This window comes from Dendrobates tinctorius, unplaced genomic scaffold (genome assembly GCF_039654945.1).
Source record: "Dendrobates tinctorius isolate UK_male_01 unplaced genomic scaffold, ASM3965494v1 ptg000162l, whole genome shotgun sequence".
Classification (NCBI taxonomy): Eukaryota; Metazoa; Chordata; class Amphibia; order Anura; family Dendrobatidae; genus Dendrobates; species Dendrobates tinctorius.
Window position 1 is genome coordinate 64,791,935 of NW_027361829.1, and position 1,114,935 is coordinate 65,906,869.

Consider the following 1,114,935-nt stretch of genomic DNA (forward strand, 5'->3'; position numbering starts at 1 on the left):
GGTGCATCGCTAGGTGGTCGCTAGTGAGCTGCCACACAGGCAGATCTCACCAGCGACATCGCTGGGGACGGGGGTCGTTACTTACCTGTCAGACGCGGCGATCCTGCGTCCTCCCGCCCGTGTCCACGCGTCGCTCGTCGTCACAGCAGGAAGTGCCGCAGGAAGTGACCGACGAGAAATGATCCAGGAGCTTCTAGCGCGATCAGCGATAACCAGCGGGGGAGCCAGTCGGAGGTAAGTATCACATGCAGCGATATCGCTAGCAATATCACTGCAACGTCACAAAATCGGTGACTTTACAGCGATATTGCTAGCGATATCGCAGTGTGTAAAGGGGGCTTAACTCTACCGACCTTATCTCCAGTTTTGTTCTGTCCAGCTGGGCACTTTCTGTGTGTTTGTTTTCCCTGTGTGCGTCCTCCATGTGATGATCCGGCTGCAGCAGCAGACAAGCGTGCAGCCTTCAGGCCACTCACATCAGATCTCTCCTCAGCAGCTGCCATAGCTGCACGTCTGGTCTGTTTTCCCACGCTGCTTGGGGCTGTTAGATACCGAGAAATTCCAGGGACAGCAGGTCTGGAGGAAGGCTCTCGTGGTGCCTGAGAGCGAAGACCGGCTTTATCTCTCATGTAGAGCCCGGGGGACTGCCTGTGCTTGCTAAATCTTTACTGTAAGGGCTCTGGGAAGCAAGAGCTCTCTCTATGTGTGTCTGCCCTGCTCCATGACCAGGCCGCGCCCCCCTTTTATGACTGTTAGTTGAGCTCTTTTAGAATCATAGAATCGTAGAGTTGGAAGGGACCTCCTGGGCCATCTGGTCCAACCCCCTGCTCAAAGCAGGATTCGCTAAATCATCCCAGACAGATGTCTGTCCAGCCTCTGTTTGAAGACTTCCATTGAAGGAGAACTCACCACTTCTCGTGGCAGCCTGTTCCACTCATTGATCACTCTGTCAAAAAGTTTTTTCTAATATCTAATCTGTGTCTCCTCCCATTCAGTTTCATCCCATTGCTTCTAGTCTTTCCTTATGCAAATGAGAATAAAGTTGATCCTTCTACAATGTGACAGCCCTTGAGATATTTGTAGACAGCTATTAAGTCTCCTCTCAGTCTTCTCTTTTGCAAACTAAACATTCCCAAATCCTGAAATCTTTCCTCATAAGACAGGGTTTGCAGACCGGTCACCATTCTGGTCGCTCTTTTCTGAACTTGCTCCAGTTTGTTGATGTCTTTTTTAAAATGTGGTGCCCAAAACTGGACACAATATTCCAGATGAGGTCTGACCAAAGAGGAGTAGAGGGAAATAATGACTTCACGTGATCTAGACTGTATGCTTCTGTTAATACATCCTAGAATTGCATTTGCCTTTTTTGCTGCTGCATCACACTGTAGACTCATATTCAGTCTGTGATCTATTAGTATACCCAAGTCTTTTTCACAAGTGCTGTTGCTTAGCCCTATTCCTCCCATTCTGTATATGCTTTTTCATTTTTATTGCCCAGATGTAGTACTTTGCATTTTTCCCTGTTAAAAAACCATTCTGTTAGTTGCTGCTCACTGCTCCAGTTTAGTTATATCTTTTTGAATCCTCTCTCTCTCTTCTCTAGTATTAGCTATCCCTCCTAGCTTTGTGTCATCAGCAAATGTAATCAGTTTACCCTCAATTCCTTCATCTAAATCGTAGATAAAGATGTTGAATACAGGGCCCAGGACAGAGCCCTGTGGTACCCCACTTGAGACATTCTTCCAACTGGATGTGCAGCCATTTACGACCACTCTTTGGGTCCGATCACTAAGCCAGTTATGAATCCACCTAACAGTTGCCTTGTCCATTCCATACTTAGTCATTTTTTCAATAAGGATTTATAAAGATATACTATATCTACAGCATTTCCTTGATCCACCCAATCAGTGATTCCGTCATAGAAGGAAATTAAGTTAGTCTGACATGACTTATTAGTTTTATGATGACTGTCGGTCGCTCTCTTTTATCACTGTTAGTTGAGCTCTTTTATGACTGTTAGTTGAGCTCTTTTAGGAGAACTGTCGGTCGTGCTCTTTCATGACTGTTAGTTGAGCTCTTTTATGATGACTGTCGGTTGCTCTATTTTATCACTGTGAGTTGAGCTCTTTTATGATGACTGTCGGTTGCTCTCTTTTATCACTGTTAGTTGAGCTCTTTTATGAGGACTGTCGGTTGCTCTCTTTTATCACTGTTAGTTGAGCTCTTTTATGATGACTGTCGGTTGCACTCTTTTACGCCTCTCCCCATGAAGCTCCGCACACTTCACAATGTTGCAGCTGCAGACAGGACTGGTGGCAGATGGGAAAAGTCACACTCTGGTGACACTGAACAATCAGCGCTGAGTGTAATTATTTATATTACAAAAAGTGACAATAAAAATGTAAGATTTATAAATCAGGAAAAAAATGAATTTTGACCAAATACATAAAATATAGAACAGTGTAACGAACCTTCCTGTCTGACCTGTGATGGCTGCGCCATTAAAACCTTGAGAAATTCCATTAAAAAAGCATGAAAAAGCCAGAAGAGTGGACTAGAATGGAGTCTGTATGAGGAGCACAAGAAATCAACTCCGAAACAGACGTTTCAGTGCTGAGCTGACTACATCGGAGGGGATCTTTTGAAGTCCTTGCTCCAACAAGTCCGAGCTAGTGTCCTCAGCACTGAACCGACTAGAGCGCAGTCGTTAAAATGAGGTCCTCAAAAAATCAACTGGCATCTAGTCTCTTCACTAGTGAGCCTTCTAGATCGGAGTGACTAAAATGAGGGTCACAAAAAATCAACTCTGATCTAATCAGCTCAGCACTGAAGCGTCTACATATGGTACGATCCTCAAAATATCAACTACGATGTAGTCACTTCACTTCGGAGTGGCGAAAATCAGGATCACAAAAAACCAACTCCGATCTCGACGCCACCCTCCCTCCATAGGCCCCTTTAATTCTCAGCCCACTAGGCTTCTGTAGTCAGCCATCTTTGCACACCCACGTTCTTACGTCACTTCCGGTACTAGCCATGTGCTGCGGAGATTCCGCCCAGTTCCCCCTTGCCTTGCATACATGCCGGTCACGTGACAGTGACGTCACTGCTCTCGCTCCTCAGTCGTAGCAGCGTCACAGAGGAGACTAGAGCCACCGTGAGGCAGAATGCTGGTAAGGACGGCAGCTGTTTGTAGTGTGCAGACTCCGCGGTCCCGGTGTTATTACCGGTGACATTAGTCACGTGCTGCAGTGATTGTGACGTGTAGACGATGGCACTTGCAGTGTGGCCATAGTAGTGGTGCACAGGAAGCACCTAGTGCTGGGGAGCTGACTGCTGGGACCCCCTGTGTGCGGGCAGTCGTAGCCACTTGTTGTGTGACCTCTTCCTCTAGTGGGTGGGCTATGCCCCCATTATGATTCCCCCATCTGACTCTTCATGGTAAATCTCTAGAAGGCGTCGTGTTTCTGCGGTGTATTAGTCCGCCCGCGTATGCCGTGGTAAGGGGGCATTGCTATCCATGTAGCGCTCTGATCCCTCACCTGCTGCTTATCCAGTTGGCACACTGGGAATTGAAGTTTCTCCATGGCTGGAGACCACAGGCCGAGATTTGCCGCACACTGTCTTAATGGGATGAGGAGACTTAGAGAAGTAGTGCGCTACCTGGACAACTTCTTCTCAAACCCCCATAAAATAATAAAAGCTATACTCCCCTCCGGTGTCGGCACTCGCTCTCCCCGGGGCTCTCGTGCGGTGTTGTGACGTGTGATGCCCGGCACCCAATCAGCGCTGGCGTCACTGTCGCCGTCTTCGGAAAAACTGAACAAGAAGAGGAAGTCAGAGATCGGTTGCAGCCCGGACTGCCTCTTCATGTTCGGTTTGTCTAAATGAGGAGACAATGACGCCAGCGCTGATTGGGTGCCGGGCATTATATGTCACAACACCGAACAAGAGCCCCGGAGAGCGAGTGCTGACACCGTGGGAATGGGAGGTGAGTGTTGGCTTTATATTATGGGGGCCAAACATGTTGATCAAGAAGGGGTTGTCCTCAGAAATGCACCGCTCCCAATCACCCGCTTACTGGGAAGTGATGCACTCCTGATTGACTGCACCAGCGGTATCATTACCCGCTGACCCGGACTGTTCTCTCTCCATGCTGCTACGTGACGCATCATTAGCTTTGGAGCTGGCCGGATCCAGTAATCCGGCATTTAAAGCTTCTACTGGAAAGAGCTTGTTAGTGCTGTTCTCCTTGCCTAGCAAACTGACCACTGCCGATAGACTGCAGCCGTGACTGGTCACCTAGATAGTGAGCAGTGAACATTGAAATGAAAAATCCCTCTGTTCTGGTAACTGAAGACTTTTCTTAACTAACTGCAGAAGTTGCTTGTGTTGCGGCACGATGGCTCAGTGGTTAGCGTTCGAATCCCACCAAGGACAACATCTGCATGGAGTTTGTATGTTCTCCCCGTGTTTGCGTGGGTTTCCTCCGGGTACTCCGATTTCCTCCCACATTCTAAAGACATACTGATAGGGAATTTAGATTGTGAGCCCCATCAGGGACAGTGATGATAATGTGTGCAAACTGTAAAGCGCTGCGGAATATGTTAGCGCTATATAAAAAAAATAAAGATTATTACAAGCACTTTTCAATTTTACATGACGATACAATCACTTTAAAAGGCCGTACACATTGGATTGAGGTTGGCCGAGCTCGTAAATTTCACTGGGACTGGTCAACCATGTATGTGGGAGATATTGATAGGTGTTGTAGGGGGATAGAACAGTATATTAACCCCTTTCTGCCATCCGACGTACTATCCCGTCCATGGGACCTGGGCCCCTATGCCCATGGACGGGATAGTACGTCGGCGCGATCAGCGGCGCCACGTGGTGAGCGCCGCTGATCGCGGCTGGGTGTCAGCTGATTATCACAGCTGACACCCGGCACAATGTGTCAGGGGCGGTCACGGACCGCCCCCGACACGTTAACCCCTTGCACACCGCGATCAAACATGATCGCGTTGTACCAGGGGGTTAAAGGGAAGCATCGGCAGGGAGGGGGCTCCCTCCGTGCTTCCCTGAGCCCCCCATGGCAGCGCAATGTGCAGCGCTGCTGCGGGGGGCTCCTTCCCTCCAGGCCCCCGAATCCAAGATGGCGACGGGGGCCTGAGGAAGCTGGCTTCCTCAGTGCCTGCAAAGCGCAGGCATGAGGAAGCCTTCTGCAGTGCCTGTGTCAGATCGCTGATCTGTCACAGTGATCTGTGATGTGACAGATCAGCGATCTGTCACAGGACAGTGATGTCCCACCTGGGACTATTTAATAAAGTAAAAAAAAAAAAAAAAAAAAAAGTGTTAAAATAATTAAAAAAAAAAATCGCCAAATAAATTAGAAAAAAAAAAAAAAAATATTCCCCCAATAAATCCATTTTTTGGAAATAATAAAAAAACCAATAAAAGTACACATATTAGGTATCGCCGCGTCCGTAATGACCCGCCCTATAAAACTGTCCCATTAGTTAACCCCTTTAGCGAACCTCTTAAAAAATAAAAATAAAAAACGAAGCAAAAAATAATGATTTATTATCATACCGCCAAACAAAAAGTGTAATAACGCGCGATCAAAAAGACGCATATAAATATCCATGGTACCGCTGAAAACGTCATCTTGTCACGCAAAAAACGAGCTGCCAAACAGCATCATCAGCGAAAAAATAAAAAAGTTATAGCTCGCAGAATAAAGCGATGCAAAAATAATTATTTTTTATATAAAATAGTTTTCATTGCATAAAACCGACAAAAACATAAAAAAAGACCTAAATGAGGTATCGCTGTAACCGTACTGACCCGAAGAATAAAACCGCTTTATCAATTTTACCGCACGCGGAACGGTGTAAACGCACCCCCCCAAAAGAAATTCATGAAACGCTAGTTTTTGTTCATTCTGCGTCCCAAAAATAGGAATAAAAAGCGATCAAAAAATGTCACGTGCCCGAAAATGGTACCAATAAAAACGTCAACTCGTCCCGCAAAAAATAAGACCTCACATGACTCGGTGGGTCAAAATACGGAAAAATTATAGCTCTCAATATGTGGTGATGCAAAAACTATTTTTACAATAAAAAGTGTCTTTTAGCGTGCGACAGCTGCCAAATATAAAAACCGCCATAAATAGTAAATCAAACCCCCCGTTATCACCCCCTTAGTTAGGGAAAAATAATAAAATTAAAAAAAAAAGTATTTATCTCCATTTTCCCGTTAGGGCTAGGGTTAGGGCTCAGATTAGGGTTAGGGGTGTGTTGGGGTTAGGGTTGGAGTTATAATTGGGGGGTTTCCACTGTTTGGGCACATCAGGGGCTCTCCAAATGCAACATGGCGTCTGATCTCAATTCCAGCCAATTCTGAGTTGAAAAAGTCAAATGGTGCTCCTTCCCTTCCAAGCTCTGACATGCGCCCAAACAGTGTTTTACCCCCACATGTAGGGTATCAGCCTACTCAGGACAAATTGCAAAACAATTTTTGGGGTCCAATTTCTCCTGTTACCCTTAGGAAAATAAAAAATTGGGGGCAAAAATATCATTTTTGTGGAAAAAAATGATTTTTTTATTTTCACGTCCGAGTGTTATAAACTTCTGTGAAGCACTTGGGGGTTCAAAGTGCTCACCACACATCTAGATAAGTTCCGTGGGGGGTCTAGTGTCAAAAATGGGGTCACTTGTGGGGAGTTTCAATAGTTTAGGTACATCAGGGGCTCTCCAAACGCATATGACACCCGCAGACCATTCCATCAAAGTCTGCATTCCAAAACGTCACTGCTTCCCTTCCGAGCCCCGACGTGTGTCCATACAGTAGTTTTCTCCCACATATGGGGTGTCAGCATACTCAGGCCAAATTGGACAACAACATTTGGGGGTCCAATTTCTCCTGTTACCCTTGGGAAAATGAAAAAATTGGGGACTAATTGATCATGTTTCTGGAAAAAATACGATTTTTTTATTTTCATGCCCTGGCATTATAAACTTCTGTGAAGCACTGGGGGGGTCAAAGTGCTCACCACACATCTAGATAAGTTCCTTAGGGGGTCTAGTTTTCAAAATGGGGTCATTTGTGGGGGGTTTCCACTGTTTAGGTACATTAGGGGCTCTCCAAAGGCAACATGACACCCGCAGACCATTCCATCAAAGTCTGCATTCCAAAACGTCACTACTTCCCTTCCGAGCCCCGACGTGTGCCCATACAGTAGTTTTCTCCCACATATGGGGTATCAGCATACTCAGGACAAATTGGATAACAACTTTTGGCGTCCAATTTCTCCTGGTACCCTTGGGAAAATAAAAAAATGGTGACTAAAAGATCATGTTTGTGGAAAAAATACAAATTTTTTATTTTCACGCCCGGGCATTATAAACTTCTGTGAAGCACTGGGGGGGTCAAAGTGCTCACCACACATCTAGATAAGTTCCTTAGGGGGTCTAGTTTCCAAAATAGTGTCACTTGTGGGGGGTTTCCACTGTTTTGGTACATCAGGAGTTTTCCAAACGCGACATGGTGTCCGATCTCAATTCCAGCCAAAAACGTCAAATGGCGCTGCTTCCCTTCCGAGCTCTGCCATGCGCCCAAATAGTGGTTTACCCCCACATGTGGGGTATCGGCGTACTCAGGACAAATTGCACAATAACTTTTACGGTCCTGTTACCCTTGGAAAAATAAGAATTGAGGGTGAAAAGATCATTTTTGTGGAAAAAATATGATTTTTTAATTGTACCACTGTACGTTATAAACTTCTGTAAAGCCCTTGTGGGTTCAAAGTTCTCACCACATATCTAGATAAGTTCCTTGGGGGTCTAGTTTCCAAAATGGTACATCAGGGACTCTCCAAATGTGACATGGCGTCCAATCTGAATTCCAGCCAATTTTGCATTGAAAAAGTCAAACGGCGCTCCTTCCATTCTGAGCTCTGCCATGCACCGAAACAGTGGTTCCCCCCCACATATCAGGTATCTGCGTACTCAGGACAAATTGCACAATAACTTTTGCAGTCCAATTTCTCCTGTTACCCTTGGTAAAATGAAAAAAATTGAACCTGAAGTATTTTTTTTATGAAAAAAAGTTAGATGTTCATTTTTTTTTTAAATATTCAAAAAAATTCCTGTGACGCACCTAAAGGGTTAATAAACTTCTTGAATGTGGTTTTGAGCACTTTAAGGGGTGCAGTTTTTAGAATGGTGTCACTTTTGGGTATTTTCTATCATATAGACCCCTCAAAGTGGCTTCAAATGTGATGTGGTCCGTAAAAATAAAATGGTGTTGTAAAAATGAGAAATCGCTGGTCAACTTTTAACCCTTATAACTTCCTAACAAAAAAAAATTTTGGTTCCAAAATTGTGCTGATGTAAAGTAAACATGTGGGAAATGTTAGTTATCAAGTTTTTTGTGTGCCGTATCTCTGTGATTTAAGGGCATAAAAATTCAAAGTTGGAAAATTGCGAAATTTTCAAAATTTTCGCCAAATTTCCGTTTTTCTCACAAATAAACGCAAGTTATTTGAATGAAATTTTACCACTAACATGAAGTACAATATGTCACGAGAAAACAATGTCAGAATCACCGGGATCCATGGAAGCGTTCCAGAGTTATGACCTCATAAAGGTACAGTGGTCAGAATTGTAAAAATTGGCCCGTCATGAACGTGCAAACCACCCTTGGGGGTGAAGGGGTTAAATGTCAGCATTGCCGATCTTCTGAAGGGGTACAAGATGCTTATAGAGTGGTCAGGCAAAGGCTTGGTCCCCTTTCTCCATGGAGGACTTGTTCGCTCTTTGTTGGACCGAATGTGCATATACAGGTGCTTCTCACAAAAGTGTCATGCAGAAAGGTGACATTCCTCTTCAGTGTTTTAGCAGAGGCCTGACGGGTTTGTTGCAAAATATATTGATATTTGGAACTGTTCATAATTCCCATAACATGTTTTTGCAAAAATAATGTAGATTTTGGCAAAACTTAACAAGGCTTGGATGTCTTTTTTGTTGGAAAAGGTTCCCGTCTCACCACCCTGCATCACAGGCAAAACATGTGAAGCATACAGGAGATTGTCACATGCAGTACACAACCAGTACTTTCCAGCAATTCCTGCTGCTCCTTTAATGTTGCTGTAGGCCTCTTGGCAGCATTCCAAACCAATTTTTTTTTTTTTTTTTTTTTTTTAGTTTTTGAGGTATGTCTAATTCTTGGTAATGTCACACTTGTGTGAAATTTAAGCCACTTGTTAAAGAAGTTGTTCACTACTTGTACAACTTCTTCTCGTGCCCCTTGCTTGGCCCCGTTTCCGCAGTGTCGGCACTCGCTCTTTGCGGGGCTCTTGTATGATGTTGACAGATGATGCCGGCGCCCAATCAGCATTATCCCAACTGTCCCTGCCTCATGTCGAATTGAGCAGGAAGAGGAAGTCCGAGATCAGCTGCAGCCCGGACCTCCTCTTCATGTTCAATTTGTGCGAAGGCGGGGACAGTGACGCCGGTGCTGATTTGGCATCTGGGTCATGTGTCACATCAACCACATGAGAGCCCCAGGAGAGCGAATGCCGACACCACGGGCACGGCATGGGAGGTGAGTGTATAGGTTTTATTTTAATGGGGCCAAACATTTTTATCAAGGAGGGGTTGTTCTAGTAGTGGACAACCCCTTTAATGATGTATTCACAGTTTTTCATATTAAATCTGATGCCTTGGAAATCTTTTTGTACTCTTCTCTTTACTGGTAACGTTCAACATTGAGATTCCTTTGTGGTGGAGTAAGATTTAGTACCGACCATGGCTTTTACTGTAAAATGCAACTAAGCAAATGTCAAAAAAATCTCACGAGAACAGCTAAACTTTATATGGGGGTTGTGAAAGATGGGAGCTGTGTACTGACTATTTAAAGGGAACCTGTCGTGTCCTTTTTAGCATGTAAACTGTCCCAGGTGCATCATTAACACATTTATTTAATTAAAAATGGTGCTGTAATTGTGGAAAAAGCGCTTTATATAGTTAGGTCATACCTGTTCATTTAGCAAAGGGGTGGTCTTCATTTTATTCAGTCACGGTTGGCACTGTCCAGGCAATTTGAACGATGTTCGTAGAGCCACACTTGCGCAGTATTGATTGGGGAGCTGCGCATGCGCTGTGATGAGCGGCTCCCCGCACGTGCACACTGAAGCTGTGTGTACTACCCAGCTTCACTGACTGTGGAGTCACTCATCATGGTGCATGCGCATCTCGTCCATCGACACTGCGCAAGTTCGGGATTTTTCAAAGCATTTTGATGTCGGAAAGACCCTGGGAGCGTCATTCACATTGTGTGGGCAGTGACAACTCTGACTGAATGAAATGAAGCACACCCCTATGACTAAATGAGCAGGTGCGATCTAACTGGAAAAAGTGCTTTTGCACATGATTACAGCACTATTTTTAATGAAATAAAAAAGGGTTAGTGATGCATATTTATATCACTAGCAATTCACTGGGGACAGTTTACATGCTACAAAGGACATGATGGGTTCCCATTAACATAAGTTCAAAAGCTTGTTCACATGACTGTATTTTTGATCTGAGGCGCTTTTTTGCATTTGAATTATACCAGTGTTTTTTGAGGGGATGGGATTTTCATCCATGGTGCTCTGATGGTTGTCATGGCAAGTGGAGGTCAATAAGGACCAGGGTTGGCCCGGTATGGTGGCCAGTTAGGCGGTGGCCAGTTAGGCGCTGCCCTAAGGTGCATCTAACAGGCCCCCTGTCCTTGTAAGGCTGGGTGGATCTTTCGACTCCCAACTTAGGCTAGTTTCACATTTGCGCTTTTGAGCACAGCGACGGCCTACGCACGGCCGCCGCTAAGCCCCGCCCCCTGCCGCGCCTCCGCCGGTAGCTCCGCGTACCGGCACATGACGCTGCATGCGTCCTGCGTCCCCTATCTTTATCACTGGGGCGCAGGCCGTGCGCAGTATGCGTTTGGCGGCGCATGCGTCCTTTTCACGGTGCGCCGACCAGCGCCAAACGCAACCTGCTGCAGTTTGGTTGCGCTCGGCGCAGGATGAAAAGGACGCATGCGCCGCCAAACACAGCCTGCGCCCCCAGTGATAAAGATAGGGGACGCATGCAGCGTCATGCGCCGGCGGGGCTTAGTGGCGGCCGTGCGCAGGCCGTCGCTGCACTCAAAAGCGCAAATGTGAAACTAGCCTTACTGCTTCATAAACACATATGAGGCTGTAAGTTTGAGTTGGGAGACCTCCGGTTATTCCGGGCAGTGCATCCATATGACCGTGAAATACGCCAATCTGGACCCAGCCTTTATGACAGCTCTAATACCTTGAAATACATAAATATTACAGGGTAGTAGATCAGCAGTAGGCTGTAGGCAGGCATCATGCTGTCTGTGGGAAGGGGGATGGACTGTGGGGGCATCATACTTCAAACTTTTACTATATTGCCCCATGATTAGAAATGGGCGGACCCCTGGAAGTTCGGGTTCAGTCGACCAGTAAAAAAAAAAAAAAATATTCCGGTATCAGATGAGTACCCAAACCTGGACTTCATTACTTGAGTGGGGGCCCCGAACATCCAGTGTTGCATGACAGCTTGGCTGCTTCTGGTCGGCAGTAAAATGTCAAATGACAGCGTGAGTCCGCAGCTGTGATCGGTGGTATAAAGTTTACCTCCAGTCACTGGCGTGGGATGATGGGACTACTACTGCTAATAACCGTGAGAGCAGGAGCGGCTGATGGGAGTATTCATCAGCTGACGCTTGCGTTCTAAATAAATACATTAAAAAAAAAAAATTGACATGTATTTTTGATAACTCGAGGAAAAACTAACAGCTGGGGGCTGCAATCCTCAGCTGTCAGCATTAACAAGGTTGGTTATCAAGAATAGAGGGGTCCCCACGCTGTTTTTATTTAAATAATTAAAAAAGGATTCCCCCTCTTCCCATTTTTGACAACCAGACTTGCTAAAGCACACAGCCAGAATAAAGTCAGTTAATTCAAAGAATGACACACACTCATTTAATAAATCTAATTCAAACCATACTCGCGTCCTCGCTTGTTCCATTGAAGGCCTCATCTCCTTTAATCAAACAAAAATAAAAAACAACCATATCCCTAACCTGTCCGTCTTTCTGTCCCACGCCGTAATCTATGTAGGAATAAACAGTTTTCAACCTGGACTGTGCCAAGATTTGACCGTTTAGGCTGAGAACCACTGGGGAATGAGCTGCTGGGAGCGCAGCATCAGTGACTAGCGGTGACGTCATCAAGCGCAGCATCAGTGACTAGCGGTGACGTCATCAAGCGCAGCATCAGTGACTAGCGGTGACGTCATCAAGCGCAGCATCAGTGACTAGCGGTGACGTCATCGAACGCAGCATTCCTCTTTGCTTAATTCACGCTTGTTTAATTTGTGTTATTTTTTCCTGCTTTGATATTAAAACTTTGGGGCCCATCATTGTAAGAATTCTGTCTTTAAAATTGTTTTAAATAATTCTAAGCTTGCAGTTTTTCAAAAATTGTGAGTTTGGTGTCATGCCAGGTGATTCTTAGCCAGAAGGAAGTGGGGTGTATGGCAGCAAATTGATCATAGTGTGAGAGATGTACTGGAATACATTTGTTGTGACATGTCAGCTGAAAGTATAAAAATCAAAACTCAATACTCAGGGGGGCAGCAATAATAAAATAAGAGCCAAAAACTGTCAACTTCTGACCTTAAGTGCGCATATTTCTAAAAACCTTGGCAGCTCGATCTGTTTTTATATAACAGTGCCGCAGCTTGTAACAACACAAGAGGGAAGGTTTTTGGTGTCCTTGCATTCTGCTGTAACCCCTATATACCAGTTTTCGAGAAGTTGACCCTCAAATGTTTCCGGTAGTGTAAAACCACGAAATCACATGGTTGTCACCCTCCCCATGTCCAGTGTCAGTGTTCTGCAGTCTCACTGACGCAAGCTGCTGAGGCTCAGTGATTGGCTGCAGTGGTCATTGTGACCGGAGCAGTGGTGAAGAATCAGCGCAGCTCCCGGGGATGGGGAGTACGATCTGATTTTGTTATTTTTAGATTCCAGGGAATGTTTGGGTATGCTTTTCTAAAACTGGAAAACTCCTGTAATTCATCGGTACTGCTCCGTCATAGCAGCAGAATAATGGGTCTTATATCAGTGCTGGATCAATCACTTGATGGAAGCCAGAGGCATCTAACTTTTAATGTGGTTTATGTGGACAACTGAATTATGGGACCCTAATTTCATGAAAACTGTGTGAACTTGCTCTAGAGATGAGACTTTTTGGTCATGCTTAGTTCTGTGGTCAGAATCCAGTGTAGTTTATACTGGTTCATAGATATTCTGCAGACAGTGCCAGCTCCTCAGTTCATTCATTCAAGCAATCCCCATTGTGTATACATCCCCTGTGCGCCGGTGACATATTTCATCTAGTTGTGTCTGGCTGTAATATGTTCTTATGGGGAGCTATATTTGGCTCTTATGAGAACACCTTGTTTCACTTACTGATCCAGTTCATTGAATGTTTAAAAAATTGACTACTGTTTGTACAGAGTGTTCTCCCAGCAACAGTAGTTGAATAAACTGAAAAGTGACACAGAGATTTCAGCTGGTTTACTTGACATGCTTTTTGGGGTAATAGATGACGGAACCCCACTTGGGGGTTAGAGATGGGAGCTGACCATAAGGCTGAGTTCATACGTGGCGTTTTTTTCGCGTTTCCGCGGCGGTTTTAACCGCGCGATTTTGCCGCGAAAACGCGAAAAATAAGCATCCCATGCATTCCTATGGGATTCCGCAATGCTGTGCTAATGCTGCGGTTTTTACCGCGGCGGAATCGCTTCTCGGTAAAAACCGCAGCATGCTCATTAATTTGCGGAATCGCGGCGATCCCGCACCCATAGGAATGCATTGTTCCGCTTATTTCCCGCATGTGGCTGTGCACACCATGCGGAAAGTAAGCAGAACAATTGCGGATGGTACCCACGGTCCGGAGGAGAGGAGACTGTCCTCCGGGCTTTGGGTACCATATCCCTGTAAAAAATAGAATTTAAAATAAAAAATATTGTTATTCTCACCCTCCGACGTCCCGCGCAGCCTTCCCGCTTCTCTTCACGCTCTCGTTCCCAGTAGTCCTTTGCGAAAATGCCCGCGATGACGTCCGTTCTCGCGGGATCGCGAAGTCTCGCGGTCATTCGCGCGACGTCATCGCGAATCACCGCGAGACGTCGCGATCCCGCGAGAACTGACGTCATCGCGGGCATTTTCGCAAAGGACTACTGGGAACGGATGCGCGGGACGTCGGAGGGTGAGAATAACACCGTTTTTTTTTTTATTTTACATTCTATCTTTTACTACTGAGGCCGCATAGGCGGCCTCAGTAGTAAAAAGTTGGTCACACTCGTCAAACACTATGTTTGACAAGTGTGACCAACCTGTCAATCAGTTCTCCAAGCGATGCTACAGATCGCTTGGAAAACGCTAGCATTTTGCAAGCTAAATACGCTTGCAAAATGCTAGTTTTTCCGCTGGAAAATCGCGGGAATTTAAAATGTGATTTTCCCGCGGACTGGAATTCCGGAATTCTCGCGGTAATTTCCGCGAGAGTTCCGGTACGTGTGCACTTAGCCTAAATATAACAGGGGAGACAAATGCTTAAATCCCACAATTGGTCCTTTTTGCATAACGTTCACTACCTTTTTATAACTAGTGTAGCTAGACCACCCCAGGTAAAATAAACTGCTCTGCTCTTTCTACAGAGTCACGTGGCATGTCCTGCAGGAGCGTCCGCTTTGCCTTCTGAAGATTCCTGTACATAGAGAAGAAAAGGCAGCAAAAACTTAGAGAAAGATCAGCAGTATTTTTTTTTCTTGAGACGCTCTACTGTATATACATTCTTTCCCTGTCTTCTGCTGTGATCTCGAACTGCCCTACTACGGAAAAGTAATGGAATCCAGCTCAAAATAATTGTGACCAACTTAGTTTTTAATTATTTTTTTATTGGTAGTTCTGGTGTCAATTCCATATTTTTGCACTCTGCTCCATCTGTTGGCTTGACAGTTGGCATCTGTGAATATGAGGCAGTGCGTAGGGAAAGCAGCTTGTAGACTGACTGGTCTCTGGTCCACCAGCCATGTCGATGGCACGTGGTCTCCAGAGCATGGAGAATGCTTCTTCTGATTAGTAGGCTTCTGTGACGTCATTGCGTTGTGGCGTAACACACACATGTCGTGGGGCAGCCTTCTAATCAGAAGGGGCATCGGGATGTTACAGAGCTCTAGTCTTACTGCCATGGACTACCGACAGAAAAAAAAGGAGGAATGCTAATAACTACTGGAGGACATTATTATTATTATTATTATTATTATTATTTGTTATAGCGCCATTTATTCCATGGCGCTTTACATGTGAAGAGGGGTATACATAATAAAAACAAGTACAATAATGTTAAACAATACAAGTCACAACTGGTACAGGAGGAGAGAGGACCCTGCCCGCGAAGGCTCACAATCTACAAGGGATGGGTGAGAATACAGTAGGCGAGGGTAGAGCTGGTCATGCAGCGGTTTGGTCGATCGGTGGTTACTGCAGGTTATAGGCTTGTCGGAAGAGGTGGGTCTTCAGGCTCTTTTTGAAGGTTTCGATGGTAGGTGAGAGTCTGATATGTTGTGGTAGAGAGTTCCAGAGTAGGGGTGATGCGCGAGAGAAATTTTGTATGCGATTGTGGGAAGAGGAGATAAGAGGGGAGTAGAGAAGGAGATCTTGTGAGGATCGGAGGTTGCGTGCAGGAAAGTACCGGGAGACGAGGTCACAGATGTATGGAGGAGCCAGGTTGTGGATTGCTTTGTATGTCATGGTTAGGATTTTGTACTGGAGTCTCTGGGCAATGGGGAGCCAGTGAAGGGATTGACAGAGGGGAGAAGCTGGGGAATAGCGGGCGGACAGGTGGATTAGTCGGGCAGCAGAGTTTAGAATAGATTGGAGAGGTGCGAGAGTGTTCGAGGGGAGGCCACTGAGCAGGAGGTTGCAGTTGTCAACATGACTGGGATCAAGAAGTGTAAGTATTTGGGCACGTAACTGATTTTACACATAATGTACTAATTCATCAGTGTGATTTTGGGAATGCCCCTTGTCTGCTTCAGTGGCTCTAAGTTGATATTTTATTTGCCCAAAAAATCTAGACGTGTGCCCTGCACCATAGACTGTAATGGGTAAGTGTTCTATCCATGAGACTCGCAGAACATGTATGTGAAGCTCAGACTTCTGAATGACGCCAAACTGTTAATCAGCTTGTGCTGTTCCTTATTAGACTGTGCGACCGTTTAGATATTAATGTTTTTAGTCCTTTGTGTGTTTTACGGACAAATGGATAAATACAGTGTAAATATCCTTTCATCTCGCTTTACTGGCCAGTTATATAAATTTGAAAAAGCCTATAGGAACATGGCACAAAATAAAATTCTAATATAAAATGTGACTATCATTTAAGAATTGGTGCTCTCATAAATGAAGCAATTTGATGCTTTTCGGCACTTCCCAGTTTAGTTTATGCTGCGTGTTTTTATAAAAAAAAAAAAAAAAAGCACAGTGGGAACGAGATCTCTAGAAATCCCATCCAATTTGCTTGAAGTACGAGCCCTGGTCAGGGGCTCTGCCAATGTCGCTTGCAAGCCATTCCAGAAATTTCTGCGTGCCCAAATAATGCTTGACCTCATATTAGCAATCTGCATACTAGGGAGAAACTACACAACAAATTGTGGGAATCTTTTATTTCCTGTCATCTTATTTGAAAACTAAAAAATTAGGGCGAAAGTAAGGGATTATGCAGAAGTGATATATTGCTGAAATCGGGGTCTCTGTTCTTAGATGGGTTAGCAAAAAACAATTTTGTCCATGAATTTGGCAGGTAAAATAGTCCTGTGTGTGGCACTGTATGTGATGTTACGGATTCCCCACCCCACTCCTATTCTCGGGCATCCTGGATATGCCATGGTGATGGAGCAGACGTCACTTCTTGCTCTGTCGGAATGGACTTGACTGCTGCAGCCAGTCATGGATCGATCACTGCTGCAGCGAACACAAGTTCATCCAGATAGAATAGGAACCTACCGTAGAGAAACCAGCAGGGGGCGGGAATCGGTAAGGTTATCACCCATCTGTGATCAATAGGGCTCTACCCGACAGGGCACTGTTATCCCTGTTAAAATGTAGTGGCAGCATGCATGCGCTCCCTCTGCGCTGTCCTCTTGCTATGCGACCGCCCATTGCAGCTCTTGGCTTTGTCAGCTGCCCCATAGAGAATGTATGGGGACAGTCGGGCATGTGCACTCCTGCTCCACTCCACCGGGAATACAAGTATCCAGTTCTGGCGGCAATTGGACCCCTACTTATTAGAGATGAGCAAATCAATTGGCAGGCCACCAATGCATGGGCCCTAACAGTGGGAGCTTGGGGTCTCTCCTGATTATTAGGCGCGGCATGACTTCATTGTGTGATGTATGGCACTCGACGGCCCTGCCAATGGAAGTGCTGCCAGGGATGCCAACAGCCATGGGCTACCAATATTACCCATATGGCCACTGGACGGGTCCTCTCTCCGACCAGTCCTGTGCATAGACTATAGTGGACATCCCTTTACACCCTGGAAGGATGTCTGGGAGACTACGGCCCCCCCATCCCCTCTTGCTTGCATCTACCTCTATGGTGACTAGCGGGGCCTGGACCCAAGGTACTCTGTTCAGTTTCCTTGGGTTGTCCCACTAAGACAACGAAGTTCGTATCCGGGCTGGTATTGACACCTTCTTGTCCAGTGATCTGGGGGAACCGTTGCACTCTGCTAGTATATAACTCTGCAGGTCTCTAATGTGCACCTGGGGGCAGCTACTGACTGGACACAAGATGTCATGGAGCAGAGGACTGACATGGCAGATCTCATGGATACCAATCTTCTGCATCGCAGGATGTTTATCTTTGCCCTCAGTTGGATCTGTTTTTCTTTGGGCAAGAAGGATTTTTGTGCCTGAGAATCCAGGATGACTCCTAAGAAGGTCTTCCTTGTGGGAGGGAGTGATATCTGACTTCTGTTGATTTTATTAACCATCCCAGTGACGTCAGAATCTGAGAAGTTGTCTGTATGTGCCCCTTTAACGGCTGTACTGATGGTGCTAGCAGCAGAAAGTCGTCGAGATATGTGACGATACAAATCTGCTGACCTCTGATATGGGCCATGGCTTCTGCCATAATTTGTGAAAATTCAGGGTGCCCACGATAATCCGAATGGGAGTATGTTGAATTGGTAATGAATTATCCGTTCCCCCTGGGCAACTGCGAATCTCAGGAACTTCCGATGGTTGGGATAAATCAGGACATGGTAATATGTGCCCTGCAGATCGATTGTTGCCGTGGAGAAGCTTTTTCCTATCAGGAAAACTGCCAATTTGACGGACTCAATCTTGAACCTCCTGTAACAGAAATATATTATAATCCTGTGAGATCCATTTCTTCTTATTAAGATGAGCCTGGAGTAGTGACCCCCTGTTCTTCTCCATCTCCGGAACTAGTGAAATTGTCTTGAAGCTAATAGGTTTTTGAGGCCTGACTCCAGGGTGGTTTGGAGTGCTTGCGCAGAGAGCTGCATAACTCTTACTCTCTGAGGAGGGTAGGAGGTAAATTCTATCCTCACTCCTTCCTGGATGGATCCTGGGACCCATGGGTTGGTGGATATGCCCCGCCATTTTGGAAGAGAGAATTGCAACCTCCTACTCTTCTCTCAGCGTCATGGTTTACTCTGACTCTGGCCCTGGGAGAGAAAAAGATTCCTGCCCTGTTCTCCTTTGGGGAAGCTCCATCTTCCAGTCTTTCCTTTACCTCTGTGCTGGGAAGACTGCTCTGAAAGGACCTCTTTTTGGCACTCTTTGGCTCCAGCAGCGACTTCTTCTGTCCCAAACTACCTCCAATAAATCATCCGATGCAGGCACGAACATATATTTCCCCTTAAAGGGATTGGAATATAGCTTGAACTTAGATGCTATGTCCCCGCTCCATGATCTCAGCCACAGGGCTTGTCTCATGAAGTTGGATAGGGCCGCTGATCTAGCCGCCACTCTGAGGGATTCCGCCGAGGCGTCTACCAGGAAGGCTGTAGCATTCTGGAGAAAGGCAAATGAGGCAAGGATCTCTTCTCTGGGGGTCCCTGCTGCCAGGTGTTCTTCCAGCTGCCCCAACCAGTGAGACATTGATCTAGCAACTTATGTAGAGACCGCATTTGTGTTTAGCAAGGCCGCTGATGTTTCCCAGGTTTTCCTGAAGAGGCCCTCCTTGCGCTCTAGATGATCTTTTAACTCCGAGGAATCCTCAAACGGCAAGTTGGTTTTCTTGGCTACCCGGGCAACCTCGGACCAGCATTCTGCAGTATCGTCATCCACTATCAATCTAGCCTTTAACTCTGAGGAAGTGCTCTGTCTCTTCTCTAGAGTTTCCCACTCTTCCAGCACCAGCTCAAGGATATTCTTGTGTATCAGGAAAAACAGCTTATTTTTTTCTTTTTTGATCGGAGGCCTCTGAACATTTCCTCTTGTACTGTTTGTGCTGGTTGTTCTTCTTACCGCCGTGAGGAGTTCCTCCATGTACACTGCGAAAAAGCAGTACCTCTTCTCCTGTATATCTGGGTCAGAACTCTGCTTGCTTTCTTCCTGGAATTCCTCAGGCATGGACTCCTGGGAGTCCGAATCCGCTTCCTGTTGAATCTTCCTCCTTCTTTTTTTTTTTTTTTTTTTTGCTGCTGCTGGAGGAGCACTAGGGGCCGGTATTAGCTGGGAGAAGGATGCCAGGGAAGCTTGTATCTCCTGTCGTACAATCCCTTTAGGCTGTGTGCCCATGTAGCGGTTTTTAAGCGTTTCCGCAGCGTTTTTTAACGCGCGATTCTGCCGCGGAGACGCTTAAAATAAGCGTTCCATGCATTTGTAATAGAAAACGCACATGTTGTGCCAATGGTGCATTTTTTACCGCTGCGGAATCGCTTAGTGGTAAAAAACACAGCATGTTCATTAATTTTGCGGAATCGCCCGCGATTCCGCATACCATCAATTATATGAGCAAAAACGCATGTCAAAACGCTTGACAATCGCGTCAAAAACGCTTGTCAAAAAGCGCATGCGATTTCCCTTGCAAGGGCATGCGTTTCTGCTCAGAAAAAAAATCGCTATGAGGGCACATAGCCTTAATGTTTCCTCTTAAGGAGGGCTATTCCTCCTTCAGAACTTTTTCAATACACTCCTGACAAATGTGAGGCGCAGAGTCTTTTGGCACATAACACACATTTGCGGCTAGTGACTTTGGATGTACTCGGTGCAGGATCCTTGTCCCACTGAAATAGAGGAGAAAGTAGCAAGGATTTCATTATCTCTACCTGCACCATGAAGGAGACCCAATGCCTGTATACTTACAGGGATCGGAACAGCGCTGGGCTCAACAAACGCAGAGTGGGAAGGATCAGACTCCATGCTTCCCACAGTTTGTCCTACCTTACTTGGCTTTCTGTCCGTGGCTCCTTAAATAGGTCGACCAGACCAGCGCCTCCCTCCAATCAGAGGGGCTCCTCCCCCACTTTCCCTGGTTGGTGGAATCCTCCAGTGGATTCCATCTGGGTCCTCTGTTTGAATTTCCCACTTTGTTCTACCCTGGAGTGGCATGAGCTCGTCTCACACGCCTTGGAGGTTTTATATCATGCCTGGCAGCCAGCGTTCTCTCAGAATGTGTCTTCAGCACTGCTGGTGGTGTCCTGATGGTTAAGCACATCTGGCTGTCCCCTGAAATTATAGACCGCTTAACTTTCATTAAGATGAACAAGTCATGGATCTCCAAGGACTTTGCACCCCAATCACAGTCTTTACAGACTAGGTGATATTTCAGTTTATTAGTGTTATACATAAGTGGCACGTAAGGCCTGTTTCACATTTCCGTCTTTTCATGTCAGTCAAAATCCGCCGGAGTGTTAAACGGATCCGTTTCCGTCTTGGGCCAAACGGATGCCACTGGATCCGTTTTTTGGACGGATCCGCTGCAGCCGGCATGTGGCTGAAATTTAAAGCAACCGTGGTCTGGAGAGAGAGAAGAGAATTTTTTCCTTTGTTCACGGCGTTAACGCTATTCAGGGTTAAAATGCTTGGCAGAGCAAATCTGCCGGGCATGTGCAATTGAAAATAGCGGTCTGTCGCTCAAAACAAAAAATGTTCAGAGTCCGTCTCCTCCGCACTGGCGTCAAAAAACGGAAAGGTGAAACAGGCCTAATTGCACTCTGTGATAATTTTGGTGTGTCTTCTGTTGATTACACAAATTTGTGGAAATGTGAACAGTCATGGTTGGTCTACATCTGCTGAGTTAGCTGTAGTGGAAGACGTGTCTGTCCCAATTATACTATGTCTACTCTCATGACAGTTATTCCACTTCTGTGGTGTAAGGCCCTCATTTCTTTAAATGTGAACACTCCTTGTTTGGTGTCCATCTGCTGGATTGGGTTTAGTGGAAGACCTGTCGGTCCCTATTATACTATTTCTACTGTGGTGAACTTGATGCCACTTTGGTGTCTGCCAATACTTTTTGGAAATGTGAACACTCCTGGTTGGGTCTCCTTCATGTGTGTTGCCTGTAGCTGTAGGCCTCCAAGACCGTCAGGCCTCCACTGTCTTGGACTTAACTACCTGTTTTGCTGACAATGGTAGTCTACAAAACTGATATATGTGTGCCACCTGAGTGCAAAAGCAGGTAGGTGTTGCATGTTTTATCAGGGCCCCCATAAAGGGGCCCTACACTGATCCCTCTCCCACCCCATCTTACTGTGACGTTCAATTGAAAGCTGTAAAGGCTGTCCCAGACCCCGGTACTTCATACCTGACTGACTGCTGCAGTGCCATGCTTAAATCTATACTGTGGGTGAATTGAGGACACTTTCCTGGTGTCTTCCCCCATTTGATGTGTTTTGGCAGCATTTGTGGCCGTTATAAGGTGTTGTGCATGCGTTTGTTTTTGCCTCCCATTGAGGTGAATGGCATTCCGTTATGTTCAGTGAATATTCGACGAATTACCGTATATACTCGTGTATAAGCCGAGATTTTCAGCCCATTTTTTTGGGCTGAAAGTCCCCCTCGGCTTATACGCGAGTCAGTCATATATGGGGGTCGGAGGGGGAGGTGTCAGAGACCATACTCTCTCCCCCCCCCCCCCCTTTCTGGCACGGTCTCTGCAACTTCCCCCATGATCTCAGTGTTCCAGCTGTTCCTGCATTCAAATCACCAAAATTAGACCAAAAATTTAAAGGACACACCCCAAACTGTCAGACACCAAAAAACGGAAGTGTGAAACCAAAATATAACTAAAACAAATCTTTATTGACTACATGATAAAATTGCTTTTGTGTAAAGGGACTGAAATTGAACAGAATGAACTCCAAGAGGTCTACAAGGAAAGGATCATATCTATGCAAACATATACTTGGGTGAGAAATATACAATAGCCACATCACATTAAAAATAACATGTCATAATAGAAGTGCATAGATGTGAATTTACTCCAAATGAGTATTAGGTGGGTCAATGTGATGTAAAAATATCAACCAAGTGGCTACAAGCCTAACACAAGATCTCCCCAATGATTAATATATAACAAAATATAAAGTGCAATAGTGCACAAGTAAATACAAATGACAACCAGCAAAATATAAAGTTCAATAGTGCAAAAATAAACAAGCAGGCTATGATTATTGTATAGATGCAAGTGCCCAGTATGCTACCGAAGTAGCTATATAACCATAGTGCTGCACATAAATTTAAGCTGACCGTCAAAGAGGCATAATTACTATGTAGACCAACAGGGAGAATGCCCCGACGCACGTTTCGCTAGTAGCTTCTTCCAGGGGACGTGTTTGCATAGATATGATCTTTTCCTTGTAGACCTTTTGGAGTTCATTCTGTTCAATTTCAGTCCCTTTACACAAATGCAATTTTATGTTTTTTATCATGTAGTCAATAAAGATTTGTTTTATTTATATTTTGGTTTCACACTTCAGTTTTTTGGTGTCTGTTCCTGCATTCAGCGGTCCCGTGGTACCGCTCATTAAACTCATGAATATGCGCATATTTAATGAGCAGCTGCGGTACCACATGACCGCTGAATGCAGGAACAGCCTGGGACGCCGACATCATGCTGGAAGCAGATGCTGAAGAGACCGGGCGCCAGGACGGGGGAGCAGAGCAATACTTACCGCTCCCCGTTCCATTGCTGTCTCCGGGTCCTCTGGCTGTGACATTTAGCGGAGGGTACAATGACGTAGTCAGTGCGCGCCCTCTGATAACGTGACTGCACAGGACCCGGGAAACAGTGATGGAACCGGGAACGGTAAATATAGCCACTGCCGGGAGCCTGAGCCAGTGGCTACACCGGCACCTGGCCCCCAATGACGGAGAGGTGAGTATGTTGTGTTTTTGTTTTGTTTTTTTATAGCAGCGGCAGCAGCATATGGGGGGTGTTTTATGTATGGAGCATCTACTTGGGCCACGATCAACCCTTGTGCAGGATATGGGGGGTATTTATGTATGGAGCATCTACTCGGGCCACCATTAACCCTTGTGCAGCATATGGGGGGTATTTATGTATAAGGCCGGGGTCACACTGGCGAGGAATACGGATGAGTGAGAGGCGTTAAAAGCACGCATTACACACGGACAAATTATTCTCTATGGGTTTGCTCCCAACAGCCGTATATTTCTCGGGCGTATTCTACGGTCCGTGCCAATCGCAGCATGCTGCGATTGTCAGCGTACTACGCCCGTAATACGCCAATGCAAGTCTATGGGTGCGCAAAAAATACGGATTACACACGGACCACACATGTGACTTGCGAGAAATACGCACCCGGTATCTTTTAGAAATGCCGGCAATTCAGTGCGCTATACAGTAAAATCACACTGACAGGTTTAACCCCTTAAGCCCCAAGGGTGGTTTGCACATTCATGACCGGGCCAATTTTTACAATTCTGACCACTGTCCCTTTATGAGGTTATAACTCTGAAACGCTCCCATGGATCCCGGTGATTCTGATATTGTTTTCTCGTGACTTATTGTACTTCATGTTAGTGGTAAAATTTCATTCATATAACTTGCGTTTATTTGTGAAAAAAGCGGAAATTTTGCGAAAATTTTGAAAATTTCCCAATTTTCCAAATTTGAATTTTTATGCCCTTAAATCACAGAGATACGGCACACAAAAAACTTAATAAATAACATTTCCCACATGTTTACTTTACATCAGCACAATTTTGGAACCAAAATTTTTTTCGTTAGGAAGTTATAAGGGTTAAAAATTGACCAGCGATTTCTCATTTTTGCAACACCATTTTATTTTTACGGACCACATCACATTTGAAGCCACTTTGAGGGGTCTATTTGATAGAAAATATCCAAAAGTGACACCATTCTAAAAACTGCACCCCTTAAGGTGCTCAAAACCACATTCAAGAAGTTTATTAACCCTTTAGGTGCGTCACAGGAATTTTTTGAATATTTAAAAAAAAAAAAATGAACATTTAACTTTTTTTCACAAAAAAAATATTTCAGGTTCAATTTTTTTTATTTCGCCAAGGGTAACAGGAGAAATTGGACTGCAAAAGTTATTGTGCAATTTGTCCTGAGTACGCTGATACCTGATATGTGGGGGGGAACCACTGTTTCGGCGCATGGCAGACCTCAGAAGGGAAGGAGCGCCGTTTGACTTTTTCAATGCAAAATAGGCTGGAATTCAGATCGGACGCCATGTCGCGTTTGGAGAGCCCCTGATGTACCTAAACAGTGGAAACCCCCCACAGGTGACCCCACTTTGGAAACTAGACCCCCCAAGGAACTTATCTAGATATGTGGTGAGAACTTTGAACCCACAAGGGCTTCACAGAAGTTTATAACGTACAGCGGTACAATTAAAAAATCATATTTTTTTCCACAAAAATGATCTTTTCACCCCAATTCTTATTTTTCCAAGGGTAACAGGACCCTAAAAGATATTGTGCAATTTGTCCTGAGTGCGCTGATACCCCACATGTGGGGGTAAACCACTATTTGGGCACATGGCAGAGCTCGGAAGGGAAGCAGTGCCATTTGACGTTTTTGGCTGGAATTGAGATCGGACACCATGTCGCGATTGGAAAACCCCTGATGTACCAAAACAGTGGAAACCCCCCACAAATGACACCATTTTGGAAACTAGACCCCCCAAGGAACTTATCTAGATGTGTGGTGAGAACTTTGAACCCCCCAGTGCTTCACAGAAGTTTATAACGCCCGGGCGTGAAAATAAAAAAATCGTATTTTTTCCACAAACATGATCTTTTAGTCACCAATTTTTTTATTTTCCCAAGGGTACAAGGTGAAATTGGACCCCAAAAGTTGTTGTCCAATTTGTCCTGAGTACGCTGATACCTCATATGTGGGAGAAAACTACTGTATGGGCACACGTCGGGGCTCGGAAGGGAAGTAGTGTCGTTTTGGAATGCAGACTTTGATGGATTGGTCTACGGGTGTCATGTGCGTTTGGAGAGCCCCTGATGCACCTAAACTATTGAAACTCCCCACAAGTGACCCCATTTTGGAAACTAGACCCCCCCCCACAGAACTTATCTAGACGTGTAGTGAGCACTTTGAACCCCCAAGTGCTTCACAGAAGTTTATAACGCCTGGGCGTGAAAATAAAAAAAAATCATTTTTTTCCACAAAAATGATATTTTTGCCCCCAATTTTTTATTTTCCTAAGGGTAACAGGAGAAATTGGACCCCAAAAATTGTTTTGCAATTTGTCCTGAGTAGGCTGATACCCTACATGTGGGGGTAAAACACTGTTTGGGCGCATGTCAGAGCTTGGAAGGGAAGGAGCACCATTTGACTTTTTCAACGCAGAATTGGCTGGAATTGAGATCAGACGCCATGTTGCATTTGGAGAGCACCTGATGTGCCCAAACAGTGGAAACCCCCAATTATAACTCCAACCCTAACCCTAGTGGGAAAATGGAAATAAATACATTTTTTTTATTTTTCCCTAACTAAGGGGGTGATAACGGGGGGTTTGATTTACTATTTATGGCGGTTTTTATGTTTGGCAGCTGTCGCATGCTAAAAGACGCTTTTTATTGTAAAAATAGTTTTTGCATCACCACATATTGAGAGCTATAATTTTTCCGTATTTTGACCCACCGAGTCATGTGAGGTCTTATTTTTTGCGGGACGAGTTGACGTTTTTATTGGTACCATTTTCGGGCACGTGACATTTTTTGATCGCTTTTTATTCCGATTTTTGGGACGCAGAATGAACTAAAACCAGCGTTTCATGAATTTCTCTTGGGGGGGGTGCGTTTACACCGTTTTGCGTGCGGTAAAATTGATAAAGCGGTTTTATTCTTCGGGTCAGTACGGTTACAGCGATACCTCATTTAGGTCGTTTTTTTATGTTTTGTCAGTTTTATGCAATGAAAACTATTATATAGAAAATAATTATTTTTGCACCGCTTTATTCTGCGAGCTATAACTTTTTTATTTTTTTGCGGATGACGCTATATGGCGGCTCGTTTTTTGCGGGACAAGTTGACATTTTCAGCGGTACCATGGATATTTATATGCGTCTTTTTGATCGCGCGTTATTGCACTTTGTGTTCGGTGGTATGATAATAAATCATTATTTTTTGCTTCGTTTTTTATTTTTATTTTTTAAGGGGTTCGTTAAAGGGGTTAACTAATGGGACAGTTTTATAGGGCGGGTCGTTGCGGACGCGGCGATACCAAATATGTGTACTTTTATTTATTTTTTATTTTTTTTCAAAAAAATAATTTATTGGGGAATATTTTTTTTTTTTTACTAATTTATTTAGCGATTTTTTTTTTTTCTTAAATTATTTTAACACTTTTTTTTTTAACTTTATTACATTGTCCCAGGTGGGACATCACTGTCCTGTGACAGATCGCTGATCTGTCACATCACAGATCACTGTGACAGATCAGCAATCTGTCACAGACACTGCTGCAGACTTCCTCTTGCCTGCGCTTTGCAGGCAGTGAGGAAGTCAGCTCTCCCTACAGGCCCCCGAAGGTCCCCGTCGCCATCTTGGATCCGGGGGCCTGTAGGGAAAGAGCCCCCCGCAGTAGCGCTGCACATTGCGCTGCTGTGGGGGGCTCAGGGAAGCATGGAGGGAGCCCCCTCCCTGCCGATGCTTCCCTTTAACCCCTGGTACACCGCAATCGTGTTTGATCGCGGTGTACAAGGGGTTAACGTGTCGGAGGCGGTCCGTGACCGCCCCTGACACATTGTGCCGGGTGTCAGCTGTGATAATCAGCTGACACCCGGCCGCGATCAGCGGCGCTCACCACGTGGGCGCCGCTGATCGCTATGACGTACTATCCCGTCCCTGGGAATTAAGTCCCAGGGCACATGGACGGGATAGTACGTCTGATGGCAGTAAGGGGTTAATAAAGAATAGAGATATACACATAGAGGATATATATATACACATACATACATGTCATTGTGACAAACATATATATATTTATATTTCACAGAGTTCTTCATAGTAGAATAGCCGCTAATTAAATTGCCGGCTTCTATGAAATCATTCCCCAACCCGACATGAAATGACACATGGTTTACATTCAGTAAAGCATTTCATGTTTTTTTATATGTCCTTGACTAATAATTAGATGAGAGTTTTTGTGCAAAATTTGGGAGTTGTAGTTGTTATTTTAAGGGGTTAATTCATTGTTAAAAAATGCGTGGGCTTCCCATTGCCCTATAGTGGTGGCGAGTGGGTTAATCTAACAAAGGGTTAATGTCACCATCAATTGTAAGGTGACATTAACCCTTTGTTAGAAGAAACAGAAGAATCTTCTTCATGATGATGTCAAGTGTTGTTGGAATAACTCGATGGCAAATTACTGTTGGATGTTATATAGGGATAATCCTGAAAAATCATATGGATGACAGTCTAATGTCTGGCAGTTTTAATTTCTACTCATTTTGGTTTCTATTTTGCATGTGAAATTATTTTGGTTCAATAAAAACTGTTTTGTAAAGTGAAGCATTTTTTTTCTGATATGTAAATTACTATTTTCTTAATGTCAAAAGGAGAGATGAGCAAATATTTCAGTGTTCAGTTCGGATTACATTCGCCGAATTTGCAATATTCACTGATTACCGTATATACTCGTGTATAAGCCGACCCCCTAATTTTGCCACAAAAAAACTGGGAAAACTTACTGACTCATGTACAGTGGGGCAAAAAAGTATTTAGTCAGTCAGCAATAGTGCAAGTTCCACCACTTAAAAAGATGAGAGGCGTCTGTAATTTACATCATAGGTAGACCTCAACTATGGGAGACAAACTGAGAAAAAAAAATCCAGAAAATCACATTGTCTGTTTTTTTTTCATTTTATTTGCATATTATGGTGGAAAATAAGTATTTGGTCAGAAACAAAATTTCATCTCAATACTTTGTGATATATCCTTTGTTGGCAATGACAGAGGTCAAACGTTTTCTGTAAGTCTTCACAAGGTTGCCACACACTGTTGTTGGTATGTTGGCCCATTCCTCCATGCAGATCTCCTCTAGAGCAGTGATGTTTTTGGCTTTTCGCTTGGCAACACGGACTTTCAACTCCCTCCAAAGGTTTTCTATAGGGTTGAGATCTGGAGACTGGCTAGGCCACTCCAGGACCTTGAAATGGTTCTTACGAAGCCACTCCTTCGTTGCCCTGGCGGTGTGCTTTGGATCATTGTCATGTTGAAAGACCCAGCCACGTTTCATCTTCAATGCCCTTGCTGATGGAAGGAGGTTTGCACTCAAAATCTCACGATACATGGCCCCATTCATTCTTTCATGTACCCGGATCAGTCGTCCTGGCCCCTTTGCAGAGAAACAGCCCCAAAGCATGATGTTTCCACCACCATGCTTTACAGTAGGTATGGTGTTTGATGGATGCAACTCAGTATTCTTTTTCCTCCAAACACGACAAGTTGTGTTTCTACCAAACAGTTCCAGTTTGGTTTCATCAGACCATAGGACATTCTCCCAAAACTCCTCTGGATCATCCAAATGCTCTCTAGCAAACTTCAGACGGGCCCGGACATGTACAGGCTTAAGCAGTGGGACACATCTGGCACTGCAGGATCTGAGTCCATGGTGGCGTAGTGTGTTACTTATGGTAGGCCTTGTTACATTGGTCCCAGCTCTCTGCAGTTCATTCACTAGGTCCCCTCGCGTGGTTCTGGGATTTTTGCTCACCGTTCTTGTGATCATTCTGACCCCACGGGGTGGGATTTTGCGTGGAGCACCAGATCGAGGGAGATTATCAGTGGTCTTGTATGTCTTCCATTTTCTAATTATTGCTCCCACAGTTGATTTCTTCACTCCAAGCTGGTTGGCTATTGCAGATTCAGTCTTCCCAGCCTGGTGCAGGGCTACAATTTTGTTTCTGGTGTCCTTTGACAGCTCTTTGGTCTTCAACATAGTGGAGTTTGGAGTCAGACTGTTTGAGGGTGTGCACAGGTGTCTTTTTATACTGATAACAAGTTTAAACAGGTGCCATTACTACAGGTAATGAGTGGAAGAAAGAGGAGACTCTTAAAGAAGAAGTTACAGGTCTGTGAGAGCCAGAAATCTTGATTGCTTGTTTCTGACCAAATACTTATTTTCCACCATAATATACAAATAAAATGAAAAAAAAACAGACAATGTGATTTTCTGGATTTTTTTTTCTCAGTTTGTCTCCCATAGTTGAGGTCTACCTATGATGTAAATTACAGACGCCTCTCATCTTTTTAAGTGGTGGAACTTGCACTATTGCTGACTGACTAAATACTTTTTTGCCCCACTGTATAAGCAGAGGGTGGTGCTGCACAAGGGTTAATGGTGGTCCAAAAAGATGATCCACAGATAAATACCCCCATAAAATGCTGCAAAAGGGTTAATGATGGCCCAACAAGATGCTCCAAGGATAAATACCCCCATATATTTCTGCACAAGGGTTAATGGTGTCCCAAGTAGATGCTTTAGGCCGGTGTCACACTAACCAACGCAAAATACGGTCCGTAATTTACAGGCGTAATATGGATGAATGACCCCAAAATAGTGCTCCGTATGTCATCCGTAAGCAAGGTGTGGTCGCGTATTTTGCGCATGTAAGCATCCGTATGTAATCCGTATGCCATCCGTATGCTGAGATTTTCTCGCAGCCTTGCAAAATGGACATAATGGAGCCCTATGACAGGGTTTATAACACAAAGAAAAGAATAGATATAGACATATATATATATATATATACACACGTACATGCATGTCATTGTGACAAACATATATATGTATTGCATCTAGCTGTTTCAAGCTAGATGCAAGAAGTTCAGCTTTATCTTTTTGTCAATGAAAGGTTTCTGATGAGATCATTTAATTCATGTTGAATAAAGCGTTCTGGCTGCTCAATCAGGTACATGGTCATCTTGACTTGAGGTCTCCATGTCTTCGCCAGTAGCTTCAGCTCCATTGTCTTCTTCATATTCTACTTAATTTTCATCCTATCCAGACAATGGTGGTACAGTAACTGGTACCATCATGTGGAACTGGCCTAATCGCAGATTCACGTTCAGGGTAATCTTATGCTTGTTCTTTGTCGAAAAGACCTTCAGTTTGACAAAACAATTGTAGCCACTATGATCTTGGGGTTCTCTCCAAATCATGGGAACAGCAAATGGCATAGTCACTTTCCTCATAATCAACCAGTCACGAAGACCATTTGAACAACTGGAGCATATCACATGAGGGGCCCAGCTTTTGTCTTGATCACCAAGTGGACACTTATGGTACATCTTTTTAATATCATGAGTGATTGAACATACTTGGCCTTTTGGTGTAAAAGAACCACACATATAGCAGAATCTGTTCGGATGATTGATACACTGTCGGGGCATTTTTCTCCTTTATAGCAGATCAAACAGAGTAAATTCAGTTCAATGTTGGTGACAAACTAAAAAAGAAATGCGATGAGCTGATCGACTCTCTATATAAAAATCAATGTGTGTGTGTGTGTGTGTATCACCAACCAATCACGAAGCATCTTTCATTTCACCAGAGCTGTTCAAAAAGAAGCTAAGCTGTGATTGGTTGCTATGACCAACAGTTTTCCTTGCAACCAATCACTAAACAGCTCTCATTTCACCAGAGCTGGTTAAAAGTAGCTGAGCTGTGACTGGTTGCTATGCGCAAGTTTTCCCACTTGACAACACCTCAGCAGACACTGACATGGTGGGAGAAATCTAGCATCCCCAGGAACATGAGCTCCACCCATCGTCTGTCCCACAGAAAGGAGCAGTGAGTACATGACAGAAATGAATCCCCCCCCCCATGTGGTATCATTAAGTGACCCACATGAATGTAGGAAAGTGCACATATTAAATGTCATTTGGATTTAATATTTTCTCAGACACTTTTATGCATTATTGATGTTACTGTACTCTGCTGTCAGTTTTTTTAAAGTGCTACTTTCCCCATAATTCAGCTGAATATACCCATATAACATGTAATGCTTTTCCCATAACAACCCATTAAATATGATACTATACCGCATACAGATGCTGTACATCCATGAGCAACTCAGCCGGACAAATTACAAGTTGACCTGGGATCTTAGTGAACCATGTTTCTGTGCAATTTCACTATTCTACTTTTACTGGCTTTGACGGGATGATGTGGGATATTAGGGGTAGTAGTCTAGTGGCTCTGGCCAACGGGATGATGTGGGATATTAGGGGTAGTAGTCTGGCGGCTGTGACTGGATGATGTGGGATATTAGGGGTAGTAGTCTGGTGGCTCTGGCTGACGGGATGATGTGGGATATAACAGTGAATGTGGCTATGCGGCGTGGGCGGGGCTATACACTCAGCTTTGTACACTAACCGTAGTTAGTTACTATGCCCGGGCAGCGCCGGGCTCTTCAGCTTGTCTATTATATAGTTACCTAAAATTGTCCGTCATCCACTTCCGTCTGGATGTCCTCGACTCCCACAATCCACCGCGCAGCATCGGAAGTACGCCGACCGCCATATTGGAATACCCAAGTGATGAGTATTCCAATTTGGCACCCGCTAGTGGTACCAGGGCCTTCCACAGTACCACCAGTGGGACACCGCCTGGACCCCCCCCGCCCCCTTGGACCCGCCGCTGCCTGCCCACCCACCTCTGTTCAGTCACAGCCGGCAGTAAAGACCGCGGCCTGTGCTGGAGATGGGGTGCGGGTGCCCTCTGTTGGCGCCGCAAACCATCATCTTTCCTGCCGGCTGTAAGAGGGGTATAACGAGGGGATGTAATGAGGGCTTTTTATTTAATCGTATGAACTTATATTTCATCATCCTCTATTATATACTTACCGAAAATTGTCCGTCATCCACTTCCATCCGGATGTCCTCGAATCCCACAATCCGCCGCACCGGAAGTATGCCGACCTCCATATTGGAATACACAAGTGATGGGTATTCCAATATGGCACCCGCAGGTGGTACCAGGCCCTTGCGCAGTACCAACAGTGGGACACCGCCGTTACACCCCCGCTAGGACCCGCCGCCTGACTACACGCGTCGGATCCCACTGCTGCCTGCCCACCCACCTCCGTGCAGTCACAGCCGGCAGGAAAGACTGCGGGCTTGAGGCCTGTGCTGGAGATGGGGTGCCGGCACCCTCTGGTGGCACCGCACCCCATCTCCAGCACAGGCCGCAAAACAGTCTTTCCTGCAGGCTGTGACTGCACGGAGGTGGGCTGCCACTCCCAGCGCCACAGACCTGCCCCCATCAATGATGGCATCGGGCCCATATCTAGTCTATTTATAAAATTGCCTTGTAATGTTTTTATTTCCTGTTCTGTCCAGATGTCACTGTTCTGTCCTCTTTATGTGTAAGGCGTACATAAATCGACATAAAGCTAACTCCCTTCACGCAACTCATTGATTGGAGAAGTTTCCGTATTCAACTTTTATTGCAATGAAGCAGAGTGAAACTGTGAAACAACAATAGGAGCATTTAGTACATGGTACATACATAGTAAAGTAATACATGAACTGAAATCACAGATATGTACATAAGTAGTTCCTATTTGAACGGAAACGAGATCTAACTAATGCTGACTACAAAGGAGAAACACAAAAGCGCTGACGTATAGATAGTCCTAAGTCAAAACCTGAATCTCCTTACCGACAGTGCTTCTGTAAGCCGGGAGGCAGAGAGATGCTTCAGTACCACATGGAATGAAAAACTAAAATGGCTCCTGGAGAATAAGGTTATATGATGTCTCCCAGGGGTCAAAGGTAGAGACTACGGTGGCCGGATAGATCAAACAAGAGAAGTAGACTAGAATGAACTCCAAAGCTGTTTGTACAGACAGCCAGTAGGTGGTGCTGTTGCATTATAAATGACAAGCATAAGAAATCACACAAGGACAATAAATAAACAATTATGAAGAAAGCTGTTAAAGGCTTCACACTCCCCGTCTGATGTCTTGAAGATATCACTTTAACACACTTTAGGGGAAACTAACAGGATCAATTCAGTAACGGGTCTCAAGAAAAGTTTTGAGTGACCTTGCTTCCAAACTCTCACTTCTACTTTCCTAACTTTTCCATCTTCGCTCGGGAACACTTTGGTGACCAGTCCTAGAGGCCATTGGTTTCTCTTTGATTGAGGGTCTTTGATTAAGACAACACTTTCAACCTGCATGTTAGGTTTGTCAACCTGCCATTTGTCTCGTGTCTGGAGAACAGAAATGTACTGTTTTTTCCATTTCTCCCAGAAGGTATTAAGAGTTTGTACTTTCTTCCACTGGCACCTGTATAGGTCTTTTGAAGGAAACTCATCAGTAGGTGCAGCAACTGTACCAACCTTTTGGGTGAGCAGAGTAGCAGGAGTGAGCAAAAGAGGATCTTCTGGATCATTGGATATCAAGGTCAAGGGTCTGGCGTTCATAATAGCTACCACTTCAGCCATGAATGTTATGAGGGTATCGTGTGTGATAGTCAAAGTCCCTAATTGTAAGAACATTGAGTCTAAGATTCTTCTGGCTATGCCAATCATGTGTTCCCATGAGCCCCCCATATGAGAGGAGTGTGGCGGGTTGAACATCCACCTGCAACCTTGATCTGCGAGATATCTTCCTACACATTCATCGTCAATGTTTGAAGGGATCTTCAGTTCTCTGCAGGCTCCGACAAAATTGGTTCCTCTATCAGAACGGATAAGTTTTACTGGTCCCCGAATGGAAATAAAACGTCTAAGACAGTTTATGAAGCTAGAGGTGTCCAATGATTCAATCACCTCTATGTGCACGGCTCTAATGCTCATACAAGTAAATATAACCGCCCAGCGTTTGTTGGTGGCATGACCTCCTCTGGTGCACCGTGCGATGACAGACCAAGGGCCAAACACATCTAGACCGACGTTTGTGAATGGAGGTTCTGTACTCAGTCGATCCCTTGGAAGATTAGCCATCTTCTGAGACTGGAATGTACCACGAAGCTTCCTGCAAGTGACACATTTGAAGATTACACTACTCACGAGTCTTTTTGCTCCCACTATCCAGAAGTCTGCAGTGCGTAAAGCTCCCTCGGTGAACAGACGACCTTGATGTTTAACTTGCTCGTGGTAGTGTTGCACAAGTAAGGACGCAATATGATTACTCGGGAGTATTAATGGGTAGCTTTGGTTGCTCTCTATCCTTGCATTTGAAATGCGACCTCCCACTCTAAGCGATCCGTTTTTATCCAAGAATGGGTCGAGTCTCCTAAGATGGCTGTCTTTGGAGACATCTTTGGTTCATTAAACATTCAAACTCTTGCGCGTAAGCTTCTCGTTGAACACATTGTATAATAAAGTCCTGAGTTTGTGAGAGTTCATCTGAGGTACAAGGTCTGCGGTAGCAATGCCAACCTTTGCAATGTTCTGACTGTGGTGATTCAGCTTTAAAGGATCTAGCTATGTGACGTAGATGGGTTATAGCTCTACACAATGACCGCCAGGTAGAAAACTTGTTGAAACGTCCAATACCGAGTTGCTTGTCTGAAACAACTGTATTAAGTGTAGAGACTCGAGGACGAATCTCTGTCAGATTCTGGTTCTAGCAACTCAAATGAATTTCTTTCCAGAGTTTTTCAGGTTTTGTCTCGTATACCGATACTGGTCCTGTGAGCCACATAGTGTCTCTGAGGCGAGACGCTGTTACACCTCTCGTGGCGCAGTCTGCTGGGTTTAGGTTAGTTGACACATAGTGCCACTGGGTAGGTTGTGTTGACTTTCTGATCCTCTGGACCCTATTACTTACGTAGACGTAAAACCTCCTGGTCTCATTGTGAATGTAGCCTAACACTACTTTACTGTCTGTATAAAACATTGTATCTTCGAGATCTACGTCTATTTCTGCTGCAATCAGTTCAGATAGTTCTACTGCCAGGACGGCAGCACAAAGCTCTAGTCTCGGTATCGTGAGTTCCAGACGTGGTGCCAACTTCGTCTTGCCCATTACAAAGCCGATATGAGCTCGATTTCCAATGTCTGTAGTTTTGAGGTAACCTACCGCAGCAATTGCTTTTTCGGAAGCATCGCAGAAGATGTGTAGTCTCTTAGACTGGACCTCATCAAGAGGGACAAGTGCATATGGTCTGGGTATGCGTAAGCTTGACAATACCTCTAGAGAATCTCTCCACACTGTCCACAACAGTTCCTTTTCAAGAGGGAGTGGAGTGTCCCAGTCACAAGTATCTGTAGTTAGCTCTCTGAGCAGAGCCTTACCTTGGATCGTCACTGGTGCTGCAAACCCAAGCGGATCGTATAAGCTGTTTATCATGGATAAGACGCCGCGTCTTGTGAATGGTCTTTGATCACGGACAACCTGAAAAATAAAGCTGTCAGTATTGAGGTCCCAATTGAGCCCCAGACTCCGTTGAACAGGGATGGAATCTGTAGGCAAGTCTACATCTTTCAGATCGTTAGTGCGATCTTGCTTGGGGAAAGCTTGCACAACAATTTCGCTATTTGAAGCAATCTTATGTAGTCTGAGATTTGAATGGGCTAACACGTCCTGGGTCCTTTTGAGCAAATTGATAGCGGCTTCTGCTGATGGAAAAGACTTTAGGGCATCGTCCACGTAAAAGTCTTTCTACGAAGCGCCTGACGTCTTCCTCTCCTTTCTGTGCAGACAGTTTGAGTCCATAAATAGCAACTGAAGGGGAAGGGCTGTTGCCGAAAACATGTACTTTCATACGATGCTCTATGACGTCTTTGGTAGGATCGTTCTCTCGGAACCAGAAGAATCTTAGGAAGTTCCGATGCTCTGATTTCACTAAGAAACAATGGAACATCTGCTGTATGTCGGCGACGACGGCAACTGCTTCTTTACGGAATCGGATGAGGACCCCAAGGAGGGTGTTGTTAAGATCTGGCCCCATTAAGAGGACATCATTAAGGCAGACGCCTTCATAACAGGAACTAGAATCAAAGACTACCCGAATCTGTCCTGGTTTCTTAGGGTGGTAGACTCCGAAGATTGGTAGGTACCAGCATTCTTCCTTTTCCTTTAAAGGTGGAGCTACTTCTGCATGCCCTCTCTCAAATATATTTTTCATGAACAGTAAAAAATGTTCTTTCATGTCTGGTCTCCTCTGAAAGTTGTGTCTGAGAGAAGTAAAGCGTTTTAGTGCTTGACTCTTGTTGTCAGGGAGGCGACGCCTCTGTGTCTTGAAAGGGAGTGGTGCGACCCAGCTTCCTGTCACATCCTGGAGAAACTCATGCTCCATTATCTTTAGGAAGGCTTTATCCTCGATTGAAGGGGCTATCTTGTGATCTTCCCTTGTTCTGTGGAAGACTGTACATCCTAGATGGTCGTTGACTGTACCACCAGAGTAGTCTTCTCGCTCGTTAAAGGTAAGATGCACAGGGCCACTAAGATTCTCTTTAAATAGGAACTTGTTAGGGCAGGGTGGCAAAAAGGATGGGCGTCCACTCTCTAGCGAGTTTGTGTACAGAGAGCTCACGGTGGTTGGTTTGTGAAAATCCCTTAGGCAGACGTCGCCTATAATGACCCAGCCTAGGTCGAGCTTCTGCGCATATGGCGAATTATGAGGGCCGTTTACTTGCTGCCTCACCTTGTGTAATCTTATGTCTCTTCCTAGCAGAAGCATAATCTGAGCCTTTGGGTCTAGTGCAGGAATGTGGTCGGCTATGGCTCTCAGGTGTCTGTGATGTAATGCCGCCTCAGGAGTAGGGATCTCTTCTCTGTTGTTTGGGATTTGATTGCACTCAATCAGCGTAGGCAGAGGTAGAGATAGTTCTCCATCTATAGATTCAATTTGATAGCCTGTTGCTCTTCTCCCCGCCGTCTCACTCACACCTGTGCACGTCTTGAGCAGATACGTAAAGGTGTTTCCTTCAACTTTGAACATGTCGAAGAAAGCTGAGCTAGCAAGAGACCTGTTGCTCTGATCATCGAGGATGACGTATATTTTTACCGCTTTTTCTCTCTGTCCAACGGGATAGACTACAGCAAGACAGATCTTGGAGCATGATTTGTTAATGAGGCCTTCTCCACAAACCTGGGTACATTGGGGCGTCACTTCGGGAGATGCTGTGGCGTCTTCCTCCCCGCCGTGGTCCGTAGCCTTGTCTAGAGGAGTAAGGAAATTAGGAGCTGATCCTGGATGTAATACTGTGTTGTGCTCTCTGCTATCACATTCGGCACACTTGACTTCTGTTGTACAGTCCTTTGCCAAATGAGCAGTTGTTATACAGCACCTGAAGCAAATGCGATTTTCTCTAAGAAATATCTTGCGGTCTTTCAGGGGTTTGCTCCTGAATCCTCGGCACTTTAGTAGTGAGTGGGATTTGTTGTGTAGAGAGCACTCTTTGCTTAAGTCTCTTGCATGGGGCTTCTCTGGGTCCTCTAAGGGTAGAGGATTGTGTAAAGAGTCTGATGAGGATACACTAGTTTTATGGACGGCTATTGGCGTGCCTTTCCCGCTGCGAAGTAATGTGGGTTTACCTACTTTAAGACAAGCAGCGTCAAGCGGAGACAGATCAAAGCTAGGATCGTTTCGGGTTTTTGCCTGTTGGTTCACAAACTCTACGAAGAAGGCAAAGGGGGGAAACAAAACACCATGTCGTTGTTTGTACTTTGAGCCTTGGGTGATCCACCTCTCCTGTAAATTATAAGGTAACTTTTGCACTAGGAGGTTGACCCCACGTGAAGTGTCTAACAGCGCGAGACCTGGTAGGTCACCTTCAGATTTGGCGACTTGGAGCTCCATTAACAGGTCCCCTAGTTCTCTCAGCTTCTGGTACCCTTTGTTAGAAATCTTAGGGAAGTCTTCAACCCTTTTGAAGAGAGTGTTCTCTATCACTTCTGGTGATCCAAAACATTCATCGAGTCTTTCCCATATAAGGGCTCGCCCTCTACTAGGGTGGTTGATGCAAATGTCTCTAATTCGCTTTGCGTGCTCTGCGGAGTCTTTACCTAGCCATTTGATTAGGAGATCAACTACTTCACTTGCTGACAGCTCGAGATCTCTGATAGCGTTCTTAAATGAACGCCAAGCTCTATAACCTTCTGGACGGTCGTCAAATTTTTGGAGGCTCTTGGTTATAAGCTCTCGTCGTGCGTAAAACTTAAAGTCAGGCATACCTTGATCTCTACTCATTGAGTTGTCATTTGTCGGGGCTGGTCGACCGTAGTAATCTTTACATTCATCTGCCTAGTAAACATCATCTTTCTCGAAACCTGTGCTCATGTTGTGGAAGTTTGTTGATCTAGGTGACGTCCGCATTGCGGGTTCACGGTATACGGGATGATCATATTGGTCCATATAAGGAGTTTGGGTCATAAGGGTTGCGTTCAGTGCAATAGGTTTCTGTGTGAATTCATCGGCAGGAATTGGTGTAGTTCTTGGGTGCAAGTTGTCGTCTATCTTAACGTGTTGCGTTACATAGTCTAGAACGCGCTGTGAGTGACAGGATATGCTGTCACGTTCTTTCTCTGACGCATCTGCGGCCTCTTGTAAGGCCTCTGCTTCAGCAATGGAGGCTGCAACTTCTTTCTCGGCTGCTAGTTTGTCTAATGCCATTTCTAGATGTGCTTTTTCTAATTTCAATCGTCTTTCCTCTTCTGAAAAGGTCGCTCGTGCCTTTGCGGCTTCGACTCTCACGCGAGCTCTGGCGACTGCGGAGCTGGTCACTGACCTAGTCGAGCTTCCGGAGTTGAGAGAGACGTGTGACCGTGTCTCACATTGGCTTCCCTCTGCTGCTGACATGTTGGTTCTAACGTCACTGATCTATAGTACTGATTGGGTTCGGTGCACTGCGTAGCTTCTAGAAGTGTCGTTTCACTGTTCTGTCCTCTTTATGTGTAAGGCGTACATAAATCGACATAAAGCTAACTCCATTCACGCAACTCATTGATTGGAGAAGTTTCCGTATTCAACTTTTATTGCAATGAAGCAGAGTGAAACTGTGAAACAACAATAGGAGCATTTAGTACATGGTACATACATAGTAAAGTAATACATGAACCGAAATCACAGATATGTACATAAGTAGTTCCTATTTGAACAGAAACGAGATCTAACTAATGCTGACTACAAAGGAGAAACACAAAAGCGCTGACGTATAGATAGTCCTAAGTCAAAACCTGAATCTCCTTACCGACAGTGCTTCTGTAAGCCGGGAGGCAGAGAGATGCTTCAGTACCACATGCAATGAAAAACTAAAATGGCTCCTGGAGAATAAGGTTATATGATGTCTCCCAGGGGTCAAAGGTAGAGACTACGGTGGCCGGATAGATCAAACAAGAGTAGACTAGAATGAACTCCAAAGCTGTTTGTACAGACAGCCAGTAGGTGGTGCTGTTGCACTATAAATGACAAGCATAAGAAATCACAGAAGGACAATAAATAAACAATTATGAAGAAAGCAGTTAAAGGCTTCACAGTCACCGTATTCCAGAATTCCAAGCGGAGGAAGTTCACCGACCGCCACCCAAGTGCTGGCTTTCTCATTATGGAAACTGCTGCTGGTACCAACCTATTGTGCGGTACCACCAGCGGAACACCGTCGCACCACACACAGCCTCTTGCACGGTACCACCAGCGGAACACCGTCGCGAAAAAACGCTGCCGCCGGGATCAGCCGAATGATTTACTGACTGCTGCCATCTTTGTACAGGAGGATCGCATGCGCAGTTTTAATGTGACCGCCGCTGTCTGCACAAATAAAGCAGCGGTCTGATTTACTGCGCAAATTACGTGCAGGTGCAATGAATCATTCGGCTGATCCCGGCTGCAGATGCGAGATGTGTCTACAGAGGAAGCCGGTCACATTAAAGGGGTTTTCCCATGAACAAAAGTTCATTTTAAAAATTGTCTGTGTTTGATCATGTACAGAGCATACCACATCTCCTGGGCAGGGGAGGAAGCACAAGACAATATTGACATTATAGCAGAGGATCACAGAGGATTCATTTTGTGAGGTAAAATATTTCACTGACTGTTTTTAAACAATATTTTACCTCACAAAATGTATCCTCTGTGATCTCCTGCTCTAATGTCAGTATTGGTCTTTTTCTTCCTCCCCTGCCCAGAAGCTGTGGTATGTTCTGTACACGGTCAGACACAGGGGTGAGATAGACAGAGCACAGGGGGGGGGACAGCTCAAACGGGACAGAACATGAGGGGAGAACACAGCACAGGAAGGAGAGAGACAGCAGACAAGGGGGACAGCACATGGGGTAGACAGGTCAAAGAAGAGAGCACTGACAGGAGAAGTCAGCACATGGGGAAAGAGGGAGTGGATAGGTGGGTGAGTACATTGGGGGGGGGGGGGGGGGGAGATTCTCAATGCTGCAAAGCCTGCCCCCATCGTGACATTACCGCCCTCCCAATGCGATAGCATCGGGTCTCCATCTAGTATGTAGATATTTCCCCAGAGATGACAGCTTGTATTTAGTACTGATTTTACTGAAGGTAATCTGGTAATTACTGATATCTTCACTGAAATAAAATTCACCTCTCCGGGTGACCCTGCTGTGTGTGAGGCGCAGGCTGCAGAGCCTCTCCGGGTGACCGTGCTGTGTGTGAGGCGCAGGCTGCAGAGCCTCTCCGGGTGACCCTGCTGTGTGAGGCGCAGGCTGCAGAGCCTCTCCGGGTGACCCTGCTGTGTGAGGCGCAGGCTGCAGAGCCTCTCCGGGTGACCCTGCTGTGTGAGGCGCAGGCTGCAGAGCCTCTCCGGGTGACCCTGCTGTGTGTGAGGCGCAGGCTGCAGAGCCTCTCCGGGTGACCCTGCTGTGTGAGGCGCAGGCTGCAGAGCCTCTCCGGGTGACCCTGCTGTGTGAGGCGCAGGCTGCAGAGCCTCTCCGGGTGACCCTGCTGTGTGAGGCGCAGGCTGCAGAGCCTCTCCGGGTGACCCTGCTGTGTGTGAGGCGCAGGCTGCAGAGCCTCTCCGGGTGACCCTGCTGTGTGAGGCGCAGGCTGCAGAGCCTCTCCGGGTGACCCTGCTGTGTGTGAGGCGCAGGCTGCAGAGCCTCGCCGGGTGACCGTGCTGTGTGTGAGGCGGTTACTGCGTAGTTTTCCAGCCGCACTGTATGTTGGGTATTCCGGAAGTGACTGGCGCTGGGCATTGTCCTGGGCCGCGCAGACTGCACGCAGTGCGTGCTGTTACCATGGTGTCTGCTTGGCTTGGTCTGACTGGCTGTCATGACCGTAGCCACACCCACACCTGTGGCGCCATTCAGTTTCGCACATAACCAAACCACGTGTTTTCCGGGTCGTGTGTGTGACGTCATTCTGTGCTCATTCGTTTGCGGCGGAGGAAAGGCGGGCAGTCAGAGCGGAAGTGCTGGAGTCCGGATTGTGGGCACTGAGTGGCTGGGTGCAGAAGCGGGAGGGACTTCCGGCTGACTGTCCGGGCTCTCCCTGGGGCTTCTCTGCGCCTGCCGCCGAAAGACAGGTGAGGGGTGCGGGGAACGTGGCGACGTCCGGGGCGGGGGTGTGCCGCTGTGGGGGCGAGGTAGTGGGCGCCGTTCAGCAGTGTCTGGTGTGACCGGAGCCGGTCTGTGGCTGAGGTGCGCAGCGTCTGCCGACCATTGTCACTGGCCATCCGCAGCCTCCCCGGGATGTGTTGTGTGTACGGTGCCTGTCAGTGGGCAGCTCCTTCCAGGGGGCTCAGATGGCATATGTGGGTAGTCATGGCTGCCCAGTTTTGAGGCTGTGACCATCGCTGGTGCAGTCACTCTGGATTAATTGTCACAGGTCATATATTATTTCTTCTGATAACCCATTTACACCACACACTGAGACGAGACCCCTGGCTTATAAATGGGGGCTACGTAGAGCAATGTTCCTCCAGTCTCCTGCTCAGTGAGGTCAGTCTCAGGTGCCCATATTACTGGTGTAAGTACCACCCCGAACTGAGTGCTTCATAGGAGTCTCCAACAGTCGGGGCCATTAGATCCTACTGTGATCCCCTCATGTGCTGCTGGTTAGTGACGGCCGGCCTGTCCAGAGCGCTATGGCGGTGCTCAGTCCATTCCTTATAGTCACCATCGGTGTGATGGGAGCTTCTGGTTTCTATTAAAGTGAATTGCATAAGGAGAGGTTTTGTAATCTGGTTTGTGGATCACGTTCTCACTGCAATATTTCTACTTGAAGTGGCTGAATAGAAATAATTTACGTTCCTGCCCATTATATTACAGCACATAACGTAAGTAAAAACCTAATACAAGATCTCCAATGTGAAAGTATTAGACGTGCCTAAAATAAGAGCATTATGGAACGCTAGTGGCTTTGTCACATTAGAGCCCATCTGTCTCCGCTGAGACATCACATCAGTGTGACACTGGGCTGTAAATGATTACCATACTGCACATGTATACAGACCGTGACATCACTGCTGATAGTTGTGATGTCACATTTGTTTTTATAGACTGAGCGGAGATCAAGAGTTGCTTTGTTTCACTGAACACTACAGTTGCCATGGAAGGCGTGAAAATAACAAAATGCTGGCTGTCGCTTCATTGGTCCAGAGCAGTTTGCTGCTCTGTCAGAAGCCATGACGTCATCATTATTCTGTCACTGGACCGCTGAGGCCCATGATTGGCTGCAGTGTTGTCAGCTGGTTCTTGTTTGGCATATAGATACAGGCACACCTGTGTGGTGAGATTGTAAAGCCAGGTGCTGACATGGCAGGTTTCCATGATGGTTTACAGCGAGGTTGGAAAACCTCAGGCCTGTGAGCCATCTGTGGTCCTCGATGACCTGTTATCCAGGCAGATTCCTGGGGAACGCAGTGCTCAGGACTCGCCTGTATTTCTTCTTGCTCTATGAGCACGCGCACATACAGTACTCACTACTGAAATCTGAGGTGCGTGCAATGAAAGATTACTTCCTGACGCCAGTGCCATCATCAGGACTTACTTTGTGGGTGGAGTAATGCTCCATGTGTACGGCCCCCGTAAGATGGTATAAATTTCCAAATGGCCCTTGGCAGAAAGACTCCCCACCCCTGGTTTACAGTGTGCTGGCTGATCTTGCTGAAAGTTCATGTCAAAGTCAGCAATGATTATTATCTGGCACATCCGGACCCAGGCAAAGACTAAAGCAGGTACAGGAACCACAGTTACTGGATCACTAGTTTTAATTGGCTTTGCTGACAAAATGCCATGGCCCAGCCTTAGATTGATTTCTATTACATCCTCATGAATTAGGTTGGACAAGCCTTTTTTTTTTTTTTTTTTTTTTTTTTTCTGGGACTTGGTATTGATGACCTATTCTTAGCATAGGCCTTTAAATGACTTCTCCCAGAATAGAATAAATAAAGGAAATTTCAGTATAAATTTCCAAGTACACTTACCGTAATTAACAGACAGTTTTGTTTCGGGAGGTAAATCATTATAGAATGAAAATGGCCGCCACCTTGTTTCACTGAGAGAAACCTGTCCTAGAATGGTGATGGGATACGTCTCTGAGCATATGCAGTGGGAAGCCTCGTGCCTACTAGTCCAACCACACGCCCAGCACTGATGAGCTCCTTTCTGTCACTATGCAATGTACACAGAAGCTGTCAATCATCAGTGTGGGCGTGGTATACACAGCTCAGCATTCAGAGCTCTGCTGGATATGTAGCAGAGAAAACTGATTATACCACAACTGCTGCACCCTGTAAACTGAATGACACATCACTAGAATCCGTGTCTCTGCCTTCTCAGATTGCATAGAAAATCCTGCTGACAGATATCCTTTGACTAGCTCATTGTTGGAAGCTTCACCAACTGTCTTGCCCGGCCCTCCGACCCATACATTATGGGATACCCTTTGTAAGCAGTTTGCCTTTACATCTGACAGCGGGGAGGATCAAAAACTGCGGTTTGATTTTTCAAATAATGGGAAAATGTTAAAGCCTGCTAGTACTGAAAGGTGAAGCGAAATAAGGTCTTGAAGAAGTCATGATGCAAGAGAAATATCTGTTGCAACATCTATCATCTGACTGATTGCAGGCTGGTAACTGATACTTGTGGGGTACTGTGCCATCTCTACCACAGCCATGTCTACGTTGTATTCATTCTATCACTTCTCATGTAAAGCTTATGCTCCACGTTGTCTGACCCAGTGCTGTGCCCTAGTGCGGCTGAAGTTGCAGGTTAGGCTGGTTTCACATTAGTGTTTTTTAGCGCTGCACTTTGTGCACGTCCATGCTCCTGCGCCCCTATCTGTAACATGTGGGCACATGGTCTAGCGTATGCACGCGTTCATATGCTTTTTTGTGCGCATACTTTTCTTTTTACCTAATAAGTGCAGAAATGCTGCAACATTAAAAATGCTTTATCATGAAAATATATCCCCTAAAATTGGTACTTTATTAATAATAAAAAACCACTAGTGTGGTTATACACCAAAAGAAAAGGTGACAAATACACAACAAAAGAAAAAAGTGTTCAAACAGAAAACCCACATTTGGGACAACTAGGAATCCCTGATAATTCTGAGCTTGTACCTGCCTGGCCGCGGCGGTTGGCACCCTAGGGGGGAACGTTGTGGCGCCCCCGCTCAACGATGGCTATCCCTAGGGGCCCTGGTATACCCTGCAGCCACTAATGACACCCTCTACCCAATAGCTGAGGGGACCCCTAATGCTAGACAAAAATATAACTGCTCTAAAGAGGATCCTGTGTCCCACAGAGATTAAAAACAATGGTAGAACACACTTGGCATCTGGTGGTACATATGGGAATTATCCTGCATAGAACTACTCCACATGAGATTTCAATCAGATGATATAATGCATCAATGGAATGTATATATAATAATGATAACGAGATTAATCACCAAATCCATGAAGTTCATTCAGTGATACCCCAGCCTCACAAAAAGATACTAATATACTGATGCAGACGGAGATACACCTTCAACATCATCAGCGGCTTAGTTCACTGACATCTCATTAATTAGCATATCTTTGATGCCCCGTTACAATCTGGCATAACTAATAGAGCATATACTATTCCCATCCATGAGTAATGTACACAAAATTGCAACAGCGATACTCATCTTGTGTCACCTGCCACCTGCCATCAAATGGTTAACGCCTCAACGCGTTTCGCCTGCTTAGGCTCATCAGGAGGCCAGATAGTGCGATATTATGTGTCCCATACAAGGTGCAATATCAAATGATGCTCAACTCAACTCTTTTTATAACCGCCGCCATAAGGCGTATATGTTACACCCACTCACGTGACATGGCTTCCCCGCGGTCTCAGGATGCCTCTATTAGACATTACCCCTGAACCACCAATCAGATATCTCAAGACAAGCGGTCTCACTGCGCTCTCCAATGGCTGAGGACGACTCCAACTTCCGGGTTTGTCGTGCAGCGCACACACCGCGCATGCTCCCCTCTCCCCCATTGGAATCAGCGCGTCTCATATCAACCTTACGGCATCCCCGCGGTCTCAGGATGCACTACCAATCAGATACCTCCAGACAAACAGTCCCACCGCGCTCTCCAATGGCTGATGCCGACTCTAACTTCCGGGTTTGTCATGCAGTACACACACCACACATGCTCCCTTCTCGCCCATTGGAATCAGCGCGTCTCACATTAACGCCGTCAGATGTATATATTAGATTTGTTACATTATATCCCCACTCTCATTGTGCCACATATAATTCGTGGCCGTCACATTGAAGTCTCTCATTTAGGTGACCAGAGCGTCCACTCCGGTATTGCTCACACTCAGGACCCCCACAGGAGTATCCAATATTGTACCCATAAGCGCATTTCACACCAGATGCGTGATTGAAAATCACAGTATATAATCGCATCAAAAACTGGCAGTGTGAACATGCGGCAAAGGTTGATAAACCCAAAAATAATACTCAATCTAATAGACACTCTCAAGGACTGTAATTAGTGGGGATACCATGGGGTATAATGAAAATTATTAAATACAGGCAAACAGTAAAGAGGAGGATAATACATATAATATTCCATGACAATACATGGGACTCCCAAATTTTTCCGGGAGCCCAATACAAAACTTAGAAGGCCAGTATACTTGAAAAGGGTCACTATAATCAGTTGTGGCTCATAAGAAACAGGCAAATGAAAGTTGTTCATTTAACCCCCTCGGCTCCATAGACTCCATCCTGAATATCCACTCACATTCTCTTCTAAGGATCCATTTGTCCATATTCCCCCCTCTCGTGTTCGTCTTGACAACTTCTATGATATTGAATTTAATATCACCGGGATCACCCTTATGACACAACCAAATGTGTCTTGCAAGTGGGGTATCCCTTTTATTTCTAACATCGCCCAAATGCTCCCCTACTCTCCTCCTAAATTCTCTACTGGTCTTCCCTATGTAGTCCCTGGGGCATGAGCTGGTAGCCACGTAGACAACCCCTGTGGTTTTGCAATTCGAAAAGTCTCGTTGATAGAAAACTTTGCCTGTGTTTGAACTACGAAATGACTTTCCAGGTCTCATAAATTTACAAAAACTGCAATCCCCGCACTTAAAAAAACCACAGGGTTTTCTATCCAGCCATGTACCACTGACGGTCTCCTATACTGGCTGTGGACTAAAATGTCCCTGATGGATTTACCCTTCCTAAACGTGATATTAGGGCGCTCACCAACCACATCCTTGAGATCTGGATCCAGTCTGAGCACATCCCAATGTCTGGCCAGGACTCTTCTAACCTCCTGATGTCCCACATCATATGTCCCGATGATCCTTATCTGTTCCGTAGAGTCCTCAGCCTCACGTTTCTGCAACAGTGACTGTCTGTTTGCTTTACTTGCAAAATCATATGCTGTGTCTAGAATGTGTTTGGGGTACCCCTTATCCTTGAAGCGACAGAACATGTCCCCAGCTTGTTTATGAAATAAATCATTCCTAGAACAGTTCCTCCTAAGACGGAGGAATTGTCCTTTCGGGATTCCTCTCTTAAGGGGAATTGGGTGGTGGCTTTGCCAGTGCAGCAGACTATTTGTACTTGTTGGTTTACGATATATGCTTGTAGATACACCTCCCATTAAGTCTTTTTTAATTCTAATATCCAAAAATGGTATTTCAGTTTCATGAATTTCCGAGGTAAACCTGAGATTGACATCATTCTGGTTCAATTCCCTCACAAATTCCTCGAATTGATCCTTTTCCCCTGTCCATATTACGAAGACATCATCTATGAACCTATACCACATGGATATCAGACTGTGCCACCACTTTTCCTCCCCTCCAAACACAATAGTCTCCTCCCACCAGCCCAGGAACAGATTTGCATACGACGGGGCACAGGGGCTCCCCATCGCGGTGCCCCTGAGCTGGTGGTAGAATTTCCCATCAAAGCTAAATGCATTATGCGTAAGAGTGAACCGCAAGAGGGACATCAAAAAGACATTATGCCCTCTACATGCTATTGATCTCTGACCAAGAAAGTGTCCCACACCCCTGATGCCTGTTTCATGTGGTATATTGCTATAAAGCGCTTCTATATCAATAGAAGCCAACCATGTGCTCTCTCCAAGATGTATACCCTCTAGTTTTAACAATAGATCTGATGTGTCCCTCAGATATGATGGAGTTGAAACCACAAAGGGACGCAGTATCTGGTCAATGTAAATCCCACAATTCTGGGTCAGAGAATCAACACCCGATACAATTGGCCTCCCTTTTAAGGGGGACAACCCCTTATGTATCTTTGGTAATGCATAAAAAGTAGCTACCAATGGAAATTTAGGGAGGATAAAGTCAAATTCTGTTTTTGAAATCAAACCATCAGCCAAAGCTCCATCCAGGAGAAGTCGAAGTTCCTCCCTGTAGGTAGTCATGGGATTACCCATCAGTACCTCATAGGTGGAATTGTCTTTTAATATAGCGTTACACATAGTACGATATTTAATATGATCCATAATAATCAAATTCCCCCCCTTTTTTGCAACATCTATCATCTGACTGATTTCAGGCTGGTAACTGATACTTGTGGGGTACTGTGCCATCTCTACCACAGCCATGTCTACGTTGTATTCATTCTATCACTTCTCATGTAAAGCTTATGCTCCACGTTGTCTGACCCAGTGCTGTGCCCTAGTGCGGCTGAAGTTGCAGGTTAGGCTGGTTTCACATTAGTGTTTTTTAGCGCTGCACTTTGTGCACGTCCATGCTCCTGCGCCCCTATCTGTAACATGTGGGCACATGGTCTAGCGTATGCACGCGTTCATATGCTTTTTTGTGCGCATACTTTTCTTTTTACCTAATAAGTGCAGAAATGCTGCAACATTAAAAATGCACCCAATACCCATAGTGGGAGCTTGGTCTTAAGGGATTTTTCCATAGATGATGATCATCACCAACTGATCACTAGAATGGGAGTCCAGATTCACCATTCCTCCTCTTTGAGGTTGGGTGTGAATGGAGCTGCTGGGTTACACACCATGCTCTGCTGCTTTGATCACTACGTTTGGGAATGACAGTGAAGCATGGTGCTCGGCTATCTTAGTCCCATAGACAATCAGTATGCCGTAGCATTTAAGCCTTGCCACATGACGTAGCAATGGGCATTGAGATCCTCTTTTAGTGTTCGATCGGGGTCCTGTTATTTCAGGCCTGGACCAAAACTACTTATGCCAATTAATACAACCTTACTCGTCCCCTGCTATTGTAACCACTCTAGGGGCATTACTGCACTACGATTGGTGGGTGCAGTATTCACACTGGTAACTTGTCCTAGTACTTGTACCCTGATAAGACAATATTTCTATGCATTATTAGTTGTCATTTATTGTATTTCTAATGTAATATATGGTAACTGTTTGAGTTTTCATGTTGGTTTCTGGTGTATTTGCGTCCTACTCCTCGGTGTGTGCACCCTCTGGAGTAATCAGGGCAGAGGCCAGGTTATTTATTTCAGGGTCAGATGTATTAATGGTTTGGTGCTGGTTCTAATCAGTGTAGCCTAAATGCTTTTTCATATTTCACTAGGGCTGTGTTTTGTTTTTGACTGGTGGATTTGGCCTCTGTGATTTGTAGCACATGGTATTGAATCTCTGTTGCCCACAACCTAAGAATACCCCTATTCAGTTACGACTACCTTATGACTCTGCAGAGATTTCTTGAGATTAATACTAATTAGCCGCATGGATAATGTATGTTCAGCCTTAATTACTGTCTTACTTACAAGTCTAATTAAAAATAAAAGAATCTGTAAATATGTTATTGGCGCTGGCTCTGTCTCCTCTCCCCTCCCCCCCCCCCCCCCCTCCGACGCTGGCTCTTTCTGCTCCCCCCCCCTCCGACGCTGGCTCTTTCTGCTCCCCCCCCTCCGACGCTGGCTCTTTCTGCTCCCCCCCTCCGACGCTGGCTCTTTCTGCTCCCCCCCTCCGACGCTGGCTCTTTCTCCTCCCCCCCCCCCCCTCCGACGCAGTCTCTTTCTCCTCCCCCCCCCCCCTCCGGCGCTTGCTCTTTCTCCCCCCCCCCCCCCTCCTCCGGCGCTTGCTCTTTCTCCCCCCCCCCCCCTCCTCCGGCGCTTGCTCTTTCTTCTCTCCCCCCCCCCCCCTCCTCCGGCGCTTGCTCTTTCTTCTCCCCCCCCCCCTCCTCCGGCGCTTGCTCTTTCTTCTCCCCCCCCCCCCCTCCTCCGGCGCTTGCTCTTTCTTCTCCCCCCCCCCCCCCCTCCTCCGGCGCTTGCTCTTTCTTCTCCCCCCCCCCCCCTCCGACGCTGGCTCTTTCTTCTCCCCCCCCCCCTCCGACGCTGGCTCTTTCTCCTCCCCCCCCCCCCCCTCCGACGCTGGCTCTTTCTCCTCCCCCCCCCCCCTCCGACGCTGGCTCTTTCTCCTCCCCCCCCCCCCCTCCGACGCTGGCTCTTTCTCCTCCCCTCCCCCCCCCCCCCTCCGACGCTGGCTCTTTCTCCTCCCCCCCCCCCCCTCCGACGCTGGCTCTTTCTCCTCCCCCCCCTCCGACGCTGGCTCTTTCTCCTCCCCCCCCCCCTCCGACGCTGGCTCTTTCTCCTCCCCCCCCCCCCCTCCGACGCTGGCTCTTTCTCCTTCTCCCCCCCCCCCCCCCCCCGACGCTGGCTCCTTCTCCTTCCTCTCCCCCCCTCCGGCGCTTGCTCTTTCTCCTTCCTTCCTCTCCTCCCCCCCCCCCCCCCCCCCTCCGGCGCTTGCTCTTTCTCCTTCCCCCCCCCCTCCGGTGCTGGTTCTTTCTCCCCCCGGCGCTGGCTCTTCCAGTCACTGTACACTTACTGAGAACATGCAGATTTCAATTTTGAGAAGTAACAGAACTGTGCATTGTGCAATTTCACTAAGAGAAGCTGCTCCAGAAAAATACTAGCACTTCGTGGAATTGACAGATCAGGGGAGATGGCAACCTTTTCTGCTTCTCAGGTTGTGAGGACATCTAGCGAGTTGTCTCCCAATCTCTTCTTACTTTGGTGGGCTGTGGATGAGCTGCCGCAAGCTGAGAATTGACGAGGTACATGACATTACGTGTTTCTATTTTCGTGAATTGCATTCCTCTTTATAGGTGTGTGGAGTAAACAAGTCTTTCAGGGCAGAGGCTGTGCTTCCTAGCCTTGTGGCCTATTTTATGAGGTGTGACTTAATTTTTGTTCCTCTTTAGCCACTACATCATCCATTTATTATGAAGGCACAGTGACTGTCAATGTAGCTGAGATCTGAGCCGCCTTGGCCTGAATGCTCGTTCTTCAGCCAATGGATTAGTAGCTTCGTATATGAAGGCTTTGTTATTAGGTGATGAGTGTGATCATGAAAGGCCTAGTGCTATTTTTGATGCACGTCTTTGATCATCATGCCGGTGTGCTGCCCATTGCACTTCCATGGCTTTACCCTGCTTTTATTAGCAGGGCAAGAACAGAGCAATATGCTAACTATAGAATAATCTGGAGGGATATTTGCAGGAATTATTGGAACGTTACTCCATTATTAGTAAGGAAAAATTATATTTTAAGCATACACTTTATGAAGAACCTTTCATGTGCCCTACAGAGTCTAGAGCTTTTATTCCTTTGCACTTGTCCAACCCCATAAACTGTTTTAGAAACCAGGTACAATGGTTTAATATTACAGTAGGAGTAGTGCTTGTTCTGCTGGTCTGCGCCACTGATGTTACTGCTGCAGCCAGTGATTGATGGTTGGTGAAGGTAGACATGAAGTCATTGCTGAAGAGCAATAAATGAGCTCAGAAAGGGGACCCAGAGTAATTTTAGTGTCAGCATGAGATTTATAAGGTGATCACTACTGGACAACCCCTTATTATTGGCATCAGTGTACTTTATAAATAAAAACAGATGTAAACTTATCTCCTGAATCGGCATTGCACCTCTGCTGTCCCCCAATCAGTCTCCTGACATAATGTCAAGTGCCGCTGCAACCAGTTGGTAGGTACAGATTGACTGCAGTCTTCACATCTACACCTGTTCTGTTCTTCCACGTAGATAGCACTGTGAGGCTGCCTTCACGTACAGCGGTCATGATGTGGCTTTTAACTGTGCCAACGTATGTGTGTGTATATGTATATATGTGTGTGTGTATATGTGTATATATACAGTTCAGACCAAAAGTTTGGGCACACCTCATTCAAAGAGTTTTCTTTCTTTTCATGACTATAAAAATTGTAGATTCACTCTGAAGGCATCTAAACTATGAATTAACACATGTGGAATTATATAATTAGCAAAAAAGTGTGAAACAACTGAATTACAGCATTACAGAATGCTGTAGATAAGCCCCTGATGGTGGTGGCCGCAGCTTGAGGTAGAAAAAATAGGTGACAGATTCCCCTTTAATCTTGTAGGGAAAGAACGGTTTCACATGCAGAACCGCAAGACCCCATACGATCAGCTGCAAAGTCCTACAGGTGAAACAGCTGTATTCCTGCATGAATGTGCAGGGAAACCATAAAAGGCTACAGTGGCACAGGGCTGCAGTTACACGCCACATTGAAACTGCAGCCTATGTGCTGCAATTGACCCACTCGGATGTATATCTGAAGGCTGAAGCCAGTCGGCTGTCGCTGATTGGCTGCAGTGGTCATGTGACATTGTTTTTGTCAGGTGACCAGCGAGGGACGCAAGACTGAGAGTAGGGGAACAGCACCAATCTAGTAGGTAAGTACAGATTTGTTGTATACAGCACACAATGAGAGTTGATGTGTTGTCTAGTAGTGGATTACCTATTTTAACCCTTTCTCCCCAAAGCCTGTTCTAACTTTCCTGACCAGGCCAAATTTTCCATTTCCGGCCAGTGTCACTTTATCGTAGTAACTTTCAAATGCTTGAACGTATCTTCATGTTTCTGAGACTGTGTTTTGTGACACGTAATTTATGGTAGTGGTTAATTTACATTGATGTTTTTTGTTTTTGTGAAAATATCAAAAATTCCTGCGAAAATTTCACAATTTTCTTTTTTCATTTTTATGCCCTTAAACCAGAGAGTTCTATCACACAAAATAGTTAAGTAGACATGTGGGAAATGTTATTTATTAACATCAGCATCATTTGTGATGCTCTCCCTCCAACCTCCAAGTAACCGTCATATACCGACCTCCAGGCCCCACCACTGCCTTCATTGACCAATTCTCTACCTGGCTTCTTCATTTTCTTTCAACTGACATCCCCACTATCATCATGTGTGACTTCAACACCCCCACTGATACCCTTCAGTCAGCAGCCTCCAAACTCCTGTCCCTTACTTCATCCTTTGGACTTACTCAGTGGTCCTTCTCAGCCACCCACACAGACAGACACACATTAGACCTGGTCTTCGCCCGCCTCTGCTCTCTTTCTAACTTCACCACCTCCCCTCTCCCTCTATCGGACCACCATCTACTCACTTTCTCATCCCTGTCCTCCTCTCCTGGCATCCATGTCCAGCAACATGCGCACCCCCGCAGAAACCTCGCACACCTAGACACCCACACGCTCTCTGACTCTATTCTACCACTGGCATCCATATCCTCTCTCCACGACACAGACAGTGCCACTGCTTTCTACAATGCCACTCTCGCATTAGCTCTTGACACGGTCGCCCCTCTCGTTCATGGCAAAATGCGACGTTTCAACAGGCAACCCTGGCACAATAACACCAAAGCACCGGCTAGTGTCCAGGATTGCAGAGCTGCGGTGGAAGAAAACAAAATCGCAAGATGACTTCACCGCATTCAAACAAGCAACACTCGCTTTCAAATCTGCCCTCACCTCTGCTAAACAGGCCTACTTCACAACCCTCATATCTTCCCTATCTTACAACCCCAAACAGTTATTCAAAACTTTTAACTCCCTTCTCCACCTGCCACTGTCCCCTCCTACCTCCCTCATCTCTGCCGAGGACTTTGGTCAATCTTATTTTTGAAGTGTGTGGCAAACAAGGCAAGTCTTCATCATTCAACCACCACAACCCCTTTGTATACCAGACCAATGCCCAAACCCCATAACCTCCCTCTCCAACATCACTGAAGGGGAGCTTAATTGTCTCTACTCCAAATCGCACCTCACAACCTGTGCACTCGACCCCATCCCACCTCCTCCCCAAGCTCACCACCACACTTATCCCATTCCTAACCCACCTCTTCAACCTATCACTAACGTCCGGTACCTTCCCTTCTGCTTTCAAACTTGCCACAATCACTCCTATCCTTAAAAAGCCAACCCTCGACCCAACTGCTATGTCCAGCTATCGCCCAATATAATTGCTCCCAATCGCTTCCAAACTCCTGGAGCAGCACGTCCACGCCGAACTTTCCTCCCACCTCTCATCTAACTTGCTCTTTGACAATCTACAATCTGGTTTCCGCCCCCATCACTCCACTGAGACAGCCCTGACCAAAATTACGAACGACCTACTTACAGCCAAAGTGAAACGGACAATACTCTATACTCCTGCTTCTAGACCTGTCCTCTGCATTTGACACAGTTGACCACTGCCTCCTACTACAGATCCTCTCCTCCTTTGGCATCAAAGACCTCGCCCTATCCTGGATCTCCTCATACCTTTCCAACCGCACATTCAGCGTCTCCCACTCCCACACTACCTCCTCATCCCACCCTCTTTGTTGGAGTCCCACAAGGCTCTGTTTTAGGACCTATACTCTTCTCAATCTATACACTTGGTCTGAGGCAACTCATAAAGTCCCACGGATTCCAGTACCACCTTTATGCTGATGACACTCAGATCTCCCTCTCTGGCCCAGACGTCACCTCTCTGCTGTCCAGAATGCCAGAATGTCTATCAGCCATATCCTCCTCCTCTCGCTTCCTCAAGCTCAATGTGGACAAATCTGAACTCCTCATCTTTCCTCCATCTCACAGATCTTCCTTACCCGACCTATCTATAACAATTAACCCCTTCCCGACCTTTGACGCCACGTAGGCGTCATGAAAAGTCGTGCCAATACGACCCATGACGCCTATATGGCGTTGTGAATTGATTGCCCCCCTGCGGGTCAGGTGACCGGGGTCACTGAAAGGTCACCTGACCCGCACACAAAGGACCCTTCAAAGTTAACCCCAGGGGGCGTGGCTTAGCCCCCACGTGCCTACGATCGCTCTGATTGGCAGTTTCAATTTTAACAGCCAATCAGAGCGATTGTAATATTTCACCAATGAAATTTGGTGAAATATTACAATCCAGCCATGGCCGATGCTGAAATAGCATCGGACATGGCTGGAGACCGAGACCCGACACCCCCACACACACACACACCGACTGACTGCACCAATCGGCAACCGACGTCATAATCTGCCCCTCTCTCCCACCATGGTGCCTCCGATCTCCCTCTAGCCGTCCCGGTGTCCAGCATCATGGGCTCCGCCATCTTGGAAAATGGCGGGCGCATGCGCAGTGCGCCGAATCGAATCTGCAATGCTGCAGATTCATTCATCTATTTTGATCACTATGATAAACTTTCACAGTGATCAAAATAAAAAAAAAAAAAAGTAAATCACTGCCCCCCTTATCACCCCCATAGGTAGGGACAAATAATAAAATAAAGAAAATATATAATTTTTTTTTTTTTTTTTTTCCGTTAGGCTTAGAAATAGGGTTAGGGTTGGAATTAGGGTTAGGGTTGGAATTAGGATTGGGGTTAGGGGTGGGTTAGGATTATAGTTAGGCTTGTGGTTAGTGTTAGAGTTGGGATTAGGGTTAAGGGTGTGTTGGGGTTAGGGTTGGAGATAGAATTGAGGGGTTTCCACTGTTTAGGCACATCACGGGGTCTCCAAACGCGACATGGCGCCACCATTTATTCCAGCCAATTTTGCGTTCAAAAAGTCACAGTGCTCCCTCCATTTCGAGCCCCGACGTGTGCCCAAACAGTGGTTTACCCCCACATATGGGGTATCGGCGTACTCAGGAAAAATTGCACAACAACTATGGGGGTCTAATTTCTCCTGTTACCCTTGGCAAAATAAAAAATTGGGGGCTAAAATAATTATTTTTGTGGAAAAAAATTATTTTTTATTTTCACGGCTCTGCGTTATAAACTTCTGTGAAGCACTTGGGGGTTCAAAGTGCTCACCACACATCTAAATTAGTTCCTTGGGTGGTCTAGTTTCTAAAATGGGGTCACTTGTGGGGGGGGTTTCCACTGTGTAGGTAAATCAGGGGCTCTGCAAACATAACATAACATGACGCCCGCAGACCATTCAATCAAGTCGGCATTTCAAGTCGTCACTACTTCCCTTCTGAGCCCTGCCGTGCGCCCAAACAGTGGTTCCCCCAACATATGGGGTACCAGCGTATTCAGGACAAACTGGACAACAACATTTGGGGTCCAATTTATCCTGTTACCCTTGGGGGGAAAAAAAATAATAATTTTTGAGGAAAAACATTTTTTTTTTTATTTTCATGGCTCTGCGTTTATTAACTGCTGTGAAGCACTTGGGGGGTTCAGAGTGCTCATTACACATCTAGATAAGCTCCTTGGGGGTTCTAGTATCCAAAAAGGGGTCACTTGTGGGGGTTTCTACTGTTTAGGCACATCAGGGGCTCTGCAAATGCAACATGATGCCCGGAGAACATTCCATCAAAGTCTGCATTCCAAAATGGCTCTCCTTCCCTTCTGAGCTCTCCCATGCTCCCAAACAGTGGTTCTCCCCCACATATGGGGTATCGGTGTACTCAGGACAAATTGCACAACAACTTTTGTGGTTCAATTTCTCCTGTAGCCTTGTGAAAATAAAAAATAGCGGGCTAAAAAATCATTTTTGAGCAAAAAAAAATGATTTTTTATTTTCACTGCTCTGCGTTATAAACTTCTGTGAAGCACTTGGGGGTTCAAAGTGCTCACCAAACATCTAGATAAGTTCCTTGGTGGGTCTAGTTTCCAAAATGGGGTCACTTGTGAGGGAGCTCCAATGTTTAGGCACACAGGGGCTCTGCAAACGCGACATAGTGTCCGCTAACGATTGGAGCTAACTTTCCAATCAAAAAATCAAATGGCGCTCCTTCCCTTCCGGGCGCTGCCGTGCGCCCAAACAGTGGTTTATGACCACATATGAGGTATCGATGTACTCAGGAGAAATTGCCCAACAAATTTTAGGATCCATTTTATCCTGTTGCCCATGTGAAAATGAAAAAACTGATACTAAAAAAAGCTTTTGTTGGAAAAATTAAAATGTCCATTTTTTTCCTTCCACGTTGCTTTAGTTCCTGTGAAGCACCTGAAGAGTTAATAATCTTCTTGAATGTAGTTTTGAGTAGCTTGAGGGGTGCAGTTTTTAGAATGGTGTCACTTTTGGGTATTTTCTGCCATATAGACCCCTAAAAGTGACTTCAAATGTGAGGTGGACCCAAAAACAAAAAATGGTTTTGTGAATTTTGTTGTAAAAATGAGAAATCGCTGGTCAACTTTTAACCCTTATAACTTCCTAACAAAAAAAAATTTGTTTCCAAAATTGTGCTGATGTAAAGTAGACGTGGGAAATGTTATTTATTAACTATTGTGTCACATAACTCTCTGGTTTAACAGAATAATGCGGTAATTCAAAATTTGAAAATTGCTAAATTTTCACCAAATTTCCGTTTTTTTCACAAATGCAAAAATTATCAACCTAAATTTACCACCAACATGAATCCCAATATGTCACGAAAAAACAATCTCTGAATTGCTTGGATGCGTTGAAGCGTTCCTGAGTTATGGAGAAGCATATGGGGACACTGGTCAGAACTGCAAAAAATGGCCAGGTCATTAAGGCCAAAATAGGCTGGGTCATGAAGGGGTTAATGACATCACACCTTCCCCAGTATCGGAAGTCCACTGCCTCGGAGTAACCTTTGACTCTGCCCCGTTCTTCAAACCGCACATTCAAGCTCTCCCACCTCCTGCCACCTCCAGCTCAAAAATATTTCCAGAATCCATCCCTTCCTCAACCGTCAATCTACTAAAATGCTTGTGCATGCCCTCATCATGTCCTGTCTCAACTACTGCAACATCCTTTTCTGCGGTCTCGCTGCTAACACTCTCGCACCTCTCCAGTCCATCCTTAACTCTGCTGCCCGACTAATTCATCTCTCTCCTTGCTACTCCTCCGCTTCTCCCCTCTGCAAATCTCTTCAATGGCTCCCATTCCCTCAGCGTATCCAGTTCAAATTACTAATACTGACCTACAAGGCCATCTATAACCTGTCTCCCCCCATATGTCTCTGAACTAATCTCCCGATAACTTCCCTCTTGTAATCTCCGGTCTTCCCAAGACCACCTCCTTCTCTTCCACACTTATTCGCTCCTCACCCAACTGCCTCCAAGATTTCTCCCGAATAGCCCCTATCCTCTGGAATTCTTTGCCCCAACAGGTCCGACTATCAACCACATTTGGATCCTTCAGATGGAACCTGAAAACCCACCTCTTCAAGAAAGCCTGCAATGACCCAGCTACCTCCTCACCACTACCAGAGATATCACCTCAACCTACACCGGAACTGCTCTAACCCACCAACCTACTGTCTCCTTCCCCACAATCCTGTAGCATGTAAGCCTGAGAGGGCAGGGTCCTCTCCCCTCTGTATCAGTCTGTCATTGTTAGTTTGTTTACCGTAAGTGATATCTGTAATTTGTATGTAACCCCTTCTCATGTACAGCACCATGGAATCAATGGTGCTATATAAATAAATAATAGTAATTTGTGAAAGTTGAGTTTTTTTGTTAGGAAGTTGGAAAGGTTAAAAGTTGACCTCACTTTTTCCAACAAAATTTACAAAACCATTTTTTCAGGCACACATCAAAATTGAAGTGACTGTGGGATGCATATTTGACAGAAAATACCAAAATTGACACCATTTTAAAAACTGCACGTTTCAAAGCACTCCAAACCATATTGAAGTTTATTAACCCTGTAGGTGCCACATAGGAAAGCAGTGTAGAAGGAAAACATGAAAATCACCTTTTCCACAAAATTGTTCCTTATATGCCTAAACAGTGGAAACCCCCCTACAAGTGACCTCATTTTGTAAACTATTCCCCTTACGGAATTTATCTAGCGCTGTGGTGAGCACCTGGAACCCCCAGGTGCTTCACTGAAGTTTGTAGCGTTGAACCATGAAAATAAAAAAAAATCTTTCAAATGTCGCTTTAGCCCAAAACTTTTCATTTTCACAGGAGAAAACAAATGGTACAGTTTGCACAATCTCTGCTGTGTATGCCAAAACCCAAATGGCACCAGAATTTGTTATACAAGTTTTACTGAACTTGGCAATACCCCATATGTGGCTGCAAAGTGCTGCCTAGCCGCACGACGAAACTCGGGACGGAATTTTTGCCTCCTGGAGCGCAGATTTTCCTAGAACAGTTTGCAGACTCCATATACAGAACCCCTAAGTGTCAGAAGAGCAAAATTCCCCCTCAGGTGACCCCATTTTGCAAATTACATCCCAATGGGAAATTTTATCTGCAGGTGTAATGACTATTTTGACTCCATGGGTCTTTTCCAGAAACAAACACCAATAGATGTTGCTGATTTGAAAATTGCAAATCTGCTGTTGGGGTATGTGCACACGATGCGGATTTTACTGCGGATCCGCCTCTGCAGGCATTGTACAGTACAATGACATTCAATGGGTTTTCAAAACCACAGTGCACATGCTGCGGATTTTTCCTTGCGGATTTGCTGTGGTTTTAAATCTGCAGCATGTCAATTCTTTCAGCGGATTCCGCAGCGGTTTGACACCTGTTCCATTGTCCAGGTGTCAAACCGCAGGGGAAAACCGCTGGCCAATCCGCAGGGCACTTTACCTGCAAATCCACATGGAAAAATCCGCAGGTCAATCCGCACTGTGTGCACTCACCCTTATAGTGACCAGTATGTTGTAATGTCCGTACATTGTGCCCAGCTAATGCTTCTGAAGACATGGACCCTGTAAATTAGGCAGGCTCTCACTGCTACAGTACTGACACAAATATTTACACAAACTGCAGTTTAGGCACACTGTGTGAGTCAAAAAGGGAACGAGGCCTTTGGATTTGGGAGCGCAGAATTTGTTTGATTTCTTTTGTGGGACAAGGAGCCATAGTGCTTTTCCAGAGACTTTGTACACCTAGTTTCAGACTAACGTTTTTTAGCGCTGCGCTTCGTGCACAATAGAATCGCATGCCAAAAACGTATCATGCGTTTTGTATGCGTTTGCTTTTTTAGGCGCATGCGTTTTAACCAGTTTCTAGCCATGTTAACTCTTAAAACGCATGCGATTTTCAACGCAGGCGTGCACATGTCCATGTGCACGCCTGCGTTCCCATAGACTGTAATGTGATTTTTTTTTTCGCGCATTCCGTGCGCAAGCGTGCACGAGTTTTGTTTTATTTATATATACATACATACATACATACATACATACCGGACCAAAAATGCAACACAACAGGTTGCGTCTGGCGCGCCTAGGCGCACACTGCAAAAAAATGCATGCGCACAAACGCATACGAACGCGTGCATACGCTAGACCATGCGCCCCCATGTTAAAGATAAGGGCGCAGGACGCATGGACTCGCACGAAGCGCAGCACTAAAAAACGCTAGTGTGAAACCACCCTACTACCAGTAACTTGGAATCCCCCTATATTTCCTTTAACAGATGATGGACTTGCGTGGGGACTTGCTTTTTTTGTGTTTTGAGTTGATTCTGACATTTTACATAACATGTGAGATCACCTTTATTTGGTGCTCTACGCCAAGCACTTTGGGGTTTCCATCTAAATCTCTAAATCATGTGATTCCAATGAAAACTTTGAGGGATCCCCATTCACTCTGAGGCAGCAGTGTTACCCTGGACCCCTTCTGGCCTCTGTTCAGTGTTGTCCTTTTTTTTTTTTTTTTTCAAACTTGCTGTTCTTTTCTGCTCGCTTAAAGCACCACTCCAGCAGGATGTTGGTGTGTTTTTTTTTTTTTTTTTTCCCTTTTCAGCCCCCCTGCCCCAGTTTTTACACTCACCTTCCAGCAGCTTCATCTTTTACGGACGCCTTTCCAGTCCTGCGGTGCCATCTCATGAGCGCAGCTTCTGACTGACCAGAAGTCAGAAGCTACATCGCAAGGGCTCAATGCAAGTCTGTGAGACCCAGAACAAGGCTCTCATAGACTTGTATTTAAAAGTGACCCCTGCACATCTCCATGAAACACTGGAGCAGCTAGCAGGTCACTTTTTCCGAAGACTACTGGGAGCGATGGTGGAAAAGGATGAGGGCAGAAGAATTACCGTATATAATCAAATAGAAGCCGAGATTTTCAACCCATTTTTTTTTTTTTTTTTTTTGGGCTGAAAGTCCCCCTCTCGGCTTGTACTCGAGTCATATACGCCAGGGGGGCGGGGGTGTCAGGTCATACTTACCCCCTCCTGGCGCGTCTCTGCAGCCCCCCCACCCCACTTCTCCACGGTCTCCCTTCCTTCAGCGTTAACATGGTACTGCTCATTAAACTCATGAATATGCACATATTCATGAGTTCAATGAGCGGTACCACGTGACCGCTGAAGGCCGGTAGGGAGACCGTGGCAGAACAGGGCTGCAGAGACCGCGCCAGGACGGGGTAAGTATAGGCTATATTCACCCGTCCCCGGTCCATCGCTGCTTGCTGCTGTATGGGGGGCATGTTAATCTATGGAGCATCTTATGGGGGGCATGTTAATCTATGGAGCATCTTATGGGGGGCATGTTAATCTATGGAGCATCTTATGGGGGGCATGTTAATCTATGGAGCATCTTATGGGGGGCATGTTAATCTATGGAGCATCTTATGGGGGGCATGTTAATCTATGGAGCATCTTATGGGGGGCATGTTAATCTATGGAGCATCTTATGGGGGCTTATTAACCTTTGTGCAGCATCTTATGGGGGCTTATTAACCTTTGTGCAGCATTATATGGGGGCTTATTAACCTTTGTGCAGCATTATATGGGGGCTTATTAACCTTTGTGCAGCATTATATGGGGTGTATTTTGTATGGAGCATCTTATGGGGCCATCATGAACTGTATGGAGCATTATATGGGGCTCCTGATTCAATATGGATATTCAAAAACATTTATCCTACTGATGTCTCAATTAATTTTACTTTTACTGGTACCTATTTTTGTTTTTTTTAAATTTACCAGTAGCTGCTGTATTTTCCACCCAAAATTAGGCGGTCGGCCTATATTTGGATCATCTTATACTTGAGTATATACGGTACATTTAAAGCTCTTCTCCAGCGGTGTAATAAAAAAAAAACACTGGAGTGGTGCTCTAAAAAGACACACCGCTAAATCACAGGCCAGATAGCCTCCGTCTACCTCATTATAGGGAATCTTCCTCCATGTGAATCACGTATTTCAAAGGTTTACACACAAACCATGGTGTAAGCACTCGGCGTAGAACGCAGGATAAATGTGCACTGAGCCTTACTGCAATCTTTGGCAGAATGAACAAATCAACAGGTGAAGAATTGGTTTTATTTTTTTTTTTTTTATACCGTTCACCTTGTGGTATAAGTGATATGGTGACTTTATTCTTTGGGTTGATGAAATTACAGCAATACCCCATTTGTCTAATGTTTTGCCGCTCTTACACAATAAGAAATTTTTTTTTAGAAAATCGTTATTGTATTGGTATATTTAATGAGCTAAAGCTTTTTTTTTTGCTTACCTGATAAAGCTGTATTGTGGCTTTTTTTTTTTATGCAGGACAAGATGATTTCAGTTAAACCATTTTTATTTACGGTACACTCGATTTTTGATCACGGAATTATTCCACTTTTTGTTCAACGGTATGATGAAAAAGCAGTGTTTTTTTGGTTTTTTACACGTGTTATTTTTTTACGGCGTTAACTAGTGTGTCAATTTATATATCTGGACATGGTGACAACCAGATATGTACTCTGTTTATTTTTACATTAGCTATAAAGTGGCAACAAAAGTTTTTTGTTTTTTTTTAAAGTGTGATTATTTCTGTTTGGTTGTTGTGGTGCCATTTTCTGGTAATGAATTGAAAGTGCATGAAGTTGTCATCAGGTAAGACCTATTTTTTTAACTAACATGCTTTAGAATATAGCTATGGTCATTTAATTAAAGAAAACTGACTGCCAAAAGTTTTGCATATTCTATTTATTGATTACAACATGGAGCGTAATTCCTTTATTTAAAGAAAAAAAAAAAAAAGGGGGTTATTCCAGGCACCAAGTTACTTTTTTTTTTTCTGTGAGTTCTTTCAATCCACGTCCTCAACATAGCCTCGTTGGATCTCTTCTGGGTGGTGCATGCATAGAGAAACGTGTTATATCAGAAAAAGTGACAAGAAAAGCCTCACTCGCCCCGTCCTTCTTTCAAGATGTTTTAATCCATAAAATTGGTTACATTGATTTTTGCAGAAGTGCAGGTGTCAGGGGAGTTATTTCATGAAGAGTGAGACCTGCCGGACTATGTCCGTTTCACGTCTTGCTAGCGCTTCTACGGGCCAATATCGTACATTTACGCCGATGTCGGAAAGGAGATAAATGACCCCCCCTACTCAGAATACTTGTGTGTAATTGCAGTGATCTTTGAGTTGTAATACTGATTGGACAACATTTACAGGTGACAATCAAAATGAATACGTAATTGAAGCAGAAGCCCCTGCAACATGCTTTCCATTCTTAGGGAACTTCTACGGATGTGCACTAGTCATTGTAAAGACAGCTGTTGCTATGTTTTGGGGAGCCCAGATCCAGGTTACTGCAGAGTACTGATTGGAAACTTGTCTCAAACCTAGTGAAAGCAAACATCCTGTAAAGGTATCGCAGGTGCCATGGTAGCACAGTGGCTTAGTGGCTAGCACTGCAGCCTTGCAACACTGGGGCCTGGGTTCACATTCCATGAAGGACAGAATCTGCATAGAGTTTGTATGTTCTCCCCTTGTTTGTGTGGGTTTCCTCCGGTTTCCTTCCACAGTCCAAAGACACTGGTAGGGAATTTACATTGAGCCCCAATAGGGACAGTGATATCTGTAAAGTGCTGCTGAATATGATGGTGCTATTTAAGCAAGTAACATAAAAAAAAAACAAAAAACTGAACCTAGTTTAATGTGTGTATTATATAGAATAGAATTTTTTACACACAAGAAAAAAAGTGTGTTAGTGCTTTTACCTTCACTCATTGTGCCTAACCTTTCATTGTCGTTTTCAGGTTTTCTGACACAAATCAATTGTTACCACAAGGTATCACCTGAATAGTTTGGAATGTGCCATCATTTTATGGAGGATTAATTAGTTCACTTTAAGACGTTTTTGCACTAAAAGACTTTAAACTGGGCACGAGAGACACAATAGGAAAAGAGAAAATGTCATCTAACCGAAGCCAAAATCCTCATGGACTTAAACAGATTGGCTTGGACCAGATCTGGGATGACCTGCGGGCCGGGATCCAACAAGTTTACACTCGACAGAGTATGGCAAAATCTAGATACATGGAACTGTACACGTATCCTTAATGGCTAACTTTTTCTTTTTATATGTAAAATTCTTGTTTTGTATGTCACATTTTCCCACTCTATACAGGCTTGTAAATGCTGCTGCTCTACAAGTAATTTTATTAAATAAGAAAATATTCATGCTAAAAAACCCTGTGGGTAAAGGCCTTATTGTATAATTATGTGCAGTGAAGTGTGAGGAGATCTTGTCTCCATATGTGTATCTGAGCTGTTCTTAAGCCCCCGTCACAAGTTTTGTGACGCAACAGCGATCTCGCGGTGTGTGACACGTATTAGCGACCGCCCCCCCCGCCGGGTATCTCTGATCGTACTCTGTCATGGGCCATTTTTTGATCATTGGTCTCCCGCTGGCCAGCACGCATCGCTGGGTGTGGCAGTGGGAGACCATCGATCAGCGAGCTCCAAGCGCTGTAAGCAGACGATGGGAGCTGGTATCCCAGGTAAACAGCGGGTATCTAAGCTTGCGCACCGCTTAGTTACCCACTGTGTACTCTGGATACCAGCATGCTCGCGCTGGGAGCTGGTATCCAGGGTACTAAGCGACACGTGCGCTTGTTACCCGCGTCGTCGCTGGTGAAATCTGCCTGTTTGACAGCTCACCAGCGATCATGTGGCGACACATCAGCGATCCTGACCAGGTCCTATTGTTGTGGGGATCGCTGGTGCGTCGCTTAGTGTGACTGGGGCTTTAGCTTATCATTGAGTCTTTCTTTGTCTGGTGCCTTAGGTTATGTTAACACATTGTGTTTTTTGCCTCAAATTAATATTTTACTGTACCAGCAAAGTGACCTGAGAATTCCGAAATCTCGTGTACGTGTTGGTTATTTTTTCCTTGCAGATTTGAAGCAGTTTTGAATCTACAGTATGTCAATTCTTTTCTGTGTTTTTCACCTATTCAAATGAAGGGGGGGGGGAATGCTGTTAAAACCATCATTTGCAACAGTTGTTTCAGGTACAAATACTGAACGTGTACGCATACCCTCATTGGAAGGTTCTGGTGGATAATTAGTAGACGTGAGACTCAATTTACTTCAAATAGTGTCTGGCAGCTCTCCTGATATAACTGCTTAGTAAATGCCTGTACTTCCCCAGAAAATAACAATTCTGAAGAATATATATTCTCACTTTTCACTTTGTTTCATTGCAGCCATTTGGTAAATTCAAAAAAGTTCATTTTTTTTTTCTCATTAATGTATACTCTGCACGCCATCTTGACTGAGAAAAAAAACAAATGTAGAATTTTCTGCAAATTAATTAAAAAAAGAAAAACTGAAGTCTCACATGGTCATAAGTACTCAGATTCTTTGCTCAGTATTGAGTAGAAGCATCCTTTTGAGCTAGTACAGCCATGAGTTGTCTTGGGAATGATGCAACAAGTTTTTCACACCTGGATTTGGGGATCCTCTACCATTCTTCCTTGCAGATCCTCTCCATTTCCATCAGGATGGATGGTGAACTTTGGTGGACAGCCATTTTCAGGTTTCTCCAGAGATGCACAATTGGGTTTAGGTCAGGCTCTGGCTGGTCCAGTCACTAATGGTCACAGAGTTGTTCTGAAGCCACTCCTTTATTTTAACTCTGTGTTTAGTGTCATTGTCTGTTGGAAGGAGAACCTTTGGCCAAGTCTGAGGTCCAGAGCACTCTGGAAGAGGCTTTCATCTAGGATATCTCTGTAATTGGCTGCATTCATGTTTCCTTCAATTGCAACCAGTTGTCCTGTCCCTGCTTCTGAAAAACACCCCAATAGCATGATGCTGCCACCACCATGTATGAGTAACCAGGTAATGAGCAGTGCCTGGTTTTCTCCACACATGCCGCTTAGAATTATCAACAAAAAGTTCTGTCTTCATCTCATTAGACGAGAGATTCTTATTTCTCATAGTCTGGGAGTCCTTCATGTGTTTTTTAGCAAACTCTATGCGGGCTTTCATATGTCTGGCACTGAGGAGAAGCTTTTGTCGGGCCACTCTGCCATAAAGGCCCGACTGGTGGAGGGCTGCAGTGATAGTTGACTTTGTGGAACTTTCCCCCATCTCCCTACTGCATCTGTGGAGCTCAGCCTCAGTGATCTTGCGGTTCTTCGTTACCTCTCTCACCAAGGCTCTTCTCCCATGATTGCTCAGTTTGGCTGGACGACCAGGTCTAGGAAGCCTTCTGGTGGTCCCAAACTTCTTCACTGTGCTCTTAGAAACCTCATGATTCTCATTTGCTCTGACATACACAGTGAGGTCTTGTATAGACAGGTGTCTACCTTTACAAATCAAGTCCTATGAGTTTAATTAAACACAGCTGGACTCCAATGATGGACTAGAACCATCTCAAGGAGCATCACAAGGAAATGGACAGCATGTGACTTAAATATGAGTCAAAGGGTCTGAATACTTATGACCATGTGATATTTCAGTTTTTCTTTTTTATTAAATTTGCAAAAACTTCTACATTTCTGTTTCTTTCATTCAAGATGGGGTGCAGAGTGTACATTAATGAGAAAAAATGAACTTTTTTTTCAATTTACCAAATGGCTGCAATGAAAGAGTGAAAAAATTAAAGGGGTCTGAATACTTTCCGTACCTACTGAATATCTCAAAAACTAAGACTTCCTTCTCACCCCTCAATGTGGTGGTCTTTGTTGCCCTTTCTCATTCTCGGGTCCTCTACCAGATTGCCTGGGAGTTTGAGAGTTCTGCGCAGGATCTTAGTTGTTCCCAGCATTGCGCTTTTCTGGGCAGAGAGCTCAGATGTTGCTCCTGGGATCTGTTGTAGCCATTCTTCCAACTTAGAGGTCACTGCTCCTATCACCACTGGAATAATGTATATAATTTGTGCTCATCTCTTGTGATTTTTCCTAGATGTTTATGGATAAATTAACAATTAGGTGTTATCTTCCCCTGTGACAGGGCATGGCTTCTGCCATCGGCAGCACTGGCTGGACAGCGGATGTCACTTTGTGCTGACACCCCATAAGCAGCAGCACTCAGCTCTCGTCACCATCACAAATTGCTGTATTTTTCTGGTACAATAATTTACTGATACAGATTTGTCAGGAGACTTGCCTGTTCTAAAAATTAAGAGGGTGGAAATTCTTTTTTGTGTAATAACTTATGGATAACATTGTTCTTTTTGCAAAGTCAGCATTCTCGTTCAGTGCCACTTTTCGAGTTCATTACCTTTTTTCTCTGAGCTATGAAAGCCATAAAAAGCTTTGTAACTTCATCGTTCCACATTCATGTTGAAGATGACCATGCTTAGCTCAGTCATTTCACACTTGACCTCCAGTATAAACTGTTTAACACCATTCTCCGGATGTCATGTAATTAAAGCACCACTCCAGCATTTGTTTTCTGTTGCACCGGAGTGGTGCTTTAAATATAATTCCACTGTCTGTTACTCGCTTGTCTATGCCTTCATGCTTTTCCAGTGTCACTCCTGTCGGTTTCTGGCAAAAAGTGACCTACAGGCTGCTCCATTGATTCATGGAGCGCACTGGAGGTCACCTTTCAAAAAATCTCAAGAGTCTCATGTGTACTTACAATTGCTCATTTTGCTTTTCTACCCAGCTAATTATTTTCTTTGCTCTATGTAGAAACAGGAAGTCTCTTATCCCTGTTTTTCGTTTCCCCCCTTAAACTCCTAACCCAGCTGCTCTATCCTTCCCTGACCGACTTTTTGTAGTGACTCATGCAGGGAAAATTTACCTCCTGTTTCTACATAGAGCTTAGATGGATTCAACTAGTCAGTTATTCCTAATGGAACAAAGAAGAATTAGCTGGGTAGAAAGGCAAAGTGAGCAATTGTAAGTACACAGTGCTGTATAACATGATGACTGCAATATATTAAGAGGATAAACATTTTGATTTCTGTGGTTTTTTTTTGTTGTTTTTTTCATCTGTTCTCCTGAGCATTTATTCTATAAAGCATTAGTCATACATTGTAACAATTGAATACCAGGCTGGCCATGGTTCAGGAGCCTCCTAGACCGTATAAGTAGAAATGTGTCATTGGTGACACAAAATATGCATTGTAAGGGCATAGATTGTGCCATCTTGGAGGGAAACGAGGGCAGTCTGCTGATTCCTTGTCTTCTATTTCAGAAGGGTCGATTTTCATTAAATAACACTTTTTTTGTTTTATTTTAAGTTCTATACGTACTTAATGTTGAGCCACTAACGGTCACTCTTTCTGCGAAAGAGGTAATGGGGTCCAATTAACCAACATATTTTTGGGCTGCCATATCTACTAGTAAAATATGCAATCAAATGCATTTAATGGAATTTCTTGCAGATTTTTGGTGTGGAATTGTTTACACGATTTTTTTTCCCTTTATTTACTTCAAATTGCACAGACTAGTATATTATGACTGGACGGATGTCTTCTCCAACACACACTTTCAAAACTACTCCAAATGCCTAAAAAAGTAGAAATTCTATATACTCTCCTTACCAGTCCCCGCCCTAGGGAGAGCAAGCGCTGTGTCCTGTTCCTGCCGGGTACACGTGACTGCCTTTTCCCTTTGAAACCCATAGTGGTGACAAGTTGGTTGCATTGGTCGCATGTCTGCCCAGCTGGAAAAGGGAACTGCTGCACCTCTTTTACATAATGTAGATGGTCTTCTCTCTTGAGTCTGGTTTTGATTATTTTTCTTTGTTCCTGCTCCTCGCCATTCCTGCTATATGGCCCTCCTCTTACCTGTATGTCAATCTACTCTCTTTTTAGCCAACTGGACGTGGTCCTCAGGGACACTCGGCCAAGTAAACTTATCTCTTCTCTAGATAGCTAGATAAGATTGACAATCAGGGAAGAGGTGGCCAGATCTCCGAAACAGAGGTATCCTGGAAAAAAAAATCGGTAAAACAGCGACTGCCTTTTTTCATGTAATTTCTTTTTTTTTTTTTTGGCATGGAAGACTGACAGTGACCAGAAGAACACAGCATAAATGACGTTTTCTATGTGTTTTCTTATTCATTTTTTTTTTTTTTTTATGCTGCACCATTTTGGTCTCGGTGGGGTGTAGTAAGAATTAAAGGAATTGACAGGGAGGTTTTTTTTTTTTTTTTCTCGACCATAGGTCAAAAAAATAAAGGTGATGAAGCTGCACCGCGTGAAATGAGATTTTGAAATCTGTCATTTTGCTGCTACTGTAAAAGGCTGAATTTTCTGCATAAGAAAATCACACAAAAATAACCAAAAATACTCCTTGTGTACAAACCCTTCAAGTTAGGAAATTATTTGACAAGTGACACATCCTCTTTTTTGGCACCTAATCTGAGAGCAGCATAATGTAGAGAAGGACCCTGATTCCAAGGATGTTACTTTCTGGGCTGATTGCTGTGGTTTTTATTCAATTACTGTTTTATTAGTAGGAGATTATAACTAGACGACTAGTAAACCTGCTGGCATTTAGTCCTCCATATTTGAGCGCTGTGTAATCCCACGCCCATCACTGATTGGCAGCTTTCCGTCTGCACAGTGTACACTTTAGGCTACATGGCAACTTGAACTTCAAAATGCAGCGCAACCAAGGCTTTCTCAGTGCCGCTGTTACTTTGCAGTGCAGTACAAGTGAATGGGGTTGCAACTACAAGGGGACTGCGTTAAGCAAGTTGTAAAAGTGAAAACTAGGTTGGACTTCTTGCAACCTCACTCACTTGTATTGCACTGCGATGTCATTGTCTGACCCGTCTTGCTGCCAGTCATCGTAGTCCATGTCTAAAGGTGCCAATTGGTGACATGGGCAAGGGTGATGTAGTGCTCCGAGATCTGCAGGAGCTAAAACTGGGATGGTATGGAATGTGCAGCAGGCAGCTCATACATAACTGGAATCTGGGTCTCTGCCCCTATATCATGCTGCTCTCAGATGAGGAAGCAAAAATCTGATGACAGATTCCCTTTAAGCATTCTGGGCTGTTTTTGAAATAAAATGAAAGGGGTTTGAGAAAACGTTTTGAACTTTGCAGTAAAATGCAGAATGTTAGTAGATGGACTGTACAGCGCTCTCGTCCTAAACATGGCTGCTGATGGACAGGACTAGTGACATGATCTTCTACAGAGGCCTGACTCCATGCAGCTGGCTGAAGGACAGGTCTGGTAATGCACAGGGACGGGCGCTGACCAAATCTCTATCTGAATGTAGCCTAAATTAAAAATCCCAAGGAGTTGAAAAATGCTTCAATCCTAACTATTTTGAAGGTATTTGGTTGCTGCCAGTCATGCTGTAGTGGCTGGATGTTTTATCAGTGATTGCGGTGCCTATAAATCTGTCATGTCCCCAGTCACACACTGCTTTACATGGACAGGGCACGGATGGGTGCGGTTGGAGGGTTGTACTGTTTGACTTGACGTAGATGTCCACGTCAGGCAGTTGTAATACTTCCACGCTAACTATGCCGCTGCCCCTTCTATTCATGCGGACGGCAGCCATGGAGCGTGAGCACCCCCTGCCTAGTGTATGTCACCACTGTGTAATCATTGTCTGATGTATTGGGAGACTGCTGTTATACACGATGCAGACTGTGAACCTTTGTATGGTAACTGGCAGACGCCTTGTGCCATGGGTACTACTGTAAAGGGAATCTGTCATGTCCTTTATGGCATGTAAACTGTCCCCAGTGCGTGGTTAGTGATGCAATCTGTTTTATTAAAAATGGCGCTGTAATAGTCAGGAAACAGCTCTTTATATTGTACCTGCTCATTTAGTCATGGGGGTGTGATTTATTGGGTTCAGTCACTGCTGGCGATGCCCATGGAATTTAAATGTTCCCAGGGTTGCTCCGATGTCGCTTAAATCTGATTTGAACGTCCCGCACTTGGCCGTTTGTCGTGGAGCCGCGCTCGCACAGTGACGAGCAGCTCACTGCACGTGCGCACTGAAGTGGTGTGTAGTACCCAGCTTTACTGACTCTGTGGCTGGAACGCTCATCATGGCTGATCGTTTTTTACCCTGGCCGACTTATGCATATGCATGGGGTTCTGGAAGCTGGACCTCGGGCAATCGGTGGATCGTCTTGGCGGCTGCCTTTTTTGTGACTGAGACCTTTTTTAAGGGCTCACTCATACTAGCGTATAACTCGAACAAGTGCTAACCTATGTTTTATCGGATAGTACTCGGCCTGATGTTATACTATGGGGCAGTGCAGATCAGCAATATTTCTTCGTATGCCAATTCAGCATGAGGAAAACAATTACAGCTTTCAGCAAGTGGCTCCGCAAATCATACCACGAGCACCCATACAAGTCTGTGTGCTTGTAAAACTTCAGACTGCACTTGGATGCCTTCTGAGTGCAGTGTGATGTACGTGCGTGGAGAAGATGGAGAAATGTAATTGTTTCTTTATCGCTTCCTTTGGGGGACACAGATTACCATGGGTGTATGATGCTTCTGCTAGGAGGCTGACACTATGCAAAAACAAGAAAATTGGCTCCTCCCTGGCAGTATACACCCACCGACAGGCACCAAGAACCTCAGTTTGTGCTTAGTGTCTGTAGGAGGTAGTTATGATTTATTTTTTCATTTTAGGGTTTTAGTCGAACGGTTTTAATCTTTTCTCATTTATTTTTCAGGTTCACCATCGGGAAACGGTGTAAGTACCACCCTGATTTCCCATATCAGGCGGATGAGCGAGCAGTGTGGTGTCACCCACATCGCAACTCTCAGTACCGCAGGCAGGACCTTTTCCCTATCGCCCTCGGGTGCTATGGGCTGATGACAGGTGTCCGGTCCTTGCCAAAACACCTCCTCACCCCTCTCCCGGGACAGGGCTGAGAGGAAGATGGCGGTTGTCTGTGGTCACCTCCTTCTCTGCTAGCAAGAGGTTAACGCCGTCTTCTGCATGATGCGAGTAAGAAGACCTTTCCCAGCGGCCTGCCCTCTACGCAGGGGCCCCTGTGGTCATCCTCTTCAGGGATGTCAGGTAAGACTCTGAACTATCCCTCCAGCCCCGCATGTCTCAGGGAGCACCTTCAGCTCTTTTTTTTGAATCTCCCGCCCCTGCCAGCTGCCCGCCTCATCCTGAGCAGCCGCGCATCTTTCTATGCAGGGGGACACATCAGCCGGCTCAGGGGGGGTTTTCCAGAGCGGTGTAAGCGCTAGATCACCTTTATATATCGGCGCCGCGTGCATCTTATCTTCTCGGTGTAGAAACTCAGGCGAGGAGGAGACGGCGTTACTTTCTCTTTCAAAAGGCTCCTTCCTCCCCGCTCTGAGCGCGCTCATTTCCACTACATGAACATGCTTTTTTCGCGCTCTTTTTAGCCCTGTTGATCAAGAGGTCGTCCCGCCTAGACTGCCTTCAAAGTCTTCAGATAACTCTGGATACCCTTGCCCGGCTCGGATGGCTAGTCAACAAAGAGAAGTCCATCCTGAGCCCTACTCAGCGACTGACCTTTCTGGGCATGGCATTCAACACGAGTCTAGCCCGTGTGTTTCTTCCGAGGGACAAATTTGCGGTCCTTTGCAAGGGAATCTGAACCCTAAAACGGCCAACACCCTTTCCACTCCGAACCTGCATGAAGGTTCTGTGGAAGATGGTAGCTTCCATGGAAGCAGTGCCCTTTGCACAATTTCACCTCCGCCCCCTCCAGCTGTCCTTTCTCTCAGCCTGGGACAAATCTACGTTGTCTCTGGACCGTCCCATTCTCCTCCCTCTGAGTGAGGCAATCCCTGACTTGGTGGGCAATGCCAGTGTCAGTTCTACAAGGGAGGTCCTTTCTTCCGCTTCAGTGGCAAGTCATCACCACCGATTTTCCATCAGAGAATGGCCCAAGGGCGCTGGAATTCCTAGGAAGCTCTCCTCCCCATCAATGTCCTGGAGATCAGAGCAATCTTTCTTGCTCTTCTCCGCTGGCAGTCTCTCATAGGCAAGCCAGTCCGCATTCAATCGGACAACGCCACGGCTGTGGCGTACATAAACCACCAGGGCGGCACGCGCAGCAGGCAAGTAATGTCAGAAGTGGCAAAGATATTGCGTTGGGCAGAACGTTACGTTCCGGCGATCTCCGCCGTTCACATTCCAGGGGTGGAAAACTGGGTAGCCGACTTCCTGAGTCATCAGGGCCTAGCATCAGGCGAATGGGCTCTTCATCCCACAGTCTTCAATCAGATATGCCAGCGCTGTGGCTCACCGGATGTCGATCTCATGGCATCTCGGATGAACCACAAAGTTCTGCGCATTGTAGCCAGGTCCAGGGACCCTCTAGCTGTCGCTTGTGACGCCCTAGTAATTCCGTGGTCCCAGTTCCAACTTCCTTATCTGTTTCTGCATCTTCCCTTGATCCCAAGAGTGGTCAAGAAGATAAAATCGGAAGGCATCCCAGTGATTCTGGTGGCGCCAGACTGGCCAAGACGGCCTTGATACGCGGAACTGGTGAACATGCTCGCAGACGTCCCCTGGAGGCTTCCAGATCGTCGAGATCTTCTCTCGCAAGGCCCCCTTTACCACGAGAATTCTCGGTCTCTTGAGTTTAACGGCATGGCCGTTGAGGCCGCGATCCTGAGAGAACCAGGTTTGTCCAATCAGGTCATGCAGACTATGATCAGAGCCAGAAAACCAGCCTCTTCCCGCATTTACCACAGGTACTGGAAGGCTTTTTTCCGTTGGTGCGATGAAAAGCAGGTTTTTCCAATGTCATTTTCCATTCCATCCATACTTGGTTTTCTCCAGTCCGGCTTAGATGCGGGTCTGTCCCTCAGTACCCTCAAGGGCCAGATCTCGGCTCTGTCTATTCTTTTCCAAAGGGAGCTCACTTCTTTACCGCAAGTTAAGACCTTCCTCCAAGGGGTCGCCCATGTGGCTCCTCCTCATCACTCGCCGATAGACCCGTGGGACCTCAATCTAGTTCTTAGCGTTCTCCAAAAGGCGAACCTATTCAAGACATCCCTCATTCCCTCCTCTCATGGAAGGTAACCTTTTTGATCGCCATTACATCCATCAGAAGAGTTTCTGAGCTGGCGGCTGTTTATCATGTCGTTCCCCTTACCTGATCCTCCATCAAGATAAGGTCGTTCTCAGGCCCGTTCCTTCCTTTCTTCCAAAAGTGGTATCCTCTTTCCACATTAATGAAGATGTTGTTCTTCCCTCTTTTTGTCCTGCTCCTTCTCACCCTCCGGAGAAATCGCTTCACAACCTGGATGTAGTTAGGCTGGTTTCACATTAGCGCATTTTCAGCGCGCGCACGGCCCGGGGGTAGCTCCGCCCCCGATCCGGCTCTCTGCCCGGCGTGCCCGCCCCTTCCTTGTAGCGCCGCCTCCTAGCGGACAGCGGCGCCTGCGATCGGCGCACCCTATCTTTAGCATAGGGTGCGCCGATCGTGCGCAGGCCGTGCGCTAGTTGCGCTTTGACCTGCGCTGCGCACTTTTGACGGTGCGCCGTGCGCGCCAAAATCCGAAAAGTTTGATTTTGGCGCGCACGGCGCACCGTCAAAAGTGCGCAGCGCAGGTCAAAGCGCAACTAGCGCACGGCCTGCGCACGATCGGCGCACCCTATGCTAAAGATAGGGTGCGCCGATCGCAGGCGCCGCTGTCCGCTAGGAGGCGGCGCTACAAGGAAGGGGCGGGCACGCCGGGCAGAGAGCCGGATCGGGGGCGGAGCTACCCCCGGCCGTGCGCGCGCTGAAAATGCGCTAATGTGAAACCAGCCTTAGAGCCTTGCGGGTCTATCTCGCCAGGACCGCTTCGATTCGTCAATCCGATTCCTCGCTCGTCATCTCTGAAGGTCGCCGGAAATGGCTTCCGGCATCCAAGTCCACAATCGCTCGCTGGATTCGTTCTACCATTCTGGAAGCGTACCGACTTCAGGAAAAACGGCCCCCTCCGGAAGTGAGAGCCCTCTCCACCCGGGCTGTAGGAGCTTCGTGGGCCGTTCGACACCAGGATTCGGCTTTACAAATTTGCAGGGCCGTGACCTGGTCGTCTTTGCACACGTTTGCGAGGTTCTACAGGGTTCATACCCAGGCCTCGTCTGATGCAGTTGTGGGTAGGAAGGTTCTGCAGGCGGCGGTGGCGCACCGGACGACCTAAGCCCTTCCTGTTCTTTCGTTCCTTCTTTGCTGTTCCTACCCTTGGGACTGCTTTGGAACGTCCCATGGTAATCTGTGTCCCCCAATGAAGCGATAAAGAAATATGGATTTTTGGTTCTTACCGTAAAATCTTTCTTGGAGCCTTCATTGGGGGACACAGCACCCTCCCTGTTGAAGTTGTACCGTGTTGGGTCTTTGAGTCCCTTGTTGGGTTGGTACATATGTTTAGAGTTTTCGTTGCCTTTCCTACTGCTTTATCACCAACTGAGGTTCTTGGTGCCTGTCGGTGGGTGTATACTGCCGGGGAGGAGCCAATTTTCTTGTTTTTGCATAGTGTCAGCCTCCTAGCAGCAGTAGCAGCATACACCCATAGTAATCTGTGTCCCCAATGAAGGCTCCAAGAAAAAGATTTTATGGTAAGAACCAAAAATCCATCTTTTCTCACCTGTGCTGCGAATCTTTCATGTGAGAGAATCAGATCACAGTTGGATAACATCCTGATTAAATTCTGGCCGAGTGTCATTACAATAATCTGCCCGAACCGCTCGCATTAGAGAATCTACACTAATGTGAACGTAGTCTAAAATTAACTTTAATCCTTTATTCCTGTTTTGAATGAAAATTTGGCCCTCCGCATACAGTAAGTGCCAATTTTTTTTTTTTTTTTACAAAACAGTCGAAATGTCTTCATCCAATCCCGATTATATTGGGTGATATGGTGATAAATGTGCCAGACAAATCTGATAATGATCAGCTACAGTTTCCACACTTGCCTGCTGTATCCTCCAGTGATGCGAACACTACATTTAAAGGGGTTGTCCGGGCTTTTCACATAATCTCAGTACATATCTGGGCTGCAGAATTATGACAATAAGTAATTTACTTTCTGTCACTAGTTTGCACGGTTTTCTAGATATTCTGAACAGAACGTCCAAGGGGGGTGTGTTATGGCATTGAAATGAGAACTAGTCGTAACCTACTCTACTCCAAACATGCCCTCTATAGCAACAACTCCACCCTCCATAACTACAGGCCCTCCCAGTCAACATGAAGAAGCCCTCATCACACAGTAACAAATCCTCCCCCTCTAGTAGCCTCACTGCAGAGAGCAGACCACCCAGCTGACCTTCCCCAGACACACTGAACAGTGATCTATGGAAAGTGAAACTAGTGAGGAGGGAACCCCCCCCCCCTTGGACGTTCTGTTCAGAATATCTAGAAAACTATGCAAACTAGTGACCGAAAGTAAATTACTTATTGTCATAATTCTGCAGCCCAGATATGTACTGAGATTATGTGAAAAACCTGTAAAACCCCTTTAGTTTACTCGTTGATTATTCTTTTGAAAATACAGTATTATCATATGTAATTTTTTTGTCTTGTATTTCTCGTTCGCCTTATTGGGGGACACAGAGACCATGGGTGTATGCTGCTGCCACTAGGAGGCTGACACTATGCACAAAAAAGGTTAGCTCCTCCTCCGCCGTATACACCCCACCGACCGGCAGGAAATTCCTCAGTTTAGCTTAGTGTCAGTAGGAGGTGGACACGGGTCTTTTATTAGACCCATATCTACCTCAGTGTGCGTCGTTTCTTTGCAGGTTCCGGAGGGATACGGAGTGAACAGTCACATCCGTACTCCCACAAAGAGACTGAGTACGGCGTGTACTGCCACTCCGTATCCTCATAGGTCTCCGCAGCAGGACCAGGAGCCTCGCACAAGTAGGTGCCAGCCGCACGGACGGTCATTGCCCCCCGCCTCCCACCCTCTCGCCTACCAGAGCCTGAAGGTTGGATGAGGCGCGGATTTCATAGAGACAGACAGCGTGGGATTTTCAGGTACCTTTATTGTAAGGCCCCCTGCCTGGGTGAGTATGTCAGTCTTCCCCCGGCGTTTTCTCTTGGAGTGGTCGCCAGGGGGACCACGTTAGGGTCCCTGCACGCTCCGCATCCCCCCACGGTCACCGAATCCATGCAGGCCCCGGGTCTTCACGGGCCTCGTTCTGCGCTTCCCCCCCCTTTTTTCCATCTCGGCAGGGGTAGCGCTGGAGTCGGGCAGTTCTGGGCAGGGACGCGGCCCGGTGTTGCGACGCGTCTTCCGCGCCGACCCCCTGCTGACAGGCGGCCGCCGCAACTAATTTAGGCCCCGGCTTGTGTTCGGGCCTACCGCAGCGTCGCGGCCACGCCCCCCGCCCCTTTCTTCTAAGCGGGCTTCTCTCCCGCTCTCCCCAGGCCCTCCCCCCACCTTTCCCTCTCCTGCCCAGCATATTATGGCTAGAGGGCAGCAATTATTAACCCTGCGAGGAGCTCCGCCCTTCCCCTTCCCCGGGACCCGTGCTTTTCTACAGGCAGGCGCCATCTTCACAGCCTGCCAGCCGGACGCAGCTGGAGACGCTCCCCAGCCCCTGAGCAGTTTCTGCAAGCAGCTTTTTGCCTCTTTGGGACGGCCAGCAGGACTTCTCCCTGATCTGCATCCCCGGACAGGTCGAGCAGCATCGCTTTTGGGGACACCGGACCGTGAGTAGCTCTGCACGGCAGACTGACCCTTCTCCGCCCTCGGTCCCCCAACCTTCCGGCACTACCTCAGGGGTCAGTCCTCTCCCCTCTGCCTGGACTGTACCAATCCAATCCAGCCCGACGCCGCTCAGGAGCCATCCATAGCCCCAGGGGTGAGTGAGCCCCCCTTGCCGGGTTGGGCCTCCTCCCTATCACAGTCGGTGGCAGACCTCACCAAGGTGTCTCAGTCCCTAGTAGCCGTTCTGGATAAGTTGCCCTTGGGAGCTTCTGCGGGACCTAGCACGTCCCAGGACGTCCCATCTGGGCCAGCCAGTGTCAGTCGCAAGAGACCCAGGCAGGATCTCCAGGCGGAGTCCTCTCCTCGCCCTACCTCACCCCATACTCCCCAGCAGTCTCCCTCTCGGGCCTCCTCTCCCGAGTCAGGTGAAGCGCTTTCGGAATCTGAAGGGGTCTTAGAGCTGGATTCGGATCAGGATGCGAACATGAAGGTTACGGTGCAGAACCTCATTGCCGCGATTCACCATACCTTCGACATCACTGACGCCCCTGCGAAATCCTCAGATCAGGAGGTTTCGTTCAGACGGGCGGAAACACCTTCCAGGGTGTTTCCCTTTCATTCCGAGTTTGGGAAGATTTTTACCAAGGAAAGGGAAGATCCGACTAGACGCTTTCAAAGAGGAAAGCGTCTCGGCGTGCTGTATCCGTTCGCTAAAGAGCTCACGGACAACTGGGCCGCTTCTCCTTCAGTGGACCCTCCCGTATCCAGACTCTCTAATAATACTGTTCTTCCGCTGTCGGGTGGAGCGTCTCTAAAAGATTCTAATGACAGAATCATAGAATCCCGAGCAAAGTCTGCCTTCGAGGCGGCATCTGCGGCGGTATGTCCACTCTTTGCTTCATCTTGGGCAGCAAAGGCTATATCCGCTTGGGCAGAGGACCTTCGGCAGGGCATTCTGGATAAGGCACAACCGGAGCATTTGGCCGATCTCGCCAAGCAGATTTCCCATGCGGGGGATTATCTGCTTTCTGCTTCCTTGGATGCCGCATCTTGCGCGGTTCAGGCGTAAAGCAACATCGTGGCAATCCGACGTACAATTTGGCTCAAGGCCTGGCAGGCGGACTTGTCCTCTAAAAAGTCTGACTAATCTGCCTTTTCAAGGAGTGCGTCTCTTTGGGTCCCAATTGGGCCAGATTATTAAGGACGCTACCAGAGGTACGAGTTCTCTTCTCCCCCAATCCAAGCCTCGCAGACCTCCTCCAAGGCGTCTGTTCCGTCCCCTTCGGTCTTTCCGCCGCTTCAATGCGGCGGAAAACCCTTCCAGCCAGCAAAGGCCACAAGCACGTCAGGAAAGAAAGAAGGTCTCCTTCAGGCCCACTCCGTCTTGGCGGTCCCACTCTTCCCAGGGAAGACCACCCAGATCTAGATCTGGACGGTCTACGTCCGCATGACTATCATCGGTCTTCCGTGGGTCACTTCCAATTGGGAGGTCGACTTCTTTTCTTCAGCGACGTCTGGTTCGCCTCAGTAGAGGACGCTTGGGTCAGAGAGGTTGTATCGACAGGATACAAAATAGAGTTCGTTTCTCTTCCACGGGATCGCTTCTTCCATCCCGTCCGCCACGGGATCCTGCCTTGATCCCGGGGTTCGGTTCGGCCATCGCCTCTCTCCTCAGCTCCGGGGTGATTGTGCTCGTTCCCGAATCGAAACGATTCACAGGGTTTTATTCAAACCTGTTTGTGGTGCCGAAAAAGGACGGGGCGGTTCGACCCATCTTGGATCTCAAGTTACTCAACAAGAGAGTTCGCCTCCGCCACTTCCGGATGGAGTCGGTTCGCTCGGTGATAGCCTCCATGAAGGAGCAGGAATTCATGTGTTCCATAGACATCCAAGATGCCTATCTACACGTGCCCATATTTCCCGGACATCCGAAGTTCCTGTGGTTTGCGATTCACCACGAACATTATCAGTTCGTCACGCTCCCTTTTGGGCTCGCCACCGCTCCCAGGGTCTTCACGAAGATTATGGCGGCGTTGATGGCCTTGTTGAGGATCAGAGGTCTTGTTCTTTTTCCGTATCTCGACGATATTCTGATCAAGGCTCCCTCCTTTCATCAGGCCCGCCTAAGTGTGGCGATCGTTCTAGACACCTGTCCAGTTTTGGGTGGATCGTCAACCGGAAAAAGTCCTGTCTGATCCCTACTCAATGCCTTGTGTTTCTGGGCCTTCTTTTCGACACTCGTCGGTCAAGGGTATTTCTCCCACAAGGCAAGATTCTTTCCCTGCAGCAGGGCGTCCGATCACTACAGATCGCACGGTTTTCATCTCTCAGGACAGCCATGAGGATTCTGGGGAAGATGGTGGCAGCAATAGAGGCAGTTCCCTTTGCCCAGTTTCACGCCAGGCCCCTCCAGCAGGCCATTTTGTCCAGGTGGAACAGGTCGGCTCTGTCTCTGGATCGTCCGGTTCGTCTTTCATGCCGGATCAAGCGGTCTCTCAACTGGTGGTTGACGTCTCCCCTCATTCTCTCGGGGCGGTCCTTTCTTCCCAGATTGGCACAAAGGACGCCAGCCTCATCGGCTGGGGTGCAGTGTTCCGCAATCACACTGTTCAGGGTCGATGGTCGACTCAGGAATCAGCTCTGCAGATCAATGTCCTAGAGATACGAGCGATCCTTCTGGCTCTCGTCCACTGGGAACGGCGCCTCAAGGGCCTGCCTGTCAGGATTCAAACAGACAATGCCACAGCGGTGGTGTATATCAACCGACAAGGGGGGACACGGAGTGTCTCAGCCCTGGCGGAAGTGTCCAGAATTCTTCAATGGGCAGAGACCTTTGTTCCAACAATTTCCGCGGTTCACATTCCCGGCGTGGACAACTGGGCCGCCGATTTTCTAAGCCGCAAGGGTCTCGCGGCAGGGGAATGGTCCCTATATCCGGAGGTGTTTCATCTGCTCTGCCGTCGGTGGGGAACCCCGGACGTAGACCTCATGGCGTCTCGCCTCAAAAGGAAGGTACCACAATTCGTGTCCAGGTCTCGGGACCCCCTGGCAGTGGGCGCCGACGCTCTGGCCGTTCCTTGGTCACAGTTCGAGCTCCCCTACCTGTTCCCTCCCCTGCCTCTTCTTCCCAAGCTGTTGAAGAAAATCAAGGCAGAAGGGATTCCAGTCGTCCTCATCGCCCCGAATTGGCCCAGAAGGTCTTGGTTCGCGGACATTGTCAACCTTCTCGCGGACGCCCCCTGGAAGCTTCCCAACAGGGCAGATCTGCTGTCGCAAGGCCCGATTTGCCACCCCAATTCTCAGTCGCTCAATTTAACGGCGTGGCTGTTGAGACCGAGGTTTTGAAACGGGCAGGATTCTCTGACCGAGTGATTCATACCATGATCCGCGCCAGAAAGCCTTCCTCTTCCAAGATCTATTACCGTACTTGGAAAGCCTATTTCTCCTGGTGTGAGGCCATTGACATCGCGGCCATGGTTTTTTCGCTTCCTTCTGTTCTGGCGTTTCTTCAGACAGGGCTGGATGCGGTGCTTGCTCTCAGTTCCTTGAAGGGTCAAGTTTCGGCACTGTCCATTTTATTTCAGAAGACGCTGGCCTCCCGGCCCCAGGTCAAAACCTTTCTTCAGGGTGTGGCTCACACGGTTCCTCCGTACCGAGCGCCCGTGGATCCTTGGGATCTTAATTTCGTTCTTGGGGTTCTGCACGGTCCTCCTTTTGAACCTCTCACGGATGTTTCCCTTGCCCTCCTTTCTTGGAAGGTGGCCTTTCTGGTGGCCATTACTTCCATCCGACGTGTGTCCGAATTAGCGGCCCTTTCTTGCCGCTCTCCCTTTTTGGTACTTCATCAGGACAAGGTAGTTCTGCGGCCTCCGCCCTCTTTACTTCCAAAGGTGGTATCTTCGTTTCACCTCAATGAGGACATTGTTCTGCCATCCTTCTGCCCGAGCCCAGCTCATCCTCGGGAGCGATCCTTGAACAAGCTGGACCTGGTCAGGGCATTGAGAGTCTATCTAGCCAGGACATCTTCCTTGCGGAAGTCAGACTCTGTTTATCATTCCAGACGGTGCAAGGAAAGGTCACTCTTGCTCGCTGGATCAGATCGGCAATTTTAGAGGCATACCGGGTCAAGCATCGTGCAGCTCCTTCAGGGATCAGAGCGCACTCTACCCGGGCGGTGGGTGCCTCCTGGGCGGTGCGCCACAGAGCTTCCGCGCTGCAGCTTTGCAAAGCTGCAACGTGTTCTTCGGTTCACACTTTTGTGAAATTCTACAGGGTCCACACCTACGCTTCGGCGGACGCCAGCCTAGGTAGAAGGATTCTGCAGGCCGCGGTGGTGAGTCCACTGGCCTGATGGAAGTTTGTTTCCCACCCCAGGGACTGCTTTGGGACGTCCCATGGTCTCTGTGTCCCCCAATAAGGCGAACGAGAAAACAGGATTTTTTGGGTTGCTTACCGTAAAATCTGTTTCTCGGAGCCTTCATTGGGGGACACAGCACCCTCCCATGTTCTACAACTCCTGTTCTTATGTTTGTCGATTGGTTACAGTTGAGTTGTTCGTTCTGTTTTTCAATCTATTCCGTTACTTCTCCTACTGCTTTCTCACTAACTGAGGAATTTCCTGCCGGTCGGTGGGGTGTATACGGCGGAGGAGGAGCTAACCTTTTTTGTGCATAGTGTCAGCCTCCTAGTGGCAGCAACATACACCCATGGTCTCTGTGTCCCCCAATGAAGGCTCCGAGAAACAGATTTTACGGTAAGCAACCCAAAAAATCCTGTTTTTTTTGCTTTCTCCTTTCCTTAACCTCTGCTTTCAGTCATGTTTATAACTACTGTACCAGTGTACACCAGTCTAACCAGGCACGTGGTGCTGGAGTACCACCATCAAAATCCAAAAAAGGCCAGACCCCAGGAGGAGCCCAGTTTGTGGGACTTGAACTTTACAAAAGGCTAAAAGAGTTCTTGAAAAGTTATTTGACAAACCTCTTAAAGGTAAGTGCGTTCAGGTTACATTAAATATTCTGTCTCCTAAAAACTTGGGTAAAAGTTTTGCGACTTTTCAGAGCTTTTTCGCAGCTTTTATGAATCAACCCCAAAGTCTTAAAAATCTGCTTGGATGTATATTGACCTCTAATTCCTGTCCTGCCTTTGTTTTTCAGGATGGTGAAGATTTAATGGATGAGAGTGTTCTTAAGTTTTACACACAGCAATGGGAAGATTATCGGTTTTCTAGCAAAGTTTTGAATGGGATCTGTGCATATCTCAACCGACATTGGGTTCGACGTGAATGTGATGAAGGACGTAAAGGAATATATGAAATTTACTCGGTAAGATTTGGAATGTGAAAATCTTATTTTACAGAAAGCCCAGTTGCCAGAGTATTATACTGAATGCAGGTACAGCGCTGGAACGTTATTGGTAGTTTTGAAGTAGTTTCTGACTTCATTTTTATTTTTTTCCCCCTCAGCTTGCCTTAGTCACCTGGAGAGATTGCCTCTTCCGGCCCTTGAATAAACAGGTAATTACAGCAGGCTTTTTTGTGGTTGTTGGTTTTTTTTTTTTTTTTTTTTTTTTCTTTACAATGTTTGTGCACCATTGAGCATTAGGATTTTTATGGAAATGTTTTTATTTTAAAATTTAGGCTAGGGTTCACATTTGCGGTTGAGTATGCAGTGTATTGTCCGTAAACACATGCATGCGTTTTGGTTGTGTACGATTGGCAAGTGCTATTTTCCCGGCGAATTTTTGAACGTTAACAATCACACCCAATGGGCGTGTCTTATGTAAATTCTTGCGTATGCAAACGCAAAGCTTATGCAAGTGCTTGCGTACGCATGCGTTCCCATAGACTCTAATGTGGTGTTTAGACGCATTCCTTCCGCAAGCCTCCGCATGCGTTTGGAGTCGTTAGCAGCGCCACGCCGCACAACCCGGAACGGCGCATGCGTAAGCAAACGCAGTCGAACCCATACAAACACATGTACCTGCGTCCACAACATTAAAGATAGGAAAACACGACGCATGCAGATGTATGCGTCAAATGCTGCGGACACAACCGCAAATGTGAAGCCAGCCTTAGAGGAGTTGTCCACTATTCAAACCTCCCTTTCTCAATCGCTGTTACCCCTTTTTATCCTGTCTGTACCTTGAGTGAATTTGACTAAGCTGTAATACCAGGCACAATTACTATAACATTAGTAGTGCTATGTCGTCTTAGAGGGTTCAATTCCTATTCGTTACTAGTATTGAGGTGCAGGAAAACTCCCAGTAAAGAGAACTTGTCAGGTTGTATATCCAGTCTGATCTGTGGACAGCATGGTCTTAAAGAGGGTGTCGTCTTATTTGGAGAACCATTTCTCAATCAGGATGTTTGTCCCTGTAAAATAACATTTATACTCCCCTCTGGTTCCGCTGCCGTTTCAGCAGTGTCGGCACTGGCTTTCCCGGGGCTCATGTTGACATAGGCTGCAGGGCTCACATGACAATCAGCGGCTACTTAATTCTCCCTTTCTTTGGCTGTTACTGACACCTGGAGAAAATCAGAACTATGGCTGTTCTCACTTCTTCCGGATGTCTGATTTTCCCCAAAAGAGGCAAGTGACGTGGCCTCTGGCTGCAGGGCTTGCGTGACATAATGTCACTCAACCCACAGGAGAGCCAGTGTTGACACTGCTGGAACTGTGCCTGCATCAGAGGCAAGTATAGCTGCTTATTCTGTAAGGGGAAGACCTAGTAATTGAGAAGGGTTTATCTACTTTGACATTGACATAGTTTTTTGTCTGTAAAAGTTAAGAAAATTATATAATCTACCCAAAGTGTAAAACAATCAAACACTTTTTAAGGGATGTTCCGAGCTGTTGCAAGCTGTCATCAGAAAATTACCTATTGTTTAAATCTAGTTTCTGTGTTAAATGCATTTTTTATAATATTTTTGGTACTTTTTGTTCCCATACTGCAATCTGTATTAAAAATATAAAATAGAAATCTTGCAATTTTCACACTGACCACTGGGGTTTTTTAGACTCCTGTTGTTTGAGTTCTTGTATCACAGTAACTGATGAGGCTGCCTGTGTACAGGTTATTATGAAACGGACATTATTGTTATTGGAGGATCTTGAGTTGTCAGTAGTGTATAGAGGTAGAGACTTGTCATTGTAATCATGCCTTTTCTGATGAGGAGCCTTGCTGATAACCCTTTCTGAGGAGATGGTATGAGTTTTTTTTTGTTTTGTTTTTTTTTTTGTTTTTTTTTAAATCCAAGAGGCCAGTGTGAATGTAATGCAAAAGTCTTATTTAATCAGGAGGTCATTTTCTGATAATGGCTTCTCTTTAAAGGGGTTGTCTGGTCCAAACCGGTAAGACTTGCAGTCACTCTGTGTGTCCCCCCAGCACTCGCACTGGGCTCTCCAGGGATTCGCTGGTTTCTGACCTGGGACCGGCGGGTATTTGAGTTGTATGTACGATTGGCAAGAGCCTGTTTAGTTGGCGTGGCCTCATTCCATACACTTGTATGAGACTAGGCAGCGCCCGTCTAGTGACGCGACTGTTCAATGGGCGTGTCCATTGCAGCGCAGCCTCACTCCATGCATGCACACTCCTCCGGTCCCGGGTCAGAAGCCGTCGAATCCCCACAGTGCGTGCGCTGGGAAGATTCATAAGTTTTCAGTCACAGAGTGACTGCAGACTTATCGGTTTGGATTGGACAACCCCCTTTAAAGCTGTCCAGACAGCTGATCATATTGTGTACAAAAGGAACAATAAGGCTATGTGCGCACGTTGAGTATTTGATTGCAGAAATTTCTGCATCTCTTGGCAGCAAAAAACGCAGTGGAATATCCGCAGCGGATTTGGTGCATTTTTGCATGCGTGTTTTTCTTGTGCATTTATTGGGTCACAAATGGAGTCCAACGCCCAAAAAATTGACACGTTGCGGACTTAAACGCACAGCAAATCCTAAAAGGAAAAATGCTGATCATGTGCACAACACTTCAGGATTCTCATGGACTTTCCTGGCATAAGGATTCCCTAGCGGTTTTGGGGAAATGCCATGCGGAAAAAAAAACGCACCATGTGCACACAGCCTAAGTTTTATTGCTCAATACAAGTGAAATGTGGGGTAAAATACACACAATAAAGGGAATCTGTTGGATAAAACCATTGTTTTGTCTGCTGCTGAGCTCTGTATTCTCCCGCCCACACCGCTAGTTGTGTTTTCTGTACACATTATGCATAGATGGGAAGCTGCCAATGAGTGCTGAGGCAGCTTATATAGAGCTCAGGAACTTGAAGGGGATTACTAGTCCTCCAGTGATAAAATCACTGTCATCATCAGGAGACTATCAAAACTACAGCAAGCAGACCAGTAAATGATACATCACTGGAATCAGTCTCTACATTATGCTGCTCTCAGATTAGGTGACGCAAACCTGGCAACTGATTCCGTTTAAGCGCGTGACAACATATGACATACATTGACGTCTTGTTGTGTCCCTGACTTTGATGCAGTATTTAATCAGCCGTCATGTACCTCTAACAGCCGCGGGTGAAGTGGCGCTTCATCCTCAGCTGTTAACCTGCTTAATGCTGCTGTCAATCTTTGACAGTGATGTTTAACATGCAAGAGGGGGATGGGGGTTATTCCCTGACGTGATTGCAGGGCACCAATGGGTTGCATGACAGGAGACCATGATTTTCACTTTACATATTGGTGTTGATGCACTGCTATGTTTAGTACAAGCAATCAGAGGATCGCAGCTTCATGTCTCCTAAGGGGACTACTAAATACAGCAGTAAAAATAATGTTCAACTCACCCCCCTTTTGCCCTATTACAAATAATGAAATTATAAAAGCAAACACGTTTTCCTTGTGTTCCTAAAAGTCCGATCTCTCAAAATATAAAGTGAATCCGATTGGCAAACTGCGAAATGAGGAAAAAAAAAATCAAAATGCCCAAATTACATCTTTGGGCCTTTGCAATAAGCAGCGAGCGAAACTTCACATGTGCCCCAAAGTGGTATCTGTAAAAATAGCCTCTTTGGCTGCAAAAAATAAGCCCTCCTACAGCCCCCATCCAAAAACTTTACGGATCTCGTAAAGAAGCGACACAAGCAAAATAATTTGTACAACCTTTCGATTTTTTTTTTTTTTCACCACTTAAGTGTAAAAAAAAAAAAAGTACAGTATATATACATATAGGTATCTGTGTAATGTACTTGGAGAATCAGATTGCCAGGTCAGTTTTACCCTACCACGGTGAACATGGTAAATAAATTGGTGAAATTGCACTTTTTTGCAATTAATTTTATCCCCACTTTCCTGTAAAACACATGATAAAATTAAATGGCCTCATTCAAAAGTACAACTTGTCCTGCAAAAAAAACAAGCCCGCAAACAGGTTTGTGGACAGAAAAATAAATACAAGGGGAAGAAGGGGAGGAAAAAACGAAAACACAGAAAATCTGCCAGTGGTGAACGGGTTAAAAACCAACAAAAGGACATATGGTTTTCCATTTTTGTTCTGCGTGACTGTGCATACTAGATGTGTCACTGATCATTTATAGTGGTCATACACAGTAGTAATGGAGATGGATGATCCTTGACCCTGCAGAAAAGTTGAGCAGCCTATATATATTTTTTTTGTTCTGGCTTAACCTTTTCGTAGCTGGAAAGGAAGCAAATGAATTTTATTACACTTCAGTTCCTATTGGATTGACTGGACTTTGCACTGGAACATTTTAATTCTGTTTTATAGGATACCAAAGCTGATTAAAAAAACAGGTATAACTAGTGAACATATGAAGAGGCTCGGTGTGATTGGCGGTGGCCAGACTTGCTGTATCTGGTGTCTTGGCTGTTGTGTGTTCCTATTGTTAGGAGCGCAGTGCTCTCCCTGCTTGCTGCGGGCAGTGTGCTCCTGAAGACTGACAGATCAGACCAAGCAGCATGACTGACCTGCTTTCTGAGTGTTCTCCCAGGTGTTGCTAGTAGAGGCAGTATTGTCTCCGCAGCATGGGTGGCCAGATTCCGCAATCCTACAAACGTGCTCTCCTTGCCTAGGAGACATGCCACCTCTGGGGTGGCAAATAACCTTGACAAGGAATTATTTTTAATAACGTGCATTGCATCGTTGCTTGGTTTTTACAAACACTTAGCAATTTTACCCTCTGAATAAGAGAAAACAACCCCTTTTAATGAACGGTCAGATGTGTCCTGATAATAAAATTGTTTGACTATTTAGGTGACAAATGCAGTACTGAAACTAATTGAAAAGGAGCGCAATGGAGAAACGATCAACACCAGGCTCATAAGTGGAGTTGTACAGTCTTATGGTAAGCGCGCTTTTCACAGAACAGATTTGTTGCTCCTTTCTAATGACCAGCTTAATTCACACAGCACCAGGGAATTGCACCTGTCTCTTCAAAAACAAGAACTGATGGAAAGCAGGGATAACTGACCTTTGGAGGGAGAGTGGGACACGGATGGAGAGCGGGATGTCTGGTGGGCAGCAGGGCTGTGGAAGGAAGGTAACGTGATGGCGGGTGGAGATAAGGGCTGCTGAGGGACATAGCGGGATGGCCAGTGGAGACAGGGGCTGTGGATGTAGAGATTGGGGCTGCAAAGGGAAAGAGCGGGACTGCCAGTGTAGAGTGAGGCTGTGGAGGGAGGGAGTGGGACGGCCAGTGGAGAGTGAGGCTGCGGGGGGGAGGGAGTGGGACGGCCAGTGGAGAGTGAGGCTGCGGAGGGCGGGAGTGGGACGGCCAGTGGAGAGTGAGGCTGCGGAGGGCGGGAGTGGGACGGCCATTGGAGAGTGAGGCTGCGGAGGGCGGGAGTGGGACGGCTAGTAAAGAGTGAGGCTGCGGAGGGCGGGAGTGGGACGGCTAGTGGAGAGTGAGGCTGCGGAGGGCGGGAGTGGGACGGCTAGTGGAGAGTGAGGCTGCGGAGGGCGGGAGTGGGACGGCTAGTGGAGAGTGAGGCTGCGGAGGGCGGGAGTGGGACGGCTAGTGGAGAGTGAGGCTGCGGAGGGCGGGAGTGGGACGGCTAGTGGAGAGTGAGGCTGCGGAGGGCGAGAGTGGGACGGCTAGTGGAGAGTGAGGCTGCGGAGGGCGGGAGTGGGACGGCTAGTGGAGAGTGAGGCTGCGGAGGGCGGGAGTGGGACGGCTAGTGGAGAGTGAGGCTGCGGAGGGCGGGAGTGGGATGGCCAGTGGAGAGTGAGGCTGCGGAGGGCGGGAGTGGGATGGCCAGTGGAGACGGGCTGCTGAGGGACAGAGCTGGGCTGTGGAGGGAGAATGCGGCACAGCAATTGGAGAGAGGCTGCAGAAGGAGAACGTGACGGTGGATGGAGAGCTGGGCTGCAGAGGGAGACAGCGGAACTGCCCGTGGAGACGGGCTGCGGAGGGAGTGGGTGGTAGATGGTGAGTGGGGCTGCTGAGGGAGAATGCGGGATGGCGGGTGAGAGCTGGGCTTCTGAGGCAGAGATCAGGATGGTGAGTGGAGAGCTGAGTTTCCGAGGTGGAGAGAGCGGGGCTGCAGTTAGTTACCATGCCTGGGCAACGCCGGGCTCTTCAGCTAGTCATATTATAAGAGTCATGTTACAGCTTTTAGAATTTTTATTTGCCTTGTGTCTGAGTTTTAACAAGAAGTCATTAAGTTTTGCAAAAAATTTAAATCCATTTATGGATCAATGTACTGTTTGTTTTTGACTATTATTTGCACTTTTCAGCAAGAATAAAATCTTGCTAAAGAAGTGTGTGCGTCTTATAGTCTTGAGGCAGCTTAGCGTGATCGAGGATAACGCTGACAGTGCAAACTCCGCAATTCCTGAGAAAACCGCTCTGTTGCTGACACTGATCTGTGCAGGGCAGGAGAGGAAACTACAAGGACCTGCCCTTATGCAGCACGTCCTGAATAGCTGGAAGGCCTTTCCAATCATGTGATTAGTCACCTGCCTACAGGAACTTCCACCCATAATAATGTATATAGTGTGTATGATTTGATGTAGCTGAGCAGAATGTGTTCTTGTGGAACTGTTTGTGGTGTTTTGATGATGCAGCTGTGCTGTATGTGTATGTAACAAAGCAGAGTATGCTTGTCTGGTGCCCTACAGTGTATACAGTGTGTGTGCGGTGAAGCTGTATCTGCACAATGCGCATGCTGTGGAGAAACAACAGATCTACTACCTCCGTGATCTACCATAGTGCATTAAATTAGTGACCCCTCCTCATCATTACACCGCCAAGGAAGATTTAATTAGTAGGAACTGTGTTTCTGTTTTCTCCTGGAGTGCGTCTTATAGTTAACACAAATGCTGTAAATGAAGTCATACTGGCTAGTGGCATAGAGCCTTATCTGTAAATAGCTTTTATTCTTAGAGGAAACTTTTCTGCTTTGTTTTGCTGACCTTTCACATACCTAAGGATAGATTGGTGGTACGGGTATTGAGACCACTGCCTATTGCTCAAAAAAACCCAGCAGAGAAGTGTGTTTCTTAGGAGGGCAGGAGCGTGCACAAGATGGGGACGGTTGTGATTTTCTGTTGCATCCATACTCCGCTCTGTGTGCACGCTCAGGCAGGAGCGATGGCCCCTGTCTCCCCCCGTGCTGCATGCTTCTGTGTTTTTGAGAGGTTGTTGGGGGGTTTAAGATCAATCCCCCACATATCTGCAGTCTTGTGACGTGCCTGGAAAGCAAAGTGTGTGTGTAAGCTTGAGGGGCTTTCAGATTGGAGCCTGATCTGGGCATGCAATAGTGCCAATGTTGTCCTTGTAGAAGATGAAAGTCCACGTTGATGCCAGCACAGTAGTTATTGGTGAATGTGAGCATTGTGCCTGGAGGCGGCTTGGTACAGCGCTTACTTGGAGCCATGGCTGACACTGTCCGTTATATATTTGCAGTTGAGCTGGGCTTGAATGAAGATGATGCGTTTGCCAAAGGCCCAACGTTGACCGTGTACAAAGAGTCTTTTGAGTCCCAGTTTTTGGCCGACACCGAGAGGTTCTACACAAGGGAGAGCACAGAGTTTCTACAGCAGAACCCAGTCACAGAATACATGAAGAAGGTGCGTTCAGATGAAAATGTGTGCCAACTGTAAAGCGCTGCGGAATATGTTAGCGCTGTATAAAAATAATTATTATTATTCAGTGTTTGCATGGCTGCTTTTCTCATCTGCCCAAGCAGACAGCTTCCATTAACCCCCTCCTGCCTGCCTGCTGTTTCTTCCCTTAAAGAAAATGTGCTGTTATACACTGTAGTCAGTATTTGCTTCTGAAATGTGGGTCGTTACCTTATTCCTACCAGCCCTGATAGAAGAACAAGCAGCTCTGCAATTTTCCTTCTGTTTAAAATAAATTCTTTAGTTTACATCTCTTTACCAGCCCCTCCAGACATGGTCAGTTTCCCAAGTAAGAGACGTGTGCTTGCGAGGTATCCAGCTTATAAAGCTCCGCTCTGAAGCTGGCAGGATCGCTGTATACGGCCTCAGTGCCCTGTGGACCTCTGAATCTGCAGAGGCAACACTACCTAGTAGCATGACTGAGCACACAGATCCAAGCCAGCGGCTCAGTCATACAGTCACCTGGACTGTCAGGAGTGCATCGCCCCCTAGCAAGCAGGGAGCCGTGAGTTAGGACAGCGATGCGCTCCTGAAAACTGAAAGATCACTCAATGAAATGTCCACACTCCCGAAATCTCTTAACATGAGATTTTTTATATTTGTTGTATAACGGAATGTGATAATTGGCTTTTCCTTTTTTGGTGAGACCGTTTTGACAACTACTCATACATTTCTCTGCACTTCTCAATGTTTTATTTTATGAAATAGAAGACATTTTTGTTGAAATAAAGAACCCCTGAGTATGACTGACAGATGGGGACTTATCTTTTCTTACTGACCCATAGGCGGAGGCCCGGCTTCTGGAGGAGCAGAGGCGGGTACAGGTGTACCTTCACGAGAGCACACAGGATGAGCTAGCACGAAAATGTGAACAAGTTCTGATTGAGAAACATCTGGAGATTTTCCACACGGAGTTCCAGAATTTACTAGATGCAGATAAGAATGAAGGTGATTAAATTCTTATTAGTTATAAGTCATTCTCACCACTTCGGGTCGTCTACGCAGTGTTTCAGACGGTAGCGCAACTCCTGCTACACCCAGTGTGTGCTTATTCATTCAGTGAAAGGATGAAGTTTGGAGCAGTACTGCTCTGCATAGGTGGTGAGCTAGTATTTATTTGCCCACCAAGTATTGGCCTCACGTGCAATGCTGTCTCTACCCCAAATTTCAGAACAAGTGACAATTTGACAGCCCACATTATCAATTACTTGTAGTTGTGCACTTGTTGAGTTGCCAATTATATCACAGCTGACAAAAAATAAGTATTTGGAGCTCCAAGATATTTTCTAGCTTTTATTTATAAGGTCTAAAGAGCAGATAACTGTGTCGGAGTAGGAGATTTGCCATCTGAACCATTAACTGTATAGAAAGCGAAGAACAACTTCTTGGATTCCAGATTAATTCTCACTTCTTTCAGCTGCCTATTTTCTTTTTCCTCCTATGTTGTAGCTTTAACAATGTATAAGTAGTTAATACCTTTTTCTGGGGTAAATTACTGATGATGGATTTGCTTTGCAGATTTGGGGCGAATGTACAATCTTGTATCAAGAATTCAAGATGGCTTGGGAGAGCTGAAAAAGCTTTTAGAAACACATATCCACAATCAGGGACTTGCGGCCATAGAGAAATGTGGGGAAGCAGCACAAAATGCAAGTATTGGACTCTGAGCTGTACTTGTAGCCTACTAAAGGCATACTGTGGTCCACAGACTAAAGGCCCCGTTACACATAACGATGTCCCAGCGATCCTACCAACGATCCGACATGGATGGGATCTCTGGGACATTGTTAGGCTGATCGCTGGTGAGCTGTCACATAGACTCACCAGCGATCAGGACCAGCGAGCAAGCTGGTTTCCAATGTAAACGGGTATTTTTCCTCCCCTTCTACCCACAGCCATAACTTTTATTTTTCTGTCCACATAGACATATGAGGGCTTGTATGTTGCTAGGCGAGTTGTACTTTTGAATGTCACCTCTATTTTATCTCATAGTGTATTCGAAAACCGGGAAAAAAATTAAATGTGGTGAAATATGAAGTTTGTGGAATTTTTTTTTTTTTTTGAGGTTTCTCCATTTTCTGAAACTAGTAACATTTTTTTTATTTTTCTTCCTTTTTTGTGACTGATGTACGTGGTTGAGTTGTGTCTTGGATGTGAACACAGTTCTCTGTATAAGCAATAGCAGATAGTGTTAACTCGCCAACTTGTTCCTCTAATCCTGATGAGCTGCACGTGATGCGTCCGGAAGGATGATGCAGTGATGAATTCAACAGGTTTTATTTACAGTACCTTGATGATATGAGGTGAGATCAGGGAAGATAAATGGATGAAGATGAGGTAGAAGTTAGGACTGATTTTGGAAGCATGAAGTTAGAGGTGAAGCATGTGTTGGCCAAGATGGCACTGACCGAGCAGAAGGAAGTGAGATAAAGATAGGAGTTGGAGAAAGAAAGGTATTATGGGTAAAGCCCAGTAATAATAAACAATGTAATATAACAGCAGCCAGTAGATGGCAGCAAAGTATACAAATACAATAGATAGAATTAAACCCTATACACCAGATAATGTCCTGTAATGGCTGAAAGGCTTGCAAAAGATTAGCTAACAGCACATATCCACTGGAGCTGAGTGAGGAGTGATGGCTTACTTTTTGTTGGGCATGACGACGTTTTTAATAGTACCGTTTTGACACATGTGACTTTGGTTGTTACTGCATTTTTCGTGGAATTGTGGCTACCAAAGAAAACATTTTTCATCAGTAAAATAGAATAAAATCAATGCGTGTTTTGAGATCGCTGTTATTGGACTGACTTGGACATTTCATGTTTCCAGTTGAAACACTGTAAAAACAAGAATTAATGGGGAATTGCATTTTTTATCTGCCCATCCTTATTCCTGTCATTTAGACCATTAGTACCCAAGTTTATCTTGCCGGAGGGCTTTGTTAAATCTGAAAATTTTCCCCCCCTTTATCCAGGATCCGAAAATGTATGTACAGACCGTTTTGGATGTCCATAAGAAATATAATGCACTAGTTATGTCTGCTTTTAACAATGATGCTGGATTTGTGGCAGCACTAGATAAGGTAGGTGTATATATACTAGATGTGGCTGCACGGTTAGGCTCATATACAGCGTTGGATTGTTCCTCACATGAATCTTTTTTTAATCATTTTTAGGCTTGTGGTCGATTTATAAATAACAACGCCGTGACAAAAATGGCCCAGTCTTCCAGCAAATCTCCAGAGCTGCTTGCCCGTTATTGTGATTCACTACTGAAGAAGAGGTGAGCATGAGTATTCATGTAGTAATGCCATGCGCGCTTATGAGAGCGTTCACCACCCAATTGCTTCTTTGTGTGTTCTTCATACAATAATCTGTCTTTTATCACAGCTCTAAGAACCCAGAAGAGGCAGAATTGGAAGACACTCTCAATCAAGTTGTAAGTCTCTTTTCTATGTGCACAGTGCAGCTATATATACACATTACATGTTGTATACTATGAGCACACTTCAGTATTTGGTCGGTATTTTGCCTCTGTTTTTGTAAGCCAAAACCAGGAGTGGAACAATCAACGGAAGAGTATAATAGAAAAACGTCACCACTTCTGTATTTTTCACCCACTCCTGGTTTTGGCTTACAAATACTGAGGTAAAATACTGAACGTGTGCACCGTGGCCTTACGCAGATTTTGGCAAACCGCTAACTATCCTGACTCCACCCAGGCACTCCACCCCCATTCTACCATGTTCATGTACGTTCAACAAGTGGAGAAAGACACTGTTGGATGACTGCTAAAGTAAACTCCCTGAACCCTAGCTATGGATGCCCCTATACACTTTGTGGTCTGAGATCAGTGGGTTCAGCCAACATTTAGTGCATATTGGAGAAAATATTAGAAGAGAAGGGAGAGGAGTCCCATTGGTCCTCTTTAGAAAATACAATGTTTTTTAGGCCAGCAAGCTTCCCTGCTTTTAAATTTTATATTGGCTTTGTTAATAGTTTTTGTGCCTTTTTTATCTTTCTAACATCTGAAGCTGCATGAAGATTTTAAAGCTCTTTCCTTTTTACAGATGGTGGTTTTTAAATATATTGAAGATAAGGACGTGTTTCAGAAATTCTATGCAAAAATGCTTGCAAAGCGACTTGTTCATCAAAACAGTGCAAGCGATGATGCAGAAGCGAGCATGATATCCAAACTTAAGGTAAGCAATGGCGCTCAATATTTGAGTAGTGGCTCCCCGTCACTTCTAAGGCAATAGTGCCAGACATGTACCGTATTTTTCGGACTGTAAGAAGCACCTAGGTTTTCAAAGCGGAAATTAGAAATAAAAATTAAAGCAAAAAATGTGGTCAATTCTGTACTGAATATCCCCTATCCTGATATGTATGGCCCCCTCATCGCCATCCTGGTGTGCATGGAGCCCTGCAGGTGCCGGACTTTCACGTGACCCCCGCTACTAAACGGAATGAATATTCACTGCATTCCACTCCCATGGGCATGGAATGCAGTGAATATTCATTCCCTTTATTAGCGGCACACTTGAAAGCTCGGCAGCTGCAGGAAGCCGGCTACTGAGGCGAACACTATGCTCGCTACTAAAGCGCAATGAATAATCACTGCCCTCCACGCACATGTTTCCGGCGTGGGGAGCAGTGAGTATTCTGGAAGCTGTCCTTTGGCTTGTAAGCAGTGCATAATGTCCCTGCCATGCGCTGCTTGCAGCCATAAAGCAGCTGCAGGTATCAGAACTAGACGCTGTGAGGGAGCACAGGAAGGCAAGTGTAATGTAGTGGGGGTTTTTTTTTTTTTTTTTTTTTTTTAAATGTTTTTCTGAGGGGGCCAATCATACCAGGACAAGGTCAGGTTCACATTGCGTTATGGCAGTCTGTTTAAGGCTGGTTTCACATTAGCGCTTTTTAAGCGCACGCACGGCCGGGGGTAGCTCCGCCCCCGAGCCGGCTCTCTGCCCGGCGTGCCCGCCCCTTGCTTGTAGCGCCGCCTCCTAGCGCACAGCGGCGCCTGCGATCGGCGCACCCTATCTTTAGCATAGGGTGCGCAGACCGTGCGCAGGCCGTGCGCTAGTTGCGCTTTGACCTGCGCTGCGCACTTTTGACGGTGCGCCGAGCACGCCGAAATCCGAAATGTTTGATTTTGGCGCGCACGGCGCACCGTCAAAAGTGCGCAACGCAGGTCAAAGCGCAACTAGCGCACGATCTGCGCACCCTATGCTAAAGATAGGGTGCGCCGATCGCAGGCGCCGCTGTGCGCTAGGAGGCGGCGCTACAAGCAAGGGGCGGGCACGCCGGGCAGAGAGCCGGCTCGGGGGCGGAGCTACCCCCGGCCGTGCGTGCGCTTAAAAAGCGCTAATGTGAAACCAGCCTTACTGATGCTTTAAACTGACTGCGCTAACGCTGGTCTTCTTTTGATCGTGTTTGTGCGATCACGTTAGCGCAGCTGCTCCTTCTGCACTGGCCGTGACGGACCCTCAAACGCGGTAGACCGCGTCCGAGGGTCCGTCACATCATAATGGGACATCGCCAACGTATGCCGATTTTTGACATGCGTTGGGTTATGGCAGTGTATGGGTGCGTTAACAGTTGCGTTACATCGCGTTAATGCCGCTCTGTAATGCATCCGTTAAACGGACTGCCATAACGCAATGTGAACCTGGCCTAAGGATGAGGCCATGCATACCAGGATGCTATTCACTTCCCTCCACGGGCGTGGAATGCAGTGAATATTCATTTCTCTTTAGCAGCGGGCACAGGAGTTAGCTGCAGTAGCCGGCTCCTGCCTCTGTGACCCGCTGCTCGTCCACTTCTGTTCCCCCACCTCCCCACCACAGCCAGAGAAGGTACATCTGGACTAAAAGACACATCCCCCCCCCCCCCCCTTTCATTTTCCTCCACATTTTTGGCTGTGTTGGCCTAATGGTCCTATGGGAATGGGAAGCCTGACAACACAGAGGCTACCAGTATGTTGTTCACAGTGTATGTCTTTGTCAACTACTTGTAAAACTTCATAGTAACACTTTAAAGTGGTTGTCTACTTCTCAGACAACCACCTCTTGAATGCTGTACTCCCCTGTGTAAAATATGAAGGACAGGTGCTCTACTATGCATTTACTCCATTTTTGTGATGTCTGCACCAGGTGACTATCTGGATTGTTCTCCTAATCCCTGGGATATGTTAACACTCCAGACTTATTAGTTATGCCTCATAAAATGTCGCTGGTCAGATTTGAAAAATTTGACTTGGTCACTAAGGGGTTAGGAAATCCTCTTTTGTCTTCCTGGACTGATATTTCATTTTCAGTTCCTCAATTCTCAGGTAAAATCTGTCTTCAATGAACACAGAATTCCCCATTACTGAGACATTGCTGATTTTCATGTGTACTATTAACTTATGACATTAAAGTGTAACCATTGTTAGAATCTGAGATCCAGTCAGGGACAGTAGGAATAGACGTAACTGGTCCGGCCCTTCTCCGGCCGACTTCTGCAGGTGATTGACAGGTCTGTCTGTGAACACACACACACGAGCTAGACATGCCAATCGAGTACAGCGATACAGGGAAAAGCCGGTGAAGGGTGGCGCCGGGCTAGTCACGTCTATTCCTATGGTCTCCAGCCGCACCTTTTAAACTGTTTTCTCTGAAATGTCGGTGCTTAGAGTATGACATGCCTGGCTGTAATTGTGCAAAAGGCTCTAAATCATGCTGCCTATGGTTCGTGCAGCTTGAATAGACTGACATGTTCCTTTAATCTCACTCTTAATATTGCAGGCTTTTATTGACATCCCTTTATATTACTTTTACAGCAAGCGTGTGGTTTTGAATACACCTCAAAATTGCAGCGAATGTTTCAAGACATTGGCGTCAGCAAAGACTTGAATGAGCAGTTTAAGAAGCACCTGACTAATTCCGAACCACTCGACTGTAAGTTCATCCACTTTACTGTTCTGCGGAGATTTTTATTTTTTTCCCCAGTTGGGTGTACAGAGTTTCTATATCTGCTGTATGACCTCCCTGTGAATACCTCTTCCTAAAATCTATAAGGAGTTTTGGGCCAATGTGACCAGAGACATCTGGCTGGGTTTTATCTGTAAGTCTTACAGCTCTTCGCAAGCTGTAAGCTACTGCTCTCCCTGTTGTGTTTTTCCTTGCCACAATGAGGTCACTACCGTTAAAACACATCAAAGGCACCCACATAGTAACGTACGAGTGATCTGAATAGTGAACCTCTTAGTTTGTGTACAGTGAAATTGGAAATTCCCATTTCTTTATCGCCTTATTGGGGGACACAGATTACCATGGGTGTATGCTGCTGCTGCTAGGAGGCTGACACTATGCAAAAAACAAGAGAATTGACTCCTCCCCGGCAGTATACACCCACCGACAGATACCAAGTACCCCAGTTTGTGCTTAGTGTCTGTAGGAGGCGGACCGGGATCTCCCCAGATCCGCATCTAACCATTTTCTTTTAGGTTTTGTGTGTGTGTATTAATCTTTTCCCATTTATTTTCCAGATTCTACACCGGGAAACAGGGGGTCAATGTTCACCCTGCTTTCCCATATCATGCGGCTGAGCGAGCAGTGTGGTGTCGCCCACATCGCAACTCTCAGTACCGCAGGCAGGACTTTTTCCATATCACCATTCGGTGCTATGGGCGGACGACAGGTGGCCGGTCCTTGCCAAAACAACTCCTCATCCCTATCCCAGGACAGGGCTGAGAGGAAGACGGTGGTCGCCATCGCTCCCAACAAAAGGACGCCGTCTTCTACGTGACACGGGTAAGAGGACCTCTCCCAGCGGCCTGTTCCCTACTCATGCCCCTGTGGCCCTCCTCTTCAGGGACGTCAGGTAAGATCCTGAACGATCCCTTAGCCCCGAATGTCTCAGGAAGCAAGAGTGGAGATGAGTCTGCATTTGAATCTCCCGCCCCTACTAGCCGCGCGTCTCTCATATCAGCCGCGCTCCCTGTTAATACAGAGGCACATAACACCGGGGGTCTGCCTGGGCTCAGGGGGCTCTTTATTATTTAGCAGGGTAGCGCAGGCTCACCTTAATTAGCGGCGCCGCGGGTGTCAGTGTAAAAGCTCGGGCGGGGAGAGAGACCGCTCTCACTTTCTCTTTCAGCCGCGCTTTCTCTTTCCCCGCTCTGAGCGCGCTCCCTGTTACACTGGGCGCGCTTTCTTCTCTGAGTGCGCGTTTTTCTCGCGCCCTCTCCACCCTATCACAGCTTGTCTTTCTTTTTAGGTGATGTCACTCTCTCTTTTACCGCGCCCCCCCTCTGCTATTGCCAATCTCCTCCGTGCGCCAAATCCCGCCCTCCGGACTCACAACCAGTTCTCTCCTGCAATTTTCTCTGCTTCCTGCGCTGCTTGGGGGACACGTCAGGGTCCGGCTGCTCGTCAGATTCTCGGTAGGCTCGGCGCTTAATGGCAAATTGGCCCCCCTCTGCAGTTCTTTTCTGTGTAATGCAGCCATAAGGCGTATCTTTTCCTGCAACAGCTCTGTCTTTCAAGCCCACCGTTTCCCATTACGCCTGTGCACGCGGTAACAAGAAGTGGGCTTCAGGTCAGTCATCTGTCCGTCCTGCAGCCCTTCAGTTATGTCGGCCTCTCAGGAGCACATGATTCCCGGGATGAGGGTACTTCCCACCTTCCAGAGTGGGCCGTTGCAATGTCGCAGTCGGTCCCCGATCTGACTAAAGTCTCTGAGTCCCTGGTCCAGGTCTTAGAACGTTTGCCTCAGTTATCTACAGCCACCTGTGCACCGACCACCTCTCGGGGTGGGTCGTCCGCACCTGACCGCGACCTTCAGAGGGACAGGCCGAGTAGGATTTCTAGGAAGCGTGTTCTGTCTGGCTCGTCTTCCAGTTCGCTAGGCCCGTCGGCTTCTCCCAGGTGTCCTTCTCCATCTTCAGAGGACGACCCTAGGTCTGACGACGATCCCCAATCGGGATCTAGTTCAGAGGCAGATAACATATCTAAAACGCGGAATATGGTCGATAGTCCTCTTTCTGCCATCTTCCAAACTTTGGAAATTACGCAGGACAAGCCTTCTCAGGAATGTTCTATTCCATTTAAACGAGCGTAGCCTCCATCCCGAACCTTTCCGAACCGCAAGGAGTTCGATACTACTCTAACCAAACATTGGGAGCACCCTGAACAACGCTTTTCAGGCCGCAGGTACTTAGATGTCCTGTATCCCTTTGATGTGGATCTGCTCACAAAATGGACCAAAGCCCCCGAAGTGGTTCCTTCCGTCTCTCGTATAGCTTCTAAGACGGCTCTATCCCTGAGCTTCTCTCTGTCCTATTTTCACTTCCGCCTGGGTGGCAAAAGTCATTTCAGCTTGGGCAAAAATTCTTCGCAGAGGCATCTTAGCGGCAGCTCCCCAGGACGAGCTGGCAGATCTAGCAGATCAAATTAATCATGCCGGTAAATACCTCTTAACCGCCTCCTTGGATGCGGCTGGGTGCGTAGCAAGGGCTAACAGCAACATAGTAGCCGTACGCCGAGTCCTTTGGCTAAAGTCATGGAATGCAGATACCACCTTTAAAAAGTTGCTTACCAATCTGCCTTTCCATGGTTCTCGGCTCTTTGGAGCCAAGCTAGATCAAATAATTTCGGATGCCACTGGTGGTAAGAGCACTTCTCTCCCTCAGTCTAGGCCAAAAAGGGTTTCCGGCCGTTTAGGCCCTTTTTGTGCCTTCTCGTCCACAGAAAAATCTACACAGCAAGATCGCCCTTCCGGCTCTACGGAGCGAGAGCAGAAGAAGAAAAAGAAAAAAAAAAAAAACACATCTTATAAACCTGCTCCCCGCTGGAGATCTAGAGGACAATACTCCAGGTCTTCAGGTGTCCGTTCCGATAGGTTCTCCTCCAAGTGACGGGTCACCCCACCTGGAAGTTTTTCCAGGGTGGGAGGCAGACTTTCCTTTTTCGCGGACGCTTGGCTGTCTGTTGTCGACGATGCTTGGGTCAGGGAAATCATCGCATCCGGATGCAAGATCGATTTTGCTTCCCAGCCCCATCTCCTCCCTTCTTTCCGCCGGAGTGATTGTTTCCGTTCCCTCAGACGAACGGTTTTCAGGGTTCTACTCAAATCTTTTCGTAGTCCCCAAAAAAGACGGGACCCTTCGACCAATCCTGGACCTCAAGTTGCTCTCTCGCCATGTGAAGATTCTCCACTTCAAAATGGAGTCTCAGGAAAATCTCTATCAATTCACGGCTCTTCCCTTCGGCCTAGCCTCTGCTCCCCGTGTTTTCACGAAGGTGATGGCGACGGTCACGGCCATCCTTCGATCCAGGGGGATTCTTATCATCCCTTATCTGGGCGATCTCTTGATCAAAGGCTTGTCCCTTCAAGACTGTCTCCTGAGTCTTCACATAACCCTGGATACCCTCGGCCATCTCGGATGGTTAGTCAACAAGGAAAAGTCCATTCTCAGACCCACTCAGCGTCTGACCTTCCTAGGCATGGAACTCGACACGAATCTGCCCCGGGTGTTTCTTCCGAGGGAAAAAATTTGCGCCTCTGTCCAAAGAAACTCAAGCCCTCATACGGCTGAAGCCCATTCCCCTTCGGCTCGGCATGAAAGTTCTGGGGAAGATGGTGGCTTCCAGGGAGGCAGTGCCTTTTGCACAGTTTCATCTTCGCCCCCTTCAGCTGTCCCTCCTCTCAGCTTGGGACAAGACGACGTTGTCCTTAGACCGCCCCATTCTCCTCCTTCTCAGAGTGAGGCATTTCCTGACTTGGTGGGCAATGCCTACGTCAGTCCTCCAGGGGAGGTCCTTCCTCCCGCTCCAGTGGCAAGTCATTACCATCGATGCCACCCTTCTAAGTTGGGGAGCGGTTTTCCATCAGAGAACGGCCCAAGGACGCTGGAATCCACAGGAAGCCCTGCTCCCTATTAATCGTCTCGAAATCAGAGCAATCTTCCTGGCCCTTCTTCGCTGGCTACCTCTTCTCGTCGGCAAGCCGGTCCGCATTCAGTCGGACAACGCCACGGCTGTGGCGTACATAAACCATCAGGGCGGCACGCGCAGCAACCAAGGATGTCAGCAGTGGCCAAGATACTGCGCTGGGCAGAACGGTACGTTCCAACAACCTCCGCTGTGCACATTCCAGGGGTGGAAAACTGGGCAGCCGATTTTCTGAGTCGTCAAGGACTAGCGTCAGGCGAATGGTATCTTCAGTCCACTGTCTTCGATCAGATATGCCAGCGCTGGGGTTATCCGGATGTCGACCTCATGGCATCTCGGATGAACCACAAGTTTCCGCGTTTCGTAGCCAGGTCCAGGGACCCTCTAGCCGTCGCTTGCGGTGAATTCCGTGGTCCCAGTTCCAACTTCCTTATCTGTTTCCACCTCTTGCCTTGATCCCAAGAGTGGTCAAGAAGATAAAATCGGAAGGGGTGCCAGTGATTCTTGTGGCTCCAGACTGGCCAAGGAGGCCTTGGTATGCGGAACTGGTGAACATGCTCGCGGACGTCCCCTGGAGGCTTCCAGACCGTCCGGATCTTCTCTCGCAAGGCCCCCCCTTTACCACGAGAATTCTCGTTCTCTGAATTTAACGGCAGGGCCATCGAGGCTGCAATCTTAAGAGATTCAGGTTTTTCAAACCAGGTGATTCAGACGATGATCAAAGCCAGGAAACCAGCCTCTTCCTTTATCTACCTTAGGCATTGGAAGGCTTTTTTTCCGTTGGTGCGACGATAAGTCTTTCCAATGTCCTTTTCCATTCCGTCCATACTGGGTTTTTCTCCAGTCTGGCTTAGATTCGAGTCTATCTCACAGTACTCTCAAGGGCCAGGTTTCTGCTTTGTCTATCCTTTTTCAAAGGGAGCTCGCTTCCTTACCGCAGGTTAAGACATTCCTCCAAGGAGTCGCTCATGTGGCTCCTCCTCATCATTCACGATAGAACCGTGGGATCTCAATCTCGTTCTTAGCGTTCTCCAAAAAGCACTGTTTGAGCCCATCCAGGACATTCCTTTGTCTTTTCTGTCATGTTAGGTAACCTTTCTAATTGCCATAACATCCATCAGAAGAGTTTCTGAATTAGCGGCCCTGTCATGTCGTTCTCTTTATCTGGTCCTCCATCAGGATAAAGTCGTCCTCAGGCCCGTTCCTTCTTTTCTCCCAAAAGTGGTATCCTCCTTCCACATCAACGAGGATATAGTCTTCCATCATTTTGTCCTGCTCCTTATCACCCTTTTGAGAAGTCTCTCCACAAACTGGACGTTGTTAGAGCCTTGCGTGTTTATCTCGCTAGGACTGCTTCTTTTCGTCAATCCGATTCATTGCTGGTCATCTCTGAAGGTCACCGGTAAGGGCTTCCGGCATCCAAATCCACGATCGCTCGCTGGATTCATTCTACTAGGATTCGTTCTACTATTCTGGAAGCATACCGTCTTCAGGAAAAACGGCCGCCTTCGGGAGTGAGGGCTCACTCCACCCGGGCGGTGGCAGCTTCGTGCGCCGTTCGACACCAGGCTTCGGCTCTGCAAATTTGCAGGGCCGCGACCTGGTCGTCTTTGCATACGTTTGCGAGGTCCTACAGGGTTCATGCCCAGGCCTCGTCTGATGCAGTCGTTTGGTAGGAAGGTCCTGCAGGCGGCGGTGGCGCATCGGCCGACCTAAGCCCTTCCTGTTCTTTCGTTCCTTATTGCTGTTCCCGCCCTTGGGACTGCTTTGGAACGTCCCATGGTAATCTGTGTCCCCCAATAAGGCGATAAAGAAAGATGGATTTTTGGTTCTTACCGTAAAATCTCTTTCTTGGAGCCTTCATTGGGGGACACAGCACCCTCCCTGTTTAAATTGTATCGTGTTGGGTCCTTGAGTCCCTTGTTCGGTTGGTACATACCATATGTTTATTGTTCCGTGGCTTCTCCTACTGCTTTCTCACCAACTGAGGTACTTGGTATCTGTCGGTGGGTGTATACTTGCGGGGAGGAGTCAATTCTCTTGTTTTTTGCATAGTGTCAGCCTCCTAGCAGCAGCAGCATACACCCATGGTAATCTGTGTCCCCCAATGAAGGCTCCAAGAAAGAGATTTTACGGTAAGAACCAAAAATCCATCTATTTCTCGCACTGAAGTGTGAACCCTGCCTTTGGCTTCCTACAAACTGGTGGTAATTTGCCATGTGCAGCAGCCCATGTCCCAGTTTGTAGAAGTTTGTCACATCATAGACAGAAATGTTTTTTTAACTTGAGATTTTTCAGGTAGTTTGAAGTTCTGTAAAATAAAGCTCACCGCACGCACACATACACATACAGCTCTGGCATAAATTAAGAGACCACTTTCAAATGTTCAATTTGTCTGATTTTTCTCTTTATAGGTATATTTCTGAGTAAAATGTAATTGCTTTTATTCTATAAACTTCTGATAACATGTCTCCAAATTTCCAAGCAATAAATTTTGTATTTTTTTTTTCTGACAAAGAAAAGTGGTCACAATTTAAAAAAAAAAAAAAAAAAAAACACAAATGCAAAGAAAACTAGTTCATAGTCGTGTAGAAACAACAATACGAACGTTTTAACTCAGGAAGAGTTCAGAAATCAATATTTTGTAGAATAACCATGATTTTTATTCACAGCTTTCATGCTTCTTGGCATGCTCTCTACCAGTCTTTCACACTGCTCCTGGCTCAAAAATTTAAGCAGTTCTTCTTCTTTGTTTGATGGCTTGTGACTATCCATCATCCTCTTGATTACATTTCAGAGGTTTTCTATGGGGTTCAGGTCTGGAGAATGGGCTGCCCATGACAGGGTTTTGGTGAGGTGGTCTCTTAATTTTTGCCAGAGCTGTATATGCACGCATGCACACGCACATATGCATTTGCACACACCCTTTCTCCACTGCATTTCTCTAAATCCTTTTTCCCCTCATAGCAGAACTTTCAAGAACTGGTTTGATGTCTCAGTGTTCTCATTCTTGTACTCGTACACATAATGTTTCATCATCCAGTGCATGACCTTGGTGTTACAGTTGTTTGTTCCCTTTTCTTTCTTCACAGTGGACTTCAGCATACAGGTTCTCAGCTCTGGATCGTGGCCTTTTCAGCAGTTCTGCACGTTTGCTTTACCTTCTGAGGTACGGTACTTCTCTGTACAATCCACTTTGTCATGTGACTGGTAATATGATTGGCAAATTTGTTCATTCTCAAATTTTGATTGTTTTAACATAAAATCTATTATAATCTTTTAACACTGGCATATGAGGACAAAATTGGCACAGAATAATCATATCGCTGCATAATTTACAAGGTGCTTTGTTTCAATGTAAGCTAAAAGCCTTGCTGAATATTTTATGGTTTGTCAGATGGTTTGCCATTACTCTATGTGACGATATTCTGGACATAGCCATTACATTAACCATATGTAGGTCGTAGCTAACCATTTTTCCTTATCCAGAATTAAAGTTAATCACATTATTTGATTTGTTCTCTTAAGTGACATTTACAGTATAAGGTAATCATAAACGAGCATGATTACAAATTCTCATTTCACAATCTATCAATGTAAATAGGCTGCCGTTCATGATCTTTTGTGCAGTACAATGTACATCGTGTAAACAGGACTCGCACTGATGAGAACCATGGCTGACCGTGCACACCGAGCGATCTAGTATAGATAGCCCGGTGCACATCTAAAGGTACTGTCACACTAAGCGATATCGCTAGTAATATCGCTATAACTTGTGCTAGCGATATCACTGTGTGTGATACATACCTACAACCCGCTCACCCACTGGTTATCGCTGATCGCGCGAGAACGTCCTGGACTGTTTCTCGTCGTCAGCTTCCTGCTGGGCTTCCTGTGGAGAGACGAGCGACGCGTGGAGCCAGGCAGGAGGACGCAGGATCGCCTAGTGTGACAGGTAAGTAGCGACCCCCATCCCCTGCCTGCGATGTCGCTGGTGAGATCTGCCTTTGTGGCAGCTCACTAGCGACCACTTAGGGATGCACCAGCGATCCTGACCGCGTCATATCGCTGGTCGGGATCGCTGGTGCATCGCTAAGTGTGACAGTACCTTTATACTTCGGTCTGCCTTTGTAAACAGGCATATCAACAATCGGTAAAAGTTTGTTCGGTGGTTGCACCGTGCCACTGGTTGGTCCATGTAAGCAGCCCTTTAGTCTTATCAGTATGTCTGATCACATTAGTATAGATGATCACATTAAGTAAGATCTCTCTGTAGACAGTGGGGGGTCATGAAGCGCTACTTGGTACTCAGTGTTATTGCCTGTCTGTAATGCAGGAAATCGCCAACTCCTAGGAAGCGAGAGCCGTTATTTATGGTGATTTTCCATAACGACAGAAGTATTCTTGAGCCGTTCTCACTAAAATCTGAAACAAGCCAAGAGATTTATCCTCTTCACAACATAAAACGTATACGTACGTGATATGTCACGTCCCTGCTTTCGATGCTGGCTCGCACGCCAAGCCCATATCTTTCCCCGCACATGATGGCTGATTCAAACAGCCATGGGTGGAGTGGAGCGCTTCCCTTGGCTGTTAATCTGATAAATCCCTCTGTCAGTCTCTAGAAGAATATTCAGAATTGAGTGTCCTCAGTGGTTGATATCTTTTACTGGCTACCTGAAAAGATGGTAACACATTGCAATCTTTCGAGACTACTCAGGTCTCTTCATCAGGCATTGACTAATACAAAATCTGAAAAATCACATATTTATGCTCAACACCGCACAGAAAAAATTCAATAGATAAGACAAGTGACGTGAAGCAGAACTATCATTATGGGAGAGGGATAAACATAAATATTGGACCAGTCCATAGATAAGGAGTGAAAGTTATATTGTCCTCTGATTGCGGTCCCGTTCTGTGTTGTGATGACCCCAGAAGGTCTGAAGAGCAAATTCCTTAATTGATGTAAAAAGACATAAATCCATGTGACACATTCATTCCTGCATTGAGAGTGTCAAGGGTCGTCATGAGCTTGTACGCCCAGACTTTTCTGTCTCTCTGAGACTTGAAGTTACCTTTTAATACAAGTAATTTAATGTCCATCATGCTATGACCGGGGATACAAAAATGTTTTGCCACAGGTAAATCCATTCTTTTTTCTCATTGGGTGGTGATGAGAATTCATCCTTGTTCTCAGTTTTTGCGCTGTCTCCCCCACATGTCAGTCTCTGACATCGGCATGTAACATGCTTCGACAGGGGGTGTCACTCCACGTTCCCATCATTGCTACTGTATCGCCGATGGGCTTTCATGACATCTGGGAGTCTGCTGATGACCCCATTGCCTGTTAATATGATCCTGCTGTGAAAGCCAGCCGTGACCAGTGTTTATAGGAGATTGTGATTTCTTTTTAGAAATGGCACAAACAATCAGACGATCGCAGCTTCAAGTCCCATAAAGGGACTATTCAATACAATAAAAAGTAACAAAAATAAAAAAATAAAAAAAAAGTTTTAAAAAAACATGAAAATTAAAACATGCGTTCAAATAACCCCCTTGTTGACAAATTAAATAAAACAAATGTTATCACTGCATTCGTCAAAATCCAATCTATCAAAATACAAAATAAATTCGATCGGTAAACTGCGTAGTGAGAAAATCTTTGCTATCCGGGTACTCGTACTGACCTGGATAATCCTATTACCAGGTCAGTTTTGCCATATATTGAACATGGTAAATAAATAAACAAAAAGCACGGAACAATTGTGAAATTACACTTCTTTTTGCAATTTAAATGCACTTTGACTTTTTTTTTTTGCCCTTTTCCTGTACATGTTGTGCTACAATAAATGGTTTAATTTAAAAATACATCTCGTCACCCAAAAAAAACAAGCCATCATACGGCCATATTGACCGAAAAATAAGTTATGGCTCTTGGACGAAGGGGAGTTAAAATGGGGGGGGGGGGGGGGGAATTGCCCGGTCATGAAGGGGTTAAATTTGTATACAATATTTGGGGTTGCTGCATTGTTTTGTCTCCCATAGCTATAGTTGGGTGAGATACCTTCAGCTAAAGCTTGCATTGTTACAAGTCTCCCTGATGTTTGCTGGCACAATATTTCTATAGTCCTTGGCGAATAATTTTTCTTTTAATGAAATGTTCATTGTTTTCTTCCAGCTGGAGAGAAGTTATCAGAGGTTTACAGCTTTTTACGCCAGTCGGCACAGTGGGAGAAAACTGACTTGGTTATATCAGTTGTCCAAAGGGGAGTTGGTTACCAACTGTTTTAAAAATCGCTATACATTACAGGTGAGCGCACGCATTGTATCGGGGGATGCAAATATCACACTGCAGATCTACAGCGATTTACAGTGTATGTCAATGGGGTTATTAAAACTCCTCTAAGGCTGTGTTCACATGTTGTTTTTTCAGTGTGTTTTCAATGCAAACTTTCAGCTGCGTTTCACAGCACCAGCATAGTCTAATGAGAATTCACAAATCTCAGGCACGCACCTTGATTTTTTTTTTTTTGTTGTTAGTTTGTGCAGTACCTTCGTTATTGCCAAATGCAGCACGTCATTTTCAGAGGGTTTTTTTTTTCAGCCATTCAAAGCAATGGATACTGCACATACGCTGCAAAAAGCGCAGGTGTCCGGTCTTGTTGCTTTTTTTTTTTCTTCCAAAATTTGATGAAATAAAATCAATTTTTTTGTGCACAAAACTCTTATCTGCATGCGCAAGAGACAAATGTACACTGAGAAAAACGCAGGAAAAAAAGGGTAACAAAAACGAAACAAAACCTGCTTTTCTTTCTCTCTTCATTGGGGGACACAGGTTACCATGGGTGTATGCTGCTGTCGCTAGGAGGCTGACACTATGCAAATAAAGTTAGCTCCTCCCCAGCAGTATACACCTACCGCGACAGGCCCAAATTACCTCAGTTTTTGCTTAGTGTCTGAAGGAGGCGGACCTGGATCTAACACCAGATCCGCAGTATTTTTTCTTTACAGGTTGTGTGTGTTATTAATCTTTTCATCTTTATTTTTCAGATACAGCTCGTTGGGTAACGGTGCAGAATGCTCACCCTGTTTTCCTACATTTAAGCGACAGAGAGAGCAGTGTGGTGTCACCCACATCGCCTACTCTCGGGCCCGCTGGCAGGACTTTGTCCCCTGTCCCCCGTAAGGGTGTTTCAGGGCGACTCTCGGTGGCCAGTCCTTGCCTATTCCCCTCCTCACCCCTCTCCTCGCAGAGGGCTGAGAGGAAGACTGTGGTCACTGGTGGTGGCCTTCCCCCTTATTCTTGTTTGACACCGTCTTCTGCGCCGTCGGGACACGATGCGGGAAGGAGGATTGTTTTCCCAGGACCCTTTTCCCCGAGGGCTCCTGATGTCATCCTCAGCTATGAAGAGGAGCTGGATTCAAGAGACAGGTAGTAGGTCTCCCTCCCCCCCGACACCGCTAAGCCCCTGCAGCACCCACCAGTAAGCCACTGCAGCCCCTGCTTCTCTATTCAGATTCAAATTCCGCGCCTTTTCTTCCCATAGCACGCGCTGTCCGACATTTTTCTTACAGCCCTCTTCCTCCAGGTTGTTCTCCGGTTAGGCCACGCCTCCTCCGGCTCTCCCACTATCAACGGCCTCTTCTCCCCTGCTTGGGCACGCCTCCTGGCCGGCGTCAGCCAATCGGCGCCTTTCCTTTCATTCTCCAGCGCCGGGCACGCCCCCCTGTCTGTTCCTATGTCCCGACTCCCTTTACTTTCATAGCACGCTGGCCGCGCCCCCACAGGAGGGCCAGCCTATCTGGACGCCGCTTTCTCTGGCCGGACACGCTCCCTTCTTTTAGGTGCTTTCGGCCTGTCTGGCCAAATACTAGAAGTGCCTAGGTTGTCAACCCTGCCCTCGGTCCTGCTCTCCTCGTGGCTCAGAGTGCACAGCCTCCATCTTGGGCGCCTGTAGCGTCTTTTCTCTCTGGGACCTCAGATACCAGCCTCCTCATCTGTGTTCCGGCGGGGGACTCGGTTACCTGCGCTACTGCTGCTGCATCACTGGGTGTCTGGTAGGCTCTTCTTTCCTTACTCTGACCGGCTGTTAACTCCCCTCAGCAGTATCACCTCCATAGCGTTCTGCTGCAGTATTCACTTAGACTCTACCTATGCCCAATTCTGCAGGGTCTCTGCCTATATCCCTACGGTAGTTCACTACGCTTGTGCCCGCTGTAAGAGAAAGTGGGCTTCAGGCCAGCCGTCCCCTTTCTGCTCGTCCTGCAGTCCTTCCACCATGTCGGCGCCTCAGGACTCCTCGAACGCCCGGGATGAGAGCACTCCCCCCACCTCCTGAGTGGGCAGTTGCCATGTCCCAGTTGGTTTCAGGGCTGACCGTTGCCAGGTCTCAATCAGTTTCAGACCTCACCAAAATTTTACAGTCCCTGGTACAGGTCCTGGACCGTATGCCGCATCTCTCTGCTGCCACCAGTGCTCCGAACACCTCTCACGGTGATTCGCACGCACCGGTCCATGACCTTCCCAGGGACAGATCAGGAGAAAGGTCTAGGAAGCGAACTCTGTCTAGCTCTTCCTCAGATTAGGCAGCACCGAGGGGGCCTCTCTGCCTGTTCCCACTCCTTGGAGGCGGATGTCGGGTCAGACGTAGCCTCTCTGTCAGAGTCTGACTCTGTCGCAGATCACACCTCTAGAACGCATGACATGGTAGATAGCCTTTTTTCGGCTATTGTGCAAACGCTCAAAATTAAGGAGGCATGCCTTTGAGGCATCAGGCACTTCCTTTTGCCCTAACTTTGCCTCCTCATGGGTGGAGAAAGCAATATCTGCCTGGGCCAAGATACTCCGTCGAGGCAGAGAGGAGCTAGCAGATTTAGCATATCAAATTGCGCATGCTGGTAAATATTTGATGAACGCCTCCCTGGATGCTGCTGCTTGCACAGCAAGAGCTAACAGTAACATTATTGCTATTCGCGGCATCCTTTGGTTGAAGGCGTGGAACGCAGATCGGGCTTCCAAAAAATCTCACTGGCCTACCTTTCCAGGGCACCAGACTCTTTGGGGCCAAACTAGACCAAATCACTTTGGATGCCACCGGAGGCAAAACTACTTCTCTGCCCCAATCCAGGCCACGATGCCCCTTCAACAGAAAGGGCCCTCAGCCTTTTCGGCCTTTCTCTTCCTCAGGCGGATCCTCTCAACAGGACCATTCTTCCGCTCAGGGAGAAAGAAGGAAACCTTCCTTCAAACCTGCCCCTTGCTGAAGGTCTAGGAGCCGCCCCTCTAAGCCCTCCTGTTCTCGCAGCCACAGATTTACCTCTAAATGACGGGTCACCCCCACCTGGGAATCTTTCCAGGGTGGGAGGCAGGCTTCTTTTCAAGGAAACTTGGTTGGCGGCGGTCGATGACGCCTGGGTCAGGGAGGTTGTCACATCAGGCTGCAAAATAGAATTTTCTTTGTCCCCAAAAGGATGTTTCTTCCTTTCTCGTCCACCAAAACAGCCCTCTCATGCCCCAAGGCTTTCCCAGGCTGTCTCTTTTGTCCTAAACTCTGGAGTGATCGTACCCTTTCCTTGGCACGAACGGTTTTCCGGGTTTACTCAAACCTGTTCGTAGTCCCAAAAAAGGATGGCTCCCTTCCACCTATCTTGGACCTCAAGCAGTTGAATCGTCACCTTCGTGTTCGCCGTTTTCGAATGGAGTCCTTGCGCTCGGTGATCGCCCCCATGGAACCGGGGGAATACCTTTGCTCTGTGGACATTCAGGACGCTTACTTGCACGTTCCTATTTGTGTGCAGCATCAGAAGTTCCTCAGTTTTGCCATACAGGAGTGCCATTACCAGTTCACAGCTCTCCCATTCGGTCTGGCAACCGCCCCCAGAGTCTTCACGAAGGTCATGGCCATCCTTCGTTCAAAGGGGATTCTTATAATCCCTTATCTCGACTATCTCCTGATCAATGGTCCATCTCGCCGAGACTGCAATCACAGCCTCCAGATCACACTGGACACGCAGCATTGCCTCGGCTGGATAGTCAACAAAGAGAAGTCGACCCTGATCCCAACTCGGCGTCTCGTATTTCTGGGCATGGAATTCGACACCAGCCAAGCTCGAGTCATCCTTCCAAAGAAGAAAATTTCCCTCCGACAGGAGATCAAAGCCCGAAAGGGCCCGGTCCCTCTTCCTATTCAGCTCTGCATGAGGGTCCTAGGGAAGATGATTGCTTCCTTCGAAGCAGTGCTGTATACCCAATTTCACTCCCGCCCTCTCCAGCTGGCCCTCCTGTCTGCTTGGGACAAGACAACATTCTCCCTGGACTGCCCAGTGCTTCTGCCTCTCAAGGTGAGGCAATCCCTAGCCTGGTGGACGCTTCCCACCTCGGTCCTACGCGGGAGATCCTTCCCATTCAATGGCAGGTCATCACCAACCCAGTCTCCTGGGTTGGGGAGCAATTTTTCTCCACCTCACAGCACAGGGCCGCTGGGATGGTCAGGAAGCTCTTCTACCAATCAATCTCTTGGACATCAGGGCAATCTTTCTTGCCCTCATCCGCTGGCAGCCCATCCTCGTGGGGAAGCCGATCCGCATTCAGTCGAACAACGCCACGGCCGTGGCGTACATAAACCACCAAGGCGGAACTCGCAGCAAGCAGATCATGCTGGAGGTGGCAAAGATTCTGCGTTGGGCTGAAAGCCATGTTCCCACCAAATCCGCCTTACACATTCCAGGAGTGGACAACTGGGAAGCCGATTTCCTGAGCCGTCAAGGGCTCGTGTCAGGCGAGGGGGCTCTCAACACCGACGTCTTTCTCCAAATTTGTCTGAGGTGGGGCGTTCCGGATATCGATCTCATGGCATCTCGAGCAAACCACAAGGTTCCCCAGTGCGTAGCCAGGTCTCGGGATCCGATGGCCATCGGTTGCGACGCTCTGGTATTCCCGTGGTCAGTTTCGCATGCCTTATCTGTTCCCACCTCTTCCCCTGATCCCAAGAATTGTGAAAAAGATAAAGGCAGAAGGGGTTCCCATTCTGTTAGTAGCTCCAGATTGGCCACGAAGGGCCTGGTATGCGGAGCTAGTAAACATGCTCTCGGACATCCCCTGGAGGCTTCCAGACCATCCGTATCTTCTATCGCAGGGGCCCCTCTTCCATCCGAATTCTCAGTCTCTGAATTTAATGGCATGGCCATTGAGGCCGCGGTCCTTAGAGACGCAGGTTTGTCCCACAAGGTCATCCAGACCATGATTAAGGCAAGGAAGCCGGCATCATCTCTCATCTATCACAGATGTTGGAAAGCCTTTTTTCGGTGGTGTGAGGACAGCAGTGTGTTTCCTATGACTTTTTCTCTTCCTTCTGTTCTGGGTTTTCTGCAGACGGGTCTCGTCTCCGGCCTTTCCCTCAGTACCTTAAAGGGTCAGGTGTCCGCTCTAGCTATCCTCTTCCAAAGAGATCTTGCTACTTTTCTTCAGGGCGTTGCTCACATAGCGCCTCCTTGCCAGTCTCCTGTCGATCCATGGGATTTGAATCTTGTTTTAAGCGCTCTTCAGCATGCGCCTTTCGAGCAGATTCAGGACATTTCTCTTTCACTCCTCTCGTGGAAGGTTGCCTTACTAGTCGCTATCACTTCTATTCAGAGGGTCTCGGAGTTGGCAGCATTATCCTGCCGTTCCCCTTTCCTGGTTTTGCACCAGGATAAGGTAGTGCTCAGACCGGTTCCGGCCTTTCTGCCTAAGGTGGTCTCTGCTTTTCACATCAATGAGGACATCGTCCTGCCCTCTCTGTGTCCCTCTCCGACTCATCCCTTGGAGAGATCCCTGTACAAGTTGGACTTGGTCAGGGCAATTTGAATCTACCTTGCTAGGACTGCTCCTTTCCATCAGTCCGACTCCCTGTTTTTCATCTCAGATAGTCATCGGAAAGGGTTCCCAGCCTCCAGATCCACCATTGCTCGTTGGATTCGTTCAGCGGTTCTGGAGGCATACCGCGCCCAGGACAAACAGCCTCCTCCGGGGGTGAGGGCTCACTTTACCAGGGCTGTAGGAGCTTCCTGGGCCGTTCGTCAACAGGCTTCGGCTTTGCAAGGCCCGCTACCTGGTCGTCACTCCATACCTTCGTGAGGTTCTACAAGGTAGATACTCACGCCACTGCTGATGCAGGCTTAGGCAAGAAGATACTGCAGGCGGTTGTCTCACACCGGCCGACCTAAGTTCCCTTCTCTCAGCATTTCTTTCCCACCCTGGGGACTGCTTTTGGACATCCCATGGTAACCTGTGTCCCCCAATGAAGCGAGAAAGAAAGGGGGATTTTTGGTACTTTCTTGGAGCCTTCATTGGGGAGACAGCACCTTCCCTTAATGTTGTACCGTGTTGGCTAATGTGCCTTGTTTGGTTGGTACATAGGTTGAGTTCTTACGGTTGAGTTTCTTATAGTAGCTCCTTATACTGCTTTAGCACCAACTGAGGTAATTTGGGCCTGTCGGTAGGTGTATACTGCTGGGGAGGAGCTAACTCTTATTTGCTTAGTGTCAGCCTCCTAGCGACAGCAGCATACACCCATGATAACCTGTGTCCCCCACTGAAGGCTCCCATAAAGAGATTTTACGGTAAGTACCAAAAATCCCCCTTTTTTTAAGCAAACTTAACGTAGCCCAAGATGTCGTGCAAATTTGAGCTTCATATTTAAAGCATACTCTTAAGTTTGCAGAAACTTTTCAATGTAAAGGTGAAATCTGTGATACACACCCCACAATCCGCTAATAACACATGGTGGTTTTGCTTTCAGCTTTATCTTAGGGTATCTGCAAACATTGAGTATTTGTAGCAGACCTTTCTACTCTAAAAACACATCTCTTGGCAGGAAAAACACAGCGTTCAATGTGGTGCCTTTTTTTTTTTCTATGCATTCATTTGGATGAAAAGCGCTGACATGCTGCAGATCTGAACAATGCAGTGATGGTTAAAATATGCAAGGAAATGAAGCAACACCCGCACATGAGATTGTAGAAAGCTTATTTGTTTATTTTGCTGACACTGTAAAACGCTGCATTGTTAGGGTGTGCGCACACGCTGCGGATTCTACTGCGGATCCGCAGCGGTTTTGGTCCTGCGGATCTGCAGCAGTTCCTGCTGCGGTGTACAGTACCATAATATCCTATGGGAAATGGAAACCGCAATGCAGACGGTGCAGATTTTTCCAAGCGGATTTGCTGCGGTTTCTAATCCGCAGAAAGAATTGACATGTCAATTCTTTCTGCGGATTCTGCTGCGGTTTACCATCTCCTCCATTGTAGAGGTGATAAACCGCAGGGCAAAACCGCAGGCTAATCCGCAGGTCTTTTGACCTGCGGATTTTGCAAAATCTGCGCGGATATATCCGCAGCGTGTGCACGTACCCTTATACACCAAAACAATACTGGAAAAAACGCTGTAAATATTCAATGTGTCCACAAGGCTTTAACGGGAATCAGTCAGCAGGTTTCTACGATTTAATCTCAGAGAAGCTTAATATAGGGCAAGTGAGCCTGATTCCAGCAATGTATACAGGCCTGTGGATTCGGCAAGCCAGACCCTCCACTCCTCAATTTCCCCAACTCCACAGCCCTGGTCACTACTCAACATGTGCATAAAGTGCGGCGCAGGTTTATCTAAACTAAAAGCCGAGATTCTTAGATCAGGAACAGAACAGACATTTATAGGACATTACATAACTTTCCTTAATTATTATGAAAACACTTACAGCACATCCTGTACCCAACTTATATATTTTAGGAATCTGACCATTTTATTCCGACTCCACCAAAATAAACTCTAATGCCACAGCCCTGGATGTATCATTTAGATTACCGAGTACAGAAGTTGTGCCACAGTTCTCAGATGTAGCAGAGCTCAGAAAGCTGCCCCCTCCCACACCACAGCTCTGTGTACATTGTCTTTTGGCAGACCATGCCCCCTCCTTTGACAAGCGGGTCATTGCCAACTGCTCACGCGAGTGCCAGTCCTTCAGATTACATAGTAAAAATCTGCTGACAGATTCCCTTTTCAACTCCACCTTCGTGATTCAGTATCTGTTCTGATATGTGAAGTTTTCCATTTGCTTTTGTTTGGATTTTAGGCCTCAACGTTCCAGATGGCGATCCTCCTCCAGTATAATACAGAAGATGCCTACACAGTACAGCAGCTAACAGACAGCACACAGATCAAAATGGTACAATTTTCATCAATTTTAGGCTTTAGTTCTTTTGGTATAGGAAGTTCACATGTACTCTACTAACCAAGAGGGTACGTTCCCCTGATCAGGCAGTAGCAGCGCTTTGGACGCAGCGTTCTAATCCCACAGATAAATCCACATGAGTTCACTGAACCATGCAGGTTTACCGCATCCAGATACATTCTATTGTTGACATATCTGCGGAGATTAGCTTATCAGCAAGAGAGATTGACGTGCTGCGGCTCGAAAACCTGCGCAGCATGTCAGTTTCCGTGGGTAATTCGCAGGCTCACATACACGCATCGTGGACATGAATTTCTAGAAATCCCATCTACTACGCTGTATCATCTCTGCATAAATACGCAGCATCAAACCCACAGCATTTCCTGACCGTGGGCACGTACCCTTACAGGGAAGACCGTGGGCACGTACCCTTACAGGGAAGACCTTATACAGTCTCTGACTGTACACAGATTCATCGGGAACTCCCACCTGTTGTACTGATATATATATTTTTTTTTCTTTACCTGATTAGGAACCACATTTGTGGTGTTTATCTAGAACATTACAGTGCTCCTTCATTGGAAGTGATAATTTATTTATTCTAACGCTGGCATCCAGCAGATTTCCTTCATAGAGTCCCATGCGGAGGACGGTCTGCTGTACTTGGCATGCTATGTCATTCATATGAGTGACCGGTGATATAGACTAATACTATAAGATGGGTGCATATGGCAGTCTGTATTTGCAGAATTCAGTTCCAGGATTTTTCTGGTCTGAGTGCGGTGACGGTGTATGGGGCTCTTGCTGTCGCATGCTGCGCGCAGTAGGTGGAGTCTAGACACCACATGATACAAACACGGGGAATTGTGACAGTGTGCCTTCTACTCTCACAGTTCAGCAGTCAAATAGTGACTGCAGACTTTTATCATGAGGCTTGATAACCCCTTTATGTTCTTAGCACACAGCCAATAAAAAGGCTCCACCACTGAGGGATCATGACACATTTTGTTGTAATTTATCTGTAGGTCAGAGCGCTATGTTTTTATTGCAGCATTGAAAATCCCATGCATAGAAATGTAATAACATGATTACTACCGGCACAGTACACGGTCATCCTGGAATGGGCACGCTACGGCACTCGGGTGTGGGGAAATGTCCAACATGCCTGGACAGCCACCAGACATCTTGTAGCTGTCAGGGAATGCTGGGAGTTGTAGTGTGACAACCGCCTGTGTGCTTTCATGGGAAAGCTGTGATGCACGTGGAAGTTAATGTCTCTTCATTATTTGTATCTTGTCTCTACAAAGCCTAACACTTAAAGATGTCACTTTTACAGGACATTTTGGTGCAAGTTCTACAAATATTATTGAAGTCAAAGTTACTGGTGAGTCAACAACAAGTTTTTAACATAAAAAATTTGGAAAATATGTAAATGGAGAAAATCCCTGTATTGTTACATGAAGTTGAGTATTAAGTGTATATTGGTGTATAAATCAGTGATGTATTTTATTCTGCTTTTTAAGCACTTTTTTAATCTTGGATTCCATGTAAGATAAGGAGAAATAATTTTTGCACTTGATGTAGTAAGCGGAATAAAATGTAAGGAGCAAGTTCTATACGTTATAGAAACGGCCCCATGTTACACAAAGATGGCGCTTCCTGCCCACAGTGCGGCCAAGCTGCGTTTGGGCCAAATATATCAATCCCATCTTTGAATCTCGATATCGCTTTTAATAGAGTGCTGACGAATTTTGGATATGTTTCAGTGTTCAGTACGTTTTTGTGAATTTTTGCCTTTTTAATACAAAATTTGATCACATGTTCTCAAAACTGTAGGTTTTAGAAGATGAAAACGCAAATGTGGATGAAGTGGAGCTGCGACCGGACATATTAATAAAGCTGTACCTGGGCTATAAAAAGTATGTTCACATAGGGTACCACTGTGATGTGCTGCTCAGCACTCTTTCCATTCCCAAAAACATACCGTTTATACTTGCGTATAAGCCGAGATTTTCAGCCCCTTTTTTTGGTCTGAAAGTCCTCCCTCTCGGCTTATACGTGAGTCATATACTGGGGGTGGGCGGCGGTATAAGAGACCATACTCGCCCCTCCTGGCGCATATTCATGTGTTTTAATGAGCGGTACCATGTGACCGCTGAACGCAGGAAGAAGACGATCGAGGGAGAAACAGGGGCTGCAGAGCAGACCGTGTGCCAGGAGGGGGTGAGTATGACAGGGCAGAGCAATATTCACCTGTCCCATCGCCGTGCACCGTTGTGTTTCCGGGTCCTCCTGCTGTGATGTTCAGCAGAGGACGCGATGACTTAGTCAGTGGGGCAGCATTAACCCTTGTGCAGCAGCATAGGGGGGGTTTATCTTTGGAGCATTTTCTTGGACCACCATTAACCCTCGGCTTATACATGAGTCAATAAGTTTTCCCAGTTTTTTTGTGGCAAAATTAGGGGGGTCTGCTTATACACGAGAATATATGGTACGTTATTTAAAAAAGAATTATTATTTCAGTTCTATGATGGCACACTCTAGCACTTGACTATTGAAGTCTGATGCTTATGACTTATGTCTGCAGACATACAAATATAAACTTGACTAGAAGCGCTAGGTTCTCACTAATATGTACAATGTGCTGAGCACAACATTGGGCAATCCTCATATTTTCACCTGTCTGAAAAGGGAAATATTGCCAGGGCAGAGGCCAGACAGTGCCCACACAAGGAGTCCGTCACGTTTCCTGTTAGAGTCCTGTTTTTTGGTGATTCCAATAGAAACCGTGACAACATGCTCAGCGTGCGTCAGTGTACTAGTGTGAACCTAGTCTGACATGGACGGCCCGGATAATGCGCTATTCTGCACCTCTGTTATACCTCCGTCTTTAGTCTGTCGCCTCCTGTGCATGTCGGACTGTTTGGAAACACAACCCTTTATGGGGGAGGGTAATTACCTTCTGCAGTATTTCTTCTGTTTTTTGTAGATGAGTTTGTAGAATGTTAACTCACTTAAGCTGAAAAGAAGTGAGAAGGAATTATTTTCTTTTTTTCTGCAGTAAAAAGCTTAGAGTGAACATTAATGTCCCCATGAAAACAGAGCAGAAACAGGAGCAAGAGACAACGCACAAAAACATTGAGGAAGATCGCAAGCTGCTTATCCAGGTAATGTCCTGTCCAGGGGCGCACAGACAGAAGGGGGTCCCTGTGCAGTCCAATAATGCACCTCTTTATGTGACCCATTGGCATTAGAGGTGGAGGTGGGGCCCCTCTGTGCGGCTTCACGGCATGCACCAATTTTATGTCCGCCCCTGGTCCTGTACCTTCCAGAGTGTGGGTGACTTTCAACAGGTCTGCGGATAAACCCAAATCATGGCATTTAATATACGAGGCAATCCAAAGATCAGTGGTTGGGTTACTTTCTCATTGCTGTGACTGCTTCTTAACAGCAGACAGTGTGCTGGTATGTATTTGTTACTCACTTATAAGGCGCCATTAATTCCACAGCGCTTTACAGACATTATCATCACTGTCCCCATAGGGAGTCCAGATTGTGAACCCCAATCAGTATGTCTGTGAAGGCATTGTCCTCACCCTCTACAAACAGTTCTGCTTCTTTAGAAGATGGATAAGAGACAGGACCAGGGGTAGTACGGGGAGATGAAGATGTGTATCAAAAAAACGATCTAGACCCCTATCCTTACTGTTCTTATATGCTTCTTCATGTGATTTCACAGCATCTCCTCGTGTCCTCTCGGCACTGACGTTGCTCCTGGCAGCTCCCCCTTCCTTTTGGGCTTCTACATCACAGACCAGGGGGCATGGCTGGCTTCTTGCTCCTAATGCAAGGCATCTCCCTGACCATGGCTTATATGTGGCTGTGTATCTGATGTTCCCTCTGCCTCTCGCGCCCCCTGCTGTTATATACTGATGTGCTTATGTCACATAAGAGCTGTGACAGCGCAGAATGAGTATGTGTACTGTCATGGCTCATTATGTTTATAAAAAAAAAAGCTGTGAAGAAGCACAGAATGAGCCACAACAATACACATATTCATGCGGCAGTCCTTCATGCCTCTTACATGACATAAGCACAATAGAGTGCAGCAGGCAGAGGGGATCATGTAGTCACTTCTCTGACACTTTTCCTACAAAAATGTATAGCAATCTGATCAGCTCCTATTGCTCGACAATTCTGCCTGCTGACCAGATAACGTTCCCCCATGGACATGCCCCTTTGAAGGGAACTTGTCATCTCCAAGATACTATCCCAAAATGTAGTAGGTGTAATATTTGCAATTACCTCCAATTACAACTGTAGTATAGTTCTTCTGATTTGCTGTGTTGCTTACCCAGTGTGCAGTGCATTGCAGTAACTTTTGGTATCCACGGTTACGAACACTAACTACGGTCATTATATGAGTGGTTGTAACCATGGAGATATGGCTAAGCTGCTGCAATGCGTACACATGGAGTAAGTGACATGGCTCATCAGAAGAACTATATTACAGTTCTAATTGGAGGTATTTGCTAATAATACACCTACTACAGGGATATGATCCTAAAGTTAGGAATACCTCTGTAATGAACAGTTGCCTTTTTTTGTTTTGTTTTGTTTTTTCCCCCTTAATTTCTATTCTTAACCCTGGTATGTTAGAATGTTGCTCATTTTTTTTCACTTGCTTTGTTTTTCATGTGTTTTCATGTAGGCTGCCATTGTAAGAATTATGAAGATGAGGAAGGTCCTTAAACACCAGCAGCTCCTTGGAGAAGTTTTGACCCAGTTGTCCTCAAGATTCAAACCACGTGTTCCTGTTATCAAAGTGAGTTGGGTGCAATGATCAGTTTCCCCTAGAAACACTGGGGGGTGTAATCCATGAGTGTGATTATGAGGAAGCTGAAATTATGACTGCTCTTTAGCTTACCTGATCTCTTGGATATCTGTGCCTTCTGCCATCTGGCAAGACCAACCTTTAGAAATCCATAGGGCTATGTTATTACTGCTGTTTGCAAAAATGGTATCTGTTGTGTTGTATGCATTACATACACAGTGAAGAAAAGCATGTCTATTAATCATCGAGCGCAGGTTTTTCATTCACTACCATTGCCTCAGATGTATAAATCCAGGCCCTAGCCGTGCAGTCCGCCTTTATAACCACGTGTGAAAGAACCAGGTTATTCTAGAATGCTCACTCCATTTCTATTCCTGTAATGAGCTGTAAGTGATATTGAAAAGCGGACGTGTTTAGGAAGCACATGTCTGACGTGTGTGCTGAGCGAGCATGCTGTGATAAGGTGTTATCCGAGTGACGGCGTGCTCAGATGACAGAAAAGCGGACGTGTTTAGGAAGCACATGTCTGACGTGTGTGCTGAGCGAGCGTGCTGTGATAAGGTGTTATCCGAGTGACGTCGGCGTGCTCAGATGACAGAAAAGCGGACGTGTTTAGGAAGCACATGTCTGACGTGTGTGCTGAGCGAGCGTGCTGTGATAAGATGTTATCCGAGTGACGTCGGCATGCTCAGATGACAGAAAAGCGGACGTGTTTAGGAAGCACATGTCTGACGTGTGTGCTGAGCGAGCGTGCTGTGATAAGATGTTATCCGAGTGACGTCGGCGTGCTCAGATGACAGAAAAGCGGACGTGTTTAGGAAGCACGTGTCTGACGTGTGTGCTGAGCGAGCGTGCTGTGATAAGGTGTTATCCGAGTGACGTCGGCGTGCTCAGATGATAGAAAAGCGGACGTGTTTAGGAAGCACATGTCTGACGTGTGTGCTGAGCGAGCGTGCTGTGATAAGGTGTTATCCGAGTGACGTCGGCGTGCTCAGATGATAGAAAAGCGGACGTGTTTAGGAAGCACATGTCTGACGTGTGTGCTGAGCGAGCGTGCTGTGATAAGGTGTTATCCGAGTGACGTCGGCGTGCTCAGATGACAGAAAAGCGGACGTGTTTAGGAAGCACGTGTCTGACGTGTGTGCTGAGCGAGCGTGCTGTGATAAGGTGTTATCCGAGTGACGTCGGCGTGCTCAGATGATAGAAAAGCGGACGTGTTTAGGAAGCACATGTCTGACGTGTGTGCTGAGCGAGCGTGCTGTGATAAGGTGTTATCCGAGTGACGTCGGCGTGCTCAGATGATAGAAAAGCGGACGTGTTTAGGAAGCACATGTCTGACGTGTGTGCTGAGCGAGCGTGCTGTTATAAGGTGTTATCCGAGTGACGTCGGCGTGCTCAGATGACAGAAAAGCGGACGTGTTTAGGAAGCACATGTCTGACGTGTGTGCTGAGCGAGCGTGCTGTGATAAGGTGTTATCAGAGTGACGTCGGCGTGCTCAGATGACAGAAAAGCGGACGTGTTTAGGAAGCACATGTCTGACGTGTGTGCTGAGCGAGCGTGCTGTGATAAGATGTTATCCGAGTGACGTCGGCGTGCTCAGATGACAGAAAAGCGGACGTGTTTAGGAAGCACATGTCTGACGTGTGTGCTGAGCGAGCGTGCTGTGATAAGGTGTTATCCGAGTGACGTCGGCGTGCTCAGATGACAGAAAAGCGGACGTGTTTAGGAAGCACATGTCTGACGTGTGTGCTGAGCGAGCGTGCTGTGATAAGGTGTTATCCGAGTGACGTCGGCGTGCTCAGATGACAGAAAAGCGGACGTGTTTAGGAAGCACGTGTCTGACGTGTGTGCTGAGCGAGCGTGCTGTGATAAGGTGTTATCGGAGTGACGTCGGCGTGCTCAGATGACAGAAAAGCGGACGTGTTTAGGAAGCACGTGTCTGACGTGTGTGCTGAGCGAGCGTGCTGTGATAAGGTGTTATCGGAGTGACGTCGGCGTGCTCAGATGACAGAAAAGCGGACGTGTTTAGGAAGCACATGTCTGACGTGTGTGCTGAGCGAGCGTGCTGTGATAAGGTGTTATCGGAGTGACGTCGACGTGCTCAGATGACAGAAAAGCGGACGTGTTTAGGAAGCACATGTCTGACATGTGTGCTGAGCGAGCATGCTGTGATAAGGTGTTATCCGAGTGACGTCGGCGTGCTCAGATGACATGTTTGAGTCCCCGCGGCTGCATGATTCGCGGCTGTTAATCAACCGCAACACTTGGGGATCGCCTGTGTGATCGTATTCGGCCCACATAAAGTTGGATGCATAAAATGTATTCTGACACGTGTGCCTCGAAGTAAACATTGCTCATCGTGCGATAATAGCGTATATATTGAAGATCAGCTCAGCCAACGACCACCTATTAAGAATCCATAGGAAAAAATAAAATTGTGTGATTCGCTATGTCAGACTTTTTGCAGTTGGCACTCCAGCAGTGTTACCCAACGGGGAATTCTCACTCGTTTACTAAAACACAGTTCTGTAGATTGTAGCCTTTAACCCCTTCGCAATCTTTGATGTACGTGTACATCGGTAGTCGTGTCCCTGCCTTTAATGCAGGGTCGCACACCGGGCCCACATTGTTCCCCACACATGACTGATTTAATCAGCTATCATGTGCCGTTAACACATCAACCACAACTGTTAACCCCTACACCCCTATTTGTCATAGGTCGCCTCCCTCTGTTTGATGTGGGGTCTGGCACTGAGCCCGTATGTTTTCAGGCACATGACAGCTGATCATTTGCCCCTAACAGCTGCATGTAGCATCACGATCCACTCGCGGCTGTTATCGGGTTAAATGCCACTGTCAATCTCTGACAGCGAAATATAACATAACATGATCGCGACATGTCAGATGATCACAGAGATGGATTGGCATGACAACCCCGGGGTCTGCAGGAGACCTCCATGGTTGTCATGGCCAATCTGCTATGAGCACTGCCCTGTGGTCGGCATTCATAGCAGATGAGCATTTCTGCTACTTTTCCTTGTAGTTTCTGGCCCATCTGAAGTGATGTCTTTGCGTCACCTGTAGCTCCTGCGTGGTGGCAACCTGTTGCAAGTTGTAGCCCACTGATCTACTACAGTTGTTAACAACAGAAAAAAATACAGGGAAAACGGAATGCCTCACCGTGTCAATGTGCCTGGTAGCCTTGAATTTGCCAGCAGTGATCCAAAAAATTCCGTCTGATCGTCGGATCACAATGAGAGGAAAAAAAAGTTGTGGGATCACACAGCTGAATAATAAAAAAAACAATTCTTCTTTATTTCACACCATCTTAAAAACGTGTAGATATATCCACAATTGGATCAAAACAGTAAGGGCTGATAGCCAGAAACGCGTAAGAATGTGACTCTGTTTTTACCCATTTGTGGATATACCTACACGTTTTTATGATGGTGTGAAATAAAGAATTGTTTTTTATTATTCAGCTGTGTGATACCACAACATTTTTTTCCTCCTACAATTGTTAACAGTATATGTGATCTGAGGACAAGGATGTAGTTAGAGGTATTCCCATCTCCCAAGATCATATCCCAAAATGTAGTAGGTGTAATTCTAATAGTCACAAATGCCTTTAGTTAGAAAAGTAGTATAGTTCTTCTGATTAGCTATGTCACTTACCCCATGTGCAGTAACTTGGTATCCATGGTTACGACCACTCATAGTGACGTCAGGCTTAGTGGTCGCAACCATGGATACCTAAGCTACTGGAATACCCTGCACATGGGGTTAAGCAACTTAGCTTATCAGCAGAACTATACTACATTTGTAATTGGAGGTGTTTTCTAATATTAGTATCTTGGAGATGGGAATACCCCTTTTTAAGTGTTGTGGGCCAATGCAGCACATAGCCAGACTGGCTTATCTGGCATTTGCTAGATGGTCAGCGAGGCCCTCTACCTTCAACTTGGAAATCCAGACTCATGAAACTAGTTGTAAAACCCACTGGCTGATCACTGAAGAGAATGATCCAAAATACAAAGTAGACACCGCGCTGTGATATACTGTCATCTGTACACACTACCATGGCAGTGCCACCTTGTGGAGATAAAGATATGTTGCTGTGCTGCATCTATTTGTGGTTTCAAAGATGCCCAGAAATGTATAGAATGTTGGTAACTTTGTAAATTTTAGCTTCTGACTATTTTTTTTTTTTTTCCCCAGAAATGTATTGACATCCTAATAGAGAAGGAGTATCTAGAGCGTGTGGATGGAGAAAAGGACACCTACAGTTATCTGGCTTGAATGAAAAGAAAATTTTATACATATATTTAGAAATTGCCTGTTTGGTTAAATGTCATTGTGTGACACTCTGCAGATGTGTGATGGAAAGAATGGTGACGCAGGAACTTCATAGGAGCTGATATGCTGCCACCTGGTCCAACACTTTTTAATCACACCGGAATCAAAAAAGGATGCCCAAACGCCAGCCTCGGGACTGACACCGTTTCAAGCATGTAAATATGAATATATGGACACCAGTGCGCTTTAATTTAAGAACTGAGGGTAGCCTGTACCCAAACAGAACGGATGTTTGCATGCTACCACTCCTATCTTTTTAAATCAGTACATCTTGGCTGTACGAGCAACAATGTCAATGGAACTAAGCTCTAGTTATATTGGCAGCACAATGAGTATGAATGGACCTAATGTAATCTGCTATGAAAACCATTTGTATAGTGTGTTTAATTTTTTTTTATGTGTGTATGAATAAAACCGATGAAATACACCCAATCTCTGTCAGTTTTGGTTGGACTGACGAGACTGGGTATCATTTTTTTTTTTTTTTTTTTTTTTTTTTTTTTTTTAAGTTGTCTAATAAGGGCTGAGAATTTTTCCTTCAAGAGAGAGACCACCTTCATCAGCCAAGCCAGCCCCCTTCTCCATCATGGCTGAGTCAGAGGAGACAGGCTTACATAATGAACAGAGCAAAACAGCCGGTGCCCATATACAGGTCACCTACCCAGGGATGGGCAAGAAGTGCAAATGTGGAAATAAAGGTGCTGGGAGCTAAGGACACTAGGGACAGGTGTACAGTTCTGGGACTCCCAACGCTGACGTACATGGACAGCATTTTGTGCTAAGGGGTTAAATTGCAGATGGGGCTTGAGCGGCTTTCATTCCACACATGGTAGATACTGGTGTCATTTGTGAGCTGATCGCCGATCCTTGCTGATAACCGTTTAAATACTGTCACGCGATTGGCCGGACACGCACTGGCTCCCCCGCAGCCCCTCACTATTGCATCAATGGATCCCACCAATGGGTTACCATATTATAAAAGAGAAAATCTAAAACTTTGAATCACATCCTTTCTATATTAAAGATTAATGTAAAAAAAATATACAGGATGATTATAAAAAGATTCATCTGGTTTTGCATTGAAATTACTGCAAAGATATAAATTTCACCCTTTTGTAATAATGTATCAAAAGGTCACATCTCAGAGTTTGTACTGTAATTCGCGCATGCACACTCGCTTGTGACTCAGCAGGTGGCAGGGCGGCATCAGATCCCAAAATGGCGACTATGCAAGAGAAAGCGTTTTGTAGTATGAGAAGTGTAAATCAGATGTCCCGATGGGACAGTGTGATCTTTGGGGTACGTTGGACATTGATTACGTACTGACTTTGCCAGTAACACTGGATGAGCTCCGGGACCGCATTGCTGCCCCTCTAATGACCATCAGGGACATGCTGCAGTGTGCTTGGGTCAAACTGGATTACCACATGGATGTGTCGTGTGACAAGGAGGACAAAGAACATTTGTAAACATGATGTGTTAAACTTGGAGCGTGTGTTCCATATCACGGATATCACTTACAGTGAACTAACAATGATGGACTGGTACAGAGGGAAGAGGATCCTGCCCTTGGGGTCTTATCTTACAAAACCCATACGGTAAAAATGATGAAGAGAAAAAAACATCAAATGCCAGAATTGTGGCTTTTCGGTCACCCCCTCTAGAATGCAGTAAAAAAAAAACCCTCAAAATGTCAGTGGGTACAGAAAGTATTCAGACCCCTTCAAATTTTTCACTCTTTGTTTAACGGAACTGGAGAGGATCTGCAAGAAACAATAGCAGAGGATCCCCAAATCCAGGAGTGAAAAACTTCTTGCATGATTCCCAAGAAGCCTCATGGCTGTACTAGCTCAAAAGGGTGCTTCTACTCAATACTGAGCAAAGGGTCTGAATACTTATGACCATGTGATATTCCAGTTTTTCCTTTTTAATGAATTTGTAAAAATTTCTACTTTATTTTCAGTCAAGAATGGGTGCAGAGTGTACATTAATGAGAAAAAATGAACTTTTTTGAATTTACCAAATGGCTGCAATGAAAAAGTTAAAAATTGAAAGGGTCTGAATACTTTTCGTACCCACTGTATGTACTCAGAATTAGCATCACTAAAATAATCAGCTTCAGATTAGAGAAGACACACTTTTTTTTTTCCCAAAAAATTGGGAGGATAATGGGTGCAACTTGTGTGGTTAGTCTTATTACCTGAATCTAGCTTACTGGAGGAAGGGGGGCAGCTGTGGTGGAGCATGGGCACAGGAGGCAGGGTCGCTGCTGCGAGGCCGACAGCAGTGGCAGGAGAGGGGGCAATGCTGCGGGCCCCGTGCTGGGAGAATAAGGTGTCCCGGCGCTGAGAGGCTGCTGGCCCTGGTCTTTCATAAAATGTTGGCGGTGAGTGGAGTCCCCATCTCATTGATTTCCCTGCGGTGGGCTTTGGAAAGATTGGCAGCAGGCAGAGGCGATGCATGCGCAGCTTGATTGAGATCTTGGGAGTTGCACCACCATTTTATTTAAAACCATTTTTTTTTCCTATTTTCCTCCCCAAAATTTGGCTGCGTCTTTTGGTCCGGTGCATCTTGTAGTCCACAAAATACTGTATTCAACAACAAAAAAAATTTGACTTTTTTTTTTTTTCTCACCACTTCCTCCAATACCAAACCAGATCTTCACGTAGTTGTGCACCTAGAGAATCATGTTTCCAGGTCCTTTTGATCACAAAATGAATGCCATAAAAACAAAATGCAAAAACCATGGTGAAATTCCATTTTTTTTTTTTTTTTTTCTACCATTTTATCCAACTTGCAAATTTTTTCCTTTTTCTCAGTATTTTGTAAAGTAAAATGAATGGTGTCATTCAAAAAAACTATAGCTGAGGAGATATGCAGGTGGAATAATTGAAACTCAGACTTGGGAAGCAGTGTATGGAATTACAAACCCCAGCAAAAATGGCGAAATCTTAACACTAGGAGGGCATTCATCGAGCAGATACAGAAATCCCAGTTATTACGTTGTTTTTGCTTCCTTTCAAGACTGTTCTGAATTCTTTGAGCTATTGACTTCACCAGTAATAAACCATATTCTGTGTCAGTAGTTAACAGATGAGCAAATCAGGATGGAACGTTTATTTTTTTTCAATTTTTCTTCCAATTTTTTTAATGATGAGATCTGACCTGTCCGCAGACTTGACTTCCTTGCCTTTCCTGAAGAAAAGCTTTGTATGGAGTTTACCAGGACAAAATAAGTATTCAAATCAAATGCAGGTACTCGGTGATGGAAAATGGGTAGGTGCCCTGTACTGTCTGGCAATGCCGCAGGGGCAATGAGTGCCTGTTTTTGGTTTGAACAGTCATTTTGTGCTGTCAAACTCCCACCGGATGCATTAGTAATCAAGAGTTAGTGAGCAGCCATCCGCAGTTCTGACTTCCTCTTGATTACGTATACATCTGAAGGAGGTCACTGTGATGCCACCACTGATTGGGTGCAGGGTTCATGGGTCATAACCGCACGTGAGCGCCAACACCACCGGAACGGTGCCGTATGAGTGTTTTAATTTTCACAAGGGCCAACCTTCAGACTGAGAAGTTGACAACCCCTTTAAGGCAGATTCCACCTGAAAAAGCATTAAAAAAAAAAAAGAAAAAAGGTTGACTACATAGACAACAGATGCTTCAAGAAAAACTTTTCCCTTTTCATAAACTGTGTACACGCCAGAGTCTGTCATGTGCACATGCCGTTATCTCCTTTAGGTGTTTAGTGACGGGCTTTTGTTTACCTTTTCTACTTGTAAAAGTCCCATTTAATTCTGCTGATTTATTAATACTGTCTGACCCAGAGACCCAATATAACTAGATGGGGCATTCTGCAGGTTTGCCCAATGTAATACAATGACACGTGCAGTGGTTTTGCCATATTCTAGATGGCTTACGTTACACAACTTAAATTATAGTCACGTCTTCTGTGATGTATGTGCACCCAACTCCTACGAGGCAGGCAAACTGGCTGCGTTTTTCAGGAGGAAAATGCTTCAGGAAACTGCAGCGTTTTTTTCATTTTTGGGGTTGTTTCCATAGGACTAATTCAATATTTTAGGAGTTTTTTTTCCCCCCTTAAGTGCTTCTGCATCATTTTGGGGCTTTTTTTTTTTTTTTTTTTTAAATCCATTCTACAATGCTGTAACTGATATCTTTCATGCAATTCCCCCCCCCAAAAAAAGTTCTACTTACCGTATATGATTGCCTTGTAATGTTTTTATTTCCTGTTCTGTCCAGATGTCACTGTATCCCAGAATTCCAAGTGGAGGAAGTTCACCAACCACAATATTGGGACACCCAAGTGATGGGTGTCTCAATATGGAAACTGCTGCTGGTACCAACCTATTGTGCGGTACCACCAGCAGAACACTCTCACACCACACACACAGCCTCTTGCGTGGTACCACCAGCGGCGCACTGCACCTGCGCGAATTCCACGCAGTGAATCATTCGGCTGATTCCGCCGGCAGATGCACGACATGTCTACAGGCAGAGGATGCCAGTTACAGGGGTTTTCCTACAAACAAAAGTTCATTTTAAAAATTGTCTGTGTCTGACCGTGTATAGAGCATACCACATCTCCTGGACAGGGGAGAAAGCGAAAGACAATACTGACATTACAGCAGGGGATCACAGAGGATTCATTTTGTGAGGTAAAACATTTCACTGACTGTTTTTAAACAATATTTTACCTCACAAAATGTATCCTCTGCGATCTCCTGCTGTAATGTCAGTATTGGTCTTTTGCTTCCTCCCCTGCCCAGGAGCTGTTGTATGTTCTCTGTACATGGTCAGACACAGGGGTGAGAGACAGCTCAAATTTCAATTTACACTGACTATTTTTATGTTTCATTGTTCTCAACGCATTCCACTATGTAATGAATAAAGATTTGTAACTGGAATATTTCCTTCAAACTCTGCATTCAAGCTACAGTACACTCTGAAGACAGTGACGCAAGCATCATATGGGCATGTTTCTCTTACTATGGTGCTAGACCTATTTACTGCATACCAGAGATCATGGACCAGTTTGTATATATTAAAATACTTGAAGAGGATATGCTCTTGATATGGATGTTTCAACAAGACAACGACCCTAAACACACCAGTATACTAGTAAAAGATTGGTTCCAGTCCAACAAAATTGAAGTTATGGAGTTTCCAGCCCAATCCCTGGACCTTAATCCAATAGAACACTTGTGGGGTGACATTAAAAATGCTGTTTCTGAGGCATATCCAACAAATGCCAAATTGTGGAATGTAGTCCAAGCATTCTGGGCTAGAATATCAGGTGACAGGTTCCAGAAGGTGGTTGACTATGCAACATAGATGTGAAGTAGTTCTAAAAAAAAAAAAAAAAGACTGGGTATACAACTAAATATTAGGTTAGTGATTCACAGGTATGCTAAATCATCATAAAAAAGTACATATTGTGAGTTTGTAAAGACAAATGCAGACACTTTTTTTTTTTTATAACAGTCCTATGGTCATTTTTTTTGTTATTTTCTTTAAAGTAGTTAAAACATACATTTCTCCATGTTTTGAATTAGAAAACAGTGTGCAATTGTTCCCAATGCTGGAAATAAAAAAAACAGTATAAAGATTGATTAATTCATGTTTTTGAACACACTGCTTTTATTTTGAACACTACTGTACCATAAACGTCTTGTATGACTAATCCTTTAATTTTTATTGTGGCACTTGAGTGGTCCAATAGGACAATGCGGCCCTGTGACCAAAAAAGGTTGCGTACCTGATATCCAGGCTAAATGGAAACCATGGACACTTAAGAAATATAATGAGGCTTTCCAAGCAGATAAGCTAAATGTAAAGTAAATTTTGCCTACTTTTTAATAAATTACAAGTTGTACTATCTAAACTAATGGAATTGTAACTTGTCAAACTGGTTATGTGGTAATCGCACATTTCACAATAAGCAAGTAGACTTAGGCTACCGTTACACCTAGCGACTCACCAGCGATCCCGACCAGCGATATGACGCGGTCAGGATCGCTGGTGAATCGCTAGGTGGTCGCTAGTGAGCTGCCACTCAGGCAGATCTCACCAGCGACATCGCTGGGGACGGGGATCGCTACTTACCTGTCAGACGCGGCGATCCTGCGTCCTCCCGCCCGGCTCCGTGGACGACGAGGAATGGTCCAGGAGCTTCTCGCGCGATCAGCGATAACCAGCGGGGGAGCCGGTCGGAGGTAAGTATCACATGCAGCGATATCGCTAGTAATATCGCTGTAACGTCACAAAATCGGTGACTTTACAGCGATATTGCTAGCAATATCGCAGTGTGTAACGGGGGCTTTACCATATGCAGTGACTGATTACTAATGATTAGTGATGAGCGAATGTGCTGGGATAAGGTGTTATCCGAGCATGTTCGGGTGCTAACCGAGTGTCTTCAGCGTGCTCGTATATTATGTTCGAGTCTCCACGGCTGCATGTGTCACGACTGTTCGACAGCCGCAACACATGCAGGGATTACCTAACAAACAGGCATGTGTTGCGGCCGTGTAACAAACGAGGGGACTCCCAACATATTTTTCAAGCATACTGAAGACACTCGGTTAGCACACAAGCATGGTCTGATAACGCCTTATCCCAGCACGTTCGCTCATCACTACTTATGGTCTAAAACATTTTCAATATAGTTTCTTATGAATCTTTCTAGTAACCTAAAGTTGAAAGCAAATTCTCATATTTGTCAGGGTTTCTTTAAACATTTTTGGAGCATTAGGATGACAATAGACTTTCATGAGTCTATGGGTACCTTAGGTTTAGGAAGCACTTATGGGTACGGCACAGACAGTTTTTGGAACAGAGCTGCTGGTCAACAAAAGAGAAAAAAAAAAAAAAACAACTGCCTATTCTCTATGCTATTCATAACAGTTTGTTGAGAATATGTTTTTACCCCTGTAGGTTTTGAAAAAAAAAAAATGCCTGCAGGAAAAGAATAGCTTAGTTACTCACCGATAACGGTGCTTCTCGGAACCCATGACAGCACCATGGAGAGAGGGGATCCGCCCATCTGGGACAGCAACCTACAGATAAAAAGGGTGGTAAATCCCCTCCGCCTTCAGTTGGTTACAGAGCATCAGAGGGTCTCCAGGTTAGTTAACAACAAAAGTATATACATAACATAATATTGCTTATTATCAAGAAGCACCGTGCCTAAATGGAAACACTCTACGGACAGTAAAGCGTGCTCACCACACTCGTGAAGGGGGGAATAAGCGGGTGCTGTCATGGGTTCCGAGAAACACCGTTATCGGTGAGTAACTAAGCTATTCTCTCTCATCCATGACAGCACCACGGAGAGAATTATAGAGATTGGTAGATTAGGGAGGGACCACCGCCTGAAGGACCCTTCTCCCGAAGGTCAGGTCAGACATTGAAGCTAGCTCTAAATGATAGTGTCTGAAAAAAGGGAGACGGTGTTGGCCAGGTGGCCGCCTTACAGATCTGTTCTATCGATACCTTGGATCTTTCAGTCCCTGAGGTCGCTATTGCTCCTGTGGGATGAGCTCTCGACCCCTCCGGGATGGTATTCCCACTGGATGAATATGCCAGTCGCATCCATCTTGCCAGGGTACTCTTAGATGCTTTGAGTCCCCTCCGAGGTCCCTGGAAACACAGAGAGAGCCTTCCTTCCTACATCCTTTGGTGGCATCTAAATACTGAACTAGGCACCTCTTCACATCTAGGGTGTGAAATCTTCCTTCTCCCCTATTCCTGGGATTTGGGTAGAAGGAAGGAAGGACTACCTCTTGGGACCTATGAAAAATGTGATGCCACTATAGGTAGGTATGCCGGGTCAGGCTTCAAGATGACTATTGTCTAGAATTTTGGTCAACGGTGGTGCTGTTGATAGAGCATGAATATCGCTCACCCTGTGAGTCGATGCTAAACGCACAGTTTTTAATGATAAGATTTTTAGGGGAGCTGACTGGATAGGTTCGAATGGGGGACCTGTTATTGAAGATAGTAAGAGATTCGGGCCCCACGATGGTAATTTCAGGCTAACTATTGGCCTAGACCTGGTTGCGGCCCTGATAAACCGTGCTACCCAGGGAATTGCCTGCCACATCCTGGTTATAAAGGGCACCTAAGGCCGCTATCTGTACTTTCAGTGTGTTAACCACCAGTCCCTGCTCTAAGCCTCTCTGCAGAAATTCAAGAATTTTGTCAATCTGGACCCCATCCTGGACCCTTGTCCCGGAGGTGGACAGAAATTTCCTCCAAGTTCTCACATAGGCTCTTGTCGTGACCGGTTTCCTACTCTTTTGTAGTGTAGAAACTAGGCTTTCGGAGAAACCCCTTTCCCTCAGCATCGCCCTTTCAAATTCCATGGGGTTAAATGGAGGTTCACTGCCCGAGGGTGTAAACTGGTCTCTGAGACAGTAGGTCTGGGAGATCTGGTAGGACCCAAGGGTGAGTTATCGCGAGCATTCTGGGCCAGGAGAACGAAGTTCTTTTTGGCCAGAAGGGAGCTATTAGTATCATTCTCGCTCCGTCCTCTCTGACTTTCCTTATGACCGCTGGAATGAGAATGATCGGGGGAAAGGCATACATTAGGCTCTGAGTCCACGGGAGCATAAGAGCGTGCAGGGCCCGAAGATTCCCTCTGGGGTCTAGGAAACGAAAAAAGGTTTCCCTTTCTTGTTTTTGTAGTTGTAGTCCAGTCAAAATACTATTTATGTGGGGAACAACATATTAAAAGTTTTCCAAAAATTGATCACCACAAAGGTCCTAACTATGACGTCATAAGACGATGACAGCCATCGCACTAAAAATAACGAATATTTCCCTATTTCAAAGCTGTAGCTTTAGGTTTCAGAAGAGTTTGCATTTTGTATACTATATATTTTTATATAACAATTTTTATACAAAGTTTTATACTAACTACATGGACAGGCGAGGTCATGACGTCATCAATGACGTCATGACATATATATACATTTCTAGAAATTATAGAATTAACACACAGTGCATTTTAAGACCTACTTCATCACTGAATAAGCGTGTCAGGTCAATAGTCACTATTTTCATCAGACACTGCTTCCTCACTCATATTGTCACAATGCCCTTCTTGACATGGTCCACATACCCTTGAACAGGTAAGTCCGTGTCTTTTGCAAGTGCACCGAAGTGTACTACAACCACGAGAACAATTGCAGTGAATTATTTTTGGAAGTGTTTCTGGCGCGAGCGAAGTATCCATCATCACTGGAACTAGACTGTTGTTCTGCAATTCCCATCCCCATTCAGTAGTGTCCATGGCCTCACCTTTGTCCATCCAAAGCATCACTTGGAGGTAACTCCGAAGGGCATGATACTTCGTTGCAGAGGAGGTCGGTGGCAGTCGTTCAGGTGTAACAAAGATTTTGGCTGAACCAACTTTTTTTTTGCAGAGAGTAGAATACCTCATTGCAGACAGATTGTCTCCAGATTTGCCCCCGAACAATGCCACCATCGCTTTACACCCAGCGTCTTCAATCTCAGCTCTGTTTTTGTTAGGTGTGGAAAAGATTTTAGCACAGCTATTTAAGACCGAGTCTCCCTTCAAAACCTTGTGTAGACCGAGTTTTTTTCCGATTCCAAAAACCACGGAAGTGGTATCGCAACCTGTGAATGCATGAAGGAACAGAGGACTGCTACAGACATGGTTTCCCAGGAACTTCTTCATAACCTTAATGTCGCATACTGTTGCAGGACTCCCTTTATCCGACTAGAAATAAAGCTTGTTGCCATCGCTGGTTGACGCGTGATGAAGTAACAGCACCAAAAGATCTGTATCTTCGCCAATGAGACTAGTACTTTCGTTGGATGACATTGACACTGCTGCCTTAACAATCTCCACATCTGCATCCCCCTCTGATTGTATTACGTGGCAACCTCTGTCATTCATGCGCTGTGAAACGAGATTGATAAGAGACTGTTTGTTCTCCACATTCGAAAGGAAGTCCTCCTTTTTCCCGACAAATTTTGTTCCTTCAGCAATGTTCACTTTGTTACTTGTTCGTTTTTTTGCGCCGTCGCTGATGGGTAATGTCCTTAGTGTTTGGTCCTCCAATGTAACCATCAAATACTATCGTAGCCTTACCATAGTGCTTTAGTGTGAAAGATGCATAGTCTTCAGCGATTGAACAATATGTCTTTCCTTCTGACCACTTCAGTCGATGGAGAAGAGAACCTCTGTCAAGAACATAATGTTCCACTTCTGGTACATCCTTGAGTACTGTGTCATCTGAACTCTGTTCTTTTATAGCAGCCATCAGTTGTGCTTTGTTTGGTTTTCGTAAGAGATCTTTTGCCTCAAAGAGGGATGGTGGGTATGGTAAAAGTTCATAGGCCATCACCTCATCAAGGGAAAGATCAGCAGTTTGAGACACCACAAGAAACCTTTGGAACAAAAGAGCGGGGTCTATTGTTTTGTCCTTAGCAATGTCAATAGCCTCACTGGATGCCAGGATCTTGGCTTTCATTGACCGCTTGTACTTAACTGAAAACAGTGATTGACCCTCCATTGTTGCTACTATTTCTCTGCCAATGGTGAACAGGTTATGGACATTCACATCCTTATTTTCATTGACACCGGTGATAATGTTGCGAAGAAACACTTCATCAGAGAAAGGTGAAAAGGTATCAAGTTTATCTGCAATTTTCTCCAGGTCTTCACGATCTCTTCTCGTCCTTGATGTTCTTGCCTCCTTGTGTTGTTCACTGGTGACAAAGCTCTGGCGAGTGAAACCCTGCATTGCATCACTGTAGGAAGAGGACTCTTGATTAGTTTGGCCGCAGTCTCTATGATGGCTCTCTTCTGGGCTTCTTCATCTGTTTCCTGACTACAGAAATAGTCCCTCAGGATTATTCTGGTCTTTTCACGGAACGTTACAATGTTAGGCAACCCTTCACACTCTGCTATGAATAGCGAATCGCCATACCTCTCCTCCAGCCTATACCTCAGCCATTTATTACTATAGGCAGCACTGTCTCCTTGTAAAAGATACTCCGTCATTTTCTTTGCAAGATCTGTGACAGTCAGTTGCTCTTCATCATTGTCCTCGAGAAATACACACATTCTCAAGAACTCTTGCTCTTGGTCCATGTTCATCGGCCTCCCTACCTTCCGCGGTTTCTTTGTAGTAGATCCACCACCATGACACATAGGAATTCCGTAATTTGTCCGAAAGTTAATGTCACATGAACGATGATACAGACAGTCTGCAGCATGTAAGTCCTTCCCAAAGTACGCGATTCTCCCTTGAATAGTGATTGCCCAGTCATCATTACACTGTTTGCAATGTGACACGATGGACCTTACAAATCCATCCGTTTTAACAAAGCTATAGTCATCGAAATCACTACTAGATCTTGTCTTCACCACTTCATGTCCACAGAACAAACACTGCGTCGTGCTATCATAGGATCCAGTAGACACCCGTGTACCTCTCTTGGCAGGTGAACGATGAACGGAAGTAGCTTTCTTATGCAAGTCTATTTGCTTCTTGTTTATGTAGTTCATACGACATCTCTTGTGCACCACTGCTCCAGCAGCTACCACAGTGCTAACGCCCCTCTCAATACTGGCTTTATTGATCCCTTCAGCTCCTTTCGCACCAATCACCACTCTTTCTCCGTCATCTTCTACATCATGGCTGCATAAGGGGCAAGTTTCTTGACTTTCCATCATTCTTTGCTCTGTAAAAGAAGATAAATAAATCGTTAAATAATAAATATAATAATAGTAGTAATTGTAAAAGAAATATGATAGACACTGAAAGGCGAGTCGCATTTAACATTTTACAGCTTTGGCGGCCATATTCTTTGACATCACATTTGGACCCTTTGTGGTAACCCTATCTTGGTAAACTTTTAGTATGTTTTTCCCTACATGTAATACTACCAAAAAAAAACAATAAAACGCTTTCTTGGAATTTGTTCAGGATAAAGGATTTTTTTTTCGTATTTTGACTGGACTATTGGTAAACAGATCTATGTCTGGGGCTCCCCACATTTCTACAATCTGCCGAAAAAAGGACTGTTTTAGGAACCATTCTCCCTGGCGTAATATGGTGCGACTCAAAGTCTGCTCTCCGGTTCTCTGTACCCCGTATGTGCAGTGCCCGAGAGAGAGAGTCTGTATGTCTCGGATAGGGTGAGGATTTTGGAAGACGTGTTCATTAGGGCTTGGGACCTGGTTCCCCCCTGATGATTTATATAGGCCACCGTCACCTGATTGTCCGAAAATATGCAAACATGATGACCTCGCAGCACGGGAAGGAAGTGTGTTAAGGCGTAGCCTACTGCCAAGAGTTCCTTTTGGTTCGAGGAGGCTTCTAATTCCTGGCCTCCCCATTCCCTCTGGGCCACCCTGCTGTTCATGTATGCTCCCCATCCCGTGGGACTGGCATCCAGTGTAATTTATACGTGTGATTTTTATTACCCAAGGAATCCCTTTGGATAGGTTGTCTGTTTCCACACCAGGCTAGGAAATGAATAGTTTTAGAATCTAGGGAAATGCGGCCCCCTAAGTGACCTTGTAATGCTAACTGGTTGGTTAATACATCCCATTGGAGATGTCTCGTATGTAGCTGTGCCCATTGGACTGCCGGTAGGCAGGCAGAGAGAGACCCTAGTAATGACATTGCTTTTCTTAGTGTCATGGAAGGGTTCTGAATCGCTCTTGCTACCATTTGAGCGATGCTCTTTTTTTTGCGGTCCGGGAGGTAACACTCTTGTGTTAGTCCTAGGAACTCCCGAACTTGCTGGCTCCAACCTCAATTTTCTCAGGTTTAGAAGCTAGCTGAGGTTCTGTAGAGTGTTCATGACTCTGTCCCCCTGTTCCTTGCATTTTTGGGGCGAGTCGCTATTAAAAGTCATCCAATATGGGATTATTAATATGTCCTGCTCCCTTAGATGGGCCATCATTTCTGCTACTAGTTTTTGTGAATATTCGTGGAGCTATAGATATTCCGAACGGCAAGGTCCTGTATTGGACCCCTTTTACTCTGTAGCCTCATTGGGGGACACAGAACCATGGGTGTTATGCTGCTGTCCACTAGGAGGCGACACTATGCATAATCTGAAAAAGATTTAACTATGGCTCCTCCTCTGCAGTATACACCCCTGGACGGCGTCAGCCTTCTCCAGTTTTTGCTTAGTGTCGCAAGGAGGCACACCTAAAGAATTTTTCTTTTTTCCGTTTTTTTCTTCCGGAAGACAGATGAAGAAAAGTGGGTCTCCTAAGTGATACTCCCGGCATGGCTCCTTCCTCGGCCCCCTATTATGGGGTGCCCAGTTGAAGTTGAGATGGCGGTTCCCCATGTCGCTCCTTCCCCAGTCCTGCGGGTGCTGGTTCAAAGTTGAGACCCCCCCTTCCCCAATTTCTTTTGGTCTTGGGTTGTGGTCGAGGCGAGGAAGAAACCCCCTGACGGTGACAGCAGCACCCTCCCTAATCCCCCTCTGGGGGTATTAGTTGAGACGCCTCAGGTAGGGTCTGTTCCATGGCAACCTGCACAGTATCCAGGGACCCCAGCCAGCTGCGGGCTCCTGTCGGGGCCGGGGGGAGTGCGGGCAGGCATAGCACATGCAGACACAGGGCTCCCTGCGCCCCTGTCTGTGGCAGCATCAGTATATAGTGCCTCAGGGGGACCCATCACAGGGCCCCGCTTCAGATTGTGGCCCCACCGCTAGCCTGCCTCTCAATACGGGGGGGTCCTGTTAAAATCCAACCCCCTCCCGGACTACCGCGCCGGCCTGGAGCCCTTTCTGGGCATAGATATCTAATTTAGGCCGTGGCTTCAGCCTAGCTGAGGTCACCGCCTCCTCTCCGCCCCCCGGCCCGCCCCCCGGATGACAAATATGACACTCCACAGTGTCATAGAAGGGGCGGATCGAGGCAGAAAGGGCGCGCTTTTACATAGCCCTGCGCGCTCTTTTCAGCTCTCCGCCCCCCTTCTTCCTCCTCGTCTTCTCGGCGGCCATCTTTGCTGCAGCAGATGCCGTCTGGGACATCATCAGCAACGCCAGCAGTCTCCAGGGGGCACAGGACTGTGAATTGTCGGCGCTGGACCTAGGGGGACACAGGTGGGGTAAGATCACAGCCGGGTTCTCTTTACTCGGCTGTGAATCCATATAACCTAGAAGGCTTTCCTATAGTTTTCCTCTGCGTAGCCACCCCTGTACGGTCCTCTGCTAGCCAGCCTCTGTGCACTATGCCGGGCTCAAGGAAGAGAACCAGGCAGGACTGCTTTTATGCTTTCTGCACAGCCTGCAAAACCACTCTCCCCAGCGGCAGCACGTACCCGCACTGCAGGGATTGTATCCAAAATACTGGGTCAGAGCCCCAGGAAGCCCCTACCATTGCTTCAGCGGCCGCTACCACGCCGGAATGGGCTACCCAGATGTCGCAGTCTATGACACAGTCCATAGATAACCTAACCTCCACATTACTCCAGGCTCTGCAGGATCATGTCTCGGCTATGAGCATTACCCAACAAAGGGACAAAACTCAAGATAAAAAGCGGACGGCACCGCTGTTACCGTGTAACTTCAAATGATGTGCGGCATAAAGAAGTCCAGCAGCTGGGAATCTCGGGTGCCAGACCTGGAAACAGTCAATCCTGGGAATCCATGCAAAGAGAAGAGGTCGCACTCATTGAGATGAAAGTTTCACTGATTTATTGACATATCATGAACATGTCAAGTCGGGGGAGTGACATGAGGAGTGCAAGAAAGGCTGACAACGGACGTTTCGCACTACTCGAGCCGTTGTCAGCCTTTCTTGCACTCCTCATGTCACTCCCCCGACTTGACATGTTCATGATATGTCAATAAATCAGTGAAACTTTCATCTCGATGAGTGCGACCTCTTCTCTTTGCATGGATTCCCAACAAAGGGACAGCTCCACTCAGGGACAGGCCGTTTCTGGCTCTCCCAGACGTAAGCGGACCCACACGTCGCGTTCCTCTGCGTCATCCCATAGCACACGGTCATCCCCCTCCAGGGAGAGACACCATAGTTCCAGGTCGCCTAGACCGCCCCTACCAGAGACAGACAACGCAGATCTCCGCAAGAAGACCTCTGCCCCAGATCACCCACCAGGGAACGCCTGAGCGATACGCAGGATTCGGAAGGCATCTGTGACTCCAACTCAGACAATGAGACGGAGAGGTCTCTGGTCCCTTGTCCCCCTAGCAATACAGCGCTAGTTGAGGACATAATCTCTTCCATCCATCGGGTGCTGGACATTTCCGATCCAACCCCGGATGTCCCAGAACACAAGATTTGCTTTTAAGGTGTTCTGAAACCACCTAAGGTTTTCACTAACCACCCGGAATTTCAGACGATCCTTACTAAGCTGTTTTCGCAGCCTGAGAAGAAATTCACCTATCGCAAATATTTGGAGGCTAGGTACCCCTTCCCACAAAAGGACACCAAGCAGTGGACAGATCCACCCGAAGTGGACCCCCCAGTCTCTAGACTAGCAGCACAGACCCTCCTCTCACTGCCAGATAGCTCAACCCTCAGGGACGCAGCAGACCGGCAGGTAGAACGCAAGGCTCGTTCAGTTTTCGAAGCGGCAGGGGCCTCCCTGGCCCCCGCGTTCGCTTCAGTTTGGGCGGCCAAGGCCATTTTGGCTTGGGCCAAAACATTGCAAGATGGCCTCCACACTTCAAATCCTGAGCTGTCGGACCAAGTGGTTCAAATAGCAGTAGTAGCAGATTACATGATTCATGCAGCCCTTGACTCTGCAAGAGGTGTAGCGGGGATAGCAGCAAACGCCATCATAATTCGGCGTATCGTCTGGCTGCGGGAATGGAAAGCGGATGCGGCCTCAAAGAAGTCCCTCACGCATCTCCCGTACCTCAGTGGATGGCTTTTCGTGGAAAAGTTGGACACAGTGATATCCAACGCCACTGGGGGTAAGAGTACCTCTCCCTCAACTAAAACCTAAACGCATGTTTAAACGGCGTAACCAAACTCGATTCTGATCCTTTCGGAATTCTTCGGGCTGGTCCGTCTCGCGTCCAGCACAAAATCGTAACCGCTCTCCACGCAGTGACAACCCACGGGCGGTGCAGAGGCCGGACAGGACCTGGCAGTCGAAAGCAGGCCAGGCGAAGCCCAAAGGAGGAAAACCTCAGAATTTCACCTCATCATGACTCACGAACTCCGGAAGACACCCCACCAGTAGGCGGACGACTTCTACTCTTTCAGCAAGTCTGGCTGCCTATTTACAGAAGACAGGTGGGTCAGGGAAATAGTGTCTTCCGGATACAAGATAGAGTTCATTTCCAGTCCACCGAACCAGTTCTTCCTCACTGTTCCACCGAAACCGCCAGACGCGGCCGAACGCTTCCAAGGGTTCTACTCCAATCTATTCGTAGTCCCCAAGAAAGGAGGCAGCGTCCGGCCCATACTAGATCTAAAACAACTCAACAAATATGTACGGGTTCGTCATTTTCACATGGAGTCCCTTCGGTCCATCATTGCGTCCTTGGAGCAGGGAGAATATCTCGCCTTCATAGACATACAAGACGCATACCTGCATATACCAATTGCTCCCACCCATCAAAGATTTCTCAGGTTCGCGATCAACCAGGACCACTACCAGTTCGTGGCTCTCCCATTCAGACTCGCCACGGATCCCAGAGCGTTTACCAAGATCATGGCAGCCACCATGGACGTTCTACACTCCAGAGGCATTGTAGTCGTTCCATACCTGGATAACCTTCTCATCAATGCTTCCACCTTCAAGGACTGCGAGGTCAGCGTCTCAACCACAATCGACACTCTGAGTCGCTTGGGCTGGTTAGTCAACTTGCAAAAGTCATAGACTACCCCGAGTTAGTCCCTGACCTTCCTGGGGATGCTATTTGACACCTCCAGGGGTCTGGTGCTCCTTCCCAGGGACAAGGCACTGGCTCTCTGTCTGGGAGTTCGCATACTCCTCCACAATCCTCCCCGATCTCTCCGGTTTGCCATGAGAGTACTCGGCAGTATGGCAGCAGCAATGGAGGTGGTACCATTTGCCCAGTTTCACCTCAGGCCTCTTCAACTAGCCATCCTCAAGTCATGGGACAGAAATCCTTTCTCCCTCAACAGGGAGTTCCGGCTCACATTGGGAACCAGGAGGTCCCTACTCTGGTGGCTCAAGCCAACCTCTCTTGCAGCGGGAAAATCCTTTCTCCCAGGTCAATGGAAGGTCCTGACCACCGACACGAGCCTGACAGGTTGGGGTGCGGTGCACCTACATCACAAAGCACAGGGCAAGTGGTCACCAGTGGAAGCGAACATGCCCATCAACATCCTGGAAATTTGGGCCATCTTCCTGGCATTGAGAGCTTTTCGTCAATTACTGGCAGCCTCTTAGAGTACAGTCAAACAATGCCACGGTGGTGGCATATGTGAATCACCAAGGCGGGACCCGCAGTACCCAGGTGATGAGAGAAGTGGCACATATCCTCCAATGGGTGGAAGACATGAGGTCGGTACTCTCTGCGGTCCACATCCCGGGTGTGGACATCTGGGAAGCCGACTTCCTCAGCAGGCAAGGAATGGACTCGGGGGAGTGGTCTCTCCACCCCGAAATTTTTCGCCACATCTGCCATCGCTGGAGGACCCCGGACGTGGACCTAATGGCATCCCATCTCAATGCAAAGGTCCCCAATTTCATGGTCAGGACATGCGATCCGCGGTCGCTCGGAGCAGATGCCCTAGTTCAGGACTGAACTCAGTTCCAGCTCCTGTACATTTTTCCACCTCTTCCCCTGATATCCAGAGTCGTGAGGAAGATCAAACAAGTGTTCCAACTATCCTGATCGCGCCAGACTGGCCCAGACGTCACGACCTTCTGTCACAAGGTCCATTCTACCATCAGAACTCAGGGGCTCTCAATTTGACGGTGTGGCCCTTGAAACCTGGATTCTAACCCAGGCAGGGCTCTCACCGGATGTCATTACGACCATGATCAGGGCAAGGAAGCCAGCCTCCGCCAAGATTTATTACTGTACCTGGAGAGCTTTCTTTACCTGGTGGAAATCTTGCAGACAGGTCCCACTTCCATATTCCCTCCCGAAGGTACTCGGTTTTCTTCAATCGGGCCTGGATGCCAGGCTATCCCTAGGCTCGCTTAAAAGCCTGGTGTCAGCGCTTTCAGTGCTTTTCCAAAGGCGTATTGCTAACAAGCCGCAAGTAAGGACTTTTTTCCATGGAGTTTCCCGATTAGTTCCCCCCTACAGATGTCCAATGGAAATGTGGGACCTCAACTTGGTCCTGACAGCATTGCAGGGACCACCTTTCGAACCCTTTAAGGAAGTCCCACTCCGCATTCTGTCGCAGAAGGTGGTTTTTCTGGTGGCAATCACCTCGCTGTGCAGGGTGTCTGAATTGTCAGCACTCTCCTGCAGACGGCATTTCCTAGCCTTCCACCAGGACAAGGTGGTTCTCTGTACAGTACCATCTTTCCTTCCGAAGGTTGTGTCCAACTTCCACCTCAATGAGGAAATTTCTCTGCCATCCCTTTGCCCGGTTCCGGTTCATAGAGTGGAGAAGGCTCTGCATACGCTTGACCTCGTCAGGGCATTGCGTATATACGTGTCTAGGACTGCAACTTCCGGAAGTCTGATTCCCTTTTCCTTCTTCTGGAGGGCGTTCGCAAAGGTCTGCCGGCTTCCAAAGCTACCCTTGCCAGGTGGATCAAGTCCACCATACAAGAGGCTTACCGACTTAACAATTCTCCCCTTCTGGCTGGTATCATGGCACACTCTACGCAGGCAGTAGGGGCCTCCTGGGCCATTCGGCACCAGGCTTCGGCACAACAAGTGTGTAAGGCGGCCACTTGGACTAGCCTACACACGTTTACGAAACACTACAGTGTTCATACCCAGTCCTCAGCGGATGCGAGCCTGGGTAGACGGGTTCTGCAGGCGGCAGTGCCCCAAGTTTAGGGACCTGCTAGCACAATATTCATCCATTGCTTCCCACCCATGGACTGCTTTGGGACGTCCCATGGTTCTGTGTCCCCCAATGAGGTGACAGAGTAAAGGAGATTTTTGTGTACTCACCGTAAAATCTCTTTCTCTTAGCCTCTAATTGGGGGACACAGCTCCCACCCTGTTGCCCTTACGGGCCATTGTTACGGTTGAGTTCTCATATTGTTCTTTGAGCTCGTACATAGTAGCCTTCTTACAGGCATGGTTATGTTGTTTCTGTTACGTTCCTCCTAATGCTTTTGCACAAAACTGGAGAAGGCTGATGCCGTCCAGGGGTGTATACTGCAGAGGAGGAGCCAGTGTTAATCTTTTTCAGATTATGCAGTGTCGCCTCCTAGTGGACAGCAACATAACACCCATGGTTCTGTGTCCCCCAATTAGAGGCTAAGAGAAAGAGATTTTACGGTGAGTACACAAAAATCTCCTTTATCTCGCCATCTATAGTCTGAGGTATTTTCTGGAGTCTTCGTGGATGGAGACGTGATAGTACGCGTCGCTGAGATCTAATACTTTGAAAATGAGGATGAATGCACTCATGGAGATCAACATCCAACACTGTGGAGACACCATCACGTTTCTCAACGCAGTGATTCTAGGGCAATGCCCCCACCCTTATGGGAAATATGTAAATATATGCAAAACACAAGCCGCAGAGACACAATCACATGTTTCTCAACGCAAGCAATGACTGGCCAGGTCTTTCCCCGGGAGGGAACAACCACGGGAAGGGCAGTCTCCAATGAAGGAAACCACCTATGCCAAAACATGTGATGGTGTCTCCGCAGTGTTGGATGTTGATCTCCATGAGTTCATTCATCCTCATTTTCACAGTCTTCTACTAGACATTGCTCCTACTGGCAAGATTCCTACTCCACACTGATGAGGTGCGGAGTTTCCTGAATACCTTGAGTGCTGTCTCTTGACCTGCCGGCATCGCCACTTCGGTGGCTTAAGCCGATCGCTGCTTTTGGGAGATAGCCAGGAGGTTTCGGGGTGGAAATCCTTGGAGTTGTGGATGATGGGAGTCCGACTGGGACCGGTGATAGCCGGGTCAAAAATGGATTCAGGATTGACATCACTGAAGATAAGAAGTTGCATTTTTCCCTGGGATATTTGGTCAACATGGTGTTTTATGACATCCTGAAGATTCGGAAGTCCGATATAATATGCCTGCAGGAGTTTAGGAGAGAAGGCAGGTATGTACTGGTGCTATCTTCTATGGCGGCTTGCCAGAATTTGTTTACTGCCCTGAAAAATGGAGTGGCAAATCCTTTGATGGAAGGTCTTACCTTTACTGTCCTGTACTCTAAGGGAGATAACCCACTTGTAATTTTCATGCACAACCCTTTTGTTTCCCTGGAGGACATTGCTTTATTTTTGAAAAGACATTGCATTTATGTTCAGTACTCCCACAGGGTCCTGAATGGAGAAGGGCTCTGGACCGGGAAGTACAAATTTTTTGTGAAATTTGGGATGGATCCCCAAGGCCTGGGAGGCATCCATTACCCCTCTCTTAATTTTTCAATTGAGAAAAATACTGTTTTTTTGTTCTTTCCAGATGCCCCGATGTATTGCAGGAGGTGTAAAAATTTCGGGCATACCCAGGATAGTTGCAAGGAATGCCAACTTGCAGGAATTGCAATGCTTCTCGCCATATGGCAAAAGACTGCACAAATCCTGTTATGTTTAATGCTTGTGGTGAGGAGGGCCATAAGTATCGGAGCTGTAAGGCCAGGATCAGTCCTAGGTCTTACGCTGAGGTCTCAGATGGGGCAGCTGCACCCCCTGCTGCTGTTGTTGACATTCCACAGGTTTCAGACCCAGAACTTATTGAGGAACCTGAAATCATGGATGCACATGAGGAGGCCCTGCCCCAAACGGAGTCTCGCAGCCCAGAGGTGGCAGTTTTGGAAGCTACTGATGTTGAATGTGAGCTCCCTCATCAGTCTGATGTCTGTGGGGAGGGGGAGTTGGAAGGTACTCTTGGCAATACCCCCAGTGTATCTTGGTTTGCTACTGAGGAGGAGTTGGCCAGTTGTGGAGATCAAGGTGACTTCACTCTTGCGAGGTCCTCTGAGGACGAGGAGTCGAACTTCCTGTAAGAAGCCCAGAACGGATTGGGCAGACCCCGGTGAAGTTGGTTTAAGTCCAGTAAGTGAATGTAGTTACCCTCAGAATGTCTTCTCTCCTGACACCAATGCTTTTTTAGGCATTCCCGCAGACGTAAACAGATTCAAGGAGTTGCAGTTCCAAATGGAAGACGAAAATGGCTGAAGAGGAAGTGGCGTGTTTGTCATCATGTAAATAACACAGTCATGTTATGGCTCACCAAGCTGGTTGGGGCATTGCGTCCCTGAATGTCCAAATTCAGGAGGGCAATCGTTCTAGATTATATTAAACAGATGAATGCTCACATCTTTTGTCTTCAGGAATGTGGGATTGTGGACGCACCAAGCGATAAGGACTGGCCTTTCGGACAGCATGTATGGTCTGGCTCATGTGTTAAAAGGAATGATGGTGTAGGGATATTAATGGGTAACAGGGAGATTAGTTTAGATAGCTACATGGTGGTAGAGGTGGGTAGATGTATAACTGCACGTTAGTTATAGGGGGTGGCGAGCTAGAATTATTAATGTGTACTGTCCATCAGGACATGACAGGAAAAAGGAGCGTCTGGCTCTTTTGGAAAAATTAAGTTTGTTTCTTCCGGGCAAAATGCCTACAGTTTTAGTTGGAGACTTTAATTGCACCACAGAAGGGAATTGTGACATAGCTGGTAAAAAGTTATCCAATCTTATTTCTGATTTTTCCCTTCTAGATGCTGCTGCTCTGAAATTTGGCATCCCACCACCGCCAACATACCATGCTGATAGGGGTGGTATTGCATCCAGGATAGATGAATTGTTTTCCAAAAATATGTTGTGTATAAATTTTGAACAAAATGCTGTACCTTTTTCTGATCATGAGTGTTTGAGAGGTGTGTTTAGTGCGATTGATGACCGTGTGTATGGGGGTGGGGTTTGGAAGCTGAATGTAAGATTGCTAGAAGATGAGGATGTGATGAATGAATTAAAAATAAAGTATAAAGAGTGGGGAGTATGTAAGAGGGATTTTGCATGTGTACTGGAGTGGTGGGATTGGGTTAAGGTGTGTTGCAAAAAATTCTTCAAAAAGTAGGGCTATAAAAAAGCTGCTATTTATCGGAGTAGATTTAATGATTTAAACAGGCGCTTAGACTGGTTAAGGAAGTGTGGAGAAAGTGGCATGGATGTGTCTGATCTGCTGGCTGAGACAAAGAGTGAATTAAAGCGTGTTATGGATGAAAAAGGGAAAGAAATCATCTATCACACCAAAATAGAACATCTTGAGAAAGATGAAAAGTGTACGCAGTTCTTTTTTAAGAAAATGAATGGGAGAAAGGTTGATATGGATAAAATCCTGGATAGGAATGGTTTGTGTGTGTCAGGTGAGAATGCGATAAAGGAGGTGAATAGGTTCTATAGCAAGTTATATGATAAAAAATGGATTGATTCTGGTCTTGTTTCAGAAGTGCTGAATGGGTTAGAGAACAAGTTGGATAGTGGAGAATGTGATATTTTGAATGAGGACGTAATTATGGAAGAAGTAGAAAATGTGATGAAGAGCGCTAAAAAGAATAAGACTCCAGGTAAAGACGGATTGCCGGTAGAATTCTATGTGAAGACGTGGGATTTTCTGGGTGCTGATTTGACTGAGATATGTAAGTATATGTGGGAGAGTGGTAAGTTGTGTGAATCAATGAAAGAGGGGGTGGTTGTGCTTGTGCATAAGAAAGGTGAGAGAAAGTTTTTAGAGAATTGGAGACCTATAACATTGCTGAACGCAGATTACAAAATCTATAGCAAATTGTTGGCGAATCGTATGCGTGAGGTGATTGGTAGTGTTGTGGATGAGGATCAAGTGTGTGCTGTGCCTGGAAGAAGTATGAGTGATAACTTATTGTTATTAAGGGATTTGATGGGAGACTGCATGGGAAGGAAACGGAAGTGTATGGTTCTGTCAATTGATTTTGAGAAAGCATTTGATAGGGTCTCGCATGTTTTTTTGTTTAAAGTTCTGGAGAGAATGGGTTTTCCTCAAAAATTTGTGAATGGGATAATGTCTTTGTATGATTGTGTGTCAAGTGAGTTTCTTGTTAACGGGTGGTTGAGTGAGAAAGTGAATATTAAGTCTGGTGTAAGGCAGGGGTGTCCCATGTCCCCTGTCTTGTTTGTATGTGTGATTGAACCTTTGTTGTGCTTGGTGAGACGTGATAAAATGATGCAAGGTTTGTTGGTACCTGGGAGTGGTGGGAAGCATGTGAAAGTTCTTGGATATATGGATGATGTTGTGGCTGTGAGTGAAAGTGTTGCGTCTATGAGTAGGGTTAAGTTGCTTCTGGAGTTTTTCTGTGGTGCATCTGGCTTTAGAGTGAATTGGAATAAATGCAGTTTTAAATGTTTTGGGGATGACAGGGTTAAAATGGAGGGGGTAAAGTGTGAGGAGGGTGCTATCAAAGTGCTGGGAGTATTATTTAATAAGGACTTGGAAGGTAAGGAGAGCTGGGAGGAGTGTGGATTGCGCATAGAGCGTAAGTTAAATTTTTGGCGACTGAGAGACTTGACCTTGAGTGGTAAGATTTTGGTCATAAAAGCGGTGATTCTTCCGATTTTGCTTTTTATTGCAACAGTGTTTCCACCATCATTTCTGGAGCAGTAAAATAGAGAAACTTAAGAGAGAGAGTATTTTCAAGGCGTGTCACCATGGTGGCATGGCCTTTCCAAACATTGAGATTTTTCTGGGGCTTAAGTATATAAAAACTGTTATTTTGCTGAATAAAGGAAATAAGGGAGCGTATATGGCAAGTTATTCTGCTGGTTGGATGTTATATGGCTTGTGTTGGAGAAAGAGGGATGCTAGAGTGCCTGTTACTTTCCAGTGTCCGGTCTGGTATGAGGTGATTGAGAAGTTTGTGAAGAAGCATGATTTACTGAGTGTGCTGATGAATGATTTTAGAATGGCTAAGAATGTGATGAAAATAATACGTAAGAATGATGTGGAATGCAATATTGTGGGGTTGAGAGGGAATGAAGTTTCGGTTGCATGGAAGAGTTTGGGAATGCACGGGATGTCTAATAGACAAAAGGATATTGTATGGATGTCCTTGCACAATATTTTGCCTGTGCGACAGGTTCAGAAGAGACAAGGTCTGACCAGAACGGATGTGTGCCCGAGGGAAGGATGTGGTGGATGTGAGACTGTGTGGCATACTATGTGGGACTGTGATTACACGTGCAGTGTGTGGAAGTGTGTAGGTGGGTTGTGTAAGTAGTTAGCGGGTGTGAGTTTTATTGACTGGCGTGTTGCAATGTTTGGAATTGGTGCATGTGGTCGTGTGAAAAATAGAATCCTATGGTTAATTATGACTTGTGTGATGCAGAGTTTGTGGGATGTGAGGAATTTAGGAATTTTCAAAGAGAAGCATGTATCTGTGAATAAGTGTGTCGGGCTGATCCTTTCTAGATTATACTTGATTTATAAATTAGACAGCGAAGGCGGTGGTGGTTCAGATGCAGAGGGTGTCTGGAAATTTAAAAAATGGCAGTACCTGATCAAATATCAGTGAATTTTAGTGATGTTTATGATGTCTTTGTGTGAACCCTTGGTTTGTTATACTAAAATAAATATGAACCATGATGATGAGAGTTGAAACAACGACGTTTAAGTTGATGAGCTTATATTGAGTTGTTTATAACTAACCTGAATGGTTTAAAAAAAAAAAAAGAAACAGCTGTCTGTGGATGGATACCATGTTTTGGCATAGGTGGTTTCCTTCATTGGAGACTGCCCTTCCCGTGGTTGTTCCCTCCCGGGGAAAGACCTGGCTAGTCATTGCTTGCGTTGAGAAATATGTGATGGTGTCTCTGCAGCTTGTGTTTTGCATGAGATCTAATACTGTCCTGAAGCAGTGTGGGAACAGGATTTTGGTGGTTAATTTGATTGACTCCATTTTGAATTTTTGTTTTTTGACACAAACGTTTAGACTTTTTAAATTTATAATTGTCCGGAAGGTGCCGTCCTGTTTGGTCACCAGAAAAAGAGGGGAATAGAAGCCTCTGCCCCTCTCCTGCAGGGAAACCTCATGAGGACTCCTTTCTTTACTAAGCTTAGGACCTCGTTTTCGAGAGCTTTTGTTCTCGTATAGAGGATCTTAGTGGAGTCACTACGTATTTTTGAGGTGGGAGAGAGAGAGAAAGTCTATCCTTAGGTCCGAGCCAATCAGACTTAATAACCAAGGACTGTCCGAGATTTTCCTCCACAAACTGTCAGAGGGTTTCTTGTCTCGGGACGAGTTACCGAAGAGGACCCCTCTCTCTCCTTCTCTCATCCCATTCCAGTTTCCTCGGTGACCTCCTCTGAAAGAGCTTCTTGTTATGAAAGGACCTTTTAAAAGCTATAGGCCCCAAGTTTGGGCATCCCCTCATTTTATCCCCTGCCTTTGGAGGATATGATCCAGGGTCTCCCTGCATAGGAACTTCCCTTTGCAGGGGATCGAGCATAGCTTCATTTAAGTTTGTAAGTCCCCTGGCCCACATCTGAGCCACAACTTTGTTCGGGCTGCATTTGACAGGCCTGCCGCTTAGGATGATAATCTCACCGAGTCGGCTGATAAGTCCGCCAAGAAGGCCGCCCGCTCACCTTACTACTGGAATAGATTCTCGAATCTTTTCCCCTGGGTGTACCTTCCCTCAGCTATTTCTCTAGTTGAAAAAATGAAAAATAGAGTATACACTAGGGTGACCGCAAAAAATCGATGTCGGAATTTTGTCCGTCTGGACCCCACAAAATGATTCCCCTTTCCAGATATTGAGATAGCCAAAATTTGAGCTTGATCAAACGACGTTAACCCGTGCCGCTCGTCGCTCAAAGTTTGAAAAAATCCAAATTGAGGTATTTTAAGATTTAGGTATTTTGCATAGTCTGTTAGACTATAAAGAATGTGACAACAACATTGCAGAAATAGCCCTGACCAAATTTTCTAACCATTTGTGGTATTTGAATGCAGAGTTGGTGGGATTATCGTTTTTTGATCCCACCATTACAGACAATGAAAAGTTGTTAATGGCTAATAAATTGCTCAGTAGCACAGATGAACCATCAGAGCACGCTAGGGTTTGTAAATCCAAAAGTTAGGAAAGAAAAATTAAAAGAGGTAGGAAGTAACCGACTTTATCGACCTTCTGACAAAAGATGAAGAACAAAAGCAATATGTCCTGCAAGTTGTAAGCAAATGCCGAGCATTATATTCTGACGTTTCAAAAACTACTTTAACAAAAGCTCTAGAATAGATTAGATAACTATGTAAAATTATCAACTCATGTAGGTTAGCGTGCTCTGATGGTTCATCTGTGCTACTGAGCAATTTATTAGCCATTAACAACTTTTCATTGTCTGTAATGGTGGGATCAAAAAACGATAATCCCACCAACTCTGCATTCAAATACCACAAATGGTTAGAAAATTTGGTCAGGGCTATTTCTGCAATGTTGTTGTCACATTCTTTATAGTCTAACAGACTATGCAAAATACCTAAATCTTAAAATACCTCAATTTGGATTTTTTCAAACTTTGAGCGACGAGCAGCACGGGTTAACGTCGTTTGATCGAGCTCAAATTTTGGCTCTCTCAATATCTGGAAAGGGGAATCGTTTTGTGGGGTCCAGACGAACAAGATTCTGACATTTTATCCCCCCCATATGAGATCCGGTCACCCTAGTATACACGGGCGCTACCTATCTGAACAAAACCTCAGATGCAGCTGATGAAAAAGACAGGACTGTGTCAGCTCCTGTTATAAAACCTAAGTAGACTGTATATTTATGTAATTCACCGCGCTATATTGAGTAGGTTTATAAATACAAAAAAAAAGGGGGGAGGATACTAAATCTTTAACCAGATTGTTAGTTGTTTAGTACTTACTTATAGTGAGGTTGATGTAGAGTGTTCAATGTAGATTGGAATATCTGTGTTGTGAATAGCTCGCAGTTTCTCTCGTTTGATGATCGGAGATGCTAGTAAGGTAATAATTGAATTAAAATATCCATATATGACTGATAAAAAGGGGTTAACGCTATTCTTTACAAATCCACTATACTCACTGGTTATAGCTAAAATTTCTATTCCATTGGAGGTGATGGAGTGGTCCCTTTCTGGTTGACCAATAACAGAGTGCTGTATAAAAAGAAAGGGATTAGGTTTGGTCACTAATAGTAGCCACAAATTTGATATTCAGTCCCAGTTTCAGTGGTACGTGCGCACTTACTTGTGCTGGTTTTTACCCAGGAGGTGAGCAAGAACAATGTCCGCTGATATAAACACTGTGGTTAAACTCCGATTGTAACAATAAAGAGGTCCACTATGTGGGTAATGCAGGCTGCTGAACGGGCAATGGATCCCGATGTAATTCTTTATGCTGATCTCTGCTGGCTTTATTATAGCCGCTGCAGGGGTGATGTCCACTGTTAGAATAAATATGGCAACCACTAAATGAAAGTAAATACACTGATTCACTAAGTGTACTGGTATTGCAGCAACCAGTTAGTCCAGTTAGGACTCGTATACACTTACTTGTGGTGATTGCTGAGTGTCGCAGTCTGGCTGAGGCAGCAGCTACTAGTAGGATGATAGGAGAAGTAGCGTTGACGGGGAGTGGGTGAAACGCCTGCACCTCGTGTACTCCGGCCGGAAGTATCGTCCAGGACGCGGCGAGATCAGGGGGTGGGGCTACTGTGACGTCACAGGCAGTGTAAAGGACGGGTGCACGAGGCACAAAACAACCAATGTGTTTCGAGGGGGCTTTCCTCTTCGTCAGGGCTATGCTATGTGCTTGTTAGCCTCACCTCCTGGGTAAAAACCAGCACAAGTAAGTGCGCACGTACCACTGAAACTGGGACTGAATATCAAATTTGTGGCTACTATTAGTGACCAAACCTAATCCCTTTCTTTTTATACAGCACTGTTATTGATCAACCAGAAAAGGACCACTCCATCACCTCCAATGGAATAGAAATTTTAGCTATAACCAGTGAGTATAGTGGATTTGTAAAGACAGGCGTTAACCCCTTTTTTTCAGTCATATATGGATATTTTAATTCTATTATTATTACCTTACTAGCATCTCCGATCATCAAACGAGAGAAACTGCGAGCTATTCACAACATAGATATTGCAATCTACATTGAACACTCTACATCAACCTCACTATAAGTACTAAACAACTAACAATCTGGTTAAAGATTTAGTATCCTCCCCCCATTTCTCTAGTTGAGCCACCCATACCATAAGGCTCTGGAGGTACATGTTGCCGCTACAGCTGGCCTAAGATTTCCCCCAGTTGCTTCCCAAGCGCCCTTGAGGAAGGTATCGGCCTTTCTATCTAAGGGTTCATTCAGAGTACCCCTGTCCTCAAAGGGGAATGCAACTTTTTTTTTTTTTTTTTTGGAGGCTTTGGTGACAGCTACTTTGGATTTCGGAGCCTTGTCCCAAGATGTGGATGCCCCTTCGTCAAAGGGATATTTCCTCTTAAGGGAAGGGACCGCCTATCCGGCTTTTCCCTTTTTTTCCTCCGTCCCTGTACATTCTCGTTTAGCAGGAACACCCTGCGTTTCTTTTGGCCCACTCCCCCAAACATTATGTCCTGGACTGCCTATCAGGGTGAGGGTCTGCTACCCCCATGGTAGATCTCACTGCCTTTACCAGCATGTCTTCCTCCTCTAGGGGAAAACAATGACGCCCCCCGTTTCCTCGTCTGAGGATGATGAGCCGGTGTCCGAGGTATGTGAGGTAATCTCCTCTGACTGGGAACCCGCTATGGCGTACCTCCCTTTAACTTTTTCCCCCTATGTCAGGGATGAAAGGGGGTACTCAATCTCTGAACTGATTACAGTTCTTATGTCTGAGGCGAAATCCGGGGTTTCCTCACAAGGAACTTCCTGTATGTGGGATTCACAGAGCCTCTTATCCCATGAGACTGGTAGGGCTCTGCTACCAGTGGGGCATACCCTGTTCTTTGTTTTCCCCCTTATTTCCCTGATAAGGGAAAAGAAGTCTGTTACAATGGTGAACATTCTCGAAGGTCACTCACCAGGTATGCGAGTAAATCAACAGCCGCGGAGACACCATCACATGTTTCTCAACGCAAGCAATGACTAGCCAGGTCTTTCACCGGGAAGGAACAACCACGAGAAGGGCAGTCTCCAATGAAGGAAACCACCATGATTTACATGTTTTTGCATATTTCCCATAAGGGATGGGGGCATTGCTCTAGAATCACTGCGTTGAGAAACATGTGATGGTGTCTCCGCAGTGTCGGATGTTGATCTCCATGAGGTCACTCATCCTCATTTTCGCAGTCTTTTACTAGGCATTGGTCCTACTAGCCAGTTTCCTACTCCACACTGATGAGGGGCAATACCCCGAAACAGCTGTCTGTGGATGGATACCATGTTTTGGCATAGGTGGTTTCCTTCATTGGAGACTGCCCTTCCCATGGTTGTTCCTTCCCGGTGAAAGACCTGGCTAGTCATTGCTTGCGTTGAGAAACATGTGATGGTGTCTCCGCGGCTGTTGATTTACATGTTTTTGCATATTTCCCATAAGGGATGGGGGCATTGCTCTAGAATCACTGCGCTGAGAAACATGTGATGGTGTCTCCGCAGTGTCGGATGTTGATCTCCATGAGGTGACTCATCCTCATTTTACCAGGTATGCGTGGTTGCAGGTACCAGTTCGGGTGGTGGACTCAGGTCCCATACGGGCTGATTCAAGGATGGTGACTGCTCCTTGCAGCCGATCTGCTGCGCTGCGTGGAGTGGCTACTAGACCGGCCATCACGCCCGTTCTGCTCTTTTTCGCCGGTGATGGTGGTGTCGCTGCTGCCTAGGCTACTGCTTGGGCTTCTGCTCCTACTGTTCCTCTTGCTGGTTGCTGTCCTCCACTTACAGGACGCTTCCAGCCAGGAGCGCTTCATTTTCGAATCTCCCGGTGTGTGACGTCACCTCCTCTCCAAGGCTGCACCGCTCTCTGTCCAGGGAGTGCAGTGCGCATGCGCCAACTGCGATAACCCGGAAGTCGTTTGTTCATTTCCGGGGCAGCGCCATATTGGTACACCTCTGTACCATAGCGCGGCCCCGGGTCCCCACCCTCCTTTCCAGAGTGGCGGCTCGGTCTTCTCCCCCCCCCCCCCGACCACCCTGTTGAGCCCGTCGGCTGCAGCGGTGGCGGTTTCAGGAACCGACCCCGCCGTGACAGGGGCCTCCTCGCTGTCAACCCTCGGACGGGATGGCCTTGGATCTCCTTCTTTGGTAAGCTGCTGCTGGTTCTGTAGGTCACCCGTCAGGGACAGGAACCCAAGTGAAGGCGGAGGGGAGGTACCGCCCTTTTTATCTGTAGGTTCCTGTCCCAGATGGGCGGATCCCCTCTCTCCGTGGTACTGTCATGGGTGAGAGATAAAGTACAAGACCGTTCTTTGTAGCGGACCCTGAAGCAATTTTCTCCAAAGTAGACACTATCAAAATAGACCGCAAAAAAAAAAAAAAAAAAAAGTTCAGGAAGAAAACCTCTTCCAAAACAATTCAAAAACTCTTCAAATCTGACACAGGAAAAGCAAACAAGAAAAATAGCATCCACTGTAACAAATGCCACTTAAAAAAAAAATAAAAAAACAACTTGTTTTTGAACACATAAAAAAAAAACAAAAAACCTCCATCTGCACATAACCTTAAAAAGGTAATTTGAACATAAAGTGACAGTATCAGTTATAGACTGACTAATTTGCACTTGCAATATGTTTTCTCATTGTGGTTTATCTCCAGGTCGTAGAATAGGAAGGAGAAGCCTAAAACTATGCCCCCAAATCAGGGATACACTTTTCTTTTGGTCCAAGGACCACATTGTTAGGCTATAGCTGTTCCAAGAGCTGCACCTAAAACAAAAGTATATTCTCATCTGAGATATAGATGTGTCAGAAACAACTAATCAGCAGGGTTTTCATTGACATTAAGTCCTCCGCTCAACTATTTGGTACTCCAGAGAAAAAAGGTAAAATGAGTTGTCCTGTTTTATGATGTCAGATCGGTGGAGTCCAACACGTGGCACCCCCACCAATCAGCAGTTCTCAGCATCAGCTCTGGCTGGATGTACAGTGTGTCTTTACTCATTACAGATGTGGGCAAAATTGTTGGTACCCTTCTTTTAAAGAAAAACCCACAAAAGGTCACTGAAATAACTTGGAACTGAAAAGTAATTTTCTATTTAAATTTACTGAATAAAAATCAGGCGGTGAGATGGAATGGTGACTGAACAGAAAAAAAAAAAAAAAAACACTTATGATAATCGCCTGGACTCTTAACTAGTGATGAGCGAGTACACTCTTTGCTTGGGTTTTTCCGAGCATGCTCGGGTGTCCTCCGAGTATTTTGGCGTGCTCGGAGATTTAGTTTTCGTCATCTCATCTGCATGACTTGCGACTGCTAGACAGCTTGAATACATGTGTGGAATTCCTGTTTGTTAGGGAATTTCCACATGTATTCAGCCATCTAAAAGTTGCAAATCATGCAGATGAGACGACGAAAACTAAATCTCCGAGCACGCCAAAATACTCGGAGGACACCCGAGCAACGAGTATACTCGCTCATCACTACTCAACGAAATATTTAGTCGCACAACCTTTTGAGGCAATCAGTAAAGGCAAACAATTCCTGTAACTCTCAACAGGACTTTTACAACCGTCCACAGGCATTTTGGCACATTCCTAGTATCCTAGTAAGCAAACTGCTCCAGCTGTCTCAGGTGGGAAAGTGCCTACTCCAGACTGCAGGTTTCAGCTCCTTCCACAGATTTTCAATAGGATTTCGATCAGGGCTCATAGAAGGCCACTTTGGAAAAGTACAGTTCTTTGCTCTCAGCCATTTTTGGATGCTTTTATCTGTGTTTTGGGTCATGTTTTTGTGTTTTGAAGAACCTATAACCAGTGACTCAGACCAAGCTTTCTGACACTGGACAGCACACCTTGATAGTCTTCAGATTTCATTGTACCCTGCAAAGATTCAAGACACCATGTGCCAGATGCAGCCCCAAACCATAACCGGGCCTTCTCCATGTTTCATAGTAGGTACAATGTTTCTTGATATGCTACCCTTTTGCATCTGTGAACACAGAGCTGATGTAACTTGCCAATATGCATTTTGGCAAATTCCAGTATGACTTTTTATATGATTTGCTTTAAACAGTGGTTTCCTCATGGGTCGTGTTCCATGAAGTCAACTTTGGCCAAGACAGCAAAGAATGGTGTGATTTGACACCGACGTACATTGACCTTTGTAGTTCACCTCTAACTTCTTTGGAAGTTGCTTGGGGCTTTTTGGTTACTATTCATATTATCCGTCTCTTCAATTTGTCATCAATTTTCCTCCTGCAGCCACGTCCAGGTACATTGGCTTCATGTTCAGTGTGGAACACACCATGATACTAAACAGCACAGAGACTACTCTTCACACTAAGGATACCGTCACATTTAGCGATGCACCAGCGATACCGACCACGATACGACCCGGTCAGGATCGCTGGTGCATCGCTAAATGGTCGCTAGTGAGCTGCCAAACAGGCAGATCTCACCAGCCATGCAGCAGCGGTCGGCGGTCGTTACTTGCCTGTCAGACGCGGCGATGAAGACGTCCTCCCGCCCGCATCCACGTGTCGCTCGTCGGCGCCAGCAGAAAGCGGCCGACAAGAAACGGCCCAGGACGTTCTCGCGTGATCAGCAATAGACAGCGGGGAAGCCGGTCGGAGGTAAGTATCACACATAGCGATATCACTAGCAATATCGCTGCTGCGTCACAAAATCGGTGACGCTTAAGCGATATCGCTAGCGATCTCGCTTAGTGTGATGGGGCTTTAAGGCTAGCATAACACATCTGATGCGATATGCTAATGACACTCAACTCCACATGAGATGCTGCCGGCATCTGCGGAAATCGCACTGCATTCGGGTGATATCTGAGTGCAGTGCGATATTTCACACGCACCCATAGACATACAATTGCAGCAAGCTGTGATTTTTTTCTTTTCCTGTCCGATCACAATCCGTTCAGGGAAAAAAAATGCCACTGGGAACAGAAGCATAGGATTAAATTGGTACGAATGCAATCGGATTGCTTTTGTCTGATTTAATCTCAAGTGGGAACGAGCCGTTACACTAGAACAGCGAAAGTGGTCACAATGACCCCTTGCCTTTATTTTTCTTCAATAATGTATTCAGTTTTTTTTACTATTTTCTTACAAATGTTGTGACTTATTTTTTGTTCTCTTTACAATATCTATTGCAATTTATAAAAAATATGTATTTTTTCAGTTTAATGAAAAATAATTCCATTGGTTCTAAAAGATTATATTCGCTGTTCTAGTTGAAATAGGCAGACTGACTGATCTCAAATTTGTAAACGCCTGTTGTGCACACCTTTGTTTTTCATGACCCTATTGTCAATCTTATCTAGGGGTGCCATTATTTTTGTCCAGACCATTTTCAGAATCTTTTCTTTATGTTGAACCACAATGTCAGATGTTCATTAGTTGATATCCAGCACATTTAAATAAAAATTACTTTTGTCAGCTACAAGATATTTCAGTGACCACTGTGGGTTTTTCTTGCTTTAAACAGAGGGATATAAACAATTTTGCTCATGTGTGTATATAATAGCTGCTCAAGGGAACGGATAATTAAAGGGACCCTGTCAGCATAGAATAACTGTTCCAACTACGTACAGGTGCTCGGTGCGGCCAATCATTTATATACACCTTCCCACTTGCTTCATTTCCCCTCTATCTCCATCCCCTCTTCTTTGATTGACAGCTCTGGCTTCATAGAGCCAAAGAAGGGAGGACATAGAGGGAAAACAAGTAGGCAGAAAGGTGAATTTCAAGGATCGGCCCTACCATGGAACACCGAGCACCTGTCCTTGGGTTTAGCAGTCATCCTGTGCTGACTGAGTCCCTTTAGTGAACTGATCCCTTGAGCGCCTACCCAACACTTAAAAGATGCAACTAATTTTGTTCATGAGTTACAGAAACAGCCATGGTTTCACATTCCTCGTTAATTACAATGGAGAGAGCCACATCCGGCACAATTTACTTTCTCTCTAGATGACTGACCAGAGCGGGGGAGCGCGAGATCATGAGGCTGCACAGAATAACATTGCAGGGGGCAGCTTGTGCTTCTGTCCCAAATAATCCAGTAAAAGGTTTTGTTCCTTTCTCAGTTTCGGTACTCCGTATACAACTAGCAGGAAGCTCTCCCCACAATATTCAGTGAGCCACCACCTTGGGCGAATGCCCAGGATCCATTGACAACCATACGGGAAATAGAGAAGTTCAAGTATATTTTATTTGAGGCGGGAGATGTACCACAATACATTATTGCCAAAAATTCACTGGTACAAAAAAATGAATAAATTGTTTTTTTTGACATCGCTATAAATTAGTTTTACAGTACTCAGTAAATTCAGAACTTCAGCTCGCATTTTTTCATTTCATTCTTTGTAGGTAAAAATTGCGCCAGTATTAGAAATTCCTGAAGAAGGTAAGGCATGGGCTGCAACAAGAGGTAGCTGGGCCATCACGGGATTTCCATTTCTCTCTCAATCCCCACATATTTCAGAGCGTCAGCTTGGCTATATCTACAATGAAAAGAAGAAATCTTGTAATATCCAGAGTTTCTATCAAATTAGCTTGGGTCTAAATAAAAGCGGTCTCAATAAGACTCAAGAAAAGGAACAACACTTTCTAATTCCAAAACGAATCAACCTAAATTCTCATTAGGACGAACGATTTCCCGTTTGTAGAATTGCAGCATAATGGAGGCTTAGGGCTTATGTACATGGGCACCAAGCCTGTATGGCAGCTTATGGAGGACTGGAAAGCTCCTTAACAGAACATACTACAGGCTCTGGCATATTGTGGATAGATGGAGGTATTCTCTCATCGCAGCAATGCTTCTGAAAAGAGTACCCTCTGCATATATGAAGCCAGATGGAGTATGCCATTTCTTCTGCTTAATTTGTATGAAATTTAACAGAAAAAACCTCTGAAAGCTGTAATCTTAAAGAAAAAAAGAAGGAAAAAAAAAAAAAAAAAACCACCCCTGCAAACTGTATGCCACTAGGAGAGCAGGTGCCTAGGGCGGCAGGTTTTTTTTTGGGGGGGGGCGTGCCAACATGAAGGAGTAAATAAAAATGAATAAATTTGCCTCCTCTTCTCTGAAGTGTCAATGCTGCTGTTTTAATTTGTGGGAATGGGAGGGGGAAGGTGGGGAGGTCCAAGAGGTGTGCTGCATGGGCAAAGAAGCAATAATCAATTTCCTGCCCGGACGGAAGACTATGAAACCTAACGGTGAAGGATTTGTGATGATGTCATGCCATGTGACTTGTATGGGAGGAGCCATCATCAAGACTGCAGGAAGTTAAGTATTTTCCCATGCAGGAACCAGCTGGAGAAGAAAGGGCACTGCTGATGGGTGCAGGAGTACATGTGGTGTCCAGCCCTGCCGTCATTTCATACCAAAGCCGGCGAGAGAGCGCACTGTCACTGTGCATGCTGCAAAGAGAGGAATTTACTGAGCATCCGTCGGAGTCCACAAGTTTAGTATTTGGTCAGCATTTTGCTTCAGTATTTGTAATCCAAAAATAGGAGTGGAGTAATCAGACAAAACTATATAATATTATAATGTATAATAGAAACATGTCACCACTTCTGTATTTATCACCCACTCCTGATTTTCATTTACAAATACTGATGTAAAATACTGGCGACAACCCTGGGAGAACTAGTGCTGACATCGAAGGAATGGCACTGGCAGGGAGAGTATAAGCTTTTCTATTTTATCAGGACCAAGCGTGGGGAATAAGAATGGTTGTCCAAGTAATAAACAACCACTTTAACCCCTTCACGCAACATTTTTTTCTTTTTATCTCCCCTTCTTCCAAGAGCCATAATTGTTTTTTTTTTACTTTTGTACTTCTGAATGGCACACTATTGATTTTATCATATAGTGTAATGGAAAACGGCAAAAAAAAAATTCAAGTTCGGTGAAATAGCAAAAAAGTGCAATTCCATAATTGTTTTTTTTTGTTTTTTTTTTATTTACCATTTTCACTAAATGGTAAAATTGACTTGGTAAGGCTGGTTTCACATTAGCGCTTTTGTGCGCAGCGCATCGTGCGCACCCGTGCGCATGCGCACTGCGTACCTATACTTAACATGACGTGCGCATGGTCTTGCGCATACTTGCGTTTTCGTGCGCATGCGTTTTTTTGTCTTTTGCGCCAGGCGCGCCAGACGCAACATGTTGCATTTTTGGTTCTGCCCTGTCTCGTCAAAAAAACGCATGCGCACGCTTGCGCATGGAATGCGCAAAAAGACCACATTGGAGCCTATGGGAACGCATGCGTGCGCATGGTCTTGCGCACGCTTGCGTTTTTTTGTGCATGCGTTTTTGAGTTAAACAAGTCTAGAATGTTCTCTAGACAATGGAAAAAACGTCACACTTAAAAACGCATGCGCATAAAAAACGCCAACGCATGCAAAAAACGCATGTAAAACGCAAACAACGCTGCGTTTTTTTTTACACATCAGCGTGCGCATGACGTTAAAAAAACGCGCGTTTGTTTTGCGTTTTTCTTTGCGTTTTTTATGCGCCCGATGCGCTGCGCAAAAAAACGCTAATGTGAAACTAGCCTAATATGGTTCCCCAGGTCAGTATGAGTACACAGATACTAAACATGTACAGTTTAAGTTTTACTTAAGTGGTGAAAAAAAATTCCAAAATGGTTTCCAATTTCTTTCTTGTTACACCGTCTATCAATCTGATTAATTTACTTCATATTTTTATAGATCAGAGATTTCTGAAAGCAGCAATATTAAATGCGCATTTTCAATGGGGAAAGAGTTCAGTGATTTGAATTGTTTTTCCATTTTTTTTTTAAAAAAAAAACCTTTTTTTTCCCCACTTTATTTAACAGTTCCTCTAGGAGATTTGAAGCAGTGATTGTCCAGTTGCCTGTGCTATACATAGCAGAATGCCGGTCACGAGCCGGCACTCACAGGAGTATCACTGACAGGCACAGGGGTCTTTTGCAGACCCCAAGCTGTCATGACAGCCCGAAACCCAATGGGCAGCCAGAATAACGCTCTTCTGGCCAATGCGTGTTAAATCCCTCTGTCAGAAATTGATAGCGGTATCTAACTTTAACAGCTGTGGGTGGAGCTCTGATCCACCAGCGGCTGTTAAAGGCCCATGGGACAGTTGATTAAATCAATCATCATGTGAACAACAGATGTCTTCTAAGTGCTGAAGCCCGCATCAAAGTTAGAAATAGGACATATGACATATATACGATATATGATGTGAAGAGGTTAAAGGGAATGAGTCACTATTTTTACCTTTGCATTAATAATTATATAATTATTTTTAATATTGGCATGTACTGTTTTAACATGTATTTATTTTTTTCTGCAGCCTCTGGGGATTACAATCTTTATTTGTTGATGTGTAAGTTTATGAGTAGATATGGGCGAACCCGAACAGTAAAGTTCGGCGTCCGTGTCAAACACCTACCGTTCAGGCATGAACACCGAAAGTGGACTTCACCAACCTCTCCAAAACTGAACTTCTTCTGCTCCCGCCGTCTACTAACCTCCCTAAATCTGACATTTCCCTCTCTGTGGGTGGCACCACAATAACACCCCGACAGCAGGCGCGCGCTGTCTGGGTGTTATGTTTGACACCAATCTCTCCTTCACATCCCATATACAATCTCTTGCCTGCTCTTGCCGCTTACACCTAAAGAACATCTCTAGAATCCGCCCTTTTTTCACCATGGAAACAACAAAAACCCTCACTGTAGCACTGATCCACTCCCGCCTGGATTACTGCAAAGCTATATTAATTGGCCTCCCCGTTAGTCGACTATCCCCTCTACAGTCCATATTTAATGCAGCGGCCAGGATCGTCCCTCTGGCTAATCGGTACTCGGACACGTCCGCTCTTTGCCAGACCTTACATTGGCTGCCCATTCATTATAGGATCCAATTCAAAGTACATGTTCTCACCCACAAAGCTCTCCACAGTGCAGCACCCCCCTACATCTCCTCCCTCATTTCTGTCTATCGGCCTAACCAATCGCTGCGCTCTGCAAAGGACTTTCGACTAACCTCTGCACTAATCCGTACCTCCCACTCCAGAATCCAAGACTTCTCCCGCGCTGCGCCAATCCTCTGGAATGCTCTACCCCAAGAAATTAGGACTATCCACAATTTGCATAGTTTCAGGCGCTCCCTCAAAACACATTTGTTCAGAGCGGCCTATCACGTTCACTAATCACAGTCATTCTATGCGTAAGTGTGCATGAGTAGCTCATTCACTATCTCCATCCATCCCTCACTCCTTCAAGATGGCTGGACCATAATTGTAAATACATCATTGTAAATACACACCTGTACTTTGTATCTCCCCCACCTCATTGTAGATTATAAGCTCTCACGAGCAGGGTCGTCTTATTTTGCTTTAATTATTGAATTGTTAACGTTGTTACTTATGACTTATGTTTGGAACTGTTAAACTGTAAAGCGCTGCAGAATATGTTGGCGCTATATAAAGATTATTATTATTATTCACCATGAAGTCCGTGTTATTGTTCGGGTTCAGGAGTTTGTCGCGCTGTCATGTGCATAACAGTGTGGCAAATACAGCTTCTGATCGGCGGTGAAATCATCCCCGCCGGTCAGACAGCCGAGGTTCCCACACTGTGAAAAGACATCGTGAGTGCTCAGCTGTGATCGGAAGAATAAAGTTTACCTCACGGTGCTAGTGGGGATCTCACTGAGGTCACCACAGTTCAGCCCGGATTGGAACGCAGCCTGGCTGACCGGCAGTAACCTCAATGACTTCACCGACGGTCACGGCATGAGAATACCAGCCCTCAGCTGTCTGCTTTATTAAGGCTGGTTGTTAAAAAGAGGGGGGACCCCACACCATTTTCTTTTAATTATTTAAATAATTTAAAAATACTGCGTGTGTACCCCTCTATTCTCCATAACCAGCCTCGCTGAAGCTGACAGCTGAGGATTGCAGCCCCCAGCTGTGAGTTTTGCCAGGCTGGCTATCAAAAACACAGGGGAACCCACACCGTTTTGCTGGTCGCATCTTTGGCATTTGCAGAAATGATAATGTGCCTTTAATTTTGCTTATATGTAAGGAGGGATCTGATTTCACTACAAGCAACAGGAAATCTATTGTTAAACCTTCTAATACCATTGGGTTTGCAAACGGATGAAAAATAGGTCAAACACCAGCAGAATGTGAAGAGTGAGCGGCTGCCATCCTGAAACATCAGCCACGTTTGACCCATTAATTACACAATAAATTATAATTATTAGATCATCAAACCAACCTGTAATCAAAGAAGAGTTCTTCACCCGTCTGGATGGCTCTCTTAGCAAATATGCCTATTCTATGGTCTCCATTCACCATCATTACTGCAACACAGAAGGTTCCTAGGTCAGGAGCTATCCCAAAACACAACTACATCAATCCCCATTTTAGATTTTGCGGTGCTTGTAAAATTACCAAATTGAATACATTACCTTTTGCATAGCAGTTTGGATTCACAGAGTGGTTTGCAAAACGAATTTTGTTGCCTTTGCGAGTAGCATCGACGACAAAATCTAAAAAGACAAACAACAGTTATTGAAGGCAAACGTATGGAAATTGGGAGAAAGGGACATTTGGGCTACATTTTAGCTTTTTGGCCGTTTTAGTTACATTTATGGCATTTGCATGTTCAACTCTTGCTCTAATCAAACTTCCAACCAACACAGTATCTGTGCAGTATATCAGCCCTTGGACGCACAGTAAACAGGCAGCTGTTAAGCCTTAATATGCCCTACTAGCAAGCGTACCAGCCTTTCAAGGGAATCCATGAGCAGGTTTTTGTTACCTCATCCAAGAGCAGTCATATAGGAAAAGAGACCCTGAATCCAACGATGTATCACTTAAGATTACTGGGTGCAGCCGTTCTCACGCCAGCAGAGCTTTCAGATTTAGCATTGCAGCAGAGCCGAGGAAGTTAAGGTACTGTCACACTTAGCGATGCACCAGCAATCCCGACCAGCGATATGATGCGGTCAGGATCGCTGGTGCATCACTAGTAAGCTGCCACACAGGCAGATCTCACCAGCGACATAGCAGGGGTCGGGGGTCGCTACTTACCTGTCAGACGAGGCGATCCTTACGTCCTCCCGCCAGCGTCCACGCGTCGCTCGTCGGCGCCACAGGAAGCCCAGCAGGAAGCTGACGACGAGAAACGGTCCAGGACGTTCTCGCGCGATCAGCAATAATCAGCGGGGGCGGTCGGCGGTAAATATCAGACATAGCGATATCGCTGCTGCGTCACAAAAAACAGTGACGTTACAGCAATATTGCTAGCGATATCGCTTAAGGTACTGTCACACTTAGCGAGGCACCAGCGATCCCGACCAGCGATATGACGCGGTCAGGATCGCTGGTGCATCACTAGTAAGCTGCCACACAGGCAGATCTCACCAGCGACATAGCAGGGGTCGGGGGTGGCTACTTACCTGTCAGACGAGGCGATCCTGACGTCCTCCCGCCCGCGTCCACGCATCACTCGTCGGCGCCACAGGAAGCTGACGAGGAGAAACAGTCCAGGACGTTCTTGCGCGATCAGCGATGAGCAGCCGGTCGCAGGCAAGTATCAGACATAGTGATATCACTAGCAATATCGCTATAACGTCACAAAAACCAGTGACATTATAGCGATATTGCTAGCGATATCGCTTCGTGTGACAGGCCCTTTACCCTGCCCCACACCAGGCTCTGTATGTACAATGGCTCTAGACCCTATACAAACATTACAGCAGGTGATCACAGCTGATTATCTCTATGAGATAAAGCATTTCCCTGTCTGTTTTTAAGCAATGTTTCACCTCAAAGAAAAAAAATCATCTGTGCGCCCATGCTGTCCAGTCTGTATAGTTTTATTTAACAAGTTAACAGCTGTGGACGAAGGCACACGAGTATTTCCTTTTCCTCGAAGATGCAACATTTTTAACAGCTGTCTTTCATTTATGACTGTAAAAGCATCAGGGACTTCAAATAAAAGTGCATTATTTCTATTGTACTCAAAGGGGAGGTCTACATTAAGGATAGCGGGCCTCCAGCTCTGTAAAATACCTAAAATAAGAACCTCAGCAAGTACTCCCCCCACCCTCACCCTGAGGCCAGCGCCAGCTCCCTGCAGCGGTGAGCTCGGGGAGCGCAGTCACTGAGCTCAATGCCCCAAGCTCAAACACAGATATGGCGCTCAGCGACTGGCTAGATCAGTGACGTGTGCACTTCGTGTGACATCACCGATGCTGCCGAAACATTGAGAACTGGAGAAGTGACAGGGAGCCGGTGCTGGACCAAGGGAGGTTGCGTGCCTGCTGAGGTAATTCTACAAATGTTTATTAATCTGTACATTTCTTTTCATATGGTGTATGACGTGATATAGTAATTTTACAAATGGTCCTTTACATGCATATAGTAGCTATCAGACTTACCATTGTTCAAGTTAAAGAGGAAGCTGCACATGTATTTATCATACACTTTCCCTCTTCTATCTGCTTCATCCTGAGATATGATCTGAAAACACATTAAACCACTTATTGACCAGCCGACGCACCATCCAAGGTGCCTCCATAAAGGTTTATTCTCCCCTTTAATATCTAAGGCTAGGCATGATATTCTACAATGGCTTCAGACTTAAAGGCCCAGCTATGTCACTGGAAAATGTGTCTAACCAAACTAACTAAATAAAATACGTATCCAGCTCAGAAAAAAAAAAAAACATTAAAAGATTTATGTAAGAATGTCGGGCACGATCCCATAATGCAGCCATAAGTCCATCTGTAGAGTGGAATAAGTAGACAAGTTCAGCCCACCGTACATTCATTAGTAAGTAGAGATGAGCGAATTTTTTCAGGTCCCTGCTTATTCGGCAAGCTATAGCGCTTACCGAATAAGCTACAGCGGGAATCTGGATGCATGGAGTGCGCCTGTGTCAGTGTCACAGCACATGCATGGAGAGCCTGTGTGTTGGGCGATTCATACATGTGCTGTGACTGTGACACAGGCGCGCTCCATGCATCCAGGTTCCCGCTGTAGCTTATTCGGTAAGCGCTATAGCTTGCCGAATAAGCAGGGACCCGAACAAATTTGCACAACTCTATTAGTAAGATGTGACATGTTAATAACTCTGGCGCACACTGCATGGGATAGAAATGATATGCTGACAAAAGTAGACCACCCTTAGTGGGCAACCCCCATCTATCTGCTCTAATAATAGCACTAGAAGGCCAAGAAGAGGGGAGTCCCAGTTTGGGACACCCACTATGTAAGAGGGCCGAGAGCTGCTAGAAAATGCACTTGGCACCATCACAATCAGCCTTACAATGTAGACAAGGAGTACAGGCGGCCATACATAGAATGAGGGCCAATCCCACCATCTAGAATGCAAGGATGCCCCAACACGTTCCTGATGTAAGCTGTATGGCAAGAGAAGGACATGTTGGATTTCCACGTCCAGTCGTATGTGCTATTGAGGACACATGCACGCTCAGCCTGGTTGAATGTATAGATGGAGTCAGGAGAAATCACTGTAGGGCGTAGGATCACCTTGAGATGAATTTGGGAGCAATCCTTAACATACCTCCCCACAGTACTCCGAGATGAACTCATTCTTCTGTACAGGATCTTTGATGAAGATTCCCCATCCAGCCACATCAGAAGGCGCCAAAAGCAAATGCTAAGAAAACAAAATATCTTAAGTTGCTAGAGAGAAAACTGTTCAGCTAGCAATGCTGGGAAATGAAATGCATTGCGAGGAAGGAAAACAAAATCTTACTAAAATTCACAGTTGCTAATGCAACAGATGACAGTGCAATTCACATTAATAACCTCACTGCGGCAAAGCAGTTCACAGTCGCAAGACAGACATTCAGGTGTGTGACCATAGCAAGCATAAGCCGCAAATTACAAAGAAAAGGAAAAAAACAAAATTTCACAAAACTGCACCTACGGCCAGGCACTCATTCAATGGCAATTTCCTTTCTTTCTAAGCCACAAAGAAATGGAAAACATGAAGAGTAGAGGGTTAATGAGACCCGCTGTCACATGGCTGCGTCCCATGATCGTTGTGGGAGGAATGCGGTTTGAGATGGCCAGCTCACTCTCTGCACCATTCCTAATGTCCAGGCAGCCATACCGCCCATTCACGTGCATCTAGGTCAAAAACTCAAGAGGCCTTACCTAGCAATTCTGCCTCTTTGCCATAATTGGACCATATCAGTCTGCAGAATCAAGTGTTATTGAAAGAGGATGGGGGGGCAAACAAAGACAGGGTATTTGTTACATTCCTCTAACCCAAGAGAAAGGCAACGTTACTTAGATGTGACAAATGTCTGGCTACGTGAAAATAAACCAATGTACGTGATCAGAGCGGTTATAAAACGGGTATCGCACAGAGGCGCCCTTAAGACAAACCACACACAGGTGCAGCAGTTCATTAAATATTGGGGGGGGGGGGGGAAAGAATCCCCTTAAGTGGTTGTCACAAACAAAAAGTGCTGTTAAATCAGTAGATAATGACAAATTAAGCCATTTCACAATGCGGCCCCTGCTGCATCCTGTGATAAAACACGCAGGTGCTTTAGCTGCTGGTTGTGCATGCAGTTTGTATTGATCCCAGAGAAAATAGTATGGGGAAGAGAAGGAATACTCTCTGGTGATGCCACTGGCAGTGACCCTTCGAGTAGCTGATTTGTATAACCTTACTGTCTTCTCTTTTCATGTACTTACCGATGGTAAGCGCTATAAAAGATGGGCCTTCAAGCTCACCTCAATAAATCACACCAGCGCAGTACAACAAACTCCATGGTGGACACACCATACACTGAAAGTACAGAGTATATGTCTTGTACTGCCGTGATTTATTGAGGTGAGCTCAAAAGGCCTCTGCTATAGCACATAACATCCCTACTTAGATGAAAGGAACAGGCAGGAGTAACGTCAGACTAATCAGCAGCTAGACTGCTCCCTGCCAGTGACATTATTCTCCTTCTTTGTGACACCTTCTGTGGATCACTAGAAACAGCACACACCATCAGCAGCTAACGCACCTCTACATGGTCGGGGCATGAACGTACACAGGATACAAAAGGGGACTCATAAAAGTTTATCTATGTAACACATCCAACTGTTAAACTGCTTAATATTCCATTAACTATTCAATAAGTAGAAAAATTCTTCATGGGACAACGTCTTTAATAAAATATTAAACTTCCTTAATGAAATATGACAAAATATTACCTTACTTACCGAACCATGTCATGGGCTGATCTGAATATCATGGTGATGGACTACAAGTACCAAGCACTTATCGCCCTGACATATCTTCAAGTTTTGGTCACTATGATTTTGTTTAAAGCCATTAACATAGAAAACACAGGACTGCTTGACCAAGCCGAGTGCATGTGGAAGTCACGAGACCGAGCTGACAGCCGAACAACCGTTCTGCCATCTAATGGTTATGAACTTTTGGTTGAGGACAACTGAATGACAAAAGCCATATAGCAGTGCCCATCCATCAGGTCTCTAAGTTAAAGGGGTTGTCCGGTATTTGTATATCGCTGGCCTACCCTAAGGCCAGGGTCACGTGACGTAGAATCTCTCAATCGAGCCTATCGGGTCGATTGTGCTAATTGGACTCTGATCAAACTCTGATCCAAGTTTGATCAGAGTGCCAGCTTAGTGTGATCAGATTCTCTCAGATGAGAGAACTGGCGCACACTGTGAGAAGATGGACAACAATATTTCTCCGTCTTCTCCATTGTGTTAGTCTACGGAAATTGGACTGCACTCCACACACACACACTCATAGACCTAAATGGGTATCAACCGATCTCAGAGTGAAATTGCGGCAATTTTTTTTTTTTTAAGCCAGATTCCGCCAGTAAAAAAAAAAAAAAAAATATTGCCAGCACTGCCCCATTGAATAACTGGTTCGAGTGCTATCCGATTAAAAAAAAAAAGCAGATAGCAATAGTCCTATTTATATGCTGGTGTGACCATGGCCTAAGCACAGCTCATCAATACCAGATTAATGGAAGTGCGACACCGGACATCACCAATCAGCTGGAGCCGGAGCCGCCAGATGTGATCAATTGCGGATCAGACCGCACAGCTCAGTCAACTGCAGTGGGATACTGTGCTGTAGCAGACTGCAGCGGTAATGCCATCAATATTACAGTACTGGACAACCACTTTAAATGCGGCGTCACTAACCAGTATCACATTATGGAGGGACTTTTTCCTTACAGAATTCTGTGCACCAGTGTAAATACTTGGATGGTGGACTTGACAGCTTACCGTGCCCTGATCTTGCTAATAACATGCGAGGGTACCAGCCCGTCAGCTTTCTGAGAGCTGCATCTCACTGCTTTCCAATACCTACACGAATAAAGGTGACTAGGCAGGCGACTGACCTTTTTGGATCCTCGCTGAATGCTGCAGTTCTTGCAGGAGACATTTTTGCTGTCCCAGTGATCGGCAGCACCACAGGTGAGACACAGGTCTGGGTCACACTCCCGCACAGCGAGGTAACATGGGCATTGCTTGGTGTTACACTGCGCTTTACAACGACATCCTGGAAACCGGTTTTGGCCTTTGTATAAAGACAGTTCGTGTTACATAAAGGAGGCAAAACACATTCAAAACGTTTAAATTGTATAACAAATATCTTGAAAATGTGCTTTTACCCTTTAACTTACACTCGGAGCTGCACTGACAGAACTTCTCACAGAAATTCTGTGCAATTACACAGGGGCAGGAGCCATCGCAGGGCTGGCGAGGATGGTCGCAAGGCTGATAATTGTAAACGTGATTAGAGGAGCCATCTGCAAAAACAATTTGGAAAGATACAATGTAAAGCGAGGGATCATTTGCCAACTTAAAAATGTTCATCCTTGAATAAAATGAATAAGGAATAATAAGGCTATGTGCACACGTGTGGAATTGCCACGGAAATTTCCGCAGCAACTCCGCAACTCCTTGCCGCGGGAAATCCGCATGCGGAATTCCCGCGAAAAACTAGCATTTTGCAAGCGTAATTAGCTTGCAGAATGCTAGCATTTTCCAAGCGATCTGTAGCATCGCTTGGAAAACTGATTGACAGGTTGGTCATACACATACGCATAGTGCTTGACAAGTGTGACCAACTTTTTACTATTGATGCTGCCTATACAGCATCAATAGTAAAGAGATAGGATGTAAAAAATAATTAAAAAAAAATAAAATAATATATTGTTATTCTCACCTTCTGACGGCCCCCGATCTGCTCTGCGACGCTCCCGGCTTCTTACGGTCCCAGTAATCCTTTGCGCGAAGGACCTGCAATGACGTCACGCTCGCAAGAGTGCGACGTCATCGCGGTCATTCGCGCAAAGTATTACTGAGACCGGAAGAAGCCGGGAGCGTGGTGAGAGGTGGGAATGACATCGGGGGCCGTCGGAAGGTGAGAATAACAATATATATTTTTTTTATTCTATTTTTTTTACAGGATTATGGTACCCAGGGCCTGGAGGACAGTCTCTTCTCCTCCAGACCCTGGGTACCATCCGCACATGAAGCGCTCACTTCGCGAATGGTGGGCATAGCCACATGCGTAAAATGAGCGTCGCAATGCAATCCTATGGGTGAGGAATTCCCGCAATTCCACAAAAAGAATGAGCATGCTGCAGATTTTTCCACTATGCGATTCCGCAGCGGAAAAATCCGCAGCATTAGCACAGCATTGCGGAATCCCATAGGATTGCATGGGATGCATTTTTTTGCGTTTTTGTACGTAAAAAACGCTACATGTGCACACAGCCTAAAGGTGCCGCACAAGTAAATACAGAACATGTATCGCATTGCTGGGCAAGGTCGGTAGAACATCCGGCAGGATTTATTACAGGATTTTCAGCTATGGACGGCACTGGGAGTATGACTGCTAGTATGCAATTTGCACACCTGTGGTCACTTTTCGACTAGACGTGCATGGCTTCGGACATCTAGTCGGACTGTGGTCGGAAGTATGCTAATTGCATACTTGTGGTCACATGACCACTCTCTCCCAGCGGCGGATGTGAGGATTGACAAGTCTGCAGTCAAAGAGTGACTGCAGACTTGAGTTCCAAGGCCGGACAACGCTCAAGGCCTATAGAAGTAGCTCTAGTTCTGGGGAATTCAAAACCACCAAGCAGTCTCACCTCCCCATGACAATCATCATTCTAAATTTTAAAGGTCAGTTTTGCACATTTAAGCAATTGGAAGATTCCATTTTAACAGCTAAAAACATCAAATTCAGAATATACGCTACCAATCTAAAGGCTCCATGAACACTGGACATACCCTTTTTCAACTGGATTTTCCTGCAATGTGCGGCCCACAACCTAGAAGAGTGAACATTTCTGTATTAGAAATAAGAAGTCGCCACCATGAGAAAGATCCTCCATTGAGGGAGGTAAATCTTACACTATCCTCAGTGGCCTCTTCCTCATCAAAATTAAACCCAGTCATTGAATTTACCTTTGACAAGAAATCTAATACATTTACTTCTGGACAAATGGCTATAAATATACAAATGTAACTATCTCAACTATAAAACTCTTGTACATGCCCTCATCATCTCCCGCCTTGACTACTGCAACACTCTCCTCTGTGGCCTTCCTGCTAACTCTCTAGCACCACTCCAGTCTGTCCTCAATTCTGCTGCCCGACTAACACACCTCTCTCCTCGCTACTCCCCTTTCTCCCCCCTCTGCAAATCCCTCCATTGGCTCCCAATTCCCCAACGAATCCAGTTCAAACTACTAACACTGACCTACAAAGCCATCCACAACCTTTCCCCTCCCTATATCTCTGAACTAACCTCCCAATATCTTCCCTCACATACTCTTCGATCCTCTCAAGACCTCCTACTCTCCTCCACACTTATTCGTTCCTCACACAACCGCCTCCAAGATTACTCCCGAATATCCCCTATCCTCTGGAATGCCATGGCCTCAACACGGCCGATTATCCACCACCCTCGGATCCTTCAAACGGAACCTAAAAACCCATCTTTTCAGCAAAACTTACAGCCTGCAATAACCATTCTGCCACCTCACCACCACCCGAGCTGCTGCACCCCGACCTTCTGTCTCTTCCCCACTATCCTGTAGACTGTAAGTCCGCAAGGACAGGGTCCCCTCCCCTCTGTATCAGGCTGTCATTGTAAATTTGTTTACTGTTAACGATATCTATAACTTTGTATGTACCCCCCCCCCCCCCATCTCATGTACAGCACCATGGAAATAATGGCGCTATATATATATAAATAAATAATCTCACCTACCCAAATCACCTATCCCTGTATACGGATCGCGCTGCTACTAAGTCTGACATCTTTCATTCAGCACTGAGGGTTACATGCCTTACTAACAAGGGGAATTATGTTGATTTGCTCACACATTCACATGAAAATTATCAGAGCCCTGCAACAATGTAGAGATGCTCCAGCATTTCAGATCATGGGTATTTACTGACAGATGTTCAGGAGGCTCGGGAGGTCCTCTTAAAAATGTTGACAAAGTAAAATTACATCCTTTACATCTAGTAGACGCCCAATATTTCACCAAGCCACAGCTAAGAATAACTGTACATCTTCAGGGCATCTGAAAGAAAATAATACCTGTGTTTCCGTTTCTTCTTTCTTGGTGGCGTATCTACATCTTCAGCAAGAACTGGAGCAATGATATTAGATTCCTTTACCCTAAACTCATACACCTGCAACAGAGTCAGCAAACTCACACAGTAAGCGTAAATTACGGTACCGAGTACACGGTATGACTTTTGTAGCCACACAAAGGGGTGATCTCGTAATGTTACCCACTGAAGACAAAGTACTTGTACAAACAAGCAACTTTGTAATATACTTCTTATTGAAAATCCTCTCCATTCTCAAGAACAGAGGGATTTTTAATGTTTTTGTTTACGGCTTGTTGTCTAAATTACTGGCCACCGCTGCGGTCTTAACAGGGGTAGCCATTCTCTTAGTTAAGGGGAGCAGCGATTACAAACTGAAGGTGGTCAGATCCAGTTCCACAGCTCTCCTCCAATGCTGCAGAGGAGCAGGCCCATCAGAATGTTCAGTTTTAGCCAGCAGTGCAACCACGAGCGACTGGCCTGGACGGTGAATCATCAGGAATCGCACGACCTCAAGGCAAGCAGGAAGGTGGGAAACGGTGCGCAACGCCTCAAGGCAAGCAGGAAGATGGGAAACGGTGAGCACCGCCTCAAGGCAAGCAGAAAGGTGGGAAACGGTGATCACAGCCTCAAGGCGAGCAGGAAGGTGGGAAACTGTGCGCACGGCCTCAAGGCAAGCAGTAAGGTGGGAAGTGATGTGCTCCTGTTAACCAACTTGAGACAACTCCATGAATAGTGCTGCATAATACGACCATGGATAAGCCGAAGCATCGCCAGCTTTCTGCAAGACATCTGTCACACTACTGCTGTCCTAAGGAAGATTTAAGTACTTATGTAGAATTACCTGACGACAAGTCTTTGTACCAATCAACCTTGCAATTGCACAGAAGTTGTCATAATAGGTGCCAATGAGAACTCTAAACAAAGAAGCTTCAGCTCCACTCCAATCCACATTCTCAGGGTCTTCAATATTTGGCTTCAGTTTGACTGGTGTTTGGCAACGAGAGTTCGCTTCTTTAAATTAAAAGAAACATACTGTTCAATACCTGATGACACGTAGCAGCTCATAATCAGAACCAAAAGCTTCACATACCAGAAGAGCTGGAGGTCTCATCTTTCTTTTCTTCTTCTTCTTTATCATTGCTCTCCCCACTGGTTTCAGTGCCGCCTTCCCTGTCACTATCTGTGTCCTTTGATTCTGAAATATTAACAGTTGGTGTGCTTGGTCTGCTGGTGCTGTTGGGAAGTCTACCTCTTCGCCGACCACCAGGACGCTTCGGTGGGGTTTTTATCCTCTCTGCTGTCAATGCGGCAGCAAATTCTCTTGCTCCTTCCTATAAAAGAAAAACTTAATTTTAAATGCTGCGTTAATTGTAATGCTCAGTATATCACAATCTAACCTTGTGTAGACGTTTAGCAGTTTACTGAATCTCCAAAAAAACAAACAAACATACAAATAGGCTTACCAAGAGTTGGTAACAGTTGGGTCCGCAAGGTTTTCCGTCATTTGCACCCTCATTATTTTTTCTTTTGTATGTATTTGGAGTGGCATGAAAAGCTGTGCATAAAACACAAAAACATCACATCTGTACAGAGTTCATCGATTGGATAAACTGCATCATTTTCACCTGGAGCGCTGGATTCCTTGTTCGTGGCCGAAAACGTAAGATGGCCCTCCATCCTCATCCTGGTATACATGGCGCTCATCACGCTACACACATAAAAACAAAAACATTCTACTTACCTTCCTTGCTCTCCCTTGAAGTGTCTTGTTCTGATGCCAGCAGCTGATTTCAGCTAGTAAGCAGCGCATGGCAGTGACGTCATGTGCTACTTATCGGCCGCGATCAGCTGCTGAAATACTTACTGCTCCCCACGCCCAGGACGATGGGAGTGGAGAGCAGTCAATATTCATCTTCTTAATAGCAGGCACACTTATCTGCAGCCTCTTGCAGAGGCTGGGCGATCAAGTGTGCCTGCCATTAAAAAGAATAAATATTCATTGCTCTCTACTCCCATGGGTGTGGGGAGCAGTGAATATTCATTCTCTTTAATAGCGGGCATACGTGATGGCCCAGCCAATGCAGGAAGCAGGCAGCTGGAGCCAACAGTGCTGGCTATTAAAAAAAAAAAAATAATAATATTCACTGCTCTCCATTCCCATAGTCCCTTCCCACCTCTCAGAGACGTCTTTAGTACATAGAGGTGAGAGGGACTATGGCGTGGGGAGCAGTGAATTTTCATTTTCTTTAACAGCGGGCACAGGTGTTAGTTGCAGCAGCCGACTCCTGCTTCCTGTGACCGACATCTCCGTTCGCTGCTCCCCCACCGTCATCCACAGCAGGTATATCCAAACTATAACATGAACCCCCCATTTTGCTCCAAAATTTGAGGGGAAAAAAAAATGTATCTTCTAGTCTGAAAAATATGGTTACAAATTTTGCTAATAAACTAATATACAACGGGGAGGGGAGAGGGGTGGTTGAATAATTTTGTTTGGAACTATATGTTTGTAGACGGATTGGTTAGGGGCAGAACTGCAGTTCCTGAGAAGACTACGCCACACGGTATATGGAGGAGCCATGCTGTTTTGATTCTGTACACTAAGGCTGCAAACAGCTGATTTGATGGGATATCAGGTTTAGGACCCCCACCAACTTAACATTGATGAATATTGATGACAAGTCCTTAGGATACGTAAAGTCCTAGACAACACCTTTAAAATCACACTCCGATGCATCCACACATGCTGACAACTATGAAGTCATCTTTAGCTCACAGTACCATATAAGAAAACTGCTCACTACATGTACTGGTTAAACAATTCTTACGTATGCACTTACGATGTAAAAAACAGTCGTACTTGAAACAGCGCCTACAAAACAAAGTGTGGAATGAATGTAGGCTCTGCTCCCTTTGTACAGATTTTGCATTCGGTCCGTCGATATTCGGCGTGCATTCTGGAGGTAGAGCTCCTGGCAACTGTTGTTCTGTTAATTCCTTGTATCTGATAGGGAGGACAATGGCACATTCAGCATCAGAACTAAATATACACACATCATCCTAATATTTCAGTAACTAACACATTACAATATTTCCATAGAAAACAATAAAGCCTTTCTAATGCATGGATATTGTAGAACTGGCACGACGGAGGTGGTGAGCACGAGACGCTCCATGCAGACTCTCCTGTACCTACATTATTTGTAAGCCATGTCTTGGCACTCAAGGTTGATTTCATGCAAATACAAGTGTCATCTGGTGTATGAGGAATGAGAGCCATCCTTACTTCTCTTTTAACTCTTCAGTAGTTCCCTTATCAGGAAACATGGAGGATATTGCTTCAAAGATTTTATCCGATGGAAATTTCCGTGGTAAACGAGCCGCCTTGTCTGTAAGGAAATAAAGGGGATATTCTAGTCCAAACATTCAAAGAGATTAACTCCTTAGCAACATACATTTATGTCATAGGCCTCTAAGGAATATATAAACGTGGCCGAGACACTGCTTCATACTAAGCAGATAGTAACTGTTACAAAGTCGGCATATACGTGCAGCAGCAATATCCGGAGTTAGCGCCAATCATGGCAGTTTACCCTTTACATGACAGTGTCAATGTATGAGAGAAGATTATAAAGTATGCCATTGTGCACCCCAGCTACCATCTGCCCCACACAACGCAATTGGGTAGATCCAATCGATTACAGTGGCAGCTGTCATCTGTTGAAGGTCTACGAAACGACCACCTCCATCGTCCTGTGAAGCTCAGCAACAGGCCGAGCTTCATAGGAGAACCACAATGTCATTATAAGCTGCAGTACTGGGGTATTGAAGCATATACGATAAGTGATCAAATGATCCCAGATTCAAGTTCCCTAAGGGGGAAAAAAAAAAAATAAAGTAAAAGGAGAGCTGTGGAGGGAGGGTGTGGTAGGGTAAGGCGAAGAAGTTGCAAGTTTTAAAGAAATATTGTATAAAGATTAAGCCACCCCCTTCCAAAATTATTAAAATCATATGTTAAATGCCAAAGAGAAAAATAAAGTATGCAACACTAGAAATTCCCAAAAAAAGCTTTCATTTTGCTCTTCATCATTTCACAGTGCTTGGATTTTTTTTTTCCATTTTCTAGTACGCTTAGTGGTAATATGAATTTTGTCATTCAAAACTTCAACTCACCCTGCAAAAAAATCAAGACCTCATAAGGCTACGTTCACAGAAAAAAAAAAAAAAGTTATGGTTCTTGGAGCAAGGGGAGGTAAAACCAGAAGTGCAAAAAGGAACAATTCTTGGGTCCTTAAAAGGTTAAAGGGAATTTGTCAGCAGGTTTTTACTATTTAATCAGAGAGCAGATAATGTAGAAGTAGAAAACTCGACTGCAGGGATGCGTCGCTGTAGTTTCAATATAATCAGTGAAGCTGTCCGCCCCTAGATCGTGCTGCTCCGAGATTACACAGCAAAAAACTATTCTCTCTGTATGTATAATATATATACAGTTGTGGCCATAATTATTGACACCCCTGCAATTCTGTCAGATAATACTCAGTTTCTTCCTGAAAATGATTGCAAACACAAATTCTTTGGTATTATCTTCATTTAATTTGTCTTAAATGAAAAAAAACACAAAAAGATGGATTTTTGGTTCTTACCGTAAAATCTCTTTCTTGGAGCCTTCATTGGGGGACACAGATTACCATGGGGTGTATGCTGCTGCTGCTAGGAGGCTGACACTATGCAAAAAACAAGAGAATTGACTCCTCCCCGGCAGTATACACCCACCGACAGATACCAAGTACCTCAGTTGGTGAGAAAGCAGTAGGAGAAGCCACGGAACAATAAACATATGTACCAACCCAACAAGGGACTCAAGGACCCAACACGGTACAACTTAAACAGGGAGGGTGCTGTGTCCCCCAATGAAGGCTCCAAGAAAGATTTTACAGTAAGAACCAAAAATCCATCTTTCTTTATCGCCTTATTGGGGGACACAGATTACCATGGGATGTTCCAAAGCAGTCCCAAGGGCGGGAACAGCAATAAGGAACGAAAGAACAGGAAGGGCTTAGGTCGGCCGATGCACCACCGCCGTCTGTAGGACCTTCCTACCAACGACTGCATCAGACGAGGCCTGGGTATGAACCCTGTAGAACCTCGCAAACGTATGCAAAGACGACCAGGTCGCGGCCCTGCAAATTTGCAGAGCCGAAGCCTGGTGTCGAACGGCCCACGAAGCTGCCACTGCCCGGGTGGAGTGAGCCCTCACTCCCGGAGGCGGACGTTTTTCCTGAAGACGGTATGCTTCCAGAATAGTAGAACGAATCCAGCGAGCGATCGTGGATTTGGATGCCGGAAGCCCTTTCCGGTGACCTTCAGAGATAACCAGCAATGAATCGGATTGACGAAAAGAAGCAGTCCTAGCGAGATAAACACGCAAGGCTCTAACAACGTCCAGTTTGTGGAGTGACTTCTCAAGGGCTGAGAAGGAGCAGGACAAAATGATGGAAGAACTATATCCTCGTTGATGTGGAAGGAGGATACCACCTTTGGGAGAAGAGAAGGAACGGGCCTGAGGACGACTATATCCTGATGGAGGACCAGATAAGGAGAACGACATGACAGGGCCGCTAATTCAGAGACTCTTCTGATGGATGTTATGGCCATCAGAAAGGTTACCTTCCATGACAGAAAAGACAAAAGGAATGTCCTGGATGGGCTCAAACAGTGCTTTTTGGAGAGCGCTAAGAACGAGATTGAGATCCCACGGTTCTATCTGTGCATGATGAGGAGGAGCCACATGAGCGACTCCTTGGAGGAATGTCTTCACCTGCGGTAAGGAGGCGAGCTCCCTTTGAAAAAGGATAGACAAAGCGGAAACCTGGCCCTTGAGGGTACTGAGAGACAGACTCGAATCTAAGCCAGACTGGAGAAAACCCAGTATGGACGGAATGGAAAAGGACATTGGAAAGACTCTTATCGTCGCACCAATGGAAAAAGGCCTTCCAATGCCTATGGTAGATACGGGAAGAGGCTGGTTTCCTGGCTTTGATCATCGTCTGAATCACCTGGTTTGAAAAACCTGAATCTCTTAAGATTGCGGTCTCAACAGTCATGCCGTTAAATTCAGAGACCGAGAATTCTCGTGGTAAAGGGGGGCCTTGCGAGAGAAGATCCGGACGGTCTGGAAGCCTCCAGGGGACGTCCCGCGAGCATGTTCACCAGTTCCGCATACCAAGGCCTCCTTGGCCAGTCTGGAGCCACAAGAATCACTGGCACGCCTTCCGATTTTATCTTCTTGACCACTCTTGGGATCAAGGCAAGAGGTGGAAACAGATTAGGGAGTTGGAACTGGGACCACAGAATTACTAGGGCGTCGCAAGCGACGGCTAGAGGGTCCCTGGACCTGGCTACGAAACACGGAAACATGTGGTTCATCCGAGATGCCATGAGGTCGACATCCGGATAACCCCAGCGCTGGCATATCTGATCGAAGACCGTGGACTGGAGAGACCATTCGCCTGACGCTAGGCCTTGACGACTCAGAAAGTCGGCTGCCCAGTTTTCCACCCCTGGAATGTGCACAGCGGAGATTGCTGGAACGTACCGTTCTGCCCAGCGCAGTATCTTGGCCACTTCTGACATCACTTGGTTGCTGCGCGTGCCGCCCTGATGGTTTATGTACGCCACAGCCGTGGCGTTGTCCGACTGAAAGCGGATCGGCTTGCCGACGAGAAGAGGTTGCCAGCGAAGAAGGGCCAGGAAGATTGCTCTGATTTCGAGACGATTGATAGGGAGCAGGGCTTCCTGTGGATTCCAGCGTCCTTGTGCCGTTCTCTGATGGAAAAACCGCTCCCCAACTTAGAAAGGCTGGCATCGGTGGTAATGACTTGCCACTGGAGCGGGAGGAAGGACCTCCCCTGAAGGACTGACGTAGGCATTGCCCACCAAGTCAGGGAATGCCTCACTCAGAGGGAGGAGAATGGGGCGGTCTAAGGACAACGTCGTCTTGTCCCAAGCTGAGAGGAGGGACAGCTGAAGGGGGCGAAGATGAAACTGTGCAAAAGGCACTGCCTCCATGGAAGCCACCATCTTCCCCAGAACTTTCATGCCGAGCCGAAGGGGAATGGGCTTCGACCGTTTGAGGGCTTGAATTTCTTTGGACAGAGACGCAAATTTTTCCCTTGGAAGAAACACCCGGGCCAGATTCGTGTCGAGTTCCATGCCTAGGAAGGTCAGACGCCGAGTGGGTCTGAGAATGGACTTTTCCTTGTTGACTAACCATCCGAGGCGGCCGAGGGTATCCAGGGTTATGTGAAGACTCAGGAGACAGTCTTGACGGGATGAGCCTTTGATCAAGAGATCTTCCAGATAAGGGATGATGAGAATCCCCCTGGATCGAAGGATGGCCATGACCATCGCCATCACCTTCGTGAAAACACGGGGAGCAGAGGCTAGCCCGAAGGGAAGAGCCGTGAATTGATAGTGATTTTCCTGAATCGCAAAACCAAGATATTTCTGATGTTGCAAACAAACCGGGATGTGAAGATAAGCATGCCGTATGTCCACAGAGCAGAGGAATTCTCCGGGTTCCATTGAGGCTATCACTGATCGAAGAGACTCCATTTTGAAGTGGAGAATATTCACATGGCGAGTGAGCAACTTGAGGTCCAGGATTGGTCGAAGGGTCCCGTCTTTTTTCGGGACCACGAAAAGATTTGAGTAGAACTCTGAAAAACCGTTCGTCTGAGGGAACGGGAACAATCACTCCGGCGGAAAGAAGGGAGGAGATGGCTTGAAAGAATCCTGGAATTTGGGACCGTTGTCTTGGAGGTCGAGACAGGAAAAAACATCTGTTTGGCTGGGAAGCAAATTCGATCTTGTATCCGGATGCGATGATTTCCCTGACCCAAGCATCGTCGACAACAGCCAAGCGTCCGCGAAAAAGGAAAGTCTGCCTCCCACCCTGGAAAAACTTCCAGGTGGGGGTGACCCGTCACTTGGAGGAGAACCTACCGGAACGGGCACCTGAAGACCTGGAGTATTGTCCTCTAGATCTCCAGTGGTGAGCAGGTTTGTAAGATGGTTTTTTTTTTCTTTCTTCTTCTTCTGCTCTCGCTCCGTAGAGCCGGAAGGCCGATCTTGCTGGGTAGATTTTTCTGTGGACGAGAAGGCACGAAAGGGCCTAAATGGCCGGAAACCCTTTTTGACCGAGACCGAGGGAGAGAAGTGCTCTTACCACCAGTGGCATCCGAAATTATTTGATCTCCAAAGAGCCGAGAACCATGGAAAGGCAGATTGGTAAGCGACTTTTTAGAGGTGGTATCTGCATTCCATGACTTTAGCCAAAGGACTCGGCGTACAGCTACTATGTTGCTGTTAGCCCTTGCTACGCACCCAGCCGCATCCAAGGAGGCGGCTAAGAGGTATTTACCGGCATGAATAATTTGATCTGCTAGATCTGCCAGCTCGTCCTGGGGAGCTGCCGCTAAGATGCCTCTGCGAAGAAATTTTTGCCCAAGCTGAAATGACTTTTGCTACCCAGGCGGAAGTGAAAATAGGATCCACTTCGGGGGCTTTAGTCCATTTTGTGAGCAGATCCACATCAAAGGGATACAGGACATCTAAGTACCTGCGGCCTGAAAAGCGTTGTTCAGGGTGCTCCCAATGTTTGGTTAGAGTAGTATCGAACTCCTTATGGCTTGGAAAGGTTCGGAACAGAACATTCCTGAGAAGGAGGCTTGTCCTGCGTAATTTCCAAAGTTTGGAAGATGGCAGAAAGAGGACTATCGACCATATTCCGCGTTTTAGATCTGTTATCTGCTTCTGAACTAGATCCCAATTGGGGATCGTCGTCAGACCTAGGGTCGTCCTCTGAAGACGGAGAAGGACACCTGGGAGAAGCCGACGGGCCTAGCGAATTGGAAGACGAGCCCGACAAAACACGCTTCCTAGAAATCCTACTCGGCCTGTCCTTCTGAAGGTCGCGGTCAGGTGCGGACGACCCACCCTGAGAGATGGTCGGTGCACAGGTGGCTGTAGATAACTGAGGCAAACGTTCTAAGACCTGGACCAGGGACTTAGAGACTTTAGTCAGATCGGAGACCGACTGCGACATTGCAACGGCCCACTCTGGGAGGTGGGAAGTACCCTCATCCCGGGAATCGGTGTGCTCCTGAGAGGCCGACATAACTGAAGGACTGCAGGACGGCCTGAAGCCCACTTCTTGTTACAGCGTGCACAGGCGTAATGGGTAACGGTGGGCTTGAAAGACAGAGCCGTTGCAGGGTTGAACATAGGAAAGATACGCCTTATGGCTGCACTACACAGAAAACTACTGCAGAGGGGAGCCAATTTGCCATTAAGCTCCGAGCCTACCGAGAATCTGACGAGCAGCCGGACCCTGACGTGTCCCCCAAGCAGCGCAGGAAGCAGAGAAAATTGCAGGAGGGAACTGGCTGTGAGTCCGGAGGGCGGGATTTGGCGCCCGGAGGAGATTGGCAATAGCAGAGGGGGGGGCGCGGTAAAAGGGAGAGTGACATCCCCTAAAAAGAAAGGCAAGCTGTGATAGGGTGGAAAGGGCGCGAGAAAAACGCGCGCTCAGAGAAGAAAGCGCGCCCAGTGTAACAGGGAGCGCGTTCAGAGCGGGGAAAGAGAAAGCGCGGCTGAAAGAGAAAGTGAAAGCGGTCTCTCTCCCCACCTGAGCTTTTACACTGACACCCGCGGCGCCGCTAATTAAGGTGAGCCTGCGCTACCCTGCTATATAAGAAAGAGCCCCCTGAGCCCAGGAAGACCCCCGCGTTATGTGCCTCTGTATTAACCGGGAGCGCGGCTGATATGAGAGACGCGCGGCTAGTAGGGGCGGGAGATTCAAATGCAGACTGATCTCCACTCTTGCTTCCTGAGACATGCGGGGCTAAGGGATCGTTCAGGATCTTACCTAACGTCCCTGAAGAGGAGGGCCACAGGGGCATGAGTAGGGAACAGGCCGCTGGGAGAGGTCCTCTTACCCGTGTCACGTAGAAGACGGCTTCCTTTTGTTGCGAGCGATGGCGACCACCGTCTTCCTCTCAGCCCTGTCCTGGGATAGGGATGAGGAGTTGTTTTGGCAAGGACCGGCCACCTGTCGTCCGCCCATAGCAAAGAAAGGTGATATGGAAAAAGTCCTGCCTGCGGTACTGAGAGTTGCGATGTGGTCAACACCACACTGCTCGCTCAGCCGCATGATATGGGAAAGCAGGGTGAACATTGACCCCCTGTTTCCCGGTGTAGAATCTGGAAAATAAATGGGAAAAGATTAATACACACACACAAAACCTAAAAGAAAATGGTTACATGCGGATCTGGGGAGATCCCGGTCCGCCTCCTACAGACACTAAGCACAAACTGAGGTACTTGGTATCTGTCGGTGGGTGTATACTGCCGGGGAAGAGTCAATTCTCTTGTTTTTTGCATAGTGTCAGCCTCCTAGCAGCATACACCCCATGGTAATCTGTGTCCCCCAATAAGGCGATAAAGAAAGAATTGTCCTAAAGCCAAATTGGATATAATTCCACACCAAACATAAAAAAGAGGGTGGACAAAAGTATTGGTACTGTTCGAAAAATCATGAGATGCTTCTCTAATTTGTGTAATTAACAGCACCTCTAACTTACCTTTGGCAGCTAACAGGTGTTGGCAATAACTAAATCACACTTGCAGCCAGTTGACATGGATTAAAGTTGACTCAACCTCTGTCCTGTGTCCTTGTGTGTACCACATTGAGCATGGAGAAAAGAAAGAAGATCAAAGAATTGTCTGAGGACTTGAGAAACCAAATTGTGAGGAAGCATGAGCAATCTCAAGGCTACAAGTCCATCTCCAAAGACCGGAATGTTCCTGTGTCTACCGTGCGCAGTGTCATCAAGAAGTTTAAAGCCCATGGCACTGTGGCTAACCTCCCTAGATGTGGACGGAAAAGAAAAATTGACAAGAGATTTCAACGCAAGATTGTGCGGATGTTGGATAAAGAACCTCGACTAACATACTAACAAGTTCAAGCTGCCCTGCAGTCCGAGGGTACAACAGTGTCAACCCGTACTATCCGTCGGCGTCTGAATGAAAAGGGACTGTATGGTAGGAGACCCAGGAAGACCCCACTTCTTACCCCGAGACATAAAAAGCCAGGCTGGAGTTTGCCAAAACTTACCTGAAAAAGCCTAAAACGTTTTGGAAGAATGTTCTCTGGTCAGATGAGACAAAAGTAGAGCTTTTTGGGCAAAGGCATCAACATAGAGTTTACAGGATAAAAAAAGAGGCATTCAAAGAAAAGAACACGGTCCCTACAGTCAAACATGGCGGAGGTTCCCTGATGTTTTGGGGTTGCTTTGCTGCCTCTGGCACTGGACTGCTTGACCGTGTGCATGGCATTATGAAGTCTGAAGACTACCAACAAATTTTGCAGCATAATGTAGGGCCCAGTGTGAGAAAGTTGGGTCTCCCTCAGAGGTCATGGGTCTTCCAGCAGGACAATGACCCAAAACACACTTCAAAAAGCACTAGAAAATGGTTTGAGAGAAAGCACTGGAGACTTCTAAGGTGGCCAGCAATGAGTCCAGACCTGAATCCCATAGAACACCTGTAGAGAGATCTAAAAATGGCAGTTTGGAGAAGGCACCCTTCTAATATCAGGGACCTGGAGCAGTTTGCCAAAGAAGAATGGTCTAAAATTCCAGCAGAGCATTGTAAAACTCATTGATAGTTACCGGAAGCGGTTGGTCGCAGTTATTTTGGCTAAAGGTTGTGCAACCAAGTATTAGGCTGAGGGTGCCAATACTTTTGTCTGGCCCATTTTTGGAGTTTTGTGTGAAATGATCAATGTTTTGCTTTTTGCTTCATTCTCTTTTGTGTTTTTTCATTTAAAACAAATTAAATGAAGATAATAATACCAAAGAATGTGTGTTTGCAATCATTTTCAGGAAGAAACTGAGTATTATCTGACAGAATTGCAGGGGTGTCAATACTTTTGGCCACAACTGTATATAGCCACAGAAATGTTATTTTTTTTACCATCTATACTGTGTTGATGATCTTTTTCTTCGCCATCGTGTTCGTCATCCTGATTGTCCTCTCCATCATCATCATCTTCATAATCACTATACTGACTGAGTGCATTGACCAGCTCCACAAATATTTCATCATTGATAAAGCCGCATTCTGTAAAGTAAGGACACATTGCAAGGATGAGGATTTGGATTTCATTGTCCCCACATGACATCAGACACTTTATTGGCCACTTTTTTATTCTTGGTATTATACCCGTGGGGTTTCCTGACAGCCCATGATTTACATTCGCACCCATATAGGTCTCCTGCTATTACACAAACCCTACAATAATATGTGTAAGCCACAAGCATTACTTAAAAATCCTACTATGGTCAGAAGAACTTTCGAAGACATAACACATACAGATAAGACCTATTTTTACAGGGAATAAAAACATACACCCATTTATTACACAAGGCTATAAAAAGACCCCGTGCTTTACTCCATATTGCCGTTTTCCCACCAGCACTGCCAGCCCCACGGTCATTACAGAATCCAAGGTCTTGTGTGACTGCCAAGGAAACATGTCCACTAACAGCTGTAACGAGTAATTACCAGCCAGGCGGACAAAAGATTTCAATCAAGGACGTGAATATTGCAGATGTCCAAAAATGTCCCCTCCCGTAGTAGGGGAGATATCGCAATGAGCCTTGTGTCGAAAATCTAGCGGGCAAGAATTGGAGCTTGTTGCCCATAAGAACTAATTAGATTCTGCTGTTATTTTTATTTTATAGATTACAGACTTAATCCTTCACGGCCAGAGCAAGTCTTTGCAGTTATTCTTTGTGTTATTGCGTTCCCACAACTTTTTCGGTGGTTGTGAAGTATAAATAACGTGCCAACTGGTTTCCTTTGGTCAACGTGATTACTTCAGTACCAGATTCTGAGGCACGGCATATTTTATTTTTCTATTCCGTTTTTTGGCGCTGCTTCAATTCCACACTGTGTCAGCTAAATGTAGAGTGAAATTAATACTTTATTAAATAGCTCCGATGACACCGGTACTTACTTTGAAAATCCATGTTGGAATTGCAGTATTATTCTTCTAGTAAGATGGGAATTTTAGGTGCCCCGCTATAGAGGGAAAAAGCTTAGTCCAGGTGCATTCAATCTCCAACCACCCCCAGCCTTATTGACTACTGCAGCTTATACAGAGCAGTGTGACCGCTCAGCAGCAGGAGGGAGGCTGAGAAGCTGGCAACCAGGCAGAGATGGAGTTCAACTTTTATAACAGATTAAAGATCAAATATGACATGGATTTGAAAATTAAATACACCAGCCTCATCAGCTTGAGCAAATAAAAATCTATTTAGTAACATGTTGTTTATACTATGAAATTTGCTAAGAAATCCAACGTAATAACTTTCTTTATTCATTTTTTTCAATTTATTTAGTCCCAATAAGGCATTTTAACGCTCCTTCAGAGACAAGTAGGGTTACAAAGACTGTAGACCAGAAGGACACTATTAGGCCTAGGCAGCCATAACAAACAACATAAGTCTAGGGAAACAGAAGGATTCGCTAAGAATTATTATTATAAGAAGTATGACATACCGCTCCATCTACAGAGAACACAGACTCTGCTCCTGAGACCACCACGTCCCAGCAACATACATTTATGGCAGATTGTATGTACGGTAAATGGTAAAGGGCATCTGTCACCCTTTTTTTCGACTATTTGCTGCCGGCACCGACATCAGGGGCTTATCTACAGCATTCTGTAATGCTGTAGATAAGCCCCCGATGTAACCTGAAAGATGATAAAAACAAGTTAGATTATACTCACCCGGGGGGCGGTCCGGTCCGGCGCCTCCCATCTTCATACCATGCCGTCCTCTACTTTTCTTCCTGTCGTGGCTCCTGCGCAGGCGCACTGCTCTGCCCTGTTGAGGGCAAAGCAGAGTACTGCAGTGCGCAGGGAGGGGTCAGAGAGGTCCGGCGCCTGCACACTGCAGTATTCTGCTCTGCCCTCAACAGGGCAGAGCAGGGCGCCTGCGCTGGAGCCACGACAGGAAGAAGAGGACGGCATCGTATGAAGATGGGAGGCGCTGGACCGGACCGCGACACCCATCGGATCGGATCGGACCGAAACCCCCCCCCCCCCCCCCCCGGCTGAGTATAATCTAACTTGTTTTTCTTCTCTTTCAGGTTACATCGGGGGCTTATCTACATTATTACTGAATGCTGTAGATAAGCCCCTGATGTCGGTGCCAGCAGCTAATAGTCGAAAAAAAGGGTGACAGATTCCCTTTAAGAAGAGGGATAAAGAATTAAATTGCTCAATGAAAGGGCTCAGTTTCTTGTCTCCACTAAGGTCTACATGAATCTCCTGAATTCATAAGCCTATTCAGTTTAGTTCAGAAAACAGAGCTCATGATATTCAGAAATGTACATATGTTTTAGAGAGGTGTGAAAAACTGCAAAGTAAGAAGGATTTAAAAGAGAAGTGTTAATAGTTTATTTTTATCAATATACAAAATGCAAATGGAATGAACAAAAGAGAAATCTACAGGAAATCAATTTTTTCTGTGACCGTCCTCTCTCATAAAAAGAACATCACAGCATCAAGTCTTCTAGGTACACCTGCAAAAAGTCAGGGACGTTGTAGGATTAAAGTCAGGTGTGGAGTAACCAATTATACCAAACAGGTGACAATTATTTTCATATAAAACCTAAGACAAACAAAATGAGCACAAACCCAGCTGTAAGTAATTAAGAAAGAGCAATGGTGCATATAAATAACACCGGGTACTTAGTAGTGATGAGTGAACATGTTATCCGAGCATGCTCGGGTGCTAACCGAGTGTCTTCAGCGTGCTCGAATAATATGTTTGAGTCTCCGCTACTGCATGTCTCTTGGGTGATAGACAGTCGCAAAATATGCAGGAATTGCCTAACAAACAGGTAATCTCTGCATGTGTTGTGGATGTCCAACAGCTATGAAACATGCAGTCATGGGGCCTAGAACATATTTTCGAGCACGCCAAAAAAACACTCGGCTAGCACCCGAGCATGTTAGGATAAATTTTATCCAACCACGTTCACTCATCACTAGTACTTAGTAAACACGCTTTTTGATTTATTAAAAAAAAAATAAAATAAAAAAATACCTTAAAAACCATACCACCAGCGTCAAGACATACCCATATCGGAATGGTCCTAACCTTGAGTATTAAAATCATACCATGTGACAAAGTGACAAATGTGAATAAGGGACTGCAAGCAGAACAGGGTCCCAAATGTGGATACCCAGCAAATGGGAGGCTATATAAACAATGTTCAGCTCAAAGAAAGGGAGGCCACACCATTAGTTGCACTAAGGGCAGATACCTGAAACTTAACTGAAAAAAATATTTTCATATGTCGGTTAAAAGACAATCATAAACTGAAACTGATGTGTAGGAAGCTTAAAACTGGGTGAGGGACATCCAAATTTTGCTACAAAGGGGTGGTTGTCTAAGACCGTTTCATTTCACCGGTCATACACCATGTCAAGACTGAGCAAAGCAACAAGACGCAAGGTAGTTACACTGCATCAGTAAGGTAGCTCCCAGGAAAAGATTTCAAATGAGACTGGGGTCTCAAGATGATTTGAGGAAGTTTCAAGAAATGGGTTATTTTGAGAACTGTACATGCAGTGCTCGCGCAAGGAAACTTAGTGTAGTAGGTGAAAGACACATAGGCTCACGATTCAAAGTTGTTCAGGCTGGTCTTGATGAAGAGGTTTGCTGGAGTCATATACTCCTGATTCATAAAGAACCAAGCATCTTTTTAATGAACAGGAGCATTAGTTAATTGGCGTGCACCTCGCTGCAAATCCTACTCAAGTATACTCGTTGCTCGGGTTTTCCCGAGCATGCTCGGGTGTCCTCCGAGTATTTTGGCGTGCTCGGAGATTTAGTTTTCTTTGTCTCATCTGCATGATTTGCGGCTCCTAGACAGGCTGAATAAATGTGGGAATTCCCTAACAAACAGGCATTCCACACATGTATTCAAGCTGTCTAGCAGTCGCAAATCATGCAGATGAGATGAAGAAAATCGTAGTTACTTACCGATAACGGTATTTCTCTGATCCCATGATGGCACCACGGAGAGAGAGGGATCTGCCCTCAGGGACAGGAAACCTACAGATGAAAAAGGCGGTACCTCTTTCCCACATCGGTTGGTTTACAGAGCATTACACATAACTTTCAGCTGCAACTCAAATGGTTATAAAAAATACAAAATTAATCAAATTAAACTTAGTAGAGGCACCGTGTGGCTAAGTACTAAAGCTAACTAACTCACTCTAATGTGCACACCTGTGTGTGAAAGGGAGGGGATGTACAGGTGCCGTCATGGGATCAGAGAAATACCGTTATCGGTAAGTAACTACGATTTTCTCTTTCCCCCATGACGGCACCACGGAGAGAATTACAACGATTGTACATCTAGGGAGGGCCCACCGCTTCCAGAACCCTTTTCCCAAAGGTGAGATCTGAAGAGGAGGTCAAGTCTAGACGGTAATGTTTGAAAAATGTAGAGGGGGAAGAACAAGTGGCAGCTCTACATATCTGGTCTACTGAAGCGCCGACTTTTTCCACCCAGGATGATGCCACTGCCCTGGTTGAATGGGCCCTTATGTCCTCTGGGATGGCCGCCCCGCAAGAGGAGTAGGATAGGGTGATGGCCTCTCTTATCCATCTTGCCAGCGTGGCCTTCGATGCTTTTTAACCCTTCCGTGGACCCTGAAAGCAGACAAACAGAGCCCTATCCTTCCTAAACCCACTCGTGGTTGTCAAGGTTGACCAGGCACCTTTTTACATCTAAAGTGTGTAATACCTCTTCTGTTTTGTTTTTATGATTGGGACAGAAGGAGGGTAAGGAGATCTCCTGGGTCCTATGAAACTGTGACGCTACCTTGGGGAGATATGCTGCGTCGGTTCTAAGAATTACCCTATCATCCAGTACTTGCGTGAAGGGTGAGTGGGCAGACAAAGCTTGCATATCACTAATGTGGCGGGCAGACGTTAAGGCTACAATGAGGGAAGTCTTAAGGGATAATATTTTTAAGGGAGCCTCCGCTAGGGGTTCGAAGGGAGATTTGGTTAGTGCGTTTAGCACTAGGTTTAGATCCCATGGGGGGGTGCGTAGAGGGATCGGCCTGGATCTACTTGAGGCTCTAATAAATCTCATAACCCACCTATTTTTGGCTAGGCCATGGTTATACAAAGCTCCCAAGGCCGCCATCTGTACTTTTATGCTGTGTGCACACAGCGTTTTTTTAGTGGGTTTTTTTTAGCGGATTTGCAAAAAAATCCGCTCAAAAAACGCTAAAAATAAGCTTCCCATTCATTTCTATGCATTTTGCACTTTTTGATGCGTTTTTTTTTTACAGCGAAAAAACGCTTCGCGGTAAAAAACGCAGCATGCTCATTAATTTCGCAGATTTTTCCGCATTTCTGGCTATTTGTGTGTCAGGAACCGCGTGGAAAAAGCGCAGAAAAAAACGTGCGGTTTCTGGGAAGGGAATCCGTTTTTTAAGCAGAAATTTTCTGCTACGTGTGCACATAGTTTTAAAGGTGCTGGTAGCTAACCCCTTTTCCAACCCCTTCTGTAGGAATTCCATAATTTTGTCTAATGGGATTTCCCCCGTCGGGTCAGAGCCTGATACTGACATGAATTTTTTCCATACTTTCCCATACGCTTTAGTGGTTACTGGCTTTCTGCTTTGTAGTAACGTGGATACAAAGTTTGACGAGAAGCCACTATTGCTTAGGAGTTCCCTCTCAAAAGCCAAGCTATCATGTGTAAGTTTTTTTTATATGGGGGTGATACACTGGTCCCTGGGATAGGAGGTCTGGAGTTTCTGGTAGAACCCAGGGATCGGTTACGGACATTCTTCTCAGCCAGGGGAACCATATTCTCCGTGGCCAGAAGGGCGCTATCACCACTACCGTCGCCTTGTCCCCCGTATTTTCCTCAGAACTAAGGGGATGAGAGATATTGGAGGGAAGGCATTAGCCAGATAATTCCAGGGGATCGTGAAGGTATCCAGAGCTACTGGGCCCCCCCTGGGGATCGATCGAGCAGAAGGCTTCCAACTTCCGGTTCTGACTGTTTGCAAATAAGTCTATTTCTGGCTGGCCCCAGAGTTTCACAATTTGGCTGAGACTGACTGGCTTAGTTCCCACTCCCCCTATTTTAGGCGTGTTCTGCTTAAGAAGTCTGCTGTTCGGTTTTCCGAACCTTTTATGTGAAGGGCTGTCAGGGATTCTAGATTGTGTTCTGCTAGGTGAAAGATGGATTTTGCTACCTCCATCAGCGCTCGAGATCTGGTGCCCCCCTGGTGGTTTAGACCCTTTTGAATTTGGCGCCGCCCTCTACCCAGCAGTCCCTGCGCCCCCGCCGGAAGTGGCCGCCCGCACATGCGCACTGCGGATTTCCCAGCAGTGCACTGCGGCCCCATCTTTAACGGCACTGTGTTTGTGCGCGCCCCGCCGGCGTCCTGTGCGCGCCCGGTGCCAGCGTTCTGCACCCGCCTGCAGAGGCCCCGTCTCCCGCGGCTCCCAGTGGCCGCCGCCACCCTCCACCGCTCCGAGACCCTGTACCTTGCGGCTCCCGGTGGCCGCCGCCACCCCCCTCCGGGTCGCTCCGCAGTGCAGCCGAGGCCCTGTATCTTGCGGCTCCTGGTGGCCGCCGCCACCCTCCACAGGCTGTGCCGTGCAGGGAAACATCTGCGTCTAATATTTCTCACTGTAAGTCTTGCATATGGCTTTGTGTCCAGGCCCGGCGAGGGGCTCTCCTGCAGTGACCGCCGCCACTACTCGTAGGAGGCAGCATCCCCCTTTTTTTTTTTTTTTTTCTTCTTTTCCTGGGATTGGCAGACTTGCTCCATCTTCACTGCCTCTCCCCATTCACCCTCAAGGCCCGACGACCCCGGTGGTGGTGCTTCGGGGGAAGCCCGCACAAGGCCTCGATCCAGCCGAGGCAGGGAGCCCCGCTGCTTATTACTGGACTGGCTCGGTCCCCAGAATCCCGCGTCGACTGCAGGTACGTGCTGTAGGTTCCCCGCCAGGGACAGGAAACCAACTGATGTGGGAGAGAGGTACCGCCTTTTTCATCTTTAGGTTTCCTGTCCCTGAGGGCGGATCCCTCTCTCTCCGTGGTGCCGTCATGGGGGAAAGAGAAAACTAAATCTCCGAGCATGCCAAAAAACTCGGAGGACACCTGAGCATGCTCGAGAAAACCGAGCAACGAGTATAGTCGCTCATCACTAGTGATAACACCTTCAATGACTAAATTTTAGCATAGCCTCGAGCACACTGGTGCAACTTTTCAAAAGCTTTTTACATCAGAATACTGGCATAAAAGCCTTGATAAATTGGGCCCATCAGGTTTACTCTTCTTCAAAATTTGAAATTTGAAGCTGTCCAGCAGCACCATCAGCTCTGAATTGATAGTAAACAGTGGGACAGAGCTCCAACCATCTATTGTTTGGAGAAATCTGACAAATGGTTTGCATGGAAGAATTGCGGCCAAACATTTTCAACATGGAAACAAGGCCAAGTGACTCATCTATGCACGAAAACATAGAAGCTGAGGTGAAGGAAAATGTCAGCAGGTGGTCTGGGCTGATGAGTCAAAATGTGCAATATTTGGCTGTAACAAAAAGCAGTTTGCTCACCTAAGTTGGAGAGTGGCGCAATAATGAGGGTGTGCGGACAATAGAGAAGCATAGTGAAGGTTCCTTGCAAATTTGGGGCTACGTTTCAGCAAATGGAGTTGGAGATTTGGTTAGGATTGATTATTTCTAATCATTGACAAATCAAAGGCAGATGCTTATCCATCATGTAATATCATAAGGGAGACATCTGATGCACAACGACCCAAACATCCGACTAATGTTATTAACAACTATCTTCAATGTAAAGAAAAAAAGAAGTCCTGGGTGTGATGATATGGCCCCCACAAAGACCTGATCAACATAGTTGTGTCTGTCTGAGATTATTATGAAGAGAGAAGGATTTGCACACGCCTACATCCACAGAAGATCTGGAATTAGTTCTCCAAGATGTTTGGAGCAACCACCCTGCAGAGTTCCATCACAAACTGTGTGCAGCTGTACCTACAAGAATCAATATTGCTTTGAAAGTAAAGGGTAGTCACACCAAATATTGATTTAATTTAGATTTCACTTTTGCGCATTTACTTTGCATTATGTTAATTGATAAAAATAAACTATTAAAACCTCTATTTTTGAAGGCATTCTTACTTTGCAGCATTTTTTCCACCGTACTGTAGCTCATCAATATCCAATTGAGAGCTAATCCTCTTAAGTGAGGTTACCAGTCAGATCAGCAGTCTAATTTGCTAAATATCTTACCCCTGTCTCCATGAACCTTTCCATCATAATTCTTAATTAATTCTTCAATAAAAGTGCCATCTTGATCCAATACCTCATCTCCCATGTAAGGAATGTTATGTAGCACCGTCTCATCTTCTACCTGGAAAAAAAAATCAACAAACTTATATGCAAGAGGAAAGTTAAGAGGTATTAACGAGAGATCATCGAGTCTGCCAATCTGCTTCAAAGTTCATTAAGGCCGCAAATCGAATGTTCCTTATACAAGCTCTGGTGGTACTCCAGACCCCAAGGCTTAATAATCAAAGGTTACTATAATATATGTATTGTACTCACCTCACCGATCACCTGTCCCACCACCCCTGTAGCCCACCGTCCAGTCCTCTGCGCATCTTCTTTTCGCCTCCCTCCATTGCGCGCATCATCTTCAGCCTTCTTCACTTAGGGCTGGGGCTTCAGACTCAAACGTCTCTGACTTCCCTGCACACTGCTGTTGCGGTGCGCCTTTAGATGTAACAACAGGTGTTCCGAGACCTACTCCGCACCCATGGGGACACACTTTGGTGACAACATGCGCAGTCAGAGTCCTAGTCAAGCCAGAAGTCCTGGCATAGAGTGAAGGTCGAAGATGATGCCTCAGCGGAGAAAGACAAAAATCAGAGGAAAGGACTAGAAGGATGGATCCGAGGATAGTAGAACAGGTGAGTATTATGGGGGTGGGGTTTTTTTTAACCTTTAGCTAGAGCTCTACGGTTTGGAAGCAAAATGGAGGCTGCAGCTAGACACCATATTGTATAAATCAAACTAAAGGACATGCAAAAAAAAAAAAAAAAAAAAATCTGTTTTCTGGACTATGTGAATATTTGGTAAATTTGACGAGATTTTAACTCCACTCAAATAAATTTGCTCATCTCCAGTGCTAACAAAATTTCGAACATTCATGTTTTACTTTGCATCCACGGTTCCAGCTGAAAATAAGACCATCAACCCACTCCGGGAATTCATTAAGCTTCGCAGTTACCCACAATTATTTTTTTATGTGCTGATTTTTGTAGGCATTCTTTTTAGGTGTCACAATGGGCAGCGTAATTTTACACCATCCTCATACTACAGAAGTCTTACTTAGAGGACACCATATTAGCTTGGGGAAATCTAAAACAAGATACTTTTGAGACACATTCTACATGCAACTTACCATAAAATTTTGTTGTAGAGGGGACCAAGAATACATGATAGGCACAGAGGCTACAGCATTGAGGGTTTTAAGAGGGATGACTTGTTTCGGAAAATCAAAATCACAAGTCACAGAGCACTAAAATATCAAAACAGACAATAGAAAAGTAAAAACAACAAAAAGCACAACTTTACATTTAAAACAGATTGCGACCTATGCCACGATTCTTAAAGGATATATGTTACAATATTTTGCTACAGTGATTAAAAAAAGTTTTCAGAAATTATAAAAATGATATGCAGCATAGAAACGGTGAGGCCAGTGATTGGCTGCAGCAGTCACATCTGTGGACAGACATGTTGCTGCAGGCAAAGACGCAAACAATGGGACAAAGCAGAGGAGAATCGGTTGTTTTATTTCATGCCACACATGTTGCTACAGTGTTTGGATGTGGCACCATTACTGTAGGACCAGAGGGGACATGCTTATACATTACCTACATAATTTCAATTATTTACACAAGAAATATTTTTTGCAAATGATTTACTATTTACTTTACAGCCGCCATATAGACCATAGACAACAATGGACTGGTGTTAAACGACTTGTAAAATTTCAAGGCTTCCTCTAACATGGGCAAAAACGTTATTTTTGCAGGAAGGGAGAAGGTTGTGAGCAATGATCTTCACCTAGTATCGATAGCATTAAAGTTGTAAGTTTTCAGCCCAGTGGATGCATACAAGGTTAGGGTCGCATCAAAGGGGGTCGCTGCTGATGGGCTCTCCGGAATTGGCCAATTTGTGCGCTAAATAACTTCATTATTTAACATGTTCTCTGTAGTAGTAATGCAGTTACAATTTCATATATTTAATGTTTGCATAATATAGCAATTAGAATTTAAGTGTGCCGCTGTATTGTCTTGATTTTTAAGAGTGACACGTCAAATGAAAAAAAAAAAAAATTGCATATCTACACGCACACCTAACAGAAAAAAAATTGGGTTATAGGCCAAGTTCTGATAAATTCCCTTTGAGGAATGAAGTTTTCTGGGCTTTTTTAAGATCTGTACTTAACCATAAAGAATAATCAGTGCTCCTGCGGATATCAATTTTCAGCTAATATCACTAATCCTTCCTACACACCCAAATAACTAACCTGCTGCTTTTTGTACGACTTATACTCGAGTATAAGCCAAGGCACCTAATTTTACCTAAAAAAAAAAAAAAGACGGGGAATCCTTATTGACTCAAATATAAGCCTGGTAAGCATTATCCCCTCATCCCCATCCCCATCCTGGTATGCATGGCTCCTCATCCCCATCCTTGTATGTATGGCTGCTCATCCCCATCCTTGTATGCAAGGCTCCTCATCCCTATCCTTGTATGCGTGGCCTCCATCCCGATCCTTGTATGCATGGCTCCTCATCCCTATCCTTGTATGCATGGCTCCTCATCCCTATCCTCGAATGCATGACCCCATCCCTATCCTTGAATGCATGGCTCCACACTATCCTTGTATATGCATGTCCCGATTCTTATCCTGGTATGATTGGCCCCCCAATCAAAAAACATAAAAAAAATAAACCATTACACTTACCTTCCTGTGCTCCCTCGCAGTGTCTTGTTCCGGTTCCAGCAGCTGCTTTATGCTTGTAAGCGGTGAATGGCAGGAACGTCATTCGCTGCCCACAAGCAGAGCACAGCTGCCAGAATACTCACCGCTCCCCACGCTGAAACTATTTGCGTGGAGGGCAGTGAGTATTAAGTAGCGTGCACAGTATCAACCGCCAGGTGGTCATGTGTGCCACTACTTAAGAGTAATTAGTATTCACCTGTCTTAAGTAGCGGCACACGTGAACGCCCGGCAGCTGCAGGAGCCGGCTGCTGCAACTACTGACACTGTGCACGCTATTACAGATAAATGAATATTCATTGCCAGTGCTGCTCTCCCTCCATGTTCTGGACCCTCACTCAAGTATAAGCCGAGAGGGGCGTTTTCAGCACAAAAAAAATATGCTGAAAAACTCTGCTTATACTCGAGTATACAGGGTATCTTGTAACTAATGCACATATATCCTAGTTATACAAAGAATGCAGCTGAGCGAGGGCAAGAAAAACAAAGGCAAAATTGTTCTCAAAACCTCAATAAGAAAACATTGTGCTAACATAAATATGTCCGAGTATAAAGTGAGGTGTACGCTGTATAAAGCTGGAAAAGTAGCTTATATGAGAGGAGGAATTTAGCCAATAGAAGTGGGTCAGGGGCAAGTTTGCTCCAGGATTACATCATTTGCCATTTTATTGGCACAATCCTAGTGATCCAACATAAAAAAAAAAAATACGAGTATGGAGCTATGTTACTTTAAAGGGGTTGTCCATGCTTTTGCCTAAAGTCTGCAAGCACTATGTGACTGCAGGTTTCTGAATCCTCTGGTGTCAGCCGGCTGCCATGTGACCTCAAGTATTCCTATCATTCCGGGAACGTTCTGACTACATGTGCATGATACACTCAATACAATTGAGCTGAGCGAGGCACTGCACGTCTAGTGGGAATGGTCCAGAGTAATGCAAATCGCATACTTGGCTTACGTGACCGCTCACACTGGCAACCATAGGTCCTGACAGTATGAGGTGCACATGCTGTTAGGACTCCCAAGTCTGCAGACTTTCACCACAAGACCGGACAACCCCTTCAAATCGGTTATCCAAACTTCGGATAGCACGAATCAGCACCCGGTTGGACAATTTCAGGCAAGTATATATTATTTCTCAAACGCTCATGTGTTTCAGAGAATATATAGTATGAAGATCCGGTTATGGACTATAGGCAAACATGGGACAAGTCTGGAACCTCCCCCAGCCAACTTCTCCTGGCACCGTGATCTAGTTGACTGACAGATCTCTCCTTTGTGCGTACTTAAAGGGAATCTGTCATCCTTTTTTGAGATATCATATAATGATATCATTCAATTGCGTGTCACAAGGATTCTCTTAGTACTTTTGCTTCCCCCTGACCCCGCACCTTTCATGCATAAATACCTTTTTTATATCGGTTCAGATGTATGTAAACTGCCACGGTCCGGTGGGCGGGGCTTATTCAACTGCTCCCCCCTCCCGGTCTTGCTCTACACAAGAAGAAATGCATAGAGCAAGACAGGGAGGGGGGAGCAGTTGAATAAGCCCCGCCCAGCGGACAGCCGCCGTTTACATACATCTGAACCGATATAAATAAGGTATTTATGCATGAAAGGTGCGGGGTCAGGGGGAAGCAAAAGTACTAAGAGAATCCTTATGTGACACACAATAGAATGATATCATTATATGATATCTCAAAAAAAGAGGTGACAGATCCCCTTTAAAGGGGTTGTCCGGGCTTTTCACATAATCTCAGTACATATCTGGGCTGCAGAATTATGACAATAAGTAATTTACCTTCTGTCACTAGTTTGCACGGTTTTCTAGATATTCTGAACAGAACGTCCAAGGGGGGGGGGTGTTATGGCATTGAAGTGAGAACTAGTCGTAACCTCCTACTCTACTCCAAACATGCCCTCTATAGCAACAACCCCACCCTCCATAGCTACAGGCCCTCCCCGTCCACATGAAGAAGCCCTCATCACACAGTAACAAATCCTCCCCCTCTAGCAGCCTCACTGCAGAGAGCAGCTGCTCCTCCCCCAGACACACGCTGAACGTGTGTGTTCTACGGAAAATGAAACTAGTGAGGAGGGAAAATCGTCCTGTATTCTGGGACAGGCGGCTCCCATCAGTATTTCTGTCATTAGAGACACAGTGCTCACACATACACTGCACCAAATCTGCTGCTGTGTGAAGACATCAGTGACACAGAGCTGTCTCATTCACACAGCAGAGGCTTTGTCACACAACAGATTACATCAGTGACTGCCATCCCCTGTGCAGATTAGAAGCTGCAGACCCCCATCACTGGCCATCACACAGTCTGTTCTCACTGCTGCCAGCAGCCTGGGACAGCGAGTTAAGGAATTACTGATAATGAGTTATGTATTGTAATCATGGCGTGGCCCAGAATACAGGACGATTTTCCCTCCTCACTAGTTTCACTTTCCATAGATCACTGTTCAGCGTGTGTCTGGGGGAGGAGCAGCTGGGTGGTCTGCTCTCTGCACTGAGGCTGGTAGAGGGGGAGAATTTGTTACTGTGTGATGAGGGCTTCTTCATATGGACGGGGAGGGCCTTTAGCTATGGAGGGTGGGGTTGTTGCTATAGAGGGCATGTTTGGAGTAGAGTAGGAGGTTACGACCAGTTCTCGTTTCAATGCCATAACACCCCCCCCCGGACGTTCTGTTCAGAACATCTAGAAAACCGTGCAAACTAGTGACAGAAAGTAAATTACTTATTGTCATAATTCTGCAGCCCAGATATGCACTGAGATTATGTGAAAAGCCCGGACAACCCCTTTAAGGAGTCCTGTCAGTCACATGGAGGGAGCATAGAAAAGCCATCAGGCCGCAGCACCAGGCTAGTTTCGCCTGACTATGCTCTCTATTTCCACGGTCAGCCAGCTCTTCACACTATATTTTCTCTCTGAAACACCAGATCGTTTCAGAGAAAGTTGCACAAGCAAGCAGGCTTAGATTCATGCTGCCTGTGGTTTGGGCAGCCTAAATCAAGTGGCAGGTCCCATTAATTGCAACATTGAGAAGTGAGAACATGGCACCCATCGGCAGCTTTTCAGGCTTTGTGCACCTGTCCTTCTGAGTAAAATAGGATGTATAAGATGGGAGAATAGCTTCTGGGTGACACTTATCGTCAACCTGCAGCGCCTCCCACCTCCGTAAGTGGAAATAAGGATAAGAAATGACAGGATCTACATTATACAGTTCCTACCTCTCGGGTCCCCCGTAGAGAGCTGACTGAGGTCATAATGTGTACAGGCTGGATTCTTCGTTGTTTCCATTCCTGGTTTAAAATCTCAGTTCGTTCTAGAATTTTTTGCCGATTAGAATTAAACATGCCCTGGAAGCACAGGAGAACCAAATCACAGCCAGAAATGAACACACAGAAATGTGTCGTCACGTGGGCTCAACATACGAGGGTGAAGGTATTTCCAATAGTCTCTCTCCACATTGGTTCCACCTCTAGTTTTAGCTAACAAATACTCATGCAAAATACTAACCAAACCCTGCGGTGACAGTGGCCTAATACTAGGTCTAGAGGAGCTTTATGCCTCTGGATGTAAACAAGGTATCATCCATGGCCTGCAAAGATCATGAAAGAAAGGTTTTTTAGTAACAATTGAAGGTCATTACCCCCAGAACGTGATAGACAAGGTTCCGCCATAACCATTCTAGTCTTTGTACTGTAGAGTTAGGCTTTATGCACACCTTCAGGATTTGCCGTAAAAAAAATACTGCAACTACTGATGTACTGGCAGGAAAAACACTGCTTAAAATACGCGTATTTGATGTGTTTCTTTGCCATTCATTAAATTGGGTGAACAACGCCTCAAAAAGGCTGAAAGGGTTGCCATGCTCCAGATTTAAATCTGCAATGGAGAAATGGGCATCGTGTTCATCAGATATCAGAAGCTTCATTCACTTTGCTGGGACAGCAAAAACGCGAGGTGTGACCATGGCCTTAGGGTGAATTCACGTGCTGCAGGTTTTCAGTGTGGATCCTGCACTCAAAAATTGCAGCAATTTACAGTATAATACATGTGGACGGGTTGTTGGAGAACAATGTCACATGTAGCAGACAGACCCACTGACTTCACACTAGTGCTGCATCAGATGGCACTACATATAATAAGAGGTGACACCACAACCTCTAGACTTATGACCAGCAATAAAGGTCAGGTGGGACCAGTCTCTAGGACAAGAATGCAGTTACCCTCCCTAGGGATAATTGGAGTTGAAAACAATCACCTTTACACTATGCTCTCTATATTTAACCCTTTACACCTGAAAGGTGTAACGTGCTGCTTTACTGCACCATTTCCACAGCAGCATTTACTGGCGAGTTTTGCTGTGGTGGGCTCGCAGAGGAAATGCATCCTTTATATGCACTGCTTATTCTAATCACTCCTATGGGATCCTCATGGGTGGAGCCGCATGTATAAATCCAGCTGGATCTACAGATCTCGGAATATGTTCTGGGCCAGAAATACATCGGGTCTAGAAGGAAAATACCAAAGGACCAGATATTTGCTTTCCATGTAATTAAAGGTAGACGTTAATGGCAGTTTCCATTCTGCTGATCTGTAACACCATACAACCAGTATGCTTCTAGCAGGAGGTGAACGAGGCCATATGCCCTCATGAAACCTCATATAAAGCACAATCCAGGGCTTATCTATGTACCTTTACTTCATCCGCTCGTCTGAACCTCTTGAGCTGCCGCAGACGCATGTACTCGGATTTCACCCGCTTCCTCCAGCATATTGGTCCTTTCTCAGATTTTTTGCCCGTCTGGCCCATGATTATCTTGCGGAGATAAGAAAACATCTCGATTCATAATCCAAGTACATTTAAACACTCTACAGTATTAAATTAAAATGTAGTCATAAGGTCAGCCCTTACATCATCACATTATCACCGAGAAGCTGGAACAGGCGCGCCAGCTTCATGTGATAGAAACATTCAAGGCATCGCTTAATAAAAGGGGGAAAAACCCACTAAAGAGCCAATAACAATAGCAAATATTTTTAGAAATTAAGTAGAACTACGACTTGTTAAGAGCAGCTATGGTTATAAGCGACCACACATTACAGCCAGATCTCAAGCCCCAGAACCACAGACGTGATGGTGGACATACATATAGTAATATGATAAGCAATGCCATGGGGAATAAGGCACTAAAGTACTGCCCTCTTCAGGCATGCTGGTCCGGTGGATTATATGTACAATTAGGGCACATGCACACTGCCATTTCATAACGCAGTCTTCTATGGAAACACAAAGTACAGTAATGCTTTCATGGAAGAATGTCGCTGTATAAATGGAGTTAAGCGGAGCCGGTATAGAAGGGTATGGAGGCTATACAGCGCTCTAAAAAAAAAGGAGTCAAAAAGGTTATTCTTTTTGTTAGACTCTCAGGTAGGCATTAGGTAGCGTTCACACAGGCAATGTGGTTTGATCCAAATAAGTGCAGTTTTATTGCTTTCATAAAACTCCAGGGATAAAAAAAAACAAAAAAGCCTCTTCTGGGCACAATGGTATCACAGCAAATGAACAGTTCATTCAGCAGGGACATATGTGTCAGTGTGGGCTCACCCGAACAGACTACAGTCTTTACTCCTGGAGCAAACTTTATACACAGAAGTACAGTCCTACTAGTCTCGATATCACCTTCAGCTTCCAAACAGAAGTGTAAAACTTTACGCACAGTTCACACTGAACAGGCTGCAGTTTGCACACGTTACTCTGCAGCTCCAACACACAGACTGCTCAGCTTTCCAAGCTGACCTGTGCAGTCTCCATTCAGAGAGAGACTCAAGCTAGACTCTCTCCCATATACAACTGACATTTTGGCTGGTCACGCACCAGCTTCAACACACTCCACTCTGCTTAACATCTAGCAGACTGACACAAGGCAAGTCCATTTCCTGGTTCTTAGTTAAACCAAGCCAGGTCTATCTAATTAAAGCACCACCCAAGCGGGGGGTTTTTTCAGTACTGGAGAGGGAATTTAAATCTAAGCCCCTTGCCCCCAGTCATATACTCAATCTCCAGCATCTTCAGTTTTTTTCAGTGCCACTCCAATCCCCCTGTTCTATCTTGTAACAGTAGCTTCTGACTGTCACACACACTCAGTACAAGACTGAGAGCCATATCGAGGCCAGAACAACGCTCTCATAGACTTGTAATGTAAAGTGACCTCAACATCGCTCCATGAAACACTGGAGCTGCAAGAAGGTCACTTTTTGCCGGAGACAGACCGGACCAATGTAGAAAACAGATGAAGATGACAGCAGCAGAGAATCTGAGAGGAAGCAGGAGTCTTACACTTAAAGAACCACTCCAGTGGTCCACTTGAGAAAAAAAAAAAAAAAAAGCTGGAGTGGTGCTTTAAACCCCCCTTTCTGACCTCGGACGGTATAGTAAGTCCGAGGTCAGATCCCCCGCTTTGATGAGGGTTCTGGTGGTGAGCCTGCATCAAAGACGGGACCAGTCACCTGTTTTGAACAGTTGACATGTTCCCGCAATAGGCGCAGGTGAAATCACGATCCACCAGCGCCTATTAACAAGTTAAATGCCGCTGTCAAACGCTGACAGCAGCACAAGCGCTTCTGGCCACTAGGCCGGAAATACGCGCACCGCCGACCCCCATCATGTGATCGGGGGTCAGCGATGCGTTGGCATAACAACCAGAGGTCTCCTAGAGACCTCTATGGTTGTTGATGACGGATTGCTATGAGCGCCACCCGGTGGTTGGCGCTCATAGCAATGCTGTAATTCTGCTACCTATAGGCGATGTGCTCATCGCCTATATGTAGCAGAGCCGGTCAAGTTGTGGCAGCTTCTAAACTCCCATGGAGGCTATTGAGGCATGCCTAAAATTAAAAACAAAAAATGTTTTAAAAAATATGAAAAAATAAAAAAACATTTAAAATGTTTAAATCACCCCCCTTTTGCCCCATTCAAAATAAAATAAAAAAAAATCACGTGTATATTTGGTATCGCCGTGTTCAGAATCACACGATCAATGAAAAAAAAAAAAAAAAAAAAAAATGATTGACCTGATCGCTAAACGGTGTAGCGAGAAAAATAGTCAAAACTCCAGAATCACGTTTTTGGTTTCCTCGACATTCAAATGCAATAATGGGTGATCAAAAGATCGTATCTGCATATAAGTGGTATCCTTAAAAACGTCAGATCAGCATGCAAGAAAATAAGTCCTCAACCAACCCCAGATCATGAAAAATAGAGACACTATGGGTATCGGAAAATGGCACAATTTTTTTTGTTGTTTTTTTTTTAGCAAACTTAGGAATTTTTTTTCACTACTTAGATAAAAAAAAGAACCTAGACATGTTTGGTGTCTATGAACTCGTAATGACCTGGAGAACCATAATGGCAGGTCAGTTTTAGGATTTAGGGAACCTAGCAAAAAAGCCAAACAAAAGCATGTGTGGGATTGCACTTTTTTTGCAATTTCACCGCACTTGGAAATTTTTTCCAGTTTTCAAGTACATGACATGCTAAAACCAATGATGTCTTTCAAAAGTACAACTCGTCCCTCAAAAAATAAGCCCTCACATGGCCATATTGATGGAAAACCGAAAACGCAAAACCGAAAAAAGCTGGGGTCATTAAGACCTGCAGTTCTAGGATCCTACCTGGCTTTGCTACAGGCCAAATACATTCAGTATAACATATAGTGAATACCCTGGACCTGATGTGAACAGAGCCCATCAGTAATATTATTCAACTTCTCTGAAGAAAAAGCAAAAGGGGCACAATCACATTTCTCTCTGGCTATAAACATTTGATAAAAAGACCTCTTGTTGTAAAATTCCCAAATCCATGCAGATAACAGCATGGTTAAACTAAAATGTTTTTCCCCCCACAATTGTCCTTGAAAGCTGAGAATACCATTCCAACAATTTATGTGTTTGTATGGAGGTCTAATAGTTCTATCAAAGAGACACACAGGGCCTGTACTGTACTGTACTGGCAGATGCTTCAACTTCTGTCTAAAACAGTCGTAGAATTCTGTCCATTCAGCGAGACTCCACTACAGAATAACATTTCAGCATTAACTGTAGAAAACTATTCAGAAATGAGAGTCCTCAGTGGTTGATACCTTTTAATGGCTAATTGAAAAGATGGTAACACATTGCAAGCTTTCGAGACTACTCAGGTCTCTTCATCAGGCATTGACTAATACAACATCTGAAGAATCACATATTTATACACAACACAGCACAGAAAAAATGCAATAGATAAGACAAGTGACGTGAAGCAGAACTATCATTGTGGGAGAGGGAGAAACAAATATTGGACCAGTTCACAGATAAGGAGGATGTTTTATTGTCCTCTGATTGGGGTCTCCTAATGTGTTGTGATGCCCCCACAAGGTCTTAGGAGCAAATTCCTTAATTGATGTAAAAAGACAAATATCCATGCGACACATTCATTCCAGCATTGAAAGTGTCAAAGGTCATCATGAGCTTGAACTCCCAGACTCTTCTCTCTCTCTGGGATGTGAAGTTACTTTTCAATACCAGTAACTTCACATCCATGGTGTTATGATCAGGCATACAAAACTGTTTTGCCACAGGTACATCCATTCTTTTTTTCTCTTATTGTGTGGTGATGAGAATTCATCCTTGTTCTCAGTTTTTGCCCGGTCTCCCCCACATACAGACCCCCAGTTGGACATTTAGTACAAATAATTAAGTACACCACATTAGATGTGATGCATCTGAAAGTACCTGGGATCTTGTAGTCCTGATGTGAATTGGGGATCTTTATCTTGTCCGTGGTCATTATAAATGGACAGGTTTTACATTTTTTCTGGTTGCAAGGAAAGGTTCCTGCAGCTGTTGGAGAGGACATGGAGTTTCTGACAATGATGCTTCTAAAGGCCCCGTCACACATCAGCGATCTCGCCAGCGAGATCGCTGTGTGAAGGGGATCAGCAACCGGCCCCCCTGCCGGTTATCGCTGATCATGCGTGTGGCAGCGAGAGACCAGCGACGCTGGTTGCTAATGTAAACGTTGAGTATCCAGAAGCCGCGGCTCCTAGATACCCGCTGTTTACCTTGGAAACCGGCGTACACTCTGGTTTCCAAGGTAAACAGCGGGTATCCAGGAGTCGCGCGGCTCCTGGATACCAGACGTTTACATTAGAAACCAGCGTCGCTGGTCCTGATCGCTGGGGCTGTCTATGTGACAGCTCACCAGCGATCAGCCTAACGATGTCCCAGCGATCCCATCATGTCGGATCATTGGTGGGATCGCTGGGATATCATTTAGTGTGACGGGGCCTTTAGATTTGGGGGCTGCCTAAAGCACAGTAGTGGGGGGTCTGGAAAAATGGATTGTAATCGGGCATCTTTTTGTAGTATAGGTTGTAATTTCCTTGCAGCTCCCCTTAGCTCTTCCAGATTTGGGTTGTAGGTGACTACTAAAGACACCCGGTTATTTTCTTCCTTAGCTTTGTAATGTAGCAAATAATTCCTTGACATTCTGGTAGCCCTTGTAATTTGGTTTTCAATTGTTCTTGGATGGTAGCCCTGATTCAAAAAGGTCTTTTTGAGGCGACCAAGGTGTTCATCTCTATCCATGGGGTTGGACCATATGCGATTGTATCTGATGGCTTGGCTATAGTTAATAGAGTTCTTTATGTGCTTTGGATGAAAACTGTCCCATTTAAGGGATGTTGGACGGTCGATTGGCTTCTGATACAGGGATGTCTCTATTTCATTGTTTTCTAGCTTAATGATGGTGTCCAAAAAGTTAATCTCAGTGCTGGAGTAGTTGAGTGTTAAGATGATGGTGGGATGAAATTGATTAAACTGTTCATGGAACGTCTTTAGCTGTTGCTCAGACTCCATCTAGATGATTAAAAGATCATCAATGAAGCGGATGTAGGCCAGAGGCCTGATGGGACATGAGGACAAAAAGTCGCTTTCAAGCTTGGCCATGAAAAGATTTGCATATTGTGGAGCCATTTTACTTCCCATAGCTGTGCCAGTCAACTGTAGATAGATCTTATTGTCGAATTCAAAGCAATTGTGGGTGAGGATACATTTTATAAGTTTCACCACAGCATCAGTCCCTGTGTTTTCCATGAAGAATTTGCAGGCATTTAATCCATCCTGGTATGGGAGTACAAAGATTCCACATCCATGGTGGCCAGGATGGTTCCTTGTGGTAGAGGACCTATTGCTGCTAGTTTATTCAATAGGTCAGTTGTATCATGAATGTAGCTGGGTGCATCCTTCACCAGTGGTTTAAGAATACCCTCTACCCATGCAGATACCTGCTCAGTAAGGGTGCCCACACATGAAATAATTGGTCTCCCTGGATTTCCAGATTTGTGGATTTTGGGAAGCATGTAGAATGTCCCTATTCTTGGACTCTCTGGTATCAGGTTATCGCCGACTCTTATGGACTGGTCAGGCAGACAAGATACCAACTTGTTTAGTTCCTTGTAATAGTCCTGTGTAGGATCCAACTCCAATTTTTTGTAGTAGCATATATGTGTCCATAAGTTGTCTGTTTGCTTCCTTCATGTAGTCTGACGTATTCATCATGACCATTTCACCTCCCTTGTCAACACGTTTAATGATTTCTTTGTTGGTTTTTAAAGACTGTATGGCCTTTCTCTCCTGGGCACTGATGTTGGATGCTTGTCTCCTGTTAGTGTCTATGATTTTGGATTTTCACAAATGTCTGAAGGAGCCTATGTATTTATCCAAATGAGGGTTGTGTCCAGGTGGAGGTGTCCAGTCTGAACTCTTCTTGGTTGTTAGAATCCCTTTTCCTTAGTTCTGAGTGGGGACATCACAACACATTAGGAGACCCCAATTAGAGGACAATAAAACATCCAGACTCCTTATCTATGAACTGGTCCAATATTTATGTTTCTCCCTCTCCCACAGTGATAGTTCTGCTTCGCGTCACTTGTCTTATCTATTGCATTTTTTCTGTGCCATGTTGTGTAGGAATATGTGATTTTTCAGATTTTGTATTAGTCAATGCCTGATGAAGAGACCTGAGTAGTCTCGAAAGCTTGCAATGTGTTACCTTTTAATGGCTAACTGAAAAGATGGTATCAACCACTGAGGACTCTCAATTCTGAATATTTTTCTATCTACTGGCTAACACGGTACAAAGATATACATCCTTCCAGCATTAACTGTAGTAATAGCATCAGACACAAATGGCAGAGCATAAAATAAAAAATACAAAAAAAATACAAAAAAAAAAAAAAAAAACACTACCAAAACCAGGCTCCCCCCAGACATAAGCACGTCACCAGAACCAGGCTCCTGAAACATAAGCACTTCACCAGAACCAGGCTCCCAGACAAAAGCACGTCACCAGAACCAGGCTCCAGGACATAAGCACGTAACCAGAACCAGGCTTCCTGACATTAGCACGTCATTAGAACCAGGCTTCCGGACGTAAGCACGTCATCAGAACCATTCTTCCGGACGTAAACACGTCACCAGAACCAGGCTCCCGGACGTAAGCACATCATCAGAACCAGGCTTCCGGACATAAGCACGTCATCAGAACCAGGCTCCCGGATATAAGCACGTCATCAGAACCAGGCTCCCGGATATAAGCACGTCATCAGAACCAGGCTCCCGGATATAAGCACATCATCAGAACCAGGCTCCCGGATATAAGCACGTCATCAGAACCAGGCTCCCGGATATAAGCACGTCACCAGAACCAAGCTCCCGGACATAAGCACGTCACCAGAACCAAGCTCCCGGACATAAGCAAGTCACCAGAACCAGGCTCCCGGACATAAGCATGTCACCAGAACCAGGCTCCCGGACATAAGCACGTCACCAGAACTAGGCTCCTGAAACATATATGTTACCATATAGGACAAATTATTACAGCATGCTGCGCAGTAAAAAGGACAGAAACAGTGATAAAATCAGAAAGCCCGCTGTAAAACAGATACAATTTTTGGCACCATTTCTGATGTTCTACGCCCAAGATAAATGCTCTCGCCCCAAAAATATCACATGACATCTTGTATAAGTTTCAGGATAGTAAAACTTCAAACAGGAATGCAAATGTGACAGCAACAATTCTTAGTCTGGGGTTTTCTCCTATTGTCATTGACTCTTCCCCAGGATGTATACGCTTTCCTAAAGAGGTCTCTTCATGACTGTTTTAATAGCCTTTATGTGGGTTTCTGTCTCTTTTGTACAGTGGGTTGTGAAAGTATTCACCCTTCTTGGCTTTTTACCTATTTTGTTACATTACAACCTGAGTACAAATATTTTTGTAATCCGATTTGTGAGTGATGCATCAGTACTAGATAGTCTAAGTTGGTGAAGTGAGAAAAATACAGGCATAAATTAAATTTATGGTATCAAATAAATAAAAATTGGCATGTGCATATGTATTCACCTTTTGCTACGAAGCCCCTAAAATTTCTGGTGCAAGCAATTACCTTCAGGCTGTGTGCACACGCTGCGGATTTTGCTGTGGTTCCGCAGCGGTTTTGGCCGCTGCGGACCCGCAGCAGTTTCTGCTGCGGTGTACAGTACAATGATTCCCTATGGGAATCAAAAACCGCAGTGCAGACGGTGCGGAATTTTCCGCGCGGATTATCTGCGGTTTTCAATCCGCAGAAAGAATTGACATGTCAATTCTTTCTGCGGATTCTCCTGCGGTTTGCCATCTCCTCCATTGAGGAGATGAAAAACCGCAGGGCAAAACCGCAGAACAATCCGCAGGTAAAACCGCAGGTCTTTTGACCTGCGGTTTCACCTGCAGATTGTACAAAATCCGCGCGGATGAATCCGCACCTTTACCGCAGCGTGTGCACACAGCCTCATAAGTCACATGCTTAGTTAAAGGAATTCTACCTGTGTAAGTGTTACATGGTCTGTCAGTATATACACTTTACCTTTTCTGAAAGGCCACAGAGGCTGCAACACCTTTAAGCAAGAGGCACCACTATCCAAACAATACCATGAAGACCAAGGAGATCTCCAAACAAGTCAGGGACAAAGCTGTTGAGACGTACAAATCAAGGTTGGGTTATACAAATATATCCCAAACGCTGATGATCACCCGAAGCACCATCAAATCCATTATCATCAAATGGAGGGCATTAATCAGAGAGGCAGCAGAGACCACTGGTAACCCTGAAGGAGCTGCAATGTTCACAAGCAGAAACTGGAGTATCTGTCCATATGACCACAATAAGGGCTCATACCCCTTTGTGACAAAAAAAAAAAAAAAAAAAAGGTCCAATTTCCGCACCGAAAAACCGGACGAGAGTCATGCAAGTGTAATGCGATTTCCGTGCGATTTTTCCATGGAACATCCGTATGACATGCGTATGCAATGCGATTTTAACAGAACTGCTCTATGTAAAAGATCATGTTAAAAATAGCATTGTAAGAAAATATATATTGTATATTGTTTTTGAGAGAGAAATAGCAGAATAGCCGTTAATTCATTTGTTGGCTTTTGTAAAATTATTGCAAAAGCCAACAGGATATGAGACAAGGTTTACATTTAGTAAACCATTGCATGTCAGTAAGATTTATATACCGTATGTCCCTGACTAATAATGTTAGTAGGTTATGTGTGTAAAATTTTTGAGCTGTAGGTATAAAATTAAAGGATTAATTCATGGAAAAAAAAATTGTGTGGGCTCCTGCGCAATTTTCTCCGCCAGAGAGGAAAAGCCAGTTACTAAGGGCAGCTATTAATAGCCTAGAGAGGGACCATGGTTATTGCCCCCCCAGCTACAAACATCTGCCCCCAGCCACCCCAGAAAAGGCGCATCTATAAGATGCGCCTTTTCTGGCACTTAGCCTCTCTATTCCAATTGCCTTTACTGGTGGCTCATGGGTTAATAACGGGATTATGTCACCCTGCTATTGAAAGGTGACATTAAGCCGGGTTAATAATGGAGTAGTGTCAATTAGACACCTATCCATTATTAATCCTATAGTAGTAAAGGGTTAAAAAAGACATTTAAAAATTATTTTAATGAAATAATGACAGTTTTTGACCAAATTTATTATGCTGCCAATCCAACTGAAGCCATCGTTCTTCTGAAGTCACTGAGGCTGAGCGGAGTCCCCGGCCAACCTGAGGTGAACTCAGGATCATGGTAAAAAGTTCAGAAACTTTCCCACGCTTATGAGTTCATCTCCGGTCAGCTGGGGCGCCTGCGCAGACATGATTTCATTCATTCTGCAGTGGTTTACAGCCGGGCCGGTAGCATTAGCACCGGTCCCGGTTGTAAACTAATTAACCCCTTGTGATGGATTGTTGCAGGGGACCTGACTGAACTGTGGAGAGGTATGGATATTGTTGGTTTTTAATTTTAAATTTTTATTCCAGGAGAATGATGGCTTCAGTTGGATTAGCAGCATAATAAATTTGGTCATATATGTATGTATTCTATATGTATATACCTAGTGTTTTGTGAGCTGTCAGTGTGATTTTACAGTAGCCGGACATGAATTGCCAGCTTTTCAAAGGACACCGGAGCATATAAATCGTGCGAGTGATGTCCGATTTTTTCTCGCACCCATTGACTTGTATTGGCGAGTCTCGTCTCAGTCCGATTTTGTCTGAGAAGAAAAAAAAAAAAAAAAAAAAAATCGCAAATGAGATGTCACCTATTGAATAACATTGGTCTGAGTGCAATCCGTCCGTATTTCTCGACAGCGAGTATGAGCCATATTTGGTACACTCCAGAGAGGTTGCCTTTATGGAAGAGTGAGCAGAAAAAAGACTTACTTACATTCAGAACAAGCCTCACAATTTTTGTATTTGCCAAAAGACAAGTGAGAGACTTCCTAATTGTTTGGCGAAAGGTGCTGTGGTCAGATGAGACCAAAATGGAACTTTTTGGCCACTAAGGAAAACGCTATGTCTGGGGCCAAAACAATACTGATTACCTCCAAGAACACCATCCCCACAGTGAAACATGGTGGTGGCAGCATCATGCTGTGGGGATGTATTTTTGCAGAAGGGACAGGCAAAATTGTCCGAGTTGAACTGAAAGGAAGATGGATGGTACAAAATACAGGGATATTCTTGAGCAAAACCTGTTTCAATCTGTCAGTGATTTCACTATGATGGAGGTTCACCTTCCAACAATACAAGGACCCAAAGCATCCTACTAAAGCAACACTAAGTGGTATAAGGGGAAACATGTAAATGTTGTAGAGTGGCCTAGTAAAAGCCCAAACCTTAATACAATTGAGAATCTGTGGTCAGACATGAAGATTGCTGTTTACCAGAGGAAACCATCTAACCTGAAGTAGATGGAGCAGTTTTGCCTTGAGGAATAAGCAAAAATCTCAGTGGCAAGATGTAGAAAGCTCAGAGACTTATAGAAAGCGACTTGCAGATGTAATTGCCGCAAAAGGAGGCTCTACAAAATACTGACTTTAGGAGGGCGAAGTTATGCACACTGACATTTTTAGTTATTTTTTCCTATTTGTTGTTTGCTTCACAATAAAAAAACCAAATGTTCATAGTTGTAGACATGTTCTTTACATGAACTGATGCAAACCCTCAAAAAAATGTGAAATTCCATTTTGTGAGGTAGCAAAACACAAAAAATGCCAAGAGTGGTAAATATTTTCTCAGTCTGGAACATTATTGCTAAAAAGTGAAAAATACTGGCACCCTGATAAACTGCATGAACTTCAGTAAAGTCAAAGATCAGTCTGGATTTATCTGTAGCCTTCTGAAAAAGCATTGGTTACAAGGGAAAGAATACTCTATGGAATGCAGCATGGGCCATACACGTGTATATGGCTCCAGTCTCCTGCATAATCACCTGGTCTAGGTGCAATTTTAAATCTGGCTTAATTTGAGAAAGTCATTTGTAAGGCGTTAATAAAGTGGTCTTTTTTTATTTAATAATCGCCTTCAATGATAAGTCTATGGTGTGTGTGTTTATGGGACAAAAAAGGCAACCTGCTTCGATTCTGGAGTCAAAGAGCAGAGGATATGTGAACACTGCTCAAGCATTAAGGCTATGTGCACACGTGTGGAATTCCGGAGTTCCATTCCACAGGAAATATGCGCGAAAACCACATTTTAAATTCCCGCGGAAAAACTAGCGATTTGCAAGCTTAATTAGCTTGCAAAATGCTAGCGTTTTCCAAGCGATCTATAGCATCGCTTGAAAAACTGATTGACAGGTTGGTCACACTCGTCAAACGTAGTGTTTGACGAGTGTGGCGTCAATAGCTTGGAGGATTCACATTCAAAATAAAACATATCCTTTAATAATCCATTAAAATCTAAGACAACACATAAACATAATAGTGCTCGTGCGTATCAGTGCTCATTTAAAAAATGGTTCAGTCTCACCATTAATCATGGACATAAGCGCCCCGGCGTATTTTTCAGAGGTCCCCTGCCGGGTATTCGGGTCCATATAGCAGCACAAGACAGTGTATGAAAAAGGAGGTTAATAGGGTTACAGGTATGCAGTTTTCCCTATCCTCCCTACTATTAAGACTGCCTATGCGGCATCAGTAGTAAAAAGATCTAATGTTAAAAATAAAAAATGGTGTTTTTCTCACCTTCCGGTGTCCCACGCAGCGTTCCCGATCATCCCGAGACCGCGACGTCAAAGGTCATTGTCGCAAGGCATTACTGGGAACGGGACTTGCAGGGAGCATCGCTGAGACCTGGTGACGCGGCGAGGGACATCGGAAGGTGAGAATATGACGATTTTTTTATTTTAATTCTATTTTTTACAGGGATATGGTACCCAGAGCCTGGAGGAGAATCTCCTCTCCTTCAGACCGTTGGTATCATCCGCAAATGTTCTTACTTTTCGCATGGTGGGCACAGCCACATGCAAAGTAAGGCTGGGTTCACACGTAGCGGAAATTACCGCGAGAATTCCGGAATTCCATTCCGCGGGGGGAAAAAAAAAAAAAAAAAAAAAAAAAAAAAAAAAAATTATCGCATTTTAAATTCCCGCGATTTTCCCACGGAAAACTAGCATCTTGCAAGCTTAATTAGCTTGCAGAATTGCTAGCGTTTTCCAAACGATCTGGAACATCGCTTGGAGAACTGATTGACAGGTTGGTCACACTCGTCAAACATAGTTTGACGAGTGTGGCCAACTTTTTACTATTGAGGCTGCCTATGCGGCATCAATAGTAAAAGATAGAATGTAAAAAATAATAAAGAAAAAAATATATATTGTTATTCTCACCTTCTGACGTCCCGCACAGCCTTCCCGCCTCTCTCCACGCTCCCGGTCCCAGTAATCCTTTGCGACAATTACCGCAATGATGTCTGTTCTCGCGGGATCGCGACGTCTCACAGTCATTCGCGAAGGCTTACTGGGACCGGGAGCGTGGAGAGAGGCGGGAAGGCTGCGCGGGATGTCAGAAGGTGAGAATAACAATATTTTCTATTTTAAATTCTATTTTTTACAGAGATATGGTACCCAAAGCCCGGAGGACAGTCTCCTCTCCTCCGGACCGTGGGTACCATCCGCAAATGTTCTGCTTACTTTCCGCATGGTGGGCACAGCCACATGCGGAAAGTAAGCAGAACAATGCATTCCTATGGGTGCGGGATCGCCGCGATTCCGCAAAATTAATTAGCATGCTGCGTTTTTTACCACGAAGCAATTCCGCTGAGGTAAAAACCGCAGCATTAGCACAGCATTGCGGAATCCCATAGGAATGCATGGGATGCTTATTTTTTGCATTTTCGCGGTTAAAACCGCCGCAGAAACGCGAAAAAAACGCCACGTGTGAACTCAGCCTAAGCGGAACAATGCAATCCTATGTGTGCGGATTTTCCCGCGATTTCGCACAAAGAATGAACGTGCTGCGTGGAATCCCATAGGATGCTTTTTTTTTGCGTTTTCGCGACAAAATCGTGCGTTTAAAATCGCCACGAATTGCAAAAAAAAAAAAACTACGTTATGAACACAGCCTTAAGGGCAATGAAAAAATAATATATTATGTAATAATAATAATAAACACAGACTTACTAATGTGGTCAAAGCTAGACAGGATACAGAAACATCTAAAAGACCAGCAAAAATGGCACCATATTTATCAGCGCAGCACACAATGGTAAATTTGGCGCTTCTCGCTACTACACTTTTCTCTTAGCTATTCATGAATGCTGCGGTCTAATAACTATGAATTAGCGGTGTTTTTTAGAAAGGGGATATTAGCAAACATCACATTAATTGTATAATGGATCTGATGACAAGTGTGAACAAAGCCTTCAATATTTCTGCAACAAATGTTTTCGACCAAGATGAACAAATAACAGGCTTTTTGAAAAACAAAAGAAAAATTATCACAAAGACTCAAGGTTAACACATAAAATGCCTTTCAATAACGGGCGACGGTAATTGTACTGCCAGGATTAAACCTGTTGCTATACAGCAGGAGAAAGCAGAGTCCCAACTATTAGAGCTCTCAAGATGACAAAAGCATTTCATGATGATTAAGGAGTTTAAGGAGCATCATTTAGTGTAAAGAAGCAGCTGCAATTCCACTGCCTCTATGGGACATGGTAACACTGAAACAAAAACGCTGCAAAAATAAATTTTGTTTGCTGAAGAAAGAAGTTGAAATAGTTAAACCACCACTTGGAGAAAGAAAATTGATAAAAAAGTACCTGGGTTGTTTGGCCAACAAGAGGTTAAAGCGACATTGGCAAAACGTTTATGTTCAAATTCAGGGTATACTTGGCCAGCGTGGCCACCACATTCTGCACCAACAGGACAATGACACAAAGCACAGCTCCTCCGGGCTACTTAAAGGCTATGGGACCACGGAGGAAGATGATGGGGTGCTGCCTCAGATGCCATGGTCTCCAGAGTCATCCAAACTCAACCAAAGTCAGGTAGGTTGGGGTGAGTTGGACCACAGAGAGGACAAAGCAGCCAACAAGTTCTCAGCACCTCTGGGAACTCCTTCAAGACTGTTGGAAAGCCATTTCAGGTGACTACCTGATGAAGCAGCTTTGGAGAATACCAAAGGGGCTGAAGAGCTGTCATCAGAGGATACAGGGGGTGCATTGAGGAATCTAAGGAATAACACATTCTGATTTCTTGCACACTTTTTTCTGAACTCCTTTTTTCCATATGTGCTCCTCCACGGTTTTGCCGCCTTGAGTCTGAATCTACAATGTGCACATTCCAACAAGTACAAGGAAAGCCATTGCATGAAGAGGTGTGCTCAAACTTCTCTGGTATTGTATGTGTTTATTTGGATCTAGAAGTCAATATACTGTTGGGTAAAATTATTCTTTAATCTATATACCCCATATAAGAGGAAGGCATACATTACATATAACTGTACCCTGCATATTCTACCTCCTGGGAATACTCGTCTAACACCTGCATTCAGACACATTCTAAAAACAATAAGAGAAAAAAAACAAAAAACAGAACATAAAAGAAAACTGAAATACAAGGCGTTGTTCACACAGGGGATTGCTCAGTGCCAGGGAAGCAATCCAAGATTGCCTTTTTATGTTTTGCAGTGGATGTGCAGTTTCAGCTGGGTCTTATCTATGGCCACCGGCCATGCTTTACAGGTAGACACCATGCACACACAAATGTAATAAGTTACAATTCACTTATAATCGGCAATGTGCAAATTGGTGGCAGAAAAATCCACATTGGTCTCAAATACAACATGGAGATCTCCCATTCTACACGAGAAGTGTTTTGTGGGTGGTTTTCACACAGATTTCATGATTACAGAGCACTCGCCAAAATCTGCATGAGTCTACAAGAATCATTCACATTTTAGTGCAACGTTAAAATCATAAAAATTTAAAGGGGTTATCAAGAACTTTTATTATTTATGGGGCTAAAAACTTACCAGTAGGTACTTGCTAACCACCTGCCTGTTCTGCACGGGGACCTTCTCTGACAGCGCTCCCCCGGCTTCATTTCACCTCCATCTCTTCTGCTCAGCAGATGGGGCGTCACACAGCTCCTCGCAGTTAGGTAGCAGAAATTAGCCTGTGAATAAATATGGCATCAGTGACGCCCCATCCACAAAGCAGAAGAGAAGACGTTGCTCTGTCAACGAGACATCAGCAGAGGCAGGGCGATGGCCGGTAGTTAACTAATAACCACATGCCTGTAAGTTCTTAGCTCAATATGATAAAGTAATTAAAGTCCAAGATAACAGCTTTACAGGGGGGTGGGATGGGTGACAAGAGGTCACATCACATATAGTAATGGCTGCAGCTTGGAGTAAGCAGGGGTTATCCAGTAGTGGATAACCACTTGAAGACAGCTCTACATCTACATCCCATCTACAGAAAGCCCATATACACACAATGATTGCTTATAGAATTTCACTGGCTACTGCATTTTTTTTATTTTTTTCAATTCTACAGTTACTTATAAATGTTATTTCTGCGTGTCACTAAATAAGCAATGCTTGGGATATTGATATACAGATAAGGACCGCGCTGGAGTCAGCATGTGTGCAGGGGGTTTGGGAGCCCGCTCCAAAAACAGCGGATGCTGACTGTATTACACGGACTAATTCTGCCTGTATGTACAGCGCCTGGAGCTAGCGCCAATCACTGCTGTTAAACCATTTAAATACCACTGATAGCAATACTTTATTGGAGCAATCAACGTTTCATGTGCCCATAGGCTCCCATAAGCCCTATGCAATACGATCGTGGGGAGCTGATGAATTAGTATTGCAGCTCAGCACCTACTTAGTCCACTACTAGGAAAACCCTTTCCTAAACTAAATGTTTGGCCCCAATAAAAAAAATAAAGCCTATACTCACCTCCCATGCCGGCTCTGTGCCCGCGGTGTCGGCACTCGCTCTCCCCGGGGCTCTCATGCGGTGTTGTGACATGTGACGCCCGGTGCCCAATCAGCGCTGTCTCCTCCTTCGGACAAACTGAACCTGAAGAGGCAGTCCGCGCTGCAGATGATCTCTCACTTCCTCTTCTTGTTTAGTTTTTCCCGAAGGTGGAGACAATGATGCCAGCGCTGATTGGGTGCCAGGCGTCACGTGTCACACCGCAGGAACAGCGCCAGCACAGGAGGCGATTCTAAGTTTTATTATTTTTTATTCAGACGCCATGACAGCACCACGAGAGAGGGGATCCGCCCTTCGGGGACAGGAAACCTACAGACATAAAAAAGGGCGCCCCTCTCTCCCGCCTCAGTTAGTTTCCTGCCCCTGACAGTGGATCCCTTCAGACATACCTCTTCGGAGTCCGAAGTTTTTTCAGTGGAATCCTAGGCCCGGCAGGCCGGTTCAGGCAGCACTCCTGCCTCGGTCTGTCCGGAGCACCGGAAGCGCCGCACGGCAGGGGGACTGTTGGTGCAGGCGGCAGCAGGTGGAAGAGGCCTTCAGGGGGAGTGCCTGCTTCTGGAGGCCCGACGCCAGTACCCGGTAAGTATATTCTGGCAGCCCCTCCTGGTCTGGTCCTGCGGAGGCTCTTGCGGTCCCGGGGGCATCCGTGGCGTGGCCCGGGGCGGCTGCTTCCACCGGAGGAGGCGGGCCGCTGACTATCGTGCGCCGGCCGATGTCGCGGCCTGGGCGTGCCATATGACGTGCCGGGCATGCACTGTAGGCCGAGGCGGTGACGTCAGGGGGGGCACCTCTGGGGGAGTATGACGGCCTCGGCGTGTCCGGGGCAGCGCACGCCCTGGTCGGGGGTCCCCGGTTCTCGCAGCGGGCGCGGTCGGGGGGGAGGAGCCGTACATGCCAAGGGGTACTCGGCAGGCCTGGATGAGAGACACCTGCTGGCCCCATCGGGGGCGGTACCTGGGGGGGGGGGGGGTCAGCTGCGGGACGCTTCTGGCCCTGTATAGTGCATAATGGCGTCACTGGAGCATGCAGATTCTCTGGATGAGCAGCCACAGCCACAACCTTCAGAAAAGTCCCAGCAGCGGTCTATCAGCAGCAGCCGCTCTGGGAGGCATAAATCTATCCAGAAGGCGAAACCTGAAAAGTCCACGAGCCGTAAAGGATCGGCGGCTATGATGGACTCCCCACAGAATCCGGTACCACTCTGTTACACGCCAGGGGTGAGCTACGAGAAAGTTCACCTTAGTGATTTTCTGTTTCCCCTTATGTTCCCTCTCTCCAATCTGTCAGGGGAAAAAGTGCTCCGGGAAAAGCAAGCAGAGTGTGCCAAGTGCGGGGCTCCCCTTCCAGACGGTCATGGAAGGAAGCTGTGTAGACCCTGCATACATTGCCTAGTCACAGAAGAGACCTCCGACTTTACCTCCAGTCTGCAGGAGATAGGCCGGAGGTTAGGGGTTCGGTCAGATCCCTATCTCCGGACACGGGGTTTAAAGGGAAGTCTCCTAGATCCCCCGTTTTTGTCTCAGACAGCGACTTACAAGAGTTAAGATCAGACTAATCAATCATCATCATCATAATCATCATCAGCCAGATCGGCCCACTCCTGATTTCCGCTAGAACGAGTCAGTCATCTAGTAAAGGCGGTAAACAGCACAATGGAGATTGAGGAGACCCCGACAGAGAAGTCTGTGCAGGATTCGATGTTCAGGGGGTTGGACCGGAAAAATCAAAGGTCCTTTCCGTAGGTAGACAAAATCAGCGCACTGATCACAAGGGAGTGGAAAAAGCCCGAGAGGAAAAGCTCCCTGCCACCCGCCTTCAAAAGAAGGTATCCATTTGAGGAGGCAGCTTCATCCTCATGGGACAAAGCCCCAAAACTGGACGCAGTAGTCGCCAAAGCGTGCAAAAAAACTTCCCTACCCTTTGAGGACCTTGGTAGTTTAAAGGACCCGCTGGATAGGAAGGCCGACGTCTTCCTTAAGGGAACCTGGGAGACATCAGCAGGAGCCCTCAGACCAGCGATCGCTGCCACGTGCACTGCCAGGTCCTTAATGGTATGGTTGGACCATTTAGAAGAGCAGCTTAGAGATAAAGTCCCAAGACAGGACATCCTTTCCTCCCTTTCTACAATCCAGGGAGCGGCGGCCTTCCTCTCAGATGCGTCAGCGGACTCTGAAGTTAGCATACAGATCCACGGCCCTCTCCAATGCCACCCATAGGGCCTTGTGGCTTAAATGTTGGCCAGGTGACATGCAGGCCAGATCAAAGTTATGCGGCATCCCATGTGAAGGGGTCCATTTATTTGGTAAAGTGCTGGATGAACTGTTAGAGAAAGCTGGCGACAGCAAGATATGATTCCCCTACTTAGAAAGGTCATCTTACAGACGGGACTCTTACAGAAGGTGGTCTGACCATAGGAGAGCAACAAGAGAGAGACCCAGATATGACAGCAGGAGGAAAGGTAGGGGGTATATGTTTAATACCCCACGGGACCATAGTAATCCCAAATGACTGCCGGCCCAGGTCGGGGGGGGGGGGGGGGGGGGGGGGCGGGGGGGACTGTTGGCCTTCTACCCAGCCTGATCAAGTATTTCAAATAGCCCATGGATACGGAGCATTATCAGAACGGGATTGAGGTTTGAGTTCCAGAGAACCCAGCATGAGAAACTTCTTCTAACCCCCATCCGCTCTTCATCTACAGAACAGGAGGTGTTGGAGTCGGAGGTACGGGAACTTCTCCAGAAGGGTGTCTTGGTGAGGGTTCCTGAGCTACAAAGAGGTAAGGGGTTCTACTCCCCCCTCTTTCTAGTCAAGAAGCCAGACGGCTCCTTACACACCATCATTAGTCTCAGAAGCCTCAATAAATTTATTGAAATTCACTCTTTCAAAACGGAGTGTGTGAAATCCGCTATTAACTTGCTATTCAGTGGGTGCTTTATGGTAGTCTTAGACCTTAAAGATGCCTATTATCACGTCCCGATACACGCAGATAATCATCAATTTCTAGGGGTGGCAGTTTCACTTGGCGGAATTATATGCCACTTCCAATACAGGGCACTTCCCTTCGGGGTTGCAGTGGCACCCCGGGTCTTCACAAAGATAATGGCTGAGGTTATGGCTCATTTGCACGAACAAGACATTCTCGTGATCCCCTATCTAAACGATCTACTAATCGTGGGGCACTCGGAATCTCACTGCACCGCCCATTTAGGGAAGGGCGAACACGTCAGGCTATTCTCAGACAACCAGGTAACTGTAGCCTACATTAACCACCAGGGGAAAACCCGGTCCAGGCCCTTAATGGAAGTGGCGAATCATATCTTTGAGATCGCCGAGGTTCACCTTCTATCCCTTACATCCCTCCATATAAAAGGAAAACACAATATAACAGCCGATTTCCTAAGTCGCAACAGGCTCAAGCAAGGAGAGTGGGCACTAAAGATGGCCATCTTCAGACAGATTGTACACAGGTGGGGATTACCGGAAATAGACTTGTTCACCAGCAAAAGGAACAGACAACCCCTCTGTTTTGTTCTTTGGATCCCAGAGAGAACCCATATGCCATTGACGCTCTCCTGATCCCTTGGAACTTTGACCTGGCGTATGCCTTCCCCCCACTGAATTTGATTCCGATAGTGCTGAGGAAGATTCGAGAGGACAGGGCTCGCGTTATCCTAGTAGCCCCATTCTGGCCCAGGAGACCGTGGTTTCCTTGGCTGACGAAGATGTCTGTGTCCCAGCCATGGATTCTCCCAGAGCTCCCGGACCTTCTGTCCCAAGGTCCAGTGTATCACCCACGATTATCCAACTTACACCTAGCGGCGTGGAATTTGAGGGGGTTTTCCCGTGGGCTAGTCAACACCCTATTAAAAAGCAGGAAAGCCTCCACGACAAATATCTACGCCAGAGTCTGGAGAAGATTCTTAGCCTCAGGGTCGGAGGTTGGTCAGAAAATCCGCACTGACCAGATACTGGAATTCCTCCAGAAGGGGTTGGAGATGGGTCTAGCCACAAATACGCTTAGAGTCCAGGTCTCAGCTCTAGGGGCATTATATAACTGCAACCTAGCGAACAATTACTGGGTGGCTAGATTCATTAAAGCAGCAGCGAGATCCAGACACATCATTAAACGTAAGCTGGTTCCATGGGTTCTCAACTTAGTACTATCAGCACTAACAGAACCCCCCTTTGAGCTTATTGATTTTGTCCCTATAAAAATCCTTTCCTTCAAGACTGCCCTGTTGGTTGCCCTAACGTCGGCCAGGAGAGTTAGTGATCTACAAGCACTCTCTTGGCTACCTCGGTACACCCAGTTTAGAGTTGACAGGGTCACTTTAAAGCCAGACCGCTTGTATCTGCCCAAAGTTGCCTCAAAATTTCATAGACTACAAGAGACTGAGCAGAAACTCCATTCCCTAGACGCAAGAAGGTGTCTCTGTAGTTACATTTCGGCCACGAAGCCATGGAAAAGGGACAACGCCCTATTTGTATCTTTTCAGGGGGCTAGGAAAAGACTTAGAGTGTCCAAAAACACCTTAGCCAGGTGGATTAGGGAGGCAATTTCTTTTGCTTCTACAGCAGGTGGTTTAGAAATTCCAGAAGGCATAAGGGCACACTCTACTCGGGCCGTGGCAACATCCTGGGCAGAGTGGTCGGAAGTATCCATTGAGGACATATGTAAGGCAGCTACGTGGTCCTCTCCATCCACGTTCTTTAACCACTATAGATTGGATTTAGGTGGTTCCGCCGACCTCACGTTTGGGAGAAATGTGCTTGAGGCAGCTATCCCTCCCTTAGTTCTCTTCATCTCTGTAAATCTCTCGTGGTGCTGTCATGGCGACTGAATAAATGCTCAACTACTTACCAGTAGCGGTGTTTTTCAGGAGCCCATGACAGCACCTTTACATTCCCTCCCTCTGCTCTCACATATGGGTCAGCACCTTTCTTTCGGTTAGAATTTAGTCACAGGTCTGAAGAATATTTAGTTTGACTGTGTATAAATGAACTGCTACTAACCAGGGAGGTCCTCTCATGCTCTGTAATCCAACTGAGTCGGAAGAAAGGGCCGCCCTTTTTTATGTTTGTAGGTTTCCTGTCCCCGAAGGGCGGATACCCTCTCTCGTGGTGCTGTCATGGGCTCCTGAAAAACACTGCTACCGGTAAGTAGCTGAGCATATGATGGCCATATATGTTTATTTTAAGAAGGGGTTGTCCTAGTAGTGGAAAAACCCCTTTAAGTTCCCCATGGCTGCCAGCATGGTACTCCTGTGAAAAATCAAAAAATATTGCTCTTGCAAAAACGGAAGGAAAAAAACAAAAAAAACAAAACACAGAAGCACCGAAATGAAAACACTGCAACTACAAATGAAGAGGTTAAGCTCCAGATCCTATTGTGTACCCATTCCAGCCTTTTATCCTGTATAACAGATTTTAAGAGCTTAAATGAGAAATGTACTTTTACCACCTTTCATAAATAATTAGTACATCCATACAAGAAACATTGTAAAATATCTGAGAATCAGCTTATTTTCTTCTCTTATGAGCCACTTCTTCCCCTCACGCTGCCTTCTAAACTTATCATTCATGATGGGCAGCACGGTGGCTCAGTGGTTAGCACTGCAGCTTTGCAGCACTGGGGTCCTGGGTTCAAATCCCACCAAGGACAACATCTGCAAGGAGTTTGTATGTTCTCCCCGTGTTCGCATGGGTTTCCTCAGACATACTGATAGGGAATTTAGATTGTGAGCCCCATCGGGGACAGCGCCAATAATATCTGTAAAGCGCTGTGGAATTAATGGTGCTATATAAATAAATAAAAAATAAATGATAAAAAAAGGAAACAAAAGACACTCAACTATGATTTGCTTAAAAAAAACAAAAAAAAACCTGAGGTGTTAAGGTAAGCCTCCTACTATATTACGTGTAGAGGGGAGGGGGAATAGCGCAGTATTAAACAGGCAGAGAAAACAGGAAGATTGTCCTGAAATTTTTTAACAAGTCCAGAGCTGGATTCACATCTGCACTGCTCAGTACTGCTGGATATTGTTCTCCATGCTAAGGAATGAAGAAAAAGAATCCCTGTGTGCTGTAATCCGTATGGGAGGCATTATAGCTGCTAGGTCTCCTGTCACTAGCTCAAGTCTTTTGCAAATTCAAGAAGTATTCTTAAGTTTAGAAGTTATCCAACATCCATAGGATAGTAGATAACTTCAAGATCACTGGGGTTCCAACACTAGGCTTCCCATCAATCCAGGGAAGCAGGGATTGTATGAATGAAGCAGAGGATGATCATGTGCACTTCCACGCCATTCAATCTTCATGCACTGTGCTATCTCCGCTACTCCTATTAAGAATGAATGGAGTGGCAATGCACATGATCAACCTCTGCTTTATTCATAAGGGAGGCCCCCCTGGCGTTTGGCAGTCTCAGCGTTCAGACTGCCAGTGATCGGAAACTTATCCCCTTCTCCTATGAATAGGGGGAAAACCCTGTACTTGAGAATACCTCTTTAAGAGAGAGAATTGCAGAGGTGAAAATGTGGCATACAAGGCACAAAGGCCAAAGAGAGTTAGTCTTCATCTACACAAACACTACAGCTTATTCTGAAATGTTACTTGAAGTGACAATCACATATCATCAGTAATGCGAAGTCTGTGGGTTGGTTACATGCCAATATCATCATATTACAGGTATCACTACAGATTAGTGATCAGTTATGAAAAAAAAAAAATTCTTCCTTTGTGAAATCAATGGTATCCGCCGCTCTAGACACAGAAGACACGGGAAAAACGTGCATCTGTCAGCATTTCTTACTCCCCTAAGTAACATTGCTAATTGAGAAGAGGCATAAGAGTCTCGTGATATATTACTCAACCACTTTCCTGTAGACCAGATTTAATAAAATATGCAACAATATAGAAAGCATTCCCCAGCCACAGGGTACGAAACCTTGTGCTCTCTCCAGAAGGTTGTGTGAGGATGGAAGCTCGGCATACGAGCAGAGAAAGGCCAGCTACAAAGACATCACACACATCTCAATGTTATAGGGACAGTCTCTACACTAGAGCTGCAGGAGCCTGTTATTTCCCTCACATCATCTACGTTTGAAAAAAGTAACATTTCAAGAGAAATATGATAAAGGATGAATGTGAGATCACTATGACTATGTGCAGAGCAGTCATATCACAAGAATCACTCGCTTCCTCCACGTACATCTGTAAGGAGCCTGACTTCTCCCACACACTTCTGCAGACATGAGAAGTAACTGCTTGCCACCATGAACTATATATAAAAGCAACATCTGGTCAGAGATGCAACTGGATTGCCCGGTATAAAAGAATAAAGCCTTCTGCAGACTAATGTATACTGAAGTTTTAAAAGGGTTGTATTGGCTTAGGGTATGGGCCTTTGGAATCCTCCTATCACGCGCACTGCATACTGTCAGGGTTCTTCAGTGCCAGGATCGGCGAGCAATTTGCAAACATGCAGTCACGTGCCGACTAGACGTACAGTTAGGTCCATATATATTTGGACAGAGACAACATTTTTTAATTTTGGTTCTAGACATTACCACAATGAATTTTAAACAAAACAATTCAGATGCAGTTGAAGTTCAGATTTTCAGCTTTCATTTGAGGGTATCCACATTAAAATTGGATGAAGGGTTTAGGAGTTTCAGCTCCTTAACATGTGCCACCATGTTTTTAAAGTGACCAAAAGTAATTGGACAATTGACTCCAAGGTTATTTCATGGACATGTGTGGGCAATCCCTTCGTTATGTCATTCTCAATTAAGCAGATAAAAGGCCTGGAGTTGATTTGAGGTGTGGTGCTTGCATTTGGAAGGTTTTGCTGTGAAGGAAACATGTGGTCAAAGGAGCTCTCCATGCAGGTGAAACAAGCCATCCTTAAGCTGCAAAAACAGAAAAAACCCATCCGAGAAATTGCTACAACATTAGGAGTGGCAAAATCTACAGTTTGGTACATCCTGAGAAAGAAAGCAAGCACTGGTGAACTCATCAATGAAAAAAAGACCTGGGCGCCCACGGAAGACAACAGTGGTGGATGATCGCAGAATAGTCTCCATGGTGAAGAGAAACCCCTTCACAACAGCCAACCAAGTGAACAACAGTCTCCAGGAGGTAGGCGTATCAATATCCAAATCTACCATAAAGAGAAAATAAATACAGAGGGTTCACTGCACGATGCAAGCCACTCATAAGCATCAAGAATAAAAAGGCTAGACTGGACTTTTCTAAAAAACATCTAAAAAAGCCAGCAAGGTTCTGGAAAACATTCTTTGGACAAATGAAACCAAGATCAACCTCTACCAGAATGATGGAAAGAGAAAAGTATGGCGAAGGCGTGGTACAGCTCATGATCCAAAGCATACCACATCATCTGTAAAACACGGCGGAGGCAGTGTGATGGCTTGGGCATGCATGGCTGCCAGTGGCACTGGGTCACTAGTGTTTATTGATGATGTGACACAGGACAGAAGCAGCCAAATGAATTCTGAGGTATTCAGAGCCATACTGTGTGCTCAGATCCAGCCAAATGCAGCCAAACTGATTGGTCGTCGTTTCATACTACAGATGGACAATGACCCAAAACATAAAGCCAAAGCAACCCAGTTGATTATTAAAGCAAATAAGTGGAATATTCTTGAATGGCCAAGTCAGTCACCTGATCTCAACCCAATTGAGCATGCATTTCACTTGTTAAAGACTAAACTTCAGACAGAAAGGCCCACAAACAAATATCAACTGAAAACCACCGCAGTGAAGTCCTGGCAGAGCATCAAAAAGGAGGAAACACAGCATCTGGTGATGTCCATGAGTTCAAGACTTCAGGCAGTCATTGCCAACAAAGGGTTTTCAACCAAGTACTAGAAATGAACATTTTATTTACAATTATTTAATCTGTCCAATTACTTTTGGTCCCTTTAAAAACAGGGTGGCACATGTTAAGGAGCTGAAACTCCTAAACCCTTCATCCAATTTTAATGTGGATACCCTCAAATGAAAGCTGAAAGTCTGAACTTCAACTGCATCTGAATTGTTTAGTTTAAAATTCATTGTGGTAATGTCTAGACCAAAATTAGACAAATGTTGCCACTGTCCAAATATATTTGGACCTAACTGTTTAAGACCTCGCTCAACACAAGAGTGTATTGAGTAAGGCCAGACACGTCTAGTCGGAATGTGTCTAGAAGTACACAAACTACATTTTTGCGGTCATGTCACGTGACCGCCCGCTCCTGGCGCCAGAGAATCCTCAGCACACGTTGTGAGGATTCATGTCTGCAGTCACCAAGACTGCAGTCTTGCACCCTAAGGCCTGACAACCTATTTTTAAGACCTCTGATCCTGTATCAGACCATCTTGATATTATGTCTCATTTTCAAGTTGTACTCAAGTTGTAGATATTTTAACTACGTACACTATATTGACAAACGTATTTAGGCCCCTACGTATTGTGCTTACAGGAGCTTTTATGACCTCCCAGTCATAACCCAGAGGCGTCAATATGGAGAATGTTGGTTGCGAACACACAAAAAAAAAAATCCTATTCTGGGAAGGTTTCCTCAAGATTTGAAGGACTCTGTGCGAATTTTTACCCATTTTTCCAAAAAACATTTGTCAAGTCAGACACTGATGGTCGACAAGAGCACCTGGCTCGCAACCATTGCTTCCTTTGTGCACCAGAGCACAGTCATGCTGGAACAGAAAGATGTCCTTTCCCAAACTAAAACATTCCCAAAGTTTATTCAAAATGCACTGGTATGCTTGAGCATTAAGATTTCCCTTCACTAAAATCAACGGGTCTAGGCCGACCCCCTGTTGGCACAATGCAGTCAGGCAATGTTCTCCCGAGATTCACCAAAGTCAGACGCATCCATCAGACTCCCCAGATAGAGAACAGGATACCACACTCCACAGTACAGGACTGTGGAAATATTAACTATAGTTAATAACTGTCTGTACTGTATAATATATTATTTCAGCTGCACACTCCAGCTGGCAAGGCTTGTGGACTCTGGTCATGTGACCGATTACATCATCACACGTTCTTCTGCACTCCTATGTTGCAGCCGGCTTATGATTGGTCAGTGTCATACATGAGATAGAAGTACACGTCCCCAGTAAAAATGACCCAATTACACCCACTTGAACATGACTAAAGTTAACTCTTTAAGTGACAAGTAGTTGATTGCCACTATCCTTGCAATGGAAAGTCAACATTTAAAAAAAAAAAAAAAAACAAACCTTTTTATTTTACTCTGGAGCCACAATTACATGGCAAGCCAAGTCTTACATGAAAAATTTGGTGAAAGGTCCTCTTTAAGGCAGTGGTCACATGGTTTAATTAACTGGACTGTCTGTTCTGCTATCCAAAGCTAGAAAGTGTTCCTTAGCCAAGGGTGGGCCAATCTGGACAGGGAAATAAATCAGCTAAGTTTGGTAAAAGCATAAATTCAAAATAAATACCTAGGGAAGACAGCTTCAAATATACAAAATCATCAAAAAAAAAGGAAGCTAGGTCTAAAATTGTATACTTTATTAGAATTGAATAAAAGATGCTTTTGTGGGACCATCACACTGCGTGTGGGGACGCCGAGGGACCATCACACTGCGTGTGGGGACGCCGAGGGACCATCACACTGCGTGTGGGGACGCCGTGGGACCATCACACTGCGTGTGGGACCATCACACTGCGTGTGTGGAGACGCCGAGGGACCATCACACTGCGTGTGTGGAGACGCCGAGGGACCATCACACTGCGTGTGTGGAGACGCCGAGGGACCATCACACTGCGTGTGTGGAGACGCCGAGGGACCATCACACTGCGTGTGTGGAGACGCCGAGGGACCATCACACTGCGTGTGTGGAGACGCCGAGGGACCATCACACTGCGTGTGTGGAGACGCCGAGGGACCATCACACTGCGTGTGTGGAGATGCCGAGGGACCATCACACTGCGTGTGTGGAGACGCCGAGGGACCATCACACTGCGTGTGTGGAGACGCCGAGGGACCATCACACTGTGTGTGGGGACGCCGAGGGACCATCACACTGCGTGTGTGGAGACGCCGAGGGACCATCACACTGTGTGTGGGGACGCCGAGGGACCATCACACTGTGTGTGGGGACGCCGAGGGACCATCACACTGCATGTGGGACCATCACACTGCGTGTGGGGCCATCACACTGCGTGTGGGGCCGCCGTGGGACCATCACACTGCGTGTGGGGCCGCCGTGGGACCATCACACTGCGTGTGGGGCCGCCGTGGGACCATCACACTGCGTGTGGGGCCGCCGTGGGACCATCACACTGCGTGTGGGACTATCACACTGCGTGTGGGGATGCTGTGGGACCTGTTAGAGGGCTGTTCATCAAGGAACAAGGGCTGAACAACAGGAGCAGTGCGATTTACTGCATTTAAAAACCTTATAAAAGTAGTTAATTATAGGGATTTGCTTAGCTGCTACTGATTGGAGCATATGTTATAATAAACCCTGTTCTAACATCTATAAGCACCAGCAGCTAGGAAACATGATTAATCTGCTCAATAGTAAATGACAAAAGTTATTAATCTAAAACAAAATTAGTATTGAGCAGAGCTATTTTCAGCCTATTGGCTCGGCCCTCCACAATACTCACCGTCTTCAAATGGCCCCTCGGGAAAATTAATTGTCCACCCCTGGGATAGAGTAATTTTATTAAACCAAAAAGGTAACACCGCTTTCCGCAATCTTGATTTTCAGGTCCTCTGTTATGCAGTTCACAGCCTACTCCAGGTTACATATTTTGCTTTTGCAGCAGTGTCTCCCCGTAATACAGGCTGGATGCGAGGTCTGTGTGTATTCAAGGTGCTGCCGGCTTCATTGCTCGTATATCTGCCCATCTTCTATCCTATTCATGTGCTGCTCTCCTCATCCACAGCCCCTGTTCTCTGACATTCCAAAATAAATCTCTTCTTCCCTTTCTACGCTGCTATCTCTAAGGGTACGTGCACACATTAAGTATTTGGTGGTCCAGACATTTCTGCACCTCCTAGGCAGGAAAAAAACACTGTGGCAAAAATGTATTTTTTACTTGCAGTTTTGGTACAGATTTCTCCCCACTAGAATGGGTGGAATCTGCAGCAAAAACGCTGAAAGAATTGACAAGCCGCAGATTTCGGTCTGCAAGTCACAAATAAGCAACGTGTGCATGAGAATTCAGGAATCACATTTACTTTGCTGCATCGGGAGACCCTTTAGGTTTTGAGACAAATCAGCACTGAAACAAGCGCAGCAAAAACGCAACATGTGCACACGGCCCAACACTATGGAGGGAGGGGGAGAACAGAGCTGTCACCAGAGCCAGAACTGCAGCATTCTTACAGAGCTAGACAGTAGATCAGGACCAATAGTCACTCTGCAGGAAAATGCTAGAAAACATTCAGACTATTTAGAACGTTTCTTGACTTTGAAGGCAAATGAACAATGAGAATAATTCCATGAGAGGTGTGCATAGCCTTAAGCTTGTAGCTATGGAACAGAAGATAGTAATATATGTAGAAAAATTGGGTTTAATTGGCATTTTTTCCCCCCAACTTAAAAGTGAAATCAACTGTTTTGAATAGAACATATAAAATCAAACATAACTGGCAAATCTACATTTTCTATGCAACCATTTTTTGTCTACTATTCAAAAACCACAGACCAAATGCCACTCAGGGGTTTTCACATCTCTGTCATTTATTTATAAATGTCAGAAAGAAAGAACATGTAAAAAACCCATTCCAGTGATTCATCAGTCAGTTCAAAATATGAACACTGACGTACAAGGGGGTGTCTAACCAGTGGTTCCCATACATCTCTGGCCCAATCTCCCGATACGTCTTCACATCCATTGTATTGCTCTCCTGCTCACAATCATTTACAGCATTTCTCCAGTGGATCTCTCATTCTCTGGAACGCACCTTCCCAATCAGACAACGTACCTCACATTTGGGGGTCACACTAGCATATAGTCAATGACAAGAGGCTCAAACTCTGCTGCAAGCGTGAGCCAAGTGTCAGCACTCTGTACTCATATCCTCTCACATGAGAGTATTGGTGCAGAGAAGGTGGAGAAAGTCATTTCTCCATCTCCTCCAATGTCGGCGCTTGCGGTAATGGCATCCCAGTGCAGTCTGATGATTCACTCGCACCCATACACTTGTATGGGCGAGCGCGATCCGATTCTCTGATGCAATTTCAACCTGCTGCAATTGTTTTCTTATGTCGACCTGGCATGAGTGAGCAATCGCAGATCTAAGCCGCCCCCATAGGGTAACATTGAGCCGAGTGCTATCCAATAAAACAGCGCATAGCAGTTGGCAGTGTTACACACTCGTGTGACTCCGGCCTTCAAAGGAGCCTCCAACTTACAATAACCCTACAGCCACTATGCTGCGGTATTAGACACCACCAACTTTACCTACCGGTATTTGAAAAACATTTCCATTTCAGTGCCATCACCCAGGTGCGTAACACCCACCCCTCGCCATGCAGGCCAGGCCGCCTTCACTAACATCTGTGAAATGAATCAGTTGGTGTAAAGAGCTGGCATCGTTCGGAAATAGGAAAATAGGATGTCACCGCTGTAACAGGGCACTTTGTGAAATGTGCACGATCAAATACTGAAAAGTAGAAGCATGTGAGGACCACAGCAACTCAGCCATGAAGTGGAAACCTCTGAAAGTTACAGAGATGGGTGGCGCAGAGTGCACAAAAAAAGTCACATAAACTGACTCAATAATTATCAGAAAATGAGGAACAGGCTAGTAATGACAGCACTACCAGAAAGTAGAAAGAACCAAAATGGAACAGTGAGTGCTGCAGTCATCTGTGGACTGGATTTGGTTCCTGCTTAAAACATTGAGAAAAGCAGGAAGACAAAAGTCATTGTGAAATCGCCAATATGCAAATCATATATCAGCAGTCATGTGATAACTGCTAACCCTGTCACACAGCAGAGTCTTTACAGTATATGTTACATAGTGTCAGCGCTCACCATGATTGGGTCAGATCCAGATCCTTCCGAGATTTATACCTGCCCAGATATCCACTTCAGGGAATCAACTTCAAACTTTGTGCACAGTTTGGGGGGGGGGGGGGGGGACCCTTTTCCGTTCCAGTATGACTATGTCCCAGTGCACAAAGACCCGTACAGGAAGGCATGGTCGAGTGGGTTTGGTACAGGAGAACCTGATTTGCCCACGCCGAGCCATGATCTCAACCTCACTGAACAGTGAACACTTATGAGAAGAACTAGAATGGAAATGGTGTGCCTGGCCCTCTCACCCAACACAAATGCTCTTCTGGATGAATGGGCAAAAATTCCCAGACACTCTCCAAAATCCCATAGACCAACTTTCCAGAAGGGTGGAAGCTGTTTTAGCTGCAAAGTGGGAACCAATGTCAAATTAATATCAATGTATTGAGACTGGGTCATGAAAACTCCACCAGGTGTAATGTGTAGGTTTCCTAATACTTTTGTCCATCTAGTGTTTTGGACTATACACCTATAGTACCATGGAATTAACCTTCCCGATGCAGCCAATTTTCATTTTTGGATTTTGATTTTTTTTCCCCTTCCTTTCTTCCAAGAAACACAAGACCTTACCAGCGTGAGCCTCTGTGCACTTCACCACAAATCACACTCTAAGGCTGGGATCACACATGCGAGAAACTCGGCCAAGTCTCGCATGTTAATACCCAGCACTGCTGCCGGCACTCGGAGCGGAGCGTGCGGCTGCAAAGCAATACTGTACATACAGCCGAACACTCTGATCTGAGTGACGGCGGCAGTGCCGGGTTTTGATGTGCGAGACTCGCCCGAGTTTCTTGCATGTGAATATGAGCCCTAATCAAGAGACTGGAGTAAGATCTCTAGCATAATGTTCGCCACACCTCGCTATGAATTACACGAGTGGGCGTTGCCATGACCCATCTCAGTTTTGCTCATTTTCTGGACAAAACTGGAATGAAACTGCCAAAAGTCACAAAATGCTTGTCAAACCTCCAGTGGAGCAAAAAGTTTGCACTCTTTCAAAGTGTTTAATGCCAGAACACTAATGAATCCAAACAGGGCAAACGAGCTTAATCAAAAGAAAGTATCGCCAACAATTCTGTCATCAAATCCTAGAGCAGGATCTGAGGTCCAAAGCTGTGGCACAGTTTATACTTTTACAAGGTTGTGGATTCAGTGTCCATTTTGGTGGAGTCGGTGTATAAAATGGACCAACTTCTAAAATATATACCGGAAATTGGGTACCGTAGGTCAGGGCAGGAAGTGCAGTAAAAGTTTCCAGAATAATTTGAGAACGTTATGAAATGTCCAATTAATGTCTGTTCCTGATCTAAGTTTTTCGGTGAGATGAATCTGTGCTGCACTTTATGTCCACGCTCCGCAGTTACCAACGCTGTGGAGTCAGAGTCGGTAGTTTGGCTTACCCACTCCTCAGCCCTGCTTTGTTAGGAAGACTCGCAACGTTTTCATGTTTTAGGAAATCGGGATGGGTGATGGCTATTTTTTGCACCCTAATATTACATTTTTTATTGATACCATTTTGGTGTAGATACAATGTTTTGATTGGCTCTAAAAAAAAAAAAAAATTCTGTTTTCTGCTGTTTTAATTTTTTTCGGTGCACAATCACCGATCGGATTAATTTATATTTTGATAGCTCAGACTTTTACTAATGCAGTGATACCAAATGTGTTCTTCTAAACGTCTCTACTTTTAAAGTGACAAAAGCAGGGCCATTTGCACTTTTGTTTTTTTTGTCACTTTTTTACAACTTTTTACTGTATTCATTTGTCCTACAGGGGACGTGAAGCTGCGATAATCTTATTGCTTGTGCTGTACATATTGTACTTATTGTACCTGTGCTGGCCACAGGTTGGCATTCACGGGGGAAGCATAATGAAAGGCACAAGGGTCATCAGCAGAGCCCCAGCTGTCACGACAACCCAATGACGTCCCACAATCACGTCACAGGCACGCCGATGGGCGCGTGGAATGCCACAGCCCCTGCTTGTTAAATGCTGCTGTCAGATTGACAGTGAGATTTAGCAGGTTTACCAGGTGTACTGAGTCCAGTGATGTCATCCGCAGAGGTGGCGCCGATCCCTGCATGCTGGGTATTCTGACAACGTGCTGTTGGATGTTTGTCACTGCGGCTCTGGGCTGGCAACGTAGCACGCATTGCATCATCAGAAAGGAAGTAGAAAAAATACAACTAGAGAAGCTGTTAGTGTAGTTAGGGAACGGTGGGGAACTCCAAGTATATTAGAAGTTAGTTTAGATTTATGGCACTAAATAGATAGGGACTTACAATGACTACGGACCACCCCAAGAAGCCACAAGTCTGTAGTCACTATGTAATATTGCATATTTCCAGACAACATTCCAACTACCAGTAGACTGTATGCGACCTCACGCTATATACTTGCACTGAGCGAGACCGCAACCCGATAGGACACAGTGCCCTATATGAGGAGTCGCAAGTCTGCAGTCACATAATGCAACACACTTGTAGGTTCCGCCTGGAAAACCCTTTTAAACACTGAAGAAACTTTGATGGAACTCTAAAATACAAGGAATATCTTCAGAATATAGATCCCCATAGACTTCCATGGCCGAGTCGGAAAAGAATAGGACAAGCCGTGCGTCTCACGGTCCAGAGACATCGATCCGCTTTCGTTTTTCAAACTGATGAGTGTATGACTTAAACTCTATGGGTCTGTTCTGCCTTCGGCCCCAGTCACGTCAGTCAGGGAGGTTTCTATTCCCTTGCTGAGGCCCCGATCCACACCGTGCTGTTAGAAGTGACAACTGTGACACTGACAGCGCCCCGTACAGTAAGGACCCCAGCTCCAAGTGGCAGTATAGGGGGTGCATGTCAGACTGGGACCACTAACTATATAGAGGATGCATGGGTGTGGGATAGGTGGACCCCACCCAGCTGATCAGTGGGGCTCCCACAGGTGGCCTCTGTGGCAGGTGTGATCGCACAGTGTATAGAGCCAGCATTGGGCCCCTCCTGCACACGGGCCCCGGAGACCTGCCGATTCCCATATGGGCCAGTCTCCTCCAGCAGACAAGCCTCCCCCGCCTGCTGCCCACTCAGCCAGCACTATTGTGATGAGCACTTGTCACTCTACAATATCGCGACATACGGCCCTCCGATCAGTAATACCTGCCGCAGGTACTTGTGGGCACATCAAGACAGTGGGAAAGTTACTGAGTGGCGAGCCCCAGATCACGGATGTCGCGAGTCACACCTATCACAGCTGTCCCCACTCATATCGCGACAGCCGCCTCGCTCCGTGAAGTTCCCGCAGGCAACACCTGTGCAGCGCCGAGCCCGCACCTCCATCCTCAGCCCAGGGCTGCCGGGAGCCCCTCCTCCTCCCAGGCTGGGGGCGGCCCCTTTGTCCTCGCCTGCACTCACACAGGGCCCACAGTGTAGCCCACTGGCACCAGCACACGGGACAGGCGAGCATTACCGTACGGGTGGTTGTCTCCGCCGCCGGTCCTCCTGTTCCTGTGCTTCCCCCCAACGGATAAGTGACCCCCGAGCTCACTCAGCAGCGCCGGTCCCGGGCGCCAAACTAACCTCCCTGATCCTCCTCTCCCCGCCCACCGGCCACGCCCACACCGGCGCCTAACCACACTCCGGCCATTGGTCGCTGAAGCGGCGCTCCAAGCCAGAACAGCCAATGAGCGCGCAGAGAGGGAAAAGAAGCCGGCGCCAGCAGGTCCCCCCGCCAGCCGCGCTCTCTGCAGCCTTTGTTCTGCCTTTCCTGTGGCGGGTGCGCGCTCCGCTACTTCTCCTCCCGGCAGTGTACGTTGCGTGCAGCGCGGACGGGTCAGGGCTGCCGCTGTGAGGAGGCGCCGTTACTTCAGGCTGTCCGGAGCGGACACTTATGCGGCTCCGCCTGTCACGTTCTACAGGCTGCTCTGGAGCCGGTGTCAGTCAGTAAACATTTGGCGCCGTCTCGCTGCTGGCGGGAGGAAGGAAGTGGGCGGGTAAAGTTTGAATTTGTGACCTGTCCGTTGACCGCGTAAACGTTTACTTTTCCGATAGTGACGTAGGCGGGTAGGTGCCGGACACGTGACTCCACACGCAGGATGACGTTGGCCGCCGGCGGCTGCAGCGCTCAGCTGTGGAGCCTGCTGTGTCCTGCCCCGGCTACAGCCACCGTGGAGTGGGAACCCATGGCAACCGGACTGCCGCAGTTACTGGCCGGGACGTGTAGGGCTGTGCACCGCTCTGCTCCGGCATGGTCCCCATCACGTTGTATGAGGATACAAGTGGCTGAATCCAGACAGGTCGGGTGGGGGGCTGCTGACCCCAACTCAAAAGCCTGGTCCTGTCAGGAGACCCCCAGCCGATGCTTGCACAGTGCTTTGCGGTTTCATTATAAAACCCATTCTATGTAAATGAGCTGCGGAGAGCAGAGCTCAAAGTGGGGTTTTCTCAATCCAGCAAAGCGAATTAAAAGCAAAAGTAATGGTTCTAACGTATGTGTGATGCATGTTGTTGTTCCCCACAAACAATGTTTTAATGACTACATCTTGGCATAGTAAGTTCCACAATTGGATGTGTTTAAATAAAATGTTCCTGCGCTGAGATAATGATATAAACGTGCCCCTACTGTGTCTGACCATACAGGATCATGGTCTGATCCTAAGGGCCCGTCACACAGCGAGATCGCTCATTTTGTGACGCATCAGCGATATCGCTGTGTGTGACGGGGATCAGCGACCGGACCCCCTGCCGGGTATCGCTGATCATGCACGATCGTCCTGGGCCATTTTTTGATCGTTGGTCTCTCGCTGGCCAGCGCGCATCGCTGCGTGTGGCAGCGGGAGACCAACGATCAGCAACGCTGGTTTTCAACGTAAACATCGGGTAACTAAGAGCCGCGTGGCTCTTGGATTCCCGATGTTTACCCTAAATACCAGCGCACGCTGGTATCCAAGAGCCATGCGGCTCTTAGTTACCAGCTGTTTACGTTGGATACCAGAGTGCACGCTGTTTTCTAGGGTAAACAGCGGGTATCCAAGATACCCGCTGTTTACCCTAGATACCAGCGTGCTCACTGGTCCTGATCGCTGGTGAGTCTATGTGGCAGGCCACCAGCGATCAGCCTATGTCCCAGCCATCCCATCAATGTCAGATCGCTGGGACATCGTTTTGGGTAATGGGGCCTTAACACAGATCCTGGGTAGGGGAGGAAGCAAAAGAGAGATACAGACAGGACAGAAGGGGATCACAGCTGATTAAATTTTGTTACCAAGGTTTTGTCCCTCGGACAATTTTGAGTGTTCCTGATAGATTTTTTTCATGCTGATTTCAGAAATGACTTCAGATTTTTCCTATCACGTAAGGGTTTTGAGAAATGATACGAAACATAATATTCTGTTATAATTCTAAAAACTCATACATGAACTTTTTCTGAAAGATTATATTCTGAATTTTCCACTGAAATAACATAAATCGCTGATCTACACATATGCAAGCACTTATTGTGCGAATTCCAAGCAGGCGCAGTGAATCATTCGGCTGACCGTGTACGGAGCATACCACATCTCCTGGGCAGGGGAGGAATTAAAAGACAATACTGACATTACAGCAGGAGATCACAGAGGATTCATTTTGTGAGGTAAAATATTTCACTAACTGTTTTTAAACAATATTTTACCTCACAAAATGTATCCTCTGCGATCTCAAGAGAGCACAGACTGGAGAAGTCAGCACATGGGGAAAGAGGGAGTGGATAGGTGGGTGAGCAAACGGGGGGGAGAGATTCTCAACACTACAAAGCTTGCCCCCATCGTGACATTACCACCCTCCCGATGCAATAGCATTGGGCCACCATCTAGTTACTATCATATATGCAATTCGCCTGAATACTTTTCATTGTAAAAACTATATTTTGAAATGTTGGGTCGGTGTCTCAACAGCAGTAATAATTTTTGCTACATATGCGGAGAATATACAATGAAAGCACAAAAGAAGGAAATGACTCCACTTGTTAAGAAAACATATGAACTATACTTTGAATGTTCATTTGGAGATCAAGACAAACTGGGCACCTCATATATGCTGTGCATCTTGTTATAGAAGCGTTAGAGCATGGCTGAATGGATCACAAGCTTCAATGCCATTCGCTGTCCCAAAGATATGGAGAGAGCAGAGAGATCGTATAACAGATGGCCAACTCACTGAATGAATTTAAGAAAGGAATGGATACTTCTCTTGTGCGTAACAGTAAAGAAGGTTACGAATAACAGAATATTACTAGGTAGATGGTTGACCCAGCTTAGGGGAAGGAATTTTTTTCCCTATGGAGAAAATTGGCTTCTACTCTGTGGGTTTTTTGCCTTCCCCAGGATCAACAATGCAGAACAGCTGCACTAAAAATAGGCTGAACTAGATGGATTCAGCCTTCATAACTATGTTACTTCTGCCTTAGAAATGTAACAGGATATTCAGCAAAGAGCAAGAAATCAATAGAATATCCCAATCTTTCTTCAGCCATAAGACCAGTGCCACACGATAAAAGTCTTTGTGTTCCAAAGCCGCCCAAAGTATAGACAATGAAGGACGAATAAGATGAACTAGCAATGTCAGTGGAAAATGAAACTGCTGCAGACCCAGACTTTGAACCTTCTACATCTAATCCACATCTGTTCAGTCAAGCTGATCTGAGTGACTTGGTCAGATATTTGAAATTGTCAGAGGCAGGCAGAATTATTGGAATCAAGGCTACAAGAACGGAATCTCTTATTGTACCAGGAACAAAAGTTTGTTTTTCGCAGTCGTCAAGAAGACCTTAATAATTTTTTCAACCATGTCGACAGTTTAACCTTTTGCAACGACGTCTTGGGGTTGTCTGGTGCTCTTTGATGCGAACATGATCCGAAAGAATGGTGACTGTTCCTTGACTTGTCAGTTTTAAGTCTGAAGGCTGTTTTACTACACAATGGAAATATCTATCCTTCTATACCTATTGGATATGCCGTACACATGAAAGAAACGTATGAGAATATGGAGTTACTGTTGACCCACATTATTGAAATTATAACTGGAGCATATGTGGTGATCTAAAAGTTGTTGCACTTCTTGGACTGCAGCTTGGATATACCAAGTATTGTTTTATCTGTGAGTGGGACAGTCGTGCACGAGAAATGCACTATTTCAGAAAGGACTGTCCACTCCATGAAAACCTGGTTGCTGGACAGAATAATGTTAAACAATCTTCTCGTTGATCCAGCAAAGATATTTCTCCCTCCTTTGCATATTAAACTTGGACTTATGAAGAATTTTGTCAAAGCAATGAACAAAGAATTGGAAGCCTTTTCTTACTTGCAACAGAAATTTCCAAGAATAAGTGATGCAAAGATTAAATAAGGTATTTTTATTGGCCCACAGATCAGAGATATAATGAATGACAGTAGCGTTGATGGTCTTTTGCAAGGTGCTGAACAAGTGGCATGGAGAGCCTTTAAAGATGCGACTTTCAACTTCCTTGGCAACAGCAGGGCACCGAACTTTGAACAACTCGTGGACAACATGCTCACGGCATATCAATTGATGAAATGCAATGTCACTAAAAATGCATTTTCTACATTCTCACTTGGACTTTTTTCCAGCCAATCTTGGTGCCGTTAGCGATGAACACGGTAAAAGATTTCACCAAGACGTTGCGCTGATGGAGAAAAGGTACCAGGGAAAATGGAGTGCATCAATGCTGGCTGGCTATTGCTGGAATCTTATTTGAGAAGCATCTGACACGGATTATAAATGAAAGTCGTCTGCAAAACACTTTTGAACAATTGCTTTTGCTACTGACATCGATGCACATGTATGTAGTGTCTCAGGCTAGTTTCACACTAGCATATCTTCACGCAGCGCACGGCGCTGCAAAGCCCCGCCCCCTGCCGTGCCCCCTCCAGTCATCTCCCTACTATCGCACAGCGCTGCATGCGATCTGCGCACCCTATCTTTAGCATAGGGTGCACTGGCCGTACGCTAGTAGGATTTTTGCGTGCGCTGCGCACTTGAAGGTGCGCCGAACGCACCATGTTGCATTTTGGTGCGCTCGGCGCACCTTTTAACGTGTGCAGCGCACGCAAAAATCCTAGCACACAGTCTGCGCACCCTATGCTAAACATAGGGTGCACAGATCGCAAGCAGCGCTGTGCGACAGGGAGATGACCGGAGGGGGCGGGGCTTAGCGGCGCTGTGCGAAGATACGCTAGTGTGAAACTAGCCTCAGACGTAATAATGTAGACTAAACTTTCTTAAAAACCTTACGTGATACAGGCTTTTGGATCACATATTCGTGTTCAGCATATCAAAATCTATAGGATGCAACAGCATTTTCTCAGGGGACAAGAACTTCCCTGAAATTTGTTGCACAGTGTTATTTATATGAGGTAGAACATTGATTAAAAACAGGTAGGGAAATAGTTTGCTTCAAAAAAAAAAAAAAAATGGCTGCAATCTCATGATGTAGCACAGATCCCATTACAGCTGCACAATAAATCATCAAGATCCAATGGAATATAAAGTCAAGAGAAAAAGGACAATACAAGAGTGATGTGCACCTAATTGTATATATAAGTAAATCTTTATTCAACACCAAAAGGCATGTGCATCATAAAACCATCTACAAGGCATCTTTGGAGGTGGTCTGTGGATTGTCCTTGACTGTTCTCACCATTCTTCTCTGCCTTTCTGATATTTTTATTGGCCTGCCACTTCTGGGCTTAACAAGAACTGTACCTGTGTTCTTCCATTTCCTTACTATGTTCCTCACAGTGGAAACTGACAGGTTAAATCTCTGAGACAACTTTTTGTATCCTTCCCCTGAAAAGCTATCTTGAATAATTTTTGTTTTCAGATCATTTGAGAGTTTTGAGAAGCCCATGATGCCACTCTTCAGAATCAAATAGGAGAACTACTTGCAAGTGGCCACCTTAAATACCTTTTCTCATGATTTGATACACCTGGCTAAGAAGTTCAAAGCTCAATGAGGTTACAAAACCAATTTAGTGCTTCAGGAAGTCAGTAAAAAGTAGTTAGGAGTGTTCAAATCAAGAAAATGATAAGGGTGACCATACTTTTGCACCCGTCAAATTTTGTTTAAATGCAGATTGCACATTTTCTGTTAGTACAATAAACCTCTTTTGAATCCAGAAATACAACGGAGTCCATCAGTTATTAGATATATGAAACTGAAATAGCTGTTGCAAAAACCAAAATTGTTATAAAAAAAAAAGGTTAACATTAATAGGGGTGCCCAAACTTTAACATATGACTGTAGCAAGATAGGGCACTGTGTAAGGGACAGCAATATCTAATATATAAAGCTCAAGTGTGTATGTATGTGTGTATGTCCGGGATTGGCATCCGCACCGTCGCAGCTACAGCCACAAAATTTGGCACAGTCACACGTCTGGACCCCGAGAGTGTCCTAGGCTATGTTGTGAGGTGAAATTTTAACCCCGCGCGTTCCAATTCACCAAACAATTTTTCCCCTATCTACATAATGGGGAAAAAGTGTGTGTGTATCAAGCCCCGCCCCTCATTATGATGTCAGAATGGTTGCCATGGCGACGCTGATATCATCATAGGTTGCAAGCCCCGCCGCTCATTATGATGTCATAATGGTTTACTATGGGATGGAGGATGTGTGATGGGTATATGGGCACTGGACTATGGGATGGAGGATATATGATGGGTATATGGGCACTGGACTATGGGATGGAGGATATGTATGACGGGTATATGGGCACGGGACTATGGGATGGAGGATGTGTGATGGGTATATGGGACTATGGGATGGAGGATGTGTGATGGGTATATGAGCACTCGACTATGGGATGGAGGATATGTATGATGGGTATATGGGCACGGGCCTATGGGATCGTGGATATGTATGATGGGTATATGGGCACGGGACTATGGGATGGAGGATAATTATAATTTGCTATAACTAACCACAGTTAGTTACTATGCCCGGGCAGCGCCGGGCTCTTCAGCTAGTACATAATAAAGGAGACTATGTAATATATATACATGTGTGTGTGTGTGGCTATATAATAATATATATATATATTGTGAGAAGCATGGGGGAATCATGGATGAGGCCAGGTATATCTCGCCCAGATACCTTTCCTATGTGGCCTAGTCTGGTCAGTATCTCACCTGGTGACTAATGAGTAATGGGAGGCGGATATAAAAGGATGCCATGTGGTGTGTTAGTTGCTCAGCTTGGGGAACACAGAGAGCATGTCTGTGTGAGCGACACTTGTGAGTGAAAGCTGTGCTTACGGTAACGCTGGTTTGGCTGGCTGGGAGAAGCCATCCAGTTGGTAGTTAGTACGGACCCTGTTTAGTTAGTGCTGGACAGGCAAGGATTTGTTTTATGTTTTATTTCCTATATGTTTTGCTTTCACCTGAAATAAACCTGACCCACCGTCAGTTATGCCCAAATCCCGGCTGTGCACCTGAGTTTCATGCTAAACCCATGTGACCTTTGACCCCAGCAACGGTGATTCCGGAGTGTTTTATCACAATATATATACCCGCACATGTGGCGCCCCCAGGGGTATGGCCGCCACACTGGCCTTGCCTTCCTCCAGGGGAGGGTAATGCCAGGCTTGGAAGCAGTGATGGGTCTCTCCAGCAGTTATCCTAATGCATGCAACACAGTTCCACTCCAAGCCAGCAGGGGGAATTCTGAACCAGGATGGAGGGGAGGGGGTGCTCCCTGAGGCCGAGGGGAAGGAGTGGTCAGTTAGTTGAAGGAGGTCCACGTGTGCAGACGTGTGGAACGAAGCTGGAGGTTGAGCTAGGAAGGAGAGCTCCCTCAGCTGAGAGCGTAAGAACTGGAGCCTGGTCTCCACGGTGGTACGGATACTAACGGCCCTGCCACAGATACCAGAGGAGTAGGAGGCTGTAAATGCCCTGCTCCCATCAGAGACTTGGGACACAACAGCAACTGAATAGAGAGCCAGGACTCAGGAGAGGAGTCCCCGAGAGAGGCTACAGCTGTCTGTCATACAAGTATAGTTCTAGGAACATCTGAAGAGAGGCATTCCAGAGTAACTAAGTACTGGGGTGCTTCACACCACAAGGCGCTAGGAAGGAGACTGCACAGCCCTTCTACTGAGAGAGAATCCTGATCTGCTTCCAGGCTAACCTGCTCCAACACCATCTGTAATCAGGACCCTGGACTGCATATACTAAGCAAAGGTACAGAAACTGCAACCACTGTGTCTTGTCTGTTCCCTACGCTTCCAGCACTGCTACATCCCCGTGCTGGTTACCTCTACACTATATTTAACCTCTCTCTCTCTTCTGGTATTTTTCCCTTCTCATTTAACTGAGGTTTTTTAACTTGCTTAACCATTAATGTGCTATATTTTATGATAAGACTATTATTACTATAAAACTGACAATCTTAATCTCTATTTCAGAATGCCCGGAATTGAATGTTATGAAATAATATCTGTGAGCACGGACAAACACTGAACACGTCACCCTATGCACTACTTATTGCATATATGTCCGGTATATCTATTGCCACACGCACTGAGCACTTTAGCGCTGTGATCATGACAACAATCCACCATGACTGACAGTGATGTTATACGCCCCCCCTCCTCCCATGCCCTTCCTGGCTGTGGAACACAACATGGCGCCGATGACCCGCACGCTAGGGCACTTCCGCCCCCGAACTTCCGGTCGGCGGGATCAGCCCCCATGTCTGTGGAACGCAGTGTGTCACTGGTGAGCCGCACGCTAAGGGCACTTCCGCCCCTGAACTTCCTGAGGGGATAATAGCCTCTATGTATAAATATGGCACCAGCATTAAACGGGCGCACTCCATGCAGCACAGAAGACAAGCGGTGGAAACTGCGTCCATATGCCCTCACATCGCTTAAACCTACCGGTAAGGCACAGCAGTCCTCAATTAGTAAGGTGCTCACTAAGTCCCTCTTTAGCGTATCGCCACTAATCTTGAGCTTTTCCTTAGTTCACAGAGAACCAGTCCACTATACCTAGTCACAGTTACCTGCGGTATGTAAGATGACTATATCACTATGGGCTCACTGGGATCCTAGGGGACAATTAAACTCAATGGTTAAACAGCTACACCGTTCTTTTATAGGACAGATGGCCCTATTAAACATATACATTCAGTACAGTATATAGGTACGTGCTCTGTTATTTTGGTGTACTTCAGTGCAAATATGATTCCTATTTCTAATTATCCTGCTTGTTTGCTGTAATATTTGTATGGTGTGCGGCGAAAAACGCTATTTAAAACACGATTGTACCCAGCAATATTATGTATTATATATTTCTGTTTATTATTTTTGTAATCTTTTTGTTTCAGTACAATGACGAAGGTCATTATTGACCGAAACGTTTACTGTATGTACTGCACTTATTAAATTTCATTGTCACTTGCATTTCCACGTGTGTGTGCCAAGTTAATTTGCACCTACATACCGGGAGAGACCTGGCTACCCCAGTACTCGGGTGAGTCACATACCCTGAGTGAATTTAAAGAGAGACTGTGCAGCTTGTTTAAAGTTTACCCTCTGTTTGAAGACTAGAAAGTGAATATCCTGATTGGACAGCTAACGGGTGCCACACTGAGGGAGGTGAAAGCCTGGCAGGCCACCAATAAAGAGACTGTTGCAAAGGTCCTGGCCAAGCTGAGGGGCACCTTTGACACTCGTACTGCAGCTGAAATCATTGAAGGACTCCTGTCTAGTACCCACAGGGGGCAGCTATGCATCCTAACCATGCAAATCCCTGACCTGAACTTTGCTGATTTTAAGGATAAAGCTATACGGGTACTGCAGGAGCCCACGGACAGCCGTCCAGCGCCCCAGAGGTGCCTAGCGATCACCTACCATCAGGAAACAACGCCTTTTCCTTCCATCCCTGTGGAGGCTGATGCCCAGACCCTGGATAAAGATTCAACGGAGGAGCTGCGTCTTCAGGTCCAGGAACTGACCAAAGGAATGGCTGCACTTACCAAAACCGTGCAGTCCCTGCAGGAGTCCTCCAAAGAAAAGGTCCAGCTTGCTTCCAGTCCACAGGATGTCCCATGGCTCCGGAGGAGGAGAACCCCGCCACTTCGAGGAAGGAACAACGATCGCTATGACCAGGATGGACGTCCCATCTGTCGTCGCTGCTACAAGGCAGGTCATCTTGCAAGCTACTGTCCTTTAAGCGAGCAACCCCTGGGGCAGAGGGCCAACCCCCAGGAGTAGGTTCAGCAGGCCCAAGGAACTGGAGAGCCAAGTATGTGGGAGGGAGACCAATCCTTCCTGTGGTGATTGACGGCATCCCCATGAACGCTTTGCTGGACACTGGCTCCCAGGTGACCACTATGCCGTACATTCTGTACAAGAGATATTGGGCTGATTCAGAGCTTACCCGTGGCCCAACTGATGAACTGACAGTAGTTGCCAGTAATGGTCAGTCTTTACCGCAGATAGGATGTAAAGAAATTACTGTCAAATTGGGGCGGGTAGAGTTAAAGTCTCAAGGTTTAATAGTTGTTGATATTGACCGACATGAATGCAATCCCATGATGACTCTTGGTACAAATGTAATTGAAAACTGTCTGTCCGAGGTTACTGTCTTGTTGCAACAGGTGGCTGAGACTGCTGGTTCTGGAGAACAACGAGTCCTGCAGAAGGAGATCTGAGCCCTGATGCAAAGACAACAGGCAGAACTCTCTGGCGGAGAGATTGGCAGCGTCAGAGTGAGTGATGCTTTTCCCATTGTAATATCCCCCAGGAGTGAAATGTTGATATGGTGTCGGGCAGCTATAGGCCTTAGAGGGAGGGATTACCAGGCATTGGTGGAACCGGTATACTCCGAAAGCAGGCCCACTGTCCTGACAACCAGAGCGGTGGTTGATGTACAAAAGGGGAGAGTACCTGTACGCCTTTTGAATTGTGGGGAGGAGGAAGCAACAATACCTCGGTACGCCACAGTTGCCAAGCTGCTCACTGTTAATAACAACTCATTGCAGGCAGCAGAGCCCTTGGTCTCATCCGGCCAGGTGGAGGACAACGGCTCTGGAAAGCAGCTAGAAGAGTGGTTCCAGCAACTGCAGGTGGGAACTGACTCTGCACCTTCATACCAGAGAAATGGGGTCTACAGAGTGACACAAGAGTATGAGCGGGTATTCAGCAAACACCCACTAGATTTTGGGCAGGAAAAAGGGGTTCAACATCATATCCCCACTGGAGACCATCCATCCATAAAGGAGAGGTACAGACCTATACCCCCAACACAGTACCAATGTGCTAAGAGTATGCTGAAAGAGATGAAGGAAGCTGGGGTTATCAGGGACAGTTGTAGCCCATGGGCAGCTCCCATAGTTTTTGTAAAGAAAAAGGATGGTACCATGAGAATGTGTGTTGATTACAGGAAAATTAACAGCATTACACATAAAGATGCCTACCCATTACCTAGGATTGAGGATTCCTTAGCTGAACTTAAAACTGCTAACTACTTTTCCACCTTGGATCTCACCAGTGGGTATTGGCAGGTTCCCGTGGCAGAGGCAGATAAGGAGAAAACCGCATTTACTACTCCAATGGGTCTCTGTGAGTTCAATTACATGCCATTCGGGCTCTGCACTGCTCCAGGAACATTTCAACGGCTGATGGAGTGTTGCCTGGGACACATGAACTTTGAGACGGTCCTGTTGTACCTGGATGATGTCATTGTTTTCTCCAAGACCTATGAAGAGCATCTGGAACACCTGACTGAAGTATTTGAAGCTTTGTCCAATTTTGGCCTGAAGGTGAAGCCTTCCAAATGCCACCTCCTGAAGCCTAAGGTACAGTACCTTGGTCACGTGGTCAGTGCAGAAGGTGTGGCACCAGATCCTGACAAGGTCACGGTCATCCGGGACTGGAAGAAGCCCAGCAACCTCCATGAGGTACGCCAATTCCTTGGACTGGTAGGCTACTACCGGAGATTCATCAAAGGCTTTACTGAAATAGCTACCCCGATACAAAACCTTCTGGTGGGGCAGTCCAAGAAAGGCAAGCAGAAAAATTCCACGTTTGAATGGACTGAAGAATTGGAGAAGTCCTTCACCAGATTGAAGATGGCCCTCACCGGTGACGAAGTTCTGGCTTACCCAGATTATGACAAACCCTTTGTGCTGTACACAGATGCCAGCAATGTGGTATTAGGAGCAGTACTGTCGCAGGTACAGAATGGAAAAGAGAGAGTGATCTTCTACGCCAGCCGGAAGCTGCATCCCACTGAGAGGAACCCGGATAATTACAGTTCTTTCAAGCTGGAGTGCCTTGCCATAGTCTGGGCTGTCACCGAAAGGTTCAAGCATTACCTAGCTTCTGCCAAGTTTACAATCTTCACGGACAACAATCCGTTGACCCACTTAGACACTGCAAAACTGGGTGCCCTGGAGCAGCGGTGGATGGCTCGGCTGTCTAACTACGAGTTTACTATCAAGTACCGAGCAGGGCACAATAATGCCAATGCGGATGCGCTATCCAGGATGCCTAATCTACCAGATGCAGGAGAAGACCCAGAGACTCTGGAAGAGATAGAGTTGCCTCCCTTCCACCGGCCACTGGTGGCCCAGCGTGCTCAGGGGGTGAGAGACAGGCGGTCTGGCTTGAAGGAAGTCACCCTGAATCCATTGCCCCATCATGACGGCCAAAGCGCAGGATAATGACCCGGCAGTCCGCCTGGAGAAGGAGCTACTGCTACAAGCTGACTCACGCCCAGGTTCGAGTGCTCCTGAAGAAACCCAGCAGTTGTGGAAGAAGAGAGGTCGGCTGTTCATATTTGAAGGGAAGCTATGTCGGAGGAGTATCAATGCCCGCACTCATGAGCTAGTCTGGCAGGTGGTGGTCCCAAAGAGAGATGCATCAATGGTCCTGGAAGCATACCACAATGGAGCTGGACACTTCGGATGGAAGAAGTTGGAAACGTTGCTCCGAGAGAGGTTCTACTGGACTGGCATGAGGAAAGCCATTGAGAGGTGCTGCTGGAAGTGTGGACAGTGTAACCTGCGCAGAAAGGATAGAGACAGCCAGAGAGCTCCTCTGCAGCCCATCATCACCAAACAGCCACTTGAGTTGGTGGCCCTGGACCATGTGAAGCTGGTTCCTAGTCGGTCAGGTTACCTCTATGCCCTTACCACTGTGGACCACTATTCAAGATTCCTGGTGGTTGTGCCTGTCAAAGATCAAACTGCCAGAACAGCGGCCAGAGCGTTCCAACTGCACTTCTATAGACCACATGGGTACCCTGAGAGAGTGCTTACTGATCAAGGTCCAGCTTTCGAGGCAGAAGTGTTTCATGAATTCTGTAACCTGTATGGTTGTAAGAAGATCCGGACAACACCGTATCACCCACAGACCAATGGCATGTGCGAGAAGATGAACCAGGTAGTGATTGACCTGCTGAAGACATTGCCCTTGGAGGAGAGAAATCTGTGGCCCGAAAAGTTGCCAGATCTGGTAGACCTCTACAACCATATTCCCGTGAACTCTACCAACTGTACTCCAGCATACCTGATGAGAGCCAGACCTGGTAAGCTGCCTATTGACTTGGACATGGGAGTCCTGACACCTGAAGTGGCGTCCCCAGATGCTGATTGGGACGCGGAGAGGCAGCAACAGTACAGAAGAGTTCAAGAATGTGTGGAGAAGAGTTTGACCCTGGCGAGACAAAAGCAGGAGAAGCTTTACAATCAAAATGCACCTGTCGTTCCTTTGTCGCTGGGGGAGCAAGTCTTGAAAAGAAAGAGAAGATTGCACAAATTGGATGATCAATGGGAAGCTGAACCTTATACCATTCTGCCCTCAAATTTCGATAATACTAAGGTGTGCCTTGTGAGTAAAGATGGAGGAGAGACCTCAGCAGCGGTATCAAGAGATCATTTGAAGTTGTGTCCTGACCAGTTGAAAGAAAGAAGAGAAGAACCAGATAACATCCAGCCCATAGTGGAGGAAGAGAAGGTGAGCACAGTGCTTGGGGAGTTCCCTGCGAATTGGACTAAAGTGAATGATGCTATAGTGGTGCCAGTGTTGCTGTTTCCCCAAGTGGTAGCACAGGAAGATGTGACTCAAGAGAATCAGGAGAATCGGGTAGCAGATGCCATACCAGCAGTGGAGCCAGAGAACCCTCGCCCTGCAAGTGGTGAACCTGTTGTACCCATGGTTAGTCTAAGAGTCCATAGGAGAATGCTACCCAGTTTACCCACACTAGAGTTACGCAGGTCTACCCGCACCACACAAGGTATACCACCCCTTAGATATCACATATAGCAAAATAGATGTAAATGTTGAAATTGTTGAAATTTTGTAAATATGTAACTGTTTTTCAAGCTTTTGTGCCTACAGGTAACCTGTAAGAGTTCCCTTTTGAAGTTACCAGTTTTATTTATGGACACTGAACCACAGGACTTGTGTGTGGTCAAAAACTTTCTTTATAAATAGTTTACCACTTGCCAGGAATGGACCATGGACATTGATGCTGGACTTATCATCATAGGACCATTTTTGAGCTCTTGGTTTTTGTACATTTTTACCTTTTTCAAATCTTGTACAATTATTGTTGTTTATACGTTATATACAGTGGGGAAAAAAAGTATTTAGTCAGTCAGCAATAGTGCAAGTTCCACCACTTAAAAAGATGAGAGGCGTCTGTAATTTACATCATAGGTAGACCTCAACTATGGGAGACAAACTGAGAAAAAAAATCCAGAAAATCACATTGTCTGTTTTTTTTTCATTTTATTTGCATATTATGGTGGAAAATAAGTATTTGGTCAGAAACAAAATTTCATCTCAATACTTTGTGATATATCCTTTGTTGGCAATGACAGAGGTCAAACGTTTTCTGTAAGTCTTCACAAGGTTGCCACACACTGTTGTTGGTATGTTGGCCCATTCCTCCATGCAGATCTCCTCTAGAGCAGTGATGTTTTTGGCTTTTCGCTTGGCAACACGGACTTTCAACTCCCTCCAAAGGTTTTCTATAGGGTTGAGATCTGGAGACTGGCTAGGCCACTCCAGGACCTTGAAATGCTTCTTACGAAGCCACTCCTTCGTTGCCCTGGCGGTGTGCTTTGGATCATTGTCATGTTGAAAGACCCAGCCACGTTTCATCTTCAATGCCCTTGCTGATGGAAGGAGGTTTGCACTCAAAATCTCACGATACATGGCCCCATTCATTCTTTCATGTACCCGGATCAGTCGTCCTGGCCCCTTTGCAGAGAAACAGCCCCAAAGCATGATGTTTCCACCACAATGCTTTACAGTAGGTATGGTGTTTGATGGATGCAACTCAGTATTCTTTTTCCTCCAAACACGACAAGTTGTGTTTCTACCAAACAGTTCCAGTTTGGTTTCATCAGACCATAGGACATTCTCCCAAAACTCCTCTGGATCATCCAAATGCTCTCTAGCAAACTTCAGACGGGCCCGGACATGTACAGGCTTAAGCAGTGGGACACGTCTGGCACTGCAGGATCTGAGTCCATGGTGGCGTAGTGTGTTACTTATGGTAGGCCTTGTTACATTGGTCCCAGCTCTCTGCAGTTCATTCACTAGGTCCCCCGCGTGGTTCTGGGGTTTTTGCTCACCGTTCTTGTGATCATTCTGACCCCACGGGGTGGGATTTTGCGTGGAGCACCAGATCGAGGGAGATTATCAGTGGTCTTGTATGTCTTCCATTTTCTAATTATTGCTCCCACAGTTGATTTCTTCACTCCAAGCTGGTTGGCTATTGCAGATTCAGTCTTCCCAGCCTGGTGCAGGGCTACAATTTTGTTTCTGGTGTCCTTTGACAGCTCTTTGGTCTTCACCATAGTGGAGTTTGGAGTCAGACTGTTTGAGGGTGTGCACAGGTGTCTTTTTATACTGATAACAAGTTTAAACAGGTGCCATTACTACAGGTAATGAGTGGAGGAAAGAGGAGACTCTTAAAGAAGAAGTTACAGGTCTGTGAGAGCCAGAAATCTTGATTGCTTGTTTCTGACCAAATACTTATTTTCCACCATAATATGCAAATAAAATGAAAAAAAAACAGACAATGTGATTTTCTGGATTTTTTTTTCTCAGTTTGTCTCCCATAGTTGAGGTCTACCTATGATGTAAATTACAGATGCCTCTCATCTTTTTAAGTGGTGGAACTTGCACTATTGCTGACTGACTAAATACTTTTTTTCCCCACTGTATGTTGTTTTTCATGTTTCTTGTTCAGCCCAGGAGTGCTGACTTGCACTAGGGGGGAATGTGGTGCCCCCAGGGGTATGGTCGCCACACTGGCCTTGCCTTCCTCCAGGGGAGGGTAATGCCAGGCTTGGAAGCAGTGATGGGTCTCTCCAGCAGTTAACCTAATGCATGCAACACAGTTCCACTCCAAGCCAGCAGGGGGAACTCTGAACCAGGATGGAGGGGTGCTCCCTGAGGGCCAAGGGGAATGAGTGGTCAGTTGAAGGAGGTCCACGTGTGCAGACGTGTGGAACGAAGCTGGAGGTTGAGCTAGGAAGGAGACCTCCCTCAGCTGAGAGCGTAAGAACTGGAGCCTGGTCTCCACGGTGGTACGAAATACTAACGGTCCTACCACAGATACCAGAGGAGTAGGAGGCTGTAAATACCCTGCTCCCATCAGAGACTTGGGACACAACAGCAATTAAATAGAGAGCCAAGACTCAGGAGAGGAGTCCCCGAGAGAGGCTACAGCTGTCTGTCATACAAGTATAGTTCTAGGAACATCTGAAGAGAGGCATTCCAGAGTAACTAAGTACTGGGGTGCTTCACACCACATGGCGCTAGGAAGGAGACTGCACAGCCCTTCTGCTGAGAGAGAATCCTGATCTGCTTCCAGGCTAACCTGCTCCAACACCATCTGTAATCAGGACCCTGGACTGCATATACTAAGTAAAGGTACAGAAACTGCAACCGCTGTGTCTTGTCTGTTCCCTACGCTTCCAGCACTGCTACATCCCCGTGCTGGTTACCTCTACACTGCCCTGGGACTACAGCGCCACCTGTGGGGAGCTTATACATCTCCGCTGCACCCTATCATCAGTCCCAGCAGATCTGTATGCAGCATTGGCCTAACACCATACTTCCCAAACACCACGGGTGGCGTCACGAACTATTCTACCATTATCTACATCTCCCATTGCTTGGGCGCCCAGGGCCACGGACCAGGTCACCGCTGCTGTGACACATTCCCCCTGACACCGGCCCGGTACCGAGTACCCCACAGCCCTGGGAGGGCGACACACACATGTAGCTTTGACGCCATAAAAGGAGGGGGGCCCAGACACATTTCTTGCACAGGGGCCCCAAGCTGTCAGTGTCCGCCCCTGCTCCAAGCGATGCTACAGATCGCTTGGAAAATGCTAGCATTCTGTAAGCTAATTACGCTTGCAAAACGCTAGTTTTTCCGCGGGAATTTAAAATGCGATTTTCCCGCGGAATGGAATTCCGGAATTCACGCGGTAACTTCCGCTGGAATTCTGCTACGTGTGAACCCAGCCTTATAAGAAATGTATAATACAAGCCGTACCAATCACCATGCATAAGAATATCCGTAATAAGGCAGGATACCCAGCACTGGCACTACCAAGGTTATAATAATCAGAAACCCAAGTCTATCAGTAACATGAAAAAATCACACACAAAATATTTAACGCAAGTGAAAGTTGAAATGGCAGTCACTTGAAAGAGCATGTGCACTGGTAACCTGTTGGGAAAACAAGATTTTGCAGATAAATGAAAGTGCTGATAGTGCTGCAAGAGACCTCTGAATGAAAGCAGAGAAAAAAAGCAATGCCTGTTTACAGATAGCTAGGATGCCAATGGTGTTAGAACACAAGCATGGTGGCCTGGATCAATGTAAAGTCAACGAGCATGACGGCAGGATGTCCAATGCATGCTGCCAACCAAGTGTGGCTTCTTCAGGGCGTCTGCAAATGTTATTGGCAGGTAATGGGGAGCATGATATGAACCGAAAGGAAAAGACCCACACCCCTGTCTCTATTGGCAACCACCTATTATGGTTTTTCTATGTATTTTCTGAGCATACAGTTGTGGCCAAAAGTATTGACACCCCTGCAATTTTGTCAGATAATACTCAGTTTCTTCCTGAAAATGATTGCAAACACAAATTCTTTGGTATTATTTTCTTCATTTAATTTGTCTTAAATGAAAAAACACAGAAAAAATTGTCCTAAAGCCAAATTGGATATAATTCCACACCAAACGTAAAAAAGAGGGTGGACAAAAGTATTGGCACTGTTCGAAAAATCATGTGATGCTTCTCTAATTTGTGCAATTAACAGCACCTGTAACTTACCTGTGGCACCTAACAGGTGTTGGCAATAACTAAATCACACTTGCAGCCAGTTGACATGGATTAAAGTTGACTCAACCTCTGTCCTGTGCCCTTGTGTGTACCACATTGAGCATGGAGAAAAGAAAGAAGACCAAAGAACTGTCTGAGGACTTGAGAAACCAAATTGTGAGGAAGCATGAGCAATCTCAAGGCTACAAGTCCATCTCCAAAGACCTGAATGTTCCTGTGTCTACCGTGCTTAGTGTCATCAAGAAGTTTAAAGCCCATGGCACTGTGGCTAACCTCCCTACATGTGGACGGAAAAGAAAAATTGACAAGAGATTTCAACGCAAGATTGTGCGGATGTTGGATAAAGAACCTCGACTAACATCCAAACAAGTTCAAGCTGCCCTGCAGTCCGAGGGTGCAACAGTGTCAACCCGTACTATCCGTCGGCATCTGAACGAAAAGGGACTGTATGGTAGGAGACCCAGGAAGACCCCACTTCTTACACCGAGACATAAAAAAGCCAGGCTGGAGTTTGCCAAAACTTACCTGAAAAAGCCTAAAACATTTTGGAAGAATGTACTCTGGTCAGATGAGACAAAAGTAGAGCTTTTTGGGCAAAGGCATCAGCATAGAGTTTACAGCAGAAAAAAAGAGGCATTCAAAGAAAAAAGCACGGTCCCTACAGTCAAACATGGTGGAGGTTCCCTGATGTTTTGGGGTTGCTTTACTGCCTCTGGCACTGGACTGCTTGACCGTGTGCATGGCATTATGAAGTCTGAAGACTACCAACAAATTTTGCAGCATAATGTAGGGCCCAGTGTGAGAAAGCTGGGTCTCCCTCAGAGGTCATGGGTCTTCCAGCAGGACAATGACCCAAAACACACTTCAAAAAGCACTAGAAAATGGTTTGAGAGAAAGCACTGGAGACTTCTAAGGTGGCAAGCAATGAGTCCAGACCTGAATCCCATAGAACACCTGTGGAGAGATCTAAAAATGGCAGTTTGGAGAAGGCACCCTTCAAATATCAGGGACCTGGAGCAGTTTGCCAAAGAAGAATGGTCTAAAATTCCAGCAGAGCATTGTAAGAAACTCATTAATGGTTACCGGAAGCGGTTGGTAGCAGTTATTTTGGCTAAAGGTTGTGCAACCAAGTATTAGGCTGAGGGTGCCAATACTTTTGTCTGGCCCATTTTTGGAGTTTTGTGTGAAATGATCAATGTTTTGCTTTTGCTTCATTCTCTTATGTGTTATTTCATTTAAGACAAATTAAATGAAGATAATAATACCACAGAATTTGTGATTGCAATCATTTTCAAGAAGAAACAGTATTATCTGACAAAATTGCAGGGGTGTCAATACTTTTGGCCACAACTGTACATGAGCTGGTTTTAAGCTCGAGTTCCAGAGGGTTGTCCAGCAATTGGAACACTGTATCTTCATAGCTTTCATCTTTGATCCTTTTATTGCCAACTTTTTCTTTCCTTAGCGCTCATACCACCCACTTACCTGCCTATAAATGTGCTTTCCCATTTAGGTAGCCTGTGTACTATCTACATAGGTGTTTTGTCCGTGGCACTTTGATGAAACCAGTAGCATTGATGTAGGCAGTTTTTACCAGATGCGACATTCTTATCCACGCATTATGGATTGCACTTCAGGAGGATTGATGGTACTGGCAATAGAGATGATGTCTACCCAAACTCAGTACTTGCTATAGCTCATGTACTTCAGTTGCCTCATCTATTATGTATACAGTGATTCTTGATTATTATTGTATGGTTTTTTTGTACATGTTTTCAGATGGTTTTATCATGCACATGTTGTGTGTCTTTTGGTGTTGAATAAAGATTTCCTTATGTAGTTTGTGATGATGTGATATGTTATGTGTCTATTTATATTTTACGGATTTCCATAGTGTTCTCTTGTTGCCCTGTATCTTTCTGTGTATTCCCCATATTGTCTAGAGTCTCAATTACCTTCCAAAAGTCTGATAATTGAATTAGCTCACTTAGGGTCCCGTCACATTTAGCGATGCACCAGCGATCCCGACCATGATACGACCCGGTCAGAATCGCTGGTGCATCGCAAATGGTAGCTAGTGAGCTGCCAAACAGGCAGATCTCACCAGCGACGTACAGTAGCTGCGGTCGGCGGTCGTTACTTACCTGTCAGACGCGGCGATGAAGACGTCCTCCCGCCCGCGTTTACGCGTCGCTCGTCGGCGCCAGCAGGAAACGGACTAGGACGTTCTTGCGCGATCAGCGATTGCCAGCTTGGGAGCCGGTCGGAGGTAAGTATCACACATAGCGATATCGCTAGCAATATTGCTGCTGTGTCACAAAAACGGTGACGCTTTAGCGATATTGCTAGCGATATCGCTATGTGTGAAGCCCCTTTAGTGTCTGCAGCCTGACTGTATCTATGCCACATGATGAACCCCCTGTAGTGCCTTAATCCCCAAGACACCTTTGTCAGGTCTGGGAGGCCTGAAAACTGCCCCAACCTGTCTGACTACCCGTGGACATAAGGAGGGGGCTGGGGAGGACAGAAGCTGTACAAGTCAGACCCTGTGTGGTGATGATCGTGTGAAGACAGCACATCAGAGAGAAGGAGAAACATTTGGACCCATTTTATCCTCTGTCTGCTGGACTATTGGACTCTCACCTCCTTGGACATTCATCCTGTTACTGAACTACATTCGTGTTCTGGACTATTGTATCCTCAGTGCGGTGGATTGTTTATGGACCTTTTAGTTTTGCCTATAATAAAGGTCTTGGGATTGTTCACACTTCCCTTGCTCTGTTGATTGTGTGGTATCGGAGAAGGACCCAGTGACATAGGTGCTTCTCACAAAATTAGGATATCATTAAAAAGTTAATTTGTTTCAGTTCTTCAATACAAAAAGTGAAAATCATATGATATAGAGCCATTACAAGCAGAGTGATCTATTTCAAGTGTTTATTTCTGTTTATGTTGATGACTATGGCTTGCAGCCAATGAAAACCTAAAAGTCATTTTCTCCGTAAATTAGAATAATTAACAAAAAACACCTGCAAAGGCGTCCTAAGCATTTAAAAGGTCCCTTAGTCAGTTTCAGTAGGCTCCACAATCATGGGGAAGACTACTGCTGACTTGACATGTCCAGAAGTCAGTCATTGACACACTCAACAAGAAGGGTAAGCCACAAAAGGTCATTGCTAAAGAAGCTGGTTGTTCACATTGTGCTGGATCCAAGCATATTAATGGAAAGTTGAGTGTAAGGAAAAAGTGTGATAGAAAAAGGTGCACAAGCAACCGGGATAACCACAGTCTTGAAAGGATTGTTAAGAAAAGGCCATTCAAAAATTTGGGGGAGATTCACAAAGAGTGTACTGCTGCTGGAGTCATTGCTTCAAGAGCCACCACACACAGATGTACCCAGGACAAGGGCTACAAGTGTCACATTCCTTGAGTCAAGCCACTCATGACCAATAGACAATGCCAGAAATGTCTTACCTGGGCCAAGGAGAAAAAAGAAATGGACTGTTGCTCAGTGGTCCAAGGTGTTGGTTTCAGATGAAAGTAAATTTTGTATTTCATTTGGAAATCCCAGTGTCTGAAGTGTGGAGAGACACACAATCCAAGCTGCTTGAGGCGCAGTGTGAAGTTTCTACAATCCTTGATGGTTTGGGGAGCAATGTCATCTGCTGGTGTAGGTCCACTGTGTTTTATCAAGACCAAAGTCAGCACAGCCATCTACCAGGAATTTTTAGAGCACTTCATGCTTCCCTCTGCCGACAATCTTTTTGGAGATGGAAATTTCATTCTCCAGCAGGAGTTGGCACCTGTCCACACTGCCAAAAGTACCAATACTTGGTTTAAAAACAACAGTATCACTGAGCTTGACTGGCCAGCAAATTCGCCTAACCTTAACCACATAGAGAATCTATGGGGTATTGTCAAAAGGAAGATGAGACACCAGACCCAACAATGCAGACGAGCTGAAGGCTACTATCAAAGCAACCTGGGCTTCCATAACACCTCAGCAGTGCCACAAGCTGATCGCCTCCATGCCACGCCACATTGATGCAGTAAATGATGCAGAAGGAACCCCGACCAAGTATTGAGTGCATTTACTGAACATACATTTTAGTAGGCCAACATTTCAGATTTTAAAATCATTTTACAAGCTGGTGTTATAAAGTATTCTAATTTACTGAGATAATGACTTTTGGGTTTTCATTGGCTGTAAGGCATAATCATCACCATTAACAGAAAAAAACACATAGATAGGTCACTCTGTTTGTAATGGCTCTATATAATATATGAGTTTCACTTTTTGTATTAAAGAACTGAAATAAATTACCATAACATTTTGATGATATTCTAATTTTGTGAGAAGCACCCGTATATACAATTAGGTGTGCACATCACCCTTGTATTGACCTTTTTATCTAGTCCTTGCATTACTGTTTCCATAAATGATGTAGCACCCTTTTATCCACATTAGCTTATTATTGTCATTGTTTCTATATGTTTTGGTGTACCCTGCCCAATATAAATGCAACTGAATACAAAGTCAAACATATCTGTAAGACTTTTCACTGATCCAGTGCATGCAAATTCAAAAAGATGTACTGTAGATAATAAATTAAAAGTCAAAGAAATTGCATTGCCAGCTGTTAAATCAAAGTGTTTATAAGTTACTTGTGAGACAGTCGTATAATAATAATAATAATAATAATCTTTATTTATATAGCGCCAACATATTCCGCAGCGCTTTCCAGTTTAACAGTTTCAAAACACAAGTCATAAGTAACAACGCTAACAATACAATAATTAAAGCAAAATAAGACGAAATAAGACGGCCCTGCTCGTGAGAGCGTACAATCTACAATGAGGTGAGGGAGATACAGAGTACAGGTGTGTATTTACAATGGTGTATTTACAATGAAGGTCCAGCCATCTTGCAGGAGTGAAGGATGGATGGAGATAGTGAATGGGCTACGCACGCACACTTACACAGAGAATGACTTTGATTAGAGAATGTGATAGGCCGCTCTGAACAGGTGTGTTTTGAGGGAGCGCCTAAAACTATGCAAATTGTGGATAGTCCTGATTTCTTGGGGTAGAGCATTCCAGAGGATAGGAGCAGCACGGGAGAAGTCTTGGAGTCGGGAGTGGGAGGTACGGATTAGTGCAGAGGTTAGTCGAAAGTCGTTTGCAGAGCGCAGCGATCGGCTAGGCCGATAGACAGAAATGAGAGAAGAGATGTAAGGGGGTGCCGCACTGTGGAGAGCTTTGTGGGTGAGAACAAGTACTTTGAATTGGATCCTATAATGAATGGGCAGCCAATGTAAGGACTGGCGAAGAGCGGACGCGTCCGAGTACCGATTACCCAGATGGACGATCCTGGCTGCTGCATTGAGTATGGACTGGAGAGGGGATAGTCGAGTGACGGGGAGGCCAATTAATAGAGCGTTGCAGTAATCCAGGCGAGAGTGGATCAATGCAACAGTGAGGGTTTTTGTTGTTTCCATAGTGAGAAAAGGGTGGATTCTAGAGATGTTCTTTAGGTGTAAGCGGCAAGAGCGGGCAAGGGATTGTATATGGGATGTAAAGGAGAGATTGGTGTCAAACATAACACCCAGACAGCGCACCTGCTGCCGTGGTGTTATTGTGGTACCACCCACGGAGAAGGAAATGTCAGATTTAGGGAGGTTAGTAGACGGCGGGAGCAGAAGAAGTTCAGTTTTGGAGAGGTTGAGTTTCAGATAGAGAGAGGACATGATATTGGAGACTGCGGACAGACAGTCACTGGCGTTCTGTAGTACAGCGGGGGTAAGGTCGGGGGAAGACGTGTATAGTTGTGTGTCATCAGCATAAAGATGGTACTGAAAGCCAAATCTGCTGATGGTCTGTCCAATTGGGGCCGTGTAGAGAGAGAAAAGAAGGGGGCCAAGGACTGAGCCCTGAGGTACCCCGACAGCAAGAAGAAGAGGAGATGACGTGGAGCCAGAGAACAAAACACTGAAGGAGCGGTCAGAGAGATAGGAAGAGAACCAGGAGAGTGCAGTGTCCTTAATGCCTAGTGACTGGAGCCTAGAGAGTAGGAGATGGTGGTCAACAGTATCGAAAGCTGCAGATAGGTCAAGAAGAATGAGCAGAGAGTGGTCACCGTTACGTTTTGCTGTCAGAAGGTCATTGGTCACTTTGATGAGTGCAGTTTCAGTCGAATGTAGGGGGCGGAAGCCGGACTGTGAAGGGTCTAGAAGGGAGTGAATGGAGAGGTAACGGGTAAGGCGGGAGTAAACTAGGCGTTCCAAAAGTTTAGAGATGAAGGGGAGATTGGAGACTGGTCTGTAGTTGTTTGTGCAGGATGGGTCGAGAGCAGGTTTCTTTAGTAATGGAGTAACGATGGCGTGTTTGAAGGAGGATGGGAAAACGCCCGAGGAGAGGGAGAGATTAAAGATTGTAGTTAGGTGGGTTGTGACGACTGGAGAGAGAGACTGGAGGAGATGTGAGGGAATGGGGTCGGTAGTGCATGTAGTCGGACGAGAAGAAGAGAGGAGTCTGGAGACTTCTTCTTCTGTGATGGGATCAAATGTGGAGAGTGAGCCAGGGGAGATGTAGGAAGGGATGGGAGTCACAGCACTTGGTGGTTGGGAGCAGATTTCTTGACGGATATTATCTATTTTTTTCTGTAAAGTGGGAGGCCAGGTCATCAGCACAAATGTCTGTGATAGGGGCTTGTGCTTTTGGCCTGAGGAGGGAGTGAAAAGTGTCAAAAAGTTTCTTGGGGTTGTTGGCTAGTGAGGAGATCAGGGTGGTGAAGTAGGTCTGTTTGGCAAGGTGAAGGGCAGCGTTATAGGTTCTTAACATAAATTTGAAGTGGATGAAGTCTTCTGGTGTGCGGGTTTTTCTCCATAGGCGTTCAGCACTCCTGGAGCATCGCTGGAGAAGTTGAGTTTGCGATGTGAGCCAGGGCTCTTTTACTCTGTGTTTGGAGGTTCTGAGGGTGAGGGGAGCTACTTGGTCAAGGGTGCTTCTAAGAGTGTCATTGTAGTGATGAACAGCCAGATTTGGACAGGAAAGAGAGGAGATTGGGGACAGAGATGAGTGTAGGGAATCTGAAAGTGTCTGAGGGTTAATAGCTTGTAGATTTCTGACTGTGTGGTAGGTAGGAATGAGCTGGGGTGGGCGAGGATTTGTGAGCGTGAAGGAGAGAATGTTGTGGTCAGAGAGTGGAAGCGGTGAGTTGTTTAGGTGGGAGATTGAAAAGAGCCGGCAGAAGACCAGATCAAGGGTGTTACCGTCCTTATGTGTCTCAGAGGTTGAAAGCTGTGAGAGGCCTAGAGAGGTGGTTAGTGATAGAAGCTGGGATGCAGATGTGGAATTAGGGCTGTTAATGGGGATGTTGAAGTCTCCCAGGATGAGGGTTGGTAGTTCTGAGGACATGAAGTGTGGCAGCCAGGCTGAAAAGTGTATAAAAGATCAAGCATATTCATATGCAGTGAACACAGGCAGTTACAATAAGGACAATCAATAAAGAGTAAAGGGCCTCACACTAAGCGATATCGCTAGCAATATCGCTATAACGTCACTGGTTTTTATGACGCAGCAGCGATATTGTTAGTGATATCGCTATGTCTGATATTTACCTCCGACCGCTCCCCCGCTGGTTATTGTTGATCGCGCGAGAACGTCCTGGATTGTTTCTCGTCGTCAGCTTCCTGCTGGGGCTTCCTGCTGTGACGACGAGCAACGCGTGGACGCGGGCGGGAGGACGTCTTCATCGCCTCGTCTAACACGTACTGTAAGTAGCGACCCCCGACCCCTGCGATGTCGCTGGTGATATCTGCCTGTGTGGCAGCTCACTAGCGACCAATTAGCGATGTACCAGCGATCCTGACCGCGTCATATCGCTGGTCGAGATCGCTGGTACATCGCTAAGTGTGACAGTACCTTAAGAATGACAAATATCTGAACAGACGCACCTTAGATCTTCACAAAGCAGATTATGGATTTTATCAGTGATCAGACATATAAAAATGTACAAAAAAAAAGACAGAGCAATGGCTAAAGAATTGTAATTCCAGATGGTCAAAAAATAATTTCAGCTGAGATATTATAAGTGAAATTAAAAATGAATTGTTCATAAGCAATCTGTGCAGATAGGTACAAATAATTACAAAAAGAGGTTAATCATATGAAAATAAAGGCAGTGGCGAAAAAAAAAACAAGAAAAAGAATTTATACATAAAAAAAGATACACAGAAAAGATAAGGATTACACAAAATTGACTAAATAGAGTAAAACCTTACCATTTGTCAAATTGTGTACAGTTGTGCTCAAAAGTTTACATACAGTGGGTATGGAAAATATTCAGACACCTCAAAATTTTTCACTCTTTGTTTCATTGCAGCCATTTCGTAAATTCAAAAAAGTTCATTTTTTTCTCATTAATGTACTTTGCACCCCATCTTGACTGAAAAAAACAGAAATGTAGACATTTTTGCAAATTTATTAAAAAAGAAAAAATGAAATATCACATGGTCATAAGTATTCAGACCCTTTGCTCAGCCACTCATATTTAAGTCACATGCTGTCCATTTCCTTGTGATCCTTGAGATGGTTCTGCTCCTTCTTTGGAGTCCAGCTGTGTTTAATTAAACTGATAGGACTTGATTTGTAAAGGCACACACCTGTCTATATAAGACCCCTCACAGCGCATGTCAGAAAAAATGAGAATCATGAGGTCAAAGGAACTTGCCAAGGAGCTCAGAGACAGAATTGTGGCAAGGCACAGATCTGACCAAGATTACAAAACAATTTCTGCAGTACTCAAGGTTCCTAGGAGCACAGGGGCATCCATAATCGTTAAATGGAAGAAGTTTGGGACCACCAGAAGTCATCCTAGGCCTAGGCGTCCAATCAAACTGAAGAATCGTGGGAGAAGAGCCTTGATGAGAGAGGTAGAGAAGAACCCCAAGATCACTGCAGCTGAACTCCAGAGATGCAGTAGGGAGATGGGAGAAGGCTCCACAAAGTCAACTACTGTATCACTGCAGCCCTCCACCAGTCTGGCCTTTATGGCAGAGTGGCCCGATGAAAGCCTCTCCTCAGTGCCAGACATATGAAAGCCCACATAGAGTTTGCTAAAAAAAAGACATGAAGGACTCCCAGATTATGAAAAATAAGATTCTCTGGTCTGATGAGACAAATATAGAACGTTTTGGTGATAATTCTAAGCGGTATGTATGGAGAAAACCAGGCACTGCTCATCACCTGCCCAACACAATCCCAAAAGTGAAACATGGTGGTGTCAGCATCATGCTATGGTGGTGTTTTTCAGCTGCAGGGACAGGACAATTGGTTGTAATTGAAGGAAACATGAATGCGGCCAAGTACAGAGATATCCTGGATGAAAACCTCTTCCAGACTTGGCCAAAGATTCACCTGAAAATGGCTGTCTACCAATGTTCACCATCCAATCTGATGAAACTGGAGATGATCTGCAAGGAAGAATGGCAGAGGATCCTCAAATCCAGATGTGAAAATTTTGTTGCATCATTCCCAAGAAGACTCATGGCTGTACTAGCTCAAAAGGGTGCTTCTACTCAATTCTGACCAAAGGGTCTGAATACTTATGACCATGTGATATTTCAGTTTTTCTTTTTTAATAAATTTGCCAAAATATCTACATTTCTGTTTTTTTTTCAGTCAAGATGGGGTGCAGAGTGTACATTAATGAGAAAAAAATGAACTTTTTTGAATTTACCAAATGGCTGCAATGAAACAAAGTTTGAAAAATTTAAAGAGGTCTGAATACTTTCCGTACCCACTGTACCCCAGCAGAATCTTTGCTTTCTTTTTCAGAGAATATGAATGATAACACCAAAACTTTTTCTCCACTCATCTTTAGTGGTTGGGTGAAGCCATTTACTGTCAAGCTACTTTTTCTTTTTAAATCATAATTACAACCCAAAACATCCAAATGATCCTGCTCAAAAGTTTACATACCCCATTTCTTAATACCGTGTATTGCTCCCTTTAATATCAATGACAGCTTGAAGTCTTTTGTGGTAGTTGTGGATAAGGTTCTTTATTTTCTCAGATGGTAAAACTGCCCACTCTTCTTGGCAAAAAGCCTCCAGTTCCTGTAAATTCCTAGGCTGTCTAGCATGAACTGCGCGCTTGAGATCTCCCCAGAGTGGCTCAATGATGTTGAGGTCTGGAGACTGAGATAGCCACTCCAGAACCTTCACTTTGTTCTGCTGTATCCAAACAAGGAGAGTTTTTCCAGCGAGCGATGGGGGAACAGTAGTAGACATTTTTGGAAAAACCTTCTTAATATTTAATGAATAAAAACATTACATATAGAGAAAAAAATTTCACCCCTCATCCCCCCTAAAACTACGCGTTTCGGCGGATGCCTTTATCAAGTTGATAAAGTCATCCGCCGAAATGGCTAGTTTTAGCGGGGATAAGAGGTGAAATTTTTGTCTCTATATGTAACGTTTTTATTCACTAAATATTAAGAAGGTTTTTCCAAAAATGACTACTACTGTTCCCCCATCGCTCGCTGGAAAAACTCTCCTTGTTTGGATACAGCTGTGGTTAGTTTTGACTGAACTACATCTGTGCTGGAGCATCTTAAACGGCCGTCACAGTGGCGAGCTGAAATTTAATAATTTTTCTTTGTTCTACTGTAGCCAATGACAGGTCGACTTGGCCTTGTGTTTTGGATCATTTTCATTTTGGAACATCCAAGTACGCCCCATGCGCAGCACTATTTGCTGATAACATGCTGCATTAATCTTTCCTTCAACTTTGACCAAGTTTCCTGTGCCTTTGTAGCTCACACATCCCCAAAACATCAGCGATCCACCTCCGTGCTTACAGTAGGAATGGTGTTCTTTTTATCATAGGCCTTGTTAACCTCTCTGTAAATGTAACGTTTATGATTGTGGCCGAAAAGTTTAAGTTTGGTCTCATCACTTCAAATTACCTTGTTCCAGTAGTTTTGAGGCTTGTATTTATGCTGTTTTGCGTATTGAGGCGATATACTTGACCATGCAGCCCATTTTTACTTCAAGTGCCTCCTTATTGTGCATCTTGAAACAGCCACACCGCTAGTTTTCAGAGAGTCCAGTATTTCAGCTGATGTTATCTGTGGGTTTTTCTTTGCATCCCGAACAATTTTCCTGGCAGTTGTGGACGAACTTTTTGTTGGTTTACCTGACCGTGGTTTTGTTTTTACAGAGCCCCTGATTTTCCATTTGTTAATCACAGTTTGAACGCTGCTGACTGGCATTAGCAATTCCTTGGATATCTTTTTGTATTCTTTTTCTGTTTTATACAGTTCAACTACCTTTTCCCATAGATCTGTTGACAATTCTATTGCTTTCCCCATGACTCACAATCCAAAAATGTCAGTGGCTGGATGAAAGATGCAAGAGTCTGTCTGGATTCCAGAAACTCACTCAGCTTTTATGCACACACACTGATTACAAGCAAACAGGTCACAGGTGAGGATGTTACCTTCAGTAGCCAGTCAAACCCATTTGAGTCAACTTCTGTGCATGTTATCAGGCCAAAATCACCAGGGTATGTGAACTTTTGATCAGGGTCGTTTGGATGTTTGGGTTGTCATTATAATTTAAAAAGAGTAAACACAGTAGTTTGACCCAACCATGGGGAACTACGTGAATTTAATGTCCAGCTCAAAAAAGGGAGGCCACACCTTTTTTGAACAGAGTGCAAAATAAACTGAAACAAAAACCTAAAGAGATAAACTGAAATATAAGTTGCTGTGCATTCTTCGTGTAAGTGCATGTTCACCCTTACCAGTAAACAGACAAAGTTTATGATAAGAACAAAATAAGCAAATACCTTGAAGTATATAAATATCATTAGTGCATAAAATTAATATAGGGTATTTATTTATCATAATTTTGATAAAAAAAATGTTAAAACTATCCCACCACTTCAAGGTGACTGAATAGGGTCACTCTGATGTGGTACAATGGTTTTACTTTTTTTTTTCAACAAACTTATGTTAACTAAGTACCCTATATTTTTTATGCACTATTTCTAGTTATTTACTTCAGGGTATTTGTTTTTGTTGTTTTTTTATAGCAGATTTTGTCTTTTTAATGACAAGTGTGAACATAACAAGGTGTCACATTCACTATGCCCAAAATCTCACTCTAGCACATGCCACTTGCCAGACTCTCCAGGTTGACGAAAAGGCATGCACCCTTCATGAATCAGGAGTGCCTGACTCCAGAAAGCCCCCTCATCAAGTCTGGCATCAACAATGCCAGGCGAGATAAATCGGTCCATATGTGTGACAAAAACGTAAAGTGAAAAAATGTAGAAAGAAAACATGAGTGTGCATATACAGTTATATTAAAAAGTTTTTGCCCTCTTCCTGATTTCCTTTTCTTTTGCATGTTTAGCGCACATACCATGAACCATAAAACAATTGGTTTCGTTTAAAAATAATTTTTTATTAATTAATATTAAAAAATTAATGAACCAATTAGCAACAAAATCATATATAAGGTGCCTCAAAAATAGGGGAATACAGCCACCACATTACCTATATGTACATTTACAAATAAATAGATAGACCATCCGGTATAAGAATATATTAATTAATTGCAAAAATAGGAAAAAATTAGAAAAATTCAAAAAGGTAGTATATCCTTATATTGGATGTCTTCCAAGGACCTATTCACAAGTGATGACATGAATTGTTGTAAGAGATAAATTCAAATTGTCTTTTATAAATAGAATTATCACAATGTGATAGAAAGTGATAATTCTCTTTATAAAAGACAATTTGAATTTATCTCTGTACATGAAAGCATGGCAGCCATTGCTGCTTACCAACTCACAGGCCGAGCACAGTAATGCTTTGTATATTATTGTAATGAATGGAGATTCCTTCGAAGTGATTTGTTTCACTTTGACACTAGATACCTTTATTGGTGTCACAAAGCCTAAATGTAGGCAAACATTTACTGTAAAGGTACTGTCACACTTAGCGATGTACCATTGATCCTGACCAGCGATATGACGCGGTCAGGATCGCTGGTGCATCGCTAAGTGGTCGCTAGTGAGCTGCCACACAGGCAGATCTCACCAGCGACATCGCTGGGTACGGGGGTCGCTACTTACCTGTCAGACGCGGCGATCCTGACGTCCTCCCGCCCGCGTCCACGCGTCGCTCATCGTCACCACAGGAAGCCCAGCAGGAAGCTGACGACGAGAAACGGTCCAGGACGTTCTCCCGCGATCAGCGATAACCAGCGGGGGAGCGGTCGGAGGTAAGTATCAGACATAGCGATATCGCTTAGTGTGACAGGTCCTTTACTCAGACTCTCTTTTACAGTTACTGTATCTGCCTGTGTGGCAGCTCACTAGCGACCACTTAGCGATGCACCAGCGATCCATATCGTTGTCGGGATCGCTGGTGCATCGCTGTAACGGTACCCTTACTGTATATGCCTGTGTGTATAATCATGCTGTAAGTGGTTTTAGCAAAATGAAGGCGCAGCGGGAAATCTGCCTACTGAAATGCCTTTGTAACATTCTCCTTTGATGTTGCATATCATGATCATATTTACTCTTAGAAGCCAAGCACAAAAATGATCATAAACCAAGGAGCAAAAAGTGACAATTAGATAAAAAAGAGCATTTTTAATGTACCTAGAATCTCTTGTGATTAAGGTTAAAGATTACCCACTCTTTCTGTAGCATGTTAGAAAGTCTGCATTAGCGTCATTGCATTCAGTCATAAGATATTGACGGCCTATCCATATGATGGGTCACCATTATCAGATCAGTGGGGGGCTGTTCTAAGCTCCGGCAAAGGCCCGGTGGGAACATTGAATGGAGCTGTGATGTGCAGGCCCATTCAGAGTGCTGAGGTGGCTCTTGGGTATTGCAGAACATCTCCTATTATGCTGAATACAAGCTGCTCTGTGTTGCCTGACACCCTCACTGATCAGCTGATAAAGCCGCAGGCAGTGGACAGCTGTAACACATGGAATATCCAAGAGAATGGGCAGCTGCAGCGCTGCATTGACTGAAGCTGCATGTTGTTGTTCTGTCTGTTTCCATCTGGCTGCCATCAGAGCTTTAAACAGATTTTGGACCTATCTGATATTGATGACCTATTCTTTGGCTAGGCCATCAATATTTCTGTGACTGGACAACCCCTTTAAATGCACCCCCACTGAACTGATAATGACCTATCCAGTGAACAAGCCATCAATATTTAGTGACAGGACAACCCCCTTAAAGGGAGTCTGTCAACAGGTTTTTGCTATGTAATCTGAGAGCAGCATAATGTAGGGGCAGAGACCCTTATTCCAGTGTCACTTACTAGGCTGCGTTTTGTTGTATCAATAAAATCAATGTTTTCTCAGCAGGAGTTTATCACTACAGGACCAGGTGACCCGTGCCTCCTAGTCAACTTGTTCTGTGTAGCCATCATTCACACCACTGATTAGCAGCAGCTTTCTGTCAGTGTACGCACAACTGTAGTGGTGCCGAGATAGGTTCCCAAACCATATATGATAAAATGAAAACCTGGCACTCAACTTAATGCTTACTGAAACAGTTTATTGTAGTACCAATAAATTGTTCCACTAAGCATTAAGTTGAGTGCCAGATTTTTATTACGCAGAAAGCTGTCAATCAGTGGTGTGGGCGGGGTTATACAGAGCTCAGCATTCAGAGAACTGCTAGATCTGCAGCAAACTGTGACTGCTGCACTCAGTGAACCTCAGTGCTATAACTCTGGAATCAGGGTCTCTGCCCCTACATCAGATTACAAAAACCTGCTGGCACATTCCCTAGCTAGAATGCTTATCCCAAAGAAGGTATCTAGTCATATTTTTAAAGAGGATTTCTCGACTCTACAGTCACATCTGCTTCAGTTTGTACTTGTATTTCTCATGAAACAATTAAGAAGCACTCTGCATCTACAATAAATGTATTACTAATTTGACCATTAGGAAGTTCGGGAGCGGTATGTTGTCAGAATGCTATTAACCTGCGGATTAACCCCTTATCTGCAGGCTTCCCTTTAATATAGTTGTTTATGTATTATGTATTGTAGGGCGGCACGGTGGCTCAGTGGTCGAATCCCACCAAGGACAATATCTGCAAGGAGTTTGTATGTTCTCCCCGTGTTTGCGTGGGTTTCCTCTGAGTACACCGGTTTCCTCCCACATTCTAAAGACATACTAATAGGGAATTTAGACTGTGAGCCCCATCGTGATGATAATGTGTGCAAACTGTAAAGTGCTGCGGAATGTGTTAACGCTATATAAAAATAAAGATTATTATTATTCAATCATGTCTATTAGGAATAGGCACAATAGGGAGATCTAAGGAAAGATGCTCCACAATTTTTATTTCATACAAGTATTTACAGAAATGGTTATTTCAGGAGACTGACAGCTCCTCTTTATATTCTCAAGCCACCTCAGAACATTGTGCTGTGCACAAAAAATATCACAACCATCTCAACAGGAAATCCAAGTACGAAGCCGTTTACTCACACCGGCCGGCTACACAAGCTTCATAATCCCTCACGTCTATTGTCGGGGGAAACATCAAGAATAATCACCAGCGCCAAACAATCAAACTGCACCACGCAGGGAACGGAAAGTAAGGAAACAAAGCATGGAATTCCTCTGCTTGTCTCCCTCCCGATATCGTGGTCTCACCAACAGCGGATTCTGTCACAACCAATTTCCCTCCTGCGCCCAGGCACGAAATCATTAGCAATTGCACTGGGCGATAAACCCATTTCCCCCCGTCTTTTATACAGTATCAGCGTGGTCACCATTCACATCAATCTGTACATTTTGTCTTTAAAGTAAAGAAAATGATTTGCTGTCTTGTAAATGATAAAACAAGTGTTCTCTTTGGGATGTTATAAAGCAATGGAGACATGGAGGTTATTTTACTGAATTTCTGGAGGCCATTGCTATGAGGCCATGCTGACGCCTCTGTAAGCCTCCAGTTATAAGCTGAAAAGTATATCTATGTACTATGTTACCCAGTAAATTAGAAACATATTGAACTATAACAGAGGTAAGTGCGACACTCCAAACTCTGGAGGGTGCCCATAATATATACGGAAAAGAGTCCGGCACTCCAAAATCAAAGACAGTCTTGTGTACCATCTTGTACTGTGCATACATACGTGAGGTTTCAGTGAGACTTTTCTCAAACATGCACTATGCAAACACAACAAAAATGATGACAAACTGACAAAATAAACATAAAAAGATACGTATCAAGTGAGTGCGTATCCTCAGGCAGAGTCACCCCAGTGCAATGCAAAAAATAATACTATACCTGTGTGTGTACGTCATATTTTATTGTATATCCTGCTTGTAAGCTTATACCATTTCTACAAGGTTGTACGTCAGAAGGATCTCCCAAAGTGCACCTCCAACAGAAGTCTGAAGGGTGTCCCAATATGGAGGCTCCCACTGTGTCCTTCGTCCCTTCCTCTGCATAGGCAAGCATAGCAGACTTCACTTTCCTATACAGTAAAAAGGTATGGCCAGAAAGACACTCTTAATACAAACTGGATTCATGGGGGTCTCTGTATATCATGGCGGCATACGTTAGGACGCAGTACGTACACCTCTGATGTGTGCAAAAATGAGCTTTGAACAGAACCTTAAACATTTAAACTTTTGATGATAAATTTCCTTTTACTATATTGCCCATGATTTTAGTTTTTTTCTGCTTTCTGATCATTCACTTGTAAACGTGTAACTTCATCATTAATATTAAGACTTGCATTATGCTTTTCTTTTACAGTTTTACACATAAAGGGAAAATCCTATTTTGCTATTTATTTCCCATTTTACAATGCTGCCACCTGCTGTTTACTTGTGTAACATACAAATGAGGAAATCTAATGGTAACTTTTCTATCAATTTTAATACCTTAGGAATTACGAACTACCTAATGGCATATTAGGTTGAAATAGTCAGCCAGCAATATTACTATAATAGGCTTTTTCGCATTGTTCTAATAAAAGAGTTGGAATGGTGAAGAACATTGAGTTGCTGCCTGCACCTAAAGAACATCTCTAGAATCTGCCTTTTTCTCACCATGGAAACAACAAAACCCTTCATTGTCGCCTTGATCCACTCCCGTCTGGACTACTGTAACACTCTATTAATTGGCCTCCCCCTCACTCAACTTTCCTCTCTACAGTCCATACTTAATGCAGCGGCCAGGGTCATCTATCTGGTTAATCGGTACTCGGACGTGTCCGCTCTTCGCCAGTCGTTACATTGACTGCCCATTCACTACAGGATCCAATTCAAAGTACTTGTTCTCAAAGCTCTCCACAGTGCAGCACCCCCCTACATCTCCTCTCTCATGTCTGTCCATTGGCCTAACCGACTGCTGCGCTCTGCAAACGACTTTCGACTAACCTCTGCAGTAACCCGTACCTCCCACTCCTGTCTCCAAGACTTCTCCTGCGTTGCGCCAATCCTCTGGAATGCTCTACCCCAAGAAATTTGGACCAGCCACAACTTGCATAGTTTTAGGCGCTCCCTCAAAACAGACTTGTTCAGAGTGGCCTATCACATTCCCTAATCAAAGTCATTCTATGTGTAAGTGTACGTGTGTAGCCCATTCACTATCTCTATCTATCCCCCACCCCTCTCAAGATGGCTGGTCCATCATTGTAAATACACCCCTGTACTCTGTATCTCCCCCACCACATTGTAGATTGTAAGCTCTCACGAGCAGGGTTGTTTTTTTTTGCTTTAATCATTATATTATTGTTAACATTGTTACTTATGACTGCTGTGTTTGAAACTATTTACTTGTAAAGCGCTGCGGAATATGTTGGCGCTATATAAATAAAGATGATTATTATTAAGGAGCAGAAGACCAAAGTGATCTCAATCCTTGAAACAAGTTGTCATGTTTGCTGCGTATAGTTGCCATGGAAATCATTAGCCTTTGCTGTAAAAGACATAAGCTATAGATTTAGAGCAGATACAGACAAGCATATGTCGTTTTGCGTGTTTAATGCTTGCAGGATAAACTCCCATTGTATAAGGGAGGACCAAGGGGCATCGCCACAATCCCTGAGAGAAGATACATCCATAAATTGTAAAGAAACTCGCCAACCAAAGTCATGCTGTATCATGTTTGTCTCTCCTGTTCTGGCTGCTATAACCTACTGTGGGTGTTGTCCCTTTAACTAGAGTAATTTGGGAAGTGCCCCAAGCGCCTTGTGATGTTCAAATGTTATGAAATTTTATTTGCAGGAAAAAAACGTCCTAAATAAATTTATGCAGGCACTGAACTCTAAGCCTTGTTCAAACATCCGATTTTCAGGTACGTGTTTTATTTGTGATTTACACAGAACACATAACCACTGTATGCTATGGGGCTGTTCACACGTCTGTGATTTTTTTGTGTGTCTGTGCAAAAGTCACGGAGACATGTCTGTTTTTTATCAGCATCACAGATGAAAAGTGCTAATATATGCTAGTATGGGTCCAGGAAAATCACAGACAGCACAAAAATGGCATCAGTGTACAATCCGTGTACTGTCCATTATTAGCAAGACCAGCGTTGGGGCAAGCAGACAGGGCACTTGCCTAGAGCCCACACTACTCCAGGGGCCCCCAGCCAGTGGAATGCCGCAAGTAGCGGCACACCACGTAACTGCTATGGGCCCATGAGTCCGGGAGACCCAGCACCAGTGCCTCCCCCTCCACCCCCACATGGCGCATTCAACTTTATTGGCATCATAGATGCCGATACAGTTGACAGCAATGAGAAACGAGAAAGCATCAAATGATTTTCCCTCTCCCATCACTCTGCCTCTGATGCACTGGGCGCGCAATCACGTCACTTCATTATGCACGATGCTGTGCCGGCAGTGGAGCTGCAGAGATGTGATGTAGAGGCCAGAGCAGTGGGGGAATGGGGAGAGGTAAGTATAGTATTTAATTGTTTTTTATAATACTGCAGGATTGTGGGGCTGCATTATACTCTGTGTGTGCGTAGTGGCTGCATTATGCTATGAGATGCCTGCACTATACTCTATGGGGTAGCTGCATTATACTCTATGGGTTGGCTGCATTATACTCTATGGGGTGGCTGCATGTAAAGCTGCTGCAGTTCATGTTTGTGCATACGCAGCTTCTGGCCAAGAGAAAAAGCATAGTTGTATATACAAGTAGTTACACTGCAGAGATTTTCAGCACATTTCCCTGCCTGTTTGTTTATCACAGCAGCTAGTTTTCCTGCCTTGACACCAGTCCTGTAAGCTCATCATAAATCAAGTCATCATTAGAGCTCCCTTACCAAAGTTTGTACGCCACTGACATTTATGATGAGCTCACAGGACTCGTGACACAACAGAAACACTTGCTACTGTGATAAATCAAACAAGCAGGGAATTGTGTTCCCTCAGACAAACTAATTGCTGATTGTCCCTGCTGTGTTATCTGTGTATTCAGCTAGCCTTCTCCAAAAGGAGCTGTGTAAGTGAGATTGTGGGCTGCAGCAGCTCTACATGGGCCAGCACAGCAAATTACACAATACATAACAAGAGCACATGTAAAACATTGCAACCAATTGTGGAACTTATTAATATGCTAAGATCTGTTCATTAAAATGCAAGTTGCTTGAAGTACAACCACTTTAAGGAAGAGCATATCTTTGAATGTGTAAATAACAGATAAAGCATAAATTAAGGTTAAGTTCACCCAGTGAGTTTGTGAAGCTGCGCAAAAAACAGCATCTTACAGTTCAAAGTGAAATGAGATTTATAGAAATCTCATGACTTAGCTAACGGGCAAAAATGTTGCAGAAAATCTGCAACATCAAAGACTCCCAAAAAAGCTCATAATAGCAATGTAGCCTAAATAAAAAAGATATCTCAGAGAAAAAAATTAGCATAGAGGATAAAAGGTACAGACATTTATAGTTCCTCAAAGGTAAAAAAAAAACAAAAAAAACTTTGGTTTACAGATTTTTTTATTTAAAAGTATTTATTTTCGGCTAAGAACAATTTTTGGGATTGGGTTCCAAAACAAATTTTGCACCGTTTTCCTGGGACCAAACTCTGTTGATATGAGCTCAGAAAAGGATGATTAAAAGTTACAAACTCTCTTGTCAGAATGAGCTAACTGCTGGATTATCACTTAGACGTCTGCCACCTTTTCTTGTAAGTGCAGCTTTCTTCACACACTGACCAGCACTTCTGTCCATACAACGACTGCTGATGGAGGAGCCTGTCACCGGACCTGTTTATTAGCCTCCTCCAATAATAAAGCAGCTTTCCCCTGTAAGATGTTTTACAAATCGAGAATACTGATGAACTGGACTGATCACATGTTCCCCCTCCAGCCACCATTATATGGACAGAAGGGCTGGTCAGTTTAGGAAGAAAGCTGCCATCACTTGCAGGGGCGGTGCTGATCTCTGGAAGCCAGGTATTCATCTTGCACTGCGCACTGACAGTGCGCTCTGTTGCCAGCTCATTACTACTGATCTGAACAGAAGAGCAAGCGCACTATCACTGTGCACTTCACAGAGTGACAGAGCAGGAACTAGGACTAGCCCATCACCTGAAACGCCACCAATGAGGCTTGACTGCATGACGGTGTGTTTTTTTAGTAGCATCTTTGATATGTACAAAATGTCTTAGACCTAAATAAACATAGGTGCTGATTTTGGGAAAAATTACATAGTTTTCAGCTTTATGTTGTTACTCTTTTTATAAAGTGGTGGTGCAACTGTTTCCCACACCAGCTCCATCAAATCCTAATGTAATACCCCGTGAACACAGGCTGTAGCTTACAAACACTGCAGCAAATAAGAATTCTATCAAATTATTTGGAAGTTTCATCTACTCAAAAGAGGTTTATGTGAATATTGTTTTTTGCTTTGCTGAACGTACAGTACATGTACAGTATGTCTACATGAATACAGAATTGCAAAATGGAAACAGAGGCCTTCAAAACATACCTCTCATCCCATAGCAAACAAATGAAAAAAGCCATTCCTCCTCCATCTGTGTATAATAACAGTTATTAACACGAGCCCAGCACAGCGCTGAGGATATTATTCAATGTGTGCAGTAATGTGTGTACTTTGAGTGATGCTGTAATATCACATTAATAGGCTTTCTGTCAGCTTTGACAGGTAATTGTTGGCCATTTTTTATTTTCAAACAATACTTTTTTAATCAGGGAAACATTAGTATACTACACTATTTGCACAAAATTTGTGGAAAAACAACTTGCATTGGCCCATTTACCCCCATATTTGAGCAATTTCGACATTTATATTGCAGTCATTGAATTCAGTCTGGAAGGGTCTCGATAGCAGTGGCGAGGGGGGTGTCCTTCCAGTTAAGAGAAACTATGGCAGACCCTCAGGGTCGTTATATCTTTGTTAAGGGGCTACTAAATGGCGCCCTTGTAACATTATGCAGTCTGTACGCACCAAATAAAAATCTATTGAGATGGTTACTCTCAACATTGAGAAAAGTCGATAGCTTTAGAGAGGGTACATTGATAGTGGGTGTGGACTTTAACGTAGCATTGGAGCCTTTGGTGGACACGACCAAACAGAACGAGTCTGTGCTCGGAAATACCGAAGTGCAGGCACGTATGAACAAAGTGCTCTCCCAATATTTTGAACAAAATGCTACGCCAGAAGTTTCCTCACAATATTATGGGAAGCACATAAATCAGTCGCCAGGGGGGAGATGATATCTATCACCTCCTTTCTAAATAAACTCCAACAAAAAGAAATCCAGGATCTTTATGAAAGTATATCGCAGCTCGAGCTTCTACATAAACATAAAATTGATCAATTTAGCCTAGAGGCGCTACAACAAAAAAGACAAGAACTTAAAGATATATTAAACTCGAGATCTGCTAAGCTCTATGCATCATGGAAAAATAGAATGTATGTTCATGGAGACAAAGCTTCCAAATTATTGCTATCGCAATTAAGAAAACGGCAAACACATACGCTGATTAACTCAATTAAAAATGAACAAGGGTCAAGCTCGCAAAACCCTGAGCACATAGAGCGGGCATTTCTCTACTATAAGCAATTATATAATCTTCGTCCGGAAGATAATGCCGATTCCTTGTTTAAAAGAAGCCTAGATACTAACTCTTTTCTGAACAATTTGGACCTACCTGTTCTGTCTCATTTCCAAAAGCATCTCACTAGACCTTTCTCACTGGGGGAACTGCAGTCCGCCTTGTCAAAGTGCACGAAGGGGAAAGCACCTGGCCCAGATGGGTTCACAGCACTTTATTATAAATCCTTCTCCACTCTCCTACTTCCACACTTGTTAAATGTTTGTAATGCAGTTTTACAAGTTTTACTGCTCTGTAGCAGTTACAGGCCAATCTCCCTTCTTAATGTGGACCTAAAATTCTTAGCTGGTCTGATGGCAAAACGGTTGGCCAAGTCACTGCCAAACTTGATTTCTTTAAACCAGACTGGTTTTGTAGGTGGGAGGGGAGAGATAATGTGCATAAAGTATTACACCTTCTTCAGTATGCAAAAAATCGTAAACTCCCATTGGTACTTCTTGGAACAGATGCGGAGAAGGCCTTTGACAGGGTGGACTGGGTTTATCTACGGGAAGTATTAGCCAAGTTCGAAATTCCAGATGCATTTATAACAGCCGTAATGGCAATGTACGATAAACCCATGGCACAAATTAGGATTAACGACTTTATAACAGGTGCATTCACCATAAAGAACGGAACGAGGCAGGGTTGCCCCCTGTCTCCGTTACTATTTGTGCTAGCAATGGAACCTCTTTTAAATGCCATACAACTACAAGCGGGAATAGAGGGTATCCATATTAATAAGACACACTATAAAACAGCGGCATTTGCTGACGATCTTTTAATCTTAATGACTAACCCTACATTGGGACTCCCAGCATTGATGGGTCTCATAGATCAATATGGCAATTTATCCAATTTTAAAGTAAATATGTCCAAGTCTGAAGTGTAAGGGTACCGTTACACCTAGCGATGCACCAGCGATCCCGACTAGCGATATGACGCGGTCAGGATCGCTGGTGCATCGCTAGGTGGTCGCTAGTGAGCTGCCACACAGGCAGATCTCACCAGCGACATCGCTGGGGTCGGGGATCGCTACTTACCTGTCAGACGCGGCGATCCTGCGTCCTCCTGCCCGGCTCCACACGTCGCTCGTCATCACAGCAGGAAGCGCCGCAGGAAGTGACCGACGAGGAATGGTCCAGGAGCTTCTCGTGCGATCAGCGATAACCAGCGGGGGAGCCGGTCTGAGGTAAGTATCACATGCAGCGATATCGCTAGCAATATCGCTGCAACGTCACAAAATCGGTGACTTTGCAGCGATATTGCTAGCGATATCGCAGTGTGTAATGGGGGCTTTAGACTTACACATGCCCCCGAGTACTCTAGCAAGATTGAAAAATACATATCCATTCACCTGGCCAAAACAATATATGAAGTATCTGGGAGTAAAGATAGGAAGATCAGACAGAGACCTTTTTCAGCTGAATATTCCACCCCTAATCGCCTCAGTAGAATCCACCGTGAAATCATGGAAGGACTCATATGTGTCATGGATGGGAAGGAAAAATTTACTGAAAAGCCTAATTTTACCCAAGTTCGTATATATCTTCCAAATGCTTCCTATAACCATTCCCAAATTGTGTCTTCTTAAAAATAATTCAATATTTTGCAGCTATATTTGGAAAAAACAGAAGTCCCGCTTGGCCTATAGGACTTTAACACTACATAAGTCAAAGGGCGGTATGGGTGCTCCAGACATAGTAAAGTACTACCACACGGCAATGCTAACCAGAGTGGTGGACCTGCTGCGGTCTTCTAGCAATAAGCAGTGGATTGAGGCGAAGGAGGCACTGGCCCCCTATCCCCTGAGATCCACCTTTTTGGTGTATTCTCGTAAAAACACAAGCAAAATACTACATAATATACACACTAAAGCTACTTTAAAATTGTGGAAAAGCTTAGTAAACACTCTGGCCCCACCTCTATCCCCCTTACTCAAGTTAGCAGATATAATGCCATACGCGTCTTATTCCCGGGACAACGATGTGATCAAACCTGGTTTCTTGGCAAATGTAGCGGTTGATAGGCTCTTGGTGGATGGGACACTCCCCTCGTCTCCTGAACTGAGGAAACTACTGGGCCTCTCAAATTTGACCTTTATACAATTCGGCTCTATTAGAGATTCCTTGACACAGTATCTTTTAAGATCGGACATTACACGCCCATTAACTACATTTGAGGCTCTCTGCGCAACAAGGCATAAGCCCAAGAAGATAATGTAGTCTATTTACCAGATCTTGAATACCTCTGACTGCTGTCTCAAAAGAGCCTACATAACATACTGGGAAAAGGATTTGGGATACAAGTTTACCCCTAGTCAAATTTCACACATTTATAATTCTTCTCATGGTCCATCACACTGCGTTAGAGCGCAAGAGAACTCTTTTAAAATAGTCACCAGATGGTATATCACGCCTAAACAAAATAATCAATGGCGGACAGGATCTTCTATTAAATGCTGGAGATGTGAAGGTACGGAAGGCACTTATTTACATATGTGGTGGTCTTGTCCACCCCTATTACAGTTCTGGCATCTGGTGGAAAATCTTATTTGGAAAATAGTGGGCAAAACGATCAAATTGACACCGGAAATCGTGCTTTTAAATTTCCTGACACCGACTGGACATAAGAATATCACCCTGTTGGTGCAACACATACTTTCAGCAGCAAAACTTTTGATTCCTATGTACTGGAAGACAACAACTGTTCAGTCTATATCCCAACTACAGGGAAAGGTTGACATGCTATATCAGGTAGCAAAACTCGCAGCCCTGGTAAACGGCTCCCACTCAACTTTTGAAAGAATCTGGCGCTCATGGATCCGATTCAGATCCACTCTTAAAAGTTAATAAGACTATAGTGGCCTCTTTGTTCAGTTTTAAGAACACAGACAGAATCCTTGTCTATCATTGTCCCCTCCCCCCACTCCCTCTATGTCTCATCCCTATCTTTCAACTCCACCCTCTCTCTGCTCGACTCCCTGTCCCTTTACTCTCTATACTGATTCTTCGTTTTTGTCTGACATCATGGCATCGGCTCGGTAATTGGGGATGCGTGGATGGCGGGAACCCGGATTTGAATTCAGTTATTCTTTCATTGCCGGATGTGCCTTTAGGGTTGTGGCTATCCCTAGACCTCTGTATATTAATAGTCATTGTCATGTATGGATATTCAATGTTCCCTGTTTAACCTTTGAAAAGTGAAATCTGTAGGTTATATAATAATTTTCAAGTCACATTGATTGATGTTTTTGGGTAACTTTGCAAATTTCAATAAATAAATCATTGAAAAGAAAAGAATTCAGTCTAGAAATGATGGAGAGCTGCTCAGTTATCGTCTTCTGTCTTCCTTACTTCTTTTCTCCTTTCCAGGCTTTGGAGACCTGGTGTGGTGGTGTCTCCAAGTCACCTTTGTGTGTAGTATTAATAGGTTTCTTTTTTTAGCTATTGTTGAAAATATTCTTTATATTTCCCTATAATTATATTGATAAAAAATACATGTTACGTTTTAATTCTATAACAAGGATAAACAATTGCTGAAATTTCAGAAAATATTTTCTTTAAAGGTCACATAGATATCTTGTAGGCCTGGCAAACAAAGGTACAATGGAACGAAAAATGACATAATTTCAGGGACACTTGTTCAAAGCAATTAGATGCATGAAATAAGTATTTGATACAATAGAAAAACAAAACTTAATATTTGGTACAGAAACCTTTGTTTGAAATTATAGAGGTCAGATGTTTCTTGTAGTTCTTGACCAAGTTTGCATAGCAGGGATGTTGGCCCACACTCCATGCATATCTTCTCCAGATCTTTCAGGTTTCAGAGTTGTCACTGGGAAACATTGAGATTCAGCTCAGTACAAAGATTTTCTATTGGGTTCAGATCTGGAGACTAGTTAGGCCACTCCAGTACCTTAAAATTTTTCTTACGGAGCCTCTCCTTAGTTGCCCTGGCTGAGTGTTTCATTCTCATGCTGGAAGATCCAGCCATGACCCATCTTCTATGCTCTTACTGAGGGAAGGAGGTTTTTGACCAAAATCTTGCTATACATGACCCATCTATCCTCACTTCAATACGGTGCAGTTATCCTGTCCCTTTTCCAGAAAAGCACCCCCAAAGAATCATGTGTCCCCCACCATGCTTAATAGTTAGGATCGTGTTCGTGAGGTTGTACTCATCCTTCTTCCTCCAAACATGGCGAGTGGAGTTGATACCAAAAAGTTCTATTTTGGTATCATCTGACTACATGACCTTTTCACATGCCTTCTCTGGATCATCCAGATGGTCATTGGCAAACTTCAAACAAGCCTGGACATGCGCTGGCGTGAGCAAGGGGACCTTGCATGCCCTGCAGCATTTTAATCTATCAGAGCGTAGTGTGTTACTAACGGTAATGTTTGAGACTGTGGTCCCACCTCTCTTCAGGTCATTGAACAGGTCCTCCCATGTAGTTCTGGGTTGATTCCTGACCTTTCTCAGAATCTTCCTTACCTCACGAGGCGAGATTTTGCATGAAACCCCAGACCGAGGAAGATTGACAGTCAACCTGTGTTTCTTCCTTTTTCTAATAATTGCACCAATAGTTATTGCCTTCTCACCAAGCTGTTTGTCTATTGTCCTGTAGCCAATCCCAGCCTTGTGCTGGTCTACAGCTTTGTCCTTGGTGTCCTTAGACAGCTCGTTGGTGTTGGCCATGGTGGAGAGGTTGGAGTGTGATAGATTGAGTGTGTGGACAGGTGTCTTTTATACAGGTAATGAGTTCAAACAGGTGCAATTAATACAGGTAATGAGTGCAGAGTAGGAGGGCTTCTTAAAGCAAAACAAACAGGTCTGTGAGAGCCTGAAATCTTGCTGCTTGTTAGGTGACCAAATACGTAATTAATACAATAAAATGTAATTTAAATATTTAAAAATGAAACAATGTGATTTTCTGTTTTTTTGTTTTTTTTTATAGGTTAACCTTTTTTTATCCATGAAGCTGTTTGAAAGCATGTTTTTTGCTGAGCAATTGTAGTTAGTATTGTTTTTTTTTTTCAAATCTTAGAGAGCATACGACTTTTCAATCGTATAGGATAAATAATGTGATATTTTAATATTTCAAATTTTTACATTAATAGTGATACCAATTATGTTTGTTTGCATTAAATAGATTTTACATTTTTGCTATTGTCCTTTTTTATGTTTGAAAATTGTTTTAACCTTCTTAAAATATTTTAAATCCCACTAGGACACTGAGAGAAATGCAAACGTGTGAATAAAGCACTGCTATTCTTGAAGTTTTTAAGGGGAATATGAGGTGACAAAGGGAACTTTTCTCCTAAGGGCTTATTTACAGTATGTAGATGTTGGTGGATCTCGATCCGATCACGGACCACTATTCACGGATTGGCTGCAGGTTTCCCAACCCGATTGTGTCAGCCTCATAGAAATATATGAAGCTGACATGCTCGGGTCGGGAGACCAGTCCATGCATTGCGGTCCATAATTGCACCAAGATATAGCATCTAAGGTGTTAAACAATCGGAATTAGAGTTAACTTTGATCGTTGTCATTGCAGCAGGAGACCAGAAAGGTATAGTATAGTAGCCAACTTCCACTGTGTATGGAGCTAGCGCAGATCCTGACCCTGCTTCTTGCATACTCTGCAAATTTGGCAAGGGGTTAGGCTACGATCCCACCCACGATGAGCATTTGGTGAGTTTTGATGTTGCTGTCTTTCTTCAGCATTTTTGCACACATTAAGTAACATAGGTTAAATAGCATTAAAACTCACCAAAAACGCATCATGGGGACAGCTTTATGGATATAGTCACATATCACATGAGGCAAATTTGTTTAAGAAAATTTTCATAACTGTCCTATACACACACACATATACATATACAGTATATATACATATATTTGTGTGTGTAAGATGAGTTGAAGGAATTTTTTTGTCACTGACATTTTTGGCGCATGTGAACATAACTTGGATATTCCAAATGACTTGAAATCTGTATCAACTTGCCATTGTGTTGATCTCAGTGTTCAGGGAAGTTTAGAGCAATTTACAATAAAATACTGTATTGCTGGAAGGTGATTAGTTTATGAGTCCTCTTTACATTCTCTCTAGTACGCCGTGCAGAGACGCATGTTAGGGGTTAACGACACTGCCTCTTTTGTAACTCGGCACAATAGGAATGCCATAGGGATTACTGGCTGGACGCGTAGCTAGGAGCTACTATAACATTCCGATTCTTCTGCATTTTTGCTTCAAAGAGTAGCAAATAGGAAACATCCTTAAGGTTTCCACATCTTTACTCAACAATAATGGATAATTTGCTCGCCAAGCTCCAGAATTCCAGCCTCTAATGGTGTAAATCAATGCAATTCACACAGCCAATGGTGAGGATTCCCTTTGAATTTCCCGTCGTGCCTCACTCCAGCGTTACAGCTAACATTGTTATTTTCTCTGTTTTTCATCACTAAGAACGGAGATTAAATGCACACCCGAGTGCGCGTCAGGGTTGTGTTGCTACAGGCACGCTTTGTAGAAAAAACTCTCCGTGAGTTATAGATCCCTCCCAGAGTGGAGCATATATATAGCTGACGTACAGCAGTATTCTCGGCTGGTCTTGATGCAGTGGTTACAATTAATTGATTACAGACAGTTACAGATTTCTTTGCTCTCATACCCCTTCCCCTGCTGCACTTGACTGGCCTTTTGCTTTTTTGCCTCACAACATTATAAAAAATTACAAATCACTCATCAGACCACACTTGGAGTATTGTGTGCAATTTTGGACGCCGGTGCTCTAGAAAGACATTACTGAACTTGAAAGGGTTCAAAGGCGGGCTACTAAAATGATAAATGGAGTTGGTTCACTACAATACCCAGAAAGGTTATCAAAATTAGGTCTATTTACTCTAGAAAAGAGAAGACTTATTATAAATGTACAAGTATATCAAAGAGCAATACAGAGATCTCTCCAATGAACTGTTTGTACCAAGGACTGTGACAAGAACAAGGGGGCATTCTCTTCGTTTGAAGGAAAGACAATTTCTGCACCAGCATAGAAGAGGGTTCTTCACGGTAAGAGCAGTGAGGCTCTGGAATTCTCTTCCTGAGGAAGTGGTGATGGCCAACTCACTGAATGAATTTAAGAAAGGAATGGATGCTTTTCTTGTGAGTAACAGTATAGAAGGTTACGAATAACATAATATTATAGGTAGATGGTTGACCCAGCTTAGGGGAAGGAACTTTTTTCCCTATAGAGAAAATTGGCTGCTACTTTGTGGGTTTTTTGCCTTCCCCAGGATCAACAATGCAGAACAGCTGCATGAGAACAGAACCTGTGGAGATCTGCAAGATTTCTTTCCCCAAAGATGGGGACATCATTTGTTAATTTTAAACATTAATTGAAAAAAAAATACTTTAATCTATACAGTTTTCGTAGAACACATCGGTGTCTGTAATATAAATGGAGAAAGATATTCTCCTATTTCTCATGAACACTTGAATCACTGCATGTAAAGCATATTATAAGGGATATAAAAAAATCTACAAACCCTGATTAAAATGCCAGGTTTTTGTCGGTTAAAAATATCATACCAAGAAGAATAATTAAGAACTGTTTCCACTCTCAATGTCACCCATAATCCATACAATTCAATTAAAAAATAAATTGAAATCTTTTTGGATGAAAAAAAGAAAGCAGTGAAAGAATAGGTTTTATAAATCTGTACACCCTTAAACCAATACATTGTTGATGTATCCTTTGAATTTGTGACAGTATTCAGTCTTTTTAGGTAAGACTCTATCAGCATGGCTTATTTAGAATTGGCAATCTCCTCCTTGCAGTAGTGCGCTAATGTGTTAGATTGCAAGGGCATCTTTGGTGTACAGCTCTCTTCCGGTCAGCTCATGGATTTTCAGTTCTTTATATACTACTATATGCATGCAGGCTATCTCAACCCAGTATAGTGAGTATTATACGTCCATACTTTTTTGTCATCATTTCCTAGTGGCCGACCATTACATCTAGGATTTTATTTGATCTCCTATCAGCACTGCCTACCGCAGTGCCTCACCTGATCTTTAATCTCGGCTCCCTACGCACTACTTGTAACACCAGTTCTACCTCGTACTGGTCTACAGGCAGGCTGCATATGTAAGAAGATGAGTCAAGACGGAGTCAGAGGTGTGCGGTGCCCTTTAAGGCCGGAACTATTGGGCGGGAGAGCGGGAGAGCTTTCCTCTGAAAGGGAGAGACCTTTCTGTCAGACAGTAGAGAGCACGAGGTACAAAAGGAGACCTGAGAGCAGGAACTGGGCAGACTTGATGGGAAGGCGACAGGAAATGGTTGACTCCCTCTCCGCTGCTGATACCGACAACTCCGCTTTTCCCAGACCTCCGTGTGCTGACATTGAGACTTCTCTTGATACTATTAAGTTACCGTCTGTACCCGCATCTGTGAATACCCCTGTTTTACCCGAGATACCGGATCAACAGCTCCGAAAGACTGTGGGCTGTTGTGGCTTGTACACGTGCTCACGACCCGTGCCCGGCGCCATTTCTGAGGCATCCACATAAAGGACTGTTCTCATGTTCCAGCGTACCCAAGACAAGCAGGAATGCATCCATCGGCACTGTCGGGTTGCAGTGTTACTCATTTCTCCACAGCGGAGCCAGAGACTTTTTGCATCATTGGAGATGCCGCCGGGTGATTTTCAAGCCTTCCCCTTGCCAGAACTGCAACCAATAAGTGTCCTGTTTATCTTGTATATTCTTTTGCCATTGCCTTTACAATATTTTTCCGACAGCTTCACTGCGCAGGCGCGTGACATGCTACTGTTTGTTTCCGGCTAATATCAGCCATTACGCTTGCGCATTGACTACTTCCTCATAACTAGTCTCCAAACCTCCTTTATCCAGACCATGACACAACTCCGGTATGTTTTCTTCTTGATTAACTCATGTATTTATACCTGATATACTCACCTTAAACTCACTTCCCCTGACGAAGCTGCCGAGCACAGCATTATGCGTGGGGCTTCTCTCCTCACCCCCCTTCTTTTCCTTATTTGGGAATCCATATCCACATGGCTTCTTGCACAAGCCTGACTTGAGCTGGCATTGTGATCAGGATTGCTTGCACTCTATATGGCTATTATGCCTCTTCTATTCACCTACATTAGGCTGCCATTTATGAGATTGTATGTTTACTCTTTTTTGTGATTGCAAGACACTTCTGGTCTTTGGCTGTTTCATCACATATGGGCACTGACTAACTTCTTGTTCATATATAGATGATTATGATTATCGGGTTCGGAGCTTATGATATATATATACTTTTTTTTTTGCACAGTTATATGCTCCTTGAATTATTGCATATTTTTCACACTTGATGGCTTATAGTGACATGTCTCTATTATAATGGCTCTCAGTATATTTGTAGTAGCCATTATTATGCTATAAGTTGCATGTATCATTAATCCTCATCAGCACATGGTTCTTGTACATGCACAATATCATATTTAACCCTAGATTAACTATGATCTGACTTTAAGATGTGCTTTTTCCATCAGCCAGCTCAATTTTGATTAATGGTGGATTTCCACACAACTGCATATTTGGTTCCATATAGGGGGGTGTCGGTTAAATGTTATGTATTAATATTCTAATTGGTTTTAATGTTTGTCTTGTTCGAGGTGTAATAAACGTTTTCCACTTTTTATATTTTGTGGTTGTGCATACCATTGTTAGTCTAGTCTTTTTCTCTTCCATATTCAGTATTGATATGCAGACTAGGTATTGCACCCCATTTATATTTTGTCAAATGACTTTTTGATAGTAGTGCGCCCTTCATTTTATAACCATACCACAGGGCAGAGAAGTACGCCTGCGCAGAAGCGCTATGGCCCCAGAGCGAAGAAGCAAGCATCAAGGTGGTGTCAAAAGAACATGGGAGGCACCGGACCCGAAACTGCAACACCCATCGGACCCGGACCGCACTGGACCACCCCTGGGTGAGGACAATAAAACTTGTTTTTCTTATAATAATAAATTAATAATAATAATACATTTTATTTCTATAGTGCCGACAAATTCCGCAGCACTTTACATTTCAGAGGGGACTTGTACAGGTTAGATCGGGGGCTTATCTACAGCATTATAGAATGCTGTAGATAAGCCCTGAAAGGCAGTGGCCACAGCTTATTGCGGAAAAACGAGCTGACAGGTTCCCTTTAACCCCTTCCCGACCTTTGACGCCACATAGGCATCATGAAAGTCGGTGCCAATCCGACCCATGACACCTATGTGGCATCATGAATTGATTGCTCCCCTGTGGGTCGGGTGACCAGGGTCATTGAAAGGTCACCCAACCCGCAACCAGAGGACCCTTTATAGTTCACCCCAGTGGGGGTGGCTTAGCCCCCATGTGCCTACGATTGCTCTGATTGGCTGTTAAAAGTGAAAAAGCCAATCAGAGCGATTTGAAATATTTCACCAATGAAATTTGGTGAAATATTACAATCCAGCCATGGCTCATGCTGCAATAGCATCTGCCATGGCTGGAGACTGAGACCCAACCCCCCCCACACCGACTGGCTGGGGCAATTGGCCCCCACCACCGACGGAGGGCGGCTATCTGCCGCTTCCACAAACATCAGCTCCCCTCCCCCTTCCCTCCGCTCCCCCCACTTTCCGATCCCCCCTCACCTCCCACGGTACCTACAAAGTCCCTCTGGCCGTCCTGGTGTCCCGCCATCCTGGATCATGGGCGCCACATCTTGGAAAATGGCTGGCGCATGCGCAGTGCGCCCACCGGAATTTGCTGGCTGCAGATTAATTTTTTAATTTTGATGATTGTGGTAAACTTTCACAGTGATCAAAATAAAAAAAAAGTAAATACATCCCCCTTTATCACCCCCATAGGTAGGCACAAATAATAAAATAAAAAAAAAATTTTCCTTTAGGGTTGGAATTAGGGTTAGGGCTAGAGATAGGGTTAGGGTTAGAAATAGGGTTAGGGTTGGAATTAGGGTTAGAAGTAGGGTTAGGGTTGGAATTAGGGCTAGGGTTGGAATTAGAGTTAGGGTTAGAATTAGGGTTAGGATTAGAATTAGGGTTAGGGTTGGAATTAGGATTAGGGGTGGAATTAGGGTTATGGTTGGGATTAGGGTTAGGGTTGTAAATAGGTTTAGGGTTGGAATGGGGTTAAGATTAGGGTTAGGGGTGGGTTGGGGTTGGGATTAGGGTTAGGCTTGTGGTTAGGGTTACAGTTGGGATTAGGGTTAGGGGTGTGTTGGGGTTAGGGTTGTGGTTAGGGTTATGATTAAGGTTGGGATTAGGGTTAGGGGTGTGTTGGGGTTAGAGTTGGAGTTAGAATTGAGGGGGTTTCCACTGTTTAAGCACATCACAGGGTCTCCGAACGTGACATGGTGCCACCATTTATTCCAGTCAATTTTGCATTTAAAAAGTCAAACAGTGCTCCCTCCATTCCGAGCCCCGACGTGTGCCCAAACAGTGGTTTACCCCCACATATGGGGTATCAGTGTACTCAGGAAAAATTGCACAACAACTTTGGAGGCCTAATTTCTCCTGTTACCCTTGGGAAAATAAAAATTGGGGGCTAAAAAAATGATTTTTGTGGAAAAAAAATGATTTTTTATTTCCACGGCTCTGCGTTATAAACTTCTGTGAAGCACTTGGGGGTTCAAAGTGCTCACCACACATCTAGATAAGTTCCTTGGGTGGTCTAGTTTCCAAAATGGGGTCACTTGTGGGGGGTTTCCACTGTTTAGGCACATCAGAGGCTCTGCAAGCGTAACATGACGCCAGCAGACCATTCCATCAAGTCGGTATTTCAAAATGTCACTACTTCCCTTCTGAGCCCCGACGCGTTCCCAAACAGTGGTCCCCCCACATATGGGCTACCAGCGTACTCAGGACAAACTGGACAGTAACTTTTGGGGTCCAATTTATCCTGTTACCCTTGTGAAAATAAAAAATTGTGGGCTAAAAATAATTTTATGTGGAATTTTTTTTTTTTATTTTCACAGCTCTGCGTTATAAACTTCTGTGAAGCACTTGGGGGTTCAAAGTGCTCACCACACATCTAGATAAGTTCCTTGGGTGATCTAATTTCCAAAATGGGGTCACTTGTGGGGGGTTTCCACTGTTTAGGAACATCAGAGGCTCTGCAAACGTAACATGACGCAAACAGACCATTCAATCAAGTCGGTATTTCAAAATGTCACTACTTCCCTTCCAAGCCCCGACGTGTGCCCAAACAGTGGTCCCCCCACATATGGGCTACCAGCGTACTCAGGACAAACTGGAAAACAACTTTTGGGGTCCAACTTATCCTGTTACCCTTGTGAAAATAAAAAATTGTGGGCTAAAAATCATTTTTTGAGGAAAAAAATGATTTTTTATTTTCACATCTCTGCATTATAAACTTCTGTGAAGCACTTGGGGGTTCAAAGTTCCCACCACACATCTAGATAAGTTCCTTGGGCAGTCTAGTTTCCATAATGGGGTCACTTGTGGGGGATTTCTACTGTTTAGGCACATCAGGGGCTCTGCAAACGCAACATGATGCCCGCAGAACATTCCATCAAAGTCTGCATTTCAAAATCATGCTCCTTCCCTTCTGAGCTCTCCCATGCACCCAAACAGTGGTTCCCCCCACATATGGGGTATCGGTGTACTCAGGACAAATTGCACAACAACTTTTGTTGTTCAATTTATCCTGTTATCCTTGTGAAAATAAAAAATAGCGGGTTAAAAAAATCATTTTTGAGCAAAAAAATGATTTTTTATTTTCACTGCTCTGCGATATAAACTTCTGTGAAGCACTTCGGGGTTCAAAGTGCTCACCACAAATCTAGATAAGTTCCTTGGGTGGTCTAGTTTCCAAAATGGGGTCACTTGTGTGGGGTTTCCACTGTTTAGGCACATCAGAGGCTCTGCAAACGTAACATGACGCCAGCAGACCATTCCATCAAGTCGGTATTTCAAAATGTCACTACTTCCCTTCCGAGCCCCGATGCGTCCCCAAACAGTGGTCCCCCCACATATGGGCTACCAGCGTACTCAGGACAAACTGGAAAACAACTTTTGGGGTCCAACTTATCCTGTTACCCTTGTGAAAATAAAAAATTGTGGGCTAAAAATCATTTTTTGAGGAAAAAAATGATTTTTTATTTTCACAGCTCTGCGATATAATCTTCTGTGAAGCACTTGGGGGTTCAAAGTGCTCACCACACATTTAGATAAGTTCCTTGGGTGGTCTAGTTTCCAAAATGGGGTCACTTGTGGGGAGTTTCCACTGTTTAGGCACATCAGAGGCTCTGCAAATATAACTTGACGCCCGCAGACCATTCCATCAAAGTCGACATTTCAAAACGTCACTACTTCCCTTCCGAGCCCCAACGTGTGCCCGAACAGTGGTTCACCCCCACATATGGTATACCAGCGTACTCAGAACAAACTGTTCAACAACTTTTGGGGTCTAATTTCTCCTGTTACCCTTGTGAAAATAAAAAATTGCGGTCTAAAAAAATCATTTTTTGAGGAAAAAAAAGATTTTTTATTTTCCCGGCTCTGCATTTATAAACTTCTGTGAAGCACTTGGGGTTTCAAAGCTCCCACCACACATCTAGATAAGTTTCTTGGGCGGTCAGTTTCCATAAAGTGGTCACTTGTGGGGGATTTCTACTGTTTAGGCACATCAGGGGCTCTGCAAACGTAACATGACACCCGCAGACCATTCCATCAAGTCGGTATTTCAAAACGTCACTACTTCCCTTCCAAGCCCCGACGTGTGCCCAAACCGTGGTTCTCCCCCACATATGGGGTACCAGCGTACTCAGGACAAACTGGACAACAACTTTTGGGGTCCAATTTCTCCTGTTACCATTGTGAAAATAAAAAATAGCGTGCTAAAATATCATTTTTTGAGGAAAAAAAATTATTTTTATTTTCACAGCTCTGCGTTATACACTTCTGTGAAGCACCTGGGGATTCAATGTGCTCACACATATCTAGATAAGTTCCTTAAGGGGTCTAGTTTCCAAAATGGGGTCATTTGTGGGGCAGCTCCAAAGTTTAGGCACACAGGGGCTCTCCAAACACGACATGGTGTCCACTAACGATTGGAGCAAATTTTCCATTCAAAAAGTCAAATGTCGCTCCTTCTTTCTGAGCCCTGTCGTGCGCCCAAACAGTGGTTCCCCCCACATATGGGGTACCAGCGTACTCAGGACAAACTGGACAACAACTTTAAGTGTCCAATTTATCCTGTTACCCTTGGGAAAATAAAAAATAGCGGGCTAAAAAAAATCTTTTTTGAGGAAGAAAAAGATTTTTTATTTTCATGGCTCTGCGTTTATAAACTTCTGTGAAGCTCTTGGGGGTTCAAAGTGCTCACCACACATCTAGATAAGTTCCTTGGGGGGTCTAGTTTCCAAAATCTGGTCAATTGTGGGGGTTTCTACTGTTTAGGCACATCAGGGGCTCTGCAAACGCAACATGATGCCCGCAGAACATTCCATCAAAGTCTGCATTCCAAAATCGTGCTCCTTCCCTTCTGAGCTCTCCCATGCGCCCAAACAGTGGTTCCCCCCACATATGGGGTATCGGTGTACTCAGGACAAATTGCACAACAACTTTTGTGGTTCAATTTATCCTGTTATCCTTGTGAAAATAAAAAATAGCGGGCTAAAAAAATCATTTTTGAGGAAAAAAATGATTTTTTATTTTCACTGCTCTGCGTTATAAACTTCTGTGAAGCACTTGGGGGTTCAAAGTGCTCACCACACACCTAGATAAGTTCCTTGGTGGGTCTAGTTTCCAAAATGGGGTCACTTGTGGGGGAGCTCCAATGTTTAGGTACACAGGGGCTCTCCAAACACGACATGGTGTCCGCTAACGATTGGAGCTAATTTTCCATTCAAAAAGTCAAATGTGCTCCTTCCCTTCCGGGCCCTGCTGTGTGCCCAAACAGTGGTTTATGACCACATATGAGGTATCAGTGTACTCAGGAGAAATTGCCCAACAAATTTTATGACCTATTTTATCCTGTTGCCCATGTGAAAATGAAAAAAATGATGCTAAAAGAAAATTTTTGTTGGAAAAATTAAAATATCCATTTTTTCCTTCCACGTTGCTTTATTTAATGTGAAGCACCTGAAGGGTTAATAATCTTCTTGAATGTAGTTTTGAGTAGCTTGAGGGGTGCAGTTTTTAGAATGGTGCCACTTTTGTGTATTTTCTGCCATATAGACCCCTCAAAGTGACTTCAAATGTGAGGTGGTCCCTAAAAAAAATGGTTTTGTAAATTTTGTTGTAAAAATGAGAAATTGCTGGTCAACTTTTGACCCTAATAACCTCCTAACAAAAAAAAAATTTTGTTTCCAAAATTGTGCTGATGTAAAGTAGACTTGTGGGAAATGTTATTTATTAACTATTTTGTGTCACAGAACTCTTTAACAGAATAAAAATTCAAAATTTGAAAATTGCGAAATTTTCAAAATTTTCGCCAAATTTCCGCTTTTTCACAAATAAATGCAAAAATTATCGACCTAAATTTACCACTAACATGAAGCCCAATATGTCACGAAAAAACAATCTCAGAATCGCTAGGATGCGTTCAAGCGTTCCTGAGTTATTACCTCATAAAAGGACACTGGTCAGAATTGCAAAAAATGGCCAGGTCATTAAGGTCAAAATAGGCTGGGTCATGAAGGAGTTAAGGCTAAGTAGCCATTTTGTTGAAGGGCTGGATTTTTGTAGACAAGCATAGAGTCGGTGGGAGGTTGTCCTCCTTATCTCCACCCCAGGGTGTGGTCTGGAGCTTAAATAGTCAGCCTCCAGAGCAGTGAGGGTTCAGTGTCTGGTGAGGAACACTTCAGAGAACTGTTTGTTTATGCTAAAACCTGAACCATGGTTCATGCTAACCCTGAGCGGGCTGATCCCCGCTACTACAAGGACTGTGCTTTGTGCTACCACTGTGTTTTGTTTTTACCAGAGGGCTGTGTTTACTTTTTGCTGCATGTAATAAACCAAGGAAGTTCTTAAAGAGACAGTGTTCCCGTGTCTACCTCCATGTACAGCTGAGTGAGCGATCTACCACAATATGTAACAAGACAACAGAGAGTCAGAAGGGACAGATTTATGAAGATTAAATGATTATGGATGTATAATGCCACTTTTATACAGGAATTGGAGTCCGCAGGCCATCTCTACTGCAAAGAGTCTGTGGAGTAGAAAGTAGAGGTTGGATTAGTGGTTATATACACAGTCATATAGAGAACATCAGAAGATCACACATGTGTTCTGTTCACAGCTTTGTTTTTTTCCCGTTGTCATTGCGATTTGGTCTAGAACTACAATGTTCGGGCAGCAGATCAGTATAAGACTTTCCCTTGTTGTTTCTGTATCATAAGGCACTATTTGTACCATGTGGCCACATAGGTTTCCTCTGGTCATAAAGTTCATAGCTATTTTATATTCGATGGGTGTCTACATAAATGCCCATGGAGACATTAGGTAGCAGCAATATTAACAGGACGTCTGCCTCTGTATTGATCGTGTCCTCAGTATAACGACTCTTGTCCATGGTTTTAACTGCCATCAGTTCTTTACTGACTGGATCTGATGCCAAGATTCCCTAGTGGAAAATCATAACAGATCATGCCAAACACCCATCTATTATAGAGATCTATGTGATGGATCACTGGTTTATCCCAGTAATCATTACATATGAACACCAGGTAATGAATATGTACAGAGGGTACGGAAAGTACAGAAAGTATTCAGACCCCTTTAAATTTTTCACTCTTTGTTTCATTGCAGCCATTTAGTAAATTCAAAAAAGTGCATTTTTTTCTCATTACTGTGTACACTCTGCACCCCATCTTGACTGACAGTTCCATCAGGTTGGATGGTGAACGTTGGTGGACAGCCATTTTCAGGTCTCTCCAGAGATGCTCAATTGGGTTTTGGTCAGGGACAGTCAAGAATGGTCACAGAGTTGCTCTGAAGCCACTTATTTGTTATTTTAGCTGTGTGCTTAGGGTCATTGTCTTGTTGGAAGGTGAACCTTTGGCTAAGTCTGAGGTCCAGAGCACTCTGGAAGAGGTTTTCATCCAGGATATCTCTGTACTTGGCCGCATTCATGTTTCCTTCAATGGCAACCAGTCATCCTGTCCCTGCAGCTGAAAAACACCCTCATAGCATGATGCTGCCACCACGTTTCACTGGTGGGATTGCATTTGGAAGGTGATGAGCAGTGCCTGGTTTTCTCCACAGACACCGCTTAGAATTATCACCAAAAATGTCAATCTTCATCTCATCAGACCAGAGAATCTTATTTCTCATAATCTGGGAGTCTTTCATGTATTTTGTAGCAAATTCTATGCAGGCTTTCATATGTCTTGAGGAATGGCTTCCGTCGGGCCACTCTGCCATAAAGGCCAGACTGGTGGAGGGCTGCAGTGATGGTAGACTTTGTGGAACTTTCTCCCATCTCCCTACTGCATCTCTGGAGCTCAGCCACAGTGATCTTGGGGTTCTTTAACTCTCTCACCAAGGCTCTTCTCCCACGTTTGCTCAGTTTGGCCATATGTAGGAATACTTCTGGTGGTTCCAAACTTCTTCCATTTAAAGATTATGGAGGCCACTGTGCTCTTAGGAACCTTGAGTACTGCAGAAATTCTTTTGTAACCTTGGCCAGATCTGTGCCTTGCCACAATTCTGTCTCTGAGTTCCTTGACCATTTCCTTTGAACTCATGATTCTCATTTGGCCTGACATACACTATGAGTTGTGAGGTCTTATATGTCATGGTTTACTGAGGCTCCAGGTTAAGCGGTGCAGAGGTTAATTTGGGAAGCCTCTCTATTGATCTGGGGAGGATTCTTATAGCCTCATGGAGGAGCCGTCCCCTGTCGTTTATACTCCTAGCTGAGTGTGCCTGACCCTGTTCTGTCTGTGCTTCATGCCTGTCTTCGTATGCTTGCTTCATGTTAGATTCGGTCCTGTCACGGTTAACTTCTCTTGTATTCTGACTCTGTACCTCTTTGCCCGCCCTGTGTATGGCCCCTGGCTACGTATTGACCTTTCTGTGATTATCCCTCCTGTACCTCGCTGCCCGCTCTGTGTATGACCCCTGGCTACGTATTGACCTTTCTGTGATTATCCCTCCTGTACCTCGCTGCCCGCCCTTTGTATGACCTCCTGGATTGCCTGACCTGAGTTCCCCTCTCCTCTACTTCAGTATTCCTGTAGCAAGTATACTATATCATCTGCAGCAGTAGGACGCTAAGCCCCGCCCCCTGCAGTCTCATATCTTAGGTCCTGTGCGCACCTAGCTCTTCATCGTTGCTCCACCTCCCACAGGTCCTCAAGCTACTCTGCTCCTACCCACATTAGACGCCAGGACTCCCGTGGCTGCGGGTAAGAGTCCTTCACGTGCACTCTATCTGTGTCCTTGTTACTTCAGGTGGCGGTGCTGCTGAAGCACCCCTGACATTATGTAGACAGGTGTGTGCCTTTCCAAATCAAGTCCTATCAGTTTAATTAAACACAGCTGGACTCCAATGATGGAGTAGAACCATCTCAATGAGGATCACAAGGAAATGGACAGCATGTGACTTAAATATGAGTGTCTGAGCAAAGGGTCTGAATACTTATGACCATGTGATATTTCGGTTTTTCTTTTTTAATACATTTACAAAAATGTCTACATTTCTGTTTTTTTTTTCAGTCAAGATGGGGTGCAGAGTGTACATTAATGAGAAAAAATTAACTTTATTGAATTTACCAAATGGCTGCAATGAAACAAAGAGTGAAAAATTTAAAGGGGTCTGAATACTTTCTGCACCCACTGTACAGTATATCCCTCCAGTGATTCTGGTGCAGGGTACTTTGGGGAGCATGAAAAAATAGAAATTCACATTTACTTTTCCGAAGCCCCCCTGTCCAAGATCTTTCTAGAATTCAAGACTATAGGATTTTTGTTTTGCCTAGACCAGTTCTCTTTGGGGAGAAATACAGAAATTGGCATCATCAATGTCTTGTACTAGCATGACCGATGAGTCAGAGGGTGTCTCACTGCTTCCATCTGCTGAGATGATACAAGATTTATTAATAAATATATCTTCACAATCTACCTAACGTTTTTATCGATCATCATTATCGATGTCCCTGTGTGCTTTATTTACTGAAGTTGCTTTCCCACAATTATTATGTACATGATGACACTAAATGAAAAGGAGAAAAGAAACAGCCAACAGCACACGAATTGAGAAGGATGCACGTTCAAAAGGTCCCAGGACCCAAAGGAACCAACGTATAGCCAAACGACGAAAAGGGAACAGCATCCACTCCAGGTGAAGAGGTAAATATCTTTTATTCTGCCAAAGAGAAATACAACGTTTCGACCAGAAGGTCTTTATCAAGTACAGCACAATGACAACATGAGCGGCCATATATGGTGTGGACGGGCCAATCACCATTTTGGAAACGCCCTCACATTAAAATACATACATAACATTTCGAACAAAACATCAAGTATATGAAATAAATAAAAAAATATAAGGAACACAATGTGCAGTTATATAGATCCAAATAATCCCATAAATTGAGGAAAGAAGGCGAAGGTAAACAGAGAGACCAGGGCGATCACCCAATCAACTCACAGCATCATTGTTACTATGCCCACAATGATCCAATCGCTATGATCCTAACAAGGCCCTCCTACACCAGCCTATGAAGGCGTTCTAAACCATGTTTACAAGGTGTACGGAGCAGAGCCGCATGTGTATGAGGTTTATGGAGTGAAGTGTGTACTGAGTGGAGCCGTGTATGTGCGAGGTGTACTGAGTGGAGCCGTGTGTACAAGGCATAGAAAGCAGAACCGTGTGTGTATGAGGTGTGTGGAGCCATGCGTGTACAAGGTGTGTGATGGGGAGCATTTAAACCTCCCAACCATCCCGGATCCAGCGGGACAGTCCCTATTTTGAGAGAGAGTCTGCCCCGGCTGGGATCTTACTTTTCCCACGGACACAAGAGTACACGGCGGAGCCCCGAGGAGCTCTTTAAAATTTGCACATGACGTTCTACTGGAAATGACGTGCTAGAAGCTGACCAGAAATTAGGTAATTTCGGGAGGAGATTGTGACGGATTCATGGAGGCACTTCAGGGAATGCTTCAGATCCATCACTGTGTCCTCTGGCGACAGCGCGGATAGCGGGATCGCCTTGGACTCAGGGATGTTGGCCATGATATGTCCTGCAGCGGGAGGCTCAGGTGGGCATTACAATGGGAGCCGGGCTGCCATAGTATCCTTATAGAATCTTTCTTTTTCTCTGTTTCTTTCCCTCTCTCTGTTCTTTCTTTCTCTCTCTAATCTTTCATCTTTCCCCTCTTCCTTTCTCTCTCTCTGTTCTTTCTTTCTTTCTTTCCCCTCTTTCTCTCTCTAATCTTTCTCGCTCTAATCTTTTTTTTCTCTGTTTCTTTCACTCTCTAATCTTTTTTTTCTTTCTCTCTCTCTGTTCTTTCTTTCTCTCTCTAATCTTTCTTTTTCTTTCTCTCTCTAATCTTTCTTTTTCTTTCTCTCTCTCTGTTCTATCTTTCTTTCTCCGCTTCCTTTCTCTCTCTCTGTTCTTTCCTTCGCTCTGTTCTTTCTTTCCCCTCTTTCTTTCTTTCTCTCTTTCTTTCTTTCTTTCTTTCTTTCTCTGTTCTCTTTCTTTCCCCTCTTCTTTCTTTCTTTTTCTTTCCTCTCCTTCTCTGTTCTTTCTTTCTCTCTGTTCTTTCTCTCTCCACATTTTAGAGGGCCACATCCACATTTTAGAGAGTAACATCCACATTTTAGAGGGCCACATCCACATTGTAGAGGGTCACATCCACATTGTAGAGAGTCACATCCACATTTTAGAGGGTCACATCATGTGACCCACTGTAATGTGGATGTGACCCTCTATAATGTGGCTGTGACCCTCTATAACAGGGGTGGGCAATTAATTTTCCTGAGTGGCCACATGAGAGACCATGACTGTCGTGGAGGGCCGAACCAATAGGCCAAAATTAATTATTCTCAATATTAATATTGATATTTTATAATTATTATATTATTGATAATTTTATTAATATTAATTTTATAAGAATTGTATATTGAGCAGAATTATGAATGCCAACATCACCCTGTATATCGTTTGAACCCGAGCACAGCCCCTTCAGTATATTGTATGAGCCCCCCTAACAGCCCCTTATATGTGGCATGAGACCCACACAGCCTCCCTATATATACAGCATGAGCCCCACACAGCCTCCCTATATACTGCATGAGACCCACACAGCCTCCATACATACAGCATGAGTCCCACACAGCCTCCCCATAAACTGCATGAGCCCCACACAGCCTCCCCATATACTGCATGAGCACCACACAGCCTCCCTATATTCACTGCATGAGCGCCACACAGCCTCCCTATATACAGCATGGGCCCCACACAGCCTCCCCATATACTGCATGAGCCCCACACAGCCTCCCCATATACTGCATGAGCCCCACACAGCCTCCCCATATACACTGCATGAGCCTCACACAGCCTCTCTTTATACAGCATGAGCCCCACACAGCCTCCCTATATACTGCATGAGACCGACACAGCCTCCCTATATACAGCATGAGCCCCACACAGCCTCCCCATATACTGCATGAGCCCCACACAGCCTCCCCATATACACTGCATGAGCCCCACACAGCCTCCCCATATACTGCATGAGCCCCACACAGCCTCCCTATATACTGCATGAGCTCCACACAGCCTCCCCATATACTGCATGAGCCCCACACAGCCTCCCCATATACTGCATGAGCCCCACACAGCCTCCCTATCTTCACTTATTGATCCCCACACATCCTCTCTATATACAGCATGAGCCCCACACAGCCTCCCTATATACTGCATGAGACCGACACAGCCTCCCTATATACAGCATGAGCCCCACACAGCCTCCCCATATACTGCATGAGCACCACACAGCCTCCCCATATACTGCATGAGCCCCACACAGCCTCCCTATATACTGCATGAGCTCCACACAGCCTACCCCATATGCGGCATGAGCCCCACACAGCCTCCCTATATACACTGCATGAGCCCCACACAGCCTCCCTATATACACTGCATGAGCCCCACACAGCTTCACTATATACAGTATATGGCATGAGCCCCACACAGCCTCCCTATATGCACCATGTGCAGCTGCAGCACCATATCACCCCCTCATGTCACCCCAGGTGTGCAGCACCTTGTCGTCACCCACCCCAGGTGTGCAGCACCTTATCGTCACCCACCCCAGGTGTGCAGCGCCATGTCGTCACCCACCCCAGGTGTGCAGCGCCATGTCGTCACCCACCCCAGGTGTGCAGCACCATGTCGTCACCCACCCCAGGTGTGCAGTGCCATGTCGTCACCCACCCCAGGTGTGCAGCGCCATGTCGTCACCCACCCCAGGTGTGCAGCGCCATGTCATCACCCACCCCAGGTGTGCAGCACCATGTCGTCACACACCCCAGGTGTGCAGCACCATGTCGTCACCCTCTATCCTCCCCACGCCCACCCAAATGGCCCATACACATAAGGAAATAAAACACCACATACTCATCTCGTCCCGTTCCCTGTCACTGTGCTTCTCTCCCTGCCTCCGGTGCGTGGACTCTCCAGAGTAAACAGCTGACATGATGACGTCATTTCATCATGTCATCTGTTTCACACACTGGTGGAGGAAGTGGCCGGAGGCCCCTCCTCCACAAAAGGAGTCAGCAGCGCCGCGGCGCACATGGAAGCAGCGAGAGGCCAGGCAGGCATCATGCGGCCCGTGGACCTCTGATTTCCAGCCTCACAGCTGTCTCGTTCCAGATGTGGCCCCCCGGGTCGCACTTTGCCCAGGTCTACTCTATAATGTGGATGTGACCCTCTGTAATGTGGATGTGACCCTTTGTAATGTGGGTGTGACCCTCTGTAATGTGGATGTGACCCTCTGTAATGTGGATTTCAACTTCTGTGTTATGAATGTGACCCTCTATAATGTGGATGTGACCTTCTGTAATGTGGATGTGACCTCTAGGTTACAGTGTGCTACAGCCCACAGGCCAGTCTGAGTCCCACTCCTACTCCAGTCCCTGCTGCCCAGTGCCTGCGCCCTGTGGTAAGTGGTGTCCACGTCCAATATTATCCCTATTTGACAAATGGGTGCTATCCCTGAGGGTGCTTCAATACTGTAGCGCATAGCACACTATAGCTGATTGTAAAGAATATATATATACAGTATATACAGCTCTGGCAAAAATCAAGAGACCACTTTGAAATTTTCAATTTGTCTGATTTTTTTCTTTATATTTTTGAGTAAAATGTAAATTGCTCTTTTATTCTATAAACTACTGACAACATGTCTCCGAATTTCCAAGCACTAAATTTTGTATTTTTTTTCTGAAAATGAGAAATGGTCAAAATTAGAAAAAAATGCAGAGTGCTTGTACAGTAGACGTCAAATAATGCTAAGAAAACAAAGTTCATAATCATTTAGAAACAACAATACTAATATTTTAACTCAGAAATGAATATTCTGTGGAATCCCCATGATTGTTAATCCCAGCTTTCCTGCATCTTTGCTGCTTTCCCTCAGTCTCTCACACTGCTTTTGGGTGACCTTATGCCAATCCTGGTACACACATGTAAGCAGTTCTTCTTTGTCTGATGGCTTGTGACTCTTCATCTTCCTCTTGATTACATTCCAGAAGTTTTCAATGGGGTTCAGGTCTGGAGATTGGGCTGCCCATGACAGGGATTTGTGTGGTGGTCTCTTATATATATATTTATAAAAAAATAAAATTACCACTGAGCTGAAAATATGGGGCTGAGATATCGGCTGGTTGTATAGGCACTACTACAACCACTACCAATAATTTAGTAAAATTACGTGGTATAGCGTGCCGAGGGTTCAGAGAGCTGGACCTGCAGCAAGGCAAGATTTGTGCTGATATCAATTTATGGTATGCTGTGGACCCCTGGCTGACATGCTTAACTGAGCACTTACTTACGTTTTTGGTGGTGATACACTAACAGAGTCTTTTTTCTATTGATAAGTATTTAGGGTGTGTGCACACGTTGCGGATTCTGCTGCAGATCCACAGCAGATTTTGCCCTGCGGATCCGCAGCAGTTTCTGCTGCGTTGTAGTGTACCATTTTAGTCTATGTAAAAAGAAAAACGCAGTGCACACGTTGCGGATTTTTCCGCGCGGATTTGCTGCGGTTTCAAAACCGCAGCATGTCAGTCCTTTGTGCGGATTCCATGACAGGTGTCAAACCGCAGGCTAAACCGCACTAAATCCGCAGATAAACTGCAGGTCTTTTGACCTGCGGACTTACCTGCGGATTTGGACAAATCTGCGCAGAAAAATCCGCAGCAGAATCCGCAACGTGTGCACACACCCTTATTGTTCCTCAACCATTTTTATGAAATGGGTTGTTAGAAGGTTTACCTCTGTCGCACATATGCTATACTCAAGTGCTACTATAGGAGACCCAATTCTTAAGATGGGCCGAGGCCCGCATCACAGTGGGCCACTGCATTGTGCTTGCCCCCCAGGCTAAAATTTGCCAGCCAGCCCCTGAGCAAAATGTTCTGTGACTTCAGGGCACTAAGGGAAAAAAGAGCAGAAACTGTGAGGATAATTCATGAAAAGAACTTGCTACAATCGATATGTAATGAAACAACAGAAAGTCAGAGGGGACAGATTGAAGAAGATAAACTGATTACCACTGTATTACACTGTGTTTCTTGGAGAATTTGGAGTCTAAAGACCATTTCTTCCGCAAAACGTCCGTGGAGTACATAGTAGAGGATGGATCAGTGGTTACATACAATCATGCAGAGAACTTGAGGAGATCGCACACATGTCCATTTCACGGCTTCATTTTCTCCTGTTGTAATTGTCCCTTAAAATTCAGCCTAAAACATTTACCTTGTTGTCTCTATATCAAATGTAGTCGATTGTGCCATGTGGTCAAACAGATCTCCTCCTGCCATATAGTCCATGGGAACAATGTACCGTATATACTCGTGTATAAGCCGAGATTTTCAGCCTATTTTTTGGGGCAGAAAGTCCCCCTCTCGGCTTATACGCAAGTCATATACCGGGGGAGTAGGCGGGGGAGGGGGAACGGGGGTGTCAGAGACCATACTCACCTCTCCTGGCACTTCTCTGCAACCCCTGCGTCTCTCTCTGCCGTCTGCTTCCTGCATTCAGCGGTCACATGGTACCGCTCACTAAACTCATGAATATGCGCATATTTATGAGTTTAATGAGCGGTACCACGTGACCAGCTGAATGCAGGAAGCAGACGGCAGAGGGAGAAGCAGGGGCTGCCGCTGCAGAGAAGACCTTGCGCTAGGAGGGGTATGAGGTGGGCAGAGTGATATTCACCTGTCCCCGTTCCAAGCCGTGCACCGCTGTGTCTCCGGGTCCTCCTGCTGTGATGGCAGAGGGCACGATGACGTAGTCAGTGCGCGCCCTCTGCTGACAATGCAGAGATCCGGGAGACACAGCGGTGCACGGCTTGGAACGGGGACAGGTGAATATCGCTACTGCCAGGGGCTCAGGACACCGGCGCCTGCCCCCAGCGACGGAGAGGTGAGTATGTCATTTTTTTTTATTCCAGCAGCAGCAAATAAGGGGTATTTAGGGAGCATCTTGTAGGGCAGCTGTTGTGAGTTCATTTTCCCCTTCACCATTGAGGTCTGATGAACTCCCTCTTCTGGTGAAGGAAGGTAGTGAGGCTGATTACAAAGCACCAGAGCAGAATGATGATGACTGGGTGACTGGAATTGCTGACTGGATATAAGGCAGCCGACGCCCTTCTGCCTTGCGGGTGATTTCTCTGAGGGATTCTTGGAGACCAGTCTGATTCCTGCTCTTCAAAAGCTAAGTTTTCTGCTCTGCTTTTTGCATTTGTGTTTTGGTTTTGTTTTGCCTTGTTTTTCTGGATTTCTGCCTTTCCCTGCTGGGGTGAGCTGAATTCCGTTTTGCTCTGTCTTCAGAAAATACCTGAGTACTGATATAGTCTTTTTGAAGCCTAGCGTCTTCAGGGCTTTTTTCCCTATCAGTCTGTTGGCTCTTGTTTTGAGAGGGTTTTGGCGGATTGCAGACAGCAGCTTTTCTATCCTGTCCTATTTAGTTAGCTTGGGCCCCATCATTTGCTCAGCCTATTTTTCTATCTGTGTGAGTGTTTTTTCATCTTGCTTCACCGTCATTATATGTTGGGGGCTGCCTATTGCTTTGGGGTCTGCTCTGGGGCAGTTTAGATTTCCCTTTCTGTCTTTAGGCTATGTAGTTCTCCGGCTGTGATCGAGGGGTCTAGGGCACCATAGGAACCCCCCACGGCTACTTCTAGTTGTTGTTAGGTTCAGGGGTCTGCAATCCGATAGCTGCCAACTTCTCTGGTTTTCTGGACTTAGCTAGTATTTCTGTTTTTGCCTCCTACGGTGACTCATTCATAACAGAATCACCCGCCATACCGCAGATCCTAGGGTACTCAATTGCAGGAAAGAATTGTAAAAAAAAAAAAAGTGTGTATATTTTTTCCTCTATATCTCTGAGGCCGTAGGGGGAATTTTTTTTCTCTCAATGGAGATAAAGCAATTGTCTGATCGTGTGGAGCAGCTCGCTGCGGAAGTGAGGGGAATTTCCGCCTACCTTGCTCATTCACATGCTGCTGAACCAAAGATCCCTACTCCTGATGTGTTTTTTGGGGATCGGTCTAAATTTTTGAATTTCAAAAATAATTGTAAATTATTTTTTGCCTTGAAGCCTAACTCGTCAGGGAGCTCCGCGCAGCAGGTTAAAATTGTCATCTCTTTGCTGTGTGGCGATCCCCAGGATTGGGCGTTTTCTTTGAAACCAGATGATCCTATTCTGACTAATGTGAACGCATTTTTTCAAGCCTTGGGGTTGTTGTATGACGAACCTAATGCTATTGATCAGGCTGAAAAGACCCTGTTGGCATTGAGCCAGGGTCAGGATTCTGCAGAGTTGTACTGTCAAAAATTCTGAAAGTGGGCGGTCCTTACTACCTGGAATGATAATGCCTTGGCAGCTCTCTTTCGGAAGGGTTTGTCAGAAGCCGTAAAAGATACTATGGTGGGATTTCCTGTTCCCTCTGGTCTTGACGATTCTATGTCATTAGCCATTCAGGTTGATCGGCGTTTACGTGAACGCAGGACTGCACGAGAGGTGTTGCCACCTGTTGAACAAGTGTCTGAACCTATGCAATGTGATAGAGTTTTGTCCAGGGAGCTACGTCAGGAGTTCAGAAGGCGTAATAAGCTGTGTTTTTTTTTTGGAGATGCCTCGCATATTATTTCTGTCTGTCCTAAACGAGAGAAACGTTTTGCACACACGTTTTCTGTGGGTGGTGTTCAACCTAAGTTTCTTCTGGCAATTACTCTGATCTGCTCCCTGTCCACATTTTCCGCCAAGGCTTTTGTGGATTCAGGAGCAGCCCTGAACCTAATGGACTTGGATTTTGCTAAACGTTGTGGATTTCCGATGACACCTCTGCAGTTGCCTATTCCTTTGAGGGGGATTGATGCTACTCCTTTGGCGAAAAATAAACCTCAGTTTTGGACCCAGGTGGTAATGCGGGTCGCCCCAGACCATCAAGAGAATTGCAGATTTTTGGTGTTGCATAATTTGCATGATACCATTGTTCTGGGGTTTCCCTGGTTGCAAATTCATAATCCAGTTTTGGATTGGAAATTTGTGTCTGTGGTGAGTTGGGGTTGTCGGTGTGCCCTTAGTGAGGCTCCGTTTTTTTCCACCTCTCCTCAGTCGCATGATGTTCCTGACTATTTGGCGGACTTTTAGGATGTATTTAGTGAGAATGAGTCTGCGTCTTTGCCTCCTCATAGGAGTTATGACTGTGCAATTGATCTGAGCCCGGGGTGTAAATTTCCCAAGGGTCGGCTCTTCAATTTATCTGTACCCGAGCACGAGGCTATGCGATCCTATATTAAGGAGGCGTTGGAGAAGGGTCATATTAGACCATCCTCTTCACCCTCAGGTGCCGTTTTTTTTTTCGTGGCCAAAAAGGATGGTTCATTAAGTCCTTGTATTGATTATCGTGCCCTCAACAAACTTACTATTAAATATCAGTATCCGTTACCCCTGATTTCGGATCTATTCTCCAGAGTTAAAGGTGCTTGCTGGTTTACCAAGCTTGACCTCAGGGGGGCGTATAATCTTATCCGCATTAAGCATGGGGATGAATGGAAGACAGCGTTTAATACTCCGGAGGGACATTTTGAGTACCTGGTGATGCCTTTTGGGCTCACTAATGCCCCTTCTGTCTTCCAGTGCTTCATGAACGACATTTTCCGAGACTTTGTGGATAAATGTTTGATTATCTATCTGGATGATATTTTGATCTTCTCCAAGGATTGAGATTCTCATGTGGAACATGTTCGGACTGTGTTCCGGATCTTGAGGGAGAATTCCCTGTATGTCAAAGGATCGAAATGCCTTTTTGGGGTACAGAGGATTTCATTTTTGAGATTTATTTTGTCTCCGTCAACTATTGAAATGGACCCGGCCAAGGTACAGGCCATTTATGATTGGGTTCAGCCCACTTCTTTGAAGGCCCTCCAGAAGTTTTTGGGTTTTGCTAATTTTTATCGGAAATTTATAGCAAAATTTTCTAGTATTGCCAAGCCATTGACTGATCTGACTAAGAAGGGTGCTGATGTGTTGAATTGGTCTGCGGAGGCTGTTTCTTCCTTTCAGGAACTGAAGCGAAGATTCACTTCTGCCCCGGTTTTGCGGCAACCTGATGTCTCACTCCCGTTCCAGGTAGAGGTGGACGCTTCTGAGATTGGTGCAGGAGCTGTTTTGTCCCAAAAGGATCCTGTAACATCTAAAATGAATCCCTGTGCTTTCTTTTCCCGAAAGTTCTCTCCATCTGAACGTAACTATGATGTGGGGTATCGGGAACTGTAAGCCATGAAATGGGCATTTGAGGAGTGGAGACATTGGTTGGAGGGAGCTAAATACCAAGTCGTGGTCCTCACTGACCACAAGAATTTGATTTACCTGGAGTCGGCCAAACGCTTGAACCCTAGACAGGCTAGGTGGGCCTTGTTTTTTACATGTTTTGATTTTGTGGTCTCTTTTCTTCCTGGCACTAAGAATGTCAAGGCAGACGCCCTCTCTAGGAGCTTCTTTGCTGATTCTCCTGTGGTGACCAAGCCTGTTACCATCTTAGGCGAAGGGGTAGTTCTTTCTGCCATCTCGCCCGATTTGAGACGTGCTCTGGAAGAGTTCCAGGAGGACAAACCTGAGTGTTGTCCCAGTGGAAAGTTGTATGTTCCTGACTAGTGGAAGAAGAGAGTGATGTCTGAAGTTCATTGCTCTGCATTGGCTGGTCATCCAGGTATTTTTGGTACTAGAGATCTGGTGAGTCGGTCTTTTTGGTGGCCCGCCTTGTCTCGTGATGTCAGGAATTTTGTGCAGTCCTGTGGGACTTGCTCCCGGTCTAAACCTTGTTCTCGCTCTAGTGGGTTGTTGATGCATTTGCTGGTCCCCAGGAGGCCATGGACCCATATTTCAATGGATTTCATATCTGATATGCCTATCTCTCAGAGAATGACTGTTATTTGGGTGATTTGTGATAGGTTCTCTAAGATGGTTCATCTTGTACCACTCCCTAAGTTGCCATCTTCCTCTGAGTTGGTGTCCCTGTTTTTGCAACAGGTGGTTCGCTTGCACGGGATTCCTGAGAACATTGTATCTGACAGAGGAGTTCAGTTTGTGTCTAGATTTTGGAGGACTTTCTGTTCCAAGCTGGGAATTCAGTTGTCCTTCTCCTCTGCTTTTCACCCTCAGACCAATGGGCAGACGGAGAGAACAAACCAGACCTTGGAGTCGTATTTGAGATGTTTTATTTCCGCTGATCAGGATGATTGGGTTTCATTTTTGCCCTTGGCCGAATTTGCTTTAAATAATAGAGCTAGCTCTGCCACTTTGATGTCACCTTTTTTTTTGTAACTTTGGGTTTCATCCTCGATTTTCTTCAGGGCAGGTGGAGCCTTCTGCCTGCCCAGGTGTTGACACTGTGGTGGAGCGAATGCACCAGATCTGGGACCAAGTGGTGGATAAGTTATCTCTCTCCCAGTAAAAGGCCCAGCGGTTTTCCAACCGACATAGGACCATTGGTCCCCAGTTTAAGGTTGGTGATATGGTTTGGTTATCATCAAAAAATATCGCTATGAAGATGGCTTCTACTAAGTTTAAACCTAGATTTATTGGACCTTACAAGATTTTGGAGATTATTAATCCGGTCTCTTTTCGTTTGGCTCTTCCTGTCACATTTAAAATTCATAATGTGTTTCATAAGTCCTTGTTGAAGAGGTTTGTTGAACCAGTTGTTCCTGGGGTGGCACCTCCGGACCCTGTATTAGTTGAAGGTAACATGGAATATGAGGTAGAGAAGATACTGGATTCCCGTGTGGCTAGATGGAGACTCCAGTATTTGGTTAAGTGGAAGGGTTATGGTCAGGAGGATAATTCCTGAGTCTCTGCCTCTGATATTCATGCCAAAAGATTGGTGCGTGCCTTTCATCGGGCTCACCCTGATCTCCCTGGTGGCGTGGCTGAGGGTTCGGTGACCCCTCCTCAAGGGGGAGGTACTGTTGTGAGTTCATTTTCCCCTTCACCATTGAGGTCTGATGAACTCCCTCTTCTGGTGAAGGAATGTAGTGAGGCTGATTACAAAGCACCTGAGCAGAATGATGATGACTGGGTGACTGGAATTGCTGACTGGATATAAGGCAGCCGACGCCCTTCTGCCTTGCGGGTGATTTCTCTGAGAGATTCTTGGAGACCAGTCTGATTCCTGCTCTTCAAAAGCTAAGTTTTCTGCTCTGCTTTTTGCATTTGTGTTTTGGTTTTGTTTTGCCTTGTTTTTCTGGATTTCTGCCTTTCCCTGCTGGGGTGAGCTGAATTCCGTTTTGCTCTGTCTTCAGAAAATACCTGAGTACTGATATAGTCTTTTTGAAGCCTAGTGTCTTCAGGGCTTTTTTCCCTATCAGTCTGTTGGCTCTTGTTTTGAGAGGGTTTTGGCGGATTGCAGACAGCAGCTTTTCTATCCTGTCCTATTTAGTTAGCTTGGGCCCCATCATTTGCTCAGCCTATCTTTCTATCTGTGTGAGTGTTTTTTCATCTTGCTTCACCGTCATTATATGTTGGGGGCTGCCTATTGCTTTGGGGTCTGCTCTGGGGCAGTTTAGATTTCCCTTTCTGTCTTTAGGCTATGTAGTTCTCCGGCTGTGATCGAGGGGTCTAGGGCACCGTAGGAACCCCCCATGGCTACTTCTAGTTGTTGTTGTTAGGTTCAGGGATCTGCAATCCGATAGCTGCCAACTTCTCTGGTTTTCTGGACTTAGCTAGTGTTTCTGTTTTTGCCTCCTACGGTGACTCATTCATAACAGGCAGCATTAACCCTTGTGGAGCAGCATATGGGGGTATTCATGGGGCAGCATTAACCATTGTGGAGCAGCATTTGGGGGGTATTTATGGGGCAGCATTAACCATTGTGCAGCAGCATATTATAGGGGGTATTTATGGAGCATCTTATGGGGCAGCATTAACCCTTGTGCAGCAACATATGGGGGGTATTCATGGAGCATCTTCTTGGGCCAGCATTAACCCTTGTGCAGCAGCATATGGGGGTATTTATGGAGTATCTTCTTGGGCCAGCATTAACCCTTGTGCAGCAGCATATGGGAGGGTTTAATCTATGGAGCATCTTCTTGGACCACCATTTAACCCTAGGCTTATACGCGAGTCAATACGTTTTCCCCGTTTTTTGTGGCAAAATTAGGGGGGGTCGGCTTATACACGGGTTGGCTTATACACGAGTACATACAGTATTCTATTGGTGTCTCCATAAACCCCCTGCAGAGATGTTAGCTAGCGGCAGAGGCAGCCATTCTCAGGACTTCTAACTCTGTTGAGATTGTGTCCTCATCACAACTCTTGTCCATGATTTTAATGGCCAGCCATTCTTCACGGACTGGATTTGATGCTAAGATGACCTGGAGAAAAATCACAGGAGAGCAATTCAAACTCTGTCATGTATTATAGGGATCTGTGTAATGGATTAATAATACTAATAATAATCTTTATATACAGGGTGGTCCAAAAGTAGGTGGACAGTATGTGTAATAGGGTAATGAAACATTTCCTAATAAATGGATTGGCTGAATAGGCCCACTTGATTGACCGGCATGTTCACCAGACTTGACCCCAATGGATGCTTTTCTTTTGGGGAGAACTCAAGGACAAAGTTTATAGTCGAAAACCAAAAAGTGTCAGTGATTTGAAAAATTGCATAAGAGATGCATTTCAAGAAATTAATACCCAGAAACTTGTGCAAAAATGTTTGTCGAAGCATAAGAGGCAGACTTCAAAGCTGTGCAAATTGTGATGGAAAACAGTTTGCGCACCTGTGTTGATAAAATTTAAGGGCTTTTGTATCATTTTTCAGAATAAAATTTAATTTTCAATGTTATGCTTGTGTTAGTAAATATAATTTTATATATAAATCAAAATAAATGTTAAATGTTATTATTTTCTGTCCACCTTCTTTTGAACCACCCTGTATATAGCGCCAACATATTCTGCAGCGCTTTCCAATTTAACAGTTTCAAACACAACAGTCAAAAGAAACAACTTTAGCAATAATACAATGATTAAAGCAAAATAAGACCGCCCTGCTCGTGAGAGCTTACAATTATCATTACATATGAACATCTTGTAATGAATATGGGCATTATATCCCTCCTATGTATTTGGTGCAGGAAACATTGGGGAGCTCGGAGTATAATTTCACGTTTACCTTTCCGAAGCCTCCCTCTCCAAGATCTTTGTGAAATTCAAGGTTGCAATGGTCAATGAAATTCGTTGTGTTGACCATTTCTTTTATGGGACAAACAAAACGAACATCACCAAGGTAATTTACTAGCATTTCTGCTGTCTCCAGGGCCTTCTTACCAATTCCATCTACTGAGATGATAGAAGATTTCCAGAACATACATTATATATTTAATCAGATCTATATAAATCAGCAGGAAATGTATATTTGATCTTTCATTTATCCAACCTGTCTATTATATATATATATATATATATATATATATATCTATTGTGAGACAGCGAACGGAGTCATATATGAGGGTCGCTATGTGTCCCCCAGGATGCGCTCAGAATTAGATCCGCCGGAGTGCCTTGTGGTCACAGCAGCCCGCCTGTGACTGACAAGGCAGAATAAAAGTAAAGTTTGAACCTGGTCAAGTTATTTTTCACCAAGGAGTTTGTTCAGGAAAACCCGGTATGGGCTCTTATTTTTTAAACGGACTGCAGGAATGTAGTGGGGTCCGGTCCGATTCCTCCAGCCCAGGTCTTATAAGTGGCCTATGGCCACAGATTAGAAGAAGGAAAAAAAACCCTGCAGGAAGAGTTTTGGGTGTGTCAGTTCTGTCTTGCAAGGAGACAGAGCAGTGGGTCTGCAGAGCATTCCCTGTGTGAGGCAACACAGGGCCAAGCAGAGCCAAAAAGTCTGGCACCCCTTGCATACACGGCAGCACGGTCGATGATGGCATCTGGCCACAGACTGTTTTTTTGTTGTTTCCCGGCTGTGCACTGTGTGAGTTTTTGTTGGACATTAAACACATTTTTGTTTTTGAACTTGCTTGGGCCACTGCCTCATCACTGCACAGCATGGACACCACTGCTTTACATATGGTTGGAGAATGTGGGCAGTGTGAATTGAGGCATACCCAAAGCGTGCTGCATGTCGTATATTAGGCCTGCAATGCTGAAGCTTAAGTCAACTGATAAGATGGAGGAAATACTGAGACAGTTGACCACCTCGCAAGTGCAACAGCAGAAGCTGCAAGAGGAACAGCAGCAAATCAACAATTTAATTCTGCAGCAGATTGCGGCTCTGCAAGAGGCAGGTTCCCCAGCCACCTCATACCGATCGGAAGCCCGATGCAAGGTCTACTCAGCACTGAGGAACATGGCACCTGAGGACGACATGGAGGCTTTTCTCACCATTTTTGAATGCACTGCGGAGTGGGAGAACTTGCTGGTGGCTCAGTGGGCTGAGATGGTGTCCAACTCCTTGACTGGAGATGTACAAAAGGCCTACCTGGACCACAGTCGGGACGATGCCCTGGACTATGGGAAGCTGAAAGGTGAGGTCCTCGCCCGACTGGGGTTTAATACATATGTGTGGGCCCAACGGGTGTTCCAGTGGTCCTTTTCTGAGACTCGCCCTGCCCGATCTCAAGCCTATGACTTACTGCAACTGGTTAAAAAATGGCTACAGCCTGAGACTAACCCCGATCCAGATGGTAGATAGAAAGGGTGGTGGTTGAGGGCCCTGCCAGCTGCTAAGCAGCATTGGGTGGGACAATGGAACCTAGGCACTCTGGACCAGGTGGTAGGACTGGTTGAGTGGTATACAGCCACTCAAGACTTTACACGGGACACTGCCCGACTTCGGCTGTCACGTAAGGCTCCGTCAGCTCAGGAACCTGGGAAAAGTCCACTACCCTCCACCAAGGCCAACATGGATAATGGGGATATCTCAGAAGGAGAGTGTCAACCACCCCGTGTCCCCTAACGTGACCCCAAGGTTCCCTCGGGCCCCAGTTCTTAAGTGTTAGCGATGCCAAGAGCCTGGACATGTGGTTGCTAACTGCCCCCTAACAACCGAACCCATGGACTGTGGGTATACCCGGCAGGTATCTATGTATGCCCAGCCAGTCTGCACTACCACTACAGACCCTGCCGATACCGAACCTCAGCGGTGAAAGGTACTCGTTAATGAGTACCAGACAGACGCTCTCTTGGACTCAGGGAGTTTGGTGACCCTGGTACACGGGTCCCTGGTTGCCGGGGATAGACTTAATGGACGGAAGGTGGGGGTACTGTGCATACATGGGGACCTCCGAGAGTACCTGACTGAGGAGGTCACGTTCTCCACCCCATGTGGGGAGATAAAACAGGTGGTGGGAATGTTAAAGACTCTTCCGCATGGTACTGTATTAGGAAGTGACTTTCCCCTGTTCTGGTCCCTCTGGGAGACCAGGGTTAACCCTCTCAGGGTAAGTAGTATTCTGGGCGCAGAACCTGAAGATCCCGAGTCAGGGATACCTGCCATAGGGATCACCAACATAGTGACAGAGTGTAACTCCGATAGGTTTCCCCTAGAGGTGTTTGCAGGAGAAGTTGAAGAGAACTCACCGATTCCTGAGCTGGAGGTATCACCTGTTAAGTTCGGGACTGCCCAGCTCCAGGACCCCACTTTTGACCTAGGCGGTCAAAAGTAGGGTCACCTGAATGGGGTGACTCAACGACCAGGTGCAGAGAGGGAGTTTCCCCGGATAGAGATCAACCAGGAGTTACTGTACAGGGTTGATAAAATCAGGGATGAGGTGTTAGAACAGTTGGTGGAGCCTCAATTCTATCGTCGGGAGGTGCTCAACATACAGTAGCTCACTCTCACATGCTGGGAGGGCATTTGGGGGCCAAAAAGACGCTAGAGCGCATATTGCAGCGTTTTTTCTGGCCTGGTGTCTATGTGGAGGTCAAAAGTTATTGTGACACATGTCCAGAGTGCCAACTAACCTCACCCACCAAGAACTACCGGAGTCCATTGGTGCCTCTGCCCATTATAGAGGTACCTTTTGCGCGGACTGCGATGGATCTGGTACGACCATTAGTAAAATCCGCCCGGGCCACTAGCATATATTAGTAGTCGTAGATTACGTCACCCGGTACCCAGAGGCGATACCACTCCAGCATACTTCGGCTAAACTAATAGCCCGTGAACTATTCGCTATGTTCTGTCACCTAGGGCTACCCAATGAGATTCTTACTGAACAAGGTACTCCATTTATGTCTAAGGTGACCAGGGAGCTGTGTAAGTTGCTCCAAATTAAACAGCTACGTACGTCATTGTACCATCCACAAACCGACGGGTTGGTGGAGAGGTTTAATAAGACCCTCAAAGCCATGCTAAAAAAGGTAGTTGCCAAGGATGGGAGGGATTGGGACATGTTACTGCCCTATCTAATGTTTGCCATTCGCGAGGTACTGCAGGCGTTCACGGGGTTGTCCCCCTTTGAGCTATTGTATGGCAGGCACCCAAGAGGACTGCTGGATGTAGCCAAAAAGAGGTGGGAACAGAAGCCCACTCCACATAAGAGTGTCATTGAGTATGTGACAAATATGCAGGATCGGATTGTAGTCGTGCGGCCCATAGTAAAGGAGCATCTGTTGAATACCCAGGCAGCTCAGAGCCGCACGTATAATAACAGGGCCACAGTCAGGACCTTTAAAGAAGGAGACCGGGTGTTGGTACTACATTAGTTCCCACCCCAGAGAATAAACTCATGGCCAAGTGGCAAGGGTCTTATGAGATACGGGAGAAAGTGGGGGAAATGAATTATAAAGTGTACCAACCTGGGAAAAGGAAACCTGAGCAACTGTACTATGTAAACCTGCTAAAGGCCTGGAAGGACCGAGAATGTTTGGTTACAGAGGCGACTCCGGTCATACGGGGGTCCCTCTGGCTCTGGCCAAGGACACAGCTAGGTGTGAGGTAAAAGTAAATGACGCCCTCACAAAACAGCAGCGACGGGAGGTTTGAGCTTTGATGCAGCAGAATACAGGTGTATTCTCAGAGCTGCCGGGGTGAACCTCGGTGATACAACATGACATTGTCACCAAACCCCAGGTAAGGGTACGGATGAAACCATACCGAGTGCCAGAAGGCAAGCAATAGTGGCTAAAGTGAAGCAAATGCTTCAATTGAGAGTCATTGAAGAGTCCCGGAGTGAGTGGGCCAGCCCCATTGTGTTAATACCTAAACCAGACGGGTCGTTACGCTTCTGTAATGACTTCAGGAAGTTAAATGAGGTGTCTAAATTTGACCTCTACCCAATGCCTTGGGTGGACGAGCTAATTGAAAGACTGGGGAAGGCCCAGTACTTCATCACACTCGACCTCACCAAAGGATACTGGCAGGTTCCCCTAACAGAATCGGCTAAAGAGAAGACCGCTTTTATCATGCCAGAGGGTCTGTTTCACTATGTTGTCTTACCCTGTGGGTTACATGGGGCTCCTGCCACATTCCAAAGGCTGATGGACATAGTGTTAGAACCGCATTGGAAATACGCATTGGCCTATTTAGATGATGTAGTCATCTTTAGTACCAACTGGGAGACCCACTTGTCCCAGGTACAAGCCGTGTTAGAGTCTCTCCGAATCACAGGGTTAACAGCAAACCCAAAGAAATGTGCGATAGGGCTCACGGAAGCTCGGTACTTGGGTTACATGATCGGTCGCGGGGTGATCAAACCCCAAGTAAACAAGATCGAGGCCATCCAAAGCTGGCCCAAGCCCTTAAGTACTAAACAGGTGAGGGCATTCCTTGGCATCATTGGTTACTACCACCGGTTTATACCCAATTTTGCGGGGGAATCAGCACCCCTAACGGACCTGTTAAAATCCTCAGGTGGAGAAAGCATTCCAGTCCCTGAAGTCAGCGTTGTGTGGACAGCCGGTCCTCATCAGCCCCGACTTCAAGAAGACCTTTATTGTACAAACCGATGCCTCGGAGGTAGGTCTAGGAGCAGTGCTGTCGCAAGAGGTGAATGGGGATGAGCATCCAGTCACCTACATGAGCAGGAAACTGACCCCGGCAGAGAAAAATTATAGCGTAGTGGAGAAGGAGTGCTTGGCGATTAAATGGGCCTTGGAGTCCCTACGCTATTATTTGCTCGGCCGTCAGTTTCGTTTGGTAACGGACTATTCCCCCCTCGGCTTGATGAGAAACGCAAAAGAGAGGAATACCCGAGTCACCAGATGCTTCCTGTCCATACAAAACTTCAGTTTTTCAGTGGAACATAGGGCGGGGAAATCACAGGGAAATGCGGATGCCCTGTCACGGGCCCCCTGTATGGTTCAACCCCACAAGTTTGAAAGGGGGGGTATGTGAGGCAGCGAACGGAGTCATATGTGAAGGTTGCTATCTGCCCCCCAGAAGCTTAGAAGCTTATTAGATCCGCTGGAGTGCCTTGTGGTCACAGCAGCCCGCCTGTGACTCACAAGGCGGAATAAAAGTAAAGTTTGAACCTGGTCAAGTTATTTTTGACCAAGGAGTTTTTTCAGGAAAACTCGGTATGGGCTTTTATTTTTGAAAAGGACTGCATGAAGGTAGTGGGGTCCGGTCCGTTTCCTCCAGCCCAGTTCTTATAAGTGGCCTATGGCAACAGATTGAAAGAAGGAAAAAAAAACCCTGGAGGAAGAATTTGGGGTGTGTCAGTTCTGTCTTGCAAGGAAGCAAAGCAGTGGGTTTGCAGAGCACTCCCTGTGTGAGGCAACACAGGGCCAAGCGGAGCCAAAAAGTCTGGCACCCCTTGCATACACGGCAGCTCGGAAGCTGACGGCAACTGGCCACGGACTGTTTTTTTGTTGTTTCCCGGCTGCGATCCGAAGGATACAGCGTGCTGTGCACTGTGTGAGTTTTTGTTGGACATTAAACACATTTTTGTTTTTGAACTTGCTTGGGTCACTGCCTCATCACTGCACAGCATGGACACCGCTGCTTTACACTATATATATTTATACAGTATCTAACGACCTCACGCTCTCTCCCACATCTGAAATCCGCTGCCTCGGAGTAACTCTCGATTCTGCCCTGTCTTTCAAACCGCACATCCAAACTCTTGCCACCTCCTGTCGCCTCCAACTCAAAAATATTTCCAGAATCTGTCCCTTCCTCCGCCCTCAATCTACTAAAACTCTTGTGTATGCCCTCATCATCTCCCGCCTTGATTACTGCAACACCCTCCTCTGTGGCCTCCCTGCTAACTCTCTTGCACCACTTCAGTCTGTCTTCAACACTGATGCCCGACTAATCCACCTCTCTCCTCGCAACTCCCCTGTTTCTCCCCTCTGCAAATCCCTCCACTGGCTCCCAACTCCCCAACGAATCCAGTTCAAACTACTAGCACTGACCTACAAAGCCATCCACAACCTGTCCCCTCCTTATATCTCTGAACTAATCTCCCAATATCTTCCTTTACTTAATCTTCAATCCTCCCAAGACCTCCTACTCTCCTCCACACTTATTCGTTCCTCACACAACCGGCTCCAAGATTTCTCCCGAATATCCCCCATCCTCTGGAACCACGCCTCAACACGTCCGACTATCCACAACCCTCGGATCCTTCAGACAGAACCTGAAAACCCATCTCTTCAGGAAAGCTTACAGCCTGCAATAACCATTCTGCTGCCTCACCATCACCAGAACTGCTGCACCCGACCTTCTGTCTCTTCCCCCATTATCCCGTAGAATGTAAGTCCGCAAGCACAGGGTCCTCTCCCCTCTGTACCACTCTGTCATTGTAAATTTGTTTACTGTAAATGATATCTATAACTTTGTATGTAACCCCTTCTCATGTACAGCACCATGGAATTAATGGTGCTATACAGTGTGTCTGTGAAGTCATGGTGCCCTTTTGACCAGTTACTGGAAAGCAACAAAAAACAATAGAAATGTGAAATCTGCTCCAAATCAAAGAAAAACTCTACCATTTTCATACCTATTCAGTGCAGTTCAATGTGGGCTCCATTTGTTGCCGTACACGGGTAAGGCTGCTTTCACATTAGCGTTTTTGAGCGCAGTGCTTCGTGCACAATAGAAACGCATGCAAAAAATGCATCATGCATTTTGCATGCGTTTGCGGTTTTTAGGCGCAAGCATTTTAACCAGTTTGAAGCCATGTTAACTCTTAAAATGCATGTGTTTTTTAATGCAGGCATGCACATAGACATGCGCACGCCTGCGTTCCCATAGACTGTAATGCGCTATTTTGACGCATTCCGTGCGCAAGTGTGCTCATGCGTTTTTTTGACGGACCTAAAAACGCAACAGGTTGCGCCTGGCACGCCTGGGCGCACATCTTTAAAAAAACGCATGAGCACGAAAACGCATATGAATGCGTGCAAACGCTAGACCATGCGCCCCCCCATGTTAAACATAGGTGCGCATGACGCATGCGCATGGACGTGCACGATGCGCTGCGCAAAAAAACGCTAATGTGAAACCAGCCTAAGGACGTCTGGTGTAACAGAGTGAAAAACGTCTGTGATTCTCTGTTTTAAGTGATTAATGTCGTTGACACATTCAATGCTGAACAGCTGAAGAATTCTTTAAGTTCCCGCCCTCCCTGACTTTTATGGACTTTGTTATTGTATACTGTATACTTTCCTGTGACTGGTCAAAAGTGCACCATGACTTTACGGACATACTGTATAAATAATAATAATATCTATATATATATCTATCTATCTATCTATATCTATCTATAGATATCCATCTATCTATCATTCTATATCTATCTATATTGTAAGGTAGCGCTGTCATTCGGGTAGGGGATACTCGCTTGGCAGCCAAATAATCACATCTGGCACGGTTTTCCATAAAACAATCACAGTCCATGCGGTTTATTTAGGCATCATAAACCATGACCAACAACATAAAGTTCACATTAACAGCATAGCGTCCATGACAGAGCTTCACTCTATTATCCCTGTGGTCACACAGGTTGTGCCATATCCAGCACACAGGCTCTCTTAGCCTCACAGTTATATCCCCTCTCTGGGTTTACCTCATGGCTGCTTCACCGCGCTGCAGACGTCCATTCCCTCCAGGGAACTATCAGGCACGTACAGCCCTTAACACAGTGTTCACTTGCTGTCAGGAAGACAGCCCCATCTCTCTCAGACGGGACCTTCCAAAACGGACCAACCAGGTCCCAGCATTCACTCCATGTGACCTACCCTGGCCACCTTATATAGTCCGCAGCCACGCCCACCAGGTCACATGGCTATGACCTCATCACAGGTCCTTCAACCACTCATACACACCCTGGGTGGGTTTGTAGGTAACTGGTTCGCCCGTCTCACCAGTTACCTGAGAGACTTCTCCCTGAAACACTGGAACGAAAGATCAGCTCTGCTGATCAGCCCATAAGCAAGCCTCCATCCCAAGGCCACCCACCTTGAGATACATAATGATCCTTTAGCACCCTGCTCCTGTTACCATTCTGGACAAGGCTATCCGTGCGTCCTGGGACACCCACACAGCGCCCCCTAGCAGACACAGTGGTCACTACACCACAATATGTACTGTATATATCTATCTATATATCTATCTATCTATATCTATCTATGTCTATCTATTACACTGCCATTCAAAAGTTTAGGGTCACTTAGAAATTTCCTTATTTTTTAAAGAAAAGCACATTTTTTTTCCAATGAAGCTAACATTAAATGATTCAGAAATACACTCTATACATTGTTAGTGTGGTAAATGACAATTCTAGCTGCAAACGTCTGGTTTGTAATGCAAAATCTTCCTAGGTGTACAGAGGCCCATTTCCAACAACCATCACTCCAGTGTTCTTATGGTACTTTGTGTTTGCTAACTGTGTAAGAAGGCTAATGGATGGTTAGAATACCCTTGAAAACCCTTGTGCAAGTATGTTAGCACAGCTGAAAACAGTTTGGCTGATTAGATAAGCTTTAAACCTGACCTTCCTTTGAGCTAGTTGAGAATTTGAAGCATTACATTTGTTGGTTCCATTAAACTCTCAAAATGTCCAGAAAAAAAAACTTTCATGTGAAACTCGACAGTCTATTCTTGTTCTTAGAAATGAAGGCTATTCCATGCGAGAAATTGCCAAGAAACCGAAGATTTCCTACAATGGTGTGTACTACTCCCTTCAGAGGAGAGCACAAACAGGCTCTAACCAGAGTATAAAAAGAAGTGGGAGGCCCTGCTGCACAACCGAGCAACAAGACAAGTACATTAGAGTCTGCAATTTGACAAATCGACGCCTCACAGGTCCTCAACTGGCAGCTTCATTAAATAGTACATGCAAAACGCCAGTGTCAATGTCTACAGTGAAGAGGCGACTCCGGGATGCTGTCCTTCAGGGCAGAGTGGCAAAGAAAAAGCCATATCTGAGACTGGCTAATAAAAGGAAAAGATTAATATGGGCAAAAGGACACAGACATGGACAGAGGAAGATTGGAAAAAAGTGTGATAGACAGACAAATCCAAGTTTGAGGTGTTTGGATCACACAGAAGAACATTTGTGAGATGCAGAACAACTGAAAAGATGCTGGAAGAGTGCCTGACGCCATCTGTCAAGCATGGTGGAGGTAATGTGATGGTCTGCGGTTGCTTTGGTGCTGGTAAAGTGGGAGATTTGTACAAGGTAAAAGGGATTTTGAATAAGGAAGGCTATCACTCCATTTTGCAACACCATGCCATACCCTGTGGACAGTGCTTGATTGTAGCCAATTTCATCCTACAACAGGACAATGACCCAAAGCACACCTCCAAATTACGCAAGAACTATTTAGGGAAGAAGCAGGCAGCTGGTATTCTATCTGTAATGGAGTGGCCAGCGCAGTCACCAGATCTCAACCCCACTGAGCTGTTGTGGGAGCAGCTTGACCGTATAGTACGCAAAAAGTGCCCATCAAGCCAAATCAACTTGTGGGAGGGGCTTCTGGGAGCATGGGGTGAAATTTCTCCAGATTACCTTAGCAAATTAGCTGCTAGAATGCCAAAGGTCTGCAATGCTGTAATTGCTGCAAAGGGAGCATTCTTTGACGAAAGCAAAGTTTTAAGGAGAAAATTATTATTTCAAATAAAAATCAACCTTGTCAATGTCTGGACTAGATTTTAAATTCATTTGGCAACTCATTTGAATGATAAAAGTATGAGTTTTCATGGAGAATACAAAATTGTCTGGGTGACCTCAATTTTTGAACGGTAGTGTATCTTTCTATCTATCAGAAAGTTGGTCTCAGTCGCAGGTCATGGGTCTTGCAACAGGATAATGACCCAAAACACACAGCTGAAAACACCCCAGAATGGTTAAGAGGAAAACATTGGACTATTCTGAAGTGTCCTTCTATGAGTCCTGACCTAAATCCTATTGAGCATCTTTGGAAAGAGCTGAAACATGCCGTCTGCAAAAAGGCAACCTTCAAACACGAGACAACTGGAGCAGTTTGCTCTTGAGGAGTGGGCCAAAGTACCTGTCGAGAGGTGCAGAAGTCTCATTGACAGTTACAGGAATCATTTGATTGCAGTGATTGCCTCAAAAGGTTGTGCAACAAAATATTACGTTAAGGGTTCCATCATTTCTGTCCAGGTCTATTTCATGAGTTTTATTTATTTTTTTTAATTCTGTGGAAGCATGGTTGAAAAGCAATGTCTGACTGTTATCTATTCATTATCATAAATGATTTAGTTATTATTACTTTTGTCAGATTCAAGCTATTTTTGTCACCATTGTGGGTTTTTCTGTCATTAAACGAGGGGTACCAACAATTTTGACCACGTGTTTGTGTATATATATATATATATATATATATATATATATATGTATATATATATATATATATATATATATATATATATAAAGAGAGACAGAGAGAGAGAAACAGCACAAAAAAAACTTCAAAGAATGGACTTTATTGTCCAGGATGTGGCGATGTTTTGGATCAGCGATCCTTTCTCGAGGAAAAAGGATCTCTGATCTGAAACGTCGCCACATCACTGGGCAATAAAGTCCATTTTTTTAAAGTTTTTTTGTGCTGTTTCTCCTTTTTTTCATTTATCCTACGGAGCCATTTGAATGTCGGCTGGAGGAGCATGCACATTGTTGAGGTATTTGATGGTGCTGTTCCAATTTTTTATAGTATATATATATATATATATATACACTCACTGGCCACTTTATTAGGTACACCATGCTAGTAATGGGTTGGACCCCCTTTTGCCTTCAGAACTGCCTCAATTCTTCGTGGCAGAGATTCAACAAGGTGCTGGAAGCATTCCTCAGAGATTTTGGACCATATTGACATGATGGCATCACACAGTTGGCGCAGATTTGTCGGCTGCACATCCCTGATGCGAATCTCCCGTTCCACCACATCCCAAAGATGCTCTATTGGATTGAGATCTGGTGACTGAGGAGGCCATTTGAGTACAGTGAACTCATTGTCATGTTCAAGAAACCAATCTGAGATGATTCGAGCTTTATGACATGGCGCATTATCCTGCTGAAAGTAGCCATCAGATGCCTGTTCTTAGCTGAGAGGAGTGGTACCCAGTGTGGTCTTCTGCTGCTGTAGCCCATCTGCCTCAAAGTTCGACGCACTGTGTGTTCAGAGATGCTCTTCTGCCTACCTTGGTTGTAACGGGTGGCAATTTGAGTCACTGTTGCCTTTCTATCAGCTCGAACCAGTATGCCCATTCTCCTCTGACCTCTGGCATCAACAAGGCATTTCCGGCCACAGAACTGCCGCTCACTGGATTTTTTTTCTTTTTCGGACCATTCTCTGTAAACCCTAGAGATGGTTGTGCGTGAAAATCCCAGTAGATCAGCAGTTTCTGAAATACTCAGACCAGCCCTTCTGGCACCAACAATCATGCCACGTTCAAAGGCACTCAAATCACCTTTCTTCCCCATACTGATGCTCGGTTTGAACTGCAGGAGATTGTCTTGACCATGTCTACATGCCTAAATGCACTGAGTTGCCGCCATGTGATTGGCTGATTAGAAATTAAGTCTTAACACACAGTTGGACAGGTGTACCTAATAAAGTGGCCAGTGAGTGTATATATGCACAGCTGCCAAATTTTGGCTCAGCATACTTCAAACATACATATGTACAGCACATATTTACTATATATTACATCCTTAGCAGTGAAGAAATATGTTTCCATAAATGGGCGTGTTTTAGGATTACACCTGGTCCACATGTGCCCATGTTATATTTATGTCCCATATAGTCCTGTACAAGCTAGTAATTCTGATAACAAGGAACGTGACTCCTGACTTCACACTAGACCTCAAGCAGCTTGAATTGTCTGCCTCCAGACTCTAGGACCTTGATTTCCAAGGTCTAGTGTGAAATTTCCACAGTGATGGTTTGGAGACCCATGTCATCTGCTGGTGTAGGTACACTGTGTTTTATCAAGACCAAAGTCAGGGCAGCCATCTACCAGGAAATTTTAGAGCACTTCATTCTTCCCTCTGCCGACAAGCTTTTTAGAGATGGAAATTTCATTCTCCAGCAGGACTTGGCACCTGTCCACACTGCCAAAAGTATCAATACATGGTTTGAAAACAACAGTATCACTGAGCTTCACTGGCCAGCAAACTCACCTGACCTTAACCACATAGAAAATCTATAGGGTATTGTCAAAAGGAAGATGAGACACCAGACCCAACAATGCAGAGAAGCTGAAGGCTACTATCAAAGAAACCTGGGCTTCCATAACACATCAGCAGTGCCACAGGCTGATCGCCTCCATGCCACGCTGCATTGATGCAATAATTGATGCAAAAGGAGACCCGACCAAGTATTGAGTGCATTTACTGAACATACATTTCAGTAGGCCAACATTTCAGATTTTAAAATAATTTTTTCAAGCTGGTGTTGTATAGCATTCTAATTTACTGAGATAGTGACTTTTGGGTTTTCATTGGCTGTAAGCCATAATCATCAACATTAACAGAAATAAACACTTGAAATAGATCACTCTGTAATGGCTCTATATAACATATGAGTTTCACTTTTTGTATTAAAGAACTGAAATAAATTTAACTTTTTGATGATATTCTAATTTTTTGAGATGCACCTGTATGTGCTCAAAATAAGTTTAGCATTAAGATACTTTTTGTTTGAATGAACCCAAAAAGTTACAGATTTGTTGAAACGGAAAACATTTGGAAAAGGTAATACCTTAGAAAAAAAGAATTGATTAGATTTTATACCTAATCGAACAAAAAAATCCACAATACGTAAAAGGCGTAAAAATACGTAAATTCCTCCACCCCAGGAACTCTCCCACCTCCAGAACAGAAGGAAAGTTTATATAATTATAAATAGGAGCCAGAGGAGTGTGGGAAGAGCGGAGGTGATATATTTTTGATAGTCAATCCCAAAGTGCCAGGGAATGAGATAATGGAATGATAATTCTGCAGACTGGGAAGAAGGGCTAGACCACAGAAATAGTTTCAAATTAAAATCAAAGACAGCGTTATACTCCATTGAAACCCAACATTATTGAACTCTGTTTGGCTAATTGATCTGTGTGATAATATTTTACTAGATGAAGTACATCCAAATTATCTGAGAGCTTTGGGGAAAAAAATAGATTGAGGAATACTCTTAATTTTAAGCAGCAAAAAATCAGCTATTTGCTGCCTTTTATACACAGTGTTTTTACTGTTAAGAATGACAGTTTTGGATGCAGAAAAAAAACCGCTGCAAAATAGCATTTGTATATGTTACTGACTAGTCACTAGCCGTGAGTTGGAGTGGTCAAGGAGTCCAAGGTCAGAAGCCAGGCGGGTACGTCATAAACAGAAGTAAGAGACAATAGCATAATCAGGTAACGTTCCGCGGTCAGAGTACCATGAGGATAATAGATCAGAGCTGAACTGGTTAAACAGGCATATGCCAGAACGAAGTTCAAAGTCAGGCAACAGATCAAGCAAACAGAACACAAGGCACACAATCTCCACAAGATGAATGTACGTCTGGCAGTGGTCTAGGAGAAGCTGCTCAGTTAAGTAGGCATGGCAATTACCTGGGATAGTGAACACCTGAGACGCCTCCCAGTCACAGATTGGCTAGTCAAGCTGTCAAGCAACACAGTGACTACTCAGAATTCCCCAGTACCAGATTGGATGTGTTAGGAGCGGCGGAAGACACTAAATAAAAAATAAAGTGCCTTCGCCACTCAGGGTCCACCGTGCGGTGGATGGAAAAACCGCAGCTAGAAGAGGCAGAACACTATGGCGGTAATGTGCACAGGGTTTGACTGCACCCAAAGTGCACTAAAGCAAACTCTGTTATACTCACAGAGCTGCAGGCATACAGCATAAACTAAACGCTGAGTCTGTTCAGGATCACAGACTCTCAGCGATACAGACATGGTATTAAAGGTCACAGGAGTAGCCTTAAACAACAGGACTACTCCTTCTAGACCTACCGTAAAGTAAGGCGCGTGGCGTCGCAACTGCGAACGCCCGGCAGAACTGCAACCGCAGCGCGGCGTGAACTGAGCCGCAGAGAAGGCACCGCTATGTCGCAAGCGCGATGTAGGACGCTAGCTGCTGAAGTAGATGGAGCATAAGCGCGCAGGCGCTGCTACTGGCCGATACCCAAACACTCACACAGATGTATTATCAGAGGGAAGGAGTTTCTTAATAAGTCAGTCACCAGTCCAAGCATCCATCACCATACACACAGCAGCAAGTATGAAAATACTAGCGCATGGCGGAACAGCCATGCGCACTTTTTAAAGTGAACGGAACCTTCTGGAAATCTCCAGAGCCCTGGGCTGAACCAATGGAATCAGGAGCAGGACCTGAGCACCTGACTCCTGAACTCCAATGGGAGCTCATCCCATGAGCATGCTCAGAAGAAGGGACGAAGGACTTAGCCTCCGGAGAGAGTTGCTGTAAAGCAATCTCTTCTGCAATCTCCTTTGCATTAAACACAGAGCAGGAGACTGCAGCATGTGAGGGTCTAGATTCCTGCCTAGCAATGGCCGAAATCTGACTCCTAACAGGATGGCCATGCTGTCTATCAAAGTACTGACAGCTTCAGCACGCCCCTGTACCGGATTGAACGGCAGAGCTGTCAGTAACTGCATCCCAAACACTCTGAGGGGTGGAACTGTGACACTAATGGGTCGCCCGCCAGGACAGTGGTGTACTCGGTACCGGGCCCGTTGTTGTCAATGGGAGTTGTCACAGCGGCGGTGACCCGGTCCGTGGCCCTGGTCGCCCATGTAAAAAGGGGGAATGGTGTTAAGCGTGGCTGATTAAAGTTTATAAGTGGATGATTCGTGACGCCACCTGTGGTGTTCGGCAATGAAGGTGTTGAGCCGACAGATCCTCTGGGACAGATGGTGTGGTGCAGCAATGATGTTGTGGCCCTCCACCAGTAGGGCTGTAGTCCCAGGGCAGTGTAGATGAAGAGCTAGTGAGGAGAGCATAATGGTGCAGTGTTAAGCACAGAGATGTAGCAGTGCTGAGTCGGTTGGCGCAGGAATAAGCGGAGGACACCAGGGCATGTAGCTCCAAAGCTTTACTCACAGTCTGTTTTGCATACAGGTGCCCGCCTCGGTGCTGTGTCCTCCAGGTCAGGGGCTCAGCCAACCTCTAAGCAAGATGAAGTACTCCGTTCCAACACTCCGCCAACATATGCCTTCTCTGAACGTCTCCTTTCTAGCGCTTGTAATGAAGTACTTGTGGTTGTGTGTTAAACCCAAGATCCTCCTTTAAGATGTTCCTTTGAACTCTACTTGTATGGCAGACAGCTGTAGCCTGCTTTGGGGAAGTCTTGTGTTGGAATAAAGTGGTGACAACTTCTATTCCTCCGGTGTCTGCTGCAGGACCATTAGTATCCATACAATCTCGGGGACCGGACCCCGGCCATGCGCTTAGAACTTGAGGAAGGGCCCTGCTCTGACCCTAGTCCTTAGTTCTCTTCTTCTCCTCACGTTCCGTACAAATCTTTCTTCCTTATGGAGAATCAGGTTTTCTAGATCTCTTTCCAGTGCAAGCAGCTCCAGGTCACAGGATACTGCTGCAGCACCTCTTTCCATCCATCCCACTCAGGGGATCTCCTCTCACAGACTGACCTAGTCCTAATAATCTCCCGCTCTCTTGTGCAACTAAGCTCCACCCACCTCCCAGCACTCTTCGTGTTCGAAGCAGGGAGCCACCAAAGGTGCTTTGCTACACTACTATGTTGTGTGGGATGCAGGTGTTGGAGTGTGGTCAGGTGTCTCCACCTTACCTGAATGGTGGGGTACCACACCTCAGGAGGAGGTGCAGTACCTCTGTGGTGACTGAACCCTCAGGGGCGCCACACTAACATAAAGCAATAAAATGACCTGCTAATGAAAATTGAAAATGTGAGTACACATGTTATAGGTTTAGTCCACAAATCTAGTGCCATCATGAATGATCCTGCTGCTGTCACCACACTCTGGTCCCGTTTGCATCTTCTCAACATGGACACCAGCATCTCAGACTATCCTATGCAGAGGGTTCATAGGAAATTTGAGACACGATTTAATCTGCATGCGTAGACATGGAATGGGGTTCTCAGACTTCTAAAACATGCTCTTCATATAGGCTTCAGACTAGAGCAGCTATTTAGTGAAGATGAAAACAGAGGACCAGAACATATCAACTGTGTAGGACATTTGTGGGGAGGGCAGTAATGTTGATGTGGCGCCCCCAGGAGTATGGTCGCCACAGTAGCATTACCATTCTCCTAGGGAGGGTGATGTCATGCTTGGAAGCAATGAAGGCTCTCTCTGTCAGGTAAATCCAGCACACAGCACAGTTCCCACTCCAGACCAGCAGAGGGAGCTCTGAACCCAAACTGCTGAGGAGCTGCTCTCTGTGGCCAGGAAAGGAAGTTAGTGGAGTTTGTGTGGAGAAGACGAAGTGTGTGGACGTGGGAGAGATGAGCTGGAGGATTGAGCTGAAGTCAGGCTCTCTTCTAGCTGTAGCGCCTTGTCCGGAGTCCGGTATCCGAGGTTGTATGGATGCTGATGGTCCTGCAGCAAAAACTGGAGGAACAAGAGGCTGTAAATGCTCTGTCCCCAACTAAGACTCGGAGGCACAGCAGCAACGTCTGTGAGCCAGAAAGAGGAGGCTACAGCTGCTTGCCATACGAGGGGAGTTCTAAAAGAGAGCAAGCAAGAGGATCTTCAGTGTAACTCAGAACTGCAAGTACCTCAGATAAGCGCTAGGATGGAGACTACACAACCCATGTGCATAGAGAGATTGCTAAGTTGCTTCCAGGCTGATTAACTCCTGTTCCACCTGTAATCTGGATCCTGGACTGCACTTACAAAGCTAAGTAAAGTAAACTGCACCCTGATCTGTCATTGCCTTATTCCTGCAACCCCTTCAGCACTGCTACATCTCTGTGCCTAACGCTACACCCTCTTCCTCAACACCTATTACTACTGCCCAGGGACTACAGCTCTATCTGTGGGGAGCTATCACATCTTTGCTGCCTTATACCATCTGTCCCAGAGGATCTGCACTGCAACGTCAGCTTAACCCCTTCATTGCCGAGCACCACAGGTGGCGTCACGTATCATCTACCTATAAACTTTATTCGGCTACGTTTCACCCCTTTTGAATGGACGCCCAGTGCCACGGACCGGGTCACCGCCACCGTGACACATTCCTCTGAGACACCGGCCCGGTACCGAGTAACCCAACAGCCCTGGGGGCGATCCATTGACTATGTATACCATATGTTCACCCATGTTCTGTTCTGACCAGAGATTCTCTAAGATGTGTTTTGTATTCTGTATTTTTAACTGCTTTAAGTGTAGAGATGCAGATACTCCATCCTTCTGCTATAATGTAAATTGTATCGAGTACGAAAAGGTGTAATACGAACCTGACAATTCATGTATTTCTCCAGGAAGTCCGTTTGATTACAGAGACCAGATCAAACCTTACTTCACCAAGAATAATCAAAAAGTGTTGCCAAACATACAGAAGGTTGTTAATGTGACAATGATTCTTATTTGTGTTTCTGTCAAAAACCATTCCAAGTAATGGTGTGAAAACCCAGCACACAATATTGTGTGGAGCATGAAATAATGGTGCCGTGGGTTCTTTTATTGTCATAGAAGAAGACCCCAGAAACACTCAAATACAAAAATCTTTATTTTATTTTTACGTATAACAATATCTAAAAGCAATAAAAGCACAACAGAGGGATAATGAATCATGAAAGAACAATATGCTGGATAAACAATACCATCTCATAGATGCAGTCTGGCTATAGGTTTCTAGTCACAGATATATGAACCTAATTATGCAGATACATCAAATAACCAAACGAACTGATTTGCATACACGATCAATTTATGTGCTGTACAAAGTACAATAGTAAGATGTAATATTACAGATTGCGCATCTGGTGAAGGGGAATCAGTGCAAAATGATCGAGTATATCATCCATGGTGGTGGGAGAAATGCAGCTACCTATGGTGTTTGGTAATTAAACCATGATAACTGTAGCGCCAGCATCTCTGCCTGCAGTCCCTCTCTCCCTGCTGAGATACCAGTGAACTCACCGCCGAGACTCCAGTCCTACTCCTTCTGGGTCTGCTGCTGCCCAGGATGCATGCACTCCTAGCAGGTCTCCAGGCACTGTGCTTAGAGCGCGCTCGCGCACATTTCCTCTTTCTTAAAGAAGCCGCGCATTCCTCTAAAGTGTCCACAGCCAATAGATGGAGGTTTCTTACTATTTAAAGCGCCTCCTCCAACATGGAGGTGCCTATGCAATGTTGTGAGTTTGCTCCTAACACACTTGTCAGTTCTCAGGTCCCAGTACTAGTATCTTGCCGACTGCACCTGCCAGTGCTTTCCTCAACAGCCGTGTCAGCTGCACCTGCCAGTGTTCACCTCAACAGCAGCTGAGCCAGCTGCACCCGCCAGTGCTCACCTCAAAGGCAGCTGAGCCTGCTGCACTCGCCAGTGCTCACCTCAGCGACTGCCGAGCCAGCTGCATCCACCAGTGCTCACCTCAACGACAGCCGAGTCAGCTGCACCCACCAGTGCTCATCTCTCTGTCAGACTGTCCAGTCTGCACCTGCGGTTCCTGTTATCTTCTCTGCCTGCCTGCATCTGTTGGACATTCCCTTGAGCCATCCCAGCTACCCATTCCTAGGGGTCAGCTGCCATCTACCCAGGGCCAGTCCTGGAGTAGAACCTGGATCACCTCCATAGTCTCTCCATGGACTGCGGTGTCATTAGCTGTTGTGCTCACGGTGTTCTTTCTATACGTGTCTCCCTATACGTGATTGCACACTTTATGGTCATGACTACTTTCTCCTACAACGCAGAGGAAACCGCCAGTATCCTTGCACAATCCAAAATCCCCAGTGATTTCTTACAAATTCCCCCACGTGAAACCCGTGGTAGGGACTTGGAACGGGAATTACGATTTCTTACCAATTCAGAATTGCATTGTGCTACTTTGTCTGAGTATTTACGGGTCCAACGGATTCCTAGAGGTCTCCGGGTTCCTCTGCGACCTACACTTTTTTGGGAATCTCCTGACTTTTGTGCTAAATTTGAACAAATCCTTAACAAGTGTTCTCTCGACCTAATAACTCTCACAGTTGAATACCTCCAGAAGGCGGTTATAACCAGCTCTGAATGTGTGAAGGTCATCGAAACCCAATTATCAGCAACTGGTACACCAGACGAACTAAGTTCTCTAAAGGCTGAGATTCAAGTACGTATTGACCGCCATAAACGGGATATCGAAACTAGGAAGAGGAACAAATTCGCCAGGGACGCAGAGGACTATAAATTCAACCGGGTCTACAGATGGCAGGACAGCTCAAGATCCACAAATACCAGACCAAGCCATCAATTATCGACAGATTATTCCACCTCCGGTTCAGACCAGGAACAAGGACTAACCGCTTCTGCTTCAGCTCCTTTTTTAGGTTCACGCCGGCGTTACAACTACAGAAGAAGACAAGGCGGGGACAGAGACACAAGAAGGGACCAGGACCAAGGTCGAATCACCCGATCCAAGGTACGGACAATCTGGTGATCAACATCTCCTCAAGAACCCTGAGTATCACAGAATATGCCGTCCTACAAAAGGGTCTCTCATTCTGCCCATCTTACAGATGTCGCACTTTTGACTTAGATATGGACCTCCAACGGTTTTTCCGTCTTATAAGACTTAAGGTTCATTTCTCAACGATACCTGATAATAATGATCCCCCATTGGCAACCAACCCTAAACTTTTGTCTTCCCAAAGCTTGGGCCTACGTAATAAAAGTTTGTTCCGGCCCCCACATGCCTCACATGCAGTTGAAACATTCATCAATTTTGTACAGAACTCATTCCAATCATTAAGAAATGATATTGATAGGGGTACTTTGTTTTATCCTTCCAACCTTACAATTGAGGAACGACATGCCTTTCAGTCCTTACAGGAGGACAACTCCATAGTCATAAAACCGGCTGACAAGGGTGGGGCCCTAGTAATCATGGATAAATCCATGTATTTGTCCGAAATCATGCGACAATTGAATGACACTTCAATTTACCATACGCTGCCGCGTGATCCCACCTTTGACATTAGCCGCCAAATTAATACCATCCTCCAGAGATACTTGGATCTGGGGGTTCTCGATCAGAAAACTTGTGATTTTCTCAGTAATAAAAACCCCATCACTCCTGTTTTTTACACTCTCCCAAAAGTCCATAAAAATCTGGAGAAACCACCTGGTAGACCGATTGTGGCGTCCACAGATTCGATTCTGTCACCCCTGGCAGTATTTTTAGAAAAAATATTAACACCTTTGATTCAGAAGTCTAAGTCCTTTATTCTGGACACAGGGGCCTTTCTATCAGATATCCAACATCTCCAAAAAGTCCCACAGGAGGCACTACTAGTAACACTAGATGTAAAGGATCTTTACACTTCGATTCCCCACTCTGATGGTATTAATTCTACAGCCCGATTACTCACTTCCACATGAATGGATGTAGATCAAATACACCTATGTATTGATCTTCTCCACTTGGTACTCACTTCTAATTTTTTTCTCTTCCAAGACGACTTCTACCTACAGGTACGTGGGACCGCAATGGGCTCCAATGTAGCGCCCCCATATGCAAATGCCTATATGGCGGATTTCGAGGAAAGCATCATCTATAAAAACGACCTCTTCCGCAACTACGCCATCATATGGAAGCGCTATATCGATGATGTCTTTTGCATATGGGGCGGCTCATTGGAGTCCTTGCTCTCTTTTTTTGACATCCTGAATTCATCCTGGCCCGGTATCCAATTCACCATAGGACACGATCTTTGGCGCATGAATTTTTTGGACACCATGGTCATTAAGGATCCCAATGGCTTCCTATCCACTGACCTGTATATTAAAAGTACAGACCGGAACAGCCTCCTCCATTTTGAAAGTCTCCATCCTCCCTCCACCAAACGGGCAATACCTAAATCACAATATCAAAGAGTGAAACGTATTGTTACCAACACTGATACTAGAACTCTACGCCTGGATGAGATGACCAACAAATTTGTAGAAAGAGGATATCCCCCCCTCTTTACTAGAAGCATCAAGAGATACCCCCACACGATCACACGAGGGAATAACAAACCGCATTCCGTTTGTACATACGTTCCACCCCTTTGCCTATATTATCCACAAGTCCATTCGTAAAAATTGGCATTTACTTTCCATAGCTCATCCTGATGTTCGAGAATTTCAAAAACCGTTTCTCCCCTGCTTTAAACGAGCACCCAATCTGAAGGACTCCCTGGTCAAAGCAGACATTGGCCCTAAATCCACTATTCACAAACAGCGTTTTCTACATAAACCTAAAATGGGAACTTTCCCATGCCTACATTGTGTGCAATGTAACAATGTTCTCAAGGGAGATAAATTTGTACACCCCCATTCTGGCAAAGAATTTAAAATCTCCAATTTCTTTACATGTGATTCTGCTTATGTGATATATCTCATTAAATGTCCCTGTGGTCTCTTATATGTAGGGGAAACTTCACAACCCATACGAGATCGAATATCAAAGCACAAATCAACAATTAGGTGCAAAAATCTTCTTCTTCCCATTCCCCACCACTTCATTACCCAGGGTCATAACATCTCACAACTTCGATTTCAGGTAATAGAACAAGTGTCACCTCCCCGACGGGGTGGTAACAGGATCCTTCACCTCAAAAAACGAGAGGCATTTTGGATCCATACCCTCGAAACTATGAGCCCGAGAGGGTTAAATAGGGATTACGAAATATCAGCATTTTTGTAAAAAACTACATCTCACATAAGCCCCTTACAAAATTAGAGTCAACACTCAGTGTATGTAATGTTTTTTTTTTTTTTTTTTTTTCCGACCTGTTTATTATGCTACTTTTATGTATATTCGTTTTTCTAGGAGCCGTCTTGATGCCATAATATACTAACGTATTCCTCTCTCTCTCACAGAGTCGATTATATTAATGTGTTGGAATTGGACGCCACTGCTACAAGCCTATTCCTATCTATTTGGGATTATATAGTGTTATTTCTCTCCCACAAGTCTGCACAGCACAAATACTATCGATCTCAGCTGCTTTTGCCTCTCTCTCTATAGTTCTCCTTGAATATACTGCGTTTGTATGAATTATCACAATAAAGTTATTTAGTATATTTCTCTGGACCTCTGCACTGTGTCTCAATTAGCATAATCCCGACACCCAGGGACCATTGTCTGCTCACTCCCACCCTGTTCAATGTATTTCTATTGACCAGGCTATGGTCATTTATATGTTAATTTCTATCTCTTGAATTCTGAATTCCAATCTCCCTACCAACAATATATAGCATCCACACACATAACCGCTATCATTAGCATGTGTTTCTCCACATTTTGAGCTGTTATTATGTCTTTCCTCTGGTGGAAAGCAAGCTCCCTGTACTGTGGATCCCACAGCCATATTCTTCCTGTTAGTCATTTCCTGTTTACGGGAGCTTACAGCTCCCATTGGCCGCCCACCACTAAATATCCCTCCCCCTCCCCTTTTTAAACCTGCATGTCTGCACGCAGGATCAGATGGCCGGTGGACACCGCATCTGGAGGCACGTTTGCCCCTCTCCTATTTACTGACAAGGTAAATACTTAGTGCTGATATGTACCTATTAACAGGGGAGGTGATACTATTTATGCACACATTGCAATAATGCTCCCCCTTGTTATATCCTCCACAGCTCATTACCTTAGAGAGATCATTCTCCTCAGTAAGTACAATTATTTTTTTTTTTCTTCCTGCTACATGATTCCCTACTACTATCATACGCTCCATTTCACCGTATCTTGTTTTTTAGAGGTCTAAAGCATCATCGTCCTTTCTGATAGATGCCTATAAGCTCTACACAATCTATATACCACACGGTATGTTTGACATTCTTATGGATTGCTGCTATATATTTTCTATGGCTCTTTTTAAATTATTTGGCGTGCTATGGGCAGTGTGGGATACCTGGCGTTATCTGCAACCAATTTATCCTATTTTTGTATGACCATTTTGACTATTGTTTGTATATACTTCTGTTTTCCTTTGTTTTTTTTCCCTTTTTTTCCTTTGTTATTTTTTTCTGTTTTATATGACGTTTTGTTTTGTAATTATATTTACCCTTGTAGTAACTGAAGAAGGTCACATTGACCGAAACGTCTTTTTTTCGTGTACTACAATAAACCGCCTTACAAATACCTTTAAGTTGAGTGCTAGGTTCATATTTGTTGCATTAGCTGTTGGGTGTCTGTGGTCGGATTGGGTGAGACTCCTATCAATGCCCCACCAGGTCATCTTTGGGCTTTGGCACAGTGGTTCCACCACCCAACCTGTTACAATCAGGCCCGGATTGATAATCTGGCGAATCGGGGATTTTCCCGCTGGGCCGCTATGTGTTGTGGGCCGCTGCTGGCTGGCAGAGCCCGCTCCTCTGGCCGCTTACCAGCTGACGCAGTTGCCACCATCCTGTTTTTCCTGCCGCCGGCCCTTTAAATCTGCGGGAACGGTGGCGGTTTTACAGGTGCTGGGGGGACGGCACCCTAGGGGTGAAGAACGTGCTGCGACGTGACAGTGCTTTTGAAGGCGGAGAGCAGGATAGAGTGCGCTCTGCACGGTCAATGGCTGCAGGTAGGCAGGCAGCACTGACCTGTCCTATCACGGCACCAACCCAAGCATCCGGAGGAGCTCAGAGAGGAGAGATCCTTTCCTACCTGTGCGCCGGCACAGGCTGAGAAAGAGGCAGCCGCCCAGTAAGTTCAATGCAGTCTCACTGCCAAGTGGTGTGGCCGGGGCTGGGGATAAGTTATACAGGGGCTGGGGGCCTGGGCAGTGGGGGGGCCTGCCTTGTCTGATGACTGGTGATGTGATGTATATACAGGGGCTGGGGGGGCTGCCGCCTGCCTGGGTGATGATGTATGTAATTATACAGGGGCTGGGGGGCTTGGCTGATGATGTATATACAGGGGCTAGGGGGGGCCTGGGCTGATGCATATACAGGGGACTGCACATGATGATGTGGGGAGGGGGGATAAAGGGGAACTGGACATGATGTGGAAGGGGGTTTGAAGGGGGACTGAACAAGATGATGTGGGGAGGGGAGTTAAAGGGGGACTGCTCATGATGATGTGGGGAGGGGAGTTAAAGGGGCACTGCACATGATGATGTGGGTAGGAGGTTAAAGGGGGACTGCACAAAATGATGTAGGGGGTTAAAGGGGGACTGCACATGATGTGGGGAGGGGGGTTAAAGGGGTACTGTACATGATGATATGGAGAGAGGTGCACATATGATGTGAGGGTTAAAAGGAACTGCAAAGGATGACATGGGGGTAAAGAGGACTGCACATGATGATGTGGAGAGGGGGTTAAAGGGGGACTGTACATGATGATGTGGGGAGGGGGATTAAAGGGGGACTGCACATGATGTGGGGGGGTTGAAGGGGGACTGCACATGATGTGGGGGGTTAAAAGGAACTGCAAAGGATGACATGGAGGTAAAGGGTGGAGAGGGGGTTAAAGGGGGACTGCACATGATGATGAGGGGAGGGGGGTTAAAGGGGGACTGCACATGATGATGTGAGGGGTTAAAGGGGGACTGCACATGATGATGTGGGGAGGGGGTTAAAGGGAAACTGCACATGATGATGTGGAGGGTCAAAGGGGGACTGCACATGATGATATGAGGGGTTAAAGTGGGACTGCACATGATGATGTGGGGAGGGGGGTTAAAGGGAGACTGCAGATGATGATGTGGGGGTTAAAGGGGGACTGCATATGATGATGTGGGGAAGGAGTTAAAAGGAACTGCAAAGGATGATATGGGAGAAAGGGGACAGCACATGATGAAGTGGGGGTAAAGGAGACTGCATATGATAAAGTGGGGGGAGGAGACGGGAGACAGCAAATGAAGAATTGAGAGTGAAGGAAGAGGGACAGCAATTGAATTGAAGGTGGAGAGAGCAAATGATGATCTGGGGAGAGAGCAAATTATAATGAATTTTGAGGGTGAAGGAGTAAATGATGTATTAAATGTGGGGGTAGAACTGTTAATGAATAGAGGGTGGGAGAGAGAAGAATGACAGTAAATTGGGGCAGAAGAGGCATGTAAATATGAATCGGGGGAGCAGGCGGTACATAGTGGGGGGTGTTGAGTATGCAGTGACTGGTAATGAATTGGGGGAAAGAGTACAGGTGCTAATATATTTATTAGGTGGGGAAAGTGGCTATGTATAGGTAGAAGGGGCTCAGTGGTGTATTATAATCTATATTTTGAATGGTGGGTTGCATAATAACCAATTATGTATTAATGGTGGGTGCATATCTGTATTCAGATGTGTAGTGTAGAAGAAAGGAAAAAAGTGGGGAATGTGCTCTGGAAGCCGTGCTCTAGGTATACTATGTGTTATTTTATGCAGAGATGAATCCTGGCTGGAAGAGGTGATGGCGGTCTGCGCTGCATGAAAAAGAAAAGCTAAGATGTAGGACTTCAGCTAGAGATGTCACTGGTGAGTCAGTGTGTTACCTGTACACTAACGCTATACACTGTATACTCTGTACAGAGCTCCTTTGTATAATGTCACCAGTGATCACTATATTATCTGTACGCTGACACTGTATACAGAGGTCCTATGTATAATGTTACTGGTGATCACTGTATTACCTGTACACTATATATAGAGCTCCTGTGTATAATGTCACTGGTGATTACTGTATTACCTGTACACTGACAGTAAATACAGAATTCCTGTGTATAATGTCACTTAGTGACTGAATACTACAATACTGATCATTAATGAAAAAAAACAAAACACAATACTATGTGGTGGTACTATATGGTCTGGTCATAGTGTGGTGATATGTGGTATTATTTGGTCACTATGTGGTCTGGTCATGGTGTGATGGCATTTGTCCCTTGTATGTGGTATTATAGGTCACTATGTGGTGGTATTATGTGGTCTGGTGATGGTGTGACGGTATTTGTCCCTTGTATGTTGTATTAATGGTCATTTTAAAAAAATGTGTGTGACTCATTCCCTTAAAGAAAAATACATAAAGATATATTTATATTTAATAAGTTAGAATAGAGTAGGGTCCAGCCAAAAGAATCTACCGTGGCATGGTGGTGGCTTAAAAAATCTTTTGGCCAGAACAAAAAGCTGCTGGCTATGTATGTGATCTGGTGTTTGATGGGATCTGTTAATATCTGATTGATAAGGACGTGGTGGAGAAGTTGAGTTTTTCCAAGAGTGAGCCGTGGGACTGTGGAAGGTTCGAAAGGTGGAGGCAGAGCTGGGATAGAGCCCGGGCTCAGTCTTAAGGAGGCCCGAAAATATTGCCAGTATGGGGCCCCGAAATTCCTAGTGGCAGCCCTGCTGCTCAGTACCACTTTTCCTGTCCTGTATATATGCACTGCACAGTATCACTCCTTTCCTGTTGTTGGAGAGGTGACATTGGTCTTTGGGAGGGTTAATATTGGTTTATTGTTTTGAGGAATACTATGGGAAAATAAAAAATACCGTATTTTTCTGACTATAAGACGCACTTTTTTCCTCCCAAAATGTGGAGGAAAATGGGGGTGCTTCTTATAGTCCGGATGAACCGGTTGTGGTGGGGAGGTGGGGGAGCGGCATCGGTGGAGCAGTGGGTTACAGAGGCAGGAGCCGGCGGCTGTGGCTAATTCCTGTGCCCGCTGCTAAAGAGAAATGAATTTTCACTGCATTCCACCCCTATGGGCATGGAGGGCAATGAATATTAATTTCTTTTTAGCAACCTGGTATGATTTGCCCCATCCTTATTTTGGTATGATTGGCCCCCACCCCCATCTTGGTATGCAGGGCCCCATCCCTATCCTGTTATGCAGGGCCCCATCTTGTCCTAGTGTGCATGGTTCCTCATCCCTATCCTCGCATGCATGGCCCTCATCCCCATCATGATATGCATGCCTCCTCATCCCTGGCATACCAGGATAAGGAATGGGGCCATGCATACCAGGACTGGGATGGGGGTCAATCATAACAGGTAAAGGATGGAGCCCTGCATACCAGGATAGGGATGGGGCCATGTATACTTGGACGAGATGGGGACCCTGCATACCAATATAGGGATGAGGGCGATCATTCCTGCCAGGAAAAGGATGAGGTGGACCATTCCTACCAGGATAGGGAAGAGGAGCCATGCATACTAGGACAAGATGGGGCCCTGCATACCAGGATAGGGATGGGGCTCTGCATACTAGGATGAGATGGGGACCCTGCTTATCATATAAGGATGAGGGCGATCATTCCTGCCAGGATAGGGATGAGGAGGCCATGCATACCATGATGGGGATGAGGGTCATGCATACCAGGATAGGGATGAGGAAGCCATATAGACCAGGATAGGGATGAAGGGGCCATGTGTATCAGGATGGGGATGAGGGGACCATATTTTCCAGGATAGGGGATATTAAGTACAGAACTGAAAACATTTTTTGCTTCAGTTTTTTTTCCCCCTAATTTCCTCCTCTAAAACCTATGTGCGTCTTATAGTCCGAAAAATATGGTGTATATATTGGAAAACCCATTTAAATGGATTATGCCAAGTAATCCCCTATCATGAGACCTATGTAGTCTCTGGGGTCCAACAGCTGGGACCCCATGATCCCGAGAACCGGCACTCTAAAGAAAAGGTCGATCATGTGCACTGCAGCGGCATTCACACATGGCTCTTCAAATAATGCCTTTAAGAGGAGTGTTGAAGGGCACGACAAAATATAGCAAAATCCACTGATAGGGTGTGGGGGGAGTGTTATAGTATGTGGGCTGGTGGGATTTGTGTGGCAGGGCTGCTTTTTTGTCCCAGTCCAGTCCTGGTTACAATAACCTAAGTAGGTAGGGTTTCTACAGGGCACACCAAAGAAACTGACAAAACAAAAAATCAAGTGTTACAGTGCGATGCAATATTCATATACCTATCAAATATACAGTTCAATTAGCAGATCAAGAATCAATGGCATAGTGGAGGTCATATAATGACTCCATAGAACCGATGTAGTGGAATAAACTATCCTACTCCATAGAAGATAAAATGCCTAATGCTATGTAGATAGAGAGTATAACAAACTCCAGTATGCCGGCATAATATAAGGTTATGATGATAATGCAGTATGCAGACCCAGTGTGGAGGTATATTATCCAACTCCCCTTGTCGCACATTTCAAATCCAGCTTCATAAACCCCAGCAACACAGATCTAGTATTGCACGCTGGCAAAGTTGGTGCATACTGGCCGACTCACTTGGGTATATACACATCTTTTTCTTTTCTTCAACTCTAACCACAAGTGTTCGATTGGGTTGAGGTCTGGGGACTTTGGGGGTCAATCAGCACCTCCGGCCCGCAGTGACTTCTCATGCAGCCCGTGGGCAGGTCCCCGAAGTCCCCAATGCTCGGGCGGCAGCTGTATCCTGTAGGCTACCGAACCTTTAACCCCCAACATAATGCTGCCTGCCCTGCACATGAATGATGATGGAGACTGGGTGGGTGGGGTTAGCACCGGGGTGGGCAGTATTAGTGCCCAATGCTCTCCAATCCTCCTGTCCTGGAAAAGGATATGCTGGCAGAGAGTTACTTTAGAGCGATCTCTGTTCCGGCAATGTGCTTTTCTACTGGTGATCTGTGCCCCTCAGCTTTGTGCCCCCTGTGATCTATATGCCCCCCTGTGATCTGTGCCCTCCAGCTATGTGCCCCCCTCTGATCTATGTGCCCCCCAGCTATGCAGGTATATGCCCCCTGTGATCTGTGCCCCCCCGCTGTTTCCCCCTGTGATCTATATGCCCCCTGTGATCTGTGCCCTCCAGCTATGTGCCCCCCTGTGATCTATGTGCCCCCAAGCTATGCAGGTATATGCCCCCTGTGACCTGTGCCCCCCGCTGTTTCCCTGTGATCTGTGCCCCTCCAGCTATATGCCCCCTGTGATCTGTGCCCCCCAGCTATATGACCCCTGTGATCTCTGCCCTACAACTATATGCCCTCAGTGATCTGTACCCTCCAGCTATGTGCCCCCCTGTGATCTGTGCCCTCCAGCTATGTGCCCACTGTGATCTATGTGCCCCCAGCTATGCAGCTATATGCCCCCTGTGATCTGTGCCCCAGCTGTTTCCCCATGTGATCTGTGCCCCCCAGCTATATGCCACCTGTGACCTATGTCATGTGATATCTATGCCCCCTGTGATCTGTGCCCTCCAGCTATATGCCCCCTTGTGATCTGTGCCACCCTGTGATTTTTTTCCCCGTGATCTGTGCCCCCTAGCTATATGTTCCCCTATGATATCTGTGGCTCCCAGCTTTGTGCCCCGTGATCTATGTGCCCCCGTTATCCCTGTGCCCCCTGTGATATTTGTGCTCCCATGTGATCTATGTGCCCCCTGTGATCTGTCCCCTCCAGCTATGTGCTGTTCCATGATCTCTGTGCCCCCCAGCTATGCGCACCCCTGTGATCTGTGCTTCACCCCTGTGATCTTCACGTCACCCCGGTGATGTGTGCCTCCCGGTGATGCCTGTCCCCCCCAGTGCTGTATATCCTTCTCCCCCAGTGCTGTATATCTCCCCCCTTCTGCTGTATGTGCCCCCAAGTGATGTGTATATTCCCCAGTGCTGCATTAACCCCCAAAGTGCTGTATATCCACCCGAGTACTGAATATACCCCCACCTGTGATATATATAGCCCCCAGTACTGTATATAGCCCCCAGTCATGTATGTGACCCCACCAGTGATGTGTATTCCCCCCAGGGACATATATACCCCCACTGCTGTCTGTGCTTCCTAGTGATGTATATAGTCCCTCAGTGATGTCTATTCCCCCCAGCATTCCAGGTGATGAATATGTCCCAGCTTCTCCTGTGATGTCCCTCTTGTAGTTTATATGACCCTAGAGTCTCCTGTGATGCATATATAGCAATCTCAATGTTTCCTATGTTATGCATGACCAGCAGTCCCAGCATATCCTATGTGATGTATATACAGCAGTCCCAGCATCTCCTGTGTGATGTATATACAGCAGTCCCAGCGTCTCCTGTCATGAATGAGTCACCGTAGGAGGCAAAAGCAGAAATACAAGCTAAGTCCAGAAAACCAGAGAAGTTGGCAACTATCAGATTGCAGACCCCTGAACCTATCAACACAACTAGCAGTAGCCGTGGGGGGTTCCTACGATGCCCTAGACCCCTCGATCACAGCCGGAGAATTACATAGGCCTAAAGAATGAAAGGGGAAATCTAAACTGCCCCAGAGCAGACCCCAAAGCAATAGGCAGCCCCCAACATATAATGACGGTGAAGCAAGATGAAAATACTAACACAGACAGAAAGATAGACTGAGCAAAGACGAGGCCCAAAACTACCTAGATAGGAAAGGACAGGAAGGCTGCTGTCTGCAATCTGCCAAAACCCTATCAAAGACATAAGCCAACAAGCTGATATGAAAAAGGCCCTGAAGCAGCTAGGCTTCAAAAACTAAATCAGCACTCAGGTATTTTCAGAAGACAGAGCTAAATGAATTCAGCACACCCCAGCAGGGAATGGCAGAAATCCAGAAAAACAAAGCAAAACAAAGACAAAGCACAAATGCAAAAAGCCGAGCAGCAAACAGCTTTAGAGGAGCAGGAATTCAGACTGGTCTCCAAGGATCCCACAGAGAAATCACCCGCAGGGCAGCAGGGCGTCGGCAGCCTTATATCCAGTCAGTAACTCCACTCAGCCAGTCATCATCATCAGCCTCAGGTGTTTGATAATCAGGCTCACTACCTTTCTTTACCAGAAGAGGGAGTTCCTCGGGCCTCAGTAATGAAGGGGAAAATGAACTCACAACAGTACCTCCCCCTTGAGGAGGGGTCACCGAACCCTCAACTACACCACCAGGGCGATCAGGGTGAGCCCGATGAAAGGCACGCACCAATCTTTTGGCATGAATATCAGAGGCAGAGACCCAGGAATTATCCTCCTGACCATAACCCTTCCACTTAACCAAATACTGGAGTCTCCGTCTAGCCAGACGGGAATCCAGTACTTTCTCTACCTCATATTCCATGTTACCTTCAACCAATACAGGGTCTGGAGGTGCCACCCCCGGAACAACAGGTTCAACAAACCTCTTCAACAAAGATTTATGGAACACATTATGGATTTTAAATGTGACAGGAAGAGCCAAACGAAAAGAGACCGGATTAATAATCTTCACAATCTTGTAAGGTCCAATAAATCTAGGCTTAAACTTAGGAGAAGCCACCTTCATAGCAATATTTTTTGATGATAACCACACCATATCACCAACCTTAAACTGGGGACCAATGGTCCTATGTCGGTTGGAAAACCGCTGGGCCTTTTCCTGGGAGAGAGATAACTTATCCACCACTTGGTCCCAGATCTGGTGCATTCTCTTCACCACAGTGTCAACACCTGGGCAGGCAGAGGGCTCCACCTGCCCTGAAGAAAATCGAGGATGAAACCCAAAGTTACAAAAAAAAGGTGACATCAAAGTGGCAGAACTAGCTCTATTATTTAAAGCAAATTCGGCCAAGGGCAAAAATGAAACCCAATCATCCTGATCAGCAGAAATAAAACATCTCAAATATGACTCCAAGGTCTGGTTTGTTCTCTGTCTGCCCATTGGTCTGAGGGTGAAAAGCAGAGGAGAAGGACAACTGAATTCCCAGCCAGGAACAGAAACTTCTCCAAAATCTAGACACAAACTGGACTCCTCTGTCAGATACAATGTTCTCAGGAATCCCGTGCAAACGAACCACCTGTTGTAAAAACAGTGGCACCAACTCAGAGGAAGACGGCAACTTAGGGAGTGGTACAAGATGAACCATCTTAGAGAACCTATCACAAATCACCCAAATAACAGTCATCCTCTGAGAGACAGGCATATCAGAGATGAAATCCATTGAAATATGGGTCCATGGCCTCTTGGGGACAGGCAAAGGCATCAACAACTAACTGGAGCGAAAACACGATTTAGACCGGGAGCACGTCCCACAGGACTGCACAAAATTCCTGACATCACGAGACAAGGAGGGCCACCAAAAAAACCGACTCACCAGATCTCTAGTACCAAAAATACCTGGATGACCAGCCAAAGCAGAGCAATGACTTCAGACATCACTCATTTCTTCCACTGGTCAGGAACATACAACTTTCCACTGGGACAACACTCAGGTTTGTCCTCCTGGAACTCTTCCAGAGCACGTCTCAAATCGGGCGAGAAGGCAGAAAGAACTACCCCTTCGCCTAAGATGGTAGCAGGCTTGGTCACCACAGGAGAATCAGCAAAGAAGCTCCTAGAGAGGGCGTCTGCCTTGACATTCTTTGTTCCAGGAAGAAAAGAAACCACAAAATCAAAACGTGTAAAAAACAAGGCCCACCTAGCCTGTCTAGGGTTCAAGCGTTTAGCCGACTCTAGGTAAATCAAATTCTTGTGGTCAGTGAGGACCACGACTTGATGCTTAGCTCCCTCCAACCAATGTCTCCACTCCTCAAATGCCCATTTCATGGCCAACAGTTCCCTATTCCCCACATCATAGTTACGTTCAGATGGAGAGAACTTTCGGGAAAAGAAAGCACAGGGATTCATTTTAGATGTTACAGGATCCTTTTGGGACAAAACAGCTCCTGCACCAATCTTAGAAGCATCCACCTCTACCTGGAATGGAAGTGAGACATCAGGTTGCCGCAAAACCGGGGCGCAGGTGAATCTTCGCTTCAGCTCCTGAAAGGAAGAAACAGCCTCCGGAGACCAATTTAACACATCAGCACCCTTTTTAGTCAAATCAGTCAATGGCTTGGCAATACTAGAAAATTTTGCTATAAATTTCCGATAAAAATTAGCAAATCCCAAAAACTTCTGGAGGGCCTTCAAAGAAGTGGGCTGAACCCAATCGTGAATGGCCTGTACCTTGGCCGGGTCCATTTCAATAGTTGACGGGGACAAAATAAATCCCAAAAAAGAAATCCTCTGTACTCCAAAAAGGCATTTCGATCCTTTGACATACAGGGAATTCTCCCTCAAGATCCGGAACACAGTCCGAATATGTTCCACATGAGAATCCCAATCCTTGGAGAAGATCAAAATATCATCCAGATAGATAATCAAAAATTTATCGACAAAATCTCGGAAAATATCGTTCATGAAGCACTGGAAGACAGAAGGGGCATTAGTGAGCCCAAAAGGCATCACCAGGTACTCAAAATGTCCCTCCGGAGTATTAAACGCCATCTTCCATTCATCCCCATGCTTAATGCGAATAAGATTATACGCCCCCCTGAGGTCAAGCTTGGTAAACCAGCAAGCACCTTTAACTCTGGAGAATAGATCAGAAATCAGGGGTAACGGATACTGATATTTAACAGTAATTTTGTTGAGGGCAAGATAATCAATACAAGGTCTTAATGATCCATCCTTTTTGGCTACAAAAAAAAAAAACGGCACCTAAGGGTGACGAGGATGGTCTAATATGACCCTTCTCCAACGCCTCCTTAATATAGGATCGCATAGCCTCGTGCTCGGGTACAGATAAATTGAAGAGCCGACCCTTGGGAAATTTACACCCCGGGCTCAGTTCAATTGCACAGTCATAAATCCTATGAGGAGGCAGAGACGCAGACCCATTCTCACTAAATACATCATAAAAGTCCGCCAAATAATCAGGAACATCATGCGACTGAGGAGAGGTGGAAAACACCGGAGCCTCACTAAAGGCACACCGACAACCCCAACTCACCACAGACACAGATTTCCAATCCAAAACTGGATTATGAATCTGTAACCAGGGAAACCCCAGAACAATAGTATCATGCAGATTATGCAACACCAAAAATCTGCTATTTTCTTGATGGTCTGGGGCGACCGGCATTACCACCTGGGTCCAAAACTGGGGTTTATTTTTAGCTAAAGGAGTAGCATCAATCCCCCTCAAAGGGATAGGCGTCTGCAGAGGTGTCAACGGAAATCCACAACGTTTAGCAAAATCCAAGTCCATTAGGTTTAGGGCTGCTCCCGAATCCACAAAAGCCTTGGTGGAAAATGTGGACAGGGAGCAGATCAGAGTAATAGCCAGAAGAAACTTAGATTGAACACCCCCAACAGAAAACGTGTGTGCAAAGCGTTTCTCTCGTTTAGGACAGACAGAAATAATATGCGAGGCATCTCCACAGAAAAAACACAACTTATTACGCCTTCTGAACTCCTGACGCTGCTCTCTGGAAAAAACTCTATCACATTGCATAGGTTCAGACATTTGTTCAACAGGTGGCAACACCTGTCGTGCAGCTTTGCGTTCGCGCAAACGCTGATCAACCTGAATGGCTAATGACATGGAATCGTCAAGACCAGAGGGAACAGGAAATTCCACCATAGTATCTTTTACGGCTTCTGACAACCCCTTCCGAAAGAGAGCAGCCAAGGCATTATCATTCCAGGTAGTAAGTACTGCCCACTTTCGGAATTTTTGACAGTACAATTCTGCAGAAACACGACCCTGGCTCAATGCCAGCAGGGTCTTTTCAGCCTGATCAATGGCATTAGGTTCGTCATACAACAACCCCAAAGCTTGAAAGAATGCGTTCACATTAGTAAGAATAGGATCATCTGGTTTCAAAGAAAACGCCCAATCCTGGGGATCGCCACGCAGCAAATGACAATTTTAACCTGCTGCGCGGAGCTCCCTGACGAGTTAGGCTTCAAGGCAAAAAATAATTTACAATTATTTTTGAAATTCAAAAATTTAGACCGATCCCCAAAAAATACATCAGGTGTAGGAATCTTTGGTTCAGCAGCATGTGAATGAGCAAGGTAGGCGGAAATTCCCCGCACTTCGCAGCGAGCTGCTCCACACGATCAGACAATTGCTTTATCTCCATTGAGAGAAAAAAAAAAAAAAATTCCCCCTACGGCCTCAGAGATATAGAGGAAAAAATATACACACTTTTTTTTTTTTTTTTTTACAATTCTTTCCTGCTATTGAGTACCCTAGGATCTGCGGTATGGCGGGTGATTCTGTTATGAATGAGTAACCGTAGGAGGCAAAAGCAGAAATACAAGCTAAGTCCAGAAAACCAGAGAAGTTGGCAACTATCAGATTGCAGACCCCTGAACCTATCAACACAACTAGCAGTAGCCGTGGGGGGTTCCTACGATGCCCTAGATCCCTCGATCACAGCCGGAGAATTACATAGGCCTAAAGAAAGAAAGGGGAAATCTAAACTGCCCCAGCGCAGACCCCAAAGCAATAGGCAGCCCCCAACATATAATGACGGTGAAGCAAGATGAAAATACTAACACAGACAGAAAGATAGACTGAGCAAAGACGGGGCCCAAAACTACCTAGATAGGAAAGGACAGGAAGGCTGCTGTCTACAATCTGCCAAAACCCTATCAAAGACATAAGCCAACAAGCTGATATGAAAAAGGCCCTGAAGCAGCTAGGCTTCAAAAACTAAATCAGCACTCAGGTATTTTCAGAAGACAGAGCTAAATGAATTCAGCAGGGAATGGCAGAAATCCAGAAAAACAAAGCAAGACAAAGACAAAGCACAAATGCAAAAAGCCGAGCAGCAAACTTAGCTTTAGAGGAGCAGGAATTCAGACTGGTCTCCAAGGATCCCACAGAGAAATCACCCGAAGGGCAGCAGGGCGTCGGCAGCCTTATATCCAGTCAGTAACTCCACTCAGCCAGTCATCATCATCAGCCTCAGGTGTTTGATAATCAGGCTCACTACCTTTCTTTACCAGAAGAGGGAGTTCCTCGGGCCTCAGTAATGAAGGGGAAAATGAACTCACAACAGTCTCCCATGTGATGTATATACGCGCATAGCAGTCCCAGCATCTCCTGTGTGATGTATTTACAGCAGTCCCAGCGTCTCCCATGTGATGTATATACAGCAGTCACAGCATCTCCCATGTAATGTATATACAGCAGTCTCTGTGTCTCCTATGTGATATACAGTGGGGCAAAAAAGTATTTAGTCAGTCAGCAATAGTGCAAGTTCCACCACTTAAAAAGATGAGAGGCGTCTGTAATTTACATCATAGGTAGACCTCAACTATGGGAGACAAACTAAGAAAAAAAAATCCAGAAAATCACATTGTCTGGTTTTTTTTCATTTTATTTGCATATTATGGTGGAAAATAAGTATTTGGTCAGAAACAAGCAATCAAGATTTCTGGCTCTCACAGACCTGTAACTTCTTCTTTAAGAGTCTCCTCTTTCCTCCACTCATTACCTGTAGTAATGGCACCTGTTTAAACTTGTTATCAGTATAAAAAGACACCTGTGCACACCCTCAAACAGTCTGACTCCAAACTCCACTATGGTGAAGACCAAAGAGCTGTCAAAGGACACCAGAAACAAAATTGTAGCCCTGCACCAGGCTGGGAAGACTGAATCTGCAATAGTCAACCAGCTTGGAGTGAAGAAATCAACTGTGGGAGCAATAATTAGAAAATGGAAGATATACAAGACCACTGATAATCTCCCTCGATCTGGTGCTCCACGCAAAATCCCACCCCATGGGGTCAGAATGATCACAAGAACGGTGAGCAAAAATCCCAGAACCACGCGGGGGGACCTAGTGAATGAACTGCAGAGAGCTGGGACCAATTTAACAAGGTCTACCATAAGTAACACACTACGCCACCATGGACTCAGATCCTGCAGTGCCAGACGTGTCCCACTGCTTAAGCCTGTACATGTCCGGGCCCGTCTGAAGTTTGCTAGAGAGCATTTGGATGATCCAGAGGAGTTTTGGGAGAATGTCCTATGGTCTGATGAAACCAAACTGGAACTGTTTGGTAGAAACACAACTTGTCGTGTTTGGAGGAAAAAGAATACTGAGTTGCATCCATCAAACACCATACCTACTGTAAAGCATGGTGGTGGAAACATCATGCTTTGGGGCTGTTTCTCTGCAAAGGGGCCAGGACGACTGATCCGGTTACATGAAAGAATGAATGGGGCCATGTATCGTGAGATTTTGAGTGCAAACCTCCTTCCATCAGCAAGGGCATTGCAGATGAAACGTGGCTGGGTCTTTCAACATGACAATGATCCAAAGCACACCGCCAGGGCAACGAAGGAGTGGCTTCGTAAGAAGCATTTCAAGGTCCTGGAGTAGCCAGTCTCCAGATCTCAACCCTATAGAAAACCTTTGGAGGGAGTTGAAAGTCCGTGTTGCCAAGCAAAAAGCCAAAAACATCACTGCTCTAGAGGAGATCTGCATGGAGGAATGGGCCAACATACCAACAACAGTGTGTGGCAACCTTGTGAAGACTTACAGAAAACGTTTGACCTCTGTCATTGCCAACAAAGGATATATCACAAAGTATTGAGATGAAATTTTGTTTCTTACCAAATACTCATTTTCCACCATAATATGCAAATAAAATGAAAAAAAACCAGACAATGTGATTTTCTGGATTTTTTTTTCTCAGTTTGTCTCCCATAGTTGAGGTCTACCTATGATGTAAATTACAGACGCCTCTCATCTTTTTAAGTGGTGGAACTTGCACTATTGCTGACTGACTAAATACTTTTTTGCCCCACTGTATATACAGTTGTCTCATTGTCTTATATGTGATGTATATACAGCAGCCCCAGCATCTCCTATGTGGTGTATATACAGCTGTCTCAGCGTCCTATATGTGATGTATATACAGCTGTCTCAGTGTCTCCTATGTGATGTATATATACAGTAGTAGTCCCAGCGTCTCCTATGTGATGTATATGATTTACAAACTTTATTATGAAAAAAATTGACTGCTCTCCTGGCTGACACAAATGTGGAAAAGCAGCTGTGAGAAGCAACATGATCAGTATCACCTAACATCACAGATGCACCAAAGAGAAACAGCTCCAGCTGTCACATTAAGGGTGAGTTACCGTAATTAATTGTTTGACCAAATATACCGGGGTAATTTTCAAGGTTCCCCACCCCTGCTCTAGGGTATGAAGTAACTCGTCTTGTAGGATACGTCCATATAGCTCAGCATTGAGACCATCATTGATCCTGGTCAAGTATTCAATGCGTTTGGCTGTGTAACAATCCCATATCATCAGGGTTCCACCACTGAACTTGACAGTTCCTTCAATTTCTTTATCTGTTAGCCATTTTTTCCCTTGTTTCTTCCAAACCCATTTGCACTGATCAGTTCCTAGTCTACTGATTTTTGTCTCATCACTTCAAATCACCCTTAACCAATGATCTACTGTGCACTTTTCGTACTTTTTTTTGCAAATTCAAGCCAATGCTTCTTATGGGGACACTGAAGTCAAGGCTTCTTCACCTTTTTTCAGGTCACTATGCCAGACTTGTGTATACTGTACGAGTGTTGCACGGTGCTTACATGGACGTCTGTGATCTCACTGTCACAAAGCATACAAGCCACCTCCACTGTCTTTTTTGTTGCACCAGCACTGATAAACATTGCGATGGGAGGATTTGTTGATATTTTGCCTGGACATCCACCTTTTGACTTTTGAATGGATGGACATCTTTTCATATTCACCCAACTGTTGTGGCACTAACATGATGCAGTTTGGCAATTTTCTTGGCTGAGAGACTGCTGTCGATGAGCCAGATGATGCTGTTTCTCTTTTCTTGGGAAATCTTTTTCATGGTTGCTCCTCGATTAGAACCTTTCACTTAGAAATCAACTTAGTAACACACTGAGCTATTAGGAAATGTGAGAACAGGTTGTAAATTGTAGTGTTCAAGAAGAAAAAGTTTTTTCCACTACCAAGAGCAAAACAGTAACAAAACAGTGCACAGCAAGAATCTGCATAACTAATTATATGCTAAATAGTTGCAAGCATCGCAATAAAATTTATGTATGAGATAGCCAAGATGATTGTCTATTAAATGATGGTAGTCTCACGATAGAAGTAGTGGATAGTGAAATATGAAGCCTGAAAGTCAAAAGTTCAAAACATTGTTACCCTTTTGCTCGTCAGTGTACAACTCTCTACACTTTTCCCTATCTAGCTAATCCCTAAAAGTGTGTTTTTTTACTGTACTTCCTGTGATGTTTTGTTTCAAAGGAGGCAGAGATAGAATTTGTGTTGGCGCTGCACTCACATCTGCCAGAGCATCCATCACCCATGATCTAGAATATCTTCAGAGGGGGCAGCAATGGAACAAAACAGTAAGTGCAGCGCTACCCCCTGTGATGTGCTCTTCCAGGAATGGTGATGGAGGCTGGACGAAGTGAGTGCAGCACCCATCTTCTGTGATGTCATGTTGAAGACTCCTCTCAAACTAAATGTCGGAGGAAGAACAGTAATAAAAAAAACACGTTTAGTGATAGCTAGATAGGAAAAATGTAGGATATTGTGCAAAAAAGCAAATTACTAAAGTGGTTAGGGTGTAAGGATAGACCTGCGTTATGAGGCGCAGCGCCGCAGCTGAGCTCCGCCCCCAGCCACGCCTCCTCCGTTCAGCTCCTCCTATGGGCGCATGACGCTGCATGCGACCAGCGAACCCTATATTTAGCGTTGGGTACACTGGCCGTGCGCTGGTATGATTTTGCCGGCGCGTGCGCCCTTTTGGCACTGCGCCGGGCGCACAAAAATGCAACACGGTATGTTTGGCGCACGTCGGCGCAGCACCAAAAGGGTGCACGCACCGGCAAAATCATACCAGCGCACGGCCAGCGTACCCAACGCTTAATATAGGGTATGCTGGTCGCATGCAGCGTCATGGGAGGAGCTGACCGGAGGAGGCGTGGCCGGGGCGGAGCTTAGGGGCGGCCCTGCGCCGCGCCTCATACTGCAAGTCTGAAAGTAGCCATAGTTCACTGGGTGCAGCAGTTATGACACAATCAGAGTTCTTGGATGTAGCGTGAAGCAGAGCTCAAGAAAGCTGACCCTGCCCACACCAGGCTCTGTATGTATTAGTCTATTGACAGTAAGCTGTTTATCAGAGGAGGGGGTGTGGTCAGATCACTACTTGTGCGCACTGTGGTTATGGCAGTGATAATCTCCTAGTGATAAAACCTTCATTGTAAGTAACCAACAGCACATAGCCAAATAAGGGACACATCACTGAAATCTGTGTCTCATCCCCTACCTCAAGCTGTCCCCAGATTACAGTGCAGAAACCTGCTGACATATTCTCTGTAACCTGTTCTTTACCCATCTGCAAATAGTGTCTCTAGTCTTTGTTTCTGATGCATCAGTCTAATGTTGTTGTGTGGCACAGTATCAAATGCTTTAATAAAGTCCAGATAAATCACCTCAAACGCATGACCTATATCTAGATTTCCACTTACCGCCTTAGGGCGGTTTCACACGTCCAGATAATTCCGGTACCGGAGCTATCCGTGTCCGTGTGGATACGTAGGCCATCAGTGTGCTATCCGTATGTACCATCTGTGTGTGATCCGTATGCTGTCCGTGTATTGAAAAAATTGGTTTCAATGTTAACCCTATGACTCCTAAAAACGCACACGGACGCCATCCGTGTGCAGTACGTGTTTACACGGACCCATTGACTTGTATGGGTCCGTGTGATCCGTGCTGTTGCACAAAAACAGACATGTCAGCGTATTTTGCACATGGACACACAGTCCTTGAAAACACGCTGACATCTGCATAGACACATTCATTAGAATGTGTCTATGTGTGTCAGTGTCTCCGGTACGTGAGAAAACTGTCACTACACGTACGGGAGCCACTGACGTGTGAAACTAGCCTTATATAAACTCAGCATGTTGGTTAGAAATGACTTAACTTTCCTGAATCCTCACTGGTTGTCAGTTATACTACTCAGTGCTATATGCTTTTTGCATGTCTTATAAAAATTCCTTCAGTTATTTGCACTGATTCACCTCCTACCCTTTTAGAACATAAGTATTACATGAACCATCTTCCTATCTTGTGGCACTGACGCTGATATAGTAGAGTCTAAGAAGATGCGATACAGCAGTCTGTCAATTACTGATCTCAGCTCCCACAGTACCACTGGATGAATGCCAGCCACGTGTTGATCAAGATTTAATTTGTTCAGCCTCAGTCATTCTTCTTTATGTGTTAAGTTAGTGATATTGGGTGGCAAACCTTGATTATGGCTTTGCTCAATAACATCTGGCATGTGCATCTCACTAGTGAACAAGGATGAAAACTAAATGCTTAATATCTCAGTCTGTCCTGTAGAATTATTTACCGTTCTTCTTTTAGCGGGCCAATACTATTCAATTAGTTAGTATTGGGACTTATACTGTATATTCATAAAAAATGTGTATTTGAATGCTGTGCACAATTTGTTTTTCTGTAGCTACCTTGATTTTCTTTTCACATTTCCTATTGAATGCTAGTTCTGACCTCTTGGCCTTCAGAGTTGTAAATGCCTTTTGTTGTTGTCGTCTTATTGTACTTACTTCCCTTTTCAGTCATAAAGGTTTCTTTTTATTCATTTTTATATTAATCTTTTCATTAGTCTTCCTGTAATGAGAACATTTATGTTCAATATATGCACTAAAGACTTAAAAGGGAATAGTCTGTCACCAGGTTTTTGACACCTAGTCAGAGAGTAGCATAATGTAGAGAGACAGATATCAGTGATGTGTCACTTACTGGGCTGCTTTATCAGCAGGAGATTAACACTAGAGGATTAGTACATCTGCCGCCATGGAATCAGGATTTTTGCCCCTATATCATGATGCTCACCGATGGCGTTGCAAAAAAGTGGTGACAGATTTCCATTAATATTTTGCATGAAAGATTAATGCACCATAATGTTATTTCACATTAAGTATTTTCCTAATTTATGTCAGCAATTATCACTACAATTTTTAATTTGTAATTGTTTGGATATGTAAATATGTACCTTATTGAGTTATAACTTCTTGGGAAATTTCATGGAGCACTAAGAGACCAAAATATAAAACTGCTCTTTTATATTATCACTAATTTCTTGCCACTTAAGAGCTCAGACAAATTAGTACAAGTCGGATCTACATGTGAGGATTCTTGCTACCTTATCTGAGAGCAGCATGATGTAGGCAGAGAGACACTGAATCCAACGCTGCAGTCATTCTGATGCAATCAGTGCTTTATTTAGCAATGTAGCTGTCACGAGGCAGTAGGGAAAAAACAGGAGACGTGGAACCTGGGCCCCTTAACTGCCCCTCAGGCTAAGGAGGTGCCCTGACTTTCCTTTACTTGGGGGTACACTTAATGGTAGTGAGGCCCAAGTCCCCGACCTGTCCCTATCTCCTGTTTAGCCCTGAGCTAAACCCCAACCCCCTCCCCAGGTGAGACAAGGAAAAAAGTGTACTGCACCAATAACACAAAAGGAAAGATAAAACAGACACCACTGGGTTAAAGCAACTAAAAAACAAAACTTAGCTTGCTCTGCTGCAATGCTCCAGGACAGCAGAGGTAGCCACTTGACAACATTCAGCTGAAGCATCACTGCTCCTGATAGCTCCTCTCTTCAGCAGCATCACCACTGCTCCAGATAAATAGAACCCCCCCTGCACCAGGTAGGTCCAGTCTTCACCACGGTTGGTTTCCAAATGAACTGTATTACCAACAGTGATCTGCAGCACCAGGTGACCTTATAAAGGGAAGTGGGAGTAGTCACCACCTGCTGACTAACTAAACATGTAGTAACACCAGCGGCCACTGGGGGGGAGAAACCCAGCAGCAGACTAACTAAACTTGTAGTAACACCAGCGGCCACCGGAGGGAAAAACTAATATTAACCCCCGATGGCCTGAAAGGAAAAACATTTATATCAGAGAATCCAGACTCTGCACAGATCCAAAAATGGATTGTGACAGTAGCAGAGTTGAGAGAACTAACCCCACCCACACCAGGCTCTCCATTTACATTGTCTATAGACAGTGAGCTGCTTATCAGAAGAGGAGCAGAGTCAGACAAGTGCTAACACGCCAGCTAGTCACATTAATGATAAACACCAGGTGATAAAACCTTCAGTGTAAATAAACAGCAGCACACAGTCTGATGTGACCCATCATTGAATTTTGTGTTTTCACCCATACTTCATGCTGTCCTCAGATTACATAGTAAATCCTGCTGACAGATTCCCTTTAAGTCTCTCCATTTTAACTGTTCAATGAGGGTTCTTGCGTCTGAGCAGGAGATGCCACTGATGAGGGAGAATGATCTGGGTGCAGTGTATATACACCGTGAGCATTTCTGCTGCTCTTTGTCAGTCTAGATGTTATATTGATAGTATTAGATGATTCTTCTGTTTATTATGAAATTATGAAGCAGCGGAAGTAGGAGGATGCTCTCATAGTTTCTCTTCCACTTTCTTATCAGTGTGCCATTCTTGCTGATTCTGAGTGTATCTATCCCGGGATTCAGATTAACCCCTTAGAACAGGGGTGTGGAACCATTTTTCTGCCAGGGGCCATTTGGACATTCCTAACATCATTCACAGGGGCAATACAAAACTAGCAACAATCAAACATTTAATTATCTCATCCTAATGTGATGGCTGGAACTGCTTGTCTTTGATGTGTGATGTTAGGTGGTATTTATGAGTTTGTTACAACATCAAATGATGTGGCAACTGCTTTTCCAGGTTTGCGCATTTCTGGAGCACAGTCAATTCTTTGTGATAAGTTTTGTAACAAACTCACAGCAGTAAGTTGTACCACACACAGATGTATATTATACTATGCATGCTTTCTCACAGTGGGAAATTCATCACTGCTCACATTGCATTTGGAGAACTCAAGCAGAGGGAGGTCTGCAGTATTTATCACATAGGAGACACCAAGACTGCTGTGTATACATCACATAGGAGACACCAAGACTGTTGTGCATACAACACATAGGAAACACCAAGACTGCTGTGTGTACAACACATAGGAGACACAAAGACTGTTGTATACTGCTCAAAAAGATAAAGGGAACACTGTTCCATTTGCAACAGGCTGTTTGTGTACCCTTTATTTCTTTGAGCAGTATATATACAACACATAGGAGACACAGAAACTGCTGCATATATCACATAGGAGACGCCAGGGCTGGTGCACATACATTACTGGAGACACTAGGGGCTGGTGCATTTACAGCACAGGAGACTCTGCAGCTGCTATTTTCATCAGTGTGATGGCAATATAGAGCACACTCACTCCGTCCACAAAGAACATCCTGACACTGGTAAGTTTCAGGACATAATCCTTCGCTGCTTGCGTCAAAGCGTTCTGTAGTGAATGATGTGTGCACATGTCCACAGTGTAAAGGGGAATTGCAGGGGCTGGTGAAAAAGACATGTTCCACAACCCTGCCTTAGAAGCAGCTCTCTCTTTCTCTATCCTGTGTGAGGCAGTAACCGATGTTATATGTGATGGTTGCTACGTGTCCACCAGGATGTGCGAAGAAGCGTATGGAGGCCGGGGTAGTGCATTGCAGTCACAGGCATAGCTTAGCTGTGGCTGCAAGGCAGAATAGAAGTGTCAGTCTTGAGCAAGCTTTTTGTCCAAGGCAGATTTAAGAAAACGAGCCATGGGCTTTTATTTTTTAAATGCACTACACAGAATGGTATTGGGGCGGTCCATTTCCTTTCCCAGTCCCAGGTTTTCTATGTGGCCCACGGTCACAGGTTTGTTTGTAAAACATCCGGCAGGAGAGAGTTGGGTGTGTCAGTTTTGGTCTTGCAAGCAGGCAGAGCAGGAGGTGTATGCAGAGCTTAACCTGTGTGAGGCAACACAGGGCCAAGCGGAGCCAAAAGCCTGGCACGGCAGTGCAGTCGCCCATGGCAACAATGTACGGACTGTCTGTTTCCCGGCTGTGATCTGGAGGATCTGATTTACTGTCTGTTTGTGAGTACACCGTACATTAAAAGAGACTTTACTTTGAACTTTTCCTGGGTCACTGCCTCGTCACTGAACAGTGTGGATACCGCTGCTCTACACCTGGTAAAGTCTCCAAATCTCCCCTTAGCATAGCAATTAGTTTAAAAATAAAGTATAATCTTGGTGTGCAGTCTATTGAAATTATCTTAGGCCGGTTTCACATTTGCGGTTGAGTCCGCAGCGTTTGATGCGCATACATCCGCATGTGTCCTGCATACCTATTTTTAACATGGGCATGACATGCATAAAAAATGCATTATTGGCTATGGTAACGCAAGCATTTACATAAAAGACACGCTCATTGGGCGTGGCTTGTGTGAATTCGAAATTCGCCAGGAAATAGCATTTGCCTATTGTCCACAAACGCATGCATGCGTTTGCATACGTTTTTCCATGTGTTTATGATTGCGGACTATACGCTGCTGACTCAACCGCAAATGTGAACCTAGCCTTATCTAGTCGGAAGGTGGCGTATCATCCATGAAAAGTCAGGCTGCATCCACAGCAGTAATGACATCTCAGCATAAGCAAAATTAGGAAAGCAGGACACTTGGTTTGATGCCAGTTATATCCAGTGGATTTGGCTTGACTGTTCCTGGATTACCAGCCGGCCTCTCAGACTAGTCAAGGTAAATTAAATATGGTGCGGGCTGGAACACGCTGAATTCTATAACCGATAAATGACTATGCTAAGAGGATGTTTGCAGAATTACTAAGGGGCCGATACAGCGATGAAAATGTATTATATGAGTAAATCCTGATTACAGATCCTTTGTAGATTCTTACAAGCAGATTTCTCCTCTTCTAGCATAGCTGCAAAATGCTCATGGAAATCTATATGCGCCAGATCAAATAATATTCTGTAGAAAGTTATGGTAAAGCTACTAGAAGTGAGCATTTTAGATTAACACTGGGCCGAGTCGTATTCTACAGTAGTGTGACTCCGGCCTTACAGTGATAATACAAGTAGGTACATACAATATCTATAGCTGTCCTCCATAAGGTTTGGCTTCTTAAAATCACCGCACATTGTTCTAAACAAGCGTTTCTAATATGTTCAAACTAAGTGTCCTGTAGGGTTAAGGTACCTCAAAGAAGCAAATAGTCGTAAATGATAACAAATTAAGGCTATTCTCTTACTACCTCTGTTGGCTGTTCCATCAGAATTGACAGGAAGAATAGTGCACTTTTGTAATTAGCTTTATTATACACTTGACAAGTAAAAGGGTAACAATGCTTTGAACTTTTGACTTTCCTGCTCCATATCTTACTATCCAATACTGCTTCGAATGTGAGACTACCATCATTTTATAGACAATCATCTTGGCTATCTCATACATAAATTTGACTTGCAACTATTTAGCATATAATTAGTCATGCAGATTCTTGTCATGTGACTGCATTGTTACCGTTTTACTCCTAAAAATCTAAATTTTTATTTTTATTACCGTATTTTGCGGATTATATGACGCACCCCAAATTTTGAGGAGAAAAATAGGAATTTTTTTTTTTTTAATAAAATGGTGGTGCCTCTTATAATCCATGTGTCTTATTGCTTACTGGGGGTGGTGGCTATGGTGAAGTGGAATCCCAAGGTCGCTGCTGGAGGAGGCAAGAGTGGCGTGTTGCTGCAGGCCGCAGGCTGGGATGCGGGGGTGTTCCGATGTGCGCCGCTGCGAGTGAAAATGGCTGTGGTGGTCTCTGGTCCGGGAGGGCTCCACCGTCATTTTGTGAAAGCCAGGAGCCAGGGCGGTGCATGCTCCGATTGATCCTGGGAAAAGATCTCATTGCCGAATTCTCAATGTGAGCATGCGCCGCCCCGGTGGCTATTTTCCCGAAGGCCACCACATTGTAGTAATGGATATGCAGGGGGGCTCCGGGCTTTCACAAAATGCCAGCGGAGCGCCCCACACCACAGAACACCGCAGCCATTTTCTCTCGCAGCGGCGCACATCGGATCACCTCCTCATCCCAGCCTGCGACCTGCAGCAACGCGCCACTCTTTCCTCCTCCAGCTGCGACCAAGGGACACTGCTCCATCGCGGCCGGTAAGGTATATCCGCATTATAAGACGCATCCCCATTTCCCCCCCAAATTTGGCAGAAAAAAAGTGTGTCTTATAATCCGAAAAATATTGTGCCTGAATCCTGAATTGGGCATGCTCTTGATCAGTTTCAAGCATATATCAACCGAAATCTGAGCGCAGGTCTCTTCTACACATTCCCAAAGTTGGTGCATACTGATTGACTCACTTGGGTATATATACAATATTTTCTTCAACTCTACCCACAGGTTTTTCATTGGGCTGAGATCTGGGCACTACAGAGGCTAATTCAGCACCTCTGCTTCATTGTCATTGAACTATTTCTTGACATGTGCTTCAGGTTGTTGTCCTTTTCACATTCATAGTACTCGAGTGTACAAAGTAACTCAGCTTGTAGGATACTCTCATATAGATCAGCATTGAGGCCACCATCAAACCCAGTCAAGTATCTAACGCCTTTGGCTGTGAAACAACCCCATACATCATCCGGCTTCCTCTACTGAATTTGACAGTTTCTTCAATTTCTCAATCCGTTAGCCCCTCTTTCCCCTTGTTTCTGCCAGACCCATTTGCACCCATCAGAGCCTAGTTGACTTTCGTCTCATCGCTACAAATAACCCGTTTACAATTTTCTACTGTCCACTTTTCATATTTTTTTTTGCAAATTCGAGCCAACACTTATGATGATACTGAAGTTGAGGCTTCTTCACCTTTTCTTTGAGCCATTATTCCAAACTTGTATAACGTGCGTTGCAAGGTGCTTGCATCAACGTGTGTGATCTCACTATTACGAAGCATACGAGTCACCTCCAGTGCTGTGTTTGTCACGCCAGAACTGCTAGACTTTGTGATGAGCCAACTTGTTGACCATGATATTTTGCCTGGATGTCCACCTTTTGGCGTCTGGATGGATGGACTTCATTTCATATTTTATCAACCGTCATGGAACTCACATGATGCAGTTTGGACATTTTCTTGGCCGTGAGACACCGATCAATGAGTTGGATGACGCGGTTTCACTTTTATTGGGAAATCTTGTTCATGGCTGCTCCTCGATTACAACCAGTGACCTTTATCTTGGGAATCAACCTAATAACACAATGAGCTATTAGGGAATGTGAGAACAGGTTGTAATTTGTATAATGCAGGAAGAAAAAGGTTTTTCAACCACCAACAGCAAAACAGTAACAATGCAGTGACATGACAAGAATCGTATGCTAAATAATTGCAAGTCAATTTTATGTATGAGATGAGCCAAGATAATGGTCTATAAAATGATGGTAGACTCAAGTGTAATGCAGTAGTGGATGTTGAGATATGGAGCCTGAAAGTCAAAATTTCAAAACATCATTACAATTTTGCTTGTCAGGGTAAGTGCATATGATCAGTAAACACTGCGGGTTTGACTTTGTGTATTTATGCAGCGTCAAACCCGCAGCATTCAGCTGTTACAGCATTTTAAAAAATCCCATGCCCACTATGCATCCAGAGACCCCCGCGGAGACGGACATGCGACGCGTTTCTGCAGAAAGCAACATGTCAATTTCTCTTGTGGAGACACTAGTCTACGAAAGAGAAATTTCACCCATATAATGCATTGGACGTGGTGAATCCGTATGGTTCAGTGAACACATGGGGTTTCACCTGTGTTCAACAGACAACAGCGCTTTGACCACAGAGAACATGTGCTGAGTCCGAAGTGCTGCTACTTCCGGATCGTGGGCACCTAGCCTCAGTGTACATTAATAGCATTGGTGTTTGCTTACGTTTTGCCTTTGGAATTAAAGAGGATTAATTGCTATGCAGAGCATGTCATGCAATATTTTTTTCCACACATTTATATAGGACACCTTTCAACGGAGGGCACTTTAACTACCAACAGTGCAAACTGTCTGTATTCCTTCATTTGGCACCAAAATGAATCTTGACCACACAAGACCTCCTAATTAGAAATAAAAACTGCAGTCGGACACTTATACAGATATAAGGCTAGCCCCTTTATAGAAACGACAGACCAGTCCACTAAGTTGGGGTGGAAAGTGTCTAGACTAAGGAGATTAAGCCCTCATGGTACCTGTTGCCACTGTTGATGGAGGGTTCTTCCAGCATTAGGTCTCTCTCTCTACTGCCTGTCCTCCTGAAGCATGGCCATTTCTCCACTACTCTCCCGATAGTAAGCGGGTCTTTGCTTTACTATGTTAATTGTGGTGCCTGCAGCCCCTATTGCTCTGCGCCATAACAACATCCAGCAAACCACTTGATTTTTGAAAACGCATAGCGCATTTTTTTTGCTAGCTTACTTTAACAAATCTATGACACCCACCCTCGGTCTCTGGTAGGTTTCATTGCAGATGGTAGCAGCATGGTGGCTCAGTGGTTAGCACTGCAGCCTTGCAGCGCTGGAGACTTGGGTTCAAACCACACCAAGGACATCTGCAAGGAGTTTGTATGTTCTCCCCGTGTTTGCGTGGGTTTCCTCCCACGTCCCAAAGACATACTGATAGGGAATTTAGATTGTGAGCCCCATCGGGGACAGTGATGATAATGTGTGCAAACTGTAAAGCGCTGCGGAATATGTTAGCGCTATATAAGAATAAAGATTATTATTATGGTAAAGTGCTTTTGTACAAACTTATCATTCATTTTGTCTGCAGCCTTATTTATGCATTATTTTATTTTTATGATTCTAGTTATGTTACTTTGCATTGAATTACATCGTAGAAAAAAGTTCCGGTTATTCACATGATGTACAGACAATAACACATTTTGCAGCTATCGTCTCATGTGTGATTACATGTGATTATCAGTCGATGTTACAGCACTTTTTTCCAGTGGTTTGGTTCTACAATCATACAGAAATATAAATAGTTAATAATCATTCCTTGTACCTTTAATTTAAAAAGTACACCTTTCCTGTCTATCATTGCAGACTTTTACATTTGTAATAACGGGATTTGAAAAGATTCTCGTATTTAGCAGCTGAACCGTGTCTCGGAGAATCCGTGCATATCATCATGACCACGTAATGGCTGGATAAGCAGATGCCAAGGATCACGCTGGATCAGCGCAAATACCACGCTCACATTCCCAGTGTGTCCGCTGCGCCGGTGTGATGGGACTGGAGTGTCTTGGAAATCTTCATTCCTGCACAAGGAAGTTAACAAGAGCCGTCCGTGGGGAGAGAATCACCCGCTTGATAGTCCGGCCCTTAAGACAGTTAGAGCCGAGATCACTCTGCAGAACAAGGTCTTTCACCTTCTCAGCATCGCGGGATACTATGAATGGCATGACCACTGAGCCACAGCTTTTGTTATTGATCTGTAAAACATAATGTATGTATAAAAGCACAACAAAAAAAGATAAAAATCTATGAGATATATACGGGTCAGGGACGCTGTCCCTGCAGGAAGACTTACCAGGATGGAAACTTCTACTGTGTCAGGTTGGCTTAGATATTCTGGGTCAATAGTTGGCCAAGTCTGCAAAAGGACATCTTTGCTCCAGTTATACTGAGGGCACAGTTTATGAGCCACATGTCCCATGCCTAAAGAACAAAAAGACTGATTATATGGTTTACTGTTATTAGGATATCTATGATAGCCTTGAGGTTAGAACCTGGACCACCCACACCAAAAAAAAACAAAATATTTTTTTTATTCAAGGTTTGAGATTTTTATTAGATGGCGATATCAGCTGAAATAGCAGCCATACTCTCATTAGTATATTGCATTAAAGGGGTTAGTCACATTTTGGAACTTTTTTTTTCCTTAAATGCATGTATTTTGGGATAAAAATAATTTTTGCAATTTGGTTTTAGTTAAAAAATTTGCTGGATGCAGAATGAGTTAACTGAGAAGCTGTCAGTCAGCCCACTGTGAAGGTCTGATGGGGAATCTGTAGCTCTTAGCTTCTCTCAGCTGATTTATGACCAGATTAAAGGTGAATGTGCCGAGAAAGAAAGCCTGTAAAAGCCAAAATGTGCAACATTTTTGATGAAACCCAACTGCAAAAAAATGATTTTTATTAAACCATGAATTCCAGTAGTCAAAAAGTGGACAACCCATTTAAAGCACCAATCCAATGGTGTCTGTTTTTTTTTGTTTTATTTTCATTTCACTGCCAGAGTGGTATCACTAATGTCTGTTCCTTGCATGTAGTCGCATTCTTACCAGCTGCCATCTTCTGCCGTTCTCGGCACCAGTCTGGTTGTCTTCTGCTAGCGGTGAACTGCCGGCTCACTCCAATGTTTGCTGGATGAACAGAAACAAGTCACTCCTGAGTGTGAGTCTATGAGAGCCTCTTGTAGACTTACACTGAGAGCTTGTGACTATTACCTATGACTTCTGGTCAGTCAGGAGATGGCAGAATGGAACAGGAGTGGCCCTGAGAGCAGCAGAAGACTGCAGCTACTAAGTATTTTACTAGCGGCAGGGAACAGACATTAGTGATACCACTCGAGAAATAAAAAAAAAAATGTTTTTTTACACAAAAATGTCTAATCTTGATTACAATATTCAAGATTGCAATCTATATTATGCTAAGAATATGTATTTACTAGACTGTCCAGGATTTACCTTTCCATAACTCTGACGCCAAGTGTGGGGCCATGGGTGAAAGCATAATGATGAGGCTCGCTAATGCATCTTCAAACTCTCTGCTGTGCTGAACAACTCGGGGAGATGATTGCTGAGCGAAATGACAGAGGGGTCTTATTAGTCACACGCTTAAAGACGACTTTGCTGACAAATCTTTCCATTTATTACTTGCTTGAAGACACCCAGATCCATGATATTAGATGTATAAATGCAATACATTTACAGACTCTCCTTCCCACATCACTACTGCTTGTAAATTGGAGGAATATTATGCAGCTAATTAGTGTAATTAGAATGCACAGATTATACTGGAGCTTAAGAACAGAAGATTGGACTAAGGCCAGTTCCCCATGGGCATAATCTGGCCACATGTTAAAATTCAATATGATACCATGGTTCTTGGAATCAACTTAATGACTAAATATGACTCTTAGATCAAATTAGATTATAGCTTTTGTGATGGAAATAGTGACACTAGAGTGAAGCCCTATTACAGCCATGAGAAACTGGACTAAAACAAGACTTAAAGGAGTGTTCCCATGTTATTAAATTGCTTTATTTGGCTATACAGCAAGAAAATAATCAAGTATGCAATTGACTTGCTTTTTCTATCTGCTGTCATTCTCCTGTGTACAGTCTGTTTCCATGGAGCTCAGCCACTACAGCCTGGCCAAATGTGCACAGTAGTTACAATCCTAGACAGGAGTTAACTCCTGACATCCTAGTCACTTCTTTTAGCCCAGTGACTATCTGCTCACCTTCCTCCCTCTCAGCCCCTGATTGGGCTCTTACCACTCCTGCACAATCACAATCTCCCAGGGTTTGAAGTTATTCACATGAACTGGGAGCACCGCCTCGCCCCGCCAAGCAACAAACAAGGAGATTGCCTAGCTCTGAGCTGCTCACGAGACAACTTGAGAATAATTTAAGCGGCCGGAATAAAATCCTCAGTAATATAATGCCACAAATTCCAGGATTTCATTTCTCAACACTCCATATAGCACCTTACATTTATATTTCCAGTGGTTTTCCTTTTTTTTTTGCTTCTAATCTTCTGAAAAGTACAGTAATTATAGTTTGCTAGAAAATACAAATCAAGCTTGGCTTGATGTTGTCTGAGATGGGTCAGGAAATGAACGGTGAGGACAGAGCGTGCTGTAAAAAGATCTAATAAATGTGTGATATGGACCTTCTGTAATGCGATAAATGCCACCTAATGGTTGCCTTTATGTACAATATGTGCCAGGAACTCACCTGCCTAACTCCAGCCACAGTTTCTAATAAAGAAGCTTCATCCCCAACATCCTGTTCAGATCTCAGATTGATCCATAAGAAATCAGAGGCTGCATACAAATGAGACAGCCCACAGGCAATGTCTGCTCTATAAGACTGAGGCTCGATCTTGCTATGTCACAGATAATGGGAATTATACTGAACCCCTGTGGGTCACCTTGCCTCATTTGTAATATCACATTATTGAGGATATCACGTTGCACAGTACACAATGTTGAACAGATACCTGCTTGTTACCTAGAAAAAAGTTCTAGTCTTGGAAATAAATGTATTTTCATATTAACTCTATGAGGTCCGGCATATTTTCTTGTAAGATAAATGTTCAATTTTTTTTTTACACTGAAAAAATTTGTATATTGTACTTACGGTAACTAGTGATGAGCGAACGTGCTTGGATAAGGTGTTATAATTGTATGAATTATATTTACATACACAAGAGGGCGCTACCATCACAGCATACATGCGGATGGGACCTTTCCCACACAAAATACACATTTTTTTAAGCAAAACTAGAGTATTAATTAAACAAATTCAGTGTCTAATGAAATAAAGATAAATTACATTAAACCCTCTGCTACCTGCTGAGGTTTCAGTCTTCATTTCTGGAAACTGAGAGAGTAAAATGTGAAAATGAATCTGCATTACATCATACTTCTGCTCCTAGACCTGCTAATATATTCTCACACTGACACATTACCTGCTCTAGATCAGTTACCGTACAGTTAGCACTGACAATAAACAAAACTTAAAGATAAAAATTATTTTTTAGATCGATAGATCCTTAAAGGGAATCTGTCAGCAGGATTTCACCCCAAAACTATATGTGCGTGTAGCTCTTAAAAAGAGAAGTCCAGCAATACCTTTACATGTCTAGTCTGTTCCTTTGTACTGAGAAATCAGTTCTTGTCTTGATATGCAAACTGTAAACCTGAAGCCTCTGTCACTCCAGCTCTATTTCTAGCCCAGCACCACCACTTCCTCCTTGACTGACAGCCTCTATGCTGTGTGACTGCTGTGTAAAGATATTGCTGGACTTATCTTTCAAAAAGCTACATGCACATATAAAACGTTTGGGGGGTGGGGGTAGAAATCCTGCTGACAGATTCTCTTTAACCCCTTCACAACATATGACATATATACAGTACAGACCAAAAGTTTGGACACACCTCATTCAAAGAGTTTTCTTTATTTTCATCACTATGAAAATTGTAGATTCACTCTGAAGGCATCAAAACTATGAATTAACACATGTGGAAATATATAATTAACAAAAAAGTGTGAAACAACTGAAAATATGTCTTATATTCTAGGTTCTTCAAAGTAGCTACCTTTTGCTTTGATTACTGCTTTGCACACTCTTGGCATTCTCTTGATGAGCTTCAAGAGGTAGTCACTAGAAATGGCCCTTTTGCCTTCACTCTGCGGTCCAGCTCACCTCAAACCATCTCAATTGGGTTCAGGTCTGGTGACTGTGGAGGCCAGGTCATTTGGCGTAAACACCCCATCACTCTCTTTCTTGGTCAAATAGCCCTTACACAGCCTGGAGGTGTGTTTGGGGTCATTGTCCTGTTGAAAAATAAATGATGGTCCAACTAAACGCCAACCGGATGGAATAGCATGCCGCTGCAAGATGCTGTGGTAGCCATGCTGGTTCAGTACGTCTTCAATTTTGAATAAATCCCCAACAGTGTCATCAGCAAAGCACCCCCACACCATCACACCTCCTCCTCCATGCTTCACGGTGGGAACCAGGCATGTCGAGTCCATCCGTTCACCTTTTCTGCGTCGCAGAAAGACACGGTGGTTGGAACCAAAGATCTCAAATTTGGACTCATCAGACCAAAGCACAGATTTCCACTGGTCTAATGTCCATTCCTTGTGTTCTTTAGCCCAAACAAGTCTCTTCTGCTTGTTGCCTGTGCTTAGCAGTGGTTTCCTAGCAGCTATTTTACCATGAAGGCCTGCTGCACAAAGTCTCATAACAGTTGTTGTAGAGATATGTCTGCTGCTAGAACACTGTGTGGCATTGACCTGGTCTCTAATCTGAGCTGCTGTTAACCTGCAATTTCTGAGGCTGGTGACTTGGATGAACTTATCCTCCGCAGCAGAGGTGACTCTTGGTCTTCCTTTCCTGGTCCGGTCCTCATGTGAGCCAGTTTCTTTGTAGCGCTTGATGGTTTTTGACACAGCACTTGGGGACACTTTCAAAGTTTTCCCAATTTGTCGGACTGACTGACCTTTATTTTTTAAAGTAATGATGGTCACTCGTTTTTCTTTACTTGGCTGCTTTTTTCTTGCCATAATACAAAATCTAACAGTCTATTCAGTTGGACTATCAGCTGTGTATCCACCAGACTTCTGCACAACACAACTGATGGCCCCAACCCCATTTATTAGGCAAGAAATCCAACTTATTAAACCTGACAGGGCACACCTGTGAAGTGAAAACCTCTTGAGGCTCATCAAGAGAATGCCAAGAGTGTGCAAAGCAGTAATGAAAGTAAAAGGTGGCTACTTTGAAGAACCTAGAACATAAGACATACAGTATTTTCAGTTGTTTCACACTTTTTTATTAATTATATAAATCCACAAGTGTTAATTCATAGCTTTGATGCCTTCAGAGTGAATCTACAATTTCCATAGTCATGAAAATAAAGAAAACTCTTTGAATGAGGTGTGTCCAAACTTTTGGTCTGTACTGTATATACACATCAAATGTCATATATACCCCTTTGATGTGGGCTCTAGCGCTGAGCCCATATGTTTTCCAGCACATAACAGCTGAATTGATCAGCTGACATGTGCCCCTAACAGCCGTGGGTGGAATTGCATTCCACCCGAGGCTGTTAACATGTTAAATACCACTGATAGCGGCATTTAACATGCTCGCACTAAAAGTACATAATTAATCCCATCCATGGGTGCCCATTTCACATGACCACAGGTCGCCAATAGGTTGGCATGACAATCTAGGGTCTGCAGGAGACCCCCAAGGTTGTCATTGCTGATCTGCTAAGAGCGCCGCCCTGTGAAGCCCTTCTATGTGTAGCACAAGCAATCAGAAGATTGCAAGTTCAAGTCTCCTATGGAGAAACAAATGAGAAAAATTTTTTTTTTCAAGTCACTCCCCTTTTTGCCCCATTCAAAATAAAACAGTAAAAAATACACATATTTGGTATCACTGCATTCAGAAACGCCCAATCTAAATATAAAAAGAATTCATCCAATCGGTAACCAAGAAAAAAATCAAAAATAACTGTTATTTTTGGTCGCCGCAACGTTACAATAAAATGCAATAACAGGAGATCAAAGCATTGTATCAAAGTAGTATCAATAAAAACGTCAGCTCACCCAGCCTCAGATTCCTAAAAATGGTGCCATTTTTTTTTTTTTTTTACAAACTTTGGATTTTTTTTGACTACTTAAATAAAAAAGAACCTATAGATGTTTGGTATCTGCGTACTCGCACTGACCTGGAGAATCATACTGACAGGTCAGTCTTAGCATTTAGTCTAATTTCACCGCACTCTGAATTTTTCCCAGTACATTATATGGTACACCTCGTCCAACAAAAAAAAAAGCCCTCACAAGGTCATATTGATGGAAAAATAAAAAAAAGTGATGGCTCTGGGGAAGAAAGGGGAGCAAAAAACGGAAAATGGCAGTGGGTAAAGAACTTAAAGGTTTTGTCTCACAAGTGCACAGCTATTCATTGTGCAGGGAAAAAGCATTACCAGGCAGAGCAACTTCAGATGATGACTGCTGATCGCTGTGGGATCATCTGAGGGCAGCTTCTTTCTCGTTTTGTTCGCTCCACCAGCTAGAGGAGCTTGAGGAAAGCCGTATTTGGACATAGGAGTTTTATAGATCGGAGTCATGGGAGTTTTCTTGTAAGGGATATGTGAATCGTGACTTGTTAATAATTCCAACAATAATGGAGGGACAAGTAATAGGAGAGTAATTATAGGTTATTCCATATAAGAGTGGAGAATGGAGAATGAGGAGCTTTGTATGATCTTAATTGAGTGGGGAACTGAGAGGCCCCCCAGATGATTATGGTACGGCATTAGTGTTTTCTGGATTTATGCTGATAGAATAGAGAATCAGCAGCCTTTGATTTGCGGCAGCGATCTTGTGCCATCACAATGTCATGTGAATGCCTGGAGACCCAATGGGGAGAGCAAGAGCCGCACTTGCTCAAAAGGTAAAGGCCCTTTTACATTTAGCGATGCACCAGCGATCTGACCAGCGATCCGACCCGGTCAGGATCGCTGGTGCTTTGCTAAATGATCGCTAGTGAGCTTTCATACAGAAAGATCTCACAGCGATGCAGCAGCGACGCAGCGCACGATACTCACCTTTCACACACAGCGATGAAGACTTCCTCATGCCCGCCTCCACACGTCGCTCGTCGTCACCGCAGGAAGCTGACAACGAGAAATGGAGCCGGACATTCTCGCGCGATCAGCGATAACCAGCGGGGGAGTCGGTCGGAGGTAAGTATCACACATAGCGATATTGCTAGCGATATCGCTATAACGTCACAAAATCGGTGACGTTATAGCGATATCGCTATGTGTAAAACCCCCTTTAGAATGCAGTTTGTTTGTATTTTTCTCCACCGTACCACAGCTATCAAGGGAGAGGGGTTCATAGAATAGTGAACAATCCCTTTAATTTTAAAGAAAGATATATGAAAGGGAGAAACTCTTATTTAGCATAATCTGCAAATCCAACATTATGCCAAAATTTATTTAAAGGGAATCTGTCAGTAGGATTAACCCTCTGAAGTTTTCTACTTGAGCATGTAGGTCATAGGAAGCTGAATAAAATGATATCTGTGATCCAATGTCTTATTCCAAAGAAATCCAGGTTTTTCTTCTATGTATATGAGCTGTTCAGGACTATGGGCCGTACACTGATCTGTATAAGACTCTGTCTCCAGAGATTATCAATAAAATGGAAAGTACCATTTTATCCCAAATACTCATTCAACCTACTGCTATTCCTCCCAACTCATCCATACACATGAATTTTATGTGTTTTAAATATGGAGGAAGGAGAAACCTACTGCCTGGGAAGCCCCTTTTAAGTAAAGTAGCCCCCCTTATAAAAAACAAACAAGATATGCTCACCTCCCACAATGTATGAGGGCTTGCTATTTGAGGGACAACTGTAGTTTCACCATACTGGGTAATGGAAAATGCAAAAAAAATCCAAGCGGAATGAAATGGTGAAACAAAAAATGCAATTCCACCATTGTTTTCTGGGTTTTGTGTGCACAGCATTCATTGTGCAGTAGAAATGACCTAGAACCATGATTGTCCAGGCCAATAGTTGAGTGTCATAGAAGTGCCAAAATTCCACCATAGCTACATTGGAAGAGGATTTCAACATGATGTTACGGTGCCTTGCGAAAGTATTCGGCCCCATGGAACTTTTCAACCTTTTCCCACATATCATGCTTCAAACATAAAGATACCAAATGTAAATTTTTGGTGAAGAATCAACAACAAGTGGAACACAATTGTGAAGTTGAACGAAATTTATTGGTTATTTTAAATTTTTGTGGAAATTCAAAAACTGAAAAGTGGGGCGTGCAAATGTGTCTTTCAGAAATGACTGCCTAATATACAGGGTGGGCCATTTATATGGATACACCTAAATAAAATGGGAATGGTTGGTGATATCAACTTCCTGTTTGTGGCACATTAGTATATGTGAGGGGGAAACTTTTCAAGCTGGGTGGAGACCATGGTGGCCATTTTGAAGGTGGCCATTTTGAAGGTGGCCATTTTGGATCCAACTTTATTTTTTTCAATGGGAAGAGTGTCATGTGACACATCAAACATATTGAGAATTTCACAAGAAAAACAATGGTGTGCTTGGTTTTAACATAACTTTATTATTTCATGAGTTATGTACAAGTTTCTCTTTGTTTACATCCATTGACATGTCGCAGAGGTTAACACGTGAGGAGCGGATAGAAATTGTGTTGATGTCTGGTGAACGCAGTACCCGGGTCATTGCAGCAGATTTCAATGCAAGACGCCCTACGCAAGAAAACTGTCACCATTCCCATTTTATTTAGGTGTATCCATATAAATCACCCACCCAAAAAGTTTGCCTCATCACTGACCATAATGTTCCGTGTAAACTAGGGGTCCTGTTCCAATTTTTGTTTTGCCCATTCTGCAAAGTCAGCGTGTCGATCTGGGTCACCAACCGTTCCCATTTTATTTAGGTGTATCCATATGAATGGCCCACCCTGTATATAGTATAAAGAGACAATTTCACTTTTTTCCCCAAGTTAAAAAGTTGTGGGGGCCTGTGGATTGTGATTTGGAGGACTGATAACAGCATTACCTTGTCAGGAGCTGAGAGAGTGAAGGGGAGGAGGTGAGCCACTATCTGCTGTATAGAAATCAATGGACTGGAGAGAGGTGGTTGGTATCCTGGGAGTTAATTACTCATCTAGCATCTGGACAAACGCAGGCTAGTCTCTTGTGGTTGATATTCTTGTAAACAAGCTGTACACCATGTAAGATAAAAGCTCTCACATCAAGAGAACTACAGCTGATAGAAAAAGCAAGCTAATTGCAAACTTTATTTTCATAGTGTGTAAGTATACCAATTTCATAACATGAGAATGCCCCTGTAAGGGAACCTCACAGGTCCCCCTTGCCCTCCAAACCATCAGCATGTGTAGATTCATATATAACTACAATGCCTTTACAAGCCTATTTTTACATAAACATGGGTGTCAAAAAACAATTTTTCAAATCCATTTTCAATATGCAAATACGGTAAGTTTCACACTAGTCGATAGGACGCTGGTATCCCCAGACTAGTCATCACAGACACCATGTTATCACAAACCTGTGTGAATTCTAACATGATTTGCAAGAGTTGGCACCATTGTCGCTCTTTAAATCTCGTGCATTAGCGTGACTTTAAGTGTCAGCGTACTTCCGGCTTCAGAGGTGCACTGCACAAGTCCGGAAACAAAGAAGAAGCCAGATGTATATGGAGGAGCCAATGATCAGTCACCGACTCACCAAAAGACATCTCTCTAAGCTCTGTTCTTCTGACGTCAGGCTTCTTCTTTGCTTTTGGACATGCACAGTGTGACCTCTGATGTCAAAAACATATTTTCATACTGGAAACGGAATTTAAAAATAGTTTTTTGACACTCATGGTAATGTGTTATCCAGTGGAAAGGGCTTGTTAGGCAAGGAGTTTATATTTGAATTTGCACATGCTGGTGGTTTGGGGGGCATGGGGGACCTGTCAGGTTCCCTTTAATATTAATGTGTTGTCAATTTTCCATTGCCAGTTACAATATTTTCTACAACAAAGGCAAAATTAAAAGTATTTTTTTTTTTTTTAGAAATCTTTATTAGAATCATCTCCAGGGTAAAAAAAAAAAAAGAAATAAAAGAGCTGTAACTCTTGATTAGGGATATCTTTTAACTGTTTCCTCTAAAGTTAATAGATTTTTAATCACTAATATATGACAGCCAACATGACAACACAGACTTAGCAGTGGAAACTCAATAGCTGCAGCCACATTTTGTCTGTCTGTTCTTTCATGGTTCATCAGCTAACGATCCCATAGTAATAATTATGGAATATTCACAAAATCATTTTCTACAAATATAAAAATTATATAAAATTGGAAAAGCTATTGAGAGAGTACAATTAGCAAAAACCTTCTTACCATTATCTGCTTTCAATCTTTCAGCAAGGTTTCTAAATTAGGCCAACCTAACCAAGCACTGAGAATAACCATTTCTATTAACTAAAATCTTAATTAGTGCACTCATTATGCTAGCAGTGCCATCAAACAATATTTTATATTTGATTTCATGACACTTGAGAAACTAACTTATCTGAATGACAACAGCAAAACTAGGGTGATGGACTGAAGGTACAGAATGACTTTTAAAGGGTATCTGTAAACACAAAATGACTGTTCAAACCAAACACAGTCACTCAGTGCTCCCTTGTCATGACCAAATAGTTCAGTGCACCCTACCTGCTTGTCATCTATCTCAGTCCTTTGCTCCTGTAAAGGCAAAACTGTCAGTGAAGGAACATGAAGCAAAGATGGATGCAAAAGCAGCATGTCTCGGGGTTACCACAACAGTGTGGAGCCAGAAGACTACGGCATCTAATTGCTCCTATTCCGGCGCTGAGAAGAAGCACTTCTCCTTCATTTTAAATGTGTTTATTTCTTCTGGCAGAACAGGGGTTAATTGACCATGTTGGAAATCCTTGTGTTCACAGTTGAGCTCAGTTAGCCACTCCTTTCCCCTTTATAATCTGGGCTCTGTTACAAATCCTTGTCAGAGCTAGCATTTGCTGCATGGCTAATGGTGTGAGAGGAGTTCATATGAGAAGGAGGGATGAAGGAGTTATTAGTGACTGTTGCTTGGTTTGTATGCATGGTAATTCCTTATCCTTCTTTGTTTTTGTTTATTCCCCTACCTTCACACCCCGATGCGTTCCTCTGTTATATGTGAGTGAATATTTTGTGTCTGGAGTTTTTCCGATAACCCTTGTTTGTGTTGCCTTGTTTGTCTGGTTGGTGTACTACGGTGCACTGTAGCGCCCCCTCTTCCATGGGTGGGGGAAGAGAACAGATTGAGGGCTAACTCAGGAGATAAGGCAAGGGCGGAGACCCCGACATCTTCATCAACTGAAGTATCCTGGGGAGCAGGGTGAGCTAGGGCACCTTCTAGTGTTAGGGACAGAGAAGGAGGCCCTGGTCCCGGGTCACCCGACAGCTGTGTCATGACACAGCAGGTGGGAAGTCACACTTAACTATTTGGCAATGCCAAGGGTGCACTAAGAGTCTGTGTTTGGCTTGAAAAGTCATTCTATAGACAGACTCTTTTTAAAGGGATTTTCCACTTTTAGAAAAGTGGACACCAAAAATTGTTATTGAATAACAAAATTCAGCGCCAGCTGGCTGCAGCGGTGACAGCTCACATCAATGCTGCAGCCAATTACCTAGCTTAGCAACTTCTATCTCTACAGAATGAACTCAGCGGTTGCCTGCAGCAGTGTTGTGAGCTCCTGACGTGACATCACTGCAACTGCCAAACCACTGAGACTCGAACAATGGCAGAGAGGCTGTATTGGACCCAGGGAGGGTAGGACTTTACTATTTTGCTACGACTGACAACTTTTTGAGTCCACTTTTCTAACAGTGAAAAAGCCCTTTTGAGCTTACAACTGCTGTCTATTAGGGCGAGTTTCCACGTGGCGGATTGCATCAGGATTTGCTGCGGATTGAACGCTGTGTACAGCCGCAGCGTTTAATCCGCAGCGTCCAGATGTTACAGCATAGTGGAGGGGATTTTATGAAATCCCGTCTCCACTATGAGTCCCAATACGCGGGTGACACACCCGCGAAACCGGACATGCGGCGCGTCTTTTTAGAACGCAGCATGTCTGTTTACCTTGCGGCGACGCTCAGTCTCCGCAAGGTAAATAGCCTACTCTATGGATACGTTGTGGCGATTCCGGATGTGTTCAATGAGCACATCCAGAATCACCGCACATACAGAAGGGGGCGGCGATTTGGGCGGAGCGGGGTTTCCGCTCCGTCCAAAGCGCACGCAATGCCCTACATGGAGACATACCCTAAGAATGTAAGCAATGTAAGCACACTGCCAAATACTTTGCTGCTACTGTAGCAAGCAACGAGGCATGATTAAATCCAATGCGCCTGACCCAAATGATGCAGAAGCTGTGCAGGAGTAATGAAAAGAAAAAATGTTGCATTACAATATCACACAATGAAAAAGATAATACTTGTCTGGTAAATCTGACTTAATGGCTCATTGAATTTCATCTCGTTATGCTGCCATTTTTTTCCCCAGGATATTCCCTCTGATGAGCCATCATAAGTGAAGAAACGCGTTGGGGTGATGAGGCATAGTCAGGAGTCTGATTATGAATTGAATATAAGGGATTTTTGCTAGGGAAGAATTAATTATGAGAAAAGTGATACATTGGATATACCGTCTATGATTGCGGATAGGAGCTAAAAAATTAAAGTGAATATAGTAATGGAAAAAATATGAGAAGAAAACTTATATGAGGGGAATAAAAGGCTATAAAAACCCATAATAACCACCCCTGGAAGGGATTAATGAGGGAAGAGAATTCCCAAGGAAAAAATAGACATATGGGGCTACTGGAAAACCTCATTACTAAAAAGGAAAAAAAAAAATCAGCATTTAAGAAAAAAATAAATAAATCATAAGTCATACAATATTTATTTTTATGTGAAGATTCCCTCTCTATAGAGAATAATATAAAAAGAATATTATTACTCATGTGTACGAGTGATTCATGATTCGTGGTTACATAAATAAGACTTCAAAATATTTGTGTGTATACATTAGAGAATCAAACTTGTGTACAACGAATATAAACTTTGCCTTAATGTTCTTTTTAAGTTAATTTACAAAAATAATTTAAAAAAAAGAGACGCATTTACACACTACTGTTCAAAAGTTTGGGGTCACCCAGACAATTTTGTGTTTTCCATTAAAACTCATACTTTTAATAATTAAATGATTTGCCAAATGAATTTAAAATCTAGTCCAGACATTGACAAGGTTCGAATAAAAGATTTTTATTTGAAATAATTTTCTCCTTCAAACTTTGCTTTCGTCAAAGAATGCTCCCTTTGCAGCAATTCCAGCATTAAAGACCTTTGGCATTCTAGCAGTTAATTTGCTGAGGGAGTAGCACACACCGTTGTAGGAAATCTTCAGTTTCTTGGCAATTTCTTGCATGGAATAGCCTTCTTTCTAAGAACAAGAGTACTGTAGACTGTCGAGTTTCACATGAAAGTTCTTTTTTTCTGGCCATTTTGAGAGTTTAATGGAAGCAACAAATGTAATGCTCCAGATTCTCAACTAGCTCAAAGGAAGGTCAGGTTTATAGCTTCTCTAATCAGCCAAACTGTTTTCAGCTGTGCTAACATACTTGCATAAGGGTTTTCAAGGGTATTCTAACCATCCATTAGCCGTCTTACATAGTTAGTAAACACAAAGTACCATAAGAACACTGGAGTGATGGTTGCTGGAAATGGGCCTCTATACACCTATGAAGATATTGCATTACAAACCAGACGTTTGCAGCTAGAATAGTCATTTACCACATTAACAATGTGTAGAGTGCATTTCTGAATCATTCAATGTTAGCTTCAGTGGAAAAAAAAATGCTTTTTTTTAAAAAAAAATAAGGATATTTCTAAGTGACCCAAAACTTTTGAATGGTAGTGTACAGTCTGCCCTGATATTACTTTTAGAGAAGCATAAAGAGAGTGTATTATGAATTAGTATATTTGTAATCCTTATTGAATGAGGTAATAAACACAGGGACAGATCCATTGGAATATCAGACATATATTTTCATCTATTTGTGAAAAAAGTTACATTTTGTCTGTAAACAGTATCTCTCCCACTGTCTGCCACCATTCCAGAGCAACATATGCAACTGTCAGATTTTTTTTATACTCTTGGTCACTCCCTTTAAGAGTGAAGTTTGGAAGGACCACAAATGACATCTGCTTCAAAAAATTAATTTTCTTCTCTTAACATGGCACCAAAGATAAACTGATAAATAGATAAATATATTATACATATTGATGTTCTATTGCAATATATTTCAAAAGTTGATAGGTGTCCAAGAAGACATGAGTCATTAAACTTGAACTGAAGAATATGAGTGAAGTAATATCTTTAAGGAAAGCGATGAATTAGCACAAATATGAGATCTTAACAGTATCGCAAAGGACTCCAAGGTTTTGGCCATGGGTGTTGCCTTTTTGGAGAACTGGTAATGAGGACTGAAACAGAAGACGCTTGAATACACGATGAATAGTTGAGAAACCCAACTTACAACCAAGGATCAAAAGCAAACTGGGGAGAGCTGCAGTCCGGAGGAGTCAAGAGTCTTAGGCTGAGTTCACACGTGGCGTTTATTTCGCGTTTCCGCGGCGGTTTTAACCGCGCAATTTTGCCACGAAAAATAAGCATCCCATGCATTCCTATGGGATTCCGCAATGCTGTGCTAATGCTGCGGTTTTTACCGCGGCGGAATCGCTTCGCGTTAAAAAATGCAGCATGCTCATTAATTTCACGGAATCGCGGCGATCCCGCACCCATAGGAATGCATTGTTCTGCTTACTTTCTGTATGTGGCTGTGCACACCATGCGAAAAGTAAGCAGAACATTTGCGGATGGTACCCACGGTCCGGAGGAGAGGAGACTGTCCTCCGGGCTTTGGGTACCATATCCCTGTAAAAAATAGAATTTAAAATAAAAAATTTTGTTATTCTCACCTTCCGACATCCCGCGCAGCCTTGCCGCCTCTCTCCACGCTCCCGGTCCCAGTAAGCTTTTGCGAGCGATGACGTCCGTTCTCGTGGGATCGCGAAGTCTCGCGGTCATTCTCGCGACGTCATCGCGAATGACCACGAGACATCGCGATCCCGCGAGAACAGACGTCATCGCGGTAATTGTCGCAAAGGATTACTGGGACCGGGAGCGTGGAGAGAGGCGGGCAGGCTGCGCGGGACGTCGAAAGGTGAGAATAACAATATTTTATTTTATTATTATTTTTTACATTCTATCTTTTACTACTGATGCCGCACAGGCGGCCTCAATAGTAAAAAGTTGGTCACACTCGTTAAACACTATGTTTGACGAGTGTGACCAACCTGTCAATCAGTTCTCCAAGCGATGCTCCAGATCGCTTGGAAAACGCTAGCAATTCTCCAAGCTAATTACGCTTGCAAAATGCTAGTTTTTCCGTGGGAAAATCGCGGGAATTTAAAATGCGATTTTCCTGCATAATGGAATTCCGGAATTCTCACGGTAATTTCTGCGAGAGTTCCGCTATGTGTGAACCCAGCCTTAAGATCCAGCCAATAATAGTGGGTTCGGCCAGTCTAATATGTAAGGCCCCCGGAAGAAGCAAGCAGGCGAAACACGCATCGGGGCGCAGGGGTTCATTGTCACCACGGTCCCACACTTCACCCTTCTTTATTTCAATTAGTAATTTGCTGGTACTGGTCACTGATTTAAGTGAGGATAGGATATCTCTTGCCTTAAACTATCGGCTGGACGTTACAAAGTGGGGATTATATTGGGACTTGGTTTAGGGATATTATATATGGGTGCATGTGGAGTATATTGTAGATGCCTTGGGCACTAATTGTATACCGAAACCGCTATCATTCTGTACATTGATTATTCACTCCCTAATCAGGATGGTTTATTATTTTTTCTCCCTTTGATATATATTATGTGCAGCATGATCTTTTGTTCATTATGTGCTATTTGGACCTTTTTTAGTGGTTGGTGTCCCCTTTTGGGGTATGTTTATTGAAATTATTATTAGTAGTAGTAGTATAAGTAGCATTTTATGGATTTTTATTAATGTTTGAATAAAAAATATTTTAAAAAAATATATGGTTCTCTTCTTGTTAGTGACAGTTTCAACAGCTGTCCTATGGATTTATGAGTATCTGTAAGCATCATTTTTTGATATTTGGACAATATTGATTTAATTAATATGTAAAGGGGTCTCCCAACTCTCCCCCGACACATGATGTTGGGAGAAACAAGGACCTGGCATGTCCCATTTTGAACTTCCAATCCTTTTTTTATTTTCAGCTAGATAAGCCTCTATCAGAGATATCTGGCAGTGGCTTTCTTATATAGAACACAGCGAGCGCTGCGGTGTATCCAGGAGGTGGGAGAGAAAGCTGCCAGCCGAACCATCGCTTGGACAATAGCTATCTATTGTGTATGGGGCCCTTTAGGCAAATAAGAGGCGTTAAAGCCTCCATACATATTATCAAAACTGAAGAAATGGGCCAATCAGGATGGTCCTATTTCTAGTATTTCACCTCTCTACTATTTCTATTTACCTATCTACTTACTGCAGGGTATTTGCTCATTGTCTGTTATCTTGAGCTTTGTCCCCGGTTTTGTCTTGACACACATTAGTCTACTGTTGGCCGAAACCGCCTATATCAACGCGTTGGGCTGGTTTCACATTAGCGTTTATGTATGCAGCGTTTGATCCGCATGCGTACATATATTTAACATGGTGTACGCAGGGACATGCGTTTGCATGCTTTTGCGTACATATGCGTCATTTCGCGGTGTGTGGCAAACGCAATGAGGCGCCAAAAATCCGTCAAATATACGCAGGCATGCGCATGTGGATGAGTGCGTCAAAACAACGCATTACTGTCTATGGGAAAGCATTGTTACGCAAGGACATGCGTACGCATGCGTTCTTCAAAATGTAAATAGAAATCCCATGAGACACGCCCATTTTTGTCTGGTGTCATATCTAACGCATGTGCATAAACAACGAAAACGCATGCAAAAATGCATACAAACGCATGCACACGTAGCGGTTTTCAGTCATGCGTAAGATGATGCGCATAAAAACGTTGCGTAATCATGCATTTTGCATGAGTTTTTGCATGTGTTTGCAGATGTTACGCTGCGGACTCAAACGCTAATGTGAACCTAGCCTTAGAAAGATGGTCTAATTTGTAAGGTTGGGGGGGTGACCGACTGATGGTTAGGATAAACGTCAAACACGCATGTCGAATTTCAAACGGCTGATCACTAGTTCTCCCACCAGCTTTCCCATAGAGGACACGGGAGCACTCTGCTGAATGAGTGTTCTTGTGTATGGGACAGTTGGCTGACATGGCCGTTGTTCGGCCAGCAGACATCTCATGTGTGGCCAGCTTTACACAATCTGTATGACAGCAAGAAGCAGGGAGCATATGGAGGGAGTCTACCACAAGGCTGGAGCATGTGACTACAAACAGGATTTTCTGTAACCAGAGGTTACCCATAGGTTGGTATAGAGGCTTTTGTTAAAAAAGGTTTTTGATTTTTTAGAAAAGGCTTTTTAAAGTAAGAAATTGTTTGCAAAAACGAACATATTCATTAACTACAGCTCTATTGCAACCTTGGCCTCATAAATTAGAAAAAGCCACAGCTGATCTTCAAAGATTAAGGAGTCGTATAGGTAATTGAAGACAACCTTACTGAAAATGCAACTCCTGGGAGAAGACATGGACAACCAAGTATTTCCCCTATAGCAGCTCGTGCAAGGGACATGTAGCCCTATATGACTGGGCATCAGATAAAACAAGGATGGCTTCAGTCTGGCAGATCAGGTCTGGTCTATAACGAGAGGTCCTGAAGGGGACTCCACTCTCTCATGGAACAAGACATATGGACATGGCGGTCTTTAGGAGAAATCCTCTCTACAGCTACACACACGTCTAAACTACGTCCATGTATTTGGATCATTAATTAGACAGCTTTCCAGACTACGGGGCTGCACTTTTTATGACATTGCAGTTATTTTTCTAAATATATCATCAAATTAAAAATGATTTGACAGAAATATAATCCAGGTCATAACCATCTGGATTTCTCCTCCACACATATTAATGACTAAGTATAATTAGTCACTGTTTCTTTCCTGATGATGTAAGTAACATTGTGCCCTTTCATAAAAGCCCATTTCCAAAGACAGGTCACAGATAATGTCATTAATTGGCTTTTTCAGCCAGATAGTAGATAACGTTGACACTGCGCAAAACAAATGTATGATGTATTAAACGCCAGTCGCTGATCGGCCTGGTGGAAAGTTTCAGCAATTAAGATGTATTCTTTTCACATAAACAATTGTAGCAAGAAAACCGTCCAAGTGAACGGAGAGGTGTATTCAGCCTTTAAAGGGAATGTGTCACAATTTTTTAAAAATGTTCTGAATTTAAGTTTATTAGCAGATGTATAAAATTAAATAGTGCATTTTTGTAACTTTTTAACTCAACCATTAGGGGTCTGCCATTTTTGTTATGTGGTGTATAAGTGTCACAGTAAATACAGGAGCCCTAGGCCATAGGAGACTGCGGTAGGTGGCCGACCCTGTCTCCTATTCTGTACCTGCCTCAGCTTTGAACTTGGCATGCCCCAAGTATTTTTCGTGTCAATTGGATTTGTAGTTTTTGCGCAATTTGCGTTTGAACATTTTTTTTCCCGTCATTAAAATGCACTGTCTCAATGCATTTCAATGGGGAAATGTTGCCACAGAGAAAACATGCCCTGAGGCGATTCAAATGGCAGTTAAGCTCAATGATATGCACAGACAGACCCAGTTACTATGCCAACGCCTACGAACGTCACATGACCCCTCCAGGACACAGTTTCTGCAAGATAATTTCAGCTCTTAAGCGAAACCCACAGCACGAATGCAAATCTAGCTTCATCACATGACGCATGCCCCTAAGAGAGAATGACCGCCAAAGTGGATTTAGAAGCCCGGTGAGCCAAACTGGCTCTTAAAGGGCCGATGCGCCAAAGTGATTCTAAAAGGGCCGGCGCGCCAAATCGAAAGCTGAGTGACCCCAGGCTCCAAATCGGAGGCTGATTGACCCCAGCCTCTAAATCGGAGACTGAGCCACTCTGGCCTCCAAATCGGAGGCTGATCGACCCTGGCCTACAAAGCGGAGGCTGAGCCACCCTGGCCTCCAAATCGGAGGCTGATCGACCCTGGCCTACAAATCGGAGGTTGAGCCACCCCGCCCCCCAAATCGGACCCAGAGTGGCCCTGCCCACCAAATCGGACCCAGAGTGGCCCCGCCCACCAAATCGGCCTGAGGAGCCCCGCCCATCAAATCGGACCCAGAGGGGCCCCGTCCACCAAATCGGACCCAGAGTAGCCCTGCCCACCAAATCGGACCCTGAGGGGCCCCACCCCCAAAATCGGACTCAGAGTGGCCCCGCCCACCAAATCGGACCCTGAGGAGCCCCGCCCACCAAATCGGACCCTGAGGGGCCCCAACCACAAAATCGGACCCTGAGGGGCCCCGCCCACCAAATCGGACCCTGAGGGGCTCCGGCCACAAAATCGGACCCAGAGGGGCCCCGCCCACCAAATCGGACCCAGAGGGGACCCGCCCACCAAATCGGACCTAGAGGGGCCCCACCCACCAAATCGGACCCTGAGGGGCCCCGCCCACCAAATCGGACCCTGAGGGGCCCTGGCCACCAAATTGGACCCTGGCCAAAAAATCGGACCCTGAGGGGCCCCGGCCACCGAAACGGACCTTGAGGTGCCCCGTCCACCAAATCGGACCCTGACGGATCCCATCCACCAATTCAAGCCCTGAGGAGCCCAGGCCACCGAATCGAATCCTGAGGGGCCCCACCCACCAAAGCAGACCCTGAGGGGCCCCACAGGCCAAAGTGGCCCCTGAGAGGCACCCACAGTTAAAACGGATCCAGAGTTGAAAGTCTTGCAGGGGCAGCCCGGGCAGCATTTCAAAGCACTATCTGTACTTCCTTCAGGAAATACACATCTAGTTTTATCAGTGTGATTCTGATAGTGTAAGTGTTATATCAGCACTTTCAGCATCCTGACCATTTTCTGAATAAGCTGTCATGCGTGTGTAGATGAGAAGTAACCCTATTCCTGGTTATTATATGACTTGTATCTTGCATTTCCATCAGTTTTCCCCTATGCAGGCTTTATCTCTGTTAGTTGTCTCTGAGCTAGTGGGTGGAGGCTAGCTGCTATGATATTTCCCATACATGGCACACAAAAAATGTGGGACTCATGTTCTTCTGACATTATAGATAGAGCAATACTGAGCAGTGTAGCTGTAACAAAAAATATTTTGTCATCATTTTCCTTTTTACACTGTAAACTGTAATACGAAGTCAGGTTTAGTTTAAGGGTTGTCCTATTAAAAGAAACTTGGTTTGGAAAATAAAATACAAAAAATCACAGATACCTATTAGACCATGTGGGTTGACCTGGGGAGGGGGCTGCACACAGGAGATGTCCTAACAATCTGACAGACCTGGAAAACTACAACAAGGAAGCGTGGGCAAAGATGTGCCATGCTGATGGACTCCAGCCAAAAAGACTGAATACTGTCAGAAATTCACAGGGTACTTCAACAAAGTAACATATACGTTTAAGAGTGCGCAGGTTTATGCAACCACATGACTTTAATTCTGTTTTTCTTTATCCACCCGAAAAGATTTCAGTATATTTTTCAATACATTTGTACACATTATGGGTGACATTAAAGGTGGAAAAAAATCTGAACTGATTCTTCTAACATGAGCTAAAAGCTGGCATTTTCAGAGGGGTGTGTAGATTTGTGCAGCACCCGACAAACAAGCATTTTACGCTTTCGGAGAGTGATTAGCAGCCTGTTTGGACTGAAAGGTTATCATGGATCGAGGGTTCCTATAGCAATGATTGTTCTCAATACTCATGCAGTGTAAATGGACCTTTAACAGGAGGCGCTTCCTTCCCTGGATGAGCACAGTCATTGTTGCGCAGCGCTGGGCAGCATTGCCTTTTGTGATTGTTGCAATATTAAATTCCATGGCAACATAATTGATAGAGGACAATAATATAGAATCTTGTAATATATGTATAGAAAGGTGGGCACCACATTCAATATTACTAAAGGATATGGGCGGGTGCAACTACGCGCCAAATAGATTAGATTCAGACCGAGAAAAATATGTGCAAGAAACAGTGCGCACACAGCCTACATACTGTATAAAAGGGCTTTATTCAGACAGACAGAAAACATGACAATTAAAACACCATTAAAATCATGTGAAAAGATACATGCAAGGACAATATAGAGCAGACGCTTATGACTTAGGCCTGTTTCACACTTCCGTTTTTGTGTCCGCCAAACGGATCCGTTTCCGTTTTTTTGACGGATCCGCGGTAACCACTAATGGAAGTCTATGGGACAAAAAAAACGGATCCTGCAAAAAAATGGCGGATCCGTTTTTTTACGGAAACCAACGGATTTTGACGGATTTGAAAAAACGGAAGTGTGAAACAGGCCTAATACATAACAATGTCAGTGATATAAATATATCAATAGAAAAGTGAATACAGCACCGGGTAAATAATTATTAATCTAAATGCAAAATGGGCTTACAGGAGAAACAGCACATAATCACAAAATAGACACCAGTCTAAGATATACCATAAATGGCTAAATAATAATTAGAATGTATGTTATCAACAATAGCCGTATGATTGTGCCGTTCCTCATGAAGACCCCAGTCTGTGGATTGTCAGTGAAAAGACATGTTCACCCTCTCAAAGAGTCTCCATGCAATAGGGAGATTATACAGACACCACAGATGCATACAACCAGAGTGTAGCCATAATTACCAGATGGAAATGTTAAACCGTCTGCTCAGTCCAGTCCAACGCATGTCTCTGTCCTAAAGACAGCTTCATCAGGGAAGGTAGTCATATTGTCAGTCAAGTCCCTATATATACCGTGTAAGTGCACTTACAATTTACCCAGGACGCGCCGACACCTGTGTGCGGTGCCTGCTGGGTACTTCCGGTTTTGTGGAAAGCGGAACTCCAAGATAACATCTGCGCATGCGCTAGCTAGATCATATGCGCTCTACAGTATCCAAGATGGCACGAATGCGTTCCAACCACAGGAAATCATATTCAAATGAGAACACCCACCGAATGATGCCAATACAATGGATCACAGGGTTGAACCAACGCGACTGCACCATCATGAACGCAATCACATACATGCCATTTCACCAACGGTAGCGCACTTGCATTTCAAACCTCAAACCACATCAATGATGCAGTTAGGATTTTTATGTGTTTTTTAACATGTGAAATATATATGGAGTTTCTATTGAACATTTTTCCTTCTTTTTTACAGTAGAGCGCATATGATCTAGCTAGCGCATGCGCAGATGTTATCTTGGAGTTCCGCTTTCCACAAAACCGGAAGTACCCAGCAGGCACCGCACACAGGTGTCGGCGCGTCCTGGGTAAATTGTAAGTGCACTTACACGGTATATATAGGGACTTGACTGACAATATGACTACCTTCCCTGACGAAGCTGTCTTTAGGACAGCGACATGCGTTGGACTGGACTGAGCAGACGGTTTAACATTTCCATCTGGTAATTATGGCTACACTCTGGTTGTATGCATCTGTGGTGTCTGTATAATCTCCCTATTGCATGGAGACTCTTTGAGAGGGTGAACATGTCTTTTCATTGACAATCCACAGACTGGGATCTTCATGAGGATCGGCACAATCATACGGCTATTGTTGATAACATACATTCTAATTATTATTTAGCCATTTACGGTATATCTTAGACTGGTGTCTATTTTGTGATTATGTGCTGTTTCTCCTGTAAGCCCATTTTGCATTTAGATTAATAATTACTCGGTGGTGTATTCACTTTTCTATTGATATATTTATATCACTGACATTGTTATGTATTAGTCATAAGCGTCTGCTCTATATTGTCCTTGCATGTATCTTTTCACATGATTTTAATGGTGTTTTAATTGTCATGTTTTCTGTCTGTCTGAATAAAGCCCTTTTATACAGTATGTAGCCTGTGTGCGCACTGTTTCTTGCACATATTTTTCTTGATCTGAATCTAATCTTTTAATAGAATTTCATAAGTTCAGGTTCAGACACGTATATCCTAAATGTGTTTTTTGTATGTTTTAGGCAAGGGAAGTTAGATTGTCAAAACCACCTCCATCCTTCCCAACCAAGTGTATCCATATTAATAGGCCGAAAACACAGTATGATACATTGTGCTGACAACTCAATGCAGACTGTCACCATTCAGTGATGCCACGTTACCTGTGCCATGCCACATGCTGGAAGAGGCCTGTAGAATATGCTCTTCTTTGTTGTGGGAACAAAATTCAAGAGAATCTGTCAGCAGGTTTTTGCTATTTATTGTAACAGGAGCATGATGTAGGGGCAGAGACCCTGATTTCAGTGATCTGTCACTTACTGGGCTGCTTCGTGTAGTCTCAAAAAAAATCAGTCTTTTATCAGTAGGAGATTATCAGTAGAAGACTAGTTGAATTGTGCCATGTAATCCTCCTGCTTTTTGTAATCCCACCCACACCCCTGATTGGCGGCTTTCTGCCTATGCACGCTGTACACAATTGTCAATTAGTGGTGTGGGTGGGGTAATACAGAGCTCAGCATTCAGAGAACTGGAAAATCTTCAGCAGACAAATCAGTGATTTTATCAAAACTGCAGCAAGCAGCCCAGTAAGTGAATCAGGGATTCAGCCCCAACATTGTGCTGCTCCCAGATAACATAGCAAAAATCTGGTGACAGATTCCCTTCAAGTGAGTATTCAGTAAATTATTTTTCAGGGGCATCCACAGCACTCTTTTGTGTCTGTCATTTTATTGGAGAAACTCTTGATATGAGGAAACCACTCATACCTTAGGTGCGGCATCCATGAGAAGCCAAGTCAAATGCCACAGCTGTCTTTCCCTAGCACACTGTTCCCCAACTCCGGTCCTGAAGAGCCTCCAACAAGTCATGTTTTCAGGATTTCCTTAGTATTGCCCAGGTGATGGTTATATCATCAAGACAGGCAATAATTCCATCACCTGTGTAATACTAAGGAAATCCTGAAAACAGGACCTGTTGGTGGCTCTTCAAGAGCGGAGTTGAGGAACACGGCCCTAGGATGATGATGAGGATCAGATATGGTAAGTGCTCTTCTGAACCATAAAGGACAGATGAGCTACCCTGTTTTCTCTTCTGTATGGAGGGAACTGTGGAATCTAAAAAAGTTGGATATGTTTACCCACTGACTCAACTGGCTGGTATGCGAAACGCCAAGGTTATCTTTTTGGCAATATGGCAGCTGGAGGACCACTAAGTTAACCTGTTAATGACCACCAATACGTCTTTTTACTGACCTGAGATATAAGAGAATATCATCCCCATACAGGCGACAATCCAGCAGCTGTCGGCTGTACACTATAGCTGACAACTGGCTGCATCAGTCACGGTCAGTGTTGGCACAGTCCATATTTGTTTAACCCCTTAGAAGCTGCTGTCAATAGTGACTACATCATATAAATGGTTAACAGAGTGCGGGGGCTCCCTTTTTAACCCCATCAGCACCTTCAGATCTTGATCGTGTGATCCTGATGTTTGCCATAGCAGTTCACGGCCAAATAGCGGCCTTAGAGTCTCCCGGCTATAGCGACCTGTTCAGAAGTTATGAACATTTAGGTGGTAAAAAACACTTTTTCATTCCTGCCATGCCACTTTGCATTAATTCCTGGAAATCGCTTGAAGGGAAAATAAACTATCTAACAGCAGTTTTCAATACGTTGGGTGGTGCGGTTTTCAAAATTGTATCACCTTTGGAGATTTTCCAATATATAGGACCCCCAAAGTCACTTCAAACCTGGATAGGTCCCTCCAAAAAAATAATTTTGTAAATTTCCTTGAAAAAAAATGAAAAATTGCTGCTGCATTTTTAAACCTCTTAAAAGGCTAACAAAATAAAGTAACATTTTACAAATGGTGCTGATGTAAGGCAGAGATGAGGGGAATGCTACTTATTATTGTTTTGCTGTGGTATGACTATCTGGATTAAAGGGATAATCATTCAAAGTTTGAAAATTGCTATTTTTTTGACACTTTTGTTAAATTTCTGATATTTTTTTATAAAGAAACACAAAACTTATCGACCTAAATTTACCACTAACATAAATTATATCGTGCCACGAAAAAACAATCTCAACAACAATGTTGAAGCGTTCCAGAGTTATTAACACATAACGTGACACTGGTCAGATTTGTAAAAAATTGGCCAGGTCACTAAGGGGTTAAAATAATGCTATAATGCTCCAACTATATACAGGATTCAAGGAAAACTGCAAATTTAACATATCTAAAAGTATAACAGATAAAATCATGTGTTTAAAGAATCGTGCGGTCTCCCAGTCAGCAGCACCAGCATTGCAGAGCGTTGGATGTTCCTTATTCAGGGGGAACTGTAAATGACATTTTCATTTGGGGAAAACTGTGACTTAGTCTGTATTGTTCCTAAGCTGAACTGCGCTCTTGACCACAGTACAAAAGAGTTAATGGTAATGGAAAAAAGCCCCGCATGCCACTATAAGCCTACAAAGCCTTTCTTCCAGCTTTAATTCAAAGAAGCCTTTCCGGAGAGAGAGAAAACATTGGCAGAAAGTAATACGCTTTTCTCTTGTATCTGTAGAACAATATACAATATTACCCCAGCCGCTTGAACACAAAGCAGAGGCAAAACAATCTGTTCCTCTTGTGAAAACGTGGCCAAACCAGAGGCATCCTCCCAGCCCCGTTATTAGCGATCACAGGTCGGAGCGGCGCCGGCAGATGCACTTACCGACAGTATGTTGCTTAGACTCATTAGCTGGGAAATCGCTGCATTGAAAACGAAATCCTCGGTGAAGTAGCTGGTCACCTAGGCAACGCAAACAAAAATGTCTTTTTAGAATAACGCACATTTGTGAGAGTTCACAGTGACTGGCTAATTCCTGCACGCAGGTGAATCATTTTCTCCTCGCGTTTGCGTGGGATTCCTGTAGGCATTCAGATCTTCTAAAACATTTGAAAGGCCATTCCCATCCATGATAACAGCACCCCCCATAATAAGTATTCAGAGTGCACTATACACCCCTGTATACAGGCAACATTAGAGGTAACGGCGGGGTGCGACTTCAGTTACACCTCCCAGAGACCAAGGACATTATCAGACAGAGAACTGTTTGGCACAGGACAGCTGGGGGCCGAAAAGGATTACTAATGATTTTTTTAATGACCCTACAAGGCAAATAATGCAGGGGTTAAAACACAGATTTCAGCAATGCCTCTATTATCAAGCTCCATGACTGTTATAGCACCAGTAGCTGTGACTAGCTGATCACATGAGCCTTGGTCTGACACGTCCCCTCCTGTAATAGGCAGCTCACTGTCTATTGACATTGCATATACAGAGCCTGGTGTGGGCGGGGTTAGCTTTCTCAGCTCTGCTTCATTGCTAAATCTAAAAACTGTGTGTCATAACAGCTGCACCCAGTTATTTAAGTGATACCTCAATGGAATCAGCTTCTCTCTGCCTACATCATGCTGCTCTTAGATGACAGGAAGAAGCAAGTGGTAAAACGCGAGTCAAGGAGTGGGGACACTACTCCGGACATGTCTGGTCATCTTGTTTCTCTGCATTTCCCTAATTTTTCCTTCATCGACATCTTGAGTATTTCCCTCTTTGCATTAATTTGCTGGAGAACATGTAATTATTCATTCCATTTAGGATATTATTATGTGATATGTGTTTGTAGGTTACATCACGTGAATAGCCAGCACTACTTGTTTTTATATACTATTATTTTTTTAAGGTATAATATCATTCCTTTTCCCCTGGGAAGGCCTATGATAGGATGCATATGTGTCAATATATACTGCACAACTGCTATTCTTTGGCCTTATCTTGTTAAATTTTGCTGCCACTGTCTGCATATATTCACTTTATTAGATATGATAGGAAGTACCGTATATGTATCATTGTATACTGCACAATTCACATTCTATTCCCTCTTCTATCCAAAAAATGCTTGTGTTTTGCTATTGTTTGCATATATTTACTCTTTGTATAGAACATATGGGACGTAGGTGACTTGCAGCATTTATCTCCAGGTGACTAATCATAGAGGTAAGTCACAACACTTTTTTTATATAACACCCTATTTAGTGTTAATTTACTATTATTAGAGTGCTATATACTGTTATTTAAAGGTCAGGATATAGTAGCATCCCTTCCATGAGGCACTGTTATTTTTATTATTTCTGATTTTATTGTCATTAATAAAAATTGATTTTAATCATAATGGATCTCTTCGTTACTTTGGAAAGCATTGACAGCCAGAGTATGGGTTAACAACCTGCACTCAGATGAGGTAGTAAAAACCTGCTGACAGATTCACTTTAAGTGATTTATCTCCTATCTTTTACATGTATGGGCACCTTTAAGGAGGTACTCTTGATGCCATAACAGTAATCTGAAGCACCTGCAGAGGAAGTGTGGTATAACATCCTGTCAATCAAATGGACAGGAAGCCTTGTCATATACAGATCTGGCACAAATTCAGAGACCAATGCAAAATTTTCATTTTGTCTGATTTTTCTTTTACCTCTAGGAGCCTGTTACAAACTGTTCTTGCCATGCACTTCACCTCAGCTGCCATTTGTCATTCCTTTTGTAGGTCACTTGATGTCATCTTGTGGTTGCTGAGTGACATTCGAATAAGATGACGGTCATCCCGGTCAGTGGAGGGTCATTTTGCCCTCTGCCGGTCTGTATCTTTGTTGTCCCCAATGTCTGCTGCTTGACCTCATTGAAATGGACTACAGTGTTAGAAATTTTAAAGATGGAGGCAACATGATGCTCACTGTATCTCTCTGCTAGTAAAGCCAGAATTGAGCCCTTTTCCTCACTCAAGACTTCTTTGACATGGTTAAAAGTTATTTTTTCATTCCTATTACTTTTGGGATATTACTAGCACTTGTTTTGCCATCCAGCATGTCCCATTGCAAGAGGATTGTGAACACCACAGCGGGGATTTTTTTTATACTTTCCTTTGTTAAATAAGATTTGGTTCAGGTAATCACTTAATCAGAAGCACATTAAGTAGAATGAGGTGTACTCTGGTTGGAATTCAACTGACACTGGAATGGAATGGCTGTCAGACATGTAGAGAAGCAGATTTTTATAAAACTGTGCAGTGGTCTCTTAATTTTTGCCAGAGCTGTAAGGCAACAAATTGGTTACATTTTCTTAATGGGACCGCTGGAGATAGCCGATCAATGCGAATGGCTGATGTTCGGTACTCCCATAAGAATGAATCGAGCAGCAGTGCACATGATCGACCCTCGCGTCTCTCACTTGAACCTTTCCAAAAACCCAATTTTCAGGATAGTATTCATTCTGGGAATACCCCTTTACTTTAAAGTGTATGAGAACCTTTACACACATTGCATCTCAATATAGGAATAAAAAAGGATCTTTTTATGTGCAGTAAATATTCTTTTTTGCATCTTTTGTCTGGTAGAATGTCTTCAACATGTAGCTCCAATTTTCTTCACTTTTTGCCAAATGTGATTTATCAGACATTTGTGCTTCCTGTATTTGGTTCCTGTAAAAATTTCTGAAGCCAAATACTTCTAACTGGGTAGGAGCTGTGTGATCTGTGTACATGGGCCACAGACCTAAATGGGATCCCTAACATATCTAATTGGAGTATCATTATAATTACCCTACAAAGTTCCCCTTCATAAGATATCACTTACAGACCACATACAGTAACGCTGAACTCATTGCTACTCTACAGTTCCAGGTTCCGAGGACACTAAATAAAATGTACATTCAGAGATAGAATCTCGTTACCATAAAATGATCAGATTTGGAGATTAAAAAAAAAAAGAAAAATAAGTTACCTCTGACACCGTAAGATTCCGGTTTTGCCAGATTTTTTGGGTTTCTGCTATTTCATTTTTACGCAAGATTTGAGGATTTGGTTTCACCAAGGAGTTTCGGGCCTCAATAAACTTGCTAGTTAATGCCCACACACGAGACTGCCACCTCTGGACACCGGGTAAAGCATCGGCTGTAAAACAACACACACTTATAAGCAAGCAATATAAGTGACCCATAAAGATACAATTATTGCCAGCCTGTTCCGCAGCACTGGCTGAGGCTAGATGGACGGGAATAATTCTAAACAATTTATTTTCTGTTATTACTGTAAAATTATCAAGGCGGCAATAACATTGCTAAAGATACCTTACAGTCATACTACCCTTGTTTATCTGGAAACTCCTGGATGACATGGCCAAATTTTACAAATAGACATGTGTCATTCTATGTGATAACAAGTTTCAATATATCCCAGGGATTCTGAGATTATTTTTTTTTCGTGACGCATTTCACTTTATGCTAATGGAAATGTAGGTCAATATGTTTTGCATTTACTTATAAAAGTATCAGAAATTTTAAGAAAATTGCTAGACATGTTTTGCATTTATTAACCCCGTATGTTGTGAATTCACTTTCTGGCCTACCTCTGGTTGCTGGTGAAGGTAGTGGAGATGGTTGTATTGACAGAGGGGTCGCGAGTTCTCTGTCCGGGCTCCCTCTGGTGGTTACAGGAGGTAATGGAGCTGATCTAATTAACAGAGGACTGCCACCTGATAATGAGGAGGACGATTGGACATTGGGAGTTTCTGACTGGATTTAAGGCTAGTTTCACACTGGCGTTTTTTTGCGCTGCGTTTGGAGCGCACATGAAACGCATGTCAAAAGCGCTTGTAAACGCTGCGGTTTTTTGTAGCATTATTGTGCGCATAACTACAAAAAATAGCAGCGTTTTTATGCGTTTGTAAGCGTTTTTCATGCGTTTGCATTTTTTATGCGCAATAAACTGGAGAAAAAATCCTTGAAAAATTCTTGCAACACACTCCACCAATGGGACAGCAGTGGGCGTGTCTTATGGAAATTCTTTATATAGCCCCTGTTTACAGCTGAATTCTTCACATTTGCTTGCATTTGACTTGAGAAACATGGATCTGCGTTGGAAGAGCTTTGACTTTGACTTGGATCTGAACATGAGGATGGCTCAGGCTTATGCCGTTGAGAGCCATCAAGGGAGAGATGCGATTACTCCTGAGGAATGGCTTCTGGTCACATTAAGGTACTTAGTTTTGCTAAACCAATGCCTACTGATTTTTCTTGGTTGTGACATGTACTCTTCCAAATCTGGCAGAATTACAGTTCTGCCATGTTGTTAACTAAAGGCTGACGTAATTTTTTGATGCCATGTATTGAACCAAAGGCTGCAGATTTCTTTTTTTTTTTTAATTTAACGTGTGTAAAAAAAAAATTACGTATACACAAATATTATTTTTTTTGTTTTCTTTGTGTCATAGATTCCTGGCTACTGGAGAGACCCTCTCGTCACTGCACTTCCAGTACCGGATTGGAATCTCCACGTTGTCTGGAATTGTAGCGGACACCTGCCGGGCTTTGTGGAACGTTCTTTGTCCCGAATTCATGCCCATGCCAACCGCAGAAAAGTAGTTGGAAATCGCCGACAGATTCTGGACTGTATGCAATTTCCCTAACTGTTTGGGAGCGGTGGATGGGAAACACATCCGAATTATCAAGCCCAAAAGAACTGGCTCTGAGTTCTATAACTACAAAAAGTACTTTTCTACTGTACTGATGGCCATTGCGGATGCAGACTGTATGTTTATTGCAGTCGACATTGGGGCATTTGGCCGTGGGAATGACTCACAGGCTTTTAAGACCACTGACATGGGCAGGAGGTTGTATGGCAACAACTTCAATTTCCCCATGCCACGGCCTCTTCCCAACACCGAAGGTCCGCCACAGCCATTTGTAATGGTTGTGTGACGGCCGTCTGCGAATCTGGGCTGCAGTAGGAACAGCCCCCCGAGTAACCCCGAGACCCTTAACCCCTATACAGGGATCTGGAATTGTGGGGCCCAGGGGGTACCTGTTTAGAGGAGCAGTGGACCAGAGCAGGACGGCCGCCAAGGGGTCAAAACTAAAACCCGTAATCAAAGTCAGGAGGCAGGAGTCGGAGGCCGGAGGGCAGCAGAGGTACGAAAACAGTAGACAGAAGGAGAGTCAAAAGTCCAGGCCAGGGTCAGTAAAACCAGGAGGGCAGCAAGGTACAAAATCAGCAGGCAGAAGGAGAGTCGGGAATCCAAGCAAAGGTCAGCGTCAAAATATCAGAATAGAGGCAGAGGTACAAAAACGGCAGGCAACAGAATGGTCAGAAATCCAGGCTGAGGTCTGAGTTTAACTATAGCAAATTGCACAGTAGCACGCAGGGGAACCAAGAATATATCTGGCGGCTTGCAAGACCAGTCCCAAGGTATTTGAGGGATCAGGTCATCCCTCACAGGTTCCCGGACTGATGATGTAACCAGGACCGCCCCCAGGACCAGGCCAGACGGACATTCTGTAAGCCCTACATGATTGACAGAGGGGCGGAGCCTGCAGCCACCAGATGCCTGCGCAGGGGCCTCTTCTCTGTCACCACCCTCACCCTGAGGCGAACCATGGCGCCTCCCAGTGGTCGAGGCAGGAACAGCCGTCCCCGAGTCTGACGGCGACGTGACGGCACGGCGCCTCCTAGTGACTGAGACTGGAAGAGCAGGCCCCGAGTCTGGCGGCGAAGTGTCAGTCCGGCGCCTCCTAGTGGCCGGAGCCGGAACAGCAGGCCCTGAGTCTGGCGGCGACGTGCCTGTCCGGCGCCTCCTAGTGGCCGAAGCCGGAACAGCAGGCCCTGAGTCTGACAGCGACGTGACAGGTTGGTGATGAAGCGTTCCAGATGTGCCAAAACCTGCTCAAACCCTACTCCAGCCGGGCCTTGGACCTCCACAAAAGAATTTATAATTACAGGCTCACCAGGGTAAGGAGAACAGTAGAGTGTGCATTTGGTATACTTGTATCTAGATGGCGCATTCTTGGCACAGCTATTAATCTGAAACTGGAAACAGTGGATGAGGTGGTCAAGGCCTGTGTTGTTCTACATAATTTTGTAATTCTCGAGAGCCCCCAAACTTAGATCTTGATGATGTTGCTCCTAATCCATTGCCTGAATTTACACAGCACCCTCTCAGGTCATCCGTCGAAGTTGGCCAAATGAGGGACCAATTTGCGGCCTACTTCAACTCAGATGTAGGACGGGTGGAATGGCAAGAGCAAATGGTGTAAAAAAAATTTTATTGCATGTTGTTGGTATGTTAATAAAAAAACTGTTTTGATACCTGTACTGAGTGCATTCTCTGTTTTTACACTCTCAATACCATTAGCAATTAGCCAGGTGTATCAGTGAATTTATGATGCTGTGTTTTGTGCATCATGAATTCACTAATACTCCTAAGTAGGTGACATACACACACAAGCTATATTACCTTTATAATCTCTACAGTGTGTTCAATTAACAGCAATGGTGGAGATAATACAACTGTGTCAGGTAAAATACCCAGACCTTGTGTCATGCTGAATACTTATCACAAATGGCCATTACAATACAGATTAAACTGCAGCATCACCACACTCTTCTGCAAAATATATGGACAGTTATAGCAACCCTGCAGGTTCAAAATCAATTCACCTGCCCAGGTGTGATAGTGATGCAAGGTCAGGGTATTTGGGAAGTATATATAACATTTATTTTCACCATCAGTAATGTGTTTCTTCCACAAACACGTAATAGAGTATGTGGTTATTTACAAGGTATATCTATAGTTCCTTGCCTTTTCTCTAATAGTTAAATGCGAACGGAAAAAAAAGGCAAGGTAACAATAGATATGCCTTGCACTCAACGCCATCCTCTATGCCAGGGTTTCCAAAATGTAGTCCTGAATGTCAACCAACAGATCATGTTTCCATTTTTTTTTTTTTTGTAACTCAAATGGAATTACTAAAAACAGGATTTGTTTGTTGGCTTTTAACACTGTAGTTGGGGAACCCTTCCATAATTTAGTGTGTGCAATACACCAGATATCTCCATTACTGATGTTTCTTGTGTCAGTCAAGGAGATATGTGTTGTCAACGAAACCAATCTACATGACTTGTCTTTTTCACAGCAGTCTCTACATTCTTTTAATATTGCACAGACTGTATCCAGCAGGGCTCCCCAACTCCACTCCTCACGGTCCACCAACAGATCATGTTGTAATGAAATACATATCTCCATTGATAACGGTTTCACAAGAGCACAAAAAAAGAGGATTCCATACATGATCTGTTGGTGGACCTTGAGGACTGGAGTTGGGGAACCCTGCTGGATCCAGTCTGTGCAATATTAAAAGAATGTAGAGACTGCTGTGAAAAAGACAAGTCATGTAGGTTGGTTTTGTTTTTTGGACAACACATACCTATATGAGTTGTCTTTTCCACAGCAGTCTCTACATTCTAGTAATATTGCACAGACTGGATCCAGCAGGGTTCCCCAACTCCACTCCTCAAGGTCCACCAACAGATCATGTTGTAATGAAATCCATAGCTCCGTTGCTAACTGCTTCACAAGAGCACAAAAAAAGAGGATTCCATACAACATGATCTGATTGTGTATCTTGAGGACTAGAGTTGTGGAACTCTGCTGGATCCAGTCTGTGCAATATTACAAGAATGTAGAGACTATTGTTGAAAAGACAAGTCATGTAGATTTGTTTCGTTGACAACACATATCTCCAAGACTGACACAAGAAACATGTCTCAGTAATGGAGATATCTGGTGGCAAAAACGCTAAGTGTACGACGCAGTGTGTGTACGGCGCAGTGTATGTAGTCGGCGATTGACACAGTAACCAATCCAAATATTTTGAAAGCACAATTGCACATTTATTTTGTAACAAAAAATAAAAAAAACTTTTTTATTAGGAGTGACGTTTGGGGGAAGATTGGGATACTTTGGGTGTGTGGAGAGACTAGGAACGACTGGAGGTTGAGGAAGGGGTTCTAGGAGAAGGGGCGACGAAAGTACTGGGGGAAGGGAGCTCTGGATTTGACACGGAGGCAGGTTGAGACATATTAGGAGGAGAGGGTGGATGGACGAACAAAGTTTTTTTTTTTTTTTTATCCCTTTGGCGCAGGAATATCCTGCCCGGACAGACTTGCAGCCTGTGACCGCCTGGTGATGGTGGACTGTGTCGTTGCCACGTAAAAACCGGATTACTTACCGGTAATACTCTTTTGTAGAGTCCACGACAGCACCCACTGAGAGAGGGGATCCGCCCCTGGAACAGGAAACCTACAGAGAGATAAATGGGGCGGTCCCCCTCGCTCCCTCAGTTTGTATTACCGAGAACAACGGAGGAACCGCCATACATGTTTTAGTCATTTTGCTTGGGCGATTAATTTATCTTACCCCTATGCAGTTTTAGCTTACTAAGTTTAATCACATATCTAACTTAAATCATAATCTCCACCACCAAGGAGACCCATGTGTGAAAAAATTCTTACGGGAGGGAAGTGAGCGGGTGCTGTCGTGGACTCTACAAAAGAGTATTACTGGTAAGTAATCCGGTTTTTCCTCTTCGCCACGACAGCACCCACTGAGAGATTTTCAGAGATAATCACTTGGGCGGGCACACCGTGTTAAGGACTGATCTACCAAAAGTTAGATCCTCGGTAGAGGACAAATCTAGTCTATAGTGACTATAAAAGGTAGATGGAGAAGACCAGGTTGCAGCCTTACATATTTGTTCAATTGGGACGTTCGCCCTCTCGGCCCAGGAGGATGATATGGCTCTAGTAGAGTGCGCCTTAATCCCCAGAGGAGGGTCTTCTCCTTTTGTCAGATACGCCATTGTGATCGCATCTCTAATCCATCTGGATATCGTGCCTGATGTAACTGCAGACCCCTTCCTGCTGCCCTGGAATGAGACAAAAAGAGACCTACTCTGCCTCCAGGGACTGGTCCTATCAAGGTAGGCTAGCACAGCTCTCTTCACATCTAAGGTGTGATATTTCTCCTCGTCCTGTGTTGACGGGTTCTCATAGAATGAAGGTAGGCATATCTCTTGAGACCTATGAAATTTAGTTGCCCGTTTGGGCAGATAGGACGGGTCCGTCTTTAAAATGAGACTGTCTCGTGTTGTTAACAGGAACGGTGGGTCTACTGACAGAGCATGAAGATCACTCACTCTCCTGGCCGATACTAAGGCCACCAGCATAGCCGTTTTCAATGAGAGGCACTTTACTGACGCTGAGCTTATGGGCTCAAATGGTGCCTGAGTGAAGGCATCCAAAACCAGAGTAAGGTTCCACGCTGGAAGTCGAGGCACATGCACCGGTTCTGCTCGTTGACAGGCCGAGATAAACCGAGTCACCCATCTATTTGCTGCCACGTTATAGTTAAACAGGGCTCCTAGGGCTGACACGTGGACCTTAAGAGTGCTTACTGAGAGTCTAAGTTCTCGGCCTCTTTGTAGAAACTCTAGAATGGCCGTAATGGGTACTTCACCAGCTAGTTTTGTTGGGTGAAAGGCCAGGAACTTCCTCCACACCTTAGCATAAATTTTTGTCGTGGACTCCTTCCTGCTTTGTAGCAAGGTATTGATTAGGTTCTTTGAGAAACCCTTCTGCCTCAGTAGCTCCCTTTCAAATTCCAGGCCGCTAGGTGCAGGGCTTTGGCCTGTGGATGGTAGCAGGGTCCCTGCGAGAGAAGGTCCTGGTGCAGCGGCAGGATCCACGGGTCGGTTATTGACATGGCTCTCTGCCATGAAAACCACGGTCTTTTTGGCCAAAACGGGGCTATCAAGATGACCCTCGCCCTCTCCTGTCTTATTTTCCTGACTACTGTTGGTAGTAGCACCATCGGAGGAAAGGCATAGGCTAGTTGGAATGCCCAGGGTGTTTGGAGGGCATCTAGAATATCTGGGTTGTCCGACCTGTAGAGAGAAGCAAACCTTTTTACGTGCCTGTTGGCTCTGGTTGCGAATAGGTCTATCTCCGGTCTGCCCCATTCTGACGCTATCATTTCGAACACGTCTCTGCTGAGGACCCACTCTCCCTGGTATAGGGCCTGGCGACTGAGATAGTCTGCTCGGGAGCTGTCCACTCCTCTTATATGGAGCGCTGACAAGGAGAGAAGATGGACCTCGGCCATCTCCAGAATCTTTCCCGCGATAGACATCAGTGGCATTGACCGCGTGCCTCCTTGCCGGTTTATATAGGCCACTGCGGTGGTATTGTCTGTCTGGATCCTTACGTGGGCGCCTCTTAACTGCGGGAGGAAGCGAGATATCGCATAAAAAATCGCTGTTAGCTCCTTTACATTAGAGGAGGCCTCTATTTCATTCTCCCGCCACCAGCCTTGTACCATGTGCTCCTCTAGGTGGGCTCCCCAACCTAAGGGGCTGGCATCTGTGGTGAGTATCCTGGAGGGAGTCACCCACCACTGTACTCCCTTCGATAGATTGGAAGGAATTAACCACCATTTTAGGGATTCAACCACCTCGGGCGATAGGGATATCTTCCCTTCCAGCCGCCCCTGCAGTCTATCTATCTCCTGCAGAATAGCCCACTGTAGTCCTCTAGAGTGGAACTGAGCCCATTGCACCGCTGGAATGCATGATATTAGTGACCCCAGCAAGGACATGCCCTGTCTCAATGATATTACGGGTCTTCCTGTAGCATTCTGTACTTTGTCGATTATGGCCATTACTTTGGCGTTTGGCAGAAAGCACTCCTCAGTTACGGAGTCTACTTGCAGGCCCAAAAACCTTTGACAGGTCACAGGCTCTAGTCTGGATTTCTCCCAGTTAATTAGCCAACCCAGTGTTTGCAGGGATGAGATAATTCTAGCTATTCTTGCTTCACACTGTGAAACAGAATTCCCCACTATGAGTAGGTCGTCTAAATAAGGGACAACTAGGGTGTCATTCAGCCTTACATATGACATTACTTCCAGCATTAATTTGGTAAATACCCGAGGAGCCATGGATAGCCCGAATGGCATTGCCGCAAACTGGAAATGCTGAATCCGACCTCTGAACCAGACTGCTACCCGCAGGAACCTTTGGTGCCCTTGATATATGGGGAGATGGTAGTAGGCGTCCTTTAGGTCCAAGACCGCCATATAACACCTGGGAAACAAAAGCTTTATTGCAGACTTAATCGACTCCATTTTAAACGACCTCAGTCTTAGGAAGGTATTAAGTTTTTTTAAATTTATTATAGTCCTGTAAGAGCCATCTGGTTTTGGGACTAAGAATAGAGGAGAATAAAAGCCCATCCCTGTTTCGTCGTCTGGGACCTCCACTAGAACCTGTTTAGATAGCAGTACCGCAATCTCCATCTCCAGTGCTTCCTGCTGAGAACGGGACTTCATAGAAGTCAATAAGAAGGAGTTCGGTGGATACCGAACGAATTCTAATTTTAGGCCTGATGATACAATACTTAGGGCCCACGGGTTTGATGTCACCTTCATCCATTGGCGGCTGAATCTTAATAGCCTGCCACCTACCGGTGTAACGGTTTTATCGGGATCTGTCTCCTCTGAAGGGACGTTTCCCGAATAGGTTGCCTCTTTGCTTGGGGTCCTTATTTCCCCAGCGATCCTGGGGTCTAAAGTCTTTCTTTTTTCAGAACGGCGGCTTCCTGTAGGCCCTCCTGTTGAACGGAACATACGGGTTAGGGAACCCCTTTTTCCTCTCCCCCGCTTTTGTCAAAATTTCATCCAGTTCTGTACCAAACAGGTACTTACCCTGGCAGGGTATAGCACACAATCTAGTTTTTGTTTGTGTGTCTCCTTTCCACCCCTTCAACCATAAGGCCCGCCTGCCTGCATTGGTCAGTCCCGCGGCTCTAGCCGACAACCGGAGAGAATCCGCAGAGGAGTCGGAGAGGAAGGCCGCTGCTCCCTTAATGAGGGGCATAGAGGAAAGAAGCCTACTCCTGGCTACTCCATTTTTAATATTATCCTCCAAGTCGTTCAGCCACACCAACATAGATCTTGCCGTACATGTGGCTGCTATTGCGGGCTTAAAGGCTGCCGTACAAGCTTCCCAAGATCTTTTGAGGAATGTATCGGTCTTACGATCCGAAGAATCAGCCAAAGTTCCCGAATCCTCCACCGGCAAGGAGGATCTACGGGAGGTAGAGGCCACTGCCGCATCCACCTTGGGGGCTCTCGACCAGGCCGTTAACTCCTCATCGTCAAAGGGATACTTACGCTTTGACGTTAAGGGGAGGAAGGTCCTCTGACCTTGTTTCTCCCATTCCCTCTTAACTAGGTCTTTAACAGCTGGGACCACTGGGAATGCTCGGACCTTTTTACGGGAGATACCCGCAAACATTATGTCCTGAGGGGTCTTGGGGTCCTTACTCTCCGGCAACCCCATGGTATTTCGGACAGACTTCACGAGATTACTGACACTGTCCGTGGGAAAACACGTCTGATCCTCGTCCTCTGAGGAAAGGTATTCCTGGGACTTATCGGAATCTAGTTCTCCGGTATCTGATGGCGACCTTGACGCCAGCGAGACTCCTCCTTTAGATGAACGTATTTCTCTCATTGAGGAGTGACCCCCTAGACTACTGGAACCGCCTAAGGCCCGTAGTTCCTCTCTTATCAGTGCCCGGATATCCTCCTTCTTTCGTGAGGATTCCTCCTGCAAGGCCTCCTCCACACATGATTGGCATAATCTCTTTGGGTGGCCATCCGGGAGGGGCTGCGAACATAAGGCACACTCTCTATGTTTCGCCTTCTCTGTTCTTTTAGCCTAAAAGGGGTATGGACCAGAAAGAGAAGGCTATCAATTATCTAACCTGACCAAAAAACACTCACCCGTGAATTTCGTCAGCAACTACCGGCTGCGGTGTCCGGGACCCAGGCTGAGGCGAGGCATGGGACGACTTCTTTTCCTTACGTTTCTTCTCTAACGGCTCATCTTGCCTGGAAGGCCCAATGGATTCCTTCCTAGAGCTGCCACTTCTTCTGGTGCTATTGGTTCTCCTCGTAGCACTGCTCTGTCTACTGCCAAGTGGGGATACCACTAGCTGACCTAATGGGAGCGAAGCTGAGTCATCTAAGGACGACATGACTGCGCACTAGCGCTGTGTCTGTGGCTTCCTTTTAAAGCCTTTTGCTCCTCTTTTTTTTTTTTTTTTGTCCACCATTTTTTTTTTTTTTTTCTTTCTCTCCCCCTACTGCGCATGCGCGGGCGTTGTCCCGCGGTCTCTGCCTTCAGCCTGATCCCGGAAGTTCTCCTCCACTTCCGGGTTGCCTCTCCTGGAGCGCTGGGTCACCGCAAATGATGCGGCCGGCGACACCGCGCGTCTGCGCCCCCCTCCACGCACTGGGACCTTCTCCTGCCGCAGGGGTATGACTCCCAGCAGCGCTGCTCAGCACACAGCGCACAAGCCCTTCTGCCACTCTGGGGGGGGGGGTCCCGGCCTCAGTACGCCCGATGGCGTTTGTAATGCGTCCACCCCCTCGGGGGGGGGGGGGGGGGGGGGGGGGGGGAGTATAGCCATAACCCCAGTGAGCTTTGGCACCACTTTCGCCTCCAGCCTCACCTGCATTACACCAGCTCTGGGGGGGCGAAATACACCTCTCCGCCCGACGCTGCCTCCGGTCCTGGGGCCCCTGCTGCTCATATTATGCAGGCAGGCGGCTACCAGACCAGGTATCCTCTTCTGCGGGTTCCTTCCTAGGAACAGGAAACCAAACTGAGGGAGCGAGGGGGACCGCCCCATTTATCTCTCTGTAGGTTTCCTGTTCCTGGGGCGGATCCCCTCTCTCAGTGGGTGCTGTCGTGGCGAAGAGGAAAATAGGGAATGCGGATCACCCCTTTGCTGCTCTGTGGTGGCGGTGCTCCTAGAAGGGGAGAAAGTTGGGTTGGTGCTCCGAGCAGGAGGCTGCCTGTCTGGGATCTCAGCCAAAGTTCTTGGGGGACTCCAAGGAGGAGTATTGGTGGCGGTGATCTTAAGATGAGGAGTGCTGGTGGTGCTCCTTTGATGAGGAGTGCAGGCGGTGCTCCTTTGATGAGGAGTGGTGATGGTGCTCCTTTGATGAGGAGTGCTGGCGGTGCTCCTTTGCTGAGGAGTGCTGGCGGTGCTCCTTTGCTGAGGAGTGCTGGCGGTGCTCTGTTGCTGAGGAGTGCTGGCGGTGCTCCTTTGGTGTTGACTGGTGGTGTCTGTGGCCCAAGCAGGTTCTGTGGAGGTTTGGCTCCAAGCTGGTGGTGCTGTGGCGGTGCTCCATACAGGAGCAGCGCTTGCCATAGTGGTGGTGGCGGAGGAATGTCCAGCAGCACTCAGACTTGGGGTGGTGTAGTGGTGTCCGGCTTCGCTGGGAATGCAGGTGGCCGTGCAGTGGTATGCAGCAGAAGTCGGTAGTGTGGTGAAGCGAGTCAGCGGTGGAACTGTTGGAAATGACACCACTGACTGCTGCACATACCGATTCTGCTGCATAGCCTTCAAGTAAGCAGTGTTGCAGGCCTGTAACACACTCAGCTGTTGCTCAGGACTAAGGTGTTCCGCCATGCCCTGTTCAATTTTACTGAAAAAATGGTGCGCTGGTCTGTTTAGGTCGGCCTCCAGACGGTCAAGGCATTGGTCAACAGAGTGGAAGCGGTGTTCCATGTGGTTAAAACCACGTTCCATCAGGGAAAAAACGCTTTCCATTCTGGCGGACAGCGCCTTGAGGCTGCCCTTAAAGGCTTCGCTCAAGAGCATGAACTCGGGCATGACAGGCCTGTCCGAGGCCCTCTGCCGCTGGTGGGTAGTGCCCGCATAACCAGTGACAGAGACCTGGGACAGGGGAACACCTGATGGACCAGCTTCCTGGTCACCAGCTGTCTGTGTTGCTGACCTGCAAGATGCTTCCTGGCTGTCGGATGGCTGGGACGGGTCCGAGGACGATCGATGAAGAACCGCTCCCGGGACAGGTTGCAGGGTGCTGCTCCAAGTGCTGTGGAAAGAAAGGGAAAACATTAGTATCATGTATTTACAATAAGCATCAGCTGTGGACTAGAAAAGCACATAGTAATAACAAAAAAAACAAAAAAAAAAAACTTACGCTCTGCTGGCAAGGACCGGTCTCAGGAAAGCCAACTCGCGATGATGGCGGTACTTTCTTCTGCGCCTTGCCGCTGAACCACTCCGAACCTGTCCCTCAGCACGAACATCAGTATTGAGGTGGTCCTTCATTGAGCGCCAACGTGTGCGGATTTTGTTCACTGTTGGGAAAAAAAAAAATTAGAAAATGTACTTAAAGGGAAGGTACCGCAATTTTATATAATTTGCAAAAAAATAGTAAGTTACAAAACATGTTGTTTCAGCAAATGTTGTACTAACCAGGATTTATGGTTTGTTTGTAATAATGTTTTCATATAGCCACTGGGCGCTGACATCTTGATTTGCAGATCTGTGGAGGACTCATACAGTCTGCAAATATGGCCGTCCCTGCACATAGGAAACTGCGGTCGGCTTCCGACCGCACATTGCAGCCTCAGTAGCAGAGAACTGGGCACGCCCCTGTGGGCTGCACCATTCACTGCTGTAGGTGTGGCTGGGCGCCATTTTACTGTAGCCCAGTGCTGTCTGCTGAGCTCCACTTACCCTCTATCACAGGACCACTTGTGGCATAACAGGTCCTGTGTTGTGAGGAGAGGCTGAAGAAAAGGAGAAGGTGGTCACTGGAGCCGGAGGATGGAGAGTGGTGAGTGCGGGTGACTTTCATCTATGCTCCTCTGTCCTGCTTACTCCAGGCTCAGCCCTGTGCTTCCTGCTCCAGCGTCCTCCTGCTCTGTCTCCGCCTCCTCACTCACAGCCCCAGTGATCTCCGGTAATCTGACACCTTTGCTTTTATGGCTGTCTGAGGAGGATAGTGACTTATACAGCCCATAGTCTAGTGTATAATTGGGGGGGGGCTGGAAGTTTCACCAGTGTGGGCATATCTGTAATACTGTCTGCTGAGCCGTGTATCTAATCCTCTCCTGTGTGATACTGCCTGCTGAGCCGTGTATCTAATCCTATCCTGTGTGATACTGTCTGCTGAGCCGTGCATCTAATCCTCTTCTGTGTGATACTGCCTGCTGAGCCGTGCATCTAATCCTCTTCTGTGTGATACTGCCTGCTGAGCCGTGCATCCAATCCTCTCCTGTGTGTTACTGTCTGATGAGCCGTGTATCTAATCCTCTCCTGTGTGATACTGACTGCTGAGCCGTGTATGTAATCCTATCCTGTGTGATACTGACTGCTGAGCCGTGTATCTAATCCTATCCTGTGTGATACTGTATTCTGAGCCGGGTATCTAATCCTCTCCTGTGTGATACTTTCTGCTGAGCCGTGTATCTAATCCTCTCCTGTGTGATACTGTCTGCTGAGCTGTGTATCTAATCCTATCCTGTGTGATACTGTATTCTGAGCCGGGTATCTAATCCTCTCCTGTGTGATACTTTCTGCTGAGCCGTGTATCTAATTCTCTCCTGTGTGATACTGACTGCTGAGCTGTGTATCTAATCCTATCCTGTGTGATACTGCCTGCTGAGCCGTGTATCTAATCCTCTCCTGTGTGATACTGCCTGCTGAGCCGGGTATCTAATCCTCTCCTGTGTGATACTGACTGCTGAGCCGTGTATGTAATCCTATCCTGTGTGATACTGACTGCTGAGCCGTGTATGTAATCCTATCCTGTGTGATACTGACTGCTGAGCCGTGTATCTAATCCTATCCTGTGTGATACTGTATTCTGAGCCGGGTATCTAATCCTCTCCTGTGTGATACTGTCTGCTGAGCTGTGTATCTAATCCTATCCTGTGTGATACTGTATTCTGAGCCGGGTATCTAATCCTCTCCTGTGTGATACTTTCTGCTGAGCCGTGTATCTAATTCTCTCCTGTGTGATACTGTCTGCTGAGCTGTGTATCTAATCCTATCCTGTGTGATACTGTATTCTGAGCCGGGTATCTAATCCTCTCCTGTGTGATACTTTCTGCTGAGCCGTGTATCTAATTCTCTCCTGTGTGATACTGACTGCTGAGCTGTGTATCTAATCCTCTTCTGTGTGATACTGCCTGCTGAGTCGTGTATCTAATCCTCTCCTGTGTGATGCTGACTGCTGAGCCGTGTATCTAATCCTCTCCTGTGTGATACTGACTGCTGAGCTGTGTATCTAATCCTCTCCTGTGTGATACTGACTGCTGAGCCGTGTATCTAATCCTCTCCTGTGTGATGCTGACTGCTGAGCTGTGTATCTAATCCTCTCCTGTGTGATGCTGCCTGCTGAGCCGTGTATCTAATCCTATCCCGTGTGATACTGCTCTCCTGAAATACTCTGTGCTGCTGTCACTCTGCTCCCAGAATCCTTGCTGCCTGCCATCCTCGGTGACCGAAGACCCCATTCCTCTCCTCAGATCCCGTCCTGGTGATGTGTGAAACCGAGGGGACAGGGGCCTGATGTATGGTGGAAGGAGCAGGGCGACAGCACCACAAAGTGTTTCAGGAGAGCAGTGTGCTGGTCTGTGGGGGGCGCCCTGTTCGGTGCCAGGGATTGTACAAAGAGCGCTGTGTTTTATTCACATGGATGGACCGTCTGCTTGTCTGCTCCACAGAAATCCAGGAAACATGTCTGCTGATTGATGGCCTGTTCTGATCCAGACTTTACATGCAAAGACAGTCAGTAACTTTGCAAGCCCCATCAAAATGGCTGCTCACTGTGTCTATAGATGTCATAGGTTTTTGTGCCAGATTTCAGTAGCTGCTCCCCCTAGTGTTAACAAGTGGAAATGCCAAACTTTTTAAAATTATTTTTCATATTTTGCAAAATTAAAAACAAACGATAATATTTTTTAAGAAAATGTAAACATTAATTCTTTACATTTTTTCAATTGCTGAAAAAAAATTTTTTGGATGGCACCTTCCCTTTAAGGCAACTTAATTATCAGCACACACACCTGATAGAACTTTGCAAACAGTCAATGCTGCAGCACAAATAAAATTCTAGACACAATGCAGTCACTGTTGATACTGAGGACACTGCTATGTTTCCTGCTAGAATATATGTAGCAGCGAAAACAACAGTATCATCCGGAGCAAGAGTGAAAACCGGATCAAGACAGCAGTTGACAAAGCAATCACTTTTTTCCACATGGCATTGGTGTTTTTAATGCAAGAATATATCTTGCCAAAAAAACACCAGCACCATCAGGACCATAAATCAATGCAGCAGTTGAAGACAAAAATCAATCACTGTTTTCCACATGGCATTGGTGCTTTTAATGCAAGAATATATCTTGCCAAAAAAACACCAGCACCATAAAGCAATGCAGCAGTTGAAGACAAAAATCAATCACTGTTTTCCACATGGCATTGGTGTTTTTAATGCAAGAATATATCTTGCCAAAAAAACACCAGCACCATAAAGCAATGCAGCAGTTGAAGACAAAAATCAATCACTGTTTTCCACATGGCATTGGTGTTTCTAATGCAAGAATATATCTTGCCAAAAAACACCAGCACCATCAGGACCATAAAGCAATGCAGCAGTTGAAGACAAAATTCACTGTTTTCCACATGGCATTGGTGTTTTTAATGCAAGAATATATCTTGTCAAAAAAAACACCAGCACCATCAGTACCATAAATCAATGCAGCAGTTGAAGACAAAAATCAATCAATGTATTCCACAAGGCACTGATGTGTTTAATGCAAGAATATGAAGCAACAACAAAAAAAGCGGTCTATAGGAGCGCTAAAAGCCTTTTAGCGCTCCTGCAGACCGCTTTTTTTGTTGTTGCTTCACATTGAATTTTCCTCTCTGAGGATCAGCGGCAGGAGCAGCTTGGAGGGCAGTTGCTTGTGGGAGAACCTGCATTTGCTGGGCGGTGCTGGGAAGCTCCAGGATCCTTGGTGTTCACTTACGGCTGGGATCGGTCTCAACTTCACATCCGGAAGCCGGTGAGAGATGGACTGACCAGGAGAGCGGAGGTTGCTGACAGCCACGTACAGTGCCCTTCTGGGTTGCGAGGACACGCTCCCCAACTACCATTCACACTGTGGTTGTGCAAGATTGGTACAACCATGTAAGGTGAGCACCCTGTTGATTCAGTTAGGGAATTAATTTAAACACAGGTACACTCATTGCGCCTCTCTTTGCGTTTTATTTTTCATAATGCAGGAATATATCTTGCAAAAAACACATCAGCACCATCAGGTCCAAAAATCAATGCAGTATCACAGTGCATCTTTATACTTACTGAACGCCCTTTTTGAACTTGGAGAGGCGCTGTCCCAGCCATCCATCATCGCTGCGGCCACCTCATTTCAGAGCTGCCGGGTCACCACTGTATCTTTGTACTGCTGGTCACGGCTGTCCCACAACGGGATACGCTACTCAACGAGGCGGATCAGGTGCTCGTTGTCGATGTACACTACTTCTTCGTCATCCCGTTGTGGCACCTAGAAAAAATAATATTATAATGTTTTGAATTTTGGAAAATGAAACAGATACAAAAAGAAACAGAGAAAAAGAAAGATAAATAAAGACAGAAAAAAAAAATAATATATACACTCACATTGCGTCTCCTCGCCAATACTTGACTACGCTGCTCCCACTCAGACTGCTCCCGCTCAGACTGCTCCCGCACTTCATCTTCAGTGCCCGTGTCTGTAAAGAAAGAAAAAATTAAAACACATTTCTAGAGGCAGATATACTTACCCAAAGGCAGCAAGATTCTCACTTCACAATCAGCTTGGGCCAGTTCTTGCTGAGATGGCGAATACAGTGATCCAGAAGAAGACATGCTGAAATGAAACAAAAATACATTAGTACAAAATTGTACAGGACACACAGACATTATGTTGAAGAATACTCACATTTTGGCTCCTGAAGCTTGAATCCACACTTGGAAGGCTATTCTAGGCTCTTGCCTAATCTCTGCAAGGCTGTCTGTAGAGTAATTGTCCCTGAAGACACCTTCTTTTATCTACATTCCTCCCAAACAATGTTGCTTGTTTAGGGGGAGTTTTAGACAAGTGTCTAGACATTGTTTACTCAAATTGCGTGCGCGCACAAGGCGCTGACGTGCGCGCTGCCAAGCGTTCGTCAGCGAGCACGTAGACTGTAATGCTATTTTTGGGCGCACACTGAGTGCACACGTGCGCGCGCGAATTTTTTTACGATGTAGGCGGAACAAAAAATGCAACATGTAGCGTACGGCGCGTCTGGGCGTACACCTGTAAAATGCGCAGCGCACACTAAACGCTGATGAGCGCGTACATTCGCAAGACCCTGCGACCACCATGTTAAAGATAGGGGAACATTTCGCGTGCGCCCGATAGCGCCCGATGCGCTGCGCGATCAAACGCTAGTGTGAAACCAGCCTAAGACAGCCGACTCCCTCTATCCCTGCTGGTGATTTTTTCCTGCCTCCTGAGGTCTTAGTTTCCAGCTCAGTCCCTGCATGCTTAAGCTAAGTGTTCTTTTGCTAGTGTTCACATTTGATTTGGTTTTGTCTATTTCAGTTTTGTGTGGTCAGCCAGCCCCGGCTGGGGCTGTGCTGAACTTCCATCCTTATGTTATTGTTTGTGTCAGTTTGTTTTTGTCCCTTATTAGATTGGCCTCTCTTTGCTCTGCTTTCAGAATATACCAGAGTGCTGATATAGTGGGCGAAGTCTAGTGACTTCAGTACTTTTTCTATCAGACGTGTTGGGCATTTTTTGCAGGGTTTTTTGCGTGATTGCAGACAGTGTCTTTCCTTTCCTGTCCTGTCTAGTTAGTTTGGGCCCCATCGTTTACTCAGCCTATTTTCCTACCTGCGTTTGTGTTTTCATCTTGTCTCACCGACAATATATGTTTGGGGGCTATCTATTCCTTTGGGGTCTGCTCTGGGGCAATTTAGATTTCCCCTTTCTTACTTTAAGCTTATTTAGTTCTCCAGCTGTGTCGAGGCATCTAGAATCATCGTCGGTACGCTCCACGGCGACTGCTAGTTGTGTGGATAAGATCAGGGGTCTGCAATCCGCTTAGTTTACCAACCTCTCTGGCTTTCTGTAGCTTAGCTTGGTCTTGCTTTCCTCCTCGGTGACCCAATCATAACACCTGTACCAACATACTGTTGGGTAATATGCCAGCTTCCTGACATTGATACGGGCTTGCACGTTATGCCCGCATCCTTCCCCACAGATGTGTTATTCACAATCTCTAACAGAGGCATTTAACACATGCTGGGAAGGAGAGCATCATTCCATGTGCCCATGACTTGATCAGCCAAGCATCTGCTGAAGTAGGGTGACGACTATAGCACTCGGCTGATACCCACTGCATTTTCACCCACTAGGGGATGCTACGTTCTCATTTCTCAGGTCAGTAAAGGGCGTATTGGCGGTCATTAAAGGGACTCTGATCCCCCCCCCCGAAACCTGAACACAGGAAAAAAACAACTTGCCTTTGTAAGAGGACAGCTGAGAACCACCATTGTTAATCTGATTTACGGTCCAATTAAACCATTATAATGGTCCCATATTATGAAGGTGCTGTTCTGCTATCAGTCCTGTAAACCTTGAGCTTATGTCATGCCTATTTTAAGCTCAGAGCAGATGTCTACTGCCATCAAACTCCACAACACATCAACATGAGCTTAGCAGTGATTTGCTTTAGGTTTCAGCGATTCCCTTGTATTTACCATGGATACTTGAAATTACCACACACATTTTTAAATAGACAGCATAAAAGGGGAGAAAGAACAACTGAAGACAAGTATTAATCCGAGCCCCCTTGACCCATACTTCCCGAAATTGTAAAGCACTTAACGCTCAATCCCAATCTAGCCTGGAAACTCCACAATACCTAGAGACGCAAACAAAAATGAAGAGATGTAGAAATTCTACTGTCGCATACTGGGAACCTTAACTGTGTGTAATGGCTACTGTCAGGATTCACCATTTGAGAGTAGCATAGAGTGACTGCAGAAATTTACATCAAACCGTACAACCCCTTTAATGGGGGATCATGTTATACATAGCTACTTTACATTTACAAAAGTAGCAGCTACTCTGCTGTAGTTTTCCTTTTCCTCATAGATGTGGTTCACAACAAGAAAACTATTTTAGGCAAACAGATTCCTTAAAGAGATTTTCCAAGATCATGAAAAATTAGCAAAAGTGGGGGACTAAAATAACTAAAGAACTAATACTTTATTGACAGAACCATTAACTCCTTCAGAACCATGTAATTTATCATTTTTGTGCTTTATTTTTTTTTACTCTTCCAAAAGCCAATTGTTTTACATATAAAAAATTTGGGGCCGAAACAACATTTTAGTGGAAAAAAACAACTTTTTCGTTTTCATATATATTTAAAAATTTCTGTGATGCACCTATGAGTTCTACATGTTCAACAAAGCTGTAGATGAATTTCTTGATGGGTTTAGTTTTCAAATTGGGTTCACTTGTGGGGGTTTCTGCTGTTTTGGCACCTCAGGGGCTCTGAAAATGAAAGATGGTGCCTGCTATCTATCCCAGGCAAACTTACATTACAAAGATCAAATGTCGCTTTTTCCCATCTGAGCCCTGCTGTATACTGAAATAGTACTTTTTGGCTACAAGTGGGGTATCGTCTCGCTTAGAAGAAAGAGTGGGTAATAAACTGCGCAGTCCACTTTTCGTGTTTCCTCTTGCAAAAGTGAAAAATTTGGGGATTAAAAAAAAACATTTTGGTTTAAAATAAAAAAAATCAAAATTTTCAATATTACGACCGAATATTATCAAATTCAGTATAGTATCTTTGGATTCAAAATGCACACTATATCCATGGATAAAATCCGTGATATGTGTAGTTTCCAACATGGGGTCATTTGTTGGGGTTTTATGCTGTTTAGGTGCCCTGCAAATGCGACATTACACAAGCAATCTATTTCAGCCAAATTTGTGTTCCAAAATTCAAAGGGTGCTCCTTTCCTTCCAAGCCCTGCAGTTTGGCCAAATAGAGGTTTCTGACCACATGATAGGTATCAGCATGCTCAGAAGAATCTGGGTAACAAATTTTTGGGTCCATTATAATGTGCATTTCCTTGTAAAAGTGAAACATTGGGGCTAAAGCAACATTTTACAAGAAAAATTACATTTATTTTCAATGTGTAGCACCTGGAAGGTTAAAACATTTCTTGACAACAGTTTTGAAGTTTTTGAGAGGTACAGTTTTTAAGATGGTATCATTTTTGGGAAGCTTTCATTAAATAGGCCCCTCAAAGTCCATTCAATTCCGAATAGGTCCCTGAAGAAACAGGTTTTTTACATATATTGAAAAGATGAGAAATTGCTGATCAAAGTTTAACCCTTCTAACATCCGAACAAAAAAAATGAGGTTTTAAAAATGATGCAGGTGTAAAGTAGACATATGGGAAATGTTATGTATTGTGAGGCAGTGACCCCTGTTACAGCTAGGGGGCGCTGTGTAGTATCCCCAGGATACGCACGGAGGCGTATTGAGGCTATGGGAATGCATTGCGGTCATAGGCGTAGCTGGGATTGCAATGGTGAAGCAGTGATCGATGTCACAGGTAGGGGTCGCTGTGTAGTCTTCCCAGGATATGCACGGAGGTGTATGATGGCCATAGGTGTGCATGGCAGTCACGGGCATAGCTGTGACTGCAATGCAGATTGATAATAAAAGTGTTAGTCTTGGACATGTTAATGTCCAAGTCAGAGGTAGGAAAAACCTGCTCTGGATGTTGTGTTTGAAGCAGACTGCAGGATAGTAGTTTGTGCAGTCTGTTCCATTCTGGACCAAGATTTTCCCTATGGCTGAAAGCCACAGGTTCTTGTGATAAAAAGCCTGCAGGAAAGGGTTAGTGAGGTCTGAGTGAGGCTGATGAGTCTCAGGTGTGTCATGGCCAGAGTGAAGCCCGGCAACCCACAGCGTACACAGTGGGGCTGCCGCCCACGATGACTGGTCACGGATGTGGACAGGTATATGCCCGGAGGTAGACTGTCCTGTGCCCGAAGGAAGGACTGGCGTGTATCACAGCTGCAGACAGGAGGATGTCAAAGTATGTGTGCGGCTGTGAGGAGAGACTGTGATACAGCGGTACAGGACACCCATGGGAACTATTCAGAGGTGGACTAGCACGTGTCATGACTGCAGACTAAAGGAGGCTGTAAGTGAGAGACATTGGCATGGCGTGCAGTCGCCCATGGAAACTGGACAAGGTGAAGTCCGGCATGTTTAAGGATTGTGATACAAAGCCATGTACTATGAAGTGCTTTTGACTGGTGTGAACTGAACACTAATATTATTTGCACTTGTGGGACTTGGACTTTAATGCTGTGAGGAAACACATTAAAGGGACTTTTATGTTTGAACTTTGTGGGTCACTGCCTCATCACTGCGCACGGTGCTACCGCTGCACTACAGTATTTATTATTTTGTACAGCATGACTAGCTGGTTTAAGGATATAAAAATTGAAAGTTGTCAAAATTAGCTAGGTCACTAAGGAGTTTAATGGCTCAGCACGCTAGCCCTGCTGCTCCAGTGTTTCACAGATGATATACCATATACCAAGATGCAGCCAATTACTAGCCTCAGCAGTCTCATATTATACATGCGTGACCAGAAACTGACTAAAAACCAGCCCTGATCATTTCATATCATTAAGGGTTCATGAGGCAAGACAATAAAACAAAGTATAGCAGAATGTTGAATAACTTTTCTGTAATAGATTAGCCTTATTTACTGAAACTAAAAAATCTTACATGAAATAGACACAAACCATTACCAATCCATTACATGCATCTGAATGTATACCGGAAGGCCGGTTTCACACGCCTAACATTTACAGTCCAAATACACACCACAATGTCTGAACCAGCCACCAGTCTCCTGACCCCAACACAGCAGCCTTACATATGCCTATGAGACAGCTGAGTTTGGGTCAGGAGACCCGTGGCTGAGCCACGCATTGCTGTCCTTACTTAGGAAAAATAGAAGTGGATCCAGTATTCAAGAGCCGTGTTGCTTGAAACGCGTATGTCTCATTACACACCACCCCGTCATTGCTGTGCCATCTGAGATGTCTGTTTGCAATCTTGAATTTATAAAGTATTATCCAATAAAAGTTTGCTAATTTTTAAATAAGCCCTGTTAGTGAGCTGGATCCACTTCTATTTTTCCTATTGCCTTGGACGCTGTGCAACAGTGAGGAAGTCGTGCTCCTTCTTGTGCCTGGAATTACATCTCAGGGGTGAGCTGAAATTTTCTCATTTTTTACTTATGTGTCCTTACCTTGTATGTGTGAAACCAGCTTAATGGTTTGTTGATATGTTATATTGGTTTATTACTTCAACCAAGGTAATCAGATTCATTGCGACGCATGTGTGTAAAACCAAACACATTCTGTGTCACTTTTTAGGTACATTTACCAATAAGTTTTAAATGAAACTGAAGTCTAAGGGGTAACATCTCTCCTTGTGGAGTGACTAGTCTGACATGACTGTGTAAGGAGACTTATAGGCCATATAATGTTCCTCTCAGAAATTAAATATGCAAATTGCCTCTTCAGAGAAAAAGAGGACTTGTACTCTAATGCCACCTATTGGAAATATCAATCCTAAAAGTCAATATCGACCAGTTACCAAGCCTTGCCATATGAATTAGGATAAAAGCTAAACCAAAATCTCAATTCACAGACACTGTGTTTTGGGGTGTTGCCCCTCCTCAGTGCAAAGCATTAGATTTGATTTTGCTGTATGAGAAGCCTCTGGGATCTAAGGGGTAAAAGGGCCTTGACTTTTCAGATTGCTACTTCCAATAGGTGGCGAAAGAGAAAGTGCAGAAGCACACAAGGCAGGACCTTGTCATATGCCAGCTTCCCAACTATAGACACAGAACTGAAGCGTACATACTCTTCATATCCCATAATATGTCTTGCTCTGGAGGGGCAGCAAATAACACATATAGACGAGTGGTGTCAATGCCATATTTCTCCACCATTTCCTCTGGATCCACTCCATTGTGCTTGGATTTGCTCATCTTTTCCCATGTCACTTGTAGTTTTTCTCCAGTCTTGGTATGGACGGGTTCATTGCCTTCAAGAAACAACATGGGAACAGTTAAAGAGCAGTTTCAATATACGGTAACTAGAACAAACCTTTTCCAATGTGGCTATTACAGAGGCATGGATGACACTTATATTAGGGACAAACTGTTCTACCACATTTTGCTCAATGGTATCTAAGCATACCTATATGTTTTAACAGGATTTTGCACGGTACAAAATTCCAGTTGAGGTGTAAGAAGCTTGTTCATGGTTATAATAAGTGATTGCAGTTATTTATTCCAAAGGGTGTGCAATTAAATATTAAGTTGACGGTGCAAACAATTTTGTCTGCCCAATTTTTGGCATCGTTTGTGAAATGATATCCAATTTGCCTTTTTTTCTGTTCTTTTTTGTGTTGTTCCAATACACTCAAAGGAAAAAAACATGTGTATAAAAAAAATGTGTAATTGCAATAATTTTCTGGGAAAAATACTTCATTTTCTAGAAAAATGTCATGGGTGCCAACACTATCTGCCATGACTGTATCTATATATATTTTTATACACACACTCTCTTTACCAAAAAGTGCAATTACTGTATCTGAGCTCATGTTTGTTATTTGAATATCTTGTTACTATGATATAGAAAAAAGTTTAGCTTTGTTCAGTGTTAAATGACTTCCTTGGGTACAACTAACAGTAAATGTGGTTTAAAATGGCAAGCCGTGCCGTCACCTTTTGGGTGATACTTCACCATCCATTATAGCAGCATTGCAAACAATCTGCTGCACAGAGAAAAAAATTGAAAAACCTTTACTAAATCTTTATGGTACGGTCATCTGTGAACAATCTGCCTTTGGTAGAAGTGTAAAATCGCCATAATAATTTGCGTGGACTCGCTGAGGGAATGTCCAACATATTCCAGTAAAATTCATAGATTCATTTAATGCAATCCTTGTGACTTCTGTCTCTTGGTCAGTAGATTATGCGGCATCTATTGATATATGGCCATGTGTTTTCATGCCAGTTAAAAATCTGTCCATTGTGTGCAAGCCTACCACGACTAATTGGTAAATGTGCAAATATCAGCTACTGAAGACAAAGAAAATCCTGATAGTCTTGGTGCGCATTTACTCAGCTTGATTATTGCGAAGGAACCTAGGACGATCGTTTCCTGACTAATGTGTAGAGTAAACAGGCTGCCAATCACCCAAAAAACGAGTCAAACACTCATTTGTTGCGTGAAGTGATTTTTAAACTTCCTCAACCCCTTAAAGACACAGTCAAATCTATTTTTTTTTCCATGTCTTTATATATAAGTGGGCAGAATGGAGGCGAATTCACAAGAATTTTTGCTTTTTTTTTATTTCTTTAATATTTAAAAATATATATATTTTTCACTTTATTTTTTAGTACCCTTAGATGACTTGAACCTGTGATCGCTTGAACACTTGTACTATATTAAGAAATATTATGGTATTGCTACATATAATAAAAAATCATGATCTCCTGTGACGCCGAGCCTATGACTGTACATCACAAGAGATTCAACAGGATAGGCACTAGGGCCTCTAGAACGGGGCAGATTGTGGCAGTTAATTATGGACAGCGGCATTTTAGAAGTTAACAGCAGCGATGTTAGTTAGGGCTGATAGCCGGTACTTGCCTTATTTGGAGCATGCTCAGATCCTGAGCCTGCTCCTATCACCCTGAGATGCTCCATGACTTATACATCCATCATGGATGATTAAGGTGTTATGAAACATTGTTCTCTGTAGTATATCGTCCTTTATAAACAGGATATGAGCTGCCAAGAACAATGACAGCCTTTGTGCACAAAACAATCTATTACTGATTGTCCTGTGTGCATTGTAAGGACAGCTGACCTGTGTGAACATGCTATGAAAAGATTAGATCATGGAGTGTATGCCCAGCTTTATGTAATAAAATTTAGCAGATAACACACAATGAAAAAGTGTGACTTACCACTTATGTCCACTTCATCTCTCTGTAAGTATCTCCCAGTAGAGGCAAGCCGATAAGTCTGTCCTTTAATGAGGCCTTGTACTAAAAGCTTATTGAATGGTTCCCTTAGGGAAAAAAAAGAAGAAAACCAATTGAAGGAGCAAAACCACCAACTGCACAGCTGGGTTCCGATGACACACACCATGGCAAAGTGTAACTACAGCCATTATGTGGCAATATGGTGATAAAAAGATTTCGTGTAATCTTAAAAGACACATCTATATGTAGGCTTTTCAAGGATCTTAGTTTATCTGATGTCCACCAACCATTCGTTCCACAGTAGGTATTTCTCTATAAGGTACAGACTATATAAACAGTTCCCGCCCTGTCAGGGGGCTGCAGGCAAGCCTAAGCAATCTGATTTGATTTCCCTTAGCGGTTCTAGTTTCTCAATATTGTACTTTTTAATAATTAAAAAAATGTAGAATTAACAAAATTGAGAGCTGAGTATATTGAATACCTTTACAGAGTCTGTACAGACTTTTCTAAAAGTGGATTTTTAATTCTTAAAGTGAATGACACAAAACTTGCAATACAAACATCTAAATACGTCACTTCTTAAGGTACAACACTAGTGGGGGGGTGTTTGTTCCAGAATTTAATAGTGATCAGTAAAGTATGTTTTGTCTGTGCATTAAAATACTTACTCATCGCTATTTTCTGCCGTTTCCAGCGCCGCTCCGGTCCTCTCCTGCATTATGTGACCACAGCTCTTAATTGCCAGCTTTATTGCTAGTTCCTTTCTGAATGTAAGTCAATAAGAGCCTCATTCCGAGATTCATAGACTTACATTGGGAAGGTGACTGTCGGTCCACACAGAAATGCTGCATGAGCTGGCAGGTTAAAACTGTGGCCACCTGATGCAGGAGAGCACTGGAGCAGCGCTGGAAACGGCACAAATCAGACATTAATGACAGCTAACAAATGCTGGAATAAAAAAAGTTGGTGTAGGACTTGGAGTTTAAATTGCTCAATAGCTATTGACTTAACACTCTTTGAGCTCCACAGCTATTTCTCCCTACTTCTCCATACATGGCATGCTTGGCCAGCCAAGGGTGCATGTCTTTTCAATGGGAATAGGGAAATAAGCAGGGACCAGACATGTCTGGCAGAGGCATATCTCTGCTGAGAACAAATAATTGGCATGTTGAAATCCAGCTGCCTAATCCTTCTTTGCCAAAATACCTGCTGTCAGGGTAAAGTCAGTACAAGTACAAACACATGGGATACTCTACTAGTTCCACTGAAATTGGTGACTTTGGCATATATCTTTACAAAGATGAGAGCTATGGCTTTTGTTTTGTCTACTTGTTAGAATAAAAAATTGTTGCTGGTTTTGGTCCCTTCTTTACTGGGATAGGGAGAAAAATGAATCACAGAAAAATTGATCACTTGTTTACCCCAAAGTGATGCTCCAACAGCAAAAAATAACATTTTGAAGGTCTGTACATATGTGTCTGGAAGTGCAGTGGGGAGAAACAATGCACTTACAGTATTTCGGCCTCCTCTGTATTCACTGACATGTATTGGAGCCAATGACCTGTCAATTAACCAGAGGAAAGTGGCACTAGGCAGTGAATACAGGGCAAGGCTGAGGAGCTGTAAGTGCATCGTCATGACCCAATGCACTTTAAGACACATACAGTAGGTACAGAACTTCAAAATGCAATTCCTCCCTGCTGGAGCATCGCTCCGTGGTCATTAAGAGATTAAATTATCTTTAAAAGGGCTACACAGACATATACATGGTTTGGGGGTATAGATGTTTCTGACAAGTTCCTTTTAGACAATGATTTCAATGCAATGGATTGTTGTATCATGAGTGTTGCATTTTTTTCTGCTGCATGTTTCTACATCAAAATACGCAACAGCAATCTGCTCTGCTTATGGCATTTGTTTTGTGTTGGCTTCATTTCTTTTTATGTCCCTTGCTTATAATTTATTCCAGATTAAACAAATATTAAAGATGCGCATAAAATATATCAAGTGGGAGAAAAGACATAGTTAGCACTTGGCTCTGTAGAATTAATAATACTGACAGATGAAAACTTCAGCCTCAAGCATTAAAAGGCATTTCCGAAGGGTCTGGAGAATATCCCGAGGGGAAAATATTTAGGCCATTCCACCAAAGATTTTCAGGAAATTCTCTAATTCAAACCATAAAAAACGCATTGCCGTGCAAATTCTACATGCTAAATTTGAACAGAGAATTGCTTGATTAACCGCTTAAGGACACACATATTTTGCATCTTCAATAGCACCCTGAATTTTTTTTTCTTCATTTTTTGTACTATTGTATTTCAGAAGCTAAAACATTTTTATTTTTTTGTTGAAATCAATCGAGGGCTATTTTGGTTGAGATATAATTTATTGATTCGATTTTTTTCAATATTTTTGGGGGATTGCAAACTAAAAAAAAACAAAACAAAACAACACAAAATAAATGCCATGCATATTTAATCTGCAGGTCAACAAAATAAAGGCGATACAAAAGTCAAAGAGCTTTTTTTTTTATATTTTGTTACTTTTGCACAATAACAAAAATATATTTGTGTGTTAATTTCGCAGTACGATGGGTTGAAAATGATTTAAAGGGAACCTGTTAGCAGGATTTACCCCTAGAAGGTATTAGGCACACTCTACCAGCCTCATAATACGATTTTTAATGAAACCTGTGTAATGCATAAATGCTACATGTACAGTGGCTTGCGAAAGTATTGATCCTCCTTGGCTTTTTACCTATTTTGTCACATTACAACTTGTGTTTAAATATTTTTGTAATCCGATTTGTGTGTGATGCATCAGCACTAAATAGTCTATGCTGGTGAAATGAAGTTAGAAAAATATAGGCCTAAATTAAATTGATGGGATCAAATAACTAAAAATTGGCATGTGCATATGTATTCACCCCCTAAAGTCAGTACTTTGTAGAGCCTCTTTTTTTCAGCAATTACAGTTGCAAGTAGCTTTGGATAAGTCTCTATGAGCTTTCCACACCTTGCCACTGGGATTTAAGCCCATTCCTCAAGGTAAAACTGCTCCAGCTCCTTCAAGTTTTATTGTTTTCTCTGGTGAACAGAAATCTTCAAGTCTGACCACAGATTCTCAATTGGATTAAGGTCTGTGCTTTGACTAGGCCACTCGACAACATTTGCACTTTTCCCCTTAAACCACTCAAGTGTTGCTTTAGCAGTGTGCTTTGGATCATTGTCTTGTTAGAAGGTGAACCTCTATCCCAGTCACAAATAATTGATGGACTGAAACAGGTTTTGCTCAAAAATATCCCTGTATTTCACACTATCCACCTTCCCCTTGAATTGGACCACTTTCCCTGTCCCTGCTGCTGAAAACCATCCCCCACAGCATGATGCTCCTACCGCACTTCACTGTGGGATGGTGTTCTTGGGGTGATGAGCTATGATCCTCCACACATTTGGGGAGTTTCCCACGTGTCTTTTGGCAAACTCAAAATGAGCCTTACAATTTTTGTGTCATATGTCAAAGCTTTTTTATGTCCACTCTTCCATAAAGGCAACCTCTTGGAGTGTATGGCTTATTGTGGTCGTATGGACAGACACTCCAATCTCTGCTTGGGAACTGTGCAGCTCCTTCAGGGTTATCTTTGTTGTCTGTGCCACCTGACTGATTGATGTCCTGCTTGCCTGGGTTGACAGTTTTGGTGGGCGCCCCTCTCTTGGCAGGTTTGCTGTGGTAACATGTTCTTTCCATTTGATATTGGATTTGATGGTGCTCCGGGGGATCATCAAAGATTGGAATATATTTTAGAACCCAACCCTAACTGTACTTCTCACCAACTTAGTCCCTGACTTGTTTGGAGATCTTCTTGGTTTTCATGGTATTGTTTGGATAGTGGTGCATCTTCCTTAATGGTGTTGCAGCCTCTGTGGCCTTTCAGAAAAGGTAAAGTGTATACACAGGCAGAACATGTGACACTTAGATTGCACACAGGTGGACTTCCTGTCACTAAGCATGTGACTTATGAAGGTAATTGGCCTGCACCAGAGATTTTAAGGGGCTTCATCGCAAAAGAGGTGAATACATATGCATATGTCAACTCTTCGTTATTTGATCCCAAAAATTTAATATATGCCTATATTTTTCTCACTTCACAAACTGATGCACCAGCTGATGCATCACACACAAATCGCATTATAAAAATATTTAAAAACAGGTTGTAACATAACAAAATATGTAAAAACCCAGGGAGTTAATACTTTAACAAGCCATTGTATATGCAGGTAGTAGACTAGTCATTGACTGCTGTTAATCATTACTATAGCATGCTGGGATCCTGCAGACAGCAGCGTGACTGACATCCCATAAAAATGGTATTAAGAGGTTGATAAAGTGCTACTAACATCTCCTAAGGGTAAATCCTACTGATATATTTCACATTCCTGTTAAAGGAAAGATTTATACTTCTCGATCCTTCTGAATCTACTTCTGTCTTTGCCACATAAAATGCATCAAAAACGACAAAAAAAGAATGCGTACAAGCAAACATTCTTCAAGAACATGCAGAGACAGACCAGTCAGCCACTGGCAGTGGGGGGAAGAGAAGCCACCCACCTGTTTGACTAGTCTCATATGCGGCTCGGTCCAAGGTGGCTTTTAAACTATAGGCTTATTTAATCAAAGCTTTCAAGCCAGAATTTTGGGGTTAAAGCTTAGAAAAACTGCAAAATGTAAGTGCAATTTAAAGCTGCACTTAAATTTTGAGACTTCTGGTATTTTCGCCCCAGTTTTTCTCAGCTTTGCCAAAATAGGTGGAGCTGAGGTGGGACAGGGGTATGGCGACTGCCGCATGTTAAATTCACAACAAGAAGCAGCATTCAATATATCACAAATCTTACTCTGCTGCTTTGGTACAATGTTGGGCTCCTTGCGGTTTGGTTCAGCATTTTAATATGGGATTTCCAAAACCAAGCTAAAGACTTTTACATGGAGTTATCACGAAAGAGAGCTCTACCAACCCATGAGTCCCACAATACTCTGGACCTACAGCTCAGCAAAGACGTAGTCCTGGGCAGACAAGGGGTTAGAACACTTAACAGTATAAAACATCTGCTTTACTATATCTTACTAACATATTAAGAAATAACTAAAGTGAACATGCCAGCCAATCTATGCTGCTCAAACCACGGCGAGTATCAGTCAGACACCTGAAGCAACAGTGAGAAGACAGGAGGAGACTGACACTGCACTTCAGCCTCATCTGCATTAATAACACAGGCTTGATGCTGGATAATAATTAATATTATAAAGTCAAATATCAGAGGATATTGAGATTCGTAAAAAGTCTTCTGGCACAAAACATCTCAGACGTTCCTGTTACCTTCATATTAGGAAAAAGGCTGTGTCAGATATTACCAGAAAGTTGGGTTATTATAGGTCATTCATTCTGACTTCATTTAGCATGGTAAAAGGTACAAATCTAAATGCTGATTCTGATCAGTGGGAATTGGAGCTAATGCAAAACAGCTGGAAAAAAATGGAAATGAGCTGTGCACAAGATACTAGTGCAATAGTCAGAGGAGTATCCACTGCTCCATATATTCCTGCTACACTACTTGAATCAAGAGGAAAATTGATATGCAATCACTTATGTGCTTGATGAAAGTCTGCAGAAAGAACAGGCAAGGGATTTTATTTAACCTGTGCTTCACCATGCCCTGGGAGTGGCAGAAGTGGTTGAAGAATCGTGCGTAGTACAAGTGCATCACTGCATGTTCCTTTCCTCCAATATATAGATCCACTGGCATCCAGAAGTCAGCTGAACATTTGTCAAATGGCCTGAAGGAAAAGGACGAAAAAAAGTTTTAAATATGTTTTGGAACATCTACATTGTGCAGTAAAGTTTCAGCAATCTGGCACATGATGGTCTGGAGAACATGATTATCTGGTACAGAATACAAATGGTGGCATTTTTAATTAGTAGAAAATACCAAAAAGTGTGGCACTTATTATTAAATTGCTTTAGTTAGCTAGACAGCATGAAATTAAGCAAGTTTACAATTGACTTGCTGTTTCTGTCTGCTGTGATTCTCATGATATAAGAGCTTTTATCTTACTCAGTGTGAAGCTTGCTTCCATGGAACACAGTCACTAGTGCCTGTCAGAGTATGTAAAGAATTTACATACCGGAGATGAGTTAACTCATTATATCCCATTTACCTCTCCCCAGTCCAGTGATTTCTATACATCAGTTAACTGCTCATCTCACTTCTCATCAGCTCCTGACAAACTCCCATTGAGAATTTTGCAAAACCACCAGCCATCTATATATTCATCTATATATATACATATATAGTGAAAACAGTGTAGAAGTCAGAATAAATCACTAATAGCTGAATGTGTAACAGCAGAACTTGTGCTAAGCGTTATAGTTGCACTAATACTACAGCTCTGCTTCTCACCATAACTTTCACTCAAGGAAGAGAGTCCGCCCTGCCAGAAACCAGGAAGAAATGAGACTTCATAGTTGTGACCTGCTAAAACCCCAACTTGAAAATAACCCTTTCACTTCCTCAAAAAATCCTGAAAGGTAGGTCGATAGTGGCTGATCTGTGTTTTCCTGTGATTAGTAAGGATACATTATTATTATTTATATGGCACCATTGATTCCATGGTGCTGTACATGAGAAGAGGTTATGTTGTGAACACTTGTGACCTGACTTCTGAGTTTGGGCTCCCTCTGGTGGTTGCTGCGGGTAATGGAGCTGGTCGGGTTGACAGAAGTCAATCACCTGAAGAGGTTGATTGGACGTCAGGTGTTACAGACTGGGAAGATTTAAGTCAGCAAGCTTCCCTCAGTTGTTGCTGGTGATTTGGTTTTCTTCTTGTGCATTTGGAAGTCCGCTTGCCCCCTGCTTGGTCCTGCATCGTTCAGATAAGTTATCTGTTTTCTGGAATCTTTTTGCATTTGATCCAGTTTTTGCCTTTCTCTGCTTTCTGCTTTGCTGTGTGGGTTCAGCATTATTCCCTGCTGGGACCAGTGCTGGACCCCGTTCCATATGTCACAGCTTATGTCAGTCTGTTCAGTATTGCTAGTCCCCTGTTACATCAGTATCTTTTCTTTTGCTTCCAGTTCACACCAGAATGCTGATCTAGTGGGGGAGAGGTCGTGTGGCCTCAGTATTTTTGCATATCAGACGTGTTGGATTTTTCTTAGGGTTTTTTGCGTGATTGCAGACAGTATCTTTCCTGTCCTGTTCTATCTAGACAGTTTGTGCCCCATCATTTGCTTACTCTATTTTCTGCCTGTGTTTGTGCCTCATCTTGTCTCACCGGCAATATATGTTTGGGGGCTATCTATTCCTTTGGGGTTCTACTCCGGGGCAGTTTAGAGCTTTTCCCTTTCTTGCTTTAGGCTTAGTTAACTCTTTGGCTGTGCCGAGGTGTCTAGGGCATCGTAGGTACGTCCCACGGCTAATTCTAGTTGTGTTGTTAGTTTAGGGGTCTGCAATCCGCTTAGTTACCAACCTTTCTGGTTTTCTGGTTGCCTAGCTTATTCCCCGGCTATCCTCCTCGGTGACCTAATCATAACAGAGTTACATACAAATTACAGATATCACTTACAGTAAACAAACTAACAATCACAGACCGATACAGAGGGGAGAGGACCCTGCCCTTGCGATCTTACATTCTACAGGATGGTGGGGAAGGAGACAGTAGGTTGGGGGGTTGCAGCAGCTCCAGTAGTGGTGAGGAGGCAGCGGGGTCATTGCAGGCTGTAAGCTTTCTTGAAGAGGTGGGTTTTCAGGTTCCGTCTGAAGCATCCGAATGTGTTTGATAGTCGGACGTGTCAAAATGTTCAAAATTGCCTAAGTGATGATAATTGCATGTAGCCTATTGCCTAATGAATTGGTTAGACTTCCGATAATAAAAGACAGCATTTCTTCTGCGCATGTGGGATTAGTAGAACGTGCATTTAAAGGAAATTCTTTCGATTTGGCATCTCAATATCTAAAAAAAATCTTGTGTCGACCACAATACCATAAGAGTCAAAAGTTACAAGACCTGCAGATGACTGAGCAGTTGTTTGATAAAAAAAACTCTACCCAAAAAAAGCAAATTCATAGTGATATATTTTGTAATAAGGATCTTTTAACAAAATAATCAAAGCTTCTGTTCTTAAAGGTGCCATGAAGGATCTGTTTCAAGTTAACCCAATAAATCTCAAACATATAATGAGGGCCAACAGTTTCTGGTATTTTTCACTCAAAAGTAAAGCTCTGTAGTTCTGTCTTGTGGCTGCTTTGACTAGAGAGATCCTCGTTTATTTCCATCTCATTCTATTCATGGAGGTCCCAAAGATAGTCATCCTTGCACACTTTACTATTTTCAGAACTTTTATAGAAATGAATGAAGAGAAGCACATGTATAACCATATTCACAACTGCCATGAAAAGGAACTCAGGGAACCCTTCTCTAATAAGTGTGGGTGAGACTGGCTTATTTCTGATGTTTATAGAAAAAATATCAAAGATGAGAAAACCCCTTTAACAATTAAAACCTAGGTGGATTTGGTACTTGGAGGGCTGAGAAACCATCAGAAATTGCTTAGGTGCGATGATAAAATGTACAGCAGCTTGTAGTCATGATGTTCTGGTTCTTATTTTCATTCTGCACTGGACTAGGGGTAAATGTGCAATTTATTGTCTTCTTTCTATAAGCCCGGCTATCTAGACAGCAAAAACTGTGTAATTACAACATGTAATTAGTGATACTAGTATTAAAATGCTTGAATTAGCAGATCAGTAAAAATGGATTGAGAACCATTAGCAAAGGCTGCAGCTAAAATGTAAAAACATATTCAGAGCATTTACCTATGCTTACTGCATACAGCAGTTTTTGCCTCAAAAAATGGATGATGGAGATATTTCACGCTTTTCAGTAATGTAGGTGTTGCAGTAAGAAGTTGGAAATATTGCCATTTTACACCTGGGAAACCAATTTAGGTTTAATCAACATGGAAACTTTTTCTAGAGAAACTGATTGAGATAAAGTATTTAGCGACAGCTGCAGTCTGCAATATTGTGTTCAATAGCATGTATTGCTGAGATCTGCCACTCCATAGGTAAAGTCAATCAGTTATGCTGCAAAAACTCTCTATATCACTTAACCCCTTTACCCCCAAGTGTGGTTTGCACGTTCATGACCGGGCCAATTTTTACAAGTCTGACCACGGTCCCTTTATGAGGTAATAACTCTGGAATGCTTCCATGGATCCCGGTGATTCTGACACTGTTTTCTCGTGACATATTGTACTTCATGATAGTGGGAAAATGTCTTTGATATGACTTGTGTTTATTTGTGAAAGAAATGGAAATTTGGTAAAAATTATGAAAATTTAGCAATTTTCCAACTGTGAATTTTTATGCCCTTAAAGGGAATCTGTCACCCTTTTTTTCGGCTTTCAGCTGCCAGGATAGACATCAGGGGCTTATCAACAGCATTCTGTAGTGCTGTAGATAAGCTTCCGAAGTAACCTGAAAGATAAGAAAAACACGTTATATTATACTCACCGGGGTGGGCGGTCCGGTCCGGTGGGCGTTGCGGTCCGGTCCGACGCCTCCCTTCTTCATGCGATGACATCCTCTTCTCCCGTCCTGTAATGGCTGCGGCGCAAGTGCACTGCTCTGCCCTGTTGAGGGCAGAGCAGAGTCCTGCAGTGCGCAGGCGTCGGGAGAGGTCCGGCGCCTGCGCACTGTAGAATTCTGCTCTGCCCTCAACAGGGCAGAGCAGTGCGCCTGCGCCGGAGCCATTACAGGACAGGAGAAGAGGATGTCATCGCATGAAGAAGGGAGGCGTCGGACCGGACCACAACGCCCACCGGACCGCAACGCCCACCGGACCGGACAGCCCACCTCGGTGAGTGTAATATAACGTGTTTTTCTTATCTTTCAGGTTACATCGGAGGCTTATCTACAGCACTACAGAATGCTGTAGATAAGCCCCCGATGTCTATGCCGGCAGCTGCAAGCCGAAAAAAAGGGTGACAGATTCCCTTTAAATCACAGAGATATGGCACACAAAATACTTAATAAGTAACATTTCCCACATGTCTACTTTACATCAGCACAATTTTGGAACCAAAATTTTTTTTTTGTTAGGAAGCTATAAGGGTTAAAAGATGACCAGCAATTTCTCATTTTTACAACACCATTTCACCATTTTTTTTAGGGACCACATCACATTTGAAGTCACTTTGAGGGGTCTATATGATAGAAAATACTCAAAAGTGACACCATTCTAAAAACTGCACCCCTCAAGGTGATCAAATCCACATTCAAAAAACTTATTAACCTTTCAGGTGCTTCACAGGAATTTTTGGAATGATTAAAAAAAATGAATATTTAACTTTTTTTCACAAAAACATTATTTCAGATCCAAATTGCTTTATTTTACCAAGGGTAACAGGAGAAATTTGACCCCAAAAGATGTACAATTTGTCCTGAGTACGCTGATATCCCATATATGCAGGAAAACCACTGTTTGGGCGCACGGCAGAGCTCGGAAGGGAAGGAGCGCCGTTTGACTTTACAATGCAAAAATTGGCTGGAATTGAGATCAGACGCCATGTCGCGTTTGGAGAGCCCCTGATGTGCCTAAACAGTGGAAACCCTCACAATTGACACAATTTTGGAAAATAGACCCTCTAAGGAACTTATCTAGAAATGTGTTGAGCACTTTGAACCCCCAGGTGCTTCACAGAAGATTATAATGTAGAGCCGTAAAAATGAAAAATCTTATTTTTTTCCACAAAAATGATCTTTTTCCCCCCAAATTTTTTTTTATTTTCCCAAGGGTAACAGGAGAAATTGGACACCAAAAGTTGTTGTGCAATTTGTTCTGAGTATGCTGATACCCCATATGTAGGGGTAAACCACTGTTAGGGTGCATGGCAGAGCTCAGAAGGGAAGGAGAACCGTTAGGCTTTGACTTTGGAGAGCACCTGATGTGCCTAAACAGTGGAAACCCCCCAATTCTAACGCCAACCCTAACCCCAACAGACCCCTAACCATAACCCTAATCCCAAACCTAATCCCAACCCTAACCCTAACCACAAATCTAACCCTAAACCTAATCCCAACCGTAATCCTAACCGTAATTTTAGCCCCAACCCTAACCCTAACTTTAGCCCCAACCCTAACCCTAATGGGAAAATGGAAATAAATACATTTTTTTAATTTTATCATTTTTCCCTAACTAAATGGGTGATAAAGGGGGTTTAATTTACTATTTATAGCGGGTTTTTATGTTTGGCAGATATCACACACTAAGGCTAAGTACACACTTGCATATAGCTGGTCTGCGTATGGCTGCGTACATCCTCTCTTAAGCTCCGACTACGCCTCACCTACTTCTGCATGCATCCTGCGCTGTCCTGCGTACCTATCTTTAACACTGGGTATGCAGGGACTTGCGTTGTATGTGGATGCATCTGCATGCGGCATTTTGACGTGCCTGCCTAACGCACAGTACGGGCACGTCAAAACGCCACATGCGGACGCATCCGCATACAACACATGTCCCTGTGTACCCAATGTTAAAGATGCATGCTGAAGTAGGCAGAGATTAAGGGAGGACGTTCGCAGCCATATGCAGACCAGCCATATGCATGTGTGAGCTTAGCCAAAGACGCTTTTTATTTCAAAAAGTAGTTTTTGCATCACCACATTTTGAGAGCTATAATTTTTCCATATTTTGGCCCACAGAGACATGTGAGGTCTTGTTTTTTTGCGGGACGAGTTGATGATTTTATTAGTACCATTTTTGGGCACATGACATTTTTTGATCGTTATTTATTCCGATTTTTGGGAGGCAGAATGAACAGAAACCAGCATTTGGGGGAGCGTTTACACCATTCTGCGTGTGGTAAAATTGATAAAGCAGTTTTATTCTTTGGGTCAGTACGATTACAGTGATACCTCATTTATAACATTTTTTATGTTTCGGCAGTTTTATACAATAAAAACTATTTTATAGAAAAAATAATATTTTTGCATCGCTTTATTCTGAGAGCTATAACGTTTATTTTTTTGCTGATGATGCTGTATGGCGGCTGTTTTTTTGCGGGACAAGATGACGTTGTCTAAATATATATAAACTTGGCACACACCAAAGGTTTCTGATGCAGAAAGGTGATTTTTAATTATACAACAGTACATACATACACAGACGTTTTGGTCTAGGACCTTCATCAATGTACGATATATTGTACTGTGAGATTCTTAGTGACTGGGCTAGCCAAGCCCAGTCACTAAGAATCTCACAGTACAATATATCGTACATTGATGAAGGTCCTAGACCGAAACGTCTGTGTATGTATGTACTGTTGTATAATTAAAAATCACCTTTCTGCATCAGAAACCTTTGGTGTGTGCCAAGTTTATATATATTTAGTTCACGGATTGGGATCCTACTTGGGCACCACCTACAATTCTCAGGGTTGTGCCAACGGTTTTGTTCTTAAGATGACGTTGTCAGCGGTTCCATGGTTATTTATATCCGCCTTTTTGATTGTGTGTTATTCCACTTTTTCTTCGGCAGTATGATGATAAAGCATCGTTTTTTTGCCCTTTTTTAATGGTGTTCACTAAAGGGGTTAACTAGTGGGACAGTTTTATAGATCAGGTTGTTACGGACACGGCGATACTAAATATGTATACTTTTATTGTTTCGATTTTTTTAATTCAAATATTGATTTAATGCTAGAATAAATATAGAATTTTTTTTTTTTTTTATATTTTTACAATTATAATTTTTTAAAATTTCAATCTATGTTTTACACTGTTCCCCACTATGGGACACTCATTTTGTGCAGGCTGATCGCTTATATGGCATGCAGATCTGTAAGCCATATAAGCGGTCAGAGCTGCACTCTGTGCACAATGACCTCAGAGACTTCCTGACATGCACTGCGCACGACAGGAAGTCTCTGAGCTCTAGTAACCCGGATGTCGTCATGAAGACATCGGGTTACCATGGGAGCGATCGGGACACCGCGTCATGCCGCAGGGTCTACGATCCAAAGGCAGAGGGGCTATCACAGCTGACAGCCACTCTGCCTGCTCCCAGAACGCTGCTTTGATCGCAGTGTTCCAGGGGTTAAAATACCGGGAGTGGTCCGTGACACCTGGCCGCGATCAGCAGCGCTCCCCCCGTGAGCACAGTTGATCTCGTATCCATATTTAAAAGTACATATTTCTAAGTACTCTGAATTAGACTAGAATTGGACTGGAATTGACTGTAAGGTAACGGACTATAACACCACAACAATGTTTCATCTTCTTTTTACTATCACCCCCATACTACTCTATTTCTCCCTAACTCCTGCAATCCCTCCACCCAGTAATGAACTAGTCATTTCCCCCTCCATCCTTCCCAGCCATCTCACCTCTTTGTCACAACTGTTCCTCCACATCCAATCCTTTTTCTCCAGACACACACAGCCACATCATGTCCTATCCTGCTCCCACCTTCTAATGCTCTGTTTACTACTCCTCATTGCTGGCGATGTATCCCCAAATTCTGGCCCTCCTCAACACATCCCCACACTCATTTCTAACATCCTGCCACGATCCTCTACACTTTTTTGCAACCATGACAACCTCATACCTATTCATCCAGCCCCCACTCCCCCGGTCCCCCTACCTGGAGCACTATGGAACGCACGCTCTGTCTGCAACAAGCTATCGTTTATCCATGACCTCTTTATCACCAACAAACTCTCCTTCCTTGCCATCACTGAAAACTGGCTCACTCCCTCTCACACAGCCTCTCCAGCTGCGCTTTCCTATGGCGGATTCCATCTCTCTCACACCCCTCGCCCCAGCAACAAACGTGGTTGAGGAGTTGGCTTGCTCCTCTCCGATACCTGCTCCTTTACCCCAATTCCTCTGCCACCCTCCGCTACTCTTCCCTCGTTCGAGGTGCACTCCGTCCGCATCTATTCCCACTCCAACTGGCTGTCATCTACCGCCCCCCAGAACTAGCCATCTCCACCTTTCTTGACCACTTCACCACCTGGCTACTCCATTTCCCTTCTGCTGACATCCCCACCATCATCATGGGCGACTTCAACATTCCCATTGACACTTCCACCCCAGCTGCCTCTAAACTTCTATCGCTCACGGCTTCCCTTGGCCTCACTCAATGGTCCTCTGCGGCCACTCACAAAGATGGTCACACACTGGACCTTATCTTCACCCGTCTCTGTTCCCTCACTAATCTCAATAACTCACCCCTTCCCCTGTCTGACCACAACCTACTGACATTCTCTTCCCTCTCCTCTCCTACTGCGCAACCCCTGCTCCATAAACTCGCTCACCCTCGCAAGAATCTCAAACACAGATGCTGCTGCCACTTTTTATAACACCACAATAACAGCAACACTTGATTCGGCTGCCCCCCTCACGCAGAGCAAAACTTGAACAATTAATAGGCAGCCCTGGCTGACCAGCCTGACCAAAGAACTGAGACGGGTTTCCAGGGCCGCTGAGTGGAGATGGAAGAAAACCCATTCTACTGAACACTTCAGTGCATACAAGCAGTCCCTTTCCAGCTTTAAGTCCACGCTTTCTGCCGCTAAACAAACTTACTTCGCATCTCTCATATCCTCCCTGTCTCACAACTCTAAACAACTCTTCAACACTTTCAATTCTCTACTCCGTCCCACAGCACCTCCTCCCCCTCCTCTCATTTCTGCTGAAGACTTTGCTTCCTTATTTAAGCAGAAGATCGACAAGATCAGACAAAACTTTGGCCCGCAGCCCCCAATGCCCCTCTTAGCCGCTCAGCCCTGTTCTGCAAAAGCCAGCTTCTCCACCATGACAGAAGATCAGCTCTCCACCCTTCTGTCAAGATCACACCTCACCACTTGTGCCCTCGACCCACTCCCGTCTCACCTCATCCCTAATGTGGCCACAGTCTTCATCCCATCTCTAACACACCTCTTCAACCTTTCACTTACAAATGGTGTCTTTCCCTCATCCTTCAAACATGCCTCAATCACGCCCATCCTCAAAAAGCCCTCCCTTAATCCATCCTCTGTGTCTAACTATCGCCCGATATCTCTTCTCCCTTACGCCTCAAAACTACTGGAACACCATGTATATCTTGAACTGTCCTCCCACCTCTCCTCCTGTTCCCTCTTTGACCAGTTACAATCTGGCTTCCGACCGCATCACTCAACTGAAACTGCCCTAACTAAAGTTACTAACGCCTTACTAACCGCCAAGAGCAAGCGACACTACTCTGTCCTCCTTCTCCTGGACCTGTCCTCTGCCTTCGACACCGTAGACCATTCCCTCCTGCTACAGACTCTCTCATCTCTTTGCATCACAGACTTGGCCCTATCCTAGATCTCATCATACCTAACAGACCGAACATTTAGTGTCTCCCTCTCACACACCACCTCCTCACCTCGCCCCCTGTCTGTTGGTGTTCCTCAAGGCTCTGTCCTAGGACCCCTACTATTCTCCATCTACACCTTTGGCTTGGGACAGCTCATAGAATCCTACAGTTTGCAGTATCACCTCTACATTATGCCGATGACACGCAGATCTACCTATCTGGACCCAACCTCGCCTCCTTACTGACTGAAATCCCACAATGTCTGTCTGCTATCTCAGCCTTCTTTTCTGCTCGCTTTCTCAAACTAAACATGGACAAAACAGAATTCATCATCTTTCCCCCATCTCACTCTACCCCTCCACCAGACCTATCCATCAATGCCAATGGCTGCTTTCTTTCCCCAGTCCCGCACGCTCGGTGCCTTGGGGTGATCCTCGACTCTGCGCTCTTTCAAACCACAAATCCAAGCCCTCGCCTCCTCCTGCCACCTCAAACTCAAAAATATTTCCCGGATCCGCTCATTCCTCAACCACGAAACCACAAAAACACTAGTGCATGCTCTTATCATCTCCCGCCTCGACTACTGCAACCTCCTACTCTCTGGCCTCCCCTCTAGCACTCTGGCTCCAGTCCATCCTACACTCTGCTGCCTGACTAATCCACCTGTCTCCCCGCTATTCCCCAGCCTCCCCCCTATGCAAGGCCCTTCAATGGCTTCCTATTGCCCAGAGGCTTCAATTCAAAACCCTAACCATGACATACAAAGCCATCCACAACCTGTCTCCTCCATACATCTGGGACATGGTCTCTAGGTACCTACCCGCACGCAACCTTCGATCATCTCAAGATCTCCTTCTCTACTTCCCCCTTATCTCTTCTTCCCACAACCGCATACAAGACTTCTCCCGTGCTTCTCCCATACTCTGGAACTCTCTGCCGCAACACATCAGACTCTCACCATCAAAGGAAACCTTCAAGAAGAACCTGAAGACCCACCTGTTCCGACAAGCCTACAGCCTGCAATGATCCTTGGTCTACTGAACCACCGTATGACCTGCTCTACCCTCTCCTACTGTATCCTCACCCATCCCTGTAGACTGTGAGCCCTCGCGGGCAGGGTCCCCTCTCCTTATGTACTTGTGTGTCCCTTGTCTTACACATGTTTATTATACTTGTCTATATTTCCCCTTTTCATATGTAAAGCCCCATGGAATAAATGGTGCTATAAATAATAATAATAATAATAATATACTATTCCGTCCACAGTCATTAAGGCCCAGGGCACATGGACGGAATAGTACGTCCAAGGTCACAAAGGGGTTAAAGAGGGTCTACTACCAATTTGGGGATGCTCTTTTTATTTAAAAGATAACCGATTATAAATTTTATTTCACATTGTTGTTGAACATTTAATGAGGGATCAGTCCTGGCACATAAAGAAGCAAATTACTCTGGTAACATATATTACAACGTTTCTTATTTTCACGTGTACTATTGACTTCTTTAACAATAAGAATTTAAATGAAGGCGTTGTCCACCACTCTGACAACCCTTTCTCAATTATTGTGCTGGCACTTTCTGGGGGGTACGTGTGACAACAGTTACTTTATTGACTTACTGTAACTTACTTGTAGTTACTGTAACTATAATGCTATGTCTGTACCATAAATTAAAAGCATAACTAGAAAAACAAGTACAAAAAAACACTCCTTTCAATAAGATGACAACAAACATACCTTTCAGAGTTTTGAGGATCTGAATATCTCAAATAATACCAAGCAGAGTCAACAAAGGTGTCCATTGTATCTGTCTCTCTCACGGCTGCTCCAGCGCACCTAAAAAACAGGTCGATATATAATTTAGTGTACTATTAATGGATTGTTACAGTATTCTTGATTCAGCTCTTTCCACGCATTGCAGTTGTTTTCACCTCCATTACAATGAGAACAGCCTGACGCTTGACCTCTGGTTCTCAGAAAGGTATGTGACCACCACAATCTCAGAGCTACCTGATGATCATCCATAAGGTCTCTGAGTTACTCACTCTTCCTCTTTGGAAGGGCTAAGTTTAAAATGATTATTTTGTGTATTTTTTTTGGTTTGTTAGTATAGTCTAGTCCTACTTTATCTAACAAAAGTCTGTTCCACGCTTATAGTCTGTAATGCCATTCCTTAGAACTCAACCCACACATATGCATAAGGCTGGCCATGCACATTAGATGGTTGTACTCTCCCATACACAGGTGAACTCGCTTGGCTGAGTGCTCCCATGTCCTGTATGAGAAAGCTGCTGACTGACAAGTAGGCCAACACCTTATCACGGAGTACAATGTGATCTGCAGTTCGAAATCGGACATGTGCGATTGACATCTCTCTTGACCATCAGTTGGCCACTGTCCCCATACACATTAGAAAATGTTCGTTGGTTCACCTGACATTTGTCTCATTTGTATGGGGGCATTTATGAATTTACAATATTAGTATTTGTTGAGCATTTCTTAAGAATTAGAATTAGCCAAACTATGATAGCCTTCCAATCTCAGTGGTGAGTATTTGGCAATTAGAATATCAGATCTTTATCTTATTAAAAGGAATTATCTTGGGTGCATTGACCACAGTTCTGCCCTCATATTGTGTATTACCTTGGACATTTACAGTTTATCCAGTCTGAAACAGTTGATAAGGGAGATGATCCTTTCCCTGTGAAGGCTGACACAATGGGCAGGACAACTGGTAGGTCATCAGAAGGCACAGGGACAGTGCCACAGGATGAACAGTGGATAATGGGTATCGGAGTTCCCCAGTAACGCTGCCGTGATATCAGCCAATCCCTCAGTTTGGAACTGGTCAGGTGACCGCCAACCCCTTCTTCCTGAGCTTGCCTGGTTATGGCAGAGAAGGCATCATTTCTGGACAGTCCTGTAAACTAAATATTACAATAGATTCATAACTTAAAAGGTTTTTATGGTTAAAACAAGTTATCACCGATCCACAGTTGATGTTGTTGATCAGTGGCAGTACGACTGCTGGGACCTGCACCAATCAGCAGAACGAGGGAACTTTTACCCCTGTTAGAACACAGTTCTTTTTCCAGTGGCCCCAGAGAATGAATGGTGGGATGGTTGGGTCTCCAACCGGCCACATAATTTTGTAAAAGGGATTAAAGTTCTCTGCTGGGGATAAAAATTCCCTGATCTGCCGATCAGTTCTGGTCCCAGCGGTGGGCCAGCCACTGATCATAAAGCGTATGTTGTCTGTACAGATAGGACATAATTACAGCATTATTTAACCAGGCAGCTACACATACAATGTCCGTGAACTCTAGTCCTTAAAAAACTTACCGTAATACCACTCACAAAAAACCTCCGACAGCATGAAAACAACTATAACTTTGTCAATATTACTGATGACTGCCTACATCAGTTTTCCGAACTATACAGATTTTTTATTCAAAATGCTGCGGACATATATGCGTAATAGACACAATAATTGCAGTCCTGGGAAATTATTATATAGTTGGAAAATAAAGCCAAGTCAATGCATAACCTGGGAAGGCAGGTACAAGTGATACAAAGAAGGCTCAAAGGAACACAGTAAAGCAGCTCATTATGGCACAAGGCTGAAGGCACAGCAATGCTACAGAATAGACAGACAAGGGTTCATTATTCGCAATATGGAATTTCTAATTCTAAGATGAAACTTTCATTTACATACCTTTGTAGAGTTTGTCATCCTCTCGGTACCATCTTTAAATACCTCTGTAACCTTTGCATAGGGAATATTCAATATATCTGCCAACATGGCATCATCCAAATTTGTACTGGGAATTCCTGTAAATAAGAATGTCTGCGTTATGTACATGAGGAGAGAGATTGGTTAACAACCTACATGTTTTACATGAGAGCGATAGCGTGAGGTTACTATAAAGAATGTCACAGTGACAGATGTCTCCAGTATGGTACTTGTGCTACTCATGCAGTAAAGCAGATAGTCACCAATTACTCTATAGACACCTAATAACTGTAAACACTAAGAAACAAAGCAGACTTTATTCATTATACAGTCTGAGTTCATCACATTAACTTACCAATTTTACAGTCGAGATATCCCTCAAACTCCGATTTTGCGGAGATGAGAAGTGGGAGCTCCTGTTTGGTGAACAGATTCATAGCCGACACACGAGTGAGACAATCTGCGGTAACATATCAAAGAATCAACGCTGCACATCAGAAATGCCATTTCCCACACGTGAATATGGCCCCATCACAGGCAACATGGTTTATTCATTTAGTATTTTGCAACCATCCTTCTGGAACACACATGGATATGAGTATGCTTACTGCTAATATTAATGTAACAGCAATTACGCATATTAATCAGTGAGCGCGTACATGATCAACCTATTTTGAATTACAAATTATTGCGTATTAATACCATATATGCCATCATTAAACCACTTCTGTTGTCCATCAAAGGCACTTTCAACAAGGGAAGGTCATGAGGCTACTCCTATTACACACCTTCTAAAAGTGATGCACATCCAGCTGAAAAGGACATTCCAGGGATGCTGATTGGCTAAGAGCTGTGACAGTGCTCTCCTCACAGTATATATTTTATATATTCTTTTCAAGTACATACCTGAGAAGAACAAAAATATATGAACTGCTTTGGTCTGGAGGATGTCTAGTACAGTCATTGCCAGGGCAGTGTTCACTTCTGCACCAGCAATCCTCGGTCCGCCATCATTGGCGCCTCTGCCGCATACTAAATACCTGCAACTAAATCCCTAGTGATTAGGCCTTGTGTGAACTCATGATGTCACAATGGGGCTTGTAAGCGCCCACGATGCCAAACAGAGATTTGATGCTGCAGAAAAGAACATTGCCCTAGTCCGGCAGACACACTACTGAACTGAAAGCCAGACCATGGTAGTTGGAATCTTTTTGCTCATCTCTAGTATGCACCCTTGAATTTGACACTACATGAACATTGAACAGATACCCAACTTTATATTGCCTCTGTCTCAATATACAACATATTTTAACTGTCTGATTCTGTGCTCTAAGGGAAAACAAAGGAATTATAGACTTGGAAAGTGAGGCACAAAAGTAGATCAGCCTCGGTTGACTTTTGCCTATCCTTAACATGGGTCAAGGGAAAAAGAAACAGGGCGCTAAGAGTCCATATTCTCTTCCAAAGAAAAGGATGCACGTCTTGCTTGTAGATGGAATCCATATATTCCTTTCATATGTTTGTTATTTGTTAAGTGTTTTGTGGTTTCAATAAACTTTTGTGATACACGTTACCAGAGAAATCTGACTCTCTCTCAACTTAAAATCCACTTCTCCCCCTTCCATCTGCTTCCTAAACTCAATACTTACGGTGAAAAAGAACGCCAATCCATCTTGGTTAAGGAAGACGGACTGTCAGCACAGTGAAGTGTCAGGTTACAGATTGTATTAAAGTCTATCAGAAAGTGAGATCAGGAGGAGTAGTGAGGAGCACTCAGCACAAGGAGACACCAGGCAGACACTATGCAGATTACTATGTGGGGAAGGGCAGCTGTGGATAGAGCGAGGGTCCCAGGAGGCAGGGTCGCCGCTGCAGGAAGCTGGTGGCAGGGGCAGGAGTGGGGTGATCTTGTCTCCCAAGATCTCAATTTGCGCATGCGCTGCCTCCAGTGACCATTTTACTGAACTACACATCAGTGAAAATGATTGGAAGTGCGTGGACTCCGCTGACAATTTGTGAAAGCCTGGGGTCCGATGAAGCCTCGCATTGCCAAACACCCAGTCTAGGGCCCGCAGTATTGCAACACTACTACCGCCACCAGCTTCCTGGGACCCCGCACCACTGCCCGGCCCTTCAGTAAGCTACTGTAAAAGCGGACTTTAAGTCATACCACCATTTTAAGGAAATTGTTTGTTTTTTTTACTATTTTCCTCCACACAATGTACGCCCAATAAACAATGTCAGAATTGCATTTGTTTTTCACAATTTCACCACATTTGGAATTTTTTCCCCGTTTTCCTGTACACTATGTGGCAAAATGAATGGTATCACTCAAAACTACAACTTGTCCTGCATAAAAAAGCCGTCATAGGTCTATGTGGAGAGAATATTAAAAAATGTTTGGTTCTTGGATTAAGGGGAGGGAAAAAGAGAAAAAAAGGGAAAAAAAAAACGAATTTGGCCGTGGTGGGAAGGGATTAACATGTTTTAACAATATAATCTACATAATTTATATCTATTTTGGATTATAAATGAAACTTGCCCAGATAGGAATCTCACAGTTGGTCTGTCTTGCTTAAAACAACTATCATCGAAACAGAACAACTTACCTTTGCCTGCGACAAATGCTTCTCGTAGGGCTCCTTTAACCTTGCTGTCACCATTTAGCAATCTATGACTTGGTAATATAGCAATGTGAGACGCACCATAGATAGCCTCTGGGGTAAAAGCATAGGCAGAAATCTTTTCTCCAGTTTCAGCATCATCCACCTGTAAAAAGGTGAAAGCAGACTTGTCATGTTTACAGCAGGGCTCTGGTCAATATGGATGGAGAGCGGCTACGTGCTGCCATTATTAAACTGTAGATCCAGTGGACAGGTAGACTCCTGTGGATAACATGACATACACATACCTGCCCGATACATTAGGGTATTTTCACAGAAGGCAGAAACACTATCGGGTGGAAAATCTGCAATGTGTTGTAGTGGCAGCAAAGTTGATGAGATATTATTAAATCTCATCTACAGGCTGCAGAAATAAGCTGCAACATGGCAATTTATGCGGTGTATTTTGACCATTTGCAAAGCAGAGTAAAACCTGAAGCAAACCCACAGCAGAATTCACATTAAATCCATTTGTAACATAATGCAGATTTTATCAATTTGTTTTCTGCTCAATTTACTTCCTGTGGATATCCCTCTCTTTATATCCTTCTACGTAGTCAAAAGTCATGGCGAATAAAAAGTCATTGCGATTCGCTTCAATGGGGTCAACGTAAGTCGAATGTATGTGTTCTGATCTGGCCAAGAAGTTGAAGCAGAATGCAGAACTGTTCCTATATATATCTATATCTATATACATACATACACACACACACACACACACACACACTGGGTGGGCCATTTATATGGATACACCTAAATAAAATGGGAATGGTTGGTGACCCAGATCGGCGTGCTGAATTTGCAAAAATTGGAACAGGACCCTCAGTTTACACAGAACATTATGGTCAGTGATGAGGCAAACGTTTTTTGGGTGGGCCATTTATATGGATACACATAAATAAAATGGGCATGGTGACAGTTTTCTTGCGTAGGGCGTCTTGCATTGAAATCTGCTGCAATGACCCGGGTACTGCATTCACCAGACATCAACACAATTTCTATCCGCTCCTCATGTGTTAACCACTGCGACATGACAATGACTGTAAACAAAGAGAAACTTGTAAATAACTAATGAAAGAATAAAGTTACGTTAAAACCAAGCACACCATTGCTTTTCTTGTGAAATTCTCAATAAGTTTGATGTGTCACATGACACTCTTCCCATTGAAAAAAATAAAGTTGGATCCAAAATGGCCAACTTCAAAATGGCCACCATGGTCACCAACAATCTTGAAAAATTTTCGCTCTCCCACATATTAATGTGCCACAAACAGGAAGTTGATATCACCAACCATTCCCATTTTATTTAGGTGTATCCACATAAAGTCCTGCTTATCCATAAATCTGTCGATGGAACTTATGTGAAATAAAAGACGCACAATTTTTTTAGTTCAACTGGTGAGTGCTGCATTTCTTCTTTTACTATACATTGGATGATTTATGTTTGTTCATGCAAGCACCTCTCATTTTTTGACTGAACTACATACTGCAATACTTCAGATAAACAGCTCCGTCTGTTAATAGTGGTGATTTATGTGCCCTAGTTTTACATTCATCTCTTTGCTTCTCCACTTGAATATAAATATATATATATATATACACTCACTGGCCACTTTATTAGGTACACCATGCTAGTAAGGGGTTGGACCCCCTTTTGCCTTCAGAACTGCCTCAATTCTTCGTGGCAGAGATTCAACAAGGTGCTGGAAGCATTCCTCAGAGATTTTGGACCATATTGACATGATGGCATCACACAGTTGGCGCAGATTTGTCGGCTGCACATCCCTGATGCGAATCTCCCGTTCCACCACATCCCAAAGATGCTCTATTGGATTGAGATCTGGTGACTGAGGAGGCCATTTGAGTACAGTAAACTCATTGTCATGTTCAAGAAACCAATCTGAGATGATTCGAGCTTTATGACATGGCGCATTATCCTGCTGAAAGTAGCCATCAGATGTTGGGTACATTGTGGTCATAAAGGGATGGACATGGTCAGCAACAATACTCAGGTAGGCTGTGGCGTTGCAACGATGCTCAATTGGTACCAAGGGGCCCAAAGAGTGCCCAGAAAAAATTCCCCACACCATGACACCACCACCACCAGCCTGAACCGTTGATACAAGGCAGGATGGATCCATGCTTTCATGTTGTTTACGCCAAATTCTGACCCTACCATCCGAATGTCGCAGCAGAAATCGAGACTCATCAGACCAGGCAACGTTTTTCCAATCTTCTACTGTCCAATTTCGATGAGCTTGTGCAAATTGTAGCCTCAGTTTCCTGTTCTTAGCTGAGAGGAGTGGTACCCAGTGTGGTCTTCTGCTGCTGTAGCCCATCTGCCTCAAAGTTCGACGCACTGTGCGTTCAGAGATGCTCTTCTGCCTACCTTGGTTGTAACGGGTGGCAATTTGAGTCACTGTTGCCTTTCTATCAGCTCGAACCAGTCTGCCCATTCTCCTCTGACCTCTGGCATCAACATGGCATTTCCGGCCACAGAACTGCCGCTCACTGGATTTTTTTTCTTTTTCGGACCATTCTCTGTAAACCCTAGAGATGGTTGTGCGTGAAAATCCCAGTAGATCAGCAGTTTCTGAAATTCTCAGACCAGCCCTTCTGGCACCAACAATCATGCCACGTTCAAAGGCACTCAAATCACCTTTCTTCCCCATACTGATGCTCGGTTTGAACTGCAGGAGATTGTCTTGACCATGTCTACATGCCTAAATGCACTGAGTTGCCGCCATGTGATTGGCTGATTAGAAATTAAGTCTTAACACACAGTTGGACAGGTGTACCTAATAAAGTGGCCAGTGAGTGTATATATTGTGGTGTAGTGACCACTGTGTCCGCTAGGGGGCGCTGTGTGGGTGGTCCAGGACAGGCGTATATGCATTTCCAGTGTCCTGATAGGTGTAGGATGCTGAATGATCGTAATGTATCTCAAGGTGGGTGGCCTTGAGATGAAGACTTGTGTATGTGTTGATCAGCAGTGATACTGCTGAGGTTTCGTGCCAGTGGGTTAGGGAGAGCTACCTACAAATCCACCCAGGGGTGTGTCTGAAAATGCTGGTAGTAAAAGACTATGTGTATGTGAAGGACCTGTGATGAGGTCATAGCCATGTGACCTGGTGGGCGTGGCTGCGGACCATATAAGGTGGCCAGGGTAGGTCACATGGAGTGAATGCTGGGACCCAGTTGGTCAGTTGTGGAAGGTCCCGCTGGGAGATGGGGCTTCCTGCCTGACAGCACATGAATGCTGTGAGTAATGGCTGCAAGAGTCTGAGAGTTCCCAGGGGAGGGAATGAACGTCTGCAGTGAGCTGAAGCAGCCATGAGGTAACCCTGACGGGGTGAGATATCTGTGAGGCTGAAGAGCCTGAATACTGGACATTGCGTAACCTGTGACCACAGGCTTAACAGAGGGAAGCTCTGTCATGAACGCTATGCTGATTATATGAACTTTATGTTGCAGCTGTGGGTTTATGATGCCTGAATAAACCGCATGGATTGTTATTGTTTTATGGAAAACCCGTGCCGGACGTGATTATTTGGCTACCAAGCGAGTGTCCCCAACCTTGAATGACAGCGCTACCTTACAATAATATATATATATATATATATATATATTCTTTAACTAAATTTCAACGATGTCTTGCCAGCTCCTCCTTAGCTTCTAGATACTTTTTAAAATTGTCCAATTGTCTAATTTTCATGAAAGGAACACGTACCCATTATAATCTATGAGGTGGTTCACATGCTTGTGTTTTTTTTGTAGAAAATTACCTATTCAAGTCAAGGATTTTGTAAAAATCACAGATAGAAGAAGTTCTGTATTTTTTTTTCATACAGTGGGGAAAAAAAGTATTTAGTCAGTCAGCAATAGTGCAAGTTCCACCACTTAAAAAGATGAGAGGCGTCTGTAATTTACATCATAGGTAGACCTCAACTATGGGAGACAAACTGAGAAAAAAAAATCCAGAAAATCACATTGTCTGTTTTTTTTTTCATTTTATTTGCATATTATGGTGGAAAATAAGTATTTGGTCAGAAACAAAATTTCATCTCAATACTTTGTGATATATCCTTTGTTGGCAATGACAGAGGTCAAACGTTTTCTGTAAGTCTTCACAAGGTTGCCACACACTGTTGTTGGTATTTTGGCCCATTCCTCCATGCAGATCTCCTCTAGAGCAGTGATGTTTTTGGCTTTTCGCTTGGCAACACGGACTTTCAACTCCCTCCAAAGGTTTTCTATAGGGTTGAGATCTGGAGACTGGCTAGGCCACTCCAGGACCTTGAAATGCTTCTTACGAAGCCACTCCTTCGTTGCCCTGGTGGTGTGCTTTGGATCATTGTCATGTTGAAAGACCCAGCCACGTTTCATCTTCAATGCCCTTGCTGATGGAAGGAGGTTTGCACTCAAAATCTCACGATACATGGCCCCATTCATTCTTTCATGTACCCGGATCAGTCGTCCTGGCCCCTTTGCAGAGAAACAGCCCCAAAGCATGATGTTTCCACCACCATGCTTTACAGTAGGTATGGTGTTTGATGGATGCAACTCAGTATTCTTTTTCCTCCAAACACGACAAGTTGTGTTTCTACCAAACAGTTCCAGTTTGGTTTCATCAGACCATAGGACATTCTCCCAAAACTCCTCTGGATCATCCAAATGCTCTCTAGCAAACTTCAGACGGGCCCGGACATGTACAGGCTTAAGCAGTGGGACACGTCTGGCACTGCAGGATCTGAGTCCATGGTGGCGTAGTGTGTTACTTATGGTAGGCCTTGTTACATTGGTCCCAGCTCTCTGCAGTTCATTCACTAGGTCCCCCCGCGTGGTTCTGTGATTTTTGCTCACCGTTCTTGTGATCATTCTGACCCCACGGGGTGGGATTTTGCGTGGAGCACCAGATCGAAGGGAGATTATCAGTGGTCTTGTATGTCTTCCATTTTCTAATTATTGCTCCCATAGTTGATTTCTTCACTCCAAGCTGGTTGGCTATTGCAGATTCAGTCTTCCCAGCCTGGTGCAGGGCTACAATTTTGTTTCTGGTGTCCTTTGACAGCTCTTTGGTCTTCACCATAGTGGAGTTTGGAGTCAGACTGTTTGAGGGTGTGCACAGGTGTCTTTTTATACTGATAACAAGTTTAAACAGGTGCCATTACTACAGGCAATGAGTGGAGGAAAGAGGAGACTCTTAAAGAAGAAGTTACAGGTCTGTGAGAGCCAGAAATCTTGATTGCTTGTTTCTGACCAAATACTTATTTTTCCACCATAATATGCAAATAAAATGAAAAAAAAACAGACAATGTGATTTTCTGGATTTTTTTTTCTCAGTTTGTCTCCCATAGTTGAGGTCTACCTATGATGTAAATTACAGATGCCTCTCATCTTTTTAAGTGGTGGAACTTGCACTATTGCTGACTGACTAAATACTTTTTTTCCCCACTGTACTTGAAAACCACTGATTGTAAAAACTGACACATGATCTGAACACTGATGAAACTTGGATCCAAAACACTGATGAAACGCAAACCATTTTTTTGCATATGTGAAAAAATCACGGACATATGAGTGAGACCATAATAAAGAGCAAAAGGTTCAGAAACACATAATAAAAATGACATAAGGCATGTGCACTATTTTTATTAGTTTAAACTGAGCCAACAATTATTGTGCATTTAGCTTCTGGAAAACTTTTATAAACCTAAATTTCGAAATGATAAACCTCAATGTGCACCACTTACCCATATATTTCGGACTATAAGGCTGTGTGCACATGCTGCGGATTAGGTGCGGATTCATCCGCGCGGATTTTGTAAAATCCGCAGGTAAAACCGCAGGTCAAAATACCTGCGGTTTTACCTGCGGATTGCTCTGCGGTTTTGCCCTGCGGTTTTTCATCTCCTCAATGGAGGAGATGGCAAACCGCAGGGGAATCCGCAGAAAGAATTGACATGTCAATTCTTTCTGCGGATTGAAAACCGCAGATAATCCGCGTGGAAAATTCCGCACCGTCTGCATTGCGGTTTTTGATTCCCATAGGGAATCATGCTACTGTACACAGCAGCAAAAACTGCTGCGGGTCCGCAGCGGCCAAAACCGCTGCGGAACCGCAGCAAAATCCGCAGCGTGTGCACACAGCCTAAGATGCACCGGACCATAAGATGTCACCTAGGTTTTAGAGTAGGAAATTAAGGAAAAAAATTTGAAGCAAAAAATGTGGTCAATTCTGTACTTAATATCTCCTAACCTGGTATAAAGTATATGGTCCCCTCATCTCCATCCTGATACACATGGTCCCCTCATCCCTATCCTGCTATGCATGGCCCCCTCATCCCTTCTCTGGTATGCATTGCCCCCTCATCCCTATCCTGGTATGCATGGATCCCTCATCCCTACCCTGGCAGGAATGGTCGCCCTCATCCCTATCCTGGTATGCATGGCCACATCCCTATCCTGGTATGCATGGCCCCATTCTTATTCTGGTATGCAGAGACCCCATCTCGTTCTACTATGCATGGTCCCATCCTTATTCTGGTATGCAGGGCCCCCATCTCGTCCTAGTATGCCTAGCCCCATCCCTATTCTGGTATGATTGGCCCCCATTCCGGTCCTGGTATTCATGGCCCCATCCTTATAATTGGCCCCGACCCCATCAGAAAGCATCAACAAAAACAAACCATTACACCATTACACAAACCATTACACTTACCTACCAGGCGCTCCCTCGCAGCGTCCTGCTCCAGTGCCAGCAAATACTTTATGCTTGTAAGCAGCGCTTGGCAGGGACGTCATGCGTTTTTCACAAGCAGAGCACAGCTTCCGGACTATTCATCGGGATATTAATTTCTCTTAAGTAGCGGCACACATGACCGCCGGTAGCAGCAGGAAGCCAGTGGCTGAAGAGAAATGAATAGTCACTGCTCTCTGCGCACACAGTCCCGTTGAGTATTCTGTCAGCTGTGCCCTGCTTTTGAGCAGTGCATGACGTTCCTGCCATGCACTGCTTACAAGCATAAAGCAGTTGCTGTCACCGGAGCAGGATGCTGCGAGAGAGCGCGTGGTAGTTAAGTGTAATGGTTTGTTTTTTTAATGTTTTCTGATGGGGCCATGCATATCAGGATGGGGATGGAGATGGCGATGGGGCCATGCATACCAGGACCGGGGTTGGGGGGAAATCAGGCCAAGATACTATTATTACAGAGAAATGAATATTCATTGCTCTCCACGCCAATGGGAGTGGAATGCAGTGAATATTCATTTCTCTTTAACAGTGGGAACAGGAGTTAGCTGCAGCCGCTGACTCCAGCCTCCTGTGACCCACTGCTCTGCTGATGCCATTCCCCCACGTCAGCCAGAGCCGGTATATACGGACAATAAGACGTACCTCTGATTTTCCTCCACATTTTTGGAGGAAAAAAGTGTGTCTTATAGTCTGAAAAATACGGTATGCATAAGGAAATTATTTAGCGATGTCTGAAATTTAAATAGTTAAGGGCTACTGCAGACTTGTGAGTCCTCACAGCACGCGCACTGCACGCTGTAAAGATTCTCTGATGCTGGCACTTACAGCAAGTATATGATTTGCATGTATGTAGTCACGTGACAATTAGATGGGCTCGGTCTCACTCAATGCTCAAATTGAGCTGAGAAAAAAATCGCAACATACTGCAATTGACCTTGTATCTTGGATGAAACTCGCCAATGCGTATGAAAAAAAAAAATAGCACAGCACTCGGACCATGCTAGTGTCGTCCGAATTTTACACACCAGTGTCTTTGACAACCCGACATTTCAGCAGCCGAGTACAGTAAAATCACAGTGTGAGCCGACAAAATAGAATAGATAGACTAGATATATACGCATAGAATAGATATAAAGATGTCAGTGACATATATAATTATTGCACTGCTTGTGTAGCTTACTGTACATATATTGAATTAATAAATCTCTGAAAAAAATGGCGTGGGATCCCCTGACATTTAATTAACCAGCAGAGGGAAAGCGGACAGCCGTGGGCAGATGTTTATAGCCTGGGAAGGAGTTAATACCCATGGTGCTTCCCAGACTATTAATATCAGCTAACAGCTGTATACTTAGCTTTTACTGGTTATTAAAATGGGAGACCGCCCCAAAAATGACGTAGTGTCCCACTATAATAATAACCAGCAAAGGCTAGGCAGACAGCTGTGGGCTGATCCCAGACCATAACCATCAACTCTCAGCCACCCCAGAAATGGCGCATTGCAATCAGATCACATTCGCATGGAAATCGGATGTAAATTGGATTTTAGGTGTTTAAAAATTGGATTGTACTCGCATGAAAATCACATGACCCTTGCATAACACTTATCCCACTTTTCTGGACTGAAATCGGACCGTTTTTTTTTTTTTTTTTTAACGGTGATGGGTATGAGCTCTGAAGCTGGAAAACCCCTTTAATCATTGATCATTTTGGACATTAAAAGAAATATATCCATAACGGTTTAAGTATTTGAACCTTGTATCCCTACAATAAAAGGAACACAACTATAGCAGTAGGGCTAAAGTAATATTTATTGTACAAGATGGTTATTAGGGACTGAACTCCCGATACAATAGCTTTTATGTATAAGGCCTTCTATGCACAGAACCTAGCCTGTTGAATAGGTCACTAATTACCTTTAACATGCAGTCAAAAAAGCAGCCAGTGCAGTCACCAATCCAGTTAGCCTGCATGCTTCTCACACCGTACCATTCAGGGAGATCTGCTAAAGCCTCTTGCATTGCCTGCAATAAACATGAAAATTAACGTACTACAGTCATTTGAAAAATAATTTCTATGTACACTAATTTTCATAAGGTGAATATTAACCCCTTTATGACCTTGGGATTGTCCATTTTTGTATTTTGCTCACCTTTTTCCCAGAGCCATAACATTTTTATTTTTCAGTAAATATGGCGTTGTGAGGGCGTGTAATTTTGTGGGATGAGTTGTACGTTAGAACGACATCATTGATTTTTGCATATAGTGCACAGTAAAACCGGATAATTCCAAGTGCGGTGAAATTGCAAAAAAAGTATAATTACACAATTGTTTTTTGTGTTTTTTTTTTTTTTTTTTTACCATTGTTCACTGAATGCTAAAACTGGCGATTATGATTATCCAGGTCATTACGAGTACACAGATACCAAACATGTATAGGTTCTTTTTTAATTAAGTAGTGAAAAAAAATTCCAAAGTTTGTAAAGAAAGAAAAAAAAAAGCGCCATTTTCTGAGATCTATAGTGTCTCAATTTTTCATGATCTGGGGCTGGGTCAGGGAATATTTTTTGCATGCCAAGCTGTCATGTTTATTGATACCACTTTGGGGTAGATACAATGTTTTGATCGCCTGTTATTGCAATGTTGCGACGATCAAAAAAAGTAATTCTGTCTCTTTTTTTTTTTAAGCTATGCCGTTTGCGGTTCGGATTCATTGTATATTTTGATAGATCGGGTGTTTCTAAATAAGGTGATACCAAATATGTGTACTTTTATTTATTTTTTTATTTTAATTTTGAATGGAGCAAAAAAGGGGGTGATTTGAACTTTTATATTTTTTGAAAACTTTTTTTTACACTTTTTACTGGCTTCAATAGTTTCCTTAGGAGACCTGAAGCTGCGATCATCCGATCGCTTGTGCTATATGTAGCCACGGGCCGGCGTCCTTAGGAGATCTGCAATGACAGGCAAGGGGGTCTCCTGCAGACCCTCAGCTGTCATGCCAACCCATCGGCACCCCGCGATAATGTAACAGGGGCGCCGATAGGTGGGCTTTGTGACGCGATTCCAGTAAGCGCGAGTTAAATGCAACTGTCAGAGACTGACAGCGGCATACAAGATGTTAACCTACACGGGTGGATTGCGATTCCCCCAGCCAGCTGTTAGGTGCACATGTCTTGTTTAGATATCTTTTGCATACTTATGACAATGAATTTTATGGTGAGGACGCAGGAGAGGTTTTCTTCTGATAACTATTCTGTTACCATGGCTGATCAGGTGAGGAAAATCTCCAGAAGGGGCCCCGGGCGAGCTGCCAGATGGAGCCGACCCCTATACAGGGAACGTTAGGAGCAGGCCCAGGGGTTCGGGTACCACAATAGCCGGTACCGAGAGGGGCGGCTCAGAACGGACTGGAGTAGGAGCACGAGACTGCAGAAGGTCGGACCAGAGTAGGATTGCAAAGGCCGGACCATGGATAGCAGGACGAAGCAGGATCTCTGGAGACAGGGCCGGAGTAGGACTGCGGGACTGAAGCAAAGACAGCAGGACGGAGCAGTAACACGGGAGGCAGGGCTGGAGTAGGACTGCAGAACTGGAGCATAGAAAGCAGGGCAAAGCAGGATCACTGGAGACAGGACCGGAGTAGGACTGCGGGACTGGAGCATAGACAGGACGGAGCAGGAACACGAGGAGGCAGGGCTGGAGTAGGACTGCAGAACTGGAGCATAGAAAGCAGGGCAGAGCAGGATCACTGGAGACAGGACCGGAGTAGGACTGCGGGACTGGAGCATAGACAGCAGGACGGAGCAGGAACACGGGAGGCAGGACTGAAGTAGGACTGCGGGACTGGAGCATAGACAGCGAGACAGAGCAGGAACAAGGGAGGCAGGACTGGGGTAGGACTGAGGGACTGGAGCATAGACAGCAGGACAGAGCAGGAACACGGGATACAGGACTGCGGAAGACAAGAGAGTACACAAGGAAGCAGGGCCCAGTGTGCTAGCAAACACGAAGATCAGGCGCCTCCCTCAAAGGAGGACGGCCTGATATGCCCCTGTCTGGTCTACCATTGGTCCGACGGTGCTTCCGGGTCAGGGCATTGTCGGAGCACAAGTGTCAGAAGGGACCGACGTGCCTGTCGGGCGGCAGGGGGGTTGCGGCGCGGGAGTGGAGGCCGGGTGAGTATACAGTGGCGGCATGACATATTCCATGAAGGCCATATCTGTGCAGGTGTCTTTGAACAACAGAACAATGTACCACAACTACAGAGTCTGCTAAAGCTTTCTAAAAGTCTTTTGCGGTCAAGAGGTGGTTCTGATTTGCCTTTCTAGCAATCCAGCGAGTAGCTCTCACTGATCTTATGTTGACCTCCACTGTTTCCGGTAACTGCCAGTTCTTAATTACATTTCAAAAAAGAAACCAGAACACAAAAAATGACTAAATACCCAGGGGGTCAGAGATCACAGCCAAATAAGCAAAGTCAATATTACTCGTGCATATAATTATAGACCTCAGGGCAAAAAATCTACCATGCCCTAATAAACCCTATTGAGGCCCTTCCTGACTGCAGAGGTTGGCACACTAATTGTTGACGACATGGCACGCCCGCTCAACGTCGGCGTCCCTAATAACGCCCTAGACCACCCTACGTATACAAAAATGGGGGATACAAAAAATAAACACACATAGGTGTGCGTGTATTTATTTTTTGTGTCCCCCATTTTTGTATACGTAGGGTGGTCTAGGGCGTTATTAGGGACGCCGACGTTGAGCGGGGGCGCCATGTCGTCAACAATTAGGATCCAACCTCCGCGGTCAGGAAGGGCCTCAATAGGGTTTATTAGGACATGGTAGATTTTTTGCCCCGAGGTCTATAATTATATGCACGAGTAATATTGACTTTGCTCATTTGGCTCTGATCTCTGACCCCCTGGGTATTTAGCCATTTTGTCTATTTTATGTTTTTAGTGATTGAATTAAAAGCTAATTTTTAGGGATTATTTTTTGTGTTCTGGTTTCTTTTTTGATTATATAATCCTATACATATCTTGTGGAGGTTTTGTTTTTAATTACGGTACATTTCAAACTCAGGAAAGGGCAACTTGAAAACGTTTCTTATAGCCTTCTCCTGCTTTGTGTGCCTCAACCATTTTCATTTTCAGAGTGCTAGACAGCTTCTTAGAAGAATCCCATGGCTGCTGTTTTTTGGCACATGGCTAGAGGAGGCTGGGTTTTTATAAAGTTGGGAAATTTAACTCACCTGGCCTTTCCTAATGACGATAATGAACAAGCCATAACCCTAACAGGCTAATTAAATGTTGGTCAAAGTTATCTGAGCACTCAAATTTCCAAGGGTGCCCATCTTTTGCATAGGCCCATTTTCCTTTTTGTTATTTTAACTTGCTTAACTGCTCACAATAACGTATATTTTTTAAAGGGGTGCCCTAACTTTTCTATGCCAATGTAGGTTTTACATTTCATTGAAGGCAAGAGCTTTGACTAGCTATAGCAAGTGATTGCCTGCAGAAGTCACACGTACTTGTGTCCGAATTATATCGCTGCAGCGGGAAGTATTGACTGTCATGGCACTGAGCATTGTTGAATTGGGAACATTGAGGACATAGTTGACATAAGTATTGCTTCTGTTATTATTTTATTCCATTCAGAAAGTTTTTAAAAAACAATTAGGGCCATCCTTTTAAATATACCTCCAAATATAAAAGAACAAAAACAAGAATTAAAGCTTCTTTCCTTTTCCATTTCCTACACTATTCATTCCCTCTGAATTCACTGATAAAATCAATCTTCAAAGAACAGATGTTTTTTTCAGCTTTACTAAGAGATCAGGTTACAGTTGTCCATAGAAGTCTATGGAGAGAAGAGGAGGAAGCAGATACAGAGTGAGATAGAGAGACACACTGTTACTGCTTCTTTTAAGTGTTATATATTACCCTTGATGGATTGACCACTACACTGCTCAGTACTTAATGTCCATGCTGCTGCTGCTTTTGAAAGCGAGGTGCAGAGAGATATGGGGTGCAGGATTTCCTCTTCTGTATGCAGCATATGGGAGACATCATAGAACATTTTCCCTCTTTATTGACCTAAATGGGTAATGGATGCAACCTGATCTTAGTTAAAATGAAAAGCTATGCCTTCTCTGGAGATGAATTCTACTAATTAATTTTGGCCGAATAAACAGATTGGGAAATCAAAAGGGCAGGAGGACTGGATTCAAATAAATGGAGAAAGATGCATTTTTGTATAATGGATACACACTTAGGTCCAGAAATATTTGGACAGTAACCGAATTTTTGTGATTTGGGGTCTGCATGCCATTATTTTTTTTTTATTTAAAATGAAACAACTGAGGTGTAATTGAAGTGTAGACTTTCTGGTTTAACTAAAGGGGTTGAACAAAAATATCCTGTGAAACGTTTAGGAATTGCAACCATTTTTCTATAAAGCCTACTCATTTCAGGGGCTCAAAAGTAACTGTGCAAATTAACTTTACCATAAATAAAAAGTTCACTTTTAATACTTTGTAGAGAATCTTTTGCAGGCAACGACTGCCTAAAGTCTGGAAACCATGGACATCACCAACACTGGGTTTACGTCCTTTGTGATGCTTTGTCAGGCCTTTACTGCAACTGACTTCAGTTGTTGCTTGTTTGTGGGTCTTTCTACCTTAGGGTTTGTCTTAAGCATGTGAAATACATGCTCAATGGAGTTGAGATCTGGGGATTGACTCGGCCATTGCAGAATATTCCACTTCTTTGCCTTAAAAGCTCATGAGTTAGATTTGCAGTGTTTTTGGTCATTGTCCACCTGTACTGTGAAGCACAGTCCAATCAACCTTGCTACATTTGATTGAATCCGAGCCCTGTACACTTCAGAATTCATCTGGCTGATTCTGTCTTCAATCACATCATTAATAAACGCCAGCGACCCAGTGCCACTGGAAGCCATGCATGCCTATGCCATCAACAGCCTCCGCCATGTTTTACAGAGAATATGGTGTGCTTTGAACCAGGAGCAGTTCCAAGCCTTCTCCATACTTTCTTCTATCCATCATTCTGGTACAGGTTAATCTTAGTTTGATCTGTAAAAAGAATGCTTTTCCAGAACCGGGCTGGCTTGTTTAGATGTTTTGTGGCAAAGTCTAATCTGGCCTATTTTTAAAGATGATTAATGGTTTGCACCTTGTGGGGACCCCGCTGTATTTGCTCTCATGAAGTCTTCTCTATAGTAGACTTAGAAACTGAAACACGAGGCTCTCATAAACTTGTATTGTATCTCTGTGCCGCTCAATGAAACACTGGAGCAGCCAACAGGTCACTTTTTCGCAGGAGACCAATGGGAGTGACACTGGAAAAGGATAAAGGTGGCAGCAGGTGAGTTGAGACATGGGGCAGGGGAATTACATATAACCCCTTCAAGGCCCTGCCCTTTTTCGATTTTGCGTTTCTGTTTTTTCTCCCCTTCTTCCCAGAGCTGTAACTTTTTAATTTTTTCGTCAATATGGCCGTGTGAGGGCTTGTTTTTTTGGGAGACAAGTTGCACTTTTGAACGACACCATTTGTTTTACCATATCTTGTACTCAAAAATGGCAAAAAATTCCTAGTGCGGTGAAATTGCAAAAAAAGTGCAATTCCACAACTTTTTTTGGATTTTTTTTACCATGTTCACCAAATGCTACATTGTATGAATTTACATAATGAATTTAAATTTTATTGCAAAAAAATAAGTATTTGATAAAATAGAAAAACAGAACTTAATATTTGGTACAGAAACCTTTGTTTGCAATTACAGAGGTCAGACGTTTCCTGTAGTTCTTGACCAAGTTTGCACACACTGCAGCAGGGATTTTGGCCCACTCCTCCATACAGATCTTCAGATCTTTCAGGTTTCGAGGCTGTCGCTGGGCAACATTGAGTTTCAGCTCCCTACAAAGATTTTCTATTGGGTTCAGGTCTAGAGACTGGCTAGGCCACTCCAGAAACTTGAAATCTGTCTTAAGTAGCCATTCCTTTGTTGCCCTGGCTGTGTGTTTCGGTCATTGTCATGCTGGATGACTCAGCCATGACCTATCTTTCAATGCTCTTACTGAGGGAAGGAGGTTGCTGGGAAAAATCTTGCTATACAGATTCATCCTCCCTTCAATACGGTGCAGTCATCCTGTCCTGTTATGAATGGGTCACCGAGGAGGAAAGCGCAAAAGGCTATGCCACCAGAACACCAGAGAGGTTGGTCACTCAGCGGATTGCAGACCCCTGATCTTAACAACACAACTAGCAGTAGCCATGGAGCGTTCCTACGATGCCCTAGACGCTTCGTCACAGCCGAAGGACTAACTAAGCCTAAAGACAGGTGAAATTTAAACTGCCCCGGAGCAGATCCCCAAAGGAATAGACAGCCCCCAAACATATATTGTCATGATGGGGCCCACACTGACTAGATAGGACAGGACAGAAAAGGCACTGTCTGCAATCACGCAAAAACCCTAAAAATTCCAACACGACTGATGTACAAAAATACTGAGGTTTGCAAAACCTCGCCCCAACTATATCAGCACTAAGGTGTGAACTGGCGGCTAGCAACAGGCTAATACAGCAGGGGACTGAGCAAACAAACACAAGATGCAAAATACAGGGCAGGAGCCAGCAGCCCCAGGGGGAGCAAGCTGACTCATGACAGCAAGGCAAAATCAAATGCAAAGGATTTTGCAAATGACACGACACTTAGCTGAAAAATGCAGGATAAGGCAGGAGACAGATATCCTCAAAAAAGCAGAGAAAGGAGTATCACCGGCAGCCACTGAGAAGCTTGCTCGCTTATGTACTCCCAGTCACTACCCCCACTCCTCCAATCATCCTCTGCAGCTGTTGGATTAACATCATGTTGACCAGCTCCACTACCAGCAGTATCCACCAGAGGGAGCCCTGCCTCAAAAGTCGGATTAAGAGAGTTCACAACAGTACCCCCCTTGAGGAGGGGTCACCGAACCCTCATCCACACCACCAGGCCGATCAGGATGGGCCCGGTGAAAAGCATGAACCAATCTCTCGGCATGAATATCGTAAGCAGAGACCCAAGAATTATCCTCCTGGTCATAACCTTTCTACTTGACCAACTACTAGAGTCTCCGTCTAGCCAGACGAGAATCCAACATTTTCTCTACCTCATACTCCAAGTTACCCTCAACCAATACAGGGTCAGGGGGCGCCGCCACAGGAACTACTGGCTCCACAAACCTTTTCAACAATGATTTGTGAAAAACATTATGAATTTTGAACGTACCTGGAAGAGCCAAACGGAAAGAAACGGGGTTAAGGATTTCCAAAATCTTATAAGGTCCAATGAACCTTGGCTTGAATTTTGGAGATGCAACCTTCATCGGAATATTTTTTGAGGACAACCAAACCATATCACCCACTTTGAACCGGGGACCAAAGGTCCTATGCTGGTTGGAAAACCGTTGGGCCTTTTCCTGAGAGTGGGACAACTTGTCCACTACTTGGTGTCAAATCTGCTGCATTCTGTCGACCACAGAATCCACACTTGGGCAAGCAGAAGCCTCCACCTGCCCCGAAGAAAATCGAGGATGAAAACCAAAATTACAGAAAAACGGAGACATCAAAGTGGCAGAACTTTATCTATTGTTTAGAGCGAATTCGGCCAAGGGCAGAAATGAGACCCAGTCATCCTGATCAGCAGATATGAAACATCTCAAATAGGATTCCAAAGTCTGGTTTGTTCTCTCAGTTTGTCCATTGGTCTGAGGATGAAGTGCAACCCTCGAGGAATTGCAACCACTTTTCTATAAAGCCTAAATGCAGCCCCCGAGGAAGCCAACGCGAAAAGCGCGTTGGGGCTGGGTGTTCCGGGATCATTTAAAGAGGGACTATGGGTAAGAATGGCTTTACTACTACCTTATATAACTGCTGACATCCCAGATGGCTGCTAGTGCTTTGTTGTAGCTATTAGGACTTTTTTGCAATTAACAACATTGGTCTTAGTGATTTTAAGATTAAAATCTTTATTACAATTGCATTAACCTTTAGGGGTGTAGCATTTATTGTTTACATCGTTACTTGTATCTTTTGCGGCAGCCATGATGTATTTTATTATGATGGATTTAGGTTGCCACTCTCCCACCTCTGTACATGCTTAGTGTTAGGCCCGGCTTTACATATTTATATTGCTTGTCTCTTCCCCTTTTTCTATGAACTATTTATGTATTGGTAAATTATATGTGATGATATTTACATTTGAATGAAATTCTGTAATTTTTACCTATCTTGGATGTACACTGTTCTTTTTGTATTCCAGCTCCACTACCACCAGTATCCACCAGAGGGAGCCCTGCCTCAAAAGTCGGATTAAGAGAGTTCACAACACTGTCCCCTTTCCAGAAAAGCATCCCCAAATTATGATGTGTCCCCCACCATGATTCGCGGTTGGGGAGGTGTTTTTGAGGTTGTACTCATCCTTCTTCCCCCAAACACGGCAAGTGGAGATGATACCAAAAATTTCTATTTTGGTCTCATCTGACCACATGACCTTCTCACATGTATCCTCTGGATCGTCCAGATGCTCATTGGTAAACTTCAAATAAGCCTGGACATATCCTGGCAAGCAGGGAGACTTTTGCGTGCCCTGCAAGATTTTAATCCATGACGGAGTAGTGTGTTACTAACGGTAATATTTGAGACTGTGGTCCCAGCTCTCTTCAGGTCATTGACCAGGTCCTCCCGTGCAGATTTGTGTTAAGTTAAAGTCACGACATAGCTGTCATGTGACCCAGGATCAGGGGCTCCTTTCCTGACCTTAACTCTAGGGGGTGCCCTAGCTTGCCCTGCTGTCACCGTAGGAGGCAAAAACAGAAATACTAGCTAAGTCCAGAAAACCAGAGAAGTTGGCAGCTATCGGATTGCAGACCCCTGAACCTATCAACAACAACTAGCAGTAGCCGTGGGGGGTTCCTACGGTGCCCTAGACCCCTCGATCACAGCCGGAAAACTACATAACCTAAAGACAGAAAGGGAAATCTAAACTGCCCCAGAGCAGACCCCAAAGCAATAGGCAGCCCCCAACATATAATGACGGTGAAGCAAGATGAAAAAACACTCACACAGATAGAAAGATAGGCTGAGCAAATGATGGGGCCCAAGCTAACTAAATAGGACAGGATAGGAAAGCTGCTGTCTGCAATCCGCCAAAAACCCTATCAAAACAAGGGCCAACAGGCTGATAGGGAAAAAGGCCCTGAAGACGCTAGGCTTCAAAAAGACTATATCAGCACTCAGGTATTTTCTGAAGACAGAGCAAAAAGAATTCAACTCACCCCAGCAGGGAATGGCAGAAATTCAGAAAAACAAGGCAAAACAAAACAAAACAAATGCAAAAAGCAGTGCAGAAAACTTAGCTTTTGAGGAGCAGGAATCAGACTGGTCTCCTAGAATCCCTCAGAGAGATCACCAGCAAGGCAGAAGGGTGTCGGCTGCCTTATATCCAGTCAGCAATTCCCGTCACCCAGTCATCATCATCATACCCAGGTGCTTGGTAATCAGCCTCACTACCTTCCTTCACCAGAAGAGGGAGTTCATCAGACCTCAATGGTGAAGGGGAAAATGAACTCACAACACCCTGCTCCCCGGGATACTTCACAGGGCCAAGATGCAGGGGCCTCTGCTCTTGCCTTATCTCCTACGTTAGCCCTCTGTCTGTTCTCTTCCCCCACCCAGGGAAGGGGGGGCATTACTGTGCACCGCAGTACACCAACACAACAAAACAAGGCAACACAGACAACGGTTAATGGAAAGTGCCAAACTCACAAAATATTCACTCACATATAGCGGAGGAATCCATCGAGGTGTGCAGGAAGGGGAAAATACCAAATAGAGAAGGATAAGGAATTACCACGCGTACAAACCAAACAGTCGCTAATAACTCCTCCAGCTCTCCTTCTCATACCAACTTCTTTCCATCAGTTAGCCATGCAGCAAGAAATCTGGCTCTGATGAGGATTAGTAGCAGAGCCCAGATTATATAGGAAAAAGGAGTGGCTAACCGAGCACGGCTGAGAACAGGGATTTCCAATATGGCCGAATATCCCCTGTTCCGCCAGAACAAATAAACACATTTAATATGATGCTTCTTTTCAATGCCGGAGTAGGAGTAATCAGACGCTGCGGTCTTCTGACTCTGTTCTCCGTGGTAACCACGTGACAGTTGCTTCCTGATCTTTCTCAGAATCATCCTTACCCCATGAGGCGAGATCTTACATAGAGCCTAATTTCGAGGAAGATTGACAGTCATCTTCTGTTTCTTCCATTTTCTAATAATTGCACCAACATTTGTTGCCTTTTCATCAAGATGATTGCCTATTGTCCTGTAGTCCATCCCAGCATTGTGCACATCTACAATTTTTGTCCCTGTTGTCGTCTATCCCCTTACTGACCTAGAATGGAATAGTACGTCCGCGGCCAGTATCCCCCGCTTTGATGAGGGCTCCGGCGGTGAGCCCGCATCAAAGCCGGGACATGTCAGCTGTTTTGAACAGCTGACATGTGCCCGCAATAGACACAGGTGGAATCAAGATCCACCCACGCCTATTAACTAGTTAAATGCCGCTGTCCAATGCTGAAAGAGGCATTTAACAAATGCTTTTCACATGATCGGAGGTCAGCGATGCATTGGCATAACGAGAGGTCTCCTGGAGACCTCTATGGTTGTTGATGCCAGACTGCTACGAGCGCCACCCTGTGGTCTACGCTCAAAGCAATGCTGTAATTCAGCTACATATAGGTGATCTGCTCATGGAGGCTATTGAAGCATTCCAAAATTTAAAAAAAGTTTTTTAAAAAATAAAAAAATATAAAAGTTTAAATCACCCCCCTCTCGCCCCATGCAAAATAAAACAATAAAAGAAAATCACACATACACATATTAGGTATGGGCGTGTTTAGAATCGCCCAATCTATCAATAAAAAAAAGGATTAACCCGATTGCTAAACGGTGTAGCGGAAAAAAAAAATCAAAACGCCAGAATTACGTTTTTTTGGTCGCCGCGACGTAGCATTAAAATGCAATAACGGGCGATCAAAAGATCTTATCTGCACATAAATGGTATCCTTAAAAATGTCAGCTCGGCACGCAAAAAATAAGCCCTCATCCAACCCCAGATCACGAAAAATGGAGACGCTACGTGTATTGAAAAATCGCACAATTTTTTTTTTTTAAAGCAAACTTTGGATTTTTTTCACCCCTTAGATAAAAAAAGAACCTAGACATGTTTGGTGTCTAGGAACTTGTACTGACCTAGAAAATCATAATGGTAGATCAGTTTTAGCATTTAGCGAACCTAGCAAAAATGCCAAACACAAAACATGCGTGAGATTGCACTTTTTTTGCAACTTCACGGCACTTGGAATCTTTTTTCACATTTTCGAGTACACGACATGCTAAAACCAATGATGTCTTTCAAAAGTACAACTCGTCCCGCAAAAAATAAGCCCTCACATGGCCATATTGACAGAAACATAAAAAAGTTATGGCTCTGGGAAGAAGGGGAGCGGAAAACGAAAACGCAAAACTGAAAAAAAGCTGGGGTCATTAAGGGGTTAACAGCTCTTTGGTCTTGGCCATGGATGAGAGGTTGGAGTGTGATTAATTGTGTCTTTTATGCTGGTAATGAGTTCAAAGAGGTGCAAATAACACAGGTAATGAGTGCAGAGAAGGAGGGCTTCTTGAAGAGAAACTAACAGGCCTGTGAGAGGTAGAATTCTTGCTGGTTGGTAGGTGATCAAATATTTATTTCATACGATTAAATGCAATTTAATTATGTAAAAATCATACAATGTGCTTTTCTGTCTTTTTATTTTTAGGTTCTGTCTCTCACAGTTGAAGTGTCCCTGCGATAAAAATTACAAACCGCTCCATTCTTTGTAGGTGGGACAACTTTCAAAAGAGGCAGTGTATCAAATACTTATTTTCCTCACTGTACATGTAAATCAGTGCTGAGCTCCGTCCACTTGTAGATAATGTCGGGTATGGTATAAAGGCAACATCTGTTTCAAACAGCAGCGAATGGAGCTCAGCTCCGATTGCTGCTGTTAACCATTCAAAAGCCACTGTTAATTACTGACAGCGACCATATGACAATGGGTTACCAGTGCAACCTCTCCCTCGCTGCAATCTCTATACTTTTGTGAAGCTCAGTAATAAGCTAAAACTAATAGTAGATCGGGATGTTTACTATATACTGTAATATACGGTATTGCCGTATATAGTATAAGCTCGCTGGTTCAAGTCAACTAAAAGGTCTAAAAAATAAAGGAAAAATTTAATAAAGTCAATGTCAATCCTGATATTTAAACAAAGGTGTGTAGATTGTTTATTATAATGAAAACATATATACACATACACACACTACCATTCAAAAGTTTGGGGTCACCCAGACAATTCTGTGTTTTCCATGGAAACTCATACTTTTATTAATCAAATGAGTTGCCAAATGAATTTAGAATCTAGTCCAGACATTGACCAGGTTAAAAAAAAAAGATTTTTATTTGAAATAATAATTTTCTCCTTCAAACTTTGCTTTCGTCAAAGAATGCTCCCTTTGCAGCAATTCCAGCATTGCAGACCTTTGGCATTCTAGCAGTTAATTTGCTGAGGTAATCTGGAGAAATTTCACCCCATACTTCCAGAAGTCCCTCCCACAAGTTGGTTTGGCTTGATGGGCACTTTTTGCATACCATACGGTCAAGCTGCTCCCACAACAGCTCAATGGGGTTGAGATCTGGTGACTGCGCTGGACACTCCATTACAAATAGAATACCAGCTGCCTGCTTCTTCCCTAAATAGTTCTTGAATAATTTGGAGGTGTGCTTTGGGTCATTGTCCTGTTGTAGGATGAAATTGGCTCCAATAAAGCGCTGTTCATAGGGTATGGCATGGCATTGCAAAATGGAGTGATAGCCTTCCTTATTCAAAATCCCTTTTACCTTGTACAAATCTTCCATTTTACCAGCACACAAGCAACTCCAGACCATCACATTACCTCCACCATGCTTGACAGATGGCATCAGGCACTCTTCCAGCATCTTTTCAGTTGTTCTGCATCTCATAAATATTCTTCTGTGTGATCCAAACACCTCAAACTTGGATTCGTCTGTCTATAACACTTTTTACCAATATTCCTCTGTCCATGTCTGTGTTCTTTTGCCCATATTAATCTTTTTCTTTTATTAGTTAGTCTCAGATATAGCTTTTTCTTTGCCACTCTGCCCTGAAGGACAGCATCCCGGAGTCGCCTCTTTAGTGTAGACGTTGACACTGGCGTTTTGCGTGTACTATTTAATGAAGCTCCCAGTTGAGGACCTGTGAGGCGTCGATTTCTCAAACTACAGACTCTAATGTACTTGTCTTGTTGCTCAGTTGTGCAGCGGGACCTCCCACTTCTCTTTCTACTCTGGTTAGAGCCAGTTTGTGCTCTCCTCTGAAGGGAGTAGTATACTGTTGTAGGAAATCTTTCTTGGCAATTTCTCGCATGGAATAACCTTCATTTATATGAACAAGAATAGACTGTCGAGTTTCACATGAAAGTTCTTTTTTTCTGGCCATTTTGAGAGTTTAATGGAATGAACAAATGTAATGCTCCAGATGCTCAACTAGCTCAAAGGAAGGTCAGGTTTATAGCTTCTCTAATCAGCCAAACTGTTTTCAGCTGTGCTAACATACTTGCACAAGGGTTTTCAAGAGTATACTGTTGTGAACTCATTTTCTGGTTACCAGTTGTGAGTTCTCCTTCCGGGCTCCCTCTGGTGGTAGTGAGGTTGATTTAATTAGTAGAGATCTGCCACCTGATGATGAGGATAACGATTTGATCTCTGGAATCTCAGACTGGATTTAAGACAACCGACGCCCTATTCTGGTGCTGGTGATTCCTTCTGGCTTTTCAGGTCTTGGTTTTCAGCTCTGTTCCAGTCATCTCAAGCTAAGTGTTTCTGCTAATGTTTACACTTGATTTTGTTGGTCTATTCATTTTTTTGTGTGGTCAGCCAGCCGCAGCTGTGCTGAATTTCCACTCTTATTTATCTGTATTTGCCAATTTGCTTTTTGCCCCTTAATAGATTGGCCTCTTTTTTGCTCTGTCTCAGAATATTTCAGAGTGCTGATATAGTGGGAGAAGTCTAGTGACTTCAGGGTTAATTTTGTTATCAGAAGTGTTAGACATTATTTTTGTAGGGTTTTTTGGCAGATTGCAGACAGTGTCTTTCCTTTCCTGTCCTTTCTAGTTAGTTTGGGCCCCATCATTTGCTCAGCCTATTTTCCTGTCTGTGTTTTCATCTTGTCAATACATGTGTGGGGGCTGTCTATTCCTTTGGGGTCTGCTCTGGGGCAGTTAGTTTTCCCCTTTTCTTGCTTTAGGCTTATTTAGTCCTCCGGCTGTGACGAGGCATCTAGATTCATCGTAGGAACGCTCCACGGCTGCTGCTAGTTGTGTGGTTAGGATCAGGGGTCTGCAATCTGCATAGTTACCAACTTCTCTGGTTTTCTGTGACTTAGCTTGTTTAGTTTTCCTCCTCGGTGACCCATTCATAACAGTATACCAACCATCCATTAGCCTTCTTACATAGTTAGCAAACACAAAGTACCATAAGAACACTGGAGTGATGGTTGTTGGAAATGGGCCTCTATACATCTATGAAGATATTGCATTACAAACCAGACGTTTGCAGCTAGAATAGTCATTTACCACATTAACAATGTATAGAGTGTATTTCTGAATCATTTAATGTTAGCTTCATTGGAAAAAACTGTGCTTTTCTTTCAAAAATAAGGAAATTTCTAAGTGATCCTAAACTTTTGAACGGTAGTGTGTATATATATATATATATAAATATATATATACTGTATATATATATATATATATCATATATTTATATACACACACACACAAGTGCTTCTCACTAAATTAGAATATCATCAAAAAGTTAAATTATTTCAGTTGAACAAAACAAAAACTGAAACTCATATATTATATAGAGTCATTACAAACAGAGTGATCTAGTTCAAGAGTTTATTTATGTTAATGATGATTATGGCTTACAGCCAATGAAAACCCAAAAGTCATTATCTCAGTAAATTGAAATAATTTTGTAAGCTGGTGTTATAAAGTATTTTAAAATCCAAAATATTGGGGTGTGGCCTAGGACACAGCACATGTGAGCCACAGAAAGGCAGAGCTCCTGAGGGATAACCTCTGAATCTACTCCCATCCTGACCAAAAATCACTCAAAACTCAATTTTTCTTTTGGATCCTACTAAGGATTTGATACAGAACATTTTGAGCCCAATTTGGACTGTTTCGGATATTTACAAGCAGAGATTTCTTACTTGGAACTGGAGAGAGACTTCAGGACTGAGGCCTAGGCCTCTTCTCACTGCTACAGGCCTCATCTAGGCCCTGCCGGCTAATGGATTATATACAGAACTCATACATTTGTGCTATAATTACCTAGGCATTGCCATAGTACCCGGAACTAAAGCTTTCCTTCCAGCACCACAGGAACGGCGTGAGACATAAGAGACACCGCTCTGGATTGAAAAACAACAGGGACAACCATCTGCTTCACTGGAGGCCCCACCAGGCCACAACAGGAAAATTGCCTCAGGCACAGGGCACTGGACCCTTCAGCAGACAGGTACTTAACCTTAACAAATAGGGGAAAATTTAATTTAATTAATAGCGGGAAGGACAGCAGGAGCCAGGTTGTGGACCACTTGTAGGATCCTCCCTTCTCAGCAGAACACCTGAGGGGATTGCAGGAACCTTGCTGTCTCCCAGCCCTGGCTGTTGGAGGGCTGTCTGTTCTATCTTGTCCTCAGCTAAAGGAGAAGCTAAGAGACTGTAAGAGTTAATACAATCTCCATAGATACCTTATTTTATGTATAAAGGTGTGGGACTCCCTCTGCTGGCCATTTGATGCAATTGCCCATACTTAAAAAGAAGGAAGAGAGGGCTTTTTTTTTTCTTTTCCCCTGTTTCGGGTTGATCCTCTGACTTATAAGTTCATGCGCCCCCTTGCTCTTGTGATATTAAAGGGGTATTGCAGCAGATCTGCACCAGAGGCATACTCTGTCCTATAAAATTTACCCCATATATTGCTAAAATCCAACACGGAGGGCATGGACGATCCTGGTGGACTATAATTATGGAACACTAGATCTGTCATCACGGGCACAAATATGCACCCACCTATATGAGTAATTGTCATGCGATAACTTTCAGAACGCAGGAGTTCTCTGAACAATGCATCCCAAAAAGTCTGTTTCATCAGAAAACAATACCCGTCCGATCACACAACTGATGACTCAACGTACAAAATCAGCTAGTCACACTATGTCAGCGTCACAATCAACTTCACTGAACACTGGGAGCTCCCCCCAGAGGTCACAGCAAAAAAAACTTGCCTACTCCAACAAACATGATTCCAATGACAATGGAGGATCTCCTGACTACCATTCAGAAAACGTTCAGAGCTGAATTAGCCTCTGCTGTAAGCAACTTCACACAGCAAATCCAGGATATTGGAAAGAAGAATGGATGACACAGCAGATGCTGCTGAACATAATAGTGAACAACTACAGGAACAAGATGGTAGACTCGAGTACCTAGAGCTAAAGTGTGAAGACTTGGAAAATCGATCTCGCCGAGGTAATATCAGAATTAAAGGACTACCGGAAAGTAGCTCCAATCTAATGGAGGTTGCCTCAAACCTCTTCTGTTCCCTCCTGCCCCAAGCAGATCCTAATTCTTTAAAAATAACCAGAATTCACATGGCTTTGGGAGGTCCCAAATCTGATGCCTCACCTAGGGACGTTGTCCTTAAAATGCATTATGAGGAATCCAGAGACCTGATTCTATCCACAGCTCGTAAACTGAACCATTTACCAGGTGTCCCAGATACTGTATCTCTGTTCCCTGACATCTGCCCGGCAACCTTGATAAGGAGAAAAGCCATGAAAGACATAACTCTGGCCTTAATAAAAGCAAAGATTAAGTACAGATGGGGATTCCCACATGCTTTAATTTTCTCCTATGGCAACACCACCTATTCTCCAAGAAATCTCGAGGAAGTGAGAAAAGCACTGGAGAAGGCAGGCATCCCGATTTCAGATTCGGGAGCCCTACCACAGAGACAGAGACCGCGCAGAGAGTGGATGGAAGTTCGACATACCAGACTCAATAAATCACAGCACAACAAATAGCCCATTTCTTGAGCCCACTATCGACGAATGTGCTGGAATATTCTCAAAGAACGACCAAAATGCTGAGTTATCGTTCTGATAGTATTGCTATTTGATGTTTCTAATGACAATTTATGAGTAATAATGTTTTATTTTTCTACTAGTGGAGTGTTGTGCCTCTGGAGTAAGTATGCCATTCCATTTTGGGCTATTACTGCCTCTGGTCCTACTGATAGTGGACCAGCACATTATAGCCCACAAATTGGTCATTGGTTGCAACCATTTTTCTTGTTGTATTTCTTGTTACCCTCCCTTCCCTCTTTTCCCTACAAGAGTGTCGATGAGATGTAAAAATATTTTTGTATGTGTGACTAAGGTGAAAATGCCTGTTCCAGGCCGTAATTTAATTAGAAATTTCATTAGAGTCTCTTTATGCATACTTAATGTATAAGGTACTATCACACAATGTTAGGGGATTCAATTCCCCGATAAAAAGAAAACGCGCCTTTATTGATTACCAAAACATTCCCTTGATGTGCTATTCCTACAGGAAACTCATTTCTCTAATAACTCATCTCACAAATTTTTCCATAAGCTCTACTCGAGATTTTTTCTTGCTACTCATGATAAAAAAACGAGAGGTGTCGCCATATTGCTGCATAATTCTTTTCCATTTGTGCAGGAGGGTTTGGTTGCGGACACAGAAGGTCGATATATAATCCTTTGGGGCACGGTCCAGGAGAAGCGATTCTGTCTTGTTAACTGCTATGCATCCCCGACACTTCAGATGAAAACAATTAAATCTATTGCAAGATCCCTAAGGTCTATACCCTATGATACTATTATATGGGGGGGGCGATTTTAACCTGACTGTAAACCCAACCCTTGATAGATCTAATAAGGGGAGGCATGACATGACAAGGAGGGAAAAACTATCTTTGATGCTATCTTGCAAGCTCATCATTTAGTGGATACATGGAGAGAGTCTCATGGACAATCCAGAGGTTATACCTATTTTTCTAGAGCTTTCCATTCATACTCCAGGATTGACTGGATTCTAACTAATTCAGAAAACACACCATCATTGATGTATTCCAGACATGTCCCCTCCTCTTGGTCCGACCAAAACCTAAACCTCACACATAATGCCAACAAACGTAAATCCTCCTTAACTTTGCTAGCTTTAGATATAGAAAAAGCTTTCGATACCGTCACTTGGACATACATGTTTAATATCTTGCGTAAAATGGGGATTTCACAACAATTAATCGATTCACTTAAACTTCTATATAATACCCCGGTTACTTATTTAAAATTACCTTCGACCACTGCAGAGCCAATAATTATCAGCAGAGGAACCAGGCAAGAGTGCCCCCTATCTCCGTCCCTATTCGCTTCGGTGATGGAACCACTGGCGCAGGAGATCCGTCTGCACCCCGATATCACAGGCCAAACAATAGGTAGACATGAATACAGGGTCAGTCTGTTTGCCGACGACCTTCTTTTGACTTTGACAAATCCCCATATATCCCTACCTAATCTTTTAAATACACTTAATCCTTTGAGGAAATCTCAGGCTTAAAGTTCAATATTGATAAATCAGAGATTCTGTTTCTGAACACCCCTCCTGCTGAACAAAGATCAATAGTAGAGAACTTTCATTTCCGACATGCAAAACATTATATTACATACCTAGGAATTAACCTTACATTATCTAAATCCATGTTTTTAAATATAATTAGGCTCCCCTCCTCCAAAAACTAACGCAATCTTTGTCAAAATGGTCCTCCCCATCTCTTTCCTTTTTGGGAAGGGTGCACTCGATTAAAATGGTTACTTTACCTCAATTTCTATATCTGTTCCGATCCTTGCCTATTTCAATACCTCTGATGACATTCAAATAGATACATTCGCACATGGTATGTTTTATCTGGAATAATAAAAAGCCCCGCATCTCCCAGCAAATCCTGTTTAGACACAAAAGACAGGGAGGAGTTTCGCTACCAAACTTTACTCTCTATTATAGGGCAGCTCAGATCGCCCAGCTGGCAGGGGTAAACGCGGAACAACACACACCCATATGGCCACAAATAGAAAACTCCCAAATAGCACCTTACTCCTTGGAGAGTCTAATTTAGGCCACGGGGCCTTTACCGAAAGATCTGGCTCTACATTCTCTGTATACCTTTCACTCCCTACGAATCTGGAGAGCGAATAGATTCCAATTTGCATTGCAGTCTCATCCCTCTCCTCTCCTGAACCTGTTTAATAATCCCATGTTCCCGCCAGGAGTTACATCTCGAAATCACGTATGGTGGCAGCAGAATAAGCTAACTAGGCTACAAAATCTAACTACCCACTTTAAGCTAATGTTCAACTGTAAAGCGCTGCGGAATATGTTGGCGCTATATAAATAAAGATTATTATTATTATTATTATTATTAATGTCAAAACAAGAGTTCATCGCAAAATATCAAGTCCCGAGGTCTGAGACATTCCGACTTGAACAAATTTTTCATTTTCTGCAAAGCCTAACGGTTGGTTCTTCAAACGTACAACCTACAACATACGAATTAAAATGTCTATATGACCCACTGGGCAATGGTCTCATATCTCATCTTTATTCTATAACAAACCCAGGGATGGCTCGAAATTGAAGACCATGGAACAATGGGAGGCAGATCTACGAATCTCCCTCACACCTCAAAGGTGGTTCAGGTGTTATGAAAATATAATGAGGGGTAGTAATTAAGTTTCACTTACTGAGACATCTCTTAAATTATTCTTTAGAATACACTATGTACCTAGCTTCCTTCACAATATTTACCATTCAGTCCCTGGCAATTGTTTTAGAGGGTGCACTGACGAAGGAGACACTCTCCATATTTGGTGGACATGTCTGATAGTCAAGTCACTGTGGAAAGATGTAGTAAAATTAATTGATAATATCTTGGGTAGGAAACTACCTCTGTCGCCGTCAGTTCTTCTGCTGGGGGACAGACCAACCAATGCTAACAATAGGACTTGCCGTCTCGTTGATTTTATTGCTATGGCGACGAGAAACCACATAGCTAGCAGATGGAAAACCAGTGCGCTCTCTTTAACACAGGTGAAGAATAGGGTCAATTTGATAATGTTATACGAGAAAATAGAAGCTATTAGATCTGATTCTTTCGATAACTTTCGAGGTATCTGGGACCCTTGGATTCAGGCACATAAAGACGATGATCTTTCCAAAATGATATCTTTATCTAATATATTGGCATGGTAGCAGCTCCTTACAATTAGAGACTCTGAAACAGGTACACTGGCGCCCCACGTTTGTGTATCTCGCATTATCAACACTCACTTTGAACCCCCAACTTTCCCTCCCCATCCTATTAAGTCTAACTTAGTTGTGTTATAATTGTTTTTCTACACATATTCTAAGCGAAGATTTTGTAGTCAAGGATACCGTATGACCTTAAGTGCCTTTTTTTTCTATGTATTTCCCCCTGCAAGGGGATCCTTGTACTTTAAAATGAATGTATCTCATGTTAAATGATGCTTTCATTTCAATAAAACTGTTGAAACTAAAATCCGAAATGTTGGCCTGCTGAAATGTATGTTCACTAAATGTACTTAATACTTGGTAAGGGCTCCTTTTGCATCAATTACTGCATCAATGTGGCATGGCAGTTAGGCAATCAGCCTGTGGCACTGCTGAGGTGTTATGGAAGCCAGGGCTGGACTGGCCATCTGTCAAATGCCAGAAGGACCTGTCTGGTCGTGGGCTGCCTTGTCTGCTACATTGTTAACAGAATCAGTGTTCTCAAGACACCCATAAAGTTAATCAATCACTTACCCTAGCAGGCCATGGGTATCATTAGCAATATAGTTCTTGTAGCAAATCTTGCTTTCCTCCATCCAGGGTAATATTAGCAATATATCCCATCTGGTGCTTGGGGACAGGGACAGCATGGGCCTGTGTGATTTCAAATACCAGGGCTGAATTTCAGTCCCAATCCGTACTGGATGGAAGCCCAGATTGCTTTGACAGCATCCTTCAGCTCGTCTGCATTGTTGGGTTTGGTGTCTCTCATCTTCCTCCTGAAAATACACCATAGATTCTCTATGGGCTTAAGGTCAGGCGAGTTTGTTCGCCAATGAAGCACAGTGATACTGTTGTTTGTAAACCAGGTATTGGTACTCTTGGCAGTGTGGAAAGGTGCCAAGTCATCCTGGAGAATCAAATTTCCATCTCCAAAAAGACTGTCAGAAGAGGGACGAATGAAGCGCTCTTAAATTTCCTGGTTGACGGCTGAACTGACTTTGGTCTTGATAAAACACAGTGGACCTACACCAGCAGATGACATGGCTCCCTAAACCATATATATACAGTACAGACCAAAAGTTTGGACACACCTTCTCATTCAAAGAGTTTTCTTTATTTTCATGCCTATAAAAATTGTAGATTCACTCTGAAGGCATCAAAACTATCAATTAACACATGTGGAATTATATAATTAACAAAAAAGTGTGAAACAACTGACAATATGTCTTAAATTCTAGGTTCTTCAAAGTAGCCACCTTTTGCTTTGATTACTGCTTTGCACACTCTTGGCATTCTCTTGATGAGCTTCAAGAGGTAGTCACCGGAAATGGTCTTCCAACAGTCTTGAAAGAGTTCCCAGAGATGCTTAGCACTTGTGTCACGACCACGCCGACGTGGGGCGAGCATCCCAGGTGGAGACGGAATGTGGACCCACTGGACCACAGGGGGGACCCGGGCCTACCCGAACTAGGGAAGGGTAGCGACTGGGGTCTGTGGCAGCTGAGCATGTGGACGAGGTAGCAGAACGACATGAGACCGCACAACTTCAGGTATAGACAAAGTTTATTTGAACAAGACATGGTACATAAATGAAACAGTTCTGCAAAGCTCCCGGTTCCGCACATCAGGGAAGGGTACACGTCTCAGGATAACAGACGAAGGCAGGAGGACATCACGGGTTGATACAGTCCAGGGTTGTCTAGCACGGGCATACTAGGGCGGCCTCTTCCTCAATCCTCAGGCGTTGCACAGGCTCAGCAGGATAACATCAGACACCGACCTCAGACAGACTTCAGACGATGGCAAGGGTCATCACGGGTTTATGCAGTCCAGGCTCATCTGGCACGGGCATATCAGGACGGCCTCTCTCACAGGCCTCAGGCATAGCACTGGCTCAGCAGGAGAAGATCAGACACATACCCAGGACAGACGTCAGACGATGGCAGGAGTCATCACGGGTTGATGCAGTCCAGGATCCTCTGGCACGGGCATACTAGGATGGCCTCTCTCTCAGGCCTCAGGCGTAGCACTGGCTCAGCAGGAGAACATTTGCGGAACATTGGGACACAGGCAGGGCATCAGGAACACGGACTGGACATCAGGAACACGGACTGGACATCAGGAACACGGACTGGACATCAGGAACACCAGGCAGGACATCGGGACACCAGGCAGGACATCGGGACACCAGGCAGGACAACGGGACACCAGGCAGGACATCAGGTCTCAGGCAAGACATCAGATCATCAGGACACCAGGTAGGACATCAGGACTCGGCTCTCAGAGCATCAGAGCATCAGCACACTGGCATCGGACTCCGGACATCTGTCAGCAATCGACAGGCTCCGGACATCAGGCCGCAGTCATCAGGCTCCAGACCACTGGCAGCGATCGGCAGGCTCCGGACATCGGGCAGGGAATCATAGGATCTGAACATACAGTGGGGAAAAAAAGTATTTAGTCAGTCAGCAATAGTGCAAGTTCCACCACTTAAAAAGATGAGAGGCGTCTGTAATTTACATCATAGGTAGACCTCAACTATGGGAGACAAACTGAGAAAAAAAAATCCAGAAAATCACATTGTCTGTTTTTTTTTTCATTTTATTTGCATATTATGGTGGAAAATAAGTATTTGGTCAGAAACAAGCAATCAAGATGTCTGGCTCTCACAGACCTGTAACTTCTTCTTTAAGAGTCTCCTCTTTCCTCCACTCATTACCTGTAGTAATGGCACCTGTTTAAACTTGTTATCAGTATAAAAAGACACCTGTGCACACCCTCAAACAGTCTGACTCCAAACTCCACTATGGTGAAGACCAAAGAACTGTCAAAGGACACCAGAAACAAAATTGTAGCCCTGCACCAGGCTGGGAAGACTGAATCTGCAATAGCCAACCAGCTTGGAGTGAAGAAATCAACTGTGGGAGCAATAATTAGAAAATGGAAGACATACAAGACCACTGATAATCTCCCTCGATCTGGTGCTCCACGCAAAATCCCACCCCATGGGGTCAGAATGATCACAAGAACGGTGAGCAAAAATCCCAGAACCACGCGGGGGGACCTAGTGAATGAACTGCAGAGAGCTGGGACCAATGTAACAAGGCCTACCATAAGTAACACACTACACCACCATGGACTCAGATCCTGCAGTGCCAGACGTGTCCCACTGCTTAAGCCTGTACATGTCCGGGCCCGTCTGAAGTTTGCTAGAGAGCATTTGGATGATCCAGAGGAGTTTTGGGAGAATGTCCTATGGTCTGATGAAACCAAACTGGAACTGTTTGGTAGAAACACAACTTGTCGTGTTTTGAGGAAAAAGAATACTGAGTTGCATCCATCAAACACCATACCTACTGTAAAGCATGGTGGTGGAAACATCATGCTTTGGGGCTGTTTCTCTGCAAAGGGGCCAGGACGACTGATCCGGGTACATGAAAGAATGAATGGGGCCATGTATCGTGAGATTTTGAGTGCAAACCTCCTTCCATCAGCAAGGGCATTGAAGATGAAACGTGGCTGGGTCTTTCAACATGACAATGATCCAAAGCACACCGCCAGGGCAACGAAGGAGTGGCTTCGTAAGAAGCATTTCAAGGTCCTGGAGTGGCCTAGCCAGTCTCCAGATCTCAACCCTATAGAAAACCTTTGGAGGGAGTTGAAAGTCCGTGTTGCCAAGCGAAAAGCCAAAAACATCACTGCTCTAGAGGAGATCTGCATGGAGGAATGGGCCAACATACCAACAACAGTGTGTGGCAACCTTGTGAAGACTTACAGAAAACGTTTGACCTCTGTCATTGCCAACAAAGGATATATCACAAAGTATTGAGATGAAATTTTGTTTCTGACCAAATACTTATTTTCCACCATAATATGCAAATAAAATGAAAAAAAACAGACAATGTGATTTTCTGGATTTTTTTTTCTCAGTTTGTCTCCCATAGTTGAGGTCTACCTATGATGTAAATTACAGACGCCTCTCATCTTTTTAAGTGGTGGAACTTGCACTATTGCTGACTGACTAAATACTTTTTTTCCCCACTGTATGGCAGAAGACATCAGGCACAGCACATCTGGAAGAGGTCGTCAGACACCAGACATCAGGCCGTGGTCATCAGGCTCCGGACGAGAGGCCACGGTCATCAGGCTCCGGTCATCTGGCAACGACCTAGATAGGAACCCCAGCGGTCTGGTGCAAACCCTGCCGGGTTGGACTGGAACTGGCAGGGAATTGAACCGAATCTCCAGCTGAGCACAGAGTGGCAGAAACTCAGCGGACACACCGGACTCCTACTTCCAAGATGAACCCAGGTTAGATCACAGCAAGTCAGGTAGCAAAGAGTCACAGTCACTGGGCACAGGGTTCAAGACACAGAGGGACCTCTGGAACATCACACAGAGGACACAATTCAGACAGGGTCAGGTAAAGGAGCAGGTCCAGGATTCAGGAAACAAGACACAACAAAGACGGGCCTGGATATGCAGCCTCCAGGAAGGGCGGTCTGGGCATTTCTGCCCCCAGAGCAGGTGAAGAAACAAGACACAATTCAGACAGGGTCAGGTGCAGGAACAGATCCAGGATCAGGGATTCAGGAAACAAGACACAACATGGATGGGCCTGGATATGCAGCCTCCAGGAAGGGCGGTCTGGATATTTCTGCCCCAAAGCAGGCGGAGAAACAAGACACAATTCAGACAGGGTCAGGTGCAGGAACAGATCCAGGATCAGGGATTTAGGAAACAAGACACAACATGGACGGGCCTGGATATGCAGCCTCCAGGAAGGGCAGTCTGGGTATTTCTGCCCTCAGAGCAGGCGGACAAACAAAACACAGTTCACATAGGGACGAGGAGCAACAGCTCCCCCAGAACTGATCAGAATCAGAGCAGGAGCTGAACACACACTCACATGGCTAGGTTCAGAAACTCAATGCGAAGCTCTGGCAATGCCCCACAGGGCAGGGAACTTTTATATAGCAGCTGCCTCACAGCGATAGGCTGGAGCAGCAACTGTAGCAGGGGAGCAGTGGAGGTGTGGCCACGCGCACCCTAAGCAAAACCAGACAGAAATCAGGAATGCAAAGGACACCTGGCGAGAGCTGCAAGCCTGAACACACGTGGTAAGCCATACACAATACAGAGGACCTATTAACCCACGGATAGCTTTCCACAGCGGCAGCTAGGGACCGCACCAGCGGGTGGTCATGCAAAGCAGCAGAGCCACGCATGCATGTACGGCTACGCAGAGGGGGGCAGGGAACTGAGCAGCATCTATAACGGTAACAGACAACAGTATCCCTGCAGGTTAGGAGGAGAGGAGCAAAGGGTTAATGCAGACATGCAGCGTAACGCCGGGGAAGCAAAGTAAACACACTGGCGTTACAACTTGTTGGCCCTTTTGCCTTCACTCTGCGGTCCAGCTCATCCCAAACCATCTCGATTGGGTTCAGGTCTGGTGACTGTGGAGGCCAGGTCATCTGGCGTAGCACCCCATCACTCTCCTTCTTGGTAAAACAGCCCTTACACAGCCTGGAGGTGTGTTTGGGGTCATTGTCCTGTTGAAAAATAAATGATGGTCCAACTAAACGCAACCCGGATGGAATAGCATGCCGCTGCAAGATGCTGTGGTAGCCATGCTGGTTCAGTATGCCTTCAATTTTGAATAAATCCCCAACAGTGTCACCAGCAAAGCACCCCCACACCATCACACCTCCTCCTTCATGCTTCACGGTGGAATCCAGGCATGTAGAGTCCATCCGTTCACCTTTTCTGCGTCGCACAAAGACACGGTCGTTGGAACCAAAGATCTCAAATTTGGACTCATCAGACCAAAGCACAGATTTCCACTGGTCTAATGTCCATTCCTTGTGTTCTTTAGCCCAAACAAGTCTCTTCTGCTTGTTGCCTGTCCTTAGCAGTGGTTTCCTAGCAGCTATTTTACCATGAAGGCCTGCTGCACAAAGCCTCCTCTTAACAGTTGGTGTAGAGATGTGTCTGCTGCTAGAACTCTGTGTGGCATTGACCTGGTCTCTAATCGGAATTGCTGTTAACCTGCGATTTCTGAGGCTGGTGACTCGGATGAACTTATCCTCCGCAGCAGAGGTGACTTGTGCTTCCTTTCCTGGACCGGTCCTCAGGTGAGCCAGTTTCTTTGTAGCGCTTGATGGTTTTTGCCACTGCACTTGGAGACACTTTCAAAGTTTTCCCAATTTTTCGGGCTGACAGACCTTCATTTCTTAAAGTAATAATGGCCACTCGTTTGTCTTTACTTAGGCTGGTTTCACACTTGCGTTTTTTAGCGATGCGCCTCATGCGCTATCGTACGCATGCGTATTGCTCCCCTATCTTTAACATGGGTGTGCATGGTCTAGCGCATGCACATGTTCGTATGCGTTTTCGTGCGCATGCGGTTTTTGTAGTGTGCGCCTAGGTGCGCCGGACGCAACCTGTTGTAGTTTTGGTCCGTCCAACCTGTCTCAAAAAAACGCATGCGCACATTAGCGCACGGAATGCGCAAAAAAACAGCATTACAGTCTATGTGAACGCACGCGTGCGCTAGGACATGAGCACGCATGCATTTAAAATCGCATGCATTTTTTGAGTTAAAATGGTGACAAACTGGTTAAATCGCATGCGCAAAAAACAGCAAACGCATGCAAAACGCATGATGCGTTTTTTGCATGCGTTTGGTATGTGCACGAGGTGCAGCGCCAAAAAACGCTAAAGTGAAACTAGCCTTAGCTGCTTTTTTCTTGTCATAATACAAATTCTAACAGTCTATTCAGTAGGACTATCAGCTGTGTGTCCACCAGACTTCACAACTGATGGTCCCAACCCCATTTATAAGGCAAGAAATCCCACTTATTAAACCTGACAGGGAACACCTGTGAAGTAAAAACCATTTCCGGTGACAACCTCTTGAAGCTCATCAAGAGAATGCCGAGAGTGTGCAAAGCAGTAATCAAAGCAAAAGGTGGCTACTTTGAAGAACCTAGAATATAAGACATATTTTCAGTTGTTTCACACTTCTTTGTTCCACATGTGTTAATTCATAGTTTTGATGCCTTCGGAGTGAATCTACAATTTTCATAGCCATGAAAATAAAGAAAACGCTTTGAATGAGAAGGTGTGTCCAAACTTTTGGTCTGTACTATATATATATATATATGTATATATATATATATATATATATATATATAATATTTTGAATGTTGGTTGTTTGAGTGCCCAACGTCCACAGATGGGGGTTGTGCTCACAGCCCAACACCGTGCAGGTTGCTTGACATTTGCGACAGAACACCAGGATTGGCAAATTCGCCACTGGCTCCCTGTGCTCTTCACAGATGAAAGCAGGTTCACACTGGGCACGTGACAGACGTGACAGAGTCTGAAGACGACGTGGAGAGCGATATGCTGCCTGCAACATCCTTCAGCATGACCGGTTTGGCAGTGGGTCAGTAATGGTGTGGGGTGGCATTTCTTTGGAGGGTCGCACAGCCCTCCATGTGCTTGCCAGAGGTAGCCTGACTGCTATTAGGTACCGAGATGAGATCCTCAGACCCCTTGTGAGACCATATGCTGGTGCGGTTGGCCCTGGGTTCCTCCTAATGCAGAACAATGCCAGACCTCATGTGGCTGGAGTGTGTCAGCAGTTCCTGCAAGATGAAGGCATTGATGCTATGGACTGGCCCACCTGTTCCCAAGACCTGAATCCGATTAAACACATCTGGGACATCATGTCTTGCCCCATTCACCAATGTCACGTTGCATCACAGACTGTCCAGTTGTTGGCGGATGCTTTAGTCCAGGTCTGAGAGGAGATCGCTCATGACAGCATCCGCTGACTCATCAGGAGCATTCCCAGGTGTCGTAGGGAGGTCAAACAGGCACGTGGAGGTCACACACACTACTGAGCATCATTTCCTTGTCTTGAGGCATTTCCACTGAAGTTGGATCAGCCTGTAGTTTGATTTTCCACTTTGATTTTGAGTATCCTTCCAAATCCAGACCTCCATGGGATATTAATTTTGTTTTCCATTGATCATTTTTATGTTTTCTTGTTCTCAACGCATGCCACTATGTAATGAATCAAGATTTGCAGCTATGATATTTGATTCAGTAATATCTACGATGTGGTATCTTAGTGTTCCCTTTATTTTTTTTGAGCAGTGTACTTTGCCCTAACATCTAGCACATCTGGCAATAACTGTGTTAAAGAGCACTAGCTGTCACTGGGTGACATCTCACTGTATTCAGCAGGGTAACTCAATTGCTGACAATCACAAAGCTCCTGAAAACATAGATATTTAGCATCAAAGACCAACATGTGGAGAACGGTCACCATGGTAACCACTTATGTCTGCCCAAGACTCTAAAACATGCAAAGCTGCTGATTTGAATTACAATGCTGCAAGTTACTTTGTCGTCTCCATGTTCCCTGGATCTGCCTCTATTAGTAAGAAGTGTCACAATTCTGCTGGCAATTTGTTTCTTGTAGTAGTACAGAAGGGAAACTAAATATTAACCAATTCCCTCCAGGCCTTTACCCAGACGGGTGTGAAATCCTCATAAGTAACTGAGGTACGTCTCTGAGCAGAGCAGTTGTTGGATGTTTCCTTAGAAGGAATCATATCACTATAGATTTTTTTTCCCTTTATTTATAAAACAAAACAGGTACAAATAAATGTATTTTATTCTATTTTCTAGACAAGATTATGGAGGCAGACATTTTGCATGAACTGTAAACAGTCTTAAAGGGAAGGTGCCATCCCAAAAAATTTTTTTCAGCAATTTAAAAATGTAAAGAATTAATCTTTACATTTTCTTAAAAAATATTATCATTTGTTTTTAATTTTGTAAAATATGAAAAATAATTTTAAAAAGTTTGGCATTTCCACTTGTTAACACTAGGGGGAGCAGATACTAAAATTTGACACAAAAACCTAGTGTACAACTAGCTCACATTACTGTCCTGCAGTAATTATGGGCATACAGTGTCCATGTTTGATTCTGATATATGATCATGCCCTAAAATGGACACTGTATGGGCGGAATCTGCTGACATGGGTGTGGTGTCACTCCTCTCCTCCCCTACTGGGTGCTTGCTAAGGGAAAAGAGAGGATGACATCTAGGAACACAGTGAGCAGTCATTTTGATGGGGCCTGCAAAAGTTACTGACTGTCTTTTCATGTAAAGTCTGGATCAGAACAGGTCACCAATCAGCAGAAATGTTTCCTGGATTTCTGTGGAGCAGACAAGAAGACGGTCCATCCATGTATATATAACACAGCGCTCTATGTACAATCCCTGGCACCGAACAGGGTGCCCCCCACAGACCAGCACACTGCTCTCCTGAAATACTCTGTGCTGCTGTCACCCTGCTCCTCCCCCATATATCTCCCTCTGTGACGCCCCCATAGACCAGCACACTGCTCTCCTGAAATACTCTGTGCTGCTGTCACCCTGCTCCTTCCTCCATATATCAGGCCCCTGTCGCCTCGCTTTCACACATCACCAGGACAGGATCTGAGGAGAGGAATGGGGTCTTCGGTCACCGAGGATGGCAGGCAGCAAGGATTCTGGGAGCAGGGTGACAGCAGCACAGAGTATTTCAGGAGAGCAGTGTGCTGGTCTATGGGGGGCACACAGAGAGATATATGGTAGAGGGAGCAGGGTGACAGCAGCACAGAGTATTTCAGGAGAGCAGTGCGCTGGTCTATGGGGGGCACAGAGGGAGATATATGGGGGAGGAGCATGGTGACAGCAGCACAGAAATCCAGGAAACATTTCTGCTGATTGATGGCCTGTTCTGATCCAGACTTTGCATGCAAAGACCCCATTCCCCTCCTCAGATTCTGTCCTGGCGATGTGTGAAAGCGAGGCGACAGGCGCAGTCCGGGGTGACGCTGGGAAGCAGGCTGGGGGGGAATGGAGCCATACAGTAACGATAAAAATGAGACCCCTCTCTTCAGCTGCCTCACCAGCCCTCCTCTGACTGCACCTATTACCCCTGACCCGTGTGCAGGTGCTCAGCCAGAACCACCCTAGAATGGGTCCCCTTTTAGCAGATCACAAATAATACCGCCATATACTTCACACACAATGCCGCCATATAGATCATACACAATACCACCATGTAGATCACACATAAAACCAGCAGGGTGACAGCAGCACAAAGTATTTCAGGAGAGCAGTATCACACGGCAGAGAATTAGATACACGGCTCAGCAGTCAGTATCACACAGGAGAGGATTAGATACATGGTTCAGCAGACAGTATCACACAGGAGAGGATTAGATACACGGCTCAGCAGTATCACACAGGAGAGGATTAGATACACGGTTCAGCAGTCAGTATCACACAGGAGAGGATTTGATACACGGCTCAGCAGGCAGTATCACACAGGAGAGGATTAGATACACGGCTCAGCAGTCAGTATCACACAGGAGAGGATTAGATACACGGCTCAGCAGGCAGTATCACAGGAGACAGTATTACAGATATGCCCACACTGGTGAAACTTCCAGCCCCCCCCCCAATTATACACTAGACTATGGGCGGTATATGTCACTGTCCTCCTCAGACAGCCATTAAAGCTCTCATAAAAGCAAAGGTGTCAGATTACCGGAGATCACTGGGGCTGTGTGTGAGTGAGGAGGTGGAGACAGAGCAGGACAGTGGAGCTGGAGCAGAAAGCACGGTGCAGAAAGTGGAGCTCAGCAGATAGCAGTGGGCTACAGTAAAATGGCGCCCAGCCACACCTACAGCAGTGAATGGTGCAGCCCACAGGGGCGTGCCCAGTTCACTGCTAATGAGGCTGCATGGTGGGGTCGGGAGCCGACCGCAGGCTCCTATGTCCAGGGACAGCCATATTTGCAGACTGTATGAGTCCTCCACAGATCTGCAAATCAAGAAGGCAGCGCCCAGTGGCTACATTAAAACATTATTACAAACAAACCATAAATCCTAGTTAGTACAACATTTGCTGAAACAACATGTTTTGTTACTTACTCTTTTTTTGGAAATTATATAAAATTGTGGCACCTTTCCTTTAAACAATACGCTTTACTGCAATCATGTGGACCATGGAAACCTATAGTGTGAAGATATTCATTGACTTCCACAGGAGAGTGTTCCAGCCAATCTTTGACCTGTGCAGGGGTCACTGTGCAGGGAGCTAAGGTATGATCATCACCTAGTGTGAACTGACTGGGACCCTCACTATGTCGGGGATCTGAAAAGCCCTGTGTAAATGGAGCGTTGGCCAATGATATGCACATCCGCTTCACTCATTTTCTATGGGACCGATGGACATGGCCAAGTGCTGTGCTCCATTGGTCTTCACTACACCAATTACGTATGAATGGAGCTGCGATACCACTGCTGCATTCACATGGGTCTCTTTACAGCCCTGCTTCTCAAAATTGGGTGGGGGTCCTAGTAGTTAGGCCCCCCCGTGATCAGGAAGTTATACCCTATCCCATGGATGGGGACAACTTCCACCAAACTTGAAAAAAAAAAACAAAACTTTGATATAAAATTGAGATTCAAGCAGGTTAACTTTGGATGACACATTTCTTTTAAAATAATGAGATTGAATATATTATTGTAGTCCAAACATGCGACATTACAGATCTTTATGTGTCATCATAACAATATCAGTATAATGACCACTGAGTTAAATCATTTACATGTTATATTGTGCTCATTGAAAAAGAAACTCTTCTATCGGATGGACCCTATGAGGACGGGATCTAATAAAACACTTATCATGTACAAGTGCCACACGGTCATTCACTTCGTTTCATTAATGTAATAGGCCATGTTATACAGGGTGGGCCATTTAGATGGATACACCTGGGTGGGCCATTTATAAAGTTGGATCCAAAATGGCCGACTTCAAAATGGCCGCCATGGTCATCACCCATCTTGGAAAGTTTTCCCCCTCCCATATACTAATGTGCCACAAACAGGAAGTTGATATCACCAACCATTCCCATTTTATTTAGGTGTATCCATATACATGGCCCACCCAGGTGTATCCATATATATGGCCAACCCTGTATTATTCATTTCTATCTTTTTCATATGGGTAAACATCTCTGTAAGGGCAGCACATTACATAGGACAGAGGGAGACAGGTGAGCCCTCCCTTACAAATACAGCACACTGATGACTAGGAGTCTGATGTATTTTTTGCTCGATGCCATTAGGTAAACAGCATAATATTTTTTCTTATGCCATCTGAGATAACAGTACAATGGACTTTTCTAATAGGATTAAATTAAGTAAATTAATCTTAAAGGTAATACATCAGAAGCATCAACCCCCCGAAGCCATCTATATTGCCATGTATGTCAAAAAAAAGTTGATACTTTGAAAGATCTCTACCCTACCCATAGATCTTAACAGCTCATTTACATGTTCAGAAAAAATGTGGATTTCTCTGGAATAAGGCATTGATTTGCAGACATCAAGGAATCATTTTATTCAGCCTTCTGTGACCTGCATGCATATAGACAGCTTAGGAGGGTTGATCCTTCTGACAAATTCCATTTAAACATGTTCTCTCTTTCATTTATATTGTGTTGTCCATTAGATGCAATATAAAGAAAAAAAATACAACACAGAAAATACCATGTCCAAAATTTTAGGCTTGCAAAATTTAAGTGAGCAGTCTTTTTCTTTTACATCTTACCTTCCCATACACTGTTGTTTTTAGAAACCACTGTTTTAAATACTTTTGCTCAACTTTTGCTCCAGAACGCCATGAGCATCCATTTTCATCCACTTGCTCATTAGCAAGCACGGTCTGATCTACAGGATCCCAATTAACCAAAGCCTGAAATTAAAAAAGAAAAAAAATAATGCTAAAATGATTTAAAGAAGATATGTCAGCTCTCTTAACAAGTCTGTTTTTGGAAATAATTGTATTCCCCATAAGATATCAATTCTGAAACATCTTTCCTTATAACTCTAGAAATGTATACAGTACATTGACAAATGACCGTTATCATTCCTTTTGTCAAAGGGGTGTGTCCCTACAAAGTCTAACACTGGTAACAATGATTGGACAGTGCTGGAGTCAGGGACACCCCTCCCCAAACTGGTAACAACCCTCAGATTTTAATTTTGTCATACCTTTCTTTCTAGAATAACAGAGGAATAGTACAAAATAGATTTCTAAGGAAAGATTATCCAAAATGGTTCAATGGGTTATTCACGACTATTTAATTTTTTTTACCATGGGCCTAAGAATTAACAGGCAGGAAGTTGCTAACTACCTGCCTTTTGTGCCCAGTGTCAAGACCCCTCCTGCCAGTGATTCAACAGCCTCCACTGACGTCATGTTGACAGAGCAGTGGCTTTTCTTCCGCTCTGCACTGTTGACAGCACATGACTGCTGACGTCATGCTGATTGACAGCTGGCTCCCTGCTGCATAACTGTGAGGAGCTGGCTGTCAATCAGCATGATATTGGTAGTCACGCCCCATCTACAGAGCAGCCTAGAAGAAGAGCTGCCCTGTTGATATGGAGCAGCTGAATTGCCAGCAGGAGCAGTCGGTGACTGCTCTGAGCCAGTAGAGGGTAGAACAGGTAAGCTGCTGAATCTGTTAAAAGGGTTGTCCACTATATTATATAATTCCTTTACCGATTTAAGACTTGTAAAGAAGTATTTTTGTGAGTATATCTTGTTGCCATCTGTGCCTGTGAGCGGCGCAATCTTTGACCGCTTACTCGGCATCACGCGGCCCCGGCTGAAGCCGCTGCTATCTGCTGATGTCACATCAATTTCCAGAATCCGTGACCCAATTGTGCGCACCCCTCCCGATTGACTGGCTGTGGGTAGGAGTTTCACCGCACATCAGAGTCCAGCATCCACCATGCGCTTTCCCTCTCTCCTCAGCTTTCATTCGCCGCAAGCAAGCGCTGGATACTGAGCTGTGACGTGCGGTGAAACTCCGCCCACAGCCCAGTCAATCAGGAGGGGTGCACACGACTGAGTCACGCCCAGGTGATGCAAGGGGTACTGGAACTTGACGTGACATCAGCGGCTACAGCTGGTGTCACGTTGTGCCAAGTGAGCGGTCAGCGATAGTGCTGCTCACAGGCACAGATGACAAGAGGTATTTAGAAAAATATTTCTTTACAAGGATAAAAGGGAACCTGTCAGGTTTGGCCGATATAAGTTACAGCCACCGCCTTTCAGGGCTTATCTACAGCATTTTATAATGCTGTAGATAAGTCCCCGATCCGACCTGCAAGAGTAGGTCCGAAGGGTGTCGCTGTTCCTGGTCCAGTGCCTGCCATCATCTTGCTGTATTATAGAATGCTGTAGATAAGCTCTGAAAGGCGGTGGCCGTAACTCGTATCGGCCAAACCTGGTGACAGGTTCCCTTTAAATTAGTGGGGGCATTATACAATGTAGTGGACAACCTCTTTAACTACCCTTCATGTTAGTTTTTAGGCCCATAGTAAATAAAAATAATCCTGGACAACTCCTTTAAGGAGAATCTAATATATTAAACCAGCCGTGTCAGGAGATGGATAGATTTGCTCTAAGGACATAGGAAATAATCAGCTACTGTGATATTTTCAAGATTCCGGCAGCATATTGAAGATTATTCACACAAAAAAAAATTGTTTGCCATAGCAACCATCAGAAGAATGCAAAAATCAAAGGATGCAATGAGAAGTACATTCCTATATGCTTTACATAATTTTTCATACGAGAGCACACATCCTATTGTTCTTCGACATACTATTCAGTTACCAGAATTTTAAATTCAGAAGATATAAATTTTATACATTCGCTCACATTTAAAAAATGTATATACTAATGTATTAGAGCAGTGTATAAAGAACAGTTTACCATAAGGACAACCTTTCCAAATGGGAGAATTCTAATAATACTGCAGGGAAGCCACAGAATAACCCCTGACAGTCCATTAGCTGCAGCATGGAAAAGTGGAGTAAATGTCTGCAAATCAGTAATATCTTTATTATATTGCGTGATTTTATATCATTTCCTAACACATTTTGATGATTACAATTACATATTACAGGGTAAAACAGCGACTAAAACTGACAAATGCTAAGCAGCGGTTGCCAACGCAAGAGAAAAAAAGCATATGTCGGTTGGTTTAGATTGAATAAAAATCAAATGGAAAAAAAAGCAGATAATTCAAAACAATTCTATAATAAAGATTTATACAGATGTCTCAACACTGAAACACCAATAAGGACCAGTCAGAAGTTTAAGCATATCGAGGAAGTAGTTTGTCTCTCCAAGATCTGCAAATGATTTATTGAGTTGAGTTATTCCTTCCAAAGAGCTTACAAAGGTCCGGGACATTCATTAAGTGTGAAGGAAAGGCGATTCCGGCAGTTAGAGAAGTCACACTGGAATTCCCTCCCACAAGATGTAGCAATGGCATATTTTATAAAAGCATCTAAAAAGGGGCAAAATGCTCCTCTCAAAACAAATGTCATTGTGGGTTATAAATATAGTAATTTATGAACCCCATAAAGCGCTGCACCGCTTTGAGAGAATGAGGTTCCTGCCAATTATGATGATTATTATTATTTATTATTATAGCGCCATTTATTCCATGGCGCTTTACATGTGAGGAGGGGTATACATAATACATACAAGTACAGTAATCTTAAACAATACAAGTCACGACTGGTACAGGATGAGAGAGGACCCTGCCCGCGAGGGCTCACAATCTACAACGGGATGGGTGAGGATACAGTAGGCGAGGGTAGAGCTGGTCGTGCAGCGGTTTGGTGGATCGGTGGTTACTGCAAGTTGTAGGCTTGTCGGAAGATGTAGGTCTTCAAGTTCTTTTTGAAGGTTTTCATGGTAGGCGAGAGTCTGATATGTTGTGGTAGAGAGTTCCAGAGTAGAGGGGATGCGCGGGAGAAATCCTGCATGCGATTGTGGGAAGAGGAGATAAGAGGGGAGTACAGAGGAGATCTTGTGAGGATCGGAGGTTTTCTGCAGGTACGTACCGGGAGACTAGGTCACAGATGTACGGAGGACTCAGGTTGTGGATGGCTTTGTATGTCATGGTTAGGGTTTTGAACTGGAGTCTTTGGGTAATGGGGAGCCAGTGCAGGGATTGACAGAGGGGAGAGGCCGGGGAATAGCGGGGGGACAGGTGGATTAGTCGGGCAGCAGAGTTAAGAATAGATTGGAGGGGTGCGAGAGTGTTAGAGGGGAGGCCACAGAGCAGGAGGTTGCAGTAGTCAAGTCGAAAGATGATGAGGGCATGGACTAGGGTTTTTGCAGATTCTTGGTTGAGGAATGTACGGATCCGTGAAATATTTTTGAGTTGAAGTCGGCAGGAAGCGGAAAGGGCTTGGATATGTAGTTTGAAAGCGAGATCAGTGTCAAGGATAACCCCGAGGCAGCGAGCTTGTGGGACTGGAGAGAGTGGGCAGCCGTTTACTTTAATGGATAGGTCCATTGGGGGGGTCACGTGAGATGGGCGAAAGATGATTAATTCTGTTTTGTCCATATTAAGTTTTAGAAATCTAGCGGAGAAGAATGAAATAGCAGACAGACATTGAGGGATTCTGTTTAGTAGGGAGGTGATATCTGGTCCAGAAATTTTTCCAAGACAGGGCGGAGGGACTGTGCAAGGTTCGAGAGGTGGAGGCAGGGTTGGGGTGGAACCTGGGTGCAGTCTCAAGGGGCAACGAAAATTTTGCCAGTATGGGGCCCTGAAATTCCTAGTGGCAGCCCTGGTCATGGGTCTTGCAACAGGATAATAACCCAAACATACAGCTAAAAACACCCAAGAATGACTAAGAGGAAAACATTGGACTATTCTGAAGTGTTCTTCTATGAGCCCTGACCTAAATCCTATTGAGCATCTTTCGAAGGAGCTGAAACATGCCATCTGAAAAAGGCAACCTTCAAACACGAGACAACTGGAGCAGTTTGCTCTTGAGGAGTGGGCCAAAATACCTGTCAAGAGGTGCAGAAGTCTCATTGACAGTTACAGGAATCATTTGATTGCAGTGATTGCCTCAAAAGATTGTGCAACAAAATATTAAGTTAAGGGTACCATCATTTCTGTCCAGGTCTATTTCATGATTTTTATTTTTTTTAAATTCTGTGGAAGCATGGTTGAAAAGCAATGTCTGACTTTCATTAGTTCATTTTCATAGATTTTTGATTTATTATTACTTTTGTCAAATTCAAGCAATTTGTCACCATTGTGGGTTTTTCTGTCATTAAACGAGGGGTATCAACAATTTTGACCACGTGTGTATATGGTCACTCTTCAGTGCCAGGGTGGAGGGTTGCTTCAACCTTTCTCTCACATTGTGTGTAAGTGAAACTTGTTTGAGATGATAAAATTAGCATTTGTGTGTTTCTCTGATACAGTAAATTAAGACTATAACAATACTGAGGGCTTGATGTTGTCTATTTGCCTCCCGCTACTTCATCTTCTGAGGCCAGTGTACCGTTCCTCCTGTAGCCAAGATGTCCTCGTCTGTGGCATGAGGAGCACGGTGATGTGTCTGACGCACACATCCCCCGCCTTTCCTGAGCTGTTTAGGCATGGTTCAGACTTGCTATTGTATAGTCACTTATTTATCCCACGGTGGAGGGTGGCTTTAAAGTGAGAACCACCAAGAAGCATGGAGAAGAATGGGTTAGCTGCTGGGGTCTGTAGTTTCGCATGGATTCTGCTGAAGTTTAGTCCTACCCACAAGCTGGACAGACAGCAAGTAATGAAATCATTGATTTTCTATTACTCTAGTAAATACAATTAGATATGCCATCAACAATGCATTAGTGAGAGTCTGCTGGGTTCTCCAACAACTAGCAAGAAGGGGCCACGGGTTTGAGTAAAACATCATGGCTTCGTTGCTCAGAGCATGCAATAATGGCATATGTAGTTCATATAATAACTATTTAATGCCCTTTACAAGAAAGTATGTCCATGTCGATAACAAAATATTCATACATAGTAACAGGAAGGCAAACTAATGTGTATTAAATGGCACAAATAACTTTATTAATTAACTGCAAAAAGAACACCGAGCTCTGGTGTGCAGCCAGCCTACAAACACGATAATAGCAGGAAGAACAAATGTTCTCCTGGGCTCACTCAATCAGAATGCCAGCTAGAAAATGAGAATTGCTATGAATCATCTAAGTGCTCGGGCCGGCCAGTAATTTTCTTTTTTGGAACCTAGACAAAGTATCCAACAAAAATGCCAAAGAAATATTGTGACAACATGAAAAACACACAAGGATGTGCAAAAGAAATGATGGATCTCTCCTGTGTGATGACCCCTCCATGGTAAGGGAGGAAGTGGTCTATGTCAGCTGGATCGAGCCTTGGCATTTTCACTTAATATTCCAATGTTCTGAAAATAACCCTGATGGCTTCTGTTAGAGAAATCCCAGAGGAGCCATGGTGGAGTGAGCAAACATCTGTTATTCCTATACACATTAGGCCACTGCATGGCCGTAGATCAGGAGCACGCAGCCATTACTGGACTGAGAGCAGCATTATTAAACATTAATTCAATTAAACTTAAATGTTTATCTGCCCTTTCCCACACAATCTGTAGAAAAGCTTGGTCTTAAGGTACTGTCACACTTAGCAATGCACCAGCGATCCCGACCAGCGATATGACGCGGTCAGGATCGCTGGTGCATCGCTAAGTGGTCGCTAGTGAGCTGCCACACAGGCAGATCTCACCAGCGACATAGCAGCGGTCGGGGGTCGCTACTTACCAGTCAGACGAGGCGATCCTGACGTCCTCCCGTCCGCGTCCACGCGTCGCTCGTCGGCGTCACAGGAAGCCCAGCAGGAAGCTGACGACGAGAAATGGTCCAGGACGTTCTCGCGCGATCAGCGACAACCAGCGGGGGAGCGGTCAGAGGTAAGTATCAGACATAGCGATATCGCTAGCAATATCGCTATAACGTCACAAAACCAGTGATGTTATAGCGATATTGCTAGCGATATTGCTTAGTGTGACAGGCCCTTTAATGTCCTCATACCACAACGTAAAACTGTATTTAGTTCATTTGAATTTAGTATGTGTCAGAACTGTCCCAATTCTCTTGCTCTGTAACTTATCATTCAGTATTTGAGTGGTTCCTCTTCCACATCATTCAGCCAGCACTGTAGGAGCTGGATCTTCCTTTTAACCTCACTGTCTAGCATGCATTGCCTCTGCCATTGTCCAATAGCTTGCCTACCCTGAACTGGAAGCTTGCCTATCTGTTTTGCATGTAAGTAGTGTGACAGATGGGTTATTTTGGAACAGAGTGACAAAGACACACGAGCAATTTCTTAAATCTGACCCAGTATTTCTGCTGCAGTGGATGCATGTTACACAGAAGGGAGACACCAAGTGGATGGCCTTTTAGGCTGAGTTCACACGTGGCGTTTTTTTCGCGTTTCCGCGGCTGTTTTAACCGCGCGATTTTGCCGCGAAAACGCGAAAAATAAGCATCCCATGCATTCCTATGGGATTCCGCAATGCTGTGCTAATGCTGCGGTTTTTACCGCGGCGGAATCGCTTCGCGGTAAAAACCGCAGCATGCTCATTAATTTTGCGGAATCGCGGCGATCCCGCACCCATAGGAATGCATTATTCCGCTTACTTCCCGCATGTGGCTGTGCACACCATGCGGAAAGTAAGCAGAACAATTGCGGATGGTACCCACGGTCCGGAGGAGAGGAGACTGTCCTCCGGGCTTTGGGTACCATATCCCTGTAAAAAATAGAATTTAAAAATAAAAAATATTGTTATTCTCACCCTCCGACGTCCCGCGCAGTCTTTCCGCTTCTCTTCACGCTCCCGTTCCCAGTAGTCCTTCGCGAAAATGCCCGCGATGGCGTCCGTTCTCGCGGGATCGCGAAGTCTCGCGGTCATTCGCGCGACGTCATCGCGAATTACCGCGAGACGTCGTGATCCCGAGAGAACTGACGTCATCGCGGGCATTTTCGCAAAGGATTACTGGGAACGGATGCGCGGGACGTCGGAATGTGAGAATAACACCATTTTTTATTTTTTTTTACATTTTATCTTTTACTACTGATGCTGCATAGGCGGCCTCAGTAGTAAAAAGTTGGTCACACTTGTCAAACACTATATTTGACGAGTGTGACCAATCTGTCAATCAGTTCTCCCAGCGATGCTACAGATCGCTTGGAGAACGCTAGCATTTTGCTAAATACGCTTGCAAAATGCTAGTTTTTCCGCGGGAAAATCGCGGGAATTTAAAATGCGATTTTCCCGCGGACTGGAATTCCGGAATTCTCGCTGTAATTTCCGCGAGAGTTCCGGTACGTGTGCACTTAGCCTTAGAGGTTTTTCAAAGGTAAGATGAAAATTTTTAAGTAAAATTATTTTGAGATAGTCATTTTAACAAATGAGAACAAGTTTCTGACAGTACAATGACCATATAACACCTTTGCCCGGAAGCCTGTTTTCACCTTCATACCTTCATGACCAGGCCAATTTTTACAATTCTGACCAGTGTCACTTTATGAGGTAATAGCTCTGGAACGCTCCAATGGATGCCACTGATTCAGAGACTGCTTTTTTTATTATTTAAATAAATAATTAAAAAGAAAATGGTGTGGGATCCTTCCCATTTTTGGCAACCAGTCTTGCAAAAGCAGACAGCTGGGGGATGGTATTCTCAGGCTGGTGATGGCAGCAGCTCATTCACCAGTGGTTCTCAGCCTGGACGGTCGCATCTTGGCACCATCCAGGTTGAAAACAATTAATCCCCCAAACATGGATTACAGTATAGGACAGAACGACAGACAGGTATGATGGTGTGGGGGTGCTTTGGTGGTGACACTGTTGGGGATTTATTCAAAATTGAAGACATACTGAACCAGCATGGCTACCACAGCATCTTGCAGCGGCATGCTATTCCATCCGGTTTGCGTTTAGTTGGACCATCATTTAATTTTCAACAGGACAATAACCCCAAACACACCTCCAGGCTGTGTAAGGGCTATTTGACCAAGAAAGAGAGTGATGGGGTGCTACGCCAGATGACCTGGCCTCCACAGTCACCAGACCTGAACCCAATCGAGATGGTTTGGGGTGAGCTGGACCGCAGAGTGAAGGCAAAAGGGCCAACAAGTGCTAAGCATCTCTGGGAACTCCTTCAAGACTGTTGGAAGACCATTTCCGGTGACTACCTCTTGAAGCTCATCAAGAGAATGCCAAGAGTGTGCAAAGCAGTAATCAAAGCAAAAGATGGCTACTTTGAAGAACCTAGAATATAAGACATATTTTCAGTTGTTTCACACTTTTTTGTTAATTATATAATTCCACATGTGTTAATTCATAGTTTTGATGCCTTCAGAGTGAATCTACAATTTTCATAGTCATGAAAATAAAGAAAACTCTTTGAATGAGATGTGTCCAAACTTTTGGTCTGTACTGTATATATGTAATTGTATTAGCTTTAATTCTATGCTGCATGGTTCCATGCCTTAAGAAAATAATGATGAAAACCATGGAAACCACAATGATGACCATGCACGCCAACATCGATGATCTTCTAGATGAAAGATGCTGCTGTGAAACCATGAGAGGGATGCCATATCCACCTCCCTCGGCATATGCCTGCCTGAAACATGCCAATGATGGAGAGAGTAGGACCTGACTTCCTTCTGCACAAGTACATTAAGGCTGTGTGCACACGCTGCGGATTAGGTGCGGATTCATCCGCGCGGATTTTGTAAAATCCGCAGGTGAAACCGCAGGTCAAAAGACCTGCGGTTTTACCTGCGGATTGCTCTGCGGTTTTGCCCTGCGGTTTTTCATCTCCTCAATGGAGGAGATGGCAAACCGCAGGGGAATCCGCAGAAAGAATTGACATGTCAATTCTTTCTGCGGATTGAAAACCGCAGATAATCTGCGCGGAAAATTCCGCACCATCTGCATTGCGGTTTTTGATTCCCATAGGGAATCATGCTACTGTACACCGCAGCGAAAACTGCTGCGGGTCCGCAGCGGCCAAAACCGCTGCGGAACCGCAGCAAAATCCGCAGCGTGTTCACACAGCCTAAGAGGGGGTCCATCTACTAGAGATGGGTCGTCTTGTAAGCGGTGAAACATCCATCAACGCACTAGGACAGATCGATAGGTTCGATGAGATTAGGGTTTTCATTTTGCATATCTCCAAAGGGGGGACTGTTAAGGATATGTATTTGATTTGCACTGTGTACACAGAAAACTGCCAGTGGTGTGGGCTGGGTTATACAGAGCTCAGCATTCAGAGAACTGCTAGATCTGCAGCATATAAAACTGAAGGACCCAGTAAAGCGACACATTGCTGGAATTAGGGTCTCTGCCCCTACATCACGCTGTTCTCATATGCAAAAAATTTGGTGACAAATTCCCTTTAATGTTAATCTTATTCCTTTAGTGTTATTCTTAAAAAAATAAAAAAATAAACTGCAAACTCAATGGCTCCTCCTCTGATCTTTCCTGCCTAAGAAGATGATCTCTGTTTCTTTTTACCTTTCTTCAGGCTTTGAATGCCTAGATAACGTCTTTCTCATCTCTGAATGCTGTTCTTCGTTCTTTTCCATCAAAACCTTTGATTATTGCTCGTGGGTTTTTTCAGCACCTAGATTTAGGAACACTTGCCTTACTGTCTCTATTAAAAACACAACCATGCCTCAGCGTCTACGAGTTCATCATCCATCTTTAAAGCATTGACTCGTCGCCTTTTTCCTTTTTTTTCTATGGATCTGTATGTTCCCATCTCAATTTAATACCTATATCCTATCCATGTCTGTCACTCTTTTTATCATGGTCTGCCACGATTCTCTGCCCTAAGCGGCTACAAGCATTGATTTCACCATTATCCAAGTATTGCTTTCTCAGTCTCTATTCTCAAACATCATTACCACTAGTATTAATGCTATTTATCGTTATTCTTTCATCTGCCCTCCACGGATTCACTCCCGTGAACTGCTGTGCCCTTCCACTCTCCCAGTCAGTCCCTTCAGTGTTGGGCTCTCATTATTCCTTTCCACCAGCAGTGACTACATAATGTGGAGCTGTACAATGCATTTTAAAAGACTAAAGTGGCACATAAACTGTAGAGATGCCGCACAGTGATCCTGCAATGTGTATCGTCTAATTATAATTAAAGACAATAACAAATACTCCAGTCACACTGTCACGTACTGAATACTGTACTCCATAAGTGGAGGCCATGAAAACTAGCATCTCTTTCACCATGAATTTAGCGCTGCCTTAGTTATTTGTGCTGACTGTGTAGCATTGGAGAAATTCTCACTATTATCACTTGTAATGATTATTACTTTTAGTTATGTGCACAAACTCAGGATTCCTTGGTATTTATTAGCTGCAGACATTGTCGGACTGGGATGCCAAGGGCCCACCAGTAACGCTGACACTAGCTACATGCAAGTATTACATTATCATTCAAAAATGTATATATACTTCTATATAATAATAAACTGGGTAGGTTGTAAAATGAATGATGAGATGTTTCCTTTGCCTGTACATACAAAAGAAAGTGTATTGTGCCAACAATTGCTCATTTAGAGTTATGCATGGGCCCACCAGGTGATTCACCTGCTCCCGTGTGGGCCAGTCCATTCTTGGCTGCGGGATAATCTCACCCCAGCTGCTAAATGACAGCTTACTCCCAATACACAATAATAGCAAGAAAGCTGACAATCTACAGTGGGTGGGGAGAGGAAGCTAGAATATCTTGGACAGTGAGGTGACAAGACACCAGCAACGCAAGAAATAACGTGTACAATTCTCAAAAAATACACACCAGGAAAAATACAGAAATATGGTCATGTGTCACTACCTTGTGCTTCCTTTAAAGAGGACAAACAAAAAGGTGACCACAGACTTTCTTTAACCCTTATACGACTTATCATGAACTATGTCCGCATAAGTGGACTCGCTGCCTTTGATGCAGGCTCGGAATCCGAGCCCGCATTTTTCCTGGCTGTGATATTCAGATGGCTATCATCTTCCACTAACAGATGCGGGTAGAGCAAAGCTACGCCCATGGCTGTTATCCGGTTAAATGCCACTGTCAAATCTGTGACAGCAGCATTTAATGCACCGTTCTATCTCCTCATCGGTGCTCCCATGACAGCCAAGGGTCTGCTGAAGACCCATGTGTCTGTCATCACTGTAGTCCTGTGGAAGCCAGCCTGTGGCTGGTGTTTATAGCAGACCATGATTTCTGCTTTATACAGAAATCAGAAGAATGCAGGTTCAAGTCTCCTAAGGGGACTAACACATACTGTACAGTGAAAAATAAAAAAAAGTTTTAAAAATAATAAGAAATTTAAAAAAAAGTTCAATTCACCCACCTTTTCCCCTATTAAGAAATTAAAAAAATACACATATTTGGTATCACTGCATTTGTAAAAGTCTGATCTATCAAAATATAAAATAAATTAACCTAATTGGTAAACAGTGTAACGAGAAAGAGGATCAAGGCACCATTGTAGTTTTTCAGCTGCTTAAACAGAAAAAAATGTACAGGTGATCAAAACATTGTATAAACCCCCAAATCATATAAATGAAATAAAAACATTGGTTTGAGGTGCAAGAAAAAAACTTCACGTAGCCCCATATCCTGAAAACTGAAAATGTTATGGCTCTCGGAAAGTGGTAACACCAGAAAAGTTTGGCATTTGTATAATCGTACGGACCTGGAAAATCATATTCCTGGGTCAATTTTACCGTAAAATCTGTTCCGCACAAGCGCAGTCTGTTGTTCTACATTTCGGTGATCACTCTGATCCAATACCATCCACTCTATGTGCTTGCGATCAATTACTATCTCTTCCATGAGCTTGCGCTTGCGCATTGTTGATCAAAAACAATCTTACTGACTTTCGTTGCTCGCGCATTAGCAGCAAAACGCCACAACTTTTCCCTATTACCAGACCAGTTGGGTCTGCACATTATTTTCTAAAAACTTAATTTATAATGATTGTCTGCGCGTGCGCAGATTTGATTTCCGGATGCAAGTACTGCTCCAAATGAAGAGTCTTCCTATACCTGGTAACTAATTTACAAGTCCTCATTTAATTAGTTCATCATTTACCGTACATCTGAGTACAGGTGACTGTTGTGGGCACTTTTGGCCTGGCGTCTGGGCTTGGGCTCCCTCTGGTGGTTGCTGCAGGTGGTGGAGCTGGTCGGGTTGGCAGGGGTCTGTCGCCTGGGGGTGAGGAGTGGAGGTCGGGTGTCGCAGATTGGGGAGATTTGTGTGGGCAGGCTTCCTTCGGTTGTTGCTGGTGATTTGGTTTTCTTCCTGTGCATTTTGAAGTCCGCTTGCCCCCTGCTTGGTCCTTCATCGTTCAGATAAGTTATTTGTTTGCTGGATTCTTTTTGTATTTGATCCAGTTTTGCCTTTCTCTGCTTTCTGATTTGCTGTGTGGGTTCAGCATTGTTCCCTGCTGGGACCTTTGCTGGATCCCGTTCCATATGCCACAGCTTATGTCGGTCTGTTCAGTATTGCTAGTCCCCTGTTATACCAGTATCTTTTGTTTAGCCTCCAGTTCGCACCGGAGTGCTGATCTGGTGGGGGGGAGGTCGTGTGGCCTCGGTGTTTTTGCATGTCGGACGTGTTGGATTTTTCTTGGGGTTTTGTGCGTGATTACAGACGGTGTCTTTTCTGTCCTGTCCTGTCTGGGCAGTTTGGGCCCCACCATTTGTTTGCTCTATTTTATGCCTGTGTTTGTGCCTCATCTTGTCTCACCGGCAATATATGTTTGGGGGCTATCTATTCCTTTGGGGTTCTACTCCGGGGCAGTTTAGCTTTCCCCTTTCTTGCTTTAGGCTTAGTTAATTCTTTGGCTGTGTCGAGGCGTCTAGGGCATCGTAGGTACGTCCCATGGCTAATTCTAGTTGTGTTGTTAGTTTTAGGGGTCTGCAATCCGCTAAGTTACCAACCTTTCTGGTCATCTGGTTGCCTAGCTTATTCCCCGGCTATCCTCCTGGGTGACCTAATCATAACAGGTGACCTAGCTGAGCACTAATATTCGTTCTACCCCTGAGGCAGCCACATAGCGGTGGAGATACATGCAGGGTCTTTCCCTCATCTCTCTTTAGCTTGTTACAAAGGTTACATATCTCATGATTTAGTTGTCCTGTTTATTTATGTGTCCGTCTCTGTCATCAGCATTGGCATTTACTATTGCTTCATTTATTGCTTGAGACTATTTGTGCATCATTATTGCCTGTTGATAACTGTGCATTATGAGACTATTATTCTTCATTAATATTTTTCTTTGATAATTTATGGTTCTTTGAATTTAAGGCATCTATATCAATCTGTTTAGTATTACGTGTGAGTGATACTTTTTTCTGGTATTATCCCTGTACAGAATTTAGGGTATACATTACTCTATTGGTTCCATGTATGCATTTGATTTCTTTGACCGCAAATTTATATTAGGGTGAGGGTGTTTGTGTATTTAGGCTTGAATGAATATCCTGTGAATTAGTAGACATTAGTGATGAGCGAGTATACTCGTTGCTCGGGTTTTCCTGAGCATGCTCGGGTGTCCTCCGAGTATTTGGATGTGCTCGGAGACTTAGTTTTTGTCGAAGTAGCTGTATGATTTACGACTGCTAGACAGCCTGAATACATGTGGGGATTCCCTAACAAACAGGCATTCCTCACATTTATTCAGCCTGTCCAGCAGCCACAAATCATGCAGCTGAGACAACGAAAACTAAATCTCCGAGCATGCCAAAATACTTGGAGGACACCCGAGCAACGAGTATACTCGCTCATTACTAGTAGACACACCTCATCAGTGCAATTATAGCCCATTGACTTTTTTTGTAACGTTTTTACATCTTTGCGTCTATCTTTTGTCATATGCAATAAAAATGTTTATATGATGATCTCAATGCATTTTGCATACTTTTCTTTCGATTTTTTTACTGTACAATCAACGCTGTAGATAAAAAAAAACACACAATTGCAGAATTTCACTTTTTTTTGTTATTTTGCCATACTTTGTATTTTTTTCCCAGTGCACAGTTTGATAAAATGGATGGTGTCTTTCAAAAGTACAACTCATTCTGCAAAAAACGAGCCCCCAGATGGCTATATAGATGGAAAAGTAAAATAGTCAAGGCTCTTGTAATAAAAGGAGAAAACAAAAAGCACAAAAATGAAAAATCGCCCAGTACTTAAGAGGTAAAGTTTACAGCTCCTCCATGGTAACAGACAACAAACAAACATTTGTGTAGTCTGAAGCTGTAGTCATTCCCTAATCTGTCACCTTCCTCTTGCTAACCTACTGACTGTGATAGCAAGACCCTGGAGACAGATGAAAGGGAGTAGTGAAGACTAGGGTGACTTAAGTGTCCTACTGTGAACTGAAACCTTTTTGCTTTTTTGTTATTGCAAAATAACCTTGCAACGGTACAATAAGAAATAACAGGAATATAGTTTAAAACCTTGGGAGATGGGAGGTTTTCATTTTTTTTATAGAGTTAAAAAGTACAGGTCATCTACATTCCTATAGTGTTTATCCAAAGAAATGCAGCTCCTCCAGATTAGGTGAGATATTTCTTCCTAAGGCCGGGATCACACATGAGAGAAACTCAAACGAGTCTCGCATCTTAATACCCGGCACTGCCGCCAACACTCGGGAGTGGAGCGTGCGGTTGCATAGAAATACATGCAGCGGCATGCTCCGCTCCCGAGTGTCGGCGGTGGTGCTGCGTATTAAGATGCGAGACTCGTCCAAGTTTCTCACACGTGTGATCCGATTCCAACCCTAAGTACTGCTATTTCCAGAAAAATAGTACTAATAACATGTGATAAAATATATTTCAATAAATGCATCCCGGCTTCTCTTGAATGTGTTCAATGACTTAACCATCATAACATTGAGTGGTAGAGAATTCCATATATGTTATAATAAAGAACCCCCTCTATGATCATGGTGATACCTTATTTCTTCTAGATGTACAGAATGCCAAACTGATATGGCTACCCAGAGAGGTGTAATGTAATATTTGCTCTTTTCACAAAGGGTACCCAAGAGCCACCCGGTAAAGGGGTTGTCCAGTGAAAATAAGACAACTTATCCACGGATAGCTGATAACTTGTAGATCGGTAGATATCGAACTTTCATCCATGTTATAAAAAGTCGGATACCTGACCATCGCTTCATTCATTCTCGAATGGGCTTCCGGAAAAAGCTGAGTGCACTGATCGGCAGCCCGATAGAGTATGGATGGAGCTCAGGTCGCACATGTACACTGGCGCTCCATTATTACAAGGATAAAAGTTCCCCATTAATGCAATCCGTGTGGATCCCAGCAACTGGAACCCCAATTAGCAACAAGTTACCTATCCTGAGTAGGTGATAACTATTTTTCACTGGACACCCCTTTAAATGATCTGGTATGTTATTATTTGACCATTAAAATTAAATAAGGAACAGTAAGTGACGTGCAGACGCCAATTACCTCTTTCTGGTAAACGAGTCCAGCTTCAAACATCTTCACAAACAAATATTGAGTCCATTTATAATACTCAGGAGAACAAGTGCTGATTTCCTAGAAAGACAAAAAAAAGTGGTAATTAATAATAATACACATTTTACAGAATTTACACCTAAAATAAAAAATAAGAAGTAAATAGAAGATAAACCACTTCTTACATGAAGACACTGAGAAACCAATTCATTATTGTGATTTCTCCAGCTTTCTGGTGTAATATTCTCTAGATCAGTGAATTTCGTATTTATTCTCTATGAGATTTGCGCCATTTTTGATGTGGTTTTTATTTTTTCTTTGCTTATCCAGATGTTTAAGAGACATTTAAAAAAAGGGACTTTTACCATCTGTTGCATCTCGCTCCAGTCCCCCACCTGGAGTAAAAGGTTTCTGGAGGAGTTCTGAGTTTTACACACGTTTAGACAAATGTGCGACTTTTTAAAGGATTTTCGACTCTTGGTGTTGAGAAAACGGAAAGAAAAAACAGTTTAAGACAAAAATAAAGACTATTCTTGATTTTGGGCCAAATTCATGAGCGTCATTTTGAAAAACTTGGCACAAAAACCTCAGCAAATAACACAAGACCAAAAAAAAAAACAGGAAAAGCGATACAAAGAAATCACAATGGATGAATCTTTTCCCTAAGGGCTCATACCGGTCAGCATTAATAAAATTGGGCTGATGTTGTTCCTGAAAAGTCGGACGAGTGTAATGCAAATGCCAGGTGATTTCCATTCGAGTACAATTTCTCACCTAGCATCCGTCTGACATCCCAATGACATGTATGCAATGCGATTTTAACATTAGCTGTTACATAGAGTAATTTTCAATGTCATTTAAAGATGGTTTTCAACATAAGTATTCTTCAATACAGATATATCTGGATAGATGATAGATAAAAATACGTGAGTGACATATATAATTAGTACAGTGCATGCGTAGCTTACTGTACATGTATGTAATTAACCCCTTCATGTTGCAGTCCTTTTTCGTTTTTGCGTTCCTGGTTTCTGCTCCCCATCTTTCCAGAGCCATACATTTTTTTATTTTTCTGGCAATAAGGCCATGTGGGGACTTATTTTTTGCGGGGTGTACTTTTGAACCAAACCATTCGTTTTACCATGTTGTGTACTCGAAAACTGGAAAAAAATTTAAAGAGCGGTGAAATAGCAAAAAACGTGCCATTCCAAAACTGTTTTTTGGATTTTTTTTTTACTATGTTCACTAAAGGATAAAACTGATCTGCCATTATAATTCTCAAGGTCATTACTAGTTTGTTGATACCAAACATGTATAGATTGTGTTTTACTTAAATGGTGAAAAAAAAAATCCCAAGTTTGTAAAAAAAAAAAAAATATATCACCATTTTCTGAGACATGTAGCGTAGCGTCTCCATTTTTCATGATCTGGGGCTGGGTGCGGGCTTATTTTTTGCGTGCTGAGCTGACGTTTTTAATGATACCATTAGGGTGTGGATACGATCTCTTGATCGCCCGTTATTGCATTTTACTTCAATGCTGCAATAACAAAAAATACGTAATTTTTTTTTGACTTTTTTTTCGCATTTAGGATTGTATTAATTGTTTTTTATATGGATAGATCGGGCGAATCTGAACGCCTCAATACCAAATATGTGTATATATTATTTTTTTTAATTGTCCTATTTTGAATTGGGCGAATGGAGGGTGTTTTGATCTTTTATATATTTTTTTGAAACTTTTTTTTACTTTTTGCATGCTTCAATAGTCTCCATGGGAGACTAGAAGCTGCGATCATCCGATTGCTTGTGCCGCACACAGGCGATGATCAGATCGCCTGTGTGTAGCAAAAATGTTCACTTTCTATGAGCGCCGACCACCGGGTGGAGCTCATAGCAATCTGGATATGACAACCATAGAGGTCTGCTGGAGACCTCTGGTTGTCATGCCGATCCATCAGTGACCCACGATCATGTGATGGGGTGACCGAAGGCCAGGATTAGTGACGCACTTCTGGCACAATCACACTAAATGCTGCTGAAAAAAATGGTGTGGGATCCCCTGAAATTTTGTTAACTAGATGAGAGAAAGCGGACAGCTGGGGGCTGATGTTTCTAGCCTGGGAACGGGGTAATGCCCATGGAGCTTCCCAGGCTATTAATATCAGCTCACAGCTTTATACTTAAGCCTTTACTGGTTATTAAAATGGGGGACCCCCAAAAAATGACGTGGGGTGCCCCTATAATTAATAATCAGCAAAAGCTAGACAGACAGCTGCGGGTTGATATTAATATCCTAGGAAGGGGCCATAGATATTGGCCCCCTCCCAGACCAAAAACATCAGCTCTCAGCCACCCCAAAAATAGCGCATCAATAAGATCCGCCAATTTTGGGGCTTAGCCTCCGCTCTTCCCACTTGCCCTGATGCGGTGGCAAGTGGGGTAATAGTATTGGGGTTGATGTCAGCTATGTATTTCCATCTGACATCAAGGCCAGGGGTTAGTAATGGAAAGGCGTTTATAAGATTAGTAAAGGTATACACCTGTGAGCTGATGTTAATAGCTTGAGAAGCTCCATGTTCATTACCCTCTTCCCAAGCTAGAAACATCTGCACCTTGCTGTCCACTTTCCCTCTACTAATTATTAAAATTTTGGGGGACCCCACGTCACTTTTTTAAAGTTATTGAATTAGCTAAGGCCTCTCTCATCTTTTTAAGTGAGAGCCCAATTGGTGGCTGACTAAATACTTTTTTTCCCCACTGTAAGTGATTACACAGGCAGAGATCAAGAAAAAGGTGTCATATTTTAAAGCAAGGAGCGAATTTCAAGTGTGTGAACCAGGTTTAGCTCAGCTTATCATTGTAAAACTAATGGTGGAGAGTCTGGAGAGTAAATACTGGGAATCCCACCCAGATCTCATAGAGGAAAGTTGTTAGGCGTCGGGTTCCTGCCACTGCAGAGCAGGAATCCAGAGCCTTGCACCCAGTGGTCTCCCATTCTTCTTCGGCCGCAGTGGAGCCTGCTCAGCAGATTTGTCGGTCCAGGCGCTCTGCCCAGGCCAACTCCGTGGGTTTGCTTGCTTGCTGCTGCCACCTCTGGCACAGCTATGACAATGCAGGCTGCTCAGCAGCGAGATTCTCCAGGGACTAAGTCCTCATGTCGGGCCACTGAGCATGCCCGTAGAGTGATCTCCCATTGGAGATCGAGGATCACGTGCTCGGGTCCTGCTCGTGTTCGGATTGGCCCATCCGAGAAGCCAGGAAGGTCCCGGACGCCCGTGGCTATAAAAGGTTCGCATGGCCGCTTGCCCATGCGCTAGGATAGACTGTATTTACAGACTATAAGGTGTGAGAGATGTATGCACGCATGAATGTATCCGGTGACTGACTCATTATGAAACCCTACCCTTGGTACGCATGTGTTGTGCAGCCTAGCCTGCTAGCGCCCAGGCTTAGGCGTAGGTAGCTCAAGGTTTGAGTCAGACATTGGTCATCACCAGTGATCCAGCACGCCTCAGTGCACGTGCTCCACACTCCACTGTCAGCGTCTTTAGCGGCGCTCGTGGCAGCGACGCCGCGCGCTCAGTGGGCCTAGAGGGACTCTAACCCCGTGTCCATGGATAGCGTTCTGTGGCCGTACACTGTGTACTCTTTTAGCCGAGAATCCAGTCAACATATCTCAGATACAGCACTAGCCCGGGCTGAGGGGGTGGGGAGTACATGCCAAGAATTCCCAGTGTAAAATTACTGTGAAAAAAATAAAATACAAAATAAAATGCGTGAATAGCATACATTGCTTGGTGATTTGGTGATCTTCAGATGAAACCAGAAAGGAATCGTACAGTATATGGTATGTTTTATTTTGATTGTACCATAAATACTATTCACAACATAAAACACTTGTCTGTGAACTCACAGAAACAGAAAATAGTGTGTGGTAGCCATAAATGCCCCTCCAAGAATGATCATCACCACCATGTCCCACCAAAAGTTCCAAATCTGTGGTGGGAAGACACCATGGAGGACAACCCCGGAAGCCTCTTGGCATATTTTTTTCATGTATGGTGAGAGATGCAGTTCTGAAAATCATAAAAACTGCTCTTCAAAGGGAACCTGTCATCATGAAAACACAGTCCAGTCTTAAGGCACAATGTTATAGAGCAAAAGGAATCATAAATGCCCCTTCAACAATGATCATGACCATCATTTCCCCAAAATTTCCAAATCTGCCGTGACAAGACGCCAGGAAAGACAACCCCAAAAGCCTCTTGGCACATTTTTTAATGTAATGTTTGGTGAAATATGTCATTCTGAACATCATAAAAACAGCACTTTTAAGGGAACCTCTAAGTATGAAAACACAGTCCAATCTTAAGGCGCCATGTTATAAAGCAAACGGAGCCGAGTAGTGCGATATATATAGTTTTGTGGGAGAAGATTTAGTACAGTATATACTGTTTTTTATTCATTGAATCTTATGTCCTTTGTAGGATTTTGAGTCCTATCAGTAACTGACAGCAGTCTCTGTATGCACACTTATACAAGAAAGCTGTCAGTCACTGATAGGACCGCCCACTGGACCAAACATCCCAAAGAGAGCAGAGGATTAAATGATTAAAACACAGGTTATACTTAATTTGTTCTCACAAAACTATATATCAGTCTACTCAGCTCCTGCTGCTCTATAACATGGTGCCTGTAGATTGGAGTGTGTTTTCCTGGTCACAGGTTCCCTTTAAAGACATTCTTCATAATTTCAAGACACAAAGATGCAGGCAGCATGTCAAGGAAGATTGTCCTCTAGGAGATTAATGACCTATTAATAAATGCAATTATAAATAGTCTCATTTTACTATGATTTCCAAATTTACAAATATATCTGGCCAATTTTATGGCAGTAACAAGATCAAAGTGTGATGGATCTTTTCCTGGAACAATGATGATAAACGAGAAGAAACCGGAGGATCTTTTCCTGGAACAATAATGACAAACGAGAAGAAATCTGAAGATCATGGGTCTCAATGCAATTAATACAGGAATATATAGTATATTACATAAACTGTCAGGAGCAGTGATGGTGGACATGTCTCATATTTGGCCTTTAACTCCATCAGAGAGCTGCACATTACATAAGGCAAGGGTTGAGAGAAGGGATAAGTACACTGTGTTCCAAATTATTATGAAAATGATATTTTTCTCTGATTTTCCTAAATAGTCGGTACAAATGACAGTCAGTCTAATAAAAGTCATCACCCGTTAGAGTATACATCAAATTTTATTGAAGAAACCTCCCAATAATAACAGTATAATCTCCAAAATGAATAAAAGCTCAAATTGCACTGTTCCAAATTATTAGGCACAGTAGAATTTCTAAACATTTGATATGTTTTAAAGAACTGAAAATGCTCATTTGTGGAATTTGCAGCATTAGGAGGTCACATTCACTGAACAAAAAGGATATTTTGGAGTTAAATAGCTTAACAGGCCAAGTTACATGTTAACATAGGAACCATTCTTTGATATCACCTTCACAATTCTTGCATCCATTGAAATTGTGAGTTTTTGGAGAGTTTCTGCTTGTATTTCTTTGCATGAAGTCAGAATAGCCTCCCAGAGCTGCTGTTTGGATGTGAACTGCCTCCCACCCTCATAGATCTTTTGCTTGATGATACTCCAAAGGATCTCTATAGGGTTGAGGTCAGGGGAAGATGGTGGCCACACCATGAGTTATCTCCTTTTATGCCTATAGCTGTCAATGACTCAGAGGTATTCTTTGCAGCATGAGATGGTGCATTGTCATGCATGAAGAGGATTTTGCTCCTGAAGGCACGTTTCTGCTTTTTATACCATGGAAGACAGCTGTCAGTCAGAAACTCTATATACTTTGCAGAGGTCATTTTCACACCTTCAGGAACCTTAAAGGGCCCTACCAGCTGTTTCTCCATGATTCTGGCCCAAAACTTGACTCCTCCACCTCCTTCCTGACGTCACAGCCTTGTTGGGACATAGTGGCCATCCACCAACCATCCACTACTCCATCCATCTGGATCATCCAGGGTTGCTCGACACTCATCAGTAAACAAGACTGTTTGAAAATTAGTCTTCATGTATATCTGGGCCCACTGCAACCATTTCTGCTTGTGAACACTGTTTAGGGGTGGCCGAATAGTAGATTTATGCACCACAGCAAGCTTTTGAAGGATCCTACACCTTGAGGTTCGAGGGACTCCAGAGGCACCAGCAGCTTTAAATATCTGTTTGCTGGTTTGTAATGGCTTTTTAGCAGCCACTCTCTTAATCCAATGAACTTGCCTGGCAGAAACCTTCCTCATTCTGCCTTTATCAGCACAAACATGTCTGTGCTCAGAATCAACCACAAATCTCTTAACAGTACAATGATCACGTTTAAATTTTTGGAAAATATCTAATGTTTTCATCTCTTGACCAAGGCATTGCACTATTTGATGCTTTTCAGCAGCAGAGAGATCCTTTTTATTTCCTAAATTCCTTGAAACCTGTGCCCTGCTTAATAATGTGGAACATCATTCTTAAGCAGTTTTCTTTTAATTGAGCTCACCTGGTAAACTAATTATCACAGGCATTTGAGATTGATTTCAGTGATCCAAAGAGCCCTGATACACAATACCATCTATGAGTTTATTTGAAAAACAAAAAATAACATCTTTATGACACTTAAATCCAATTTGCATAATAATTTGGAACACAGTGTAAATGCAAACACAAATGTCCATGCAAGCTGTAATACTTTGCCTTCTTGTCCTCTCTAAGGAGAAGTAGATGCAGTATATCTGGCATTATGCCAACTTGGCAGTAATTGTCTTGTTATCTCCAAAGCAATAGTATCCAGGGTCCCATAGTGCCATTCTCAGTTACTGCAAGATAGTCCCAAAATATTTTAGACCAAACTGCTCTTTGAACGGTAAGTGCCCATGTAACAGTAAAGCAATAATACCCCCATAACATTTCCCCTGCAAATAGACACCCACGAGTCCTCCACGGAAACAGCTTCAATGCCTCGGTAATGGCTACAACTCATCAACCACCACAGGTCATAAGCTATATAAAAGAAAGAACAGACAAACCTAAAAAATGAACATTCAAGTTGAAAACAGGAGAAAAAGATTGCCTTAAATAGAGACCTACAATCCTGAGAGAATCGGAAAATTTATGACAAACATTTTTTTCTTAGAGCTTGTAAGACATGGAAGCCAGGAATGTGGTAGGACTCAGAAGAGCTTAACAATAATGGTAGATAAAGCTACAAGAGAACCCCAAAAGTGATTACGGTAGTACAGCCAGAGGGATATTGGTGCTAGAGGACAGACAGGGTCATCTGCCACCAAGACTGTGGATGCCGAACAATGTGTTGTCTACGGGTGCTCGCTTTGGCATATTGCGGATTGGATAGTGGGCTGGAGAAAATCCAGTGGTCATGGCACACATTGGTACCAATGGCATAGTCAGAGGGAGATGGTTGCTTTTTAACACTTTCCCAACATCCACTGTTCATATACAGCGGCAGGACCTACCCAGCAGATAATGGCTGTGTGTCGGATCTAGCTCTAACAGCCGCAAGCGGAGCAGAGCTCAGTCCGCTACTGTTAACCTGTTAAATGCCGCTATCAATCTGTGACAGTGGCATTAACAGTGCGCAGGGGTGGGGTTGTGTCATTCTATGCACCCATCAGCACACTGAGACATGATTGTGGGGCTCCAATGGGTTGCTATGACAGCGGGGGGGGCTACTGAAGACTCCAATATCTGTCATCGTGGAACACTGTTGAAACCCAGCCTGTGGCTCGGCTTCAGAGAACTTTTACTCTATGCAGGAATACTGTGTTATTGCTGTATATAGCACAAATGATCAGATGACTGCAGGCTCAAGTCCTCTAAGGGAAGCAGCAAATACAGAAAAAGTGTAAATAAAACAAATGTAAAAAAAAATCTGAACAGAAAATTAAACAAATAAAAATATGAATCAGCCCACTTTTCACCCTTCAAAAATATAGATGCTAAAAATGATAAAAAATACACATTTGCGGCATCGCCGAGTCCATAAGTCATATTTATCAAAATAAACAATAACTGACCCAATCAGCAAACACAGTAAACAGAAAAAACTTAAAACGCTAACATTTCAGGGTTTTTTAGCAAACTGATATCAACAAAAAAGTTGGTTTGCACCACAAGAAATGAGCACTCACACAGCTTTATCAACTAAAAAAGGAAAGTCTATCTAGGAAAACGGCAACACAAAGGTTTTTGTTTTTTTTTTTCTACAAATTTACGATTTTTCACCACTAAAGTAATAAAAAACTGGACAAGTTTTGTGCTGAGGAGGAGAATCAGGATGCTAGGTAATTTGTACAACACATTGTACGTCATAAAAACAGTTTGCAGACCTGATAACTGGGGATAAGGAAAATTAATGGTGAATGTTTAAAGATATACTCCAAGAATACAGTAGAAAGCTTAAACCCTCCGGTAATTAAATGTCCAGAAATAAAAAATAAAACATTATGGTTAAATGGAGAAGTACAAAGTATATCATGACAAAAATAGGCATTTAAAACCTGCAAGGCCGAGAGGTCAAAAACTCCATTCCAAGTGTAAAAAGATCTGGGTAGGAAACGTAAAAACTAAATTTAGTGAGCAAAGTTAGCTACAGAGATACAAACTGCCAACATTATTAAAATAAATACATATCTTTAAATATATTAAAACCAAAAAGAAATAAAATCTGATGGTATCAGCCCTCTAAAATATGACCATAGTTTTATAATTGTAGTGGACAAAAAGAAGGCAGAAATATTAAACATGTACTCTTCATCTGTGTTCACCAATGTACTGCCTGTACACAAGTACACCTGTGTCTTAAATTAAATATTGACAAAGCTCCCGGGTCAGATGGCATTCAGCTACAGATACTGAGGGAGTTGAGCTCAGTAATTTACAGATCATTTTATCTTATCTACTTAGACTCTTGTTGGTGCCACAAGTGTAAAGGATAACTGACATGGTACCAATATTTAAAGGGAATAAGTCAGTAGGATCAACCCTCCTAAGCTATCCATAATAATCTTTATTTTTATATAGCGCTAACATAGTCCGCAGCGCTTTAGTTTGCACACATTATCATCACTGTCCCCGTTGGAGCTCCCAAGCTAAATTCCCTATCAGTATGTCTTTGGAATGTGGGCGGAAACCGGAGTACCCAGAGGAAACCCACGCAAACACGGGGAGAACAAACAAACTCCTTGCAAATGTTGTTCTTGGTTGGATTCGAACCCAGGACTCCAGCGCTGCAAGGCTGCAGTGCTAGCCACTGAGCCACCGTGCTGCCCTATGGGATTGCAGATCATAGGAAGCTGGAAAATGTGGTATCTTGATATCTGCAACCTATTGTCTTATTTCAGAGAATTCTACATTTTTGTTAATAGGTAAATAAGCTATTAAGATATCTGGCCCAGACAAAAATCTCCCACAGTATCTGCCTCCACACCTTATTTTAAATGGAAGGTGGAACTGTTACCTGTGTGAAACATGTAATGGCTGACAGTCTTCTCTACTGATCGCAATGTGGAGCTGTGAGTGATTATAACTAACAAGCTACAGCAGAGGTGATCTTTTTCTCATTACAAACACATATACAGCTGTTCTCTCATAGTGCTGTCAGCTCAGCTGTACTGCCCTTCTAGCCACATGAGCTGCTTATGAGACGCAAGCATAAGTAGTGTTAGTTTTATTTAGGCACAGCTGTGCTGCAGAGCTGACAGGTCAATAAGGAGACGAACAACAAACGTTTTTGTAATGAGACAAATTTCAGCACAGATGAGTATGTGCGCTGCAATACACTTCAAATGAATGTACGCCTGAGGATGCACATCCAGCTGAAGTATTTACTGGCGTTGGCGGGTTCCTCAACTGCTAGGCCTGGGTGACCACTGCCGACAGAAAGTGGGCTTCCCCGTTCATGGGCCCCGACACGCCACTGGGTATGCCGAGTGGTGACACTGGCTTCCCAGAGCCCTGATCTCAACATCAAGTCTGTGTGGAAATGGATGAAGAGACAGAAGAATTTACCCAAGCCTACAGCCACAGTATTTTGGTTAGTCCTAAAAGAGATTGGGAACATACTCCCTGCCTAGTTCCTTCAAAAACTGTTTGTAAGTGTGCCTAGATATCACACTTGGCATTGATGAGTGTCAGGATCCCGAAACACAATGTCTGCAAATTGAGATTATGGTTTGGCTTTTATCCTAAGTCATATGGTAAAGCTTGTTAAAGGGTCGACATTGACTTTCAGGATTGCTACTTACAATACTAGAGTACTAGTCCTCTTCCTCTCTGAAGAGACATAGAATAATTAAGTTACACCAAACATTGATTTGAGCTTCATTTCTCTTTTGTTAATTCATTTTGCATTTTGTAATTTCCTAAAAATAAACTATTAACATTTCTATTTTTTTAAGCATTCTTACTTTGCATCATTTTTTCACACCTGCCTAAGACATTTGCACAGTACTGTATAGTAGAAGGTCCAATAATAACATAGCACTGGGCAGCCATTTATTATATAGTCACCACATCTAAGTGTTTGTTTCTCATACAAAACCTCCTGTAAATCCATCATGCCCTCAACATTAAAAAAATGCTTGAGAAATTTACATTGATGGAAAATAACACATGCACCTATCCTGAGCCAATCAGCAAAATGAGAAAATAACAATCCAGCTGTACTTTGCTTTAATTGAAAAATCTTCCCATGTTTGCCAGTCTGTTTTAATTAATCTTCACTGGTTCCTCCGAGACCTAGACACATGGAAAGGTAAGTCTGTGGCATTTGAGACCCACCTTTGAGAAGTAAAAAAAACGTAATGCAGCACAATGTCTTCAAAATACAAAAGTTTATTCTGCAATAAAAAAAATCCATCAACTTCCAAAAGTGATATAGGGCAGCATAATTGACAGATATATCTCATATCAGAGACTGAAAAACTTTCAGATCAAAATTATTTTTATGAGAGCTACTGATCCGTGTGACACAAGTTACTGTAAAAGGAAACTGCATAGAATTTTTTTTTTTATCACTGACACCTGTGGTTTTTGACCTGAGATGGGGTCACCATGTTGGTGGTGGGTGCCATTACACAATTTTGATCAAATCTGTAAGCTAAGGACCTCACATTTTTAACCTTTGTGAAATTAATTGCAGAGTGCTTTTCCACAGTATTTGTATACATATGTACACGTAACAATCCAAAGCTGGAAAATATAACTGAAAAATAGTTACATTATTTCAATGCATGATTCCAGATATTTGTGAGTACATATTAAATGGGTTGTCAGGTCTAAAGTAATAAGTCTGCATCCACTCTGTTTGACTGCAGACTTATGATTCCCCCAAGCACATGCACTGTGAGCTGGGGGGATTGACCGGTATCTGAGCTGGGAGCGGTGACGATGTACGCGTTATGCATACTCTCGGGGCTGTAGTTGTCTAGTGTGTGCGGCCACGTTCCTTACACTTGTGTTGATTGAGGCAGCACCTCGCATAGAGACGCAGCCCTCTAGTGGATGCGGCCTCGCTCCTAACACTTGTATTCAGCGAGGTAGCACCTCGCCTTGTGACGCAATCCTCTAGTGGACGCGGCCTCGCTCAAACAAGTGCATGGAGTGAGGCCGTGCCCACTAGATGGTCTCTGGCCGGGAGTATGCATAACGCAAACATCACCACCATTCACAGCCCAGAAACCGGCAAATCCTCACATCGCATATTGCATGCGCTAGGTGAATTCCTAAGTCTACAGTCAGACAGGGTGACTGCAGATTTTTCATTTTAAACCGGACCATCCTTTTAAGGGCTCATTCAGAGATCTAGCTAAAATTTTTACTGATACAACTTATACCTATTATGTGGTTATGGACATATCCAAGAATTATTTGTGGAATAAATGGTCTGCAAAAAAAGATAAAATACAAGACTTGTCCATTTTTGATCCAAGTCATGGATCAAACGCTAAAATGGTCTTCTAAGGGTCCGTAAACAACTCATATAGCAGTCGGATACATCTTAGATGCATCCTAGTGCTGTCCAATTTTCATGTTTGTTTAATAGGAGGAGCTTTAGAAACTCTGATGATAAAAACAGACACAATGATCAAATTGCTGAAAATCTGATCCAGAGCATCTGATCCGGCACAAAAAAAAACAATCTTTTTTTCACGTACAAGAAAAAAAATGGATGTCTGAATGAAGCCTATGAGACAACAACACTGCTTACATAATTTTTGAAATCTGACCAGTGTCACTTTATTTGGTAATAACTCTGGAATGCTTCAACAAATCCAAGTGATTCTGATGAAGTTTTTCAGTGAAATACTGTACTTCATGTTGGTGGTAAATTTTTGTCGATGTGATTTGCGTATATTTATGAAAATACTAAAAATTTGACAAAAAAAATTGAAAATTTTGCAATTTTCAAATTTTAAATCTGTATGCTCTGATATCAGACAGTTATACCACACAACATAATTACTTAATAACATTTCCCACATGTCTACTTCACATCAACACAATTTTTGAAACTTTTTTTTTTGTTAGGAAGTTAGAAGAATTTTTTACTTTCATAAGGGAAACAAAAAAAAATGAACCTCAAAATTTGTTGTGCACATTTTCCTGAGTACGCTGATACCTCATATGTGAGGGAAAACTACTATTTGGGCACATGGCAGCTCTCAGAAGGAAAGGCGCACTGTTCGACTTTTTGAATGTAAAAATGGCTGGAATCAAGAGCCGATGCCATGTCGTGTTTGGAGCACCCCTGAAGGGCCTTAAGAGTGGAAATCCCCTCACAAGTGACCCCATTTGAAAACTAGACCCCTCAAGGAGTGTATCTAGATGTGTGGTGAGCATTTTGAACCCTCAACCCATGTGATTCATAGAATTTTATAACATAGAGCCGTGAAAATGAAAAAATCATTTTTGTGGAAAAAATGTGTTCTTTTAGCCCCCAATTTTTTTATTTTCACAAGGGTAACAGGTTAAATGGACCCCAAAATTATTTTTGCAATTTTTCCTTAGTACGCCGATACCCCATATGTGGGTTAAAACTACTGTTTGGGTGCACATCAAGGCTCGGAAGGGAAGGAGAGCCATTTGACTTTTTGAATGAAAAATGCCCATATATGGCAGATAATCCACGCATTTTTTTTAGCTAACATCGGAGACTGCAGCATGTCACTCGAGCACCCATGATACTTCATGCATACCCGATCACCCAGATGCAAACTTGAGTAGTGAGCACTTGCGCTCAACACTAGTCGTCACATAGTCATCTTTTTTTTTCTGTTGTGGTAAACCCGAGACATTAACAACGGAGTGGAGCCAGAAAACCACAGTGTCTGGTTGCTCCTACTCCAGCGCTGAGAAGAAGCACTTCTCCGTCTTATTAAATAAGTTTATTTCTTCTGGCAGAACAGGGGTTATTTGGCTAAGTTGGAAATCCCTGTTCTCAGCTATGCTCGGCTAGCCACTTCTTTTCCCTATACTATCTGGGCTCTTTGCTGCATGGCTAAAGAAGAGAGAGAAGTTGGTATGAGAAGGAGAGCTGGAGGAGTTATAAGAGACTGTTGTTTGGTTTGTACCCTTGGTAATTCCTCATCCTTCCCTATTTTTGGTTTCTTCCCCTTCCTGCACACCCAGGTGGATTTCTGTGTTATATGTGAGTGAATATTTTGTGTCTGTGGAATTTTCAGTTATCCCTTGTCTTTGTTGCCCTGTTTGTTGGGTTGGTGTACTTTGGAGCACAGTAGAGCTAACTTAGGAGATAAGGCAAGGGCGGAGGCCCCGGCGTCTTTGCCATCTGAAGTATCCTGGGGAACAGGGCGAGCTTGGGCACCCTCTAGTGTTAAGGCCAGAAATGGAGCTCCTGGTCCCGGGTCACCTGACAGCTGTGTCGTGACAGTTAACTTTTGAAAAAAATCATAAGCCCAACCCTAATGGCAAAGAATGACAGAAATAAAAACTATAAAATAAAAAAATATTAATCTGACTAAAAGGATGACACAGGGGAGATGACAAACTAGTTATTGGCTCTTGATCACTGTCTAAAACAGTGATCAAAAGGGACGAATAGGAAAAATAACTGATGTTGCTGGGAAAAGGAGGCGGAGGGCCGTTGGACAGAGCAGGAGGGACTGGGGGGGAAGGCGGAGGCCCCTCTGGACATCAGATCTCTCTCCTTTGATGTGTATATCATGTCAGAAGAGAGAGAAATTATTTTAATAGTGGGCCTACTTTTTTATTTATGTGATCGCCGACCGGAAAATATGGTCCTGATTGTGTTCTCCAGGATCTCTGGGACACCGGAGATTTTTGGACTCTGGGGGATGCTATAATGGTGCCAGGTCACCATTTTAAAACAGTGATGAATTAATAAGGCCCCTTAGCAACCGCCGTTTTCATGTATATCGGCGGTCGTTAAGGGGTTATTCATCTCCTAAACTGGTGTTCATTCATTGTGATCTACAGTATTAGTAGATTGCTGCTAAGTTGCTGGCAGAGCTGAGGATGGGAAAGGCAAGCAGGATCAGAGAAATGGGTTAAGGAAGGCACAAGGGAAAAGAATGCAAGCTGGGCGCATTAGTAGTTCTAGGATTTTTACATCCTTGTTATGATTGCATTTATTATGCCTAGCAAAACATCCCGCAGAGATGTTCTTTATGCTGTCATCTCCTCTAAGACCAAAAAAAAGCCATTTAATGTGAGGCTTGATGAGACTAGACACACATGTGTCACTACAGCGGCATGTGGCTGTCTCATGAAACTGGGCATGGATGTCAGACAAACAAAGCCTCCAGAAGATGTTGTAGTTCAACGGGAATCACAGATTAAAACTCCACTTCAATGAAATAGGTACAAATATGCAAGGTAAACAATAGATCCCTAATACAAAAACATTTAAAGGCTATGGACACCTTTGCGCTAATAATAATAGCTTTCTGAAAAGTCTTCATTAAATATGTGCAACCCATTTGTTGATGTAGAGTCTCTGTAACTCCTTCACATAGCTGGTTATTCTATTCTTTCTGATACAGCACGCTGCAGAGAGCAGCAGCACGAAAAGCGGTAATGTCCACCACGGATGAATGCAAAGAGCGGAAAGCACTGAAATTTTCCAGGAGGGCAAAGAACACACACTGCAATGTTTATCCGTGTGTAGAGAGGGAGGAAAGCACAAAGAGAATGAATCATATGTATAAGTGATCAGAGAGAATTCGTACGGCAAGACTGCAGGGGGAAGGGGAAATCATGCACTAACCTACATCAGTGTCTATCAGTGCAAAGTAGAAAATATCCCTCTAGTGATGTAACTGTTACGAATAAGCAGACTCTTTTGCCTGATTCCAATCTGAGAGCCATAACCACTCCATTAGTTGGCTCTGACTTACGGAAAACGATGTGGCCCATCTACCGACACCGTGTGTACAGTCATGGCCAAAAGTTTAGAGAATGACACAAATATTAATTTTTACAAAGTCTACTGCTTCATTTTTTCTAATGGCAATTTGCATATACTCCAGAATGTTATAAAGAGTGATCAGCTTAACAGCAATTACTTGCAAAGTCAATATTTGCCTAGAAAATTAACTTTATCCCCCAAAACACATTTCAACATCATTGCAGCCCTGCCTTAAAAGGACCAGCTAACATCGTTTCAGTGATTGCTCCATTAACACAGGTGTGGGTGTTGATGAGGACAGGGCTGGAGATCAATCTGTCATGATTAAGTAAGAATGACACCACTGGACATTTTAAAAGGAGGCTGGTGCTTGGCATCATTGTTTCTCTTCTGTTAACCATGGTTATCGCTAAAGAAACACGTGCAGTCATCATTGCAGTGCACAAAAATTGCCTAACAGGGAAGAGTATCGCAGCTAGAAAGATTACACCTCAGTCAACAATCTATCGCATCATCAAGAACTTCAAGGAGGTTCCCTTGTTGCCAAAAAAGCTCCAGGGCGCCCAAGAAAGACCAGCAAGCTCCAGGACCGTCTCTTAAAAGTGTTTCAGCTGCGGGATCGGGCTACCAGCAGTGCAGAGCTTGCTCAGGAATGGCAGCAGGTAGGTGTGAGTGCATCTGCACGCACTGTGAGGCAGAGACTCTTGGAGCAAGGCCTGGTCTCAAGGAGGGCAGCAAAGAAGCCACTTCTCTCCAGAAAAAACATCATCGACAGACTGATATTCTGCAAGAGGTACAGGGAGTGGACTGCTGAGGACTGGGGTAAAGTCATTTTCTCTGATAAATCCCCTTTTCGATTGTTTGGGACATCTGGAAAACGGCTTATTCGGAGAAGACCAGGTGAGCGCTACCACCAGTCTTGTCTCATGCCAACTGTCAAGCATCCTGAAACCATTCATGTGTGGGGTGGCTTCTCAGCCAAGGGAATGGGCTCTCTCTCAGTCTTGCCTAAAAACACAGCCATGAATAAAGAATGGTACCAGAATGTCCTCCAAGAGCAACTTCTCCCAACCGTCCAAGAGCAGTTTGGCGATCAACAATGCCTTTTTCAACATGATGGAGCACCTTGCCATAAAGCAAAGGTGATAACTAAATGGCTCAGGGAACAAAACATAGAGATTTTGGGATCATGGCCTGGAAACTCCCCAGATCTTAATCCCATTGAGAACTTGTGGTCAATCATCAAGAGACGGGTGGACAAACAAAAACCTTCAAATTCAGACAAAATAAAAGTATTGATTTTGCAAGAATGGACTGCGATCAGTCAGGATTTGATCCAGAAGTTGATTGAGAGCATGCCAGGGAGAATTGCTGAGGTCCTGAAGAAGAAGGGTCAACACTGCAAATATTGACTTGCTGCATTAACTCATTCTAACTGTCAATATAACCTTTTGCTACTCATAATATGATTGCAATTATATTTCTGTATGTGATAAAAACATCTGACAAACACACATAAAAACCAGAGGGCAGCAGATCATGTGAAAATATAATATTTGTGTCATTCTCTAAACTTTTGGCCATGACTGTACCTATCCATTATCTCAAAATAAACCTTCCAAATCCTCGCTGTATGGCAACTTCAGTGAGGATGTGCATATTGGCATTATCTATCTCATGCCCCCCTGCCTGCAATGCAAATACATGAAACACAAAAGTATCATAAAAGTGCATGATTTTATATTCCACAGACATACAGCAAATAACGTAGAGTACAATAACTCGGATTACAAATATTACAAATTCTCTTAGAGAAAAAAAAAAAATTTCTGGCCATGTATTCAAAATAAAATAAACTGAGTCACAAAGAACAATTAAAGAACAGATTCACAGCCAAAACCAAAGATTATTTTTCGTGTAGTCATTAATATTTTGGCAACTGATTTATTTACTTTTATTCTAGAGGAAAATAATCTCTATTGATTAAAAACATACGGCATAAATGTGGGGAGGGGAAGTGCAAGATGTTCCTTTACAAAATACAGTATGGCAGATACAAGACATTTATGGATAAATATTATACTGAACAATGGATGATTGGACGGTCTAATAAAAATGGCTTAGCATCAAGTGTGTCTTTATTGTATGCTTTGTGCAAGTCAACTATTATGCACACGAATGGCATTGAAGCTACAAGAAAGGCATAGTGTGCCACATAAATGTCAAATCATTGCAAAAGTGTTAGGGCTCGGCTATTTCTGGCAGTCTCATAGACATTGAATGGACCACGATGGTGTTCATGTAGAACGTCTTACTCCAAAGTTCCATTTCTCGGGATCGGTTGCACCCCGAGTGATAGGTAACTTATGACTTGCATACATGGGCACACCGAATGACGGTAATGGCAAATGGGAATTAAAATGTGTAAGGCGGCATCAATGTAATAATTTTTCACCGAAGAAAGATTGAATGTTTAACCATCAAACTACTTTCAATTAATGTGTATGGCCACCTGCAGCAGATCTGCCACCACAATTTCACAACACAAACTGTATACATTATTAAATTGATCTTGGATTCGGTGAGACTGGTGTGTATACGTTGAAAGTCTGTTTCAGGATTGCTGTATAATCACAATAGTAAAATGAGCATAAGTCCAATAAGACCGATTTCACATTTGCATATGGAGGAACTGTGGAGAGCTGCGGACTTCCTCCGTGAAGCTCTGCCTACGGCAGCACCTCCTCCGGTAAGCTCCGCCTCCTTCAGCATGCGGCTTGTGTATCCTATCTTTAGCATTAGGTACACAGGCCATGCCGATGTATGCAGATGCCTCCGCATGCGTCGTTTTGATGGTGCAGTGACCTGCGCCGAACGCAACGTGTTGCATTTTGGTGCGATCGCCGCACCGTCAAAATGACGCATGTGGAGGCATCCGCATACATCGGCACGGCCTGTGTACCCAATGCTAAAGATAGGGTACGCAGGTCGCATGCCGATGGAGGCGGAGCTGACCGGAGGCGCGGCCGTGGGCGGAGCTTCACGCAGGAAGTCCGCAGCCCTCCGCAGCTCCTCCAAACACAAATGTGAAACCGGCCTAAGAGAGTGAGAGAGCTCAGGAGTCAAAGTGTATTTAGCCTCCGCTCAACCAGGATGACTGATGATTCCATCTTGTACAGAGCAATGTGAGATCTCAGTAGCAACTGGGAGGAGGAATACCGAGGAGTTGTCAATCAGGCTAGGTTGGCGGAGAATGAGCATCATAAGGAGGAAGAGCACTGAGATGTCAATCGGTCTAGGTGGGCTGAGATTAAGCATCATAAGGAGGAAGGGCACCGAGAAGCAGTCAATCAGGCTAGGTCGGCGGAGAATGAGCATCATAAGGAGGAAGGGCACTGAGGAGATGTCAATCGGGCTAGGTGGGCAGGGATTGAGCATTATAAGAAGGGCACTGAGGAGCTGTCAATCAGACTAGGTGAGCAGAGATTGAGCATCATAAGGAGGAAGGGCACTGAGGAGATGTCAATCAGACTAGGTGGACGGAGAATGAACAACAGCAGGAGGAAGGGCACTGAAGAGCTGTCAATTGGGTTAGGTGGGCAAAGATTGAGCATTATGAGGAGGAAGGGCACTGAGATGTCAATCAGACTAGGTGGGCGGAGAATGAGCACCATAAGGAGAAAGGGCACTGAGGAGATGTCAATCAGGCTAGGTGGGCAGAGATTGAGCATCATAAGGAGGAAGGGAACTGAGGAGCTGTCAATCAGGTTAGGTGGGCTGAGATTGAGCATCATAAGGAGGAGGGGCACTGAGGAGATGTTAATCAGACTAGGTGGACAGAGAATGAACAACAGCAGGAAGAAGGGCACTGAGGAGCTGACAATTGGGCTAGGTGGGCAGAAATTGAGCATCATAAGGAGGAAGGGCACTGAGGAGATGTCAATCAGACTAGGTGGGTGGAGAATGAGCATCATAAAGAGGAAGGGCACTGAGGAGCTGTCAATCAGGCTAGGTGGGAGATTGGGCATCAGCAGGAGGAAGGGCACTGAGGAGCTGACAATTGGGCTAGGTGGGCAGAAATTGAGCATCATAAGGAGGAAGGGCACTGAGGAGACGTCAATCAGACTAGGTGGGAGAAGATTGGGCATCAGCAGGAGGAAGGGCACTGAGGAGCTGTCAATCAGGTTAGGTGGATAGAGATTGAGCATCAGCAGGAGGAAGGGCACAGAGGAAATGTCAATCAGGCAGGGAGGAGAATGCAGTAGCAGCAGAGGAGTACTGAAAAAGCTGTCAGAATATTAGGGCAAAGACAGAACAGCAGCAGGGAGGTGATGGGAGGAGACTAAGCAGCAGTGAGAAAGGAACACTGAGGAGCTGTTGATTAGGCAAGGTAGGCAGAGGCTATATTAAAGGATTATACAAACATTTTGACATGGATTTTCACTGTAAGTACAGCAGCCTCATCAGTTCTAAGAGGTCTAGTAACTAATGTATGCAGCTTGTGTTGTCAAATCTGGTGACAGATTCACTATAATCCAGATTCTTTCTCTATGTAAATTTTGGCTGCAGCACAAAAGGCGCACCTTCCAGATGAGAAGCTTAATAATAAGTTGCATAACCAATTTATGCATATTTCACTGCAGGTTGTTTTTTTATTATTATCTGGGCTACAAACTTGATAAAACTGACTCAAAAACAGCTTTTCCCCATGTCACAGTAATGGTATGATTTTATTTTAGATCTCAAGTGTCGTCCCAGAGTCTCATTAGGTCTAACACAGCAGAGCATATTGCACCATATTGTGTGATAATCTCACAAAGTTGAAATAAACAGACATACCGTATATATGTCTAGATACTTGCACACATGACTTATCTATACTTCTAGGAACATGAAATTTGTGGAATGCAACACATTACATTGCCATGAATGGAACTTGAGCTCTACCCAAAGAAAATCTGAATTTCGAAAATTGCATTACCCTGAATATACAAGTCAGCAGAACAGAAATCGTGTTCCAGGTTGGTCTGACAGCAGAATATGGCCGCATACACTGATAAGTCTATCTCCGCTCGCCATATGTGACGGGGGGCGATTCTGCTGGCAATCACAGGATGTAACGTGGGCACTTAACTACAGAATTCCCTTTGTACTGACAAGATGTTCCAGTTTGCAGGCTCCTGAGAGGAGACAATAAGCGGATTTTTCTCGGTGCTGCTGTCATATGGCGTGAATAACACGAGCTGCATAGATATATTGGATCTGTGTGAGGACAGGGACGTTTCTGATATCCTGCAGCGTTACGGACCATTGTAAGGGCTGACATTCACAGTGGACAATAGGAACGCTGTATAACCTATTACATTAGATGCATGGTCTGACCCATTAGATTGTAAACTGTACTTTAATAAAAGCTTAGTAATTAAATATACTAATGGGAGGGGAATGAATAACGGCACCGAATGCTAATGTTTCCCTGAATCTTAGATATGTTGGATTACTTCTGATTTACAAAAGAAGACCTGACTGTTTCTCTGTGAATTTCCTTGCAAAAAAGGGAAAACAAAGATCAGCTGTCTGTCTGGCAGGGATGAGTGATGGAAACAGCTACAATGGGGCACGGGGATAATGCATCAGGAGATCACTCAGTATGGAAGCCAAGATAAACTGTACGGACGGAGAATTTGGGGATAGTATGATAAAGGCAACCCGTGTCCAAATGTCCTAATAGGGCACATGCATTTCATAGAGGGGGTGCAATGTATATGGAGGGGACGCCCTCTATGATGGCAATAAGCTCTAATATGGATAATAATTGGAAAGACTGTTCCTATTCATTTCCACTGTAAAACAACCATGCTGTTGAGATGTTCCAACTGCTCTGAGCGGTTTTTTTTTCTGCTTCAGCTTTCCTAAAACACCTGATGGGAAAAATAGAAAGTGCATGTCACTTATTGGAAGCTGCTTCTGATGAAATCTGCTCCAAACTAGGCACTATCCAATCAGAAGGCTGGAAAAACAACATTTCAGGGGAAAAAAAAACTTCATAAAAGCTTCAGGAAAAGAAAAATCCTCCAAAATCTCCCCAAGGGCGTTTCCTGAACAATTTTCCACTTGAGATCTCATTGTTTTTGAATGTCACCGTGACCACATACCCCTTGTCCTGCACCCTACTAGGTGTAAAGGGGGTTTTACACTAAGCGATATTGCTAGCGATATCGCTATGTGTGATACTTACCAGCGACCGGCTCCCCCGCTGCTCATCGCTGATCGCGCGAGAATGTCCGGCTCCATTTCTCGTCGGGCGCTTCCTGCTGAGACTTCCTGCTGTGACGACGAGCGACGCTGGATGCGGGCGGGAGGACGCAGGATCGCTGTGTGTGAATGGTAAGTATCGTGCTCTGCGTCGCTGCTGCATCGCTGTGAGATCTTTCTGTATGAAAGCTCACTAGCGATCATTTAGCGATGCACCAGCGATCCTGACCGGGTCGGATCGCTGGTTGGATCGCTGGTGCATCGCTAAATGTAAAAGGGCCTTTAGACCCACCCAAGAGGACAATAACAGATTGATGCTCACCCACTCATCCTGATGCTCTAGTTTACGCTTTTGGGACTGGTGAAGATTATTAAGGCGACCTTGGTCAGCGCCATAGAATTTAAATGGAAAAGTGGGTGTATCTGTGACCAGCTGCTCCATTCAACCTCTTGTATCCAAGGAAAATGATGGACATGGGCTCCATATTCTGGCAACCATTGGGGGCCCAGTGAACATAAACTTTAATGACACAGGTAGCCATTTTTGGCATGGTTTCTTAACCCCTTCATGACCCAGCCTATTTTGACCTTAATGACCTGGCCATTTTTTGCATTTCTGATCAGTGTCACTTTATGAGGTAATAACTCAGGAACGCTTCAACGCATCCTAGCGATTCTGAGACTGTTTTTTCGTGACATATTGGGCTTCATGTTAGTGGTAAATTTAGGTCTAAAATTTTTGCGGTTATTTGTGAAAAAAATGGAAATTTGGCAAAAATTTTGCAGTTTTCAAATTTTGAATTTTTATTCTGTTAAACCAGAGAGTTATGTGACACAAACTAGTTAATAAATAATATTTCCCACATGTCTACTTTACATCAGCACAATTTTGGAAACAAAATTTTTTTTGTTAGGAAGTTATAAGGGTTAAAAGTTGACCAGTGATTTCTCATTTTTATAACAAAATTTACAAAACCATTTTTTTTAGGGACCACCTCACATTTGAAGTCACTTTGAGGGGTCTATATGGCAGAAAATACACAAAAGTGACACCATTCTAAAAACTGCACCTCTCAGGCTACTCAAAACTACATTCAAGAAGATTATTAACCCTTCAGGTGCTTCACAGGAACTAAAGCAACGTGGAAGGAAAAAATGGACATTTTAATTTTTCCATCAAAATTTTTTTTTTAGCATCAATTTTTTCATTTTTACATGGGCATCAGGATAAAATGGATCCTAAAATTTGTTGGGCAATTTCTCCTGAGTACACCGATACCTCATATGTGGTCATAAACCACTGTTTGGGAGCACGGCAGGGCCCTGAAGGGAAGGAGCGCCATTTGACTTTTGTAATGGAAAATTAGCTCCAATAGTTAGACACCATGTCGTGTTTGGAGAGCCCCTGTGTGCCTAAACATTGGAGCTCCCCCACAAGTGACCCCATTTTGGAAACTAGACACCCCAAGGAACTTATCTAGATGCATAGTGAGCACTTTGAACCCCCAGGTACTTCACAAATTGATCTGTAAATATGAAAAAGTACTTTTTTTTTCACAAAAAATTTATTTTCGCCTACATTTTTTTCATTTTTACATGGGCAACAGGATAAAATGGATCCTAAAATTTGTTGGGCAATTTCTCCTGAGTACACCGATACCTCATATGTGGTCATAAACCACTGTTTGGGCGCACGGCAGGGCCCTGAAGGGAAGGAGTGCCATTTGACTTTTGGAATGGAAAATTAGCTCCAATAGTTAGCGGACACCATGTCATGTTTGGAGAGCCCCTGTGTGCCTAAACATTGGAGTGCCCCAACAAATGGCCCCATTTTGGAAACTAGACACCCCAAGGAACTTACCTAGATGCATAGTGAGCACTTTGAACCCCCAGGTACTTCACAAATTGATCTGTAAAAATGAAAAAGTACTTTTTTTTTCACAAAAAATTTCTCTTCGCCTACATTTTTTTCATTTTTACATGGGCAACAGGATAAATGGATACTAAAATTTGTTGGGCAATTTCTCCTGAGTACACCGATACCTCATATGTGGTCATAAACCACTGTTTGGGCGCACGGCAGGGCCCTGAAGGGAAGAAGCGCTACATCAGGTTGGTGTGTGTGGCGTATTGTACGTCAGGTTGGTGTGTGGTGTAGTGTACGTCAAGTTGGTGTGTGTGTGGTATTGTATACACCACACACACTAACCTGATGTACAGTACGCCACACACACAGACATCAACCTGACGTACACTACGCCACACATACCAACCTGACACTACATCAGGTTGGTGTGTGTGGTGTAGTGTATGACAGGTTGGTGTGTGGTGTAGTGTACGTCAGGTTGGTGTGTGTGGTATTGTATACACCACACACACACCAACCTGACGTACACTACGCCACACATACCAACCTGACACTACATCAGGTTGGTGTGTGGTGTAGTGTACGACAGGTTGGTGTGTGGTGTGGTGTAGTGTATGTCAGGTTGGTGTGTGGTGTACGTGGGGTTGGTGTGTGTGGTATTGTATACACCACACACAAACACCAACCTGACGTACACTATGCCACACACACACACATCAACCTGACGTACACTACGCCACACATACCAACCTGACACTACATCAGGTTGGTGTGTGTGGCGTAGTGTATGTCAGGTTGGTGTGTGGTGTAGTGTACATCAGGTTGGTGTGTGTGGTGTAGTATACAAAACACACACACACACCAACCTGACGTACACTACGCCACACACACACCAACCTGGCGTACACTACGCCACACATACCAGCCTGATACTACATCAGGTTGGTGTGTGTGGCGTAGTGTACGTCAGGTTGGTGTGTGGTGTGGTGTGGTGTAGTGTAGTGTACGTCAGGTTGGTGTGTGTGGTATAGTATACACCACACACACCAACCTGACGTACACTACGCCACACACACACACCAACCTGACGTACACTACGCCACACATACCAGCCTGATACTACATCAGGTTGGTGTGTGTGGCGTAGTGTACGTCAGGTTGGTGTGTGGTGTAGTGTATGTCAGGTTGGTGTGTGTGTGTAGTGTTGTGTATGTCAGGCTGGTGTGGGTGAGTTCTGTAGTGGAGTGTCAGGATGTGTTTAGTCCATGGACGTGTGATGAATTCTGAAGCATTCATTCAAACACAGTCCAGGTTTGTCGGAACACGTTTCACATTGGAAACGAGTTTCCCTTCTTGTCCCCCTTTTATAGCATACCCGGCACCTTTTTTTTTTTCTCTTCTCACGGGGAAATGTTGCCCTGGTACCATACGGGAAACTTGAGTTCCAGGGGTGCTGGGGCACGCTCCGTCCTCCTCTCCAAAAATCATGGCCTTTATCACCGCCTCCTGGAACTCAAGGAAGGAGTGGTCTTGGCCTGCACATCGTGATAGCACGCATGCATTATACAGTGCCATTTTGACAAGGTGCACAGCCAGTTTTTCGTACCACACCTTCCGCATGGCACTATAGGGCTGGAGGACTTGATCAGAAAGATCTCAACTCCCCCCATGTGATGGTTGTACGCCAGGACACAGTCCGGTTTGTGGACCGGTGCTGGGGTACCTCGAACGGTGGAGACCGTGGTGCCGGGACCATGAATTGTAGTCAAGACAAAGACGACTCTTTTGTATTTGAACTTGACCACAAGCATGTTGCCGCTACATTGGGCTCGGGTCTCACCCTTTCGGAGAGGCTGTTCAATTAGCGGCAAAGGGAGACCCCTCTGGTTTCTGCGCATGGTACCGCAAGCGATGGTAGCTCTGGCAGAGAGGGACTGAAATAGTGTGATGCTTGTATAAAAGTTATCAGATGGTAACCTTTATCAAGCAGAGGGTGGACCAAATCCCACACTATTTTCCCACTCACCCCCAGACCAGGTGGACATTCTGGGGGCTGGATCCTACTGTTCTTTCCTTGGTAAACTCTAAAGCTGAGAGTGTACCCTGAGGTACTCTCACAGAGCTTGTAGAGTTTCATCCCGTACCTTGCCCTTTTGCTGGGCAGGTACTGACGGAACTGAAGCCTCCCTTTGAAGTGGATGAGGGATTCATCCACACAAATTTCCCTTTCGGGAATGTACACTTCAGCAAACTTGTTGCTGAAGTGTTCGACGACTGGCCGAATTTTGAACAGTCTATCAAAATTCGGGTCATCGCGGGGAAGGCTTTCAGTGTTGTCCCTGAAATGAAGAAATTTATGGATAGCCTCAAAACGTTTCCGAGTCATAACCATGCCAAATACTGGAGTTTGATATAAAATATCAGTACTCCAGTATTGGCGAATTTCTGGTTTCTTCACAATCCCCATGTGAAGGACCAGTCCCCAATATTTAATAATTTCTACAGAGTTAACGGGACTCCAAGTAGAGAATGAAGAAATTGGGTGTTCGGCCAAAAATTGTTGGACGTACAAGTTTGTTTGCTCCACCATGAGACTGACGACTGACTCCGAGAAAAAGACTTTGAAAAAGTCTATTTCCCTAAAGTTGGCAGTCTCAAACTGGATTCCTGATGGGGAATGAAATCAGGAATCCGTGGAGCAAAATTTTCAGGGACTGGGGTCCAGGAGCGATACCTAGTGCTAGGTTGGGCGTGACTAGCACTAGGTTGGGGGAAACTCACATTTGGCTGTGGGACTTCCTCCAAGGTCTCCAACTCTTCCTCTAAGGCCTCCGACTCTTCCTCCCTGGGCTCCGGACGATTTCTCGTCCTGCAACATCTCGGTGGTGGGCAAGTCTGTGTCGCTGGAAGAGGAAGAGTGGGAGGAATAGAGAAAGGTGGGGTCCTCTCTCTCACTATCAGTATCAGAGGCAATAATTTCATATGCCTCCTCAACTGAGTAGATCCTTTGGGACTGGGATGACTGGGATGAGCGGGACATTGTGCGTGTGGTGTGTGTGCGTGTGTAAAAAACCTTTATTATAGTGTGCGTGTGTATGTGCGAATGTTTGGTGAAACTTTTTACTGGAGGAATAGGCTGTCAGGAGGGGACTGTCAGGCGTGCGGGGGGGCAGAATGGGACTGTCAGGCGCGCGGGGGGCAGGAGGAGACTGTGAGGCGTGCGGGGGGCAGGAGGGGACTGTCAGGCGCGCGGGGGGCAGGAGGGGACTGTCAGGCGTGTGGGGGGCAGGAGGGGACTGAGATGGAAGTGGAGATGGAACCAGCGGCAGCAGCAGGGGGAGTGATCAGGGGGTGATCAGGGGGGCAGGGGGTGATCAAGGGTGATCACTGGGGCTGGGGGATGGTCACCGGGGGCAGAAAGGGGCTGTCAGGCGCAGGAGGGCGCTGAGGAGAATTAGGTGGAGATGGAACCAGCGGCGGCAGCAACAGTGGGGGTGATCAGGGGTGCAGGGGGATGATCAGAGGTGCAGGGGGATGATCAGGGGTGCAGGGGGATGATCACCAGGGGCAGAAGGAGGCTGTCAGGCGCGGGACGGGCAGAAGGTGGCTGAGGAGATGGAGGTGGATATAAAAAACTGCAGCAGCAGGGGTTAATAAGGGAGGCAGGGGTTGATCAGGGGGGCAGGGGTTGATGGGGGTGATCACTAGGGCTGAGGGGTGATCACGGGGGGCAGGAGGGGGCTGTTAGGCACAGGAGGCAGCTGAGGAGCCTGCAGCAGCAGGGGGAATGATCAGCGGTGCTGGGGGATGATCAGGGGTGCTGGGGGGATGATCAGGGGTGCTGGGGGGATCACCAGGGGCAGAGGGGGGCTGTCAGGCACGGGGGGGCAGGAGGTGGCTGAGGACATAAGGAAATAAAAACCTGCAGCAGCAGGGGTTAATCAGGGGGGCAGGGATTAATCAGGGGGGCAGGGGTTAATGAGGGTGATCACTGGGGCTGAGTGGTGGCACAGGAGGGGGCTCTCAGGCACAGGAGGCAGTAGGCGGCTGAGGAGCTGGCAGAGCTGGAAACAGCAGGTGGATGATCGGGGGTGCTGGGGGAGATTGGGGGTGCTGGGGGAGGATCAGGGGAGCAGGAGATGATCAGGGGCAGGGGAGAGTGAGCGTAGGTGGGAGGGGCTGGAAATAGGCGGCGGGGCAGAGAAGTATATTACCGGAGGGCAGTGGTGGCAGCGGCGATGACAGCGGCGGCAACGGCGGTGATCGCAGGCCAGAGCGGCAGTCAGGCACCTCGTTCCTCAGCTTCCACGGACGGGATGAAGTTGAGGAACGAGGCAGCCATGATTTTACTCTGCCCCTCCACATCTGATTGGAGGGCTAGCGTCACATGGACGCTAGCTCCAATCAGACACGAGGGGGGTGATAAAAAGGTCACTGGGAGTGATCATATCCCCGAGGGGGCGAAGCCTCCCACCCTGGGGTCAAGTCTAGGTCCCCCTGTAACTGCGGGTCGGGTGAACTTTCATTGAACCCGCTCACCCGATCCGCAGGAGGGAGATCTTTTCATGACGCCGCATAGGCGTCATGGGTCGTTTTGGCATGACATTTCATGACGCCTATGTGGCGTCAAAGGTTGTGAAGGGGTTAAAGAGGTTGTCCACTACTTGGATACTGATGACTGATCCTTTAGATCAGTGGTTCCCAAACTCCAGTCCTCACGGACCCCAACAGGTCATGTTTTCAGGATTTCCTTAGTATTTCAAGGGTGATGGAAGTATCATCAAGGCATCAGGAATTCTCTCACATGTGTAACACTATGGAAATCCTGAAAACATGACCTGTTGGGGTCCGCGAGGACTGAAGTTTGGGAACCACTGCTTTAGATCATCAATATATTGAGATGATGGGGTCCGACACCCCGCACCCCCCACCATTCAGCCATTGTCAGCAGCTGGGTGTAAACAATGTACTGTTTAATTGGAGAGAACTGGAGGTCAGCTAGTATTAGAATTGCCAGCAAAGAAGAGACGTCACTTTTATTTTCACAAAATAGTCACAAACTGTATGAACAGAATCTGATTTTCCCACTGACATTAATAGGAAGCTTATTTATAGTGGTTTCTGATGTGAATTTTGGAGAAGACTCATCTCCGCAATCCACATAAAAAACCTCTTTGTGATCATATCCTTAGAATGTATTCGCTTTCCCAATAATTGGACCTGATGACAGCCACTATGACTCTAAACATTTGCAATTAAAAAAATGGAATATTTGCTCTTAGTCTGTAAGCAGCCTGAAAACTTCTGATTCATACTCTCCTGGGAATGGCAGATGATTCGATCATTTTGGAATAACCCAATTAGTTACATTACATGATTTAGAAAACAAATGCTGTTTAGTCTAGAATCAAATGCTAGAACAAAATCCCCGCACCGATTGTGTTTGTTGTTTAAAGAGACTGTGTACCAAGGATTTCAGAGCAGCCGGCAGACGAGCATTAATGGCTTATTTTACAGATCTGTACTAGTGATGAGCGAACATGCTCGCCACTACTCGTTACTCGCCCGATAATCGCTGTACTCGAGGCACTCGGCGAGCACCAAGGATTAAATGGCGGGAGCGCGGGTCCCCGCCCTGCATATTTGGCGCTCTTTAGAGACCCAATCAACATGCAGGGATTGTCTGCCACGCAATGTAATGCCGCAGCCATCTTTGTTGTGGTATTACAGTGATTGGCTGGCCGCACAGCGTCATCAGGTCTATATCTGATGTCGCCTCCAGAATCAGACAGTGTAGGAAGAGCTGCTGCTGAGATAGGGAGGGATTTGTGCTTTTATTATTTAGTGTGGGTAAACCATTGTTGAATCCACTTATCCAGCTAAACCAACATTCCTTCTAAGGACTAATTATGGGGTATATAGATTGCAGTTCTAGGTAGGCAGAGAGTGTATGTGGCTATATACACATCAGTCCAAGGAATACAGGCACTGTATGTGTCTATATAGATATCAGCAGCAGGCAGGCATTGTATGTGCCATACTTCATTACACGGTGGCTTAGTGGATAAGCACTGCAGTCTTGCAGCGCTGGAATCCTGGGTTCGAATCACACCAAGGACAACATCTGCAAGGAGTTTGTATGTTCTCCCCGTGTTTGCGTGGGTTTCCTCCGGGTACTCCGATTTCCTCCCACATTCCAAAGACATACTGATTGGTAATTTAGATTGTGATCCCCATCGGGGACAGTGATGATAATGTGTGTAAACTTTAAAGCGCTGCGGAATATGTTAGCGCTATATAAAAATAAAGATTATTATTGCATACATTAAGAGGGTCCATTCCATTACTGTCAGCTGCTGCTTCTGCCTGTTACATATATTGAAAACACATGACACATGCACAAAAATGAACAGGTCAGTAAGACCCTGTTCACACCACCCAAGAACTAAGACACAGAAAAAAAACACACAGTATGACAAACGTGCATAAATACTCTGTTGTAAAATATATGTACCAGTAAGCAGCAAGTGCTAGTAAAAGATGTTAACAAAACCAGGGTATTTAGTTGATACTTTTTTTGCAAAAAAATGTACGCTAAGCCACTCCACCACGTCACGGTATACCCTTCTCGGAGCAGTCTAATATATTTAAAACCTGATCATGTGAACAATACCTTGATGAGCAGAGCGGGGGCTGTTATGTTTAGGTGTGCGTCATCATGCCAGGCCTGCCACCGCTACTTTGGCATCGCTCATGAGTTGTCGCCTCTTTAGTGATGCACTTGTTATTTCTCATCGCTATGGACTTTTGCAGAGAAGACTTCAGCTGAGTTGGACTGCGCATGTGCAATTTTTTGTAAATCTCGCGAGCGTTTGTCTTTGAGTAATGTACCGGCTATACTCTATCACTCTGTTTATTGCGACTGCGCATGCGCCTTATTTACCCGACCCGGAACAGGGTTTACTTCCGGGGGGGGACGCCTCTGCATCCACGCTATGCCTCCCAGTACCTGCATGCCGCAAGCCGCCAGCTGGTAATGATTGAATCTTGATTATTTTGGTTTAAATAGTTGAATGGAACAGCATCAGTTACACTCACCTTGAGAAAGACACTTTAGGTGTCGGAACGAGTGGGTCTCCATATACCGCTCTGGCTGCTGGCACTTCCTTCAGACGATGGGGCGACTGTGACTGTACATTTGACTGACTGCTCTCTGGTGAAGTATTGGATGTTGCATTTGTGTTTGCGCTACTCAAATTTTTTTTACCACCATTATGAGTCTTCTCTGTTTCACGTATGTTAATCCTTGGTAAACTGGTTTGGGGGGCTTGAAATTGCTACCATCTGTAGCCCAGATCTCTCCAACAGGGATACTCTGACCCTGGATCTATGGTGCATGCCTGTTTGAATTTTACACACTGTTCAAAACGACTAGTGGTCTGAGCAATACAGTTCACTTTATTACATATATATATATATATATATATATATATATATATATATATATATATATACACACACACACACTTTCTATTACTGTTGATTTGCCTCTACATTTTTGTTTGTGTATATTGAGTTTCATTGAGCTATACTAGTAGCTTGACTATAGGATTTGCTCAGATTTATCTTAAGTGCAATATTCCTCTGCAGACAGCGGACTATATGTTATTTATCACCTTTTTTGTGATCACTTGGTGATTCATTCTTGTCTTTATGACTGTTTTTAATGTTTTTAACCTATTGTGTGGTGTTTTTCTGATTTTTTTTGCAAATAATAAAATCATATATATTTTTTGAATAAGGTGTTTTCTGTGTGGTGATCCTACTTATATGCATAGTTCTTTCTTATATTGTTATTTTAGCAAGTCAGCTCCAGGTTCCGCCGCCCTTGCTGTGCTTCAGCAGCATTTACACCTTCCGGCTCACCGAATGGTGTGTGATGTCCCCGAGTGTTGGAACTCAACACTGCACATGTTGGAAAGGATTTGTGAGAAGAAGAGGGCAGTTGTTGACTACCAGCATCAACACGGCCATTGGTATTTAGTTCAGACTCCACACAAGACCTCAGAGGTGGACATGGATGTCAGACATATGTACCATCTGAAAAAAAATTGAAGGAGTCCACCAAGATGGTGAGCGGCGATGACGCCATAACTAGCGTCACAATCCCGCTTCTCTGTCTTCTGAAACGCTCTCTGCTCACAATGAGATGAAGGAAGGAAGCATACAGGGTGATTACACACAGCCCAGCCTCATGTTATCCCAACGTGGATTGGTTGACAATGAGGAAAAGGAGGAGGAAGAACAGGAGCTACTTTCATACGCTATAGATGGTATTACAAGCACAAATGTCATACCGTCTGCTCAGCGTGGCTGGCCTGAGGACAGGGAGAAGGATAGCATCATCAGTCTTTCTCTTGGTGAGGCCACGGAAGTTTTGCCTGTTAGCAGTCTGCCATGCATGGTGGTTTATGTTGTGCTGCCTTTCCCGTGACCCTCGGATTGTAAAAATTTTGGCTGACAGTCATTACTGGTTGGTGAACTTCTAGACCCATGCTACAAGGAGAGCTTTCAATCTCTTCTTCCAGAGGCAGACAGGTGTACTAAAATGGTGAAGTACCAGAAGGCCCTTGTGGCGGAATTATGAAAAAAATTCCCATCTGAAAAGGTTGGTGGTAGAGGTCACAGTTAGTTGGACAACCAAGGAGTACAGGCGAGAGAGACAACTCCAATCCAGCAGAGGCAGGGGAACACTGGCAAAGATCTTGGAGAGATTTCTCAGACCCTCCCATCGCAGTGGCCATGAGGCGCATGGTATTGTCACAAGGAGTGCTAAGTTTGGGAAGATGCTGAGGGAGTACCTTGCTGACCGTACCAACGGCCTCCAAGATTTCTCTGTGCCTTTTATTTAATGGGTCTCAAAGCTGGACACGTGGAATGAACTGGCTCTCTACGCCTTGGAGGTCCTGGCCTATCCTGCCGCTAGCATTTTGCCAGAGCCGTTTTTAGTGCCGCTGGTGGAATTATAACTGATAACTAAGCGCATCCGCCTGTCAAATGAAAATGCTGACAGGAAAACCTCAAAAAGAGGAAAAAATCCTCCAAAAAATTCAGATACAAACCAGACAGGACTAAATGCATCTGCACTAATCCAGGGTGCAGCGGACCCAAGTAAAATGGCAGCTGCACAGGTGCATAGATACCAAATGAAACTGTTTTTCAGCTCATACACTTAGTGTATGGGCATTACAAGTATAGGAGACCTTTAAACTGGGAAAACATTTTTCAGAGACCATCCTCCACATTTCTTCTTTGGGGAATTGTAGTGTGGGCAAATTTTGGGCAGACTTTCATGAGCAAATTTTAGGTGACTTAAAAAAAAATCAGAATATTGAGAACTTTGGTTTCATGTGGCCAACCAGTACGTGTGTTCAAAGGCTTATTGGGGTGCATGTAACTTTGGTGCAGGGCATTCCTTGCATTGAAAGCATAAGCGAACAGTACGGGAGTACCAAATGAATACTGGGAACTATGATTGCATGTGGCCATCCAGTACGTGACTTCAAAGGCTTATTGGGTTGCATGTAACTTTGGTGCAGGGCAGGCCTTTTATTCAATGCAGAAGCAAACAGTATGGGAGTACCAGATGAATAATGTGAACTTGGTTTTCCTGTGGTCCTCCAGTACGTGGCTTCAAAGGCTTACTGCAGTGCATGTTACTTTCAGGGCAGGCCTTGCATTCAATGCATAAGCAAACATTATGGGAGTACCAAATGAGTACTGGGAACTATGAATGCATGTGGCCATCCAGTACGTGGCTTCAAAGGCTTATTAGGGTGCATGTAACTTTGGTGCAGGGCAAGTCTTGCATTCAATGCATTAGCAAACAGTATGGGAGTACCAAATGAGTGCTGGGAACTATGAATGCATGTGGCCATCCAGTACGTGGCTTCAAAGGCTTATTAGGGTGCATGTAACTTTGGTGCAGGGCAAGTCTTGCATTCAATGCATTAGCAAACAGTATATGAGTACCAAATGAATAATGTGAAGTGAGTTTTCCTGTGGCCATCCAGTACGTGGCTTCAAAGGCTTATTGGGGTGCATGTAACTTTGGTGCAGGACAGGCCTCGCATTCAATGCATAAGCAAACAGTATGGGAGTACCAAATGAATACTGGGAACTTTGGTCTATGTGGTCATCCATGACGTCTGTTCAATGAGTTGTTGGGGTGCGTCGAAATTTTGGGCAGCCCTGCCACTCACTGCATATGCAATAACAGTATTGGAGACCCAATGTTTAATAATGGGAACAACAAAGCATAGCTGGCTGATGGTGCTCTAAAAATAAACTTTGTGACTTTAAGAGTCCCTCCTTCATAAATGAAACAGGATGTGTCTGATGATGCATTTCCCAGTGAATGCATTTGTCTTGGTTGAAAGCAATGCTAAAGTTGAAAAACGCATCATAAACGCTGCATGTGAACATAGCCCAAGTGGTGGAGGAACATATTTGTTTTGGGTTAATTATTTTGCCTTATATAAAAGTCATTACCCTGGAAAGGATGTTCCTTAACATATTTCCCAGGAAAATCCATTTTGGTTTTGTTTTTGTATGTTTTTTGGTGCGCCTGTAAAAATGGCGTAAGACTCTCACAACATTGTTCACAGCTGTGACCTGGGAGTCAAAAATGCTTTCAGGGGCATTCCCCATGATGTTCCCATGGCATTTAAGCACTATTTCCATCATTTTCAGCCATTTTTAGTCTCTAAAAGAACCCCCGGGGGGGTCGCGGTAAAAATACTCAGTTTTCCCATAGACCGACATTGCGCTCGTTGCTCGAGTTGAGTACCAGAGTATTCCAATTTGCTCAACCCGAGCAACGAGCATCTGAGCATTTTAGTGCTCGTTCATCACTGATCTGTACATTTTCATGGGAATTCATCGAAGTCTCTATGTCAGTTTTTGGAGCGTGAATATGGCAGAGCTTCACGGAGTGTGGCCATGAGACACCAAACAGATTCACTATAATTAATGACACCTCGTCACTGGGTAGAATTAGGTTTTTGGTGCACAGATAGAATAAACACATAACAAATATAAGCAATCTCCTCTTAATAGATTTGGCACATTTTCTTCCAGTAGGATTTTGACCAAAACATAAGCATGAGACACGGTTGTATGCTATGTTTTATGTGTCATACATACTGCAGGGCACACATGGGTGTATGCTATGTTTTATGTGTCATACATACTGCAGGGCACACATGGGTGTATGCTATGTTTTATGTGTCATACATACTGCAGGGCACACATGGGTGCATGCTACGTTTTATGTGTCATACATACTGCAGGACACACATGGGTGCATGCTACGTTTTATGTGTCATACATACTGCAGGGCACACATGGGTGTATGCTACGTTTTATGTGTCATACATACTGCAGGGCACACATGGGTGTATGCTACGTTTTATGTGTCATACATACTGCAGGACACACATGGGTGCATGCTACGTTTTATGTGTCATACATACTGCAGGACACACATGGGTGCATGCTACGTTTTATGTGTCATACATACTGCAGGACACACATGGGTGCATGCTACGTTTTATGTGTCATACATACTGCAGGACACACATGGGTGCATGCTACGTTTTATGTGTCATACATACTGCAGGGCACACATGGGTGTATGCTACGTTTTATGTGTCATACATACTGCAGGGCACACATGGGTGCATGCTACGTTTTATGTGTCATACATACTGCAGGACACACATGGGTGCATGCTACGTTTTATGTGTCATACATACTGCAGGACACACATGGGTGCATGCTACGTTTTATGTGTCATACATACTGCAGGACACACATGGGTGCATGCTACGTTTTATGTGTCATACATACTGCAGGACACACATGGGTGCATGCTACGTTTTATGTGTCATACATACTGCAGGGCACACATGGGTGCATGCTACGTTTTATGTGTCATACATACTGCAGGACACACATGGGTGCATGCTACGTTTTATGTGTCATACATACTGCAGGGCACACATGGGTGCATGCTACGTTTTATGTGTCATACATACTGCAGGGCACACATGGGTGCATGCTACGTTTTATGTGTCATACATACTGCAGGGCACACATGGGTGCATGCTACGTTTTATGTGTCATACATACTGCAGGGCACACATGGGTGTATGCTATGTTTTATGTGTCATACATACTGCAGGGCACACATGGGTGTATGCTATGTTTTATGTGTCATGCATACTGCACGGCACACATGGGTGTATGCTATGTTTTATGTGTCATGCATACTGCAGGGCACACATGGGTGCATGCTATGTTTTATGTGTCATACATACTGCAGGGCACACATGGGTGTATGCTATGTTTTATGTGTCATACATACTGCAGGGCACACATGGGTGTATGCTATGTTTTATGTGTCATACATACTGCACGGCACACATGGGTGTATGCTATGTTTTATGTGTCATGCATACTGCAGGGCACACATGGGTGCATGCTATGTTTTATGTGTCATACATACTGCAGGGCACACATGGGTGTATGCTATGTTTTATGTGTCATACATACTGCAGGGCACACATGGGTGTATGCTATGTTTTATGTGTCATGCATACTGCAGGGCATACATGGGTGTATGCTATGTTTTATGTGTCATGCATACTGCAGGGTACACATGGGTGTATGCTATGTTTTATGTGTCATACATACTGCAGGGTACACATGGGTGTAAGCTATGTTTTATGTGTCATACATACTGCAGGGCACACATGGGTGTATGCTATGTTTTATGTGTCATACATACTGCAGGGCACACATGGGTGTATGCTATGTTTTATGTGTCATACATACTGCAGGGCACACATGGGTGTATGCTATGTTTTATGTGTCATACATACTGCAGGGCACACATGGGTGTATGCTATGTTTTATGTGTCATACATACTGCAGGGCACACATGGGTGTATGCTATGTTTTATGTGTCATACATACTGCAGGGCATACATGGGTGTATGCTATGTTTTATGTGTCATGCATACTGCAAGGCACACACAGTACACATTGAGAAATGGAACAAGCATAAGCCATTGTCATCCGTTCAACTCAGTGTGCTTGTGTTAATGTTTCTATATCTATATATTGGATCAGAACAGCATAATAGGCACAATATTTGTCTCATGTATTTATCTAAAGGCCACTGCTGATTTTGACCTAAAACTAGGAGAGAGCAAAATAAATATATTTATTTATGTTATTCTAGAGGAAATTCAAATAAAATAATAACATATTACTATGACATGGAAACAAAGTAGTAAAGCAAGCTTATCATGTAGAAAAAACATGCTTGGATCAATTAGTGCTGATCCATAATTAAAAGTGATGTCCACATTTGGGGAAAATTATTTATTTGTTTTTTAGCTAAAATGTATATGTTTGGGGTTAAAAATCATTTTTGCAATTGGGCTAATTAAAAATGTTTCACTGTTTGGCTTTTTCAGCCTTTTTGTTTCGCTGCCCACAAACCTTTGATGTGGTCTTTGGCCATACCTCAGCTGGGAAAGAGCTCAGAAAAAGAAAGCAAAAAAGTTGCCAACTCTCCCGTCATTTAATCTGAGATCTGACCTCACTTATGGATTCTCAGATAAAGAAGCACTCCCACTAAGTTTTTTATTCATTACATGTGTGTATATGTGCATGCAGTGTAGTATATTAATATACTCACCTAGCGCTGCTCTCTCCGATGTCCAGCGCCTTTATGCTTCACCGCCTCACTCTCTGCCCTATGGGTGAGTCAGAAGTCTCTTTTACACTGTAACCCTTTGGTGACTTGTTCTTTCGCTCCATAGACTTTTTAAGCAGAGATTGGTGTATGACACCAGTTACATAATAATATAATTATTCTTTATTTTTATACAGCGCTAACATATTCCGCAGCGCTTTACAGTTTTGCACACATTATCATGATAAAACTACTGCTGATAAATCACTCCACTCTATAGGATAGATAGTGGGTCGCCTCTAATGATTTATTAGAAAATATTTTGTATAGATATTAGAGTGTGTTATTTTTCCGTGGAAGCAGTAAATTCTTACAATACTGCATTTATTCAGATTAACGTACATTGTGAACCATGTGCGAATGTCCCTAGGTGCCATTAAAACATTATTTTGCAAGTATGTATTATATTTCCTCATAATAGCAATAGATTTTGATGATGTAACAAAAAAAAGCCAATATAGCTAATCTAATCCAAAAAAAAATCTCAGCCACAAGCATATCTTGTTTAATTAAAGGGGTTGTCCGGGCTTTTCACATAATCTCAGTACATATCTGGGCTGCAGAATTATGACAATAAGTAATTTATTTTCTGTCACTAGTTTGCACGGTTTTCTAGATATTCTGAACAGAATGTCCAAGGGGGGTGTATTATGGCATTGAAATGAGAACTAGTCGTAACCTCCTACTCTACTCCAAACATGCCCTCTATAGCAACAACCCTACCCTCCTTAGCTACAGGCCCTCCCCGTCCACCTGAAGCAGCCCTCATCACACAGTAATGAATTCTTCCCCTCCAGCAGCCTCAGTACAGAGAGCAGAGAGCTGCTCCTCCCCCAGACACACACTGAACAGTTATCTATGGAAAGCGAAACTAGTGAGGAGGGAAAATCGTCCTGTATTCTGGGCCACTCCATGATTACAATACATAACTCATTATCAGTAATTCCTTCCCTCACTGGCCCAGGCTGCTGGCAGCAGCGAGAACAGACTGTGTGATGGCCAGTGATGAGGGCTGCAGCTTCTAATCTGCACAGGGGATGGCAGTCACTGATGTAATCTGTTCTGTGACAAAGCCTCTGCTGTGTGAATGAGACAGCTCTGTGTCACTGATGTCTTCACACAGCAGCAGATTTGGTGCAGTGTATGTGCGAAGCTCCACCAAACTCCCAGCAAGCTCCAGTGACCAGCACCACCCACTGCCCACTCATTGGCTGGCAGTAAACTGCACCAGCACTCATCTTTATCATCATTCCAGCATTGGAAAGAACACAGCAGTGATCCTGTATTTGAGAAAGCAGCACAATACATACATACACCCCCCCAACACTTCACACTGTTACAGCTGCTGATTGGGCAGGCTGCTCCCATCAGTATTTGTGTCATTAGAGACACAGTGCTCACACATATACTGCACCAAATCTGCTGCTGTGTGAAGACATCAGTGACACAGAGCTGCCTCATTCACACAGCAGAGGCTTTGTCACACAACAGATTACATCAGTGACTGCCATCCCCTGTGCAGATTAGAAGCTGCAGACCCCCATCACTGGTCATCACAGTCTGTTCTCACTGCTGCCAGCAGCCTGGGTCAGTGAGGGAAGGAATTACTGATAATGAGTTATGTATTGTAATCATGGAGTGGCCCAGAATACAGGACGATTTTCACTCCTCACTAGATTCACTTTCCATAGATAACTGTTCAGTGTGTGTCTGGGGGAGGAGCAGCTGGGTGGTCTGCTCTCTGCAGTGAGGCTGCTAGAGGGGGAGGATTTGTTACTGTGTGATGAGGGCTTCTTCATATGGACGTGGAGGGCCTGTAGCTATGGAGGGTGGGGTTGTTGCTATAGAGGGCATGTTTGGAGTAGAGTAGGAGGTTACGACCAGTTCTCATTTCAATTCCATAACACCCCCCCTGTTGTGAGTTCCCTTTCTGGACTCCCTCTGGTGGTGACGGGAGGTGGTGTGGCTGGTTTGATCGGTGGAGATCTGCCACCTGAGAATGAGGATGACGATTGGATCTCAGGATTCTCTGATTGAATTTAAGACAGCCGATGCCCTATTCAGTTGCTGGTGATTCCTTCTGGCTTGTCAGCTACTGGTTTTCAGCTCTGTTCCAGTCATCTAAAGCTAAGTTTTTCTGCTAATGTTCACACTTGATTTTGTTGGTCTATTCAGTTTTTTGTGTGGTGTGCCAGCCCCGGCTGGGGGCTGAGCTGAATTTCCACTCTTATTTATTAGTATTTTGCCAATTGGCTTTTCGTCCCTTACTAGATCGGTCTCTTTTTGCTCTGTCTCAGAATATTTCAGAGTGCTGATATAGTGGGAGACGTCTAGTGACTTCAGGGTTAATTTTGCTTTCAGAAGTGTTGGACATTATTTTTGTAGGGTTTTTTGCAGGTTGCAAACAGTGTCTTCCCTTTCCTTTCCTGTCTAGTTAGTTTGGGCCTCATCATTTGCTCAGCCTATTTTCCTGCCTGTGTTTGTGCCGTCATCTTGTTTCACCGTCAATACATGTGTGGGGACTATCTATTCCTTTGGGGTCTGCTCTGGGGCAGTTAGTTTTCCCTTTTCTTGCTTTAGGCTTATGTAGTCCTCCGGCCGTGATGAGGCGTCTAGGTTCATCGTAGGCACGCTCCACGGCTACTGCTAGTTGAGTGGTAAGATCAGGGATCTGTAATCTGCATAGTTACCAACCACTCTGGTTTTCTGTGGCTTAGCTTGTTTTGCTTTTTTCTCCTCGGTGACCCATTCATAACAGAATCACCAGCCATACCGCAGATTCTAGGGTACTCAAAAGCAGGAAAGAATTGTAAAAAAAAAAGTGTCAGAATTTTTTTTTTTTTATATGTATATTTTTTCCCCTTTTTCTCTGGGGCCATAGGAGGATTTTTTTTTTTTTTAAAATGGAGATTAAGCAATTGTCTGATCGTGTGGAGCAGCTCACTGCTGAAGTGCGGGGAATTTCGGGCTATCTCGCTCATTAACATGCTGCTGAACCAAGGATCCTTACTCCTGATGTGTTTTTTGGGGACCGGTCTAAATTTTTGAATTTTAAGAATAATTGTAAATTATTTCTTGCCTTGAAGCCTAATTTATCGGGGAGCTCTGCGCAGCAGGTTAAAATTGTCATCTCTTTGCTGCGCGGCGATCCCCAGGACTGGGAGTTTTCTTTGACACCTGAAGATCCTATTCTGACTAATATGGATGCATTTTTTCAAGCCTTGGGGTTGTTGTATGATGAACCTAATGTTATTGATCAAGCTGAGAAAGCCCTATTGGCATTGAACCAGGGTCAGGATTCTGCAGAGTTATACTGTCAAAAATTCCAAAAGTGAGCGGTCCTTACTACCTAGAATGATGGTGTCTTGGCAGCTCTTTCAGAAGGGTTTCTCAGAAACCGTAAAAGATACTATGGTGGGATTTCCTGTTCCCTCTGGTCTTGACGATTCTATGTCATTAGCCATTCAAATTGATCGGCGTTTACGTTAACGCAAAACTACACGAGAGGAGTTGCCACCTTTTAGACAAATGTCTGAACCTATGCAATGTGATAGAGTTTTGTCAAGGGTGCAGCGTCAGGAGTTTAGAAGGCGTAATAAGCTGTGTTTTTTCTGTGGAGACGTCTCTCATACTATTTCTGTCTGCCCAAACGAGAGAAACGTTTTGCACACACATTTGCTGTGGGCAGTATACAACCTAAGTTTCTTTTGGCAATTACACTGATCTGCTCCTTATCCACATTATCCACGAAGGCTTTTGTGGATTCAGGAGCAGCGTTGAATCTGATGGATTTGGACTTTGCTAAACATTGTGGTTTTTCCATGACGCCTCTGCGGACGCCTATTCCTTTGAGGGGTATTGATGCTACTCCTTTGGCAGAGAATAAACCTCAGTTTTGGACCCAGGTGATGATGCGGGTTGCCCCAGACCACCAAGAAAATTGTAAATTTTTGGTGCTGCATAATTTGCATGATACTATTGTTCTGGGTTTTCCTTGGTTGCAAACTCATAATCCAGTTTTGGATTGGAAATCTGGGTCTGTGGTGAGTTGGGGTTGTCAGTGTGTTCTTAGGGACGCTCCTGTTTAATCCACCTCTCCTCAGTCTCATGATATTCCTGATTATCTAGCCGATTTTTCTGATGTATTTAGTGAGAGCAAGTCTGCGTCTTTGCCTCCTCATAGGAGTTATGACTGTGCAATTGAGTTGATGCCTGGGTGTAAATTTCCCAAGGGTCGGCTTTTCAACTTATAAGTACCCGAACATGATGCTATGCGATCCTATATTAAGGAGTCATTGGAGAAGGGTCATATTAGACCATCCTCTTCACCTTTAGGTGCTGGGTTTTTTTTTGTGGCCAAGAAAGATGGTTCATTAAGACCGTGCATTGATTATCATCCCCTTAACAAGATGACGGTTAAATATCAGTACCCGTTACCTCTGATGTCTGATTTATTCTCCAGATTTAAAAGTGCCTGCTGATTTACTAAGCTTGACCTCAGGGGGGCGTATCTTATTCGCATCAAGCACGGAGATGAATGGAAGACGGCGTTTAATACTCCGGAGGGACATTTTGAGTACCTGGTGATGCCTTTTGGGCTCACTAATGCCCCTTCTGTCTTCCAGTCCTTTATGAATGATATTTTCCGTGACTTTGTGGATACGTTTTTGATCATCTATCTGGATGATATTTTGATCTTTTCTAGTGATTGGGATTCTCATGTGGAACACGTCCGGACTGTGTTCCGGATTTTGAGGGAGAATTCCCTGTTTGTTAAGGGATCGAAATGCCTCTTTGGTGTAAAGAGGATTTCATTTTTGGGATTTATCTTACCTCCATCGACTATTGAAATGGACCCGGCCAAGGTACAGGCCATTTACGATTGGGTTCAGCCTACTTCTTTGAAGGCCCTCCAGAAGTTTTTGGGTTTTGCTAATTTCTATCGTAAATTTATAGGTAATTTTTCTGGTATTGTCAAACCACTGACTGATCTGACCAAGAAGGGCGCTGATGTGCTGAATTGGTCTCCTGAGGCTATTTCAGCATTTCAGGAGCTTAAGCAGAGATTTACTTCAGCTCCAGTTTTACGGCAACCTGATGTCTCACTTCCATTTCAGGTGGAGGTAGATGCTTCTGAGATTGGTGCAGGAGCTGTTTTGTCCCAAAAAGACCCTGTGACTTCTAAGATGAATCCCTGTGGCTTCTTTTCTCGAAAGTTCTCCCTATCTGAACGTAACTATGACGTGGAGAATCGGGAATTGTTGGCCATGAAGTGGGCATTTGAGGAGTGGAGACATTGGTTGGAGGGAGCTAGACATCAAGTTGTGGTCCTCACCGATCACAAGAATTTGATTTATCTGGAGTCGGCCAAACGCTTGAATCCTAGACAGGCTAGATGGGCCTTGTTTTTCACGCATTTTAATTTTGTGGTCTCTTTTCTTCCGGGCACTAAGAATGTTAAGGCAGACGCCCTTTCTAGGAGTTTCTTTGCCGATTCTCTTAGTGTGGCAAAGCCTACTACCATCCTAGGTGAAGGGGTAGTTCTTTCTGCCATTTCGCCCAATTTGAGACGCGGCCTGGAGGAATTTCAGGAGGATAATCCTGAGCGTTGCTCTATGGGAAAATTGTATGTTCCTGACCAGTGGAGAAAGAGAGTGATGTCTGAAATTCATTGCTCCGCATTGGCTGGTCATCCAGGTATTTTTGGCACCAGAGATTTGGTGAGTCGGTCCTTTTGGTGGCCTGCCTTATCTCGTGACGTCAGGAATTTTGTACAGTCCTGTGGGACTTGTTCTCGGTCTAATCCCTGTTCTCGTTCTAGTGGATTGCTGATGCCCTTGCCGCTGCCCAAGTGGCCCTGGACCCATATCTCAATGGATTTTATTTCTGATCTTCCTGTCTCTCAGAGAATGACTGTTATCTGGGTGATTTGTGATAGATTTTCGAAGATGGTCCATCTTGTACCACTCCCAAAGTTGCCATCTTCTGCTGAGTTGGTGCCCTTGTTTTTACAACAGGTGGTTCGGTTACATGGGATTCCTGAGAACATTGTGTCCGACAGAGGAGTCCAGTTTGTTTCCAGATTCTGGAAAGCCTTTTGCTCCAATCTGGGAATTCAGTTATCCTTCTCCTCCGCGTTTCATCTCCAGACCAATGGACAGACTGACAAAACAAAGCAGACCTTGGAGTCTTATTTGAGATGTTTTATATCTGCTGATCAGGATGATTGGGTCTCATTTTTGCCCTTGAAAAAGGGAGGATGATTGACCTCATGGAGATCAACATCCGACACTGCGGAGACACCATCACGTGTTTCTCAACGCAGTGATTCTAGAGCACTGCCCCCATCCCTTATGGGAAATATGTAAAACATGCAAAAACATAAGCCGCGGAGACACCATCACATGTTTCTCAACGCAAGCAATGACTAGCCAGGTCTTTCACTGGGTCTCCAATGAAGGAAACCACCTATGCCAAAACATGGTATCCATCCACAGACAGCTGTTTCGGGGTATTGCCCCTCATCAGTGTGGAGTAGGAAACTGGCTAGTAGGAGCAATGCCTAGTAAAGGGCTCATTTTTGCCCTTGGCCGAATTCGCACTGAACAATAGAGCTAGTTCTGCCACTTTGATGTCACCCTTTTTCTGTAATTTTAGGTTTCATCCTTGATTCTCTTCAGGGCAAGTGGAATCTTCGTCCTGCCCAGGTGTGGACACTGTGGTTAAGAGAATGCAGCAGATATGGGACCAAGTGGTAGATAAGTTGTCACTCTCTCAGGAAAAGGCTCAGCGATTTTCCAACCGGCATAGGACCATTGGTCCCCGGTATAAAGTGGGTGATATGGTTTGGTTATCATCTAAGAATATTCCTATGTAGGTTGCATCTCCTAAATTTAAGCCAAGATTTATTGGTCCTTATAATATTTTGGAAATTCTTAATCCTGTTTCGTTTCAATTGGCTCTTCCAGTTACGTTCAAGATCCATAACGTATTTCACAAATCTCTGTTGAAGAGGTTTGTTGAGCCAGTGGTTCCTATGGCAGCACCTCCTGATCCTGTGTTGGTTGAAGGCAATGTGGAATATGAGGTAGAGAAAATATTGGATTCTCGTTTGGTTAGACGGAGACTCCAGTATTTGGTTAAATGGAAGGGTTATGGTCAGGAGGATAATTCTTGGGTCTCTGCCTCCGATATTCATGCCAATAGATTGGTTCGTGCTTTTCACCGGGCCCATCCTGATCGGCCTGGTGGCATGGATGAGGGTTCGGTGACCCCTCCTCAAGGGGGGGGTACTGTTGTGAGTTCCCTTTCTGGACTCACTCTGGTGGTGACGGGAGGTGGTGCGGCTGGTTTGATCGGTGGAGATCTGCCACCTGAGAATGAGGATGATGATTGGATCTCAGGATTCTCAGATTGCATTTAAGACAGCCGACGCCCTATTCAGTTGCTGGTGATTCCTTCTGGCTTGTCAGCTATTGGTTTTCAGCTCTGTTCCAGTCATCTAAAGCTAAGTTTTTCTGCTAATGTTCACACTTGATTTTGTTGGTCTATTGAGTTTTTTGTGTGGTGTGCCAGCCCCGGCTGGGGGCTGAGCTGAATTTCCACTCTTATTTATTAGTATTTTGCCAATTGGCTTTTTGTCCCTTACTAGTTCGGTCTCTTTTTGCTCTGTCTCAGAATATTTCAGAGTGCTGATATAGTGGGAGACGTCTAGTGACTTCAGGGTTAATTTTGCTATCAGAAGTGTTGGACATTATTTTTGTAGGGTTTTTTGCAGGTTGCAGACAGTGTCTTCCCTTTCCTTTCCTGTCTAGTTAGTTTGGGCCCCATCATTTGCTCAGCCTATTTTCCTGCCTGTGTTTGTGCCGTCATCTTGTTTCACCGTCAATACATGTGTGGTGGCTATCTATTCCTTTGGGGTCTGCTCTGGGGCAGTTAGTTTTCCCTTTTCTTGCTTTAGGCTTATGTAGTCCTCCGGCCGTGACGAGGCGTCTAGGTTCATCGTAGGCACGCTCCACGGTTACTCCTAGTTGTGTGGTAAGATCAGGGATCTGCAATCTGCATAGTTACCAACCACTCTGGTTTTCTGTGGCTTAGCTTGTTTTGCTTTTTTCTCCTCGGTGACCCATTCATAACACCCCCCCTTGGACGTTCTTTCAGAATATCTAGAAAACCGTGCAAACTAGTGACAAAAAGTAAATTACTTATTGTCATAATTCTGCAGCCCAGATATGTACTGAGATTATGTGAAAAGCCGGACAACCCCTTTAAAGGGAACCTATGATGTGAATCAGGGACCGGCTCCTGTATGACAAATATCTATGTTTTCATCTGACACACTGCAACATTTCAGAGCAAAGCGGATGAGGACATGGTGACTAGTCCAAGAGGCGGGTCCCCGACCACTCAGTTAGACTGACAGGTCTCTCTCTGCACAGAGCACTCCTGGCTGAGCTCACAACTAATTATTCCTCAAACACTGCAGACTTAGAGGAGACTATATAAGCCAAAACAGAGTGGTATAAAGGAATAGTATGTAATGGTATGAAATATAAAACACCAATCTAGCAAATATGAAAGAGCTATATATGAATACTAATAAACAAATTATACAGCCAAAATGTAGTAAAAAATTATAAATCTGTATTAGAAAAATTAATTAAGGAGAGTCTATATAAAGGCACAGTGAGCTAGCTAGGGCGACAAAGCAGCAGGAGATGAACAAATTTATATACAAAGGACTGAATAGCAGGTGAATGTAAAGGCTCCAAAGAAAAGACCTCATGTAACAACCTAAAACCTGATATGCACATGTCTTCAAAAGAAGTCTAAGGGTAAGTTCACACTGGGCGTTTTTGCTGCGTTTTGTTTCTGCAGCAAAACCTGATTTCTTGGCAGGAAAGCAGCTGTGGCAAAAACGCATGTTTGGTATTTTTCATGCGTTTTGGGAGCTAACTTATGTGTCTTTGTGCATGCTAATAAAATTGAGTGCCCCCAGAGAAAAAAAAACTACTTCATGTAGAACCATACCTCTAGATCCTTTGAAACCCGGCAATTCAGCAGCCGTGTATAGTAAAATCACAGTTACAGGTTAGAATAGAATAGATAGCTATATACCGTAGATGTCAGTGTCAAACACACACGTGTGTATATATATATATTACATAGATAAAAGAAAAACTGTGAATTCATCTGCTGTGTACAGTGAAATCACTGCAGGAGCCGAAAGGATAGACGAGATGGATTACATACTGTACACTAAATACAAATAGAATAAGTAGATATACAGATATCTATGACAAATACAATTAGTGCAGTGTGTGTGCAAATTACTGTACATGTGTTTAATTAATAAAAGATTATTTTTCTGAAAAAATGGTGTGGGCTTCCGCATAGTTTTCTTAACCAGCAGAGGGAAAGCTGACGGTTGGGGGCTGATGTTTATAGCTTGGGAAGGGGGAAATACCCATTCAGCTTCCCGGGCTATTTAATATCAGCTCACAACTGTATACTTTGCCTTTCCTGGCTATTAAAATGGGGGACTCAGCCTGGACGGTCGCATCTTGGCACAGTCCAGGTTGAAAACTAATTATCCCCAAGATATGGATTACGGCATGGGATAGAATGATGGAGAGGTGTGGGATATTGTTGTTTTTTAATTTTTGTTTTATTACAGGAGACGAGGGCTTGGGTGAAATTAGGCGTTAGGTGAGTATAACTGTGTTTGTTATTTTTAAATAAAAATGGAAAACTGTGTCTTGTTTTATTTCTAATAAAAAACTTTATTCTGGCTGTGTCTTTATTTACCATACAACTATAGGATTAGTATTGGATAGGTGTCTTATAGACGTCTCTCCATTACTAAGCTGTGAGCTTGATGTCACCGGACAATATAAAGGTGGCATCAACCCCACAAATATGAACCACACTTGCCACCGCTACAGGGCAAGTGGGAAGAGCCGGGCAAAGCACCAGAATTGGCACATATAATAGATGTGCCATTTCTGGGCAGCTGCGGGCTGCTATGTTTAGGCTGGAGGGGGCCAATATCCATGGACCCTTACCAGCCTGAGAATACCAGACCTCAGCTGTCTGCCTTGGATATCAGAAATTGGGGGGGACTCCATGCCTTTTTTTTTATTATTTATTTAAATAATTTAAAAAAACAACAGCATGGGGACACCTCTATTCTTGATAACCAACCTTGCTGAAGCTGACAACTGAGGGTTGCAGCCCCCAGCTGTGACTTTTGTCTGGCTGGTTATCAAAAATAGGGGGGAACCCACACAAGTTTTTTTTTTAAATTTTTTATTTACAGAGCAAGAGCGGCTGATAAATGCTCCCTTCAACCGCTCCTGCTCTCACTGTTATTACTAGTCCCATCAGCTGACACCAGTAGCCGGAGGTACACTTTATACCTCCGATCACAGCTGAGCGTGCATGCTGTCTTTGTACAACGTGGGAACCGCAGCGCTCTGACCGGCGGCAATGGTTTCCCCACCAATCAGAAGCTGTGTTTGCCGCGCTGTCATGCATATGACAGTGTGTCAAACACTGTATTGTCGGACCCCCCATTCATGGGGTTTGGGGACGCTCTGCTGGATGACAAGCTCTATGGACGCATCATGCAGCCTGCCATCTAAAGGTAGTGGAGCTGACTGAGGTCACATCCTGCTGTCCTTGACTTTTCTGCAGCACATACGCTGCAAGAAAAGTCAACCTGCAAATTTGCAGTGCTTTTTCACCATCCATTCAAGTCAATGGGTGAAAAATGCTGCAAAAACGCTGGAAAAAAGCTGAAAGTCGTGACATGCTCTATGTCAAAAAAACGCTGCAAAGCACAAAATCCTGGTGACAAAAAAAACAATCTGTGCATCTCATAGGCCTTACTGGTACTGTAAAAAGGAGCTGAAAATTAGCATTTAAAAAACGCAGCAAAAATGCAGCAAAATACGCCCAGTGTGAACTTACCCTAAGTACGATTACATATACAAAAAAACAGTGGAAATAGGCAGTATAATACCTGTGGTCATTCTCTGACGAAGGCCACGTGCCGAAACATGTATTTCGATCTGGAGCCAGCCCAGCAGAAGTGTAATACGAGGTTCCTGATTCAATAAGAGACGAACGCCACTTAATGAATAACACAAGGTGAGAAGAATCTTACTCTAGTCAGGGACTGAAGTAAGATTTGTGGTGTAGTGAATGCTGCTGCCAGTCACGCCCTGCCACACACCCATTTTGAAAATGCCAAAAATCGTTACATTTTTATGTAACTTTGCATTATGCAAAAAGTTTGCGTCTTTTCAAAGCTTTTTACACCAGAATTCTAGTGTAAAAGCTTTGAGATTAATTGGGGCCAATGTATGTGAACCCCGGCAACCTGCAAATCACTGAAAAAAAAAGGCAGTAAAGATGCCTGTAACATGTAATTACTAGGAAAACGGAGAAATGTATCAGCAGATGAACGTAAACAAAGAAAACTCTTTTTATCCAGATTATCCTTTCTTGAATATTTATGACATAAGGGATACAAAAAAGAAAGTACACCCCGTTTCTCCCTGTTCATAACAGACATGGTCCTCTCTCCTCATGTGTCAATCTGTCACGTCATTATGTTTATTGTATTAGTTTCTACCTTATGTTAAATACTTACGTATTATTACATGTTTTATATGTACTGCAATCATGTTTGCATCTCTTTCACATGGAATATGTTGCTCTGTAATTAAAGGGAATCTGTAAGTAGGATCACCCATCCTGAGCTTCTACATTGGCATGCAGGTCAGAGGAAGCTGAATAAAATCATACTTTTTGATATCTGCGATCTGATGGTCTTATTCCAGAGAAACGCACATTTTTCCTAATATGTAAATGAGCTGCTAAGATCTATGGTCCGGACATAGATCTCCCTGAATGCTTATTTTATTTTAACAGTGTGAGACATGTAGATCAAGAGGTCAGTCTTAACAGGTCTCACTGGTAACACTGCCTTATATTTAAAATAACCTCTGGAGGCAGATTCTCAGAGAGATCTATGTCCGGTCCATTGATCTTAACAGCTAATTTACTTATTAAGAAAAATGTAGATTTATCGGAAATAAGACATTGGATTATACATCAAAATATCATTTTATTCAACTTTCTACGACCTACATGCCCATACAGATGGCTTAGTGTTGATCCTACTGCTGGATGCCCTTTTTAGGGCGCTTTAAAAATCAATAATAATAATGAAGCTAAAATGAAACGGTGCTCTATTACTGAGCCAAGCAGCCAAGATTGAAGAATACACACAAAGACAAAGTCTACTTGTATGGGCATGAATATAAGAAGATTACCAGTGTCAGATCCACTTTACCTGATCATAACAATGGGTCCCAATAAAGTGCTGATTGCAGGATGCTCCCCATATTTTTTTAATTCTAGGACAAATTCTAAGGTTTTTTACACAATTCACCAGAATTTAGAGAAAAACTATGTTCTTTTGAGTGAAATATAAAGTAGCTAGAAATGCAATACATTACAAAAATAAATATATTATTAATTAAAAGGCGAAAACTTTTCACATGTCAACAATAAGCAAAAAAGCATCTACTTACCCTATCCCAGCTAAGCGATAGGCCAATTCTTTCTAGCTGCTGCCTCATGTGCTGAATATTGCTATAAGATACAATAACACAAGCATTAAATTCAAAAATCTGCCCGTGTAAAGCCTGGTTTTCATTTATGCCGCCATCTGTCATTTTAAACCTCTGGCGTTATAGTGAAGTACCGGCGAGACACTGATGCTGGATGAGGTGACCTGAAAGATTTTTATAGGATTATTCCCAGTCATCCGACACCCCCGCTGCTGCACTGGATACATCCCCAAATGTAATCAGCATATACCTCTGACGTAGGCTCTTTAATGTGACGTGAACAGAACCATAACCTGCGTTCACACGCTGCTCTTATTTTGCTGTAATAGGGACAAAAATGCATTGTTATGCCAGAGATTTCTAAAATTATTACAAAAATGATGGGATCTCTGCTGACTCTGTGTGGTCACAGGCTGCTCCTGCCGGCAATTCTGCGGCTTCCGTCAAAGATAGAGTAGTGTTGTGAATTCTCTTTCTGGGCTCCCTCTGGTGGTTACTGAAGGTAGTGGAGCTGGCCAGATTGACAGAGGTGTTGCGAGTTCTCTTTCTGGGCTCCCTCTGGTGGTTACAGGAGGTAGTGGAGCTGGTCAGGTTGACAGAGGCTTGCCACCTGATAATGATGATGACGATTGGAGATCTGGAGTTTCTGACTGGTGTATTTAAGATAGCTGACTTCCTTCAATCCCTGCTGATGATTTTCTTCCTGTGCCTTCTGAGGTCTCCTGCTCTGTTCCTGCATGGTTCAGCTAAGTGGCTCATTTGTTAATCTTTTTGCATTTGATCTGATTTTGTCTATCTCTGCTTTGTGCAGGTCAGCTTGCTCCTGCTGGGGCTGTGCTGGATCACCGCCCATATGTTACTGATTGTGTCAGTTTGTTTTGTCCCTTGTTATATTAGTCTCTTTTTGCTTTGCTTTCAGTATATACCAGAGTGCTGATATAGTGGGGGCGAAGTCGTGTGACTTCAGTGTTTTTTGTGCATCAGACGTGTTGGATTTTTCAGGGTTTTTTACGTGATTGCAGACAGTGTCTTTCCTTTCCTGTCCTGTCTAGTCAGTTTGGGCCCCATCATTTGCTCAGTCTATTTTTCTGCCTGCGTATGTGTTTTCATCTTGTCTCACTGACAATATATGTTTGGGGGCTGTCTATTCCTTTGGGGTCTGCTTCGGGGCAGTTTAGATTTCACCTTTCTTGCTTTAGGCTGAGTTAGTTCTCCGGCTGTGCCGAGGCGTCTAGGACATCGTAGGTACGCTCCACGGCTACTGCTAGTTGTGTGGATAGGATCAGGGGTCTGCAATCCGCTTAGTTTCCAACGTCTCTGGTTTTCTGTGGTGTAGCCTGGTCCTTTTATCCTCCTCGGTGACCCATTCATAACAGAGCAGCATCTTCACTCCAGCTCTGTCGATAGGTTGTCTGCCGATATCATGCTGATTGACAGCTGGCTCCCTGCTGCCTAATTGCAGGGAACCAGCTGTCAATCGTCATGGTGTTGGCAGTGATGCCCCATTGATATTGCAGAACGGAGGTAGAAGAGCTGCTCTGATGACAAATGATGAATTGAGCAGCAGAAGAGGCGACAAAGGTCATCTCGCTGCAGAACAGGCAGGTACCGTAGTTTGAAACTACCTGCCTGTTAGGTCTTGCTCCATGCACAAAAATAATAAAAGTCTTGGATAACCCTGTTAACTTAATTGCTTTTAGCAAGTGATGAGTCCTCTTTAGGCAGAAGTGTACAGCTTGATCAGGCCTATTTGTAACATTAAAACCAAAGAAAAGACAATGTGTGCATATACCCTAATGGAAATAAATAAGTAAAAAAGCAAGTGCATTGAATAATTAACATAGCGTACTTAGTTAACACTTTTTTATTTAAAAAAAAGCTGTTTTTGATAAAGAAAATAAAATAAAGCTGTCCCACCGCGACAAGGTGTACCCAATTGGGACAGTACTTATGCTCTCTAATGTTAAAACCTACCTAGTGTGAATAGTGGAAGAGAAGAGTCACCGGGTCCCAACCGGACACCCAGCTTTGGACCAACTGTCCAGCCCAGCTCAGCTTACATCATGCCTGTTATTCAAGTCAAACTCCGGCTCAGTTTTCTGTTTTTCTTTAGTATTTTTTGTATTCCGTACAAATAGGGTGTTGCCCCTTTTTCACTGAGCTGGGCAGTTCATATATAGCTCTCGTAAAGCTGGGTGTCCGGTTGGGACCAGGTGACTCCCTGCCACTATTTACACTAGGTAGGTTTTAACATTAGAGAGTGTAGTTACTGTCCCAATTTGGTACACATTGTCGCGGTGGGACAGCTTTCTGCTTTTTTTATCAAAAACAGTGTTTACTAAGTACTTTATGTTAATTATTCAATGCACTTGCTTTTTTACTTATTTTTTTTCATTAGGGTATATGCACACATTGTCTTTTGTTTGCTTCTATGGCCAGTGTGAACATGCCTGTACATCATGCATGTTATTCAAGCCATACTCCAGCTCAGTTTTCTGTTTTTCTCTATTCGTAACATTACATTGATACAATGAATGCTATAGCAAGCATTAAACAGGTTAATGACTAATAGGCACTTCCGTAGCTAACAGATACAAAAGCTGGTCTTATGAACCAAATAACAAATATCTCATGTGTATGTCTTATTTAGACTCCATCTATCTTCCAAACTCCCCAATGAAAAATTACAACTGGAATCTAGTTTGTGGGAGTAACGTGAACAAATTCAGTTCACAGGGTACGAATACTTGTTCCAGGCACTATATACTGTATGCAGACCCACAGTGTTGCACTTACTTGCCACACAACCCCCTTAGGCTAGTGGCTCTATTGTAGGCCGGTACTAACAGATTTTTCATAGACAAGAGACTTCAATATACACTTCTGAATATTTTAAATGACACATTTTTTAAAGAAAAAAAATTTAAATTTTCTTTTTGTAGTACTGTATTAAGACAGAACTGGATACTGGAGCGCGATACTTTATCTCTTTTAAGCCGTCTCGGCCTTTGTTTCCCATATTCTTAACCAGCATGAAACTCCCTTTAATAATATATATCACAAGGTCTTGTAAAAAAAAAAAAAAGAAATGATAAAATTGTCTTGGCGTGCTGAGAAACTACTTCAGTCGGCATAAAGCTACGAGCCTGTTTATGGCACATAATAGTTCCAAACATGGGGCGAGCGTCGCCATCCTGTATTCAGACGCCAGACACAATGCGTGAGCCCGCAGCAATGGCTGTTCCCTTCGGCAGCGCAGATGCACATACAATGCCGTGCGTTGTGGGTGAACTCTGGGACTATGAGTCATTCTGCAATGTTCTTTATGATCCGGAATAAAGCGGTGCCATGAAAAGACAACTTTTCAATCCTATAAAGCATGGAGCATCGCAATCAAACAACCTTCACCTCAAAAAGGAAGAAAAAAATAAATCTATTTTTTTTTCAGTCTCAGTAAATTAAAATCTAGTAGAGGAATTGAAACCATTGAAACAAACAATGCAATCTGGTTCAAGGCAACCAGGCAAATAAAGAAGTTAATTAATTCTGAACAATTAAAACTATAATAATTATTCAAAAACTTAGTCTTTAGTACATTCGGTGATCCATAAAGTACAGGCATCACACGGGAAGAGAATATGCAAAAAGAATGAAGAACAGACGGAACAATGTTGTACACTGACCCATTCATTACCAGAAGTTGTATACAAGGGCAGTCCAGTACCTTTATATTGATCAATATGTGATCGTGGAGGTCTCATACCAGCACACCCAGTGTTCAACCGCTGCTGATCTGCAGTTCCCAAAAGAGGCCATGGTGCACCGCTCCGTTCACTGTTTACTTACACATGTGATAATACAGGATGCCAGGTGTCCTCGGGATGGGTCACCAATGTAACAGTACCGGGAAACCACTCTTATTCTTTATAAGTGCCCATACAAGTTGGATACATGCCAGGTGAGCCCACAGAATCGTCAGGATAGGTCAATCATCTAATATGTATGGTGATGTCCTGATGTCAGATGTCAAGGTAAAGAAGGATAAGACATCTTAAATTTTAATAAGCTCGACCCTTTGTTCTCAAGGAAGATTAGATGCCACCAGAATTATCAGACAGCGGCTTTGACTCTTCTCTAGAACACACGTATAAAGAACGCATCAAGAACTTGGTCGACAGCTACCCAAGATGTATGGCCACCATAAAGGAAGTTCATCAGTCCAGGTGTAAGCAAAACCAAAGGGAGTAACGGTGAACTGAGCCTCTTTGTCACAGAAAGGCTACTCTGAGCACCCTAATTAGCATATCTGATTAAATACCAGTTACTGTGGAGAAGAGGCAGCGATTAAAACACTATTGGAGCGATTTCTAAAAGGGCTGTATCCCCTACAAGGCTATGTGCTTTGGGTTGACAGACACTCTAATTAAGTTCAAGTGTTTCATTGTTGTGATACGTTGTGATTAAACTGGTACAGGCTCAACAACCATTATTCCATAATCTTATTTTAATTATTCTTACAATCCATGTGAGCTACTATGGCAACACAAAAATATATGTATTAGGAATCCCAGTGGTTAGCACTGTTGCTTTGCAGAACTGGAGTCCCTGGGTTCAACTCCCACTAAGACAATCTGCAAAGAATTTGTATGTTTTCCCATTGCATGTGTGGGTTTCCTCCAGGTTTTCAGATTTCCACCCACTCTCTAAAGACATACTGACAGGGAATTTAGATTGTGAGCCCCTGCTGTTTTGTTTGTATATTCACTTATTATAAGTGACTAAAGGTACTGTCACACTTAGCGATGCACCAGCGATCCCGACCAGCGATATGACGCGGTCAGGATCGCTGGTGCATCGCTAAGTGGTCGCTAGTGAGCTGCCACACAGGCAGATCTCACCAGCGACATAGCAGCGGTCGGGGGTCGCTACTTACCTGTCAGACGAGGCGATCGTGACGTCCTCCCGCCTGCGTCCACGCGTCGCTCGTCGGCACCAGCAGGAAGCCCAGCAGGAAGCTGACGACGAGAAATGGTCCAGGACGTTCTCGCGCGATCAGCGATAACCAGCTGGGGAGCCGGTCGGAGGTAAGTATCACACATAGCGATATCACTAGCAATATCGCTGCTACGTCACAAAACCAGTGACGTTATAGCGATATTGCTAACAATATCGCTTAGTGTGACGGGCCTTTTATGCTTCCTTCCCTGGCCAGGAGCTGTGGTATGTGCCAACAATCAGCTGGAGCAGCTCTGCTTGGTCAGACACAGCCATTACACAGTACACAGCAGGGGTACATCTATAAGATTATCTTAGCACAGGAACAATTTTTAACACATCCAATTGTTGATCTTTTTATTATTATTATTCCAAGATCTTTTACTTAACTCCTTACTGACCGGGCCTTTTTTTATTTTTGGTTTTTATTTTTTTCCTCTTCTATCAAGAACGATAACTTTTTTATTTCTCAATCGACATAGCCATATGAAGGCTTGTTTTTTTGCAGGACATGTTATCTTTTAAACAACATCATTCATTTTATCACGTGATGTACTGGAAAGTAGAAAAAAAATGTCAAGTGCGGCGAAATTGCATAAAAAGTGCAACTCCACAATTGTTTTGGGGCTTTTTATTTACCATAAAAAAATTAGTCTTTGGCACCATACCACTACATGTGAACATTCACCCTTCTATGAACCAATGCAGTATTAAAATAAGAAGTGTGGTGGTGCTTAGCAAAAAAGTGATACAAAAATCATTTGAGAAGAAAAGCAGCACTTACCATTTCCTAAAAATCAGTCCTTTATTGAGATACATGGGACATGCAGGCGGCGTGCAGGGGGTGAGGGGAAATCAATGGACGTCCATTGATTTTTATTTACCATGTTCACTATATGGTAAAAATGACCTTGCAATTAGATTTTCTAGGCTAGTACGAGTAAGCAGATACAAAACATGCATTTTTTTTTTATTTAAATGGTGAGAAAAAAAATTGGAAATTTGTAAAAAAAAAAAAAAATTTGCTTGTGTCGCCATTTTCAGAGACCTGTAACATTTTCAATTTTTGGTCGATGAGGATGTGTGAAAGATTATTTTTTGAGTCATAAGTTGTCGTTTTTATTGATTCCATTTTGGGGTACGTACGATGCTTTGATCACTTCTTATTGCATTTTATTGCAGTGCTGTGGTGCCTGAAAAATCATCATTTGGAATTTTTTTTTATCATTACAGTTTATGGATCGGGTTACCGCATTTACTTTTACGGACATAACAAAACGATACATGCATATTTTTTTCCTATATATTTTTAATGAGGCAAAGGGTGATTTGAACTTTTATTTTTCATATTTTTAAAAACCCTTTTTTTAATTTTCACTTTATTTGTTAGTCTCCTTACTGTACTTGAACCTGTATTGCTGCATAGACCAAAAGTCACAGTATGACGCACCTGACACTGTCCATGCGTGGCTTTAAGAGGCAGATGATGGCTGAATAACTCAGCCATCATCTACTCAGTTCCTGAGCCCGTCTCACAGTCAGGGAGCCGGAGTAACTCTACGTCATAGGTCGATAAGGGGCTAAAATTTACTTTATTTGTGGGACAAAACCTTTAAGGGATCAAGCAGCTGTTTTTACATTTGTCTTTAATTTAGCATGTTTGTGTAGATGTATTTTTTTAATAATTATGAATAAACATTTATTTTGAGAAATGATATTATTACTATTAGTACTAAAATCGTCCCCGCTCTCCATGTCTTCCATCTAGGATACCTCATCTAGTGCACCGTCAGACATTTTTCAACCTAGCCCGATAAAATATTCCACTGAGTGTTATCTTCCTAACTGAAAAACGACATTACATAAAGAAAATGACTGATCCCATCACAACAGGTCTTTATTTCCATCTACTTTTGGATGTGACAGAGCTGAACGAATCCACACAAGATAAAGGGCTGATGTTCTGGCCCTTGTACCAAAAATTCCAGTCTAATTCAAAACCTGTCACAAAGCAAAATGCAATTTAAAAATTAAAAGGCAATTACCGGAGCAGAATACTTAATCTGGGAGGCTGCAAATAGGCTGGAATTTTGACAATTCTGCAATCAAGACATAATTACCTTTGTTCTATAAGCAGAATGTTTAGATGTCGCACTTTGGTACAAATTGCATGTTACATAAGCGGAACTGAAAGGGGGATATAAAGGATGCGTCTCTTAAAAGGAACCTGCCACCAGGATTTTTCCACCTAATCTGAGAGCAGCTTAAATAAGTGTTTTATTAGCAACAAATTATCACTAGAGGACTAGTAAACCTACTGCCAGGTAGTCCTCCAGATTCATGAGCTCTGCATATCCTCACCAATGTTTTGCAGCTTTTCTGTGTACACTGTACAAGGACACATACAGTGTTAACTGAGCTCATCATTCAGACAATTGCTAGATCTACAGCAAATACTAATTTTATAAAAATGATATCAAGCAGCTGAGTTAGTGTCACTTCGCTGGAATCAGGGTCTCTGCCCCTAAAGTATGCTGCTCTCAGATGTGGTAGCTAAAACCTAGTGACAGATTCCCTTTATTATAAGAACATAAAGCGGTCTTCACCAGCACAGAGATTAGCCTTGAAATTAGAGGCAAAATTAGTTAAATATACCATTATAAAACCCATATTTCTGTCATCCAGCTGGTTTTCATTATGACTCTGGTAGCTATTTTCATTACACCCTAGTAAATACCTTTTGGTCCAGGTGTCCGGATTCAGACCTCGTTCAATAGCGGCATTTTCGGCTGGCAGCCCAAAAGCGTCCCAACCCATCGGATTAATGACCTAAAAAACAAAAAATTGTGAAACTATAAATACAATTACTGCTATTTCAAAGTATCACAACTAAAAGACAAAGAAAACTTAAGGCTTAAGTTGAACCAGTCACCAAGTTCTTCCTAAATGCCCTAAAGTGGTACTAAAGAGCACTCCAGCAAACTGTTCATAAGAGCCCAGCTCCCCAGCATACAGTTGTGGCCAAAAGTATTGACACTCCTGCAATTCTGTCAGATAATACTCAGGTTCTTCCTGAAAATGATTGCAAACACAAATTCTTTGGTGTTATTATCTTCATTTAATTTGTCTTAAATGAAAAAACACAAAAAGAATTGTCCTAAAGCCAAATTGGATATAATTCCACACCAAACATAAAAAAGAGGGTGGACAAAAGTATTGGCACTGTTCGAAAAATCATGTGATGCTTCTCTAATTTGTGTAATTAACAGCACCTGTAACTTACCTGTGGCACCTAACAGGTGTTGGCAATAACTAAATCACACTTGCAGCCAGTTGACATGGATTAAAGTTGACTCAACCTCTGTCCTGTGTCCTTGTGTGTACCACATTGAGCATGGAGAAAAGAAAGAAGACCAAAGAACTGTCTGAAGACTTGAGAAACCAAATTGTGAGGAAGCATGAGCAATTTCAAGGCTACAAGTCCATCTCCAAAGACCAGAATGTTCCTGTGTCTACCGTGCGCAGTGTCATCAAGAAGTTTAAAGCCCATGGCAGTCACTGTGGCTAACCTCCCTAGATGTGGACGGAAAAGAAAAATTGACAAGAGATTTCAACGCAAGATTGTGCAGATGTTGGATAAAGAACCTCGACTAACATCCAAACAAGTTCAAGCTGCCCTGCAGTCCGAGGGTACAACAGTGTCAACCCGTACTATTCGTCGGCGTCTGAATGAAAAGGGACTGTATGGTAGGAGACCTAGGAAGACCCCACTTCTTACCCCGAGACATAAAGCCAGGCTGGAGTTTGCCAAAACTTACCTGAAAAAGCCTAAAACGTTTTGGAAGAATGTTCTCTGGTCAGATGAGACAAAAGTAGAGCTTTTTGGGCAAAGGCATCAACATAGAGTTTACAGGAGAAAAAAAGAAGCATTCAAAGAAAAGAACATGGTCCCTACAGTCAAACATGACGGAGGTTCCCTGATGTTTTGGGGTTGCTTTGCTGCCTCTGGCACTGGACTGCTTGACCGTGTGCATGGCATTATGAAGTCTGAAGACTACCAACAAATTTTGCAGCATAATGTAGGGCCCAGTGTGAGAAAGCTGGGTCTCCCTCAGAGGTCATGGGTCTTCCAGCAGGACAATGACCCAAAACACACTTCAAAAAGCACTAGAAAATGGTTTGAGAGAAAGCACTGGAGACTTCTAAGGTGGCCAGCAATGAGTCCAGACCTGAATCCCATAGAACACCTGTGGAGAGATCTAAAAATGGCAGTTTGGAGAAGGCACCCTTCAAATATCAGGGACCTCGAGCAGTTTGCCAAAGAAGAATGGTCTAAAATTCCAGCAGAGCATTGTAAGAAACTCATTGATGGTTACCGGAAGCGGTTGGTCGCAGTTATTTTGGCTAAAGGTTGTGCAACCAAGTATTAGGCTGAGGGTGCCAATACTTTTGTCTGGCCCATTTTTGGAGTTTTGTGTGAAATGATCAATGTTTTGCTTTTTGCTTCATTCTCTTTTGTGTTTTTTCATTGAAGACAAATTAAATGAAGATAATAATACCAAAGAATTTGTGTTTGCAATCATTTTCAGGAAGAAACTGAGTATTATCTGACAGAATTGCAGGGGTGTCAATACTTTTGGCCACAACTGTAGCTAAGAAAATACCCTTATAATCCTCCCACGCCGTATGCTAATCACGGTCGGGTCTGATGGGCAGCGCTGATCTGTGCTCGACACCTCCTCACTCCCTCCCCGTAATCGCCATCCTCCTGGCTCGATTGACGTGGCTGATGTCTCTGATGTCTCAGGGTCCATTCAAATCTCATGTCTGCACAGTAGAGAACAGGAGCTGAGTAGGCACAATGGACTCTGTGGATGACGTTGGCCACATAAATCAAGGCAGGAGGATGGCAATTGGTGGCTCAGAAGAGACAAAGGGCACAGATCAGTGAAACCCTTCAGACCAGACCACACCGATATCTATCACATCCTATTCATAATTACATTATCTAGGGTGTCATAAAAAAAAATATATATACATACATACACACACTCACACACATATACAGTTGTGCTCAAAATTTTACATACCCTGGCAGAATTTTTACTTTCTTAGCCTTTTTTCAGAGAAAACCAAACACCAAAACTTTTTCTCCACTCATGGTTAGTGGTTGGGTGAAGCCATTTATTGTCAAACTACTGTGCTTTCTCTTGTTAAATCATAATGACAGCCCAAAACATCCAAATGACCCTGATCAAAAGTTCACATACCCCATTTCTTAATACCGTGTATTGCCCCCTCTAATATCAATGACAGCTTGAAGTCTTTTGTGGTAGTTGTGGGTGAGGTTCTTTATTTTCTCAGACGGTAAAGCTGCCCACTCTTCTTGGCAAAAAGCCTCCGGTTCATGTAAATTCCTGGGCTGTCTAGCATGAACTGCGTGCTTGAGATCTTCCCAGAGTGGCTCAATGATATTGAGGTCAGGAGACTGGGATGGCCACTCCAGAGCCTTCACTTTGTTCTGCTGTAGCCAATGACAAGTCAACTTGGTCTTGCGTTTGGGATTGTTATCATGTTGGAACGTCCAAGTATGTCCCATGCGCAGCTTCCGGGCTGATGACTGCAAATTTGCCTCGAGTATTTGCTGATAAGGAGCTGCATTCATCTTTCCTTAAACTTTGACAAAGTTTCCTGTGCCTTCGTAGCTCACACATCCCCAAAACATCAGCGATCCACCTCCGTGCTTTACAGTAGGAATGGTGTTCCTGTCATCATAGGCCCTGTTGACCTCTCTTCAAATGTAACGTTTATGGTTGTGGCCAAAAAGTTCAATTTTGGTCTCAGCACTCCAAATGATCTTGTTCCAGAAGTTTTGAGGGTTGTCTCTGTGCTGTTTTGCATATTGTAGGCAAGATACATTGTGGCATTTGTGCAGTAATGGCTTTCTTCTGGCGACTCGACCATGTAGCCCCTTTTTCTTCAAGTGCCTCCTTATCGTGCATTTTGAAATAGCCACACCGCTAGTTTTCAGAGAGTCCAGTATTTCAGCTGATGTTATTTGTGGATTTTTCTTTGCATCCAAACTATTTTCTTGGCAGCTGTGGACGAAATTTTTGTTGGTGTACCTGACCATGGATTTTTTCACAGAGCCCCCGATTTTCCATTTGTTAATCACAGTTTGAACGCTGCTGACTGGAATTATCAATTCCTTGGATATCTTTTTGTATCCCTTTCCTGTTTTATATAGTTCAACTATGTTTTCCCGTAGATTCGTTGACAATTCTTATGCTTTCCCCATGACTCACAATCCAGAAACTTCAGTGGCTGGATGAAAGATGCAAGAGTCTGTCTGAATCCCAGAAACTCACTCAGCTTTTATGCACACACTGATTACAAGCAAACAGGTCACAGGTGAGGATGTTACCTTTAGTAGCCATTCAAACCCATTTGTGTCAACTTCTGTGCATGTTATCAGGCCAAAATCACCAGGGTATGTGAACTTTTGATCAGGGTTATTTGGATGTTTTGGGTTGTCATTATGATTCAAAAAGAGAAAACCCAGCAGTTTGACAATAAATGGCTTCACCCAGCTACTAACCATGAGTGGAGAAAAAGTTTTGGTGTTATCATTCATATTCTCTGAAAAAAGGCCAAGAAAGCAAAAATTCTGCCGGGGTATGTAAACTTTTGAGCACAACTATAAATATGTATGTATATGCAGTCATGACTTTTTGTGTTGGCAAACTTTAAATACTTCCATAAAATGAAGTATTTTTCCCAGAAAATTTATGCAATTACACATGTTTTGTTATAAACATATTTATTTCCATTGTGTGTATTGGAACAACACAAAACAATAGGAAAAAAGGCCAACTGAAAATAATTTCACACAGAACCCAAAATTGAACACAACCCTACTGAAAAATGATCCGCCCCTGATGAATATTTAGGAGAAATTCATTGAAAAGTCGTTGGTTGTTTCTTTTTCCCACCAGCTCATTTGCATATATCGATGAGCAAGCGCTATAATTGGCTGGCTGAAGAATGCTGCACCTGCAGCCATCCGATAGATGGGAGCGTCATTCCAACAGGACAGGTCGGCAGAAAGAATGACATAGCTTTACATATAAGAAAATGGGGCCCAGCTCAGGACCGTATTGCAGTGCCCCCATGAATGAGTAAAACTGATAATAATAATTTCCCCCGGCTTCACCTCTGGACCAAGTCTCAGTATTGCCATTTTAATTTAGTAGGGATAGCCATCCATGTTTTTCTATATTCCATGCACTGCATAGTGTTTCTGATCTACAGGGGTCTGGGTCCTGATACGAGTACGGGTACGGGTTCAATAGTAAGTCTACGGGTGCGGACACAGCTCCGTGAGAGTTAACGTACAGACTAATATGCTTACTATTGAGCCCGTATACCACTATGTGCGCATATCTCATACAGAATCTACGGACTTCATTCAGAGAGGTGTTTTGACTTCAGGACCCAGACCGCCATTGATCAACAGCACTATGCAGTGCCTATAATATATTAAAACTTTTTTAGTATGACGGATACATTTTAATAGGGTTTTCCAAGAAAAAAAAATGATGTTTTCACCTATTGGAACTACAAATATATAACAGAAAAAAAATTCAGCACCGAGTTATCTCTTGGGAATTAGATGAGTTTATTGTTACACATTCAATGGACATCACGTGACGGTCCTCGAACATGACCTTCATCAGAGTGATAAACATCAGCATTCAGCATACATTTCTATACAATGGAGACTAAATCTGTAATATTCCATAGGTGTGCTCCTAGCTCAGGAGAGCAGAAAGTGAGTGCTGGCAAAGAAAGGGAAATAACAGAAAGAGAGCACAAGGATAAAGAGAGAGGTGAGACCAGGGGGAGGCAAGGAAGGCAAGAAGGAGGGGGAAGAAAAAGCAGGGATATATGTGGGTATGTGACAATAAGATGTACGCCACACAATAACGATACATCCTTAGCATAAGTATGCAGAATCTCAAAGACATTGGTAGCTCCCGCAGTTCATATACATGCTGTAATGAATCTCAGGAAAGTATAGTACAAAAAGAAAACGGAGCCCATAGTATACAGATAGGGCGCATAATAGAAATTATACAGAACAGTATACCGGTACATAGACGGCTGTACTTAATTCCTCCTTGGAGTATGTTTGTTTTTGTAAACAAATGACGCCAAAACCTTGCATTTAGCCATCCAATACACACTACTAATTTGCCATAGCTTCAACAAAAAAACATTTATTGTCCTGTCCCTTAGTGCCGGTTAAGCACACGTTTCTATGGTATCTTTTATAGACATGAGAATCAGCATATTACATACATTCAGGAAAACAAACCAACGACAAGGTAATCTTGATGTCGAGAATAACCGTTTGTTTCTCTTAGGCCGGGATCACACATGCGAGAAACACGGCCGAGTCTCGCATGTTAATACCCGGCACTGCCGCCGGCACTCAGGAGTGTAGCATACGGCTCCATGTATTGCTATGCGGCCGCACGCTCCGCTCCTGAGTGTCGGCTGCAGTGACGGGTATTAACATGCGAGCCTCAGCCATGTTTCTCGAGTGTGTGATCCCGGCCTTAAAGGGAATTTGTCAGTAGAATCAACCCACTCTCTCTCTCTGTCAGGACTGGCCATCAATTCTCAATTTACAGGTAAAATCTGTATTCAGTGAAGACAGATTTTTACATTACTGAGATAGGAGGTGGCAGGTACTACAGATTCTATGTAGACAGGAGGGAGGCGCTCTACCTCTTGCTCCTCCCTCCTCCATAGAATCTTATCAGGAGCAACTGCCATCTCCTATCTCAGTAATGTAAAAATCTGTCAGTAAATTGAAAATTTTGAGAATTAATGTACAATCCTGGCAGAGAAATAAGCAGATTTCTCTGATAAGATATATATTATTATTTTTTTTTATTTTTATGTATACTATTGGATTTATAACATAAAAATTAGAACAACAGTTACTCTTTAAGATTTATAGGCTGTATATAAATCTCCCTGAAAATCTGTTTTCAGAGCTTATTTTAAATGAAAGGGGGTGTTAAAAGTGTGAACCAAGTGACGAATGACACTTTGCTGTCATTATTACACACAGCTCTGCAGTGAGATCAGAACTGACTCAGTACAGCAGAGTTGAACTTTGTCTCATTACATATACAGTTGTCTTCTCACAGTGCTATCAACTCTGATGTACTGTCCTTTCCTTCACCCCACCCAACACACATAGACTGGCTGCTTGTGAGATGATAGCTGAAGCTATGTGAGAAGACTACTGTGTTTGTTGGGTTTTCATTGAGACAAGGTTCGTTCAACTCTGTTGTGCTGTGTTGGCTATAATCACTCACAGCTCTGCAGCAGAGCTGACTGCACTAGAAGAGTTGCTGCTGAAAATGTTGGTAATTAAACAAACTCACTTCTGCTGTACGGTGTTAACTCTGATTATGATGAGTTAAGTGTCAGTCATCACACTGTTAACTCCCATTTCAATTAAAATAAGCTCTGAAGGCAGATTCTCAAGCAGATCTGTGTCCGACCCATAGATCTTAAAACTCATTTGAAAGAAAAAAAGAAAAACATGAATATCTCTGGAGTAATAAGACATCAGATCGCAGATAACAAGGTATCATTTTATTTAACATTCTATGACTTGTCATTTAGGCATGCAAAGTGCAAAAGTAAGCCAACATAAATGAAAAAAGCTAAAAGGAACATGATGAAAATGGTTAAATAGTCTAATCAACACAATTCCTGTGTACATATAATACTGGGCAAATGGCATCGTAGAGTTGGTTTCCCTGTAATGTCCCTCAATATGAGCCAAAGTTTTTGCTTTTTTAGGCTAAAGATATTTCAAATGGGTTCATTGTGCAAACAACTATTCATATGAACGTCATCGATAAGCTGACGAATGAGCAAAAAGTTGATTGTTAGCCAATTGAATCATTTATGCAGGCATAAAACAAATTGTAAGCAGCAAATCACCTTATCTAAACCAGAGGTTGTGCTATTCACATACAGTTTGTAACATGTGGTAAGGAAATTGCAAAATTGTATATAATCAATCTGTTACACACTTCTCCTGGCTTCAGCGCTGGATTCTGGGGTCAGACTGTTCTTCAGCGCCTCAGGTTGCTGTGTCAACCTGATACACTCATGTGATGTCCAAACGGCTTAAGATTTGCTCTTCCGGATCAGGGGTTTTGAGGTTTCACCTCTCCAGGTGATATCAGACAACGGATATTAGTTATGGGCAAAAATCTGCCTGTGTAAATGGAGCTTTACCTTTTTCATTTTTAACTTGGACAACCATTCATTTAAATAGATGGTCTATAATATCGTGCAGCTAAATATATACGGCTGGCAAGAGTTTGGCCAGCGTATTTATGGGGGTTTATGAAACGGAGCTGTGTTCAGTATAGAGAGGGGTTGTCCTAGTTAGACAATCCCTTGACTATCCTGGTCTTAGTGTAATTATATAATCCACACTGAGAAAATGTCAGTGTTCCTCAGCGCCACCACAAATCAGTGCTAAAAGCTGCAGTGGGTTTCCTAACAATTTCTTTCAGGTATTCTATGTGCTTTTTCTCTTTATAAAACACAATCCATTTGCTGCATATAAATAAGAAATGCCATAAAGCTTTGACTACAAACAATAACAATACCCATATATTAACGAGAAAGCAATCATAATAACGTAGAATAAGGCACTTTCTAAACACAAGAGAACAATATCTTTGAAAAAAAACCTTTTTCATCTGTAGGAAGAAGGAGCTGATACATAATTACCCTTTTTTATTTGTTTTACAAATGCTAATACTGTAGTAAGTACAATCAACTATATTTTTTCTACATTTTAAAAACTCAACTCCATAGGGAACCTCAAATGTGTATTGTAAGAAATGACTTTTATGGCAGATCAGTAGGCATATAGTTGTATATGTATGGTACAGGGCCAGGACAAGGGTAGGCACCTACGCTACCTCCTTCCTTCCTGAGGGGGGCGCACTTTTGGGGCAAAAAAAAAGATGCTGCATTTTGCGGCTATGGCTGTGGTGGGTGAAGTTGTGGCGGCGGAGAAGGAGCAGCAGCAGGGTCACAGAGGGCAGAAGCCATCGATTCCGGCTAACAGTGTGCTCACTATTAGAGAAAATGACTATTCACCGCTCCCCACGCCCACAATCCCGCCCATCTCACTGCACTGAAGCCAATGACGAAATGTTGGAGTGACTATGGGAGTGAAGCGTAGTGAATATACATATATTCCTTAATAGCAGGCACATGTGTTGGCGCAGCCAACGGCTTCCTGCAGCAACTGGGCGATCACAAGTGTCTGCTATTAAGGAAAGTGAATATTCACTGCTCCCCACACAGATAATCTCGGGCGAGCAGAGCAGTGAATATTTTGTCAGCAGATGTGTGTGGGGATCCCAGCAACGAGAATCACCCTATCGTGGCTGCCGGGTACATATGAATTGGCCAAATTATGCGCTAAGTATTCTCAATTTTTCTACTTTTCTAGAGCAGTAATGCAGTTCAAATTTCATATATTTCATGTTTACATGCTATAACGCTACAGAGTACTAGTTATTTGTTGGTTATATATGGAGATGGCTACTCTTAGTAAGCACCTGTGTTTTCTGAGGAATTGATGGTCAGTCTTGATATTAATGTGTGGGGGGCGCATGTCAGTAGCTGCTTACATGCTGAAGTCAGCTTCCGGCATCAGAACAGGTCACAGCGCTGAAAATGAGCGGAAGGCAGAGGAGTACCGGTCAGGAGTGGATATGCCAAAGACAAGAGACAAAACAGCAGGTCAGAGGCCAAGCCAAGTGAAATACCAGAGAGTCAAAACACAAGAAGGGGAACACAGAGTCGGGACGGGAAAAGGGCAATAAACAGACATGGGAACAGTCAGCAAAAGCAGCAGGACAAATCAGGGCAAGCAGAGTCAGCTACACACGCCGTAGGCAGAAACTATAACTGACACCGCCTGCAGGATGCAGTGGAGAGAAATAGCCAGCCTGAAGCCAGAACGAGGCAGAGAAAAGTTAACCCTTGACATGATCAGACCGGGAAAGAGAGACAGGAAATAAAACCCGGCCTGGATCATGACAGTACCCTCCACTCAAGGGGGGACACAGGACCCCCAGGCTTCCCAGGAAAACGGGCCTGAAAGGTCCGAACCAAGCGATCAGCATGGACAGATCGCGACGGGACCCACGATTGATCCTCAGGGCAATAACCCCTCCAATGAACCAAATACTGAAGTGAACGGCGGACCAAGTAAGAATCCACAATCCGTTCCACTTCATACTCAGTCAGACCATCCACAGAGACAGGTGACGGAAGGGATGGTGACCCAACAGAGGAAGGTACAAATGACTTAAGGAGGGACTTATGGAACACATTGGGGATCCGAAGCGACGGAGGTAAGCGTAAACAAAAGGCAACTGGATTGACAACCTCAATGATTTCATAAAGACCAATAAACTTGGGACCCAGCTTAACAGAAGGAACCTTCAACCGTATGTTCTGGGTAGACAACCACACTTTATCTCCAACCAGAAATAAAGGTCGCAAAGACCGTCACTTATCAGCAAAAAGTTTATGTTTGCCCTAAGCCTCCCCAATGTTCTTCTGGACCTCCATCCAAACATTCCCCAATCGTTGAACTGCCGATTCTGCCCCTGGACATCCTGCATCCAGCCTGGAAAATTCGCCAAAATTTGTGTGAAAACTGTAGTTACAAAAGAACGGAGAGGTGCCAGTGGACTGATTAATCTGATTATTGAAAGCAAACTCAGCCACGGCAATGAAGAGCACCAATCATCCTGCTGAGACATGGCGAGACACTGCAAAATTTGTTCAAGTGACTGATTGGTCCTCTACGTCTGACCGCTGGTGTCGGGATAGTAGGCCGAGGAGAAGGTCAAGCTAATACCCAACCTTTTACAAAAAGCCCTAAAAAATTTGGACACAAATTGTACCCCTTTATCAGAGACCACACTCAGAGGCACGCCATGTAACCAAACAATGTGCTCCACAAACAACTTAGATAGTGTCTCTACATTCGGCAGTCCTGCCAAAGGTACAAAATGAGTCTGCTTACTGAATCTGTCAACCACCACCCAGACCACCGTTTTACCATTGGAAGGAGGGAGATCAGTGATAAAATCCATGGACAAATGAGTGCAAGGTCTATCTGAAATTGGCAATGGCACCAATTCCCCGGCAGGCCGATTATGTGAGACTTTAGTACAAACACACGTATCACAAGCAGACACAAACACGGCGGCATCAGAGGTCATAGAGGACCACCAATACAACCCAGCAATAGCTCTCTGGGTGGCAGAGATTCCAGGATGCCCACTGAGAGCAGAATCGTGAAACTCACGGAACACCATTAACCGGTATTGAACAGGAACGAAGAGATTATTATCAGGCAAAGACGGAGGAGCAAGAGACTGAGCCTCAAGAATCTCCCACTCCAATTCTGAGGACACCCCAGCAATGACCACCCCGTGCTGAAGAACGGAGGAATGAGGTTCTGGAGATAATATCGGATCCAATCTGCGAGATAAGGCATCAGCTTTGACATTCTTGAAACTAGGTCGAAAGGTGCTGGAAAAATGAAAGCGTGAAAAAAAAGTGAGCACCTTGCCTGTCTAGGAGTCAAACGTTTAGCAGACTCAATGTAGGACAGGTTCTTGTGGTCTGTAATCACCGTGAGCCGATGAACGGCCCCCTCCAAAAAGTGCATCCATTCTTCAAAAGCCAGTTTTATGGCTACTAACTCCCGATTCCTGACATCGTAATTTCTCTCAGCAGGAGAAAATTTCTTAGAAAAAAGGGCACAAAGTCTTAAATTAGTTAAAGTGACTAAAGTGACAACACCACCCCCACCACCACCACCTCCGTTGCGTCCACTTCAACAATGAACGGTTCAGGCGGACTGGGTTGAATCAACACAGGGGCAGACATAAAACATTCTTTTAATGAAGAAAAAGCTGCCACTGCTGGAGCAGACCAGTTTTTGAAATCAGCACCCTTCCGAGAAAGATCAGTGAGGGGCTTGACCACCTGAGAGAACCCCTTAATGAATTTATGGTAATAATTGTCAAAACCCCAAAAAACGCTGAAGACCCTTAAGGTCTCTGGGTTGTACCCAATCAACAATGGCCTGTACCTTTCCAGGGACCATACGAAACCCCTTGGCAGACAAGATGAACCCCAGAAAGGACAGCTCCTGGATGAAAAATGAGCACTTTTCAGGCTTCGCAAACAGAGAGTTCTCCTGTAACCTCTGGAGAACTGCACGTAGATGACCCATGTGAGCTTGTTTGTCAGATGAAAATACAAGAATATTATCTAAATAAACCACCATAAAGTGCCCAATGAAGTCAGCTAAGACATGGTTAATAAAATTCTGAAAAACAGCTGGCGCATTCGTAAGACCAAAGGGCATGACCAAATTCTCAAACAAACCTCAGAGGTGAGAAATCCCGTTTTTCACTCATCCCCCTCCCAAATACGGATAAGGTTATACACCCCACTGAGGTCCAATTTAGAAAACCACTTGGCCCCAGATAATTGGTTGCACAGATCAGGTATGAGCGGGAGGGAATAGGTATTTCTCATGGTAATTTTATTTAATTCCCGAAAATCGAGGCACGGCTGCAAACCACCATCTTTTTTTTTTTACAAAAAGGAATCCAGCGGCCACCAGAGAGACATAGGGATGACTGTGACCTTTACATAGGCTTTCTGAGATATACTCCTTCATAGCGGTTCGCTCCGTCCCGGAGAGGTTGTACAGATGGGCCTTAGGCAATTTAGCACCCAGAATCAGATTAGTCGTATAATCAAAAGAGCAGTGTGGTGGTAAGACCTCGGCCTCCTTTTCAGAAAATACATCCTCAAAATCCTTCAGGTACTCCGGAATACCCTCCAGATTAACGGATGACACAAGTACAGTAGAAAGACAACCCTTAAAACAATTAGGACCCCATTTACAATATCCTGAGATTCCCTGTCTATAACAGGGTTGTGTAACTGTAACCAAGGAAATCCCAACACTATTCCCGCTGGAAGATTGTCCAGGACATAACATGAGATACATTCCCGATGCAAGGAACCCACCTTGAGGAGGAACTCCTCTGAGACAAAATTAACAACCTTCTTAACCAGCAGTGTTTTGTCAATGGCAATAATATGAATTGGAGTCTCAAGCCTAACTGTCCCTAACTTATTCTTGGTCATAAAGTTAGAGTAAATAAAGTTCATGAACGACCCACAATCCACAAAAGCTGAAGTGGGCGTATAGCAACTCCCACAACAAAGTTCCACCTCCAACAATATTTTTTGAAATGAGAAAAAAGGAACCCAAGAGTCTGGGTGACCTCCTCGGCAATCACCCAGACTCGGCAGCTTGTAAGTCGGTGGGCGAGAGGGGTAGTTCTTTAGCCAATATTCAGGATCTCCACAATAAAAACATGAGCTCCATTCTACTCGTCGCCTCCTCTCCTTTTCCTTGAGGTTGATGGCCCCAACCTCCATAGGTTCCGTGTGAGGTACCATATCAGAGTTAGCCAGAAGTAACGGAATCTCTCGTATTACACCTCTCTCCTGCAACCTCCGATCCATGCGAATGGCCTGAGTCATAGCATCCTCCAAGGAGCTGGGTGGCTAATGGAGAGCCAAAACGTCCTTAAGATGATTCGACAGTCCCCTCCCGAATTGACACCTTAGCGCAGAGTCGTCCCAGGTAACTTCAGTGGACCATCGCCTAAACTCTGAGCAATACCATTCGGCAGTGAGTTTACCCTGAGAGAGACATATGATTGTGTCTTCTGCCACCCTGACTCGGTCCGGTTCGTCAAAAAACTTCTAAGGCCTCAAAGAACCTATCCACAGACACACGTTCAGGGGCAAAAGCAGGTAAAGAGAAAGCCCACAAATGGGTACCCTCCCGCAGTAATATAACTATTATCCCCACCCGCTGACTCTCATCTCCAGAGGATCGGTGTTTAAGAGAGAACAGCAGCTTACAACTCTCCCTGAACTTACGAAATTTCTCCTTTTTTCCAGAGAAGGTATCTGGGAGCCTGACCATAGGTTCAGGAGAGTGTAGCAAGACATCTACAGGGACAGGGTGCTTACAGGTAGATTGGGAAATAGAACCCTGAAGAGTGTTAACCATCACAGAAAGCTTCCTCTGTAGTTGGATATCAGACGTGGCCAGGGCCCCCTGTTCCAAAGACAAATCCTGCATCATTAGGGTCAGACTAGACATCTGATCCGCCAAGGAACGGAGCGGAACCATAAACAGAGAAGCAAAGAAAAAAAACTGTCTGTGGTCAGTTATAATGTCATTCTGCTGCAATGCAGGTAGAAGCAAGCTCCACTAGATAGCAATGGAGTGGAGGGAGGACTGCACACAGCAAGAGCAGACCTGAAGCGCAGCAGGGAGGCCACCACCAGGTGGAAGCAGAACAGTCAAACAAGCCGGGTCGATATTATTCTGTAGTGCAGTACCAAAGGAATAAGCAAACAGAGTCAGAAACAAGCCAAAAGGGTCAGTATTGGTCAGGAGCGGATATGCCAAAGACAAGAGACAAAACAGCAGGTCAGAGCCAAGCCAAGTGAAATACCAGAGAGTCAAAGCATGAGAAGGGTAACACAGAGTCGGGACGGGAAAAGGTGAATAAACAGACACGGGTACAGTGAGAAAAAGCAGCAGGACAAATCAGGGCAAGCAGAGTCAGTTATACATGCAGTAGGCAGAAACTATAACTGACACCGCCTGCAGGGTGCAGTGGAGAGAAATAGCCAGCCTGAAGCCAGAACGAGGCAGAGAAAAGTTAACCCTTGACATGATCAGTCCGGGAACGAGAGACAGGATACAAAACCTGGCCTGGATCATTACACAGACGTCATTCTGATTGACAGCCCGATTTCCGATGCCTAACTGTCCCGTGCCATTAACAAAGTGGAGCGGAAACGAATGGCATTTTGTTAGCAGAGGCAGCTGAATTGCCGGCAAGAGAGGCCTGTGCACAACAGCCAGATAAGAAGCAACTAACTGCCTGTTAGTGCTTAGGTTCATTCTCTGTTTTTCAGAATGTACCAGATATACTCTTTATGCCACGCTCAGCATTTGGTCAGTAATTTATCTAAGTATTTGTAAACCAAAACAGAGGTGAAACAATCAGAGAAGTATAAGGCTATGTTCACACGTAGCGGAACTCTCGCGGAAATTACCGCGAGAATTCCGAATTCCATTCCGCGGGAAAATCGCATTTTAAATTCCCGCGATTTTCCCGCGGAAAAACTAGCATTTTGCAAGCGTTATTAGCTTGCAGAATTGCTAGCGTTTTCCAAGCAATTTGCAGCATCGCTTGGAGAGCTGATTGACAGGTTGTCACACTCGTCAAATATAGTGTTTGACGAGTGTGACCAACTTTTTACTATTGAGGCTGCCTTTGCGGCATCAATAGTAAAAGATAGGATGTAAAAAATAATAATAATAAAAAAAAATATATTGTTATTCTTACCTTCCGGCGTCCCGTGCAGCCTTCCCACCTCTCTCTACGCTCCCGGTCCCAGTAATCCTTTGCGAGAATTACCGCGATGACGTCCTTTCTCGCGGGATCGCGACGTCTCGCAGTCATTCACGATGACGTCGCGTGAATGACCGCGAGACTTCGCTATCCCGCGAGAACGGACGTCATCGCTCACAAAGGATTACTGGGACCGGGAGCGTGGAGAGAGGCGGGAAGGCTCCGCGGGACGTCGGAAGGTGAGAATAACAATATTTTTTATTTTAAATTCTATTTTTTACAAGGATATGGTACCCAAAGCCCGGAGGACAGTCTCCTCTCCTCTGGACCGTGGGTACCATCTGCAAATATTCTGCTTACTTTTCGCATGGTGTGCACAGCCACATGCGGAAAGTAAGCAGAACAATGCATTCTTATGGGTGCGGGATCACCGCGATTCCGTTAAATTAATGAGCATGCTGTTTTTTACCGCGAAGCGATTCCGCCGCGGTAATAACCGCAGCATTAACACAGCATTGCGAAATCCCATAGGAATGCATGGGATGCTTATTTTTCACGGCAAAATCACGTGGTTAAAACCGCCGCAAAAACACCACCTCGTGTGAACATAGCCTTACAGAAACACGTCACTATTCCTGAATTTTTAACCTACTCCAGGTTTTGACTTACAAATACTGAGGTAAAATACTGAACGTGTGAACGTGGCCTTAAGAAGATGGAGTGCTTCTTATCTGTATTCCTTTATCTATAAAGGGGTCTGTTTGGTTTCAATTAAAGAGTCCATCATTTGGCAGACGCCCTAATGGAAACCAAAGGGCCCCCATTATAGTTACGTCATATTAGTTGCCATGACTGTCCTTGAGTCTGACTGTAGGGATTCAACTCACTTAGGTGCGACGGGAGACAACCAGGAGGCACGTTCCTTTAAAAGTTCATAGGGTTTATTGCTCCATAACCCATAAACCAGCACATAACATAAGGAATAGCCTTTAGCTCAGGCGAAAGCAAGTATCAGTGTCCATGATTTCAGGCTCAGTCCTGGAGCATCAGCAAACACAGGAGGCTTATCCGTCCTCACATACAGCCAATATCCACAGGCCTCACCGGGTCAGCAGCCTCAGCATGTGGTCTTCAGGAAGGTAGCACACTTTCCTCTCACCTAGGCCTGCCGGGACCTTCCACATGGCCCAATCAGATCCATGTGCTCTCTCTCATGTGACCTACTCTGGTTACCTTATATGGTCCGTAGCCACGCCCAGCGGGTCACATGGCTATGACCTCATCACAGGTCCTTCAAGCATTCTTACACATATACTTTATTATGACACTCTTAAACACACCCTTGGGTGGGTTTGTAGGTAACTGGCCCGCCCATCTCCCTAGTTACCTGGAGACTTCTCCCTGACAAATTAAAGCAGCACCATCACTGCTGATCAACACATAAGTCTCCATCTCAATGCCACCCACTTTGAGATACATAACGGCCATTAAGTATTCTCCCATTCATCCGTTCTCCTGGGACATCCACACAGCGCCCCCTAGCGGACAAAGTGGTTACTACACCACACTGACATAAAATATAGGACAATTTGGGGATGAAAGACTGATTCCATATGTAACTTTGAAATTGCACTGTGTTGAGCCTCACCACTACACCACTATTTTTTTTTTTAATTTTTTTTTTTACTTTTGTCGGTATTTTTTGGTGAAAAAGGGGGGTACTTTAGAAGTTCTTTTACTTTAGTTTCAGACTCATTCCTGGTCTGGTATACACCTTTACTGCCACATTTCATACTTTTAAGTCAAATGTAATCCCCAAGTGAAAAGTAAACGGAGCTTAAATTATTAGCTTTTCTTCTACAAAATAAGATGCTAAAGCTCCAGTAACTTTGCGTTGCTGGCATCTGTGAGATCAGTCGTGATACATCAGAAAGGGCCAGCAAATAACATGGTTTCTGTACTCACAAATCTAGTTTAGGGATGCCAGATCCCAGCTCAGCTTCCTTACAAATAAAATATAATTACTATGTTACACCAATTAGATTAGTGAAAATCTGATGCTTTATACATGTATATCAGCCGTATTTACTGCAATAATATATTTTCTTTATTAAAAACATTCATTTAGATTTGTTTTTTCCAAGTAGAGCATTTATTCTGTAAGCTCTATAACAATTAAGTCATTCATCGACCTGATTTCTACATATGGACACTATGAACAATTTGATTGAATATTTTGAGATCTGATACTTTGACTTTTTTCTCCCAGGGAGTAAGATGGAGACAAAAACAGCCATATCTGAAATACATTACACTAGAATCAGTTAAAACATTAAAGTTTAAAAAAAATTCAGACCTGCGGGTCAATATAGGGTTGGGGGTCTTTGAATCTAAAAAAAGCAAAAACAAAAAGGGTAACTCTCCCTTCCCAGGTCAATATGGGAGTCTGCCACTGCTCTCAGTGTCTGTTATTATACGCAGCTCTGACATCATGTTGAAAGTACTGAAGACAATCAGTTTGCTCCGTGGCTCTGAGGAGCTTGTGCAATCTACGTGAGCAGAGCGTCTGAGATCAGCTATTGGCTGCAGATAACAGACACAAGGATCAGTGTTGAAGACTCAGCGATGGACCTGGACAGGGCGAGGGAAAAACTAGTTCAGCATTTGGGAATAGTGCTGTATTACAAACAAATTTAGCAAACCCCTTTGCCCCAAACGTAGATGATATCGCCACAATTGTAACGACCTGTATAATAAAGCTGACATTTAAACGACACGTTGAACAACATGAATGAATGCAGAAAAAAATAGAAAAAATAGTGGCAGAATTGATTTTTCTATCTGTCTCACAAAAAAACCCTCGCAAGGCCATATTGAGGGAAAAATAAAAAAAATTATGGCTCTGGGAAGAAGGGGAGCAAAAAAACAAAAAGTGGAAAATCCCAAGGTGGTGAAGGGGTTAAAATCCTTAAATATAGAGAAGTATTTTTGACACATAGTCTGCAAACTCTGCAACCCAAGGGTCTTAAACGAGATATTGAATATTTGAGATTCATATAGATTTTTTTAACCATTATTCATTTTCTCCTTTACGCATGTGAACAATCTATTGAATCGAAGAACCCTTTTGTGGACAGTCCATACCTACTTTTATTTCTTTTTCCCTCTTTTTGTCTCTAATTTTATCCCCTTCTTTTTCTCTTCCCTTTTGTTCTTCCTTTTTCCTTATTTTTATATATAAATATATCATTGTTCTATATTATTGCTGCCTGGATGTATATATATATATTGGAAAAAATAAGTATTTGATAAACTGCCGAATTTGCAAGCTTTCCCACCTTCAAGAGTGGAGAGGTCTGTAATTTTTATCTAAAAATAAAGACCAGAAAATCACATTGCATGATTTTTACATACTTAAATTGCATTTTATTGCATTAAATAAGTATTTGATCACATACCAACCAGTAAGAATTCTGTCTCTCTCACAGACCTGGTAGTTTTTCTTTAAGAAGCCCTCCTACTGTGCACTCATTCCCTTTATTGCATCTGTTTGAACTCGTTACATGTATAAAAGACACCTGTCCACACTCTTAATCACTCACACTTCAACCTCTCCGCCACGGCAAAGACCAGAGAGCTGTCTAATGACATCAGGGACACAAGTGTAGACTTGCAGAAGGCTGGAAACGGCTACAGGACAATAGGCAAGCAACTTGGCGAGAAGGCAACAACTGTTGGCAAAATTATTAGAATATGAAAGAAACACAAGAAGACTATCCATCTTACTTGGTCTGGGGCTCCATGCAAGATCTCTCCTCGAGGGGTAAGGAAAATTCTGAGAAAGGTGATGAATCAGCCCAGAAGTACACAGGAGGACCTGGTGAGTGACCTGAAGAGAGCTGGGACCACAGTCTCAAACATTATCATTAGTAACGCACTACGCCGTCATGGATTAAAATGCTGCAGGGCACGCAAGGTTCCCCTGTTCATGCCAGCACATGTCCAGGCCTGTTTCGAGTTCACCAATAACCATCTGGATGACCCAGAGGAGTCATGGGAGAAGGCCATGTAGTCAGATGAGATTAAAATAGAACTATTTGTTATCAACTCCATTCGTCGTGTTGGGAGAATCTTCATACTTTGGGGGTGCTTTGCAAACATAGGTTTTTGTACGAAATATTCAATTCTGCATTTCTATTGTATCAAATACTTATTTCATACAATAACAAGCAAATTAATTATGTACAAATTATACAATGTGATTTTCTAGTTTTTATTTTTAGATTCTGTCTCTAACAGTTGAAATGTACCTACAATAAAAATTACACATCTCTCCATTATTTGTAGGTGGGAAAACTTGCAAAATCACCAGTGTATAACATACTTATTTTCCTCACTGTATACAGTTGAAACCAGTTCCTCATTATATAAAAAGACACATATGCATGTTTTTCCTCAATATCTGACATGATATCAGAATAAACCTTTCTTGTTTTAGGTCAATTAGGAATACCGTAATTCTTAATATTTGCCAAATGCCAGAGTAATGAGAGAGAGAGAATGTTTTAAGGTATTTTTATTACTTACTGCAAAGTCAAAAGTTTCCATTCATTTCATTAATATTTGGTACCATTGCCTTTAAACTGAATGACTTGGGTCAAATGTTTGGGATATCCTTCCAAGCTTCTCACAATAATTGGTCGGAATTTGGGCCCATTCCTCCTGACAAAACTGGTGTTTCTGATCCAAGTTTGTAGGCCGCCTTGCTCGCACCTGCCTTTTCAGTTTTGGCCATAAATTTTCAATAGGATTGGGATCAGGGCTTTATAATGGCCACTCCAAAACATTGACCTTTGTTATCCTTAAGCCAATTTGGTACAATTTTGGTCAGTATGCTTCAGGTCATTGTCCATTTGGAAAACCTATTTTCTCCCAAGCTTTAACTTCCTGGCTGATATCTTAAGATGTTGCTTCAGTATTGCCACATAATCGTCTTTTCTCATGATGCCATCTATTTTGTGAAGTGTGCCAGTCCCTCCTACAACAAAACAACCCCATAACATGATGCTGCCACTCCCGTATTTCACAGTTGTGATGGTGTTCTTAGGCTTCCAAGCTTCTCCCTTTTCCCTCCAAACGTAATGATGGCCAAAAAGTTTAATTTTAGTTTCATCAGACCACAGTATATGTGTCCAAAAATGAAGGTCTTTGTTCCTGGGTGCATTTGCAAACATTAATCTGGCATTTTTGTGCTTCTTTTGGAGTAACGGCTTCTTCCTTGCAGAGTGGCCTTTCAGTCCATGTCGATACAGTACTCGTTTCACTGTGGATAATGACACAATCTTACCAGCTTCCGCCATCATTTTCACAAGGTCTTTTGCTTTTGTCCTTGGGTTGATATGTACATGTCGGACCAAATCCCGTTCATCTCTGGGACACAGAACCTGTCTCCTTCCTGAGCGATATGATGGCTGGACATTCCCATCTTGTTCGTATTTGCGCATAATTGTTTGTTCAGATGAAAGAAACGCCTTCAGGTATCTCAAAATTGTCCCCAACGATGAACCAGACTTGAGCAAGTCCACAATTCTCTTCCTGATATCTTGGCTGATTTCTTGAGACTTTCCTATGATGCTACACAAAGAAGCAGTGTGTGTCAGGTGTGCATTAAAATACATCCACAGGTGTGTCTCTAATTAATTCAGATGGTGCCAAAAAAACAGAAGTTTCCAAACACATGACATCATCATATGGGAAGTCCAAAATTGTTTAAAGGCATAGTAATCTTAGTGCATGTAAACTTTTCACTTTGAAGTAACAAAAATGCTTTAAAACATTTTCTCTCTCTCATTATTCAGGCATTTGGCAAATATTAATAAATTATAGTAATCCTAATTGACCTAAAATAGGAAAGGTTTATTCCAATTTCATGTCAGATATTGAGATCATGCATATGTATCTTTATTTACAAATGCATGAATATACTTTATTTACCTTGGGATTGGTAGCACGACTTAGCATACATTTTTTGCAAAACACGTATCAACTAAATACCCTGTTTTGCTATCATCTTTTTACTAGCACTTGCTGTTTATTGTTAAAAATTTTTTTACAGCAGAGTAATTTTTCACGTTTGTTGTATTGTGTTTCTCTGTGTTCCAGTCTCTTGGTGGTGTGAACACTGTCTACCAACTTGCTCACTGTATGTGCATGGCCCATGCGTTTGTATTCTATTGGTTTCTTGCTTCTGCAAGTTTTTGGGATGTCTCCACCCTTCTCATGTGGGCCATGCACATATAAAGCCGTCTCACACAGCATGTCCACATCAGACATTACCTCTCTGAACCCTGCTCATATAGGTACTGTTCACATGGTCAGGCATTAAATACATTGGATAGGACTGCTCTGATGGGTATACCTTGGCGTTGGTAGAGCGGCTTAGCATACATTTTTTGCAAAAAAATGTATCAACTAAATACCCTGTTTTGCTATCATCTTTTTACTAGCACTTGCTGTTTATTGTTAAAAAAATTTCTTACAGCAGAGTATTTTTTCACGTTTGTTGTATTGTGTTTCTCTGTGTTCCATATGTATCTTTATATAGTGTATGAAAACTTCTGGTTTCAACTGTACATTGTTTAAAGAGAATCTGTCACCTCATTTTTGGCCTATAAGATGCAGCCACCGCCATCAGGGGCTTATCTACAGCATTCTGTAATGCTGTAGATAAGCCCCCGATGTAACCTGAAAGATAAGAAAAACGAGTTAGATTATACTCACCCCGGGGTCCGGTCCGATGGGTGTCACGGTCCGGCGCCTCCCATTTTCTAGCGATGACGTCCTCCTCCTTACTTCTGCCGCAGCTCCTGCGCAGGCATACTTTATCCGCCCTGTTGAGGGCAGAGTAAAGTACTGCAGTGCGCAGGCGCCAGGAAAGGTCAGAAAGGTCCGGCGCCTGCGCAATGCAGCACTTTACTCTGCCCTCAACAGGGCAGATAAAGTATGCCTGCGCAGGAGCAGCGGCAAAAGTAAGAAGGAGAACGTCATCGCTAGAAGATGGGAGGCGCCGGACCAGACCGCGACACTCACCGCACTGGACCGTGCCCCCCGGTGAGTATAATTAACTTGATTTTTCTTATCTTTCAGATTACATCGGGGGCTTATCTACAGCATTACAAAATGCTGTAGATAAGCCCCTGATGGCGGTGGCCACATCTTATAGGCCAAAAATGAGGTGACAGATTCCCTTTAACACATCAGAATTGAGTGATTTATTATTTGTATGACTACATACTTAGTTTACTTTTTCTTTAGGTATCAATTAATTTTTTTGTGTAATGCTTAAGCAGGTCTGAATGATCGAAACGTTAATAACCAGTGTACTGGATAACAAATAAAGAAATTTAAATTTTAATTTGATCTTTTGGAGTGCCGTGATATTTGATTATCTCTGTCGGAATTACATCCTATCTGTGCACCCAAAGTTTTTCATATTTAGTAGAGTGACGTGTAACCCTTTTGAATCTGGTATAGCAGCTTACCATCATTCAAGTTAACATGACTCAGGGTCAGTCTAAAGAGAGTGGCAGCCTTTCAAGAGAGTAAAGGGCCTGTCACACTAAGCGATATCGCTAGCAATATCGCTATAACGTCACTGGTTTTGAGACATTATAGCGATATTGCTAGCGATATCGCTATGTCTGATACTTACCTCCGACCGGCTCCCCGCTGGTTATCGCTGATCGTGCGAGAACGGCCTGGGCCGTTTCTCGTTGTCAGCTTCCTGCTGGGCTTCCTGTGGCGCCGACGAGCAACGAGTGGACGCAGGCGGGAGGACGTCAGGATCGCCTCGTCTGACAGGTAAGTAGCGACCCCCGACCCCTGCTATGTCGCTGGTGAGATCTGCCGGTGTGGCAGCTCACTAGCGACCACTTAGCGATGCACCAGCGATCCTGACCGCGTCATATCGCTGGTCGGGATCGCTGGTGCATCGCTAAGTGTGACAGTACCTTAACACTCATTTATTAAAAAAAAGTCAGACCCTTTTCTCACATCCTGGAAACTTTTCAAACCAGTTTTTAATGCTATAATGCTAATTTTAAGATGTATGGAATCACAGAAAATTCCAGTTTAGTGAATTCCAATTATAATGTTTTCAGCAAAAGTTACCAGATTCTGTTAGCTAAACTTAGCATAAACCCGTCTGAGTTCTGTTAAAAAAAAGTAGCAATTGTACAATCCAGTGTGTTTGTGTTTAATAGGAATTACCTGAGACCATCCATGAATTGATAATTCTGAGCTTGTTAGTGTTGCGATAAAACAAAGGAAGTGCAAATCCCTTACGTGGCTGACAATGCCAGCAAAGATTATGTAATGAAGCAATTTCTTAATTTTTTCTGGCTCTTAAGAAGAATAACAAAATACAGCAATTTCTATTTAGTTAAATCCCACTTCACCAAAGCAGCTTAAGTGTCACGGTAAAAGCTCTGAGCTTCCTTAATCCCCATCAAATATGATTGAAATTCAAGAATGAAAAGATAATATATTGGACAACAAGAGCAGAGCTCATTGATTATTCAACTGTTCCATCACCTTCAGCAGTGCTGGTTAAAGGAAAAATAAGAAGAGGACATCTAAGGGAACAGTAACACGTCTCTTTTTACAGGTAATGCATTAAAGTCCCCAGTTAGACATATAGAGGGTAGAAAAGTTGACACATCATCGAATTACCATTTACTAAAGGTCCAGCTGTAAGTAAGGGGCCATTGACATTGTGTTTTACATCAGTTGTGATAATTGTCATTGGCAGTTAAAGTGGTTGATCAGGGAAAGTAATAAATTGCTCCGTGGATTGGGACTGTAAAAAAAAGTCATTAAAAGGAACCAGTTAGCTAAAAAATGGTATTTACCAGCAGACATAGTGATAATCTGCAGGCCAGGCAAATACTGGTTTAAACATGTTCCGCTGTCTAACGTGAAGAGTGGCTACATGGAGAAAATTAATTTATTCTTATTGAGTCACTTCCATAGCAGTAACGGTCACCACTAATTAAAAGAGGCCCAAAACTTTTATTGCCTTGAGATGCACATTTTGCTTCAATGGACGGTTGCGAACCACATTCAGTGGGACCCTCCCTCCACTTGTACCATATACCAATAGCTTATCAGTCCCAATATAATCACAGACAAAGTTTCACCACAAAAAAACACACTGAAACCTTGTGCCCCTCTCCCTTATAGGCAGTATACTTACATACTTACATCCATGGTGTAAGGATTCGGGATGTTACTTGGAGCCTGTTTTGCCCTTGTCCAAGATGGAGTCTGGTACATCGCCCTGTCCTGGAACTTCCTGTCTGTCCTGCTATTTAAAGGGAATCTGTCACCCTTTTTTTGGCCTTTCAGCTACCGGCATAGACATCGGGGGCTTATCTACAGCATTCTGTAATGCTGTAGATAAGCCTCCGATGTAACCTTAAAGAGAAGAAAAACACGTTATATTATACTCACCGAGGTGGGCGGTCCTGTCCGATGGGTGTCTCCGTCCCGTCCGGCGCCTCCCTTCTTCATGCGATGACGTCCTCTTCTCCCGTCCTGTAATGGCTCCGGCGCAAGCGCACTGCTCTGCCCTGTTGAGGGCAGAGCAGAGTCCTGCAGTGCGCAGGCGTTGGGAGAGGTCTGGCGCCTGCGCACTGTAGAATTATGCTCTGCCCTCAACAGGGCAGAGCAATGCGCCTGCGCCGGAGCCATTTCAGGATGGGAGAAGAGGGCATCATTGCATGAAGAAGGGAGGCGTCGGACCGGACCGCAACACCAATTGGACCGGACCACCCACCTCGGTGAGTATAATATAACGTGTTTTTCTTCTCTTTCAGGTTACATTGGGGCCTTATCTACAGCATTACAGAATGCTGTAGATAAGCCCCCGATGTCTATGCCGGCAGCCAATAGGGCAAAAAAAGGGTGACAGATTCCCTTTAAGTCTGGGTCAGGAGATCCTTCTTGCCTGAGTATTTTGTTGCTGTTGTCTGCCTGTTTCTTCTGGACTCCTTGCTGCTGCTCGTTACTTGGTGCTCTACCTCTCCACGTTCTGTTGCCTTCAGTCCTCTGTGCTGCTCCTTGATCCTGACCGGAATTACCTATGGTCTGGACTTCTGGTGTGGAGATACTTGCCTCTGGAACTGCTATGTCAGTAAGAAATTCTGACACCATTATTTCTTCCTGGACTGTGTCTGCTGGACTGTGGTGCTGGACTTGAGCGGGACGTTTCAGTCCTAAAAGGTACATCTAAAGCCCTTCTCCAGCTAACGCTCCACCTGTGTATTGCTGGACTCCCACATTTAAGTGCTGTGTGGATTGTCACTCATAGTATTGCTGGACTTCCATGTTTAAGTACCGAGTGCATTCACGCTCATATTATTGCTGGACTTCCATGTTTAAGTGCCGTGTGCACTCCTGCATCATAATACTGCTGGACTAGTTCGTATTAGCGGTCGTGCCTCGCTATTCAGTTTGCTGAACAAACCTATATTGTGCTGTGCACTTCGGTACATTGCAGGAAGATCTCTGTTAGTTTTGTTTCCACATCTTACTTTGTTAAATACACTTGTTTTCCTCAGCTTTGGTCTCAAATTCATTTTATTCCACGCAATCAGATTCCATAGTACCCACATAATTGTTACTGTAACGCCGCTGTGTTTGAACCTTGTTTCACGGCGTTACTCTGCATTTCTCTGCTTTAACCCTTCGCTCCTTTCCCTCTAATGAGCTGGAATGCTGTGGTCAGTTACCTGTGTGGATGCTGCTCAGTTCCCAGTCCCACTGCGTAGCCGTACATGCGTGTGTGGCTCCGCTGCTCTGCATGACCATCCGCTGGTGCGGTCCCTGGCTGCCGCTGTGGAAAGCTACCCATGGGTTAATGGGTCCTCTGCACTGTGTATGGCTTACCACGTGTGTTCAGGCTTGTAGCTCTCGCCAGGTGTCCTTTGCATTGCTGATTTCTGTCTGACTTTGCTTAGGGTATGCGCGGCCACACCTCCCCTGCTTTTATGAGGAATGGGTGTGTGCTACAATTACTGCTCCAGCCTATCACTGTGAGGCAGCTCCTATATAAAGTTCCCTCCCCTTTTGGGTGTTGCCAGAGCTTCGCATTGAGTTCCTGAACCTAGCCATGTGAGTTTGTGTGTTCAGCTCCTGCTCTGATTCTGATCAGTTCTAGGGGAGCTGTTGCTCTTTGTCCCTGTGTGAACTGTGTCTTGTATCTTGGCCTGCTCTGGGGGCATAATACCCAGATCGCCTTTCCTGGAGGCTGCATATTCAGGCCCGCTCATGTTGGGTTTTGCTTCCTGAACCCTTGATCCTGGATCTGTTCCTGCCCCTGACCCTGTCTGAATTGTGTCTTGTTTCTCCGCCTGCTCTGGGGGCAGAAATACCCAGATCGCCCTTCCTGGAGGCTGCATATCCAGGCCTGTCCAGGCTGTGTCTTGTTTCCTGAATCCTGAATCTCCTCCTTTACCTGACCCTGTCTGAACTGTGTCATCTGTGTGATGTTCCTGAGGTCCCTCCGTGTCTTGAACCCTGTGCCCAGTCACTGTGACCCTTTTCTACCTGGCTTGCTGTGATTTATCCTGGATCATCTAGGAAGTAGGAGTCCGGGCTATCCGCTGAGTTTCTGCTACGCTATGCTCAGCTGGTTATTCGGTGCAATTCCCTGCTGGTTCCAGTCCAACCCGTCTGGGTTTGCACCAGACCGCTTGGGTTCCTTTCTAGGTCGCTGCCAGATGTCTGGAGCCTGATGACCGTGGCCTCTCGTCCGGAGCCTGATGACCTCGGCCTGATGTCCAGTGTCTGATGACCTCTTCCAGATGTGCTGTGCCTGATGTCCACCTGATGTCCTGTTGTCTCCCCGGTGACCTGATGTTCACCTGGAGTCCTGATGTCCACCTGATGTCCTGATGCCCACCTAGAGTCCTGATGTTCTGTTGTCCGCCCGATGTCCACCTGGTGACCAGATGTCCTGATGTCCACCTGATGTCCTGATGTCCACCTGATATCCGCCTGGTGTCCTGATGTCCTGACCGTGACCTGTTCCTGATGTCCAGTCTGTGTTCCTGATGTCCAGTCCGCGTTCCTGATGTTCTGCCTGAGTCCGGATGTCTGTCCGCGTTCTGATGTCCAGCCTGCGTCCAGGCATCCAGTCCGTGGTTCTGGTGGTCCAAGCTGTGCTCTTAAGCCTCTCACGTTCTTCCTGGATGGAATCCTCCTCCATGGTTTCCGGGAGTCTCCAGCTCTGTACCCCGGTGACGGTCCCGCCAGTGAGTCCTGGATCTGACCAGCCTATGCTCAGTGCTGTAGTGCCAACATTCCTGGACCTGTGCTATCCGAGTCCTGTTTTGATGTCCTGCCGGTTCCCTGGGGTCTTACCGTTGTCTGAAGGCTGCCTGAGGTTGGCGTCTTATGCTCTCCTGCTGTGCCGATGCTACACCTGAGGTCTGAGAGAGAGGCCATCCTAGTATGCCCGAGCGAGTTAACCCTGGATTGCATTTACCCATGATGACCCCTGCCATCATCTGAAGTCTGCCCAAGGTCGGTGTCTGATGTTCTCCTGCTGTGCCTGTGTACACCTGAGGCCCGAGAGCGGGGCTATTCTAGTATGCCCGTGCCAGACAATCCTGGACTGCGTCAACCCATGATGACCTCTTGCTTCTCCTGCCAACCTGAGATGTGTTTCCTTCATGATGTGCATATTCCGGAACCTGGTGTTTCTATGTCTTTGCTTTATTGCAGTAAAACTTTATTTTTCTTCATACCTGAAGTTGTGCGGTGTCTGTTAGTCCTGCATATGGCCATCTTGTCCACAAACTCAGCTGCCACAGACCCCGGTTGCTACCTTTCCCTTGTCTGGGTAGGCCGGGTCACCCCTGTGGTCCAGTGGGTCCACATTCAACGATCACCTGGGACGCCTACCCTGTCGTTGTTATAGTTCGACGACTCAGGAGCGTTGCCTGGGTAAGCCACGCTGCACCCACGATCATACCAGTTACACATGGGTTCCCAGCTGGCAGATAGCCACAAGCCACATAACATGGGCCTGCGAGCCACATGTGGCTCCTGAGTCATGTGTTGGGGACCCCTGCACTACATAGTGAGGATGTCACATCTCTGCTGTCAGGTGTCCGAAGGACATGGGGCTCCTACCCTGTCCCTAACGCTAGGGGTGCCTTAGCTTGCCCTATTCCCCGTATTACTTCTAATGGTGAAGACGCCAAGGCCACATACCTTGCCTTAGCTCCTGAATCCACCCTCAGTCTGTACCCTTTCCCCACCCAGGGAAGAGAAGAGTAGTAATGTACCGTATTACACCAACCAGACTAACAAGGTGAATACAAACAAGGATAAAGGAAAATACCAATCATACAAATATACTCACATAAACAACAGAGGAATGCACAGGGAATGGAGGATGGGGTAAAACTAAAGTAGGAGAAAAAGAGGAAATTAGCACGCACCCAAAACCTAGCAAAAGTCACAGATAAATCCACCAAACACCTTCTCAAATAACAACAACTTCCAGTCATGTAGCATAGGTTACTCTGACAATGAGTGCTAGCTACAGCCCAGATTATATAGGAGATGGGAGTGGCTAAAAGTGCACAGCTTCCAAGCGCTCTCAACTGAGCGGATTAACCCCTGCACTGCTAAAAGATATCGGCACCATTTAATATGAAGGTGAAGTGCTTCTTAATCAGTTCAGGAGTAGGAGAAATCAGACACTGCAGTCTTCTGGCTCCTCTCTGTCACAGTAAACCCGTGACAGAGGGTGATGTAATTATTCCCGCTGCACCTTGACTTTCATCCTGCTCTGAACAAGCTGCAATCATACCATGGAGCGGATGGTGCCAGTTAACCCCTTTCCGACATCGGGTGTAATACTACGCAATGTCGGACATCCTCCCTTTGATGTGGCCTCCGGCGCTGAGCTCACATCTTTTCTGGCACGTCAGCTATTTTTAACAGCTGACATGTACCTCTAACAGCCGCGGGTGGATCACGATTAACCCATTAAACGCTGTTCTCAAACTCTGACAGCGGCATTTCACATGCGCTCCCAGCAAGCGCACCGGAGATCCCTCCCATCGGCGCCCATGTCACATAACCGTGGGTCGCTGATGGGTTGGCATGACAACCAGAGGTCTACAGCAGACCTCTATGGTTGTCACTGCTGGATTGCTAATTATCGCCTGTATGTAGCAGAAGCGATCAGGTTATGGCAGCTCTTAGTCTCCCATGAAGGCTATTGAAGCATGCCAAAAGTTAAAATGTTTTTAAAAATATTGAAAAAATATAAAAGTGCAAATCACCCCAGTTTTGCCCAGTTCAAAATAAAACAATGAAAAGAAAATCAAATATACACATATTTGGCATCGCCACGATCAGAAACGCCCGATCTATCAATATAAAAGAATTAACCCAATCGATAAACGGCGTAACGAGAGAAAAAGTCAAAATGCCAGAATTAATTTTTTTTAGTTGCCGCAACATTAATAGTAGATAAAGCACTGGACAGTTTCAAGAACAAGCTGACATAAGTCTCACCAAAATATTATGGAGTATAAAGCAATAGGTGAAAATATAAAAAATAACTTTTAATCAATCATTTAAAAGTACCAATTAGTGTGTCACCCTGTGAAAATAAAAAAGCAGCATGCAGCTGCTTATCAGGCATACTGTATAGGTCTATACTTAAAAAAGAAAAAATTGGCCTAGCCTGAATAAGGGATATAGATAGTCACCCGAAGAATTCTCTATATGGGTGTACAAAAAACATCTATGGGTTTAGAACAATTGAGAACACTTTCCCATGAATGCCATGACCCTTTTGCATATATATATATAGAGAAATGCAAATTATCGGCCAAAAGGTCACAGAGGACCAAATATTGACAGTCAGGTGAGAATAATAAAAAAGGAACAATCTCACCCCGTGGATAGATGGGTCAGGAGTCCAGGAGAATCCTCTATTCAGTCCAACTGGAGGATGCAGTAAGGGAAGACAATACCCTGTCACATCCCTAACACCTAAATTAGGCTCAAACCCAAACTCCTGCCCTAACAAGGGCAGTCCACAGCTGACCCTAACAACACATGCCCTGCACTTTCCCTAAGGCGATGTCCCGACGCGTTTCATCCAAGTACAATCATCTGGGGACTAAACTTGTAAAGTGCCATAGTGCTGGTAATAGGAGAAAAACTTCCACTCCCTATGCTGTCCAAGGGAAGTGGAGGAATGAGGGCATATTTGTGAGCAACCTCAAATGCAATCACATCTTAATTGCTGGCATCTGTCAAATAGTTACCTCTTACATCACGTCCATGAGTCCCTTGCGGGCGCCATTTCGCATGCCGTTTCCGTTTGTGGAACGCACGCCGAAGGGAGGAACTACATTGCTCTGCCACTTCCGGCGCTGGATGCGATCCACGCCTCACCACGGCGCATGTGCGCCCAAGAAAAAGGACACACTTCCGGTGCGGCTTATACAAGAGCCGCCAACTTCCGGTATCGCGGGTCATATGCGCTTCTTCATCGGCGCATGCGCGCCCGAGAATAACAGACGGCCCCCAGTACAGAGGATCAACAGCGCATGTGCGCCAAAAGCGACTATAAACCAGTCCACAGTAGCGGCGCAGAGTATTAAATAGATATAAACATAGATGATCATGTATCCGGAACCAAAATCCCCATAAACAAGCGGCTGATTCTCGATCCGCTACCTCCAATGTAGGGCGGATAAAACTCCGCCCACCGGACTCCAAAACTGACTAATGTGCACCATCTGAGTGGACATAACTACCGCATCCATTAATTGTATGCACAGGTTATAACCATCACAAAAACACCTTCACTCAGAAGGAGAGGGAGGAGAGAGGGGAGGAGAAGGGGAAAAGAGGTTCAGATGGAAAAGATAACTCCACCCACCGGACTCTCAAAAAACTCATGTATGTTAAACCATAGCCGTCATATATCAAATGGATATGGAACCTATATAACAACGAGGGGGCTATATTTATAGACAGTAAGATGTGATATATGAAATATAGTTAAATACATATATATTCAAAAATCCCAAAATGGGGTGACTTAGAGGGTAGAGGTTATGACATCCTAGTTAAAAAATACTGTAGGTAAGGAGACCAAGGAAGAATTTAGATGAAACACCCAAAGCTAATTTGATCATTCAGGCCTTTAGGCGCAACCGTGTCCAAATAAAAAATCCATTTTGCCTCTCGTTGGAGAAGTAACTGATCCCAGTTCCCCCCCCTCTTAGGTTTAAAAACCTTGTCAATGGCCATGAATTTCAAAAGTCCAATTTGTCCCTTGTGTATACTATGGATGTGTCTCGATATCGGGGTGTCCCTCTTGTGTAACACATCCCCAACATGTTCGCCGATTCTCCTCCTGAATTCGCGAATAGTCTTACCCACGTATTCCAATCCGCAAACACAAGTAACCTTATAGACGACACCCTTAGTACCACAATTCATGAATTGTTTAATGTGGTGATTTTTCCCGGTAACATTACTAACAAAACTCTTTCCCACTGAGATGTGTTGACAAGCCACACAATGACCACATTTGTGACAACTGACAATATCATTATCCAACCACGTTTTTCTAGTTGGAGTGGCAAAGTGGCTATGAACAAGTCTATTATTAAGAGATCTCGCCTTTCTATAGGTGATTTGCGGGTGGTCAGTTAAGAAAGGGGACACATCACTGTCCATCTGTAGGATGGCCAATGTTTTTTAATGATGTTCCTCACTGGAACCGCCCCATTGTCAAAAGTTGTAATGAACCTCAGAAACTCATGTTCCACACCTTTTTTATTGTTAGTGGTGTTCAATAGCTCTGCTCGCTCACATCCTTTGGCTTTTTCATACGCCTCTTTTAGTATATTTTGGGGATAGCCTCTGCTTATGAATCAATCTCTCAAGTCTCTGGCTTGATTTTCAAAGGTCACAGTGTCGGAACAATTTCTTCGAATTCTGAGATACTGCCCCTTGGGGATAGCTCTTTTTAAATGTTGAGGGTGATGGCTACCCTAATGTAATAGGGAATTGGTTGCTGTTGGTTTCCTATATGTAGAGGTAACCAAACCACCTTTTTTTTTTTTTTCAATTACAATATCGAGAAAGGGCAGTCTCGAGGTCTCAATCACAGATGTAAAAAAGAGACCTATGTCGTTACAGTTAAGGTTGTTCACAAAAGCACCAAATTCCTTTGCTGAGTCTTTCCAAACAATGAATATGTCGTCTATGTACCGTGTGTCCATATCTCGGGGACACGGCACATAGACGCACCTTCCAATTGTTCTGCCCCAAAAACCATTATCTCCTCCCACCAACCGAGGAGGAGATTCGCATAAGCCGGCGCACAGGGACTCCCCATAGCGGTCCCCCTCAGTTGGTGGTAAAATTTCCCGTTGAACACAAAGAAATTGTGTCAAACAGAATCGGAGGAGCTTCAACACAAAATGATTATGTTCACGATTCTGGCAGCCTCTCATATTGAGAAAATATTTAACCGCTTCTAGACCATGTATGTGAGGTATGGATGTATACAAAGCCTCCACGTCTATACTAGCCAAGTATGATTGAGGATCAATAGTTAATCCTTCCAGCCCACGAAGGAGGTCAGGAGTGCCTTTAACCCCTTACCTACAATTGACGTAATATTCCGTCCATGTGACCATGGACCTAATTACCATGGACGGAATATTACGTCATCACGATCAGCGGCACCCACGTGGTGAGCGCCGCTGATCGCGGCCGAGTGTCAGCTAATTATCATAGGGGCGGTCACGGACCGCCCCCGACACGTTAACCCCTTGCACACCGCGATCAAACACGATCGCGGTGTACCGGGGGTTAAAGGGAAGCATCGGCAGGGAGGGGGCTCCCTCCTTGCTTCCCTGAGCCCCCCACGGCAGCGCAATGTGCAGCGCTGCTGCGGAGGGCTCCTTTCCTGCAGGTCCCCGCTTATGTATAAAGGCTGAATTCTTATATCTATTACCCGCTGTTAGGTTAATTCGCAAGCCACGAATAAGTGGGAACGGGAGGCTACAGAGAGTTCCTTACGCTTTATGCAGCTTCTACTGGATGAGGAAAGAGTGACCCTTAACTTACTGAGTGAGAAATTAAAAGAGCATATTGAAACCACTAAAAAATTCTCTACTGAAACTGAATTCGTTTTGAAAGAAACGAAACTTCAAACACACATCGAACGATTTCAGTACCATCTTAAAGAGAGAAAGCATAAACAATATTTACGTGACGTGCAAGACTTTAAAGATAATAAGGCATACTCAGTATTAGTTGCACGCACGGGGGCCACTGAAAGAGAGACTGATCTCTCTTCTACCGACACTGATTTCTCTGAATCAGAAAGTAGAAACCGGTCCAATAGAGGTAGGAACAGAGGTCGGGGTAGAGGCCGGGGTTCACGAGGACCACCAGATAGGTCTGATAATACCTCCAGTGGTCATTTTTTAGATCAGGTCTATGCCCTCAGGAACAGACCACTGCAAACCAAGAAGTAGTCGACACTAACGAGTTGTCTTCCAATCAGAGCATCCAAATAATTAATTTTTCTGAGAGAGTCATTGATAGTTCTGAGAGATCTGTATTGAGTAGGGGTCTCTCCTTTGTTCCAAACACAGATTTTGATCTCTTCAGGACAATTAAGGATCTCAATCTGTTTTTGAGAAAAGTTAAGTGGAAAAAATACTTTCGGAAACAGGAGTCCAAGATTAGTCTAGAACTGGGTATACCGGAGGATATGTTGCCAGATGTGAGGCTATTGGATTCAATTGCGGAAGTTGATCCTAATACCGTAGGTCTGGGTCCTTTTACAAATCTTAAATGCAAAAGCACCAAGATGCCTCCACCAACGGGCGACCTATCAGCAATTGATGTTTTTTGTAATCTAGTGACCCAGGACTTAATTGAACTCTCTCAAACTCGACTCCATTGTAAATATAATTGTTCTAGGGATGAAACTGAGGCCATTAAGCGATTGGAACGGGACGACAGCATTGTAATTAAGCCCTCGGACAAGGAAGGCAACGTTGTCGTCCTGGGAGTTGATCATTACCAACGCTTATGTGAGTCAATCTTGGCTGATGGAGACACTTATGAGATTTTACCGTCTAATCCCATGAATATGTACCGTGAGGAATTACGAGTAATATTATCAGAAGCATTATCAGACAAAATTATTAGCAAAACTGAGTTTGATTTTTTGTCTCCGAGTCATCCAGTTATTGCTACGTTTTATTGTTTACCAAAGGTGCACAAAGGTCTCACCCCCCTTAAAGGCAGACCAATTGTCTCAGGGATAGGCAGTCTGTCAGAATGCCGGTATTTACTTGGATCGGATATTGTCTCCCTTTGTTTCCTCACTTCAATCCTTTGTTAAAGACACTCCTGACCTCCTTCGTCGGCTGGAAGGATTATCTATTGATCCTCAATCATACTTGGCTAGTATAGACATGGAGGCTTTGTATACATCCATACCTCACATACATGGTCTAGAAGCGGTTAAATATTTTCTCAATATGAGAGGCTGCCAGTATCGTGAACATAATCATTTTGTGTTGAAGCTCCTCCGATTCTGTTTGACACACAATTTCTTTGTGTTCAACGGGAAATTTTACCACCAACTGAGGGGGACCGCTATGGGGAGTCCCTGTGCGCCGGCTTATGCGAATCTCCTCCTCGGTTGGTGGGAGGAGACAATGGTTTTTGGGGCAGAACAATTGGAAGGTGCGTCTATGTGCCATGTCCCCGAGATATGGACACGGTACATAGACGACATATTCATTGTTTGGAAAGACTCAGCAAAGGAATTTGGTGCTTTTGTGAACAACCTTAACTGTAACGACATAGGTCTCTTTTTTACATCTGTGATTGAGACCTCGAGACTGCCCTTTCTCGATATTGTAATTGAAAAAAATAAAAAAGGTGATTTGGTTACCTCTACATATAGGAAACCAACAGCAACCAATTCCCTATTACATTGGGGTAGCCATCACCCTCAACATTTAAAAAGAGCTATCCCCAAGGGGCAGTATCTCAGAATTCGAAGAAATTGTTCCGACACTGTGACCTTTGAAAATCAAGCCAGAGACTTGAGAGATAGATTCATAAGCAGAGGCTATCCCCAAAATATACTAAAAGAGGCGTATGAAAAAGCCAAAGGATGTGAGCGAGCAGAGCTATTGAACCCCACTAACAATAAAAAAGGTGTGGAACATGAGTTTCTGAGGTTCATTACAACTTTTGACAATGGGGCGGTTCCAGTGAGGAACATCATTAAAAAACATTGGGCCATCCTACAGATGGACAGTGATGTGTCCCCTTTCTTAACTGACCACCCGCAAATCACCTATAGAAAGGCGAGATCTCTTAATAATAGACTTGTTCATAGCCACTTTGCCACTCCAACTAGAAAAACGTGGTTGGATAATGATATTGTCGGTTGTCACAAATATGGTCATTGTGTGGCTTGTCAACACATCTCAGTGGGAAAGAGTTTTGTTAGTAATGTTACCGGGAAAAATCACCACATTAAACAATTCATGAATTGTGGTACTAAGGGTGTCGTCTATAAGGTTACTTGTGTTTGCGGTTTGGAATACGTGGGTAAGACTATTCGCGAATTCAGGAGGAGAATCGGCGAACATGTTGGGGATGTGTTACACAAGAGGGACACCCCGATATCGAGACACATCCATAGTATACACAAGGGACAAATTGGACTTTTGAAATTCATGGCCATTGACAAGGTTTTTAAACCTAAGAGGGGGGGGAACTGGGATCAGTTACTTCTCCAACGAGAGGCAAAATGGATTTTTTATTTGGACACGGTTGCGCCTAAAGGCCTGAATGATCAAATTAGCTTTGGGTGTTTCATCTAAATTCTTCCTTGGTCTCCTTACCTACAGTATTTTTTAACTAGGATGTCATAACCTCTACCCTCTAAGTCACCCCATTTTGGGATTTTTGAATATATATGTATTTAACTATATTTCATATGTCACATCTTACTGTCTATAAATATAGCCCCCTCGTTGTTATATAGGTTCCATATCCATTTGATATATGACGGCTATGGTTTAACATACATGAGTTTTTTGAGAGTCCGGTGGGTGGAGTTATCTTTTCCATCTGAACCTCTTTTCCCCTTCTCCTCCCCTCTCTCCTCCCTCTCCTTCTGAGTGAAGGTGTTTTTGTGATGGTTATAACCTGTGCATACAATTAATGGATGCGGTAGTTATGTCCACTCAGATGGTGCACATTAGTCAGTTTTGGAGTCCGGTGGGCGGAGTTTTATCCGCCCTACATTGGAGGTAGCGGATCGAGAATCAGCCGCTTGTTTATGGGGATTTTGGTTCCGGATACATGATCATCTATGTTTATATCTATTTAATACTCTGCGCCGCTACTGTGGACTGGTTTATAGTCGCTTTTGGCGCACATGCGCTGTTGATCCTCTGTACTGGGGGCCGTCTGTTATTCTCGGGCGCACATGCGCCGATGAAGAAGCGCATATGACCCGCGATACCGGAAGTTGGCGGCTCTTGTATAAGCCGCACCGGAAGTGTGTCCTTTTTCTTGGGCGCACATGCGCCGTGGTGAGGCGTGGATCGCATCCAGCGTCGGAAGTGGCGGAGCAATGTAGTTCCTCCCTTCGGCGTGCGTTCCACAAACGGAAACGGCATGCGAAATGGCGCCCGCAAGGGACTCATGGACGTGATGTAAGAGGTAACTATTTGACAGATGCCAGCAATTAAGATGTGATTGCATTTGAGGTTGCTCACAAATATGCCCTCATTCCTCCACTTCCCTTGGACAGCATAGGGAGTGGAAGTTTTTCTCCTATTACCAGCACTATGGCACTTTACAAGTTTAGTCCCCAGATGATTGTACTTGGATGAAACGCGTCGGGACATCGCCTTAGGGAAAGTGCAGGGCATGTGTTGTTAGGGTCAGCTGTGGACTGTCCTTGTTAGGGCAGAAGTTTGGGTTTGAGCCTAATTTAGGTGTTAGGGATGTGACAGGGTATTGTCTTCCCTTACTGCATCCTCCAGTTGGACTGAATAGAGGATTCTCCTGGACTCCTGACCCATCTATCCACGGGGTGAGATTGTTCCTTTTTTATTATTCTCACCTGACTGTCAATATTTGGTCCTCTGTGACCTTTTGGACGATAATTTGCATTTCTTCTCTATATATATATGCAAAAGGGTCATGGCATTCATGGGAAAGTGTTCTCAATTGTTCTAAACCCATAGATGTTTTTTGTACACCCATATAGAGAATTCTTCGGGTGACTATCTATATCCCTTATTCAGGCTAGGCCAATTTTTTCTTTTTTAAGTATAGACCTATATGCCTGATAAGCAGCTGCATGCTGCTTTTTTATTTTCACAGGGTGACACACTAATTGGTACTTTTAAATGATTGATTAAAAGTTGCCACAACATTGCATTAAAATGCAATAATGGGCGATCAAAATATCTTATCTGCACCAATATGGTATCATTAAAAATGTCAGCTAGGTGCGCCAAAAGTAAGCCCTCACCCAATCTCACGAAAAATTGAGACACTATGGGCATCGGAAAATGGCACAATTTTTATTTATTTTTTCAACAAACTTTGAAATTTTTTTTTCACCACTTAGATAAAAAAAAGAACCTAGACAATGTTTGGTGTCTATGAACTCGTAATGACCTGGAGAATCATAATGGCAGGTCAGTTTAGCATTTAGTGAACCTAGCAAAAAAGCAAAACAAAAAACATTTGTGGAATTGCACCGCACATGGAATTTTGTTCCCATGTTCCAGTACAAGATATGTTTAAACCCTTTGGTGTAATTCAAAAGTACAACTCGTCCCGTAAAAAACAAGCCCTCACATGGCCATATTGATGGAAAAATAAAAAAGTTATGGCTCTGGGAAGAAGGGGAGCAAAAAACGAAAATGCAAAAACGAAAATACCTCTGGGGGTTAAAGGGATAAAGAGGACCTGTCATTTGCTCCCAAAAAAAATTTGAGTTAAAATACACTGTAAAAATCAACAAACTCCCCAGATTTTGCTGCTCTTTTCTGTTTTGCTTTGCAGCACTCTATTGTAGAGATATCTGTTGCTTTCACAGCACATTGTGTGAAATTTCAGCTCGTTCAAATGTGTGCTTTTTCAGAGTCTCTTCTGGGGGAAATGCACTTTCAACCCTCCCTTCCAAATACAGTTTAGGCTGGGTTCACACGTAGCGGAACTCTAGCGGAAATTACCACGAGAGTTCCGGAATTCCATTCCGCAGGAAAATCGCATTTTAAATTCCCGCGATTTTCCCGTGGAAAAACTAGCATTTTGCAAGCATAATTAGCTTGCAAAATGCTAGCATTTTCCAAGCGATCTGTAGCATCGCTTGGAGAACTGATTGACAGGTTGGTCAACTTTTTACTACTGAGGCCGCCTATGCAGCATCAGTAGTAAAAGATAAAATGTAAAAAATAATAAAAAAAATAAAAAATGGTGTTATTCTTACCTTCCAACGTCCCGCGCAGCGTTCCTGCCTCTCTCGACGCTCCCGTTCCCAGTAATCCTTTGCGAAAATGCCCGCGATGACGAACGTTCTCGCAGGATCGCGCCATCTCGCTGCAATTCGCGATGACGTCGCGCGAATGACCGCGAGACTTCGCGATCCCGCGAGAACAGACGTCATCGCAGGCATTTTCAAAAAGGGGTACTGGGAACGGGAGCGTGGAGAGAGGTGGGAAGGCTGTGCGGGACGTCGGAAGGTGAGAATAACAATAATTTTTAAATTCTAATTTTTACAGGGATATGGTACCCAAAGCCCGGAGGACAGTCTCCTCTCCTCCGGACCGTGGGTACCATCCGCAATTGTTCTGCTTACTTTTCGCATGGTGGGCACAGCCACATGCGGAAAGTAAGCAGAACAATGCATTCCTGTGGGTGCAGGATCGCCGCGATTCCGCAAAATTAATGAGCATGCTGCGTTTTTTACCGCGAAGCGATTCCGCTGTAAGGCTGAGTTCACACGTGGCATTTTTTTTGCGCTTCCGTGGCGGTTTTAACCGCGTGATTTTGCCGCGAAAACACGAAAAAATAAGCATCCCATGCATTCCTATGGGATTCCGCAATGCTGTGCTAATGCTGAAGTTTTTACCGAGGCGGAATCGCTTCTCGGTAATAAAAACGCAGCATGCTCATTAATTTTGCGGAATCGCGGCGATCCCGCACCCATAGGAATGCATTGTTCTGCTTACTTTCCGCATGTGGCTGTGCCCACCATGCGAAAAGTAAGCAGAACAATTGCGGATGGAACCCACGGTCCGGAGGAGAGGAGACATATCCCTGTAAAAAATAGAATTTAAAATAAAAAATATTGTTATTGTCACCTTCCGACGTCCCGCGCAGCCTTGCCGCCTCTCTCCACGCTCCCAGTACTCCTTTGCGAAAATACCCGCGATGACGTCTGTTCTCGCGGGATTGCGAAGTCTCGCGGTCATTCGCGCGACGTCATCGCGAATTACCGCGAGATGTCGCGATCCTGCGAGAACGTACGTCATCGTGGGCATTTTTGCAAAGGATTACTGGGAACGGGAGCGTGGAGAGAGGCAGGAACGCTGCGCGGGACGTCGGAAGGTAAGAATAACACCATTTTTTATTTTTTTTATTATTTTTTACATTTTATCTTTTACTACTGATGCTTCATAGGCGGCCTCAGTAGTAAAAAGTTGGTCACACTTGTCAAACACTATGTTTGACGAGTGTGACCAACCTGTCAATCAGTTCTCCAAGCGATGCTACAGATCGCTTGGAAAACGCTAGCATTTTGCAAGCTAATTACGCTTGCAAAATGCTAGTTTTTCCACGGGAAAATCGCGGGAATTTAAAATGTGATTTTCCTGCAGAATGGAATTCCGGAACTCTCGCGGTAATTTCCGCGAGAGCTCCGCTACGTGTGAACCCAGCCTAATAGTACTGCAATTGGCAGCAACTGGGAAAGAGAGGTGAAAGCGCACACCCCCAAGGAAGACTAAAGAAATATCCAGTTGTTCTGCAAGCAGAAATTTCACAGGGTGCACTTCAACAGCAACAACTATGAATATCTCTGCAATGGAGTAACACAGAGCAAAATAAAAAAAGTTGGCAGAATAAGGGGATCGACATGGTTTTTATTATAATATTTTTGATCAAATGACAGGTCATCTTTAAGGTGCAGGGCGAGCAATTTTGACAATAAACATGTTTACTACATTAGCTTAAGTCACACATGACATGAAAGACTTCTTTTACATTACAGAAGCTGGCTCCGAGGTCAACAACAAAGAATCTTCAGAAGGTCAATTTTTTTTTACATTCTTAATTCAGTGCAAGTGACATTACGGCTAAGTGCACACGTACCGGAACTCTCGCGGAAATTACCGCGAGAATTCCGGAATTCCAGTCCGCGGGAAAATCGCATTTTAAATTCCCGCGATTTTCCCGCGGAAAAACTAGCATTTTGCAAGCGTAATTAGCTTGCAAAATGCTAGCGTTCTCCAAGCGATCTGTAGCATCGCTGGGAGAACTGATTGACAGATTGGTCACACTCGTCAAACATAGTGTTTGACGAGTGTGACCAACTTTTTACTACTGAGGCTGCCTATGCAGCTTCAGTAGTAAAAGATAAAATGTAAAAAAAAATAAAAAATAGTGTTATTCTTACCCTCCGACGTCCCGCGCATCCGTTCCCAGTAATCCTTTGCGAAAATGCCCGCGATGACGTCCGTTCTCGCGGGATCGCGATAATTCGCGATGACGTCGCGCGAATGACCGCGAGACTTCGCGATCCCGCGAGAACCGACGCCATCGCAGGCATTTTTGCAAAGGACTACTGGGAATGGGAGCGTGAAGAGAAGCGGAAAGACTGCGCGGGACGTCGGAGGGTGAGAATCAGGGCTGTGGAGTCGGTAAGCCAAACCTGCGACTCCGACTCCTCAATTTCCCTTACACCGACTCCAACTCCGACTCCCACACATGTTGCTTATATTTAAGTGAAAAATTTATTGTAGTACAATGTGAACCTCAGACATTTAATCATTTTTATGATCCAATAATCAAGATATTTAGATAGAACAGAATATATATTGGTGTACTACCCGGCTTTCATTCTTTTTGGTACAGATATGATATGGATAGACAGATATGGATAAATGGATATATAGATAGAGCAGATTTCTAATCTGCTTTTGCTATTGAAAACATTATCTATGAGCTCAAAAACCTTGCAGGTGATGCAGTTTTTTAAAAAGCTGATCTGCTTTTGCAGCTGAAAAACGTATCCTCAAAAAACACAGGAAAAACGCTGTGTGTGAATGTGGCCTTAGATCAGGAATATAACAGTCATTTATAGGACATTTCATAACTTTACCAAACTCCTATGAAAAAATATTCAGCACATCCTGCATTGAATTACTGTACCCAATTTATTATATATTTTAGGAGTCGGAGTCGGTCCATTTTATACCGACTCCAACTCCGACTCCGACTCCGACTCCGACTCCACAGCCCTGGTGAGAATAACAATATTTTTTATTTTTAAATTCTATTTTTTACAGGGGTATGGTACCCACAGCCCGGAGGACAGTCTCCTCTCCTCTGGACCGTGGGTACCATCCGCAATTGTTCTGCTTACTTTCCGCATGGTGTGCACAGCCACATGCGGAAAGTAAGCGGAAAAATGCATTCCTATGGGTGCGGGATCGCCGCGATTCCGCAAATTAATGAGCATGCTGCGGTTTTTACCGCGAAGCGATTCCGCCGCAGTAAAAACCGCAGCATTAGCACAGCATTGCGGAATCCCATAGGAATGCATGGGATGCTTATTTTTCGCGTTTTCGCGGCAAAATCGCGCGGTTAAAACAGCCGCGGAAACGCGAAAAAAACGCCACGTGTGAACTCAGCCTACCAGTAAGCTTACGGTATATCTTTTATTACTACAGGTTGAAACAGCAATGCTGATATCACATCCCAAACATAGATCTCCTGGGAAAAATCAGAGAAGCTCTCACAAAGAACTTTAAAAGAAAAGGGCAAGAAAAAAAAGGAATAAAAAAGTTTGACTTACATGTGCAAAGTTCTTTGCTGTTGAGATGTCTCTGCATGGCCTTTTGTATTTTGGTGTACCGTAGTTTCTTTAGACAATATGCAACATTGATTTTCCCATTTACTTACTGTAAGGGGTTTATACAATATAAAACTGTGCTATTTGACTAGTCAACCATTGAGTGTGTATCCTAACACTGGACAGCTAACATATGAGGAAAGTTTACAACCTGTGCTGGAGATGATACCGGGTGAGAATCTTCCAGTGACATATGCTCCTGGGTTGTTGCTCTTCACAAAGAACAGGTACCAGTTATACAAGACAATATTCACTTATATAGTGGAAAAATATTTTTTGAAAGTGTATGTTCCTTAAAACATGGCTGTTATTTCAATTGCTTGCTTTAAGGGTTAAAGAGAATCTGTCACAAGGTTTTTGCTACCCAATCTGAGAGCAGCATGATGTAGGGGCAGAGACTTGATTCTAGCGATACATAACTTATTTGACTAGGTGATGTAGCTATGATTAAAAACTGTTTTATTTTCTGCAGATATAGCAGTTCTCTGAATGCTAAACTCTGTATAACCCCACCCACACCTCTGATTGGCTACTTTCTGTTTACACTGTGCATGGGCACAAAGCTGCCAATCAGTGTTGGGGAGGTGATTGGACTTCCTGGCAGAAGGTTTATTATTCTTCTAGTTATAATCTCCTGCTGATAAAACAGTGATTTTATAAAAACTACACTAAGTAGACCAGTAAGTGACACATCACTGGTATCAGGATCTCTGCCCCAACATTATGCTGCTCTCAGATTAGGTAGTAAAAACTTGGTGACAAATTCTCTTTAGGCTATGTGCCCACGGTGCGTGTTAAAACGCACACCAAAAACCGGACTCCTTCCCAGAAATCGCGCGTTTTTTTCCGCGCGATTTCACCGCGATTTTACCGCGATTATGATCACGATTTTCGCGTGCGATATTCAAGCACTTTCCAAGCGATTTGAAGCATCGCTTGGAAAATGATTGACAGGTTGGTCACACTCGTCAAACATAGTGTTTGACAAGTGTGACCAGGTTTTTACTATTGAGGCCGCCTATGCGGCATCAATAGTAAAAGATAGAATGTTAAAATGCTAAAAAAAATAAAAAAATCGATGTATATTTACCTTCCGGCGTCCCGCGCTGCATTCCCGGGCCTCAGCGTTCCCAGTAATGCCTTGCGAGACCTGTGATGACGTAGTCTCACGTTACTATAGCGATCTCGCGAGACCGCTAGTCACGCGAGACTACGTCATCACTGGACCGTGCCGCAAGGCATTACTGGGAACGCTTAGGCCGGGAATGCAGCGCGGGACGCCGGAAGGTAAATATACCCCGATTTTTTATTTATTCTTTTTTTTTTACAGGGGTATGGTACCCAGGGCCTGGAGGACAGTCCCCTCTCCTCCACACCGTGGGTACCAACTGCACATGAGACGCTTAACTTCCCGCATGGTGGGCATAGCCACATGCGGGAAGTAAGCGATTCTCATGCATTCCTATGGGTGCGGAATCGCGGCAATTCTTTGCGATTCCGCACAAAAGAATGAGCATGCTGCGATTTTTTCCGCGATGCGATTCCGCCGCGGAAAAAAGCGCAGCATTAGCACAGCATGTGCGGAATGCCATAGGAATGCATGGGGGGCGTTCTGTACACGATTTTTAACAGTTTTCGCGCCAAAAATCACGGCAAAAACGCTTAAAAATCGCTACGTGGGCACACAGCCTTAAACTGTTACCCTGCTTAAAACACACTTAGAGGGACTGCGATTGTTAAAAAAAAAATAAAAAGCTGCCATTCCACTAATTCTGTAATATTTTGAAGAAATTACAAATTGTATTAACTAAGTGAATAAGTGAGGCATGTATTCAAAATATGTACTATAGCATAATATGATGTTGTACTATCCACCCCTGAGCTGCCCAATGTTGGTGAGACTGCACTCTGACTGTAGCCTATACCTACAGATCTGGTTCTGTCACAGTCCTAAATCTGAAATCTCACAGATCCAAAATAGTAGGGAAATAATTTTACAAACACAAGTGTGAATTTAAAGATGATAAAGGCTCTGTACAGCAATCTCCCAAAACAGCTGCACTAGCCAAGAGTAATGAGGCATAAAGGAAAGAACAATCTACAGCCAAGAATAAAGTCCTAACATCAAAGGGCAGAAAAATGACTGCCGACACCCAGTGCTGGGTGGTGGAACATACTGTTAAGCTATAGAATTCACTTCCACCTGTCAGTGGCTGTAAAGGGAATTATTCTTGGCACCTGCTATTGGCAGTAGGGTGATACCTACAACACATAGTCCAAGGAAGAACAAAAGGTGAACTGGCATGAATGCCCAAGGGAAAATGAAGACTAAATGTGTCTTGTCTGATCAGATAGATGATTTACTGGAGCACGACAAAGAGTGCAGCTCATAACGATCTCTGACCAGCACAGGAACCACCGACTGTGGCGTGGTTTGCAGGGGAAGGGAGCGGACCTGTTTTTCAGGAGCTTCTGCATCTCCCCTAATTTAAGCTACTTAAGATTGCTAAATCATGGGACATTTGGATTATAAAAGAAGAAGAACATGCCTGGAAAAAGATTCAAGAAGAAAAAAGCAGCTCCCTTAGAGAAAATCCACGAACTAGACAGAGAAGCACAGGGAAGGTCTCCCACATAGACCTTCAGCATGTCGGAGGTAAACAAGATAAGCCTCCGCCTCAAGCTATTGATTCACGCAGCATGGGGGTGAGGAGGGGTTTATCTGGAGTCCAGCCAGCTTGTCAGACATCGGCGGTGAGGTCCCCTGGGCTTAGCGTGGCCCCGGCTTCAGCTGTTGTTGATCTGAAGATAAGCCGGGAGTTCGCGGTGGGAGCCGCGGCCGCAGGGGAATGACAGTGATGCTCCTGCCCTGACGCTGCATAGACCCGCCGGTCCTTTTTCCTCCAACTTTCCACAAGCCATCGGGAGAAGTCGGGGTACGTCTGGAGCTCAATCAGCCTGTCGGGCATCAGCGGAGGAGTCCCCTGGGCTCAGCGCGGCGTCTTCAGCTGATGAAGATCTGAAGATGTGATGGGAATCTGTGATGAGCGCCGCAGCCGCGCAGCTGCAGGGGAATAACAGTAATGAAGCTACTGATGTCTTTCTTCACAGACCCGCAGGGCTATCATCCTCCAACCGGTATTCCAGCAGTAACTTAAGATATGATGCGGCTGAGTTTGCGCCAGCCGCGGCGGGCATAGATGTCAGCCGATTGTCGGTGAAAGAGCCGGTGGTGGGGGAGAAATCTCTGCAGCGGCATGGTGGATCGGGAGGATTTCTCAACAGTAATGGGGAGATATTGCAGCTTCAAGCTCATCTGAGTCATGGGGAGCTGGAGGAGAAACTCCCTATTATTTTCTACCCTAATAAGGAGGATAATTCTTTGAGAGACGTCTCTTCTCAAGTGCTATATGGAGCGGTAAGTAAAAAACCGCTACCAAACTATAATGGGGTGCAGCCTTCTACTGGATTTAATCATCAAAGTAATGAAAGGGACAATCCACTTGTGGATACTACTATTAACACTAATGGGAGATTGCAATCAAACGGGTCCACAACCCTATCTGGTGTAGCACGGGAGGGACTAGCTTTAGTTTCTCCAAAAAAGGGGGAAGCTTTTAACCATATTATAGATGATAGCTCCTTTAAATCGAGGGCTGGTTCTCCCGAGCTCACTCCAAATACCTACAATTTTCTCCATAAGAGCTATTGGAACGATGTGTTTGAGGAAAATGGACTAATTAAACATTTTTTTGATAATTTACACCAAAACCCTTCTACTGTACACATTTCTAAAGGGGTTAAAGAACAAACCGAACAATTTGTTACATTGGATGCATCCTTGGAAACAGGGGAAAAGTCAGAAAGTTCATCCCTGGAAGAATCTATTGAAGGGTCAGTCTCTACTAATAATTTGGAAAGTGACACATTCCTGATTTTGTGGACTCTGATGAAGTTTCTTCACTCTACTCTTTTTCTTCAGAGAGTCCTTTCAATTATGAGACCCAAACTGACGGATCTAATATGGTTCAAGAGAAGTCTGGTGTGGGTTTTGGAGTACCTACTGTTAACATGTTGTCACTGGATAACATCCCAGCTTCAGATGAATATCCTTCTGAAAGTTTTCTGATCAATATATGCAAAGCCTTTTTGAAATCATTGGACACTTGGGGGAAATCTACTAATGGTGAGGGTAATTCAGGACTATCGTTTGAACTCAAACATAAAAAAACAGTCCCTTAATTAACAGACAAAGTCAAAGCATCGGAGAGCTTGATCAAGAAACTTTTTAAAGACATATTATCGACAACGACCGGTGATAACGACATAAAATCTGATAATATACTCAACAGTTCTTGTCAAGAATCAAAATCTGTATCCAAAAATCAAGAAATCTCGTGCTCTAAAGGTGCTCCAGATCTTTATGAACTCTCAAATTCTTTGAGAAATATTCTGAAAGATATTACCTCCCTCAGAGATTCTTTGCACAACTATGAAGATTTAAAAAGGAAAAACAATGTGAAGGTCAGGGGTGTCCCTGAATCAATTCCCCCATCTCAACTGAGAGACTATATCTCTTCAATGGTATGCCATCTATTTCCCGAAACTATAGGGAAGAATTTAATTGAAAAAGTATTCAGGATCCGAAGACCTGCATCCTTGCCATCTAATCTAACTAGTGACGTAATAGTTTCATTTTACCCGAATTGGGTGAGAAATGCGCTTCTTGGTGTTACTAGGGAGCCAGTTTTCCTCACATCACCATACAAGAGTTTAACTTTCTTCAAGGATTTATCCAGCAACACCATGCAAAAACGTAGGTCATTCTATCAGACTACGAGAGAACTTCAGCGTGCTGGTATTAATTATAATTGGTCACAGACTTCCACATTGCTCGTGAAATTTGCCTCCAAATTAACTGTCATCCAATCTCCAGTGGAGGGAATGGACTTTCTAAAAAAGGCTGGTATAGCTCCTCATATGTATCCTCCTAATGCTCCACCTCCATCTACACAAGATCTTCGTCCTACTAATACTTGAAAATTGTGGACTGCAGGTGATACCCACTCTCTACAGAATCGTGGATTGGCAAATCATTTATTATTAGTGACTGGAAAAGCGATTTTAATAAGTGAAATTGATCCATATGCCACTTGTATAGTTTTTCCTCCATTTGGTCTTTGGGTACCAGGTGTACTCGGACAAGTCTACATATAATTTATATTTTGAGCTCTTTGAACAAGTATTTTGTGAGTAAGCAATGCATTAAGCGAATTTAATACCTTCTTTTTGCAGGTTGTATTAATATATGTATGCTTGTCTTTATTTCTTATAGGGGATTTATTTAATCCCAAAACATATTGCAGAAACACAATACTGTTAGTTTTATAATAGTAATTTATATTTTATGTAACCTCTACTTTATTATACTATTGTAGAATCACTACTGTTAATTTTGAAAAATTTTAATAAAGATATTTGAAAAAGGAACCACCGACAATTGGAACATGACCTGCAGAACTGGTCCATGGACCAAAGGAAGATGGTGGCGGAGTCTAAACATAACATTTTAGTTTATATTATGTGTACAGTTAGAATGGATGGGGCATGAGTATCACAAAAAGAAGCAGCACCAGCACGCTCTTCAGGAAGAAGGCAAGTCAGGACTGGAAGTTTGATGCCCTGGATAATAATCAGCTAGGACACCCTGGGTCATGGCATCTATGGAGATACTACTTTGACAAGTACCACCTACCTAAGCATTTGTTTCCGGCTACATACGTATCTTCATATTAATGGACTTCCCTAATGGCAGTAGGCTATGACACTGTAGTGACCTCTCGCACTGCCCTACGCTATGACACTGCAAAAATTGTTTAAAAGGAATATGACTAAGATTTCAAAGTGATGACTTGGCCTTCAAAGACCCGATATATCAATCTGATCGAGCATCTGCAGAATGTGCTGGAGAAATAAGATTGATTACGTTAGCGTCATAGTCATGTCCTGCATCTTTCCCGGATACTTATGCATCTAACAGTCATGGGGCTAAATACTGCGGTCAATCTCTGACAGTGTCTTTTACAGTGAGCCAGCGGATGGGCAAATAATTCAATAATTCAATGCACCAAAGTCTGACTGCGGCATTTAATACGTGCTGGCGGGGGGGGGGGGGGGGGCGCGTTATTCCATGCACCCATCGGAATGCTCGCATCGGGAATGTAGAGAGACGTCTACTGAAGAACGCTGTGCTTGTCATGACGATTCCCCCATGAAAATCAGCAAGTCAGCGTTTAGAACTCATCCCGCCAAACACAAGCCCTCATACAGTTATGTGGACAGAAAAATACAAAAGTTAGAAGAAGGGGAGGAAAGAAAAAGAAAAAAGAAAATTGGCCGAGGCGCAAAGCGATTAAGAGTCTGAAATACTAGAAGCCCCACATAAATTAGCCCATTTTTCAAAGCAGTATAAAGGAAGTTTGTTAACTTTTCAGGTGTTTCAAATGAACTAATGCAAAGTCTGATATTTTCTCATATCCATTGACCAGCAAAGCTGATTAAGATCCAACCCTCAAAACACAATCGGACAGTTCCCCAAAAAATTCTGAAAACCACTTGGTCCGCGGAAAAAAAAAAAAAAAAATCAGACAAGGGAATGGACATAGCATTTGTACCTGCGATAGTCAATCCGAGAAAAACAAGGACAGCACTTGTATGTGAAAATCGGACATCTGAATGAGCATTAAAATGTAATTTTGGCAAGGAGTAATAAGAGGGAAAAACCTCAGAATTTGTACCCTCTGTCCCCTATGTGGTTGAACGCTACTGTTTGGGTGCACATCAAGTTGATTTTGCAGAGCCAATAAAAGTACCAGTACAGAAAAAAAGACCCCATTTTGAAATATAACATGGCTGAAGGAATTCACCTAGGGTTATAGCAAACATTTTAACCCCACAGGTGTTTTACAGATTTCTTTACCATTGACCTGTGAAAATTAGAGATTACGTTTGTTGCAATCATATGTTGATTTAGCTCAAAATGCTTCAATCCTACAGAGAATTTGCCGCTGCATTTTCATCTTTTTTGTCCTCGCTTCTTTGATCAAATCTACATAAGGTAACAAGAAACTATACTCAGTTTCTCTTGAGTACTGCAATACCCTATATGTTTGGGAACATGACATAGTTCAGAAGAGAAGGAGAATCACTTGGAGCAGACATTTTTTAGGAATCGTTTCTTGTGGCCATATTACATTTCCAAAGCTCCTGAGGTATTACGATACACAGAGAAACTTCCATTCCATTGGAAACCATACCCCTCAAGGAAGGCATTTATCAAGGGGTGTAGGTAATTAATGTGCAGCAGATGGCAGTAAGTGAAAATTTAATTTTCTTTTTAGTCTACCAATTAGGGTTTATTCTTTTCGAGGTTGACTGTTTGCAATAGGTAAAATATTAACTTTATTCACTGTGTCATTACGATTAACAAAATACCAAACTTATAATGGTTTATGTCTTACTACTGATGCACAATAAAAATACTTAGTAAAAAAAACAAAAATATTTGGGTTTGGGAGATGTAACCGTTTTAATTTTTCTGTTGACAGAGCCACAGGATGACTTATTTTTTGAAGAAAGAGATGTAGTTTTTAGTGGTACCATTTTGCATTTTTATGCCATCTTTTGAGGGACAATGTGAAATAAATTTCTGAAACTGCTTTATTGTTTTTTTGTTATTATTATTATGGAGCAATGGTTGGGATAAATAGCAAGCTCATTCTGGGGACCTTCCGAGCCTGATAATCTAAGACCGCAGCTGTCTGCTTTACCTTTGCTAGTTATCAAAAATAGGGGGGACCCAATATCATTTTTTTCTCATTTATTTATTAGCTTAATATATGTACAGTAATTTACACACGCACAGAACTAATTTGATATCTCACGGATATCTATCTATATCTTTGCACATCTTTAACACCTAAAAACCTGTCATTTCTATTCCAGTACGTGTCGCACGGATGGTACACACGGACGGCCTAAAACTTGTACATGTATAGTAAAATTGGACAGTCTCAAGCGTACTTTTTTTTTAAAGCAGACGTGTGAAAGTGGGCTTAGTCTTTTGTTTCAAGAAAGATATCTGATTAAAAGTCAGGTTTTTGAAACAACATGGTTTGGGGTAAATTACCGTAATAGGTTTTGTTTTATATTTTTTTTACACCATCTGAAAATGTGAGAAATCAGCGTTCATTAAGCTGTACTAAATAAAGCGGCTTTGGTTATCCCCTTTCAATACTACAAAAAAAAGTTACTTTACGCCCACACACTTATTATCTGCATATTTGCATTCAGAAAAACATTTAGTAAGAACAGTCGTTTGCTTTTAGATCTAAACCCCACTGGTTTTCAAAGAACAACTGGGTAAATGTGTAGGAAATGTAGTAATGCTATAGAATTGCAACACTGGAAACTGAGTTTATTTCCAGAGCAAAATGATGAGTAATGACAACCCTGTGGTTCTTTATTTTTAGTAATGGTCAGGTTCATAATGTTCTTTTGGACAATGGGAAACAGAGAAGGAATTTAATTTTAACTCTCTTTTGCCAAACAAGTGATTATTAAAAACCAATGACATTGATCAGGCCACATTATAGAGTATGTGGCTACTATAGACATGATCCAGACTTCTTAGATATATATTTTTTTCACTTAAATACATTTATTTTAGGCTACAAGTAATGGATTATGGAGGAGTACCTATATTTGAAATGATTCACAAAGTATGGAATATGTGGAAGAATTTAGCGGGTGTAAAGGATGTACAGTGTAAATCCCAATACGTTCAATATGACTTGCGTTTATTTGTGAAAATATCGGAAATTTTGAAACTTTTACGTTGTGTGGCCTTAAACCAGGAATTATGTCACACAAAAGAAATAATAATATTTCCCACGTGTCTGCATCAGCACAATTTTTGAAACATAAATTCATCAATTTCTCATTTTTCCAACATTTACAAAACCATTTTTTTAGGGACCACAATACATTTTAAGTGACTTGGAGGAGCCTATATGACAGGAAATATCCAAATGTGACACCGTTCTAAAAAACTGCACCCCTCAAACTGCTCAAAACCACATCCAAGAAGTTTATTAATCCTTCAAGTACAGAAACTAAAGCAATGTGGAAGGAAAAAAAAATGAAAGTTTTACTTTTTCCCACAAAAATGTTACTTAAGTCACAAATTTTGCATTTTTACAAGGAAAACAGGAGAAAATGAACCATAAAACTTGTTGTGCAATTCTCCTGAGTATGAAGATACATCATATATGGTGGAAAACTACTGTTTGTGCGCATGGCAGGACCCGGAAGGGAAGGCGCACCATTTGACTTTTAGAATTGCAAAAACTGTCTGGAATCAATAGCAGGCACCATGTTGCGTTTGGAGAGCCTCTGATGTGCCTAAACAGTGGAAACCCCACCAAAATAGACCCCATTTTGGAAACTACACCATTAAAGGAATGTGTCTAAGAGTGTGATGAGCACCAAGAGCCCACAGGGGCTTCACAGAATTTTATAATATTAAGCCGTGAAAATTAAAAAACACATTTTTCCCACAAAAATGTTATTCTAGCCACAATTTTTTTGCTTCCACAAGGGAAGCAAGAAAAAATGGACCCATACACGGTAGAAAACTACTGTTTGGGTGCACAGCAGGGCTCGGAAGGGAAGGAGCATTATTTTGGCTGGAATTGGTTCCGGACACCATGTCATATTTGAAGAGCCCCTGACATGACAAAACAGCAGAAACCCCCACAAGTGACCCCATTATGTAAACTACACCTCTCAAGGAATTCATGTAAGGGAGTAGTGAGTATTTTTAACACTCAGGCGATTCACAGAGTTAGTTGTACAACATTGAGATGAGTAAATTAAATATTACCATTTTTTCACACTAAGATGTTGCTTTGACAACAAGTTTGTAGTTTTCAAAAAGCGTAATAGGAGAAAACAAACAGTATAATCAATTACGCAATTTCTCCTGAGTACACCAATACCCCATTAGTGGTTAAAAACAACTTTTGAATCACAGTGCAAGGCTCAGATAGGAAGGAGCGCCATATTACAGTGCAGATTTTGCTGTTATGGTTTGCGGGTGTCATGACCCACTGGTAGAGCCCCTGAGATGCTAGAACAGCAGAATCACCCATAAGTCCCCCCATTTTAAAAATTACATCTCTCAATTAATTCATCTAGGGGTGCAGTGATCATATTGACACCACATGTGTGTCACAGAATTTTATAACATTGGATGGGGAAGAAAAAATAATTACATTTTTATCACAAAAAAATTGTTTTTCCTGCAGATTTTACATTTTCACAAGGAGAAATGGATAAAAATGGCACCAAAATATGTCATACAATTTCTGCTCAACATAGCAATAGCTCAAGTCCAGTACTGCTTAGCCACATGACGAGACTCAGGAGGGACAGAGCGCTATTTCACTCTCTTGGAGGACAAATTATTGTAGAACAGCTTGGGGATTCCATATATAGAGCACCTAAGTGCCAAAATCCTCCCTCTACAGGGGTAGTGATTATTTTGACTCCATGGGTGTTTTGTTTTTTTTTTTTTAGAAAAAAGCAATAGTGGATGTTGCTGAGTGAAAATTTCAAATTTTCAATTGCAGTGCCAATACATGGTACCCAGCTCATGCTTCTGGAGACACGCACCCGTAAATTAGGCGGGCTCTCATCACTACAGAAATGCCAAACATGTGGACACTAAATGTGGTGGGGCTCAGAAGGGAAAGAGGTATTTAGATTTGGGAGCACTGAATTTATTGGATTTATTTTGGGGGGCGAGGAGCCACATCGCTATTTGCCTCCTGTAATGCAGATTTTCCTAGAAAAGTTTGCCGATTCCATATAAAGAGCCCCTAAGTACTAGAAGAGCAGAATCTCTTTTCAAGTGACCCCAATTCAGAAATTATACCCCTTCGGGAATTTATCTACAGGTGTAGAGACGATTTTGACTCCATGGGTGTTTGCCAGAAACAAGCAGCAGTGGATGTTGCTGAGTGAAGATTGCAAACTGCCATTGTAGTGACCAGAACATTGTAGTCCTTTCAAACTTAATACAGTCACAAATCATAGTGGTATCTAAGGGGTTAAATGGCTGCGATCGGTGCTAATACCATTTGTGGCCGTTCAAATAGGTTGTCAGCTGCGATGTACAGCTTACCTCAGCGGATGATAGTGAAGGCTCTGCATGTGAGCTGGCGCTATCATCTCGCTGTACACGCACAGCCACAGTCACCTGCAAAATCCAGCAATGGGGGGAAAGTCAGGCCTCCACTCTCTGCGCGCTGGCATGATGTCATTACACAGCACCAGATGGATGTCATCACGCAGGGCCACAGCCACTACAGAGCGGCGCACTCCTCCTCTCTTCTAGCGTGAGCAGTGGCGTAGCTACAAAGTTATGGGCCCTGGTGCGAACTTTCAAATGGGCCCACCCCATGCCAAAATACACGTACATCTCTGCTCAGCACACCTCATACACGCGCAGCTCCGCTCCACACAGTTCACACACACACTGCTCCGCACACCTCGTACACACGCGGCTCCGCTCCGTACACCTCGTACACACGCGGCTCCGCTCCGTACACCTCGTACACTTCATACACACGCGGCTCCACTCCGTACACCTCGTACACATGCGGCTCCACTCTGTACACTTCAGACACACACGGTTCCGCTCCGTACACCTTGTACACACACGACTCTGCTCCGTACACCTCGTACACAAACGGCTCTGCTACATCCACCCTGTAAACCCCTCCTGACCCCACACATAAACTTACCGGCGTCCAGCACCATGACAACCAGCACAGACACCAGCGTCCTGCATACACTGAGGCCGCTGATCATGTGGCCCCTGACTTCTCCCCCTCCTGTGACCTCATCCCAGGTCCTGTGCACACAGATTCACAGCCATCGCGCGCTCCTGAATGCCTGCCTTCCCCCTTCTACCTGCCTCAGGGAGTGAGACATGTGCACCGCGGGCCGCAGATGACTGCCTCAGGGGACGCATTCGGCCCGCGGGCGGCGTGTATGAGACCTCTAATCTAGATCAACATGTTAGGCTACAGGTTAAACTCAGTGGACTTATGTCTATCTTAAAAACTGTGAAACTATGAAACAATTACACTTTACAGTTTTTCAGGCCATTCTGATTATGTTCTCATCATATTTACGGTAAGTAGTTGTTTTTTACATTTTACTATTTTTGCATATTGTGGTCAGTGTTGTTCATTGGGCAGAATAAAAAAAAATAGTTCATCTTAGGAAGGGACATCCGACGTACTATCCCGTCCATGGGACCCGGGCCCCTATGCCCATGGACGGAATAGTACGTCTACCGCGATCAGCGGCGTCCACGTGGTGAGCGCCGCTGATCGCGGCCGGGTGTCAGCTGATTATCACAGCTGACACCCAGCACAATGTGTCAGGGGTGGTCACGTACCGCCCCCGACAAGTTAACCCCTTGCACACCGCGATCAAACATGATCGCGGTGTACCGGGGGTTAAAGGGAAGCATCGGCAGGGAGGGTGCTCCCTCCGTGCTTCCCTGAGCCCCCCACGGCAGCGCAATGTGCAGCGCTGCTGCGGGGGGCTTCTTTCCTGCAGGCCCCCGAATCCAAGATGGCGACGGGGGCCTTCGGGGGCCTGCAGGAAGCTGGCTTCCTCAGTGCCTGCAAAGCGCAGGCATGAGGAAGCCTTCTGCACTGCCTGTGACAGATCGCTGATCTGTCACAGTGATCTGTGATGTGACAGATCAGCGATCTGTCACAGGACAGTGGTGTCCCACCTGGGACTATTTAATAAAGTTAAAAAAAAATAAAAAAAAGTGTTAAAATAATAAAAAAAAAATTGCCAAATAAATTAGAAAAAAAAAAAAATATTCCCCCCCAAAAAATCCATTTTTTGGAAATAAAAAAAACAAAAAAAACAATAAAAGTACACATATTAGGTATCGCTGCGTCCGTAACGACCCGCCCTATAAAACTGTCCCATTAGTTAACCCCTTTAGCGAACCCCTTAAAAAATAAAAAACGAAGCAAAAAATAATGATTTATTATCATACCGCCAAACAAAAAGTGTAATAACGCGCGATCAAAAAGACGCATATAAATATCCATGGTACCGCTGAAAACGTCATCTTGTCCCGCAAAAAACGAGCCGCCACACAACAGCATCAGCGAAAAAATAAAAAAGCTAGAGCTCGCACAATAATGCGATGCAAAAATAATTATTTTTTATATAAAATAGTTTTCATTGCATAAAACCGACAAAACATAAAAAAACGACCTAAATGAGGTATCGCTGTAACCGTACTGACCCGAAGAATAAAACCGCTTTATCAATTTTACCGCACGCGGAACGGTGTAAACGCACCCCCCCAAAAGAAATTCATGAAACGCTGGTTTTTGTTCATTCTGCATCCCAAAAATCGGAATAAAAAGCGATCAACAAATGTCACGTGCCCGAAAATGGTACCAATAAAAACGTCAACTCGTCCCGCAAAAAATAAGACCTCACATGACTCAGTGGGTCAAAATACGGAAAAATTATAGCTCTCAATATGTGGTGATGCAAAAACTATTTTTACAATAAAAAGCGTCTTTTAGCATGCGACAGCTGCCAAATATAAAAACCGCCATAAATAGTAAATCAAACCCCCCGTTATCACCCCCTTAGTTAGGGAAAAATAATAAAATAAAAAAAATGTATTTATTTCCATTTTTCCATTAGGGTTAGGGCTAGGGTTAGGGTAGGGTTAGGGCTGAGATTAGGGTTAGGGGTGTGTTGGGGTTCGGGTTGGAGTTAGAATTGGGGGTTTCCACTGTTTGGGCACATCAGGGGCTCTCCAAATGCAACATGGCGTCTGATCTCAATTCCAGCCAATTCTGAGTTGAAAAAGTCAAATGGTGCTCCTTCCCTTCCAAGCTCTGCCATGCGCCCAAACAGTGTTTTACCCCCACATGTAGGGTATCAGCCTACTCAGGACAAATTGCAAAACAATTTTTGGGGTCCAATTTCTCCTGTTACCCTTAGGAAAATAAAAAATTGGGGGCAAAAATATCATTTTTGTGGAAAAAAATGATTTTTTTATTTTCACGTCCGAGTGTTATAAACTTCTGTGAAGCACTTGGGGGTTCAAAGTGCTCACCACACATCTAGATAAGTTCCGTGGGGGGTCTAATGTCCAAAATGGGGTCACTTGTGGGGAGTTTCAATAGTTTAGTTTCCACTGTTTAGGTACATTAGGGGCTCTCCAAAGGCAACATGACACCCGCAGACCATTCCATCAAAGTCTGCATTCCAAAACGTCACTGCTTCCCTTCCGACCCCTGGCGTGTGTCCATACAGTAGTTTTCTCCCACATATGGAGTATCAGCATACTCAGGACAAATTGGACAACAACGTTTGGGGTCCAATTTCTCCTGGTACCCTTGGGAAAATAAAAAAATTGGGGACTAATTGATCATGTCTGTGGAAAAAATACAAAAAATACGATTTTTTTATTTTCATGCCCGGGCATTATAAACTTCTGTGAAGCCATTGGGGATTCAAAGTGCTCACCACACATCTAGATAAGTTCCTTAGGGGGTCTCGTTTCCAAAATGGGGTCATTTGTGGGGGTTTCCACTGTTTAGGTACATTAGGGGCTCTCCAAAGGCAACATGACACCCGCAGACCATTCCATCAAAGTCTGCATTCCAAAACGTCACTACTTCCCTTCCGAGCCCTGACGTGTGTCCATACAGTAGTTTTCTCCCACATATGGGGTGTCAGCGTACTCAGGACAAATTGGACAACAACTTTTGGGGTTCAATTTCTCCTGGTACCCTTGGGAAAATAAAAAAACTGGGGACTAATTGATCATGCTTGTGGAAAAAATGCGATTTTTTTATTTTCATGCCCGGGCATTATAAACTTCTGTGAAGCCATTGGGGGTTCAAAGTGCTCACCACACATCTAGTTAAGTCCCTTAGGGGGTCTTGTTTCCAAAATGGGGTCATTTGTGGGGGTTTCCACTGTTTAGGTACATTAGGGGATCTCCAAAGGCAACATGACACCCGCAGACCATTCCCTCAAAGTCTGCATTCCAAAACGTCACTACTTCCCTTCCGAGCCCTGACGTGTGCCCATACAGTAGTTTTCTCCCACATGTGGGGTATCAGCATACTCAGGACAAATTGGACAACAACTTTTGGGGTCCAATTTCTCCTGGTACCCTTGGGAAAATAAAAAAATGGTGACTAAAAGATCATGTTTGTGGAAAAAAGATGAATTTTTTATTTTCACGCCCGGGCGTTATAAACTTCTGTGAAGCACTGGGGGGGTTCAAAGTGCTCACCACACATCTAGATAAGTTCCTTGGAGGGTCTAGTTTACAAAATGGTGTCATTTGTGGGGGTTTTCCACTGTTTAGGTACATCAGGGGTTTTCCAATCGCGACATGGTGTCCGATCTCAATTCCTGCCAAAAACGTCAAATGGCGCTGCTTCCCTTCCGAGCTCTGCCATGCGACCAAATAGTGGTTTACCCCCACATGTGGGGTATCAGCGTACTCAGGACAAATTGCTCAATAACTTTTAGGGTCCTGTTACCCTTGGAAAAATAAGAATTGAGGGTGAAAAGATCATTTTTGTGGAAAAAATATGATTTTTTAATTGTACGGCTTTATGTTATAAACTTCTGTGAAGCCCTTGGGGGTTCAAAGTTCTCACCACACATCTAGATAAGTTCCTTAGGGGGTCTAGTTTCCAAAATGGTGTCATTTGTGGGGGGTTTCCACTGTTTTGGTACATCAGGGGTTTTCCAATCGCGACATGGTGTACGATCTCAATTCCAGCCAAAAACGTCAAATGGCGCTGCTTCCCTTCCGAGCTCTGCCATGTGCCCAAATAGTGGTTTACCCCCACATGTGGGGTATCAGCGTACTCAGGACAAATTGTACAATAACTTTTAGGGTCCTGTTACCCTTGGAAAAATAAGAATTGAGGGTGAAAAGATCATTTTTGTGGAAAAAATATGATTTTTTAATTGTACGGCTGTATGTTATAAACTTCTGTGAAGCCCTTGGGTGTTCAAAGTTCTCACCACACATCTAGATAAGTTCCTTAGGGGGTCTAGTTTCCAAAATGGTGTCATTTGTGGGGGGTTTCCACTGTTTTGGTACATCAGGGGTTTTCCAATCGCGACATGATGTCCAATCTCAATTCCAGCCAAAAACGTCAAATGGCGCTGCTTCCCTTCCGAGCTCTGCCATGCGCCCAAATAGTGGTTTACCCCCACAAGTGGGGTATCAGCGTACTCAGGACAAATTGCAGAATAACTTTTAGAGTCCTGTTACCCTTGGGAAAATAAAAATTGGGGTGAAAAGATCATTTTTGTGGAAAAAATATGATTTTTTAATTGTACCGCTGTACGTTATAAACTTCTGTAAAGCCCTCGTGGGTTCAAAGTTCTCACCACATATCTAGATAAGTTCCTTGGGGGGTCTAGTTTCCAAAATGGGGTCACTTGTAGGGGGTTTCCACTGTTTAGGTACATCAGGGACTCTCCAAACGTGACATGGCGTCCGATCTGAATTCCAGCCAATTTTGCATTGAAAAAGTCAAACGGCGCTCCTTCCATTCTGAGCTCTGCTATGCGCCGAAACAGTTGTTCCCCCCCACATATCAGGTATAAGCGTACTCAGGACAAATTGCACAATAACTTTTGCAGTCCAATTTCTCCTGTTACCCTTGGTAAAATAAAAAAAAATTGAACCTGAAGTATTTTTTTTGTGAAAAAAAGTTAGATGTTCATTTTTTTTTAAATATTCAAAAAAATTCCTGTGACGCACCTAAAGGGTTAATAAACTTTTTGAATGTGGTTTTGAGCACCTTAAGGGGTGCAGTTTTTGGAATGGTGTCACTTTTGGGTATTTTCTATCATATAGACCCCTCAAAGTGGCTTCAAATGTGATGTGGTCCTAAAAATAAAATGGTGTTGTAAAAATGAGAAATCGCTGGTCAACTTTTAACCCTTATAACTTCCTACCAAAAAAAAATTTTGGTTCCAAAATTGTGCTGATGTAAAGTAAACATGTGGGAAATGTTAGTTATCAAGTTTTTTGTGTGCCGTATCTCTGTGATTTAAGGGCATAAAAATTCAAAGTTGGAAAATTGCGAAATTTTCAAAATTTTCGCCAAATTTCCGTTTTTCTCACAAATAAACGCAAGTTATTTGAATGAAATTTTACCACTAACATGAAGTACAATATGTCACGAGAAAACAATGTCAGAATCACCGGGATCCATGGAATCGTTCCAGAGTTATGACCTCATAAAGGTACAGTGGTCAGAATTGTAAAAATTGGCCCGGTCATGAACGTGCAAACCACCCTTGGGGGTGAAGGGGTTAAAATGCCGATTTTGTGCCTTCTTTTTTGGTAAATGTTATTCTGGAAAGGCATCCTGGGCAGATAAATAAAGGAGTCTAATTGCCAATCAATCACTGATGCAGCTTCACATAATTACTAAACTGGAGAAAAGGACAGGTAATTGCATGGGTACGTGTAAGGTATTTCCAAAAATCCACAGCCAGTGAATTCTGGGGGCCACTGTTTGACTTTAGGCCATCAAATCAAACCATCAGTGTCAGTGACAAAGATGCCATGGGTGAATGAACGGAAACAAAGGTAACCACCTCAATTTGTTCTGTAGGTAGTGAGATCATTACTGTGGCCACCTCAAGTCTCCGCTCCATAATTTGGACGTTCAGGCATGTAAAACTGTGCTACCATGTTGAGATGTTATATAGCAATTTGGAATCATTATATAAAATTGTATATTGAGGAAATCGAGCTCTAAAAAGGGTGTAGCTGTTACATCAAGAATAGATTTCCAAATATACATGAAAATAGTCATTTTATGGATTTCCTAAGTTACCTGCATGCCTCGCATCTTCTGAAAGCGGGCTACTGTATCGCTCAGCGTGTAAACCCGCACGTGGCCCATGTGCAGTTTCCCGGATGGGTATGGGAACATCGATAAGACATAGTACTTCGGTTTTGAATTCTGTACAATAAAAAAAAAAATAGAATAATTTCTTTGTATAAAAGCACACATTGGTTATTACAATCCAGCATTATACACCGCTTTATTGTTTCATTCACATTTGTGCAGAATAAAACATCTATTTCCCAGGGCTATTTGTAATCATGCAAAAAGAAAAAGTATTGGATTTCAACAAAAGAAACTAATGATGAACATGGCAGCATTCTTTTCATCCCTAGGCATGCAGATGCATTTTCTAATTTTATTTTATGCTGATCATTATGCAAGTATAGAGACAGGATTAAAAAATATGTAATTGAATTGTTGGAAACTCTTCCAAAATTGGCATCACGAGACAATTTCACGTATTCTCATGGTAATTAAAGGGGTAGCATTATGCAGGTACCCCTTAACGGTAATTGAAGGGGAAGCCTTCTGTAGGTACCCCTTCATGGCAATTAAAGGGGTAGCATTTTGTTGCTGGATCTGCCATAAATGTATTGTGTGTGTGAGTCAAACCAATGGGACCTGCATCCATGGCTATGATGTGCGTTGCTGTCATTTGGAAGGTAGTCTGAATTTCCCTTAATCTGTATGGGAATTCTGACAGCGGTGCACACGCAGTTGTGCCCTGTTTTAGAGATAAATGCAGGTCTTAAGCCCCCGTTACACACTGCGATATCGCTAGCAATATCGCTGTAAAGTCACCGATTTTGTGACGTAGCAGCGATATTGCTAGCGATATCGCTGCATGTGATACTTACCTCCGACCGGCTCCCCCGCTGGTTATCGCTGATCGCGCGAGAAGCTTCTGGACAATTCCTCGTCGGCCACTTCCTGCTGGGCTTCCTGTGGCGCCGACGAGCGATGCATGGAGATGGAGGCGGGTAGGAGGACGGCAGGATCGCCGCGTCTGACAGGTAAGTAGCGATCCCCGTCCCCAGCGATGTCGCTGGTGAGATCTGCCTGTGTGGCAGCTCACTAGCGACCACCTAGCGATGCACCAGCGATCCTGACCGCGTCATATCGCTAGTCGGGATCGCTGGTGCATCGCTAGGTGTAACGGTACCCTTATAGGTGGGAAGCGCATCTGGTGGGAACCAGAAAAAGAATTAATTTAGACAAAAATAGACTAAACTTCAGAAGGGACACATATGTGCAGCTAGTTATAATTGGCCATATGTAAAAGAAAAGAAAGACAATGATGAAAGAAAGTGAAAGGTCTGAGAGTATTATCTTTTTATTTCCTCTAGGCCAGTTTTAAATGTCTGAAATTCACGATCCAAGAACAGACTGCGATGTGCTTATCAGCCAATGGGCCACCGATTTGAACTCAACGGCCTCATGAAGATGTGTGAGACAGGAGGACGGAGCCAGGCTGGTCATTGAGGTCAGTCCTTGGACTGAATGTTGGATGTGTGAAACCAGCATAAGCGTAATAACGTCAGTTCTTACGAGCAGAGCTATTTGCAAAAACATTTTTGCTTTAAAATATAAGTTGTTCCTTATCACTAGGGTAGGAGAGAACTTACTTTTGCTATAAATGTAAAAAGCAGCTTTTAACTTACAGACAAATAAGCAGCAAAAAACTGCATGTGAACATAGCCTTAGTCTTAAAAAGAAACAAACACACACCGGCGCTACAAATACACAGTCAATGGATAAGCTGCTGGCACACTTGGCAGATTAAGTGTGCTGTCTGCCACTGAAAAAACAACTAAAACTGAACTAAAAGTGGCCGCGCTTAAACGCTGTGTAATGGATTTGTGAAGCAAACTGAAAATGACAGTGAAACTTAAAAGACAGACATTACTCACTGTTGCAGAAACTGGCTGTTGCTAATCATGTTGCTCTTTGAATCATAAATGTTGAAAAGAGAAGTCTCAGAACTAAAGTAAAACCAGGGAGCGTCCTCCCGTTTGCAAAAAAAAAAAAAAAAAAGATGGACCGGTGACGTCACCACCCACAACTCACGCCCCCCCGCCAGTCACGCCCCTTGCTCACCACGCTACTGTTCGGCGGCGCCATCGGCCGTGGCTGCCTGCCGCTCAGGGGGACGCGCTCCTTTGCGGGGAGCTGCTTTTTTTTTTTTTTGCAAACGGGAGGACGCTCCCTGGTTTTGCTTTAGTTCAGAGACTTCTCTTTTCAACATTTATGATTCAAAGAGCAACATGATTAGCAACAGCCAGTTTCCGCAACAGTGAGTAATGTCTGTCTTTTAAGTTTCACTGTCATTTTCAGTTTGCTTCACAAATCCATTACATAGCCTTAGTCTTGTTTCTTGCATTAAAGTTTGACTGAAGCATAATATTACTGTCACGGGTGTCAGGTATGACAGACAGTCATCCTGGATCCAGGTGTAGAAGGTCTTTGCGATTAGCTCAAGCACCTTCTTGATTTTTGCATCTCTGTTACGGATTGATATCATTCTCCCTCTAGGACCCAGCAGTTACCTCCACCTTCTGCTGCTAATTACACACCTGTGCTGTAGCTTTAAATACATTCAATTGCTGCAGCATGGGGCTGGTGTTATCGCTTACTTGTCTCTGTCTAGTTGGAAGTACTAACAGTCAACTAGTTCCTTCTCAGAGGACTCTTGGATTATTGCTGGTGTGACATCTCGGTTGTTTTCTCAAGCTAAGTGTTCCCCTCTTTAGTCTATCCTCTCTGTCTTTAGTTATAGTGGGGACTGACTAGTTCTACCCCATCCCCCCCATAACCAGGGCCAATTGCTAGGGTCAGACAGGGATTAGGATCCTGCTCGGCGATAGGTGCAGAACCGATATAGCGACGGTTAGGGCAAACAGGGTTATTTTAGATCTGCTTAGGGGTCTCCACTCCCCACTTCCTTAGTATTTTGGCTCCCCCCATTGCTGTGCACTTATCCTTCACCCAGCATGACAATTGCTAATTTTAGGGATGAGCGAACGTGCTCAGTGATACTCGGTTATCACTCGAGTATCACGGTGCTCGGATGTACTCGTTACTCGGCAAGTAATGGGTGGTGCTCAAGCTAAAATATCCACCTTACATGTTTTGTGCCTGTTACGCAGTCAATAACCATGCGGGGATTGCCTGTGAGTCACTGTAATGCTGTAGCCATATTGGTTGTGGCATTACGGTGATTGGCTGGCAGTGTGAAATCAGAAGTAATAAAAGGACAGGCACCGCCTTGCTCGGCACACTGACACCTTTGCACAGCTCTATGACACTTTGCATTGGAGGGAGAGAGTGCTTGTCTAGGCCTGTATGTGCGCAGTATAATGAATCAGAGGCCTGTAGTGTTGATACTGGTGCTGAAGCTGAACCATCATATTAACAGCCCTTATAAGGGCTAATCGTTTGCAGCACATATAATCTGAATTTAGCTGAGTGAGAGAGAGTTGCAGGAGCAGGGAGAGTGACAGAATCCAGTCTCTAGACACGGTTTAGGGCAGTGCAGCACGTTGGTAAATATTTAGCTGCAGATTTTTTTTGGGGGGTGGTGAAAATATTTAATATATTTTGATCCATTAAGTATTACGTGCTTTGCTGTCCTTCTTTGTGAAACATTTTCCTGTGCTACATGTCTCAGCCATACACTATTTCGTAGTGTGCAGTAAATTTCAGTGATCTCTAAAACTGCAAAAAAGCTTTTAAAAATTTGTAGGCCTCCAGCAGACTCAAGGGTACACTGTCGAAGGCATGGTCCAATGTCATGATATCAGCCCAGCGCTCAGGGCCTAATGACTGGGTATTTTTGACAAGGAGGGAAAATTTTTTAAAGATGGTCATGCAATATCTGGCCGATTATATCAGCACACTCCTTAATTCCGCTGCGACTTTAAACTATTGGGTCTCAAAGCTGGACACCTGGCATGAGCTGTCCCACTGCGCCTTGGAGATGTTGTGCTGCCCTGCCGCTAGCGTCATGTCTAAGGCTAGGTTCACATTAGCGTTTGAGTCCGCAGTGTATCATCCGCATGCGCAAACGTATGCAAAAACGCAAGCAAAACGCATGTTTATGCAGCGTTTTTTATTCGCATCATCTTACGCATGACGGAAAAAATGCTGCATGTGCATGCGTTTGCGTTGTTTATGCGCATGCGTCGATATGACACCAGACACCCAATGGTCGTGTCTCATGGGATTTCTATATAAGACACACTGCACAGATGAAATTCCCGTTTTTTGCTGCTGTATCCAGCTTCAAGATGGATCTTAGCGTGGAGAGCTTCCTTCTTCATCTTGATTTCACATTGAAATTGGCTCTTGCCTTTGCTTGTGAAGAAGAAAGAAGAGAAAGACGGAGAAGACGTCGTCGCCGCTATTGGCAACACCTCATCGTTAAAGTCCAAGAGAGCCATGGAGCCTACCACTCCTTGTACACGGAGCTGCGTGAAAACCCGGAGAAGTTTTTCGAGTACACGAGAAAGTCGGAACAGAGCTTCAATGACTTGCTGCTACGTGTCCCTATCCATCACCACGCAGGACACAAAGCTACGTCGAGCAATTCCTGCTGAGGAACGTCTGTTGATGAACCTGAGGTATGTAATTTTGAAAAACAAACACATCTCGTCATTATTAGTGTTATAAAAGCCATGTACTTAATTTTTTTTTTCCATTTTCTGTTCGGCAGATTCCTGGCTACTGGAGAGCCCTTATCATCTCTACATTTTCAATTCCGCATTGGAGTGTCCACGCTTTCTGGGATTGTTGGAGACAAATTCCGTGCTTTATGTGACGTTCTGCATGAAGAATTCCTCTCCCAACCCGCAACTGAACTCTGGCTGGAAAATGCTGAAAAAATCCAGGACATTTGTAATTTTCCTAACTGCTTGGGGGCTGTGGACAGCAAACACATTCAAATCATGAAACCTGCTGGAAGTGGATCCGAGTATTTCAATCACAAAAAATACTTTTCCATTCTTCTCATGGCGATTGCAGATGCTGTCGATTTGTCGCCGTGGACCTTGGCCAATTTGAACGAGGAAATGCACAGACTTTCAAAAACTCTGACATGGGCCAATGTTTGTATGGTAATGATTTCAATTTTCAATTTTCCACAGCCACGACCTCTTCCGAGCACCGAAGGACTGGCAATGCCTTTTGTTGTGGTTGGGGATGAGGCATTACAAATGTATGCCAACCTCATAAAACCGTACTCAAGACAGGACTTGAATCACACCAAAAGGATTTATAACTACCGACTGACAAGGGCACGAAGTACTGTGGAGTGTGCCTTTGGATTGCTAGTATCTAAATGGTGCATTTTGGGAACAGCCATCAATCTAAAAATTGAGACAATTGTTGAGGTTGTGAAAGCGTGTGTTGTTCTGCACAATTACATCTTGGTGAAAGAGCAACAACAATTAGAACTTGAGGAACCTGTTCATACCACATTGCAGGATTACCAAGATCGCACTCTGAGGACTACAGTGGAAGTTGCCCAAATGAGGGATAAATTTGCTGCCTACTTTGTTTCGGATATTGAATGTATGGCATGGCAAGACGAAATGGTTTAAGCCGCTAAGTACAGTGCTGTGCAAATTAATTGGGACAAAGCATTTCTTTAAGTAAAATCGTAAATTAGTTACCAGTCAGTGATTCAAACCAGTTTTAACTGCTTTGAACAGGCACTCACACCTGTTCAAAGCAGTTAAAACTGGTTTGAATCACTGACTGGTAACCAACTTACGATTTTACTTAAAAAAATGCTTTGTCCCAATTAATTTGCACAGCACTGTAAAATGTACCTGTAATGTTTGCTGACTTTAATACTAACACCTTGACTGTAACTTTAATAATAAACACCTTTACTGTAACAACCGTTAATACTTCACTCAAAAATACCCACGTTTAAATAAAGATATAAAGAAAACACAGGGTAACAGGTATTGCGAACCAAAAGAGTTTTTATTAACAAACATAACACCAAGAGGAAATTTGACAAATAAATAACAAAAAAGAAAAAAAAAAAGGGCTTTACTTTTGGGATCTGCGGTAGGGAGTTACATTGTGGACCTGGGAGGTGTTGGGCTGTGATGGTAGGCTAGGAGTGGTTGCGGAAGTTGTTATAGGGGAAGTGGCAGTCAATTGGAGGATTGCTCATTCTGAAGTACGCATATCGAACACATGTGTACGCATGTCCTTGCGTTCCAATGCGTTCCCATAGACAGTAATGCGTTGTTTTGATGCACTCATCCAAATGCGCATGCCTGAGCATATTTGACGGATTTTTGATGCCTTAAAAAATGCAACATGTTGCGTTCGCCGCTCACCGCGAAACGACACATGCGTAGGCATCCGCATGCGAACACATGAAAACGCCTGTTCCTGCGTACACCATATTAAAGATCTGTACACATGACGAATGCGGATCTATGCTGCGCACCGAAACGCAAATGTGAAACCAGCCTAAGCGGGTTTTTAGTGCCGCCAGGGAAAATCATAACAGACAGGTGCTTTTGCCTGTCTACAGAGAATGCAGACAGGCTCACTCTCATAAAAATGAACAAAGCCTGGATTATCCCATACTTTTCCACACCACCATATGACAGCAGCACATAAACTATTTGTAATATTCAATATTTTAGTGAGGCCCGCCAGTTGTTGCATTTTAGGAGTCAATGGATGACCCTAATCATATTTTAGGTCTGGCCTTGCACTTTCTGCAAAGCGTTTATGACTGTAGTACATCAACTACTCTTTCAAAATATTTTCGTTCAAAATGTTGTTATGGATTCAATGACTCATCCATACAGTTTAACACAGTTATATCACGCTGCTGCAATGCAGGTAGAAGCTAGCTCCACTAGGTGACGATAGAGTGGAGAGAGGTCAAGCACACAGATGAAGCAGACCTGTGAAGTTACCACCAGGTGGCAGCAGAGATGTCAAACAAGCCGGGTCAAATCTTAGACTGTAGCGCTGTACCAAAGGAATAAGCAAATTCGGGGTCAGAGACAACCCATGGGATCAGTAACGGTCAGGAGCAGATATGCCAAAGACAAGAGACAAAAGCAGCTCAGGGTCAAAGCCGAGTTCAATTACCAAGTTGTCCAGACACAAAGGGCACACACCGAGTAGGGACAGGGAGCAGGGAATAACAGACACGGGTCGAGTCAGGAATAACAGCAGGACAAATCAGGATGTAAAAGAGTCAGCTACTCAGGCCGTATGCAGAACTATAACCGTCATCGCCTGCAAGAAGCAGCGACGATAAATAGCAATCCTGAACCCAGACTGAGGCTGAGAAAGGTTAACCTCTGACATGATAAGACCGGGAAAAAGGAAAGACAGGACTCAAATCCCAGTCTGGATCATGACAGGTTATTGTTGCATTACTGTGGTTTGTAAAACGTACAAAAATAATTCAGAATTAGATTACTCATCCATACATCATAATGTGCTCTATGTCACATTTTGGTGGTATATAACAGCAGAAAAAATGTTTGAAAATGTTGCTTGTTTCTTCACATTTCTTACCCATACTCTATTCCGTGATCTGGGATACATTTTTGTGATATACAAGACTCCAAAAAATATTTTACAAATTTTTTGGGGTTACATTTCTCACCCATAGAGTATTACATGTTTTTGGGTACATTTCGTTGGTATATGACCGTACAAAAACTTTTTCAAAATGTTATCGTTATTATATTGATCACCCATAGATTATTCTTTGGTCTGGTGTATATTTCCTTGGTATATAACCCTCAAATAAAACTTGTTCAAAATTGATCGGTATTATATTGCTCACCTATAGATTATCCCGTGGTCTGGAGTACATTTCGTTGTTATAAAAGCTTAAAAAAACTTGGTCAAAAATTTATCGGTATTATATTGCTAACCCATTAAGTATTACATCTTCTTGGGTACATTTAGTTGCTATATAAGACTCCAAAAACTTGTTCAACATTTTAGGCTGTGTGCATACTGTACATGCAGATTTGGTGTATTTTTGGCGAGTTTTTCTGGCGCGGATTTGTGACAAACCCTGAAGTAAAACTTGAAGAAAGCAAAGTGAATGAGAAACCTGAAGTGTCTTGCACATGTTGAGTATTTTTGACTTGCAGATTTGGTACAGAAAATAATCTGCAGCATGTAAATTCTCTGTGCATTTTTGTCCTGCATTTTTTACCACTGACTTCACTCAAATCAACCAAAAACACATTGCAAAAAATGTGCCGGAGATGAAGAAATGGTGCAGAAAATTTCCTTAATGTGTGCACATTCCGTGGTCTGGAGTACATTTCCTTGGTATATACCGTATATACTCGTGTATAAGCCGAGTTTTTCACCACTTTTTTTGTGCTGAAAACGCTCCCCCACGTCCAAATACATGAGTCATTTGTCCCAGATATACGGCGGGGGAGTGGCGGGTCACAGAGGCAGGAGCCGGCGGCTGCTGCTAGAGCCTGTGCCGCTGCTGTAGTAGCGCACAATGACAGCCACAGCCGTCGGCTTCCAGCACACATCATACTTACCTAACTGCGTGCCCCTGCTGCTGGCACTGCATCTTGTTTGTTACAGCGCCAGCCGCTCTTCCGGCTAAACGATCACGTGGCCCCGCTCATTAAGGTAATGAATATGCATGCCCCTTCACTCCCATAGGCGTGAAGTGCATATTCATTACCTTAATGAGCGGGGCCACGTGATCGCTCGGCAGGAAGAGCTGCTGGCACCGGCGGCTGGAAAGAGATGCAGTGCCAGCGAGGGTGCGCAGGCAGGTAAATAGGATTTTTTTTTTTATCAGTAATCATGCATAAAAGAATAGAGGATAAAGAGCCATACATACAAGGATAGGGAATAAGGAGCCATGCGTACCAGGACAGAGACAGGGGAGCCATGCATAAAATGACAGGGACGGGGGAGCCATGCATACCACGACAGGGATGAGGGGACAATGCATACCGGCTTATACTCGAATCAATAAGCTTATCCAGTTTTTCGTGGCAAAATTAGGTGCCTCAGCTTATACTCAGGTTGGCTTATACTCGAGTATATACGGTAACCCTCAAAAGTGCATAGCCTTTGAGTCTAGGAGTATCAATACATGACAATTTGAACAGAATGTGTATGAGGTCTAATAGAGGGTGTATCTGAGTCCCTCATTTTTGGCAGTTCTTGCTGCCTTTAGAAACTAAACTGAAATTTTCTATTCTTTAATTTAAAAAAAAAAAAAAAAATCTATGTTGGTTTACTGAAATTATTTTTTTTTTTTAATCCTTTTTAAAATTTGCCTTATATACAAGTCTTTATACTGGAAAAAAAATTTCTTAACATTTATTTCCCTGTAAAATGCAATTTCTCGTGGGTTTGGAATGTTTTATTGTCAGTCCTTAACCCCTTCACCCCCAAGGGTGGTTTGCACGTTCATGACCGGGCCAATTTTTACAATTCTGACCACTGTACCTTTATGAGGTCATAACTCTGGAACGCTTCCATGGATCCCGGTGATTCTGACATTGTTTTCTCATGACATATTGTACTTCATGTTAGTGGTAAAATGTCATTCAAATAACTTGCGTTTATTTGTGAGAAAAACGGAAATTTGGCAAAAATTTTGAAAATTTCGCAATTTTCCAACTTCGAATTTTTATGCCCTTAAATCACAGAGATACGGCACACAAAAAACTTGATAACTAACATTTCCCACATGTTTACTTTACATCAGCACAATTTTGGAACCAAAAATTTTTTTTGGTAGGAAGTTATAAGGGTTAAAAGTTGACCAGCGATTTCTCATTTTTACAACACCATTTTATTTTTAGGACCACATCACATTTGAAGCCACTTTGAGGGGTCTATATGATAGAAAATACCCAAAAGTGACACCATTCTAAAAACTGCACCCCTTAAAGTGCTCAAAACCACATTCAAGAAGTTTATTAACCCTTTAGGTGCGTCACAGGAATTTTTTTTAATATTTAAAAAAAAATGAACATCTAACTTTTTTTCATAAAAAAAATACTTCAGGTTCAATTTTTTTTATTTTACCAAGGGTAACAGGAGAAATTGGACTGCAAAAGTTATTGTGCAATTTGTCCTGAGTACGCAGATACCTGATATGTGGGGGGGAACCACTGTTTCGGTGCATGGCAGAGCTCAGAATGGAAGGAGCGCCGTTTGACTTTTTCAATGCAAAATTGGCTGGAATTCAGATTGGACGCCATGTCACGTTTGGAGAGTCCCTGATGTACCTAAACAGTGGAAACCCCCTACAAGTGACCCCATTTTGGAAACTAGACCCCCCAAGGAACTTATCTAGATATGTGGTGAGAACTTTGAACCCACAAGGGCTTTACAGAAGTTTATAACGTACAGCGGTACAATTAAAAAATCATATTTTTTCCACAAAAATGATCTTTTCACCCCAATTTTTATTTTCCCAAGGGTAACAGGACCCTAAAAGTTATTGTGCAATTTGTCCTGAGTACGCTGATACCCCACATGTGGGGGTAAACCACTATTTGGGCGCATGGCAGAGCTCGGAAGGGAAGCAGCGCCATTTGACGTTTTTGGCTGGAATTGAGATCGGACACCATGTCGTGTTTGGAAAACCCCTGATGTACCAAAACAGTGGAAACCCCCCACAAATGACACCATTTTGGAAACTAGACCCCCTAAGGAACTTATCTAGATGTGTGGTGAGAACTTTGAACCCCCATGGGCTTCACAGAAGTTTATAACATAAAGCCATACAATTAAAAAATCATATTTTTTCCACAAAAATGATCTTTTCACCCTCAATTCTTATTTTTCCAAGGGTAACAGGACCCTAAAAGTTATTGTGCAATTTGTCCTGAGTACGCTGATACCCCACATGTGGGGGTAAACCACTATTTGGGCGCATGGCAGAGCTCGGAAGAGAAGCAGCGCCATTTGACGTTTTTGGCTGGAATTGAGATCGGACACCATGTCGCGTTTGGAAAACTCCTGATGTACCAAAACAGTGGAAACCCCCCACAAATGACACCATTTTGGAAACTAGACCCTCCAAGGAACTTATCTAGATGTGTGGTGAGCACTTTGACCCCCCCAGTGCTTCACAGAAGTTTATAATGCCCGGGCGTGAAAATAAAAAATTCGTATTTTTTCCACAAACATGATCTTTTAGTCACCATTTTTTTATTTTCCCAAGGGTACCAGGAGAAATTGGACCCCAAAAGTTGTTGTCCAATTTGTCCTGAGTATGCTGATACCCCATATGTGGGAGAAAACTACTGTATGGGCACACGTCGGGGCTCGGAAGGGAAGTAGTGACGTTTTGGAATGCAGACTTTGATGGAATGGTCTGCGGGTGTCATGTTGCCTTTGGAGAGCCCCTAATGTACCTAAACAGTGGAAACCCCCCACAAATGACACCATTTTGTAAACTAGACCCCCCCAAGGAACTTATCTAGATGTGTGGTGAGCACTTTGAGCCCCCCAGTGCTTCACAGAAGTTTATAACGCCCGGGCGTGAAAATAAAAAATTTGTATTTTTTCCACAAACATGATCTTTTAGTCACCATTTTTTTTATTTTCCCAAGGGTACCAGCCAGGAGAAATTGGACCCCAAAAGTTGTTGTCCAATTTGTCCTGAGTATGCTGATACCCCAAATGTGGGAGAAAACTACTGTATGGGCACACGTTGGGGCTCGGAAGGGAAGTAGTGACGTTTTGGAATGCAGACTTTGAGGGAATGGTCTGCGGGTGTCATGTTGCCTTTGGAGAGCCCCTAATGTACCTAAACAGTGGAAACCCCCCACAAATGACCCCATTTTGAAAACTAGACCCACTAAGGAACTTATCTAGATGTGAGGTGAGCACTTTGAACCCCCAAGGGCTTCACAGAAGTTTATAATGCCAGGGCATGAAAATAAAAAAATCGTATTTTTTCCAGAAACATGATCAATTAGTCCCCAATTTTTTCATTTTCCCAAGGGTAACAGGAGAAATTGGACCCCCAAAAGTTGTTGTCCAATTTGGCCTGAGTACGCTGACACCCCATATGTGGGAGAAAACTACTGTATGGACACACGTCGGGGCTCGGAAGGGAAGCAGTGACGTTTTGGAATGCAGACTTTGATGGAATGGTCTGCGGGTGTCATGTGCGTTTGGAGAGCCCCTGATGTACCTAAACTATTGAAACTCCCCACAAGTGACCCCATTTTGGACACTAGACCCCCCACGGAACTTATCTAGATGTGTGGTGAGCACTTTGAACCCCCAAGTGCTTCACAGAAGTTTATAACACTCGGACGTGAAAATAAAAAACTCATGTTTTTCCACAAAAATGATATTTTTGCCCCCAATTTTTTATTTTCCTAAGGGTAACAGGAGAAATTGGACCCCAAAAATTGTTTTGCAATTTGTCCTGAGTAGGCTGATACCCTACATGTGGGGGTAAAACACTGTTTGGGCGCATGGCAGAGCTTGGAAGGGAAGGAGCACCATTTGACTTTTTCAACTCAGAATTGGCTGGAATTGAGATCAGACGCCATGTTGCATTTGGAGAGCCCCTGATGTGCCCAAACAGTGGAAACCCCCCAATTATAACTCCAACCCTAACCCCAACACACCCCTAACCCTAATCTGAGCCCTAACCCTAGCCCTAACCCTAGCGGAAAAATGGAAATAAATACATTTTTTTAATTTTATTATTTTTCCCTAACTAAGGGGGTGATAACGGGGGGTTTGATTTACTATTTATGGCGGTTTTTATATTTGGCAGCTGTCGCACGCTAAAAGATGCTTTTTATTGTAAAAATAGTTTTTGCATCACCACATATTGAGTGTGCGGAGCCGTGTGTGTACGAGGTCGGTGTATGGTGGGGAGCATTCATACCTCCCAACCGTCCCGGATCCAATGGGACAGTCCCAATTTTGAGAGTCTGCCCTGCTGTCCTGGACGGGAGCTTACTTTTCCCGCGGACACAGGAGTACACAGCGGAGCCCCGAGGAGCACTTTAAAACTCGCACGTGACGTTCCACCGGAAGTGACGTGCTGGAAGCTGACCGGAAATTAGATAATTTCGGGAAGAGATTGTGGCGCAACCATGGAGGCACTTCAGGGAATGCTTCAGATCCATCAGCGTGTCCTCCTCCGACAGCGTGATAGTCTTGGAATCGAGGATACCGACCATGTGAGCGGATCATGATATGTCCGGCATCGGGAGGCTCAGGTGGGCACTACAATGGGAGCTGGGCTGCTATAGAATCTTTATAGAATCTTTCTCTCTCTCTGTTCTTTTTTTTTCCCCTTTCTTTCTCTCTCTGTTCTTTCTTTCTCTCTGTTAGGCTGGTGGAACGCACCAAATAATAAAATGATAATGAGGTGCATACGCAGCCTGGGGTACACCGTGCAGCTAAGTAATGGCAGATACTATATGGCGGTATAATAAGTGAACGCACGCGGGTTAACGTCTCCTGGTGTGTACGAGGCGGACTCTGTTGCCTCACAGAGCCGCACTACCGCCAAATATAAATGCCGAAGCCTGTTAAGCTCACAGAGCTCTGCGAAGTGAGCGCTGGTGTAAAGTCACAGGACTGCCCCAAGATACAGGGTCGGAGTCTCTCTAGACTCACCAGGACTCAGCGCTGCAGTAGATGTGGTACTTATGTGCCTTGCGCTGGATGGCACAATATGGCGATACGTGAGGTGCTGACCTGGAAGCACTGTGGCCTAAAGCCTAGCCACTGGCAGGCGCTGACTCTAACCACTAGACCCTAACAACAGGCACAACCAAGGGTAGGGGTTTCAAATGAGTCAGTCACCAGATAAATGCCTCCATCATCATACACACCTTTAGCATAATAATTTATATTAGCGCATGGCCGAGCGGCCATGTGACTCTCTTATAACGGCGTCCTTCCGGGACCTTCCCAATAGTGGACCAATCAGAGCAGGAACGGGACCTGCGCATGTGACATTCGACCTCCAATGAGGTCGTCCCACGGGCATGCTCAGTAGGCAAATTACAGGACTTAGTCCCTGGAGGGTCTGCTTGCTGCTGACTCAAGCATGGTGTTACAGCAGAGCCAGAAGGAGCAACCAGACGCCTAGCATTAGCCTGAGCAAGACGCCTGGACCGACGTCTCTGCTGAGCAGGAGTCTCTGCTGAGCAGGAATCTCTGCGGCCGAAGAGGAATCGGAGACCGCAGAGAACATGGCTTGAGATTCCCCCTGTGCAGTGGGGGAAACTCGATGCCTAACACACTCTCTGTTCTTTCTTTCTCCTCTTTCTTTCCCCTTTCTTTCTCTCTCGCTCTGTTCTTTCTTTCCCCTCTCTTTCTCTCTCTCTGTTCTTTTTTCCCCTTTCTTTCTTTCTTTCTCTCTCTGTTCTTTATTTCCCCTTTCTTTCTCTGTTCTTTCTTTCGCTCTTTTCTTTCCCCTCTTTCTTTCTCTCTGCTCTTCCTCTCTCTTTTCTTTCACTCTCTGTTCTTTCTTTCTTCCCCTTTCTTTCTCTCTGTTCTTTCTTTCTGTTCTTCTCTCTCCATTCTTTCTTTATTTCCCCTCTTTCTTTCTCTATGTTTTGTTTCCTCTTTCTTTCTCTGTTCTTACTTTCTCTCTCTGTTCTTTCTTTCTCTCTTTTCTTTCTTTCTTTTCCTCAGTATGAGTCAGTGTGCTCATAATACCAGCCACTGTGCCCACAGTACCAGTCAGTGTGATCAGCAGTGCTAAATGGGTGCGATTACGGCATGGATATGGGTGTGAATAGTTGTGAAAAGGGTGTGGTCAGGGGCATGGCCTAAAATTTCCCGCCCGGCAGACTGGAACACGGGGGGGGGCAGAATGGGGCACGGGGGGCAGAATGGAGCACGGGGGGAAGAATGGAGCATGGGGGCAGGATGAAGACAGATGGTGCAGGATTAGAGACATGGGGCAGGATGGATACGATGGAGACAGATGGGGCAGGATCATGGGGCAGGATGGATATGACGGAGACAGGGCAGGATCATGGGACATAACATGGGGGCAGAATGGATACTCATGAGGGCAGGATGGAAGAACATACGGCTGGAGCCAGGAATTTGACATGCGGGAGCCAGGATATACCATAGGAGCTAATTAAAGGGAATCTGTCACCTATTTTTTGGTATATAAGCTGCGGCCACCGCCATCAGGTGCTTATCTACAGCATTCTGTAATGCTGTAGATAAGCCCCTGATGTAACCCAGGGACCCAGGGGCGGTCTGGGTCCGGAGGGTGTCACGGTCTGGTCCGGCGCCTCCCATCTTGTAGCGATGATGTCCTCTTCTTTGCTCTTCCGGCGCCTGCGCACTGCAGTACTCTGTTTTGCCCTCAACAGGGCAGAGCAGTGCGCCTGCGCCAGAGCCACGACGGGAAGCAGAGGACGTCATCGCTACAAGATGGGAGGCGCCAGACTGGATCACGACACCCTTCAGACCCGAACCGCCCCTGGGTGAGTATAATCTAACTCGTTTTTCTTCTCTTTCAGGTTACATCGGGGGCTTGTAGATAAGCCCCTGATGGTGGTGGCCGCAGCTTATATACCAAAAAATAGGTGACAGATTCCCTTTAAGGGATTATCTGTGTAGCAAGGTGGATATTAAAACTTAACCTTTATTAGGTAAAATTGTAAAAAGCCAAATTAGTCAAACAACAAAAACAAAGGGGTACCACAGTGAAGGAAGTGCCCTAACCAATGAACAGAAAAGGGGGGTTATTAAAAAAGTACTACTGGCCTCTCAAATCCTCAATATTAATCTGACCTGATAGCAAAATGACTGTGCAAGTGTTATAAAATACTATTTTATTTATTAAGCTTTGCTTATATAGCGCTATCTTATTCCGCGGGGCTTTACATACACTATCATAACTGTCCCCAATTGGGCTCAGAATGGAGTGTCATCAATGGAAAAAGTATTGGACAACTTCTTTAATTTTTTTTCCATTAAATCTATGTATACAGTGGCTTACAAAAGTATTCACCCCCACCCACTCCCCCTTTGGCTTTTTACCTATTTTGTTATGTTAAGACCTGGGTATAAATATTTTTGTAATCCGATTTGTGTGATGCATCAGCACTAGATATTCTAAGTTGGTGAAGTGAGAAAAATACAGGCATAAATTAAATTTATGGGATCAAATAACTAAAAATTGTCATGTGCATATGTATTCACCCCTTTTGCTATGAAGCCACTAAAAATTTCTGGTGCAAGCAATTACCTTCATAAGTCACATGTTTAATGACAGGAGATACAGGTATAACCATACTTACGTCTAATTCATTAATTGTAGTAAAATTGTCTTTTATCTTGTGATGCCAACATTTTTCCACTTTTTTTCTCGTTTCCAAACCATATACTTTTTCCCATTGTCCTGTCTCACTGTATATAGTCCTTGTGATTCCAAAACTTAAAACCCAACGCCAGTTTTCAGGCAGTGTATTCAGCCTTCCTTTCAGACAACTGCTGCAAAATCCAAGTCCCATCAGCGCAGGACCCATTCTTCATGTAGGGACACCCTATGAAATATTACATAACAGCCGTCATACAATATGTCACACTAAATACAAGTGATAGTGCAAGGCAATAAATTATATTTTTATTGATATTTTATTGAAACATACATTAATAGCACGGGGTACTCAAGACTTACATAATAGTCCATCTTTTACAGATGCAACAGTACCAAATATACCGTATTTATTTTTTAAATGGGAAAAGAGAGTAACATAAACTTTTATTTTTAGTTCCCATGGCTTGGAAAAGTTCCAGACTTGGAAGAAAATGTCGCTCTGTCATGATGGGTCAATAAACCACTATAATCTTTGGACCTTTGGAGTGTCGCCTTCATCTTTTTTGGATATAATGAAATTTGGCTTGCCTGGTAGGCTTTACACCAGCTAATAATATTTTGCTTTGCTATTGCTGCACCTATTTTTTACTAATTATATACACACATGCATACAAACATGCACAGTGATCAACAAAAATGAGTACACCCACTTTGTAAGATTTTAATCAATATCTCACTGAAAACAAAAACAATTTCCAAAATGTTGACAAGACTGAGTTTCATAGAACATTTTTTTAACCCCCAACATGAGAGTAATATAAGGACACTGCCACCATGTCTCACTGCAAGCACCATGAATATTTCTAAATTCATGGTGCCTACAGTGAAACAAGGTGGTGGCAGTGTCCTTATGTGGGGCTGCATGAGTGCTATTTGTGTTGGGGAGCTACATTTCATTGATCGTATCATCATGGAATTCAAAGATGTACTGCTATATAATGAAAGAGAAGATGCTACCACAAGTTCGTGCACTTTTCCAACACTACAATGATACAAAACACATTTGTTGCATTTCTGAAAAAGAGCAAGGTAAATGTGATTCAGTGGCCAAGTAGATCTCCTGATCTGAACTCAGCCAAAACACCTATGGGGAATTCTGAAGAGACAAGTTGAGTGTCACTCTCCATCAAACATCCAGGCTCTAAAACAGGTCGTTCTTGAAGAATGGAAAAAGATACATGTTGTAATATGTCGCCAACATTTTCATTCTATGGTGCTTTCTTTTAAAATCATAGATGACTGTCACAGACATGGTTTGTGGAACCACTGTGCCACTGACTGTGGAGAGCCAGGAGGGGCGTGACTAAGCGAACACCTGAATGTTCACTAGAGCCTCTGATGCTGAGGTTAGACTTGGCTCCCGATGAACGCCAGGTGGCACTCCAGTACAGACCAACAGACGTACAGCAACTGGACCCAGAGGACAGACTAGAAGAAGCTGCTGGCAGGGTTTGTATTAGAATGCAGACAGTTCGCACCTGAGTTCAACAGTGCAGCAGGCAGTGTTTGTATCAGAGTGCAGTAGGCAGGATCTGCAGTTGAGTGCAGCAGACAGGGACTGCATTAAAGTGCAGCAGGCAGGGTCAAAAATTAGAGTGCAGCAGGCAGTGTTTGTATCAGAGTGCAGTAGGCAGGATCTGCAGTTGAGTGCAGCAGACAGGGACTGCATTAAAGTGCAGCAGGCAGGGTCAAAAATTAGAGTGCAGCAGGCAGGGTCTGTATCAGAGTGCAGCAGGAAGGATCTGCATCAGAGTGCAGCAGGAAGGATCTGCATTAGAGTGCAGCGGGGACTGCTATGCAACTTTACACAACTTAGACTGCGAAACAGGAAGGATGCTCCGGTCGCCCAGTGGGGAGGAAGCAATATATAATGTCCCACAGCTATTGGCTGGGAAGGAAATAGCAAGTGCACGTGCTGAACCTTTAAGAGGGCGGGAGTGCACGCACGCGTGCCCTAAGGACATGGCTAGAGGACCAGCTGGAAGCATCCAGAGCATGGGGAAGGGAACTGACCGCAGTACGGGTGAGTGAAGAGACACGCCGGGGACCATGCCTGTCAGAGCAGGACTCCGGCATGGTGCTAAGGGCCTGGCACTTTCCCACGGTCCTGAGGTCACAGCAGTTCAGCCCGGCTGCGAGAATAGCTTCAGTGACTAGCGGTGATATCACTGATGCTGCGCTCCCTCACAGCCTGACTCGCGCTGAACTCTGGAGCGTGGGAAAATCAACTGGCATTTTCCCATGCTCAAGAGTTCATCGCAGTTCAGGCAGTGAGGTAGCGCAGCATCAGTGACATCACTGCTAGTCACTGAATCTGTGATGGCAGCATCTTATTCATTCACCAGTAGTTTGCAGCTGGGACAGTCACATCTTAGCGCTGTCCTGTGGTGGCTGAGAGCTGGTGTTGGTAGACGGGGGGGGGGGGGGCACTATCCATGGACCCTTCCTAGGCTATAAATATCATCTCTCAGCTGTCTGCATAGCTGTTGCTGGCTATAAATTAATAGCTATGAACCCGTTCTACACCCGGGTGGCAAGCATTTTTATTGGTATATGGTCTCCTATCCTGCTATGTGCTGCCACCCTCCTATCCTGGTAAGCATTGCACCCCTCATTCCTATCCTGGTATGCATGGTATCCTCCCCCCCAATCCTGTTATGCATGGCACCCCATTCTTCATCCTGGTAAGCATGGTCCCCTCACCCCCAATCCTGGTATGCATGGTCCTCTCACCCCCCAATCCTGGTATGCATGGTACTCCCTCATACCTATCCTGGTATGCATGGTCCCCTCACCCCCTATCCTGGTATGCATGGTACCCCTCATCCCCCAATCCTGGTATGCATGGTCCTCTCACCCCCCAATCCTGGTATGCATGGTACCCCCTCATCCCTATCCTGGTATGCATGGTCCCCTCACCCCCTATCCTGGTATGCATGGTACCCCTCATCCCCCAATCCTGTTATGCATGGTATCCCTCATCCCCCAATCCTGGTATGCATGGTCCTCTCACCCCCCTATCCTGGTATGCATGGTCACCTCACCCCCTATCCTGTTATGCATGGTACCCCTCATCCCCCAATCCTGGTATGCATGGTACTCCCTCATCCTTATCCTGGTATGTATGGTCCCCTCACCCCCTATCCTGGTATGCATGGTACCCCTCATCCCCCAATCCTGGTATGCATGGTCCTCTCACCCCCTATCCTGGTATGCATGGTACCCCTCATCCCCCAATCCTGGTATGCATGGTACCCCTCATCCCCCAATCCTGGTATGAATGGCCCTCTCACCCACCTATCATGGTATGCATGGTCCCCTCAACCCCTATCCTGGTATACATGGTACCCCTCATCCCCCAATCCTGGTATGCATGGTCCTCTCACCCCCCCAATCCTGGTATGCATGGTACCCCCTCATCCCTATCCTGGTATGCATGGTCCCCTTACCCCCTATCCTGGTATGCATGGTACCCCTCATCCCCCAATCCTGGTATGCATGGTACCCCTCATCCCCCAATCCTGGTATGCATGGTACCCCTCATCCCCAAATACTGGTATGCATGGTCCCCTCACCCCGCTATCCTGGTATGCATGGTTTCTCACCCTCCCATCCTGGTATGAATGGTACCCCTCATCCCCCAATACTGGTATGCATGGTACCCCTCACCCCCGCTATCCTGGTGTGCATGGTCTCCTCACCCCCCTATCCTGGTATGAATGGTACCCCTCACCCCCCAATCCTGGTATGCATGGCCCCCTCACCCTCCAATCCTGGTATGCATGGCCCCCTCACCCCCCCCAATCATGGTATGCATGGCCCCCTCACCCCCCAATCCTGGTATGCATGGTCCTCTCACCCCCCCTATCCTGGTATGCATGGTACCCCTCATCCCCCCATCCAGGCATGCATGGCCCCCTCACCCCCCAATCCTGGTATGCATGGCCCCCTCACCCCCTATCCTGGTATGCATGGTCCTCTCACCTCCCCTATCATGGTTTGCATGGTCCCCTCACTCCTATTAAAAGTACACAAAAAAAAACATTTATACTCACCCTTCTTTCCTGTGCTCCAGTGCTGTTCTGCTGGAGGCTGGGGCAGGAGTGCGGCCGGAATCGCGCATGCCCATAGCGCTGTCCGGCGCCATATTGCTGAAGACACACTGCAAGTGTGTCTTCAGTAAAATGGCGCCAGATCGCGCTATGCGCGTGCGCGATTCTGGCCCGGCGCCATATTGATGAAGACACACTGCAAGTGTGTCTTCAGTAAAATGGCGCCGGATCGCGCATGCGCAGCGCGATTCCGGCCGCACTCCAGCCCCGGTCTCCGGGCGAAGAGAAGCGCTGCGGCAACGCTCCTCCTGGTCAGGTAAGTATGTATGTATGGCGTCGGAAATGGCGGTATGCAGTGTGTGTACGGTACCGCCATCTCCGGCGCCATACACACTCCTCACCGCTGGCTGCCTCACTCTGTCTGGAGCCAGACTGCGCAGTCGCGTCGCGCTTGCACAGTCTATAAAGGCTTCGGACAGAGTGACGCTTACAGCGTTATATTACAGATAGGGGGACCCCACGCCATTTTTTTTCCATGAAATAATCATTTATTAAATACATGTCCATAATTTTGCACACACACTATACTAATTGTATTTGTCACTGACATGTATATATACAGTATATATACAGCTCTGGCCAAAATTAAGAGACTACCACATCAAAACCCTGTCATGGGCAACCCATTCTCCAGACCTGAACCTCATTGAAAACCTCTGGAATTTAATCAAGAAGATGATGGATGATGGAGGATGGAGGATGATGGATAGTCACAAGCCATTAAACAAAGAAGAACTGCTTAAATTTTTGCGCCAGAAACAGTGTGAAAGACTGGTGGAAAGCATGCCAAGACGTATGAAAGCTGTGACTAAAAGTCATGGTTATCAAAATATTGATTTCTGAACTCTTCCTGAGTTAAAACATTAGTATTGTTGTTTCTAAATGATTATGAACTTGTTTTCTTTGCATTATTTGTAGTTTGAAAACACTGGGATTTTTTTTTATTTTATTTTGACCATTTTTCCTTTTCAGAAAAAGGCCCATAGCCTCCCATAGCCATCCATCATGCCCCTGCTCTGCCGTCTGTGCCCCGCCTCCTTCTGTCTCCTATGGCGGCGCCTGCTCTGTGAGGCGATTACGCTTGCGTATTGTGGAGGCCCCAGATCCTGCCCCGCAGTGTGTGTGTTATGATGTATTCACACTGCGGGGCAGGATCTCCACAACACGCAAGCGTAATTGCCTGATGTCAGTTCACGGGCAGCGCACACTGCGCATGCCCGAGAACTGTTTTCACAGAGCAGGCTCCAGCATAGGAGACAGAAGGAGGCGGGCCACAGACGGCAGAGCTGGGGCCTGATGGATGGCTATGGGGCGGGGCACAGACGGCAGAGCAGGGGCCTGATGGACGGCTATGGGAGGCGGGGCCCAGACGGCAGCACAGGGGCATGATGGACGGCTATGGGAGGCGGGGCCCAGACACTATAGAGACATTTTTATCAGTGGGGAGGCGGCTGCTTTAGGACACACCAAACCTAAGGGACGCATTACAGGTATGAGGACCTATTTACAAAAGTTAATATTTCGGCGTTCTTGCGGGTCAGAAACAGAAGAGCCACCTTCACAGAATGCAGCCTAAGTGCTGCTGAAGGTGGCTCTTTTAGTTAAAAACGCCCGGGGGGGGGTGACAGGTTCCCTTTAAGCTGTACGTACATGCAGAAATGTATTTCAGCATTTCCTATTTGTATCATTTTTTTCTGTGAAATCATCAGGACATTTATATCATTCATGTGAGAGACACAGCAGTAATGCGCTAAAAGCATGCGACCTGTAAGAGTCTGAATAAGCCATGCACGCATCAGTTTTAAGTCAGTGAGACTCAGAACATTTCCCGTTCTGATCAGATTTTGCGTCTCAGCCTTGAGTCATTGAATGCAATGGACGGCCTTGTAAAACAGATGGATCTGGATAATCTTTGTCCCCAGTTTTCTACCTCAATTTCATCCATTTTCAGCTGATTTATTGTTAAGAGTCAATGGCTATAAAAACTTCCGCTAATCCGCCTGCTTCAGTGAATAAAATGGGATAGGAAAAAAAAACAATGTCTCTCAAATGGTTACATTCACACGGATGTATGAATCTAGACCAACAGAGCAGCTGATGATCAGCCAAGACATTCAGGAGAACAATGCTGGAGTCTTGCTGGATTATGAGCAAAAGACCCTCTAATATTGGGTAGTGAAAATCCATCATTTACATGATTATTCTAGACTCTGAGCTCTAGCGGACAATTGTATGGTAAATGGGATGTTTTTAAGAAAATCTTGTTCTCAAATTGTGTCACAGAGACATGCATTTTCTAGGACACTCATTTTCAGCTTTTGCTAGCCTGTTCTTAGATCTCAGAGGGGCAAGGAAACAATTCAAATGTACCACATCCAAGGGTTCCAATAAAATGAAAAAAACAAAGTAACTCCCTCAACAATGACAGTCAGTGCACCCAATGAGGTGCCAACCACAACAACCCTATTAAAATGCTCCCAGCAATATTACCCATAGATACAGTATTCTCAGTAAATATTTTCTTTGTTTGACATGAAGCGCCATAGCCTAAGGGTGTGGGTGAGCGCCAGAGCCTGAGGATTCGGGTGAGTGACAGAGCCTGAGGATGAGGAGGAGCGCCGGAGCCTGAGGATGCAGGTGAGTGCCGGCACCTAAAGATGTGGGTGAGTAGCAGAGCCTGAGGATGCGGGTGAACCCCAGAGTCTGAGGATGCGGGTGAGCGCCGGAGCCTGAGGATGCAGGAGAGTGCTGAAGTCTAAGGATGCGGAAGAGTGCCGGAGACTGAGGATGCAAGAGAGCGCCGGAGCTTGAGGATACGGATGAGTGCCGAAACTGGAGGACGCTGGTAACCACAACAGAGCCTGAGGACGCTGGTAAGCACGACGGAACCCAAGGACGAGGGTAAGCGCATGGAGCCTGAGGATGTCCATAAGTGTTTCTTTCCAGGATAATTCTGCATTGAACACTGCATTCTAATACACTACTCTAATATTGGTAAAAATAATGGATACCAAAAGGATAATACTATGGCATTCATCATATAAGGGCATAACTGTGAGGGGCAAAATTGGGTTTAAAGTGCCCAGGGAATAGTCACATTGTCCTAAGCCAGGGATGTAAAACTCAAATACACAGAGGGTCAAAATTAAAAGCTTGGACAAAGTTGTGGGCCAATCTTGATATTTATAGAAAAAAATGTCTAGAATTGAGGAAGTTTTTCCTTATCAAATATAACGATAAAATTTTTATATGGAAACAAACTTCAAGGGGTTGTACCATGAACAAAGTGCATTTTAATTATTAGATCGTAGAATAAAATATTGGAATAATATATGTTATGTAAGAGAAGTAATAAGCATATGGCCCAATGGCCTAATTTAACCCCTTTCCTACATTAGACGTACTATTCCGTCCATGTGACCTAAGTCCCAAGGAAGGAATAGTACGTCATAGCCATCATAGCTGATCGCGGCCGAGTGTCAGCTGATTATCACAGCTGACACCCAGCACTATGTGTCAGGGGTGGTCACGGACCGCCCCCGTCACACTGCGATCAAACATGATCACAGTGAACCGGAGGACCAGGGAAGCATCAGCAGGGAGGGGGCTCCCTCCGTGCTTCCCCAAGACCCCCATCACAGCTCGATGTGCAGCGCTGCTCTGGGGGCCTCCTTCCCTGCAGGTCCCCGGATCCAATATGGCGGCGGGGACCTTCGGGGGCCTGCAGGGAGGCATCTTTCTCAGTGCCTGCATAGCGCAGGCATGAGAAAGCCTCCAGCAGTGCCTGCAGATCGCCGATCTGACACACTGCTGTGCAAGGTGTCAGATCAGCGATCTGACATATTACAATCATGTCCCCCTGGGACAATGTAAAGTAAAAAAAAAAAAAAATTAAAAATAATTTATAAAAAAATCGCTAAATAAATTAAAAAGAAAAAAATTCCCTATTAAATTCATTTTTTGAAAAAAAAAAAAAATATATATATATATAAGTACACATACTTGGTATCGCCACGTCCGTAACGACCCGCCCTATAACACTGTCCCACTAGTTAACCCCTTTAGTGAACCCCTTAAAAAATTAAAATAAAAAACAAAGCAAAAAATAATGCTTTAGTTTATCATCATACTGCCGAACAAAAAGTGCAATAACGCGCGATCAAAAAGACGGATATAAATAACCATGGTACCGCTGAAAACGTCATCTTGTCCTGCAAAAAACAAGCTGCCATACAGCATCAGCAAACAAATAAAAAAGTTATAGCTCGCAGAATAAAGCAATGCAAAAATAATTATTTTTTATATAAAATTGTTTTTATTGTATAAAAGCGCCAAAACATAAAAAAAATATAAATGAGGTATCGCTGTAACCGTACTGACCTGAAGAATAAAACCGCTTTATCAATTTTACTGCACACGGAACGGTGTAAACGCACCCCCCAAAAGAAATTCATGAATTGCTGGTTTTTGTTCATTCTGCATCCCAAAAATCGGAATAAAAAGCGATCAAAAAATGTCTTGTGCCCGAAAACGGTACCAATAAAAACGTCAATTCGTCCTGCAAAAGAATAAGACCTCACATGACTCGGTGGGTCAAAATATGGAAAAATTATAGCTCTCAAAATGTGGTGATGCAAAAACTATTTTTTACAATAAAAAGCGTCTTTTAGCGTGTGACAGCTGCCAAACATAAAAACCCGCCATAAATAGTAAATCAAACCCCCCGTTATCACCCCCTTAGTTAGGGAAAAATAATAAAATTAAAAAAATGTATTTCCATTTTCCCATTAGGGTTAGGGCTAGGGCTAGGGTTAGGGCTAGAGTTAGGGCTAAGATTAGGGTTAGGGGTGTGTTGGGGTTAGGGTTGGAGTTAGAATTGGGGGGTTTCCACTGTTTTGGCACATCAGGGGCTTTCCAAACGCGACATGGCGTCCGATCTCAATTCCAGCCAAAAAAGTCAAATGGCGCTGCTTCCCTTCCGAGCTCTGCCAAGCGCCCAAATAGTGGTTTATCCCCACATGTGGGGTATCAGCGTACGCAGGACAAATTGCACAATAACTTTTGGGGGCCTGTTACCCTTGGAAAAATAAAAATTGGGGGTGAAAAGATCATTTTTGTGGAAAAAAAATGATTTTTTTAATTGTACGGCTGTACGTTATAAACTTCTGTGACGCCCTTGGGGGTTCAAAGTGCTCACCACATATCTAGATAAGTTCCTTGGGGGGTCTAGTTTCCAAAATGGGGTCACTTGTGGGGGGTTTCCACTGTTTAGGCACATCAGGAGCTCTCCCAACGTGACATGGCTTCCGATCTGAATTCCAGCCAATTTTGCAGTGAAAAAGTCAAACGGCGTTCCTTCCCTTCTGAGCTCTGCCGTGTGCGGTAACAGTGGTCCACCCCCACATATCAGGTATCAGCGTACTCAGGACAAATTGCACAATAACTTTTGCAGTCTAATTTCTCCTGTTACCGTTGGTAAAATAAAAAAATTGAACCTGAAGTAATTTTTTTTGTGAAAAAAAAATGTTCATTTTTTTAAACATTCAAAAAATTCCTGTGAAGCACCTGAAGGGTTAATAAACTTCTTGCATCTGGTTTTGTGCACCTTGAGGGGTGCAGTTTTAGAAGGGTGTCACTTTTGGGTATTTTCTATCATATAGACCCCTCAAAGTGACTTCAAATGTGATGTGGTCCATAAAAATAAAATGGTGCTGCAAAAATGAGAAATCGCTGGTCAACTTTTAACCCTTATAACTTCCTAACACAAAAAAATTTTGGTTCCCAAATTGTGCTGATGTAAAGTAAACATGTGGGAAATGTTATTAAGTTTTTTGTGTGCCATATCTCTGTGATTTAAGAGCATAAAAATTCAAAGTTGGAAAATTGCAAAAATTTCGCCAAATTTCTGTTTTTTCACAAATAAACGCAAGGTATATGAATGAAATTTTACAACTAACATGAAGTACAATATGTCACGGGAAAACAATATCAGAATCACCGGGATCCATGGAAGCGTTTCAGAGTTATTACCTCATAAAGGGACAGTGGTCAGAACTGTAAAAATTGGCCCGGGCATTAACATGCAAACCACCCTTGGGAGTAAAGGGGTTAAATATGTAATAGTAATGGATAAAAAACCCTGAATAATGCAAATAATAAAGGATGATGCCAACAAATGTAACTCCGAACACAGTATGATATCCCTGCAATGAATTGCTCCACAGTGCCCTGAACACGCATGTTATGATGACCCCACTGTACTCCTCCTCCCTCAATCCCAATGACAAAGAATGGTGACCCCATCAGTCTGATTCTCCAACTGTAATCCCCACACAGATACAAATAGTTTCCAAGGCGCCAGAGAGATGATTTTATTCATTTATTCATCCAAAATGCATCATAAAAGCAACGTTTCGGCTAACAAGCTGCCTTTTTCAAGCATAAACAAAATGGCAGATGAAGCTAATATACATGCAGTACACAGAGCCATTTTATATCTGGAAACCATTGGGCCACTCCTCCCACAGGTCCCTTCTTCCTCAGGTCCCTCCCATGTTACCATGGAGATTGTCTACTATTGAAAGACAGAGTTAAAAACATAATACAATTTAAAAACAACACAAAATCACATAGGGAAGTTAGAAGATTATCAGTGATGCGCAGCACCTTGTCATCTGGATACTACAGGGTGGGCCATGTATATGGATACACCCAAATAAAATGGGAATGGTTGGAGATATCAACTTCCTGTTTGTGGCACATTAGTATATGGGAGGGGGAAACTTCTCAAGATGGGTGGTGACCATGGCGGCCATTTTGAAGTCAGCCATTTTGGATCCAACATTATTTTTTTCAATGGGAAAAACAATGGTGTGATTGGTTTTAACGTAACTTTATTCTTTCATGAGTTATTCACAAGTTTCTCTTTGATTACAGCCATTGACATGTCGCAGAGGTTAACACATGAGGAGCGGATAAAAATTGTGTTGATGTCTGGTGAATGCAGTACCCGGGTCATTACAGCAGATTTCAATGCAAGACGCCCTACGCAAGAAAACTGTCACCATTCCCATTTTATTTATGTGTATCCATATAAATGGCCCACCCAAAAACGTTTGCCTCATCACTGAGCATAATGTTCTGTGTAAACTGAGGGTCCTGTTCCAATTTTTGCGAATTCAGCACGCCGATCTGGGTCACCAACCATTCCCATTTTATTTAGGTGTAACCATATAAATGGCCCACCCTGTATATTCATGATCATCTTTCTGTAGTATATTTGTCCCATAATTCAAAAGAGGAATGGGGAACACCACAATATGTCAGCACCATCTCTCTACTTAGGTGTAACTGCCTATGTCAGTGCATCAAAGATTGGTGCATCCAATTTGGGGTTGATAGCTCCTCCCAAACCAGCTGTATGCATGACTGGCGCTCTGATGAGGAAATCATGTCAACACATGGTGGGCGGCACCATCTTGGAGGAGGACTTTTTTTTTCTTCTCCAGCAAGATGGCGGCGCCTGCGCAACAGCAGCTATCGGATCTCTATACACACCGAAAGCTGCTACTGCGCAGGCGCTCCGGGAGCCATTTTCAAAATGACTTTTTTTTTCCCTCACTCAAGTAAATCTGCAAAAAGGATTAAGTGCACAGTAACCATGCGATTATGCCGCAGCGCAGGTGCCACACCGGTACCTGCCTGCAGGAGCATTTTTGGTCTCTTTCTTCAGTATCTGATGGTATCCATTATGTAAACTAGGGGGCAGGTCTGTGAGGGATCAGTGACCTGTCAGCAGTCTGCATTATGAATATCTAGTCAGAGCACCACATACATAAACCCCGCCTTAGGACACGAGCATATCATTAACCCAAAAATGAAAATAAAGATTAAGAAACAGCCACAAGACGGATTTCATCAACCAAGGTATCATTTTATTCAGTATAACGGCGCCAGTCTGACACTGTGTGTAGGTTACTGTGCACAATCCTGCTGACAGGTTCCCTTTAAGCGGTGGAAATATATTACAAAGTTTGATAACAAAAAAATAAATTGCACCATTTTCCGAGACCCATAGCGTCTCCATTTTTTGCGATCTCGGGTTGCGTGAGGGCTTATATTTTGCGCACCGAGCTGATGTTTTTAATGACACTATTTTGATGCAGATACGATCTTTTGATTGCCCGTTACTGCTTTTTAATGCAATGTTGCGGAGACCAAAAAAAGTAATTCTGGCATTTTGACTTTTTTTCTCATTACGCCGTTTAGCAATCAGGTTAATTCTTTTTTTATATTGATAGATTGGGCGATTCTGAATGCGGCGATACCAAATATGTGTATGTTTGATTTTTTTTTTATTTTGAATGGAGCGAATGGGGGTGATTTGAACTTTTATAATTTTGTATATTTTTAAAAACTTTTTTTTTACTTTTGGCATGCTTCGATAGTCTCCATGGGAGACTTGAAGCTGCCATAACACGATCAGCTCTGCTACATATAGGTGATGATCAAATCACCTGTTTGTAGAATTGCTGACTTGCTATGAGTGCCGACCACAGGGCAACGTTCATAGCATTCCGGCAGAGACAACCCATCGGTGACCCGCGATCACATGACAGGGGTACCGATGAGCGGATTTCCAGTGCACTGGCCGGAAGTGCGTGTTAAATGCCGCTGTCAGAGTTTGTGGGTGGATCGCGATTTCGCCTGCAGCTGTTCCGGGCACATGTCAGCTGTTCAAAACAGATGACATGTTCCGGGAAAGATGTGGGCTCACCCCTGGAGCCCACATCAAAGGGAGGGTGTTAGACATTGACGTTTTATTACGTCTGATGTCGGAAAGGGGTTAAACCTCCGAGTGACATAATTCAGATGAAACCACCGAGGGATCCATTCACTATAATGAGGAAATCCAGGAAAAACTCCAAGGCAAAGTGCCCACAAATTAGAATGATGGTATAAATAATAAAAAAATAACTTAAATCCAAACTATTAGTGCACTAATGGACAATGCGAGTGGACAAATCGGAAATTAGAATAATTAACAATGAAAAAGAAACCAAAGAGATGTCCAATATTCAAATTAAGCACTAGCACTTATTTATTTTTATGGCATATTGATTGTTTTGGCGATGGTACTGTACTTTGAGAATTACAATTATATTATATCTTAATCTTCATTGGCCACATTATATTTATGTGCAAAACATTTTTGTGCAATTGTTGTCCCCTGTGCTGCCCCCTTTTGGTATTTTGTTTCTCACAACAAACATTCTCTTAATTTGAATATTGGACATCTCTTCAGTTTCTTTTTCGTTGTTAATTACTATAATGAGGCAGCAGAGTTACTCTGGACTTTGTCTGGCCTCTGTTCAGCGTTGTCCTTTTCAGAGGTGCATAAAACTGGCGGACTGTGCTTTTATGCTCGCCTAAAAAGACAGATGCCGCCAGATCACAGGTCAGATGGCGTCCACAGTGCCTCCATCTGCCTCATTGTAGGGAATCTTCCGCCAGAGGTTCCGTCTGAATCACGTATTTCAGAGATTTACATGGAAATCCCAATCCAAGGCCTCAGTGTAGAGCACAGGCTAAATGTGCGCCGAGCCTTACTGCGATCTTTGGGAGGCAGAATGAAAAAATCAACAGTTGGTGAAGTATTGGTTGTATTCATTTTTGCGGCATAAGTCATTAGTCAATTTTATTCTTCAGGTCAATTTGATTACAGTGATACCAGATTTATATCAGGTTTTTATGTTTGGCAGCTGTCACACCCTAAAAGATGCTGTTTTTGCATCACATATTTTGAGAGCTATAATTTTTCCATATTTCGGTTAACAGAGTCATGTGAGGGCTTGTTTCTTTGCGGCACGAGTTGACATTTTTATTGGTACCATTTTTAGGCTCATTAATTTTTTTTATCGCTTTCTATTCCAATTTTTGGACGCAGAATAAACAAAAAACAACAATTCAGGATTTTTTTTTAATGCTGTTCTGCGTGTAGTAAAATCGGTAAGGCAGCTTTATTCTTTGGGTTAGTACGGTTACAGCGATACCCAATCTATATTATTTTTAGATTTTGGCGCTTTTACACAATAAAAACTATTTTATAGAAAAAAATAATTATTTTTGCATCGTTTTATTCTGAGAGCTATAACTTTTGTATTTTTTGGCTGATGGAGTTGTATGGCGGCGTGTTTTTTTGTGGGAGAAGATGACGTTTTCAGTAATACTATTTTTTTACATTCGTCTTTTACATCACATTTTATTCCACTTTTTGTTTGGCAGTATGATGATAAAGCATTGTCTTTTGCCTCGTTTTTTATGGTGTTCACTAAAGGGGTTAACTAGTAACACAGTTTTATAGGTCGTTTCGTACGCAGCAATACCAAATGTGTGTACTTTTATTATTTTATTTTTCACAATAATAATTATTTATGGGTACAATATATTTTTTCGATTATTTTGTGAGTTTTTTAAAAATGTTTTTACAACTTTTTTCACTTAGTCCCACTAAGGGACTTTCACGTTCTGCAGTCCTATCGCTGTTAGAAGGTATATCATTGCAGCAGCATTGTTATACCTTATAGCCTGTCAGCCCTGCAGACACAAGTTAGTGCCTGGTGACCCAGATGTAGTCATGACGACATGGGGTCACCATGGCAATGATTGGGCCCCCGCTATGACGTTGCAGGAGTGCTGATCCAAGGGCAGAGGGGCTTTTCTTCCATCTGACTGCTCGCAAAATGATGCGATGGTGTTTAAAGTGCCGGGAGCGGTGAGGGCATGTCACGTTGGCGGCGGGAACCGCCGTCGTGCCAGCAGCAGCAGGGCCCGCCGCCGCTTGTGCTCACCTGCCCCCATCTCGCCGCGCTGTGCTGGTCTCCTCCCCGCTCTCGTCCCCCCGGAGTGTGTTCCTCACGCGCAGGCGCCTTAGGCCGCGGGCGCGCGCCATGCAGGGTTCTTAACCCTGCAGCTCCCGCCCTAAGGTTCTGGCCCTCCTATCAAGTAGCAGCTTAGGGTATATCAGGCGTCTCCAACATGGTGGAGATGCCTGATTATCGTGTGCCTTGCCTGCGGTGTTCTGGCCGAGTTGCAGGAGTTCTTTCCTGTAACTTCCTCCTATTCCTTGCCTTGCTTCAGTCCGGTGCTCGTGCTCTGTCCTGTACTCCGTGCTCTGCCCTGTAGTCCTTCCTCTGTCCAGCTCGCCTTCCTCTGCCTGTACCCCGCACTCAGTCCTATACTCAGCCCTGTACTCCGTCCTCCGCTCTGCACCTCTCCATGACTCCATGTTCAGTCCCATACTCTGTCTGGTACTTCATACTCCTTCATGTACTCCCTCAGTTAGGTACTCTGTCCCGTGTTCCTGACCCGTTCCGTTTCTTCTCGTGCTCTGGTCCTTTTGAGCCGCCTCTCTTGGTTCTAGCTGTCGCGGCACCTGTCTTCCGAGGGCCTGCCCCTAACGGTCCCTGTATAGGGGTCGGTTCCACCTGGTGCGCTCGCCCCCAGGAGCTCCAGTGTCGCGATCCAGAGGGTCCACTCACGGACGTTACCTTGATCATCACAGCATAATCAGGCCATGGACCCCGCTAGTGCCTCGGCGGCCACGCAGAAAGAGTTACTCTTTTTGCGTGAGAACCAGACTAGAATAATGTCCTTTATGAAATCCATGGATACCCGTCTGTCCGCCTTACAAACTGCTGACCCAGGGAATGCCCGTTGCTAGCTGGGCTCCAGCAGGAGCTCGCGCAGCAGCGCGATGCCCAGTCCAACATTCTGAGTTATATGGCGTCCGTTGACGACCGTCTTCTGTCCCTGCAGTCCGCTGCAGCTGCTTCGGCTCAACCACGGGATCCTGTATCTCACCCGCCACCACGTTTAGGGAAACCTCCCAGGTTTAGCGGGGACCCCAAGTTATGTCGGGGGTTTTTGAATCAGTGTCAGTTGCACTTTGAGCTCCTGCCCCAGCAATACCCCTGTGATCGAGCCAAAGTAGCGTTTATTGTGTCCCATCTTGAAGGGGAGGCCTTGGCTTGGGTCAATCCCCTGTGAGAGAGAGATGACCCAGTGGTGTCTAGCATACAGAACTTTCTAGACACCTTCCGCAGGGTATTTGATGAACCTGGACGCGTGGCCTCCACCACTGACGCTCTTTTCAATCTCCGTCAGGGTTCTCTCACTGTAGGACAGTATGCCATTCGCTTCCGGACACTGTCCTCTGAGCTGGGGTGGAATAATGAGGCCTTGGTTGGGGCCTTTTGGAGGGGACTCTCGGGCAAAATAAAAGATGAGCTTGCCGGTCGAGACACTTGCCGGTCGAGGATCTCATATCCCTAGCCACCCATTTAGATTTACGGTTTCAAGAACGCTCTCGGGAGTCAGTTAGGGAGAGGAGACCCTTTAGGGTATACCAAGCGCCTATTCCCCGCTCCCTGACATCTCTTAGTAGTTCCGCCCCGGAGCCCATGCAGGTGGACCGAGTAAAGTTGTCCGAGCAGCAACGCAGGGAGAGAAGGACGCGAGGGTTATGCCTTTACTGTGGGGGGCTAATCATTTTGTGCGTACTTGCCCAGTGAGGACGGGAAACGCTTCCACCAAGGCCAGGTAAGAGAGGCCTCCCTAGGTGATACCGATTCCTCTCTGCCCCTTACCATTTCAGTTCTAATTGTTGCAGGTCGGGAGCGTAGATCTGTGGAGGCGTATGTGGACTCGGGTGCGGCTGGTAATTTAATCCGGCTCACGGAAGTGGACCAGTTCCGAATTCCCGTGGTTACTCTGGAAAATCCACGCACTATCGCCTCTGTGGATGGCAAACCGCTACCTGAACCCGTCACCATGGTCACTGTCGAAGTGGAACTAAAAGTTGGAGCTCTTCACCGGGAAAAAAATCGCCTTTTATGTTCTGCCTAATCTGTCCCACGCCGTGCTCCTCGGTCTACCATGGTTACGTTCACATGAGCCTGTTCTGGACTGGCGTTCTGGGGAGATCCTACGTTGGGGACACTCCTGCCATGAGCATTGTTTGTTGTCGGTACTTTGTCCTGGACCACGGCATGTTCCTACCGACCTTCCTCGGCTTCCCACGGCTTACCACTCATACACCGACGTCTTCAGCAAGAAAGAGGCCGAGACCCTGCTGCCGCACCGATCCTACGATTGCCCAATCAAGCTGATTTCTGGAGCTAATCCCCCCAGGGGGAGAACTTATCCACTGTCCCCGGCAGAGACCACGATTATGTCTGAATACATCCGGGAAAACTTGGCTCGAGGTTTCATTCAGAAGTCATCACCTGGTTGAGCAGGGTTCTTTTTCGTCCATAAGAAAGACGGATCCCTTCGGCCGTGTATTGATTACCGAGGTCTGAACAGCATTACAGTCAAAAATAGGTATACTCTTCCACTGATCCCTGAACTCTTTGACCGTCTGAGAGGAGCCCGGGTCTTTACCAAGCTGGATCTGCGGGGAGCCTATAACATGATCCGAATCCGTGCCGGGGACGAGTGGAAGACGGCTTTCAATACTCGGGACGGCCATTACGAGTATTTGGTTATGCCTTTTGGTCTCTGCAATGCCCCGGCGGTATTCCAGGAGTTCGTTAATTAAATCTTCCGAGACCTACTCGTGTCGTCGTTTATCTTAATGACATCCTCGTCTTCTCACCTGACTTATCCACCCACCGGAGGAGTGTTCGACTGGTCCTGCAATGTCTACGGGAGAACCGACTCTATGCAAAATTGGAGAAATGCCTGTTCGAGCAAACCTCATTACCCTTTCTAGTGTACATTATCACGGACTCCGGGGTGAAGATGGACCCTGAGAAATTGTCTGCAGTACTCAAATGGCCACGTCCGGTCGGAGTAAAAGCTATCCAACGGTTCTTGGGTTTTGCAAATTATTACAGGCAGTTCATTCCCCACTTTTCTTCAGTGACCAAGCCCATCTCCGCTCTGACCCGAAAAGGGACCAAAGCAAATGTCTGGCCACCAAAGGCCGAAGAGGCCTTCCTTGCCTTGAAACGATCCTTTGCTACCGCCCCGATTTTACACCGGCCGACAGCTAATAGGCCCTTCACCCTAGAGGTGGATGCATCCTCCATTGGAGCCGGGGTGGTCCTCTCTCAGCGGACGTCTTCTGGTCACTTGGTGCCTTGCGGGTTCTTCTCTAAATCCTTCTCTCCCGCAGAATGCAACTATTCAATTGGAGATCGGGAATTACTGGCCATTAAGATGGCACTGGAGGAGTATCTTCTGGAGGGAGCGGTGCATCCATGCACAATCTTCACGGACCACAAGAATTTGGCATATCTTCAGTCTGCACAAAGGCTCAACTCCAGGCAAGCCAGGTGGTCGCTATATTTCTCCCGCTTTGACTTCAAACTCCATTTTCGGCCTGGGGATAGGAATACCAAGGTGGACGCCCTATCCAGGTCATTGCAATTGCTCTTAGGAGGCTCCTTCCTATATCATTGAGCCTGCCAAAGTTATCACCGTGGCACCCGTGACGCTCTCCCACATTCCGCCAGGCAAGACCTTCGTTCCACTGACTAAGAGGTCGGAAATCCTAGACTGGGGGCACTCCTCCAAGATTGCGGGCCACGTCGGGGTCAAGAAAACCCTCTGCCTTCTCTCTCGCTACTACTGGTGGCCTTCCAACATGGTGGCGACGCCTGATTATCGTGTGCCTTGCCTGCGGTGTTCTGGCCGAGTTGCAGGAGTTCTTTCCTGTAACTTCCTCCTATTCCTTGCCTTGCTTCAGTCCGGTGCTCGTGCTCTGTCCTGTACTCCGTGCTCTGCCCTGTAGTCCTTCCTCTGTCCAGCTCGCCTTCCTCTGCCTGTACCCCGCTCTCAGTCCTATACTCAGCACTGTACTCTGTCCTCCGCTGTGCACCTCTCCATCACTCCACGCTCAGTCCCATACTCTATCTGGTACTTCATACTCTGTCCCGTGTTCCTGACCCGTTCCGTTTCTTCTCGTGCTCTGGTCCTTTTGAGCCGCCCCTCTTGGTTCTAGCTGTCGCGGCACCTGTCTTCCGAGGGCCTGCCCCTAACGGTCCCTGTATAGGGGTCGGTTCCACCTGGTGCGCTCGCCCCCGGGAGCTCCAGTGCCGCGATCCAGAGGGTCCACTCTCGGACATTACCTTGTTCATCACCGGGCACTACACCTGGCACTGAGAGATAGTTGTCAGCTGTCAGAATCAGCCTTTGTGCGCTCAAAATCTCCTACAAGCATCCATACGTCTAAGGTTGGTAACCACTAGCCAGGCTGGACTTATTGATACATCTAAGGTAATGAATGGGTTAAGTTGTTTTTATTTAAAGGGAATCTATCACCAGGAATAATGCTATTAACCTGCAGATATGGGGTTAATCTGAAGGTTAACAGTGTTATTATGCTGTCTGGCGCTTGCCGAATGTGGAGGGAAGAAAATGATCTTTATTCTCCCTACCAGCATTCGGTATTCAGTTATGGGGGCAGCGCTGGTGCTGGTTCAGGCACCACGGTATACAGAGCAGCTGCTGTATCTAGGGGCGCTCTTACAGCGTTGCTCTGTATTCTCAGAGAGGTGACAGAACCGGCGCCGCCCCACCCCTATGACTGAATGCTGACGGGGAGAATAAAGATCATTTTCTCCCATCTACATTTGGCTGTGTGCAGGCGCTGAACAGCAGCATAACTCTGTTAACCCGCAGATTAACAGCGTTATTCCTGGTGACAGGTTCCCCATGGTATTAATCTTCAGGTAAATAGGGTTCTGATTGAAAGCACCGCTGCCAGGAGGAAATTAACTATATTCCCCCGGAAGGGTTCGGCTTGCTGTTGCAGGAGTGGCACCGACACAGTTTCAGTCACGCTCGGTGCACAGAGAAAGATGGCTGTATCCGCACCCCCGGCACTGACAACAGACTCATCATTAGAGCCAGGTCAATCATGTCAATGCCGGGGCCTCTGACTGCAGCTTGGTGAATCCTAAGGGTAGGTCCACACAACAGTATTTTCGGCCCAAGTACTGTCTGTGAAAAAATGGACAGGACATGGACCAATGTTATTCAATCGGGCACTGCAGAAAAGCATTTTTCCCCATCAACTGAAGAGTAGTGCGAAAAAAATATAAAAAAAAAATCGCAGTATGCACTCCTTACTTCCATGTGTTGTGTGAAAATTGCCCATTGTAGTCTATGAATGCTCAACAACAAAAAACAGATTCCATACGTACAGCATCCGACACAGATACACTGCAATTCTGTAATATAGGAAGCTGTACAAGGTCCTGTAAATGATTAATAGCTGCTATTAAAAAAACAGATTGGACACAGACAGCACACGGATGGCAAGTGACAGAAAAATCGCCCAAATATTCGGAATGAAAATCTGACGATTCTTTACACACTCGAGTGACCTCAGCCTTTTTGTTATTCACTTGCCAGTATTTGTAATAGTTATTTCTTCCGTATTTGTATACCAAAAGCAGGAGTGACTCTAAGGCCGGAGTCACACTACAGCGAGATACGGCCGAGTCTCGCAGGTTAAAACCAAGCTCTGGCGCCGGCACTCCGGAGTGGAGCGTGCAGCCGCACAGCAATACATGGAGCTGCACGCTCCGCTCCGGAGTGCCGGTGCCAGAGCTTGGTTTTAACCTGCGAGACTCGGCCGTATCTCGCTGTAGTGTGATCCCGGCCTAAAACACAGAACGGGTGTCAGTCTTTCAATTAGAAGTTCCATGCCTGGTTTTGGCATACAAACACTGATGCAAAATACCGATGTGTGAACAAGCCCTTACAATGTACAATATGCACAGTGTCAGGATTCTGCTGTTTGCCGCCATGGAGGGCGACACGTGACTTCTCATGGGTGCTTTTTCCAATGGATCTTCGAAAAAATTAGGAAAACAAGCAAGTCAGCATATGACCACAAGTATGTAAATTGCAAGTGTGATCACTGATCCAGCAAGCAAACGGAGCGGAATCCTGACAGTGAGAAATTCATGGCTGGCCTGGAAAACAGTTTTATTTGAATTATCATGGCATTTATTCATCTATAAACCATCCCCCATGAGGCAGTTAGGGCTACATGGCAGCCAAGTTTCACCCGGTGTCACCCTTACATCCCAGTGCAATGGGATGCATTGATGTGCTCACATCCTGTCCTCACTGCTGGCAGTGTCACTGAGCCAAACAAACATCAGTTTCAATATAGATCTGTGTCTCCAATCACCAAGACTCAGAACACGCCCTATTCTCATCCATTTTGCAGATCAGACTTGGCCGAAATGCAACATGCTGCGCTCGGCGCACACGGGCGCACCTTCAAAAGTGCGCAGCGCACGGCAAAATCCTGCTAGCGCACGATCTGCGCACGCTATGCTAAAGATAATGTGCGCAGATCGCAAGCGCCCATGTGCGCTAGTAGGCGGCGATGACCGGATGGGGCAGGCAGGGAGCCGGCAGGGGGTGGGGCTTAGCGGCGGCCGTGCGCAGGCGGTCGCAGCGCTATAAAGCGCAAATGTGAAACCGGCCTTAGTGGATCCGTGTAAAACAGAGGACACTGGAGACAGGCTTTGTACCACAGTCTCCCATCCATGTTTCATCCGTTTTTTAATGATTCATCATTGGGAGTCAATGGATAAAAAAAAGTTCACAATCTGCTCCAGTGAAAACAATGGGGTGAGAAAAAAAACGGAAGCAATGAGGATGATCTGGGAATGTAGACTTAGGGCTGTGTTCACATGGTCAAAGTTTTAGATACAATTTTGCAAAACCTGGGAGTGAAAGCAAATAATGAGACGTGTCTCTCCCAGATGTCGGATACATTCTTAGGTACGGCTTCAAGAATGCATCAGAAAACCTGAATGTGGAAAGAAGGAACCCTTGGACTGTGTAAGGGCTCTTTCACACGTCCTGATATTATCGGTAATGGGAAAACCAGTCCTGGAGATATCTGTGTCTGTGTGTTTCATACGTGTGCCACATCAGTATCGCATGTACTGGCGCCTCAGAGGAGCCGGCACTGTTCGCGCTGTTCTCAGGCACCGGGTGCTGAGCACAGTTCACATCAATGTCCCTTGCTCTCCCTGAGATCACCAGGAGCAGGGGACATTGTTGAGAGTTGTGGTCTGCCCCCGCTGTCTACATCAAGTGTAAAATTAAGAATAAAATAAAAATCACATTATACTCACCTCAAAGCTTGTGCGACATTTTTATTTTATTCTTAATTTTAGACTTGATGTACAAAGCGGGGGCAGACTCCAACTCTCAACATGGTCCCGTGCTAGCGCTGATCTCAGGGAGAGCAGGGGACAGTGATGGGAGTCGTCCTTAACACACAGCACCAGGGATAAGTGAGAACAGTACCGCTGCATCCCAGGCACCGGTATGTGTCACACTGACGACACAGGGACATCATCCGCGTGCATGTGTGCGGGATGTTTTTCAGCCTGTGCTGCTGCTAAAAAATGGACGTCAGCGGGTTTTGCCCACAGTCACTCGGTCCGTGGAAACACACTGACATGTGCACAGAGCATGTGTAAGCGTCACCGGTAAGTGTGAAAACCATCATCACACACGCAGGACACATTGACATCTGAAAGTGCCCTTAGACACAAGGGGGATGGTAACACCCAATTGGCAATTTATTCATAAATTGCCAGGAGGAATAACAGAGGAACAGCACAACACAGGTGTAGGAAAAGAGGCTCCGGATGTGGGGAATAAGTGTTTACGGAGACAGAAGGGTCGTCACTGTATGGTCCTTCCCCAGCCTGTATACGGGGAGCTCTCGCTATATCACTGCTGTGAGAACACATTGCAACTTATTCCCTTCCCAACACACAGGAGGGAGTCTCTGCAGCACATGCACTGCTGGATCACACTTTCCCATTCATTCACCTCAGGTGATCACTGCTACAAGTCTTCATACATGAGAGGATCTTACAGGACACACAAGTCACTGGGGATTCATGGTGCTGCAATATGCTGCCTATGATCCTGGCACTTGTAGTTCCACTAGAGGCACACAATACAGAAAAAGACACCCCCAACGCGTCTCTGTGCCCCGGGATGTATCACTGACGGTGCACGCTGCACTCTCACATGTCCTACCTCAGGAGGGACAGTTCCTGGTGTGCGGAAGGACCTTACATGACGTCACGTACGTACCGGTCACATGTGTGGGAGGAGTCAGTGTGCTGCAGTGCTGAGGGAGCTGGAAGTGCTGTGTGTATCTATGGGCTACTGAAGAGGAGTCCTGCAGTACACGGCTGCCAGGCTCACACACTGAGCGGCAACCATCGTGTGTGTGACGGGATACAGCACTACATTGTCACACACAGCTCTGCACCGTCAGGTCCATGGTACAAACAGCTCTGCACCGCAGGCTCATGATACAGACACAGCTCTGCACCGTCAGGTCCATGGTACAGACACAGCTCTGCACCGTCAGGTCCATGGTACAAACACACAGCTCTGCACCGCAGGCTCATGATACAGACACAGCTCTGCACCGCAGGCTCATGATACAGACACAGCTCTGCACCGCAGGTCCATGGTACAGACACAGCTCTGCACCGCAGGTCCATGGTACAGACACAGCTCTGCACCGCAGGTCCATGGTACAGACACAGCTCTGCACCGCAGGTCCATGGTACAGACACAGCTCTGCACCGTCAGGTCCATGGTACAAACACAGCTCTGCACCGCAGGCTCATGATACAGACACAGCTCTGCACCGCAGGTCCATGGTACAGACACAGCTCTGCACCGTCAGGTACATGATACAGACACAGCTCTGCACCGCAGGCTCATGATACAGACACAGCTCTGCACCGCAGGTCCATGGTACAGACACAGCTCTGCACCGCAGGCTCATGATACAGACACAGCTCTGCACCGTCAGGTACATGATACAGACACAGCTCTGCACCGTCAGGTCCATGGTACAGACACAGCTCTGCACCGTCAGGTCCATGGTACAAACACAGCTCTGCACCGCAGGCTCATGATACAGACACAGCTCTGCACCGCAGGTCCATGGTACAGACACAGCTCTGCACCGTCAGGTCCATGGTACAAACACAGCTCTGCACCGCAGGCTCATGATACAGACACAGCTCTGCACCGCAGGTCCATGGTACAGACACAGCTCTGCACCGCAGGCTCATGATACAGACACAGCTCTGCACCGTCAGGTACATGATACAGACACAGCTCTGCACCGCAGGCTCATGATACAGACACAGCTCTGCACCGCAGGCTCATGATACAGACACAGCTCTGCACCGCAGGCTCATGATACAGACACAGCTCTGCACCGTCAGGTACATGATACAGACACAGCTCTGCACCGCAGGTCCATGGTACAGACACAGCTCTGCACCGCAGGTCCATGGTACAGACACACACACAGCTCTGCACCGCAGGCTCATGATACAGACACAGCACTGCACCGTCAGGTACATGATACAGACACAGCACTGCACTGTCAGGTACATGATACAGACACAGCTCTGCACCGCAGGTCCATGGTACAGACACAGCTCTGCACCGTCAGTTCCATGGTACAGACACACACACAGCTCTGCACCGCAGGCTCATGATACAGACACAGCTCTGCACCCTCAGGTACATGGTACAGACACAGCTCTGCACCGCAGGCTCATGATACAGACACAGCTCTGCACCGCAGGCTCATGATACAGACACAGCTCTGCACCGCAGGTCCATGGTACAGACACAGCTCTGCACCGTCAGTTCCATGGTACAGACACACACACAGCTCTGCACCGCAGGCTCATGATACAGACACAGCTCTGCACCATCAGGTACATGATACAGACACAGCTCTGCACCGCAGGCTCATGGTACAGACACAGCTCTGCACCCTCAGGTACATGGTACAGACACAGCTCTGCACCGTCAGGTCCATGGTACAGACACAGCTCTGCACCGCAGGCTCATGATACAGACACAGCTCTGCACCGTCAGGTACATGGTACAGACACAGCTCTGCACCGTCAGGTCCATGGTACAGACACAGCTCTGCACCGTCAGGTCCATGGTACAGACACAGCTCTGTACCGTCGGGTCCATGGTACAGACACAGCTCTGCACAGCAGGCTCATGATACAGACACAGCTCTGCACCGCAGGCTCATGATACAGACACAGCTCTGCACCCTCAGGTACATGGTACAGACACAGCTCTGCACCGTCAGGCTCATGATACAGACACAGCTCTGCACCACAGGCTCATGATACAGACACAGCTCTGCACCGTCAGGTACATGGTACAGACATAGCTCTGCACCGTCAGGTCCATGGTACAGACACACAGCTCTGCACCGCAGGTTCATGATACAGACACAGCTCTGCACCGTCAGGTCCATGGTACAGTCACAGCTCTGCACCGTCAGGTACATGGTACAGACACAGCTCTGCACCGTCAGGTACATGGTACAGACACACAGCTCTGTACCGTCAGGTCCATGGTACAAACACACAGCTCTGCACCGCAGGTTCATGATACAGACACAGCTCTGCACCGCAGGCTCATGATACAGACACAGCTCTGCACCGTCAGGTCCATGGTACAGATACAGCTCTGCACCGTCAGGTACATGGTACAGACACAGCTCTGCACCGCAGGCTCATGATACAGACACAGCTCTGCACCGCAGGCTCATGATACAGACACAGCTCTGCACCGTCAGGTACATGGTACAGACACAGCTCTGCACCGCAGGCTCATGATACAGACACAGCTCTGCACCGCAGGCTCATGATACAGACACAGCTCTGCACCGTCAGGTACATGGTACAGACACAGCTCTGCACCGCAGGCTCATGATACAGACACAGCTCTGCACCACAGGCTCATGATACAGACACAGCTCTGCACCGCAGGCTCATGATACAGACACAGCTCTGCACCGCAGGCTCATGATACAGACACAGCTCTGCACCGCAGGCTCATGATACAGACACACACAGCTCTGCACCGCAGGTCCATGGTACAGACACAGCTCTGCACCGTCAGGTCCATGGTACAGACACACACACAGCTCTGCACCGCAGGCTCATGATACAGACACAGCTCTGCACCCTCAGGTACATGGTACAGACACAGCTCTGCACCATCAGGTCCATGGTACAGACACAGCTCTGCACCGCAGGCTCATGATACAGACACAGCTCTGCACCGTCAGGTACATGCTACAGACACAGCTCTGCACCGTCAGGTCCATGGTACAGACACAGCTCTGCACCGTCAGGTCCATGGTACAGACACAGCTCTGCACAGCAGGCTCATGATACAGACACAGCTCTGCACCGCAGGCTCATGATACAGACACAGCTCTGCACCCTCAGGTACATGGTACAGACACAGCTCTGCACCGTCAGGTACATGGTACAGACACAGCTCTGCACCGTCAGGTCCATGGTACAGACACACAGCTCTGCACCGCAGGCTCATGATACAGACACAGCTCTGCACCGCAGGTTCATGATACAGACACAGCTCTGCACCGTCAGGTCCATGATTTATAATAGCAACGGTACAGAGCCGCATCCTAAATATATTATATATCATTCCTCATAGGTGTCACTCTGTTTGGACAAAATAGAATCAATCGCTGATGTATACACCAAGAATTGTGGAAACCACAGTAAAAAATTGCGACCATAGATCCATAATAATAAAATTACTTCTCTTTATTGAATTGTAAATAGGACAGGACAAAAAATGGGGAACTGTGCAAGGAACAATCAAAAAGTGCAATAGTATAAGTGCTCATACAAGCAGGACCCGCCCCAGTCAGCCTGAACCATCATATACCAAGATAGATGCATATATTTCCTGTGTTAATGCTCCATATGAGGAGCATTATATATCTTGCATAAAGAGGGAAACAATGCCCATCAACTATCACACAGGATAAATCTGTGCACTATCACAAAAGAAGGTAACTAGAGGGGTTAACAAATAAACAATACTACCCTCGGGCCATATAAACCATATCTTACATATATAGAAAGACGGAGGATGGTGCAGCAAACAATGCCCGAATTGCACCGGCAGGCAATTACCCGCCCTAAGAAAATAAGGACCCAAACCGTTACCTTAATGAGGCTCCAGGATGACCGGGCGGACCGCTCGTTCCCCGACGCGCGTTTCGGAGCGATAAGCTCCTTCCTCAGGGGGCATGCCCCCTGAGGAAGGAGCTTATCGCTCCGAAACGCGCGTCGGGGAACGAGCGGTCCGCCCGGTCATCCTGGAGCCTCATTAAGGTAACGGTTTGGGTCCTTATTTTCTTAGGGCGGGTAATTGCCTGCCGGTGCAATTCGGGCATTGTTTGCTGCACCATCCTCCGTCTTTCTATATATGTAAGATATGGTTTATATGGCCCGAGGGTAGTATTGTTTATTTGTTAACCCCTCTAGTTACCTTCTTTTGTGATAGTGCACAGATTTATCCTGTGTGATAGTTGATGGGCATTGTTTCCCTCTTTATGCAAGATATATAATGCTCCTCATATGGAGCATTAACACAGGAAATATATGCATCTATCTTGGTATATGATGGTTCAGGCTGACTGGGGCGGGTCCTGCTTGTATGAGCACTTATACTATTGCACTTTTTGATTGTTCCTTGCACAGTTCCCCATTTTTTGTCCTGTCCTATTTACAATTCAATAAAGAGAAGTAATTTTATTATTATGGATCTATGGTCGCAATTTTTTACTGTGGTTTCCACAATTCTTACCGTCAGGTCCATGGTACAGTCACAGCTCTGCACCGTCGGGTACATGGTACAGACACAGCTCTGCACCGTCAGGTACATGGTACAGACACACAGCTCTGTACCGTCAGGTACATGGTACAAACCCAGCTCTGCACCGTCAGGTACATGGTACAAACCCAGCTCTGCACCGTCAGGTCCATGGTACAGACACACAGCTCTGCACCGCAGGTTCATGATACAGACACAGCTCTGCACCGTCAGGTCCATGGTACAGACACACAGCTCTGCACCGCAGGTTCATGATACAGACACAGCTCTGCACCATCAGGTCCATGGTACAGACACACAGCTCTGTACCGTCAGGTACATGGTACAAACCCAGCTCTGCACCGTCAGGTACATGGTACAAACCCAGCTCTGCACCGTCAGGTCCATGGTACAGACACACAGCTCTGCACCGCAGGTTCATGATACAGACACAGCTCTGCACCGTCAGGTCCATGGTACAAACCCAGCTCTGTACCGTCAGGTCCATGGTACAAACCCAGCTCTGCACCGTCAGGTCCATGGTACAAACACAGCTCTGCACCGTCAGATACATGGTACAAACCCAGCTCTGCACCGTCAGGTACATGGTACAAACCCAGCTCTGCACCATCAGGTCCATGGTACAGACACACAGCTCTGCACCGCAGGTTCATGATACAGACACAGCTCTGCACCGTCAGGTCCATGGTACAAACCCAGCTCTGTACCGTCAGGTCCATGGTACAAACCCAGCTCTGCACCGTCAGGTCCATGGTACAAACACAGCTCTGCACCGTCAGATACATGGTTCAAACCCAGCTCTGCACCGTCAGGTACATGGTACAAACCCAGCTCTGCACCATCAGGTCCATGGTACAGACACACAGCTCTGCACCGCAGGTTCATGATACAGACACAGCTCTGCACAGTCAGGTCCTTGGTACAGACACACAGCTCTGCACCGCAGGTTCATGATACAGACACAGCTCTGCACAGTCAGGTCCTTGGTACAAACACAGCTCTGCACCCTCAGGTACATGGTACAGACACAGCTCTGCACCATCAGGTACATGGTACAGACACAGCTCTGCACCGTCAGGTCCATGGTACAGACACAGCTCTGCACCGTCAGGTCCATGGTACAGACACACAGCTCTGCACCGCAGGCTCATGATACAGACACAGCTCTGCACCGCAGGTTCATGATACAGACACAGCTCTGCACCGTCAGGTCCATGGTACAGTCACAGCTCTGCACCGTCGGGTACATGGTACAGACACAGCTCTGCACCGTCAGGTACATGGTACAGACACACAGCTCTGTACCGTCAGGTACATGGTACAAACCCAGCTCTGCACCGTCAGGTACATGGTACAAACCCAGCTCTGCACCGTCAGGTCCATGGTACAGACACACAGCTCTGCACCGCAGGTTCATGATACAGACACAGCTCTGCACCGTCAGGTCCATGGTACAAACCCAGCTCTGTACCGTCAGGTCCATGGTACAAACCCAGCTCTGCACCGTCAGGTCCATGGTACAAACACAGCTCTGCACCGTCAGATACATGGTACAAACCCAGCTCTGCACCGTCAGGTACATGGTACAAACCCAGCTCTGCACCGTCAGGTCCATGGTACAAACCCAGCTCTGTACCGTCAGGTCCATGGTACAAACCCAGCTCTGCACCGTCAGGTCCATGGTACAAACACAGCTCTGCACCGTCAGATACATGGTACAAACCCAGCTCTGCACCGTCAGGTACATGGTACAAACCCAGCTCTGCACCATCAGGTCCATGGTACAGACACACAGCTCTGCACCGCAGGTTCATGATACAGACACAGCTCTGCACCGTCAGGTCCATGGTACAAACCCAGCTCTGTACCGTCAGGTCCATGGTACAAACCCAGCTCTGCACCGTCAGGTCCATGGTACAAACACAGCTCTGCACCGTCAGATACATGGTACAAACCCAGCTCTGCACCATCAGGTACATGGTACAAACCCAGCTCTGCACCATCAGGTCCATGGTACAGACACACAGCTCTGCACCGCAGGTTCATGATACAGACACAGCTCTGCACAGTCAGGTCCTTGGTACAGACACACAGCTCTGCACCGCAGGTTCATGATACAGACACAGCTCTGCACAGTCAGGTCCTTGGTACAAACACAGCTCTGCACCGTCAGGTACATGGTACAGACACAGCTCTGCACCGTCAGGTACATGGTACAGACACAGCTCTGCACCGTCAGGTACATGGTACAAACCCAGCTCTGCACCGTCAGGTACATGGTACAAACCCACCTCTGCACCGTCAGGTCCATGGTACAGACACACAGCTCTGCACCGCAGGTTCATGATACAGACACAGCTCTGCACAGTCAGGTCCATGGTACAAACACAGCTCTGCACCCTCAGGTACATGGTACAAACCCAGCTCTGCACCGTCAGGTACATGGTATAGACACACAGCTCTGCACCGCAGGTCCATAATACAGACACAGCTCTGCACCTTCAGGTACATAGTACAAACACAGCTCTGCACCATCAGGCCCATGGTACAGACACACACAGCTCTGCACCGTCAGGTACATGGTACAGACACAGCTCTGCACCGTCAGGTCCATGCTACAGACACACACACAGCTCTGCACTGTCAGGTCCATGGTACAGACACAGCTCTGCACCGTCAGGTCCATGGTACAGACACACACACAGCTCTGCACTGTCAGGTCCATGATACAGACAGCACTGCACCTTCAGGTACATAGTACAAACACAGCTCTGCACCATCAGGCCCATGGTACAGACACACACAGCTCTGCACCGTCAGGTACATGGTACAGACACAGCTCTGCACCGTCAGGTCCATGGTACAGACACACAGCTCTGCCCTGTCAGGTCCATGGTACAGACACAGCTCTGCACCGTCAGGTACATGGTACAAACACAGCTCTGCACCGTCAGGCCCATGGTATAAACAGCTCTGCACCGTCAGGTACATGGTACAGACACAACTCTGCACCGTCAGGTCCATGGTACAGACACAGCTCTGCACCGTCAGGTACATGGTACAGACACACACACAGCTCTGCAATGTCAGGTCCATGGTACAGACACAGCTCTGCACCGTCAGGTCCATGGTACAGACACACACACAGCTCTGCACCGTCAGGTCCATGGTACAGACACCCACACAGCTCTGCACTGTCAGGTCCATGGTGCAGACACACACAGCTCTGCCCTGTCAGGTCCATGGTACAGACACAGCTCTGCACCGTCAGGTACATGGTACAAACACAGCTCTGCACCGTCAGCTCCATGGTACAAACACAGCCCTGCACCGTCAGGTACATGGTACAGACACAGCAGTGCACCGTCAGGTACATGGTACAGACACACAGCTCTGCACACCGCAGGTCCATGATACAGACACAGCTCTGCACCATCAGGTACATAGTACAAACACAGCTCTGAACCGTCAAGCCCATGGTACAGACACATACAGCTCTGCACCGTCAAGTCCATGGTACAGACACACACACAGCTCTGCACTGTCAGGTCCATGGTACAGACACACACAGGTCCGCACCGACAGGTACATGGTACAGACAAAGCTCTGCACCGTCAGGTCCATGGTACAGACACACACACAGCTCTGCACTGTGTCAGGTCCATGGTACAGACACACACAGCTCCGCACCGACAGGTACATGGTACAGACACAGCTCTGCACCGTCAGGTACATGGTACAAACACAGCTCTGCACCGTCAGGTCCATGGTACAAACACAGCACTGCACCCTCAGGTACATGGTACAGACAAAGCTCTGCCCCGTCAGGTCCATGGTACAGACACACACAGCTCTGCACCATCAGGTCCATGGTACAGACACACAGCTCTGCACTGTCAGGTCCATGGTACAGACACACACAGCTCTGCACCGTCAGGTCCATGGTACAGACACACACACAGCCCTGCACTGTCAGGTCCATGGTACAGACACACACACAGCTCTGCCCTGTCAGGTCCATGGTACAGACACAGCTCTGCACCATCAGGTACATGGTACAGACACAGCTCTGCACCGTCAGGTGCATGGTACAGACACAGCTCTGCACCGTCAGGTACATGGTACAGACACAGCTCTGCACCGTCAGGTACATGGTACAGACAGCTCTGCACCGTCAGGTACATGGTACAGACACACAGCTCTGCACCGCAGGTCCATGATACAGACACAGCTCTGCACCGCAGTTCCATGATACAGACACAGCTCTGCACCGTCAGGTACATAGTACAAACACAGCTCTGCACCGTCAGGCCCATGGTACAGACACACACAGCTCTGCACCGTCAGGTACATGGTACAGACACAGCTCTGCACCGTCAGGTCCATGGTACAGACACACACAGCTCTGCACTGTGTCAGGTCCATGGTACAGACACAGCTCTGCACCGTCAGGTACATGTTACAGACACAGCTCTGCACCGTCAGGTACATGGTACAGACACAGCTCTGCACCGTCAGGTACATGCACCCATAAATTAGGTGGGCTCTCATCGCTACTGAAATGCCACAAGTGGACGCTAATGTGGTTTAGGTACACTGTGGGGCACAGAAGGGAAGGAACCTTTGGATTTGGGAGAGCAGAATGCTGGATTTCTTTTGGGGGGGCGAGGAGCCATAGCACTTTTCCAAAGTCTTTGCACTACCAGTAACGTGGAAACCCCTATATTTCCGATAACACATGACAGATCTGAGTGGGGACTTGCTTTCCCATGGATTAAGTTGAAGCTTTTATTGGGAACATTTTACATAACGTTTGAGATCACATTTATCCAGTGCTCTACGTTGAGTACTTTGGGGTTTCCATCTAAATCTCTGAGTGACATGATTAACCCCTTAGCGACAAAGCCAGTTTGCAGCTTAATGACCAGGCCAATTTTTACAATTCTGACCACTGTCCCTTTATGAGGTTATAACTCTGGAACGCTTTAATGGATCCCGCTGATTCTAAGACTGTTTTTTCGTGACATATTGTACTTCATATTAGTGGTAAAATTTCTTCGATAAGTCTTGTGTTTATTTATGAAAAAAATGGAAATATGGCGAAAATTTTGAAAATTTTGCAATTTTAAAACTTTAAATTTTTATGCCCTCAAATCAGAGAGATGTGTCACACAAATTTCTTAATAAATAACATTTCCCACATGTCTACTTTACATCAGCACAATTTTGGAAGCAACATTTTTTTTTGTTAGGAAGTTATAAGGGTTAAAAGTTGACCTGCGATTTCTCATTTTTACAACAAAATTTACAAAACCATTTTTTTTAGGGACCACATCATATTTAAAGTCATTTTGAGGGGTGTACATGACAGAAAATACCCAAAAGTGGCACCATTCTAAACACTAGACCCCTCAAGGTGCTCAAAACCACATTCAAGAAGTTTATTAACCCTTTAAGTGCTTCACAGGAACTAAAGCAATGTGGAAGGAAAAAATTAATATTTAACTTTTTTTTGCAAAAAATTTACTTCAGAACCAACTTTTTTTTATTTTCACAAGTGTTAAAAGAGAAAATCAACCTCAAAGTTTGTTGTACAATTTCTCCTGAATACGCCGATACCCTATATGTGGGGTAAACCACTATTTCAGCACACGGCAGAGCTCGCAAGGGATGGAGCGCCGTTTGACTTTTTCAACGCAGAATTGGCTGGAATTGAGATCGGATTCCATGTTGCGTTCGGAGAGCCCTTAATGTGCCTAAACAGTGGAAACCTCCAACAAGTGACCCCATTTTGGAAACTAGACCCATTAAGGAACTTATCTAGATGTGTGGTGAGCACTTTGAACCCCCAAGGGCTTCACAGAAGTTTATAACGTAGAGCCGTGAAAATAAGAAATCTATTTTTTTCCACAAAGATGATCTTTTCGCCCCCAAATTTTTATTTTTTACAAGGGTAACAGGAGAAATCATACCCGCACAGTTGTTATGCGATTTGTCCTGAGTACGCCGATACCCCATATGTGGGGGGGAACCACTGTTTGGGCGCATGGGAGAGCTCGGAAGGGAAGGAGTGCCATTTTGGAATGCAGACTTTGATGGAATGGTCTGCGGACATCATGTTGCGCTTGCAGAGCCCCTGATGGGTCTAAACAGTGGAAACCCCCCACAAGTGACCCCATTTTGGAAACTAGACCCATTAAGGAACTTATCTAGATGTGTGGTGAGCACTTTGAACCTTCAAGTGCTTCACAGAAGTTTATAAACGCAGAGCCGTGAAAATAAAGTCTTTTTTTATTTCCACAAAAGTGATTTTTTAGACCCCAATTTTTAGACCCCCAAAGTTGGCAAATAGTGGAAACCCCTCAATTCTTGCTCCAACCATAACCCCAACACACCCCTAACCCTAATCCCAACCCTAATCCTAATTCTAACCCTAATTCTAGTTCGCCCTAACCCTAATTCTAACCCTAGTCGTGACCCGAGCCCTAACCCTAGCCCTAGCACAACCCTAACCCTAGCCTAACCCTAGCCCTAACCCTAGCCCAACCCTAACCCTAGCCCAACCCTAACCCTAGCCCAACCCTAACCCTACCCTAACCCTAATGGAAAACTGAAAAAAAAAATATTTTCTTTATTTCATTATGTTGGCCTATATAAGGGAGTGATAAACGGGGGGGTTATGTACTATTTTTTTTATTTTGATCACTATGATCGTTTATCATAGTGATCAAAATAATGAATGGAATCTGCCAGCCGGAGCCGGCAGATTCCCGGCGGGCGCACTGCGCATGCGCCCGCCATTTTCAAGATGGCGGCGCCCATCGGAGGATGCCGGCGGGACGTGGGAACACCGGGAGGGGACGGAGGGCCACGGAGAGGTACCGGGGGGGATCGGGGACCCTATTTCTCTCTCCTCTGATGTGCGATCACATCAGAGGAGAGAGAAATTAAATGTAAAATCGCGGCTTTTTTTTTTTAATAACGGCGATCGCAAAAGCGGGGGTCAGTAAAAACCGACCGATTCATGTTCTCTGGGGTCTCAGCTACCCCTGGCAGCCGAGACACCGGAGAAAATCCGACACTGGGGGGCGCTATTCACTTAAATCACAGCGCCGTGAATTAACGGCGCTGTGGTTTTAGTACCCTTAATTACCGCCGTTAAAAGGCGTATCGGCGGTCGTTAAGGGGTTAAGATGAAACCCCGAGGGATCCATTCACTATAATGAGGCAGCAAAGTTACTCTGGACTCTGTCTGGTCCAGGGCCGTAACTACAGCCGGGGCACTGCCCCAGGCCCCAACCACACAAGGAGCCCCAAACCGATGGTAAAAATTGTATTTTAATACTTTAATTTTGCATAAAATATCCAGCTCCTATATTATTCGAGTTTAAAGTTAATAAAAATAACGAAAAGATCCATGAAAGTGCAAGCGTAAATGTTTTTTGTTTGTTTATACTTTAAACGGGGAAACGCTATTTCTCTTAGTAACAGGAGCTCTATGGCAGACAGTAGACTGTTAGCTGATCATGTGGTATCGCACCAGGCGGTGACTCAGCCAATAGTTCAGGCAGCGGACGCGACGTGCACTGACACTGAGGTCTTGTTTACCCCAACTGCTGAACTGCTCATTGGCCATTGCTCATCGGTCAGCGGCCAGTGTCGGATCGTCAGTGCAGTCTGTGTCGCATATAGTAGTTGTAGTGCGTGTGTAGGTAGATAGTATTTAGTATTACCGTATTTTCTGGCGTATAAGACGACCCCCAACTTTTCCAGTTAAAATATGGAGTTTGGAATATACTCGCCGTATAAGACTATCCCTCTTCTACGGTATGATTCCCATTGTGAACCCCACACAGCCCTTCATACAGTATAATGGCCCCTACATCTCTTCACACTGTATTATGGCCCCCACACAGCTTTAACCCCTTCATGACCCAGCCTATTTTGACCTTAATGAGCTGGCCATTTTTTGCATTTCTGATCAGTGTCCCTTTATGAGGTAATAACTCTGGAACGCTTCAACGCATCCTAGCGATTCTGAGATTGTTTTTTCGTGACATATTGGGCTTCATGTTAGTGGTAAATTTAGGTCAATAATTTTTGCATTTATTTGTGAAAAAATCAGAAATTTGGAGAAAATTTTTAAAATTTCGCAATTTTCAAATTTTGAATTTTTATTCTGTTAAACTAGAGAGTTATGTGACACAAAATAGTTACTAAATAACATTTCCCACATGTCTACTTTGCATCAGCACAATTTTGGAAACAAATTTTTTTTTGTTAGGAAGTAATAAGGGTTAAAAGTTGACCAGCGATTTTTACAACAAAATTTACAAAACCATTTTTTTTAGGGACCACCTCACATTTGAAGTCACTTTGAGGCTGTGTGCCCACTATGTGATTTTTAAGCGTTTTTGCCACGATTTTCGGTGCGAAAACGCTGCGAAAAGGTTTAAAAATCGTGTACAGAACGCCCCCATGCATTCCTATGGCATTCCGCACATGCTGTGCTAATGCTGCGCTATCGCAGCATGATCATTCTTTTGTGCGGAATCGCAAAGAATTGCCGCGATTCCGCACCCATAGGAATGCATGAGAATCGCTTACTTCCCGCAAGTGGCTATGCCCACCATGCGGGAAGTTAAGCGTCTCATGTGCGGTTGGTACCCACGGTGTGGAGGAGAGGAGACTGTCCTCCAGGCCCTGGGTACCATAGCCCTGTAAAAAAAAGAATAAAAAATCGGGGTATATTTACCTTCCGACGTCCCGCGCTGCCATCCCGGGCCACAGCGTTCCCAGTAATGCCTTGCGGCAAGGTCCTGTAATGACGTAGTCTCGCGTGACTAGCGGTCTCGCGAGATCGCTATAGTAACGCGAGACCAACGTCATCACAGGTCTCGCAAGGCACCGCTGGAAATGCTGAGGCCCGGGATGGCAGGGCGGGACGTCAGAAGGTAAATATACCCCGATTTTTTATTTTTTTATCATTTTTAACATTCTATCTTTTACTATTGATGCCGCATAGGCAGCCTCAATAGTAAAAAGCTGGTCACACTTGTCAAACACTATGTTTGACGAGTGTGACCAACCTGTCAATCACTTTCCAAGCGATGCTTCAAATCGCTTGGAAAGTGCTTGAGAAAATCGCGAACAGAATCGCGGTAAAATCGCGCGGAAAAAAACGCGCGATTTCTGGGAAGGAGTCCGGTTTTCACTGTGCGTTTTAAAACGCTACTTGGGCACATAGCCTGAGGGGTCTATAAGGCAGAAAATGCCCAAAAGTGACACCATTCTAAAAACTGCACCCCTCAAGCTGCTCAAAACTACATTCTAGATTATTAACCCTTCAGGTGCTTCACAGGAACTAAAGCAACGTGGAAGGAAAAAATGGACATTTTAATTTTTCCATCACAAATTTTCTTTTAGCATCATTTTTTTCATTTTCACATAGGCAACAGGATAAAATGGATCATAAAATTTGTTGGGAAATTTCTCCTGAGTACAACGATACCTCATATGTTGTCATAAACCACTGTTTGGGCGCACGGCAGGGCTCAGAAGGGAAGGAGCACATTTCACTTTTTGAATGGAAAATATGCTGGAATACTTAGCGCTTGCCATGTCACGTTTGGAGAGTCGCTGTGTGCCTAAACATTGGAGCTCCCCCGCAAGTGACCCCATTTTGGAAACTAGACCCCCCAAGGAACTTATCTAGATGCATAGTGATCACTTTGAACCCCCAGGTGCTGCACAAATTGATCCGTAAAAAAAAGGACTTTTTTTTCACAAAGATTATCTTTTAGCCTCAGTTGTTTTATTTTCACATGGGCAACAGGAAAAATGGATCCTAAAATTTGTTGGACAATTTCTCCTGAGCACACCAATACCTCATATGTGGTCATAAACCACTGTTTGGGCGCACGGCAGGGTCCGGAAGGGAAAAAGCACCATTTGACGTTTTGAATGGAAAATTAGCTCCAATCGTTATTGGACACCATGTCTCGTTTGGAGAGCCCCTGTGTACCTAAACATTGGAGCTCCCCCACAAGTGACACCATTTTGGAAACTAGACCCCTTAAGGAACTTATCTAGAGGTGTAGTGAGCACTTTAAACCCCCAAGTGCTTCACAAAAGTTTATAACGTAGAGCAGTGAAAATAAAAAATCATTTTTTTTCCTTAAAAATGATTATTAGGCAATCTATTTTTTATTTTTACAAGGGTAACAGGAGAAATTGGACCACAAAAGTTGTTGTCCAGTTTGTCCTGAGTATGTTGGTACCCATATGTGGGGGGGGAACCACTGTTTGGGTGCACGGCAGGGCTCAGAAGGGAAAGAGCGCCATTTCACTTTTTGAAATTAAAATTAGCTCCAATCGTTAGCGGACACCATGTCGTGTTTGGAGATCCCCTGTGTGCCTAAACTTTGGAGCTCCCCCACAAATGACCCCACTTTGGAAACTAGACCCCCTAAGGAACTTATATAGATGCATAGTGAGCACTTTGAACCCTCAGGTGCTTCACAGATGTTTATAACACAGAGCCGTGAAAATAAAAAATATTTTTTTTTCCTAAAAAAATATTTTTTAGTCCGCAATTTTTTATTTTAACAAGGGTAACAGGAGAAATTGGACCCCAATAGTTGTTGTACAGTTTGTCCTGAGTACGCTGGTACCCCAAATGTGGGGGGGAACCACTGTTTGGGCACACGTCGGGGCTCGGAAGGGAAGTAGTGACATTTTGAAATGCTGACTTTGATGGCATGGTCTGCAGTCGTCATGTTACATTTGCAGAGCCCCTGTTTGCCTAAACAGTAGAAACCCCCCACATGTGACCTCATTTTGGAAACTAGACCCCCCCAAGGAACTTATCTAGATGTGTGGTAAGCACCTTGAACCCCCAAGTGCTTCACAGAAGTTGATAACGCAGAGCCATGAAAATAAAAAAAACTTTTTTTTCCTCAAAAAAAATGAATTTTAGCCCGCAATTTTTTTTTTTCACATGGGTAACAGGATAAATTGGACCCCAAAAGTTGTTGTCCAGTTTGTCCTGAGTACGCTGATACCCCATATGTGGGGCATGACCACTGTTTGGGCACACGTCAGGGCTCGAAAGTGAAGTAGTGACATTTTGAAATGCTGACTTTGATGGAATGGTCTGCAGGCATCATGTTACATTTGCAGAGCCCCTGATGTACCTAAACTGTGGAAAACCCCCACAAGTGACCTCATTTTGGAAACTAGACCCCAAAAAGAACTTACCTAGATGTGTGGTGAGCACCTTGAACCTCCAAGTGCTTCACAGAAGATTATAACGCAGAGCCATGAAAATAAAAAATCATTTCTCCTTCGTCTCATTGGGGGACACAGGTACTGTGGGTGTATGCTACCGCCATCTGGAGGCTGACACTAGGCAAACAACACAAGGTTAGCTCCTCCCCCTGCCGTATACACCCTCGCCCTGATTGCGGGCGGAAGCCAGTTTTTTGCTTAGTGTCTATGGAGGCACACGTCTGGTCCTGTTTCTCCAGACTTTTTTTGTCCATGAAGATTAGACAGGGGCAACGGACCGTATTGAAAGAGTCCGATTTCCCCAAACCATCAACGGGCGAGCACGTGTGAGTGTCGTCTCCACGTATCCTTTCCCGCGACGTGGGACAAACCTGGGCAATTTCCCCAGAACTTTTTTATTTTATTTTCTTTATTTTTTCTGAGAAGAGACAGAGGCAACGGATCCTATTGAAAGGGTCCGATTTCCCCAAAACATCAACGGGCGAGCACGTGCGAGTGTCATCTCCACGTATCCTTTCCCGCGACGTGGGACATGATGCCGGACCTAGCCCTGACCACCCCTAGGTAGAGAAACTATGGGCTATTCAGAGGCACAAGACGGTCCGAGCGGCCCCCACTGCTCCACCAACGCAAGACGAAGGTGCTGCAAGGAGGCGGACGGTCCCTCTCCTCGGCTGAAGCTGGACGGAGTTAGGGTGCCTGCACCGTCCAGGATCCCCTCACCAGCCCCCGCTCCCTGGTTTGTTGTCTGCCCTAAAGGGCCTACCTGGATCCTGTTTTCAGCGACTCAAGGTACGGGCGTGCGGGGGGCTCCTGGGCAGCAGTGGCAGGCAGCGGTGTGCATCTCCCTAGGGCCTCCTCGTATCTAGAGGAAGAGTAGCGGTTCTTGCCGTCAGCCGCCGCAGCATTTCATGGTGCCACGGTGGAGAAAAATTTAGCCCCCGGCTTTTTTGCCAGTGTTAGGCCGCGGCGCGCCGGCCAGTAACTGAGCCCCCGGTTTTTTGACCAGGGTTAGGCCGTCACCACTGCGTCGCCGCGGGCGGTGGGGGAAAATTGAGCCCCCGGCTTTTTGCCGGTGTAGGCCGCGGTGGAAGTACCGCCCTCGGTGCGATGCGTCACTTCTGGTGGCCCTCCCCTTGGAGCGCTGGGCGGGCGCCGGATAAATCCAGGCCCCGGCTTTAGTGCGGGGTAGGCCGCGACCAGGAAAGAGGTCGGCTTACCCCACGGGGACACAGAAGGTCGGGCACGCAGTCGGGGGACACAGGCGGGTAAGTGCAGACTGCGGAGGCCGCTAAAACAGCAAGGGGGCCTCTCCTCCCCCACCCCTCCCCTCCCATAGAGGAAGGAGGAAAAAAAAAAAGCATTTTTTTTTGGTTTGGATATATAAAACGCCTAGCAGGCACAATATGGCCGGGAAAGGGAAGACGCACACTTTTCTCTACGCTGCATGCACTTCTTGTAAGGCCCCATTTCCACGAGTGCAGAGCGCCAAAGTGTGCGAGGCCTGCGACTCCGAACGCGCCCAGGAGCCTCCCTCGGCGACTGAATCCAGAGAAACGAATCCTCCGGAATGGGTGCTATCATTATCCCAGTCTATGGCTTCGCTTACAAAGGCGATCGAGTCCCTTCACGCCCCAAAGGGAGGCAAAGATAGTGGCTCGCTTATCTGGGAAGGGTCCTCCACCTCACAGGAACCTTCGGCATGCAGGGGCCGTTCCCATGCCAGACAGAGGCGAAGGAAACGAACCCATACGAGGTCTCCCGGCTTATCCGGTGCCTCAGCATTGGGTGGTTCAGCATCACGCTCCCTTTCACCAGCGAGCGGGAGCGGGCAGAGTTTGGATCGTGACTCAGATGAGCCACTTGATCTAGATACCCCAGGATGCCGGGAGACAGTGGACAGCCTCATTGAAGCAGTCAATCAATCCCTGGGGATTGAAGATGATGCTACCTTGGCCGCGAGCCATAAGGTAGCCTTTAAGCGGGCCAAGCACCCGCATAGAGTATTTGGCACTCACCCAGAATTTGGGGATATAGTGCAGCGCCACAGAGAACGCCCAGACAAGCGTTTCTCGGGTCAGAAACCTATAGAGGCGAGATACCCATTTGCCCCGGAACTCTGTAAGAAATGGGCAGAATCCCCAGTGGTGGACCCGCCAGTGTCACGCCTGGCCTCGAAGTCCTTGTTGTCGGTGCCTAGCGGCTTGTCCATTAAGAACCCCACGGATCGGCTCATAGAGGGTTTGGCGTGATCAGTTTTTGAGGCATCAGGTTCGGCGCTCGCCCCTTCGTTCGCGGCAACGTGGGTAGCCAAGGCCATGATGTCATGGTCAGAGTCTTTGAATAACGCCTTGCAGGATAGAGAACTACCTGCGGAGTTGTCTGAGGTCGCAAGTCAGATTGCTATGGCTGGAGACTACTTAATTAATGCGTCTTTGGATGCGGCTAATTGTGCAGCATTTGCGGCCGCTAACGCGATAGCCATTAGGAGAGCCCTCTGGTTGAGAACTTGTCGAGCCGATTCAATTTCCAAGAAGTCCTTGACTTCCTTGCCCTATCAGGGAGGCCGCCTGTTCGGGGAGAAGTTGGATCGGCTCATCTCCGATGCGACAGGTGGGAAAAGTAGCTTCCCCCCGCAGCAAAAGGCGAAACAGCCTTTTCGTCAGGTCCCGACACGTTTTCGAGCTTTTCGCAACACCGGATGGATGGCAGCAGCCAGTTCGACTGGCCCACCTCGCTTCAACCAGGATAGGGAGCGACAGGTCTCATATAGACCCATTCCGGTGGGAAGGATGCGCTCGCCAGCCCAGGTCGAGAGGAGCCAGGACCCAGAGACCCTCAGCCAAATGACTCGGAGCCTTTGGTAGGCGACAGCAGCAGGGTGGGGGGCCGCCTTCTCCTTTTTCGCCATATCTGGGCCGAGGTTGCACACGACTTATGGGTGGTAGAACTGGTGACTTCAGGGTACAAGATAGAGTTCATCAGGTACCCTCCAACACGGTTTTTTCTCTCCCGACTTCCCAAGGTGGAGACTTGGGCAAAAGCACTGCTAGAGGCCATCGATTCACTCCAAGACAACGGAGTTATTGTTCCCGTACCAGAGCACGAAAAAAGCTCAAGGTTTTTATTCCAATCTGTTCGCGGTCCCCAAAAAAGATGGGACGATCAGACCAGTTTTGGACCTGAAGCTCTTAAACAGGTTCATCAGAGTCAAAAATTTCAGGATGGAATCTCTCCGTTCTGTTATATCAGCCATGGAGCAGGGAGAGTATTTAGCCTCGATCGACATTCAGGATGCCTACCTGCACGTTCCCATTTTTCCTCCGCATCAAAAGTTTCTTCGGTTCGCCATCAATGGGCGACATTTTCAATTCGCAGCACTCCCATTCGCGATAGCCACCGCCCCCAGAGTGTTCACGAAGGTAATGGCAGTCATGATGGCCATCTTACACTCGCGGGGCATAGTCGTCTTGCCATATTTAGACGACCTCTTGGTGAAGGGTCCTTCGTTTTGGGCGTGCAAGGAGAATGTCAGCATTACACTGGATACACTCTCCCGCTTAGGTTGGTTGGTCAACAGGAAGAAATCATCTCTGGTCCCAGCTCGGAGGATAGTTTTTCTAGGAATGGTCTTCGATACCTCCCAAGAGTTGGTAAGTGTAATAATGTGGGAACACTACGTAGAGAGTGGACCCTCTGGGTCACGGATCCGGAGCCCCTGGGCCGAGCACGCCAGGTGAAGACCGACCCCTATACAGGGATCGTTAGGGGCAGGACCACAGAGGACGGAGGCGCGACAGCCGGAACCAAGAGGGACGGCTCCACGGACAAAAGGACTGGGAAGGTGACGGAGCGAATAACGAGCAAGGGCCAGTGGCACAGGGGAGGAACACTACGGGAGAGAGACAAGTGGAAGACCTAGGCGGACTGGAGACAGAGAACGGCACAGGGAATGGAAGGAAAACAGCGACCAGGCAGGCTGGGTGGGAAGGGAGACACGAGACTGAGGACGACAGGGAGAAACAGGCAGAGAGAGGTTAAACTACAGGAAAACTGTAGAGGCCAGAAGGTGCAGAGAAACTACACAATCATCAGGCGTCCTCCTGACAGCGAGGACGCCTGAAATACAGCACACCCCCGGAAGTGCGTCCCCTGGACCCGCCCCTCAGCGCCGCCCACCGCTGGAGAGAGGGCGTGGGAGGTGGCGTGCGCGAACCAGGGGGCAGGAGCCAGGAGCCGCCGTGAGGCCGAGAGGACGGAGGGCGCGTGACCGGACGGGAGCGCGCAGGTGAGGGAACGCTGCGGCGCGCGCCGCAGCAGCAGGGGCATCGGCGGGCATACCCGCCGATGTCACAGTACCCCTCCCCTTACGTCCTCCCTTACTGAGATTGGCCAAAAACTTTTTCAGAATGCGAGGGGCGTTGATATTCTCCCGAGGCTCCCAGGACCTCTCCTCGGGACCAAAACCCACCCAATCGATAAGAAAAAGGGTCTTACCCCGGACTCTTTTCATAGCCAAGACGTCCTTGACCTCGAAGACGTTGTCCGAGATCACAGGTGAGGGAGGGACGATGGAAACTGGTTGGAACCGATTCAGGACTACGGGTTTCAAGAGCGAGACATGGAAAGCGTTGGGCACCCGGAGCGAAGCAGGCAACCTCAGTTTGTAAGCCACTGCATTAATACGTCCAATCACTTCAAATGGTCCAATGTACCGAGGACTCAGCTTGTAAGAGGGAACTCTCAGACGGATATGTCGAGTTGAAAGCCAGACCTTGTCACCAGGATGGTATGGAGGCACGTCCTTCCGTCTCTTGTCCGCATGTTTCTTGATTCGGTCGTTGGCACTTTTGAGCGCGTCCCTGGTCTCTCTCCAAATCTGCGAGAATTCTTTAGCAAGAGAATCGGCTGCGGGTACTCCTGTAGAGGTGGAGAAAGGCAACGGAATACCTGGGTTCTGACCGGTTACCACAAAAAAAGGTGACTTAGTGGTAGATTCACTGGGATGATTATTGTGCGAGAATTCAGCCCAAGGTAAGAGCGCAACCCAGTCGTCCTGATGAGCGTTGGTGAAGTGACGTAGAAAGGTGGTTAACCCCTTATTAATTCGCTCCACTTGCCCGTTGGTCTGAGGATGATATGCGGAGGAGAAGTGAAGAGATGTACCCATAAGCCGGCAGAGTGCCCTCCAGAAGCGGGAGGTGAACTGGACCCCCCGATCCGACAGAATCCGCTGAGGAAGACCATGCAGCCTGAAGACCTGGTGGATGAAGATCTCAGCCAACTTCGGGGCGGATGGTAGTCCCGGTAAGGGAATAAAATGGGCCATTTTGGAAAAATGATCTGCCACGACTAAGATGGTGGTACATCCGGCTGAGCGGGGTAAGTCAGTCACGAAATCCATGGCGATCTGCTGCCAGGGGGCCTCAGGAACTGGCAACGGGTGAAGAAGACCGGCGGGCAAAGTCCTAGCCACCTTATTCTGGGCACAGATTGTGCAAGAGGCCACGTAGTCCATCACATCCTGGCGAAGCGTGGGCCACCAGTAATACCGGGACAGCAGTAAGAGAGTCTTCTTTGTCCCAACGTGTCCAGCAATTTTGGAGGAATGTCCCCAACCCAACACCTCTATACGTCTGCTTGAAGGGACGAAGGTCTTAGCGGGCGGAGGGATAGCAAAATTCACAGGAGCCACGGTGATCATCTTAGTCGGCTCGATAATATAGGATGGGACTTCATCCCTCTCTGAAGACTGCAACGACCTGGAAAGGGCATCGGCCTTGACGTTCCTATTACCGGGTCGGAAGCGAAGTTGGAAGTCAAAGCGGGAGAAATACAGGGCCCACCGGGCTTGCCGGGCATTGAGCCTTTGGGCAGACTGCAGATAAGCCAGGTTCTTGTGGTCCGTGAGGATGGTAAAGGGATGTACAACCCCCTCGAGTAAATACCGCCATTTGGCCAAGGCCATCTTAATGGCCAGTAATTCTCGATCTCCAATGGAGTAGTTGCACTCCGCCGGTGAAAAGACTTTAGAAAAAAAGCCGCAAGGAACCAGCCGTCCGGACGAAGCCTGCTGGGACAGGACCGCCCCTGCTCCAGTGGAGGAGGCATCCACTTCCAGGACAAAGGGTCTGCTGGTCACAGGCCGATGCAAAATGGGTGCTGACGAAAAGGAACGTTTCAGAGTTTGGAAGGCGTTTTCCGCTTCAGGGGACCAGGTATTGGGCTTCGTTCCCTTGCGGGTCAGGTCCGTGATGGGTTTGGTAACCGTAGAAAAGTGAGGCACAAACTGACGGTAATAATTTGCGAACCCAAGAAACCGCTGGATGGCCTTAATCCCCACTGGACGGGGCCACTTGAGTACCGCACCGAGTTTTTCGGGATCCATCCTTAGACCGGAGTCGGTGACGACATATCCCAAGAAGGGTAGAGACGACTGTTCAAAAAGGCATTTCTCGATCTTGGCGTAGAGTTGGTTCTCTCGAAGGCGGTGCAAGACCAAGCGTACACTTTTGCGATGAGAGGGCAGATCGGGGGAGAAAACGAGAATGTCATCCAGATAGATGACAACACAGGAATAAAGTAGATCCCGGAATACCTCATTGATAAATTCTTGGAACACAGCGGGGGCATTGCAAAGGCCGAATGGCATGACTAGGTATTCATAATGCCCGTCACGGGTATTGAAGGCCGTCTTCCACTCGTCCCCAGCACGGATCCGGACCAAATTGTAAGCTCCCCGCAGGTCTAACTTCGTGAAGATCCGGGCTCCTCTCAGTCGGTTAAAAAGCTCCGGAATCAACGGAAGGGGGTAACGATTTTTGATGGTGATTTTGTTCAGGCCCCGGTAATCTATGCAAGGCCGCAGTGATCCATCTTTCTTCCGGACGAAGAAAAAACCCGCGCCCGCGGGAGAGGAGGACTTTCGGATAAACCCCTTGGACAGATTTTCGTGGATATATTCCGTCATGGCAGAGGTCTCGGCTGGAGAGAGAGGGTATGTTCTACCTCTGGGAGGGACCGCTCCAGGAATCAGGTCGATGGGGCAGTCATAAGGCCGGTGCGGAGGCAGGGAATCCGCCTCTTTCTTGCAGAAAACATCAGCATAAGCGTGGTATGGCACAGGAAGACCAGGGAGGTCAGCATACTTAAACTGAGGATGGGAACGAACCAGGGTACGCAAACAGTTTACATGTCAGGCGTGCCCCCAGCGCAGGATCTCTCCGGAGCGCCAGTCGACAACTGGCTCATGCCGCCTAAGCCAAGGTAGTCCCAAGAGAATGGCGTGGGATAATTGAGGCAGGACATAAAAGGCAATCTTCTCAGAATGAAGTGCGCCAATTTGCAGGTTTACTTCAGTGGTTACCGTGGTGATGAGCCCAGGAAGAGGTTTGCCATCAACGGAGGTGATTGCTCGAGGGTTACTTAGGACGACCACGGGAATCTGGAGTCTGTCAACCTCCTCCTGGTGGATGAAGTTGCCTGCCGCGCCCGAGTCCACATACGCCTCCACAGAGCTACGCCCCCGACCTGAAATAAGTAGAGCTGAAACAGTAAGTGGAAGAGAGGGGGTAGAATCACCTAGGGGGCCCTCTCCTACCTGGCCTAGGCGGATGCGTTTCCCGGTCTCTCAGGGCAAGTGCGTATGAAGTGATTGGCCCCTCCACAATAGAGACAGAGTCCCTTGGTCATCCTCTCCTTCCGCCGTAGTTCAGACAGCTTGATGCGATCTACTTGCATAGGCTCAGGGGTAGGGTTACTAGGGGGAGCAACGGAGCGCGGAATGGGAGCTTGGTATAATCTAAAGGGCCTCTTCTCCCTGGCTGACTCTCTAGCGCGTTCCTGAAAACGCAGGTCAATACGGGTAGCCAGGGAGATGAGATCTTCCAGGGTGGTGGGAAGGTCACGCCCGGCCAACTCGTCTTTAATTTTACTAGAAAGGCCTCTCCAAAACGCACCAACCAGGGCTTCATTATTCCACCCCAGCTCTGAGGACAAGGTCCGGAAACGGATGGCGTATTGCCCTACCGTGAGGACCCCTGGCTGAGGTTAAAAAGGGCCTCTGTAGAGGAAGCATGACGTCCAGGTTCATCAAAAACCTTACGGAATGTCTCCAAAAAACACTGAATGTTGGTCACCACCGGGTCATCCCTCTCCCATAAGGGGTTCACCCAAGCCAACGCCTCCCCCTCTAGATGGGAGATTATAAAGGCAACCTTAGCACGATCCGTGGGGTACTGTTGGGGTAACAGATCGAAGTGCAATCTGCATTGATTTAAAAATCCCCTACACAATTTTGGGTCCCCACAGTACCTGGGCGGTTTACCGAGACGGGGGGGAGGACAAGAGACGGCGTCCCGGGCTTGGGAGGGAGCGGCCGCAGAGGACTGCAAAGAAAGCAGCCGATCATCCACGGACGCCATATACCCCAAAATGTGAGACTGAGCATCGCGCTGTTGTGCGAGCTCCTGCTGGAGACTGACTAAGAGGGGTGCGTGCGCTGGGTCTGCGGTTTGGAGAGCGGAGAGCCGGGAGTCCATGGACTTCATGAACGACATGATACGGGTCTGATTCTCTCTAAGGAAGAGCAGTTCCTTTTGAGTGGCAGCCGCGGCACCGGCGGGGTCCATGGCCTGATGATACTGTAATAATGTGGGAACACTACGTAGAGAGTGGACCCTCTGGGTCACGGATCCGGAGCCCCTGGGCCGAGCACGCCAGGTGAAGACCGACCCCTATACAGGGATCGTTAGGGGCAGGACCACAGAGGACGGAGGCGCGACAGCCGGAACCAAGAGGGACGGCTCCACGGACAAAAGGACTGGGAAGGTGACGGAGCGAATAACGAGCAAGGGCCAGTGGCACAGGGGAGGAACACTACGGGAGAGAGACAAGTGGAAGACCTAGGTGGACTGGAGACAGAGAACGGCACAGGGAATGGAAGGAAAACAGCGACCAGGCAGGCTGGGTGGGAAGGGAGACACGAGACTGAGGACGACAGGGAGAAACAGGCAGAGAGAGGTTAAACTACAGGAAAACTGTAGAGGCCAGAAGGTGCAGAGAAACTACACAATCATCAGGCGTCCTCCTGACAGCGAGGACGCCTGAAATACAGCACACCCCCGGAAGTGCGTCCCCTGGACCCGCCCCTCAGCGCCGCCCACCGCTGGAGAGAGGGCGTGGGAGGTGGCGTGCGCGAACCAGGGGGCGGGAGCCAGGAGCCGCCGTGAGGCCGAGAGGACGGCGGGCGCGTGACCGGACGGGAGCGCGCAGGTGAGGGAACGCTGCGGCGCGCGCCGCAGCAGCAGGGGCATCGGCGGGCATACCCGCCGATGTCACAGTAAGTCTCCCTCAAAACAAGGCCCTAGCGCTCCGACAGGGAGTCCTGAAGCTCCAGCAGCCGGTCCCTCACACCATTCGGTTTGGGATGAGGATACTGGGGAAGATGGTGGCAGCAATGGAAGCAATACCGTTTGCTCAATTTCATCTTCGACCCCTACAGCACGCTCTCTTGTCAGCCTGGGACAAGAATCCGTTCACCCTCGATCAGCGGTGCCGGCTATCCTCTCAGGTCAGGCAATCGCTGGATTGGTGGACGACCAGATCCTCCCTTCTTCAGGGGAAGCCGTTTCCCCCTGGCTAGTGGTCACGACCGACGTCAGTCTCCTCAACTGGGGAGCAGTTTTTCGCCACCACACGGCGCAAGGCCAGTGGTCGCAACAGGAAGCTCATCTTCCGATAAACTTGTTGGAAATATGAGCGATCTGGCAGGGGCTGCAGCATTTCCAGTACCTCCTAGCAGGACAGCTCATTCGGATACAGTCAGACAACGCCACTGCTGTGGCTTACGTAAATCATCAGGGGGGCAAGTGCAGCAGGGCAACCATGCGCGAGAAAGAACAGGTGCTTCATTGGGCCGAGAAGAACCAGTCGATAATTTCAACAGTCTACATCCCCGGCGTAGAAAATTGGGCAGCGGACTTCCTCAGCCGACAAGACGCCATGGCTGGGGAATGGGCCCTGCACTCCGAGGTCTTCCAGCAAATTTGCCAACGGTGGGGAACACCGGATGTGGACCTGATGGCGTCCAGTACAAACGCCAAGGTGCCTGTGTTCGTCGCTCGGTCACGAGACCCACGAGCGTTCGGGGTGGATGCGTTGGTCTTACCATGGAACCAGTTTCGCCTTCCATACCTGTTTCCCCCATTGCCATTCCTTCCGAGGGTCATCAGGAAGATCAAAGCAGAGGGGGTCCCAGCAATTCTGCTGGCACCAGACTGGCCCCGATGGGCGTGGTACGCAGATCTTGTGCGGCTGCTCACCGACGTCCCATGGCGACTACCAGAGCGCCCAGATCTGCTGCGCCAGGGACCGATCTTCCACCTGAACTCAGGGGCCCTGTGTTTGATGGCATGGCCATTGAATCTTAGATTCTAACTGAAGCAGGTTTTGAGCATGAGGTGGTCGCCACAATGGTTAGCGCCAGGAAACCGACCTCAGCGAGAATTTACCATCACACCTGGAAAATTTTCTTCACTTGGTGTCGAGAGCGGGGTCATTCGCCCCTGACGTTCTCTATTCCCAACATCTTGGCTTTTCTTCAATCAGGCCTAGACTCGGGGCTGGCCCCGAGCTCCCTTAGGAGACATATCGGCACTGTCCATCCTGTTCCAGCGAAAGATTGCTACTAATATGCAGGTAAAGACCTTCATCCAGGGAGTCTCTCATCTAGTACCCCCCTATAAGGCGCCGATGGACACCTGGGATCTTAACCTGGTCCTGAGTGTTCTGCAGGAAGCGCCCTTCGAGCAGCTGCAGGATATTTCCTTATCGTTCCTTTCTTGGAAGGTGGTATTTTTGGTAGCTATTACCTCCATTAGGCGAGTTTCGGAGTTGGCGGCCCTATCTTGCCGAGCACCTTTTCTCATTTTCCACAAGGATAAGGTGGTGCTTAGACCAGCTCCCCCCTTTCTTCCGAAGGTGGTGTCCTCTTTTCACATCAATGAGGATATTGTCTTGCCTTCATTCTGTCCGGCACCGGTGCATCGCGTAGAGAAAGCTCTTCACACCTTAGATCTGTGAGAGCACTCAGGAGGTACGTGTCACGGACGGCACCTTTTCACCAGACGGATATGCTGTCCGTGCTCCCTGAGGGGCGCAGGAGGGGGCTCGCGGCCTCAAAGGCGACCATAGCCAGATGGATCCGTTTAACTATTCAGGAGGCCTATCATATCAGAGGTGCGTCAGTTCCAGCAGGGATCAAAGCGCATTCTACTCGGGCAATGGGCGCCTCTTGGGCGCTTCGGCATCAGGCCTCGGCGGAACAGGTATGCAAGGCAGCAACCTGGTCCGGCCTGCACACATTTACTAAACATTACAGTATCCATACTCAGGCTTCGGCGGATGCGAGCCTGGGTAGAAGGATTCTCCAAGCAGCAGTGGCGCACCTTTGAACAAAAGAGGTGCATGCAGCTTGGATCGGTGAGTCAATCTCCCACCCAGGGACTGCTTTAGGACATCCCACAATACCTGTGTCCCCCAATGAGACAAAGGAGAAACATGGATTTTTGTGAGTACTCACCGTAAAATCCTTTTCTCCAAGACGCTCATTCGGGGACACAGCACCCTCCCTGTTAGCCGGTTGGCTCGTGTTTATTTAATTAATGTGCCTTTTTTCGGAAGTATCAGGGTGGTCCCTTGCCAGACATATTGTTTACTGCATTAAGGCTGATTGTTGTTGTTCTCCTACTGCTTTTACACTAAACTGGCTTCCGCCCGCAATCAGGGCGAGGGTGTATATGGCGGGGGATGAGCTAACCTTGTGTTGTTTGCCTAGTGTCAGCCTCCAGATGGCGGTAGCATACACCCACAGTACCTGTGTCCCCCAATGAGCGTCTCGGAGAAAAGGATTTTACGGTGAGTACTCACAAAAATCCATGTTTTCTTTGAACCCTCAGGTGCTTCACAGATGTTTATAACACAGAGCCGTGAAAATAAAAAATATTTTTTTTTCCTAAAAAAATATTTTTTAGTCCGCAATTTTTTATTTTAACAAGGGTAACAGGAGAAATTGGACCCCAATAGTTGTTGTACAGTTTGTCCTGAGTACGCTGGTACCCCAAATGTGGGGGGGAACCACTGTTTGGGCACACGTCGGGGCTCGGAAGGGAAGTAGTGACATTTTGAAATGCTGACTTTGATGGCATGGTCTGCAGTCGTCATGTTACATTTGCAGAGCCCCTGTTTGCCTAAACAGTAGAAACCCCCCACATGTGACCTCATTTTGGAAACTAGACCCCCCCAAGGAACTTATCTAGATGTGTGGTAAGCACCTTGAACCCCCAAGTGCTTCACAGAAGTTGATAACGCAGAGCCATGAAAATAAAAAAAACTTTTTTTTCCTCAAAAAAAATGAATTTTAGCCCGCAATTTTTTATTTTCACATGGGTAACAGGAGAAATTGGACCCCAAAAGTTGTTGTCCAGTTTGTCCTGAGTACGCTGATACCCCATATGTGGGGGATGACCACTGTTTGGGCACACGTCGGGACTCGGAAGTGAAGTAGTGACATTTTGAAATGCTGACTTTGATGGAATGGTCTGCAGGCATCATGTTACATTTGCAGAGCCCCTGATGTACCTAAACTGTGGAAACCCCGACAAGTGACCCCATTTTGGAAACTAGACCCTATAAGGAACTTGCCTAGATGTGTGATGAGCACCTTGAACCTCCAAGTGCTTCACAGAAGATTATAACGCAGAGCCATGAAAATAAAAAATCATTTTTTTCCTCAAAAAATCATTTTTTAGCTCGCAATTTTTTATTTTCACAAGGATAACAGGAGAAATTGGACCCCAAAAGTTGTTCAGTTTGTCCTGAGTACGCTGGTACCCCATATGTGGGGGGGACCATTGTTTGGGCACACGTCAGGGCTCGGAATGGAAGTAGTGACGTTTTGAAAGGCAGACTTTGATGGAATAGTCTGCGGTTGTCATTACGTTTGCAGAGCCCCTGATGTGTCTAAACAGTGGCAACCCCCCACAAATGACCCTATTTTGGAAACTAGACCTTCCAAGGAACTTATGTAGATGTGTTTTGAGCACTTTGAACCCCCAAGTGCTTCACAGAAGTTTATAATGCAGAGACGTGAAAATGAAAAAATCATTTTTTTTCCACAAAAATAATTTTTTAGCCCCCAATTTTTTATTTTCCCAAGGGTAACAAGAGAAATTAGTCCCCAAAAGTTGTTGTGCAATTTTTCCTGAGTACGCTGATACCCCATATGTTGGGGTAAACCACTGTTTGGGCACACGTCGGGGCTTGGAAGGGAGGGAGCACCGTTTGACTTTTTGAACCCAAAATTGGCTGCAATCAATGGTTGCACCATGTCGCGTTTGGAGACCCCCTGATGTGCCTAAACAGTGGAAACCTATCAATTCTAACTTCAACCCTAACCTCAACACACCCCTAACCACAGCCCTAACCCCAACACATCCCTAACCCCAACCCTAACCAATACCCTAATTCCAACCCTAACCCTAATTCCAACCCTAACAATAATTCCAACCCTAACCCTAATTCCAACCCTAACCCTAATTCCACCCTAACCCTAATTCCACCCTAACCCTAATTCCAACCCTAACCCTATTTTCAACCCTAACCCTATTTTCAACCCTAACCCTCTTTGCAACCCTAACCCTCTTTGCAACCCTAGCCCTCTTTGCAACCCTAGCCCTCTTTGCAACCCTAGCCCTCTTTCCAACCCTAGCCCTCTTTCCAACCCTAACCCTCTTTCCAACCCTAACCCTAACCCTCTTTCCAACCTTAACCCTAATGGAAAAATAAAAATATTTTCTTTATTTTATTAGTTGTGCCTACCTATGGGGGTGATAATCGGGAGGGTTATTTACTTTTTATTTCATTTTGATCACTGTGATAGTGATCAAAATGAAAGAATGGAATATGCTGCAGGCAGATTCGGGCGGGTGCACTGCACATGCGCCCGCCACTTTCCAAGATGGTGGCGCCCATGAGCCGGACGCGCGGGACACCGGGAGCGACAGGGGGACTCAGAAGGTACCGGGGGGTGAGGGGGGATCGGAAGCTGGCAGGAAACGGAGGGAATGGGAGGGGGGGCAGATGATGACAGCGGCGGCAGATCGCCGCTGTCAGTCAGTGATGGGGGGGCGATCGCCGGTGGGGTGGTCGAATCGGTGTCTCCAGCCATGTCCGATGCTACTGCAGCATCGGCCATGGCTGGATTGTAATATTTCATCAATTTTCATTGATGAAATATTACTGTCGCTCTGATTGGCTGTTTCACTTTTAACAGCCAAACAGAGCGATTCTAACCACGTGGGTGCAAAGGCACCCCCGCTGGGCTTAACTGCATGCTGTCCTGTATCTGCGGGTCGGGGGACATTTCAATGACCCCGGTCACCCGACCCGCAGGAACGCTATTTATAGCATGATGCCTACGGGGGCGTCATGGGTCATTTGGGCATGACTTTTCATGACGCCTACGTAGGCGTCATGGGTCGTGAAGGGGTTAAAGGGACTCTGTCACCAGGATTTTGCCATCCCATCTGATAGCAGCATAATGTAGAGATATAGACCCGGATTCCAGCGATGTGTCACTTACTGAGCTGCTTGCTGTAATTTTAATATAATTACTGTTTTCCCTGCTTCATATTTAGCAGTAAATGAATGTGCTGGACTATTTGATTAGTCCTACAATGTTAATCTCAAACTGATTGAACAGTGATTTTATGAAAACTATACTGAGCAGCCCAGTAAGTGACACTGGTGACAGTGTCACTTTAAATCGCCCTCCATAAAGTATAAAGGCTTCCTCATAGTCCTTCAAGTATTATCATGCCCCCTACAGAGCCCTCCCAGTATTATAATGGCTTCCACATATATAATTGGTGTAATTGGCTCCGTGTATTATAGTGCATCATCCATAGTCACCCATTATAATGCACCATCATAGTGCTCCAGATAGTATACTGCACCCCACATAGTCCTCCATATACTATAAACATGGAGAGGGGTGATGTGCCAGCATCGTGTGGAGGGGGGTGGAATATGGGGATTGGGATGTGCCAGCACCGTGAGGGGGTAGGTGACATGGAGAGGGTTTTGTGCCTGTGTCAAGATGGGGGGGTTTGGGGGAGTACAGGGGGCAAACTTTCCTGTCAGACAATGTCGGAGGACAGGAGACTCTCATTTCATTAATTTCCAGGAGCTCTGCCAGCTGTCAATGAATGGAAACCTGCACTGGCCTGTAGAGTCTCATAGCACAAGATTTGTAACAATATGTTAGTCTGGAGATCACAGAGAGTTGGCAAGGCAGGCACAGTGCACACTGTAACAAACTCTCAGCATTGAGAGGAGACAGTCTCAGCAGACACAAATTTCTCAGTGACAAACTGTGAGAAGCCCTGCCCCTCTCCAGTCTGCAGGTCTATACTGCTGCGAGGGGGAGGGGAGGAGGTCAGGAGGAAGTCTCCATAATCACACATTCCTCCCGGCTTGGGGTCATGCAGTATCTATCTTCTCAGTGAGTCATCTGCCTCTTGTTTTCAATAAACAGAGCTGTGTACAACCCCCACTCAGTCTCTACTCACAACCGGGAGGGAGCAATAGTAACTGCTGTACCTGTGGTCGGGGGTTGTAGTATTTGATGTCTGGCACCTGCTGGGGGAGGCAGAAATGTCAGCTCCAGTCTCTCTCCTCCTGGAGAGAGCGGCTGGACACAGTGCACATATCCTGGGCAGCCGCACTGTCTCTTTGCCAGTAGGTGGCGCCCTGCACCTGGCGTATAAGACGACCCCTGACTTCTGAGAAGATTTTCAGGGGTTAAAAAGTAGTCTTATATGCCGGTAAAGGAAAATACAGTACTCTGATTGTGTGTGTTAATAAAACCGTTTATTATGAAACAAAATCGGCACCAGTCAAGTGGAAATAAAAAAAAGGCAGACTGCGAAAAGAAGAAACTTGGAGGCTGAAAAAAGTTTGAAGAACTTAGGAGCATGGCTGGATGTTGAAAACCACTCGACAGGGAATGATATTGAAATCTCACAAAAATTAAATTCAGATATGTCGGAACAAAACAACCTTAATAATGATAATGACTCGAAAAACCAAAAATTTATAGGCGAAGAAGATATAACAGACCCAACCAATGATACACCAAATTTTTTGGAAGATGAACATTCTGCCTACTACAACGTCTTTCCTACTGTGATTGAAAATCAAGATAAGAAACGTAGGCTGATAGCGTCTGGTCCAATACAGCCTGACGGACCATTCCCAAGGTAATCAATCAACAAGGTCGATCTTTTTCAAGTAACTATTATTTTATCAACACAAAGTCAGGGTTGAAGCTTAAAAGAAGTTGGTTATGTTACTCAACAAAATTAGATTGTGTTTACTGCTTGCCATGTTGGCTATTCCCTCAGTCACAGTCGGAAGCACTTGAATACAGAAATCATGTATTACCGTTTTCAATAACCGGAGTTCGAGACTGGAAGTACATTTCAGAACGTATTTCAGTTCATGAAGTATCCAAAAGCCATACACATGCTTGTGTAGTTTATGTGCAATGGCGGAAACGTGGTACTTTGGAAGACGTTTTCGACAAAAATGTGGAGAGTGAAAGAAGCATTTGGCGTAAAGTGCTTGAAAGAATCCTGAATGTGACATTAACACTTGCAACATGTAATCTTGCGTTTCTTGGCTCTATTGAAAAGTTAGAATATAGTAACATTGGAAACTTTCTCATGATAGTTGAGCTTTTGTCAAAATGTGACCCAGTACTACAAGAATTGCTTCAGCATCCGCAAGGGACTGTGAAATACCTCAGTCCTAAAATTCAGAATGAGCTTATTAATCTATTAGTCTTACAAATCAAAGATGAAATTGTAGTTGAGCTTCAAAATTCCTTGTTTTTTTCACTGATCCTAGATACCACCCAGGACATAGCTAAAATTGATCAGATGAGTGAAGTTTACCGGTATGTCAAAATAGTTAATGATGAAGAGGGGAAACCTATTGAAATCAAAATATGTGAAACTTTTGTATCCTTTAGAGAGATAAAAGATCAGTCTGCGCAAGGTCTTGCAGAAGAAATAATAACTTCATTGAAAGAGAAAAACTTGGATTTGACCAAATGTTGGGGACAAGGCTATGACGGTGCTGCAGTCATGAGTGGGTTACACAATGGAGTGCAGCAGCGTATTAAAGAAAAAGCCCCACACGCATACTTTGTGCACTGCGCTGCTCATAACCTTAATTTAGTATTGAAGGATGCTGTGGAAGAGAACCGAGTGGTGAGCCAGTTTTTTTAAACAATTCAAAGTGTATATTGCTTTTTTGGTAATAGTATTGTTCGCTGGCAAGATTTGAAATCAGTGTACTGCATCGAAGCTCAGCCCGATTGACTGAATTCGAAATCGAAAGTAACACTGAAAACTCTTAATCCAACTCGTTGGTCTGGCAGACATGATGCAGTGTATGCACTGAAACACAGGTTTTGTGACGTGATGAAAAGTCTTACTCGCATAACTTTGATTTCCAAAAAATGCAAGGAAAGAAATGAAGCACAGCAGCTAAAGAACAAACTTGAAAGTATTGATTTTGTATTACTTTTGATTGTGCAGTGTGAAGTCTTAGAGACTCTCAACCTCATATCAAAATCCTTACAATCTGAAACCATGGACCTCTTGTCTGCATATGAGTTATTGGGTAATGCATTGTTAAACATAACCGAAATGCGTGAAAGGTTCCAAGCACTTGTTTCTGAAGCATCAGATGTGTGTAGTCGATGGGGAATAAAAAATGAATTTCACTAGAACAGAGTAAGGAAAGTGAAGAAACACTTTGATGAGTTGTGTGAAGACGAGAGATTAGCAGACCCAAAAACTTGTTTCCGAGTTACTGTGTTCTATCCAATGGTAGACACACTTTGTACTCAACTTCATCGCAGCTTTGAAGGGATGAAAACTGTTCTTGACTCTTATGAAGTAATACAACCTAATTTTTTGGCCAGTGCAAGCGAAAGAAATATTCACAAAAAAAGCTGTTGATTTTGTTAACAAGCTGGCAGATGATGTAACTCCAGCCTTTCCTTCACAGTTATGTTCAGTAAAAAATAAAAAAGTGTTAAGGAATTTGCTGATTTCCTAATAGTCGAGCATTCTTCACTTTCATCAAGCTATCCAGACGTTTGCACAGCGTGCATCATGTATTTGACTGTTCCTGTGACTGTGTCTAAAGGTACTGTCACACTTAGCGATGCACCAGCAATCCCGACAACGATATGACCCGGTCAGGATCGCTGGTGCATCGCTAAGTGGCCGCTAGTGAGCTGCCAATCAGGCAGATCTCACCAGCGACTTAGCAGCGGTCGCTACTTACCTGTCAGACGAGGTGATGAAGTCGTCCTCCCGCCTGCATCCACGCGTCGCTCGTCGCCACAGCAGGAAGCGGCCGATGAGAAATGGCCCAGGCCGTTCTCGCGCGATCAGCGATAACCAGCGGGGGAGTCGGTCGAAGGTAAGTATCACACATAGCGATATCGCTAGCAATATCACTGCTGCGTTACAAAACCAGTGACGATATAGCGATATTGCTAGCGATATCGCTTAGTGTGACGGGCCCTTAAGGCTGAACGATCCTTCTCTAAGCTTAAACTCATAAAAAACTACTTGAGAAGTACTAAGGCTCAAGAAAGACTCAGCAGCTTAGCTTTACTTTCAATTGAGAATGATCGAGCTCAACAGATCAACTTTGACAAAGTACAGTCATATGTAAAAGTTTGGGCACCCCTATTAATGTTAACCTTTTTTCTTTATAACAATTTTGGTTTTTGCAACAGCTATTTCAGTTTCATATATCTAATAACTGATGGACTCAGTTATATTTCTGGATTCAAATGAGGTTTATTGTACTAACAGAAAATGTGCAATCTGCATTTAAACAAAATTTGTCCGGTGCGAAAGTATGGGCACCCTTATCATTTTCTTGATTTGAACACTCCTAACTATTTTTTACTGACTTCCTGAAGCACTAAATTGGTTTTGTAACCTCATTGAGCTTTGAACTTCATAGCCAGGTGTATCAAATCATGAGAAAAGGTATTTAAGGTGGCCACTTGCAAGTAGTTCTCCTATTTGATTCTCCTGTGAAGAGTGGCATCATGGGCTCCTCAAAACAACTCTCAAATGATCTGAAAACAAAGATTATTCAGCATAGCTTTTCAGGGGAAGGATACAAAAAGTTGTCTCAGAGATTTAACCTGTCAGTTTCCACTGTGAGGAACATAGTAAGGAAATGGAAGAACACAGGTACAGTTCTTGTTAAGCCCAGACGTGGCAGGCCAAGAAAAATATCAGAAAGGCAGAGAAGAAGAATGGTGAGAACAGTCAAGGACAATCCACAGACCACCTCCAAAGACCTGCAGCATCATCTTGCTGCAGATGGTGTCACTGTGCATCGGTCAACAATACAGCGCACTTTGCACAAGGAGAAGCTGTATGGGAGAGTGATGCGAAAGAAGCCGTTTCTGCAAGCACGCCGCAAACAGAGTCGCCTGAGGTATGCAAAAGCACATTTGGACAAGCCAGTTACATTTTGGAAGAAGGTCCTGTGGACTGATGAAACAAAGATTGAGTTGTTTGGTCATACAAAAAGGCGTTATGCATGGAGGCTAAAAAACACAGCATTCCAAGAAAATCACTTGCTACCCACAGTAAAATTTGGTGGAGGTTCCATCATGCTTTGGGGCTGTGTGGCCAATGCCGGCACCGGGAATCTTGTTAAAGTTGAGGGTCGCATGGATTCAACTCAGTATAAGCAGATTCTTGACAATAATGTGCAAGAATCAGTGACGAAGTTGAAGTTACGCAGGGGATGGATATTTCAGCAAGACAATGATCCAAAACACCGCTCCAAATCTACTCAGGCATTCATGCAGAGGAACAATTACAATGTTCTGGAATGGCCATCCCAGTCCCCAGACCTGAATATCATTGAACATCTGTGGGATGATTTGAAGCGGGCTGTCCATGCTCGTGACCATCAAACTTAACTGAACTGGAAATGTTTTGTAAACAGAAATGGTCACAAATACCTTCATCCAGAATCCAGAAACTCATTAATAGCTACAGGAAGCGACTAGAGGCTGTTATTTTTGCAAAAGGAAGATCTACGAAATATTAATGTCACTTTTATGTTGAGGTGCCCATACTTTTGCACCAGTCAAATTTTGTTAAAATGCATATTAGACCTTTTCTGTTCGTACAATAAACCTCATTTGAATCCAGAAATATAACTGAGTCCATCAGGTTATTAGATATATGAAACTGAAATAGCTGTTGCAAAAACCAAAATTGTTATAAAGAAAAAAGGTTAACATTAATAGGGGTGCCCAAATTTTACATATGACTGTAATTGATGAATTCGCTTCTCTGAACGTTAGGAAACAAATGTTTAAGTAGCTGTTTAAAACTGAACAAATTGGTAATGTTTGAGTAATGTTATGTTTAAGTGAACAAAGTTTAAATATATACTGCTTAAAACTACTTAATATTTAATAAACATATACAGTTATTTGAAAATTGTGCAATATTTGGAATTATTATTCACCTTATTAATTTTCCAAACATATTCACTGAATATTTAACTTCTAAAACTTGCATCATAAACAAAATCTATTAAAGGTCATGCGGAAAGTGGTGAAGCCTGTATGTTGTATACAATAATGCGTAGCTGGCTTCACCACGTTCCACACAACCTCTAGTAATTGAAATGTTGAGGGGCCCCACTATGAAGTTTTGTCCCGGGGCCCCGAAGTTTATAGCTACGGCACTGGTCTGGTCTCTGTTCAGCTGTGTCTTTTCAGAAGTGCAGAAAACTGTGGCCTTTTATGCATGCCAAAAAAGACGGACACCACACTATCACAGGTCAGACAGCGTCCACAGTGCCTCCATCTGCCTCATTATAGTGAATCTTCCATTGGCTGTTCTGTCCGAATCACATTTTTCAGAGATTTACATGGAAACACTGATGTAAGTGCTTAGTGCAGAGCACAGGATAGATGTGTGAGCCAAGCCTTACTGCCATCTTTGTTGGACAGAATGAAAAAATCAGTAGTAGGTTAAGAATTGATTTTATTTTTTCTTAAGCTGTTCCTCATGCAGTTTCAGTAATTAGACAACTTTATGCTTCGGGTCTGTGCAATACCAGATTTTAGGGGGTTAAAATGTTGGGAGTGGTACGGGCACCACTCCTGGCAGTATGTGCCTTGTGTTAGCTGTCTTATCAGCCGAACACCCAGCAGCAATCGCCTGTGCACAGCCTCCTGTGCGCAGATGATCGTCGAGATGTATATATACTTAATCGATCGGAAGTACTTCCAAATCATGACATATACATACTGAACATATCGGGAATGGGTTTGTCACTTCCAATTGTGTAACTTACTTTAATATCCAGATCTAGTGAATAAAGTTAACTTTGTGGGAAAACTCTATCAGCCAATCGTAGGAGACAACATCATGCCTTCTGTGAGGAATCTGTGGAAGGTGGTGGTGCTGGGGTTGTTTATTTCGGTCTCTCATCAAAGAGAGTTGAGAATAGTTATAAAATAATGTTTCTTGCTTTGGCGCACTTGGCAGATCAGTGCAAAATACAGTATATTGTTTATTTCAATGGGGTGTGAGGGGTTGCCACGCTTAGCTGCTTCCTCAGGTAGACACAGGAACACTTTGGTAGTGAAACACCTGCTGGTTTGTTGAAGTCAGCATACACCAAGGCCAGGTTTCAGAAAACAGTGGCAGTGTCCTCCGCTCCTCACACATAGGGGAAACTCACCCATCTCTTAGGCTAAGTGCACACGTACCGGAACTCTCGCGGAAATTACCGCGAGAATTCCGGAATTCCAGTCCGCGGGAAAATCGCATTTTAAATTCCCGCGATTTTCCCGCGGAAAAACTAGCATTTTGCAAGCGTAATTAGCTTGCAAAATGCTAGCGTTCTCCAAGCGATCTGTAGCATCGCTTGGAAAACTGATTGACAGGTTGGTCACACTTGTCAAACATAGTGTTTGACGAGTGTGACCAACTTTTTACTACGGAGGCCGCCTATGCAGCATCAATAGTAAAAGATAGAATGTAAAAAAAAAAAAAAATAGTGTTATTCTTACCCTCCGACGTCCCGCGCATCCGTTCCCAGTAATCCTTTGCGAAAATGCCGGCGATGTCTCGCGGTAATTCGCGATGACGTCGCGCGAATGACCGCGAGACTTCGCGATCCCGTGAGAAGGGACGTCATCGCGAGCATTTTCGCAAAGGACTACTGGGAACGAGAGCGTGAAGAGAAGCGGGAAGGCTGCGCGGGACGGCTGCGCGGGACGTCGGAGGGTGAGAATAACAATATTTTTTATTTTAAATTCTATTTTTTACAGGGATATGGTACCCAAAGCCCGGAGGACAGTCTCCTCTCCTCCGGACCATGGGTACCATCCGCAATTGTTCTGCTTACTTTCCGCATGGTGTGCACAGCCACATGCGGGAAATAAGTGGAACAATGCATTCCTATGGGTGCGGGATCGCCGCGATTCCGCAAATTAATGAGCATGCTGCGGTTTTTACCGCGAAGCGATTCCGCCGCGGTAAAAACCGCTCAATTAGCACAGCATTGCGGAATCCCATAGGAATGCATGGGATGCTTATTTTTCGCATTTTCGCGGCATAATCGCGCGGTTAAAACCGCCGCGGAAACACGAAAAAAACGCCACGTGTGAACTCAGCCTAATTTTGTCAGAGCCTCCTCCAGAGGGGCCTGGCTTTTGACCGGGACACTCTGTACAGTCCCCTTTTTCCACAAGTTTCAAAACAGAGAAAAATCCCGCCCCAGAATGACAGGGTGTATCGTTTATTACCCCAACCTCATGGGACTTGGTACCACAGTCTGTTCCCATGGTCACTTTGGCTACAGGGTAGCCAATGGCGTCTCCGTGTATACAGCGGTCGCCCACAAATTTGTTAGGGATTAACTGATGGGGCAGTGTAGCACTGATTAGAGTCACCAGACTTCCCGAGTCCAACAGTCCCAGAACCCCATTACCCCATTGACGGACACGGCACACGACTGCGGTCCCTCGCTGGGTTGACTGTTCACACTGCAGGACGGATAGGCATAATAGGAGCAGAGTCTGCCTAGGCCACAGCCCATGGGTTCAGGGGACATATGACATCGGGTGGCTGTGTTCAGGATTGTGACACCGCCAACAGACTACATCCTTCATAACAGCCTTAGGGGACCCCTCAGCAGAATTGTGACCATCTTTTGATCACTGGTGTCCAGAGGCCAGCATGCATGTTTGTGTTTGACGCCGACGAGCGACCTCGTTGGCGACTCAGAACTCAGGGACGCAGGCGGGAGTCGTCAGAAATAGCTGCTGTGTGACAAGGTCCCAAGAACCGCCGAGGTCGTTATATGGATCGCCGGATCGTTGCTGTGTCACTGAGTAGATCTGTCTGTTTGACAGCTTACTTGCGACCATTTAGCGACGTACCATCGATCCTTACCAGGTCGTATCGTCGGGATTGCTGGTGCGTCGCGTAGTGTAACGGTACCCTTAATGTGAAAAATGCATCAGTTTCATTATTGAAGCAAATGGAAACAGAGGGACCGCCTAATTATTATATGGTCCGTCTGAGTTCTGTTACGTGTCCGTTTTAAGAATAGACAAAAAAAATGCATCAAGCAGCACTTTTCCTTGTATTTTTAAAAACTTAAACATTATGAAATCCAAACGGACAACATAATAATCAGTTGGGCCCCTCTTTTTCTGTTGACATCAGCTATGTAACTGGAAGCCCTCACGGACAGGGCCCTCTCTCCTCTTAGGCTAGGTTCACATTAGCGTTCGGGGGCTTTGTGAAAGCTGCGTACTTCCTCCATTAAGACCCGCCTACTTCCGCATACATCTGTATGCGTCCTGCGTACCTATCTTTAACATTGGGTATGCAGGACATGCGGATGTATGCGTATGCGTTGTTATGACGCACCCGTCGTCTGCGCAAAACGCAACTTGGGTGTGAAAATGAAGCTGGGACTAGGGTGTGAAAAGGTCTGCTCGTCTAATAGATGACAAGTTGTGGCTTACCTTAGGCCAGTCTCTCACTGGAGTTAGATTTCTTTTCAGGCACATGGAGGCGCATGCCACTTTTAAGACATGCCTGATTCATGAAGAGGCAAGTCCTTAATTAACTCCTTCACAACATGCGGCGTACATTTTCTGCTCATGTCGTGTCCCTCCCTTTGATGTGGGCTCTGGTGCTGTCCCAGCACATGTGAGCTGTTTTGAACAACTGACATGTGCCCCTAACAATCTCTGACAGCGGCATTTAATGTGATTGCACAGGAAGCGCATCACTAATCCCACCCAACGGCGCCCGTATCACATGACAGCGAGTCGTTGATGGGTTGGCATGACAACCCGGAGTCTGCAGCAGACCCCTGTGATTGTCATTGCTGGATTGCTATGAATGCCCCCTAGTGGTCGTCTTTCATAGCAAGTGAGCATTTCTGTTACACACAGGCGATCTGATCATCGCCTGTGTGTGGAGCAAACAGTCGTATGATCACAGCTTCTAGTCTCCCTTGGAGACTATTGAAGCAAGTGAAAAGTAAAAAAAAAGTTTTTTAAAAAATGTAAAAGTTCAAATTACCCCCCATTCGCTCAATTCAAAATAAAACAATAAAAAATGCACATATTTGGTATCGCCGCATTCAGAATCACCCATTCTATCAAGGTATAAAAAGAATTAATCTGAGCAGTAAACAGTGTAGTGAAAAAAAAAATCAAAGCACCAGAATTACGTTTTTTTTGTCACTGCAACATTGCATTAAAATGCAATAACGGATGATCAAAAGATCGTATCTGCACCAAAATGGTCAAAAACGCAAAATAGCAATAACGTCAGCACGGCGCGCAAATAATAAGCCCTCACCCAGCCCTAGATCCCGAAAAATGGAGACGCTACTTGTTTCGGAAAATGAAGCAATTTTTAATTTTTTTTAACTTTTGATATTTTTTTCAGCACTTAAATAAAAAAAGAACATACACATGTTTGGTATCTACAAACTCGTAATGACCTGGAAAATCATAATGGCAAGTCAGTTTTAGCATTTGGTGAACATGGTAAAAACAAACAAAAAACAGTTGTGGAATTGCACTTTTTTTGCAATTTCACCGCACTTGGAAATTTTTCCCGTTTTCCAGTACAAGCTATTACTAATGGTGGCGTTCAAAAGTACAATTCATCCTGCAAAAAACAAGCCCTCACACGGCGATATTGACCAAAAAATAAAAAAGTTATGGCTCTGGGAAGCAGGGGAGCAAAAAGCAGAAACGCAAAACCGAAAATGGGATGCGGTGTGAAGAGATTAAACTGTTACTTCTGACTTCACGAGACCCCCTCATAAAGACTGGTCTTGATGAATCGGGGCCAATATTTTTATTAAGCAAAAACTGCACTGCAGTGACACACTGCTATAATCAACTTTTGTGTCACATTACACTCAGGGTCAGTAGCATAAACTTTGTGGCAGGTTCCCTACAAGCTTTCCTAAATCATGAGTACATGCTGAACATCTTGTACTAGAACAGCAATTTGGTCTTTATATTACAGTTATAGATGGCTGATTTATACATAAACTCACTATTTGCCTGTAACGTTCTTCCCTTATCTGTTTTTAATAAACCATTCTTGGTGAAGTAGAATGCAAGAGCAGTAAAAAAAAAACCCATTATGAATAGATTTGTTAAAAATAGTTCTTTGTGAAGCAGCCATCAATATGAAATTACACTAGCAAAGAGAATGTGTTAGATAACATTTCTAAACCAGGGAACAGGCTGTAAATGTAAAATGAAAAATCTGCAAAAATAGCTCACAATTATTTGTCATCTTAGTCAAAAGTAGATACTGCTTTAAAAAAAAAATGTTCCTTGCTACCAAACACGCTGATAAGGCTGCCAGAGCGTGGGGGCTGATATCCAGCAATTGCTCATAAGTTTCTGAGATTTTATGTGTATTTTTATGGTTTTCAATTTGTTTGCAAGGCTTCTCAAATGTTTTCTGATGACCTCAACAGCCCGAACATGGTGATGCCTGGACCTCACCATTAGTGATGAGCAAGCATGGTCGTCACTTCTCGACGCTCACCCGAGCATCTCACTGCTCGAGATGCTCAGCGCTCGTCGAGTATTTCTGGGGTTGCTTGGCGGGAGCTCGGGTCCCTGCCCTGCATGTTTGGCACTCTTTAGAGCGCCAATCAACATGCAGGGATTGTCTGCCACACATTGTAATGATGCAGCCATGTTGGTTGTGGCATTACAGTGATTGGCTGGCCACACAGCGTCATCAGGTCTATAGTAGACTGGGCGCCGCCCTGCTCGCCACAGCCTGCTCCGGACTCAGGCAGTGTAGGGGGAGTTGCTGCTGAGATAGGGAAAGATTTGCAATTTTATTAGTGTGGGTATACTATCTGTAATACACAAATCCATCTCAACCCACAGTCCTTCTGAGGACTAGTCAAGGTGTATATAGATATCAGTGCTAGGCAGGCAGGCAGTGTATGTGGGTATATAAATATCAGTGCTAGGCAGGCAGGCAGTGTATGTGGCAGACTCCATTGCTGTAAATGCCCTACTCCCATCTAAGACTTGAGGCACAACAGCAGCTTGGATAGAGAGCCGGGACTCAGGAGAAAAGAGCCCCTGAGATAGGCTACAGCTGTCTGCCATGCAAGTAAGGTTCTTGGGAACATCTGACAGGAGGAACTTCAGAGTAACTCAATACTTGGAGTACTTCATTCAAATGAGCGCTAGGAAGGAAACTGCACAGCCCGTCTGCTGAGAGAGAATCCTTGAGTTGCTTCCAGGCTAGCCTGCTCCGTTACCATCTGTAATCAGGACCCTGGACTGCAGTTATCAAGTAAAGGTACAGAAATTGCACCCCGCTGTGTCTTGTCTGCTTCCTACCTTTACGGCACTGCTACATCACCATGCCATCCACCTCTACACTGCCCTGGGACTATAGCTTCACCTGTGGGGAGCTTTTACACCCTTGCTGCACCCTACCATCAGTCCCAGTGGATCTGCATGCAGCGTCGGCTTAACACCTCCCTTGCCGAGCACCACAGGTGGCGTCACAAACTATTCCATTAACTACATTCCCACATTACTTGGGCGCCCAGGACCGCGGACCGGGTCACCGCTGCTGTGACACATCCCCCTGACACCGGCCCGGCACCGAGTACCCCACAGCGCTGGGAGGGCGACCCACTAGCGTCGCTCAGATATATAAATAAATAATGGAAATATTGTGGTTCACATCTTGGCGTCAGCACTTTATTTGCACAATACTATATGATGTTGTGCAAAATAAACATAATAAATGAGATGAAAAATAAAAAATAATGAAGTTCTTTGTATTTGATTAAATGGTACATCTTTTGTTTATTGGATACCTTGTGTTGCGGTTGGAATGCATACAATGTTTTCCTTTCGGCTCTGTGTGTGCACACGGACATGCTTATTTTACATACGATCTTAAAGCACTGCTGTTCTGGTGCTCTATAATTTTTTTTCACCGGACTATTGATACATGCTTTATTAGGTACTGCGCGTTGCCCATGGCTACATATGATGCCTCACATGCGTCTTTGACTGAGTTGGTCACATGACCTAAGATCCTATTGTTTGCTTTTATTCATTTAACTATCGACGTATTATGTATTCTAAGCCTGGTCCCATTTTTCCAACCTCTATGGGATGTTCACATTCACTGTTTTTTTCAAACACCTTGGCTTTGTGTCTAAATATGGGTTTATAGCCCTTTGTGGCATATTATTAATTTGATTTAACCATCACGTGACCGCAAGGTCCTTTTTCTTGTAGTTCTTTTTGCGTCTGCCTCTATTGATACACAGGTCTCTTGTTCAGGGGTAAGTTTGTTTATGCTGGGTTCCCATGACTACGCTCTGTTGGCTGTTCTTGACCAGCCTCTCACACTTGACTAATTGACGATTTATCTAATGACTTTGACTACATAAGGTTGACAAGCCTCCCTCCCCCTCACTTTCCCCTGAGGAAGCCACGCGGTGTGGAGACACACGTGGGGTCTTTCCCCCTCTCCCCCTTGTGACCGGTCACTCTTCTTCTCCTTGATCCAACAGGTCTTATTCAGCCTTAATTACCCTCTCCCCCCCACCCTCTGTTTATTTCTCAGAAGGTTTTTGTTTTCATCTATCCCTCTTCAGGATTCCATTTATGTGTTTTAGGGGGCTTTAGGCAGCAACTATTGGTTATTCTACTGTATTATGTTTCATTTTGACTCTGTTGGTCTTACCTGGATAATTATTGTTTGCCACTGATATTACTATTGTATCTTTTGACAAATTTCCAGGTTTTTCTGGTGTGTTTTGATTATTTTTTGTCATTATTGTCAGTGGCTCTATCTGTGTTTCATTATAACATACTCCTGGTGCACATAGTGGAGGAGGGTTTTTTCCTACGTGTGGGGCACTTATGAGGCCCTTCATGCTGTTGTACATTTGATAACCTTTTTTGTTTTTTTAATTATTTTTAAATTTGTCTGTTGCTTGTCTAACTTTAATTGTCTCAATAAAAATTAAAAATTGTTATTTGTCATACCGTTTGTGGTGATCCTTGCCTTTACACGCTGCTTTTTCCACTTTTTTTTGTCTCTTGATTACTTTTTGGCATGTGGTGGGAGATACCACATATTTACTCATTAGTTGTGCCCTCAGTTTTTTGTGTCTTAAACGGGGGTTTGGCCGTCACACGGATCATATCTTAATGCGCTGAAAATTCTGCCATTTGTGGCCTACTGTTAAATTTTGTTGTAGTGTCTTAGATAAGACACCAGTTTGGAGAAAAAAAATAGTTACCTAGAAGCCAACTATTTTAAAGTGAACCAGCAGCAGTTTTGGCCAATATAAGATATGGCCACTGCCTTTCAGGGCTTATCTACAGCATTCTATAATGCTGTAGATAAGCCCCCGATCTGACCTGCAAGATAAGAAAAATAAGTTTTATTATACTCACCAGGGGGGGGCGGTCCAATGCAGTCCGGTCTGATGGGTGTCGCAGGTTCGGGTCTGACACCTCCCATTTTCTTGCGATGCCGCCCTCCTGCTTTCTTAATCATTCCCTGGCATCGTGCTCCTGCGCAGGCATAATTATCTTATCTGCCCTATTGAGGGCAGTTTAAAGTACTGCAGTGCGCAGGTACTGGGTCTCTCTGACCTTTTCTGAGGGGTTTGGCCGTCATGCGGATCACATCTCAGTGAGTTGAAAATTCTACTATTTGTGGCCTACAGTTAAATTTTGTTAAAACCGAACAAATGAACATAAACCAAAATATTACTTATATGCAGAAATAATAGAAACTACAAATAGATAAACATATCCTCACATATAAGATAGAATAGTAGCAGGTTAAATGTCCAAGGAAAAAATTGAATGGCTAAACCATTCAGAATAAAAACCTAAAAACCCACCAAGTTCAGGATAAAAAACATGGAGGAATGTGCAATAAGTATATACTCATGAATGTGTATACAGTGGGGCAAAAAAGTATTTAGTCAGTCAGCAATAGTGCAAGTTCCACCACTTAAAAAGATGAGAGGCGTCTGTAATTTACATCATAGGTAGACCTCAACTATGGGAGACAAACTGAGAAAAAAAAATCCAGAAAATCACATTGTCTGTTTTTTTTTCCTTTTATTTACATATTATGGTGGAAAATAAGTATTTGGTCAGAAACAAGCAATCAAGATTTCTGGCTCTCACAGACCTGTAACTTCTTCTTTAAGAGTCTCCTCTTTCCTCCACTCATTACCTGTAGTAATGGCACCTGTTTAAACTTGTTATCAGTATAAAAAGACACCTGTGCACACCCTCAAACAGTCTGACTCCAAACTCCACTATGGTGAAGACCAAACAGCTGTCAAAGGACACCAGAAACAAAATTGTAGCCCTGCACCAGGCTGGGAAGACTGAATCTGCAATAGCCAACCAGCTTGGAGTGAAGAAATCAACTGTGGGAGCAATAATTAGAAAATGGAAGACATACAAGACCACTGATAATCTCCCTCGATCTGGTGCTCCACGCAAAATCCCACCCCGTGGGGTCAGAATGATCACAAGAACGGTGAGCAAAAATCCCAGAACCATGCGGGGGGACCTAGTGAATGAACTGCAGAGAGCTGGGACCAATGTAACAAGGCCTACCATAAGTAACACACTACGCCACCATGGACTCAGATCCTGCAGTGCCAGACGTGTCCCACTGCTTAAGCCTGTACATGTCTGGGCCCGTCTGAAGTTTGCTAGAGAGCATTTGGATGATCCAGAGGAGTTTTGGGAGAATGTCCTATGGTCTGATGAAACCAAACTGGAACTGTTTGGTAGAAACACAACTTGTCGTGTTTGGAGGAAAAAGAATACTGAGTTGCATCCATCAAACACCATACCTACTGTAAAGCATGGTGGTGGAAACATCATGCTTTGGGGCTGTTTCTCTGCAAAGGGGCCAGGACGACTGATCCGGGTACATGAAAGAATGAATGGGGCCATGTATCGTGAGATTTTGAGTGCAAACCTCCTTCCATCAGCAAGGGCATTGATGATGAAACGTGGCTGGGTCTTTCAACATGACAATGATCCAAAGCACACCACCAGGGCAACGAAGGAGTGGCTTCGTAAGAAGCATTTCAAGGTCCTGGAGTGGCCTAGCCAGTCTCCAGATCTCAACCCTATAGAAAACCTTTGGAGGGAGTTGAAAGTCCGTGTTGCCAAGCGAAAAGCCAAAAACATCACTGCTCTAGAGGAGATCTGCATGGAGGAATGGGCCAACATACCAACAACAGTGTGTGGCAACCTTGTGAAGACTTACAGAAAACGTTTGACCTCTGTCATTGCCAACAAAGGATATATCACAAAGTATTGAGATGAAATTTTGTTTCTGACCAAATACTTATTTTCCACCATAATATGCAAATAAAAGGAAAAAAAAAACAGACAATGTGATTTTCTGGATTTTTTTTTCTCAGTTTGTCTCCCATAGTTGAGGTCTACCTATGATGTAAATTACAGACGCCTCTCATCTTTTTAAGTGGTGGAACTTGCACTATTGCTGACTGACTAAATACTTTTTTGCCCCACTGTATATACATATATATATATACACACATATACAAATCACATAGCGATTGCGATAACACCGTACTCACTCATAATAATGAATATAAAATTAATATAGATATATAAACACATGTACAGTGTACATAAATAAAATATAGAGGCAGGAGGAATGAAGTAAAAATGCCTTTATTTACTTAGTACAAGATATGAAAATAAGTGCAAAAGCACAAAAAGGGTTTCCACACACTAAAATATAAGCATTATATACAGATAAGGAAATTTAAGAATAGCAATGACGAATTATGTCATAACATTATAATGTTATATGGGTATATGTAAGTATATGCAGTGGCCAAATCTTATATTATCTGCTGAATGGCCATAAAGGGTAAGAAGGACATAAAGAAATAATGTTGTAACACTGCACCATAGGTGAATAATCACAAGATTAATGGAATGGCAGGTCATATGTATTTGGAGCCATAGAAAAAAGTCCTACCCGCTTAAATGAAATGGCTAAACAGTAATCGGTAAAATACTATATACCTGAATATAGATAAGGCAGGCCACCAGTGTGCGGAGCACTCCCCGACCCGTGTTTCGGATCAGTGTCCTTCGTCAGGGGTAGTAAGCAGCAGCGCAGCAGCGCAGCTGCCCCTGATTAATTAAATAATCACATATATTGGCAGAGCAGACAGGCAGTTAGCACCCCTGATGAAGCCACCAAGTGTGGCGACACGCGTCGGGTCTTTCCACTCTGCCTGCTCCACTCTACATGGGTTTTCTATATCGCTAATGTGAACATGTGCTGACCATTGTAGGAGGCTATTTTTGCCCATACCTTTCTCTACATGGGTTTTGTATATCGCTAATGTGAACATGTGCTGACCATTGTAGGAGGCTATTTTAGCTTATACCTCTCTCTCCTTATTTCAGGGGCTTAGACCATGTGGGTTATTTGTATGCTTCATGTGTATTTTTGAAGCAGTGCAATATATGTTCCTAAAGGGGGTGATTTAAACCGTTTGCCTCTAATATATTCTTTTTTATTGCATTTGGACAAGACACTTCATGAGTTATACAGTGGGGCAAAAAAGTATTTAGTCAGTCAGCAATAGTGCAAGTTCCACCACTTAAAAAGATGAGAGGCGTCTGTAATTTACATCATAGGTAGACCTCAACTATGGGAGACAAACTGAGAAAAAAAAATCCAGAAAATCACATTGTCTGTTTTTTTTTCCTTTTATTTGCATATTATGGTGGAAAATAAGTATTTGGTCAGAAACAAAATTTCATCTCAATACTTTGTGATATATCCTTTGTTGGCAATGACAGATGTCAAACATTTTCTGTAAGTCTTCACAAGGTTGCCACACACTGTTGTTGGTATGTTGGCCCATTCCTCCATGCAGATCTCCTCTAGAGCAGTGATGTTTTTGGCTTTTCGCTTGGCAACACGGACTTTCAACTCCCTCCAAAGGTTTTCTATAGGGTTGAGATCTGGAGACTGGCTAGGCCACTCCAGGACCTTGAAATGCTTCTTACGAAGCCACTCCTTCGTTGCCCTGGCGGTGTGCTTTGGATCATTGTCATGTTGAAAGACCCAGCCATGTTTCATCATCAATGCCCTTGCTGATGGAAGGAGGTTTGCACTCAAAATCTCACGATACATGGCCCCATTCATTCTTTCATGTACCCGGATCAGTCGTCCTGGCCCCTTTGCAGAGAAACAGCCCCAAAGCATGATGTTTCCACCACCATGCTTTACAGTAGGTATGGTGTTTGATGGATGCAACTCAGTATTCTTTTTCCTCCAAACACGACAAGTTGTGTTTCTACCAAACAGTTCCAGTTTGGTTTCATCAGACCATAGGACATTCTCCCAAAACTCCTCTGGATCATCCAAATGCTATCTAGCAAGCTTCAGACGGGCCCGGACATGTACAGGCTTAAGCAGTGGGACACGTCTGGCACTGCAGGATCTGAGTCCATGGTGGCATAGTGTGTTACTTATGGTAGGCCTTGCTACATTGGTCCCAGCTCTCTGCAGTTCATTCACTAGGTCCCCCCGCGTGGTTCTGGGATTTTTGCTCACCGTTCTTGTGATCATTCTGACCCCACGGGGTGGGATTTTGCGTGGAGCACCAGATCGAGGGAGATTATCAGTGGTCTTGTATGTCTTCCATTTTCTAATTATTGCTCCCACAGTTGATTTCTTCACTCCAAGCTGGTTGGCTATTGCAGATTCAGTCTTCCCAGCCTGGTGCAGGGCTACAATTTTGTTTCTGGTGTCCTTTGACAGCTGTTTGGTCTTCACCATAGTGGAGTTTGGAGTCAGACTGTTTGAGGGTGTGCACAGGTGTCTTTTTATACTGATAACAAGTTTAAACAGGTGCCATTACTACAGGTAATGAGTGGAGGAAAGAGGAGACTCTTAAAGAAGAAGTTACAGGTCTGTGAGAGCCAGAAATCTTGATTGCTTGTTTCTGACCAAATACTTATTTTCCACCATAATATGCAAATAAAAGGAAAAAAAACCAGACAATGTGATTTTCTGGATTTTTTTTCTCAGTTTGTCTCCCATAGTTGAGGTCTACCTATGATGTAAATTACAGACGCCTCTCATCTTTTTAAGTGGTGGAACTTGCACTATTGCTGACTGACTAAATACTTTTTTGCCCCACTGTATATCTCTATCTGTGGTGACTTATGGTATTAGTGTTAACCCTCTTTTCAGGTAATGAATTTATTGTCCACCTTTACTACACAGAGAGTGTTTTCTACCTTCTGCATGGTTAAATATTTCTATTTAAACGGGTGTATTTTTTCACACTCTGGTATGCTGTTTACATGGACCTAGGGTCATTTTCACATTGTGGAGTGTTTAGCAGTAGGTGGTATGCTCTATTATGAGCTTTGTGCAATGTGTATATGTGTCATATGTTTGACCATTTTTAATGTTTTTAACAATTTTCTTGTCTGTTTTTCTGTGTTGAATAAAATTTGAATTGTTTATGCTATCTCCTATCTAGGGTGATCTCCTGCTATGTGGCCTATTTCTTTTTTCTTTGTTAATCACTTACTCTGCTATAGGTCAAGGTTGGATCCCCTTAATAGTTCGGTAGTGCCCCCGTTTCTTGTTTCCGCTCACATTTATTGTGGTTGCTTGTTCCTTCACTGCTTCTGGGTGTTGGCACACGATCTAGTATTAATTGTTAGTTTCTGACTTATTACATTTTTTTACGTATATTACAGCATGGATTTAACGGCTAGGGAAGCTGCGTGGATTAACCAGGCTAGTGGTGTTTTTGATGATAGCCCGGCTGCTACAGCTGGCCGTACCACAGGTGATGTGGATTTTCAGAGTGTTTCTAGAGAATTAATGGGCTTACACAAATCACTCACCAAAACGTGGTGGAACATTAAGACATTAGAGGAGTATAAAAAATGTGGTTTAGTCCCTAGGGGGTTTAGGATACAAATCTTTCCTGCCTGGGAGGCGGACGAGGCCTTTCAAAAAACTTGGGAGAGTGGTTTGTTGCAGTGCTCTAATGTCATTATGGATATGCTTACAAAGCACGATTGTGGCATTTTGATTGCTATTAAAGATAAGATTAAAACCAGTGAAGGCAAAATGGATAAGTTTGATAAGAAATTGCTGGTTGAACCCTTTCAGATTCAACTTAAATCTACCATTGATGAATTTGAAAAAGAAGTGATTGGGGGTAAGAAACAAAAATTTAAGAGGAATCAAACTGATTTTAAAAATGGACGGACCTATAGATGGGTACATAAAGGCAACAAGAGGACCCTGGGTACAACTTTGGATTCAGAGAAAAATATTGCTTCATTGCATGAACTTCCATCTAGCGATTTTTTTATCGTCCGAACAAAGCGACGCCGAAGGCACAACAGGAGGGGCCGACGGAAGAGACACGTCCCAAAGGAAACGTACCCGAAATTTCAGGGCGTGGTCTCCCAGGTACAAATGGGAGGCATGGCAGAACAGGAGACGTTGAATGCTGCATCTTTGACTTCCTCTGATGCACCCCCGGATGTCGACAGCTCACTTTCAGATTGTTGCACCATCAGCCATCTGTTATCGATGACCTCCCTTTGATTGAGAGACAGGCTTTCAGAGACCTGCTAGACTTGCTGGATGAGAATGAGGAGGGGTTCACAAGGAGGAGAAGATTTTCTGGTTCTCCCCTCGGATCCATCCTATGCGTTCAAAGCTAAACTTGACCACTTACTGGACTCAGCATTTACATGCAATATCGTTAATAAACGAGAAAAGGAGTTTATGACTAGAGTTGAGCGAAACGGGTCGAAAAAATTCAAAAGTCGCCGACTTTCGCCAAAGTCGGGTTTCATAAAACGAAACCCGACCTTAGCGTGAGGTCGGCCGCGAGGTCGGCGACCATCGCGTCAAAGTCGCGTTTCAAAAGATGCTTTTGCGCCCTTTTTCAGGCAATCAGGAAGAACGGACACTGTGGGCAACCTGATGACATAGGCAGCGGTTTCCACCATGTTTGTGAAGGGCATGCAAGTGATTGGCTTGCTTTGTGTGGCGTCACAGGGGGTATAAAAGGGCGTGCACGCCGACCACCATGTTACTTATGCTGATCTCAGAATAGGGAGAGCTGCTGCTGCTGATTCTGTAGGGAGAGCGTTAGGCAGGGAAGAAGATACCAAAAACTACTTCTGCTGCTAGCGATTTTGCCTGTACAACACACCAGTTACTGTGCAGTGCAAGGGGAGGCTATATTTCGGTGCATCAGCTCTGTTGGTTATTAGGCTGCCTTCTAAGGCTCCCTGATAGCTGCATTGCTGTTTTCACACTGCTGAACAAACTGCTTTTTTCAAAGCAATCCAAATTTTATTGTTTTGCCCTGGTGAGTTACTGAGCGTTCATTTTTTCACACACCGTACAGCGGTGTACGCTCCTCACACAGTACCGTGTACTGGCTGTTATCACGGCCAAATTGAAGCTATCTATGTGTGTGACTCTGTAAGGAAAAGTCGAGGAGTTTGTCCGTTCTTACAGATCTACACCTTATAGTTTTGTCTGTTTTTCAAACAGTTAAGTATATTTGCTGTTTGATTACATTCAAAACTAGAGAGAGACAGCGTGTGTCAGTCCGTATACAAAAACACGGAGCTTGACAATTTTACATACACCGTACAGCGGTGTACGTGCACGCTCCTTTCTCAGTACCATGTAACGGCTGTTATCATGGCCAAATTGAAGCTATCTACGTGTGTGACTCTGTAAGGAAAAGTCGAGGAGTTTGTCCGTTCTTACAAACCTACACTCTAGGGAGATTCCAATTCTGCCCAATTCTATATACACCTTGTAGTTAGTCGTACACTAGGCAATTTCTGCCTGTCACATTGCGGTGTAATCTGTCCTGGGCCAGAGACAATAGTTCAGCGTCCTCTAATCTACATTGAGATTCAAATTCTCACCAATACTCTATACAGCTTTTGCCTTCTCATACACCAGCCAATTTCTGCCTGTCACATTGCGGAGTAATCTATACTGGGCCTGACACAATAGTTCAGCATCCTCCAATCTACATTGAGATTCAAATTCTCACAAATACTCTATACAGCTTTTGCCTTCTCATACACCAGCCAATTTCTGCCTGTCACATTGCGGTGTAATCTATACTGGGCCTGAGACAATAGTTCAGCGTCCTCCAATCTACATTGAGATTCAAATTCTCACCAATACTCTATACAGCTTTTGCCTTCTCATACACCAGCCAATTTCTGCCTGTCACATTGCGGTGTAATCTATATTTACACTGCGCCTGAGACAATAGTTCAGCGTCCTCCAATGTACATTGAGATTCAAATTCTCACCAATACTCTATACAGCTTTTGCCTTCTCATACACCAGCCAATTTCTGCCTGTCACATTGCGGTGTAATCTATACTGGGACTGAGACAATAGTTCAGTGTCCTCCACTCTACAGTGAGATTAAAATTCTCACCAATACTCTATACAGCTTCTGCCTTCTCATACACCAGACAATTTCTGCCTGTCACATAGCGGTGTAATCTATACTGGGCCTGAGACAATAGTTCAGCGTCCTCCAATCTACAGTGAGATTAAAATTCTCACCAATACTCTATAGACCCTTTACCTTGTTTTACAGTACCATATAGCTGTTATTTTGGGTACCCTTTTAAAAAAATGAAGAAGTATGGTGGAAGAGGCCGTGGAAGTGGGCGGGGGTTGCCAGCTGGTCCTGATGATGGTGTTGGTGGTGGTGCTTCTGCTGGTTGTAGCAAAAGCGCAATAACACATAAGGCAGGAGGTGTTGAGCCGGCGTCATTGTCTGGCTCCTCAAGGCCTCGTAGGTTCCCTTTTCTGGGAGTAGGTAAACCGCTTTTAAAGCCGGAGCTTCAGGAACAAGTTTTGGCTTACATTGCTGACACAGCCTCCAGCTCTATCGCCTCCTCTTCTGAAGTTTCAAAAAATAAAAGCACTGCATCGTCAGTGGAGGCTCCTGGTCAGGAACAACATCTTTCCTTGTGTCCTTCACCCCTACCAAAAGTGAAGGATGCGGCAGGCCACACTACAGATTACTCCATGGAGCTCTTTTCTCATACCATGCCTGGGTTATCAAGTCAAATCGTGAATTCCCCAGTCCAAGATGAATCTGACATGGAGTACACTGATGCACAGCCACTGCTAGATTTATCTGCTGGGACATTCACTCAGAGCACTACATTGTCTTCGCAGTGTACTGAGCCAGAATCTGACCCTGATGAAACTCAGGTGCCCCTTCCCGCATACTATACCACCATACACGGTGACACAGAGAAAGGTGCACATGACATTGAAGAGGAGGTGATGGATGACCCAGTTGTTGACCCAGATTGGCATCCATTGGGGGAAGAGGGTGCCGCTGCCAATAGCTCAGAAGAGGAGGAGGAGCATCCGCAGCAGGCATCGACATCGCAACAGCTGTTATCTGCTAGGCCCGGAGCAGTCCAAAAACGGGTTACAAAAAGCTAAAGAGTTGCAGGACAGCTTGGCCAGACGTTCAAAATAGCACAGCGTGCAAGGCCTCAAAATGTCTTCCATAGTAGGAAGAGTGCAGTGTGGCACTTTTTTGAACAAAATCCTAATGATCAGACAAAGGTTATCTGTAAGAAGTGCGCAAAGACCTTTAGCCGAGGTAAAAATCTGAGAAAATAGAATACCAGTTGCATGCTTAGACATTTAACCACCATGCACTTGCAAGCGTGGACGGACTACCAAACCTCACGTACCACATGTGCAACTGCTCCCAAAAAAGGTAGTCAGCAGCGCTACATTGTTTCCCCCACTGTAAGCCCACCATTTAGCACACCACCAGCAGCAAATGTTGAGGTGTCATCGCAAGGCCAAAGCAGTCAGGGAATCACAATGTTATATCAACGAAAGACTGAATCTAGGCCATCAGAAAGAACACCAACTCCATCACCATCATCAACCCTCTCTCAGTCCGCCATGTCCACCGCTAGTTCCACCATATGCAGCTTTCAAGTCCAGCTCACCTTACCAGAGACTATGAGTAGGACAAGAAAGTACTCTTCCTCTCTTCCACGTACACTGGGTTTGAACGCCCACATTGCGAAACTAATCTCGTTAGAGATGATGCCCTACCGGTTGGTTGAAAGCGCAGCTTTCCGCGAACTCATGGCCTACGCAGTACCACGCTATGACCTACCCAGTCACCACTTCTTTTCTCGCAAAGCCATCCCAGCCCTCCACCTTCATGTGAAGGACCGCATTGTCCATGCACGCAAGCAATCAGTGAGTGGAAAGGTGCACCTCACAACTGATGCATGGTCCAGTAGGCATGGCCAGGGCCGTTACGTGTCCATCACTGCGCACTGGGTTAATGTGGTGGATGCAGGGTCCACAGGGGACAGCGGTGGTAGGACAGTGCTGCCTAGCCCACGGCATAGGAAACAGTTGGCTGTAGGCGTTCGACCCTCCTCCTCCTCCTCCAGAAGCGAAAGCTCATCCACAGAGCGCAGTCGCACGAGCACTCCATCCGCAGCTGCCAGTGTTGCACACGAGGTGTCCCCCTATCGATCAGCTAGTGGAAAGCGTCAGCAGGCTGTGTTGCAGATGATGTGTTTGGGCGACAGACACACCGCAGAGGTACTGGCCGACTACTTTCAGCGACAAACTGAGTCATGGCTGGGCAGTCTACATCTTGAGGCAGGCAAGGTAGTTAGTGATAACGGCCGGAATAGCCCTTTCAAAACTCAGACACATACCTTGCTTGGCTCACACCTTGAACCTGGTGGTGCAGAGCTTCCTCAATAATTATCCGGAGTTAACAGGCCTGCTCCATGAGGTTCGAAGACTGTGCTCGCACATCCGCCGGTCGGTGGTATACTCCAGTCATATGCAGAAGCTGCAGCGATTGCTCCACCTTCCCAAGCACCGCCTAATTATCGACGTTGCAACAAGGTGGAACTCCACCCTGCACATAGTTGAGCGGCTGTGCGAACAGAGGCAGGCCGTAATGCATTTGTGGGAGGATACACAGGCAGGCACTTTGAGGGCAGACATGAGAGTTGACAGGTGTGCAGTGGTCGAAGCTGAAAGACCTCTGTAAAGTCCTTCAGTGTTTTGAGGAATGCACACGGCTGGCAAGCGCAGATGATGCCATCATAAGCATGAGCATCCCACTTATGCGTCTGCTCATGCAAACTTTGACGCACATTAAGGAGCAGGCATCTGCAGCCAAGGTAGATGAGGAGGAAGAGGAGGAGGGATTCCTTGATGACAGTCAGCCATTGTCTGCTCCGGGACCTCTCCAGGACGAGGTGGAGGAAGAAGACGAAGAGGAGGAGGAGGATGATGATGGGGATGATTATTTAGGGGAGGAGGATGCTTCTCGTGGGGCAAGAGAAAATGTTGGCGTGGCAAGGTCTGGTACAGGGTTTGACGCGGCTATACATAGGAATATTTATACCTCATTACCCCTTTCCTGGGCTCCATTGTTCTTCTGTGGACCTTTCGTGAGGGATGTTTGTCCTATGGTTGAATACCCATTGATTTATGTCCATAACATAACATTTAAGACTCAGCCTGACCCTGGTCACACATAAATTGAATGTTCCTTTCTTACCTCTATCCCTTGGTTGGGAGAGAGGTTTGTTTTAGTGCTGGATATATATTTGACCATATGAGCATGGTATATGTATTTGTTGTGAGCAAGTGACTATGTGGTTTGACCTTTTGCTCATATTTGTCATTTTAGCCCAAATATTCGTGCTCTATTCTCACCAATGCGTGTGAATGATGGTTGTAAAGTGTTTGCAACAACAGTTTTTGTACACAGCTTGCATCGCCTTCATTTTATTTTCTATGGTTTCTAAATATGGATTATAAAAGAATAAATAGGTAGAAGACATAATAATGTGGAGGCCGGATAAATTCCCACACAGCAATGGCATAAAGTGAGACTAGGGACTTTTTTTTTTTTTTAAGTGGCGGAGGAATACAGTGCGGAAGGATACCTACCTTCCATCATTGGATTCCTGCAGCCCGTAGAGAACGGCAGCATCATCTGATGCTGCCGTTCTCTACCCAAGATCGTCGTGGGACACACTCGTGGACTGCTTCGGATCGTGGGTGAGTATTTTTGTGGTTTGTTATGTTAATATTTATTCCGGAAAAGACAATGGCTTCGGGGAACAATGTGACAAGTATTGGTAAGTATGTTACTCTATGTTATATGTACTGTATGTCTATGTATGTATTGTATGAATGTATTGTATGTATGTAGTATATATGTGGTATGTATGTAGCATGTAGTATGTATGTAGTATGTATGTAGCATGCATGTAGTATATATGTAGCATGTATGTAGCATGCATGTAGTATATATGTAGTATGTATGTAGCATGTATGTAGTATATATGTAGCATGTAGTGTGTATGTAGCATGCATGTAGTATGTATGTAGCATGTATGTAGTATGTATGTGGTATGTATGTAGCATGTAGTATGTATGTAGCATGCATGTAGTATGTATGTAGCATGCATGTAGTATGTATGTAGTATGTATGTAGCATGCATGTAGTATGTATGTAGTATGTATGTAGTATGTATGTAGTATGTAGTATGTATGTGGTATGTATGTAGCATGTATGTAGCATGTATGTAGCATGTATGTAGCATGTATGTAGCATGCATGTAGCATGCATGTAGTATGTATGTAGTATGTATGTAGTATATATGTAGTATGTATGTAGCATGTAGTATGTATGTAGCATGCATGTAGTATGTATGTAGTATTTTTTTTTTTTTTTTTTTTTTTTTAACATTTAACACATTAGCCGGATGATGGGACTACTACTGTCCCATCATTGGCTAATGTGTCAATCACTGTCATGGTAGCAGGCATCGCCCGATGGGACTTGTAGTCCCATCGGACGATGCCTGCACAGACCCCCGAAGCCTGCACAGCCCCCCGGCAGGCCGGCACAGCCCCCCGGCAGGCCGGCACAGCCCCCCGGCAGGCCGGCACAGCCCCCCGGAGCCTGCACAGCCCCCCGGCAGGCCGGCACAGCCCCCCGGCAGGCCTGCACAGCCCCCCGGAGCCTGCACAGCCCCCCGGCAGGCCGGCACAGCCCCCCGGCAGGCCGGCACAGCCCACCGGAGCCTGCACAGACCACCGGCAGGCCGGCACAGCCCCCCGGCAGGCCGGCACAGACCACCGGAGCCTGCACAGACCCCCTGGCAGGCCGGCACAGCCCCCCGAAAGGCCCGTACAGACCCCAGAGAGGCTGTACAAAGGCAGGAAAGGGTTTTTCTTATTCCGATACCGGAAGTCCCATAGACTTGAATGGGACTTCCGGTATCGGAATCGGCGATACCGATACTTTTTTTAAAGATCGGCCGATACCATCCGATACGATACTTTGAAGTATCGGACGGTATCGCTCAACTCTAGTGGTGACTGATGAGTTCAGGAAGATTCCCAAATATGGCAGGGGTGACAATCTGACCAGGGAAGAAAGGGTGAGGCTAAGGTATCTCAAAAATCTTCCGGATGTAGTGCTGAAGCCAGCTGACAAAGGTGGCAATGTGGTGATTTGGCCTACGGCAATGTACGAGAGAGAGGCATTCCGCCAATTAAATAATTCGGTATGCTATAAAAAACTTACTTACAATCTCCTCTCGGCCTTTTCTGCCAAATTGGATTTGATCATCAACAGGGCCGTGATTAACGGCATTGTCACCAAAGAGCTGGCTTCGGCACTCACCGTAAAAGAACCTACTATAGCCACACTGTACCTCCTGCCCAAAATACATAAGGACATCAGATCACCACCGGGCAGACCTATTATATCTGGTCGTGGGAATTTCCTTGAGAACATCAACAAATGGATTGACCATCATCTTCAGCGGCTGGTATCTAGTTTGCCCTCCTTCCTTAAGGACATTGGTGATCTCTTGCGGAAGGTCGATGGACTCTGCTTGGAGAGTGATTCTCTTCTTGCTTCGGTTGATGTTGAGTCCCTATATACCAACATCAAGCATATCGACGGCCTACGTGCCGTACGATTTTATTTATCCACCTCCACCATTTCTATGGGACTTTGGGACCTCATCCTGGAGCTTTTAGAGTTCACTCTCACACACAATTTTTTTGTGTTTAAGAGGTCCTTCTACTTGCAGCTCCAGGGGACTGCCATGGGTGCGGCCTTTGCGCCGTCCTATGCCAATCTCTTCCTGGGGCTGTGGGAGAGGGATCTCTTTCTGTCTGATAAACAGGGGTTGATTGAACGTGTCCCTTTTTGGGCGCGTTACATCGACGACATCTTCTTTATCTTTCAGGGCAGCTCCATCGACCTCCTGCAATTTATATCCATTCTGAATGGCAACGATCTTAACATCAAGCTGACTTTGACGTGGGATCCGGAAAAAATCAATTTTCTGGATGTCTCTGTTGAAAAGGATACTAAAGGAATCATACAAACTGATATCTACCGCAAGGAGACATCTACCAACTCTTTACTCCATGCCTCATCCTGTCATCCGCATCATCTCATCAAAGCTATCCCTGTGGGACAGTTCTTACGACTCCGCCGTATCTGTTCCACCAATATGGATTTTGAGAACCGTGCTAATGAACTAAGATCTCGATTCTTAGCACGTGGATACAGCAAACGGAGTATAAAAAAGGCTTACCAACGTGCCAAATTTTCTACCCGTAATGAGCTGCTCTACAGGGATCGTAATAGATCTAAGGGGAATGATGTTGTGAGATTCATCACCTCCTTTCATCCCCAACATGGAATGATGCGTGATGCAATGAGAAAGGCTTGGCCTATCCTTATGGTGGATCCTATTTTGAGTAAATTTCTCCCGGATTATCCGTCCATCTCTTATAGAAGGGCTAGGAACCTACGTGACCAATTGGTGGCCAGTCATTATGTTGACCATCCAGCACATACTTTTTTGGATGATCATCCGATTAGACATGGTTGCTTTCCCTGTGGCATGTGCATAGCCTGCCCTAATATTGAACGTAGTACTTCATTTACCAATTCTGATGGTACCAGGACATTTTCCATTAAGCAACGTATATCATGTACCACTCGGTACGTGATATATTACGCTACCTGTCCGTGTGGGCTCATTTATGTGGGCATGACCACACGGCAATTGAAGGTACGTACTAGGGAACATGTCCTGGGTATAATGTCAGCCGCCACTTGTACTGATGATTCAAGCCTGAAGACGCTACCTAGGCATTTCAAGGATTTGCACCAGTGTAATGCCACACTCTTAAGAATAAGGGGCATTGATGCTCTTAACATCAATATAAGGGGTGGTAAATTGTCTAATAGGCTGGCTAGGTCCGAAACCAGATGGATCTGGACGTTGGGTACCATCCATCCACGTGGATTAAATGAAAACATTTCATATGCCCCATACTTGTAATTCATCCAACATACTTTAATATGAGCTTTGTGTTTTTCTTTATGTCATTTTTAATTTTTATTCTTTTAATCTTTCTAGTGATTCGAACATGACGTATTGTCCTTTGAGATTATGAAGGGTCCGAGGTTCTTTTGGAATCATAAAAGTCGGCTGACGGATGGATCCATGATGATGTCTTTGGAATCTCTTGTGTGGTTATATCTATACCTATGTGGGATATTATATATCTACCTATGGTAGACTGATGGGTTGGGTATTACCCATTTCGGTATATATGTATTTTTTATGTATGTTTATGTACTGTGTTTTGTGTTTGTGTATACTTTTGTATTTTGCATTTACCCATATATGTACATCTGTATGGGGTATTTATTGATGTTCTCTAGGTATAATGGCATGTTTGAAGTATACAATGTATTATGTATGTTTTTTATATCACTGTGATGGTATCTATCCATATAGGGATATATTTATGCATCATGTATTGTACAATGGTTTTATGTTGGTGAGCTTCATATTCTATGTTGTATATTCCAATATATGTAATGCATATGACTTTTTGACGCTGCCGTTACACCTATTTAGTTACTCTTACATGCCATGTTCTTTGCCGATATACTATTTTCTATGCATTGATATTATGCAGTGCATAGTTGGCATGGTTCATTTGTGTATACACAAGTAGTACCTAACTTCCCCTTACATATTTTGTTTTCCCATACTCTTGCCCTTTGTATGTATGGCGGCTCCTGCCCGACGCTGTCTGTGCGCATGCGTGGTGTCCGTCGCGCGGCCGCCTGTGCTCCCTGCTTGACGTGCTGGATCACGTGGGCCCGCGTGTTTCCGGTGACGTCACGGCATGGATCCGGTCGGCGCGGGGCGGGCATCTCGTGCGCGCAGACAGCCTCTGGCGGGCGCGCGCTATACAATCTCGGTGGTCGCACCTCTCTCTAACGCCCCCTGAGGAAGGAGTCCTCTGACTCCGAAACGCGCGTCGGGGACTGGATCCACCTCACTGCCACCACTGCTTCCAGGTATAGGAATATTGCTATTCGCTTCCATTTGTGATTCTTTACTGGGCATCGGTTATGTATGCTATGTGCACTTTATGGGCAGGGAATTCCTTTATTTGAAAGGGCAGTAGCCTTGGGCTACATGGTGATGTCTTTGTACACTCCTTGCCATATTAATGGTTGCCATTTTTCCCTGACCGATTATTGGTAATCTGCATACATCCTACACATTTTCTTCCTGGTGATGTCTCTGTACATTCCTTGCCATATTAATGGTTGCCATTTTTCCCTGACCGATTATTGGTAATCTGCGTATATCCTACACATTTTTTTCCTGGTGCTATGCTCGCAGTTTGGTTGGTCCTTTTTGACCATGTTGTTGTCATATTTCCTGTCTCTCCCCAAACATGCACTGTATGTCCTTATAATATTTTTTAAACATTATCTAATAAAATTTGTATTTTATGGAATTTTGACTGCTTTTTCTTTTTGGGTAGTTTCTATTAAATGTGCAGTGTTCCTTTATTGGTTAGTCTTAATATGTGGATCATGATATACAATATATATTATTGATCATTTTTCTATGGCCGTTTAACCATTGCTTATCCGGCCTCCACATTATTATGTCTTCTACCTATTTATTCTATTACATTTTCACTGTGTTATGCACAGGTATTCTGGTTGTGGACGGGATGGACTATCGAGCAAGAGATAAAGTCTGGCTCGATCAAGTGGACCAGGTGTTTGGTTCTGGGGGGAGCAGTGCTCCACAGATGGTTGATTCAAGTTGGGATGCCAAATTGCAACATATGAAAACATTACTCCTCAAACGTTCTAGACTGTGGTGGAACAGGTTATTCCTGGAGAAATATATAGCAAATCAAATGATCCCCAGAGGTTTGAGAGTTAAAGTCATCCCCACTGTCACATCACCGTCAGACTCGGGGCCTGCTGTTCCGCCCTCAGCCACTAGGAGGCGACGGACTGTCACGCCGCTCTCGGGCTCGGGGCCTGCTGTCCAGGCCTCGGCTACCAGGAGGCGCCGGACTGACATGTCATCGTCGAATTCAGGGCCTGCTGTTCCGCCCTCAGCCACTGTGAGGCGCCGTGGCTCGCGCCCGAGTAATGGCGGCAACAGTGAAAGGGCTTCTGCGCAGGCGTCTAGTGGACACAGACTCCGCTCCTCTGTCAGTCATGAAGGGGTTGGTGCATCGTCATCAGGTCTGGTCCTGGGGCCGGTCCTGATGACATCATCAGCCCGGGAGCCTGTGAGGGATGACCTGATCCCTCAAATACCTTTGGACTGGGCTTGCAAGCCGCCGGATATATTCTTGGTTCCCCTGCGTGTTACTGTGTGAATTGCTGTTGACTGACTCTGACTTTTGCCTGGACTTCTGACTCTGCTTCTGCCTAACGATTCTGTACCTCTGCGACTCTCCTGGTTTATGACTCTGACTTCGGCCTGGATTCTGACTCTGCTTCTGCCTAACGATTCTGTACCTCTGCGACTCTCCTGGTTTATGACTCTGACTTCGGCCTGGATTCTGACTCTGCTTCTGCCTAACGATTCTGTACCTCTGCGACTCTCCTGGTTTATGACTCTGGCTTCGGCCTGGAATCTGACTCTGCTACTGTCTACTGTTTTTGTACCATTGCTGCCTGACTGGTTTAGTCTCGGATATCATTGCCTCTGTGTCCTGTATTGGAACACCTTTCTGGCGACCGTCCTGCTCTGGTCATTGCTCCTATTCAGACAGTGCCTCCTGGGCTCTGCTATAAATCCAGATCCCTGTATAGGGGTAAAGGGTATCAGTGTTTCTCGGGGTGCTGTCTGGCTGCAGTCCAGACCGCAGGCAGACGTCACATTATATCCGGCCCAAAAAAATAAAACTGCTCTTGTGTCTATACTTAACACATATAAAAGCAGTTTTCCTTACCTTTTTTTTTCTTCCTCCTGACTGAGCTGATTCCTGGCCCAAACACCTGTTACATTGCACAGCCTGGAAGGTCACTCTCAGGCTCAAGCATGCTGCAGCCTGGAAGCTTCAAAGAAAATGCTGGCTGTTGGAAATCCACATTCCTGGAGTATCGCCCTCTGGACAGCGCTGGGGGTCAGGTATTGCCCGCAAAAGCGGCCAAACTGTTGTTACCAGTTTCCCTTTCTTTTGCTAAGAAACGTCTGTGTGTGAAGGCTTATGTGGATTGTGGTGCTGCCGGCAACCTTATGGATTTTTTATTTGCTAAGAGTCTGGGTGTACCTCTGCTAAAGCTTAAAGTGCCTATTCAGACTATTACAATTAATGGTACATCTATAGACCAGGGAGGCGTGGAATTCATTACTGACGAAATTTCTATGTCAGTGGGGACATTACATAACGAACAAATGTCATTTTTTTGTTATACACAATTTATCAGATCCAGTTGTGTTAGGCATGCCATGGTTGCACCAGCATAATCCAGTTATTGACTGGCGCATAGGTGATATCGTGCGCTGGAGTCCACGGTGTCAGAATCACTGTATGTCACTGTCAGTGAACCAAGTTAAAATTAAAAACCCCTCCATTCCATATGCATTCGGAGATTATGAAGATGTCTTCTCCATAGTGGAGTCTGAGAAACTACCTCCTCATAGAGAGTACGACTGTCCTATAGACTTGGTCCCTGGTGCCCGTCTCCCTAAAGGGAGAATATTCAACCTCTCGGGTCCGGAGCGTGTAGCCATGAATGACTACATAGCAGACAGCCTACGTAAAGGCTTTATTAGACCTTCCACCTCACCTGTAGGAGCTGGGTTTTTCTTTGTAGAAAAAAAAGATGGTGGACTCAGACCATGCATCGATTATCGTGAGCTGAACGCAATTACTGTAAAAAATCAGTACTCGCTCCCACTCATTCCTGATCTGTTTAATCAGCTACTGGGAGCCCGCTGGTTTACTAAACTTGACCTCCGGGGGGGCATATAATCTGGTCCGCATAAGAAGCGGTGACGAATGGAAAACGGCCTTTAATACACCTCTTGGTCACTTTGAGTACCTTGTAATGCCGTTCGGACTCAGTAACGCACCTGCCGTATTTCAACACTTTGTCAATGACATTTTCAGGGACATTTGTGGGGTGTATGTCGTTGTGTATCTGGATGACATTTTGATTTATTCGGCTGACCCTGTGACACATGCTCAACACGTCCGTTCGGTATTGCAGAGACTGCGAAAAAACTCCTTGTATGCGAAATTAGAAAAATGTGTTTTTTTTGCTGAAGAGGTACAGTTCTTAGGATACATGGTCTCAGGCAAGGGGTTTCGCATGGACCCTGCCAAGATTCAACCCATTAAGGATTGGGTGCAACCCAAATCGCTGAAAACGCTGCAGCGGTTTTTGGGATTTGCGAATTATTACCGCAAGTTTTTCAGGGGTTTCTCTGAGATTGCCAAGCCACTCACGGACCTTACCCGAAAAGGGGCGGACGTGACTAATTGGAATCCTGAGGCAACCCGAGCTTTTTCTACACTAAAGGAGTGCTTCGTGGCCAACCCGGTGTTGATGCAACCAAACTTGGACCACCCCTTTATTGTTGAAGTAGATGCCTCCGAAGTCGGAGTGGGAGAAGTGCTCTCGCAAGGCACTGCATCCCTCACTCAGCTTCGCCCATGTGCATTTTTCTCCCGCAAATTCTCTGCCACGGAGGGAAACTATGACATCGGTAATCGGGAATTACTGGCGATCAAATGAGCCTTCGAGGAATGGCGCCACTTCCTCGAAGGTGCCAAACACAAGGTCACTGTTATTACAGACCACAAAAACCTAACCTACCTAGAGTCAGCCAAAAGACTAAATCCCAGGCAGGCTAGGTGGGCCTTGTTTTTCTCCAGGTTTGATTTTATAATCACCTTCCGCCCCGGGACTAAAAATGTGAGGGCAGATGCCCTCTCTCGCAGTTTCTGCCCCACACAGACCGAGGACGGTGAACCAGTCCCAATATTGGCTAATGGAATCGTCGTGTCGGCAGTGTCTTTGGACCTTCTGGAGGAGATCCGTAGGTCTTCAGAGCAAGTTCCTGACACTACGCCCCCCCAAAAATTGTTCGTTCCGGCTAACCTTCGTCTGCAGGTTCTAAAAGAATCGCACGACTCTGTCCTGGCAGGCCATCCGGGTCTCAATAATACCACCAGGTTGGTAACTAGGAACTTTTGGTGGCCGACGGTGGTCAAGGACTGTAAGGACTATGTTTCAGCGTGTGAAGTCTGTGCCCGCGCCAAGTCCCTCCATAGTCGCCCTGCCGGCTGGCTTCAGTCCTTGCCCACCCCTGAGAGTCCATGGACCCACATCTCCATGGATTTCATTACAGACCTGCCGCCATCAGATGGGAAAACTTGTATCTGGGTGGTGGTAGACAGGTTCAGCAAGCAGGGACATTTTATTCCCCTGTCTGGGTTGCCTAACTCTGAGACTTTAAGTAAGTTGTTTATCCTGCACATTGTACGTCTGCACGGCGTTCCGGCAAATATTGTGTCCGACAGGGGTACCCAGTTTGTCTCGAAGTTCTGGAGGGCATTCTGTAGACGCATTGGTGTGGAGTTGTCCTTTTCTTCGGCATACCATCCCGAAACTAATGGTCAAACTGAGCGTACTAACCAAGCTCTGCAACAATACCTCCGCTGTTATGTGTCAGGACATCAGACCGATTGGGTGGAACATTTGCCATTGGCTGAGTTCGCCCTCAATAATCGATATCAAGACTCCATTAAAACTACCCCTTTCTTTTGTAACCTTGGACTACATCCGCGCTTTGGGTCGTTTTCGGCCAGGATGTCGGAGCTCCCTGGGGTAGAGCAAAATATACATCGGCTAAAAACGATTTGGTCTGAGGTTAATTCTAATTTGAAAGGGGCTCAGGTTAGACAGGCTTCGGCTGCAAATAGACGACGATCTAAGGGGCCGCACCTGGGAGTTGGTGACAAGGTTTGGCTCTCTACAAAAAATATCAAGCTTAAGGTACCGTCCGCCAAACTAGGTCCCAGGTTCATCGGCCGATACGAAATTATCGAGGTGGTTAACCCAGTAGCCTTCCGCTTAAAACTTCCACAGTCATTCAAATTGCCTAACGTATTCCACAGGTCTCTCCTCAAACCTTATCGTTCTCCCATTCACCCTGTTCAGTCCCCTCCTCCTCCTGTTTCGGGCGGGGAAGCTCTGGAGTATGAAGTCCAGGGTATCCTTGACTCCCGCCTTGTGAGGGGCTCAGTACAGTATCTGGTACACTGGAAGGGCTACGGCCCAGAAGAAAGGTCCTGGGTTCCTGCGGGGAACGTCCATGCCAAGGCATTAATTAGGAGATTTCATCTTCTTCACCCTGACAAACCGGGTTTTGAGGGTCCGGAGGCCCCTCCTGGAGAGGGGGGTACTGTCATGTCACCGTCAGACTCGGGGCCTGCTGTTCCGCCCTCAGCCACTAGGAGGCGACGGACTGTCACGCCGCTCTCGGGCTCGGGGCCTGCTGTCCAGGCCTCGGCTACCAGGAGGCGCCGGACTGACATGTCATCGTCGAATTCAGGGCCTGCTGTTCCGCCCTCAGCCACTGTGAGGCGCCGTGGCTCGCGCCCGAGTAATGGCGGCAACAGTGAAAGGGCTTCTGCGCAGGCGTCTAGTGGACACAGACTCCGCTCCTCTGTCAGTCATGAAGGGGTTGGTGCATCGTCATCAGGTCTGGTCCTGGGGGCGGTCCTGATGACATCATCAGCCCGGGAGCCTGTGAGGGATGACCTGATCCCTCAAATACCTTTGGACTGGGCTTGCAAGCCGCCGGATATATTCTTGGTTCCCCTGCGTGTTACTGTGTGAATTGCTGTTGACTGACTCTGACTTTTGCCTGGACTTCTGACTCTGCTTCTGCCTAACGATTCTGTACCTCTGCGACTCTCCTGGTTTATGACTCTGACTTTGGCCTGGATTCTGACTCTGCTTCTGCCTAACGATTCTGTACCTCTGCGACTCTCCTGGTTTATGACTCTGACTTCGGCCTGGATTCTGACTCTGCTTCTGCCTAACGATTCTGTACCTCTGCGACTCTCCTGGTTTATGACTCTGACTTCGGCCTGGATTCTGACTCTGCTTCTGCCTAACGATTCTGTACCTCTGCGACTCTCCTGGTTTATGACTCTGGCTTCGGCCTGGAATCTGACTCTGCTACTGTCTACTGTTTTTGTACCATTGCTGCCTGACTGGTTTAGTCTCGGATATCATTGCCTCTGTGTCCTGTATTGGAACACCTTTCTGGCGACCGTCCTGCTCTGGTCATTGCTCCTATTCAGACAGTGCCTCCTGGGCTCTGCTATAAATCCAGATCCCTGTATAGGGGTAAAGGGTATCAGTGTTTCTCGGGGTGCTGTCTGGCTGCAGTCCAGACCGCAGGCAGACGTCACACCCACTTTTTCCATTGAGGATGACACATTTATTACAAAATGGGAGGAAGCATCTAATGTGTGCTCTCTAACCTTCTTACAACTTTTGGTTAATTTCTACTCTGGTAATATAGAGATGCTTGATAAATCTATTGATTTGTGTCATGAAGAGATCCGCAAGGGCTGTTCTCCTGATAAAATCCAATCGTTTGAAACCGATCTAGAGAAATCTATGGACATGGTGGTTAAAAAAATCCAGCAAAACCAACTGACTAAATTCAACAGGGACGTCAAAGATTATCAGATGAAAAAAGTCTACCTATGGAGAAATAGCAATAATCCTAAATTACATCGTTCATTCTCTAGCACTTCAGTTACCTCCATAGGTGGGCAATCTGATGGATCTCAAGTCTCGACCTCATCCTATGATACTGGTGGGCCCCGCAAGTTACGGGACCACTCGTTCCATCCTTATAAAAGACATTTAATGAATCAATCCGAACCATACCATAAGGATAATAAGGTGATTAATCTTAGTCAACATGTTCTCACAAGGGTTGATTTGTCACTATTGGAAAGAGGCTTTACTTTCTCACCCACCTCTGGTTTTGATACCTTTACAGCTGTAAAAGATCTTAACCTGTTTGCCAGATCGTTGCTCTTTAAAAGGTATTTCTTTAATAATGATCTCCAGTGTCTTTTTCCCACAGAAGAGGAGCAGGAGGCAATAAGAATCTTGGAGGTGCTGGCGGCTGAACATGATGGTGAGGGAGGTAAGATTCCCCCATCCATTCGTCCAAGATCTGTGAAATTCCCCCCATTTACATCATGCCCTAGCATAGACCTTTTTGTGCGTGTGGTGACTGATGAGTTCAGGAAGATTCCCAAATATGGCAGGGGTGACAATCTGACCAGGGAAGAAAGGGTGAGGCTAAGGTATCTCAAAAATCTTCTGGATGTAGTGCTGAAGCCAGCTGACAAAGGTGGCAATGTGGTGATTTGGCCTACGGCAATGTACGAGAGAGAGGCATTCCGCCAATTAAATAATTCGGTATGCTATAAAAAACTTACTTACAATCCCCTCTCGGCCTTTTCTGCCAAATTGGATTTGATCATAAACAGGGCCGTGATTAACGGCATTGTCACCAAAGAGCTGGCTTCGGCACTCACCGTAAAAGAACCTACTATAGCCACACTGTAAATCACTTATAGAATTGCCTCTGTAATCAAAAAGTAAATACCATAACTATTGATATAAATCACAATGTCCCACTGAAAAAATAAATAAATCAGGAAGGAGGACCAATTGGTATAAAAAGATATATTTTTATTAACAAAGAATTAAAAATATACAAATGGAGAGATGCACATATCAATAAAGGGACGTTGTGAACCCATTATTTTTCACATGTATCAAACACCAAATTAATTCACCATTATCAAAAATAGTAATAGGTAAACAATAGCTGCAAAATCCCTTATCCTATAAAAACATCCACATAAATGTGAAAACTGTGCAATTTGTTATAATAAATATCCATAAATTAGTACGATAAGGATTCTCAGAAATATAAGGGCTCTCAAGTCTATATTACCACTGCAAATTGCCAAAAACCGCCAATAATCTGAACTATGGCGATTCCCATAGATATATATTAAGCTGGGCCAATTTAATAACCATCCGTATGGCAATGTCGATCTTTGTTAGCGGCATTCAAGACCGCTCTCCCAATATAAAAGGTGATTACCACCCTCTTTGGCTGTATAATACAGCACACAAAGAAAAAACAGGCCAAAATCCGCCTGTCAGGCGTGGTGATTGGCATGGAATGTAAAACCATGCACCGGCATAATTGCAGTAATCATGTAACAATAGAACAAATAATGTCATGGAGCAAAGCAGCCATTACCAGTGATTGATAAGAAGTCTCCTCGGGCGTCCCTCTGCCCCGACGCGCGTTTCGCTTTTGCTTCAACGGGAGGCATAACTTAGGAGGGGAAATCCCCGTTTATATAATCCTCTACCCAGCTGCAATCAATTACATTGCTAGAATGACCATAGCGCATGCCCAGAAGTAAGTACTCCAAACCATGAGAAGTTAAGCCATAATATCACTTGAAGTGAATCGCTGGATCTTAATAAACAGTATTGAATTTCCTACAACTAAGCGCTACAAAAATGATATTTATAAAAGTAGATAATCTTAATATATAGATCACTAATATATCCACATATTATAGCGCTACTATGATGCGGGTATAGAGATCTATGCTATACTATTACAACCTTATGTCTACACATATAGGATAAAATGCAAATTCAGACTATTATTCACTCAAGATTTCATAATCAGAATAATGATTGGAACACTAACCAGGGAACGCATAAATGGAAAATAAATAACAAAGAAGTCACCCTAAATCCATGAAGTGAAAAACGGCGCATGAGGGAGTTGAACTTGGTTCACTACTATCAATAAGAGAAGTGTTTGTGTGCTCCTATGTCGATCGCCACCAGTCATCACCAGATGACCCTGGAAAGCGAAATGCACATAATATGAGCATCACACTCTTCTCTGGTGAATCAAGACCCACTCATGCGCACTCACAAGGATGTATGTAATATGGGGTACTTCAAAAGCACTCTCAAAACCCCCAAATAAAGGTATAACGAGTACAAAATCATAATATCATTATGACATTCTCATTATTGATATTATGATTTTGTACTCGTTATACCTTTATTTGGGGGTTTTGAGAGTGCTTTTGAAGTACCCCATATTACATACATCCTTGTGAGTGCGCATGAGTGGGTCTTGATTCACCAGAGAAGAGTGTGATGCTCATATTATGTGCATTTCGCTTTCCAGGGTCATCTGGTGATGACTGGTGGCGATCGACATAGGAGCACATAAACCCTTCTCTTATTGATAGTAGTGAACCAAGTTCAACTCCCTCATGCGCCGTTTTTCACTTCATGGATTTAGGGTGACTTCTTTGTTATTTATTTTCCATTTATGCGTTCCCTGGTTAGTGTTCCAATCATTATTCTGATTATGAAATCTTGAGTGAATAATAGTCTGAATTTGCATTTTATCCTATATGTGTAGACATAAGGTTGTAATAGTATAGCATAGATCTCTATACCCGCATCATAGTAGCGCTATAATATGTGGATATATTAGTGATCTATATATTAAGATTATCTACTTTTATAAATATCATTTTTGTAGCGCTTAGTTGTAGGAAATTCAATACTGTTTTTTAAGATCCAGCGATTCACTTCAAGTGATATTATGGGTTAACTTCTCATGGTTTGGAGTACTTACTTCTGGGCATGCGCTATGGTCATTCTAGCAATGTAATTGATTGCAGCTGGGTAGAGGATTATATAAACGGGGATTTCCCCTCCTAAGTTATGCCTCCCGTTGAAGCAAAAGCGAAACGCGCATCGGGGCAGAGGGACGCCCGAGGAGACTTCTTATCAATCACTGGTAATGGCTGCTTTGCTCCATGACATTATTTGTTCTATTGTTACATGATTACTGCAATTATGCCGGTGCATGGTTTTACATTCCATGCCAATCACCACGCCTGACAGGCGGATTTTGGCCTGTTTTTTCTTTGTGTGCTGTATTATACAGCCAAAGAGGGTGGTAATCACCTTTTATATTGGGAGAGCGGTCTTGAATGCCGCTAACAAAGATCGACATTGCCATACGGATGGTTATTAAATTGGCCCAGCTTAATATATATCTATGGGAATCGCCATAGTTCAGATTATTGGCGGTTTTTGGCAATTTGCAGTGGTAATATAGACTTGAGAGCCCTTATATTTCTGAGAATCCTTATCGTACTAATTTATGGATATTTATTATAACAAATTGCACAGTTTTCACATTGATGTGGATGTTTTTATAGGATAAGGGATTTTGCAGCTATTGTTTACCTATTACTATTTTTGATAATGGTGAATTAATTTGGTGTTTGATACATGTGAAAAATAATGGGTTCACAACGTCCCTTTATTGATATGTGCATCTCTCCATTTGTATATTTTTAATTCTTTGTTAATAAAAATATATCTTTTTATACCAATTGGTCCTCCTTCCTGATTTATTTATTTTTTCAGTGGGACATTGTGATTTATATCAATAGTTATGGTATTTACTTTTTGATTACAGAGGCAATTCTATAAGTGATTTACAGTGTGGCTATAGTAGGTTCTTTTACGGTGAGTGCCGAAGCCAGCTCTTTGGTGACAATGCCGTTAATCACGGCCCTGTTGATGATCAAATCCAATTTGGCAGAAAAGGCCGAGAGGGGATTGTAAGTAAGTTTTTTATAGCATACCGAATTATTTAATTGGCGGAATGCCTCTCTCTCGTACATTGCCGTAAGCCAAATCACCACATTGCCACCTTTGTCAGCTGGCTTCAGCACTACATCCAGAAGATTTTTGAGATACCTTAGCTTCACCCTTTCTTCCCTGGTCAGATTGTCACCCCTGCCATATTTGGGAATCTTCCTGAACTCATCAGTCACCACACGCACAAAAAGGTCTATGCTAGGGCATGATGTAAATGGGGGGAATTTCACAGATCTTGGACGAATGGATGGGGGAATCTTACCTCCCTCACCATCATGTTCAGCCGCCAGCACCTCCAAGATTCTTATTGCCTCCTGCTCCTCTTCTGTGGGAAAAAGACACTGGAGATCATTATTAAAGAAATACCTTTTAAAGAGCAACGATCTGGCAAACAGGTTAAGATCTTTTACAGCTGTAAAGGTATCAAAACCAGAGGTGGGTGAGAAAGTAAAGCCTCTTTCCAATAGTGACAAATCAACCCTTGTGAGAACATGTTGACTAAGATTAATCACCTTATTATCCTTATGGTATGGTTCGGATTGATTCATTAAATGTCTTTTATAAGGATGGAACGAGTGGTCCCGTAACTTGCGGGGCCCACCAGTATCATAGGATGAGGTCGAGACTTGAGATCCATCAGATTGCCCACCTATGGAGGTAACTGAAGTGCTAGAGAATGAACGATGTAATTTAGGATTATTGCTATTTCTCCATAGGTAGACTTTTTTCATCTGATAATCTTTGACGTCCCTGTTGAATTTAGTCAGTTGGTTTTGCTGGATTTTTTTAACCACCATGTCCATAGATTTCTCTAGATCGGTTTCAAACGATTGGATTTTATCAGGAGAACAGCCCTTGCGGATCTCTTCATGACACAAATCAATAGATTTATCAAGCATCTCTATATTACCAGAGTAGAAATTAACCAAAAGTTGTAAGAAGGTTAGAGAGCACACATTAGATGCTTCCTCCCATTTTGTGTAGACATAAGGTTGTAATAGTATAGCATAGATCTCTATACCCGCATCATAGTAGCGCTATAATATGTGGATATATTAGTGATCTATATATTAAGATTATCTACTTTTATAAATATCATTTTTGTAGCGCTTAGTTGTAGGAAATTCAATACTGTTTTTTAAGATCCAGCGATTCACTTCAAGTGATATTATGGGTTAACTTCTCATGGTTTGGAGTACTTACTTCTGGGAATGCGCTATGGTCATTCTAGCAATGTAATTGATTGCAGCTGGGTAGAGGATTATATAAACAGGGATTTCCCCTCCTAAGTTATGCCTCCCGTTGAAGCAAAAGCGAAACGCGCGTCGGGGCAAAGGGACGCCCGAGGAGACTTCTTATCAATCACTGGTAATGGCTGCTTTGCTCCATGACATTATTTGTTCTATTGTTACATGATTACTGCAATTATGCCGGTGCATGGTTTTACATTCCATGCCAATCACCACGCCTGACAGGCGGATTTTGGCCTGTTTTTTCTTTGTGTGCTGTATTATACAGCCAAAGAGGGTGGTAATCACCTTTTATATTGGGAGAGCGGTCTTGAATGCCGCTAACAAAGATCGACATTGCCATACGGATGGTTATTAAATTGGCCCAGCTTAATATATATCTATGGGAATCGCCATAGTTCAGATTATTGGCGGTTTTTGGCAACTTGCAGTGGTAATATAGACTTGAGAGCCCTTATATTTCTGAGAATCCTTATCGTACTAATTTATGGATATTTATTATAACAAATTGCACAGTTTTCACATTTATGTGGATGTTTTTATAGGATAAGGGATTTTGCAGCTATTGTTTACCTATTACTATTTTTGATAATGGTGAATTAATTTGGTGTTTGATACATGTGAAAAATAATGGGTTCACAACGTCCCTTTATTGATATGTGCATCTCTCCATTTGTATATTTTTAATTCTTTGTTAATAAAAATATATCTTTTTATACCAATTGGTCCTCCTTCCTGATTTATTTATTTTTTCAGTGGGACATTGTGATTTATAGCCACACTGTACCTCCTGCCCAAAATACATAAGGACATCAGATCACCACCGGGCAGACCTATTATATCTGGTCGTGGGAATTTCCTTGAGAACATCAACAAATGGATTGACCATCATCTTCAGCCGCTGGTATCTAGTTTGCCCTCCTTCCTTAAGGACACTGGTGATCTCTTGCGGAAGGTCGATGGACTCTGCTTGGAGAGTGATTCTCTTCTTGCTTCGGTTGATGTTGAGTCCCTATATACCAACATCAAGCATATTGACGGCCTACGTGCCGTACGATTTTATTTATCCACCTCCACCATTTCTATGGGACTTAGGGACCTCATCCTGGAGCTTTTAGAGTTCACTCTCACACACAATTTTTTTGTGTTTAAGAGGTCCTTCTACTTGCAGCTCCAGGGGACTGCCATGGGTGCGGCCTTTGCGCCGTCCTATGCCAATCTCTTCCTGGGGCTGTGGGAGAGGGATCTCTTTCTGTCTGATAAACAGGGGTTGATTGAACGTGTCCCTTTTTGGGCGCGTTACATCGACGACATCTTCTTTATCTTTCAGGGCAGCTCCATCGACCTCCTGCAATTTATATCCATTCTGAATGGCAACGATCTTAACATCAAGCTGACTTTGACGTGAGATCCGGAAAAAATCAATTTTCTGGATGTCTCTGTTAAAAAGGATACTAAAGGAATCATACAAACTGATATCTACCGCAAGGAGACATCTACCAACTCTTTACTCCATGCCTCATCCTGTCATCCGCATCATCTCATCAAAGCTATCCCTGTGGGACAGTTCTTACGACTCCGCCGTATCTGTTCCACCAATATGGATTTTGAGAACCGTGCTAATGAACTAAGATCTCGATTCTTAGCACGTGGATACAGCAAACGGAGTATAAAAAAAGGCTTACCAATGTGCCAAATTTTCTACCCGTAATGAGCTGCTCTACAGGGATCGTAATAGATCTAAGGGGAATGATGTTGTGAGATTCATCACCTCCTTTCATCCCCAACATGGAATGATGCGTGATGCAATGAGAAAGGCTTGGCCTATCCTTATGGTGGATCCTATTTTGAGTAAATTTCTCCCGGATTATCCGTCCATCTCTTATAGAAGGGCTAGGAACCTACGTGACCAATTGGTGGCCAGTCATTATGTTGACCATCCAGCACATACTTTTTTGGATGATCATCCGATTAGACATGGTTGCTTTCCCTGTGGCATGTGCATAGCCTGCCCTAATATTGAACGTAGTACTTCATTTACCAATTCTGATGGTACCAGGACATTTTCCATTAAGCAACGTATATCATGTACCACTCGGTACGTGATATATTACGCTACCTGTCCGTGTGGGCTCATTTATGTGGGCATGACCACACGGCAATTGAAGGTACGTACTAGGGAACATGTCCTGGGTATAATGTCAGCCGCCACTTGTACTGATGATTCAAGCCTGAAGACGCTACCTAGGCATTTCAAGGATTTGCACCAGTGTAATGCCACACTCTTAAGAATAAGGGGCATTGATGCTCTTAACATCAATATAAGGGGTGGTAAATTGTCTAATAGGCTGGCTAGGTCCGAAACCAGATGGATCTGGACGTTGGGTACCATCCATCCACGTGGATTAAATGAAAACATTTCATATGCCCCATACTTGTAATTCATCCAACGTACTTTAATATGAGCTTTGTGGTCTTGTGTTTTTCTTTATGTCATTTTTAATTTTTATTCTTTTAATCTTTCTAGTGATTCGAACATGACGTATTGTCCTTTGAGATTATGAAGGGTCCGAGGTTCTTTTGGAATCATAAAAGTCGGCTGACGGATGGATCCATGATGATGTCTTTGGAATCTCTTGTGTGGTTATATCTATACCTATGTGGGATATTATATATCTACCTATGGTAGACTGATGGGTTGGGTATTACCCATTTCGGTATATATGTATTTTTTATGTATGTTTATGTACTGTGTTTTGTGTTTGTGTATACTTTTGTATTTTGCATTTACCCATATATGTACATCTGTATGGGGTATTTATTGATGTTCTCTAGGTATAATGGCATGTTTGAAGTATACAATGTATTATGTATGTTTTTTATATCACTGTGATGGTATCTATCCATATAGGGATATATTTATGCATCATGTATTGTACAATGGTTTTATGTTGGTGAGCTTCATATTCTATGTTGTATATTCCAATATATGTAATGCATATGACTTTTTGACGCTGCCGTTACACCTATTTAGTTACTCTTACATGCCATGCCATGTTCTTTGCCGATATACTATTTTCTATGCATTGATATTATGCAGTGCATAGTTGGCATGGTTCATTTGTGTATACACAAGTAGTACCTAACTTCCCCTTACATATTTTGTTTTCCCATACTCTTGCCCTTTGTATGTATGGCGGCTCCTGCCCGACGCTGTCTGTGCGCATGCGTGGTGTCCGTCGCGCGGCCGCCTGTGCTCCCTGCTTGACGTGCTGGATCACGTGGGCCCGCGTGTTTCCGGTGACGTCACGGCATGGATCCGGTCGGCGTGGGGCGGGCATCTCGTGCGCGCAGACAGCCTCTGGCGGGCGCACGCTATACAATCTCGGTGGTCGCACCTCTCTCTAACGCCCCCTGAGGAAGGAGTCCTCTGACTCCGAAACGCGCGTCGGGGACTGGATCCACCTCACTGCCACCACTGCTTCCAGGTATAGGAATATTGCTATTCGCTTCCATTTGTGATGCTTTACTGGGCATCGGTTATGTATGCTATGTGCACTTTATGGGCAGGGAATTCCTTTATTTGAAAGGGCAGTAGCCTTGGGCTACATGGTGATGTCTTTGTACACTCCTTGCCATATTAATGGTTGCCATTTTTCCCTGACCGATTATTGGTAATCTGCGTACATCCTACACATTTTCTTCCTGGTGATGTCTCTGTACATTCCTTGCCATATTAATGGTTGCCATTTTTCCCTGACCGATTATTGGTAATCTGCGTATATCCTACACATTTTTTTCCTGGTGCTATGCTCGCAGTTTGGTTGGTCCTTTTTGACCATGTTGTTGTCATATTTCCTGTCTCTCCCCAAACATGCACTGTAAGTCCTTATAATATTTTTTAAACATTATCTAATAAAATTTGTATTTTATGGAATTTTGACTGCTTTTTCTTTTTGGGTAGTTTCTATTAAATATGGATTATGTCTACTTTACTTTTTTTTTTCCTATAACAGCATTATGCCCTATTAAAACGTTGGCCAATACATACTGGCCATTAATATTGCGTTTCTTTAGCTGAGTGTGCGTAGTTGCGATCTGGCCTAGGCGCCTTTGGGGTGGTTCATTATACTGGTTTATTATATTGGGTTCCTCTTTTCTTCTAAGTGAGATTGGGCATAATTATCTACAGTGCGGCTTTTTGAAATATTCTATGAATTATATTTATTGAATCCATTGTTGTACTTCCGCTCATCCATAGATATATTTGACTATAGCACATAGGGTCTCCAGGCTTCCTCGGCACGGATAATAGTCCCTGATTAAGGTATATCTATATAAATCCATGCATATTGTGTATCCTCAAGAACCATTTGTGGAGTAGTTGTTTCATATTATTGATTCACCTATAGTGGAGTCGACCCCAACACTAACATTGTTTGTATAGTTGACAATATACCCTTTCCCCCCCTATGTTCATACTATACCATATCTCTTTCAGCATCTTTATACTGCTTGGGGTTTGTTGTAAGCAACCAAATACAACAGAAACCACTGAAAATGTATTATTGAAACAAATAGACAAAGCAGCAAATCACAATGAGGTGATTATTATGGGGGACTTCAACTACCCCGACATAGACTGGGAAACTGAAACCTGCGTATCTCAGAAAGGAAACCAATTTCTGTCAGTGACCAAGGATAATTATCTGTCACAACTTGTGCAGGGCCCAACTAGAGGGACAGCCCTTCTGGACTTAATTTTAAGCAACAGGCCATATAGAATAACAGAAGTACGAGTCGATGGGCACCTAGGGAACAGTGACCACAATATAATACAATTCCACTTGTCCTTCAGTAAGGTGCCCTGGAAGGGGGTTACAAAAATGCTGAATTTCAGGAAAGCAAAGTTTGATCAGCTTAGAGAGGACCTTCGCCGAATTGATTGGGGCAATGTCCTCAAAAATAGGAGCACAGAAAATAAATGGGAAATATTTAAATCAGTTTTACACACCCACTGCGAGCTAGCCATACCGTGCAGAAATAAAAGGGCTAGGAACAGGAGAACACCAATGTGGCTAAATAAGGATGTAAAAAGGGCAATAAATAACAAGAACAAGGCATTTAAGAAGCTAAAACAAGAAGGCAATGAAGAAGCATTAAAAAGTTATAGAGAAAAAAATAAAATGTGTAAAAAACAAATACATTTAGCAAAAGTGGAAACTGAGAGACTCATTGCTAAGGAAAGTAAAACAAACCCCAAACTATTCTTTAATTATATAAACAGTAAAATGATTAAAATTGATGGTGTCGGCCCTTTAAAGAACAATGAACATAGAGAGCGATGTGGGAAAAGCAAATGTTTTAAATACTTTTTTCTCAACAGTGTTCACACAGGAAAAGGATTTGCCAGGGGAAATGCAGAGTGATAATGTAAACTCCCCATTAAGTATTACCTGCCTAACCCAGGAAGAAGTGCAGAACCGCCTTAGTAAGATTAAAATTGACAAATCACCAGGTCCTGATGGCATTCACCCTCGGGTATTAAGGGAGTTAAGTAATGTGATATCCTTATATTTAAAGACTCTATAGAAACAGTGTCTGTTCCTTTTCATTGGCGGCAAGCAAATGTGGTACCAATATTCAAAAAGGGGTGTAAAAGGGAACCTGGAAACTATAGGCCGGTAAGCTTAACATCTGTTGTGGGTAAAATTTTTGAAGGGTTTCTAAGGGATACCATTATGGAATATCTCAATGTTAATAAATGTTTAACTCCATATCAACATGGATTTATGAAGGATCGCTCCTGTCAAACTAACCTCATCAGCTTCTATGAGGATGTAAGCTCTCAAATGGACCAAGGAGAATCATTGGATTTCATTTATCTCAACTTCGCTAAAGCATTTGACATTGTCCCACATAAAAGATTTGTAAGTAAGATGAAAAAGCTTGGGCTAGGGGAAAATGTGTGTAGATGGGTAGGTAGCTGGCTTAGTGATAGAAAACAAAGAGTGGTTGGGCCAGGGTTACTAGTGGGGTACCACAGGGTTCTGTATTGGGCCCCCTACTATTTAATATATTTATTAATGATCTAGTGGATGGCTTACACAGTAAAATATCAGTATTTGCAGATGATACAAAACTATGTAAGGTAGTTAACACAGAGGAGGACAGTTTGCAACTACAGACAGATTTGAGTAAATTGGAGAACTGGGCTGAAAAATGGCAAATGAGGTTTAACACAGATAAGTGTAAGGTTATGCACATGGGAAGGAGAAACAGATGCTACAGTTACTTACTAAATGGGAAACTGCTGGGGAAATCAGACATGGAAAAAGACTTAGGCATCTTAGTCAATAAGAACCTAAATTGGAGTGCCCAGTGTCAGGCAGCTGCCACCAAAGCAAATAGGGTCATGGGATGCATTAGAAGAGGTCTGGGGACACGAGATGAAAACATAATTCTCCCTCTGTACAAATCACTCGTCAGACCACACTTGGAGTATTTTGTGCAATTTTGGACGCCGGTGCTCAAGAAAGACATTACTGAACTTGAAAGGGTTCAAAGGCGGGCTACTAAAATGATAAATGGAGTTGGTTCACTACAATACTCAGAAAGGTTATCAAAATTAGGTCTATTACTCTAGAAAAGAGAAGACTTAGGGGAGACCTAATATATATGTACAAGTATATCAGAGGGCAATACAGAGATCTCTCCAATGAACTGTTTGTACCAAGGACTGTGACAAGAACTAGGGGGCATTCTCTTAGTTTGGAGGAAAGACAATTTCTGCACCAGCATAGAAGAGGGTTCTTCACGGTAAGAGCAGTGAGGCTCTGTAATTCTCTTCCTGAGGAAGTGGTGATGGCCAACTCACTGAATGAATTTAAGAAAGGAATGAATGCTTTTCTTGTGAGTAACAGTATAGAAGGTTACGAATAACATAATATTATAGGTAGATGGTTGACCCAGCTTAGGGGAAGGAATTTTTTTCCCAATGGAGAAAATTGGCTTCTACTCTCTGGGTTTTTTGCCTTCCCCAGGATCAACAATGCAGAACAGCTGCACTAAAAATAGGCTGAACTAGAAGGACATAAGGTCTTCCTTCAGCCTTCAAAACTATGTTACTATGAGACTGGTATCTGCATAATACAACAACGTATGTCTGATTCTATGGTATGCGTGTGTAGCACAACTGAGTACAAGTATAACATTTTCTACGCATGGGTCTTTCCACTCTGCCTGCTCCACTCTACATGGGTTTTATATATCGCTAATGTGAACATGTGCTGACCATTGTAGGAGGCTATTTTTGCCCATACCTTTCTCTACATGGGTTTTGTATATCTGATGTAAGTTTTTTTTTTTAAATCAAAACAGTAATGCCTTATTTGTGTATTGGTGCTTGTACAATGGTCGTGCGTCACGCTCGCGCAATTGAATCTGTTTTGGCACTTTACTGGCTTGCACTCAGTGGCGCCGCCCCTGTGTTTTACATCTGGCATCTGCGCAGTTGGGCTCTTCACTCCTGTTTTGGAGTGTTTGCCCATTCACCGCTCATATGGCCAGTTGCTATGGCAATGAAGTTGTAAATAAAATGACGTATTTTCGTTCTTATTATTTACATTAACGTCATATGACTTTTTGATGGAATGTTCTTTCTATTAGATTATCGGTGCCTGTATAGTACTCCCTGATGGCGCCTGTATAATTGAACCATTTATATGCTATTCTGACTATTATGTACACAGTGTTATTTGTAAAAATCATAATGCTGTATTTGGGTATTGGTGACCGTGCGATAGTAGTGCGCCACATTTGCGTCATGGAATTAATCTGTTTGGATATTTTGCGGGTCAGCATTCTGTGGCGCCTCCCCTGTGTTTGATTTCTGGCGCCTGTGCGGTTGGGCTTCCCATTCCTGCCTTTGGAGTGTTCATTTGCTCTCCGCCCACATAGTCAGTCGCCACAGCAACGGAGCTGCTAACAAAATTACGTATTTTCGTTCTTATGGCTGTATGCGCCTGAGCAGTTACAGTGACTGTCTATTCACTTCCGCCTCTTTTTGGAGTTGTGTTTGGCCCTCGGGATGCCGATGCCTGCGCTGTTGTACACAAGCTGTGATATAACACGCCGTTACCATGGGATAATGGCTACCGCCATGGGCTACCTGCTATCAGATGTCTCATATCACTGGTCTTTCTCTGGTAAGCAGCAGCGCAGCTGCCCCTGATTAATTAATTAAATAATCACATATATTGGCACAGCAGACAGGCCGTTAGTACCCCTGATGAAGCCACCAAGTGTGGCGACACGCGTCAGGTCTTTCCACTCTGCCTGTTCCTCTCTACATGGGTTTTGTATATCGCTAATGTGAACATGTGCTGACCATTGTAGGAGGCTATTTTAGCTTATACCTCTCTCTCCTTATTTCAGGGGCTTGGACCATGTGGGTTATTTGTATGCTTCATGTGTATTTTTGAAGCAGTGCAATATATGTTCCTAAAGGGGGTGATTTAAACCGTTTGCCTCTAATATATTCTTTTTTACTGCATTCGGACAAGACACTTCATGAGTTATATATCTCTATCTGTGGTGACTTATGGTATTAGTGTTAACCCTCTTTTCAGGTAATGAATTTATTGTCCACCTTTACTACACAGAGAGTGTTTTCTACCTTCTGCACAGTTAAATATTTCTATTTGAGGGGGTGTATGTTTTCACACTCTGGTATGCTGTTTACATGGACCTAGGGTCATTTTCCCATTGTGGAGTGTTTAGCGGTAGGTGGTATGCTCTATTATGAGCTTTGTGCAATGTGTATATGTGTCATATGTTTGACAATTTTTAATGTTTTTAACAATTTTTTGTCTGTTTTTCTGTGTTGAATAAAATTTGAATTGTTTATGCTATTTCCTGCCTAGGGTGATCCCCTGCTTTGTGGCCTATTTCTTTTTTCTGTTAATCACATCTCAGAAATTATCACATCAGTCACAAGTTGGAAGCACTGCCGCAGCCAAGGGGCAACAGGTTGTGCTGAAGCTAATTTGCTTAGATGACAAACTGGACAATGCTGAAGAGTTGTGGACAGATCTGTGGTTGACACCGCTGAACCTACAGCCAGGCATGGTCGTGTTTGACAATGGCCAGAACCTGGTGGCAGCTCTGAGGCGAGGCGAGCTCACACACGTACCATGCCTGGCCCATGTGCTTAACCTCGTGGTTCAGCAGTTTCTCAAAAGCTACCCGGAGCTGCCCGATCTGCTTGTGAAAGTATTCCGCCTGTGTGCCCATTTTAGAAAGTCAGCTACAGCTTCCGCCGCCCTTGCCGTGCTTCAGCAGCATTTCCAGCTTCCAACTCACCGACTGGTGTGTGATGTCCCTATGTGTTGGAACTCTACACTGCAGATGTTGGGAAGGATTTCTGAGCTGAAGAGGGCAGTTGTTGACAACAAGCATCAACAAGGCCGTCGGTATTCAGTTCAGACTCCACACATTAGATCTCAGGAGTGGACATGAATGTCAGACATATGTACATCCCCCAAAATTTTGAGTACTCCACCAAGATGGTGAGCAGTTTAGCTCCATTTGAAGTGTATATCTGGCTGCTACTGGAAATGAGTGTCTGATCGGTGGGGGTGTTGGGTGCAAGAGGGGGAACTGTGATTACACCAGGAGAGCACTAGGACCCTGTGGTGTTTGCTTGCTGCAGCTAAGGCCTGTTTCACACGTCCGTCGTCGTCGGTCAGTAGAAATCCACCAAAGGGTGAAACGAACTGATCTGTGACGTCGGATGTCAGTGGAGGACGCTGTATGAAGGATCCGTGGGAGAAGCGAAGTGGCGTAATTTAAAGTGACCGCAGCGGCCACGATAAGGAGCGATGTATCACGGGAAGTGGAGCGGTGTATCGCGGGAAGAGAAGCGATGTATCGCGGGAGGTGGAGGCATGTATCACGGGAGGTGGAGCGAAGTATCGTGGGAAGTGGAGCGGTGTATCACGGGAGGTGGAGGCATGTATCGCGGGAAGAGGAGGGATGTATCGCGGGAGGTGGAGGCATGTATCGTGGGAGGTGGAGGCATGTATTGCGGGAGGTGGAGGGATGTATCGCGGGAGGTGAAGGGATGTATCGCGGGAGGTGGAGGCATGTATCACGGGAGGTGGAGGCAAGTATCGCGGGAGGTGGAGGCTGTAGGAGGAACGATGTATCACGGGATGTGGAGCGGGGCCGCGGGGAGGGAGGGAGAGTTCCCAGAGAGGGTTAATGCTCAAAATATCGGACCGTCAAACAAAAAAACGCTGCAGGGTCTGTCTCATCTGCCCGGGAGCCGCTAAAATCGTGGCGGATCCGTAACAAAACGGGTGAGACGGACGACCGTCAGTCAAGATCCGCCAATAATGTAAGTCTATGGGGGAAAAAAACGGATCCGCCCCTTTTTTTGGCGGATCCGTTTTTTAAAGAAATTGGTGGATTTTGACTGACGGGTAAAAACTGATGTGTGAAACAGGCCTAAGAGCACGTACTGCGAGTGCCTGGGAATCTGTGTGTGCTGAGGGGTGGGGCCTAGTGTTGGCTGTCTAGAGCTGTAAGGAAAGCTTCCAGAAGAAGAGAGACTGCCCTGAGAGATACTGTGTGTGGAGCAGCTAGTGAGAAGCAAAGAGATTGAACGCTGTAAGAGACTGTTTACTGCAGCCCCTTCATCTTGGCAGCCTGAGACCTTGCTGTGGATCAAAGACTGAGGATTCCTGGGAGCTATGTGACTGTGGAGCTCTGTGGAGTCCCTGTTGTGATGAGCTAGTTTCATGCCCTATAGACGGTACTATCGCCACAACTCATACTGTCTGTTCAGCGTGGATGACCTGTGGACAGGGAGGAGAGCATGGTCAGTCATCCTCTTGGTGAGGACACGGAAGTCTTGCCTGTTAGCAGTCTGGCACGCATGGCTGAGTTTATGTTATGCTGCCTTTCCTATGCAAAATTTTAGGTTACAGTCATTACTGGTTAGTGACACTTCTGGACCCACGCTACAAGGAGAACTTTATCTCTCTTTTTCCTGAGGTGGACAGGTCTACTAAAATGGGGGCAGTAACAGAAGGCCCTTGTTGCGGAATTATTAAAAAAATTCCCATCTGAAAACACTGGCGGCAGAGGTCACAGTTCCTTACACAACCAAGGAGTACTGGCGAGAGAGACACAACTCCAATCCGGCAGAGGCAGGGGAACACTGTCAAAGTTCTGGGAGAATTTTCTCAGTCCCTCCCATCCATGGGTATATGCTTCCTGATTTTGGCTAATTGCTGTTGTCCTCCTCCTTCTCCTCATCCTCCACCACCCATTCTTTTATAATGGAAAACATTTTTTATGAGGCCCTCCTCCACGTCTCTTCCAAGGGGCATTGGAGTGCCTCCAAATTTTTGCCAGGCCTTGCATTCACTGCATATGCAAACAGTATGGGAGTACCAACTTCCTAATAATGGGAACATTGCTTTCAGGAGGCCCTTCTGTACATCTCTTCAAAGGGGTATTGGGGTGCAGTTTTTTTTGGCCAGGCCTGGCATTCACTGCATAGGCAAACAGTATGGGAGTATCAAATTCCTAATAATGGAAACATTGCTTTCAAGTGGGCCTCCTGTATGTCTCTTCAAAGGGGTATTGGGGCGCGTCTAACTTTTGGCCAGGCCTTGCATTCACTGCATAGGCAAACAGTTGGGAGTACCAACTTCCTAATAATGAGAACATTGCTTTCAGGTGGCCCTCATGTACGTGTGTTCAAAGGGTTATTGGGGCATGTCCAATTTTGGGGCAGGTCTTGCATTCACTGCATTGTCAAACAGTATGGGAGTATCAACTTCATAATAATGGGAATATTGCTTTCAGGTGGCCCTCATGTACGTGTGTTCAAAGGGTTATTGGGGTGCATCCAATTTTGGGGCAGGTCTTGCATTCAATGCATAGGCAAACAGTATGGGAAAACCACTTCCTAATAATGGGAACATTATTTTTTGGAGGCCCTCCTGTACATCTCTTCAGAGGGGTATTGGGGTGCGCCTAAATTTTGGGCAGCCCTGCCACTCCCTGCATATGCAATAGCAGTAGAGGAGACCCACTGATTAATAATGGGAACAACAAAGCATAGTGAGGGCCTACTGCTGGCCCTTTAAGAATAGTAAAGGATGCCTGATGGCCCTATAAAAATAGGCTTTGTGACTTTCAGAGTCCCTCTTTCACATGGCCAGATAAGGTTGTAAAATATTAAAATGACATTTCTCAGTGAATGCATTTGTCTTGGTTGAAAGCAATGCCGAAGTTCAAAAACGCTATGTGTGAACATAGCCCAAGGTGTGGAAGAGCATTTTTTTGGGGGTTATTTATTTTGCCTTATATACAAGTCATTACCTTGGATGTTCCATAACATATCTCCCAGGAAAATCCATTTTGATTTCGTTTTTGTATGTTTTATTGTGAGTCTGTAAAAGTGGCATAAGACTCTGACAACATTGTTCACAGCAGTGACCTGGAAGTCAGAAATGCTTCCAGGGGTCTTCCCCATGCTGTTCCCATGTCATTTGAGCAATGTTTCCATCTATGTCTGCAATTTTTAGTCCATTTGCAGACCGCTGGGGGGAGCTGCGGTAAAAATGCTCAAGTGCCCCATAGGCTTACATTGCGCTCGTTGGTCGGGTCGAGCACCCGAGCATTCCAATTTGCTTGACCCGAGCAGCGAGCACCTGAGCATTTTAGTGCTCGCTCATCACTACTCACCATTCATGGTTGAAGCCCATGCAGTATATAAAATGCAAATTGTCACAGACCCGCTGCTGACATCGGTATGTCACGGATGGAGGGATGTGACGCACTGCCGACACACGACTATCACACGCACAGGGGGGCTTATCTTAGTTATCCCATCGCTGGCACATGTGATGAAAAAAACAGCAAGCTAGTCTTGCCCTAACAATTTATCGCAGGGGGGTTATTTTGGTTGTCCCACCACTGCCCACAATACTTCACGAAACTTTTCAGTTCCACTTTGGAACTCGCAGCTCTCCGGCACCCCCCTTACCCTCAGGTCAGTCAGGGAACTGCACCTGGGATAATTGGTCACCGGTTGGCTGCTTCAATGAGGTCTGGCCAACCGGCACGCTGCAGTGAAGGAATTATAAAATGCTCTGGCCACAGCCACCCAATTAGCTTATAAAATCCCTTCCGTCACTCTCAGCAGGGCCCAGATCACACTTTGCCACCAGCAGCTCCAGAGTTTCTCTGATTAAGTTATAAACTTTATAGAGGGGTTCAAAGCCAACCCAATTCAGTAGCAATTATCTTAAAGGCACGTGTTCGTTTTTTGAGCATGAAGACAGACTAATAAAGTTATAATTTATTCCCCAAAAGGGGGGCAGTGATTACACAGATAAAAGATGTTACAAAGTTGAGACATTAGGTATATACAATGCAAATATAAAATAAATAAGATTAACATAGAAAATCAACACTTACAGTTGCTTAGATGGTCTGTAAGCTAACCATGTGCGGAGGTGGGGCCACACGTCGCCCTGCATCTGGGGTCCTTTTGGCATCAAACCGCCAGCTCGAATGACCAATTTTAGGAAGGGAATGCCTTATAGCTTTGGGTTTGTGACATCACGAAAGGGGCAGTCTAGTATGTTCCTCCTCCTGCTCTAGGAGGCTGTCGGAGGGTGTAATTCAAGTCCAAACATGCAGTAGTTATGTCACACTTTAGGAGGAATCCAGTTCTCGGTTTCTGTGGGTGCTGGAACCGTGAAAATTATGGGCCAGAATTCTGGTTTCGTGCATTTTGCATAAATGTAATTTTCATGTTTTTATCATAAATGCGCCACGTTTTATGACCGAATGATTCGATCTGCATTATTTTCTATGAGAGTAGCTGAGCACATGGTTCAGAGACAAAGAGACCCCCCGCCATGAGGAAGAAAGGAGCTCACACTGGGGATTCAGGTTAGACTGGTTTTCTGTGTGAGGGAAAAGAAGGAGGGGGTTGCAGCTACGTGACAGGCAGAAGTCTCAGAGAATGGAAGATTCTGGAAGGTTCCAGAAGTCATATCTTACTCATCATTACACAATTGTTGCTCAATTTACTTTTGCTTTGTCTCCAAACTCCAAGGGGTTGTCCAGGCATATGATATTAATGACCTATCCTTAGAATAGATAATCAGTATTATATCAGTGAGGGTCTGACACAAGATCAACCTCACTATCCATTCTTCTTTGCTCTGGCTCAATCGGGCTGGACAGACATCTGTCTGAGATGGTTTTGTGAATCCTGCATTGAGCAGGGAGTTGGACATGAGGACCCTGGAGGTCTCTTCCAACGCTAACATTCTATGATTCTATGATTCCAGATGTCTACACTGAACAGAACTGTACTACACAGCAACTTTTAATAAGTAGATGCTGCTGCAGATCAGCTCTTATTCTCTTAAATTGGAGCTGAGCTTCAGTACCCAGGATTGGCTGCTACACTTTGATTGGAGCTTAGCAGTTTAGCTCCATTTGAAGTGTATATCTGGCTGTTACTGGAAATGAGTGTCTGATCGGTGGGGGTGTTGGGTGCAAGAGGGGGAACTGTGATTACACCAGGAGAGCACTAGGACCCTGTGGTGTTTGCTTGCTGCAGCTAAGGCCTGTTTCACACGTCCGTCGTCGTCGGTCAGTAGAAATCCACCAAAGGGTGAAACGAACTGATCCGTGACGTCGGATGTCAGTGGAGGACGCTGTATGAAGGATCCGTGGGAGAAGCGAAGTGGTGTAATTTAAAGTGAACGCAGCGGCCACGATAAGGAGCGATGTATCACGGGAAGTGGAGCGGTGTATCGCGGGAAGAGAAGCGATGTATCGCGGGAGGTGGAGGCATGTATCACGGGAGGTGGAGCGAAGTATCGTGGGAAGTGGAGCGGTGTATCACGGGAGGTGGAGGCATGTATCGCGGGAAGAGGAGGGATGTATCGCGGGAGGTGGAGGCATGTATCGTGGGAGGTGGAGGCATGTATTGCGGGAGGTGGAGGGATGTATCGCGGGAGGTGAAGGGATGTATCGCGGGAGGTGGAGGCATGTATCACGGGAGGTGGAGGCAAGTATCGCGGGAGGTGGAGGCTGTAGGAGGAACGATGTATCACGGGATGTGGAGCGGGGCCGCGGGGAGGGAGGGAGAGTTCCCAGAAAGGGTTAATGCTCAAAATAGCGGACCGTCAAACAAAAAAACGTTGCAGGGTCTGTCTCATCTGCCCGGGAGCCGCTAAAATCGTGGCGAATCCGTAACAAAACGGGTGAGACGGACGACCGTCAGTCAAGATCCGCCAATAATGTAAGTCTATGGGGGAAAAAAACGGATCCGCCCCTTTTTTTGGCGGATCCGTTTTTTAAAGAAATTGGTGGATTTTGACTGACGGGTAAAAACTGATGTGTGAAACAGGCCTAAGAGCACGTACTGCGAGTGCCTGGGAATCTGTGTGTGCTGAGGGGTGGGGCCTAGTGTTGGCTGTCTAGAGCTGTAAGGAAAGCTTCCAGAAGAAGAGAGACTGCCCTGAGAGATACTGTGTGTGGAGCAGCTAGTGAGAAGCAAAGAGATTGAACGCTGTAAGAGACTGTTTACTGCAGCCCCTTCATCTTGGCAGCCTGAGACCTTGCTGTGGATCAAAGACTGAGGATTCCTGGGAGCTATGTGACTGTGGAGCTCTGTGGAGTCCCTGTTGTGATGAGCTAGTTTCATGCCCTATAGACGGTACTATCGCCACAACTCATACTGTCTGTTCAGCGTGGATGACCTGTGGACAGGGAGGAGAGCATGGTCAGTCATCCTCTTGGTGAGGACACGGAAGTCTTGCCTGTTAGCAGTCTGGCACGCATGGCTGAGTTTATGTTATGCTGCCTTTCCTATGCAAAATTTTAGGTTACAGTCATTACTGGTTAGTGACACTTCTGGACCCACGCTACAAGGAGAACTTTATCTCTCTTTTTCCTGAGGTGGACAGGTCTACTAAAATGGGGGCAGTAACAGAAGGCCCTTGTTGCGGAATTATTAAAAAAATTCCCATCTGAAAACACTGGCGGCAGAGGTCACAGTTCCTTACACAACCAAGGAGTACTGGCGAGAGAGACACAACTCCAATCCGGCAGAGGCAGGGGAACACTGTCAAAGTTCTGGGAGAATTTTCTCAGTCCCTCCCATCCATGGGTATATGCTTCCTGATTTTGGCTAATTGCTGTTGTCCTCCTCCTTCTCCTCATCCTCCACCACCCATTCTTTTATAATGGAAAACATTTTTTATGAGGCCCTCCTCCACGTCTCTTCCAAGGGGCATTGGAGTGCCTCCAAATTTTTGCCAGGCCTTGCATTCACTGCATATGCAAACAGTATGGGAGTACCAACTTCCTAATAATGGGAACATTGCTTTCAGGAGGCACTTCAGTACATCTCTTCAAAGGGGTATTGGGGTGCAGTTTTTTTTGGCCAGGCCTGGCATTCACTGCATAGGCAAACAGTATGGGAGTATCAAATTCCTAATAATGGAAACATTGCTTTCAAGTGGGCCTCCTGTATGTCTCTTCAAAGGGGTATTGGGGCGCGTCTAACTTTTGGCCAGGCCTTGCATTCACTGCATAGGCAAACAGTTGGGAGTACCAACTTCCTAATAATGAGAACATTGCTTTCAGGTGGCCCTCATGTACGTGTGTTCAAAGGGTTATTGGGGCATGTCCAATTTTGGGGCAGGTCTTGCATTCACTGCATTGTCAAACAGTATGGGAGTATCAACTTCATAATAATGGGAATATTGCTTTCAGGTGGCCCTCATGTACGTGTGTTCAAAGGGTTATTGGGGTGCATCCAATTTTGGGGCAGGTCTTGCATTCAATGCATAGGCAAACAGTATGGGAAAACCACTTCCTAATAATGGGAACATTATTTTTTGGAGGCCCTCCTGTACATCTCTTCAGAGGGGTATTGGGGTGCGCCTAAATTTTGGGCAGCCCTGCCACTCCCTGCATATGCAATAGCAGTAGAGGAGACCCACTGATTAATAATGGGAACAACAAAGCATAGTGAGGGCCTACTGCTGGCCCTTTAAGAATAGTAAAGGACGCCTGATGGCCCTATAAAAATAGGCTTTGTGACTTTCAGAGTCCCTCTTTCACATGGCCAGATAAGGTTGTAAAATATTAAAATGACATTTCTCAGTGAATGCATTTGTCTTGGTTGAAAGCAATGCCGAAGTTCAAAAACGCTATGTGTGAACATAGCCCAAGGTGTGGAAGAGCATTTTTTTGGGGGTTATTTATTTTGCCTTATATACAAGTCATTACCTTGGATGTTCCATAACATATCTCCCAGGAAAATCCATTTTGATTTCGTTTTTGTATGTTTTATTGTGAGTCTGTAAAAGTGGCGTAAGACTCTGACAACATTGTTCACAGCAGTGACCTGGAAGTCAGAAATGCTTCCAGGGGTCTTCCCCATGCTGTTCCCATGTCATTTGAGCAATGTTTCCATCTATGTCTGCAATTTTTAGTCCATTTGCAGACCGCTGGGGGGAGATGCGGTAAAAATGCTCAAGTGCCCCATAGACTTACATTGCGCTCGTTGGTCGGGTCGAGCACCCGAGCATTCCAATTTGCTTGACCCGAGCAGCGAGCACCTGAGCATTTTAGTGCTCGCTCATCACTACTCACCATTCATGGTTGAAGCCCATGCAGTATATAAAATGCAAATTGTCACAGACCCGCTGCTGACATCGGTATGTCACGGATGGAGGGATGTGACGCACTGCCGACACACGACTATCACACGCACAGGGGGGCTTATCTTAGTTATCCCATCGCTGGCACATGTGATGAAAAAAACAGCAAGCTAGTCTTGCCCTAACAATTTATCGCAGGGGGGTTATTTTGGTTGTCCCACCACTGCCCACAATACTTCACGAAACTTTTCAGTTCCACTTTGGAACTCGCAGCTCTCCGGCACCCCCCTTACCCTCAGGTCAGTCAGGGAACTGCACCTGGGATAATTGGTCACCGGTTGGCTGCTTCAATGAGGTCTGGCCAACCGGCACGCTGCAGTGAAGGAATTATAAAATGCTCTGGCCACAGCCACCCAGTTAGCTTATAAAATCCCTTCCGTCACTCTCAGCAGGGCCCAGATCACACTTTGCCACCAGCAGCTCCAGAGTTTCTCTGATTAAGTTATAAACTTTATAGAGGGGTTCAAAGCCAACCCAATTCAGTAGCAATTATCTTAAAGGCACGTGTTCGTTTTTTGAGCATGAAGACAGACTAATAAAGTTATAATTTATTCCCCAAAAGGGGGGCAGTGATTACACAGATAAAAGATGTTACAAAGTTGAGACATTAGGTATGTACAATGCAAATATAAAATAAATGAGATTAACATAGAAAATCAACACTTACAGTTGCTTAGATGGTCTGTAAGCTAACCATGTGCGGAGGTGGGGCCACACGTCGCCCTGCATCTGGGGTCCTTTTGGCATCAAACCGCCAGCTCGAATGACCAATTTTAGGGAGGGAATGCCTTATAGCTTTGGGTTTGTGACATCACGAAAGGGGCAGTCTAGTATGTTCCTCCTCCTGCTCTAGGAGTTACAATTCTGACTACAAAACTTATAATGACTATATCTCGCAGAGGGTACCTCGTATAAACATGCACATGGTATCATTTTTTTAGGCTGTCGGAGGGTGTAATTCAAGTCCAAACATGCAGTAGTTATGTCACACTTTAGGAGGAATCCAGTTCTCGGTTTCTGTGGGTGCTGGAACCGTGAAAATTATGGGCCAGAATTCTGGTTTCGTGCATTTTGCATAAATGTAATTTTCATGTTTTTATCATAAATGCGCCACGTTTTATGACCGAATGATTCGATCTCCATTATTTTCTATGAGAGTAGCTGAGCACATGGTTCAGAGACAAAGAGACCCCCCCGCCATGAGGAAGAAAGGAGCTCACACTGGGGATTCAGGTTAGACTGGTTTTCTGTGTGAGGGAAAAGAAGGAGGGGGTTGCAGCTACGTGACAGGCAGAAGTCTCAGAGAATGGAAGATTCTGGAAGGTTCCAGAAGTCATATCTTACTCATCATTACACAATTGTTGCTCAATTTACTTTTGCTTTGTCTCCAAACTCCAAGGGGTTGTCCAGGCATATGATATTAATGACCTATCCTTAGAATAGATAATCAGTATTATATCAGTGAGGGTCTGACACAAGATCAACCTCACTATCCATTCTTCTTTGCTCTGGCTCAATCGGGCTGGACAGACATCTGTCTGAGATGGTTTTGTGAATCCTGCATTGAGCAGGGAGTTGGACATGAGGACCCTGGAGGTCTCTTCCAACGCTAACATTCTATGATTCTATGATTCCAGATGTCTACACTGAACAGAACTGTACTACACAGCAACTTTTAATAAGTAGATGCTGCTGCAGATCAGCTCTTATTCTCTTAAATTGGAGCTGAGCTTCAGTACCCAGGATTGGCTGCTACACTTTGATTGGAGCTTAGCAGTTTAGCTCCATTTGAAGTGTATATCTGGCTGCTACTGGAAATGAGTGGCTGATCGGTGGGGGTGTTGGGTGCAAGAGGGGGAACTGTGATTACACCAGGAGAGCACTAGGACCCTGTGGTGTTTGCTTCCTGCAGCTAAGGCCTGTTTCACACGTCCGTTGTCGTCGGTCAGTAGAAATCCACCAAAGGGTGAAACGAACTGATCCGTGACGTCGGATGTCAGTGGAGGACGCTGTATGAAGGATCCGTGGGAGAAGCGAAGTGGCGTAATTTAAAGTGACCGCAGCGGCCACGATAAGGAGCGATGTATCACGGGAAGTGGAGCGGTGTATCGCGGGAAGAGAAGCGATGTATCGCGGGAGGTGGAGGCATGTATCACGGGAGGTGGAGCGAAGTATCGTGGGAAGTGGAGCGGTGTATCACGGGAGGTGGAGGCATGTATCGCGGGAAGAGGAGGGATGTATCGCGGGAGGTGGAGGCATGTATCGTGGGAGGTGGAGGCATGTATTGCGGGAGGTGGAGGGATGTATCGCGGGAGGTGAAGGGATGTATCGCGGGAGGTGGAGGCATGTATCACGGGAGGTGGAGGCAAGTATCGCGGGAGGTGGAGGCTGTAGGAGGAACGATGTATCACGGGATGTGGAGCGGGGCCGCGGGGAGGGAGGGAGAGTTCCCAGAAAGGGTTAATGCTCAAAATAGCGGACCGTCAAACAAAAAAAAGTTGCAGGGTCTGTCTCATCTGCCCGGGAGCCGCTAAAATCGTGGCGGATCCGTAACAAAACGGGTGAGACGGACGACCGTCAGTCAAGATCCGCCAATAATGTAAGTCTATGGGGGGAAAAAACGGATCCGCCCCTTTTTTTGGCGGATCCGTTTTTTAAAGAAATTGGTGGATTTTGACTGACGGGTAAAAACTGATGTGTGAAACAGGCCTAAGAGCACGTACTGCGAGTGCCTGGGAATCTGTGTGTGCTGAGGGGTGGGGCCTAGTGTTGGCTGTCTAGAGCTGTAAGGAAAGCTTCCAGAAGAAGAGAGACTGCCCTGAGAGATACTGTGTGTGGAGCAGCTAGTGAGAAGCAAAGAGATTGAACGCTGTAAGAGACTGTTTACTGCAGCCCCTTCATCTTGGCAGCCTGAGACCTTGCTGTGGATCAAAGACTGAGGATTCCTGGGAGCTATGTGACTGTGGAGCTCTGTGGAGTCCCTGTTGTGATGAGTTGAGAAGCAATATTGGACAGATATTTTATAAAGAAACAAGCGTATTGCTTCTAGGAGAATTTGTGAGGACTACAGGAGGAGAGACGGCTTCTTGAGGCTACAGAAATATAAGTCCCCGGCGTTTGGGCTCGGCAGCGGCCGACAAGATGGGGAACCTGGTGTTGCTGCAACTGATTGGCGCTGAAGATTTGGGACTATATAATGAAAAACTAGGCACTCAACTTAGAGAGATACTTTTGATGATCTTTAATGCAACCCAAAATAAAACGTTTTGGCCACATCTGGCCTTTGTCAATTACAGACTGTTTTAAAGTGTTGTGGATTCATGGGAATCCTATTTATTAAGGCAGGACACGTCTCGGTTTATGTGAATTTGTAGATTTGGGGGTACTGTTGCGTAAACCCCATGGATAAGTAGTCCGAGTGATTCAGTGTGTCAGCATGCCTGTGTCAGACGCTATATAGACAAGCGGTGGTATACCGCATCTGACACAGGCATGCTGACATACTGAAGCACTCGGACTACTTATCTGTGGGGTTTACGCAACAGTACCCCCAAATCTACAAATTCACATAAACCAAGACGTGTCCTGCCTTAATAATTAGGATTCCCATGAATCCACAACACTTTAAAACAGTCTGTAATTGACCATGACCGGATGTGGCCAAAACGTTTTATTTTGGGCTGCATTAAAAATCATCAACAGTATATCTCTGTGTTGAGTGCCTAGTTTTTCACTATATGTTATATGATGTGGGATCCTACTATGGCACCTTCTCGGGTAGTGCACACGGTCTTTCTTATATTGAAGATTTGGGACTGGCTGCAGCCGATGCAATCTATGTGCCAGAGAGGAGACTCACTTCAGGTTAAAGGTACCATAGTAATAGATACCCGGGTATCCCTAGTTAAAGCACTTAAGGACCTTTGTATCATATTTAAATGTGTTATTATTGTAGGTTTGTGTAGGTTATATTCAGTGTGCCATTCCAGGGGGTCCCTTGGGATCACTACATTCGATTTACATCTGTTCTCTGAGAACCTGAATTGACCTTTCTGATAGGTAAATTTATTTCAAAACCCTGTGTAATACACTTTTCAGGGAACTTTGGATTGGCATAGTGATCTCAGCTCTGGCTGAGTGAGTGCACTGTATTAGGGTATGGGTCCCCTTCCCGGGGCCGTGGGGTAATACGTACCGGGCCGGTGACAGCGGGATGTGTCACAGCGGCGGTGACCCAGTCCGTGGCCCCAAGCAATGGCGGGGAATGGAAATGGTGGAATGTAGTTAGATGAATAGTTCGTGACGCCACCTGTGGTGCTCGGCAAGGGAGGTGTTAAGCCGATGCTGCATGCAGATCCGCTGAGACTGATGGTATGGTGCAGCAAAGATGTAAAAGCTCCCCACAGGTGAAGCTATAGTCCCAGGGCAGTGTAGATGTGGTTGGCACAAGGATGTAGCGGTGCCGGAAAGGTAGGAAGCAGACAAGACACAGCGGGGTGCAATTTCTGTACCTTTACTTGATAACTGCAGTCCAGGGTCCAGATTACAGATGGTATTGGACCAGGCTAGCCTGGAAGCAATTCAGGGATTCTCTCTCAGCAGATGGGTTGTGCAGTCTCCTTACTAGCGCTTATTTGCGGGATCTCCAGTACCGAGTTACACTGAAGTTCCTTCTGTCAGATGTTCCCAAGAACTCTACTTGTACGGCAGACAACTGTAGCCTGTTCCAGGGACTCCTCACTCCTAAGTCCCGGCTCACTATCCGTGTTGCTGTTGTGCCCTCAAGTCTTAGATGGGAGTAGTGCATTTACAGCCTCCTACTCCTCTGGTGTCTGTTGCAGGACCGTTAGTATCTGTACAACCATGGAGACCAGGCTCCAGTTCATGCGCTTTTTCCAGAGATGAGCTCATCCTCTCCGCTCTATCTCAGCGCTCCTTCCACATGTCTGCACACTTCACCCTCCGCAGACTAACTACCCAACCACCCCTTCCTCTTGGCCCTCAGAGAGCACTCCTTCCCTTAATCCCGGTTCAGAGTTCCTCCTGTTGGCCTGGAGTGGAACTGTGTTGCATGCATAGATTGACTGCGAGAGACCCATCATTGCCTCCAAGCCTGGCATTACCCTCCCCTGAAGGAAAGCAAAGCCACTGTGGCGACCATACCCCTGGGGGCGCCACAGGTATTCAATCTGTTTTTTTCCACATACTAAGTTCTACTTTATCTGCTGTTTGAGTAAAGACTCTTTTGGGATTTCTGCCTCAATTTCGGTTTGTGACCCACTGGATCTTTTTCAGACCTCTGGTCATTACATGGGTAAAAGAACTCCACCAATCTAATATGATGACCTATCCTAATGTTTAAAAAGAGTATACGAATGGAATAGTGCAAGCTAAATTTTAATTCCCTATGAAGTGATGTAGCTTGGCTTTTGACATTCTTCAGCCAAACAACTAGATGACCACTGCATCCAATTTCTGGACACAGCAATATCCACTTGCAATCCAGCCAGATGAGGAAGCATGCATATTAACAGGGGATTCTGAAGCATTGAAATAGGAGTCACAGATGATCAGTAGGGGGAGTCCATTGAATTCTACTATTTTTCAGCACAAAGTGCATTTTTTTCATTCGGGGTACACAACCTCTTTAATTTGGTATCATTATTAGCCATGAGAAACCTGAAATGCATAGGATATTCACTTTGCCTTTTTGTAGATTTGTAACCCCTTAAGCCCCAAGGGTAGTTTGCACGTTAATGACCGGGCATTTTTTTATAATTCTGACCACTGTCCCTTTATGAGGTAATAACTCTGAAACGCTTCCATGGATCCCGGTGATTCTGACTTGGTTTTCTCGTGACATATTGTACTTCATGTTAGTGGTAAAATTTCATTCAAATAATTTGCGTTTATTTGTAAAAAAAAAAAAAAAAAGGGAAATTTGGCAAAAATTTTGAAAATTTCGCAATTTTCCAACTTTGAATTTTTATGCCCTTAAATCACAGAGATACGGCACACAAAAAACTTGATAAGTAACATTTCCCACATGCTTACTTTACATCAGCACAATTTTGGAACCAAAATTTTTTTTCGTTAGGATGTTATAAGGGTTAAAAATTGAACAGCGATTTCTCATTTTTGCAACACCATTTTATTTTTACGTACCACATCACATTTGAAGCCACTTTGAGGGGTCTATATGATAGAAAATACCCAAAAGTGACACCATTCTAAAAACTGCACCCCTTAAGGTGCTCAAAACCACATTCAAAAAGTTTATTAACCTTTTAGGTGCGTCACAGGAATTTTTTGAATATTTTAAAAAAAATGAACATTTAACTTTTTTTCACAAAAAAAATACTTCAGGTTCAATTTTTTTATTTTACCAAGGGTAACAGGAGAAATTGGACAGCAAAATTTATTGTGCAATTTGTCCTGAGTACGCTGATACCTGATATGTTGGGGGGAACCACTGTTTCGGCGCATGGCTGAGCTCAGAAGGGAAGGAGCGCCGTTTGACTTTTTCAATGCAAAATTGGCTGGAATTCTGATCGGACGCCATGTCACGTTTGGAAAGCCCCTGATGTACCTAAACAGTAGAAACCCCGCACAAGTGACCCCATTTTGGATACTAGACCCCCCAAGGAACTTATCTAGATATGTGGTGAGAACTTTGAACCCTCAAGGGCTTCACAGAAGTTTATAACGTACAGTGGTACAATTAAAAAATCATATTTTTTCCACAAAAATGATCTTTTCACCCCCAATTTTTATTTTCCCAAGGGTAACAGGACCCTAAAAGTTATTGTGCAATTTGTCCTGAGTATGCTGATACCCCATATGTGGGGGTAAACCACTATTTGGGCGCATGGCAGAGCTCGGAAGGGAAGCAGCGCCATTTGACGTTTTGGGCTGGAATTGAGATCGGACACCATGTCGCGATTGGAGAGCCCCTGATGTACCTAAACAGTGGAAACCCCCCACAACTGACCTCATTTTAGAAACTAGACCCCCTAAGGAACTTATCTAGTTGTGTGGTGAGCACTTTGAACCCCCCAGTGCTTCACAGAAGTTTATAACGACCGGGCGTGAAAATAAAAAAATCGTATTTTTTCCACAAACATGATCTTTTAGTCCCCATTTTTTTATTTTCCCAAGGGTAACAGGAGAAATTGGACCCCAAAAGTTGTTGTCCAATTTGTCCTGAGTATGCTGACACCCCATATGTGGGAGAAAACTACTGTATGGGAACACGTCGGGGCTCGAAAGGGAAGTAGTGATGTCTTGGAATGCAGACTTTGATGGAATGGTCTGCGGGTGTCATGTTGCCTTTGGAGAGCCCCTAATGTACCTAAACAGTGGAAACCCCCCACAAATGACCCTATTTTGGAAACTAGACCCCCTAAGGAACTTATCTAGATGTGTGGTGAGCACTTTGAACCCCCAAGGGCTTCACAGAAGTTTATAATGCCGGGCATGAAAATAAAAAAATCGTATTTTTTCCACAAACATGATCAATTAGTCCCCAATTTTTTTATTTTCCCAAGGGTAACAGGAGAAACTGGACCCCAAAAATTGTTGTCCAATTTGTCCTGAGTATGCTGATACCCCATATGTGGGAGAAAACTACTGTATGGGCACACGTCGGGTCTCGGAAGGGAAGTAGTGACGTTTTGGAATGCAGACTTTGATGGAATGGTCTGCGGGTGTCATGTGCATTTGGAGATCCCCTGATGTACCTAAACTATTGAAACTCCCCACAAATGACCCCATTTTGGAAACTAGACCCCCCCACGGAACTTATTTAGATGTGTGGTGAGCACTTTGAACCCCCAAGCGCTTCACAGAAGTTTATAACGCCCGGCGTGAAAATAAAAAGATCATTTTTTTCCACAAAAAATATATTTTTGCCCCCAATTTTTTATTTTCCTAAGGGTAACATGAGAAATTGGACCTCAAAAGTTGTTTTGCAATTTGTCCTGAGTAGGCTGATACCCCATATGTGGGGGTAAAACACTGTTTGGGCACAAGGCAGAGCTTGGAAGGGGAGGAGCACCATTTGACTTTTTCAACTCAGAATTGGCTGGAATTGAGATGAGACGCCATGTTGCATTTGGAGAGCACCTGATTTGCCCAAACAGTGGAAACCCCCAATTCTAACTCCAACCCTAACCCCAACACACCCCTAACCCTAATCTTAGCCCTAACCCTAGCCCTAACCCTAACCCTAGCCCTAACCCTAGCCCTAACCTTAACCCTAATGGGAAAATGGAAATAAATTCATTTTCTTTTAATTTGATTACTTTTCCCTAACTAAGGGGGTGATAACGGGGGGTTTGATTTACTATTTATGGTGGTTTTTATGTTTGGCAGCTGTCACACGCTAAAAGACGCTTTTTATTGTAAAAATAGTTTTTGCATCACCACATATTGAAAGCTATAATTTTTCCGTATTTTGATCCACCGAGTCATGTGAGGTCTTATTTTTTGCGGGACGAGTTGACGTTTTTATTGGTACCATTTTCGGGCACGTGACTTTTTTCATCGCTTTTTATTCCGATTTTTGGGACGCAGAATGAACAAAAAACAGCATTTCATGAATTTCTTTTGGGGGTGCGTTTACACCGTTCCGTGTGCGATAAAATTGATAAAGCGGCTTTATTCTTCGGGTCAGTACGGTTACAGCGATACCTCATTTAGGTCTTTTTTTATGTTTGTCGGTTTTATGCAATGAAAACTATTTTATATAAAAAATAATTATTTTTGCATCGCTTTATTCTGCGAGCTATGACTTTTTTATTTTTTCGCTGATGATGCTGTATGGTGGCTCGATGACAAGATGACGTTTTCAGTGGTACCATGGATATTTATATGCGTCTTTTTGATTGCGCGTTATTGCACTTTTTGTTCGGCGGTATGATAATAAATCATTATTTTTTGCTTTGTTTTTTATTTTTATTTTTTAAGGGGTTCGCTAAAGGGGTTAACTAATGGGACAGTTTTATAGGGCAGGTCGTTACGGACGCGGCGATACCAAATATGTGTACTTTTATTGTTTTTTCTTTTTTTTTATTTCCAAAAAATGAATTTATTGGGGAAATATTTTTTTTTTCTAATTTATTTGGCGATTTTTTAAAAATTATTTTAACACTTTTTTTTTTTTTTTTAACTTTATTGCATTGTCCCACGTGGGACATCACTGTCCTGTGACAGATCGCTGATCTGTCACATCACAGATCACTGTGACAGTTCAGCGATCTGTCACAGGCACTGCTGCAGACTTCCTCATGCCTGCGCTTTGCAGGTACTGAGGAAGCCGGCTCCCTGCAGGCCCCCGTCGCCATCTTGGATTCGGGGGCCTGCAGGGAAGGAGCCCCCCACAGCAGCGCTGCACATTGTGCTGCCGTGGGGGGCTCAGGGAAGCGCGGAGGGAGCCCCGTCCCTGCCGATGCTTCCCTTTAACCCCCGGTACACCGCGATCATGTTTGATTGCGGTGTACAAGGGGTTAATGTGTCGGGGGCGGTCCGTTACCGCCCCTGACACATTGTGCTGGGTGTCAGCTGTGATAATCAGCTGACACCCGGCCGCGATCAGTGGCGCTCACCACGTGGGCGCCGCTGATCGCTGACGTTCTATCCCGTCCCTGGGAATTAAGTCCCAGGGCACATGGACGGGATAGTACGTCTCATGGCAGAAAGGGGTTAAAGAAATCTGAATGAAGCCAACTTACTTTATCCCCATGTGGATATTGAGGTGTGTGTTCATCCTAGAAGAGAATCCGATTTCATTCCATTTCTCAATGCAGCACTGAGATTTAATGGTGGTCTGCTTTTTCTTTGAACCAGTTTCTGTACATGATGCACACACTTTGTAAAGTAACTTATTGCACATTTTGTTATAAGAAGATACTTTAAATGGATAATTATAAGAGTTTGACGCTCAGCCAGTGCTATTTTTGCAGTGCTGTCTTATATGTGTCACACTGGAACTTTTTAATTTCAATATATTTCTTCTAGAACACCATCTGGTAGTTATGCTAGTCGAATAACAGTGAAAACGACTTGCCTTCTTTAAAATGTAGAATAACTAGTTAAAGGGAACCTGTCACCGGATTCATGCTGCCCAAACCAATGGCAGCATGAATCAGAGCCTGGGTGTGCGATTCCAGCCAGGTATGTTTCAAATGCTGACCAGGAACTATAGGAATATAGTTAAAGACGCCACCTGACAGCTTCTCTCCAGTTGATTGACCATTATTTTCCATTTGTGTACATAAGGAGAGACCAATAGATCAACTAGATCAGGGTAGTGAGAATCCAGTGGGGACGTCATCAACTAGGCAGATCTTTCCCTATATATAGTCCCTGGCCCGCTTTTCAAACTATGTTTTTTCTGAAATGTCACAGTGAAATATACCTGACTGCAATTTCGCAGCCATGCTTTGATTCATGCTTCCTTTGGTGTGGACAGCATGAATCTAATGACAGGTTCTTTTTAAACCAATGAATATATGTAACAGTTTATCTGCATTAAAGGGAACCTGACAGCAGCATTGTGCACAGTAACCTACACACAGTGTCAAACTGGCGCCGTTATACTGATTACAATGATACCTTGGTTGATGAAATCCATCTTGTGGCTGTTGTTTAATCTTTATTTTCAGTTTTGAGATAATGATATGCTCGTGCTCCGGGGCGGCCTGTGTGTGGGGGTCTTTATGTGGTGCTCTGATTAGATATTCATAAGAATGCCCCCTAGTTAACATAATTAATATTATGTATACATACTAGAAAAAAAAACCCTCCACAGGCAGGTGCCAGCCGTGGCACCTGCGCTGCAGCATAATCGCATAAGTATTGTGCATACAGGGGCGTGTCCTAGCTGGCCATGTGAGAGGAAGCTCAGGAGAGAGCTCCCGCTGCCATTGAAAGATTAATCCTGTACAGGTTTTATTGCCTGCCCTAAATCAAGTGCTGACTGCTGTCTGAAGGTCCCGAGACGGGGAGTGCCGGTCGGACGTCTCTGGAGGGAGAGATGACTAGACGGAGGCAGCGAGATGAGAGTGGAGGAGAGGCTGGGGAGATCCAAGATGGCGCCGCGGCCAGGGAGGAAGCTGCAAAGGCTAACGCCGCATGTCAGAAGCGCATGGCGGCCGCTGCAAAGCTCCAGCAGTTCGCACGGGTGGAAGCTGTGGAGGAGGAAGAGACATCAGGAGGAGATGGATCGGATAAGGAGGAAGAGGAGATGTCTTCTGAAGATGAGACTGAGGTACAGAAGGGGGCAGGGGGAAGTAATGTGGCCGTGGGGATAGAGGCACAGAACAAAGAGAGGCCAGGAGGGGAGCCGACCCTGAGAGATGTCTTTAACTTGGTCTCCTTATGCAAGCAGACCCTGCAGGAGGTTAAAGGTGAAATAGCTCACATAAATAAAGCTCTGCAGAAGGTGGATAAGCGCATGGGCGCGGTGGAGGAGAGGGTGAGCACTGCAGAAGACCATGTAGTAAATCTGCAAAAAGCGGAGAAAAACTCAGGCACTGTCAGAACTGGCTGCAAAAAGTGAGGACCTGGAGAACAGGTCCAGAAGGAATAACCTCCATATTGTGGGTCTGCCGGAAAAAACAGAAGGGAGAAATCCCACTGAGTTTATTGAATGTTGGCTGAGGGAGAAAATTGGAGTTGAGATGCTGACGAAAGTTTTTGTTGTAGAAAGGGCTCACAGGGTCCCCCCACAACCCCCTGCCCCGGGTGCTAACCCTCGTACTATGCTTGCTAAAATTCTGAACTACAGAGACAGAGACATTATTCTCAGGAGGGCTAGAGAAATGGAGGATCTAACGATCGATGGACAGAGGATTGCCATTTATCCGGATTATTCTGCTGCCGTCCAAAAACAGAGAATGAAATTTACCGGGATCAAGAGACGTCTGAGAGAGCTGGGGGTACAGTACTCCATGCTGTTCCCAGCGAGGCTGAGGGTGGTAGCCTTTGATAAAGTTCAGGTTTTTCTTACACCAGAGGACGCTACCCGGTGGATCGACACTAATGCTAAGAAGTTACAAGCCAAAGGGGACTGAACACCTGTGTTCGGGTGTGAGTTGCTTTTCATGCCTGGAAGGGGAGAACTGAGTCTTTTTGATACATGCTCCCTTTTGGCATTGTTTTCAGATTTTGGAATGTTTGGCCTGTCTAATTACAGGCTCTTTATGATGTTGTTGTATTACATAAAGTAGGAGGAGATGGAGATCTGATCTGGAGTGCTGCGGTGACCCACTATAATTTCTCTTCAATGTGAAATGTTTTGGTAGTTTTGCACCAGTGTTAAAAGTTGAGGTTTTGGTGGTGGTGGGAGGCGGGAGGGGAAAGTCGAACAAAAGAGAGTGTGTGTGTATGGGCAGAGGAGCCCCGCTCTAGATGGGAGTAAGATACTATAGTTTTGGGAAGGGAAAGGGGGATAGGGTTGTTGGGGGGGGGGGAGGGTCCGGACAGCTGGTACTGGAAGCAGTAGACATCTTCAGGAAGGATGAGTGGTGCGATTGGTGACCATGTTAAGATATTGTGCTGGAATGTAAGAGGCCTAGCAGACAGAACAAGACGAGCGGACATTTTGCAGAGGGCTCGAGACCAAAGAGCCTCTATGATATGCCTGCTCGAGACACATCTAGTGCGTGAGAGGATTGATGTTTTGCGTAGGAACTGGATTCAAAAAGCATATCACTCTACTTACTCAAGAGGAGTATCGGTACTGATCTTGGCAGGGGTACGATATGAAGAAATTGGGGTGCATGTGAATGGACAATATGTAGTTGTAATATGTAAAATGTTTGGGGTATTGATGTGTGTGGCAGCTATGTATATTTCACCTCCATATTCCTGCAGGAAAATTAGGGAAGTGCTGGAGCTGACTGGGCGGTGGGGTGGTGGGGAACGCTGCTAGTGATAATTATTGGGGATTTAAATAATATATGTGATGACTTTTGGGATAAAAATAAGAATGCGAGGAATAGGTCTGAGAGTTAGGGTACCGTTACACCTAGCGATGCACCAGCGATCCCGACTAGCGATATGACGCGGTCAGGATCGCTGGTGCATCGCTAGGTGGTCGCTAGTGAGCTGCCACACAGGCAGATCTCACCAGCGACATCGCAGGGGTCGGGGATCGCTACTTACCTGTCAGACGCGGAGATCCTGTGTCGTCCCACCCAGGTCCACGCGTCGCTCGTCGGCGCCACAGGAAGCCCAGCAGGAAGTGGCCGACGAGGAATGGTCCAGGAGCTTCTCGCGCGATCAGCGATAACCAGCGGGGGAGCCGGTCGGAGGTAAGTATCACATGCAGCGATATCGCTAGCAATATCGCTGCTACGTCACAAAATCGGTGACTTTACAGCGATATTGCTAGCAATATCGCAGTGTGTAACGGGGGCTTAACGCTACCGCGTTTGGTTAGTACGTCAGAGAGGTTGGTTTGATTGATTTATGGAGGGTGCGGCATGTGGGGGAGAGGGGTTACTCTTGTTACTCACCTGCCCACGAGGCCCTGTCTGAAATCGATATGGCTCTGGGTAATGATTTGGCGGACGCTATGGTGGGGGAGGTGAAGTATTTATCGAGGGTTCTCTCGGACCATAGTCCAATTGAGATGGAGTTGCGGCCAACGGGGTCACAGGCGGTGCATAGGGGAGAGTGGAAAATACACCTTAATTAGCTACACAGCGTTGATCTGGTGAGCATACAGTGAGAGGTAGTGGAGTTCTTCGAGCTTAATGATGGACTGATGTAACGATCATATGGGAGACTTTGAAGGCGTACCTGAGTGGTTTATTGTTTAGGGATATCAGTAGATGCAAGCGACGGGCAAAACAGGTGGAGAGGGCTGCTGAGGAGTGTCTAAGGAAGGCAGAGGACAAGATGACTATGCTTGGCACCCCAGAGGCAGGGAGACGGTTGAAAGAAGCCCAGGCTGATATGGATGGGATCCTAGTGGAAAAGGCGGAGAGGAAAAGGTGGTTTCAGCAGCTGGCTTATTACCAGGAGGGGGAGACAGTGGGCCACATGCTGTCGCTGGTGGCGTCCGCCCAGAGGAATACCTCACATGTGCACTTGTTAATCTCGGGAGACGGCAAAAGGGTGTCGGAGACCTCTGATATTTTAGGGGTTTTTATGGATTTCTACAAGGATTTGTACTCCTCTCGGGTGGGGGCATCAGTGGTAGAAACTGAGTCTTTTTTGAAGGGACTTGAGCTACCTAGACTGGGAGAAGATGATCGGGAATATCTGGAGGCTCCTATCACAGATGAGGAAATAAGTTGGGCACTAGGGTCTATGTCCAAAGGGAAGGCACCGGGGGTGGACGGGTTACCTGCTGAAATATATAAAGGATTGGAGGAGGTGTTGGTGCCCAGATTACGAGTGGTCTTGGAGGACGCTAAGAGTAGAGGGTCTTTGCCTGCGTCTATGAGAGAAGCAATAATTGTGGTAATTCCGAAGGAAGATAAGGATCCATGTCTGCCTGAATCATACCATCCAATTTCTCTACTTACAACAGATGTGAAGCTCCTGGCCAGGGTGTTAGCTGACCAGTTGTCGGGTGTAATTTCTAAATTGATACATCCGGATCAGTCCGGCTTTATGCCGCACAGGTCCACAGCCGTTAACCTGAGAAGGCTTTTTATGAATGTGCAGCTGCGGGCCGACAACTGTGGACGGAGGGTTATAGCATCGCTAGATGCCCATAAGGCGTTCGATACTGTGGATTGGGGATATTTATGGCAGGTATTGCATTGTATGGGCTTTGGGCCGCAATTTATATCTTGGGTCCAATTGCTGTATGCTCAACCAGTGGCTAGAATTAGAGTGAATGGGGAACTGTCACGCACTATGGAATTACATAGAGGGACGAGGCAGGGGTGTCTGCTCTCTCCGCTCTTATTTGCTCTCGCTGCGGAACCGTTGACCGCAAAGATCTGACGGTCTGCTGAGGTCTCGAGGTTTAAATATGGGACCATTGAGGAAAAGATAGCGCTTTATGTGGACGATATCTTATTGTTCTTGAAGGATCCCTGCTCTTCTCTGGATGGCGCCATTCGAATTATAGAGGAATTTGGGTCCTTGTCAGGGTTGGTGATTAACTGGAATAAATCAATCCTATTTAGGGTGGATAATGCAGGAGAGGAGGGGGAAGAGGCAGCTGTCGGGGTAGACTTAAGATTGTAGACCAATTTAAGTATCTTGGGATATGGATTTCTCTTCCGGTTACGGATTATCTGTTTGGGAACCTGGACTCTACTCTGGGGGTTCTTAGGGCGAAGGTTGCAGCCTGGAATAAATTACATTTGTCGGTGGTGGGCAGAGTCAACCTTATTAAAATGATTCTGATGCCTAAACTGCTGTATGTCCTGCACAACTCTCCTATTTGGATAGCCCGTGAGAGGTTTAAACAGATTAATTCTTTATTTCGAAGCTTGGTATGGGGGAAACAATACCCTCGTATTAGACTAGAGACACTTCAGCGGCCTAAGGATGGGGGGGACTGGCTTTGCCTAATCCCGAAGTATATTTTCTTGCGGCTCAGTGCCAACACCTTAGGGGTTTGGCGCAAGAGGGAACCTCTAACCTAATACAGCGCCTTATTGAAGGGGGTCACAAGAAGGTGCCCTGTGGTACAGAACTTGGAGGATAGGTCCCTGGGGGTACTTGGGAAAACTTACCCAACTTTATTATTGATTTCTAAACTGTGGGAACGGGTTAAACAAATTCGAGGGGTCACCGGCCTAACTAGATTCTCTCCATTATGGGGTAATAATAAAATACCGGAGTTTAAGGCACTGGGTAGTTTACCGGAATGGCAGGCAAGGGGGATGCGCTATGTTTTCGAGATATTGGACCAGCGAGAGCTGAAACCCTTTTCTCAGCTGCAGACGGAGTTTGGTCTTAAGGCTTCTGGGAGGTTTCAATATGCAAGGATGAAACATGCACATAGGGCTCAGAACAGGGGGGACCGTCTCAATATCCAGGGGAATTTGGTGTTGGAGTATGTTTGCCGTGATGGATCTACGAGGGGGGTCATTTCCTCTTTATACAGAGACTTATTGCATACCCATCTGCTGAGATTTCCCATTAAGGCAAGGACTAAGTGGGAGAGAGAGTTGATCTGCATGGAGGATGAAGTGTGGGAGTCTGTTCTAGAATGGATTCCGAAACTGTCTTTGAGTGAACCATACAGACTGTCCCAGATTTTTGTTATCCATAGAGTGTATAGATCTCCGGAAGTGCTGTATAAGGTTGGTCTGCGATGTACCTCTGAATGTCCCCAATGTAAAAGTGAGAACGCTGGAATGTTTCATATGATGTGGACGTGTCCCAGGCTGTTTGGATTTTGGGTGATGGTTATAAGTCGGATAGAAGGAGCCTATATATGCACGATTCCGAGGAAGCCAGTGGTTTGTTTGTTGGGATATGTGGAGGAGATAGAGGTGGAAAATTCCTTTAAGTTGGCAATTGCCAGGCTGCTGTATATGGCCAGGAAGGTGATAGCGAGGAACTGGATTGGGGAGGAGCCGCCTTCGAGAGGAGAATATCTTAACTATGTAAAACATGTCAATAAGCTGCAGAAAGAAGTCTACAAGAAGAGGGGTAAATTGGCAATGTTCGATAAACTATGGATGCCATGGCTGGAGCTGGGGTGATACACACGTATGGAACGCAAATCTATATTATCTTGCTAATGTATAATGTATGCTTTGAAGGTATATAATGGTACGGCTCATACTGACAACATATCATATGCTGTCCGGGGGTGGACTGTTTTGTTCTGAGGGTTTTGTTTGTTAAAACAGGAAATTTTCATTTCACTCTGACTGTTATACTGATGTGATCTTCTTAATAAAAATCCATTTGAGTAAAAAAAAAGTATTGCACATACAATTATTATTATGGTTGAGGTTATCCTAATATTTAAAAAAAAAATCCATTTGTAAATCGCGCCCGTTGTGCCTGCGCAGTATCAGCTATCGGTGTATATATGTCACAGTCCAATTCTTGGATCTGTGTCAGATTCGGGATTCCCTAATTTAAACCCTTTTTTTTCCTTTTCAGGCCTTTGGGGACTTAATATGGATTTTTGTCCCCCGGTGGCCATAGGTGTAATTACATGTCTGTTTTGGTTTCCCTGCTGATGTGACCACTTCCTAGGCTATATAAGGTCACATGGTGTATCAGCAAGTGTTGGTTATAGCAGGTCCTTTTTGGAGTCCAACCACGGTGAAGTGAGCAGCTGGCTCTGAGGTGTTGAGCCACTGCTGAAACCTGGTGAAGTTAGCAGCTGGCTCTGAGGTGTCGAGCCACTGCTGAAACTGGTGCTGAACTCTGCCTGCCCCGTGTCTGCAGCAGAGAAAGATGGTGAAGGTAGCAGTTGGCTCTGAGGTGTTGAGCCACTGCTGAAAGTTAATCCGGTGATGAACTCTGCTGCCTGGTGACTGCAGCAGAGAAAGATGGTGAAAGTAGCAGCTGGCTCTCTGGTGTCGAGCCACTGCTGAAAGCTGCACTCTGCTGCCTGGTGACTGCACAAGAGAAAGATAAGTGTTTTGGTGTTTTCCCCTTTTTTCCTTCGTGTGTATTAGTGCAGCGGTGGGACCAGAGTCCGCACTATCCAGTTCCCTAGCAAGGGATAGGTGCAGGGATAGTGAGGGATTCAGGTATCCTGCTCGGCGACAGGTGAAGAGCCTGTATAGGGAACATTAGGAGTGTTCAGGGACACTGCCTCAGGGAAGTGCAGGAGGGCTCCACGTCCCCGTTCCCTATTGCAGGGCCCACCGTTGTAACTGTTTCCCCGGTGTTCCCATTTTGTCTTGTTGATTCAGTTACCGACCTGCGGGTCGTGTCTCACAGGACAGGTATATATGACATTGTCTTGTTGTTTCAATTACCGACCTGCGGGTCGTGTCATACAGGACAGGTACACGTGGCAATATAGAGGTGATCCGATAGCTGCTAATGCGCAGGCAGCGCCATCTTACTAGAGAAAAAATATTTCCTTCTCCAAGATGGGCCATCACCTCTCTATACACCGATAGCTGCTACTGCGTAGGCTCAGCAGCGCCATCTTGAAGGAGGACATTTCTATCAGATCACCACTATATACACTGATAATTGCTACTGTGCAGGTGCAGCGGACACCATTTTTTTTTAATATCAGGACAACCTCAACCATAATTGTATGCACAGTACACATGCGATTCTGCTGGCGGCTGCCTGCAGAAGGGTTTTTTTTTCAGTATGTATAAATAATATTCATTATATACAGTGGGGCAAAAAAGTATTTAGTCAGTCAGCAATAGTGCAAGTTCCACCACTTAAAAAGATGAGAGGCGTCTGTAATTTACATCATAGGTAGACCTCAACTATGGGAGACAAACGGAGAAAAAAAAATCCAGAAAATCACATTGTCTGTTTTTTTTCTCATTTTATTTGCATATTATGGTGGAAAATAAGTATTTGGTCAGAAACAAGCATTCAAGATTTCTGGCTCTCACAGACCTGTAACTTCTTCTTTAAGAGTCTCCTCTTTCCTCCACTCATTACCTGTACTAATGGCACCTGTTTAAACTTGTTATCAGTATAAAAAGACACCTGTGCACACCCTCAAACAGTCTGACTCCAAACTCCACTATGGTGAAGACCAAAGAGCTGTCAAAGGACACCAGAAACAAAATTGTAGCCCTGCACCAGGCTGGGAAGACTGAATCTGCAATAGCCAACCAGCTTGGAGTGAAGAAATCAACTGTGGGAGCAATAATTAGAAAATGGAAGACATACAAGACCACTGATAATCTCCCTCGATCTGGTGCTTCACGCAAAATCCCACCCCGTGGGGTCAGAATGATCACAAGAACGGTGAGCAAAAATCCCAGAACCACGCGGGGGGACCTAGTGAATGAACTGCAGAGAGCTGGGACCAATGTAACAAGGCCTACCATAAGTAACACACTACGCCACCATGGACTCAGATCCTGCAGTGCCAGACGTGTCCCACTGCTTAAGCCTGTACATGTCCGGGCCCGTCTGAAGTTTGCTAGAGAGCATTTGGATGATCCAGAGGAGTTTTGGGAGAATGTCCTATGGTCTGATGAAACCAAACTGGAACTGTTTGGTAGAAAACCAACTTGTCGTGTTTGGAGGAAAAAGAATACTGAGTTGCATCCATCAAACACCATACCTACTGTAAAGCATGGTGGTGGAAACATCATGCTTTGCGGCTGTTTCTCTGCAAAGGGGCCAGGACGACTGATCCGGGTACATGAAAGAATGAATGGGGCCATGTATCGTGAGATTTTGAGTGCAAACCTCCTTCCATCAGCAAGGGCATTGAAGATGAAACGTGGCTGGGTCTTTCAACATGACAATGATCCAAAGCACACCGCCAGGGCAACGAAGGAGTGGCTTCGTAAGAAGCATTTCAAGGTCCTGGAGTGGCCTAGCCAGTCTCCAGATCTCAGCCCTATAGAAAACCTTTGGAGGGAGTTGAAAGTCCGTGTTGCCAAGCGAAAAGCCAAAAACATCACTGCTCTAGAGGAGATCTGCATGGAGGAATGGGCCAACATACCAACAACAGTGTGTGGCAACCTTGTGAAGACTTACAGAAAACGTTTGACCTCTGTCATTGCCAACAAAGGATATATCACAAAGTATTGAGATGAAATTTTGTTTCTGACCAAATACTTATTTTCCACCATAATATGCAAATAAAATGAAAAAAAACCAGACAACCGTGATTTTCTGGATTTTTTTTTCTCAGTTTGTCTCCCATAGTTGAGGTCTACCTATGATGTAAATTACAGACGCCTCTCATCTTTTTAAGTGGTGGAACTTGCACTATTGCTGACTGACTAAATACTTTTTTGCCCCACTGTATAAAAAAAAAAAAAAGCACAAAAATTGAGCTTGATTTGAGTTGGTACACATGCAGAACATAAACACATGTTCACATTGGCCATAAAACAGACATAACCTACAAGAGAAAAAATGAGCAAAAACCCTGTTGTAAATCTATATATATAAAATTGAATGTGTGTGTGTGTATCACCAACCAATCACAAAGCATCTTTCATTTCATCAGCGCTGATTAAAACAAGCTGAGCTGTGATTGGTTGCTATGAGCAACAGTTTTATTACTCGACAACACCTCAGCAGACACTGACATGGTGGGAGAAATCTAGCATCCCTGGGAACATAAGCTCCCAGCAATTGTTGCCCCCCCCCAAAAGGAGCAGGGAGCACATGACAGAAATGAATCACCCCCTCCCTGCCCATTTCCCCATCACACATCCTCCATCACATAGGCACATCTTTCCTTTTAAATGGAACTCCGGTATGGAAGTTAGGGCAAATCCCTCAGCGCTCTGATACTGACCCCGGGCCTCTCTTAAAGGGACCATTGGTATGGTCGTTAGGGCAAATCCATCCAGCGCTTTGGTTTTGACCCCAGGCCCCTCTTAAAGGGATCCCCGGTATGGAAGTGAGGGCAAAACCACTCTGTGCTCTGATTCTGACCCCAGGCCTCTCTTAAAGGGATCTCCGGTATGGAAGTTAGAGTAAATCCCTCAGCGCTCTGATTCTCATCCAAGGCTTCTATTAAAGGGATCATTGATATGGAAGTCAGGGCAAATCCACTCAGCGCTCTGGTTCTGACGCCAGGCCTCTCTTAAAGGGATTCCCGGTATGGAAGTTAGGGCCATTCCACTCAGCACTCTGGTTCTGACCCCAGGCTAATGGGATGATGTGGGATATTAGGGGTAGTTGTCCGGTGGCTCTGACTGACGGGATGATGTGGGATATTAGGGGTATTAGTCCGGCAGCTGCGACGGGATGATGTTGGATTATTAGTGGTAGTTGTCCAGTGGCTCTGGCTGATTGGATGATGTGGGATGTTAGGGGTCGTAGTACTGTGGCTTTGACGGGATGATGTGGGATATTAGTAGTCCGGTGGCTGTGGCTGATGGGATGATGTGGGATATTAGGGGGATTAGTCTGATGGCTCCGGCTGACGGGATGATGTGGGATATTAGGGGTAGTTGTCCGGTGGTTCTGGCTGATGGGATGATGTGGGATATTAGGGGTAGTAGTCCGGCGGCTGGGACGGGATGATGTGGGATATTAGTGGTAGTTGTCCGGTGGCTATGGCTGATGGGATGATGTGGGATATTAGGGGTAGTAGTCCGGTGGCTTTGACGGGATGATGTGGGATATTAGTAGTCCGGTGGCTATGGCTGATGGGACAATGTGGGATATTAGGGGTAGTAGTCCGGTAGCTCTGGCTGACGGGATGATGTGGGATATTAGGGGTAGTAGTCCAGTAGCTCTGGCTGACGGTATGATGTGTGATATTATAGTGAATGTGGCTATGTGGAGTGGGCGGGGCTCTACACTCAGCTTTATATATAAATATAATCATTATAATTTGTTATAACTAACCGTAGTTAGTTACTATGCCCGGGCAGCGCTGGGCTCTTCAGCTAGTAAGTAAATAAAAAACAAAAAGTGCATTTAAATAACACAGTTTTTAGTAATACTTTATTATAATCAAAAATAGCAAAATAGCCATCCCACCATGACAAGGTAACTCTGATCGAGTCTGTCCTACACTGTCTAATATTAAAAACCTTACCATGTGTCAACATAGACCTCAGTGTGTGAGTAAGGGCAGACAAAAGGATTGGGCTCAACCAGTGGAACACAAGTCTGGGGAAGCCTATATACAATTTCCAGCTCAGGACAGGGAGGCCACACCCTTGCTTGCACAGAATGCAAAAATACAAAAAAAACACAAAAATTGAGCTTGACTTGAGTTGGCACACATGCAGAACCTAAACGCATGTTCACATTGGCCATAAAACATACAAAACTTACAAGAGAAAAAAATGAGCAAAACTCTGCTGTAACTAAGTAAATAAAAAGCAAAAAGTGCATTTAAATAACAGAGTTTGTAGTAATACTTTTTTTTAATCAAAAATAGTATAAAAGCCATCCCACCACTACAAGTTAACTCTGATCTGGACAGTCCTACACTGTCTAATATTAGAAACCTTACCATGTGTCAAAGTTTACCACAATTTTTGTGTTTTTTCTTAGTATTATTGCAGTCTGTGAAAGCCAGGGTGTGGCCTCCCTCTCCTGAACTGGAAATGGTATCTAAGGCTTCCCCAGACTGGTGTTCTACTGGTTGGGCCCAGTCCTTTTGTCTGCCCTTATTTCACACACTGAGGTCAACATTGACACATGGTAAGGTTTTTAATATTAGACATTGTAGGACTGTCCCAATCAGTTACCTTGTTGTGGTGGGATGGCTTTTATGCAATTTTTGATTAAAAAAAAGGATTACTAAAAACTCTGTTATTTAAATGCACTTTTATCTTTATATTTACTTAGTTACAGCAGGCTTTTGCTCATTTTTTTTCTCTTGTAGGTTTTGTATGTTTTATGGCCAATGTGAACATGTGTTTATATTTTGCATGTGTACCAACTCAAATTTTGTGTTTTTTCTTAGTATTATTGCATTCTGTGCAAGCCTGGGTGTGGCCTTCCTCTCTTGAGCTGGAAATTGTATTAAAAACTCTGTGTTATTTAAATGCACTTTTTGCTATTTATTTATTTAGTTACAGCAGGGTTTTTGCTCATTTTTTCTCTTGTAGGTTTTATAATATTATGTAAATTAGAGGGCAGGTCAGTGAGGGATCAGTGACCTGTCAGCAGACTGCATTATGAATAGCTCATCAGAGCACCACATGAAGACCCCCACACACAGGCCGCCTCGGAGCACGAGCATATCATTAACTCAAAACTGAAAATAAAGATTAAACAACAACCACAAGTCGGATTTCATCAACCAAGGTATCATTGTAATCAGAATAACGGCTCTGACCTGACACTGTCTATAGGTTACTATGCACAATCCCGCTGACAGGTTCCCTTTAAAATATATGGTAATATTTAAGGGTACAAATTGCAACATTATAAGCAACCCTCTTCTTTTACACAATTTTTTTTACATTAGCTGTTGAATGGCTAGAAAACATAATTGGTGGAGGCCTTTTTGGCTTATCTTACTTATGATGCCTCCATCCCAGTCCCCTTCCTTTCTGTTATCAGCAGCACCAATCCATCTGACAGCTGGAGGGAGAGTCACAGATCTTCACTACACATGGGGTATTCTGAGGATCTGGTTACCATCCTAGGTAACAGAACTATGGATTGGCAAAATAAGTCCAGTAGAGGCCACTGGGTACTGAGTTTTTCCAAAGTAATGTTAGATTTTCATCTAAAACCATGGGGTTGCTTTAACACATTAAAAATCTTTCCACTTGCAGCACATAATACTGTACTTTACCAGATAATGTGATTGACTGGGCTTAGAGATTGTGCAGTCATTATATGTTATTAAATTGAATTATTCCAAATCTTCTGATCTTATTATTTATTCCTTTTCATACCAGATTGTACTTTAAACCCGCTTTAGCAGATCCTTGATTAAATTATTCAGCTCTCTAAAATCATCCAACTTTCTTCTGATCCATTCTTTGCTATACTTATTTTGTGAGCACAATGTTGATAAGAGATTAAAGCAGCCTTTTCATCACAGGGAATATCATTTCATCCATGACATTATCTTGCTCTTGAAACATTTGAAAATATTTTGGATATTTTGATATTATTAATGCTCAGTGCCTGACAATGAAAGACACTGTTTCCTGAGGGTGCAGATAGCATCATATATTAAAGGGAGCCTGACAGCTGATACATAATGCCCGATACACAGGCAGCATGTATAAGGCACTGGCTGTATAATCTCAGGTAGGTATGTTCAATTCTGAAACGCTGCAACATTTCAGAGAAGAGCATAGCATAAAAGCCGCCAGGGACCAAGCTGCGCTGTATACTAGTCGGACAGGTGGTTCCCTGTTGGCTTTGCCCTGCCTGCTGTCCTGGATTAGCAGGTCTTCACCTATGTGTCAGTGCAGGGCAGCTGCATAGTATCATGGTCCCACAGCCTCTCTATATGCAGTATGATGGCCTTACAGCCCACTTGTATGCAGTATCACGCTCCTTCAGCCCCCTCTATCCACATTAAAATGGCTGTACAGCCCCCATAATTGTAGTATAATAGCCCCTAGACACAGCATGATGATCCCACAGCCCCACTATATGCAACATAATAGCCTTATAGCCCCCTATTCTCAGTATGATTTTTCTATAACCCCCTTATTCTCAGTATGTTGACCCCGCAGCTCCCACTATACACAATATGATGTCATCACAGCTTCACTATGCATTGTATGATGGCCTCACAGTCCTCTGCACAAAGTATGATGTCCCACACAGCTCCCCTATATGCAGAATGATGGACCCCCACAGCTCCCATATACACAGTATTAAGGCCCCATGGCCACCTATATGTAGTATTATGGCCACCACATCTCCCCTATACATAGCATTATGGCCCCCATAACTCTCTATGTGGTATGATGACCCTGTAAGCACAGTATTATGGTATCCACAGCCCTACTTTGCATCGTATGAAGCTGCCAACAGCTCCCTATATACAGTATGAAGACCACACATCCCACATAGTCACACTATAAATGCCCCCCACAGTTGTGCTATGCATACGTACAATAACCCCCACAGCCACTCCTATACTGAATAGGATGGCCTGTCAGCTCCTCTATGCATAGTATGACAGTCTTCACAGCTCACCATATACAATATAATGCCCTCCTGTGCAGTTTTATCCCTCTTACATGATGATACACATGGTAAGATAGCCTCACCACCTTCTTTAGGAAGAATGATGGCCCCACAGCTCTATAAATAAAAGTATGATGGCCTCCACAGTCCCAATGTACATAGTATGAGGGTCTCAACAGTTCCCTTATACACAGTGTGATGGCCCCCATAGCTTACTTATATATAGTGATATCACCAATAGTCCCCCTATACGTAGTATGATGACCTCCACTAGGGGTGGGATTCAAATTTTTAACAACAGGTTCTGCGTTCATGCGTAGGAAAACCACACCCATTTTTAAGTCACACCCATTTACACACTCCTTTTCCTCAAACATATACAAATAGGGGTGCAGTCAAACAGTTGAAAAAAAAATTGGAATGAGATCAGAACAGTGCACATTCTGGCCAGCTGCTCTCCTGACCCGAGTGTGACAGCTGCATATATTTCTATGCAGCTGTCTCACTTGACTGACCGGCTGGCCAGGCTGTGCACTACATTCTGATATTAACAGTTCCCATCAAACACCAGATCACACATATAACCAGCGGCTTTTGTTCTGGCCAAAATAATTTTTAAGCTGATACCACGACATGGTAGACTCTTTCGACCAGGCCCTACTCTACGCTAAGCTATTAAAAATAAGTATATATTTATGTATTTTTCTTTAAGGGAATGAGTCACATACAGTTACATTTTTTTAAACAACCATTAATACCACATACAAGGAACAAATAACGCCGCACCATGGCCAAACCACATATTACCACCACATAGTGACTGAATAATACCACATACAAGGAACAAATACTGCCACACCATGGCCAGACCACATATAACCACCACAGTGACTGAATAATACCACATACAAGGAACAAATACCGCCGCACCATGACCAGACCATATGTTACCACCAGATAGTGACTGAATACTACAATACTGATCATTAATTAAAAACACAATACTAAGTGCAATTGTATACAGGAACTCTGTATTTACTGTTGGTGTACAGGGAACACAATGACTCACCAGTGACGTCTCTAGCTGAAGTCCTTCATCTTTGCTTTTCTTTTTCATCCAGCACAGACTGCCATCACTTCTTCCAGCCAGCACTTGTCTCCGCATAAAATAACCTAGAGTTACCTAGAGCACCACTTCCAGAGCACATTCCCCACTTTTTCCCTTTCTTCTACACTACACATCTGAATACAGATATGCACCCACCATTAATACATAATTGGTTATTATGCAACCCACCATTCCAAATATAAATTATAATCCACCACTGTGCACCCACTAACTATAAATGCCACTTTTGCCATTTAATATATAAATTAATTAGCAACCTGTACTCTTTCCCCCAATTCATTTCCAGGCACTTCAACCTCAATGCCCCCCACTATGTACCTCCCGCTCTAACCCTAACCCCGATTCATTATATTTACATGCTCCTCCAGCCTCAATTCATTGTCATGTCTTTCTCTCCCACCCTCTATTCACTATCAACTGCTCTACCCCACATTCAATACATCACTTACTCCCCCACACTCAAAATTCTTTGTTCTCCAGATAGGTCATTTGCTCTCCCCAGCCCCACCTTCAATTCATCATTTGCTCTCCTCACCCCCCACCTACAATTAAACTGCTGTGCCCCGTCACTCACACTGAATTCATCATTTGCAGTCCCCCGTCCTCTCCCCCACTAAATCATTTGCAATCCCCCCACTTTAATTTGAAGTCCCCTTACTTCATCCGTTGCAGTCCCTTATCACCCCTCACTTCATCTGCAGTGCCCCTTCATCATTTGCAGCCCCCTATCCCCCTTCCATTTCATCATGTGCAGTCCCCTTTACCCCCCACTTCATCATGTGCAGTCTCCCTTACCCCTAACTTCATCATGTGCAGTCTCCCTTACCCCTAACTTCATCATGTGCAGCCCCACTCCCCCATTATCATGTGCAGTCACTCTTACCCCCACATCATGTGCAGTCCCCTTTACACCCCAATTCATCATGTGCAGTCCCCCTTACCCCCCAATTTATCCTGTGCAGTCCCCCTTACTCCCCACTTCATCCTGTGCAGTCCCCTTCAGTATGTGCAATCCCCATTACACCCCATCATCAAGTGCAGCTGCACTCCATCATGTACAGCCCCACTCTCCCCACTCCATCATGGACAGCCTCACTCCCCCTTCATCATGTGCAGCCCCGCTCCCCCCACTCCATCATGCACAGCCCCACTACATCATGTGCAGCCCCACTCCATCATGTACAGCCCCACTCCCCCTTCATCATGTGCAGCCGCACTCCCCCCACTCCATCATGTGCAGCGCCACTCTCCCCACTCAATCATGTACAGCCCCACTCCCCCACTCCATCATGTACAGCCCCACTCCCCCATTCCATCATGTACAGCCCCACTCCCCCATTCCATCATGTACAGCCCCACTCCATCATGTGCAGCCCCACTCCCCCCACTCTATCATGCACAGAACCACTCCCACCACTCCATCATGTACAGCCCTACTCACCCCACTCCATTATGTACAGCCCAACTCACCCCCTCCATCATGTGCAGCCCCCGCACCCCCCTCCATCATGTACAGCCCCACTCCATCATGTGCAGTCCCACTCCCCCCACTCCATCATGTACAGCCCCACTGCCCCTTCATCATGTGCAGCCCCACTCCCCCCACTCCCACCACTCCATCATGTACAGCCCCACTCCCCCCATTCCATCATGTGCAGCCCCACTCCATCATGTACAGCCCCACTCCCCCTTCATCATGTGCAGCCCCACTCCATCATGTATAGCCCCACTCACCACACTCCATCATGTATAGCCCCACTCACCACACTCCATCATGTATAGCCCCACTCACCCCGCTCCATCATGTACAGCCCCACTCACCCCCCTCCATTATGTGCAGCCCCCGCACCCCCCTCCATCATGTGCAGCCCCATTAACCCCCCTCCATCATGTACAGCCCCATTCACCCCCTTCATCATGTACAGTCCCCGCACCCCCTCCATCATGTGCAGCCCCATTCACCCCCCTCCATCATGTACAGCCCCCGCACCCCCTCCATTATATGCAGCCCCATTCACCCCCCCTCTATCATGTACAGGCTTAGCCCCCACTCCATCATGTGCTGCCCCCTCACCCACTGAATTCATTTTACAAAAAAAAGTTTCCCATACTTACCTCACAGCCGCTCCCCAGCAGCGCCTCTCTGCATCCAGCATCCAGGTACATGTCGGTGTCTGCGCAATGACATCATTGTGCAGGCCTGACACCTGACCCGGAGGTAGAGAGGGAGCGGGAGCTGCGCAGCTGTCAAGGTGACGGCTGTGCACAGCTCCTGGCCCGATACACTGTGACGCGGGCAGCTGTGTCTGCTGCCGGCCGCGTCACAGCACATAGGGCACGGCCGCACACAATTTGCTGCGCGGCCGGCCCGAGTGGCAGTACCGGATCGCGGCTCTGGATCTCCCTGGTTCGGGGAACCGGCTGCTTTTTTATCAAGCGGTTCCATCAAACCAGGGAGAACCGGCTGAATCCCACCCCTGGCCTCCACAGTTCAATTATACATAGCATAATGGCCACAACAGCTCCCCTATACACAGTATGAAGACCAGAACAGAACAGTTTGGCGTTCAGGCACAGACACCGAACATAGAATTCACCAGGAAGTCCATGCTACTGTTCAGGTTCGGCTGCCCGAACACTGGGTGTTTGTCACACTGTCATATGCATGACAGTGTGGCAAACACCGTTTCTGATCGGCGGTGAAATCATCCCCTCCAGTTAGAGAGCCGCGTTTACCATGCTGTCAAAAGACAGTGTGAGTGCTCAGCTATGATCGAAGGTATAAAATTTACCTCCGGTCACTGGAGTCAATTGATGGGACTACAACTCCCATCATCCGACTTCTTATGCCGCTAATAACAGCGACAGCAGGAGCGGCTGATGGGTATATTCATTAGCCAGCTCCTGCGCTGTAAATAAATAATTAAAAAAAAAAACATTGTGGTTCACCTGCATTTTTGATAACCAGCCAGGCAAAATTCACAGCTGGGGCTGCAACCCTCAGTTTCAGAGCTTCAGCAAGGCTGGTTAACAAGAATAGAGGGGTCCACATGCCGTATATTTTAATCATTTAAATAAATAATTTTAAAAACAACGTTGGGTCCCCCCATTTCTAACAACCAGCATTGCTAAAGCAGACAGCTGGGGGCTGGTATTCTCAGACTGGTAAGGAGCCATGGATATTGAGCCCGCAGCTGCCCAGAAAAGGCAAATCTATTAGATGCTCCAATTCTGGCTCTTTACCCGGCTCTTCCCACTTGCCCTCTAGCGGTGAGTAGGGTTAATATTTGTGAGGTTAATGTCACCTTTGTATTGTCCAGTGACATCAAGCCCACGACTTAGTAATGGAGAGGTGTCTATAAGACACCCATCCATTACTAATCCTATAGTTGTATTGTAAATAAAGACACAGCCAGAATAAAGTCCTTTATTAGAAATAAAATAAAACACACTTTTACTTTTTTTATTTAAAAATAATAAACACAGTTATATTCACCTAATGCATAATTCCACAAAAGCCCTCATTCTCCTGTAATAAAACTAAAATAAAAAAACAGCAATATACCATACCTGTCTGTCCTTCTGTCCCACGACGTAATCCATGTCTGTGGGATAAACCATTTTCAATCTGGATGGTGCCAAGATGCGACCGTACAGGCTGAGAACCACTGTTGACTGAACTGCAAGCGCAGCCTCAGTGACAGGTGGTGACGTCATCAAGGTTACCTTCGGTCACTGAGGCTGTATTCCCAGTTGGGCTGAACCCCGGTGACCTCGGTGAAATCCCCACTAGCACAGTGAGAAAGACTCTCACGCTGCTAGCGGGGATCTCACCGAGGTCACCACAGTTGACTTTGGTGAGATCAACTTGATAGAATGGTCTGTGGGTGTCATGCTTTGTTTGGAGAGCTCCTTCTGCATCTCAGAAACTCTAGGCACTGGCCAATGGTCATATTTTTCACTATGTTGAAATTCAGTGGTATAAATTCCCCAAGTGATTTACCTTGAAAACCAGCTTGAACTACTCCGTAGATGAGCCTGAAAAAAGGTGACATTCCCCTGCAGATGAAATCTGATACATCACAATCCAACTACTATCGCAAACCACGAAGACATAATAATGTCTCAAAAAACCGCACCAGGAGGGGCGGAAGAAAACACTGCAAACACGTCCACCTTTTTCAGGAATCGCCTGAGAAGTTTGAACAAGACGTCTTGTTAGATGTCATTAATCTGTCTTCCATTACTCTATCTGACACAAAAATTAGACTTCTTTCACGTGGGCTCATTTTTGTACCCACAAACTCTACTTTGGATGTTTTCTCCACGTTAAAGGACATAGTTAAATCTCTCACAAATGTATTTATCAAAAAGCTCTTTCTTTCGGACGATGAACCTCATGAAGAAACACCATATTTATCTAGCAATCAATTTAATGGAAAAAATTTTTTGGAACAAAATAGTTTATGTGTAAAGGAATTGGATACTTCTGACAAATGACCTGCTGATATTAACATCATATTGTTGTTAAAACTAAAAATCCTACCTTTTTCCTAGTCCAAACAAGAACTCATGCAATGGAGTGTTTTCAGGATAATGTGGAAAGGGACATTCGCAATCTTTTGACCAATTCAACATCTCTGTCTTGTAAAAATAATTTTGTCAAATATGGAAATGGATGCCTTTAAAAAATTAAAATCTTACACTAATATCATTATTAAAATGTCAGATTAAGGAGGTTCAGCAGTTGCAATGAATGATACAGTTTATGTCTCTGCCATTACTAACATGGTATCCAACACTGAAATATACAGTACATCCTTTTAAAATCTGACCCTACTTCTATCTATAATAAGGCATGCAAGTGTATTATTGAAGAGGGCTCCTCACATGTTTTTTTTTTACAAGAAAACAGTCTGAATGCTTATATGTAGACAATCCAACTTTCCAATCTTACATGCTTTGCCTAAAACGCATAAAAATGTTCACTCTTCACCAATGTGTCCAATAGTATCTGGAATAGGTTAATAAAATGAACATTTAGGCAAGTGGCTAGATGTAGAGTTACAACCACTAGTACAGAGAGTTCCTGGATACTTAAAGGACTCCAAGGATGTACTTAATATGTTCCACAATGTCACCTGGGATCCACAATGGATCTGGTTGACATGTGATGTGGTTGTGTGGCTCCCCTGAGGCTCAGTCGCCACAGAGGTACTGCACCTTCTCCTAAGGTGTAGTGCCCCACCATCCAGGTAAGGTGGGAACTCCTTTCCACGCTCCAACACTCGCACCCCACACAACAGGGTAGTTCTGCAAAACCACATTGCGGCTCAGTGCTTAGAGAGTAGCAGAGCACCTCTGGTGGTTCCCTGCATGGAACACTGGATGTGCTGGGAGGTGGGTGGAGTTGAGATATATAAAAGAGTGGGAAAGTGTAGGATTACAGGTTCAGTCTGACAGAAGGTCAGCGAGGAAGGAAGCCACTCGGGAGGGGTGGGGATCCCTGGAAGAAGGGATGGAGGAAGGAGTGCTGCAGCTGCCTCAGTGATCTGAGCCAGCTGGCACGGGAAAGGAAAAGAGGGAGAAAGACGTAGAACTGCAACCTAAGGAGAACAGAGAGGAGACGTGGGTTGGAAGAGGAACCCTGCCTATAGGTTCTCAGCGCAAGGTCAGGGCCCGGTTCCCGAGGTTGTATGGACACTTATGGTTCTGCAGCAGACACCGGTGGAGTAGTGGGCTGTAAATGCACTACTCCCAACTAAGACATGGGGCACAGCAGCAATTAAATAGAGAGCCAGGGCTCCGGAGAAAGGGGTCCCCGAGAGAGGCTACAGCTGTCTGCCATATGAGTAGAATTGTTAGGAACATCTGACATGAGGAACTCCAGAGTACCACGGTACTGGAGATCTTCACACCTTAAGGCGCAATAGAGGAGTCGTTCAGGAAAGGTACATGTTGGCAGAGTGTTGGAGAGGAGCTTTCCATCTGGCCTGGAGGTTGGCTGAGTCTCTGACCCGGAGGACACGGCCCGGAGGCAGGCACCCTTGTGTATCGCAGACTGTGAGTAAAGCTTTGGAACTGCAAGCCTCGGTGTCCTCCATTCATTCTTGCGCCAACCCACTCAGCACCGCTACATCTGGGTACCATCTTTTACACTGCCTGCGCCTTTCCACAACCATTACAACTACACTGCCCTGGGACATCAGCCCTGCCTGTGGAGGGCTATACCATCACTGCTGCATCACACCATCTGTCCCAGAGGATCTGTCTGCAGCATCGGCTTAACACCTCCCTTGCCGAGCACCACAGGTGGCATCACGACCTATCCCATTCCATTAACTATACATTCCGCCATTGACTTGGGCACCCAGGGCCATGGTCCGGGTCACTGCTGCTGTGACACATCCCCCTGACACCGGCCCGGTACCGAGTACCCCACAGCCCTGGGAGGGCGACCCAACTTGGCGTCACGAACAGGATGACGAGACCCGATGCCATCGGGTTCTGTGTGCCTAAGATTTGTTGGACTTTATACTTTTGAAAATGTGCAGAAGACCTGATTTGATCGACTGTAAAATGGACATTAGAAATGGCCGCTGGCGCGAAGAAGAAGGGCGTGAAGAGATAGGAGGTCCTAGGAAAAGACCGCAAAGAGTCTCGGGCCTCCCCTGCCTGAATTACTATGTGACAGCGACATGGCCTACCACCCGAGGGGTTCGTATACTGGCTTGGTATGGAGGCACTGGAAGAAGACGCCGCCCCCGGAAGGAGGGGCAGAAGAAGCCAGTGGCGGGAAAGGGGCCGAGGCAGGAAGAACGCCAGAACGGCATTTTGGAGAGAGGGAAGGAGGCCTGGAGAGCGCATGGAGGTTGAGTTGGATCTCCCCGGCGCCATGGCTGAAGGCTCTGACCCGATCTCGGAGATGAACCGCCAGCTGCTGGAGGACGAAATTGCCCAGCTGACGCGCCGCCTGCAACTGAGGCAGGAAGCACTATGGACATTGAATCTGCAGTGCGCCCAGGAGGGGCCTACACCTGCGGTACCCGCGACACCGGTACCAGCCGCTGCTGCACCAGACCTTTTCCCGGCAGACCCTGTGGAGCCTGAAGCCGCTGCCATGCCACCGGCAGCGTACTCTGTCCCCTCTTTGCCGCTAATACCGGAGGAGTTGTACACAGCCCAGGGAGCTGAAGCGGAGGAAGAGAAGCTCCTGCCCGGACCTGACGTGACTGCGCAGGTCCCGCCAGCGACCCCCGCAGAGCCGGAGCTGCCATTGGCTCCACCACCATCCCCGGTGTCTCATCGGGCAGCGCCTGTTGCCATCATGCCTGTGCCGGAGCAGAGGCCACACCGCCAGGAGGCACCAGGTATATACCCCGGCCCTCCTAATGGGTTGACCTCCGAATTCACGTTGTCTGAGGCGGGTTTGCGGCAACTTGAAATGGGGCAATTGGAAGAGTCCGCTGGGGGCGCTAGTCAGTCAGAGATGGGGCGGTGGAAGAGATCCCTACTGAGAAGGGTACGGCTGGAACAGGCACGCACGATTCGACATCTTCAGGGAATAGATGAGTCTCAGTCGCTTTGGGAAAGTGACCTCGGGATCCCTTCGCTGCCGAACCCCCGTATAGTTGCTTATCAGCGCCGACAAGCTGCAGAAGCCCTAGGTGCTAGGCCTCGTACCAGAGCAATGGAATCACCTATTGAGGAGGAACAGTTGATGGGCATTGAGATGCATCATGGGTTCCCTTTACCACAGCTTCAGTGCCCCATAGCAAGAAACCAGAATCAAGATGAAGATGCCACATCTGGTAGCGTTACCCAAGCTTCCAGAACCCCAGGAGGAGACCAGCATTAAGAATTTGCAGTGACTCTCATGACCCAGGAGGGTTTATTTGCACCAGTTGTGCCTTGTTTTTGTTTATCATGCTTTTTCCAGTTGTTGCCTAGTTTTTGATTGGCAGCGTCCTCCCATTTGAACTACAGTGATCATGAACTTGGAGTGCATCACAAACTCTATTGTAAATAGTTTGCGCCTCTTTAGGCGCCCTCTCTTGGTTTTACATAAAGACACTTTGCGAAGATGATGTCAAGATTTTACATAAGGACACTTTGCGAAGATGATGTCTACCTCAAAGGACACTGCAAGAGATCCTGGCTGGGAGCGGTGTCCAGCACTTACAAGAATAATTGTTGAACATTTTAATGCAAAGTATTTTTGATAATGATGTATCTTATGAGAATGTTAGTAACTAGGATCCATACATGCAGCACAGTTCCACTCCAGGCCAGCAGGGGGAGCTCTGAACCAGAATTCAGGGGAGGAGTGCTCTCTGAGGGCCAAGAGGAAGGAGTGGGCAGTTAGTAAATGGCTTTTAGATAGAGTGAGAAATGTTTTGATAGAGAATTAAGAATAAAGAATTGAACATGACAGGTGACGGACCAGGTACTTGCGGTCAGCGTCTTGCGTCTAGAAGAGAGAAAAATGATAAAGAAACGTGTACTAGAGAAGGAAAGTTGAATAATACTGAAGTGATAGTGAGTCACAGATAATGGCACTTAGGATAAAAAATTGCGCTTTTTGACTTGAAATTTAGATAGTTAAATAAGAATTGCTTGTAACGTTCAAGAATAAGTACCTCCTATACTAGGAAGTTTAATATAAGAATTGTTTATGCAGCATTATAAAAATTTTGTATGTTCCTATACTGTCAACCTTGTTGTCTTGCAGCCCGCGGACGTGCTGTGTTTAACGGGGGGGTATGTGGCGCCCCTGAGGCTCAGTCACCGCAGAGGTACTGCACCTTCTCCTAAGGTGTAGTGCCCCACCATCCAGGTAAGGTGGGAACTCCTTTCCATGCTCCAACACTCGCACCCCACACAACAGGGTAGTTCTGCACAACCACATTGCGGCTCAGTGCTTAGAGAGTAGCAGAGCACCTCTGGTGGTTCCCTGCATGGAACACTGGATGTGCTGGGAGGTGGGTGGAGTTGAGATATATAAAAGAGTGGGAAAGTGTAGGATTACAGGTTCATTCTGACAGAAGGTCAGCAAGGAAGGAAGCCACTTGGGAGGAGTGGGGATCCCTGGAAGAAGGGATGGAGGAAGGAGTGCTGCAGCTGCCTCAGTGATCTGAGCCAGCTGGCACAGGAAAGGAAAAGAAGGAGAAAGATGTAGAACTGCAACCTAAGCTTCCATAAGAGAGAGAAGGATCAGTACGGAATGAAGGAGTAGGAGAACAGAGAGGAGATGTGGGTTGGAAGAGGAACCCTGCCTATAGGTTCTCAGCGCAAGGCCGGGGCCCAGTCCCCGAGGTTGTATGGACACTTATGGTTCTGCAGCAGACACCGGTGGAGTAGTGGGCTGTAAATGCACTACTCCCAACTAAGACTTGGGGCACAACAGCAATTGAATAGAGAGCCAGGACTCCGGAGAAAGGGGTCCCCGAGAGAGGCTACAGCTGTCTGCCATACGAGTAGAATTGTTAGGATCATCTGACAGGAGGAACTCCAGAGTACCACGGTACTGGAGATCTTCACACCTTAAGGCGCAATAGAGGAGTCGTTCAGCAAAGGTACATGTTGGCAGAGTGTTGGAGAGGAGCTTTCCATCTGGCCTGGAGGTTGGCTGAGTCTCTGACCCGGAGGACACGGCCCGGAGGCAGGCACCCTTGTGTACCGCAGACTGTGAGTAAAGCTTTGGAACTGCAAGCCTCGGTGTCCTCCATTCATTCTTGCGCCAACCCACTAAGCACCGCTACATCTGGGTACCATCTTTTACACTGCCTGCGCCTTTCCACAACCATTACAACTACACTGCCCTGGGACATCAGCTCTGCCTGGAGGGCTATACCATCACTGCTGCATCACATCATCTGTCCCAGAGGATCTGTCTGCAGCGTCGGCTTAACACCTCCCTTGCCGAGCACCACATTAACTATTCATTCCGCAATTGACTTGGGCGCCCAGGGCCATGGTCCGGGTCACCGCTGCTGTGACACATCCCCCTGACAGCGGCCCGGTACCGAGTACCCCACAGCCCTGGGAGGGCGACCCAGTTGCATTGTACACTTGCATTCCACATCACATAGCCATTCTCGCAGTCCAATGCAGTCTTAATAAATACAGTGAGTACGCTTCCGAACTACAAACCTGTATCATCTCAGTACTTTCCTTTTTACTTTCTCACAACTATTTTTCGTTTAATAAGAAATTTTTTCTTCAAAATTCTCCCCTTCAGTCGCCAATCTAGTGATGGCTTGGTGAGAAGAACAATTTATCTTCAACACTAATAATTGTTTTTTTTGAGTACATAAGATGGTGTTCTAGATTCATAGATGACTTACTACTTGTGTGGAATGGGGACACTCTTGATTTCTTCCTTCATGAATTATATTAATGACAATCCATTTAATTTGAAATTTACCAACTCATTTCATCAGAACACTATTTGTTTTTTAGATCTCAGGTTTATTAGGAATACCAGATAAACAATTTCTAGTTGCTGATATCATAAAAAAAACGCAGGCAATACCATTCTTCACGCACACAGTTTTCACCCATTCCACACAATTAAGTCCATTCCGGTGGGTGAAACTCTCAGAGCAAAGCGTAATTGCAGTAACATGACCTAATATAATATGGAAAAAGAAGCAATTAAAAAAGTTTAATAAATACAAAATATCTAAATTAATCGTGCATTTCAGATCTCAGAAACTAAATCTAGACAGGATCTCATTATTCTAGTTTCTAATCATAGATCTAAGTGTAACAATACAGTTAATAATGATAATAAAACTTTGGATCAACCTACTTTAATTTTCACATATAGTTCTCACTTCAAATTGATTTCAAATATTGATCGCTGTAATTTAAATATTTTGAGGAATGATGATACCATGGATGCCATCTTAAAAAACGGTATTAAAATAGTGTCTAGACGTGCTCCTTGATTAGGCAGTTCTCTGTCCCCCAGTTTTTATAACCCGAATAGGATCCTCAAACCTCTCCACTGGTTATCCACTTCAGGCTATTATAAGTGTGGCCAACACTCATGTAAGATGTGTCTGCAGTCTGAAAAATTCTGACTTTTTCTTGTGCTAAAAATGAAAATGAAAAACTTATAAAATTGGGAGTTTTTTATTATAGTGCTTTGAAGAAACCACTATCTTGTAATCCGAACGCTGCTAACTTATTCTTCTTATTATTCAGTTGATTTCCGTTGAGGTGTCGTTTCGAAGCCAGCGTCCATGAGTGGTGTGCTAAGTATTTTTCGTGTCAATCGGATTTGTAGTTTTTGCGCAATTTGCGTTTGAAAAATATTTTTCCCGTCATTGGAATGCACTGTCTCAATGCTTTTCAATGAGAAAATGGTGCCACAGTCAAAACATGCCCTGAGGCGATTGAAATGGCAGTTAAGCTCATTGATATGTGCAGGCAGACCCAGTTACTATGCCAACACCTAAGAACGTCACATGACGCCCCCAGGACACAGTTTCTAGCAGATATCAGCTCTTAAAGCGAAACCCACAGCACAAATGCAAATCTAGCTTCATCACATGACGCATGCCCCTGAGAGAGAATGTGCGCCAAAGTGGATTTAGAAGCCCAGTGGGCAAAACTAGCTCTTAAAGGGCTGATGCGCCAAAGTGATTCTTAAAGGGCTGGCGCGCCAAAGTGATTCTTAAAGGGCTGGCGCACCGAAATGAGTCTTAAAGGGCCGGCGCGCCAAATCGAAAGCTGAGTGACCCCAGGCTCCAAATCGGAGGCCGAGCCACCCCGGCCTCCAAATCGGAGGCTGATCGACCCTGGCCTACAAATCAGAGGCTGAGCCACCCTGGCCTCCAAATCGGACCCAGAGTGGCCCCGCTCACCAAATCGGACCCAGAGTGGCCCCGCCCACCAAATTAGACCCAGAGTGGCCTCGCCCACCAAATTGGACCCAGAGTGGCCTCACCCAACAAATCAGACCCTGAGGGGCCCCGTCCACCAAATCAGACCCTGAGGGGCCCCGCTCACCAAATCGGACTCTGAGGGGCCACACCTACAAAATCGGACCCTGAGGGATCCCGGCCACCAATTCAAGCCCTGAGGAGCCCAGGCCACCGAATCAGATCCTGAGGGGCCCTACGCACCAAATCAGACCCTGAGGCCAAAGTGGCCCCTGAGAGGCATCCACAGTTAAAACGGATCCTGAGTTGAAAGTCTTGCAGGGGCAGCAGGCAAGTCTCTCTTAAAGGGGCAGCCCAGGCACCATTTCAAAGCACTATCTGAATTCCTTCAGGAAATGCACATCTACAGTTGTGGCCAAAACTATTGACACCCCTGCAATTCTGTCAGATAATACTCGGTTTCTTCCTGAAAATGATTGCAAACACAAATTCTTTGGTATTATTATCTTCATTTAATTTATCTTAAATGAAAAAACACAAAAAGAATTGTCCTAAAGCCAAATTGGATATAATTCCACACCAAACACAAAAAAGAGGGTGGACAAAAGTATTGGCACTGTTCGAAAAATCATGTGATGCTTCTCTAATTTGTGTAATTAACAGCACCTGTAACTTACCTGTGGCACCTAACAGGTGTTGGCAATAACTAAATCACACTTGCAGCCAGTTGACATGGATTAAAGTTGACTCAACCTCTGTCCTATGTCCTTGTGTGTACCACCTGTCATGGTTAGGACATGGTTAATGTCCTGTTCTGACAGAGTTAACATTGCCGGCCTCTCTTTGGATCTGGGAGGGGTATTTATGCTCACTCCATACTGGCATTCTCTGTCAGTTATACTGCTATTCTGGTGTGTCTGACCCCTGGTGTGTGTGTACTCTGCATTGTTTGTTTGCTTCCTGTGTATGACCCGGCTTGTTCCTTCACTCTGTACTCTGTCTCTCGTTTTTGGTACCATTGTCTTTTCTGGTTCTGACCTCCTGGCTTGGCTATCGTTACTCCGTTACAGTTTACCCCTATTGTACCGTCTAATACCTGTTCTGGTTTTCTGATCTATTGCTACGTCCTGACTATTCTTTCTGTCTAAGCCCTTTGGTACTGTCCTGCTATCTCGTGCTTTGACCCGGCTTGATCTGGTATCTGTCTCTGTCTATGCTCCTTGGTAACATTGTCCTGTAGTTACCCTTCTAGGAGTTTCCCTGCAGCTCCTAGCTCTGTGGAGCTTAGGCCACGCCCCCAGCAGTCACGTGATTCAGGTCCTGGAGCATGCATTGTCACCACTGCTGCTCGCTCCGCAGGTATCTTTGTGCACAGTCTTTGTACTCAGGACACGCGCCCTGGCTCAGTGAGCAAGTGCAGTGCGGTGTTCCTGACACCACATTGAGCATGGAGAAAAGAAAGAAGACAAAAGAACTGTCTGAGGACTTGAGAAATCAAATTGTGAGGAAGCATGAGCAATCTCAAGGCTACAGGTCCATCTCCAAAGACCAGAATGTTCCTGTGTCTACCGTGCGCAGTGTCATCAAGAAGTTTAAAGCCCATGGCACTGTGGCTAACCTCCCTAGATGTGGACGGAAAAGAAAAATTGACAAGAGATTTCAACGCAAGATTGTGTGAATGTTGGATAAAGAACCTCGACTAACATCCAAACATCCGAGGGTACAACAGTGTCAACCCATACTATCCATCGGCGTCTGAATGAAAAGGGACTGTATGGTAGGAGACCCAGGAAGACCCCACTTACCCCAAGACATAAAAAAGCCAGGCTGGAGTTTGCCAAAACTTACCTGAAAAAGCCTAAAACGTTTTGGAAGAATGTTCTCTGGTCAGATGAGACAAAAGTAGAGCTTTTTGGGCAAAGGCATCAACATAGAGTTTACAGGAGAAAAAAGAGGCATTCAAAGAAAAGAACACGGTCCCTACAGTCAAACATGGCACAGGTTCCCTGATGTTTTGGGGTTGCTTTGCTGCCTCTGACAGTGGACTGCTTGACCGTGTGCATGGAATTATGAAGTCTGAAGACTACCAACAAATTTTGCAGCATAATGTAGGGCCCAGTGTGAGAAAGGTGGGTCTCCCTCAGAGGTCATGGGTCTTCCAGCAGGACAATGACCCAAAACACATTTCAAAAAGCACTAGAAAATGGTTTGAGAGAAAGCACTGGAGACTTCTAAGGTGGCCAGCAATGAGTCCAGACCTGAATCCCATAGAACACCTGTGGAGAGATCTAAATATGGCAGTTTCTAATATCAGGGACCTGGAGCAGTTTGCCCAAGAAGAATGGTCTAAAATTCCAGCAGAGCATTGTAAGAAACTCATTGATGGTTACCGGAAGTGGTTGGTCGCAGTTATTTTGGCTAAAGGTTGTGCAACCAAGTATTAGGTTGAGGGTGCCAATACTTTTGCCTGGCCCATTTTTGGAGTTTTGTGTGAAATGATCAATGTTTTGCTTTTTGCTTCATTCTCTTTTGTGTTTTTCCATTTAAGACAAATTAAATGAAGATAATAATACCAAAGAATTTGTGTTTGCAATCATTTTCAGGAAGAAACTGAGTATTATCTGACAGAATTGCAGGGGTGTTATACTTTTGGCACAACTGTAGTTATTCAGTTGATTTTCCGCAATTAATGCGGCCCGAACTGCTACACGCACAGACTCCGTTGAGGTGTTGTTTCGAAGCCAGCGTCCACGAGTGGTGTGCTAAGTAATTTTCGTGTCGATCGGATTTGTAGTTTTTGCGCAATTTGCATTTGAAAAAACATTTTCCTCAATGCATTTCAATGGGAAAATGTTGCCATAGTTAAAACATGCCCTGAGGCAATTCAAATGGCAGTTAAGCTCATTGACATACGCAGGCACACCCAGTTACTATGCCAATGCCTACGAACTTTTCATGACCTCTCCAGGACATAGTTTCTGGCAGATAATATCAGCTCTTAAAGCAAAACCCACAGCACAAATGCAAATCTAGTGTCAGGATCCTGTCAGCGCCGGCGTGCAGCCTCCACTAACAGGGACTCACCCGCACTGTAGGGGGGCCCGGGGTCAGGTACAGCCGGAATGTGCAGATACACAGGACCTGTGGACGCTGAAGTTTAGCAAGCAGTCACAGGACCTACGGTTGTGTGACTGCAAGGGGGCGGGGCTTAACGTCCTGCTTTCAGAGATGGCAGGACACTATACAGAAGTACTCAGTCAGGCAAAACAGAGGTCATACACAGAGATATCAGTAAAGTACCAGGGATGAGACAGAACGGATAGTCAGGGCCTAGCAGGGGTCAAAACCAAACAGACATAGAAGGTGCCAAGCAGAATCCAAAGCAATATCCAGAGAACAGACCAAGCCGTACACAGAGAATCAAGCAACCAGAACACAGCACAAACACACTCAGGGGTCACCACACTATGCCAAGGGCGAAAGTATAACTGATGGGGGATGGGAGCTTCCTGAGGCTATAAGAAGCTTTCCCAGAACCAATGAGAGGCCACCATAATAGGTCCCAGGTGTGCAGGTAAGAGTCTGCACTGAGATCAAAACATTAACCCCAGAAGTGCCGGTCACCCAGCACTGGTATCATGACATCTAGCTTCATCACGCATGCCACTGAGAGAGAATGTGCGCCAAAGTGGATTTAGAAGCCCAGTGCGCCAAACTGGCTCTTAAACGGCCGACGCGCCTAAGTGATTCTAAAAGGGCCGGCGCACCAAAATGAGTCTTAAAGGGCCGGCATGCCAAATCGAAAGCTGAGTGACCCCAGGCTCCAAATCGGAGGCTGATCGACCCTGGCCTACAAATCGGAGGCTGAGCCACCCTGGCCTCCAAATCGGACCCAGAGTGGCCTCGCCCACCAAATCTGACCCAGAGTGTCCCCACCCACCAAATCTGACCCAGAGTGTCCCCGCCAACCAAATTGGACTCTGAGGGGCCCCGCCCACCAAATCGGACACTGAGGGGCCCCACCCACCAAATCGGACCCAGGTTGGCCCCACCCACCAAATTGGACCCTGAGTAGCCCCGCCCACCAAATCAGACTCAGAGTGGCCCCACCCACCAAATCGGACCCTGAAGGGCCCAACCCACCAAATTAGTCCCAGAGTGGCCCCGCCCACCAAATCATACCCTAAGAGGCCCCACAGATCAAAGTGGCACCTGAGAGCCACCCACAGTTAAAACGGATCCTGAGTTGAAAGTCTTGCTGGGGCAGCAGGCAAGTCTCTCTTAAAGGGGCAGCCCGGGCACCATTTCAAAGCACTCTCTGTACTTCCTTCAGGAAATTGTAAAATAATGCTTATCCTGTAAAATACTCAGGACTAGTTACCAGATAAAAATGTAGTGGTTTATTTGGATTCTTCCATCAAAGAAAAGATTATTACAGAAAAACATAAAAATAGGTGAAAGAGAGATTGTCCATTAGTTCATAGCAAAAGCTTGTCACCTTCTTTCTCTGAGATGGCAAATGGTAAAATGGCGTCTGGCTCTGTTCAGCTTCTTTGTAGTAAAGTAACATACCAGCTGTTCAGCTATGTCCGTGCAGAGATGACAACTTGCGTCTGTGTCTCATGATGGTGAGGGAATGATCGAGCGACCTCTACAGTTAGCCATGAATTATATACGTCTCTTGAAGCACGTGATCCTGGTATATATGGAGTTGTCCTGTACCATGAGCCAAGCTGAAAAATAGCCTATGTCGTGTAAGCTAAAGCAATGTACAGAACTGAGTCTTATAAGAAATTAACGGATTATTAATATTTAACAGAAATACACATCTAGTTTAAATTGTAATTCAGACCATGTGGTCTAGGTCAGGGTTCCCCAACTCCAGTCCTCAAGGCCCACCAACAGATCATGTTTTCATGATTTCCTTAGTATTGCTCAGGTGATAATTGCTTCACCTGTGCAATACAAAGGAAATCCTGAAAACATGATCTGTTGGTGGGCCTTGAGGACTGGAGTTGGGGAACCCTCCTCTATGTAATTGAGTGCACAACATAAATATGTGGTTTCAACTATTAGGAAATTAAGAAATAGGATAGGAGACCTCTATATTATTCAACTCACTGCTCGTAATATTTCTAATCATTTTGTTACTATCCATAATAGACAAATAACATATTTTAATGTTTTTTACAATTGAACAAGTACACATGAACTTACGAGGTGGGGATAGAGAAAAAGATTGCATGACAGGGAAGCCGTTTGGATCTATCTATTAAATAATAGGGTTCCTTTGGGTTTGAATCTCAAATGATAATGTATGCAAAGCGCTGTGGAATTAATCGCGGTATATAAATGAGTTAAATGAATTAAATAAATAAAGAGGGAAGTAATATTACATTATTAATCATATAATTTGTTTGGTCTAGCTACCATTCTTGTTGCTGATTTCCTTTTTTTTTGTCTTTTTCTAGGTTAAATTATTTTAATTGTGCACCTGTGTGTTGTTCTTAATTACCTTGTCCAATTCACCTGAATTTTTCCTTTAAAGCTCCTGCTTTTGCCTGTCCACAGAAAAATGAGTCTGAGAACATTTGATTGTTTGAAATGCGTTCAGTTCTAATCCAGGCACACTTCCTCCATCATGTCCGGTTATGTATGTCTTAGGCTGGTTTCACACTGGCGTTTTTTTGCGCTGTATTTTAGCGCTAAAAAACGCATGCGCTTTTTTCCCTATATTTTGCATGGGATGCGCTTATGTGCGCATACACATGCGTTTGTATGTGTTTTTATGCTCATGCGTTTTTTTGTGGGGTGCGCTCGGGCGCACAAAATGCATCCTGTTGCAATTTTTGGGTGTCCGGCTTGCCTCAAAAAAACGCATGTGCGCAATGCGTTTTTTTACAGCAAGACACCCATTGTAAGTCTATGGGTGCGCATACGTGCGCATTGGCATGCTCATGTATGCTTTTTTTGCACATGCGTTTTTTTGTTGACCATTGGTTAGACAATGGAAATTAGGGGTTTGGGTTAGAGTTAGGGTTAGTTAAGGGGGTTTAGGGTTAGGGTTAGGGTTTGGGTTAGGGTTAATATGGTTTGGTTAAGGGTTAGGGTTTAGGGTTAGTTAGGGTTTAGTGTTTGGGTTAGGGTTAGTAGGGTTTGGTTAAGGGTTAGGGTTAGTATGGTTTGGTTAAGGGTTAGGGTTAGTAAAGTCATGGTTTGGGCTAGTGTTAATCCTAACCCTATCTTGATTTTTTTGGTGAGGCCAACTAATGTTGGAAAAAAACGCAAACGCGGTAAAAACGCACTAAAAACGCATACAAACGCTGCGTTTTTTTCATGCATGCGCATAAAAATGCTTGAAAAAAACGCAGCATTTGTATGCATTTTTATGCGTTTTTTCCATGCGTTTTTTTGCGGGGGGAAAAGCGCTGCAAAAAAAAGCAAGTGTGAAAGTAGCCTTAGCAGCTCTTCTTTTGATTTAACGGACATAAGCAAAGAAAGTTGATTTTATCTATCGAAGCTGGATTACTCCCTCACTTCCATGTGTTCTATATTAATGTCAGGCAGAGACGTAATCCGGTGCTTCAACCTCCCGCATGTGCGGGGACTCTTCAAAAGGGTGAGCTGAAGTGTTTTTTCTTATTTCAGTTATGAGGAATCCTGTGTCCTGGAATGCCTGAACTTGCACTGTATTCAAGGGGAAATCCTATGTCATGGATTCTCGTGGTGTTTGCAAAAGAACCGTGTTGGTATGGTGCCGGCGGTCACTCCTATACCAACACCTGTTCAAAAAAGGCTGCTGCCTTGCAGGTGTGTGACATCACTGAAGCAGTACGGAATCTTTCTGGGAAAAAAAAAATTACTAGAGAAAGGACAGTATGTAGCCCTGAAAAGGTCTTTTATTTTTATGGTGCAGCAGAGGTTTACAAGTACTACAATAGCAATTAAAACCTGCCTATCTACCTGCTCTAATATAAGTTCTCCCTCCTAGATCAACTCTCCCTGGACTGCTTCCATAGGAGAGTGTGCCGAGCAACGTGTCACCGGTTCTTATATAAGACACGATGACGCGATGTGGCCAGCGAATCACAGTATTGTTAGTAGCCAACATGGCTACGGCATTACCATGAATGGCAGGCCATCCCCATGTCTAACAGCCAAAAAACATGAGTGGCATGGACTTGAGCATGGCGCTTGAGCATCCGCGATACTCAATCGAGTAATGAGCATACCTGAGCACCCCGATGCTTGATCAAGTATCGAGCCCTGGCGAGCATACTCTCTCATCACTATTTATTACGTAGCACCTATCAATTGTATATACAAAATTTGAAATGTTGGCCTTCATCAGAGCAGTTTGCTAAATGGGTATAAATATTAAGTAGAGAAAAGGATATGGTAGCAATGCTAGAGATATGCAAAACATCAAATTTTGTATGTACAAAGAACAGGAATAATGAGAACAGCAAACGGGAACACAGCAAGTAGTATACATCAGAACAGCAATGGTACTGACTGGCAGTGCCCCTGTGGTGTAAATAGCTGACTGACCCAAACATGGCTCTCAGGAAGGTGTAATCAAAACCTAAACCAAAATTAACCACAGAACTGCCTTATAAAGCAGCTCCAAAAGTCCTAGGGAAAAAATAGGAGCAGCACTGTCACACTGCAGAAACAGAAGAGGCATGAATCGGTACAGATGTTACAGCTGTCTATATGTGTAAAGTAGTGTAGTGTGTGTATCAATATACTCACCTGTCTCTGTCTTCTCTGGGATCCAGCACAGTTCTGCTCCTCTTCTCGTGACGTTACAGCTCTTCAGCCTATCCGTCTCACTCAGGGCTCTATGTGTGAGCTGGAAGTCTCTCTTACAATGAAAGCATATGGAGCCTCGTTCTGACACTCCATAGGATTATATTGTAGAGGTCACATCCGGGTTATGCAGAGCACAGTGTTACCCAGAGGTTCTGATGAGCGGTGACGTTACTTAGAAGAGGAGCAGAAGGGAGCTGGATCCATGGTAAGGTGGAGATATTTGAGCGACACATTTACACTACATGCAGTGGGGAAAAAAAGTATTTAGTCAACCTCCAATTGTGCAAGTTCTCCCACTTAAAAAAGATGAGAGAAGCCTGTAATTGACTAGAGTTGAGCGAAACGGGTCGAAAAAATTCAAAAGTCGCCGACTTTTGGCAAAGTCGGGTTTCATGAAACGAAACCCGACCCTAGGATGAGGTCGGCCACGAGGTCGGCGACTTACGCGCCAAAGTCGCGTTTCAAAAGTTTGTTTTGCGCTCTTTTTCAGCCAATCAGGATCCACGGACACTGTGGGCAACGTGATGACCTAGGCACGGGTCACCACCATCTTTCAGAAGGGCATGCAAGTGATTGGCTTGCTTTGGTGGGCGTCACAGGGGGTATAAAAGGGCGTGTACGCCGACCGCCATCTTACTTCTGCCGATCTTAGTATAGGGAGAGTTTGCTGCTGATTCTGTAGGGAGAGCGTTAGGCAGGGAAGAAGACAAAAAACCTGCTTCTGCTGCTAGCGATTTGGCCTGCACAACACACAAGTCACTGTGTGTGCAGTGCAAGGGGAGGCTATATTGTGGTGTATCAGTGGTGTTGGTTGTTGGGCTGCCTTTTAAGGCTTCCTGACATGCTGGCATTGCTGTTTACCCACTGCTCCGCAAACTGCTTTTTTAAAAGCAATCCAATCTCCCTTATCCTCTAGTCACTTTTGTCACAGCTGTGCCATCGAGCCTGTCACATAGCGCTCAGATATCAGTGGGCCTCACACAATCCACAAGTGTCCAGTGTCCAAAAGTGTGCGCAGAGATTCAAAATCTCCATTATCCTCTCGTCACTTTGGTCACAGGCAGCTGTGCCATCGAGCGTGTCACATAGCGCTCAGATATCAGTGGGCCTCACACAATCCACAAGTGTCCAGTGTCCAAAAGTGTGCGCAGAGATTCAAAATCTCCATTATCCTCTCGTCACTTTGGTCACAGGCAGCTGTGCCATTGAGCGTGTCACATAGCGCTCAGATATCAGTGGGCCTCACACAATCCACAAGTGTCCAGTGTCCAAAAGTGTGCGCAGAGATTCAAAATCTCCATTATCCTCTCGTCACTTTGGTCACAGGCAGCTGTGCCATCGAGCGTGTCACATAGCGCTCAGATATCAGTGGGCCTCACACAATCCACAAGTGTCCAGTGTCCAAAAGTGTGCGTAGAGATTCAAAATCTCCATTATCCTCTCGTCACTTTGGTCACAGGCAGCTGTGCCATCGAGCGTGTCACATAGCGCTCAGATATCAGTGGGCCTCACACAATCCACAAGTGTCCAGTGTCCAAAAGTGTGCGCAGAGATTCAAAATCTCCATTATCCTCTCGTCACTTTGGTCACAGGCAGCTGTGCCATCGAGCGTGTCACATAGCGCTCAGATATCAGTGGGCCTCACACAATCCACAAGTGTCCAGTGTCCAAAAGTGTGCGCAGAGATTCAAAATCTCCATTATCCTCTCGTCACTTTGGTCACAGCTGTGCCATCGAGCCTGTCACATAGCGCTCAGATATCAGTGGGCCTCACACAATCCACAAGTGTCCAGTGTCCAAAAGTGTGCGCAGAGATTCAAAATCTCCATTATCCTCTCGTCACTTTTGTCACAGGCAGCTGTGCCATCGAGCCTGTCACATAGCGCTCAGATATCAGTGGGCCTCACACAATCCACAAGTGTCCAGTGTCCAAAAGTGTGCGCAGAGATTCAAAATCTCCATTATCCTCTCGTCACTTTGGTCACAGGCAGCTGTGCCATCGAGCGTGTCACATAGCGCTCAGATATCAGTGGGTCTCACACAATCCACAAGTGTCCAGTGTCCAAAAGTGTGCGCAGAGATTCAAAATCTCCATTATCCTCTCGTCACTTTGGTCACAGGCAGCTGTGCCATCGAGCGTGTCACATAGCGCTCAGATATAAGTGGGCCTCACACAATCCACAAGTGTCCAGTGTCCAAAAGTGTGCGCAGAGATTCAAAATCTCCATTATCCTCTCGTCACTTTGGTCACAGGCAGCTGTGCCATCGAGCGTGTCACATAGCGCTCAGATATCAGTGGGCCTCACACAATCCACAAGTGTCCAGTGTCCAAAAGTGTGCGCAGAGATTCAAAATCTCCATTATCCTCTCGTCACTTTGGTCACAGGCAGCTGTGCCATCAAGCGTGTCACATAGCGCTCAGATATCAGTGGGCCTCACACAATCCACAAGTGTCCAGTGTCCAAAAGTGTGCACAGAGATTCAAAATCTCCATTATCCTCTCGTCACTTTGGTCACAGGCAGCTGTGCCATCGAGCGTGTCACATAGCGCTCAGATATCAGTGGGCCTCACACAATCCACAAGTGTCCAGTGTCCAAAAGTGTGCGCAGAGATTCAAAATCTCCATTATCCTCTCGTCACTTTGGTCACAGCTGTGCCATTGAGCGTGTCACATAGCGCTCAGATATCAGTGGGCCTCACACAATCCACAAGTGTCCAGTGTCCAAAAGTGTGCGCAGAGATTCAAAATCTCCATTATCCTCTCGTCACTTTGGTCACAGGCAGCTGTGCCATCGAGCGTGTCACATAGCGCTCAGATATCAGTGGGCCTCACACAATCCACAAGTGTCCAGTGTCCAAAAGTGTGCGCAGAGATTCAAAATCTCCATTATCCTCTCGTCACTTTGGTCACAGGCAGCTGTGCCATCGAGCGTGTCACATAGCGCTCAGATATCAGTGGGCCTCACACAATCCACAAGTGTCCAGTGTCCAAAAGTGTGCGCAGAGATTCAAAATCTCCATTATCCTCTCGTCACTTTGGTCACAGGCAGCTGTGCCATCGAGCGTGTCACATAGCGCTCAGATATCAGTGGGCCTCACACAATCCACAAGTGTCCAGTGTCCAAAAGTGTGCGCAGAGATTCAAAATCTCCATTATCCTCTCGTCACTTTGGTCACAGCTGTGCCATCGAGCCTGTCACATAGCGCTCAGATATCAGTGGGCCTCACACAATCCACAAGTGTCCAGTGTCCAAAAGTGTGCGCAGAGATTCAAAATCTCCATTATCCTCTCGTCACTTTGGTCACAGGCAGCTGTGCCATCGAGCGTGTCACATAGCGCTCAGATATCAGTGGGTCTCACACAATCCACAAGTGTCCAGTGTCCAAAAGTGTGCGCAGAGATTCAAAATCTCCATTATCCTCTCGTCACTTTGGTCACAGGCAGCTGTGCCATCGAGCGTGTCACATAGCGCTCAGATATAAGTGGGCCTCACACAATCCACAAGTGTCCAGTGTCCAAAAGTGTGCGCAGAGATTCAAAATCTCCATTATCCTCTCGTCACTTTGGTCACAGGCAGCTGTGCCATCGAGCGTGTCACATAGCGCTCAGATATCAGTGGGCCTCACACAATCCACAAGTGTCCAGTGTCCAAAAGTGTGCGCAGAGATTCAAAATCTCCATTATCCTCTCGTCACTTTGGTCACAGGCAGCTGTGCCATCAAGCGTGTCACATAGCGCTCAGATATCAGTGGGCCTCACACAATCCACAAGTGTCCAGTGTCCAAAAGTGTGCACAGAGATTCAAAATCTCCATTATCCTCTCGTCACTTTGGTCACAGGCAGCTGTGCCATCGAGCGTGTCACATAGCGCTCAGATATCAGTGGGCCTCACACAATCCACAAGTGTCCAGTGTCCAAAAGTGTGCGCAGAGATTCAAAATCTCCATTATCCTCTCGTCACTTTGGTCACAGGCAGCTGTGCCATCGAGCCTGTCACATAGCGCTCAGATATCAGTGGGCCTCACACAATCCAAAAGTGTCCACTGTCCACAAGTGTGTGCAGAAATTCTAAATCTCCCCTGTCCTATAGACACCTTGTACCTTGTTTTACATTACTATATAGTTTGTTGGATTTTGTCTACATTTCTACCAAAAATGAGGAAGGCTGGTGGAAGAGGCCATGGAATTGGGCGGGGGTTGGCAGCTGGTAATGATGGTGTTGGTGGTGGATCTGATGGTAGTGGCAAGAGCAAAATAGGACCGAATGCAGGAGGTGCTGACCCTGCGTCATCGTCTGGCTACATAAGGCCTCGAACGCTTAGTTTTCTAGGAGTTGGCAAACCGCTTTTAAAGGCAGAGCATCAGGAAAAAGTTTTGTCTTACATTGCTGACTCAGCCTCCAGCTCTATCGCCTCCTCTTCTTCAGTTGTAAAAAGTAAAAGCACTGAGTCGTCATTGGAGGCTCATGTTCATGAACCACACGTTTCCTTGTGTCCTTCACCCCAACCAAGATTGAAGGATGACGCAGGCCATACTACTGATTACTCCATGGAGCTGTTTTCACATACCATGCCTGGATTATCAAGTGAAATGGTGAATTACCCAGGCCAAGATGAATCTGACATGGAGTGCACTGATGCACAGCCGCTGATGGATGATTCTGCTGGTACATTCACTCAGAGCACTACATTGTCCTCGCAGTGTACAGAGCCAGATTTTGACCCTGATGAGACTCAGGTGCCCCTTCCCGCACACTATACCACCATACACGGTGACACAGAGAAAGGTGCACATGACATAGAAGAGGAGGTGATGGATGACCCAGTTGTTGACCCAGATTGGCATCCATTGGGGAAGAGGGTGCTGCTTCCAATAGCTCAGATGAGGAGCATCCACAGCAGACATCGACATCGCAACAGCTGTTATCTGGCAGGCCCGGAGCACTCCAAAGACAGGTTCCAAACATCAAAAGAGTTGCTGGACAGCTTGTCCAGAGGGTCAAAAGATCACAGCGTGCTAGGCCGCAAAATGTCTGCCAAAGTAGGAAGAGTGCAGTGTGGCACTTTTTTGAACAAAATCCTCATGATCAGGCCAAGGTTATCTGTAAGAAGTGCGCAAAGACCTTTAGCCGAGGGAAAAATCTGAAAAATTTGAATACCAGTTGCATGCTTAGACATTTAACCAGCATGCACTTGCAAGCGTGGACACAACACCAAACCTCAAGTGCCACATGTGCAACTGATCACAACGAAGGTAGTCAGCAACGCTACATTGTTTCCCCCACTGTAAGCCCACCGGTTAGCACAGCAGCAAATGTTGAGGTGTCGTTGCAAGACCACAGCAGTCAGGGAATCCCACTGTTATATCAACGAAAGACTGATTCTAGGCCATCAGAAAGAACACCAACTCCATCACCATCATCAACCCTCTCTCAGTCCGCCCTGTCCACCGCTACTTCCACCATATGCAGCTCTCAAGTCCAGCTCACCCTCCCAGACACTATGAGTAGGTCAAGAAAGTACTCAGTCTCTCATCCGCGTACACTGGGTTTGAACGCCCACATTGCCAAACTAATCTCGTTTGAGATGATGCCTTTTCGGTTGGTGGAAAGCACAGCTTTCCGCGAACTCATGGCCTATGCAGTACCACGCTATGACCTACCCAGTCGCCACTTCTTCTCTCGCAAAGCCATCCCAGCCCTCCACCATCATGTGAAAGACCGCATTGTCCATGCACTCAAGCAGTCAGTGAGCGGAAAGGTGCACCTCACAACTGATGCATGGTCCAGTCGGCATGGCCAGGGCCGTTACGTGTCCATCACTGCGCACTGGGTTAATGTGGTGGATGCAGGGTCCACAGGGGACAGCGGTGGTGGGACAGTGCTGCCTAGCCCACGGTATAGGAAACAGTTGGCTGTAGGCGTTCGACCCTCCTCCTCCTCCTCCTCCTCCTCCAGAAGCGAAAGCTCGTCCACAGAGCGCAGTCGTACGAGCACTCCATCTGCAGCTGCCACTGTTGCACACGATGTGTCCCCCTATCGAGCAGCTAGTGGAAAGCGTCAGCAGGCTGTGTTGCAGATGATGTGTTTGGGCGACAGACACACCGCCGAGGTGCTGGCCGAGTACTTGAAGCGACAAACTGAGTCATGGCTGGGCAGTGTACATCTTGAGGCAGGCAAGGTAGTTAGTGATAACGGCCGTAATTTTGTGGCAGCCATAGCCCTTTCAAAACTCAGCCACATACCTTGCTTGGCTCACACCTTGAACCTGGTGGTGCAGTGCTTCCTCAAAAATTATCCGGAGTTAACAGCCCTGCTCCAGAAGGTGCGAAGACTGTGCGCGCACATCCGCCGGTCGCCTGTACACTCCGTTCGTATGCAGAAGCTGCAGCGATTGCTCCACCTTCCCAACCACCGCCTCATTATCGACATTGCAACAAGGTGGAACTCCACCCTGCACATGGTGGAGCGGCTGTGCGAGCAGAGGCAGGCCATAATGCATTTGTGGGAGGATACACGGCCAGGCACTTTGAGAGCAGACATGGAGTTGACAGGCGTGCAGTGGTCGAAGCTGAAAGACCTTTGTAAAGTCCTTCAGTGTTTTGAGGAATGCACACGGCTGGTAAGCGCAGACGACGCCATCCTAAGCATGAGCATCCCACTTATGCGTCTGCTCATGCAAACTTTGACGCACCTTAAGGAGCAGGCGTCTGCAGCCAATGTTGATGAGGAGGAAGAGGAGGAGGGAATCCTTGATGACATTCAGCCATTGTCTGCTCAGGGACCTCTCCTGGATGAGGTGGAGGAAGAAGAGGAGGAGGAGGAGGATGATGGGGATGATTACTTAGGGGAGGAGGATGCATCTCGTGGGGCAAGTGAAAATGTTGGCGTGGCAAGGTCTGGTACAGGGTTTGTGCGTGACTGGAGGGATGTAGATTTGCCAGAAAGTGCTCCTCCACCCAGCACTCGCAGTGCATCATTGACACCGGGAACATTGGCCCACATGTCAGATTATGCCTTGCGGATCCTAAAAAGGGACCCCCGCATTGCCAAAATGATGAACGATGACGACTACTGGTTGGCCAGCATCCTGGATCCACGCTATAAAGGCAAATTACAAAACATCATGCCACAGGAGAACCTTGACCTAATATTGGCTAATAAACAAGCAACTCTGGTAAATCGGTTGCTTGAGGCATTCCCAGCACACAGCAGCGGTGATGGTTCTCACACGAGCCGTACGGGCCGGGGGCAGCTTGGCAGAGGTGTTCGTGGTGCACACAGCAGAAGTGGCGTTGGAGACAGGGGTTTCATGACAATGTTGTGGACTGATTTTTCAAATACCGCTCACACAACTGGTAATACTGCATCGATGGAAAGTGACAGGAGACAGCAGTTGTCAACTATGGTTACAAACTACTTTTCCTCCCATATCAATGTTCTCCCACACAGGTCATTCCCCTTTGACTATTGGGCCGCTAAACTGGACACCTGGCCTGAATTGGCCCAATATGCCTTACAGGAGCTCGCTTGCCCAGCTGCAAGTGTGCTATCGGAAAGAGTCTTCAGTGCAGCTGGATCAATCCTGACAGAAAAAAGGACCCGTCTGTCAACCCAAAATGTGGATGATCTAACCTTCATTAAAATGAACCACGCATGGGTTTCCAAGGATTTTGTCCCACCTTCCCCTGATGACACATAGGGTGACAGAAAAATGGCTTGCTTTGGTCCACCTCTTCCTGGTACTTCACCTATTTCGCCTTTTGCATCAGCTGAATGTCCAACATCAACATATGCCACTTTCTAAAACTCCCTAACTGTGCTGCCTCCCCCCCATGGCCGGGATCACCACCTACCGCACGACACCGTGCGAGTGCCGTTGCCCTGGACAGGTGGGTAGGCCGACTCTTGGGCGCGGGCACTGGCACAGGGTCCCTCATAGTGCAATCAAGTGTCTCTGACGGTGGTGGTGCACACCCGCCGTCAGACACACCGCTGTACTATGAGGGGCCCAGTGCCAGTACCGACGCCCACGAGTGGGCCCCCCTTGCTTGGGCAGGGCCCCAGCATTTGCAATCTTTACCTCTCCCTGCTCCTCCGCTGTGTAATCTGGGATGTCAAATCCATACTGTGCCTGACACCGTCTGAGCCTGCCTCCTGAGACATATATTTTGAATGTGTACGCTATCCATACATGTTATCCAGGGATACGGTACCCTTTCTAACCTTTGTGCAATCACGTGCAATCCATACTGTGCCTGACACCGTCTGAGCCTGCCTCCTGAGACATATATTTTGAATGTGTACGCTATCCATACATGTTATCCAGGGATACGGTACCCTTTCTAACCTTTGTGCAATCACGTGCAATCCATACTGGGCCTGACACCGTCTGAGCCTGCCTCCTGAGACATATATTTTGAATGTGTACGCTATCCATACATGTTATCCAGGGATACGGTACCCTTTCTAACCTTTGTGCAATCACGTGCAATCCATACTGGGCATGAGAACGGCTGGCGAGCTGTTAAGCAAGCTACAGCACCTGTCCAGACAAGTACAGGGATTCCCTAGCGAGGAGACTTATTTGATTGTTTTCAATGTTGGGACAGCAATTTTTGGGGAGCACTATACTCTGGAGAATGATAGATGGGGCCCACCATACACTGGAACATTCCAAAGGTGGACATCAGACACTGGAGCAGCATTTACAGGGCCCATTATACACTAGAGCATTAGAAATGGGGCCCATTATGTTTGGAGCATTATTTGGGCCCATAAGACAGTGGAGCTTCATCCATGGGGACCAACATATACTGTAGCATTATGTGGAGCTCATCATATACTGTTTCAAACATTATATGGGACCAATGATTCTGTATGGAGAAATAGATGGGCCTCGTCATGAGATGTAAAAAGTGAGGTATTTTTCATTGTACTATACCGCTATTTATCTGCCGTATCGGAGCATGATGAGTTGTGGTATGTGTTAAAGGGGCGCTCTTTCGCCCAGGGCACATGAAAACCTGCAGCCAGCCCTCCCCCCCACAACTTTAGCCAAATAACCCCCATTTTTCAGTGCGTAACTTGTATTATGAAGTTAATTAAGGTTGACAAGCTTAAGTAAGAAGAATTGATGCTTTTGGCATTCAAATGGGCACTGTAGGTGTGTTTCCTGTCCTCCTCTCACTGCCGACTTTTATTCCCCATTGACTTACATTGGGTTTCGTGTTTCGGGACGACCCCGACTTTTCCCTATAATCGGACGATCTTGCTCTACCCGACTTTTGGAAAAGTCGGGTTTCACGAAACGAAACGCGACCCTAAAAAACCAAAAGTCGCTCAACTCTACCATTGACTTACATTGGGTTTCGTGACGACCCCGACTTTTCCCTATAATCGGACGATCTTGCTCGACCCGACTTTTGGAAAAGTCGGGTTTCACGAAACGAAACGCGACCCTAAAAAACCAAAAGTCGCTCAACTCTATAATTGACATCATAGGTAGACCACAACTATGAGAGTCAAAATGAGAAAACAAATCCCAAAAATCACCTTGTCTGATTTGGCAAGATTTATTTTTCAAATTAAGGTGGAAAATAAGTATTTGGTCACCTAAAATTTCTAAGATTTCTGGCTCTCACAGACCTGCAACTTCTTCTTTAAGAGGCTCCTCTGTCCTCCACTCATTACCTGTAGCAATTGCACCTGTTCGAACTTGTTATCAGTATAAAAGACACCTGTCCACAATCTCCAACAGCCACACTTCAAACTCCACTATGGTAAAGACCAAAGAGCTGTCGAAGAATACCAGAAACAAAATTGTAGCCCTGCACCAGGCTGGGAAGACTGAATCTGCAATAGGCAAGCAGCTTGGTGTGATGAAATCAACTGTGGGAGCAATAATAAGAAAATGGAAGACATACAAGACCACTGATAATCTCCCTCGATCTGGGGCTTTACACAAGATCTCACCCTGTGGGGTCAAAATGATCACAAGAACAGTGAGCAAAAATCCCAGAACCACACGGGGGGACCTAGTGAATGACCTGCAAAGAGCTGGGACCACCGTAACAAAGGCTACCATCAGTAACACATTACGCCGCTAGGGACTCAGATAATGCAGTGCCAGACATGTCCCCCTGCTTAAGTCAGTACATGTCCGGGCTCGTCTGAAGTTTGGTAGAGAGCAATTGGACTATCCAGAAGAGTAGTGGGAGAATGTCATATGGTCTGATTAAACCAAGGTAGAACTGTTTGGTAGAAACAAAACACGTCATGTTTGGAGGAGACAGAATGCTGAGTTGCATCCAAAGAATACCATACCTACTGTGAAGCATGGGGGTGGCAACATCATGATTTGGGGCTGTTTCTCTGCAAAGGGACCAGGATGACTGATCCGCGTACATGAAAGAATGAATGGAGCCACGTATCATGAGATTTCAAGTGCAAACATCCTTCCATCAGCAAGAGCATTGAAGATGAAACATGGATGGGTCTTTCAGCATGATAATGATCCCAAGCACACTGTCAGGGCAATGAAGGAGTGGCTTCATAAGATGCATATCAAGGTCCTGGAGTTGCCTAGCCAGTCTCCAGATCTCAACCAGATAGAAAACCTTTGGAGGGATTTGAAAGTCCGTGTTGCCCAGCGAAAGTCCCAAAACATCACTGCTCTAGAGGAGATCTGCATGGAGGAATGGGCCAACATACTACCAACAGTGTGTGCCAACCTTGTGAAGACTTACAGAAAACATTTTACCTCTATCATTGCCAACAAAGGATATATACCAAAATATTGAGATGAACTTTTGTTAATGACCAAATACTTATTTTCCACCATAATTTGCAAAATAAATCTTTCCAAATCAGACAAGGTGATTTTCTGGATTTGTTTTCTCATTTTGACTCTCATATTTGTGGTCTACCTATGATGTCAATTACAGGCCTCTCTCATCTTTTTTAGTGGTAAAACTTGCACAATTGGTGGCTGACTAAATACATTTTTCCCCACTGTACACAGATTTATAAAAAAAAAATCCTCAGTGTAGGGCTTATTTAAGGCCATCCAAATGAGGCATTACAGTGTGGGTCTCTGATAAAAAATGAACGTGCACCTTTGCTGTAATGTGTTCAACTTCTCTGGCGTTCCTATTTCTAAATGAGTTCTACAAAGTAGGCTTACAGCCATATCCAGGAAGAATGTGTTTTTAACAGTTAAACACCTGCGTGCCACTTAAAGGAATAATTATAATTTTGTCACTTTCAGAGCTTGTTGGTTATAAGCCAATAAATGACTGGCATTTTCATTTTAAGAATTTCATATTAAGGTGATTACTGAAAGCAGCATTCTCAGATTAGAAGACTAGCATTGCAAAGGAGTCCTGCTTGCGGGCCAAGTACTTGAATCATCTCAAGCTGGCAGGAGACCATCATTTCTTTAAAAACACAGAAATCTTGCACATCACCATGTGATCCTGCGGTCTGGCAGATGCCGTTCTTCACTCATAATTCATTTTTAAAAAGCTTACCTTTCAAATTTATTAGAAATTATTTTTGTGCAACTAAAGACTATGGTTGTATGCTTAGCAATCATACAAATGAAATGGGTAATAACTGAAAAGCCATAATAAAAGATCATAAAGATATTGACTAACCACCTGCAATATTCAAGTTATAAAATGTGCTCATGAAACTATATGCTAATGGATATTTCTAAAGAAAAGATACATTTATTATACAGTATGTATTTTTATTTATTTCTTTTACTCATTTATATAGCGCCATTAAATACACAGCGCTTTACAGACATTATTGGCACTGTCCCCGATGGGGCTCACAATGTAAATTCCCTATCAGTATGTCCTTGGAATGTGGCAGGAAATCTGAGTACCCGGAGGAAACCCACACAAACACGGGGAGAACATACAAACTCCTTGCAGATTTTGTCCTTGATGGGATTTGAACCCAGGACCCCAGCGCTGCAATGCTAACCACTGAGCTACTGTGCCGCCATATGTACAGTATGTAAAACACCACACACATGTATGGCATGTATGTGGTGTTTTTATGTGCAAGGAAGACCTTTGCCCCCCATAGGCATCAGGCCCAGGTGCGACTGCCCCATATAGCTACGCCTCTGAGGTTGATGTGCAGAGCCATATAAATGTTTTATTTTGACTACGGTACTTATTTTTTGTAGTTTTTACATTGATTAATAGTCAAACTGCTTTGTCTTGTTTTCATCTTCATAAACAGTAATTTTGGAGTACACAAATGAATTCAAGGAAAGGGGAAAAGACTGCAGATAGAGGACTTCATTGTCTTAAAGCATATAATATAAAGCCTAATTTGTTTTTCTTGCCATAAAGAATATTGGCAATTCACCTGGACCCTCGCCGATCCTCTGAACAAAGATGTCAAGCCAGCCGTCAAACATTAATAGACAAGAAAGCCTATTTTACGGGTAGTATGAGGCAAAATGACAGTACCAGTCAAAAGTTTGGACACACCTGTTCATGCAATGGTTTTCCTTGCCTTGTTTTTATTGTAATGTGAACTTTGTAGATTCCGATTGAAAGCAGCAGATCCACTAAGAAACACATGGAAATAGCTAGTAAAGAAACCCGTATGAAACAAACCAAAATACAGGTGCTTCTCACAAAAATAGAATATCATCAAAAAGTTCATTTATTAGTATTGGCCACACGTGTATTTACAGTAGAGACTAGAAGTTATATAGTTTATGTAAACTACTAGTTTTGACTGTATACATGTGAATGAGATAATATCTAGTGATGAGCGAACGTGCCCAGATAAGGTGATATCCGAGCATCCGAGCATGCTCATGTACTAACTGAGTGTCTTCAATGTGCTTCACACAAAATTACAATATCATCAAAAAGTTAATTTATTTCAGTTCTTCAATACAAAAAGTGAAACTCATATTATATAGAGCCATTACAAACAGATTGATCTATTTCAAGTGTTTGTTTTTGTTAATGTTGATGATTATGGCTTACAGCCAATGAAAACCCAAAAGTCATTATCTCAATAAATTAGAATACTTTCTAACACCAGCTTGAAAATTGATTTTAAAATCCAAAATGTTGTCCTGCGGAAATGTATGATCAGTAAATGCACTCAATACTTGGTCGGGGCTCCTTTTGCATCAATTACTGCATCAGTGTGGTGTAGCATGGAGGCATTCAGCCTGTGGCACTGCTGAGGTGTTATGGATTCCCAGTTTGCTTTGATAGCAGTCTTTAGGTCATCTACATTGTTGGGTTTGGTGTCTCTCATCTTCCTCTTGACAATACTCCATAGATTCTCTATAGGGTTAAGGTCAGGCGAGTTTGCTGGCCAATCAAGCACAGTGATACTGTTGTTTGTAAAGCAGGTATTGGTACTTTTGGCTGTGTGGGCAGGTGCCAAGTCCTGCTGGAGAATGAAATTTCCATCTCCAAAAAGCTTGTTGGCAGAGGGAAGCATGAAGTGCTCTAAAATTTCCTGGCAGACAGCTGCGCTGACTTTGGTCTTGATAAAATACAGTGGACCTACACCAGCAGATGACATGGTTCCCCAAACCATCATGGATTAATCTCTGCAGACGAGTCCTGGTTGGAGAAATTGTGATGTCGGTCTGGGCTAGATGGAAAACACTGCAAAAGTCCACCAGAAAGAATGCCACCTGTAAGTCACAATCTATAACTATTCTGTGATCTCTTATATAGTCTGCAGGACTGGTATCTACCACTATAATATTAATCAGAGGCGTATCCGGGGGGGGCAACCGGGACAGTTGCCCTGGGCGCAGGCAGCAGGGGGGGCGCAGTCGGGCCGCCTAATGCAGTGGTCCACAGTGTCTCCCCCGGTGGCTGCGTTCTGCCACTCCCCATCCTGTGACTGTGAGTCGGCTGTTCTATGTGACTGCTGTCAAGCTGACAGCTAGCGCAGAGGAGGAGGCCGCGCCGGCTCCCAGGCACCAATTGTACTTGGCGTCTATACAGACGCCAGTACAATTGAAGCTCTGACCGCCGGGTCAGAGCGACGTCAGCAGCGTGATCATGTCATGTGATCACGCTGCTGACGTCACTCCCCGGCGCCCAGAGCAAACGCTGGTGGTAAGTGTGCTCCTCTGTGGAGCTGAAGAACCACCGAAGATGGGAGATGGGGGGGTTAATGAGTGGAGATGGGGTTTAATGTGTGGGGGTTAATGAGTGTGGGGGTTAATGAGTGGAGATGGGGGTTAATGTGTGGGGGGTTGATGTGTGGGGATGGGGTTAATGAGTGGGGATGGGGGTTAATGTGTAGGGGGTTAATGTGTGGGGATGGGGGTTAATGTGTGGGGATGGGGGTTAATGAGTGTGGGGGTTAATGTGGGGATGGTGGTTAATAAGTGGGGGGTTAATGAGTGGACATGGGGGTTAATGAGTGTGGGGGGTTAATGAGTGGAGATGGGGGTTAATGTGAAAGGGGTTAAAGTATGGGGGTTAATGAGTGAAGATGGGGTTAATGTATGGGGGGGTTAATGAGTGAAGATGGGGGTTAATGAGTGGGGATGAGGGTTTATGTGTGTGGGGTTAATGAGTGGGAATGGGGGTTTATGTGTGTGGGGGGTTAATGAGTGGGAATGGGGGTTAATGTGTGGGGGGATAATGAGTGGGGATGGGGGTTAATGAGTGGAGGGGTTAAAGAGTGGGGATGGGGGTTAATGAGTGGGGATGGGGGATACTTAATGTGTGGGGGGATTTGGAGTGGGGATGGGGGGTACTTAATGTGTGTGGGGGGATTGGGGATGGGGGATTTGCAGTGGGGATGGTATTTAATGTGTGTGGGGAGATTTGAGGACAAAAAATGAAGAGTATGAATGTATGAGGGCATGTATGAGGAAACAGTATGGGGGATGGGTGCAGACAGTAAGTGGTGCGAACGGGTGAATGTATGTGGACACAGTATGGGGAGTGAGGGTGATGGCATGTGTGCAGACACAGTATGGGGAGTCAGGGGTATGTGTGAGCAGACAGTATAGAGAGTGAGGGGGTAAATATATGAGGAGACAGTATGGTAAACAGAGGGATGATAGAGGAGACAGTATGAAGAGGAGGGGAATAGTGTGAGGTGACAGTATATTGCAGATATTTTTATTTAGGAGCATTATAATGACACTTCTATCTTTAAGGGCATCGTGTGGAGATTTGCTGCAGAAGATCGGAGAAGATGGAAGTCTACAGAGACGGCTGTGGATGAGAAAACTCATCATGGGGTCTGGACAAGAAGAAGAAAAGGAGAACGACTTCAGAGACGACGTCATCTCTAAGGTACCTAGATGTAAATATTATTTGTGATACTGACTAATTCTAATGTTTTTATTTGTTAGGAACATTAAAGTGGTTGTCCAGGTTTGTGCTGAGTCTGCAGACATTCTATGTGATTGCAGACTTCTGAATTCTCACAGTGCTCAATGCACGCTGTTAGAATTCTATCATGCCGGTAATTTACATACATACGGTCACATGCTGACTAGACATGTGTGGCCTCACTCAATGAAAATGAACTGAGCGAGGCCGGGCACGTCTAGTCGGAATGTGGCCAGAAGTATACAAATCACATACTTGTGCTGACATGACTGTACATCGGCAAGGGAGAATCCTAAAAGTGTGCAGGTGCATTCATTGTGAGAATTCAGAAGCTGCAATGTCAGGATTCAGCTCTGCAGGTTCCAGTAGTCATCACATGGACACTTCACTCATATGCGATTTTCATAGTTATGGTCTCGTGACAACGAGCTTCTCATCCTGCTTTCACTTTTTACTGAACATTGAGAGCATTAGGGAGAGTGGCTCGTGGGTACATGGCTATGTGTGCAAGTCGCATATGTACTTGGGGGGGGGGGGGGGCGCCGAACCAAATTCTTGCCCCGGGTGCCAGAAAGCGTAGATACGCCTCTGATTAGTGTTCATTTTTGTATATAGATTTATTTTCAATCTCAGAGCAGTCATCTGCTGATGTTCCCCTATACTCACAGTTAGGGTGCACCCCCGCAGTCGTAGTCAGTAATACCTGGTTAGGGGCCCACTCAGATTTTTCGCCCCCCCCCAAGCTGAAACCCTAGCTACGCCTCTGGCTTTTGGGTTTTCATTGGCTGTAAGCCATAGTAATCAACATTAACAGAAATAAACACTTGAAATAGATCACTCTGTTTGTAATGGCTCTATATAATATGATTTTCACTTTTTGTATTGAAGAATTGAAATAAATTAACTTTTTGATGATATTCTAATTTGGCTAGAAGCACCTGTGTGTCTTAAACTTTAGATTTCTCAAAGTTCCCCCCTTTACACTAATGACAGCTTAGCACCCTTAGCATTCTTTCAACCAGCTTCATCGAGTAGTCCCCCTGGAATGGTATCTAAAGAACAAAGAACAGGTGTGTCTCCTCAAGAGTTCACTTGTGGAATCACCGACCTTCAGAAAGTGAATGCGACCATAAGGTGTGTTTTGCAGAGGTAGTATTGGGACATACAATGCTGAGCTCTATTCTTGGGAACTCTTTCAAAAAGCCATTACTGGTTACCTGATGAAGCTATTTGAGAGAATGCCAAAAGTGTGTAAAGCTGTCTTCAGAGTAAAATTAGAGTATTTTGACTAATCTACGGTTTAAAACATATTGTGGGTTGTATCACTTATGATTCTTCACTCTTTGTTTTGATATGTGTACTTTTGTGATTTTGCTGCCTTTAGTTTGAATTTGCAATGTGCACATTTCAGTAACAACAAGGAAAACTATGACATGAACAGGGGTGTCAAAACTTTTGACCAGTACTATATACACTCACTGGCCACTTTATTAGGTACACCATGCTAGTAAGGGGTTGGACCCCCTTTTGCCTTCAGAACTGCCTCAATTCTTCGTGGCAGAGATTCAACAAGGTGCTGGAAGCATTCCTCAGAGATTTTGGACCATATTGACATGATGGCATCACACAGTTGGCGCAGATTTGTCGGCTGCACATCCCTGATGCGAATCTCCCGTTCCACCACATCCCAAAGATGCTCTATTGGATTGAGATCTGGTGACTGAGGAGGCCATTTGAGTACAGTAAACTCATTGTCATGTTCAAGAAACCAATCTGAGATGATTCGAGCTTTATGACATGGCGCATTATCCTGCTGAAAGTAGCCATCAGATGTTGGGTACATTGTGGTCATAAAGGGATGGACATGGTCAGCAACAATACTCAGGTAGGCTGTGGTGTTGCAACGATGCTCAATTGGTACCAAGGGGCCCAAAGAGTGCCCAGAAAAAATTCCCCACACCATGACACCACCACCACCAGCCTGAACCGTTGATACAAGGCAGGATGGATCCATGCTTTCATGTTGTTTACGCCAAATTCTGACCCTACCATCCGAATGTCGCAGCAGAAATCGAGACTCATCAGACCAGGCAACGTTTTTCCAATCTTCTACTGTCCAATTTCGATGAGCTTGTGCAAATTGTAGCCTCAGTTTCCTGTTCTTAGCTGAGAGGAGTGGTACCCAGTGTGGTCTTCTGCTGCTGTAGCCCATCTGCCTCAAAGTTCGACGCACTGTGCGTTCAGAGATGCTCTTCTGCCTACCTTGGTTGTAACGGGTGGCAATTTGAGTCACTGTTGCCTTTCTATCAGCTCGAACCAGTCTGCCCATTCTCCTCTGACCTCTGGCATCAACATGGCATTTCCGGCCACAGAACTGCCGCTCACTGGATTTTTTTTCTTTTTCGGACCATTCTCTGTAAACCCTAGAGATGGTTGTGCGTGAAAATCCCAGTAGATCAGCAGTTTCTGAAATTCTCAGACCAGCCCTTCTGGCACCAACAATCATGCCACGTTCAAAGGCACTCAAATCACCTTTCTTCCCCATACTGATGCTCGGTTTGAACTGCAGGAGATTGTCTTGACCATGTCTACATGCCTAAATGCACTGAGTTGCCGCCATGTGATTGGCTGATTAGAAATTAAGTCTTAACACACAGTTGGACAGGTGTACCTAATAAAGTGGCCAGTGAGTGTATGTGCAGTGTAACCTATCACTGAAAGAAATGTCTGCCTTTTAGGCCCTAAAACAGGGATGCACTAACCTTTTCTGGTCCAAGAGCCACATTAACAGATTCAAACGATCCCAAGGACTACATATGGATATTACCATCTGAGACAGTTATGGCATATCCAAGTATATGCCAAAAATGTCTGACAGTTACCACTTTCCATCCATGACACCCACTCAGTAGGAGAATCTTTTGCATTCTGTAAAGGAAGAGACTATTCATACATGTTTCTTTCTTCATTTTAGTTTACATGAATTGTTGAAAAGGCTGAGTGTGTCACTACCCTAATAACATTACATTATATAGTTGCTCACCTTTCATCTTTTCTAATCTATACTGCTGATAAAACTGTTTTTCTAATGCTATGTTTCATGTAAGTGTTAAGTGGGGGAAAAGTAGTGCTTTCCTCTTTAGTTTATAGTGTAGGTTGTCTCCAGATAGATGGATGTCCTGGGTCCAGGGAGAACAAGACGAGAAATGTTGCTGGAAACTCCTGTCATGGGCATTGTATTAGGAAAGGACCTAGATGTCATTCTGTATTTTCAGGCTCATAGGAGTTATAAAACTAACTTTCAGCCTATAAAGTGTAACACCATTGTGATATGAGATGACCAGCACAGAACTGTAATCCTGACTACACTGATGGCAGCTGATAAATTGAGTTCTTAGATGTGCCACATTTTATACATAACTCACTTTCTCCACGATTCTCTCGCATCAACACCCGGCGCTGCCACCAGCACTCGGAACCGGAGCGTGTGGCTGCATAGAAATACAAGCAACCACACGCTCCATTCTTGAGTGCCAGTGGCAGCGCCGGGTGTTGATGCGAGAGAATCGTGCGAGTTCCTCACATCACACACTCTAGAGTGAAACCGGCCTTAATGTTTTTATATGCAGATATAGCTCTTGCATAGACACATTCATCCATGCCATAGCCAGTCTGTTCCTCCATTTCTATGAAATCTGCATTTCAATCAATATGCAAATCAGGACAAAGTGCTTTTAGCGCCTGGAAGCACTTCCCAAGTCTCTTCTCTCCCCAGCTCTATTCCCTACTCAGCGCTACCTTCTGATTGACTGACCGCTTCTCTGCTGTCTGTCAACTGTCAGTCAAGTTGGAGAAGGTGATGCTGGGTGGGAATAGAACTGGGGTGGCAGAGGTTTGGGAAGTGGTTCCACATGCCAAAAGCACTTCAGCCTTATTTACATATTGATACAAATGGTGATTTTTCAGTAACAAAGGAATGGATAGGATATTTAAAGTTATGAGCTACACGCGTATATAAACAGTTGAGCGAATGGGGAAGTAAATCATGCTGACAGATTACCTTTAAAGCGTTTCAGAGTAAAACATACACGGTTGCAGTCGCGCAGCTTGTGTCTGATTCATTCTACCCGTTGTTAGAAGAGGTCTGGGGACACGAGATGAAAACATAATTCTCCCTCTGTACAAATCACTCGTCAGACCACACTTGGAGTATTGTGTGCAATTTTGGACACCGGTGCTCAAGAAAGACATTACTGAACTTGAAAGGGTTCAAAGGCGGGCTACTAAAATGATAAATGGAGTTGGTTCACTACAATACCCAGAAAGGTTATCAAAATTAGGTCTATTTACTCTAGAAAAGAGAAGACTTAGGGGAGACTTAATATATATGTGCAAGTATATCAGAGGGCAATACAGAGATATCTCCAATGAACTGTTTGTACCAAGGACTGTGACAAAAACAACGGGGCATTCTCTTCGTTTGGAGGAAAGACAATTTCTGCACCAGCATAGAAGAGGGTTCTTCTCCGTAAGAGCAGTGAGGCTCTGGAATTCTCTTCCTGAGGAAGTGGTGATGGCCAACTCACTGAATGAATTTAAGAAAGGAATGGATGCTTTTCTTGTGAGTAACAGTATAGAAGGTTATGAATAACAGAATATTATAGGTAGATGGTTGACCCAGCTTAGGGGAAGGAATTTTTTTCCCTACGGAGAAAATTGACTTCTACTCTCTGGGTTTTTTGCCTTCCCCAGGATCAACAATGCAGAACAGCTGCACTAAAAATAGGCTGAAGTAGATGGACATAAGGTCTTCCTTCAGCCTTCAAAACTATGTTGCTATGTTCAGGCACAGATTGTTCATGAATCTGATGACAGGTTGTCTTTAAGAGAGCCACTGTTCAACAATGCATTTATTGGCTTTGAATTTCTAAAGATCAGTTCAGTTTTTCATACTGTACATGTGTAACAGCGTTGAGACAAATTCTCCAGTGATAAAACATTTGTCACAAAATACATGACCATTTCGCAACCAACCAGGCTATTATCTGGTGTTCATCTGTGTTGCAAAATCTTTCGTTTTTTCTACCCAAATTCATCTTGAAATTCTGTGCGTAACTTTGTGGTTTCTCCATCTCTGCAGGGCTGTGCCCCTGCTGCCTCTCCATTACTACGCTATCGTATCAGACAGAAAGGTTATGATACACTGCTGACTTGTGAAGTGCTAGAATCCCTAGGATATCATTTGAAAGTCTTTTGTTCTTATTTAGGCTTACAGTTCGAAACCGTGATCTGTCAGACGCAATTCCCTCAATTACCTTGCTGAAATCATTTTCTTACTTGCTCTTATAGTCATCTCTCAGAGACTCTAGTAAATGTATACGGACAGGGCTATATGCAACTGCATTCAATTGCTCCTACATAATATAATGGTGTTTTTATTTTTTTTAACAGTGAGAAACTGTAGGCTGCCTAGCTGCGAATGCGATAGACACTCAAGAATGCGTAGAGCTGCCTGTAACTGTGGGCGACAGCGTTTTGTATTTTCCTACATAATAAATCAAATTGATATGTTAGACATTTTCCCCATAGATACGAGCTAAATGTCACAATAAAAAAATAATTACATGACCTTTTGATTATGCACAAAATGGTTGCTAAAGTGGAAGGGTAAGAGGTTGATGCAGACCGACACAATGTAACACTTACTGTATGTATTGCTTGTCACATTTTAATGAGATTTCATCGTGTTCAAGTGGCAGATATACACTTAGAAAGCCATAAGAACAGCACAACAGCCATATAAATTGATGGAAGTATAAGTGAAGAGAATCTGTACAAGAGATATAATGTTATTATGAGCTGGCTACAATACTGGGCAGGGATAATTATATTTTGTGGTTAAATAGTGACAATTATCAATATTGTGTGTCCAGAAATGACCGCATATATTTGCATTAGAGGAGATATGAAAATCAAAAGGCCTGTAGTAAAAAATAAATGCATTGTTACATAAAATCCAACATGTATGCATTTTGTATCTCACTCATATTAGCCATTCTGTAGCATAATATCCAAGAGTTTCAGCACTCCTTTTATTTATTAAAGTCTACACTGTAAAGGAATGTTATTATCAGAAAATGATCTATTGTTTAATTCATGTTTTTATAGTATATATAGTTTGGAAAAAGACATGCGTCCATCAAGTTCTACCATTCTCCACAAGGTATACATTCTTTATCACTAGATTATTTATAACCCACAATGACATTTGTTGTGAGAAAAGTATCCAGCCCTTTTTTAAATGCTGTTACAGTATCTGCCATTACTATCTCTTGTAGCCGAGAATTCCACAGTCTGGCTGCTATAACTGTAAAGAATCCTTTCCTATTTAGCAGGGACATCATGCGCTGCTCACAAGCAGAGCACAGCGGCCTGCATACTCACCAGAACTGTGCTTGCAGAGAGCAGTGAGTATTCATTGCTCTTCAGTAGCGTGCAGTGTCAGCCACTGACTTCCTGCTGTTGCCGGCGGTCACGATTGCCGCTACTTAAAGGGAACCTGTCACCCCCCCCCCTCCCGGGCGTTTTTAAGTAAAAGAGCCACCTTCAGCAGCACTAAGGCTGCACTCTGTGAAGGTGGCTCTTCCGTTTCTGATCCCCAGTAACGCCAAAATATTAACTTTTATAAATAGGTCCTCATACCTGTTATGCGTCCCATAGGTATGAAGCCTCCCCCTGAAGCAGCCGCCTCCCCGCCATCAATCATGTCTCTGCAGCGTCTGGGCCCCGTCTCCCATAGCCATCCATCATGCCCCTGTGCTGCTATCTGGGACCTGCCTCTCATAGCCGTCAATCATGCCTCTGTGCTGCCGTCTGGGCCCCGCCTCCTTCTGTCTCCTATGGCAGCGCCTGCTCTGTGAAAACAGTCCTCGGGCATGCGCAGTGCGCGCTGCCCGTGAATTGACATCAGGCGTTCACGCCTGCATGTTGTGGAGGCCCCAGATCCTGCCCCGCAGTGTGTGTGTTATGATGAAGTCACACTGCGGGGCAGGATCTGGGGCCTCCACAACACACAGGCATGATTGCCTGATGTCAGTTCAGGGCAGCGCGCACTGCGCATGCCCGAGGACTGTTTTCACAGAGCAGGCGCTGCCATAGGAGACAGAAGGAGGCGGGGCCCAGACGGCAGCACAGGGGCAAGATTGATGTCTATGGGAGGCGTGGCCCAGACAGCAGCGCAGGGGCATGATGGACAGCTATGGGAGGCGGGGACCAGATGGCAGCACAGGGGCATGATGGACGGCTATGGGAGGGGGGGCCCAGACGCTGCAGAGACATGAGACGCTGCAGAGACATGATTGACGGCGGGGAGGCGGCTGCTTCAGGGGGACACAGCATACCTATAGGACGCATAACAGGTATGAGGACCTATTTATAAAATTTAATATTTCAGTGTAACTGAGTGTAAGAAACAGAAGAGCCTCCTTCACAGAGTGCAGCCTTAGTGCTGCTGAAGGTGGCTCTTTTACTTAAAAACGTCCAGGGGGGGTGAGAGGTTCCCTTTAAGAGAAATGAAGGATGGGGCCATGCATACCAGAATCAGGGTTGGGGGGAAATCATACCAACATACTTTTATTAAAGAGGAATGAATATTCATTGCCCTCCTTGCCTATGGGCATGGAAGGCAGTGAAAATTAATTTCTCTTTAGCAGCGGGAACAGGAGTTAGCCGCAGCCGCCGGCTCCAGCCTTCTGTGACCCGCTGCTCCCCCAATGCTGTTCCCCCACCTCCCCACTGGTACATCCGGACTATAAGACGCACCACTCATTTTCCTCCATATTTTTGGAGGAAAAAAGTGTGTCTTATAGTCCGAAAAACACGTTATATCCCCTCTTCCTTTGTTAGGTCCCTTGAAGAAATAAATCATATGCTAATCCTTTGTATTGACCTCACGTGTAAAGTGGGTACTAAAAGTCATTTGGTAAATTCAAAAAAGTTCATTTTTTTCTCATTAATGTACACAGAATTGTGGCAAGGCACAGATCTGGTCAAGGTTACAAAAGAATTTCTGCAGTACTCAAGGTTCCTAAGAGCATAGTGGCCTCCATAATCCTTAAATTGAAGAAGTTTGAGACCACCAGAAGTCTCCCAAGAGAGGGTGGTCCCTTGCTGTCCATCCAAATTGAGCAATCGTGGGAGAAGAGCCTTGGTGAGAGGAGAGCGGTAAAGAAGAAACCCAAGATCATTGTGGCTGAGCTCCACAGATGCAGTAGGGAGATGGGAGAAAGTTTCACAAAGTCAACTTTCACTGCAGCCCTCCACCAGTCGGGCCTTTATGGCAGAGTGGCCAGACGGAAGCTTCTCCTCAGTGCAAGACATATGAAAGCCCGCATAGAGTTTGCTAAAAACACATGAAGGACTCCCAGACTATGAGAAATAAGATTCTCAGGTCTGATGAGATGAAGATATAACTTTTTGGTGATAATTCTAAGCGGTATGTGTGGTTAAAACCAGGCACTGCTCATCACCTGCTCAATACAATCCCAACAGTGAAACATGGTGGTGTCAGCATCATGCTATGAGGGTGTTTTTCAGCTGCAGGAACAGGATGACTGGTTGCCATTCGATTGAAATATACAGTATATACTCGAGTATAAGCCAACCCGAGTATAAGCCGACCCCCCTAATTTTGCCACAAAAAAACTGGGAAAACTTATTGACTCGAGTATAAGCCTAGGGTGGGAAATGCTCCATAGATTATTCCCCCATATGGTGTTCCCAGAAGAAGCTCCATAGATTATTCCCCCATATGCTGCCCCCATAAGAAGCTCCATAGATTGTTCCCCCATATGCTGACCCCATAAGAAGCTCCATAGATTGTTCCCCCATATGCTGACCCCAGAAGAAGCTCCATAGATTGTTCCCCCATATGCTGACCCCAGAAGAAGCTCCAGATTATTCCCCCATATGCTGACCCCAGAAGAAGCTCCATAGATTGTTCCCCCATATGCTGACCCCAGAAGAAGCTCCATAGATTATTCCCCCATATGCTGCCCCCATGCTGCTGCTGCTGCATGTAAAAATAAAAAAAAAAGACATACTCACCTCTCCGTCGCTGGGTGTCAGATACTCAAATGTCCTGCGTCCATGGCTGCTCACCGCTATCTGCCACGTCATCAGTCAGTGACGTTCAGACTGCAGGGGGCGCGGCGCACTACCCACGTCACCGCGCCCTCTGCTGTCTGAAGTCGCTGACCGATGACAGACAGCAGCAAGCAGCCATGGACGCAGGACAGGTAAGTATCGCTATACTTACCCGTCCTGACGCTGTGTCTTGAGCCCCCAGCTTCTCCGCGCTCTCTCTTCCTGCCTTCAGAGGTCATGTGGTACCGCTCATTAAAACTCATGAATATGCGCGGAGAAGCTGGGGGCTCAAGACACAGTGTCAGGACAGGTAAGTATGACCTGACACCCCAGCCCCCCTCCCCCTCCGACCCCCTTTGTATATGACTCGAATATAAGACGAGAGGGGGAAAATCTCGGCTTATATTCGAGTATATACGGTAAATGTGGCTAAGTACAGAGATATCCTGGATGAAAACCTTCCAGAGAGCTCTGAACTTCAGACTTGACCGAAGGTTCACCTTCCAACAATACAATGACTCTAAGCACACAGCTAAAATAACAAAGGAGTGGCTTGAGAACAACTCTGTGACCATTATTGAATGGCCTAGCCAGAGCCCTGACCTAAACCAAATTGAGCATCTCTGGAGAGACCTCAAATGGCTGTCCAACAACGTTCACCATCCAACCAGACGGAACTGGAGAGGATCTGCTAGGAAGAATAGCAGATGATCCCCAAATCCAGGTGTGAAAATCTTGTTGCATCATTCCCAAGAAGACTCATGGCTGTACTAGCTCAAAAGGGTGCTTCTACTCAATATTAAGCAAAGGGTCTGAATACTTGTGACCTTGTGATATTTCAGTTTTTCTTTTTTAATAAATTTGCAAAAATTTCTACATTCCTATTTTTTTCAGTCAAGACAGAGTGGACATTAATGAGAAAAAAATGAACTTTTTTGAATTTATCAAATTGCTGCAATGAAGCAAAGAATGGGAAATTTAAAGGTGTCTGAATACTTTCCATTCCCACTGTATTTATACATGTTAGTGAGATAGTCTCTAGCGATGAGCGTGCTCAAATAATATGTAAAAGTCGCTGTACCTGCATGTCTCGCGTCTATTCGACAGCCGCGACACATGCAGGGATTGTGGCTGTTGAACAGCCGCGAGACATGCAGTCATGGGGTCTCAAACATACAGGGTAGTCCAAAAATAGGTGGGCAGTATGTGTAGTTTTTGCATCACCACATTTTGAGAGCCATAATTTTTCCATATTTTGACAAACAGAGTCTTGTGAGGTCTTATTTTTTGCGGGACGAGTTGACGTTTTTATTGGTACCATTTTTGGGCACGTGACTGTGGCGCCCCTGAGGGTTCAGTCGCCACAGAGGTACTGCACCTCCTCCTGAGGTGTGGTACCCCACCATTCAGGTAAGGTGGAGACACCTGACCACACTCCAACACCTGCATCCCACACAACATAGTAGTGTAGCAAAGCACCCTTTGGTGGCTTCCTGCTTGGAACACGAAGAGTGCTGGGAGGTGGGTGGAGCTTAGTCTGCACCAAAAGATTGGGAAGCGTTTAGGATGAGAGAGTCTGACTAGGTCAGTGTGTGAGAGAAGATCCCCGGAGAGGGATGGATGAGGGAAGTGTTGCAGCAGACCTCAGTGACGTGGGTCTGCTGGCACAGGAAAGAGACATAGATGGAAAGCCTGACTCTTTATAAGAAAGATAGATTTGAACGGAACGTAAGGAGAAGAGGAGAACTGAGGATTAGGGTTAGAGCAGAACCCTTCCCAAGTTCACAGCGCAAGGCCGGGGTCCGGTCCCCGAGGCTGTATGGATACTAATGGTCCTGCAGCAGACACCGGAGGAATAGAAGTTGTCACCACTTTATTCCCACACAAGACTTGGGGGCACAACAGCAACGTGAGTGAGCCGGGACTTAGTAGCAAGGAGTCCCCGAAGCAGGCTACAGCTGTCTGCCGTACAAGTAGAGTTCATCGGAACATCTGACAGGAGGAACTCCAGTGTAACTCAGTACTGAGAGTACTTCACTATAGGTGCAAAAGGGAGACGTTCAGAAAAGGCACATATGTTGGCGGAGTGTTGGAACGGAGTACTTCATCTTGCGTGGAAGTTGGCTGAGCTCCTGACACGGAGGACACGGCACAGATGCGGGCACCTGTATGCACAACAGACTGTGAGTAAAGCTTTGGAACTACATGCCCTGGTGTCCTCCGCTTATTCCTGCGCCAACACCCTCAGCACTGCTACATCTCTGTGTCTGACACTGCACCATCTACGTCTCTCCTCTGTCTCTTCACCTACACTGCCCTGGGACTACTGCCCTACCTATGGAGGGCCACAACATCATTGCTGCACTACACCATCTGTCCCAGAGGATCTGTTCGCAGCATCGGCTTAACACCTTTCTTGCCGAACACCACAGGTGGCGTCACGAATCATTCAATGAACATTTCCGCTATTTACAATGGGCGCCCAGGGCCACAGACTGGGTCATAGCTGCCGTGAGAACAACCCCACTCGTGGAGATCCGCGGGCCCGGTACTGAGTACCCTGCTGCCCTGGGTGTGAGGGCGACCTAATTTGGCATCACAAAGAGGATAACAAAGCCCAGTACCACTGGGTTCTGTGTGCCGAAGATTTATTGGACTTAACTGCTGAGAATGTGCAAAATAACCAAATTGATAGACTGTAAAATGGACTCTCAAAATGGCCGCCGGTGCGGTGAAGAAGGGCGTGATAACATGGGTGGTCCTAAGAAAAGAGCGCGGACTGTAATGGGCCTACCCTGCCTTAACTTCTATGCTACAGCAACATGGCCCACCCCCAGAGGGGTTCGTATACTGGCTTGGTATGGAGGAGTAGGAAGAAGACGCCGCCCCCAGAAGGAGGAGCGAGTCCCGGTGGCGGGAAAGAAGCCCGGGAAGGAAGAACGCCAAGATGCCATGATGGAAGAAGGAAGGAGGCCCGAAGAGTGCGAGGAGGTTGAGCAGAACTTCCCCAGTGCAGAAGCTGAAGGCTCCGACCCTGCTTCCAAAATTGACTGCCAGCAGCTGGAAGATGCGATTGCCCAGCTGACACGCTGCCTGCGGCTGAGACAAGAGGCTCTCTGGGACCTGAACCTGCGGCGCGCCCATGAGGGACCTATATCTCCGGTACCTGCCGTCGCTGCTACAGTTCTTCCCCAGGCAGCACCTGTGGAGCCCGCGGCTGTTGAGACACCACCGGCCGCATCTGTCACCACCTCCACGCTGCAACCGCCGCTGGGCGCTGCCTGTCTGGAGGAGTTATCGGAGGGACTGGAAGCTGAAGCTACGCTCCTGCCTGGACCTAGCGCGGCAGGGCAGGTCCCACCGGAGACCCCTGCGGACCCGGAGCCGCCATGTGCTCCACCACCATCTCCAATCTTGGACCGGGCAGCCTCCGTCACCACCGCTGCCACCGGTAGCCGTCCAGAGCCTGCACCGGAGCCGATATCACCATGTCAGGAGGCTCCAGGTATGACCGCCGCCCCTGCACCCAGGAAGGCCTCGGGGCGCACAGCTGTTGCAGTGTCCGGGCAGGTCATGCTAGACCTGGTCTGGGACCGCGACTCGAGTCCTTGGGGGGGGGACCTGAACCCATAGCAGTGGTGCCCCTGTCCACGGTGGGTAGAGGCCGATCCCGGGAGGAGGAGGAGGAGACAGAGGCCAGATGCCAAGCGACTATCTGCCAGCTGGCAGCCGAGCAGAGGGAACAGGAACAGCGGAGTCTGGCAGTGCTAGGCCCTGACATGGACTGGAAAGAAAGGGTCTGTGCCGGTCACTATGGTCCCCGGGACTCAGCAGGATGGGGTCAGGTCCTGAATGTCAACCATGACTGAGGTTGGTTTCATCTCAGACCCCCAGAGGATCTCTGACCTCTTCTTCAGCAGGAGGGTCGTGGAATCTCACCTCCGGAGGGGACACCCTGCTTGTGATCTGCAACCGGGAGAATACGTCACTTTCTCCCGGCTTGAGGGGCTACGGGGCTGGTATGCTATGAACGTGCACCGTATTCCTGTGGATTTTATATTGGCTTATAAGAAAGAAAAAGCCTATGTTCCCCGCCAGGAATACCTCCCACAGTGGTAATTGTACCTGCCAAAGCACAGCAAACCACCTCCACTACAGTGCAGCACCCCATGGTACAGGTTGTTACCCCTGCTACACAAGCAGGAAGAGGATGTCCACAAGTTCTCCCCTGGAAGCAGCTCAAGAAACCAGCTTTCATCACCCCAGGAGGGAACCAACATTAAGGAACATGCCCAAACTAACTAACTAACTGTTACCCAGGAGTGTATTGGCACCGTAGTGCCCTATTGTTTACAATTATGTTCCAGTTTTTGCCTAGTTGCGTTGGCAGCATTTTTACTGAACTACAGTGATCATGAACTTGGAGTGAATCACAAACTTTCTTGTATATAGTTGCGTCTCTTTAGGTGCCCTTTCTTGGTTTTACGTAGGCTTTCTAAGAGTGAAGACTACCTCAACCTGGAGCATTGCTCCAACCTAAGGACACTGCAAGAAATCCCGTCTGGGAGCGGTGTCCAGCACTTACAAGAATTGTGATGTTTTAATGTGAAGAGTTATATAATGTGTCTTATGAGAGTATTCATAGTGATAGAATAGCTTTTATATAAAGTTTAAACTGATAGTAATGACTAGGTATCTGATTAGGAGTAAAGAGATGAAAATTTAAATAAAGAATATTCAGGTGACGAACCAGGTACCAGCGGTTGTCACTTATAGTTAAGAAGTGGAAATGTGAAATGTGATAAAGGGTATTGAATAGCACTTTAAAATAAGGTAATGCAATAAATCATAGTTAGTTAAGTTGTTTGCAACATTCAAGAATGAGTGCCTCCCACATTGGGAAGTTTAGATAAGAATTGTTTATCAGCATTCAAAAATTTTTGTATGTTCCTTTGTTTGTCTAACTTTGTTCACTTGCAGCCCGCGGACGTGCTGTGTTTAACGGGGGGGTTTGTGGCACCCCTGAGGGTTCAGTCGCCACAGAGGTACTGCACCTCCTCCTGAGGTGTGGTACCCCACCATTCAGGTAAGGTGGAGACACCTGACCACACTCCAACACCTGCATCCCACACAACATAGTAGTGTAGCAAAGCACCCTTTGGTGGCTCCCTGCTTGGAACACAAAGAGTGCTGGGAGGTGGGTGGAGCTTAGTCTGCACCAAAAGACTGGGAAGAGTTTAGGATGAGAGAGCCTGACTAGGTCAGTCTGTGAGAGAAGATCCCCGGAGAGGGATGGACGAGGGAAGTGTTGCAGCGGACCTCAGTGACCTGGGTCTGCTGGCACAGGAAAGAGACATAGATGGAAAGCCTGACTCTTTATAAGAAAGATAGATTTGAACGGAACATAAGGAGAAGAGGAGGACTGAGGATTAGTGTTAGAGCAGAACCCTTCCCAAGTTCACAGCGCAAGGCCGGGGTCCGGTCCCCGAGGTTGTATGGATACTAATGGTCCTGCAGCAGACACCGGAGGAATAGAAGTTGTCACCACTTTATTCCCACACAAGACTTGGGGGCACAATAGCAACATGAGTGAGCCGGGACTTAGTAGCAAGGAGTCCCTGAAGCAGGCTACAGCTGTCTGCCGTACAAGTAGAGTTCATAGGAACATCTGACATTAGGAACTCCAGTGTAACTCAGTACTGAGAGTACTTCACTATAGGCGCAAAAGGGAGACGTTCAGAAAAGGCACATATGTTGGCGGAGTGTTGGAACGGAGTACTTCATCTTGCGTGGAAGTTGGCTGAGCTCCTGACCCGGAGGACACGGCACAGATGCAGGCACCTGTATGCACAACAGACTGTGAGTAAAGCTTTGGAACTACATGCCCTGGGGTCCTCCGCTTATTCCTGCACACCATGTTGATCGTAAACAGATCAAGCAACTGACAAAATCTATGGATGGAAGGCTTTTGAGTGTCATCGTAAAGAAAGGTGGCTATATTGGTCACTGATTTTTTTTGTTTTGTTTTTGAATGTCAGAAATGTTTATTTCTAAATTTTGTGTTGTTATATTGGTTTACCTGGTGAAAATAAACAAGTGATATGGGTATATATTTGTTTTTTCTTAACCCCTTAGCGACAGAGCCAGTTTGCAGCTTAATGACCAGGCCAATTTTTACAATTCTGACCACAGTTCCTTTATGAGGTTATAACTCTGGAACGCTTTAATGGATCCCGCTGATTCTAACTTTGTTTTTTTGTGACATATTGTACTTCATGTTAGTGGTAAAATTTCTTCGATAAGTCTTGTGTTTATTTATGAAAAAAACAGAAATATGGCAAAAATTTAGAAAATTTTGCAATTTTAAAATTTAAAATTTTTACGCCCTTAAATCAGAGAGAAGTGTCACACAAATTTCTTAATAAATAACATTTCCCACATGTCTACTTTACGTCAGCACAATTTTGGAAGCAAAATTTTTTTTGTTAGGAAGTTATAAGGGTTAAAAGTTGACCAGCAATTTCTCATTTTTACAACAAAATTTACAAAACCATTTTTTTTTAGGGACCACATCATATTTAAAGTCATTTTGAGGGGTGTACATGACATAAAATACCCAAAAGTGGCACCATTCTAAACACTAGACCCCACAAGGTGCTCAAAACCACATTCAAGAAGTTTATTAACCTTTAAGTGCTTCACAGCAACTAAAGCAATGTGGAAGGAAAAAATTAACATTTAACTTTTTTTTTGCAAAAAATTTACTTCAGAACCAATTTTTTTTATTTTCACAAGTGTTAAAAGAGAAAATCAACCACAAAATTTGTTGTACAATTTCTCCTGAATACGCCGATACCCCATATGTGGGGGTAAACCACTTTTTCAGCACACGGCAGAGCTCGCAAGGGATGGAGCACCATTTGACTTTTTCAACGCAGAATTGGCTGGAATTGAGATCGGATGCCATGTTGCGTTCGGAGAGCCCTTAATGTGCCTAAACAGTGGAAACCTCCAACAAGTGACCCCATTTTGGAAACTAGACCCATTAAGGAACTTATCTAGATGTGTGGTGAGCACTTTGAACCTTCAAGTGCTTCACAGAAGTTTATAACGTAGAGCCGTGAAAATAAGAAATCTATTTTTTTCCACAAAAATGATCTTTTCGCCCCCAAATTTTTATTTTTTACAAGGGTAACAGGAGAAATCATACCCGCACAGTTGTTATGCGATTTGTTCTGAGTACGCCGATACCCCATATGTGGGGGAGAACCACTGTTTGGGCGCATGGGAGAGCTCGGAAGGGAAGGAGTGCCATTTTGGAATGCAGACTTTGATGGAATGGTCTGCGGGCATCATGTTGCGCTTGCAGAGCCCCTGATGGGCCTAAACAGTGGAAACCCCCAACAAGTGACCCCATTTTGGAAACTAGACCCATTAAGGAACTTATCTAGATGTGTGGTGAGCACTTTGAACCTTCAAGTGCTTCACAGAAGTTTATAACGTAGAGCCGTGAAAATAAGAAATCTATTTTTTTCCACAAAAATGATCTTTTCGCCCCCAAATTTTTATTTTTTACAAGGGTAACAGGAGAAATCATACCCGCACAGTTGTTATGCGATTTGTTCTGAGTACGCCGATACCCCATATGTGGGGGAGAACCACTGTTTGGGCGCAAGGGAGAGCTCGGAAGGGAAGGAGTGCCATTTTGGAATGCAGACTTTGATGGAATGGTCTGCGGGCATCATGTTGCGCTTGCAGAGCCCCTGATGGGCCTAAACAGTGGAAACCCCCAACAAGTGACCCCATTTTGCAAACTAGACCCATTAAGGAACTTATCTAGATGTGTGGTGAGCACTTTGAACCCCCAAGCGCTTCACAAAAGTTTATAAACGCAGAGCCGTGAAAATAAAAAGTCTTTTATTTCCACAAAAGTGATTTTTTAGACCCCAATTTTTAGACCCCCAAAGTTGGTAAATAGTGGAAACCCCTCAATTCTTGCTCCAACCCTAACCCCAACACACCCCTAACCCTAACCTAACCCTAGTCCTAGTTCGCCCTAACCCTAATTCTAACCCTAGCCGTGACCCGAGCCCTAACCCTAGCCCAACCCTAGCCCTAGCACAACCCTAATCCTAACCCAACCCTAACCCTAACCCAACCCTAACCCTAGCCCTAGCCCTAGCCCAACCCTAACCCTAACCCTAGCCCAACCCTAACCCTAGCCCAACCCTAACCCTAGCCCAACCCTAGCCCAACCCTAACCCTAACCCTAATGGAAAACTGAAAAAAAAAATATTTTCTTTATTTCATTATATTTGTCTATATAAGGGAGTGATAAACAGGGGGGTTATGTACTATTTTTTTTATTTTGATCACTATGATCGTTTATCATAGTGATCAAAATAATGAATGGAATCTGCCAGCTGGAGCCGGCAGATTCCCGGCGGGCGCATGCGCCCGCCATTTTCAAGATGGCGGCGCCCATCGGAGGATGCCGGCGGGACGTGGGACCACCGGGAGGGGACGGAGGGTCACGGAGAGGTACCGGGGGGGGATCGGGGACCCTATTTCTCTCTCCTCTGATGTGCGATCACATCAGAGGAGAGAGAAATTAAATGTAAAATCGCTGCTTTTTTTTTTTTGCAGTCGCCGTTATAGGGTTAATAACGGCGATCGCAAAACCGGGGGTCGGTAAAAACCGACCAATTCATGTTCTCTGGGGTCTCGGCTATCCCTGGCAGCCGAGACCCCGGAGAAAATCCGACACTGGGGGGCGCTATTCACTTAAATCACAGCGCCGTGAATTAACGGCGCTGTGGTTTTAGTACCCTTAACTACCGCCGTTAAAAGGCGTATCGGCGGTCGTTAAGGGGTTAAGTTGCCTAATAATTCTGCACAGTAATAGTTACCTGAAAAAACAGATATCCTCCTAAGATAGCCGAATCTAAAAAAAACCCACTCCAACTTCCAAAAATATAAAGCTTTGATATTTATGAGTCTTTTGGGTTGATTGAGAACCTAGTTATTGTTCAATAATAAAAAGAATCCTCTCAAATACAACTTGCCTAATAATTCTGCATGCAGTGTATGTATACTTTTATTGCTTGTTTTTTATTTACAAAAAAAGAATTTATTAGGGAATTTTTTTTTTTTTTAATTATTTTTACCCTTTTTTTTTTTTACTTACCTGTATATACTCATGTATAAGTCGACCCGTGTATAAGTCGACCCCCCCCCTAATTTTACCTAAAAAAAACTGGGAAAAATGTATTGACTCGCGTATAAGTCGAGGGTGGGAAATGCAGCCTTAGTGGGAGACAGCAGGAGGCTGAGAGAGACAGCGGGAGGCTGAGAGAGAGAGAGGCAACTTATGACAGGCTAACAAGCCTTTCACTTTATTGTTTTTTAATACAGTATTTCATAACCTCATAGCAGGCTCCGTACGGGCCGTGCTAGAGGAAAACCCAGCCACCCACCTCACCTCCGCTCTTTTCAGCACGCAGCTGCGTATGAGAATCAGAGCAGGGAGGGGGTGGGGGTGGGAATGCAGGAAAGAGGAATTGAAAGTTAGAGCTTCAGAGCCGGAGGGGGAGGCGGGCCAGAGCGGCCAATTGCATTTCTCGGAGGGCTGTGGAGTCGGTAAGCCAAACCTGCGACTCCGACTCCTCAATTTCCCTTACACCGACTCCGACTCCAACTCCGACTCCGACTCCACGACTCCGACTCAGACTCCCACATATATTGCTTATATTTAAGTGAAAAATTTATTGTAGTACAATGTGAACCTCAGACATTTAATCATTTTTATGATCCAATAATCAAGATATTTAGATAGAACAGAATATATATTGGTGTACTACCCGGTTTTCATTCTTTTTGGTACAGATACGATATGGATAGACAGATATGGATAAATGGATAGATAGAGCAGATTTCTAAACTGCTTTTGCTATTGAAAACATTATCTATGAGCTCAAAAACCTTTCAGGTGATGCAGTTTTTTAAAAAGATGATCAGCTTTTGCAGCTGAAAAACGTATCCTCAAAAAACACAGGAAAAACGCTGTGTGTGAATGTAGCCTTAGATCAGGAATATAACAGCCATTTATAGGACATTTCATAACTTTCCCAAACTCCTATGAAAAAATATTCAGCACATCCTGCATTGAATTACTGTACCCAATTTATTATATATTTTAGGAGTCGGAGTCGGTCCATTTTATACCGACTCCAACTCCGACTCCACCAAAATGAGCACCGACTCCGACTCCGACTCCACGACTCCGACTCCGACTCCACAGCCCTGATTTCTCCTAAGTTCTCTGACTGGTGATTCACCAGTCAGAGAGAAAGCTTCAGCGCTGCAGAGCCGGAGGGGGAGGCAGCCCAGAGCGGCCAGAGCGGCCAATTACATTCGTCGTACCTTCTCTGACTGGTGTTTCACCATTCAGAGAGAAAACTACAGCTCTGCAGAGCTGGCGGGGGAGGCGGGCCGAACCGCGGCTACTCATAAAGAAGACATGGCGCCGGAGCAACGCGGAGGACATCGCCGTGTGCTGGCAGTGTGCTGGCCGGACTGCCGCGTCCCCGCAACACCTCCCGAAAAGTAAGTTTGACTTAAAAACTTGCTTGATTCGCGTATAAGTCGAGGGGGGTCTTTTTCAGCCCATTTTTTGGGCTGAAAAACTCGACTTATACGCGAGTATATACGGTATTTTGTCTCACTGTGGGACATCACTGTATAGTGTCAGATCTGAGATCTGACAGGCACTGCTGCAGGCTTCCTGTTTTATTTTCTGTCCACCTTCTTTTGGACCACCCTGTATGTTTAGAGCACACCAAAGACACTCGATTAGCACATGAGCATGCTCGGATAGCACCTTATCCGAGCACGTTCGCTCATCACTAATAGCCTCTGATGCAAAGCTAAACAAGCCAACATTTTCTACAGTCTTATAAGAGAGACCATCCATACCATGTAATAATTATAATCGAGCAATGAATTTTCTTGCCTAAAATAGTCTAATGTAACAAGGGAAATTAGCTGCTGATATTTGGGGCAGGTCAAAAAGGGGGAGTAGGCAGCTTTGGGGTCCAGTGGCATTGGGATACCCATGAGGTAATTTGGAGATTGAATACTTTGAGCTCAAAAGCGCTGGATCTGTGGGAGGTTCCACTCAAGTGAAAAAAAGTGCCTGCTGTTTGGCCACATTTCAGACAGATGCCTCTATATCTAGTGGAGATGTGGACCAGTCTACTTTTGGTGAAGTGGGTGTTTAGGAGATATTTTTGAGATACACTCAGAATGTCTTTCCACTCTTCCTGATCTATAGTTTTCAGGTGTGGCGGCCAGTTGGACTTGCTATGGGCTCTTATGTCAAATGCCTTTTGGTAATTAACCCCTTCGCACCCGAGCCTGTTTTTGCCTTCGTGACCGGGCCAATTTTTTCAATTCTGACCAGTGTCACTTTATGAGGTCATAACTCTAGAACGCTTCAACGGATCCTACTGATTCTGACATTGTTTTCTCATGACATATTGTACTTCATGATGGTGGTAAAAATTTTTAGATATGATCTGCACTTATTTGTTAAAAAAATCAAAATTTGGCAAAAATTTAGAAAATTTTGCAATTTTCAAACTTTTAATTTTTATGCCCTTAAATCAGAGAGTGATATCGCACAAAATAGTTAATAAATAACATTTCCCACATGTCTACTTTACATCTGCACAATTTTGGAAACATAATTTTTTTTTTTTTAGGAAGTTATAAGGGTTAAAAGTTGACCAGCGATTTCTCATTTTTACAACAAAATTTGCAACACCATTTTTTTTAGGGACCACCTCACATTTGAAGTGAGTTTGGGGAGTCAATATGACAGAAAATACCCAAAATTGACACCATTCTAAAAACTGCACCTCTCAATGTACTCAAAACCACATTCAAGAAGTTTATTAACCCTTCAGGTGCTTCACATGAATGAATGGAATATGGAAGGAAAAAATAAACAATTAACTTTTTTTCACAAACATTTTACTTCAAAACCATTTTTTATTTTTATTTTCACAAGTGTAAAAAGAGAAAATGAACCACTAAATTTTTTGTGCAATTTCTCCCGAATACGCCAATACCCCGTATGTGGGGCTAAACCACTGTTTGAGCACACGGCAGAGCTCAGAACGGAAGGAGTGCCGTTTGACTTTTTCAATGCAGAATTGGCTGGAATTGAGATCGGATGCCATGTCGCATTTGGAGAGCCCCTGATGTACCTAAACAGTGGAAACCCCCCACAAGTGACCCCATTTTGGAAATTAGACTCCCCCAGGGACTTATCTAGATGTGTGGTGAGCACTTTGAACCCCCAAGTGTTTCACTAAAGTTTATAATGTAGAGCCGTGAAAATAAAAAAAAATCTTTTTTTTTTCCACAAAAATGATCTTTTAGCCCCCAATTTTTATTTTCACAAGGGTAACAGGAGAAATTGGACCCTAAGAGTTGTTGTCCAATTTGTCCTGAGTACGCTGGTACACCATATGTTGGAGAAAACTACTGTTTGGGCACACGGTGGGGCTCGGAAGGGAAGTAGTGACGTTCTGAAATGCAGACTTTGATGGAATGGTCTGCGGGTGTCATGTCGCGTTTGCAGAGCCCCTGATGTACCTAAACAGTGGCAACCCCCCACAAGTGACCCCATTTTGGAAACTAGACCCCCCAAGGAACTTATATAGATGTGTGGTGAGCACTTTGAAATGTAGAGGCGTGAAAATAAAAAAATCATTTTTTTTCCACAAAAATGATCTTTTAGCCCCCAATTTTTATTTTCACAAGGGTAACAGGAGAAATTGGACCCTAAGAGTTGTTGTCCAATTTGTCCTGAGTACGCTGGTATGCCATATGTTGGAGAAAACTACTGTTTGGGCACACGGTGGGGCTCGGAAGGGAAGTAGTGACGTTCTGAAATGCAGACTTTGATGGAATGGTCTGTGGGTGTCATGTCGCGTTTGCAGAGCCCCTGATGTACCTAAACAGTGGAAACCCCCCACAAGTGACCCCATTTTGGAAACTAGACCCCCCAAGGAACTTATATAGATGTGTGGTGAGCACTTTGAACCCTCAAGTGTTTCAGTAAAGTTTATAATGTAGAGACGTGAAAATAAAAAAATCATTTTTTTTTCCACAAAATGATCTTTTAGCCCCCAATTTTTATTTTCACAAGGGTAACGGGAGAAATTGGACCCTAAGAGTTGTTGTCCAATTTGTCCTGAGTCCTGAGTACGCTGGTACCCCATATGTGGGAGAAAACTACTGTTTGGGCACACGGTGGGGCTCGGAAGGGAAGTAGTGACGTTCTGAAATGCAGACTTTGATGGAATGGTCTGCGGGCGTCATATTGCATTTACAGAGCCCCTGATGTACCTAAACAGTGGAAACCCCCAATTCTAATTCCAACCCTAACCCCAACACACCCCTAACCCTAATCTCAGCCCTAACCATAACCCTAACCACAAACCTAACACCAACACACCCATAACCTTAATCCCAGCCCTAGCCCTAACCCTAGCCCTAGCCCTAACCCTAGCCCTAGCCCTAACCCTAACCCTAACCCTAGCCCTAACCCTAGCCCTAACCCTAGCCCTAACCCTAAAGGCCCCGTCTCACTAAGCAATCTCGGTAGCGAGATCGCTGCTGAGTCACAACTTTTGTGACGTAACAGCGATCTCACCAGCGAGATCGCTATGTGTGACAGCGATCAGCGAGTGGCCCCCCTGCCGGTATCGCTGATCGCTGGAAGAAATCTCTGGACATTTCTATGGTCGCTGGTCTCACGCTGGCCAGCACGCATCGCTGTGTGTGACAGGCGGGAGACCAGCGATCAGGTGTAAAAAATAATAAAAAAAATAAAAAAATATAGTTATTCTCACCTTCCGATGTCCCGTTCAGCCATCCCGCCTCTCTCCACGCTCCGGTCCCAGTGATCCTTTGCACGAATGACCGCGAGACTTTGTTATCCCGTGAGACTGTGACATCTCGCGGTCATTCGTGCAAAGGATCACTGGGACCGGAGCGTGGAGAGAGGCAGGATGGCTGAACGGGATGTCGGAAGGTGAGAATAACTATATTTTTTATTTTGATTCTATTTTTTACAGGATGGCCAGCGATGCCGGGTGCTCGGCATCGCTGTGCTGATCGCTGGTGAAGCTGTCTGTGTGACAGCTCACCAGCGATCACATAGCGACTTACTAGCGATCCTGACACCTTGATATCGGTGTCGGGATCGCTGGTAAGTCGCTTAGTGTGACGGGGCCTTAACCCTAGCCCCTGCATTTTTTTTTTTTACTTTTTTTTTTATTTTTGTCACAAGATCGCTGCACTGCGATCTGACTCATAGTAACGCCACTTCACCTCTGATCATCTGTCAGTGTGAGATCAGAGGAGAAGCAGCGTTACTATGTGACAAGATCGCTGCCTGGCACATAACGCGACTTCTCCTCTGATCTCACAATGACAGATGATCAGAGGTGAAGCAGCGTTACTGTGTGACAAGATCGCTGCCTGGCACAGCTGTGCCAGGCAGCGATCTAGTCACACAATAACGCTGCTTCACCTCTGATCAGCTGTCAGTGAGATCAGAGGGAGAAGCCGCGTTACAATGAGGGAGATCGCCGGGAAACAAGCAGCTTTCCCAGCGATCGCTCCCATTGGCTGCTGTGACGCTGACGTCATCGGGACCTGAACCAATCAGGTCTCGATGACGTCGGGGGTCCCAGCATGCATTGCGCACCGGGATCCCCGCGTTGGAAGGTATGTGGGGGTCCCGGGGGACACAAAACCGCCGACAGTAGATAAACGTCGCCGCTGCACAAAGCCCAGCAAGCGCCAACGTTTATCTACTGTGGGCGGTCGTGAAGAGGTTAAACAAGTTTAAAATGTTAATATCTCATCTTTGTGGTCACCCATCATTGGGAGAGAAGACATTTAGAAATTGGGAAGTTCAAGAGAGTCCTGACTGAGGCGTTCCTCACATGTAAATATCAAAATAGCACAGGGCTAGGGAGATCAAACTCCCCCTTTCCCTTAAATGTTGTACACCCAGGCTGTGAATACATATTTTCTAGGTAGCTTACTATTCCATGGCGCTTTACATACGAAAAGGGTTATACATAATGATCATGAACAATACAAGTCACAGTCTGGTGCAGGAGGAGAGAGGACCCTGCCCACCAGGGCTGATAGTCTCTTGCTTATCCAAAATTTCCCATCTGGAAGACTGAGATATTCAGGGAGATTAGTATTGAACCAAAAAGGTACGAATTTTTGAAAAGTTGGTGCATGTTATAGTCAGTCATTTACCAGAAGAGCATTCACTCTCCTTCCCCTTAATAATTGTACACACAAACCTCAGATCCAGGCACTGGATGGGAAAATCAAACTATCTGCATTTCTTGTCTTCAAAACATTAGTGGTATTTGATATTTGCTGTGACTGCATATTTTCCACATTATATTATCAAATAGCTGTTATTTTAATGACAGTTTTTTATAGGCAAGCCAACAGACATACTGTATGCTACTTTACCAAACTCCCTATAGAGGTGCCAGTTAGCAAGCGTCCTGCAAGCCTAGCGATTCCGGTGCAGAGCGATAGCTCTGACAGGTGACATAATCGGAACCAGATTGGATCAAGTCCCCCTGTGATGTGATCACATCACATGGGAGCTGAGAGTTGTCATGACAGCCAGAGGTCTCGTGTTGACCTCTGGGTTTGCAAGCTATGGTGGCCTGGTAGACTTAGCCTGTAGCTGAGTCTAACAGGCAATATGCCAGTGTAAACCTGATAGATCTCATACATTTCATGAATATTGGATATGTATTGCCATGCATGATACCAGTGATCAGAGAAATAAAAATTTAAGTCCCTTACAGGGACTAAGTAAAAAAGAAAAAAAAAGTTAATTTTGCTTTAAATTGTTTAAAAAACTCACAAAAAAGAAGAAATATTAAACCAATAAATACATATATTTATGTTAAACCCTTTAATAAATTTACGATAGTAATTAGCAAACCCCAAAAAACACTGGAGACCTTTAAGGTCTTTGGGTTGCACCCAATCAGCAATGGCCTGTACCTTTCCAAGGTCCATGCAAAACCCCTTAGTAGACAAAATGAATCCCAGAAAGGACAGTTCTTGGACAAAAAAATACACATTTCTCAGGTTTAGCGAACAGCAAGTTTTCCTGTAACCTCTGAAGAACTGCACGCATATGACCTATGTGAGATACCTTGTCAGATGAAAATACCAGGATGTCATCTAAATATATCACCACAAAGCGCCCAATGAAGTCAGAAAAAATTTTATTAATGAAATCCTGAAACACCGCTGGCGCATTAGTGAGACCAAAGGGCATAACCAAGTTTTCAATCAAACCTGTTATGGCTCAGGACGGGATTTCCTTCTCCATCCTGGGTTTGTTGGGGTTAACTCTGCATGGCCTCCCTTTGGTTTGGAGAGGGCTATTTGTACTCGCTCTGGTGCTGGGCTCTTTGCCAGTGATACTTCCGTTCTCGGCTGAGCAGCTGACCTAGTGACTCTGGCGTATACCATTTGTTCCTCTGTGTGCTTGTTCTGTGTATGATTCGGCTTGTCCCACGTTTTGTGTCTGCTTGGTGATTCTGTACTTCTGTTAGGGTATGCGCACACGCTGCAGAATCTGCTGCGGATTCATCCGTTGGGATTTTGCAAAATCCGCAGATAAATCTGCGGATTATCCTGCGGTTTGGCCCTGCGGTTTCACCATCTCCACAATGAAGGAGATAGGAAACCGCTGCGGAATCCACAGAAAGAATTGACATGTCAATTCTTTCTGCGGTTTAAAAACCACAGATAATCCGCGTGGAAAATTCCACAGCATCTGCACAGCGGTTTCCATTTCCCATAGGGAATAATGGTACTGTACACCGCAGCAGAAACTGCTGCGGATCCGCAGCGGCCAAATCTGCTGCGGATCCGCAGCAGAATCCACAGTGTATGCACACACCCTTATATCTCCGGTTCTGACCTTTGGCTAAGTTCTCTAACTTCCCTCCTGTCTACGCACCTGGTTACCGCGTTCCTGTCTGGTTTCTGACTTCGGTTTGTATTTCACCATCCTTCTGTCTCATCCCTAGGCTCCTACTTTACCTTCCGGTTACTGATCTCGGCTTGTCTGACCTCACTCCTGGCTCCGCCGGATCCCGCTTTCATTTTCTCTCCTGTACGGGAGTTAGCTCCACCTCTGGCCACTCCCCCGGTGGTCACGTGTCTCAGGTACTGCTCTCGTGTAGTTCGCATTTAGCTGCGCCCGCATGCTCTGACTCTAGATTGCTGTCTCCCTCCTTACTCCCCCTGGTGTTCATTACAATCCCCCTCCCAAATACGGATAAGATTGTACGCTCCACAGAGGTCTAACTTGGAAAACCACTTATCCCTGATCTTTTCAACCAAATCTCTGGGGCTAAGTGGCAAGGGTAGGTATTTCTCACCGTAATCTTACTAAGTTTCTGAAAATCGAGGCAAGGGCGTTAACTACCATGCTTTTTTTAACAAAAAAGAATCCAGCAGCCACAGGGGAGACAGAGGGACGCATGTGTCCTTTACATAAACTTTCAGAAACATACTCTTTCATAACGGAACATTCCGGACCGGAAAGATTTTACAGACGGCCTTTGGGCAATTTGCATTCAGAACAAGATTGATAGCACAATCATAGGAGTGATATGGTAGCAAAATCTCAGCCTCTTTTTCCGAGAACACGTCCTTAACATCTTTCAGGTACTCCGGAATACCCTCTAGATTAACGGACGACACCAGTACTGCAGAAAGACAACCTTTAGAACAATTAGGACCCCATTTCACAATATCCCGAAACTCCCAGTGAATAACAGGATTATGTAAATCCCAACACCAGTCCCGCTGGAAGATTGTCCAGAATATAACATGAGATGGGTTCATGATGCAAGGCACCCACCTTGAGGAGAAATTCCTCCGAGAAAAATTTAACAATGTTCTTAACCAGCGGAGTCTTATCAATAGCAATGATATGAATTGGTGTTTCGAACCTAACTGTCCCTATGTGACACTTGGACACCAAACGTGAGTCAATGAAGTTCATGGATGACCAACAGTCCACGAAAGTTGAATTGGCTGTGAAACAATTCCCATAACGAAGTTCCACTTCCAACAACATCTTTTGACATGAGGAAAAAGGTACCTGAGAGTCTGGGTGACCTCCTCGATGATAACCCAGACTTGGAAGCTTGTCAGTCGGTGGGCAAGAGGGGCCTTCCTTTTTCCAATGTCCAGGATTTCCACAGAAAAAAACAGTTTCCCCTCTCGTCGGCGCCTCCTCTCCTCCTCTTTCAGGTTGGTGGCCCCAACCTCCATAGATTCAGTATATGGAGCCACGTCAGAATTAGCCCGAATTAAAGGAAGCTCTCGCTGCATAACACCTCTCTCCTGTAACCTCTGATCCATACGAATGGCCTGAGTCATAGCCTTCTCCAAGGAGTTAGGTGGTGGGTGAAGAACCAGAGCGTCCTCAACATGATCCGACAGTCCTCTCGTGAACTGACATCTTAGCGCAGAGTCGTTCCAGGTCACTTCGTTGGACCACCACCTGAACTCAGAGCAATACCATTTGGATCGCCCGCCAGGGCAGTGGGGTTACTCGGTACCGGGCCGGTGTCTCAGAGGAACGTGTCATGGTGGCGGTGACCCGGTCCGTGGCCCTGGGTGTCCATGCAAAAGGGGTGAAATGTGGCTGAATAAAGTTTATAGGTGGATGATACGTGACGCCACCTGTGGTGCTCGGCAATAAAGGGGTTAAGCCGATGCTGCAGGCAGATCCTCTGGGACAGATGGTATAAGGCAGCAAGATGTAAGAGGTCCCCACAGGTAGAGCTGTAGTCCCAGGGCAGTAGTAATAGGTGTTGAGGAAGAGGGTGCAGTGTTAGGCACAGAGATGTAGCAGTGCTGAGGGGGTTGCAGGAAGAAGGCAATGACACAACAGGGTGCAGTTTCCTTTACCTTTACTTTGCTTTGTAAGTGCAGTCCAGGATCCAGATTACAGATGGAACAGGAGCTGATCAGCCTGAAAGCAACTTAGGAATCTCTTTATGCAGATGGGTTGTGTAGTCTCCTTCCTAGCGCTTATCTGAGGCACTTGCAGTACTGAGTTACACTGAAGTTCCTCTTGCTTGCTCTCTTTTAGAACTTCCCTCGTATGTCAGGCAGCTGTAGTCTCCTCTTTCTGGCTCACACAAGTTGCTGCTGTGCCTCCGAGTCTTAGTTGGGAACGGAGCATTTACAGCCTCTTTTTCCTCCGGTTTCTGTTGCAGGACCATCAGCGTCCATACAACCTCGGATACCGGACTCCGGACCATGCGCTTACAGCAAGAAGTGAGCCTGAATTCTGCTCAATCCTCCAGCTCCTCTTTTCCACATCCACACACTTCACCTTCTCCACACGAACTCCACTAACTTCCCTTTCCTGTCCCCAGAGAGCAGCTCCTCCCCCAGTTTGGTTCAGAGCTCCCTCTGTTGGTCTGGAGTGGGAACTGTGCTGTGTGCTGATTTACCTGATAGAGAGATCCTTCATTGCTTCCAAGCATGACATCACACTCCCTAGGAGGAAGGTAATGCCACTGTGGCGACTGTACTCCTGGGGGTGCCACACATTCAGCGGTGAGTTTACCCTGGGAGAGACCCATGATTGCGTCCTCTGCCACCCCGACCCGGTCCGGTTCATCAAAAATCAGTCCTAAGGCCTCAAGAACCTATCCACAAACACACGTTCAGGGGCAGTAGCAGGTAACGAAAAAGCCCAAGTCTGGGGTCCCTCCCGGAGTAACAAAAGAATTATCCCCACCCATTGACTCTCATCCCTAGAGGATAGGGGTCTAAGGGAGAAAAACAGCTTGCAACTCGCCCTAAATGTACGGAACTTCTCCTTCTCCACAGAAAAAGTATCTGGGAGCTTGACCATAGGTTCAAGGAAGTCGAACGAGACATCTACAGGTTCCAAGTGCTTTCATGCAGATTGGGTAATAGAACACTGAAAAGACCTAACCGTCTCAGAGAGCTCCCTCTGAAGTTGATTATGGGAGGTAGCCAGGGCTCTATGATGCACAGAAAAATCCTGCATCATCTAAGTCAGACTAACCGCCTGATCCGCCAGCGTGCAAAGTGGATTCATAAAGAGAGTAGAAAAGAGAAAAAAAAACTGTTTATGGTCAGTTATAATGTCACGCTGCAGCAATGCAGGTAGCTGCAACCTCCATTAGATGGCAATAAAGTGGAAGGAGGACAGACCCTGCAGCTCTGCAACGAGGCTACCACCAGGTTGCAGCAGAATAGTAAAACAAGGTGAGTCAAAACCAAGACCGTCACACAGTACAAAGGGAAAAAAGCACAGCGTCAGAGGAGCGCCAGAAGGTCAAAAGCAGTCCAAAGCAGCAGTACCAGAAGCAAGAGGCATCGTCAGGTCAAAGCCAAGGCAGAGTCAAATACAGGGAAATCAAAAAACAAGGGGAAACACTAAGACCAGACGGAGAGGGAAGAAGGAACAGACATGGGCAAAGTCAGAAAGCGCGGCAGGAAGAATAAAGGTACTACCAGAGTCAGATGCTCACGCTGTAGGCAGAAAATATAACTGACATCGCCTGCAGGACGCAGCAGGAAGAAATAGCAGACCTGAACCCAAAACGAGGCCAGGCTAAGTTATCCCTTGCCATGATCAGAACAGGAAAGGGCAGACAGGGCTCAATCCCGGAATGGATCATGACAGGCCATATGGCCATAAAAAGACATGTGTAACACTCCTATGATCATATCCAACCGCTTTCCAGTTATTTAACACAAATGCATCCTTAAAAATGTCAAGGTGACCTCACTATAGAAATGATGGCAACCGTGTAGTAACTAACTGCTCATTTAATAACACAGTGCACTGACAGATGATTTACGTTTTATAATTAAAATAGTGTCCACAAAATATTACTTTTAGTCATTTGTGATCAGGAAGATCATTTTATCCAGAACTGACTATGTTGCTGTCAGAGATAATATCATTCTGCTATGACTGATGTACAATACTTATTATATGTACTTATATAGCTTCATCCAACAGCGCTTTACAGATACTATCATCATAACTCACAATCTAAATTTCTTATTGTTAGGCGTCAGATTTCTGTCGCTGCACAGCGAGAATCCCGAGCCTTACTTCCGGCAGTCTCCTATTCCTCTCCAGCCGCAGAGGAGCTTGCTCAGCAAACTCATCAGTCCCGGCACTCTGCCCAGACCAGCTCTGTGGGTTTGCTTGCTGCTGCTATCTCTGGCACAGCTATGGCAATGCATGCTGCTCAGCAGCGAGATTCTCCAGGGACTAAGTCCTCATGTCGGGCCACTGAGCATGCCCGTGGTGTGATCTCCCATTGGAGATCGAAGGTCACGTGCTCAGGTCCTGCTCGTGTTCGGATTGGCCCATCCAAGAAGCCAGGAAGGTCCCGGACGCTCGCGGCTATAAAAGGTTTGCATGGCCGCTCGGCCATGCGCTAGGATAGCCAGTATTTTCTGACTATAAGGAGTGAGTGATGGATGCACGTATGAATGTCTCTGGTGACTGACTCATTATGAAACCCCTACCCTTGGTACGAATGTGTTGTGCAGCCTAGCCTGGTAGCGCCCAGGCTTAGGCGTAGGTAGGACAGAGTGGAGTCAGATATTAGTCACTATCAGTGACTCGGCACGCCTCAGAGCAAGTGCTCCGCACTCATTAGCCAGCGTCTATAGCGGCGTTCGTGGCAGCGACGCCGCACGCTCAGTGGCCTAGAAGGACTCTAACCCCGTGCCTTGGGGTGGAGTTCTGTGGCTGTTTGCTGTGCGCTCTGTGGCCGGGCTCTGTGAGCTAAACAGGCTCCGGCATTTCACTTTCAAGCGGCTGTGCAGTTCTGTGAAGTAACAGAATCCGCTCCTGTTCACACTGGGTGACGTAACCCACGTGTGACTGTTTTCACGCCGCTCTTCTCTTCCGCCATTACCTAGCAGCAGTGTACCACCTCTGCACGGTGGACCCCGGGCTGTGAACGCACTCTCTACTATTTTATAATCTGGTGCGTTCCGCCAGCCCTATCATTATCCTAGCGCCAGGGTCTGGTTAGTAATGGTGGACAAACAGTGACTGCATAGATACATCCAGCAGCTGGAGGGTAGCTTGGCAGCGCTAGAGCATTCCACCTCAACTGCGGATGTTACTTCGGTCGCCGTCCAAGCAGCTACAGAGGCTGTTGCCCGTGTCTCCACGGCCAGTCCTGCCCCGACCTTGTCCCGCCTCCCGCTGCCCAAGAAGTTCTCGGGCAACAGTGTTTCATACAGGGGTTTTGTGAGTCAGTGCTCCATTCACCTGGAGTTGCTGGCCACACGATTTCCCTCCGAGCGGGCCAAGGTGGGGTTTATCATCTCCCTCCTGTCGGGCAGGGCCCTGGAGTGGGCCACCCCGCTGTGAGAGCACGGGGATCCCCTGGTACAGCGTGCCACCCATTTCCTGGTCACTCTGAAGCAGGTGTTCCTGGGTCCTCGGGTCACGCACGACACCGCACTTCAGTTGCTGGCTCTGACCCAGGGTGCGTCTTTGGTCAGCCAGTATGCCATCCTCTTCAGAACTCTGGTCTCGGAGTTGGAGTGACCAGATAAGGTTCTCATACCCATATTCTGGAGAGGCCTGGCTGATCAAGTCAAAGACGCCCTGGCCACCAGGGAGGTGCCCACCACTTTAGAGGAGCTCATTGCGGTCGCTACCCGAATAGACATTCGCTTCACGGAGCGAGCGCTGGAGCGTTCCAGGTCCCGTCAACGTTATAAGTTGGCTCCAAATTTCGCGAGACCTCTGGAACCTTCCGGTCAGCCTCCCGAGCCTCCAGAGGCCATGGAGGTGTCCCACACGGAGTCCAGGACCCGGTCTGCGCGGGTACCTCCAGTCTGCTTCCGCTGTCGGCAGACTGGGCAACTTGCTAACTAGTGCCCACAGCACTCGGTAAACGCTCCGGTCTAGTGGTTATCGGAGGGGGCCTACTAGACACCGCGACTTTCTCCTCCAAGCTCCTGTTTAAAGGGGCATTAGAATTTAATTCCTCCACTCTGATGGTGGAGGTTTGTGTGGACTCAGGGGCGGCGGGCAATTTCATGTCTTCTGCCTTCGCTGAACAACACGCAGTCCCCCTGGTCTTGCTACCTCAACCAGTCACCATCAGAGTGGTGAATGGGGTGACACTCTCGTCCCAAATCACCCACCAGATGGCTCCACTGAGACTCTCTTTGTCTCCTCACCAGGAGATGCTGTCTCTCGTTGTTATGCCCGAAGGGATCGACCAGGTCCTCCTAGGGGTTCCCTGGTTGTGCTCTCACTCTCCCCCATATAGAGTGGTCTTTGGGAAAAATCCTCAGTTGGAGCAAGGCCTGCGAGGGTAGGTGTCTAAGGGACTGCATACAGGTCTCCACTTCTGAGGTTCCTGCAGATCTCTCCTCGCTTCCCAAGCCATACCGACAGTACGCAGACGTATTCTCCAGGAAGGGGGCAGAGACTCTTCCACCGCACCGCCCATACGACTGTCCTATTGACCTCTTGCCCGGTGCTGAGCCTCCCCGGCGTCGAGTATATCCACTATCTCCCCAGAGACAGAGGCCATGCGTCATGTCAGACGCTATTCACACCACAGCGTCCGGCACGCAGTGGTAGTTCCAGCTCCGTCCACTATAGCCTCAGTGGCGCCGGCTTGATTTTACTCAGGTTATCGGGGGTTAATCTAGCTGGAGATCAGGTGGGATGTTTGGTCACGCCAACGGTCTTTAAATAGTCGTGCTGGCCAATGGGCGTCGCCAATTATAGCTTGTGGTTCCGGTCTGGAGAGGAGGTGTTGGAGAGAGAAATACGTATCCGGTGGCGTATGATCCGTTGTTACCTTTTCGCCTTCCTATATTTGTGTTTTGTTTTGCCCTGTTCACATTACGGTATTGTCCTGTGTGTATGCGGCGCGGTGCGGTTTAAGTTCTCCCTGTCTGTCATTACTGTGTGGGCTTTGGTGGTTTGACGACTCACTGGGTGGAGGGTTCAGCTTAGGGCTGAGCAGGAGATAAGGAAAGGTTGGAGGCTCAGGCATTTGCACCATTAGCAAAAACCCTGGGTTGAAGGTCAGACAGGGTTTTCCCTAGTTGGAGGGACTCCGCAGGGGCCCCGGGTATTTCAGCCTTCTTTGACCTAAGCCCCGCGTAACACCATGTCTCTTTATATCAGGGAGAATCTGGCAAGAGGATTCATTAGGAAGTCGGTGTCTCCGGCGGGTACGGGATTCTTCTTTGTCCAAAAGAAGAATGGAGAATTACATCCATGCATCGATTACAGGGGTCTTAACGCTATAACCGTTAAGAACAAGTATCCTTTGCCCCTGATATCGGAACTGTTTGATAGGCTACGGGGAGCGAGAGTGTTTACTAAGCTCGATCTGCAGGGAGCCTATAACCTGATTCGCATCTGTGAGGGGGACGAATGGAAGATGGCTTTTAACACCAGAGACGGGCACTATGAATACCTAGTGATGCCCCTCGGGCTATGTAACGCGCCAGCCATCTTCCAAGACTTTGTGAACGACATCTTCCGGGATATGCTTACCACCTCGGTAGTAGTCTATCTGGATGATATTCTCATTTACTCTCCAGATATTGACTCCCACCGGAGAGATGTTTGCAAAGTTTTCGATCTCCTGCGGGCCAACTCTCTTTATGCCAAATTGGAGAAATGTGTGTTTGAGCAGGAGTCCTTGCCTTTTCTGGGCTACATCATCTCAGCCCAGGGTTTGGCCACGGATCCTGCCAAGCTACGGGCAGTGATGGATTGGCAGGAACCTCATTCTCTCAAAGCGGTTCAGCGCTTTATGGGGTTCATAAATTACTATCGCCAATTCATTCCCCATTTCTCAACTTTGGTCGCACCCTTGGTTGCCCTCACCAAGAAGGGTGCAAATCCCAAACTGTGGTCGGAGACTGTCTCCAAGGCCTTCGCCTCCATTAAGTCCCACTTCGCTAGCGCTCCCATTCTACATCGCCCTGATGTAGATAAGCCCTTCATCCTGGAGGTGGATGCCTCCTCCGTTGGTGCTGGAGCGGTCCATTTTCAGAAGGACTTGCATGGTCGGAAGCACCCATGCTTCTTCTTCTCTAAGACCTTCACACCGGCAGAGAGGAATTATTCCATCGGGGACAGGGAGTTGCTAGCAATGAAGCTGGCCTTCTCAGAGTGGAGACACCTCCTGGAGGGGGTATGCCACCCATTCCAGGTGTTCACCGACCACAAAAATTTGGTCTATTTACAGACAGCCCAGCGGCTGAATTCTCGCCAGGCCAGATGGTCCTTGTTCTTCTCCCGATTCCATTTCACGCTGCATTTTCTCTCCTGGGAGAAGAACGTCCAGGCCGATGCTCTTTCCCGCTCCGTGGTGTCATCGGAGGAGGAGGAGCCTCGGTTGATAGTCCCATCAGAGAGCCTGAGGACCGTGGCTCCAGTCGCTCTGGAGTCTGTACCTACGGGCAAGACTTTAGTTCCTGCTCATCTGCGACCGGAGGTCCTCTCTTGGGCCCATTCGTCCAGGGTGGGTGGCCATTTTGGGATCAAACAGACCTCTGAACTCCTGGCGAGGACGTACTGGTGGCCGCATATGGCCCATGACGTCAGGGACTATATTCAGGTGTGCGTCTCTTGCGCCCAGAATCTGTCCTCTCGGCAGCGGCCCGCTGGGTTACTCTATCCTCTGCCGGTTGCGGACAGGCCCTGGGAGAAGGTTGGTATGGACTTTGTGGTGGGTCTGCCCAAGTCCAGCAGCAGCACTGTCATTTGGGTGGTCACCGATCATTTCTCCAAGATGGTGCATCTGGTACCACTCTCTCGGCTACCATCGGCACGGGGTCTGGCAGCATTGTTTATTAAACATGTTTTCCGCCTGCACGGCATGCCGGATAAAGTTGTCAGCGACCGGGGTCCTCAGTTTGCGTCTCGATTCTGGAGAGAGCTCTGTTCTCTGCTCAGCATTGGGCTAAATCTCTCCTCTGCCTATCATCCCGAGACGAATGGGTTGGTTGAGAGAGCCAACCAGACCCTGGTGACATATCTGCGACATTTTGTCTCGGCCAGGCAGGATGATTGTGCATCCTTGCTGCCATGGGCGGAGTTTGCCTTAAACAACGCTGTGGGTGACTCCACCGGTCAGACCCCATTCCTCTTAAATTATGGTCAGCATTCGCGCATTCCCGTGCCCATGCCCGTGTCGTCCACCGACTCTAGAGTGGCAGACTGGGTGGTGGAGGCACGTGACATTTGGGATCACACACAGGATGCTATCCGGGCCTCCAAGGAGAGAATGAGGTCCTCCACTGATTCTCGCCGGTGCCCTGCTCTGACCTTCGCTCCTCGTGACTTAGTGTGGCTCTCCGCTCGAAACATCAGGCTGCGGGTGGAATCCGCTAAGTTCACACCGCGCTATATTGGCCCTTTCAAGGTCCTCGAGCAGGTGAACCCTGTGGTCTACCGTCTGGCCCTTCCACCACATTTGGCTATCTCGGACACGTTTCATGTGTCTCTCCTTATCCGGTTCACATGTCCCGGTTTTCTGAGCCATCTGCCAGAACATCAGACCTGTCGTCTGACGAGTTTGAGGTCAATACCATCGTGGGATGCAAGGTAAAAAGTTTTACTTGGTGGATTGGAAGGGTCATGGTCCAAGGCTCGGACCTGGGAGCCAGTGGAGAACATCCACGCTCCTCTTCTCATTGAGGAGTTTGAGCATAGTGAGGCTTAGAGAGGAGGGGGGGTAATGTTAGGAATTGGATTTCTGTAGCTGCACAGCGAGAATCCCGAGCCCTACTTCCGGCGGTCTCCCATTCCTCTCCAGAGGAGCTTGCTCAGCAAACTCGTCAGTCCTGGCGCTCTGCCCAGACCAGCTCCGTGGGTTTGCTTGCTGCTGCCATCTCTGGCACAGCTATGGCAATGCATGCTGCTCAGCAGCGAGATTCTCCAGAGACTAAGTCCTCATGTCGGGCTACTGAGCATGTCCGTGGTGTGATCTCCCATTGGAGATCGAAGGTCACGTGCTCAGGTCCTGCTCATGTTCGGATTGGCCCATCCGAGAAGCCAGGAAGGTCCTGGACGCTCGCGGCTATAAAAGGTTCGCATGGCAACTCGGCCATGCACTAGGATAGCCAGTATTTTCTGACTATAAGGAGTGAGTGATGGATGCACGTATGAATGTCTCTGGTGACTGACTCATTATGAAACCCCTACCCTTGGTACGAATGTGTTGTGCAGCCTAGCCTGGTAGCGCCCAGGCTTAGGCGTAGGTAGGACAGAGTGGAGTCAGATATTAGTCACTATCAGTGACTCGGCACGCCTCAGAGCAAGTGCTCCGCACTCCTTAGCCAGCGTCTATAGCGGCGTTCGTGGCAGCGACGCCGCACGCTCAGTTGCCTAGAAGGACTCTAACCCCGTGCCTTGGGGTGGAGTTCAGTGGCTGTTTGCTGTGCGCTCTGTAAACAGGCTCCGGCATTTCATTTTCAAGCGGCTGTGCGGTTCTGTGAAGTAACAAAATACGCCCCTGTTCACACTGGGTGACGTAACCCACGTGTGACTGTTTTCACTCTGCTCTTCTCTTCCGCCATTACCTAGCAGCAGTGTACCACCTCTGCACGGTGGACCCCGGGCTGCGAATGCACTCTCTACTATTTTATTATCTGGTGCGTTCCGCCAGCCCTAACACTTATGTCTTTGGCATGAGAGAGGAAACCAGAGAACCTTGAATAAACCCACACAACCACGGGGAGAGCATACAAACTCCTAGCACATGTTGTCTTTGATGGGCCCCTAGCACTGCCAAAGCAACAGTACTAACCACTGAGCTATTATGCTGCTCATATATATTTTATAATGCCTTTTTCTTCCTCCCCACTAATATTCTTGCTAGTGGCAAAAGAGTACAATTGTCATCTGAGTTTAGTAGTACTACAACCCAGATGACTGATGATGTTGGAGCTTCTACTGGTACTAACGACTCCCGCATTCTTTACCCTGTCCACTGCCATTATTTCTTTTACTATACATTTTGTTCACTGGTATACATGTAATTAACTTTTGACAATACGGCTCGATGAACTTTTCTCCGGGTTCCACAGTGCTTAGGCCGGCAGGTTGCATTTCAACAGATGTAGGTCCTTTAATTTATTCTTAGTCTGTGAACAAGAGCACACAGCATTCACCACTGAATGCTGCAACATGTGCAATTAAAGATTATATATCATTTCTCCTTGCGGAGAATGACATGCTAAGCATGTCGAGGTGAGGAGACTTAAAGCCGCAATGCTCCTCTGGGAAATATGCTAATTATGCAAATTGTCTCTTCAGAGAGGAAGAGGACTAGAATTCTAGTGCCACCTATTGGAGGTAGCAATCCTAAAAGTCAATGTTGACCCTTTAACGAGCCTTCTTACATGACTTAGGATGCTTAGCATGTCATTCTCCGCAAGGAGAAATGATACTTCTTGGATATCGGTCAGACGCCTCTCTCACAGCCAAGCCAGATCTCCCACTTTGCACTGATGAGGGGCAGTACCCCGAAACACAGTGTCTGCAAATGGAGATTCTGGCTTGGCTTTTATCCTAAGTCATGTAAGAAGGCTCGTTAAAGGGTCAACATTGACTTTTAGGATTGCTACCTCCAATAGGTGGCACTAGAGTTCTAGTCCTCTTCCTCTCTGAAGAGACAATTTGCATAATTAGCATATTTCCCAGAGGAGCATTGCGGCTTTAAGTCTCCTCACCTCGACATGCTTAGCATGTCATTCTCCGCAAGGAGAAATGATACTTCTTGGATATCGGTCAGACGCCTCTCTCACAGCCAAGCCAGATCTCCCACTTTGCACTGATGAGGGGCAGTACCCCGAAACACAGTGTCTGCAAATGGAGATTCTGGCTTGGCTTTTATCCTAAGTCATGTAAGAAGGCTCGTTAAAGGGTCAACATTGACTTTTAGGATTGCTACCTCCAATAGGTGGCACTAGAGTTCTAGTCCTCTTCCTCTCTGAAGAGACAATTTGCATAATTAGCATATTTCCCAGAGGAGCATTGCGGCTTTAAGTCTCCTCACCTCGACATGCTTAGCATGTCATTCTCCGCAAGGAGAAATGATACCTCTTGGATATCGGTCAGACGCCTCTCTCACAGCCAAGCCAGATCTCCCACTTTGCACTAATGAGGGGCAGTACCCCGAAACACAGTGTCTGCAAATGGAGATTCTGGCTTGGCTTTTATCCTAAGTCATGTAAGAAGGCTCGTTAAAGGGTCAACATTGACTTTTAGGATTGCTACCTCCAATAGGTGGCACTAGCGTTCTAGTCCTCTTCCTCTCTGAAGAGACAATTTGCATAATTAAAGATTATATCTGACGCTTGCCAGTGTCATAGTCAGGACATACTTTGTGGGCGGCATTAGAACGTGATGCGCTCCCGACCACACCGGCATCGTCTCCTGTGATGTCTATGCTCCAGCCCCATATCTGCTCTTATGACTATGCAGCAGCCACATGTCTCCTGTAATGTCTATACCAGGGCCAGGACAAGGTATTTTAGTGCTCTAGGCAGATGAAGCAAGTGGCGTCCCCCTCACCTCATGCAAAGAAATGGGTTAGGGACTAAGTTAATGGGACATCTAATGCACCCCCGCCCTATGGGTAACGTAACAAGCTCTGAATACCACATTCACTAGAATATTTACCTTTTTCAATGTAAAAGTTAGATATAGAATGAGACATTGTTTGCGAACCATTCACAAAATATGAGGGACACATAATGATCGTCATCCATGATGTCCTATACTTTAAATGTCAAACCCAAAGGAAAGTCATGGAAACTAATATAGCTTAACTATAATGAGGGCCTACATCAGAATGTCTTTGGAGTGTGGGAGGAAACCAGAGAACCCAGAGGAAACCCACACAAACATGGGGAGAACATAGAAACTCCTTGCAGATGTTGTCCTTGGTAGAATCTGAACCCAGGACCCCAACACTGCAAAGTAACAGAGTTAATAACCGAGCCAGGGTGTAGGCATGGCATGTACGGTTGTCTAATTATAATCCAGATAAGAAAAAATAGTGGCACTCAATACCAAATAAAGTGCTGACCTTTTATCGAAGCATGACATGGCTAAGTCAGGCAGATGAAAACCCAGTCGGCCAACACTGTTTCTCACACTTTCTCAAGCCCTCATGCAGTTGTCAAGGTGGGCTAGTGAAACAGGTGTTCAAAAACAGACATGCAAATATTTTATTTTACTTCTTTTTTTCGATGCTCCAAAGCTTCTCTGCATACTATCAAGAAAATAGAGAACATTGAGCATGTTTTGTCTATTCTGATGCATACAGTAGCATGTAAAAGTTTGGGCTCCCCTGGTCAAAATTACTGTTATTGTTAACAGTTAAACAAGTTGAAAATCAAATAATCTCTAAAAGACCTAAAGTTAAAGATGACATATTTCCTTTATATTTTAGACAAAAGAAAAAATGTATTGTCATTTTCTTCATTTTAAAAATTGCAAAAAGGAAAATGGGTCGATGCAAAAGTTTAGGCACCCTTGGAGATTTTTGTGCTCAGATAACTGACCAAAATTTCAGACCTTATGGCTTATAAGTTAGAGTTATGGCTTGTTCACTATCATCTTTAGGAAAGGCCAGGTGATGCAAATTTCCCAGCTTTATAAAACCTAGGATCCTCTAACCTTGTGCCAAAAACACAGCAGCCATGGGTTCCTCTAAGAAGCTGCCAGGCACTCTGAAAATGGTGGAGGCCCACAAATCAGGAGACTGCTATAATAAGATAGCAAAGCAATTTCAAGTTACCCTTTCCTCAGTTTCAACTGTAATTAAGAAATTGCTATTAATGTAAGGGGAGGTCAGGACTGTAGTCGTGACCAGAGACACTGAAGCATTTGTGTCCCGACCTTTCCTCACAGAAAACTGTATTCCTCTTCTCACCGTACCTGCATCTCCAGGTTCAGGTCCCCCCGGGCACTTCCCAGGCGGCGACAGTCCCTCTTCCAGGCGGCCCCCAGTAATGGAGACACAGTCCAGGATAACTTGAACATTCTCTTTACTCAATACTTCACAGGTTACATCCACAGTTGGCACATCATGAAATTCACTTGTCTCCTCATCTTTCCCTGCTTTGCTGTCACTTCTATACAGCACACGTCAGGACCAGACCGTCTTAGATTGCTCCCCAGTTCCTTCCTGGCCTAACCTCGCTGTGATGACAATTCCTTCTGCCTGTTTTGCCCAGACTCAAAATCATCAGCCACCCAGTTTGTTTGCCTCTGGTAGAGCATCCGACCCGTCTGTACTGTTCTCGTCAAAGCTCCAACTTCCTTCAACTCCTCAGTCCAACCAACTCCTGCCCTAAAGGCGTCCACCCATTCGATGAGTCGCCACATCTTTCCTGTACTGGCCCACTGCTATGATGCCCAGTGGCCGTGGATTACGTGGGCTGCAGCTATTAAACAATGCGTGGCTGCCGAGCCGTCCAGGGCCTATAGCCCATGTGGACACTTCAGGCACCTTGGTCCCGTCTGAACTAACTTCCAAAGAACTTCTGTCTTACCACTCGGCAACCCCTCCTACACTTAACCCCCTATAACCATACTATGAACTATACCTACAGTGCACACTAGTATGCCCCCATCTAGTGGTTCCTGCAAGTACTACAGTTACTCTTAGTAATAAAGAACTGCAAACACTATAATGCCCCCCTCTATTGTCTGAAGGGTACACTTCAATTTCCCTAAACTGTACATGAGCATTAGTAAACATTGTTACACTATATACAGTGAAGAACATGACAACACGTTATTATATTACATTAAAGGAACACAACATAATATACAGTATATAGCATCTCTGGAGAGTTATATGGTGTGTGAAGTATTTATACATTAGTACCGTATTTCTATGTGATATCTCCAAAACATAATGGGCAAAAGTTCTTTTGTAAAGTCGTTTAAGCTTTGTAAGTTCATGACTTACCAGACATCTCATATTATCTCCAAAAAATTGTAGATGGGTTTGTGTAGGGTGCACGTCATCTATCTCAAGACAGATTAGTTTTCAGTCTCTTATTTACAAAAAATAAACTATAAAAAAGAAAGTTAGTAATTTAGTGTAGGAAAATTGCAATGAATGCACCACATGGGATTGACTATAGGAATCCTGGATGCAGAATGTGGGCTGAGTGAACATTATTTATGCGCTGAGATGGAAATAACACAATCACCATCAGCCCCAGATAACTACCTCAGCAGGTCCCAAGGATATTGATTAGGTTTTTTTAGAATGTTGAAGTCACATTCTGCATTTTTAATATGAATTGACTAATGACTACAGCAGCTATGAATAAATAATGAACATGCTGATTATAAAGCAAATATCACAGTAATTATTTCCATTTTGCTTTTTGGATTTACAGTATTCCACATAGTTTTCTATGAAAACATACCTTACAACTTTTAAAAATAAGAAACAGGGACATATACTGTGGCACTTGTTACGCTCTGTGAAAACTTCAGGACCAGTAGAAGCGCAGGAGATCGTTGTCCCGCACATGTGCTCCTTCCCTCGCTACAGCCAGTTTTCAGCATGTTTTTCTGAATAACGACATTGGATTTTACAGGACTGGTGAGTGTAACTATTTTTTCTTCTCATATACATAATTTACAATTCGAGTCAAAGGAAAAGCTCAAATAACATCCAGGTGTCTTTTGGAACATTTTGCAGTATTGGACAATAAAAAATTATTGCATGGGTAATGCAAAGTTTACATTGCCATTAACAATTTACCTGTATGCCTCATATTAATGGTCTTGCTGCTGAGAAATGTTATACTCTTTCTTTATGCTAATGATTTCTTCCAGGATCCGGGGCATTCGATGCCTGGAAGCAGGGCCGGTTTTAGGCAAAGTGGGGCCCTAGGCAAAGTTTAAAATGGGGCCCCAAATGCCAACATATTGCAAATCACATAGAAGCATTTCGATTGTATTTAAATATGTTGAGTTCAGGTCGCTAAACGAGTGTGATCGACAATATTGAAGTCGTTCAACACTTGTTTCCCGGCCTCTTTCCACCGTCTGAGAAAGAATGATGGGGACAGAACAATCACTAATGAATCATTAACAGATCACCATACAGTATCATGTTATCAGCAGCACATCTACAGTTTACACCCCATAGTCCTCCATATAATATAATGTGCCCCATAGTCCTCCATATAGTATAATACACTTCCTATAGTCCTCCATATAATATAATGTGCTCCATAGTCCTCCATATAGTATAATACACTCCTCAGTCCTCCATATAGTATAATACACTCCCCATAGTCATCCATATAGTATAATACACTCCTCATAGTCCTCCATATAATATAATAAACTCCCCAAAGCCCTCCATATATTAAAATACACTCAGTCCTCCATATAATATAATACACTCCTCATAGTCCCCCATATATTAAAATACATGGCTCAGTCCTCCATATAGTATAATACACTCCTCAGAGTGCTCCATATAGTATAATACACCACCAGTTATCCTTGTAGTTCAATTCACTTCTCATAGTATAATGCACCCCATAGTTCTTCATATAGTATAATGTATTCCCCATAGTCCTTGATACAGTATAATGCAGTCCACATATAGTATTAATGCAGCCACCCCATAGAGCATAATGCAGCCACCCCTTAGAGCATAATGCAGCCACCCCTGAGAGTATAATGCAGCCACTCCACAGAATATAATGTAATCCCCCATAGAATATAATGCAGCCCCCTCATATAGCATAATGCAGACCCTCCATAGAAAAAATGGCTGCCCCCTCATAGAGTATAATGCAGACCCCCATAGAATATAATGCAGACCCTTATATATTATTATTATTTATTTATATAGCACCATTGATTCCATGGTGCTGTACATGAGAAGGGGGTTACATACAAATTACAGATATCACTTACAGTAAACAAACTAACAATGACAGACTGATACAGCGTGGAGAGAGGACCCTGCCCTTTCTGGCTTACATGCTACAGGATGGTGGGGAAGGAGACAGTAGGTTGGTGGGTTGCAGCAGTTCCGGTGTTGGTTGAGGTGATATCACTGGTAGTGGTGAGAGAGAAGTAGGTAGCGGGTTCATTGCAGGCTGTAGGCTTTCTTGAAGAGGTGGGTTTTCAGGTTCCGTCTGAAGGATCCAAATGTGGTTGATAGTCGGACTTGTTGGGGCAAAGAATTCCAGAGAATAGGGGCTATTCGGGAGAATTCTTGGAGGTGGTTGGGTGAGGAGCGAATAAGTGTGGAGGAGAGAAGGAGGTCTTGGGAGGACCGGAGATTACGTGAGGGAAGGTATCGGGAGATTAGTTCAGAGACATATGGGGGAGACAGGTTATAGATGGCCTTGTAGGCCAGAATTAGTAATTTGAACTGGATACGCTGAGGGAATGGGAGCCAGTGAAGAGATTTGCAGAGGGGAGAAGCGGAGGAGTAGCGAGGAGAGAGATGAATTAGTCGGGCGGCAGAGTTAAGGATGGACTGGAGAGGTGCTAGGGTGTTAGCAGGGAGACCACAGAAAAGGATGTTGCAGTAGTCGAGGCGGGAGATGATGAGGGCATGCACAAGCATTTTAGTAGATTGAGGGTTGAGGAAAGGACGGATCCTGGAAATATTTTTGAGCTGGAGGCGAAAGGAGGTAGAAAGAGCTTGGATGTGCGGTTTGAAGGACAGGGCAGAGTCAAAGGTTACTCCGAGGCAACAGACTTCTGGTACTGGGGAAAGTGTGATGTCATTAATTGTTATAGCTAGGTCGGGTAAAGAAGATCTGTGAGATGGAGGAAAGATGATGAGTTCATATTTGTCTACATTGAGTTTGAGGAAGCGAGAGGAGAAGAAGGAGGATATGGCTGATAGACACTCTGGGATTCTGGACAGCAGAGAGGTGACGTCTGGGCCAGAGAGGTAGATCTGAGTGTCATCAGCATAAAGGTGGTAGTGGAATCCGTGGGACTTTATGAGTTGCCCCAGACCAAGTGTATAGATTGAGAAGAGTAGGGGTCCTAAAACAGAGCCTTGAGGGACTCCAACAGAGAGAGGGTAGGATGAGGAGGTGGTGTGGGAGTGGGAGACGCTGAATGTGCGGTTGGAAAGGTATGAGTAGATCCAGGATAGGGCAAGGCCTTTGATGCCGAAGGAGGAGAGGATCTGTAGTAGGAGGCAGTGGTCAACTGTGTCAAATGCAGCGGACAGAAGCAGGAAGCAGAAGCTAGAAGCAGGAGTATAGAGTAATGTCCATTGGATTTGGCTGTAAGTAGGTCGTTAGTAATTTTGGTCAGGGCTGTCTCAGTTGAGTGATGGGGGCGGAAACCAGATTGTAGATTGTCAAAGAGCAAGTTAGATGATAGGTGGGAAGAAAGTTCAGCGTGGACATGCTATTCCAGGAGTTTGGAAGCGAATGGAAGCAATGATATTGGGCGATAGCTGGACATGGCGGTTGGGTCGAGGGTTGGCTTTTTAAGGATAGGCGTGATTGTGGCATGCTTGAAAGCAGAAGGGAAGGTACTGGACATTAGTGATAGGTTGAAGAGGTGGGTTAGGTTGGGGAGGAGGTGGGATGGGCTCAAGTGCACAGGTTGTGGGGTGCGATTTGGAGAAGAGGCGATTAAGCTCCCCTTCAGTGATGTTGGAGAGTGAAGTTATGGGGTTTGGGCATTGGTCTGGTATACAAAGGGGTTGTGGTGGTTGAGTGATGAAGACTTGCCATCTTAGGTCGATCTTATTTTTGAAGTGTGTGGCAAAGTCCTTGGCAGAGATGAGGGAGGTTGGAGGAGGCAGTGGTGGGCGGAGGAGGGAGTTAAAAGTTTTGAATAACTGTTTTGGGTTGTAAGATAGGGAAGATACGAGGGTTGTGAAGTAGGCCTGTTTAGCAGAGGTGAGGGCAGATTTGAAATCGAGTGTTGCCTGTTTGAATGTGGTGAAGTCATCTTGCGAATTTGTTTTCTTCCAGCGCCGCTCTGCAATCCTGGTCACTTGCCGGAGCTTTTTAGTGGTGTTATTGTGCCAGGGTTGTCTGTTGATACGTCGCATTCTACCATGAATGAGAGGGGCAACCGTGTCAATAGCTGATGCGAGAGTGGCATTGTAGAAAGCAGTGGCACTGTCTGTGTCTTGGAGTGAGGATATGGATGCCAGTAGTAGAATAGAGTCAGAGAGCGCGTGGGTGTCTAGGTGTGCAAGGTTTCTGCGGGGGTGTGCGTGTTGCTGGACATGGGTGCCAGGTGAGGAGGACAGGGATGAGAAAGTGAGTAGATGATTATCAGATAGAGGGAGAGGGGAGTTGGTGAAGTTAGAAAGAGAGCAGAGACGGGTGAAGACCAGGTCTAATGTGTGTCCATCTGTGTGGGTGGCTGAGGAGGACCACTGAGTAAGTCCAAAGGATGAAGTAAGGGACAGGAGTTTTGAAGGCTGCTGACAGAAGGGTATCAGTGGGAATGTTGAAGTCACCCATGATGATAGTGGGGATGTCAGTTGAAAGAAAGTGAAGAAGCCAGATAGAGAATTGGTCAATGAAGGCAGTGGTCGGGCCTGGAGGTCGGTATATGACGGCCACTTGGAGGTTGGAGGGAGAGTAGATGCGGACAGAGTGGACTTCAAAAGAGGGGAGGATTAGGGAGGGAAGAGGTGGGATTGGGTTGAAGGTGCAGTTGGAAGAAAGGATAAGACCCACTCCTCCACCGTGTCTGTTGCCAGGGCGAGGAGTGTGGGTAAAGTGGAGGCTGCCGTAACACAGCGCAGCAGGGGAGGTGGTGTCAGCCATGTTTCTGAGAGGCCGAGGAAGGCAAGATTGTGAGAGAGAAAGAGGTCATGAATCACATGGAGCTTATTGCATATGGAGCGGGCATTCCAAAGTGCACCCGAGAGAGGGAGCAGGGGGTTGGGTGTCAATGGCACAGGTTTTAAGTTGGAAAGATTGTGGTAGTTCTTATTAGATAGGGAGCGGTAGGAAGGGGAAGTAGTGGGGGGTGAGAGCTGTGGGGGTCCAGGATTGGGAGATATGTCGCCAGCGGTGAGGAGAAGCAGAGAAAGGGAGAGCAGATGGGAGAAGGAGAGTGGGCAGCTTGTTTTATGTTTCATTCGGACAGATTTGAGGTTGAGGAGCAGTTCAGCAGAGGAAGTCAGGTGGGGAGGAAAGAGGGAAGGGGAGATGATTATTTGGTTAGAGGCTTTTGGGGTTTGGGGATAGCGAAGGAGAGTGAGGACTAAAGGAGCAAACACTGTGAGGACATATGTAAACATGGTGAAGAAATAAGATAGGTTAAGAGAAGCTAAGTGAAAGTAATAAGAATGGCTTACTCAGCAGACATACCCAAAAGAGACAGGTAGATAGAGTGGGGTCCTGACTACTGCCGAGACTAACTGCCGTAGTAATAACTGCATTTTTGCGATACTTTTGCTGCCATGATACTTATCCTGACCCGCACACATGCCCCCCTAGAAGGCATCTGAATATATAGGACTGAGTAGAGGATCAGGTGAGAGGGATTGTGGGAACTGATTTGGGATAATTTACCAATTGCCTAGCACACCAGGGGAGGTTAGACAATCAAAGGCACAGGGCCTGGCTACATCCATATGCTAGTAACACCTTACACCTGATAACATCTCTACTGGCCCCAAGATGGCTATACAGCAGTAAATATTGAGTTCAATGCAACAAATGAATTTAGCAAACATTCAGTAGGCACTGTTATATACCATTAAATGAAACTAGATGACGGCAAGCAGGGATTGTAGCAAGAGCAGAGATTGTACCATTAAATTAAGGGTTGCACTAGATGACAGCAAGCAGGGATTGTAGCAGGAGCAGAGATTGTACCATTAAATGAAGGGTTGCACTAGATGACAGCAAGCAGGGATTGTATTATAATGTAGCCCCTCCATAGAATACAATGTAGCCCTCCTCATAGTATAATGCAGCCCCCATAGAATATAATGTAGCCCCTCATAAAGTATAATGAAGCCCTCATGCAAAATAATCTAGCCCCCCATAGAATACAATGTAGCCTCCTAATATATTATAATTTAGCCCCTTCATAGAGTATGATGCAATCACCCCCATAGAATATAATAAATATAATACAGCCCCCCATAGAATATAATATAGCTCCGAATAGAATACAGCCCACCTCCCCATAGAATATAATGTAGCCCCCCATATTATATAACACAGTCTCCCCCATAGAATATAATGTATAATGTACTCCCCCATGGTATATATCACAGCCACATAGTATATAACACAGCCCGCATAGTATATAACACAGCCCACATAGTATATAACACAGCCCACATAGTATACAACACAGCCCACATAGTATACAACACAGCCCACATAGTATACAACACAGCCCACATAGTATACAACCAGGGCTACCTCTAGGAATTTCAGGGCCCCATACTGGCAAAATTTTCAGGGCCCCCTTTAGACTCCGCCCAGGCTCCACCCCAGCCCTGCCTCCACCCCTCAAACTGTCCACAGTCCCTCTGCTCTCTCTTGGAAAAGCTCCACTTCTCACCAATCACACATTAACAGTTCCCATCACCAGATCACACATATAGCCGGCAACTTTTGTTTTGGCCAAAAGATTTTTTAAGCCGCCATCACAACACTGTAGACACTTTTGGCCAAGCTCTACTCTACGCTAACCTATTAAATATTTGTTAAAATATGCAATACAATTTAGGTATAATTTTATTTATTTTTCAATTTTTAAAATGACCAATAATATCACACACAAGGGACAAATACCACCGCACCATGTCTAGACCACATATTACCACCACATAGTGACCAAATAATAGCACATACAAGGGACAAATACCGCAACACCATGTCCAGACCACATATTACCACCACATAGTCACTGAAAACTACAATACTGATCAGTAATAAAAAAACAATATTATCACCATAAGTGCCATTATACACAGGAGATCTGTACTTAGTATGCAGTGTCTGTGTACAGGTAATACAGTGATCAATGACATTATACACAGGAGCTCTGCATATAGTGTACAGTGTATAGTGTCAGTGTATAGGTAACACACTAACTCACCAGTGATGTCTCTAGGTGAAGTCCTTCATCCTTGCTTTTCATCTTTCATCCAGCACAGATCGCCATCACTTCTTCCAGCCAGGGCTTGTCTCTGCAGGAAATAACACAGTTATCTAGAGCTTCGCTTGCAGAACACATTACTTATTTTTTTCCCAACTTCTACATTACATCACATGAAGAAAAAAAGGCAACATAGTATCACTCTACACAGTAACAGGACCTTCCCCCATTTAAAACAGTATTCTCAAAAAATAAAATAAATTAATCACTGCAGTAATAATATCCCTTAATTAGCCCTCTATGGTAATAATATTCCCCATCCTGGCCCCCGTGTGTCTCATTCCTGGATTCAGCCATATGTTCTCCCATCCTGCCCTCATGAGTATCGATTATGCCCCATATGATCTCCCCATCTGTCTCCATCGTATCATCCTGCCCCATGATCCTGCACCATGTGCCTCCCATTTTGCCCCTCCTATGTCTCACATTCTGCCCCCTCCTGTGTCTCACTGTCACATTCTGTCCCCTCCTGTGTCTCACTGTCACATTCTCACCCCATGCCTCACATTCTGCCCCCTCCTGTGTCTCACTGTCACATTCTGCCCCCTTCTGTGTCTTACTGTCACATTCTGCCCCTGTGCCTCACATTCTGCCCCCTCCTGTGTCTCACTGTCACATTCTGCCCCGTGTCCATTCTACCCCTCCTGTGTCTCACTATTACATTCTGCCCCATGTCTGCATTCTGCCCCCATTTCTGCCTTCTGCCCCATGTCTTGCCTTCTGCCCCATGTCTTGCATTCTGCCCCCATGTCTGCATTCTGCCCCCATGTCCAGCATTCTGCCCCCATGTCCAGCATTCTGCCCCTGTGTCTGTATTCTGCCCCCATATCTGCATTCTGCCCCATGTCCAGCATTCTGCTCTCATGTCTGCATTCTGCCCCCATGTCCAGCATTCTGCCCCCATGTCTGCCTTCTGCTTCCATGTCTGCATTCTGCCCCCATGTCTTGCATTCTGCCCCCATGTCTTGCATTCTGCCCCCATGTCTTGCATTCTGCCCCCATGTCTTGCATTCTGCCCCCATGTCTGCATTCTGCCCCCATGTCTGCATTCTGCCACGGGCCCCCAGGATCACTGCTTTCAATAAAAATAAAAAACAAGTTCTTATTACCTGCCCGCTCTCCAGCGGCGAAGCTCCCTCCACGCAGCTGAAGCACGCACTTGTAGGATGGAAAGTGTTTAACCAACAGGGATGGGGGGGGTGACCCGCTTCTTGCCGCAGACAGACACGAGACTGAGACAGAGGTTGTATTCAACAGGTCCGTTTTTATTGGCCGTCCTTCTGACGACCACCGCAGCTCATCACAGCAGGTTTACACTTCTCTGTATACAGACCCGGGTACCTTCACTTCCTTTGTTATTATAATCATGGTGTTCTCTGTGGCTGTTTTCACTGTGGCTGACCTAGGCCCATCCACCACAGGGCTTCACCAACCTGAGTACACCGTCCGTCCAATACCCACAGACCGTCTTCGTCTGCGGCTACCGTCATCTGGGTCACTCCCCGTGACCGCCTCAACTGTCAGTCCTCTCTGGAGCCTTTCTACTGTCTCTATCTCCGCAGCAGAACCTTCTCTCATGTGTGCTCCCCTCACTGACTGAACCTTCCAGAACCTTCCCTCAGCCTTTTATACACCCAGTCCTGGTAGCTCCGCCCACTATCACCTGACAGTTTCTCTGACCAATGGCAGTTATTCAGTCCCACTCTTACACTCTCCACTGCCCTCTAATGGTCAAACTATAATACGGCACCCTTTCTTTTTATCTCAGCGCTTTCACACCTACACTGCGCTACCCCTCTGCCTCTCACTACAGGCAGGTCTGTCTGTCAGCCCAACTTTCCTACACACTCGCCAGCTGAAGTCAGCTGCCAGCCTCCAATTGGCTGGTGGCTGTTAACTATTGATGTGCGGGTCGGTGGGCCCGCATGTCAATAGAGGTCAACTGCCACACCGCAGCGCCGCTAAGGGCCCAGTTTAGCCTGTAGATAGGGGCCCGGTGAGCAGATGAGACAGAGCCCGATGCGGGCCCCCTCTGCCGACCGGGCCCCATATACCAGTCAGGGCAGTAATACCCTGATGGCGGCCCTGTATACAACACTGCCCGCACAGTATACAACACAGCCACATGGTATACAGCACCGCACCACATGTTATATAGCACAGCACCATATGGCATATAGCACAGCATCACATAGCATATACCCCCAATAATGGCCCCACAGTCCAGTACTCACACTGATATATTAAGAAAACACACTCTTCATCTCTCCTCATGCCCACACTGCTCCCGGCTCCTGTCTCAGCGGCTGCTCTGCCTGGCACACAGTGAGTGCGTGATGACATCATCACGCACCTGCAGTGTCAGAGGCAGAGCGGGAAATGATGGGAAAGGGAGCATCAGCTGATGCTCTCTCTTCCATCATTGCATTGAACTGTACCGGCATCTATGACGCCAGTATAGTTCAATGCGGTGGCGGGGGAGTCGGCGTTGGTGGCAGGCGGGTCCCCATGGCTCACGGGCCCCATAGCGGCTGTGTGATGTGCCACTAGCTGGGGGCCCCTGGGGGAGCGGGGGCCCTAGGCAGCTGCCTGTTCTGCCTGCCGCCAATGCTGGCCCTGCGTGGAAGAAATCCATGCCCCGTGTCCTCATTGTAATACTTAACCTTCCTCCCATCAGCGTCAGTTACGGCCCCAGAATCCTGCACCCTGCACTCCCTCAGAAATACATACCTTATATGTCCTACTGAGAGCGCTGCATCCATGGATTTTCTGCGCAGGCGCCAACGACTTCCCCTCCAGTGACCTACGGTGTGCGTGTTGATAAGGTGCTCTCCCCACTATCTCCATGCATAGTCGAGTTCTTGTTGTTTCAGGTCCATACCCTTCACAACCTTTTAAGGCTCATTCACACGTCAGTGTTTGGTCAGTATTTTGCATCAGTGTTTGTATGCCAAAGCCAGGAATGGAACTTACCGAGAAAAAAATATAATTGAAAGACTGACTCCTGTTCCTTATTTTGGAGCATTCCTGGTTTTGACATACAAATACTGATGAAATACTGATCAAAAATACTGATGTGTGAAAGAGGCCTTAGATAAAGCAGCTGCTGGGTACAGTGGCCGATCCCAACAGAATGAAACCTGGTTGTTAGTCTGTTGGGCACTGTAACCAGATTTTTAACCCCTTTACGACCTTAGACATATCCATGAATCCAGGTCTTCTGGTACTTACTGACCTTGGATGTATGGATACATCCAGGCGTACAGAGGATGTGTGTACTCGATCGCTGCCAGGTGTCAGCTGATTCTGACAGCTCACACCCAGCTCTCAGTACCAGGAGCAGTGCCCGCACCACTCCTGGCAATATAACTCCCTAAATGCTGTGATCACAGCATTTAGCGAGTAGGCAGAGGGAAGAAAGCCCCTCTGCCTTTGGATCAGAAACTCCCAACGTAATTGTGGGGTCCCAATTGTTGCCATGGTGACCCGATGTCATCATGACGACATCCGAATTACCAGGCACTAGCAAGTTAGTCAGATCATGTGCAGTGCATGATTTAACTAACTTGTGTCTGCAGGGCTGACAGGCTATAAGGTATAGCAATATGCCTGCATTGCTATATCTTAAAACTGCAATCAGACTGAAGAAAGTGAAAGTACCATAGAGATAAGTAAAAAGTGAAAAAAGTTGTTAAATATCACAAAATAATAATAATAAAAAATATATTTTGTATCCATAAATAAATGTTATGAAAAAAAACAATAAACGTACATATATTTGGTATCACCTCATCTGGAACGACCCGACCTATAAAACTGTGTTACTAGTTAACCCTTTTGGTGAACACCGCAAAAAAAATAAATAAAATGAGGCAAAAAATGATACTTTATCATCATACCACAGATCAAAAATTGGAAGAAATTTGTGATTCAGACGGAACCCCAGGTGGAAGATTCCCTATAATGAGGCAGATAGAAACACTGTGGACGCTGTCTGACCAGTGATTTGGCAGTGTCCGTCTTTTAGGCGTGCATAAGGGTATGTGCACACGTTGCGGATTGTGCTGCGGATTATTCCGCTCGGATTTTGCAAAATCCTCAGGTCAAAAGACCTGTGGTTTATCTGCGGATTAGCCTGAAGTTTTGCCCTGCGGTTTGACACCTGTACAATGGAGCAGGCGTAAAACCGCTGCGGAATCCGCACAAAGAATTGACATGCTGCGGATTAGAAACCGCAGCAAATCCGCACGGAAAAGTCCGCAGCATGTGCACAGCGTGTTTTGATTTTCATTGATTTTAATGGTACTGTACAACGCAGCAGAAACTGCAGCAGAAACTGCTGCGGATCCGCAGGGCCAAAACCGCTGTGGATCCGCAGCAGAATCCTCAGCGTGTGAACACACCCTCAAAGTGCCATTAGCCACAGTTTTCTGCACCGCTTAAAAAAAGGACAACACTGAACAGAGGCCAGACAGAGTCTAGAGTAACTCTGCTGCCTCATTGTAGTGAATGGATCCCTCGGGGGTTTTGCTTGAAATACGTGCCTCTCGTCAGTCATCTGTTAAATGGAAATATTTAGGACTTTCACCTTACTAGTAGTACAAAAGCTCTGGAAAAGTGAAATGGCCCTCAACCCCCCCTAAAAGAAATTCAGAAAATTCTGTGCTCCCAAATCTAAATGCTTTTCACCCTTCTGGGCCCCACAGTGTACCTAAACCACAGTTAGTGCCCACATGTTTGGCATTTCTGTAGCAATGACAGCTTGCCTAATTTACAGGTGCGTGAACTAGGCACAATGTACGGGCACTACAATGACAGTTTGCAACTTTCACTCAGCAACATCCACTGGAGCTTGTTTCTGGAAAACACCCATGGAGTCAAAATAGTCACTACACCTATACTGTAGATAAATTCCAAAAGGGGTATAATTTCATTAATGGCATCATTTGAGGGGGGAGTCTGTTCTTCTAGCACTATTCAAACTAATATAGAAAAGTCTGCGCTCCAGGATGCCTCTTGTATAACAGTTCTGCTTAGCCATACAGCGAGAGACTATTTCAAATAGAGATCCACCCCTCCCGAGTTTCATTGTATGGCTAAGTAGTCCTGTACAGCCACATATGGGGTATTTCTACATTCAGCAGAAACCGTGAGACAAATTAAGGCTACTTTCACACTTCAGGCTTTAAAATCTAGCGGGCTGCGGCGAAAAGTTGCTAAACCGGATCCGGCAGAAGCCGCAGACACAGGATCATGAGAGAAAGAGAGAAAAAGAGAGAGATTCTTTGCTCGCCACTTCCAGGGTTAAAATTCACATTATCCGGGCATGCGCTGTTCAAAAAAGCGGTCCGGCACTGTAAAAAAGTTGCATGGAACGTTTTTTCCAGCTGCCGGACAGACAATTTTTGCCGTTTCCGGCAAAAGCCGGACGCATGACCATACGGCACAATGCGGCGCCAATTAAAGTATATGGGTAAAAAACCGGATCCAGGGGGAACCGGCGCCAGATCCGTTTTTTACATATTTCACCGCATCGCGCCTGATGCTAAAAATCTGAAATGTGAAAGTAGCCTTATGGTGCTATTTGTATCCACTTCCCAGTGTAAAAGTGTAAAATCTGGGGCTAAAACAAAATTTTGGTGCTAAAAATGTAATTATTTTTTTCTTAATTGCCCAATGGTAAAAAATTTTGTGACTCACCAGTGGTGATCACTGTACCTCTATGTGAATTAATTGAGAGGTGTAGTTTGTTAAATGGAGTCTCTTATGGGGGGTTCTGCTGTTCTGGCACCTTAGGGCCAATGTTACATGGCATGCTGTAACCATTCTAGCAAAATGTGAACTCCAATACGGCGCTTCTTCCCTTGTGAGCTTTGCACTGTGCCTCAAAAGTAGCTTGTGACCACATATGAGGTATTGGCTTACTTAGGAGAAATTGCACAACACATTTTTGGGTCCTTTTTCTCCTGCTATCCTTGTGAAAGTAAAAAATTTGGGGCTAAAATAACATTTGTGTGGGAAAAATGTGATTTTTTTTTTTTATTTTCACGGCTCCACATTATAAACCTCTGTGAAGCAGATTGGGGTTCAAGTTGCTCACCACAGATCTAGATACATTTCTTGAGGGTTCAGGCTGTGTGGGGAACTATTGCGCAGTTTACAGGCTCACGTATTTGGCCAAAATATCAGATAATACCTCACTAATTTTGTACTTTTTGCACTAAATTTTTCAGGGTGCAGCCGAGCCCAGACATGTCTGGTCTCGTATGAGGGGTGTTCACACTGGGATGCATTGAGGGTGTGCTGGCTAGCCCGCCTAAGCGAATAGTAGGGGCGTGACTAATAGGCTGTGAACCAGACACTATGCAGTGCCCTTGTGTGAACAGCACCCTATGCGGGCCTTTTTTGTGCAATTGTATACTGGGCAGTCACCCCCTCCAGGAATGGCTAGGTGGAGAGTGGCTGCTAATCTGGTATTTTGCACCTGTGTTGCCAACATCTTGCTTTATGGGCTGGCTGCACCATACAGTGCATTTGTTCCTAGATCTGGGCAGGTAAGTGTAGCTGCCTTTTTGTCTGCGGGTTCAGGCTGTGTGCACACGTATGAAATTCCCACGGATTTTATACGTTTTTGCTGCGAAAACTAAACGCTGTGAAAACGCATAAAATAAGCAGCCCATTGCATTCAATGGCATTCTGCACATGCTGTTCTAATGTTGCATATTTTTCCGCTGCAAAATCGCATCACGGAAAAGTATGTAGCATGCTCATTCTTTGTGTGGAATTGCAGGAATTCCGCACACATAGGAATGCATTGTTCACCTTACTTTCCGCATGTGGCTATGGCCACCATGCGCAAAGTAAGCGTAAAATGTGCGGATGGTACCCAGGGTCTGTTAAAAAAAGAATTAAAATAAAAAATGGTTCTCACCTTCCGGCGTCCAACGCAGCGTCCCCAGGCCTCAGCGATGCTCCCACCAACTCTCATTCCCAGTGATGCCTTGCAACAATGACCTTTGATGAAGTCGCGGTCTCGCGATACCATAGCTGTCTCGTGAGACCGTTACGTAATCAAAGGTCATTTTCGCAAGTCATCGCTGGGAACGGGACTTGCTGGGAGCATCGCGAGGATCGGGAACGCTGTGTGGGTTGCCGGAAGGTGAGAAAACACCATTTTTTATTATTTTTAACTTTATATCTTTTTACTACTGATGCTGCATAGGCAGCCTCAATAGTAAAAAGTTGGTCACACTAGTCAAACACTGCTTGATGAGTGTGACTAACCTGTTAATCAGTTTTCCAAGCGATTCTACAGATCGCTTGGAAAACTCTAGTATTCTGCAAGCTAATTACGCTTGCAAAACACTAGTTTTTCGCTGGAAATACATGGGAATTACCCATGCAGAATTCTAGCATATTTCCCTCAAGCTTCCAAAATGGAATAACTTGTGTTTTTTTTTTTTTTTCACTCTTTAGGCACATGTGGCTCGCCAAACGAGATATGACACCGGCAGACCATTCCATCAAAGTCTGTGTTTCAAAACGTCACCAATTTTGTGAGCTCCGCTGTGAGCCCAAACAGTAGTTTACTCTAAAATATGGAGTATCAGCATACTCAGGAGAAATGGCACAACAAATGGTATGGTGCAATTTCTCCTTTTACCTGTGAAAATGCAAACTCTGGGGCTAAATAACATTTTTGTGGGTAAAATAGGATTTTTTTTATTTTCACAGCTCAACATTATAAACTTCTCTGAAGCACCTGGAGGTTCAAGGTGCTCACCACACATCTAGATAAGTTCCATGAGGGATCTAGTTTCCAAAATGGTTGCATTTGTGGGCGACTTCCACTGTTTGGGAACATGAAGGTCTCTCCAAACACAAAATGGCATCTGCTAATTATTCCAGCAAATTTTATATTCAAAAAGTCAAATGGCCTCCTTCCCTTCCAAGCATTTATGTGCACCAAAACAGTTTTCCCTCACATATGGGGTATCGGAGTACTCATCAGAAATTGCACAACAAATTGAATGGTGCAATTGTTTCGCCCTCACACCCAGGGGAGCAGGGTACTCGGTACCGGGCCGGTGTCAGGGAGAAGTATCACGGCAGCGGTGACCCGGTCCGTGGCCCTGGGCACCCAATATCAATGGTGGTTTGTAGTTAATGGAATTGAATAGTTCGTGACGTCACCTGTGGTGTTTGGCAAGCAAGATGTTAAGCCAACGCTGCATGCAGATCCTCTGGGGCTGATGGTGTGTTGCAGCATAGATGATATAGCTCCCCACAGGTGAAGCTGTAACCCCAGGGCAGTGTAGATGTGGGGACACTGTGATGGTGTAGTGTTCGGCGCAGGGAATGTAGCAGTGCTGGCAGACGCAAGAAGGAATGGAGGACACCAGGGCTTGCAGTTTCAAAGCGTTACTCACAGTTCTTGGTAACCACTGGTGCCCGCTTCCATGCCGTGTCCTCCGGGGCAGAGACTCAATCAACCTCCCGGGCAAGTCGGGCTTCTTCTCTCCAACTCTCCGCCAACATGTACCTTTCTGAATGACACCTCTAATGCGCCTTTTAGGACAAAGCACTCCAGTACTTAGTTACCCTGGAATGCCTCTATCTAGGTGTTCCTAGTCTCTACTTGTATGACAGACAGCTGTAGCCTCTATCAGGGACTCCCTTCTCAGAAGTCCTGGCTCTCTATCCAGTTGCTGTTGTGTCCCAAGTTTTTGATGGGAGTAGTGCATTTACAGCCAATTACTCCACCGGTGTCTGCTGCAGAACCATAAGTGTCCATACAACCTCGGGGACTGGGCCCTGGCCTTGCGCTGAGAACCTATAGTCAGGGTTCCTCTTCCAACCCACAACTCCTCTCTGTTCTCTTACTCCTTCGTTCCGCGCTGTTCCTTCTCTCTCTTATGGAAGCTTAGGTTGCAGTTCTACGTCTTTCTCCTTCTGTTCCTTTCCCATGCCAGCTGGCTCAGATCACTGAGGCAGCTGCAGCACTCTTTCTAAACTGAACTCAAACTGAACTCAAAACTAACTTCAGAACTGAACTTCTCTCGCCTGACCTCCTGTCAGACTGACCTGCAATTCTAAACTTTCCCTCTCTTTTATACTAACTCCACCCACCTCCCAGCACATCTCGTGTTACGAAGCAGGGTTCCACGAAGGGTGCTCTGCTACCCCCAGCCTGAAGCTGCTATGTGGACCTACTGAACTATTCTGTGTGTGGGATGCAGGTGTTGGAGTGTGGAAAGGAGTTCCCAACTTACCTAGGTGGTGGGGCACTACACCTTAGGAGAAGGTGCAGTACCTCTGTGGCGACTGAGCCTCAGGGGCACCACATACCCCCCCGTTAAACACAGCACATCCGCGGGCTGCAAGATAACAAAGTAGACAGCAAAGAAACATATAAAAATTTTTATAATGCATAACAACTTTTCTTATACTAATCTTCCTAGTATAGGAGGTACTCATCTTGAACGTTACAAACAATTCTATCCTATCTAAAATTTTTAATTCTAAGTGCAATTCTCAATTCAAAGTGCTATTCTCTATAACACATTTTCTCTCATTTTCTTCTCTAGTACACATTGATTTTTCTACTTTCACTGTTTCTTCTAGACGCAAGACGCTGACCGCAGATAGCTGGTCCGTCACCTGTCTACTTTGAATTCTCTATTCACATCAATCATCTTTAGATCAGACATTCCTAATTCTTCTATAAAAGCCATTTCTCAGTTACTAATACTCTTATGAAACACATTATCAAATACTTCACAGTAAAACATTCAACAGTTATTCTTGTAAGGTGCTGGACACCGCTCCCAGCCGGGATCTCTTGCATTGTCCTTTGAGGTAGACATAATCTTCGAAAAGTGTCCATGCAAAAACATTATCTTCTCAAAGTGTCTCTATATGTAAAACCAAGAAAGGGCACCTAAAGAGGTGCAAACTATTTACAATAAAAGTTTTGGATCATACAGCGTTCATGATCTCCTCAGTTCCAAATGTAGAAACGCTGCCAATCAAAAACAGGGCAACAAAAGTGCTACCGGAAAAACATGATAGCAAAAAGGCACTACTGGTGCAAACAAACCCTCCTGGGTAACGAGATTTGAAAAGTATTTCTTAATTGTGGTGGTCCCCTCCTGGGGTTCTGGAAGAACTGGGACTGTCACCAGATTCAAAGTAGTCGTTGGCAATCCTTAAGTACTCCTCTTCCCAAGGGGTCAAACCAGGGATCTTTGGTTTGGGCTGCCGAACTGGGGGTGATGCAAGAGCAGCCTGGTTCTTAGGATCGGGTGCCTGAGCAGTCTGAGTGGCAACGGTGGGTGGAGGGGCAGCAACAGGTCTCTTTGGCTTGTACCTTTCAATAAACTCCTCCGGAATACGGCGGATATTCAGGGCATACCACCCCTGGAGTCCCTCATGCCGGGTGAAGGTCACATACTCCCCAGGCTGCAGGTCTCTTTCAGGATGCCCCCACCTCAGATGGGGCCCCACATCCCGCCGGTTAAAGAACAGGTAGCTGATTCTTTTGGGGTCCGCAATAAATCCGAACCCCTTCTCTCGGTTTACATTCAGCACCTGCCCCCATCCAGCTGCATCCCAGGGACCATGATGCCCAGCCCGAGCCCTCTCCTTCCAGGCCAGATCCGGGCCCAGCACAGCCTTCTTTCCCTGCTCTCTCTCCCGGTATTCCACTGCCAGCTGTCTAATGGTGTCCCGACATCCTGCCCAACTCTCTTCTTCCTCCCGCTCTTCCCGGGACCTGCCCTCACCCACGGCACTGGTATCCCGGTCCCAGACCAGATCCAGGGCGACCTGGCCAGCCGCTGCAACTGCGGGTACACTCCAGGGCCTCCCCAGGAGGAGGAACATCCGACATACCTGGGGCCTCATGGCGGAGCGGCCTCTGCTCCGGTGCAGGCGGTGATGGAGCGGATGGTGGCTCCGGATCCGCAGGGGTCTCTGCGGGGACCTGCGCAGCCGCGTCAGGTCCGGGCGGGAGCTCCGCTTCCACTCCCGGGTCCTCCGGTAACTCCTTCGGGCAGGCAGCACCTAGCCGTACAGTCAGGGTAGAAGTATAGATCAGCACTGCCCGGGGACAGTCCGGTGTGGTAGCGGCAGGTACCGATGGAGAGGGTACCGCTGGTGTAGGCCCCGCCGGGGCACGCTGCCATCTCAGCTGCTCCAAGGCCTCCTGCCTCAGCCGCAGACGGGTGGTCAATTCAGCAATTTCGGCTTCCAGTTGCTGGCGGTTCATTCTGGAGTTCGGGTTCGAGCCATCAACCATGGCGCCAGGGAGATCTGTTTCCCCACGCTCCGCAGGCCTCCTTCCCTCACTCTCCAAAATGGCATTCTGGCGTTCTTCTTCCTGCCTCGGCCCCTTTCCCGCCACTGGCTTCTTCTGCCCCTCCTTCCGAGGGCGACGTCTTCTTCTAGCGCCTCCATACCAAGCCAGTATACGAACCCCTCGGGGGGGTGGACCATGTCACTGTCACATAGTAATTCAGGCAGGGAAGGCTCAATACTCATCGCGGTCTTTTCTTAGGACCTCCCATCTCCTCACGCCCTTCTTCTCCGCACCAGCAGCCATTTCTAATGTCCATTTTACAGTCTATTAAATTTGGTCTTCTGTACATTTTCAAAAGCACAAAGTCTCACAAATTTCAGGCGCACAGAACCTGATGGCATCGGGTCTCGTCATCCTATTCGTGACACCAAAATTGGGTCGCCCTCACACCCAGGGCAGCGGGGTACTCGGTACCGGGCCGGTGTCAGGGAGAAGAATCACCGCAGTGGTGGCCCTGGGCATCCAATATCAATGGTGGTTTGTAGTTAATAGAATTGAATAGTTCGTGACGCCACCTGTGGTGTTTGGCAAGCAAAATGTTAAGCCAACGCTGCATGCAGATCCTCTGGGGCTGATGGTGTGTTGCAGCATAGATGGTATAGCTCCCCACAGGTGAAGTTGTAACCCCAGGGCAGTGTAGATGTGGGGACACTTTGATGGTGTAGTGTGCGGCGCAGGGAAAGTAGCAGTGCTGGCGGACGCAAGAAGGAATGGAGGACACCAGGGCTTGCAGTTTCAAAGCGTTACTCACAGTTCTTGGTAACCACTGGTGCCCGCTTCCATGCCGTGTCCTCCGGGGCAGAGACTCATTCAACCTCCCGGGCAAGTCAGGCTTCTCCTCTCCAACACTCCGCCAACATGTACCTTTCTGAACGACTCCTCTAATGCGCCTTTTAGGACAAAGCACTCCAGTACTTAGTTACCCTGGAATGCCTCTATCTAGGTGTTCCTAGTCTCTACTTGTATGACAGACAGCTGTAGCCTCTATCAGGGACTCCCTTCTCAGAAGTCCTGGCTCTCTATCCAGTTGCTGTTGTGTCCCAAGTCTTTGATGGGAGTAGTGCATTTACAGCCAATTACTCCACCGGTGTCTGCTGCAGAACCATAAGTGTCCATACAACCTCGGTGACTGGGCCCTGGCCTTGCGCTGAGAACCTATAGTCAGGGTTCCTCTTCCAACCCACAACTCCTCTCTGTTCTCTTACTCCTTCGTTCCGCGCTGTTCCTTCTCTCTTATGGAAGCTTAGGTTGCAGTTCTACGTCTTTCTCCTTCTGTTCCTTTCCCATGCCAGCTGGCTCAGATCACTGAGGCAGCTGCAGCACTCTTTCTAAACTGAACTCAAACTGAACTCAAAACTAACTTCAGAACTGAACTTCTCTCGCCTGACCTCCTGTCAGACTGACCTGCAATTCTAAACTTTCCCTCTCTTTTATACTAACTCCACCCACCTCCCAGCACATCTCGTGTTACGAAGCAGGGTTCCACGAAGGGTGCTCTGCTACCCCCAGCCTGAAGCTGCTATGTGGACCTACTGAACTATTCTGTGTGTGGAATGCAGGTGTTGGAATGTGGAAAGGAGTTCCCAACTTACCTAGGTGGTGGGGCACTACACCTTAGGAGAAGGTGCAGTACCTCTGTGGGGACTGAGCCTCAGGGGCGCCACACAATTTCTCCTGTTACCCTTGTGAAAATGCAAAACTTGGGTCTAAAGAATATTTTTTGTAGGGAAAATGTTTTCTTTTAATTTTTTTTTATTTTCAAGACTCAACTTTATAAACTTATGTAAAGCACCTGGGAGTTCAAGATGCTCACCATGCATCTAGATAAGTTCCCTCAGGGGTCTCGTTTCCAAAATGATGTCACTTGTGGGAGGTTACCACTAGTTAGGCACATCAGGGGCTCTCCAAATGCAACATGTTGTCCGCTAATTATTCCAGTAAATTTTACATTAAAAAAGTCAAATGGTACTACTTCCATTCTGAGCCCTGTCGTGTGCCCAGACAGTGGTTTTCTCCCACATATGGGGTACCGACGTGCTCAGGAGAAATTGCACAACAAATTTTGTGGTCCATTTTTTTCTTGTTACCCTTGCAAAAATAAAAAATTGGGGTCTAAAGTAACATTTTTGTGATAAAAAGTTAAATGTTAATTTATTCGGACTCCCATGACAGCACCACGAGAGAGGGGATCCGCCCTTCAGGAACAGGAAACCTACAGACAAAAAGGGCGGCACCTCTCCAACGCATCAGTTGGTTTCCTGTTCCTGAGGGGACGGGATCCTACAGATGGAAGTCCGAATGGATCCCAGGCCGACCGGCCGACACAGGTAGCGGGGGGGTCTCCTACCTCGGCCAGGTGCGGAGCTCCTGGAGACGCCACGGTGGTCCTGGCTGGGCTGCAGTGGCGTTTGCAGCAGAGAGTGGGGTCCAGAGGATTTCCGTCTCCATTAGGAAAGGCCGCCGCCGGTGAGTATGGCCCCTGGGGTCTCCCTGCTCCAGCGGCGCGGTGGCTGGGATAGGTATTGCCAACGCAACCGAGTGGGGTCCGGGACCTGGAGGCACTGCAGGAAGATGCCCGGGCGTCCTGCATGACTCCCTGATACACGGGAAGTGTCTGTGGGGCCGCGGTGACATTGGGGGCAGAGCCGCGGGCACTTCCGGGTCAGCGGCGCCACTGCGCAGGCACGAAGAATCCAAGATGGCGGCGCCCATCGGAACAAGCACCCGGTAAATGCTGACTCGCCAACCGATAACTGCGCCAGCTGAGGGGTGGGAGACCAATCGGGGGGGGCACGGCATGTCTGCTGACCGGAGGAGGGGTATTTAAGCAGGGCCCAAGGGGGGTTCCATGCTTCTGGCCACATTATTGCACACAATGATGAAGTGCAACAGCAGCAGCGGCAGGAACAAGCATCGCTGCCGCCCCTAGAAGACCCCTTCGGCAGATCAAACAAAAGAAAAAAGAATCACGGGACAGTAAGGAGCGTGCCAAACGGAGTGACCAGTTCAGTCATAAGAGCTCCTCCAGACGGACGGGAGCATCGGCTGAGAAAGATCCCCCTCATACTCCGGTACCTATTTGCTGCACTGGTAAGTGATCTACGTGAATCTTCACTCAGTGATGGAGCCTCCCTCTATGTTTTTATTCTCAGGGGAAGAAGGCCACAAGTAAGGCAAAACACAGGGAATGCGCTCTCTGTGCATGCCCACTACCTGACTCATGCCCAAAAAAGTTGTGTCCCCCCCCCCCTGTATCCAGCGGACGGTGGCGGAGGAATCGCCTAAAAGACATAGTCAGGGCAGAAATGAAAGAAACCCTAAAATCCCTGTCCCAGGTGGGAAGCTCAAGGGTTGTGGACCCTTTGGAGTCAGATTCCTCGGTGGAATGGAGGAGAAATAAGGACTCCTCTGGCTCATCCCCCCCCCCCTCGTCCTCCTCAGAGGAAGAGGATTCTGGTCGGTTCTGTCTACTGCTAGACCGGGTGGACAAGCTGGTAAAGGTGGTGAGAGGAACAATGGAGGTGGAGGAGCCCAAACCACACAGTTATCCATGCAGGATGTCATGTTCGGGGGGCTGGATCAGAAAAGGCAAAGGGTCTTCCCTTTGAACGAAAAGATTCAGGAACTAATTCGTAGAGAATGGAAGAAACCAGATAAGAGGTTCACTACCACCAGTCCTCAACCGTAGATACCCCTTTGATGATCCGACAGCTAGCACTTGGGACAAAGTCCCTAAATTGGATGCGGCAATCGCCAAGACATCAAAAAGAGCCTCACTACCCTTCAAGGACATGGGGACCCTTAAAGACCACCTAGACAGGAAGGCAGACACCTTCCTTAAAGGAACCTTTGAAATGGCAGCTGGTTCCCTCAGATCAGCAGTAGCCTCAACATGTACGGCCAGGTCCATGATGGTCTGGTTGGACCAACTGGAGTCTCAATTAAAACAGGGGACGCCTAGACAGACAACTTTGGGTGCCCTACCAGTAATCCAGGGGGCTGCAGCCTTCCTAGCAGATGCCTGAGCTGATGCAGTTAGAATGGCCGCTAGGACAGCAAGACTTTCTAATGCAGCTCGTAGAGTCCTGGCCGGGAGACATTCAATCCAGGTCAAAACTCTGCACTATCCCACCCGTGCGAAGGAGAATATTTGTTTGGAACAGTCCTTGACGAGTTGCTGGATAAAGCCGGGGACGACAAGAAGAAGTTCCCTAATCTGTGGTCCGCATCCTACCGACGCTCGTTCAATAGGAGATTCGGTCAGGGAAGAAGGCGCAACCCATCACTTAATAGAGACCATCCCAGATGGGAGGATAGAAGAAGGAGAGGTACGGGCTTTATGTTCAGGCATTCTTCAAGAGAGCGAAAGAAACCTGGACAATGACTGGCGATTCCCGTGGGGGGTAGACTGTCAGCCTTCCTTCCAGCATGGCTACAGATCACCAATAATGACTGGGTGCGGAACGTAATATCCACCGGACTCAAGCTGGAGTTTAAAGGTATCTCGAGGAACATAACTAAACTAACTCCCTTACGTTCGCCACTTGAACAAACTGCTTTAGAAGCAGAAGTCTTGAGCCTACGCCTAAAAAATGTCCTGGTGGAGGTTCCGGAATCCGAGCGAGGTAGAGGCTTCTACTCTCCCCTGTTCCTGATCCAAAAGCCAGATAAATCATTCAGGACCCTTATTAATTTACGTTCTCTTAATGAATTCTTGGTTAACTGAACCTTTAAGATGGAGTCTATCAGATCAGCAATAAAGATGTTGTTTAAAGGGTGTTTCATGGCAGTCGTGGATTGGAAAGACGCGTACTATCATGTGCCTATCCATGCAGACTTCCAGCAGTTCCTGAGAGTGGCAGTGTCAGTGGACGGTTCAATCCGTCATTTTCAGTTTAGGGCTCTCCCTTTTGGTCTCTCAGCAGCCCCCCGGGTATTTACGAAGATAGTGGCCGAAGTCATGGCTCATCTACGAGAGGCGGATATCCTGATTGTCCTGTACTTAGACGATATTTTGATTGTGGGAAATTCAGTGGACCATTGTTTATCTGATAGAAAGGACTCAAGCCCCCGTTACACACTGCGATATCACTAGCAATATCGCTGTAAAGTCACCGATTTTGTGACGTTGCAGCGATATTGCTAGCGATATCGCTGCATGTGATACTTACCTCTGACCGGCTCCCCTGCTGGTTATCGCTGATCACGCGAGAAGCTCCTGGACCATTCCTCGTCGGCCACTTCCTGCGGCGCTTCCTGTGGCGCCAACAAGCGACGCGTGGAGTTGGGCGGGAGGACGTCTTCATCGCCGCGTCTGACAGGTAAGTAGCGATCCCCGTCCCCAGCGATGTCGCTAGTGAGATCTGCCTATGTGGCAGCTCACTAGCGACCACCTAGCGATGTACCAGCGATCCTGACCGCGTCATATCGCTGGTCGGGATCGCTGGTGCATCGCTAGGTGTAACGGTACCCTCAGTCCAGACTAGAACACCTCAGGTGGATAATAAACTACGAGAAGTCCCAATTTCAGCCCCTAAGAGACCAAAAATTCCTAGGCTTACTGTTAAATTCAGAAACCCAGCAGTGTCTTCTGCCATCAGATAAGTTAGAACACATACAACCGCAGGTACTTCGGGTGATTGATAAACCCTCCATGACCCTCAGTCAAGCTATGTCACTGTTAGGTTCTCTGACCTCATGTATAGCAGCAGTCAGGTGGGCGCAGTTTCACACTAGATCCCTTCAGAAGGATGTCCTAGTTAGCGACAGGGCCTTAGAGGGGTCTTTACAAGGTCAGATATCATTGAGCCCTTTGACCCTTACATCTCTTAGATGGTGGCTTGACAAGAACAACTTATCCTCAGGGGTGCCCTGGGTGACGCAGATAACCCGTATAATAACCACAGATGCTAGCACCTCGGGTTGGGTGGGCCCATTTGGGGGACATAGTGGTCCAGGGACAATGGGACTCTAAAACGGAGGCCTCGTCTAACCAGAGGGAGCTGTGGGCGATTGAGTTGGCAGTTAAAAAACTCATTATGTACCTACAGGGTCATCATGTGAGGATCCTCTCGGACAACAAGGTAGCAGTAGCCTATATCAACCACCAAGGTGGAACACGCTCCGGGGCCCTGATGCGGATAACAGAACGTCTATTTCAAATAGCCGAGAGAAATTTTCAATCTTTAACTGCGCTCCATATCAGAGGGAAAGACAACACAAAGGCAGACTTTCTAAGCTGCAGGGCGCTAAGGCAAGGAGAATGGGCTTTAAACATGGACGTTTTCAATCAGATTATCCGAAGATGGGGTCAGCCAGAGGTAGACCTCTTTACCAGCAAAGAAAACAGGAAAGTAAAAAACTTCTGCTCTCTGAACCCCAGGGAAAATCCACTGGCAGTGGACGCTTTCCTAATAAAATGGGATTTCGCCCTGGCATATGCCTTTCCAACGTTGGCTCTCTTACCTCTGGTGGTGAGGAAGATCAGGGAAGATCAAGAAAGGGTCATATTAATTGCCCCATTCTGGCCCTGGAGGACCTGATTCGCATGGTTGAGGACCATGTCAGTATGCGATCCCTGGGTACTGCCAAACCTTCCGAATCTTCTCTACCAGGGGCCAGTCAACCGTGAACAAGTAATGGGACTCCATTTGATGGCGTGTAGTTTGAGAGGGCACTGTTGAGGGATAGAGGCTTCTCCCAAAATTTAATTAATACCCTTCTGAAGAGCAGGAAGCAGATTACTACAAAGATCTATGCTAGAACCTGGAGGTGATTCCTGTCCACCTCTGAGTTTAATCTCAGGGATGGAATACCCACAAAACAGATTCTAGCATTCCTTCAGAGGGGTCTAGGGTTGGGTCTTTCCACAAGTACTTTAAAAGTGCAGGTTTCAGCCCTGGGGGCCCTATTTACCTGTGATATTGCCAGCAACTACTGGGTAACTAGATTTATCAAAGCTGCTAGTAGATCCAGACCCATACACAGGGATAAATGTATACCATGGGTCTTAAATTTAGTCCTTACAGCTATGACAGAGAAGCCATTCGAACATCTGGATTCGGCCTCGTTAAAGATTATATCCCTTAAGACAGCTTTTTTGGTGGCAATAACATCTGCACGTAGGATAAGTGATACACAGGCACTTTCCAGGTTGCCCCCTTATACAGAGTTTTCACATGATAGCGTAATCCTAAAACCGGACCCAGCATACTTGCCCAAGGTAGCATCACACTTTCACAGGACCCAAGAGATAGTTCTCCCTTCCTTCCTCCCTAATCCTACCAACCCTAAAGAGCAGAAGCTTCATGCGTTAGATGTTAAAAGATGCCTACTAGAATATATAGCGGCTACTGATCCTTGGAGGAAAGAGAACGCATTATTTTTATCCTTCCAAGGTCCTAAGAAAGGGTTTAGGGTATCAAAACGCATGTTAGCAAAGTGGATTAGGGAGGCTATCTCTCTGGCTTACACAGCAGGTGGCGGTCCGGCTCCACAGAACCCGAGGGTGCATTCCACTCGTGCCATGGCGTCATCTTGGGCGGAGAGATCTGGAGTGTCGATTGACCAGATATGTAAGGTGGCCACCTGGTCATCTCCTTCCACCTTTTTTAACCACTATCGGTTAGATATGGGGGCCTCCTCGGATCTCACCTTTGGGCTAAGGGTGCTGCAGGCTGTAGTCCCTGCCTAAGTTAGTTTACATCTCTGTAATTCTCTTGTGGTGCTGTCATGGGAGTCCGAATAAAGTATTAAGTTGTGTACCGGTAATGGTATTTTTCGGAAGCCCATTACAACACCCTTGGTTCCCTCCCTTGTTCACGTATAGGGGTGCACTCCTTCCCCTTAGGCCTGTTTCACACATCAGTTTTTGTCCATCAGTCAAGATCCGCCGTTTTGCAAAAAAAACGGATCTGCCATTTTGCTTGGCGGATCCGTTTTTTTCCCCATTGAGTTGCATTACTGGCGGATCTTGAGGGATGGCCATCCGTTGGATCCGTTTTTTTGCTGATCCGCCAAAATTTTGACGTCCGCCGACATGCCCGAACGGAGCATGTAACGTTTTTTCTGGTGGCAGGATCTGCACTTCTCACTGCGCATGGCTGAAAGACTTCACTCAGCCTGAAATTTAACCCTAAACTCTGTTCTGGTGGCTGGAAAAAATCTCTCTCTCTTTAAAATTATTATTCCTTTCACGGATCCGTTAAAATAACGGTCCAGTGACAAACGTTGTGGTCAGTTCAGAAACGGATCCGCTGTCCGCTATTTTAGCAGATTTTGACTGAACACAAAAACTGATGTGTGAAACAGAAGTTTGTTTCACGGATTTGCCTTAAATTGGAGTAAAGATTGTATATAAATTGTAAATAGGATGTATAGATTGTATATATGCTGTGTCACTAACCATGGTAGCCTCTCAAGCTCTGTAATCCAACTGATGCGTGGGAGAGGTGCGGCCCTTTTTGTCTCTAGGTTTCCTGTTCCTGAAGGGCGGATCCCCTCTCTCGTGGTGCTGTCATGGGCTTCCGAAAAATACCGGTACGTAACTTAATACTTTTTTGCTTCCACGTTCCAATTATTCCGGTGAAGCACCTTAAAGGTTAATAAACTTCTTGAATATGGTTTTGAGCACCTTGAATGGTGCAGTTTTTAGAATGGTGTGACTTATGGCTATTTTCTATCTTATAGGCCCCTCAAAGTCACTTTAAATGTGATGTGGTCCCAAAAAACTGGGTTTGTAAATTTTGCTAGAAAAATGAGAAATTGCTGGTCAGCTTTAAACCCTTATGACTTCCTAGCAAAAAAAAGATGTTTCACAAATGATGCAAACTAGAGATGAGCGACTTTGCCTTTTTTCGGGTCGAGTCGGGTTTCATGAAACCCGACTTTCTCAAAAGTCTGGTTGAATGAAATCGGCCAATTATCGTGAAAAGTCGAAGGCCGACTGAAACAGGAAACCCAATGCAAGTCAATGGGGAAGCAAAGTCGGCAGAGAGTGGAGGACAGTAAACACACCTACAGTGCGCATTTGAATGGCAAAAACATCAATTTTTATTACTGAAGGTTGTCAACCTTAATTTACTTCATAATAATAGTTACGCACTGAAAACTGGGGGTTATTTGGCTAAAGTTATGGGGGGTAGGGCTGGCTCCAGGTTTTCATGTGCCCTGGGCCAAAGAGCGCCCCTTTAACACATACCACAACTCATGATGCTCCGATACGGCAGAGAAATAGCGGTATAGTACAATGAAAAATACTTCACTTTTTACAGCTCATGACTGATATCCTTTTTAAATTCTCCAATAGCTCCAAAAACGGACAGTATATAACTCCATACAGTATTATTGGCACCGCATAGTGCGCGATACAGAGTAATGAGGCCCATATATTTCTCCATACAGAATCATTTGTCCCATTTAATGTTTGAAACAGTATATGATGAGCTCCACATAATGCTACAGTATATGTTGGTCCCCATGGACGAAGCTCCACTGTCTTATTGGCCCAAATAATTCTCCATATATAATGGGCCCCATTTCTAATGCTCTAGTGTATAATGGGCCCTGTAAATGCTGCTCCAGTGTCTGATGTCCACCTTTGGAATGCTCCAGAGTATGGTGGGCCCCATATATCATTCTCCAGAGTATAATGCTCCCCAAAAATTGCTGTCCCAACATTGAAAACAATTAAATAAGTCTCCTCGCTAGGGAATCCCTGTACTGGTCTGGACTCCTCGTCGTCCCCATCTTCCATCTCACTGCACTTGGCTGTTTAGGCAGAGGGCGTACAAACGTGATGTCATTGCGCTCTCTGATCAGAATATCACTGTCAGGACACGCGGAAGACGTCATGGTGGTGGAGCAGGAAGAGGTAAGTATTTCAACTTTGCAAGTGCTGTGATCTGGAGCAAGCAGGGGGGGCCCACTCGTTGGCGACGGCACTGGCACAGGGCCCCTCATAGTGTGGCGGTGTGTCTGACGGCGGGTGGGCCCTTCCGGGTGGGCCCTCCCACCAGCAGAGACACTTTTGCGTCCTATGAGGGGCCCTGTGCCAGTGCCGTCGCCCATGAGTATGCCCCCCACCTGCTCAAGGAACCTGCACTTTCATCTGCACCTTCCTCTTTGTCACAGTGTAATGTGGTATAGTATGCGGGAAGGGGAACCTGAGTTTCCTCAGGGTCAGATTCTGGCTGTGTAGAGTGTGAGGGGAATGTAATGGTCTGGGTCAATGTACCAGCAGAATCATCTAGCAGTGGCTGGGCATCAGTGCATTTGTGGAGTCCCCAGGAGTACGGTCGCCACAGTGGCATTACCTTCCTCCTAGGGAGTGTGATGTCATGCTTGGGAGCAACGAAGGATCTCTCTAGCAGTTAAACCAACACACAACACATTGCCCACACCAGGCCAGCAGGGAGACCTTTGAACCTGACTGCTGAGGAGCTGCTGTCTGTGGTCGGGAGAAGGTAAGTTAGGGCACTCTGTGCAGGGAAGGGGAAGAGTGTGGACGTGAGAAGGGGAGTTGGAGGATGAGCAGTGTTAAGGCTCACTCCTAGCTGGAGTGCATGGTCCGGATTCCGGTCTCCGAGTTTGTAGGGACACTGACGTTCCTGCAGCAGAAACCGGAGGAAGTAGCAGCTGTAAATGCTCTGTACCCAACTAAGGCTCGGAGGCCCCAGAATCAACGTGTGGGAGCCAGAAAGAAAAGGCTACGGCTGCCTGCCATACGAGAAAGTTCCAAAAGAGAGTCAACAGGGGGAACTTCACTGAACTTAGCACTGCGAGTACCTCAGATAAGCGCTAGAACGGAGGCCACACTACCTATCTGCAGAGAGAGAATTCGAAATTGGCTTCCAGGCTGACCAACTCCTTCTCCATCTGTACTCTGGGTCCTGGACGGCACTTACCAAGTACAGGTAAAGGAACTGCACGACTGTGTCTGTCATCTTTCTCCTGCACCTGGCGCACGGCTCTGCTACATCCTGCACTGCACACCATATACCAACTCTTTCATCTGCCCTGCGACTACGGCCCTACCTGGGCAGGGCTTCTACATCTTAGCTGCACCACAACATCTGTCCCAGAGAAGCGACACTGCAGCGCTGGACAATCTAATCGGAAACCACTGGTGGCGTCATGTATCATTCACCTATAAACGTAATTCACCCCTTTGCATGGACGCCCAGGGCCATGGAACGGGTCACCACCACCGTGACACATCCCGGTGAGACACCGGCCCGGTACCGATTAACCCCACTGCCCTGGCTGGCCACCCACACTCCATGTCAGATTCATCTTGGACTTAGGAATTCACGATTTGACTTGATAACCCAGGCATGGTATGATAGAAAGAGCTACATGGACTAATGTGAAGTGTGGCCTGCTGCATCATTCACTTTTGGTGGGGGTGAAGGACACAAGGAAAAGGGTTCTTCCTGACCAGGAGCCAGCACTTGATGACTCAGTGCTTGCATGTTTTGAAACTTCAGAAGAGGAGGGCATATTTGCTAGAGTCTGTTTCGGCAATGTAAGCCCAAACCAGTTCCTCATGCTCCGGCTTTAAAAGCGGTTAACCTATTCCCAGAAAAGGTAGCCTTCCAGGCATTCTGGAGCCAGACCACGACGCAGGCTCAACACCTCCCGCCTTAGCTGCTATTGTGCTTTTGCCACTACCAACAGATGCACCACCACCATCAGCACCAGCTGGCCCCCCCACGCCCACGTACACGGCCTCTTACACCAAACTTCAAAATTTTGCAGAAAATAGACCCAAAATAACATTAGATATATAGCACTGTATCAGCAGCGTACAGCTCTATTCAGTCAAAGGATAATTGTCAATCTCCCTATATATTCCATCAGTCACACAGAGATGCTCACAGGCTCAGTATGGATTAGACAAGAATATAAAAATTAGACAAAGTGTACAGTATCATCAGATAGCCGGTATATATAGTTTAAACATTCTAAATCTCTGTAGATATTTGAGGAGGCACACACAGACACTCTCAGGCTTAGTATTGGATTACATCACAATCTATAAAGCCGTAAAACGGTAATGGATCTCAAGAGTACAGCTGTACACAGTGTAGGTGTCATTGTTGTCAATCTCAGTATTTATTTCCACAGTCAGAAAATAACTCACTTGGTCAGTTTGGATTAGACCAGAATATAACAAGCAGTAAATGAGTGATGTATCACAAGCGTAGAGCTGTATACAGTGTTGGGGTGATTTTTAAATATACATCTAAATTGCAGGAGTAACCCATAGACACTTACACACTCAGGATGGATCACACCACAATATAACAAGAAGATCTGCAAGAAATAATCACACATGTGGGACAATGTTGCAGGTGTCAATGATACACTTAGAGTGTTGGTTGGAGGAGGACTTCCTGGCAGAAAGGGTACAGTATCACCAGATACCAGGTATATAGCATACTTTAAACATTAACAATGTACGTCTATATATCAGGAGTAGTGTTGAGCCACCCCGCTAGTGTTTTGTTTCGTCGCACAGGAGGCAAGTTCGTCGAATGTTCGTCGAACGTTCGAAGAACACCGTCGAACCCCATTGAAAACAATGGCAGGCAAACACAAACACATAGAAAACAATTACAAAACACCTTTAAAGGTGTCCCAAAGTAGACAAAATGCTCAGAAGACAAAAATAACATGGAAAAGGGCAACTACATTTAGAAAAGAGGTGGAGGAGACACAGATATAGGCTTGTCATGCCCTTATGAAGTCCAGAAAGGCTGGAATAAAAATGTAAAATACAAACCCCCCAAAAAAAACCAATTCTGAAATCGAACAAGATCATATACCGTCAGACTTCCCACCAATAAAGTATGCCAACTGCTGATGGGGCGGCATTATTCCCACGAACCTCCAAACAGCGTCCATGAAGGTAAAAAGTGTTTGGTTTCCGGGGGCTGTATGATTACAAAGCTGAACCTTAAAGGAATGTCCAAAAGGGCACCACCAGGAGCCTGTGGCTTAATTGGATTCCACCCGGGAAACCACAACCATACAAGCTACAGAAAAGATGGACAGATTGCAAGCTTTGTCGTTTCTGTGTGTGGTGTTGTATGTCAGTTTGTAGTTGTGCTAGTGATTTCTCAGCTTTATTCCGTTAACGACCGAGACTCCGGCATGCCCCCGTGGTACGCGTCAAGCTTACTAGATGGATACGCGAGGCTCTGGCACGCGAGATCGAGCAATAACAGGTCTATCATGCCCTTACATGTCCGGGGCTGAATGCGCGCTACACTGAAAGGACCATCTTTTGTCGCTTACAGCTGCTGATAACCCGCTGAACACCGTTAGTGATGGGGATCTGGGATTCCAATTATTGACCGAGAACGATGATTTCCCAGTAAGTGCAGGTCAACCGCAATTATGGAATTAGGCCTAACCGGCATTCCTGAAAAAATTACGTGTCCAAACCACAGATGCTGTAGCTTGCTTAACAGCTCGGCAGCCGTTCTCAGGCCCAGTATGGATTCAACAACATTGTAGAAAGTTGATAAAGGGTAACGTATCACCAGATTACAGGTATGTATAGCATAGTTTACACATTAAAAACCTATGTCTATAGATCAGGAGGCAGGCTCAGACGGTCTCGGGCCCAGTATGGATTTGACCAGATTGTACAAAGTTGAGAAAGGGTACATTATCACAGAATGGCAGGTATATATAGCATAGTTTAAACATTTAAAATATCCGTGTTCTCAGTATGGATTAGACAACAATCTAAAAAGTAGAAAAAGGAAATGTATTTGAAGCGTACACCAGTATACATTATTGGTGGTATTTTTAAATATTCAGATATATTTCTGTCTCAGTAAGACAGTCCAGCCTTTCCGCAATAGGAAATGAGATGCATACAATTACTGACATAAAGTCTAGTGATTGGAGAAATCTAGGAATTAAGAATCACGGGAAAAACTGCAGTCACAATTCTTAGAGGCGATGCTGACCCTCAATTAATTTGTGTGTGGAGACAGCGAAAAACATTTCTTTGTGAAGAAAATGTTGCTGTATCTCAGTACCGTTGATCCCATCAACGTTACTCATCTCCATCAAATTTTTATCACAGGGAGAGATGTAAACATGGTGCTCACTGCCTATCATGATCTGTCACGTAACTTTGGAGTGCAAAAGACAGAAGCCACAGGCCGTAGGCGATTCTATGGCATTGGCATGAGAGGGCACATTTAAAAATGTGCGCCGGAATGTCACACGTCTTTGAGTAGGAAAACTGTGAAAGCTGATGATAAACCACCACTGCATGTCACTGTGAGTCGATGTCCATAAGAAATGGAAGCCATTGATCATCTGAAGCTAGAGCCAGGCCTGCGGGACAGGGCATAGCTACATCTTAACCATCATCTATCAGTTCAACAAATTTGTAGTGGCAGTCCCAGTGAAGAATTTGACAATACAGACTACACAGCGGAGGAGCAGGGAGAGGTAAACATTGCAAATGCTGTGGCCCTGCCCAAGCAAGGGGGGCACACTCGTGGGCGTCGGTACTGGCACTGGGCCCCTCATAGTACGGCGGTGTGTCTGACGGCGGGTGTGCACCCCCACCGTCAGAGACACTTGATTGCACTATGAGGGACCCTGTGCCAGTGCCCGAGTGCAAGAGTCGGCCTACCCACCTGTCCAGGGCAACGGCACTCGCACGGTTGCGTGCGCTAGGTGGTGACCCCGGCCATGGGGGGGGGCAGCCCAGTTAGGGAGGTTTACAAAATGGCATATGTTGATGTGGGACATTCAGCTGCTGCTAAAGGCGAAATTGGTCAAGTCCGAGGAAGAGGAGGACAAAAGCAAGCCATTTTTCTGGCAACCTATGTGTCATCAGGGTAAGGTGGGACAAAATCCTTGGAAACCCATGCATGCTTCATTTTTTTTAATGAAGGTTAGATTATCCACATTTTCGGTTGACAGACGGGTCCTTTTTTCTGTCAGGATTGATCCAGCTGCACTGAAGACTCTTTCCGATAGCACACTTGCAGCTGGGCAAGCGAGCTCCTGTAAGGCATATTGTGCCAATTCTGGCCAGGTGTCCAGTTTAGCGGCCCAATAGTCAAATGGGAATGACCTGTGAAGGAGAACATCGATATGGGACGAGAAGTAGTTTGTAACCATAGTTGACAACTGCTGTCTCCTGTCACTTTCAATCGATGCAATATTACCAGTCGTGTGAGCGGGACTTGCAAAATCAGTCCACAGCATGGTCATGAAACCCCTGTCTCCAACGTCACTTCTGCTGTGCGCACCACGAACACCTCTTCCAAGCTGCCCCTGGCCCCTACGGCTCGTATGAGAACCATCACCGCTGCTGTGTGCTGGGAATGCCTCAACCAACCGGTTTACCAGAGTTGCTTGTTTGTTAGCCAATATTAGGTCAAGGTTCTCCTGTGGCATTATGTTTTTGAATTTGCCTTTATAGAGTGGATCCAGGATGCTGGCCAACCAGTAGTCATCATGGTTCATCATTTTGGCAATGCGGGGGTCCCTTTTTAGGATCTGCAAGGCATAATCTGACATGTGGGCCAATGTTCCCGGTGTCAATGATGCACTGCGAGTGCTGGGTGGAGGAGCACTTTCTGGCAAATCCACATCTCTCCAGTCATGCACAAACCCTGTACCAGACCTTGCCATGCCAACATTTTCTCTAGCCCCACGAGAATCCTCCTCCTCCTCCTCCTCCTCTTCCTCTTCCTCTTCCTCCGCCTGCTCCTTAATGTGCGTCAAAGTTTGCATGAGCAGACGCATAAGTGGGATGCTCATGCATATGATGGCATCGTCTGCGCTTACCAGCCGTGTGCATTCCTCAAAACACTGAAGGACTTTACAGAGGTCTTTCAGCTTCAACCACTGCACACCTGTCAACTCCATGTCTGCCCTCAAAGTGCCTGCCCGTGTATCCTCCCACAAATGCATTACGGCCTGCCTCTGTTCGCACAGCCGTTCAACCATGTGCAGGGTGGAGTTCCACCTTGTTGCAACGTCGATAATTAGGCGGTGCTTGGGAAGGTGGAGCAATCGCTGCAGCTTCTGCATACGACTGGAGTGGACCGGCGGATGTTCGAGCACAGTCTTCAAACCTTATGGAGCAGGCCTGTTAACTCCGGATAATTATTGAGGAAGCACTGCACCACCAGGTTCAAGGTGTGAGCCAGGCAAGGTATGTGTGTGAGTTTTGAAAGGGCTATGGCTGCCACAAAATTCTGGCCGTTATCACTAACTACCTTGCCTGCCTCAAGATGTAGACTGCCCAGCCATGACTCAGTTTGTCGCTGAAAGTAGTAGGCCAGTACCTCCGCAGTGTGTCTGTCGCCCAAACACATCATCTTCAACACAGCCTGCTGACGCTTTCCACTAGCTGATCCATAGGGGGACACCTCGTGTGCAACACTGGCAGCTGCGGATGCAGTGCTCGTGCGACTGCGCTCTGCGGACGAGCTTTCACTTCTGGAGGAGGAGGAGGGTCGAACGCCTACAGCCAACTGTTTCCTATACCGTGGGCTAGGCAGCACTGTCCCACCACCGCTGTCCCCTGTGGACCCTGCATCCACCACATTAACCCAGTGCGCAGTGATGGACACGTAACGGCCCTGGCCATGCCTACTGGACCATGCATCAGTTGTGAGATGCAACTTTCCTCTCACTGATTGCTTGAGTGCATGGACAATGCGGTCTTTCACATGAAGGTGGAGGGCTGGGATGGCTTTGCGAGAAAAGAAGTGGCGACTGGGTAGGTCATAGCGTGGTACTGCGTAGGCCATGAGTTTGCGGAAAGCTGCGCTTTCAACCAAGTGATAGGGCATCATCTCTAACGAGATTAGTTTGGCAATGTGGGCATTCAAACCCAGTGTACGCGGATGAGAGGATGAGTACTTTCTTGTCCTACTCATAGTCTCTGCTAGGGTGAGCTGGACTTGAGAGCTGCATATGGTGGAACTAGTGGTGGACATGGCGGACTGAGAGAGGATTGATGATGGTGATGGAGTTGGTGTTCTTTCTGATGGCCTAGATTCAGTCTTTCGTTGATATAACATTGTGATTCCCTGACTGCTTTGGCCTTGCGACGACACCTCAACATTTGCTGCTGGTGGTGTGCTAACCGGTGGGCTTACAGTGGGGGAAACAATGTAGCGTTGCTGACTACCTTCTTTGGGAACAGGTGCACATGTGGTACGTGAGGTTTGGTAGTCTGTCCACGCTTGCAAGTGCATGGTGGTTAAATGTCTCAGCATGCAACTGGTATTCAAATTTCTCAGATTTTTACCTCGGCTAAAGGTCTTTGTGCACTTCTTACAGATAACCTTTGTCTGATCATTAGGATTTTGTTCAAAAAAGTGCCACACTGCACTCTTCCTACTATGGAAGACATTTTGAGGCCTTGCACGCTGTGCTATTTTGAACGTCTGGCCAAGCTGTCCTGCAACTCTTTAGCTTTTTGTAACCCGTTTTTGGACTGCTCCGGGCCTACCAGATAACAGCTGTTGCGATGTCGATGCCTGCTGCGGATGCTCCTCCTCCTCTTCTGAGCTATTGGCAGCGGCACCCTCTTCCCCCAATGGATGTCAATCTGGGTCAACAACTGGGTCATCCATCACCTCCTCTTCAATGTCATGTGCACCTTCCTCTGTGTCACCGTGTATGGTGGTATAGTATGCGGGAAGGGGCACCTGAGTTTCATCAGGGTCAGATTCTGGCTCAGTACACTGCGAAGACAATGTAGTGCTCTGAGTGAATGTACCAGCAGATAAATCTAGCAGTGGCTGTGCATCCATGCACTCCATGTCAGATTCATCTTGGCCTGGGTAATTCACGATTTGACTTGATAACCCAGGCATGGTGAAAACAGCTCCATGGAGTAATCTGTAGTGTGGCCTGCCGCATCCTTCAATTTTGGTTGGGGTGAAGGACACAAGGAAAGGTGTGGTTCATGACCATGAGCCTCCAATGATGACTCAGTGCTTTTATTTTTTAAAACTTCAGAAGAGGAGGCGATAGAGCTGGAGGCTGAGTCAGCAATGTAAGCCAAAACTTGTTCCTGAAGCTCCGGCTTTAAAAGCGGTTTACCTACTCCCAGAAAAGGGAGCCTTCGAGGCCTTGAGGAGCCAGACGATGACGCAGGCTCAACACCTCCTGCATTTGGTGCTATTTTGCTTTTGCCACTACCAGCAGATCCACCACCAACACCATCATTACCAGCTGCCAACCCCTGCCCACTTCCACGGACTCTTCCACCACACTTCCTCATTTTTGGGGAAAATGTACCCAAAATACCACCAACTATATGGTACTGTAAAACAAGATACAAGGTGTATATAGTAGTGGGGAGTATTTGAATCTCTCTACAGACTTCAGGACACAGTTGTATTCTGTCAGGCCCTGTGTATATTACACCTCAAAGTAACAGGCTGATTCTGGATGGTGTAAAAAAGGTATATAGCGGACTGGGGAGAAATAGAATCTCTCTACAGACTTCAGGACACAGTTGTATTCTGTCAGGCCCTGTGTATATTACACCTCAAAGTAACAGGCTGATTCTGGATGGTGTAAAAGAGGTGTATAGAGGACTGGGGAGAAATGGAATCTCTCTACAGACTTCAGGACACAGTTGTATTCTGTCAGGCCCTGTGTATATTACACCGCAATGTAACAGGCAGAAATTGCCTAGTGTATGACAAACTACAAGGTGTATATAGAATTGGGCAGAATTGGAATCTCCCTAGAGTGTAGGTCTGTAAGAACGGACAAACTCCTCGGCTTTTCCTTACAGAGTCACACACAGCTTCAATTTGGCCGTGATAACAGCCGGTACACGGTACTGTGTGAGGAGCATACACGTACACCGCTGTACGGTGTGTGTATGTAAAATTGTCAAGCTCCGTGTTTTTGTAAATGAACTGACACACGCTCTCTCTAGTTCTGAATGTAATCAAACAGCAAATATACGAGACTGTTTGAAAAACGGACAAAACTCTAAGGTGTAGGTCTGTAAGAACGGACAAACTCCTCGGCTTTTCCTTACAGAGTCACACACAGCTTCAATTTGGCCGTGATAACAGCCGGTACACGGTACTTTGTGAGGAGCGTACACCGGTGTACGGTGTGTGAAAAAATGAACGCTCAGTACCTCACCAGGACAAAACAATAGAATTTGGATTGCTCTTAAAAAAGCAGTTTGAACACCATTGTGCACACAGCAATGCAGGTAGCTTTAAAAGGCTGCCTAATCACTACCAGCGCTGCTGCACAAAAGCAAAAATCTTCACCTTTCACTGCACACTAACTACAGTGAAAAGCGCTATCAGCAGAAGCGTTTTTTTTTTCTTTTGGCCTTCCTAACGCTCTCCCTACAGAATCAGCAGCAGCAGCAGCAGCAGCTCTCCCTATTCTGAGATCAGCATAAGTAACATGGCGGTCAGCGTGCACGCCCTTTTATATCCCCTGTGACGCCACACAAAGCAAGCCAATCACTTGCATGCCCTTCTCAAAGATGGTGGTGACCGCTGCCTATGTCATCACGTTGCCCACAGTGTCCGTTCTTCCTGATTGGCTGAAAAAGGGCGCTAAAGCATCTTTTGAAACCCGACTTTGGCGAAAGTCGGTGACTTTTGAATTTTTTTGACCTGTTTCACTCAACTCTAGTGCTAACGTAAAGTAGACATGTGGGAAATGTTATTTATTAACTATTTCATGTGATATAACTCTGATTTAAGAACATAAAAAATAAAAGTATGAAAATTGCAAAATTTTCTAAACTACCGCCAAATTTTAATGTTTTTGACAAATAGACGCAAGTTATATCGAACAAATTTTATCACTATTATGAAGTACAATATGTCACCAAAAATTGTATCAGGCTAGGTGCACACGCTGTGGATTCACCCGCGGATTTGTATCTGCGGATCCGCAGGTAAAACCGCAGGTAAAATGTCCTGCGGATTGGCCAGCGGTTTTTCCCCTGCGGTTTGCCACCTGGACAATGGAATAGGTGGCAAACCGCAGCAGAATCCGCAGAAAGAATTGGCATGTCAATTCTTTCTGCGGATTGAAAACCGCAGCTTTTCCGCAGTTGAAAATCCGCAGCATGTGCACTGCGGATTGTAAATCACATAGACTTACATTGCACTGTACACTGTCTGCAGAACTGCTGCAGATCCGCAGCAAAAAACGCAGGGTGTGCACATAGCCTTAGAATCAGTGGGGTCCGTTGAAGGGTTCCAGAGCTATTACCTCATAAAGTGACACTGGTCAGAATTGTAAAAATTAATCTGGTCCTTAAGGCTTGTTTCACACATCAGTTTTTTTGGTCAGTCAAAAACCGCTAAAATGACCTATATAATTATGCTTAACCACCTTTGGCCGGCAGTTGCTTTTTCTTTAACAAACTAAATAAGAGTAACATACATACACGGCAGGCAGGCCACATGTCTCATTTGATCCAAGCAATTACTGCTTTGTCAATAATTATCAGGGTCTAGACAAACTCATTTGATTTGACCAATCGATCACTTGTTTGAGGATGCCAAAATAAATGTTTGGACAGGAGTTTTGCAGATATTTTAAATGAGTGTTTATTTCTTTAAAAATGTGGACTTCTGAACACTGTGGAAGTCAGTGCGAGACCACTTCAAGAAGCAGACTCTGTGCACTGAAGGATAAAATTTTATGACCGACTGCAGTTCGTCCTGCCCAGCAGGTTTCAACGTGTGTAAATCATCAATGTTGCATACACAATTTATACATTGTTTAATTTGCTTGTTAACATTTTTTGCAGTTTTTCAGATATACAGTATATTGCAAAAATGAGTACACCCCTCACATTTTTGTAAATATTTTATATCTTTTCATGGGACAACACTGAAGGTATGACACTTTGATACAATGTAAACTAAAACCAAAAAAATCACTTGGACAGAAAAAAAATATATAGAAGGACAAGGAGTGAAGTAAAATACCTTTATTAATAGTGGTAGGTTGTACATGTAGAAGTGCTCACATAATAAAAAATAAAAATTATTTTTTTTTTGTCTGAAAAACACCACCTCAAAATGTATATTTTTTATGTTAAAAATTTTTTTATTGCCATAACCGCCCATCAATATAGTAGCAGCTCTACAGGGCGAAAATGTTTTCTTTTTGTGCAAAAATGCAATCTCTCCACAAAGTGCAACTAATGCTAAAGTGCAAAGTGAAAAATATTTTTTTAATATAAAAAATGAATAATAAAATGCAGTGTTGTAAAAAAACAACCATATCACTGTGAGTAATAATATAATAAGCAGTGCACAAAAAATTAATGTGAGAGAAAAACCAATAATGCACAAAGACAGAGAATAAGCAATGAATAATACAATATAAAAGTGAAAATACCATAAAGAGCAATTATGCACAAAAAAGTCCCATAGAGGTTTTAAACTACAAGGTGACACTATCTAAGAGTGGTCACTACAATACAAGCCATACAATGCGTATTACCTGAGGGGTGATGATAATAGATGCAAAGGACACCCCGATGCGCGTTTCGGTTTTCTCCATCAGGAGACATTTTTGTAGGTATATATATCCAACTCTCATCAGGGTCACCTGGTCTCGCTGATTCCAGAGAGACCAGGCAACAATAGAGAGAGCAGCATTTATCACCCGGCACCTGGGAACACATGTATGGGTCGCCCTCTTAGGGCTGTGGGGTACTCGGTACCGGGCTGGTGTCAGGGGAATATGTCACAGCAGCGGGGACCCGGTCCGTGGCCCTGGGTGCCAAGTAATGGGGGAATGTAGTGAATGGAATGGAATAGTTCGTGACGCCACCTGTGGTGTTCGGCAAGGGAGATATTAAGCTGACGCTGCAGACAGATCCGCTGGGATTGATGGTATGGTGCAGCAAGGGTGTAAAAGCTCCCCACAGGCGAAGCTATAGTCCCAGGGCAGTGTAGAGGTGGATGTAGCAGTGCCGGAAAGGTAGGAAGCAGACAAGACACAGCGGGTGCAATTTCTGTACCTTTACTTGATAATTGCAGTCCAGGGTCCTGATTACAGATGGTCTTGGAGCAGGCTAGCCTGGAAGCAACTCAGGGATTCTCTCTCAGCAGACGGGCTGTGCAGTCTCCTTCCTAGCGCTTGTTTGAATGAAGCACTCCAGTACTAAGTTACTCTGAAGTTCCTCCTGTCAGATGTTCCCAAGAACCGTACTTGCATGGCAGACAGCTGTAGCCTCTCTCGGGGACTCCTCTCTTTCTGAGTCCTGGCTCTCTATCCAAGCTGCTGTTGTGCCTCAAGTCTTAGATGGGAGTAGGGCATTTACAGCCTCCTACTCCTCTGGTATCTGCTGTAGGACCCTTAGTATCTGTACAGCCGTGGAGACCAGGCTCCAGTTCATGCGCTCTCAAGCTCAGGGAGCTCTGTTATGAATGAGTCACCGTAGGAGGCAAAAACAGAAATACTAGCTAAGTCCAGAAAACCAGAGAAGTTGGCAGCTATCGGATTGCAGACCCCTGAACCTAACAACAACAATTAGCAGTAGCTGTGGGGGGTTCCTACGGTGCCCTAGACCCCTCGATCACAGCCGGAGAACTAAATAGCCTAAAGACAGAAAGGGAAATCTAAACTGCCCCAGAGCAGACCCCAAAGCAATAGGCAGCCCCCAACATATGACGGTGAAGCAAGATGAAAAAACACTCACACAGATAGAAAGATAGGCTGAGCAAATGATGGGGCCCAAGCTAACTAAATAGGACAGGATAGAAAAGCTGCTGTCTGCAATCCGCCAAAATCCTATCAAAACAAGAGCCAACAGACTGATAGGGAAAAAAGCCCTGAAGACGCTAGGCTTCAAAAAGACTATCGGTACTCAGGCATTTTCTGAAGACAGAGCAAAAAGGAATTCAGCTCACCCCAGCAGGGAATGGCAGAAATCCAGAAAAACAAGGCAAAACAAAACACTAATGCAAAAAGCAGAGCAGAAAACTTAGCTTTTGAGGAGCAGGAATCAGACTGGTCTCATAGAATCCCTCAGAGAAATCACCAGCCAGGCAGAAGGGCGTCGGCTGCCTTATATCCAGTCAGCAATTCCCGTCACCCAGTCATCATCATCCAGCTCAGGTGCTTGGTAATCAGCCTCACTACCTTCCTTCACCAGAAGAGGGAGTTCATCGGACCTCAATGGTGAAGGGGAAAATGAACTCACAACAGCTCTCCTTCCTAGCTCAACCTACAGCTTCTCTCCACACGTCTGCACACTTCACCCTCCGCAGACTAACTGACCACTCCTTCCTCTTGGCTCTCAGAGGGCACCCCTCCCCTTAATCCTGGTTCAGAGTTCCCCTTGCTGGCCTGGAGTGGAACTGTGTTGCATGTATGGATTGACTGCGAGAGACACCCATCATTGCCTCCAAGCCTGGCATTACCCTCCCCTGGAGGAAGGCAAAGCCACTGTGGCGGCCATACTCCTGTGGGCGCCACATGTACATGTGCTCAAACCAATAGACTATAATGGATCTATGGGTGTAAGTGTCTCCAGTACGTGTGGAAAGTGTCACCACTCATACCAGAGACACTGACTACGGCAACTATCATAACTCATTAAATCATGATTACTTCACCATCTATTTTTGCTGTGAGATACTCGCCCCTTGGTATCTAGCTGAGTAGCTGAAGTGAATGTACACTTCTATAACTTGCCTTCTAATGCATGACAATTTGTTTTACATCAGTTTTCTGTTAAAAAATGCCTTGATGACTTAGGACCTATATTTTTTTGCCTCCACATGAAAACCAATGTTTTGTATAGTTTCTGCTAAAAAAAACTCCTCAAAAATCTCTATGTACACATAACCTTAAGGTATGTGCACACGACACCTTTTTCACGATAGTGAACAGGCTAGTTTTTTTAAGGGGAACACACTTCAGAAAGCACAAGAATTTTGTTTGTATGAAGCATCTTTTTAACTGTTTCTTTTGGTTGTTTCCTGAGTGTTTGTTTTTGACCACTGGCTGGGGGGTTTTAGTGTATTTCCAGCATTTTTGTGGCATCTTTTTTAATGACATTTTCAAGTCGTCTTTTTTTTTTTTTCCTCCATTCAATAGCAAAAAAAAGTCAATGGTTTTTCAAGCAAAATGCTCAAAAAGATGCCCAGGCGTCTTCTAGTCATCTTTTGAGCCCATTGACTTCTATTATACAGCATCTTCAGAGAGGAAACTACCTAAGTAAACCTTTGTAAACCTGAAGTTGTTATACTGTATGTTCAGTATTTTTTGTGTCTTTGAAAGAGCATTTTTACATAGAAATTCATGTGTTGACCTTTTTTCTGATGGTTTTGACTCCTGACAGCTTTTTTAGAGGTTTCCCCATGGTTATCATGACTTTTTTAATGTTTTCCGGATGATTTTTCATCCCATTGAATAGTGAAGAAACCGGTAGAGGTTTTTTAAATTGGTGGCAAAACGCTTAAAAAAAATGTCAGGGCATCTTCTAGATATCTATTGAGCTATCCATTGACTTGTATTACAAAGTACAGAGTGTCATTCAAGTGTAAAACACATCACTTCTTTTAACTGCTTGGCATTATAAGAAGCCTGAAGAAGTTAAAACATGCAAAACATAAGCCGCGGAGACACCATCACATGTTTCTCAACGCAAGCAATGACTAGCCATGTATTTCCCATAAGGGATGGGGGCATTGCTCTAGACACCTCTAGCACTCAGAACAATATCAAAAACGAAGTTGCTTCCAGAAGTATATTCATTTATTTCATCTTTTTATTTCATCTCTTTATGCACTGGGAATTCACAGCCAATATAAAAACTTGTACAGCAGAGTATTAAAGCCCAACGTTTCGGCTCTTTGGGATTCACTACGTGCACGTATGGCAAGGTGCAGAATTAACCCTTGATAAAGGCCAGATGGGTTGAAACGTTGGGCTTTAATACTCTGCTGTACAAGTTTATATATTGGCTGTGAATTCCCAGTGCATAAAGAGATGAAATAAAAAGATGAAATAAATGAATATACTTCTGGAAGCAACTTCGTTTTTGATATTGTTCTGAGTGCTAGAGGTGTTTTGACATTATTCATTCTATTATTTTCCTCTGAGCACCACTTTCTGCTGTGCCCTTTTTTTTACGAGTGCAAGTAGGACCTTGATTCCACATTTTTTGGCATTGCTCTAGAATCACTGCGTTGAGAAACATGTGATGGTGTCTCCGCAGTGTTGGATGTTGATCTCCATGAGTTCATTCATCCTCATTTTTCACAGTCTTCTACTAGGCATTGCTCCTGCTGGCCAGTTTTCTACTCCACACTGATGAGGGGCAATACCCCGAAACAGCTGTCTGTGGATGGATACCATGTTTTGGCATAGGTGGTTTCCTTCATTGGAGACTGCCCTTCCCGTGGTTGTTCCTTCCCGGGGAAAGACCTGGCTAGTCATTGCTTGCGTTGAGAAACATGTGATGGTGTCTCCGCGGCTTGTGTTTTGCATGTTTTTACATATTTCCTATAAGGGATGGGGGCATTGCTCTAGAATCACTGCATTGAGAAACATGTGATGGTGTCTCCGCAGTGTTGGATGTTGATCTCCATGAGTTCATTCATCCTCATTTTTCACTGAAGAAGTTAAAAGACTTTGAAATGCCTGAACATATGAACGGCATGTTGTTTTTACATAAAAATGCAAATTAATTCTTTTGAGCGTTTTCTGAAAGGTCTTTCAAGCAGTTTCTGTGGGGCAATCCACTGGAAAAACACTTTGTATCCACATATCCTTAAGCTATTTGCTCATTACGTTTTTCAAGGAGTTTTTGGTGCAGAAACTGAGCTGGACCTCCAAGTTTGTGAGAAGCGTTGTGATTTCGAGGAAGATTCTGCTCAGTTTCCACTCCAAAATGACTTGGTGTGCACAAAACCATTCAGACTTTCCAAGTCTTCCTTCAAATCTCAATACTCCTGAAAAACATTGAGTTTTCACTCAGTTTCTACTCTGAAAAAAACTCCTTGAAAAACATTTGGGTATGTGCACAAGTTTTTCCAAGTGAAGGTTGGTGAACAGGTTTCTTCTCAATTTCTGTTCCAAAAACACCTTGAAAAATTCAGTGTGCTCATATCCTAAGGGTATGTGCACACTGCATCTTTTTCAGGTGGATTCCACCCATAATCCACCTGCAGAAGCGCTGACAAATGCAACCCATAAAATGATCAAAATTACATTGTAGTGCCCTTGTTCTGTCTTATGTCACTTTTATAATTGCTTCAGGGTTTGGAAAACTTGTACCAGTTAAAAAAAAAAAGTGACATGCTCATTCTTTCAGTGGCTTCCGTTGGAAAGATGCCCCTTCTCTATATTCAGTAGCATAGAATGAAAGTTGGTGGCTAAGAAAGAAAGAGGGCAAATCCGCCGTAACACGGAGTCTGTTTGTAAAACTCCTGGAGCAGAAACTAAGGGAAAGATCCAAGTTTTTGTGGAGTTTTGCTTTTTTGAGGAGGATTTAGAGAGTTTCCACGCAATGGCTGTGCGCACATTGTATTTTTTTGAAGCAGACTTAAACATCAAGTTTTCTTAGACGAAACTGCTAGTAAACGTTTATATTTTCTAGTCGTCTTTGTTTTTCAGATTTTTTATAGTGTCATCTATGGGCGGTTTGTAGAGGTGTCACTTGCTGCATCTTTGCTTGTTGTTATTGTTGGGCATTTTCCACAGCATTTTAAAGGGAATCTGTCACCCCTTTTTTGAGATATCATATAATGATATCATTCAATTGTGTGTCACATAAGGATTCTCTTAGTACTTTTGCTTCCCCCTGACCCCGCACCTTTCATGCATAGATACCTTTTTTTATATCGGTTTAGATGTATGTAAACTGCCACAGTCCGGTCCAATGGGCGGGGCTTATTCACCTGCTCCCCCCTCCCTGTCTTGCTCTACGCAAGAAGAAATGCATAGAGCAAGGGGGGGGTTTGGTGAGCAGTCACTTCAGTGATTGGACCTCTCACCATGCAAGCGGGAACACGCTGAGCGTGAGAAGCGCTTCCTGCAACCGGTGGTAACATTTATGATGTCAATGCCGGTCACACGCTGCTGCATTCTCACGCTCAGCCCAGTGTGTTCTGGCTGGTGTTGTGAGACGTCACATTAATATTATTAATATTAATATCACACATCTCCATTACTAACCCGTGGATTTGATGTCACCGGGCAATGCAAAGTTGACATCAACCCCACAAATATGAATCCCACTACCACCGCAGCAGGACAAGTAGGAAGAGCCGGGCAAAGTGCCAGAATTGGTGCATCTAATAAATGCACCTTTTCTGGGGCGGCTGCAGACTACTATTTTTTGGTGGGGGGGCCAATATCCATAGCCCCTTAACAGTCTGAGAATACCATCCCCCAGCTGTCTGTTTTAGCTTGACTGGTTGTTAAAAATGGGGGGAAACTCATGCCGTTTTTTTAAATTATTTATTTCAATAATTAAAAAATATGACATGGGGACCCCTCTATTCTTGAGAATCAGCCTTGCTGAAGCTGACAACTGAGCGATGCAGCCCGCAAGCTGTCAGCTTTGCCTGGTTGGTCATCAAAAGTACAGAGGAACCCCACACAATTTTTTAAAATGTATTTATTTATAACGCAGGCTACAGCTGATGAATATGACGCACCGAGGGGCCGTGGGTTACTCGGTACCGAGCCCGTTAACTTCAATGGGAGATGTCACTATGGCGGTGACCCAGTCCGTGTCCCCAGGCGGTCATGTAAAAGGGGTAGAATTGGATGGGGATAAAGTTTATGTAGTGATTCGTGACACAAGTTGGAGTGTTCGACTGTAGTATAGCCGGCACTGCAGATGATCTGTGGGGGAGTAGATGGTGATGGCAGAGCAGATGTTAAACCCTCTCCAACCAGGGCAGACCCTCAGAGATTGTGATGCAGGTAGAAGGCACGGAGTAATAAGGCAGGAGACAAGGAAGGTCACTTTATCATTTACTGTAGTTCAGGTGCAGTTCAGAGGAGAGATTACAACTCTCACCAGCTTACAGTCTGCTCTGGAGAATGGGAATTATCTTTCCCTGCTGTGACTCCGTGTAACTTCCTGCTATTCTAATCCGTTCTGGGACCAAGGCTTCCCAGAGTTTAGAACTTTCCAGTATTGCCTCTACTCACTGTGTATTTCGCCTTCAGCAACTTGCAGCTTGAATCCTTTGTGAAGCAGCTCAAGTTCCCACTTGCACTATCCTTCACAGATCCTAGGTTGTTGCAGTATTTCTGAGGGAAAACACTTTTCTGCTGGTTGTATAATCCCATGCAGTCTCTCAGTTTACCACCCTGCTCTGAAAGCATGGATGGTCTAGGGGCTGGTTCCCTGAGGCTTCTTAACTCTCACTCCTGGATTGAGCACATGTCTAAGGCTGGTTTCACATTTGCGTTTTTTAGCGCTGGAAAAAAACGCTAACCTGCGCATGCGTTTTTTCCCCTATATTTAACATGGGTGCGCATACCTGCGCGCTGCCATGCGCATGTATGCGATTTTCATGCGCTGCGTTTTTTTGGGGTATGCGTTGGTATTTTCCAGATGCAGCATGTTGCATTTTTTGGCCCTGCAAAAAAGCGCATGCGCACATATGCGCACGTTTTGTGCTAAAAATGGCCATTATAGCCTATGGGTGCGCATATGTGCGCATTGGCATGCTTATGTATGCTTTTTTGCACAAGCGTTTTTTTTTTTTAACCATGGAATTTAGGGGTTTGGGTTAGAGTTAGGGTTAGTTAAGGGGGTTTAGGGTTAGGGTTAGGGTCAGGGTCAGGGTTAGGGTTGGGGTTTGGGTCAGGGTTAGGGTTAAGTATGGTTTGGTTAAGGGTTAGGGTCAGGATTAGGGTTAAGTATGGTTTTGTTAAGGGTTAGGGTTAGGGTCAGGGTTAGGGTTAGGGTCTGGGTTAGGGTTAGGGTCAGGGTTAGGGTTAAGTATGGTTTTGTTAAGGATTAGGGTCAGGGTTAGGGTCAGGATTAGGGTTAAGTATGGTTTGGTTAAGGGTTAGGGTCAGGGTTAGGGTCAGGGTTAGGGTTAGGGTCAAGTATGGTTTTGTTAAGGGTTAGGGTCAGGGTTAGGGTCAGGATTAGGGTTAAGTATGGTTTTGTTAAGGGTTAGGGTCAGGGTTAAGTATGGTTTTGTTAAGGATTAGGGTCAGGGTTAGGGTTAAGTATGGTTTTGTTAAGGATTAGGGTCAGGGTTAGGGTCAGGATTAGGGTTAAGTATGGTTTGGTTAGGGTCAGGGTTAGGGTTAGGGTCAGGGTTAGGGTTAGGGTCAGGGTTAGGGTTAGGGTCAGGGTTAGGGTTAAGTATGGTTTTGTTAAGGGTTAGGGTCAGGGTTAGGGTCAGGATTAGGGTTAAGTATGGTTTTGTTAAGGGTTAGGGTCAGGGTTAGGGTTAGGGTTAGGGTCAGGGTTAGGGTCAGGATTAGGGTTAAGTATGGTTTGGTTAAGGGTTAGGGTCAGGGTTAGGGTTAGGGTCAGGGTTAGGGTTAAGTATGGTTTTGTTAAGGGTTAGGGTCAGGGTTAGGGTTAGGGTCAGGGTTAGGGTTAGTTAGGGTTTAGGGTTTGGGTTAGGGTTAAGTATGATTTGGTTAAGGGTTAGGGTCAGGGTTAGGGTTAGTAAAGTCATGGTTTGGGTAGTGTGAGGGGCCACCTAAAAATGTTGGAAAAAAACGCAAACGCGGTAAAAACGCACTAAAAACGCATACAAACGCTTAAAAACGCTGCGTTTTTTTCATGCATGCTCATAAAAATGCTTGAAAAAAACGCAGCAGTTGTATGCTTTTGTATGCGTTTTTTCAATGCGTTTTTTGCGGGAAAAACGCGCTGCAAAAAAAAGCAAGTGTGAAACTAGCCTAATCATGGCCTCCAAGACGTTCTTCCCCTTTCACACTGAGAACAACAACTCGGCCCCTCCCTCTCCCAGTTAGGGTATGTCTGCAAAGCTCTAACCTTCAGAGAAGTGAGGGAATGAGGCAAATTGTTTGTGTGTGTTGTGGTCTCTAGCAGAGAAAGTATAACTCCTATTGCTCACAAAACACATACAAAACAGTACATATTTAACCCTTTTGTGGCAATAAAGGCGCAGGGCGCCACAAATACACCGATCAGCCACCGCCTGCTCTCGTGTTAACAGTTGAATGCAACTTTCAACATTGTCCCCTACTAGCACTGATTGCAGTGCAAGCAGGGGACAGTGATGTGAGCTGTCTTCACTTTAGCACCCAGCGCCGAGGAACAGCACGAGCAGTACCACTGATTCACAGGTGCCAGTGCGTGGGACATTTTACAGCCCATGCTGCTACCGGAAACACTGATGTCTGAAAGAGCACTTAGTTAACTTGATCATTTACCGAACTTTGGACAACTTTTGTCGATTTTTAGGGAAAATGCTCGGAAATTGGAACATGAGGACGATGTGCAATGTTTGTGCTGAATTTGAGATTGGCGAATACCAAATTCATGTCATATTTTTTTTTTAATGTTTTGACGCATTAAAAACTAATTTTTAGAAAAAAATAATTATTTTTCCATCGCTTTATTCTTAGAGCTATAACTTTTTTAATTCTCCGCTGACAGAGCTGTTTGGCAGTTTATTTTTTGCGGGACAAGATGGTGGTTTCAACAGTTCAATTTTTGTTTACATTCATTGTTTTTAGCACATTTTATTCCACTGTTTTTCCCACTGCATGTTGAAAAAGGATTTTTTTTCATTCATTTTTGTTTTTACAGTGTTCATTGAAAGGGTTAACTAGTCAGACAGTTTCATAGATCATGTAGTTCTGGATGCAAAAATACCAAATATGTCTATTTTTTGTTTTTACAAAAATATACATATTTATTGGTGTAATATTTTTCTTTTTTCGTGATTTTTTTTTTTTTTAAATTGTTTTAAAAACATTTTTAATAAAACTTTTTTGCTTAGCCCCTGTATTGGACTTCAAATTTTTCTTTTCACTCTTATATTAATTTGTTTGTTCACTTCCCTATCCCCCTCCCATTATCTGGCACCTCTGTCTCCAGTAGCTCACACCACTAGTGCACTTGGTATAAACAAACACCTAACATTCCAACTTTTAGGGAACAAGTTTGACCCCCCCCTCTTTTTTACACATGAAACATTTATTTATAAAATGCTACATACATATTTAATTTTTTATCTTTATACATTTGTTACAAGTACATTTTTTTTATTTTTACAGTTATCGTATATACTCGAGTATAAGCCGACCCGAGTATAAGCCGTGGCACCAAATTTTGCCACAGAAAACTGGGTAAGCTTATTGACTCGAGTATAAGCTGGGTAGGCATTGTCCCCTCATCCCTGTCCTGGTACGCGTGGCTCCCCCATCCTGTCCTGGTACGCGTGGCTCCCCCATCCTGTCCTGTATGCGTGGCTCCCCCTATCGATGTCCTGGTATGCATGGCTTCCCCCGTAGCCATCCTGGTATGCGTGGCCCCCCTCCCATCCTTTTATACTTACTTCCTATTACAAAAAAAACAACAAACACCCTAGTCGCCCTCCAGTGTACCCTCGCAGCACCTCGATCGGGCTTTCAGCAGCTCTTCGTGTGCTGAGCGATCATGTGGCACTGCTCATTAAGGTAATGAATATTCCCTGCACGCCTATGGGAGTGGAGACGCGTGCATATTCTTTACCTTAATGAGTGGGGCCACGTGATCGCTCAGCACAGGAAGTGCTGCCGGAAGCCGGCACCAATGAGATGCTGCGAGGGTGCCAGGACCTACGAGATACAGGGCACGCTGGAGAGTGAGTATGAGGTCTTCTGGAAGCCAGCGGCTGCGGCTGTCACTGTGCGCGCTATAAGGGAAATGAATATTCATTTCTCTTTAGCAGCAGCACAGACTGTAGCCACAGCTGCCGGCTCCTGCCTGTCACCCGCTGCTCTGCCGCTCCCCCTCCCCCACTGTCCCTCTGGGACAATTAAGGCCTCTTTCACACTTCAGTTTTGTGTCAGTTATAATCCACCAAAAAGGAGGGCAAGCGGATCCGTTCCTAACTGATGTGAACGGATGCCACAGGATCCGTATTTTGACGGATCCGCAAAATGAGGAAATTTAAAGGAATCGTTGGCCGGGAAGGAGAGAGAGAGAGAGATGTTTTTTTTTTTGTCCGGCACCCATACAGAATTTCGGGTTAAATTAGTGTCTGGAGGATCCGCCAGCCAAAAAAACGTTGCAAGCTCCGCTTGGAAATCTTTGAGGATGTTGACGGACAGCAACCTTATGGCGGATCTGCACAAAAACGGATGCAACGGATGGCAATCCGTCAAAATCCGCCAATAATGAAAGTCAATGGGGAAAAAAATGGATCCGCAAAAAAAAATGCGGATCCGTTTTTTTAAAAAACTGGCGGATTTTGACTGATTGTAAAAAATGGAAGTGTGAAATAGGCCTTAGTCGTGTATAAGCCGAGAGGAGCTGTTATGAATGAGTCACCGTAGGAGGCAAAAACAGAAATACTAGCTAAGTCCAGAAAACCAGAGAAGTTGGCAGCTATCGGATTGCAGACCCCTGAACCTATCAACAACAACTAGCAGTGCCGTGGGGGGTTCCTACGGTGCCCTAGACCCCTCGATCACAGCCGGAGAGCTAAATAGCCTAAAGACAGAAAGGGAAATCTAAACTGCCCCACAGCAGACCCCAAAGCAATAGGCAACCCCCAACATATAATGACAGTGAAGCAAGATGAAAAAACACTCGCACAGATAGAAAGATAGGCTGAGCAAATTTTGGGGCCCAAGCTAACTAAATAGGACAGGATAGAAAAGCTGCTGTCTGCGATCCGCCAAAACCCTATCAAAACAAGAGCCAACAGGCTGATAGGAAAAAGGCCCTGAAGATGCTAGGCTTCAAAAAGACTATATCAGTACTCAGGCATTTTCTGAAGACAGAGCAAAAAGGAATTCAGCTCACCCTAGCAGGGAATGGCAGAAATCCAAAAAACAAGGCAGAACAAAACCAAAACATAAATGCAAAAAGCAGAGCAGAAAACTTAGCTTTTGAGGAGCAGGAATCAGACTGGTCTCCTAGAATCCCTCAGAGAGATCAACAGCAAGGCAGAAGGGCGTCAGCTGCCTTATATCCAGTCAGCAATTCCCATCAACCAGTCATCATCATCCTGCCCAGGTGCTTGGTAATCAGCCTCACTATCTTCCTTCACCAGAAGAGGGAGTTCATCAGACCTCAATGATGAAGGGGAAAATGAACTCACAACAGTACCTCCCCCTTGAGGAGGGGTCACTGAACCCTCATCCACGCCACCAGGGCGATCAGGGTGAGTCCGATGAAAGGCACGCACCAATCTTTTGGCATGAATATCAGAGGCAGAGACCCAGGAATTATCCTCCTGACCATAACCCTTCCACTTAACCAAATACTGGAGTCTCCGTCTAGCCAGACAGGAATCCAGTACTTTCTCTACCTCATATTCCATGTTACCTTCAACCAATACAGGGTCTGGGGGTGCCACCCCAGGAACTACTGGTTCAACAAACCTCTTCAACAAGGATTTGTGAAACACATTATGGATTTTAAATGTGACAGGAAGAGCCAAACGAAAAGAGACCGGATTAATAATCTCCAAAATCTTGTAAGGTCCAATAAATCTAGGCTTAAACTCAGGAGAAGCCACCTTCATAGCGATATTTTTTGATGATAACCAAAGCATGTCACCAACCTTAAACTGGGGACCAATGATCCTATGTCGATTGGAAAACCGCTGGGCCTTTTCCTGGGAGAGAGATAACTTATCCACCACTTGGTCCCAGATCTGGTGCATTCTCTCCACCACAGTGTCAACACCTGGGCAGGCAGAAGGCTCCACCTGCCCTGAAGAAAATCGAGGATGAAACCCAAAGTTACAAAAAAAAGGTGACATCAAAGTGGCAGAACTAGCTCTATTATTTAAAGCAAATTCGGCCAAGGGCAAAAATGAAACCCAATCATCCTGATCAGCGGAAATAAAACATCTCAAATACGACTCCAAGGTCTGGTTTGTTCTCTCTGTCTGCCCATTCAGGGCCGCCATCAGGACATTACTAGCCTTACTGGTGTAAGGGGCCCCGGGAGCTGGAGGGGCCCCACGCTCAGAATTTTCATAAACCGGCGTTCTGTGTGTGTGGAGGGAGCAGGAGTCATTGTGACAGACAGCTGGGAGAGGCAGCCAGTGCTGAGCAACAGGAGGGCGGGACTTTCCAGCAACCAATCCTGGCTGAGCGCGGGCTTACTGCAGTGCAGTTATAGCATTCTCCCATCACACAGTCTGGAGCGAGTCACTGAGCAGCAGTGCAGCCCTCAGTCCCCCGGTGAGTGTCTGAGCCTGTGTTGTTTAAGTGTATGGCCAGTGTCTTGCCAGGATCTACTGTAGTCCAGTCCCTGTAGCAGATGGATCCTCAGTGAGTGGGCTGTGTGCTCAGTGACAGCGTCAGTCACACTATCAGCACAGCAGCCACTCACCAAGGAAGGACTCTATGTCCTGAGTCTGACCCCTGCCTGTATCCGCTATAGACCATGATAACAGCAGAGCTGAGTGCCCCCTCACCTCCTACAGAGAAGCATAAGACCGCTGAGCACAGCCTGCCCCCTGACAGGACAGCAGCCCCCTCTTAGGATTCCCTGCATTTACTCTCCAAACTTATGTAAAAAAACTTCAGTCTTCAGAATGGAGCTGTGGTGTCCTGTCAGGGGCAGAGGGGGCACAACAGCCTTATCCTTCTCTGGAGGGGACAGGGGGCCAGGACTCTGCTCATCAGGATTTATAGCATCTCCCAGAGATGTTATGTAACCCTAACCACACACTATAATCACAAACACAGCATATGTTAGGGTATATGCACACATGGCAGATTCTGCTGCGTTGTACCCTTAGGCCATGTGCACAGGTTGCGGATTCTGCTGCGGATCCGCAGCGGTTTTGGCTCTGTGGAACAGCAGCTAAGCTGCGTCGTACAGTATCATTGTTTTCAATGAAAAATGCAGTGTGCATGCTGTGGATTTTTCCGCGGGTTCAAATCCGCAGCATGTCAACTCTTTGTGCGGAATCCGCAGTGGTTTCACACCTTCTCCATTGTGAGGTGTGAAACCGCAGGGCTAATCCACAGGTAAACCGCAGGACTTTTGACCTGCGGATTTTTCCAAATCCGCACAGAAAAATCCGCAGCACGTTTCACTACGTGTGCACATAGCCCAAAAGTCTATCTAAAACCAAAACTGTTGTGCACATGCTGCGGCTCTAAATCTGCAGCATGTCAATTCTTTGGCTGATCCGCAGCATTTTTACACCTCTTTTATTATAGGAATCCACAAGTGTAAAACCGCTGTGGAAATCTGCAGAAAATCCTCAGGTAAAGCAGGTCATTTTACTGGCGGATTCAGTGAAATTTGTGTGGAAAAATCCGCAGCAGAATCCGCAACATGTGCACACACCCTAAAAGTATGCAAAAATTCCACAGTATTACAGAAAAGTAACTGAGGCCGGACTCCAGCATGAGAGGCTGATGAGAAGATCTGCAGGGGAAATGAAGGCTCTCAGTCCTCGCTCACACGAGCGTATAACACGGCTGAGCGCTATGTGATGTTTTATTGCATAACACTCAGCACAGTGTTATACTATGCGGCATCGCAAATCTGTGATTTTTTCTACAGACCGAATTCGTCTGTGGAAAAATAATCTGCAGCATGCCGTGAGTGGCTTTGGAATTCGGATCACACGGACCCATTGAAATCTATGGATGCGTGTGAACCCTCAGGCTGCACTCAGCTGTCAGCTGAGTGCAGTCTGAATCCACGACCTCAGACAATGGAGAAGATGGAGAAATTAAGTTCCCTGTCTTCTCAATGTGCTCCGATTTATTTCATGCAAGAGAATCAGATGACACTTGGATGAGAGTTTGAGCTGAGTGTCAGTAGCATAATTAAGCTGATTCTCTCACATGAGAGAATCATCACTCGTGTGACCCCAGCCATACACTTTTTTTTCAGCTGGACAATTCTTTTATATACCTTAATTATTCCTAATATTACCAAAAACTTTATAATATAAGTATCCTTCCCAAACCCACTGACCTAAGCAGGGCCGCTATCAGGGCATTACTGCCCTTACTGGATGGGGCCTGATGAGCAGAGTGGGCCCGGAGTGGGGCCCCGGTCACTATGTGGTGGTAAAATGTGGTCTGGTCATGGCGTGATGGTATTTGTTCCTTGTATATGGGATTTTAGTTCACCATGTGGTGGTAATATGGTGGCTGGTCATGGTCCGGTGGTATTTGTCCCTTGTATGTGGCATTATTGGTAATTTTTAAAAATGGAAAAATAAATAAAAATATACTGAAATTGTATTGGATAATTTAGCAAATGTTTAGTAAGTTACAGTAGAGTAGGGCCCGACCAAAAGAGTCTACTTTGTCGTGGTGGCAGATTAAAAAATCTTTTGGCCAAAACAAAAGCTGCTGTCTATGTATGTGGTGATGGGAACTGTTAATGTGTGATTTGTGAGGACATGGTGCAGAAGTGGAGTTGTTCCAAGAGAGAGTGGTGGGACTTTGGAAGGTTCGAGGGGTGGAGATGGGGCTGGGTAGAGCCTGGGCGGAGTTTCAAGGGGCCCCGAAAATTTTGCCAGTATGGGGCCCCGAAATTCCTAGTGGCAGCCCTGTGCCCATTGGTCTGAGGGTGAAAAGCAGAGGAGAATGACAACTGAATTCCCATCTTGGAACAGAAAGTCCTCCAAAATCTAGACACAAACTGAATTCCTCTGTCAGATACAATGTTCTCAGGAATCCCGTGCAAGCGAACCACCTGTTGCAAAAACAGGGGCACCAACTCAGAGGAAGATGGCAACTTAGGGAGTGGTACAAGATGAATCATCTTAGAGAACCTATCACAAATCACCCAAATAACAGTCATTCTCTGAGAGACAGGCATATCAGAGATGAAATCCATTGAAATATGGGTCCGTGGCCTCTTGGGGACCGGCAAAGGCATCAACAACCCACTAGAGTGAGAACAAGGTTTAGACCGGGAGCAAGACCCACAGGACTGCACAAAATTCCTGACATCATGAGACAAGGCAGGCCACCAAAAAGACCGACTCACCAGATCTCTAGTACCAAAAATACCTGGATGACCAGCCAATGCAGAGCAATGAACTTCAGACATCATTCTCTTCTTCCACTGGTCAGGAACATACAACTTTCCACTGGGACAACACTCCGGTTTGTCCTCCTGGAACTCTTCCAGAGCACGTCTCAAATCGGGCGAGATGGCAGAAAGAACTACCCCTTCGCCTAAGATGCTAGCAGGCTTGGTCACCACAGGAGAATCAGCAAAGAAGCTCCTAGAGAGAGCGTCAGCCTTGACATTCTTAGTGCCAGGAAGAAAAGAGACCACAAAATCAAAACGTGTAAAAAACAAGGCCCACCTAGCCTGTCTAGGGTTCAAGCGTTTGGCCGACTCCAGGTCAATCAAATTCTTGTGGTCAGTAAGGACCACGACTTGATGTTTAGCTCCCTCCAACCAATGTCTCCACTCCTCAAATGCCCATTTCATGGCTACCAGTTCCCGATTCCCCACATCATAGTTACGTTCAGATGGAGAGAACTTTCGGGAAAAGAATGCACAGGGATTCATTTTAGATGTTACAGGATCCTTTTGGGACAAAACAGCTCCTGCACCAATCTCAGAAGCGTCCACCTCTACCTGGCATGGGAGTGAGACATCAGGTTGCCGCAAAACCGGGGCAGAAGTGAATCTTCGTTCAGCTCCTGAAAGGAAGAAACAGCCTCCGGAGACCAATTCAACACATCAGCACCCTTCTTAGTCAGATCAGTCAATGGTTTGGCAATACTAGAAAATTTTGCTATAAATTTCCGATAAAAATTAGCAAAACCCAAAAACTTCTGGAGGGCCTTCAAAGAAGTGGGCTGAACCCAATCATAAATGGCCTGTACCTTGGCCGGGTCCATTTCAATAGTTGATGGAGACAAAATAAATCCCAAAAAAGAAATCCTCTGTACCCCAAAAAGGCATTTCGATCCTTTGACATACAGGGAATTCACCCTCAAGATCCGGAACACAGTCCGAACATGTTCCACATGAGAATCCCAATCCTTGGAGAAGATCAAAATATCATCCAGATAGATAATCAAAAATGTATCCACAAAGTCTCGGAAAATGTCGTTCATGAAGCACTTGAAGACAGAAGGGGCATTAGTGAGCCCAAAAGGCATCACCAGGTACTCAAAATGTCCCTCCGGAGTATTAAACGCCGTCTTCCATTCATCCCCATGCTTAATGCGGATAAGATTATACGCCCCCTAAGGTCAAGCTTGGTAAACCAGCAAGCACCTTTAACTCTGGAGAATAGATCCGAAATCAGGGGTAACGGATACGGATATTTAATAGTAATTTTGTAGAGGGCACGATAATCAATACAAGGCCTTAATGAACCATCCTTTTTGGCCACGAAAAAAAAACCCAGCACCTAGGGGTGAAGAGGATGGTCTAATATGACCCTTCTCCAACGCCTCCTTAATATAGGATCGCATAGCCTCGTGCTCGGGTACAGATAAATTGAAGAGCCGACCCTTGGGAAATTTACACCCCGGGCTCAGTTCAATTGCACAGTCATAACTCCTATGAGGAGGCAAAGACGCAGACTCATTCTCACTAAATACATCATAAAAGTCCGCCAAATAGTCAGGAACATCATGCGGCTGAGGTGAGGAGGGAAAAACCGGAGCCTCACTAAGGGCACACCGACAACAGAAACTCGCCACAGACACAGATTTCCAATCCAAAACTGGATTATGAATTTGCAACCAGGGAAACCCCAGAACAGTGGTATCATGCAAATTATGCAACACCAAAAATCTGCAATTTTCTTGATGGTCTGGGGCGACCCGCATTACCACCTGGGTCCAAAACTGAGGTTAATTTTTCGCCAAAGGAGTGGCATCAACCCCCTAAAAGGGATAGGCGTCCCCAGAGGTGTCATCGGAAATCCACAACGTTTAGCAAAATCCAAGTCCATTAGGTTCAGGGCTGCTCCCGAATCCACAAAAGCCTTGGCGGAAAAAGTGGACAGGGAGCAGATCAGAGTAATTGCCAGAAGAAACTTAGTGTGACGTCCGTCTGCGGTCTGGACTGCAGCCAGACAACATCCCGAGAAACACTGATACCCTTTACCCCTATACAGGGATCTGGATTTATAGCAGAGCCCAGGAGGCGCTGCCTGAATAGGAGCAGTGGCCAGAGCAGGACGGTCGCCAGAAAGGTGTTCCAATACAGGACAAAAACGTAGAGGTATCCGAGTCTAAATCAGTCGGGCAGCAACGGTACAAAAACAGTAGACGGTAGCAGCGTCAGAAATCCAGGCCAAGGTCAGAGTCCTAAACTTGGAGAGCAGCAGAGGTACAGAATTGTTAGGCAGAAGCAGAGTCAGAAGTCCAGGCCAAGGTCAGAGTCATAAACCAGGAGAGCAGCAGAGGTACAGAATCGTTAGGCAGAAGCAGAGTCAGAAGTCCAGGTCAAGGTCAGAGTCAGTCAACTATAGCAATTCACACAGTAACACGCAGGGGAACCAAGAATATATCCGGCGGCCTGCAAGAGCAGCCCCAAGGTATTTGAGGGATCAGGTCATCCCTCACAGGCTCCTGGGCTGATGATGTCATCCGGACCACCCCCAGGACCAGGCCGGATGGTGATGCACCAGCCCCTTCATGCCTGGCCGAGGAGCGAAGCCTGCATCCAGCGGACGCCTGCGCAGGAGCCTCATCACGATTGCCGCCATCACTCGGGGATGAAGCACAGTGCCACCCAGAGGCCGAGGCAGGAACAGCAGGCCGCAAGTCAGATGGCGATGGGACAGTCCGGCGCCTCCTATTGTCCGAGGCCGGGACAGCAGGCCCCGAGTCTGACGGCGACGTGACACTTAGGTTGAACACCACCCACAGAAAACGTGTGTGCAAAACGTTTCTCTCGTTTAGGACAGACAAATAATATGCGAGGCATCTCCACAAAAAAAACACAGCTTATTACGCCTTCTGAACTCCTGACGTTGCTCCCTGGACAAAACTCTATCACATTGCATAGGTTCAGACACTTGTTCAACAGGTGGCAACACCTCTCGTGCAGTCCTGCGTTCACGTTAACGCCTATCAACTTGAATGGCTAATGACATAGAATCGTCAAGACCAGAGGGAACAGGAAATCCCACCATAGTATCTTTTATGGCTTCTGACAAACCCTTCCGGAAGAGAGCTTCCAAGGCATTATCATTCCAGGTAGTAAGGACCGCCCACTTTCGGAATTTTTGACAGTACAATTCTGCAGAATCTCGACCCTGGCTCAATGCCAACAGGGTCTTTTCAGCCTGATCAATAGCATTAGGTTCGTCATACAACAACCCCAAGGCCTGAAAAAATGCGTTCACATTAGTCAGAATAGGATCATCTGGTTTCAAAGAAAACGCCCAATCCTGGGGATCGCCACGCAGCAAAGAGATGACAATTTTAACCTGCTGCGCAGAGCTCCCTGACTAGTTAGGCTTCAAGGCAAAAAATAATTTACAAATATTTTTGAAATTCAAAAATTTAGACCGATCCCCAAAAAACACATCAGGAGTAGGGATCTTTGGTTCAGCAGCATGTGAATGAGCAAGGTAGGCGGAAATTCCCCGCACTTCTGCAGCGAGCTGCTCCACACGATCAGACAATTGCTTTATCTCCAATGAGAGAAAAAAAAAATTCCTCCTACGGCCTCAGAGATATAGAGGAAAAAATATACACACTTTTTTTTTCACAATTCTTTCCTGCTATTGAGTATCCTAGGATCTGCGGTATGGCGGGTGATTCTGTTATGAATGAATGAGTCACCGTAGGAGGCAAAAACAGAAATACTAGCTATGTCCAGAAAACCAGAGAAGTTGGCAGCTATCGGATTGCAGACCCCTGAACCTATCAACAACAACTAGCAGTAGCCGTGGGGGGTTCCTACGGTGCCCTAGGCCCCTCGATCACAGCCGGAGAGCTAAAGACAGAAAGGGAAATCTAAACTGCCCAAGAGCAGACCCCAAAGCAATAGGCAGCCCCCAACATATAATGACGGTGAAGCAAGATGCCAAAAAAACACTCCCACAGATAGAAAGATAGGCTGAGCAAATGATGGGGCCCAAGCTAACTAAATAGGACAGGATAGAAAGGCTGCTGTCTGCGATCTGCCAAAACCCTATCAAAACAAGAGCCAACAGGCTGATAGGAAAAAGGCCCTGAAGACGCTAGGCTTCAAAAAGACTATATCAGTACTCAGGTATTTTCTGAAGACAGAGCAAAACGGAATTCAGCTCACCCCAGCAGGGAATGGCAGAAATCCAGAAAAACAAGGGAGAACAAAACCAAAACACAAATGCAAAAAGCAGAGCAGAAAACTTAGCTTTTGAGGAGCAGGAATCAGACTGGTCTCCTAGAATCCCTCAGAGAGATCACCAGCAAGGCAGAAGGGCGTCGGCTGCCTTATATCCAGTCAGCAATTCCCGTCACCCAGTCATCATCATCCTGCCCAGGTGCTTGGTAATCAGCCTCACTACCTTCCTTCACCAGAAGAGGGAGTTCATCAGACCTCAATGGTGAAGGGGAAAATGAACTCACAACAGGGAGCGTTTTCAGCACAAAAAATGTGCTAAAAAACTTGGCTTATACGCACAAGTATATACGGTATATATTATTTTATTCTGTAAACAATATTTGTATCTGCTACAATGACAGGGTATCCTATGACTGCAAAGGTTCGTTGCTGCGCACCTTCTTTTTTACATTGTCCAAATATTCGGAAACCTTGAACCGCATTGACAAACAAACAGCATTCATGCTTCACCTCCGTATGTGATCGCATTTTTGGAACCTTGAGCAGACTTTGGACCACTATATTCCTCATTCATTGCAAATTGAGATTTTGACATATATCCTACGTCATGTCACACAGCTTGTTAGAAAGTCGACATTGACTTTTAGGATTGCTACTTCCTACAGGTGGCAATAGAGTTAAAGTCCTCTTCATATCTGAAGAGACAATTTGAATACGTCTTGAGTGATATGATATGCTGCAGTCCTAATGATTAACCCTATTAGGCGGATGCTGTTACTTTACTTTGGTAAATGCTCCTTTTCAGTGGAATTGTAACAAGGTGGCACGGGGTGGTAGTCATGAGCGAGTTCACTAGGACACACTCAGTGAGCACTCTGGCCCCATGCACATGAAAAGACAGTTCATATCCTAGTCCCAGGTCACAGTTGGTTACCTCCGTCGCGCTGCGTCTCTCCATGCTGGAACGGTGTCCTCTGGATGTACCACGTGTCACACTTTTTAGAGCCCAACAGTGACAATTTGTTTAATAGAGATGAAGTAGAGAAGAGGATAACAATTCCTGAATTTTCCCTATTCCCAGAGGCTGCTCCTTGGACAACGGCTGCAGCAGCGGAGGCAGCAGCTCCCACTCAGCTCTCTGCAGCCAAAAGTCTTAGGTGAACAGTTGTATCCCACCTCTATCCTACTGCCTGTTGCTGCTGCAGTCCTTTGGCAGCTCTGTTCCAGTCCAGGGGTATGGCATGCGCAAAGCAGAGGAGCACGTCCTGCCACGGTCAATCCTACCCGGGCTCTGCCTAGAAGCAGGAACTTCCTGCTCTTTACACACTGGCTGGACCGGCCCCTTTTATGAACTTTTTCTATCCCTACTCTAACAATACAACAGAGGGAATATACTGTATGTAAGGGGGAAGACCTGGCTGCGGATGCTGGAACTGTTGAGGATGCATCTGTGGCACCCCTGAGGCTCAGTTGCCACAGAGGTACTGCACCTTCTCCTAAGGTGTGGTGCCCCACCATCCAGGTAAGTTGGAGGCTCCTGACCACGCTCCAACACTCGCACCCCACACAATAGAGTAGTTCAGCAAAGCCACATTGCGGCTCTTTGCCTAGAGAGAGGCAGAGCACCTTTGGTGGTTCCCTGCTTGGAACACTAAACGTGCTGGGAGGTGGGTGGAGTTTAGAACACATAAAAGAGCTGGATGGTTTAGGATTAGAGGGCAGTCGGTCAGTCATTCAGAAGGAGAGTAGGAGAGAGGAAGCCACTCGGAGAGGAGTGGGGATCCCTGGAAGAGGGATTGAGGAAGGAGTGCTGCAGCTGCCTCAGTGATCTGAGCCAGCTGGCACGGGAAAGGAAAGAAGGAGAAAAACTTTGAACTGAAGCCTGAGATTCCATAGGAGAGAAAGACAAGTACGGAACGTAGGAGTAAAAGGGAACACAGAGGACGTGGGTTAGAGGAAGAACCCTGCCTAGAAGTTCTAAGCGCAAGGCCGGGGCCCGGTCCCCGAGGTTGTATGGACACTAATGGTTCTGCAGCAGACACCGGTGGTAGTGGGCTGTAAATGCACTACTCCCATCTAAGACTTGAGGGCACAACAGCAACACGGATAGAGAGCTGGGACTTAGCAGTAGAGAGTCCCCGAAGCAGGCTACAGCTGTCTGCTGTGCAAGTAGAGTTCTTGGGAACATCTGTCAGGAGGAACTCCAGTCTAACTCAGTACTAGGAGATCTTCACAAATAATGGCACTATAGAGGAGACGTTCAGGAAAGGCACATAAGTTGGCGGAGTGTGGAAGGGAACATTCCATCTTGCCTGGAGGTTGACTGAGTCCCTGACCCAGAGGACACGGCCCAGAAGCAGGCACTACAGACTGTGAGTAAAGCTTTGGAACTACATGCCCTGGTGTCATCCATTCCTTCCTGCGTCCGTCCGCCTGGCACTGCTACATCCCCTGTGCCAAACACTACACCATCTAAGTGTCTCCTCATCTACACTGCCCTGGGACAACAGCCCTGCCTGTGGAGGGCTATACCATCCTTGCTGCACCACACCATCTGTCCCAGAGGATCTGTCTGCAGCGTCGGCTTAAAACCTCCCTTGCCGAACACCACAGGTGGCGTCACAAACTATTCATCTAACTACATCCCACCATTCACAACATCCCCTATTCATTGGGCGCCCAGGGCCACGGTCCGGGTCACCGCTGCTGTGACACGTCCCGCCAATACCGGCCTGGTACCGAGTGCCCCACGGCCCTGGGAGGGCGACCCACATCCCCTGTTGCCTGGGGGAATAAAAATGAGAAACTGGACCAACCTCATGACCTGGGTAGGCAGGGTTACATAAAAAGAAAAGAGCGCAGCAGCAAGGAGTTTGGCGCCAACCTGCAGCAGTCCCCCCCGAGTACCGGTGCCGCGACAGGCCACATTGGTTGAGCCCCGCCGTGTGCAGAGGGACTGCTGTGCTGAGAGGTGCCGTGCGTTCTGCAGTAACCAGAAAGAGAGGAGTGCTCCGTCTCGCTAACACTGGCATTGTGCAGACCAGTGTCCGTTGACTCCCACCGCCAACAGCGGGGACTTGAGTGAGAGAGGTGAGGTTTGCCCAGTGACTACCAGAGAGCAATGCATCGTACACTCTGTGTCTGTGAGTACCGCGCACGTGCCGCATAAGAGAGACCGGGTAAGGGACAGACACTTGCGCCCTGATCTTCTGAGTTCATACTTGCCGGTCTCCATTGAACCCGGACAGCGCTGCGGCCTTAATTGTCTCGGCCGCATCAACTTATGGACTAGGAGCTCTGCGGAAGGTATCGGCAACCAACCATTGCCTCCAGAAGACTGATCCTCTTTGCCTACAGGATCTTCTTGGATAAGCACCATGCCAGCCGTTGTTGGCGCTATTGATTTCCCAGCAGAATTCACAGTCTCAGGAATTTCTGCCACGTTAAAGATATGTTTCCACAGTCAGTAAACACTGCGGGTTTGATGCTGCGTACATCTGCAGTGTCAACCCCACAGCGTCAAGATGTTACAGCATAGTGGATGGGATTTCATGAAATCCCATCTCCACTATGCTTTCAGAGATGCAGGTGGCAGACGTCTTTATAGACCGCAGCATGTCTATTTATGATGCGGAGACGCTCAGTTCCCGCAGCATAAATTTCCCATAGACTATCATTAGATGCAGCATACTACGCGTGTGTACTAATTTAAATAATGTCTTACCTTGCGACACCACCTGAAGTTCGCGTCCACTGCAGTTCTTGCGATGACTAAGTTGACCACGAGAACTGCCGACCATGAGGACTGCAGTGCAGGTGACCGCCGGAGACTGAGTTATCTCCGGTGGTCATCAACAAGCTCTGCTGTGTCTGGGTGTCAGGGTGAGCCAGGCATCCAGATGTAGCAGAGCTGGAGTTGGCGTGGGACACTCATTATTTAGGACTACGTCAGGATTAATAAGGGATAGGTGTCTTTATAGACTCCTCTCCATTACTAAGCTGTGGGCTTGATGTCACCGGACAATACACAAGTGACATCAACCCCACAAATATTACCCCACTTGCCGCCACTACAGGGCAAGTGGGAAGAGCCAGTCGGGTAAAGTGCCACAATTGGATGCGCCAATTGTGGGGCTGCTGTGGGCTGCTATTTCTAGGCTGGTGAAGACCAAAATCCATGGGCCTCATCAGCCTGAGAATGCCAGGCCGCAGCTGTCTGCTTTTTCCTTGGCTGGCTAACAAAAATAGGGGGATCCCACTATTTTTGGTAACCATTCAAGGTAAGCAGACTGCTGCGGCCTGGTATTATCAGGCTGGTAAGGTTCATGGATATTGGATCCCTACCAGCCTGAAATAAAAGCACCAGTAGTCTGCTTCACTCTGGCTGGTTAACAAATAAAAGGGGGACCCCACGCCATTTAAAAAAAAAAAAAAATTATTTAGAAAAAAAATAAAGGAAAGGACATTACATATCACTGACTTCTTCTCTCTGCTTTCAGGAACCTCCTGTGTCATGTACTTCCGGATGTGACACAAGATTCAACATATGTAAATTAGTACACATGCGTAGTAAGCTGCATTTCCGCAGTTAAGACGCACGTGACTAATGTACTCGAAAATAAGCCGAGATTTTCAGCTCATATTTTTTGGGCTGAAAGTCCCCCTCTCGGCTTATATTCGAGTCATATACACCAGGGGGTCGGAGGGGGAGGGGGCGGGGGTGTCAGGTCATACTTACCCGTCCTGGCGCATATTCATGAGTGTAATGAGTGGTACCATGTGACCGCTGAAGGCAGGAAGGGAGATCGCCGAGAAGCTGGGAGCTGCAGAGACCATACCATGACGGGTAAGTATAGCGATACTCACCTGTCCGGGGTCCATCGCTGCTTCCTGCTGTCTGGCATGTCATCTGTCAGTGACGTTCAGACAGCAGAAGGCATGGTGACGTGGTTAGTGCGTGCCGTGCCCCCTGCAGTCTGAACGTCACTGACAGATGACGTGCCAGACAGCAGCAAGCAGCGATGGACCGGGGGACAGGTGAATATCTCAGGTGCCAGCAGTGACACCGGCACCTGGCCCCAGCGACGGAGAGGTGAGTGTCATTTTTTTTATTTTTAAATGCAGCAGTGGCAGCACATGGGAGCATAATCTACGGAGCATCTTATGGGGACAGCATATAGGGGTATAATCTATGGAGCATCACATGGGGGCATAATCTAAGTAGCATCTTATAGGGGCAGCATATAGGGGCATAATCTATGGAGCATCTTATAGGGGCAGCAAATAGTGGCATAATCTATGGAACATCTTATGGGGCAACATATAGGGGTATAACCTATGGAGCATCTTATGGGGGCAGCATATAGAGGCATAATCTATGGAGCATCTTATAGGGGCAGCATATGGTGGAATAATCTATGGAGCATCTTATGGGGGCAGCATATAGGGGTATAACCTATGGAGCATCTTATGGGGGCAGCATATAGGGGCATAATCTATGGCGCATCTTATAGGGGCAGCAAATAGGGGCATAATCTATGGAGCATCTTGTGGGGGCAGCATATAGGGTTATAACCTATGGAGCATCTTATAGGGGCAGCATATGGTGGAATAATCTATGGAGCATCTTATGGGGGCAGCAAATAGGGGCATAATCTATGGAGCATCTTATGGGGGCAGCTTATGGGGCCTATTCTAAGGAGCATCTTATGGGGCATAATCTATGGAACATTTTATGGGGCCATGACCTTTATGGAGCAGCATATGGGGCATATTATTCTATGGAGCATCTTATGGGGCCCATCATGAACTGTATGGAGCATTATGTGGGGCTCCTGATTCAATATGGATATTCAAAAACATTTAACCTACTGATGTCTCAATTAATTTTACTTTTATTGGTATCTATTTTTATTTTTTAAATTTACCAGTAGCTGCTGCATTTTCCACCCTAGGCTTATACTCGAGTCAATACGTTTTCCCAGTTTTTTGTGGCAAAATTAGGGGGTCGGCTTATACTCGGATCGGCTTATACTCGAGTATATATGGTAGATGCCGTTTTACCACATCTAATGATAGTCTATGGGAAATTTACGCTGCGGGCACTGATCGTTTCCACATCGTAAATAGACATGCTGCGGTCTATAAGACGCACCACATTTCCGTTTATGCAGGTCTTCCACCTGCGTCTTTGAACGCATAGTGGACATGGGATTTCTTGAAATCCCTTCCACTATGATGTAACAGCTGGCTGCTGCTGGTTTGACGCTGCAGATGTACGCAGCGTCCGACCTGCAGCGTTTACTGACTGTGTGCACATGCCCTAATATATCACTTTTTTTTGCCTTCCCAGAAGCCAACTTTCAATTAGCTTTATTTCAAGTGACAAAAAACGCATGTAATGAAAAAGAGCATTAAAAACGCCTGCGGAAAAAACGCATCAAAAATGCATGTGACGTGCCAGTGACCTCAGATGCAGATTTCTTGCAAATTTCACCTGCGTCAAAGCCTGAGCAAATACTGAGCCAATCCTGACCGTGGAAACATAACCTAAGACTTCTTTTACACATACTGTGTTTTTGCTGGCCGTTTTTGTGGCCCCAATAGATTTCTATGGCGCCGCAAAATCCGCCAGCAAAAATTCCACGGTGCGCCATGTGCCATATGGCCATGAGGTCCATATTTGCAGCCATGAAAAAAGATCGAGCCACAAATGGAGCCACAAAAACAAACGGAAGTTTGCTTTTGCTGTGCACCGTCACTTCCGGTTTTGCAGAACGCCTTTTTTTTCTGCCCCTGCCACCTCTAGTACACCTGCAGGCACTGGGCGGCAGCAGCAGAGGGGTCAGGAAAAGACTTATGCGCCAGAGTTCTTGCATCTGAATGCATCTTTCCAGAACTGTCTAAAAGTCTTGTCAGAGCAAATCTCCGCAGGCTTTCAGCAGATCAACTCCAGCATTCTGGAGGTGAAGACACTTCTGCAAACCATGCATTCAGAAGCAAGATCTTCGCCAAACCACACCTTTTTCAGGTCTGTTGTGGAGCGCATGGAAACGCTCTCTCCTAGCCAGCAGATGCATGTAATGCATTCGTGCCACGGTGCTCTCCAGCACGTTACCTCCCAACCTCCTCCTCCCACCCCAGTAGTTCCTCCACCTGCACCCCCTCCAGCCACTTTCCATCCTCCCCCTCCTATTACATACTAGCCACCTCCCCAGTACCAGCAACCTCCCCAGTACCAGACATCTCCCCACTTCCAGTAACCTGCCCCGTACCAAACTCCTTCCCCGTACCAAACTCCTTCCCCATACAACTTTCCATCAACATCATCTGCTTCTACTGTCCCTGCCCAACCCTCCACTCCACCACCCACTACCTCTTCTGCCTCCCACATGTCCTCCCATTCTCTAGCTTTTTCCACACCTTCACCTCTAACTGTTCCTTCCCCACCATGATCCCAGTCCTCTCTCCACAGTCCCAGTGACAAGTGTCCCGCAGCCCCTCCAGCAGTATTTCCATCCCACACTACACAAATTTATAATGTGTGTATTTTAATAAAAATGACCAGTTTTATGGTTTCAAACCTTTATTAAAAAAGTTTATTTAAATTTAAAAACAGTTTACTAAAAAAAAAAAAATTTAAATAAAAAGTTAAATTATTGTTTACACTGGTTGTCTGTCATTTCTTTCTGCGGCGAAATATGTTAAAAAAAAAGGTTAAATATATTTAAAAGGTAAAAAGGTATTCAAAACCAGGTATATAACTGTGGGTAAAAGGTAAATAAATTTTAGCTTTTTGCCACAGTTGTGTTCCTGGTTGTGTTTGAAGCAAAGTATTTCACCTAAAAAGTTGTGTTTGTTGTTGGTGATTTCCTAACAATGTACACAACTTTTGTTAAAAGGTGAAATACTTTGCATAAAACACAACCAGGTACACACCTGTGGCCTAAAGGTAAAAATAGTAAGACCATGACAAGATAGCCAACTTTGGTTGGCAAAGGTATATACTGTTGGTACAGAAGGTACACAAGTTTGGTTAAGGGCACAAATCTTTCACACTCTGTCATCCTGCCAGTGTACTCTGCCTTGAGGTGACAAAGTATAGTGCAAAATTGTCCCTCATTACTGAAACCGTCACAGACCTTTTAGTGTAATGTTCTGGTAATCTTGCAAGGTGGTTTCTTCAGAGGTGTCCTCAATGGAAATGGGTTCCTTGCAGATAACAAAATTGTGGAGTACCACGCAAGCTTTGATCACCTCGTCCACAGTTTCTGTCTTGAGGTTGATCGCAGTCAATAGGACCCGCCATTTGGCTGTCAGAATACCAAAGGTACATTCAACCATTCTTCTTGCTCTTGTGAGGCGGTAATTAAAAATGCGTTTTGTTCTTGACAATCCTCTGCTACCATACGGTTTCAAAAGGTGTTCTGACAGCTGGAAGGCTTCATCCCCTACACAGACAAATGGCATAGGTGGACCAGATGTTTGCGGCAGCGGTCTAGGGGATGGGAACTGGAAGGTGTTTCCATACAGTTTACGCCCCATTTGAGCGGCCATAGGCCCCAATATCAACAGCAATAAATTTGTATTCCGCGTCAGCGATGGCCATGAGGACAATTGAAAAATATTTCTTGTAATTGAAATATTCCGATCCCGTTCCGGCTGGCTTTACAATGCGGATATGTTTCTCGTCCACAGCGCCCAAGCAGTTCGGAAACTGACATATCTGTTGAAACTTGTCAGCAATTTCCATCCACCTGTTGTGGGCTCTGGTAAAAACTCTTCAGCTAAGGAGTCCCACAGTGCACGGCATGTGTACTTCACTATTCCAGATATGGTGGAAATCCCGAGTCTGTACTGGAAATGCAGTGACGAAAGGGATTCTCCAGTTGCAAGAAATCTGTGGGGAATTAAAAAACAATCAATTAGTTTAAAATAACAGCATTACATACCAAAACTCAGCTATAACACTTGGAGATACAAACTACCACCAACAAGATTGCAGTGAAAGTGTGCTCTGATGCGAGCACATCCAATAAATGTGGCTTACCTTAAAGTCACCATCAGACGCTCTGTGGGTGAAACAGAGAAGCGGCAATAGGTGTCCGATTTTCTTATGAGGTGTGCAATGTGCTCCACCAAGTAATCAAAATTCTCCATTTTCATCCGAACATATCCAAAAAATTTCTCCGGGTTTCGTCTAAGGTCCATGCAGAGTGTAGAATAGAAGTAAAGCGTCATTCTCTTGGCTGTGATGGGGTGGATCCACAAACGTCGTCTACGATGCCTGATGCGCTGCTGTCTCGCTCTCTCCTTCTCCAGAACAATCACCCTCAAACGATTCGCCTCCGCTGTAAAATCCGCCAAATTCTTCAAAATATTTCCAATCACAACATCCATCTTCGCCAGTCACTTGCTCTTCTCTTCAACCTGCACTTTCTCCTCTACAACCTGTCTAAGAAGGGCTGTAGGAACACGGTATATATAGTTTTTCAGTAGCCAATCCCGTTCGGAAGGCCACAAGGGGCGTTTTTAAGAACCGGATCCGGCGTAATCCGTCGAAAAACGGATCGAAAACTGGATGAGACGGATCCGGTTTTGGCTGTCATGCGCAAGACGGGTCCGGCAGAAAACCGGATCCGTCACATCCGGTTTTACAAAACATTTGCCGGATCCGGCACGACGCCGGAACGTGCCTGACGGTCAAAACCTGATGTGTGAAAGTAGCCTTAGTGATGCACAGAAACTGCCATTACCTGATTCAATGTTCCTTAACTCTGCATATCGTTTGCAAATTGAACTGTTCGTTCCCTCATTTAACAGTTTACCTTCCTGCGTGGAGTATCTCAGTGTTAATTAAAATCGTTAACCCTTGCTCTGCCTCCTGTCCATCACCGCATCCTGCAACCTGTTTCATGTACATTAAGAGAAGCACATCAATTAAATACAGACAGATGACATAAAACATTTCAGGCAAACCACCCGGGTACCACACAGGGTAAAGGAGAGGCAAATGAGGGTCCCCGCCACCTCCTTGCAAAATCACGAAATTATAAGATTTATTCTGCGCAGTGACATCCCTGAGTGCATTTGCAAGGACATACGCTTATGATGTGTCTGTAGTCACTACTGCGGAGGTGACCCAATGTTTTTTCCATCACTGCTATATATTGTACATAAAGTTGAAGACTTGTTACAGATTTTGCCTTGGTAACTGTGAGCATTATGTGATTTTTGTCACACAGAGAATAATTCTTTGTCCTAGCTAGTGACAGTTATTCGTTATAGCTCACATCAAGGTTCATTATCAATTTTTCAAGAAATCAACACTTGTTCAAGCTTGAAGCAGACAGTTTTGTATGTAGCTTACTTCGTGGGAACTCAGTGAAGTGAAAATCAAATATCCTGTTTTTGTTACAAGGATTCTGTCTGCTTAGATTAATCACGTAGCTCCAGCCTGTCATCAATAATGAGAAAGGAAGTTGATGGGATTGATTTTTTTTTTTAAACTAACTGACCCATCAATAGAACATGAGCCTGAAGCCATTTCCTCCGATGTCTTGTAGAACCTTCCTCCTGTGGTGGGTGACAATCGTTTATTGCTTGTGCAGTCACTTACACATTTGAATATACAAAATAAATCAGAATATATTAAAACCGAAAATGTACAATTACAGAACTAAACAATATTCCAAATGGTTTTGGAGTGCAGATAAACAGGCAGAGGTTTTAATTGTCTCGCCCTGTTCACACATGGGGCCAGATTCATCAATGCTTTTATGTGAAAAGTTTTGAAAAGTCATAAAATGCTAGAGCGATGCGAGGCGCTCTACAATTTTGCAGCTTTTGTCAGTCTCATGCCCTTTTTGCACAGCTTCCTAACTGGAGTAAGATTTGTTGGGATGTGTACGCCACTTTTCAGAAGCATCAGATTTATTAAAAGGTGGAAAGTTGGGCACCTCTTAATGAATGAGGAGCGTCTGACTGCAGCATGAACCCTCATCAAAATAGTCGTGAATAACGCCGTTCTTGATGAATCGGGGCCAAATTCTACCTAGCTAGCAGATTTATTATTACTGTCTAAGGCTGGGCTCACACTTGCAAGAAACTCGCACGAGTCTAACGTCTCAATACCCGGCACTGCCACTGTCACTTGGACTGCAGCTCTCAGTTGAATACATGCAGCCGCACACTCCGATCCCAAGTGCCGGTGTGGGGAAGGTGACTTGACGGACAGACTTGACTGGAAGTAGGAGGGGACGGTTTGTGCACTATAGACGGAGATTGGCAATGACAGAAGGGTAACAGCTGGGAAAGATAGAAAAGGGAGTGCAGTACCTAGAATTGACCACAAGTTGGCAGGGGGAGTGTAGTTCAGGACTTGACATCAGCTTAGGGCTTAAGAAACCGCTTAGTCATTGGGGGGCGGGGAGATAGGAACCCAGGAGGGAAATTCCCAGTGAGAGAGGGGATAAATAGGACAGGTTAGGGTTCCAGGATAGGCTAGTCCCGGGAGGAGCTCAGGAGGAGAAGACTCAGGACAGAAGACTGAGACCGGTGGAAGAGTTCGACCAGGGGACTGACAGGAAAAGACAGTCAGGGGGTGGCCCTGACACGACAGACCGCAGGACAGACGAGGCCCTGGGGGTAAGGATTGGGCGACAACCTCAGGCAGGTGAAGCACTGGCGGTAGATTGGTCTAGGACAGCACCAGCGAAAGATCCGCGAGGGACGTCACTTCGACAGAAGGAAAGGTGAAGGTACCCGGGCCTGGAAACGGAGAACTGTAAAGGAAATGCCGTGCATGGCTATGGTCGTCAGGAGGACGGCCAATAAACCCGGATCTGTTACAACTGAAATCTGCCTCCGTCTCGTCTTTGCATCGCCTGGTGTCTGTGTCGTCTGGACGTGGTAAGCAGTGGACCACCCCCTAATCTGGGCCCCTACCACACCGGCGGCAGTGCCGGGTATTGAGACGCGACACTCGTGCGAGTTTCTATCAAGTGTGACCCCGGCCTAATTCTTAGGCAGGGGCTGTATATTCTCTTAAGGCCGGGATCAAACATGCAAGAAACACGGCCGAGTCTCGCATGTTACTACCCGGCACTGCCGCCGGCACTCAGGAGTGGAGCGTGTGGCTCCATGTATTGCTATGCGGCCGCACGCTTTGATACTCGATATTAATATGTGAGACTTGGCTGTGTTTCTTGCAAGTGTGATCCCAGTCTATGCAAGAGAATCGAGCCAATTATGCTAATAACACTTTGATCAAACTCTGTCCGTGTCATCTAAATGTGATCCGATTCTCTTGCATGACAGAATTGTATCACAGGACCAGAGAAGACAGAGAACTTAATTTTTCCCTTGCATGTGTCTGCAGTATTTGGATTGTACTTGGATGACATCCGATTGCAGTCCAATGTTTCATCCGCACTTGTACAGGTGCACATGATCATTGAATGCACCCGCAGCATGCTGCCATTGTTTTTTCATGCTGCATCAGCATGAAAAATAATCGCAGATCTGCACTGCCCCATAGTATAACATTGGGCTGAGTGCATAAAATGGTTGAGTGAGTGAGCCCTTAGACAGTTCAAACTACAGGTATGCTCACAGGCAGCATTTTTGCCTGAGTGTTGGGAGGAAAAATGCTGCATACAATGCAACCATTTTTATGTGTTTCTCCTATGTTTTTACTTGTGTTTTTTCCCCACTCCTTTGAATGGGTGAAAAATGCTTCAAAAATGTACCTGCTGCGGATTTAAAAACGCCCAGCAGCACAAATTTTTTTTTATTAGTACTGTCCTGTTTACTGTCCCCAGTAAAGACCCCTTTACTGACAAGCCACACCCTTCTTGCAAGGCCACGCCCCATTGTTCTATATATTGTAAAAGAGTGTCTGAAACATGTACCAGATATGGTGCAAGTCATGAAAGTCAGTATTTTGGTGCAAATTATGATAGAATTCTAGAGCATTTACCTGATAAATGTGCTCTATTGTGTTTATTATGTACTAGCTGAAGAGCCCGGTGCTGCCCGGGCATAGTAACTAACTATGGTTAGTTATAACAAATTATAATGATTATATCTATATATATATATATAAAGCTGGGTATAGCCCCGCCCAGTCCGCATAGCCACATTCACTATAATATACCTGGGGTCAAAACCAAAGCGCTGGATGGATTTGCCCTAACTTCCATACCAATGATCCCTTTAATAGAGGTCTGGGTTCAGTACCAGAGCATTTGAAGGCAATTGCCCTAACTTCCATACCAATGATCCCTTTAAGAGACCTTGAGGTCAGAACCACAGCGCTGAGTGGAACGGTCCTAACTTCCATACCAGGGATCCCTTTAAGAGAGGCCTGGGATCAAAGCGCTGGATGGATTTGCCCTGACTTCCATACCAATGATCCCTTTAATAGAAGCCAGGGGTCAGAATCAGAGCACTGAGGGATTTGCCCTAACTTCCATACCGTAGATCCCTTTAAGAGGGAAGATGAGCCTATGGGATGGAGGATGTGTGATGGGTATATTGGCAGGAAGGGTGGGATTCATTTCTGTCATGTGCTCTCTGCTCCTTTCTGGGGGGCAGACAATGGCTGGGAGCTTATGTTTACGGGGATGCTAGATTTCTCCCACCCGTTCACTGTCTGCTGAGGTGTTGTCGTGGAGTGAGAAAACTGGTGCTTGTAGCAACCAATCACAGCTCAGCTTCTTTTAAACAGCTCTGGTGAAATGATAGATGCTTAGTGATTGGTTGCAAGGAAAACTGTTGCTCATAGCAACCAATCACAGCTCAGCTTCCTTTAAACAGCTCTGGTGAAATGAAAGATGCTTCGTGATTGGTTGGTGACACACACACATTCAATTTTATATAAACAGATGTACTGTGAAATCACTTTATGCGTATCAGGAACAAAAAAATAAGTTTCTTATGTTCTAAACTTGCTGATCTATCTATAATAATAAATGCCCTAAGCAGCTTCCGGTTGTAACAACTTCCGTCCAGTTGTAACCGGTGACGTCACCGCACACCTCTTTCCATGTTAACCCTCAACACACCACTCCTCCTCAACACTCACACTCCTGTCACCCTTCACCATCTCCACTCACGTCCACTCACTCACTCCACATACGACCCCTTCTCTCACTCCGTCTCTCATACTCACGCCGTCATCACCGCTGATCCACGATCCCCGACATCATCTTCCGCCGGCGCCATCCTGGATCCAGACGTCCTTCCACGCCGGCGACATGTTCTTGCGGAGACGCCATTTTGGATCGGCGAAATCCCGCGATACTCAAGATGGCATTGCCGCAAGAACATGTCGCCGGCGAGGACGACGTCGGGATCCAAAATGGCGTCGGCGAAAACTCGCGAGATTTCGCCGACGCCATTTTGGATCCCGACGTCGTCCACGCCGGCGACATGTTCTTCCGGCGACGCCATCTTGAGTATTGTGGGATTTCACGATACTCAAGATGGCGTCGCCGCAAGAACATGTCGCCGGCGTGGAAGGACGTCTGGATCCAGGATGGCGCCGGCGGAAGATGTCGGGGATCGTGGCGCAGCGGCGATGACGGCATGAGTATGAGAGACAGAGTGAGAGAAGAGGTCGTATGTGGAGTGAAGGAGTGAGTGGACGTGAGTGGAGATGGTGAAAGGTGAGAGGAGTGTGTGTGTTGAGGGTTAACATGGCAAGAGGTGTGATGCTATCGCATCCTCCCGATGCGATAGCATCGGCCATAATCTAGTGTGGTTATATTGAAATGGAGCCCTATTGCTTTAGGCCTTGGGGCAACTTGTCATTCCCATTTCACAATCTTTTTATTTTATTTATATTTTTTAACCTGAGAATAATCAATCCAATTAAGGGTATGAACACATGATGTCTTTTTCAGGCGATTTTCAGGGAACTCAAAAGATTGAACATGCGCCTTTCTATGTAAAAACAACTCGCTGTGCGTGTTCTCAGGCTTTTGATTGTGTCACGGGGGCTTAGTTCAACTAAGGCTGAAATACCCGGGGCCCCTGTGGTGTCCCTTTACTAGGGGAAACCCTGTCTGACCCTCAACCCAGGGTTTTTGCTGAAGGTGCAAATGCCTGAGCCTCCGACCTTTCCTTATCTCCTGCTCAGCCCTGCACTTAACCCTCCACCCTCCACCCAGTGAGAAGTCACCACCAAAGCTCCCACACAAATAATGACAGACAGGGAGAACTTAAACTGCACTGCGCCGCACACACACAGGAATAAACAGTAATGTGAACAGGGCACAACTAAACACAAATATGGGAAGGAGAAAGGATAACGATGGATCATACGACACCAGATATGAATCTCTCTCTCTTGAACACCTCCACTCCAGACCGGAACCACTTGGTATGAAACACAAGCTATAATCGGCGACGCCCATAGGCCAGCATGACTATTTAAAGACCGTGGGCGTGACTAACCATCCAACCTGGTCTCCAGCAGGATTAACCCCCGAGAGCCTGAAGATCAGGCCGGCGCCACTGAGGCTATAGTGGCTGGAGGTGGAACTACCTCTGCCTGCCGGATGCTGTGGTGTGAACAGCGTCCGACATGACAGTACCCCGTCTTCTACGAGGGACCCCAGGGCCCTCAAGACTCATAGGACCCGGCTTGTCCGGATGACGACGGTGAAAAGAACTGACCAGCCGATCCGCATGTATGTCTGAGGCTGGAACCCAAGACCTCTCCTCTGGACCATACCCCCGCCAGTGCACCAAATACTGAAGAGTACGGCGTACTACTCGAGAGTCCACTACCTTGGCGACCTCGAACTCTAACTCGCCATCCACCATGACTGGAGGTGGCATCGGCGTCGTGTCCACCAAGCCTACCACCTTTTTCAATAAAGCCCTGTGAAACACGTGTATCTTGTACACCGCGGGAAGTTCCAACCGATAAGCTACTGGGTTAATGATGGCAGAAATCCTAAAAGGCCCAATAAACCTTGGACCCAGTTTTAAAGAAGGGATTTTGAGTTTTATGTTCTTCGTAGCTAACCACACCCATTCACCCACACACAGGTCCGGACCTGGCACGCGTCTACTGTCAGCCACCCGTTTGTACCTGGCACTCATGCTCAACAAACGCTGTTTCACCCGCCTCCAGACTGATGACAATTGGGCTCCTAGCTGATCCTCCTCCGGGACACCCCCGGAGTCACCCTGACGTAAGGTACAAAACTGAGGATGTTGACCGTACACACAAAAGAATGGAGACTCTCCTGATGACTCTTGGCGGTGATTATTTAATGCGAATTCGGCCAGAGGAAGGAAAGTAGACCACTCCTCCTGGTTGTCGGACACAAAGCATCGTAAATACTGTTCTAGATTTTGGTTCATGCGCTCAGTTTGTCCATTAGACTGTGGATGAAACGCCGATGAATGTGACAACTTGATCCCCAACCTTGAGCAAAAAGCTTTCCAAAACCTCGCCACAAATTGCGTACCCCTATCAGATACTATGTCAGACGGTACTCCGTGGAGTCTGACCACCTCCTTCACAAATACCTGAGCCAACGTCTTAGCATTGGGCAAAGAGGACAACGCCACAAAATGCGCCATCTTTGAAAAACGGTCAACCACCACCAGGATGACCGTGTTCCCTGCCGAGGCTGGCAAGTCAGTGATAAAATCCATGGAGATTTCTGTCCATGGCCTATTGGGTACCCCAGAGGCTGTAGCGTGCCAGCAGGACGGGTTCGGGGTGACTTAGCCCTAGCGCACGTGATGCAAGCTGCCACGTACGAGACCACGTCCTGCCGGATTTTGGGCCACCAGAAACGACGCGATACCAGCTCTAAGGTGCCCTTCACCCCTGGGTGACCAGCCAGTACCGAATCGTGGTGTTCCTTCAACACCTTAGGCCGAAGATGCAGGGGTACAAATGATTTGTTGGCGGGAAGTCCTGGTGGTACCTCCTCTTGGGCCTCGGCAATCTCCGCCTCTACCTCAGTCGTGAGAGCCGAGACCACTACCCCTTTCTGGAGGATGGGTACCGGCTCTTCCCGAGGTTCTCCCCCCGGAAAACACCTAGACAAAGCATCCGCCTTGGTGTTTTTAGCCCCGGGACGGTACGTCACAAGAAAATTGAAACGAGTAAAAAACAATGCCCAGCGAGCCTGCCTAGGAGACAGACGCTTGGCCGACTCCAGGTAGAGCAGATTCTTATGGTCGGTGATAACTGTGACCTGGTGAGCCGCCCCCTCCAAGAAGTGTCGCCATTCCTCAAAAGCCAGTTTGATGGCCAACAACTCCCTGTTGCCGATATCATAATTCCGTTCGGCCGGCGACAACTTCTTGGAGAAGTAGGCGCATAGATGCATCTCGCTCAAGGACGAGCCTTGAGACAGTACTGCCCCCACTCCCACCTCCGACGCATCAACCTCTACCACAAAAGGTTTAGACACGTCTGGTTGCACCAGAATGGGGGCTGAAGCAAAACTATTCTTCAGACGCTCAAATGCACGTATAGCCACCTCAGGCCAGTTCGCCAGATCGGCACCCTTTTTTGTCATGTCCGTGAGCGGTTTGGCGACAGTCGAAAAGTGTTTTATAAATTTCCTATAATAATTCGCAAACCCAAGGAACCGCTGGAGTGCTTTCAGACTCTCCGGCCTCTCCCATTGCAACACCGCTTGCACCTTAGCGGTGTCCATTTTAAAACCAGCTGCGGACACAATATATCCCAAAAAGGGCAACTCCTGGACAAAAAATAAACATTTTTCCAGCTTAGCATAGAGCTGCTTCTCCCGGAGCAACTGTAACACCTGCCTAACATGCTGCAAATGAGTGTCCCGATCGCTAGAATAAATGAGGATATCATCCAGGTATACAATCACAAATCTCCCCAGGACATGAGCAAAGACATCATTAATAAAATGTTGGAAAACGGCAGGCGCGGTGGTCAACCCAAACGGCATAACCAGACTCTCAAAATGACCCTCAGGAGTGTTAAACGCCGTCTTCCACTCATCCCCCTGACGGACCCTTATGAGGTTATACGCCCCCCTGAGGTCCAGCTTGGAAAACCATTTTGCCCCCGCTACCTGGTTGAACAAATCCGGGATCAACGGCATTGGGTAGGGATCACGGATAGTAATCTGGTTTAACTCTCGGAAATCCAGACACGGGCGTAACCCCCCCATCTTTCTTCTTAATGAAGAAAAACCCCGCGGCTACAGGCGAGGACGAAGGCCTGATGTGACCTTTGCTCAGACTCTCCGCGATGTAGTCTTTCAGAGCTTGTCTCTCAGGACCAGAAATATTAAACATCCTGGCCTTAGGTAATTTGGCCCCGGGTTTTAACCTAATAGCACAGTCATAGGCTCTATGTGGAGGCAGTTCTGAGCAACCCTTCTCAGAGAAAACATCCGCGAAATCCTGCAAAGCCTCCGGCAGGCTGGGCGTCACGGCGGACACACATGTGGCCAAGCAATTGTCTTGGCAGAAACCACTCCATTGTACTATGTCCTGAGTTTTCCAATCAATTACCGGGTTGTGCCTGGACAGCCATGGAAAACCCAGGACCATTTGAGCTGGGAGATTACGGAGGACCCTACATGTAACCGACTCAGAATGTAGGACCCCAATGTGGAGTTTCACCTCTGCCACAAACTCAGTAATCTCCCCTTGAGGGAGGGGAACAGCATTAATGGTCACCACCTGTATGGGGTGAGGAAGTTTTTCAATCTTAAACCCGGCGGTGTGTGCAAACTCCTCATCTATGAGATTGGTGGCGGAACCGCTATCCACAAACACTGATATAGGTAGCTCTCTGCCGGCGACAACCTTGGCAGGGAGCATACATTGAGATACCATCATGGAGGATATGCATACGCTCAGTTGGGTCTCCTCCATACCCTCTGAGCTTAACAGTTTTCCGCCGGTGTGACCCTCTTAGGTAGTACCGGGCAAACGTTAACATAATGACCTCCTTTACCACAGTAGAAACATGCTCCGGACTTCCGGACTCCCGGAGCGCGAGGCTGAACCTGTGCCACGCCAGCAATCTGCACAGGTTCAGGGGACTCATCTACTTCAACCACACCTGCACCTCTGTTTTCCCCCAGAGGTAGCGTCTCCTGTGCCCCCTGACGAAAACGGCGATCAATACGTATCACCAAACTCATGGCAGACTCCAATGATGCCGGAGTCTCATACATCAGGAGGGCTTGTTTCACCCTCCCTGATACCCCATGAATAAACTGGCTCCGCAGTGCTGGGTCATTCCACTGTGTGTCTACAGCCCAGCGGCGAAATTCCGAACAATAGTCTTCTGCCAAGCGCTCCCCCTGGCGGAGGGCGCGGATTTTAGATTCCGCTAGAGCCAGTCGGTCAGGGTCATCGTAAATGAGCCCGAGGGCAGAAAAAACATTATCGACCGAATGAAATGTAGCAGAGTCAGGTGGTAAGGAAAATGCCCATGCTTGGGGGTCACCACTCAGTAATGACAACACCAGCCCTACTCGCTGGGCCTCATTACCTGAGGATATTGGCCGCATGCGGAAGTATAATTTGCAGGCCTCCCGAAATACGACAAATTTGCTGCGATCGCCTGAAAATCGTTCTGGCAGCGGAAACTTTGGCTCTGCACCGATACCTGCAGATGCCGTTTGCACCTTTGCTACTACCAGGCCCTGCTGCTGAACTGCCCCATTCAACTCGGAGACCTGTATGGACAGCGCCGCCAACTGGCGGGTTATGGAATCTAATGGATCCATGGACTCCTGAAAAAATGTGGGCCGATTATAATGTCACGGGGGCTTAGTTCAACTAAGGCTGAAATACCCGGGGCCCCTGTGGTGTCCCTTTACTAGGGGAAACCCTGTCTGACCCTCAACCCAGGGTTTTTGCTGAAGGTGCAAATGCCTGAGCCTCCGACCTTTCCTTATCTCCTGCTCAGCCCTGCACTTAACCCTCCACCCTCCACCCAGTGAGAAGTCACCACCAAAGCTCCCACACAAATAATGACAGACAGGGAGAACTTAAACTGCACTGCGCCGCACACACACAGGAATAAACAGTAATGTGAACAGGGCACAACTAAACACAAATATGGGAAGGAGAAAGGATAACGATGGATCATACGACACCAGATATGAATCTCTCTCTCTTGAACACCTCCACTCCAGACCGGAACCACTTGGTATGAAACACAAGCTATAATCGGCGACGCCCATAGGCCAGCATGACTATTTAAAGACCGTGGGCGTGACTAACCATCCAACCTGGTCTCCAGCAGGATTAACCCCCGAGAGCCTGAAGATCTGGCCGGCGCCACTGAGGCTATAGTGGCTGGAGGTGGAACTACCTCTGCCTGCCGGATGCTGTGGTGTGAACAGCGTCCGACATGACAGATTGTCTTTTAACTGTGTAAGGGTTCAAAATACATGAAGTGGCTAAAAGAAGTGGCTTGGACATTCTTCAGGAGTCTTCCGCTCGGAAGGCGCTCTGGACTTTACAGTGCAAGTCAATTGGAATTCTTGATAGGCGTCTTGGCGACACATGCCGGGGAATGTTTTTGAGCTTTTCATCAATGAATGTTTTGACTTCAGAGACCGCTTGTGGTTTCTTCATTGTTGAATGGAGAAACAAAAAAAAAAAGATTAGATTAAGGCCCGGGTCACTCTTGCAACTGCAATTCGAGAAACTCGCGCAAGTCTCTCGCATCAATATACGGCGCAGCCGCTGGCATTCGGGATCGGAGTGTGCGGCTGCATGTATTTCTGTGCAGCTGAACTCTCTTGTCCTGAGTGCCGGTGGCAGTGTCGGGTATTGAGGTGAGAGACTCGGGCGAATTTCTCGCATTGCAAATTGCAAGAGTGACTCGGGTCTAAGGCAATAAAAAAATGCTCCAAAAAATGTTGCTTGTCAAAAACAATAAAGTAAGCACTTAAGAAACAACCAAAAGGAATAAAAAAGACACTTCAGGACAAAACATGCTGAAGAGCCCTGAAGCGTATTCCTATTGGAAGATTCGGCAAGTTCACGGATTATACAAGATGTGTACACATACTCCAAATTTGTCAACTTCATTAGTGTGGAATGGAATATTCTTCCTTCTTCAAAACATTCTTGTAAAAGAAAATGGTATCTAAATTAATGCAATTCTCACCTATTCTCAATTTTTATTGTTTTGTTTTCCTATCAATCTTGTTTGGAAAAATAATCAATTATTTTTAATTAGAATCATGCTTTTGTTGTAAAAACAAGATATATTGAAAATACGGTAATTCTACTTACATAGTCGTCTGATCCAACTGTGTTTTTTAAAGCTAATAATAACTTATTAAAAAAAAGTGTAGACTGTGTATTTAAGACACCTAAAACCTTCAGTAAATGTCATGCAGGCAAGTAATTTTAGCTACATTAAGCCTGGTAAGACAGTGAGAGCCTACATAATTCATTATTCTCCAGCAGTAGATTTATCTACAGCTTAAGGTATCATTTATAATCTCTAACCATATTGAATTCAGCTGAGAAAAAATATAAAATACCAAATAAATGGCATATTTCATACTATTTAAGCTAGTTAGAATAATACTTAAAGGGGTTGTCCAGCACTATGTCAATAAAGTTTGTGTACAGTTATAAATAGTAATATAAAATTTTTAAAGGCCTTTTTAACCCATTTACGACATATGACGTATATTTACCCAGTGCTCTGGCACTGAGCCCGCATCTTTCCCCGCACATGACAGCTGTGCTGAAGCACTGCTATGTGTAGCATAGGCGATCGGATGAAAGAGTGATGAAGCCCTGCTATGTGTAGCACAGGCAACCTGATGATGCAGTGCTGAAGCTCTACTATGTGTAGCATGTGTGAACGGATAAAGGACTGATGAAGCCCTGCAAGAGGTGTTTCTCGCAAAATTAGAATATCATCAAAAAGTTAATTTATTTCAGTTCTTCAACACAAAAAGTGAAACTCATATTATGTAGAGTCATTCAAACAGAGTGATCTATTTCAAGTGTTCTGTTAACCCCTTAAGCCCCAAGAGTGGTTTGCACGTTCATGACCGGGCCAATTTTTACAATTCTGACCACTGTCCCTTTATGAGGTTATAACTCTGAAACGCTTCCATGGATCCTGGAGATTCTGACATTGTTTTCTCGTGACATATTGTACTTCATGTTAGTGGTAAAATTTCATTCATATAACTTGCGTTTATTTGTGAAAAAACAGAAATTTGGCGAAAATTTTTATGCCCTTAAATCACAGAGATACGGCACACAAAAAACTTAATAAATAACATTTCCCACATGTTTACTTTACATCAGCACAATTTTGGAACCAAAATTTTTTTTTTGTTAGGAAGTTTTAAGGGTTAAAAATTGACCAGAGATTTCTCATTTTTGCAACGCCATTTTATTTTTACGGACCACATAACATTTGAAGCCACTTTGAGGGGTCTATATGATAGAAAATACCCAAAAGTCACACCATTCTAAAAACTGCACCTGCTGCATTTCCGCGCGCACGGCGCACCGTCAAAAGTGCGCAGCACGCTACTTTCACACTGGCAGCGCATGATCTGCGCACCCTATGCTAAAGATAGGGTGCGCCGATCGCATGCGTGCAAATGCGAAAGTAGGCGGTGATCCCGGATGGGGCGGGCAGGGAGCCGGCTCGGGACGGGGCTTAAGCGGCGCCGCGCGCGCGTCGTTTAAACGCTAATGTGAAACTAGCCTTAAGGTGCTCAAAACCACATTCAAGAAGTTTATTAACCCATTAGGTGCGTCACAGGAATTTTTTGAATATTTAAAAAAAAATGAATGTTTAACTTTTTTTCACAAAAAAAAAATTTCAGGTTCAATTTTTTTTATTTTACCAAGGGTAACAGGAGAAATTGGACTGCAAAAGTTATTGTGCAATTTGTCCTGAGTACGCTGATACCTGATATGTGGGGGGGAAACCATTATTTCGGAGCATGGCAGACCTCAGAAGGGAAGGAGCGCCGTTTGACTTTTTCAATGCAAAATTGGCTGGAATTCAGATCGGACGCCATGTCACGTTTGGAGAACCCCTTATGTACCTAAACAGTCGAAACCCTCCACAAGTGACCCCATTTTGGAAACTAGACCCCCCAAGGAACTTATCTAGGTATGTGGTGAGAACTTTGAACCCACAAGGGCTTCACAGAAGTTTATAACGTACAGCGGTACAATTAAAAAATCATATTTTTTCCACAAAAATGATCTTTTCACCCCCAATTTTTATTTTTCCAAGGGTAACAGGACCCTAAAAGTTATTGTGCAATTTGTCCTGAGTACGCTGATACCCCATATGTGGGTGTAAATGACTATTTGGGTGCATGGCAGAGCTCGGAAGGGAAGCAGCACCATTTGACGTTTTTGGCTGGAATTGAGATCGGACACCATGTCGCGATTGGAAAACCCCTGATGTACCAAAACAGTGGAAACCCCCCACAAATGACACCATTTTGGAAACTAGACCCCACACAACTTATCTAGATGTGTGGTGAGAACTTTGAACCCCCAAGGGCTTCACAGAAGTTTATAACATACAGCCGTACAATTAAAAAATCATATTTTTTCCACAAAAATGATCTTTTCACCCTCAATTCTTATTTTTCCAAGGGTAACAGGACCCTAAAAGATATTATGTAATTTGTCCTGAGTGCGCTGATACCCCACATGTGGGAGTAAACAACTATTTGGGCGCATGGCAGAGCTCAGAAGGGAAACAGCACCATTTGACGTTTTTGGCTGGAATTGAGATCGGACACCATGTTGCGTTTGGAAAGCCCCTGATGTACCAAAACAGTAGAAACCCCCCACAAATGACACCATTTTGGAAACTAGATCCCCCAAGGAACTTATCTAGATGTGTGGTGAGCACTTTGAACCCCCCAGTGCTTCACAGAAGTTTATAATGACCCGGCGTGAAAATAAAAATATCATATTTTTTCAACAAACATCATCTTTTAGTCCCCATTTTTTTATTTTCCCAAGGGTAACAGGAGAAATTGGCCAATTTGTCCTGAGTACGCTGACACCCCATATGTGGGAGAAAACTACTGTATGGGCACACGTCGGGGCTCGGAAGGGAAATAGTGACGTTTTGGAATGCAGACTTTGATGGAATGGTCTGCAGGTGTCATGTTGCCTTTGGAGAGCCCCTAATGTACCTAAACAGTGGAAACCCCCCACAAATGACCCCATTTTGGAAACTAGATCCCCTAAGGAACTTATCTAGATGTGTGGTAAGCACTTTGAACCCCCAAGGGCTTCACAGAAGTTTATAATGCCCAGGCATGAAAATAAAAAAAATTGTATTTTTTCCACAAACATGATCAATTAGTATCCAATTTTTTTTATTTTCCCAAGGGTAACAGGAAAAATTGGACCCCAAAATTTGTTGTCCAATTTGTCCTGAGTACGCTGATGCCTCATATGTGGGAGAAAACTACTGTATGGGCACACGTCGGGGCTCAGGAGGGAAGTAATGACGTTTTGGAATGCAGACTTTGATGGACTGGTCTGCAGGTGTCATGTGCGTTTGGAGAGCCCCTGATGTACCTAAACTATTGAAACTCCCCACAAGTGACCCCATTTTGGAAACTAGACCCCCCCCGGAACTTATCTAGATGTGTGGTGAGCACTTTGAACCCCCAAGTGCTTCACAGAAGTTTATAACACCTGGGCGTGAAAATAAAAAAATCATTTTTTTCCACAAAAATGATATTTTAGTCCCCAATTTTTTTATTTTCCCAAGGGTACCAGGAGAAATTGGACCCCAAACGTTGTTGTCCAATTTGTCCTGAGTATGCTGATACTCCATATGTGGGAGAAAACTACTGTATGGACACACGCCTGGGGTCGGAAGGGAAGCAGTGACGTTTTGGAATGCAGACTTTGATGGAATGGTCTGCGGGTGTCATGTTGCCTTTGGAGAGCCCCTAATGTACCTAAACAGTGGAAACTAAACTATTGAAACTCCCCACAAGTGACCCCATTTTGGACATTAGACCCCCCACGGAACTTATCTAGATGTGTGGTGAGCACTTTGAACCCCCAAGTGCTTCACAGAAGTTTATAACACTCGGACGTGAAAATAAAAAAATCATTTTTTTCCACAAAAATGATATTTTTGCCCCCAATTTTTTATTTTCCTAAGGGTAACAGGAGAAATTGGACCGCAAAAGTTGTTTTGCAATTTGTCCTGAGTATGCTGATACCCTACATGTGTGGGTAAAACACTGTTTGGGCGCATGGCAGAGCTTGGAAGGGAAGGAGCACCATTTGACTTTTTCAGCGCAGAATTGGCTGGAATTGAGATCAGACGCCATGTTGCATTTGGAGAGCACCTGATGTGCCCAAACAATGGAAACCCCCCCAATTATAACTCCAACCCTAACCCCAACCCTAATCTCAGCCCTAGCCCTAACCCTAGCCCTAGCCCTCACCCTAACCCTAGCCCTCACCCTAGCCCTAACCCTAACGGGAAAATGGAAATAAATACATTTTTTAATTTTATTATTTTTCCCTAACTAAGGGGGTGATAACGGGGGTTTGATTTAATATTTATGGCGGTTTTTATGTTTGGCAGCTGTCACACGCTAAAAGACGCTTTTTATTGTAAAAATAGTTTTTGCATTACCACATATTGAGAGCTATAATTTTTCCGTATTTTGACCCACCGAGTCATCTGAGGTCTTATTTTTTGCGGGACGAGGTGACGTTTTTATTGCTACCATTTTCGGGCACATAACTTTTTTGATCGCTTTTTATTACGATTTTTGGGACGCAGAATGAATAAAAAACAGTGTTTTATGAATTTCTTTTGGGGGGTGCGTTTACACCGTTCCGCATGCGGTAAAATTGATAAAGCGGTTTTAGTCTTCAGGTCAGTACGGTTACAGCGATACCTCATTTAGGTCTTTTTTTATGTTTTGTCGGTTTTATGCAATGAAAACTATTTGATATAAAAAATAATTATTTTTGCAACGCTTTATTCTGCGAGCTATAACTTTTTTATTTTTTTGCAGATGACACTGTATGGTGGCTCGTTTTTTGCGGGACAAGCTGACGCTTTCAGCGGTACCATGGATATTTATATGCGTCTTTTTGATTGCGCGTTATTGCACTTTTTGTTCGGTGGTATGGTAATAAATCATTATTTTTTGCTTCGTTTTTTATTTTTATTTTTTAAGGAGTTCATTAAAGGGGTTAACTAATAGGACAGTTTTATAAGGCTGGTCGTTATGGACGCGGCGATACCAAATATGTGTACTTTTATTGTTTTTTGTTTTTTACTTTCAAAAAATGAATTTATTGGGGAATATTTTTTTTTTTTTACTAATTTATTAAGCAATTTTTTTAAAAATTATTTTTACACTTTTTTTTTTTTAACTTTATTACATTGTCCCAGGTGGGACATCACTGTCCTGTGACAGATCGCTGATCTGTCACATCACAGATCACTGTGACAGATCAGCGATCTGTCACAGGAACTGCTGCAGACTTCCTCATGCCTGCGCTTTGCAGGCAGTGAGGAAGTCAGCTCCCTACAGGCCCCCAAAGGTCCTCGTCGCCATCTTGGATCCGGAGACCTGTAGGGAAAGAGCCCCCCGCAGCAGCGCTGTACATTGCGCTGCTGTGGGGGGCTCAGGAAAGCATGGAGGGAGCCCCCTCCCTTCTGATCCTTCCCTCTAACCCCCGGTACACCGCGATCGTGTTTGATCGCGGTGTACAAGGGGTTAACGTGCCGGGTGTCAGCTGTGATAATCAGCTGACACCCGGCCGCGATCAGCGGCGCTCACCACGTGAGCGCCACTGATCGCTATGACGTACTATCCCATCCCTGGGAATTAAGTCCCAGGGCACATGGACGGGATAGTACGTCTGATGGCAGAAAGGGGTTAATATTGATGATTATGGCTTACAGTCAAAGAAAACTCAAAAGTCATTATCTCAGTAAATTAGAATAATTAGCAAAAAACACCTGCAAAGGTTTCTTAAGCATTTAAGAAAGGTCCCTTAGTCTGTTTCAGTAGGTCCCACAATCATGAGGAAGACTGCTGACTTGACAAATGTCCAGAAGGTAGTTGTGGCAGCCTGCGTCTTTACTGCCACAAAAGGGTTAAATATGTACTGTTTCATATGTGCTTTGTGAGCAATGGGAGTTATGCTTTCTCTGCTAGAGACCACAAAACACACACACACACACACACACACACAATTTACCTCACTCCCTTACTTGTCTGAAGCTTAGAGCTTTGCAGACATACCCTAACTGGGAGGGGAGGAGTCGAGAGTTGTTGTTTTCAGTGAAGAAGGAGAGAATGGAGAATGCTTCTGGAAGCCATGACATGCCCTACCTCCAGGAGTAAAGCTAAGAAGAATCAGGGAGTCAGCCTTCAACACAAAAAGTGAAACTCATATTATGTAGAGTCATTCAAACAGAGTGATCTATTTCAAGTGTTCTGTTAATATTGATGATTATGGCTTACAGCCAATGAAAACCCAAAAGTCATTATCTCAGTAAATTAGAATAATTAGCAAAAAATACCTGCAAAGGTTTCTTAAGCATTTAAGAAAGGTCCCTTAGTCTGTTTCAGTAGGTCCCACAATCATGAGGAAGACTGCTGACTTGACAAATGTCCAGAAGGTAGTTGTGGCACCCTGCGTCTTTACTGCCACAAAAGGGTTAAATATATACTGTTTTGTATGTGCTTTGTGAGCAATGGGAGTTATGTTTTCTCTGCTAGAGACCACAACACACACACAATTTACCTCACTCCCTTACTTGTCTGAAGCTTAGAGCTTTGCAGACATACCCTAACTGGGAGGGGGAGGAGTCGAGAGTTGTTGTTTTCAGTGAAGGAGAGGATGGAGAATGCTTCTGGAAGCCATGACATGCGCTACCTCCAGGAGTAAAGCTAAGAAGAATCAGGGAGTCAGCCTCTAGGCCATCCATGCTTTCAGAGCAGGGTGGTAAGCTGAGATACTGTGTGGGTTTATACAACCAACAGCAGAGTGTTTTCCCCAGGAAGACTGCAGCAAACCAGGATCAGTGAAGGATTATGCAAGAAGGAACTCGAGCTTCACACAGGATCCAAGCTGCAAGTCGCCAGAGGGGGAATACACAGTGATTAGTGGCTATACTGGAAGTTCTAGACTCTGGGAAGCCTTGGTCCCAGAAAGGATTAGAATAGCAGGAAGCTTACACCGAGTCACTGCAGAGTGAAGGATAACTCCCATTTTGCAAAGCAGACTGTAACCTGGTGAGAGTTGTAATAGCTCCTGTGAACTGCACCTGAACTACAGTAAATGATAAAGTGACATTCCTTGTCTCCTGCCTTATTACTCCGTGCCTTCTACTTCCATCATAATCTCTGGGGGTCAGCCTTGGTTGGAGAGGGTTAAAAATCTGCACTGCCATCACCATCTACTTCCCCAGGGATCATCTGCAGTGCCGGCTATACTATAGTCGAACACACCAACTGGCGTCACGAATCACTACATAAACTTTATTCCTAATCAATACTCCCCTTTTACATGACCGCCTGGGGCCACGGACCGGGTCACTGCCACTGTGACACATCCCAGTAAGACGACCAGCCCGGTACCGAGTATCCCAAGGCCTCTGGGGCACCTCATAGTCATTGACACACTCCATAAGGTGGGTAAGCCAAAAAAGGTAATTGCTAAAGAAGCTGGCTTCACAGAGTGCTGTATTTAAGCATATTATTGGAAAGTTGAGTTGAAGGAAAAAGCGTGGTAGGAAAAGGTGCACAAGCAACCAGGATAACTGCAACCTTGAAAAGATTGTAAAGAAAAGGCCATTCAAAAATTTGGGGGAGATTCATAAGGAGTGGACAGCTACTGGAGTCATTGCTTCAAGAGGCACCACACACAGACGTATCCAGGACATGGTCTACAAGCATCGCATTCCTTGTGCCAAGCCACTCATGACCAATAGACAACACCAGAAGCGTCTTACCTGGGTCAAGGAGAAAAAGAGCTGGACTGTTGCTCAGTGGTCCAATGTGGTGTTTTCAGATGGAATTAAATGTTGCATTTCATTTGGAAATCAAGTTCCCAGAGTCTGGAGGAAGAGTGGAGACACACAATCCAAGCTGCTTGAGGTCTAGTGTGAAGTTTCCACAATCAGTGATGGTTTGGGGAGCTGTGTCATTGAAGCGATGGCCGGTGGACCACCACAATGCGAGATTTCGATACACAAGATGAGGTGCAAACAACAAAGGGTTCATTTATTTACAGGCAAGGAATGCAGTGTTAGGAAAGTGTAAACAGGGGTATGCAATGACATAAAACAATTTACAAAAGTGATATTCTCTAGCTGGGCCATACAAATTGCACGGTGCACCAACTATTACAGATCAGTGTATTCTTTCAAAAGGCAAAACAATACAATAAAGTACAGTATGCTGCTACTCTAACTATAGCCTGACTGGCCGCTGCTACTTCGGTCGCACGGCTACCTTGCTCTGTCTATTGCAGCCTATCCTAAGCCTTAAACATGTGCGCACACTGGGTTAACACTCAAGGTAAAGTTGATGTCTCAGTTCCTTCCTGGGGGCCCCCTGCAGTTCTCTGCAAGATGATGCAATGTCCTTCCTGGTAGCTCTATGCAATGTGGTCCTGTCCTTGTGTGAAGATTCCAAGCCTGTTCCTAGAAACGGTGAACTCCTTCTTCTGAATTCCTTCCTTGTAGATCTTCGTGGCTCCTTGCAGTATCACAGGAAAACCACCTTAGTTATCCACAGAAGGGTATACACCATCCACAAGTTCAGTCAGTTACAAGCTGCACGTTTTTCTCCTCATGTCAGTCTCCTGCAGACTCCCAGCACCAAAAACTCACTGGGAAAAAAGCCCCTCCCCTCTCCATAGCTGGAAGAGCAAACCAAAGCAGTCTTTTGAAGAGTAGAATCGAATGTACCATCGCATCAGCCAAAGGGGTGCTGTCTCTTAAAGGGGCAGCGTGTCTCTGCGGTCCATAGCAATGTCAGCCCCTTACATCATCTGCTGGTGTACTGTAAGTCCACTGTGTTTTATCAAGACCAAAGTCAGCGCAGCCGTCTACCAAAACCCGTAGAAACACAGTAACAGCAGGAAACGGCCATCATCTGTCAGGCTTTTTATCTGCTCACTCCCTTGTCTCCTACACACCGCATCATGAACTTTATTGAGATGTTGATATAATTTAATATGGATTAAAGGAATTCAACAAGAAACACCGGGTAAGTGCTCCATTTCTTTTCTTCTTGTCTGTGCAATATACAATTATAAAAATATCTGAACATGTTTGGAATCACCATAATATGAGCAGAATCATATGTTAACCCCTTTCTGACATATGACGTACTATCCTATCCATGTGCCCTGGGACTTAATTCCCAAGGACGGGATAGTACGTCATAGCGATCAGCGGCGCTCACGGGGGGAGTGCCGCTGATCGTGGCTGGGTGTCAGCTGATTATCACAGCTGACACCCGGCACTATGTGTCAGGGGCGGTCACGGACCACGGGAAGCATCGGCAGGGAGGGGGCTCCCTCTGTACTTCCCTGAGACCCCTGCAGCAGCGTGATGTGCAGTGCTGCTGTGGGGGCCTCCTTCCCTGCAGGTCCCCAGATGCAATATGGCGGCGGGGGCCTGCAGGGAGCCGGCTTCCTCACTGCCTGCAGAGCGCAGGCATGAGGAAGCCTGTGCAGCGCCTGTGTCAGATCGCTGATCTGTCACAGTGATCTGTGATGTGTCAGATCAGCGATCGTCACATGACAGTGATGTCCCCCCTGTAAAAAAAAAAAAAAGTGTAAAAATAATTTATAAAAAATCTCTAAATTAAAAAAAAATATTCCCTAATAAATTCATTTTTTGGAAATAAAAACAAAACAATAAAAGTACACATATTTAGTATCGACGCGTCCGTAACGACCCGCCCTATAAAACTGTCCCATTAGTTAACCACTTTAGCAAACCCCTTAAAAAATAAAAATAAAAAACAAAGCAAAAAATAATGCTTTATTATCATACTGCGGAATAAAAAGTGCAATAACGCGTGATCAAAAAGACGGATGTAAATAACCATGGTACCGCTGAAAACGTCATCTTGTCCCGCAAAAAACAAGCTGCCATACAGTATCATCGGCGAAAAAATAAAAAAGTTATAGCTCGCAGAATAAAGCGATGCAAAAATAATTATTTTTTATATAAAATTTGTTTTTATTGTATAAAAGCGCCAAAACATAAAAAACGACATAAATGAGGTATCGCTGTAACCGTACTGACCCGAAGAATAAAACAGCTTTATCAATTTTACCACACACGGAACGGTGTAAACGCACCACCCAAAAGAAATACATGAAATTCTGGTTTTTGTTCATTCTGCGTCCCAAAAATAGGAATAAAAAGCGATCAAAAAATGTCACATGCCTGAAAATGATACCAATAGAAATGTCAACTTGGCTGCAAAAAGTAAGACCTAACATGACTCGCTGGGTCAAAATATGGAAAAATTATAACTCTCAAAATGTGGTGATGCAAAAACTATTTTTACAATAAAAAGCGTCTTTTAGTGTATGACAGCTGCCAAATATAAAACCCGCCATAAATAGTAAATCAAACCCCCCTTTATCACCCCCTTAGTTAGGGAAAAAAATAAAATAAAAAAAATGTATTTATTTCCATTTTCCCATTAGGGCTAGGGCTAGGGTTAGGGCTGAGATTAGGGTTAGGGGTGTGTTGGGGTTAGGGTTGGAGTTAGAATTGGGGGATTTCCACTGTTTGGGCACATCAGGTGCTCTCCAAACGCAACATGGCGTCCGATCTCAATTCCAGCCAAAAAAGTCAAATGGCGCTGCTTCCCTTCCGAGCTCTGCCATGCGCCCAAATAGTTGTTTACACCCACAAATGGGGTATCAGCATACTCAGGACAAATTGAACAATAACTTTTAGGGTCCTGTTACCCTTGGGAAAATAAAAATTGGGGGTGAAAAGATCATTTTTGTGGAATAAATGATTTTTTAAATTGTACAACTGTACGTTATTGTCACGCCAGCTCCGCATACTCACCCAGGCTCCGCTGCGACGCCGCAGCCACCAAACAGCCACTGCGGTCCCTTCTGACAGGCTCGCGGCCCACAAGGTCTCTGCATGCAATGCGCATACGCCATGGGCCGCAGCCGCGTCTCCCTCCTGTTACTTGTGCTCTGGCAATGCCCTGACCTGGAAGCACCTACGGACCAATGACAGACCTGACAGGGCCATATCAGGCCATTCCCCCCTGAGGGAGGAGCCTGATCGTTGTGTTTGCTAGCACACTGGGCCCTGCTTCCTTGTGTGCCCTCTGCAGTCTCGCAGTCCTGTTTTCAGTGATTCCTGCAGTAGCCTCGCAGTCCCTGCTGTAGCTCCGCAGTCTGGTGCTCCGTGGGTCCAGCTATCTATACTCCAGTCCTGCATCCTGTGTTCCTGCTCCATCCTGCTATCCACACTCCAGTCCTTCAGTCCTACTCCAGTCCTGCCTCCGGTGTTCCTGCTCCATCCTGCTATCCACACTCCAGTACTTCAGTCCTACTCCAGTCCTGCCTCCCATGTTCCTGCTCCACCCTCTTGTCTATGCTCCAGTCCTGTAGTCCTACTCCAGTCCAGTCTCCAGTGATCCCGCTCTGCTGTCTACGCTTCAGTCCCGCACTCCTACTTCAGTCCGTCCTGAGCCGCCCCTGTTGTGAGTTCATTTTCTAGTCCACCAGTTGAGAGTTCTCCTGCCAGGCTCCCTCTGGTGGTAACAGGAGGTAGTGAGGCTGATTTAATCAGTAGAGATCTGCCACCTGATAATGAGGATGACAATTGGATCTCAGGAATGTCAGACTGGATTTAAGACAGCCGACACCCTATTCTGGTGCTGGTGATTCCTTCTGGCTTGTCAGGTCTTGGTTTTCACCTCTGTTCCAGCCATCTAAAGCTAAGTTTTTCTGCTAATGTTCACACTTGATTTTGTTGGTCTATTCAGATTTTTGTGTGGTCAGCCTGCCCCGGCTGGGGCTGTGCTGAATTTCCACTCTTATTTATCTGTATTTGCCAATTTGCTTTTTGTCCCTTATTAGATTGGCCTCTTTTTGCTCTGTCTCAGAATATTTCAGAGTGCTGATATAGTGGGAGAAGTTTAGTGACTTCAGGGTTAATTTTGCTATCAGAAGTGTTGGACATTATTTTTGTAGGGTTTTTGGCAGATTGCAGACAGTGTCTTTCCTTTCCTATCCTATCTAGTTAGTTTGGGCCCCATCGTTTGCTCAGCCTATTTTCCTGCCTGTGTTTGTGCTTTCATCTTGTTTCACCGTCAATACATGTGTGGGGGCTGTCATTTCTTTGGGGTCTGCTCTGGGGCAGTTAGTTTTCCCTTTTTCTTGCTTCAGGCTTATGTAGTTCTCCGGCTGTGATGAAGCGTCTAGGATCATCATAGGAACGCTCCACGCCTGCTGCTAGTTGTGTGGTTAGGATCAGGGATCTGCAATCTGCATAGTTACCAACCTCTCTGGTTTTCTGTGACTTAGCTTGTTTGTTTTTTTCTCCTCGGTGACCCATTCATAACACGCCCCCCTCTCGGTACCGGCTATCGTGGTACCCGAACCCCTGGGCCTGCTCCTAACAATCCCTGTATAGGGGTCGGCTCCACCTGGCAGCTCGCCCGGGGCCCCTCGGTGCCATGGTCCAGAGGGTCCACTCTTAGAGATTTGTCTCCTGACCAGCCGTGGTAACAGTTATAAACTTCTGTGAAGCCCTTTGGGGTTCAAAGTTCACACCACATATCTAGATAAGTTCCTTGGGGGGTCTAGTTTCTAAAATGAGGTCACTTGTGGGGGGTTTCCACTGTTTAGGCACATCAGGGGCTCTCCAAACGTGACATGGCGTCCGATCTGAATTCCAGCCAATTTTGCATTGAAAAAGTCAAACGGCGCTCCTTCCCTTCTGAGCTCTGCCATGCGCCGAAACAGTGGTTCCCCCCACATATCAGGTATCAGTGTACTCTGGAGAAATTGCACAATAACTTTTGAAGTACAATTTCTCCTGTTACCCTTGGTAAAATAAAAAAGAATTGGACCTGAAGTAATTTTTTTGTGAAAAAAAAGTTAAATGTTCAAAAAATTCCTGTGAAGCACCTGAAGGGTTAATAAACTTCTTGAATGTGGCTTTGAGCACCTTGAGGGGTGCAGTTTTTCGAATGTTGTCACGTTTGGATATTTTCTATCATATAGACCAGGGTTCCTCAACTCCAGTCCTCAAGGCCCACCAACAGATCATGTTTTCAGGATTTCCTTAGTATTGCTCAGGTGATAATTGCTTCACCTGTGCAATACAAAGGAAATCCTGAAAACATGATCTGTTGGTGGGCCTTAAGGACTTGAGTTGGGTAACCCTGATATAGACCCCTCAAAGTAACTTCAAATGTGATGTGGTCCGTAAAAATATAATGGTGTTGCAAAAATGAGAAATCGCTGGTCAAATTTTAACCCTTATAATTTCCTAACAAAAAAATTTTGGTTCCAAAATTTTGCTGATGTAAAGTAAACATGTGGGAAATGTTATTTATTAAGTTTGTTGTGTGCCATATCTCTGTGATTTCAAAGTTGGAAAATTGCGAAACTTTCTAAATTTTTGCCAAATTTCCGTTTTTTCACAACTAAACGCAAGTTATATCAATGAAATTTTACCACTAACATGAAATACAATATGTCACGAGAAAGCAATGTCAGAATCACCGGGATCCATGGACCCGTTCCAGAGTTATTACCTCATAAAGGGACAGTGGTCACAATTGTAAAAATTGGCCCGGTCATGAACTTGCAAACCACCCTTGGGGGTAAAGGGCTTAAAGCCAATGTCATCACAAAAACTACACAGTATAAACAATTCCCCAAAAACAGTCAGAACTATGTTTTTTCACAATTTCTTCCCACTTTTTTTTTTTTTTTTTCCATTTTCCAGCACACTATATGGTAAAATGAATAGTGTCATTCAAAAGAACAACTCATCCTGCAAAAAAAAAAACCCTCATATGTCTGTGTGGACACAAAAATAAAAAAGTTCTGGCTCTGGAAAAAAGGAAAACGTGAAAATGCAAAAACAGAAATTGGCTGCGTCGTGAAGAGGATAACCTGACAATAACTACAGGACTGTTGTGCATCTGTAGGGGTGTGCAGGTGGCTGCTTTGGACCCTGCGTTCCTGTGCACAGCTGCCTAATGAAACCAGGTGCGTTTTGTATGTTCACTGTGTACCCTGTATAATATGATAATAGCTGACAATGTTTTGATGTGAACTGAGGTACCTGTGTTCATGTCTGTGTATGTTAGGGACATCTAGTGGGATAGGGATATCTAGTGGTAGAGTTAGGTCAGCATTGGTAAGGGTTATTACAGTGTAGTTGCGGGTTAGCCTTAAGGGGGGCACTACAGAGTTAGATTTAGATGTGAGATTAAGATAAGGTAAGGTAGTTAACCAATAGAGTATGGGAGGAGTTAGAGGTTAGGAGACGTTCTCTCTGAGGTAGTTAGTTGTTAGTAGTGGTTGCAGAGAGGTGGATATAGCAAGAACAACAGTGCAACGTTGAGTGCTGGATACAGTGAAGGAAAGACTGAAGTTAGAAAAGTGCATGGGATCAGACTTTGGAGGACAAGTGGAAATGAACAGCCTGAGAGTGAAAGCGGTTGGGCTTATTTATGGGTCACTCCTGTGACGTCTGGGACTTACGGTCTAAGAAGGATTGGCAGTGGCATCCTGTAATTTTGCCTAAGATGGGGAAAGTGGACGGGGAGCACCTAGGACAAGCTAGACCGGCTACTCAGACAGCTGTGGTACTGGAAACCTTGGAACCAGATTTCACGTTATTGGACAGGACCAGGTAGAGCTTAGAGAAAGAAGCTTCCATGTCATTTGAAGGTTGTTGGACTGTATCTGTTGTGAAGATGAACAAGATAAGTAAAATGTTAACTTGGAATCTGGAAATCTGTGTGTGTTGCTGAAAGAAATGGGAACTCTGCAGACTGAGGAGAGTGTTGTCCAACAGGTGGGTGAGACATCTTGCAAACACAGCACACACCAAAATGGACATTTTAATTATGTAGAGGAGCGTCAGGGTGTGATGGAGCAGCAGCAGCCCCTCGCCATGACTACCACCATGGCCCCCATTACACATCTGTGTATAGTAACACCCACTCTCATGTGCCATTGCCGCACCTCGAAGGGCCGTGGGGTACTTGGTACCGGGCTGGATCTGTTACTTCAGGGGATGTCACGGCAGCGGTGATCCGGTCTGTTGCCCTGGGTGACCAATCAAATGATGAAGGGAATAGTTATTATGGGGGATTAATTCGCGACGCCACCTGTGGTACTTGACAATGAGGAGATGGCCGACGCTGCAGTTCAGGTCCACTGGGGCAGTTGGTGACGCAGCATAGATGCTACAGCTCTCCATGGGTAGAGCTAGGCCCCAGGGCAGTTGTAGGTTTTATTTAAAATGGTGGTGACGGTTGTAATGCAGAGTAGATGACTCAGTAATAAAGCTGAGGACACAGCAGGTTTGTAGTTTTCTTTTACCTTTACTTGATAGTCCAGAGTGCAGACCAGGGCATAACAGATAGTGAGGGAGGTTTGGGTAGCCTGGAAGCAGTTCAAGATCCACTGAGCCAGATGGATATGGAGGCCTCCCTTTTGTGCTATCCTCGGAGGTTCTTGCTGCCTAAAGCTGTGCTTGGGACTCTATTCCTGCTTTTCTTTAAGCACTTGCCCGTATGGCAGTCAGCTTGAGCCTTTTTACAGGTATTGCTCCTTCGGGCGGCTCCGGGCTCTCTTATGCTGCTATGCTGCTGTGCTGCCGAGTGTTTTATGGGGCAAGGAGGCCTGCAGTCCTCTGCCCTCCAGATTTAGCTTTCGGGCTCTCTTTACCCACGCAGCCACTGACTCCAGTGTCCAGTTTCAAGCGCTCAGCTCTGGGGTGAGCTTACTCTCAGCTCCACTCCCCAAATTCCCCAAATTTCTCCTTTCCTCCTCAACAACTACTCAGACTCTGTCAGCCCTCCCACTCTCACTCCCCTCTGACTGACTGACTGACTCTTTCCAGAACAATCTTCCTACCTCAGTACTGACTTCTCCCACCAACTGTCACTCCCCTTTTGGTCTGGAGTTAGAACAAGTGATGGATGCTGGTTCTACCTGGTCAGGGGACCTCTCGATGCTTCCAGCATTGACATTACTCCCTGTGAGGGAGGCAATGCCACTGTGGCAACCGGACTCCTGGGGTGCCACACCATATTTACCGAGAAGGCTTAAATGTATTGGGGAATATAGCACAGCTATAGAAGTACTCCAGGATCCATCTGGCATGTTACAAAACCACATGTCTGCACTCGTAGCAGACATGTTTGTAATGACATCCCCTTTCCTGCTACAAAATGATACCAAATGTCTTAGAAATTGTAAAAATGGTGGCAGGGCTTTATAAATATGGCACTCATTTTAGACATCAATAAATTGGCATATTTGTATTGAAGTATTTGTTTGTGTTCATACTTTAAGAGAGGAGCTCTCACATCAATTTGGTAGCTTCTCTCCTATATAATCACTTCATGTTGGTAAAGGCAGTGATGTTCTCACCACTTATTCTGCGGACTTGGTCCCCACTTGGTGAAACAGACTTCCAGGATAAGTTTAGAGTTCAGCACCAGACACAAGGTGTCCGGCACGAACCCTGAACCTTACAGTTTGCACGTCTCTAGTGAGCAGAAGATGGAAAAATAAATTCTCCATCTTATCTTCTGCGTTGACTCTGTACATCGAACTGCACTCAGATATCACCTGAGTGCAGTCTGATGTATGTTCACAGACAACACACACCCATAGACTTATATGGTTGCACATGGTCCAATTATTGGATGCACCTGCAGCATGCTCCAATTCCGAATCGGAGATTTTCACAACCTCATAGTATAGCATAGGGCCAAGTGCTATCCGATAAATCAGGTTATACACTCGTGTGAGCGAGCCCTTAGGCAAAGAGCGCAGCCCTTACAGGTTCTTTACTTGTATGCACTGGTCTGAAGCTGGCCATAACACTGGACTCAAGCATTCGAGAGCACACAGTTCCGCTGGTCTGAACTGTCAATCATCAGGAGTGCACCTTTCCAGAAAGCTGGGAGGCAACAGAATAGTGCGCTATTGAAAATACATTGTGAGACAATCCCTTTAATCTCTGTATATGTACCAACCATTTGTGAGTCAAGTATGGAAATAAAGTTTTCAAAAAGCTGTTAACCACCAACAGGCTGGGGTAAGATGCAAGAGACAATTGCAAACCAAAAGCTCAACACCTCCAATATTAAACACTACAACTTTTACAAATGGCTGGGTATATTTGATACATTTGCAGTAAAATAATCTCCATAATATTGTTATAAAATAATATAAAAGCATTATCTGGTCAGTAGACATTGATGACCACGTTCTACTTTCAAATGCACAGTACGGCCCTATTCAGCCAGGTGTCCCCTCTAAGAATAAATGAATATTATATAATACATGTTGGCCAATGCCTGTATGGATAGACGGCTATCGGCTGGAGCGGGGAAGTGAACATTTACCCCTGACCAACAATCCTATAACAGATGATTAGACACAGGGGACACTTTACTGTAGATGAATAGGCAATAAATGGCCCAATGTAAGGGAACTGATGAAAACACAAACCAGGTTTATACAGGAAAAGCCTGGACTGAGTGAGTACAAACTCTTATTTTTGTTGATAAATACCTTTTTTTTAAACAGTGACTACTATTGTATTTTTAGGTAGTGAAATAGTAATCATTTAGTATATTTATGTTAGCACTGGAATTGAGATACTGTATCTGACTCATTTAGTGATGATTAAAGAGAATCTTTCAAAAGGTTTTTGTCAGCTAATCTGAGAGCAGCGCAACGTAGAGACAGAGACCCTGATTCCAGTGATGTGTCACTTACTGGGTTGCTTGCTGTAGTTTTGATAAAACAATGATTATATCAGCATGAGACTAAGGATGGTAAGTAAGGATACAAAGGATATGGTTAGGAGACTTAAGAGCCTCTTAAATAAACGTACACGCATTTGGTGGAATCGAGCTTTTTTAATTAAATATATTGAGAGTGGTCTGGTACCGAGAGGTCTGCGTGTCCAAGTGTTCCCTTCATTTGAGGTGGAGGATACAGTGTTTCGAAATAAATGGGAGGACCTGGCGAACAATTGTTCGAAGGGCTTCATGGAACTCCTGGCGGCTCAAAATCAGGAAATAATCGATGCCCTGGATCAAGAGATAGAGGGTATCCAAAAGAAACTTAAACAGGAAATCTCCGCTGGTGATTTGGAGATAATAAACCAGGAGATCGACAATGAATTCCAAAAGTGGGAGAAAGAAATTTATGCCACGAGATACCAGTGACAAACAATCTAACACTATGTATAGGTGGAACAGGAGATCACGTCGGGCCCGAAATCCACCTAGAAAGAGATCTACCTCCTATACATCTTATGCCTCTAGTGAGGAATCCTCCAAATCCATGCCAGTTAAACATCATTCTGCTGCCTTACTTCCCACAAGAGATATTCAGGCAACAAAAAGGAAATTTACATTTCTGAACAAACAAGACAAGAGGGATAGGAAGACTAATTTAGAGGTAATCAATTTATCTGAACATGTTCTCACTATAGCTCAACTTGAGGTATTATCTAAGGGCCTCACATTTTCTCCCACTAACTTATATGACTCTTTCACAGCAATAAAGGACTTATACCTATTCTCAAGAAAATTGGTCCTTAAGAAGCTACACACAAAAGGAAATATTGATCAAAAACAATTAATGGATGTGGAGGAAGAAGCCTTACAGGCTTTAGAAGAACTACTTAAAGAACAAGATATACTGCCTGAAGGTATGTTTCCTCACTCATCCTGTCCACACTCCACTAGGTTTCCCCCCTTGTCTTTATGTCCCTCAGTGGACATTTTTACTAGACTGGTTGCAGAGGATTTCAAGAAAATCTCTCATAGACGTAAAAAAGACAATCTCACGAATGCACAACGTGGGGCCTTGAGAGAATTACGTTCGTTAGATGACATAATCATCAATCATCATCAGCAGACAAGGGGGGAAACAGTGATCTGGCCGCAGGATATGTATGAAAAGGAGGCACACAGACAGTTAAAGATAAAAACACCTACCTTAAACTTGATCACAGTCCTTTAAAGGCCTTTTCAGCAGAACTAGAAATCATTCTAAATCAAGCCTTTGAAAAAGGCATTATTCCTAAAAAGATATTAGATGGCTTATTAACTAAATTTCCAAAAATACCAACGATATACACTCACTGGCCACTTTATTAGGTACACCATGCTAGTAAGGGGTTGGACCCCCTTTTGCCTTCAGAACTGCCTCAATTCTTCATGGCAGAGATTCAACAAGGTGCTGGAAGCATTCCTCAGAGATTTTGGACCATATTGACATGATGGCATCACACAGTTGGCGCAGATTTGTCGGCTGCACATCCCTGATGCGAATCTCCCGTTCCACCACATCCCAAAGATGCTCTATTGGATTGAGATCTGGTGACTGAGGAGGCCATTTGAGTACAGTAAACTCATTGTCATGTTCAAGAAACCAATCTGAGATGATTCGAGCTTTATGACATGGCGCATTATCCTGCTGAAAGTAGCCATCAGATGTTGGGTACATTGTGGTCATAAAGGGATGGACATGGTCAGCAACAATACTCAGGTAGGCGGTGGCGTTGCAACGATGCTCAATTGGTACCAAGGGGCCCAAAGAGTGCCCAGAAAAAATTCCCCACACCATGACACCACCACCACCAGCCTGAACCGTTGATACAAGGCAGGATGGATCCATGCTTTCATGTTGTTTACGCCAAATTCAGACCCTACCATCCGAATGTCGCAGCAGAAATCGAGACTCATCAGACCAGGCAACGTTTTTCCAATCTTCTACTGTCCAATTTCGATGAGCTTGTGCAAATTGTAGCCTCAGTTTCCTGTTCTTAGCTGAGAGGAGTGGTACCCAGTGTGGTCTTCTGCTGCTGTAGCCCATCTGCCTCAAAGTTCGACGCACTGTGCGTTCAGAGATGCTCTTCTGCTTACCTTGTTTGTAACGGGTGGCAATTTGAGTCACTGTTGCCTTTCTATCAGCTCGAACCAGTCTGCCCATTCTCCTCTGACCTCTGGCATCAACATGGCATTTCCGGCCACAGAACTGCCGCTCACTGGATTTTTTTTCTTTTTCGGACCATTCTCTGTAAACCCTAGAGATGGTTGTGCGTGAAAATCCCAGTAGATCAGCAGTTTCTGAAATTCTCAGACCAGCCCTTCTGGCACCAACAATCATGCCACGTTCAAAGGCACTCAAATCACCTTTCTTCCCCATACTGATGCTCGGTTTGAACTGCAGGAGATTGTCTTGACCATGTCTACATGCCTAAATGCACTGAGTTGCCGCCATGTGATTGGCTGATTAGAAATTAAGTCTTAACACACAGTTGGACAGGTGTACCTAATAAAGTGGCCAGTGAGTGTATTTCGTACCTAAAATTCATAAAAATGCCACTGACCCACCGGGACGCCCAATTGTGTCGGGCATAGGGGGGCTATGTGAACCCATATGCAAATTCATCGACTACTACCTTAAGCCCTTGGTTGGGGCCTTGCCCTCCCATGCCCGAGACACAATGGACATCCTAGCCAGGATCGATGGCATGATTTTGGAACATGATATGATTCTGGTGACTGCTGATATCGAGGCACTTTATACATGCATTCGCCATCAGGATGGCCTTGAAGCCTGTCGCTTCTTTCTGACTAGTAGTGGCCTTGATGGTTCCCTCTGTGATTTGATTTTAGAGTTACTTGAATACATCCTGACTCGCAATTTCTTTGTTTTCAAGGAATGTTTTTATTTACAGAGATGCGGCACTGCAATGGGTGCGGCCTGTGCGCCCTCCTTCGCCAACCTCTTTCTGGGTTTCTGGGAGAGGGAGGTCTTTGGGGGGGAGGGGGCCCAGGCCGCTGACCATGTGCAGTGCTGGCTAACATACATAGACGATGTATTCATCATCTGGCAGGGGACTGAACAACATCTGCATGAGTTTATGGAGAGACTAAATTATAATAGTCTTAATATGAAATTAACCTATACGGTCAGTAAGACCGAGGTAGATTTTCTTGATATTAAAATCTTAGTTGATGAACATCTTCAACTACAAACAGATATATATCGTAAACCTACGTCAGTAAATTCACTACTCCATGCCAGCTCCTGCCATCCAGAGGCCACCATCAGGGCCATTCCTACAGGACAATTTCTTAGATTAAGGAGGGTCTGTTCGTCAGACCAAAGATTTGAAAATCAGGCTATGGATCTTAAATCTAGATTTCAGCTGAGGGGCTATAGCAATAGGAACATCAAGTTTGGATATGAGAGGGCTAAGAGGAGTCATCGGACCTCCCTCTTGCACTCAAAGAACAGGAAAAGCAAACAAACTGATAGTCACATTAGATTTATCTCGACATATAACAATGAATGGTCAACTATGAGGGAGTGTCTACAACGGCACTGGAATATTCTCAAAATTGATCCATTCTTAGCAACTGTCATACCAGAAAGGCCCTCTATGACAGCTAGGAGAGGTAATAACTTATCTGATATACTGGTCCATAGCCATTACGCCCCACGAGTAAAAAATATTTTCAACTCCAAAGGCCCACCCCAGGGATGCTTTCCTTGTGGAAACTGTATGTCCTGTAAAAACATTATACGTACTAATAACTTCAAGTCGTCTGATGGCCATCAACAATTTTCAATTAGACAATATATTACCTGCAGCACGACGCACGTGATATATTATGCTACCTGTGGATGTAATAAAATCTATATTGGCTTAACTTCACGTCAACTTCGAACTCGCACACGGGAGCATGTACGGGACATTATGGCGGCAGCTACCGCCACAGACCTCTCGACTCTTAAGACCATACCAAAACATTATAAAGCATTCCACCAATGCAACCCAAAATCATTTTTGGTTAGGGGTATCCAACACGTTCATAGTGGAATACGAGGTGGAGATATACAGCGCTTATTGGCGCTGAAAGAATGCAGATGGATTACTATCCTTGGAACCATGTGTCCACAGGGTTTAAATGAGTCACAGGGCTTCGCCTCGTTTCTATGAACCATCTGTGTCTCAACCTTGTGTTCCCCTATGATGTTTCATTTATCCGTAAATTGCCTTGCCTGAATTTTTAATTGGCTTTTAATTTAATGTTGGTGTTTATATGTGTCTTATTTGTTGTGTATTCTTTCTAGTGACAAATCCCCATCTTATCCCCTATCCCATTGACGATCCCCTAACAAGCTAATATTTGCTGCTATCAAGAGTCTGTGGACATCCTATCAAGATTTGGCAACTCTGAATAGGCCTTATATATACTTTCCAAACTGGACTTGGTTTGAGCACTATGGACTAGTGCCACCTACATAATGTACTATTGCATGCTTTATTAATCATATTTTCTGTTTAATATACTGTATGGCATAAGCTTACTAGATGTCTATTTTCTCTGGATTTATTTTGTATATAGACATATATGTATGAATATCCAACTTAAGGATGAGACAGTATATTATCAGACTTGACTATTTTCTATTCTGGTCTATGTATTGATTATTATAGAATTGTATTTATAACAATTTATATTTATGTAGTCCACTATTTACTACATCATATATAGAGACTTTTTATTATGATTGTCCCTTTACAGGAAAGTATATTGATATATATGCCGATCACTCCTGGTGCCTGCCGTATTTTGCCTATTTCTTCTTTTTATTACCTGATTCTATACGACTCAGTGTATATGCATTAGATTCCCCGGGCATTTCTGGCGCGCACTTGCTACCCGTGTTTGTTGCCATGTTGCCTGGTTACGGCCAGGCGCCGGCCGTCTCACGTGACTTGGTTTCCCCGGGCGGTAGTGACGCGTCGGTCTGTCACTGGAGGACCTTCTACTTCCTTTCTCTAATATTGCGTCCTCCCGCCCCTTTTCGGGCGGAAGTGACGTTACGACATTAAGCTGGCAGCAGGAGTTCATCGTCTTCCTGTTTCTTCATTATTAGGCGCTAGTCGCCGTATATGACCCGCTTTCCTGGGTGGTAATGACGTCCTTCCGCCCCATTGTGGGCGGAAGTGACGTTGTGGCACTAAGCTGGCAATAGGAGGTATTGCTCCTCCGTTTACTGATCCCCCGGGAAATGGCTAATGACGTTTTAGTACGCTATTGGAGGACATGCCGATATTTGTTTAACTTCATTGGCCAACATAGATATGTGAGACGCCTACCTATGATGACATAGCAGCGTCATTTGCTTCCTATCTGCTGATTGGCTAAATAGCATATGTAGTGGGTATTTAAATGGGAATGTGGGCTCATTAAAGCCATGCCCCCTGAAGAAGGACATCTACACCGAAATGTGCGTAGGGGTCTTATTCCCTGCCCCTGGGAACTACATTATGACGGGTAATTAATCGTACTTTTGCATATAGTTACTCTTCTTTTATCAGGCTTGTTCTGAGTATGCGGTTAATGACTAGGGTGATTTATACTCTTTGTACTTTATTTTTCCTGCATACAGACAACTGATATAATTTACTAGCATATTTTCCATCCTATATGTACTTCTACCATCGGTAGGGTATTTGTTACGTTCTAGGGTTTATAGGTCACTACATTGAGGATTGATCCTCGACCCTCTTCCACTTTGTTCTGCTCATGTCTGTTATTATATGTTGCTAGTACTAATGTTTGTACATGTCAACTTTTTTATTAATAAAGAAAATTTGGTATTTTTGTATATTAGCTTAGACTCATTTCTCTCTATCTGTTCTAATTATATTCAGAGTCGCTGCTTATATGTTCATGTTTGAACATGGTGGTATTTTTCCACCACTAATTAGGTATGATGAATTGGAGATTTCTTATATTAAACTCTTATTTTTGTTGATAAATACCTTTTTTTAAACAGTGACTACTATTGTATTTTTAGGTAGTGAAATAGTAATCATTTAGTATATTTATGTTAGCACTGGAATTGAGATACTGTATCAGACTCATTTAGTGATGATTAAAGAGAATCTTTCAAAAGGTTTTTGTCAGCTAATCTGAGAGCAGCGCAACGTAGAGACAGAGACCCTGATTCCAGTGATGTGTCACTTACTGGGTTGCTTGCTGTAGTTTTGATAAAACAATGATTATATCAGCATGAGACTATCACTAGAGGACTAGTAAACCTGCTGCCATGTAGGACTCCATATACATCAGCTATGTGTGATATTGCCACACCAATGATAAGCAGCTTTGTGGTATGGGCAGAGTTATACAGAGCTCAGTATTCAGAGAACTGCTAGAACTGCAGCGGATAAAACAGTGAACTTATCACAACTAAAGAAAGCACACCAGTAAGTGATACCTCGCTGTAATAAGGGTCTCTGCCCATACATCATGCTGATCTCAGATAGGTGCCAAAAACTTGGTGACAAATTCCCTTTAATGAAAATCTACGTTTTAAGAGATTATTTATTTTCTGTAATTCTTTCTCATTTAAAGCAGAGACTCATACAGTCGGGAAAAAAATTAAGGCTGCTTTAAAGATGAGTGGCCAAAATGAAAATAAAAAAAATGATGGTCATCAAGGCCATTTCTGGTCTGGTTGTTGAGGGATTCTTCGACTTGAGGTTACACTGTGATGTGCCCGCGTTCTCTTAATTTTCTTGCGCACTGAAGTATCACATTTTCATTTTAATAACTTTCATCTACTTCAGTACGTATTATATATTACTACTTAGCAGTGACTTTATTTTATCTCTACAGCTGATAGATCCTCCTGTCTGGGACGTATAATCGACGTATAATCATTGCTTTGGTTCCTGTATATTGTCTGTATACTGCTGAGGCGCAATCCTACTGGGACACGCCATTTCTCCGGCTTCTATTCAGCTCTTCTTGTTACTAACAATGGATGGCGGCTATAAGTTAGTCTGTTGGCGAAAACTTAAAGCATTTATAAAGGAACAACAACCACAATTCCCAAAAGTTGGGACACGGTATAAAATGTAAGGGACACAAGAATGTAATGATGTGGAAATCTCGAATAGCTACAGTATATTGTATTGACCATAGAACACAGAACAGAAATGGAAAGACATTCTTACCATTTCATTTTAAAAAATTACGGTAGCTCATCTAGAAATTGATGGCAGCAACACATCTCAAAAAAGTTTGGACAGGGTTAACAAAAGGTTGGAAAAGTAAGTGGTGCTAATGAAAAACAACTGGAGGGTAAATTTTCAACTAAGTCACATGACTGTTTTTTGTTTTTTTTAGAAAGATGCACGTCAGACCGCCCGTTCGCTCTGTCTGCACCATTATAGTGTATGTCCCCATCGGCGCATACGCCCAAATCTCATTTTGCAGGGGGGGGGAGGGGGGGACATAAGCCCTGACAGGGCCACCGAATAGGTGCCTGAATGCAATGTGAAAGCAACCAAAGAGACTTTCTGATCGTTGCATTGTTTACACCGTGTCCCAACTTTTGGGAATTGGCATTGTTGTTCCTTTATAAATTTGTAAGTATTCTCCAACAAACTAACTTCTAACAAGAAGAACAGCATCACTACATTTTTGGAATTGGGGTTACGCTTTCAATTTGGATATTTGCAGAAAACACCGTATATAGAAACTTTTTACCAGTAAATATGCAGTGATGAAACGCGTTTTGTTGCCTTAAACTAGTTGGTAGGTGTCTCAAGCACTGACGCCAATCATTGTAGGCTGTGCTTTCCAACTTCCATATATCCTACAGACCTGCTTTCATATGTACTTCTGGGATTTGTTGTGTCTTACTGGAAGATTTTGCTAAAGTGTCTTTTTTGTAATTCGGGCAAGTTGACCACTACTTGTAACGGTCATCTGTGTTCCAAGTATTTTCCATTTGGGGATAATGGCACACTTTGTATTTCAGGAATATAGACAGTTGGTAAACTGAATATAACATATATAATGTTATACCAAAAGAGGCATGAGAGGAGCCAGTATAGAACTGCTTATCTTTGTATAATCGGTACATTCAAAAGTGTCTACACCAATCATTAAAAGACATTTGCCTCACTTGGGGCAATGAGCCAGAAGTTTAGCTGCAGATGTTCCATTGACCTCATACCACGAGTCTCAAAGGCTACCATGGTCAATAGTAAGACAGCAATGGAAACTAGAATGAGTCCCATTTTTGTCTTGGATGCAGTAGTATCTGTACAGTATATTGGTCTGGAGGATACATGGGAAGTATCACAAGAGAATGTCACACTGATCTTACTCTTGGGATTAGGGTGGGAGGGAGAGGGGTGGAGGTGACATAATATGCAGTAGCTGGACCCCTATACAGTGGGGGAAAAAAGCATTTAGTCAGCCATCAATTGTGCAAGTTCTCCCACTTAAAAAGATGATAGAGGCCTGTAATTGACATCATAGGTAGACCACAACTATGAGAGTCAAAATGAGAAAATAAATCCAGAAAATCACATTGTCTGATTTGACAACATTTATTTTGAAAGTTATGGTGGAAAATAAGTATTTGGTCATTAACAAAAGTTCATCTCAATATTCTATTACAGTATATATCCTTTGTTGGCAATGACAGAGGTCAAATATTTCCTGTAAGTCTTCATGAGGTTGCCACACAGTGTTGGTAGTATGCTGGCACATTCCTCCATGCAGATCTCCTCTAGAGCAGCGATGTTCTGGGCCTGTCGCCGGGCAACACTGACTTTCAAATCCTTCCAAAGGTTGTCTATGGGGTTGAGATCTGGAGACTGGCTAGGCCACTCCAGGACCTTCATATGCCTCTTACAAAGCCACTCCTTCCTTGCCTTGGCAGTGTGCTTAGCATCATTATCATGCTGAAAGACCCATGCAGGTTTCATCTTCAATGCCCTTGCTGATGGAAGGATGTTTGCACTCAAAATCTCAAGCTACATGGCCCCATTCATTTTTTCATGTACAAGGATCAGTCGTCCTGGTCCCTTTGCAGAGAAACAGCCCCAAAGCATGATGTTGCCACCCCCACTCTTCACAGTAGGTATGTTGTTCTTTGGATGCAACTCAGCATTCTGTCTCCTCCAAACACAATGAGATTGCTTCTACTAAACAGTTCTACTTTGGTTTCATCAGACAATATGACATTCTCCCAATACTCTTCTGGATAATCCAAATGCTCTCTAGCAAACCAGGCAGGCCCGGACACATACTGGCTTAAGCATGGGGACACGTCTGGCACTGCAGGATCTGAGTCCCTGGTGGCGTAGTGTATTACTGATAGTAGCCTTTGTTATGGTGGTCCTAGCTCTATACAGGTCATTTACTAGGTCCCTCTGTGTGGTTCTGAGATTTTTGCTCACCGTTCTTGTGATGATTTTGACCCCATGGGGTGAGATCTTGCGAGGAGCCTCAGATTAAGGGTGATTATCAGAGTTCTTGTATGTCTTCTATTTTCTTATTATTGCTCCCACAGTTGATTTCAACACACGAAGCTGCTTACCTATTGCAGAATCAGTCTTCCCAGCCTGGTGCATGGCTACAATCTTGTTTCTCGTGTCTTTCGAAAGCTCTTTGGTCTTCACCATAGTGGAGTTTGAAGTGTGACTGTTTAAGGTTGTGGACAGGTGCTACAGGTAATGAGTGGAGGACAGAGAAGCCTCTTAAAGGAGAAGTTACAGGTCCATGAAAGACAGAAATCTTGCGTGTTTTTAGGTTACCAAATACTTATTTTCTACCATAATTTGCAAAATAAATCTTACCAAATCAGACAAGGTGATTTTCTGGATTTGTTGTTATTTTGACTCTCATAGTTGTGGTCTACCTATGATGTCAATTACAGACCTCTCTCTTCTTAAGTGGGAGAACTTCCACAGTTGGTGGCTGACTAAATACTTTTTTCCCCACTGTAGTCTTCATTTTAGGTAGACTAGGAACTAGGTAGTTCAGTGTTACATTAAAATGATTGTGGAACCAATCATGCAGCCATTTCTCCAAAGTGCCCCAAGAGATGATTTTTAACATGACAATGCCAGGCCACATGTTCGTAGTACTGTGAGCCACCTGCATGGCCTAAATGTGCTATCATGGCCTGCAGCGTCTCCGGATTTGTTTCCCATCATGCACATCTAAAAAAAAATTTAAATGTAGTTTCCATTTTTTCAGAATTTGCATATCATTAACATTTCTATCAACCCTGTTATTTCCATAACGCCACAGCTTTTCCTTGGTGTTGTAATTTTAATGTTGAGTGTATTTATCAAGTACCATTGAGTGGACAATTTCCACTGATGTATAGCATATGGTACGAGAGTTTTGGAGAAAGCATTTTTTATTCTATTGCTACTTTCAATTTTACAATTGTATAGCTCAATATATCCAAATAATTCTGCACATGTATGCCTGTATAATAATAACAGCTAAACGACAAAAAAGTGCAAACCCATGACAATAATGGCAGCCTCTTGAGAGTGCAAGCTGAAGTAAAGCAAACTGATGTCAGATAGTAGCCTAGAAAACATTTAGAGCGGTACTTGAGACCAAAATAACAAACCATTAATGCAGTAAGAAAGTGTCTGTGTGTAAACTGTGCAACCAATTCGGGTACCCTAAACCCTGCAGAATGATCAGCTGTGTGTCCCCTCTGGCACGTTTTTGTCACTTGCTCCTTGGGGACTAATTAAATCAGATTGTGACATGCTATGTTACAAATAGGCAAATGACATAAGTAGACAGCCTGCCATACGTATTTTAACAGAATAGGCAGATATTCAAAGGATGATCATTTGTGTGGAGAATCTCTTACTAGTGAAATCTCCCCCATATCCACCAGAGAATTAATTTCCTTATTATAGTGTCAGCAGAATGGGCTCTCCAAGACGTCTCTGACAATGCACTGCAACAAGCACTTGTCATAAAGGCACATTAACTCTCATTTAAAAAGATTACTGGTTGGTTTATAGAGAGTCCTTTACCGGGTCCTGATTGCACTTTATATGCTTTACTGTGTAATGAGTGGAGGGCTTTCCCAGGACAGACGCTCATACTAAAGAGGTTTTCACAGATGTTGTTATTTGCAGCTGTTCACACTTGGAACGTACATAATAATTGGATATTTTGTACAGTGGGTATGGAAAGTATTCAGACCCCTTTAAATTTTTCACTCTTTGTTTTATTGCCGCCATTTGGTAAATTCAAAAAAGTTAATTTTTTTTTCATTAATGTGTAAGGGGGTGAAGTGCAGGATGAGCCGGGGAAGGGTTGCCTCCTCTGCTCCGTGCCTGAAACCATTGAGCAGGAAAGCAGGTTCCCTGGGGGACAGAAAAGGAGCCGGGGACAGGAAGGGAGGTGAGCTGAGAGCGGGAAAATTGTGCGGGTTTTCCTCAGAGCAGCCTTGGCAGCAGACAGAAGAGGATGCTGACACAGACAGAGATAGATCTCCCGTTCACCAGTCAGAGTCCGGGAGACCATGCACAAAGACTGCAGACCGTGAGTACATGAAGCCGGGTACTGCAGTGGCAGCAAAGTTGCGCCCTCATCCTTGTGGAAAGACTGAGACCAGCACAAAGGCGGAGACTGGTAGAAAGACTGTGCCTTGTGAAAAGACTGTGCCCTGCAAAGAGACCGCACCCTGCGACAAGGCTGTGACCTGTTTTGAGAGACTGTCCCTCGTACGAAGTCCCAGTAACTGCGGTGTTAGTGCAGAGCCCCTGATTCCAGGTGAAAAAGAGTGTTGCTGTAGATTTGGAGAGAAGGACTCGGAGCAGAGGGGATCTCGTTTGCCTCGTACCCCTCTGGCTCCCGCAGTAACGACTCATATCTTGACTGGACACTGCTAAAGACACAGAATACGAGTGACTTCAGACGACAAGCGTTGCTGGTGATTTGGCACCAATGTGGGAGAAGTTTGACCCTTCAATCAAGACCCCCTTCAGACTGATAAGTGCCTTCATAGGAAATCTCCTCTTAATACTGTTTATGCTTTCCTGACTGCTTTCAGAACTTGTTCTCACAATATTAGTATTTGCACTGTTATTTTGTCAGTATTATTCCCTGTAAATAAACCTCCCCTTAACTGTTGGTCCGTCTGTTCCGTGGTGACATACTCAGCTCCTGCACTTTATTACAAATGCACACTCTGCACCCCATCTTGACTGAAAGAAACAGAAATGTAGAAATGTTTGCAAATGTATTAAAAAAGAAAAACTGAAATATCACGTGGTCATAAGTATTCAGACCCTTTGCTCAGTATTGAGTAGAAGCACCCTTTTGAGCTAATACAGCCATGAGTCTTCTTGGGAATGATGCAACAAGTTTTTTACACCTGGTTTTGGGAATCCTCTGTCATTCTCTCTTGCAGATCCTCTCCAGTTCCATCAGGTTGGATGTTGAATGTTGTTGGACAGCCATTTTCAGGTCTCTCCAGATGCTCAATTGGGTTTAGGTCAGGGCTCTGGCTGGGCCAGTCAAGAATGGTCACAGAGTTGTTCTGAAGCCACTTCTTTGTTATTTTAGCTGTGTGCTTAGCATAATTATCTTGTTGGAAGGTGAACCTTCGGCCAAGTCTGAGGTCCAGAGCACTCTGGAAAAGGTTTTTATCCAGGATATCGCTGTACTTGGCCGCATTCATATTTCCTTCAATTGCAACCAGTTGTCCTGTACCTGCAGCTGAAAAACACCCCCATAGCATGATGCTGCCACCACCATGTTTCACTTTTGGGATTGTATTGGGCAGGTGATGAGCAGTGCCTGGTTTTCTCCACCAATACCACTTAGAATTGTCACCAAAAAGTTCTATCTTTGTCTCATCAGACCAGAGAATCTTATTTCTCATAGTCTGGGAGTCCTTCATGTGTTTTTTTTAGCAAACTCTATGCTGGCTTTCATATGTCTTGCACTTATTAGAGGCTTCCATTGGACCACTCTGCCATAAAGGCCCGACTGGTGGAAGGCTGTAGTGATAGTTGACTTTATGGAACTTACTCCCATGTCCTTACTGCATCTGTGGAGCTCAGTGTCATGTCGGACGCTGTTCACACCACAGCGTCCGGCAGGCAGAGGTAGTTCCACCTCCAGCCACTATAGCCTCAGTGGCGCCGGCCTGATCTTCAGGCTCTCGGGGGTTAATCCTGCTGGAGACCAGGTTGGATGGTTAGTCACGCCCACGGTCTTTAAATAGTCATGCTGGCTTATGGGCGTCGCCGATTATAGCTTGTGTTTCATACCAAGTGGTTCCAGTCTGGAGTGGAGGTGTTGCAGCGAGAGAGATTCGTATCTGGTGTCGTATGATCCGTTGTTATCCTTTCTCCTTCCCATATTTGCATTTAGTTGTGCCCTGTTCACATTACTGTATAGTCCTGTGTGTATGCGGCGCGGTGCAGTTTAAGTTCTCCCTGTCTGTCATTATTTGTGTGGGGGCTTTGGTGGTGTGTCTCCTCACTGGGTGGAGGGTTAAGTGCAGGGCTGAGCAGGAGACAAGGAAAGGGTGGAGGCTCAGGCATTTGCACCATCAGCAAAAACCCTGGGTTGAGGGTCAGACAGGGTTTCCCCTAGTTATAGGGACATCACAGGGCCCCCGGGTATTACAGCCTTAGTGGGACTAAGCCCCACGTGACACTCAGCCACAGTGATCTTGGGATTCTTATTTACCTCTCACACCAAGGCTCTTCTATCACGATTGCTCAATTTGGCTGGACGGCCAGGTCTAGGAAGACTTCTGGTGGTCCCAAACTTCTTCCATTTAAGGATTATGGAGGCCACTGTGCTCTTAGGAACCTTGAGTATTGCAGAAAATATTTAGTAACCTTGGCCAGATGTGTCTTGCCTTGCCACAATTCTGTCTCTGACCTCCTTGACCAGTTCATTTGATCTCATGATTCTCATTTGGTATGAAACGCACTCTGAGCTGTGAGGTCTTATATAGACAGATGTGTGCCTTTACAGATCAAGTCCTATCAGTTTAATTAAACACAGTTGAACTCCAATGAAGGAGTAGAACCATCTCAAGGAGGATCACAAGGAAATGGACAGCATGTGACTTAAATATGAGTGTCTGAGCAAAGGGTCTGAATACTTATGACCATGTGATATTTCAGTTTTTCTTTTTTTAGTAAATTTGCAAACATTTCTACATTTGTTTTCTTTTTCAATCAAGATGGGGTGCAGAGTGTACATTAATGAGAAAAAAAAATGAACCTTTTTGAATTTGCCAAATGGCTGCAATGAAACAAAGATTGAAAAATTTAAAAGGGTCTGAATACTTGAATACTTTCTTCACCCACTGTAAATATATATCCTATTGAGCATCTTTGGAAAGAGCTGAAACATGCCGTCTGGAAAAGGCAATCTTCAAACACGAGACAACTGGAGCAGTTTGCTCTTGAGGAGTGGGCCAAAGTACCTGTTGAGAGGTGCAGAAGTCTCATTGACAGTTACAGGAATCGTTTAATGGCATCGATTCCCTCAAAAGGTTGTGCAACAAAATATTAAGTTAAGGGTACCATCATTTCTGTCCAGGCCTATTTCATGGGTTTTATTTATTTTTTTAAATTCTGTGGAAGCATGGTTGAAAAGCAATGTCTAACTTTCATTTGTTCATTTTCATAGATTTTTGATTTATTATTACTTTTGTCAGATTCAAGTTATTTCTGTCACCATTGTGGGTTTTTCTGTCATTAAAGGAGGGGTACCAACACTTTTGACCATTTGTGTATATATATATTTTTTGCCTAAAATGCAAAGGAAAATGTGTCATCTTTAACTTTAGGCCTTTAGAGATCATTTCATCTTCAACTTGCTTCACAATAACAGTAATTTTGACCTAGGCGTCCAAATGTTTACATGCCACTATATATATGTAAGAGAATTGTAGAGGTCGGCCTCTTACACATCCTGTGAAAATTATGAAGGGCATCATACACACTCTGGAAAAATTGAGAGCGAGGGTCACATGATGACCCTCTAAAGATTATTAGTGAGTGCTGCATGATTACCCTCTAAAAATTATGAGCGAGGGCTGCCTGTTTACCCTCTTAAGATTATGAGTGAGGGTCATCTGATGACCCTCTAAAAATTATTAGTGATGGCCGCCTGTAACCCTCTAAAAATTGTGAGCAAGGGCTGCATGATGCCCCTATAAAAATTACAAGCGAAAGACTTTTCGCTGGCTCAAAAAAGTGTTTACAAGTTGTGATAATTGCAAAAGGGGATGATACTAGGTACTAACCATGTAGGGTGTCCAAATGTTTTCATCAGCCCACTTTCCTTTTTGAAATTTTTAAAATGTAAAAGATGAATTTTTTGCCTAAAATACAAAGAAAATGTGTAATCTTTATCTTTTAGCCCATTTAGAAATCATTTAATCTTCATTTTCTGTAACTGTTTACAATAACAGTAATTCTGACCATGGGTGCCCCAACTTTTACATGTCTCTATACTATACTATTATACTATAGACACTATTGCACTTCATATAGTATGATGCGCCTCCGTACTGTATACTATAATGTGCCCCATTGCACTTCATATAGTATAGTGTGCTGTTGTGAGTTCATTTTCCCCTCCGTCACTGAGGCCTGGTGAACTCCCTATTCTAGTGAAGGAAGGTAGTGAGCCTGATTATCAGGCACCTGGGACTAATGAAGACGATTGGCTGAGTGGAGTCACTGACTGGATTTAAGGCAGCCTACGCCCTTTCTGCCCTGCGGGTGATTTCTCTGTGGACTCTTGGACACCAGTCTGATTCCTGCTCTCCTAAAGCTAAGTTTTCTGTTTTGCCTTTTTGCATTTAAGATTTGTTTTTGTTTTTCTTGCTTTTTGGATTCTGCCACTCCCTGCTGGAGTGTGCAGTGTTCCGTGAGCTCTGTCTTCTGAAAGTACCTGAGTGCTGATTTAGTTTTTGAAGCTTAGTTGCTTCAGGGCCATTTTTATATCAGCTTGTTGGCTTTTGTCTCTGATAGGGTTTTGGCAGATTGCAGAGAGCAGCCTTCCTATCCATTCCTATCTAGGTAGTTTTTGGGCCCCGTCTTTGCTCAGCCTGTCTTTCTGTCTGTGTAAGTGTTTTCTTCTTGCTTCACCGTCATTATATGTGGGGGGCTGCCTTTTGCTTTGGGGTCTGCTCTGGGGCAGTTAGATTTCCCCTTTCCTTCTTTAGGCCTATGTATCTCTCCGGCTGTGATCGAGGGGTCTAGGTCATCGTAAGAACCCCCCACGGCTACTGCTAGTTGTGTTGATAGGTTCAGGGGTCTGCAATCTGATAGTTGCCAACTTCTCTGGTTTTCTGGACTTAGCTAGCATTTCTGTTTTTGCCTCCTACGGTGACTCAATCATAACAGTGTGCCTTTATATAGTATAATGCACCCATATCGTCCTCCATATAGTATAATGCATTCCCATTGCCCTCCATATAGTATAATACACCCTTGTTGTGAATTCATTTTCTGGTCTGCCTCTGGTTTCTGGTGAGGGAGCTGGTTGTGCTGACAGAGGAGTTGTGAGTTCTCTTTCCAGGCTCCCTCTGGTGGTGGCAGGAGGTATTGAAGCTGATCTAATTAACAGAGACCTGCCACCTGATAATGAGGAAGAGGAGTGGACATCTGGAGTCTCAGACTGGATTTAAGAAAGCCAACTCCCTATTCCCATGCTGGCGATTTTTTTCCTGCCTCCTGAGGTCTTAGTTTCCAGCTCAGTTCCTGCCATCTCAAGCTAAGTTGTCTTTGCTAAATTTCACATTTGATTTGGTTTGGTCTATTCAGTTTTTTGTGTGGTCAGCCAGCCCCGGCTGTGGCTGTGCTAAATTTCCACTCTTATGTCACTGTATGTGCCAGTTTGCTTTTTGTCCCTTATTAGATTGGCCTCTTTTTGCTCTGTTCTCAGAATATGCCAGAGTGCTGATATAGTGGGAGAAGTCTAGTGACTTCAGGGTATTTTTTGCTATCAGAAGTGTTGGACATTTTTGCAGGGTTTTTTGGCATGATTGCAGACAGTATCTTTCCTTTCCTGTCCTTTCTAGCTAGTGTGGGCCCCATCGTTTGCTCAGCCTATTTTCCTACCTGTGTTCGTGTTTTCATCTTGTCTCACAATCAATACATGTGTGGGGGCTGTCTATTCCTTTGGGGTCTGCTCTGGGGCAGTTTTAGATTAGCCCTTTTCTTGCTTTAGGCTTATTTAGTCCTCCGGCTGTGACGGGGCATCTAGAATCATCTTAGGTACGCTCCACGACTGCTGTTAGTTGTGTGGTTAGGATCAGGGGTCTGCAATCCGCCTAGTTACCAACCTCTCTGGTTTTCTGTGACTTGGCTTGGTCTTGTTTTCCTCCTCGGTGACCCATTCATAACACACCCCATTGTAATTCACATAGTATAATGCACCTCCATTGCACTTCATATTGTATAATGCACCTCCCTATAATAAAAAGGCACCCCATTGCCCTTGTGAGGTAGCGCTGTCATTTACTTAGGGGATTCTCGCTTGCAACAAACAAAAACCAGTTCTGGCACAGGATTTTCCAACAAATTATACAGTCCTTGCGGTTTATTCACGCCTCATAAACCACAGCAGCAACAGAAAGTTCACTTAACAGCATAGCGTCCATTATAATGCTTCACTCTGGTTACCAATATCCAGTACGCAGGCTCTCTTAGCCTCACAATGGCTTCACCCAAGTCAGGGCTCCTCATGTGGCTTCAGCATTCCGCACACGTTCATTCCCTCCAGGGAACTCTCAGGCACACATCGCCATTGCTCACAGCCACTTCCCATGTGCTGTCAGGCAGGAAGTTCCATCTCTGCAGGACCTTCCATACTGGACCAACCAGGTCCCAGCATTCCCCACATGTGACCTACCCTGGCCACATTATATGGTCCATAGCCACGCCCACCGGGTCACGTGACTATGACCTCATCACAGGTCCTTCAGGCATTCACATAGCCTTTTACAACAGGCGTTTTCAGACACACCCCTGGGTGGGTTTGTAGGTAACCGGCCCGCCCAACTCCCGAGTTACCTGGAGACTTCTCCCTTATATTTTGAAATAACACTTCAGCAATATCATTGCTGATCAATACACATAACTAAGTCTCCATCTCAAAGCCACCCACTTTGAGATACATAACCATCCTTCAGGATTCTGCCACTCATCCTTTCTCTTGGAACCTCCACACAGCGCCCCCTAGCGGACATAGTGGTTACTACACCACACCCTCCATATAGTATAATGCTCCCCCTTTGCCCTCCATATAGTATAATTCACCCCCATTGCACTTCATATAGTATAATACACCGTACAATGTACTCATTGATTAAAAAAAATACTCACCCACTCCTAGGTTCCAAACTGCTCCGGTTTCCACAGTATGTGGTCTGAAGCCCTGCACAGCAGGCTCTATGTAGTGATGCCATCATGCCCGTAGCACTGAGACTTCAGATCTCAGACACAGAGGGAGAATGATGGAATAGGGAGCTGATGGCTTCCCCCCTCTGTCACGCTCACACGTAGATTGTGGACCTATGATGTCAAGATCAGGGAAGAGCCTAGAGGGGCGTTACTAAGCGACCACCTGCTTCTTCACCTAGGCACCTGATGATGTGGTTAGCTAGAACCCAGGTGTATGCCAGGTGCTACTCCAGGACAGACCCCTAAGCCACATCTGCTGACCCCAGAGCGGTAGGGAAGCAGGCCTAAACCGGCCGTTCAGGAACTGGTGAACAGGAGGAATGGATGCTGTATTAGGCATGGACAGAACACGTTCAGGAGCACAGGTGATGGCTTAGACAAGGCCGGTGAGGGTAGTAGTACAGAAGCAGACCAGGCGCATCAGGATCAACGTTATGTATAAGCAGGACAGGTTCATGAACAGGTACAACAGAATGGATAGGACTAAGTTTAAACAGGACACAGAGGAACAGATTAAGAGAGAACAAGGTCACTGGCAGGAGAGGTACAGAACCGCAGGTATGGAAAGACTAGGGACCACAGGTGTGGACAGACTAGGGACCTCAGGTTCGGACAGGTAAGGAACCTCAGGTGCTGATAGGTAAGGAAACTCAGGTGCGGACAGGTATAGAACCCGAGGTGCAGACAGGTACAGAACTGTAGGTGCGGACAGGTATGGAACCACAGGTGTGGACAGGTCTAAGTTTAGACTAGACTGGAACAGGGAAAGGTTCACGGTCAGACAAAGGGAGCTCAGACAAAGGTTGTGGATCGTCCGCCAGGGCCGTGGGGTACTCGGAGCCGGGCCCGTTGGTTTCAATGGGAGATGTCACGGCAGCTGCGACCCGGTCTGTGGCCCTTGGCATCCATTGTAAAAGGGGAGGATGATGTTGAGCGTGTGGATGATGATTAAAGTTTATTAGTGAATGATTCGTGATGCCACCTGTGGTGTTCGGCAATGAAGATGTTAAGCCGACGCTGCAGACAGAACCTCTGGGACAGATGGTGTGGTGCAGCAATGATGTTGTGGCCCTCCACAGGTAGGGCTGTAGTCCCAGGGCAGTGTAGATGAAGAGAGAGTGAGGAGATGTAGATGGTGCAGTGTCAGGCACAACGATGTAGCAGTGCTCAGTGTGTTGGCGCAGGAATAAGCGGAGGACACCAGGGCATGTAGTTCCAAAGCTTTACTCACAGTCTGTTGTGCATACAGGTGCCCGCATCCGTGCCGTGTCCTCCAGGTCAGGAGCTCAGCCAACTTCCAGGCAAGATGAAGTACTCCGTTCCAACACTCCGCCAACATATGTGCCTTTTCTGAATGTATCCCTCCTTAGCGCTCGTAGTGAAGTACTCACAGTACTGAGTTACACTGGAGTTCCTCCTTTCTGATGTTCTTAGAACTCTACTTGTACGGCAGATAGCTGTAGCCTGCTTCGGGGATTCCTTGCTTCTAAGTCCCGGCTCACTCACGTTGCTGTTGTGCCCCCAAGTCTTGTGTGGGAATAAAGTGGTGACAACTTCTATTCCTCCGGTGTCTGTCGCAGGACCATTAGTATCCATACAACCTCGGAGACCGGACGCCGGCCTTGTGCTTAGAACTTGAGGAAGGGCTCTGCTCTAACCCTAATCCTTAGTTCTCTTCTTCTCCTTACGTTCCGTACAAAACTATTTTTCTTATGGAGACTTAGGCTTTCTGAATATCTCTTTCCTGTGCCAGCAGACTCAGGTCACTGAGGTCTGCTGCAGCATTTCCTTCCATCCATCCCACTCAGGGGATCTTCTCACACCGACTGACCTAGTCAGACTGACCTCGTCCTAAAGAACTCCCGCTCTCTTTGTGCAGACTAAGCTCCAACCACCTCCCAGCACTCTTCGTGTTCCAAGTAGGGAGCCACCAAAGGTGCTTTGCTACACTACTATGTTGTGTGGGATGCAGGTGTTGGAGTGTGGTCAGGTGTCTCCACCTTACCTGAATGGTGGGGCACCACACCTCAGGAGGAGGTGTAGTACCTCTGTGGCGACTGAACCCTCAGGGGCGCCACAGTTGCAGTTTAATGGTACTTGTTCAGAGACAGTAGGTTAGGATGTTGGGACTGATTCAGAGACATGAGGTTTATAGGTAGGAGATGATACAGACACAGAAGATTTAGAGGTAGGGGCTGATTCAGACAGCAGGTTAAGCGGTAAGCACTGATTCAGACACAGCAGATTTAGAGGAAGGGGCTGATTCCGACACAGCTGGTTGAGAGGGAGAGGCTGATTGAGACACAGCTGGTTTAGAGTTAGGGGCTTATTCAGAAACAGCAGGTTTAGGAAAGGGTACTACTTCAGACAGCAGGTTTGGAAGTAGGTATTGATTCAGACACAAGCAAACAAAATTTCAAGGGCAGTGAACATATAATTACAGGTGGCCCTGACCCATGGTGACCACCCCATAACAAGCACTAGCTGTGGAATAACTCCCAATACCTTGTATACAAAAACAGTTGGAGTAAAGACATCCACCAAGGAAAATAATTAAAATAGTTTTATTCTCAAAAATTCATGATATAGACAAAGAATACATAAAGACGGGTCACATAATTAAAGAGCTCCATATGATAAGGAATTCAGGTACAGAAAAAACACACATGCAGCAATACTAAGAGCGATGGAATAAGGATGTGTATAATGGATATACAAAGATAAATAAAGTGCCAGTGCTTCAAGTCTTTCTTACAGATATCCAAAAGAATCCCACAGAGTGACCCTCTCACAATAATAAACCATCACAGCATAATTGCTCAAAGTCCTAGTTTGGAGGCCACATATTGGAAACCTGTTCAAAAACGCTTACCCATAGCTAATTAGTATGCCACACGTGTAGCCCCTACGCGCGTTTCGCGTGGGCTTCGTCGGGGGGCTGTGATGGCATGTTCTGTCCCACTCTCCCTTATAACACCCCATCGCAGCTGTAGAGAATCATCATAGATGGCGCATGTCATCACAATGGGACCCGGAATTCGCGTCAATAGACGGCGCCAAGATGGCGGTGCGGCTCACCCAGAACAGCTGGTGACGTCACTGAACCGCACACGTCATCAAACGGCGCCGGAAATGACGCGCCGGCTATCTCCATATGCGAGACATGCGCACCGATGATCTCCCAGTGCTGATCACCAAAACAACAGGTGACGTCATCGGACCGCCCACACAATAGAGCGGCACCTAAGAATGACGCACCCATCGTCTCAGGGTGTGCATTCCACCAATCTAGCGGCGCAATCTAACAGTTGGAATCGATAACAAATTTAAAGGCGCATCTCCAATGACAATGCAAAAGATTTGCACCCTATAAACCAATGCAATATTAAATGCGCCGCTGAGCAAGGTATACAGTATACAATTCACAAAATTACTTCCTATGTCATCACTTCACTTTTAGATTGATTTATATAAAAAATTCTTTCTATATCTATTTTTTACTTTATATATATGTATATATATATTTTTTTTTCACATTATTTTTTCACGTTTTTTCACGTTTTTATTTCACTATTGTATAATCTTGCGGAATATTTTTGTAAAAAGATGTATTCACACATATTGGGGTTTTTCCCACTTTGTGCTTTTAGGGCATATGGTATTATACATTTATGTATATAGTATATATATTATATACTTTATTTTTTATATATATGTATATCTTCTATTTTTCGTGTCTATATGGGTCTAGATTGGGCTCATTGTGCATTGATGCGTCTTTATTTTGTGAATTGTATACTGTATACCTTGCTCAGCGGCGCATTTAATATTGCATTGGTTTATAGGGTGCAAATCTTTTGCATTGTCATTGGAGATGCGCCTTTAAATTTGTTATCGATTCCAACTGTTAGATTGCGCCGCTAGATTGGTGGAATGCACACCCTGAGACGATGGGTGCGTCATTCTTAGGTGCCGCTCTATTGTGTGGGCGGTCCGATGACGTCACCTGTTGTTTTGGTGATCAGCACTGGGAGATCATCGGTGCGCATGTCTCGCATATGGAGATAGCCGGCGCGTCATTCCCGGCGCCGTTTGATGACGTGTGCGGTTCAGTGACGTCACCAGCTGTTCTGGGTGAGCCGCACCGCCATCTTGGCGCAGTCTATTGACGCGAATTCCGGGTCCCATTGTGATGACATGCGCCATCTATGATGATTCTCTACAGCTGCGATGGGGTGTTATAAGGGAGAGTGGGACAGAACATGCCATCACAGCCCCCCGACGAAGCCCACGCGAAACGCGCGTAGGGGCTACACGTGTGGCATACTAATTAGCTATGGGTAAGCGTTTTTGAACAGGTTTCCAATATGTGGCCTCCAAACTAGGACTTTGAGCTATTATGCTGTGATGGTTTATTATTGTGAGAGGGTCACTCTGTGGGATTCTTTTGGATATCTGTAAGAAAGACTTGAAGCACTGGCACTTTATTTATCTTTGTATATCCATTATACACATCCTTATTCCATCGCTCTTAGTATTGCTGCATGTGTGTTTTTTCTGTACCTGAATTCCTTATCACATGGAGCTCTTTAATTATGTGACCCGTCTTTATGTATTCTTTGCCTATATCATGAATTTTTGAGAATAAAACTATTTTAATTATTTTCCTTGGTGGATGTCTTTACTCCAACTGTTTTTGTATACAAAATTGATTCAGACACAGTAGGTGTCCAGGTTCAGACATAAATAGATTCAGAGATAGGTCCTGATTCAGACATAACAGGTGTAGACACAAACATATTCAGATACAACAAGTTCAGAAATCAGGCCAAGGCCAGACAAGGCCAAGCCCAGAGAAAACAGTTTCAGGCAGACAAGATGTGATAACGAACTTAGCAGCTTAAAGACAAACAAGACACTAAAGTCCTGGATGTTGAATAGGCACCTCCCTATAGTGGAAAGGTGCATTCCATACCAGATGCCTCCCAGCTATTGGTTGGGGACATTTCAGAAGAGCACACGCTACCGTTTTAAGAAGCAGGAAGTGTGCACGCACTAGGCGCATTGCCTGGAGACCGGTGAGGGATGCGCAGGCATGGTAAACTGGGAGCTGCAGCGGAAAACCACAACAGAAGCGCGGTCGGGATGGTGAGCATGTCAGCATCCCTTTGGGGAGAGAAGGGGGACACTGGTGTTACATCTTCTATCATTGCTTTAAACTGTATTTTCATCCACAATGCCTATACAGTTGAAAATGTAGTGCAGGGGGTGGGTCAGTGCCAGCTCTGGCACAGGGCCCCTTTGACTCACGGGCCCCATAGTTGCTGTGTTGTCTGCCACCATTGCTTGTACGTCACTGTTTACTACTCCTAAAACCCTACAGTCCAAGAAAGTTGTCACAAAATTTTCACCCAACTTCTGTCGTCGGTGGTCAACCAATGAGAAGCATGAATTCACTTTCTTCCCATTAGTTGTTCATCTATTGGTTGACTGCAGGCTGCTGTGAGCAGGTGAAAGATTTGTGTCGGTGCTTTACTTGGACTTTTGAAGTTTTACGAGTGGTGTACCTGTTCCTTTTACTGATAGCCAGCAGACTATCTCCTATTTTATTATTTTTATTGTACACCAGAATATTTGAATGAATAAAATTGGAGGTAAAGACATTCCTACCATGTAATTAAAAACAACATGTCTGATTAACTGGAATCTATGTAGTTTAAGCTCTGTAAAATGCCATTAGCATTTACATATGAGGGAATACTGTGGTATCCCCACCAGCTTTTCTATTGATTTGTCATGCTGATAATTGTCAATAATTCATGGCATGGTGCACTCTGCTGATGCCACTCATAGACTATATAATAACAGTCACCTGGATTACATGCTGTGCCTGTGAGTCAGCATCTAACGCTCCCGTCATTAGCTTTGACTTGTAAAAAATGTATGCATAATATGAAAGGTCATATACAAATGCTTTTTTCTGTTCATAATAGCAGGATTTATATCACAGGATTACCCATAAAATACTGTTTTAAAAAAAAAGGAAGCATTACAAATTACAGCATGTTCTGTTTTTTTTTACTCAAATTCTTTTCTTTTTGGTTTATATAATACAATATTTAATAATATCAAGCAGAAAAAATCAAGATAAGGTATATGAAGAAAGGAACAAACACAATGAACTGATACCAAAGACTCTGAACGATCAGCAACTTTGAAAACATAACCATGTAGAACTATGGTCTAAAGTGTGATTGTGGTTCTTAATGGCCATTAATAAACGAGAACAATAAAAAAGTGTTTTCTAACTGTGCAGTATGTTTGAAAAAATAGATATAACAACCCCAAAAATATAAGACACAATGTAAGGGGGACGAAAGGACCACGGGTACCTGCGTGCCGGGTGTGGAACTGCAAAGGCTGCATCCCCTGTTCCCAGGGGAGACTATAGTGAGGCGAACGTTTCCCCTGTTGCCTGGGTGAAGCTCTAGCGAGGCGGATCTTCCTGCTGACAGAGGAGAGCCGGGATATAAAAGGAAGAAAGTGCGCACAGCAGGGGCTTTTGCCGTGAACCAGGGGCAGCATGCGGTCAGAGGAGCGCTGCGCCCCGTCCCTCCAGACAGTACCGGCGCTGTGACAGGCCCTACCGCCTGCAGAGGAGCTGCAGCAGAGAGAAGGGCCAGGTGTGCTGCAGCAGACCAGGAGGAGAGGGAGCTGTGTGAGCAGCAGCCAGGCAGAGGAGTGCTCCGTCCTGGTAGCATCAGTCCAGTGTCCGCCATCTCCTGCCGCCAACAGCGGGGACCAAAGAAGGAGAGGAACGTGCAGTGTGTGCCCGGTGACTACAGAGAGAGGTGCAGTGTGCCAGTGACTACCAGAAAGCAAGGCGCAGAATGTACCGTGTCCGTTTCTACAACACACGTGCCCTATAAGAGTGACCGGAGACAGGACAGACACTTGCACCCAGACTGTGCCAGTAAATATTTGCCGATGTATAATACGGACCCTTACAGCAAATATAGATGTAGATTAAAAACTAAACTTTTAATATAGCTTAATTACAAGACAACACAATGTAACAAACAACCGTGTCACTTACGGCACGCTTCAATGGGGTTCTGCTATCAAAACTGCCTAGCAACGGAGGTTGGCACCCTAAACATAATCGAGATTGGCGCCCCCGTTCCACGGCGGCTGTACCCTATAACTCTTAGATAGCCCTGACACAGTGCCACATATAGTCACTCAATCATTCAGAAAAGGAGTGTATAGGGGTTGCCAATTAGGTAGCTGGGTAGGCAACAATAGAAAAAAGTGCAAAAATAGTGCAAAAAAGACAGGACAATAAAGTGACATGTGCAAAATAGAGTACCTAACTATCTGTTCCCTGTACCTATATACCTTCCTGTCAGCGGAGGTTTGCACCCTACTGGTCAGCGGAATGGCGCCCCCGCTCCACGACGGCTTACCCTAAAAATGCCCTGATGTGACTATAGATTAAACAACAGGGTAACATAATGATATTATTATAATGTTTTTGGAAGGCAAAAACCATACAAATAATCCATAATACAACAATGTACAAAACTTGTTGATAACAAATAGAAAGGGTACTCTGATTTTGATGATGGCTTTGGAAGGGGAGGCAAGGAGCTCCGTCATGTTATGACCTCCCCATGAGCGAGACACTTTTGACAAGGTGTTACACATATTGGAGGAAACGTACGGAGACCCATCGAACGTAGGGGAGTTGCGCAGGTGCTTGTTTAGGCGTGTCCAAAGGGAGGAGGAGACCGTGACCCATTACATGAGTGCACTGCAGAAGATCCACGCTGTGATCACTAAGCGATGTGATGTAGGCGTAGGACCCCCTGACATAATTCTGAGAGACCAGATAGTGACAGGCTTTAGAGATGCACTGCTTAAGCAAGCCTTGCGAGAGCGCCTGCGAGTTAATCCGCACATGACTTTTGCAGAAATTGGCGCATAGTCGTGCATAAGCCAGCAGGAGTAGGGGACTGCAGCCTTGACAGGGATGGTCCGGAGCCATGAAATACCTACTCCGAACGAGGAAGAGCTGGAGTGGTCCCGTGAATTACGGCAGGGAATGCAGAAAATATTGGAAGAAATCGAGAGCCTGAAGGAAGTCCTTCCTGCCACCTTGGAGTCCGCTCCCATACTCCGGGTTAACTTGCATCAAGAGGAGTCATTAGAGGAGAGATGCGGAGCATAAGAAAAACTCCAGCCGCAGCCCCAAAATTTTCTTCCAGATCCTTGGGTAAAGAGCGATTGCAGAGGAGGTATGCTTCCCGTAGAGGGCGGCGATCCAGACGGAAACATCCACCAGATAGGCGCAGAAGTGAGTACTAGACGTGTGGAAGAATAGGACACCTGTCCAGAAGTTGTCCTACAAGAGACAGCCAACGGCGAAGGTCCTGCTAATTGGAGAGAACGCTGCCTCTGGAAGAAATGGTACGGCAAGAAGAGAGGAGTCGCACAGAGAGCCAGACAGAGCAACGACGTCGGACGCCGAGAGGAGAGGGAGAAGATGTCGACTGTCTATGGTGAGGTGTCTGCGCTGCTCCGTCGTGTAGAGGGAAATCTGGTGAAATGCCAAATTGGATCTGATGGGTCCGTCTGTGAGAATCAACCCAAAGGGGAAGAAGGTGTCTACCCGAATAGTCCACCGAAGTGTGTCGCGTCCCTGCCTATTACAAGATCCCAAAGAAGGAGAGTCAAATGTCCCTGAAAAGCCCACTTCCATGGTTCCAGATGGTGAGGAGGAAGAACCACTTGCTTCGTTCCCTGAAGATGATAGTTCGCGGCCCGCCAGGCCAAGGGATCCTGACCAAACAGAAAAGATGTAAAGTGTACCTGAGATATCTACTCCTCCAGCCGTTGATTGTGAAGAGGAGGAACAGGCTCCTGAAATGACTGCTCTATCAGATTTGGATGCGTCCACGTCCTCTTTGACCCAAACTGAAGTTCTGAGTTGTTGTGAATTCGCTTTCTGACCTACCTCTGATTACTAGTGAAGATAGTGGAGCTGGTTATATTGACAGAGGGGTCGTGAGTTCTCTTTCCAGGCTCCCTCTGGTGGTTGCTGGAGGTAATGGAGCTGATCTAATTAACAGAGGCCTGCCACCTGATAATGAGGAGGATGACTGGAGATCTGGAGTTTCTGACTGGATTTAAGACAGCCGACTCCCTCTATCCCTGCTGGTGATATTTTCCTGCCTCCTGAGGTCTTAGTTTCCAGCTCAGTCCCTGCATGCTCAAGCTGTTCTTTTGCTATTATTCACATTTGATTTGGTTTTGTCTATTTCAGTTTTGTGTGGTCAGCCAGCCCCGGCAGGGGCTGTGATGAATTTCCATCCTTATGTTACTGTTTGTGCCGGTTTGTTTTTGTCCCTTATTAGATTGACCTCTTTTTGCTCTGCTTTCAGAATATACCAGAGTGCTGATATAGTGGACGAAGTCTAGTGACTTCAGTATTCTTTCTATCAGACGTGTTGGGCATTTGTTGCAGGGTTTTTTGCGTGATTGCAGACAGAGTCTTTCCTTTCCTGTCCTGTCTAGTTAGTGTGGGCCCCATCGTTTGCTCAGTCTATTTTCCTACCTGCGTTTGTGTTTTCATCTTGTCTCACCGACAATATATGTTTGGGAGCTATCTATTCCTTTGGGGTCTGCTCTGGGGCAGTTCATCGTAGGTACGCTCCACGGCTACTACTAGTTGTGTGGATAGGATCAGGGGTCTGCAATCCGCTTAGTTACCAACCTCTCTGGTTTTCTGTGACTTAGCTTGGTCTTGCTTTCCTCTTGGGTGACCCAATCATAACAATCACCAGCCTAAACAGCAGATCCTAGGGTACTCAAGAGCAGGAGAGAATTGTAGGAGAGAGAAAAAAAAAGAAAAAAGTGTCAGAATTTTTTTTTCTTATATATATTTTTTCCTCTTTTTCTCTGGGGCCGTAGGAGGATTTTTTCTTTAATGGAGAATAAGCAATTGTCTGATCGTGTTGAGCAGCTCGCTGCTGAAGTGCAGGGAATTTCCGCCTATTTCGCTCAATCATCTGCTGTTGAACCAAAAATCCCTACTCCTGATGTGTTTTCTGGGGATCGGTCTAAATTTTTGAATTTTAAGAATAATTGTAAACTATTTCTTGCCTTGAAGCCAAACTCATCGAGGAGCTCTGTGCAGCAGGTTAAAATTGTCATCTCCTTGCTGCACGGTGATCCCCAGGATTGGGCCTTTTCTTTGACACCCGGAGATCCTATTCTGACTAATGTGGAAGCCTTGGGGTTGTTGTATGATGAACCTAATGCTATTGATCAAGCTGAGAAAACTCTATTGGCTTTGAACCAGGGTCAGAATTCTGCAGTTATACTGTCAAAAATTCCAAAAGTGGGCGGTCCTTACTACATGGAATGATGGTGCCTTAGCAGCGCTCTTTCGGAAGGGTTTGGCAGAAACCGTAAAAGATGTTATGGTGGGATTTCCTGTTCCCTCTGGTCTTGATGATTCTATGTCATTAGCCATTCAAGTTGATCGGCGTTTACGTGAACATAGAACTACACGAGAGGCGTTGCCTGCCGTTTGAACAAACGTCTGAACCCATGCAATGTGATAGGGTTTTGTCTAGGGTGCAACGACAGGAGTTGAGAAGGCGTAATAAGCTATGTTTCTTCTGTGTGATTCGCCCCTGTGGAATGCACAGGACAAATTCTTTTGGCAGAATGTGGTGGAAGAGAGGCAGGAATGAATGTGAAAATTGTGGGCATCGGTCCCATCTCCGAAGAACAAAAAGGAGCATGAAGAACTCTCACCCATGGAATGGTGAGTTAAAGGAGAGGAGGAGTGTAATTGGGACGACAGGACTACAGGTACCTGCACGCCGGGTCCGGAATTGCAGAGGCTGCAATCCTGTTCCCAGGGGGAAGCTTTAGTGAGGCGGACCTTCCCCTATTGCCTGGGGGAAGTTCTAGCGAGGCAGACCTTCCTGCTGACTGAGAAGGGAAGGGATATAAAAGGAAAGCGAACGCAGCAGGGGCTTTTGCCGCGAACCTGGGACAGCGCGCGTCAGAGGAGCACTGCGCCCCTTCCCTCCAAACAGTACCGGTGCTGCGACAGGCCCCACCGTCTGCAGAGGGCCCGCAGCAGAGAGGAGGGCCAGGCATGCTGCAGCAGGCCAGGAGGAGAGGGACTGCTCTGCTGAGGGGAGCTGTGTGAGCAGCCGCCAGGCAGAGGAGTGCTCCACCCTGGGAGCATTAGAAGCGTGCAGACTAGGGTCCGCCATCTCCCACCACCAACAGCGAGGACCAAAGAGGAAGAGAAACGTGCAGTGTGTGCTTGGTGACTACAAAGAGAGGTGCAGTGTGCCGGTGACTACCAGAAAGCAAGACGCAGAACTTATGGGGCATGTGTGTTGTACTCACGGACATGATAAGAGTGACTGGGGACAGGACAGACACTTGCACCCTGACTGTGCTAGTAAACATTTGCCGAGCCACGTTGGGCTCGTACAGGACTGTGACCCGTACCCTTGTCAGACACTGCAGCAGAGACCAGTGAGTGTTTCGGTTCCAGAACATCCATACAGCGTAGGCCTGTGCCCAAGCACTGCCACCGCTGACAGAAACTGTGAGGAGAGTCATGCAGGGGCCACGTCGGGCTCAGACAGCCCACGCTTCTCCAACCACATCAGTATAATGACTAGGCGCAGCGGAAGGTACCAGAGACCGACCGCTGCTGCCAGAATACGGGGAATTGATGCCCACAGAACCTTCCTGGAAAATACACCATGCAAGCCGTTGCCGATGATATTGAGTTCACAGCAGGAGTTACAGTTTGAGGTACTCCTGACACAAGTACAACCGAACTGCCGTTATCTGAACCGTTGTTCTTCACCTCACCATATCCTTTGCCATTTATACTGTTTAATCTATTGTTTAACCCTTTACCTCCCTGTGTGGAGTATTCCCCTGTTAAATAAAACTGTTAACCCTTGCTCTGTCTCCTGTCTGTCACTGCATCCTGCAACCTGCTCACACAAACCATATGAGAGAGTGGGGAAGCAACTAGAAATAAAAGATCCTACTGGGATGGGAGAAAAGTAGGGAACCAAGAAGGGAGGGAAAAATATGTGGGGCTGGTGGGTTAGCTAAGAGGTAAAAATAGATGGGTGGTGGAGATAGGGTATGTGCACATGGAGTTTAATGGAGTGGGTACGCACCACAATATGTCGGAAAAATCATTCAAAAGGCTTGAATGACTCTTCTTATTTATTTATATTGTTAAACCTCTTTGGTATTCAAATATGTTATGTCTTTTGAGTATTTCTTTTCTTGATTCAGGTTTTGAAAAACACCCCTTGGAACAAGAGAAATTGCATGTTACTTCTCTGCTCCAAACTAGAAATTGTCTATTCAGAAAGCTGCAATAAAAGGCTTCAATACAAATAACTCTTCCAAAACTCTTCAAAACTGCATCAGGGAACACTTCAGAAAACAAATGCATTAAGAATTAATTGTGTATTTTTTATCAATTAACAGAATGCAAAATGCATTCACAAAAGAGAAATCAATATGTGGTGTGACCCCCTTTGCTTTCAGAACATCATCAATTCTTCTGGGTATAGTTACACACAGTTTTTGAAGGAATTGGATAGGGAGTATTCTGGCACCGATTGTTAGCATGGATGGTCTGGAGCCGGAAACTCCAGGAGTGGACCCTCTGGGCCGTGGCACCGAGGGGCCCCGGGCGAGCTGCCAGGTGGAACCGACCCCTACTACAGAGACCGTTAGGAGCAGGCCCAGGGGTTCGAGTACCACGGTAGCCGGTACTGAGAGGGACGGCTCACAGGAGACACGGGTGAGTATGTCTGAAGGGGCAGTACTGGATACTAGGAATACCAGGTGTGTACACGGAAGTGCGCTAACTACAGGATAGTGCGAGACAGGTACACGTGAGCACGTATGGCGTGTAGCGAGTAATACGTCCGGAGGTAAACAAAGCAGGACGCGTGCAAGGAGCACAACAGAGTACTGAATGGAGCAGCAGTCGTGCCAGGAAGTGTAATGGAGTGCAGGGACAGAGTGAGTGCCAGGAGGCACGACTGAGCAAGAGACAGAGGACAGGATACGAGAGTGTGCCAGGAGGCACAACTGAGCATGAAGCAAGTGAGAGTTCAGAACGAGTGCTAAGAGCACAATAGGATACAAGACAGAGCAGAGGACCTGAGAACAGCGCACAGCCAGGCAGGTACACAGCACACCCAGCCAGGAGGCACAACAATAATCAGGGACCTCCTATAGGGGGAGGTCGCCTGATATAGCACATGACTACTACTGGTACTGGGTCAGGTCCTCTAGCCAGAAGGACCTGACCACTACAGCTTCCGGGTTAGGTCCTCCATTACCATAGAGAGGACCGACCCGAGGCCCGAGCCTCCTGGTGAGCGCGGCATGACAGTACCCCCTCCCTTACGCCCCCTCTTTCTAGGTCTAGAAAACCGCACCTTATCTTTAGGAGCGGGATCCAGGTACCTCTCATCTGCATGTGGTCCTATCTGATCCAAAGTCTCTCCAAGAGAAAATGTGGTCTCCTGCCGTACCCTGGAGAACTCCACGGACAGAGAGTCGGAAGCAGGTGCGCCCAAGACAGGACGAACCGGCAGAGGCACACTGACATGCTTGGAGGCCGAAGCGGTGGTGTGGTTACTGAACGTCAATTCAGCCTTAAGAGGCGAGCTGTCGGAGGATGGTTGCTTGGGAACTTCCTTTTTGGCACAGGACGGACAAGCAGCCACAAAGTCTTTGACATCCTGAGCAATAGACGGCCACCAGTAGTAGTGGGATAAACGGGAGATTGTCCTCTTGACACCAACATGGCCGGCAACCGGAGAAGAATGTCCCCAGGATAACACACCTTTACGGTTACCTTTAGCCACAATGGTCTCCCCCGGGCGCTGGGATGTCAACTTGACGGAAGCCACGGAAATTACCTTGGACAGGTTACTTGACAGATGTGGAGACTGACTCTCAGCCCCCTTCTCGACAATGTCGCAAGTCACAGACAGATATGGAGACAGACTCTCAGCCCCCCCTCTCGACAATGTCACAAGTCACAGACCGGTTGCTTGACAGATGTGGAGACTGACTCTCAGCCCCCCTCTCGACAATGTCACAATTCACAGACCGGTTGCTTGACAGATTTGGAGACTGACTCTCAGCCCCCCTCTCGACAATGTCACAAGTCACAGACCGGTTGCTTGACGGATGTGGGGACTGAATCTCAGCCCCCATCTCGACAATGTCACAAGTCACAGACCGGTTGCTTGACGGATCTGGGGACTGACTCTCAGCCTCCTTTCCCGTCAATGTCACACGTCACAGACCAGTTAGCGGACGGCGGACCTGTAACCGCCGAAGACGAGCAAGCAGAGTTCTTTGGATGAACGGACAGCAGGCAACTTTTTTGACAGGACGGTCCCCAACGGAGTATTTCACCGGATTGCCAGTCCAGGGTCGGCCCATGAGTTCATAACCAAGGAAGACCAAGAAGAAGGGTATGAGCCGAAGTCGACAATACGTGGACGGAGATCCGCTCCCGATGACATGTGCTAATCTGCAACTCTACTTCTTCAGTGACCTGGTTAACGGTGTCCTGCATGGGCTTACCGTCGACCGGAACTACCGACCTAGGAGTCTCCAGGGATCTGACAGGAATCCGAAACTTCTTAACTGCCTCGAGACTAATAAAGTTACCCACTGCACCAGAGTCCACAACAGCCTTCACAGTGCAACTCTCGGAAGCAAAATTCAGGGACACAGGCACGATCGGGGTAAAGAGGAATCAGATACACCAGAGGAGAGCTCACTTACCAGTCCCAGGTGGAGAAACTTCCCCGGCCCCTTGGGACATGAGTGTAGGAAGTGGGAGGCATCCCCACAATAGAAACATAGCCCTTGTGCCTGCCTTTTCACCCGACGCCGTTGAGGTATCTGGAGACGATCCACCTGCATAGGCTCGGGTACCGGATCTACTGCAGATAACTCGGGTAACGGATGGAAAGAACAGCGCGAGGAAGAGAAGAGGCGGGAGGCCCCTCTTTCTTTGGCTGACTCGCTGGTGTGCTCCTGGTAGCGCAAATCAATGCATGTCGCGAGAGAGATAAGGTCCTATAAAATGGTAGGAGTATCTCGGCCCGCCAGTTCGTCTTTGATGCGGCTGGACAGACCACGCCAAAAGGCCCCTACGAGGGCATCATTATTCCAACCAAGTTCGGAGGACAAGGTGCGAAAACATATTGCGTATTGTCCAACTGTTAGAGTACCTTGACGGTGATTAAAGAGTGACTCGGTGGTGGAAGCGAGGCGACCCGGCTCGTCGAACACCTTACGGAAGGTGTCCAAAAAGATGGAAAGCTGAGAGACGAGTGGGTCATCCCGCTCCCAAAGGGGATTAACCCATGCAAGGGCCTTCCCCTCTAAGTGAGAAACTATAAAAGCTATTTTAGCACGATCGGTGGAGTAATGCTGAGGCAAAAACTCAAAATGCAAACGACACTGATTCAAAAACCCGCGACACAACACAGGGTCACCACCATACCGAGGTGGCTTACATAAGCGTGGTAGCGAGAGAGGAACCATCACCTGGGCAGAAGCGATTGTATAGACAGGAGCCGATTATCTACCGACGACATATAGTTGAGAATCTGGGCCTGGGAGTCGCGTTGCTGCGCAAGTTCCTGCTGGAGACTGGCCAACTGGGCAGCATTCCCAGGCTCAGAGGACTGTAAGGCAGATAAACAGGACTCCATGGACTTGAGAAATAACATAATTCTAGTCTGGTTTTCCCGGAGGAACGCCAGCTCCTTTTGGACGGAAGCCGCAGTACCAGCGGGGTCCATGGCCTGACTATACTGTTAGCGTGGATGGTCTGGAGCCGGAAACCCCAGGAGTGGACCCTCTGGGCCGTGGCACCGAGGGGCCCCGGGCGAGCTGCCAGGTGGAACCGACCCCTATACAGGGACCGTTAGGATTAGGCCCAGGGGTTCGAGTACCACGGTAGCCGGTACCGAGAGGGACGGCTCACAGGAGACACGGTGAGTATGTCTGAAGGGCGGTACTGGATACTAGGAATACCAGGTGTGTACACGGAAGTGTGCTAACTACAGGATAGTTCGAGACAGGTACACGTGAGCACGTATGGTGTGTAGTGAGTAATACGTTTGGAGGTAAACAAAGCAGGATGCATGCAAGGAGCACAACAGAGTACTGAATGGAGCAGTAGTCGTGCCAGGGGATAGAAAGAAAGAACAGAGTGAAAGAATGAACAGAGAGAGAGAAAGGAAGAGGGGAAAGAAAGAAGAGAGAGAAAGAGAGGAAAGAAAGAACAGAGAGAGAGAAAAAAGAAAGATTAGAGAGCGAGAGAAAGAAAGAACAAGGAAAGAGAGAAAGAAACAAAGCGAGAAAGAAAGATTCTATAAAGAACCTATAGCAGCCTGGGTCCCATTGTATTGCCGGTGGAACGTCACGTGAAAATTTTAAAGTGCTCCTCGGGGCTCCGCCGTGTACTCCTGTGTCCACAGGAAAAGTAAGCTCCCGGCCGGGACAGACTCTCTCTCAAAATCAGGACAGTCCCACTAGATCCGGGACGGTTGGGAGGTATGAATGCTCCCCACCATACACCTTGTACAACCATGGCTCTGCACACCTCATACACACACGGCTTTGCTTTGTATGCCTCGTACACACACGGCTCCGCTCTATACACCTCACACACACATGGATCCACTAAGTACACACATGGCTCCACTCCATAAGCCTCGTACACATGCGGCCATGCTCTGTACACCTTGTACACACATGACTCCACTCCGTAAACCTTGTACACATGCGGCTTTGCTCCATACACCCCGTACACACATGGCTCTGCTCCACTCCGTAAACACACGGCTCAGCTCCATACACTTTGTACACACAGGGCTCCATTCCATACACCTTGTACACACAAGGCTCCGCATACTTCATACACACACGGCTCATCTCTGTACACGTCTCTGCTCTGTACACCTCATACACACGTGGCTCCGCTCCGTACACCTCGTACACACTAGCTCCACTCCATACACCTCGAACATGCATGGCTCCACTCTATACACCTCGTACACATGAGGCTCCGCTCCATACACCTCGTACACACGTGGCTCCTCTCCGTGCACCTCGTACACACACAGCTCTACTCCATACACCTTGTACATGCACGGCTCTGCTCCATACACCTCGTACACTCACGGCTCTGCTCCATACACCTCATACACACGCGGCTCCGCTCCATACACCTCGTACACACGTGGCTCCTCTCCGTACACCTCGTACACACACGGCTCTGCTCCATACACCTCGTACACTCACGGCTCCGCTCCATATACCTCATACACGCGGCTCCGCTCCGTGCACCACGTACACACGTGGCTCTGCTCCGTACACCTTGTACGCACACACGGCTCTGCTCCATACACCTCATACACACATGGCTCCGCTCCGTATACCTCGCACACACACATGGCTCCGCTCCGTATACCTTGCATACACACATGGCTCCGTTCTGTATACCTCGTACACACACATGGCTCTGCTCTGTATACCTTGTACACACACATGGCTCCTTTCCATTGACACGTGGCTCCGCTCCGTACACCTCACACACACGGCTCCGCTCTATACACCTCATACACACACGGCTCTGCTCCGTACACCTCATACACATGTGGCTCCGCTCCGTATACCTCGTACACACATGGCTCCGCTCCATACCCACGTGGCTCCGCTCCATACACCTTGTACACACAAGGCTTCCCTCTGTATACCTCGTACACACAGCTCCGCTCCATACACCTCATACGTGGCTCTGCGACATATACCTCGTACACACACATGGCTCCGCTCCATACACACATGGCTCCGCTCTGTGCACCCGTACACACATGGCTCTGCTACATCCACCCTGTAAACCCCTCCTGACCCCACACATAAACTTCCTCTCATGAGCATCATGACAACCAGCACAGCAGAGTCCTGCACACACTGAGCCCCTGATCATGTGACTCCTGACTCCTCCCCTCCTGTGGCCTCATCACAGGTCCTGTGCGCACAGAAGCAACAGCCTAGCAAGTCATCGCAGGCTGTGGGGGGTGCTGCGGGGGTCTCTGGGAGGGTGATGATGGGGTCGATGCATGGGGGGGCGTGGCGGCTCAGTGCAGTGCGGGAAAAAAAGAGTCCCGCTCAGGACAGTGGGACAGGCAGTCAAAAACGTGACTGTCCCACCATATCCGGGACGTTTGGGAGCTATGCGTTAATTCACCAACTTGTGCTTCTAATCCTGATGAGCTGCACATGATTAGTCCAGAAGGATGATGCAGTGATGAATTCAACAGGTTTTATTTACAGTACCTTGATGATATGAGGTGAGATATCAGGGAAGATGAAGGGATGAAGATGAGGTACAGTAGGACTTAGAGCTGATATTAGAAGCACGAAGTTAGAGGTAACAAAGAATCCTTTCTCCAGTCCTGAAGCATGTGTTGGCCAAGATGGCACTGACGGAGCAGAAGGAAGTGAGATAAAGATAGGAGTTGGAGAAAGAAAGGTATTATGGGTAAAGCCCAGTAATAATATATGAACAACATAATATAACAACGGCCAGTAGATGGCTGCAAAGTATGCAAATACAACAGACAGAATTAAACCATATACATCAGATAATGTCCTATAATGGCTGAAAGGCTTGAAAAAAATTAGTTATCAGCAGAGGGCTGTTCATATCTTGAATAACTAACCACACATCTTCTGTTGTTGTAAGCTTGTGCAAATCCCTCTGGCTCTTCATGTAAGCCAAGCAGAATCGAGGATGTTGACAACAGGATTTTGTGCTGGCCATAATACGCAGTCTGCACAGTGAATGTATACTCTAATTATGGCTGAAATCTCAGGCACAATGCAACTTCAATTGTTCTCTACTGTGAAAGCATTTTGGATACCTTGCGATACATTAACTGCCATAAAGTTACTATCCAACTGGAATATTTGTGTTAATGGCAGGATCATTTACAACTTTATTTTGACTAGGGAACAATTTAACCTTTTTTGGACAAGGGAGTTTTTCATCTTTCTTCTTGTTCCAAAAAAACATCATTTTTTTCCCGTTACAATAGCTGTATGGGGGCTTCTTTTTAGCAGAATGAGTTGTAGTTTTGAATAACACCATCCAGTTTTCCATTCAATGTACTGGAAAATGGGGAAAAACAGACATGCAATAAAATTGTGATAAAAACTAAATTCCACTATTTGTTTTGGGGTTTTGTTTTTTTATGTCATTCTTTTTAAGGTTAAAATGACTTGGCAGTATGATTCTACAGGTCAGTATGATAACATTGATAACATTAACTAACTTGCATAGTTTTTCTTTTTATTTATGAAAAAAAAAGAAAATTTGTAAAAAAAATGTTGTTTTGCAATTTTCTGATACCTGTAACATTTTTACTTTTTGTAGTTGCCTTGCATGGATGGCAAGTTGGTGCCTTCATTTATACAATTTTAGGATAGATATGACGTTTTGATTGCTTCTAATTGCATTTTTATTGGAGTTGCGACAATATAAAAAATGTTTTCTTTTCTCTAAAGTATTTACTGATCAGGTCAATTTAATTTACATTTTGATAGATCCAACGCTTTCAGATGCAGCAATACTACATATTTTCACTTGTTTTTGTTACGTAACTATTTCATTTAAATAGGGAAAAGGGGGTGATTTTAATTTCAGTTTATTTTTCATATTTTAAAAAACATTTTTTTTAAACGATTTACTCTATCTTTTAGTTCTAGTTAAAGGACTTCAACCTGCAATAGACTGAGTGTTCTCTGCAGGCATAGGGTGGATTTCACAAGATGACAAAGATGGCAGTCAAAAGGGCCTTAATCAGTCGACCAGCTTCCATGACCACCCATCAGACCTTGTGATCTCATCATGGGGTGTGGTGGGATGGAAGCCAGTGTTCACATGCACTGGTGATTGTCCTGCTTGAATGCTGCTTTCAGTGACTGATGGCAACAGCAGTGATCAGAGTGCACCTTGGCTGCTGCTGTTACAGGAAGCTGTCGGATGTTAATCTGCCAGCTACGAGGCGGGCTCACTTTTTGAGTCTGCTCCATACACAAAGACCCAACATATGATGTATTAGTACATCATATGTGGGGAAGGTGTTAAAGAGTTCTTCTCAGAATTTCTATGAGGGTTATTGAAATAGCGTAGCACTGCCACTCTTGGGTATTTCCATAAAACCTCATACAGTGGTCAGAGCTTGGATGGACTCATTCCCTTCTCAGCCTTGAAAGGCTAAGATTGGAATAACCATTTAAAGTTGGCAATACAAAGTCATTTAAGTCCTGAACCATGTCCCACCCAGTAACGCCATCAGCCCTTAATGAAGAAGCAAAGCATAGATGAATATCTTCTATTACAGAAATCACAGGAAAGTCAATGTGTTACCTGTACACTTACACTAAGCGGTATATACAGAGCTCCATTGCTTAATGATGCTTCAGCTGCTGTGGTCTTTCAGAAAAGGTGTGTATACAGTGATGAGCAAAAGGGCAACAATGTTTTGAAGTATTGACAATCAGGCTCCATATCTCCCAATCCACTACTGCTTCGAATGTAAGACTGCTGTCATGATCTGAAGTGATCTGACAGTTTTAAATCACTGGGTGAATTTTTTTTACTTTGGAAAGTTCCAAGGTGTCTTGACTGTCCCCGGTGGTGGTTTTGATATTGCACTTTAGGTTTTGTGCACTTAATCATGTATCAGGTGTTACACCCTATAAAGGTGTGCTAGAGGTGTGCAATCACTGCCTGTGATATTGTGTTCACTCTGTTTTTGGAGAGCCTGGATGAAGGATGGAGCTGGTGAGGAGTCCTGCGCAGCTTAGCCAGGGGGGATGTGTTTCAGCTATGGTGTCTGGACGAAGGGCTGGCATGGCGTGGTGGAGTCGCAGTGATGGTGTCAGCGGGAAGTGTCTGCATGGGCTGGTGGAGTGGCGACTATGGAGAGTGGCACTCACCATGTGGGACTTGGCCGCTGAGCTGGACTCAAGCATGCTCAACTTCGTGTCAGCAGCTGAACTCTTCCTTGGGACTCTGGTACTAAGCAGCTGCAACTGGTTTTGGACTCTACTCCAAGGCTGCACTAAGGTGAAGGATCCTGTTATGGTGATGGATCCAGGTGGAGGAGAAGATGCACTCAGGTGGAGGGCTCTGTTGCTAGGAGCGCACGCAACAGAGCAAAGCTAAGTGGTGTTTCCCCTGTATTGTCTCTTTCCTCATGTGTGTTATTAGTGCAGTGGTGGGATTAGTTTCCGCACCGACCTATTCCCTAGTGAGGGTTTAGGTTCAGGGCGAGCTAGGGCGTTGAGGTACGCGTGCGGCGCCCGGTGCGAAACCGGCATAGGGAACGTTAGGAATGCAGGGACACTGGCTCAGGGGAGCTCAGGAGGTCTCCAATTCCCTTTTCCCTATTGCAGGGCCCCCCATTGTTAAAGTTACCCAGGTTCCCCCTTTTATTATTTAAATGCGCCTTACTGGAGGCGGTGTTTCCAGATATTGTATGTATAACGTGTAATACCTAAATTCGCCAGGTGGAGGCGGCGTATCCACCTGCACGTTTTTATTATTTAAATGCGCCCCACTGGAGGCGGTGTATCCAGGGTCACGTGTGTTATGGGTTCGCCTTGCGGTATCATCTGCGTCCCGACACACGTGACCATGACATTTGCCATCATTTTATATACAAGCATCTTGGCTCATTTCATATATAAATATGACTCGCAACTATTTAGCATATGATTAGTTATGCAGATTCTTGTCATGTCACTGCATTGCTACTGTTTTGCTTTTGGTGGTGAAAAAATGTTTTTCTTTATGTATACTACAAATTACAACTGTTCTCACATTCCCTAATAGCTCAGTGTGTTCTTAGGTTGATTTCCAAGTGAAAGGTCACTGGTTGGAATTAAGGAGCAGCCATGAAGAATATTTCCCAAGAAAAGAGAAACAGTATCATCCAGCTCATCGATAGCTGTCTCTTGGACTAGAAAATTTCCAAACTGCATCATGTGAGTGCCATGACATTTGGAAGAATATGAAATAAAGTCCATCTATCCATTCAAAATCCAAGAGTTAGAAGTCCAGGCAAAATATTGGAGTCAACAAGTCAGTTCATCACAAGGTCTATCAATTCTGTAGGGACTGTAAGGTAGCGCCTACTGTTCATGTTGGGGACACTTGCTTGGCAGCCGATTAACCAGGTCCGGCACGGGTTTTTTAACATAAACAGTCCATGCGGTTTATTAATCAGCATAAACCATATACTGCAACAGGCTTATATCCAACAACAGAATGTTCATGATAGAGCTCCGCTCTTTCAGACCTGTGGTCACACAGGCTGTGCTTTGTCCAGCAACCAGGCTCTATAGCTTCACAGTTATTTTCCCCCTGTCTGGGGTTACCTCTTAGTTACTTCTTATTCAGGACATCCACTCCTTCCTGGGGACTGTCCCACACACACAGGCCGTTATACATAGGCCTCACTGGATCAACGGCCTCCGCATGTGTGCTTCAGGAAGGCAGCACACCTTCTAGCATGTCAGCCTTCCGGGACCTTCAACACAGACCAATCAGATCCAGGCACTCACTTTCATGTGACCTACCCTGGTCATCTTATATGGTCTGTAGCCACGCCCACTGGATCACATGGCTATGACCTCATCGCAGGTCCTATTTCAGACACCAAGCCATACACATACATACAGTTGTGGCCAAAAGTATTGACACCCCTGCAATTCTGTTAGATAATACTCAGTTTCTTCCTGAAAATGATTGCAAACACAAATTCTTTGGTATTATTATCTTCATTTAATTTGTCTTCAATGAAAAAACACAAAAAGAATTGTCCTAAAGCCAAATTGGATATAATTCCACACCAAACATAAAAAAGAGGGTGGCTAAAAGTATTGGCACTGTTCGAAAAATCATATGATGCTTCTCTAATTTGTGTAATTAAGAGCACCTGTAACTTACCTGTGGCACCTAACAGGTGTTGGCAAAAACTAAATCACACTTGCAGCCAGTTGACAAGGATTAAAGTTGACTCAACCTCTGTCCTGTGTCCTTGTGTGTACCACATTGAGCATGGAGAAAAGAAAGAAGACCAAAGAACTGTCTGATGACTTGAGAAACCAAATTGTGAGAAAGCATGAGCAATCTCAAGGCTACAAGTCCATCTCCAAAGACCTGAATGTTCCTGTGTCTACCGTGCGCAGTGTCATCATGAAGTTTAAAGCCCATGACACTGTGGCTAACCTCCCTAGATGTGGACGGAAAAGAAAAATTGACAAGAGATTTCAGCGCAAGATTGTGCGGATGTTGGATAAAGAACCTCGACTAACATCCAAACAAGTTCAAGCTGCCCTGCAGTCCGAGGGAATAACAGTGTCAACCCGTACTATCCGTCGGCGTCTGAATGAAAAGGGACTGTATGGTAGGAGACCCAGGAAGACTCCACTTCTTACCCCGAGACATAAAAAAGCCAGGCTGGAGTTGGCCAAAACTTACCTGATAAAGCCTAAAATGTTTTGGAAGAATGTTCTCTGGTCAGATGAGAAAAAAGTAGAGCTTTTTGGGCAAAGGCATCAACATAGAGTTTACAGGAGAAAAAAGAGGCATTCAAAGAAAAGAACACGGTCCCTACAGTCAAACATGGTGGAGGTTCCCTGATGTTTTGGGGTTGCTTTGCTGCCTCTGGCACTGGACTGCTTGACCGTGTGCATGGCATTATGAAGTCTGAAGACTACCAACAAATTTTGCAGCATAATGTAGGGCCCAGTGTGAGAAAGCTGGGTCTCCCTCAGAGGTCATGGGTCTTCCAGCAGGACAATGACCCAAAACACACTTCATAAAGAACTAGAAAATGGTTTGAGAGAAAGCACTGGAGACTTCTAAGGTGGCCAGCAATGAGTCCAGACCTGAATCCCATAGAACACCTGTGGAGAGATCTAAAAATGGCAGTTTGGAGAAGGCACCCTTCAAATATCAGGGACCTGGAGCAGTTTGCCAAAGAAGAATGGTCTAAAATTCCAGCAGAGCATAGTAAGAAACTCATTGATGGTTACCGGAAGCGGTTGGTCGCAGTTATTTTGGCTAAAGGTTGTGCAACCAAGTATTAGGCTGAGGGTGCCAAGACTTTTGTCTGGCCCATTTTTGGAGTTTTGTGTGAAATGATCAATGTTTTGCTTTTTGCTTCATTCTCTTTTGTGTTTTTTCATTTAAGACAAATTAAATGAAGATAATAATACCAAAGAATTTGTGTTTGCAATCATTTTCAGGAAGGAACGGAGTATTATCTGACAGAATTGCGGGGGTGTCAATACTTTTGGCCACATCTGTATACAGGCTTACTATGGGCGTTTAGACACACGCCCCTGGGTGGGTTTGTAGGTGACTGGTCCCACCCTTCTCACCAAGCCACCTGGAAGCTTTCCCTGATACACTGTAATAAAGCCTCAGCAGTACCTCTGCTGATTAACAAACGTTCAAGCTTCCATCTCAGGGCCACCCATCCGGGGATACATAACGGTCATTTACCATCCTGGCGTTTATCCTATCTCCATTACCACAATGGATATGCCTGTGTGCATGACCCATACAGCGCCCCCTAGCTGTCACAGCGGTCACTGCACCACATGACAAACACGGCAGTGGAGGTGGCTCGTTTGCTTCATAATAGTGAGATCACAAATGTCCACACATGCACCGTGCAATACACATTACACAAGTCTGGAATGGTGGCCCGAAAAAAGGGGAAGACTTCAATACCATCATAAGAAGCGTCAGATCAAGTTTGCAAAAAAGTACAAGAAGTGGACACTAGAAAATTTGAAATGGGTGATTTGGAGCAATAAAATGAAAGACAATAGACTAACCTCTGATTGGTGCAAATGGGTCTGGAAGAAACAAGGGAAAACAGTTCTACCAGATAGAGGAATTGAAGTAACTGTAATGATATGGGATTGTTTCACTGCCAAATGCATTGGATACTTGAGCAGAATCCATGGTGGTAACAATGCTAAGCTACACACGTGGTCAAAATTGTTGGCACCCCTCATTTAATGACAGAAAAACACACAATGGTCACAGAAATAACTTGAAATTGACAAAAGTAATAATAAAAAATCTATGAAAATGAACAAATGAAAGTCATATGCAAATTGCCTCTTCAGAGAGGAAGAGGACTTGAACTCTATAGCGCCACCTGTTGGTAGTAGCGATCCTACAAGTCACAATCAACCCTTTAACGAGTCTTGTAATATGACTTAGGATAAAAGCCAAATCAGAATCTCAATTTGCAGATGCGGTGTTTCGGGCTATTGGCCCTCGTCAGTGCAAAGTATGAGAATTGATTTGGCTAGTTCTCACCTTGACAAGCCAGAGCTGGTATGTCACTCTCCACAAGGAGAATCCTTACCCCAAATGAAAGTCAGACATTGATTTTCAACCATGCTTCTACAGAATTTAAAAAAAAAAAAAATTAAACTCGTGAAATAGGCCTGGACAGAAATGATGGTACCCCTGAAAATAATGTGACAAAAGGGACATGTTAAATCAAGGTGTGTACACTAATTAGCATCACAGGTATCTACAATCTTGGAATCAGTGAGTGGGCCTGTATAGAGGGCTACAGATACTCACTGTGCTGTTTGGTGACATGGTGTGTATCACATTCAACATGGACCAGAGGAAGCGAAGGAAAGAGTTGTCTCAGGAGATTAGAAAGAAAATTATAGACAAACATGTTAAGGGTAAAAGTTATAAGACCATCTCCAAGCATCTTGTTGTTCCTGTGACTACAGTTGCACATATTATTCAGAAATATAAGCTCTATGGAACTGTAGCCAATCTCCCTGGACGTGGCCACAGGAGGAAAATTGATGACAAATCAAAGAGACGGATATTACGAATGGTAACAAAAGAGCCAGAAAAACTTATAAACAGATTAAAGGTGAACTTCAAGCACAAGGAACATCGGTGTCAGATCGCACAATCCGCCATTGTATGAGCCACAGTGGACTTCATGGGAGACGACGAAGGAGGACACCATTGTTGAAAAAAAATCATAAAAAAGCCAGACTGGAATTTGCCAAATTACATGTTGATGAGCCGCAAAGCTTCTGGGAGAATGTTGTATGGACAGATGAGACAAAAATGGAACTTTTTGGCAAGGCACATCAGATGGAAAAATGAAGCATATCAAGAATAGAACACTGTCCCTACTGTGAAACATGGAGAAGGCTCTGTTATGTTCTGGCACTGCTTTGCTGCATCTGGCACAGGGTGTCTAGAATCTGTGCAGGGTACAATGAAATCTCAAGACTATCAAGGGATTCTAGAGAGAAATGTGCTGCCCAGTTTCAGAAAGTTGGTCTCAGTCGCACGTCATGGGTCTTGCAACAGGATAATGACCCCAAAAACACAGCTAAAAAACACCCAAGAATGGCTAAGAGGAAAACATTGGACTATTCTGAAGTGGCCTTCTATGAGCCCTGACCTAAATCCTAGTATTTAGCATCTTTGGAAAGAGCTGAAACTTGCCATCTGGAAAAGGCAGCCTTCAAACACGAGACAATTGGAGTAGTTTGCTCTTGAGGAGTGGGCCAAAATACGTGTCAAGAGGTACATAAATCTCATTGACAGTTACAGGAATTGTATGATTGCAGTAATTGCCTCAAAAGGATGAGCAACAAAATATTAAGTTAAGGGTACTATCATTTCTGTCCAGGCCTATTTCATGAGTTTTATTTTTTAAAAAATTCTGTGGAAGCATGGTTGAAAAGCAATATCTGACTTTCATTTGTTCATTTTTATAGATTTTTTATTTATTATTACTTTTGTCAGTTTCAAATTATTTCTGTCACCACTGAGAGTTTTTCTGTCATTAAGGCTGGTTTCACACTTGCGTTTTTTTGCGCTTTTTTTAGCGCAAAAAAAGCAGGTGTTTTTTTTCCTATTCTTTACATGGGTGTGCATACACATGAGTTCTACGCGTTTGTATGCGCATGCGCTTTTTTGTAGTGTGCGCTTGGGCGCACAAAATGCACTCTGTTGCATTTTTTGAGCGTCCGACTTGCCCCCAAAAAATGCATGCGCACGCAATGCGTTTTTTTTCACCTAACCACCCATTAAAGTCTATGGGTGCGCTGACGTGCTTTTTTTAAAAAAAAAAGCGCACAAAAACGCAAAAAAAGCATGATGCGTTTTTTATGTGCGTTTGCACTGCGCATGGAGCGCAGTGCAAAAAACGCAAGTGTGAAAGTAGCCTAAACGAGGGGTACCAACAATTTTGACCACGTGTGTATGTGATGTGTGACTTCTGGAGCAGGTTCGAGCTGGTATTTTTACGCAATAACCATTGACCTTTCCAGCCTGATAATATTAGCTCACAGCTGTCAGCTTTATTTTTGTTGGTCCCCAAAAAAAGGGGCAACTGCACATCATAAAAAAAACTGTCCAATAAGCTCCACAGTGTGCAATTTTATTGTACAGTATTTCTGGGGTTTGCATTTATATTTTTGTCTTTTTGTCTGTCACTGTCTACATGTCTGGAAGTCTCTATTTCTCTCTATGTACAGTTGTGGCCAAAAGTATTGACACCCCTGCAATTCTGTCAGATTATCAGATAATACTCAGTTCCTGAAAATGACTGCAAGCACAAATTCTTTGGTATTATTATCTTCATTTAATTTGTTTTAAATGAAAAAACACAAAAAGAATTGTCCTAAAGCCAAATTGGATATAATTCCACACCAAACATAAAAAAAGAGGGTGGACAAAAGTATTGGCACTGTTCGAAAAATCATATGATGCTTCTCTAATTTGTGTAATTAACAGCACCTGTAACTTACCTGTGGCACCTAACAGGTGTTGGCAATAACTAAATCACACTTGCAGCCAGTTGACATGGAAGATGAAATCTAAACTGTCCCGGAGCAGATCCCCAAAGAAATATATAGCCCCCCAAACATATATTGTCGGTGAGAAAAGATGAGACACAAACTGTCACGTCCGCCATGTCTGTTTTGCCTCATAACCCCTGGAGCGGTGTGCACGAGCATCTCATGTCTGCTATCCTGCATGTTCCCTAGAGCAGTGTGCACACTCACCTCATGACTGTAGGGCTGCAAGATGCCTGTGTTTCTGCTCTGCCTTCCGTGATCATCTCTGTGTTCCAAGAACCCCTGATCATGTGTCCTTCCTAGGCTCCAGCGCTGTCTGGTTCTGCAATCATCTCTGCATGTCTGGAACCCCTGATCATGTGACCTTTCCTAGGTTCCAGTACTGTCTGGTTCTGCAATCATCTCTGCTTGTCTGGAATCCTTGGTCATGTGACTGCTCGCTGTGATCCTGGAGGACTGAACTGGAAGTTCTCCCCTGGTCTTGACCTGGAAGTACTGGTGCTATGGTGCTATATCAAACCGCCGCTCCCTATGGTCAGGGCCTGACTATTGTGTTGCTTCCCTGAATGGCTGCTTTGTCTGCTTGGTCGCTCCCTGTATTCTGTGCCCCTGCACTCTGCTCTGTCGTGCATCTCTGCAAACGCTCTGTGCTTGTACTCTGCCTCTAGTCTCGTCTCATGTCTTGTTGTCTCTCGTGCCATGTTTGTCTTTGCCTTTCTTTGACTTGTAGTCCTTCCTCTGTTCTCTGCCTTGCCTGTTTCGCCATGTCTAGTCTTTGCTATTCTGAGCCTTGTAGTACTTCTCATGTTTCTTGTCTCTGCCTGCTTTTCCGTACTCTATCCTCTGGTGCTCTCTAGCACACTCCTGACTAGTCCCAAAGCTCTGCCTTGGCCCGGCTCTGGGCTTCGGCCTACGCTCCACTGCTAGTTCTATGTCTCGTTTCCTGGCTAGTCCCAAGGCTTTCTCTTGGCCCGGCTCTGGGCTTCGGCCTACGCTCCACTGCTAGCTCTATTCTCTCTCTGACCTGACTGTGTTTCTGTCAGGGAGTGTCAGGGGCAAGACCAAGGGGGTGAGCCACCACGGCAGCTGGACCAGACGGCTGGCTCAGGGAAACAAGACAAGGCAAGACGAGTCGTTAATTCAAAGAAACTTCATTAAGGAAGACTTCAGGTACAACAGGTGCAAAACGTGGACACACAGAACATAAGGCAAGGTGCGTGCAAGAGCATGCCGAGGTCCAAGACTTGAGGAACTCATCAGGGTGCAACAGGAGCAAACGTGAACACACAGTTCGTGGAACAGGGTGCGTGCAATGGCACGCCGAGGTCCAAGCATGGAACGTGCAGATGGTACGCGGACATCGGACTCCGGACAACAGTCCACGATCAACCAGGGCATCAGGGTCTGTAGCTCAGAGGATGATCGGCAGGATCCGGACATCCAGAAGTCAGCCAGGGTTCCATGCAAGGAAACAAGATAAAGTTAGTGACATGGTGCGTGTCAACGGACACGCCAGGATCAGGTTCACAGAACAGAGACCTGCGCATGCCAAGGGGCATGCCAGGGATGGGTCAGGTTCACAGGACGGTGGCCTGCGCATGCCAAGGGGCATGCCAGGGATGGATCAGGTTCACAGGACGGTGGCCTGCGCATGCCAAGGGGCATGCCAGGGAGAGGCACAGAGTACGGTGGCATCGGAATCCAAATGCTGGCATCGACCGACAGGGTCCAGGTATCTGGCTACAGACATCAGCTCCGGACATCAGGCCGCAGTCATCTAGGTCCCGACCTCTGGCAGTGGTCGGCAGGTTATGGAATCCGGCAGGCAAACTAGGGTCAGAGAAGAGCAAAAAGAGACAAAGGCTTTGTGCCAGAGTAGCACGAAAAGGCACAGTGCGAGAACCAGCGTGAGTGCAAGGGGGCACAGTGACCATGGCTGGGAGCACCAGCAGGTGGTACCGACGATGGCAGTTGCAAGCGGGCACGACTAGAGGCGGCACCGCTGTGGGGCCACGCAGCCAGACCACTATAGCACTGGACGGGGCACGGCTGGGGCACACAGGCGAGCATGGCTAAAGGCGGCATGGCTGAGGCAAACCAGGCAGGCACAGGTGACCAGGCACGTGCACAGAGGCACGGAGCCACAAGGCAGGGCTAGGCAAAGGGTACAGGACAGAGCCACATGCGAGACAGCATGGCAAAGCCTAGTACAAAATGTGCAAGAGTGCACGAAACAACAGGGACAAGACAAAGAACGAGGCAGAGACCTGCGCATGCGAGAGCATGCCAGGGACAGGGACAGTCTAGCAGCGGAGCGTAGGCCGAAGCCCAGAGCCGGGCTAAGGAAGGACCTTGGGACTAGACAGAGCGAGGCCTGCACGTGTAGAGACACGCCAGGGAGAGGTTCAGAGCGGAGGCCTGCACGTGTAGAGACACGCCAGGGAAAGGTTCAGAGCGGAGGCCTGCACGTGTAGAGACACGCCAGGGAAAGGTTCAGAGCGGAGGCCTGCACGTGTAGAGACACGCCAGGGAAAGGTTCAGAGCGGAGGCCTGCACGTGTAGAGACACGCCAGGGAAAGGTTCAGAGCGGAGGCCTGCACGTGTAGAGACACGCCAGGGAAAGGTTCAGAGCGGAGGCCTGCACGTGTAGTGACACGCCAGGGAAAGGTTCATTGCGGAGGCCTGCACGTGTAGAGACACGCCAGGGAGAGGTTCAGAGCGGAGGCCTGCACGTGTAGAGACACGCTAGGGAGAGGTTCAGAGCGGAGGCCTGCACGTGTAAAGACACGCCAGGGACAGGTTCAGAGCGGAGGCCTGCACGTGTAGAGACACGCCAGGGAAAGGTTCAGAGCGGAGGCCTGCACGTGTAGTGACACGCCAGGGAAAGGTTCATTGCGGAGGCCTGCACGTGTAGAGACACGCCAGGGAGAGGTTCAGAGCGGAGGCCTGCACGTGTAGAGACACGCTAGGGAGAGGTTCAGAGCGGAGGCCTGCACGTGTAAAGACACGCCAGGGACAGGTTCAGAGCGGAGGCCTGCACGTGTAGAGACACGCCAGGGACAGGTTCAGAGAGGAGGCCTGCACGTGTAGAGACACGCCAGGGACAGGTTCAGAGCGGAGGCCTGCACGTGTAGAGACACGCCAGGGAGAGGTTCATAGTGGAGGCCTGCACGTGTAGAGACACGCCAGGGAGAGGTTCAGAGCTGAGGCCTGCACGTGTAGAGACACGCCAGGGAGAGGTTCAGAGCGGAGGCCTGCACGTGTAAGGACACACCAGGGACAGAGACAGAGGCAGGGTACCTGAAGCCACAAAGCAGAAAGAGACATGACACGAGGACAGAAACACAGAACAGAATCAGAGCAAACAAGGACTACAAGGCAAAGCAGAGCAGGGACAAAATATGGCACGAAGGACAAACACTAGACAAGACACGAGACCAGAGACGGAATACGAGCACGGAGCGTGTGCAGAGATGCACGACAGAGCAGAGTGCAAGGGCACAGAATAGATGGAGTGCCCCACAGACCAAGCAGCCATGCAGGGACACAACACAATACTCAGGCCCTGAGCATAGGAAGGGGCGGCCTGATATAGGGCATAGCACCTCCTCTTCCAGGTAAGGACCAGGGGAGCACTTCTGGGTTCAGATCCACAGGATAACAGAGCGTAGTCACATGATCGGAGTTCCAGACATGACGAGACGGCTGCAGAATCAGTGCTGAAACCTAGACAGGTCACATGATCAGAGTTCTAGACATGACGAGACGACTGCAGAATCAGTGCTGAAACCTAGACAGGTCACATGATCAGAGTTCTAGACATGACGAGACGATTGCAGAATCAGTGCTGAAACCTAGACAGGTCACATGATCAGAGTTCTAGACATGACAAGATGATTACCAAACCAGACAGTGCAAGATCCTAGGAAAGGTCACATGATCAGCGTTCCAGACATGACGAGATGATTGCAGAACCAGACAGTGCAGGATCCAGACAGGAACACCTGATCAGAGATTCTAGACATGACGAGAAGATCACAGAAGACACAGCAGAAGCGCAGGCATCCTGCAGCTCAGACATGAGGTGAGTGTGCACACTGCTCTAGGGAACAAGCAGGATAGCAAACAAGATATGCACATGCACATCACTCCAGGAGTTCTTGAGACAAGACAGACATAGCAGACATGGCGGACATGACAGATAGATTCCCTTTAAGCTGCATTTAGCTACTTTACTGGAAAAGGTGCCAAAAGCAATATAAGCCCAACCTAGTCTAAATATGTATTTCTAACCTGATTAACCAGTGGGAGAAAAAGATATAAAGCGTGAGAGATTATATTAATGATATTAATGCATACGTAATAAAGATTTTACCTAAATAATTTGAGTGTCCATCCTCCATAATCTGAGGGTTATAAAATGGCTATAGTTTCAAGTTGTTGGTTATTGTTTGGCACATTGGTATCTGTTAGCATCCTTTCTATGATGGATAACGGCTCCCCATGACCTGATTGGTGAGATTATGTTGTTCCAATTCCATTGGTAATACACAGGAGTCAATCTGAGCACAGAAAGCTGCAGCGTAAAGCATTGGGGAAGGAATGTGCAACACCAGGATACTGCTGAAAAAAAGAGGGGGATTTTAGATGACTTTAGTCTCCTTTTAGGCATAAAATTGTAAAATCAAACTAAAAGAAGTCAAGTGAGTAACACTAACAATAGAGATCGGTTGTAAGTACATTAATCTGATTTACATTTGTCTTTCTTTTCTGTATTTCACTTGCCATCTGTTTGCAGAGACTTTCAGCTGTTTTATTAGTAAGGAACCTTTTCTCTTACGTCACAATGAAATATCACACTGTGACATATAGAAGAAATAAATGTATATATTTTTTTTTTATTTTTCATCAAGTTTAAATCTGTTTTTGTTTTCTTCCTAAAAGGAAGCATGACACCAACTCAGTTGATAAAATATATGACTATGGGCACAAGGTAAATGATCTTTTGCTGATTTTCCCTTCCTCCTGTTCATGAGTGTTAGGGGTGCATTATATTAAGAAGTATCTCCCTCCCCCCCAGTGTTTTGGAAATGAAAGGTATAGATAAGCTGCATCTCACAGTTCTCTAATCATCTAAATCAAAAGCTGAGAGAAGTAGGAGGAGAAGAAAAGCAGAGGGAGGCTGACTTGTAGGCAGTGTGGAGCGCAGTTACTAGCATCCTTTTCTACGCTTGTGTGAGTTTCAGTCTTTGTGCAAGCAGTGTCTCCTCTCGGCTAACCATGCAGCCTCCTCTCTAACACTGTGCAATGAGGGTTCTGTGCCCTCCAAGCAGCCTGCTCAAGGGGCTTGTGGCTTTGCTGGCTATCTGCATCCAGCCTCCAACCCTAGGATGGAATCAACAGGGTCACACAGAAGAGGATGTCTTCTTACTCCCCATTAATTCCTCCAGCAGATCCTTGGCCAACTTGGGTTTTGATCTACAAACTGAAAAAAGCACCACTGTTGAGAGTGTCCAAGAACTGAAGGCTACCCAGACAGGACATACCCAGAGCTTGACTTCTTCTCCTGTATCATCTTCGAGCAGCACATGGGATAAAAGCAGAGACACATTGATTATGTCTTCTCATACCCATCCAGACTTTCATGTCTCACAGTCTCAGCAGCAGGTGTCCACTCACTGCAACATCAGTGTGCACAGGCTGATGCTCACCTCCTTGCTAGTTCGCTGGGGTCGCCAACTGGGCTTCCAATGTGACCTGTTGCTCTTTTCTACCAATAATCATGGTAGAGCGTTCTTCTCAGCTGCCTACAATCGTGTTGTTTCCCCAGTAATCATTGAGCATCTTGGGGTCTCTGGGGCCCAGCAGGAATTTCGCCTGTGTGTAGGGTGTGGATGGTCAAGAAGCAGAAGAAGTGGCCACCTTAGACATCAACATGCATCTTCTGCTGCCTCTTCCACTTTTTCTTTCCTTTCATCATCTGCAACAGACCCCCATAATTCTTTACAAGGGGAAACCCTGAATTTCTGCTGCCTGGATTTTAGTTTAGAAGAGCTGAGAGGGGAGCATGGCTGGCGAATGAATCGGAAGCCCATTGAATCCACTTTGGTGGCCTGTTTCATGACTCTTGTTATTATTGTCTGGAGTGTTGCTGCCCTCATCTGGCCAGTGCCTATTATTGCAGGCTTCTTGCCTAATGGTATGGAGCAAAGAAGGACAAGCAGCAAATAGCAATTGCACTTTAAATTGCATTCTAGTTTATGACAGTAGTTAGACATTGTGTAATGTGCTGTAATTTTTTTTATTTTTCAGTTTTGTGTTATCGAAGACATGTAATGTAATACTCTTTAAATGACCGATTTGAAGAAAAAATAGCAGGTATAATCAATCAATTTTGCTAGTTGAGATTCTAAGTGGATGTATGAGCATACGCCTTTATGAATGTAGACCTCTAAATGCGCACAGACTAAAGGGTTAATTTAAACTATTATTGAAGAACTGCAGAAAATATAGGTCTTTGCCACTTACATATGGAAAACTGGTGCCAATGGTAAGTGACTTCTGGTTTATCAGTTGTCAAACTGCTGCAGGCGTTAAATCTAACCATATTCTACAATTACAGAAATATTCATATTAAACAATAGTACATTTCATAGATGGCATTTAATATGTACGCTTAATATATTAAATATTTCATTAAATATTTGATTTAATTAAGATATGGAATATGTTGAAATATTGTAATGTTAATAACCTAAGGACCTTTATTTGTATATAATAGTACCAGTCACGAATGTATACTCTGCTTATTCCTATCCTTTACATTCTGGGGAGATAGAAATCATTTGTTAATTATAGGACAATATTATCATTGCTAGCCCTCCAGGCTTTCCTGTAACCTGGGCACGGGTGCACAGCAGTAGGATCTGTTATGTTACAGCAGAGCTGACAAACCGATTGCATAGAATGTATTGCCCTCCCATGTAATAGGCTTCTCCGAGAATGGGAGGGAGGTTTCCCAGAAGTGGAAACATGTTATAAGGGATTTCCCTCAGTGATAAGGTTGGAAATCACCGATGTAGACCATGAGAAAAAAAAAAATGTACAAAGCATTGTATTTGATCATATACGGGGTTTTTAGTTCACATTGTGCATCTTTGAGAATCTACTCAGTTGTTTAAAAAATACAATATCATATATATATCATTTTTATTTACTTTTTATTAATTAAAAGATTAATTTCTAAACTTAGTACCCTAAGCATAATTGCTTTTTTGGTAACTTTCAGAATCACCATATGAATGTAAATCTAAATATACATGTTACTATTTTAGAGCATTTTAAATTTTTTGTGCCTTTTTAAGCTGATCCTGTTACTCCATTCCTCTACAAAAAGTGCGTCTTTTCGAGGACTTTAAATATACAGCGAAATCTCACCAAATGACCATCTCTTTGGGAAGATGACTCCATTAGACAGATGAAGTCTCCTATTTTCACAATCATTTTCTAGAAGACCACTTTTCGACGTGGTTTTAGGTGGTCGTCTCAAAGAGGTATCCCACTATGTAAACTGTTTTTTTAGCCTTTTTATCCGGAATACCCACTGCTCTAAAACATTTTGCCAGTGAACATGAAACACTTTCATGAAAAACATAAATTCTAGCACTTAAAGGGATTGTCTAGGAGTGGCAAAAACCCCTTTGGGTGTCTCCCTTATAGCCATGTCATGGTGTTTGCAAAGTACCAAAGAAATTGTGTTTGAAAAGTGTTTTTGTAACCTGGGACCCAGTGTTTACTCTGCTTACCTAGTGCAGGATGCATCGGTTTCTTGATAAGTTGGTTAGTTAAACCTAACCCAATGACATTGCAATTAAAGGGGTTTTTGAGATCTTTAATATTGTGCACCTATAGTTAAGATGGGCCATCAATATCAGATCAGCAGAGGTCGGACTCTTGGTATCCCCTACCCATCCCCCACCAGTCAGCTAGAGGGGATGCACACTGTCTTTATTTTTAAGGCACAGCACTGTACATTATGTAGTGGTGCTGCCTGGTACTGCAGATCACTTCTAATCAAGTCAATGAAAATGAACTTTAGCATCAATCCCAGCCACTGCATAATGTACATGTACCTACATACAGTGTACCTGTGTCAGATAAACACTAAAGGTGAGGCAGTGCTCCATAGAGTGCTTGCAATCCCTTAAAGATAGGAGTGTAGGTAGTCATGCCCAAACTAATCTGGTCTTGATCAATATCAAAGTCATTGAGGGTGAGTGCAACTTATTTCCTCTAATGGAAAGAAAAAGATTGTATAAGCCATCTGTTGTAAGTTGGGCACCACTCTGAAGATTTTGGATCCTGGCTAGCCCGGATATATGAGCAACGTATTTCTTCTCGCAGTGTACTCAAATCAGGACAGTCCTAACTTCTAGTGCTAAAACCATACCATGTGTCAAAGTGACGTGAATGTGAATAAGGGCCGAGCAGGACAGGGTCCCGAATATGGATACCCAGCAAATGGGAAGCTATATAATCATAATGTCCAAAGATATGGAGGCCACACCGTTACCTACTCTAAGGGCAGAAACCTGAAACTCATCCGAAAAAATTTTTTTCTAAAGTATACAGGACAAATAAAGTTCAAAGTATGCAGAAACAGCAAAAAATGTATTCTATTACAAAGATGATAGAGGTTATTTTTACTGACCGTATAGATGATGTTTATCAAAGGAAAAGCTTCACTTTAAATCACAAAGGTCTTTATTAGGTTTTATCCAAGACTTTTTTTTCACTAGTTGCTACCTACCGACCTGTTGTACCAGTTGTCTATCTGTGCTTGCACTACTCCTACCAGTGATTCACTGATGTCATGTCGATGGAACAGTATCATCTTTTCCGCTGTGCTCTGTTGACACGGTGTGTCTACCGACATCATGCCGATTCACAATAATCTCCCCGCTGCCTAACTGCGGGGAGCCGGCTGTCAATCAGCAGGACGTTAGCAGACACACCCCATTGACAGAGCAGCCGGAAAGAGCTGACCTGTTGATATTGAGCAGCTGAATTGCTGGTAGTAGTAGTTTTTAAGTCCTAAAGACTAAGTCATGGATTACCCCTGTAAAGGTGAAATGTGTAAGAATTGTGGGATTCCGTGGCTGCCGTTACACTTCGAAATTGGTGAAATATATCACATCCTCCTAGAAATTCAGCAGCAGGTGACGGGATAGTTGGGTAAGAGGGTAAACAGGAATACATAGCTGTTGGTGTGCCACATACATTTGCCTGACAGAGATTCTGATGTTGAAGAGCGTGTAGGTGTAAAGGCTGATTAATTGTGAGAGGAAAACATGAACTTTGTATTCAAAGCAAAATCCACGTTCATGATTCATTTTGACATTTACTGTTGTACCTTACATATGAGAAGACAATCAGTCACACATAGCTGCAGATTGTGAAGCTCAAACTATAGCTAAAAAGGTTGCGCTCGTTAGACTGTACAAGTCAATTACAATTAAAATTGATTGTACATAAATGCAGTAATAGGAGGTTTGACATGAAACTGTGGAATATTATAGTGCCAGCAATTTCTCGTATGATCGCTTTGTTATTGACGATTTACTACACTTCATTATACGCTTGAGTGTTCTTGGGTTTTTGGTCCCATGCCCGTCTGCTTCTTTCTCTGACGACAGAATGTTAATATTATTATCTGAATAAAGACTTTTTTAATACATGAAGGTTGAGTAGGGTTTTCTTTCAAATGATTACTTTGAACATTTAAAGTGGATTGTATTTTTTACTAATCTTCTTAGTAATTTACTTACTCCCAATGAATGACAGAGATTCTCCCATTCAGTTACCAATTTTCTGACACAATTTCCATTTTCGTTTTGAAAATGTTAAGAAGTTTTTGTGTTCTCCTTGCTTTTCTGAGGGTTTCCTCCAGGTTCTCCAATTTCCCCCCACAATATAGAGACATACTGCATAAACAGACAGATTTTCCTTTATCGTATTTTCTTTATGATTCTGTATTACTATGTATTTCCCATATTTACTCTGCACACAGTCTAAAGTGCATTTTTGCCTTAACTACTTGATATATGTATTCACATGATAATATTTATGTGTATACTAGATGGTGGCCCGATTCTGACGCATTGGGTATTCTAGAATATGTATGTAGTTTCTTTATGAAGATTTAATAATAATGCACTCCCCAATCCCGGTATGCATGGTCCTCTCACCCCCCCTTTGCTGGTATGCATGGTCCCTTCACCCTCCCTTTCCTGGTGTGCATGGTCCCCCGCACCCCCCTTTCCTGGAATGCATGGTCACCCTGACCCCCCTTTCCTGGAATGCATGGTCCCCTCACCCCCCTTATCCTGGTATGCATGATCCCCCTCACCCCCCTTTCCTGGTATGCATGGTCCTTTCACCTCCCTTTCCTGTTATGCATGGTCCCCCTCACCCCCCTTTCCTGGTATGCATGGTCCCATCACCCTCCTTTCGTAGTGTGCATGGTCCTCTCACCCCCCTTTCCTGGTATGCATGGTCCCGTCACCCCCCTTTTGCTGGTATGCATGGTTCCCTCTCCCCCCTTTCGTGGTATGCATGGTCCCCTCACCCCCCTTTCGTGGTATGTATGGTACCACTCACCCCCCTTTCCTGGTATGCATGGTCCCCTCACCCCCCTTTCGTGGTGTGCATGGTCCCCTCACCCCCCTTTTGTGGTATGCATGGTCCCCTCACTCCCCTTTCGTGGTATGCATGGTCCCCTCACCCCCCTTTCGTGGTATGCATGGACCTCTCACCCCCCTTTTGTGGTATGCATGGTACCCCTCAACCCCCTTTCCTGGTATGTATGGTCCCGTCACCCCCCCTTTGCTGGTATGCATGGTCCCGTCACCCCCCTTTGCCGGTATGCATGATCCAGTCACCCCCCTTTCGAGGTATGCATGGTCCCCTCACCCCCCTTTCGAGGTATGCATGGTACCCCTCACCCCCCTTTCCTGGTATGCATGGTCCCGTCACCCCCCCTTTCCTGGTATGCATGGTCCCCTCACCCCCCCTTTCGTGGTATGCATGGTACCCCTCACCCCCCTTTCGTGGTATGCATGGGATCCTTCACCCCCCTTTCCTTGTATGTATGTTTCCCCTCACCCCTAGGAAACTGCACACATACAAAAAAAAATTTATACTCACCAATCGTTCCTGTGGTCCAGCGCTGTCCCATTCTGCCGGAGGCTGGGGGAGGAGTGTGGCACTGGCGCCGGAGTACACGCATGCCCACACCGCGCTGTCCAGCGCCATTTTCCTGAAGACACACTGCAAATGTATCTTCAGGAAAATGGCGCCGGATAGCGCTATCCGCATGCACGTACTTCGGCGTCAGTGCCACACTTCTCCCCCAGCCTCCTGCCCCGGTCACCATAAGAAGAGAAGCGCCGCGGCAACGCTCCTCCCGGTGAGGTATGTAAGTATGGCGCCGGAGATTGCGATCTCCGGCGCCATACCCATTATCATACAGTACCTGTCTGTCTGTTTGTCACCGAAATCCTGCGTCGCTGATTGGACACAGCCGGCCGGGCTCAACCAATCAGCGACGCGGGATTTCGGTTAGGCCACTTTCACACTTCCGTTTTTGACCATCAGTCAAAATCCGCCAGTTTTCGAAAAAAACGGATCCGCCTTTTTTTTGGGCGGATCCGTTTTTTTCCCCATTGACTTGCATTACTGGCGGATCTTGACGGATGGCCATCCGTTGGATCCGTTTTTTTGCGGATTCGCCAAATATTTTGCGTCCGCCGGCATGCCTGGACGGACCCTGCAACGTTTTTTTTGTTGTAGGATCCGCATTTTCCAGTGCGCATGCCTGGAGAAAGGAAGTCAGGGAGAAAATTAACGGTGAAATCCTTTCTGGTGGACGAAAAAAAAGTCTCTCTCTCTCGTTCCTTTAAAATTATTCATTCTGCGGATCCGTCAAAAAAACGGATCCTGTGGCATCCGTTCACATCAGTTAGGAACGGATCCGCTTTTCTGCCTTTTTGGTGGATTTTAACTGACACAAAAAACTGAAGTGTGAAAGAGGCCTTACAGACAGACATGATAAGACGATTATAAATATAGATGTGGATTTTTTATTATAGTGCTTTTTAGAAAAGCACTATATTGTAATCCGAACGCTGCTAACTTCTTCTTATTATTCAGTTGATTTCCACAATTAATGCGGCCCGAACCGCTACACGCACAGACTCCGTTGAGGTGTCGTTTCGAAGCCAGCGTCCACGAGAGGTGTGCTAAGTATTTTTCGTGTCAATCGGATTTGTAGTTTTTGTGCAATTTGCGTTTGAAATTTTTTTTTCCCGTTATTGGAATGCACTGTCTCAATGCTTTTCAATGGGAAGGTAAAACATGCCCTGAGGCGATTCAAATGGCAGTTAAGCTCATTGACATGCGCAGGCACACCCAGTTACTATGCCAACGCCTACGAACTTCACATGACGTCCCCAGGACAGAGCTTCTGCCACATAATATCAGCTCTTAAAGCGAAACCCACAGCACAAATGCAAATCTTGCTTCATCACATGACGCATGCCCCTTAGAGAGAATGTGCGCCAAAGTGGATTTAGAAGCCCAGTGAGCCAAACTAGCTCTTAAAGGGCCGACGCGCCTCAGTGATAATTAAAGGGCCAGCGCACCAAAATGAGTCTTAAAGGGCCTGCGCGCCAAATCGAAAGCTGAGTGACCCCAGGCTCCAAATCGGAGGCTGATCGACCCTGGCCTGCAAAAAGGAGGCTGAGCCACCATGGCCTCCAAATCGGACCCAGAGTGGCTCCGCCCACCAAATCGTACCCAGAGTGGCCCCGCCCACCAAATCGGACCCTGTGGGGCCCCGCCCACCAAATCAGCCACAGAGTAGCCCCACCCAACAAATTGGACCCAGAGTGGCCCCGCCCACCAAATTAGACCCATAGTGGCCCCGCCCACCAGATCAGACCATGAGGAGCCCCGCCCACTAAATCGGACCCTTAGGGTAACCGCCCACCAAATCGGACCCTGAGGGGACCCGCCCACCAAATCAGACCGTGAGGAGCCTCGCCCACCAAAACGGACCCTGAGGCGCCCCGCCCACCAAATCGGACCCTGAGGGGCCCCGCCCACCAAATCGGACCCTGAGGGGCCCCGCCCACTAAATCGGACCCAGAGTGGCCCTGCCCACCAAATCGGACCCTGAGGGGCCCCGCCCACCAAATCAGACCCTGAAAGGCCCCGGCCACAAAATTGTACCCTGAGGGGCCCCACCCACCAAATTGGACCCAGAGTGACCCCGCCCACCAAACCGGAACCTGAAGGGCCCCGCCCACCAAACCGGACCCTGAAGGGCCCCGCCCACTAAATCGGACCGAGAGTGGCCCAGCCCACCAAATCGGACCCTGAGGAGCCCCACTCACCAAATCAGACCCTGAGGGGCCCCGCTCATCAAATCGGACCGTGAGGGCCCCCACCAAATTGGACCCAAAGTGGCCCCGGCCACCAAATCAGACCCTGAGGGGCCCCAACCACAAAATCAGACCCTGAGGGGCCCCGGCCACCAAATCAGACCCTGAGGGGCCCCGGGCACAAAATTGGACCCTGAGGGGCCCCGGCCACAAAATCGGTCCCTAAGGGGCCCACCCACCACATCGGACCCTGAGAGGCCCCACCCAACAAATCGGACCCTGAGGGGCCCCACCCACAAAATCAGACCCTGAGGGGCCCCGGCCACAAAATCGGACCCTAAGGGGCCCACCCACCACATCGGACCCTGAGAGGCCCCACCCAACAAATCGGACCCTGAGAGGCCCCACCCAACAAATCAGACCCTGAGGGGCCCCACCCACAAAATCAGACCCTGAGGGGCCCCACTCACAAAATCGAACCCTGAGGGGCCCCACCCACAAAATCGAACCCTGAGGGGCTCCACCCGCAAAATCGGACACTGAGGGGCCCCACCCACAAAATCAGATCCTGAGGGGCCCCACTCACAAAATCTGACCCTGAGGGGCCCCACCCACAAAATCGGACCCTGAGGGACCCCGGCCACAAATTCGTACCCTGAGGGGCCCCACCCACAAAATCGGACCTTGAGGGGCTCCACCCACCAAATCAGACCCTGAGGCCAAAGTGACCCCTATGAGGCACCCACAGTCAAAATGGATCCTGAGTTGAAAGTCTTGCAGGGGTAGCAGGCAAGTCTCTTTTAAAGGGGCAGCCCGTTCACCATTTCAAAGCACTATCTGTACTTCCTTCAGGAAATACACATCTAGTTATTATTATTCAATTGATTTCCGCAATTAATGTGGCCCGAACTGCTACATGCACAGACTCCGTTGAGGTGTCGTTTCGAAGCCAGCGTCCACGAGAGGTGTGCTAAGCATTTTTCGTGTCGATCGGATTTGTAGTTTTTGCGCAATTTGTGTTAGAAATTTTTTTTCCCGTCATTGGAATGCATTGTGCCCCCGCCCACCAAATTGGACCCAGAGTGGCCCCGCCCACCAAATCGGACCCTGAGGGCCCCCGCCCACCAAATCGGACCCTGAGGGCCCCCGCCCACCAAATCAGACCCTGAGGGCCCCCGCCCACCAAATCGAACCCTGAGGGGAACCGCCAACTAAATCGGACCAAGAGTGGCCCCGCCCACCAAATCGGACCCCGAGGAGCCCTGCCCACCAAATCAGACCCCGAAGGGCCCCATCCACCAAATTGGACCCTGAGGGGCCCTGCCCACCAAATTTCCCAGAGTGGGCCCCACACCAAATTGGAACCAGAGTGGCCCCGCCCACCAAAATGGACCCAGAGGGCTCAGCCCACAAAGTCAGACCTTAAGGGGCCCCACCCACAAAATTGGACCCTGAGTGGATCCGGCCACAAAATCAGACCCTGAGGGGCCCCACCCACCAAATCAGACTCTGAGGGGCCCCACGCACCAATTCAATCCCTGAGGAGCCCAGGCCACCGAATTGGATCCTGAGGGGCCCCACCCACCAAATCAGACCCTGAGGGGCCCCACAGGCCAAAGTGGCCCCTGAGAGGCACCCACAGTTAAAACGGATCCTGAGTTGAAAGTCTTGCAGGGGCAGCAGTCAAGTCTCTCTTAAAGGGGCAGCCCGGGCACCATTTCAAAGCACTATCTGTACTTCCTTCAGGAAATACACATCTAGCTATAGTGATTTGAAAAAACCACTATATTGTAATCCGAACGCTGCTAACTTCTTATTATTATTAAGTTGATTTCCGCAATTAATGCGGCCCGAACCGCTACACGCACAGACTCCGCTGAGGTGTCGTTTCGAAGCCAGCATCCACGAGAGGTGTGCTAAGTATTTTCCGTGTCAATCGGATTTGTAGTTTTTGCGCAATTTGCGTTTGAAAATTTTTTTTCCCGTCATTGGAATGCACTGTCTCAATGCTTTTCAATTGGAAACTTAAAACGTGCCCTGAGGCAATTCAAATGGCAGTTAAGCTCATTGATGTGCGCAGGCACACCCAGTTACTATGCCAACGCCTACGAACTTCACATGACACCTCCAGGACAGAGCTTCTGCCACATAATATCAGCTCTAAAGGCGAAACCCACAGCACAAATGCAAATCTAGCTTCATCACATGACGCATGCCCCTGAGAGAGAATGTGCACCAAAGTGGATTTAGAAGCCAAGTGAGCCACCCTGTCTCTAAAACAGCCGACGCGCCAAAGTGATTCTTAAAGGGTCGGCGCACCAAAATGAGTCTTAAAGAGCCGGCGCATCAAATCGAAAGCTGAGTGACCCCAGGCTCCAAATCGGAGGCTGAGCCACCCCGGCCTCCAAATTGGAGGCTGATCGACCCTGGCCTCCAAATTGGACCCAGCGTGGCCCCGCCCACCAAATCGGACCCAGAGTGGCCCCACCCACCAAATCAGACCCTGAGGGGCTCCGCCCATCAAGACAGACCTAGAGTGACCACGCCCACCAAATTGAACCCAGCGTGGCCCCACCCACCAAATCGGACCGAGTGGCCCCGCCCACCAAATCGGTCCCAGAGTGGCCCCAAACACTGAATCGGCCCTGAGTGGCCCCACCCACCAAATTGGCCCCCGAGTGGCCCCACCCACCAAATCGGCCCCTGAGTGGCCCCCACAGTTAAAACGGATCCTGAGTTGAAAGTCTTGCAGGGGCAGCAGGCAAGTCTCTTTTAAAGGGGCAGCCCGGGAACCATTTTAAAGCACTATCTGTACTTCCTTCAGGAAATACACATCTAGTATTATTATTCAGCTGATTTCTGCAATTAATGCGGCCCGAACCGCTACATGCACAGTCTACGTTGAGGTGTTTTTTCAAAGCCAGCGTCCATGAGTGGTGTGCTAAGTATTTTTCGTGTCAATCAGATTTGTAGTTTTTGCGCAATTTGCATTTGAAAAATCATTTTCCTGTCATTGGAATTCATTGTCTCAATGTATTTCAATGGGAAAATTTTGCCATATGGAAAACATGGGGCAGTCGTGAGGTGGCAGTTAAGCTCATTGATATGCGCAGGCACACCCAGTTACAATGCCAACGCCTACAAACTTTACATGACCCCAGGAGGACAGAGTTTCTGCCAGATAATATCAGCTCTTAAAGTGAAACCCAAGCACAAATGCAAATCTGATTGACCCTGGCCTACAAATCAGAGGCTGAGCCACCCAGGCTTCCAAATCGGACCCAGAGTGGCCCCGCCCGCCAAATCGGACTCTAAGGGGCCCCGCCCACCAAATCGGACCCAGAGTGTCCCCGCCCACCAAATCGGACCGTGAGGTGTCCCCGCCCACCAAATCGGACCGTGAGGGGTCCCGCCCACCAAATCGGACCCAGAGTGGCCCCGCCCACCAAATCTGACTCTGTGGGGGCCCACCCACCAAGGCGGACTCTGAGGGGCCCCACCCACCAAATCGGACCCTGAGCGGCCCCGCCCACCAAATCGGACTGTGGGGCCCCGCCCACAAAATCGGACCCTGTGGGCCCCGCCCACCAAATCGGACCCAGAGTGGCCCCTCCCACCAAATCAAACCCAGAGTGGTTCCGCCCACCAAATCGGACCCAGAGTGGCTTTGCCCCCAAAACCTGACCCTGAGGGGCCCCACCCACCAAATCGGATGTACATGGACTCCGCCCACCAAATTGGACCCAGAGGGGCCCCGCCCACAAAATCAGACTTTAAGGGGCTCCACTCACAAAATTGAACCCTGAGGGGCTCCGGCCACAAAATCGGACCCTAACGGATCCCGTCCACCAATTCAATCCCTGAGGAGCCCAGGCCACCGAATTGGATCCTGAGGGGCCCCACCCACCAAATCAGACCCTGAGGGGCCCCACAGGCCAAAGTGGCCCCTGATTGGCACCCGCAGTTAAAACGGATCCTGAGTTGAAAGTCTTGCAGGGGCAGCAGGCAAGTCTCTCTTAAAGGGCTTGCCCGGGCACCATTTCAAAGCACTATCTGTACTTCTTTCAGGAAATACACATCTAGTTCTTATTATTCAGCTGATTTCTGCAATTAATGCGGCCCGAACCGCTACACGCACAGACTCCGTTGAGGTGTCGTTTCGAAGCCAGCGTCCATGAGTGGTGCGCTTAGTATTTTTCGTGTCGATCGGATTTGTAGTTTTTGCACAATTTGCGTTAGAAAAATTTATTTCCCGTCATTGGAATGTATTGTCTCAATGCTTTTCAATGGGGAAATGTTGCCACAGACAAAACATGCCCTGAGGCCATTGAAATGGCAGGTAAGCTCATTGATATGTGCAGGCAGACCCAGTTACTAGGCCAATGCCTACGAACTTCACATGACGCCCCCAGGACACAGATTCTGGCACATAATATCAGCTCTTAAAGCGAAACCCACAGCACAAATGCAAATCTAGCTTCATCACATGACGCACACCTCTGAGAGAGAATGTGCGCCAAAGTGGATTTAGAAGCCCAGTGAGCCAAACTAGCTCTTAAACGGCCGACGCGTCAAAGTGATTCTTAAAGGGCCGGCGCACCAAAATGAGTCTTAAAGGGCCGGCGTGCCAAATCAAAAGCTGAGTGACCCCAGGCTCCAAATCAGAGGCTGATTGACCCTGGTCTACAAATTGGAGGCTGAGCCACCCTGGCCCACCAAATCGGACCCAGAGGGGCCCCGCCCACCAAATCGGACTCAGAGTGGCCCCGCCCACCAAATCGGACCCAGAGTGGCCCCGCCCACCAAATCGGACCCAGAGTGGCCCCGCCCACCAAATCGGACCCTGAGGGGCCCGCCCACCAAATCGGACGCTGAGGGGCCCCGCCCACCAAAATGGACCCAAAGGGGCTCCGCCCACAAAATCAGACCCCCCCTCCAGTCCTGGTATGCATTACTCCCTCATCGCTGTCCTGGTATGCATGGCTCCCCCCTCCCATCGTATGCATGCTTCCTATGATAAAAAAACAGAAAATTCCGCCAACGCACACATTTATTGCATTTCATAGTGATCTTAACATAGCACAACCCGTGTGCTGGATCATAGTACTGGACACATCAAAACATGCATAGAGGGCAAAAAAGAGATGTACTAGTCCAAAATAATTATAAATAATGTAGAAAATTTTATTGTTTAAAAATTTCATTAACAAAGAAAAAACACAGGGAAAAACACAGGGAAGGACATGAGGGAAATGATGAAAATAGTGCACAATATGTAGCTGCAGAAAATGCGCTACACCCCAATGAAAAACCACAAAGAAATTACAAAATTACTAAGAAAATATTCCTAATGGGGAAGAGCCAGATATTATAAATAGAGATATATAGGACAAATGTCTATATCACATGTTCTCTTGATGGTAGGTCAGCAAATAAAGTTATACCGAGAATGGCCATATTACCTACATGCAGAAAGAGGCTCAGCTTTCAGTGGTGATCCAGGGGCTGTGCGCGCTCGCCCCAATGCGCGTTTCGGCCTTTGCCTTCGTCAGGAGGCACAATAGCATCTGCCATGGCTGGAAACCGAGATCCGACCCCCCCACACTGACTGGCGGGGGCAATTAGCCCCCGCCACCAACGGACGGCGGCTATATGCCGCCGCCATTACCATCAGCTCCCCTCCCCCTTCCCTCCGTTCCCCCCATCTTCTGATTCCCCCTCACCCTCCACGGTGCCTCCGACGTACCTCTGGCCGTCCCGATGTCCCGCCGTCGAAGATCATGGGCACCGCCATCTTGGAAAATGGCAGACGCATGCGCAATGCACCCGCCGGAGTTTGCCGGCTGCAGATTCATTTTTTCATTTTGATCACTGTGATAAACTCTCACAGTGATCAAAATTAAAAAAGTAAGTACACCCCCCTTTATCACCCCCATAGGCAGGCACAAATAAAATAAAAAAAATATTTTTATTTTTCCATTAGGGTTAGAATTAGGGTTAGGGTTAAAATTAGGGTTAGGGTTGGAATTAGGGTTAGGGTTGGAATTAGGGCTAGGGTTGGAATTAGGGCTAGGGTTGGAATTAGGGCTAGGGTTGGAATTAGGGCTAGGGTTGGAATTAGGGCTAGGGTTGGAATTAGGGCTAGGGTTGGAATTAGGGTTAATATTAGAGTTAGGGGTGGGTTGGGGTTAGGATTAGGGTTAGGCTTGTGGTTAGGGTTAGAGTTGGGATTAGGGTTAGGGGTGTGTTGGGGTTAGAGTTGGAGTTAGAATTGAGGGGTTTCCACTGTTTAGGCACATCACGAGGTCTCCAAACGTGACATGGTGCCACCATTTATTCCATCCAATTTTGCGTTCAAAAATTCAGACAGTGCTCCCTCCATTCCGAGCCCCAATGTGAGCTCAAACAGTGGTTTACCCCCACATATGGGGTATCAGCATACTCAAGAACAATTGCATAACAACTTTGGGGGTCTAACTTCTCCTGTTACCCTTGGGAAAATAAAAAATTGGGGGCTAAAATAAATATTTTTGTGGAAAAAAAATGATTTTTTATTTTCACGGCTCTGCATTATATACTTCTGTGAAGCACTTGGGGGTTCAAAGTGCTCACCACACATCTAGATAAGTTCCTTGGGGGGGTCTAGTTTCCAAAATGGGGTCACTTGTGGGGGGTTTCCACTGTTTAGGCACATCAGAGACTCTGTAAATGTAACATGACGCCCGCAGACCATTCCATCAAGTCAGTATTTCAAAACGTCACTACTTCCCTTCCGAGCCCCGACATGTGCCCAAACAGTGGTCCCCCCCACATATGGGGTACCAGCGTACTCAGGACAAACTGGACAAAAACATTTGGGGTCCAATTTATCCTGTTACCCTTTTGAAAATAAAAAATTCTGGGCTAAAAATCATTTTTTGAGGAAAAAAAAATGTTTTTTTTTTATTCTCACAGCTCTGCGTTATACACTTCTGTGAAGCACCTGGGGGTTCAAAGTGCTCACTATGCATCTAGATAAGTTCCTTACGGGGTCTAGTTTCCAAAATGGGGTCATTTGTGGGGGAGCGCCAAAGTTTAGGCACACAGGGGCTCTGCAAACATGTCATGGTGTCCGCTAACGATTGGAGCTAATTTTCCATTCAAAAAGTCAAAACAGTGCTCCTTCCCTTCTGAGCCCTGCCGTGTACCCAAATAGTGGTTCCCCCCACATATGGGGTACCTGCATACTCAGGACAAACTGGACAACAATTTTAGGGGTCCAGTTTATCCTGTTACCCTTGGGAAAATAAAAAATAGCGGGCTAAAAAATCATTTTTGAGGAAAAAAAATGATTTTTTATTTTCATGGCTCTGCGTTTATAAACTTCTGTGAAGCACTTGGGGGTTCAAAGTCCTCACTATACATCTAGATAAGCTCCTTGGGGGATCTAGTTTCCAAAATGGGGTCACTTGTGGGGGCTTTCTACTGTTTAGGCACATGAGGAGCTCTGCAAACGCAACATGATGCCGACAGAACATTCCATCAAAGTCTGCATTCCAAAATGGCGCTCCTTCGCTTCTTAGCTCTCCCATGCGCCCAAACAGTAGTTCCCCCCACATATGAGGTATCGGTTTACTCAGGACAAATTGCTCAACAACTTTTGTGGTCAAATTTCTCCTGTCAGCCTTGTGAAAATAAAAAATAGCGGGCTAAAAAATCATTTTTGAGGAAAAAAAAAGATTTTTTATTTTCACTGCTCTGCGTTATAATCTTCTGTGAAGTACTTGGGGATTCAAAATGCTCACCACACATATAGATAAGTTCCTTGGGGGGGTCTAGTTTCCAAAATGGGGTCACTAGTGGTGGAGCTCCAATGTTTAGGTACACAGGGGCTCTTCAAACGCGACATGGTGTCCGCTAACGATTGGAGCTAATTTTCCATTCAAAAAGTCAAATGGTGCTCCTTCCCTTCTGGGCCCTGCCGTGTGCCCAAACAGTGGTTTATGACCACATATGAGGTATCGGTGTACTCGGGAGAAATTGCCCAACAAATTTTACGATCCATTTTATCTTGTTGCCCATGTGAAAATGAAAAAATGAAGCTAAAAGAAAATTTTTGTGAAAAAAAGTCCTTTTTTTTACGGATCAATTTGTGAAGCACCTGGGGGTTCAAAGCAGGGGTGAACCTAGCCTCTCTGCCGCCTGAGGCAAACAGCAAAATGACGCCCCCCCCCGCAAGCAAAGTAAATTTTCATATCTATCCTGTAAAACTGAGTACAATAGTGGACATTTTGATTTAGATAAATAGAAAAAAAGTGTCCAAACACAAGGATGTCAGCGCAATCACACGCATGTACAAAAACAACACGCAAGTATCTAGAACAAGGGTCAATAGTGGCAATGGTAGGCCTGGCACAGGGCTGGACTGGGACAAAAATGCTCCACTGCCACAAAAACCCCACCAGCCCACAAACTATAGCACTCCTCACCCCGATCAGTGAATTTTTGCTATACTTTGTCGTCCCCTCATCACTCTCTTTAAGGAGTTATTTGAAGAGCCACATGTGAATGGCACCACAGTGCGTATGACTGACCACAGCTCCATTTACATGGTGCTCTTCAAAGCTACGTTTCCCAGGAAAATGGGGTCTCAGCGGTCTGATCCACAACAAACAGAAAGTCATCCCCTATCCCCACATAATGCTCCATACAGTATTATGGGCCCCATATATTACTGCATACAGTATAATGGCACCATATACTACTTCATACAGCATAATGGGCCCCATATATGACTCCATACAGTATAATGAGCCCAATATATTACTTCATACAGTATAATGGGCCCAATATATTACTTCACACAGTATAATGGGCCCCATATATGACTTCACACAGTATAATGGGCCCAATATATTACTTCATATAGTATAATGGGTCCCATATATGACTTCATACAGTATAATGGGCGCAATATATTACTTCATACAGTATAATGGGCCCCATATATGACTTCATACCGTATAATGGGCCCAATATATTACTTCACATAGTATAATGGGCCCCATATAAACTTCACACAGTATAATGGGCCACATATATGACTTCATACAGTCTAATGGGCCCAATATATTACTTCATACAGTCTAATGGGCCCCATATATTACTTCATACAGTATAATGGGCCCCATATATTACTTCATACAGAATAATGGGCCCCATATATTGCTTCATACAGTATAATGGGCCCCATATATGACTTCATACAGTATAATGGGCCCAATATATGACTTCATACAGTATAATGGGCTCCATATATTACTTCATACAGTATAATGGACCCCATATATTACTTCACACAGCATAATAAGCACCACATATACTTCATACAGTATAATGGGCCCCATATATTACTTCACACAGTATAATGGGCCCCATATATTACTTCACACAGTATAATGGGCCCCATATATTACTGCATACAGTATAATGGGCCCCATATATTACTGCATACAGCATAATGGGCCCCATATATTACTTCATACAGTATAATGGGCCCCATATATGACTTCATACAGTATAATGGGCCCCATATATGACTTCATACAGTATAATGGGCCCCATATATTACTTCATACAGCATAATGGGCCCCATATATTACTGCATACAGTATAATGGGCACCATATATTACTTCATACAGCATAATGAGCCCCATATATTACTGCATACAGTATAATGGGCCCCATATATTACTTCATACAGCATAATAGGCACCATATATTACTTCGTACAGCATAATGGGCCCCATATATTACTGCATACAGTATAATGGGCCCCATATATTACCGCATACAGTATAATGGGCCCCATATATTACCGCATACAGCATAATGGGCCACATATATTACTTCATACAGTATAATGGGCCCCATATATGACTTCATACAGTATAATGGGTCCCATATATGACTTCATACAGTATAATGGGCACCATATATTACTTCATACAGCATAATGGGCACCATATATTACTGCATACAGTGTAATGGGCACCATATATTACTTCGTACAGCATAATGGGCCCCATATATTACTGCATAGAGTTCAATGGGCACCATATATTACTTCATACAGTATAATGGGCACAATATATTACTTCATACAGTGTAATGGGCCCCATATATTACTTCATAGAGCATAATAGGCACCATATATTACTTTGCACAGCATAAAGGGCACCATATATTACTGCATACAGTATAATGGGCCCCATATATTACTTCATACAGTATAATGGGCCCCAAATATTATTTCATACAGCATAATGGGCCCCATATATTACTTCTTACTGTATAATGGGCCCCATATATTACTGCATACAGTATAATGGGCCCCATATATTACTTCATACAGAATAGGCACCATATATTACTTCGTACAGCATAATGGGCCTCAGATATTACTGCATACAGTATAATGGGCCCCATATATTACTTCATACAGTATATTGGGCCCCATATATTACTTCATACAGCATAATGGGCCCCATATATTACTTCATACAATATAATGGGCCCCATATATTACTTCATACAGTATAATGGGCACCATATATTACTTCATACATTATAATGGGCCCCATATATTACTTCATACAGTATAATGGGCCCCATATATTACTTCATACAGTATAATGGGCCCCATATATTACTTCATACAGTATAATGGGCCCCACATATTACTTCCTACAGTATAATGTGCCCCATTTATTACTTCATACAGCATAATGGGCACCATATCTTACTGCATACAGTATAATGGGCCCTGTTATGAGCTCATTTTCTGCTCCACCAGCTGGGAGTTCTCCTTCCGTTCTCCCTCTGGTAGTGACAGGAGGTAGTGAGGTTAGTTTAATTGGTAATGGTCTGCCACCTGACGAGGAGGATAGTGATTGGATCTCTCCGGAGTATCAGACTGGATATAAGACAGCCAACGCCATATCCTGTTGCTGTTGATTCAGTCTGTTTCTCAGGTCTTGGACTTCAGCTCTGCTCCAGTCATCTCAAGTTAAGTTTGTTTTTTTGCTAATGTTCACACTTGCTCTTGTTGGTCAACTAAGTTTTTGTGTGGCTGTGCTGAATTTCCACTCTTATTTATCTGTATTTGCCAATTTGCCTTTTTGTCCTTTATTAGATTGTCCTCTTTTTGCTCTGTCTCAGAATATTCCAGAGTGCTGATATAGTGGGAGAAGTCTAGTGACTTCAGGGTTAATTTTGCTATCAGAAGCGTTGGACATTATTTTTGGTAGGGTTTTTTGGCAGATTGCAGACAGTATCTTTCCTTTCAAGTTAGTTTGGCCCCATCGTTTGCTCAGCCTATTTTTCTGCCTTTGTTAGTGTTTTCATCTTGCTTCACCGTCAATACATGTGGGGGGCTGTCTTTTCTTTGGGGTCTGCTCTGGGGAGTTAGTTTTCCTCTTTTCTTACTTTAGGCTTATTTATCTCTCCGGTTGTGACGAGGCATCCAGGACCACCGTAGGCACGCTCCACGACGGCTTCTAGTTGTGTGTTAAGATCAGGGCGCTGCAGTCTGCATAGTTACCAACCTCTCTGGTTTTCTGAGACTTAGTGTGTTTTGCTTTTTTCCTCCTTGGTGACCCATTCATAACAGAATCACCAGCCATACCGCAGATTCTTAGGTACTCAAAAGCAGGAAGGAATTGTTAAAAAAAAAAAAAAAAAAAAAAAAAAGGGAAAGAAAAAAAAAGTGTCAGAATTTTTTTTTTTTTAATATATTTTTTCCTCTTTTTCTCTGGGGCCGTAGGATGATTTTTTTTCTCCTAATGCAGATTAAGCAATTGTCTGATTGTGTGGAGCAACTTGCTGCTGAAGTGCAGGGAATTTCTACCTACCTCATTCAGTCACATGTTGCTGAACCCAAGATCCCTACTCCTGATGTGTTTTCTGGGGATCGGTCTAAATTTCTGAATTTTAAGAATAATTGTAAATTATTTCTTGCCTTGAAGTCTAACTCATCGGGGAGCTCTGTGCAGCAGGTTAAAATTGTCATCTCCTTGCTGCGCGGCGATCCCCAGGATTGGGCGTTTTCTCTGACACCTGAAAATCCTATTCTGACTAATGTGGATGCATTTTTTCAGGCTTTGGGGTTGTTGTATGATGAACCTAATGCCGTTGATCAAGCTGAGAGAACCCTGTTGGCATTAAGCCAGAGTCAGGATCCTGCAGAGTTATACTGTCAAAGATTCCGAAAGTGGGCGGTCCTTACTACATGGAATGATAGTGCACTGGCAGCGCTCTTTCGGAAAGGTTTATCAGAGACTGTAAAGGATGTTATGGTGGAGGTAGACACTTCTGAGATTGGTACAGGAGCTGTTTTGTCCCAAAAAGATCCTGTGACTTCTAAGATGAATTCCTGTGCCTTCTTTTCTCGAAAGTTCTCCCCATCTGAACCCAACTATGACGTGGGGAATCGGGAATTGTTGGCCATGAAATGGGCATTTCAGGAGTGGAGACATTGGTTGGAGGGAGCTAGACATCAATTTGTGGTCCTCACCGATCACAAGAATCTGATTTGTCTGGAGTCGGCTAAACGCTTGAATCCTAAACAGGCTAGATGGGCCTTGTTTTTCATGCGTTTTAATTTTGTGGTCTCTTTTCTTCTGGGCACTAAGAATGTTAAGGCAGGCGCCCTTTCTAGGAGTTTCTTTGCTGATTCTCTTAATGTGACTGAGCCTACTACTATCCTAGGTGAGGGGGTAGTTCTTTCTGCCATTTCGCCCAATTTGAGACGCGCCCTGGAGGAATTTCTGGAGGATAAACCTGAGCGTTGCCCTATGGGAAGATTGTATGTTCCTGACCAGTGGAGAAAGAGAGTGATGTCTGAAGTCCATTGCTCCGCATTGGCTGGTCATCCAGGTATTTTTGGTACCAGAGATTTGGTGAGTCGGTCGTTTTGGTGGCCTGCCTTGTCTCGTGATGTCAGGAATTTTGTACAGTCCTGTGGGACTTGTTCTCGGTCTAAACCCTGTTCTTGTTCTAGTGGGTTGCTGATGCCCCTCCCGGTGCCCAGGAGGCCATGGACCCATATCTCAATGGATTTTATTTCTGATCTTCCTGTCTCTCAGAGAATGACTGTTATCTGGGCGATTTGTGATAGATTTTCGAAGATGGTCCATCTTGTACCACTCCCAAAGTTGCCATCTTCCGCTGAGTTGGTACCCTTGTTTTTACAACAGGTGGTTCGGTTACACGGGATTCCTGAGAACATGGTGTCCGATAGGCGTGTCCAGTTTGTTTCCTGATTTTGGACAGCCTTTTGTTCCAATCTGGGAATTCAGTTATCCTTCTCCGCGTTTCATCCCCAGAACAATGGGCAGACAGAGAGCAAACCAGACCTAGGAGTCTTATTTAAGATGTTTTATATCTGCTGATCAAGATGATTGGGTCTCATTTTTGCCCTTGCCCGAATTTGCGCTGAACAATGGAGCTAGTTCTGCCACTTTGATGTCACCCTTTTTCTGTAATTTTGAGTTTAATCCTCGATTCTCTTCAGGACAAGTGGAATCTTCGTCCTGCCCAGGTGTGGACACTGTGGTTGTGAGAATGCAGCAGATATGGGACCAAGTGGTGGATAAGTTGTCACTCTCTCAGGAAAAGGCCCAGCGCTTTTCCAACCGGCATAGGACCATTGGTCCCCGGTTTAAAGTGGGTGATATGGTTTGGTTGTCGTCTAAGAATATTCCTATGAAAGTTGCATCTCCAAAATTTAAGCCAAGATTTATTGGACCTTATAAGATTATGGAGATTCTTAATCCTGTCTCTTTTCGGTTGGCTCTTCCAGTTACGATCAAAATCCATAACGTATTTCACAAATCACTGTTGAAGAGGTTTGTTGAGCCAGTAGTTCCTGTGGCGGCTCCTCCTGACCCTGTTTTGGTTAAAGGCAATGTGGAATATGAGGTAGAGAAAATATTGGATTCTCACTTGGTCAGACGGGGACTCCAGTATTTGGTCAAATGGAAGGGTTATGGCCAGGAGGATAATTCTTGGGTCTCTGCCTCGGATATTCATGCCGATAGATTGGTTTGTGCTTTTCACCGGGCTCATCCTGATCGGCCTGGTGGCGTGGATGAGGGTTCGGTGACCCCTCCTCAAGGGGGGGTACTGTTATGAGCTCATTTTCTGCTCCACCAGATGGGAGTTCTCCTTCCGTTCTCCCTCTGGTAGTGACAGGAGGTAGTGAGGTTAGTTTAATTGGTAATGGTCTGCCACCTGACGAGGAGGATAGTGATTGGCTCTCCGGAGTATCAGACTGGATATAAGACAGCCAACGCCCTATCCTGTTGCTGGTGATTCAGTCTGTTTCTCAAGTCTTGGACTTCAGCTCTGCTCCAGTCATCTCAAGTTAAGTTTGATTTTTTGCTAATGTTCACACTTGCTCTTGTTGGTCAACTCAGTTTTTGTGTGGTTGGCCAGTCCGGCTGGGCTGTGCTGAATTTCCACTCTTATTTATCTGTATTTGCCAATTTGCCTTTGTCCTTTATTAGATTGGCCTCTTTTTGCTCTCTCAGAATATTCCAGAGTGCTGATATAGTGGGAGAAGTCTAGTGACTTCAGAGTTAATTTAGTTATCAGAAGCGTTGGACATTATTTTTGGTAGGGTTTTTTGGCAGATTGCAGACAGTATCTTTCCTTTCCTGTCCTTTCAAGTTAGTTTGGCCCCATCGTTTGCTCAGCCTATTTTTCTGCCTTTGTTTGTGTTTTCATCTTGCTTCACCGTCAATACATGTGGGGGGCTGTCTTTTCTTTGGGGTCTGCTCTGGGGAGTTAGTTTTCCTCTTTTCTTACTTTATGCTTATTTATCTCTCCGGTTGTGACGAGGCATCCAGGACCACCGTAGGCACGCTCCATGACTGCTTCTAGTTGTGTGTTAACATCAGGGCGCTGCAGTCTGCATAGTTACCAACCTCTCTGGTTTTCTGAGACTTAGCCTGTTTTGCTGTTTTCCTCCTCGGTGACCCATTCATAACAGGGCCCCATATATTACTTCATACAGTATAATGGGCCCCATATATTACTTCATATAGCATAATGGGCACCATACATTACTTCATACAGTATAATGGGCACCATATATTACTTCATACAGTAAAATGGGCCCCATATATTACTTCATACACCATTATGAGCACCATGTATTACTGCATACAGTATAATGGGCACCATATATTACTTCATACAGCATAATGGGCACCATATATTACTGCATACAGTATAATGGGCACCATATATTACTTCGTACAGCATAATGGGCACCATATATTTCTGCATACAGTATAATGGGCACCATATATTACTTCATACAGTATAATGGGTACCATATATTACTTCATACAGCATAATGGGCACCATACATTACTTCATACAGTATAATGGGCACCATATATTACTTCATACAGTATAATAGGCACCATATATTACTTCATACAGTAAAATGGGCCCCATATATTACTTCATACACCATTATGAACACCATGTATTACTGCATACAGTATAATGGGCACCATATATTACTTCATACAGCATATTGGGCACCATATATTTCTGCATACAGTATAATGGGCACCATATATTACTTCATACAGTATAATGGGCACCATATATTACTTCATACAGCATAATGGGCACCATATATTTCTGCATACAGTATAATGGGCACCATATATTACTTCATACAGTATAATGGGCACCATATATTACTTCGTACAGCATAATGGGCACCATATATTACTTCGTACAGCATAATGGGCACCATATATTACTTCATACAGTGTAATGGGCCCCATATAATTCTTCTACCCAAACCCCGCTGTTCTGGTCTCCTCAGTGTATTCTGATCCTCCGCAGTGCTTGGCACAGGGACATCATTAACTTTACCTATATAAATGTCCACTTGGACTGATAGTAATAGTGATTTGTTTGTACCCTGTAGTCTGGTGCTGGCCCACTTTATGGGGGTGCTCAGGGCATATGATTATACACCAGTAAAAAGTATGAGAGGCTCAATGTGACCAGTGCCACCTAGTTTCCTACCCCTTTATTTGACTGGTATTGTGGGCACAGTGACTTATACTGAGGAAAAGAAAGAAAGAACAGAGAGAAAAAGAAAACAGAGAAAGAAAGAAAGAACAGAGAGAGAAAAAAAGAGGGGAAAGAAAAAAGAGAGAGAGAAAGAAAGAGGGGAAAGAAAGAAATAACAGAGAAAGAAAGAAAGAAGGAAAGAAAGAAACAGAGAGAGAAAGATTCTATAAAGATACTACAGCAGCCCAGCTCCCACTGTAGTGCCCACCTGAGCCTTCCGATGCAGGACATATCATGATCCGCTCACATGGCCGGCATCCCGAGTCCACGGCGATCCTGCTGTCCGTGCTGTTGGGGGAGGATACGGTGATGGATCTGAAGCATTCCCTGAAGTGCCTCCATGGTTCCGACAATCTCTTCCCGAAATTACCTCATTTCCAGTCAGCTTCTAGCACGTCACTTCCGGTGGAACGTCACGGGCGAATTATAAAGTGCTCCTTGGGGCTCCGCCGTGTACTCCTGTGTCCGCAGGAAAAGTAAGCTCCCAGCCGGGGCAGTGGGCAGAATCTCTCTCAAAGTCGGGACTGTCCCGCTGGGAGGTCTGAATGCTCCCCACCATACACCTTGTACACGTATGGCTCCGCATACATCCTACACACACGGTTCTGCTTTTTAGGTCTCATACACACACGGCTCTGTTCTGTACACCTCGCACACACACGGCTCCACTCCGTAAAGCTTGTACACATGCGGCTCTGCTCCATACACATTGTACACACGTGGCCACGCTCTGTAAACCTTGTACACAAATGGCTCCACTCCGTAAACCTTGTACACATGCGGCTTTGCTCCATACACCTCGTACACACGCGGTTCCGCTCCATACACCTCACACACGCGCGACTCTGCTCCGTACACCTCGTGCACATGGGGCTCTGCTCCGTACATGTGCGGCTCCGCTCTGTACACCTCGCACATGCGCTGCTCTGCTTTGTACACCTCGCACATGCGTTGCTCCGCTCCGTAGACCTCGCACACGCGCTGCTCCACTCTTTACACCTCGCACACTCATTGCTACGCTCAGTACACACGGCTCCAGTCCGTGTACACACACGGCTCCGCTCCGTACACACACACACGGCTCTGCTCTATACACATCTCTGCTCCGTACACATGCGGCTCTGCTCCATACACCTCGCACACACGTGGCTCCGCTCCATACACCTCGCACACACAGCTCCGCACACCCCACACACTCACGGCTCTGCTCCGTACACCTGGTACACACACAACTCCACTAAGTAAACATCTCTGCTACATACACCTCGTACACACACAGCTCCACTCCATACACATCTCTACAACGTACACCTCGTACACGTGCAGCTCTGCTCCATGCACCTCCCACACACGTGGCTCCGCTCCGTACACCTTGTACACAAACGTGGCTCCGCTCCGTACACCTTGTACACACACACGGTTCCGCTCCGTACACATGCGGCTCCGCTCCATACACCTCGCCCACACGCGGTTCCGCTCCTTACACCTCGTACACACGCGGCTCTGCTCCTTACACCTTGTACACACGCGGCTCTGCTCCATACACCTCGTACACACGCGGCTCTGCTCCATACACCTCGTACACACGCGGATCCGCTCCTTACACCTTGTACACACGCGGCTCTGCTCCTTACACCTCGTACACACGCGGATCCACTCCGTACACCTCGTACACACACAGCTCCACTCCGTACACCTCGTACACACACAGCTCCACTCCGTACACCTCGTACATGTGCCGCTCTGCTCCGTACACCTCTGTCCTCGTACACACGCTGCTCTGCTCCTTACACACTGGAGGCTCTGCTCCGTACACCTCGTACACACACACAGCTCCACTCCGTACACCTCATACACGTGCGGCTCTGCTCAGTACACCTCGGTCCTCGTACACATGCGGCTCTGCTCCTTACACCTCATACACACGCGGCTCTGCTCCTTACACCTCATACACACGCGGCTCTGCTCCTTACACCTCATACACACGCGGCTCTGCTCCTTACACCTCATACACACGCGGCTCTGCTCCTTACACCTCATACACACGGCTCCGCTCCATACACTTTACACTCTCGTAGCTCTGCTCCGTACACCTCATACACACACGGCTCTACTCTGTGTACACACACAGCTCCATTCCGTACACATCTCTGCTCCGTACACCTCGTACACTTGCAGCTCTGCTCCGTACACCTCACACACTCGCGGCTCTGCCACATACACCCTGTAACCGCCCTGACCCCGCAAATAAACTTCCCTCATCCAGGACGATGACAGCCAGCAGAGTCCTGCATAAAACAAGGGCTGATGCGCACAGGACCTGTGATGAGGTCATAGGAGGGGAGGAGTCAGGGTCACATGATATCCGGATTGAAGACGCTACAGATGAGAGAAGCGACTACAGGACGTGTGATGAGGTCACAGGAGGGGAGGAGTCAGGGGTCACATGATCAGGGGGCCGACTCCTTCCCTCCTGTGATCTCATCAGTTACAGCCCACAGTACCAGCGTGCAGAGGCTAAATTGTAGGTGCTGTGGGTAGAGGAGCGCATAATGTCACCCCCTAATGCCTGCCGCTTCAGCACCTGGCTCAACTTGGTTCATTATAGCTGCGGCCCTGATTCAAAGTGCTCACTATGCGTCTAGATAAGTTCCTTGGAGGGTCTAGTTTCCAAAATGGGGTCACTTGTGGGGAGCTCCAATGTTTAGGCACACAGGGACTCTCCAAACGCGACATGGCAACCGCTAAATATCCCAGCATATTTTCCATTCAAAAAGTCAAATGGCGCTCCTTCCCTTCTGATCCCTGCTGTGCGCCCAAACAGTGGTTTATGACCACATATGAGGTATTGGTGTACTCAGGAGAAATTGCTTAACAAATTTTAGGATCCATTTTATCCTGTTACCCATGTGAAAATGAAAAAATTGATGCGAAAAGAAAATTTTTGTTGGAAAACTTAAAATATCCATTTTTTCTTCCACGTTGCTTTAGTTCCTGTGAAGAACCTGAAGGTTTAATAATCTTCTTGAATGTAGATTTGAGTAGCTTGAGGGGTGCAGTTTTTAGAATGGTGTCACTTTTGGGTATTTTCTGCCATACAGACCCCTCAAAGTGACTTCAAATGTGAGGTGATCCCTAAAAAAATGGTTTTGTAAATTTTGCTGTAAAAATGAGAAATCGATGGTCAACTTTTAACCCTTATAACTTCCTAACAAAAAAAATTTGTTTCCAAAATTGTGCTGATGTAAAGTAGACGTGGGAAATGTTATTTATTAACTATTTTGTGTCACATAACTCTCTGGTTTAACAGAATAAAAACTCAAAATTTGAAAATTGCGAAACTTTCAACATTTTTGCCAAATTTCCATTTTTTTCAGAAATAAGCGCAAAAATTCTCGACCTAAATTTACCACTTACATGAAGCCTAATATGTAACGAAAAAACAATCTCAGAACTGCTAGGATGCGTTGAAGCGTTCCTGAGTTATTACCTCATAAAAGGACACTGGTCAGAATTGCAAAAAATGGCCAGGTCATTAAGGTCAAAATAGGCTGGGCCATGAAGGGGTTAAACAGGTTTTCCAGGACAAGAATATTGATCTTTGATCCCATCAGATGAATGGGTATCCATCCCTTGCTATCCTGGCCAATCAGCTGGTCACAGCACTCCAGCAAGAGCAGCCTTCCCTGCATTGTCTACCTACCATGCACAGCTCCATACACCTTATAGTGGCTATTCCTGGTATTGCAGTTTTGTTCTATTCATTTAAGCGTAGCCGTCATTTACATTTTTATTGCATAAATCAATGGTACACATATAAAATAAGCAACGTTGTAATATCTTATCAGATAAACCTGCTTTCTCCTCCTCCTGGACTGATTTTTCACTCTCAAGTGATGGTTAAGATCTGTGTTCAGTGAAGACAGACTTTCCGATTACTGAGATAAGAGATGTCAGTTGGTGCTTATAAAGTTTTATGGAGAGAGAAACTAGAGACAGACATTCTACTGCAGGTTACACTATAAATTATACTGAGCTGCAGTACCAGGCATGACCACCACAAAAGGTCTGGTGCTGTGCCCATCCCTTCAACCAGCTGATTGGCTCCCGATCCTATGGATAGACCATCAATATTGTAGTCAAGGAAAACCCATCTAAACTGATGGCCCTGTACATGCAAATACGACCAGCAATGACTGTATTCCAAGGGCAGCAGATGTAAGCAAATTGACGAACGTTTACCTTCTAAATGTGTAATTTATCACCCTGGAAGAAGAACCTGCTACTTTTTTTTCCTGTCTCGCAGCCTTATTAATGCAGTCTGTGATTGCCTTGTAAAAAGAAAAGTGCCTTTGTCACTTCATTAAACTTGTGGTGTTTTCATTCTTCTATAGTATTTGTGAGAACAGAGAATTCACCATGGCATCAAATGACCTGTACTTCGTGGTGATTTTACAGCAAACCGTCAATTTATCAAGTGCAATGTGTTAAAAAAATAACTTAAAGGGATTCTCTCTGATCGGGGTGGTAGTGTTCCAATTAATATTGCACAATTTTTTTAGACTTGTAGGTGCCTTTTTAAAGGGACGGTGGTATCTTGCATATCTATACAATGATCGTGCTCACTTTAGCTGAGCAGCAAATATGAGATGAAGCAAAGATGTTCTGCAGTAATCTGCTATCTTGTACCATGGCTCCCCTAATACTAGACCGTCGGGGGCTCCACTAATACTAGACCGTCGGGGGCTCCACTAATACTAGACCATCGGGGACTCCACTAATACTAGACCATCGGGGACTCCACTAATACTAGACCATCGGGGACTCCACTAATACTAGACCATCGGGGACTCCACTAATACTAGACCATCGGGGACTCCACTAATACTAGACCATCGGGGACTCCACTAATACTAGACCATCGGGGACTCCACTAATACTAGACCATCGGGGACTCCAATAATACTAGACCATCGGGGACTCCAATAATACTAGACCATCGGGGACTCCAATAATACTAGACCATCGGGGACTCCAATAATACTAGACCATCGGGGACTCCAATAATACTAGACCATCGGGGACTCCAATAATACTAGACCATCGGGGACTCCAATAATACTAGACCATCGGGGACTCCAATAATACTAGACCATCGGGGACTCCAATAATACTAGACCATCGGGGACTCCAATAATACTAGACCATCGGGGACTCCAATAATACTAGACCATCGGGGACTCCAATAATACTAGACCATCGGGGACTCCAATAATACTAGACCATCGGGGACTCCAATAATACTAGACCATCGGGGACTCCAATAATACTAGACCATCGGGGACTCCAATAATACTAGACCATCGGGGACTCCAATAATACTAGACCATCGGGGACTCCAATAATACTAGACCATCGGGGACTCCAATAATACTAGACCATCGGGGACTCCAATAATACTAGACCATCGGGGACTCCAATAATACTAGACCATCGGGGGCTCCAATAATACTAGACCATCGGGGGCTCCAATAATACTAGACCATCGGGGGCTCCAATAATACTAGACCATCGGGGGCTCCACTAATACTAGACCATCGGGGGCTCCACTAATACTAGACCATCGGTGTACGGAGCGGAGCCGCATGTGTACGAGATGTACGGAGCAGAGCCGCACGTGTACGAGATGTACGGAGCAGAGCCGCACGTGTACGAGATGTACGGAGCAGAGCCGCACGTGTACGAGATGTACGGAGCAGAGCCGCACGTGTACGAGATGTACGGAGCAGAGCCGCACGTGTACGAGATGTACGGAGCAGAGCCGCACGTGTACGAGATGTACGGAGCTGAGCCGTGTGTGTACAGAGCAGAGCCGCATGTGTACGAGGTGTATTGAGCAAAGTCGCATGTGTACAAGGTTTATGGAGTGGAGCCATGTGTGTACAAGGTGTACAGAGCGTGGCCACGTGTGTAAAAGGTGTACGGAGCAGAGCCGCATGTGTACGGGGTTTACGGAGTGGAGCCATGTGTATACTGAGTGGAGCCATGTGTGTGCGAGGTGTACAGAGTGGAGCCATGTGTGTGCGAGGTGTACAGAGTGGAGCCATGTGTGTGCGAGGCATAAAAAGCGTAACCGTGTGTGTAGAAGGTGTGCGGAGCCATACGTGTACAAGGTGTATGGTGGGGAGCATTGATACCTCCCAGCGGAACATTCCCGATTTTGAGAGAGAGTCTGCCCCACTGCCCCAGCCGGGAGCTTACTTTTCTGACGGACACAGGAGTACACGGCGGAGCCCCGAGGAGCACTTTAAAATTCGCACGTGATGTTCCACCGGAAGTGACGTGGTAGAAGCTAACCAGAAATGAGGCAATTTCAGGAGGAGATTGTGACGGAACCATGGAGGCACTTCAGGGAATGCTTCAGATCCATCACCGTGTCCTCCTCCAACAGTGGGATCGCCTTGGACTCAGGGATGCCAGCCATGTGAGGGGATCATGATATGTCCTGCATCAGGAGGCTCAGGTGGGCATTACAATGGGAGCTGGGCTGCTATATTATCTTAATAGAGTCTCTTTCTCTCTGTTCTTTCTTTCTCTCTCTAATTTTTTTTTCTCTCTCTCTCTTTTCTTTATTTCCTCTCTTTCTCTCTCCCTTCTCTCTGTTCTTTCTTTCTCCTCTTTCTTTCTCTTTTTCTCTTCTTTCTTTCCCCTCTTTGTCTCTCTGTCCTTTCTTTCTCTCTCTGTTTTCATTTTTCTCTCTCGCTGTTCTTTCTTTCCTTTCCTCAGTACCAGTCAGTGTGCCTACAGTACCAGTACAATAAGGCTACTTTCACACTAGCATTTTTTAGCACTGCGCTTCGTGCGCAATAGAAACGCATGCAACAAACGCATCATGCATTTTGTATGCATTTGCTTTTTTAGGCGCATGTGTTTTAACCAGTTTCTAGCCATGTTAACTCTTAAAACGCATGCGATTTTAAACATAGGCATGCGCATGTCCATGCGCAAGCCTGAATTCCCATAGGCTGTAATGTGTTATTTTGTTGCATTAAGTGCGCAAGCGTGCGCATGCGTTTTTTTGAGACAGGTCAGACAGACCAAAAATGCAACAAGTTGCATCCGGCGCGCCTAGGCGCACACTACAAAAAACGCATGTGCACGAAAACGCATACGAATGCGTGCAAATGCTAGACCATGCACCCCCATGTTAAAGATAGGGGCACAGGACGCATGCGCATGGACGCGTATGCTGTGCTAAAAAACGCTAGTGTGAAACCAGCCTAAGAGGGGTAGGAAACTAGGTGGCACTGGTCACAGAGCCTCTCATACTTTTTACTGGTGTATAATCATATTCCCTGAGCACCCTCATAAAGTGGGCCAGCCACAGACAACAGGGTATAAACAAATCACTATTACTATCACTCCAAGTGGACAATTATATACGTAAAATAAATGATGTCCCTGTGCCAAGCAGTGCAGAGGATCAGAATACACTGAGGACACCAGAGCAGCGGGGTATGGGGAGAAGAATTATATGGGGTCCATTATGCTGTTTGAAGTAATATATGGTGTCCATTATACTGTATGAAGTAATATATGGGACCCATTATACTGTATGAAGTAGTATATGGGGCCCATTATGCCGTATGAAGTAATATATGGGGCCCATTATACTGTATGGAGCATTATACGGGGCCCATAATACTGTATGTAGTAATATATGGGGCCCATAATACTGTATGGAGCATTATGTGGGGACAGGGGATGACTTTCTGTTTGTTGTGGATCTGACCTCTGGGACCCCCCATGATACTGGGAAACATAGCTTTGAAGAGCACCATGTAAATGGATCTGTGGTCAATCATATGCACTGTGGTGCCATTCACATGTGGCTCTTCAAATAACTCCTTTAAGAGAGTGAAGAGGGGACGACAAAGTATAGCAAAAATTCACTGATCAGGGCTGATGAGTTTTATAGTTTGTGGGCTGGTGGGATAAGTGTGGCAGGGCTGCATTTTTGTCCCAGTCCAGCCCTGTGCCAGGCCTACCATTGCCATTAATGACCCTTGTTCTGGAAACTTCTGTGTTCTTGTATATGCATGTGATGGCGCTGACATCAGGGCCGGACTGGGACTAAAATTCAGCCCTGGCATTTGAAGTTACACAGGCCCACTAGTTACATGGTGACTATATAATATTTTTGTACAGTTGTAGGTTACAAGAAGTGAGAGGAAATTAACACGACTATATAACATGTAGTCAGAGCTGTGCCCAGTATTTCAGCTCAGTCCTATTTATTGCTTTTAGGTACAGTACTCCTCCCAAAGCCCTGTCCCCTTTTGCATGCACGGTGACAGAATTCCTGGCAGAACTGCTATCCATTGGGCAACCAGACCCCCTGGTCATAGCTGCCCCTATCATACCTCCCAACTTTTGAAGAAGGGAAAGAGGCACAAAGACTGTGGCAAATTTTAGGCCACGCCCGGCCACACCCATTTCGCAACTAGTCACACCCATGTCCACGCCTAATCGCACCCATTTAGCACTGCTGATCACACTGACTGGTACTGAGGGCACAGTGGCTGGCATTATGGGCACACTGACTGGCACTAAGGAAGAGAGAAAACAGAGAGAGAGAGAGAGAGAGAGAGAGAGAGAGAGAGAGAGAGAGAGAGAGAGAGAGAGAGAGAGAGAGAAAGAAAAAAAAAAAAAAAAGAGAAAGAAAGAACAGAGAGAAAGAAGAAAGAACAGAGAGAGAGAAAGAAAGAAGTAAAGAAAAGAAAGAAAGAACAGGGAGAAAGAAAGAGAGGAAAGAAAAAGAAAGAAAGAAAGAAAGAAAGAAAGAAAGAAAGAAAGAAAGAAAGAAAGAAAGAGAGGGGAAAGAAAGAACAGAGAGAGAGAGAAAGAAAATGAAAGATTAGAGCGAGAAAGAAAGAACAGAGAGAGAGAGAAAGAAAATGAGGGAAAGACAGAACAGAGAATGAGAAAGAAAGAACAGAGAAAGAAAGAAAAAGAGAAAGAAATAAAGAAAGATTCTATAAAGATACTATAGCAGCCAGGCTCCCATTGTAGTGCCCACCTGAGCCTCCCGATGCAGGACATATCATGATCTGCTCACATGGCCGGCATCCCCGATTCCCAGGCGATCCTGCTGTCTGCGCTGTCGGAGGAGGACACGGTGATGGATCTGAAGCATTCCTGGTTCCATCACAATCTCCTCAAGAAATTATCTCATTTACGGTCAGCTTCCAGCTCATCACTTCAGGTGGAACATCATGTGTGTGTTTTAAAATGCTCCTCGGGGCTCCGCCGTGTACTCCTGTGTCCGTGGTAAAAGCCCGCTTTGTATGCTTCGTGCACACTTGGCTCCACTCCGTACATCCCGTACACATATGGCTCCACTCCGTACACTCATGGCTCCACTCCGTATACCCCATACACACGCGGCTCCGCTCCGTACACCAAGTACACGCACGGTTCCGCTCCGCACACCTCGTACACACGGCTCCGCTCTGTACACCTCGTACACGTGGCTCTGTTCCGTACACCTCATACACACACGGCTCCTCTCCATACACTTCGTACACACACGGCTCCACTCCGTACACGTGGCTCTGTTCCGTACACCTCATATACACACGGCTCCTCTCCATACACTTCGAACACACGGCTCCACTCCGTACACGTGGCTCCGTTCCATACACCTCGTACACACACGGCTCCGCTCCGTACACCTCGTACACACACGGCTCCGCTCCGTACACCTCGTACACACACGGCTCCGCTCCGTACACCTCGTACACACACGGCTCCGCTCCGTACACCTCGTACACACACGGCTCCGCTCCGTACACCTCGTACACACACGGCTCCGCTCCGTACACCTCGTACACACACGGCTCCGCTCCGTACACCTCGTACACACACGGCTCCGCTCCGTACACCTCGTACACACACGGCTCCGCTCCGTTCACATCGTACACACACGGCTCCACTTCGTACACCTCATACACACACGGCTCCACTTCGTACACCTCATACACACACGGCTCCACTCCGTACACCTCGTACATACACGGCTCGACTCCGTACACCTCGTACATACACGGCTCGACTCCGTACACCTCATACACACACAGCTCTGCTACATCTACCCTGTAAACCCCTCCTGACCCCACACATACTTACCTCATCCAGCACCATGACAACAGCACAGCAGAGTCTTGTAGACACCAAGAGGCAAGGCTGAGCACACAGGACCTGTGATGAGGTCACAGGAAGGGCGGAGTCAGGGGTCACATGATCTGGGGTCTGAAAAAAGGCTCCTGATCATGTGACCCCTGACTCCTCCCCTCCTGTGACCTCATCACAGGTCCTGTGAACAGAGAAGAGAGCAGGCAAGCGACGCTGTGAGTTGCTGGGGGGGGGAGGTCTGATGCTACAGTGAGGATGGGGTGCCATGGAGGGGGCATGGTGGCTTATCTCCCTGCAGTGCGGGAGGGTTGGTAACTATAACCGCCGTGCCCGCAGAGGGCCAGCGGCAGGAGCAACAGCCAGGCCAGTGGCCGCATCAGCTGGCAAGCGGCCAGATGACTGGGTGCTGCCGCCCGCGGCCCACATGACAGCGGCCCAGCAGGAAAATGCCTGGTTGGTTATATTACCAATCCGGGCCTGGCTGACATCCTTGTGTTTGGACACTTTTTTCTATCTAAATCAAAATGTCCAACTATTGTACTCAGTTTTACAGGATAGATATAAAAATCTACTTTGTGTGCGGGGGGGGGCATCATTTTGCTGTTCGCCTCAGGCAGCAGAGAGGCTTGGTTCACCCCTGCCAATTGCTGTCCATGCACATCAGCAGCAAATAAAATGTTCTTACTACCGACAATTGGTTTAAGTCCAGAATCACACATGTGAGAAACTCAGACGAGTCTCGCATGTTAATACCCAGCCTGTCGCCTATACTCGGATGCGGAGCGTGCGGCTCCATAGAAATACATGCAGCCAAACGCTGCGCTCCTGAGTGCCGGCGGCAGTGCCGGGTATTAACATGCGAGACTTGTCCAAGTTTCTTGCATGTGTGATCCCTGCCTAATATGAAAACTCCCACATTATGTGTCTGACAGGTTTACTGCCAAGAGGGTTTCTGGGGATACAAATCAGCAATAATTTCTTTAATGGGAAAAATTGGTATGCATTAATTTTTTTTTGTATTTCTATATACTCCATATACAGTGGGGAAAAAAAGTATTTAGTCAGTCAGCAATAGTGCAAGTTCCACCACTTAAAAAGATGAGAGGCGTCTGTAATTTACATCATAGGTAGACCTCAACTATGGGAGACAAACTGAGAAAAAAAAATCCAGAAAATCACATTGTCTGTTTTTTTTTCATTTTATTTGCATATTATGGTGGAAAATAAGTATTTGGTCAGAAACAAGCAATCAAGATTTCTGGCTCTCACAGACCTGTAACTTCTTCTTTAAGAGTCTCCTCTTTCCTCCACTCATTACCTGTAGTAATGGCACCTGTTTAAACTTGTTATCAGTATAAAAAGACACCTGTGCACACCCTCAAACAGTCTGACTCCAAACTCCACTATGGTGAAGACCAAAGAGCTGTCAAAGGACACCAGAAACAAAATTGTAGCCCTGCACCAGGCTGGGAAGACTGAATCTGCAATAGCCAACCAGCTTGGAGTGAAGAAATCAACTGTGGGAGCAATAATTAGAAAATGGAAGACATACAAGACCACTGATAATCTCCCTCGATCTGGTGCTCCACGCAAAATCCCACCCCGTGGGGTCAGAATGATCACAAGAACGGTGAGCAAAAATCCCAGAACCACGCGGGGGGACCTAGTGAATGAACTGCAGAGAGCTGGGACCAGTGTAACAAGGCCTACCATAAGTAACACACTACGCCACCATGGACTCAGATCCTGCAGTGCCAGACGTGTCCCACTGCTTAAGCCTGTACATGTCCGGGCCCGTCTGAAGTTTGCTAGAGAGCATTTGGATGATCCAGAGGAGTTTTGGGAGAATGTCCTATGGTCTGATGAAACCAAACTGGAACTGTTTGGTAGAAACACAACTTGTCGTGTTTGGAGGAAAAAGAATACCGAGTTGCATCCATCAAACACCATACCTACTGTAAAGCATGGTGGTGGAAACATCATGCTTTGGGGCTGTTTCTCTGCAAAGGGGCCAGGACGACTGATCCGGGTACATGAAAGAATGAATGGGGCCATGTATCGTGAGATTTTGAGTGCAAACCTCCTTCCATCAGCAAGGGCATTGAAGATGAAACGTGGCTGGGTCTTTCAACATGACAATGATCCAAAGCACACCGCCAGGGCAACGAAGGAGTGGCTTCGTAAGAAGCATTTCAAGGTCCTGGAGTGGCCTAGCCAGTCTCCAGATCTCAACCCTATAGAAAACCTTTGGAGGGAGTTGAAAGTCTGTGTTGCCAAGCGAAAAGCCAAAAACATCACTGCTCTAGAGGAGATCTGCATGGAGGAATGGGCCAACATACCAACAACAGTGTGTGGCAACCTTGTGAAGGCTTACAGAAAACGTTTGACCTCTGTCATTGCCAACAAAGGATATATCACAAAGTATTGAGATGAAATTTTGTTTCTGACCAAATACTTATTTTCCACCATAATATGCAAATAAAATGAAAAAAAAACCAGACAATGTGATTTTCTGGATTTTTTTTTCTCAGTTTGTCTCCCATAGTTGAGGTCTACCTATGATGTAAATTACAGACGCCTCTCATCTTTTTAAGTGGTGGAACTTGCACTATTGCTGACTGACTAAATACTTTTTTTCCCCACTGTATTATCAACATTATGAAGGTATCTTTTTTTTTGTGACGTTCCCTTTTTCATATTTTACTTTATGCAAAGAAATTTTGGTTTGAATTCTTGCTGCAAGATGGTTTGCATTCTTGTGTTACCTGGCATTAAAATTCTGGTAGTGTCTATTATGAAAATGAATCCCTATCATATAGCTATCAATGTCGTGTTGGGAGTAAGCAATGACACAGGAGATAAGGGTTGTGACAAGAGTTGAGCGAATTTTACAAAATTTGGTTTGGATTACGATCGCCGGCGAATATTATATTTGCAGTATTCGCCAAACATCAATGGGTCTAGAGTTGAGCGAATATGTTCGGGACTGATCGTCAAACATAAATTCTGCACCAATAGGGTACAAAAAAAGGCATGAATATGGCAAACTCTGATTTGGTGATGGTTTCCGAACATATTCTCTCAACTCTAGTTGTAACGCTACACGAGATGGAAAAATCTGACCATACACATTGGGTAGCCGTGTGCTGAATGTTCGGCCAAAGGCTATCACTCCCGACTCAACATACTTGTGAGTGCGGGGGATTTTGAAATTATCTCCCCTGAGAACAAAAGTATCAGGCACTGTCACTCCACCTGCCCGGTCCTTCTCTCTCCTATCTGGGGAGAGCCGGGAGGTGCCCATACACATCAGATGGCCGAGCGATCCTTCCAAAATCTGTGGCTTCGGCCAGCTTTCAACTAATGTGTATTGAGGCTGTTATTGTGACTGTCCCAAAAAAGGTAATGGTAAGAATGCACTAACATGCATCCGAGCAACCCTACATCTGAACCAACTGATTGATACTTGGAGATTTCTCCACCCCACTGTATGATACTTCTCACATGCGCAATCGTCTTATAGTAGAATTGACTATCTTTTTATCCCATTCCAGATGTCTTTACATCTGAAAGACTCACAAATAGTGTTGAGCATTCCGATACCACAAGTATCGGGTATCGGCCGCTACTTTTTTCATGTCGAATACCGGAATCGGAAGTTCCCATAATGCTAGGAGCCCGCTCGATTTGATTCAGCCAATGGGGATCCTCAGAAGTGTGGGCACATCCTGTTAGGCATGTTAACTACTGGCATGGCTGGGATTGGCTGCTGAAATGATGTCATGATGCACTATAAAAACCGCAGCAGCCACCATTTCTGGTCACTATGCTGTGAATTCAGTTAGGGACAGGCTGCTGTTGAAGACTGTGAGGGACAGTTAGAAATAGCAATCATCAAACATATCTATTGCTCTACCCAGGCTACATAATCCACCACTGTAGCATCTTTGTAGCCCAGCAGCGCTGTTTTAATAGCTGTCTGCAAGGGCTGTGTGAGTGCAGACCCACGCTGTGTAGTGTGTCCTGCAGGCACGTCTGCTTGTAGGCCGCCCAGCGTGTGTCTCTGCCTCATACACATTTTTCTTTTATTGCTGCTTTTTTTTTCTCCTGTATAGTGTGCTTCCATACGTATCCATATAAGTTGGTTGCAAACACTAAAGGAGTGGACAGCGGAGCCTTTCAGCAGCCTTTCAGTGCTATAGCCCATTTCTCTGCACTGTTTTTGGCTATCTGATAGGTCTCTCTGTGTGTGAGTGCAGCTCACGTTGCAGTGTGTTCTACAGCCACTGCTCGTTGTAGTCCGCTCAGCGTGCATCACTGCCTCATACATAGTCCTTTTTTTGCAGCAAATTTAGCGAGATTTTTGCTCCTATATTAGTGTGCTTCTATCCGCATCCATTGTCATTGGTTGGTTGCAAACACTATATAGGATTAGATAGAGGAGCCTTTTTGCTGGCTTGTGCCCTTCAGGGCCAGCCAGACTAGTATCACCCTATTTTTTGGAGCCTCATCAATTGCATTGTAGGTTAGCTTCCTGCATTGTAATCGCTCCAAAAAGTTTGTGATACTATAGCTTTCAAACTTTGGTCACATCCTTTTCATTCCCCCCCCCCCCAAAAAAAAAGGAAATAAAGTTCACCAAACACTCCACTTTACAGTTGTGTAGGCCACATTAGGTCATATTAAAGTGTAGTACACACACTCTTAGCCAAACTAGTGTTTCTTATACTGGTTAGCAGGTGTTCAGGAATAAGAACACCAAGCCACCCTTTTACTTTTCTGCCTATCTTTATCAGTCTGAGGCTGGTTTCACATTTGCGTTTTTTAGCGCTGGAAAAAAATGCATATGTGCGCATGCGTTTTTTCCCCTATATTTAACATGGGTGCGCATACCTGCGCGCTTGTAAGCGCATGTATGCGATTTTCATGCGCTGCGTTTTTTTGGGGTGTGCGTTTGTATTTTCCAGACGCAGCATGTTGCATTTTTTGGCCCTGCAAAAAAGCGCATGCGCACATTTTGCGCTAAAAATGGCCATTATAGCCTATGGATGCGCATATGTGCGCACTGGCATGCTCATGTATGCGTTTTTTTGCATATGCGTTTTTTTTTTTTAACCATGGAATTTAGGGGTTTGGGTTAGAGTTAGGGTTAGTTAAGGGGGTTTAGGGTTAGGGTTAGGGTCAGGGTCAGGGTTAGGGTTGGGGTTTGGGTCAGGGTTAGGGTTAAGTATGGTTTGGTTAAGGGTTAGGGTCTGGGTTAGGGTCAAGTATGGTTTGGTTAAGGGTTAGGGTCAGGGTCAGGGTCAGGGTTAGGGTCAGGGTTAGGGTTAAGTATGGTTTTGTTAAGGGTTAGGGTCAGGGTTAGGGTCAGGATTAGGGTTAAGTATGGTTTGGTTAAGGGTTAGGGTTAGGGTTAGGGTTAGGGTCAGTAAAGTCATGGTTTGGGTTAGTGTGAGGGGCCACCTAATGTTGGAAAAAAACGCAAACGCGGTAAAAACGCACTAAAAACGCATACAAACGCTGCGTTTTTTTCATGCATGCTCATAAAAATGCTTGAAAAAAACGCAGCAGTTGTATGCTTTTGTATGCGTTTTTTCAATGCGTTTTTTTGCGGGAAAAACGCGCTGCAAAAAAAAGCAAGTGTGAAACTAGCCTGACAAGGGTCGAGCGGCTGAACCACTAGTAACAGCTTAGGCCAGACTGGATGGCTTTCCCAGCTCAGAAAGAGGGCGGTCACACCCCTATATGCACAATGAAATGAATAAAAAACAAATCTGAACTGAGAAAAGTAAGTTAATGTGTATGCACAATGTAAGTGCATGTTAACACATGACCATTAACCAGAGAATACAAAACCCACAGGGGTTGCCGTGACGTGGCGGGATGGCTTGTACATTATTTTGATCAAAATTATGTTTACTAAATACCCTTATTATTATTACCTTTATGCATTATTTGCAGTATATTTTTTACTTTAGTTCAGGATATTTGTGTTTTTTGCTTTTTGTATTCTCTGGTTAATGGTCATGTGTTAACATGCACTTACATTGTGCATACACATTAACTTACTTTTCTCAGTTCAGATTTGTTTTTTATTCATTTCATTGTGCATTCAGTGCATATAGGGGTGTGACCGCCCTCTTTCTGAGCTGGGAAAGCCATCCAGTCTGGCCTAAGCTGTTACTAGTGGTTCAGCCGCTCGAACCTTGTTCACATTCACGCCACTTGGCAAGTGAAAAGGTTTTAAATACTAGAGTAGGGACTGTCCCACAGGGGTTGCCGTGACGTGGCGGGATGGCTTGTACATTATTTTGATCAAAATTATGTTTACTAAATACCCTTATTATTATTATTACCTTTATGCATTATTTGCAGTATATTTTTTACTTTTTAGTTCAGGATATTTGTGTTTTTTGCTTTTTGTATTCTCTGTTCTCAGAATCTGTTGGCTTGGAAAGAGGTGGCCAGCCAAGCAGCATTCTAGAGCGTGAAGAAGGAGGGAGTATGCAGTGATGCGCAACTGCTTTGTCCCTCTGAATCTGAAGAGGCGGGTGGGCCAGTGCCTATTGTCAGCACACCTCAGTGCTCATCTGATGATGATAGACTCAGTTGCCAATTTCTGGTGCGTACGGTGCTGGCGAGACAACCCAGGACCAGCCGGTGCTTGAAGAGGGGAGTGGAGATGATGAGGTCCTTGACCCATCGTGGCGTCAGCCACAGGAAGGTGGTGGGAGCAGCTCTGAGGAAGAGATTCCCCGAACGGCCAAAAGAGGAGGGAGAGGGCGGGGGCAGTCTTGGTTGCCTGTAGCCTCCACTTTGGCACCCGTGAGGAGCAATCCTCTTCCAAAACAGAAAACGGGCGCTCCCAGGACTTGCAGTGCGTGGTCTTTTTTTGACACAGTTGCAGATGACATTTGCTTTGTCAAATGCAAGCTGTGTCATCAGAAAGTTAAACGAGGGAAAAATGTGAGCAACCTCAGTACCACAAATATGTGGAAACATGTGCGTACCAAGCACGAGGTGGAGTTACACAGACACACTGAAGATGTAAGCCAACCTTCAGCAGCACCTACCACCTCTTCAGCTCGTGTTGGGGCCTCTTCCTCCAGCTCACACACAGCTGGTTCGGCTTCCTCACTGGAACACCATGGAAGAACCTATATCACTGTTGTCCAGAGACCCAGTGAAATTCCACCCACTGAACCACATTCTCAGTCATCAGCACACTCCCAGGCCACTCACCAGCAATCGGTAGCACAGGCATGGGAAAAAAAGCGGCCATACTCGGCAAACCATCCCCGAGCACTGGCTCTGAATGCCGGCATTGCCAAACTACTGGCCCTTGAGATGCTGTCATTCAGGCTGGTGGAGACTGACACCTTCCGGAACTTGATGTCATTGGCAGTTCCACAATACAATGTGCCCAGCCGCTTTTATTTCAGCAGGCAAGCCGTCCCTGCCCTGCAAAAGCATGTGGAGGGAAAAATTAAAAATGCGCTACTAAACGCCGTCAGTAGCAAGGTCCACCTGACCACCGATGCGTGGACCAGTAGCCATGGACAGGGACGATAACTTTCCCTCACTGCCCATTGGGTCAATGTTGTGGAGCCGGGTACAGATCTGGAGAGTGGCTCTGTACGTATTCTGCCAACTCCAAGGATTGCAGGAATGCAGTCTGTACATATTGAGTCCTCCTCCTACTCTAGTTCCTCAGAATCAGCACTGCATGAGCCTGTTAGGCCAGATATGAGCACAGGTGTGGCCAAACGTCAACAGGCCGTCCTTAAATTAATTTCTTTGGGGAATCGGAGCCACACAGCACAGGAGCTCTGGAATGCCATCAAGCAGGAGAGCGATGTGTGGTTTGTGCCAGAGAATCTCCAGCCAGGTATGGTAGTGAGTGACAATGGCCGAAATCTAGTGGCAGCTCTGGGCCTAGGCAACCTCACTCACATACCATGTCTGGCACACGTGCTCAATTTGGTCGTTCAGAGCTTTGAGGGACTATCCGGATCTTGATGCACTGCTGCACAAGGTTCGCCTAGAGTGTGCTCACTTGCGGCGTTCCAGCATGGCAAGATCGCGCATTGCATCTCTGCAACGCCGATTCCGCCTGCCAGAACATCGCATCATATGTGACCTCCGCACCAGGTGGAATTCAACGTTACATATGTTGGAGCGGTTGTGTGAGCAGCAGGCAGCAGTAATGGAGTACCAGCTGCATCAGGTGCAAACAAGTCGCACTGTGCGCCGGACACACTTCACCACCACTGAGTGGGCCACTATGAGTGACATCTGCCAAGTTTTGCGTGCCTTTGATGACTCCACGCGGATGGCCAGTGCAGATGATGCACTAGTCAGCATGACTGTCCCCCTTATCTGTCTGCTTCAAAAAACCTTACAAGCACTAAGTGAGGAGGTTTTTGAAGAGGTCGAGGATGAGGAGTCAGAAATGCCATCTGCTTCTGGCAAGTCTGCTCAACATGCCTCCACACAAAGGCCCAGGCAGGGGACACTTAGTGAGGAGGATGATGAGGAGTCAATGGAGGAGGAGGAACACATCTCTCCAGAGGAGGGAGGTACACAAGGCTCTAGTAGTCAGTGTGTACAGCGAGGGTGGGGTGATGCTGAGCAGGCTGAGATGCTGCCTCAAGCTGGGGACAGCATTTCCGGTCCAGTTGGCAGTCTGCAGCACATGGTTGATTTCATGCTGCTTGTTAAATGACCGCCGCATCGCCAACATTCTCCACACGGCTGATTATTGGGTGTACACCCTCCTAGATCCTCGCTACCGGGACAACTTACAAAGCCTCATACCACAGTTGAACCGGGAGCGAAAAATGCGGGAGTACCAAGAAACACTTGTGCAGGCCATCATGTTCTCCATTCCCCCCCGCAAGTGTTGCTGGTAGTGCTTTACAAAGCAGCCATGTGGGTTGAGGCAGTGGCGAAGCTCTGCACAAAGAGGTAGCAGAGGCAGTGCCGCAGGACAAGGCAAGGCCAGTATGGCCCAAATGTGGAAAAGTTTTGTGGGACCGCCACAAACAGCTACACCATCACAGACGGCTCCAGTCAGCAGGAGGCAATGTTTCCGTCAGATGGTGACAGACTACTTGTCTTGCCCTGTTAGTGTACTCTCAGACGACTATTCCCCGTTTAAGTATTTGGTCTCTAAGCTGGATACATGGCCAGAGCTTAGCCAGTATGCATTGGAGGTGCTGGCTTGCCCTGCTGCCAGTGTATTATCGGAACGTGTCTTTAGTGCTGCAGGTGGTGTGGTAACAGACCGTCGCACGTGACTATCCACCGATAATGTTGACCGGCTTACTTTTCTGAAAATGAACAAGGCCTGGATCTCACCTGAATTTGCCAGTCCTCTTCCAGAATGAATAATTGGCTGGCAACAGGATCCAGGTCTCCTGTTGTGTTCATGTTTCTATGACCTGAACTTTATTTCCTGGGCTACAGCAACACCCGTTGTTGCTCAGAAGTGCTGTCCACACAGACAAAACACTCGCTCATGTGTAAGTGGGGTTCGGTAACGTCAGCTGATCCCCTGCTGTGTGTACGGCAAACTCTCCTGCTGCCTACAACTTCTGACTACCTCTGATTTAATATGTTCTTTGATTTGCCCTCTGTCTCCACTCTGTTTTGAGTATTTCCTCCGGCCTCCAACACCGCCTGTTTCTGCTCTCAAGTGCCGTCTGCACAATCCACACTTGTTCCTGTGTTACCTGGGTCCTGTAACATCTGCTCATCTCCAGAGGTGAGTCCGGCAATGTCTCCTGCTTTGTCTACATTCCCACTACTTGTAGTGGAAAAGTGGACAGAGCAGGAGACATTGCCTGACTCACCTCTAGGGAGAAGCTGCTGTTACAGAACCCCAGTAACACAGGAACAAGTGTGGGTTGTGCAGACGGCATTTCAGAGCAGCAACTGGCGTGGTTGGAAGCCAGAGGAAATACTCGAAACACAGTGAAGACAGAGGCCTAATTGGAGTACGTTGACAGTTAGTAGTAGTCTAGAAACAAACAATCGAAAACTGCCACCAAGTAGGCCTCGGCCTACTACCTGATTTTCCCTGGGCTCCTACACCGCCAGTTGTTGCTCAGAAGTGCTGTCCGCACAGACAAAACACTCGCTCATGTGTAAGTGGGGTTCGGTAACGTCAGCTGATCCCCTGCTGTGTGTACGGCAAACTCTCCTGCTGCTTCCAAATTCAAACAACGTCTTATCTTAAACTGCCTCCAAGTAGGCCTCAGCCTACAAAATGACTATCCCTGGGCTCCAACATCGTCAGTTGTTGTTCGGAAGTGCTGTCCACACAGAAAAAACACTCGTTCATGTGAAAGTGGGGTTCGGTAACATCAGCTGATCCCCTGCTGTGTGGAGGGCAAACTGCTGCTGCCTCCAAATTGTAACTACTTCAGATTTAAACATTCTCTGATTTGGCCTCTGTCTCCACTCTGTCTCTAGTATTTCCCCTGACCTCCAGCACCGCCAGTTCCTGCTCACAGTTGCCGTCCGCGCATTCCACACTTGTTCCTGTATTCCTGGTGTTCTGTTACGTGAGCAGATCCCCCAATGTGTGTCCGCCACTGTCTCCTGCGCTGTCCACCTTCCCACTGCAAGCGGTGGGAATGTGGACAGGGCAGGAGACAGTGGCAGACACACATCAGGGGCTCTGCTGACATTACAGAACCCCAGTAACACAGGAACACGTGTGGATTGGGCAGACGGCTGCTGTACGCATAAACTGGCGGTGATGGTGGTCACGTGAAATCCTGGAAACAGAGTGGAGACAGATGCCTAATTGGAGCACGTTGACAGTCTGTTGTAGCCTACAAACAATGTAAAACTGTCACCAAGTAGGCCTCGGCCTGCACCCTGATTGTCCCTGGGCTCCAACAACGCTAGTTGGTGCTCGGAAGTGCTGTCCACACAGAAAAACACACTTGTTCATGTGAAAGTGGGGGTCAGTAACGTCAGCTGATCCCCTGCTGTGTGGAGGGCAAAGTGTCCTGCTCCCTCCAAAGTCAAAATACTTCAGCTTTACACCTGGCTCCTAGTAGGCCTCGGCCTGCACCATGATTGTCCCTGGGCTCCAACAACGCTAGTTGGTGCTCGGAAGTGCTGTCCACACAGAAAAACACACTTGTTCATGTCAAAGTGGGGTTTGGTAACATCTGCTGATCCCCTGCTGTGTGTACGGCAAACTCTCCTGCTGCCTCCAAAGTCAAAATACCTCAGATTTACACCTGGCTCCTAGTAGGCCTCGGCTTGCACCATGATTGTCCCTGGGCTCCAACAATGCTAGTTAGTGCTCGGAAGTGCTGTCCACACAGAAAAACCACACTCGTTCATGTGAAAGTGGGGGTCGGTAACGTCAGCTGATCCCCTGCTGTGTGGAGGGCAAAGTGCTGCTGCCTCCAAATTGTAACTACTTCTGATTTAAACATTCTCTGATTTGGCCTCTGTCTCCACTCTGTCTCTAGTATTTCCCCTGACCTCCAACACCGCCAGTTCCTGCTCACAGTTGCCGTCCACGCATTCCACACTTGTTCCTGTGTTCCTGAAGTTCTGTTGCGTGAGCTGATCCCCCAATGTGTGTCCGCCACTGTCTCCTGCGCTGTCCACCTTCCCACTGCAAGTGGTGGGAATGTGGACAGGGCAGGAGACATTGCCAGACACACATCAGGGGATCTGCTGACATTACAGAACCCCAGTAACACAGGAACACGTGTGTATTGGGAAGACGGCTACTGTACGCATAAACTGGCAGTGTTGGTGGTCACGAGAAATCCTGGAAACAGAGACAGAGACAGATGCCTAATTGGAGCATGTTGACAGTCTGTTGTAGCCTACAAACAAGCTAAAACTACCACCAAGTAGGCCTCGGCCTTCACCATGATTGTCCCTGGGTTCCAACAACGCCAGTTGGTGCTCGGCAGTGTCATTGGCACGGGTACTCCCTGTTGCCCAGCCTGGTTCCAGCACGCCAGCTGTTTCCGGGTAGTGTCAAGGTCACTATGCCACCAATCCGTTGTCCTGTCGTCTTGCGGCCGGGTTAGCCGACTCTACGGTGCCTGCAGTTTACGTGACTCCTATGTGGGCTGCGGGAACTGGCACTGAAGGCTGGATCCGTAGTGCCAATGGGACATGGACCCCCTGTAGGACTGTGGGTTTCGGTAACTGCGGCCGGCTTGCGGCCTGGCTACTTTGCTTTGGATGGGTACCTTCTGCTACCCACCCGAGTTCCAGCACTGTCAGCTGGTTCTCGACAGAGCCTTTGGCCTAGGTGCCTCCATCTCGGTATCCAAAGGTCCAGCACCGTCAGCTGGTCCTTGGTATTGCTTTCTAGCACAGGTACCTCCTGCCTAGTAACCGTGGTCAAGCAACGTCAGCTGTTCCTTGGTAGTGCCATTGGCTCTTGTAGCTTTTGCTACCCATCTGGGTTCCAGCACCGTCAGCTGGTTCTCGGCAGTGTCTTTGGCACGGGTACTCCCTGTTGCCCTGCCTGGTTCCAGCATGCCAGCTGTTTCCGGGTAGTGTCAAGGTCACTATGCCACCAATCCGTTGTCCTGTCGCCTTGCGGCCGGGTTAGCCGACTCTACGGTGCCTGCAGTTTAGGTGACTCCTATGTGGGCTGCGGGAACTGGCACTGAAGGCTGGATCTGTAGTGCCAATGGGACATGAACCCCCTGTAAGACTGTGGGTTTCGGTAACTGCGGCCGGCTTGCGGCCTGGCTACTTTGCTTTGGATGGTTACCTTCTGCTACCCACCCGGGTTCCAGCACTGTCAGCTGGTTCTCACCAGAGCCTTTGGCCTAGGTGCCTCCATCTCGGTATCCAAGGTCCAGCACTGTCAGCTGGTCCTTGGTAGTGCTTTTTAGCACAGGTACCTTCTGCTTAGTAACCGTGGTCCATCACCGTCAGTTGGTCCTCGGTAGTACCATTGGCTCTTGTTCCTTCTGCTACCCATCCGGGTTCCAGCACTGTCTGCTGGTTCTCGCCAGAGCCTTTGGCCTAGGTGCCTCCATCTCGGTATCCGAGGTCCAGCACCGTCAGCTGGTCCTTGGTAGTGCTTTTTAGCCCAGGTACCTTCTGCTTAGTAACCGTGGTCCAGCACCGTCAGTTGGTCCTTGGTAGTGCCATTGGCTCTTGTTCCTTCTGCTACCCATCCGGGTTCCATCACCGTCAGCTGGTTCTCGCCAGAGCCTTTGGCCTAGGTGCCTCCATCTCGGTATCCGAGGTCCAGCACCGTCAGTTGGTCCTTGGTAGTGGTTTCTAGCACAGGTACCTCCTGCATAGTAACCGGGGTCCAGCACCGTCAGCTGTTCCTCAGTAGTGCCATTGGCTATTGTTCCTTCTGCTGCAACTATGGGTTCCAGTACTGTCAGCTGGTTCTCGCCAGTTTCTCAGCCTTCTTGTACCTTCTGCTACATTTCCAAGATCAAGCTTTTTGAAATTGTCTTTGGTAATCCTTATTGATCTCCATGACGACGACCCTGATGATGACGACCCTGAAGACCAGAAATATGACCCTAAATAATAAGACCAAGAGGACAAAGAACATGAAGACAACCACCAAGATACAGAACAAAAGACAGAAGAACAAGAAGCAGAAGAAGCAAAAACAGAAGAACAGAAAGCAGAAGAACATTAAGCATAAGACTAAAAATCAGCATAGAAGAAATCAAAATTATAAGCAGAAGAAGACTAAGCAGTAAATGGGGGTGAGTCCGTTCCTCCTCGTGGTGCCCCTGGAAAATGCCTGCTGCTGCAGGCCAAACTGAACGCGGACAAATCCTGTTGTAAATCTTTTGTGACAGGCAGAACGTAAGGTGTAATCTTATAACTTTTATAAATAGGCATTCCTGTAGTACTTGTCACTATAAGAAAAAGAAGAATAGGAAGAAGAAGAAATAGCACATGAAAATTAATAATAGCTGAATAAGAAGAATATGAAGAATGGAAAAAAAGAATTAATGGGAAGAAGGTGAAGAAGAAGAAGATGAATAAGGTGAAGAAAAAGTTGATGAAAAAAATGCTACTGCTGCGGATCATGAAGGAGAAAGTGTGGGAGAAGTACAAAAGAAGGTGAAGAGCATGGAAGTTGTGAAACATACATATCTGACTAAATATAAAAAAGTTAACATAGTCAATATCTTTTTAACTCCGAACGTCTTGAAAAAAAAAAATTGGAATTAATGCTATGCCATGTGATTTGAATAAACCACTATGCCTTTAATGTCTCCTCCACCTCCCACAATACATTCTACATGATTCTTATTTGTTTTCAATTATGTAGAATTAGCCAACAAGGAAATAAAGGGCTTTTTTAAATTCCGATACCGGAAGTCCCATCGACTTGAATGGGACTTCCGGTATCGGAATCGGCGATACCCGATATTTTTTTCGCATCGGGTGATACCATCCGATACAATATTTTTGGGTATCGAACGGTATCGCTCAACACTACTCACAAATAATTCCGAGCGTTCACTCCGACCACTCCATCTTAACCCCTTACCTACAATTGACGGAATATTCCGTCCATGTGTCCATGGACCTAATTACCATGGACGGAATATTACGTCATCGCGATCAGCGGCGCCCACGTGGTGAGCGCCGCTGATCGCGGCCGAGTGTCAGCTAATTATCATAGCTGACACCCGGCACAATGTTTCAGGGGCGGTCACGGACCGCCCCCGACACGTTAACCCCTTGCACACCGCGATCAAACGCGATCGCGGTGTACCGGGGGTTAAAGGGAAGCATCGGCAGGGAGGGGGCTCCCTCCGTGCTTCCCTGAGCCCCCCACGGCAGCGCAATGTGCAGCGCTGCTGCGGGGGGCTCTTTCCCTACAGGCCCCCGGATCCAAGATGGCGACGGGGGCCTGCAGGGAGCTGACTTCCTCACTGCCTGCAAAGCGCAGGCATGAGGAAGTCTGCAGCAGTGCCTGTGACAGATCGCTGATCTGTCACAGTGATCTGTGATGTGACAGATCAGCGATCTGTCACAGGACAGTGATGTCCCACCTGGGACAAGGTAATAAAGTAAAAAAAAAAAAAAAAAAAAGTGTTGAAAATAATTAAAAAAAAAAATCGCTAAATAAATCAGTAAAAAAAAAAAAATTCCCCAATAAATCCATTTTTTCAAAATAAAAAAAAACAAAAACAATAAAAGTACACATATTTGGTATCGCCGCGTCCGTAATGACCTGCCCTATAAAACTGTCCCATTAGTTAACCCCTTTAGCGAACCCCTTAAAAAATAAAAAACGAAGCAAAAAATAATGATTTATTATCATACCACCGAACAAAAAGTGCAATAACGCGCGATCAAAAAGACGCATATAAATATGCATGGTACCGCTGAAAACGTCATCTTGTCCCGCAAAAAACGATCCACCATACAGCATCATCCGCAAAAAAATAAAAAAGTTATAGCTCGCAGAATAAAGTGATACAAAAATAATTATTTTTTATATAAAATAGTTTTCATTGCAAAAAACCGACAAAACAAAAAAACGACCTAAATGAGGTATCGCTGTAACCGTACTGACCCGAAGAATAAAACCGCTTTATCAATTTTACCGCACGCGGAACGGTGTAAACGCACCCCCCCAAAAGAAATTCATGAAATGCTGGTTTTTGTTCATTCTGCGTCCCAAAAATCGGAATAAAAAGCGATCAAAAAATGTCACGTGCCCGAAAATGGTACCAATAAAAACGTCAACTCGTCCCGCAAAAAATAAGACCTCATATGACTCGGTGGGTCAAAATCCGGAAAAATTATAGCTCACAATATGTGGTGATGCAAAAACTATTTTTACAATAAAAAGCGTCTTTTAGCGTGCGACAGCCGCCAAACATAAAAACCGCCATAAATCGTAAATCAAACCTCCCGTTATCACCCCCTTAGTTAGGGAAAAATAATAAAACTAAAAGAAAATGTATTTATTTCCATTTTCCCGCTAGGGTTAGGGCTAGGGTTAGGGTTAGGGCTAGGGTTAGAGTTATAATTGGGGGTTTCCACTGTTTGGGCACATCAGGTGCTCTCCAAAGGCAACATGGCGTCTGATCTCAATTCCAGCCAATTCTGCGTTGAAAAAGTCAAATGGTGCTCCTTCCCTTCCAAGCTCTGCCGTGTGCCCAAACAGTGTTTTACCCCCACATGTAGGGTATCAGCCTACTCAGGACAAATTACAAAACAACTTTTGGGGTCCAATTTCTCCTGTTACCCTTAGGAAAATAAAAAATTGGGGGCAAAAATATAATTTTGCGGAAAAAAATGTTTTTTTTATTTTCACGCCCAGGCGTTATAAACTTCTGTGAAGCACTTGGGGGTTCAAAGTGCTCTCCACACATCTAAATAAGCTCGGTGGGGGGTCTAGTTTCCAAAATGGGGTCACTTGTGGGGAGTTTCAATAGTTTAGGTACATTAGGGGCTCTCCAAACGCATATGACACCCGCATACCAATCCATCAAAGTCTGCATTCCAAAACGTCACTACTTCCCTTCCGAGCCCCGACGTGTGCCCATACAGTAGTTTTCTCCCACATATGCGGTATCAGCGTACTCAGGACAAATTGGACAACAACTTTTGGGGTCCAATTTCTCTTGTTACCCTTGGGAAAATAAAAAAAAATGGGGACTAAAAGATGATGTTTGTTGAAAAAATACGATATTTTTATTTTCACGCCCGGTCGTTATAAACTTCTGTGAAGCACTGGGGGGTTCAAAGTGCTCACCACACATCTAGATAAGTTCATTAGGGGGTCTAGTTTCCAAAATGGGGTCACTTGTGGGGGGTTTCCACTGTTTAGGTACATCAGGGGCTTTCCTAACGCGACATGGTGTCCGATCTCAATTCCAGCCAAAAACGTCAAATGGCGCTGCTTCCCTTCCGAGCTCTGCCATACGCCCAAATAGTGGTTTACCCCCACATGTGGGGTATCAGCGTACTCAGGATAAATTGCACAATATCTTTTAGGGTCCTGTTACTTTTGGAAAAATAAGAATTGAGGGTGAAAAGATCATTTTTTTGGAAAAAATATGATTTTTTAATTGTACTGCTGTACGTTATAAACTTCTGTGAAGCCCTTGGGGGTTCAAAGTTCTCACCACACATCTAGATAAGTTCCTTGGGGGGTCTAGATTCCAAAATGGTGTCATTTGTGGGGGGTTTCCACTGTTTTGGTACATCAGGGGTTTTCCAATCGCGACATGGTGTCCGATCTCAATTCTAGCCAAAAACGTCAAATGGCGCTGCTTCCCTTCCGAGCTCTGCTATGCGCCCAAATAGTCATTTACACCCACATATGGGGTATCAGCGTACTCAGGACAAATTGCACAATAACTTTTAGGGTCCTGTTACCCTTGGAAAAATAAAAATTGGGGGTGAAAAGATCATTTTTGTGGAAACAATATGATTTTTTAATTGTACCGCTGTACGTTATAAACTTCTGTGAAGCCCTTGTGGGTTCAAAGTTCTCACCACATATCTAGATAAGTTCCTTGGGGGGTCTAGTTTCCAAAATGGGGTCACTTGGGGGGGTTTCCACTGTTTAGGTACATCAGGGGCTCGCCAAACGTGACATGGCGTCCGATCTGAATTCCAGCCAATTTTGCATTGAAAAAGTCAAACGGCGCTCCTTCCATTCTGAGCTCTGCCATGCGCCGAAACAGTGGTTCCCCCCCACATATCAGGTATCAGCGTACTCAGGACAAATTGCACAATAAGTCTTGCAGTCCAATTTCTCCTGTTACTCTTGGTAAAATAAAGAAAATTGAACCTGAAGTATTTTTTTTGTGAAAAAAAGTTAAATGTTCATTTTTTTTTTAATATTCAAAAAATTCCTGTGACGCACCTAAAGGGTTAATAAACTTCTTGAATGTGGTTTTAAGCACCTTAAGGGGTGCAGTTTTTAGAATGGTGTCACTTTTGGGTATTTTCTATCATATAGACCCCTCAAAGTGGCTTCAAATGTGAAGTGGTCCCTAAAAATAAAATGGTGTTGCAAAAATGAGAAATCGCTGGTCAATTTTTAACCCTTATAACTTCCTAACAAAAAAAAATTTTGGTTCCAAAACTGTGCTGATGTAAAGTAAACATGTGGGAAATGTTAAGTATTAAGTTTTTTGTGTGCCGTATCGCTGTGATTTAAGGGCATAAAAATTCAAAGTTGGAAAATTGCAAAATTTTCGCCAAATTTCCGTTTTTTTCACAAATAAACGCAAGTTATTTGAATGCAATTTTACCGCTAACATGAAGTACAATATGTCACGAGAAAACAATGTCAGAATCACCGGGATCCATAGAAGCGTTCCAGAGTTATGACCTCATAAAGGTACAGTGGTCAGAATTGTAAAAATTGGCCCGGTAGTTAACGTGCAAACCACCCTTGGTAGTGAAGGGGTTAATAAACAATCTTATGATAGGCCATAGACCAAATAATATCCCTTGGAGGCTAAACGAAACTTTAATTGCAGATGAACCCTCCAGAAATAAAATAAAAAAGAAAATTCAAGAGTACTTTTAGATCAACTTGAGTGATAATATTCAATTTTCTACTATCTGGGAGGCTCACAAGGCCGTAATAAGAGGTGAATTGATTTCTATGGCCTCGCATAAGAATAAAAGCAGAAAAGAAAAAACTGACACTCTTTATAAAGAGATCAAAACACTATAACGAGATCATAGAATGACACTGGACCCTGATGCCTTAGCTCTCCTCTCACAGAAATGACAATCTCTTAGAGACTTACTAAACAAAGACTCAATAAAAAGTTATACTAGATGGAAACACAGGGTATTTGCTCAAGGAGACAAAATGTCAAATTTTATGACAACCATGATTAAAAAGCGTAAGGCTAGGTCTCTTATATATATGGTAAAGGGGTCGGATGGAGCCAAAATTACAAACCCAGACGGGATAGCTTCAGCTTTCAGGGAGTACTATTCCACTTTGTATGATTTGCGACCGGGAGAGAATGTAGAACAGTTAGAAAAAAGACGAGTGAATATAAAGGAATTCCTACAATCTATAAACCTCCCTACCTTATCTGAAACTCAACAACAGGAACTGACAGCCCCTTTCATGATAGGGGAACTCCAGTCTACCCTGTCAGAATGTCCTATGGGCAAGAGCCCTGGTCCAGATGGCCTCCCGGCATCTTATTATAAGACTTTTCAGGACACGTTGAGTCCGTTTTTACTGAAGCTGTGCAATGGTGTACTGGGGGGTGCGGCCTTTGCAGGACAGACACTGGAAGCACACATATCCTTAATACACAAAGAAGGTAGAGACCCCGAACTATGCAGTAATACAGGCCAATCTCACTATTAAATAATGACCTAAAAATATTTGCAAAGATGTTAGCCACAAGGATAGGCCTGATCCTCGACACACTCATCTCACCTGAGCAAGTAGGTTTTGTCAGGGGTAGGGAGGGAAGAGACAACTCCCTTAGGCCTCTTTCACACTTCAGTTTTTTTACAATCAGTCACAATCCGCCAGGTTTTGAAAAAAACGGATCCTCAATTTTCTTCTGAGGATCCGTTTTTTTTCCCCATTGACTTCCATTAATGGCGGATTGTGACGGATTGCTGTCCGTTGCATCCTTTTTTTTGAGGATCCGCCAAAAGTTGCTGTCCGTCACCATACTCAAAGATTTCAAAACGGAGCTTGCAACTGTCATGGTCACGTGTGTCGGGACGCAGATGATACCGCAAGGCGGACCCATAACACATGTGACCCTGGATACACCGCCTCCAGTAAGGCACATTTAAATAATAAAAACGTGCAGGTGGATACGCCGCCTCCACCTGGCGAATTTAGGTATTACACGTTATACATACAATAATCAAATAATAAAGGGGAAACCTGGGAAACTTTAACAATGGTGGGCCCTGCAATAGGGAAAAGGGAATTGGAGACCTCCTGAGCTCCCCTGAGCCAGTGTCCCTGCACTCCTAACGTTCCCTATGCCGGTTTCGCACCGGGCGCCGCACGCGTACCTCAACGCCCTAGCTCGCCCTGACCCTAAACCCTCACTAGGGAATGGGTCGGTGCGGAGACTAATCCCACCACTGCACTAATAACACACATGAGGAAAGAGACAATACAGGGGAAACACCACTTAGCTTTGCTCTGTTGCGTGCGCTCCTAGCAACAGAGCCCACCAACTGTGTGCATCTTCTCCTCCACCCTGATCCATCACATAACTGGATCCGTCACCATCGTGCAGCCTGGGAGCAGAGTCCATCACCACTTGCAGCAGTCCAGTACACAGAGTCCCAAGATGAGTCCAGCCTCTGCCAAGAATCCAAGCATGCTCGAGTCCAGTTCTCAGCAACCAAGTCGAACATGCTGAGTGCAACTCTCTTCCTAGTCGCCACTCTTCTAAGCCATGCCCGCACTTCCCGCCGACACCACAAACTGCGACTCCACCAAGCCATGCCAGTCCTTCCTGCAGACACCATTAGCTGGCACTCATCCTCTCTGGCTGACTGTGCTGGACTCCTATCCCGCTCCATCCTTCCACCAGGCTCTCCAACAACTCAGAAAGAAATATCACCAGCGGTGAGTGAACCCCCTAAGCACACCTTTATAGGGAGTCACACCTGATCCCTAATTAAGTGAACATTAACCTAAACCTATGGTGCGATACCGCTAACCACCACCGGGGACAGTCAAAACACCTTTGAACTCAACCAAAGTAAAAAAGTTCACTTTGTGCTTTTAATACCGCCAGATCCAACACTGGATCATGACAGTACCCCCTCCTTAATGAGGGGCCTCTGGACCCTCAAGACCACCCCTCATTAGGGAAACACCTACAGCGGGGACGCCCAGACCCTGAGTTCACCCCACCATTCCCTGACACTTCAGGTTTATGACAAACACCGCTGATATTGGCAATATATGTTCCTTTTGGAGGCACCACTCATCTCCACAGCGCCGACCTGGGGAACGAGTTAATGTATGTGTAGGTTTGCTCAGAGCTGATCAGACTCCACAACACATTTCCACAAGATGTTTTTTGGTGGCACACATACATGCTCGTTCACACACAGGTCCGGACCTGAACGTTTATTGCACACATACATTTGTCATTTTTTGGTGAACTCACTCTGGACTTGACCGAGGCGTCCCCCTGTGGCACCACACTCACACCCCCACTATTCACCAAGGGACACCACCCTCCAACCCTTTCACCATGAGGACTGCGCCTCTTAGGGTTGGTTAATGGCGAGGGTAGAGATTTGTCCCTACTCCCCCGCAGCACACCTGCTGCACACACCAGGAGGAGAAGGGGACCGGGAAATGGAGGAAATATACTCTCGCTGGTCGCCTCCACACGACCAGGAGGGCGGCTTCTTCGATGGTATTAAGATTTGGCGTAAAACCCCGCTGACTCTCACACCAGTCAGTTCACCACAGGGGCGTACCCCTTCACCTCGGGGAATACCAGGCAGCTCCGTGGGGCACCATTCCTCCCACCTGCCTGGGTGCGCCCGCCTGCATGAACCAGTCCTGCTCCCCAGCAGCGACTCTAGGGGGTTTTAGTACCATAGCCGCAGGAATATGGAGGAAACTATACATACTCACTGGTCGCCTCCACACGACCAGGAGGGGCGGCATCAAAGATTTAGCATGAGCCCCGCGGACTATTCACCAATCTGCTCACTACAGGGACGTACCCCTTCACCTCGGGGAATCCCAGGCAGCTCCGTGGGGCACCATTCCTCCCACCTGTCTGGGTGCGTCCCCTGTAAGAGCAAGTCCCGCTCCCCAGCAGCGACTCTACACCTTGTCTGCTCACCACAGGGATGTACCCCTTCACCTCGGGGAATACCAGGCAGCTCCGTGGGGCACCATTCCTCCCACCTGCCTGGGTACCTCCCCGTGCGAGAGCAAGTCCCGCTCCCCAGCAGCGACTCTAGGGGCTTTTGCCAGACCGCAGCCGCCATTTTTGTTTCTCTGGTTATCTGAGCAGAGGCCCCAGACCCTGATAACTGCTGCTACAGCGGCTTAAACACACCTTGCCGCTCCCCACTGCACCTCAGTGAGGACTGGCAGCAATTACCAAAGGTCTCCACATGGCCAAAGCTCACCAGAAAAAAAAGTAAGGGCTGGTGATAATGTCATGGTCACGTGTGTCAGGACGCAGATGATGTCGCAAGGCGAACCCATAACACACGTGACCCTGGATACACCGCCTCCAGTGGGGCGAATTTAAATAATAAAGCGTGCAGGTGGATACGCCGCCTCCACCTGGCGGATTTAGGTATTACACGCCATGCATACATATATCTGGAAACACCGCCTCCAGTAAGGCGCATTTAAATAATAAGGGGGAAACCTGGGAAACTTTAACAATGGTGGGCCCTGCAATAGTGAAAAGGGAATTGGAGACCTCCTGAGCTCCCCTGAGCCAGTGTCCCTGCACTCCTAACGTTCCCTATGCCGGTTTCGCACCGGGCGCCGCACGCTTACCTCAACGCCCTAGCTCGCCCTGACCCTAAACCCTCACTAGGGAATGGGTCGGTGCGGAGACTAATCCCACCACTGCACTAATAACACACATGAGGAAAGAGACAATACAGGGGAAACACCACTTAGCTTTGCTCTGTTGCGTGCGCTCCTAGCAACAGAGCCCACCAACTGTGTGCATCTTCTCCTCCACCCTGATCCATCACATAACTGGATCCGTCACCATCGTGCAGCCTGGGAGCAGAGTCCATCACCACTTGCAGCAGTCCAGTACACAGAGTCCCAAGATGAGTCCAGCCTCTGCCAAGAATCCAAGCATGCTCGAGTCCTGTTCTCAGCAACCAAGTCGAACATGCTGAGTGCAACTCTCTTCCTAGTCGCCACTCCTCTAAGCCATGCCCGCACTTCCCGCCGACACCACAAACTGCGACTCCACCAAGCCATGCCAGTCCTTCCTGCAGACACCATTAGCTGGCACTCATCCTCTCTGGCTGACTGCGCTGGACTCCTATCCCGCTCCATCCTTCCACCAGGATCTCCAACAACTCAGAAAGAAATATCACCAGCGGTGAGTGAACCCCCTAAGCACACCTTTATAGGGAGTCACACCTGATCCCTAATTAAGTGAACATTAACCTAAACCTATGGTGCGATACCGCTAACCACCACCGGGGACAGTCAAAACACCTTTGAACTCAACCAAAGTAAAAAAAGTTCACTTTGTGCTTTTAATACCGCCAGATCCAACACTGGATCATGACAGCAATGTTTTTTTCTCTGGCGGATCCTCCAGACACTGATTTAACCCGAATTTCTTTCAGGGTGCCGGACAAAACAAGAAAAAATTCTCTCTCTCTTTCTCTCTCTCTCTCTCTCTCTCTCTTTCTCTCTTCTCTCTCTCTCTCTTCTCTCTTCTCTCTCCTCTCTCTCTCTCTCTCTCTCCTTCCCGGCCAGCAGTTCCTTTAAATTTCCTCATTTTCAGGATCCGTCTGAAAACGGATCCTGTGCCATCCGTTCACATCAGTTGAGAACGGATCCGCTTCTCTGACTTTTTGGCGGATTTGAACTGATGCAAAAAACTGAAGTGTGAAAGAGGCCTTAGAGTACTGTACCTGATGCAGCATGCGCACAGCCACCACAAACCCCTAGTCTTAATGGGCACCGACGCAGAGAAAGCATTTGACAGGGTGGACTGGTCATTCATGCGTGAGACTCTTGCGAGGTTTGGTTTTCCTCCCACAGTTATAGACGCCATTTTTTAAATGTATAAGTCACCGTCTGCGAAAGTAAGGGTAAACAGGGATTTCTCTCCACCCTTTGAGATCAAAAACGGCACACGTCAGGGTTGCCCCCTTTCACCAGCTTTATTTGTCCTACCCATTGAGACATTAATTCAGAGTATTAGACAGCATCCAGCAATAGGGGGTATCGAGATCTCGGACTCCTCACATGTAGTAGCAGCGTTCGCAGACGACCTTCTCTTGCTCCTATTGGACCCTGAAAAAGAAATTCCGGCGGTGTTGGAGACGTTTGAGGCATTTGGAGAGTTATCGAACTTTAAGATTTATCTAGAGAAGTCTGAGGCAATGGGGATAAATATTTGACATACAACAATCCAAAATTTGAAAGCTAAATTCCTAATAAAATGGAACTCTAAATATATTAAGTATTTAGGTATTAAACTGAGTCCTCACTGGAACTCCCTTTTCTCACTCAACTTTGTACCCCTTCTCGATGATACTCTTGAAGCCATTAAGTCGTGCAGAGCACCCTATATTTCCTGGGTAGGAAGAAAAAATCTCATTAAAGGATTTATTTTACCCAAGTATAGTTATATATCCAGAATGCTACCAATTAAAGTCCCTGACACGTTTATTCAGAAGGTCCGATCTCTTTTTGGGAAGTATATGTGGGGGGGCTTAAGACCTAGAATAAGCTGTAATACTCTTTCCCTACCTAAACATGAAGGGGTATAACCCACAAAAATACCACGCAGCGGCAACTTTGTCGCTATTAATTGATTGGACGAGAGAGAGTAGTGACAAACTTTGGACAGGGATTGCTAGCGAGTCACTGTCAGTACCAATCTCTACTATCCTTCACTCGCCAACGGGTTTTATAAAGAAGGTTCTCTCCCCAAATGCAATAACAAAAAATTTAATCAGGACCTGGGCCAGATTCTCATCCTCACTTATGCCACTTTCATCACCCCTGATAAAAGTAGGGGACCTACCTGGCCTCTATTTAGATCACCCTTTTCTTAAGGACACAGACTCTCTACATAAAATAAACGAAAGTCTAGATGCTTTCATGGGGGATGGTGTGATCCTCCCTCTGCAAGATTTACAAATGAGATTTCCACACTATCATATTAACTTTCTTCATTACAACAGGCTCAAAAACTCGATCAGATCGTATTTATAATCTGGACTTCCGCACAGAGAGTTGACCGCTTTTGAAAAGTTGCTGACTCAGAGAAATAAACCAAGGGATGTGTTGGGTAAGCTTTACCAGATGCGCCTGGCTCACTCAACCTCGGTTAAACGAGCGTTTATAATGAAATGGGAAAGGGACCTTGAGGTTGTATTGCAAGATTGGGAGGTTGAAAAGATACAGTGGGGAAAAAAACTATTTAGTCAGTCAGCAATAGTGCAAGTTCCACCACTTAAAAAGATGAGAGGCGTCTGTAATTTACATCATAGGTAGACATCAACTATGGGAGACAAACTGAGAAAAAAAAATCCAGAAAATCACATTGTCTGTTTTTTTTTCATTTTATTTGCATATTATGGTGGAAAATAAGTATTTGGTCAGAAACAAGCAATCAAGATTTCTGGCTCTCACAGACCTGTAACTTCTTCTTTAAGAGTCAACTCTTTCCTCCACTCATTACCTGTAGTAATGGCACCTGTTTAAACTTGTTATCAGTATAAAAAGACACCTGTGCACACCCTCAAACAGTCTGACTCCAAACTCCACTATGGTGAAGACCAAAGAGCTGTCAAAGGACACCAGAAACAAAATTGTAGCCCTGCACCAGGCTGGGAAGACTGAATCTGCAATAGCCAACCAGCTTGGAGTGAAGAAATCAACTGTGGGAGCAATAATTAGAAAATGGAAGACATACAAGACCACTGATAATCTCCCTCGATCTGGTGCTCCACGCAAAATCCCACCCCGTGGGGTCAGAATGATCACAAGAACGGTGAGCAAAAATCCCAGAACCACGCGGGGGGACCTAGTGAATGAACTGCAGAGAGCTGGGACCAATGTAACAAGGCCTACCATAAGTAACACACTACGCCACCATGGACTCAGATCCTGCAGTGCCAGACGTGTCCCACTGCTTAAGCCTGTACATGTCCGGGCCCATCTGAAGTTTGCTAGAGAGCATTTGGATGATCCAGAGGAGTTTTTGGAGAATGTCCTATGGTCTGATGAAACCAAACTGGAACTGTTTGGTAGAAACACAACTTGTCGTGTTTGGAGGAAAAAGAATACTGAGTTGCATCCATCAAACACCATACCTACTGTAAAGCATGGTGGTGGAAACATCATGCTTTGGGGCTGTTTCTCTGCAAAGGGGCCAGGACGACTGATCCGGGTACATGAAAGAATGAATGGGGCCATGTATCGTGAGATTTTGAGTGCAAACCTCCTTCCATCAGCAAGGGCATTGAAGATGAAACGTGGCTGGGTCTTTCAACATGACAATGATCCAAAGCACACCGCCAGGGCAACGAAGGAGTGGCTTCGTAAGAAGCATTTCAAGGTCCTGGAGTGGCCTAGCCAGTCTCCAGATCTCAACCCTATAGAAAACCTTTGGAGGGAGTTGAAAGTCCGTGTTGCCAAGCGAAAAGCCAAAAACATCACTGCTCTAGAGGAGATCTGCATGGAGGAATGGGCCAACATACCAACAACAGTGTGTGGCAACCTTGTGAAGACTTACAGAAAACGTTTGACCTCTGTCATTGCCAACAAAGGATATATCACAAAGTATTGAGATGAAATTTTGTTTCTGACCAAATACTTATTTTCCACCATAATATGCAAATAAAATGAAAAAAAAACAGACAATGTGATTTTCTGGATTTTTTTTTCTCAGTTTGTCTCCCATAGTTGAGGTCTACCTATGATGTAAATTACAGACGCCTCTCATCTTTTTAAGTGGTGGAACTTGCACTATTGCTGACTGACTAAATACTTTTTTTCCCCACTGTATATAAAAACTCGCATGGTCCTTCTGGCTGTGTGAGGGTCCAAGAAAATTCTTACAAAGTCCTTACTAGATGGTACACCACCCCTGACACTAGAAAGAAGTGGCAGCCTGATGCACCCTCTAAATGTTGGAGATGTTTCGGGGAGAGGGGATCTTATTTACATATATGGTGGCAGTGCGAAAGTATTCAACCATTCTGGAGGAAAGTGCTTAAAATTGCAACAAGACTTTGTCAGCTTCCAAACCACCCATCCTTGAAATTGATTTTTCTAAACTGGTCAAGCGATCTTGCACAATACAAACATAAAAAATTTCTTATGTATTTGTTAGCAGCAGCCAAAATGCTCATCCCCTTACATTGGTTATCACAGGACTGTCCTACCCTGGCAGAATGGTTGCACAAGGTGAACCAAATATATTACATAGAAGAAATAATAGCCAGCACGACCTTTAAGATAGGTAAATTCAGATTGACCTGGGCGCCGTGGACACTCTTTAGAGAAACAGATGAATACTTAAAACTACTAAACCCTTAGTAAAATTTATCAAATTGCCCTAAGACCAACTAATCTTGGAGCAACATTGGTTGACCATTCAAACAATAGGGCAAAACCCCCCCGCTGAATGGACATCACCCCCCTGACTGGAATTCCTACTCCATCCCACCCTTAATTACTCCCCCTTTTATCCACTCTACTTCTCTACCTAACTTTTATTCTTTCTACTCAGTTAAAAGTTTGTATTTTGTTACGACTGATGTGCACATCTTTTCCAGGGATCTATGTCAAAGATTTTGTCTGGGACTCATGAGTTTAAGCAATAAAACTTAGATGGATACTACCTGGTTTACTGCATAGCAACAAGTATCAAGCAATAATATACAGTTGTGGCCAAAAGTATTGACACCCCTGTAATTCTGTCAGATAATACTCAGTTTCTTCCTGAAAATGATTGCAAACACAAATTCTTTGGTATTATTATCTTCATTTAATTTGTCTTAAATGAAAAAACACAAAAGAGAATGAAGCAAAAAGCAAAACATTGATCATTTCACACAAAACTCCAAAAATGGGCCAGACAAAAGTATTGGCACCCTCAGCCTAATACTTGGTTGCACAAGCTTTAGCCAAAATAACTGTGATCAACCGCTTCCGGTAACCATCAATGAGTTTCTTACAATGCTCTGCTGGAATTTTAGACCAATCTTCCTTGGCAAACTGCTCCAGGTCCCTGATATTTGAAGGGTGCCTTCTCCAAACTGCCATTTTTAGATCTCTCTACAGGTGTTCTATGGGATTCAGGTCTGGACTCATTGCTGGCCACCTTAGAAGTCTCCAGTGCTTTCTCTCAAACCATTTTCTAGTGCTTTTTGAAGTGTGTTTTGGGTCATTGTCCTGCTGGAAGACCCATGACCTCGGAGGGAGACCCAGCTTTCTCACACTGGGCCCTACATTATGCTCCAAAATTTGTTGGTAGTCTTCTGACCTCATATGCCATGCACATGGTCAAGCAGTCCAGTGCCAGAGGCAGCAAAGCAACCCCAAAACATCAGGGAACCTCCGCCATGTTTGACTGTAGGGACCGTGTTCTTTTCTTTGAATGCCTCTTTTTTTCTCCTGTAAACTCTATGTTGATGCCTTTGCCCAAAAAGCTCTACTTTTGTCTCATCTGACCAGAGAACATTCTTCAAAAAAGTTTTAGGCTTTTTCAGGTAAGTTTTGGCAAACTCCAGCCTGGCTTTTTTATGTCTCGGGGTAAGAAGTGGGGTCTTCCTGGGTCTCCTACCATACAGTCCCTTTTCATTCAGACGCTGACGGATAGTACGGGTTGACACTGTTGTACCCTCGGACTGCAGGGCAGCTTGAACTTGTTTGGATGTTAGTCGAGGTTCTTTATCCAACATCCGCACAATCTTGCGTTGAAATCTCTTGTCAATTTTTCTTTTCCGTCCACATCTAGGGAGGTTAGCCACAGTGCCATGGGCTTTAAACTTCTTGATGACACTGCGCACGGTAGACACAGGAACATTCAGGTCTTTGGAGATGGACTTGTAGCCTTGAGATTGCTCATGCTTCCTCACAATTTGGTTTCTCAAGTCCTCAGACAGTTCTTTGGTCTCCTTTCTTTTCTCCATGCTCAATGTGGTACACACAAGGACACAGGACAGAGGTTGAGTCAACTTTAATCCATGTCATCTGGCTGTAAGTGTGATTTAGTTATTGCCAACACCTGTTAGGTGCCACAGGTAAGTTACAGGTGCTGTTAATTACACAAATTAGAGAAGCATCACATGATTTTTCGAACAGTGCTAATACTTTTGTCCACCCTCTTTTTTATGTTTGGTGTGGAATTATATCCAATTTGGCTTTAGGACAATTCTTTTTGTGCTTTTTCATTTAAGACAAATTAAATGAAGATAATAATACCAAAGAATTTGTGTTTGCAATCATTTTCAGGAAGAAACTGAGTATTATCTGACAGAATTGCAGGGGTGTCAATACTTTTGGCCACAACTGTATGAGATGTGAATTTACGATTAGTAAGATCAAACTTGAAATGTGAGAAACTAATAATGCTTCATCATATCAGTCACATGTAATGTTATTTCTCTTTGTTAAACCAATAAAAAGATGTTTAAAACAAAGTGATCACTATGCATCTAGATAAGTTCCTTGGGGGGTCTAGTTTCCAAAATGGGGTCACTTGTGGGGAAGCTCCAGTGTTTAGGCACACAGCGACTCTCCAAACGTGACATGGCAAGCGCTAAAATTTTCCATTCAAAAAGTCAAATGTGCTCCTTCCCTTCAGGGCCCTGCCGTGCGCTCAAACAGTGGTTTATGACCACATATGAGGTATCGCTGTACTAAGGAGAAATTGCCCAACAAATTTTAGGATCCATTTTATCCTGTTGCCCATGTGAAAATTAAAAAATGATGCTAAAAGAAAATTTGTGTTGGAAAAATTAAAATGTCCATTTTTCCCTTCCACGTTGCTTTAGTTCATATGAAGCATCTGAAGTGTTAATAATCTTCTAGAATGTAGTTTTGAGTAGCTTGAGGGGTGCAGTTTTTAGAAAGGTGTCACTTTTGTGAATTTTCTGCCATATAGACCCCTCAATGTGACTTCAAATGTGAGGTGGTCCCTAAAAAAAATGGTTTTATAAATTTTGTTGTAAAAATGAGAAATCGCTGGTCAACTTTTAACCCTTATTACCTCCTAAAAAAAAAATTTGTTTCCAAAATTGTGCTGATGTAAAGTAGACATGTGGGAAATGTTATTTAGTAACTATTTTGTGTCACATAACTCTCTAGTTTAACAGAATAAAAATTCTAAATTTGAAAATTGCGAAATTTTCAAAATTTTTGCCAAATTTCTGATTTTTCACAAATAAATGCAAAAATTATCGACCTAAATTTACCACTAACATGAAGCCCAATATGTTATGAAAAAACAATCTCAGAATCGCTAGCATGCATAGAGTTATTACCTCATAAAGGGACACTGGTCAGAATTGCAAAAATTGGTCAGGTCATTAAGGTCAAAATAGGCTGAGTGGGGCCCCTCAGGGTCCAATTTTGTGGCCGAGGCCCCTGAGGGTCCAATTTTGTGGGTGGGGCCCCTCAGGGTCTGATTTTGTGGCCGGGGCCCCTCAGGGTCCGATTTTGTGGGTGGGGCCCCTCAGGGTCCGATTTTGTGGGTGGAGCCCCTCAGTGTCCGATTTTGTGGCCGGGGCTCCTCAGGGTCTGATTTTGTGGGTGGGGGCCCTTAGGGTCTGATTTTGTGGGCACAGCCCCTCTGGGTCCAATTTGGTGGGCGGGGCCACTCTGGGTCCGATTTGGTGGACGGGGCCACTCTGGGTCCAATTTGGAGGCCAGGGTGGCTCAGCCTCCTTTTTGAAGGCCAGGGTTGATCAGCCTCCGATTTGAAGCCTGGGGTCACTCAGCTTTCGATTTGGCACGCAGGTCCTTTAAGACTCAGTTTGGTGCGCCGGCCCTTTAAGAATCACTTAGGCGCGTCGGCCCTTTAAGAGCTAGTTTGGCTCACTGGGCTTCTAAATCCACTTTGGCGCACATTCTCTCTCAGGGGCATGTGTCATGTGATGAAGCTAGATGTGCATTAGTGCTGTGGGTTTGGTTTTAAGAGCTGATATTATGTGCCAGAAACTGTGTCCTGGGGGCGTCATGTGACGTTCGTAGGCATTGGCATAGTAACTGGGTCTGCCTGCACTTATCAATGAGCTTATCTGCCATTTCAATCGCCTCAGGGCACGTTTTACCTTCCCATTGAAAAGCATTGAGACAATGCATTCCAATGATGGGAAAAAAAATTTTCAAACGTAAATTGCGCAAAAACTACAAATCCGATTGACACGAAAAATACTTAGCACACCTCTCATGGACGCTGGCTTCAAAACGACACCTCAACGGAGTCTGTGCGTGTAGCGGTTCGGGCCGCATTAATTGTGGAAATCAAGTTAATAATAATAATAATAAGAAGAATAAGTTAGCAGCGTTCGGATTACAATATAGTGGTTTATTGAAAGCACTATAAATATAAGAAATCGGATTACAATATGTTGCTTGAACCTAGAGGTTCAAGCACCATAAATATAGATAATAGTAAATTATTGATTTCCTCCAGGTAGGATAAAATTAGTATTAGAGACCTCAATCTAGGGAAAGGGGAGGTGTCAGCATGGGCTTGAAACGCAGAATGCTGTATTTTAGTCCCAGTCCATCCCAAGTCACAATATCCAGAAAAAGGAAATGTTTACAGAAGTGATGAGCATTTAGCGTCCAAACTCTGTTTAACATATTTTATGGGGGAAAAGACAGATGTAAAAGCCTGCTTCACTGATCAAACCCATGATTCTTCCCTCCTGGCCTGAGTTTGGAACTGATGCTCAGCCTATGATGTTGCCATGTTAATTATTGCTAGGCAACTTCCTTTTATGGTGAGATGCCCCTTTAAGATTCCATCCTCGGATTCCATTATGACATCAGTGATGACATGTTAACATTCCACCACAAGATTCCATTATGACATCATAATGCACCGCCACTACTTAACCAAGTGCTTACTGCCTAGGTGTCATTATTGTCAGTGATTGGCTGCGAAGCTGGTGATATACTGACTGCGCTTGGATTTGTTGGAAATGCCTTGCATTTCTTCACATAAACGTGAAGTGTTAGCACTACTCCAGGGGATTCTTACCACCCATGCCCCTGACAATGTGCTACCAATACCCGATGGCGTCCTCAGCTTCACTTACCGGCTGGTTATGAAGCTAGTGAGAGACTGCCTGACCAAATACCAACAAGGTCGTATAAGCTCAGAATATCTTGAGCATTTACAGATGAACATCAGGACATTAGTACAACAGGTAAGTAACAGACAATCTGGGCAAAGCATATAAAACAATAATGGATAATATTCATAAAATACAAGTTGGGGAGGGGGGCGGTGATAGCGTGGGCCTGCGTGCTCTACAATGCCAGGGCTGAATCTTACTCTCAGTCCACCCTGGTCACAATATGCAAAAAAAAAGTAAATGGTTACACATGTAAAGAATATTTAGCATCCAAAACCTGGTTAAAATAATTTTGGGTGGGAAAGACGGATATAAAAGCCTGATCAGAACAGCAAAGCCATGGCTTTCCCTCTTTCCCTGATTCTGGTTCTGATGCTTAACCCATAATGTTGCCAACTTAATTGTTCCTAGAATGCTGCTAGGCAACTTCCCGTTATGGTGAGATGCCCCTTTAACCCCTTCACCACCTTGCGATTTTCCGTTTTTGTGCTTTCGTTTTTTTGCTCCCCTTCTTCTCAGAGCCAGAACATTTTTTACCATCAATATAGCCTATGAGGGCTTGTTTTTTGCAGGCCGAGTTGTAGTTTTTAATGACACCATAGATTATATATATTGTACTTGAAAACGGAGAAAAAAATTCAAATGCGGTGAAATTGCAAAAAAGTGCAATTCCACAATATTTATTTATTTATTTTTTTTAAATATTCACTAAATGCTAAAACTGACCTGGTAATATGATTCTACAGGACAGTACAAGAATACAGATACCAAACATGTATAGGTCCTTTTTTTTTTTACTTAAGTGGTGGAAAAAAAATCTGAACGCCGGCCATGAGTCGGTGTTCATAAAAGATGATCAATGGACAGGCACACTGGTCTTCTGCAGACCCCCGGCTGTCATGACAACCCATCGCAACCCCCAGAATCATGTGACAGGGCTCTGATGAGCGAGACTTGAGACACGGTTTCGGTCCGAAAGTCTTAAATGCCGTTGTTAGTGATTGACAGCAGCATTTAAGTGGTTGACAGCCAAAATCCATCTGCATCTATTTGCGGGACATGACAGCTGATCACACCATCAACTGTCATGTGTAGGTAGAGATGCAGGCTCTATCGCTGCCTAAAAAGACAGGCACACGACCATGGACGTACCTATACTTTCAAAGTTGTAAATGAGTTAAGATTCCGTCCCTGATTCCATGATGACATCACTGATAACATGCTAACATTCCACCACAAGATTCCACTATGACATCATAATGCACCACCACTGCCTACCCAAGTGCTTACTGCCAATCACTGTCATTGTTGTCAGTGATTGGCTGCGAAGCTGGTGATATACTGACTGCGCTTGGATTTGTTTGAAATGTCTGGAATTTCTTCAGATAAACTTGAGGAGTTGGCACTACTCCAGGGGATTCTTACCACCTATGCCCCTGACAATGTGCTACCGATACCCGATGGCGTCCTCAGCTTCATTTACCGGCTGGTTGTGAAGCTAGTGAGTGACTGCCTGACCAAATACGACCAAGGTCGTATAAGCTCAGAATATCTTGAGCATTTACATCAGGACATTAGTAAAACAGATAACAGACAATCTGGGCAAAGCATAAAACAATAATAATGAATAATATTCACAGCACATGAAACAATAATAAATAATATTTATAAAATGCAAGTTTCTTTACATGAAATATGTATTTTGGCCAATAGCAATATAATTTATAGCTTATAAGAAATATCTGTATATGTATTAATTGTAGCTGTAGATTGCAGGAGTAAAATGGTGACATAAATAGCGTCCTATATTCTCTACTTTCTCTCATGATTTTCCTTTCTTGCTTATTTCCATTTCATAGGCTGAAGAAAGATCCCAATATGGAGATTTGGCCTTTTTTAAACAATTGGCCCAAGAGGTCCTGTATGTACTAGAGTTTATTGCCCGCCCACTGAAGCATTTGGTAAGAATCCATCATCTTCTATATCTCAGGTCTTTCTTGTCTGATCTTCTCCAGATTACTAGTCATATATCAGATTGTCATATTTCTCATGTTAGAAGCCTCCTGTCCGCTCCAGGCAGATACAGGATCTTTTATGGCAGCCTGTCTCTGCTCCATCCTCTGTGGTGATAGTCTGTACTGTTCTCAGTGGTGCGGACCTTTCATATCACATCTGTCTCGCTTTATCTTCACAATCTTCCTTCTTGTAAATGCTGCAGTTCTGGTAATAGATGTTATTGGAGAACTGTTGTATATACAAGTCCCTTATATATTAATGTGGATGTACTGGACGGCCGTGTATATTCCCCGCCATTATGTAAATCCAGGTTTAGTCTGTCCTGTCTTTTGTGTACTGTAATTTAGTATTTGTGAATTGTTATATTAATTGCACATATTACATCCATCAGGAAACACCGGCCGGTGACTCCAAAGAGGGGCAACACCGAAATATCGCTGACCCCAATACCAGTGAGCCAGGGCTAAAAAGTGATCTGATTGAAGGTAAGCTGATCATCTCGTATTCCTACAAATGTTAATATTATGGAGACACCAGAGTATATATAAATTTACTCCTCTGTATGAGGCCGGTGATGGTTCCTGAACCTCCTATAGAATGTAATGGAGAGGTCTCATGCAAATCTGAAAACCCCTCTGGTTCTCTCTTCTGGGATCTTCTCAGCCCCAAAATGCACAAAGAACCTCACAGGGTCCCCATCCAAGTCCTTGTCAGATCCCGAACAATCACACATTTATGGTAGAGTATATCTATCTATGGATGTGCCATAAGTATATACAGTATGTGCAGAATATTCATATAACTAGTATTATACCATTTACTCGTCTAATACATGATGTCTCATTATTTTATCATTATATTAGAGACAACTGAGCCGGCAACTGCTGATGGTGGAATATCTGAGACACCAGAGATCCCCGAATCTGCCAGTGTAAGTATCAGAGAAAACATCTGTATATCATCAGATAACGGGGTATGAATTACACATCACATGTTACACCCCAGAGTACAATGGGTTAACTCTATTCTTAATGTAGATTGGACCAATTATTATTATTCCTGTCTCCTCTGTGTGATGTCCCTTACCATCCCCTCCATACAATGATACATGTGTATGGAGGATATCCCTATAATATAATAGTGTCTGGGGAGCGTCCTGCTGGTATCATGTCCTCTACATCTGCTGCAGGGTAATCAGCGGGGACAGAATGTGGAGAAGTTCCTGCATCTGCAGCTTTTATCGTCCTGCAACTTATATATCTTATTGTCATTTCTTATTCTTCTAGGCCATACTCAGATCATTGACCCCTATGAGAAAACCAAGTAAGAGCGACTATACCAAGATCAAAGAGATCGGCAGTGGATCTTTTGGGTGAGCGTTATGTATAATCTACATTTTTCCCAAACTCCTTATGATGATGCCTCTGTCTATATGTCCTGCCTTATGGAAATTCCTGTATCTGAGTCCACGTCTAAATGTTACTGTATTCCAAGATCCGTAACATTTTTATTTTCTCATCCCATAGAGCTTTGTAAGGACTTGTTTTTTGTGTGTCAAGCTGTTGTAATCGGTACCACTGTGCACTAGATCTAATCTACATCTAGTCATCTAGTCCACATCTATTTGTCACGATTCAGCTCAGTTATCATGTGATATGGATGAAAGCCTCCCATAAGTGATCATTTATGCTGAGTTATTTTGTGTATTTCCAAACATTGATTTCTAGTGACGGCCATACATCTAGTATTAACTATTAGTGACGAGCGAGTATACTCGTTACTCGAGATTTCCGAGCATGCTCGGGTGTTCTCCGAGTATTGGATGTGCTTGGAGATTTAGTTTGTGTCACTGCAGCTGCATGATTTGTGGCTGCTAGACAGCCTGAATACATGTGGGGATTTCCTAACAAACACACAATCCTCCTCACATGTATTCAGGCTGTCCAGCAGCCACAAATCATGCAGCTGCGGTGACACAAACTAAATTTCCAAGCACGACCAAAGTATTCGGAGACCACCCGAGCATGCTCAGAAATCTCGAGTAACGAGCATACTCGCTCATCACTATTAATCACTATTAACTATTAGGATCATTTGACATATAGACAGACTGTTAGTAAGAATTCTGTATAAATTATGGATTTTTCTCCTCTACAGGGCCATCAACTTAGTGCGTCATAAAGACACAAACAAGGTATTCGCTATGAAGAAACAAGACCGGAGTAAACTGGAACTTCCAAAGTATCTTGAAATGGCCTATCTGGAAAGGGACATCGCAATATTCGCTGATTGTCCCTTTGTTGTCTCCATGCTTTGTTCCTTCCCAACTAAACGACATCTTTGTATGGTCATGGACTTTGAAGCAGGTAAGACATATCCATTGCATATATGTTAAGCCCATTTCTGCTTAAATATATAAAGGTACCAATGTATTTATATGTCATTAATCTACATGCTCATAAGAACAGTTTAGGAAGGTTGCCTTTTTCTGACAGATAATAATTTTCATTGCTTCTTATTGCATTTTTTTCTGATGTTGGGCGATCAAAAACACTGCAATTCCATCTGAGTTTATTTGTTTTTTTATTATTTATTTTGAATGGAGAAAAAGTGATTTTTATATTTATTTTCTTTCCCCAAATATTTTTATTATTATTTTATTTTTTAGTCTCCATAAGGGACCTGAACTTGCGATTATATAATCGTAATTACTATGTACTGCAATATGGGCATTGCAGAATATGGTGAAAATCTTGGTCCCCTATGAAGCCAAGTGACACACTGAGCTTCACAGAAGTACCATAATGGCAAGGATAGTAGTCTTCCGCAGACACTCAGCAGCCATAGCAAACCACTGACATGGAATGGGGGCGATGAGTGCTTAGAGCAGCTCACCTCCAGGTCACCTGCTGTAAATGCCGCTGTCAGAGATTCACAGTGTAATGTAAGCGTTTACCAGCAGGGGCAGATCTCAGCTCTCTTTTTGTATAGGATTACTCTGCAGGATACAGTATATGCTCTACATCACACAGTGTATCTCTATGATTGACTCCCTGCCCCAATGTCTCAGCTTATTTCTCATTCACACTCTTCATGTGTAATTTACATTGTAACAAACCCTCACCTGTCATATTTGCTTTCTGCTCTAGGAGGAGACTGTCAGACTCTCATTGATATATATGGTCGTTTACCCCTCGCCTTGACCCGCTTGTACATTGCAGAAACGGTTCTTGCTGTGGAATATCTGCACAGCTTTGGTGTGGTTCATCGAGACCTGAAGCCTGGAAAGTAAGTGAACGCTGCAGTATAATAAAGGGAGAGACAGTTATAGTTTGGTATACAGTCTATGGGTTATTACTTAGGGCTGACAATATCTTTTCTTTCACAGCCTCATAAGATCATCATCTGGACATATCAAAGTCACAGATTTTGGGCTTTCAAAACTCGGACTTATGAGACCAACATCAGACATTTACAAGGCTCGAACTAAAGACATCGCCAGAGAGTTCCGTGATAAAGAGGTTAGCTATAGATTGAAAACTTATTCTTTACAGATCTGATCTATTTCTGCTTCTCTCATATTTTCTCACATAGAAAACTTTTCCACTGATATTATTTGTCACAGTAATTTTCATTGATCATCTTCTCATTGTTCTGTTGGTTTCCAGAGGAGAGGCACCTTGCATTATATGGCCCCAGAAGTCATCTTACAGAAGGGCTATGGAAGGCCTATTGACTGGTGGTCAATAGGGATCATCACATTTGAATTTCTTACCGGCTATTTGCCATTTAACGGAAGCTGCCAAAAAGAGATTTTGCGCAGAATTAAAAAGGGTAAGTAAAATAATCTGAATGCTGTGTGATGCCATAGTAATTTGGTTCAGTTGTTAGGTTCATACTTTGGTTTAGTTACTTGTTGTTTTTGATAGTTTTTTTAAATGATAGTAAATGTAGAGACATTCTTTTCGGTAACATTTACTTTTTATATAACAGAAGACATCACTTTGAAATTTAAAAATCTTGCTGTTCATCCTGATGCTCAAAACTTCATTACTCAGCTGCTCAGAAAAGATCCAACACATAGACTCGGGACAGGTAATGTATATAGTAGTATTAATAATGACTTATAACTCCTCTGTGACCTGACAAATAGATCATTTCCATGAGGATCAGCACTGAGGTCTCTGCGTTACCTCCTTGTCTATTTCCCATTCTTCATGCCATGACTTACAGTATATTTTGGCTCTGCTCTGTCTTCAGTTTAGATTACCATAAAATGTACAGTCTTCCTAACATTGTCTGTATCACTTTTTTCTTGTCTTCCGTTTCCAGGAGGAGCAAATGAAATCAAGAGTCATCCATTCCTGAGTAAGAAGTTAGATTTTGAGAATCTTGAAAATCAGGAGCCAGAGTTTAGGCCAATTCTTAGGTCAGAGGAGGACACCCACTACTTTCCCAGTAAGTAGAATGAGACGTCATCTGGTTAAAGCTGCCGTTTGTCTTGTCTTTTATTTTATGTGACAATATGTTTCCATCATTATTAGTAATAACATGGTGACTGTCTGTGATTATATTAATAATCTCTGATAATACTTGTATTTTGTAGCTGGCATTCAGAGACCCAAACATATGGATTCAGATGAGTGTGACACAAATGAGGAGGTCAGTGATTGGCCAGAAAGCCTAAACTATGTGTCATCTTCTCAAAGACTTTCTAAGGTAAGTATGTGATCTGTAAATACACAAAACTATAACTAAAATAGTATGAAAATATTATATGTATATATATTTATATTTAATTTTACTCTGTGTATTTTAGCTATATGCAACCAATACCAGGATGATGAGCAATGAAGATAATGAGCCATCTCCAGATTGTTCTCTAGAGACCAGCACAAAACACTCAGATGTGTGAGTAGATTATTATTATGGGGTATAGTACTGACATATCTTCAGAATACCAAATACAAGACGCATATGACACAATACTAAATCCAGAACCTACCGCCCCATGATTGATCATCACTGTAATGCCTGTCTTGTCATAACGCTGGAGATAACAGCTGATCATTGTGACCAGCCTTTCATTTCCATTTCATTAAAGCCCTTTATTACTAGTTATTCTTCTCTCTTGCTGACAGAAGGAAGTCCTGTGCAAGGTATACCCTTCATTTTGTCCAAGTGTCCTAATTGCCCATAAAAAAACGAGTCTTTTTATTTTTAATTGCTTTCACTTGTAATTTGTTTATTTTTCTTCTACCAAACAGGCAGAAAGAATCTTCTCCTACTAGAAATGATGGTGATAATCAGTGTTTCACTACTGAAAACAAGTCACCCTCTCCCGTATTGTCAGGTATGTGCAGGTCTATAGGACATCTTGTTGTCGTCACTGATCAAAAGGTGTACTGTAAATGTTACATGAGGGCTCAGAAAATCACTGCTTTTTTGTGCCTTTAAAATAAACAACAATCCAACACGTTAATGTATAAAATTCTCACTCTTTTGTGCTGTGCATTAAAGGTATAAGGGGCCATACAGTCTGGTGCCTGATACTGATCATGAATAATCTGCCCATGGCTCGATCAGGCCCCAAACTAACCCTATATATACCCTTAATGTGCCACAGATGTTTTAACCCCTTAATCCCCAAAGCTGTTTTCGGTTTTGCGTTTTCGTTTTTCACTCCCCTTCTTTCCAGAGCCATAACTTTTTTATTTTAAGGTCAATATGGCTGTGTGAGGGCTTATTTTTTGTGGGACGAGTTGTACTTTTGAACAATACCATTGGCTTTATGAAGTCGTGTAACAAAAAATGGGAAAAAAATTCCAAGTGCAGTAAAATTGCAAAAAAAGTGCAATCCCGCACTTAATTTTTGATTGACTTTATTGCTAGGTTCACTAAATGCTAAAACTGACCTGCGATTTTGATTCTCCAAGTCATTACAAGTTTGTAGACACCAAATATGTCTAGGTTATTTTTTATCTAAGTGGTGAAGAAAAATTCCAAACTTTGCAAAAAAAAAAGCACCCTTTTCTGTGACTCGTAGCATCTCCATTTTTCATGATCTCTGGTTGGTTGAGGGCTTATTTTTTGCACGCCGAGCTGACGTTTTTAATGATAACACTTTTGTGCAGATACGTTCTTTTGATCGCCAGTTATTGCATTTTAATGCAATGTCGCGGCGACCAAAAAAACACAATTCTGGCGTTTCGATTTGCTTTCTCGCTCAGTCATTTAGCGATCGGGTTAATCCTTTTTTTATTGATAGATCGGGTGATTCTGAACATGGTAATATCAAATATGTGTAAGATTTATTATTTTTTATTGTTTAATTTTGGATGAGGCAAAAGAGGGGTGATTTAAACTCTTGCTTTTTTAATTTTTTTATATTTTTAAAAACATTTTTTTTTAATTTTGGCATGCATCAATAGCCTCCATAGGAGGCTAGAAACTGCCATAACTCGATTGCCTCTGCTACATAGAGGAGATGCATAGATCATCTCTATGTAGCAGAATTACAGGTGTGCTATGAACGCCGACCACAGGGTTGCGCTCATAGCAATCTGGCATCAGCAACTATAAAGATATGACTCTAATCTTATGACTTGATATGAATCTAATCTTATAGGAGTTTATCATTGACTTGTTTTTCTTACTTTTTTATATGATTTTCCAGTTGAGAACAAAAATAAATCTGCATTAAACCTGGGAGAAGAGAAAAACCCAGAAATAGTAGCAGAGACAGAGCCTAGCAGAGGTAAGTGTAACAATAAGGTCTATGTTGTGTGATGTCGGCGACTGAGAATAATTCATGAAGAGGAGATGTTATATGTCAGTGGTGGATTGTCTCATCTATGACTGACAATGATCATTGACTTGTTTTTCTTTTTTTATATGAATTTCCAGTTGAGATGAAAATTACATCTGCATTAAAACTGGGAGAAGAGCAAGACCCAGAAATTGTAGCAGAGACAGAATCTAGCAGAGGTAAGTGTGACAATAAGGTTTATGTTGTCTGATGTCGGCAACTGAGAATAATTCACGAGGAGGATATATTATGTGTAGTGATAAGCGAGTGTGCTCTTTTCTCGAGTTTTCAGAATATGCTCGGGTGTTCTCTGAGTAGTTTGGGCGTGCTCGGAATTCAAGTTTTAGTCCCCACAGTTGCATGATTTGAGACTGCTAGACAGCCTGAATTCATGTGAGGATTTCCGAACAATCGAGCAGTCATCCCGTATGTATTCAGGCTGTCTAGCAGCTGCAAACCATGCAGCTGCAGGGACTAAAATTTAATTTCAGAGCACGCCCAAAATACTCAGAGAACACCCAGAGAACACCTGAGAATGCTTGGAAAACTCAAGTAACGAGCACACTTGCTCATCACTACATATAATATATCCTCCTCGGGAATTATTCTCAGTTGCCGACATCAAACAGTCAGTCCCTGCAGCTGCATGATTGGCGGCTGACAGCCTGAATACATGTGGGGATTGCCCGTTCTTTAGCAAAAATCCCCACATGTATTCAGGCGTTCCAGCAGCCACAAATCATGCAGCTGCAAGGACTAAAACTTAATTCACGAGTACGCTCAAAATACATGGAGAACACCCGAGCATGCTCGGAAAACTCCAGTAACGAGCACACTCGCTCATCACTATAAGTCAATGGTGGGATTTTCACATCTATGACTGACAATGATCAATGACTTGTTTTTCTTACTTTTTTACATGGATTTCCAGTTGAGACAAATACATCTGTATTAAAACTGGGAGAAGATCAAGACCCAGAAATAGTAGTAGAGACAGAGCCTAGCAGGGGTAAGTGTGACAATAAGGTCTTTGTTGTCTGATGTCGGCGATTGAGAATTATTCACGAGGACGATATATTATATGTCACTGGTGGGATTTTCACATCTATGACTGACAATGATCAATGACTTGTTTTTCTTACTTTTTTACATGAATTTCCAGTTGAGACAAATACATCTGCATTAAAACTGGGAGAAGAGCAAGTCCCAGTAATAGTAGTAGAGACAGAACCTAGCAGAGGTAAGTATGACAATAAGGTCTATGTTGTCTGATGTCAGCGACTGAGAATAATTCACGAGGAGGATATATTATATGTCAATGGTGGGATTTTCACATCTATGACTGACAATGATCAATTACTTGTTTTTCTTACTTTTTTACATGGATTTCCAGTTGAGACAAATACATCTGCATTAAAACTGGGAGAAGATCAAGACCCAGAAATAATTGTAGAGACAGAGCCTAGCAGAGGTAAGTGTGACAATAAGGTCTTTGTTGTCTGATGTCAGCGACAGAATAATTCACGAGGATGATATATTATATGTCAATGGTGGGATTTTCACATCTATGACTGACAATAATCATTGACTTGTTTTTCTTACTTTTTTACATGAATTTCCAGTTGAGACGAAAAATACATCTGCAATAAAACTGGGAGACGATCAAGACCCAGAAATAGCAGCAGAGACAGAGCCTAGCATATGTAAGTGTGACAATAAGGTCTATGTGGTCTGATGTTGGCGATTGAGAATTATTCACGAGGAGGAGATGTTAACTCCCAGTTATACGATTGCCACATGTATGATGATTGACAATGATCACTGACTTGTTTTTTTTTTTACTTTTTATATGAATTTCTAGTTGAGAAGAAAAATAACTCTGCAATAATAACACTGGTAGAAGAGCAAAATGCCCAAATAGTAGAAGAGCGAAAACCTAGACGACGTAAGTGTGATAATAAGGTCTATGTTGTTTCATGTTGGCCAGTGAGAATAATTCATGTGGAGAAGATGCTATCTGTCATTGGTGGGATTGTCACATGTATGATGACTGACAATGATCCTGTTCCTCTGCACGGATAAGATTTCTCTACCGTGCTGCCACAATGACACCGAAGCAGTATCCTCTAATATGGAGTTCCATTACTTACATTAGTTTTATATCTCTTCTCCTAGGTTCCATCTTCCGCCGGATTATATCATCCTGCCGGCGAGGATTATCCAGGGCCGCTCGCAGCATCAGAAGATGCATGTGTCCAATCTGTCATTAGGGCACCATATACATCTAGTACAGCAAGTCCATCATCAAAGCTGTACTTGGGCAGCACGGTGGCTCAGTGGTTAGCACTGTTGCTTTGCAGCACTGGGATCCTGGGTTTAAATGTCACTAAGGAAAACATCTGCAAGGAGTTTGTATGTTCTCCCCGTGTTTGCGTGGGTTTCCTCCGGGTACTCCGGTTTCCTCCCACACACCAAAGACATACTGATAGGCAATTCCTAGTTTAAAAAAAAAAAAATAATAAAAATTCTGAATTAATTAATGTTCCTTTGTAATAGAATATTTCTGAAATATATGGCATACCAATACTGTACGTCATACATGTTTGAAGCACCCTCATGAAGTTTTGTTTTTTCACTAAATGTGTATGTATTGTAGTGTGGTGGGGTAATATACTTCCCTACTGCCGTCTTCTCTGGGATCACGCTCTGTCCGGCTCCACTTTTGTGTGATGTCATAGCTACATAGTTACATACATAGGTTGAAAAAAGACCTAGGTCCATCAAGTTTAACCTTTCTCCACCAATTGTCCATTTTGTCACTAAATTAAATATAACCCGCAATGTTATGTGTATTGAGGAAATCATCCAGCCCTTTTTAAAAGCTGCTGTAGTGTCTGCAATTACTAGTTCTTGTGGTCGGCATTCCACAGTGGGACTGCTCTAACTGTAAATAACCCTTTCCTATTTAGCTGTCGGAATCGCCTGTCATCGCTCTTTAGCTCACTGTATACTCTCGGTGTGAGCGAGAAGTTTCTTCTATAATGCAAGCCTATGGCGCCTTGTTCTGATGCTCCATAGGCTAACATTGTTAAAGGGAACCTGTCACCTCATTTTTCAGCTATAAGCTGTGGCCACTGCCTTATGGGGCTTATCTACAGCATTCTAGAAAGCTGTAGAAAGGCAGTGGCCGCAACTTATAGCTGAAAAACGAGGTGACAGGTTCCCTTTACTCACTACATACTTGCCAATGTGGGAGATGATGTGACCTGGTCATCATCTAGCCGTAACAATTATTCCCTTATAAAAGCTTCTAAAGACATGCATAACCAGTAGGACTTGGGCATCCTAGGACAGTCCTACTTGGACTATATTCACGTTGGACTATGATCAGTGGCTCTGTCGGTATTTGTGTCTGAAGCCTCGGGAATGGGATTCAGATGTTCGCACCAACAGGAACATTGACTACAATGATGCAGGCAGAGTCAGTGTTCTATGTTGGCATCATTATATGCCTATTTGAGGCAGGCACCAAGATGCCATCTTGGTGTCTGCCTAAAAAAGTCATACAAGGCCAAAAATTATGTCCTACAGAGCACACAGTGACTCCATCTACATCATTAAAATCAATGGCTTCATTAACACAAACATCAGAAAACTTTATTCTAGGGCTTCAGCTGCAAGCCTCCGACCGTAGACAAAGACACAATGTGAGCTTAGATTAAGTAATTAAGTTATAGCCATCAAGAAGAAAGAAAAAAAATGGATCTAGCTCACTGCTTGTAGTCCAAATGGAGACTGCAAAGAATAACTTTTAAATAGTCTGTGGTCTGGCGCATGGGTCGAGATACATACCAGGCTAGCTCCATAGTCAGATAGCCTGTTGAGAAGTATATATGAAGGGAGAGGAGATGTAAGAAGTACACAATAAGATCACAATAAAGCACATCAAGGTAAGGTATTGTGGCATCAAATATTAGTCCAGTATAATAAACTGTGATGTGGACCACTATATTAACCCGTATTCAGTAGATGAAAAAGAACTGAAGGGTTAAAGAGAGCCAAAACACTTATAAAATAAATCAATAGTAAACCTCCCTCCATATATACTTCTCAACATTTGCACTCAGGACATGGTTTTAGATGTACTTAAATTAATGCATTTAGCAACAATATACATCTGAAATTTTTTTTTTGCATAGGGCTTAGCGTATTTTACACATTATATTGATTATGTGGACTAGCTACACACATTATACGTATACAATTGTGTGATGTTATATAGAGCTTGTTACTGCTCCCATGATTATAGGTTATGTTTAATAACCGCTGTCTATTTTAAATGTTTTTAATCTTTTTTTTGGTGGTTTGTGTATCCCATGTAACAAAATTGACAATTTTTCTATGGTGATCCCTGCATTTGATGTATGTCTTCTTGGTTCTTTTTTTTGTGATTTACATGCAATTTGGACATACTGTGGTTGGATCCCCTCTAATTAGTCTTATTATCTGATGGTGCCATCTGCATCCTTGTAGATAGCTTCAAAAAGTAGTAGTATATGTAATTACTAGAGTTGAGCGATACCGTCCGATACTTCAAAGTATCGGATCGGAATGGATCAGCCGATCTTAAAAAAAAGTATCGGTATCGCCGATTCCGATACCGGAAGTCCCATTCAAGTATATGGGACTTCCGGTATCGGAATAAGAAAAACCCTGTTTTTGCCTTGTACAGCCTCTCTGGGGTCTGTACGGGCCTTTCGGGGGGCTGTGCCGGCCTGCCAGGGGGTCTGTGCAGGCTCCGGTGGGCTGTGCCGGCCTCTCGGGGGGCTGTGCCGGCCTGCCAGGGGGTCTGTGCAGGCTCCGGTGGTCTGTGCCGGCCTGCCGGGGGGCTATGCCGGCCTGCCGGTGGTCTGTGCAGGCTCCGGTGGGCTGTGCCGGCCTGCCGGGGGGCTGTGCCGGCCTGCCGGTGGTCTGTGCAGGCTTCGGGGGTCTGTGCAGGCATCGTCCGATGGGACTACAAGTCCCATCGGGCGATGCCTGCTACCATGACAGTGATTGACACATTAGCCAATGATGGGACAGTAGTAGTCCCATCATCCGGCTAATGTGTTGAATGTAAAAAAAAAATAAAAAAAATAAAAAATTACATGCTACATATATGCTACATACATACAACATGCATACTACATACATGCTACATTCATACTACATACTACATACATGCTACATTCATACTACATATATACTACATGCAACATACATACTACATATATACTACATGCATGCAACATGCATACTACATATATACTACATGCTACATACATACTACATATATGCTACATACATACTACATATATACTACATGCATGCTACATACATACTGCATGCTACATACATACTACATGCTACATACATACTACATATATGCTACATACATACTACATATATACTACATGCATGCTACATACATACTGCATGCTACATACATACTACATGCTACATACATACCACATATATACTACATACATACTACATGCATGCTACATGCTACATACATACCACATACATACTACATACATACTACATACATACTACATGCATGCTACATGCTACATACATAACACATATATACTACATGCATGCTACATACATACTACATGCTACATACATACCACATACATACTACATACATACTACATACATACTACATGCATGCTACATACATACTACATGCTACATACATACTACATATATACTACATGCATGCTACATACATACTACATGCTACATACATACCACATACATACTACATACATACTACATGCATGCTACATACATACTACATGCTACATACATACCACATACATACTACATATATACTACATGCATGCTACATACATACTGCATGCTACATGCATGCTACATACATACTACATACATACTACATGCATGCTACATACATACTACATGCTACATACATACTACATATATACTACATGCATGCTACATACATACTACATGCTACATACATACCACATACATACTACATACATACTACATGCATGCTACATACATACTACATGCTACATACATACCACATATATACTACATATATACTACATGCATGCTACATACATACTGCATGCTACATGCATGCTACATACATACTACATACATACTACATGCTACATACATACCACATATATACTACATACATACTACATACAATACATTCATACAATACATACATAGACATACAGTACATATAACATAGAGTAACATACTTACCAATACTTGTCACATTGTTCCCCGAAGCCATTGTCTTTTACGGAATAAATATTAACATAACAAACCACAAAAATACTCACCCACGATCCGAAGCAGTCCACGAGTGTGTCCCACGACGATCTTGGGTAGAGAACTGCAGCATCAGCTGATGCTGCCGTTCTCTACGGGCTGCAGGAATCCAATGACAGAAGGTAGGTATCCTTCCGCACTGTATTCCTCCGCCACTTAAAAAAAAAAAGTCCCTAGTCTCACTTTATGCCATTGCTTCCCACACAGCAATGGCATAAAGTGAGACTAGGGACTTTTTTTTTTTTAAGTGGCGGAGGAATACAGTGCGGAAGGATACCTACCTTCCGTCATTGGATTCCTGCAGCCCGTAGAGAATGGCAGCATCAGCTGATGCTGCAGTTCTCTACCCAAGATCGTCGTGGGACACACTCGTGGACTGCTTCGGATCGTGGGTGAGTATTTTTGTGGTTTGTTATGTTAATATTTATTCCGTAAAAGACAATGGCTTCGGGGAACAATGTGACAAGTATTGGTAAGTATGTTACTCTATGTTATATGTACTGTATGTCTATGTATGTATTGTATGAATGTATTGTATGTAGTATGTATGTAGTATATATGTGGTATGTATGTAGCATGTAGTATGTATGTAGCATGCATGTAGTATGTATGTAGTATATATGTAGTATGTATGTAGCATGTAGTATGTATGTAGCATGCATGTAGTATATATGTAGTATGTATGTAGCATGTAGTATGTATGTAGCATGCATGTAGTATGTATGTAGTATGTATGTAGTATGTATGTGGTATGTATGTAGCATGTAGTATGTATGTAGCATGCATGTAGTATATATGTGTTATGTATGTAGCATGCATGTAGTATGTATGTAGTATATATGTGGTATGTATGTAGTATGTATGTAGTATGTATGTAGCATGCAGTATGTATGTAGCATGCATGTAGCATATATGTAGTATGTATGTAGCATGTAGTATGTATGTAGCATGCATGTAGTATATATGTAGTATGTATGTAGCATGTAGTATGTATGTAGCATGCATGTAGTATGTATGTAGTATATATGTGGTATGTATGTAGCATGCATGTAGTATGTATGTAGTATATATGTGGTTTGTATGTAGTATGTATGTAGTATGTAGTATGTATGTAGTATGTATGTAGTATGTATGTAGCATGCATGTAGTATGTATGTAGTATATATGTGGTATGTATGTAGTATGTATGTAGTATGTATGTAGCATGCAGTATGTATGTAGCATGCATGTAGTATATATGTAGTATGTATGTAGCATGTAGTATGTATGTAGTATATATGTGGTATGTATGTAGTATGTATGTAGCATGCAGTATGTATGTAGCATGCATGTAGTATATATGTAGTATGTATGTAGCATGTAGTATGTATGTAGCATGCATGTAGTATATATGTAGTATGTATGTAGCATGTATTATGTATGTAGCATGCATGTAGTATGTATGTAGTATGTATGTAGTATTTTTTTTTTTTTTAACATTTAACACATTAGCCGGATGATGGGACTACTACTGTCCCATCATTGGCTAATGTGTCAATCACTGTCATGGTAGCAGGCATCGCCAGATGGGACTTATAGTCCCATCGGACGATGCTTGCACAGACTCCCGGACATCAGCACAGCCCCCCGGCAGGTCGGCACAGCCCCCCGGCAGGCCGGTACAGACCCCCACAGGGTGCACAGACCACCGGCAGGCCGGCACAGCCCCCCGGCAGGCCGGCAGAGACCCCCGGAAGGCCCGAAATGACGGCACATCATGATGCGCACACACCGCGCATCATGATGACGTCAGGCTGTCAATCAACTTTGAACTTCCGATTCCGATGCCGACTTCCGATATTGAAAAAATATCGGAAGTCGGTATCGGAATTCCGATACAGCAAGTATCGGCCGATACCCGATACTTGCGGTATCGGAATGCTCAACACTAGTAATTACTGCTATCTCCTGCCAAATTCCTTAGTGAGGAGTGCCGAACATTTATTCAGGTTATTTTTCAACCCAAAACGCTTAAGACAACGCATAGGTTAACCCCTTCACCCCCAAGGGTGGTTTGCACGTTCATGACCGGGCCAATTTTTACAATTCTGACCACTGTACCTTTATGAGGTCATAACTCTGGAACGCTTCCATGGATCCCGGTGATTCTGACATTGTTTTCTCGTGACATATTGTACTTCATGTTAGTGGTAAAATTTCATTCAAATAACTTGCGTTTATTTGTGAGAAAAACGGAAATTTGGCGAAAATTTTGAAAATGTCGCAATTTTCCAACTTTGAATTTTTATGCCCTTAAATCACAGAGATATGGCACCCAAAAAACTTGATAACTAACATTTCCCACATGTTTACTTTACATCAGCACAATTTTGGAACCAAAATTTTTTTTTGTTAGGAAGTTATAAGGGTTAAAAGTTGACCAGCGATTTCTCATTTTTACAACACCATTTTATTTTTACGGACCACATCACATTTGAAGCCACTTTGAGGGGTCTATATGATAGAAAATACCAAAAAGTGACACCATTCTAAAAACTGCACCCCTTAAGGTGCTCAAAATCACATTCAAGAAGTTTATTAACCCTTTAGGTGCGTCACAGGAATTTTTTTGAATATTTAAAAAAAAATGAACATCTAACTTTTTTTCACAAAAAAAGTACTTCAGGTTCAATTTTTTTTTATTTTACCAAGGGTAACAGGAGAAATTGGACTGCAAAAGTTATTGTGCAATTTGTCCTGAGTACGCTGATACCTGATATGTGGGGGGGAACGACTGTTTCGGCGCATGGCAGAGCTCAGAATGGAAGGAGCGCCGTTTGACTTTTTCAATGCAAAATTGGCTGGAATTCAGATCGGACGCCATGTCACGTTTGGAGAGTCCCTGATGTACCTAAACAGTGGAAACCCCCTACAAGTGACCCCATTTTGGAAACTAGACCCCCCAAGGAACTTATCTAGATATGTGGTGAGAACTTTGAACCCACAAGGGCTTTACAGAAGTTTATAACGTACAGCAGTACAATTAAAAAATCATATTTTTTCCACAAAAATGATCTTTTCACCCCAATTTTTATTTTCCCAAGGGTAACAGGACCCTAAAAGTTATTGTGCAATTTGTCCTGAGTACGCTGATACCCCACATGTGGGGGTAAACCACTATTTGGGCGCATGGCAGAGCTCGGAAGGGAAGCAGCGCCATTTGACGTTTTTGGCTGGAATTGAGATCGGACACCATGTCGCGAATGGAAAACCCCTGATGTACCAAAACAGTGGAAACCCCCCACAAATGACACCATTTTGGAAACTAGACCCCCTAAGGAACTTATCTAGATGTGTGGTGAGAACTTTGAACCCCCAAGGGCTTCACAGAAGTTTATAACATAAAGCCGTACAATTAAAAAATCATATTTTTTCCACAAAAATGATCTTTTCACCCTCAATTCTTATTTTTCCAAGGGTAACAGGACCCTAAAAGTTATTGTGCAATTTGTCCTGAGTACGCTGATACCCCACATGTGGGGGTAAACCACTATTTGGGCGCATGGCAGAGCTCGGAAGGGAAGCAGCGCCATTTGACGTTTTTGGCTGGAATTGAGATCGGACACATGTCGCGATTGGAAAACCCCTGATGTACCTAAACAGTGGAAACCCCCCACAAATGACACCATTTTGTAAACTAGACCCCCCAAGGAACTTATCTAGATGTGTGGTGAGAACTTTGAACCCCCAGTGCCTCACAGAAGTTTATAACGCCCGGGCATGAAAATAAAAAATTCGTATTTTTTCCACAAGCATGATCTTTTAGTCACCATTTTTTTATTTTCCCAATGGTACCAGGAGAAATTGGACCCCAAAAGTTGTTGTCCAATTTGTCCTGAGTATGCTGATACCCCATATGTGGGAGAAAACTACTGTATGGGCACACGTCGGGGCTCGGAAGGGAAGTAGTGACGTTTTGGAATGCAGACTTTGATGGAATGGTCTGCGGGTGTCATGTTGCCTTTGGAGAGCCCCTAATGTACCTAAACAGTGGAAACCCCCCACAAATGACCCCATTTTGAAAACTAGACCCCCTAAGGAACTTATATAGATGTGAGGTGAGCACATTGAACCCCCAAGGGCTTCACAGAAGTTTATAATGCCTGGGCATGAAAATAAAAAAATCGTATTTTTTCCACAAACATGATCAATTAGTCCCCAATTTTTTCATTTTCCCAAGGGTAACAGGAGAAATTGGACCCTAAAAGTTGTTGTCCAATTTGTCATGAGTACGCTGACACCCAATATGTGGGAGAAAACTACTGTATGGACACACGTCGGGGCTCGGAAGGGAAGTAGTGACGTTTTGGAATGCAGACTTTGATGGAATGGTCTGCGGGTGTCATGTGCGTTTGGAGAGCCCCTGATGTACCTAAACTATTGAAACTCCCCACAAGTGACCCCATTTTGGACACTAGACCCCCCACGGAACTTATCTAGATGTGTGGTGAGCACTTTGAACCCCCAAGTGCTTCACAGAATTTTATAACGCTCGAACGTGAAAATAAAAAAATCATTTTTTTCCACAAAAATATTTTTGCCCACAATTTTTTATTTTCCTAAGGGTAACAGGAGACATTGGACCCCAAAAATTGTTTTGCAATTTGTCCTGAGTAGGCTGATACCCTACATGTGGGGGTAAAACACTGTTTGGGCACATGTCAGAGCTTGGAAGGGAAGGAGCATCATTTGACTTTTTCAACTCAGAATTGGCTGGAATTGAAATCAGACGCCATGTTGCATTTGGAGAGCCCCTGATGTGCCCTAACAGTGGAAACCCCCAATTCTAACTCCAACCCGAACCCCAACACACCCCTAACCCTAATCTCAGCCCTAACCCTAGCCCTAACCCTAGCCCTAACCCTAGCCCTAACCCTAACCGTAATGGAAAAATGGAAATAAATACATTTTTTTAATTTTATTATTTTTCCCTAACTAAGGGGGTGATAACGGGGGGTTTGATTTACTATTTATGGCGGTTTTTATGTTTGGCGGCTGTCGCACGCTAAAAGACGCTTTTTATTGTAAAAATAGTTTTTGCATCACCACATATTGAGAGCTATAATTTTTCCTTATTTTGATCCATCGAGTCATGTGAGGTCTTATTTTTTGCGGGACGAGTTGACGTTTTTATTGGTACCATTTTCGGTCACGTGACATTTTTTGATCGCTTTTTATTCCGATTTTTGGGACGCAGAATGAACAAAAACCAGCGTTTCATGAATTTCTTTTGGGGGGGTGCGTTTACACCGTTCCGCGTGCGGTAAAATTGATAAAGCAGTTTTATTCTTCGGGTCAGTACGGTTACAGCGATACCTCATTTAGGTCGGTTTTTTTTATGTTTTGTCGGTTTTATGCAATGAAAACTATTTTATATAAAACATAATTAATTTTGCATCGCTTTATTCTGCGAGCTATAACTTTTTTATTTTTTCGCTGATGATGCTGTGTGGTGGCTCGTTTTTTGCAGGACAAGATGACTTTTTCAGCGGTACCATGGATATTTATATGCGTCTTTTTGATCGTGCGTTATTACACTTTTTGTTTGGCGGTATGATAATAATGATTGCTTCGTTTTTTATTTTTATTTTTTAAGGGGTTCTCTAAAGGGGTTAACTAATGGGACAGTTTTATAGGGCGGGTCGTTACGGACGCGGCGATACCTAATATGTGTACATTTATTGTTTTGTTTTTTTTTTATTTTCAAAAAATGGATTTATTTGGGGGAATATTTTTTTTTTTTTTGTAATTTATTTAGCGATTTTTTTTAAATTATTTTAACACTTTATTTTTATTTTTTTTTTACTTTATTAATTAGTCCCAGGTGGGACATCACTGTTCTGTTACAGATCGCTGATCTGTCACATCACAGATCACTGTGACAGATCAGCGATCTGTCACAGGCAGTGCAGAAGGCTTCCTCATGCCTGCGCTTTGCAGGCACTGAGGAAGCCAGCTTCCTGCAGGCCCCCGAAGGCCCCCGTCGCCATCTTGGATTCGGGGGCCTGCAGGAAAGGAGCCCCCGGCAGCAGCGATGCACATTGCGCTGCCGTTGGGGGCTCAGGGAAGCACAGAGGGAGCCCCCTCCCTGCCGATGCTTCCCTTTAACCCCCGGTACACGGCGATCATGTTTGATCACGGTGTGCAAGGGGTTAATGTGTCGGGGGCGGTCCGTGACCGCCCCTGACACATTGTGCCGGGTGTCAGCTGTGATAATCAGCTGACACCCGGCCGCGATCAGCGGCGCTCACCACGTGGGCGCCGCTGATCGCGGTAGACTTACTATCCCGTCCATGGGCATAGGGGCCCGGGTCCCATGGACGGGATAGTACGTCGGATGTCAGGAAGGGGTTAAAAAAACACTATGCCAATAATAGTTAGGCCATGTTCTTGTATGGACCTTGAGAATATATTCATGTCAGAAGGAGCAGACATCAGAAGGAAGGGTTGGAGGTTGATCATAGAACTTTGCTTTACCTTATTGACTTAAAGGAGTACAAAACATGAACCGATTGGTTTTATTAAAAAAAATAAAGTTTTTTCCTGATCCCAAGTGACAATCAGAGTGGACCTACAGGCATTTAGGCTTCACGGCGGTCAGAGCCAGAACAAAGAACAATTAGTTCCAGTAAGAGCATAACACTTCATTTTAATGGCTACATTTCATCAGCAACATTCCCTTTATAATCTACAGTAGATGATAAATGGATCTGGCAGATTTAAAGGGAATGTGTCCATTTTTTTTCTCAACAATTGGAAAAAAATGCAAAAACGTATATTTTTAATGGTATAAAATAGCAATTTTTGCTCATATTTTCAACTTGAGAAACTGGAGGGAGTGGGGGCAACTGCTGATATTTGCCGTAAAAATTTAGTGTAATGTGAGATAGTGCAACTGCAGTACACATTGGTGGGATCTGCTCCATGTGTGAGACGTCACTCCTCGCCTTCTAGATGTTTGCCAAAGGATAAGGCAGGACGAAGTGTAGGAGCCATTTTGTTAGTGGCGGCAAAGTGGTATTGACAAGTGGAAAGTGACACAGAGGTCGGTCATTAGCACTGATTCTATTAGTTGAAGGTGGGCTGCTCACCATTTCATTCAGTGGCCGCATGAGATACATGGCTCAGCAGACCGTCACACATGATGGGACTAGATACATGGCTGGGCTCAGTGTAAAGCCTCACTCAAATGTATAATGTGGGGACATCTGAATGAGGCTTTTTTCTGACTGAGCAGAGATGAGTCAGTGTTCAGAGCACAGCAGTGTGATGATGAACTCTGAATACTGGAGTACAGGTCGGCAGCCTGACATTGTACGACTAATCTCAGGCTACCGAGCTGCTCAATAGCCTGATATTAGTACAGCATCAGGCTCCTGATCTGTGCTCACCACATCTCACAACTACTGTGCAGACCTCCTGTCACCAACAGCTGCGTGAGCTGTTGATATGGGGGTGTAAATTGTAGCCAAGAGCACAGTTCTGGACTACAATAAAATGGCACCTGACTCCCCCGCAGCTGTGAACTGGACACCCCATGGGGAATGCACAGTCCACAGCTGAGACAGACACAATATAGGAGATTGTGGTCTGTGCGTCTCTAGTCTCCTATGGCTGCAGTATTTGCGGTGTGCAAGTGTCATACCCAAACAGTTACACAGCAGCAAATATAGACTGGCAGCAGAAAAAAAAAATAAAATAAAATCGTAAGTTAATTATACAAATTGTCTCTTCAGAGAGGAAGAGGAGAACGCCACCTATTGGAAGTAGCAATCCTAAAAGTCAATGTTGACCCTTTAACGAGCCTTGTTACATGACTTAGGATAAAAGCAAAGCCAGAATCTCAATTTGCAGACACTGTGTTTCGGGGTACTGCCCCTCGTCAGTGCAAAGTGTGAGATCTGGTTTGGATGTGTGAGAGGTGTTATGGTTCTGCAGCACAGGACTAGGGTAGGAGGGGGAAAACTGACCCTGCACTGCGGCTAGGCTGATTCCCTATGATGGAGTGAGTGACCTATTCCTTGTGAATAGACCCACCGATGATCCTAGGCTAATCTCAAGCGAAGGCCTATAGATAGAGGGAAGGGGGACCCTGAAGGATATAAGGGCTGGGTACAAAAACGGGTCACCTCTAAACAGAGAACACAAAGAAGGCTGCAGAAACAAACTGAAAACAGAAACTGAGACTAGCAGAAGCAGGGGTCCCAGAACTGCATTAATTAACCCCTTCCTGGCATCTGACGTACTATCCCGTCCACGGGACTCGGGCCCCTATGACCGGGGACAGGATAGTACGCTGATCGCGGCCGGGTGTCAGCTGATTACCACAGCTGACACCCGGCACTATGTGTCAGGGGTGATCATGGACCACCCCCGGCACATTAACCCCTGGCACACTGCGATCAAACATGATCGCAGTGTACCGGAGGATCAGGGAAGCATCGGCAGGGAGGGGGCTCCCTCCGTGATTCCCTGAGACCCCCAGCGCAGCGCGATGTGTTGCCCTGCACTAGGGGCCTCCTTCCCTGCAGGTCCCCGGATCCAATATGGCGGCGGGGACCTTCGGAGGCCTGCAGGGAGGCAGCTTCCTCACTGCCTGCAGAGTGCAGGCATGAGGAAGCCTTGTGCAGCGCCTGTCACATCGCTGATTTGACACAGCACTGTGTGATGTGTCAGATCAGCGATCTGACACATGACAGTGATGTCCCCCTGGGACAATGTAATAAAGTAAAAAAAAAAAGTGTAAAAATCATTTATAAAAAAATCGCTAAATGAATAAAAAAATATATATATTCCCTAATAAATTCATTTTTTGGAAATAAAAAAAATAAATAAAAGTACACATATTTAGTGTCATTTGTGGGGGGTTTCCACTGTTCAGGCACATCAGGGGCTTTCCAAACGCGGCATGGCGTCCGATCCCAATTCCAGCAAAAAAAGTCAAATGGCGCTGCTTCCTTTCCGAGCTCTGCCATGTTCCCAAATAGTGGTTTACCCCCACATGTGGGGTATCAGCGTACTCAGGACAAATTGGAAAAATGATTTTTTTAATTTTACGGCTGTACGTTATAAACTTCTGTGAAGCCCTGGGAGGTTCAAAGTTCTCATCATGCATCTAGATAAGTTCCTTGTGGGGTCTAGTTTCCAAAATGGTGTCATTTGTGGGGGGTTTCCACTGTTTAGGCACATCAGGGGCTCTCCAAACGTGACATGGCGTCCGATCTGAATTCCAGCCAATTTTGCATTGAAAAAGTCAAATGGCGCTCCTTCCCTTCTGAGCTTCCACCGAACCGGGGAGAACCGGCTGAATCCCACCCCTGGTTAACATGGCTAGAAACTGGTTAAAACACATGCGCCTAAAAAAGCAAACGCACAGAAAACGCATGATGCGTTTTTTGCATGCGTTTCGATTGCGCACGAAGCGCAGTGCTAAAAAACACTAGTGTGAAAGTAGCCTTATTGTACTGGTACTGTAGGCACACTGACTGGTACTGAGGAAAGGAAAGAAAGAACAGAGAGAGAGAAAAAAGAAAACAGAGAGAAAGAAAGAACAGAGAGACAAAGAGGGGAAAGAAAGAAGAGAGAGAGAAAGAAAGAGGGGAAAGGAAGAAAGAATAGAGAGAAAGAAAGAAAGAAGGGAGAGATAAAGAGAGGAAATAAAGAACAGAGAGAGAGAGAAAAAGAAAGATTAGAGAGAGAACGAAAGAACAGAGAGAAAGAAAGAGATTCTATAAAGATACTATAGCAGCCCAGCTCCCATTATAATGCCCACCTGAGCCTCCTGATTCAGGACATATCATGATCCGCTGACATGGCTGGCATCCCCGAGTCCAAGGCGATCCCGCTGTTGGAGGAGGACACGGTGATGGATCTGAAGCATTCCCTGAAGTGCCTCCATGGTTCCGTCACAATCTCCTCCTGAAATTACCTAATTTCTGGTCAGCTTCTACCACGTCACTTCCGGAGGAATGTCACGTGCAAATTTTAAAGTGCTCCTCGGGGCTCTGCCGTGTACTCCTGTGTCCGTCAGAAAAGTAAGCTCCTGGCTGGGGCAGTGGGGCAGACTCTCTCTCAAAATCGGGAATGTTCCGCTGGGAGGTATGAATGCTCCCCACCATACACCTTGTACACGTATGGCTCCGCACACCTACTACACACACGGTTCCGCTTTTTATGCCTCATACACACATGACCCCGCTCTGTACACCTCGCACACACATGGCTCCACTCAGTGCACACATGGCTCCACTCCGTAAACCCCGTACACATGCGGCTCTGCTCCGTACACCTTTTACACACGTGGCCACGCTCTTTACACCTTGTACATACATGGCTCCACTCCGTAAACCTTGTACACATGCGTCTTTGCGCAATACATCTCGTACACATGCGGCTCTGCTCTGCTCCGTACACACATGGCTAAGCTCCGTACACTTTGTACACAGAGGGCTCCGTTTTGTATGCCCCATACACATGTGGCTCCGCTCCGTACACCCATGGCTCCGCTCCGTACACCTCGTACACGCGGCTCGTACACATCTCTGCTCCGTACATCTCATACACATCTCTGCTCTGTACACCTCGTACACACGTAGCTCCGCTCTGTACACCTCGCAGGTGCGCGGCTCCACTCCGTACACTCGCACATGTGTGGCTGTGCTCCGTAACCTTGTACACACATGGCTCCGCTCTGTACACCTCACACACAAGCGGCTCCGCTCTATACACCTTGTACACACATGGTTCTACTCCATACACCTCACACACGCACGGCTCCGCTCCGTACATCTTGTACACGCGCAGCTCTGCTCCGTACACCTTGTACACGTATGGCTCTGCTCCGTACACCTCGCACACATGTGGCTCCGCTCCGTACACCTTGTACACACATGGCTCTGCTCCGTACACCTCGCACACGCTTGGCGCGGCTCTGCTCCATACACCTCGCTCACGCACGACTCCGTACACCTCGCACATGTGTGGCTCCACTCTGTACACCGCGCAAATGCGTGGTTCCACTCCATACACCTCACACACGCGTGGCTCCGTACACCTTATACACACATGGCTCTCCTCCGTACACCTTGCACACATGCGACTCTGCGCCATACACCTTGTACACACATTGCTCTGCTCCATACACCTCGTACACACATAGCTCCTCTCCCTACACCTCATACACACACGGCTCTGGTACTTACACCTCGCACACGCACAGCTCTGCTCCATACACCTTGTACACACATGGCTCCGCTCCGTACACCTCACACACAAGCGGCTCCGCACTGTACACCTTTTACACACATGGCTCTGCTCCGTACACCTCGCACAATCGCGGCTACGCTCCGTACACCCTGTACATGCGTGGCTCTGCTACATACACCTTGTACACACAGGGCTCTGCCCCGAACACCTCGTACACACGCGGGTCCGCTCCGTACACCTCGCACACATGCGGCTCCGGTCCTTACACCTTTCACACAAGCGGCTCCACTCTGTACACCCTATACATGCTCGGCTCTGCTCCTTACACCTTGCACACACACTCGGCTCTGCTCTGTACACCTTGTACACATATGGCTCCGCTCCATACACCTCGCACAAACGCGGCTCCACTCCATACACCTTGTACTCACATGGCTCTGCTCTGTACACCTCGCACACACGCGGCTCTGCTCCGTACACCTTGTACACACATAGCTCTGCTCCTACACCTCACACACGCGCGGCTCCACTCCGTACACCTTGTACACACATGGCTTTGCTCCGTACACCTCGCACACACGCGGCTCTGCTCCGAACACCTTGTACACACACTGCTCTGCTCCGTACACCACGTACACACTCGGCTCTGATCCTTTCACCTCGCAAACGCACGGCTCTGCTCCGTACACCTTGTATACACATGGCTCCGCTCCATACACCTCACACACGCGGCTCCGCTCCGTACACCTTGTACACGAATGGCTCTGCTCCGTACACCTCGCACACGCGGCTCCGCTCCGTACACCTTGTACACACATGGCTCTGCTCCATACACCTCGCACACGCGACTCCGCTCTGTAGATACACGGCTCTGCTCTGTACACCTTGTACACACATGGCTCCGCTCCTTACACCTCACACACAAGCGGCTCCACTCTGTACACCTTTGTATACACATGGGTCTGCTCCGTACACCTCGCACACGCGGCTCTGCTCCGTACACCTCGTACACACATGGCTCTGCTCCGTACACATCACACACAAGCGGCTCCGCTCTGTACACCTCGCACACACATGGCTCTGCTCTGTACACCTTGTACACACATGGCTCCGCTCTGTACACCTCACACACAATCGGCTCCGCTCTGTACACCTCGCACACACGCGGCTCCGATCCATACACCTTGTACACACATGGCTCCACTCCGTACACCTCGCACACACGCGTCTCCACTCCGTACATCTTGTACACACATAGCTCTGCTCCGTACACCTCACACACATACGGCTCCACTCCGTACATCTTGTACACACATGGCTCTGCTCCGTACACCTCACACATGTGCGACTCTGCTCCGTACATCTCTTACACGTGCGGCTCTGCTCCCTACACCTTTTACACACATGGCTCTGCTCCGTACACCTCACACACGCGACTCCGCTCTGTACACCCTGTACACTCCCGGCTCTGCTCCGTACACCTTGTACACACATGACTCCGCTCCTTACACCTCACACACAAGCGGCTCCGCTCTGTACACCTTTGTACACACATGGCTCTGCTCCGTACACCTCGCACACACGGCTCTGCTCCATACACCTCGTACACACATGACTCCGCTCTGTACACCTCACACATAAGCGGCTCCACTCTGTACACCTCGTACACACATGGCTCTGCTCTGTACACCTTGTACACACATGGCTCCGCTCCGTACACCTCACACACAATCGGCTCCGCTCTGTACACCTCGCACACATGCGGCTCTGATCTGTACACCTTGTACACACATGGCTCCACTCCGTACACCTCGCACACACGCATCTCCACTCCATACACCTTGTACACAGATAGCTCTGCTCTGTACACCTCACACATGTGCGACTCCGCTCCGTACACCTTGTACACACATGGCTCTGCTCCGCACACCTCGCACATGTGCGGCTCTGCTCCGTACATCTCGTACACGTGCGGCTCTGCTCCCTACACCTTGTACACACATGGCTCTGCTCCGTACACCTAGCACACGCGACTCTGCTCTGTACACCCTGTACACTCCCGGCTCTGCTCCGTACACCTTGTACACACATGACTCCGCTCCTTACACCTCATACACAAGCGGCTCCGCTCTGTACACCTTGTACACACATGGCTCTGCTCCGTACACCTCGCACACGTGGCTCTGCTACATAAATCTCATACACACATGGCTCCGCTCTGAACACCTCACACAAGCGGCTCCGCTGTGTACACCTCGTACACACATGGCTCTGCTCTGTACACCTTGTACACACATGGCTCCGCTCCGTACACCTCACACACAATTGGCTCCGCTATGTACACCTCGCACACACGCGGCTCTGCTCCGTACACCTTGTACACACGGCTCTTCTCCGTACACCTCGCACACGTGAGGCTCTGCTCCGTACATCTTGTACACATGCGGCTCCGCTCCGTACACCTTGTACACACATGGCTCTGCTCCGTACACTTCGCACATGCATATCCGCTCTGTACACTCCCGGCTCTGCTCCGTACACCTTGTACACACATGGCTCTGCTCCGTACACCTCGTACACACACGGCACTGCTCTGTACACCTCGCACACGCGCGGCTCTGCTCCGTACTCCTCGTACATGTGCGGCTCCGCTCCGTACACCTGGTGCACACATGGCTCTGCTCTGCTCCGCACACCTCGCACACACGGCTCTGCTTCGTAGACCTCGAACACGCGGCTCCACTCCGAACACCTCATACACGCGTGGCTCTGCGCCGTACACCCTGTACACGTGTGGCTTCGCTCCGTACACCTCGTACACACATGGCTCCGCTCCATACACCTCACACACAAGCAGCTCCGCTCCGTACACCCTGTACACGCGTGGCTCTGCTCCGTACACCTCGCACATGCGGCTCCGCTCCGTACACCCTGTACACGCACGGCTCTGCGCCGTACACCTTTTTCACACATGGCTACGCTCCGTACACCTCACACACGCATGACTCTGCTCTGTACACCTTGTACACACATGGCTCTGCTCCGTACACCTCGCACACGCGCCTCCGCTCCGTACACCTTGTACACGCGCGGCTTTGCTCCGTACAACCTGTACACGAGCAGCTCCACTCCGTGCACCCTGTACATGCACAGCTCCGTACACCTAGTACACACCTGGCTCCACTCCGTACACCCTGTACATGCGTGGCCCTGCTCTGTGCACCTTGTACACACATGGCTCTGCTCCGTACACCTCGCACACGTGGCTCCGCTCCGTACACCCTGTACACGCACGGCAGCTTTATTGTATGAGAGAGGTGTTTATTTAGCTCCCATGACAGAATCACATTTAGGTAAGCGGGGGGGGGGGGGGGGGGGTCACGTTCGGAAAGCCTTAAAAAGGAGGGTATTCCCATCTCCAAGATCCTACCCCAATATGTAGTAGGTGTAATAATAATAATATCAAATACCTCCAATTAGAAATGTAATATAGTTCTCCTGAGATGCTATGTCTCCTTCCTTAGGTATCCATGGTTACAGCCACTTATATAGTAACAGTTATCTAGTTGCTAGTGATCGTAACCATGGATACCTAAGCTACTGCAATGCCCTGCACATGAGGAAAGAGACATGGCAAATCAGAAGAACTATACTACATTTCTAATAGGGGCATTTGATAATACAGGGTGGGCCATTTATATGGATACACCTGGGTGGGCCATTTAATGGATACACCATTGTTTTTCTTGTGAAATTCTCAATGTCTGATGTGTCACATGACCCTCTTCCCATTTAATTTAGGTGTATCCATATAAATGGCCCACCCTGTATATTGGGATAGGATCTTGGAAACGGGAATACCCCTTTAAGGCCTAAATACACATTTGACTACTTTTGTTTGATCCTGACGAAATGTGATGTCAGGGAACAGAAAAAGTTCCAGGTGTTGAAATTTAAAGGATCTGGCTTGTGTCAGAGGAGTGTGTGGGTGGTTAAGGGAGAGATCACTGACGGCTGAATGAGCAGTGGTCCGTCAGCCATCATAAGTGTATGGCCAGCTTTAGGTCTACAGCTCCCACATGAGTGACAGGTTCACGTAGTTACACGTCTACAACAGTTTAGCGAGTTGCAGTAATGCTGTAGTTACAAGCTCCAGAGGGCCACCAGTATACAATTCCTAATGACATTTATACATTTCGTATAATTTAAAGGGAATCTATCATGTTAAAGAGGCAAACCTATACCTACAAGATGGATACCCTGGTACATACAAGAAGGGTTTCTGGGACATAAGCAATATATTGTTATCCACCAATAAAGCCCCAGCTTCTAAGGAGTTCATATATCCATGGCTAAAGATGGCCTTATTGATGTCACATAATAAAATCTAGTGGCCACATCACTCAGGCGGTGAGCAGAATCTAAAAGGATCCAATTTTATAGAATGTACGATTAAAATATTGTGAATGCTTAAAGGGGTTTTCTAGGTCTTTAAAAGCAACAGAAAGTCTTATCTGAAATGTCAGTGAAAGCCTCCAATGGTCTATTATTAGTGGAGCCCCCGTTGGTCTAATATTAGTGGAGCCCCCGATGGTCTAGTATTTGTGGAACCCCCGATGGTCTAGTATTAGTGGATCCCCGATGGTCTAGTATTAGTGGAGCCTCCGATGGTCTAGTATTAGTGGAGCCTCCGAAGGTCTAGTATTAGTCGAGCCTCTGATGGTCTAGTATTAGTGGAGCCCCCGATGGTCTAGTATTAGTGGAGCCTCTGATGGTCTAGTAATAGTGGAACCCCCGATGGTCTAGTATTAGTGGAGCCCCCGATGGTCTAGTATTAGTGGAGCCCCCGATGGTCTAGTATTAGTAGAGCCCCCGATGGTCTAGTATTAGTGGAGCCCCCGATGGTCTAGTATTAGTAGAGCCCCCGATGGTCTAGAATTAGTAGAGCCCCCGATGGTCTAGAATTAGTAGAGCCCCCGATGGTCTAGTATTAGTGCAGCCCCCGATGATTTAGTATTAGTGGAGCCTCCGATGGTGTAGTGTTAGTGGAGCCCCCGATGGTCTAGTATTAGTGGAGCCCCTGATGGACTAGTATTAGTGGAGCCCCTGAAGGTCTAGTATTAGTGGAGCCCCCGACGGTCTAGTATTAGTGGAGCTCCTGATGGTCTAGTATTAGTGGAGACCCCGACGGTTTAGTATTAGTTAAGCCCCCAACGGTCTAGTATTAGTGGAGCCCCCAATGGTCTAGTATTAGTGGAGCCCCGATGGTCTAGTATTAGTGGAGGCTCCGATCGTCTAGTATTCGTGGAGCCTCAGATGGTCTAGTATTAGTGGAGCCTCCGATAGTCTAGTATTAGTCGAGCCCCCGATGGTCTAGTATTAGTGGAGCCCCCAATGGTCTAGTATTAGTGGAGCCCCCGATGGTCTAGTATTAGTGGAGCCCCCGATGGTCTAGTATTATTGGAGCCTCCGATGGTCTAGTATTAGTGGAACCCCCGATGGTCTAGTATTAATAGAGCCCCGATGGTCTAGTATTAGTAGAGCCCCCGACGGTTTAGTATTAGTTGAGCCCCCGACGGTCTAGTATTACTGGAGCCCCTGATGGTCTAGTATTAGTGGAGCCCCTGATGGTCTAGTATTAGTGTAGCCCCCGATGGTCTAGGATTAGTGGAGCCCCCATGGTCTATTATTAGTGGAGCCCCCGATGGTCTAGTATTATTGGAGCCTCCGATGGTCTAGTATTAGTGTAACCCCCGATGGTCTAGTATTAGTAGAGCCCCCGATGGTCTAGTATTAGTGGAGCCCCCGATTGTTTAGTATTAGTGGAGCCCCCGATGGTTTAGTATTAGTGGAGCCTCCGATGGTTTAGTATTAGTGGAGCCCCCGACGGTTTAGTATTAGTTGAGCCCCCAACGGTCTAGTATTAGTTGAGCCCCCGACGGTCTAGTATTAGTGGAGCCCCCGACGGTCTAGTATTAGTGGAACCCCTGATAGTTTAGTATTAGTGGAGCCTCCGATGGTCTAGTATTAGTGGAGCCCCCGATGGTCTAGTATTACTGGAGCCTCCAATGGTCTAGTATTAGTGGAACCCCCGATGGTCTAGTATTAGTGGAGCCCCCGACGGTCTAGTATTAGTGGAGCCCCCGATGGGCTAGTATTAGTGGAACCCCTGATAGTTTAGTATTAGTGGAGCCTCCGATGGTCTAGTATTAGTGGAGCCCCCGATGGTCTAGTATTACTGGAGCCTCCAATGGTCTAGTATTACTGGAGCCTCCAATGGTCTAGTATTAGTGGAACCCCCGATGGTCTAGTATTAGTGGAGCCCCCGATGGTCTAGTATTAATGGAGCCCCCGATGGTCTAGTATTAGTGGAGCCCCCGATGGTTTAGTATTAGTGGAGCCTCCGATGGTCTAGTATTAGTGGAGCCCCCGATGGTCTAGTATTAGTGGAGCCCCCAAAGGTCTAGTATTAGTGGAGCCCCCGACGGTCTAGTATTAGTGGAGCCCCCGACGGTCTAGTATTAGTGGAGCCCCCGACGGTCTAGTATTAGTGGAGCCCCCGATGGTCTAGTATTAGTTGAGCCCCCGATGTTCTAATATTAGTGAAGCCCCCAATGGTCTAGTATTAGGGGAGCCATGGTACAAGATATCAGATTACTGCAGAACATCTTTGCTTCATCTCATATTTACTGCTCAGCTAAAGTGTGCACGATCATTGTATAGATATGCAAAATACCACCGTCCCTTTAAAAAGGGCACCTACAAGTCTAAAAAATTGTGCAATATTAACTGGAACACTACCACCCCGATCAGAGAGAATCCCTTTAAGTTATTTTTTTTAACACATTGCACTTAGTGTTGAGCATTCCGATACCGCAAGTATTAGGTATCGGCCGATATTCACTGTATCGGAATTCCGATACTGAGTTCCGATACTTTTAGCATATCGAATACCGGAATCGGAAATTCCCATAATGCTATGAGCCAGTTTGATTTGATTCAGCCAATGACAATCCTCAGAAGTGTGGGCACATCCTGTTAGGCATGTAGGCATGTTAACTAATGCCATGGCTGTGATTGGCTGCTGAAATGATGTCATGATGTACTATAAAAGCCACCGCCGCCGCCATTTCGGGTTCACTCTGCTGTGAATTCAGTTAGGGACAGGCTGCTTTTCAAGACTGTGAGGGACAGTTAGAGATAGCGATTTTCACAATCATAGTGTGCTTTACCCAGGCTATTTAATCCACCACTGTAGCTTTCTTTTGACTTGCAGCAGTGTTCACAGCTGTCTGCAAGTTCTGTGTGAGTGCAGCTCACGCTGAGTAGTGTGTCCTGCAGCCACGTCTGGTTGTAGGCCTCTCAGCGTGTGTCACTGCCTCATACATATTTTTCTTTTTGTGCTGCTCATTTTTCATTCTCCTATTAGTGTGCACTGTACATCCATCCATATCCATATACGTTGGATGAAAACACTATAGGAGTAGACAGCGGACCCTCTCTGCAGCCTTTCAGTGCTAGTGCCCACTTATCAGCCCTGTTCACAACTGTCTGAGAGGTCTCTGACTGTGTGAGTGCAGCTGACGCTGAATAGTGTGTCCTGCAGCTACGTCTGGTTGTAGGTCAGCGTGCATCACTGCCTCACACATATTTTTCTTTTATTGCAGCTCATTTTTTATTCTCCTATTAGTGTGCATCCATCCATATCCGTCTACATTGGTTGGTTGCAAATGTGGCGCCCCTGAGGCTTCAGTCGCCACAGAGGTTCTGCACCTTCTCCTAAGGTGTAGTGCCCCACCATCCAGATAGGCTGGGAACTCCTTTCCGCATTCCAACACCTGCACCCCACACACAGGATAGTTCAGCAGGGACCCATCCATGCTTTATGCTGGAAAGGTCATAGGGTGCCTTTTGTGGTCCCTGGCTTCGTAACGCGAGAGGTGCTGGGGAGGTGGGTGGAGTTAGATATAAAAGAGAGGGAAGGTGTAGGATTTCAGGTCAGTCTGGGTTGAGTCCCAGAGAAGGAGGTCAGTCAGACAAGGGTCTGAGAGAGAGAGAGAGCAGGCTGACAGCAGGGCAGTCTGAGAGGAGCTCAAGGCGGAGGAAGACAGTCAGTCAGGAGAGGCTGAGGACTGGTCTTAAAGGAACGAGCTCCCTAGGGAAGGAAGAGAAGGAGAAAGAGATGTAGACTGGAGACTACAGATTCCATAAGAGAGATAGAACAGATCGGAACGAAGGAGAATAGAAGGACAGTGGGAAGCTGGTTGAAGAAAGATAGAGAACCCTTCCAGTCCAGAGAGCGCAAAGGCCGGGGCCCAGTCCCCGAGGTTGATTGGATCTTTATGTCCGGCAACAGACACCGGAGGAGTGGTGAGCCGCTAATGCCTTGCTCCCATCATAGACTTGGGACACAACAGCAACTGAATAGATAGCCGGGACGCAGTGAGGAGTCCCCAAAGCAGGCTACAGCTGTCTGTCATACAAGTAAAGACTAGGAACACATAGAGAGAGGCATTCCAGGGTATCTAAGTACTGGAGTGCTTCGCACTTAAAGGCGCATTGGAGGAGTCGTTCAGTGAGGTACATGTTGGCGGAGTGTGGAAGGGAGAATCCTATCCTGCCTGGAGGTTGACTGGAGCCCTGACCTGCAGAACACGGTACGGAGGCAGGCAGTTGAGTGAACTGCAAACAGTGAGTAAAGCTTTTGAACTGCATACTCGGGTGTCCTCCAGTTATTCCCACACCACTACACCTGGGTACCAGCATCTATACCATTCTGCGCCTCTCCTCATCCATTGCACCTACACTGCCCTGGGACTACAGCTCCACCTGTGGGGAGCTATACCATCTTTGCTGCACCACACCATCAGTCCCAGCGGATCTGCATGCAGCGTTGGCTCAACATCTTACTTGCCAAACACCACGGGTGGCGTCACAAACTATTCTAATAAACTTTAACACCATTAACATCACCGCCATTGATATTGGGCGCCCAGGGCCACGGACCGGGTCACTGCTGCTGTGACACATTCCCACCTTGACACTGGCCCGGTACCGAGTACCCCGCTGCCCTCGGTGTGCGAAGGCGACCCAATTTTGGCGTCACGAACAGGATGACGAGACCCGATGCCATCGGGTTCTGTGTGCCTTGGATTTACAACTTTTGAAAATGTGCAGAAGACCAAATATAATAGACTGTAAAATGGACATTAGAAATGGCCGCTGGCGCAGAGAAGAAGGGCGTGAAGAGATGGGAGGTCCTAAGAAAAGACCGCGAAGAGTCTTGGGCCGTCCCTGCCTGAATTACTATGTGACCGATGCATGGCCCACCCCCCCAAGGGGTTCGTATACTGGCTTGGTATGGAGGCGCTGGAAGAAGACACCACCCCCGGAAGGAGGGGCAGAGGAAGCCAGTGGTGAGCAGAAGGGCGGAGCAAGAGGAAGAAAGCCAGAACGCCATTTTGGAGAGTGAGGGAAGGAGGCCTGCGGAGTGCGGGGAAGTGCAAACCCCTGGCGCCATGGCTGACGGCTCCAACCCGAACTCCTGAATGAACCGCCAGCAATTAGAAGATGAAATCGCTGAACTGACTACCCGTCTGCAGCTACGAAGAGAAGCGCTGGAGAAGCTGAGACGGCAGCGCGCCCTGGCGGGGCCTACACCAGCGGTACCACCCTCTCCATCGGTACCTGCTGCTACCGCACTGGACTGTCCCCGGGCGGCGCTGACCTACACATCTACTTTGACCGTGCGGTTGAGCACCACCGGCCCGGAGAAGTTACCGGAGGACCCGGGAGTAGAAGCAGAACTCCCGCCTGGAACTGGCGCAGCTGCGCCGGTCCCCACAGAGACCCCTGCGGATCCAGAACCCGCAACTGCTCCTTTATCATCTGCATCGGAGCTGAGGCCGCACCGCTGGGAGACCTCAGGTATGTCCGGTGCCCCTTCCCCTGAGAAGATCCAGGGTTGCCCCACCGTTGCAACGGCCGGCCAGGTTGTGTTAGACCTGGTCTGAGACCGGGAAGCCAGTACCCGGGGGGAGATACCGGAACCCCCAACGGTGCCACCGGTAGGCCAAAGTATGTCCCGGGAGGAGTAGAATGAGGCCTATTGCCGAGCCACTATTAAAAAGCTGGCAGATGAGTACCGGGAGAGGGAGCAGAGGAGATTGGCTGTATTACGGTTCCCAGGATGCCGCAGGATGGGGGCAGGTCCTTAACGTCAATCGAGAACGGGGATTTGGATTTATTGCAGACCCCAAGAGGATAAGTGACTTGTTCTTTAATCGGAGGGACGTTGAATCCCACTTGCCTAAAGGACACCCTAAAAGAGACCTGCAGCCTGGGGAGTATGTGACCTTTACCCGGCATGAGGGACTCAGGGGATGGTACGCCCTGAATGTACGACGTATCCCTTCAGAGTTCATCGAGAGGTACCTGCCATCAAGATCAGTCAATGCTCCATCCACCGATACCCCACAGACTGCTCAGGAACCTGTTTCCAAGAACCAGGCTGCTAATGTATCACCTCCAGTTTGGCAGCCCAAACCAAAGATCTCTGGCTTGACACCGTGGGAAGAGGAGTACCTGCGGATAGCCGATGACTACTTTGAATCTGGTAGCCACTATGAAATAGAATTACAAAATTTCTCGTTACCCAGGAGGGTTTGTTGCACCAGTTGTGCCTTTGCCTTTTTGTTCATCATGTTGCCCAGTTTTTGATTGGCAGCGTTGTTTTTGAAATGGAACTGTGGAGATCATAGACGCTGATTGATCCAAAAACTTTTATTGTAAATAGTTGCACCTCTTTAGGTGCCCTTTCTTGGTTTTACATATAAAGACACTTTGCGAAGATAATGTTTTTGCATGGACACTTTTCGAAGAATGTCGTCTACCTCAAGGGACACTGCAAGAAAGCCCGGCTGGGAGCAGTGTTCAGCACTTTGCAAGAATCTTTGAATGTTTTATGATAACGTATTTGATAATGTTGTGTCTTGTGAAAAGTAAATGTCTTTTATAGAATATTTGATACAGGGAATTAGAAAAGTTTTGAGATAGAATGTGATAATTGAATAAAGACTGAAGAATTGAAAGTGACAGGTGACAGGCCAAGAGTAGATGGTCAGTGTCTTGCGTCCAGTAGAAGAAAGAAAGAAAAAGAGAATAATTGATAGAAAATGTAATAAAGAAAATGTGTTGAGTATGGCACTTTGAACTAGGAATTGCACTTAAGTAAATTTTTGATACTAAGATAGGAAGTTAACCTGTTTGTAACGTTTAAGAAATGTGCCTCCTACATTAGGAAGATTAGATAAGTACTGTTAAACAGCATTTAAAATTTTTGTGTGTTCCTGTATTGTACTTTTGTTGTCTTGCAGCCCGCGGACGTGCTGTGTTTAACGGGGGGTATGTGGCACCCCTGAGGCTTCGGTCACCACAGAGGTACTGCACCTTCTCCTAAGGTGTAGTGCCCCACCATCCAGGTAGGCTGGGAACTCCTTTCCGCATTCCAACACCTGCACCCCACACACAGGATAGTTCAGCAGGGACCCATCCATGCTTTATGCTGGAAAGGTCATAGGGTGCCTTTTGTGGTCCCTGGCTTCATAACACGAGAGGTGCTGGGGAGGTGGGTGGAGTTAGATATAAAAGAGAGGGAAGGTGTAGGATTTCGGGTCAGTCTGGGGTGAGTCCCAGAGAAGGAGGTCAGTCAGACGAGGGTCTGAGAGAGAGAGCAGGCTGACAGCAGGTCAGCCTGAGAGGAGTTCAAGGCGGAGGAAGGCAGTCTGTCAGGAGAGGCTGAGGACTGGTCTTAGTGGAACGAGCTCCCTAGAGAAGGAAGAGAAGGAGAAAGAGACGTAGACTGGAGACTACAGATTCCATAAGAGAGATAGAACAGATCGGAATGAAGGAGAATAGAAGGATGGTGGGAAGCTGGTTGAAGAAAGATAGAGAACCCTTCCAGTCCAGAGAGCGCAAAGGCCGGGGCCCGGTCCCCGAGGTTGATTGGATCTTTATGTCCGGCAACAGACACCGGAGGAGTAGTGAGCCGCTAACGCCTTGCTCCCATCATAGACTTGGGACACAACAGCAACTGAATAGAGAGCCGGGACGCAGTGAGGAGTCCCCGAAGCAGGCTACAGCTGTCTGTCATACAAGTAAAGACTAGGAACACCTAGAGAGAGGCATTCCAGGGTATCTAAGTACTGGAGTGCTTCACACCTAAAGCATTGGAGGAGTCGTTCAGTAAGGTACATGTTGGCGGAGTGTGGAAGGAAGAATCCTATCCTGCCTGGAGGTTGACTGGAGCCCTGACCTGGAGAACACGGTACGGAGGCAGGCAGTTGATTGAACTGCAAACAGTGAGTAAAGCTTTGGAACCGCATACTCGGGTGTCCTCCAGTTATTCCCGCACCACTACACCTGGGTACCAGCATCTATACCATTCTGCGCCTCTCCTCATCCATTGCACCTACACTGCCCTGGGACTACAGCTCCACCTTTGGGGAGCTATACCAACTTTGCTGCACCACACCATCAGTCCCAGCGGATCTGCATGCAGCGATGGCTCAACATCTTACTTGCCAAACACCACGGGTGGCGTCACGAACTATTCTAATAAACTTTAACACCATTAACATCACCGCCATTGATATTGGGCGCCCAGGGCCACGGACCGCGTCACCGTTGCTGTGACACATTCCCACCTTGACACCGGCCCGGTACCGAGTACCCCGCTGCCCTTGGTGTGCGAGGGCGACCCACAAACACTATATAGGAGTAGATAGAGGAGCCTTTTTTCTGGCTTGTGCCCTTCAGCTGCAGCCAGATTAGTATTACCCTATTTTTTGGAGCCTCATCTTTTGCATTGTAGGTTACCTTCCTGCATTGTAATAGCTCCAAAAAGTTTGTGATACTATCGCTTTCAAATCTTTGGTCACATCCTTTTAGTTTTTTTTAAAAAACAAAACAAAATAAAGTTCACCAAACACTCCATTTGACAGTTGTGTAGGCCACATTAGCTCCTATTAAAGTGTAGTCCACACACACACTTCATAAAATTAGTGTTTCTTATACTTGTTACCAGCTGTTCAGGAATAAGCACACTAAGCCCCCCTTTGTACTTTTCTGCCTATCTTTATCAGTCTACCAAGATGAAAAAGGCAGGGAGTAAGGCACGTGGGCGTGGGCGTGGAGTTTCAGCAGGGAGAGGACGTGGGGATTCTGCAGGGAGAGGACGTGGGGATTCTGTGCCTGCTGCGGGCACCAGTGAGTCAGCATCCCCCAGTTTTAGCAGGCAACAGTCCTTTATGCACAGCTTTGTAGGACCTCGCCGTACCCCACTGCTGCGGGAGGAACAAATTGAAGCCGTTGTCGGATGGATGGCAGCTAACGCATCGACTTCAATGACTTCCACGTCCTCTCAGGGCCAGAGCACTGAAGAGCAACCATCTGTCTCTTCACCACCTGCCAAAGTGCCCAGGCAGTCACAGAGCCCTGGACAGGAGCCATCACAGTCTCTACTTCTGTTCTCTGAATCTGTTGGCTTGGAAAGAGGGGGCCAGCCAAGCAGCATTCAAGAATGTGAAGAAGAGGGAGTATGCAGTGATGCGCAACTTCTTTGTCCCTCTGAATCTGAAGAGGCGGGTGGGCCAGTGCCTATGGTCAGCACTAGAGTTGAGCGAAACGGGTCGAACAATTTCAAAAGTCGCCGACTTTTGGCAAAGTCGGGTTTCATGAAACGAAACCCGACCCTAGGATGAGGTCGGCCACGAGGTCGGTGACTTACGCGCCAAAGTCGCGTTTCAAAAGTTTGTTTAGCGCTCTTTTTCAGCCAATCAGGATCCAGGGACACTGTGGGCAACGTGATGACATAGGCAGGGGTCACCACAATCTTTCAGAAGGGCATGCAAGTGATTGGCTTGCTTTGGTGGGTGTCACAGGGGTTATAAAAGGGCGTCTTACTTCTGCCGATCTTAGCATAGGGAGAGGTTGCTGATTCTGTAGGGAGAGCGTTAGGCAGGGAAGAAGACAAAAAAACTGCTTCTGCTGCTAGCGATTTTGCCTGTGCAACACACCAGTCACTGTGTGTGCAGTGCAAGGGGAGGCTATATTGTGGTGGATCAGCGGTGTTGGTTGTTAGGCTGCCTTCTAAGGCTTCCTGACAGCTGCATTGCTGTTTCCCCACTGCTCTGCAAACTGCTTTTTTAAAAGCAATCCCAATTTTTTTTTTTGTCCTGCTAAGGTACTGAGCGTGCATTTATTCACACCATACAGCGGTGTACGCTCCTCACACAGTACCGTGTAACGGCTGTTATCACAGCCACAGTGAAGCTATCTGTGTGTCACTGTGGAAGGATAAGTGGAGGACTTGGTCCGTTCTTACAGACCTACACTCTAGGGAGATTCCTATTCTGCCCAATTCTACAATTCACTTTTTTCACACCTGTGATATTCAGTGGGCCTCACACAATCCAAAAGTGTCCAGTGTTCACAAGTGTCTGCAGAAATTCAAAATCTCCCTTATCCTGTAGTCACTTTTTTCACACCTGTGCCATCGAGCCTGTGACATAGCGCTGTGATATTCAGTGGGCCTCACACAATCCAAAAGTGTCCAGTGTCCACAAGTGTCTGCAGAAATTCAAAATCTCCCTTATCCTGTAGTCACTTTTTTCACACCTGTGCCATCGAGCCTGTGACATAGCGCTCTGATATTCAGTGGGCCTCACACAATCCAAAAGTGTCCAGTGTCCACAAGTGTCTGCAGAAATTCAAAATCTCCCTTATCCTGTAGTCACTTTTTTCACACCTGTGCCATCGAGCATGTGACATAGCACTCTGATATTCCGTGGGCCTCACACAATCCAAAAGTGTCCAGTGTCCACAAGTGTCTGCAGAAATTCAAAATCTCCCTTATCCTGTAGTCACTTTTTTCACACCTGTGCCATCGAGCCTGTGACATAGCGCTCTGATATTCAGGGGGCCTCACACAATCCAAGTGTCCTGCGTCCACAAGTGTCTGCAGAAATTCAAAATCTCCCTTATCCTGTAGTCACTTTTTTCACACCTGCTGCATCGAGCCTGTGACATAGCGCTCTGATATTCAGGGGGCCTCACACAATCCAAGTGTCCAGTGTCCACAAGTGTCTGCAGAAATTCAAAATCTCCCTTATCCTGTAGTCACTTTTTTCACACCTGCTGCATCGAGCCTGTGACATAGCGCTCTGATATTCAGTGGGCCTCACACAATCCAAGTGTCCAGTGTCCACAAGTGTCTGCAGAAATTCAAAATCTCCCTTATCCTGTAGTCACTTTTTTCACACCTGTGCCATCGAGCCTGTGACATAGCGCTGTGATATTCAGTGGGCCTCACACAATCCAAGTGTCCAGTGTCCACAAGTGTCTGCAGAAATTCAAAATCTCCCTTATCCTGTAGTCACTTTTTTCACACCTGTGCCATCGAGCCTGTGACATAGCGCTGTGATATTCAGTGGGCCTCACACAATCCAAGTGTCCAGTGTCCACAAGTGTCTGCAGAAATTCAAAATCTCCCTTATCCTGTAGTCACTTGAAATTCAAAATCTCCCTTATCCTGTAGTCACTTTTTTCACACCTGTGCCATCGAGCCTGTGACATAGCGCTCTGATATTCAGGGGGCCTCACACAATCCAAGTGTCCAGTGTCCACAAGTGTCTGCAGAAATTCAAAATCTCCCTTATCCTGTAGTCACTTTTTTCACACCTGTGCCATCGAGCCTGTGACATAGCGCTGTGATATTCAGTGGGCCTCATACAATCCAAGTGTCCAGTGTCCACAAGTGTCTGCAGAAATTCAAAATCTCCCTTATCCTGTAGTCAATTTTTTCACACCTGCTGCATCGAGCCTGTGACATAGCGCTCTGATATTCAGTGGGCCTCACACAATCCAAGTGTCCAGTGTCCACAAGTGTCTGCAGAAATTCAAAATCTCCCTTATCCTGTAGTCACTTTTTTCACACCTGTGCCATCGAGCCTGTGACATAGCGCTGTGATATTCAGTGGGCCTCACACAATCCAAGTGTCCAGTGTCCACAAGTGTCTGCAGAAATTCAAAATCTCCCTTATCCTGTAGTCACTTTTTTCACACCTGCTGCATCGAGTCTGTGACATAGCGCTCTGATATTCAGTGGGCCTCACACAATCCAAAAGTGTCCAGTGTCCACAAGTGTCTGCAGAAATTCAAAATCTCCCTTATCCTGTAGTCACTTTTTTCACACCTGTGCCATCGAGCCTGTGACATAGCGCTCTGATATTCAGGGGGCCTCACACAATCCAAGTGTCCAGTGTCCACAAGTGTCTGCAGAAATTCAAAATCTCCCTTATCCTGTAGTCACTTTTTTCACACCTGTGCCATCGAGCCTGTGACATAGCGCTGTGATATTCAGTGGGCCTCACACAATCCAAGTGTCCAGTGTCCACAAGTGTCTGCAGAAATTCAAAATCTCCCTTATCCTGTAGTCACTTTTTTCACACCTGCTGCATCGAGTCTGTGACATAGCGCTCTGATATTCAGTGGGCCTCACACAATCCAAAAGTGTCCAGTGTCCACAAGTGTCTGCAGAAATTCAAAATCTCCCTTATCCTGTAGTCACTTTTTTCACACCTGTGCCATCGAGCCTGTGACATAGCGCTCTGATATTCAGGGGGCCTCACACAATCCAAGTGTCCAGTGTCCACAAGTTTCTGCAGAAATTCAAAATCTCCCTTATCCTGTAGTCACTTTTTTCACACCTGTGCCATCGAGCCTGTGACATAGCGCTGTGATATTCAGTGGGCCTCATACAATCCAAGTGTCCAGTGTCCACAAGTGTCTGCAGAAATTCAAAATCTCCCTTATCCTGTAGTCACTTTTTTCACACCTGCTGCATCGAGCCTGTGACATAGCGCTCTGATATTCAGTGGGCCTCACACAATCCAAGTGTCCAGTGTCCACAAGTGTCTGCAGAAATTCAAAATCTCCCTTATCCTGTAGTCACTTTTTTCACACCTGTGCCATCGAGCCTGTGACATAGCGCTGTGATATTCAGTGGGCCTCACACAATCCAAGTGTCCAGTGTCCACAAGTGTCTGCAGAAATTCAAAATCTCCCTTATCCTGTAGTCACTTTTTTCACACCTGCTGCATCGAGTCTGTGACATAGCGCTCTGATATTCAGTGGGCCTCACACAATCCAAAAGTGTCCAGTGTCCACAAGTGTCTGCAGAAATTCAAAATCTCCCTTATCCTGTAGTCACTTTTTTCACACCTGTGCCATCGAGCCTGTGACATAGCGCTCTGATATTCAGGGGGCCTCACACAATCCAAGTGTCCAGTGTCCACAAGTGTCTGCAGAAATTCAAAATCTCCCTTATCATGTAGTCACTTTTTTCACACCTGTGCCATCGAGCCTGTGACATAGCGCTGTGATATTCAGTGGGCCTCATACAATCCAAGTGTCCAGTGTCCACAAGTGTCTGCAGAAATTCAAAATCTCCCTTATCCTGTAGTCACTTTTTTCACACCTGCTGCATCGAGCCTGTGACATAGCGCTCTGATATTCAGTGGGCCTCACACAATCCAAAAGTGTCCAGTGTCCACAAGTGTCTGCAGAAAATCTAAATCTCCCCTGTCCTATAGACACCTTGTACCTTGTTTTACATTACTATATAGTTTGTAGGATTTTGTCTACATTTCTACCAAAAATGAGGAAGGCTGGTGGAAGAGGCCGTGGAATTGGGCGGGGGTTGGCAGCTGGTAATGATGGTGTTGGTGGTGGATCTGATGGTAGTGGCAAAAGCAAAATAGGACCGAATGCAGGAGGTGTTGAGCCTGCGTCATCGTCTGGCTCCATAAGGCTTCGAAAGCTTAGTTTTCTAGGAGTTGGCAAACCGCTTTTAATGCCAGAGCATCAGGAAAAAGTTTTGTCTTACATTGCTGACTCAGCCTCCAGCTCTATCGCCTCCTCTTCTGAAGTTGTAAAAAGTAAAAGCACTGAGTCGTCATTGGAGGCTCATGTTCATGAACCACACCTTTCCTTGTGTCCTTCACCCCAACCAAGATTGAAGGATGACGCAGGCCATACTACTGATTACTCCATGGAGCTGTTTTCACAAACCATGCCTGGATTATCAAGTGAAATGGTGAATTACACAGGCCAAGATGAATCTGACATGGAGTGCACTGATGCACAGCCGCTGATAGATGATTCGGCTGGTACATTCACTCAGAGCACTACATTGTCCTCGCAGTGTACAGAGCCATATTCTGACCCTGATGAGACTCAGGTGCCCCTTCCCGCACACTATACCACCATACACGGTGACACAGAGGAAGGTGCACATGACATTGAAGAGGAGGTGATGGATGACCCAGTTGTTGACCCAGATTGGCATCCATTGGGGGAAGAGGGTGCTGCTTCCAATAGCTCAGATGAGGAGCATCCACAGCAGACATCGACATCGCAACAGCTGTTATCTGGCAGGCCCGGAGCACTCCAAAGACTGGTTCCAAAAATCAAAAGAGTTGCTGGACAGCTTGTCCAGAGGGTCAAAACATCACAGCGTGCTAGGCCGCAAAATGTCTGCCAAAGTAGGAAGAGTGCAGTGTGACACTTTTTTGAACAAAATCCTCATGATCAGGCCAAGGTTATCTGTAAGAAGTGCGCAAAGACCTTTAGCCGAGGGAAAAATCTGAAAAATTTGAATACCAGTTGCATGCTTAGACATTTAACCAGCATGCACTTGCAAGCGTGGACACAACACCAAACCTCAAGTGCCACATGTACAACTGATCACAAAGAAGGTAGTCAGCAACGCTACATTGTTTCCCCCACTGTAAGCCCACCGGTTAGCACAGCAGCAAATGTTGAGGTGTCGTTGCAAGGCCACAGCAGTCAGGGAATCCCACTGTTATATCAACGAAATACTGAATCTAGGCCATCAGAAAGAACACCAACTCCATCACCATCATCAACCCTCTCTCAGTCCGCCCTGTCCACTGCTACTTCCACCATATGCAACTCTCAAGTCCAGCTCACCCTCCCAGACACTATGAGTAGGTCAAGAAAGTACTCAGTCTCTCATCCGCGTACACTGGGTTTGAACGCCCACATTGCCAAACTAATCTCGTTTGAGATGATGCCCTATCGGTTGGTGGAAAGCGCAGCTTTCCGCGAACTCATGGCCTATGCAGTACCACGCTATGACCTACCCAGTCGCCACTTCTTCTCTTGCAAAGCCATCCCAGCCCTCCACCATCATGTGAAAGACTGCATTGTCCATGCACTCAAGCAGTTAGTGAGTGGAAAGGTGCACCTCACAACTGATGCATGGTCCAGTCGGCATGGCCAGGGCCGTTTCGTGTCCATCACTGCGCACTGGGTTAATGTGGTGGATGCAGGGTCCACAGGGGACAGCGGTGGTGGGACAGTGCTGCCTAGCCCACAGTATAGGAAACAGTTGGCTGTAGGCGTTCCACCCTCCTCCTCCTCCTCCAGAAGCGAAAGCTCGTCCACAGAGCGCAGTCGTACGATCATTCCATCTGCAGCTGCCACTGTTGCACACGAGGTGTCCCCCTATTGAGCAGCTAGTGGAAAGCGTCAGCAGGCTGTGTTGCAGATGATGTGTTTGGGCGACAGACACACTGCCGAGGTGCTTGCCGAGTACTTGAAGCGACAAACTGAGTCATGGCTGGGCAGTGTACATCTTGAGGCAGGCAAGGTAGTTAGTGATAACGGCCGTAATTTTGTGGCAGCCATAGCCCTTTCAAAACTCAGCCACATACCTTGCTTGGCTCACACCTTGAACCTGGTGGTGCAGTGCTTCCTCAAAAATTATCCGGAGTTAACAGCCCTGCTCCATAAGGTGCGAAGACTGTGCGCGCACATCCGCCGGTCGCCTGTACACTCCGTTCGTATGCAGAAGCTGCAGCGATTGCTCCACCTTCCCAACCACCGCCTCATTATCGACATTGCAACAAGGTGGAACTCCACCCTGCAAATGGTGGAGCGGCTGTGCGAGCAGAGGCAGGCCATAATGCATTTGTGGGAGTATACACGGCCAGGCACTTTGAGAGCAGACATGGAGTTGACAGGTGTGCAGTGGTCGAAGCTGAAAGACCTCTGTAAAGTCCTTCAGTGTTTTGAGGAATGCACACGGCTGGTAAGCGCAGACGACGCCATCCTAAGCATGAGCATCCCACTTATGCGTCTGCTCATGCAAACTTTGACGCACCTTAAGGAGCAGGCGTCTGCAGCCAATGTTGACGAGGAGGAAGAGGTGGAGGGAATCCTTGATGACATTCAGCCATTGTCTGCTCAGGGACCTCTCCTGGATGAGTTGGAGGAAGAAGAGGAGGAATCATAGAATCATAGAATCATAGAATCGTAGAGTTGGAAGGGACCTCCTGGGCCATCTGGTCCAACCCCCTGCTCAAAGCAGGATTCGCTAAATCATCCCAGTCAGATGTCTGTCCAGCCTTGGTATATAATTTATTTATTTTACACAGACGGGATTTGAACCCCAGTCTCCCATGTCCCATGCACTTAACTATAACATTATACCAGTCATATATCATTATTATATACAGCTCTGGAAAAAATTAAGAACACCACATCAAAACCCTGTCATGGGCAGCTCATTCTCCAGACCTGAACTCCATTGAAAACCTCTGGAATGTAATCAAGAGGGTGATGGATAGTCACAAGCCATCAAACGAAGAACTGCTTAAATTTTTGAGCCAGAAGCAGTGTGAAAGACTGGTGGAAAGCATGCTAAGACGCATGAAAACTGTTAATAAAAATCATGGTTTTTCCACAAAATATTGTTTTCAGAACTCTTCCTGAGTTAAAACATTAGTATTGTAGTTTTTAAATGATTATGATTATTCTAGGTTCTTCAAAGTAACCACCCTTTTGCCTTGACCACTGCTCCGCACACTCCTGGCACTCTCCCGACGAGCCCCAAGAGGCAGCCACCGGAAATGGTTCTCACATCACAGGTGTGCCCTGTCAGGTTTAATAAGTGGGATTTCTTGCCTTATAAATGTGGTTAGGACCATCAGTTGTGTTGCGCAGAAGTCTGCTGGATACACAGCCAATAGTCCTACTGATTAGACTGTTAGAATTTGTATTATGGCAAGAAAAAAGCAGCTACGTAAAGAAAAACGAGTGGCCATCATTACTTTAAGAAATGAAGGTCAGTCAGTCCGAAAAATTGGGAAAAACTTTGAAAGTGTCCCCAAGAGTAGTGGCAAAAACCATCAAGCACTACAAAGAAACTGGCTCACATGAGGACCGCCCCAGGAAAGGAAGACCAAGAGTCACCTCTGCTGCGGAGGATAAGTTCATCCGAGTAACCAGCCTCAGAAATCCCGGGTTAACGCCACACAAAGTTCTAGCACCAGACACATCTCTACAACATCTGTTAAGAGGAGACTTTGTGCAGCAGGCCTTCATGGTAAAATAGCTGCTAGGAAACCACTGCTAAGGACAGGCAACAAGCAGAAGATACTGTTTGGGATAAAGAACACAAGGAATGGACATTAGACCAGTGGAAATCTGTGGAGGATGATGATGGGGATGATTACTTAGGGGAGGAGGATGCATCTCGTGGGGCAAGTGAAAATGTTAATACAAAAAGGGTGGGGGAACAAGAGGCGCAATAGTGCCCTATCACTAGTGACACTACAATGTGAGTGGTGTAATGCAGTTCCACTCACCTATTCCAGTTGTGTGACCCACAACTGGCTTGAAGACATAACACAGTATCAGCTGCTGCAGGACTTCCACCGACCACTCCAACGTGGAAAAACTGCCAGAAAATATGGGAAGCAAGGTGTGCCACAGTCCGCGCTGCTGAGTCCACAAAATCACCTGGGATGCAAGATGTTGTAACAAAGTACTTCTTTATTCCTTCCTACGCGTTTCGGCGCCCTTCCTGGCACCTTCCTCAGGGATCCCTGTGGCACACCTTGCTTCCCATATTTTCTGGAAGTGAAAATGTTGGTGTGGCAAGGTCTGGTACAGGGTTTGTGCGTGACTGGAGGGATGTGGATTTGCCAGAAAGTGCTCCTCCAACCAGCACTCGCAGTGCATCATTGACACCGGGAACATTGGCCCACATGTCAGATTATGCCTTGCGGATCCTAAAAAGGGACCCCCGCATTGCCAAAATGATGAACGATGACGACTACTGGTTGGCCAGCATCCTGGATCCACGCTATAAAGGCAAATTACAAAACATCATGCCACAGGAGAACCTTGACCTAATATTGGCTAATAAACAAGCAACTCTGGTAAATCGGTTGCTTGAGGCATTCCCAGCACACAGCAGCGGTGATGGTTCTCACACGAGCCGTACGGGCCGGGGGCAGCTTGGCAGAGGTGTTCATGGTGCACACAGCAGAAGTGGCGTTGGAGACAGGGGTTTCATGACAATGTTGTGGACTGATTTTTCAAGTACCGCTCACACAACTGGTAATACAGCATCGATGGAAAGTGACAGGAGACAGCAGTTGTCAACTATGGTTACAAACTACTTTTCCTCCCATATCGATGTTCTCCCACACAGGTCATTCCCCTTTGACTATGGGGCCGCTAAACTGGACACCTGGCCTGAATTGGCACAATATGCCTTACAGGAGCTCGCTGTCATGTCGGACGCTGTTCACACCACAGCGTCCGGCAGGCAGCGGTAGTTCCATCTCTGTCCACTATAGCCTCAGTGGCGCCGGCTTGATTTTACTCAGGTTATCTGGGGTTAATCTAGCTGGAAATCAGGTGGGATGTTTGGTCACGCCCACGGTCTTTAAATAGTCGTGCTGGCCTGTGGGCGTCGCCGATTATAGCTTGTGTTTTGTGCCAAGTGGTTCCGGTCTGGAGAGGAGGTGTTGGAGAGAGAAATTCATATCTGGTGTCGTATGATCCGTTGTTACCTTTTCGCCTTCCTATATTTGTGCTTTGTTTTGCCCTGTTCACATTATAGTATTGTCCTGTGTGTATGCGGCGCGGTGTGGTTTGAGTTCTCCCTGTCTGTCATTACTGTGTGGGCTTTGGTGGTTTTACAACTCACTGGGTGGAGGGTGGAGGGTTCAGCTTAGGGCTGAGCAGGAGATAAGGAGAGGCTGGAGGCTCAGGCATTTGCACCTTTAGCAAAAACCCTGGGTTGAGGGTCAGACAGGGTTTTCCCTAGTTTGAGGGACTCCGCAGGGGCCCGGGTTTGTCAGCCTCCTTTGACCTAAGCCCCGCATAACATTATAATCGGCCCAACATTTTTCCATGGATTCCATGACTTCCATAAACCGCCAGTTGGCGGCGCTGTCCGTACAGGTCACCGAGTTGAAGGGGGCAGTTCAGCAGCAGGGCCTGGTTGTAGCTAATGTGCAAGCGGCTTCTGCAGGTGCAGGTGCAGAGCCTAAGATTCCGCTGCCTGAACGATTTTCCGGGGAACGCAGCAAATTTGTCATCTTTCGGGAGGCTTGCAAGTTATACTTCCGCATGCGCCCGGTCTCCTCAGGAAATGAGGCTCAGCGGGTGGGTCTGGTGTTATCTTTACTGAGTGGGGACCCCCAAGCATGGGCGTTTTCCTTACCAGCCGACTCTGCTACGTTTCATTCGGTTGAGAATGTTTTTTCAGCACTCGGGCTCATTTATGATGACCCCGACAGATTGGCTTTGGCGGAATCTAAAATCCGCGCCCTCCGTCAGGGGGAACGTATGGCGGAAGACTATTGTTCAGAATTTCGCCGTTGGGCAGTAGACACACAGTGGAACGACTCAGCGCTGCGGAGTCAGTTTATTCATGGGGTCTCAGAAAGAGTTAAACAGGCCCTCCTGATGTATGAGACTCCGGCATCTTTGGAGTCTGCCATGAGTTTGGTTATTCGTATTGATCGCCGTTTGCGTCAAGGGGCGCAGGAGACGCTGCCTCTGGGGGAAAGCAGGGGTGCCAGTGTGGTTGCTGCAGGTGACCCCACGGAACCTATGCAAATCGCGGGGGTATCGCATGTGCAGCGCCGCGTTCCTGGGTTCAGGAAGCATGGAGCATGTTTTTACTGTGGTAAAAGAGATCATTATGTAAATGCTTGTCCTGTGCTACCAAAGAAAGTCGCACCGGCGGAAAACTGGTAAGCTCAGAGGGTATGGAGGAGGCCCAACTGAGCGTATGCATATCCTCCATGATGGTATCTCAATGTATGCTCCCTGCCAGGGTTATTATTACGGGCAGAGAGCTACCAATATCAGTGTTTGTGGATAGCGGTTCAGCCACCAATCTCATGGATGAGGAGTTTGCACGCATGGCAGGTTTCAAGATCGAAAAACTCCCTCATCCTATTCGCGTGGTTACCATTAATGCCGCTCCCCTCCCACAGGGGGAGATTACTGAGTTTGTAGCTGAGGTTAAACTCCACATTGGGGTCCTACATTCTGAGTGGGTTACTTGTAAGGTACTCAATAATCTCCCAGCACAAATAGTCCTGGGTTTCCCATGGTTGTCTAAGCACAACCCAGTGATTGACTGGAGAACCCAGGACATAGTCCAGTGGAGCAGTTTCTGCCAGGAAAATTGCTTGGCCACATGTGTGTCCTCCGTGAAGTCCAGCCTTCCGGAGGCATTGCTGGATTTTGCGGACGTATTCTCTGAGAGGGGTTGCTCAGAACTACCTCCACATCGAGCCTATGACTGTCAGATTAGGTTAAAACCCGGGGCTAAATTGCCAAAGGCGAGGATGTTTAGTATTTCAGGTCCGGAGAGACAAGCTCTTAAGGATTACATTGCGGAGAGTTTAAGTAAAGGGCACATCCGGCCTTCATCCTCACCTGTAGCAGCGGGGTTTTTCTTCATTAAGAAAAAAGATGGGGGGTTACGCCCGTGTCTGGATTTCCGGGAGTTAAACCAGATTACGGTCCGTGATCCCTACCCGATGCCTCTGATCCCTGATTTGTTCAACCAGGTGGCGGGTGCGAAGTGGTTTTCCAAACTTGACCTCAGGGGGGCATATAACCTCATAAGGGTCCGTCACGGGGATGAGTGGAAGACGGCATTTAATACCCCTGAGGGTCATTTTGAAAGCCTAGTTATGCCATTTGGGTTGACAACCACGCTGGCTGTGTTCCAACATTTCATAAATGATGTATTTGCTCATGTGCTGGGGAAATTTGTGATTGTGTACCTGGATGATATCCTCATTTATTCGAGCGACCAGGACACTCATTTAGAGCATGTCAGGCAGGTGTTACAGCTGCTCCGTGAGAATAAGCTCTATGCTAAGCTCGAAAAATGCATGTTTTTTGTTCAAGAGTTGCCTTTTTTGGGATATATTGTGTCCGCCGCAGGGTTTAAAATGGATGCTGCGAAGGTGCAAGCGGTGCTGCGATGGGAACGGCCTGGTAATCTAAAAGCGCTCCAGCGGTTCCTTGGGTTTGCTAACTATTATAGGAAGTTTATTAAGAATTTCTCTACTATAGCCAAACCGCTCACGGACATGACGAAAAAAGGTACCAATCTCGCTATCTGGTCTGAGGATGCGGTGCGTGCATTTGAGCTTCTGAAGAACTGTTTTGCTTCAGCCCCCATTTTGGTGCAACCGGACGTATCTAAACCTTTTACGGTGGAGGTCGATGCGTCTGAGGTGGGAGTGGGGGCAGTACTGTCACAGGGCTCGTCCTTGAGCAATTTGCGTCCATGCGCCTACTTCTCCAAGAAACTGTCGCCGGCCGAACGGAATTACGACATCGGCAACAGGGAGTTGTTGGCCATCAAATTGGCTTTTGAGGAATGGCGACACTTCTTGGAGGGGGCGGCCCACCAGGTCACAGTCATCACCGACCATAAAAACCTGCTCTATCTGGAGTCGGCCAAGCGTCTGTCTCCCAGGCAGGCTCGCTGGGCATTGTTTTTTACACGTTTTAACTTTCTGGTGACTTACCGTCCTGGGGCGAAAAACACCAAGGCGGATGCCTTGTCCAGGTGTTTTCCGGGGGGAGAACCTCGGGAAGATCCGGTACCCATCCTCCAGGAAGGTGTAGTGGTTTCGGCTCTCACGACTGAGGTAGAGGCGGAGATTGCCGAGGCCCAGGAGGAGGTACCACCAGGACTTCCAGCTAATAAGTCGTTCGTACCCCTTCATCTTCGTCTTAAGGTGTTGGGGGAACACCACGACTCGGTCCTGGCCGGTCATCCAGGGGTTAGGGGCACCTTGGAACTGGTATCGCGCCGCTTCTGGTGGCCAAAAATCCGTCAGGACGTGGTTTCGTACGTGACAGCTTGCATCACGTGCGCCAGGGCCAAGTCGCCCAGAACCCGTCCTGCTGGCACTCTACAGCCGCTGGGGATACCTAGTAGGCCATGGACAGAAATCTCCATGGACTTTATCACAGATTTGCCTGCCTCGGCGGGGAACACGGTCATCCTGGTGGTGGTTGATCGATTTTCGAAGATGGTGCATTTTGTGTCGTTGCCTTCCTTGCCCAACGCGAAGACGTTGGCTCAGGTCTTTGTGCAGGAGGTGGTCAGACTGCACGGAGTTCCATCGGACATAGTGTCTGATAGGGGTACCCAGTTTGTGGCAAAGTTTTGGAAAGCTTTTTGCTCACGATTGGGGATCAAGTTGTCTCATTCGTCGGCGTTTCATCCGCAGTCAAATGGTCAAACTGAGCGCATGAACCAAAATCTGGAGCAGTATTTGCGATGTTTTGTGTCTGACAACCAAGAGGAGTGGTCGACGTTCCTTCCCTTGGCCGAGTTCGCATTAAATAATCACCGCCAAGAATCATCGGGAGAGTCTCCATTCTTTTGTGTTTATGGGCACCATCCTCAATTTTGTACCTTGCGTCAGGGGGTCTCTGGGGG

At 45.2% G+C, this 1,114,935-nt stretch overlaps 5 protein-coding genes and 3 long non-coding RNA genes across 19 annotated transcripts; 6 read left to right on the forward strand and 2 right to left on the reverse strand.

Annotated features, from left to right (window-relative positions):
- Positions 1–3,020: 3,020 nt before the first annotated feature.
- Positions 3,021–125,939, forward strand: CUL1 (cullin 1). Of its 2 annotated transcripts, none has more exons than XM_073550058.1 (22): positions 3,021–3,173; positions 64,241–64,534; positions 82,884–83,058; positions 83,226–83,393; positions 83,534–83,584; positions 88,305–88,395; positions 90,958–91,121; positions 91,961–92,123; positions 92,694–92,824; positions 94,153–94,260; positions 94,354–94,460; positions 94,568–94,616; positions 95,248–95,379; positions 97,998–98,115; positions 105,204–105,280; positions 108,293–108,424; positions 116,223–116,315; positions 117,658–117,705; positions 118,158–118,240; positions 119,383–119,488; positions 121,033–121,146; positions 125,375–125,939. In XM_073550058.1, the coding sequence occupies exons 2-22, from the start codon at positions 64,395–64,397 to the stop codon at positions 125,453–125,455; spliced, it is 2,331 nt and encodes a 776-aa protein (XP_073406159.1). In that variant the 5' UTR covers positions 3,021–3,173; positions 64,241–64,394; the 3' UTR covers positions 125,456–125,939. The 2 variants fall into 2 exon arrangements, with proteins under 2 accessions (XP_073406159.1, XP_073406158.1); XM_073550057.1 differs by lacking the exon at positions 3,021–3,173 and adding an exon at positions 41,906–42,066.
- A 34,046-nt stretch (positions 125,940–159,985) lies between these two features.
- On the reverse strand, positions 159,986–236,633 carry EZH2 (enhancer of zeste 2 polycomb repressive complex 2 subunit). 9 transcript variants are annotated; one of them, XM_073550060.1, is made up of 21 exons: positions 236,110–236,633; positions 217,595–217,737; positions 202,395–202,517; positions 200,923–201,051; positions 196,076–196,192; positions 194,902–195,022; positions 186,501–186,647; positions 177,751–177,853; positions 177,305–177,468; positions 175,928–176,019; positions 175,555–175,795; positions 175,306–175,475; positions 174,448–174,542; positions 173,127–173,167; positions 171,494–171,631; positions 171,221–171,399; positions 168,388–168,483; positions 167,240–167,321; positions 165,263–165,343; positions 165,070–165,184; positions 159,986–160,299 (listed from the first exon to the last, which is right to left on the reverse strand). In XM_073550060.1, exons 3-21 carry the CDS (start codon positions 202,509–202,511, stop codon positions 160,239–160,241), a joined length of 2,289 nt encoding a protein of 762 aa, XP_073406161.1. In that variant the 5' UTR covers positions 202,512–202,517; positions 217,595–217,737; positions 236,110–236,633; the 3' UTR covers positions 159,986–160,238. The 9 variants fall into 9 exon arrangements, with proteins under 9 accessions (XP_073406161.1, XP_073406163.1, XP_073406165.1 ...); XM_073550062.1 differs by lacking the exon at positions 236,110–236,633 and adding an exon at positions 235,800–235,817; XM_073550064.1 differs by lacking the exon at positions 217,595–217,737 and having other exon boundaries at positions 236,220–236,633.
- A 94,725-nt stretch (positions 236,634–331,358) lies between these two features.
- Positions 331,359–362,581, forward strand: LOC141052765 (uncharacterized). The gene is made up of 2 exons (XR_012220885.1): positions 331,359–332,386; positions 359,340–362,581. It is a non-coding gene; the product is annotated as an uncharacterized lncRNA (long non-coding RNA).
- LARS2 (leucyl-tRNA synthetase 2, mitochondrial) lies at positions 359,065–896,613 on the reverse strand. Of its 3 annotated transcripts, none has more exons than XM_073550070.1 (21): positions 896,507–896,613; positions 627,708–627,953; positions 611,389–611,517; positions 551,259–551,350; positions 543,488–543,548; positions 493,448–493,537; positions 477,630–477,773; positions 444,275–444,382; positions 435,551–435,710; positions 433,297–433,401; positions 432,924–433,039; positions 431,852–432,135; positions 430,946–431,044; positions 419,505–419,642; positions 413,790–413,893; positions 411,671–411,853; positions 388,722–388,891; positions 385,615–385,692; positions 360,985–361,096; positions 359,827–359,954; positions 359,065–359,728 (listed from the first exon to the last, which is right to left on the reverse strand). In XM_073550070.1, the coding sequence occupies exons 2-21, from the start codon at positions 627,933–627,935 to the stop codon at positions 359,549–359,551; spliced, it is 2,709 nt and encodes a 902-aa protein (XP_073406171.1). In that variant the 5' UTR covers positions 627,936–627,953; positions 896,507–896,613; the 3' UTR covers positions 359,065–359,548. The 3 variants fall into 3 exon arrangements, with proteins under 3 accessions (XP_073406171.1, XP_073406170.1, XP_073406169.1); XM_073550069.1 differs by lacking the exon at positions 896,507–896,613 and adding an exon at positions 651,049–651,090; XM_073550068.1 differs by lacking the exon at positions 896,507–896,613 and adding an exon at positions 650,992–651,090.
- On the forward strand, positions 390,048–392,086 carry LOC141052594 (uncharacterized). The gene is made up of 2 exons (XR_012220853.1): positions 390,048–390,687; positions 391,622–392,086. It is a non-coding gene; the product is annotated as an uncharacterized lncRNA (long non-coding RNA).
- Positions 650,588–728,119, forward strand: LOC141052766 (uncharacterized). Its single transcript, XR_012220886.1, has 3 exons — positions 650,588–651,040; positions 719,303–719,365; positions 726,739–728,119. It is a non-coding gene; the product is annotated as an uncharacterized lncRNA (long non-coding RNA).
- A 98,364-nt stretch (positions 896,614–994,977) lies between the features above and the next one.
- On the forward strand, positions 994,978–999,576 carry TMEM158 (transmembrane protein 158). The gene has a single exon (XM_073550071.1). The coding sequence runs from the start codon at positions 995,144–995,146 to the stop codon at positions 996,065–996,067; it is 924 nt and encodes a 307-aa protein (XP_073406172.1). The 5' UTR covers positions 994,978–995,143; the 3' UTR covers positions 996,068–999,576.
- A 64,922-nt stretch (positions 999,577–1,064,498) lies between these two features.
- On the forward strand, positions 1,064,499–1,073,180 carry LOC141052554 (microtubule-associated serine/threonine-protein kinase 3-like). The gene is made up of 19 exons (XM_073549808.1): positions 1,064,499–1,064,594; positions 1,064,950–1,065,035; positions 1,065,821–1,066,029; positions 1,066,813–1,066,951; positions 1,067,052–1,067,184; positions 1,067,332–1,067,497; positions 1,067,657–1,067,758; positions 1,067,996–1,068,121; positions 1,068,270–1,068,382; positions 1,068,483–1,068,574; positions 1,068,931–1,069,016; positions 1,070,340–1,070,420; positions 1,070,570–1,070,650; positions 1,071,403–1,071,480; positions 1,071,634–1,071,711; positions 1,071,865–1,071,942; positions 1,072,094–1,072,174; positions 1,072,333–1,072,416; positions 1,072,647–1,073,180. Exons 1-19 carry the CDS (start codon positions 1,064,499–1,064,501, stop codon positions 1,072,739–1,072,741), a joined length of 2,004 nt encoding a protein of 667 aa, XP_073405909.1. The 3' UTR covers positions 1,072,742–1,073,180.
- Positions 1,073,181–1,114,935: the final 41,755 nt, after the last annotated feature.

Excerpts from the sequence above, each read along its gene's own strand:
- CUL1 (XM_073550058.1), top strand. The coding sequence starts at position 64,395 with ATGTCATCTAACCGAAGCCAAAATCCTCATGGACTTAAACAGATTGGC. Across the intron at positions 94,617-95,247 it reads AAGACACTCTCAATCAAGTT|ATGGTGGTTTTTAAATATAT; the intron begins GTAAGTCTCTTT and ends TCCTTTTTACAG. Across the intron at positions 108,425-116,222 it reads AAAATCGCTATACATTACAG|GCCTCAACGTTCCAGATGGC; the intron begins GTGAGCGCACGC and ends TTTGGATTTTAG.
- LOC141052554 (XM_073549808.1), top strand. The coding sequence starts at position 1,064,499 with ATGTCTCATTATTTTATCATTATATTAGAGACAACTGAGCCGGCAACT. Across the intron at positions 1,066,030-1,066,812 it reads GGTCATGGACTTTGAAGCAG|GAGGAGACTGTCAGACTCTC; the intron begins GTAAGACATATC and ends TTTCTGCTCTAG. Across the intron at positions 1,071,943-1,072,093 it reads AGAGACAGAGCCTAGCAGAG|TTGAGACGAAAAATACATCT; the intron begins GTAAGTGTGACA and ends ATGAATTTCCAG.
- EZH2 (XM_073550064.1), bottom strand. The coding sequence starts at position 202,511 with ATGGGCCAGACGGGCAAAAAATCTGAGAAAGGACCAATATGCTGGAGG. Across the intron at positions 176,020-177,304 it reads GTACGACTGTTTTTTACATC|CTTTTCATGCCACTCCAAAT; the intron begins GTAAGTGCATAC and ends TTTTATGCACAG. Across the intron at positions 165,344-167,239 it reads CCTCTTTAACTTGAACAATG|ATTTTGTCGTCGATGCTACT; the intron begins GTAAGTCTGATA and ends TTGTCTTTTTAG.
- TMEM158 (XM_073550071.1), top strand. The coding sequence starts at position 995,144 with ATGAGGGTTCTGTGCCCTCCAAGCAGCCTGCTCAAGGGGCTTGTGGCT.
- LARS2 (XM_073550070.1), bottom strand. The coding sequence starts at position 627,935 with ATGGGTCCTGCGCTGATGGGACTTGGATTTTGCAGCAGTTGTCTGAAA. Across the intron at positions 432,136-432,923 it reads GGATGACAAACTCTACAAAG|TTTACAGGACTGTCCAGAAA; the intron begins GTATGTAAATGA and ends TGTAATATTTAG. Across the intron at positions 431,045-431,851 it reads ATAAACTGTAAATGTCCAAG|GTGCGCTGGAGCAGCCGTGA; the intron begins GTAATACACAAT and ends CCTGTTTTTTAG.